Below are 1,153,433 nucleotides of genomic sequence, written 5' to 3'. Positions count from 1 at the left end.
TCTGTCCTGCTTGGCTGATGTCAGGGTCTCTCTGTGAGGTCACTGTCTTCCCACCACCTTTGCCCAGTAAGCTGGGGTCCTGCAAAAGACCTTTGTGATGTTGCTGCCATACCAACCTCTTCCCTGCAAGGCTGATGTCTTGCCCTGGCCAGCCTCTTTCAGTGTGTGAGCTGCTTCCCTGCATCACCCCACTTAACTACTGCTGACTCTGGGGATCAGGCAGTCTACACAGAAAAGCATCAGAGTCTTCTCCCCTTGCCACACTCAGTTTTTCATAAATTAGTAGACTTTAAGGCCAGAAGGAACCATTAGAGCATCTAATCTGATCCCCTGCATATCCAAGTCCTCCTGTATATCACAATAGGCAGGTTTTGATCAAAGCATGTACCAGAAACGCATCTAGTGTTCATTAGAAGACTTCAAGAGATAGAGAATCCACCACTTCCTTTGGTAGTTTGTTCCAATGGTGAATCATCCTCACTTTTAAATATTTGTGCCTTATTTCTAATATGAATTTATCTGTTTTCACCTTCCAGCCACTGGGTCTTGTTATGCCTTTCTCTGCGAGATTAAAGAGCCCTTTAATACCCGATATTTTCTCTCCATGAAGGCACTTAAACACCTCAATGAAGTCACCCCTCAACCTTCTTTTTTATAATCTAAACAGATTGAGCTCTTTCAATAGCTCACATGAAGGCATTTTTCTCCAGCCCTCCAAACATTTTATGGCTCTTTACTGCACCATCTCCAATTTTTCAACATCTTTTTAAAATGTGGACACCAAAACTGGCTCCAGTATTCCAATCTCAGACATATGAGCAGAGCAGTGTGTAAGGTAGGGAGGTGACACAGCATCAGTGAGATTAATGATGGCTTTAGCCCTGTTCACCACAGCATCACACTGGGAGCTTATGTTGAGTGCCTTGCCCAGTATGACCCCTAAATCCTTGTCAGAGTCACTGCTTTCCTGGATAGTTTCCCATTCTATAGGTGTGGCTGGCATGCTTTGTTGCCGGGTAGATGACCTTGCATTTGGCTCTATTAAAACTTGTTTTGTTTGACTGGGTCCAGCTTACCAAGTGATCCAGATTGCTATGTGTGATTGCCCTGGCCTCATTATTTACCACTCTGCCAGTATTTTGCTACCCACACATTTTATCAGCAGTGATTTTATATTTTCTTCCAGTTCATTGATAACAATTATTTTTAAAAAACAGTCCTTGAGAGCCTCTTCAGACCCCTAGTACCAAGTGCCTGCTCCCTACAGCACAGCAAGAAAAGGCCATCCAGCCCTGGTGTTACATAGGGGCAAAGCACAGAACAAACACATGCTTAGGAGCTGTGTTATCCATAGGCTCTGAACAATATGTTGGGGTTAGCAGCTTACAAATGCACTAGAGTCCTGTAGTGTAGACAGGCCCCAACTGTGTCTCAGTCTCTCACCCTGTAAAATGGGGATAATAAATGAAACCTTGATTATCTCTATTTTATAGTTGGGGAAACAGGCACACAGAGGTGAAGAGACTTGCTCTTGGTCACAAAGCCAGGATTAGAAAACGGCAGGTCTTCTGATTGCCAGTCCTGGGCCCTAGCTCTGATTATCCTGGCCTCTCAGCTCTAACTTTAGTCTCAACCCAACTAGAGGTTTTCATCTTCTCCATGTCCCTTAGCGCCACATCACTACAGAAAAAGATGTGCTGTGTAGCCATCTGGCTCTAATGGATGTGGATGCCTTTCCAAAGGATGTGCTGTGGCTCACTCACATGTTGTGGGTTTGATGGAGGAACCACCTGGTCACATTCTATGGCCTGTGTTATACAGGAAATCAGACTAGATGGACATGATGGTCCTTTCTGACCTTAAAGTCTATGAACCTATACATTTTTTTGCTGCTAGTTAGATAACTCTGGTCATATTTTCTATCATTCACTTTCAGTTGGAATAATAAAGCTTACTACTTACTTAATCCATAACACCAAATTAGCCTTCTACCTTCTCTGAGCACATGCTTTATCTTGCCTCCTTTCCCACCTCCTCCCCCACTCTCTCTTCTAAAGAGCTGCCAGCAATTTGCAGTAATACGGGGTAGAAGCAGGCAGAGTTATATAAAGAGAGCATGGGAGAGACAGGATGAGTTAGCAGCAGATACACACCGATTATAGCGCTGTTTATTTTTATTGATGAACCACCTCAGAGAGGGGTGCATATATTGAGCACTGGAAAAACAATCACATGTCTGCATCCCTAGAGTAGCGTGTTGTAAGATTTCACAAGATCAGCAGCGTCAGGGTTGGTTGGTGCTTGGATAAGTGTCCTCGAAAGAGAACAATGTGTTGTTGGGAGTACTGTGGATGTTTTAGTACTTCTGTTTGAGTCAGTTTGGAATCAATGTTCCAGCAGGGTGCTGCTGGACAGGCAGCTGTTTGGAACAGATGGAAAACGATGCTATTGACCATTCTGGTGCTGAAAAATCCTAGTCCCAGTCTCCTGACCAGATGCCAAGGTAAGAAGCTACAATCTGCCTACCAAAATCCCCTTTGAATATAGTAGGCTTTCTTAAATACCTGCCCTCAACAGTTTTTCAACAGCTCATGTTAGTGCTGCACACCCCAGAGGTAGCTGCATTTCAGTAGATGATAAAATGGTTCCTCTTTCATGAATCTGATGCAAAACCCAGTGAAGTCAATGAAGTTGACAGAAAGACTTCCAATGAACACTGACACAAGTCCTATCGGCATTATGGATAGCCTTATTAGAGCATAACCTGATCAGGCCTTTCCAAGAGTTACTTTGTATAAGAAGAACCTACTATAAAGGTTAATCCTAGGGTAAGGCATTTATCAGCCTTCTGAAGATCTCTTGATTATGTCTGGACTGGATTTCAGGCCAGCCAGAGAAGGAAAGATTCTGGAGTTTACAGACCTTTATGATGGGCTTCATTGTAAAACAGGAAAGTGAATGTAAATAATTTTATTTATTTATTTATTTTACTATAAATTCACTTAAATTTCAAAACAAGGTTGTATCAATTCCAAAAATTAAAAACATCTTTGTTTAGAAAATTTTGAAAGTGGGGGGAGGTCTTTCGATAATTTTTAAAATATTTTTTCAATTTTTTGTTTAAGTGAGAAATTTTTTCGCAACCATTCTTTTCCCACGAACAGTTTTGGTTTCAACAAATCAGCATTTTCCAATGAAAAAGCCTTTCATCAAGAAATTCCCACCCTGCTGTAGATCCGAGGGTTAGCCCCACTCCTGCTGCGAAGCTCCAAGTGGTCAGGACACAAAAACCATGAGCTCAGCTATGAAGTTCAAGGTGACCTCTGGCCATTTGCTTAATACAATCCAACTAAAAGGCTAGATTGCTGGATTCAGACACTGCCACTGTGAGAGCTGTTCCACTTTGTATAAATATTCATTGAGCCAGAAACATAGATTGACTCTATAACCTGGTGGGTAGGAGTCTGAGGACCAAGTCCCTGCACTGGCTGATTCAGTTCAGGGACTTGAGCTGGGGTCTCCCACATCTGAGAAGACTGTCCCAACTACTGGTTATTCTGGGGTTTCTGTCTCTCTTGTGTTTTTTCACAACAAATTTCAAATGGCCTCATTTTCCGTCTGCACTGGAATGAAAACAAACTTCAAAACCTGGCAAATGTTTGCAAAACAGAATTGTTGTTTTCCAGTCAGCCCCAGTTACTGCCCCTAATGCACTCTGTGGGTCATGGAGAAAAACAAATCCATATTCTATGACAGCCACTTCTAATGCCTAACTGCCTCGTGGAGCTCATCATGATAGAACCGGTAGAGGATTAGCTAGGAGCACCACTCAGCCTCACAGTTCAATTCTCACTGAGCGAAATTATAAAATACCTTTTCTTCTCCAGCAGGAAGCATAGGGTGACCAGATGGCCTGTTTTGGCCAGGGCAGTCCCCTTTTTTAAGCCCTGTCCCAGCCGTCCCAACTTTTTTGGCAAAAGTAGGCATTGGTCCTGTTGGCTCTAATCCAATTGGCAAGAACAAATTGGACAAATGCCCACTTTTGCCAAAAAGTGGGATGTGGAGGAACATACGGGGTGGGGGACGAGAGGTGACACCAGCCCTACGCAGGGAGGGAGGCAGGGCTTGGTTGGGGGGCAGGCAGGCCTTGAACGAGCAGCAACGCCAGCCCCAGCCTCACGTGGGGGGCAGGTGGGGCTCAGGTGAGCAGTGATGCTAGCCCCTTGCAGGGGGGGGGGAAGTGGCTTAGGCTGGCCCCACAAGGAGGTGGGAAGGGCTCTGGCTAGCCCCACATGGTGGCCCATTTTCCCTTTGGGAAATATGGTCACCCAAACCCTAAACTGCTCTTAAACTAAGTACTTGGTGAAAACCTCAGTTTCCACACTGACCAGTTTGAAGGAGGAGGGGGAACTTTCCTGCATCTTGCTGAGTTCTGTCTGTCTAGGTACCTATAATTCCCATGTGAGTGCATCACAGACATTAATGCCATGATCCAGAGTCATTCCCCACCTATAGATACTCCTGGGGGTGATTATGATCACTGGCTCATCATGATATGTCTTGAAGAACAGTTGAGTTCCTTTGAGAATACACTAGATTGCACCAACTGGCATATTTAGAAAATGTCCATGGGAACGAAACTCCCAGCCCCTTTAAATCTCCCTCCCCGTACAGCAGGCTTGATGGTCAGAAAATTTGGGACGAGATTTTTAAAGGAATTTAGGCACCTAACTCCTGTTGAAATCTTAGCAGCTCTGATATTTGTCCTCATTTAGGACGGGGGGATTTGAGGTTCGTTGCCAAGGGCAGGCAACAAGAGCTTTTTATGCTGCTGGCAGAGTTTGGAATTCACTCCACGAGCATGGTGATTGGTGCAAATGTACCAAATGGAGGAGAGTGAAGTTTCTGCAGCAGCTGTTTACATGATGCTTAATTCAGATGTAAGAGATTGGCTGCTTTCAGGCTAAGAAAAGCAAACCAAATATCCACTAGGAAACTGGAGTAAAGGTGCAAAACTCCATTATATACCCTCTTTCGAAGTATATATATATATATACACACACACACACACACACACACACACACAGGCAGAGCTGGTAGTGATGCCAATCTTTAAGGTTGCCTACCACTTCCCATTATAAGACCCTCTTTTTAGTTGCTTGTTAGTTAAACTTTAACCAGTTGAGCTGAAATTTGCCATGCCAGGTGTTGCCTCTGAATGACGTTTTTTGGAATGTTACAGCTAAAAGGTTCAGCCACTTCAAAGAATGAGATTAGGAAACAATATGTTGTTTTGCCCATGTTAAAAACGTTCTTACAGCTGTTTTTGGAGGAAGGACTTGAAATTTGGCAGGGAACGGCCTCTGTGTCTGTGATGTGCCTCTGGCTGTCCCTGTGAAAATCCATCCAAAATGGGCCAAGTTATAAGGCTCTGAAAAAAATCACAGTTTGCACATGCTTAGGAGAGACTAATTAGAATTTGGCGGCTGCCTGAATCAAATGCAGAGGGGACCTGGTATTGGCCACTAGTTGGAAGACAGGGTAACAGGCTAGAGGGACCTTTGGTTTGACCCAGTATGGCCATTCTTATGTTCTTATGTAAGGAGCTTGGGAGGAGAAGAAGAGACAAGTTTGAAACAGAGGAAGGCTCATGCGGACAGGGGCAGAAGGGGTCACATAAGGGAGTAGGAGGGTAGGGCTTGTTCAAAGACTCCATGGCCCACCTATGTTTCATAGTGAGGTTGGGGTGTGGGGGCTGCACAGGGAGGCATCTATGCCCCTGTGGAATGCAGAAGACAGCAATGCAGATGGTCAAAGTGTTCTGTAATTTTATCAGCAGTGATTTTATATTTATGTCGAGATCATTGATGAAAACATGGGATAGCTTTGGGTCTAGAACAGATCCCCATGGACCACCACTAGAAACATGCCTATTCCATGATGATTCCTCCTTGCCAACTGCTTTTTGAGATGGGTCAGTTAGCCATTTCTTAATCCATTTAACGTGTGCTTTATTGATATTGCATAGTGCTAGATTTTACTCAGAATGTTGTGTGGTGACAAGTCAAATGCCTTACAAAAATCTATTACCTCTATGCAGTTACCTTATCATCCAAATTTGTAATCCCATCAAAGAATGACAAGATCTATTTTCCTTAAACCCATGTTGATTAGCATTAATTATATTGGCATCCTTTAATTCTTTATTGATTTGAATCTCCGATCAGATTTTCCATTATTTTGCTCAAGATTGCTGTCAAGCAAACTGGCCTATAATTTACTCACATCATCCCATTTACCCCTTTAGAATATTCACACATTTGCACTCTTCCAATCTTCTAGAATTGCTCCAGTATTCCAACATTTATTAAAAATTAACATCTGTGGACCACACGGCTCCTCAGCCGATTTTTGTAGGACTCTTTAGTGCAAGTTATCCGGACCTAATGATTTAAAAACATTTATTCCTAGTAGATTATGTTTAGCATCTTCCTTAGTCACTAGTGGACTGAAAGCAATTTATTATCCTTATGTGATATAAGTACCTCATCCTGCTTCTTTCCAGATATAGAACAGAAATATTTATTGAACACATCTGCCTTGAATTCTTTAACAATTTTATCACCTCCAGTTAGTAATGGGCCTATACCATTGTCAGGATCTCTTTTGTTCTTGAAATACTTAAAAAACTCCTCCTTATTTGTCTTTTGCCCTGCCAGGCATGGATTTTTCCATCTTTAGCTTATCTTATGCATTTTCTACATTTCATAGCTTCTAATTTATATTGATCGCCATCTATGTCACTCTTTTCTCATTTCTTATTTTTTTTTTTTTTATTATTTCTAATTGCTGCCTTCACTTTCCCTCTTAACCAGGATGGGCTTCTAACCAACATTGTCCTCTTTCTTGATTGTGGAATCATGACTTTTTGGCCATCTAGAAAAATCTTAAAGAACTCCCAATTCTCATGTGCATTTTTCTATCTAACTGTTCCCTCCAAATCAGCTGCTCTCAATTTTTCTCAGCTTTGAGAAATTAACCCTTTTGAAGCATCAAGAATATATTACTGGTTGGGACTGTCCTGTTTGCCTGTGTTGAATGTGATCAGGTTATGAACACTTTTGTAGATAACCATAAACTTCCAGTCCCTTGCAATCCTTCCATCTCTGGCATGGTCCCTCCTCCTGTGACACAGCCAGTCTTCCTCTGGCATAGTTCTTCTTGATCTCTGCTTCTGCAGTGTCATTCCTAAGGGTATGTCTACACTACGGAATAAGGTCGAATTTATAGAAGTCGGTTTTTTAGAAATCGGTTTTATATATTCGAGTGTGTGTGTCAGCACAGAAAATGTTCTAAGTGTATTAAGTGCATTAACTCGGCGGAGCGCTTCCACAGTACCGAGGCTAGAGTCGACTTCCGGAGCGTTGCACTGTGGGTAGCTATCCCACAGTTCCCGCAGTCTCCGCTGCCCATTGGAATTCTGGGTTGAGATCCCAATGCCTGATGGGGCTAAAACATTGTCGCGGGTGGTTCTGGGTACATATCGTCAGGCCCCCGGTCCCTCCCTCCCTCCGTGAAAGCAAGGGCAGACAATCATTTCGCGCCTTTTTTCCTGAGTTACCTGTGCAGACGCCATACCACGGCAAGCATGGAGCCCGCTCAGGTAACCGTCACCCTATGTCTCCTGGGTGCTGGCAGACGCGGTACGGCATTGCTACACAGTAGCAGCAACCCCTTGCCTTGTGGCAGCAGATGGTACAGTACGACTGGTAGCCGTCATCGTCATGTCCGAGGTGCTCCTGGCCACGTCGGCTAGGAGCGCCTGGGCAGACATGGGCGCAGGGACTAAATTTGGAGTGACTTGACCAGGTCATTCTCTTTAGTCCTGCAGTCAGTCCTATTGAACCGTCTTATGGTGAGCGGGCAGGCGATACGGACTGCTAGCAGTCGTACTGTACCATCTTCTGCCGAGCAGCCATGAGATGTGGATGGCATGCAGTCCTTCTGCACCATCTGCTGCCAGCCAAAGATGTAAAAGATAGATGGAGTGGATCAAAACAAGAAATAGACCAGATTTGTTTTGTACTCATTTGCCTCCTCCCCTGTCTAGGGGACTCATTCCTCTAGGTCACACTGCAGTCACTCACAGAGACGGTGCAGCGAGGTAAATCTAGCCATGTATCAATCAGAGGCCAGGCTAACCTCCTTGTTCCAATAAGAACGATAACTTAGGTACACCATTTCTTATTGGAAACCTCCGTGAAGTCCTGCCTGAAATACTCCTTGATGTAAAGACACCCCCTTTGTTGATTTTAGCTCCCTGAAGCCAACCCTGTAAGCCGTGTCGTCAGTCGCCCCTCCCTCCGTCAGAGCAACGGCAGACAATCGTTCCGCCTTTTTTCTGTGCAGACGCCATACCAAGGCAAGCATGGAGGCCGTTCAGCTCACTTTGGCAATTAGGAGCACATTAAACACCACACGCATTATCCAGCAGTATATGCAGCACCAGAACCTGGCAAAGCGATACCGGGCGAGGAGGCGACGTCAGCGCGGTCACGTGAGTAATCAGGACATGGACACAGATTTCTCTGAAAGCATGGGCCCTGCCAATGCATACATCATGGTGCTAATGGGGCAGGTTCATGCTGGGGAACGCCGATTCTGGGGTCAGGAAACAAGCACAGACTGGTGGGACCGCATAGTGTTGCAGGTCTGGGACGATTCCCAGTGGCTGCGAAACTTTCGCATGCGTAAGGGCACTTTCATGGAACTTTGTGACTTGCTTTCCCCTGCCCTGAGGCGCATGAATACCAAGATGAGAGCAGCCCTCACAGTTGAGAAGCGAGTGGCGATAGCCCTGTGGAAGCTTGCAACGCCAGACAGCTACCGGTCAGTTGGGAATCAATTTGGAGTGGGCAAATCTACTGTGGGGGCTGCTGTGATGCAAGTAGCCCACGCAATCAAAGATCTGCTGATATCAAGGGTAGTGACCCTGGGAAATGTGCAGGTCATAGTGGATGGCTTTGCTGCAATGGGATTCCCTAACTGTGGTGGGGCTATAGATGGAACCCATATCCCTATCTTGGCACCGGAGCACCAAGCCACCGAGTACATAAACCGCAAGGGGTACTTTTCGATAGTGCTGCAAGCTCTGGTGGATCACAAGGGACGTTTCACCAACATCAACGTGGGATGGCCGGGAAAGGTGCATGATGCTCGCATCTTCAGGAACTCTGGTCTGTTTCAAAAGCTGCAGGAAGGGACTTTATTCCCAGACCAGAAAATAACTGTTGGGGATGTTGAAATGCCTATATGTGTCCTTGGGGACCCAGCCTACCCCTTAATGCCATGGCTCATGAAGCCGTACACAGGCAGCCTGGACAGTGGTCAGGAGCTGTTCAACTACAGGCTGAGCAAGTGCAGAATGGTGGTAGAATGTGCATTTGGACGTTTAAAGGCGTGCTGGCGCAGTTTACTGACTCGCTTAGACCTCAGTGAAACCAATATTCCCACTGTTATTACTGCTTGCTGTGTGCTCCACAATATCTGTGAGAGTAAGGGGGAGACGTTTATGGCGGGGTGGGAGGTTGAGGCAAATCGCCTGGCTGCTGCTTACGCGCAGCCAGACACCAGGGCGGTTAGAAGAGCACAGGAGGGCGCGGTACGCATCAGAGAAGCTTTGAAAACCAGTTTCATGACTGGCCAGGCTACGGTGTGAAAGTTCTGTTTGTTTCTCCTTGATGAAGCCCCCCGCCCCTTGGTTCACTCTACTTCCCTGTAAGCTAACCACCCACCCCTCCTCCCTTCAATCACTGCTTGCAGAGGCAATAAAGTCATTGTTGCTTCACATTCATGCATTCTTTATTCATTCATCACACAAATAGGGGGATGACTACCAAGGTAGCCCAGGAGGGGTGGTGGAGGAGGGAAGGAAAATGCCACACAGCACTTTAAGCACAGCACTTTAAAAGTTTACAACTTTAAAATTTATTGAATGACAGCCTTCTTTTTTTTGGGCAATCCTCTGTGGTGGAGTGGCTGGTTGGCCGGAGGCCCCCCCACCACGTTCTTGGGCATCTGGGTGTGGAGGTTATGGAACTTGGGGAGGAGGGCGGTTGGTTACAGAGGGGCTGCAGTGGCAGTCTGTGCTCCAGCTGCCTTTGCTGCAGCTCAACCATACACTGGAGCATACTGGTTTGGTCCTCCAGCAGCCTCAGCATTGAATCCTGCCTCCTCTCATCACGCTGCCGCCACATTTGAGCTTCAGCCCTGTCTTCAGCCCGCCACTTACTCTCTTCAGCCCGCCACCTCTCCTCCCGGTCATTTTGTGCTTTCCTGCACTCTGACATTATTTGCCTCCACGCATTCGTCTGTGCTCTGTCAGTGTGGGAGGACAGCATGAGCTCGGAGAACATTTCATCGCGAGTGCATTTTTTTTTCTTTCTAAGCTTCACTAGCCTCTGGGAAGGAGAAGATCCTGTGATCATTGAAACACATGCAGCTGGTGGAGAAAAAAAAAGGGACAGCGGTATTTAAAAAGACACATTTTATAAAACAGTCGCTACACTCTTTCAGGGTAAACCTTGCTGTTAACATTACATACATAGCACATGTGCTTTCGTTACAAGGTCGCATTTTGCCTCCTCCCACCGCGTGACTACCCCCTCAACCTTTCCCCCTCCCTGTGGCTAACAGCGGGGAACATTTCTGTTTAGCCACAGGCAAACAGCCCAGCAGGAAAGGGCTCCTCTGAGTGTCCCCTGAAGAAAAGCACTCTATTTCAACCAGGTGACCATGAATGATATCTCACTCTCCTGAGGATAACACAGAGAGATAAAGAACGGATGTTGTTTGAATGCCAGCAAACATACACTGCAATGCTTTGTTCTACAATGATTCCCGAGTACGTGTTACTGGCCTGGAGTGGTAAAGTGTCCTACCATGAAGGACGCAATAAGGCTGCCCTCCCCAGAAACCTTTTGCAAAGGCTTTAGGACTACATCTAGGAGAACCGCAAATGCCAGGGCAAAGTAATCCTTTCACAGGCTTGCTTTTAAACCATGTATAGTATTTTAAAAAGGTACACTCACCAGAGGTCCCTTCTCCGCCTGCTGGGTCCAGGAGGCAGCCTTGGGTGGGTTCGGGGGGTACTGGCTCCAGGTCTAGGGTGAGAAACAGTTCCTGGCTGTCGGGAAAACCGATTTCTCCGCTTGCTTGCTGTGAGATATCTACAACCTCCTCCTCATCATCATCTTCTTCGTCCCCAAAACCTGCTTCCGTATTGCCTCCATCTCCATTGAAGGAGTCAAACAACACGGCTGGGGTAGTGGTGGCTGAACCCCCTAAAATGGCATGCAGCTCATCATAGAAGCGGCATGTTTGGGGCTCTGACCCAGAGCGGCTGTTCGCCTCTCTGGTTTTCTGGTAGGCTTACCTCAGCTCCTTCAGTTTCACGCGGCACTGCTTCGGGTCCCTGTTATGGCCTCTGTCCTTCATGCCCTGGGAGATTTTGACAAAGGTTTTGGCATTTCGAAAACTGGAACGGAGTTCTGATAGCACGGATTCCTCTCCCCAAACAGCGATCAGATCCCGTACCTCCTGTTCGGTCCATGCTGGAGCTCTTTTGCGATTCTGGGACTCCATCATGGTCACCTGTGCTGATGAGCTCTGCATGGTCACCTGCAGCTTGCCACGCTGGCCAAACAGGAAATGAGATTCAAAAGTTCGTGGTTCTTTTCCTGTCTACCTGGCCAGTGCATCTGAGTTGAGAGTGCTGTCCAGAGCGGTCATAATGGAGCACTCTGGGATAGCTCCCGGAGGCCAATACCATCTAATTGTGTCCACAGTACCCCAAATTCGAGCCGGCAACATCGATTTAAGCGCTAATCCACTTGTCAGGGGTGGAGTAAGGAAATCGATTTTAAGAGCCCTTTAAGTCGAAATAAAGGGCTTCATTGTGTGGACGGGTGCAGGTTTACATCGATTTAACGCTGCTAAATTTGACCTAAAATCCTAGTGTAGACCAGGGCTAACAGTCGCTCCTCCTCCTCCTCCTCTTCCATGGTCCCTGGCAGACCCTCCTTATGCAGCACAGTCCCTCATCAAGAACTGCTGGCATCACAGCATTGTTGCATCATCTTCTGTGATGACGTATGTCAGGGACACAAGGGGCCCAGGGTGGACAGGGTTCAGACAATGAAGCAGCTGTCCAATATTTCTTTTTATCCTCATTCTTTAGATACCACAATTAAAACTGAACAGACTAGAATGTGTGTCCCCAGGGAGGCTTTATTTACTGTACACCATCTAAAACCTGCCTCGAATTTTGGGAGCACTGTCCAACTCAGGGACACTCTTTTCCTTCTCTCTTCTCTCCCAGCTGTGGGGCAAACATTTCCCTCCCAACACAAGCACTGAGACATTGGTAGTAGCCCAAGGCATCAAGTCTTATTTTTACCTCCCATTGGATTGTGCTTCTGCTATAACCTGTGTGGCTCCTACAGAAATTGGTGCCTTCGCTTAAAGAACTTTAGTACCACGAGTGACTTTCAGCTCCATCCTGTAGAAACAGATGTGTTCCTCTTTCACCTGGTTGGAAAGAGTTTTTGAAAATGATTTTAAAAAATATTTTTAAGCAAAGGTCAACTCCTCCCCTTCAATTCAGGGGTCAGATTGGAAAGAAAAGGTGGTGGGACTCTGGAAAAATGAGACACACTCACAGGAGATGGTACAGACACTCAAACTATGATTTTGTCCTGCTGTCCCCTAGCGTTTACCTTGACCAGGTAACAAGGGTTAGAATTACAGCTGCCTGTTCTCCACTAGAAATTTACCATGGGTTAGATAACAAGGATTAGTTTAAAATGCAACTTTTTCCCCAGTGAAACCCAAGATCAAGGAGATTCTCTATACTAGGGGTTTGGTTTTTTTACCTCAAGTCAGTTGATTGCCAGTTAACTCAAGGGAAATCACATGCTTGTAAAGGGGTGGACCGTGTCTGTGTAGGCCCTCCCCAGACATCTGTTGCAGGATACAGACTGACAGGTTCACCCTAGCCTGAGCCCTGTGACCTGGCAAGAGAGAGAAAGGGGGAACAGGATGGCGTGTGACCTGTTCAGGGGGGATGACTGGGAGCAGAGGGGAGGGAAGCTGCTTCTTCAGTTTCAGGAGGGACAGAGGAACCACGGTGGAAGGTAGCAGAGGAGTAGATGTCAGGGAGCCAAATATAGTGATTGAGGAAGGGGGAAGAGCCCCCATTTGCTGAGTTGGCTGACTGAATTTCTTTAGGGATTAGAAATGATTGGTGGGCAAGGGAGTCAGAAATAATGTTTTATTGGTGTTATCTGGTTGCCCCCACCCCATCATATGAGAGACTGTTGAAAAGGTTCCTGATACTGCATACAATGTATTGTAGATACCATTAAAGGTACTGTGTTAGGAATATTATCTGCCCAAAGCCTTCAGTAACTCAGAGTTAAGGTTGCCCAGTGGTGCTTTGCCCCCTTCCAGAATGTGGGAGGTGGCCAAATTTAAACCTCGAAATATTAGCGAAAGAAGAATTAAAGTAACACAAATGTAAACTTATGGAAATTAGTAATTACAAAGTTCAGGCAAACACCACTCCTGCAATTCAGCCTTAGCTCTGCTCTGCTGGAGCTGGCAGTAGCCACTGGGAATGGGTCAGCAATGGTGATACAAAGGGTAATAAACATTCAAGGGAAGTGATGGATTCTGTATCTCTTGAAGTCTTCAAAGCAAGATGTGTTCATAGATTATCAGGGTTGGAAGGGACCTCAGGCGGTCATCTAGTCCAAACCCCTGCTCAAACTAGGACCAATCTCCCATTCTTGTCCCAGATCCCTAAATGGCCCCCTCAAGGATTGAACTCACAACCCGGGTTTAGCAGACCAATGCTCAAACCACTGAGCTATATGGAAAATATGATCCAGCCAAACACAAGTTATTCGGCTCAACACAGGAGTAACTGCTGAAATTCTATGCCCCTATGTTATGCAGGAGCTCATACTAGATGACCAAATGGTTCCTTCTGCCTTAAAGATCCATTAATCTATAAACACATACGAGGAAGGACTAAGAGAGCATGTCTGTTTTGTGTTCCATAGATTTGAATTCCAGCGTTTATATGCATGCATTCCAGCTGCATTTATTGTGTTATGTGTAGACTGCATTGAATAGCAGAGGGATTAGCTGGAGCAGCTTAGTGGAGCTGTGACTGTAATATGAAGAGAGATGCATATGTACCTTGAGGGATCAAGAATGCTTCATTTCAGCTCTGAATTCTGTGGTTTGTCAGTAGAGGTGCCTCAAAATGTCATCCTGTTATGGGGATTGTCGGCAATCTGGTGACAACTTGACAGTGGCTTCTGGGGCTTGATGAGGGTAAGTGAAGGCAATGTGTCCAAGGAATCAACAGGGCAAGGGCGAAGGGGTGGTAGATGTGATGGAAGTGGAGCTACTACACGTAGATTGTAAGCTCTTTGGAACAGGGAGCATCTTTTTGTTCTTTGTTCGTACAGCACCTAGCTCAGTGGGGTCCTGCTCCAGGAGTGGAGCACCTAGATGCTACAGAAATATGAATAATATGTAATACTCTAAGAATACTGATGATTTCATGAACACTGTCTGTGATCTGGTCAATGAGGGGAACTTATTGTATATTGGGTTCTAAGGCCTTCCCATACGAATGCATTGTTCTAGCGTAATAGGGGGCTGTGGGAAGAACAAACAGGAAGAGTACAACAGTACTAGATAAGGATACCCCGCACACATATGAAAGACAACAGGCAAACGGATCAGCTTTAATGACCTTGCTCCCCATCACCAACAAGTTGCAAGCCTTGTGCTGCCAAGGCTGGGAACTAACAGATCACAGGGCTACAAATAGTTTAAAAAGTGACTTATTCCCTGGGCAGCATGGTGATCAAAAGGACCAAAAAGCTTTTAAAGGGGATTCCCCCTGAAGTAGGGGGAGAGAACTGGTTTGGGAGCTGAGGGAACAGATCTGCCAACCAGACCCTAGAGGTCTTAAGGGGTCTACAGGAAAACTTAGACCTCCCAGAATCCCGCTGTGAAAGATAGACTCCTGGGAAGGTGGATATGTGTATAGCCTGTTTTTATTTTTAAGACCAGTTTTGTCTTAAATGCTTTTGTTCTAAATAAATGACTTTGCTTTAATGAGGCTGTTTGGTCACTGGGTACCAGCCAGTACTCTCAGAGGGAACAGATTTGCAGGTGCCGGACATAAGTCAGACCTGCTAAGGTAATCACAGTTGATACACAGGAGACTGCAGTCAGGGCCCAGTCTGAGTGAGAGAATCACATGATTCCTTCCCAAGGGAGGTGAGGGCCTGAGACCTGACAGGATAGCCAATCTAAGAGACCAGGATGGGTCAGAGGTACAGTTAGCTGGGTAACTGTGACCATAACATTTACAAGCCTGGGTTGGTTTGTGTGGAGCTGGCTCAGTGTTTGAGTGTACATACCTCCTGTTTACTATACCTAGCCTAAACCCAGGTTTTGTCTAAGCAAAGAAAAGGTGTTAGATTGTGTCATACAGTGGTCATGTGCTCTGATCCCAATGGGTGTGGCATCTGTAATGACAGAAGGCAAGTGTAATGCCAACAGACCTTGGTTGTTGGTGGGCAGGGAACCTGGGAACTTTTGGAGCTAAATGCAGGAGCCTCTACTGCATGAGCTAAAAGCCACAAGGCCCTTCGCTAAGGCTGTAGCAGACTCATTAATCTTTAAGTGGTTTTGGTGCCACTACCTGGGACAGAGCACCACACGCAGGAGGTGTGTTGGTTACACTAGTATGAGTGTTATTGACTGGATGGAGCAGCTCTCAAAGATACAGTGTTAAGGTTGCATTTAAGGGATGTTAAGTACCTTAACTTTGTATTTCCTGCCCTTCAGAGGTTTCAGTTTAAGCATTCTCCATTCTGGAAGGGCACGAGACACCACTGGGTAATCTTTACTCTCTGTTATCAAAGTTTTTGGGCAGTTATATTGACTGTTATATTGGCAGTTATATTTGGGCAGTTATATTGGCAGTTATATATATATATATAAAATGCAAAATTTTGCAAAGGTTAAGTTTAATTGAAATCCTGGCAGTTTTATGGCATGAAATTTGCAGTTTTGCTGTTATTACTGAAGTTCAAGGTGGAAATTTAGCTGAGTGTCTGCCCAAAGCCCACTGAAGTAGAAAGACTCTCATTGACTTCAGTGGGCTCTGGCTCAGACCCTACATCATATCTGATACTCCCTCCATTGTTAAAATCAATGTCAAAACCTGCTTCAGCGGCAGCAGAATAGAGCCACAGGAAATTAGTAAATGTTTGTATGGCTTGTATTGTTTACCTGGCACATCTCCATTGGATTCCTTGAGCAAAGATGATTTAACATAGCAATTCCACAGCCACAACTTCTGGGTTTTTTCCCCAGAATATTATTCCTCTAGAGCAGTGTTTCCCAAACTTGGGATGCCGCTTGTTCAGGGAAAGCCCCTGGTGGGCCAGGCCGGTTTGTTTACATGCCGCGACTGCAGGTTTGGCCAATCGCGGCTACCAGCTCCCGCGGTTTGCTGCTGCAGGCCAGTTGGGGCTGCGGGAAGTAGTGCAGGCCGAGGGACATACCGGCCGCTGCTTCCTGTAGCTTCCATTGGCCTGCAGCGGCGAACCACGGCCAGTGCGAGCCGCGATCGACCGAACCTGCAGATGCGGCATGTAAACAAACCGGCCCAGCCCGCCAGGGGCTTTCCCTGAATAAGCAGCGTCCCAAGTTTGGGAAACACTGCTCTAGAGAGGAGACATGCTGTTTTTACTATTTGCCTTTTCACTCTGTAGGTTGACCAAAGAGGTTACCAGTGCAAACTGATCTATTGTTACTTCAGCAGACACTTTCCAAAATGACAGGTTTCAGAGTAGCAGCCATGTTAGTCTATATTCGCAAAAAGAAAAGGAGTACTAGTGGCACCTTAGAGACTAATCAATTTATTTGAGCATAAGCTTTCAAAAGTGAGCTGTAGCTCATGAAAGCTTATGCTCAAATAAATTGGTTAGTCTCTAAGGTGCCCCTAGTACTCCTTTTCTTTTTACTTTCCAAAAGTGTCCCGTAAGACACTGGCAGCATTTGTCTGAAGCACACATCTTGTTTGCAGGCATTGATCCTGTTGCAAAACGGTTAAGTGGGTTTTGCTGACTCATTCATGCAGGTTCCTCATTTCTCATACCCTGATACCAGGGAAGTGGGAGGGGCTCTCTGAAGGCTTGTGTTCATTGCAACAGTTAGCTCGAGTTAATACACTCGAGCATCAGCATCACTTGAGCTTCAGCTCCTCCCGCCACCACCATGGGCTAGTTACCTTATGCTTAAAGCATCAAGTAACTCAAGCTAGAGATTTTTGCATTTGGATGGGAGTCGAGTTGGGGTAATACTGCAGTTATAACTCAAGCCAACTGTGCTGTGAAGACATACCCCCTAGACCAGTGGTTCCCAAACTGTGGGCTGCACTCCAAAATGGAGTTGCACCATCAGCAGATGGGATCATAGTGATCCCTAGTGTGTGGAGGATGTCATTTTGCTCTGCACTGCATGACCTTGTGTGTACAGTGCGTGCAAGGCCACGATGCACAGAAGACACCATTTTGCTCTACAAAATGCATACTCCACACAGCATGGCATGACCATGCACCATATGTACAAGGTCACGCTGTGTGGAGGATGCCATTTTAGAGAGCAAAATGGCATCCCACACAAGGTGTGACTTCACATATACCATGTGTAGTGCTCCCTCTTCACCTGGTTACCTTTTTTAATGCCTATCTGCTTACAGGTTTTGATGGACAGGTCTCAGTTCTTCTGGATCCCGCCACCCACTCAGCAGGATGTATCTTCTTTATTTTTCCCTATGAATGTATTTGGCGGTGCCTCTGCCCCCCTTGCTCCTTCATGGCAGAGTCACCAGGGCAGCTTGGGAGGAAAATTCTAACCACAAGGTAACCCCCACTTACTTGCCAAATAGTTGGAGACTCCCAAGAAATAGCATAAATACATACAATGTATTCAACACAGTAATTATATTAAACAGGAGACAAATATAACATAACAGGGTAAAACACTATTTTTAGGGTCACTGGTGCCCACGCTGATAATACCCATGACTTTCCCCAGTAACGGGACCTGATGTAGCAAATGTAAGGTTAGTGTCCTGTTGGTATGCGTACTTTGTTGGGGCCCTTTTTGACCTATGACCACGATATCTTCTCTGCAGTGCTTTAGCAGGGTGTCTGACTGGCTTCAGTACAGCCCAAAGGACCTCACAAGTGGGAGGAGGTGGTAAGTCCCTCCACAGGTTTAATATGCAGCAGGTTGTAAAATCCCCAAACCCTTACTCCCTGGCTTGAGGACAGAGTTCAGGGAGTAAGGGGTCCCCAAAACAATTTCCCTGACTGACTAACTAAAAAGATGGTGCACTCACAAACTCCATGAATGATCCTCAGGTTCAGAGATGACTCTGGACTCCTCAGTCACCGAAGAGGGGCTGATCTCTGCTGGCAGGGATCCTCTTCAGGCAGGAATCAGGGTGCTTCTAGTCCCACCCAGGATTTCCCCTCACCACAAAGGGATGCAGGGGTCCAGGTTCAGATTACACAACTATACTAAAATCCAAACCGTAGTCTCCTAGCCCAGCGTCCAAGCATACTCACAGCAGGCAGAAGCCCTGAACTAGCAGTCAGAGCAGAGCTGACCACGTGGTGACTGGTCTCACCTAGGGAGCTGGGGGACTAACTCAGCCCAGCTGGGGAAGTTTCCCAGCAAAACTCTACAAACTGGGAGTCATCAGTGGAGAAGGAAAAGCCCAGCTGAGGGATCTTGCTTTTAGGTCCCTAAAGGCCTGTTCTCAGGGAGAACCTCGGACTCACCAGCTCCCCACACAGCCACTCCTGCCCTTGCCCTGACTGGCTCCAGACTAACTCAAAAATGTCTTTCCTGAGCTCCCTGGGAAGGGCATCTCACTCCCTATTGGTTGCCAGGCAGATTCTGAGTCTGCCTTGGCTCCCCCTCCCTACTAGGGACAGTGTGCCTCTCCCTGAGCTGCCAGCTGACAGAGCCCCATGAATCTAGGTAAGCTCCTTGGGGGTTATTCGGGTGTGCAAAGTCATGCTGTGTGGAAGATACCATTTTACTCTTCAAAAAGGCATTCTCCATGCTGTCTGGGGTCCTGGAAGGAAATAATTAAAATGGGGTTGTGCCAGCAAAAAGTTTGGAAACCATTACCCGACTCACGGGATATAGGACGTGAGCTGAATGGTTAAGTCTAAAGAGAAGTTTTGAGAAGAACTTTGTTGTCTTATTGCTGATTTCTTTGTAAATAAAATCAAACCTCAGGATAGGAATCTAAGTTTGGACTCTGCATACGTGTTCATAGAGCATATTGGGAAAGGCAGCTGATCACATGTCCCTTGCAAGTACCACTTTTATACACACATTGCAAATTACACTATCCTTTTCATATATAGGAAACAATGTTGTGAAGAGGTAACCATTGCACATGTGTAGGGTTGTTTACTTGCAGCATTTTCTCTAACTGATCCATTCAGGAGAATTATGTTGGTGGTGTGGGTATAGCCGTTCAGTGGTAGATTATTATTTCTGTCACTGAGCTCTTCTGCAGATGTGATAGACAGAAACTTTGGCAGGGGGTTATGGGGTTTGCAGAATCTCATTAGCCTTGAGCTGTAAACATACTTGTATGCCACTGAGATAAACATGAAATACAACATCCATAAACACTAAACCCCAGGGCCCAGAATGCCTCGTGAAGGTGGACTGTGTTTCTGTCATTTATGTGGATGTGAGACAATGCTACATATTAATTGAAAATTAAGCAATAGTCACTAAGCATTCTTTATAAACAACATTTGTGTTAACACTTACCTTAAATAATACATTATGATAACATCTGCTTACAACATTTTAGGAAAATTATTGCCTTCGTGTCATTTAGATAAATAATCCTTCTGTCTCTAAGTGGCAGTTTGCTGTCAACATTTGCATCTTTTACCCACATCATGACAGCTTTGGCACTTTACCTTTCAAGCCCATTAATATTCAGCAAAATATCAATGTTTGTGTTGGATGTGACTTATTTATTTTATCGATCCTCTATATAGAAGCCAAAAGCAAAATTAAATGAGTTCTGGCTCAGGCTAGCATGCAAAGGCAGTACCTATAAAAAATCAAACTGCAATGTATTGAGAAGATTAATTGAAGAATAGTCTCTTGGTATTAGGCTTACCACATTAAACAGATCACTTTAGAAATCATGCCATGTATGTAATATTGCATTTATCACCATGGTGGTGAAATTTCTGTTTAGCTTCACTGCCATCAGTTTTTATACAATCTGTGATTTGGCTACAATTCCCAACAGCCTAATTGTGTTCTTTTTCTACCTGCCCTTGTTATGCTGCCAGGAGTTTATTATGTGTAAATTAAAAACGAAAATATATCATGTGCAAAGTGTGGAGTCAGCTAGAGCATGTATCCTTTAAACTGCAATGTACATTAGTCCAAGGGCTTGTTTATACAGAGCAGGGATGTGATTTCTAAAGCTCACTAATGTGCTGCACATTAATTGGTCTGTTGGTGTGCAGTAAAGGTTCCCTACTGTGCTTCAACATAGTATTGTTTGAAACAGGTCCTGAGAGAGAAGGAGGGATCAGGGTCCCCTACAGCCTCCCCCAGCCAACAATCTAGCCACTGGTCTGCCTGGCCACTGATGGCCCTATCACAGGCCTGTTTTTCAGAAGTGAGTATGAAGCCTGATTCTAGCATGTCTTTTTAAGGTGTCTCAAGCTGGGTACCCAATTACTGAGACACCCCAAATCACCAGGCACTTTTGAACATCTTGGTCCAGTCAGGTGGTGATTAAGAATAGTGGTCTTCACTAGCAATCCAATCACTGCAGAGCTGCACCACTGAGAGTCCAATAATGGAAAATCTGAGGAAAAGTGTCGGAGTAGACAAGGGCTAAATGAAAGACTAAGGGAAAAGTATGTTCACAATGACAACAAAGATTTTTTTTACGTTCTTTGCAGACTCCTTTCTTTCCTCTTGCCAAAATAAAGTGACAGTGTGGGTCAGAGAACAAGAAGTCACAGAGGTTAAGGGAAGAAGGGACCATCTAGTCAGACCTCTTATAGTACAGGCCATCAGCACCCATGTGCTTACTCAACAACCGAAATCATATGAGACTGAAAACATGATGTGGAGCTAGACTTGAATCCAAAAAGCATGTGCTTGGAGAAGGAAGACAGGAGCATGGCCTGAGCAATAAAATGTTGAAAGCAAACCACAATACATGGAATATTTCCTATTTTGATGTACCAAGTTAACATTTTATGAGCCCCAACATGCAACTTTAGGAGTTTATTTTTCTCTTCACTGGGTTTTGTTGAGCCTGTAATAAACTATGAAATTTGAATTTTTTTTAATAACCCAACATTCTGAGCAAAAGAGCTAAGGAAAAATTCATGCCACTAAAGCAAATTAGAGCCTCACAGGGGTTCCTTAGTTTGCTAAGTGCCAAAAGAATATTTGTTGCCAGTAAATGCTGGGTAAATAATGTGTAACAACTTACAAATATAGTATTTGACCTATTTTGTCTCCGTTATTTTGCCTGTGTATTGATCACAGTTTTCAGCTCTACCTCTGGGCTTCTTTGTAAAATGGGTCTCATAGTACTTCCTTATCACACAGGGGTCCTGTTTGATACTCCAACCCAATGCTGCAGGATCACTGTAAGTTCAGTTAACTCCAGTGTCCAAGAGGTCAGCTGGGAAACCATCTCAGCAAAGGTCTGAAAGCCTTCTGAGAACATCAGACTGAGGGTTGTGAATGTGTTCCATGCTTGAATGCAGAGCTCTGTTTGAGTCAATTCCAGGTTCTATATAAATATTTTATATAGCTCCAACTGTGAGGTTTTGGTCATTCAATTCTACAAAGTGTTGTGAGCTCCTGTGGAAAGATGAAAGGTGCTAAGAATATCAATTTATAATAAACATATACATTTTAAAAATATATTCTGAATATGAAAAGACCACATCAATTTGGGCAAAGTCCATGGATTTTCCAATATTAGTGTATGACTAGGGACTATATACTCCCCTTGGCTCATGCAGAGAATCCTTTGGCATTATTGGGAGTAGCATACGTGTCTCAAGGGCACCATATATGTGTAACTATGTCCTAATCGGGGACCTAAGCTAATAATATTCCTGCCCAGTGTGCAATTATGATTGTGGTCCAAACACTGCGTGCAGTACTCACTTGAGGCTTGATCCTACGCTCATTTAAGTCAGTGGAAAAGCGGCCACTGACTTTAATGGTGTAGCATCTGGAACTTGATTCTTGCAATGGACTCAGCTAGAGTGGCCCACTGGGTCCTGTTCTAAAAGTTTACATTTCAGGATTGAGGCCTTACCCACATAAATGTAAAGGAGTTTTGACTATGTAGGATGTAGCCTTAGGGTTAACAAATAGGTAAATTGCTAAATTGAGTCAGTATGGGAAATTTTTAGAGGCACAACTGATCTTGTTCAGTCCTTCCTACTCTAGAAACTCTGCTGGAAATGTCACAAGAAAAGATAATTCTGGTACCTTCTGATTGTGGCTCGGTCAGAAATGTTGTGACAATAAACTGTCTGATAGTATTTTTGATTCTAGTCACAGCCAAATTTAAACCTGTGAATAGGAAAAAAATAAATAGCGAGCAAATGAAAGTTAGCTTAATATTTATAAAAAGAAAAGGAGTACTTGTGGCACCTTAGAGACTAACAAATTTATTTGAGCATAAGCTTTCGTGAGCTACAGCTCACTAACAAATTTATTTGAGCATAAGCTTTTGTGAGCTACAGCTCACTAACAAATTTATTTGAGCATAAGCTTTCGTGAGCTACAGCTCACTTCACTACTGCTCTAAGGTGCCACAAGTACTCCTTTTCTTTTTGCGAATACAGACTAACACGGCTGCTACTCTGAAACCTTAATATTTATGTTTTCACAGCCACTCTAAATGACTTGGTTCTGTGGCTGGGCATTGAGTTGGGTCTGTGCTTAGTTGCATCTGGCAGTTGGTCCACTAGAGGATTACAGCTAACTACTTCTGCCAGCTAACAGAATTATTCCATTATTTCAAATGATAGCTGTCTGTGATGGGGTTCAACAGTTCCAGGTTCAAACCCTGCTAATGATCCATCCAGAGTGTCATTATTACACTTATTAATTTGAAGTGATTTGCCCAGGATTCCCAAATGTTGATAACCCAGATCTCTATGCCACTATCTCTCATAAGAAGAGCATTCCAGCCTTTTCTCCTAAGAAAGTGTTAGCAGTAATTTTGTTGCAAAGAAGAAAATTCTGCATAATACAACATAATTTATTTGGAAGAAATATGATGGAGGGGTTATTTTTAAATAACATAATAAATAGTTCAGCAAGAAAATAAAATGTGTTCTGAGTCTGGTAGGCTATCATCTGAAAATCAGAATCCCATGCATGAGGAGTACGAAGACAGAAAAAGGGCAGCATGAAAAATTGATCATAGGTATAGAAGCCTTAGCTAGAAAACATTTTTTTCAAAGAAGAACATCTTTTGCACTTTCAAAGGGAGCTCTAACAATTGAAAAGACATTTATAGGAGACAGGAAACTAGTAGAGCTGTGTGAAACATTTATATTGAAATCTAAAGCCTGGTAAAACACGACTGGCTTCAGGTTTTGTTGCAAGCTCAGAACTTGGAACAAATTCACCGAAACTTTTGGTAAATTTTGACTAAGCTTTGAGCAAATTTGGGCTGATTTATGGGTTTTGGTGAAAAATAGGCAATACTTCAGAGAAGAGCAGGGTCTAATCAGCATATTTTGGGAGGCTCAGTCAGTGGCACAGATGAGTATGGTATTGTGCAGTCTATTGAACTCTGATGTCATTTCCTAGTGAGCATTAAGTGGTCCTACTATAATATTACAGCAGTGCCCAGTAAAAGTCAGTGGGAGTTGTGGGTGCTCAGTACTTTGGAAAATTGGCCAGTTATTTACAAGCTTATTTATGGACTAACTTTAGAGGCCTGGTTTTTTTTTAATTGACCCCTACTTTAAGACAATGGTGGGTATCTGTGAATTATTTGGCGTCACTTTTGAGAATTAGGACTTTATCATCTCTTTTTGTGTATTACTGATCTGCTTTAGAGACGAGACTCTTGGCATTTTCCTCCTTCTGTCATAGCTCAGTAACAACCATTGTATCTTCTCTTGTGACTCCATGAAGTTAGCACCACCTGGCTTTGATATATTTCAATAAAGAGATTTCACAGTGAATCTTCACATGGCTCCTGTCACCTCAGACTGAGCTGTGCATACTTTGGGCCTCCTCTTGCAATATTATGAGGGCCATATTCTGATACTCTTACTCATGTTGAATAGCAACTTATTCTGTGAGACATCCCACTGTCTTCAAAGTTAGGTCATCAATAGGATGTCTTGCAGAGTAAGGTGACACTGGGTGTGATCTGAGAGAATAAGGCCCAATGCAAGCAGACCTATGGATTTCAGTGAGACTGTTTGTGTTATCAGGTACTACTCAACATGAAATCCATGGGTGTGCTATGTATTAAGGTACTAGTCAGCCTGAGAAAAGGCAACAGAGCCCAAGTCTTTTGTGTTGGACCTCTTTTAATTTTGTTAGGTTTTTTTTATTTTTTAAACTCCAGTTAGACTTTCCCTTTTGCCCATGTTGGCACTTATGCCAACCCAGATGACATAACTGCAAAGCTTTCCTGGAACTGCTGATAAATCTGCTGCAGGTCTATTGGAACTGATTCCAGCTATGGGGTGTATCTGTATGATACTTTAAGGACTATTGTGAATGCTATTCTTGAGCTTGCTGCAAAACAGTTTGCTTCTTGGTCTAGTGCATCATATTAGTATTTTCCCTTAACTTTCATTTAGATTGGTACCGTACATCGGTACTAATTGCATACGGAGGTGATTCATGACTTTGGGCAGCATTTTAAGGTCACTCTGAAGGAACTGTAATCTGGGGACATTTTGTGGTATTTGTGGCTTTTTCATCAGTTGATCGCAGAAGAATCGAGTCCAAGGCTCCAGGGATTCACAACTCTACTAATCAGCAGGCAAGTGCTTCCCTGCTCCAGGTTCAAAAAGCTGGACAGCTAATGAAAGTGATTTTTTGCTTTGAACACTACTGCCAGAGTTAGTGATGCTACATCCAACAAATGCCCTCGTTTGTCAATTTTTTAAAAATCTGAAATGGGTAGTTTTTTTTCTATTCATTCTACATCTGGACAAAGGGCTAGATCCAAAATCCACTGAAATCATTACAAAGATTCCTATTGACTTCAGTGGGCTTTGGATAAGGCCCATATGGAGCTGGGATTTTAATACATTAAAGCTCACATTTAGAGGGCAGAGAAGTTAAGCTGACTGGCCTATAATTCCGCAGGTTGTCATGTTATTTCCCTTTTTATAGGGCCCTATATTTGCCCTTTTCCAGCCTTCTGGAATCTCTCCATTCTTCCATGACTTTTTGTAGATAATCGCTAATGGCTCAGATATCTCTTCAGTCAGCTCCTTGAGCATTCAAGGATGTATTTCATCAGGCCCTGATAACTGAAGGCATCTAATTTGTCAAAGTAATTTTTAACTTGTTCTTTCCCTATTTTAGCCTCCGATACTACCTCATTTTCACTGGCATTTATTATGTTGGTCATCCAATCACTGCTAACCTTATTGATGGAAACTGAAATAAAAAAGTCATTTAGCACTTCTTCCATTTCCACATTTTCTGTTATTGTTTTCTCCCCCTCGTTGAATAATGGGCCTACCCTGTCCTTGGTCTTCTTCTTGCTTCTAATGTATTTGTAGAATGTTTTCTTGTTACCCTTTATGTCTCTAGCTAGTTTAATCTCGTTTTGTGCCTTGACCTTTCTAATTTGTCCCTACATACTTGTGTTATTTGTTCATATTCATGCTTTGTAATTTGACCTAGTTTCCACTTTTTGTAGGACTCTTTTTTGAGTTTCGGGTCATTGAAGATCTCCTGGTTAAACTAGGGTGGTCTCTTGCCATACTTCCTATCTTTCCTATGCAGTGGGATAGTTTGCTCTTGTACCCTTAATATGCCTCTGAAAAACTTCCAACTCCCTTAAATTGTTTTTCCCCTTAGACTTGCTTCCCATGGGATCTTACCTACCAACTCCCTGAGTGTGCTAAAGTCTGCCTTCTTGAAATCCATTGTCTTTATTGTGCTGTACGATTCCCTCCTACCATTTTTTAGAATCATTAACGATATCATTTCATGATCACTTTCACCTAAACTGCCTTCCACTTTCAAATTCTCAACCAGTTCCTCCCTATTTGTCAAAATCAAATGTAGAACAGCCTCTCCCCAATAGCTTTCTCCACCTTTTGAAATAAAAAATTGTCTCCAATACATTCCCAGAACTTGTTGGATAATATGTGCCCTGCTGTATTATTTTCCCAACAGATGTCTGGGTAGTTGAAGTCCCCCATCACCATCAAATCTTGTGCTTTGGATGATTTTGTTAGTAAAAAAACCCTCATCCACCTCTTCTTCCTGGTTAGGTGGTCTGTAGTAGACCCTACAGTGACATCATCCTTGTTTGTACCCCTTTTATCCTTACCCAGAGACTTTCAATAAATCTGTCCTCAATTTCCAACTCAACCTCAGTCTAAATGTTTACATTTTCAATATATAAGGCAACATTTTATCCCTTTTTTTCCCTGACTGTCCTTCTTGAGCAAGCTGTACTCTTCTATACCAATATTCCAGACTGGAAATATTCCAGTCAAGCATATTATCCTACCAAGTCTCTGTGAGGCCAACTATGTCATAGTTGTGTTTATTAACTAGTATTTCAAGTTCTTCCCGCTTATTACCCATATTTCTTGCATTAGTATACAGACATCTAAGATACCGATTCGATTTCCTCCCAGGTTCTCTCTTGTCTCTCCCTTATCCATGCTATAAGAGACCATGCTTTCCCCAGATTCTGACTCTTCTCCCAGATCTCTATGTTTTTGACTTACTAGTGGACTTTTATCACCTGCCCCCATTGAACCTAGTTTAAAGCCCTCCTCACTAGGTTAGCCAGTCTATATCCAAATATGCTATACCCCTTCCTCGATAGACCCCATCTCTGCTTAGCAGCCCTTCTTTCTGGAACAGGATCCCATGGTCAAGGAAGTGGAAGCCCTCCTGGTGACACCATCCTCTTAGACAAGCATTCATCTCATTTAGGTTGGATATTAGGAAAAACTTTTTCACTAGGAGGGTGGTGAAACACTGGAATGCGTTACCTAGGGAGGTGGTAGAATCTCCTTCCTTAGAAGTTTTTAAGGTCAGGCTTGACAAAGCCCTGGCTGGGATGATTTAATTGGGGATTGGTCCTGCTTTGAGCAGGGGGTTGGACTAGACGACCTCCTGAGGTCCCTTCCAACCCTGATATTCTATGATTCTATGATCTCCAGGCCAGTCCCAGCTTTTGTCAGTCAGAGGTTTAGGGACACCCAGAGCATGGGGTTGCATCCCTGACCACCTTCACTAATAGACATTGATGGACCTGTCCTCCATGAACTTATCTAATTCTTTTTTGAAGCCACATCCCATCACAACATCCCATGGCAACGAGTTCTACAGGTTGAATCTGCATTACGTCAAGAAGTACTTCCTTATGTTTGTTTTAAACTTGCTTAATTTCATTGCATGATCCTTGGTTCTTGTGTTATGAGAAGGGCTAAATAACACTTATTCACTTTCTCCATACCATTCATAATTTTATAGCCCTCTATCATACCCCCCTTAGTCATCTCTTTTCAAAGCTGAACAGCCCCAGACTTCTTAATTTTACCTCATATGGAAGCTGTTCCGTACCCCTAATAATTTTTCTGCTCTTCTCTGTACCTTTTCCAATTCTAATATATCTTTTTAGAGATGGGGCAACCAGAACTGCTGCAGTATTCAAGATAGGGGTATATCATGGACTTACATAGTGGCATTCTGATATTTACTATCTAATTATCGATCCCTTTCCTAATGGTTTCTCATATTCTGTTCGTTTTATTGACTGCTGCTGTACATTGAGCAGATGTTTTCAGAGAACTATTCACAGTGACTCCAAGATCTTTCTTGAGCGGTAACAGCCAAGTTAGAACCCTCCATTTGTATGTATTGTTTGGTTTATTTTTTCCATTGTGGATTACTTTGTGCTTATCAATGTTAAATTTCATCTGCCATTTTGTTGTCCAGTCATCCAGTTTTGTGAGATCTCTTTGTAACTCTTCAGTCAGCTTTGGACTTAGCTATCTTGAGTAACTTAATATCATCTGCAAACTTTGCTACCTCACTTTTCAGTCCCTTTTCCAAATCATTTATGAACATGTTGAACAGCATAGATCCCAGAACAGATCCTTAGGGGACCTTACTATTTACCTCTCTCCCTTGTGAAAACTAACCATTTATTCCTACCCTTTGTTTCTTATATTTTAATCAGTTACTGATCCATCAGAGGACTTCCTGCTTATCCTATGACTACTGACTTTACTTAAGAGCCTTTGGTGAGGGACCTTGTCAAAGGCTTTCTGAAAGTCCAATGACAATATATCCACTGGATCACTTTTGTCCACATACTTCTTGACACCCTCTGATAATTCTGATAGATTGGTGAGGCATGATTTCCCTTTACAAAAGCTGTGTTGACTCTTCCCCAGCACATTATATTCATCTGTGTGTCTGATAATGCTGTTCTTTACTATAGTTTCAACCAATTTGCCTGGTACTGATGTTAGGCTTACTGGCCTGTAATTGCCAGGATTGCCTGTGAAGACTTTTTTTAAAATTGCTGTTACTTATTACCACCACCACCAGCCCCCCAGTGTCATCTGGTACAGAAGCTGATTTATGCTATAGGTTACATACTACAGTTAGTAGTTATGCCATTTCATATTTGAGTTCCTTTAGAACGCTTGTGCGACTACCACCTGGTCGTGGTGACTTATTACTGTTTAATTAATCAATTTGTTCCAAAACCTCCTCGATTTACACCTCAGTCTAGGACTGTTCCTCAGATTTGTCACCTAAGAAGAATGGCTCTGGTGTGGGAATCTCCCTCACATCCTCTGCAGTGAAGACTGATGCAAAGACTTTATTTAGCTTCTCTGCAATAGCTTTATGTGCTTCTTTTTAATATGTAACAACATTTCACTTCCATTTCCTAGCCTGGTGCAGGACTAAAGGTTTAGTTGGGGGAATAACATGGAAAGGGGGTTGGGAGAACCATATAAATAGCATAAGAGAGTAAAAGATTGGAGGTATCTAGCTATCTGGAGAAAAGTCCTTCTATCAGAAGCCATGCTGCTGCTTCTCCCTTTAGAATGTGAGTTAGTTACCTCTTTGGGGGTCACAGTGCAGCCATACTCTCTCTAACCTCCTACCAGATGTTTGCTTTCCTCCTCTTAAAACAGGTATAAATCTCTATAGCCCCACGCAGAGGAAGAAGAAAGTCTAGTTTCAGTCACCTTCTTCGCGGACTCCTGTTACAAACCCCTTTAAAGGAAGGAAGATGATTTGTGCTTACTGTGGGGTGCTTTTCGGAAAGTGTTGACTATCCGGTGAAGCATCACCCCTGCTTCACAGAAGCTGAGGCTGAGAGGTTATTTGCTCATAGTTAAATAATAAGCCAAGGGCAGAGTCAGGATTAGAAGTGCAGTCTTCTGACAGTGGTGCTGTACTGCCTCTGCTGAAATCCCTACAGCAACCCACCTTTGCACTAAGAGAAAACACACATTCCCCTGTGAGGAAATAATCCCTTTCTCTGACTTACCCCTTATTTTAATAGCCGCACTAAGCAGCTGGAATTGAACCTAGTTGCACTATGGTTTTGATGGTGAGCATCTTTGTACACCCATCATTTGGTTTTGAAGATATATGAATCATCCTCCTTTAGATCCTGAGTGTCATATAGGTTCCCAGGCCTTTGCCAGGAGAGCGTTCTACTGTACCACTCAATCCGACCCTTCCCTTCTTTTCCTGTACTTATTGACTTGCACGGAATAATACCAAGAGTTGACCCTTAAAACTACGCTCAGCATCATTCATTAATTTATAACCCAAGGCTGTGTGTATGCCCTAGTGCCAGTTCCTTAGTGCAAAGCTAGAGAACAGGAACAATTGCCTAGTTAACCTGGCCTTGTACATCTCAGGCTAGCTACCTATGTCTGACCTTGAAAGCATTAACCAAAGTGAACCATTAAATAACATACAGCAGGGCAGGCAGGGGCATGCAGCTCTGAAAGCAACATAAACAAATTGATTCTTTAAGCTCCATGAATGCATCATTCTGTCTCCGCTAGCACTTCTGCTATTTGCGGTACTTAAATACAATCCTTTTGTGCCCCCTAGGAGTGAATGGGAAGTTACAGGTTATATTCAATCTGAAGTTTTATTGCTTTACAGCAACAGTTGTCGCATGTTTCCCAAGATAGGTACAAAGTCAGGACTCACTGAGACTGACAGTTACAGGGTTGCAAGATTTGTGATCAACATTATACGAAAGGCTCTATCAAGAAATATGTATGCAATGTTATTACACTGCCATCCAATTAGGTACCATCCCTTGAAAAATCATGAGCATTCCTTGTAGGCAACATTACAGATGTTACATTGGAACATAAATACAACATTTATTATGGCATATTGATTTTATACAGTCATTAAACTAATTTATCACACTACTACTTATGGTGATGCAAAACCAAGGGGGTGATTCTAGAGCACTGAATGGCAGCAGGATCAGACCCTAACTAATGGAAAACATTTTCCAATTTTCTTTGAAAAGCAGGAGAGAGAAACCGTGCCATTTTCACTGTGAAAAATCTGATTTGCTGGGTGATAGCTGTTCACCAAGGTGAAATGTTGTGCATTTTTTTACTACTATGTGTGAAAGCTTCAGATTTCTCACTAGAATAATCAACATTCAAACAAAGACTGTTGGGTGCTAGAACCCTTTATAGGAGTGCACAACTTATTTTGCTGACTCATCTTGGCAGCTGAACCAAGTGGGTCTTATTAACATACCACACGCAAGGAGTTCGAGTATATGTCTTTGAAGCAGACAGAATTTGTGGCAGGAGCAAAGAGCTCTAGAGGGAAAAATCCTAAGAAAGGCCAACACTAGGACAGAATTTAGGTTGAGATTTGTTTCCTGAGATTTGTTTAAGATAACAAAGACAAATCACAAAAAGGTCAGTGTGTAAATATCATGTTAAGGGCAAGATAGGAAGGTCACATGATTAAAGGTATGTTTTCTTCCCCCGCCCTTCTTCAAGCTTTCTTGTGTTTACATTGTACATCAGGGTTGAACATCCATCACTTTGACCACAACCACTTGAAAGGTCAAATGCAGTCTGAGTATTGACCAATGACAATGTTTTCTTATTTCCTTATAGAGGTTAATTAGTGTCCAGCTGACTACCTGATTCAGGGTGCATTAAAGATTTTGTCTAGACTGTGAAAAGTGATAGAACTAGTTACTTAGGGTTACTTAGGTGCTAAGTGGCATTTTAAACCATGTCAATTAGCATGTTTTAAAGCACCACTCTTTTCTCAGTCTAGACAAAACCATGGTGATGGTGGTATGCAGAAGCACCCCTGTTACCAGGTATGCCCTCTTTTGTGATTGCCTAGTCCCTAGTGTCCCACCCCATGGTGGGAATTCTTCTTCTAGGAATGTTACCCCAACATGCCTTTTTGGAAGTGGCCCTTTAAATTTAGTAGAGATGTGACTATTTTACAACTTCTCAGTGGTTTGTTGCATCTTCCTTTCATCCTGCTAGTCAGAGTTCTTATCTTTTGCTATGTTTTTCCTTTTTTACATCTAAGGAGATAGCACATCCCCATGCAGGAAGAACATTAAATATATGGTAGTTGAAACCTTTTAAGTAGATAGGGGCCTAAACCAACTTCTAAACCCCAAGGGCTTCCAAATGTCAATAATGATGATGTTGAACTCTCTAGTGAGAATGCATAAATGCACAAACATTTGACAGTCTGCAAATGTTAATTTTCATTTACTGCATTCATAAATCTCATATTACAAAATTAGCTCTTAAAATGAAAGCATTAACTAAGCCGTACAAATATTTGTCAACTCTTATATCCTGTAATTATCATTCGGGCACTGGTACAAAACACAGTACATGACCTATATGTGAACGCCGTAGTCCATAGGAGCTGCTGTGTGCCCAGCAGCACTTCTGAAAATCAGTCCAGTAACTTAGACACCAAAATATGGACTTAGCACCCTAACTTTCAGCATCCATTGAAAAATCTTGGCCCTATATTTTTAGGTTCACTTTTATTTGTATTTCTGCATATTCATTACTGCTAAACTATTTGCTATAACTATTGCCTTCTGTATTCATTATTTGTGATTTATTTGCACGAGTATTTGACATTCCATCAACTTCCTTGAAGACAAAGATTCCCTCTTGATTGTTTGTATAAGACAAACATAAAGGACCATGAATGCTTTTGAGATTTGTTTTTGTTGAATGAATGAATGTTTGCAAGTGACTTTGTGTACCCTATGACCAGCCCTAATGATTACAGTGCCACTACAACTACTAACCTGTGCACAAAACAGAGAAATATTAAAAAGGACAACCATTGCTTTTACAGAGATGCAGTGAATGAAGCTCAGCCAGGCCACTGAATTTATTAGTGGGATGTAGGGTAAGGTTGCTAGATGACATTCATTGTGTGGATCAGTGTGTTGGGACAGGAATAACATGCTTTGCAATGTCACTTTTCATCTGTTAAAATATATATTGGCTGAATCCAACAGGAATGTGCTGACTGCAGATCAGTGGATGCAAGTCCCAGTGATGAGAATTGCTGTGAGATGCTTTGGTTTTGAATTCTTTTCTGCAAAGCCCAATATTTTCTATAAAATAGAGTACAAAATACATATCAGTTACCGAAGAGAAGAGCAACTTTGATCAGACATGAATGAAAGAGGAACAAGAGATTAAAGGAGCCACAGAGGCAGGGAAGCTTCTTGTGGGCCCGAGAAAGAAAACCCTTGGCCCAAAGGATTGCTTCCCCTCCTTGTGGGTTTTCAGCTTCTTATGGTCTTGGGGAGGGGAGGTTGGGTAGAAGGGTACAGCAGACGCCCACTGGCTCCTGTGCACCTGAGGGGGAGGCGAATACTCCCTGCCCCTTTTCCCTGTCAAGGGTGCTATTCTGGAGCAACAGCTTTCCACGCAGTCACCCTCTCCTCAGGATTAGAGTAGGAGCAGTATCATACTAGTTGCCTTTTGGGGGCTGGGAAGGAATTCTTCCCTCACCACCAGATTACACTGGGCGGGCTGGTTTTGTTTTTTGCCTTCCTTTCAGCAGTCTAGGGACCTGTTGAGTAGGTTACGTCATAATGTGTTCATGTTGTTGCATCAGGTGCCCAGGGCAGGTATTTGTTCACTAGGGGATCCAGTTCACTGATAAACCAGATTGGAATCAGGATTAGGGCAGGGTATCCCATGCCCTAGAGAAGGTGGGGAAGGGGCTGGGGTTTCTAATGTCTGGTTTAGCAAAGGGTTTCCCCATATACCTTTGCACAGGGAGAGGGTGGTAGGGTTCCAGCAATGCTGCAGAGACCTAGTTACAGGTTTGGAGGGTGGCAGGGCTGAGGCCAGCCCTCCACAGGTGGCACAGATTATGGAAAGAAGGATGGATGAATTATTGCTGGCTAGTTTCCCAGCAGTGTTAAATTAATAAAGTTAAACCATATTGCAGGAGTCTTGTCAGCCTTCCGGTGGTGTCCAAGACTGGGCATGCTCAGAGGCATTGCCACATACTCAAATAGCCCCACAGCCTCCTAACTCATTGTAGAATCCAGCTCAGAAATTGCACTTCTTGGGTCTAATCCTGCAACCCTTATTCATTTGAGAATCCCCTTAATGTCTGTGATTGCTTATGTAAATGAATGGCTTAATGACTGGATCCCTTGGGCCTGATACTCAGTTACTCCATTTCTGTGCTTGGGGCAGGATGGGTAAAGGTGGTTATAACCACCTTTATACTCCTCAAATTCTTTGGCCACCCAAGACCCTAAACTGGAGCTGCTTCAGAACTGCTCTAACTTACGTTTTGTTTCTCATGATCCCATATGGGCCCTGGAAAGTAGAAAATAATTGTACTGCAGTGCACGCCAGCTACACCCCTGACCGACTTAAGCAATTCCCTACCATTGCAGGGGACTTCGTGTACCTCAGTCCTTCCTGTGGCACACAATAGTCACCTGAGGGCTGTAATTCTTTCACCTGATTCTGGTTGTGGGGCTTGATGTGGAGGTGGCTAGGTTGGGTTTAGTGGCCTGTGATGTACAGGAGATCAGACTAAACGATCTGGTGGTTCCTTCTGGCCTTAAACTCTCTGATATAGTACTTCCTATCCTGGGAGCAGGGCTGGCTCAGAACCCTTAACCAGTTCAAGACTGAGCAAGGGGCATCCCTAGCATGGTGTTTCCACCTATTTAAAGCCTCTTTGCACTGCCAGTGTGGTGTAAAAGGGCTTTAGCATAACTACGAGTCAGGTCTTTTGTTTTCAAAACTTTCCATGGAATTTCTGCAGCTTACATGCTAAACTGCTTCTCTAGTTCTGCCCTTTCTGTCCCTTCATGTACTCCCAAGGCGGTTAATGCAAGAGCCATCTCCTCTGCAGCTCCTGTCATCTGAACAACTGCCCCCCTCCACACTTTTTTCAGTCAGCCATCCCTTTGGAAAACTCATCAGATAATATATTTTGCCTGTGCCACAAATTTTTCTTTTTGCTACCGTTATGTCAAGGGAAGGAGTGGCAACCAAGGTAGAAAAAGTCATTTGTTTTGGGATTTTTTCTCTTAAAAGTAATTGAATTTCCTAAATACACCCTCCATAATAGTACTAATGGGTAGTAAGAAGTAGCAGTATTATTACATCCCGTATATTTTGTGTCTTGATATCATTTATATTTTATTAGCAGGTAAAGTATTTTGTTTTTTGGTTATTCTCTAGGACATAGCTCTCTTCTCAGATCTGCAGAGTAGATCTTGACTCTGAATTTGTCCTCTTCTTAGGTATGTGGAACTGATATTGATGCCAGTTCATTTAGAGAGCTTTCTTCTAAATTAATCTTTTGTTCACTGGGGTATTTATAACCAAGTTTCCAGGCTTCTGTGATGTAATGTTCTTAGAACACAATGATATCTAAATTTTAAAATTCTGATCAATGGAATGACTTGCTTGGGAACTGCTGTGTTAGCATTTACTTCTCTGACAATTTCTCTGAACAGTTCTGGAACCCCGATAACATAATCTATATGAAGCCAACTGGGAAATACCAATGTAAACGTATGCATTCCTAATTTTATGCAGAAAGGTTCACTGCATCTGTGGTCTCTTCTCTGCTGGGGAATATCCAGTGGGGTGTTCCAAAATACTGTAAATATTCTCCTTACAAAAGGACATCAGTTAAAGCCCAGGCTTTTCTAATCAGGATGCCATTGTGATAGATGGATACAGTTAAGAACTATTCCCCAGTCTGTCTTATTACCACAGCTAGGGGCCACGTACCCACCCCCTCCCTCAGCACAGAGAGGTGTGGAAGGTCCCTCTTGCACAGAAGGCTGTCCAAGGGGCTGCGTGAAAGACAAGGGCAGCCATATGTAGCAAATCCAACCATGTAGAATTATCTCCCTCTCTCTGTAGATGCCTGTAGCCTCTTATATGGGAGCTCAGCTCTGTGCACCAAAGAGGGGAGATGTCAAGACACAGTCACGATCTGCCATGTTCCCATCTCTAGGCAGCATTTTGCTCTGAGTAGCATTTTTTTTTCCTTTCTCTGGCTTTAACAGACCACACAATATATGAGAGCCTGGGAAAGGTGTGGGAACCAGCCAATGGCAGTTCTGTGAGCCATGCTACTATTGTTTGGGTGGCTGGTGATTGGGTAATATAGGGCAGTACAGCTCTACCAGCGAACCTTGTGTATGACTAAAGATCCATTGGAGCGGGCGGCGCTTCATTAGTATTTCCTGTGGATTGCAGACGTATGCAAGTTTGCCAGGCCATACTGCCTGCCTCATTTCGTGATCAAACTGGACAATTTTAGTTGAGATGGAGCAATAAAATTGAAATCCCACTTCTTCCACCTCTTCATTCTTTTGGTACCTTCCCACATAGCAAATTTCTGAGCATATTATTGTACCATCTCTTAACAATATAAGAGTGACCGGGGCAAACCAGCTCCATCGTTCTATTAATGTTAGAAGAAGCTGTTCATAAATCACGTCTGAATTTCCTATGTTCCATTATGGCGGAACTGCTTCTGGCAGTGCTCAGTATAATTCAACTAACAAACAAGGATAGATTTATTTTTAAATTGCATATCTACATAGTATCTATACTAAACTCTTTTGGAAAGATGCAAATAACTTAAATGCGTTAATTTATATGAATGCCATTGAGTACAGGTTACAGTATATTTTAATGCAGAAAAATGTTAATAGGCAGCGTACCTAAATAATTAACACAAGCGAGCAAACAAATCGCTGAGATCTCCTCATTTCCAAATTCCAGAGTAGCAGCCGTGTTAGTCTGTATTCGCAAAAAGAAAAGGAGTACTAGTGGCACCTTAGATTGGTTAGTCTTTAAGGTGCCACGAGTACTCCTTTTCTCATTTCCAAATGCCATCCAGTCACATTTGGAGCAGGGTAGATACATCTGCATCTGTCAATCTTTCAAAACAGTAAGGTTGCAAGCTGAAGGCAATAATGGGAAGATTTATATTTCTTTTCTTGCCTTCCACCTAAAACAATTCACTTAATGCTGCAGCTGTAATGATGGAAGTAATAAGGGAAATGTTAATCTCTCTGAAATGGTCGAGACATGAATTACTTTAAATGAATGTTTAAATTGTGTCATTATTTTATTGAGAGATTGGAAAATGAGGAGTCAATAGATATTTCACAAATATAGATAGATATTTATTATGAAATTATTATTATTTATTTTAATTAGTTCAATTTATACCAGTCGGAGTGGTCATTTCCATGCACCAAACTAGAGTTTGTTATGTCCTGCCCTTACAGGGCTGAAAATCCTATGTAAGACTTAGGACACAAGGCCTTGTCTAAACATACAAGTTGAATCAGTTTAATTTAGATCAGTTTTTAAACCAGTTAGCTAAAGCAATGAAAACCACCGTGTGAACACTCTCATTTCAATTTGAATGGTTTATTTCAGTTTATCTTAAACCTGTTTCTTCCAGACTTAAACTAATCCAAAGTTAGTCAGCTTTAAACTGAACTAAGAATACCTGAAAAAAAGAAAAGGAGTACTAGTTCTGCGGAAAAGGACCTAGGGGTGACAGTGGACGAGAAGCTGGATATGAGCCAGCAGTGTGCCCTTGTTGCCAAGAAGGCCAATGGCATTTTGGGATGTATAAGTAGGGGCATAGCGAGCAGATTGAGGGATGTGATTGTCCCCCTCTATTCGACATTGGTGAGGCCTCATCTGGAGTACTGTGTCCAGGTTTGGGCCCCACACTACAAGAAGGATGTGGATAAATTGGAGAGAGTCCAGCGAAGGGCAACAAAAATGATTAGGGGTCTGGAACACATGAGTTATGAGGAGAGGCTGAGGGAACTGGGATTGTTTAGTCTGCAGAAGAGAAGAATGAGGGGGGATTTGATAGCTGCTTTCAACTACCTGAGAGGTAGTTCCAGAGAGGATGGTTCTAGACTATTCTCAGTGGTGGAAGAGGACAGGACAAGGAGTAATGGTCTCAAGTTGCAGTGGGGGAGGTTCAGGTTGGATATTAGGAAAAACTTTTTCACTAGGAGGGTGGTGAAACACTGGAATGCGTTGCCTAGGGAGGTGGTGGAATCTCCTTCCTTAGAAGTTTTTAAGGTCAGGCTTGACAAAGCCCTGGCTGGGATGATTTAATTGGGGATGGGTCCTGCTTTTGAGCAGGGGTTGGACTAGATGACCTCCTGAGGTCCTTCCAACCCTGATATTCTATGATTCTAGTGGCACCTTAGAGACTAACCAAGAATACTTGCATGTTTTTTGTGCTGCTTTAAAATGAGAAGCTTAGTTAACCCAGGGCAACTTTTTTTTGTAGTCAAGTCCTGAGTCTCCACAGTCTTACAGCTTATACAGTCATTTGCATTTCTGGTAAATGAATGCAACACAGGTGCAAAAGTCTCCCAGTCTGATTCGGTAGTGTTCATACTTTTTGTTAGTCACATGGCACAGGTGGAAATGTTTACAAAGGGCAGTAAAGAATCAGTCCATTTGGGTTAAGTGGGCCCAAGCCACCTTCAATTGACTTGAATAGGAGCAGGATGAAACCCATGACCCAATTTTCCAATGCCTTGTGCAGTCACTTGCACCTAGCCAATTGGTATGCGAGTATTTTACACCAACTTCATATAGGTAAAAATAAGAACACAAGGCCCTGGAGAATCAGGCCCCCAGTATTCCTAATATCTCTGAGTGAGAGTACATGGGATAGGATTGTATGGCCAGTTCTTCCCTAGAAAAGGTCACAGAGTATATTGGAGCATGGCTCTCTGTCATCCCTGTGAGAGCTTCAGTGGAAATGGGAAATCTTTGTATTTCCTTTTTTTTAAGAGCACTTGTTTAACTAAAAAAAAAATCAGATGATTTGTGGAGAAATATTTACAGAGAATGAAATCTCTGTAGCTCTGTGTCATTTTTATACTTGCCAATCCTCCCCAAGGGCAGTTTTCCTCTCGTTCAGAGGTTTAGCAAAAGCCATTAAAATTGGCAAGAAGCTGTTTGTTGTTAGTAATATTCCCATGTGTAATAAACAGAGAAATGTTACTTTTAATATATTTAGTTTTAGTAAACTCTTTTCACTCTCCCTAACTCCTGTTCCTCTTTAATGATGTGAATTATAAACAAGTATCAGAGTGGTAGCTGTGTTAGTCTGTATCAGCAAAAACAACGAGGCGTCCTTGTGGCACCTTAGAGACTGACAAATTTATTTAGGCATAAGCTTTCATGGGCTAAAACCCACTTAAATTTGTCAGTCTCTAAGTTGCCACAAGGACTCCTCGTTGTATAAGCAAGTATGTGACTCACAAGTCATTTATGTAAAATTGCTTTAATTCCTGCTCATGTTTGATATTCTATAAATCTATCAATTTTTCCAGAATGAACAAGCAAGATTAGTATTTCCTGGATGTTCCATAATCTATACACTTCTTATCATGAAATCCATATCAGTGATTTAAAGGAGCAATCATAAGATTATTTATGTTGTGTCTTCCATTCGACCAATAAAAGTGCTTTACAGGCATTAAATAACTATGCCTCAAGTAGCAAAATTCCTAAGAGGCAGGAACCTGTTGAGGGCTGATCCAAAATACACTGGAGTCAACAGAAAGACATTAATTAATTTCAATAGACATTTAATTCAGGGGTAAACTGAGGCACATTTGTGACATTATTTGGATTGTAATCTCTTTGTGGCAGAGCAGGCCTTCTTGTCCTGTGTTTTGTCCAGTCCCTGACACAGTGGGATCATTGTCCATAACTGGGGCTCCTAGATGCTGCCGTAATACAAATATAAGTAACATCTTTGTGCAGGTAATACAGCATGGAAGGATCAGAGTCTGTGAGGAAGGCACTTCTGTAGCATTATAAATACCCAGTGCTGACAGTATGCTTGGTGACCCAGGTGAGTAAGTGGCCCCTGCTTAAAGGAGCTTATGAGCTGATTAGACAGAACACAGTGGGAGATCCCGTGGAGAAAGTTCTATCAAGTACAGTTATTTACCACAAACCTCTAATGGGTGAGGGATGGTATTTTGTTGTTGTTGATGTGGATTTTCATTGGTAGGATTCACAAATGCAAGGAGCAGCAGCATGGAAGACATGGAGTTCTGTGTGAGAAGAATACCAAGGGCAAGGCAGGCCTTGAAGAAGATGAAGGGCAGTGAGAAGAAAGGAGAACAGGATGGAGTTAGGCAGGGCCTTGGAGGCAGAGATGAGAAGCTCAGACTTAGTATAGAAGGCAAGAGGAAGCCAGAGGAAAAACTCGAAGAAGGGTGGGGCTTACATGGGGAGACCTTCTAATATTCAAAAGCACTTTACAAGGAATAACTAAGCACAATGCCCTTGTGAGGTAAGGTTAGAAGCCAGAAGTCCTGACTAGCTATTTCCTGCACTCATCATTGCACAGTGCTACTTAATAGGTATAATCTCCCTTGTTAGTATGTAATGCCTCATCATATTAATGTGAGTGACAAGTCTCTACAAAGGGGCAACTAAACACCTTCAACATCAAAGGGAATGGAAGAGGAACTAGAGTCAGATCTCATCCATATTCCTTCCCGTCACTCCTAGGAACTAGGCCTGAATGTGTAATTTTTCTTTCCAGAATGCAAAACCACCTTCTAACAGCATGCCATATTCTTCTGAACAGTCACAAAGTAAGGTAAACAAAGATATGAGTTGCTGAGTGCTCTGAGCAGCTAAATATAACAGATTCATGGAGATCAGAAATGGGAAATACCTATTAGGTCCTCTAATCCATGCAGATTTTTCTACTGCAGGATTATTCCCTATACTATTACTGCCTTTACCTTCCACCCCCCACCCTCCAAAAAAATTATAGGAAGGAGAAGACGGCAGGCTAAAACCTCCATTTTCTCCCTGCCCCTCTACCCATCCCCTGTCCTCCAATAGTTGAGCTTGTTCAGTGTCTTAATGTTACTTGAAAACTGTCTTGAGAGTTTTAAGAAGCTGAAGTGGGAGCTGGTTTAAGTAACAGTTCAATGAGAAGCAGCCCAGGTGCCTCACAGAGGGCTTTCTCCTTTTGAAAACGTCCCTTACAAATGCTGCAGGGATGCCTTTAAATGGAAAACGACACTACTCCTCTCAAACCTGCAGTGAACTATTTCTAAATATTTCGAAATATTAATGGGAGCAGGACTGACTACAGTTTTCAGTTAATTACAAAACTTTAAAGGTTAGCTTGTAGGCAGGAGAAGAGGCAGTCTGAATCATGGGCAGAAGGAGAGGGAGGACTGCTACAGACTGTGGCTGCCTTTACAGCTGAAGCCTGTAGGGTTGTTCATGTATATTTAAAGACAATGATACTTCTGCTTCAGGTATTATCCCTGTGGGTGCTCCACTTCAGGTGCCCATGCACCCTATGTGCCTTTCATGGGAGACTTTTGGTAGCAGTGCCTACTTAGTCCACACATGCACCCTAGCTATCCTTATGCCCTATACCATGTTTATAGGGCAGTGTCGTATAAACAGACCTAAGTTCCTTCAGAACCACTCGGTTTGAGACACAGCAACTTGCAGTGCCCACTTCTTCATACTGGTTAAGTTTTTATGTAGCTTTCCCTTTCTCTTCTGTTCGTTTGAGTGGATTTTTTTTTCAAGAGACCTTTGTCTCCCTCCCCCCCACACCTCAGTTTTATCTCCCTGTTCCCCCCCTTGGGGGGGGGTTCCTTCTTCTTCCAAAGGAGTTTACTTTTTTCCTCGGGGTTATGCCTAGATCCCCCAGTATTTAAGCATTGCCTAATTTGTCAGGAGTCTCTCCCATTCTAGCTGTACGTGTTGCTTAGGAGCCACCCATGTCCCTTCTAAGGAAGGTTCAAGACAGGGAGATAAAGTTAAGGCTTCTCATCATGGAGTATTCCTTCTGTCCTCCTTCGAACCCAGGCCCAGATTCCAGCTCCTCAATACATCAGTTCTGAGAATCAGAGTGCCTACTTGCCAGGGAGGTCTGCCCAGGAAAGTCTGTGAGGGATGATTCTAAGACTTCTATGAAGAGTAACTCTGAATCCCTTCTGAAAAGAGTCAGAACTAAGAAGCTCTGGTCACCTCAGAGACCTGCCACGTGGGAGACCTCACATCCTAAAGAGAGTACTGTTGAGGTTCCAAGATCCTCTGGTAGTGAGTGTCTTGTGAAAGACCCATGTACCTCTAAGGCTCACAGTACCCATCATCTCTCAGTACCTAGGCTAGTCTTGGTACCATCCAAGCAGGATCAGGGCTCTAGAGACTCTAAGCTCTCTGCATCAACCAGACCAGTACCGATTCTGGTGTCAGTGGCTCCTGCACTGCCAGCGGTACCCAAAAACATGTTAGACCAGTTCTTTACAAATAAAAGTCATCCTCAATACTACCAGCATTCAGCTCTGAACCACACCAGGTTCCTGAACAGCTTCACCTGGTACTACAGGAGTTTAGGTTCTCCCAAGGCTTGATTATTTCGGACAAACCCAAGTTACCTCTGTTGATGGGTGCTGAAAGACTCTCACACCTCATTTCTTGCCAGTGCCACACCATTTCACCAGACACTCTCTGGTACCCACTGGCATAGATGGACACCTTGTCTCAATTCCCCGATCACTTGTCCCCATCTAGACTTTGGGGAGGGTAGCTCCTTTGACTCTCACATATTGTTCAGACTTGTTAGATTACTAGTCCAGAGGTGCCTTTTCCAACAGCCTTTCCTTAAGAGAATCCTTGAGGCACAGACATGCATGGGCCACCCCACACTTCTCTTGGTATGAGCATTCATGGGTGCCCCCCTCCCCTTATTGACCACCCCAGTGGTCATTCTGGGATCCATGGGCTGCCTTTAGGGGGCAGTTCTCCAGAGCTCCTAACTACAGCCATGGTGAGCATCAGAGGCAACAACCTCCTACTCCTCCAGCTCTTCCATGTCAGTCACCTCCTCAAGAGGAATTTTTCAAGGATCAGGAGAGAAGGTCTGATGAGGAAGCTACACCCCTGACTAATATCTTTCTCCTCACCTGATGAGGCAGTAAGACCTCCTCCACAGTCACATGCAGATGATTTTAAACTATTTCATGATCTCATTTAAAGAATTGCAGATTCTCTCCCAGTCCTTTGCAAGGAGATTCATAAGACTCAACACAAACTGATTGACATCCTTCATCCTGCCTTCTCTGGCAGGGTAGCCCTGCCTATAAACTAGGCTCTGCTTGAACCTGAAAAGACAATTTTGCAGACTCCAGCTACCATACCCTGCATGTGCAAGAGGGCAGACAAGATGTACTATGTTCCCACCAAGGGTTCAGAGTTCCTGTTCACATACCCTACCCCAGCCTCCTTGGTGATTGATGCAGTCAATGACTATAACAGGCAGCACCACTCTATGTCCACCCCTCATGATAAATGCCAAAAACAATTAGGCTTGTTTGGCTGCAAGAGTTATTCTTCTGCATCACTATAGTTTAGAGCTGCCAAATACCAAGCCCTAATGGCGAAATATAACTCCACCAATTATGGAAAGTTCAATGTTTTTATTGACCATCTGCCTCAAGAACAATGAGAGCAATTTCAGGCTGTCATTGATTTATAGTGAGGAGTTCACTACAGTCCTCGCTGGATGTAGCAGACACAGCACTCTCTCGCAACAGTGATTGTTATGTGTGGGGCAGGTTGGTCAGAATGCTGTTGGGGATCTCCCGTTCAACAGATCCAAGCTTTTTAGTGAGTCCACTGAGTCCTTGCACCCTCTAAAGCAGGGGTCGGCAACCTATGGCATGTGTGCCAAAGACAGCAGACAAGTCCATTTTTTTTGGCAGGCTGCTGCCTGCCAGGGCAGCAGCAGCCTGCCATTAAAAATCCTGCCCTGCCCAGCCCGCTCTTCTCCGCCCCCCACCCCCTCCGGCAGGGGCAAGGGACAGGGGGCAGAAGCTTTGTCCCACCGGCTCCCCTGCCTCGTCCCACAGTGTGCTGGGTTCCTGCCACTCCTCCTCCTCTCCATCCCTCCCTGCCAGCCGATCAGCTGATGGCCCTTCCAGGGGTGGGGGAGGAGTGGGGTCAGCGTGCTCGCTGCTCCCGGTGAAGGCAGAGAAGTGGGGGCAGGGCCTTGGAGAAGGGGGGGTGGAAGCGGGCATATCCCCTCCAGCCCCCTGCCGTGAGCATCCCACAACCCCAGCCCTCTGCCCTGACCCCACCCTCACACACACACAGCCCTCTGCTCTGAGACCTGCAGCCCCGCACACCCCTCAGGCCCCTGCCCTGAGCCCTGTACCCCCCTCACACATACCCAGCCCTCTGCTTGACTCCTCCCCTTGCCCCCCACGATCCCAGCACCTCCACACATACCCAGGCCCCCCACACCCCATGCCCTGACACCTGCACCCCCCTCACATGCCCCCACCCCTCTGCCCTGACTCTTGCACCTCCCACATACCTAGCCTCCCCATGCACCCACCACATCCTGACTCTTGCACCCCCCACGTCCCTACCCCCACCCTGAGCACCAAACAGGAGCTCCTGCACACACACACCCCCACATTCCCACCTGCACCCCTCCCACCAAATGGGAGCTGCCCAGGTAAGCACTCCACACCCAAACCTCCTAAACCCCCTCCCTCATTCTAGCTCCTGGCCAGACCCTACACCCCAACCCCCAGCCTGCTCCTTCACCCCCAGCCCTGTGCTCAGTGCACTCCCACCGTCAGCTCAGTGCAGAGAGAGGAAGAGGAAGAGAATGGGCCAGAACCAGGGAGAAGGTAGGTATGCACTGTATGTGGGCAGGGTCGGGACCCCAGACCGGCAGCAGGCTGAGCGGGTCCAGCAGCTGGGATCCCGGCTGGCAGGAGCTGGCGGATGGAACCCCTGAGTCGCAGTGGGCTGAGCCGCTCAGCCCACCGCCGGTCTGGAATCCCAGCCGCCGGCCCTGCTCAGCCCGCTGCCGGTCTGGGGTTCTAGCTGCCGGCCCCTTGCCAGCCAGGGTTCCGGCCACAGAGCCCGCTCAGCCCGCTGCTGGCCTAGGTGAACGAAACCCCAGACCAGCAGTGGGCTGAGCGGGCCGGCGGCATAAGATCAACATTTTAATTTAATTTTAAATGAAGCTTCTTAAACATTTTGAAAACTTTGTTTATTTTACAATACAACAATAGTTTAGTTATATAATATATAGACTTTTATAGAGAGAGAGACCTTCTAAAAACATTAAAATGTATTACCGGCACGTGAAAACTTAAATTAAAGTGAATAAATGAAGACTGGCACACCACTTCTGAAAGGTTGCCAACCCCTGCTCTAAAGGATTCAAGCACCAGCCTCCAATCTCTCAGTATTTACATTCCTGTGAACAAGAGGAAGTTCAGTAGGTCGCAAATCACAGTACAGAGGTTTTGCCCCATTCTGTTCTCAGTCTGTCATACACCGCTGGAGCCTCCCAAGAAGACACTCAAGCAAAGGGACTGGGGCCAAGTAACTTGGAGCGAAGTGAGGAGCACTAAAGATGTATATATTTGTCCCCTGTGGAGAAAGGATTAGCAAAACCTACTGTATCACAATTCCTACAGCACCTGGCACAAGGACAAAGTTAATGTTTTGCCCTATAAATAAGGCTACAGATTTGTCATGGACATTTTTAGTAGAAGTCAGGGACAGGTCACGGACAATGAACAAAAATTCATGGAAGCCATGACCTGTCCCTAACTTTTACTAAAAACGTCTCTGACAAAATGGGGAGGGAGGAGGGTCCAGCACCCTTCCCCACTGCATGCAGCAGCAGGGAGCTGTGCCCCCCACCCACCATCACTACCCAGTGGCTGGAAGCTGGGAGGGACCCCTAACTATGGGGCTGGGAGCTGGGGGGGGTCCACCGCTGCTGTGGTAGCTGGGCTGCTGCGGGAGGGTCCCCCTGCTGCCGGCAGTGGTTGGGCTGCTGTGGGGCTCCAATGTCATGAAGGTCTCTGGCAGTCTCAGATTCCGTGACTTCCACAACCTCCGTGATGTACTCGTAGCCTTATCTATAAGTCTAGTGAAGAACTAAGAGAAGTCCTTGCTCATAGGGAATTTCTCTCTTGCCTTCAAATGTAGTTGTAGTTTCAACTCGCTATGAAGAATGGCACCTTGTTACTCAATATAATGACTCCCTGTGCATGTGCACATCCTCTCTGCTTGCTTTGCTGATGAAAACAAGCGTTCACTTCAGCTTTCAGGCTATATTGGCTCTGCATTTCAAACTATGACAGCCATGGATGAGCGAGCTGCGTCTAACTCTGGATTGTGCACCATCATTGATTTAATGAGGAAAGCTCCAACTGCAGATTGTTAACTGCTATTGTGGTTAGAGGCAGGAAGAGTACAGCTGGATTTTCCGATCCCAGGTAGGGAGCACAATTAGAAAAATCACCATAACCTGAGCACATTTGAGAACGTGGTCACTGAGGCAATATTATTCTTTTCACCAGTAGATGATAGCCCACATTTCACTCCACTTCTCACCTGAAAGGGTTAAGGTAGATGGGAAGGGGCTAATTAACCTGACAGGCTGCACTTGAGGGGAAATTAGGCTGGTTAGGCAAGCCCTCATAGAAGATGGAGCCCAGCTGGACAGGAACAGGCTCAGGTGGTCTAAAACTAAGAAGCTGAGAACAGCGTAGGTTATAGTCACTCTCTAACCTTTGAGAGGGAAAGGAAGAAATTAAGGGGAGACTAGAAGTCTTGGGGTCCTGGCCCTGGAAGAGGAGCCTGATAGAGACAAAATAGGAGCAGCCCAGGGAGACAGTAGCAAGGTTTGGGACAGTGTACACTTGGCTGCTGGTTATAGGGTCCCTGGGTTGGTACCCAGAGCAGTGGGCAGGCCTGGATTCCCCTACCAGCCACTGGGGAAGTGGCACAGACCAGAAGACAGCCTAGGACAGTTATTCAATGGGACTTTGGTACCCTGGAAGGGGAGGGCTATAGTGACCTAGCCGGAGGCCAAGCCATGAAGAGGGCCCTGCCTGTGTCAGAGAGAGAGAGAGGTGGCAGAGCATGTGAATGAGCAGCAGAAGTGGGTGTTGGACCTGGAAGGAGCTAATGTGCAGAGCAGCCAAGAGGAGGCCCCCTAGTGGTGAGTGTATCCCATGACAAGGTGGCAGTTGGGTCGAGTAATCCACCATTTGTGCTCTGTATTTGATTTTGTTTTTCCCTTAGTGTTCTCTTTCTTTTAGACCCTTGGTGGCCAGTGGGGGTAGGGTGCTTTCTTGGCATTGTGTATGGTCAAAGATTAGAATTGTGTCAACATATACCAGCACACATGGGAAACATTTTCACTTGTGCCCAATTCTGTGTGGCCTGGAATCAGATTATTTCAGTGCTTGGGGCAAGCCTTCTGACCAGGATGGCTGTGTACTATTTCACTGAACACCATAGCAGGAAACATGCTAACACGACACAAAGTGGCACGTATTAGTGATTAGGAAATCGTCTATAGGAGCATAAAGCCACCTAGGTGGGTAGCATTTGGGGGCTCTTGTTTTCATGCACTGTGTTGTAGTGAGCAGTGCCAGTGTGTGTGTTACCCAAAGTTTGTGCCCAGAACTGCTGGAGCCACAACCACTTCTTTGTTACTCTGCGTTGCTGTTACTGCCACCTTCGCTGGTCAACTGTCACTTTCCAACTGCCACAGAACCCGTGGACTCCAACATTCCATCAGGTTCTTTCTCACAGGGCCCAGTGTCACTGAACCTGGTTATATATTAAACAAAAAAGGGCTCTCAGCCATGCTTGTAGCTGCTTCCATTGCTTCACACTGACTCAACAGACTCAATGACATGCAGACACAGTGACGATCCTGGAAGATTTGTGTTGGTGGCAAATGTGTGCTGCGGTGAGGAGTTATGGGTGCTTGGGGTTATTGTGTCTGTTGGCTGTGTCGTGTGGTTGGTTTTGAAGAACAGTGGCAGTCGGGCCAAGTAATCCACCATCTGTGCAGTCTCCCTCCTGCAAACAATGACATTTGTTGCACGCAAGTTAACTCGAGAATAAGAGTCATGATTGGTTGAGTTACCTCTGATATCACAATGATGCCTATCTCTTGGCATGACATAGATGCATGCCTTACTGTAGCTGTACACTGCAAGAGGTATAATTTGTAAAGTCAAAATGGCTGAGAACCTAAACACTGGCCAGTAACTGTCTGCGAATACCAGTGATAATTCAATCTGGTGATATTCTGAACAAAAATAGCCTTTAGCTATCCTTGTAGATGTTTCCACTGCTTCACACTGAGTGTATAGACATTCTAGGATTCAGAGTAACAATCCTGGAATCTTATTACATAGATTACATTAGTATCACACCATGGTAGGTGTTACATGAACATGGAGCAAGAAATAGGCCCTTCCCCAAAGAGCATATAGCTAAATAGACATGCCAGACAAAAGGTGGAAGCAGGAACAGATGCCTCTGTTCCTTGTGACTTGCCCAAGGTCATATGGCAGGCCAGCGGCAGAGCTGGGAGTAGAATCCAGGTCTTCTGTTTGCCAGCCCAAAATAACCTAGCCATTAGACCACACTGCAACAAGGTATCAATTTGATAATCACTATAATTACACATCACTTTTATTGCATACTTGATCACACAGCCTCACAGAAGCGCTTATCACTTCAATGATACATAAAAGGGCAGGTGCCTACCATGAAGAGTTCAGTCTAAATAACACTCAGTACAGTAAAGCAATAAAGGACAATAAATAAAAGGAGAGGGTTGGGAGGGCTGTAACATTAAATGCATTTTGAGATATCAAAGGACATATAACAAAACCCCAATCTGAGGGCAGTTAAATTGACCTAAATTGCATTGCTCAGGGGTGTGACACCCCCCCCATGACACAAGTTTTGCGCTGTCCACACTGGCACGAGATGCTCTCCAACCGACATAGCTTCTGCTTCTTGCCAAGGTGGAGTAATTAGGCCAATGGGAGAGCGCTCTCCCATCGGCATAGCACGTCTTTACCAGACGCACTACAGCGGCATAGCCGCATCAGTGCACATGTGCTGAGGTAATGCTGAAGTGTAGACTTGCCCTGTATTATCTTTCATCCATAAGGCAGGACAGTTTGCAACAAGGGAGAATTAAGCTTAAATATGTCTCAGACCCTTTGAAAGTTTGAGAGCACCTTCCTTTCTGCCTCTGCTGCCATCGAGGAAACTCTCCCAGCCAGGTGTGCTCCCACCTTTTCTCCTCTTCCTCCAATATCCATTAAGTGATGGGTTTTTGCTTGACATTCTGAACTCCTTCCCAAGTGAGGAAGTCCAGTCCACCCATTAAATGGAGGATTAGTTACCGTCAGCACTGTGATCCATTGCCACCTTCTGCTCTTCCTTGGATTTGTTGCTGCGCCTGACTGAGGACTGTGGATTCCCATGCTCTGAGTATCCACGATAATCCACTAGTGGAAGCAGGAGGTTGCTCCTAAACATGAGCTGACTTCCTGGTTGGTGTATATGTTACCATTAAATGATGCATATGAATGAGCTGGATCAGTTGTTGGGTGAAGGCAATGTGTGAGATGCATAAAGGAAGGTATGTGTTTGTGAGAGACAGACAGATTGTATTTCATACAATTGTACTGGAAAAGGAAGAAGTAGCATCCAAAGTGCATAAATAAACTGTTGCCCAGCTCTGCTTTATGGTTGCTAAGACTTCACACTCCATCAGGTCTAAAAAGACCTCTGCTCCTTAACCAAACAGCAGAGGCTTATATACAACTGGATACCATAACTCACTAAATCTTCATCACTCTACAGATCAAATTCAGCTCTGGTGATTTGAAGCCAACAGATTTGCACATATTTACAGCAGGGCTGAATTTGGCCCATAATCTTCACTGTGTCCTTTGGCACAGCCTACATATTAACTAGAACAAAGCATTTATGTCCAAAATTCAACAGACTAAAGTTATGAGTTAGCTGAATTATGTAATAAGAAAGGGAAATGCAACTTCATTTAGAGAGCTACAGAGATAATTTACAAAAAGAAAAGGAGTACTTGTGGCACCTTAGAGACTAACCAATTTATTTGAGCATAAGCTTTCGTGAGCTACAGAGCTGTAGCTCACGAAAGCTTATGCTCAAATAAATTGGTTAGTCTCTAAGGTGCCACAAGTACTCCTTTTCTTTTTGCAAATACAGACTAACACGGCTGTTACTCTGAAACCAGAGATAATTTAGTGTTCCCTAGAGCCTCTTGACACGATACCTGAAAAATAAGGGTTTCCTCCTCACTCTGTTTAATAACCTAGCTTTCCTAGGAACTTTCAATTCAGTCAAACAACTTAAAGCCCAATCTAGCAGCTCCCCACATGGTACTGGGATATTTATAAGCAAGTTACAGCTAAATTAATTCAGCCTTTGCTAAATCTATAAATACCACTTTTGGAAGTGAGGCATCTGAAAAAACTGGGCTGCTCATCATAGTTCTCTTAGAGTATCTTCCAGCATCCAGCCTTCATATTTCTTGCCCCACAAAATAACACAGGCACTGATTAAAAAATGACCTATGCTGGATTATCTGATTCTGATTTATGGTGATCAGAAAGGATGGCTCAGTGGATATTTATACACGTTTCTCCAAAGGCCTTTGACTTAATTGTCTTATGAGCTCTTTGGGGCAAGGACTATCTCTTTTATTACAGTGCCTAGCAAAATGGGGCCCTGATCCTTTAGGATGCTCTTACAGTATACATAATATTTAATTTATCCTAAGAAATATATTAGAATTGCAAAAAACAAAGGGACACTGAGGGGCTTATTTCCAGTGGGACTCCTCAATTGAGCCCACAATATTTGCACTTGCTTTCATTTCTAGGGATGTGAGTTAGAGCTGAGCTGGAAATTGTTCAAAATTTTTCCCATTTTGTATTGGGATGAAACTGAGATATTTCTCAAAGTTTTGCAAAGTTCCTGCTCCGACTCAGGCAGGAATTTGAACTTGGGTTTCCTACACAATGCCCTTACCTCTCTCCCTGTCTCACATACCCATTCACAGTGAAAGTTTAATCAAAGCTGATACGTTCCTATAAAAAGTTTGTTTTGACAAATCAAGTGTTTAGTTGAAAAATTCCCATGCAGGTGTATCATGAATGAGCTTGGATGGTTTTCTGGAGGTAAACAGTGGTTGGGAGAATGAGGAAGGGCCTCATTTGGGAGTGAGGAGAGGTTGGAAAGGAACAGCCATCTGAACATAGAAATGATCCTTGATCATTTTAAACTGTTTGCATGTATAAATGTGAAGGTTTGATTGTGCAACCGACTGTGTGCACAAGTATTAGAGGACATTGAAGAGGCCCTTTGACAATTTGATCCAACATATTTTTATTAAAATATGAATCCAGATAATAATAAATGACTGTTAACTAACACACAGACAGAAGTGATAACCTATTGAGATGTGCAGTTAAATACCTTCTGCAGCTTCGAAGGTTTCTTTTCATTAACAGATACATCACTGGATTTGTTCGGTTGTTATGACTTAGGACAGGTCTACTCTACAAACTTTTGCCAGCATGGCTATGTAGCTCAGAGGTGTGATTTGTGACTGACGTAGCTGTCTTAGTGTACACAGTTATTTTGCCAGCCTGATTAACCTAAGTTTCACCAGCATAAGTGGTAGTGCGGACAGCACTATGTCGGCAGGAGAGTGTCTCCCGCAGACATAGCTACTGCTGCTCATGGAGGTGGTTTTATTATGTTTATTATGTTTACGAAGAGAGGGAAGAGCATCTTTGCGAGCAGGCTGGCTAACCTAGTGAGGAGGGCTTTAAACTAGGTTCACCAGGGGAAGGAGACCAAAGCCCTGAGGTAAGTGGGAAAGCGGGATACCGGGAGGAAGCCCAGGCAGGAATGTCTGTGAGGGGAGGGCTCCTGCCTCATACTGAGAATGAGGGGCGATCAGCAGGTTATCTCAAGTGCTTATATACGAATGCACAAAGCCTTGGAAACAAGCAGGGAGAACTGGAGGTCCTGGTGACGTCAAGGAATTATGTCGTGATTGGAATAACAGAGACTTGGTGGGATAACTCACATGACTGGAGTACTGTCATGGATGGTTATAAACTGTTCAGGAAGGACAGGCAGGGCAGAAAAGGTGGGGGAGTAGCACTGTATGTAAGGGAGCAGTATGACTGCTCAGAGCTCCGGTACGAAACTGCAGAAAAACCTGAGTGTCTCTGGATTAAGTTTAGAAGTGTGAGCTCAGGCTGACTGGCCTGTAGTTTCCAAACTTTGGGTAACACACACACTGGCACTGCTCACTACAACACAGTGCATGGAAACAAGAGCCCCCAAATGCTACCCACCTAGGTGGCTTTATGCTCCTATAGACGATTTCCTAATCACTAATACGTGCCACTTTGTGCCGTGTTAGCATGTTTCCTGCTATGGTGTTCAGTGAAATAGTACACAGCCATCCTGGTCAGAAGGCTTGCCCCAAGCACTGAAATAATCTGAATCCAGGCCACACAGAATTGGGCACAAGTGAAAATGTTTCCCATGTGTGCTGGTATATGTTGACACAATTCTAATCTTTGACCATACACAATGCCAAGAAAGCACCCTACCCCCACTGGCCACCAAGGGTCTAAAAGAAAGAGAACACTAAGGGAAAAACAAAATCAAATACAGAGCACAAATGGTGGATTACTCGACCCAACTGCCATCTTGTCATGGGATTCACTCACCACTAGGGGGCCTCCTCTTGGCTGCTCTGCACACATTAGCTCCTTCCAGGTCCAACACCCACTTCTGCTGCTCATTCACATGCCCTGCCACCTCTCTCTGAGCTCAGCCTCAACTCAGTCCCCGGAAAAATCATGGAGCAGGTCCTCAAAGAATCAATCCTGAAGCACTTACATGAGAGGAAAGTGATCAGGAACAGTCAGCATGGATTCACCAAGGGAAGGTCATGCCTGACTAATCTATTCGCCTTCTATGATGAGATTACTGGTTCTGTGGATGAAGGGAAAGCAGTGGATGTATTGTTTCTTGACTTTAGCAAAGCTTTTGACACGGTCTCCCACAGTATTCTTGTCAGCAAGTTAAAGAAGTATGGGCTGGATGAATACACTATAAGGTGGGTAGAAAGTTGGCTAGATTGTCGGGCTCAACGGGTAGTGATCAATGGCTCCATGTCTAGTTGGCAGCCGGTGTCAAGTGGAGTGCCCCAGGGGTCGGTCCTGGGGCCGGTTTTGTTCAATATCTTCATAAATGATCTGGAGGATGGTGTGGATTGCACTCTCAGCAAATTTGCGGATGATACTAAACTGGGAGGAGTGGTAGATATGCTGGAGGGCAGGGATAGGATACAGAGGGACCTAGACGAATTGGAGGATTGGGCCAAAAGAAATCTGATGAGGTTCAATAAGGATAAGTGCAGGGTCCTGCACTTAGGACGGAAGAACCCAATGCACAGCTACAGACTAGGGACCGAATGGCTAGGCAGCAGTTCTGCGGAAAAGGACCTAGGGGTGACAGTGGACGAGAAGCTGGATATGAGCCAGCAGTGTGCCCTTGTTGCCAAGAAGGCCAATGGCATTTTGGGATGTATAAGTAGGGGCATAGCGAGCAGATTGAGGGACGCGATCGTCCCCCTCTATTCGACATTGATGAGGCCTCATCTGGAGTACTGTGTCCAGGTTTGGGCCCCACACTACAAGAAGGATGTGGATAAATTGGAGAGAGTCCAGCGAAGGGCAACAAAAATGATTAGGGGTCTGGAACACATGAGTTATGAGGAGAGGCTGAGGGAACTGGGATTGTTTAGTCTGCAGAAGAAAAGAATGAGGGGGGATTTGATAGCTGCTTTCAACTACCTGAGAGGTGGTTCCAGAGAGGACGGTTCTAGACTATTCTCAGTGGTAGAAGAGGACAGGACAAGGAGTAATGGTCTCAAGTTGCAGTGGGGGAGGTTTAGGTTGGATATAAGGAAAAACTTTTTCACTAGGAGGGTGGTGAAACACTGGAATGCGTTACCTAGGGAGGTGGTAGAATCTCCTTCCTTAGAAGTTTTTAAGGTCAGGCTTGACAAAGCCCTGGCTGGGATGATTTAATTGGGGATTGGTCCTGCTTTGAGCAGGGGGTTGGACTAGATGACCTCCTGAGGTCCCTTCCAACCCTGATATTCTATGATTCTATGATTCTGTGTTGACGGGAGAACTCTCTCCCATCGGCATAGTGCAGCTACACAAGTGATCTTACAGCGGCGCAGCTGCATTGGTACAGTGTGCCACTGTAAACTTGCTAGGGTAGACATGGCCTAGAATAAGCTATCCCAGCAGTTTTGCCTGTATAAGCTGTGTCCACACGAGGAGTGCTTAACATCCCTCCAGTCATGGGGAGGGGAAGGAGCAAAAAAGCCGGGAGCCACTTCACCTTGAATGGTCCCTTGAAATATGTGTTAACTAGTTATGCTAAACAATCCATTCCACCTTGTATTCAGCTGTGACATTCTAGATATATCTACGCTGCTGCTAAACACCAGTGGCTACCCTGAGTCAGCTGATCTGGGCTCGCAGGGCTCAGGCTGTGCAGCTGTTTAGTTGCAGTGTTGATGTTACAGCTTGAGCTGGGTTCTGGGACCCTGTGGGATGGGTGGGTCCGAGAGCCTGAGCTCCATTGAGAGTCTGAATATCTACACCGCAATTAAATAGCCTGGTGAGCCTGAACCAGCTGACACGAGCCAGCTGCAGGTGTTTAATTGCAGTATAGATAGACCCTCTGAGTACATGTCCAGACCTGAAGAAGAGCTCTGTGTAAGCTCCCAAACTTGTCTCACTAACAGAAGTTGGTCCAATAAAAGATTACCTCACCCATCTTGTATTTCTAATATCCTGGGACTGACACGGCTACAACAATGCTACATGCTTTATTAGTTGCACACTTCTATCATTGCCTTGATCAATGTACTTCTACAGTGTGCTGCATCCCTGGTCCCTTTCAGATTGTGAAATTTTGGGGTTGGGGACTGTTGTCCCCATTCTCCACAGTGCTAATTGGCTGTAAAACTGCACCATTCAGATTTGGTAGCACTTTGCATAGCTGTGAAGGTAGACACAAGGTGCAAGGCTGCAGAGACTCAGGCCCTGTGTCTTCTTGAATGAGCCCTTCACACATGATGGGTGTGCACTGCTGCAGTCTAACTAAAGAATAATAAGGATTTGATCCAGAGCTCATAGATGAGCTACTTTTTCATGTTCCTATGGAAAAACCAAGTATGTTTTAAAACAAATACTTTTGTTATAAGTTGACTGAGCTACATGATTATCATGATTTACTATTTGCATTAGGATAGTGTCTGGAAGCCCCAATCATGGAGCAGGACCCTGTTGTGCTAGGTGCTGTACAAACACAGAATAAAATGAGAGCCCCTGCTTCAAGGGGCTTCCAGTCAGGACGATAAATCTCTGCATTCAGAAAAACATAGATGGAATCATGGCACTGGGGCCTTCGTATGTAATTTACTTCAGAATTTAAACTTCTCTGTGTTGTTTTCAAACAAAATTACTTGTAGACCTTTTGGTTCACCGCATGAACCCAGGGGGATTTGGCCAGATCCCAGGAGGTGCGAAACACTCTTAGTTCCCACTGACAGCACTGGGTACGTGGGCACTAAGCACTCACTATGATCAGGCCCCCATTTCTTTGAGTCTCCAACCAGAGGGACAGAAGCAGGAGTACCAACAGAGTTATGCACTACCTGCTGCCCCCTCATTTATCTCCACAGAGTGTTACTTTTGAAGCTTAATTATCAGCATCCGTGATCCTGAGCAGACAAGCTAAATGTAAATTTCATGGCAATGCAAATGCAGAATTTCCATTTCATGCTTGGAGGAGGGAGATAGGATTGTGAGACCTTGTCCAATTGCAGCCCCTTCCTGAACTAATAGATCCAATCTGATTCAAAGCTGCTGCTGCTTCTGCCCTTGAGTCTATAAAATCTGCAACTTCCCTTGCTACTTCTGTAGCTTATTCCTTGAATATGATACTCTACTCTTCCCAGTCCCCCAGAACTGATTCAGTTTCAAACACACTGGCCTCTCCCCCACCTCCCAGGATTTTAATCCATGACCCTGTGTTGCTGCATGTAAACTCAGTCAGGTCCCTGGCCATTCAAGCGCTATAGACTTATAGTGAGTCTACCCATCACAGAATTAATATCACTGTGCCCTTACCCCGTCTAAGGACTCCATTGCCCTGACTGGGAAAGATCAATTTTTAAAGTGAATGTTAATCTTCTTTCTGTGCTGCTCCCATTGCTTTAGGCTGCCGTCCAAATTTGTTACTGTACTGAGTTGGCTCTCTTCTGCATTCAGTACTTCCTTGTACTAAGCACACTGTGTGTGTCATGAAGCAAACAGTGCTACACAGCTCCTGAGTTACAAGCTGTTTAACACCTTCAGGGGCAGCATACTCCTATCTAAGGGCATGCCGACACTATAAGCTTAAGTCAACCTAACATAGGTTGATTTACTGCCACCGTCGTAATCACCGTGGTGGTTCATGGCCACTCTGCCCTTCTTCTGCGGGTGGTGTGTGTCCTCATAAGGAGTGCTTCTCTGAGGGGTAGTGAGGTGGTGGGGATGAGAGCCACAGCTCTCAGTTCCATACACAGATCCTTTTGCCCCCTCAGCTCCCTGCCAGGAGCCCAGCTGCCCCCCCCCCCCCCCGGCTCTTGGCTCCCTGCCGGGAGCACAGCAGCCAACTGGACTCCGGGCATGGAGATCCATGCTGGGCACAGCTTTGCTCCCAGTGGAGAGCAGGAAGCCGAGAGCCTGCGGGGCAGCCGGGCTCCTGGCAGGGAGATCCACACCTGGAGTTTGGTCAACTACCGGGCTCCCAGGGGGGAGCTGAGAGCCCTGGCAGCAGCCCAGCTGGGAGCCCTGGCTGCGGGGGCAGCTCCAGCTGGGAGTGGGGAGCTGGCTTTCTTGTTAATTTCATGGTTGGAGCAGAGTTGTGAAATTGACAAGAATGACACCCAATAGATGTAAGTCACCTGGTGTCTACAGGGAACACAGTGTCACCCTAATTATACCAACGTAAGCCCTATGCCTCTTGTGGAGGTGAATTATGTCAATGTAGTAGGGCCCTTACATTGGTGGGAGCAAGGCTGTGTACACTGACATAATTAGGTCGACATAAACTGCCTTACATTTACCTAACACTGTAGCGTAGACCAGGCCTTAGGGCTTGTCTACACTTACAGTGCCACAGTGGAGTACCTGCCGCTGTAGAGCTTAGTGAAGATGCTATCTACGCCAACGGGAGAGCTTCTCCTGTCAGTGTAGGTACTCCACTTCCTTGAGAGGTGATAGCTATGTCGATGGGAGAAGCCCTCCTGTTGACATAGCACTGTCTACACCAGGGGTTAGGTCAGTATAACTGCGTTCCTCCAGGGTCTGGGTTTTCCGTACCCTTGAGTGACATAGTTATACAGACCCAAATTCCTAGTGTAGACCATGCCTTAGGTTCTTCTATGGTCCTCATCTGAGCTCCTCACAATCTAGAATGTTTTTATCCTCATGACACCCCTTTGAAGTAGGTAGTACTATTATCCCCTTTTTTCAGATGGGAAACTGAGGCATAAGAGGCTAAGTGACTTTCCCAAGGCCACAAAGGATGTCAATGCCAGAGCAGGAAATTGAATCCAGGTCTCTCAAGTCCTAGGCTAATACTGGACTATCCTTCCTCTCTACTCCTGGGTGCTAAAACGTTATTTTAAAAAACACCTTCCCTTTTCCCCAGCTCAGGCTACAGAAAAACAGCAGGCAGTGTGAAAAAGGCAAGGTTTGGAGAGAAAAAAGGTGATGTAAGGCAAAGAAAATACCCCTCTCCAGTATTTTATTCAGGCACTCAACTTCTTAGGGTTCTGTTTCCCTATCTGCATAATGGGGCTATTAAAACCTACAAGAAATTAAAACCTCCCTGCTTTATAAGGATGTAAGGCTCAATTTATGGATATTTGCAATGCACTTTGAGATCATGGGAAGATCCTATAGACATGCAATTTAAGTGTGAAGCGCCAGCAACAATGCTGACAGATATTCAGAGGGCAGAACCCTCAGAGAACCATATAATGCCAGTGAATTCCCCTGTAATTGTCTAGCAGCTCCTAGTACAATCTCGGCCTCCAAATCATGAAAACAAAATGTGGCCATTTCAGTCCAAGTATTCCAGTGTTTCTGCATTTGTGATATGAGAGATGGTGAAGAAAGATTCTTGCAAAAATACACCCTGGCATGTAAGCCATGGAGTGGGGATATGGGGGGGGAGAATAAATGCTTGTTCTTTGTCCTTCTCTCTCCTCCCATACTTAAATCAACTTGTGTAATGCCCCATGATCTACACCTCTGATCATTGTCTTGAGAGAGTGCATTGCATATATATCAGAGCTTGGGATACCAGAACACTCTAAAGCAGCGGTTCTCTAACTTTAGTAACCTGAAGGCCCTCATTTTGATTTAAAATTTTTTCTCGACCCCCTCCCCAAGTCCTCCACGCCACCCCAGGCCTTGCCCCCACTCCACCCCTACCCCCATAAGGCCCCACACCCACCCCTCCTCTTCCCTGCCTCTGTCTGCCCCTCCCCCTAACTTGCCCCCCTCCCCCTCCCTTCCAGTGCCTCCTGCACGCCACTGAACTGCTGTTCCCCAATGTGCAGGAGATGAGGTGAGAGGGAATTGATCAACAGGACCTGCAGCCCCCTGGAGTACTCTCACAGACCCCAAGGGGTCCGTGGACCCCAGGTTCAGAAATGCTGCTCTGAAGGCCTGATTCTGATCACCCTTTCGCCACGGTACCTCTATTCACTTAATTACACCCTTGTGAGCAAGATCAGAATCCTGACCCCTCAAATAAATGAAGCATACTATTTGTTTCTTTTGGTTTGCTTTATGCAGAACATTTATTAGTAATCACTAAGAGGTGTGTGCAGTGCATGCAGGAGATACTGTCTTATGTCCTGCTGAGCACTCCCTTTTAATAAATAATTGAGACAGCAAAAATCCATTGCCAGGCTGCCAGATACAGCAAACCCTTAACAATTCTAGGTTACCTGCAGTTCTGCCCAAAATATGTTTAGTTCGTAATGATTTGAAGTGAACACACTGCTTTTCCTGATGACTTTGCACCTTTTTGAATTGCTTTCTCTTCCAGTGACACAGATGACTTGCTCATTTAATGACAGAAAAATTCTTTCATTTATCATTTCCTCCCCCCTCCCTTCTTCTGCATTCTCAACTTTTTACGATCCTAGAGGTTCTATGGGGAAAGTCTGCATTGAATACATGACCAGATTTGTTTAGTAACAAATTCCTGAATATGTAACTAAATATAAACTGGTACTAAATTACCAGCAGCTGGTGAGAACATTCACTATACAGATGAATTAAGAAACAGAATTTAAAAAATAATTCTGTTTTATAGTTGTGATTAATCTCTGGGGGTTTCTGCTCTGTGATGTTGATGTAATATGTGAATACGCTCATAGGTGCCAACTCCATGGGTACTCTGGGGCTGAAGCACCCAAGGGAAAAAATAGTGGGTGCTTCGCATCCACCGGCAGCTCCCCCGATCAGCTCCTCCCCCAGCACCTGCCTGCCTGCCAGCAGCCCCACCAAGCAGCACCTCCTGCCCACCAGTGATCAGCTGTTCAGCGGCGTGCAGGAGGCACTGGTGGGGAAGGGGAAGTGGGAGGAGTGAGGGCGGGGTGCACGCAGGGGCAGGAAGGGGCAGAGGTGGGGGCTTAGGCGAAGGAGTGGAGTAGGGATCCAGCAACTCAGATGGTGCCTCTGAATGCAATATTGCTGTTGGTTGGTCGATTCCTTATGTAACCCCCCACCCACCTTTCCTCCTAGGGTTACTCAGGAGCAGGCAACACTCACCTATGTGCCTGGGCTCCTGCTGTTGTTGACATTAAAGAAGATCCTGAGTATCCCAGTGGTGATGTTGGAGAGGTGGGAATCCTCTATTCACCCCTCTGCTGCAGCAGTCCCTTTACTCCGAGAGGAAGTTAAAATTGGCAGTGTCTCCACCTGGCTGGCCCCTGTACACACTCAATGGCGTGCCTTGGGAACCTCCAGGAATAAACCCCTTCAACTAGTAATAATAATAACCTGCGGCATGGGTCTAACTCAAAAATACCAATTATAAATAATATACATCCAATGTAGTTAAACTAGCGTTAGCACACCTTTACTTAACAACTTAAAGAAACAGGGTATAACGGACTCAGATAAAATGTCACTACTAATTTAAATCCACAGGGGGCAGTTGAATAAAATCAATTAACAAATATAATATACAGTAATAAATGAAACTTATCTAACTGGCATGTGTACTGCCATCATTCACCCTACCCCGCAGTGTACACCCCTCTGGATTTCAGAGTCCTAGACGCTTGCTTGCGTGGGCGCGCTTGAAGATCTGAAGCTGGAAGAGCACTCTGTTGGTTTTGTGTATAAGTCCAGCGAAGGCAACAAGCTGCACAACCCCTCTGACAATTGGAGCTGGCCCCACCAAAGGTCAGCAGCTCTGGGTCCTGGTTCGGTGGGAAGATCACTCTACCTCTCCTCAGACTCAGTCTCTCTGCTGTGCCCCTTTCCATGCAAGTACTTTCCCAAACAAGAGTGTGGTTACTCACAGTCCCTTCACTGCAGACTCACCTCAGTCAGCTCTAGGCACAGCAACAGCCTCTGCCTCTTTCCCCAAGGCATCATAGAATATCAGGATTGGATAGTCTATGATCCCATCATGGGAGTTGTAGTCTCTAAGGCTAGATTGCAGCACACAGGCTTTCCCCCTGGAACACTCCCAATAAAGTTCAGAGGCCCTCTAGTAAAGGGTGCATGCACTTATTAAACATTCTGTAGAAAAATATGTACTGCAAAAATATAACAAGAAAATTGGAATATTCAAAAGTAAGCTTCCTCCTTTCATCCACTACTGCAAAGTAACCTCTTTTACGCTGTGGCCATGTATCATAATGTGCAACAGTTATGGGCATGCTAGAAACAGGGCCAGCTCTAGGCACCAGCCTAGCAAGCTGGTGCCTGGGGCGGCAAACAGGAAAGGGTGGCACTGCGCTGGCTTTCGGCGACATGCCGGCGGCAGCTCCTCCACTTCCCTCTTCGGCAGCATTTTCCTTTGCCACTTGGGGCGGCCAAAAAGGAAGAGCCGGCCCTGGCTAGAAAGAACTATTTTCTGTATAAACGAGGAGTATGACTCAATGGTTACAGCACGAGATTGCAAGTCAAGGTTCCTGGGTTTTATTCCAGACTCCATCGCCATCTCATTGTGTCATTTAAGGAAGTCATTTAGCTGTTCTTTGCCTCAGTTTACCCATCCATAATGCAGGTGTAACAGCAAAATAATTATTACATGTACTTCAGTCTCAGAAGTGTTAGCTGTAATTAATAGATATTTATAAAACCCTTTGAGATTCTCTGAAGAAAAGCAATATATGTGCAAAGTATTATTATAATCATGGCCTAGTACTTAAAAAGGAAAATTGCTATTGGGTTGGATGCATTTCAGCAGAGCATAAAGTGATCCCTTTATATGATTGTATATCGGTTTAGTTTTTAATGTGCTTTGGGATCTTTCAAGATGAAGGGTGCTATATAAATAAAAGATTATTATTGCTTCATGTTGCTGGGGCTGGAAGAGCCTTGTGGGATAATGGAAAAACAAAATTCTAGCACAGCATTCCATAAATGGAGTAGAGATGATTGTTTTTTGAAGCAAACTACTCCGAGATGAGCATTTGCAGAATGACTCAGTGGCTGTCTTAATCCAGCTTTCTGAAATTTAGAATATTGACAGAGATTGGGCAGATACACGCCCCAGACTGTGAAGGCAGTTCCCATTGCCAAGAGTAAATATCTTCTCTTTCTGGGAATGACATAACCTGCTAGAAACGTGAACTCAGCCTTGTCTCATTTGGGAGGTTGCATCCAGAGTGATTCTGTTTGCAATTAATGATTCCAAGAGAGGAGTTTCATTTACCGCGTGCTGGGTAATAACATGAGAGGACTCCATGCTTGCATAGCTAAACGGGCTCTTTATTTAAAAAAACTAATTACAGAGATGCTGCAGCTAGCATTCCAGTCATGTGCACACAGATTTACCTCCTGGTGCCTCTCAAAACGCTTCCTTCCTGCAACCTTGGCTCCTCCCTCCAAGTTCGATGCAGGTTGTTACAGGAAAGATCACCCAAGTTGGCAGTAGTCACTCTGCTGTAGTGGGAGTGGAATGGGTATAACATTTGCTGCATTGTTGCAGGTAATTCCTCGTAATGCGGCCAGCTTCACTGGTACATTCTGGGCGCTCCACTGATGCGTAATAGCCAAAAACCTGGCTTAGCTGTAGAAGCAGGTAGAGTAGTCTTCAAATAGCAAAGGACAATTCCACTATTGCTAGTGCCATATATGATGTCCACCATCTTGAGCAAAAGAGCCAGGCTCTCAGGCTGAGAGCTGTGACTGACCCATATCTCTGGGGATTGGAGACATATTCACTAGTTAGTTACATAACATCACAGTGTTTGATTGATAGAAGTAACTATTCCGGGTTGCAATAGCATGCATTTTACAAAAAGTGGAGGTAGCAGGCCTGTTGAATATGCTTCCAGCCTTTCCCAGAACAATCTGCCGAAAAATCTGCATTTTTTTTCTTGTGCCTAAATACATTTTGTAAAATTCCAGTTCACTTTTTAAGTCGCAAAACATCCTGCTGTTTTTTTCTGCTTTCTAGCTTTAGCCTTTTTTAAAATAGGAGCATTTTGCACTCCTAGAGGTAGATGTTGTTATTACTTTATCCCATTGGAAAGCTGCAGTTCCAAACTTCCAGATGCTGTGTGGCATTAACGTTCGCTTTAAACTTTGCGTTCCTCAGATGAAGTCGATTAAAACCAAGACAGTGAAGTTGATGGTGGAAGGAGAGTTGGGGAGAAGTAGCTGGGAACTGGAATGGAGTCCGTCTTTAAAGTCTTGATTCTGCAATCAGTCACATATATACTTTCTGCACATTAAGTCAACGGAATTACTCAAATGGTAAATGTATTTAGTTTTTAAACTAGCAATAGCTTTTATCCCTGGTGGTTCATTGGATATTGTATCTTAAAATGGAGCAAGGAAAAATACAAGCTATTTATCTTTCAATACTCCCATCCCCCTGGGCCATTCCATAGATTGGTAGGTGATATAATGTCTATTAGGCTTGGCAGAACCTGAAGTTTTTTATAATTTCAGCAGATAATTTTTTAAAGCATTTGTTTTTATCTGTTTAAATTTTTACAGTTGTGGGGAAATTAGGGGTGGGGTGTCAGAAAATAATTCTTCAATGACAGGAAATGTTGAGATTCAAAAAGTTAAAGCTACCTCAATGGCGTCTCCGCTCCAGCTCCACGAATGCCGGCATTATGTTTTATACGAACTAAGGTAGGACTCGAAGTTCTCCAGCAGCATTTTTCTTTGTTTGCCCATCTGTAATTTCGATTAGTATTGATGGAAATTTTTTTGTCAAGTTGGGTGTGTACACTGTAATCAATGTTTACTGAGATTTACCAATAAAAATAGAATCCTTCCAAGACTATATATAATCTGCTATATTTACTGTACTTTAATTCATCCGTTTATCAGTGTAGTTATTCCTATTAATATCAATCATGGAACGATCACAAAAGTAAACATCCTTGTTCTTACCCCTCACATCTGCCCCAGTGAAGACAATGTAGCCTACTGGATGCTGCACTGAACTGGTACTCAGGCAATCTATATTCTAGTCCTGGCTTTGCCACTGCCTTACTGAATGATTCTGGGCAAGTCATGTCACCTCTTGTGCCTCAGTTTCCCCATCTGTAAAATGGGGATAATGATACTTATCTCCTTTATGAAGTGCTTTGAGATCTACTGATAAGTGGTATTTAAGAGCTACTAGGTATTGAATTTATTTATTCCAAACCTTCTGGGAATGTCTCTAACTGGATTCCTATTTTTGACATCTTTTATATAAACTTGTAGGTAAACTCTGTCATCTTGTTTTATTTATGCCTGTCTCCATCTCAGTTCAGGGTATACATTTTGTGACTTTGACCCAGCATGAACTGACAGAGAAAACCTTTCAGGCTAACTGACAGTGGGTATCTTTAATCCATCCTCACCAAATGTGTATCTAATTTACTTACTTTAATCCTAAATCACAGTTGTTCATTTTCACGCCTCCACAGGAAGGCTAATGTTTCCATCTTGAGCCTTGAGAATAAACTAGCTGGAATGCCCAGTGGAAACACTGACAGTAAGAAATGCATGCCCAGAAATGCATCCATTTGACAGCACTTGTCTTTTCCCGGAGGCCAAGGTCTAAGGTTTCTCATCTTTTTGAAGTGCTCAGCTAGGATTATGAGTTTCCAGTGGTCTTGCACTACATTTGGGAGCCCCTCATTTAACTTTGTGCACCAATATAGTACATTTCTGTGTAACCACTTAAATATTCATGCAGTGAACAGTGATGGAAATCAGACTTTGGACAAATGCTGTTTTCTTGATATATTACCAAAATTGTTAATCATTTCCAAGGACTGAAGTTTTGGGATCCTTATCCCAGCAATAATAGTCTCATTTCTGATCGTAGTCCTGAAGGTGAGCCTGAATGAAGTCCCGGATCTGAACACCTCAAAATGTACTACTTTATCTCTTTTATACTGCACAAAGGCAGAGAAGCCTAATCTAGGCCGGGACCCATTGTTCTAGGCATTCTACAAGCATATCATAAATGACAGGCCTTGCTCTGAAGAGCTCATAGGCTAAAAAAGTTAGAAGTTGGGAGCTGGATCTAAATTTTGGGTAAATTTTTCAAAAATGCCTAAGTCCTATTGCAGGTGAGAGCGATACCATTTGTGGCTTATACTCTGGCCTATTAGACTTGCAGCGTGCTGTCCTGGATAATGGTATTTACCAAGTATGGAAAGCATCCACGGAAAGCCTCAGACCTCTCAGTGCAGGCAATTAGCCAGCCTGTACAAATGTCTAGTGCAGCACATGAGTAAGCTGGCTGGCGTCACAATTAGTTACCCTGCTCCAATAGTTTTGGAGAGGAGGGGCTGGTGGTGATAATGGGGTAGTTAAAGAGCAGTATTGCTCTGAAAAGTGGCTATGTAAAAACAAGGGTTTCTTACTCATCAAATCGTCTCCCTCTGATTCAGAATCAGATCTGCTGATGTCAGGAGGAAAACTAACTTCTACTGCCTTTTGCTCTTGTTAGCATTCGCCCTGCAGCAGAGAGCTGAATTCTGTTCCTTCGTGGGCATCTACAGCATCGTTTGTGAGTTTACAATAGTCCAATCATTTACGCCTGTGCAAGAAGGAACACAACTGGAAGACTATAAGGTTGCATGGGTGTAACATAGGGTATAATATGGATGACAGAATCTGTTAATGCTTGAGATGGGAAGAACTCACTTGACTTTCAGATTCCAAGGTTGGATTATAGAAATTGATCATTATAAAAACAAAAAACCCACCACCTTTTCATTTGTGAACTAAGCACATTTTCTATGGAATAATGAAGAGGCAGGAGTCGGGGTACCCATTTGACACAGCCACTTTTCTGAATAAAACCATACTTAATTTTTCTCCTTTGACTCCATCTATTACCCCTTGGTGTTTAAGTGTGTGCAACTCTTGTTAAAGTCAATGGAAGCAGTGACAATTTACACTAGGACTGTATTTATCCTCTGTATTCAGATATGGCTGAGTTCACAAATAAAATGAGTCTGGTTATCTCTGTGTAGTTCACTGTTGACATCAAGGAATGGATTTTCAAAGGCAATCTCTAAATTCTGACACTTTCTTCTAAATGAAGAAATTGTCCATGCAACAACAACATGCATTTGATTATGAAAACAACATACATTTGGTATAATTGCATTCACAAAACCATGGGATATTTTTGTTTCGCCATGAGCCATGGAGGTGATCAAATGTGAATAAAAGAAGTGGAGTGTGGTAGATTGAGGTTTGGCACACCTTGTAGGGAGAAACTTGTTTAGCACTTTCTTGCCTACAAAAAACTTGACAAAGGTTAGGCAGTGGTGTGCTATCATGCTGACAAATAGTGTTTCATATTTCCTTGTGCTCTGCTCTCTGTACCCACCTGTCATTTCTTGTGTTATACTTAGATTGTAAGCTCTTTGGGGGCAGGGACTCTTTTTGTCCTGTTTGTACAGTGCCTGGCAGAATGAGCTCCCGATCAGTGACTAATAATGCTGTTTAGCTAGTGTTATTCATCTTAATTTTGTGAGCACTAAAATTCATCCAAAAGGTATTTATTAAAAAAAATAAGAGCTGTCAGGTAGAGTTATTGAATTTCTTATTTGTGAAAAATGGCGTGAAATTAAATACTTCAAAATGTTTTCACAAAAAGAAAAGGAGGACTTGTGGCACCTTAGAGACTAACAAATTTATTTGAGCATAAGCTTTCGTGAGCTACAGCTCACTTCATTGGATGCATGTCTTCCCTCCCATCAACACCATCAGACTCTGCTTGTGCTGATAGACAAGAAGATGTGTTGTTCATTGGTAATTTTATTTCCATACCTATTTCTTCAGAAGAGCGGGTCTAGTTAGGAAGATTGTCTTTCAAAGATATAGTTTTAAGGCATGAATAATTTAGCAGCTTCCTGGCACACTAAATATTTATTTGTGGCACCAGTCTGGGCAGAAATGAAACAAACCAACAAAAACAAAACACATCTAAAACAAACTTTACATTGGCCAGGGGGATATTTACAGTAGATTCTGCTTAATAGCAATCCTGATATTAGCAACTTCCTGTTAATGGCAACATCCTGCTGGGAACCAATCCTGTCCCATGAATATCAATGTTAATAGCATTCAGATATTAGCAAGGCATGCTGCTTATTCCCAACTTTTTGGGGGAAGACTGGTTACACCTGCAGGCTGGTTTGCAGGGGTTCAGTCCCAGAAGGTAGCTCTGGGATGTGCAGAACACCCTTTGCAGGCAGGTTTGCAGGGCTACAGCCATGGAAGGAAGTGCTGGGACATGCCATCTCTAGCTGTAGCCCTGCAAACTTGCTTGTGGTCAGTGCTCAGCCTCCCCCAGCCTTTTCTTCTGGGTCTGCAGTCAGGCAAACCTGCTTGCACACAAGCACAGGAAGTAAGGGGCTGTGAGGGCAGGCTGGGAGCAGGGCAGTAGCAGGGAGGAGGGGTGCAGCTGAAGCTGCTTGGTACCTCTCACTGTGCTCTGTGGGCTGCATCCTGATGGGGGACTGTATGAAGGGAGGGAAGTGCTGGGATGTGCTGAGCCCCAACCCCAACCCCAAGAGAGGGCAAGGAGAGGTATGGAAGGCAAGTTCCATGGGCATCAGTGCCCCTGATCCCCATAAAAGCCCCAGCATCTGGACTACAGCCCTCCCCCATTCCTGCCCTCCCTGCAGGCTGGTTTTCAGGGCTGCACGCAGGGAAAGAATCTCTCAGTGCTTTCTTCATTGTGAGGCTGCAGCTTCATAAACCTGCCTTCCACTTATTAGCAACAGCTGGTTAATGGCAACTCTTTCTGGCAACTGAGGGGTGGCTCATAAGCAGAATCTACTGTAATAATGAGCAGATTTACAAAACCACTTACAAGATTTCATAGCATAAATGTCATTGCCAATGGAGCTTGGATTCCTAAATCAATTCAAGAAGGATGCTGATAAACTGGACAGGATTCAGAGAAGAGCCACAAGAATGATTAAAGGATTAGAAAACATGCCTTATCATGGTAGACTCAAAGAGCTCAATCTATTTAGCTTAACAAAGAGAAGGTTAAGGGGTAAGTTGATTACAGTCTATAAGTCAGTACATGGGGAACAAATATTTAATAATGGGCTCTTCATGCTAAGAGAAAGGTATAACATGATCCAATGGCTAGAAGTTGAAGTTTGATGTATAAGGTATAAATAAGGTATAAAACTTTTAGCTGTAAGAATAACTATTGGAACAATTTGCCAAGGGTTGTGGTGGATTCTCCATCACTGACAAATGTAAATCAAGTTTCAATGTTTCCCTAAAAGATCTGCTCCAGGAATTATTTTGGGGAAGTTCTATGGCCTGTGTTACACAAGAGGTCAAACTAGATGATCACAACAGTCCCTTCTGGCCTTGGATATGCGATACACCCAGGCATGAAGCTTTCTTTGCTTAGGATACTCCAACTAGTACAGAATGCTGCAGTACATTTCTTCAGCAACACAGGCTATCACAGGCACGTCAGATCTGTCCTCCATTCTCTCTCCACTGGTCACCTTCCCATAGAATATGCAACCCTATTCAAGGTCTCAGCCTTTACCTGCAAAGTGTTCCATGGCCTGACCCAGGATGTCTAAAAGACTGACTAAAGCTCCTGGATGTCAGCTGACAAATTTGCTTCTCTGGCACAATGGAACTCCCTCCAATAAAGATAAAGCTTGCCTGTGTGGGAGATAAATTTTTTCTCAGAGGCTGGTCCAAGACTGTGGAATTAACTCCCCCAGGAACTAAGAACCATCACAAACCCCACCACCTTCTGTTCCAAGGCTCATCTCTTTGACCTTGCTTTCTCTAGTATAAACACATTACAGTAGGTATATTTATTAAAATATAAATATCCTCCCCACCTTAAAATCTACCAAAACAAGACACTCCACAGCACATGCTTCTACCCCCAGGGAGAGGATGAGAGAACAAACATATGACAGATGTGTATTCATGGTGCTTAATACTATGGTGTTGAGGATGGTATAAAAACCTAGAATAGAGTGCAACCTTAATTCACCTCATTTATGCATTTTGATGATTTTTTAATTACAAAATGAATTATGCATTTAGTTTTGATACTGTCATTAATTATATGATCCCACAGGAGTTTTGGGGGCAGCAAAGCATTGGCAGGTGGGGCCAGAACAACCACCATTTCCTCTGATCCTCAGTTTCTTCCCACCTCTGTTTGGGATTGGTGGTGTCATGGCACTTCGGTGAATGGCTCTGCACCTTATGTGCTCTCTCTGCCCCCCTCTCACTTACAAACGTTCCCTGTAACCAGCTCATTTGCTCTGATATTTAGGGCAGGGGACTGTGTGTGTGTGTGGGGGGGAGGGGGTGATTACTTCTTTGTGTCACTCACATCACTATGAACTATAGCCAGCAATTGTTGTATAAGCTGCTTAATAGCTCAGCCATTTCACATTCCATTTGCCTCCTTCAGGTCTCTCTGACCCACATCTTTGCTTTTGGTCATTGTTCCCCTAAAATCTTCTCACTGACTCATTAAGTTCTAATTTTGGAGTGTAAATTTGAAGTGTTTGTGAGGGGAAAACTGACTGCATTGGCTAGAGCCAAGCATAGTTCATGGGTATCTATAGGTTTCTTCATAGAACTCTGCTATAGAAAGGAAGGATGGTCTAGAGACCTAGGCTATGAGTGACCAGTATCAGTTCCCTACTCTGTAAAAGATTTCCTGTGGGACCTTGAACAAGTCACTTAGTCTCAGTACCCACCAGCAGAATGGAGATAAAAGCATGCTCTACCTCACAGGGCTGTTGTGAGGATAAATGCTTTAAAAAATGTGAGTTGTTCAGTTAGGGCTATGATGGGGGACTATAAAAGTGCATTAGGTAGTGTGATGGGGCACCTGCGCTGTACTGGCCCTGAGAGGGTTAAAACTAGCCTAGGGAGGCTGTGTGGCAGGCAGCCAAAGGAGTGGCTGCCGGGGAACCGGCCAATCAGGGTGGTGGCTGGACTGGCCAGTCAGGGCCCAGCCAGCTCATATAAAACAGAAGCTGCAGACCAGAATGAGGAATCTGCTGCAGGGAGCCCTAGGGTGAAGACTGGCTTCCTACAGGACTCCTGGTGGGTTGCCAGGACTTAGGAGCAGAGCAGCAGGAATGAAGGCTGTGGGGAAGTGGCCCGGCCCAGGGAATAGAGACAGTGAGCTAGAAGGAAGAGGCAGCAGGAAGCTGCTGTTTGCAGGGTCCCTGGGCTGGGGCCCAGAGTAATGGGTGGGCCTGCCCTCCTCTCCCACCCCCCACTAGCGGATGAAAGAGCAGCCTGCCTGTGGACTGCCAAGCTGCTGCAAGGAGTGGCTGCACTCTTGCTGGAAGAGTCCCCTGGAAGGTGGCGGGGGAGGGAAACCGAATGGTGACACAGCTGGAGGGCTGTGCCGCGAAGCAGATGCCGAGATTAATGGGTCTGCAGGCGGAGGTGAGGACAGCGGAACCACCACCGCCCCAGGATGCACCCGCTGGGACTCAGCTAATTCACAAACTGCCCAGGAGGAGGCTCCAGTGTGGTGAGTGACCCTGTGACAGTAGATAGAAGCCCTATACAACATTTAGATTTTAGATTGTAAACCATTTAGATTTACAATCTAAAACATTGTATTTCTGAAGCATATTTTATGCATGCAACTGTTCCTTGTACCAGCTGCAATAAAAAATTCACATGAGCCTCTGCAGACAGAGTCAATAGGGAGCTGTCTGCCTACATGTGGTTTTCAAACATGTTTCTCATAAGGGTGTTGTGAGGCACTCATACTACAGTTATGGGGGCTGTATCAGTAACTTAGTTGAGATACCAGCAAATCTCACTCAAAGCCTGTCCAGAAACACCTTTCTTGAGCCTGTCCAGAGCAGAAGCTGTTAATTATAACACCAAATTTAGTGGTGGGTTTATCCACTACAGACTAGCTTAACTAATTTTCACTTGTTCTGTATAGAATCGGAACCTAAGTCTCTTGAGCCTTAGCCCATATCCTATTCAACTTCTACTCCCACTGTTTTGGTATGTCTTCTTCTGTGGGCTTAATTGTAAGCTAGGATCCACAGGATCCTATCACGTGTAAAAACAGTCACAGAAGATGCAAAGGCTGACTTTTTCTGCCCCTCTTTTGCATGTTGCCCAGTGATAGGTCCCCCCACCTACCTGAAAGTAGAATCAAACTCTTTGTTTACTGCTAGGTGTGTGAAATTGTTCTGCTCGAATTTCCGAATGGTTAGCTTGCAATCCCTGGATTTTTAATTACTCAGTACTGTACACTGCATCTGTTAAGCATTCTCATTTCTTTCCATAATCTGGATATCTTGACTTCTTCTGATAACTGTAACCTCATTATCTATTATTCACAGTAACCAGCCAAAGTAAAATCAAGGTAGGAATTCCAAGTATGAGAACTAACAAGAGCCTTGCATATTAACACCATCACTTCTTTGCACTTGGTTCACTTTCTGTCCTTCCATTGCTGTCTTCTATCCCCTATCCTATTTAGTTTCTTCCTATATAGACCATGCTGGTCTGTGAGTTAAGGATATTTCCACAACTTATCCCTACATCATCAGCGCTGGACATTGTATGACTGCTCCATTTCACATGTAAATATTTTTTAGCTAAATGTTAGCTGTTAGTTGCCATTTCATAGAATCATAGGCATTTAGGGTTGGAAGAGACTTCAGGAGGTCATCTAGCCCAACCCCCTGCTCAAAGCAGGACCAACCCCAACTAAATCATCCCAGCCAGGACTTTGTGAAGCCATGTCTTAAACCTGTAAGGTTGGTGATTCCATCACCTCCCTAGGTAACCCATTCCAGTGCTTCACCATCTTCCTAGGGAAATAGTATTTCCTAATATCTATCCTACACCTCTGACACTACAGCTTGAGACCATTTCTCTTTGTTTGGTCATCTGCCACCACTGAGAACAGCTTAGCCCCATCCTCGGAACCCCCCTTTAGGTAGTTGAAGGTTGCTATCAAATCCCCCCCCCCCCGCACTTTCCATGTCTCTTAGAATCTAGCTTTGTTGTTCAGCATCATTTGTTCTTCCAGGTGTAGACAGAGTGAGTGGGTGACGCTACCTATATACATGTGTGCTGCAATACCTAGGCACAACAAGTTGGTGGTGGACACTCCCTTTTGGGTAGGATTTTCAGAAGTGTTCGGTGTTGGCCTAACTCTGTTCACATTGGAGTCAATAGGACCATCCTTCACTGTTCTATTACCTGTGGGTTTTTAGATATTTTTAAAAACCAGTGTGCCCATAATTAGGTCCTTAAATCCATATTCAACTACTTCAGTGAAAGCGGCAGGTGCTCAGCACCTCCAAATCGGGCTACTTACTTGAGGTGCCTAAAATGTGGATTTGTAAGCCTCATGTTTGGAGGCCCGATTTGAATATGTTCCTCTGTGTGAAAGAAAATTTCCTCTGAGAAGGACTGCCTTACCTTCCTCCAGTTAATTAAACTGATCTTTCTTGAGAGGAATAACCTTAAATACAGCATCCAGTGAGTGTCTGGCTCAAAATACTTAGAGCCATTGAGAACAGAGGAAATAATCCATGACCCAAAACTTGCCACCTCCCTTAAGAAATATACTTAGCTTTTCTTGATATGTGGAGAGTGTGTTTAATGACTCCTAACTTTATACAGTCAAAATCTATAGTGCTGGTGCTTTTCTACAGCATGACAATAACTCTTTTTTTAGGGGAAATGGTAAATATGTAGCTTTTTATGGCTTTCTGAGAATAAAAACTAAGTCAAATGCACTGAACCTGTTTGCAAAAGAGGAACCAATGACAAAGATGTAAGGGATACCCACAAGTGCCTTTCATCAAACACTGCACAATCAATATGACACTAAATGAAATCTAGACTGCTGGGGTAAAAATAACACATTCAAGATCACTTTGGAAATTGGGCTAAAAATAAAGATTAGGTTTTGTATTAGGATTAGGTGGTTTAATATTTTTTTTAAACAAAGGAGGTTTGGAGACACAGTGGTTAATGTCTCTCATGGGATATAGGGTTTTTTGTACGTGCAGCTCAATAGAAAATTTAAATGCCAAGAGAATCTTCATCTCATTCTGAACACCTGCTTTTCCCACACACAGATCCCAGTCCTGCAGTCCTCCCCAGCCTGTGTGCAGTGTAATCTCCCTGAAGGTAATAGGATTGCATTTGTGCAGCTTCAGGCCCTCAGATGTGCAGGTACAACTCCATTTCCTCTTGTGGGGGTTGCACCTGCATGCACTACTCGAAGGCAAAATTGCTTTCTTGATAATTGGGCACTTAGTCAAAATACCGCTGGATGCCGGGCCGCAAATAAAGGAGTGGTTAGAACCACTTAGCTAGAGTGGGGGTGTGGGAAGGTGGCTCAAAACTCACTTTCAACTCAGTCCTAGCATTTAAGACCGGAAAGGACCACCAGATCATCTAGTCGGCCCTCCTGTATATCACAGGCCACCAACACTCCCCAGCACCCACACACTAAACACAACAAGCGAAATTCGAGCAAAGTATTACAGCCCATAAGAGACTGGAGCAGAGGTCAGCAACCTTTGGCAAGCGTCCATCAGGGTAATCTGCTGACAGGCCATGAGACACATTTTGTTTACGTTGACAGGCCACAGGCTTGGCCCTCCCGCAGATCCCAGTAACCATAGTTCCTGGCCAATGGGAGCTCTGGAGTCAGTGCTCTGGGTGGGGGCAGCGTGTGGACACCCCTGCTCTTCTTCCCCCCCCCCACCCCACAGGGGCTGCAGAGATATGCCTGCTGCTTCTGGGAGCAAAATGACACAGAGGGAGGGAGGCAGAGCGGGCAGGGAGATGCCCTAGCCCTGCTACTTGCACGTCTGTGCGCTCCTTGGGGGGCAGAAATGTGCCAGCAGCAGGCCGCTTCTGGGAGCAGCGTGGGGCCACAGCATGCATGTAGCCTGCCTGCCTGAGCCCTGCTGCGCCTCTGGCTGGGACTCAAGGGCAGGTTGTCAGATATGTCTGGCATTTTGGGGGCCCCCTGTCATTTGGGGGGGGCCCTATGCCACCGCATGGTTTGTTTCACGGTAAATCCGCTCCTGCGGCAAGGAATACTCTTCTGGAGACAAGATACAAAAAAATTCCTTTTAAAAACATCAGAAACAAGCTTCCTAAAACAAGGTAGTTATTGCTATTGTTAATTACACCTGAGACAGTAAAAAAAAAAACTGAGTTTATCGCAGAAGGGAAGGGAAAGAGTGAATATGAGCGTGCATGTGAACCCAACATTTTGTCTAATCTTAGTCTTGTTCACAGTGGGAATTCAGGGAAAAACTAATTGAATTTCCATCTCGGATGCTACAATGAGAAGTGGATTTTAACTGTACAGTGCAGTAAAACAATTTAAGTGAGATTAGTCTTGGGGGGGGGGGGAATATTTCATTTGTCTTGGAGTACAAGATAGTGGTAATTTTCCATCAGTTTTATAGTGTTACTTATTCCCTCAAAAGAGCTAGTGTACAGCTAAAAAAATAGAGTGCTGAGCATAATGTGATAATCCTGTGAAGCTAAATAGAAAAGGATGCTCCTTCAGTAAATCTAAGGATTCATCAAATATTGATATGTGGGCTTGATTTTATTCATCATTTGTTCGAGTAAAAGAATAGTTTAACTGTTTTTGCTATTTGTTGTTTCCAAAAAATGGAAATATTTTTGTACTTTATGATTACATCTAGTGCTATTTTTCTAGCCATCTTCACTGGGAAGAAGAATAAAGAATAATAGTTAATCTGCCTGCTAAATCAAAGGGCCATACTCTTCCCCTCTGAATGCAATGAAACTTAATGTAATTATACCAGCAAGGAACTTTGGCTCAAAATATTGGTCTACCTGGTTAACTCTAATGTGTCTTCCTGAGGCATGCTGGTATGTGAAAGTATAATAAGGAGTTCTGTACATATCTTCTCCCATCTCTCTCTCACTCATTCGCTGTCTCCAGAAGTCCAAATCCTACATTCTCCCCCCTCTGGTCTTATGTCTTTATTGACATGGATACAAGACTGTGAGAAGGACTTTTATGTTCTGTCTTCAGTAGTCTTTTAAACTTAATGCTTTGCGTATTCTGTTTATCTTTTCAGGAAGACCATTATTTCCAATGGAATGGGTGGGTATCATGTAGGCATATCATAGGTTCACACTAAAATGGGATGTACAAGACCAAATTCTGTTCTATGGTTTTTTACCACTGTAAATACAAACTAATTCTAATAGTCAGTGGTATTGCTCTGGATTTACATGGTGTAAAAGGCAGCAGAATTTTATACCCACTGTATGATCTTTCACTAATTTACTGTGGATGTATGTATTTCCTTTTCAATTGATTCATCTTTTCTCCCATAAATGCTAATTTTTTTGTACATTACAGTGGCTTGTGATTCATGGCTGTGTTTAAAGCAATGTTTTCTCATACAGTCTGATTCAGGAGACTTCTGTACTTGCTGTATGAAAATGGTTATGTTCACCATCCATCATCAGCATGGAAGTCACAACGTGAGAAAGGTGTCACCTAGGTTAGACTTGCCTTGTCAGTCTAATCACATGGTCCCTGTTAAGACACTGCTGAGCTGCAGTAAGTTATCAACCTGCCAAATGAAGTCAGAGGTTCCAGAACATCTGAATTTCCTTACTCAAGCCAGCAATTTCTGAAAGAACAAACAGCTCTGCATACATATGGATGGGAGGGAAATCTTGCTGGCCTCTACAAATTGCCATTTGAATAACCATGTTGATTGTTCTTCTGCTCTTTGAAGCAGACATCATGCAAAAGATTGAGGGGAAACGCATTTTGAAGGACCACTCTTCACATGTATGCAATTATTTAAAAATGCATTTCCCTAAAGCCCTTGAATCTCTCATTTCCCCTACATTTTTTCTCCATCACTGCTGATTGCCAAGATACTTTCCTGTACATTGGAAACTCTCTCCCTATAATCAGCTACCTGTTTCTGTTTGATTTATTTCTTCATTGATGTCATACTTAAATGTTTCTTACAGCAAAATCATGCCTACCATGGTGGTAAATTATAATAGATGGGCTGTGACTTGATTGCAAATACTGAAATGTGACATTGCTGAGAAAGAGGGAGGTGAATTATTATTAGGAAGTACATTAGTGTCCTGAGTACACTTTCTAATAGCGGCAATGGAAAAGAAATCACAAAATCCGTATGCCACAGCTTTGGTAAAAGGAGGGTGTAATAACTAATGCTTACCTGACCTCAGGACACTGCGTATTAAGGCTTCCAAGATCTGTCCTCAACTCGATTGCTTAGCTTCTTTGTGCCCCATGCACCCTCCTGTAGAGCAGGCACAGTACTTTTTTCTTATTTCAAAGGTGTGTTGGAAAACCCAAAGACTTGATTAATAAGCATCTTATGGAAGATACTGTATGGGTCCAATGGGATGTCATTGTTAAAGTGTATCTGGCAGTGGGGGCAACTCTTCAATAGTGGATCAGGTTGTTTTGGTTGGGTTTGAGCAGTCTCTTTGTAAGTGATCTGAGATTCACCACTCTCTAGCTCCAGACATGGAATAAGCTGTAAGATTGTTCAGAGGGTTTGCTACTTTGCTGATGTAGCTATGTATATAAAATGTGATGTCCTTGTTTAAAAGCACAACACACAAAAACACATCAGTCTCCTGTGCAGATACAGGGGGCAGCTGTGAGAGCTTCCATTTTGTAGTTCAGTTAACATGCAGAATGTTGCTGAGTGAGTCACTGTTCTTTCTTCGTCTGTCTTGGAGACTTTACATTTGTTCCTTCTTTCTTTGCTCTTTTCATTACTCTGAAAATAAAAATTCCTGAAGCAACATGTTTATGCCGAGTGTCATCTGATTTACTGGTGAGAGCTCTCAAATATGTTGATGCCAAATGGTTAAGACAAAGTGTCTGGCACTGTCTGCACCATGTTGTAGTATAGTACTGCAGTTTGGAAGCTCTGTAACAGTAATTGTCGTCTTAGATTTGAGAAATCGTTTTCCCAATATAGAAATACAAATATAGCAGAACTGACCTTGGTTCTAGAATGTATCCCATCTTACAGCAGAGTGGAGTTCAAATGTAGCTTAATGTGGGCAATAGTCTGCTCTTGGAGTTTGCCAATTGTTTAAACAGTAGTGGCCAGATTCTCAGTCCTGCTATCGCACCACTTTAAATATGGCTTAAAGAGCCCCTGAAGAGTCTTTTGGTGGTCAGGGGGAGGGGAATGTTTGGTTAGTGCACAGCCCCTATATTGGTCTCCTGGGCAGGGGGTGTGGCTTACAAGCTGGGGGCAGCCAGCATGATGCAGTGCAGCCGATTAGGAGCACAAAGTGGGTACAGATCTTAGATTTAATCTTCTTTTAGACTAGGAGCTGCTTGGAGCAGGGACAGTCACCTACTGTACATTGGAGACCTGGCCTGGTTAGGCAGTAGGTGCTGCCACACTATTAATGTCAGATAGGAATAACATACAAAGCCTTGGCTACAACAGGCATGAAAGCCCAGACCCCAGCATCTGACCCTGAATGTATTAAAAGGACAGGTAGTTTCTTGTTTGGGGTCCAAGCCCACAGTGGGGCTTTAAACCAAGTTTCAAATACAACTATGCCCAAGCATGGTGGGTAGAAGGCTTGTGCCAATACTCAACACCATTACAAGTCATGGGGCCTGGGCCTGCCATCCTTTCTTAGTCCTTTGCCCTTGAAAAGTTGAGATTAATGGGAGTCCTGACAAGATAAGGACTGTAAAGACTCAAGAATTGAGCTCCATGATACAGTGGTGTTAAGGAGCCATGCAGAAACACTGCTACTGTGTCATTAATACACTCTCACATAGAGAGGAAGGCTGGTCTGGTGCTTTGGGCCCTAGTGTAGGCCTTGGGTGATGTGGGTTCAAATCCTTTCCCTGCCAAAGACTTCCTCTGTGACCTTAGGCAAGTCACTTAGCCTCCTTGTTCAGTCGATTGTCCTCCATTGTAAAATGGGCGACAGTGATTCCCATATCACAAGTAGCGGTAGGGATAAATAAATTAGGCAGTGTTGCCTAGTGGATAGAGCAGCTCACTGGGGTTCAGGAGATCTGGGTTCCATTCCCAGCTCTGCTGCTGGGTGACCTTAGGCAAATCACTTCACAGCCTGGTGCCTCAGTTTTCCCATTTACAGATGCAGGTAATGATACAGATCTACTCTAAATGCTTTAATCTACTGTAAAGAGCAAAGTGGTATTATTATTCAAGACAGTGAGTTGCACATATACTGTAGCAATGAGGGCCATGTAAGTACTTTAGATAGCAGACTTGTTTTAAAAAATCTGTCTGCACTGGAGACCCAGACTGTAGTAAAGCCATAACAATTAGGGCTGTGGATTGATTGCAATTAACTCACACAATTAACTCAAATTAATCATAATCAATCTCACTGTTAAACAGTAGAATACCAATTGAAATTTATGAAATATATTTGGATGTCTTTCTACATTTTTTTAAAATATATTGATTTTTATTACAACACAGAATACAAAGTGTACAGTGCTCACTTTATATTTTTATTACAAATATTTGCACTGTAAAAATGATAAACAATAGTATTTTTCAATTCACCTCATACAAGTACTGTAGTGCAATATCTTTATCATGAAAGTGCAACTTACAAATGTAGAGATTTTTGTTATGTAACAGTTTTGGTTTTGAGTGCAATGTAAAACTTCAGAGGCTACAAGTCCACTCAGTCCTACTTCTTGTTCAGCCAATCACTCAGACAAACAAGCTTGTTTACATTTGCAGGAGATAATGCTGCTACCTGCTTCTTGTTGACAATGTCACCTGAAAGTGAGAACAGGCATTTGCATGGCACTTTTGTAGCCTGCATTACAAGGTATTTGTGCCAGATACAATAAACATTCTTATGCTCCTTCATGTTTTGGCCACCATTCCAGAGGGGATGCTTCCATGCTAATGCATTATTTTTTTAACTAGCATCAATTAAATTTGTGACTGAACTCCTTGCAGGAGAACTGTATGTCTTTGGCTCTGTTTCACCCGCATTCTGCCACATATTTCATGTTATCACAGTCTCAGATGATGACCCAGCACGTTTGGTTTTAAGAATCCTTTTCTTTGCATTTGTCAAATCTGCTGTGAAAGGTACCAATGTGAGATTTCTAAAGATAGTACAGCACTCAACCCACAGTTTAAGAATCTGACGTGCCTTCTAAAACCTGAGAGGGACAAGGTATGGAGCATGCGTTCAGAAGTTTTAAAAGAGCAACACTCTGATGCAGACACTACAGAACCCAAACAACCAAAAAAAATCAACCTTCTGCTGGTAGCATCTGACTCCGATGATGAAAATGAACATGTGTCAGTCCGCGCTGCTTTGGATTGATATCGAGCAGAACCAGTCATCAGCATGGACGCATGCCCTCTGGAATAGCAGCTGAAGCATGAAGGGACACATGAATCTTTAGCTTATTTGGCATGTAAATATGTTGCGACACCAGCTACAACAGTGACATGCAAATGCCTGGTCTCACTTTCAGGTGACATTGTGAACAAGAAGCAGGCAGCATTATCTCCTGCAAATTGTAACCAAGTTTGTTTGTCTGAGCAATTGGCTAAACAGGAAGTGAGATTGAGTGGGCAGGTAGGTTCTAAAGTTTTACACTGTTTTGATTTTGAGTGTAGTTATGCAACACGTAGATTTTTTTTTAAGTTGTACTTTCATGATAAAGAGAGGAATTGAAATAGTATTTATTACAGTGCAAATATTTGTAATAAAAAATATCAAGTGAGCACTGTACACTTTGTATTCTGTGTTGTAATTGAAATCAATATATTTGAAAAAGTAGAAAACATCCAGAAATTTAAATGATATTCCATTATTGTTTAACAGGCAATTTAAAAAAGAATCGCATTGACAGCCCTAATAACAATACATCATCTCTCTTGCCAGTTCCCTATTCACAGTTGGTGACTTTTTGTAATAGCCCTTTTCCAAAACTCCTCATAGTACACTAGGCTGTCCTGCAGATTGATCTTTCTGAGGTCCACTGATATCTGGTCCATGTACTAAGTTTTTGGCGTCCGCCTTGGTCATCTTCATCCACAATGTTGCAGGGGCCATCCTACCGATATAACTCTCCACTTGCTGCTGGATATTCCCATACCAACCTAACCTAGCTTCCCTCAACATGTCTTCAAGTGGAGCAACTCGCATTAGGCCCTTATAACCTGTTTCTTTTCCTAGCGGGGCTGTCCAGTCATTTCTGTGGTGGAGAGCATATTGATTTCCTTTCTTGGGGCTGGCCAAATCTCTGTTCCATACATTAAGAGGGATCAAATGTATACTCACCTTTTAGCTTTATTGGCATCCCTGGGAACTATATCTGTTTGCAAACACTTCCTGTGAAGTTGTTGGACAGGGTGAAGGATCTTGCACTGAATTCCATAATGATGACCTCTCTGAAACCCGGATGTTTATTACTATGACAGAATCCTGTTTCGTGCACTCAGTGAGTGCTCCCAGGAATACTTCTGAGATGCATTGAGAGAGTTCATCTTGGAAAATATAACTTTTTTTATTGAACTTTTGTGGCTGAGCATAATGAAGTCTCAACAGAATTTTGAGTGAGTTGCTTTTGATTTTTTTTCATTGTTTTCTCAGTGAAATTTTAAAAGCAAACACTTCTGCAGATTTGACTAACTTGTTCAGCTCTTAGACATATCAGCAATAATAACGTCTCTGCCATATATACCCCAGCAAAACAACTCAGAGTAAATGAAAGTGATGTGACCTCTGAGTTTATTTAGGCACCTGGAAATGTCAGTCTTTTGTTGGCATTCTTAATTATGGGGTGAATATTCAAAGTGGTGCATAAACTTTAGCTTTCCATCTCCTCCCAATAAAAGGAATGGAATGTAGTGCAGCTAAAACCATATTCAATGCTATAAAATCTTATCCTTTGTACACCTATGCTTAAGCATCCTTCTCAAATGGAGAATGACAATAAGTTTATGAAACTAAGTTTGAGATGCTTATTTTCCAAAGCCCCACTGAACAACTCACAACAGCTCTATATGTAGTTGAAGGTGTATATAACACCTGGGATATAAATACCATCTACTGAAATGTAGTTGATCAGAACAGAAGACTTTTGAGTAAAGGAATCATCAGATGAGATGGAGAGACAGAGCTGGGAGTCAGTCAGTTCCTGATGGACCATGGTTCCTCAACCTCCTAGGAGCTTCACTAGCACATTGAACAAGCAGACAATCACATAGGACAACCCTCTGGGTTACTTCAAAAAGAAAGGAGGGAGCAATTCTATAGCAGGGCTCAAGGAATTTGGTAGCAACCACAGATGTCCTCAAAATGTCATGATCACCAGTGTCAAAGGCTGCTAACAGGTCTAAGAGAAATGAGAATAGATGAATCACCAAAAAGATGGCATTGACTGATACTGGTGCTTGTGGCACCTTAGAGACTAACCAATTTATTTGAGCATAAGCTTCTGATGAAGTGAGCTGTAGCTCATGAAAGCTTATGCTCAAATAAATTGGTTAGTCTCTAAGGTGCCACAAGTACTCCTTTTTCTTTTTGCAAATACAGACTAACACAGCTGTTACTCTGATACTGGTGCTGTTTCTCTACAATACCCTAATGTGAAAATAGACTGAGGTCTCCTGAGAGTAATAAGTTTGTGTCCGCACCTTTCCACCTACCTTTCTGAAATAACCAGTGAGGTTCAAAAGCAATCAGTCAGATAACCGGAGAGACAGAGGTTCCACCAGTGCTTGAGGCCTCTGCAATGTCAAGGAATTCATTAAATGAGAGATGCACGGAAGAATTTCCCACTCTGCAAGAAGCAACTGATTACATGAGAATCTCAGCTTTTATTTACACAAAGTTTCTGTCCTGCATGGCTGCAAGTAAAGCCTGAAAATATGAATCATTTGGACCCTTAATGGCTAGAAGGCAAATAAAAAGAAACCAAGTGGGGTGTTGTTTTTTTTTGTTTGTTTGTTTTTCAAATCTCACTTCTTGAGGACTCGCTCATGATTTATGAACACTTGAGGTTGGCAAGTCAACTAAAATCATCCTCCACAACATCCCTGTGAAGTAGGGGAATACTGCTATCTTCCTCTCATGGGTGGAGAACTGAGACACAGCTGAATCAGGGTCTGGCTGACTCGCCCAAAGTCCCAGTCAGAGAGAACTGGGAATTGAATCTATATCTTCTGAATCCCATTCCACTGCCTTAACCCCAAGAACATCCTTCTTTGTTTCAGTTTTCACCAAAAAAGTAACACTGATCAGAGAACATCAGTGTAAATGGGGTAGGAGCTGAGGTTAACATAGGAAAAGAACAAGTTAAGAATTACTTAGACAAGTTAGATGTCTTCAAGTAGGCAGAATCTGATTAAATACATCCTAGAGTACTTAAGGAACTGGCTGAAGAGATCTCTGAGCCATTAGCAATTATCTCTGAACTCATGGAGGAAGGGAGAGATACATGAGAACTGGAAAAGGGTCAAATATAGTACTCCTTAATATAAAAAAGGAATAAGGACAATCCAGGGAATTATAGACAAGTCATCTTAACTTTGGTACTGGAAAGATAATGGAGTGAGCAAACAATCAATTTTTGAGTACCTAGAAGAAAATAAGTCAACATGCATTTGTCAAGAACAAATCATGTCAAACCAACCCATATCCTTCTTTGAAAGGGTAACAAGCCTTTTGGATTGGGGGGAAGCAGTAGATGTGATCTATCTCAAGGCTTTTTTGATACTGTCTCACATGACCTTCTCATAAACTAGAGAAATATAGTCTAGACGAACCTACTATAAGATGGGTGCACAACTGGCTGGAAAACTCTACTCTGAGTAGATTTCAGAGTAACAGCCGTGTTAGTCTGTATTTGCAAAAAGAAAAGGAGTACTTGTGGCACCTTAGAGACTAACCAATTTATTTGAGCATAAGCTTTTGAGAGCTACAGCTCACTTCATTGGATGCATACTGTGGAAAGTGAGCTGTAGCTCACGAAAGCTTATGCTCAAATAAATTGGTTAGTCTCTAAGGTGCCACAAGTACTCCTTTTCTTTTTACTCAAAGTAGTTTATCAGTGGCTTGCAATCAACCCAGAAGAGCATATTGAATGGGGGTCCCCCAGGGATCTGTCCTGGGTCAGGTTCTAATCAATATCTTCATAAAGGATTTTGGATAATGATAGAGTACACTTAGTGTTTGCAGACAATACCAAGCTGGGATGGGTTGCAAGTGCTTTGGAAGACAGGATTAGAATTCAAAATGATCTTGACAAACTGGAGAAATGGTCTGAAGTAAATAGAATGAAATTCAATATGGACAAATCAAAGTACTACACTAAAGAAATAATCAATTGCACAAATAAAGGGTGAAATTTCTGCAGTACTTAGGCGGTCAAGAATCTGGGGGTCATAGTAAGTCACTAACTAAATGTGGGTCAATGTAATACTGATGCCAAAAAAGTGAACATCATTCTGGGATATTTTAGCAGGTGTGTTGTAAGCCAGACACAAGAAGTAATTCTTCTGCTCTACTCAGCACTGATCAGGTCTTAGCTGCAATACTGTGTCCAATTCTGGGCACCACACTTCAGGACCGATGTGGACAAATTGGAGAAAATTCAAAGAGCAACAAAAGTGATTAAAGGTCTGGAAAACATGACCTACAAGGAAAGAATGGGCGGGGGGGGGGGGGGAATAAGCTTGTTTGGTCTGGAGAAGAGATGACTGAGGAGGGACAGAAGAGTTTTTTCAAGTACATAAAAGGTTGTTATAAAGAGGAGGGTGAGTAAATTTTTCTCCTTAACCACTGAACAGGACAAGAAGCAAGGGGTTTAAATTTCAGCAAGGGAGATTTAGATTAGACATTAGGAAAAACTTCCTATCTGTAGTTAAGCACTAGAACAAATTCCCTAAGGAGGTTATGGAATCTCTGTCATTGAAGGTTTTTAAGAGCAGGTTAGACAAACACCTTTCAGGGATAGTCTAGATAATACTTAGTCCTGCCTCAGTGAAGGGAACTGGACTAGATGACCTCTTGAGGTCCCTTCCAATCCTGTGTGTCTATGATTCTTTAGACAGTCCTTGGTTAGCCAAGCTATGAAGTGGCCATAGCCATCAGTGTTGGCTAGCTGCTTTTCTTGGAATAATAGCATCAGTGAAGACCTCCCTTTATACCAGTGTTACTCATGCTAGTACATTTCAGTTGTGGCAATGGAAGAGCAGCAGTGCACTCCTGTCCCTTCTGACATTGCAGCCTGTTAAATGATCCCAGGGATCATTGGCAACATCACTATCACTTATTGTGGCCATGGTCAGTGTGAGGGCGGCATGTTGGCAGATGATAGGCTGGTAGATGGGACACTTCTGTTGGTCCATGGAAAACATCTGTGCCTTAATTTAATCAATAACATTAGTCCTTCCTCTCTGTCTGGACAAATGGCAAGGAGATGTCCACTGCAGCAGTGAGGGTTACTGTGATCACTAAATAGTCAGTATTTGCATGATGTTACTTACCACGCAGTTACATACCATGCATATTTTTCCATATACTTGTTATAGGAAATACTCTGAATAGGGTGGGACCTGATGGAAAATACTGACTATAAGTGATCACTGATTTAGTCTTTTCCATGCCTCATCCTCTTGTAGCTTGTCAAGAGGACAAGCTGTTCGGTTTGGTATTTTTTTAAATACATAGTGTGGCCTGGTAGAGGTCTGGGTTTTTCTTGCTGGATTTTTTCAGTTTTTCAAAGCTTAGATAAATGGGACAACTGCTTAAGAATGCTGTTTCAGCTATGACTACTTCAGTGACAACTATAAAGGGCTTTGGGAGGTGTTTGAAGCATAGTCCAGGCAGAGCAGAGAACAAAATTGTACATGATTTGTTAAATTGCTGTCTCATAAAGACTGTTCAGTCATGTAGTAGGTAAAATCCCATCTGGTCTGTACACCCTGAAGAAACTGCTGCACTGGACATTTTTTTTTCTCTGGTGGATCTAGGTAAAAGCAGTCTTGCAAAACTCTCATGAGAATATACCAGTTCATACACAGATTAGACTTGCCCGCTCTTTGTCATGATAACTCAAAAAAATTATGCACGTTATTTGCCTAGCAAAAATATATATTAGGGCTGTCAATTGCAGTTAACTCATGCAATTAACTCAATCACTACTAAAAAATTTATCACGATTAATTAGTTTCAATCTCACTGTTTAAACAATAAAATACCAATTGAAATGTATTGAATATTTTTGGATATTTTTCTACATAGTCAAATATATTGATTTCAGTTACAACATAGAATACAAAGTGTACAGTGCCCATTTTATATTACAAATATTTGCACTGGAAAAATGATAAAAGAAATAGATTGCACTACAGTACTCGTATGAGGTGAATTGAAAAATACTGTGTCCTGAAAGTGCAACTTACAAATGTGTAACAAAAAAATAATCTACATCTGTTTTGTTTGAGTGCAGTGTAAAACTTCAGAGGCTACAAGTCCACTCAGTCCTACTTCAGCCAATCACAAAGACAAACTAGTTTGTTTACATTTACAGGAGATAATGCTGCCCACTTCTTGTTTGTGTCACCAAAAAGTGAGAACGGGCATTTGCATGGCACTTTCATAGTCAGCATTGCAAGTTATTTAGGTGCCAGATATGATGATCATTTGTATGCCCCTTCATGCTTCAGTCACCATTCCAAAGCACATGCTTCCATGCTGATGCTTTTTTTTAAAGTGTTACATTAGTGACCTCCTTAAAGGAGAATTGTACGTCTCCTGCTCTGTTTTACCTGCATTCTGCCATATATTATATGTTATAGCAGTTTCAGATGACCCAGCACAGTTCGTTTTAAGAACACTTTACTGCAGTTTTGACAAAACACGAAGGTACCCATGTGAGATTTCTAAAGATTGCTACAGCACTCGACCCAAGGTGTAAGAATCTGAAGTGCCTTCCAAAATCTGAGAGGGACAAGGTGTGGAGCATGCATTCAGAAGTTTTAAAAGAGCAACACTCTGATGCAGACACTACAGAACCCAACCACCACAAAAGAAAAGGAAACCTTCTGCTGGTGGCATCTGACTCTGATGATGGAAATGAACATGCATTGGTCAGCACTGCTTTGGATCGTTATCATGAGCATGGACACATCCTCTGGAATGGTGGCTGAAGTATGAAGGGACATATGAATCTTTAGCACATCAGGCACATAAATGTCTTGCAATGCTGGCTAGAACAGTGTCCTGCAAATGCCTGTTTTCACTTTCAGGTGACATTGTAAACAAAAAGTGGGCAGCATTCTCTCCTGCAAATTGTAACCAAGTTTGTTTGTCTGAGCAATTTGCTGAAGTGGGACTGAGTGGACTAGTAAGTGCTAAAGTTTTACATTGTTTTGTTTTTCAGTGCAAATTTGTAAGTTCAACTTTCATGATAGAGACTGCACTACAGTACTTAGGTGAATTGAGAAATACTATTGTTTTTTACAGTGCAAATCATTGTAATAAAAATGAGCACTGTACAATTTGTGTTCTGTTTTGTAATTGTAATCAATATAGTTAAAAACATAGAAAAAATCCCAAAATATTGAAATAGTATTCTATTAATGTTAGAGCAATTAATCACAATTAACTTTTTTAATTGCTTGAAAGCCCTATTATATATTCACTATGGAAGAGAAGAATTTGCAAGGCTGTGTGAGAGGCTCTTGAACTGAATGGCTAAGCTGAATGCAAATTTCACTATATATAGGAAAGGCAACCTACTTTAGTGAAAGGGGCATTAGAGTGGGACTTGGAACACACACAGGTTCTATTCCTGGCTCTGTCACAGACCTGTTGTGTGATCTTGAGCAAATCACTTCATGTCCCTGTTTCCTGCCCTAGTCTTTGTCATGTCTAGCTAAATTGTAATCTCTCTGGTGTGATGACAGTCTCTTAAGATGCATCTGTACAGAGCCTAGAACAATGGGGTTCTGATCTTGGTTATGGGCCTCCTAGGAGCAACCATCCTATAACCAATTGATAATAGCATGGTCACGTCTAACAAATTACAGACTGTGGATGTAAATGAGTCCAGAAGCACCTAGGGAGATCATGTTTTACTGATACTATTTTCTGAAATGAAGAAGCCTTCTGAAGTGAGCTAGTAGTTTACAACATTTCATCAACCCCATCCCACAACAAGAGCAGAAGGAAATGTCACCTGGGAGCACAGCCATTTTCTCTAGCATGTGTCGCTGCCAGAGTGTCTACTTAGGGCTTGTCTACACTTACATTTTATAGCACTCTAAATGATGTCACCAATGCCTGGTCCTGAAGCTATGCCAAAATAAAGAATGCTAGTCTACCCCCTCTCAGTCAAAGACAAACTAGTATGCTGTTAAATTCCAGGCATTTGGCTATTGGTGCACCTGTGTATCAGCCTGGCTTAACATAAATAACTTGCCTCATTTCTTAGTGGGCATCATTGTGAAGGTGAATGGTGTAAATAGGGGCTTGACAAGCAGTATTATGAGGTCAGGATATCTGTATCAGCTAAGATAAGCAGCAACACCCTGATGCTAGAGACAATGGACAAGATAAACGTGGAGTATAAAGATCAGGTTTCACGTGGACAAACCATACTGTACAGGGATTGGTTCCTGCAAAGTAACAAAGTCAAGCCAAAAATGTGTGGTGTAATTTTTGCAAATGAAACATGTAAATGTATATCAAGGAAGAGGTTTTTCTGTGTAACTTTGGATGTATGGTACAGCCTATACCTACATTTGTGTCTGATCAACTCAGCGTGGCTTTGCTGTATGCCAAATAAAGGAACTGAATGATGAAAATCTGGAGTCAAACTGAGTATTTTGGATTCTAGAGAACTGGATGAGGTCTTCTGGATAAGATGAGTGAAAAAGGTCTCAGAGGGAATCCCAGCAATGTGTGGCAGAATGTATGATTTGACTTGCCTGACAGGTCAGGGATGTAGACAACATTTTTTTTGGCAGGGAGGGAAGGCTACAGTTTAAAAATAATGACTATCATTTTACGCTAACTTATTGTAGCACAGATCAGCGCCTGGTAATTCAGTTTATTCTCTTCAGTCCAGGTGAAGGCAGTGAAAGACTCCACCTGGTCTCATGAGGACATCTGGCAAGAACAGTGCAAGGATATGAAGTTATGTTCAGTGCACCAACAGATATACCAAAGGAGACCCAAACTAGAGAGATTGAATGCAGTTCAGGAATGACCATCCATTGATCCACTAGCCTCTTAATCTTGATCCCGGACTACCTTAAACATGGGTTCTCAGGAACTCAAAATCCTCTAGATTGACTCCAGAAAGCTCACTAGTTCAGTTATATCAGAAAGAGGTACATGTATGGTGTATGAAGGTAACAGGATTGTTTTGCCAGCAAGCTTACAGAGATTAGTACTGGAATGCCTTCATGATAAAGCAGCAAATCATGTGGGGTATGAAAAGACACTGAGCTGAGTGTCTGATGGGGTTGGTTGGTTGGTTTGGGGGATTTTTTGGCTGGTCAAGACTGTAGAAAAAGGAGAGTTGGGTGCTGTGACTGCTCTCACTCAGGGTTCCTCTGGTTTAGGCTTAGTAATGTGCCTAAACATTAGGCACATTACATAATGGGGGTTGTTGGTAGGAAGCCCAGGCTCTCCCATCCACTGGGCTCTGACCCAGGGCCCTCTGAGGGCTATCGGTTCTCTGACACCCAGGGATGCCTAAGGCAGTCATCCCTGAGCCACTTCCTACCACCTCCCTGCAATTGTCCAAAAGTCACTCTCTGGGGACATGAGGACAACTGCCTGCTCTTGTGGTATGGCCCAGCCTCCTGGGCCAGCTCAGTCCAAGGCTTTCCCATGCTGGGGTAGTCCAAACAAAAATAAAGGGGATCAATCAAGTCTGGAATTCATGAGAGAGGGGAATGCTTCCCTCTCAGGTTGTCTCTGTAGCAGGCCTTCTCTTCTCTCAGGGATGGGCCTTTGGGCAGTTGTTTAGAGAGAGATTCTGCCTTCCCTCAGCTCGTCTCTCCTGGAGTTGCTGGTAGTAGATCTGCTCTCTTCCCTGGTCTACCCCAAATGAGGTGCTCCCATGCTTTAACTCCTCCTCCAGTTGGTGCACTTGCTACAGGTGCAGCAGGGCTGGCTGAGCCCAGAGTAGTTCCTTAACCCCTTGTTGCTCAGTGTGGGTTTGTACACCCCATCACAGGAGCCCATTGAGAAAGGAGAAAAGGTGTGACTACACAACTGGAAAAAGCAGCCTGGAAAAAATCCCAAACGTACAGCTTTTTGGAGGGGACCTTACACAGTAATTAAACTGAACAACTTGTCCTTGGTGATATAGGATCAAGAGCTTGCCCCATTGTAGTGCACAGAGAACTACAAACACCTAGGAGGCTGAACCTGCATCCCAGATGGATGCAGAAGACAATATGGAGGTATCCCAGCAGGTTCCTATGGCCATAATGGGAATTGGTTGTGGAGGAGGAATTGCCAGGGTGTCTCAGGACCTCAACACACCAGTCTTCAACAGAGTCTGTGTACAATGGATAGGCCTAACCCTATAGGACATGAAACCTGCACTCAACAATAATCTAGTTCTAACTGCAATTGGTGTTGCAATGTCTGAATATAGGACTCAAGTGGCCAGAGCAACATGGAAAACTGTATGGATGGCAGAGGCAGTACTGTTTCAGGTAGAGAGGGGGAAGTTGTAGTGATTAGTGTAGAGAACATCTCCACCCAACAGATGTTCTGTGTCTTTATCTTAGTGTTACATTGTTGTCCTGTATATTAGTAAGTTGTATCTGATGCGGGAGGGGGGGTTAGCAGAAGGTTCTGTAGCCCCAGAATTTGACAGTACTTCAGTAAGCCCTTTTGTATGTTCAACCACTGCCAGCTGAAACCCAAACATCACATAGCTAGGGATAATGTTAGGACCATGAGATGCAAGGCTGTGCAGCTGCATGTTTGCAGCTCTGCTAGTCCAAATGGGAGGTTGGGATAGGGAGTTTAAGGTTTCATGAAAGTAGAAGCAACGTTTGGACAGCTGTTTTAAGCATCTTTGACAAGTAAGTTTTACTGTTATGATTAGAAATGCTTTGCTGATAAGGAGAATAATTTGTTTTTGGCTGTTTCTAGGGAAATTGTTAGCGTGTTAGGAGCTATTATGAGTTGTGTGCTTTGTTCAGAGAAAATTTATAAAAAGTTTAGTTAAAAAGTGTGTTTTGGGTGCAATCTGAGGAAGCTTTCTTTGGGCAAGGATCTGACACCTAAGTTCCCCAGCAGCTAGATGGAAGGAGCTCCCTCCCTCCCCTTGCCCGAAAGCCTGGCTGTTGATTCCTTGAAACCATTTTAACTTAAATATAATGGTTTAAGATGCTCTGAACCTACTGCTACAGCATAGATAAGTGCTTGAGGACTAATAAAAGTTGGTTTAGGTGAAAGTACTCTTGTTTGTATCAATCGTATATCAGACGGTGGTGCTGTGTCCCCATTTGATTTATTCCTGACATCACTTGGAGTGAAATAGTTAAGTTACCACTGTTTTGGGTTTTGAAACCCTGGTAACAGTTTCAATCCTGTCTGTGTGTGCTGGAATTGGTTCTAGCCAATAAATCTGTGTGATCCTATAAGCGAATAGTACAGTATTTCAAAGGAGCTGAAAGAGTCAAGAGAAGTCCCATTATTCAAAATGAGATAATGGAAATTATGGCTCTTCAAATCATGGGGGATATTTCTGAGAAATGTCTGGAAAATGGTATACAGTTATGGTAGATGAAACAGACTTCTCCAGCAAAGAGTAAGTGGCTTTATGCTTGCGATATGTGGACAATGACAAATGTTCACGAAGAGTTCATTAGATTGTACAATGTAGAGGTGGTAATCTGTAATTAGAGATATTATTGAGTCTAAATCTAAGGATTGACAGCTGTTGTCAATGCTATGATACTATTGCTAATATGAAAAGGAGTACTTGTGGCACCTTAGAGACTAACCAATTTATTAGAGCATAAGCTTTCGTGAGCTACAGCTCACTTCATCAGATGCATATCGATATGCATCTGATGAAGTGAGCTGTAGCTCACGAAAGCTTATGCTCTAATAAATTGGTTAGTCTCTAAGGTGCCACAAGTACTCCTTTTCTTTTTGCGAATACAGACTAACACGGCTGCTACTCTGAAACCTATTGCTAATATGGTAGTCTGAGCATTAGGTGTAGCAACCAGACTGCAACAAAAAGAACCATGAGCCACATGTACTCATTGCTATAAGTACACTTTGAATTTGGCATGCCAGGACAGTTATGAAAAATAATGTAGTCCTAAGAGATACTAACAACTGTTTACAGAAATCACACAGTTAATTAAAAATCACCCAGATGGTCTGCTGCATTTAAGGACATAATATATGAAGTGTTAAGTACATCACATAGCATCTGTGTCGTCTGTCAATCCAGAATTCACTCTCCATGCAGAAGCATTGGCTTTAGTTTCTGAGCCCTATCTTGAACTGTCTGCAACTTGGGAGGTTGTGAAGGATGCAACAAAAGATCTTGTAATAAGGGCTTGAATTGGTGGCTTTATGGCTCAAATGAAAAAGTTTAACTTCCTCTTTGGTGGTGTTCTGGGTCCAGATGCCTAAATATGGTAGACAATCTGTCCAACTCTAATGGATAGACGTTGCAGCAAGAGAAGGCCAATCTCTTATGAAAATAACACTTCAGCCCCTCTGATCAGAGAAAAGTTATAACTTATTCTGGGAGAAGATTCATCAGAAAAGTTTGAAGTTGGAGATTTTGGGAATGCCTGAGCTTCCAAGGAAGATAAAAGGTTCCCAAGAAAATGCAGATGGAGACAGATGTACCTAGCTACCTAAATTCCGCAAAGGAATTTTATATGCATATCTACTTCAAAGTAATTGATTTTACAATGTCTAGTATTCAATCATGATTTGAGCACATTTTATAAAATCTTGAAACTCTTATAAGAACTCCAAATGTAATAGAAATGAAAGTTCAGATGAGCTTCAGGTGTATGGTTCCAATTTCAACCCTGATTAACTAATTATGGAGCTTCATCTGTTGCAAGCCAGCCAACTGTCATCTTACAACAAGATAATTGAAGTGAGTTCAGAAACATATCAGATTGCTCAGCCAAACCATACATCAGCTGTTTTTTCAAAGTGGTGAAGCTGATAAAAATGATTTTGATGGTATCAGCCACCAGTGCTGTAAGTGAGCATAGTTTCAGTGCTCTATGCTATGTTAAAACATGGCTGTGATCCACAATAGGACAATCACAGCTCAGCTAGTATATGATTTTACATGTACACAAGGATAAAACTGATGACTTACAGCCTATAGATGTTGTAGAAGAATTCATTTCAAGAAATGGGACTTTCATATTTATAAGTTCTTTTTAATCATGTTTATAAAAGTAATACTTTCATGGATACTCTTATAGTGAGAGAAAACCGCTTCTGTTCCTTTGAGTTCCAACTGAGAATATTAATTCAGGATGAATTGCTTAGAGCAGGACAGTCACAGCCCCAGGCTGGTGGTTCTCCACCTCTAAGGCACACCAAACCAGCCAAACAGAGAGGACTTCTGGCTAACCATAAGTCATACAAGGAATTCCTTTAGACACTCCAGTTTCCCAGTATCACCACCAGTGCCACTTGTTATAGGGATGAATGGTTATGAAAACCAATACCCCAGTAAAAGAAAGGGTTCTCCTGATCCCAAAGGACCAAGCCCCAGACCCAGGTCAATATACAGGTCAGATCTTACCCACAAATCATGCTGTTGCCAATCCTGTAGAATCTAAAGGTTTATTCATAAAAAGAAAAAATATAGATGAGAGCTAAAAATTGATTAAATGGAATCAATTACATACAGTGATGGCAAAGTTCTTGGTTCAGGCTTTTAACAGTGATGGAATAAACTGCAGGCACAAATCAAGTCTCTGGAGTACATCCACAGTCCTTTGTTCAGAGCTTCAGTTTGCAGCAAGGTTCCTCCAGAGGTCAGAAGCAGGACTGAGGACAAGATGAAGGAGATGCAAGAGACTATAAAAGGCTGCTGCCATGTGGCCTCTGCTTTCTTTGTCCTAAAGACAAGCTGTCCATCACATGGTATGGAAAAACCTTAGAGTTCTGGCCATAGGCATGTCCCTGCCTGCCTTGCTGAGTGATAAGGTGTATCGGCCTTCTCTCAGTGGGTCAGTTGTATAACTGATGGTCCTTAATGGGCCATAAAGCAGGCTAGGCCTTGCTGACACCAAATTGTCTGGGGTGTCACCCAGAAGCATAGCACAAGTTTGAAATACAGGCAGTATAGAGCCAATACTTATAACTTTAAATGCAAAAATGATAGGATAATCATAATCAGCAAACCATAACCTGGTCTTAGACACCTTATTTGACCCCCTTGATACAAGATTTGGTGCCACTACAGGATCTTGTTTGCAACAATGATCTATACAGTCCCCATTTGTGTCAATAATGTCACAAATGCACTCTCTATTTTTTGGGGGATGGCACTAAAGCCCTCCAACCCCCCAGTTGTCTATGTCCATGCAGTTTAATCAACAAGTTGTCAGAAATACAAGGTACTGCAACAGGTGAGAAGAGTTTTCTGATTGGGATACAGTAGCTCTTTATGCTGCAACAGCACAAATGGGAGTGAGTAGAAATTAGAGCAGAACCCATTGTTTTTTCTTAATGGGGAGGGGACATAAATGGCTGGTTTTAGTACTAGCTGGTACTGTCCCTCCCCCCACACACACACTTTTTTTTACACACCTGAATTCCCTAATAATGGTGGAGCTATCTGCCGCTTTTATGCTAACAAAGGCCCACGTGTTCTATTGTATGAGATGGAAGGAGATAGTTTGATATCAAAAGGGGCAGAAGAGGCAATAAGCTACCACCAAGCTGCCATCGATCCCAGTCACACATTCTCCTTACAGCAAACCGTCCTTGAAGAAAATAATACGGTGGCCTGTAACCAGGGTAGTGTGGTTAGTGCAAGGTGAACTTGTGTTCAACAAATTATTTTTTTATTTTAATATTGCATCCACCCAGCTTAAGTATGGCATGCAACCCTTCATCTGCTTAGCATCACAGTGCCTTGCATTGCAATGTGAAGGTTGACGCTTCAGACTCTCCACCCATCTCTCTCATAACACTAGCAGCTACTCCACACAGGTAAAAAGAACGAGGAGTACTTGTGGCACCTTAGGAGACTAACAAACTAACAGAGTAACATGGCTACCACTCTGAAACCTGTCTCCACTCAGGTAGAAGTCAGAGAACCACAGCCTAAAACAAGCTAAAATAGTCCATTAAGGTTTGACCTGAGCAGGTCAAGACGACAAGGAGTCCTGCATGGATGAAAGGACCCATTTAAATGCAATAGGCAGAGACATAAGCTGTAACAGCGTTACAGACAACTGGTACAGTCTAGTCCAGATGCCACCCTTAAGTCATTTGAACTTTCCAAGATGCAAATTGTGTGATTCTCCTAGGAATCATTTGCAGCTTGGCAAATTCAAATGACTTAAGGGTGGCATCTGGACTAGACTGTACCAGTTGTCTGTAACGCTGTTACAGCTTATGTCTCTGCCTATTGCATTTAAATGGGTCCTTTCATCCATGCAGGACTCCTTGTTGTCTTGACCTGCTCAGGTCAAACCTTAATGGACTATTTTAGCTTGTTTTAGGCTGTGGTTCTCTGACTTCTACCTGCGTGGAGACAGGTTTCAGAGTGGTAGCCATGTTACTCTGTTAGTTTGTTAGTCTCCTAAGGTGCCACAAGTACTCCTCATTCTTTTTACCTGTGTGGAGTAGCTGCTAGTGTTATGAGAGAGAGAGTTACTTCCCTTCAGGATCTTGTTCTTAAAGTCATCACAATCAGCTAGATTACAGGATCTTGAAAGACACTTAGCTATGTAAGAGCCTGAGGCACACGGTATTACTATCAGTCAGTTTCAAAGAAACAAACACAACATTAATTGTTTGCCTGCTGTAACAGTTGACTTTTAAACTGATAAAGGCTAATTCAAATCATGCCTTCATTAAAGATGAAAATGCGCTTGGACAATCAGAATAAAAACTCAAGCACCATCCAAATTAAACTGTTAAGTTTAGAATTAACAGGCCATACATCTCTTCTGATTGACAGAAAAATTAGTCATTAAGTGCTGATTATGTTGATTGATTTTCACTACGTATATTTTCTAAATTTGCAGCATGCTGCTCGGCCATACTAGTTGGAGAATCATAAAAATTGAATCCTGTTTACAGTTTTGTAATAACAATCCCTGCCATTCCTATAAATAAGAGAAAAATATACAGCACCCAGTCAGATATGCTTTCTAAATAGGATACTAAGAAAACGCTACATTTTGGTATACTGTATAGCTTATTTTTCTGCCTCTAATTGCCAGTGGAAATTTGTTTACTGAACACAGGATCCAAACTGGGTTAAGATATTAATTTTTAACTGTCTTGTGTAAGTGGCTAATTAGACACACTTCCAGATTCAGTTACATGACTGATGTGCACCATTATGCTACTTGCATGTGCAAATTAGGCGCACAAATGTGTTTCTAATGTGTGCATGCAGTTTTGTAGCTAATATGTTTGAAAATCTTTCCTCTAGTCTTTATTATTGAATAATAGTTTTTTAATATCTGTCTGAAGAGAGAATCTGGCTATTTTTTTTACCTGATGCAATACCCATTGAAGTCACTGGAGCCTTTGCATTGATTTCACTGAATATTGGTTCATAAAACCATAGATATGTAGGGCTAGAAAGGACCTTGAGAGGTCATCTATTCCAATCCCCCATGCTGAGGCAGGACAGAGTATACCTAGACCATCCCTGTTAGGTGTTTTTCTAACCTGTTCTTAAAAACTTCCAATGGCAGGGATTCCACAACCTCTTTTGGAAGCATATTCCAATGCTTAACTATCTTTATAGGTAGAAAGGTTTCAGAGTAGCAGCCGTGTTAGTCTGTATTCGCAAAAAGAAAAGGAGTACTAGTGGCACCTTAGAGACTAACCAGTTTATTTGAGCATATGGTTAGTCTCTAAGGTGCCACTAGTACTCATTTTCTTTTTATAGGTAGAAAGTTTTCCCTAATATCTAACCTACATCTCCCTTGCCACAGATAAAGCCCAGTGGACATAGAGAACAATTGATCACCACCCTCCTTAAAACAGCCCTTAACTAGGGCTACTGATCGCAGTTAACTCACACAATTAACTCAAAAAAATTAATTGCACTGTCATAAATATAAAGGGAAGGGTAAACCCCTTTAAAATCCCTCCTGGCCAGAGGAAAAATACTCACCTGTAAAGGGTTAAGAAGCTAAAGGTAACCTCGGTGGCACCTGACCAAAGTGACCAATGAGGAGACAAGATACTTTCAAAAGCTGGGAGGAGGAAGAAAAACAAAGGGTCTGTGTCTGTTTGTATGATGCTTTTGCCAGAGACAGAACAGGAATGGAGTCTTAGAACTTAGTAAGTAAGCTAGCTAGGTATGTGTTAGATTATGATTTCTTTAAATGGCTGAGAAAATAGCTGTGCTGAATAGAATGAATATTCCTGTCTGTCTTTTTTTGTAACTTAAGGTTTTGCCTAGAGGGATTCTCTGTTTTGAATCTAATTACCCTGTAAGGTATCTACCGTCCTGATTTTACAGAGGTGATTCCTTTACTTCTATTAAAAGTCTTCTTGTAAGAAAACTAAATGCTTTTTCATTGTTCTAAGATCCAAGGGTTTGGGTCTGTGGTCACCTATGCAAATTGGTGAGGATTTTTACCAACCCTTCCCCAGGAACCCCAGGTGGGGTACAAGAGTTGGGAGGAATTTGGGGGGAAAGACGTGTCCAAACTACGTTTCCCAGTAAACCCAGATAAAGTTTGGTGGTGGCAGTAGAAATCCAAGGGTAAAATTTTGTACCTTGGGGAATTTTTAACCTAAGCTGGTAAAAGTAAGCTTAGGAGGTTTTCATGCAGGTCCCCACATCTGTACCCTAGAGTTCAGAGTAGGGAAGGAACCTTGACACACTCTTAATAAGAAAAGGCGTACTAGTGGCACCTTAGAGCCTAACCAATTTATTTGAGCATAAGCTTTCGTTGCATCCGATGAAGTGAGCTGTAGCTCACGAAAGCTTATGCTCAAATAAATTGGTTAGTCTCTAAGGTGCCACTAGTACGCCTTTTCTTTTTGCGAATACAGACTAACACGGCTGCTACTCTGAAACCTGTTAAACAATAGAATACCAACTGAAATTTATTAAAATTACAACACAGAATACAAAGTCTACAGTGCTCCCTTTATATTAGTTTTTATTACAAATATTTGCACTGTAAAATGATAAACAAAAGAAATAGTATTTTTCAGTTTGCTTCATACAAGTACTGTAGTGCAATCTGTTTAGCATGAAAGTGCAACTTACAAATGTAGGGGTTTTTTTACATAACTGCACTCAAAAACAAAGTAAAACTTTAGCACCTACAAGTCCACTCAGTCCTACTTTTTGTTCAGCCAATCACTAAAAAAGAAATAAGTTTGTTTACATTTATGGGAGATAACGCTGCCCACTTCTTAATTACAATGTCACCTGAAAGTGAGAATAGGCATTCACATGGCACTGTTCTAGCTAGCATCGTAAGATATTTATGTGCCAGATGCACTAAAGATTCATATTCCTCTTCATGCTTCTGCCATCGTTCCAGAGGATATGCTTCCATGCTGATGACACTTTTTTAAAAAAAGGCATTTAATTAAATTTGTGACTGAACTCCTTGGGAGAGAATTGTATGTCTCCTGCTCTGTTTTACCTGCATTCTGCCATATTTCATGTTATAGCGGTCTCAGATGATGACCCAGCACATGTTGTTCATTTTAAGAACACTTTTTCACTGCAAATTTGACAAATGCAAAGAAGATACCAATGTGAATTGTCATAAATATAAAGGGAAGGGTAACCACATTTCTGTATACAGTGCTATAAAATCCCTCCTGGCCAGAGGCAAAACCCTTTCACTTGTAAAGGGTTAAGAAGCTAAGGTAACCTCGCTGGCACCTGACCCAAAATGACCAATGAGGGGACAAGATACTTTCAAATCTGGAGCGCGGGGTGGGGGGAGGACAAAGGGTTCTGTCTATCTGTGTGGTGCTTTTGCCGGGAACTGATCAGAAATGCAAGCCTTCCAACTCCTGTTAAGTTAGTAAGTAATCTAGCTAGAAAATGTGTTAGATTTTCTTTTGTTTTAATGGCTGGTAAAATAAGCTGTGCTGGAGGGAATATATATTTTTGTAACTTAAGGTTTTGCCTAGAGGGATTCTCTGTGTTTTGAATCTGTTTACCCTGTCAGGTATTTACCATCCTGATTTTACAGAGGTGATTCTTTTACCTTTTCTTTAATTAAAATTCTTCTTTTAAGATCCTGATTGATTTTTCATTGTTCTTAAGATCCAAGGGTTTGGGTTTGTGTTCACCTGTACCAGTTGGTGAGGATTATTATCAAGCCTTCCCCAGGAAAGGGGGTGTAGTGCTTGGGGGGGATATTTTGGGGGAAGACTTCTCCAAGTGGTTTCTTTCCCTGTTCTTTGTTTAAAACACTTGGTGGTGGCAGCATACTGTTCAAGGACAAGGCAAAGTTTGTACCTTGGAAGTTTTTAACCTAAGCTGGTAAGAATAAGCTTAGGGGTCTTTCATGCAGGTCCCCACATCTGTAGCCTAGAGTTCAGAGTGGGGAAGGAACCTTGACAGAAATTTCTAAAGATAACTATAGCACTCGACCCAAGATTTAAGAATCTGAAGTGCCTTCCAAAATCTCTGAGGGATGAGGGGTGGCGCCTGCTTTCAGAAGTCTCAAAAGAACAACACTCTGATGTGGAAACTACAGGACCCAAACCACCAAAAAGAAAATCAACCTTCTGTTGGTGGCATCTGACCCATAATGATGAAAATGAACATGCTTCGATGTACACTGCTTTGGATGGTTATCAAGCAGAGCCAGTCATCTGCATGGACACATGTCCCCTGGAATGGTGGTCGAAGCATGAAGGGACATGTGCATCTGGCATGTAAATATCTTGCGACACTAGCTACAACAGTGCCATGCAAACTCCTATTCTCACTTTCAGCTGACATTGTAAACAAGAAGCAGTAGGACTGATTGGACTTGTAAGCTCTGAAGTTTTACATTGTTTTATTTTTGAATGCAGGGGATTTTTTGTACATAATTCTACATTTGTAAGTTCAACTTTCATGACAGAGATTGCAGTACAGTACTTGTATTAGGTGAATTGAAAAATACTATTTCTTATGTTTTTTACAGTGCAAATATTTGTAATCAAAAATAAAGTGAGCATTATACACTTTGTATTCCATTGTAATTGAAATCAATATATTTGAAAACATCCAAAAATATTTAAGTAAATGGATTTCTATAATTCTTTAACAGCATGATTAATCTTAATTTTTTTAATCGCTTGACAGCCCTACCCTGAACATATTTGAAGACTTATCAGATTCTCTCCTCGGTCGTCTTTTCTCAAGACTAAACATACCCATTTTTTTAAACCTTTCCTCATAGACCTGGTTTTCTAAATCTTGTAGCATGTTTGTTGCTCTCCTCTGGACTCTCTCTCTCTCTCTCTCTCTCTCTCTCTCTCCAATTTGTCCACATCTTTCTTAAAGTGTGATACCCAGAACTGGACACAGTACTCCTGCTGAGGCCTCACCATGCTAATTAGAGTAGGACTCTTACTTTTTGTGTTTTACAAGCAACACTCCTATTAACACACGCAAGAATATCAGCCTTTCTTGCAACTGCCTCAGATTGTTGACTCATTCCATCTGTTATTTACTATAACCCACAAATCCCTTTCAGCAGTACCATGCCAGCCAGTTATTCCAGATTTTATAGTTATGCATTTGATTTTTTTCTTCCTAAGTGTACCGTGCACTCTTTTATTGAATTTCATCTGGTTCATTTCAGACCAATTCTGCAATTTGTTGAGGTCATTTTGAATTTTAATCCTGTCCTACAAAATGCTTGCAACCCCTCCCTGCTTGGTGTCCTTTCTAAATTTTATAAACATATTCTTCACTCCATTGTCCAAGTCATTAACGAAAATATTGAATAGTTCAGGGCCTTCCATTGTTCAATACAATGTAATAGCTTTGTTTTGTGTCTCCCTCCAAATGCTCAGCTAGCTAAGCCCTTCTCTATCTGTATAACTGCGGTTTCAGTAAATCGGGGTCACCTCAGTCTTAAATTGATGGGTCTTTAAATTAGCATAAGAGCTCAAATCTTCCTTTGAAGATTATCAAGATATAAAAGTCCTTCCTCTTTAACCACAGAAAAATTTGGACTGACTAAGGTATTCTAGAAGGACATTTAAAATTGTGAAAGGAATTTTGCTAAATGAATTTGCATCCCACCCCTTATGTGTCAATTGTTGTCTTAGATTATAAGTATGTAAGAGAAGGGACTGTCTCTTCTTACCCACATGGTGTATACAGGACCTAGCATTCTGGTGGCACCATGGCTTACATTTTCAAAAGTGCCTTGTGATCGTGGGAAATGACAACATCTCTGTGCCCACCTGGAGAAACTTTAAAGGAAGATGGTCACCAGAGGGCAGGTTCTCAGAGCTTTGTAAAATCAGGCTCCATCAGATCTCGGGTTGAGCACCCGGTCGTTTTTGAAAATGTAGGCCTGCATAAATCACAAATTTAAATGAGATTGCAAAGGATCTCCAGGGCAGGGCCCATATTCGTTTTTTACTGCAAAGAGGCCCCAGGTGGTAAATATATATATATATTGTTCTTTCCAGTAATCTACTTGGAGGGTAGGGTCAGAGCAACCCAGCATTCCCTAGAGTGAAGAGCTGCAATTCTGTCTGGGCATTAGGCAGGCCATGCAAGGAAGGAAAGTTTCTAAGGCCCCTTCCTCACTGCACATCAGACTGGCCTAGCCTAGGTCTTCTGTGTGATCCATACTCCTGTTTGCTGTCTTGATAACTAAAAATTAAAAATTCAATGTAGGTGGTGTGTTCATGTCTGGAATGGGAGTGGGTCAGTGGGAATGGTGCTTCTGGTAATAACCTCCTTCAGCAGAGAGGTAAACCTGCCATCTTGAGTTCCTTTGTACATTCTCCCAGCTCCTCCACTGTCTTACTAACATGGCAGACCCATGCCAAATGGAGGAAATGGGAGAAGGCGGCAAAATAAAGAGTGTCAGCCCCGCCCACACAGCTGGGGAGGCAGGATAGGATCACGAAGGTCCTTCGTGGTGGTGGCTTTGGAAATTGTTGTGGTAAATCAGAAGTCTCCTCATAAAATCAGGAGGCTTAACAGACAAGCGGATAAATTATTAACATTTTTATGTTAATATTGTAGATGCTCACTGATATTTGCTGCTGCTTGCCACTCCTTCAAGTCCTTCCTAACAAGCCATTCTTAACTAAAGCCTTATGCTTTCATCTACCCCTCCTCTCATGCCTCCCCTCTAATTTAGCTCAATGACATTTTTCATATTAAATTAAGTCAATGGCACTAACAAGGGGCATGTCAGACTTAGCAGCTCCAGCTCTTTATTTTTACATTGCATTCCTTTCCCCCACACTTCCCTGGGCTGAATTTTAGCTGCTAAGAGCTAGATTTTGAAAAAAGAGCACAACACCCCACCAGCCCCCATTTAGATCTATAAATAAGGGTATGTTTACATTGCATTTAAAAATCTGCAGCTGGCCTGTGCCAGCTGACTCAGGCTTGCAGAGCTCTGTCTGCAGGGTTGTTTAATTGCAGTGTAGACTTCTGGGCTTGGGCTGCAGCCTAAGCTCTGGAACCCTTCCACTTCACAAGGTCCTAGAGCCCATGCTCCAGCCTGAGCAGGGAAGTCTACATTGCAATTAAATAGTCCTGCAGCCTGAGCCCCATGAGCCCGAGTCAGCTGGTATGAGCCAGCTGTGTGTCTCACCTTGCAGTGTAGACATACCCTTAATCGGCAGATTGTCAGAAGAGACCAGCTTCCCTTTAGGCACTCAGTTGACCACAATCCACTGTACCTTAGAGTTAGTGATAGCTCAGTGTCTGATCAACGGTAACACCAAAAAGAAGATAAAGACAAGGGTTAACATCCTCCAGAAGCTTGCTGGCACATCCTGGGGTTGTGATATATGCACACAATTCAAACAGCAGTACAAGCCCTAGTATTGCCAATAGCAGAGTATTGTGTGCCAGTTTGGTGCAACAGCTCCCACAGCAACCTCATTGACACCGAAATCAGTGCTGGGCTCAGGACTGCTAGCAGTTCTCTCCAATCAATTCCAATACTGTAGTTCCCAGTTTTGGTGGGCATCATACCAGCCAACGTCAGGTGAGATGCTGCTGTGATCCAGGAGAACAGGATCATGGTTGCTCCAGGCCTGCTGATACACCGAGACCTCAGTTCACCACCACTCTACCAACCCAAAGCCAGGAAGCCTTTCTGGATTTATGTGTCAGTACTAGAGACCAACAGAAAGGATCTCAGGACTCAATGGCTCAAATCATGGGCCCCTTGTGATGTCTCAAACAAAGACCTGATTGAAGAACCAAAAAAAGAAGTGCTGGGATACTGCCTTTCCAATAGGCAGTGGATTTCACTCAACGGCATTGGACAATGCACGGAAGGTGTGGCTATCTTCTCCACAAATGGAAAATCACAGAATCGCCAAACTCTGACTGTGATGAGGTACAAACCATGCAACACATCATAGTCAACTGCCCCATTCACACTGACAGTGGTGGCACAAGGGAGATCCACCTAGGTATCCCAGAAGCATTAGAATGGCTTTTGGATATCAAGATTCATTTATAATCCCAGCCTGTTCCTTTTCAAATGCCATATGGAAGAAGATGATGAGTTCTCAACCTGGAGATTGCAAGCAGGTTTCAGGGGTTCACAACCATCATCCCTGTCTTTATAGCTAGATGGAAAGAGGGGTCTTAAACTTTAGGGGTTCCTATAACATTTTTCTGTTTGTAATGTGGAATCACAATATGGAAAAGGCTGAGAACCACTGACCTAGTTGGCGCCTTCAGATTTTCCTACGTGTTTCACATCCATCATGTCACTGCCTTCTTCATATAGGTGTTTCTTGAAAATATGATCCTGTTTGTGGGTGCTGAGCTCTGGGAAATCAGTCTTAGATTATAAAATCTTCTGGGCTGGGAGCTTGGCATCTTAAATGTCTGTAAAGCTTCATGGGTCCAATGATACTTAAGACATATTGTTAATATGATGCTGAACTTTTAGCGTATGTGTGAAACGTATTTCGTTGTCTTAACCTTTATCTCCTGCTTTTGTACATTCAGTGATTATGGTAGGTCATAGCTAATCCTTAGAGATAAATTGTTTAAACTTGATTAATATTAATACTTTTTTGCTAATTAATATAGCATTTCTATTTTTGCCTAATTATCTTTAAGGGATTATATTTTTTCTCTCAGCATTTGCAACCCCAGAAGCTCAGTGTTTATTGATCAACACTTTACTATACATTTTAATGTAACTGCAAGGTCAGTGTAATACAGTTTGATCCTTCTTCATATTGGCAATGAATACCCAGTACAGGCAAATGAGGTTAACCTTGGCTTTAGTATCTCATGGAGATCCTTTGGAAATGTATGAAATAATGTTGCAGACAATAGTCTTACTGGTAACTTAAAAGTTCATTACAATCATGCCCAGAGATCTAATTCTAGTTAGATTTAGACTGGCGACTTCCAAATGAAGGTCTTTATTTTGCATCAGCAAATGAGGTCCATAGCATTCTGCAGCACAGAAGCAAATGTGGGAGGTAATGGACCTTGACTCCATCACTGCCAAGGGAGAGTGATCTGGTGGAAAAAGCAGGAAACAAAGTCCGGACTTCTGAGTTACAGGTTAGCCACGGATTTGTTGTGTGACCTTGGGCAAGTCGTTTAACCTCTCTCCACCTTGGTTTCCCCATCTGTAAAGTGAGATGCTATCTATCTAAGCAGGGGGCTGTGAAGCTCAGTAGGAGTTTGCCAAAGCAGATGTGTCCTTTCTAGAGGACAGGAGTAGAAGCTGGCAAAGGGGAAGGGCTTCTGCAGGAAGGAAAGAGGAGAAGGGAGAGCTGAGGCTATTTACCTTCAATCCCTGTGTGAAGACCACTGAAGTGTTCTTCTGGCATTCCAACAGTTAAACACTGAAGGGAAACCTTTGGGTTAAACATCGAGAATTGGGAAGCCCTTGATGCTACTGGGGTAAGGCCTAAATCAGATGGCCCTGGAATTAGTGCTGGAGTTTTTTGTTTTGAGAGAGTGGGTGGATCCTAAGGGGGAAAAAAAACTTGATGGGAGGGGTTGGTTAAAAATGGGATATGTGGATTCTCAATGCCTATGAAGTCTAGGCCCAATATTTAGGTCCCTAACCTAAGAACCTGCAGGTCTAGAGTCTGGACCCATGGGGGTTGTGGGCTGCTGATGCTGCCACATCACCAAAGGAAGCTTAGGCTAAGCTCCCAAGGAAAGACTCTGTGAAGCTGGGCTCAGGAGGAAGTACTGCTCAGCAGGACCTGAGTGGTAGCTCCTTACACTCCACTGATTGGCTGGCACCAGAACCTAAGCCAGGAAGCCATGATGAGCTGTCTGAGCAACAGCACAGCTTGCATGCATGCTTCAGAGCCTGTGTGCAGCAGACCCCAGACTCTGGCTTCTGACTCTGCATGTCTCCTGATACCTGACTCTTGGTTTGTCCTCTGGTCTGTCTTGGACTCTGGCCTTCTGGTATCTGACCCAGCCTGACTCCCACATTCTGATCGTGACATCCAAGTTTGACAAATTTGTTCTTGAAGATGATCTCTAGTACTGGGAGGCATGAGTGGAAGTGTGCGCCAGTCCTGAGATCTCATGTGATTTCAATTGAGATACTGAGAAAATCATAGAATATCAGGGTTGGAAGGAACCTCAGGAGGTCATCTAGTCCAACCCCCTGCTCAAAGCAGGACCAGTCCCCAACTAAATCATCCCAGCCAGAGCTGTGTCAAGCCTGACCTTAAAAACTTCAAAAGAAGGAGATTCCACCACCTCCCTAGGTAACGCATTCCAGTGCTTCACCACCCTCCTAGAGAAATCTTTTTCCCTAATATCCAACCTAAACCTCCCCCATTGCAACTTGAGACCGTTACTCCTCGTTCTGTCATCTGCTACCACTGAGAACAGTCTAGATCCGTCCTCTTTGGAACCCCCTTTCAGGTAGTTGAAAGCAGCTATCAAATCCCGCCTCATTCTTCTCTTCCGCAGACTAAACAATCCCAGTTCCCTCAACCTCTCCTCATAAGTCATGTGTTCCAGTCCCCTAATCTTTTTTGTTGCCCTCCGTTAAACGTTTTCCAATTTTTCCACATCCTTCTTGTAGTGTGGGGCCCAAAACTGGACATAGTACTCCAATGTATTATCCATGAGCCATTTCATAGGGCATTCATGGATTGTGGTCCTCAGATTTCATTTCAATATTTCCCTAGCTCCCAAGAGTGTTTGATTAATGATTGGTTTCAGAGTAACAGCCTTGTTAGTCTGTATTCGCAAAAAGAAAAGGAGTACTTGTGGCACCTTAGAGACTAACCAATCTATTTGAGCATAAGCTTTCGTGAGCTACAGCTCACTTCATTGGATGCATACTGTGGAATATACAGAAGATGTTCTTATACATACAAACCATGAAAAAATGGGTGTTTACCACTATAAAAGGTTTTCTCTCCCCCCACAAACCCACTCTCCTGCTGGTAATAGCTTATCTAAAGTGATCACTCTCCTTACAATGTGTATGATAATCAAGTTGGGCCACTTCCAGCACAAATCCAGGTTTTCTCCCCTCCCCTTCCCCCCCCACAAAACCACTCTCCTGTTGGTAATAGCTTATCTCCAACACACCTCTGAACAACATACTAATCCACAGAGACCTCCCTGCCAACACTACAAAAAGAAGGATTCTAGGTGGACTCCTCCTGAAGGTTGAGACAGCAGACTGGACTTCTACATAGAGTGCTTCCGCCGACGTGCACGGGCTGAAATTGTGGAAAAGCAGCATCACTTGCCCCATAACCTCAGCCATGCGGAACACAATGCCATCCACAGCCTCAGAAACAACTCTGACATCATAATCAAAAAGGCTGACAAAGGAGGTGCTGTTGTCATCATGAATAGTTGGAATATGAACAAGAGGCTGCTCGGCAGCTCTCCAACACCACTTTCTATGAGCCATTACCCTCTGATCCCACTGAGAGTTACCAAAAGAAACTACAGCATTTGCTCAAGAAACTGCCTGAAAAAGCACAAGATCAAATCCGCACAGACACACCCCTGGAACCTTGACCTGGGATATTCTATCTACTACCCAAGATCCATAAACCTGGAAATCCTGGGCGCCCCGTCATCTCAGGCATTGGCACCCTGACAGCAGGATTGTCTGGCTATGTAGACTCCCTCCTCAGGCCCTACGCTACCAGCACTCCCAGCTACCTTCGAGACACCACTGACTTCCTGAGGAAACTACAATCCATCGGTGATCTTCCGATAACACCATCCTGGCCACTGTGTATGTAGAAGCCCTCGACACCAACATTCCACACAAAGATGGACTACAAGCCGTCAAGAACACTATCCCCGATAATGTCACGGCTAACCTGGTGGCTGAACTTTGTGACTTTGTCCTTACCCATAACTATTTTACATTGGGGGACAATGTATACCTTCAAATCAACGGCACTACTATGGGTACCCGCATGGCCCCACAGTATGCCAACATTTTTATGGCTGACTTAAAACAACGCTTCCTCAGCTCTCGTCCCCTAACGCCCCTACTCTACTTGCGCTATATTGATGACATCTTCATCATCTGGACCCCTGGAAAAGAAGCCCTTGAGGAATTCCACCATGATTTCAACAATTTCCGTCCCACCATCAACCTCAGCCTGGTCCAGTCCACACAAGAGATCCACTTCCTGGACATTACAGTGCTAATAAACAATGGTCACATAAACACCACCCTATACCGGAAACCTACTGACCGCTATTCCTACCTACATGCCTCCAGCTTTCACCCTGACCACACCATACGATTCATCGTCTACAGCCAAGCTCTGCGATACAACCGCATTTGCTCCAACCCCTCAGACAGACAAACACCTACAAGATCTCTATCAAGCATTCTTACAACTACAGTACCCACCTGCGGAAGTGAAGAAACAGATTGATAGAGTCAGAAGAGTTCCCAGAACTCACCTACTACAGGACAGGCCTAACAAAGAAAATAACAGAACGCCACTAGCCGTCACCTTCAGCCCCCAACTAAAACCCCTCCAACGCATTATCAAGGATCTACAACCTATCCTGAAGGATGATCCAACACTCTCACAAATCTTGGGAGACAGGCCAGTCCTTGCCTACAGACAGCCCCGCAACCTGAAGCAAATACTCACCAGCAACCACATACCACACAACAGAACCACTAAGCCAGGAACCTATCCTTGCAACAAAGCCTGTTGCCAACTGTGCCCACATATCTATTCAGGGGACACTATCACAGGGCCTAATCACATCAACCACACTATCAGAGGCTCGTTCACCTGCACATCTACCAATGTGATATATGCCATCATGTGCCAGCAATGCCCCTCTGCCATGTACATTGGTCAAACTGGACAGTCTTTACGTAAAAGACTAAATGGACACAAATCAGATGTCAAGAATTATAACATTCATAAACGAGTCGGAGAACACTTCAATCTCTCTGGTCACGCGATTACAGACATGAAAGTTGCGATATTACAACAGAAAAACTTCAAAACCAGACTCCAGCAAGAGACTGTTGAATTGGAATTCATTTGCAAATTGGATACCAATTATCTTAGGCTTGAATAGAGACTGGGAGTGGCTAAGTCATTATGCAAGGTAACCTATTTCCCCTTGTCTTTTCCTACCTACACCCCCCCACACACACCCCCATTCCTCAGACGTTCTGGTTAAACCCTGGATTTGTGCTGGAAATGGCCCAACTTGATTATCATACACATTGTAAGGAGAGTGATCACTTTAGATAAGCTATTACCAGCAGGAGAGTGGGTTTGTGGGGGGAGAGAAAACCTTTTGTAGTGGTAAACACCCATTTTTTCATGGTTTGTATGTATAAGAACATCTTCTGTATTTTCCACAGTATGCATCCGATGAAGTGAGCTGTAGCTCACGAAAGTTTATGCTCAAATAAATTGGTTAGTCTCTAAGGTACTTGATACTCTGGTGTGAGGGCCATATGAGTAAGTAGAAAGACATCAGTACTTGATGGGAAATGGTACAAGAAATAGGGGGATAATTTATTTTTTGGGAGAGAGCTTTTGGTCCTGTTTTTTATAAACATGTTATGTTCCAAGAATCATGAAACTCAAGCCAGGGCCATTTTATCAGTTAAAACACTATGGCCTGAGGCTACTGGGTGATGCCATTAAGGCATTTCACCACTGTATCACTGGGTTGTTGGAGGATTTTTCCCTTTCGATTAGCAGCAAATGGCATATTGCCCTGGATAAACTAGAATGTGTCCCTGTCCTTTAAGCAGAAAAGGTATGGGACTAGCTGGAACTAGCTACTTTATTGAGAAAACTGAAAACAGCCTTTGGGTGTGCTCATATGCTGTCAAGGAGAAGATAAGACTCCAGACATTCAATGTAAAAACATTTTGCCACCAGATTCAAACAGTTCAAGGGAACTATCAGCAATGAACACCTTCCCCTGCCCCTCACACAGTTTGTTTGCTTTACATGTTTATTCCCACTTCGGGAAGCTCAGCAACACGTTGTCGTCCTGCTGCATCTGGGTCCGACACGATGGTGACCAGTGCTAAATAAGCACTTGGGCAGATGGAGCTTCTCTAATTCCTCAACGTTCACATTTCAGTGTCTGGAATATATTCTGAAAAGTCAGGGGTTGGATTAATACTGCTTCTACTGTACAGCATGTGTTTTGCACTTCTTTTATTTATTACTGGCCAAAATCTTCAAAACAGGGTGCTCGAAGATAGGCTCCTAACCCCATATTTAGGCACCTAAATCTAAGTGGCCTGGTGTTCAGAAGTGCTGAGTGCGCACAAAGCCCATTGACTTCAGCTGAGTGAGTTAGAACGCTGTAATAATAGTAATTTGTTCTTCTGTAATATCTTCCGTTGGAGGAACTCCAAGGCCTTCACAAAAGAATTAAAGAATTGAACTGCATGACATCCCTGTGAAATAGCTAAGTTAGTTTATTGATGGGTGAAATGAAAGACAGAGAAAGTAGGTGACTTGAGGAAATTCACACAGAATCAGACAAAGAGCTGGGAGTAGACGCTAGGAATTGTAATTTCCAGTTTCCTACTCTAACCATTTAGTACCCTTCTCTCACTAATGCTAATATGCTCTGCAAACTATTTCAGATTTACTATCCTAATTTCCACACATTTGGAGAAACTCCTTCTGGGGTTGTAACTACCATAATTTTTTTTCTATACCACTTTTCAATTATGATTCCACCTCTCATTTAAATTTACCAGACTTCGCAAGTCCTTTCTATGTGTTCCTTACACCTGTGTCTGTTAAATTAAATTAGGACGCATGTTTCTCACTTTTAATACCATGTTTAATACAGGAAGGTAATTGATCTAATATTGTGCGCACTTACAACTGGTGGAAGGGAAATGAAGGACCATCCAGCTGAAATTGCAATTACGCTGCATTTACGCTGCATTAGCTTGAATCGTGTCCCCTGTTATCACGGATATTACCCTATCAGTATAACAGTTTTTGTCAATGTTTCAATGTATCGAGGGTTTTTTTGCAATTCTATATTTAGGAATAAGGATACATAGCCAGCTATGGATTACTAATATATAGTAAAGTTGCCAATTCACAGGCTCATAGATTTTAAGGCCAGAAGGGACCATTGTGATCATCTAGTCTGACTTCCTGCACATCACAGGCCACAGAACCTCACCCACCCCCTCCTGCAATAGACCACTAAGCTCTGGCTGAGTTAGTGAAGTCATCAAATCATGACTTAAAGACTTCAAATTACAAAGAAGCCACCATTTTCTCTAGTTTAAACCTTCAAGTTACCCATGCCCCATGCTACAGAGGAAGGCAACTCCCCGCCTCCCTAGGTCTTTGCCAATCTGACCTGGCGGGGGGAAGTTCCTTCCTGACCCCAAATATAGCAATCAGTCAGACCTTGAGCATGTTGGCAAGACACACCAGCCAGACGCCTAGGAAATAATTCACCGTAGTAACTCAGAGCCCTCCCCATCTAGTGTTCCATTTCTGGATTTGCTAGGAGCAGTTGCAGATTGGCCATATGCCATTGTACACAGTCTCATCATACCATCCCTTCCAGAAATTTATCAAGCTCAGTCTTGAAACCATTTAGGTTTTTTGCCCCCCACTTCTCCACTTTGAAGGCTGTTCAAACTTCCAGTTAGTCCACTGCTGGTTAGAAACCATCAAATTTCAAGCCTAAACTTGTTAATGGCCAGTTTATATCCATTTATTCTTGTGCCAACATTGGTATTTAACTCAAATAATTTCTCTCCCTCCCTAGTATTTATCCCTCTGATGTATTTAAAGAGAGAAAACATATCTCTCCTCAGCCTTTGTTTTGTTAGGCTAAACAAGCCAAGCTCCTTGAGTCTCCTCTCATAAGGTAGGGTTTCCATTCCTCTGATCATCCTAGTAGCCCTTCTCTGCACCTGTTGCAGGTTTGAATTAATCTTTTTTAAACATGGGGGACCAGAACTGCACACAAATACAGTCTCAATAGTGGATTGTATAATGTACTAACACTTCCCTGTGTCTACTGGAAATATCTTGCCTGGTGCAACCTAGGATTTCATTAACCTTTTTCACAGCTGCATCACACTGATGGCTCTTAATCATCCTGTGATCAACAATATAGCCAGGTCTTTCTTCTCCTCAGTCACTTCAAACTGATTTATCCCCAGATTATAGCAAAAATTCTTGTTGTTAGTCCCTAAATGCATGACTTTGCACTACTAAATTTCATTCCATACTCCCACTTTCAAGGTCATCCGATCTTCTTGTATATATTCCTGTCTTTCCAACTTCATGTCCATTTGCAGATTTTATTAGCACACTTCCCACTTTTTCGCCTAGGTCATTAATGAAAGATTGGTCCCAAGATCCATTTTTGAGGAACTCCACTAGGAACCTCCCTCCAGCCTGATATTTCACCTTTCAGCATAACCCACTGTAGTCTCCTCTTTAACCAGTTCTTCATCTTTTGCATTTCCTTTGTATAAAAAATATCAGTTATCTTCTTCAGGAAAGAGAGAGACTGTGCCAGACCAACCGATCTCTTAAGCCCATCCCCACTGAAAAAAATCTCCTTTAGAATATAACATACTAACATTTTTAACTACTCCATATAATTTAATAAAAAATTATCCCTGCTATAGAATTCTGTAGGATGATTCCAAATATTTGTAGAAAGAATATCTTTCTCTGTCAAATTCTCCAGGTTTTTAATCAATTTACAATTCTGTAGATTTCATCCCTATTTACATTCAATAGGAGTTTCCTATACAGGATCTCTTTCTACCACAGTGTCATCTTTAGGAAACTGGTCCAGAACTCATGGAAGGTATGTAGTGCCATCTTCTTTTATCTCTCCTACTTCTTCCAGGTATGCTGGGTGGACTCCCAGTTAATTCCTTTCATTTTTAATTGGGCCACAGGATTTGAAACTGGAAAATAGCTAACCGCTCAAGTCTACCCCCCTTGTGATTGCAGGACACAGTCTCCCCAGCTGAAGCTATATTGGCTATTAAATTTATGGTGCACTTCATCTTAGCTGAGCTGCTGAGCAATAAATCACTGTGAAGCAGTAGAAAGGGTTATGCTGCAGCTGAAATGTTGGCGCCACTGGTGCAATCTGGAGGTCATACTGAGTTAAGCGCACCGTAAGCTTCCACTGTTGCTGAACAGGAGGTCAAGAAAAGTTCATCATAATTAATAGTTAAGAGATACATGGGATGGAAAAGTACTAGGCAGCATTTATTTAAGGAACTATAAAACTAGTAAGAAATAGTTAGCCTGACAGAGAGGGAACTATTAGATTCAGTCTTGGTTGGGAAAGTTTCTGTAATAGTGTTGTGATTCCATAAATGTGTGTGAAACTGTCTGAATAAAACCACATGAAACTGATTTCAGCAGCCCAGGAGCCAAGAGAGTACCAACTACTATTACTAGCTCTTTCTGCCATATGAATGTGTGTGTTTGGGATGCTACTGACTCTTAAATGGCCAGCATGCCATGACACACTAATAATCATTCCCAGCTCTTCTAGCCCTTTTCAGCAATAGGTCTCAAAAAGCTTTACAAAGGAGTTCAGTATCATTACCCCCAATTTACAGATGGGGAAACTGAGGCAAGTGACACAATCGCTCCAGGTCATCTAGGAGGCCAGTAGAAGAGCTGTGAATAGAACCCAGGTCTTTTGAGTGCCTGTCCAGTGCTCTGTCAGTAGGCCCCCTGCCTAAGATATTTCTAAGGGGCCTGCTACTGTAGTATCCAAGCACTGCCTAAGGGAAGAATCATCACTGTACTGCGGTCACTATATATTGACTCTATCAGTGTAAAATGGCCTCAAAGCAGCCACAGTCCCCCTACCCTCAGGACGGGTGCAGAACCAACCCCATGGGCTCTGTACTGCTTTGCAGAAGCCCCATACTCAAGAGTGTGCCCATAGGAATGGGGAGGGCACAGATATAGCAAAGCCATTCCTATGTCCTGCTGATCAGTTGCTGGCACAAGCCCCATTGGTGCTATAGTAGCATGGAACATAGTTTAGGGAAGCACTCAGGCTTCCCCAGCTTGCATTAGGATCCAAAACTGGGCCACACACCAGCTGAATAAGGATGGCACAAGCCACTTGCCTTTAATCCCTGCACTGGCCCTCATGCTGCCACAAGGATGAATTGGGCTGAGGAAGGGTTACTTCACGTCATCTCCCACTGCTAGTGCCCTTCCATTGAACTGAAGGGAGAAGGCTTTCCTCCCTTTCTGATGGGGGCAGGCGGATGGGATCAACTCAGTAAAGGGAAGGTGAAAGCTGCAAAGTTCAGATCTGCATGTGAAATGCCACAATGTTTCAGTGGTGTCTTTGAGCTGGGGGTAAGGGGTTCGTTCATTCCATTATAAAGTCGGGAGGTATTTTCAGAATACGAGCACGTGTTTTCCAAGCTCCCAAATGTGGCTATGCCAGTGAACTTCCATCCTGGCGGACAGCACCAATCCATGCCTGGGACTCCCTCCCATTTATTGCTCAAATCTAATTGAATTTTGTGGCTAACTAACGGTGACCATCAAATTCACTTGACCTTTGGGAACCAAACCAAGGTCTCTGGACGGGAAAGGCTAGTACACAGAGCCACTTAACTATTGCTGTGCCATTAATGTGAAAGCTCTGCTTGTCTAGTCTGGATGCTGTGTCTCTATCTTCTAATGCAAATCCATAAAACAAAAACTACAACGTTTGAGCTAAGAGTTTTGCAGAACCATGCTCTTAAACACCTATAATGTCCTTGATAAGTATCCTTGAAAGCTGCTGGCATTCATTTGTAAACAGAATTCTATTATCTTTGCTGGAAGTTAGTTTAATATTTAATTTGATAAATCTTGTCTTAAAATTGTTTTTCTTTCTTCCCTCCATTATAAATCACCTGTCAAGGTATCCATGGGACTATAAAGCATCAGAAATAAACAAAGATACTATATTAAAATGATGATTCAGATTGCAAAAATAACAAATGACCTGCCATTATTTAATGTGGACATTAACTCACACAGATAGATCAAATGCCCCTTTTAGTGTGAATATATCACTTGGTTAAATTCATGCTGTCCTCTATTGCAAGTGCCCAGCACGCCTTGGGTGCTATATAAAATAATGGCCATCATTAAATTCTGCCACATGTATAAAGTAGAAGTTTTCCCTCAGTCAGAACTGTGTAAAAACTACAGCATTTGGCTCACTGTATTTTCCATTTTGTACAGTACTTTTATATACGTTTTTGCACTTGCAAGAAGAGAATGGAGCCTAGAATGGAAAAACTGATCCATGAAATTTCACATTACTATAATTAATGGGGGGTATTTTTATTACTAATATAAATTTAAACCGCACTTTGCAAACCTAGCAAGATATTGTCTATGCCCTAAATACCTTATGGTTTTAGAGAGACATGCCAAATCATGGATCAGTCATTCATGTTCAAAGCATCTGAAATCATTCTCTGCAATGTTTGCATTTGAGAAGAATTTCATAATCCTTTTTTTATAACTATGATTGGCAATACAGACCCTTGTGGCCTAAAATGGGGGTCTTGGTACACCCCTATCTTAGCTTCTCCAGTAAAGTGAGGAGGCATTGCTCTAGGTATTGAGTCAGAATGACTTCTCAGGAATTCCTTGTGTGGTTCAGAGAATATCACCCTTTGGGAGTCAGGCTGTGTAACTGTGTTGAATTTCTAACACAGTAGAAACATTCTACAGGAGCTTGTAAAGGCAGAGCAGACTCCCAAAGGAAACCTGTTCCCATTTACCCAGATAGTTTAAGGAATTAACTTTGTTGAAATCAACATCTATGCTGAAGGTGTTATATAGCTAGCCCCGTGGCACTGGGCAGATCATTTGGGTCTTGATGCTGTAAGGTGCTGAGCATTCTAGTCCTGATCCATCAAAGCATTTAAGCACAGCTTACCTGTAAGCATGGGACAGAACTGTTTATATGCTTAAAGTTATACAGTGCTTAAGTGCTTTGCTGATTGAGAGCCAGAGTGCTTAGCACCTTGCAGGATCAGGTCCTGGAATCGGACTACCTTTGTATGTTTCATGTTTCCAAACCTAATAAATGAGGGATTGTAAGACATAATTTACAGTACTTTCTTTTCTTTAAGTGGAAGAGTCTGTGGTGATTTGTAGTGGGGAACAAGAGCTCTCTGTTTGTGGGTGTCCTGTTTCTTCTTCAGAAAAAACATCATTTGACTTTAACAACAAAATCTAAAAGCTACCACCTAAAACTTCTCTCTTCCTTTTGTGGTACCATGTGAGAGGCTGTCAAACAAAGGTTTAAAAGACTCGATACAGAGTGAGTGAATGATGGGAATTGTTACAAAGCAAGGATTACTACATGACTTTCTCCATTTTCTTTTCCTGTGGTTTGATGGTGAACAGCAAGCAAAACTCAGTCCCGATCAAGAGAATGCTGAATGCAAATTATTAGTCACATTGTTGCAGTAAGAAAAGTAGCAGCTGGGCTCATTTTAAAAACAGAGCTGTTTGATAAAGGGAATTTTTGTCCTGTGGGAAATCCTACTGTTTCAACAATTCTTTTCTTCCCAAAATGAGACCAAAAATTTTGGAACGAAAAGTTCTGAAAAATTTTGATTCGGAAGTATCAAAAGGAGAAACTCTGACCTTTTTGATCAAAAGGAAACCGGTTTTAAAAGGTCAATGTTTTTAAAACATTGAAAATGTCGATTCAAAATTAAACATTTCCATTTGAATTTTCCTACTGAAAAATTGGAACACTTCATCAATGTTGACGTTTCCCATGAAAAGTTTCAATTTCAACTAAACCCCATATGTCATCGGGGGGGAAAATGGTCACAATTATTTCAGCTGAAGTTCTACAGTGCAGGGACTGTAGCTGCCCCTGACCTTGGGCAGGTTGTGCTGGCTGACGAGAACTCAGTGCTCCATCCAGCCACACACACACACATCCCCACTCCCCACATGCACAGAGCACTTACATCTGGTTTCTGCTGGGAGCATGTCCACCCCAATCCCCATAACAAGAGTCTGATGTATGATGCTTATACTCTAGTTCTTGTTTGCCCATTACTGCTGCTCCAGGTTTAGTACAGCTTCCATCCAGTCAATGAGAGTCTGCAATTGTCATAAATCAAAGTGAGTTTGGGACCTATAGCAGGATTATTTGTGCAATCTTGTCCTCGGTCTCTCCTTGTGCTCCCCTGTCTGTAAGCATATGTTGTCTTTTGTCTTATACTTCGGCTACGTCTACATTACGAGGAAGGGGTGTGATTCCCCTGCTCCGGGACACACGCCCGCACTCGCTCCATGAGAGCTGGCATGAGTATAAGTGGCAGTGTAGCTGCCATAGAACAGGTAATGGCAGCAGAGGCACAGCTGAGCCATGCCAAGTACAAACCAGCCTAGAAACCAGCTGTCCGTGCTACCATGGCTACACTCCTATTTATCCTTGCACTAGCTCTCAACGACCTACTGTGAGTGTATGTACACAAGCAGCGGAGTCACACCCTTAGCTTGTGGGGTAGACATAGACTTAGATTGTAAGCTCTTTGGGCCATGGACCATGTTTTTGGTCTGTGTTTGTACAGCGTGTAGCACAGTGGGGTCCTGGTCCATGTCCTTGACAATGCGCCCCCCCCCCCCCACCGCTGCAGTGTCTTAAGTCCTGCAAGCCTTTCTGGGAGCATTCGTTTAGCTTCATGCAATCAGTCTATGATCAGAAGGAGGCTTGGAAATCATATTGGGCTAAACAAGGCTTAAAAAATAAGCACCTTGTGCTGGATCCCGTGCAGAAAGTTCCTGGGTTTGACCTTCCATGGTCATCTTGGTCAACTCTGAACCAAATCTGAACCAACCATGATAAATGCGCACATCTAATGCACAAATGGAAAATCAAGGACTCCCCAGCGTGCGAGTGTGGTTCCCCACAACGGACCATCAGACATATCACTGTCTACTGCCCAATTTATAAATATAAAGGAGGCATTATTGCAATAAATTCTGATACTCTTGATGTAGCCATTTTGCCCAATCAACTTCAGATGAAATTGTACTTGCTGGTCTACACCAGCCATACGAAAGAAGAAGAACTGGGGCGGGTAGGTGCTACAATCATACAATAGTAATAACAATCTCCTCAGTGTGAACATAATGGATTTTAATAGTATGCTGCAAATGATTCTTTGTTGGTTAAGCACCAGCACTCTACTTGGGTTTGTAAGTACTGAAGCAGTGACTTGTTTTCTAAGGCGTGTATTTGTTGTGACTGGGTGAGGGTCAAAATGTGGTTGTTAGTACATAACTTTAACTCTTCATGCTCCATCTGACAAAGTCATTATTCAGCAGACACTTTGGTAAGCCAGGATTTTCCAATAGTGGCATGTCTGGGTTCATTACTGCTTTAATTTTCAAGTGTTTATTGACAGTTAGCCATTCTTATAATAATGTTACAAAACGCTAAAGATAAGGGATTGATTTTTTTTGGTGGTTTCTATACACAGAATAATCGGTGTCCTGTGTTATGTTAGCATTTTTTCTAAGTCCCCACAGTTACTACCTTTACACCATAAAAGTACTGTGTGTGTTGAAGGCAAGCTGCCCAGTAGCGGTCACAACTCACTGTGGACACCCAAACTACCATTTCTTAGGTTAATCAATGATAATTCTGAGGACTTTATTGATCCGGTTATTAAAAATGAATTCAGCAACTTACAGAACATGGGCGCCAATCCTGTTCCCACTGAAGTTAACTGGAGTTTTGTCACTGATTTCAATCAGGATCAGATATGACTTCAGTAGGAGAACTGGCATGCAGGGTACCATGTAAGACCTGTAAGCTTGGTCAAGCTTTTGTGTTTATCCATGGGATCAATTCATAGCAAAGGATGTTACTCTGTTACAATGCAGGGACTCTGCTTTTCAGTCTTTAATCTTTAAAGAGTTGTGTTCTGTCATTTTGAGTGTTTGGGTTGGGTATTTTTAATACTATAAGCTGTTCAGACACATCAGTGCTGAAACTTCTAAATATCAGTTAGCAATGGTGTTTAGTGTTTTATACACCTACATTTACGTTAACCATCACGCTAATCTTTTGTGATTCCCAAGAGAATTTCCAAGCACCCTGATGCACTTTACAAGTACTAGGTAATTATTATTTATCAGAAGCCTTTGAAGAGTGGAATGAGAACAGGAGCCATATAGCAGTCAGCCTGTCAAGATCCCAGTTCCGGAGCCTGGCACAGGTTGAGGTTGGGGCCTGGATTGGAGCGGGTTTGAAAATGTGGTCTGAGTTCAGTCTAGAGGATCAAGGCCAGAAGCAGCAGTCCATACTTGTATCACATTGTAGGATAAGGCTGGAGTTGAGGTTGATGAGCCACACCACATTAAAGCCCAGGGAGTCAGGTTAGTGGAATGGAGACAGGGTGAGTGGTCAGGAGTGGAGCAAGGCACTGGGAATCAGGGCCTGGAATGAGACCAGATATCAGGAGTGCAGAGGAGGATCTGTTTGCAGCAGCAAACAAGGGATCCACCTATTTGCACAGACAGCCTCCAAGTGTTTTCCCTAGGCCTTAAATAGTGTGCCTGAGCCATTCATAGAACCATAGGATTAGAAGGGACTGCAATCAGGGAATGTTGTAAGCTCTGCCAATAAGGACCTCCAGGAGCAGGACATCCACTGGTGCTTGAACAGGTAGGGCTCATAGGCTGCAGGTCTCCATTTCACCGGAGCTGTTGGGCACCAGTGTAGACACAGCAGCCACCTAGGCAGCAGGAGACCAGCTCCCAGACCCATCATCACATGGGCTTTTTAGAACCTTTCTTCTTAGCCACAAACAAATGCTTAATTATCGCAACTCCACCAGACCAGTATCTCCCATATACCTGTGCCATTTTGTGAACTCCCACCAGGCATTTCACACTAAAAGAAAAGACTCAGGCCCATACGCTTGGCCAGGGCCGTAATCGGGGCAGGGCAAGTAGGGCAATCACCCAGGGTGCAAAGCCCATGAGGGAGAAAAAATGGGGTGACATGGGGGGCATGCAGATTCATGTGCCCCCCCAGATTTCTGCCTTCTATTTAGCACACAGATTTTCAAATGGGGTGACATGGGAGGCATGCCCGGGGGGGTGCACCCCACAGTTTGAAAAGCATTGCCTCCTGCCATGAGCTTGTGGATCAGAAGCTGATGGGAGCCACCTGGCCCTATCAGGCCCCTGGCTGTCCACACTGTGGGGGCAGGGCCATTGGCTGCCTGCCCAGCAGCCCTCCCTGCCTTGCTTTGCAAGCCAGGCTGCCTCTGCATGGATGGGTGCTCCCCAGGCAGGGTGGGTGGCACAGATCCAAGCTGTGCCCCAACACGCTCTTGCCTCTCCCCTGAAGGAGCCCAGTGCCAGCCCCTGCCTGTGGAGCCCAGCTGGTGTGAGATGCTCTCTGAGGCTCTCTCTCACCCCGTAGTTTGAAAACCTCTGTGCTAAATGGAAGACAGAAATTGGGGCGGGGGCATGTGCCCCCCCATGCATTGCATCTGGGGGGTGGGGAGGTGTGGCAAATATGGTCTCTCCGGGCACTAAAATGCCCAGTTACAGCTCTGGGTTTGGCTGCTTTCTTCTTCCAGCTCACCACGCTCTGATAGTCCTCCTTTGTTCTGATCATTTGGCCTACTCCTCTGCTTATGATTATTACTTATATAATGGTAGGGCCTAACAGTCCCAACTAAGATCAGAACTCCATTTTGATAGGCACTGTTCAAGCACATAAGTCCCTGAGCTGAAGAGCTCACAGTATAAATAGGCACAATGGACAAAGTGGGGGAGAAAGGAAGTATTAACCCCAGTTTTACAGAAGGGGAGTAAAGACATTAAAGGATAAAATTTTCCAACATATCTAAGTCCTGGAACTTAGACTCCTAAATCACTTCAGCCCCAATTTTTAAAGGTACTGAGGCATTGCTCCACTCAGCGCTGCAACACCCAACTGATTTAGGATCCTAAATGTCATATTCAAAAATGACTTAGGCCCAGATTTTGAAAGGTATTTAGGCACCTAACTCCATTTACATTTAGTGAGACGCAGGCTCCTAAATGCCTGTTACTTCAGAAAATGAGATTGAGGCTCCTAAATTAATTCGGCATTACAACACTGATTGAAGCCATGCCTAAATACCTTTAAAAATCTGGGCCTTACGCACTTCTGAAAATGTTATCCTAAGGGACGTGCCGAAGGTCATGCAGGAAATCTATCAGAGCTGGCAAATAAATCCAGATCTCCTAAGATCTAGTTTAACTGCAAGAGCATCCTTCCTCTCTCTACTTCCACCTGCTGCACTTTGTGAAACATTATGAGCTTCCCCTTTATTCCATCTAGCTACAAGTAAAATGCTCATCATCCTTCTGCTATAGAGATTTTCTTGCCTCTCACGTTTCAAATTTCTCTTTATACAGTGCAAACCAAAGAACAAAATCGCCTCAGTCCCCCAGTGTCACTTCCGCTTTTGCATGGTTCATCTTTTGTTCAAATCCAACATTTTTGTGTGAGGTAAATCAAGTCCCCAAATGTTGCCAGTCTTTCCCATTTCTCACCCTGGGCAATTAAATACATGAATTACTTAGACTTCGATAGTTCATCAAAGGTCATCATAAGCTGCCTTATCAAAATAACTCAGTTTTTTTCCTTTTAGTGATGACATTATGATGTCATGGGAAGAACTTGCCAGAAGTGCTTTCTGATAGGTAATAAATTCATGTAGTAAACATCAGCTCAAGTAATATTGAAAGTAGAGGCGCTAATGGAGATTAGCCAAAAGTAGCTGTGTTTTAATACTAGCAGATGTTTTGCATCCACAGCTATCATATTTCACAGCCAGCGTGTTATAATCAGAAGTATTTTGAGACAATAAAAACAACAATCACACTCGCTGTTTCCAATTTGCTTATAAACCATTCAATCTATCTGGCCAATTTCCAGAAAATCAGCTCTGTATCCCTTTACCTTAGCTATGATGAGCACCAAGGCAACCACTGGGAAAGGTTCTTATTTGCAGCAATATTCCACACGAAACCCACATCACAAATACATGGTCTTTCCAGAAGATACTGCGTCCCCATGCAGCCTTGTAGTACTATATACACAAGCACTTTAGCAATCAACCAAATAGATTTACTGATATTTTGGGAGAGAGGCATTGTGACAGCAAAACATAACCACATACACTGAAGTCTGTTACCATCAATACGAAAACTATTGGATTAACATTTTTTAAGATGGAAAGGGACACTGTCAAGTACTGTACCTTTAACTCTGTTTAACTTGACTGTAGTTATGTGATTATTTGGCAAGTTCCATCTATATGTTTAAAGGAAGACATGGGTCCTGCCCCTAGGAAATTTGTCTTCTAAATTAGAGAGAAGATACAGTTTGATATATGATCAAATGAAAAGCCAGCATCAAAGCAATGTTGGTGACCTTTTTTAAAAACAAAAATCTTCACCAGATTATCATTTGAAGGCTTTATAGCAGGTATGATTTTCGGCGAGGAGGGCTGAATGATAAGGGTGGTCAGTGTGCATAATACTTATTTAGAAGTTGGTTGTCATGGGTAAAACTTTCAAAAGTGCTTAAGTGATATAGGAGCCTAGGTCCTAGCCTCAAAAATGACTAAGGCACTTAAGTGCGGATACAGGCCTTGAAATCAATGGGAGTTAGGTACCTAAATGCCTTTGAGGATCTGGACCTTAGGAGCCTAAATCTCATTGCAATGTCATTTGTAAAAATGGGTCTTAGGCTCCTGAGTCACTTGGGGTATGTATGTCTATTCTACAAAATAATGATGATCTAAGTTGTGTTGGCATACAGCCACCACAGTTGTTACATCACTTGTGCATGTCCACACTACGCTCCTTGTGTCGATGGTGCACGTCCTCACCAGTGCTTGTAGCAAAGTAACTTGCAGTGCACTGTGAGTAGCTATACTAGCGTACAACTTGCCTCCTTGCAGAGCAGGATGTTTTGGGAAGTTTTCACAATGTCTCATGGGGCCAAAACAAGTTGCGCAGGGAGCATGGATTCAATTTCCCGTCATGCAATGTTCTCCATCCCATAATTGCATCTACACTCCGTAATGTTTTGTGCCTCTTTTCAAAATCCCACAAACCCACGCCTGCCTCCTTGCTGTCCACCATCTCCCACAGAAGCACAGAGCTTGCACAGCTCTGCACTGTTGTGAGGAGGAGTGCAAACATGGGTCTACCTGGTCCTGCCGTATTTACAGAGCCACAAGATGAGCCAAAGGGACCATGACTATTCCTTGGAGTTCAGATTGCTGTGGGACATAGACACAATTCAAGGTTGTTGGTGGCATTCACAGAGCAGCTTCAGAGGGTGGAGCGCTGGTTCTGGGCCTGAGAAACAAGCACTGACTGGTGGGATCACCTTGTCATGTGGGTTTGTGATGACGAGCAGTGGCTGCAGAACTTTCAGCTGCACAAGGCCACATTCCTGGATCTGTGTGCTGAGCTCACCCCAGCCCTTCAGCACAGCGACACCAAAAGTAGAGGCATTTGTCAGACCCAGATGGGAATGGGTCAGGTGGTTGCCTGGTTAGCATTTAATTCCTAGAAAGGCTGAAAGAGCTCAGTTGAAGTGGAGAGTTATGGGAAGCAAGTTGGTTATTGCAGCAGGGGAATCCCAGATAGATGGCCTATAAGAGGACTGGGGAAGAGGTGCCATGAGCAGGGAGGCTCTGGCAAGGAAGCCCATGGGCCAGGGAATGGTAGCTGCTGGATTTATGTAGAAGTTTTTTATTTTGGGGTTTGCTGGAGATTGTTGGTGCAACCAGTAAATGGTGCCCTGAAGGAAGGGCCTGAACAGCCTGTGGGTGTGGTGCTACTGTGTCCTGGGCTGGGGAAACAGGCCAGCAGCCAACAATAACAAACAGCAAAGACTTTACACTCCTCACTCTAGCCATGATGTGACGTGTGAGTTCTCAGTCTGAGGACTGTGACCCTTAAGGAGGCTGTAAACAGGTCACGGGGTTGCAACCACCCCTCCCTAGTGGCTAGATGGGAGGAGACTCCTGAAAGTCTGGGCGAGGCTGGAAGATCTATTTGCCATTGTAATATTAGTTCACAGTGCAGAAAAAAGTCAACATACCAGCAGAAAGAGAACGCAGCAGGGTAAGGTCTATGTCATATAGTTGACCATTTCTGTTTCTCCCTCTCCTCTCTGGAAGACGCCTCAGCACCGCAGCATGAAGAAATGGAAAGCAATATTTTTCAGTGGTTAGGGCCAGGGTGTTAGAATTCACAATACCTACATTCTATTTTCATTTCTGCCAGTGACACATGTGACTTTGGTCCAGTCACTTAGATCAGTGTGCTCAGACATGGTTGCCTAAAAGCCAGGCACCTAAATAAAAGGCCTGATTTTCAGAGGTGCTGAGCACCTGCCATTTTTATTGACTTCAAAGAGACTTCATTACAGTGAACCATTTACAAAGAAGCAACATTTTGGGGTTAGCTGTTTGCTACTCTTTAAGTTTAGTTTTTAAATTGGATGTAAGTTTTCTGACCAAAAAGGAATGATTCCCATTACAAATAGTTTGTAACCTTCCTAGAAACTAAGACACAATCCACTGAGTATTTCTGATAGAGAAGAGTACTCTCTCTAAAACTGAGAGAGGAGAGTACTCTAGAGTATGGTGTTTTTAACTCATGTAAAAATAGAATAATAGAATCATAGACTTTAAGGTTAGAAGGGACCATTATGATCGTCTAGTCTGACCTCCTGTACAACACAAGCCACGGAATCTCACCCACCCACTCCTGTAACAAACCCCTAACCTATGTCTGAGCTATTGAAGTCCTCAAATCATGGTTTAAAGACTTCAAGGTGCAGAGAATCCTCCATCAAGTGACTCGTGCCCCACGCTGCAGAGGAAGGCGAAAAACCCCAGGGCCTTTGCCAATCTGCCCTGGGGGAAAATTCCTTCCCGACCCTAAATATGGCAATCAGCTCAACCCTGAGCATGTGGGCAAGACTCATCCACTAGACACCCAGGAAAGAATTCTCTGTAGTAACTCAGATCCCACCTCATCTAACATTCCGTCACACGTCATTGGGCATATCTACCGCTAGTAGTCGAAAATCAATTAATTGCCAAAATTATGCTATCCCATCATATCATGTAGCATTTTACTAGATCTTCAAATCACGCAGCATATACAGAACAACTTTTTGATACAGGGAGTATATTTTACAGCAATATTTAATAGTTGTGGAAATGAAAAGCCTGGGGGTGGTCTAATTAGAATGTTTGTTTAGTTTTTTTATAGTCAGAGTTAACAATTATATTGTTTTTTATTTTGCATGAGCTAATTGCTTTTCTAATGAGGATAACCAGAAGTGGACTTTCTTTGAGATTGTGACGGAATGGTTGGCGTGTGTCGTGTTTCAACTGCTCATGTCACTTTGCATTGTATCAAACTTTGAAGTGTAATGCTGTTACACTGCCACGTGCAGTAAGATACATTTGTATTTGAACACTACAAATCCAGGGCCTGCTCCTGCTCCCGCTGCAGACAATGAGAATAGGACTGGGCCTTTTAAAAGACTCCTTTTAAATTTAAATATCAGCATTTTTAGGTGAATGAGCTATCTATGGTGGTAGTATTACTTATATCTTCCATTTCACAAGTTTATATATTGTTTGAACAGTATGAACCTGATCCAAATCTGTCAACGTCAATGGTCTTTGGATCCAGCCCTATATGAATCCATTCACTTCAGGATTACAAGTTCCTGAGCACTAGTTAAAGAGCCAATATAAATGAACTCTGTTGAATATTGTGCAGTATCATGTTTATTACGGTACTACCTGAGGCCTCATTCTTGGTTGACCTTATTGTGTTAGGTGCTGTACAAACCCTTAGTAGCAGATAGTCCCTGCCCCAAGGAGCTTACAACTGAAATAGACCAGACAGGCACAGTGTGTGGGAAGGGGTAGAACACACAAGCAGAGTGAACCATGTAATGGCAGTAAATGGCATGTTAGTCCTGTGGTTTTATGTATTTATTTTTGAGGGGGTGCATTTAGGAGGGGATCAACTGAGTGGAAAGAAAAGTGAAGGGAGAGGGCACGTTGGGGGAATGGGAGTAAAGGGGAGAGGGTAGGAGGTAAGAGGATCAGGTGTGGAGTGAAGCTGAGGTTAAGAGACTCTGAGGGAAAGAGTTGAAGTAAATAGCCAATCAACACAGGAAAGAGAAAGGTCCCTGCTTCGGCTGCTTCTGCAACTGCTCCTTCTGGCTGGTTCCTACCAGGAGTTGTTCCCCAAAACTATAAGAGAGGAGGCGGCACCTGGGTCCTAGTGCTCCGAGCGTGTGTGGTTTTGGGTCTACGCATACAGTTCTGGGTTGGGGGGTGTGTTGAAAGGAGAGGTTCCCCATTTCACCCCTTTTCCTCATTACTCCAGATGTTTCTATTCTGTGAAGATCTGATGGAAAAATTATTAGGGGTCTGGAACAGCTGCTGTATGAGGAGAGATTAATAAGACTGGGACTTTTCAGCCTGGAAAAGAGATGACTAAGGGGGGATATGATAGAGCACGTCCCTTGGCCCGCGCCGCTTCCCGCAGCCCCCATTGGCATGGAGCAGTGAACCGCAGCCAGTGGGAGCCGCGATTGGCCGAACCTGCGGACACGACAGGTAAACAAACTGGCCCGGTCCAGCAGGGGCTTTCCCCAAACAAGCAGCGGACCGGCTTTGAGAACCACTGTGATAGAGGTCTATAAAATCATGACTGGTGTGAAGAAAGTAAATAAGGAGGGAGGAGGGATAGCTCAGGGGGTTGAGCATTGGCCTGCTAAACCCAGGGTTGTGACTTCAATTGTTGAGGGGGCCATTTAGGGATCTGGGGCAAAAATTGGGGATTGGTCCTGCTTTGAGCAGGGGTTTGGACTAGATGACCTCCTGAGGTCCTTTCCCACCCTGATATTCTATGATAAGGAAGTGTTGTTTACTCTTAAAGAACTCTAAAGAACTAGGGGCCACCGAACGAAATTAAATAGGCAGCAGGTTTCAAACAAAAGGAAGTATTTTTTCACACAATGTACAGTCAGCCTGCGGAACTCTTTGCCAGAGGATGTTGTGAAGGCCAAGACTATAACTGGGTTCAGAAAAGAACTAGATAAATTCATGGAGGATAGGTCCATCAATGGGTATTAGCCAGGATGGGCAGGGATGGTGTCCCTAACCTCTGTTTGCCAGAACCTGGGAATGGGCAACCGGGGATGAATCACTTGATGATTACCTGTTCTGTTCATTCCCTCTGGGGCACCTGGCATTGGCCACTGTCGGAAGACGGGATACTGGGCTAGATGGACCTTTGATCTGACCCAGTAAGGCTGTTCTTATGTTCTAAAACAAATTGCAGCTTGAAAAATCTTTCAAAAACTTTGATGAATTGCTTTAAGAAAGTGAAAACAGTCCTTGGAATCACTCAAGTTTAGGAACAACATTTATTTGGCACATGTAGTTCTCTGTGATGAACCCTTATGAATTTTGAAAAGGGTGCCAAATGGAAGTCAGACCGCAACACACTTCCATTTACCCTGGTGACCTTGTTACAAAAGTTGCATTGCACTGTACTTGGTAACGGATTGCATCTGAATTCTATGCAAAGTACCAAATTCTTGCTGTCAGTGACATTAATTTAAATCTGGAGTAGGTCAGTGGAATTACTTTGGACTAAGGCTAATGGAAGTGAGTGGAGAATTTGATCCAGAATCTCTTCTTGAAACTTGTAATATAGATTGATTGAAACATTATTTCAGAAATATAGTATAGTCAATACCATGACTTCAAGGCTCAATGTCATCTTAGCTCTGCTGGCATGAGTACATGACATTTATTAATAGAGGTACAGAAGGACTAGCATATTTAAATCCAGTTGATGTCATCAGCCAAATTACTTCTCCATTACTTATTGATTAAAGATGTGCTTGGCATAGAACATGTGCTTTCTTTTTCTACCAATGGGAAATAGCAAAATACAATAGCCAACCACCCAGGTAGTTATCCAGTTCCTGACACACCTTAACCAAGGCCAACTAGAAACTCCAGCTTATTCAACATGCAGCAATCCACCTCCTAAATGGGAGGCGCCATCAAAAACATATCACGCTAGCACTCCTCATGCTTCAAATGGTCTTTCCCACCTGATACTAGGCTGAATTCAAACTCCTAGTTCTATTCTACAGAACTAGGACAGATTAAGTCAAGGGCCACTTTGTCATGTGTGATCCCCAAGTCAAGAGGGGGTCATCAGTAGAGCTGGTCAAAAAATGTTGACCAAACTGTTTTTCTCAAAAAATTGCAGTTTTATTGAAATCATAATATTTTGTGGGAACACGTTGATTAAATTTTCAATGGGAAAAAGTCAAAATGAATTGTTTTGACTTTTTTGTTTTGTTTCAATCAGATAAAAACATTTCATTTCAATTCATTTCATTTAGATTTTGCTGTTCTAATAAAATATTAATTTTAATAGATTGTGACAGTGCCATATAGGAGCTAGGTAGTATTATTTTATTTTATTACAATGTTTCAACATTCTCAAAATGAAATGTTTTTTTGTTCTGTGGGAAATTTTGAAATTTCAACTTTTCATTCTGGTTTGGGATGAAAACAAATTTCAAAATGTCGTAATTTCACATGGCTCAAAAGTTCCATTTTCTGGCCAGCTCCAGTCATCAGCAACTTTAACTAGAGGGTGACTCTTCGGAACTGGGGATAATGCATTTTTGGTACTAGGTCTAAGGTTTTGGAAACTATACTTGGCTCTTCTTATGCGCTTTAGTCTGACCACCTTTCCGAGCTTGATGCAAAACCCGCTTTGTGTGAAAATACCTAGAATATTATTATGATGTATTCATTTGTATTCCGGCAGCACCCACAATATAAAGTGTTTTCTAAACACGTATGAGAACATAGCTATGAGGACCAAGTGGGTTCTTATTGTTTTTAAGCTAGCTCACCCCTCCCTACAGAAAAATCCATAAAAGGTGCACAGCTATTATTCCTTCTAAATAAACCTTCTTGTCTGTCTCTCACTCAGAGGTGGTGCCTGACCATAAACTTTATCCTCTGGTTATTTATGTTCTGGATGCTTTCAAGCCTTTCCTAAGGAGAATGTACATGTAGCTGCTGCTCTGCTGTTGGAACCAGCAGCTGCTGGTCAAGAATGTATTATAGATAGCTGCTGCTCCCAGCTGAAGTACAGTCATCTGCTGAGATGTATTTTTCATGTTTGTGCAGAGAAGGCTCTTGATTTAAGGTATCTTGGAATTATTTGAAAAGTTACTTGGAGGGTTGCTGGGTTGAACTCTGCTCTGATTTATGTCCTATGCAGTCACAAAGACTTCAGTTGACTTGCGTGGGGAGTAAATCAGGACAAAATGTGTCCCATTGTTTATGCTCAGTGAATATGTGACTGAATGGAAGCTCTTTGGATCTGGCAAGCAACAGCTGTGGGGCTTCATGAGCAATTTCGACATCCTGTGAAGCATAATGCAATGAAAAAAATCTGTATTTTTCAAACTAAAAATCTATGCTCCTAGGGACAGAGCTGTCTGAGTCACTGGCAAAAAATGGTAAATGAATTGAACTTCTTAGGTTGAAAGCGAAGAGTGCACAAGCTGACTTACTTTGTTTTCAAGGCACCTAGTAACAGTATTCTGGCTGTGATCTAGTCCTTGAGCAGCTCTAAAAGAAGCCTCTCCATATATTTATTTAAGAAAAACAATAATACAGAAACTTTGCTGAATATAAGTTTTAAAGGGAAAATTGTGGCCGTCACTATACTATATAGCAGGGGTCGGCAACCTTTCAGAAGCGGTGTGCCGAGTCTTCATTTATTCACTCTAATTTAAGGTTTCGCATGCCAGTGATACATGTTAATGTTTTTAGAAGGTCTCTTTCTATCAGTCTATAATATATAACGAAACTATTGTTGTATGTAAAGTAAATAAGGTTTTTAAAATGTTTAAGAAGCTTCCTTTAAAAATTAAATTAAAATGCAGAGCCCCCCAGACCGGTGGCCAGGACCCGGGCACTGTGAGCGCCACTGAAAATCAGCTCACGTGCCGCCTTTGGCACCCATGCCCTAGGTTGCCTACCCCTGCTGTATAGACATTGACCATTCTAAAGCGTTCCTAATCTTCTAACAACCATAACTCCACTTCAATCCACCTGTTTTCCTGAATACAAGAGGAAAAATATTATAAGCAGGGGAGGTGGGACTCGTAGGATGCTATTTTGTCCAAGAGTGACCTGTACTGAGTGAGTGACTAAGTTATCTGTAGCTACTGGTGGGTTCATAAATGCTTTGTCCTCATGGTGCCTGGCCAGCTGTTTACCATGGATGTTAGTTAACATCATGAATGGTTAGAAATGGCATTTTATAAAGAGCTACCTGAATCAGTGTCTAGCAACCAACATTAAGCCCCTAAAATTAGTTGACTGGTAACTTTAGTTATCACTAATGAATCCAGTCCTGCAAGTGCTCCACAGGCTTGCAGACGTGGGCCCTTTACAGGCCCAGACTTGGCTGCTGGATAACCAGTCACTTGTCAGGTGGACTGGTCACTTGTTGCATCTGTAGGTATGATCCACTGGCACGTAGGCATTAGTTGAACTGCACCATCTGCCCTGTTCCATCAGGGGATATTTCCACATGGACAGTTAGGACATGACTGCTGCTCTCTCTTGCAAAGGCCCCACTGCTGCCACCCTATGTTCCCCGGGCTGGCCTGCTGAGATCTGCTGCCCAAAGGCTCCTGCCTTTAGTGCCTGGGTGTTCCATACATGTATTCTGAAGCAGGAGAGGCAAGGGTATAATATCCGTACAGGAGCACGGCTACATTATAGCACCTCCCTGTTAAAAAGGAGGGTTGCTGTTCCTGTTTCATTTGTCTGAACTGGGTGTAGCCTCCAAGCTTCTGATAATACGCCAGTTCAGCGCTTGGTTGGGAAAAGCTTGGGTATCTTGCCTTATAGGGTACGTTATTAGCCAGGTACAAAAGGTGTTACACAGCCATGTGCCATTATTTTTAACAGGCAATAATGTATGTAACTGTTTGTGCCCCATGCTGAAGATTTAACCACACATCCCAAAGCCCAGTGAACTGATAGTTAGGAGCCATCTTTCATACCTGAAAGGCAGATCAATGAAGAGCTGTGAGCTTTTTATTACAGCTTCTGTATCTGTAAATATAGCCAGTAGATGACTACCTTAAGCAAGTTAAGTTGGAAATGTAGTACCATTCTGTGCTCACCGAAGTAGAAAGGATCACTTTTCTGGTGTGATGGGGAAGTTTGAATGCTATTACAAGCCCTGTGAGCATGGAGGTTTTAAGATTACAATTCCAGAAACTGAATCAATTGAGTGATACATCAGAGACTTGAGTCTGAAACATGTGTCATGTGTGGGTCTGTGAACAGAGGTCAGGCCTGTGAAAGGCATGTAAAACAGCACCCAAAAAGTCGGCACATCTTTAAAGCAATGGGCTTTAGCAAAAGCCAGGTAGATTTTTAGAGTTTCCATGGGGTTTCCAAAGATTTCTCCTCCGAGAAAATTGAGTGCAAGGAAACTGAAACAATAAGATGAGGTTTTAATGGTCATGGATAAACACCATTCTTCCCTACCCCTCTAGCATGGGCAGTAGACAGAATGGGTGAAATCAGGGTCCTATTGAAGTCAATGGCAAAACTCCCATTGACCTAAATGGGATCAAGATTTCACCCAATAACTGTACATTTCCAGGTTTCAGAGTAGCAGCTGTGTTAGTCCATATTCGCAAAAAGAAAAGGAGTACTAGTGGCACCTTAGAGACTAACCAATTTATTTGAGCATAAGCTTTCGTGAGCTACAGCTCCAGATGATAGATCTCAGTACCAGATACCTGTTTGCCGAATGTTTGAAATGCTTTACAGAATGAGAAGATACCTGTAGATCAGTGATGTCTTATAGTGGCTTGTTTCTCATACAAAAACTTCACTGCAGGCGGAGTTTCAGTATCTCAGATGAGGACCTGTCTGACAAAAATGGTATCAGAGGAGTATATGAGATGGCAGGCGGGACTCTGTTCCACTCTTGAACATGTGAAGGGTACACTGGAATCTGTGAGGATGGGAAGAGTGTCTCTCTTAAGAAGTCAAAACTTCATTCCCAGTGGCCAATAGGGGGCAGCACCCCTTCACAGCGCACTGACACCAGTTACTGCAGAATGGGGAATCAGATATTATTCCTTCCCCATGTAACCATTTTTCTTCTCCTCCTCCTTCCCCTCAGGTGGAGGAGGAGGAGGATCTTACTGGAGTGTGTGGCCTTCACACCTACCAAAGGGCTGCATTCCATTGACATTAGCACAGCGGAACCTGTTTATAGGGCCTGATCCAGAGCCCTTTGAAGTCAATGGAAAGATCCTCACTGACTTCATTGGGCTTTGGATCAGGCCCATAGTGATGTGAGGCTATAAGCAGGGTGAGACTTTGCTACATAAGGGGAGTGGAAGTGCATTGAAACAAAGTTAGGAGTAACCCTGTGTTCAAGTTTGTACGGGGAGGTTACACTGTCTTTGATCAAATTCCTTTTTATTGCTGAGAAGCTGACACAGGAAGAACATAAAACAAATGTGTGCAAATCTACTTAATAAGTAGATAAAACAGGTGCATTATTACTTCACCAAGTACAATTTGCTTCATCAGTGTGGTGACAGCAGCTATCTCTGATGTTTCTCAGGCTTTTACCCGAATTGTCTGTATACAGGCAAAGCAATACAGATATTCTACTATTGTTCAGCAATGCCCTTCCTCATGAGCATTTGGCCCATGCTCAGCCTTCAAACATACTTCACACAACAATACAAAATATAGCTGAGACAAGTAATAACACCACTGCGATTCTAAACCTCATCCGCATTCCACTGCATGGGAAACAAATGGGGAATGAGATAAAAAGATTAATACAGTAAGTGCTGGAAAGATCTTTTTAAAACAAAAAACAGAGGGATAAATGTCAGCCCAAGGATCAAAAGCTTATGATGCTTGGAGACAGGTTGTCGACAAGCAGAACACAGCCTGCCCATAGAGTAGCATACAAGCAATTAGAAAATGTCCAGCTTGAGAAACCTAAGTCATCTTTAAAGAGTGCCAAGAACTGATACATAATGGATTTGATTCCTCATTCCTTCCGCACCCAATGCTCTCCTTGGAGTCAGAGGGAATTTTAGTCATGCCGGGAGAGTGAAATTAACCCCCACGCAGAGGTCCAGCATAAGGCCCAAACACCACTTAAATTCCACTCACCCCTTATCTGTCCAGGGGTGGTGATAGTCTGTGTCCAGGAGTGAATCTCTATCTATTTTAGGGTTTTATATTGCTGCCCATCACCCTATTATCTCAGCTCCTATCTCAGCCAGAAAACAGGCCAGGGACCTATCTAAATAAGATTGTACTTGATTTTGCTTCTGTCAAGGTTCCTTCCCCACTCTGAACTCTAGGGTACAGATGTGGGGACCTGCATGAAAACCTCCTAAGCTTACTTTTACCAGCTTAGGTTAAAAATTCCCCAAGGTACAAGTTATTTTACCCTTTGCCCTTGGATTTCCACTGCCACCACCAAACTTTATCTGGGTTCCTGAAAAAATGTCTTTCCCCCCAAAATCCTCCCAACCTTTGCATCCCACTTCCTGGGAAAGGTTTGGTAAAAATCCTCACCAATTTGCATAGGTGACCATAGACCCAAACCCTTGGATCTTAGAACAATGAAAAAGCATTCAGTTTTCTTACAAGAAGACTTTTAATAGAAGTAAAAAGAAATCACCTCTGTAAAATCAGGATGGTAGATACCTTACAGGGGAATTAGATTCAAACATAGAGAATCCCTCTAGGCAAAACCTTAAGTTACAAAAAAGACACACAGACAGAAATATTCATTCTATTCAGCACAGCTATTTTCTCAGATATTTAAAGAAATCATAATCTAACACATACCTAGCTAGATTACTTACTAAGTTCTAAGACTCCATTCCTGTTCTGTCTCTGGCAAAAGCCTCATACAGACAGACACAGACCCTTTGTTTTTCTCCCTCCTCCCAGCTTTTGAAAATATCTTGTCTCCTCATTGGTCATTTTGGTCAGGTGCCAGCAAGGTTACCTTTAGCTTCTTAACCCTTTACAGGTGAGAGGATTTTTCCTCTTGCCAGGAGGGATTTTAAAGGGGTTTACTCTTCCCTTTATATTTATGACAGCTTCACTGGAAGAGAAGCACAAATGCTTGCAATTAATGATGTGCAATTAATGATAACACTTAATCATGTGTTTAATTTTAAGCATATGTTTAAGTCCCATTGAGAACTAGAGTCCCATTGATGTAAATGCCTGTGCTTAAGAATCCTTCCTGAATAGGGGTGCTGGGGAAAAAAATTAAAAACACCTAGGTGATTTAAGATCCTAAGTTGCATTGGAAATGGTGACATTTAGGCTCCCAAGGCTCTTAGGCACTTCTGAAAATGTATCCCACTTTCCTGAATGAGGGCCTAACAGAAAGTGGGGAAGACTAAGGATTAATAGACCAAGTAGGTACCTCATTATAATATCCAATAATATCTCTTTCTTCTCTCATGCTTTACAACTGCTCTTTAGAGTTGTACATAGGTGTGGACAATACCTTCCCTCTTGTAGACAATGTCCAGAAGAAAAAGTTACCATATCTCACCCCCTGCCCCACACACATACAGTGTTTATTTACAATGCCGGACAATTGTTTTAGGAGCTCTCCAGAAGAACTTTGATAACTTGTTCAGTCAAAAGCTCACCATTGTCAATGACAGGAATGAAACATGACAGCAGAGTAGACAGGGACATATTTCATCTGAGTGCCAGAGTCAGACACCCCTTCCAATTTTCCCTGGTCATTTATTTTTTTGGTGGCTGTTTTATTTGGGCATCTTGGTTAAAGGAGAGGGGAAATCAGGGCACATAATTCCCATGATTGGAAACATTTGGGTAACCTCCCCAATCTTTGCATCTCCTCCTGTTTAGAGTTAATGGTAGGAGTTATGGTATAGACCACAAGGGCATATATTACATGTGAACATCTGTCTCGTGTACAGCAGTTGATGGATCTTGTATGTTTAATAATAATATTTGTCACTTGTATAGTGCTTTCCTGTTGAAGGCCTCCAGGTGCTTTTCAAAACTGGGTGATTATTATTGTCTCTGTTTTACAAACCAGGAAGCTGAGGCACAGTGTCTGTGATGTGCTCAAGGTGACATGGCTTGCCAATGGAAGAATAAGACATAGGACTTTTGTGTCCTTATTTGCAGCCCTGTCTATGCTCCATCCACTAGACCACAGCTGCCTTTGTGTTCAGTAAATCACGGGGTAAGCTTATGGGCTCTATTATAAATAATAATCCTCCATATTTATAGTTTGATAATTTGAGTTTGTGGACTGGAGCATGAAATTGTTGCAGTAGCCTACAGGCTTCTCACAGAGACAAAGGAGAGCAAAATGAATCGCCTGGTGCAATTGTTAGGATAGGGGAGAAGTTATAGATGCTGAGCTGTATTTTAAAAGAAATTTTCAATGACAATCAATACACACTTGTCCTCCTGGCCTCAAATGAAGGTCAGACACAAGAAGGTGAGCTTTGCTTCCTTTCAGGCAGGCTTCATTGACATCTGGGCATATCTGACACCTGTGCTTACCTCACCTAATCAATTCCCTTCCACTACAGGGGCCATATATACAGTGAAACCTTGGTCTCTCCTGTTCTCTGCCCATGGCACACAAGAGATTAGTATCCTGGGGACTGAAATGTTGTAGTTATTGGGTTCAATATGGGGTAACTGGATGAAGTTTAATAGCCTGTGATATATAGGTCAGACTAGATGATCTACTGATCCCTTCTGCCCATTAAACTACTACACAAAGGGAGGACTAAACCAGTGTTTGGACAGGAGCAGGGGTGCTCAAAGGTGATTTAAAACACTTCTGCCACCCTGCTATGCCAAGTGGTCCTTGGTCTCATCTGAGCATCTGGGCAATAGCCTCCTTTCAAAAACCTAACCCAACACTGTATGGAAGGGAAATGGATTCAGAATCTAGGAATCTGAATTCTTATATCTACAACATTTCTGGTCACCAAGTACCTTAACTCTGTCACATACCAGCTCTTCAACTCCATCACAGACACCATATGTATGTTATAAAAGTATCAGTTAGTGCCAGTTACTTTAGACTTGATGACAAGAATTCCAGAATGGCAGGTGAGCCAGAGAAGGAGACCTCTGAAGGACCTATTAGGAGTTGGTGGCATTCATTTCCATTAACAGAGCTTAGAGAGATGTGTAGGTTATACTGATGTATGGTGCCTCTGACTGCTGGATGTTGGGACTGGATGACAGGGGATGTATCACTCGATAATTCCCCCTGTTCTGTTCATTCCCTCTGAAGCATCTGGCATTGGTCATTGTCAGAAGACAGCATAGTGGGCTAGATGGATCCTTGGTCTGATGCAGTATGGCCATTCTTACATTCTTAAAAGGAAATCAACTGCTATTTAGCAGAGCTGTGTCTTTGCAATGTTAGAAAAAGTCCTACTTATTCTTATACAAGAAATTGTGGGCCAGATTTTTTAAAGGTATTTAGATGCCTAAAGATGCAGACAGGCGCCTAGTGGGGTTTTCAGAGTTCCTATGTGGATCTTCAGGTAGCTAAATACATTTAAAAATCTGCTCCTGCATGATCGGATTAAGAGCAGACAAGGTGACTACAAATTGGATCACTACACAAAGGGTAAAAAACCACATTGATTTATTTGGGTTTTCTCCACACAGCTGTTCACACCACCACCACTACCACCATAAAGACAAGACTTTTTTTAGTTTAATAGAATAGATATAACTTGAAGTACTGGAATGAAACTGGGTGGAGGGAAGACCAGTATAGTCTGAATATTAGTAAGTATTTCATAACACTGGACTAGCAATGGTCTTGATTACAGTCCCTCAGATAATGGAAGCTTCACCCCTGGAGTCACTTAAAAGTGGACTCAAAAAAGTACTGAATATATAGACTATTTTCAAAGCTGCCAAGGTGATTTTGACATCCAGTTGCCAGGCGTTCAAATCTTCCAGGAGGCTTTGAAAATTTCAACCACATTGTGATGAAAACCCCTGCACTAGTAGCACAATGAAAGCATGAAGAGTAGGCCTCTCCTGTCTCTAACGTATAGGTTTCCCTTTCATTTGTTAGATTGTGCAAGAAGTGGAAGTTTCTCAAAGGCACAAATGGCAGCTGCGCTCCTAACTCACTTGGTAAGTCATTGGGAGTTGGGCACCTAACTACTGTTTGTGCCTTTGAAAATCTCCCCTGCATTCTCCAGGTTTTGATGACATTGCCTTTTATTACCATGTACTCTGGTAACAGGCATTGGGAAATATTCTCTGCTCAGCTCATGAAGTTTTAAGTGTGAATCTCCATTCATCAGAAAATATGCCCTTAAACAGAGAAACCTGTCCAATTTTATCTCCTTAACTTTTCTGTCCTCTGAACGACATGAGTCAGTAGCTAGTGCCAGTGGGTGTGCCTGGATATTGTTTTCAGGGACTGTGTTAATGTTAACATGTTCTGGCTTTTGAGGAAGAACTTTCTGTGCTATGGGATCGTGCTTTTTCCTGTTTGATGGTCTCGCTGATACAACCAATGGAGGGGGAACGGAGGCTGGGGACATAGTACACGCAGTCTGACAAAGAGTGAAGACTTTGCTTTCCTTTTGAATTCCCTTCTGGCAGTCTGCTGTTATCAGAAGCAATAATGCAGCAGCCTAAATGCCACAGTACTATACAAGTTAATAAGTGCTGGTGTTTTACTTCTACATGATATTTTTCACACTTCCAGCTCATGAGCTTTGTGTTTGATCTTTGAGCCCTTCAGCATGAGTTTTTATAGTCTCTTTAGTGTACTTGTGTGGAAAAAAATCTATTCAAAAACCTTTTGCAAGAATCTCACTGAAGCTTCCTCTTGAGGATGCGCCAAGCACCACACATCAGTATAACTTCTACACATGACTCCAAGTTTTGTTAATGGAAATGAATGCCATCAACTCCTAATAAGTCTTTCAGAGGACTTCTTCTCTGTCCCACCTTCCATTCTCGGGTTCTCGTCATCAAGTCAAAAGTTACTGGCACTAATGGATACTTTCTTAAAACATACATATGGTGTCTGTGATGGAGTTGAAGTGCTGGTATGTGATAGGGTTAAGGTGCTTGGTGAAAAGAAATACTATAGCTATTAGAATTCAGATTACTAGGTTCTGAGTCTGTTACCCTTCCATACAGTGATGAGTCAGGTTTTTGAAAGAAAACTATTGCCCAGATACTGAGATGTGACCAAGGACCACTTGGCATAGGAAGGTGGCAGAAGTGTTTTTGAGCTATATTTGAGCACCCTGCTCCTGTCCAAACACTGATTTAGTCCACATCATATATTAAATACCCTGTTTATTTCTCTTTGTCTCTCTGCATCCTAATGTCAAACAAGTTGGTTACTTCAGCCAAGGGTTAGAGTTGTAGAAGATAGGGTGTAGAGTGGAAGTGTAGAGTTAACTATGAAGTTGCTACCATTCCCTCCATAGCAAAAGGTTTAGACATAGTAGATGATGAAAAAGTCCCCCAAGGAACATAGTGGATGCTCCATTGCCTGAGTTATTCAAATTGCACTGGACTAAGCACTAGAGAATATACTTTATTATCATTATTATTATTTATTAGTGATCATTATTGTATTATATTATTAATAATAAACATTTATATTAAAGTAACTCTAAGAGGCACCCAGGCCATGGCTCCACTGTGCTAGCTGCTGTATGAACAAATTAAAAATAAAGTCCCTGCTCTAAAGAGCTTATACTCTTAAAAATGACATAACAGGTGGATGAGACAAACAAATGTGTTGGGGGGGAGGTCGGGGAGACAAGACAAAACAACACAAACAATTAGCAAATCAGAGGCAGTACCACCTGCCTAGCCATTCCCTTACTCTAGGGAACAATCCATTACTGGGCAGTGAATAAACTATATGATGTAATTGGTCTATCCCATCTGTAAATTAATCACTCTATGCGACTTTAAAAATATGAACTTGGTTATGAGAAGGCGTTGACTTTTCCCAGCAGTAACGTTGCCAGTGGTTAGTTTCATTGTGTGTCATTCTAAACATTCCCTCTTCTTAAATAGGTGTTCCTGTTTGCTTCTTTGTTGTACACACTGTCAATATACTTGACAATTCCAAGGGGGAGGTTATTTTAAGGCACATGGGGCAGTGAGGCACCCAACTCCTACTGAATAGCAAGGGGGGTTGGATATCTCATTTCTCTTTGTGCAAAGGAAAATCAGTCCCCTTCTTGTATTTTTCTCACATGGCTGTGACTGGATGTCCTTGGGCAATAGATCTCAGTATACCAGGAATCTTATCTAAGTACTACGATAAAGTATTATACAATAAACCCTTACATAATTATTGATGCTTCATTTCCCTTAGAAAATCCCATTACATCTGACTTCACGAGATAAGGATTTATCAGATATACTAGGACAGCTTGTTACTGTCAGTAAATTCCATGTCCAATACCACCTCTTTTTTATTAAAATGTAAATTATTTTGTTTTATTAGCTGGTATTTCCCCCCCTAAATACGTTGCATAAACATATTTCAGTCACTGCCAAAGCACCAAAGCTAAGCTATGCAATGTCACTTGCAAAAACCGGACACTTACTGGCCCTCTTCCACAGAATGTAATGGCAAAGGCCCAAATTCTGTCCTCAGTTAAACCAATGTAAGAGGGAGGAACCTCACTGATGAGTATTATTATTTATTTTGTATTGCAGTCACACCTAGAGGCTTGATCTTTAGAATACAAGGGTACCTCAAGATTAGTGCAGATCAGTGTGGGTACGTTATAGGCTGGAAGCATCCATGCAGAGCTCTCTACACTGCATGCCTCCCCACTGTCTCTAGGTTTTCCTATCGTCCCCTTATCTCCTTCCAGCTCCATTGGAATCACATTGGCACAGACTCCTTTGCCCGCCTCTGCCTCTGGAAAACACCTCAAGGGGCTTTGTCAAGGTTCCTCCCCCACTCTGAACTCTAGGGTGCAGATGTGGGGACCTGCATGAAAAACCTCCTAAGCTTATCTTTACCAGCTTAGGTCAAAACTTCCCCAAGGTACAAAATATTCCACCCTTTGTCCTTGGATTGGCCGCTACCACCACCAAACTAATACTGGTTACTGGGGAAGAGCTGTTTGGACGCGTCTTTCCCCCCAAAATACTTCCCAAAACCTTGCACCCCACTTCCTGGACCAGGTTTGGTAAAAAGCCTCACCAATTTGCATAGGTGACCACAGACCCAGACCCTTGGATCTTAAGAACAATGAACAATCCTCCCAACACTTGCACCCCCCCTTTCCTGGGAAATGTTGGATAAAAAGCCTCACCAATTTCCATAGGTGACCACAGACCCAAACCCTTGGATCTGAGAACAATGAGAAAGCATTCAGTTTTCTTACAAGAAGACTTTTAATAAAAATAGAAGTAAATAGAAATAAAGAAATCCCCCCTGTAAAATCAGGATGGTAGATACCTTACAGGGTAATTAGATTCAAAACATAGAGAACCCCTCTAGGCAAAACCTTAAGTTACAAAAAAGGTACACAGACAGAAATAGTTATTCTATTCAGCACAGTTCTTTTCTCAGCCATTTAAAGAAATCATAATCTAACACCTACCTAGCTAGATTACTTACTAAAAGTTCTAAGACTCCATTCCTGGTCTATCCCCGGCCAAGACAGAATATAGACAGACACATCGACCCTTTGTTTCTCTCCCTCCTCCCAGCTTTTGAAAGTATCTTGTCTCCTCATTGGTCATTTTGGTCAGGTGCCAGTGAGGTTACCTTTAGCTTCTTAACCCTTTACAGGTGAGAGGATTTTTTTCTCTGGCCAGGAGGGATTTCAAAGGGGTTTACCCTTCCCTTTATATTTATGACAGGCTTCCACAGCAATGAGCTGGCTTAGCTTCTGTTTGCATTCATTTATTATTATGTGGTTTACAATAATGCCTCGAGCCCCAGTCAGGCATCAATGGGATGGTGGCAGGGGTTCTAATATGCAGATTGTGTGAACCCTGGACAAGGAGATGTACCTTATATCATGTTCTAAAAGTGGGGAAATTTGGGATCACATGTACATTGAGTGGGACACCAAGAGGCCACAAATGAGAGTAACTTGTTTCCCAACCTCTGTACTTGGGACAGACAGCTGAAAGCATCCCTCCTGCTGCTGTCAAAGTGAACACAGGTAAAGCCTACCAGTTGTAATGATGGGGCTTAGGAAAAGAGGTGGGATGATTAAGACCCAGGCCATTTAGGGCTTTATAGATGGTATCCAGTATAGATGGGTCACCAGCATAGAGCACAGGTGTGATGTGCTCTGGACAGTGTGCTCTACTCAAGAGATGACTGGCCAATATGGCAAAAGAGCAAATTTTCCCAAATAATATTACTATCAATTAGTTACCATCTCCAGAAGCTGATGTTTGTTAATTGCTTTACCACAGGGGTACTGCTGTGGCATGTTTGGTATTATCTAATTTGGTAAAATCCATATCTATTTAATATTGAACTAAAGTTTAATATAGTTTGGGTTTTTTTAAGTAATAGCACCCAAAATCAATGTGTTTGCATTGTTAGCTAGCCACAATGCAATAGTTAGTCCTTGTGTGCGCATGCTTTGTGTGCTGTCTGCATAAGCTATGCGTGGTACACCTACCTTTCTCTATTAAAACACAGAAATATAGGCAGTAATGACAATTTCCAATAAGTGAACTCCATCATAAGTGAGTTAAATGGTATCTATTTGTTTTAATTTGGGGTTGACTCTAAATTAACCTACCAACCTTGCAAAGGGAACAGTGACCTCTTCAAATAAATTGACTGCCTTAAATTTCCAAGTGTCTTATGATTTTGGATGTCTTAAATTTTGCGTGGGCAACTTGAGATGCATTAGGTGGGTAAGAGTGCTCCTACCTGAGTTGTACTGACACTTAACGTCAAAAATAAAAAAGTGACCTATTTGTTCTTAGAAACATATAATAGACTCAAGTTAGATCTAGTGGTCTTCCATACCAGAAAAACAGGCTTAAGGATGGATTGTTGGCAAAAGGAGCACACTGTCAGAAAGCCATCTGTACAGTACTTTATTACATGTAGTTTTTTCCAGCAACTAACAAGTTGTTGATCTAACTTAACTAGCCACAAGATAGTGTGACAGGGTAGCTGGCCCCTTAAATTAAACTGGGCTCAGCTCTCCTGTTCCCCTCCAGTTGCCCTAGTACAGTGTAAGGAGGAGGGTGGGCTGCCCCTGGGAGTTATAAATGAGAGTCCTGAATCCTGAGAGAGAGAGAGAGAGAGAGTGTGTGTGTGTGTGTAGAGGGATAGTTCAGAACCCAGAGTTTAGAAAGGGATGGAGTCCAGAGTTCTGATTGCTCAGAAGACAGACAAAGCTGGGGTGAGAAGATGCCCCTGAAGGAGGGAGCAGTGAAAGTTCCCTGGTTGAGCAGTGGCACCAGATCAGGCTGGTGAAAGCGGAAAGCAATTGGGGGTCACCTACAAACTTCCCCAGGCCACAAAGCCATGGTCAGAGAGAGCTGTGAAGCCTGAGAACAGCAGAGGGGGATGCTTGCTGGCTTTCTGAGCCAGAGAACTGAAGCCAGGGGACCAGAGAAGGCTGATGGCTGAGGAATGATGGAGGTTGAGTCCACTGATGTCTCCAGGCTAGATCGGGACCCTACCTGGGAAGGAAACAGAGCTGAGAGACATGGTGAGAGATGCTAGAGCGATAGTTTGTATTGGTCTGTTGGGGTGAATGTATTGTTTGGACTGTGCTGGGGGGATTCTGGTTGATGGACGTGAGACAGTGGGTGATAAATTAACTCCACAAAAGGGCTATTTATATGCTCTGAAGGCTGTACTCAGTTTTTCTGAAGAATCAAGAGATAAACTACAGTGAAGAGCCACTTGCAGAGCTGCCCTACTGGCATCAGGGGATGCCTGAGAGGAGGCCACTTGTTTACAGACAATCTTAGAGACTTACAGTGTTGCCCACTGTTGTGATTTGTATCACAAGCCTGGTAAACTCTGTTTTTTTCGAACCCCAGCTCCTGAAGTCGTGTGATCACCTGAGAACCTCAACTTTCTATTTTTAAAAAGTAAGTTTCTAGCTTTCCTGGAGAAATGCTTGGAAACATGACTTGAGTGCTCCCTGATCGCTTTTGTCATAGATGTCATTTTGCTGATGCTTTTCTCCATGGCTTTGTAGCATGGCTCATCTTAGGAAATAGCAGAAACTTGCTACTGGTTGTCTTTCTGAGTTCCCATAAAACATCTTTTTGTCTTTCTCCACAATCATTAGAGTGGCTATTAGTGTGCTGCTTACAGGACTTTGCATCTGTCCTTAGGAGGGAATCTACGGTAGTGTTCAGAGTACATTTTTGGTCCTCCTAGAGGCCAGACTCTAACAGAAGAGGTATTTTACTTTCTACTAACGCCACTATTTCCTGTGTAGAGAGAGAAGAGGAGTGGGCTGAGGTCAGGGCCTTGGAAAACCCCCACAAAGAAGAGGATGACAACCCATCAAAAGAGATGCTGAGACAAATGCTTCTGAGAGGCGGGGAATGGTGCTTTATTGCCTGAATACAGCCGTGGGTGGCAAGGTACCTGGGTTCTGATCCCAGCATTGTCATTCTCTTGCTGTGGCCTTGGGCAAATCTGTAACCACTCTGCCTGTTCTCCCATCTGTAATCTGAGGATAATAATGTCCACCAAAGAGAGTGCTGTGACTAGTTACTGTTTGTGAAGTGCTTTGAATGTGCAAAGGTCTGTGTAAATGCTATGTTTAAATATTCCTGTAATACAGGATTATGTGAAGTGGAAATAATCTTCGAATTCAGACCTTTTCAAACAGACGTTTCTCAGTTCCCAGTAAGTGATCAGAAAGTAGAGCATGACAAACAGAAAGTATTTTAAAAGCTTTCACTTTCTTTACCTTGGATCTGATATCTCCTTTAATCCCACACTTTTTATAAGTGGCAATGAAATTCAATTTACAGAGACTAGCAAACTCAGTGGTTTAACATTTCAGATGTGTGCCATTTTCTGGAGGTATTATCCTCTTTACCGACAAACCAAGTGGAGTTTAGTAATTAAACCTCAGAAGTTTAATGTGAGATTATAAAACTTCTGCCTTGAGATTTTTTTCCCCCACAAAGGTATCCATCTGGATGCTGTTGTCTTAAAAATAATCCTTTCTCAGGGTTTGGAAATAGCTAGGATTGTGACTATTGGTTTAAAATGATAAGGATTCCCCTGCCTTTTTCCACTCTTGTTCTATGGCACATTCACTCCCACTAGAACCTTGTCACTCTTGGCCCTGTTTTTATAATCATTGTTGTGTCATCTGCTACACTGCCTGATGTATATTTCTTTCCCTGCAGTCAGTAGCAGATATCAACAGTCTTCATCAGTCAGCAGGCCTGGTTTTAGGGATTTTATGTTCCCCACCGACCTGTCAGACTACTCTATCCTATCCCAATGTTTGCTTTATTATAGAGTTATTTAATTTTAATGTTCTGCCAGTGAGCTGGAGAATGTGGGGAAGAAAGCATAAGTGTAAAAGGCTGATCCGGGGGCAGAACGGGCCCTCCATCCACCTGCTGCTATACTGTGTTGTATCTGGAGCTTACTAATAAACATATTTGGTGAAGGTCCCTCAGTAGATTGGGTGTGCTGTATAATTCACCTGGAGGGCTGATCAGCCTGGGTCTTCAGGAGCTTCACAGGGGGCAAAAAGGGGTAGTTTGCCCTAGGCCCTCTGTGACGTTCTGTATCTCAAGGGAACACCCTGCACCCCCATGGTCATTCTTATAATATGATTATGTGGTATCCAATGCAAAGGTTATCATGTTGGATGTTTTCGGAAAGCTCATGATGCACTGAGCATTGTTGTTATAGTAATGTTATAGGTTGTAATTTCATATATATAGCTGTGAGGCTGAAAATGTGTCCTCATGGCTTAAAACAAGCCCAGGCAAAAACTCTCCAAGAGCAGAGGGGCAGTTCACACCTCATCAGGGCTTGTATGGGATGAACCCAGCCCAGCCTCACAGGAACAAAGGACACTGCCCTAGGCAGCAATAAAGGAAATGTTGGACTCTCGAGTGAGTCACCCCCCTTCCTTTGGTCAGTTTGAGACTGCGATGAGGTAATGCTCACATGACTCCGAAGAGGGGGGCAAAGCCAAGAGAGAAGAAAGAACATAATAAAAGGGAGAGACGTTTGCCATGCTCTCTCTCTCTTTTCCACCTACATCTACAGACTCCACCACCAAGCGACTGAAGCGCTGATCAAAGGGGAGAGCCTGGCTGAAGGGCAACCAGCTAGCCTGTGATGAGAAGCATCTAAGTCTGTAAGGGCACTGAAAGTGTTAAGATCAGCTTAGAATGCATTTTGCTTTTATTTCATTTGACCAAATCTGACTTGTTGTTCTTTGACTTATAATCACTTAAAATCTATGTTTGTAGTTAATAAATCTGTTTGTTTATTCTACCTGAAGCAGTGCATTTGAAGCGTGTCAGAGACTCCCCTTGGGATAACAAGCCTGGTACATATCAATTTCTTTGTTAAATTGACAAACTCAGATAAGCTTGCAGCGTCCAGCGGGCATAACTGGACACTGCAAGATGGAGGTTCCTAGGATTGTGTCTGGGGTCGGAGATATTGGCTAGTGTCATTTGGTTACACAGCCCAAGGAGCAGCTTACATGCTAGAGGCTGTGTGTGAATGGCCCAGGAGTGGGGGTTCTCACAGCAGAGCAGGGTAAGGCTGGCTCCCAGAGTCAAGGATTGGAGTGACCTAGCAGATCACCAGTCCAGATAACACCAGGGGAACCTCACACCCTCCACTGGAGAGGGGCCCCAAACCAGAGTCACAGTGCCACTCGGGTATGACCTGGCTTCCCGTCCATCTGTGAAGGGGAAAATGGGCCAAATCTGAGTGGTGCTGCAGCCTGCGTTAGTCACTTGAAATAGCTGGAGGTATGCAATAGGCAGGGGGCAGAGCAGGCTCACAGTCCCTGAGTGGCTTTGCTGTGATCTCAGCTTCAAACTGCTTCCACCAATGAAGAGGTGAGCACTTGCATTTGTAATGCATTATGGGACATATCAAGACTTCATTCAAAGGCAGCTTCTGCTTTGGACCGTCTGCAGGGTTTGAACCCAGGAACTTAATCATCTACTGGTTGAGCTAAAGGAGCTATAGCACTAGCCGATAGCTGTAGTAGACTCTTAACTTCTCACACAGAGTAGCCACAGCAGAGAGAGAGAGACAGTCAGCCAGCATGGGTTATATAAGCAGGAAGTAAAAATGTATTGTACAACATGGATGAGAAAAATTATGGACGTCAATAAGATGTTGATATCGCTCTAGAAAGAAATTCTCTCCTTTCCACCCCATATATATATACAAAACTCATATGTGGTCCCTCAAATCACGTTTAATGTGTGTATGAGTCAGGCACATGTTCAATTCTGCATGTGCCCTTTGAAACAAATGCCTGTTTGTATGTTGTCATATGTTCTTGGGGAACATAATTACAGAAGGGCGAGTCCTGCAAAGTGCTGAGCATACAGGAGGTTTATTCTAACAACTCTGTGCTGTAACAATAGTGTTCTTCTCTTTCAGCATGGGTAACAGTGAGACCTTAGACAACTAGAAAATGATACTGTGTTTTATCTAAGCAAATGAGCTTTCTCCCTGAAAACAAAGGTTTGTGCTCTTCCTTAAAAAGGCGGTCCAGTGACTGTCCTTGCTCATAGAAAGCAATTGACATGGGAGAAAAATTATCATTAGCAAATTCTCCTGGAGATCTTCCCAGGAAAAATCTCAGGACTGAGAGGGTGAGAAATGCAATCTCCATCAGTTACACCTGACTGTCCAGGGAATTAAGCTTGTCGTAAGAACAATAACAAATGTGTTTTCTGTCAGTGGGAAGTTCACTGCACAGACATGTTACAAGTTATTTCAAGAATTGCTTTAACCCATGACGGATGCTGTTAATGTTTCCTTATGGAGTCTGGTATGTTTGGATTTCCTGCAAGGGCACCAGACAGCTTTCTGCCTTCTACTCTCAGAAATAGTGTGATCAAGTGGCTAGAGCCCTGGACTACAGCTCAAGAAACCTAGGTTCTGGTCCAGGCTACATTGCTGACCTGCTGTGTTATGCAGTGCAAGTAATTTCTCTTTGGTGTTTCCCCTTCCATCCTCTGCCTCAGAGAGGGGCTGAAGGATTGTCTCATACTGTGTGTATGTACAGTGCCTTGCATAAATGTCCCAATTCTATTATGTGTGTTGTGGTAGCATTTAAGAGCTCTTGTCATTGACCAGGACCCCATTGTACTAGGTCCGAACAAACCCAGAACAAAATGACAGTCCTTGGCCCCTAGGGAGCTTACAGTTATTGGGGCCTTGAGGTGCTACTATAATACAGATAATAATTTGTAGATATAGATATTGGCCATTAGATTGATTTGTCTTGTTCTTATGTAATGTCATGTTCCTATTGCTGTCAGCTTTGGGGGCCTCCTCCTTTCCTCCATTGGGTTCTGTACTCAATGGTGATGTCACATCCCTGCTTAGGATCTGATCCAAAGCCACTGATGATCAGTAGAAAGACTCCTATTTGCTTCAAAAGTCTTTGGATTGGGGTCATAGATGTAAACTCTCTGGGGGTGGGATTTTAATTTTGTTTGCACAATGTCCAGTGTAATGAGGCCTGATCCTGATTGTGATGTTAGGATTGAGGGGGGACCAAAGGAGGAGGATAAAGAGGGGAACACAGGCTCGGGTAGAGGAGGAGGAACCTCTGGGACTCAAAGCAGAGGGGGTACATTAGGTGGAAGGGATCCTCCTCAGGGCTAGAGAAGGTTGAGAAGGAGGCTGCTAGGCTTAAGGATTGGGGTACCTTAGGGATCACAAGGTAGGCAGAGGAGGAGGGAAATCTGCAGTACAATAGGAGAAAGGGAGGCCCTCCCTCAAGGCTTGAAGAGGTTGGATAAGGTGAGAGAGCCTCCTAGTATTCAAGGAGGCCCAGGGGATGGGGAACCTCAGTGATCAGAGAGCTGTCAAGGAGGAGCAGCACTGTGGATGTTTTTGGAAGAGCGCTGTTGGGGCTCTGTGTTGCTGGGGGTGGTGGGTTTTGGAGCAGAGAGGCTGCATGTTGGGATGGAAGTTTTCTTTGTGCTCCTTTCAGCAGTGTCTGTGAGCAGAGTTCGGGGCTGCTCTGTTGCAGAACCATTGACAACTGGGAGAGCAATTAGGGCAACGAAAGAGTAGACTGCCTTATGCCATCCTTACTGCCTCTGAGCAGCATGTACTGAGGGAGAAAACGTTATTCGGCTCCTGTCAGAGCTTTGTGATTATCCCCTTGCTAGGGGACAGAGTCTGTAATGCTTATTTATTCCCGCTTCCCATTTCCTTCAGCGGGACTACCTGTCTGAGATAGCATGACTCATGATGAGTGAAGGCTGCAGGATCTGACCCATAGGGAAGAGCAAGATACCTGCATCATCTACAGTAAGTGAATAAACACAACTGAGGGCAGGTCCAATCATTAACAAGCCCACAGAAGGCAGATGGAAATGTTTTCCATGAGGATGACATTTCCCATGAGCCTTTGCAGCGCTGTTTGTTTTCTCCATCACTGCTATGTGGGTCACATACAGACTTCTTGCTCCCGAACTGTCAGGGTGTTTTTTATCTGCCAGACAGACTGCCTCAGTTCTACTTGCTATGCGCCTCCCTGCCTTGTTTTTGCTCATGACTGTTAACCCTTTGAGCACATGAGATATGGCACGAGCTGCATTTTTCTCCAAAACCATATTCACACTTTACAGAGTAAAAGGAAACTACACACAGCTCAGAGCAAGGAATGGAACAAAGCAGATCTCTCTCCTTCCACCCCAGGAGCCTCCCCATGCTCCCTTGTGTGCAGGGAAAGAAACCCAGTGCTACAAGCCCCTTCAGCAGGTGCAGCATGAACCCCACTGGGCATTGCCCCTGCAGCAGAGGCCAGTGCAAGGAGGGGAGGTACAGCTCTACCTCACAACTCCTTGGAGGTAGACTGCACCCCAGGGTCATAAACAGGAAGCAGGTCCTTTTCCCCGCCAGACAGCCTCCTGCCCCTTCCCTGTTGTGCAACTGCTGTTTTGCTGGTAGAATCTTCAGGACAGGGACTCTCTCTTAACCTCGTCTAAACAAACACTTCATTCACCGCAACCTCGGGTGTAACTCTACTCTGCACTAGCCTGCCGCATGCCAAGTGTCCACCTGGGCCCTGCTGCTCCACACTAGAAGTTCCCTAGTGCACTTCAATATACGTCCAAGCAGGTTACTGAGGAGTAGATTTACACTCCAGCTTACTGCCCTTACTGAGTGTATGCATGTGCAGCACCTGGCACAAATGGACCTTGATCCCAACTGGGTCCCTCCAGGTATACTGCAATAGAAAGAGTAATCATCTGTCCCTCACTGTTCAAAGCATTTTAGCAGCCTGGCAGAGGTGGAGGATATTTGATTTGTGCTTTAGCTAGAACATTGAATTAGGCTGTTACGTACTTAAATGTATTTAAATTACTCCTCCATCAATCACTCTAAACCCATTTATTTTACATAGCACAGAAACACAGTGCAGATGGTTGTGCAGAATAGGTAGCCCAGGGGGTTTGGGAGCCTTCCCCTTCCTGCCCTTTCCAGAGGTCAGCCAAGGTCCCAGTCTTTGTGCTCTCTGATCCAATTCACCTGCTGTGCAGAGTGGGGGGCAGCAGTAGGTGAATGCACTGATCAGGTCCCACTCAGACTTGAAGGATGCATAGCCCCTGCACTGCTCTGGACTCACCCCCTTGGGGAGGTGTGAGCAAGCCCGGCAAAGGAAGGAGATGATGAGGCAGCCTGTCATTGGGCCTGTGCTCCTCAAGAACTTGTCAAAGATCCTGAGCATCTGGCTCAGTTTGTCACTAATAACACAGGTGCTGCAGTCCATCGGGGAAAGGCTCAGGCCCATTGATTTGTCCTGCCCCTCATCAAACTGGGGGGAAAGGAACAGAACAAAAATAAGCAAGCAACAAAACACCCCTCTCAGATTATCAACAATCTCTATCACCAGCCCCTGGACAGCGCTGATTGGCTACCCTGAACTGAGGTCTCGTCTCCTTTCAATATGCTGTCTTGTTAACTTGCTGCAGATGAGAACTCAAACCCCAATAGCCACTGGTAACCAACACCTCATTCCCGGGTGCATACAGTCTGCCATGACCATCCAGACCTGTAAATGGAAAAACAAACAAAGCCCCAGACAGTCTCTTAAAGCACCTGCTTCTGCCGTGCTGTAGGGATCTAAGAAGAATTGTGGCTGACACTGCTAGAATTCCCACACTGGCATCTTCTGCTTGTCTTCAGATTCCTCCCTACACCCATTCCCATTTCCTCAGCCCATGCACCTGTTTTGTGAACCCAGAAGAACATAAACCTGGCAATGGCTTCTGAAGAGGCATAAAATTCCTGTAAAGTTTGCCCTGAACTTTAACTTTTGTGGTGCTGGGTTTTTGGGGTTTTTTTTACCAAAATGTAGTTATTTCTGGGTGTGCAGGATGCTTAGGTGTGAGCATTTCACATTTTTTCCCTGTAATGCATCTTTATTTTAGGAAAAGGGAGAAAATGAGTATTTTGGCTCTGATATGTAATGTAATTGTTTAAATTATTGATATCCATGAGATAGAGCTGCTGTTGGGATGACAGTGCAGCTTTAGTATGCACTTGTATTTCCCTTTATTCTCCAATAAGACAAGCTTTTTTTGTTTATGCCTTGTGCAATCTGTCTTGCCATCCAGACAAACAGGACTTTGTGATAAAACGGTTACTTACACCAAAAATCACATCATATTTAATTTGCTTCCAGTCCCAAGAGACCAGTTACTTACCCCAGATCAGCTGGTAATCTAGATCTTACAACAAAGACAATGCTGATAGCTAATTCTGTAATAAACTAATTAAAGGTTTATTAGCTAAGAAACAGAAATGAGAGTTATTGAGAGGTTAAAGCAGGTAAAATATATATACAGGTAAATTACAGGTTTCAGAGTAACAGCCGTGTTAGTCTGTATTTGCAAAAAGAAAAGGAGTACTTGTGGCACCTTAGAGACTAACCAATTTATTTGAGCATAAGCTTTCATGAGCTACAGCTCACTTCATTGGATGCATACTGTGGAAAGTAGAGAAGACGTTTTTATTTGCAAATTGGATACAATTAACTTAGGCTTGAATAGAGACTGAGAGTGGCTAAGTCATTATGCAAGGTAACCTATTTTCCCTTGTTTTTTCCTACCCCACCCCCCTTCCTCAGACGTTTTTGTTAAACCCTGGATTTGTGCTGGAAATGGCCCACCTTGATTATCATACACATTGTAAGGAGAGTCATCACTTTAGATAAGCTATTACCAACAGGAGAGTGGAGTGGGGGGAGAGAAAACATTTGTAGTGGTAATCACCCATTTTTTCATGCTTTGTGTGTATAAAAACGTCTTCTGTACTTTCCACAGTATGCGTCCGATGAAGTGAGCTGTTGCTCACGAAAGCTTATGCTCAAATAAATTGGTTAGTCTCTAAGGTGCCACAAGTCCTCCTTTTCTTTTTGCAAATACAGACTAACACGGCTGTTACTCTGAAACCTGTCATTATGCAAGGCACTGCATTTAGCCGTATGGAGTGGAAATCTATCAACTGCATGAAAAAACTTGTACAGATACAGACAGACATCATCTTCCTTTCCAAATGCAAACAGATGGACATCATACCAAAAGGACTGAAGGTAAAAAATCCATTACAATCTACATACCACACAGACTATGCTGACAGCTTGTGCCACACGCTCTCAAAGAAACTGCAGAATCACCTGATCAACATCCTCTACAGCAAACAGGGAAAGATAAAGAATGAGCTCTCAGAACTGGATACTCTCATAAAAAACCAACCTTCCACACAAACTTCCTCATGGCTGGAATTTACTAAAACTAAAGCCATTTACAACACACACGTTGCTTCTCTACCAAAGAAAAAGGACACTAAACTTTCTAAACTACTACATGCCACAAGGGGCCACAGCAATGGTTCCCTCAACCCACCCAGCAATATTGTTAACCCAACCGAATATACTCTTAGCTCAGCAGAAGCAGCTGTCCTATCTCGGGGCCTCTCCTTCTGCCCCTCCACCCCCATGAACATGATATAGTTCTGTGATGACCTAGAATCCTATTTTCGACATCTCCGACTCAAGGAATATTTCCAACACACCTCTGAACAACACACTAATCCACAGAGACCTCCCTACCAACACTACAAAAGGAAGGATTCTAGGTGGACTCCTCCTGAAGGTCGAGACAGCAGACTGGACTTGTACATAGAGTGCCTCCGCCGACGTGCACGGGCTGAAATTATGGAAAAGCAGCATCACTTGCCCCATAACCTCAGCCGTGCGGAACACAATGCCACCCACAGCCTCAGAAACAACTCTGACATCATAATCAAAGAGGCTGACAAAGGAGGTGCTGTTGTCATCATGAATAGGTCGGAATATGAACAAGAGGCTGCTCAGCAGCTCTCCAACACCACTTTCTATGAGCCATTACCCTCTGATCCCACTGAGAGTTACCAAAAGCAACTACAGCATTTGCTCAAGAAACTGCCTGAAAAAGCACAAGATCAAATCCACACAGACACACCCCTGGAACCTCGACCTGGGATATTCTATCTACTACCCAAGATCCATAAACCTAGAAATCCTGGATGCCCCATCATCTCAGGCATTGGCACCCTGACAGCAGGATTGTCTGGCTATGTAGACTCTCTCCTCAGGCCCTACGCTACCAGCACTCCTAGCTACCTTCGAGACACCACTGACTTCCTGAGGAAACTACAGTCCATCGGTGATCTTCCTGATAACACCATCCTGGCCACTGTGGATGTAGAAGCCCTTTACACCAACATTCCACACAAAGATGGACTACAAGCCGTGAAGAACACTATCCCCGATTAATGTCACGACTAACCTGGTGGCTGAATTTTGTGACTTTGTCCTTACCCATAACTATTTTACATTGGGGGACAATGTATACCTTCAAATCAATGGCACTGCTATGGGTACCCGCATGGCCCCACAGTATGCCAACATTTTTATGGCCGACTTAAAACAACGCTTCCTCAGCTCTCGTCCCCTAACACTCCTACTCTACTTGCGCTATATTGATTGACATCTTCATCATCTGGACCCATGGAAAAGAAGCCCTTGAGGAATTCCACCATGATTTCAACAATTTCCATCCCACCATCAACCTCAGCCTGGTCCGGTCCACACAAGAGATCCACTTCCTGGACACTACAGTGCTAATAAACAATGGTCACATAACACCACCCTATACCAGAAACCTACTGACCGTTATTCCTACCTACATGCCTCCAGCTTTCACCCTGACCACACCACACGATCCATTGTCTACAGCCAAGCTCTGCGATACAACCGCATTTGCTCCAACCCCTCAGACAGAGACAAACACCTACAAGATCTCTATCAAGCATTCTTACAACTACAATACCCACCTGCGGAAGTGAAGAAACAGATTGATAGAGCCAGAAGAGTTCCCAGAAGTCACCTACTACAAGACAGGCCTAACAAAGAAAATAACAGAACGCCACTAGCCATCACCTTCAGCCCCCAACTAAAACCCCTCCAATGCATTATCAAGGATCTACAACCTATCCTGAAGGATGACCCAACACTCTCACAAATCTTGGGAGACAGGCCAGTCCTTGCCTACAGACAGCCCCGCAACCTGAAGCAAATACTCACCAGCAACCACATACCACTAACCCAGGAACCTATCCTTGCAACAAAGCCCGTTGCCAACTGTGCCCATATATCTATTCAGGGGACACTATCACAGGGCCTAATAACATCAGCCACACTATCAGAGGCTCGTTCACCTGTACATCTACCAATGTGATATATGCCATCATGTGCCAGCAATGCCCCTCTGCCATGTACGTTGGTCAAACTGGACAGCCTCTACGTAAAAGAATAAATGGACACAAATCAGATGTCAAGAATTATAACATTCATAAACCAGTTGGAGAACACTTCAATCTCTCTGGTCACGCGATTACAGACATGAAAGTTGCGATATTACAACAGAAAAACTTCAAATCCAGACTCCAGCGAGAGACTGCTGAATTGGAATTCATTTGCAAATTGGATACAATTAACTTAGGCTTGAATAGAGACTGGGAGTGGCTAAGTCATTATGCAAGGTAACCTATTTTCCCTTGTTTTTTCCTACCCCACCCCCCTTCCTCAGACGTTTTTGTTAAACCCTGGATTTGTGCTGGAAATGGCCCACCTTGATTATCATACACATTGTAAGGAGAGTCATCACTTTAGATAAGCTGTTACTAACAAGAGAGTGGAGTGGGGGGAGAGAAAACCTTTTGTAGTGATAATCACCCATTTTTTCATGGTTTGTGTGTATAAAAACGTCTTCTGTACTTTCCACAGTATGCATCCGATGAAGTGAGCTGTAGCTCACGAAAGCTTATGCTCAGATAAATTGGTTAGTCTCTAAGGTGCCACAGGTAAATTACAGTTTATAATTCCAAATGGCAGCAGTGATGTAATAAACTGCCAGTTTCTCAAAACTCTTTTCAGGGTATCCAGATTTTCTCTAAGGATCTCTGCTTTGCATCTGGTACGCTTCTCTGTAAGAGGGCAAACAGTCAAGAGATCCAGGATCTTTCCATGAACCCATATTTATAGCTTATTCTCACAGAAAACAAGCTGTCAGTATCACTACTCATGTGGGCTTTTCCTCTGATGACGGAGTGTGAGGAATGCATTTTGAGCCTTTGACCTCCGATCATCACATACAATGACCACTTGCTTTGAAATGAGCACTTTTCTGTTAAAGTTCTTCATTTGCATTCCACAAGGCTTCTTGTTCATTTGATGGGTTATTTAGTTACAGGAGTATACACAATGTAAACATTTGCTACTATATTGTAACATGATACAGATAAGTCAGAATAATGCAAGTAACATCCCACTAGTTTTCATGAAGTTCAAACACCAAATACACTCTTATACATTTAACAATCACTTTGATCTATACTAACACACAGGTGATTTTGTAACCCGTGCCTGCTTCACGTGCTGCTTTGTCCCCCTTTAGTGGCACCTAGACCATCTAGAACAGTGATTCTCAAACAGGGGTACATGCACCCCTGGGGGTACACAGAGGTCTTTCAGAGGGTAGATATTTGCCTAGTTTTACACCAGGCTACATAAAAAGCACTACTGAAGTCAGTACAAACTCAAATTTCATTCAATTGTTTATACTGCTCTATATACTATACACTGAAATGTAAGTACAATATGTATATTCCAGGAGATTTATTTTATAATTGTATAGTAACAATGAGAAAGTCAGCAATTTTTCAGTAATAATGTGCTGTGACACTTTTGTACTTTTATGTCTGATTTGGTAAGCAAGTAGTTTTTAAGTGAGGTAAAACTTGGGGGTACACAAGACAAATCAGACTCCTGAAAGGGGAACAATAGTCTGGAAAGGTTGAGAGCCACTGGTCTAGAGATTGATGATTCTGCTACAGCCTTTGCTAAGAGCCATGTGGTTTTTAGCTCATGTAGTAGAGGCTTATACAGCAAGGTTCAGAGCCCAGGTTGATCCTGCCCGCCGACGACCAGGGTCTCTCAGCCTTTCAAATTGTCCTGGGGCTCTGGCATGAGGTGGCACCTCCTTGTCGATGTCACAAATGGCATCCTGACTGAAAGTACAGGGTTGTTCTTTGTTTGTGGGAAAACTATGAAATCCCTCCCATTTCCTCCTGGGGCGTAGGAGTAAAATCGCAGCTGTCACTGAGGAAGACAAAAGCTTTCTGTTGTGAGGATACTAAATTAGCTTCAGCTATTTCAGAAAGGTGCTGAAAAATCAGGTCGGATTGTGTGTGTGTGGGTATATACATAAAAGAGTTGAAAGAGTGTCAATATTCTATTAGCTATTTAACATTTTAGAATGAATCACTGTAGTTTACCTTTCATGCATCATCAGATGACAATAACCTTAGGAGTCAAATATATGATAGGTTCAACAGATTACCTCATTGTAACAAAATACTGTTTGGGATTGTTAAAGAGTATAAGTGAAACCATGACTAGGCATGACAGATGCTCCATTGTTATACTGTCTACTTTTAGACCTTCTTATGCTGTTAATAAAATGTTACAATTAATCTGTAAACAGTGAGTAATTACTACGATCCCATCACCTTAACAGCAACCACGTGGGTAGTCAAAATCAAGGATCTCTGCAGCACACTGCATATTGTGCATTTCTTCATGTATGCATTAGCGCATGGAAATATACAAAGGCCCTGTCATGATGCACTAGAGCACCAAATCACGGCACATGGAGAGATGCTTAGGGACTCACTGCAATATTCATGCAACTATATGAGCAGTCCAGTCACACACCCCAGATACCAGCTCCCTGTTTGAAGTGCTGCTTGTATCTTCCTGCACCTCTGCCAGTTGTCGCAGTCCGTTCTGTTCCACTGGATCGGATATGTAATGAATACAGAAGCCTGCCTTGAAACTGTAACTTCTTGTTTCTGACCCCAATATGAGTAGTTCAAGAAACTGAATGATTCTGGAAGACTTAAACAAAATGGGGATTAACTTCTTTCCAGTTTGTAACACTCGCTATCTCAGTTTCATGGTTCAGCACTGGATCCTCAATAAATAAGTTACATTACCAAACCCAGTGTGGGCAAAGGTAAATATGTGTTTAAAATGAAGGATTTTTCTTGGAATGGGAGACAGTTAAGAGGTACAGCTTTTTGACCTATATTGTGCTGCTCTTTTTCTGGTGAGAACTATCTGAATTTTGCTAAGAAAGCCAGATGCCAAATGGGAAATCTTGCCATAGGCAGCAGTTGCAGTTAGTCACCAGTGCTCGTGGCTAGTGACTCAAAGCACAAGGCTTTTAGTGATTAGTGCGTTTTTATGTAATGTTTCTTTTTTTCACTCTTGTTGATGACAAAGTCAACAATTGTTGGACTGAAAATTATCACATTTAGATTTCTTTTATGCAAAATATCTCACTGAGGCAGCAAAGTGCTTTTTATGTCACTTCATTGCCCGAGGCATTTCTTAAAACCTCTCTTCATGAGCTACTTTCCCCAATGTATGAGCACAGCTATTCATTTTTAACACACATTTTGATTTTTTTCTTAAATGAAAGAGACCTAGGCTGGGAATATTATTGGTGCTAAAAGTCCTCTTCATTCATTCTAACTCACGTAATCATAGAGATTAGAGACAGAAAAGATTTATTGGGTCACTTAGTTCATCCTCTTACCATTACTGGACTGTCATCTAGTGCACGTACAGTGTTTTGTCCAGTTTAAAATGACTGGAATGATGCAGTTTCAAACAGTTCTCTTAAAATAATAATTCCACACTCTCATGTTGACCTGAATAATAGGAGAAAATGTTCAGAATTTCTTTACTTAATTATTATTATGTCTAGCTGTACCGTTTGTACCACTGTAAGCTATTATCAGCACTTATACCTTTTCAAATTAACTCCTAACAGTACCACACAGACAAGTAACTGTGATTTTGCTTTCTGTGCGCTGCACCTTTAAGTCTTTAAGAACTCTCCCTAAGGCAGTTGTCCGCAAACTTTTCAGGGTCACGCCCCACTTACCCCTGTCCGCACCTCCCCTGCCCCAAAGTCAGGGCCAGGAAGGGGGCCATGGCTCCAAGAGGGGGGACGCAGACAGGGGTAAGGGGGCCAAGGCTGGGGTTGCATCGGGGGGGCGGGTCTGGGGCCGGAGCCAGGAGTGGAGCCCCAGCTGGGGGCTGCGGCTGGGGGCTGCGGCTGGGGGTGGGGCTGGGAGTGGAACCCTAGCTGGGGGCAGGAGCAGGGCCGGGAGTGGAGCCCCATCCAGGAGCTGAGAATGGGGTGTGGGAGTGGGAGTGGAGGCCAGGGCCAGGTATGGGACCGGGAGCTGGGGCCACAGCCATGGCTACAGCCACTTTAGGTACCAAAATACCAGAATCAGGCCCCATTCAGATTAAAAAACCACTCAGCTGCCACTGAACCTTGTAGGCACCTAAACCCAATCAGCCCCTACATTTTTGCAGTTGAATTTCCCTAGGTACCTATATTTCTGCTTCTGGACATGAGCACTGCCACCCCAGGGTGATGCACGAGCCAGGTGAAGACAGCTTTTCCTCCACCTAACTGACCTGCAGGGCCCAGTTTGGTAGGTGGGCTCACAGCTTGCCTATTGGATCAGGCCTCTATAGATGAACTTACCAAAAATGGCTGGGGTGGGATGAACTTGAACTGGGGGGGTCTCCCACACACCAGGTGGGTACTTTAACCACTAGGCTAAAAGTTACAAGGGTGGGCTCTGTCGTCCTCCACTTCTTGCCAAAAATGGCATAGGTGCTTAACTCCAAGAGAGGGTTTGTTTGCAGCTGAGAATCACATGGAGAGTGAGGTGCCTCCCTGCAGCCTGGACTTAAGCCCCAAACTCCCTTCGGAGGTAGGACTTAGGACACACTCCTCTCTTCAACATCTCCCATTAGGTAGCTTAGGTGGACAGCGGCCTAACAAGCTGGCTTTTGTGTATCCCATTCTGAGCCACCTGTCTCCGCATTGATTGTATAGGGAGTCTCAGTCTCTGTGAATCCCAGTGTTTTTTATAGGTTCCCGAAAGTCAGGTTTGATGATGCTGAACACCTCCATGCCTAAATTTCTTTGTGAATCTAGCCCTGGGTGCTCTCTCCTAAAGACTTTCCTTTTGTTTTTGTTCTCTTGGGATAAGATGATCTAATTGAAAGCATCTGGGTTTGTTCTTTGTATGTGATGACTACCAGTCAGGGTATGTCTACACTGCAAAAAACCTCACAGCAGTGAGTCTGAGCATGGGTCAGCTGACTTGGGTACATGCTAGATGGCTAAAATTAGGAATGTAGACATTCTGGCTTGGGCTGGATCCCAGGCTCTGAAATGGGGGGAGCGTCTCAGAGCCCAAGCACCAAGACCAGGCCCCCTTGCTGGGTTGGAGCCCAACTATCTACACTGCTATTCTTAGCTCTGTAGCACAAGCCTGAGTCAGTCGGCTCTGAGACTTGCTGCCATGGTTCTTTCTTGTAGTGTAGGCGTACCCTTAGTGTTCATGTCCTGCTCTATTCCCCCTCCAGACATCCCTTTAGCTGTCATTTGGCTATATATTTAGATCTCTTTAATCTTTCCTCACAATTCTACTCCTCCAGATCTATAGTCAAGTCAATTGAGTCTTTAAGTTCCTTTCACTTTGTTGGTATCTTTGTGCAGTCTCATCAGTGCCATAGAGATAGCAGCTCTTGCCTCTCTGCAACAGGATGTGGAGCCGGTGCATGTGTAGTGCAAAGTCGCAGTGTCTTTTGTCTGCACCATTTGAATTACAAAGTCATGGCTGTCTGATAGCCAGACTACTCAGATTTCTCAAGTTAGTGGGGCAGTATAGAGGTAAGCCAGAGCACAATCTGGCTCTAAGCACCCCATATTAAATGTGTCTTTCCAGAGAACTTTTTTGAAAAATCAGAACTAAAATTTTGACTCAGGTATGGCATTGACTTTAGTATCTTTTAGGGCCAGAATATAAACAATTCAGTCATCTGGTACTCAATCCTCATGGAAGTGCTTTATTTTTTATTGGAAAATATTGTGCCACTCAAGCTTAGGTCAGCACAGTCTTTACTATCTGTATATTTTCCAGTTTCCATAAAACAGCAAAAGTCCTAGGAAAGGTGCTGATTGTTCCTGTCCCCTTATATGGATTAGGGCCAGTTTAACAGGCAAAACTCTTCACTGGTTCAGTTTCTCATTCTGCGGCTGATGGCACTTTGATGTATTACAGAACTCCCTTCCTGGACTGGTGCAGGGTTTGCTTGATACCTTGTGTTCCTGGCTGGCCAATGAGTGGGATGGTAATTGCATCAGGCTTCCAGCAGATGAGGCCGTTGGTTCAAAATTTCAACCAATGGATAAAATATGATTGCAACAGCTCCTGGTGGGAGTGAGGGAGGAAGAGTTTGGAAGGTTTTGCCCCCAGTACAAGAGGGATTTCTATCTCCATCTGATCCAACATGAATCTGGGCTGGGAACAGTGATGGGTGGAGAATCCAGTTAGGTCTCTGAAAGGAAAACAAAATTCTGAGTATGGCAAATTGGAAAATTGCACTTGGGAGAGCAACGTTGCTAAGAGGGAGTGATCTGTCACGGAGGGTAAAAAGCTTGTTTGGCTTTTTACTAGTCCATTACTTGTGTGTGTGTGTGTGTGAATCCTAGTGCCCATGACTCACCTGCAATGGACAGGAGACTGTTGAAGTGGTCACCTGTAAGCATTCCCAGTGTTCCCAGGACAATAGTATTCAACGGTTAGTTAAATACCGTCTCTGACAGGCATCTGATACTCTTCATGTCTCATGGGTGTTCACTTAAGAAAGGCATCAGTGTATGGAACCAAAGGGATCATTTCAAACTTGGGCCCCTAAGCCCCTATTTAGACACCTAAAAAAGTGGCCTAATTTGTCAAGGGTGAGCATAGGCGTCTCCCATTGACAGAAGTGGCAGCTGTGGGTGCTCACTGTCTCAAATCAGGCTATGTATTTAGGTGTGTAACTTTACACACAAGTTTGAAAAGTTTGGCCTAGCACTCTTAATAGCCACTAACCCCCAGACCCTCCAAAGCCTGGAAAAAACAAAAACAGACTTTGCATTGTACCCCAAGTCAACAGCCCACTCAGCAGTAGGTCTCTACGTTACCTGTGATACTAACTGGCACTGCTATTAGCACTCTCCGTCAAAAAGCTAATAATGCTTTTAGCCTTTCTGCTACTACATTATGGAAGAGGAGTCTGGGGCGCATCCTGATCTCTTCTGGAGGGGAGTTTCACAGTCTAGGACCTCCCAATAAGTAGGCGCCTTCTATGCCTCCTGTGAGTTTCCCCTTGGGGGCTGTCAGCTGGTGTCCTGTTCGATTATAGCTCATGCAGTGGTAAACAGAGGAAGAGGCAATTCCTGAAACATCTTGGGCCTAGTCCAGTGGGGTCTCCAAAGGGTCTGTTCTTGCAATGGATACAGAGCCAGTGGGGAGCATTCCCTAGCAATAAGTGATCAGGCACAATTGCAGGAAAGAAATCTTTATTAACTATGGCCAATAGCCACATTACATGCTGAGGTGCTAGAGTTCTGTGTGCCAACAACGTGGGACTAGCTTACATTCCTGAGCCTCCTGGTGCCATGCCAAACTTTGTCCCTCCAGACGTCTGACTTTGTTTCTCCATTTCCACTCATCGTATTTCAGCTACGCCCTTTCTTCAGTCTCTCGCTTAGGAGGTGGGCTGCTGCAACCCATGGGGGCTACACTATCAGTCCCAGAGAGAGTGCATTTGCAGACACCCAGGCTGATGGTGACAGTTGCATATAGCACAGTGACTAGAAGCTCTTCAAAGAGGAAAGGACAGTGTCTCTTTATGGGGTCCATATTGTCCCTTGAGACCACTTGAGAGATGATTGAGTCCTGCAGCACTCCAGAAATGGAGCCCTTAGAACAGGAAGAAGCTGCTCATTATGACCATCTGCAGGAGGTTTGTTCCTGATATATGTTCACCGTTGGTTTGTCCTGGCCAATTTTAAATAACAAAAGCAATGAAGATTCCACCTTTTCCCTTGGACTATCCCATTAGATTGTAAGCTCCATGGGATGTGGACTGTCTCTTTGTGCTGTGTTTGTACAGTGCATAGTACAAGGGGGTCCTGTACCATGACTGGAGCTACTAGGTAGTGGTGGTTGTGTTTTTGTTACTGTAGTGCCTAACTGATTTCACTGTTGAAAACTTTTCCTGATATTCAGGTTACTTTCTCCTTTATTTAATTTCATCCCATTACTCCCCTTCACCTCCTACATGCAGTGTGCTTTGCAGCACCTATTCAGTGAAGAAATATAAATCTCAACAATCTGTTTTTGAAAAAAGAAAAGGAGGACTTGTGGCACCTTAGAGACTAACCAATTTATTAGAGCATAAGCTTTCGTGAGCTACAGCTCACTTCCTCAGATGCATATCGTGGAAACTGCAGCAGGCTTTATATATACACAGAGAATATGAAACAATACCTATTCCCACCCCACTGTCCTGCTGGTAATAGCTTATCTAAAGTGATTTCCAGCACAAATCCAGGTTTTCTCACCCTCCACCCCCCCACACAAATTCACTCTCCTGCTGGTGATAGCCCATCCAAAGTGACAACTCTTTACACAATGTGCATGACAATCAAGCTGGGCTATTTCCTGCATAAATCCAGGTTCTCACATCCCCCCCACCCCCATACACACACAAACTCACTCTCCTGCTGGTAATAGCTCATCCAAACTGACCACTCTTCAAGTTAAAATCCAAGTTAAACCAGAACATCTGGGGGGGGGGGTAGGAAAAAACAAGAGGAAACAGGCTACCTTGCATAATGACTTAGCCACTCCAAGTCTCTATTTAAGCCTAAATTAATAGTATCCAATTTGCAAATGAATTCCAATTCAGCAGTTTCTCGCTGGAGTCTGGATTTGAAGTTTTTTTGTTTTAAGATAGCGACCTTCATGTCTGTGATTGCGTGACCAGAGAGATTGAAGTGTTCTCCGACTGGTTTATGAATGTTATAATTCTTGACATCTGATTTGTGTCCATTTATTCTTTTACGTAGAGACTGTCCAGTTTGACCAATGTACATGGCAGAGGGGCATTGCTGGCACATGATGGCATATATCACATTGGTGGATGTGCAGGTGAACGAGCCTCTGATAGTGTGGCTGATGTTATTAGGCCCTGTGATGGTGTCCCCTGAATAGATATGTGGGCACAGTTGGCAACGGGCTTTGTTGCAAGGATAAGTTCCTGGGTTAGTGGTTCTGTTGTGTGGTATGTGGTTGTTGGTGAGTATTTGCTTCAGGTTGCGGGGCTGTCTGTAGGCAAGGACTGGCCTGTCTCCCAAGATTTGTGAGAGTGTTGGGTCATCCTTTAGGATAGGTTGTAGATCCTTAATAATGCGTTGGAGGGGTTTTAGTTGGGGGCTGAAGGTGACGGCTAGTGGCGTTCTGTTATTTTCTTTGTTAGGCCTGTCCTGTAGTAGGTAACTTCTGGGAACTCTTCTGGCTCTATCAATCTGTTTCTTTACTTCTGCAGGTGGGTATTGTAGTTGTAAGAAAGCTTGACAGAGATCTTGTAGGTGTTTGTCTCTGTCTGAGGGGTTGGAGCAAATGCGGTTGTATCGCAGAGCTTGGCTGTAGACGATGGATCGTGTGGTGTGGTCAGGGTGAAAGCTGGAGGCATGCAGGTAGGAATAGCGGTCAGTAGGTTTCCGGTATAGGGTGGTGTTTATGTGACCATTGTTTATTAGCACTGTAGTGTCCAGGAAGTGGATCTCTTGTGTGGACTGGACCAGGCTGAGGTTGGTGGTGGGATGGAAATTGTTGAAATCATGGTGGAATTCCTCAAGGGCTTCTTTTCCATGGGTCCAGATGATGAAGATGTCATCAATATAGCGCAAGTAGAGTAGGGGCTTTAGGGGACGAGAGCTGAGGAAGCGTTGTTCTAAATCAGCCATAAAAATCTGTTTTTGAGTTTCTTATAAGTTTGGGGTTGAGAAGAGACGGCATTAAAAAGTCCTGACCATTCCTCTCAAGTACCAGGGTGTGGTGGAGGAGCAGTTGGCTTAGGCCAGTGAGACCTGCAGCCATACACACATTACACATGGTGCATACCATTGGCAGAGGCAGGGCCACCCAGAAGGGGGACAGTATGCAATAGTGCCCCCAATTGAGAGGGCCCCCAAACTGAGTGGAATTTGCTCCGGGTTGCAATGCCACTCATTGAAATTTGGCACAGTGGCTCCTCTGTCATGACGGAGGGCCAGCCAAGCCAAATGGAAGGGGGACACGCTAAGTTGAAGGAAGAGAGTTTCAGTTGTGCATACCATGTGAGAAATTTCTGGGGCACTCTGGCTGAGACAGTTCCATTCAGGGACCCAGGGTTGAGGAGCAGCTGAAGAACGGAGGGAGAATGGGGAGTCATTTAAAAAGAAGACTGAGAATAATAGTTCACCTCTTTCTTGTGAGTAACTTTAGCTGGGAAGTGTGGGGTTGTTTGTTTTTTGGATGAAACTTGATAGAAGAAGAGGGAAGATTTGCTCAAATTGAAGAGATTTCATCAAAACTTTGCTCTACTGAGGTTTGGGGTTTTTTGGTAGCTTTCCCATCACAAAAGATTATGAAATGCACCATGACAGAGACTGGGAGGAAAAGATCAAGGCAGAAAAAAGATAATTTTCTAATTTAAACTGTTGCTTCTAGTAATCATTTGAGATGAAAAGCTGTCAGATTGCCCTGCCTAGGCTTGGGGTCATAGAAAGACTGCCTGAGAAATGAATGTACAGGATGTTAATCCTTTTAGTGAGGTTTTTATAGACTTTCTGGGACTGAGTCTCCATTCACATTGCTTTTACACCACTGTTACCATCTAACTCCATTACTTTCCATGGAGTTTCTCCTGATTTACATTAGTGAAAGGGAGATGAGGATCAGGCCCTCAGGTCTATGTAGCAATTAAGCCCAGGGTTAGCAGAACTGAAGTTAGCAGACCCTGGGTTTGTTAATCTAGGGCTTGAGCATCTACTCATTTGTAACGTTAGGAATTGTTGAATACTAGCTCCCAACTTGGGGATCTAGTGTCTATACCTCATTATGTGGGCCCGAGTCCAACCACCCCTAACCCAGACTTCCCAGCACCATCCTAGTATGTGGCCACTCTCACCCTTTGGTGGTGATGCAGTGTGGGAAAACTTGACTGTTCACAAAACTTGACTGTCCAGAGGACAAAGACAGTTGGCCTGTGGGATTGCAGGATACTTTTGGCCAACTCCCAGAGCAGAAGTCCAGTGGGATTGCATCTACACTGCAAAGCAATAGAGCTTAAACCCTGGGTCCTGGCTTGACTCAGTCTCAGAACCTCCACTGCCAAGGGGGCCTGGGACCCTGGGTCCAAGCCTTAGCTTAGGGCTGTTTGTGTGTAAAGGGAAGAGGGGGTTAGACTTGAGCCTGAGTTTGAATCCTGCAGTTACACATAACCGGCAACACGCACAGCTGGGCTGTATCACCTGACTCAATGTCATGGGGCTTGGACTGCAGTGCTGTAAAATTGAAGTGTAGACATTTGGGCTCAAGTGGGAGCCCAGGCTCTGGGACCCCCAGAAGGTGGGTTGGGAGGGTCCCAGAGCCTTGGCTCCAGTCCTAGTCAAATGTCTATTCTACATGGCAATTTTATAGCCCTTCAGCCTGAGCCCTGTGAGCCTGAATCAGCTCCCCTGGGCAAGCAGCGGTGTTTTACTGTAGTGTAGACATACCCTCAGTATCTGGAAAAATCAGTATTAGATTCAACTGGCCAAATTCTATCCTACGTCCCAGTGCAGAACACTCCTTGGTATAAATAGGCGCCACAGGAGAAGATGCAGGTAGAATACAGTCCTTAAAGTGCAGTCTACATTAATAAGGTATTGGGACACTAACTCCCTGCATTTTTAATGAACTGTGTGGGGAATCTTGCTGCACAGTTCCCATTAATCCAGGGAAGGCTCTTTGCTACACTTTGTGATTACCACTCTGAAATTTTGAGATTTGCTAGATTTGTGTAGATTTGACCTAGGAGCACGGAGTATATGTTCAGATGACTTGGAATGGGTGGATAGAGCTGAGTACAGTTTGTGATAAATCACAGTGTGGTTAAACATGTTGTTGTGCCAGATGAAGTCAATGGAACCATGCCAGTTTATGCCCGATGAAGATTTGGCCCACTTTTTGTTTGATGGATTTACACCAGTGTTACTGTCTAAGGGCTCAACCCTGCAAGGCGCTGAGTACTCTGGCACCAAAGTACTTACGCCTGTGCTTCATTGTTAGCGTGTGAATAGTAGGGTGATCAGATGTCCTGATTTTATAGGGACAGTCCTGATTTTGGGGTCTTTTTCTTATATAGGCTTCTTACGCCCTGTCCCGATTTTTCACATTTGCTGTCTGGTCACCCTAGCGAGTAGTCTTGTTGAAGTCTGTTTACTTGTGCATTATTGTTTGTATTACCATAAGCTCCTAGGTGCTCCAGTCCCCCATTGTGTTAGGCACCATACAAACACAGAACAAAAAGATCATCCTCACCCTAAGGAGCTTACAAACTGGACCACAGGTCTGAGTAGCCTAGGCACAGGTGTATGGAGGGTTTCTGCCACCCTGTTTGCCCGTGCACATGCTCATCTAGCCCGCAGGGAATAACATGCAATCACTGTTGCTTCTTGGGAGGATGGGTTGGGCTGCAATCCCCTCTAACCTTTAAGGAAATGAAATGGCATTATAAAAAAAGTTACATAAAATAGAATATCAGGGTTGGAAGGGACCTCGAGGCCATCAAGTCCAACTCCTGATCAAAGCTGGACCAATCCCCAATTTTTGCCCCAGATCCCTAAACAGACCCCTTAAGGATTGAACTCGCAACCATGGGTTTAGCAGGGCAATGCTCAAACCACTGAGCTATCCCTCTCTCCCACCCAATACAAGTATTTCAAGTACAAATACAAGTATTACAATAACATAGTATAGCAGGGACACTCCGTCCTGCTGTAGTTCCCAAAACATCACCATTCATTTAATTTTTATAAATAAGAAAGATGCAAGAGATCACTGAGTGGAAAATCAAAGGCAAGTTCAGCAGTCAACAGGATATAATAAGAACAAATAGAATATCTAAAGAGCATAAAGGGACCAGGACCTGCCCTTATAATACCACATGTGTAAAATACCACATTTATTTGATAGATCTTCATTATCTCCCTATGAAGCAATAGACTGATTAGACTAAGATTGTATTGGTGTGAGGAAGTGTTTGGGAAATGATGTGTTACTATTGTTAACTCTGAAGCACAGTGGAAACTAGCAGTGGGCTCTTGATGATACATCTGAGGAAGAACAGTTGTGAGGAGCTTTGCATAGAAACTCAGTATGAAAAAGGCTGAGAACTGCTTTCTCCAACTCACTGTCTGTGTCATGCTACATAGAATCAGTCTCTTAAAGTGTAGGTGTATGTTAAGGTAGCTGCAAACTACAGACACTAACAAGCTTCCACACAGCTTGAGTTCCAGTGCAGGAGGTCAGACTAGATGACCATGATGGTCCCTTCTGGCCTTAAAGTCTATGAGTCTCTCTTGTTTACGTGGGACTGTGGTCTGCCTAGCACGCTGCAATATAGAGAGCTATCTAGTGGCTGGATAATGTACTGCAAATAAACATGTTGATGAGAAACTAGCTTCCTTTTACTGTCCCCTCCTCAAGCTAGGACGCAAATGTTAAGTTTCACTTGTGATCTTTCAGGTACCATGAGTCTTACTGAAGGAAACTTAATCCGCTTTTGGACCGCTATGTTTCTAAATCTTCTGTGATTGTGACAGTTTGGGAAATCTGTCTGTGTGAATTCTGGGTGAATTCTGGGTGATTTTACAAACTGTATCATTGTGCCTCAATGTATACGGATTCAGCCATTTGCTAACAGGGACTGTGGCGCATACTGCACAGACCCTACCTAGAGAGCTGTTACAGGAACATCAAGACTCATTATGAGCATAAATTTGATCTAGTTGGTATTACTGAAACCTGGCAAGATGATTCGCACAATTGGAATGTTAAAATCAATGGTTATCACCTATATAGGAAAGGTCAAAGGAGAGTGGCACTGTAAAACTAGTATTGCCTGTTTCTGAGTCACTCATCTTGAATGCTTATGGCTCAACGTCCTAATAGATAAAGCACAAGATGAGGTGTTAGTTGGCGTCTGATACAGACCACCACATCACACTAGGGAACAGGATGACCACACCCTTATGTGTCTGTCTATAATGTGTAAGAAAACAGACTGCATGTTCACGGGTGACTTCAATTTGAGTGACCTGTGCTGGAAGTCTCATGCTGCCAGTACTAAAACATCGCTGGAATTTTTAAACATTATAGATGATGATTTCCTATCTCGAAAAGTGTTACAGCCAGCACAGGGGAATTCTTTATTATACTTTGTCTTAACAGAGAGAAAGGAATTGCTTACAGAACTAAAAATTAATGGTAGCTAGCTACAAGTGATCATGACTTGATCACATTTATAATCAATTTACAATGAAGTACAAACCAGTAATATATTTACTTGGTGCTTTAATAGGACCGGTTTTGCAAAGCTGAAAACAATTGAGCCAAATCAGCTGAGAGGAAGAATTTAATCAAAATATGTGAATTGTAATTGCGAATCATTTAAGGATACCTTACTAGATGCCCAAATAGCCGGTATCCCACAATTGAGGGAAAAGACTGTTAGTTTTTTAAAAGATCTGGTTTGGAAAGGAAGTGAAGGCAACTATAAAAATAGCATATAACAAATGCAAGAAAGGGACAATTGACAGTAATGAATATAAATCCAAAGTAGGAAATTTTAGAAAATTGATAATGGAAGCAAAGAGACACGACAAGAAATCTATCACCAGCAGAGTTAAGGACAATAACAAGGTTTTTTTAAAAAAAAAAAAATATTAGGAACAAAAAGAATTCTGACAAGGTCCATTTCAAGCTAGAAATGATAAAATTATCAGTTATAATGCAGAAAATGCCAAAGTATTCAATAAATATTTGTTCTGTATTGGGGTGGAGGGACAGATATACTTTCATCATATGGTGATAACACTCTTTCCATTCCACTAGTATCTCTAGGGGATGTTAAACGGAAGCTACTAAAATTAGACTTCTGGACCTACTAATTTAAAAATAACTTGTATTCAAGAGTTTTAAAAGAGCTAGCTGAGGAGCTTTCTGTACTTTTAATGTTGCTTTTTAATAAGTCTTGGAGCACTGGGAAAGTTCCAGAAGACTGAAAGAAAGACTATGTTGTGCCAGTTTTTAAAAAGAGTAAATAGATGACCCAGATTTTTATAGGCAGTCAGCTTGACATCAATCCTAGGCAAGATAATGGAGTGGCTGATATGAGACTTGATTAATCAAGTATTGAAGGAGGGTAATGTAATTAATGCAAATCAACATGGGTTTATGGAAAACAGATCATGTCAAACTAACTTGATACCTCTTTGGTGAGATTACAGATTTGGTTGATTAAAAATAATGATGGAATCTCCCATCGAGTTTGACAGATGAGTTGAAATCACTTATCGTGAGTCCTATGAAGAAGTAATAATGTTACTTAGACTTGTGTAAGGTGTTTAACTTGGTATGACACAACATTTTGATGAAAAACTAGAATGACGTAAAATTAACATGGCACACAAATGGATAAAAAAACTGACAAGTAGGTTTCAGAATGTGATTGTAAATGGGGAATCATCGTTGAGCACATAAATTTCTAGTGGGATCCCATGGAGATTGGTTCTTGGCCCTACACTATTTGATGTTTTTATCAGTGACCCGGAAGAAACATAAAATCATCACTGATTAAGTTTTCAGATGACACAAAGGCTGGGGGAATGGTAAAGTAACTGAAGAAGACAGGACGCTGATTCAAGCAGATCGGCATTGCTTAGTAAACTGGGTGCAAGTAAACAATGTGCATTTTAATATGGCTAAATGTATCCATCTAGGAACAAAGAACGTAAGCCGTACTTACATGATGGGGGACTCTCTCCTGGGAAGCAGTGACTCTGAAAAAATTTGGGGGTTGTGGTGGATAATTAGCTGAATGTGAGCTCCCACTGTCAGACTGAGGCCAAAAGAGCCAAAGTGATCCCGGGATGCATAAACAGGGGAATCTCAAAGGAGCAGAGAGGTTATTTTACCACCCTATTGGGATATTGTGTCCAGTTCTGGTGCACACAATTCAAGAAGGATGTTGATAAATTGGAGAGAGTTCAGAGAAAAGCCACAAGAATGACTAAAGGATTAGAAAACCTGTCTTGTAGTCATAGACTCAGAGAGCTCAGTCTATTTAGCTTAACAAAGAGAAGGTTAAGTAGTGACTTGATTACAGTCTGTAAATACCCACTTGGGGAACAAATATTTAATAATGGGCTCCTCAGTCTAGCAGAGAAAGGTATAACATGATTCAATGGCTCAAAGTTGAGGTAAATAAATTCAGACTCAAAATAACGTGTACATTTTTAACAGTGAGAGTAATTAACCATTGGAACAATTTACCAAGGGTTGTGGTGGATTCTCCATCACTGACAATTTTAAAATCAAGATTGGATGTTTTTTCTAAAAGATCTGCTCTAGAAATTATTTTGAGTTAGTTCTGTGGGGTTTATTATACAGGAGATCAGACTAGATCATCACAATGGTCCTTTCTGGGCTTGTAATATATGAATCTATTAACATTTGAATAGGTCTACCTTGGCCATACAAAGAGTTGGCTACAGTTTTTGGTTGGTTGATTTTTTGTTTCCCCAGTCTGGACTTTAGGCGGGTGGTAACCAATCAGCAAATCACTTATTGGGGGAGGACTTCATCACCTGAGGGGGGCTTTGAGGCTGACCAACTGGGTCAGATGAGAGGGAACTGCAAAGTTATAAAAGGACAAGGTATGCTCTGAGTAGCACTCTTTTTCACAAAACAGATCAAGAAAACAAGACTGGGCAGGAGGAAGGAAGGTAGGTGGAGAGATGATCTTGGGACCCGGAAAGTACTGGCCAAAACCCAAAGGGCTCTAAGTAGTGAGGACGCTGGAGGAAGGTTTTTTACATCCACTTATGTGTTATTTTTGCAAGGATCTTTAAGTGCCTTCTGCCTTCTGTGAGTAAAGTGAGTGTGTTTGGAAATTCCTTTGCAGAATCAGCATGTCTGGCTTATAGTGCTGCACAGTCCCTGAAGCAGGAAACAGAAAAACAGAGGGTCCACAGTTTCTGTGGATCCCTAAGAGCATGCAGCCTTGTGAAAAGTGACAGTAGTTGCAGGGCCTAGGCAATTGGACTGTGGGGTCCCCACTGCCAAGAGGGGTATCAGACATGAAGTCTGTACTTGGAGTGTGCATCTAGGAGGTCTGGAGCTCTGCCCGGCCTCAGCAAGCCAAGTGTACATGGTTTGGGTCCAGTACAGCAACGTGGTGGGTATCCAGCAGGGGGAGCGCCTTAGGAGTGGAGCAGCCATATTTAAATTAACCCTGCATGTATCACTTTAAAATGTAATGTATTTCTAACCTTGTGCAGTTTGACTAAAGCGCCATGCCTGGCATGCAGGAAACTTGCCTGTGGAAACATAAGATTTGTACAGTGTGTTTATGTAAAGAGAAGCCAACAATGTGCAGTTTGGAGACAAAACAAAAACCATCATATTTAGCATGGCATGAATACTAAAAGGACATTAAAGGGCAACAGCAATGGTTCAGGTCTCCCGCTTACCATGTATTATATAGTACGTTACACAACCCAGGCTCTGCTGCTGCTTCTTTTATGGCCATAACAGGGGAGTTGAACTTCTTCCTCGGAATCTGGCCCTGTGATGTGGCCCTCGATAGAGTCAAATGGGAGCTGTACAACTTCTACCGGAAGCCAGTGCCAAACACTGTATGACAGAGACAAATAGAGCCACTCTTCCCCTCCCCCGCCACCCCAAGGTATCAGAGTCAAGCAAGTAAAAATAACTTGAATTATCAGAGGCCTGCTGAGAAACCGCTGCAGAAAAAGACAAACAGAATAGCCTAGTATTACAACAAAAGTTAGGAGTTAATCATCAGGCAAATTAAGCCTCTGCACTCAGCAAGACCTAAGTTAGATGACTGAGAAACAGACCTGGAATTAAAGTGCTGCAAGAAAAGAAAGAAGCTGGATCTTGGAGTGAATTTAGAGTGCTATTAAAGATGGTAGAAGCAGCTGGGGTCATCACAGACAAGTCTGAAGAGAGAGCTTTGGATGGGTATAGATGGTCACACTTAGCACAAGCCCCACTAGGGAGAACAACTGGGTGCTTAGAACCAGTGTGGAGAGACCTTTTTCCTCTAGTGAAAAGACATGATTATATCTTGAATAGTAGGGAAAGTGGCCTGGTGTTCATAGTCAGAAAGGAAGATTACTTGCCTCAAGCTGGAATTCTGCTATATTGCCTCTGTATCTGAGAAGAATAGACCTCTTTGGCCATGCCCACACCCTGTCATGGAATTGAGTCTTCATTGTGAAGCTTTCTGACAGACTTCAGCCACAACTGCTCCACTGGCAAAACAGAGGAGACTCAAAGGAGGAAAGTGAGTGAGAACTCCAGTTACAAGTAAATAACTCCCCCATTAGGAATGACTTGTGCAGATTCACACTTCTTTTGGATACGGGAGCTGTGGCAGATGAGTGAAGAGATGGACTTTTTAATTGCACAGGGCTGAAAGCCCTTCCAAAATGAGCATTGGACTAGTCTCCTGAATTGAGAATGTTACTAAGTAAAGGAATGCACTGAGTTACAGGTGTCAAACATTTCTCAAGTATACCACAGAAGTTTTCTTAAACCTAGTGTAATGTGACCTTAGGCTGTGATACTGTCATCCCTGCTGGAGAACAGCACAGTTGACATAGCCTGGTGCATTCAGATGATCTCTTGGTAAAGGTTGCTTCTTCTCTGGAGTTGTCCCCCAAATGCCACAAATAACTTTGGAACTTTACAAAATGAGTTTTTGTTTTGTTTTTGTTTTCTGCCAAGACAATGCTATTGTATAATGCTCTTGACATCTAACTTATTACAGATAGATTGTGAGGTTTTGGGAATACTGAATGATTAGGGCTCTAACTGTAGGGTGACCACATTTCACTATGCTGAATATGGGACATCTGGCAAAACTACTCATGTTCAAGTGAGTTCAACAGCAATCAATCAGATTTATGCAGTACAAACATTCAAATTAACATCAAGTTGACTGAGGTGCCGTTAAAAAGAAATACTGCATAGTTGGACTCTTTTTACTTACCTTCTTATCTTTAAGGCTTTAGGGTTCACACGGGAAGGGGTGACACACACTCCCCTACCTCCCCACACACATAAAGGAGAGGTGACACACACACACACTTCCATACACCTCTCTCACACAGGCGGGGTAACTGACTGACCCAACCCTCCCTACCCAGCGCTTTCTGCCCTCCATGCCTGGCTGGGCCCCCGGGATGGACCCTCCTCTCCTGGTACTTGGCGCTGTGTCTTCCTGAGGCAACATGTTGGGGGAGCATGCAGGGTCACATGCCCCCACCCCCCAGATTTCTGCCAGGGTTTCACACCAGAATGTGGCCAACAGCAACCTTTCCGCACTGTGTGGGAGGGAATGGATGGGAGATGCTTCCAGCTGCAGGGGAGAAGCGGGAGGGAAGGGATGACCTGGCCCTTGTCTTTGCAGAGTTTCTCTCTTCTCCCGCACAGTGTGGCTGGAAGCAGCTTGTTCCTTTCTGTCCACATGGTGTAGAAAGCCAGCTAACACCTCCAGGCTGCTGCTGGTCGCTGACCTAAGCAAGCTGCCTCCCGCTACAGCACAGGGAGGAAGGGGTTAAGCCCTAAGAATTCGTTGTGCACCAGGGCCCAGGGAACCTGCGTGCAGGGGTTTCAGATAACCTGGCCATATAGAGGTGGCTCAGCAGGTGAGGGTACCTAGGGCAGGACCCAGGGCGGAGGAGAGGGGGTTGAAGAGGGTTGCAAAGCCCCTGCCCCAGGGAATGCTGTGGAGCCTGCAGGTTCGGGGCATAAACAGGATGGCAATCACTTCCTCCCGCCACCACCACCACCAATTTAATCAACTCAGAGATCCAAGTGACGATTCAACCCTTCAAGTCTAACTCTTTCAATTTGCCTACAGCCAAGTTGCCTGTCCAGTACAAGGGCTGGTCAGGAACGTGGACTTTTGCAGTCTATGATGATTATCCCATCCCTATGCTGTTGGGGGAAGACTTGGCTAATCGTGTGAAGCCAGCCAAGAGGGTGGGAATGGTCACCCGCAGCCAGGCTAAACCAGTCGTCACGCCTAGCTCTGTTCTGGAAACTTCTACCAGGACCCGGTCAGAGGTGATGGACCCAGACCCCAGGCCAATGTCTGCAACAGCAGTAGTGGATCCCGTCCCAGAGACCCAGACAGAGCCAATCCCAGAACTGGAACCAGCGGAACAACTAGCACCAGACCCATTGCCAGCACTGAACCCAGTACTTGCAACCCCAATACCAGAGGGCCCCACTGAACCTAAACTGGCAGCAGCTGATAACCCTACACAAGAGGCTCAGCTGGAGCCTGAACCCCAACATAGTGCACCAGCGGAGAGCGGTTCACAGTCAACAGAAACAGCTCCATCCCCTACATCGCTTCCAGAGGGACCAAGTGTAGGTCCACAATCCAACGAGGAACTGATGTCTCCAGCATCAGGGGAACAGTCCCAGACCGAACAGGAAGCAGATGAAAGCTTCCAGAAAGCTTGGACGGTGGCACGGAGCAACCCACCGCCTCTCAGCTCTTCTAATCGGTCCAGGTTTGTTGTAGAAAGAGGACTTTTATACAAGGAAACTCTTTCTGGGGGACACCAGGAAGACTGGCATCCTCAGAGACAGTTAGTAGTTCCAACTAAGTACTGGGCCAAGCCCTTGAGCTTAGCCCACAATCATCCTAGTGGCCTTGCTGGGGTGAACAGGACCAAAGACCGTTTGAAGAGGTCATTCCACTGGGAGGGAATGGGCAAGGATGTTTCTACCTATGTCTGGTCTTGTGAGGTATGCCAAAGAGTGGGAAAACCCCAAGACCAGGTCAAAGCCCCTCTCCAGCCACTCCCCATCATTGAAGTTCCATTTCAGCGAGTAGCTGTGGATATTCTGGGTCCTTTTCTGAAAAAGACACCCAGAGGAAAGCAGTACATACTGACTTTCATGGATTTTGCCACCCAATGGCCAGAAGCAGTTGCTCTAAGGAACACCAGGGCTAAAAGTGTGTGCCAGGCACTAGCAGACATTTTTGCCAGGGTAGGTTGGCCCTCCGACATCCTCACAGATGCAGGAACTAATTTCCCGGCAGGAACTATGGAAAGCCTTTGGGAAACTGATGGGGTAAATCACTTGGTTGCGACTCCTTACCACCATCAAACAAATGGCATGGTGGAGAAATGTAATGGAACTTTGGGGGCCATGATACGTAAATACGTAAATGAGCACTCCAATGATTGGGGCCTAGTGTTGCAGCAGTTGTTCTTTGCCTACAGAGCTGTACCACATCCCAGTTTAGGGTTTTCACCATTTGAACTTGTATATGGCCGCGAGGTTAAGGGGCCATTACAGTTAGTGAAGCAGCAGTGGGAGGGATTTACACCTTCTCCAGGAACTAACATTCTGGACTTTGTAACCGACCTACAAAACACCCTCCGAACGTCTCTAGCTCTTGCTAAAGAAAACCTACAGGATGCTCAAAAAGAGCAAAAAGCCTGGTATGATAAACATGCCAGAGAGCATTCCTTCAAAGTAGGAGACCAGGTCATGGTTTTAAAGGCGCTCCAGACTCATAAAATGGAAGCGTCGTGGGAAGGGCCATTCACGGTCCAGGAGTGCCTGGGAGCTGTTAATTATCTCATAGCATTCCCCACCTCCAACTGAAAGCCTAAGGTATACCATATTAATTCTCTAACGGCCTTTTACTCCAGGGAATTAAAGGTTTGTCAGTTTACAGCCCAGGGAGGAGATGACACTGAGTGGCCTGAAGGTGTCTACTATGAAGGGAAAAGTGCTGGTGGCGTGGAAGAGGTGAACCTCTCCATGACCCTTGGGCATATGCAGCGACAGCAGATCCAGGAACTATGCACTAGCTATGTGCCGACATTCTCAGCCACCCCAGGACTGACTGAAGGGGCATACCACTCCATTGACACAGGTAATGCTCACCCAATTAAAGTCCAACCTTATCTGGTGTCTCCTCAAGCTAAAACTGCTATAGAACGGGAGATCCAGGATATGTTACAGATGGGTGTAATCTGCCCCTCTGGCAGTGCATGGGCATCTCCAGTGGTTCTTGTTCCCAAACCAGATGGGGAGATACATTTTTGCGTGGACTACCATAAGCTAAATGCTGTAACTCGCCCTGACAACTATTCAATGCCACGCACAGATGAACTATTAGAGAAACTGGGACGGGCCCAGTTCATCTCTACCTTGGACTTAACCAAGGGGTACTGGCAGGTACCGCTAGATGAATTCGCCAAGGAAAGGTCAGCCTTCACCACCCATGTCGGGCTGTATGAATTTAATGTACTCCCTTTCGGGCTGCGGAATGCACCCGCCACCTTCCAAAGACTTGTAGATGGTCTCCTAGCGGGATTAGGAGAATATGCAGTCGCCTACCTTGACGATGTGGCCATATTTTCGGATTCCTGAGCAGAACACCTGGAACATCTACAAAAAGTCTTCGAGCGCATAAGGGAGGCAGGTCTAACTGTTAAGGCTAAGAAGTGTCAAATAGGCCTAAACAGAGTGACTTTCCTTGGACACCAGGTGGGTCAAGGAACTATGAACCTCCTACAGGCCAAAGTGGATGCTATCCAAAAGTGGCCTGTGCCAAAGTCAAAGAAACAGGTTCAATCCATCCTAGGCTTGGCCGGTTATTACAGACGATTTGTACCGCTATACAGCCAAATCACCGCCCCACTGACAGACCTAACCAAAAAGAAACAGCCAAATGCCGTTCAGTGGACCAAAGAGTGTCAGAAGGCCTGTAACCAGCTTAAAGCGACACTCATGTCTGACCCTATGCTAGGGGCCCCAAAATTTGACAAACCATTCCAAGTAACCACGGATGTGTCCAAGCATGGTGTGGGAGCATTTTTAATGCAGGAAGGACCAGATCAAGAATTCCACCTTCTAGTGTTCTCAGAAAGAAGCTGTCTGAGAGGAAAAGCAACTGGTCAGTGAAAAAGAATGTTACTCCATTGTCTACGCTCTGGAAAAGCTACGCCCATATGTTTGGGGGTGGCGTTTCCACCTGCAAACTGACCATGCTGCGCTACAGTGGCTTCATACCACCACGGGAAATAACAAAAACTTATTTGGTGGAGTTTAGCTCTCCAAGATTTTGATTTCAACATCCAACACATCTCAGGAGCTTCTAACAAAGTGGCTGATGTACTCTCCCATGAAAGTTTCCCAGAATCAACTGGTTAAAATCACCCTTGAGATGTGGAAAATATTGTTAGTCTTTATATACTTGGTAGTATATTTAGAGGTGCATTTAGAGGTCTTATTAACTCTGTTTTTCCTAGAGCTCCAGGAAGAAATCCCAGCCAGCGTTTCACCCTATCTGTGATTTGGGGGGCATGTCATAAAAATAAAGGGAAGGGTAAATACCTTTAAAATCCCTCCTGAGGAAAGGAAAAACCCTTTCACCTGTAAAGGGTTAAGAAGCTAGGATAACCTCACTGGCACCTGACCAAAATGACCAATGAGGAGAGAAGATACTTTCAAAAGCTGGGGGGAGGGAGAAACAAAGTGTCTCTCTCTCTCTGTGTGATGCTTTTGCCAAGGATCAGAACAGGAATGGAGTCTTAGAACTTAGTAAGTAATCTAGCTAGATGTGCGTTAGATTCTGATTCCTTTAAATGGCTGAGAAAATAAGCTGTGCTGAATGAAATGGATATTCCTGTTTTTGTCTTTTTGTAACTTAAGGTTTTGCCTAGAGGGATTCTCTATGTTTTGAATCTAATTACCCTGTAAGGTATTTACCATCTTGATTTTACAGAGGTGATTCTTTTTACTTTTTCTTCTATTAAAATTCTTCTTTTAAGAAACTGAATGCTTGTTTCATTGTTGGGGTGTGTGGTCACCTATGCAAATTGGTGAGGATTTCTATCAAGCCTTCCCCAGGAAAGGGGGTGTAACATTTGGGAGGATTCTTGGGGGAAAGACATTTCCAAACGGACTATTTCCTAATAATATACTGGTTAGATGTTTCGTGGTGGCAGCAAAAGTCCAAAGGCAAAAAGTAAAATCATTTGTACCTTGGGGAAGTTTTAACCTAAGCTGGTAAAAGTAAGCTTAGGAGGTTTTCATGCAGGTCCCCACATCTGTACCCTAGAGTTCAGAGTGGGGAAGGAACCTTGACGGGGCAGAAGGGTTGCAGAAAGCAGACTTGTCTCCCACCGCATGCCAAGTCTGAGCAGCAGAACAGGCTGTTGATTGACTCCCTCACTTCACAGGAATCTCCCTCAGAGATCTCCAGGAAACTGTTGTGGAGATACTGGGCAATCCACACTGCCACAGATTCTTTGGCAGAGCTGTTTTGTTTCTTGCCCCATTAACAGCAACTTTCCTGCACCACTGTGCCATCATGGGGAGGGAGGGATCATTGCTGCACACAGGCAAGCCGCATAGGGGCCAGGGCAGAAGCCGCAGGCTTGGAGAAGACCTTCCATTGATTCCCTGCTCACCCTCAGCAGCGAGATATCTTCCATAATGATCAGATCCTGTGGAAAGTGTAGGGACAGGAATGATAATCAGGCCCCCCCTACAGTGCTGGCTCTCCCCAAGAGCAAGGTGCCCAGTGTACAGCAGGATCCGGGAAGAGTGATTTACCCTGCCCCTGCAGCTACTCACCATTTTGGGGGTCCTATGGCTCATGTGTGCTTGCCTGGGGTCAGCAAGTTAGTGACAGGAGTGTGAATACTGGCTGTGTTTTAAATCACTGAATCAGCGTTGTCTATGTTGCAAATAATACTGCTTTTATAAAATGTTGCATTTAAACTTCACAGAGATGACCTTGGGATCCCAGCCTCCCTCTCTGTTTTCGGCAGCCGAATGGCTGTGCAGAATTAGAAAACAGCCAAGAAGAACTAAGGAGATGTTATGATGCACTCTGCCACCGAGAAATAGGAATTGAAGGAGTGGCAGGACAGCGAGAAGAGGGACAGAAAGGAGAATGCGGCATGCTAGAATGCTTTGAGCAGGGGGTTGGACTAGATGACCTCCTGAGGTCCCTTCCAACCCTGATATTCTATTCTATTCTATTCTATAAATGAAGCCGCAGAGAGGCTTTTAAAGGTTATGGAGCACCAAGCAGACACGCTCCAGGCGATACTAGCTCTTCAAACTGAGCAGCTCCACGCCTGCCCTCCCCAGCAGCCGCTTTTGCAAAACTCTTTCCCATATGCCCCCCAGACACCACCAACATGCTCTTATCAACCTTCTGATTCCAGTCTATACCTGCGGCATTCCACTCCACCCCCCTCACAGTCAAGTACTGTGGACTCCCACTACCCAATGCACTCAACACTCATCCCTCTGCAGTTTGGCCCTGCTGAAGTACAGTACCCACTGCAATGTACTCCAAAGGAGAAAGTTGGATATGATCTCTGGACATACACAAATCTTTAGCCGTCCTGGGACCCCTTCTCCTCCTGGGACCTTCCCTACTCCCATCCCGCTCCCTGTTGATGGTTTGTTTGTTTGTTTGACTCTCTCCTCTGGTTGTTGTCTTTTCATAAAAGAATTGTGTTGGTTTGAAAGCAATCTTTATTCTATTAATTGAAAGTAAAAAGAGCCCTGCAAAGCAACATACAATTATGTTAAACCCCCTTATTGCATCATGTGCACCAGGCATTGAGGTTCTGCAGTGAAGCTTTCACTCTTTCCTTCACAAATATTATGGAGTGTACAGCACATGGCTATAAACATAGGAATATTGTCATCAGCCAGGACCAGCATCCCATAGAGGCAGCGCCAGCGGGCCTTTAAACGGCCAAAAGCACACTCAACAGTCATTCTGCACTTGCTCAGTCTTGCTTCATAAGCCATGGAATTTAGGGGTAGGCAGGGACTTCCAGGATCACAATGGGCATTTTGACTTCCCTACAGTGATCTTCTGGTCCAGGAAGAAAGTCCCTGCTTGCAGCTTCCTGAACAGGCCAGTGTTCCGAAAGATGCGTGCGTCTTGCACCTTTCCAGACCAGCCTGTGTTAATGTCTGTGAAATGCCCGCAGTGATACACAAGCACCTGGTGAATAATTGAGAAATATCCCTTGCGATTAATGTACTCAGTAGCTAGGTGGTCTGGTGCCAGAATTGGAATATGCTCGCCATCTATCACCCCTCTGCAGTTAGGGAAGCTCATTTGTGCAAAGCCATCTATAATGTCACACATGTTGCCCAGAGTCACGGTCTTTCAGAGCAGGATGCGATTAATGGCCCTGCACACTTCCATCAACACGAGTCCAATGGTAGACTTTCCTGCTCCGAACTGATTAGCAACCGATCGGTAGCAGTCTGGAGTAGCCAGCTTCCACAGTACAATCACCATGCACTTCTCCAGTGGCAGGGCAGCTCTCATTCTTGTGTCCTTGCACCGCAGGGCTGGGGCGAGCCCCTCACACAGTCCCATGAATGTGGCTTTCCTCATCCGAAAGTTCTGCAGCCACTCCTCATCATCTGAGATGTGCATGACGATGTAACCCCACCACTCAGTGCTTGATTCCTGAGCCCAAAAGCAGTGTTCCACTATGGTCAGCACCTCCATGAATGCCACAAGCAATCTTGTGTTGTAGCTACTATGAGTGGCAAGATCAATGTCGCACTCCTGTTGCCTTTGTAGTTTAAGGAATAACTCCACTGGTCAACAGTTCGGGATCCATTCCTGCAGCCTGAAGAAGCAGGGCGCGGAATACACAAACCATTGAAAGATGGCACCAAATGCAGATGGAAGCACAGGGATTGCTGGGATGCGAAGCAATGCATCACGTGGCATTGGGACAGGATCTAGGATGTCCTGCGACTCGCTCCGCCTTCCCACAAGTCTTAGCGGCAGAAGAGGAAGAGGTGCTCGGTGGTATAGCTGCCCAGAGTGCACCGCTCCAAATACTACTGCAAGTGCCGCAAGTGTGAACACGCTATTGCGCAGGCAGCTGACAGTGTGAACACACAACAGTGGTTCCCCTTCAGTGCTCTCTGAGTGGTGCTGTAACTTTGCCAGTGTAGACGTGCCCTAAGAGACTGACCTACAGAGGTCACAGCAGAGAGGCAGGTGGCAGCAGAAGGTGACTGACGAGCGGCCGGTGGGAGCAGTTGGCAAAAGTGGCGAGCAGTCAGCTGGCAGGGCAGCCAGGAACAGCGGCTGGCGGCACGGTAAGCCGGAACAAGTGCTCAGATGTTGAAGCAAGCCAGGTGCCTTCTTCCACGGGTGGAAGGTGAATTCACACAGTTGCACTTCTGGGTCAGTGAAGATCCTGGGTTCAGAACAACCACTGTGCGTGGGGTGTGGTGAGGGAGCAGAGGGGGGCACAGTAAAGGAACTTTTGGTTGTAGAACTCAAAAATAGAAGGCACTGCCCCACGCACTCTGGGGTGGGTGTCCTCCTAGAGGTTTATGATTATGAATCCTGCTTGCAGCATTATCCCTAATTAATGTTGGGGGATTTCTCTCCTTTCATTAAAAGTTTCTTTTCTACACTCAGACTCTGTGCTTGCAAGTGGGGAAGTACTGCCTCTCAGAGGCACCCGGGGTAGTGTGTAATTTTCCCAGGTTACTGGGTGGGGGTTCAAGCCAGTTCTGTGTTGTATTGTTGAAAAGGAACAATAGGGTATTGAACCCAGCCCTGCTTGCTGCCGGCTCCACCTGGCAGAAGGTTACAGTAGTAATAGTATAGCTGCTTAGTTTAAAAAAAATTATTTTCTCCCTTATTTTATTTAGATACTAGTTAATTAGTAGTTCTTACTGAGAGATTATGCCCAGTTCTTCCAGCTTCAAATGCTGTGGGTTGTGCCAGGAGGTGATCCTAGTAAGCGACAGGCACTCCCGCTGCTTCCTTTGCCTCAGGGAATCGCACGTTGCCCAGAAGTGCAATTTTTTTCTGGTGCTGAAATCAGGAGCCAGAAAAAACAGAGATAAAGCTTCGTCTCCTCATGATGGACAGCTCTCTATGCCTGGCTTCTGAGCCAAGCCAAGGGACCCCCATATGGTGGTCTCTGAACAAATCTGCTGCCTCCATGATATCAGAGCCGCACACCTGCAGGGCATCTGAAAGCAAGACACAGGACTCCTCTCATAAACCCTCAAAGGAACGTGCCTCTCACTCACCGGGCAGAGAATCTACCTCTAGAAAGCCAAGGTCGTCAGTGTCTTCAGCCAGTCCAGTACCATCAGCTCTCCAATAAGGTACTCACGAGGCTGCTGGTTCCTCAGGTAACCAGGGCTTGGCCTGACCAAAAGATGGCAAAGCCTTGGGCCCAGAGAGGTCATTGGTACTGTTAGCAGACAGAGGTGGCAAGAGTGCTTCCTCTGCACCAAAAAGCCCACTTGGGCTCTAACCATGCTTCCCTCCACACCTACAATGCTGTCAGTGTCCTCGGCCACAATCACCTAGGTACAGACTACAGGCTCCGTACTGATACCACTCGGTACTGCAGGAGTTCTGTTTTCCCCAGGACCTGGCTGTATCTGAGACTCCCGAGTCTCTGTTGCTTGGCTCCGACATGCTGTCAGTACCAAGAACATCAAGATCTCCTGAAGCTTGCCTGGTACCGGTGGTGTCACCTCCGATCTCCCCAGGTGGAGACTGACTAACATGCACACGTGGGCTGAACAGACACTACTGTGGGAAGTCTCCAATCAAAGACGCAGTGCCGCTAGTGGCCCGAGAGTGGAGTACCCATAGGGAGACACATCTTGAAGAACCACAGTTACTGCACAGGGTGAGTAACCATTTCTTTCTGAGTCCCAATCCATTGTCTTCTCCACTAGATCACACTGCTGCCCCCAATGTAGCCTGCCAAAACACTACCCAGTGGTTAGGCCCTGGAGTGTCATAATTATTGCTGATCAGGCTGACCAGTTCCATCTCCTTGTTACTTTGTGCTCCCCTATGTCTGTTCATGCCATGTCCTCAGATTCTAACCTGTTCCAGGCAAGGACCATTTTCTTGTTACCTGTATGTACAGCACCTAGCACAATGGAGCCCTGATCCATGACTGGGGGCCCTGAGTATTCCACACTACAAATGACAATGAGGGTTTCATTCTTTTAAGTTACTGTCTTTCCAGTGGAGGAGGGAAGGAAGTCCGCTGTTCATCACTTCTTTTATGCTGTAAGCAGATTTACTGAAAAAGCCCCGTCCATAACTTCTTATTTACTGCTGTATCATTCCTACCTCTGTTCTGTCCAGAATATTTTATCTTCAATTGTTCTCCTTCTATGTTGTTGTTTTGGCTTTGGTTCTTTTCTCCACCTTTTCTCCACATAAGCTGTGTGTGTGTTTGTGTGTTCATTGTTTTGTCTCCATATTGTCTTCCCATCTACTTTACTTTCTTCTTTAATTCCTGGGACAACACTCTTTGCCTGTGATTTTTTTCCCCTCTTCCTCCCCACTTACTCCCTTAAGCTTACTACAAAGCGTATTGTCCTTCCCTGTAATGTTTGCAGCTCCAGCTTTGCTGTTATCTGTGTGATTGTCTTTATTTCACGTTTTCCCTTCTCTTTAATTTGTATTTTTTACAATATTTGGGGTGGGGTTTTTTTCCCCTTGTGGAGAGTTTCAACATTGCACTTGTCGCTCGCTATCTTCTCTTCATTCTATTCCATCTGTTCTTTTCTCCTATTTCCAGTATCTTATTTCCTGGGGATTGCCACTTTTCTTATTAAAATTAATTCTTTCCCTCTGATTTTATTTCATTTTTTCCTGTCATTTTATATTATACTACACTTCTGAATTTAAGCTTCCATTCCCTTTTCAGCAGCATATTTCTGACTTGTCTGTATATTCTCTCACCCACCCACCCTGAGCCTATCTGCATTTCTTCTCTGTGTATGATAATATGACTCACGTCTCCTACTCCTTTCTGAAGTTGGGGGCTTGTTTGTTTTCCCTTTTGCTTCCTATCCAATTTGTCTGCACAGTGATTGTGACATTGATTTTGTATTGTGTATTCACAGCCATGTAGGCCACACTCCTCCACAGCACTAGGGAGCTGATCCTGTACTCACCAAAGTCAATGGGAGACTTGCCATTGCTATCAACAGGAGCAGGACTGGGTTCTTAATGTTGTGCCCATTTACTTGTTTCAGCCTGACTGTCACAGAGCTGTGATGGTAACTACACAGGATCCCTCACCACTATGCAAAGTCCAGATACAAAAGGACTTTCTTTGCCTGCAAGCAAAGTAGTAAAAAGGAAGCAGGGCTGATCCTCACATGGTGAAGTCAATGAAGCTGACACTAGCTGAGGATCTGCCCAAGGAGGTCTGAGAAGTGACATTCTCATTCCCCCACATGTGCTTTAGGGCACTGGTGCGACTGATCCACTGCCGCTGTAGCTAAGAAGTAGCAGATGTCTCAGCTGCTCCCTCGCCAGCAGGGTACTGGGGGTGTGGAATTCTACTGTGTGACCAACAATTCCCACACATCTCAGTTTGCAGTTCACCCCTTGACTTCTGCAGGGAAATAACGTGTACTTGGAGCGTCCATGCCTTGGTCCACCCCCCTCCACACCCCACACCCCTCCACACACAGCAGAAACACATCATTTTCATTGCATTAAGCTTTTATAGGCCTGCCTAAGCATTTTCAGTATTTGGGATCTAAATCATTATTTTGCTGTCAAAATGTTCCATTATCTTTTCCTTCCCCAGTCTATAATTCTTTTGTGAGTGATGACTGCATAGTTAATCAGCAATTCATTATACGGGCTGTCAAAAATCCAAGCCTATGTTCCTCTTTATATATTTAATAAGTGTCCTTGGCTTGTGTACAGTAATGTGTGGTATTTTTTAGATTAAACTATTGTTACTGGTTTTTAACAGGTTATACATCTAAAATGTAGTCATTGCAGGACATTGGAGACGCCTATGGATTGGAAGGGTTGGGGTGAGCGGCAGAAAAAACACAAGCTATGGTGAATGAACAGGGAAGTGAAGTAAACTGAGCTCTTACTACTTAGTTCAGTCTAGCCCAGATCAGTAGTGTCTGAAAGACATTCCCCTCTGATGGATGTTCTGTGCTTTTTGTCAAGGGTTTGTTGGTTTCAATCCTGTTTAAAATTATGCTGTGGAAAGAGGTGACAGCAACAGGAGACACCTAGTGGGGGAATGAGAATGAAGAAATTGATGCACCCAGCAAGTCTCACCTTCCCTTTAAAAAATAAGTCAGACTGGCACTGAAGCTAGAATGATAGTGTATCCCAAATCCATCTCTTTACGCATATAGCATTCAGAGACCTTCGCCTGGGAAATGACGTACAGCTAGATCACACAATTCCATCTTTCACCTTTAGATTATTGTCCTAGGATTATTTTGGTTGGGCGGGGCCTCCAGTGTGAGCCTAATCTAGCTGCATTGTTAAGAATTAATTGCATTAGGTTGCTCAATTCAAAAAGATATATAAACCTGGACTGTTCATAAGTCACTACAGCAATTTTCCTCTTCATTCCAGTTCGGAAAAGTACATTACTAAGTTAAAGGCAGTGTAAATCAGTCTACACCCAATGCAAAGTGTCAGCACGTTAAAAAAATATACCCCTTCTTAGCTATTCTGTGTATGTCCAGCACCTAACACAATGAGGTCCTGGCCCATAATTGGGGCTCCTAGGCACCACCGCAATACAAATAATGAGCAATAATCTTCCCATACAGAACCCAGTTCTGCCATTGTTACTCTTGTTGAAGAGGACCTTTTCCCTTAAAATCAATGGATCTACTCATGGAGAGATTCACTGCTCAGTATGGGGAAAGGAAGCAGAATCAAAGGGTCTTTCCCAGATGAGAAGACATGGATCAGAGGAGCAATGGTCTCAATTCAATCATTTGTGTTGGGTGGCTAAAACCTACTGATCCCAGAGTAGAAGCACACAAGTGATTTCAACATGATCTGACATGGGATGGTGAACTACAGCCAGCCAAGTAAGAACAGCTTTGATGCAGAAGAGCTTTTTCCTTCTCTCTTCTGGTAAGAGCAGCATGTGATATGAATCACAGAAGGCACTGGGCTGCTATTAAAACAGGTGAAATAGTTTGATAGTAAAGCTTCTGATGGATGGGAACTTTCAAAGCCAGGAGCCTCGTTTATGCGACCACTAAAATTTTAAAACAACCAAGCGACTGTCTAAATTACTGTTATAATGCAACAAAATGTATATTTATCTCGTTTTGGAAAGATTCGTTTCTTTTCAACTGGTAAAAGCTCATCAGCCTATAAATCACTTCTGTACCTATAGTACCTCTAATAATAGCATATAATCCGTCTGCTTGGGAATCTAGTACAGAAACTCTTGGTGAGAAAATAGAAAATCCAGGCAGGTCCTGAAATACAGGTGTCTGCCTTGGAGGCAGAGGCAGATAGTATAGCAGTGCTTACCACATTAGCTAGCTAACATAACATTGGTTGATTGGGGATTATGGACACTTTAGACTCCATATAGTTAGAGTGGAAGCTACTTGGTCATTGCAAGCCTGACTTTGATAAATACATGCCCACTCCTGACTTTGCCAAAATGAAAATTACCCACCTGCGATTTCACCTGAGTGACCCGGTGACAGATCTGAACTCTTCTGCAAAGCTTAAGACAGAGAATAAAAGGCACCGGGGACAGAGAAGGGTTCAAAAATGGAGCTCATTTTGATATTTGGAAATTTTCCTAATGTCCTTCTGGCTTGTAATATCCCCACCGCGCAAAACCCAGCGTGGTCTAGAAACACCAAATGTGTCTGTTATGATGTGGACTAGTGCCTTTAGCTAGGTATGGAGCTAGGCTGAGGGAGTTGTGTGGCTATTAGACACAAGAGCAGTATTTCTGGTAGCACACAGTGTTGATGCAAGACTTAAGAAGCTTGCAGCCCCTGACGGGAGACCTCCTAGAGCACAGCTCTATGCTACAGCATGTGAATATCAATAACTCCACTATTAGTGGATGTCGGCTTCCTGCAGCTGCAGCAGCAAACACCGCTGTGGCGTTCGCTCACTGCCACTAGCAGCATGGCCTAAAGAGGAATGAATGCAGAAACAGAGCTGTCTTGAGTTCTAGTCTCACTCCTGCAAACTGGTCTTCACAGTATTTTACACATATGAAGTAGCACCCCTGTAAGGTAGATGAATATCACTGGCTCAGTTTTACAGGGATTAATGGCTATACTTTTCCCCAAAACTCCATCTACTTTTTGGTGCATCCCTTCTTGGGTCTATTGACATAACAAACTTGCATGTTGTTGAATTGGCACCCAAAACATGGAGGCACCCAATACTGGATGCCACTTTGGAAAACATGACGCTCATTGTCTCATCAGGACCCTAAGCTTTTTGCTCTGTGGCTACGTCTATGACTTCCCACCATGGGGCCTTTTGGTGCAACTGGCAAGTCATGTACAGTAAAGGCTGCTCTTAGTCCTGCTGCTGACCATGTCATCTCCTCAGCCCTCTGACTGGTGTGAGAATCAAACCTAGGCCCACTGAATGACACTCTAATGTAGTCACTAGACGACGAGGCTGACAGTCTAGCACCAGGAGATCAACGTATTTATACAACAAATCTTGCTATTGTACTAAAATGGCCCCCAGAACCATAGCGTTTGCGCACCTCAATCTTTAGTGTAGATTTCCTCACAACACCCCCTGAGAAAGAGGAAGTTCTGTTATCCCCACTTTAGGGATGAGAAACTGAGGCTTGCAGATTTTCAAAGGTAATTAGGCATCAAAAGCTGCAGATAGGTACTTTCAAAATCCACAAGGCATCTGTCTGCAGCTTTAGGTGCTGAAATACCTTTGAAAATCTGGCCCTAAGTGACTTGCTGCCCAGGGTCATACAGGAAGGCTGTAGCAAAATGGGGACTCAAACCTAGGAATACGGAGACCTAGGCTAGTGGGCTAGCCACTGCGCCATCCTTCCACCTTCTACCAAACTGGCACTGATAGTCCCCTTACATTTTTATTAGGCAAGTACTGGACTGTTATACCAGTTTTAGTCTATTTATACTCTCACCGACTTGAGACCTTGCCTCTATTGTGTATAAGTGCATTGAGGCAGCCAGATAGCAGCTGGTGCAGTTGTGACAAGCTCCACTGGTATGTCTACACTGCAGTAAAACACCTGCGGCTGGCCCATGTCAGCTGACTTGGGCATGCAGGGCTCCGGCGGTAGCGCTATAAAATTGCAGTGTAAACAGCAAGCCTCGGGCTGGAGCATAGGTACGCCTTTTACTGCACTGTAGACATACCTTCTCTTTACTCCTGGATGTAGTAGGAAGATGCTTTCTAACCAAGCCCTTTCTAACCAAGCCCTTCTAATGTTACCTGAAGAGCAAATAGAACCTGTAAAATTATGGATTCTCTTTTTAATACATGTCTGAATATTGTCATCAGTTCACTATTATTTTTGTAGATTGGTTACATCTCACCCAATTTGCTGTCCAGCTCTATTTCTTCACCAGTGTTGACACTAGTTTGGTTTGTTTGCAGCTCAGGGTTTGGTTTCGAAGGGGTGTATAGAAGGAGGAGGAGGGACCTCCTTCTTACATACTCACAATGAGCCTGGTTCTGTAAAGTGCTGAGTATCTCCTGCAAAGTGCCAAACTCCCTGAGCTCCCACTGCACTCCGTTAGAGTGGAAGGCGCTCAGTACCATGCAGGATTAGGTCTGCAAATTGGAGGAATAATTCAGCCAGAAAAGATGATCCAGTAGCAGTCAGCAAGGCCTTTCCCAGGAGAATTAACGTTTATTACAAGAAAGCAAGAGTAGCTGGAAAGGAAACAGAACATTCTGCAGCATGGAGTCCAATCAACGTCTCTTACTCTGAGTGCAGAGCCCCACCTACCCACTGCCAGACTCCCTGCTCTTTCTTCTAAGCAGGATATCTTTGCTTAAATCATTCTCCATGAAGCGGGTGTTCACATCTGAATTGTATTTTTATAGCACTGATGTTTCCCCATGTCAGGTGCTATAGCTATCCAACTGAGTAATTGGTGACTATGACATATGGCCCTCTGTGCATGTGTGCACCCGCTGAAAAACAACGTACACAGCAAATGAAATGTTCATTTGAGCAGACCTCCCTTCCTCTGCACAGTAGGCTGATGTGCAAGGTGAATATTTAGGCAGTGTTGAGTATAATATTTCTATAGCAAACAGAAATATGGCACTTAACATGCTCCTCCTCTTGGTAACTTCCTGCAGCTTCCAGTGTGCACTTTAACTAAAGACCCAGGTCCTGATTCTGATGTTGCTTCTGCCATCTTTCCTCAGCCTGTTGACTTTGGTGGAGTTGCTCTTGACTTTCACCAGTGGTGAAGCCAGAATTGGGCCCTCCAACCTGGATGCAGAAGGCCTTACTGGGCCTCCAGGCTCTATCACAAAACAAATCAGCAGTGATAACTGAAATGCTAGTGATACTGGCTTGCTTAAGGACCGGGGGGAGGGAAATGACATTGCAGTTTGTACTATTATGAAGGAATCCCAGCCTAAGTGAACGTGGAACCATATATGTGAGCTTGGTGGTGGTCTTTGCATTGATAAAACAGTGATCTGCTCTACAGCACCTCTTCCTTTCTAATTGGATACACCCATTAGAAATGAAACTGTGATGTTAGCTCGAGTAATGCTGTCATCTAAGCCTCTGTAAGTAACTAATGTTCCCAGCCTAAAAAATCTTAATCTCATGGACTCCTGACTTGGTTAAATGTAAATGGTTTGAAGAACATTTTTCAGGAAGGGATTGTTTGTTTTGATTATATGCTTTAAACATATTACTTGAACAGTTCTTATCTAAAAGCTGGGTTGTTAAGATATTGTACTTCCAAGAGCAGTGGTGAAAGACTGATAGATTGTCCGTGCAATGCATGAGCAAAAGAGGCAAGTTAAACATCAGGGTCTGGATGAATGATTATTTAATCTGTTTACCAATGGCAATATATTATCAGCCATTTTTGATAAATTCATTTTATCCACATCTGCTTTTCCATAAGAATGAGGATATTTAGCTTGATTCAAATTTCATGGTCTGAGGGAGCCTTTAATACCAATCATGCCAATAATCTATGAATATAAATAGGCTAAAGTACTAGAGAGATGTGCAGAAAAATGTTATCTACCAAATGGAACTGGGGAGAGACAAAGATCTTTCTGCCTCCCTTGCAGCTGCAAAAGGGGCAGAATCTTAATGAGTTTTAAGCTAGTATCCTCCCATCTCTCTCTCCATTTGGGTATCTCTGGCTACAGTCAATCTCTGAATGGGACAGGAACTGTATGTCTCTATTCCCCTGTAAAGTACTGAGCACACATATGATGCTATATAAATAATATAACAGCATCAACTGCTAATGTCCTCTCTAGACTGCCCTAAGGGTTTAGCTGATCATGGGTACATACCATGGGCATGTTACAAAACCTGTGTGGTCTAGGCTTTTTTGGTCCACAGCCAACATAAGGGCTTGAGCGTGCAGCTGACAAAGCCATGTGTAGTGGGCTTTCCAGAGTCACCTCACCCCAGGAAGACCATGAAGAACTGCGTGGGGCACATGGGGAGTGTGAGGTCTGTGCCATCCCTAGGGATCATGGAGCTTGTTGCCTCTGGTGCACTGGTGCTCTTCTGTGGGCTAAGGGTGAGGGTCGAGGTGGGGCATGGCCCCAATTTCTCCTTGCCCCTTTGAGGTTGCTTTGCTCTCTGGAGGGAGTAAGGACCATATAGTCTCTGCACAGATGGACTGCTGGTTTTCTCTGCTCTTCAATGTGCAAGAGATGATCATATCTCCCATTTGGAGACTCCCAGCTCTCTGAGCTAGTGGAATTTTCTGTATCACCATTCAAGCTCAAGATGGTGGTGAAATATATGCGGCCACCATTTCTGCCTGCACACTCATCAATCTCTATATCAAGATTTGAGTAATACAGTGGTTTTGGTGTTTTTGTTCCCCTCTGTCTCAGACAGACAACTGCCCAGTTAGGGAACGTGAGCCATCCAAGACTACCCAGGAGCCGGTAGAATGCCTTGCTGTGGTGCAGTTCATAAAAACAGTTTCTTTCAATCTGGTTCTGGAGGCCTCCTATAGCTTCTCTGTTGGCTCGGGGAGTGAGTTATTTAGTCCACAAAATTGCTTTTTCAACATAGCAAATTTTTAGCATGAAAGCAAGATATACTAACACACAGGGCTTTTGTAAGTAATGAGAACATGACTTGTATCAGACGTGTGAATTTCTCTCCCGCCTGCTCTGTAGTCTACTTACAATCTACTCTGCCCTTTCAGGAAGGACAGACTGCACTGGTCTCAGAAGTAGGAACCCTTTCTCAGCCAGTGGAAGGCCAACTGGTCTGGAGGGAATAGCAGCAAGGACAAGACTGATGTCCTTGAATCCTCCATTCAATCTGTTTATAGAGGTTAGATACCAGCACATTATTCAAATCCCTTCAGACTGTAACATTGGGGTGAGATGGTATTCAGATATATCCTGCAAACTCCAGGCCCCATTTTCTATTCTTAATGCAGTTACCCTTACTACATAGAGAGAAAACTCTCTCTCAATAAACACCGAGGAAATATAACTTAATAGGCAAGTTAGAACTTTGTTTAAACATCTTGTTTAAATGTTGTTGTTAATACCCTACAACAACAATGATAGGTTGGAGCATGTGTGCATCACAACTCCTATACTGCAATAGTAAAATAAAGGAAAATATTTTTACCACTTATTATACAGAAAAGGGCAGCTCCCAGATTTAATTTTAAGGCAATATGTACTTGTCAGTAGTTTAGTTGTTTGTTGGTGGCTGAAAATTACCAGTTTATAAACTGAGAAGCATTTAAAAAAAGGTAGAAATCTTGGCTAGATACAATGATATAGAACAGGCTATTCCTTCTAGTGGCCTTGATCCTGCAGTCATCACCCCCCAGTCACCCATCTGGCTTCAGTGAGACTCCTTATGGGTGCAGGGCTCCTCCACATGGATCCAAGCCCAGGCTCAAATGGATGCTTGTAAAATCAAAGTCCTGCTAGATGTAGCAGGAATCTGAGTGGTGGCACTCATATGCCCATTTCAGAGCATTTTAAAAGTATTTAGTTGTAAAAAATTCATAAATGAGTCTAGAAAATATCTGAACCTATGTTGACTGATGAGAATTTGAGACTAACTTGACCATCTAGAAATGGCTGCTTACAAGAATTGATTAACGGTAGCATTCTCTGATCTCTCATTTCATCCAGCAATTCCCCTTGGCTCTGCTGTAATTCCTGTATAGCAAGTAACTCAGTCACAATTTTACAACCACAGCTGGTTCTTACAACTCTTAAATCAGAACTTTCCTGTCTCTCCAGTATTTCTGCTGCTTCCAAAACAAGGCTAAACTTGCACTAGACTTGAAATCTTTGACTTAAAATCAGTCTTGCTATGACAGTCGGACTTGATTAAAAATCAATGGGTCAGCCAACAACTAGCATATTAATTCACTTGAAATAACATTTAATCTCGCTTTATCCTTCCCAAAATGCAAAAGGAAAAACGAGCTAAATGTTTGTCACTATTGGTAAAAAGGTGAAAATGATCAAACAAAAGTTTGTATCGCAAATCCAACTAGTGGTACAAAGCAAGTAATATAACTAGAATAGGAGCGAAGCAACCATGAGGCAGGGGCTTTAGAACAATACAACATCCTCATCTTGGCCTTTGAGGTTCTATGTAGATCTCTTCTAGATAGTCTCTTTGCTTCATCTTTCCACTTCGCACCTTCTGTTTGTTCCAGGTAGAGCGAACAGACTCCAACTTCATTTGTGCCATCCCCCCCTTCACATCTTTTCTGTAAATCAGCTTTCTCAAAGCCATTCTTCAATGCACTACATTCAGTGTCGAAATTGCAATTCATATAGGTTCTGAGAAACTAGTTTGGAAATCTAAGAGTAGATCTTAATTAGACTGTAAGCTCTTTGGGCAGACTACTTTTTGTTCTGTTTTTGGACAAAGCCTAGCACTGTGGGGTCCTCGGCCATGACTGGGGCTCCTAAGTGCTACTACAACACACAGTCTTCATGCTGCTAGCTTAGACAATTGTAACAATTTAGCCCAAGCTGAGCAAAGTCGTCTTCTAACGTCTGGACAGCAGAGAAGCATGTAAAATCTTTGGCGAAATACAGTGAAGCCATCTTAAGCAGGAGGGTAGTGACTATGGCTGCTTTGTGTCTGTGATATGAGCATTTGTTGCAGTTCACCCTAATTGAGTAACTCCAGTGTGGCTCCCTGGGATCCCGGTCACACAGGGCAATTGCGTGGGGGCCACACGTCACAGGGAGCCCCATGAAACTAAGTTGCTCGGGCTTCACCTTCAGCCCCAGGTGACGGGGCTCAGGGCCCCAGGGTTCAGTCCCCTAAGGTTGGGCTTTGGCTTTCTGCCCTAGGCTCCAGCAAGTCTAACACTGGCCCTGCTTGGTGGACCTCATGAAACCTTCTCACAGCCCAAGGGGCCAGGGATCCCTGGTTGAGAACCACTGCTTTATTACACATTATATATACATGAAGCTATGGACCAGAACTGTCAAAAGTAACTAGTGATTTTGGGTGCCCAACATGAGGAACCACTAGGGGACTTGATTTTGAGAGTGCAGTTTCTGAGTATCAAATCCCTTTAGGGTGTCTGGAGTTGGGCACCCAAAATCACTAGTCATTTTTTAAAATCTTAGCCATGTTCCTTGGAGAGAATTGGGGAAATTATCAAGGCACAAATGGTAGTTAGGATCCCAATTCTCGCTTCAACTCAACGGGTGCTGGACACCTCCCTCCCCTCTGTGCCTCTGGAAATATTCCCTAGGATCTACAAATTGCATAATGGAAATGGGAAATCAGTGCCCAATAGTCTGCCTGTGTTTTGGTGATGCTGTTTCACTGCCCGGCTAAAGGCAGTTAGATGAGCAAGCATAGCTGCCCCCCCCCAATAGTAACATTTAATAGAAACAAAAATAAATTGCATTTAATAGAAACAAAAATGAATTGCATTAGAATAAACATATTTCCTTGCCCTTGAAGGGTGATTAAACTTATTTTACTGGTGGAAAAGGGAGCTTAATAGAGTTATAGGTGTTTTAAAACTCATAAAAGAAATTTTCACATTCCCCCTTCACGGGTGAGCTGTCATCAGGCATGTGTTTGCAAGCTTATTACCTTTCGCCATTCAGAGACTGGCAGCACGGTTAGAGAGCTTGGCGTGTACTCTCTTTCCTTTCCATGCTTCGCACCATGGGTTCACGAGTGCTTTTTCTTCCTTTCAGGGAATTCTAGCCATCTGCAGTCCTGTGTTAAGAGGACAAAGAATGGATTCAGGAGCTCACTCTTTTTCTTGATTCATCCAGCTCTTTATTTGCCAGATATCCAGCCCTCTAAGCTCCGGTTGGTTTTCTTCTGTCAATTGTTGAAAACTGTATTGGTGAAGACATGTTAGGCTGTAAGCTCTGTAGGCCAGGGACTCTCTCTTCTTGTTTTATGCTTGTATAGTCCTTAGCCCAATGGGGTCCTGCCCTGGCTCATAACTGGGGATCCCCTAAGGATCCCACAGTACAAATAATATATATGTTCATGTTTTGACCGGTGGTGTCAGATTCCTGTATTGCCTAATGCTTGGAATAGGAAGTAAATGCAGCACCTGAGACATCAGAGTGTCTTTGTTTGAATGGTCACTATTGTATCTACATAACTCAGAATTTAAAAGAAATATTCCGCAAAAATATAAGGACTGGAGCTTTAGCTCTGTGGGCTACATTTCCATTGTGGAAGTGACTCTGTTCAGTTGAAAGATGGATTCCATAGGCTGAAACGGTGGAGAACTAGGGCTCCAAGCCCAGAGAGAAGTCACCGAGCACCGCTGGAATTTTCAGAAGGAGTTCGTATGCACACACCCAGAGCAAGACTGTCGAGACCTCAGCCCCTATTGAACCAGCTTCGTAAGTGGCCTGCTCTTCAAAAGCTCTCAGCACATTGAATTTTTTTTAGTCTGCCTATCCCATGTGTGAAGTGCTGAAGCCTTTAAAAACTATTTATCAACACAGTAGCATGGTGGGAGAAGCACATGGCCTAGAAATCACCCCTGCAATGGTCTAAAAAATTCTCCCAACAAGGTCTGGAGGCATTTATTTTAAATACACTGCAGTCAACAGAAAACATAAGCTTCTACACAAGTGTTGAGTCAGTTGTGCCCAGGTTTTTCTATTAAACGATTCTGCATCATTCATCACGTCATTAACTTTCTCCCCTTCTACACTTCAATAAGCACTCCATACACATCACACCCCACATGCACAAACACATACTTTAGAGAGAATTTATCTTTAAAGTGCTCAGATACCACACTAAGGAAGGCAGTATATACACCTGTATACATCTATCATCTTCATTATATTTTGCTACATATACCAGAGTTCATTTCAATAAACCTGCTAAAGAAATAAAGCAGATTTTTATAAAATCTTGGTACTGAAAATAACTTCTGAAGCGGTACAAATAACCTTAAGTCAATGTTCTTTTACAGGCTTAGCTCTGCCACAAGATAAAATATTGTGCAAATATTGTCTATGCTGACATACACCCGCAGCAAACGTCAATAAACTTGAATGGGGGTACAAATCCCAGAACTTGGCCCTATATGTAGTAAGATCAAAATGATAGTGAAATTTTATCAATGCATTATCTAGACACAAGTCAACTACACAGAATGCTAGGATGGAGCCTAGCACACGTGGGTAAAACAAACTTTGGAGAAGAATTTATTATTTTAGTTCACACAGGCTATATAATTAACAAATGTCTCCATCAGTCACAAATTCAATAAGCTCTCAGCATTCTGTATGGAGCCCAAAAATAACAGTTACTTGATGCCTGCCACTTTACTGCTCTCTATTAAACAACTCTCTAGTGTGAAATACTGTTAATTGATCAGTATGAAATATTGATCATTTTAGTGCTGCTGTAAATAAAAAAAATGATTTTGTACTTGAGTTGCAGTGAGGATATTATTAACTCTTACAATGTGGGAAGGATTTGGGGGACCCATTTGATTGGTCAATACTAGCTTCAAGCCCTGTATGTAAATCACAAACTCAACAGATCATAATTCATTAACCTGCATACTTAATTGCTAATAAAAAGGGAAGGAAAAAAAGAACTGGAGGAAAATCTTTAACTCCATTCCCTTTTGTTGTGTGGTGGTGTCTTGTTTCAGAGGAGTATAAATACACTATGAGCTTTAGCTATGTTGGTAGCTTGATGCTGTAGCGTCTTCAAAGGATCTGTCTGTTATAGCCACAAGTTAGCTGACTCATCAGTGGGCTAGCTCTTTGAAGTTGCTGCAGCCTAGAGGAGAGGCCAATGTGTTCACAAGAGACTGTTCCATTAAAAGACAATTATGTTGCGCGGATCCAAGTTCTGAAGACATTGCACTTCCTAGAAAAAGAACTGCATTTCCAGACACCATTGCAGTGTTAGTCACAGCAACTGCAAATCACCCACTGCCTAGGTAGAGGCAGGCTGAGAAGAAACTTGGCATGGTCTAGTGGCTTGACCATCACCAAGGAAACAAAGAACTCCTGGGTTATAATCTTGGCTCTTGGATATAACTTGCTTTGTGGCCTGAGGCAAATCATGTAAGCCAGCATTTTCAAATCCAGTAGCATAAATTTAAGTATGTGGCCTGACTTCCCTCCACCCCTCACCAGTGCTGACTATGCAGAGTTGCCATTAAAGTACCAGTGTTCAGCATTATGATATCACAGTTATGCTAACTGTTCTGTCTCATGCTACATCTCTAGACAGATATATTTGAAGTATCTCCTATTTAGCTGCACCATTCTCTGCTGGAGCCTCTTGCATAAGTTTCCTATTTAAACAATAAATTAAGAAGCCAAATATCAAAGGGGTTTGGTGCCTTGTGTTTCTAAAAGGGCTCCTGAAGTTTGCACTGGGAGCATCCATTCAGAATTTGTGGTGGGTTTGGAGAACCTACATTAGTGATAGGCCCTGTATTTTCAGCTGCTCCAGGCCATGCTTGGCCTTAATCTGACATTCGCCTCCACTGAAATGGCTTGCTGGGGCACGTAGCTCCAGTGGTGCTGACCTGAGCAAAGAGAACTTGAAGAGCATTGTTTGTGGCTTCAGATACATTGATCTGATCACTCTGACCTATCACTCATTCAGGATAGGTATTGCTGCTGTTACTGGTTTCGAAAACCAGGGGCTGTATCACTCACATAGCAAAATCCTTAGAAAGGGAAAAAGTAAACTCCTGGAGCTTTTCCATACATCTTTCTGTTAGGGGGCTAGAAGGCTGTGTTGGCATGAGAGACGATTTTTGCTCTCAGTTGTGCAGAGCCTCTGGGATCACTAGAAGGGCTATGCACAGTGACTCCACTCCCTATGCAAGGCTCTGCTGCCTGGTAATGGGGTGGGGCTGATGAGCACATGCCTTGTGTGCCATTACTTCCATGAAAAGATGAGCAGGTGAGCCAGATGCTGGAGTCTGGCAGTTTGATTTCCGCCCATTGCCCATTAGGGAATATTAATATTATGGTTTTTGGCAGCTGAAGCACACAGCATGCAAACCTCTTGCTAAAACAGATCCAAACACAAATTGAAATGGAAAGAGCACTGACATAGCAGTGGTTTTACCCCTTAGCTGTTCACAAACATGCAGTGGGCGTAGTGTTGGAGAGAGAGTGGAAGCTGGCCTGCTGCCACTGTTTTTCCAGCATTGCTGACTTTTTATTGTATTTCAGCCAAGCAAAGTAATATAAAAATGTGGTCCATACTATATCAGACCCCACTGGTCTACCTAGTTCAATATCTCATCACCTACATTAGCTTCAAAGGAAAATGCCCCTCCCTATCTATTACTATAGAGGCTGAATACCTCACAACATCCTGTGAGGTAAGGAAATGCTTTGATCCCTAGTTTTATGCAAGGGGAATGGAGGCATAGAGAGACAAGCTGCTAGATTGTTGAAGAGATTAGGCACCTATCTGTGTCTGAAAATCTGGCTTTAAGTGAGTTGGCCAAAGTTACACGGAAACAGAGCAGGGAATTAGGTGTCCCAAATCCCTGACTAGCACCTTAAGTGCTAGATTATCCTTTCACTCTGTGGATAAATACATACCAGCTTCTGGGTAGAGAAAGTGTATCCCTATCCCTAGGCACATAGGGTTTGGTATTTGCCTTCTGTGATGGGCTTCCCATACCACTCATGGAGCCTCCTCCTGGCTGTCCTGGGGATTAGCTCTGCCAGGTGCTACACTCTCCTCAGCAGTCTCTCTACCCATCTTGCGAACCAGAAGCTGCTGCTCTGAGAGCGGCTTGGCCCTCCTGCCAGGTCACTAAGGTCCTCCCCTCCAGGGAAATCACAGTCCCTCCAGACCAGCTATCCAGCTGACATCTCCAACACCCTGTGCCACAACCCAGCAGCTGGTAGGGGAACCCAGGCCTGCACTCTACACTGGGTTCCTGTAACATACAGCCAAGGCCTGTACTGTCCTAGCCCTTGCTGCTGTTTCCCTGGGCTTCTTCCTACATAACTGGCCCCCCATTTTGGGTTTACCAACCCACTCTCCTTCCTCCCAGGGAGAAGTAGCAGAGACCTTCCCTGCAAGTCCCCTTTGCCACTTGCAGCTCCTGGGCCCTCCTGTTCCTGCCCAGCCAAGCCTGCTTCTAATTAGTGGCCTCTTTGTAGCCTATGTCTCTCTCCTGTGTGCTGCTTCATTGGTTAATTAGGCCTGCCTGGCCTAATTTACCGTCTCAGGGCCAGTATGGGGAATATACATCACATCTTCTTGCATGAAAGTTCCTATTGCTTATAAATGTATCATCAATGTAATGTCTAATCCTTTTTTAATCCTACTAAACTATTGCCATGAGTTCCATATTATTCATAATATGATCCAAACAATAATAATAATGTATTTGTGAATCAGTTTTTTTATTATGGAAACTGTTTTGAAACATTAATTATATCACTTGTTACCCGTGTCTCTTCAAATTAAACCAAAAACAGGTATATATATATATATGCTCCTTGTAAATACAGTTTGAAATACGCACTTTGGGGAAAAAAATAAAGCTAAGGAAACAGCAGATTTAGGAAAAGTAATAAAAATGCTTTTGTTTTTGTTGGAGCAATCAGGCATGACTAGTTCCAAGGTGGGATTAGAGTAACAGAAGAACCTGTATTAAATGGGAAGTAGCTCTGTTTGCTCACAGTAAATGTAAAGAAATTGTGAGATCTTCTTAATTTATTGTTGAGAAGATGAGGCCAAAAGCTGAAGTGATGTCAGTGCAAGAATTATTAACCGCAGAGGAGTAATTTCTCCTATCAGTGCTATGGGGATTCCGTTAATGTCTATGGATTAAGCACCCTTTGTAGTAGGTTTCTGCACCCTGCTGATCCAGTAGCCATGAAACACAGCTGAGCAGTGGAAATTGCTTTAGTTCATTACTTCCCAAAGACTCTCTGCTTCTCGTCTATACGAGAAGTGAATTAACAGCCATATTCATTGGAAGGAGTGGGATCCAAGTCATTCAGTCCTCTGGGCTTCTGAGCAGTGGAAATTGCTTTAGTTCATTACTTCCCAAAGACTCACTGCTTCTCATCTATACGAGAAGTGAATTAACAGCCATATTCATTGGAAGGAGTGGGATCCAAGTCATTCAGTCCTCTGGGCTTCTGCGCATATGTCTACACTACAGTGGCGCCGCTGCAGCGCTGTTGGGTAGACACTGCCTACCATGATGGAAGGGTTTTTCCCGTCAACGTAGGTAGTCCACCTCTCCGAGAGGTGGTAGCCAGGTCAGTGGAAGAATTCTACAGTGAGCACGAGACCAACCCAATTATGTTGCAGAGGTCACGGTATTTTTTTACAGCACTGAGTAATGTAGCTCGGGGTCGACCCAAGTTTTACGTATAGACCAGGCCTCAGTGAATCTTCTTGTGTACATTGTAAACTCTTAAGGGAATGGCTCTGTATCTTGTACAGTGCCAAGCACACTATCAGCAATTAAATAACTCCACAGTGGCTTCCAGTGGGGAATCAAATCTCATGGTTTTATTTTAACTCATTTTTTTAAAGCAAAAAAAAAAAAAAAAGAGTTATTCCTTTATAACCTGCTCTTTGGAAGAAGGATTGTCTTTTCTCTGCGTTGTACAGAATCTGGCACAGTGGGGCCTTGGTCCTTAATTGGGGCCTCTAGCTGCTACCATAATACATAATAACATGACTATCAATAATGTTACTTCAATAGAGCAGCTCTCTTCTCCTTTAACACAGATGGGTGAATTCAGGGTGGACAGACCTTTAAATGTTCTTGTGTAACTTGTGCCGTCGGCATTCACATCTGACTCATCTACATAGTCTCTTGACTGCTCCCACAACCATCTGTTTACATGGCATGCGGCCCACTCAGAAACTGGTCATACCCTCGCCCTTGGATACATAGTTGCTGCCAGTGATGAGCTTAGAAAAGGCCAGCCTGCATGATACTACAAGAGACCTATCCAGCAGGGATTCCCTTCCCTGTGTCTTATGGATGAGTGTATGTGGGAGCTCTGCCTCTTCTCCCTTCTAGCTTTTTCTTAGTCCCTGCTGGTGATGTGAGAAGGCCCAGGAAGTGAGTCTTTCATTTCTTCCTGAGGCCACTGAGGTCCCTGACCATTCTCTGCTCAGGGGCACTCTCTCAAAATTAACCCCAGTTTCTAGGAAGAGCCTGCTCCTGCCCTCCTTAAATCCAATGGCAAAGCTTCCATAGACCTCCATGGCAGCAAGACAGGCCATAGTGAGTAGAGCACTGGGGTGATGTACTCACAATGGCTGGTGTTGCTTAGGAAGACCAGCTGCTGTTTTTTGAGCTGACTGGTACATGTTTTTCTTTATGGAGGGTGCCACTATTCAAGTGCTCTGGTATGAATCTTGGAGGTGCAAATTGTATCCATGAGAAGGAGGCTGCCCTTCTACAGATCTGCCCCAAATTAACGAGAAATGACACACGACATCAGGAGGATTTTCTTTCATGTATTCGTGCAGGTCATTTTTCACCATGTTGAATGTGAACAGGAGTAGTGAGCACTGGTCCTTCATTTTTAAGGCGGGTTAGAACAAAGAGACTTATTTGAAGGGAGTAAACATCCTCAGAGGAAAGCAGGTGGCAGGTCCAATTCAATGCAACATTAATTAAATTAGAGATTCTGGTAACCAACCGTCAACTTGTCCTTAGGTAGCTTGTAGGAACTTTTTGTATGGATTGATTTCAGAGAATGTTTATTGCAACTTTTTATTACAGCTAACAAAAGCTGGTCATATACCTTGATAAATCTTTACCTCCTACCATGATCATGAACTCTCCATGAACAGATAGTGATTTACGCTCTGTGGTGGAATCCTCACTTTTATAAGTAGTTCTTGGTCAGTAGCTTGACCAGAAGGTGGTTCATTGCAAGTATCCTGGCTGGGCTATTCAAAAGCACTCAGCATTGACTTAGCTCTGCTCCCCTTCAAGACAGTGGCAGTTTTCCCAGTGACTTCTGTGAGAGTAGAATTACGACCACTGCCATCTTGGCTGACACAGCAAAGATTGAACTGATACCTCCAGAGCCAAAAGCATAAGTCTCTACAGCTTGAACTAAAGAATTTGTCAATGTTGTACCTACTCCTTTTAACATACATGTTATATGTTCTCCCCTCAAGTCAGTGAATTGTGTCCAACTGGTATTTATGGTGGCCATTGTTTTATATTGATCATTTTTGGCTCTTAATATTCAGAAGTAGCAGGCATTTTATTGACAGTCAGTACCATATCTAACTAGAGAAGCACTCTGATTACAGTATTTAATTAATTAAGGGTAAGTGCCTGAGCATTAGGGTAATTGGAATTATCAGTGTTATGCAGTGTACTACTGTAAACTGTCATGCACTGAAGTCCTGCTCGCCTGACTTATGTGAGTAATCCCATTGAAGGTAACAAAACTACTTGTATGTGGGATTTCCCCCTAAGGGCATACCGGGTTGATGTGATATTTAGGTTCTGCCTTTACTGAAGGTCATATTAGCTGGGTTTTTAATCTGTTTCATATTAATATTCAGTTACGAGTGTCATGTAAGTTTCAAGGTCACAAAAATATCACCATAATCCTTGATTCTGTGCTCCATGCTCAGGCAAAGCTCTCATCAAAATAAATCAGTAAGAAGTATAGGATCAGCTTCTTGTTATAACTTGCTTGTCTTTAGGATCTAGTTGAGCCCTGCTTAGTTGTATGATATCTCAGCTCCACTTCCCCATTACTGTTCCTGAATTTTTCCAAGAATAGTATTAAGACTGAAGCCAAACAAATATAAAATACTACAAATAATAGATTCAAGGCTTATCTGGGTTTCTCCTCACACTGGCTGAAATGCAGTTCACTGTCTCCAAGAAAGCTAAAATAGCTTTTATAGCAGTCACAGATATACGGCCTGGATGCAGTTTTTACCTCCCAGAACCAGCCTTGCCTCTTATACTTGAGTGGGGATCTACCCCAGGGAGGGCAGGGAGTTTCTATTAACTAGGAGTAGCTTTAAAATCTACCATGGATTCCAACATGAAGACTGAGGAGAGGATAATTGGCACAACCCCTGCCAACTCTGCTTGTCCGTTCCCCCCCCCCCCCGCACTAACCAGTTTTGCTCGCTTCTGAGTTGCAACCATTTTGCATTGCCATAAGCTCTGCTTGACCCCATCACCTTGACTACTGATCAGGATCTATGATGGACCATGGACTGAATCTGCAAGCTTTGCTTAAATGCATAGCCTGATAGATTCACAGATTTATTTTTAAAGGCTAAGTGCAACCACTCGAATCATGCATTCCAGTGGTTCTCAATATCTTCATAGTCTGACCCCATATTTCAACAGAAAAAAGTTTGGGAGCCCTCCCTCACCCCAACATCCCATCTAGCTATAAAGTAAGGGGGAATGGTTCCAAACCCTAGGCTGAAAACACCCATTGTCTAGCCTGATCTCCTGGCCAATACAGGATGCCTGATCACCAGGCCTAGATGCCACAACCACACAATAGTTGAAGATGGCCATACTGATTAAAAAACTATCTGGTTTAGAGGGGAAGTGAAGGCAGCTATAAAATATAATATAACAAAAATGGAAGAAAGGGGAAGTTGATAGTAACGATTATAAATCAGAAGTTAGGAATTATAGAAAATTGATAAGGGAAGCAAAGGGACACAAGGAGAAATCTCTGGACAGCAGAGTTAACAATTAAAAGGAGTTTTAAATATATTAGGAACAAAATGAATCCTGGCATTGGTATTGGTCCATTACATTGACCATTGGTCAATTATTTGTCTACCTTTATGCCTTGTTCCCTGTCCTGTGCATTGAAGAAAGTGGAATGACCCAAGTGAGGTGTCAGAATCACTCAGCCCCATGATGTTTGTCAGGCTATTAGAGATTAAAGGATTTAGATCACTTAGTCCATCCACCAAGCCATGTGCATGCTAATTTCATACTGTGTATTTGTACAGTCTAGTTTTATAGAAATGCTCTTATTCTAGGGGTTCCCATAACTTCCCTTGGAAAGCTATGGCTAATGATCTCAGTGCTCAGAAAATGAACCAACAGCAGGAGCAAAGAGAAGCTGGAATGATATACACTTTAGTGTTCAGATCTTGGGAGAGGAAATACCCTTAATGGTATAGAGAGAATAAACTGTACTGCTGCAGAACAATAATAAAGATGGGAAAAGGTGGAGGTGGAAACAGTTTTCTACAAAAAATCCTATGGTGAAAAAGTAGTAGGTATCCAAAAAGGGCAGGGAAATATATACAGTATGTATTAAATACAATTAAATCTAATCTCTGAAAATAAGAGAAACCAGTGGGGTGGAACAGTCATGCAAAAATCACTATAAACTATAAAGAACATTAATCCTTCCAAAAATATATCCTGTAAGGTTTGGGAATGTTAATTATGGCCTGATTCTGAGAGGTACTGAGTGCTCATCACTCTCCTTGCTTTCATCAGGAACTGCTGGTACTTCCCGCCTTGTAAGGGAAGCTCAGCCTCTTTCAGGAACTGGGCCAAAATTAATGAGCAGTTAAGTTATTAGTAAAACAGAGGAACAAAACTTACAAGTGAGCGTTTATTAAATCAACCTCCAATCTGAAATCATTCCTTATGTGCCTTGTCTGGGTAAAGTGTCCAGTTATAAATGGAGGATCAAACATAACATAGTCCAAGTTAACTGCTATACTTATTTAGCACAGGAAACAAAACACTTCAAACCTATGTTTGGGAAAAGAGTACTGATGCATCCGGCCGAAATAACACTAACCACATGTGGCAAGATTTTCAGAAGTGCCGAGCACCTAAAATGCCACCAGAAGCTGTTGGAGCTGCAGGTTCTAAATGCCTCTGAAAATCAAGCCCATATTGTTTCCATATTCTAAGTAACATAAAAATGTTTAACTCTCCTGAATCCTTGCTAGGCAAGTAAATATTATCCCCATTTTCACAGATCAGAAAACAAAGGCAGAAAGCTTCAAGTGCCTAAAACGGATATTAGGAGCCGAATTTAAAAGTTTAAAAAAAAGTTTACTGTTTAAATGTAAAATCTCCACCCTAGTTGCTTTGGGTATTCTTAGAAAGGCAATGATCAAAGTCCCAGGACTGTATGGTGTAATTGCTGTATACACAAACTTCCTTTCAGATCAGTAGGACGGCAATTCTATGCCACCTACCGTCAGAAGAGCTCATTTTTTTCAGAACTGTCAATGAACTAAGCCTTTACAGTATTTCACAAGGAAACTGAGGCACTGAGAAGTCATGTCACTTGCCAAGGTCATACAGGAAGTCTTGAGACAGATCTGAGAGTAGAAGCTAGTTCTGCCAGACCTCCTAGCTCTTAGTCCTATGCCTTAGCCACAACACTATTCTTTCTACCCTCCTATGAAAATCAATGGCTGAATGTAGCCCGCAGAAATGTATTTCAACCCCTTTGTATGATAAATCACCCTTCACTTTATGGGGTAGAGAATTGATACCTCTGCTCCTACACTTCAGAGATTTCCTTAGAAAGAAAATTGTTTCCGTCTGTTTTGAGTTGTTTGGTTTAAGGTCTGGAAAAAGATAGGTCTATTTACATGGAAGTAAATTTCATTTTTATTCCTAGCTGCATCCATAATCCTGTCGTCTACTGCGGTTGAAGCAAAGTTCACATGATGTGCTGCTAGAGACAGGTTTATGATTGTTTCATTAGAATTATCTATTTATTTATGGACTAGATTATCCCATCTTAAATAATGTACTTGATAGTCCCCATTGTTTGTCAGGAATATACGATGCCATCACCATTCAAAAGGTTCATTCTGAATTAATGCTCAACCCATTAGAAATAGTTTTCGGTGTAGTACATATTAGTGTTCCTCTCAAACCTCATTCATAGTCGTGACTGGAATAGCTTTCCAAAGGAAGTATTGGGAACCCCTAGGATGAGAACATTTTCTGGCTCTAATAGTCTGGCTAATTCATAGGGGCTGAGTGACTCTGTCACTATGACTCAGGCAGAGCCCTCCCACTTTCTTAAGTGAATAGGACAAGGAGCTAGGCATAGATCTGAACAAATAATTGACTCTTTGTTTCGGTTAGCACATGAGAAAATATTTCCTTCAATTCTGAAAATGTTTAGAACTTGTGAGCAAATCAGAGAAGGCCACTTCAGGCCAGCAACGTTTGTCTGGGCGCACACCTGCCTTTGTAACCTTTAGCCCAGTGATTACAGCACTTTCCCCGGGATGGCAGACTGTATGGCAGACCCAGCTTTGAATCCCCACTCTGGACCAAGGACTTGAAGTCAGATTTCCATGCTGCAGACTGCTCCTGGGTGAGTTGCTCTCACTTGCTCCTGCTGTTGGGGCTGTTCCACTTTGTATACATGTGTAAAATATTCACTGAGCCAAAGAAGCGGTGAGTGAGAATGACTTAGGATAGCCTGTCCATTAAGGCACTCACCCCAGAGGGAGTCAGTGGGGATTCAAATCTTCTCTCAGCTTGATCCAGAGGAGGGATTTGAATCCATAGTGCCTACCTCCTAGGGGAATGTTTTAATTGCCAGAGCCATTCTCTCTCTTTGGCCCAATGAATATTTAAGTATTTACGGCTTCAACAGGAGGAAGTGAGAGCACCCCACCCCAGAACAGCCTATAGCCTGGTGGTTAGGATGCTCAGCTGGTACGGGAGTGATTTGAGTCCATTTGCTGCTCTAGAATGGAGATTGCAGGCAAATGCCCTAACTGCTGGGCGAAAGGTTATAAAGGGGCTCATACACAAAATTTGCTGGCCCTGAATAACTTTTCCCAGCTGAAACTATCAGATCAAATTCGCATATAGTTTTGAGTCAACCAAAACTGTATTTTTCAGCAAATAAATGATTTTGTCTGAAGATATTTGCCCAGCTCTAGCTAGGAGCTCTGCCTCAGACTCCCTGTATGAACCTGGGGAAAGTCCTGTAGCGTCTCTATGTCTGCAATGTAGAGTGTTGTGAGGTTTAATTCTTCAGTGGTGTTCCTCAGAGTGAGGAGCTATTCCACGTGAGGGGGGGAAGAATCTGACTCTATGCTAGCTTCTTTTCTTACATTTTCCTGATTTACTGCTCTCCTGTCAAGGAAACCACTTCACTCCACCAGGGTTTCACAAAAAAGCTGCTGTAGTTTCCACTTTGCAGAGAAGTAAATTGTAATATTTTTCCACGTTGTCAGTTTCGGTTCTGTTACTTCCAGATTCTCCTCTGCAATAGTTAGCCTTGGGCACTAAGAATCAATTCTCATCTTCAGAGACATTTAAGCAGGTGATAAGGTGTTAAGGTCTTCGGATGAAGCTGGTCAACTTTTGGCCATGTCGCAATAGCTCCGCCTCCACTAAAGAAAAAAGCTGAAAAAAATCATCCCTTTGCCCAAATCCAGTGCTTAATTTGTGCCGGGGCTTTCCAGGGCTAAGGCCCAGCACCTCTAGGCTTGGCAGTTCAGAGCCCCAGCACTTCTGGGCTTGCTGCGTCAGTTATGAAAGTAAAAAAATTACTTGAGCCCCGGCATCTAATTGGGTGAGCCCCAGCACTTCTTTCATTACAAATGAAGCACTGGTTAAATCCCATAGTCCTTTGCAGCCACAAAGAATTGTGGGATATGATTGGTCACAGAACAGTTTGTTGGCCATCCTTTGGGTTGTGGTCCACAGGTTTAAACTATTGAAAATGAAATTCTGGGCATCTAATTATCTGTCATCTCCTACTGTAGTTACCTCTTGTATCTATCTTAATATCTAGGTATTTATAGCAATGCCTTATTTCCATTGTATTTAGACCCAATCTTCCCACTCATCACCACAGCAGTTTTGGGTGTACAAGGAATGGAGGATTGGGCCCTCTATTTAGAACAAAAACTGGCAATAACTAAGGAGCATGCACAGTCTTCCCTGTATAGGTGGGAGAACGAATGGTTGCAGAACCTCTGTGCTTCCTCTGCACAAGGGAGGCAGCATTTGGAGTGGCTATATTGGAGGGTTGAGCACAGAGGTTTGCTCTGCAGGCTCAGTGCACAGGAGCTGCCCAGGAGTGGGGCAAAGATGGGAGGGAGATGCAGCTCCAGTTACTGTGTGGATCTTTCAGGCCTCCCAGCAACAGAATGGCCATGTCACTGAGTTTGGCAAGGACAAATTTCACATTGATCGTAGACTTCACATTTGCATAAAAATTGTAAATATATATCAATAAACCATTGTGTTTAACTGATACTTATACATATTGTGACCAGGGAAACTAAAGTTCAGCATTTCATTTTAATCACAGAAAAACATGGGGTTTTATGCTTTTTATTGGAGAATTTTGGGGGTTTTATCACAGAAAAACTAGGGTCCCTGGTGTTCACGTAATTAAGACATAATGTGTGTGCGCAAGGGGGCCAAATTAAGGTTACACAAGCAACTTTCATTCTGGCATTTTCCTAGCTTTTGAGTACTTCACATTGCAGCACTATTGTTCTTTTAATATTGTGTGTGTGTGCGCGGCTGTGTGTGCACACGTCTTTGTGTGTGTGTGTGTGTGTGTGTAATTTCCTTGATTTATAAAAACCAAACTAAATTAATAGAAAGTCAGTCATGTAGCATCATTGACACCCATATGGTTCATCAGCAGGGCTGGAACCTTTAGGTCCAGTGCACAGACCTCTGCCACTTGAGCTAAAGGAGTAATTGATAGCAGTACTAGGCGGTCAGCTGCTATGTGGACCAGTATTACAAGGGGATGGGACACATTACCAATGGGTTTCATGGATATTTGCTGGCAGCAGCAGAAGGATGAGACTCAGGAATTTTGGGTTCCATTCCAGAGCTGGAGAGGAGTGTGAATTAGTGGGCACAGACTCTTCTGCCCATTTACCCCCAAATTTGACCCCTTTTGATGTGTTCCCTTCAAACTATCTTTGTCCTACCCTTGGCTCCTTGTCCCCAGTCTCCTTGCTCAGCCAGTCCCAATTCCCCCTCCATAATACTCATCCTCTCTCTCTCTTCTCTGCCTCCCTGCATTACTCATCTAATCACAGTCTCCCACTGCCCTGTGCAGGGCTCCTTGTCCAGCCCAGTCCCAGTCCCCAGCTACCCCCAGCTCCTTGTGCAAACTCAGTGCTCCCACCTTGGTCCCAGTCATCCATCTATCCCCCAACCCCACTCCACCCCCACATGCCCTGTTTCCCTCACTGTCTCTCAGTTCCAGACCCTGACTTCATCCCCCCTTCCCTCTGGTCCGGATCTTGCCCCTCTGCATTTGAATCAGAAGGCTTCCTCCTCCAGGATGCTTCGGTGCCAGCAGAGGAATCACTGAGAGCACACGAGACACAGGCTCCCTGCGCTCAGATCCAGTGCCTGGCCCAGAGGAGCTGGAAGCAGCCATTATAGGGAAAGTCAGGCTTAGCCCCTGTAGCCTTGGGGCCAGAGGGCACATGTTTAGTCACTCTGTGGGGATGGCGCATGCACAGTCTGGTCAATACTAGGAGCTGTGAGAGGCTTGAGCATGCTCAATGTGGACAGAATATTTGGAGATTTTAGCTTAGCTCTAGCTAGTCTCTACTGAGCATGAGCAAGCTGTGATTCTTCTCCCCGCACCAAGGCTTATAACTTGGCCAAATTTTGGTGGATTTTCATGGGGGATGGCTGACATAAGGGCCACCCCCACCCACATTTCAAGTCCCTGTTCCACAGCATGTGCGAGGATCATGTTGCCAGAATTTTTCAATATGGGCAAAACAATGCCTTTTCCCCTGGCCTTGTTCTCAGTATGGCTGAACTACTTTGGCTGAAATTTTCCCCCAAAATCCAGGTGGAAGCAGACACCTGGCATGTCAGCCCAAATGATTAAAGTTTGGCAAAGTTAGAAGCAACTGAAAAGGGGTCTTATAATGGGAAGGGTCGGGCAGCCTTAATAATAGGCAGAGCTATCAGCCCCGCCTATGGTGTTTGTGTAATAACATGTCAGGGGAGGTGTTTTCCATCCGGTAATCAGTTAAAATAGCCAGGGTGACCCTTTCAGTACAGAATCAAAAGCCACCCAAAAGACAAGACATTCAATCCCCATGTCAGCCTACTTTAGGGTGACTGGACATTAAGTGTGAAAAATCGGGACAGGGAGTGGGGGGTAAGAGGTGTCTATATAAGACAAAGCCCCAAATATCAGGACTGTCCCTATAAAATCAGGACATCTGGTCACCCTAGCCTACTTGCCTCCAACCCAGTTGAACAAAAATAGCTGGACTGGTTAATTAAAAAGTCATATTAGTCAAACCAAGGAAGGGATCTGCACACACACACTGATAGATTACCAGGCAAATTCAGAAAATGGGGTTTCCTGACAGACAAGAGCAGTGAAATCAGGTTCTGACCCTGAAAACTCTTGTTTGCATGAGTCATTCTGCTGAACTGGCAGGATCAGACTAATAAAAGGAAAAGAAATAGTGACCCACACTAATTCCTCTAGTTTGGGCCATAACATACTCTGCATCTTTGTTCAGAATTCCCACCCATGTTATGTCACTTGGTACAAGTGTAGAAATATATGGCATTGTTCCTTTTTCAAATGAAAATGGTAGGTGTTTATCCAAATCATTAATCCGATTTTAAAGCCCAGCAAAGGATGGGGTCCATTTCGGAAAACCCAGGTGACTTCAGGAAAACCAGGTTATGCTTCACTAGCTTGTTAAAATTCTTTGAGTTTTACTGTCAGTGTAAAGGCTGCTGTAATGAAACTGAACACTACACAGTGCTAGGATATTCATAACGCTTTTAAACACAAATCCTTGGTTTCCAATTAAAATAACATCTAAGGGCAGAGCTATGGAGCCGGGAGATATTAGCGCAGTGCTTTAAATTAGACTAGTGCTAGAAGCAGTAATGTTTTGTTTCCTTTAAGATTGTCAGAAAAACTCCACAGAAAGCAGCATTGGGACATGAGCTTTGTTACTGTTTATATTAACAATGTGCATAATGACACTGAAATCAAGGTTTTCAGGTTTGTAAATTATGCTAAAGACCAACAAATGATAATGAGCTTTGAAATTGGACTCCGAAGTAATATCTAAATGGCAAATGTGATTAAATATAGATAAACAGAGAACAATCAGTCATGGAACAAAGAACCAAAAGAGGAATTGCAAAATGGAAATGTACTGCTGCATACTGCCAAGAGAAAAGCTTTGGGAGTGCTTGTAAGAGGGGGAGAAAATCAAATCCAGGATGTCCTAGCTCAGGCTGTGGTTTCTCTAAAGAAGGCAAACAGGATTGTGGGTTGTGTTGCTAGAGAAATATAATTATACAGTAAATCAAAGGAAGTGGTAATACAGTGTTTCTATATTAGGTACTGGTTACAGGTCACCTAAAGTGTCTGTCAGTATACCTTTGGAAGAATATAACTCCTTCTAATGGGGCACAGCATGGAAGGAGTGAAAAGTTACACATCTCAAAGCTTTGAGTTATGAGGAAAGAGAATGAAAATTAAGCTTATTCCTCACCACCTGTGATTAAAGGCGACCAGGCAACAGAGATCTTAAAATTCTCAAATGAGATTGATGAAACTGCATCAAACTAACACTTCCCCCCACGGATATGATAACCAAGAGGGAAATGCATTCAACTCAGAAAGCTAGCGTCTAAAGGGAGTCCTGCATCACACTGGGAGTGGAGCTGTACACATAAGGGAAAATGGACATACAGTGTTCAGCAGTCATCTACAGTTGTGACTTGCTCCCCAGGAGGACAGATGTTGTTTGGATTGTTGTTGTTATTAACTACTTTTATTTCACTAGCATCTTGAGGCCCCAACAAGTTAGGGCCTAGGAAGAGACTGCCCCTGCAGCAAGGGTTTACAAACTGATGGGACAAGATAGAAGCCAGACTTACCCATGGTCAGTGGGGGAACCAGGAACAGAACTCAGATTTACTGACTACTAATCTGGTGTGTCTGAGTCTAGGGTCCTAGCCACAGACCCACATTGCTTTGCTAAGGTATAGAATTGGCTGTAATTTGATCCTGGGGTCTAGTCCCACCTTTTCCATAGCTTCTTGAGTAACAATCTGTATCTGCAAAAAGAAAAGGAGTACTTGTGGCACCTTAGAGACTAACAAATTTATTTGAGCATAAGCTTTTGTGAGCTACAGCTCACTTCGAAAGCTTATGCTCAAATAAATTTGTTAGTCTCTAAGGTGCCACAAGTACTCCTTTTCTTTTTGTGAATACAGACTAACACGGCTGCTACTCTGAAATCTGTATCTCCATTTCTCCATCTGTCGAATGGTGGGGATGGTATTTCCCTGCCTCCCAATGGTACTGTGAAGCTTAATTCAGAGTATGTAGAGGGCTTAGAGATCCTCAGAGGACAGGTGCTGTATAAATACAGAGTATTATGCATGGATTGCCAGCCCTCACTAGATCCCACTCTCTTTCCCATGTCACTGCTATTCATGGGTCTTGCACGCAAAGTGGATAAGGACCACAATGCAAAGGACAGGGAATTAGAAATGAATAAAACTAAAATTCCAGATATGGTATTGCATAATGAATGGTGACTTTCTTCTTTCTGAAAACTCTTTCCACTTCATGTTCAAATCAAACCAATTCATTTATTACCGTCTCTAAAAGAAATGCCTATTCTGCCCCCTAGATCCTAATTGCTTTTCAGATTGTGTATATCATTAGTACAGTATATCTTCATTTATGTAGTAATTGAAAGTTCAGTCATTGTTATACTCACCATTCTGTCAACATTTATTAAAATAGAGCAATTAACTATTGTCTTAAATGGAGTTTAGAGGTAAGGCTCATTGGGTTTAGACTCATTACAATTAACTGGGATGATAAATGTAAAAGTATTTTATTGAAGCTTTGTACAGAAAAGTTGTTCGAACTGATTATCTAGTGTAAATGGTCTTTCTGCACAGTGCGTTTAAACTAATGTTTTTTCTGGACCTGTTTAATAATAAAACTCTGTAACTCTAAAATGGACACTGAAAAACAGTAAATCTCACAACTGCTCATGTAGCATTTGAAACACCATTCATCTTGCCCGCTGCAAACCATTGTCAGAAAATGAGGATTAGCTCTGCTGCTTTTCGAACGTACTCAGACTTTCAATCCCTGCGTCCATTTCATTCTTCATCCTGGCTCCTTTGGCATTTGATTTTTCATTATACTAGTTATGAAGACCATAGTTCAAAATGGTCAGAGCAATAGCACAGAAAGGTTATTCTTCTTCTATTCCCTTGGCAAGTGCTCTCTGTGTTACCATAAATACTGTTCTGTCAGGGTTAATTGGCTCCAGTATCAGGAGGCCAATGAATTTTCAGGTTCCACAGCCCTACAAAGCATGGTACAGAAAATCCTCCTTCACTCCCATACGTAATGGTTAGGAATCTGTTACTTTTTTTTCTGTGGGTCATAAAGAGCAGCTGGTCAAACTTATGGGTAGGATTTTCAAACCTGGATGCCTGACATAAAGCACCTAAATCTAGCTTTGGCATGCAGCATGGCCAGACTTTGAGGCTCAATGCCCATCATTTTCATTTAATTTAATGGGAGTTGTGGGTGCTCTGCACATCTGAAATGAAGGTCATTTTCAATTAAGGTCCATACCATGGGGCTAGGCTAGGGGTGGCCAACCTGTGGCTCCGGAGCCACACGCGGCTCTTCAGAAGTTAATATGCGGCTCCTTGTCTAGGCACCGACTCCGGGGCTGGAGCTACAGGCGCCAACTTTCCAGTGTGCCGGGGGGGGGGGGGCTCACTGCTCAACCCTGGTTCTACCACAGGCCCTGCCCCAACTCCACCCCTTCCCACCCCCTCCCCGAGCCTGTCATGCCCTCGCTCCTCCCACTCCGAGCCCCCTGCACTCCATGAAACAGCTGATCAGGAGGTGCGGGGAGGAAGGGGGAGGCGCTGATCAGCAGGGCTGCTGGTGGGCAGGAGGCGGGGAGCTGATGGGGGCTCGCTGACGTATTACTGTGGCTCTTTGGCAAGGTACATTGGTAAATTCTGGCTCCTTCTCAGGCTCAGGTTGGCCACCCCTGGTCTAGGCCCTGATTCAGCAATGTGCTTAAGAGCATGCCCCGCTTCAAAGATCTGAGTAGTCCCATTGAAGCCCAATGGGACTATACATGTGCTGAAAATTTTGGCATGTGGCAAAGTACCTTGCTCAATTGGGGTCTTAGGTGCTTAGTTTTAAAATATTGGCCCCAGCTCTTATAGTGTGTTCCAACTATGGTAACAAAGTTGTTGCCAGCTCTATATCAATGCTCCAGACTTCATTAAATCAATATGGAAGACATTGCATTTGCTTCTCTCTTTGAAAGTTTCTAGTCTTTCACATAACTTCCAGAACTTTACTTAATTACTTTCCCTCATTTAAACAGACCTTTCACTATTAAAACGGTGGGTGGGGGAGGGGAAAGCAGTAGGGATATTACTAATACATAAGAAACCAGAGACTGGAGAAAAACAAAACAACTATCAAACTCAATAAAAGCTCCTCTAATGGTCAGACCTTATAATGTAGTCTCTCTGTCTCTGTCCTTTCACAGGCTTCATAAGTGCTTTGGAGGTCTGTGAGAGATCCAGACAGTATGCATTCTTGGATTCATCTTGGGAGGAGCATATTGCAGCAGCTCAGATCTCATTCGACAGGTAGGCTACAGCAGCAAACTTTCTAATACTCCTTTAGGGCAGAGTAGAAAAGCAATGGGAGGGGGGAAGCCCCTAGATCTGTCCTCTTCCCCACCACCAACACACACACTGCAAACAAACTGATGTGCCGCTGGTGAAGGTTGTGGGTGGCTTCTTGAAAGCTGCCTGTCTTCTCCCACTCTGCCAATAAGTCTTGAGGACTCCCAGAATGGTGTCCAAAATTCTGCTATTGCAGTGCTCGCTCTGGCCTGTCCAAGGCCCTGACCAAAAAAATCAATGGGAGCTTTGTCATTGACTTCAGTGAGGTCGGGATCAAGCCCAAAAGTGCACAAGTAAAACCTGTCAATTAAGAGAACGACCTTGTTCATCATAAAAATATCATTGACGACCTAGAAAAGTTGCCTCTGTTTTCACAAATCTGAAATGTAAAAGATTTGTGTGTCTGCCAGGTACATTTCTGATGCTGAGCAAGTGTTCAGTCTTGAGGAGACACGCTATGTGACAGTGGTAGTTTTAACAAATAAATTGGTTAGTCTCTAAGGTGCCACAAGTCTCCTTTTCTTTTTGCAGATACAGACTAACACGGCTGCTACTCTGAAACCAGTGGTAGTTTTGTTATGCAAGACTCTGGGGACCTATGTGGGAAGCAGGAGAATTGACTCTCAGCTGTGGTGTCTGACAGGAATCAATTCTTGATGCAGAGCTGCTTCCTAAGAACTGGACACTGATGGAAAAAGCAATTGCCCTGCATGCTGTTTAACCATCTCTGCTCCAGGGCTAGTATAAATAAAACAAGTTACACTTGGCAGTATTCCCAGACTGCATCACTGATTTTTTTCCAGTGGGAAATAGACCTGCAAAGCCCCAGACATCTGCTACCACTCAACAGAGGAAGGAGAGATAGTTCACAAAAAGAAAAGGAGTACTTGTGGCACCTTAGAGACTAACCAATTTATTTGAGCATGAGTTTTTGTGAGCTACGGCTCACTTCATCGGATGCATACCGTGGAAACTGCAGCAGACATTATACAGATCCAGACATTATACACACAGAGATCATGAAACAATACCTCCTCCCACCCCACTGTCCTGCTGGTAATAGCTTATCTAAAGTGATCATCAAGTTGGGCCATTTCCAGCACAAATCCAGGTTTTCTCACCCTCCACCCCCCCACACACACAAATTCACTCTCCTGCTGGTAATAGCCCATCCAAAGTGGCAACTCTCTTCACAATGTGCATGATAATAAAGGTGGGCCATTTCCTGCACAAATCCAGGTTCCCTCACCCCCCTCCAAAAACCACACACACAAACTCACTCTCCTGCTGGTAATAGCTCATCCAAAGTGACCACTCTCCCTACAATGTGCATGATAATCAAGGTGGGCCATTTCCAGCAAAAATCCAGGTTTTCTCACCCCACCCCCACCCCCATACACACACAAACTCACTCTCCTGCTGGTAATAGCTCATCCAAAGTGACCACTCTCCCTACAATGTGCATGGTAATCAAGGTGGGCCATGTCCAGCACAAATCCAGGCTTTCTCACCCCCCCCCCTTTCCCCGGGACACACACACACACACAAACTCACTCTTCTGCTGGCAATAGCTCATCCAAACTGACCACTCTCCAAGTTTAAATCCAAGTTTAACCAGAACATCTGGGGGGAGGGGGGATAGGAAAAAACAAGGGGAAATAGGCTACCTTGCATAATGACTTAGCCACTCCCTGTCTCTATTTAAGCCTAAATTAATAGTATCCAATTTGCAAATGAATTCCAATTCAGCAGTTTCTCGCTGGAGTCTGGATTTGAAGTTTTTTTGTTTTAAGATAGCGACCTTCATGTCTGTGATTGCGTGACCAGAGAGATTGAAGTGTTCTCCGACTGGTTTATGAATGTTATAATTCTTGACATCTGATTCGTGTCCATTTATTCTTTTACGTAAAGACTGTCCAGTTTGACCAATGTAAATGGCAGAGGGGCATTGCTGGCACATGATGGCATATATCACATTGGTGGATGTGCAGGTGAACGAGCCTCTGATAGTGTGGCTGATGTTATTAGGCCCTGTGATCGTGTCCCCTGAATAGATATGTGGGCACAGTTGGCAACGGGCTTTGTTGCAAGGATAAGTTCCTGGGTTAGTGGTTCTGTTGTGTGGTATGTGGTTGTTGGTGAGTATTTGCTTCAGGTTGCGGGGCTGTCTGTAGGCAAGGACTGGCCTGTCTCCCAAGGTTTGTGAGAGTGTTGGGTCATCCTTTAGGATAGGTTGTAGATCCTTAATAATGCGTTGGAGGGGTTTTAGTTGGGGGCTGAAGGTGACGGCTAGTGGCGTTCTGTTATTTTCTTTGTTAGGCCTGTCCTGTAGTAGGTAACTTCTGGGAACTCTTCTGGCTCTATCAATCTGTTTCTTCACTTCCGCAGGTGGGTATTGTAGTTGTAAGAAAGCTTGACAGAGATCTTGTAGGTGTTTGTCTCTGTCTGAGGGGTTGGAGCAAATGTGGTTGTATCGCAGAGCTTGGCTGTAGACGATGGAGCGTGTGGTGTGGTCAGGGTGAAAGCTGGAGGCATGTAGGTAGGAACAGCGGTCAGTAGGTTTCCGGTATAGGGTGGTGTTTATGTGACCATTGTTTATTAGCACTGTAGTGTCCAGGAAATGGATCTCTTGTGTGGACTGGACCAGGCTGAGGTTGATGGTGGGATGGAAGTTGTTGAAATCATGGTGGAATTCCTCAAGGGCTTCTTTTCCATGGGTCCAGATGATGAAGATGTCATCAATATAGCGCAAGTAGAGTAGGGGCTTTAGGGGACGAGAGCTGAGGAAGCGTTTTTCTAAATCAGCCATAAAAATGTTGGCATACTGTGGGGCCATGCGGGTACCCATAGCAGTGCCGCTGATCTGAAGGTATACATTGTCCCCAAATGTAAAATAGTTATGGGGGGGGTGAGAAAGCCTGGATTTGTGCTGGACATGGCCCACCTTGATTACCATGCACATTGTAGGGAGAGTGGTCACTTTGGATGAGCTATTACCAGCAGGAGAGTGAGTTTGTGTGTGTATGGGGGTGGGGGGGTGAGAAAACCTGGATTTGTGCTGGAAATGGCCCACCTTGATTATCATGTACATTGTAGGGAGAGTGGTCACTTTGGATGAGCTATTACCAGCAGGAGAGTGAGTTTGTGTGTGTGGTTTTTGGAGGGGGGTGAGGGGGTGAGAGAACCTGGATTTGTGCAGGAAATGGCCCACCTTGATTATCATGCACATTGTGAAGAGAGTTGCCACTTTGGATGGGCTATTACCAGCAGTAGAGTGAGTTTGTGTGTGGGGGGGTGGAGGGTGAGAAAACCTGGATTTGTGCAGGAAATGGCCCAACTTGATGATCACTTTAGATAAGCTATTACCAGCAGGACAGTGGGGTGGGAGGAGGTATTGTTTCATGATCTCTGTGTGTATATAATGTCTGCTGCAGTTTCCACGGTATGCATCCGATGAAGTGAGCTGTAGCTCACAAAAACTCATGCTCAAATAAATTGGTTAGTCTCTAAGGTGCCACAAGTACTCCTTTTCTTTTTGCGAATACAGACTAACACGGCTGTTCCTCTGAAACCTGAGAGATAGTTCAGTGGTTTGAGCATTGGCCTGCTAAACCCAGGATTGTGAGTTCAATCCTGGAGGGGGCCATTTAGGGATTGGGGCAAAAATTGGGGATTGGTCCTGCTTTGAGCAGGGGGTTGGACTAGATGACCTCCTGAGGTCCCTTCCAACCCTGATATTCTATGATTAACAATAATAATATCCTATGCAATTTTTAAAATCAAATGGTCTGTTCCTTAAAAGGCTTTGGCGCAATTTGAGTATAGGCAGCATATTAGCAGCATATTCCATTTCAAGTTACTCAATAATGATCACTCCATCTAAGATACTTATCTGGCCCCAATCACTGTAGTAGTAGCTGAGCCCTTCACCAACTTTAACATATTCATTCTCACAACACCCCCATAAGATAAGGCAGTGCTGTTAACCCATTTTACAGAAGGGAACTGAGGCTAAGTGACTTGCCCAAGGTTCCACAGGATATCTATGACAGAGCACCGAACCCAGATCTCTGGCTAGCACTCTAACCACTAGCCAATCCTTTTTCTAATGTTGCATTACTCTATCGTGTAGACACAGCAACAGCATCATAAGGCTCAGGAATTCAGGATTCTCTCAATAGCCTTCAGATGTAGATTACAGAATGTGGGACAAGTCTATGAAAAGTCAGGACCATAGTACCAGTATGGGAATGGGCGTCACTGCTTAGCAAAGCCTCTTCCAGTGGCAGCGGGCATCGTGGGTGCCAGAGCTGGTGCTGTTCTGCATATTCATTGGGACTTGCCTAAATTCACTGATCAGCTGAATGACTTTCTTGCTGAACAATAATTAATAAAATCTAAATTGCTTCAAAATTATAGGCAGAGCTTTATGTCTCAGAGCAGCAACAGGAGAAAAGATGATATTTTTCATCTGTTTAATGGACAGGAACTTGAGTTAAAGATTTCATTCTCTTCAAGACAATTATGGATAATACCCATCTTTTATTCTACTCACATTTTTATAGAATGTTTTTCATATTTTAGAAACAAAAGGGGATAGTGTACAGAACAGACAGATGATAATAGTGGGGAGAAGACAAAGACATGTTCGTGAGAAGTGGGGGAAGAGAGGGAGGAAAAAGACTGAATAAAATCTTGGGCTCCGTTGAAGACAATAGGAATTGTGCTATTGACTTCAGTGGGATCAGGATCCCACCCTTTGTGTGTGTACACATACATCTGAATACTGGCAGGGGGAGACTTTTCAAAGGCAAAAAACAAGAACTAGATCCCAACTCCTAATGAAAGGCAACGAGAGCTAGGTGCCAAGCTTCCATTTGTTCCTTCAAAAACCCTGCTAAACAGGGAGCAGGAATTGACTTTTAAAGTGTTTTGTACGGCGCTGAGCACAATCCAATCCTAACTGGAGCCTCTGGGCTTTGATTAATCAACACTGTATGGTATTGTTGAGAGTAACAATACTGTATAGTATCACTGAGAGTGAACAGTACTTGAAGTATAACTACAGAGGTTATATTATGTTACTTGTAGAGCTGGTCAAAAATTTTCCAGGGGAACAGTTTTCCATTGGAAAATGCTCATTCAACTGAATTGAAACGTTTTGCAAGGACATTTCAACTTCATTGAAAACATCAATGTTAAATTATCAAAACATTTCTATAATGGTTGAAATGTTTCGTTTCGACTTGTATATTATAACAAAAAAATCATTTCAACCTTATCAAAATAAAAAATATGATTAAAGCAAAATATTTCAGAATATTTTGTTTTGTGAAAAATTCTGATTTTAGCTTTTCATCTGATTTGGGATTAAACCAAATTTTGGACTCTAGGAATGTGCCATGGGATCAAAATTCCAGTTTTTGGACCAGCTCTAGTTACTAGTGTGCTGAAGGGGCAAGGTGAGTTAATGAGTTAGCAAACCAGAAGTTAGAAGAGTTACAGAGATTCATCCCCTCTCAGAGAACAGATGTCCAGAAACCTTGTAAACCTTCGTTAGTGAAACAAATATTCTGTGCAGTTTTGAATGGTTTTGGTCATATGCCACTGCATTGCTGTAACGAAGAGAAGAATTTAGCGCTTTCTAGGGAACATTCTCAGCACCATTTGCCTCTGTTCTTGAGAACCAAAATCACTGAAGCCAGCAGATTCATAGTTGTAGCAAATACGAATAAATGAAGCCAAGCTACTGGCTTCAGCAGTAAACTTCCTTCCAGCATGCCTCATTCCTCTTGTTTGGAAGAGGAATTTATATAAAATACAAAGAATCAGACTTGCCCTATCAGCCTGTGAATTCTCTTTAATCCCTGTAAATTATTCCCTTTCTCCAGCTTTCAGAAAGGCATATCATAGACTGTCTACTCTTGACACTTAGCCTTGTGTTAAAGAAATGCTAGATGCAGGTGTGGGCAGCTTTGATGGTCTGTTATAACCGAGGCATTCTGTATTTATAAAACAGACTGGAGGATTCACTGAATTACTAGATTAAATATTTCATATCCAGCTCAGAATAGAGTGACCGAAAATCATTATTAGTTATTATCTGTGAAATGTCCAAAGTGAATTGAGACTTTGTGGTCTCATCTAAATCCCTAACGGACTATAATCCCTAAACATAGGGGTTGAGATGCATTGAAATGACGTAATATCATCTGTAATTAGGTAGCTTGGAATAGCAAAGCTACGTCAGCCTGCAATGTAAATCCTGCATTCATCAGGCAATGTTTTTATACAGAATAAAGAGAGAGCAACAAGGAAACCACACGATTTAAAAAAAGAAATTGAACCAAATACTTCTATAGCTCCAATTCCCCGCCATCCCCCCGCTTCTCTGTTTGTTTCCTAGTTTGAAGTTGAATGATAATGTTTAACATTGGCTTTTATTTCAATAAATAGCACCTCCTTCTTATTAGAGGTGATTTGAATAACTCAGTTATGAGTGTCAAGAAAAGGAGAGCAGTACCACATTAATTTAGATCTCCATTTCATGCACATTTAGATCATTGCTGACTTCAGCATCTTGGGAATGAATATGTTCCTACTGGTTGCAACTTATATGGCTGGACATCTGATTATAAAAGGCTTTTTCTCAGTCTTTCATGCTATTTTTTTACTGCTAGCATTGATCTTTGTTCTTGACTTTCATGGGAATGTTGACAGTAAAAGGGGAGTTTTGCATGAGTTAGGATTGCAGGCTCCAGCCCGGAGCGCTGTTTCACATTGCCTGCTGACATTTCAGTCACTCTGCTGCATTTTCACTGTTCAGTATCCAATCCAAGATTATCTGTGTCCATCTGTTATCTGTCCTGCTGCTTACGTGACCTGTGTATCACCCTACATTTATTTTCAAACCTAGTTCAGTTTTGTATCCATTCATTATTTGAGCTTTGTTACCTCTGTCCAAAAACTTACAGCACACACTTTCCTCTAACATGTATTTTAAACAAGAGTAACCTGCAGATTATTATAATAGAGGGATGTGTGTATATGTATTTAAATCATGTTACGTGTTTTACACTGGGTTACATCACCTCCCCGGGTTTATATTACCCTTGTGCTAAAGGGGCAATGGAATCATAAGAGCCAAATGATTGCAGGATGCAATGCCTCAGGAAAGCCAGATGGTCATCGCATTAATCTTTGCCCATGAACCTGTAATACAGCCCCCTTGTGCATATGCATTATGATACAGTCCTTAATTACATGATTGCATACTATTTTTCCCACAGGACCCCTGCCTCATTCAGTGCACAGAGGGGGCCTGCTCTGGGGATGGAGCAGGGCTGTGCGGTGAAGGAGAGTTATCTGTGGACTTGTCTCCTCTTCATTCAACTTGGATGGCTTTCCTCCTCCATGCTTCATGGATACAAACGTAGGCTCCCTGTTCTGGTGCTCAGCCCAGACCTGCAGTGACAAGGAAAGTACTTCTCAGCCCCTATGCAGATGGAATCTTCCGGAAATTTAGCTGTGAAATTCTAGCAAGCACCTGCTGAGCATGTGCAAACTGTGACTTTTCAAAGGTATAAACCTGGCCACATTTGGGTAGATTTTCATGACTGCAACAAAAGGCACATCCCTGACACAAAGGCCACCCCTTTGCTAAATGTCTTGTCCAAAGCACATGTGCTTAAGAACGTCTCAAAAAAGAGGTTGCCAGAAGTTTTTGAACAATGTTTTTTCCCTAGCCTTGTTCTCAGATGGCTGAACCAAACAATTTAGACGGGGGCAGACATCCAGCATGGAAAACTTTTTCCCAAACACTTTAAAGTTTGGCAAACTTATAAGCAACTGAAAAGGTAGGTCTTATAATAGGAAGTGTCAGGCATCCTTAATAATAGGCAGGCAGTACCAGCCCTGCAGGTGTTAATGATTGCTATTGCTAATCCATTTAAAGGGGGCATCATACTTTCTTCCCCACAACAGCTTCCACTCACTAGTGATACAGAATGAGGTCTGTGGTCACACTTTGCAGGGGGTGTGGTACTATCTGGTCCCACGTGCCTGCGTTCATGCTTCCCTGCACATTATGCTCAGGGTGCAAGCTCCAGAATTCTAACCGCTACTTGTAGAAGTCAGGAAGGGCATCCTGGCCTCTTTCCTTTCCCACCCCACTCCAACTTGTGCACCTGTGCATGAGCAGGTGGATTCTTGCCCAGCATGCAAAGATGTCTCTGCATTTTGGAAAACAAAGTAGCATCTCCACAACACCAAACTAAAGGCAACTTTTCCCGCCCCCAGAATAATTTACAAACCATTGCCCGTCTCAGCCAGAGTATTACTGAAGCCGTCAAGAGAAAGGAATCCATGTAGAAACATCACTTTGCTGGGAAATATAAAACGGCAACAAATGGGTCCCTCCTCAGCATGTCCAATACTTAATATAAAATGATGTACAACTAACCTGCAATGAGTTCAGTGCAGCAGCTCTCTTCTGGGCTGCCTAATAGCAGGTATTGTGCTTGTTCTGAAAAACAGAGCTTTTAAAAACAGTGAATAAAAAAGCTATGTGGCATATCAGTTGTCAATGTGAGCATGGTTGGGAAATGTTTTTTTCATTCCTAATTATTTCAACATAGCTTTAACTCTCTCCTCACCTTAACATGTGTCTTCCAACCTATTGGCTCTCTTGACAATTAAATTTATCAAGTCAGTGACTGAGTCCTTTCCACTTTATTTTCTCCTCTTCTCTTGATACCTTTGCCCCTCTCTCCCTATGCATAGTCTGTTTCTCCAAACCCATCTTACACCCAATATCCAATTCATCTGCTCTTAAGCCGCCTCTAGAGAAAGTTCCTAGTGACTTTATGGATGTCTCCCACAATGAGTTTGTCTTGTGCTCTTTCATCTCTATTTTCTTTGTCAAACAAACACTGTCTTTCCACCCACATTAATTTCCACACCAACAAACCACATTGTCACTTGCAAACCTTTCTTAACTCTTTTTTTCAAAAACAACAACAAAAAACCAAAATCTTGTCAACATCTTCAAAAGAAGATTGACAAGATCCACCAAAATGTCCTCTTTCATCCCCTCTTCTTTCTCTCTCTGACTCTAACGTCTCTTGCTTACTGTCTTCCTCCACACTATAGACTTCACCCTGTCCTGGCTTCTGAACTCCCTTCCCTCCTCTTTATCCTCTCTCTCCCCCACTCTTCTGATTCACCCAGTCAGAGTTCAAGTATGGTCTGGTGTTCCATCCCCACCTGCTTCTCCAACTAATACCACATTTCTAAATTCATTGTACATGCCAGGTAAAACAATCACTTTGAGTTCCTTGTCCCCACCACAGTCCTGAATCCCCATCCCCTTCACCAAGACTGCTTTCAGCAAGGTTTTGAATAATCTCTTCCTGGACAGATCACAGGGTCTCTGATCCCCATACTCTGACACCTGCTGCTTTTGACACTGCGTGATGCTCTTTCTCAACAACTTGTGCTCTCCAGACTTCCACGCTATTGGCTTCTCCTAGTTCTCCACATATGTCTGTGGCCATTTCTTCAGTCTCTCTTTCAGTGAGTCCTCCTGCCCTCTTCTACTTTCTGTGAGGGTCTCCTGGGCCACCTCTACTTCTCCCTTCACATTTTTCTGTGTGATCTTATCAGCTGATGTGGCTTCAGTGACTCTTTATACTGATGACTCACAAATGTACCTCTGTACTCCTAACTTATCTCCCTCCATTCAGTCTTGCAACACAGTCTCTGAGAGCATCAGGGTCAACTTAAACACAAGATGACCCAAAATGGACTATTTTTCCTCTAAAGCCTTCTCCTTTCTCCATTTTCTGTCATAGTTGAACACACCACCAGTCTCCCTACTGCCCAGGCCCACAACCTTTTACTCTCCCATTTTCTCTCACCCCACGCATCCAAGCTGTGTCTGAATTCTGCTGTTTTTTCCTCCATGGCAGTCATCATCATGGCAAAACTCAAAGGGGCATAGCTTCCTTGCAGATCAAGTGACACCACGATCGATCTCTAGCTAGGTCCTTGAGATGGCAATAAGGCAGGGTGTCCTCCTGAGATGGGCCTCTTCTTCTCTTGATTAATACATGGAGTCTCCATAGAATTATTGCTGAGAAAGCACTTCATACAGGAAATATGCAATGTGTAACTGATTTCTCTGTGTTCTGCACATTCAGCAGAGTTATTTGAACTTAACTGTTGCAGGAAATGCACTGAGTGTGGTCCAAACATTTGTAAAAACTAGGTCAGAGTCTAGCACTTCTTAATAGTGTGGCAGAAGTCCTAAGGCAGGAATTTTCCAGTTCCTACTAGACATTATTGCCTATTAAGATGATCTGTTGTAACCGCTGTTCTTCCCTTAGGAAGCAGTAGAGAGTGACTCTTATAAATTATCTGAGTTGAGCTCTAGGATGAGTAAATATATATGGTAATCCTGAAAGTATCATTTTGCACCTCACTCCTTTTGTTTTAATCATGGTTGTAAGACACTTATTTTGCAGGCGTTTTCCATCATCAGATCTGTGGGGCTAATAGCAGATCTCTAAATGTGATATATGCATTTTGACGGGGAGGATACAGAGAACATTTACATGGAATTGATTTTTAAAAAATAAATAAGCCAAGGTGTTTGTCACCCAGACAAAGAGACAGCTGTGTATTGTACAGCTATGTCACTGCTTCTTAAACTGTCTGTATTTGAAAATCAACGATAGAGGAAGGTGCAAAATCCCTCTGGGCTTCCTGCCATTCTATTATTTTAATCATGCTGTAACTTCATGTTCATTAAGAATACAAAAGGATTTTCAGTTATACTAAGGCCCCTTTACACCACGCTGTAGAGTAAAGGGCATTATAGTGAGTAGGCCTGTCACAGGAGGGCTGGCCCTTTTAGAGGAGTTTGATTCAGCCCCACCTGTACCTAGTCATCTTGTTTTTGGGTGATTTGGGGTTGGGGTGGTAGTTGGGTCAGGTGACCAGGCATCAGTTGGGGCGTTGCTTCTGATAAAAGGCAGCCAGATCACCTGGGAAAGACAGGCAGGGTATCTAGAGAGGCTCAGGAAGGGGTTCTCCACACTCACCACAGGGAAAAGCTTAGCTACACTTCCCTGTAGTGAGGGGCAGGTGCAAAATTTCTTAGTAGGGAATTGGTGGCCATGAGAAAGGGTCTGGTCCTTCCAGAAGGAAGTAGCCTGGATTGGACAGAGCAGATGGATAGTGAAGGAAGTTGACACTTGTTTAGGAATCCAGGCTGGGACATCCAGTGAGAATGGGAGGTAGTCCACCTTCTCGTGCACTGGGCTGCTGAGCCCTGTGAGGGCACATAGACCAAACAGGGCAGGACCCAGCGTGAGGCTGCTGGGCATCTGTCCAGTTTGTGTTGAACTGTGCTGTGTTAATAATAAAGTAGATCCTGGCAGGGGTGGCCACTTGACTTGCATGGTGTCTGGGGCAGTTTTGAGAACCCCAAGAATGGGGAAACTAAGACAGCAGCAGGGTCTGATGCTGGATGAAGTGAAACCTTGTTACACAGCCCTTGTCTATTACCAGACGGGTGTAAAGAGGTGATAGCGCAGCTGTCCCTCTAGACTAGAGAGGAGTCTTTTTCAAGGAGTTGTTTGCCCACCCCAGGCACCTGCCAGCTTGGCTGGCTGGCTAGTCTGGGTGTAGGGCGTGCTGTGCACTCCCCACCCACTTACTCATAGAGAGGATTAGTGGGCACTCAGTCCTCATTCCCTTCCCCCACTCCTCAGCTAACATAGTAGTTTGAGCAGGGCTAAGCATGTGAGCCCTATTCCTCTGCCTGGCTGAGTCAAAGCCTCTGTTCAGAAGGCTAGTCTGGTGGTTAGCACACTAGGCTAGGATGCTGTAGAAGCAGGTTCAATTCCCTACTTTGCCACAGATGTCATGTGTGCAAGTCACTTAATTTTTTGACTCAGTTTCTTGTCTGTAAAATAGGGACAATCATCCCTAGCTAGCAGGGGTGTTGTGTGAGGATAAATACATTCAGGAGTGGGAGGTGCTCAGATACTATAGTAACAGGGGTGATAGCTGTACCACAGACAAGACTGTGACAGCCTAGCCCTTCATTTTTAAATAAAATACAGAACCTTTTCTCTGAATGTCTCTGTTGCTGCTGCAGAGTCCATGCATATGTGCACACACTGTGCAGTAATTTGATTAGGGAGACCAAGATAGTAACAATTAAACAAGTAAAGCTGCATATTTATTCTGTCAATCCGACTTGCTCACGCTTCAGTTGATAAAATTCCACCACTTGAGAGAAAACCCTGTAGCTCAAAGGCATCAGAGGGGGTGAGGAATACCTAGACGAGATTTTGGTTTGTAGGGAGCAAAGCTCCCGTCTTGGAACTTTTGATTAAGATAGGGACCTTTGTGTCATGTCATCCTAATGTGCCCTAATTGACTGCTTGGTTAGTCCGAAGGATAGTGCTGTTCAGTTGATTCATGCAGGCTGAGATTTGCTCTGAATGGTTTAATGAATTTGGGCTCTCTTATTTCAACAGGGAAAAAAAAGTGGGCATAGGTTTGGATCATCTGGATCTGAACCCAGGTATTAATTTGAGGTATCACGTACAAAGATGCTACAGCAAGTATTTCTGGGGGTTATGTTTTTCACAGCTGGAGAGCTAGTTTCATGTTTTGGCTCTGGGCTTATGTGCAATGTGTTGGTTTGCAGGACTCTTTGTCTTTAAAAAGGACATCTATTCATCCGACATTACCATCATACTGTTGAACTCAACTTGGCTGTTTGCTCTCAAGGGGTCCATGCCTGGGATAGCAAGGAGGGTTGCATGTCAGGCATGAGATATACCAGCATAGGAGTGGGGAGGAATCAGAATATCCAACCAATGTAACTGTTCTTCAGCAATTCATTCTCTGATCCATAGAATCCAGTGGTCAAAAATAGGATCTTGGAAGTGGATAGATAATGTAATATAAACCTACTGGCTCTTTCACATAACAGCCATGCCCCACTAACATACCACATTTAAGTATATTCATAACATATATATAAAAGCACTCTCGGGAATGTATAGTATTTGCTTAGTAATTGCTCAAGCGCTGCAGAAAATGTACAAGTAGTTTCTCACTTAAATGAATAAATAAAGTGATGGCAAAACTTATGGTATGATCTGATTGTACATACACACTGCTTGTCAGGTGACGCTGCAAAGCACGGAATACCTAACTCCCATTAAAGTTAGTCGAGAGTGTATTTACTGAGGGTAGTATTGCCTAGTGGACAGAACACTGAACTACGACTCAGAATACCTGGGTTCTGTTCCCATCTTTGCTGCTAGCCTGCTGAGTGACTTTGGGAAATTCACTTCACTGCTCTGTGGCTCAGTTTCCCCAGCTGTAAAATGGGGATAATTATACTTTTGGAAAGTGCTTGGAATTGTACTGATGAGAGGTGCTTTATAAGAGCTGGCTATTATTCTACAGCACCTTGCAGAATTGAGCCATTTGTTGTTGTTCATTATTTAACCTTTACATTGTGGTAGTAGATAGGTCTCCATCAGGTAAGTCTCCCATTGTGCACAGGTCTACAAACATATAGCTTCAGCAGTAGAAAACAGTTTACATGGATGTCTTTTACTTTTAATAGAAGTAAATTTATCAGCATGTGCACAGTGTGCCCCACCATTCAACAGCATCCTCAGCCAGATGTGGAGCTGGTAGCCCGCTATTGATTAAAGTCAATTGGCACTCATCAAGGATATGAGACAGTCTGAAACTGACCACAGCTGCATTGCAGGTCATTAAAGAGAATGGCTGCACAGTTGTCCTGTCCTGTTCGAAACAGGAACGTAGTACTCTGCTGTTGAATAGCAGAGGGCTAGAGCTAATGTTCAAAGTATCAGAGTGCTCACACCCCAGGTTGAACTGGCCAATTTTCTGGCAAGTTGTTCTGACTACTGACTTTGACCATCAACTTCCTCAAGTGGTTGCACTATATTAATGACCTGTCCCATGTCACACTGAGGTCAACGGGGTTTGGGTCATGCTGCAGGCACTGGCCATTGAAGAAAGTATTTAACTCATGTCGTGTGCTTGCATTATGCAGATGAAATACACTAGAAACCATCTTGGAAAAGCTCAGCTACAGGCACCACTGACTACAATAGGCCGCCATGAACTTCCTGTCGCTCAAGACTGTGTCAGTTTGAAGGAGGACTGAGCTTGGTAGCTGCAGCAGATGTCGTCAGTATAGATCAACTTGCGTGAGAGTGTAGCTGGCACAACTTGCGTGAGAGTGTTGATGTACACATTGAACAGGATCAGTGAAAGAACTGAGCCTTTAGGAAGGCCATTGCACTGACGCTTCAAGAACTACCGCCGTTTCCCATGTGTACTCTAAACCGCCTGTTTTGGAGAAAGAGCTCTCCTATTTTGACCACTCAGCAACTTGAGAGAGTTTAAACAAAAGGCCTCTGTGCCAAACTGTGTCATAGGCATAGGCATCAACTCCATGGGTGCTCCATGGCTGGAGCACCCACAGGGAAAAAATGATGGGTGCTGAGCACCCACCGGCAGCCCCTCTATCAGTTGCCCCCTGCAGCACTTCCCATCTGCTGCCAGGCCCCCACTCTCTCCCTGCGCCTCCCGCCCACTGCGATCAACTGTTCCACGGTGTGCAGGCAGGAGGCTCTGGGAGGAGTGGGCAAGACATGGTGTTCTTGAGGGAGGGAGCAGAACTGGGTGGGAAGATGCCGGGGCAGGGGTGGAGTGGGAACAGAGCCTAGGGCAGAGCCCTGGCATTTTGGAAAGTCAGTGCCTGTGGTCATAGGGGGTGGTCAAATCCAAGAAGATGGCTCCAGTCATTAGATTTTGTTGAAAACCATTTTTGATAAAGGTGGTCAAGGCCAGGACTTGATCTCAGGTGCTACGTCCTTTCCTGAACCCTGCCTGCTTGACTTGCAAGACATCCAAATCCGGAGCAATTCACTGGTGTCTGAGTGTTTGATCCTCCTTGAAACACACTGACAGCAAGGATATTTGGCAGTAATTTGATATGTTGTAGGGGTCCTTTTCTGGCTTAAGAATGGCAATAATCTTTGCTGGATGCCAAATACATGGTAAATTCTTCTCATTAGTGACCCGTATGTAGAAGATAGTAAGTCACTCTGATGCCTTTGGTCCAAGGTGTTTAATGATTTCCTGTAAAATGTTATCATACCCCGCCACTGTGCCTGGCTTGATGGAGTTAAGGGTCTTATCTAGCTTGTTGACTGTGAATGGTGCTGGTTGTCTCCTACCCACATTCTGATGTCGCAGTTGGTGCCATTTGTCATATACTTTGCATTTCAATCGCTTCTCCAGCAGGACCTTTGCTGCCTGCAGTAGATGGATTGAAGTACAGACAATATATGAATACATCAGCCTCTTGGGTTGAAATTCACCCTCTTTCCAGGTCTCTACAGAGATTCATCGATTTTAAGTCCAGAAGGGACCATTAGATCCTCTAGTCTGTCCTCATGCATAACACCAGCCATAGAACTTCATTCAGTCACTCCTATACTGAACCCATTTTGAGTGCGTATGTGGTCTATAGGGCTTGTGTGAGCACACTTTCAGGAGGGGTGAATTTCACCCTGATATTGCTAAATTTTTTGAAAATGAAACACTCTCTGGGCTACAAATTTACAAGCATCAAATTCCAAACTCTTCCCTCCCCCTTTTAGCACATGAACACCTTTCCAAGGTGAAGATTTTATGGCACCATCGTTTGAATTTTCAAACTCCTGGGATTGAAAGAAGTGGGTACTGTTTTCTTCCAACCATGTATAAACTTGGCAATAAGCAAGGATGGAAGCTGGCTCATTTAAAGTGCAATGGAACAGTGGCATTTTGTGGCACTTGTCATGCTTACTAATGAGCTGCCTCTCTGTAGTAGTAGGTCACATGCAAGCAGGGATATGCAAGACTTAGTGGACCGACTGTGTCCTGATAGAGAGCACATGAGTTACATGAACTTTTACTGTGGCATTGTAATGTTTTTGATGCCTATTGTTTGAGAGAACTCATTTAGAGCAATCCTTTGGATCACCTGGGGCTCTTCTCTTTTGGCCCTAACGTGTATGTTTCAGACTACAACCCTGCAGCTGATTCCCAGGGCTGCATATGGGTGCAGATGGTCCATCTGTGTGGACCCAGTTGTATGATCAGGACCTATGTAACCACAGATAGGCAAGTGATCATTATAATTTCAGATGATAAAAATTAGGTAAGTCAGTTCCATACTTGGCAGATCAAATGTTACCTTGAACAGATAAAGTATACTCAACTATAGCCACATATATACACACACACACACTTATATATATATATATATATTAGCTGAACAATGACCATTCATTTCTGGAGTGTGGCACTTCAGACTTCTTCCCCATCCTTCAGGAAAGGTATTAGATCAAAGCTGTGCATGTCAGGGCCTGAACAGAGACTAGAATAAAGTTGAAAGCTAAGTGAAAATCTCCCAGATGGAAGAATTTCATCCTGAGTTTGGATTAATATTAACTAAAACCATTTCTGACATGTCTTCTCTTTAAATACATATATAGTTAAAGACAGACTGAAATACAATATAAGGCCAAACTGTGGAATCTTTAACTCATGTTTGATAGTACTTTTGCTCCACAAACAGTTCCATTGACTCCAATGGAATGTCATCTTGGAGTGAGATACAAATGCAGGGCAAGCAAGGGCATTGCAATTGCCCTTTCAAAAGCCTGTATTTTAAAAAGCATTTCCCTAATCCTTAAATATCAAAGACTCTTATATCTATTGGGAATCTAACTTTCAGAAGAGATTAATAGCATCACTGTCCATATTTGCATTTTTTGAGCTCACTAGAATATCAAAGGGATATGGACATAAGAAATTTTCAGACTTTTTAAAGTGGTTATTAAAACAAAAAAGCAGCTTCCTTGCTCTCTTCCTTTGTGTCATTATGGGAAACATGCTATATTCTAGCATTAGCCTAACTTTGATACTTGGGAAAATATTGGAACAAATTATTAAACAATCAATTTGTAAGCATGGAGGATAATAGGGTTTTGAGGAATAGCCAGCATAGATTTGTCAAGCACAAATGAAGCCAAACAAACTGAATTTCCTTCTTTGACAAGGTTATTGGCCTAGGGTGTAGGGGGAAAGCTGTAATTGTGATAGATCTTGATTTTTAGAAAGGCTTGACACAGTCCCACATGACATTCACATAAGCAAACTAGGGAAATGGGTCTAGATGAAATTACTAGAAGGTGAGTGCACCACTGGTTGAAAGACCACACCCAAGAAGTAGTTATCAATGGTTCACTGTCAAACTGGGAAGGTGTATCTAGTGGAGTCCCATAGGGGTCAGTCCTGCGTCTGGACCAATTCAATGTTTTCATTAATGACTTGGATAATTGAGTGGAGAGTATACTGGAAGGGGTTACAAGCATTTGAGGATAGGACTCAAGTTCAAAATGACTTTGAAAAATTGGAGACTTGGTTGAAAATCAACAAGATGAAATACTATAAAGTCAAGTGCAAAGTACTTCACTTAAGAAGGAAAAAAATCAAATGCTCAACTACAGAATGGAGTAACTGGCTAGGTGGTAGTACCGCTGAAGAGGGTTGGGGAATTATAGTGGATCACAAACTGATTATGAGTCAACAACGTGATATGACTGCAAAGAAAGCTAATATTCTGGGGGTGTTGTAACAGCATGGCACCCACCTCTCATAAGCATCCCTTCTGGTCAGGCTGTTTGTGGACTTTAAATAGTCTCAGCCCAGGTATTGGGCCATAGACCTAGCGCTTTGTCCCTGGAGGCAATAGTTTTGCCCTCCTGAGCTATTCTGGTCCCAGCTGGGGCACTAAGTGGTTCAGTTCCCATTCTGGGGTTTAATCACTGTCTGATTGTAGGCCAATTCCCCAGTGACCCATGAAGTCCACCCTGTCACAGGTGTATTAACAGGAATGTCTATATAATACACAGGAGGTAATTTTCCTACTCTCCTCAGCACTGGTGAGGCCTCAGCTGGAGTACTGTACCCAATTCTGGGTGGACGAATTGGAGAGCTTCCAGACGAGAGTAACAAAAATGATGAAAGGTTCAGTAGAAAACCTGACCAATGAGGCAAGGTTACAAAAATTGGACATGTTTAGTCTTGAGAAAACAAGCCTGAGGGGGAACCAGATAACAGTCCAAATATGTTAAGTGCTATTACAAAGAGGATGGTGATCAATTGTTCTCCATGTCCACTGAAGTTAGGACAAGTATTAATGGTCTTAAGGCAGAATTAGGGTAGATATTAGGGGAAACTTTCTAACTATAAGGGTAGTTAAGCTCTGGAATAAGCTTACAAGGGAGGTTGTGGAAACCTCCTCACTTGAGGTTTTTAAAAACTGGTTGGACAAACACCTGTCAGGGATGGTCTAAGTTTGCTTGGTCCTTTCCAGCCCTACATTTCTATAATTCTATGATTTCTATGATTTTATATTCAAGACGCAATTCTGGGGAAATTACAGCTTCTATTCAGCAAAGCACATAAGCACATGTTTAAGTCTCATTGACTGCAAGGTTAAGCATTTGCTTAAGTGCTCTGCTGAACTAGGGCCTAGTACACCTCTTATTACGCCAAATTAGATAGTATTAAATACACAGGGCTAGTGTCTAACCAAGACTGTGCACTCAGACAGGGACCTAAGGGCATGTAAGATAACACTCTTCGATCAAGGGGAAATGGGGGGAGAATCTTGGCTCTCCCTGTTATGGTGCAGTAATGCACCGCTCCTTCCTATGAGCTGTATCCCAGGGACATAATCTAGCCCAGAGATATCAATTATGATTCTGTGTTTTGAAAGTCTTTGGTATTGTGACTGTTTTTTAATGTGGAAGTTGTGCGTTTCTAAAGGTAAAGTTTCCCATTAATGCATCTCTCTGTCTTTGCCAGTGGAACTAAGGTACACAAGCTTAGTGCCAGGAGATAAAAATTATTGAAAGTAATAGCAGTTGATCTTTCTCCATCTGATCTGTTTTCATTCTGTCTCTCTCTCTCTCTTTCTGTGTTATTTTTCAATGCTCACTCTTGAAAGTGAAGCTCTATCAGCTATCAGGCATCAACACTATCAGAGAGAAATTGTTGAGGTACATCGGTCTGCAATCTTTCTCATGTTGCTTGTTTTTTGTGTGTCCCTTTGCCAACCAGTGTAATGTTTTGTTCTTGTCTGTCACTGTCTCATTTTCTTTCACCCTCCCGGTAATGAATGTGCTTTACAGGAGTTTGAAAGCTACTTGGGATTCTCTGGGTGCCACATAGAAAACAATGGTCTCTCTCTAAAGATAGGCTAACAAAATGCACTATAGTGAGAAAAGGTAACAAGATCTGACTCCTTCAACTGGAAGCTTTGCTCACACTGTGAGACAAATTATTTTTCATCAATTTAGAAAGAATGTTTCTTGCTTAATACATTCCTGCTGCTCTTATTTACTCTGTACAAAATATATATTGTGATCATTTCACTTCTGTTACCTATAGCCTATGTAAGCAGAGTCTGAATGAGTTCTCCCCTGACAGCTAGTTCGGGAGGGGGAGAGACTTCAGGAGCAAACTGTATTTACATGAACACACCTACTCTGTGCAGGTATCTAGCAGACAGGAGTTGTGTAGCTCCAAGTGATCAGCTTTGGCTGGTGTTGGGTTACAAATTACTTTAGTATGGAATGCGGGGGTAGGGAAATGTTGTTATCAATGTTGTTGTCTTCATTGTATGACTAAAGGGGAGCAGAACTGTGCTGAGCTTGTTCTGATTGAGGGGTCACCCTCAGCTGAAAAGGAACTCGCAAATCCAGGAGCTTGACTGCCAGACCCTTGTGAAAATAAGAGGGTAGGGGACAAGTGTCCCAGATAGGCGGTGTGGATTCTCCCTAAGGGTTCCCGGTCTGGTTTTTAACCTGTTCCTCCCCACTGTTCAAAGATAGAGCTAAATAGGCTTTATGAGGAGACTTTTCTTATCATAAAGTACTCAGTAAGAGCTGAAATCACTTGTAGTGGGGCAGTGTTTCTGCCCAGGCTGCAAAGAACTGAAAATCACAGCAGAGAGGCAGGTGGCAGCAGAAGGTAACTGAGAGTTGGCTTGCGAATGAAGAGGTGGTGAGCAGACTGAGTGGCTGGCAGCTGGCAGGACAGCCAGCAGAGAAGAATCGTGGCTGGTGGGGCGGCCAGGTGGCAGGAAACAGTGGCTGGCGGGATGGCCAGCCAGAGCAAGTGCTCAGATGGTGGAGCAAGCCAGGTGCCTTCTTCCCTTGCTGGTAGGTGAACTCACACAGATGCACCTCTGAACCCTGGGTCCTCGCTGACCCAGGACAACCACTGTGAGTGGGGTGTGGTGAGAGAGCGGGGGGGAGGGGTCAGAAAAAGACCTTTTGGTTGTAGAACTCAAGAACATGAGGCAGAAGACTGCCCCACGCACTCTCTGGAGTGGGTATCGTGCTCAGAGGTTTATGATTATTAATCCTGGTTGTGGCATTTTCCCTTATTAATGTCCGGAGACTTCCTTTCTTTTATTAAAAGTTTATTTTCTACATTCAGATTCTGTGCTTGCGAGTGGGGAAGTACTGCCTCTCAGAGGTGCCTGGGGTAGTGTGTAATTTTCCCAGGTTACTGGGTTTGGGCTTGAGCCAGTTCTGTGTTGTATTGTCGAAGAGGAACCCCTAGATATTGAACCAGGCCCTGGTTGCTGCTGGCTTCACCTGGCAGAAGGATTACATCTACCTACAAAGTAGTGTCCCTTCATTTCTCTGTTTTATTTCTGTCTGAACAAATTGTGATCCTAATTATGACACTCTTACTCTCATTGAGCTCTACCTTCTTCTACAGGCAAACCCAATTAAGACCCCTGATCCTGCAACATGCATATGCAAGTTTTACTCATGTGAGTAGTAGCATTGACTTCATTGAGTAAAGTTGCACACATGCTCATGGGGCTGCGGAACTGAGGCCTAAATTAGTGGAGCTACTCACGGAGTAAGGTACTACTCACTGTGAGGAAGGGTGAGAGTTCTGGGCCTTATCTACAATTAAAAAAAAAAACCTGCCAGAAAATTAGATGAACAATGGCATGCCTATTTTGCATGCCTAATTTTTTCTCCAAAATAAGGGAACTACCCACTTCAATAATTGGCCTCCAATAAATACATGGTTTTTTTTAAAAATAATGTTGGTATCAATGGACCTATGCCAGTTTACACCAGCCCTATATAATATTGCTGTTCTGCAATTAAGGACCTGATCCTGCAATCCTTTCACATTCAAAACTCACTAACTATGTTATACTTCTATTCATTTTATTCTGCTAGGCACTTTAATGTACTAAAATGGCATTGACAAAAATCCAGGGAGTATAGTGAAGAATAAAATAAGTGTAATGTACATGGCAAGCACATATGGAATCATACATACTCCTAAATATACACAGTTCCCCACCATATCTTCATTTAATTCAGAAGATTTCAAATACAAGATATACACACACTATCCATTTCTTTTTGCTTTAATTTTGTGGAGGAAAGCAAATTTCTAAACCGCTGTCAGACATACTCCTAGCCTTCCCTAATGGTTATCTAGTTAATGAACTGTTTGGTGTGGAGATGAAGAAATGACTACAGGGTTATTGCTCAGCCCAGTCTACCATTAACTAGTGGGAATTGTGTGCCTTCAATTGGTAAGTCTCTTTAACTACTGTGTGACTATAATGCTATGCTATATTTGGAGTTTACAATATTGGGCATTAATTTTGCAGTATAAAAAAGGGTGCAAGTCAAGCTAGATCTTAGTGCTATAGAAACATTTTGATTAAGATATTTTAAAAAGTTTTGCTTTTAGTATTACTTTTATGTCAGCTAAGTAATTTGTTAGTCTCTGGGAAAGCAAATGAAGTAGTTAAAAAATGAGAACATCCTGTTAAGCCTTGAACTGTAACGTTTTTGTTCGTAAAACAGACACTTAATAGGCACAGTCCTTCAGTCATCCACATGCATAACTCCAACAGACTTCAGTGGGAGTTGTGTTTGTGTAAGGACTGTGGTACTGAACCTGTAGTGATCTCAGGTACAGCTTTAGATGGCAAAGGGCAATGCAGAAACCAATTACTGTGTTTCAAAGAAGTCCTCCATAATTTTAAACTGTTGGAATAAGACACTACAAATACGTCTGCGCTTATGGCATCGTGTAGAGTACTGACACTGCACACCCAACTAGGACAGAGCAGGCAACTGAACCTGGTTCTCCCACATCCTAGGTTAGTGCCCTAATCCCTGGCTCTCAAATAATTGTCCGGATAGATGTTCCAGGAGAGGTGTATCCCTGAGGTACACAAAGTCCAGTGTAGATGTACATTGAATGCCATTTAATAAGACAGCGCTGACAGAGTTACCACATTGTGATATCTGAGACACGACAGTTATACCTTGTGATTGGGTGTACTAACCCCACACTGGACAACAAGGAGTTAAGGAACTGCTCTGGGCTCAGCCAGCCCCACCCTGTCACACCTGTAGGAAATGCACCAACTGGAGGAGGTGTTAAAAGGCAGGGAAGCAGCCTGCTTGGAGGCAGACCAGGGAAGAAAACAGACATGCAATCTACAGCTCCAGCAGAGAAGAGCTGAGAGCAAGGTGGACTCTCTCCCAATGACAATTGGCCAAAGGTCCTTTCCTGAGGGAAGGGAGGGCGTACTACAGAGACAGCCTGAGAGAGAAGTATTCTCCTTTCCCTCTCATACAAACTCTGGACTTTGGTAATTCCCTTTGTTTGGTTGGACTACATGAGCAGGGGAAAGTCTTATGACTGGGCTGGCCCAGGAGGAAGGGCCATACCACAGAAGGAGGCAGTTGCTGCCTGAGAGAGGAAGAGAGCTACCACACTACACGTAGCCTCCAGAAGGTACCTTGGGGTATACGGTCACCCTTCACACTACCTTAACCCAGACGGTGACTTTGGGACAATCACAGGAGGGAGATAGGATGTGGCCCAGTGAGGGCAGCCTTAAGCAGCCCCTTGGCTGTCAGAGCACTGATAGCCTTCAAAGGGCCTGTGTGAGAGCCCAGTGAAGTGAGAGGGCCCCATTCCCCTACCAAGTCCTGGACCTAAGCCCTGACCACTACATGATGCTATCCTACCACCCAACCTCCCAGCAAGGACTGTTGCATACCCCTATATTTTGAATAGGAAATAAAGCCCCAGTTTAGCAAGACACACATGTACATGCCTAACTCTAAGTAATAAGAAGCCTCATTGAAGTCAGTAGTACTGTTCACATACTTTGTTAGGCATGTACTTAAGTATCTTACTGAATCTGGCTCTAATTGCAGAATCTCCGTTACACCCAGGTATTACATATCCCATCAGTAAGTGTTGCCACCTCAGTGGTTACCACAGTCAGCAGGTGGACATTTTTGCTTCACCAATGTAAGCAGGGTCTGAATGAGCATTTAGTGATGGGCTGGGGGGAGAAGATTTCAGAAACTGACCTTGTTTGCATAGACACACCCACTCTGCCTACATGCACAGCATGATGAAGCTGCTTTGCCCAAATGATCACTTTGGCTCGTATTGGATTGCAAGTCACTCTGTTATTTGGTGCAGGGGTAATAAAGTGTAGTGTTAAGAGCTGTGTCAAGTTGTGGGAGCTCAAGACATCCCAGAGATTGCAGTAGAGAAGGCAGTGGCAGAGTGAGCAGCTGACAGAGTAAGCAGAGCAAGCAAGCAGCAAATGGTGGAGTAAGTGAGCAGCTGGACAACAGCCAAGTGAATTGAGAGCAGCCAGACAACAACAGCACGGCCAGGCGACAGCAGAGGCATTGCTCAATGCCTTCTCCCCCCACCCATAGGTGGGAAGTGAATTCAGGTGAATGTACCTCGGTACTCTGGGTCTTCACTGACCAAGGACAACAATTATGTGTGGAGGAGGGATAGGGGAGTGGCATATTGAAGGCACTTTTGTTTGTTGAACTTTCTTACCGCAAGGTGAGAACCTGAGGCGAAGGACACTGCCCAACGTACTCTGGGGTGGGTGTTTTGCTCATTATCATATACTTCTGAATTATGCTTGCAGCGTTTTCCCAAATTAATACTGAGTTCCTTTCTGCTTTTTATTAAAAGTTTCTTTTCTACACACAGACTCAGTGCTTGCGAGAGGGGAAGTACTGCCTCTTAAAGGTGCCAAGGGATAGTGTGTAATTTTCCCGGGTTACTGGGTGGGGGCTCAAGCCAGTTCTGTGTTGTATTGTTAAAAAGGAACTTTAGATATTGAACCTGGCCCTTGTTGCTTGCAACTCCACTGCTTTGTTAAGCAGTTGAACTACTGCTGATGTGTTCATCTCATGTTTTGATAAGTAATAGTTGAGTATTTTGGCAATATAGATTGGTTTAATCTCTCGCTTCATCCCTGTACATAGTGTGGCTACAAACAGCAAATTAAAGCTGACTGCCTCTTTTTTAGCTATCAGCTCTGTTGGGGGAGTGGAGAGGTTTTTACACTTCGGAAAGAATACCGAATGTACTACATATCTAGAGCAATTCAGAGGTTCCGTCATAAACTTTCCTAGTGACGGACATGAGCAAAATCTCTTTAGATGGATAGTAAGAAAGAGAGCTTGCCTTTTTCTCTCTGTGTGGGTGTAATCAGGACCATTACCCACTGAAATCGAGTAGTAAATCTAGTGTCAACTTCAAGGTTAGTATCATCTGGGGGGGTTCCAATAAAACCCAGGTTTGCTGGGATGAAAAATTTTGACTAACCGCTGTTGAGCTACTCTTGATGTAGTTCTTCAGCCTTCTGAGCACATCTCTGGGGCAGCGTCCCATCTCTGCCTCCTTAAGAAGATTTGCGGGGGGGGAGGCCATTTATGCACAAAGGATGACTTTACACACACACACACACACACACACACACACACAGCCAGAGCAGGGGGAAAGCATGGAAGGTCTGAGGCCAAGGCATAGGGCTGCAGTGCCCCACAGCCATTCCTCCCACTCCTGGACCAGGGGTCCCCAGTTCTGTTCAGCAGAGGGCTGCAGCCACTTTGGGCCACTTGCATGGGACCGCTGCAGCTGTGTAAACTTGGACCCTATAGCCTCCTCCTTGGGTCTGTTCCCTGTCCTCCCCACTGGCTAGTGGGACACCATTATGGGCATCCTTTCTCTAGCATGCAGCAGGTGCATAGACCTCACTGCACAGACACAATCCATAGATCCCTCCCTCCACACACTCCCGGTGTGGGGCATTAGTGGAGCTGCAGCCAGATTCACAGAACCTGACGCTGCTGCCCATCTCTGTTTGCTCTGCCGTCTCCCTGGGGGAGAGTGTTCCTCCCCTTCCCTGACTGCCCCCAGGTAACTTGGGGATGAGAGGGGGATGGGAGCACAGATGTTCCTTCCCTTCTCCCTGCTGGTGCTTGTACCCTGTATCTTCAAAAGGATTATTGTCCCCAGTCAACCCTTCTGTTGCCCATAATTCTTAGGGGAGAGGTAGGAGTACAAGCCCCCTTCTCCCCTTCTTCTAGTCGTCTTAGAGAGGCTGCAGAGTCTGCAGCCTATACCAGCCGCCCATGTTATGGCACAGATGGCCCTGCATGTACTGATGACATAGGAGCCCATGTAAGCAGGGGGTGGAGTTTTACCTCCCAAAAGAAACAAAGAGGAAATTGTTGGAGTCTCCAAAGCCTCCCAAACATACATCCAGACTAGGAGTGGCCATTTGCTCATGCTGACCCTCCTTCAACTCTTTGAACAGTGAGTGGCACGAAGGAGTGCAGCCACACTTCACACTAGGGCCTCCTCTCAGGTGCAGGGGGTGGGGGAAAGCCACCCAACCTAAATACCTAGATCATTCACGGGTGGTTGGGCGGCTCTGCTGAGCGGCCATTGATCTCCTTTATCTACACCTTCTCCAACCTCCCTGCACTCAGGGCTGGTTACTAGCTTTCTCAGCTTGTTACTTCACTGAAAGATTCTTAAAATTGCCTGCAGCATGGCTCCAAAACAGGCTTTCATGGTCCTCCTGCTGCAGGCCCTGAATCAGCAAAGCCCTTGAACACATACTTAACTGTAAGAAATAGGAGTGGACTTAGGCATTTGCTTAAAGTTAAGTATATTGTTGCCCCTTTTCAACCTGAGTGGCTAGTCAAGGTTTGGGGCCTAGGGAGTAGAAACTGGTGAGAAGTATTTCTTTGATGTAGTTTTGTTTATTTACAAAGTCCTCTGTCTCTAAACACAAAAGGAATCAAATATCAGGAAGCAACTTCTTTTGCTCATAGCTAAGGCTGCGAGTTTGTCACTGACATCGCAGATTCCATGACTTTCTGTGACTTCTGCAGCGGCCAGTGTAGTTGGCCTCGGGGCTGCCTGAGCAGCTCAGGCAGTCTCTGGGTCAGCTGCACTGGCCACTGCTGGGGCAGTCTTGGGCCACCATCCCCTCCCTCCCAGCAGCAGCAGAAGGAGTTTGGGTGGGGAGCTCAGGGTTGGGGAACAGGAAGGGGTGAGGGCTCTGGGCAGCACTTACCTCAGGGAGGCTCCCCAGAAGCAGCAACATACCTCGGCTCCTAGGGGGAGGCACGGCCAGGGGGCTCTGCGTGCTGCCTCCGCTGGCAGACACTGCCCCTCTGTTCCTATTGGCCGCAATTCCCAGCTAATGGGAGCTGCGGAACCAGCACTCAGGGACGAGGCAGCACTCAGAGCTGCATGGCTGTGCCTCTGACTCCGTCTAGGAGCTGAGGGATGTCGCCACTTCCAGGGAGGCACGGAGCCAGGTAGGGAGCCTGCCAGCCCTGCCAACCTCTCCCTCACCACTGGGAGTCCAGAGCTGCGTGCTATCCCCTGCCCCTTCCAGCACCAATGGGGTTCCTGCCCCCTACCCAGCACCTGCATGCCGCCCCTGGGCTGCCACCACCCCAAGATTTAGTTAGGGGGGTATATAGTATAAGTCATGGACTGGTCACAGGCCGTGAATTTTTGTTTACTGCCCGTGACCTGTCCATGACTTTTACTAAAAATATCTGACTAAAACGTAGCCTTACTTATAGAACCCACAACTCTCTTTTCAACCTGCACCCCAACCTAAAAATCTTTCTCCTGGGGCTATTCCAGAATCACCCCTGTGCTTTCAGCTATTCCTGTAGGTGCACACGTGCTCTCTCTCTCTCTCTCTCTCTCTTGTTTTAGTTTTCTATGTTCTCTCTGTAGCCACCCACACCCCTGGAGTAGTCACAATACCCAATCAAACCCCCCATCAACCTGGGGCTAGTTTCTGGGCAGACTAATAGGCTTTATTTTATGTGTGACCTCTTAATTGTCTCTTACAGCTGTCTTAAATGGGGGATGCATTCACACATTTTTAACTCAGTCCATAACAATATGCGGAAGTGTTTTGCTGAATTAAGGCTATGTGGCTGAAGGATTTGATGTTCTCTAATGCTGCCTCGCCTCCAATTAGATTTGAAAGGTGTCAGTGCAGCAAAACCTCTCCAAAAGAAACCAGAGAGGTTTCTCCAGCACTCTCACTTTGTAAGGCTGTATCCACTTTCTTATCTTACCACTTTCTTGGCTTATAAATGGCTCCAAGGCCTCCCGGGTCCTAGCTCTCCTACTGAGACACAAATCTACTGAAATAGAGAATTCTGCCCCAGGGGGATTATAAGGGCAAGAGCCTCAGATTTATCATAATAAAGAACTGATGAGACTGTAACTACAAATTAAAATTTTTAGCATAGATTCTGAGGGGGTGTAATTAGAGAAACCAAATTATACATGTTGGCTGGCATTCCAGAGCAGCAGGCTTTAAATGTGGAGGGTCAAAACACAATGCTCAACAAATAAATTAACGGGAAGCCAGTGAAGGCATTTAACTTATGGAGTACTTGTGGCATCTTAGAGACTAACCAATTTATACTCCTTTTCTTTTTGCGAATACAGACTAACACGGCTGCTACTCTGAAACCTGTCATTTAACTGATGGAGTTGCAAGACAGTGAGAACAGTGAAAGCAAATTTCAGCCATTTTGATTACTGAACATAGTTGTACTATGCCTACAGTGATATGTTTTGTATTGCCTGAGCATAGCACAAATGTTAAACAATTCACCCCCACAGTATCCCTGTGAGATAGAGAATTGAAGTACACAGAGGTTAAGTGACCTGACGCAGGTCACACATGAAGTCTGTGACAAAGTCAAGGACTGTTGCTAGATCTTTTACGTTCCAAGGCCCAGACTTTATCACAAAACCACCCTTTCTCCCCAGCTGATACAGGAGAGACACCAATGAGGTTATTCAAATAATCCAACCGGAAAAGGACTATTGTGCCATCTTGTTTGCAGTATTGTTGTAGCTATGTTGGTCCCAGGATGTTAGAGAGACAAGGTGAGTGAGGTAATCAATACCTTTTGTTGGACCAAATTGTGTTGGTGAAAGAGACAAGCTTTCAAGCTCCACAGAGCTCTTCAATCTTTCCATCTTCTCTACAATGCTTTATTCCCTCCTAACTCATTAAGACATGCTTGTAAAAACTATTGAAAGTACTGTTTTATGGCTTGTGGCTAGAGCCTGGGTTTACTCTATTGTTACACGCCAACCCAAACATCAGTAAAGAGAGTTCTGAATAGTTTTTTTTTCCTTTTCTTTTTCTTTTTCTTTAGTTAAGAAAGTACTTGTGTAAGTCTGTCTCTGTGCTATATTTCATGAATCTTTCCCTGACTTAATGTTACATGGCCTTTTTTCAAGCTTGACTAACTGTATTATGGCAAAATGCTCATGGAGGTAATTGAAAGGGTCTCCGGTTCCGAATTGTGCAAAATGCTCAGAGTAAGCTAATGCAGTTATTTTTTCTAATATGGTTGAAGTCACCATAACTCCCAAACAAATTCTGCTCTCGTTTTGCCCCTGTGCAGAATTTCAGCCATGATATTTCAAAGCCACATTTGAATCACAAAAGTTTTTAATTTTGCAGAGCTCCATCAGACATTGAGGGTCAGATTTTCATAATCCCAGGCCTAATGCCCGTGCGTATTTTCCCCCTTGTATACCTACTTTTATGCATGCAAGTATCACAGCTGCCTGGGCAAATCAGGATTTGGTTCATGCAAATGGGTGCTTAAATGGCTAATTTGTACACATATGGCTGTACTTGTACCTGCAGAAAATAATCATGCAAATGCACAAACAGTAATGCACGTGAAACTCGGGCTTCATTTTATGAAGCTCCAGCCTGTTTATTAGCAAACATGGGTGAGAAACAGAGTTCAGCAAAGATCTTTGCATGGTTGATTTTATAATAAATGCCTGAGGCCTGCAATTGATTTTAGTGAGAGTTGCTGTCTCTCTCCACCTCTCAAGATTTGGTCTGTTAGCATCACTCTAGATCAGGGGTCGGCAGCCTTTCAGAAGTGATGTCTTTCAGAGTAGCAGCCGTGTTAGACTGTATTCGCAAAAAGAAAAGGAGTACTTGTGGCACCTTAGAGACTAACAAATTTATTTGAGCATGAGCTTTCGTGAGCTACAGCTCACTTCATCGGATGCATTCAGTGATGTGCCGAGTCTTCATTTATTCACTCTAATTTAAGGTTTCGCGTGCCAGTAATACTTGTTAATGTTTTTAGAAGGTCTCTTTCTGTAAGTCTATAATATATAACGAAACTATTGTTGTATGTAAAGTAGATAAGGTTTTTAAAACGTTTAAGAAACTTCGTTTAAAATTTAACTAAAATGCAGAGCCCGCCCAGACCGGTGGCCAGGACCCAACACCGGGCTGTCTGAGTGCCACTGAAAATCAGCTCGGGTGCTGCCTTTGGCACACGTGCCATAGGTGCCTACCCCTGCTCTATAGAATTCAAGGTTTCTGTCGCTTGAGAAATGGGCTGAAGCATGGGTAGAATGGGTTTCCCTTTACCTTCCTAAATAGAATGTATATAACATAACCCAAAATAATAAGCCTGTCTATGGTTGCTGTAGGAACTGCATACTATTTTCTCCTCAGGTTGCTCGCTGGCATGATAACTTTATTTGGTAATACCTCATAACATGATTGACATGTCCATGTCTCCTTGTAGGGTCAGGATAATGGGGGGTCTACAAACAACATTGCCATGGCTTACTTGAAGATAAAATACAGTGTGTGCTATCTGGTAACACATGGACCAAGTTGATATTTGCAATATAGCATGTTTCCTTCTTTCTTCTTAATGTTGTTAGCCTAATAATCTGTAACATACAATTATAATTTATTATAACTAATAGGCATAAATACTATCAAACCCAATCACAGATGCACTGAAACATGAAGAACACAGAAAAATAATCAAGCTGTGATTCTAACTGTTATGATGAATCAGAGCTCTACAAATGCTTTTTATGAATGAATACCTCAGCATGCTTTGGTGGCTCAGAAAGAGAGTATTACAACTGTGACAAGGACAGGCCAGATGGCTACAAGAGAGTGGTCGAAGGTAGATACATTAGTTCCAGGTTAAGCAGGTCCCTTTTCCCTGGGTAAGATAATAGGGACTATTCCAGAACACCCAGGAACTTTCTAGAACTAATTAAGGCAGGCAGGCTAATTAGGACACCTGTAGCCAATAGGGAAGCTGCTAGAATTAATTAAGGCTAATCAGGACACCTGGTTTAAAAAGGCTGTCATTCCAGTTAGTGAGGCGTGCGTGTAAGGAGCTGGGAGTGAGAGGACATGCTGCTGGAGAACTGAGGAGTACAAGCGTTAACAGACATCAGGAGGAAGGTCCTGTGGTGAGGACAAAGAAGGTATTGGGAGAAGGCCAAGGGGAAGTAGCCCAGAGAATTGTAGCTGTCGTGCAGCTGTTCCGGAAGGCACTCTAGACAGCTGCAGTCCACAAGGCCCTGGGCTGGAACCTGGGGTAGAGGGCAGACCCAGGTTCCCCGCAAACCTCCCAACTCCTGACCCAACACAGGAGCTTCCACCAGAGGTGAAGGTCTCTGAGCTGGTCCCCGACCCACATGGTGGATCAGCAGAAACTGCAGGGATTGTTCTTACTCTTTTTTCCCCATGCTGGCCAGTGATGAGGTTATCTGAGTGAACGGCAGATTTGAGCCATGAAAGTGGCCAAACTGAGGGCTGCCATGAATCTCTGAGGTGAGCAAAATTTGCCAATAAGCGCAGGACCCACCAAGGTAGAGGAGGAACTTTGTCACACAACTAAATTTTTAGGAAACCCGAATAATTCCCAGTAAGATACTGTGTATTATTATTATTATTAGGCTTGGCAGAATTTTATTTTTATTTTCTGTCATTTTGATGGATAACAATGTTAATTTTTAAGCATTTTTCCTGTTTTTTCCATGCAAAATTATGGGCTTTAAATATTTATCTATTAAATTTTCACAGTTGCGAGAAAGTATGGAGGGAGATGATTATTTAATAACAGTAGATAGTGAGATTCAAAAAGTTAAATCTTTATAATCCTTAAAACACAAATTGTCAACATCAGATGTCCCAATATACAAAGTAAATATCCTTAAACCAAACTAAGTTTTCAAGCTGCATTTTTCTTACTTTGCCTACTCTCAGTTTTGATTATTAACAATGGAAAGATTTTTTTTCATCAGTTTGTGTGTATGTGGTGAAATAACATTTACTGATAAAAATCGAAGCCTGCCAAGCCTCATTATTAGTCACCATTTTTATGATACTATATGTATCCCTATTCAGGAATGCACTTAAATATGTGCTTAACTTCCATCGACTTCAGTGGGATGGAACATGCTGAATGCTTTGCTGAATCAGAGCCTTACTCTGAAAGTAAGCCTATGGGAATCCACAGCCTTACTCTGAAAGTAAGCCCATGGAAATCCTCAGCATAAGTAAATGTACCAGAATCAGAGCAGAAGGATGCTCCAGTGGTTAGAATGCTAGTCCGGGGCTTCGGAGCCAGTTTTAATTCTGTTTGACCCAACAGACTTCCAGCGTGACCTTGGGCAAGTCCCTTAGAGCAGTGTTTCTCAATGGCCAGACCCTGGGATCTCCCTGATACAGTTTAGGAAGACAGCAAGCCAGTCCCTGGTATCGAAAAGGTTGAGAAACAGTGACTTAGGGCGAGAGTCACAAAGGGCCTTAGGTGCAGTAAGTCCAACATGAAGACGCCACTGGCATTCACAAAACCCCCGCTCAGCTACCACCTAACTCTGTATGTGCTGAAGTCTCCACCATTAAAGTTCCCAAGGTGCCTATAGTTTGATAGCTGGGCAGGCATAGAGTTGCCTCAGTCTTGTCACTGCCCTGCAGCTTGGTACCTAACTCACATCTAAAGTTCCAAGGAGGGTTGCAAATTGAGCATTGCATCACTTATGTCTTGCTTATGAATCCCACCGTGTGTGCCTCAGTTCTTCACTTGTAAAATGGGGATAATAGCACCATCCAACCTCACAGGGATGTTGTAAGGGTAAATAAATTAAAGACCATGAGGTGCTCAGGTACTACAGTGATGGGGGCATTTGAGTACATTAGACACGTAGAATCAGACACTAAGGAATTGCATTTCCCTGAGATGATCCACTTGGAGGGAAAACCAGATCAAAGTCAAGAGGAAAATACAAATGGAAGGGGGGAGGAAGACCACCTCCACCCCTCAAAAATAGAAGGATTTCTATCTTAACACCCCACTGGCTTTGTAAAAAGAATAACCCAATACAACAAACCTCCATGAAAATGGCATTGCTACTTTATCCCACAGTCTAGCTACACTCTAAAACAGAACGTAAAACCAGCGTTTATATAACACATTTATGTCTATAGTTTTTTGGAAAATGTTACAAATCCAGCAAGAAAAATCTGTCTAATTTCCATGTTCCGCAGGTAGGAAAACACACTTCTTGTCGTTTCATGAGTCACGTTTTCTTGATTTTATCCAGAGACCCCTCAAAGTCATGATTTATGACTACATGGTTTAACCTCAAATCAGATTGTCGGAGAAGATTAGCTTTCCCTTTCTGTCCCATAATAGGCATTTAAAGCACATAGATCTTTCTATTTAACTGCAAGCTTCAGCCCCATTCAGTCAAGTTTTTTGGTTTTCCAGCGATCCTGTACATTGTACTTTAGCTTTCATAGATAACAGCTAAAACTTGCTTTGGAGAAATATGTGAATGAATAAATTTTTGATACAAAATTAAAAAACTAGAGACAGATGAACTGTACTTTAAATTTTCTGGCCACTTCATAATTTTGAATGAAAGGCAGAGTCAGAATAAAGGCTCTGATAGATGCTTGGAGGCCAAAGTCGATTGGAGTTGTCCTTCCTTGTGCATCATATTGAAGAAGTTCAATTACTGCAAAAATGCAGCTTACTGGAGTGGAACTTCTTGCAGAACTGGGGCTTTAGTTCCACATGGGCAGACTCCATTGAAATCAATAGGGTGTCACACGGATGCAAGGAGCTGCTGCCTGTATGGGGCTCGTTGCAGGATGAGGACTCGTGTGTGTGTGTGTGGGGGGGGGGGCCTTCATCCCACAGTTTGGTAATTCTGTTAAGAACCAACTCCGAAAGTCTGAGACCCATATACTGACAAGTCTGCTGTTGATCATTCAGAAGCTCTATTCTATGCTGCCATTGGAAACATTTCTGTGTTCATGAGTGTTGTTCCTTGCATATGAATTCAGAACACTTTCCATGGTCTGTAATAGCCCAGATGCCTTAACAGCATGATGCAAGGCCTATCCTTTCTTCTGGGTCCAGTGGCAACTGGGCTGTGACTGCAGGTGGATTCTGACTGTGATTTTCTTAGAGACTTACTACATTTCTTCCAGTTGTCTGTGCTTTTTTATAGTGCTCCCTATGGATAATTGCTGGAATTCATTTATTTTAAAGTATACATTTTTAAGAGTTTGAGGGTGCCCACAGCTTAGGATGTACACACTTTTATTTACTGCACCATACATTTTAAAATAAATACTCCATGAAGAAACTTTGGTAAATATACACACTGAGACCACATTTACTTGCTAGAATTGGTATTAACATTGTATAATAATAATACAGGAATTCAAGCTCTTTGGGGCCGGGCTCCCTTCTCTTTTTGTGGTGGATGCTGTTCAAATACAATGAGCCTCAATCCTGACAGTGAGGTCTGGCTCTACCACAATATCAATAATTAACAGTGGATCCTGTGATGCTGTATAAAAAGAGTGATAACCAGATATACACTACTGCTACAATCATTAATGTATCATTACGGTGACACAATTGCACTAGATCTGATACGAAGTATGTCATTTAAGGTATCAATGGAAAAGTAATGTGCTAAGTATGATAATCCTGTTTAAATGCATATATCATCTTTGTATCTGAAGTTATGAATATTTGCCATGTATGTGTTTCTCAAACATGCATTGTGTTTCTGTGTGACACCTCGCCCCCAGACAAATTTACATTCAGACTAACCATCACTGGTTGATGGGTCATTGAAGGGAATCAGCTCTTCAGTGAGTCTTTCCTGAGGCTGCCTCAGACAACATGGAGCCAATGGCTACCCCTAAGAATCAGTACAACATGTAAGGACATACGATCTAAGACTCCATCTTTTGCCAATAACTTTCCATGCATGTAAGCTGAGCAATAACTTGTAAGCTGTGACATCACTGCTTTGTCTTCATTCCTGCTTCTCTCTGGACTGTGATTTTTCTAAGGAAGCTTTGAACAAAGGATGGAATGAACCCCAACTTGTTTGGGCAAACCAGAGAGACTCGTTACAAATTAGCAGATTTAACATCACTGCTATTATCCTGATCTGCAAACTCTGAAAATGAGTTGTAATATATATGATTCCTTAACCATTTGATAACTCTCTTCTTTTCTTTTTATATTATTAAACCTTTAGCCTTTAGTTACTAAAGGATTGGCTACAAAAGTGTTGGGGTTTTTTGGGTAAGATCTGAGCTATATATTGACCTGGGGAGGTGGCTGATCCTTTGGGATTGGAAGAACTTTATGAATCTGGTTTTCAGAACCTCTCATCATCATCATAAAGACCAGATGTCTGGGTGGTGATAAGGGCTAGATTTCCTAAGGGGACAGTGTTTTTTGTCTTCTTGTTAACCAGTGTGGTGCTACAGAAGCTCGTTTTGTTACTGGTTTGGTGAACCAAAACTTCCAGTGGAAATTAAAGAATGCAGGTCCTGCTGTTCTTAAAATAACTTTTGTATGGAACATGGTTTCTTTTTTCAATGAAAGGCCTGATTCCAAATGTTATATGTGCGTGTAACTTCTGTTGAAATAAATGGGAGTTTTATGGGTAATGTTTCTTCAGTCCTCCCTGCACAGACTAATTCAAAATGTAACATGTCAAACAGAGCACATAAAGGGTTTTATCTGTAGAATCAGGAGTATGTGTGTTTTGATTGCTGATTGCCAAAGTGTACTTCTAGGGTCTTGAAGCTGATTGTTTTTCATTTTGAATAATTCATCGCTAGAGGATCAACTGGTGTGTGTTCCTTTAATGTTAATTAGAATAAGATGGCATCTGCTTGTCCTGAAAGCCTCTTATATTGTTATTATGATGACTTTGTTATAACATCACAATGTAAATTAGTCTTTATTGATCTCTCATATGGTGGTGGCGGAGGAAATCTAGATGAGTTTGATGTCAGCTATGGGCCTGATCCACTGACATCAGTGAGAGTCTGTTCGTTGAGCTTTGGTTAGGCCCTGTATGATCTGTGCCTTTTATTCAGTAAGGGTGTTTCAAAAATTGTTTATTAAAAAGCAATTATTTCAAAGACAAAGAAGCCACATTTGTATGACTTGGTTTTTCTTTTGTAACTGTTCTAACACCTGCACTCCCTCACATGCTTCATTCCACTCATAAATAACACAATTGCTCCATTTGCTGGGCTTGGTGCAATGAGAATTTTTGTCTCAGAAAACCATGGTGGTCTCTTCTCACTCTCTGAACAAATTCTAGGATTCTGAACACTTCTTTCACGCACTGTGGGTTTTCTCATCCTCTCGCAATTCACTTCTAGGACCACTAAACTATCTCTGTAATGACTCACTCAAATAGGTATTGAAAGATAATATGCCCTGCTTTTTAAAAGGATTCAGCTGAATCATTATAGATTTTTTTTTTATTTTTTTAGTGCTCAACTGGATGTTACTATATGCATTTTAAGCATTCACACTATAATACCACATTTACTTACCAATTTCTTTATACATCTCTGATCATCAGTAACTTTTAAGTTAGCAGCAGCTCTATAAAGATAATACTATACAAGATACTGTCAGGGATGCTTGAAGAGGTGATTATATTTTCTTTCAGTGTAATGAGTGATTGTGTTTAATATATATGGCTAAACAGGCTTACAACGTAACACACCATGCCATGTAATGTCATGGCCTCTCAGGGTCTTTCTCAAAGATTTCATGTATCAGCCCCCTGGTGCAGTTCTTCCAGGGGGAAGAAGTCCATTTATATCACAGTTGGCCTGGACTTTTATATATGAAGATCATACATCTAATTTCCTCCTGATTGCCCCCTCCATTAGATTTTTAGCAGCCTCCACTAGTCCTCTGAAGATGGTCTCAGTTTGCAAACCAACACGCTGGTATTGGGGTTGTTTTTAGTCTTTTAGTTACAGTCGGTGATGTAAATGTCTTCTCTTTCATCATTTTTTTTTAAAGCCTCAGTGGTAAACCACAAAGTTTTGTAACTTATGTACTATAGGGAATAACTCAATAAAATCTCTTGCTATAATGATAAGGTAAATTATGTACGGCCCAATACAATTTGTACAGAAAGTGCAAGGTAAAATCTTTAAGACATACAATGCCTTCCATGTAGTATTTATGAGCAATTATTGCATACATTATGTGGCATTTGTAAGACATAAGGGTGAATGCCATATGACTTCATGTGAGCAGTACCTTCCCTAGAAATACATCTAGAATTTTTTATTCCTGATAAATTTGTTTGTGTGGGGGTAGGTCTTATAGCACTTATGCTAGTGATTGCTATATTTAAGGATGCAACACAACTTCCATTCTAATCCTGTTTGTTCAGTTGCTCATAATTTTTGTGAACAAATTTGTTAGTGTGAAGGTCAATGAAATTTTCCATGTGTGGGCTTTTCCCAGATGTAAATTTTATTTTCATTTCCCTGTGGTTTAAAACAAATAAAAAGATACAACACAGATTCAGATCCTAAATTGTGAACATGTATGAGTTTTGCTCAAAGTTGGCTTGTTTTGTAAAGCTCACTGAGAGAAAAAGAACAAGTAAGTTTTTAAGGAAATTGGTTGAATGGTTTAGATTTTGAAAGCTTGAATGCCACAGCAGGAGTTTCTGTCGAGTCCTGTTGCTCAATCTAGTGTTCAGAACACTAGGGGCACACGTGCAATAGAATCTTATGCTGCATAATATTTAGTCCATCTGAAGCTGTAACCTAATTTGGAAGAACTTTAAAAGTATCCATAAAACCCTACAAACACCTAAAGAGGTTTGCAACATTGTAAATCCTGAAGAGGATGAAACTCTTTGACGGGAACATGACCTACATGAATAAGTCTAGGCTGTGAGAACAGAACTCCTGCATGTGGTTTCCGCTTCAAGCCCTTGATAGTGCTGTACACAGCTTGACACCACTCCTTTGAAGGAGATAAATACCTTGAGCCTAGCTTGACAGATGGTAACACTTATTACACCTTGGTTTCCCCATTTGAATAACTGGGCTGACAGTACTTACCTTCCTCACAACCCTGTTCCCTAATGTAAATGGCCCTCACTTTACTGGCATTTCATCTGTTGACTTGGGAATTGTGTGGGGGAAACAATTAATCATACAGACCACTGGCAATAAACAGTTGTTAACCTGCTAACACTATGAGTCTGATTTGCAAGAGGTGTTGAGGACCAACAGCTCCACCTGATGCTAATGGGAGCAATGGGTGCTCAGCATTTCTTCCAATCAGGCCAGGCCTGTGAGCACATTCAGTTGGTCAGCAAAAAAAAGGGGGGACGTTACACGCTGGGCATCTAGCTTCCAATAAATAAGTAACATTCTACCTATAATCTGCACAAGATGAGGCAGGTAATGAATGCATCTACTGCCTCTCTCTACCTTGGGTTTGTGGCCTAGAGCTGTGAAGCCAAGGGAAATTGTGTAAGGTTTTACTTCTGGGGAAATTCTGCACCACTGCGCACACATAGAATTCATGTCCCCTGTAGATTTTTGTTTTCTGCAGAATATAGATTCTACTGGAGTACACTGCGGTCACGCCTCTTGCCCACCACGGGCTACTGTGGTGCCAGAAGAGAGGGCAGCCAGCCAGCGGCTGTGTTTCTTACAACGGGGCCAGGTAAGGAGGCATGGGGCGGACAGAGTGAGGCACTCGGAGCTGCTAGGGGGTCACAGACTGGGATTCAGAAGGGCTAGTGGGGAAGACAGATGGGTGTGGCTCAGGAGCTAGTGAGGTGACAGCACTGAGCCAGGGCTGAATGGGGGGGGGGGCTGCAGAGCCACAGGGGATAGGGAGTGCAAGGACACATGGGGGCAGAGGGTAGGGGGTGCAGGGATACACAGGGATGGGGCAGATGTGCCTGACTGAATGGGAGAGGCTAAGGGTCAGCCAGGGTCTGCATGGGGGAGGTTCCCCAACTCCCTAACAATCCCCCCCCAAACCTGTTCCATACTTCTCCAACCATACCAAACAACCCTTGAGGTCTGCTTCCAGGCTCCTTTCTACTTGCTTAGCTCCTCTGTTATCCCTGACTCCTCCAAGCCTTTGTGCTGCTTCTAAAGGGTGCCAGAAATACATTTCTGTATTGTAGTTTAAATCAGTTACTCAAAGTTCTGTATTAATATGCCTAGTAAGCAATCTATTTGTCAAAAAAACATTTCCTGAATCTTTTTTGTTGTCTTCTGTATTGATATAGACATACTTGCTGACAGGTATTTTGAAATAAATTACCCAAATAATTGAAACTGGTGTGACTATATTGTGTTTATTTTGAGAAATAAAATATGCAGAATTTTGCAGACTTTTAAAATATTGTGCATAGAATTTATAAATTGTTGGCTCAAATTTCCCCCAGGGGTAATGTAAAGTTTGTAGTAAAGTGGATTACTCAGCATATTATGGGTTGGTGTATGCTTGACCCCTTCCCTTCCCTCTTGTTTAGAGAGTGGGAGACTCCTCCACCAATACCCTATTGTTTGTTATGTAGCTGAATACAGCCGCAGGTTCACAGCCTGAAGTCCTGTGAGTAGTATGTGTTTCTTGTGCACTCAGTTATCCCTTTACAAGAATGTTGTTGTGTAACAACTGAGCTAGACAGAGGCTCACATATGACATGGTTTGGGGGACTCTTGTGAGAGGTATATAGTCTACTGCAGTGTTTAATCAACCTTTTTGACACCAGGGACTTGCTTGCTGCCTTCCTAAACAGTTCCAGGGAGATCTCAGGGACCGGCGTCAACCCACAGACTGGTCATTGAGAAACACTGGTCTACCGGACAGGGCCTGTGACTGGGAATTACAAGTCTAGAGTTCTGTGCCCGTTTCTGCCACTGACCTGCAGTGCGACCATGAGCAAGTCATTTCACCTCTGTTTCTCTGACCATGCTTTGTCTCGTCCATTTAAATTGTGTGTGGTTGAGGTAGAGATTGTTAGATTTGTATCTTTTATATTGTAGTGAAATTGAGAAGATGGATAGTCTGGTGCCGTGTTAAAGGAATCTTATCTCACTGCATCATTGGCTGTTTCTAAAAAAATGATGTTACCTCTAGACAAGAGTGTCTTTCTGTGTTGTGCCAGATTGTCTAATTTTCCTGCTTGAGTCATACCCATTGCTTTATGCAAACTTCACACCGCTGGGCTTGTAGCTCTGGAAAGGGTTTAGAGAAATGTTTTCAGCTTGTTCCTCTCTTTGATATTGTATTATTGGCAGAAATTACTCCAAGAATGTCTTGACAGATGGAAAAGGGTGTTTTTCAATTAACATAAGAATGGCCATACTGGGTCAGACCCCAAAGGTCCATCTAGCCCAGTATCCTATCTTCCAGCATTGGTCAATGCCTGGTGCCCCAGAGGGAATGAACAGAACAGGTAACCATCAAATGATCCATTCCCTGCTTCTGGCAAACAGAGGTTAGGGACAGCATCCCTGTCCATCCTGGCTAATAGCCAGTGATGGACCTGTCCTCCATGCACTTATCTAGTTCTTTTGTGAACCCTGTTATAGTCTTGGCCTTCACAACATTCTCTGGCAAGGAGTTCCACAGGTTGACTGTGCATTATGTAAAAGAATACTTCCTTTCTGTTTGTTTTAAACCTGCTGCCCATTAATTTCATTTGGAGACCTGTACTTCTTGTGTTTATGAGAAGGAGTAAATAACACTTCCTTACTGACTGGTGTGGAGAAAGTAATGATTTATAGACCTCTATCATATTCCCCCATCAGTCATCGCTTTTCCAAGCTGAAAAGTCCCAGTTTTATTAATCTCTCCTCATATGGCTGCTGTTCCATACCCCTAATCATTTTTGTTGCCCTTTTCTGAACCTTTTCCAATTCCAGTATATCTTTTTTGACATGGGGCGATCACATCTGCATGCAATATTCAAAATATGGGCATACCCTGGATTTATATAGAGGCAATGTATTTTCTGTCTCATTATCTGTACCTTTTTAATGATTCCCAACATTCTGTTTGCTTTTTTGACTGCCGCTGCACATTTGAGTGGATGTTTTCAGAGAACTATCCACAATGACTCCAAGATCTTTTTTGGGTGGTAACAGCTAACTTTGACCCCAATTGAGTTAACTTAAGATGGAGGCAACTCACATTTGAAGTCTAGGCTTAACAGGACTTTTTGAAGGTTTTGAGCTAATTTCATTGCAAATGTGAATTGGAAAAACACTCCTTTTTAGCCTGTCAGGGCAGAGCTCTGGTGATCTGGAATTATTGTCTTAGAATGGATTCATTTTCTGGTTTTGTCACAATCAGTGCAATAATGAAAGCTGAGGGCCAAAGCCCTTCTAAAGATTCCTCTACTTAAAGCCATGCAACGCTCTTGGGACACATTCTGCTCTGTCCTACTGCTGTAAACTTGGAGTAACTCCATTAACTTCATTGGATTTACACCAGGATAACTCAGAGCATTAATTTCCTGTACATACTGTACGTCACTGTGCTTATCTAATCCTTCCATGTTTCATGGAAGGAAAATTTGGATTTAAAACACCTTGGATGAAATCCTGATCCCATTCAAGTCAATATCAGTGGGACCATTATGTCAGCCCTTGTGCTTCTCTTAAAACCAAATGTACAATATGGGCTTGATCCTGCAAGGTGCTGAGCATTCTGGCCCTGCTCCAGCAAAGCACTTAAGCATGGAATTGACTGTAAGTGCTGCAATGGGACTACTTACCTGCTTAAAGTTAAGCAGGCACTTAAGTGCTTTGCTGGATCAGGGCCAACAGAGAATTGGGCCCATGGAATTTTTGTAAAGAAATATGAGGTTGGTTCTGTAACTTAGCTGGACTCTGCTGAAACACTATGTATATATTAAACATTTTTGTTAGTGAATTTAGACAGATTGTCCAATAGAAGTATAAATGAAGAAGTGGAGAGGTGCAATAGATAATCCACCTGCTCCGTGAGAACAGCCTAAAACTGAAGAAAGAAAGTCTTCAGCTGGTATTTCTCCATCAGTGGATATAACAATAATAATATAATATTGAACTACTACAATATATCTTTTGTCTGATTATCTCAAAGTGCTTTATAAACACTTAGGAGTAGTCCAATTGATTTAAATGGAATTGCTTACACTAGTAAAATTAAATATGTGCATAAGTACTTGTAGAAATCTGGAAGTGTTGAACATAGTGATGATCTTCGAGCTACTCTCATGTGTAAAAGAGAACAAGAGTTTTTTCCAGTACCATATATCTACTAAGTACAGTTAGTCTACCAGAGTCTATTCCTGGTCTTACTGAAGTCACTAGAATCACTTGCATTGATTTAAATGGGAGCAGGACACCTGAAGAAGGTTAGATCAAAAGACTCAAAGCCAGACATCATAATGATGACGTGTCTTGTAAATTGCACTCATATTTTTAAAAAAGTCTTTGATTTCATAGTTAACAAACATAATACGATTTTCACAAGTATATGACCCTCCCACACCAATTACCACATGTAAGTTCCTGTGTTTGTTTATATTTATATCTGTATACAAATAAATATAGGAACATACATGTGCTAATTGTTACACAATTGTAGGCAAAGCTACTCTTAAACAGTGTTCTTAATGACCTATAAAGGGGTATTTAATTTAAAAATTGGTGAGGTCACCAGGTATAGAGAAACTTTTTAAAGCTCTGTATGAGTGAGAGCAGAGGTAGAGGGATAAGGTTGTATCGAAGAGGACTAGTGAAGCCAGACTGAGACAATCCGAGATCTATGTTAGTTGGAGGTGGGGGGTGAAGTGTAGACTATGTTACACTGTGAGCCAGAAGCAGTTGTTCATGGTCTGTGGCAAACTGGTTGGTCCCATGATAGTGACTCACCACCCTGGTTCCAGCTGCAGTGTTAAATTGCATTAAGAGACAGCTAAAAATACATTAAGGCCAAGATTTTCAAAAGCAACTCTATTGTTTTGGGAGCCCAACTTGAGGCTTTTTAAAGGGGCCTGGTTTTCCACAAGTGGCTGATCACTGAGAGCCAGGCCCATTTAAGGTTTCAGAGTAGTTGCTGTGTTAGTCTGTATCCACAAAAAGAAAAGGAGTACTTGTGGCACCTTAGAGACTAACACATTTATTTGAGTATAAGCTTTCGTGAGCTACAGCTCACTTCAGAGCTGTATTTTCCACTGCATGCATCCGATGAAGTGAGCTGTAGCTCACGAAAGCTTATGCTCAAATAAATGTGTTAGTCTCTAAGGTGCCACAAGTACTCCTTTTCTTTAGGCCCATTTAAGTTGTTTCAGGTGGTTAACCAATAATTGAGGCATCCAAAATTACTGGTCAGTATGAAAATCGTGGCTTAAATCTTTTTCTGCTGTCACTTTCTTGTGTAAGCAATTGTTGTAGTTACCTCAGGGATATTCTGTGTCCATGACGCACACTCTTCATGTTAAATACAGATCACGTAGAACGTGTAGGAGAACTAAAAGTGGTCACAAATTTTTCATTTATACTGTTTTTGATAGAAAATTTGGATTTTGATGCAATAAACTTTTTCATGAGAAATTTCTGCTTTCTGTGGAAACTTTTCAGTTTTTTTTTTTTCAATTGAAAAACCAAAATATTTTGACTGGAAAACTGAAATGTTTTGATTTGGAAATGCTGCCATGGCACTTCATAGGAGCCATAGTTCAGTTGCCTCATGTCCCCATTCTTCTCTATGGGCCAGGCTCCCCGGTCAAGCTACAGCTCCTGTGATGCACCATAGCCAAGGACTCCCATGATGATCTCCAAGAGGAGAAACTGCAATGCATCATGGGAGATATAGTCTGACCATGGAGCCTGGCTGGTAGAGGAGAATAAGAACACCTGAATTACAACTCCTGTGAGGCACTGTGGCAGCATTTCCAAATTGAATTTGTCCAGTCTTAACCTGGAATCTTTGTTTTTGAATTTCTGTTGAAAAATTGAAAATTTCTATGGAAAACTTAAATAAAAATTATTTTTGTCAAAATTTTCTTCTGGGAAAAAAAATGTTAACCAGCTCTCTTGAGAAGCTCTGGCTAAGAGACAGTCTTTCGATTAAACAACTTTTCCTCCCTTTTATGAATTTTCCACCTGATTTGAAAGATGTGAACAATGGAAATTTCAAAATTCTCTAAGTGATTAGGAGCACAAATCCTTTTGATATTTTTTTTGTGTGTGTGTGTAGCAATTGGTCACTTTTGAAAGTCCCACCCAATTTGTACACTGCTAAAACACTGCATAATCCTGTGGATGGTCAGATTAATAGAATCACAGCATAAATCCTCCTCTCCTCCCCTTATCCTACATGTGGTGCTAGATCCTCAGCTGGTATAAACCGCTTCAGTGACTTCTCTGCAGCTGTGCACTGACTTGCACCAGCTGAGGATTTGAGAGTTACGCTCTTAACCTGCACACTCCTGCAGAAGTGGATCTAAGTAAAATTACTTTTTATGGGCCTGTTCGAGTAAAAGACAATCAATGTATTCTTAATCTAGTCTCAGAAATATTCAAAGGAAATGTACAGTGGGTGATTTTTCTGATGTTTATATAATCTGTAGAGATTATGCAACATTTTTGTTATATGCCATATATCGTGAGGTGGTTTAATACCCTTTAGGAAGAATTTCAGACACAAGTAATGTGAAGATGGAAATCTAATTTATTGATACTTAATGGCCTTTCATAGAGTGAGATCTGTACTTGTACTGAATGAATAACCACCCTTGATAATCTTATGGTCTCAGAGGTGTGAGTGGATTATTACTAAAAGCATGCTAAGTGTTTTACTAACAAAGAGACAGGGTCCCTGGCTCAAGGGTCTTACAATCTAAGGCTCCAGGTCTGCAGGCTCCTCTGAACAAGTTGAACCATGTATCTGCATGGAGTGCCACTGAACTTAATGGGGATTCAAATGGATGCAAGGATATGTTTGTGAGCAGACAAGGTCAGACTGAAAAAGACAAGCAGGCAAGGGAGTGAGTGAGCAGAGTTATCTGCAGGCATTCATAGAATAACAGAGTATCAGGGTTGGAAGGGACCTCAGGAGGTCATCTAGTCCAACCCCCCTGCTCAAAGCAGGACCGATCCCCAATTAAATCATCCCAGCCAGGGCTTTGTCAAGCCTGTCCTTAAAAACTTCTAAGGAAGGAGATTCCACCACCTCCCTAGGTAACACATTCCAGTGTTTCACCACCCTCCTAGTAAAAAAGTTTTTCCTAATATCCAACCTAAATCTCCCCCACTGCAACTTGAGACCATTACTCCTTGTTCTGTCATCTGCTACCACTGAGAACAGTCTAGAGCCATCCTCTTTGGAAACCCCTTTCAGGTAGTTGAAAGCAGCTATCAAATCCCGCCTCATTCTTCTCTTCTGTAGACTAAACATCCCCAGTTCCCTCAGTCTCTCCTCATAAGTCATATGTTCCAGTCCCCTAATCATTTTTGTTGCCCTCCGCTGGATTCTTTCCAATTTTTCCACATCCTTCTTGTAGTGTGGGGCCCAAAACTGGACACAGTACTCCAGATGAGGCCTCACCAGTGTCGAATAGAGGGGAACGATCACGTCCCTCGATATGCTGGCAATGCCCCTACTTATACATCCCAAAATGCCATTGGCCTTCTTGGCAACAAGGGCACACTGCTGGCTCATATCCAGCTTCTCGTCCACTGTCACCCCTAGGTCCTTTTCCGCAGAACTGCTGCCTAGCCATTCGGTCCCTAATCTGTAGCGGTGCACTGGATTCTTCTGTCCTAAGTGCAGGACTCTGCACTTGTCCTTGTTGAACCTCATCAGATTTCTTTTGGCCCAATCCTCCAATTTGTCTAGGGCCCTCTGTATCCTATCCCTACCCTCCAGCGTATCTACCTCTCCTCTCAGTTTAGTGTCATCTGCAAACTTGCTGAGGGTGCAATCCACACCATTCTCCCGATCATTTATGACGATATTGAACAAAACCGGCCCCAGGACCGACCCTTGGGGCACTCCACTTGATACTGGCTGCCAACTAGACATGGAGCCATTGATCACTACCCGTTGAGACCGACAATCTAGCCAGCTTTCTATCCACCTTATAGTCCATTCATCTAGCCCATACTTCTTTAACTTGCTGGCAAGAATACTGTGGGAGACAGTGTCAAAACCTTTGCTAAAGTCAAGGAACAAAAAGTCCACTGCTTTCCCTCCATCCACAGAACCAGTTATCTCGTCATAGAAGGCAATTAGATTAGTCAGGCATGACTTGCCCTTGGTGAATCCATGCTGACCCATTGTATGGATCAGTGTTTGTTTTTCTTTTCTTTATGGTAGTTTTGTGTGTCTTCTCCTCCTCCCATTCTCACCAGCATCTCCTGGGGTTTGTTGGCCTTGTAGAAGAAGTAGGTTTGAGGGGGGTGGAATGAGGGCTGTAGGTGTAGGGGCCACATGGAGGATGGCAATACTGGTTAAACATGGTATCGTATGTGTTCTTTATATACTGCATGGGTTGTCAAAACTTTTGGAAAGATCAATTGAGATACACTGGGAAGAGTAAGTGCCAGTTCTAGGTCAAAGTTTTAGGTGAGTTTGAATAACTCACATTTGTTGCTTGTGTCCCTATTAATAAAGTCTGGAAGCCAAAGCAGAAAGGTCTTTTCAGTGCTAACATCACAGAGGCTGTTTCTACATTAGCATTTTCCCATCACTGCATTAGCACTGATTCAGCTCCACAGCTGGTAGCAACAACAGGAGCTCTAGTTTAGACCACCATTAGCATTTTACCACTGTGTCATCTAACTTTGCTTAGAGCAGGCCTAGAGAACTCAGCCTTTTTTTAACCAATTTACTCATGCTCCCCACTGTTGCACTTACAGTGGTGGAAACGTTGAAGCAAAATGCTAGCACAGATGAGGCAAAGAGGTAGGGGGCATATACTCATCGGGGACATCCTGATTAATTAGTTTTTTCATTTCGGCCTTAGCTGAGATTGTGAATGATAATGTGACTCTCATCTGTGAAATCTTCTTGAGCAGGCTTGATACAATTCTTCTCTTGCCAGGCTCTCTGCATTAGCTGTGTCCACTTCAGTGGATTCAAAAAGCTCAGCCTGGCTCCTGGCTATGACTAAATCATCTAATTATAGCATTCCCATGCTGTGCTTTTTGGGTTCATTCCAAATCCATCAACACATTGATTTTTGGAATGGCATTCTTTACTGCTCCCTAGTCTTGTTTCTCAAGACCTCCTTGTTCACTGTGCTCCTTTCACGTGTCCCGGTTCTCCATCTGCAGGCATCTCCTTTTCTCCAAGCCTTGCCTTTATTTTGCTTGCCACCACGTATTTGCCCACAATTCTCCTCCTAGATGGAGCATCCTATCTAATGAAAATTGTTTCAATCCATGTGGATTCCTACAGTCTGGGTCTGATTCTCTATTGCCTCTACTTTTTGCATAGTCACTTATACCTGTGCAAAATGGGTATATACCAATACCATTCAAATGTGATTAACCCATTGTGCACCGGTGTGATTGACTACACCTGGGGCAGAAAAAGGGCGAATCTGACCATCACCGAGTTTTGTACTCCATTTGCAGAGAAGACAAATAGAAAATTTCAGTCAAAATTACATCAAATCTGCAGGGTTAAGTTGAAGACCTGCAATACCATGAAGTGCATATAACAGTGAAGCAAAACCCTACGGAAGCCCAATTCTATGTGACCATGAGCTACCTTAGAAGGCTTATAAACATTAGCAAATCTTTCAAGGGGCCTGGTCTAAGTCTGGAGCTTGTGATGACACCAGGTGAGTATCGCAGCATTTCCAATTCTTGTAGTCCTATCTCAAGTCTAGCAATATGTGGGATTTCTCTTAAAGCCCTCACTCCTGCCTTTGAGGCTGTCAGCTTTTTTTGTTTTTTTTAAAATATGTTTCTAGTCCCTCAAGGATACAGAGAAAATCTGGGACATGTGTAATCTATAGGCTCAAACCAGAAGGCAAATAAAAATCTACGGTATTACTTTTTAAACAAGAATCTCATGATTTTAAAGCCAATGTAATGAGATTTCCTTTTAAAAATAATACATTTTGGGTTTTTTATTTGGGGGGGGGGTCTAACTAATGCCTTGAGTACTTACAGTTGAGAAAATGATTTTGCATAATTTTGAGTTGGGTTGTGAATATTTTGTACAGCTGTAACTCTGCTCCCCAAACAAAATTATTAGATGTTCTTAAAAGTAGGATTAAGACCTCTCCTTTTTAATACTGTTCTCAGCTGAGTGTATATATATAATCCTTTTCAAAGTATAAAATGCCCGAGGATGTTTCAGCAGTGCTTCTTAAATGACAGCATGTTTGTTCTTTTGCACTTCACTGAACAGCCTATGTTGATCTATACACTACTTTTTTTGTCATACACATTTTAAAATTAATATTTGAATTTGTGCCACTGCTGGCATTTCTGTTTGCATAGCTTGCAAAGTAAGACGCGCAGTATCTTTTAGCCTAAAAAGCAATATACTGTAATTATTTTAGTTGTATTATGGTAGTGCCTTGAGACCCCCAACTGAGATAAGAGCTGAATTATGCAAAGCACTCTGTGGATACATAACAAAAGCCAGTCCCTGCCCCCAAAGAGTTTACAATGTAGACATGACGGACAATGGCTGGGAGAAAAGAAGTCCCCATATTGTCCCCATTTTGCAGATGAGGAACTGAAGCACAAAAAGTTCACTTCCTTCAGGTCTGTGGCAAAGCTGGGGACATAAGAATGGCCATATGGAGTCGGACCAATGGTCCATCTTGCCCAGTATCCTGTCTTCTGACAGTGGCTGATACCAGATGCTTCAGAGGGAACTGAACAGGGAATTATCAAGTGCTCCATCCTCTGTCATTCACTCCCAGCATCTGGCAGTCAGAGGCTAGGGACACCCAGAGCATGAGGTTGCATTCATGACCATCTTGCCTAATTGCCATTGATGGACTTATCCTCTATTCACTTAGCTAATTCTTTTTTGAACTCTGTTATAGTTTTGGCCTTCACAACATCCCCTGGTAATGAGGTCCACAGGTTGACTGTGTATTGTGTGACAAAGTATCTGCTTTTGACAGGTTTCAGAGGAACAGCCGTGTTAGTCTGTATTCGCAAAAAGAAAAGGAGTACTTGTGGCACCTTAGAGACTAACCAATTTATTTGAGCATGAGCTTTCGTGAGCTACAGCTCACTTCATCAGATGTTTACCGTGGAAACTGCAGCAGACTTTATATACACACAGAAATCATGAAACAATACCTCCTCCCACCCCACTGTCCTGCTGGTAATAGCTTATCTAAAGTGATCAACACAAGATCAAATCCGCACAGACACACCCCTGGAACCCCGACCTGGGATATTCTATCTACTACCCAAGATCCATAAACCTGGAAATCCTGGGCGCCCCATCATCTCAGGCATTGGCACCCTGACAGCAGGATTGTCTGGCTATGTAGACTCCCTCCTCAGGCCCTACGCTACCAGCACTCCCAGCTACCTTCGAGACACCACTGACTTCCTGAGGAAACTTCAATCCATCGGTGATCTTCCTGATAACACCATCCTGGCTACTATGGATGTAGAAGCCCTCTACACCAACATTCCACACAAAGATGGACTACAAGCCGTCAAGAACACTATCCCCGATAATGTCACGGCTAACCTGGTGGCTGAACTTTGTGACTTTGTCCTTACCCATAACTATTTCACATTTGGGGACAATGTATACCTTCAGATCAGCGGCACTGCTATGGGTACCCGCATGGCCCCACAGTATGCCAACATTTTTATGGCTGATTTAGAACAACGCTTCCTCAGCTCTCGTCCCCTAAAGCCCCTACTCTACTTGCGCTATATTGATGACATCTTCATCATCTGGACCCATGGAAAAGAAGCCCTTGAGGAATTCCACCATGATTTCAACAATTTCCATCCCACCACCAACCTCAGCCTGGTCCAGTCCACACAAGAGATCCACTTCCTGGACACTACAGTGCTAATAAACAATGGCCACATAAACACCACCCTATACCGTAAACCTACTGACCGCTATTCCTACCTGCATGCCTCCAGCTTTCACCCTGACCACACCACACGATCCATCGTCTACAGCCAAGCTCTGCGATACAACCGCATTTGCTCCAACCCCTCAGACAGAGACAAACACCTACAAGATCTCTGTCAAGCTTTCTTACAACTACAATACCCACCTGCAGAAGTAAAGAAACAGATTGATAGAGCCAGAAGAGTTCCCAGAAGTTACCTACTACAGGACAGGCCTAACAAAGAAAATAACAGAACGCCACTAGCCGTCACCTTCAGCCCCCAACTAAAACCCCTCCAACGCATTATTAAGGATCTACAACCTATCCTAAAGGATGACCCAACACTCTCACAAGTCTTGGGAGACAGGCCAGTCCTTGCCTACAGACAGCCCCGCAACCTGAAGCAAATACTCACCAACAACCACATACCACACAACAGAACCACTAACCCAGGAACTTATCCTTGCAACAAAGCCCGTTGCCAATTGTGCCCACATATCTATTCAGGGGACACCATCACAGGGCCTAATAACATCAGCCACACTATCAGAGGCTCGTTCACCTGCACATCCACCAATGTGATCTATGCCATCATGTGCCAGCAATGCCCCTCTGCCATGTACATTGGTCAAACTGGACAGTCTCTACGTAAAAGAATAAATGGACACAAATCAGATGTCAAGAATTATAACATTCATAAACCAGTCGGAGAACACTTCAATCTCTCTGGTCACACAATCACAGACATGAAGGTCGCTATCTTAAAACAAAAAAACTTCAAATCCAGACTCCAGCGAGAAACTGCTGAATTGGAATTCATTTGCAAATTGGATACTATTAATTTAGGCTTAAATAGAGACTGGGAGTGGCTAAGTCATTATGCAAGGTAGCCTGTTTCCTCTTGTTTTTCCCTCCCCCCCAGATGTTCTGGTTTAACTTGGATTTAAACTTGAAGAGTGGTCAGTTTGGATGAGCTATTACCAGCAGGAGAGTGAGTTTGTGTGTGTATGGGGGTGGGGGAGATGTGAGAAAACCTGGATTTGTGCAGGAAATAGCCCAAGTTGATTGTCATGCACATTGTGTAAAGAGTTGTCACTTTGGATGGGCTATCACCAGCAGGAGAGTGAATTTGTGTGGGGGGGTGGAGGGTGAGAAAACCTGGATTTGTGCTGGAAATGGCCCACCTGATGATCACTTTAGATAAGCTATTACCAGCAGGACAGTGGGGTGGGAGGAGGTATTGTTTCATATTCTCTGTGTATATATAAAGCCTGCTGCAGTTTCCACGATATGCATCTGAGGAAGTGAGCTGTAGCTCACGAAAGCTTATGCTCAAATAAATTGGTTAGTCTCTAAGGTGCCACAAGTACTCCTTTTCTATTTGCAAATTGGATACTATTAATTTAGGCTTAAATAGAGACTGGGAGTGGCTAAGTCATTATGCAAGGTAGCCTGTTTCCTCTTGTTTTTTCCTACCCCCCCCCCCCAGATGTTCTGGTTTAACTTGGATTTAAACCTGGAGAATGGTCAGTTTAGATGAGCTATTACCAGCAGGAGAGTGAGTTTGTGTGTGTATGGGGGTGGGGGGGATGTGAGAAAACCTTGATCTATGCAGGAAATAGCCCGACTTGATTATGTAAAGAGTTGTCACTTTGGATGGGCTAGCACCAGCAGGAGAGTGAATTTGTGTGGGGGGGTGGAGGGTGAGAAAACCTGGATTTGTGCTGGAAATGGCCCACCTGTTGATCACTTTAGATAAGCTATTACCAGCAGGACAGTGGGGTGGGAGGAGGTATTGTTTCATGATTTCTGTGTGTATATAAAGTCTGCTGCAGTTTCCACGGTAAACATCTGATGAAGTGAGCTGTAGCTCACGAAAGCTCATGCTCAAATAAATTGGTTAGTCTCTAAGGTGCCACAAGTACTCCTTTTCTATCTGCTTTTGTTAGTTTTAAACCTGCTGCCTATTAATTTCATTGGGTGACCCCAGATTCTTGTGTTATGTGAAGGAATAAATAACACTTCCTTATCTACCTTTTCAACATAATTCATGATTTTATAGACCTCTATTATATCCCTCCTTAGTCATCTCTTTTCCAAGCTGAACAATGCTAGTCTTTTTAATTTCTCCTCCTATGGAAGCTGTTCATACCCCTAATCTTTTTTGTGGACCTTCTCTGTACCTTTTCCAATTCTAATATCTTTTTTTTTTTGAGATGGGGCGACCAGAACTGCACACAGTATTCACAGTATGGGTGTACCAGGGGGATTACCACTGGAACTAAATTAAAATCTCCCAAGTCCCAGCCAGTGCTTTAACCACAGGCTCCACCTTCCTCTTTAATATTTTGATGTTTATTAGGGCTTTGAAACACTTAGACACAACCAAAGTATTAAAAGATTCTTTAAAAGCAAAGTTCTCCTCTTGTGAACATTGAACTCTAAGCTAATTGGGGGCTGCCATTTTTTTTATGGCAGTGTGGTCCAATGCTCTTTTTTTTTTTTTCAGGGAAACAGATGAAATCCAAGATAAAACTGCCCATTGGTGGGGAGGACATGTAATACCGGGTAGCCCTTTGTGTGGGTGAGGGATAGAATGCAAGACTTCCCTTCCTGCTCAGGGGCTTCTAGCCACCCCCCATGGGTGGCACACAGGGAAGGCAGAGCCATAGCCCTATGTCTCTCTCTCCCCCCGCCGCACCAGCTAGTGGAGCTGGTTTGCTGCAGCATTGTAGTGATTCTCCATGCAGCCAGTCTCTTAGTCCTAGTCTACACTAAGGGCTTGTCTCCACTACAGGGAGATTGATGCTGCTGCAATCGATGCAGCACGGGTCGATTTAGCAGGTCTAGTGAAGACCCACTAAATCGAAGGAGGACTGCTCTCCGGTCAACCCCGATACTCCACCTGTCTGGGAAGAGTAAGGTAAGTTGACCGGAGAGATGCAGCGCAGTGAAAACACCGGGATAAGTCGACCTAAGCTATGTTGACTCCAGCTATGTTCACGTAGCTGGAGTAGCATAACTTAGGTTGACTTACCCCGCTCGTGAAGACAAGACCTAAGAAATTAGGTCGGTATAACTGCTTTGCTCGGGGGGGGGGTGAAAAATCCACACCCGTGAGCGAAGCAGTTAAACCAACCAACCCCCGAGTGTATACAGCACTAGGTCGACCTAGCTTACAGCTCTTGGGGAGGCAGATTACACTACTGTGTTTTAAGTGTAGACAAGCCCTTATATCTGCTGTGTCCTGCCAGTGGTCTTCCGGTGGTAACTCCTTTAAAGAAACAAATTTTAAATACAAAAGCCGTTCTGAAAGAAGACGACCTGCCAAGTATTCAGTCTGTGAAACAACAGTGTATGTGAGAGACTGGGGAGGAATATTGCTTTTAACACTCTTTTGTGTGGCATTTACTTTTTGCAGATCTAAAAGATAGGAGGAGAGCAAAATAATAGAACTTTCTTCTATTCCACATCGTTGGCAACAGGGTTTAAGACATTTAAAATCTCCTTTTGCAGTATCCCTTCCCCCATTGCATTTTCTAACTGCAACTGCAGATTGTTTCACCAAGGGGGTGTACTGCATGTCTCAGAGCAGCAAACTCTGCTAAAAGAATAACATGCAGCAGTACCAATAAAATATGCAACTCGCAAAATATATCATTTGATTTATTAGGCAGCATCTTGCTCAGTAAAGTATGAAAACTGAGCCAGAAAACTATCGGGCCAGATCTGTAAACTTTAAATCTTAATCAGTATGAAAAGGAAGAGCCACCAGAGATGTGAACCAAAACAAAAAAGAAAAACAAACCAACCCCAAACAAAAACATCACTGAGTGTATGGTAAAGTTTGCCAGTCTAAGATACCTGATCAGTGACTGTAATGCTCAAAGTGAACGGAAGCTTACTGATGCTGCTTCGCAGGAGGAGCTGAATGACATCACTGGGAATTAAAGACTGTTTTACTAAAACAAGGGAAAACCTACTGCAAATTACAAGAACAGAGTATGAGCAATAAAAGGTGAGAGCACATTGGGGAACAAGGGTTGGCCCCCGAGGAGATGGTTTCTTGCCTGGGGCACCTATTTCTGCTATTGTATGTCCCTGGTGTGGTATATGACACTGCCGACTCCCTTAAAGCCCAGGCCACCCTACCAAGAGGGAGGAAGAGAAGCTATTACCTTCTGGATCAGGGACCAAACACTTCCCTGGCTCAGAAGTTAGAGGAGCGGCTCTAACTGTGCCTTTACCTTCTAGCTAAGCTGTTTTAGGGTTAGCTATTTCCATGACCCTATTCTTGCCCCAAAGGTCTAGAGTTGGAAGAATATGTCCAGCCCCCGCCCATCCCCCCAAGCACACTACATGGTAGAAAGAAGAGCTCTTCTGGTTCCTGGGCTCCTCTTTGGAATGGTTGATGGAGGGAAAGAATATTTCTCTGGCCCTCTGGAAGGATCCATTTTACCACCCCTGGTGTGTGTGGTGGGGAGGGGAGGGAAGGAGAGGGTAAGGGCCATATGAACAAAGGCTGTAAGGGGGTCTTGTGGGCAAAACTGCACAGGCCAAAGGATGTAATCCACTGAGTCACCTTCTGTATCACATCAGAATCTTCAGTGAGTCTCCATTAATGTGGATCCTTTGTTGTCACAGGAGAAACTGGTGGCCCAATAGACAGCCGAGGGGAGGAATTTTGGTGACTGCAATGTTCAGGTTGGGAAAGTAAACATACAGAAGTCAGGAAATCAAAGTTGGGAGATTGAGACATTATGGGTCCTAAAGCAGCTTTAACTCAGACACATAGGCTACACACATAATGGACTCGGGTCTCTCTCCTTATGTTTTATCTTATGGGCCAAATGGACCCTGGGGCAACCTCTGTGAAGTCAATGAAGTTACAGCAGGAATGAATTTGGCTCTATACTTGTAAATTTTTACCATGCCGTGTCTGGGCAGTTCAGCATTATCATCCCCCTGCATTCATGAGGGAGGCACCCCAAAGCAGGCGACTGGCTTAAAAAGGGTGAGATTAATAATAGAAGTGTTGGGTTCTTTTTCTTTGCCCTAAGGTTTCTGAGTCTTCAGGGTGCCTTCGGGTCACATTTTCAAACTTTTCTCTGCAATCATGGGAACTACAAATGTATTTTTGTTTAAAAAATGAAAGCTGACATTTTTTTCTTAATTGACTCCCAGAGATGGGACTTTAAGAAAAATACCAACTACAGTGAGACTTGCAAGCATATTGTGAGTGATGGCAATGCTAAGGGTATGTATACACTGCTTCCCCATGCAGCCCCACCCCAGCCCATCCAGCACCTGGATCATGGTACTATTTGGTCCCCAACCCCAAACTGTACAATCTAAACAGAAAACAAGTGTAACTGTTCTTAGTCCACTGCAAACAGCTGGACCCTCCCTGATTCATCCAACCCAAGAGCAGCTGGAAAATGCTTCTCTGATTCCTGCCAGTTTTTAACCTCTCTCTCTCAATGCTGCTGGCTACACGGGAATTAAATATAACTGGTCCTTGCAAACACCCAGCTCTTGTTGCAAAGAGCAATAGACGTTCGGGGCCCAAACTGGGCCGGATTCAGACTTTGGAAGATGTTGCTGGCCCCAGCCCTGCTGCCATGAGCCAGGGCTCGCTGTGCTCAGAAAGTGGCCACGGTGCTGGTTATTGCAGGCGCAGTGGGGCACAGGAGTGGGGCACGGGACCCCGCACGGGCAAGGCGAGAGGGGTCTGGGTCTGGCTGTAGCCTTGGCGGGGAGCAGCCAGGCGGGAGGGGCTTCGCCAGCGCCTCCCGCCCGTGCTCTCTGTTGCGGCTGCTGCTCACGGGGGTTGGGGGGGCAGGCGCCTGGCAGAGCCTCGCGTGCCACCTCCTGACGGTCCCGGGAAGGGCCGGAGCCCAGCGCGGGAGGAGGCGGGCGCGCGGCGCGCTCGTTAACCCTTGCGCGCCCGGCTCTGAGGCCGTGCCCGGGACGGGAGCGGGGAACACATCCCTGCGGAGCGCTCCCAGCGGGACGGGAGCGGAGGGAGCAGGGCTCTGCCCTCGCCAGGCGGAGGGCGCGGGGGGGGGGTCCCGGCTGGTGCCCCAACGCGCATGACTCGGGGCCTCGGAGCGGGAGCACGTTGGGGAGCGGACAAGGCGGCACCCCGGAGTCTGCCAGCGAGTTGTCTCCTCCTGCTCCCCGCCCTCTCCTCCGCCCGGGGCTCCTCTCACCTCCGGCCTTGTCAGCGGCAGCCGGCGGAGGCTTGCGGGCCGGCCTCTCTTCGGGGGGGGACTTGAAGCGCCCAGGGCTTGCTCCGCAGCCCCCCGCTGCTTGGGCGGCCGGGCCAAGAGGGCGTCCCGAGGGCGGGAAGCCCTGGGGAAGTGCCCCGCCCTGCCGGAGCCCAGCAGCGCCCCCCGCGCCTCCTGCAACTCTCCCAAGTCAGCCCGCGCCGCGCGCCTGCCGGGGCGGAGAGGGCGCTTCGTGCTGCCGCGGAGCGCGCCGGAGCGGAGCCTTCCCAGCAAGCGGCCGCGAAGATGAACCAGACCGCCGGGGTGTCCAACAGCGTCCGCTGCCCCAGCGGGAAGGGGCCAAAGGTAAGGGCAGCTCCGCGGCGCGCCCCGCGTTTGCAGGGGATCGGGCTTCGAACCAGCCCGTTGGGAAAGTTGGGGGTTGGTGCAAAGCAGCGGAGGGCGGGGAGGTGGCATCGGCTTGTGATTCCGGGCACCGTTGTGACAGTAAGACAAGGGCAGTTCGCCGGCCCGGGCTGGCGCTTGGAGCGCTGGCCGCTTTAGACGCGGTGTGCGTTTGTTTTCCCCGAGGAGATGTTTGGGGGAGAGGGGTTTCAGCCGCGCCGCTAGGTCCTTTACTCAGCCCGTCCTCGGCATTAAGAGGTGCTCGAACTGCTCCCATCTGATCACTTCCGCGCAGTGTGCGGCGTGGTCTGCTGATAAATAGCAGCGTCAGTGTTTCCAGAGCGGAGAGCCTTGCTGGAGGGATGAAACTGGGATTTAGCTGCGGGAGGCTGGGTGGGCAACGTGGAAAGCTCCTGAGAAGCTGGAGTTTTGCCTTTCCCGTGTGTCGGTAGCGAAAGCGCTTGTCATTAGCGGGTGTGCGTCCCGCAAGCCAGTGTGCCGCCAACAGTGAAGGGAAACCGTCTCCGGCGAGGAATTATTGCAACCCAGGCAATGCGAGGTACAGCGAGAGGAGGAAATACACGAGCACATGGGGCTGTGATGTGCAGGAACGAGGGGAAGCTCCAGGGAAAGGATCCTGAGTCCGATGAAGTGAGCTGTAGCTCAGGAAAGCTTATGCTCAAATAAATTGGTTAGTCTCTAAGGTGCCACAAGTACTCCTTTTCTACTTGCGAATACAGACTAACACGGCTGCTACTCTGAAACTTTGCTCATAGTTATTCACTGCACAGCCATGAAAACCAAACTCCTCTGTTTTTCATTTAGCCGTTTACGCGAGGAACTCCGGCATCTTGATTTCTGGAGCATCCCTTGCTGTAGCTGCTAGTCACTTCATGCAAAAAAGCACCATCTTAAACTTTCCTAGAGAGACATTGATAATCCATGTGGTGTACTCCGGGTTAGCTGCTTAACATGACTTAAAAGTTTCCTTAACAGAGACAAACGCTGCTAACCATATGCTGTGCTATTTAACCAGGTACAGACACTTTGATTGCAGCATGCCTGCTCTGTTCAGGATAACTTTTCTGATGTTTCCATGTCAGGTTTTCCGGTTTTTGTAAAGAGTTTCAAATACGTGTCTGTAGCTGGAGTTTTGTATTGGATGTTCTGTGATAATGCACAGTTATTTTTCCTTGCATTTTTCAGCACTGAAATCATGTTCTCTCTTCTGGGCTTTATTTCATATAGTTTGATTCAGTACTGATTCTTGCATGTTCTGCAGTTTTGCTTTTTAACTAGTGGAGTTCTGACCCTGCAAGCATGTGTGCATGTTAATCTATCCTGTATCTTAGTTCCCTAGCTGTAAAATGGGGATATTATACTTCCCCTCCCCACAGGAGTGTAGAGAGGATAACCTCCATTCATGATTGAGTTCATGTTCATATTCACATGATGAAAGACCTATAAGTAAGGCTATGATTTAGTTCATGGGTATTTTTAGTAAAAGTCATGGACAGGTCACGGTCAATAAACAAAAATTCATAGCCCGTGACCTGTCCATGACGTGTACTATAAATATCCCTGACTAGATCTTAGCTGGGGATGCGGGGGCGCTGCTCCGGGGGGCTGAGGGGTCGCTGCTGCTGGGGGCCACCGAGGCCAGCGGCACCAGCCGCTGGGGGCCACCCCCAGGGCTGCCTACCCGCGGCTGCTCCTGGGACCACTGCCAGGAGCTGCGGCAGCTTCCGCTCCCCCTGAGACCGCTGCTCGGGTGGTCCCTGGGGCCACCTGAGCAGCAGCCAGTGCAGCCGGCCCTGGGGCTGTTCCAGCAGCACCGGTGCAGCTGTCTGCGGGACTGCTTGAGTGTCTCGCTGAGGAGTCGCTCCAGCAGTGGCCGGTGTGGCTGTCCACAGGGCTGCTTTAGCAGCTGGACCCGGAGCCAGCCTCACCGGCCGCTGCAGAAGTCACAGAAAGTCACGGAATCCATCACTTCCGCAACCTCCACAACAGACCTAGAGCCTTACCTATACATATCTAGAAAAATTAGATGAGCTCACTGAAATGACTAAGTCTTGTAAATATTTTCAAGGCAAGGCCTCCTTTAACACCCCTGTTTTTATTTGCGTGAAAAATATTATTTATTAATTTAATAAATCATATCAAATGCTGGTCTATCATTTATTTAGTGGAGGGGGAAGAGAGTGAGTCCTATTTTTTTGTTCTGCATTTTTCAGTGCCTAGTACAGTGGAGTCCTGGTCCTTGACGGGGCTCCAAGGTGTGATAGTAATACTAATTAATAATACAACAGTTTGACCCAGTAGGTCAAACCCCAGTATACCTACCAAGTAATTCATATAGTTTTAATTTAATTCAAAGACACCTGCAGCATATTTTCAAACATTGTAAGCTGTAGCTATTATTTCCTTTGGAATTGTATTTCTTTTCAAGACAGATGACTGATGATTTAAGCTTTTTAATTAAAACATACAGACTCCATGCGTGACTAATTTTGTTGCAAGGAAGCCCTCCAGAGTTCAGACATAATATCACACAGGAAAGGGATGACAACCTCCTGTCTCTTTAAAATTAGTTAACTTGCCTGGGATGCTAGGTATTGAAGAGCATAGAAGTTTTCATGAAGTTTATTTTTCCTCCCAAGATGTGTTGGCAGACAATGTAGATTCAGTGCCTTAAAAGAAACACGATTGCCAACTTGTTGGGAGCAAGGTCAGGCTGATTCCTGGCTTAGCTGTGTTTTTTCTCTCTCTGCAGAGTAAATCACTCAGATAATAACTTTCCTTTGCAAGATTTACAGCTTTGTATGCTACTCTGAAGCTTTGTATGGTTGCAATGAGCAATGGAGCTAACATTTTAAAGATGGAGATGCTATTAAATGAATTATAAAAGTGAATAGATTGATTCATTGATTGTAGCAATATGTAAGGATCCGCTAAAACCATTTGCATCTTATTGGCAAGACCATTTGACTTCGTTAGCTGGCTTAATAAACATCTGACTTCATGTTACTCACAGTTACCACTGAAAGACTATAACTGGTTGGTACTGGTTTTGAGGAAATATTTTGTATACACATAAAGGGCATATTCTACTTGCTTTATGCCATGTGTGTAACCCCATTGCCTTCACCAGGACAGCTGGTGTGAACAAGATGAGAAGGATTTTTTCCACAATAGTACTCTTTGGGAAACATCCTCTATTTAAGGCTTCCTAAATTTGCAAATACTATGGGTATGGGGTCCACATCTGTTTACAATGAAGTCACTGGGGGAAATCTATAGATTTCAATGGAAGCAAGATTGGACCCAAGTTAGTAAAGTCTATATTAAAGGAAGGATGGTCCAGTAGTTGAGGGTTTAGCTTAGGACTTGAGAGACCTGGATTCAATTCCAATTCCCTGCCCTACCAAACTTTCTGTGTAACCTTGAGCAAGGCATGTTGCCTTTGTAGCTATGCCTACATAGGGAGGGGCAGCCCGTGGCAATGAGTCTCAGAGGCTAGGTCGATGGACTTGCGCTGTGGTGCTAGAAATAGCACTGTAGACTTTGTGGCTTGGGCTCTCAAGTGCACCCCCCTTCCTAAGTTTCAGAGCCTGAGCTGCAATGTCTGCACAGCTATTTTTAGGACCATAGCGCAAGCTTGACTCTGTCACTCCACGCTCTGAGGCTCACTGCCACTTGCTGTGTAGCTGTCCCCTCTGTGCCTTAGTTCCCCATCTGTAAAATGGGATAATGTCACTGCACTGCCTCATGGGCTGTTGTGAGGTTAAATACAATACAGATTGAATCACTCACGTACTGTGGTGATAGGAGGCATGTAAGCAGAGCTAGGCAGGAAATGGGGTTTTCTTATCCTGCGGATATTTTGTAGAATCTGACTTTTTTTTTCCCATCTCAGAATAGGACAATAAGTCAAACTACTGAAAATATTCATAAGCTGATAGCTGAAATGTTTTTCATGTTGGCTCAATCAAATGTTTCATTTTGATTTCAACCTTTTTTATTTAACCTTTTTTTGTTAAGTATAAAAGAAAATAATTTTGAACCAGAAAGCTGGAATTTTTCATTTGGAAATTGTCTGTGCTGGTTTCAGTGAATTAGCATTTTTGATGGAAAAAAAAACAATTTATTGAAAATTTCTCAAGCAGCTCTACCTTAGCTATCTAGAAAATAGAAAGGGATTCTGAAAACTTCCAACAGGAAAGCATTGTACCTGTCACAGATACAAGTAATACCTTCAGTCACTGTCACTGAAAGAAGCTGCGGTGGGGGGGGGAATATATCTGTGTCTTGTTTCCATTGTGCCTTTGACAGGACCTTGTGCGTAGTCAGCTTCACTACTTTGCTGATGGTCAGTGTCACTTCCTGTCTCATGCACTCATGTGATGACTGCATTCTCTAGTGCTGCCTGGAGGGTTGCTCAGGTGCACTCTCTTCCACCGGTCTTTCAAGAGGGAGTTTGGGGCCAGGAGGATTACTCCTTTTCCCACACTCCCTGCATAGAGCTGAAGTGGGGGAGGACTATGGGGGAACTTCCTCCTTCACTCAGTCCCCTGCATAGAGCTTGGGGGAGGGGGCGGCAACCAAAGGCAACCAAACTTCACTCCCCAGTTCCCTGCATAGCGCTGGTGGGTGGGGCTAGGATCACCTTAACTCTTTGCATCTGGACTCATAGCTGGAGTGCAATGGAAAGTCTAATGGGGAGCAGCTGGGGACAGGGTCCTTCTTTCCCTGGCACTCCCCTGCAGATCCCAGAGAGAAGTTCAGAACTAAGAGTGGAGCTTACCTGAATGCCTGGTAGGCAGCAGGCATAGGCACAGATGTATCAGATGTAACAGATGTGGGGAATGGGTATGAGAAGCAGAGTGCTCCTTTCTCACTTGGTGAAGTGCACAGGAACCTTCCAACCATTATCGGGGAGATCAAAAAAAAGTGGGGGGGGGGAGAGAGAAAGAGGTAAATTTAGGACATATTGAGGATGTTCTCTCAGAAACCTCAATTTTTAAAGACATTAGTCCATTCAAAAAGCTCATCTCAACAGTGTCCCTTTAAGGGCCAGATCCTATGCCTTTTGAAGTCAATGGGACACTTTCCATTGTCTTCCCAGCACACTGGGTCAGATCCTATAAATGGCTAGAGTATAAATCCAAATACTGAAAAGGTTTGAAATCACTCACAAATAGAGTAAGCATGAATGATGCATTTTGGTCAAATCTAATAATATTGCATTAAAGTTGAGCAAATGGGAGCTCAAGTGGTGGAAATAGTCACTAAATGCTTCTAGTGGGACACACTGTAGGCTATTGGGGATGTTTACTAAGCATGAGCCATATCTTGGCATTAAAAATATAAGTAACAGGAAAAGTTAGTGCATTAAAGAACTGTGTTTTTTGGACAGCAGTCCAAATTATTGTAACCTGACCACTCTTTAGCAATAAAGAATGCCTATGGATAACAACGAACGATTTATGCAGACTTTGTTTTGAGGAAAAACAACTGTACTAATTAGCAATACCAACTTCTAAAAAAGAGGCTGGAGAAAACAATTAAAGGGTTTTTAAATTGCTTCCTGCCCCTATATGAAGTCCTTGCTCCCTTAAGCTTAGCCTAAATAAGATGTTCAGGACTCAGTGCGCTGTTGGTAACTACCCTATTGCTGTGAAAAGAATACATTTCGTATATAGAATCATAGAATATCAGGGTTGGAAGGGACCCCTGAAGGTCATCTAGTCCAACCCCCTGCTCGAAGCAGGACCAATTCCCAGTTAAATCATCCCAGCCAGGGCTTTGTCAAGCCTGACCTTAAAAACCTCTAAGGAAGGAGATTCTACCACCTCCCTAGGTAACGCATTCCAGTGTTTCACCACCCTCTTAGTGAAAAAGTTTTTCCTAATATCCAATCTAAACCTCCCCCACTGCAACTTGAGACCATTACTCCTCGTTCTGTCATCTGCTACCACTGAGAACAGTCTAGAGCCATCCTCTTTGGAACCCCCTTTCAGGTAGTTGAAAGCAGCTATCAAATCCCCCCTCACTCTTTTCTTCTGCAGACTAAACAATCCCAGCTCCCTCAGCCTCTCCTCATAACTCATGTGTTCTAGACCCCTAATCATTTTTGTTGCCCTTCGCTGGACTCTCTCCAATTTATCCACATCCTTCTTGTAGTGTGGGGCCCAAAACTGGACACAGTACTCCAGATGAGGCCTCACCAATGTCGAATAGAGGGGAACGATCACGTCCCTCGATCTGCTCGCTATGCCCCTACTTATACATCCCAAAATGCCATTGGCCTTCTTGGCAACAAGGGCACACTGCTGACTCATATCCAGCTTCTCGTCCACTGTCACCCCTAGGTCCTTTTCCGCATAACTGCTGCCTAGCCATTCGGTCCCTAGTCTGTAGCGATGCATGGGATTCTTCCGTCCTAAGTGCAGGACTCTGCACTTATCCTTATTGAACCTCATCAGATTTCTTTTGGCCCAATCCTCCAATTTGTCTAGGTCCTTCTGTATCCTATCCCTCTCCTCCAGCGTATCTACCACTCCTCCCAGTTTAGTATCATCCACAAATTTGCTGAGAGTGCAATCCACACCATCCTCCAGATCATTTATGAAGATATTGAACAAAACCGGCCCCAGGACCGACCCTTGGGGCACTCCACTTGATACCGGCTGCCAACTAGACATGGAGCCATTGATCACTACCCATTGAGCCCGACAATCTAGCCAGCTTTCTACCCACCTTATAGTGCATTCATCCAGCCCATACTTCCTTAACTTGCTGACAAGAATACTGTGGGAGACCGTGTCAAAAGCTTTGTTAAAGTCAAGAAACAATACATCCACTGCTTTCCCTTCATCCACAGAACCAGTAATCTCATCATAAAAGGCGATTAGATTAGTCAGGCATGACCTTCCCTTGGTGAATCCATGCTGGCTGTTCCTGATCACTTTCCTCTCATGGAAGTGCATCAGGATTGATTCTTTGAGGACCTTTGAGGATCTATGAGGATGACAAGCTGCTAATTTGTATAGAGTGGAATCCACAAACATACTTTGGTGCCTGAACGCCATATTTACACATCTAAGTCCTGGGTTTAGGCACCTAAGTCCCAGTTTTGGCTCCACTGTGATTCACAAAACTCTCATCAAGCCCTGTGGCCACATAAGCGCACTTGGCGCCTAAGTATTTTCAAGCTCTGGGCAGGCATACTGCTGCTCCCCTTCAGGCATCCGTGCACCTATCTCCCACATAAGCCTCAGAGTGATTCATGAACCAGAGGAAGATTGGTTACCACATACCACTTAGACATTTGGCCACCTATCTCATAGGTGGCCTCTGAGCTCATCTATCAAATTGGGTCCAGTTCAGAAATCCAGCTGTGAGGGGAAGGGGGGAACATTATCTTTTAACTTTTACCCCATTGGTTAGAGCACTTGCTTGGAATATGGGACACCCAGGTTAAACTCCCTCCTCTAAGGCAGAGGAGACATGATTTGAAAAGGGGGTCTCCCACCTGTCTCATGAGTGCCCTAATCACAGGACTACAGAGTTAGAGTGTCTCTCTTTCTCCCTCCCACCCACCCACCCACTCCTCGATGACTGTTCCCCTGTGGATAAATGCTTAATACATCTTGCTGTGTCTACATTAGGGTTTTGAAATATGTTAGTTGGGGAATTTTAAATATATACCTCCTATCCTAGTCTAGTCAGTACCTTAGTAATCACATTTCTGTCTGAACATTTTAACCTATTAATGCGATATTACCGTAACACACTGAGATCTATTTTAGGTTGGATATTAGGAAAAGCTTTTTCACTAGGAGGGTGTTGAAGCACTGGAATGGGTTACCTAGGAAGGTGGTGGAATCTCCTTCCTTAGAGGTTTTTAAGGTCAGGCTTGACAAAGCCCTGGCTGGGATGATTTAGTTGGGGATTAGGTCCTGCTCTGAGCAGGGGGTTGGACTAGATGACCTCCTGAGGTTCCTTCCAACCCTGATATTCTATGATTCGGGCCCCATTGTGCTTGGTGCTGTACACACACATAGTAAGAAACAGTCCCTGCCCTAAAGAGCTTACCATGTAAATAAAACAGTAAGTGGGAGAAATGAGAATTGTAATCCTTATTTTACAGACAGTGAGCTGCGGTTTGGAGATTAAGTGACTTGCCCAAAGACAACAGGAAGTCTGTGACAGAACTAGGAATTGTTTGTTAAAAGTAACACCTAAGGCTACTATAATGACGCATTAGAAACATTTGTTTCGTGTGTGTGTATGTGTGTTTCATTTAATAGTATTTATGTAGAATCAATTTCACTCTTTCCTCTGTACAGTCAGTCAGTTTTCCCACTTGTTTGTTTGGGTCTTTCACATGGCAACAGAGGAGAGAAAAACATGTCAAAAATAGGAAAAAAATGTCCAGAAAACTAAAAAAAATAAAGAATTGACAGCCGGACTCTGGAGGGTCTAATCCTTGACACTGCTTTTATCTTTCTTTTTTTTTCTTTTCCAAATTGATGCTGTCTCTTTAATGAGTAAATATGGGAAATGTGTTTTGCAGCTGTTGATGTAAATTAAAAGAAGTTGCTTTTGTAAGCCTTTTAGGCAGACGTTAATTAATGCTACAATGAGGATTCTAGTATTAATGACGCCTTGTGAGGTTCTTGGCCAGAGCTTCTGTCTCATTTTATTTCAGACTTTAGAGTTTCTGCCCTCTTCATACTTTTCCTTGTAAGATTAGTGTTCATTTTCAGTGAACTTCATAAATGAGTCCCCACTAGCACATATAGGTCAGTTCTTCTATCAGCCTTCCTCCAAACTCCCATTACCATTAATGGGAATTTTACATGCAGAACAATGGCAGATTCAGCCCCGTAAATTGCAAAGAAAGTCTTTAGTCTTCCTTTTAAAAACAAAATAACCCCCTAATATATTTTCTCTTCAAGAGAAGAAGGTGACACCGTAAAACTTACTGGCAACATAAATATCTGCTAGACGCTAAATAACTTTTGAAAGTTAAATGCAATGACTGGCCCATCAATTTGTCTTCCTTTATCAGTCTTTCCAGGTCTTGAACACTCCTGCAAGGGGGGGCAACATGATCTAGTGGACACAGCACTGGACTGGGAGTCATGGTTAGGCCACACCCCTCTCCTTGGCATTTCCTATTGGTTAGTTTAGGCAGCTCCCTGCTTGGTCTGCTGCAGGAGGGCTGGAACCATTTTTATAGTGGGAGTGCTGAGAGCCATTGAACCAAACTGTAAACCCTGTTTATAATGGAAACCAATCCAGGGGGTGCAGCAGCACCCCTAGTTCCAGCACCTATGGTCGGCTGGATTTTGTGAATCCCATTTTTGGGCTCCCAACTCTCCCCCTGTGTTGTATAGGGAGACTGGGTACCTAATTTGCAGTTGTGAATTCCACCAGGTGGCAGGGTTTTTAAACACTGTACAGCAATGCTCTGTGTTGCAGCACCTAAAGGTGCTAGCTAGCACACTAAAATAGCCGTGTAGATGCAGTGGCATAGGCAGTAGGATGGGGTAGCTGCCCAAGTAAGTACCTGCAGTCCCAGGCAGGATGGTATTTGGGCAGCTAACCCATCCCACTGCCTGTATCACTGCACCTACACTGCAGTTTTTCGTGCACTAGCTTGATAAAGCTAGCATGTGTATATGTACCTGAGCTGGGAATGACACCTCCAGTTCGAGTGTTGACATACCCTAAGTCCCCTTTGTGAACCTAGCCCAATGTGTTTGTACAGGGTCTAGTGTAATGGGGCCCTGATCATATTTGGGGCATCAAGGCATTACTATAATACAAATAATAAAAGGTGCTGATTGCGTAGTCCCCTCAACTCCGCCTGACATCAGTAGGAGTGGAGGGTGCTCATGACTGAGCCCTTTAAATCTCCCACCCCAAAGTAATCTTTCAGGAATACATTAGTGAGCCAATGTAACAATGAATGGGAAAGAAACTTAGAATGAGTCTGTATCCAGCCTGATGCAGGGGTTCATGAACTGTGGGGCTTAGAGCTGGGCAGGGGTTGGAAGGGTTAAGCACAAACTTTCCTTGAATTTCTTTCCCAAACAGGTTTAGAACTTTTTTTTTTCCCACTAGCACTGTTTTTTAATATTTTGCGTGGTGCAGTATAAAGGGAGCGAGGCGCTCCTTGTCCCTGGCCTTTTCACCCTCCGTGTGAGAGCTACCCAGAGCTTGGGTTGCTGTTACCTCCAGGCTCTGCCAAGTGGGTTGTAATGGGGAGAGGGATGGTGCTCGCTTCAGCTCCGGCAGTTAATGTATTACTGCCTGCTTCAAGCACACATCCGCTCTTGGGTGAGTGTATCACTGAACTGACCTCTGACCCAAGGGGGTGAGAGAGACCTCCGTGTATGTATCGCTGAAGTTGCATGTCAGGTCAGCGTTGGGAAGATTGCAGTGCTATTCTGGTCTGTGTATATCCGTGGGTGCTGATATCTGCTGCTGGTTTTCATCATTAATGAGAGATAAACACATCATAAAATTTTATTGGGTGTTCGTGCTAACAAAATTAGCTAACAGTTGGTGCTTTAAAAACCCAGGCAGAGCACCATCACTAGAATATGCAATGGCTTTTTAACTAGCATACAGCAGAGAGCAAATGTCTGAGAACCTAATATGATGTAACAGATTTATATTTTTATCTTATTAGTTAAAACAGGTGAATGGAAATTCAAGAAAAATCTTACTACATATGCACAAATTAAGCGGCTTTTATCAGATTAAAAACTCCTTAAAGGAGCTCAGTCATTAAATAACTATGAGCTGTATTAAAGTAGTGATGTTAACTTGTAATATCGAGAGTAGTGCACTACTCAAAAATAAACTAGCCTACCAACTTCAGTACTCAAACACTAAAATCAAATAACGTGAAGAAGATTTATTTTAGCATTTAAATGATTTTATGTCCCCATAAGCCAAAAATGATATGCTGTGAATATAATATGGGTCATCTAGGGCCAGTACCATTGACTTCATTGGGAATCAGACTGGTCCCCTAAGCTATGGGGGCGGGGGAGAGGGAGAGAAAGGTGACTTCATTTCAGACTCCTTTCCTTGGTCACTGGAATGTGGTTGGGTCATTTTGATATCAATGTTCTATCAAGAGGGGAAAGATTTATTTATTGAAACTTCACCAATGCTGGGCCCTTTTATTCTCAGTGAATATGCTGTCTGGATAGAGTTTGATTTTTAATCTCTAAATTGTGAAGAGACTCTATAGTTCTTCATTCCCACCTTAAACAACAGGTAACTCCACACAGGTGGGTCAACCTTTTTTTCTGTGGATAAAGTAGTCTGAGTATTAGTTAACTTGCACTGAGTAAGGTGCAGGTGGGTGTCTCCGTCTATGGGTCTGGGTATTTGTACGGCTGTCATCTCAATAGTGTCAGAGAAGAAGGATGGCCTTGTGGCTAAGGCATTGGGCTGTGATGTGAGTGTTGGGTTGATTCCTGGCATTAGGACAGTCTTCCCCAGAGACTGGGTAAGTCACTTAGACCAGTGGCTCTCAACCTTTCCAGACTACTGTACCCCTTTTAGGAGTTGGATTTGTCTTGCATACCTCAAGTTTCACCTCTCTTAGAAACTACTTGCTTACAAAATCAGACATAAAAATAAGAGTCACAGCACACTACTACTGAAAAATTGCTTACTTTCTCATTTTTACCATACAATTATAAACTAAATCAATTAGAATATACATGTTGTGGTTACATTTCAGTATATAGAGCAGTATAAACAAGTCCTTGTATGACATTTTAGTTCGTACTGACTTTGTTGGTGCTTTATATGTAGCCTGTTGTAAAACTAGGTAAATATCTAGTTAAGTTGATGTACCTTGGTTGAGAACCACTGACCTAGAGTCTAATTCTGCACCATTGAATCAGTGGGAGTTTTGCCATTCCAGGATTGGGGCCATTATCTGTGCTTCATTTTCCCAGTCATAAAAAATAGGGATGATAATATTTACTTTGTCTGTTTGCATTGTAAGTTATTAGGGGCAAGGATTATCTCTTCCAGTACCTAGCTCAATAGAGCCCTGATCCCAGCTGTGACCAGGTGGTACTACTGTAATATAAAATAATACAAATCTGAGCACCTCACACACCTTAAGGTCATTAATTAAGGGCATATAGTCTTTTTTTTTTTTAAGGGAAAAAAACACCTAGAAGGGACAGAAATACATACAAATGTGCACAAAATATGCATAGGAAGTTTCCATGTGTCATGCCATCAGATATACAGAAAGATATAAGTTGTAGCAAACCAAAGGTATGTTCCCTGTGAAAACCCCAGAGAGCTGAAACCTGCAGATCATGGGCTGGGGAAGATCTTAAGCACTGTGATCCTTCAGGTGTGTCTGCAAATTGAAAAGGAGGCAGGGGATCAATGTGTTTGAGCCCCTTACTGTGTGAGGTCAACAAACTCTCACATGTTTGTAGATGGCCTTTCTGTGCTTGGTATTCCAGAGACTTTGCTGAGAATAATTTGCTGCTACCCAAGGCAGCAGTAACTTGCAATGTATTTTTTCTTTTAGTGAGTTAGGCTGTGCTTGCAGGTTGCTAACTCACGTACTTTGGCTTTTCTCTGACTTCTCCCTAGACATCACAGACGCATCCTCATGGTTGCAAATTTTGGGCTGGATATCTTATTAAAGTAGGAACTTGCTCAATGTGGCATCATCCCAAATCTGAGGTTTTAAGACTCACATGAGCTTTTGGGATGGAGTATCTGCCCTGCTCATCTGAACCTATGGAAACCTATGACTTTACACAAAAAAACAGAATAATAAACATTCAATAACTGCTACTCCACTCTAATATTATGATTTGTATTGAACTAGCCCCTAGGAGTCCCAGTCATGGGCCAGGACCTGACTGTGTGGCTGTACAAACACAGAAGAAAAAGATGGTCCCTGCTCCAAAGAGCTTAGTCAAAGCTAGTTTTGATTTGTTTGCTGGTTTGTTTTTTCATGTGCTTATACCTTAGTCACCTGAATTAAGCAGCATCAAAGTAAATATTACCAAACCGCACAAGCATGAATAGCACATCTGCTAACCTTTCATTCCCTCGTGTGGTGTTCATCACAGCTTCTTCCCTCTTCCTGCTCTACCTCCGCTGTATTTTCATGGCAGGGGTGGACGCTGCATATGCTACTTCTAATGAAGTATTTTAAAAGTGAATTTAGCCTTTGTGAATATAGTGAAATTAGTCTTGCTTCTCCACAGAACAGGTATCCTTCCCCAGCTGTCCTGATGATACCCCTCAATCTTGACTCGGAGGTGCCTTTGGGGCCCCTCTAGAAGGTGTAGTTCAGTCTCCATTCCATTTTAGTCGGTGTGGCCTGTAATGAGAGGGTTTTGTTTGTGTGTGTGTCATTTACTGCTTGCAAAAGGCCCTAGATGGACAGCCTCAGAGAGAGGAATGTTCTTTTTTCTACCACAGAAACAGCACAGCCAGCAACAACTGTAGCTACTCCACACTGCCGTGGCAATGCGTCTAACTCTTGACCCGGAAAGACTGCTAATAGATACCTGTTCACTAGGCACTGGACTGATACTGTCACATTTCTTCTCCCATAGAATACGGATAGGCCTCACAACTCTTGGTCACTCCTGACCTGGGCCCTTTAAGATGCCTCCAATTGGACATCCAGAAAAGCAAGGCACCTAAAATTACTTGTCACTCTTGGAAATGTTGGGCCTGTTCTAGCCAGTGATCTAGGTGAAAGACTCCACAGGCTGCTGTTTACTAGCTGTTTCAAAGACTCTATTTCTGACAATGCTTTGAGTGGATTTTTTCTTGCAGATGAATGGAAGACTCCAGTGCATTACTATGACTTTAATGCAATGAACTAAATGTTATGTGAGCTCACCTTATTATGATAAAAATATCTTGTTTGAAATTACACCTTTGACACGAGGACTATAAGTAACCTTCAATTATTAGCCTTCCTCAGCCAAGTATTTTTCATGTTGTGGTTTCAGTGTATTTTACAGTTGATTCTACCCTGAGAAATTTCGATTGCTGACCGACATTGACACACAAAAGATTAGAGACTTCTCCTTTTTATGCAATGGGGATTTACGTGTCTTACTCCCATTAATGTTAATGGAGCAACACACCTAAATCTGATGTTCATGGATAGGAGAGAATAGCCACTAAAGCTTTTTCAGAGTATAAAGCATAATGTTTATTAAAGAACTGGTAAATGAAAACTATGCTTCCTGGCACTTATATTTCGGTGATTGTACAAAAATGAGGCCTCCAGCCCCTTAAATTGTAGTTTGCAGTGACATTACCACAAATCACTTAATTTGTTTCAACACTCATCTATTCTAACTTCCTTGTAGGCATTTATTTGGATGGTCTCCATATCAGAATCCGCATCTGAGCACAAATATCAATGTGTTAGCCATGAGCTGTCACTTGCAGGTTGTTAACTCATGTACTTTGACTTTTCTCTGACTTCTTCCTTGACATCACAGACACATCTCTATGTTTACAGTTTTGGGCAGGGTATCTTAATAAAGCAGGAACTCATTCAATATGGCACCATTAAAATCTGAGATTTTAAGAATCTTATGAGCTTTTTTGACAGAGTTGTTTTAGGTCCTATCTCCAGCAAGGAACGTGATATATTTTTTTGAGCTTGTAAACATTCACAACACTTAATGTATGCAGCTGAGAAATATCTACTTCTTGCAAAAGCTAAAGAGACAGATGCACCCAGATATTGAGATGAAAAGAGAAGATGTAAGTGTAATCAAAGCGGAGTCCTATGTGCAAACCGGGATATATGAGCCCGAACCCTGTTCCACTCCAGATATAGGAAAGTCAATATGCGTGTAATTTTCAATAATACAACATAGTTCAAGCACCCATCAATGCATGTCAAAAAAGAGAACCATGATGCAACTGGGAAGAGGACTTGAGCACTGGACTGGAATTTGGGGAACTTTGGTACTATTCCCAGTTCTGCCACTCACCTGCTGGGTCGTGACAAGCAGTGACGTGACTTGCCCAAGCTCACCCAGCATGCTGTTGTTAGAGTCAAGAATAGAACCCAGGTCTTTTCAGTTCCGTTCCAGTCCAGTGTGCTAGGCCACAGTGCATTCCTATGTATTGCTTAAAACGTGACTCAGGACTTTCAGCAATTTTATCCTAGATATCTGTGACTACTTTGTCTGTCCCACTCCCTCGCACACACTTTAGCCCACCTTGCATGTGAAGAGGGGCCCTAACTCAGGGCAGGATTGCGCCTCTCTGTGTATCTCTGTATTTGGCTACCTTTGTTTTAAATTGATAGTGACTGCTACTGAGTGCTCTTCTAATGAAAAACAAATGTGCTAAAATTAATATACTGAGCACCATGGCTTTCCTTTTTTAAACTAGAATTACGATTTAGCTTTTTTTTGTTTGCATGTTTGTTGTGATAAAGCCATAACTCGCCCCACTCCTTTCCCCCTCATGACAAATAACCAGCCTTGATCATAGCTGATCACAAAGCTGTCCCTTTTATTATTTTTGTCAGATACTCAGCGTAAAAGCTTTAGTGTTTTTGCAGTTCTGTTTACTTGTGGTGTTATATTTAGCAACTGTTTTTTGTTTTTTTGTTTATTTCCAAGAAGAGGGTCTATATCGGGCTCACTTCTTTCCTCGGTTGTTTAACATATATCTTGCCATTTTCTGCATAATTACAGTGAATGGCCAAGATTTTCAAAAGTGACTGATTTTTGAGGTCTTTGGTGTTTTGCCTCCCCAACCTGAGGGGAGCCTGTGTAGAGGAGACAAGGTGAGAGAGATAATATCTTTTATTGGACCAACTTCTGTTGGTGGAAGGAACAAGTATTCGAGCTAGACAGAGTTCTTCTTCATGTCTGAGGAAGGAAACTAGAGTCCAAAGAGGGTCTGATTTCCAGAAAGTGCTGAGCCTCACACCTTGTGAAAATCAGGCCCTTTTAAATGAGTTAGGCAGCCAAAATGTAAGGAGTTAAGTACCTAACCACCTTTATAAATCTGGCCTTTATCTCTCTTGAAAAATCTTGGCGAATGTGTGTGGATTGTTATTAACCATTTGGTTGGTTGATTTATTGCATTAAGAGAATTTGTTGCGTCCATTTTAACAAAAAACAAATGTTCATTCTTGACATTTCCTCCTGAGGAAAGTTCAGTTTTTGAGTGTTTGGGTATCTCTTACAGGTGCAATTTATCTGTCAAAGCTGTTTTCATTATGCATTTCCCGCTGCCTGGCAATTTTTTTTTTTTTTTTTTTTGCTGCTAACAAAGGACATTTTAGATCAAGGCCACTAACTAATTGTGTAAAATGCATGCAGGAATGCCAAAGAATTTGAATAGAGTATTTCTCCTTAAAATGTGTGTGTTTTAACAGCATATGGCTTGCAAGAGTGTATATACATTTTGGTTAGCTAGGTGCATAATTACCTGTTTCTGGACTATAAGCAGCTTTCTTATTACAAATTGAGATTAGGATTCCAGTTCCCTAAGGTCCAAATCTTTTTGCTCAGAGCAGTACTGCTCAGGATGCAACAGAAGTGCTGTACTTCTGCTGTGTGGTGGGAGGAGGCAGCATGTGAGATGTTTACACTCAGGGCTTTCATGGACTACCTCACTGCTGCACTCTGCAACAGACCTCTAACCCCTAGCTGAAGAGCCTGGAAATGGGTCCTAGTCTGCCCCAAACCAGAAGGTCTTAGTCTTACATAGCAGCCTTTGTGTAGTCCTCTTCAAACACTGCATTTCTGGGGGATATTTTATACATGCAAAATATTCCGTGAACCAGCTGCAATAAAAATTCACAAAAGCTGCCTCAGACACAGAGTCAACAGGGAGGTCTCTGCCTACATGTGATTTTTTTTTTTCAAACATCTTTCCACTAACTTGGAAGTCCAAATACAAAACGCAGAGCATGGAGATATGTGGATTTGTGACACATTGTACAGAACTGTCTAAGGTCTATAAAGCAATGAATGAATGACTGACTTCAATCAGTGTAGTTGTTTACTGTGATATGTATAACATGTATTCTTTGTTTAATAAATAATCTAAAGTAATATTTCAATACGTGACTGATATGGTAGAAATTAGAGCTGGGCTTGAGCTAAAAAGTTCAGCTCCGGGAGTCAGAGGTGTTCAAGGCGGGGATAGTGGTTTGGCCAGTGATAGTCATGGGGGCCCAGTGCAGACAAAGTCAAAAAACCAAGTGTCCAGCCTGGTCCTCTCTGATTCAGTTTAGTGCTGCTTTACAGTGTTCTCTGAAGCAGGGAGGATTTCCCCCCTCAAAACTGTCTCTCCTTGCAGTGTGCAGCCTTCTCACTGAACACTTACAGAAGTTAAGTTAGTTGCTCCTTTAAAGAGACAACACTCTGCAGCTCATTCATTTAACTAGGGTTTGAGTAACACTTTTATTTCAGTCACATTACTGAATTGGTTTATTGTAAAAGTGAAACAAGTGTATTAAATAAAAAGTCCTAGGTTTTAAGTGATAGCAAATATAAGGAGCAAAGGCAGAAAGGATTACAAACAAACAACAGTAAAAATATGCTTTTAAGACTAAAGTCTGCTTTAAACACATTAGAATCTTTGAACAAAAGAATTGTTTCCCAATAAGTCTCTTTTCAATCATGGCTGATCAGACCCTTGAGCCAGGACCCAACACACGGCACTCAAAGCGCCGGGCTCTTTGACTCGTCTGGTGAGGGGTAATTTAGGGGTTCACTCCCTCTCTCTTTATAGTCCAGTAAACCTTTGAAATGTATTCTTCTGAAATGTATCCTGGGGATGCCTTGCTGTTCGGTGTATACTCCATGCTGTCTTCGCCCCCAGAGGTGATTTTTGTAATGAAAATGTTCTTTTCCTGCAACCTCTGGTACAGATGAATAGCCCACTGAATTTGGCCACACCTGCTTTGAGGTGTTGCCCTCTTTCATTTGTCTGAAGAAAACCTGTTTATCAACGCCCCCTGACATGCCTTGTTTAAACTCATTTTAGTCACATTTCCACCATATTACTATGAAGTTCTTTCTGGGTTTACTCTAAATATATCAAGCAAAAATATTAATGATCAGTGAGGTTTTTAGTTTTCCAGTGATATTATGCGCCACCGTTTGGGTATATATCATGACAACAGTGTGTTAGGTGTAGTGAGTATGTCACGCCTGACAAGAATTGCTGACAGACTAGTGAACCACCAACAGGCCTGTGTGTGTCAGGGTTGTACCACACTGTCTCCACACAGGAAAGTGTTAGTCTGTCCTTTAGGCCATGCCCATTGTATGTTTTCCCAAAGCCATTTCCTATTACAGTCATGGCCTCTGGGTAAACAAGTTTAGGCTCTTTGTCTGGTACTGATGGCTGTTGTGTATGTGTTGCTCATCAGAGCTAACTTGGAAGAGGCAGACTTCAGCAGTTGCTGGAGCCTGTTTTAACTTTAGAGTGTGATCATCTATTAACATTTGGTGCAATGCTTCAGCTTGTCTCAGTGGTGAACGGGCTATCGCTCTATCTTGCTGGAAACTCCTGACGGTGGAGTTCTGTTGGACAACCCTGAAGTTCCTCTCCAGCATGTGCAGTTAGTTCTTGCCCCATTTAACTCAGCTGTGATGTTCCTAATACCACTCTAGACCAGGGGCGGGCAAACTTTTTGGCCTGAGGGCCACCTCAGGTTTCTGAAATTGTATGGAGGGCCGCTTAGGGGAGGCTGTGCCTCCCCAAACAACCAGGCATGGCCCAGCCCCCGCTGCCCCATCCACCCCCTCCTCTCATTCCTGACTGCCCCCCCAGGACCCCGCCTCATCCAACCACCCCTTCTCCCTGACAGCCCCTGCCTGCCCACTGCTGCCCCATCCAGCCCCCCCCCCCTCCGCTTCCTGACAGCCCCTTGGGACCCCTGCCACCATTCAACTCCCCTGTTCCCCACCCTCTAACCACCCCGACCCCTATCCACACCCCCGCCCCTATCCACCATGCTGAACTTCCCTGCCCCCTATCCAACCCCTCTGCCCCCTGACCGCGCTGCCTGGAGCACCGGAGGCTGGCAGCACTACAGCCTTGCCTCCTAGAGCGCCAGGGTAGGCAGCCATGCCACCCGGCTGGAGCCAGCCATGCCACCGCGCAGCACAGAGCACCGGGTCAGGCTGCGGCTCTGCAGCTGTGCTGCCCAGCAAGAGCTCGCCGCCCCGCCACCCAGAGCATTGCGTGTGTGGCACCGTGAGCTGAGGCTGCAGGGGAGGGGCCAGGGTTTAGCCTCCAGGGCCAGGAACTCAGGGGCTGGGGCAGGCTGGGCCTGATGTGGCTTGCAGGCCGTAGTTTGCCCACCTCTGCTCTAGACCCTCTCTTACTATTGCTCTTAACACACCAGTATGGAAAGATGAAAAACTTGCCCTCTTCCATATAGACATTTACAAAGCCATGACCTATTCATTGTGTTGCCCTTATAATGCCCAGTCCAGCTGTCATAGAAGCAAATGGACAAAGTCCTCTGACAATGGGAGTAGGTTCAGGACCACCTTTTCTAGTCACACTTTTTTCATGCAAAGGACAGAATTAAGACATAACTACAAAAATCTTGTGATTATCTGGCTCCGATCCTGAAATTTCATGTGGGGGGGTGGGGAGGATGAGAGGATTGCTGAGACCGCTCTGAGCCTGAAGGCAGCAGGACTCTGATAGCACAGCACTCTATACATGGTTAAGAAACTGCAGGATTCGGGCCTTAACATCTCTCCTAAATGTTGGCACTCAATCTGAGCATTAACTCTGTGCAACCAGCTTAATTTTACAAGAAAACAATTGCAGCATGCAGTACAGTCATGCACACCTTTCTCAGGGGCAAAAAGAGCAGACCACCACAAAACTAGGTCCCATAAAAGAGAAAAATATTTTATTGCTGGATGGTGGGAAATTGTAGAAGTATAATTAGAGAGATAGTCTGACTCTGGAAGCAAAGCCTTAGATTGTACCACTGAATGCAGTCAGATCCTCAAGAAGCAATATCCATAAGGCATCGTAACACTATTCCAACACTTTCTACACATTGTATTGTAGATAATATACACTAAGTGGGATGACTTGTTAGACTACAGCTGCCACATAAAATCATAGAAATGTGATGTATCAGAATGAAGTATATACACCTGCTAAGATCAGAGCTGAATTTGGCCCATTGATTTGACTCCAGTTCTGCATTTGCTAATGTGAACAAAGCTTCTAACACAATTAATAATATGCAGTTAATACAGGGCCAGATTCACCTTGGGTTTTTGCCAGCTTCAACTGGGATAAATCCTAGCACAAATTACCAGCAGTGGAAAGTCCACCAGTGACAGGGGAGTGGCAGCCTCCTTTCTGCAGGTCAGAGGGGTGGTCATCCTTTTCTTGTCACATCCCTGTGGTGGTGGTCTTGTCTTCACATAGGACTAAATGATGGCATTTAGTTACTGGCCTGATGTAGGAGTAGTATCCAGACCATAATAGAATGCATGGTGTGATCTGAATGCAAAGCCATTCCCTGGCATGTGTTTCCAACAGAAATTTAATTTCTTTGCTATTTTTTTTCATTGGCCCACTTAAACCCATCTACATCTGCCTTAACCATGGGGGGCCAGCAGCCAGACATTGGGAAATGTGCTAGCATATTTAAAATTTACTCCTGCTGCAAAAGAACCCTTATACATTTCTGACTGTTAATTATAAGAAACTACTTTGATAGCAGCAAAAATAAATTAACTGTTCTCTTACCTCTCAACACGTGGCATTGAACTTGTCATTGTGTACAAATGCATATCTTAATACAGTTTGATCACAAAGTGGAATAAATGGCTAAGAATAGGCTGTTGTAAATGAGCCTATGAAAACCTGAAAACAATATTTGGAACTCAGTTTCTGTTGGAGTTAATGAGCATAGTGCTATAAATATCCAATTCCCATGAATCTGAGAAATGAAATATGTAAGGGTGTCAGTATTATGAGGGGCATATTTATTCAGGCTGCTGATTGCATGATATTAGCACCTAGAGGCCCCTCCTAAGATCAAGGTCTCAGTGTTCTGTAGGTGCTTTTTAAAACACAAGCCCCTGTTTTGAAGAGTATACAATTTAATATCAAAGATAAAGGATGGAAGAGAGATATGAAGTAACTTGCCCAAGGACTCACCCAAGCTCCCAGAGTAAGTCATTGGCAGAGCCAGAAAAAGGAACCCAACTCTTCTTCCCAGTGTAGCGTTCTAGCCCTTAGACCATGCTGATTGTCTTCAAGAACTTCTTTTTTTTGTGTATATAATATCTTCTACACTTTCCACAGTATGTATCCGCTGAAGTGAGCTATAGCTCACAAAAGCTTATGCTCAAATAAATTGGTTAGTCTCTAAGGTGCCACAAGTACGCCTTTTCTTTTTGCGAATACAGACTAACAGGGCTGTTACTGAAACCAATAACTACTGTGAAGCTTAGGACATTGGTACCCAAACTGTTATTCTTGGACTATTTGTACTCCATGGAGCTTTATTGGTAATCATGGAGATCTGGCAAGTCACATGTACTGTCTCTTCCTTGCTTCCCAGTGCTTCTATAGGCATCAGTGCAGAATCTATAGATGACCTATAAATGTAGCAAGAAGCAAGGAGGAGAGGGCAGCTGGATATGAATCTTCTCCTCCATTGCATTTCTGAACGCTTTATAGATTTGAAAAGGAGCTCTTCTCTGTGAGAATATTGGATTTGCCATTCTGGCACATTATTCCATCATATTCACTATCCTTGCTTTGGCAGTGACCATTACCTGACACTCCAGAGGAAGGCAACATATCCCATGTTATTCGTGTGGCTAATGGTGCAGAGGCCCACGTGGAGGGGAAAGAAGCCCTGCCGATTGCTGCAGAAAGTAGGGAAACAACCAGACATGGAAGGCCTGATTACAATGGCTTTGGCATTCATACCTACTCATAGTAATAGACCTAAATTACCCAGTGCCCAGCAATATTAATGAGACTCTGATCCTGCATGGAAGGGAGAATACACCTCATACAGTCTGCTTGAGGAGCTTAAAATACATTTTGTTCTGAGCCTGTAGGATTGCTCATACCAGGGTAAACCACTGGCAAGGTGGGTTACAGGATCCCGTCTGTACCTGATCTTCAGAAGAGATGAATCTGGGATTACTGCCCCAGCCGGAAAGTATTGGCTCTTTAACACAAGATATAGCCACTCAAAGAATTAGACTTTAAGACCAGAAGGAACCATCATGATCATTTAGTCTGACCTCCTGCAGGCCACAGAACCTCACCCACCTACTCCTTTAATAGATCTAACACCTCTGCCTGAGTTACTGAAGTCCTCAAATGATAAACACGTTAAAGTACAGCAAATCCACCATTTGTACTAGTTTAAACCTGCAAATGGCCTATGCCCCATACAGCGGAGGAAGGCACAAAAACCCAGAGTCTGTCAATCTGACCTGGGGAAAAATTCCTTCCTGACCCCAAATATGGTGATCAGTTAGACCCTGAGCATATTACCAAGACCCACCAGACAGACACCTTGCAAAAAATTCACTGTAGTAACTCAGAGCATTCATGCTTTTAGTTCTGCAGATCTCCAATTCACTCCCCTGTGCGTGGGACAAGATGGCAGCTTGAATACTCTGAATGCTTCAAGGGGAAGGAAACCAGAGAATCACTTGACTCTCAAAGGAGCTTACACAGAAGAATAAGATAAAAACACCATATAATCTGTGGATGAACACTTTTCACAAAAGGATCTCTCCATATCTGATCTTTCAGTAGTTGTCCTCAAAGGAAATGTGCACAACACCTTCAAAAGGTTAGCTTGGGAACTTAAATTCATAACAGTGCTGGACATTAAAAATCATGGACTCCACAGGGCATTGGTTTTAGGGCTCATTACAGCAGTTTGTAACACACCTGGCTGCTCCTAAAGAAACAGTACATCCCACCAGTAATCTTACTAGTTACACCTCAGATCACTGCTTGGCTTGACACACAGCACTTAGATAACTTTGTTAAATAAACTTTCTACTTTATAGTGAAAACAAGTAAGAGATTTGGGTGACAGCAAGTAGAAATATTGAAAACAAATGGTTATGTATACAATAAAATCATAACATGCTTTCTAAAGCCTAGACTTAACAAGATACTCATTTCTAACAAAGTATTGCTCACCAGCATTTTCCAGCCACCTCTGTGAAGGATGCCAAGTGTTTTAGTACCTGTAGGTATGTTAGGTCACTCCTTTGTTCTTTTTCATAAGCCAGACTCCCCCTGCTGATTGTTTTTTCCTATAGCCTCCCTCTCTTGTGGGCTTTGCAATATTTTAATCAGCATCTGGCTCTGTGTGCAAATAAGCTTCCATTGTGAGACAGTACACAGTGACCAGACAGGGAGATAAGCATCTGCTACCTCCTACTTGAAAGGGAGGTGTTAGCTTTTTGTTTACCTGCCTTAACTCCAAGGCTTTGAAAACATAGTTTCCAGTATAGATATCCAACATTTCAAAATGATTATGATGGCCAGTGGCTACTGGCTTTTGATACAGACCTTACTTTTGGTGAATTTAATCTGACCCAGTGGACCCCTGTAAAACCCTATGCATCCCCCATGTCCTCTGCCAGTTAGTATCAAGAGGTTCCTGGGTCACAGTCACTACCTGCTGTTTTCAGTTCACAGAGGAGCTATGGTAGCCCTCCTCATGGAGCCAAATACAATCTTACATAATCTATTAATTTAAAACAATGGACCCCAAAGATACTGCATTGCAATATTGGTCACATCTCCCCTGAAGAGAGGTTACATTCAATTCCAGCCCACAATATATAACCTTAATACCAGAAGGTCTGTCAAAGAGATTGACAGATATGTCAATTTCCTGCACGCTTGTGTGTTAATCATTCTGAATTCTAAGGAATAAAGTAGTGTTACTTTAAAACCTTACAGCCAGAGTCTTTGTTTTTTAATTTAGCTTCTCTGTGTGTGCTGTGAACATCATAATCCTGAGAAGCAGGGTCATTCAGTTGCTCATATGGTGCAACTTTGCTCTAAAAACCCGTAGCTGGATGGTCTCGTGTTGAAATAGTTCTTTTTAAAAAAAAACGCACATGATAAAAACAATGTAATTCCACTTCTTTCAGTGTCATTAAACCATTCAGCAAGGTATCCCAACCAAAAAGATAAGTTTGAGAGGAATATAGCTTGGTAAATTAGTTTGCTGCTTCCAGACGTCTGGGGACAAGACCAGAGTACACTTATCCCTGCTCAAACTGCTGAATTGAAACTGCAAAAAAAAACCCTGGACCTTTGTACTTCTGGTTTGCATTTTAACTCTGTTATCAGAACTAGTACATTTAGCATAGACTGTACATAATTATTGCTGGACAGGTTTCGAGGATGTGTGTGGTGGTATAGTCTGAATAATTTGATACTTGTGAAAGTGTTAATTCAATGACATGTACCCACAGCAAGATTCCCTCCCCCCTGCCCATGGTCAGCCCACCAGCAAAATCAGGCAATGTCAGGTGCTTTAGGTTCACCAGCAAATAAAGAAAATGTGGAATCCAACACAAAACAGTTCTGGAAATAGCCCAGCACAGAAATAACTAGCACCAGCAGGCACCCTCTAGAATATAGTGCCTTCCTCAGGGCACTCCTAATTAATGGAGGCCTCCACAGCATCACCCTACACTCATATCTATGGAGGTTCCCAGTAAAAGTTAGGGCTGACCCTAGCATGGGGCTGGATGGGGGTCAGAATCAACGGCAGAGGCACAGGATTGTTGTGTGGCAGGTCTTTACCATGACAGCCTTTTGTAACCCTGACTTATGTCATGGGTCTTGAGCCAGGCAATAAAGATCAGACTTACCAGTATACCTGTGCTCTTGTTACACCTCAGTTTCCCCATTTGGGGGATAAGCAGGAGCCAGTGTGATCTGGTGGACAAATAGGGTTGCCAACTGCCTAATCGCACAAACCCGAACACCCTTGCCCACCCCTGCCCTGCCCCTTCCCTGAGGCCACGCCCCCTGCTTACTCCATCCCCCTCCCTTTGTCACTTGCTCTCCCCCACCCTCACTCACTTTCACCCGGCTGGGGCAGGGGGTTAGAGGGGGTGTGGGCTATGGGGCTCGGAGTGTGGGAGGGGGATCCGGGCTGAGCCTGGGGCGGGGTTTTGGGGTGCAGGAGTGGGTGTGGGCTCTGGGAGAGAGTTTTGATGCAGGAGAGGGCTCAGGGCTGGGGCAGGGGATTGGGGCATGGGAGGGGGTAAGTGGTGCAGGCTCCAGCCAGGTGGCACTTACCTCAGGCGGCTCCTGGAAGCAACCGGCATGTCTGGCTCCTAGGCTCGGGCGGCCAGGTGGTTCTGCGTGCTGCCCCTGCCTGCAGGCACTGTCCCTGCAGCTCCCATTGGCTGCAGTTCCTGGACAATGGGAGCTGTGGAGTCAGCGCTCAGGGCGGGGACAGCGTGCAGAGACCGCCCCCCCCCGGCTGCCCCTGTGTCTAGGAGCTAGAGGGATGTGCAAGTCCCTTTTGGGAGCTGCAGGGAGCCTGCCTTAGCCCTACTGTGCCACCAACTGGACTTTTAGTAGCCTATTAAAATCTCCTGGATGGATTTCAGTAGCCACTGGGAGATAGATTCCAATTCCAGGAGACTCCCGGCCAATCCGGGACGGTTAGAAACCCTGTGGACAAAGCACTGTACTGGCAGCAGGACACCTGGACTCTAATCCCTACTCTGCTGCTGATTTGCTGTGGGACTTTGTACAGATCACCTCACCTCTCTCCTGTCTGTTTTGTTTCTATAGCATGACCACTCTTTGGCACTCACTCCTGAATGTGTTGGTGATGATGAGCTGTAACTCCCTAATGCCTCCTGCAGTGGCATTACATCCAGGAGCATTGAAAGGGGAAACTATTGCTGCATAAACAGTTTGAGTAAATCTGAAGCTGGGCTCAGCATCCTTGGTGCTTTCCAGTAACACTAAGTGAACAGGAATTAAAAAGGAAAAATAACTTTAATGAAAACCACTAATGAGGGCAAGCTGCAGTTCCCTGGCCTACCCTCCAGCAGAGTCTTAAATATATGGGGAACAACAGGAAGGAAATTACCTAACTGTAAACAGCTTATCTGTAAGTCAGCACCTGGAGAGAGCATCTGCCTTCCAATAATACTGTTAAATACACAAAAGGCAAAAAAATCTTGCAAATATATGCATCTTATGAGGGTGAGCTACAGCACTGCAGTGTTCATGGAAGATCTCTTTATAGGGCTACTTCAGCAATCCTAATAAATCACAATAAAATAATTAGCAATCTGGGCCCATTGTTGTAGCATAGTATCTAAGGCCGAGTAGTATTAACATATTTAGTATCCCAATTGATGTCACTGGAACTGCTCCAATGAGTAAATAGAATTAGTGGAAGTTGGGGATACAGAATCAGGCCCATCTATTTGTTTTTTTCTTTCACTTCATCGTTGACATTTTCAAAAATACTTTAGGAGTCTGGATAAGATAGTTTAGGAGCAGACCCTCAGCTGGTGTAAATCAGCATAGTTTCATTGAGTTCAGTGGTGTGCACTGTTCTACACTAGCTGAGGATCTGGCCTTAAACAGAATTACTTTCCATGTATGCTACTGGAAGGAAATTACTCCTCTCTCAAAAGAGAAGGATTAAAAATGAATTCTGTGCTGTTTTCACTTGGTAGGTAGTTTTTATTAGCATGTAGGTAGGGTTTCTCTCTGTCCTACCCCAAGGGACCCTTATCCTGAATCTGTACAGTATTTCTACTGTCCTCAAATGAGGAGTCTGCTTGGATTTTCTCCAGTTCTTTTATAGGACTTCTCCTATATACTTTCTGGAGTATTTCTTGGAATCTTTCTTGGTGCTTCTGTGTTTATGAGTCCCATTCTAGGTTAGGAGTCCCTCAGAATCCCAGGTGGGGAGCCCTGAGGCTGTAGTTAAACCTGTAGCAGCTCAAGCTCTTAGCTGTTCAGGTCCCCAGTTTGATCTTTGCTGTGTCAGCCAAAATGGCAGCAATTTACAACAATTAATCTGGATAACAACAACACTATTTGCCATCTATGAAGCTTACCACTCTATTACAGAAGGCAAGTATCTGGATTTCTGTTTTACACACATGGAAAAGAAAAGTTAAGAGTAGATGAAATTTTTTGGCCAAAATGGAGGGTTTAAGTGAAAATGCTATTTTGGCAACACCAAAATATTTTGCAAATTCATCTCTATTCAATTTGAAAAAACCCCATCTTTCCAAACAAATTAAAACATTTCATATCAACATTTTGAACATTTGAAATTTTCCTTTAATTTTGTTTAAAAAAAATGCTCAAGATAAAAATGAAAGAGTTTGTTTTGGGTTGAACAAAATGTTGCATTTCACCTGAAATGAATTTTTTGTACTTTTTGATTTGCCAAGGTCTTAGAAAATTCTTGGGTTTTTTTTTTTTTGGTCCAACCCAAAATGAATTTCGTTTCAACTTTTCAAAATTGCCAGCAAACCAAGAGGTCGGTTATTCTCCCAGCTCCATTAAGAAATATGATCTGCTGCTCTTACTCATATTGAGTAGCATCTTACCTTCCACGATTAGTGGGATGCAGAGATGTTGAGTGACTTGCCAAGCTCTATTTGTTTGAGGTGCTGCTATAGCCCCCATTGCTGTAGTTTGGGCACCTCACCATCTGTAATGTTTTTATTCTACAACTCCTGAGATATAGAAAAGTGTTCTCCATGTTCCAGAGGGGCACACTGAGAGGCTGTGTGACTAGCACAAAGTCACGCTGCTTGTTTGTGGTAGACCAGAGATTTGAATCCAGGACTCCAAAATTCGAGGGTAGGAGCCTAACCACTGGAGCATCTACTGCTCTGCAACCTTCTACACAGATTGAAACTGTAGAAACCTAGCTAGGTGTCCCTGCAAGGGTTTTCTCTGTGTAGAATGAGCTCTAGTTCAGGGGTTCTTAGCCTACAGGTTGTGACTTAGTCTGGAGTTTTATAAGCATCTTTATCTCAATGGCTAGAAGGGAGAACTGAGTCCTGAAATGCTTTGTTATAATGTGAGGGCCATGGTGTGGAAAGGTTCAGACCCACTGATGTGACTCACTGATTTCTCAGAGGCAAGAACTGAAAAACAGCAAACAAAAAAAACCCTAAAATGTTGGGTCTGCAATCCTTGATAGAGTTCCTTGAAAGATGATAGACATGAGTTTAAGAAGTGGGCGTCTTGTTTTCTCTTTTAACATTTGTAGATTTCTCACCCTGAACTGTTTTATAGTTAGTTTAAATACTGCAGCCTCTGCATTCACCTTATTTTGCTCTGTACTACGCTATCAAAAAGCATTGGAGCCGTTCCTAGGTGCAATAACCAAGGCTAGGTAGAGTACGCTAGGAGAGGTCTTACCAGTTCCTTACAGTATATAGCAGTGCTTTTGATTTTATTATATTCTCCTAGCAACCAAACATTCTGTTTGCCTTCATTTCAGCTACATATTGCGCTAACGGCTTTAGGGATTCCCCCCAATAAAACATCTTTAATCTTCCAAACAACTCCACATCTTTTTCCTGGTCAGGATGCTAGGGCTTTTTTTTTTTTAAAGGCTTTCCCCCCGCCCCCTTATTGGTGTCTTGGACTTTATTGATTAAAAGGTCTGGCTGTAGTTTTGTTTGTTCTCCCTTTGTTTATTCCAAGCTTGTATTTGCAAATTTGCCAATCTTATCCAAGTCTTAGGTGCAGATGTTGAAAATCAGGCACCCCAAAGCTTATGTTCCACCAGCAACTTTTTCCGTTGCTTCTGCAGCTGTTTATTTCCCTCCCCACCCACAGGGCATTCACAGCAGAAATTAGTTTTCCCACCCCCCTTATACACAGGGAAGACGGAGCATTTCTGCTATTGTGGTTATAATTTATGATGGTTTTCTAAATTTTTGTACTACGAAATGTTCCTTTGAGAACAGGCAGCTTTTATAGTGAGAGCCATCTGTACAAAACTGAACTCAATTTAATTTCTGTATTTATAAAACACAGCTCTCGCTCACATCCCTGGACCTGTACACCATAAGAACAGACACCAGACTTCTCACTATCTTGTTACGACAGCATAGGGCTGTATAATTTGGCACTTTCCATGTGGCATAGTGAGCAAATGGCAACCTCTGTGACAAGAGTCTGGGCCTGTTCTGGCTTTTAATACTTTGAGTCAGAGCAAAACTTGACTTGCCTGTGCACTACTATTTCTGTTTATGTATCCATAGTGAAGCAAAGACTCACCGGCACGGCACCTCCTGCTGGTTGTCTGGGAATTAGCTCTTTTCCAGCATACAGCACACCCTCTGCAGGTTGGTGTCTCACCTGCCGCTGGCCCCGTGTCCCTCCCGGACCCTGGTGTCCCTTTACCTCAGGGTTCTGCCCTAGTAGTACCCCCTTACTCTGGATCTCCCCTCCCAGGGGAACCTCCAACCCTCTTTCCCCACATTGCCTCAGTGGCTACTGCCAGTCATCATGTAGCCCCCACTCACTGGGGCAGACTGCAGTCTGTAAACCACTCATTACTGGCAAGGGGGTTTGGACCAGCTGCCTCTGCCTAACCCCGGGCTGTACCTCTGCAGCCCCAGTACCTGTGTAGGCCTTCACCAAGGCCTGCAGCCTGGGGGGTTGCCAGGCTGGAGCTCCCCAGCTCCTCTTGCCTTTCCCCCAGCACTGCTCTATTCCTGGTACCCTAAGCTCCCAGGCAGCCAAGTCCTTCTCTCTCCAGAGCTAGAGAGAGACTATCCTCTAGCTTCTGGCCCACAGCCCTCTTATCAGAGCCAGCTGGGCCTGAATTGAGCTGGCCACAGCTGTGGCTGCTTCCCCAATCAGCCTAGCTTGGCTGCTTTTAACCCCTTCCCAGGCAGCCACCCCACTACAGTATTGTATTTATTATTTGTATAAAGCATAGAACATGTGGCTGGCTCTACATTGATCAATGAAGCCAGACCCTGCTTTGAATAACACTAGGGGAAAAAACCCAACATTTTCCACAATATTGTGCAGACTCATGAAGCATGGATGCTGGCCTCCCTTCTGTGCTGTCATATCTCTATTTCTTCTGTTCTATGCAAATGAAGGGCTGATCCTGCTGAGATGCCCCTGCTTAACTTCATGCAGGTGCGTGGTCTATTGACTTCAGTGAGACTACATGTGTGTATTACGCCTTTATCTCCTAATCCTGAATGCACAACAGACTTTAGAGTTTTCTATCATGTATAGTCTCACTGGGATCATTCAAGCATTGTGCATGGCCATGAGTGTTAGCAGGATCAGACCTTAATGCAATCCTTATGCCTCCTGAAGTCATTAGAGCTACATATGAGTAAGCACCATTGAGTGAATTACTGTTGCAGATGCAGGCCCTGGAATGGTGATTTTCATGAACAAGTGTGGCTGCATTTCAGGCCCCTTTCTGCTTTCAAGACCCTTTGTGGCAAATTCAGAATTGGTGTAAACAGTGACTTCACTCGAAGTGACTAACATGTGACTTGAGCTTCTCTATAGTTTACTCATTCTTGGGGTATGTCTACACTGCAATCAGAGGTGTGACTGCAGCACTTGTAGACACACTCAAGCTGGCTTTAATCCAGTTAGCTCAGATAATAGCAGTGAAGCTGCAGCAGCACCTTTGAATATGTACTGAGGGTACTGGGTGGGCAGGGCTAGCTCCCCTTCCATGCTGCTATGGCTTAACTGCTATTATTACTGAAGCTAACTTTGATCTAGCTAGAGAAAAGCTAGCTTGGGTATGTCTATACGTGCTGCAATCATCCCTGCCCACTTCAGTGTAGAGATACCTTAGCTCTGGAGTTGACCCTTTGCATGGGCGTACAAGTCATATTTAAAATATTCCTGGATGAGTAGAATTAGATGCCTTTATTTTGTGGTATGTCAAAACCTTCCCAATTTCTGAATGCAATTTCAGAGTTAAAGTTGCCACAGGCTTCTTATAAGCAAATAAAAAGCACCCTCCGTTTTTCTTGTATTGAATGTTGGCAGAAAATGCAGTGTGTGTGTAGTGTATACCTAGAATGCTGTACCTTGCTGTAAAATAGGTAGGAACATGGTATCTTGGAATCAAAGGTATTGAATTGTTGCCAGTTGTTCTTGTGTTGGTGCCTCTAGGTATTCTGGGGGTGGGATCTATCAATTAAAAATTCTGTCTACTTTGCATAGCCCTTGGCTTTTTAGAACTAAAATTTTATAGGTATGTTTAACATAAGAATTCAGGATTAGAGTCTCACAACTCCCTGCACATTGACATGAGATGATATGCCCCTTAGGGCAAATGCCCCAGATGGATTCACATGCTAGATGTAAGAAAACCCACCAAAGACTGACAGAAAAAATGTTAAGGTGACAACAGAAATCCCACTTGCCCAGACATTAGAAAGTGGCTGTGTATTTCTAATGGGTATTTTTATTATGCTGTTCAGATTACACGTGAACTGTGGCACAGGTGTTATAAACAGCCTAAAGAAACAGACTACATAGCAGATCTTTGTCACGGTTTCTAGAGACATTAGTCTCCTTTTCACACAGTGCAGCTGCCTTTAATTACAAATGCAGGCAAACTATCAGGAAAAATAGTTTAATAATATTTCTATTTAATTTATGTTAAAATGGAATCTGTTACACTGTATTCAAAAGACCCGTATCTAAGCAATGTCTTTTAGTTTTCATTTTCAAATACAACTTCTTCCTGTGACGCTGGCCTCTTGGATAATGCCCTGAGACAGTTTCTCTAGGCAACTTGTCTTAAGCCAAGTGATTACTGGGGAGACGTTCATGATTTACGTAACTACAAAGGAAAAATGAAATTGTGGTTTATATATATATTGTGTGTGTGTAAAAAGTCATTTTGGGCAGATGACTGATGTAATCCTACATTCCATATCCATTTCAAATGTATTAGTGGAGAACATATCTGTTTCATAGATTCATAGATACTAAGGTTAGAAGGGACCATTATGATCATCTAGTCCAACCTCCTGCACAACACAGGCCACAGAATCTCACCCACCCACTCCTGCGAAAAACCTCTCACCTATGTCTGAGCTATTGAAGTCCTCAAATCGTGGTTTAAAGACTTCAAGGAGCAGAGAATCCTCCAGCAAGTGACCCATGCCCAATGCTACAGAGGAAGGCGAAAAGCCTCCAGGGCCTCTTCCAATCTGCCCTGGGGGAAAATTCCTTCCCGACCCCAAATATGGTGATCAGTTAAACCCTGAGCATATGGGCAAGATTCACCAACCAGATACTACAGAAAATTCTTTCCTTGGTAACTCAGATCCCACCCCATCTAACATCCCATCACAGGCCATTAGGCCTATTTACCATGAATATTTAAAGATCAATTAAGTACCAAAATCATGTTATCCCATCATACCATCTCCTCCATAAACTTATCGAGTTTAATCTTAAAGCCAGATAGATCTTTTGCCCCCACTGCTTCCCTTGGAAGGCTATTCCAAAACTTCACTCCTCTGATGGTTAGAAACCTTCGTCTAATTTCAAGTCTAAACTTCCCAATGACCAGTTTATATCCATTTGTTCTTGTGTCCGCATTGGTACTGAGCTTAAATAATTCCTCTCCCTCTCCGGTATTTATCCCTCTGATATATTTATAGAGAGCAGTCGTATCTCCCCTCAACCTTCTTTTAGTTAGGCTAAACAAGCCAAGCTCCTTGAGTCTCCTTTCATAAGACAAGTTTTCCATTCCTCAGATCATCCTAGTAGCCCTTCTCTGTACCTGTTCCAGTTTGAATTCATCCTTCTTAAACATGGGAGACCAGAACTGCATACTGCATTCCAGGTGAGGTCTCACCAGTGCTTTGTATAATGGTACTAACACCTCCTTATCTCAACAGGAAATACCTCGCCTGATGCATCCCAAGACCGCATTAGCTCTTTTCACAGCCATATCACATTGGTGGCTCATAGGCATCCAATACTCCAAGGTCCTTCTCCTCCTCCATTACTTCTAATTGATGCGTTCCCAGCTTATAACTAAAATTCTTGTTATTAATCCCTAAATGCATAACCTTACACTTCTCACTATTGAATTTCATCCTATTACTATTACTCCAGTTTACAAGGTCATCCAGATCCTCCTCTATTATATCCCGGTCTCTCTCTAAATTGGCAATACCTCCCAGCTTTGTATCATCTGCAAACTTTATTAGCACACACCCACTTTTTGTGCTGAGGTCAGTAATAAAAAGATGAAATAAGATTGGTCCCAAAACTGATCCTTGAGGAACTCCACTGGTAAGCTCCCTCCAGCCTGACAATTCACCTTTCAGTAGGACCCGTTGTAGTCTCTCCTTTAACCAATTACTTATCTACCTTTCAATTTTCATATTGATCCCCATCTTTTCCAATTTAACTAATAATTCCCCATGTGGCATGGTATGAAACACCTTACTGAAATCTAGGTAAATTAGATCCACTGCGTTTCCTTTGTCTAAAAAATCTGTTACTTTCTCAAAGAAGGAGATCAGGTTGGTTTGACACGATCTACCTTTTGTAAAACCATGTTGCATTTTGTCCCATTTACCATTGACTTCAATGTCCTTAACTACTTTCTCCTTCAAAATTTTTTCCAAGACCTTGCATACTACAGGTGTCAAACTAACAGGCCTGTAGTTACCCGGATCACTTTTTTTCCCTTTCTTAAAAATAAGAACTGTGTTAGCAATTCTCCAATCATACGGTACAACCCCTGAGTTTACAGATTCATTAAAAATTCTTGCTAATGGCTTGCAATTTCATGTGCCAATTCCTTTAATATTCTTGGATGAAGATTATCTGGGCCCCCCGATTTAGTCCCATGTTCGAGTTTCGCTTCTACCTCAGATATGGTAATATCTACCTCCATATCCTCATTCCCATTTGTCATGCTACCATTATCCCTAAGATCCACTTTAGCCTTATTAAAGACTGAGGCAAAGTATTTGTTTAGATATTGGGCCATGCCTAGATTATCCTTGACCTCCACTCCATCCTCAGTGTTTGGCGGTCCCACGTCTTCTTTCTTTGTTTTCTTCTTATTTATATGGCTATAGAACCTTTTACTATTGGTTTTAATTCCCTTTGCAAGGTCCAACTCTACTTGACTTTTAGCCTGTCTCACTTTATCCCTACATGTTCTGACCTCAATAAGGTAGCTTTCCTTGCTGATCCTTCCCATTTTCCACTCCCTGTATGCTTTCTGCTTGTTCTTAATCACCTCTCTGAGATGCTTGCTCATCCAGCTTGGTCTACAACTCCTGCCTATGAATTTTCCCCCCTTACTTGGGATGCAGGCTTCTGATAGCTTCTGCAGCTTTGATTTAAAGTAATCCCAGGCCTCCTCTGCCTTTAGATCCATAAGTTCTTCAGTCCAATCCACTTCCCTAACTAATTTCCTTAATTTTTGAAAGTCAGCCCTTTTGAAATCAAAATCCCTAGTTGCAGATTTATTTTTGTTAATCCTTCCATTCAGTTTGAACTGAATTAGCTCATGATCACTTGAACCAAGATTATCCCCTACAACCATTTCTTCTATGAGGTCCTCACTACTCACCAAAACCAAATCTAAAATGGCATCCCCTCTAGTCGGTTCAGCAACTACTTGCTGAAGGAATATATCAGCTATCGCATCCAGGAAATTATTATTACTAGTACTCGTCCTCCAGTCTATATCTGGGAAGTTAAAGTCTCCCATGATCACACAATTTCCATTAGTATTTACTTTATTAAAAACATTAAAGAGGGCTCTGTCCATATCCAGATTAGATCCCAGAGGTCTATAGCGCACCCCAAGCACTAGCCCAGGGGAGGCTCTAGTAGTTTTCTCCCCCAATGTAATTTTTGCCCAGACGGACTCTGTCTGATCCATTCCATCACTTCTTATTTCTTTACATTCTACCTCATCATTGATATACAGTGCTACTCCACCGCCTTTACCTTTATTTCGGTCTTTCCTAAACAGCACAGACCCTTCAGTACCCGTAGTCCAGTCATGACGACTATTCCACCATGTTTCCGTTATCCCCATAATATCTGGTTTCACTTCCTGCACCAGTAGCTCTAGTGCCTCCATTTTGTTACCCAGGCTCCTCGCATTGGTTACAAACACCTTAATTTTTGCTGTTTGGCCTCGCTCACATTCTGTACCCTATTAGGCCCGGTCATTCTACAGCCAGTATAACCTATTAGACTGGTATCCACACTGCCCTTCCTCCTTGTATACATTCTCCTACCCACAGCTGTATCCTTTCTTACTTCGTTTTCTTCCCTCTCAATGCTAAAATCTGGCGTGGAGATTACCTGGACATCTCCCCCAGATTCCTAGTTTAAAGCTCTCTTAATCAGTTGTGCCAGCCTCCATCCTAGAAATCTATTTCCTTCCCATCTCAGATGAAGTCGAACCCGAGAGAACTGTCCTCTGTCCATGAATGCCTCCCAGTGTTGAAGGAGGATTGATGTGAGCGGTTTCACCAGAGTCGCTGAGAGCTCACCAATGGAAAGCAACTTTAAAAAGAAATACTGAAGTATTCTTTTGGTAATATTTCAAGTGCTGCCATACTAGTTAAGTTTTGGAGCCTTGTTATAGTACAACAATGGAGTCAGTGTTTAGGAATGTGAAATAAACAGCTGCCTGTAATTGCAGTCTTTCAAAGTAGAAAGATCTTTAAGGGACATGTGATACAGACCTACAGGACTGGAATGAATGGCCCAGGAATTCCCATGAACATCCTTTCGAAGAGTTTCCATGAGAAAATACTTCCTCAGGAGGAGAGTCAGGCAGGAGAGGAAATTGCAGACCCAAAGCATGCTAACCCCGCCATGGTAATAGCTGATTTCTTCCCACCAACCTCAGTGCTGACATAGGTAAAAGGTAAGGCTTAATGATACTTGGAGAATTATGGCCTGCACGAATATCCACCATATTTGGTGGGGAGCATTTTACAGAATGGTGGATATTAAGGCCCCACTCTTGTTCCCCTCTGACATGCTCATGTCTTATCTGAAGATCCAGAATGCCATGGACTTGGGGCAGAGAGGCTTCCATTGCACCAGGAGTGGGTGGAAGGCAGAGCATGTACAGAGCTGCTATGCCACCTTTTATACCTTCCAATCCCATTCTGTTTTTGCTCCTCTCACGCTAGTGGAAGGGAACAGAAAAATAAAGCATCTGAACGCATCTCCCTGTGCAATGTGTGCTCTCCAAAGCAAAAGCATAAGGTCCTTTTGCCTTTTGACTTGCTTCTCTGCCAGGGCACAACTGAAGAACATATTATGAGTGGGATTTTCTAAAGCACTTCATCTAATTCTGCTCTCAGTGAAGTCAGTTTGGGTTGTATTATGAATACTTTTCAAATATCTTTATATCTACAGTTCTGTCTCTTGCTATCAGAGACGTAAGTATATTTAGCCACCTATGGAATATTTAATCCTCAGCAGTCTAATATTTATGCATTCTTTTATTACATTTTGGCCTTTGAAAATCTTGATGTGCCTTTTTTAAAGTTTGCCTTAAACTAGTAGAAAGATGGACATGCAGAGTGAAAGCTAAAATTCTAGCTTTGCCTTGTTCCATTCTCTCCGTTACAGGTATAGTTTTAAATGACCAACTTGTCAAAAAAAAAATCCTTTCTTGTGCTGCAAGTTCTCATAATGGGCCTTAAGAGCTTCTGTGGAGCCATTACTGTTTCTTGTGTACAAGAGATCTGTAAAATACTGACCCGGGGCTATGCTTAATGGACTGAACTCTCTTAGCATGATTTGTGAATCAGCTTATTTTCCAGTGGAACTGGGAACCTTTGCCCTCAGCGTGCGCGCACACACACACACACACACACACACACAATATTGCAATCTGTTACTTCTTTGCTTTGAAATGGTTTCATGTTGGAGCCAACTGTTTAAAAAAGCCAAAACACTATGCACTGTGACACTATAGCTACTGTGCAGTGAGGTTAAGAAAAATTAAATTTGTATTCAGATTAAAAGAGGTATGTGAGAGGAGACTGAACGAGATATATAAAAACGAGGCCTCCAGAAGACAGCGGATGCCACAAAACCATATGACACTCAAAAACAAGAGACAGGAACTTAATTAGAACCAAGAAAGCTCTTAAGTAAAAGCAGCTTCAGCAAGTTATAGACCAGAGGGCAGTTCTTTCTGCACAAATTCAGTGAAGTTCTTAATTTTGTATTTGGTTGATACATAGAAGGGCAAGGAATGCATTGAAATGTATTAAACAGAAAAGAAAGGAAGATGATATAGCAAGAGCCAGGAGAAATGTATTCTTTAACTGTCCAATTTTATTTTTATCACTGAAGATTCAGGATTTCTTAGGATATTAGTGTGGTTTTTTTTTTTCAAACAAACAATGCACAATGAGTTTGTGGAACTTATTTTCACAAGATGTGTGTTCCGTATCAGTCTGACGCTGCCACCCCCTTCTATCCAATAAACTCCTACCAAAAAAACCCACAAACAAACAAATAGAAACACTGTCCCTAATCCCAAACAGAGCTTTTACCCTATATATTGAGAAATACCTGAGACTCCACGAAGCCCCTTTGGACTTGGATATTGTTAATGATTTTGCAAACAGGGCACTTAGATCCTATGCTGATGGGCAGCAATATAAAACCCTGAGGGCTTGTCTACACAAACAATTAAACTATGGCAAGCTGGGGCGTGAATCTATCCACTTAGCCTGCCCTGGTCTAACTATCCATGCGCACCCTGCTGATGCGGATTACTGTTGTTAATGTGCTTTGAGCTAGATCTGTTTCAAAGTGCTCTAAGGAACTGTTAACATGTGCCAGTGGGATGCACGTGGACCGTTAGACCATGACAGGCTACTGTGGGGTAGATTCACACCTCAGCATGCCCTGTTCTAATTGTTCATGTATAGAAGCCCTGAGATAGCTAGATATCATTGAGGGCAAGAGCTCAGAAAGACTTAAACAAGGACTGGTTATGTATATGAATAGCAAGAACATCCAGAGTTCTATTGGTGACAGACTGACATTGTCCTGAACATCCCTTATGGAATTAAGATAAACCTTATCAAATTAGGGCTAATAACGTTGGGGTACATTGTATTAAAAATGCAAGTTGTAGCACTGTATGTACCTTCTCTAGGAGGGAGGGGGATGCTAATGTTCTTCCTCTGTTATCAGCCCTTTAAATCCACGCCCCCAGTCAGATATGCATGTACTACTTCAAACCGGATTGCCCAGGGACCAAGAGACAAAGAATGCACTTTCAGATAAATAGCCTGGTTTTAAAAGGACAGGACCCCAGTCCTTGGAGCACCCGCAGCCCTTAGGTAGGGTTGGAAGGACTGGACCTATTGAGGCCTAATAAGACTAGGGACTTGTTCAGAGCTGGAGCTGTGACAAACTTGTAACCACAAGGAATCCCCTTGGGTGGGGTTTGAAGGACTGCTCCTGCCAGAATTCATGTTAGAGTTGGGGTTTGTAACCATGTGGCACCTACCTCTTGCCAGTGCCCCCTTCTGATCAGGTATGTGTGCAGTCTTTAAACTGTCCTGGTATTGGGTCATGCCCCACGCCTTCTCCCCGGCGGCACTGGTTTCACCGTCTTGATCCGTTTTGGTCCCAGCTCTCCAGCTGGGTCTCTTAACAGTTCAGTTCCCCTTCCAGGGTTTTATCACTGTCCGAGAGGAGGCCAATTCCCTAGTAGCTGCCTACGGAGGGGGGACCCAGGCCCACCCACTACTCCAGGTCCCAGCCCAGGGACCCTACAAATAGCAGCCACATGCCACCAAATCCCTTTAACTACACTGCTTTCAGTTCGCTGGGCCACTTCCCCACAGCCCCAACCTTCACCAAAGCTTCACCCTTACCTGAGGGCTCATGTAAATTCAGGCCCAGCAGCCAGCCAAGAGCTCTCCCTTGCTGCCCCACTCCCTGCCACCACTGAGCTGTCCATGGTGCTGCAATTCAGTTTGACCAGCCAGGAGCACCAGCTACATTTCTCCAGTTCCAGCAAGGTACCAACTTGTTGCTGGATCTCCAGGTCCTTTTATGTGGCCCTACTGGGCTATGAATGGCTGCTCCCTGCAGCCTCTCTGATTGTCTACTTCCCCTCCAGTGCCTCTAGGCTGTTTGAAGGACTCCTCTATCACTCCTTTCCTGGGGTAGGTGTGACAGGACACTGAAGCCTTTCCAGCAAGGGGCCTAATCCACCCCATCACAGGGAAGAACTTAGGTATGCTTATTAGCATGCATGCAGCTTCATTTTTATTTTTAATATGTTTTCTCTGTAATGCTTTCTACCTTAAGAATAGAATAGACTTGCACAGGAATTGCTGTATGGCACTATGATGGGGTTTACAGACCCCACACTAAACCAGGACAAGGCATAGAACAGTACTGGGGAAAGGCTGCCCCTCTCTTCCCCTCCCTCCCACCCACCGCTCAGCAGGTGCACGGCATACTCCAGGTGGAAAGAGAGTTTTTAAAAGGGCATTGGCAGCTCAGGGGAGCAGACAGCAGGAGGTGCTAGTATGAAAGAACCCCTCCAATGCTGTGTCCTTGTTCAAGGGAGTGCTCAGATGGTGAGCTCCCCCATTATATCTCTTATCTCTTACTATTACCATATTAGCTTTTGGTGCCTTTCCTCTCCTGAGACTATGGAACTTAATGAGATCATGGTCTTTATTACTTAATGGCTATTTTTGATTTATTTAGTAACTTCTCTTCTTCTGTGTTCTGAACCTAGCTATTCCAAGCAGCAATCATTTAAGATATCAAGAAAACTGCTTCTTATCTGTCCCAGTGTGATATTTGATCAGTTTATATGTGGGTAATTAAAGTCTCTGATTATTACCATTTTATTGGACTTTGTTGTCTCTTTGATCTCTCTGAGAGAAGTGTCCCTTTCCTGGTCTGGAGGTTAAAAGCATAATCCTATTAATATATTTGTATGCTTATGACTGGAGATTTTAAAATGCAATTCTCTTGACTCAGAATTCTGGTGACACTAGATTATGTGGAATTTTTTAGGTATAGTACTACTCACTGCTTTTTAACCTAATTTGTCTTTCCTATATATTTTATAGCCAGATATTACACTATCCCATTGTTTTTCTTTGTCATTCCACTGTGTTTAATGCTTATTATGTCAAGGGACTCTTCCCTTGCAAGAATTCTGGTTCACCTGTTTTTGCTTTCAGAGTTCTTGCATGCAAACATATTGAACCAGATTCTGAGCTGATATAAATTGGCATAGCTCCACTGAAGCCAACGGAGCTACACCAGTTTACACCATCTCAGGATCTGTCCCTCATAGTTTATATTTTTCACATGTGCTTATTTTTATTTAAGTCCTTTGTCTGACATCTTGTTAATTTATCAGAATAAATCATGTATAATTAGGTCAAATTATACCTAACACAAGCATTACTTTGCATTTGTCAAAACTGAAATTCATTTGCTACCATGCTGACAATTCACCTAACTTAATCAGACCTGTCTAAAGTTTCTCATAGTATGTTCTAGTTCTGGCTAATCTAAATAACTGTGTAATCTGCAGATTTTGCCATCTCATAGAATATGCCATGACCTAAAACTCTGATAAATATATTGGATAACACAAGTCCTAGTATAAACCTTGGAAGAGGCCACTGTTACCCATTTTGCTATTTTGAAAAGTGACCATTCATGCCTACTCTGTTTTCTGTTTTAGCCGGTTTCCCATCCATGACAGTACTTTACCTCTCCGTTCATGACTATTCATGGCCTGATCCCAAACCTGCTGCAGTCTGTGGGAGTCTTTCCATTGACGTCAGTGGGCTTTGGATCAGGCCCTATGTTTCCTTAATATTCTCTTTCTGGGAGATTTTGTCAAAGGTTTTTTGAAAGTCCTTATATTACATCACTCTCTTCTTCTTTATCCCCTATCTTATAGAATCATAGAATATCAGGGTTGGAAGGGACCTCAGGAGGTCATCTAGTCCAACCCTTGCTCAAAAGCAGGACCCATCCCCAATTAAATCATCCCAGCCAAGGCTTTGTCAAGCCTGACCTTAAAAACTTCTAAGGAATGAGATTCCACCACCTTCCTAGGCAACGCATTCCAGTGTTTCACCACCCTCCTAGTCAAAAAGTTTTTCCTAATATCCAACCTAAACCTCCCCCACTGCAACTTGAGACCATTACTTCTTGTCCTGTCCTCTTCCACCACTGAGAATAGTCTAGAACCATCCTCTCTGGAACTACCTCTCAGGTAGTTGAAAGCAGCTATCAAATCCCCCCTCATTCTTCTCTTCTGCAGACTAAACAATCCCAGTTCCCTCAGCCTCTCCTCATAAGTCATCTGTTCCAGACCCTTAATAATTTTTGTTGCCCTTCGCTGGACTCTCTCCAATTTATCCATATCTTTCTTGTAGTGTGGGGCCCAAAACTGGACACAGTACTCCAGATGAGGCCTCACCAATGTCGAATAGAGGGGGACGATCACGTCCCTCGATCTGCTCGCTATGCCCCTACTTATACATCCCAAAATGCCATTGGCCTTCTTGGCAACAAGGGCACACTGCTGACTCATATCCAGCTTCTCGTCCACTGTCACCCCTAGGTCCTTTTCCGCAGAACTGCTGCCTAGCCATTCGGTCCCTAGTCTGTAGCTGTGCATTGGGTTCTTCCGTCCTAAGTGCAGGACCCTGCACTTATCCTTATTGAACCTCATCAGATTTCTTTTGGCCCAATCCTCCAATTTGTCTAGGTCCCTCTGTATCCTATCCCTGCCCTCCAGCGTATCTACCACTCCTCCCAGTTTAGTATCATCCGCAAATTTCCTGAGGGTGCAATCCACACCATCCTCCAGATCATTTATGAAGATATTGAACAAAACCGGCCCCAGGACCAACCCCTGGGGCACTCCACTTGACACCGGCTGCCAACTAGACATGGAGCCATTGATCACTACCCGTTGAGCCCGACAATCTAGCCAACTTTCTACCCACCTTATAGTGCATTCATCCAGCCCATACTTCTTTAACTTGCTGACAAGAATACTGTGGGAGACCATGTCAAAAGCTTTGCTAAAGTCAAGATACAATACATCCACTGCTTTCCCTTCATCCACAGAACCAGTAATCTCATCATAGAAGGTGATTAGATTAGTCAGGCATGACCTTCCCTTGGTGAATCCATGCTGACTGTTCCTGATCACTTTCCTCTCATGTAAGTGCTTCAGGATTGATTCTTTGAGGACCTGCTCCATGATTTTTCCGGGGACTGAAGTGAGGCTCGCTGGCCTGTAATTCCCAGGATCCTCCTTCTTCCCTTTTTTAAAGATTGGAACTACATTAGCCTTTTTCCAGTTATCCGGGACTTCGCCCGTTCGCCACGAGTTTTCAAAGATAATGGCCAATGGCTCTGCAATCACAGCCGCTAGTTCCTTTAGCACTTTCGGATGCAACTCGTCCGGCCCCATGGACTTGTGCACGTCCAGCTTTTCTAAATAGTCCCTAACCACCTCTTTCTCCACAGAGGGCTGGCCATCTATTCCCCATGTTGTGATGCCCGGCGCAGCAGTCTGGGAGCTGACCTTGTTTGTGAAGACAGAGGCAAAAAAAGCATTGAGTACATTAGCTTTTTCCACATCCTCTGTCACTAGGTTGCCTCCCTCATTCATTAAGGGGCCCACACTTTCCTTGGCTTTCTTCTTGTTGCCAACATACCTGAAGAAACCCTTCTTGTTACTCTTAACATCTCTCGTTAGCTGCAGCTCCAGGTGCGATTTGGCCCTCCTAATTTCATTCCTACATGCCCGAGCAATATTTTTATACTCTTCCCTGGTCATATGTCCAACCTTCCACTTCTTGTAAGCTTCTTTTTTATGTTTAAGATCCGCTAGGATTTCACCGTTAAGCCAAGCTGGTCGCCTGCCATATTTACTATTCTTGCGACACATCGGGATGGTTTGTCCCTGTAACCTCAACAGGGATTCCTTGAAATACAGCCAGCTCTCCTGGACTCCTTTCCCCTTCATGTTAGTCCCCCAGGGGATCCTACCCATCCGTTCCCTGAGGGAGTCGAAGTCTGCTTTCCTGAAGTCCAGGGTCCGTATCCTGCTGCTTACCTTTCTTCCCTGTGTCAGGATCCTGAACTCAACCAACTCATGGTCACTGCCTCCCAGATTCCCATCCACTTTTGCTTCCCCCACTAATTCTTCCCGGTTTGTGAGCAGCAGGTCAAGAAAAGCTCCCCCCCTAGTTGGCTCCTCTAGCACTTGCACCAGGAAATTGTCCCCTATGCTTTTCAAAAACTTCCTGGATTGTCTATGCACCGCTGTATTGCTCTCCCAGCAGATATCAAGAAAATTAAAGTCACCCATGAGAACCAGGGCATGCGATCTAGTAGCTTCTGCGAGCTGCCGAAAGAAAGCCTCATCCACCTCATCCCCCTGGTCCGGTGGTCTATAGCAGACTCCCACCACTACATCACTCTAGTTGCTCACACTTCTAAACTTAATCCAGAGACACTCAGGTTTTTCTGCAGTTTCGTACCGGAGCTCTGAGCAGTCATACTGCTCCCTTACATACAGTGCTACTCCCCCACCTTTTCTGCCCTGCCTGTCCTTCCTGAACAGTTTATAACCATCCATGACAGTACTCCAGTCATGTGAGTTATCCCACCAAGTCTCTGTTATTCCAATCACGTCATAATTCCTTGACATCACCAGGACCTCCAGTTCTCCCTGCTTGTTTCCAAGGCTTTGTGCATTCGTATATAAGCACTTGAGATAACCTGTTGATCGCCCCTCATTCTTAGTATATGGCAGGAGCCCTCCCCTCACAGACATTCCTGCCTGTGCTTCCTCCCGGTATCCCGCTTTCCCACTTACCTCAGGGCTTTGGTCTCCTTCCCCCGGTGAACCTAGTTTAAAGCCCTCCTCACTAGGTTAGCCAGCCTGCTCGCAAAGATGCTCTTCCCTCTCCTTGTTGATACATCAAAAAGAATTATTGTACAACAGAGAGTCACAATCTTTTACTCCATGGAAGTATGAGCACTGGGAACTCACAGCTAATGAGGTAGTCCCAGGGTTTGTGTTCTGCACTGCTTTGTGGCAGACACAAGTTTTGATTCCCAGTGCTGGACTCTTTCTCTCTAGACCATTTACTTCTCCTTAGCTATATAGATTTGGATCTTTAAAAGGTAATCTTCACAATGTTTAATAATTGCCTCTTTATAAATTAAGTAGTGCGTTTTCAGTTAGTCAAACATTGCATATAGGCAATTGGCCAAGAGCAAGACAACATCAGTTATGTTTAAATACCAGCATAAGAGTCAACTATTTTTGCATTCCAACCAGACCTGGTAAAATACTAGTCCACTGCCTCTAGACTCACAGGAAAATTGTGTATCGAAACTTTAAACAAAGCAAACATTGCATTAAATAAAGCATTCTCCTTTTACAGGGTTTTCCCTGTTGAGTCACAAAATTAAATAGTACAGTGAAACAAGTGCAAGAGACCATCCTTTCTCAGCAGCCCCAAACTTTTGCTGTGTTTTATTGAGTGCAGTTCTGCTCCACCTTTGGACACCACTTCTGTTGCAACCAAAATGTGCTGGCCCCTTGACTAGTCACTGAAGACAGATTTTACTGTACTCTTAAGGATATTTACCTCTCTTTTTATTTAAAAACTCATTAAGAAATAACTGTTGATAAAATCAAGAAGTACAGTGAGAGAGGGAGAGTGATTTCATTTTATGATAGAGGGAATTGACAGTACATAAGAACGGCCATACTGGGTCAGACCAAAGGTCCATCTAGCCCAGTATCCTGTCTTCCGACAGTGGCCAATGCCAGGTGCCCCAGAGGGAATGAACAGACCAGGTAACCATCAGTGATCCATTCCTTGTCGCCCATTTCCAGCCTCTGGCAAACAGAGGCTAGGGACACCATCCCTGCCCATCCTAGCTAATAGCCATTGATGGACCTATTCTCCATGAATTTATCTAATTCTTTTGTGAACCGCATTTTAAAATCCCAAGTTATAAGCATACAAATATATTGATAGGAATATGCTTTCAACCTCCAGACTAGGAGATCAAAGAGAAAACAAAGTTCAATAAAATGGTAATAATGGGAGATTTTAATTACCCACATATAAACTGATCAAATATCACACTGGGACAGATGAAGAAGCAGTGTCTTGGTATCCTAAATGATTGGTGCTTGGAATAGCTAGGTTCAGAACACAGAAGAGGAGAATCGACTAAATAAGTCAGAAATAGCCATTAAGTAATAAAGACCATGATCTCATTAAGTTCCATAGTCTCAGGAGAGGAAAGGCACCAAAAGCTAATATGGCAATAGTAAGAGATAAGAGATATAATGGGGGAGCTCACCATCTGAGCACTCCCTTGAACAAGGACACAGCATTGGAGGGGTTCTTTCACACTAGCACCTCCTGCTGTCTGCTCCCCTGAGCTGCCAATGCCCTTTTAAAAACTCTCTTTCCACCTGGAGTATGCCCTGCACCTGCCGGGGGCGGGCAGCCTTTCCCCAACATTGAATAAAATTAAAGCTTTGGGAGGGGGCTTCTGCAACAGCCATGCTGGAGTCACCTAAAATAATTTGGATTAGAAAATGGCCTAGAAAGCTAATGACACTTTTCTGTTCATATTTTTATAGCCATAAGGCAGCTTCACTGGTCGCAGGGTGTTTCCCTGTCAACAGGTAGGAGAGGGAGGCACACAGAAATGATATGAGAGAGGCTATAGTTATGCAGAATGCAAAGCACGGGAAGGAGGTGGAATCATGCTTCTCTGCACATGCTCCCACTAGGCACCAGAATGGGTCAAGGCAGAGTCCAATGCTGCACGTGTTGCACAAGCTGGGTACCATGGGCTGGTGCCACAGGGTTAGGATCAGGAGGAAAGCTGCTTTGTTGGCTAGCTGGACCAGGATGCTTAGCAGGAAGCAGGACAGCAATATGCTATCTCCCCAGCAGCTGACAGAATCCTGAATACACAGGTCACACCCTCAGACCCCCACTGATGAGGAATCCAGCTGGGAGGGGGGGCATGCGGCAGCAGGGAAAGGACAGTGTGCCTCCTCTCTGTGCCCCTTCCTCCTATGTGCTCAGTAATCTCAATCTACTTCAAATCCCTCCACAAATTCCCTTCCTTCAGAAGCTTTGCACCACTAATCTTATCTCTGCCACAATCTGCTCCCTCTGTGGTACCTGACCACCAACAAAAAGAAATGTTAAAGCTAAGAATTATATGAAACAAAACATATGTGATTTTGCTTTCCTAAAAAAAAACCCCACACTCTTCCACGACCCTGATACCCTCCCCATTGTCTGCTGTTGTCTTTTCACCCCCATTTTCTACCCTCTGTGCACCACAGCCTCTGTTATTTGTTCACTCTCTTGAATTTAGACTATAGGTCCTTAGTGCAGGGATCTTGTTATCTTTTATGTGTGAAAACTACCATGTACGCCGGGGCGGGCAAACTTTTTGGCCCGAGGGCCACATCTGGGTATGGAAATTGTATGGCAGGCCATGAATGCTCACAAAATTGGGAGTTGGGGGGCATGAGGGCTCCAGCTGGGGGTGTGGGCTCTTGGGTGGGGTTGGGGATGAGGAACTGGGGGTGCAGGAGGGTGCTCTGGGCTGGGACTGAGGGGTTCAGAGGGCGGGGGGGGATCAAGACTGGGGCAGGGGGTTGGGGCACGGGAGGAGGTTGGGGATCAGGCTCCGGGTGGTGCTTACCTCAAGCAGCTCCCAGAAACAGTGGCATGTCCCCGCTCCGGCTCCTATGTGGAGGCTCGGCCAGGTGGCTCTGTGCACTGCCCTGCAGGCGCCACCCCTGCAGCTCCCATTGGCTGCGGTTCCCGGCCATGGGAGCTGCAGGGGTGGCACTTGGGGTGGGGGCAGCATGCTGAGCTCCTTGGCTTTCCCTATGTGTAGGAGCTGGAGAGGGGACATGCCGCTGCTTCCGGGAGCCATGTGGAGTGGGGCAAGACCCCGACCCTGCTCCCCGGCTGGAGCGCCGGAGCGGGCCAAGTCCCAGACCCTGCTTCCCGGTGGGAGTTCGAGGGCCAGATTAAAATGTCTGGAGGGCTGGATGTGGCTCCCACTCCGTAGTTTGCCCACCTCTGATGTACGCACATGTACTATAGAATGGGTGCACTTAAAAAGGTCATTCTGGTTTTAGAAATATTACCAGTTATGGCATTTATTCTCTATATTTATAATGGAAGATCTTCAGATCTAGTGAATAATCCTAAGAGCAGGGAATAAATTCTTTGAAGTTCCTCCACCCTATAAATAATAATCAACCACTCTATTTTAGGTTCAAAAAAGAGATATAGTTTGTATTAAAAAAGCAGCCTGCTTATACTGTATCAGGAGATGTTATGCATTGTTTTTGGTAGTGCTTACAAAGAGCTAGTTGCTTTCTAAACATAAAAGAAAACCCATTCCCTCCTCTGGAAGGCTTACAAGCTGAAAAAGAGCGATTCAGTCTGCTGTCCCTTGCTGTGTACATCTAACAGGATATTGTTTTCTACTGCTCATGGCAGATGATTTCCACTCCCAAGTGCCTTTCCCATGACAGGCTGGTTTCTGAGTAGTTTGGCTGGCCTTGTTCCTCTGTTTGGAATAGTGCTCATCCTGGTGTGGAGGTAAAGGTCTGCTTTGTCACTTGTCAAAATGATCTAGTTCTGTTTAATCTTAAAATCTGCTTTCTCACATTTTGTCAAGACAGTGCCTGATCTGAAGGAATTATAAATTACTGTTTTTTGTATTATGTTGATTTTCTGGTAAAAGCAGATGATGTGCCTGGTGCTGTACAAGACACAAATAGAGTTCTTGTCCCCAAGTAGTTCACAGTCTAAGGCTTTGGTCCAACACAGATTCATGCATATGCTTAACCTTAGGACACAAACAGTCCCCAGTTTAGGGGGGTTGCTCACATGCTTAAAGTGAAGCAAATGCATAAGTCTCTGCACTACTGCAGGTAGATGCAGGATAAGACAAAATGCAGTGGGAGGTGTGGAGGAAGGTGTTAACTTAGATGTATTGATTTAGTTGTCTCTCTTTCTCTTTCTCACTTCTCTTCTATAAAAGGTGGAGAAGGAATATGACTGATAGGTTAATAAGAACATAGGAACATAATGTGTATGGGCCTTGCAGAAGTAAAACTTCAGGAGGGATTTGAATGAGTGAAGAGTGATGGCCCTGATGCTTTGGGATTGGGAAGTCATTCTGTGCATAGTGACCAGCATAGAAGAATGTACAGAATTTTGCTGATATTTATCTAGGGAGTCTATATTGGTCCTGTACCTCCGTACATGACTAAAGAATCCTCTCATCATGTAGCCGTTTTACAAACCTAATATATCTCTTCAGGCTCACATCTTCCATTAAAATGCTTCCTTACTGTTTTGAGCAGTGGATTGTACGGTTCCGAGACTCCCACTTAAAGCTGGTTGAAACTGATGTGATAGACCAGTTTTGTCAAAACTGAAACATGTCGTGGGAATGTGTCAATTTTGATGAAATTTTAGATGGGGGGAAAAATGGAAACAATTGTTTTGACTTTCTAATTTTGTTAATGTTGAAGCATTTGTATTTATTATTTTGATTTGACTTTAATATTAAAATATTAATTTGTGTATACTGTTTGTGTGTTTATTTATATATATTTTGAAATTATTAAAACAAAGAAAATCAGAAAAAAAATCTGTTTGGAAATTGAAATTTTCTGATTTTGTTTGTTGGCATTGTTATAAGTTTTGCAGAAAATTTCAAAATTCCATCTTTTTGTTCCAATCTGGATTGCAAAGAAATTTCACAATATCAGAATTTCCCATGGAATGGAAATTCTGGTTTCCAACCAGCTCTGCTCACAGTGAGCCTCCTTTCCATAAATATGCAGGATATAGGTTCCCCAGATTTCCTCTCCATTAAGAAAGTGAGTCAAATAGTTTCCACTAATACAGCCTTTGACATCAGTGGAGTCTCACAGATGTCAGTAAGAGCAGAAACTGGCTCAGTGGATATTGATGTTCCTTTAGCCAGAAGGTGATATATAGGACAGAGAGGCAGCAATAGGGGTTGCAGCTCTGTGTGTATTTGAAAAAAGATCAGTTCTGGGAAAGAGGAGTACAAAGATTACGTGGGTGGTATGGTGGATGAGCCTACGAGGTTCAATTGCCCTCAAATGTTGCTGCCTTAAAAACAAATGACTGTTGCATGTGAGTTTTGAGGCTGATATCACAGTAGAGGAGAATGGATAGTACTGTACTGTATGACTTCTGAGTTCTTATTAAAATGTAGATCCAGCTATCTTTGCCATCAAGTGCAGTGCGAGCATGTCATTAGCTATGCCATTTGTGGAAAGTTTAAAACCATATATTTCTCTAAGGGTTATGCATCCAGTATTTTCTTGGTTTTCAAGCCATGCTCAGACATCTTTCAAAATGAAGTGTAAATACTGATTTAGTGCCCTGCTTAAACATGCATCTCTAACAAAGACTCTACAGTATGTGTACCTGTGTCAAATAGAGAATTAAATTCACAGCCGGAGTTCAGTATAATAATTGTCTTATTTATCGGATGCTGGCTTCTTGCTGAAAACACTTTAAAGTGTGATACAGCTCTGGAAAGTGATTGTAAAAATGGTGTGGTGGGGTTCCATGTTCATTTTCTCTATGTGATGGCCTGTTGTGTCTCATGATCGTCCTTGTTTTATTTACAAGTTAAATGATTGGGTTTTTTTTTAATTGTTACCCCATCACACTCAACCTGAGATCTGTAATCCAAGCTGGGCTCTTCTCTGCTTACATATCATCAGCAGTAATGAAGGTTCTACAGGTAACTTTTGCTCTTGGTTAATCCAGTGAAATTCCATCGTGTACGATGGGGCTAGGGTGTAACTACGTTTCAGTGGGGCTACACAGGTGAAATGGAGTTGTGATTTATCCCCATGATTAGAGCATAGTTAACAATTATTTCCTGATGTGAAAGCAAACAAAATCCATCTCTCTCTATGCCAGAATTGTTAAACACCAGCAGGACAAAGAACAGGTAAAAAGTAGTAATAAATTGAAAGACATAAAGATATTTCTGAATAGACACAAGGAACTGATCTGTTGAGTAATTTGTGTAGTCCCTTTTCAGAGTAGAGCCATGCTTTGGGGCAGATTCTCAGCAAAGAATGTGCCCCTATATCCCAGATCCAGTTGAGCACTGGGCCATAGTTCAGGTCTGCCTCAGGGCTGCTCTGTTAGTGATCCAGAGGGTTGTTTTGGCATATGGGGATTGCCAAGATGTGGGGAAATCCCATCCACACCCTCTCTTTTCTGGACATATCTCTGATGCTAGGGCCCTGAAGGTTCAGGAGCTGCTATGGCATTTCTACACCACTGGACTCCTCCATCAGCCAGAGCCATGGGGCTTAATTCTTGGGCTCAACAGTCCAGCACAAAACAGGCTTGACTTAAACCTTGGAATCATCATAATCATCATATTCTTTTTTCAGTGCAAAAGTTTTGTAGTGCCACAGTTTGGAGCAGATTCCATCCATGTAAATTTTGAGCGGGCAGTTAGGCCTGTTGGGGATTTACCTGGATGGTTTCATATACTACGTTATGCCACTGTTGTCTTGGACAGCCACATTCCACACACACAAAGAAACTTAAAGAACAATAAAATAATTTAGCCGTAGGCAAACAGTGAGATAAAATTGGGAGGGGAGAAACCAAGTCAGCTAGTCTGCGAAAGCACAGTAGTCTTGACCATCAGTGGTCTTTGAATGGCCGCCTTCTGTTGTTGGTACCCTCCACCAGTGTTGAGTGGAAGGAATATTGAACTCTCCCCCCTCCCAGCTCCTGGTACATTTGTGGGAGGGGGATTGTGAACAGTGCGATGCTTGCGGGCAGTTCTGCAGGGGCTGCAGAGGGAATCTAGCTTCTAGATGCTTTTCTTGATGCTCACCCAGATGCCTCAATGAGTCTGATTGGAGCTTCATAATCTGCAGCATCTCGTCCTGCGTGGAATGCTCCTGCTCCTGGGATGCTCTCCTGCTCCCCATGTCTATGCCCAGTTTTTCAGATAATGAAATCCTCCAGGAATGAGCTCCGTCTCAACTGTCCCAGAGGTGTTCATTATCTCACTGAACGTGTCATCATCACGCATCCTCTTTTTCCGCCTTCTAATCTGCGAAAGCCTCTCTCCCGGTGTAGATGATGCGCTGAAGGATAAGCTTTCCGCTGTAAGGCATGCAAAGCACAAGGCAACCATTGTCAGCACGTATCCTGGGTCTAGTGCAAGGTTGCTATATAAAAAATACTCCCCTTATTACACTCAAGTGCAAGCCAGAACATACTCAGAATCCCTAGCTATTCAATTAAACAGTTCCAGCCATGGTGAGTATGGCTCCGCAGCAACGTGTGATAAACCTGCATCCCTCCCCATAGCAACATGGACATTGCTTTGAGACAAGGGACGAGAATTAAGCCTCGCAAATTGCTGTCTTTGGCCCAGGCAACTCCCGGGGTGGGTGGGGGAAGGAGATAGCAGCCACAAGAGAACACAGAAAGCCTATCCACCCCTTTGTCTTAACACTGCTGGCAGTAGTCACCCTGGACTTTCAGAATCTGAGGTCTACGCCTATCCCTGCCAACCAAACCACTGGCATGTTAGGGAAAGCATGGTTGAGGGACCCAGAAGTTATCATGGGTGGTGGATCACATGCGCTAGTGTTTGTGGTATGAGCACTTTTAATTAAAACTTCCCCCATTTCCCCGAGGTGACCCGATGTGATATCAGTCTCCTGATGGTAACAGAGGCTGCAAGGGAGCAAATGCTGCAAGTGTCTTGGTACAGACCTGGTCCTTATGCTGCTATGTTATGTACCGCAATGATGCCAGCAGAGTTAATACTGGAGTCCTGTGGGAAAGTGTCCTCCTGTGTCCGAAGGAAGGCAGCCCTCCCCAGAAACCTGCACAGGATTGCAGAGTACCTCCATGAAAAGTTCCTAGAGATCTCCGTGGAGGATTTGCGGGCCACCCCGTGCACATAAACGGTCTTTTCTGGGGGCCACCCTCTGTGTAGCTGGAGCAGCCACTGGGAAGCAGATATCCATTGCATCTCACTTTTTCTTCAGATTATGCATAAACTATAAAAGTCTGTAACCCCTACAGTTTGATTGCAATTGCATACTTACCAGAGGTGCCTTCACCAGCATCATACTCTGCTACCATGCTGTTCTGGGACCGGCTAGGCTCTGGGGTTAAAAACAGCTCCTGGCTCTTGGGGAGAATGGATCCACTGCTCACCTGTTTCCCATTCTCCTCCTCTTCCTTGTCCAGAATATCCTCCTTGTTGTTGCCTGAGGTGGCCCAGTACTCAGACTCCTCGGAGGTGTCCACACTGCGTTTGGGGGTAGTGCTGGGGTTGCCGCTGAGAATCGCATTGTAGAAGTGGCATGTCTGAAGTTCAGAACCAGAACAACTGTTCGTCTCCCTTGTCTTCTGGTATGCCTGCCAAAGTTCTTTGATTTTCATGTGGCACTGCTGTGTTCTCCTGCTGTAGTCAGGGACGGTGGGTAATGGAGGCTGGGGGAGGCTAAGCCTCCCCAAACCTCTGCTAAAGCTCTTTGCCACAGCCCCAGGCCTGAGCCTTGGCAGGGCTCAGAGCTCTTATGGGCGACCCGGGCTCAGGGCTCGGTGCTGGCTGGGGTTTGGGGCTCCTCCAGAGACTGCTCTGGGTGCCGGCGGTCTGGCAGGGCTGCTTAGGGCTGTGCTGGTGGGCCGGCTGGTGAGAGTGGCCGGGGGAAGAAGGGGCAGAGTGGAGGTGGGGCCTCAGGTGGAAGGGCTGGGCTTCGGGTGGAAGAGGTGAGGCAGGGAGCTAGCCTCCCCGAACAGGGGGGTACACGTGTCACCCATGGCTGTAGACCTTTTCCTCTGTGCTCCGTGTGATCTTTTCTTATATGTCTCTGTTGATTTGGCTGGATCAGAACTGTGCCTGCACAGACTCTTCTCTCCATGCACCAACAGGGTCCTCCACCTCCTATGTACTCCAGGCTGGAGCGCGTTCGGGGCGTTGAGTCACCATGATCAGCTGGGCTGGTGAGTTCTCCACACTGATCAAACAGGAAATGGGAAGTCAATAGTTCCTGGTGATTTGACAGGGGAGGAGCTGTTTCCCGTGTACCTGGCTGTTGTTGTGCAGAGGAGCTGAAAATGATCTCCAAAGCAGTCACAGCAGAGCATTGTGGGACACCTTCTGGAAGCCTATTCAGTCAACTTACACAATGCTGCATCTACACTGCCTCTCTGTCAACCCATCAACATCAAATTGAGCGCTACGTCTCTCCTGGAAGTGGAGTAATGAAGCCAACGTTACAGATAAATTAGGCTGGCTGAAGGGATTGGTAGTGTAGATGCATACATTATTAGGTCAACATAAGGTGGCTTCTGTTGACCTAATTTTCTAGTGGAGACCAGGCCTTAGAACCCGTGGGGCTGAAGAAGCCATGTTGGAAGCAGCCACAATAAAGCTGGAGCTTGTTAATTAATCTTGTGTCAGACTGAGGCCTTATATGGCAATGGATCCGACACAACGAAGCATAAAACACTAACCAGCCCTTTCACAAGAACTAAACTGTGTATGAAAGGACATAGCAGAAAAGGCTCAGAGGTCAATGACTAGGATGATTACAGGCATGGAAAGAGGTGAAGAAGATTAATTTAAAAAATAAATAAATGTGACTTCCATGCTGTGAGAAACTCTACAAAGCTGTGCAAGCCCCCCAAAAAATATTTTTTCAAGACATCAGTGGTGTGAATGGTGATGTACAGTATGATTTTGTTGAAGAGTGCTCAGTCAGTAGCATTTAAATGTAACTCTCATTTTTCTGAATGTGCAGTATTATAGGAATTTGGTATTCTTCACAAAGAGCATAGTGGTTGCAGTACTGGATAAGATCATTAATCTGTCCTGTTTGGTCTCCTGCATTCAGCAGAGTGTGACCCACTGTGGCCCTCATAAACACAAACCTTTCTACTGTCTGTCTATACCAGGGGTCAGCAGCCTATGGCACGCTTGCCAAAGATGGCACACGAGCCAATTTTTAATGGCATGCTGCTGTCTGCCGGGGACCCCAGCAGACAGCAGTGTGCCATTAAAAATCCTGCCCGGCCCGGCCTGCTCTTCTCTGCCCCCCCAGCCCACTGCTCTCTCCTTGCAGGGCAGGCAAGCTTCCCCCTCCTCCTGCCTCTTCCCCCACCATGCTGGGTTCCTGCCCCTCCTTCTCTCCCTCCCTGCCACTGATCAGCTGACGGCCCTTGCTATGGAGTGGGAGAGGGAAAAGTGGAGCCGCAGTGTGCTCTCTGCTCCGGGGACCTTGGGGAAGGGGGTAGAATTGGCATATCCCCTCCAGCCCCCTGCCATGAGCTGCTCAGGGCAGGGGGCTGGGAGCACCCCCATGACCCCAGCCCATACCCCCATTCCCCTGCCCTGACTCCTGAACCCCCACACATACCCAGCCCACCCATGCCCCTTGCCCTGACTCTTGCACCCCCCACATCCCCATCCCCACCCTGAGCATCAAATGGGACCTCCTGCACACACACCCCACATTCCCACCTGCACCCCTCTCACCAAATGGGAGCTGCCCAGGTAAGTGCTCCACACCCAAACCTCCTGCCCCAACCCTGAGCCCCCTCTCTCATTCTAGCTGCTGGCCAGACCTTACACCCCAACCCCCAGCCTGCTTCTTCACCCCCAGCCCTGTTCTCAGCACTCTCCCACCCTCATCTCAGTGCAGAGAGAGGAAGAGAATGGCTAGAACCAGGGAGAAAGTAGGTACCTACTCTATGTGGACAGGGCTGGGACCCCAGACCAGCAGCGTGCTGAGCGGGGCCAGCAGCCGGGACCCTGGCTGGCAGGGGCCGGCGGACAGAACCCCAGACCGGCAGCAGGCTGAGTGGCTGTGGGCTGAGCCGCTCAGCCCACTGCTGGTCTGGGGTCCTGGCTGCCGGCCCCGCTCAGCCCACTGCTGGTCTGGGGTTCTGACTGCTGACCCCTTGCCAGCTGGGGTCCCGGCCGCAGGGCCCGCTCAGCCCACTGCCAGCCTAGGGGAACAGAACCCCAGGCCAACAGCGGGCTGAGCGGGCTGGCAGTGTAAGATCAGCATTTTAATTTAATTTTAAATGAAGCTTCTTAAACATTTTGAAAACCTTAGGATCTTTGTTTACATATGACAATAGTTTAGTTATATAATAATATATAGACTTATAGAGAGAGACCATCTAAAAAACGTTAAAATGTATTATTGGTATGTGAAACCTTAAATTAAAGTGAATAAATGAAGACTCGGCACACCACTTCTGAAAGGTTGCTGACCCCTGGTCTATACACTATGAAACGTGGAGGAGAAATTCCTTCCTGATGCATATAGATGTAAAACTTATGGCCTGAAGTATGAGTTTTGTTGAGCCTTATTGTAGGGAGAAATTCTGTCCAGTGGCAAAGGAGGCATGGGAAACCCACAATGGAGAGGAAGTGTCCATGGTTGTAAGGCAGTAGGGGACAGAGCAGTTAAGTGGAGGGGCTCTGGGGCTTCACATGGAGAATGTGGATTTCAGCCTTAGCTTGCATAGCAACCAGTGTTATTGGAGGCAATGGGGCCTTGACCCCAGCCTGCTCAACTACTGCTGCCTGATCTACTACCCTGCTCTGAAGTAGTACATGTAGGGCCCTATCAAATTCACAGCCATGAAAAAAGCATCACAGATCGTGAAATCTGCCTCCCCCCTCAACCCCCCCCCCCGGTGAAATCTGGTCTTTTGTGTGCTTTTACCCTATACTATACAGATTTCACGGGGGAGCATTTCTCAAATTGGGGCTCCTGACCCAAAAGGGAGTTGCAGGGGGGTCACAAGGTTATTTTAGGGGGGTTGCGGTATTGCCACCCTTACTTCTGGGCTGCCTTCAGAGCTGGGTGGTTGGAGAGAGGTGGCTATTGGCCAGGCCCCCAGCTCTGAAGGCAGGACCCCATCAGCAGCAGCGCAGAAGGAAGGGTGGCAATACCACACCATGCCATCCTTACTTCTGGGCTGCTGCTGGCGGCGGCGCTGCCTTCAGAGCTGAGACCCCAGCCAGCAGCCGCCACTTTCCAGTGCCCAGCTCTGAAGGCATTGCCGCCACCAGCAGCAGCGCAGAAGTAAGGGTAGCAGTACCACAACTCCCCCCTACGATAACCTTGTGACACCCCCACATACACACACACAACTCCTTTTTGGGTCAGGACCTCTACAATTACAACACCGTGAAATTTCAGATTTAAATAGCTGAACTCATTAAATTTATGATTTTTAAAATCCTATGATTGTGAAATTGACCAAAATGAACCGTGAAATTGGTAGGGCCCTAAGTATGTGTCCTGCTATGAAGGGCTAAGTCTCTTTCGGAAAGCATCCAGTAGTTATGTATCTTTCTGAAAACATCCTCAAACAATGAAATGCATGTGATACCTATCCGGCCACTTCTGCTTCCATCAACTTTCTCAGAAGTTTAACTGACCGAAGTTTAACTGAAGTTTCTCTTGTCAGTTAAACACCTTTATTAATCTGCAGTTTAAGAAATCTGGGCGTAATGCTGATTCTTCTAGCACCCTGTTATTTTTATAACAGAGGCAAAATAAATATGGATCACCACTGTATCTGCTGCTTTCTTTTTTTTTGTGATTTATTCCAACTTTTCTTCAAAAAAGCCTTGCCCTCAGTCCTCTCATTTAAAAAGATGAATGCCCAATATTTTGTAATAAACACAGTGAGAGGTATTGAATGTATACTCTGATGGCTCTGTGCAAGTAAGAGAATGTTTGTTACTTGTAGCGTTGTCACTTTAAGACACTGATGGATCAGGTTGCAGATTCAGAGAGACCGGTTGATGTCCTCAGGAAGATAGATGATATGAGAGGTTAATTAATGGCACATGGTTAATTTTAGATTTAGGCGGGGCACCAGCTGTACAAGTTGCAAGACAGGCTTATTGGAAGGGCAACACTGTTGAAACTAGAGGAGCCAGATTCCCTCTTGCTGGACCAGGCTGGCATATTGCATTTCCCTGTGCCAGCCTAGTTAATGGTGCTCTTGGGGTATTCACCCAAGAGGGACTGATGTATTGGTTCCACCCTTAGCCTTTTATCTTTACAAAGAATTATAGGCGTCAAGCATTCCCAGGACCAACGGTTCCTAAATGTCCAAGTTAACACTGGTTCCTTGAGATAAGGCTCCATTCTGCAAGGTGCTGAGCACTTTGGCCCCAATCCAGGAAAACACTTAAGCACGTGCTTAAATTTTGGTATGCAGATAGTTCCAGTAAGTTGAAGCATATGCTTAAGTGCTTTTCTGGATTGGGTCCAGGGAGTTCAGCACTTTGTGGGACGGAGCCCCATGGTGATCAAGTACTACTTATAATAATAATAACAATAATTATAATTAATTCCTAGCTCTTATATAGTGCTTTTAATCAGTAGATCTCAAACCAACTGACAAAGTAGATCGGTGTTATTCTCTCCACTTGATAAATGGGGAGACGTAGGCACAGAGGTGAAGTGCCTTGCTAAGTGCACCAGGCAGGCCAGTGGAAGAGCTGAGAATAGAGCCAAACTTTACTGAGTCACATGTATATTCATGGAGTGAGTACTGCTGTCCTGCTGGGAGGAGCTACTTCATCAAGTTTGTTCAGTGGGGCCCTGTTCCCTGACCGGAGTCCTTCGTAGAAATAATTGAGAAATTAATTATTAATTCCTGTTCTCCATCCCATGCTGAAACGTTGTAAAATGTAATGGGTTGGATCACCCTGGGTGGATCCAGGAGGTGGGATTCCTTCACATGTGGATCTCCGCCTTTCAGCAGTGAAGGGGTGGGGAGAGGGGGAAGTGCCTCATTTGTGACTTCTTTGTCTTGTGAGGACTGAAGCTCTATGGACTACAGGGGGTGGAGCCAGGTCAGGAGCAGGATGGGGAAGTTAAATGGAGCAGGAGAGGTGCTGCTGACACAAGATCTTTGCATAGTAAGCTTATGCTCAAATAGATTGGTTAGTCTCTAAGGTGCCACTAGTACTCCTTTTCTTTTTGCGAATACAGACTAACACGGCTGCTACTCTGAAACCAGATAGGAGTTAATATTCCCTCCTTCTGGGTCTCTTCCCTGGCTGCTGTTCCACAGTCCTTGGGACCCTGGGCCTTGATGGAACTAAGCTACCAGAGGAAAGCCGGACAAGCTGAGACAGGGGCTTTGCATATTGAAAGCTCCTGTTAGCACCTTGTTCTTAGGATATTCCTGCTGCTCTGGAATTCAGTTGATTGAAGCAGGCAGGAGAGTGGTTTGACTTTTGTTTTGATCTGTCTCCACTGGCTGGTTGCAGGGGTTATTCCATTAGATCTGTGCTAGTACAGAGAAATACCCAGGGAATCTGTTTTTCAAACAGAAAAGGATTAATTTTCCGCCTATTAAATCCATCCAGCCATGAACCTTTTCAGCTAAAACCATTCCTTGTAAAAGTCCCATTGGTTTTGCATAGTTGTAATTAAGGGGTAATTTTTAAAATTTGTGCCAGAGGCAACAGGTACTTTCAAAAAATGTTCTCAGAGTCTCAAAGAATTGTATGTGTCATGGTGTGCCATTCTTGGAATAAACGTTGCTTCTTTAGGCAGTAGCTAAGTGTTAAGGAAACCAGAGCTTGTTGAATGGCTAAACATACTGTCATTTACTCAATAACGGAGCAGGAAAGTGAGTTCCTTGATTCTCTGTATGTACACAAGAAAGCTCCAGAAAATATGTATGCAATTATAATGAGTTCAGGGGAGGATTAATGGAACAAGACCGTAGTTTACTGGTATTTAATGTATTGTTTCTCGTCAGTTTGCTGATTTTGTAAAATGTTAACTGCCTTGACTGAAAAGCCATTGAGTGACAGGTGCAATTTATGCTGATGCATCTCTTAAGCTCTGTTGCTACATGTTGCCACATATCTTTATAGGTTATCAAGGAAAGATAAACATCCAAAAACAACAGCTTTCTCTTAACTGTATTATGAACATTTTGAGAATATATAGACTAAGTTTGCCCTCTACTGGATTGCACATGCATCTGATGAAGTGAGGTATAGCTCACGAAAGCTTATGCTCAAATAAATTTGTTAGTCTCTAAGGTGCCACAAGTCCTCCTTTTCTTTTTGCGGATACAGACTAACACGGCTGCTACTCTGAAACCTATCACTGACATTATGACCAGTTAGAGAAAAGGGACAATAATTTAGAATACACAGGCATTACTCCCTAAGAATTTGCTCACCTTTAGTATCACCTGTGCAGCCAACAGGACAAACTGGTCCCTGGATTTAAAAAAGCATTTGTGAAAAATGACCACATACAAAATTAGTGTCCTACAGTATTCCTTTGTATAGACTCGAGGCCAGTCTAGATACCAGCACACAGCATTTTGGCAGAGTTAGGGGCATCCATGTATTCAAATACAGAGGGTTTTTTTAAGTGTGGGTGGGGCAAAATGGTTATAGAACCATGACAAGGAATTGTGTTGCAACCTACCAAAATTCTGTAACTATTTTGTCACTTCCTCATTGCCAGCAAAAGGGGTTTTTTTTTAGTACATTGATGGCCTTAACAGTGCCAGGAGACCATTCGCTAGCAAGGTTAGACTTATAGGGCCAGATGGGCCCTGAAATAAAATCTGAGCGTCTTTTAAACCTTTTTTAAACCATGTTATAGCTTTCATTCCTGTATGGAAATGGTGTGGTATTTGTTATTTTAACATTCTATAGGGGTTTGAATGGGGGAAATTATTATAAAAGAACTCTGAATAAATGTGAGGAAACATCCAGCCACTTCACATGATTCCTCTTAAAGAGATACTTTCATGGTAGTGAGACCTAAACATTGACTTACTCTGATTCTGGAGCCTACTTAAACAGTTTCATTATGATAAAAGACTGGAAACAGCAGGAGATGTGGGGAAAAAATACAACCACCCATTCCACCACTCAAAGAGCTGATTTCCTATGCCATTTGCTGCCTGAAATTGTAAGTGGGGAGAGAGGAGAGGAATCAGGGTAAGGGAGAAAGTTAGGGAATTTTGCCTTGCTCTGGTTCTCCAATGTATAGCTGTGATCTTGTTTAAATCTCAACAGCGTAATCAACTGCAGCAGGAACTTTTACATTTCTCCTAATGATGGAAGCAGGAACAAATGGTGTCAATTAAATGCAACAGCTGCAGCTGGTTGAATAATATTTGTGAGTAGTTTATTTGACAAATAATTGTTCAGGAATAAAATTTGTCATTATTCAGCCCACTCTAAAAATTATTTTCTAATTTTATATTTTTAATGCAAGTCAAAAAAACTATAAAAGGGAACAAATTTTGCCTTCAGTTACTCATGTCACCTCAGGTTTATGGGGTCACACAGATGTAACCAAGGGAGAATTTTGCTCTCTAATGAACAGTTAGTTGTGTGGGGTCAGATCCTCAGCTGCTCTATTGATTTCAGTGAAGGTATGCTGACTTACACCAGTTGAGGATCTGCATCATTTTCCATGTCCTTGGGATTTTTCCTCCTTGGGATTGAAAAAGGGACTTGTAATGCACATTTACTGGTCTCATCCCGCCATTTCAGACTGGTTCATCACTGTGTGATTTCAGAAAGTGCTGTTTTACTACTGGTATATACATTATTTCAGAATGTTCTATTTTCTCTCGAATAGTACTGTTAGGGGCTTATTTTTCACCCACTTACTTCCCTGGTTCTTCTCTCATAAACAGAGAGCAACAATACCCGAAGTCCAAAGGTGCAAATAATTTGATGTTTATTGGGGTGAACTTCCAGCAAGCATAATTCCAGTTTCATAGAATCATAGAATATCAGGGTTGGAAGGGACCTCAGGAGGTCATCTAGTCCAACCCCCTACTCAAAGCAGGACCGATCCCCAATTAAATCATCCCAGCCAGGGCTTTGTCAAGCCTGACCTTAAAAACTTCAAAGGAAGGAGATTCCACCACCTCCCTAGGTAATGCATTCCAGTGTTTCACCACCCTCCTAGTGAAAAAGTTTTTCCTAATATCCAACCTAAATCTCCCCCACTGCAACTTGAGACCATTACTCCTTGTTCTGTCATTTGCTACCACTGAGAACAGTCTAGAGCCATCCTCTTTGGAACCCCCTTTCAGGTAGTTGAAAGCAGCTATCAAATCCCCCCTCATTCTTCTCTTCTGTAGACTAAACATCCCCAGTTCCCTCAGCCTCTCCTCATAACTCATGTGTTCCAGTCCCCTAATCAGTTTTGTTGCCCTCCGTTGGACTCTTTCCAATTTTTCCACATCCTTCTTGTAGTGTGGAGCCCAAAACTGGACACAGTACTCCAGATGAGGCCTCACCAGTGTCGAATAGAAGGGAACGATCACGTCCCTCGATCTGCTGGCAATGCCCCTACTTATACATCCCAAAATGCCATTGGCCTTCTTGGCAACAATGGCACACTGTTGACTCATATCCAGCTTCTTGTCCACTGTAACCCCTAGGTCCTTTTCTGCAGAACTGCTGCCTAGCCATTCGGTCCCTAGTCTGCAGCGGTGCATTGGATTCTTCTGTCCTAAGTGCAGGACTCTGCACTTGTCCTTGTTGAACTTCATCAGATTTCTTTTGGCCCAATCCTCCAATTTGTCTAGGTCCCTCTGTATCCTATCTCCCTACCCTCCAGCGTATTTACCTCTCCTCCCAGTTTAGTGTCCTCTGCAAACTTGCTGAGGGTGCAATCCACACCATCCTCGAGATCATTAATGAAGATATTGAACAAAACCGGCTCAAGAACCGACCCTTGGGGCACTCCACTTGATACCGGCTGCCAACTAGACATGGAGCCATTGATCACTACCCGTTGAGCCCGACAGTCTAGCCAGCGTTCTATCCACCTTATAGTCCATTCATCCAGCCCATACTTCTTTAACTTGCTGGCAAGAATACTATGGGAGACAGTGTCAAAAGCTTTGCTAAAGTCAAGGAATAACACGTCCACTGCTTTCCCTTCATCCACAGAGCCAGTTATCTCCTCATAGAAGGCAATTAGATTAGTCAGGCATGACTTGCCCTTGGTGAATCCATGCTGACTGTTCCTGATTACTTTCCTCTCCTCTAAGTGCTTCAGAATTGATTCCTTGAGGACCTGCTCCATGATTTTTCCAGGGACTGAGGTGAGGCTGACTGGCCTGTAGTTTCCAGGATCCTCCTTCTTCCCTTTTTTAAAGATGGGCACTACATTAGCCTTTTTCCAGTCATCCAGGACCTCCCCCAATCGCCATGAGTTTTCCAAGATAATGACCAGTGGCAATGCAATCACATCAGCCAACTCCTTTAGCACTCTTGGATGCAGCCCCATGGACTTGTGCACATCCAGCTTTTCTAAATAGTCCCTAACCACTTCTTTCTCCACAGAGGACTGGTCACCTCCTCCCCATGCTGTGCTGCCCAGTGCAGTAGTCTGGGAGCTGACCTTGTTCGTGAAGACAGAGGCAAAAAAGCATTGAGTACATTAGCTTTTTCCACATCCTCTGTCACTAGGTTGCCTCCCTCATTCAGTAAGGGGCACACACTTTCCTTGACTTTCTTCTTGTTGCTAACATACCTGAAGAAACCCTTTTTGTTACTCTTAACATCTCTTGCTAGCTGCAACTCCAAGTGTGATTTGGGCTTCCTGATTTCACTCCTGCATGCCCGAGCAATATTTTTATACTCTTCCCTGGTCATTTGTCCAATCTTCCACTTCTTGTAAGCTTCTTTTTTGTGTTCAAGATCAGCAAGGATTTCACTGTTAAGCCAAGCTGGTCACCTGCCATATTTACTATTCTTTCTACACATCGGGATGGTTTGTCCCTGTAACCTCAATAAGGATTCTTTAAAATACAGCCAGCTCTCCTGGACTCCTTTCCCCCTCATGTTATTCTCCCAGGGGATCTTGCCCATCAGCTCCCTGAGGGAGTCAGAGTCTGCTTTTCTGAAGTCCAGGGTCCGTATTCTGCTGCTTTCCTTTCTTCCTTTGTGTCAGGATCCTGAACTTGACCATCTCATGGTCACTGCCTCCCAGGTTCCTATTCAGTTTTGGTTCCCCTACTAATTCTTCCCGGTTTGTGAGCAGCAGGTCAAGAAGAGCTCTGCCCCTAGTTGGTTCCTCCAGTACTTGCACCAGGAAATTGTCCCCTACATTTTCCAAAAACTTCTTGGATTGTCTGTGCACCGCTGTATTGCTCTCCCAGCAGATGTCAGGGTGATTGAAGTCTCCTATGAGAACCAGGGCCTGCGATCTAGCAACTTCTGCGAGTTGCTGGAAGAAAGCCTCGTCCACCTCATCCCCCTGGTCCGGTGGTCTATAGTAGACTCCCACCACGACATCACCCTTGTTGCTCACACTTCTAAACCTAATCCAGAGACTCTCAGGTTTTTCTGCAGTTTCATACTTGAGCTCTGAGCAGTCATACTGCTCTCTTACATAGAGTGTGTGTGGGGGGGAGAAAACCTGGATTTGTGCTGGAAATGGCCCAACTTGATTATCATACACATTGTAAGGAGAGTGATCACTTTAGATAAGTTATTACCAGCAGGAGAGTGGGGTGGGGGAGAGAAAACCTTTTGTAGTGGTAAACATCCATTTTTTCATGCTTTGTGTGTATAAAAAGATCTTCTAAACTTTCCACAGTATGCATCCGATGAAGTGAGCTGTAGCTCATGAAAGCTTATGCTCAAATAAATTGGTTAGTCTCTAAGGTGCCACAAGTACTCCTTTTCTTTTTGCGAATACAGGCTAACACGGCTGTTACTCTGAAACCAATCCTTTTACTGAAATTTAACTAACCAATCCTAACATATTGTAACATGATTACTTAAGCAATTATATCCCACCACCTTAATTAGTTTACACCCAGCAAAATTAATTATGCAGCAGACAGAAACAATCACAGAACCAGACAGAGATTATACAGACGAACAATGTGGAAATGGGGACTACAGTGATAGAACAAATACAGAAATGAGGATTTCACACCCCAGCTATTGATAAGTGAGTTCTTGCCAGACAGGATGCTATCAAACTAAGTTTCCTTTTACATCTTCTAGGCACTTCCCTTTCTCTGGAGGTGATCGGCATTATCAGGACAGGATTGTATTCCTAACAGCCCAGTAGCACCTTATTTCAGTGTGACTAGTTTGGAATGTGAGGATGTGACTGGTCACTTCCCAGGTTATGGCTGCCTCTGTTGCTTAGCCAGAGGCCTTAGCCTAAGAACAGGGTCTCGGACTGTCACAGTAAGAGAAGGACCTTACACCGGCAGACAGTGATTTTGATTCTTTCTTTTATACCTCTATAATTAGCCAAGTGATAAGAATACACCTAAATTCTTAGAGTATAGGCCTTTACAGACAGGCCTGAATATCTATATCCTAACAAGTACTGACTGGAAAAAAAGCATATATATTCCATCTACAGTCTGTACTATGGCCTGGAAAAGTCAGAAAGAAGTGAGATTTTAGGGCTGGACCTTTAGGTCTTTGTTTTGTGTGTGTGTACAGCCCCCTACCACAGTGGTGCCGTGGTCCATGACTGGGACTCTTAGGCAATACAAATAGTCAGTGATGTAGATGATAATTAGAGTCAGGTTCCTATCATTTTATTCATGGAGTCACTTCTGAAGTCGTTCTTGAGAGCATCTACAAAGGAAAAACATGGACCCTTAATTTCCCTGGGCTGATAGCCAAACTGAGAACTGTAGTGTTGACAAGACTCTTGTATCTTTTACCCCCATGTCATGTCCTTCCAGTCAAGTGGAGACCTGTATGTCTGAATTCTCAAAGTGCAAACAAGCCTATTCAGGCAAAATGCCTGTTGTCCTGGGACAAAAGAATGCTAAAGGGGCATGGGGAAGGGTTCTGGAAGCCAGAGCCAATGCCTAGGCACAGGGTGTATGGTGTTGGTTTCCTACAGATCATCTGGGTATATCTTACTAAATCATTGCCCTGCCATTGCAGGGGCCTGGAGCATTCCAGTTAAGTACTGGAACAAATCACTTACAGAGGTTGTGGAATCTTTGTCACTGGAGGTTTTTAAGAGCAGGTTATACAAATGCCTGTCAGGGATGGTCTAGATAATACTTAGTCCTGCCTCAGTGCAGGGGACAGGACTAGATGACTATCAAGGTCCCTGCCACTCCTACAAGTCTATGATTCTGAGATTGGTGGCACAGGTGCTGACTTCTATTTTTCCTGGTGGGTGATCCACCCACCCTCTGCCCCCTCCCCTTAGGCCCTGCCCTCACTCCGCCTCTCCCCGCCCTTGCTGTGCTCCCCCCCCCCAAGGCCCACCACTGCCACTTGCTTCTCTCTGCCCTCCCCTGAGTGCCTCCCACCAGCCACTCAACCTCTGATTGGGGGCCCCTCCCAACAGCTGTGGCTGGTGCGTGCTGAGCATCCCCTAAATTTTGTTGGTGTTTGAGCCCTGGAGCATCCACAGAATTGGCACTTGTGACTGGTGGCACTTCAGCACCATCTGTTCACTCCCTGTGGAACACAATATTTAGTCTCCTGAGGGCTGTTGTGCTTTGGTGTAATTCTGGTCATTGGGCTTCACTTGGAGGTTGCTGGGTGCTGTTGAGTGGCCTATGATATACAAGAGATCAGACTAGAGGATGTAATGGTCCCTTCCGGCCTTGAACTTTGAGATCCCCAAGAATCTGGGGAAGCCTTGTCTGTGAGGAGGGAAGAGCAAAACCTGCTACTTTGACAGGGTGATCTGGGGTGGATCTTCACAGAGCTTGCCTTTTCCAGAGCACCCGTCTGGCAGGGTTTATTGGAAGAGGGTTTATGAGTCCAACAGTGCGGAACTCAGAGGGAGCCATAAGAATCTATGACAGTAACTGTAAAACAGCTTTGTTGCACAAAAAAAGTCACAGATTAAAAGTCTCGTACCTCCAACTGCGTTGAGGCTAGGCTCCATCCATTAAGAGATAGGAAGTCTTTCCTTTCCATTAGTATAAAGTTCCTGTCTCCTGCCATCTGAGGCTATGAGAAAACCAGCTTTAACGCCATGACATTTTCATTTTTGTATACAAAACCTGATACAGGCCCAGGACTGAATACTGCCACTTCTGGGCCTCAGGAGTAAATTTGGAGGTGGGGTGAGAACTTGAGAATTCTTCATTTTGGGCTAAGAAAACAAACAGTTCTCTGGCAAGATGACTTTTTTTATGGAGGCTCTTTGTAACTTCTCAGTGCTTTGGGAGTTAGAGTAAGTCCCAGGGGAGATAAATTAGTGAGCAGAGGGCAGGTAAGTTGGTCAAAGGCACAGGATAAATAAAATGTACTATATGGCTCAACAGTTTATCACGGGGATATCCAAACTAGAGGATAATATGGCTGCTTGTTAAATAGCAAAAGGCCTGCTTCTTCAGGTAGGGCTTGGATTTTTAATCAATGAACGGTGTGCCACTGTCTGTAACAAGGCCATCTGGACCTCCCCAATGTGCAAACACACATGCTTGATCAGTTTATAACACTCAGGATAGTAATGCCTGATAAATGTTTAGTTTCTGAGTATCTGTAAACCTCTGCTTTTGTTCCTGTAATTCACTATTCCTATTCGAGTGATGTCCCTATGGGTCCTCCACTATAGGTGCAGCAGCGCCTGGGATCTTCACCAGCAGTGCCTATCGGACAGCACATGAGCACTCCCCTCTCTCTTGTGCTGTGTGAGGAATGTATCTATAGCGCTGTGTGGTCCAACCTCCCCCAATTCTTTCTCTACCACCTTTGAGCTGGGATGGAATTCTCTAGCAGAACCCGCTTCTTCTGTTTCCTCATAGATAGTGCCTTACCTGTTTAGTGTAGTTAGAAAGAGAAAGAAGAGGCGGAAAATACTATCTTAATAAATAAATTTTTGTTTCAACTTTATCTTTACAGTTCTTCTCATAGCTTAGGTTTCGTTTATGCTACTTCTTGCCATTCCTGACTGGGAAGCCTTTTCTCTTCACACTTATGCCTGGATCTCCCAGATTTAAGAGGTTCATTTTGTGCGAGACCACCTTCTCGATAGTGGATGGCCACCTGCAGTGTATCCGTATGTCCCTCAAAAGTGTTCCCACTGCCTTGGCCTTAAACCCAGAGCCTGGAAGGACAGGGACATTAGATTGAAACTTCTTTTCATGGAGAACTCACTACATCCAGCATTGGACGTAGGCCCGGACTCTTCCCCAGATAGGCCCTCTTGCTCTGCCAGGTCGTTGGCTGACCCCCGACTCTCCATACCTCGTGAAGAGAAAGTCATCCTGTGATCATGTGGATGACAAGAAACTGGCTTCCTCTTCCTCACACTGTGAGACACAGCCCGCTAGAACACCATTCCTGGCTAGGTCAGTGGTTTCAACCTAATTCGACAGGGGACATAGCTCCAGGGCTCACCTCTGGTACTGGCTCAAAGAAAAGGTCTAAAGACCCTCTCTGGGCAGACCTTCAGCCCTTGGCACCATTTCCCAGCTCTGGGGACCAAGGTGGCCCACTTGCAGGAGCCATGGCACCGAAGCCATTTCTGGCACTGACGAAGCCAGCAGCACTGGCCAAGTCACCAGCACTGACCAAATCATCAACACCAAAATCTTCGGCACCGGGCAAGTCTTTGGCACTGACTAAGTCTCTGGCGCTATCTTCTGCAATTTCATGGACATATACCCTCTCTTTGGCACTGTGCATTACAACGGCACCAATGATGCTCCTTCCCTCTCCACAAGACTTCTGATAAAGTCCTGCGAGTCTCTGACACTCCTGAGCCTCTGCTTCCTCAATGGGACCTCCTTCCTTTCTGGACTCACAACATTCCTCCCTCTCTCTGATGAGTACCACACCTCCCGTCCCCAGTGAGGAGGAGGAAGAAGAGGAGGAGAGGGAGGAGGGCTCCGTTGTTCCCTTGACTACTGGACAAATTGTACTGGCTTACCCTCACTATATGCAGACTATGTCTAGCCCCAATCCTGGCAGGGACTACTGTGGATGCAGCCACATGTTACCACTCCAACCAAATCGGCCATATTGGGACCCTGGGACCATGTTCAGGGCACAATTTGGGAACCCTCTCAGAGAACAAAGAAGGAGACCTACATCTCTCACTTCTCCATGCCCTCGGGAAGTCAAACCGCCTCCGGCACCAACTGAGGAGGAAGACCAGGAAGAGGAGGCTCCCCCGACTTTTACATTTTTCCTTCTCCTCACCTGTTGAGGGGATTATGCCTCAGCCCCCTACATGTGCCGATGACTTCAGGCACATTCAAGATCTAGTCCATAGGATTGCAGACTCCCTACAGATCCCATTGGAGGAAGTCAAAGGCCAGCAGCATAAACTGATGGATATCCTCCACCCATCGTCTTCCTCAGAGATCGCACTATTGATCAATGAGGCCCTTCTCAAACCCATGAAGGTTCTGTGGCAGACCCTGGCTTCCATCCCGCCAACCTGCAAGCACGTCAACAGAAAATATTATGTTCTGGTGAAGGATGCTGAATTTTTATTTTTGCACCTCCCTCCAAATTCTTTGGTGGTCAATGTGGTGCAGGAGAAAGGCCATCAGTACCAATCTTGACCTAGTCATCCAGACAAAGATTGGAAATGCTTGGACTTATTTGGGTGCAAGACCATACTCTTCAGCCACGCTCCAATTTAGGATTTCAAATTATGAAGCTCTCATGGCCAAGTATAATTATCCAAACTATACCAAATTGGAGGAACTCTGCCATGATCTACCAGAGACCAAAAAGGAGCAATTACCCTTCTACTTCAACAGGATAAAACCCTTCCAGAAATCGCTGTGATTATTCTTCTCCACCACCGAAAGATCCAGAGGCACTGCTGTATCTAAACAACGCCTCTCTAAATGGATCTCACAGGGTATACATTTATCTTACAAACTCCACAATAGACAACCTCCTACCTCAGTCAGAACACATTCCACACGAGCATTATCTACCTCGATTGCCTTTCTTAATAGTGTCCCCACTGATGACATTTGTAAGGCTGCCCCACAGTGGCATCGGCAGACACTTTGCCTGGCACTACCCGTTTTATGCATGGTACCGCAACGAACACTCTCCTTGGACATTCTGCCCTATCCTCGACAGTACATGTCGCTCCGAAGCCCCAGCCTTCCAACTAAGGGCACTGCTTTATAGTCACCTACTGTGGAGCACCCATAGGGACATCACTCGAAGAAGAAGAAGAGAGAGTCACTCATTCTTTGCAGTAACTGAGGTTCTTTGAGATGTGTCCCCCTGTGGGTGCTCCACTACCTGCCCCCCTCCTCTCTTCTTCAGAGCTGAAAGCAGTCTGCAGCAGAGAAGGAACTGGGGGCGGTCGGACCGCACAGCTCTATATATACATCCTGCACACAGTGTGCGAGAGGGGAGGAGGTGTGCATGTGCAGTCCACTTAGCACTGCTGATGAAGACCTCCAGTCCCAGGTGCCTCACCTAGAGGAGCACCCATAGGGACACACATCTTGAAGAGCTTCAATTACTGCACAGGGAGAGTAACCCTCTCTTCTCAGTCCCTGGTCTCTCCTGGGGTTTCCTTGGAGGCTAAGCAATTACTAGTGGTTGCTTAGGCTGGATAAACTCTGATTCCAGGGAGAATTGGGTGTATAACCAAGGGTGCAAGTTGGTTCTGAGCACTAAAATCAGCAGGTGTAACTCTGACTATATACTGGAGATAGAGCTGTCAAATTAGGGGCTTTCTATTTAAAGAACGAACAAAAACTTTCTGAGTAGTTTTTGCATATCAGAGTAAAGCTGCACCAGAGGTCAGATTAAGGTCTTTCCACACTTGATTTCCTAAAACACCAGATTTCAGCTCCGTCTTCTAGGATAACCAAGGATCTCTTGGCATGTAGTTGTTCTGCATGAGCACAGTTGAATGTGGAGTACCATTTGATGTGGATCCCTGCTCAGTACAAATTCTCTGTGGCAGTGTGAATGGTCTATGTGGGAGCAGGGCACAAAGAGAACACAAACTAGCTTTGGGACCGCTGGTGCATGGATCCTTTCATCCTCCCTCACCCAAATGGGAGGGACCTGTAAAGCAAGGCAGAGGTGCTATTGGGCTGAAATAATCTCTGTGTTCTGAGAAAGAGACTCTCCCCTAGCTCACGAGTCACCTGCCAAGTGCCTGGTCCAGCTACTTTTTGGCCATACACAGGGCTCTGGATTTGACCCTCCATGCATGCAGCTCTGTTAACATGGCTACAGGTATATTCTTGTTCTGTAATCTTGGCTCCCTTTTGCAAATTCTGTCTTTGATTTTATGCAAATTTCCCCTTAACATCACTGGGAATTCAGATGCACAATATGCAGCTGCCATTAGGAGCTCAGTAATATGGATCCAAGAGCAGGATTTTGCGCATAATAAAGTAATTTTGGGTATAAAATATATTGATTGTGGTGCATATCCTGAACATTAATAACCTGCTCCTCAGGTGTGCACAGCCCAAAAGGCAACAGACCCTGTGCGGTTTCACTGCATGGGAAGGAGGAGGCAGGTATGGAGAGCTCACACAGGGATCTCTAACTACCTGGACCTCCAGCAAATACCTGTGAAATCATTTTGTAGCTACTGTACGGGCTACAACAGACCTAAAACTGGAGTAGCATGCATGGAGGAGTTCCACTGGTACTCTGCATCCTGGAGGAGAGGAGATTGTATGGAAAACTTTAAAAACTTTTACTGGGACAATATTTTGTGTCCTTCCACCTGTAAAGCCAAGTTGCCCTAGCACCAAAAGTGCTCCAACCACTGGATCGTCCTTCCTGTGTGCTACACAGATCTCCTACTGTAATATATTTTAAAAACCTGTGTACATTACCTAATAGTTTTCCTGTGCATAAAACTTCACAGTATATTGGTTCCTTTTTTAAAGATAGAAGCAAATTCTGTGTCCCATCAGCAAGCTGTTCTTATCCCCCTTCTCATGGAACAATGATGAAGAGCTGAGATATAACAGACCTTAAACTTCTCGCTGCTCTAGGACTGAATTTTGCCTCCCCCCCCTTTTCCCCTCTCACTGTGGATCACAGGCCATTGTAACTTTATGGGGCTGGGGGGAATTAGACATGTGGGATAAAGGAGAAAAAAATTGTTGTGGTAGTTTGATTGTTTTAAATGGATGTTTGAAACTGCTCAAAGGTTTGGAAATGCAAATATACCGGGGGAGCTGGAGTAATGGGTTGAGTGCAGGCCAAGTTGTCAAAGGATCATAATGTAATTTCTCATAAGACTGCCATTAATCACATAGCTTTGCAATTTATCATATTGATATATAGTATATCATATATCATAGTGATATATCTAATCTCAAGAGAGGATGGTTAAATTAAAGGAGGGGTAGTGGCGGTCAGGGTTATTCATATGTTCTTTGGCTAGTCCTTTATGTATAATGATTATACAACCCTGTGACGGAGGGGTCGTGTTTTGCCATGTTTGTACTGTGTACAACACCCAACCTAATAGGCACAGGAGGATCCTGATGGGGGTCTCTGAGCACTACTATAATACCAGTAATATTGTAAATTCTAATACAATCACTTTTAAGCATTTAAATTTAAGATGATTCTCTGAGTGTGGCTCTGGCCTCCCATGCATCCCAGGGGATCAGTGAAGAATGGTGATGAGTCCCAAAGCCTTTTCCATGGGGAGCAAACAGCCCTTGATGAGACAATATGGGGGGATTTCTATAAGGGAATCCCCTCAAAATCCCTTCCTAGTGAGACCCTTACCATGTTGTTGTGTTCCCCTGCCCTTCTCCCCCACCTCCTGGAGGGGATGATCTGGGCCAGTGGATATAAGTAGGAGCAGCATTAAGTGGTGTGTAAATTCCCCATGTGCCCCTGACAATGCACCTAATTTATGACTTAGAACCCCTCCGCTGTTCCAGGCTGTGGACAAAAGTCCACTAGGGGCCAGGCTGAGACACTCAAATTAATTTGCCTTGCACGTAAGGTTGGCTTTGAATTCAGTTATTGAGATATCACAGGCTAATGTATTGCCCCACTTTGCAAGCTGTAGTTCTCTGTTTTCACTTTTGAAAAACAGTAGCTGTAATATTGAAATGAATTCACAGGCATTATACAGAAAGGAAAATGAATTTCTCTTGCATTCCATCATATTTGCTCTCATCTAATTTATTCACCGCACATATGCATAAATCCACAAAGAAGCTGGAGTCAGCTGAAAACAGAATGGAGGAAGCATTTGTTGTGTATGCAAGATATAAAGCATTCTAAGAACGATGTTGTGGGGGGCAAGAGTGCAGAATTGGATAGCGGTAACCTCTGCCCTAATAAGATGCTTTTCACACTGTCCTGTGCAGGAGGGGAAGGGGGAATTGTTCTAATGTCTAAGCAATAGCTTTTCATTACAGCTGGCTAAAGAACACATTCATCCCTCTTACAACAAAATGCCCCCATAAAATCATATTAGGTTAAACTTTATATTTCTGCAGACATTTAAGAGGAAATGTGTAATGATTGTAATTGCCAAATCCTGCTCTCAGATTGGAGCAGTATGAATGGAAGTGCAAACCAGATTTGGTCCAGTATTGTATGATTGTTTCAGAAATTATTATTTCACTTTTTTTCTGTTAAAACATTTAAACAATTTAAGTTAATGGGGTAGGAGGTGTTAGGCAGGAGGAGAAAAGTTTTTGCATTTGTGTGGGATTGAATGGGAGATGGGCAAAAAAAATCTTGTGGTTTACTCATATTATTATTTTTTTAATTTAACTGTAGGTGGAAAAAGTTTATTTTTCCATTTTTATTTCTTTTTTCCTACAAATATCCCCATTAACTAAATTTTTCCATGTGTTTTATAAACCAGCTATAATTTATTTTGTGAATCAGATTATCTTAAATCTAAATAGCAAAATGTAGAGGGGCTTGTGATGGGGTGTACCAGACATTTGCTGCTCCCTGCTGGAGGCCCTGCCACCTTGGCGCTCCCACTCTAAGAGTGTGCCCTGCTGGAAGGGAAGAACATCGAGTTCAGACCCCCGGGGACTGCATGGAGAGGCCTCCTATGATCAGCTACAGGCAGAACCAGTCTGAGTTGGTCCTCTGGCAACTAGAAGGGTCAGGAACAGGCAGAGGCCAATCAGAGCCCAGCAGACCACATAAAAAGGGCTGGCTTCTTCTAGTAGGGGCTGCTTTAGGGTGAAGCTAGGACTGTGAAGGATGGCTCTCCCAGCCCTAACCCACGTAAGCTGCCCCGGTCGGGGGTCTAACCTTGGCAGTATTTGCCTTGAACCTCTGTGGAAGACTTGTGTTTATGTTCTGGACTTCAATGCCCAGGTGGCTATTTTGAGTTCAGCAAAACCCAAAGTGAGCTTGCTCCATGGGGTACGTGGCTCAGGTCAGCCCTTGACAGGGTCTTGTTCTCATTTACACTCAGATATATTTATATTCACTTTAAGGCTTCTTTCCACTGCTAGAACAGGGCTTTATTGTAAATGAGAATCAGACCCATGTAGTACAATGCAGTTCTGAGTGCAGAATAGATTAATAGTGTGAATTGAATCCTAAATTCAAGTAAGGTTTGAGGTTAACAGTATTATCAACCTAAAGAAATCAAAAACTGTTAGTCATACCCCCGTCAAGAGATCAAAAATAATGACTCAGAACCTAAAAAGCCTTGATTGTCCCCCAAAATTATAAAATTTAAACAATTAAATCATGTTTTCTAGTCTGTGTTTTGACTTTTTAACCCTCCTCTATTCCTCTGCCAATGTTTGAGAGAGAATTTGAGATTGAAAAGTCAACCTTTAATTCACACACAAAATGCATACCTCTCCCTGGCTGTTCAGATGGACATTCTGCTTACCCTCTCCTTCCCCCCCTATGACGGGGGAACTACCATCCATTTTCAGGTTTCAGAGTAACAGCCATGTTAGTCTGTATTCGCAAAAAGAAAAGGAGTATTTGTGGCACCTTAGAGACTAACCAATTTATTTGAGCATAAGCTTTCGTGAGCTACAGCTCACTTCATCGGATGCATACTGTTCAGTTATTGTCTTGACTCAGTAACAACACCTCTCTGCCCCCTGCTGAACCTGGGTCCCAGCAGCACCACTTCCTCAACTCCCTACTCCTCTGCCTCCTGCTGCCCTGGGACTCCCTCTCTGCTGTAGGGCTCAGTGGCATGCCAGGTCTCTGTCCTCATCCCTCAGGCTCTCCCCAGTCCTGAAAATCATGGGATCGGAGGAGCTTTTCAAGCCATCACAACAGCTCCTCCTGCAGGCATCAAAATTCTGTGACTCGCAATCAGTTTGTGAGAATTGGCAACACTGTCTTCCCCTGGCTGCTCAGAGGGGACTCCCCTGATCTGCCAAGACCACCAGACTGGAGGAGCTGCCATTCAATCCCTCCATCTTCTACCCTATCGCTATCCTCTTGGTCCCTGCAGCCCATTTCTCTACACCCCTAAATCTACCTCCTGTCCCCCCAGGACACCCTCGTTCTCCCCATCAACCTATCACAACATCAGTGATGTGTCCTCTCATCGCCTGAACCATAAAGAGGCAGCCTGTGGGCACAAGCTTTAATCCATTGAAACAGTGGAAGGTGATAAGCCAACTTTATTAACGGCAGCCTCTCTTGAACAGACAGACAGGCTACAGGGAGATGGTGCCTATCTTGTTGGCTGCAGCCCCATTGACAGTACTTGGAGATGGTGGCCATTTTGAATAAGTGAAAATTCATGAGTTGGGGCTTCTCATCATGTTTTCATGATACAGTTTAAACCCCTCTCCCCCCCAAAAAATCAGGATGAAATCACACTAGTTGGCAATACAGGGTTAATGTTTGGTATTAACGTGCCACTTACATAGGGTTGCTAGGCATCTGTTTTTTGACCAGAACAGCTAGTCTAAAAGGGACCCTGGCGGCTCCAGTCGGCACTGCCGACCAGGCTGTTAAAAGTCCAGTCAAGCGGCACAGTTGGGGCCTAGGGCTAAGGCAGGCTCCCTGTCTGCCCTAGCTCTGCACAGCTCCCAGAAGCGGCTGCCAGGTCCCTGCAGCTTCTAGACACATGGGCGACCAGGGAGGCTCCGCACACTGCTTCGCCCCAAGGGACGGCTCGACAGCTCCCATTGGCTGGGAACCGTGGCCAATGGGAGCTGCGGTGGCGGAGTCTGTTGGCGCAAGGGCAGCACGCGGAGCCTCCCTGGTCTAGGTAAGCGCTGCCGGGATACTGCACCCCAAACCTTCTCCTGCACTCCAACCCCCTGTTTCAGCTCAGAGTCCCCTCCCGGAGCTCTCACCCCTCCCAATACCCCAAACCCTTCGGCCCCACCCCAGAGCCACACCCCCAGCCAGAGGCCTCACCCCCTCCTACACCTCAACCCCCTTCCCCAGCCTGGAGCCCCTTACTTCACTCCAAACCCTCATCCCCAGCTCAGAGTCCACACCCCCAGCTGGAGCCTGCACCCCTTCCTGCACTCTGAACCCCTCGGCCCCAGCCCAGAGCACCCTCCTGCACCCTAAACCCCTCATCTCCATCCCTACCCTAGAGCCCACATCCCCAGCCAGAGTCCTTACCCCCACTCACTCCAACCCCCTGCCCCAGCCTGGAGCCCTCTCCTACACCCCAAACCCCTCATCCCCTGGCCCACCCCAGAGCCCACACCCCCAGCTGGAGCCTCACCCCCCTCCCACACTCCAACCCCCTGCCCCAGCCCAGTGAAAGTGAGTGAGGGTGGGGGAGAGCGAGCGACAGAGGGAGGGGGGATGGAGTAGTGGGGCGGGGCCTCAGAAGGGGTGGGGCAGGGGTGGGGCCTCAGGGAAGGGAAGGGGCAGGAGATGGGGCAGGGATGTTTGCTTTTGTATGATTAGAAAGTTGGCACCCCTACACTTACATAGGAGGAGGTATTAAAATCATAAACCATTAAAATCAGTTTTCAAAATTTAGATGGATTTAGGCAAGCTACATTAATAATTTTTGCTTTAATATTTCTGTTGGGATTGCACCTAGAGGCCTCTGTCAGAAATTAATGCCCCGCTGTGTCTAGACCCTGTACAGACACAGACAGACAGACACACTGAAAACACTATCCCCTGCTCCAAAGAGCTTATGGTCTTAGGCATAGATCTTGTATGTGGATCCATACCTATGCAGAGCCAATGGACTTCAGCTCTAAGTATATGACAGGAGTCAATAGGTGGATACAACAAACACATGGAGGGAGCACAAGATAGCAGTGAGGCAAGTGTGATCAATGTAATAAGCAGGAGTCATTCCTTTGCTACTGTGTATTTTCAAATGTTTAGTCTTCCTTTCACATCCCATCCTTACACAACCTCCGTAATGATTAAATTTTGAACAAAATGTTTATACTTCTGTTCTGAATTTATTCATCAAGAATGTACTACTTATTGACTTCTGGTGGTCAGTCTCTCTGAATCATAACCTAGTTCCTTTGATGTAGCCTATTTCTATCAGAGAACTGTTCAGGCTATATTTCCCTTACTACGGCTTTTGTGAGGTTTGTTTGTTTTTTTGATCTCTATCGCTTTTACAGGAAGGATTTAGATATGCTGTTTCTTTGTGATAAATGAAAGCGGGGGTAGCTTCCTTTTATGGACACCCAGCCAGGCAGTTAGCTGTAAAATCCCTCTTAGGATTTGTTCTCTACTTGCTTTACCGGTAAAGTGTTAAAAAGTATCCCTGCATAGGTAAAAGGAAGGGAGTGGGCACCTGACCAAAAGAGCCAGTGGAAAGGCTAGAACTTTTTAAAATTGGGAAAAAACTTCCCCTTCCTCTGTCTGTTGTTGTTCTTGGAGAGAAGCAGAGACAGGGCTGGAACTATGCTGTAAGAAGCTTGGGGCTAGGTATGAAAAATCATCTGAATCATACCTAGAAACTACTCACTTGAAACCCTCAGATATGTAAGTAGATCAGGAAATGTCTAGGAAGTCGCAATTAGGTTTATTTCTTTTTATTTATTTATGGCTTGTGGACTCCTCTGTGCTAACCCCAAATGCTTTTGTTTTGCTTGTAACCTTTAAGCTGGATCTCAAAAAGGTTATTCTTGATGCTTAATTCTTGTAAGTGGGTTTTTTAAATCTAGCAATAGCCTGAGTTTTCAAATATATTTTCTTTCTTTTTGTTTTTAATAAAATTTACCTTTTTTAAAAACAGGATTGGATTTTGTGTCCTAAGAGGTTTGTGCACGTTGTTTAATTAGCTGGTGGCAACAGCTGATTTCCTTTGTTTTCTTTCTCAGCTCTTCCCCGGAGGGGGTGGTGAAAGGGCTCGAGGGTACCCCACAGGAAGGCATTCCCAAGTGTGCTTTCCTGGGTTCTCAAAGTAGTTTTTGCACTTGGGTGGTGGCAGCATCTACCCATCCAAGGTCATAGAAAAGCTGTAACCTGGGGAGTTTAATATAAGCCTGGAGTGGCCAGTATTAATTTTTAGAATCCTTGCGGACCCCCAACTTCTGCACTCAAAGTGCCAGAGTGGGGAATCAGCCTTGACAACGTTTTGTATCTGTTGCTAATTCAGTCTAGAAACCAGCTATTCTACATTTTGTATGACTTTTTAAAAAATAAGTTAGGTTGGTTCACTTTGTACAGTTATTCTTAAGAGCAAATAGCTTCCCTGGTGTAAATATGCAACTGCTATTTACATAAGTCACTTTTTAGTCTTGTTTGTGAGGAATTAGGACCTGATTTTTCAGTTGTGTGTGGAACTCCAACTGAAGCCAATTGGAGCTCAGAGTGCTCAGAAAATCAGATCCTTAGTGTAGGACTGAACAGATATTTTTTTACCAAATTGTTTTTCAATGAAAAATTGGGGGCTTGACTGACTTAAATTTTTCATTAAAAGTGCATGCTTTCCACAGGAAAATGGTGGTGGTTTTTTTAATGAAAAAATCAAAATATTTTTTGGTGAAAACTGAAATAGTTCAATTTAGAAGTGTAACCAAGATGGTTTATGGCAGTTGTAGTTCATTTGCTTCATGTTTCCATTCTCTTCTATAGTCCAAGCTCTCCTGTCAGACTACATCCCATAGTGCACCCTGGCCACAGACTCTTTTGATGAACCACCTTCCGTCTCTTACAGGAAAGATTGTGGTACATCATGGAAAATGTAATCCAGCTAAGGAGAGAGGCCTATAGAGGAGAATGCAAACATGAGGTACCCAAACTATGACTCCCAGGAGGCAAAGTGGCTGCATTTACAAATCAAAATATTTATATAGAAGAATTTTAGATGAAAATTAATGTTTTATTTTTGTTGAAATTTTCTGTGGGGAAAAAAAACACAGTTCTTGACCAGCTCCACCTTTACACCCTGTTCTAAATAAATAATAAACTTAATAAATTCTAAATTCTACCAATTTTGCATGCTGGTATTTAATAAATGTGGGTTTGTTTTTCAGATATAATAGGAGAAAATGAAGGTGCTTTGCTGTGGCTGAGTTAATTTAGATGCACTGTGTAATTAGAATTATGAGCCCGGCAGGCTGTGTTGTTACTGTTATTGTTAATGTAGTAATGCAGTTAAGTTACATTTACATGTTTGTAGCTACATTGCCACACACAAGCTTATACAAGCAACAAATGTCCAAAACATCCCATGAATTCTACTCTTCTCAGCAAAACAATTTGAACAAATTAGACTGGAAATCCATAGTAAAATAATTCAGACAAAACCCACAGAACTGACAAAGCACATCCAAAACCCACACCATTCTATCAGTCTGCTTTTTATTACATCCCAGTCCCTGTTCTTCATTTGTCCATTGTTAGTGTAATTTGAATGCTCTTCAGGCTAGTGATTTTGGCCCTGATTCAGAGCTCAGGGCAGCTTGGGGCAAAGGTGGCTGTGCAACATCTTTGTCATCTGTTGGATTCTGGGAATGGCCACAGGCCAATTTGGTCCTTGGCATAAATTACAGTAGCTCAAAGGCTGCTCTATGCCAGTGGTTCTCCACCAGGGGTACACATACCCCCAGGGTATGCAGAGGTCTTCCAGTGGGAACTCAGCTCTTCTAGGTCAGTGTTTCTCAACGGGGGGTGGGGTGTCACAGGATGGGTTTAGGGGGTTGCAATTGCAGGGCTGGTATTAGGGCAATTGCTTGGGGCCCCACACCTCAGGGAGCCCCACGAAGCGAGGTTGTATGCTTCAGCCCCAGGTGTCAGGGCTTGGGCTTTAGCTCCAGCTTCAGACAAGGCTCACAAGTGAAAAACAGACTCAAGTATTGCACTGAAATGTAAGTACAATATTTATATTCCAATCGATATATTTTATAATTCTATTGCAAAAATGAGAGTAAGCAATTTTTCAGTAATAGTGTACTGAGACATTTTTGGATTTTTAGAGTCTGATTTTATAAGCAACTAGTTTTAAGTGAGGTGAAACTTGGGGTATGCAAGACATAGACTCCTGAAAGGGGTACAGTAGTCTGGAAAGGTTGAGAACCACTGTTCTATGCTGTGCTTGCCTGCCCACAGCCCCAAGGGGCTGTATCCAAAATTGAGAATAGCCAGAGCATAGCCATGCCCCCTTTCCCTCCACTGATCCCTGACACGCTCCCTTACATTATAGAAGGGGTGGCTTGGGCCTTTGTAAATCTACACTACCCTGAGATCTCTCTGTGTAGGGGAATTCCCAGATAGCTGATTAAGCTAGTTCTCCTCCTGCTATGCCCCAGAAAAGTAACATTAAGCAGGAGGAGCAGGGCTCAGAATACCTGTCTGTAAAACACCTAGACAAGTGGTAGCATGAGTAATAAATTAACGAATTAGAGAGAGAGAGTGATCATGGTGTATCAGTTCAAATCGCTAATTTAAACAAGAGTAACAGCTAGTTCCAGCTCACCTCACACAGGGGAGTACTCTCAGTGAAGTTGCCAAATACTGTTGCAGTCAATGGAGCTTCTCGCATGAGTAAGGCAAGCAGGATTTGATTCATAGTTTGGAATCCATATCTCTGTCATATCCATCCATACCTTTTTGAGATAATAGCACTTCCCTCCCTCACAGAGGTCTCTGTGAGGATAGATACATTGAAGACTGTGGGGTAGTTGGACACTAACATGATCGGGGCCATATAAATATGTAGATATATAGAAAGAGGGTCATGATAACCCATATGTTGTCTGAAGGGACCACCTAGAGTGCTGGAAACCTGTTATAACATTCTCTCTCTGCTTTAGTCATGTCATTTGTTTCAATTACTCTTTTTTTTTTTTACTTAACTCTTTACCCGTATTTAACTTATTGTGCCCAGATATCACTTCCACTGCATTTCATAGAATCATAGAATATCAGGGTTGGAAGGGACCTCAGGAGGTCATCTAGTCCAACCCCCTGCTCAAAGCAGGACCAATTCCCAATTAAATCATCCCAGCCAGGGCTTTGTCAAGCCTGACCTTAAAAACTTCTAAGGAAGGAGATTCTACCACCTCCCTAGGTAACGCATTCCAGTGTTTCACCACCCTCCTAGTGAAAAAGTTTTTCCTAATATCCAACCTAAACCTCCCCCACTGCAACTTGAGACCATTACTCCTTGTCCTGTCCTCTTCCACCACTGAGAATAGTCTAGAACCATCTTCTCTGGAACCACCTCTCAGGTAGTTGAAAGCAGCTATCAAATCCCCCCTCATTCTTCTCTTCTGCAGACTAAACAATCCCAGTTCCCTCAGCCTCTCCTCATAACTCATGTGTTCCAGACCCCTAATCATTTTTGTTGCCCTTCGCTGGACTCTCTCCAATTTATCCACATCCTTCTTGTAGTATGGGGCCCAAAACTGGACACAGTACTCCAGATGAGGCCTCACCAATGTCGAATAGAGGGGGACGATCACGTCCCTCGATCTGCTCGCTATGCCCCTACTTATACATCCCAAAATGCCATTGGCCTTCTTGGCAACAAGGGCACACTGCTGACTCATATCCAGCTTCTTGTCCACTGTCACCCCTAGATCCTTTTCCACAGAACTGCTGCCTAGCCATTCGGTCCCTAGTCTGTAGCTGTGCATTGGGTTCTTCCGTCCTAAGTGCAGGACCCTGCACTTATCCTTATTGAACCTCATCAGATTTCTTTTGGCCCAATCCTCCAATTTGTCTAGGTCCCTCTGTATCCTATCCCTGCCCTCCAGCATATCTACCACTCCTCCCAGTTTAGTATCATCCACAAATTTGCTGAGAGTGCAATCTACACCATCCTCCAGATCATTTATGAAGATATTGAACAAAACCGGCCCCAGGACCGACCCCTGGGGCACTCCACTTGACACCGGCTGCCAGCTAGACATGGAGCCATTGATCACTACCCGTTGAGCCCAACAATCTAGCCAACTTTCTACCCACCTTATAGTGCATTCATCCAGCCCATACTTCTTTAACTTGTTGACAAGAATACCGTGGGAGACTGTGTCAAAAGCTTTGCTAAAGTCAAGAAACAATACATCCACCGCTTTCCCTTCATCCACAGAACCAGTAATCTCATCATAGAAGGCGATTAGATTAGTCAGGCATGACCTTCCCTTGGTGAATCCATGCTGACTGTTCCTGATCACTTTCCTCTCATGTAAGTGCTTCAGGATTGATTCTTTGAGGACCTGCTCCATGATTTTTCCGGGGACTGAGGTGAGGCTGACTGGCCTGTAGTTCCCAGGATCCTTCTTCTTCCCTTTTTTAAAGATGGGCACTACATTAGCCTTTTTCCAGTCATCTGGGACTTCCCCCGTTCGCCACGAGTTTTCAAAGATAATGGCCAATGGCTCTGCAATCACAGCCGCCAATTCCTTTAGCACTCTTGGATGCAACTCGTCCGGCCCCATGGACTTGTGCATGTCCAACTTTTCTAAATAGTCCCTAACCACCTCTTTCTCCACAGAGGGCTGGCCATCTATTCCCCATGTTGTGATGCCCAGCGCAGCAGTCTGGGAGCTGACCTTGTTTGTGAAGACAGAGGCAAAAAAAGCATTGAGTACATTAGCTTTTTCCACATCCTCTGTCACTAGGTTGCCTCCCTCATTCATTAAGGGGCCCACACTTTCCTTGGCTTGCTTCTTGTTGCCAACATACCTGAAGAAACCCTTCTTGTTACTCTTGACATCTCTTGCTAGCTGCAGCTCCAGGTGTGATTTGGCCCTCCTGATTTCATTCCTACATGCCCGAGCAATATTTTTATACTCTTCCCTGGTCATATGTCCAACCTTCCACTTCTTGTAAGCTTCTTTTTTATGTTTAAGATCCGCTAGGATTTCACCGTTAAGCCAAGCTGGTTGCCTGCCATATTTACTATTCTTTCGACTCATCGGGATGGTTTGTCCCTGTAACCTCAACAGGGATTCCTTGAAATACAGCCAGCTCTCCTGGACTCCTTTCCCCTTCATGTTAGTCCCCCAGGGGATCCTACCCATCCGTTCCCTGAGGGAGTCGAAGTCTGCTTTCCTGAAGTCCAGGGTCCATATCCTGCTGCTTACCTTTCTTCCCTGTGTCAGGATTCTGAACTCAACAACTCATGGTCACTGCCTCCCAGATTCCCATCCACTTTTGCTTCCCCCACTAATTCTTCCCGGTTTGTGAGCAGGAGGTCAAGAAAAGCTCCCCCCCTAGTTGGCTCCTCTAGCACTTGCACCAGGAAATTGTCCCCTATGCTTTCCAAAAACTTCCTGGATTGTCTATGCACCGCTGTATTGCTCTCCCAGCAGATATCAGGAAAATTAAAGTCACCCATGAGAACCAGGGCGTGTGATCTAGTAGCTTCTGCAAGCTGCTGGAAGAAAGCCTCATCTACCTCATCCCCCTGGTCCGGTGGTCTATAGCAGACTCCCACCACTACATCACTCTTGTTGCTCACACTTCTAAACTTAATCCAGAGACACTCAGGTTTTTCTGCAGTTTTGTACCGGAGCTCTGAGCAGTCATACTGCTCCCTTACATACAGTGCTACTCCCCCACCTTTTCTGCCCTGCCTGTCCTTCCTGAACAGTTTATAACCATCCATGACAGTACTCCAGTCATGTGAGTTATCCCACCAAGTCTCTGTTATTCCAATCACGTCATAATTCCTTGACGTCACCAGGACCTCCAGTTCTCCCTGCTTGTTTCCAAGGCTTTGTGCATTCGTATATAAGCACTTGAGATAACCTGTTGATCGCCCCTCATTCTTAGTATGAGGCAAGAGCCGTCCCCTCACAGACATTCCTGCCTGTGCTTCCTCCCGGTATCCCGCTTTCCCACTTACCTCAGGGCTTTGGTCTCCTTCCCCCGGTGAACCTAGTTTAAAGCCCTCCTCACTAGGTTAGCCAGCCTGCTCGCAAAGATGCTCTTCCCTCTCTTCGTAAGATGGAGCCCGTCTCTGCCCAGCACTCCTCCTTCATGGAACACCATCCCATGGTCAAAGAATCCAAAGCCTTCTCTCCGACACCACCTGCGTAGCCATTCGTTGACTTCCACGATTCGACGGATTTAAAAAGTAAAGGGAGAAAATGTAATTATGTGTAAGTCCAAAAGACACAGAATTTAATGAAAACACAATCCCGTGCAGGATTAACCCTCATTCTCTGAGCCCAATACTGGCAGGTATAGTGCCTAATCTTTCATCTAATTAATTTTGTTAAAACTTCCAATGATTTCCTTGGGAGCAGCATTGGGCCCATAATTGTCACACTGCATAGAATCTGAACCTGCCTAAGGAAATCAGATCTTAATCCATACCTCCCAAAAGTATGTGGGTGTTCAGATCCTGGGATTTAAGTTTGTGGCCATCACTAACTGACATTAGAAAAAGAAATATTCTGCTGTTGTTTGTATTATAGAACAGAGGCTAGGGCCCTATAGGCACTAGGCACTGTAAAAACGCATGGTAAAAGGTAGTCCCTCACTCAGAGTTTACAGTTTACTGGAAATAAGGGATCAAGAGATGGAGGGGAAGCAGAGAGGTAAAGTGATTTGCCCGAAGTCTTGTAGCAGGTTAATGTTAGAGCAGGGAATAGGACCTAGGTCTCATAGTCCCAGGCCAGGAGACTATCCACTGGACCATGCTAGTGCTGATCTTCTCCCATTGACGTTAATGGAAGTTCTGCCATTAAATTCAATGGGATGGAAGTAGGCACTACTGTACTAGGTACATGTAGGTAGACTGCATCTCTTGTGTTCCAAAACTTAGTGTTGCATTGATTTCAATTGCATTTAAAATTGAAGCAAAAAAAAAAAAATCTGCAGATAAGGTGGAAACAAGAGACAGCCCAGCAGCAAAAGGATTTAGCATTGTACACAAAGGTGTAAAAGGAATTTAAAATTCTTTAGTTCAAAATGCATTAACTAGCTTTATGTCAACTTGGACATGTATAAAATGTAATACAATTCAGTTTAGCCTTATTTTGTTGAAACATTTTTGTCAGGTGCAGGGTCTTTCTGGCTGATTCAGATAATTAATAGTGATTTAATTATCCAAATCTAGAATTTTTTTGTCAAAACACAAGGCTTGCCTGATTTGAAATTAGAATGTTCTAAGTGTAAGGCAGATGCTAGGTCTTCTAGGATAGAGAGTCTGGCTAAAAGCTAATGGGAATTGGCAAACGTTAAATTATCTTCCTGAAAAAGCCTATATAATTTCACAAATGAAATAATTTTTTTATGGTTCTCAGTATATTTATACATCTATGGCTACAGATTTCAAATGGTAATTTTCTTTCAGCTTATATTAAGATCAACACATCAGATGTGCCACAAGCCATGTAACTAGCACATGTATCAAAATAAGTCTTCATGCACGGGGTCAAATCCTCTACTCATATAAACTCAGTTTCAGTTTACATAGTAGAGTGGTGCCACTTTATACTAGCAGGGAATTTGTTCCACAGTGTTGTATATTTAAAGTAAAGTTTTAGGGCTAGATTCTGTACCATATAATTAAATGACAAAACACTTCAGCAGAGCCAGAGTGTTTGGCATAGTCATGACAATATGTTAGATTCTCCATCAATGTTTGTCAAGCTAGTAATGGTAGAAGTGATTTGTTTCCAGCTTGGCAGAAATTGCTACTATGATTGATTTGAATGAACAGGGACTTCAGTGTGTTTTGCTTTTCCAACATAGTTGAAATTATCTGATGACAACTGTCAGACCAGTACTGGAATTGAAATGTTTTAACATAGAACATTTACTATAACAAACTTTTTCACATGTTTAAAACAAAATATTTTAATATTTTATTTCAATTACTAATAAAAATTCCTAAGAATTTTATTTTTAGTATGTTATATTTTGAATATAGTGAATGTTTTCATGTTATTCATTCACGTTTAATAATTTTGATTTTTCGAAGGCCTCTGTCTACACTAGGAGAAGACATCTGATAACATAAGGTTCTTTAATTTAGCAGACAAAGGCATGACAAGATCCATTGGCTGGCAGTTGAAATTAGCAAAGTTAAACTCGAAATAAAATGCACATTTTTAAAAGTAAGAGTACTTAACTGTTGGAACAGATTACCAAATTACATGGCTAATTTCCATTACTTGAAGTCTTCTGAGTCAAGACTGCATGTCTTTTTAAAGAATATACAGATCAACCACAAGTTGTTGGACTAGGTGCAGGAATCACTGGCTGAAATGCTATGGTCTGTGTTATGCAGGAGGTCAGACTAGATGATCATAATGGGCCCCTTCTGTATTTAAAATCTATTAATCTATCAGCAAGAATTGTAAGTGAGCTTCCATATGTTATGGAAACTCAGTGATCTGGCTTCCACGGCAGAGCCAGAGGAAAATGTAACTAAGGACTGGTCTACACTAGAAAATTAAGTCATCTTAACTACGTTGCTCAGGGATATGAAAAATTCGCACCCCTGAGTGGCGTAGTTAAACTGACCTAATCCCAAGTGTAGACAGCACTAAGGCGATGGAAAAATTCTTCTGTTGACCAACTTACTGCCTCTTGGGGAGGTGGATTACCTTTGTTGATGGGAGAATCCTTCCTGTCAAAGTAAGTAGCGTCTACTCTGACCTGCTATAGTGGTACAGCTGCAGCAGTGCCATTGTAGCAGTTCAAATGTAGACAAGCCCCAAGATCATCAAGTACTTTCAACAGCAAGCTACTCAAAAGGTGATTATTTTTAGATTAGTGTTTTCCTGTATCCCTTCTAATCCCCTACTCCCCACACCCTGCAATGGATCCTGATTCCCAAGAGTCCTAGAACCATCCTAGGGTTCTCAAATTTTTATATAAAGTGGACCATATTTTCATACAGAAATGATTTCATAGACACCTCTTCTCCCATTCATCATCACATCACAGATCTGTGGCAACTTCAGCAAGTTCATGCATGGAAGAGTAACATTTGGAAAATATTCCATATTTTTTTAGCTTTTCATGGAGTTTAGCAGCTGGAAACGGAGAGAAAATCAACACAATGTGAGCATAACCCACGTGTTTGTACTACTACAGTTGATATTGTTTTGTTTAAGTCTAAAGAGGGTAGAAAAGCAGTGGTGAGGAAATATGGATTTTTGTTGAATTCTCTTTGCTTCTGCACTTGTGGAGAGCAAGGCAATGTGCTTAGTTTGAAGGGCCCAGGAGCTTCTAGAGGTAGGGTGACCAGATAGAAAGTGTGAAAAATTGGGACTGGGTGGGGGTAATAGGCACCTGTATAAGAAAAAGCCCTGAATATCAGGACTGTCCCTATAAAATTGGGACATCTGGTTACCCTATCTAGAGGAGGGGGTATGTGGTAGTTGCTGGTCATGCTCAATGTCTGTCTCTGAAGCTGTGCATAGGGTTCCCATTAAGGGAAAAGAGTCTAGCAGGTTCCACACATCCACCATCTAAGAGCTGGGTCAATTGACGCTCAGTGGGGGAAAGGTTATAAATAAGGGGAGGGGTTTTTTGCACATTTCATTTCTTTTATTGAGAATAAAAATCCAACTACAGGAAGCTCTAACCCAGCTTGCCCCACCCATCAGAGTGGCATGGCATCCCCCCAGGGTCCTAGCCTCTCCAATCATCTTCCCCTCCCTGCCATATTATACAAGACACATTTATATAAATATAGCCCCCACATACAGTCCAGCACTGGGTGCCATGTCTCTGGGGCTGGAGAGGAGGCTGACATCCTTGGGAGGCCAAGTAGGGAGCAGGGGCTGTGTCCTGGCAGATGATGCCGCAGATGGGGAGGTAGCTCCAGCTGGTGCAGTTGGACACAGCCCTTTGGACTCAGTGTTTGAGCAACATAGGACCAAGATCTGTTTGCTGTGAGAGCAGCATCCCAGAGCCTGTGCTATTTTGGATCCAGACTGCACATTCCCTGTCTCACAGGAAGCTGAGGAGATGCCGACTATTGATACCAGGACTGGAATTGCTGCTAGCTATGAGGATCTTTGGGCTGCTTTTGCTGAGGAGATTGAGGAGTCTGGAGGGGAACTTTGGGGCTGCCATTCTTCTCTGGCTTTGAAGAATCCGAGTGACACACAGGCACTGCACTTTTGATGCCGCCCTGCAGAGACTGAGAAGTCATCTCTGTAAGAAGATTGGAGTGGAGGGGCAGAGGGTACTTACGTAACAGCAACAAAGTGAGGAAATCCGTGTGGGGAACACCAAGTGAATTAGTGGGTAATAGTTGTTTAAGAAAATTTTCAAATACTGGTTACAGGCAGAGGATTGTGTGTGTGTGTGTGTGTGAGAGAGAGAGAGAGAGAGAATCCTTAAGAAGTTCTTGTTTTTTCTCTCTGTGTTTAACTATGTGTTATACTTTCCTTTCAAAGTCCTGGAAAGACTGAGGTTTGGAATATGCTTTAGCAGAGAAGTAGGCTGAGGTACAGGAAAAAGTGGAGTGTGTTAGAGTTCTACATAATGTGACCTCAGCACCCCGCAACCCATGGCAAGAGCAGATCACCAGCAAGTGCTTCATAGGCCACAGTGTGAGAACCTCAATCCTAATCTGCTTTTGTGGGAGTGATCTGTTATTTACTAACTTGAATCAGATCTGAACTGCAGTCACCTCCATTCCAATTTCAAAAGCTGTGCGCAAAGTGCCTTTTCAACCTTCCTTGTACCCTCTCCTGCAAACCAAAACTGATGTGAGGGCAAAGGTTTATATTTCAAACAGGTGCGAAGTAAGAGATGTGGGTGAAGTCTCTCAAACAATTTCAGACCACATCTAGCAATTCCTGTGTTGTCTAAAACCCAGAAATCAAAGTACAGGTATGTATATTTAGTGGTTGAATAGAGTGGATAAGCGAAACGGAAAGGCTTTCAGGTTCCCCACAGATTTTCAAGAAGAACTTTGAAGAATGAGAAATACGCTGTCCGGTTACTCCCTTAAGGAGGTACTTCCTCAAACAGACCATCAGTGTTAACATCAGTAACCCTTTTCTAGTGCAGTAACTTTTCAGCTCTTATACAGTACATTTTTGTAGCATTTTAGCTAGCTAAGTAATGCCTCTCATTGAATGAAATAGCTCCTGTGTTTTATGGGAAGCACATTTTAATAAAGCTAGAATGATGAGAAATGAAGGGAGAGGCTAAAAAAAAAGGAAACAGTTGGAAAATGAGAGGAAGGAGACACTGAATGCTAACAATATTGCAGCTAATATGCCTTTAACTTGGTGTGAAAGGATACAATAAGATAAAATAATCAACATTCAGAAGATGTCTTTCTAAGACATATTGCCATTAAAAATTCAAAATTTTTGACATAGTGGTATCTGGGTTAACACAGGTTTTTTATATTCTAACTATGAGGGATAGCCCACTATGCCGTAGCTGCTGGCAAATGTTGACTTCTTAATAGCAACCACTGTACAATCAGGTCTAGTATTCTCGAGGCAGCGGGGAGTCCCAGATGTCAATGAAATACTTTTTACTTAACAGTTACATCAACATGGGGGGAGGGAGAGCTCAGTGGTTTGAGCAGTGGCCTGCTAAACCCAGGGTTGTGAGTTCAATCCTTGAGGGGGCCATTTAGGGATCTGGGGCAAAAATTGGGGATTGGTCCTGCTTTGAGCAGGGGGTTAGACTAGATGACCTCCTGAGGTCCCTTCCAACTTTGATATTTGATTCTATGAACATAATGGATTAAACCAGATTAACTGTCTGATTCAGAAAACATTTAAACCTAGTCTCTCTGTATGTCTCCTTCTATTCTACACCTTACCTCTGAACTTCCTGTTACAAGTTATTCTTGCCCTCTAATTTCCTGTTAGATACATGTGGCATCCACAAGATAGCACTGTACCACATCAGCCAATACTGTGAAGAGTTTATCCATTCCTGGTCAGAAGCACAATAATGTAGCAGCTGCATGCAAATCATCACCAAACATGATAATCCACTTGTGAGCCCCAGCTAAAAAGATCTCCAGAATTCCAAAGTCCTTCAGGTCATCTGAGTTTTCACTTTCAGTGGTAGTTGAATTGGAGCTCAGTCAGTGGAACCTCTGTCCTTTTTCACATGAGGAACAATGCTATCTGTCTTTCTCTCCTTTTATATCAAATCTTAAAGCATTGAAATGAAAGATGTGAGCTGCTGCTCTTCATTTAGATACTTATGTGCTTTGCTGAATAGGGGTAGACTTAAGCCTCTGCGTAAGGTCTTTACAGTACTGGGCCCTTAGTCAGTTGATGCTCTGCTTCATACTGCCTGGTTATTCATGACTTAATATCTCTCTGCATAATGGTATTTTTTCCTCTTTGTTGCTGTCTGGTAAGGTACAGAAATAGGTCCCAGTGGGGCCTTTTATTATACATTTTTAGATATGGGTCTATGCTGCAAGATTTTGGCCCAAATCCTAAACTCTCAAAGATTAGGGGTATTTGGATCTAGGATTGTTTTGTGTTTTGATATGGCCTGTTACAAACATAGGGGCAAGCTGAAAAATTCAGAACTGGATTAGGTCTTTGATTCTAAAACATTCCAAATGGTGAGGGTGTTCCAATCCATGGTTTTGGCTTGTGTACAGTTCTAATACATACCCAATTGATTTTACAGATGTAATGGCTTTCATTGTTAGACTCTAGCACTCTGTTTAGTCAATCACTTCCAACGTAGTAGAACCTCAGAGTTTCGAACACCTCGGGAATGGAGGCTGTTCGTAACTCTTAAATGTTCATTACTGAACACAACTGAACGTTGACTTTATACAGCTTTGAAACTTTACTATGCAGAACAAAAATGGTGCTTTCCCTTTATTTTTTTAGTAGCTTATGTTTAACATAGTACTGTACTGTACTTGCTTTTTCTTTTTGTCTCTGCTCTGCCTGATTGCGTATGTCCGGTTCCAAAGGAGGTGTGTGGTTCACTGGTCTGTTCATAACTCAGATGTTCAGAAGTCTGAGGTTCTACTCTACTGTTACTTCACTTCATGCCTCTAATACATTGTGATCCCTTATCAAAACTCTGGATTTTTTTTTATGTATCAGTCTTGCTATCTACTAGCCAGTTCGTAAGGGATCTTACCATGCTCTGCAATGGGGCCTCTGCAACTTGCAAATTAATTGGCTAAGTTTAGGTCACTGTTAAGTATTTTCTATAGCTCTGTTAATCCTATCAATGTTTGTGTTGTACATCAATTTGCAGGAAATGGAAGTTCTACTTGTTTTTCTGTGATGAATAAGCAATTTTGTTTTCCTCTGAAAAATACGTGAGAATATTGTGGTATAGTTCCCCTAGGATACCAATCCCACATCCATTGCAATCAATGACAAAACTCTCCTTGACTTCAACAGAAGTAGGTTGGGGTTGTAGATGAGTAGTCTGAGAACCATTTTAGCCAAGCCATGCTACAAATTGACCCACATTGGTGAGGGAAAGGATGCTAGTTACAATAGTGTACATATACGTGGTTGTAGCAGCTACTAGCTATCCATTGTGGCCAGGGTCCAATACTAATGCCCTGTTCAAGGTCTCCATTATTTCCTTGCAGGGTAGATTGATTTAAATCACCAACTGGAAAATCTTGATTTAAATCGCCAACTTCAATTAACTTTTCCATTTGTACTTTCTTTATTTTCTAAAGAAAGGTGCATTGTCGTTGGTTGTTGTAACCATTAAAACATGTAAAGGCTCTATTTAGTTGTAAATCAACACTAGATTTGATACATCTTTTTCTACTTGGCAGGGTACACTATAACTGTATACATTTATTTAAACAATCATAATGCATAATATTTTCAGGTTCTTATTATTTGTACATTTTAGTATGTTAGAAAATGTTGAGTGATATGTTGCTTATTTACTAGATAATTTAACTTTTTGCTCATGATTTGTGTCTAGCTGCATTAGGATGGTAACTGGAATTTAATGAAACACAATACAGCATATTCAATTCATTTTTATTAAACAAAACAATCTTAAATGTTTAGGACACATAAACCTCTAATCATAATGTTTCATATTTACAATTAAATTATAATAAGGTTAGGCCTTAACATATTTTGTATTAAATTAAGATTTCATTTTAAACAGGTTTATTTTTAAAGAAAAACTTGTAATAAATAACAAAATAAAATGGATTTCCTCCCCCCAAAAGTATTATTGGTGTTTTATCCACCCTGCCATGCAGTATTACTTCCAACTATTTCCAACATCTGACATCTGCGTGTTGTATTATTGATCACAATTCTCCCTAATATGGTAAACCGACTGTAAGGCTGATTCTACTGATAACCTGAAGCAGGCAAGCTCTTCATGCTGCTTCCCCCTCCCTCTCCACAGTATATTTCTGTTGTCAAAATACGATCATGGTCCCCTTTGTCAAAGTGAGAGCTGGCCCTCTAGGGGGTTGGGGCTCAACAGCTGCACCCTGGCATGTTCAGACCACCTTCCCAGATGAAATGGATAAGACTTAGAGGTCATGGGGTAGAACACTGTGACTCAGAGCCAAGCCTGCTGGCATAAAAAGGGCAGGCTGAATTCAGGGAAGGGAGAGGAGAACCTTCAGCCTCTCCCTGACTGCTAGGCAGAGAGCTTAGGGAGTGCAGCCCTGCAGGGAGCAGGCTAGAAGCAAGTTTTCTGGAGGAAAGACTAAGCAGAAGGGAGCAGAAAAACTCTCCTTAACTTGCAAGCAGAGGGCCTGTGGAGTGAGACCTACAGGTAATAGGCACTGCAGGAGACCCTTGGGCAAGGGAAAAGGACATCGTTTATACGTGACACTTACATTAAACTGTTTTATTTGGGAGAAAATAAAGGGTTATCTTTAAAAATGGGACTGAAATCCTGATGCTCTTGGGATTGTTTTTTAGATACACTGGCTGGTGAGTTGGTCCACTGGATTGCACCCTCAGCAAGTTTGCAGATGACACTAAACTGGGAGGAGAGGTAGATACGCTGGAGGGTAGGGATAGGATACAGAGGGACCTAGACAAATTGGAGGATTGGGCCAAAAGAAATCTGATGAAGTTCAACAAGGACAAGTGCAGAGTCCTGCACTTAGGACAGAAGAATCCAATGCACAGCTACAGACTAGGGACCGAATGGCTAGGCAGCAGTTCTGCAGAAAAGGACCTAGGGGTTACAGTGGACAAGAAGCTGGATATGAGTCAGCAGTGTGCCCTTGTTGCCAAGAAGGCCAATGGCATTTTGGGATGTATAAGTAGGGGCATTGCCAGCAGATCGAGGGACGTGATCGTTCCCCTCTATTCGACACTGGTGAGGCCTCATCTGGAGTACTGTGTCCAGTTTTGAGCCCCACACTACAAGAAGGATGTGGAAAAAATGGAAAGAGTCCAACGGAGGGCAACAAAACTGATTAGGGGACTGGAACACATGAGTTATGAGGAGAGGCTGAGGGAACTGGGATTGTTTAGTCTACAGAAGAGAAGAATGAGGGGGGATTTGATAGCTGCTTTCAACTACCTGAAAGGGGGTTCCAAAGAGGATGGCTCTAGACTGTTCTCAGAGGTAGCAGATGACAGAACAAGGAGTAATGGTCTCAAGTTGCAGTGGGGGAGATTTAGGTTGGATATTAGGAAAAACTTTTTCACTAGGAGGGTGGTGAAACACTGGAATGCGTTACCTAGGGAGGTGGTACAATCTCCTTCCTTAGAAGTTTTTAAGGTCAGGCTTGACAAAGCCCTGGCTGGGATGATTTAATTGGGGATCGGTCCTGCTTTGAGCAGGGGGTTGGACTAGATGACCTCCTGAGGTCCCTTCCAACCCTGATATTCTATGATTCTTATATCCTTAATATATATTTTAAAAAAACTCAACAAATGAGAGTCTCTGCTATGCAAACAGTAAATATTCTGTTTGAAATTAAGTCTTGAAATTAGTATTTGTGATCTCTGTTGATTTCCAGCCTCAACTGTATTCAGTGGGTTTATATTTGATAAAACAAGTTCCTCCATCCCTGTTCATCACAGGTTTGAACAGAATATTTGTGAACAGGATATAGTTCTTGTGATCTCTGTTGCTTTCCAGATAGAGTCCTCCCCATCATAGTGAAACCCACGCTGCACTGAATATTTATGGTACAAGTGAGAAAAGTACTGTTCCTCAAGCTAACCCATAAAAACAACAACATACAGGGTGCTATATTTGTTACCATGATAGTAGCTGAAGTTTGGAGAAATAGTCTTGTTCAGGTTTATATATAAATCTTTCTGAGTGTAGGATTCTCCCATTGATAAATGGACACAAATCTGACATCAGGAATCATAGCATTCAAAAACTGGTAGGAGAACACTTCAACCTCTCTGGCCACTCAGTAAAAGACTTAAGGGTGGCAATTTTGCAACAGAAAAGCTTCAAAAACAGACTCCAAGGAGAAACTGCTGAGCTTGAATTAATATGCAAACTAGATACCATTAATTTGGGTTTGAATAGAGACTGGGAGTGGCTGGGTCATTACACCTATTGACCCATGTTAAGTATCCTCACACCTTCTTGTCAGCTTGTCTAAGTGGGCCACCTTGATTATCACTACAAAAGTTTTTTTTTCTCCTGCTGGTAATAGCTCATCTTAATTAATTAGCCTCTTGCAGTTTGTATGGCAACTTCCACCTTCTCTGTATGTGTGTGCATGTGTGTGTGTATATCTATCTATCTATCTATCTTCTTACTATATGTTCCATTCTATGTATCTGATGAAGTGGGCTATAGCCCATGAAAGCTTATGCTCTAAGAAATTTGTTAGTCTCTAAGGTGCCACAAGTACTCCTGTTCTTTTTGTGGATAGAGACTAACACGGCTGCTACCCTGAAACCTCCCACTGAGAAGTATCTTTGCCTGTAATGGATAGATCTTCCAAAGTGCTCAGCAGCCAGTGGCTCCCTTTGAAATCTGGCCATTATGGCCTGATTCTAATATCACTTTCACTTATGTAAAGAAGGAGTAAGTGCACTGAAGTATATAGTTAATACCAGTGAAAGTGAAATTGCAATGGGCTCCCACACTCAAGGAATAATAAGAGTCATATGTGTTCTGAAAGCTTACCTCTGACCCTATATAATGGTTTATATAGCATTGGACTTAACTGTGTAATTGGGAAGTGCCAAAAGGTGCTATGATGAAGGCATTTTTTGTGCATACATTTTAACTTTCTTTGTGGAAGTCCTCTGGCTCCCACCATTTGGTCCTAAACCCAAAACAGTCACTGCTGCCAATGGCCACTGTAGCAAATGTTCTACCCTTATAAATCAAGACTTCCTGGACAATCCTTCCAATCTATTACAAGTGTGTAATAACAAAATAGACTTAACAAAATTGGAAGTGAAAAATAGGCTAGTTTCATGCAGCTCCCAGCTACCTACCTTGTCATGCCTGAGTCATGAAAGTCAATTCCTGCGCCAATAGAGCTAAGTATCACGTGGAGCTATATAAAATTTGCCTTACAATGACATTTGAATAGATCGATGCATGACAGATATCCTCAGCCAGTGTCAGGAAAGACAGTAGCCTGAATCTTGGCAACATCTTGGAACATGATGGATATACCTGAAGGCATAAGAAAGTGTTCATTGGTAAAGAATATTTCAAAATCTCTTGGAAGATAATACAGGTGGCTATCTCTCATGTCAAGAGTTTTATCTATCTCTTCAAATTCACTAAGTAGCCTCCTGGCTCTGTGTAAGGCACTGTCACGGTTCTTCCCCCACTCTGAACTCTAGGGTACAGATGTGGGGACCTGCATGAAAAACCTCCTAAGCTTATTTTTACCAGCTTAGGTCAAAACTTCCCCAAGGTACAAAATATTACACCTTGGACTGGCCGCTACCACCACCAAACTAATACTGGTTACTGGGGAAGAGCTGTTTGGACGCGTCCTTCCCCCCAAAATACTTCCCAAAACCTTGCACCCCACTTCCTGGACAAGGTTTGGTAAAAAGCCTCACCAATTTGCTTAGGTGACTACAGATCCAGACCCTTGGATCTTAAGAACAATGAACAAGCCTCCCAACACTTGCACCCCCCCTTTCCTGGGAAATGTTGGATAAAAAGCCTCACCAATTTGCATAGGTGACCACAGACCCAACCCTTGGATCTGAGAGCAATGAAAAAGCATTCAGTGTTTTACAAGAAGACTTTTAATAAAAAATAGAAGTAAATAGAAATAAAGAAATCCCCCCTGTAAAATCAGGATGGTAGATATCTTACAGGGTAATTAGATTCAAAACCATAGAGAACCCCTCTAGGCAAAACCTTAAGTTACAAAAAAGATACACAGACAGAAGTAGTTATTCTATTCAGCACAATTCTTTTCTCAGCCATTTAAAGAAATCATAATCTAACACATACCTAGCTAGATTACTTACTAAAAGTTCTAAGACTCCATTCCTGGTCTATCCCCGGCCAAGACGACTACAGACAGACACAGACCCTTTGTTTCTCTCCCTCCTCCCAGCTTTTGAAAGTATCTTGTCTCCTCATTGGTCATTTTGGTCAGGTGCCAGCGAGGTTACCTTTAGCTTCTTAACCCTTTACAGGTGAGAGGAGCTTTCCCCTGGCCAGGAGGGATTTCAAAGGGGTTTACCCTTCCCTTTATATTTATGACAGGCACTATGATGGCCAATTAAAAAAAAATGATCATGCCTTTCTGTGGGGGAAGCAGACAGTGTTTTGCATCCTATGGGTCATAAACCTTTGGTGGCAGGCTGTTGACTTAGTTCTGAAACCATCCTACCCAACCTGGAAGGGGGTTGGGGAGGAAGTCATGCCTTGCCACAAAGCAGAACTTGCCACAAAGACAAGAATTTCAGTTTTGTAAAGGATTTTTTTCTTTTCCCAATGTACCCACTCCCATTTTTTGTACAGCATTGGAAAACATATATACTGTAATTATATTGGTGCATGTGTAGGGTCTGTTGCCACATCACTTGGAGTTGATAACTGTGATGGGAGTAGGATCCATGGCCATGTGAAAAAGCAATAGTGCAGTAATCCTAGCCAAATGGACCAGGAGTGTCTGTGCTGAAGGCAGCGGGGGAGAAACCTGAATGGTATCAGAAGTGAAACCAAGCATTTTGCCAGCAATCTTCAAACTAGACTCTTTTAATCAAAGCAATTGCTACAGCAATGCCAAAGACACATAAATTAGACCTTAAATAAGAGTAAGCAGACAAAACCAATACACAGCATTATGAGAGATTGGGGGCGGGGGGAAGACTGCTGCCAGAGTTAGTAAGTGATTCTGTTGGTATATAAAATCATTCAGGAGGCAAATGGGAACTACCTACTATGAAGCATGTATCAAATACTCTGTCTTCATACATAATTAAAAGATCTGAAGATAAAGCACTCAGATGCAATAGGCAAAGCCTGATAAAAATAAAAAAATGAATTAAATGGATTAAAGAAAGCAGAAGGCAAAATTTTGGGGAGCACAGAGAAGACCTTCCAGTCAAGATGAACAACATACATTAGCTGTAAGCACCTACCACGTAAAGGCAACTGAACAGACAAAATCAACAAAGCAGGGGTGAGATGTTTGTAAATCTTCCTAGATGAGCAGGGCAGACAGGCAGGGTTAGCTCTAGCACCATGTGCAATTCCCAACAATAAGAAACTGACCCAGGTGCCACCATGCTCTTCTTTTTGGAGGGTTATCCTCTAGAGTGGATAGGCTTCTGACAGCGTTACAGAATAATTTGATTTTTGCATGTGTTGGTTTCTCTGAGCACCCTGAAATGTCCGAATCCTAAATCATAGGAGCAAGGCTTCTATCTGAGCCTCTTTCAATCAACAGTTCATTTGGGTGGATAGGCACTTGTTAACTGGTTTGGTAGCTGAAAGAAACAAAGTAGTTTGTAACCCACATTAGGAGATTGTGGGTCTGTCTCTCCCTCTCCTGGCTGGGCCACATAAGAAGTTAATGTGTTTGCTACAGCTGCCAGTTAGGAGCCTTAGTTTTTGAGCTTGTGCTTTTAATGGTAAAGGGCCAGAATACAAACCTTTTTACAAAGTGAGCTACAAACAGAGGTTAAAGCAAAGGGGAAATATAGAGACATGCAGCTCCTCTTCCTCTGTTAAAAGAAGGAGCTTTGCCTCCTGTTCTTGACTTGAATAGCAATGTTCCCCCCTCCTCCTTGGCTTCCTCCCTTCCAGTTTCAATCTTCTTTAACCACTAGAAACAATTCTCTCTCTTTTTTCAGGGTCTTTTCCTTCCCCTTTGATTTCATACATTCTGTTATTTCTGCAATCAGTATTCATCTGTCAGCACCAGAAGGAGCAGCAGAGTCCTGAAAAGTGAAATTGATGGGATCCTACTTGGTTCCATTTTACTCCTCCTAGGCAGACTACTTCCCTGAGTAGTTGTATCAGTTTCATTTTCCTGCTGTTCCTAACCACCTCTGAGCAAATTACACAAGTAGGAGGGGGGGGGGGAGAGCAGGAGCTGTTCTTCAACAGGGAATTTTTAAAATGTTAGGTAGTCCAAGAATGTGTGGATCCTGATCCAAATCCAACCCTATGGTTAGGGGTGGTGGTTGGTAAAGGGAGAGCTGATACATGTTTCAGAAGCAGGACACTGTACCTTTAAAAAGTGTGACCTATTGTCATCCCTTAAAAGTAACATTTGGGCAGGTCAGCCAGTGAGCACTTAGCTTGAATCTGGCGCCCTCCTCTGGTCTAGTGAGGAGCAGAAACGGCTAGGTCCAGCTTTCTATCCATTGGAGACAGTAGCGATAGCATGAGGCCCCTGGCCACGCTAAAGAGGAAAAGGAAGGGGGCGGGGCATCAATGAAAAGGTGAGGCGAGACTGGTCGGTGGTCCAAGGAGTAACAGCAAGAGAATGGTGCATGTTTGGCTTTATGAAATATAGACAGTATCTGCCCCTCTCTCTGCATTTCCCAAATTGCGTCCTGTCTCTCTAAATGCCACTCTTGCTGCCTACATAAGGGTTAAACCTCACACAATATATTGCTCCTGAGCCTTGACATTTTTGGAAAGCCTTTTAGATGATCATCCCAACATTTCTCTGATGCGGCGTTAAGCAGCCTCCGTGTTTATGCTAATAGGATTGTATTGAATTTTCTGCTGTTGTATATCATCCAAATTGCCTGTTTTCAATAGCATTGAAAAATACATGATGGGGTTTGTTTTATTTTATTAATAAAGGAGGCATCAAAACGTAACACCCCAATACACCTTTAGGAGTCATCGCCCCTCTCTACCAGCGGTTCCTTTGCCTTGCCACAAGCACCTGGGGGAGAAAACCAGCAGGAGGGTCATAGCATTAGAGTGACTGGACTGTAAATGAATCCTGCCTCTCTGCGTGTGTCAGCCCAAGAACAAAGTGGGGTTTTGAATGCCTGGGGTCGCCGCGGGAGGAAGGGTAGGAGGGAGACGTGGGTGCACGCAGGCAGGCACCAGCGGGCTGAATGAAGGACAGGGGGCTTGGGCAGAGCCGCAGCAGCCAGAGGGGCTCGGAGGGGTGGGGTCAGAGGAGACAGGGCGACCCCAGAGGGCGGCTGGGCTGGGTGCGTGGAGGCCACGCAGCAGCCCCCGGCGCGGCGGGCTCCCTGCCGGGGGACGAGCTGGGGACGCAGCGGCCGGCGGGATGCGGCTGCAGCCCGAGGAGCGGGAGCCTCGGGGGAGGGCTGGGGACGTGGCCGCGGCTGGGCCGGGCGGGGCGGAGCACGGCGGCCCCGCCGCGGCGGCGGAGCGGAGTCTAGGCAGGCAGGCGGGGTGCAGCGGGGCAGGCTAAAGGCGCGTCACCATGGCAACGCGCCGTGCGTGACCCCCCCCCCCCCCGGGTAAGGCCAGGATTTACAGCCCCACCCTGTGGGCAGCCGCCGGGCGGGTCCACTTCCTGCCTAGCCGCGGCCGGGGAAGAGTTAACGCCGGGGAGGGGCGGCTCCGGCTCCCGGGCCAGACGGCGCGGCTCCTGTTTGTGCTGAAGCCGTGCGCGGCCCCCGGGAGGGGGGGGATGCGCCGCCCTGTAGCGGGGTCTGAATGTGCTGGACCTCGACGCAAGTGGCGCTTCCTCTCGTCCCCGGTGTGAGCAGCAGCAGCAGCCTGCCCGCGGACCTGCCCTCCCACCCCCCGCTCCCGGCCCCGAGTGTCATTCAGCTCCCGCTCCCCAGACCCATCCCACAGGCTACTCGCAATAGCCGCCTGCTGCGTGCGTGAGTGCGAGTGAGTGTGCGGGGATGGGGCTGGCGCGTGTCTCTGTTTACCCGGGAGCTCTCGCCGGGCAGGAGCTGAAGCTGCTGGGTGTTGACTGAGGATCCCTTCCCCCGCAGAGCGTGGCTGGGTTTTTCCCTTGCCAAAGGGGAGCAGTTATCACTAATCTGCTCCAGGGGTGGAAGGACACCCTCCGCCCCACCAAAGAGCCGCCGCAAGGGCAAGCCGGCTCCTCGCTGAAGTGCTGGGGCCGCTGGATTAAGTAACTCCCGGGGAGCCGCACTCACTCACTCACTCCCGCACGCTCCCGCACGCAGAGCGAACATGAAGGAAAAGCCAATGATAAAAACCGCTAAAATGCAAGGAAACATGATGGTAAGTGGCCGCTGCTGCCGCCTCCAACGACTGTAAGTAATTGTGGGGCTCGTTCCTCGGGCTTGCAACTAGGCTCACCCCCCCCCCCTTTAGTGGAAGCATGTGGGGTGCCCCTGGCCGGCTCTTCAGCCCCCCCCCCACTTTCGCTTTGCTTGGAGAGCCCTCCTCTCAGGCTCGGTTGATGGTGAATCGTGGCTGTGGAGTGCCCCTTTCCTAGCAGGGTTTTGCTTAGGCAGAGGCTCCCCGTGTGCCAGGGTCCTTTCTCCTGCCCCTGCTAGGCACTGTGCCAGGGAGAGAGGGATTGACTTGAACCTGTGGGTTTGGAGGGAGCCCCCCCTCTGCCCCCCCCCCCCCCAACGCAAGCGACTGCTCTGCTGTCTCTGCACTCTGCTGGGAGCTGCTGCTGCCCGGACCCTTGTGGCGAGAGAAGTGGGCACAGGCTGGCTGGGTGACGGCGAGAACCTCGCTCCCCAGGATTACAAAATGTCTGGAGGAGGGGGTGAGGCGGTTTTGGGGGGAGCTGCCGAGCCGAAGTGGATCGCTGCACAGACAACTTTGATAACTTGAGGGCCATAGTGGGGTTTTCCCTCTTCCCGGTCTGCCTCCTGCGTGACTATAGCAGTTGTCTTGATGTATGTGTTTGTTTCTCTGCACATCTGTCGTTCAGCCAACGGGGCTGGGGGGAAAACCCCCACCAAAGGCGGATGATCTCCCGGAGGAAGTGCCGGTTGCCATCTTGTGCTGCTAGAGAGATGTTTGTCTGTGTTGTCTGCTGTCTTGAGCCGCTTGAGGTGTTTGGGTTTTGCTTGGTTGGGGTAATTTCCCCCCGCCCGCACGCCCTTTGCTTGCATGAGCGGATACTCTGCCGAACTGCAGGGATGCCATGGGTAGTGAAAGTGGATTGCAGCGGTGTGGTGGCGGTCTTTGTGCTGAGCAAGGGATGCCGTGAGACGTGATGTCTTTATAGAGGACTTGGCTTCCAAAAACAACTTATTGTAAATAACCCTGAAGCCTTTTAAAGACACCTGTTGACGATTAAAAACACACATACAAACATGTGAGATTTGTATTCCGCCTGCCCGCCTCTTAGGGAAATGCTCCCATTTAATGTAACGGGGGCAGCACGCTTTCCCCCCCATCCTGAGACGTGTAAGAAACGGCCAAGGTGTTCTAAATCCCGTGGTAAAATCACTCATTTTCTATACTATCAGGACAATCATGTTGCTTTTTCTAGCATTAGTTTTAACAGGAGGTGCCATGCGATGTGACCTGTGAATTCAAGTAAGGGAGCTGAACAGGAACTTCTGCAAACATTTCCCCCCTGGAATATTACCTTAAATGTGATTGCAACGTATTCTTTTTTATTATGCCTGTAAAAATACTTGGTGCTGGGGTTCTATACCATGCGGGAATCTGCTTTTTTTTCTTAAACTACTGTTGTAAAGGTCATTATAGTCCTGATATACACCACTAAAAGAATAATTGACCGCATGAAGTGATGCTGTCTATTAAGGGACAGTGTTAACCTAATTTACATACACAACATCACAGAATTAATAAAAACCTATAACACATTATCCTTTGGGCTCTACAGTCAAGAAATAATTGGAGGAAGGGATCCCATTACTATTACTTATTCAAACGGCTGTATCTTCTGGTGTTATTTCTCTGTGTGACAAAAATGGATCCATCTAAGCACTTCTGTGCTAATGCATGCGAGACTAGAGTGCCTGATTTAAAATCAAAATAACATTGTAGGAGCTGTCCGCCCAATCAGAGCCTGATGCGATAGGACTCAATGGAGGTTTGGCCACTGAATTCGGGTTAGCAGGGTCTTGTTAAATCGCAACCATAATATCTTATTGGCCACTCAACAGTCTGTCCCCCAACTCCAGTGCCAGTTTTTAATCTTGGTTTTGAAAAAAATAATATTTCAAGCTGAATTGGAATGCATACTGAGAGATTTTAGGAGAGCATAACTGTTAAACTGGCATGGGTGACTTAGATCCATACTACTTAACTTTGGGGGTTTGTTTTACTTGTAGGAGAACTTGTTTCTGTTATAATTTGGCCACAAGGACCTATAATTTGGTTTGTGGCAATTGAGCATGTAGCTAATATTTAAAATGAGGGTTGACTTTTTTTTTTAATTTGGTGGACTCAGAATATTTTATCCAGAAAATACTGGAAAGCTTTTACCTTTCCTCAAAGTAACAATTACTGGATCCAATCCTGAAATCTAGGGCAAAACTCCCATTGACTTTAATGGAAATTCTAGCAACTTCAAACTGGTGCATTTCTTATCCTGGCACACTTTTTAAAAAATGTCATTTCAGTAAGTTTCATTTTACACATTTTTATTACTAGGAAAAAATGTAATCTTTGGTCATTCATATTAAAGCCTAATATTTTAAGTGTCCTTGCTAGATAATGCACATGGCAATATTCTTTAAAAAAAAAAAAATTCTGCATGTAGTGTGCATGCCTGTATGTGTTGTCTGAAGTAACTCTGATTGTATTGCAGTATGTATTATCTTAATTACCTGGCAGAATTTGAAAGGTTACTGAAAATTCAAAGCTTGCTGTTTGTTTGTTTTTTTGTTTGTTTGTTTTTTGACAGTTTCACTGTTGCTTTGGATCTTGACAAGAAACTAAGTACATATTGATTTTCTTCCTCTCTTTAAAAATCTCTCTTAAAATGAGATTTTTTTTCTTAAAATGATGTGACTGTGTGTGAGAATCTTGGCCCATTGGCCTCTTACCTCACAGTGCACCCTGAAGTGTGGTGATCGCTCATGGAGTCACTACATCTGGGGATGTCTTTTTTTTTTTTTTTTACTTTAATTAGACCAGCCAAAAGAGAAGTCATACTTGTGAGAGTAAGATACATTTTTGTATCCTTGTGGCAGTCTTTCACAATACGGTTTAAAAAAAATTTACCTGGACAAGTGTCATTTTTATTTTACTGAATTGTTTCCTATCCATCATTTGAGCTGAGGGACTGTCCTATATGGAAACACAGTTCACAGCCTTGATAATGGAGTGTTTCTTATTTTCATGGGAATGCTTTGGCAAGTGGTCACTTGTTTCCTTTTATAAACTAGGTCATATTCCATGAGCTTGTCAGGATGTTTTTCAAACTATTGTGTGGTAACAGAACTTGAATGATATTGGGCAAACTCTTTGCTCCTGTCATTATATACAAGTATTACTTAATTTTAATTAGAACTTTATTCCCCTCGGTTCCCCATCAATCTGAGCCAAGTCTGGCAAACGAATACTATTCCCTCAAGTAAGCATGTTTAATAAATCTATAGCTCCCTGGCTTTGCAGTGGCTGTCACCTCACACATGCCAATTTTCTTATATATTTGCAACAAAAACGATAGATGACTGTTTATTTTAGAAAAGGATCTCCTGTAGTGAGCCCTACAGGACCAAAGTCTGCCCCCACTTACACCAGTGAAAACCCAGTGGGCCAAATTCATGGCAGGCACAATTGCACTGAAGTCAGTGGAGTTGCACCCACATTTGCCAGTTGTGAACTTGGCACGTAGAGTTCAGTGAGAGAATGGCTTTAGTGAAGTTGTACATGAATAACGGAGGGCAGAACTGTATGTAAGGGAGAGTTTTATGACTGCTTTGTCCAAGCAATTTATTATTCAAAGGAACAGTGAGAGGAATGTGCACATCAATAGAACCCGTTGTGTCTGTTAGCAACAGAGTGGTGGTGCTGTCCAGTTCTTGTTCTGAATTTCATCGTCTGGCTACAACAGAGGTCAGCAACCTTTCAGAAGTGGTGTGCCGAGTCTTCATTTATTCAATTTAATTTAAGGTTTCATGTGCCAGGAATACATTTTAATGTTTTTTAGAAGGTCTCTCTCTATAAGTCTATATATTATATAACTAAACTATTGTCATATGTAAAGTAAACAAGGTTTTCAAAATGTTTAAGAAGCTTCATTTAAAATATAATTAAAATGCTGATCTTACGCCGCCGGCCCGCTCAGCCCGCTGCCAGCCTGGGGTTCCGTTCGCCTATGCCGACAGTAGGCTGAGTGGGGCCTGCGGTTGGGACCCTGGCTGACAAAGAGCCGGCAGCCAGAACCCCAGACCGGCAGTGGGCTGAGCGGGGCCGGCGGCCGGGACGCTGGCTCCTGCCAGCCGGGGTCCCAGCCGCAGGCCCCGCTCAGCCCACTGCCAGTCTGAGATCCCTGCCCTGGCCACATAGATGGGTACCTACCTTCTTCCTGGTTCTAGCCCATTCTCTTCCTTTCTCTCTGCACTGAGCTGAGGGTGGGAGTGCACTGAGCACAGGGCTGGGGTGAAGGAGCAGGCTGGGGATTGGGGTGTAGGGTCTGGGCAGGAGCTAGAATAAGGGAGGGGGCTCAGGGTTGGGGCAGGAGGTTTGCGTGTGGAGTGCTTACCTGGGCAGCTCCCACTTGGTGCGAGGGGTGCAGGTGGGTTGGGGGGCTGCAGGAGCTCTTGTTTGGTGCTCAGGGTCGGGGTGGGAATGTGGGGGGGTGCAGGAGTCAGGGCATGGGGTGTGGGGGGGCTGGGTATGTGTGGGGGGTGCTGGAGTCAGGGCTGGGGTTGTGGGGGCATGCAGGGGTCAGAGCAGAGGGCTGTGTGTGGGGGGCTGCAGGGGTCAGGGCAGAGGGCTGGTGGCATGTGAGGAGGGTGCAGGAGTCCGGACATGGGGTGGGGGGAGGCTGGATATGTGTGGGGGGTGCTGGAGTCAGGGCTGGGGTTGTGGGGGGTGCAGGGGTCAGGGTAGAGGGCTGTGTGGGGGGAGGTGCAGGGGGCTGGGAGCACCCCTATGACCCTAGTCCACACCCCCAGCCCTCTGCCCACAGCAGCTCACAGCAGGGGGCTGGAGGAGATATGCCCTGATTCCAGCCCCCTTCCCCAAGGCCCTGTCTGCACCTCTTCTCCGCCTCCTCCCCCAGCAGCGAGCATGCTGCAGCTCCGCTTCTCCCCCCCTAGAAAGGGCCATCAGCTAATGGGCAGCAGAGAGGCAAAGGAGGAGGGGCAGGAACCCAGCATGGTGGGGGAAGAGGCAGAGGGAGAGAGGACCTTGGCTGCTCTGCAGCAGCAGCCGCCGGCAGGACCAAGCTTCTTCACCCTGCCCCGGTGGGGGGGGGGGGAGGACGGGGAAGAGTGGGCCGGAGCAGGCAGTATTTTTAATGGCGTGCTGCTACCTGCTGGGGTCCCGGCCTGGGTTCGCAGCGGGCTGAGTGGGGTCGGTGGCTGGGACCCGGCAGGCAGCAGCGTGCCATTAAAAATCGGCTCGCGTGCCATAGGTTTGCCAACCCCTGGGCTACAGTATTGTCTGTATTTAGAAAGTATCTAGACAGATCTTAGGCTGCTGCATCACTTTTACATTTTACGATAATGAACACTGTGTATGTATATGCATGTATAGGGCTTTGTATATGTATTATGCTAATGCTTAGTTGGAGGGCTAAGGTGGTTAGAGGAACATATGGAGCCTTTCACATCTTGGTCTGGATTTTAATTCAGCCACATTAGCTGTGGCCAAAAACTGTTGCTATTTAGAGGTGAATGTCAAATAGGATTAGTGGCAAGTGTTCATAACACAAGAACTCAGTTTGCATCCTTATTTAATGCCTCAGAGAACCCAAGGATTGAACAGAGATAGAGATTGAGCTACACTGTCATCACCAGAGGACCATCCGTGTCATACTGGAGACATGTTGGTGCAACAAAATTGAGACACTTGATTTGCTACTGCCCTTTCTGCTGTTCAGTCTCTGGTCTTGTCAGTCTGGTGCCTGTCATGAGTAATAAATTCATATTAAAACAATAAAAGACATCAATGCTCTGTTGTGATTTCCCTTATTCACCATATTTCATTCCTAGGTTTATTGCTTGGAGATATAAAACACATCAGGCTGAAACTTGCCATAATGGTTCTCAGCCAGAGTACAGTTGTCTTTGCACTGATTCAGTGTAATCAGCCCATGTGGCAACTGATATATCTGGAAATCCATACGTTGAAGTACATTGTGAAATCTCACACTCTTGACTGTCCCTTCACCTTGGCTTCCTCTTCTCTGAGCCCCACATGTCCCATTTCTTTAGAGCATGCAATACTTTGATCGCACATGCAGTTAATTGTTTGTGTGCTATATGGATGACTGCTATTTTGGCTGACACGCCAACGATTGAAGCCGGGATCTCCAGTACTGAAAGCATGAGTCTCTACAGCTTGAGGGAAAGGGCCAGGCTCCATGTCTGGGAGCTGTAACAGACTCACATCTGTGGATCAGATGTAGAGGGGAATATGTAACACACCCTGACTTGTGGATTACACTATGATGTTATGTGCCCCAGACTGTGCAGTGCCCTAGGAAGTGCCAAAATATTCAAATTGCTGGCACTGAGGCCTAGCAGAAAAGCCCCAAGACCTGCTGAGCCAGTTCTGTTGCCCTCTTACAAGTAAGTGGAAATCAGCATCTTGACACACCTAAGATGGGATGGGAGAGGAAATCTCCCTGAGGATCCACTCATGGAAATTACCCCACATCATTCCACAGGGGGACAGGTTCTGCTCCCCTGAAGAGGACATGAGACCTTAAATATCGGGACTGTCCCTATAAAATTGTGACATCTGGTCACCCTATATAGGGTCCTCACTGCTGTACTATATGAGGGTGGAGTGGAGTTAAAAGAACTGAATGAGCTGGCAGTTGCAGCATTTGCGGCTTTTTGGCCGGTGGGAGAAACCACTGCAGATGGCATGAGTTCAGCTGGATCTGAGTTACAACCAGAGCTTGTAAAACACTGAGGATTGCTGTTGTGTATGTCTGCAAGGCTTTGTACAGGAACTGCAGACCCAAAGCTTTCCCACTGCGGTACAGAGGATGTGTGGGGTTTTTGTTTCTTTGTTTGTTTTTTTCACCTAATGTAGATAAGGCCTCATGGGTGATGTGGCCCACTGTTTTCAGGTTTGTTTTTTTTTCCAGGTGAAATCCTCCCAAACCTGTTAAAGAACAGGTGAATGTGAAAAGCTCCCTAGTATTTGATCAAATCTCTGTGAGTCTGTATTGTGAGAAGTAAGCAGTGTGTGTATTTTCAGTGTGTGAAGATGGTCCAGAAATGGAAAACATAAGGCTTACCTTCAGATGAAGTAAAATCATCTGCACTCATGGCTGCTGCATGCCCTGATGCAGCAGACTGCATATGTGATAAGCAAAGCGGTCAGCACTAGTGTGAGAATCCCTTTTAGGTTGAGTTAGAATCATTTGCCTGGCACAACCTTCTATCAGCTCAGGCATGCATACAGACAGTATGTAAATTTATTGGGGATTAATTCTGGTAACCCATTAGAGGACCTAATTCTGAAATCCATTATTCAGCCTTTATTCAGGCAAAACTTCCACGAAACTTGATGGGATTACTTCTCCCATTGAACTCAATTTACCTGAGTAACTGACTTCAGGATTGAATCTAGAGACAACCTCTGATATTACAGTAAGGATTTTTCATTATATTTTAAAGATCTGAAATGGTGAAATATACTGAATTTTACCAAAAGAGGGGAGGGCAAGGAAAAAAAATAAAAGAAAAACAGAGCAAGTTATTTAAAAACTCAGGCGGTTACAATTTCAGGCCCTGATCCTGCAATTGACTGAACAATCACGTATATGCTGGAGTGAATGTGGCCTCATTCTGCATGTTTTCTACTTGCAGAATCTCATCAGTCCCTCAGATTGCTCACAGGGTTTACCAGACTCCAGGACCTTTGTTCGGCTGTGATTTTATTGATGATGCAGATGTGTGCTAGAGATATGGCAATCAAGGATGATATCTAGCATGTTTTGTTTGGTTACCCTTTTGCACTGATGTTATTAAAAACACAGATGGAAAATGGAATTATAGTTAGGCATGTTTCCTCTACTATAAATACTGAATGTTTTTTCTATAATATATAACACAACCAGAACATCCCAGAAATGAGTTTATATTGCTTTTTTTTCTTGTGTCTAATTATGAGGATGTGAAAAACATACTTGTACTAATGTCTTCTCATCAGACTTTAAGAGGGCTGAAAGTACCTTTCATGAAGATCTAGTCTGTGAAGCAAATGATTGTAATGCGAGAATGTTACTCTTTATGAACTCTGGTTATTGATCCAGTTAAAAACAGATCTGTGGTCCATAGGAAGGATATCTGAAATGCTGGTGAATGGAGCAGTAGTTAAAAATTACAGCATGTCTTCATTTTAATAGGGCCCAGTCCTGCCTAATCTTCCCATTCATTGGGAGCTTTGCCAGTGAAGAAAGTTCAGGGTCAGTCTCATACGGTCCTTGTACTGTATTGTTTCTGCGTACTGTATTGCAACTTAATATTTTAAATTTGTTAAAATCACTTTTTTTAAATAAAGATGTTTTTCTAGATGATCTGGATACTTTCCTTGGATTCAAACATGTAAAAAAATCTAAAAATGAGTTACATTAAAAGTATTAACTTTTCTATTGATCTTGTATTTTCATTTCTTTGAGCTCTAGGAAGTTGTTTTTATAGATGTATTTTGCCTTTATAAAGGGACTGATTCTTACTGTGTGTTTGTACAGTACCTAGCAAAACAGGTACCCTGGTTGTGGGGTAGGTGTCTTTGGATGCTACCTAAGGCAAACAAATAAATACATGATATTTATAAGCAATAATGGTTAAAACAGAAATCGTATACACCAGAGGCATATTCCCTATTTTGGCCTCAATTCAGAAAAATCATTGATTATGTGTTTAATTTTAAAGGGTAGCATATGTACTGGTGCTTTACCGAATCGGGACCTATAAGAAGACTATAACACAGACGCAGCAGTCTAACACCTGTCCAGCCATCTGTCTTATAGTTCTGTACTGGTGTCCAGCACTGTGCTGGATAAGCATTTTCCAAGTTAAATAGCTTGGTGTAACAAGTTCCTTAGTGGTCTTCCTGGCATCTTCAGCTTGTTTATGTTTTATGGTTATAGAAGTTCTGTTTTGGGGTTGTGTAATTTTTTGCTTTTTTGCTTAATAATTGAAAACTGGTGCACTGTTGTATAGCCAACACATTCCAAGGGATACTGTGAATACACAATAAATATCAATTCAATTCCATGTCGCTAACATGAATTTGGAACATAGAACGTAGTGTCCACCCAGGAGTACTTACACAGGGCTATCAGTAATGGCGGTGTTTTAATGAATTACATATTTATTAGCCCCTAAACCCTTACCTATCCCTGGTTTAGAATATTCTTCGATGTTTGAAGCTGATTCTGAGTATGTGTGGTGGTTACTTCTCATAAAGTTTAGAGTCCTCACAAGTTTCTTTGCAATGTTAATCAAAGTCCATTGTGGCAATGGCTATGGTAAAAAGTGAAAGGAATTCTGAGGCAGTGTAGGAAAATCAGGGCTGATGTTCTGAAGAGAAGTGAGATAAGGCAAAGGTGTATCAAGTCAAAGGAGATCCAGCCATGATATAAAGAAAATGACTCTTTTCAGTGCAAAGGGATGGTTAGCGTTTTACCCAACAAAGAAAGGCAAGTAACACCAAAGCAAACCTATTGACAACTATCTGCAGTGTGGACAAAGTAGAAGCTATGGCCGTGTTGTTATGCCAGGAACAGCCAACAAGTATCAGTTCAAGTCTTTTCAAGTGTAAAAATGTAGAGAACAGAAAACTCAAATCTAGAGAGATTAAATTATGATACAAGGAAAGGCACAATGATATCAGTGATGCCAGAATGTGCATTTAACTCTTTCTGTATTTTGGATGGGAGGCTCTTGGGTTTCTTCACAAGGTTCCCTCTTTATTGCCTTCTTACCTGTGTCTGTCGAGTTTAAGACTTACAGCTTTTAACTACAGTAGAACCTCAGAGTTACGTACACCTTGGGAATAGAATTTGTTCAGAACTCTGAAACGTTTGTAACTCTGAACCAAAACACTGTGGTTCTTTCAAAAGTTTTCAACTGAACATTGACTTAATACAGCTTTGAAACTTTACTATGCTGAAGAAAAATGCTGCTTTTGGCATCTTAATTTTAATGAAACAAGCAGAGAAAGTTTCCTTATATGTCAAATCTTTTCTAATCTTTACCTTTATTATTTTTTTTAGTAGTTTAACACAGTACTGTACTGTATTTGTTTGGGTTTTTTTGTCGCTGCTGCTGCCTGATTGCATATTTTTAGTTCCAAATGAGGTGTGTGTGGTAGACTGGTCAGTTTGTAATTCTGAGGTTCGACTGTATGTAGAAAGCATTTTATTTTAGTGTGGGATTTGTTTTACCTGTACTCTGTTTTTAAGAATTTGTTGTGTACATTGTGACATTGGAACATAATGCTGACATGTCTTAATGGTTCGTGGTTGACAAATGCAGACACTGGGGCTGAAAACTCTGCTTTTTGCAATCCTAAAGAAGGCTTGTTGCGTGTAACTGTGACCGAGGAAAGGTAAACACTTACCAATATTAAGCAAGGTGGAAGGGATTGGAGGCCTTGCGGTTGGTAATGTGGTGTGAAACCTTTCACTTTTAGGTCCATTTGAATCCAGCCCCGGCTAGTAGCTGTTGAAAGTTCTAATATCCATTGACTGCTTGATGGTCTTAGTCTAGCTGTGGACTAGAGTCCCCATCACAAAGAGCACCACCACAACGGGCACCTTCATTGACAGACACAGGAGGACCTGACTGGGCAAGGAAAACGAATGATTTCTCCACTCCTAGAAGTGGTCCCTTTAGAGCAGGGTTGAAACACATTGGTGAGGTGGTTTGGGGGAAGTTGCATTGTCATTCCCCAGGCTGTATCATTTCTGTGAATAAATGGGGCATCAATCACCAAGATGCTGTCATAAACACTATAATGTAAAACAAAAACTACATCAAAATGCCAGTCAGTGTCCATGGCAAGGAAACATGGATGAAAGTCTGGGGACAGCCACTCTTATAAAATGAGGGAAGACAAAACATCAGTGAGAGAGTCTGGTCAAAATTCTATCGTGTCAGTAAAATGATACAACTTGTGTATCCATACCAGTATGGGAGGTAGTATGGGAGCATGGTGGTATTGTTTACTATACACTTCTTATTTGCAAGCAGAAAAAATGTCATGTGATGGTGAGAGGAAATGCAGAAATGGTATTGTACAGAAACAACTTTATGATGTGAAAAAAGGCAGTAACAATTCCCAGCTATTAAGACGACATGCTGGTATAAAAAGCAAAAGAATATTAATGCAACTCTATTGATGCAAAGCTATAGTGTGCGAAAATATAATTGAAGGTCAGATGCCACATTTCTCCAATACAGAGATGCTTAAGAATGCAAATACCTCCTGCTCTGGTGGGAAAGGCAAGTCCAGAGACATAACTATAAACATGAGAAAGGACAAACATACGGTAACGCAATGCTAAAGGTCTGATCAAAATGCAGATGTTCACCTGAATAGTGCGTTGTTTTTTTTAATGAATGTGTCACTCAGCTCATATAGTCCACAAGATTCTCTTCTTGCAGCATAAGCTGCCCTTGGTATCCTTTTTGATTGCAGATTCCAGTAAAATGTCATTGTTACTGGTTGGTTTGCTTGCACAGCTGCATGAACTCAAATTGCTTTGTCCAGTGGTTTCCTGACTCTTGCAGGCTGCAGTCCATGTAAGACAACTGTGACGACTTGTCCCAAACTTTCCATTTTAAACATCTGCTCACAGATAGGCCCATTTATAAAATGTCAGTTTTTCCTTTTTTCTACAGTGTATCCAGTCATAAAGAGAGGAAATGTAAAATGAAAACTACATCAAAATGCCAATAAAAGTAATACAGAAAAGAAACTAAGCTGTGGATGTCATGGTGGCTTTAGCTTTATAAAATTATTGATGTAACATTGTATAGTTCCTGAGAGGAAATATTGTCTTACAGCTAAGGCACTGAACTCTGATGCTCAGCAAATCTGGGTTCAACTCCCAGCTCTGCCACAGATTTCCTGTGTGACTATGGGTAAGTGTCTTAGGCTATGTCTACACTTACAATGGTATGTATAGTACAGGCACTACCCATGTAGCTGCATGCTGTAGTGAAAGGCTCTAGCAGCAGGGGAAAGGCTCTGGTGGTGAGAAGCTGCCAGAGCTTTTACTTGCTGCCATAACCTTTTCCCGCTGCTGGAGCCTTTTGCTGCAGCGCAGAAAGGCTCCAGCAGGCGGAGGCAGAGGGACACTATGCTGTTAAAAATAACAGTGTAGATGTGGGATGCACTGCTTGGGCATGTAGAGAGTCTTATAGGTGTATATGCTCTGGGGAATCAGGTGTGTAGGGCACTCTACTGTAGTCACCTAAACTGTGCCTCACCAGCTACACTGCCATGTATACCCATGCTAGCAGGGCACGGAGGGTCTGTACACTACATACCATTATAAGTGTAGATGTACCTTTAAACTCGGTGCCTCAGTTCCCATCTGTAAAATGGGGGTACCTCTTTTGACTCTTTGTCTTGTCTATTTAGACTGTAAGCTCCTTGGGTTAAGGACTGTTTCACTGTGTGTATGTGTGTGTTTTACCTAGAACAGGATTCCATTGTGCTAGTTTGGGGTGTTTTGAGTGGTACTCTGTTATAAGAAATTAATAATAAGCATTTGGTTGATGTATGGAAAAATTGTACATATAAGAGCAATGGACAATTAGTTATAACATTGCTCTATGCCAGTCAAAATGCACCTACAGTATCTACTGTTTTATTTTCATGTACAAAGAAAAGTAAGGAAAATATTGTATAAGTTCCATTTTTGCATGTGATTTATGTGTTTGTGTCTGTTTAGTGTGTTTTTTGTCTTCTTTAATCAAAAACCTGAGCAGAGTTTTTTCATATGTGGTGGACAGCAATTTACTCTTATTCCTGGACCAGACATTATCCTATATGTAAAAATAAGCTATTAAATATTTTTAAATGGCTATGACAGTCTTTGGATGATGACTATTAGAAATGGTCAAAAATTTTCCAAAGGAATGTTTTTCTGTTGAAAAATGCTGTTTCATCAAAACCAAACTTCCCACGAGAACATGTCAATTTTGAAGAAATTTTGTTTTGAAAAAAAAAAATACTCAGTTTTGTATGCAGTGTTGTAGCCATGTTGGTCCTAGGATATTAGAGAGACAAGGTGGGTGAGGTAATATCTTTTATTGGACCAACTTCTGTTGGTGAGAGAAACAAGCTTTTTAGCTACACAGAGCTGCTCTTCAGGTCTGTGTAAGCTTGAAAGCTTGTCTCTCTCCCCAACAGAAGTTTGTCCAATAAAAGAGATTACCTCACCCAGCCTGTCTCTCTAAGTTTTGAAATTTTGGAAATGGAAAGTTTTGACTTTCCCCTCTCCCCCCCTCCCTCCCCAATGACTTTTAGCTCTCTTATTACAAATATATATATAAAATGTTGACATTTTAAATGAAACATTTTGATTGACCTGAACTGAAATTTGTTTCATGTGAAATTTCAAAAATTTTTGTGTTTGGACCAATTTGGAACAAACAAGTGTTTGGAAATGGAAATTTCAGTTACTGCACATCTCTAGTGATTATACATCTTAACACACACATTCTTTCTCACACCATGCCCCATAACTCAGGCATACTGTGAAAAAATAGTAAAATAACACTGAACTGCCCGAAGAAAGCATGCTGAGTTATAATGCTATCAATTGGTATTTGTAGTTAGCAGGTTTATTATGGCAGTGCCAGTGCCTAAGGGCCAACCAAGAGTGGGGTCTCATTGTGCTAGACTCTGAACAGAGCAGTAGACAGTTCCTGCCCTGAAGAGTTTACAATCTGCATAGACAAGACAGACACAAGGTTGGGGAAATGGATATAACACAGAAGCCTAGTGATCAATATGATGGCAACAAACATCGTGTTACACAATTTTTTCATCCTTTACTATTGTAATGAGAGGTCACACACTTCTGTATAACCCCTATAATATCCAGCACAATATTTTAAGTGTGTATTGACTTCCATTGAATGCTTGCAATAATAAAGTGAGCAGGATTTGGTCCAGAGAGGTTTAAATTACAGTAACGAAGCTTTCACATAGTTGGGGGATTTCATTTTCTTTTCCTTCTTTTATTAAAAAAGAAAATAAATCTGCAATTTGAGATTGTAATGGGTTTGGTAGATGCCTCTGTGTTGCTGTCCCTTTGGATCTGATCTGATTCCAAAGCAATCATTCTGGCCTGCCCAGTAAAAATGCAGTGGGTGTTTTGTAGCTGTTTCGATCCCTATAAAAATGCCTGTTTAAGTCATTACCCAAGGTATACAGAAGTGAACTGAAGTATTACTCTGTGCCTTCTTCAAACATCATGGTGTGGTTTCCAATGTATTGTTCCCAAATCTCCTTGTGGACAAATCTGCTTCAAATGTGGCCCCCAGAAGAAAACCTACAAATCCCACACTGGGTGGTGAAATCCCTACTCAGGCTCAGGTGCTACCACAAGCATAGTTTGAGCCTTTAAACTTACCCCTGCAGAAGGGGCAGAGTCCAGCACAGGGGTGGGCAAACTTTTTGGCCTAAGGGCCACATTGGGGTGCGAAACTGTATGGGGGGCTGGGCTGGATAGGGAAGGCTGTGCCTCACCAAACAGCCTGGCCCCCACCCCCATTCGCCCCCTCCCACTTCCTGCCCCCTCAGAACCTCCCACGCATCCAACCCCCCCTGTTCCCTGTCCCCTGACTGCCCCCCCCAGGCCCCCATGCCCCTTATCCAATGCCCCGGCCCCCTTACCATGTCGCTCAGAGCAGCATGTCTGGCTGCCATGCTGCCTGGCACCAGACACGCTGCTGTGCTGCCCTGCATGAGCGCACAGCCCTGCCACTTGGAGTGCTGCCTGCATGGCGGCATGGCTGCGGGGGAGGAGGGACAGCAGGGGAGGGGCCAGGGGCTAGCATCCTGGGCCAGGAGCTCAGGGGCCAGGTAGGATGGTCCCCTGGGCCGGATGTGGCCCACGGGCCGTAGTTTGCCCACCTCCGGTCTAGCTGCATCTCCCCAGGAGGAGCACAGTGAAGAGGATGTGACTGTCATAATTCCTCCTGGTTTGCCCTTGCTCTGGGGAGCCATTTGTTCCCTCCCCCCTACCACCCCTTTTCAGGATGTAGCATACTCCCCCTGCTTGCCTGGCCACTTTTGGCTGTGGTGAATGTTTAGGGAGGTGGAGCCAGGGGTTTGCCTACAGCTGAGAGTGCTGGGTGTACAGTGGTGATGGAAGATCTTATGCCCCTTACACTCCTTCCTGTAACTGCATAAGTTTTGGGGCACAGTCTATAGGCTATGGTGTTGCTATCTGATATACAGCAATGAGCACTTGTGCATAGAACAATTTGAACTACTTTCTGGAGGATCTGGATGGAGGTGTCCCCATTTGATCTATGTTTCTTATTATCCTTACATTACTGACATGACATATATGGAGACGTGGTGGTGCATTGTTGCAAAACGTATCATGTAAACGTTTAGTCCAAAGAGCTGAATTTTGCAAACTAACCATATGTTGCTGTAGACAAAAGCAGGCACTGAACATGTGCAGTGTGTGAGATAACTTGGCCTTTAAAAAGGAAAGCAATGATTTGTTTTAAGGCCACAGTGCACATAGGAGCCCTGTCTACAGGAAATGATACCTTCAGCCTTCTGTGTTATATAGGAAGAAGACCACAGATTCTGGCTGCACGGCAAGCTGACCTGACCTAGTCAGAAAGCTGGATGGCCTGTTGCATAAAGCCATCTTCCTCTGAAGGAGTTCCAGCCCTCCACAGCAGGGACTTGTGGAGCACTCCTGTAAATGACCCTGATTATCACTTTCATAAATGATTCTGCATTTTGCAACCTAATGGGTAATGATGTGAAAGACACTGAACAAGATTTTTAATTATAGCAAATGGAATCTGTGCTCCCTAATCGGATTGCTGGATAGGTGGCTATTATTCACTGCTAAAGGTTAAAACATTAAACTTCTGCTTGTCATCAGGCAGACTATTCATAAAAGCACTGGCTAGTTGTTGTTTGTTTTTAAATTACCAGCTCTTGTGGAAGCTCGTAGATCAGTTTTCCAATCCTGTCTGAATGTATCAAGTCAATAGGTGTAAGAGGATAGCAGCATAAGGCACAAATATTCATCATCTAATGTGAATAAATCTAGGGTCAGTCATTTCAGGAGTGAACAAAAGGATCAGAACTTGTTGGTGCCTTGTGCTTTCAAAAAGGCAAACTTTTTAGTAGCACGCACCAGACTTGGTGTGAAATTTTGTGAGATCAGAGTTAGGCTTTGTCTACACTTCCTGCCTTTTAGCAACACAGCTGTGCTGCTAAAAAGCACACAGTGTAGCTGCTGTTTGTCAGCAGGAGAGAGCGCTCCTGCCGACAACGCACTGTTCACTCTGGTGCTTTTTGTCGGTAAAACTTTTGTCGTTTCGGGGTGTTTTTTTTTTTTTTAACACCTCTGAACAACAAAAGTTTTGCTGACAAAGTTCCAGTATAGACAAAGCCTCAGTGGGTGATGCTTTTGAACCACCTTCTTTCTCTCTCCTTCCTGATGTGTGCCTCTTTCCCATTGTTTTCTTGTTCTGGTCTGACTTGGGGACTGAGTGTCTGATCTCCCGCCTCCTTTGCACAGCTGCACCTTTAATTCACTGACTGTGTTTAGGCAAACCAGGTAGGACTTGTTGATAAGCGCATTTTTTGCAACGGTCATGCATTAGTACAAACCCCCAGAGTAGAAGTGCTGGCGCAGCTTACCCTGTTTTTTAGAGTAAGCCACACTGCTGCAAATCACCTTTTAGTCTGGTGTCCCACATCTACACTAGGGATTTGCATTGGTGCAGTCACGTTGGTGCAAAAATCCACATTATAGGCAAGCCCCAATTAACCTGTCATATGTTTACCTATTTGTAAAATGGGCAGCCTAGCACTTACCTATCTCACAGCGGTGTTGTGAGGCTTAATTAATTGAGGCTTATAAAGTGTACGGAGATCTTGGATGAAAGACATTATATAAATGCTAATAACTCTTTGCCCCACTCCACTGTTGCTTTTTTTTCTTTATTAGAATCAACTTGTCAGCTGCAGAGAAACTAGCACTGTGCTCTTCCACAAAAGCAACTTTGCCCACATTTCTTATTGTGGAGTGAAATTTATATTAATCAGAAGTGGCTCTCACATAGCCTTGGAAATTAGACTAAAGGCCCACAATCGCTAGTCAATTTAACTCTCAGCATGCACCACAGGTGAAGTGTATTCATAAAGGAGCAAAGTTTTGCCAGCTGCTGGCAACATTTGTCTAGCGGAAGTTAGTTGCTGAGGAAGAAATTAGTCCATGTGTATTTAAAGATTGATCTCTGATGATGGGAGGGGCTACTTTTCTTGTCAGTCCTGGTCATTTGGTATAATAGAAGCATCTCGATACTTATATGGACCCATCACCGTAGTGTCTCAGCATCCTTGTTAAGGGGTCAGAGTTGCCTGCTGCTACAATATGGCTGAGATTTTTCCAAAGCTCTTGATGGGATTTGGATGTCCTGTTCCAATATATTTTAATTATACCCAGGCAACTTCGACGATGTCAGCCTGAATGTTGTGCCTTCAGAATGACCATTATTTTCTCTAAAATCTTTTCTATAAAAAACCTTTTGCCTTTGTTAGAATATATTTGTTTATGCTGGTCTTTTGTGAGGTTTTAGAATAAGGAAATGGCAGGGAGGTTTGTTCATTTCAAGTTAAGGCTAAAGATGCCAGATTGATAGCCCTGAAAACCCCAAGTCCATCCGCACAGCTGGGATAGCATGAGTAGATAAATTGTCTGTCAACGTACTGCCCAATCCAAGAGCATCAGCTCTGTTTCAGGGGATATTGCTTACAAGGTACTTCATTTGTTTCAAGCCTGTTCAGTGCTTGGCCATTCTGCTGAGATTGCCAGTAAACCATCTGAAAGGTGATGTGGAAACCTGTCCACAAGAACTGCACTGAGACCCATTTCACATATGCCACCAGTGATGGTTTTGAAATATGGTCCTGGTTGACCATGACTGAAACACTGATCTCAAGGGGCAAAGCAAATCTCCTAAGTCCTGACAGTCCCCACTTAGCATCTAATCCAGCTCCTGTTGACATCGATGGGTATTTTCCCATTGATTTCATAGTCATAAAATTTCAGTGGAAGCAGAATAGGAACCTAAGGCCCTGATTTAGCAAGGTAGCTTATGTGCATCCTTAGCTTTAAGCATGGCAGTAGTCCCACTGACTAAGTGCTTTGAATCAGGGACAAAGTGCTTAGGCTTTTCCATGACACTTATGTGGCTGCCGGAGAAACTCTAATGACAATCTCTCTTCATAACTCAAAAAGTTTTTTTTTCCTTAAAAGTTTGTATCCATCTGGACAGTTCAGTATTTTTGCTGATTTGGCTCCTAAGTTTCTTAGAGCCTGCCTTGCAGAAAGCGATGTACTGATTGCAGTTTTATTGCAGGAAGCAGGAGGATTGGGCTGTAACTTTTTTTTTTTAATTAAAGTTGTTTATTACTTATTTAGTAAGGATACTTTTAAGCTGATCCTGTGGAAATAATGACTCAAAGGGTTCACTGGGGAATCACTGCACGATTCCACAAAGATCTCAGAGTGAGTTTGAAATCATCTATCAGATATGGTAAATAAGATTTGGCATTTTTGTAAGGTCCCTTTTAAAAAAGTTATATATTTTTAAAGATTAATACCCCTAAATTAATGGTTTTAACATCTACCTAGACACTTACAATTTATAATTGCAAGAATGACTGGTTTTGCACTCTTGATTTTTCACTGTCATTGGGCTGACAGAAGAACTGACGTTTTAGGTAGACTGCTACTTGAAGGCTGCAAAATTCTGTGAAGCAATGTGAGTAATAATTTTATAACTTCCGTTGATGCCTCGGACAAGAATGAACCATCTGTGGGGTTTCTGCAAATACGGGGTATGCTCTCAAGAATGCACAGCTGAAACTCATGATGAATATATATTATTTACCCATGAGATCCGGCATTCTTTTTTTCTGATGGTAGGTAACATTATTTTTGAATATACTGACAAATAGAAAAATTAGTAAATTAAAATAAATTCACTGTAAGAACAAACCCCCACTAAAAACACAACAAAGAAACCTTCTGTGGTGTTTAAAGAAAAAGAAAAATGCTTCCTTTTAACAATCACAGCTCGACTCTTCTGCTGCTAATTTGCAATGGGTTTGCATAGCTATAAAGAAGCACATCTATTTCATAAGGATTCTTTTACTTACTGAAAAGTTATGTTTGTAATAAAATGTAAACTGCACTTTTGCACAATTTAGGCACAGTTTTCCTCATCTAGGGCCTGATCCAAAACCCACTGAGTTTAATGCAAAGACCCTCCTTGACTTCAATGGGCTTTGGATCAGGCCCTCTGTCTCCTCCTATCCTGCCAGCGTTTGTGCATGTGAGTAACTTTACATATGAGAATAATACAAAAGTATAGCTGGGTTCAAAAAAGAACTAAATGAGGTCAGGGATGGGTCCATCAATGGCTATTAGCCAACATGGTCAAGGATGCAAACCCATGTTCTGGATGTCCCTAAGCCTCAGACTGCCAGAAGCTGGGAGGGCGAGACTGGGTGGATCAATCCATCTGCTCTGTACTGAACGCTCCCCTTGATGCTATGATACTGGCCACTGTCCAACGCAGAATATTGGGCTAGATGGATCATTGGTCTGACCTAGTGTGGCAATTATGTTCTTAAGTGCTATTGAACTCATTGAGGTGACTTGTGAGAGTAAAGTTACTCGCCTAGGTTAGTGTCTGCAGGAGCAGCCCATTAGTATATTTCACCGTTATGTCGAGTAAACTGATGCAACTTTCATTTTATATCCTTCAAGTCTTGCCTCTGTGGCAAAGATGACTTCCCTTTAACTACTTGATCCTGTATTTTAATACAGGACTGTTTAAACTAACTGTCCTGTCATTTGTAGTTGAGACACTCATTGGTTGTCAGTAACAACACTTCCATGGTGCAGTTGATAGTATGATACCCTATGCGCACAATTACTTCACAAATGCATTTTTCTCCATTATAAATTAGGTTCTAATAGGTTAGCCTTGAACATTTATTATGGCTTTAAGCAATGCATTTCAATTGTCTTTAAAACATTTTGATAAAGAGATCTGAAGAGCAATGTCTAAACAATTGGTGTGAGGATTTTAGTATTTCAGTTATTTTCTTCTGTAGGCCCAATATTCAATGGAAAACACATGAAACATATCTGCCTTTTGATTATTAAAGTTTAAAAACATTCATGGACTGGAATGAAGTTGAATCAGTATGCTTACTAGTGTTTGAATATTGTGGATTTTCTAATTGTGCTGATCAGAATCTCAGTACGGGCCCAACTGATCAGATTAAAGACCATTTTGATCAGACATTCAACTGGACAAAGAGCGGTACAAATAAAGAAATGAGGAATATTTTTTTTAGCCTGATCTACAATTTTAGTGTGATCTACAATTTAAATTACATACTTAAAATAAAAAAATCTTTAGGAGTCACAAGTGACTTGTGATTTTGGGCTGCCTCAATTTTTGAGTACTGAATTTGCAATACTTTAAAGAGGGTGTGTTTTCAGGGGAAGATGCTCAGCACTTCTGGAAAATCAGGCTCCTTCAAGGTGTGACAAGATGGCCCAAAAATTGCTAGTCACCTTTGAAAATCTTGGCTTATGGAGTAGAGAGTTATTTTACCTCTGTATTTGACACTAGTGCGATCACTGCTGGAATACTCTGTCCAGGTCTGGTGGTCGCAATTCAAGAAGGATGTTGATAAGTTGGAGAGGGTTCAGAAAGGAGCCATGAAAATGATTAAAGGACTAGAAAACATTGATAGACTTAAAGAGCTTAGTCTATTTAGCTTGACAAAGAGGAAGTTAAGAGGTAACTTGGTTAGTCTCTAAGGTGCCACAAATACTCCTTTTCTTTTTGCGAATACAGACTAACACGGCTGGTACTCTGAAAAGTATCTTCATGGGGATCAAATATTTGATAATGGGTTCTTCAGTCTATCGGAGAAAGTATAACAAGTAGATAAACTCAGACTGGAAATAAGTTGTTAAATGTTTAACAGTAAGACGAATCAACCATTGGAACAATTTACCAAGGTTTATGGTGGATTCTCCATCACTGACTCTTTTAAATCAAGATTGGATGTTTTTCTAAAAGATCTTCTCTAGGAATTATTTTGGGGAAATTGTTTGGCCTATGTTATACGGGAGGTCAGACTAGATGATCACAATGGTCCCTTCCAGGTTAGGAATCTATGAATCTATACAAATCTTCTACTCCCATCCCTCATACAAACACGCTAATATATTTTTAAGTCACTGAAAAAGGACTGGGTGACCAGTCCCAGGATAACAAGCTATTTGTTCCTTTTCATATGCTTGTACTTTTTGGTGCTGTTAGTATAAGTTTTTGTTATACTTTTTAAAAGAAAACAAACAAATGAAATTTGCTGGATGGATGTAAAAAAGGGCCATAAACTTTGAAAGGTCTCTACCAGGCATTTTTCATGTCGCTCTTGTTTCTCTCCATAATTTCTACTATAACACATTATGGGAAGCTTGCAAGTACATCTAATATCCTGTGGTCTCCTCTTTCTGGCATGCAGCGATTGTTTGCATGTATGTAGAATTAGAAGAGCATGGGCTTTTCACAATGCCTTTTAGATCCGGGGAGTGCTACAAAGTACTGAAGAATAGGGTTGCCAGTTTTGGTTGGATGTATTCCTGGAGATTTAATCACATGACATAATCTTTAATTAAAGATGAATCTTTAATTCCTGGAAACTCCAGGCCAATCCTGGAGGGTTGACAACCCTACTGAGGAAGAACCTGGGAGTGCAGGGACTGTGTGGGATGGGCCAGTATACACACAGCCACACTTCTGGAGCTCTGTTCGCCAGCCACATGATAGCAGTCCTCTACACTGATCAATGGGAATGGTTCCAGCTGAGGTGGGAGCAGAGGGCTCTTGTGGACATTTTTGAAAAGGGGGAAATCCTGCCTTTTCCTCTCTGGGTGTAGAGTTCCCCCTGGAAGCAGAACTGGTGTGATTCCAGTGCTGGAGCGTGTGTGTGTGATATTAAATGGGGTATAGAAAGGATACAGTCCCCCCCCCAGAATGTGAAAATTGGCTTTGCAGGGGTGTCTATGCACAGTATATGGGGTGGAGGTGGAGCTGCCAGATCTGCTCCTTGATGGATCCTATTCAGTCAGATACTGTAGTGAGTACCTGGATGGATGAATCTTCCACTTAAGGGTTACTTCAGCATGGTGGTAACAGCCCATCCAAAGCAGCTTCCCTGCCACTTCATGAAGTTGGGGGAACATTCCTTGGCCTTCATCCACCCACAGCTGATCTATCCAGAGCACAGATCTCAAAGTGTTGTGGGAAGTAGCATTGGAATTCAAGCAATGATTGACGTGTTTGGAATTCATCTGATCTAATCCCTATGCAGTGTGACGAGACTAATTTCAGTCATGAAAGTATCCCCAATAGAAGGGTTGATCAGAATACAGTATCATGGGTGCTTTGCCACTGGCTGTATAGTAATGGGAACAGAGTTAGGCCAATGGAGTGTGCTTTTTGGAATTGCGTGCCTGTAGGTTTACTTCAAATGGCTTCCCTGCAAAGGCCTCTCTTTCTTGTCCTGCTCACAGTTTGATTATTCTGTATGTCAATGTTCATCTCTACATACTGGTCCAAATTCACCCTGTGTCACTAATATATATGCCCATTCAAATCCGTAGTATGATACCATTGCCTCCAGTGGGGTTGCACCAGGGATGAGTTTGGCCCATTGACCCTTATATCCTGTCAGAAAAACTGACATTTTGTTTATCTTTTCCTCTGTCTTGTAACAGAAGCTATTCACTCCCCAAAACTCAGTCTTTCCCAACACGGTCAGCACCTACCACAGCCTAATTAAATTCTGCCATTGACAAGAGACTACATGGACCTGATTTAGCCAAGCAAATCCTCTTAATTAAAAACTCGTAGAACTTGAACACAAAAGCATACTTACCTTCTCCAGCAATCTTTAAGGGATTACCAGGCTCCCTACCTGTAATTGTAGACTTGACCCCACTCCACTTAATACCCCCCCCATCACAGTTTCATTAGAGAAGGCAGGATGGGAAGGGAGCAGCGCTATCCATCCTCTGCTAAAGCAAGAAAGACAGAGCTCCCTTTCTCTCCCTGGCTTGTTTAGGCAGTGCTCTCACAGAGCCGCCCTTATCGGTGGCTGTTTCAGGCTGTTCTGTTCATTCTCTCTGGGGCACCTGGCGTTGGCCACTGTCAGAAGACAGGATACTGGACTAGATGGACCTTTGGTCTCACCCAGTATGGCCGTTCTTATGAGAGGGGAAACTTGGCCTCAGTGTCTGCAATCAGAGGGCTGGAAGTGTCTTTTCTAGAAAGCAAAAAAGATGGTATGGTATTGGTGTCTGGCTGGCTTCTAGTGGAATAGCTCATCATGGACTCACTGGAATTTGGGTGTGTGTATCTGGGCAAAACACTCAGGGAGCTGAGCCCCTTTGAAGTGTCTATTTAGGGTTCAGAGTAGCAGCCGTGTTAGTCTGTATTCACAAAAAGAAAAGGAATACTTGTGGTACCTTAGAGACCAACCAATTTATTTGAGCATAAGTTTCATGAGCTACAGCTCACTTCATTCCACTGAATGCATCCGATGAAGTGAGCTGTAGCTCACGAAAGCTATGCTCAAATAAATTGTTTAGTCTCTAAGATGCCACAAGCCCTCCTTTTCTATTTAGGGTTGTTTTATTATCTAGCCCATGCACCAAGGATGAGATCAGTGTTCAGGTGGCTGACTGTTGTTGTTATTTTGGTTCTTTGGTTGAGCCCTGAACATTAGAGGTGAAATCCTATAAGAGAGGGTTTTCTTTGATTTTTTTTCTTTTTTTCCAGTAAAACTCTGCCTTAATTTGTAGGGACTTGGAACCACAGCCACCTGCATGTTGTTTATTTAAAAACATCTTCAAAAAAGGCTAAAATGAGGAAAATCTGCATGCAAGAAAGAATTCCATGCACACGTGAACGGTGCTCCTGAACTTGAGTTCTGAAGCTAGAATTCTGGCACCAAATAGCTATGAGCTGTGGAGTAGCTGTGGGATGGAAAAGCATTCTGGGGATTAGCATACAAATAAGGACACAAGTGTAGCACTTCGTTTTCAAATTTCCATATTCAGTACTTCTACAGCAAGTGTCTCTAAACTGGAGCAGAGTTTACCCACAAGGCAGATTTACAGGAGTACTTCTTGTATACCTGTTTAACACTGTCAGGGCTCATCACTCTAATTCAGTGACCAGTCCTGTATGCTGCTATTTCACAGCTATTTAATGTCAGAGCACTAGGGATAAAGTGTGAGGTGTACCCCAAAGCTCATGGTGCAGCGCGTGAATATATAGTTTTAAAATTTTTTTGATGAATTTAGTGCTGGTTAAAGGTACCAACTTAGTAGGTCTAGCAATTAAAAGTCTTCTGTTCTGCCACAGTGCAGGCACATTATGGACATTGCAAGCTTGCAGACATTGCCTTATTGGTGTGTCTCTAGCCTGACCTAGAGGGACCAGAAGTGGACATTCTTGATGACCATCCATGCTTGGCCTGCACTAAGAGGGCATTTGGTAATATGGACACTTGTCCACTAGGAATTGAAGTGAGAGCACAAACCTGCACAGCGCTTAGTGCAGTAAGGCCCAGTCTGGAGTGGGGCCTTTGGATACCACAGCAATACAAAATGGATAGTAACTCCCCAACCAGCTGCTTCCTGTGTTAGGGTTTTGAGAAATCAGGGAGAGGGGCGATGGTGAAATAATCATAAGCCACTAATGAATTTAATTACATCTGAGCGACAAGTAGAGTGTAACAAGTAAAAACTTGTGAAGATCAGACAAAATATTACAATGATGCTGAATTTTAAGGCCTTTTCTTGAGGCTCTTTAAATACAAAAACTAAACTTGAAAGGATATGTAGCCCAATGTAAATGTAACTAGTGACAATTCCCTAAACTAGGGAGAAGAATTAACAATTAAGATATTACAAGGGGGTAGATATGGCTAAGAATAAAGAGATTAAATCCAATAAAGGATATAATTTAGGATGAATGTCAGGAAAGGTTCCTAGTAGACTAACACATTTGGTCTGACAGATCCAAAGGACAGAACCCCTGCTGTGCTGGGACAGGATGAGGGGACATATACCTGATCTGTGGTCTAGTCGTGTGGTGCAATTTGGGGAAAGGTGTGGCAGTGACGGCTACTCCTTCCCCTGAGCAATCCTATAAAGATCCTGACCCTTTGCCAGGGTCCTGTAGTTACTCCAACCCGAGCTCTCTCCTCTGATCTGCCTACCCTGTCACCATGGATAAGGCTTCTTTAGTCCACATAGCCCTTCTCCGCTCCATAACTAGGACTCAATTTCGGAACTGTCAGGAGGGATCTATGTTTGCCTATGCAGCTCGCTCAGTCTTTCTCCAGTTGTCAATCAGCCGTTGGTCCCCACCAGCTAAACGGATGTTAGTGAAGCACAGCGCACGTCTAGGGCCTACCTTAGCAATACCCTCGAGGGACTGGTTGCTATGTGCCCCTCCGCTGTGGTTGGTGGGTTGAGCGGAGGCACTTCACAGATACCTCTGATGGTTCTCCTGGCCCCGTGAGATGTATGGAGCTGGAGAGCCCAGTAAACGAGCATAACACCAATGGTGTTGGAGACAGTTTTACTCTCAGCCCCATAATGTGCACTTTGCTGGTACACCATGCTGAACAATTAATGTAAGGCTGTGACAAAATACTACATCTAATTAATTATTGTTCATTATTTGTATTGTGGTTGCACCTAGAGACCTGGTCACAGACCAGACCCCATTTGCTAGGCACTATGCAAACACAGAACAAAATAATGGTCCCTGCCCCAAAGAGGTTACAATCTAAGTAATTTAAAAAACTAATTACAGACAGGAGTTAGTCACCAGCACAACTGAAAGGCATAAAATACAGTTTTGAAAAAGTCATTAACAATGAGACAGGAAGTCATCATTTTAAAGGCTGGTTAGACTGGAGAAAATTGAGGTCCCACTAAAAATCTGACAGTTTCAAAGTTGTTTTAAGGTAAATTCTATTTTTGCAATATTTTCAGTTAATTTAATAGTCCACTAAATGTTCTGTGGAGCTGGTTAATATTTGTTGAACAAAAAGATTTTTCATTGAAAAGGACCTTTTCCAGAAAGGAATTTTTTTTGAGAAAAAAAATTGGCTTTATTTCTTTTTCCATTTTTTTGGCAAATGTTATAAAAAATGTTTGTCAGAATTTTCCGTTTACTAAAATATATCCACACCTTAATATCTTAGTTTAGGTTTAGTAAATGAAAAATTCTGATAACCATTTTGATAACATTTTATATAAATCTTTAGAAAAAAAAATTTCGCAAAAAAATGGGTTCATTACAAACACTTCCAAACAAACAAGCCTCTGACTGCCAAATGCTGGGACTGGATGACACTTACACTTGATAATTGCCGTGTTCTGGTCATTCCCTTTGTAGCATCTGTGATTAGCCACTGTCGGAAACGGATTACTGGGCAAGATGGACCATTGGTCTGACCCAGTATGGTCATTCTTATGTTAACGTCAACATTTGAAAAATAGGTTTTCATTTTTCAATCAGCAGATTGATTAGCTTAACTAAGATTTTGTGAACATACAACTTTGTGAAAAATAGATTTTACCTTAAAACAGCTTTACAGTTGTCTACTTTTCACTGAGTTTTTTCTTGAGAACTTAATAGTTTTCATTTCTAATGTATCTCCATGGAGTTTGATGACCTGCTGAAATAAAGTGCTGTAGCACTAACGGTGAATGGCAAAGCAAAGTGCTCTTTTTTTGCTTCTCGATTAGGAATAAGACAACCTTAAAGGCTTTGTTTCCACTGGGGAAATTAAACATTTTTGACTAGTTCATCTATATTGGGTGCACTGGTATTGATGGGCCACTGGCTGCTGGCACTGTTTTAAAATTTTTGTCCAGTAACCCTGCTGAGAGCAGATTTACAGTACACAGCTGTGACGGCCCATCTGTGCTAACCGTGATGGGAAATCCCAAGTGTAGATGGAGCTGAAGGTATTTTTTTAAATGTTGTTTTCTTTTTGTTTTTTATATTAGGAATATCAGATCTTGATTTTCCTTTTTGTGTTGGAGAGCTTTTCTTACTGCTCAAGTAATCATGTGGTATGTTGGGATGGTGCCAAATTATTATGAATTGCTGAGACTGTTATGAATGAATGTGGTAAGCATGAGTTCGGTATTGCTTGGTATTCCTGAATTTGCAAGAGGATTCTGGGAGCAGGATTCTCTTAGCATTATACATGATGTGGAAAATTACTAGAAATGCTGAAACTGCATTTGAATGGTTAATATAGGCTTGATCTGCATGTATGTTTCAACATCGAACTTTGGGGGAACCAGCTCGCCAAAGTAAAGAAGACGTAAAATCATGCGATTGGGCTTGGTAGAGGCTGACCTCTGAATGGCATCATGCTAAGAGCTTAAGTGAATGATTGATGAGAGGGTAAGTGTTGACTGAGCTTTGGTCTGTGTCTGCTTTGCAGTCCCTTCTAAAATATTAATTAGAGAAAACCAGTAATGAATGCCCACAGGGCATATTTCTGGGACACGTGACTCCTTTGAGAACAAAAAGGTATAAATGCTAAGCAAAGTAAATTAGTTAGTTCCCCAGTTAACATCTGAAGAGGTTCAAGACTGTGAGACAGAAGTCCTCGGGGTAACCTAAACCCTGCTTCGGGGGACACTTGACAGACCAAGTACCTGAGAGGAGAAAGAAGAGAAGAAAAGTCTCCATCTAGAACTGATAGCTATACCTGCTTTGTTTGCTAAACAGGATACTTGTGTAAGGCCAACATAATTACTGAGGGTTTATGCTTAGGGAATTGAGGCTTATTAAGGAGTTTGTGTTATGTAACCTTTACTGCTTGTGTGATTCTTTCTCAAATAAATTACTATGCATTAAGCATATTGTTTTTCAAATTTTCACTGGTACTGGTAACTATCTGCCCAGCTGTGGGCCGTTAAAGATCCATTTCAATATGGTGCTGTAATCTAGTTCCTCCAAAGATCTTGCAGAGGTCTCTAGCCAAATGGGGGAAATCAGGACAACCTGGTATTTCTCACGTAATAAACAGATCAGAAGAAAATTGAAACAAGCAGCACTATATATGAGGACATCTGTAATGAACTGGGAAATACCAGTATTATTTGTCGGACTACAGTGCATGCCTGTGTGTTTTTATGATGGGTTACTTGTTATGGAGTTGGATCAAAAGGGATTGTGAGGGGAACCAAGCAGGAAAGATGGAAAAAATGGCCTAAATAAGGAGTACTCCAACAAACGCTGAAACAGAAGAGCCGGGGTATAGCTGGGAAAAGGTGACACTTCCTCCACCCCAGCCCTGGTGACGTTGCTGTTTCGCCACACCTGAGAAGAGAGAGAACAAAGGAAATGCTAAACCATTGCAGGACACCTGGACCTAGCAAAGAGAGCGGAGCTGGGTGAGCTAAGAGGACATATCTACACAGCAGCTGGAAGCGTACTTCCCAGCATGGGCAGACAGACCCACTCTAGCTCTGTTCAAGGTAGTGCATTAAAAATAACAGTGTGGCCGCAGCAGCACAAGTAGTGAGTGGCTCAGGCTAGCCACCTAAATACGTACCCAGGGGATTAAGCAGGTTTGGGCTTGGGTGGGTAGCTCAAGCTATCATCTGTGCCGCTGCAGTCACACTGCTATTTTTAGCACTGTAGCTCCAGCAGAGCTAGCATGTGTCTGTCTGCTCCTGCTGGGAAGCATGCTCCCATCTGCTGTGCAGACATACCTAGAGAGGCTGCCCAGGGTGTCAGTGAGGCCTGACAGGCTGGCAAGGAAACGCACAGAGACAGAGCCTGCTGTGAGAAGGACAGTCTGTTTCTCTCAGCTAGAGATGGTCTGAGGGGCACTTACAAAAGCTGGCAAGGAAAGATTAAGGCATAAGACAGACCCATGCATATATGCCTTTTATTGTTTTTACCCTTTGCTCCATGTGCTTTGTACCTTTGGGGGAAGGAATACATGCAGCTTCATCTGGAAGACACAATCTTTGAGTCGCTTTAATCAAAATCACTGGTCATAGGTTCTTGGAAGGAAAGGGCTGACAGGTGCCAAACACAGTTGGGCCTGTTGTATTAACATAAGTAGGAAATGAGGGCTGAAGCCCAGAGACCCAGTCCTAGAGTGGTTGGATCATGTGATTCTCCCAGGGCGAGGTGCAGGAAGCCAGGCCTGTCCCTGAAGGGGTGCACTTGAAAGGGTCGGAAAGGGGTATAAGGTGCAGTTCGCCGGGTAACTGTGGCCGCGTCTTTATGTAATAAAATACAGATGCTGTAGAGGGGTGACTGACCATTCCTTTCTATGTTTTCATTGAGCTAGAATCTCAAAACTTCATACCCTCATTCATAATAAGCTGCACAGTCTTGGGAAGGAACGTACATCTGAATTTTGGCCTTTCCAGAAGAGGTCAGTAGACTTTTAGTGGATTTCAATTGTTCAGGTATCTTATTGCATTAGTCTTGGGATAGTCCTTTCTTATAGGATGCTAGTTACAGGTTCGAAACAGCACATTCCTAAGTATATTTTTATCACCATAGGTCATCAGTCTAACAGTTTAAAAATTATGAGTTTCTTGTATGCGGAGGTCAGTTTGGGTCTGAGGGTGCCAGTACAGAAAAATGAAGATCCTGGAGGTCACCATTTATATTTATCAGGTTTTAGCCAAGGAAATAATTTCATAATGATAGTACTTTTCTATTATAGTATTTTTCATTCATAATTATATTTATCCAAGCAATTGGATCTTTATCGCAATTATTTTGGTGAGGAAACTGAGGCACAGAAGTGCGGTGACTTGCTCAAGGACACAAAACAGATCAGTGGCAGAGCTGGTACTGGAATCCAGGTCTCCTGGCTCCCAGTCCAGTGTATGATCCATTGGACTGCACTTTGTGGCCCTGATTTTTTTCAAAGACTTATTCACATTCTTAAAGTTAAGAATGTGAATAGTGTCAAATGAGTACAGTGGGACTACTTGTGCTTAGAGTTAAGCGTACATCAAGTCTTCAGGATTAAGGTCACTACAGGCAGTGACCCAAACAGATGCATCCACCTGTAGTATGAATTGTCAACTGGAATATCCTCAATGAGCTGTAAAGAGTACAAACAGAAGCAGCTGTAATGGAATGCACCCCTATATTCACACCATTGTAATAATCTTTGTACAAAATATGTCTTGTAAGGTATTGTTTGAAAACTAATAACTCCCTGGTCAATAATATCATGATGACATATGTATAGCAACATTATATGTAAAGTTATGAATTCCCCCTGAATGATGATGGTGGCACATGTTCAACCCACATAGCCTTGATTAGGCTAGTCTGATACCAAGCAGGTCTTAAACAAAGGAATGTGCATTTACCTCAATTTACATATATATAGTAAACAAGGTCCTTGAAACAGCAAGAGGGAGACAAGGCAAATCTTCATGTTAGCAAACAAGAGCATGAAGCCTCTTTCCCAACAGGACTCCTTATCTCTTCCTCACAGCAGGAATGAACTGTAACAAGGGGTAACCCTCAGGAAAATGCATTTCAAAGGGGAGTGAACTATAGAAGAGCATGGCAAAACCCCAAGTTCTCTCCCTGTCCGTCTCTCTTTTCTACCTAAGAAGTCAAAAGAACAGTCTATTGACTTGGGGAGCAGATCCTGATCGGAAATTTGGTCAGCCCTGTATCTGGAAGCATGTGGTAAGAACTTCACCTTGAATCTGTCTAGTTTAAGTTTGAAAGCATTTTATCTTTGTTTCTCTTGTAACCATTTTTTACCCTAGTGCCTTATACTTGTGCTCACTTAGACGCTATATCTTTGTAGTTAAATAGACTTGTTTTATTCTTTAATTACAATTAATTCCGTGTTGTGCATTGTTTGGGTATCTTCATTTAAGGTAGCAGATTGTTGTATGTTGATCCCCTGAGAGGGACAATGAACCTAATATATCTGGACTGTCTAGGAGAGGACTGGATGGTGCAAAACACGCATTTTGGGGGGGAAAACCTGGGACTGGGAGTATGTTATGGTCACCCTGCAAGTAGTAACCAAGGCTCCTGGAAGCCAATGTGTGGCTGGTATGTGCTAATAGGCTGCTGGGGTCAGAGTTGCTGGACCAGGGCTGTGGCTATACACAGACACTCAGGGTGTGACCTGTATGCTGTTTGTGAGGAGCCCAGGTTGGGAGCTATAGACGCCAAGCATTGTGAGGCACCCCAAATTGTAGGGTAAGTGGTCATAGAACACTTCACTGGTCTGGACTGCACCCTGGAATATCATAGCAGCTTCTGGGTGTGGCTTCAGAATTCACAATTAATCTGTCAGCCTCATAACAGTCAAGTGTCTCAGTGAATGGAGAGAATGAAATAGTGACAAATATTTCTGAAAACTCTCTTGAAGATTCATATGTCTGCATGTAATTCCTATTTTTTTGTAATATAATACAGACATTTAATAAGTGTTTCATTTTGTGCAGTGATTAGTTTACAGTGCCTTAGTTTCCCTTCAAGTAACTGTGAGCACTGACCCAAGGATTATTGAAATCAGTCATCTTGTGTAGGAAAAATATGAAAGTATAGTATGATCTGTAGATCTACTGAATATTCCTAGGCCAGTGATGGATTCACTTACTTTTTCCAGTCAGGAGAAATACATCTGAACTTATTAAAGCCCAACTGTGGGGCAAAAATGTAGAATGAGGGACACACAAAACATACTCATTCAAGAAACTCAACTGTGTAGGATTTATTCATTTAGTGTTAACAATGCTTTTCTGTAAACCACAATTTCATGATTCTTTATTTCTGAAATGTTCAACAGGAAAGTGAGAGGGATGCCAAATGTGAGAGCAGCGCATGCAACTTGGGCCTGCCATGGAACTCGCTTGAATATGAGTAATTTTACCAGGTGTCCCATATTCAGCATAGGGAAATATGGTCACCCTAGTAAGTGGTGTAAGCTATACCAGCAAAAGCACTCTTGAGCCAGTATAAGCTGCACCTGTGCTAAGGGGAGTTTACCAGTTAACATTTCTAGTATAGACAAGGCCTAAACCAAGGGACGGTTGATAGGTAAGTTAGGAGTCTTTCCCTCCATAGTTGGTGAATACAGCAATGCAGTGGAAGTAGCACGTGGTACAAGGACTTTTACTTTGTCTGGTGATCTGAGGCTTGGCCTACATCTAAAACTTTGGTTGACCTAGTTATGTTGCTCCGGGGGGTGTCAAAAATTCACATCTCTGAGAGGTGGAGTTAAGCTGACCTAAGCCTTGATTCTTGTGGATCTAGCTACTACCTCTCAAGGGAGTGGGTTTTCTACAGCAACAGAAAAACCCCTTCGGTTGCTGTAGTGTCCAAGCTGCACTGGTAGTGTCGATATAACCACCTAAGAACTTGTCTATACGTGACCAGCAGAGCTGTAGTGGTGTAATTGTTCTACTGTAGCTATGCCAGTCAATTTTCCAGTGTAGACAAGCGCTAAGAGTAACTTGTGTTGAAGCCTAGCTACAGCATAATAAGTTAGAAGAGATTCAGTGTAAAAACTAATCAGAACACCACGGTCAGTAATGTAAAAGGTACAGCTACCTCTTAGCACCTCTGAAGTCACACTCTATACCACTCCAGGCGTGCATGAGTAATCACTGTGTGAATTACCAAGAGCAGAGCATCATTTGAAACCATTTGTTGAAAATCAGTTCTCAGGTCGGTGTTCCAGTTAAGCAAGGGCCTCATTTAAACTACATGCCAATTAATGGGATTCTACTGCATAGCCTTATACAGAGAAAGAGGTACCCCAACAAGCAGTATATTTATCTCCAGTAGCCTCAGTTTGCCACTAAAAACAAAACACACATACCTGAGCAATTCTTTGTTCATATCCTACTGTTATAATATTTCTACCTTTACTGATTCTGTTGTGTGTTGCAGTGGGTTTGACCCTTCTGTAGGGGTATTCTGTTCTCATGGCTGAATCAAGCACCCTGTTATTATATTGTGCTAAATCTTTTGTTCCAGATCTGTCAGTTCATTAGAAAGTGATTTTGAGAGATGCCGAAGGAGGGGTTTCATAATATTGGTTCTGTGTATTAAGGTGCATAGCCTTCTATAATAAAGAGTAGCAAACAAAAGGAAGAAATCCTAAAGTAGGTTTGTTCACTGAAATCAAGTAAATTGCTGAGATACATTCCAATGCTACCAGTTAACAGCACCAGACCTAGAAGACCTACAGAGACATGAGGGTGTTCTGAGCATAAGACTAGGAGGCAGGTAATTGTAGATTTGAATCCCAGCTCTGATAGTGACACCTTCTGTAGTTTTTTAGGGCAAGTCACTTAGGAACAAAGCAGGATATTGCCCTTAATCTCTATGCCTCAGTTTCCCTCTGAGCATTATAGGGATAAAAAGAGTTACTAGGCAGGTCTGTATTAGTATTAATTATTGCTGCAAGAATTCACATCAGTGAAGAGATTAAAATACATGTAGACATCGGGCCATATGTGGTTGTGGTATAAGGAGACTCAGTTCTTAGGGAGGGAGTATTCCTTACTATTTTGTCTACACAGTGCCTAGCACAATGCAAACTTGATCACGGTTGGAACCAATAATAATAATTGTGCCCATTTATGTGGAGATTAATTTAGCCTTACACATTGTAAAGTTGTTTTATGTCTATGCCAGCCAGCACAACTGATAGACCTGGTGGTTTGGGGACTTTCTATTGAAATTGTAGGTGCCTTAATAATGAGGAAACCTAGCACTTCACATCTTCCAAGCACATGAGAAACATTAAGTAACGTGAGCTTGCTCTCTCTCTTCTTGTTGCAACCCAGGGACAAGTTAATACAATTTTGATAATACTACTAGTAAAATGTTACACACCTATTAAAAGCAGCTGATTAGATACCTAAGCATACAAAATATGGAATGATTAGATACCTAACAGAAGCTGCTTTTGCTTTGCTGTGGATAGCATATGATCTAGAACAGATGTTGAATTTTACTTACCAGATGTTTTCATGGTGTTATGTGTTTTACTTTTGAATATGTCCTCACTTCCAGATCAGAAAGGTCTGTATTTACAGTACTAAAATGTATACATCAAGGATAAATAACTTTACTATGGTAAATGGGATCCCTTTTCAAAGGGATACTGAGAAGGAAACAAACATTTAGTTAGGAAGATCTTACAGCATCACCTGTATGTAAGATGTTACTCATTAAACATTTCGTTTATTCTCACCAAATTCAAATGTGTGATTCCCACAGGCTATAGCTTTAAACTGCTACCAGCTGATCAATCTTTGAATAACTGATGTAACTTCAGAGGCGTGTAACAGAATACACTAAAGACTTTTGTCCATTACATTTTACTCTGAAAGTCTGCTTATGCAAAATCTGCCCTGATCACCTCAGAATGTAAGCATCAAGCTAAATTGGGAAGCATTCCCTGTATACTATACATTGGACAAGAAATATACTCATTGTTCTCATCCCTCATTAGTCAGCAGAGCAAGTTGCTGTCTAGTGCATGGCTCTCATTTTCTATCAGAAGCTAGTATTGATCTATACAGCCTAATATTCCAAATATTCAAATTACACAGAAGTTTTCTTGAATTACAAGTATTTTCTCATATGAATCTGAAAGCAAGAACACTTGTGTTATTAACCATTGCACACTGGTACTACCTATTTCTCAGAATCTTGGCATATTAGACAATACTTCTGAGAATGATGCTAAATGTGATGAGGAACTTGTCGTCTCCAGTGGTGAGTTGGGTATCAAGATATGTGGTCTTCTCCTTAGTTAGATGCTAGTTCAGTTATTTGTACTGTGGTAACACTTAGTAGCCCCAGTCATGAATCTGGACCCGCTGAATCCTAGGCGCTGTACAAAAACAGTGTCTGGTGTGTCCTCTGTTTCATACTGGCTCTCATTTTGTCCAAGGCAAGTGATAACATCTTCAAGGGAAGTTTCTCTGGGATTCCAAACTCATCACATGACTAATTTTCATCTAAGAGAAGAATTTTACCATTTTGAAACATGAAATAGTCCATTCTCCCAAGAATCAGACTCTAATATAAAAATAAAAGTCAAATAACACCAGGGTGTCAGGCTTTGGAACCCTGCGTGGGGATGCAGAGCTATTCTGGTGACTCATCCAGGCAACCAGACCAAAGGGATCTCATTAGCTTCTACACAGTATGATTAAAAATTCTGGGGGCCTGATGCACATCTGTGTGAGATTAAACTCAGGCCCTGTGTGTGTGGCTGTGGAAAGAGACAAAGTGAGCAGTATAAAGAAGAACAGAAAGAAGCCTTGCAGCCAAGAGTCCTGGTGATAGCCAGCCCAGGAGGATCTCCCCTGTGGAGGGGATCCTTAAGTGGCAGAGAGCCACTGTAGGAAGGAAAGCCTATGCCATCATCATTCACATGGCTGGCATAGAGGACAAGGCCGTGACTACCTGGCAATGCTTTGCTGCCACAAGAGTCCCTTGGCAAAGTGCATACCCATCATAAGAGTACATGAATCTAAGATTTTTAACGATGTACAGAAAAAAATGAAATGTTTGATGAAGGAGATTTTACATGCCCCATTTCTTGATGCCCATTATAAAGGGGAAATCTGAGCCCATGACACTTACATATTGATTACTGAATAAATTAACAAAATCTGTATTGTCTTATAATTGGGCTAAACCAATTCTACCAGGGAAGTTTGCATTATAAAAGCCAAACATCAAACAAATACCAACAATTGCAAATGAAGATGAGCAGGGACCACAGAAATTCCAACAGAAGCGTACAAATAAGGTGTTTGTCTGCTCATAAAGGGCTTATAATATGATTTTTCCACGGACTTCAATGAAAGCAGCCCCAGACTCAGAGGGAAACACTGTCAAAAGATCTTGTTTAATCTATCTAGATGTTTCTTGTGAGCCCATTGTGACACTGGCAGACCAGGTGCTAACTCATGCCAAGGTACATAGGCTCTGTGGTTAGATGTTCGGCTGCGTGTGTGTGCTGCCTCAGCTCTCCGCAGACAGCCGACACCGCAGAGCTCGAGCAAACCGCCCAATGACCACTGGATCTCTCTTCCTACTACATTCCCCCACTTTTTGTCTTTTTATAGTGAGGGTCTCTTTGCTGCTTGGTCCTTGGGAGAACAAGATTTCTAAGCATAAGCAAATGATCCCCAACCAGCTTAGCCTGGGTTAGCCCTAAAGGACATATAGAGCTTGCATATTACAGGAGCTTCTATCACCTTTTGGAACCTAAGACTATAACTCATTTGTGTATGTATGTTTACCTGCTTTAACTTTGTAAATAACTCTTATTTCCTTTTCTTAGTTAATAAATCTTAGATGGTTTATTATAGGATTGGCTACAGTGTTGTCTTTGGTGTGAGATCTGAGGTACAGTTGACCTGGGGTAAGTGACTTGTCCTTTGGGATTGGGAATATGATTGTGATTTTTAGTGTAAGGGACCATCTTTCACAAAGGAAAGCTTGCTTGGGTGCCAAGATAGATCGGAGTACCCCCAGGGGCTGTCTGTGACTCCATGGTTAGGTTGTTATAGTGCCTGAGGATACTTGGTACTTGGTGAAATCTGTAAGTATGGAACTCACAAGAAGTTTGGGATTTGTGCCCTGCTTCTTAAAGCCTTCCCTGAGGTTATACTTCCTCATACTGTTTAGCCACTCCAGACAGCTTGACACCCATCACCATAGTGTTTGTGTGTCTAATCTAGCATATAACATACTCTCTCGCTAGTGCCATAAAGTTGAACAAATTTATTCATGACAAGTTAATGTGGCTGTGAAAGTGCTTACTCTGAGTAAGCAATTTCCAGCAATTTCCATCCCACCATCAACCTCAGCCTGGACCAGTCCACACAAGAGATCCACTTCCTGGACACTACGGTGCTAATAAGCGATGGTCACATAAACACCACCCTATACCAGAAACCTACTGACCGCTATGCCTACCTACATGCCTCTAGCTTTCATCCAGACCACACCACACGATCCATTGTCTACAGCCAAGCTCTATGATACAACCGCATTTGCTCCAACCCCTCAGACAGAGACAAACACGTACAAGATCTCTATCAAGCATTCTTACAACTACAATACCCACCTGCGGAAGTGAAGAAACAGATTGACAGAGCCAGAAGAGTACCCAGAAGTTACCTACTACAGGACAGGCCAACAAAGAAAATAACAGAACGCCACTAGCCATCACCTTCAGCCCCCAACTAAAACCTCTCCAACGCTTCATCAAGGATCTACAACCTATCCTGAAGGATGAACCATCATTCTCACAGCTCTTGGGAGACAGGCCAGTCCTTGCTTACAGACAGCCCCCCAACCTGAAGCAAATACCACCAGCAACCACACACCACACCACACAACAAACACACTAACACAGGAACCTATCCTTGCAACAAAGCCCGTTGCCAACTGTGTCCACATATCTATTCAGGGGACACCATCACAGGGCCTAATAACATCAGCCACACTATCAGAGGCTTGTTCACCTGCACATCTATCAATGTGATATATGCCGTCATGTGCCAGCAATGCCCCTCTGCCATGTACATTGGCAAAACTGGACAGTCTCTACGTAAAAGAATAAATGGACACAAATCAGACGTCAAGAATTATAACATTCAAAAACCAGTCGGAGAACACTTCAATCTCTTTGGTCACTCGATTACACACCTAAAAGTGTCAATTCTTCAACAAAAAACTTCAAAAACAGACTCCAACAAGAGACTGCTGAATTGGAATTAATGTGCAAACTGGATTCAATTAACTTAGGCTTGAATAAAGACTGGGAGTGGATGGGTCATTACACAAAGTAAAACTATTTCCCCATGTTTATTCCCCTTCCCCGCCCCGCTGTTCCTCAGACGTTCTTGTCAACTGCTGGAAATGGCCCACCTTGACTATCACTACAAAATGTTTCCTCTTCCCCCCCCACCTCCCCCACCCCCCGCTCTCCTGCTGGTAATAGCTCATCTTAAGTGATCACTCTCCTTACAGTGTGTATGGTAACACCCATTGTTTCATGTTCTCTGTGTATATAAATCTCCCCACTGTATTTTCCACTGAATGCATCCGATGAAGTGAGCTGTAGCTCACGAAAGCTTAAGTTCAAATAAATTTTAGTCTCTAAGGTGCCACAAATCCTCCTTTTCTTTTTGTGGATACAGACTAACACAGCTGCTACTCTGAAACCAGTTACCCTGAGTGCTCATTCAACGATGTGTGCCCTGTTATAAACCACAGACACCTGGTCATTGAAAACATTTTTAACGCATTTGGGCAGTAAATGCCCTCATTCATTCATAACTATAAAAACGTCCTGTTAATACTGTTTTGGGTACTTATCAGATATGAGGGATTCTCCAAAGTTTGGGTTCATTTTGGGTGAGCATTCTTGATACTTACCAGGCCTGGCTAAATCTGTTTCCTTAAAGATTCTAAAAATGATTTATCTTGCGCACAATATGTTGCTGCTGGGATTTTGCATGTTACACACTTTGCAAAAGGCTCAGGAACTTTTTTACTCTGTACTGCGGCATATGTATATGATTGAGACACTTTCTCAGGGCACCCAGAACTGTGAACAACCTTCTTACCCCTTTGCCTTAGCAAAAGAGAGATTTGTGGAGCTAAACTGGATGACCGCTCTTTGTCACCCCAGTCTGTTAGCCTTTACTTTGCCTTGCAGATAACACTTGGTGCACCCTAGTTCCTGGGCCTCCTGGAAGAGCATTCCCTAGGCGTATCCAGTTCCTATCACTGGGCACTCACAGAAATTACCAAATTCACTATCTCCAAAAAGACAGTGTAAACACCAGCTTGTCTGATTAAACTAAGAGTTCATTCTTTGCTTCAGATTAAAGCACTGAGAGCTACTTACGATAAAACAAAAGTTTATTAACAAAGGTAGAGATAAAAGAAAAGGAGTACTAGTGGCACCTTAGAGACTAACCAATTTATTTGAGCATAAGCTTTCGTGAGCTACAGCTCACTTCATCAGATGCATTCAGTGGAAAATACAGTGAGGAGTGATGTAAGTGATACTGAGTAAGTGTAATGGGAACAGAGTTGATTACAAATAAAACAAAAGCATAATCTGACTAAGCATAACTTTAGCAAGCTACTATACAATCTCTTTGGCTAAAGCAGTTTTCTCACCCTCTTAAGTCCTTTTGCAGAGTTTGCTGATTTTCAGTCAAACCAGGTTCCAGATCTTTCACGAATCATTCCCCTCTGCCAGGAGTGTTCCTCGGTGAAATGGAAAACAACATACATTTTATTTCTCCTTAAATCTCCTCCAAACTCATTGTTATGGCCTGTGAGGCTAGACAACTCCCATTCTGGTTTTAGTTTCCAGTGTCATCCAAGGCTAATTTCACATTCTCTCTCCTCCCCACTTCCCCCCAGGTCAACCTGACTTTTCCTGTTGACTTATATGCAAATACAGCTTCCTTTGTGTTTGGTTTTCTAATGCTTAATTTACATTAGAGGCAGGGAGATAACTGGTTTCAGAGTAGCAGCCGTGTTTAGTCTGTATCTGCAAAAAGAAAAGGAGGACTTGTGGCCATAAGTACTCCTTTCTTTTTAGGAAGATAACTGCCTTCCTTCTTGTCTGGAGGAGAACCTGTTTCTCCCTGTGTCTGGTTTCAGACTTTTAAAGCATGATATCAGTAAGTATCCATAATTCCTTATACAGTGTTAATTCAAATGTTTCACAAAGATATTAGTAACCCTAGTGTCATTGGTTTTCATTTGATATATTTCAAGAGTCTTCTTGGCTAAACTCCATGATGGTGACAAGTTAGGTGTAGTGAGTTTGCCAGACCTGGCAAGAGTTGCTGATACAGAGTAATGAACCACCAGTGGGCCTCTGTGTCTCAGTGATCTACCCTGCTCCCACTTAAGGTCCATGCAAAAACTCTCAACAGTGCAGGTTCAGGCCCTGTATGTGGTTGCATTAGAGTCCAATCCTGCCATCTTTACTCAGTCGAAAACTCTCATTTACTTGAATATCTGTTTGCCTGAAAAAAAGATTGGAGACCTAATTTTATAACCCTTACCTGGTGGAGAATGAAATCCTGGCTCCATTGAAGTCAATGGCAAAATTGCTCTTGATTACAATGGGGTCAGGCATTCACCTGCTGAATAATACAGTACCTTTATTCTGGGATCAGTTTCACAGGTTTCAGGGACCACTCAAGGAGTAAGGTAGATTGCAAGTATAGTTAGGCTCTGAATAAGGACTTCAGAATTGAGTCCACTGTATAATTTTTCAGTGTGATGCAATAGCCACCCAGGATGTGCTGTAGTAGCACAGAGCATTTCACAAACAAACAAAGCTTGATTTTGGTTTGGTCTGATTTGGTTAGCCTTGATCAACCTTATCTAGGCATAACTAGACAAACTGAATATTCCCAGCTCTGTTCTGTCTTTAGCAGCATTCATTTTTAGAAAGTGTGAAGGCTTTCTTTTTATTGCACTAACTGTACTAAAAATGTGTCTTTAATATCAGTTCACCTTTTTTGGGTGATCTGTTTTAGAGACATTACATTCTTGTAGGACAAGGTGTCTGTAGTGGGTTTGTGCCTTGGGAAGTGTCAGAGAGAAAATGTGGTTTTTGTTTTTTCTAATTTTGTACTGCTTTGGGGAAGTACAAAAAGGCATTAAAGACAAGAACAGCTTTAGAGAGACAGGCCAATGTGCAAGCGTCACCAACAGCAGAGGCAAATAAAGGACAGCTAGACAATCACTATTGACAAGTGATGATACTTTCAATTTGTGTTATTTACATTCTTAAACACACAGATGAAATGGACCTGATCCTGTAGAGCTCATTGAGTCAAAACTCCCATTGTAGTCAAGGGTGACTGAAGGATCTGTCCCATGAATCTATTGCATTTGCATGGTGATTTCTGTGGCTTTGTAACAGCTAAACCATTATCTCATTGTACAGTGTTTATGTGAATTTCAATCCAATCTGGGGAGAAAATCATAAAAATAAATGGAAAATGCCATCAGATACATTATGTGGCTCTTTAAAGCTCATCTGTGTTTCCTTGATAAGTCTGAGATGCTCATTCTTGCAACCTAACCTTCAGATAATTAGGCATTGTTAATGTATTGCACATTCCAATAAATAACTTTGTTCAGAGTGGGGGACTCAGTTCAAAGAAACTTTTTTAATTCCAAATCTTCTAGACAAATTCAAGCTCAATCGAATATTGTCTACTTAATTCCCTCCCTTCTTTTTGGGCACATTTATTTTAATGCACACTAGGAACAATAGGATTGGAAGGTGATTATTTTCCAGAGATAAGTTTGGCATGCAGTTTGCTAGGATGCTCTTATTCCACTTTCATCAGCAATTTTTTTCTTGTCCTTCCTACTACTGTGTTTTGGGAGGAAAGCTGAAGACTTCCTGCTGTCTTTCTTCCCCTCCCTCACGTAGCATTGATTTGTTGTCTGATTTAAATACGGAGTTCAATATTAAGGTAGGTGAGTGCAACATAAATAAAATGGTATATTCTGCGGAGCCACAGGGGCTCTCTCTTCCTGAGAGCTGATATAACTTAGGACAGGCGAGGCAACCGCATAAATATTATTCGTGCCTTATCGCACCCAAACAGTAAACCACACTGGGCTGGTGGAAGACAGCTGGGCGTGGGAAGAAGAGAAGAAAACACACCCTAGGAGCTTTTGCAGCTCCAAGTTGGGGTGAAGGGTTCAAGTCAGATTTGCCTTGGTGTGACTCTGGAAAATTGGACCAGCGCTGCCCGCTTCAACACACGAGATCACCGAGTGAAAAGAGGACGGTTTTCCTGAATGGGGAGGAACGGAGATTTCATTTTGAGGATCCATCAGTCTCTGAGCAGGGGGATGGCAAGATGCTGTCTTCCCTGGGTTTGATTTCCTGACGACCAGAGGAGGGAAGAGCGGACTCTTTGGCTGGGGAGGAGGGCATGGAAGAGAGGGACTGTTGATCTAACTGGGAAGGGGATCTCTCTCTCTCTCTCCTGCTTTGCCACAATGTCCGTGTTGATTTCGGCTCACGAGAAGGTGACCACCTCCTTCTCCACAGCAGCCACAGCCGTCAGCAAGCTGGTAGGTGTCCTTCCATCCAATGCTCCCTGCAATCACAAACCTCCCTGTTCACTGACCTCTCAAGTGTACCTGAACCAAGAGCTCAACAGAGGGTGCGTGTTTTGTGCAGTTGCTGCTTTTTGATCCAGGCTGTGCAGACGGAGGGAGCCTCCTTTAGTGCATTGTGTAGGGAGAAACTTTTCTGTGAGCTCGGTATCCTTGCTTTGTTTCGCTGATTAGTAGCCGGTAGCTCCATTGTGCTATGGTGTGCCTGGGAAGGGAACTTTGCTAGCGGGTGAGCATTATGCGAACTTGATTCTGTCTTAAATACAGGAGCCAGGAGCAGCTCAGCTAGAATCATAAAATGGAAGAATACATGAATCTCCAGGATGCAGTTTCACTGTTTCAGCGAGCCACAAATTACAATGCAAATGGCATTCTTTCCCCCTCCTCCCGCGGCATGAAAAAGGAGAGTCAGCTTAAAGCTGAGGGTGATGTATAGAAAGGTGGTGAATGGTGAGAGGTGAATTACTCCATTCAAAACAGGTTTCAGAGTAACAGCCGTGTTAGCAGCCCCAGCGTTTGTGCATTTGTGAAGTCTCCAGCTCAGCATTTCCCCGTGGCATACTGTGTGTGTCCTAAAAAAAGGGAGCAGCGGGATCAAAATTGGGGGGGGGGGGTGTGCGTGGGGGGAAATCCCGCGAAGAGAGAGACCAGGGAATCCCCCAAAAGGCATCAGATTGGGATTTAATGCACAGCCTTTTCTTAGAGCACGGGTGAGACGTGGATGGCTTCTGAGAGTTCTGCTGCTTCCTTGCCCACGTGCACTTTGTGTGGCCCGTCGCGCCGTCCTGCACCATAAATCAGCAACTGATCTTATTTTCCCGGGTCTCTGACACCAGCGCCGCAGCCGGGGAGCTGTGCCCAAGGGGCATCCAAGCCCTCAACAGGCTGCATCGCGCTGCCATCTCCAGCGTGTCCTAAGTCACTGTCCGAGCGGCTCCTTTGCACCCCGGGGGGGGGGGGGGGAGGGGGCAGGCGCTCAGGCACGCGGACCCGGTAAGACAGGCGGCTTTGGGGGGTCAGGCTCTGTGTCTTTAAGTCGGAAGGGCGGAGCACGCTGCTATGTGCTCCCCCCTCCCGCGCGGTGCGTGAAACTGCAGCCCAGTCCAGGGCGCCCCCTGGAGGAGTTGAGCCTCCCGTGCACGCTGCAGGGTCGTTACACTCCCCCATTCTTTGCCCCGCTGCTGGCTGAGAAAGCCGCAGCTCGGGGCCAGCTTGGAGAGGCTCCCCCAGGCGGCAGTGTCATTCGCAGCCGGTAGATTGGAGTTGGGACGGTTTTAAATGGACAAGTTATTTGCTTGACTGCAAAGCAGCCGGGGTTCACCCCCTCCCCCCACACCTGAGCGATTTCTGCCACCAGCAAATGTTGGTGTAATGCTTGGTAATTATGATGATTGTAAAGGCAAGACCTCTCCAACGCACACCTGCTGCTCGCTGATGCTCTTAGGTGGGAGCTCGGAAGGCTGCTAAACCACAGGGTACTTCTGAGGTTATATTTGTCACCTGTGTTAGGGGGCTTATTCCTTCACCCACTTACTTCCCTGGTCCTTCTCACATGAACAGAGAGCAACAATACCCGAAGTCGAAAGGTGCAAACAATTCGATGTTTATTGGGGTGAACTTCCAGCAAGCATGATTCCAGTTTCCTTCCTTAGTATCCTCCTTCCCAGCTCTGACACCACAGAGCCTTACACCTGTGTCCCTGTTCCCATTCCTGCCCTTAGCCAAGCATGATTCCAACTTCCTTACTCCCATTCCCTGTTCCCATTTCCCCCTTCAGCAAAACATGATTCCAATTTTCTTACCCCCATTCCCTGTTCCCATCTCACCCCCACCCCCACCCCCATCACTTCCTCATTGACTACAGATTATATAGTAAAACTTGAGTTCTGCTTAGCTATACCTTAACCAATCATTTTCCTGAAATTTAACTAACCAATCCTAACATATTGTAACATGATTATGTAACCAATTATATCCCACCACCTTAATTAGTTTACACCCAGCAAAATTAATTATACAGCAGACAGGAACAATCACAGAACCAGACAGAGATTATACAGACAAACAACAGCAAAGTGGGAACTATAATGACAAGACAATACAGAAGTGAGGATTTCACATCCCAGCTATTGATAAGTGAGTTCTTGCCAGACAGGATGCTATCAAACTAAGTTTCCTTTTACATTTTCTAGGCACTTCCCTTTCTCTGGAGGTGATAGGAATATAATCCTGTCCTGATAGTGCCTAACAGCCCAATAGCACCTTATTTCAATGTGACTAGTTTGGAATGTGAGGATGTGACCCTTCGCTTCCCAGCTTATGGCTGCCTCTGCTGCTTAGCCAAAGGCCTTAGCCTAAGAACAGGGCCTCAGACTGTCACAGTAAGAGAAGGCCCTTACACCAGCAGACAGTGATTTTGATTCTTTCTTTTATACCTCTATCACTAGCCAAGTGATAAGAATACACCTAAATTCTTAGAGTATAGGCCTTTACAGACAGGCCTGAATATCTATATCCTAACAACCTGCAGCTCTGATCACCTAAAATACCTACAGAAAAGCTTTTTTAGAAGCCTGAGCCATAATTTTCAGGTAGGAGACAGTGTAGGGGGAAGGCACTCTTCCATACTGGGCATGAATAGCACTTGGATCACATTTCAGCACTTCCAGGCGCTTTTAATCTTCCAAGCCCTTGACTAACAGCAGCTAGTAAGTGGGTTGGAAACATGTTTGGTTTGTTTTATTTTGACTCCTACCAAGAGAAATGTATTTTCCCTGATTTTTAAACTGTTTTTCCTGTTATGATTTGAAAACAGATCAAAATTAATCTTAGGGCTTTTTCTTATTTAGTTCTTTACGGTAACACCATAACCAAGTTGAATTTGTATCCCATCTCTCATATAAACTGCACGCTTTGCAGAGTTAAATAACAGCCAGAGCATTAAATTGTAAGTAATGGCAGAGGCAGAGACAAATTAAGAGCTGCAGGCAAGAGAAGAATAATGCTTTCTGCTGAGATTTGAAAATAGATGGTTTAGGCAACTATTAATATTATTTATATTCCATTAGCTCCTAGGTGCTCCAGGCTGGGACCACGGCCCCACTGTGTTACAGGCACAGCAAGACACAGCCCTAGCCCCAAAGAGTTTACAATCTTGACTGAAGACAAGATGCCACCGGTGGATGAAACAGACAAATGAATAAGGGGTGGGGAAGATGATGTAACAATAATATGACCAATCACATTGGCTAGCTGTATTCATAGTATAGCTCCCCAGCTGCCCTAGACTGGCAGCAGCATGGTATAAGAGGGTTTAAGGAGAATAAGGTGATGGTGGGGTGACTGGATTTTTTTTGAGGGAGCTTGTTACATCCATGGAAAAAAGCAGTGAGCGGGAGGGATACAGGAAGGCTGTGCATAAGAACAGGGGATGCAGAGAAGGTCCTCCCACTAGCAGGGCCTAGATTGTGCAAAGAGACAGAAATTAGTCTGGTGGCAGATAGATGGAGGGGAGCAATGGCAGAAAAGATTTGTGTAATAGGCTGGGGCAAACAAAAATGAGGGCATCTTGGCTCTGGAAATCATGGGGAAGCCAATGGAGTCACATTTCCAACTTTCTTTTGCAAGCCTCCCCCTACATATTTAATCATGTTGTCTGATATAGGAGTAAGAGACGGGTGAGACTGTTAAAATTAGGAGTGTGTGCTTGCACAGATACATGTGTGAGCACAAATACCCCATGTGCATGTGCAAATCAGACATTTTCATGGCCAGTTACTTAATGCAGTTAGCATGTATTCATGGATATAGTGGACTTTTACATGCACATAGAATATTTGTGTACAAAAGTTAGTCATGGATAAATTTATGCAGGCACTTGGTCATACCTAACTATGATAGTTGGTTGCAGTTCCTACTACATCAACATCTAGACACTGTGGGCAAGAAGCACAGTTGTGCTCATCGGTAAGTCACACAGCTTTGTATAATAGAATCTGATGGAATATAGCTTTAGAATATTGCAGTTATCCATTTTTTTTGTTTTTTTTTAATTGCAACCAAGATTGCCACTAAAGACATGACTGTGGGATCCGGATCTTGATATGACATCTGACCTGAAGTCTTGTATTACCTATATCTTTCAATGGTAGACTATCCTTAGAATAGCACTGCATTTAGGTACAATCCCAAATCCTTGTGTGGGACTTGGACCCACAATTATCCAGCCAAAAGAGGAAAGTGTTGCCAGCTGAACCATACTGCCTTTTCCAGATGAGAGAAAATCAATATATGGAAAATGAATTAATAAAATTTCAAATATTAAATGTTTGTATGAATAGTTAATTTTGTTCATTAGTAACAAAATGTTGATCTAGTACAGTTAGATAATGTTGGCATTTAATACATTACTCTGATCACTTTGCAAACATTTCAAGCTTAGCTCTTCACTGCTTTGTGCCTTAGGCAGTCACTAATATCCAGGTACGCTGCCACATCAGAGTGGTTGTGATTTATATTCACTTTGCACAAGTGCATATCGTTTCATGTACTGCATGCTAGGTAATAACATAAGGGGACTCCATGTTTCTTGAACTAAACTGGCTCTTCATTAAGAGAACTATTTACAGAGATGCCAGCCATGGGCAAATGGACTGACTTCCTGGTGCCTCTCCAATCTCTTCCCTCCTGCAAACTGTGTTCGTCCTGCCAAGTTCCATGCAGTTTTCTACATAAATGACTTAAGTTGCCAGGCAGCACAGAACTAGGCCCTTAATCTTATTTCTTGGGTGGAAACTAATTCATGAAGATTGGCTGCAAATCTGTCTGTCATGTTCATGGCATAAATCTAGAGAGTTAGAAATGAAATATAAATATTCTTCCTGAAGGGTTGCAATGTAACACTACTTTATTACTTAAAATTCAGAAATCTACTGCACAGCGATCAAATACAGGGAGAGACATAGGAGGCTGCTACCTAAGGCAGAAAAGCACAACTCAACCTATGTTGCCCCAGACTGCCTCTTTTGCAGACTGAGTGCTGAGGATAGATCGCATGCTCCCCCTAGGCTGTAAAAAGGACCACAAACCCCTTAGAATTTAAAGTTTAAAGTTAAAGCTTGTAATTTTAACAATATTCAACATCTTCCACTGTCTATCCATCTCTTGATGTTGGTGATCTCCACAATTATCCCTTTTTGCATAAGATTATTGAGAAAGTGATGAGGTAACTTTGGTGCAATCTGGACCTTAGATTTTCTCAGTCTGGTTTTTAGTAAGAAGACTGCACTAATTTGGTTGTGGGTGTCTTTCTGTTGATTTCAGGGGGCTTTGGATCACGTCCCCAATGATGGACAAGGTCAACTTTTCTGTTAATAGCCTTTGATGTCACTGACCATAAAGTTTTGTTGACTCTTGCACAGACCTTGGTTAGTGTTGTGGAATAAGCATATTTATTCTAGGGAGTGAGTCCTTAAAACTGACTGCTCACCTGATCAGTGTCTAATTGATGGACATGTGTGGGGACAGAAGGAATTTTTCCCGCATGTCAGATTGGCAGTGACTTGGGGAGGTTTTGCTTTCCTCTGCAGCATGTGGGTGCGGGTCACTTGCCAGGATTGTCTGGATATATCTCACTTAATCAGTTCCCTGCCACTGCAGGGGCCTTGAGCACTGGTGCACTTCAGTGCCTTCTATACTCTGTCTGTGGCATGTGATAGTTTAGCCCCCTCCTATGGGCTGTAATACTTTGGTCTCATTTCAGTCGTTGGCTGTAGTGTGCGGGTGCTGGTGGCCTGTGATACACAGGAGGGCAGACAGGATGATCTAATGGTCCTTTCTGGCCTTAAACTCTGAACTTTAACATTGGCCAAATGTACAAATTCAGGTTTGAGTATGTGGGGGAGAATGGCCTGTGGGCAGAGCCTGATTAAGATTTGTTGGGGTTCTGGGCACAAAGAACATTTGAGCCTCCCACATCCCCCTCACCATGGGGCTCCCCCTCCTGCTCCTCCTCTTCCCCCTAAGGCCCCACCCCCTGGCCAGACTAAGTGGGAGTCGGGCCATGGTAAGAGCCACCCAGGGAGCCCAGACCGCTGTGGGGAGCCCCGGACCCTCCACTTGCCCGGGGTAGCATGCCTCGGGGGGCAGGGATGTGGGACATTCTCCCAATCAGGGCAGTTGGAAGGTCAAGCTCCCCACAGTGGCTCAGGCTCCCTGGACAGCTCTTACCATGGCCTGACTCCGGCTTCCATCCTGGCCAGAGGGTAGGCCCTTGAGGGGAAGAGGAGCAGCAAGGGGCAGGGCCACAGTTCCAGCAACAGTGTCCCCCCACTTTCACACAGGTTCTAGCGCTCCTGTGGGGGCCTCCAAATTGACCAGGGCTCCTGGGCATGGTGTGTTTATCCACCACTGTCCGTGGGGAACATATTTGCATAAACACAAATGTATTTGAAACTTAGATCATCATTGTTTGTCAAATCTTAATTGTCTTGTCATTGCCTTGTGCTCCCTCCCTCCTATGAGGTTGAATCTTATCTTAACTCAGATTGTCAGAAGCTGGGAATGGGTGACAGGATGGGTCACTTGATGATGACCTGGTCTGTTCATTCCCTCTGAAGCCCCTGGCATTGGCCACTGTCAGAAGACAGGACACTGGGCTAGATGTACCTTTGGTCTGACCCCATATGGCTGTTATGTTCTCTGCAGGATATGGACTGTCTCAGCATTGCCAGTCCCTGCTCCTGGAGTCATGTGAGAATCTCAGATTTAATTATTTCTTTTAAAGGAAGTTCCCAGCCCCCCACACCAACTGTGGCAAAAAGCTTGCAACCTGAAAGGTTCAAAAGCCCGAAAGCAAATAAAAAGAATTCTAAAGTATAAGTGGTTTTTTTTTATTTAAATTATGGTTTTAAAGCCAATCTCATGATTTTGGAGTGGGGGTGGCGGGGAGACAAGTTTTATTTTTTTGATTTATTTATGTTACTTTTGAAAATTTGGAATTGGCAAATCTGCTGCCTTTCTTTTGTGTGTTCATATGGTACTTGTCTCAGTGGGGCTGGGTCCTCTAGGTGCTACTACAATACAAATAATAAACAACAACTTAGTAAAACTGGCAGGAAAAGTATGGAGAAAACACACGTACACAAGACCCCAGGGGAAAAACGCTACAGTTTATAGTGTAAAATAATATTTAAAGTTTTTCTCTAGCATGAACATATGATATTACAACAAGGTAATAAATCTCCAGTAGACTTTTAAAAGTTTAATTGCAGCAGATATTATGAAAGAGATAAATCGAATAAGTTGTCATTAATTCCAGGTTATAACACATTGTTCCAGATGCATGGCATACCAATGGCTGAATTCAGAAAGCACAGGAAGGCATAAAGTGATATTTCTCTGTAAATAAATAATACAGAAATTCTTCCACTGGCTTAAGTTAACATTTATAGTATTGACATTGAGTAGTTCTTAGGATCCCCAATCATGGACGAGGACCTAACTGTGCTAGGTGCTGTACAAACACAGAATACAAAGATAGTCCCAAAGAGCTTACAATTTAAGTAGAACCCAGGGTTCCCAAATGCAAAGAGAATTCCACTCAGCAAACCATGCAGTTTTTGCAAAATTGTTATATTTTGGTAATGCATTTTGCCCCCCTCCACAGGCTGGGCCCCAATGCAACTGCCAAACACTTCAGATCTTGAGGGATATGCTAGCAGGCAAGGCCATCCTCCTTGGAGAGTCTCTGGCTCTGCTTTGGTGACCTGTCTTCCCCCATGGCTCCCTGATAGCTGGATACCAACTGTATAGAACTGGGTGCTGAGTTGAAACCACTTGAAAACTTTGGCCCAGATTGTAGTTTATTTTAAAAATAAAATAATTAGAACCCAGAGTCTGCAGGCTCCTGCACCTGGGTAGACCACATGGCACTCTGTTGGCTTCAGTGGGATGTGCCATGGGGGCAACTGTCACCCACATGCAGGATTCAGGCCCAGTTTTGTTTTCATTTATGTGGCAGATCCAAGTGTTGCAGGGGCTATTTTTCCTGTAAAAGTTATTGATATCACAAATCCCTAAACATGAACAAGGGGCTACAGTCCACAAACTATAATAGGAAATCATCAACTGGTGCAGGAGAAGTAGCACTCTGCTCACAGGTCTTGGCAGATTAAAATGCTTTCATTTAAAATGTATTGGACCACGCCTGGCCCTTTGATATGTAAAGTTCAAGTTTGCACGTTTTCTGTTGATGACTGGGGTTATTAAACTGTTTAAATTTTTAGGGTACATAATTTCTCCTTGAAAGCCCTGTGAAGACATGACTATAAATATGTTCAAAATGTGACTGTTACAATTCAGATGTACTTCAGACAGAATATTGCTTTTAAATAGATTTGTGACTGAGGAGTTCTATAGTCTTGCTAAATTTAATATACTGAAAAAAAAAATCACAGGGTTATGCCTTCCATGTTCCCCGCACATCATTCTGGGACTGAAAGGAAGTAGCACCAATACATTTCCCAAAACTTTTGCCATCTCACCATAGAAACTAGAAACTTTTTATCAGTGGGGATAGAGTTTTCACATGCTAAACCCATGGCTGGTGATAGTTCACAAGTAGTTTGCATGCACAAAGGGTGATCAGGTTGTTGGCTTTATTGGAAAATCAGACCCATTAGGTCTTCTGTTACATCTGCCTTGCAAGAACACAGTGGTTCAATGACCACCACTTCTCTCCTGTTCATCCTTCAATCCCTCAGCAGCTTAGCAAACTAAACAGAAACTCAACCTTTTGCAAAGCTCTGAAATGATCAGGTAGAGATAGATATACATTTTTCCTTTTCTCATTTTGCACTTCTGGCTTCGAGCCCCAGTGTGCACCAGAAGAAATGAAACTACATGAGTGAAGCTGTCTCCGCAGTATTTTCAGCTGGAAGCCTTCCAAGAACCTGTTCTGCTGAGGGTCTGCTGGCACCCACCCACTCTGACTCCTGCCCTCCCCTTCATCCTTTGGCTTCTCGCCATTGTGTTTGCTCACCACAGCCTGATGGCAACACAGCTCTTTGGAAGCAGATATGTCTGCCCATGCTCTCTAAGTGGTGGTTGTGGGTTCCAGAAACATTTATCCTTCAGGTTTCAGAGTAACAGCCGTGTTAGTCTGTATTCGCAAAAAGAAAAGGAGTACTTGTGGCACCTTAGAGACTAACCAATTTATTTGAGCATGAGCTTTCGTGAGCTACAGCTCACTTCATCGGATGCATACCGTGGAAACTGCAGCAGACATTATATACACAGAGATCATGAAACAATACCTCCTCCCACCCCACTGTCCTGCTGGTAATAGCTTATCTAAAGTGATCATCAAGTTGGGCCATTTCCAGCACAAATCCAGGTTTTCTCATGATCTCATGTTTCATGATCTCTGTGTGTATATAATGTCTGCTGCAGTTTCCACGGTATGCATCCGATGAAGTGAGCTGTAGCTCACGAAAGCTTATGCTCAAATAAATTGGTTAGTCTCTAAGGTGCCACAAGTACTCCTTTTCTTTTTATCCTTCAGCATCACTCCTTGGAGAATACAGGAGTACCCTGTTCTGTTTGGGGATGTTTGTGAAATTACCCATGCAACAGTTATCTTAAAACAAGATTTATTAAAAACAGGGAGAAAATGGAATTAACAAAATAAATTGTTTGCTTAATATATCTAGATGTACATTTCACAAGCTAAACAAGAGAAGGCATTCTCATCTTAGCTACAGAAACAAAATATCTTCTGTCTTTGACCCTTCTGATCAGTCTGTCAGCATTGTTTGCGATCCAGAGACCAATACCAGCTCAGATCCAGAGATTTCTATCATCAAGTCCACTCCTCAATTGCCCCAATCTAGGCTGCTGCCCTCACTTTCCAAAACCATTTTCTCCAGTTACCTACATGTACAGTAAGATGTGTTTTCACTGCTTTCTCAAGCAGATGGACTATTAAGGATACAAAGACCATTTATTGATGGTAAATAGCTATATTTCAAAGGCTTAATAACCCAGCTTGGTTACCATTTTCCATAGACCATTTGCCTAGTTTCAGTCCGACCTCTAGCTAAAACCCCATAAGCAATTTTTCTTTTGCTAAGAAGTAGAATTAGGGGCTCTGTTGCAGGGTATGCACGCCCTGTCCTCTTTTGGGGCAGAGTGCGATCCCTCTGGGGTTACAGCCTACCAGACTGTCCTTTGGCTGAAAACAGCATGGCCTAGCAGCTGGAGTCAATATGACTGCCCCTAGGGTCAGGGCTGTGTGGCCTAGTGGCCAGAGTCAGGGAAGCAGGCCGTGGTGGGGGACCTGGGCCCTCCCTCTCCATCGGGGCCCATCCCAGGGCCTAGTCAGCAGAGAATCCTATTACAACATGCTGACCTTGCTAGAGTGATAGATACCACTCCCCTTTCCTCCCTGGGCCACTTTCTACCACGGTTCCTGAGGTAGCAGCTGCTATGCTGTCAGGACCTCTGGGCTCACTGGTGGGGTTAACTCCCTGGAACTCCGGTTCTCGGCTGCTCGCTCAGGGTAGCAGGTCACCAGTCTGGTCTCTGGGTACTCAGGCTCCTGCAGCCCACAGCTGTAGCAGCTCCTGGCCTGGAACCTCCACCAAGCATGCACTCTCCTCAGCCATCAGCCTAGAATGAGCTGGGCTGCTCCCTTTTATACTGTGGTAGCAGTTGGAGCATGCCCAGCACAGTCTGAAGGGCAGGATGCCCATAATGTGGAGTTAACCTTATCTTGCCCAGTGCAGGGTATGCACATCCCATCACAGGCTGTTCCCCAGACTCTCGAGTACTGGTTTCCAGTGCAGTTTTATACACTTAGGAGTCTTATCTGAGGTGACCCATAACTCCAGACTTGATTGCTTTTTGCACATCACTGCTTTTAGGTCTGTCTCCATTGCACCACATCTGACTAACTGCAGCAGATTAAGAGAGAAGAGTATGAATTACCAACAGTCATAGTGAGACAAGTTTCCTTACAGCACACCAAGCCTGCTCGACTCCCCACAGGACTTGTCTCAGACACTGATTAAATCTTCCTCTGCCAGCAAGTCACATCCCTGCAGACAACAAAGGGAAACAAGGAAGCATTGCCAGACTTAGCAAGATATATTGTAATGTAAGAGGCCTCACTTTCAGGAATTGCCTCACAATGTTACTGCTCTTAGGTTTTCAAAGAAGCCTGCAGATGAGATTTGAACATTTAACTGCCTTAGGCTCCTTTGAAAACCCCCAGCCTCAGTTTAAAAGAGGAGAAGATTTAATCATGTATTCTTGGTCCAGCTCTTACACACCCTTGAATCCGTGCCCCTGACAAACTGGGACAAGAAACTCTTCTACACAGGTCATCTCCAAGGAAGACTCATCCAATGAACTGAGCCTGGAAGAATTCCCCAGGAAATCTGGGAAGCAATGGCTAAAGGGCTGAGTTCAGACCTCTTCTCTTGCTCACCTCCACTGAAGAAGCCGCTTAAATACCCCTTTTGGACCTGGGGTGGTAAAGGAACAGGTCTCCTCTAGAAAATTTGCCTCATTTATATAAAACTGTTTTCCTAATAATTTCTCCTTTTCCAGCCTGGCCTTAGATATTTATGGGAGAATTAACTCCAATTGCTGAGAGAAGACCAAAGAGCAGGTATTTCCCAGTCATCCCTCAATCAAGGCATTACTGACGAGCATGGGATCAGCTCCAGGTTCTGAATTCTCCCTCCCACTCAGACAGAAGCCATTTATTGTCTACCATCTGGGAAGAAAAGTGTGGGGGAAGGAGCTGGCAAACACATTGGGAGATGGAGGGTCAGTTCTGTGCTCTGGAATTCTAAAAATAAAGACTTCTCTATAGAGAAGGATAGGCAACACTGATGGAGACTAATGGCCACACCACCCACAGATGAGAATGTAAGGGCAAACAAGGTGATTCACTACTCCAAAATCATTTACTGCTCTGTGTATAGCAACATCTCACTTAAGTCAGTTGCACACAGTTGTATCCTAGATTTGTGGTTTGATATGTGTTGTCAGTGGAGAAACAGAGTAAACAGATTTTTGTGATTTAATTAGTTTTTTTATTTTAAGGTGTAAAAATAGGAATGTATTAAAAAAATTAGAAGCTATGGGGCCAGTCCCTCAAAATCCATCACTTCTTATCCACACCAGGCCTCACTTTTCTTAGAGTGTAGTTGTTAGATGGTATTGCTTCTGCTAATTACCCCTCAGGTGAAAGAGTGAATGGGAATTTAGGAGGCCCTTGTATGTTTCAGCATTTCCCCTTATCTTCAGTAAGTCAACACTAACGTAATAAACCTGTTAAATAAGTAGTGTCTAAGGGCCAACGAAGAGTGGGGCCCCATTGTGTTACACTGTACTAACAGAGTAGTAGATGGTTCCTGCCCTGAAGAATTTACAGGCTGAGTAGACAAGATGGACACAGAGAAGTGGAAGGGTATAACACAAGCCAAGCAATCACCAGTAATGGTAGCAAACAGCATGTTAGTTCCACAATTTTTTAAAGTTATTTATTTATTGGGTGGGTTAGTGAGGAGGCGACCAGCTAAATGGAAAGAAAAAGGGAAGGGAAAGGGAGTGAGGACAGGGCAGGGGAGAACAGAGTAAGAGGGGCAGGTGTGGAGGTAGGTTGAGGTGAAGACACTTAGTAAGGAGGATGGGAAGAAGGGATAGGACTGGAGCAAACAGCCAGTGAGCGTAGGGCAAACCAAGTCCAAACAAAATTGTAGAAACCTAGACTGTTTTCAAAATATGAGAAGCATGTTTGCTACCCCTACTCTCACCCCTATAATCTGGCCAGGCAGACTGGAGATCCCTCTGATTCCACTCCTCCATGATTCCTGACACCTGTTATGTCTGAATGTTCAGAAAACTGAACATTTTGTGCTAATGAACCATGCTCTGATTTGCATATTGATGAACATACTTTACTTTGGCTATCATTTATGCAAATAATGTCCTGGTTCTGACTGACAAGTCTGTCTCATAGAACTAGCTTTAGGAACACAGGAATTGCTGTGTTCCTGGCTGGCTCCTGTATCTCACAGGCATGATGTCTAGGAAAACTCTGGTGGTTCCTTGAGGCCCTGCCCTTGGTGTCTCCTAGTCCTGGAGTGGGTGGAGGGCTGTGGTTGTGTTGATAACCCTTAGTGCTGCTGCTCACTCTCAGCCAGGAAAGGATTCTGGTTGCTTTCCCCAACACTGGGAATGCCCTAGCTGGGCTGTGGATCTCTAGCTGAGTGCCCAGCTTTTGTTGTTCATTGCTTCCTGAGCGCTGTCATCCTGCCCTTGCTTGTAGCTTCCTGGCTGGGGGCTCTGTCTGGCCTACTGTTCCTCCTTTGCAGGCAGCTATGGCATGGAAGAGATAGAGTACTTCCCATTGTCACCCTTATTGTAGCTCCCAGTCCTTAGCCATAGATGGGTTAAAAGACTCTGCTCTAAGATAAGTCTCCATGGTTAGAATCCTCTTACCTGGATCGCTGTGCTTAGAGTCCCGGAGAACTAACTAATCATAGGGATCCTGCCTATAAGCAAAGAGCCACCATCTAGAGTATCTCCAGAGAGTAGCTGAAAACAGGAGCCTGCCAGCCAAAGCACATGATCTGCCAGCTCTGATGCCCATCTAGCTGGTGTATGTCTTTCCAAAGGGAGATGGCCTGCATTAGGTTCTGAAGACTGCTTAAAAATCTGCAAGCAGGAGATGGTTGGTTATAAGGGCAGGGATCCAATATGTCCTGAAGACATTTCCTTGTATTTGTTAATGAGTGCAATAAGGGTTTAGACACAATTGTTAATTAAATTTACTTACCGCCTCCTCCCCCTCTACCAGATTTCTTAGGAGTTCAGAGGAATCTTTGTTGGTTAAAGAAATGGATTTCAGTCTTTTCCTGAGTTTCACAAATATTGCAGTCTGTCACTGATGGACAAGAAAGTAATGCACATAGGTATTATTAGAATTTTATAATAATTTTTAAGTTACTGATCTAACAATGATCTGAGACTCTATAACTTTGACATCAAATAACCAAATTATTCTAAAGTTTCCCTAGTTTGCAACCTGAAACCTGGAAAGAGTAACAGATTCTAAGGCCAAAAGGGACCATTACAATCATCTAATCTGACCTTTCTATATAACATGAGCCATAAGAGACTGAGATGACTTCATCAGTTAATTTAACTGCTACTTCTTGAGTACAAGATATGAAGAATGTGAGATATCTGTAGTAATTTCTGTGACTATTTTGTGACCCTCTTGTTTGCTGTTTATGGAGTTGCTTGCTAAAGGATAACTAAGAGTTAAGTAAGTCTTAGGTGGTTTTCACTGCCGGAAGAACCAAAGTTAGATGGCCTAGTCACTGGTGTTTCATTGATAGTACAGGTGTCAAGACCTTTGAAGTTTTCTCTCTGTCCAAGTTAGGTACAGTCATCCCTAGCTGAGGCCCTCCAAGTGGGAAACTTTAAACAAAGAACTTGGAAACTGAAAAGAGCAGCCCTGATGAGGGGAGAGGCAGGGTCTGCAGAAATGCAGATGGAACACAGGGTCCTTGGCAGCGTCACAGGGGGTACCTCTGATAAGCTGGGCTGGGATACGTTTTGAGGGAAATGCTGTGCTTTAGGTAAGGGCTTGTTTACCCAGGACATTAGCATGGATCAAGCTACTGTATGAATCTACAGCACACCAGCTTGCTTTGGAATACTTCGCAATGCGGACACAGCTCTAATGCCCTTAAAGTGCTGTAGTGCCCTTTGATATACTCCTGTTTCAAACAACAGGATGTCAAAGGGCACCACAGAAATTTTAGGGCACTGTTGCAGCATCTGCATGGGATATTACTGCGCAGCAAATTGGCATGCTGTAGATTCACATCCTATCTCGCCGCGCACTAATGTTCAAGGCACTATGAATGTAGGCCTTCTGTTGTTTGAAGCCTTTTCTCTCTGATTGCTCTCTCTGTGGTTAAATAAATAATACTTTGTCTGAAGAAGAATTCCAGACTCACTGCATTTTCATACTGATCATGGCTCCCAAAGGGAAGTCTCTGGCAGGTGCTAAACCCAGCTGGGCCTGTATAGGAGCTACAGCTGGTAACCAGGGGCTCTGTAATCTGGAGACCCAGTATAAAGGTGGGGTACATCACGGGATTCCACCTAGAGAGATGTATAGGTGCTGGGGTCTGTCATTTGGAAGGTGTTCCCACAGAGTGATTGAGAGAGAGGTCAAAAGTCTAGCTAGCTAGCCCTCTAACTGTGACACAGGGCCTTATCTATATATAGAGGGAGGGAGCAAGAGAGAGCTAATTAGCTATACTACAATTTCACCAAGGACTTCTCCCCATATTTTCAGCTGTTTGTAGTTTATGCCAATTATCCATGCACACAAAGGTTAGCAGCTTAGCTTGTGATAGATGACTACAAACTGGTCTTTTACTTTTCAGAATAAATTTGTTAATTATATCTTTCAGATAGTGTTCTAGATGTAACTTTGCTATACACATGGACACCCTAATAATTAACGGTAGATAAAAACCCCACACAATTTTTTCCTACTAACTTTACCTAACCCCTTATTTGACAATAGCACTTTCCTAGCTCAAGGCTGTTTTGTGTAAAATCTGTCATTCAAGCACAGGTTATTCTAGCTATGTAATTTTGTGACTATTTTTAGTCCTATATGTGCATTCACACCTCCTTGTTAATTAGGTACTTACTCTTGGGAGGGGATTGACAAATCTGTTGGGTCTGCCAATTGCTGACAGTCTGATGCTTGATCTACAGAAGTGTCATAGACCTGTGGAATGGAAATGACCATGATTTCTTTAATGGCTGGACCCCCTCCCAGTTGTTAACAGTCCTCACAATCCAGGGAACAGTACTCTTTTGATAAGGTCAGGGATTCATGGTGGACTCTGTGAAGAGCATCTTAAGCCAGCCAGGGTTTTCTAGAAGAAAAGAGGCAAAGCATTGCATTTGAAGTACAGATTCACTGATGATCCACAGCAGTGTTCACAGGGTCCTCAGTTAATCTCAGTTTTGGAGTTGGCTGTTTTTCATCCCCTGGGTTGTATGGACCTACCTCCACTTCAGGCACTTGCACTTACTACTTCTACTTCTTCTTCTTCTTCTCATATACCTATTGCCTGGGTTTTCTTGATCTTCTCCATGTAGAAGTCCAGCATTTGCTATTGTAAGAGTTGGAAAAAGATCTACAGGTGTCCTCTTGCAGATGTGGAGGGTAGAGGTGCATTTGGACCATTACATGAGTCTGGGCAGGTAGTATTCCTCTGCAAAGAGATTATATATAAATGCTTTGGAGCATTTGGTTAATTTGAAAAACCCTCATGTCATTTCTAATTCTAGCTGCAAGAAAAGACATGCTTAGGGAGATCCAAGAAGAAGGGCTGCCCCCCACTTCAACAAGCAGGAAAGAACTCAGCAGCCAGAGAGGAGTCAAAATCTCTGTTTTACTCAGTGGAGAAAATCTACTGTTTCTCGCTGCCTGCCATCTTCCAAGGGAAGAGGATATTCTGGCAGAGGACCTAAATTCACTCTTTACTGATGCAGAGAGAAGGGGCCCTTCACCCTTGCTGGTACTGTTCTCTAAAAGATAAGTAGGGAGAAGGCCTTGTAGACATGTTTTGAAGAAGGGCAGTGATTCAGAAACTATAATGGACCAGATGCAGATTTCCTGAAGCCTGTTAAAGACTGAACGGCTGTCTGCTTGCATTTCAGAACTATTCTATTAATTCCTTGGCCACTTCCAGGGCAGAGAGAGAGGCTTCAGCAAAGATCTTCAAGATAGTCTCTAGGGCATTGAGTAGACATGCATCTATTTTGGCAGGTGTGCCACTTTTAGGTGCAGGGTTCTCCAGAGTATTCTGCAGAATTTGTAGTGTCCACCCCTACACTGTTCTCTCTGATGGATTCTCCAGTCAAATCTTATCCATCCCAGACTAGTGCTCAGAAGATGCAGAATGTAAGATTTGTATTTGTAAAGGTGATATCTACATATAAGAGGTGTGAGGTTTGGTACTGATGCAACACTTCTGGGAATCTTTAGTTATTTGTGATGGAACAGAGTGTGTTTAGAATGTTTTCACTTTAGCTTACTTTTGTTACAGAGTTGATAGTTGCATTTGGATGCACACTTACATCACAAGTATTTGTTTAGAGTCGCCTCCGTATAATCCTTTGCATGTTTGCGCTATTCATGCTTATAAAGGCTTTGTCTAGGGGTCGGGGTTCTGGGTCCAAAAAGAGCTCAAAATTCTTGGTATTATCACAGTTTCCTGTCGTGTGTGATATCAAGGTGCATCCCATCAGACCCTAGAGAGGCAACATTTAGGTTAAATCTTCATTTCGGAGTTGCTGCAGCATACTGGTCTTGTTCTATGGACATTTTTGTGGATATTTTTTTTACAGTGATATTAATATACTCAGTTGCTCTTTTTTCTTTTAGCAGTCTGCTGTATTCAGCAGTTTGCTGAAGAGATTTTCAATTTACCTGTATTTAAAAGCTGCTGGAGTGAGTTACAAATCAATCTAACTCCAGCTGCAGGGCTCTATGGTGGTTCATCTGTCTTTTTGTTACAGCGTAAGCAAGTGTGTCTTCAACAAGCACGTTCATGCCACACTCACCAAGAGGGATCATGAAGGCAATTTATAGACATATGCCCTGAAACTAAGAGGACACTAGTGGCTTGCCACCAAAAAAACCCCCAAACCCAGGAGACTGAAAAGCATGCAGTCCTATGCCCTTGTTACATATTTAGGGTTGTTCCTGTTCTCACTTTTCCTGGTGTAAATCAGTAGTAATACCACTGTAATCAGTGGAAATACACCCATGTGAACCCAGTATACGTGAAGGTGGAAGCAGGCCTGTACTGTACTGGAGGCCATCTTAAAATTTGATTACTTGAAGTGCCAGGTGTATTCTGAGTGTGGTGGTCTGAACGTTATGGTGCCACTCTTTGTCACTGATTCCATATCAGAGGTATTCAGTTTACATGAAAAAATATATTTTTCAAATGCCAGAATTGTGAACTCCCTCTGGGATCTGAAAGCCAGGCTGGGTGTTGCTCTTCTTGAGCATTACCAATAGTAAATACTGTAATGACAATACTTAGCTATTCTATAGCACTTTTCACCTGTAGATCTCAAAGTGCTTTACAAAGGAGGTCAGCATCGTTATCTCCGTTTTACAGATAAGAAACTGAAGCACAGGGTAAGGCGACTTGTCAAAGTCACTCCACAGGCTAGTGTTGGGGCCAGGAATAGAACCCAGGTCTCCTGAGTCCCTGTCCAGAGCTTTTAAATTCTACAGGTCAAATTATGCCTCCCCCAATTAACACCTGTGAAAATGCTGCTCCCTTAAGTGGTGGTTGCACCAGGTGTAACTGACTGGGACCATGGGCGCGGGAACTAGGGGTGTGGGGGTGCTGCAGCAGGGTCCCAGCGGCTGGCCCTGCACCCAGGGTCCTGGCTGCCAGCCCCAACCTTGGCCCCCTTACCATTGTCCAGGTCCCCCCCTCCCAGAGACACAGCCCTGCTCCCTGTCTTAGATCTGGGGGGTGTGGCTAAGGATAAGGGGACTCGCTTTCAGCTCCCCCACTATTAAGTGTTCCCACACCACTGATTGGGACTTAGACTATAGTTCTGTGGATGATGCACCAGAAGGAAAAGAATCAAGCTCACATCCTCTCAGCTATGCTGACTCTGCAGGACTAATAGGCACAAAAACATCTCTTGTCACTAACATCTGCAGATCTGACTCTAAGTCAGAGGTGGGCAAACTATGGCTCATGGGCCTGTCCTGCCTGGCCCCTGAGCTCCCCACTGGGGAGGCTAGTCCCCGGCCCTCCCCTGCAGTCCTCCCCTTCCCTGCAGTGACGCTGCCGTGTGGGCAGCATTCTGGGCAGCGGGGCTGTGCGCTCCTGCAGGGCAGCGTGTCTGGCTCCAGCTGGGCAGTGCAGCTCCAGACATGCTGCTCTGAGCGGCGTGGTAAGGGGGCCAGGGCTGGGGGGTTGGATAAGGGGCAGAGGATCCCGGGGGGCAGTCAGGGAGCAGGGGGTGGTTGGATGGGATGGAGGTTCGGGGGGGGGGCACTTGGATAGGGCAGAGGTTGGGGGGGCGGGGATGGGGAATGGGGGGGTTGGATAGGGGGTGGGGTCCTGGGGGGCAGTTAGAGGCGGGGGTCCTGGGAGGGGGTGGTCGGATGGGTCGGAGGTTCCGAGGGGGCAGTCGGGGGTGGGAAGTGGGAGCGGGGGCCAGACGATTTGGGGAGGCACAGCCTTCCGTATCTGGCCCTCCATACGGTTTTGCACCCCGATGTGGCCCTTGGGCCAAAAAGTTTGCCCACCCCGTCTCTAAGTAAACACAGGGAGCAGATCTCCCGTGGAAGATGGTGACATGTTTACATCACTTTTTGAAGTAAAGCCATACGTTAATGGCTCAGTCCTGGAAGTTGCTGAGTAACTTCAGTAATCTGCCAACCACCTGATATTCCCAGTGACTCTACTGGGGGATGAGGGGGCTCAGCACCTTGCTGGGTCAGGCACACTTTTGTTTTGTAAATAATGAGCTACTACAGCATTTTCCAAAACATCTTATTGGTAACCAGTAGGTGTATATGACAGTGATTAAAAACTCACTACAGCATTACCTAGCTCTTCACAGAGAGAATTTTTCTATCGCTTTTCAAGCTGAAGGCATAGTAGGAAAAATGTATTTTTTTTTCTGCAGTGCTTTTATCCTCTGAAAAAATCAAGGTGAACTCAAACCCATCAAAGCTGTGCTGAAAAAAATTTGCATGATGAGAATATGAATGCAGTCGGTGGGAAAATTCTATTCTCTGCCTCTACACTGAAAATACAAACCAGATGACTGAATTCTGCATCCTGGCTGTAGGTGCTTTGTGTATGTGTATGTCGGTCCTGGGTTTACACGCACTTGTTTTTACATGTATACACGGAGCACTATTGTATATATTTAGGGAGAGATTTTGGAAGGCAAAAATGGCAAGTCAGAGGGAGTGACATGTCTGACTGACATTTGCACCTTTAGAAAATCTCCTCTTGGATAAAATTTTCTAAAGCTCCTAAGTGATGTAGGTTCCTAAGCCCCTTTTCCAAAAGTAAGTGGCACTTAAGGTCTTAAGTCCCAGTTTCAAAAGTAAATTTCAGGACTTAAGATCCTAAATCACTTGGGTAGTTTTGAAAATGTTACCCTTGAACTAGTGGATGAGATGATGATATGATGTGCTTGAGATGCCTTTTTTATTTAAAATATGCTGTAGAAACACCTATGCATGCTAGTAACAAAACCATATTTGGCTTGCTGTGATTTTTTTAAATGCCTGGGATTGGTTTAACATTCATAGCAGTGATAGGGGATAGCGCTGGTTAGAACTAGGGGAGACAAGAGTCAAAGTAGACACTATATTTAATGGCTGCAGAGTCTCTCTGCTCTGCGGACCTGATATTTCTGTGACTGTTCAGTGGATAAGGGGCTGGACACTACAGGGGAGCACTTCAAAGGGGCTCAGAGACTGGGATGCACCTATGGTTAACTAGCAAGGAAAAGGAAGGGCTGGCATAGCCCAGAGGAGAGTGCTTGGGTGGCTAACAGGCTGGGGGTGTCAGGGAGCTGACACCCACTTAAGTGCAAGCAAATCTGCCTCTTGCTGGTGGCAGGGAGATAACAAGGTGACTCAAAGTCCTAGGCACTCCAAGAACTATCACACCAAGTCCTAGGCTAATGCCCTCATCATTGGCCCTGTGGCAGCATGGGTGCAAGAGCAATGTTGCCTGTACCTCAGAAGGGGGGTGCACAGTGCAGAAGGTGACGTGATGCTAACTGAGGCACCAGCAGTTTGCACTGGCCTGCCTGGAGGGAAAGCAGAATGCAATGGAGTATGGCTGGCTCTCTGCATCTCCTTCCTGCTGACTCAGCCTGAAGAGTGTTGACAATCTGTGAAGAGGAGCATTTGGTCTGTAGGATCAGAATATCAGGCGTAAACGCCAGTCTTCTTTCCTTTGCTGAACGTTTTAGTATATGCTCTTAGCTATCAAGGAGTTGGGTGAAGAGGAGAGACTTATTGTGTTGCTGCCTGGAAACTCTGAGGCTGGTCTGTATTGATTTAGTCATAATTGACAAAGAATACTAAAAAATTAGACCTGCTATACTTGTTACGTCTTTCATCATAAAACTTTTATTGAGCAGCATGGGCCAATAGTAATTGATGGAACTCTATTAAACCCAGTGGTCCTGCAGGTCAAATAAAGTCTTCTCAAGCAGCTTTTAAAGATTCTGCATAACATCCATTTGCCTATGTTTCTGCAGTGCAATTTTATTGGGTAGATAGAATGCTTTGCTCCTACTGCTTTGCTCTACTGTTCCCACACTGTTTTGTATAAAAGTGCTGGTTTTTCAGGTCAGGTGACTCTAGCATGGGTCTGGTCCTTTGGGCACATGCATAGCCCAACTTGACTGTTACATCAGAGTAGCCCTTTTAAGTCCAGAGTCTGGGGAAATTTAGTTGTCAGATGGAGCATGTGTCTGAGGGATGAAAGTGACTGGGGATCATGTGAATCTCTTGGGATTACAGAGGACAAATCTCTTGGCTTAGTGTGGAAGAGATCAGAGTTGAGAAAAGACCTGGGAAGTAGCTAGGCACAAGGCCTGGACTGGTAAAGTTCTTAAAGCAGTGGGATGCTGGGGCAGATCAGCAGGAGGTCTCCTTAGGGAGGCATGGCAAAGTTATGATTCATGATTGACAGCTGAAGTTTGAGATGAGTGACTATTATGGGGCAGGTCCTCTGTCTCTCCTACCCCCCACTCAACTGCTTTGCACCTCTCCTAATGAACCTGTGGACCTGTGAATTACTCTGACATAGATGAGGTAATTTCCCCCTGATGATACTCTCACCTTCTTGTCAGCTGTTTGAAATGGGCCACCTCGATTACATTGGCCTCATTAGCACTACAAAAGTGATTTTCACCCCTTCTTGTCAACTGTTGAGAATAGCCCACTTCCACCTTAATTGAAATGGCTTGTTAGCACTGACCCTCCACTTGGTAAAGCAACTCCCATCTTTTCATATGCTGTGTATTTATACCTCCTTACCATATTTTCCACTCCATGCATCTGATGAAGTGGGTTTTAGCCCACAAAAGCTTATTCCCAAATAAATGTGTTCGTCTCGAAGGTGCCACAAGGACTCCTCGTTGTTTTTTCTGTGGGTATTCCTGGATGGCATAGAGCAGACATAGGTGGATTTATATCATCACAGCAGAAAGGATGTGACTGGATTAAGTGGATGTGAAGAGTGTGTCACTGTGCTCTGGCGATTCCAAGCTGTTTGAATAGCCCTGCGAATGGGCATTATAGCTGGGAACAAATTAGAGTAGCCCTGAGGGTGCTCTAACTTGTGCCCAGGGCATGCAGCCACTTTTATACCCCTTCCCCTCAGACTCTACACTATGCAGAAACCAGCTGAATCCAAGAGCCAAGCCCAGTGTCAACAGAGCAACAAAGAGAAGCATGCATTTGGCTGACTCAGCAGACATTCTTGAAATGAAGAAAAGAAAGTAAGAAAAAAAATATAGTGAGCCTGACCCTGGCGGCCTTGCTCAGGGAAAACTCTCCTTGATTTAAATGGGAACAGTGTCAAGGATCAGGCCCAATCTTTCGGTTTTGCTATACACCTCCTGGGCAGTCCAGGGAATGCATGCACATTTAAAGGAGGCCTATCAGAAATGCAGGTACTGTGGTGTAGATTTCAACTACTCAGATACTGAACAGAAAAACAATAGTGGAACAAAAAGAAAAGGAGTACTTGTGGTACCTTAGAGACTAACCAATTTATTTGAACATAAGCTTTCGTGAGCTACAGAAGTGAGCTGTAGCTCACGAAAGCTTATGCTCAAATAAATTGGTTAGTCTCTAAGGTGCCACAGGTACTCCTTTTCTTTTTGCGAATACAGACTAACACAGCTGTTACTCTGAAATAGTGGAACAGTTAGCGAAGGAAGCCTGTATCACCTCGAGGAACAGGATTATCCCCTTATGCAGTGGGCTTCATTTTCAAATAGACGTCCTTTTTTTTCCATGCTCCAGTCTGGTAACTGTGTACCAGACAATTGCACTTGCACTCTGACATCATCAACAGGTGGCTTTGAAGAGTTTAGAGGTTATTGTACATCCAAATGAGAGCCCCAAATCCTCAGGGCATCGAGCTCATTGGAAGGGACTGCAGGTGTACCCAGCTATGATGGTGTGTACTTTTAAGTGCCTATTTGGAGTCCAGTCTAGCTGGTGTAGCAATGGATATTTTATCTTTGACTCCAAGGGGAGTAGCTCTAGGTGCAGGTAGATGCCTAACTGGCCTTTTAAACCTAACTGTTGTATTTCTATATAGAAGTCATTACGTTTAAAAGCACTCACATTGGAATGCTTTGTTCTCCATTGACTTCAAATCCAATTATTGTGGAATTAATAAAAACTGAACCTCTTCAAGTGGGGTACAGTAACTCCTCACTTAAAGTCGTCCCAGTTAACGCTGTTTTGTTGTTACATTGCTGATCAGTTAGGGAACATGCTCCTTTAAAAGTTGCACTGTGCTCCCTTATAAGCTTGTTTGGCAGCCGCCTGCTTTGTCCACTGCTTGCAGAAAGAGCAGCCCGTTGCAGCGAACTGGTGGGGGCTTGGAACCAGGGTGGACTGGCAGCCCCCCCCGTCAGCTCCCCGCTCCCCTAAGTTCCCTGTGCAGCAGCTGCCCAGCAGGCTACCAATTGCCTGGCAGTGCAGCTGTCCCGCCCCCCACTGCAGTGTGCTGCTCCTGCCCTCTGCCTTGGAGCTGCTCCCGGGAGCTTCCTACTTGCTGTGCGGGGGATGTGGGGAAGAGGGAGGCTAATGTCAGGGTGTTCCCCTCCCCCCCTACTCCTGCCCCCCACTTACCCCTTCTCCATATAGAGCAGGGTGGGGACAGGACAGGGCTCAGGACAGCAGGAGCCGCTGTCTCAACTTCCTGATTTTTTTTACAAGCAATGTACCGTAGAGTGGGGTCAGCGTACTTAAAGAGGCAACGCACGTCTCTGTCTCTCTCCCCCCAACACAGGGTGTGTGCCTCTGTCTCTGCCTGCCATGCTGTCTCCCTTGCCTTGTAGCGTGTGAGGCTACATTAGCAACCAGGTGTTAACCCTTCAGGGCTCAGCCAAATGCTAGTTGTTCATTTAGCAGTAAGGCATTTCCCCAGGAAATATCCCACTCTCTGACTTCACCACCTCAACCAAGCTTCACGACATCATTGCTGTGTACAGTATTAAATTGTCTGTTTAAAACTTACACACACACACAGAGTTTGTATATATATATTTGTCTGGTGAAAAAAATTTCCCTGGAACCTAACCCCCCCCGTATTTACATTAATTCTTGTGTGGAAATGGGATTAGTTTAACATAGTTTGGCTTAAATTTGCATTTTTCAGGGACATAACTACAACGTTAAGAGAGGAGTTACTGTATTTTAAAGGCTGGGCCACTTCCCCAAAATGAAGTGGATTGACAGAGCAGTGGGTTGGCATTGTGTGCTCTTGTGAAGATGGTGAAATAGGTAAATTCTAGCAATGGTTAAGTTTTACTTTGGGGGAGCTGCTAGACTTTGAAGATAGGTTAAATTTTGGGTCTATAAAGCTTGACCTTGTTTCTCTAAAAGATTTTAACTCTTGGTGTTTCTTCTCTTCTATCTTCCTAACAAAATTCTCCTCTCATTCCCTCAAAATCTTATTTCTTATAGCCTACTGAGAGTGCCTCTGCTGCTTTAAGAGAAGTTAAAAAAAATCCCAGAATTGTAAGGCTAATTTCTTAAGGGCATGAATTATGAAAATCTGGTGATATAAGGATTTTACACAATAGACTGAAGCAAAATGATAAATTTATTTAAAAATTCACTTGTGAATGGGAATCCTTCTTTATGACTCTGTATTTATTATACACTGGGTGTGGGTGTATGCATGTGTAATGTATACATGCATGCACACACATGGGTGTTTGTGAACACATTCATTCATACAGTACATTCCTAAGTGATCCTGGAATTAAAGCACCATCACCCAACTGTTGATGTAGTAACCAAATGCTTTTTCTTCATATGTCAAATGCTGTACAAACAACTCTAAAACAAGCAACCCCGCACTGATCTGCCATCTGCTTGTCTTGCCATCTCTGAGGTAGAGACGACATCTGAGAAGAACTGTCAGCTGTGAATAACTTTTTGGCAATATCAATTGGGACTAGTGAAATCATCATGGAAGGAAATTGGTGAAACCAATGCAAAATAAGGGTCCTAAAATAGATGTTTATTTTTCCACTGTCAAGTAGGCACAGGAGTCGGGGGTGGGGAAAGGCTTAATTTTTATTGCCTTTGCTTGGTGTTCTTTGTTTTTTCTTCAAATGTTTGATTGAAGTGTAATTAAATTTAAGATGAGAACACGAATTATGCTTAGAGGCATGTTAAGGGATTAGCAAAATGCAGCCCATCATGTCTATAAATTATAATGTATTATAAATTAGAACATAAGAGTCGTGGAGATGTCAAAGAGCGAGAGAAAATATTATTTATTTTCTGTAAAGTCTAGAATCCTGAAGTTTGCAAACAAAACTAGATTCAAACCATTCGTCACCTTGTGACCAGGCTCAAATGCCGTAGGAGATGATTTAATGGCAAAAATCTATGCATCCTCTCTGTAAGGGCTCACATTGTGTTTGTTTGAGACATACTGCAGAAGTGAAACAAAGACATTTGTCTATTCTTAGAACGCACTGATGAACCTTGCAGTTGTCCCCATACCTCTTTCAGTGGAGAGGATCATAAACGTGGCAGGGAATAAATCTTCTTTATGCTTTCACAGGGTTATAGCTTCATACTGCAGAAGAAGAGGTGAACTACTTTTTTCTTTTCTTTTCTTTTTCTTTTCTTTAAGAAAGGACAATAAAAGAGAAGTAGAGGACAAAGGAGCAATGCCATTCGCTGGATTCCTGAAGAACTATAGCTGGATAAGATGGCCATTTCCATTTAATCATTTAGGTGTGATTCAGCTGCCTTTCTTTGCACACTCACTATAGCTGAAGTAGTAGTGGCTGTGACTCCATAGAGGTTAACATGGAAAACAAGCAACAGGAACTTGGGAGCACCAAGTAGAGGCTTGGTGCTCTTAGTGACTCTGAGTCCATACAGGTTAACATTGAAGGTGTTGAACTATTTGAGTTTATATTTTTGTAGTCATTTTAACTGACAGACAGTGTGATCTAGAGGATGGTAGTGGGAGTTAGAGGGATCTGGGTTCTGTTCCTGGTTCTGCTAATGAGCTTGCTATTAACAAGTTAATTCACTCTTCTACGTCGGTTTCCCTTCCCACCTTTACCTGTCTTGTCTCTGTTGTAAGCAATTTCCTAAAAGGTCTGTCCCCTCTTCTGCAGTATAATATTTTACAATACGGGAAATATCAAGAGATGTAGAGTTAACGCTAGTGAAAGAAAAAAACAAGATCATTATTTGTATTTCAGTTGATTCTGAAAGCCCCAACCGAGTTCAGGGCCTCACTGGTGCCGGACACATTACAGTCTTGATATTTCGCTTGTTGTAAAACCTTATTTTGCAGAACTGGGGACATACTGTTTAGGAAATAGCAATATTTCAGAGACTCCATGCCTTTGAATTGCCTTTGAGATTCCCTGCCACACTTTGGTTTGGTAACAGTACCGCTCCAGAGGGGTGTGCTGCTGTAGACTCTCCAGCTTGTGCCTTCCCCTAGAACACCATCAGGAATAACTTTGGTACAGAATCTCTGTGGGCTTGGTGGGGAGATGATGTGCAGAGAGCATCTACTCCTGCAGAGGGGTATTTTTGGGGTCTATGGAAATGGGGGACAATGCTGCAGTGTTGGGACTTCCCTCTGGGATCCACAGGGTTTTCCTTCCCATGATTACCTTTGTTTTCCTTGCTTGCTTTCTCCCTCTTGTATTTGTTTTAGGCCAGTTGCTGGTTTTTGGACTAGCAAAGCCAAGTAGTGCAATCTGGAAGCAGCAGTGCAAAATACCATGTGCTGGTAAAACTTAACATTGACGTATATCAGTCTAAGAGGGATGTATGGGGAAATGGAAAGCATCAAATAACAAAACCATAACTAAAGCCAAATCCTGCACCCTATGTAATCCAATAGAATTGTGTGAAGCTTAAATCAGTACACATTTGATTTATATTTTTTAAAACTAGTCAATGAGGAAAAATCTATTTCCATAGATCATGATGATACATATCAGAAGTAAAATGTTTGCATTTTTTAAAAAGTAAAGGTTGATTTTTGATATAAGGAGAAAAGACCAGTTTATTAGCAATACTGAGATGAACCCAAGCGAGTGGTGTCAAAGATTGGTTTCATTCAATTCTTTTTATGCTGCATCAGTTTGCTGCATTATTTCAATAAAGAGAAACCAGAATAATTTCAGTTGGGAATATTAGTGTATGAATGATACAGACCTGTGGCATTGACTCGGGAATAGGCTATATAGTATAAGAAATATGGAGCATTTTGTATATGTGTATGGAAAACTATTGCTTTTCATGTACGTATTTGGTTTGAAAACAGCAGGAAGAAAATTGCCCATTACAAATGTTCAGTTCACTCAGACTCATATCATTTCATAACCTGCAATGCTGTTTTTTTAAAACTAAGTTGCATCCTCAGCTTATGCCATTTATGCTGCTTCAATGGGAGCCAGGTTTCTGAAATAATTTAGATGTATTATTTTGCTACAATATGTTGTACATCGTACTGCAGTAAAACACACTAGTAAAATGGCTAAAAATACTTTTTCCAAAGAAACATGCAGGTATTAAACATCTGCTTTCAGTAGACAAAGTAATGGTTTCCATTTGTGCCATTCCAACTTAAAATATGGAGAGCTTACATGGAACATGGCATGATGGACGAAGTTCATAGTGAATGAAGAGAGTAAAATATTGCTCTATTTTATATGTAACAAAAAAGCACACTGAAAATATCAAAAGCCTTCCTGTTCATTTAGGCTGTGTGTTGTGGATATCCTTTTCTTCTCATACAAATACACCAAAAAGCTGGTTCATTGCTTTATAATAAACTCTGGGTTCAGTTCAGTGCATAGGAAATCCATACTGCCTTATGTAGTATTATTTGGCTATATAAAGTTGTCTGGGAGGACTTAGCCAACATTGGGAGATATTCATATCTCCTCCACACATTGCAGAGAAGGCCTAATCAAATGCCTATGAGGTCAATGGAGAAATTCCTATTGATGTCAGTGTTTCTTGGATCAGGCCCACAGTCATCAATGGCCAGACTCAGATCCATAGATTGTAAACCAGAAGAGACTTTTGTGATCATCCACTATTACCTCCTGGATAACACAGGCCATAGGACTTCCCTGAGTAGAGCAGATCTCTCAGAAAAACATCCAATCTTGATTTTAAAATTGCTAGTGATGGAGAATCCAGCCTTAGTAGGAAGGGATAGAGCTTTTTGTACAGTGCTGGTTTTTGCTTTGTTTATTACAGTGTGTGTTTGAGGCTTTTGAATTTGTAGCATTTTGTAAAGTAGCTTTTACTCCAGATTATGAGGTGCAATCTGATACCTTTTAAAGCAAAATTTAAAACAGGCACAAGTAAAAATGTAATGAAAATTCCTTAGACCTGGGATCTTGAATACCCAGGCCGATTCTCAGGGCAAGTGAGCAGGGGGCATGGCTCAGCCTGGGTGCCAACTTTCTAGGGGGCATCATACTGTTGGACTGCTTGGTTCGTTTTTTGGGTTTTTTTGCTTTGGGGGACACACACTGAAAACATTTTCCGCACTGGCCGGCAAAACATCTAGGGTCACTTCTGTGCATGCCCATTGTCTAGTTGAAGTGTAAATCCTGACATGTAATATGCACGTTAATGCTTATATTTTGAAAATATTATAACATGTAAAAATGGGTCAAGATTTTCAACAGTGAAATTTGAGTGCGGGGGACACATTAGTGTCCCCACTCAGATCCTTTAAAGGGTCCGCTGTTGGGCATCCAAAAATTGCCCCCCCCCCCCCCAAAATACTAGCCACTTTCAAAAATCTTGGCCATTGTGCATGTGCATATTACACATGTAATGTGGCTTTTGGAACATTATCATAACCGTTGTACAGGCAAGGATACAATGACTTCAGACCCTCCATGTGCCCCATGCCAGGAGTGACAGCAAAAGGGTAGTTACTCCAAACTGGTACTGCACTGACATTGTACTCCACAGAACATTTCTACCCGAAGCATGTATTTAAGCAGGTGGTGTTTGTTTGTTTGTTTGTTTGTTTGTTTTTTTAACTTTTATGCTGTGGCTATGCAGGAGGCAAAGAAAAAGTTCTTTTCCTCCACTGCAGTATCCTCAAAATCTCAGATAGCAGATTTGTTTCATGTGGTAGACGGTCTGGTAAATCTGGACTGTCTCAGCTGTCTGAGTCTGTCCTGTTTGTGAGGAAATGGCTTGTTGTTTTGTGGATTGATCAGATTAGGGATGGGCTGTCTGTTTCTGTGGTAGCAGAGCAAGGTCGTGAGGGCACAGGCCTCATCTTCTCTGGTGAATTTCAGCCAGTAATGCTGCCTGAGATACTGGAAATGTGGGAAGAACTTTGTCCCACAGTCTTTGATTTGAATCCATGTCCTTCCTGGATGGGGAGGGCCAGTAGGTAAGTACTGGTTTCAGAGTAACAGCCGTGTTAGTCTGTATTTGCAAAAAGAAAAGGAGTACTTGTGGCACCTTAGAGACTAACCAATTTATTAGAGCATAAGCTTTCGTGAGCTACAGTCTGAGGAAGTGAGCTGTAGCTTGTTGCGGTTCAGTGATGAGACAGAACACAGCTTTATGCAAGCAAACAGGCTGGTCAGCGGAGATGGGCTGTTCTGCCCCCCCCGCCTTCCACCTTCTCCTTTTATTATATTTCTCCCCCTAAGCATTACACACTGCTACACAAAGGAATGTATGACGTTGATTCATATGCTTAGTTACCATCCTCTATCTACTACAATCCTGGTTCTCAGGCCTTGAGCCCAGGCTAAAGAAACCTCCCACAGTTGCTGTCCAAACAATCAAGTTCTCAGGGTTCATATCTAGCCCTTGTCCTTGGATAGAGCAATGTGTGCATTGCTCCTAGGAAACAGTCAGGGTGTGCCCCGCCTGCTTCCAGGTGGAATAGCTAGACATTAACCCTTCAGTAGCTCACGAAAGCTTATGCTCTAATAAATTGGTTAGTCTCTAAGGTGCCACAAGTACTCCTTTTCTTTTTTAGGTAAGTACTGAATCTCTTACTTGTTGAGGTTGTCAATGCCTCTCTTGGAAGGAGCAGGCTGCTTATGGCTTTGAAAGAGTCATTTGCATGGCCTTTGTGTAACACCGACAGGATCTAGCCTGGGACCTTTGAAGCCAAATGCATGAACTAAAAGCCATATGGCCCTTAACTAAGGCTGTAGGGCAGGCATTTTAATCTCTAAGTGGTCTCGGTGCCACTAGATAGGAGAGAACACCACATCCTGAAGGTGTGTGGGTTATATATTTCCCCTAGATGAGGAAGCGTGTCCCAAGCTTCAGAGACTTCCTAATTGGAATCCTGGATGAGCCCCCACTTGTAACACTGACAGACCCTGGTTGTTGGCGGGCAGGATCGAACCTGGGACCTCTGGAGCTAACTGCATGAGCTTCTACTGCATGAGCTAAAAGCCATATGCCCCTTAACTAAGGCTGTAGAGCAGACTTATTAATCTCTAAGTGGTCTTGGTGCCATTAGATGGGACAGAACATCACACCCTGGAGGTGTGTGGATTACATTTGCTCAAGAAGTCATCACTGGATGCTGACAATCTTGCTAATTATCAATCAGTATTGCATCTTCCCTTTCTGGCTAAGGTCATAGACAAGGTTGTGGTTAGACAAACTCTCATGATATCTAGATTACTTCAATCTCCTTGACCCTTCTCAGTCTGGGTATAGACCTGACCCAGAGACTGCATTGCTTGATGATGGATAAGGACCAGATGTCTATGCTGATGGTATTAGATCTATCAACATTCGATATCTTTGGTCACAAGGCGTTGCTGACTCATCTGCAGACCCTGGTTGGAATGGAAGGGGCAGCTGTGTTCTTTTCCCTCGGAGATCTCAGTGGGTAGTTGTGGGCAGTTCTCTTCCCAAAGGCCCTTCAAGTGTGGGGTGTCACAGGTTGCCATTCTGTCACCTTTTCTGTTCAATGTTTATATGGGGCCCTTAGAAAGGTTAATAAGAAGCCATGGTGTTTGGTGTTTTCAGTATGATGGTGACACTCAATTGTAGGTCTCTGTCTTGTCTGAGTTGGATGATGAAGTTCCATGCCTCAGCCCGTGTCTGGTTGAGACTGGGGCCTGGATGAGAGCGAGGTGGCTGAAGCTCAACTCAGACAAGACTGAGGTGGTGATGATGGGTTGGGGGAAGCCAGCAGAAGCGGTGGAGGAGGTGATATCAAGGAATATGGCCACCATTAGTTATTAGCGTTCACAATAATGATCATATTACAACAGTGACCCAGTCAGCTTTTTACCATCTGTGCCTGGCTGGGCAGTTGTGACCTTTCCTTTGGGATTCAGACCTCGTCACTGTTATCCCTGCTTTTGTCACCTCAACACCAGACTATTGCAGTGTGTGCTACATGGGGCCATGCACTCGATAGGGTTTATGGAGAGGGCTGCGGGTTTGCTTCCCACAGTGGTGAAGGGATGGAAAGGTGTCTCTGTAGGTGGCTGGCTGGATGTGTGCCTGTTAAATTGATTACTTCAGTGCTGCTGGGATTTTATTGTTGTTAGAGCATTGAGAGCCTTGCAGAGGTGTCTTTTTAAAAATTATTTTAAATCTACGTAAATAAATTACTGTAGCATTTCAGTTGTCTCCATCTGCTGTTGACAATGACTCCCACCATCTCCAGAACTTCCCCCATTTCTACTGTTCTGCAGTCATTAAAGCAGAGGGAATGGGCATGCAGTGGCTGATCCATAGTTGTGATGCAAGGGACTACAAATCATGGAATAGCCAGGGCGTAGAAACCCCACCCCATACCTTTTCCTTCCTCCAGCTATCCTGTCATGCAGTCAGCCCTACGGCTCATGTGCTAGGTACTCTTTTTAAGGCGGGGCCTTCCAGATTAGGTCAAGGGTGGGTGGGGTGTGCTGTAGCAGAGGAGGCATGTGTTCCTATGGCAACCCGTCATCTCAGGCAGGCCCAGAATGGGAAGGGACAGTGCCTTCCCTCTGTCCCTGCACTGACAGAGATGAATTGTGGCTGCAGAATGTAAATCAGCATAACACATGGAGCTCCCACGGCTGTGACACCTGATCTGTGAAGCAGTGGAGGTAATACATGAGCAGGTTATGATGGATGATGCTCTGTTTACATGCTGCCTCAGTGCATAGCTCCTTGCAGCACAGGGTCCCAAGAGAGGACACCCTCTATAGAGCTAGAAACAAACTCCAAAAGAAAAATGGAGTAAATGCCTCAGAAAGGAATAAATACCTGCTTCTAATGGGTATGTGTTGTCAAATTCGTCTTTAATCTTTTCTCAGCTAAGGCGTGGCATTAGCTACTAGCACTTGCCCTCCCTTCATACCATACATTGACTCTTTGAGCCTGTGCTGTCCTTAGCTTAGCTACTCTTTCCCTTTGCATCACTTGAGTGCTTTGGTTATAGTATGCATATTGCAGATATTAATGCAAAATAATGATAATACATCCAGTAGCTATAATCATAGTAACCAGAACAATCAAATGATTCTAAAGGCCAACATGTTTCTCTGCTACACTATTGTAAATATGGAACCAACTCTGCTTAACTAAGGACAAACTCCGTTGACCTTTGTGGAGTTGCTGTTTTTCTACCTATATAATGGAGAGCAGAATTTGTCTCCTAGTAAAAACTAACTAAAACAAGGGAAGTCCCATGACACATTCAATAGGGATTACGCATGATAGTTACAGTGTTCAGAGCAGATTCTCTTTAACTAAGACCAATTGTCTTTATTAACTAATTTTAGATGGAATTAATACAATTAGGAAACCATTATTCACATGATTGCTCCCACTGATGTCAGTGGAATTACTTGTGTGAACAACTGATCGCTAATATGGGGAAGGAGTTTACAGTCTGGCCCCTGATTTTAAATTTTGATGTGGGAAAGTTCCAAATAGTCTAAACTACTTACAAATAATTGTGATGAGAGTTAAAACCTCAAAAAAAATTTTTTAAAATTCTTTTTGCAATTCTTTTATGATACTGGAGGAAAAACTGAAAACTGTCTGGGGGTCCTTATTTTTGTATATTGGCAAAGAGGAGACTTACAGGGAAGATTTTTCAAAGGCAGAAAATGCAGTGATGTGTCTGAAATCCAGTAGGACTCAGGATCCTTCTAGTTAGGCTGAGATTACCAAAACTGCTGGAGGTGTATAGACACTTAGTTTGACAGCTCGTCGAAAAAAATCAATGGAACAGTTTTGTCATTTCCTTTGGATAATGTCAAAACAATTTTGTGTTCTGTTATTAATTTTATTATATGTATATATGTTATAGTTAACATTTTAATATAATAAAAAGTTAAAACAAAAATGAATCAAAATGATAAAGGCAAAATATGTTTCAAGGGTCCTGCATCAAATTTTTTTCAGAATTTTTGTTTTGTGGAAAATTTTGACTTTTTGTTCAATGTGGAATGTAAAAAAATTAGAAATGTCAGTTTCTAGGGGAACAAAAATGCTGGTACCTGACCAGCTTTATCCAGTTTCCTTAGACCTCTTAGATATGGTTGCTCTCTATAAATATATCAGAGGGATAAATACCATGGAGGGAGAAGAATTATTTAAGCTCAGTACCAATGTGGACACAAGAACAAATGGATATAAACTGGCCATCGGGAAGTTTAGACTTGAAATTAGACGAAGGTTTCTAACCATCAGAGGAGTTAAGTTCTGGAACAGCCTTCCAAGGGAAGCAGTGGGGGCAAAAGTCATATCTGGCTTCAAGACTAAGCTTGATAAGTTTATGGAAGGGATGATATGATGGGATAGCCTAATTTTGGCAATTGATCTTCAACTATTAGTGGTAGATATGCCCAATGGCCTGTGATGGGATGTTAGATGGGGTGGGATCTGAGTTACTACAGAGAATTCTTTCCTGGGTGTCTGGCTGGTGAGTCTTGCCCACATGCTCAGGGTTTAGCTGATTCCCATATTTGGGGTTGGGAAGGAATTTTCCTCCAGGGCAGGTTGGCAGAGGCCCTGGGGTTTTTTTGCCTTCCTCTGCAGCATGGGGCACAGGTCACTTGATGGAGGATTCTCTGCACCTTGAAGTCTTTAAACCACGATTTGAGGACTTCAATAGCTCAGACACAGGTTAGAGGTTTGTTACAGGAGTGGGTGGGTGAGATTCTGTGGCCTGCGTTGTGCAGGAGGTCAGACTAGACGATCATAATGGCCCCTTCTGACCTTAAAGTCTATGATTCTATCTGAGCCTTAGGACTCTAACTGATTTCGCAGGGGACGTATAGAATTTTATCAGTTAAGGGCAAAAGTTAAGGCCCCGATTCTGCACAGAAGGATCTCTACACCTGCGCAGACCTTTCTGCAGGATGGGGGCATGTGACTACACTTTTAATATCACACTATTCAAAAGTTTCTAACTTGAGGACCACTCCTGTTCTCATTGAAAGTGATGGCAATAGTTGCACTGACTGTAATGGTGCTGATTGGGACCGTTGGTGTGGAGTGCATCCTATATTTGCAAAACATTGCAAAATCTAGCAAAAATTGCACTGATCACCATAATCCTGGAATGTGCGATTTCCCAGTCCCCGATCCCCAAGTTTTTAATTTTCTTCTGTTCTAGGTCCTAAGGCTTTTATAATTTATTTTTTGTTATATGTGTTTCAGTAAAACATTTACAATCTCTCTTTCATGCAAATTGTTTCAGAGGTAACATTGTCCCTGTTCTCCCAGTCGGGCCTTGGAAAGAGAATAAAGACCTGGTTCACCATTGTGTTACTCTAATTCTAAACAAACATTACACAGCATAAATCTGGAGTAATAGATTAGGTGATGAATCAGACCTGTCTGTGCTGAAAACAGAAGTGTTCAGCCCTTTGCAGTTTGGAGTGAGAAATAAATCCATTTAATATTGAAGCTATTAGAATTTTTCCCCCAACGGAAAGTTCATTTTGTGACACTTTGCCATAACTTAATATTATTAAATACCTCTCTCTCACCCACATGCATGCACACACAAATCGCAACCCTGCATTGCTTAGCTTGAAAAATTTCAGCCCCAAGACCAACATTCTTCAGAAACTTCAGAGCATGTGAAAGCAGAATGTTTAATGGAAACTGTTTGGCATTCTCAGTTATAATGGGTGCATTCAGGCATCTGCTGTGATTCGAATACTCACACAGAGAGGAAAACTAGAAAAATTAGAAATTGTGATATAATTAAACTGAATGAACTGTAAGATAAGCACTCAAATAATACAAATGTTTAATTAAAAATTATGTGCCCCTAACATAATTCTAATACCAGAGAACCCAGAACGGCTGACATAATAATAAATGCACAATTCTCAAAGAGTTTTCTACAAAACATAAATCCTTCTTTTAAAATAAGGCACTGCAATAAATCACGTCACAGTGGAAACAAATAACTTATGCAAATTAGACTGTCTGAGTTGTCCTAGTATGAGGACGTCACACATTTGTTACGCTGACCTTTACATAATCAACTATATTTACAATGTTGCATGTCATCTGTTGTTAATTATGTCAGTTTATTCAGATCTGTAGTTCCAAAACTCGTACCTAGATACCATGTATTAAATCTGAACTAATTGTAACCATCTGCTAAGAGACAAAATGGTCTGATTATTTTTCATTTATAGACATAAATAGAAAAAACACCTATAATAATACTTCACATTTTCAGACTAATTTCCCAACACTAACCCTCACAAATCACTGTGGGCTAGGTTATATACATTTTATTCATGGGGAAATTTAAACATACAGAATTAAAGTATCGTGGTCTAAGGTAATATTCTGGCCCCATTAAAGTCAGGGGAAATTGACAGGACCAGGGTTCCACCCTCAGTGTCCAAGCCAGGATTAGAACTCAGGAGTTCTAGATCACCAGTCCTGTGGTCAGAGCACTAGCCCATGCCTCTCTCCTACCTATCGTTCCTTTTGTATCGGTCAAACGTTAGTCCCATTTAAGTCAATGAGAATTTTAATCTTGCCTTTAAGCCAAGATTTGGTTCTATTCTTTTTACAAAATCATCAGAGTAGAATCTCATTACAGTGGTTGCCATTAAAGTGTTAACTATTCTCACTTTGCACATTGGAAATGTTCCCTGTGGCATTTGTGGTCTTAGCATAGAGAAGTTGGTGAATATTCTGATAGCATTAAGTACTTGTAAAGGCATTTATAAAGTTATCTGATGATGACTTCGGGTGCACCCTTTGTGAATTACTGAGATTTACTAAAACTGAGTATGTGAGTAAACACAATCTACTAGTAAATGTTCTGTACTAAAAGTCACCCTGGTGTCAGCACTGTCTCCATATAGGGTGGGTACTTTTTTTTTTTTAGATGGACTTTGAGGGGGTTGTTCTAATTTTAGCTACCAAGGTGGGTAAGTGAAAGCTCTCTGTAGTTATAGATTCAGTTGTTTAGTGTTCCTGTTTGCATGTGTGGTCAGAGAATGAGCAGAGAGAGCTTAATTTTGTTGCTTTTGATTTTGTATTCTAATTTTGGGGGGGAGGGGAGGAAGGATAAATGCACAATTCTCAAAGGGAGTTTTCTACAAAACATAAATTCTTTCTTTAAAATAAGGCACGGCAATAAATCACATCACAGTGGAAATAAATAATTTATGCAAATTAGACTGTCTGAGTTGTCCTAGTATGAGGACGTCACACATTTGTTACACTGACCTTTATATAATCAACTATATTTACAATGTTGCATGTCATCTGTTGTTAATTATGTCAGTTTATTCAGATCTGTAGTTCCAAAGCTCTTACCTAGATACCACTTATTAAATCTGAACTAATTATAACCATCAGTTGTTTAGTGTTCCTGTTTCCATGTGTGGTCAGGGGCGTGATCAGAGAGAGCTTAATTTTGTTGCCTTTTGATTTTGTATTCTAATATTTTTGGGGGGAGCAGAGAGGAAGGTGAGGTGTGCAGGTCCCTGCTGTCTGTCCCTGTTGATATTAATTTTTGTTCTGTGTTGTCTGATGTTGGCATCCAGGGAAATAGGTTCTGGTTGGGGAGATTTATGAGATGGATAAAGGCGGCGGGAGGGGGGCTGAACTAGGGGGTTTACAATTGCCCATCATCATGGCTCTTTGTGGGGGAGGCAAGCCTTGGAGTTGGAAGAGATTGACTGGACTAAGCCAAAACCACTTGGTATGCACTGATGAATTCATGAATGTCCTGGCAGGAATAGGTTGATCAAATCCCATCTGCTTGAAACTACAATTGTGATGAAGGCCAACACTATCCATGATTCTACCAGAGTTGTCATGAATCTCGGACCAGGTGTCACCATGGTTGTTGGAGACCACCATAGACTGTTGCTGCTGGAGTCTTCAATGCATGTGTGATATCGGTTTAGATGGGCCAGGATGTCTCATCTTGGTAGTGAAGGATTCTCTGAGCTTTATCCAGAAGATTCCGGGACATTCCCACTGGGAATTTCTCAGTCTTGCCTTTGACTATTTCAAGCAGCATTAGATCACTCCCCTATTGGGGGTTTATTATCCTGTGTATTTCAGCACAGGGGTTGCTCCGCCCCCATATCAGTGCCAAAGATAGTCTATTTCTATTCACATAAGAACCTGGTGGATTTCTGCAGTCTCCTCCCTGGTGCTGAGTTAATGGCAATACTGCTGTCTGGCTGCCAAATTGCTTCTGCCTAATAGCAGGAATAAGGCCAAAGAGGGAGTGTGAAGCTAATCACCCCATTTGCATGCTAAGGATCCAACTCATGGTCTTAGACATGCCCATTCTTGGCTCATATGCCTTCCCTTTGTCCTCCTTTGCTGTAGAGAATAAGAGAGGTGGCATGCAAGGAGTTGGGGCTTGAGACTTTCTACCAATCAGTGCAGAGGATTGCTGTTAGCATGTACCCCATCCTGCAGCCTTTACTCCCACTTCTGCTGGAACACCAGAATCTTACTCGCTGTGCTAGTACCTTGTCAGGAGTTGCAGGATCAAGGTCCAAATTGTCGCCATCGTCATTCTGAGTGCATCTATGCAGCCTTCCAGGTTTACACATGTAAATAGCCACATGTCAGAGAGAATTACAGCTGGGTGGGAAATGGTTTTCTCATCTCAAATTGGAATGAGAAGTTGAAATCTTGAATATGTTCACAAACTGACCATCTGAAAAAAGGGATATGGTTTGAGTCAATTGAGACATTTTTGTTTTGATTTTCACCTTTTTTATTTTCAATTTTTTTAACTGTTACAGTTAGCTTACATTTTGAATAAAAAAGATGTTTTAAACTGAAAAATGGACATGTCTAAGAGGGCCACTTTGATTATTTCAAAACTTTTTCCAAAAATCTTCTAAAACAAGATATTCACTGAAACTGACCCTCTCCTGCGAACCAATTCAGGTTCAACCATTCGTCATTTTCTGATGAAAAATCATTTCACAGAAAAATTCCCAACCGGTTTTAGTGAGAGTGCTTATATAATAAGGGCCAATAAGATAGAGGAGCTAGTATCAGGAATGCCAAGTACCCCCAAACCTTAGAAACCTCAATTAAATTAGCATCATGACATTCTTGTTATAACAGGCAACTTTTCCCCTTTTTTTACGTCATTCGCTCTCTTCTTTTCACACACTGTCTCACACACCTGCATGTGCACAACTGCCTGTATAGGAAAAGGAAGATAGTAACAAAATAGGAAGATCCATGGCAGGGGGGTGGGGTTTGATTCAATCCATTAGCATAGGTTGTTGTGTCCCTTTTGAATCATTATCTGTTGTGTTTATGGCTTGTTTTTTGTTTTATTGACTATTCAATAGGTCTCCTGCAGGGATGGGTCCTATTTATTTCCTATGGCAGAGACTATTCAAATATCCTATGATCCTATACTAGTTTATAGCAAAATCAATGCACTGGAAATATTCTGTTTTATGGCATTCAAAGGAATGTTTTCACTTAGCCTCAGAATTTATATTTATGATGAATTTCTGAAGCATGGAATTGTGTGCATGTACATTATTGATGTTGCCTTTTTCTTCTGCTTGATCTCATTAAAAAAAGAGAGAGAGAGCGAGCGAGAGAAAGAATCTCATTTGGTCATTCTAGTTACTCAGAAATGTCCAACCCTAGCCTTTGCTGTGAAACTAATTCTAAACTTTAAGTTCATAAATTGAAATAATTAGATGAATTACTGCAATGTAGCTCTGTGCACAAGTACCAGTCTCACAGAACATCTTTGAGCTAATATTTTAAGAACTGCTGTAGCACCCTCAAGTGGTGATGCTGATCTTTATGTATAGCTTTTTCTAATCTTTATTTCCAGGCCTTCCATGATTCAATTTCATGCATAGTGTTGAACTGTTTAGATATTAAGTCTGATCCTGCACTCTTAGTTCAGGTAAAACGCCATTGATTATAGTTAGTCACACTGCAGTCTGAAGTGGGGGCTTGGGAAAGATTTTCTTGCAGTGCCTGATGATTTTAAGTGGCACATAAAACATTTCCTGTCCCCCCGGGAACCGTTGCTGCTGCTCTTTATGCTGGCAAACACAAATGTGCCGATCTTTAGAACACTCTACAGAAAAGAGAAAAACAAAAGCTAGGACTTTCCATGGCAAAGGACAAAGATGGACACTACGGCAGAAACTCAAGAAGGCAAGAGCACAACATCTGGAACTTGCTAAATTAGCTGCACCCTTTCAGTGAAGCTTATTGCAGTTATTTATGAAGTTTACTGTGTCTCAGTGAAGTTTTCTAGGTTCACCTATGGACCACTGTGGTTTCAGCTTTTCTCTTGTGGCTGCCTGTTTAAGTAGGCTTCCATCCTCTGGCTCTCTGAATTACCACTTGTAGATACCAACAAGTGGGCAAATTCTTGCCTCAAAAAATAACAAGTAGCATCCTATATTCATGATGCCCTCTCCTGGGACTTCACCCCTTTCCTAGTACCCAAAGAAGGAGAAGTCAGTAGAACATTAGAATATGAGAGATCAGGGTTCTGTTCTGTGCTCCAATACAGATTTGTGAGACCCTGGACAAATCACTTAATCCCTCCATGCTTCAGTTTCTCATTTGTAAAATGAGGATAATGATGTCTACTTACCACAAGTGTTGTGAGGCTTAATTCATGTTTGCAAACCACTTTCCAGTCCTTGGTTGAAAATAGCTATAGGCGTGCTTGTTGTCAAACAAATATTTTACAATGTCCGTTTTCTTGAGATAGAGATAATCTCTAGACCAGCCTCGTGTCTTAGATGAAGGAATGTGTATGGTTTTGTGGTCTGTGTGCCTTTTTGACCAAATGGTTACTAGATTTATGCCCTACCATTTTCAATATATTTACAATTTGCAATTAAACACTCATATAAAATATTCTGTATAAAGCACAGATCACAATAGCTAACACTTATATTCATCTTTCAAAACACAGTATAAAAGAAAATAGCAGCGAATGTTAAAGCAAAATAGATGTTATAAACCTGTATTCCAGAGTCTGTGCAAACACATTTGAAGGTTTTAGCACTCGGACGTGTTATCTTCTTTGACACTTTTGGTGTGTCCCTGGTTGACAGAAAGTACAACTCTCCTAGGAATTTCCTTAATTAGCTTGAAGATTCCATGTAATGAAACAAGCTGCTAAAACATAAGCATGTGAGCTACCATGTTCTCCAAGTATGATGTGTATGAGAATAATTATATCCTTTAAAAATTCAGTAAAGGCACAGGCAAGTTTGTAATAACCTAACATTATAAGAATAAATTATTATAATTTTATTAACATTTTTGCATCAACAGTGTGGTGTTTTGTGGTTGGAGATATTTTTAAATGTTAATTGACATCTGTTCCTTTACTATAGCACAGAAATTCATTTATGTTTTTAACCACGTGACCCAGTCAGTCAAGATAAACCCAGGGTGCACACAATTGAGAACATAATTTGATCCATAAGTTGGGAGTTGTTTGTATAAGAAAACATATTGCTTAGTTAAGACTGTAAGATTTACATGGGCATGGTTAATAGGCAAAAGCCAGACCTCTTTGCCTTAGGCATACAGAGCCAGACTTTTAAAGATATTTAGTTGCCTAAAGATGCCAATAGGCACTTAAGTGAGATTCTCATAATTGCCTTCGTGCCTAACTCCTATTTATTTCAAAAGCCTAAGCGCATTTCAAAATCCCACTGTTCACCTGTCTGTATCTTTAGAGATCTGCTCCGTAATCCCTTCAGTTGACCCACTCTGAGGGAGTGGAGTAAGTTTTTAAAAGAAAGCTTATATCCTGATGCAGTAAGTGCAGGAAGATTCAGATGAGGTGTTTGAAATGAAATCTCTTCTTGTGTGACTAGCAAGTTCACTAAGTCTGATGTGCAGCTACCTGTGCTCATAAACTCCTGTTAAACCCATAAAGGACATGCCTAGAGAATCTTCCATCAGCATGTCACTCTTCTGCCCAGGTCTTGTGTTCCATGAGAAAGTAATACATTTGCTTGGAGACCCACTTATAAGCCAATTTATTTGCTGATACTTAATAACAATTGACCAGAAACATTAACAAAGCCTTCAACTAGCATTAGAGGTTCTAAATTATTTCAGGCCTCATGTGACCAGGAGTTGAATAAATGGGGCAATTTGTACTTAGAAAAGTATTTATAAATGGATTAATTAATTTTTTAACTTTTTTATGAAGATGAATGGGCAGGAAAAGAACATACACCAGTACTAACCTTCCTTCCCTTTCATATTAATAATAATGTCAGACTGATCTTCAGTTGTACATCCACGGATTCAATTTACTTCCTTTCACGCCAACAAGAAAGCTGTCAGCCAGAGATTGGGTGACGAGAAGTGCTGTTTAAAGGAAATCTTTTTTATCACAGGGGAGAAGTCTTCAAACCAAACTATTTTATATCTTGTCTGTTCATTTTTAAAGCTCTGGTATTTCTTTGAAATGTTGTCTGGCTAAATCACTTGCATTTCACTAGAATTTTATTTTGTCTGCAAGTTCCTTTTGGTAGGTGGCAAATTCAGAATTTTTCTAAAGTCCACTTGTTCTGTGCTGTCAATGTAATATTGATTATAGATTAAATATAAAGGGGTGGCATTGGACCATTCCAGAATGGGGAGTCAAAGAGGTCCAGACATATTTCAGGTGCTAGGATGGAGAGAGAGAGCCTCTAAACCTGCATCGCATGTACAGCTACATCACACTTTATGCTTCTAGTCAGCAATTGAGAATGTAAGAATGGGAAGAATAATGTCAGCAGTATTCCTGCAATAGAGATGGAAGTGGTCCAGGTTATACAATAAATAGGGACTTTTCAAACATGACAGCATGTAGCTTCACAGACAACTTCCGTAGATAAAAATCATCAAAGATAAGATGGAATTTTCCCCTCCATTCTTTATAAAGCTTCAGAGATAAAGCTCACATTCCTGTAACAGCCACCTCAGCCTTTGGAGCTTCTTTATGAAGCAACATCTGATCATTTTTCCATTGATAATCTCCTCCAGTAATCACCTTAATCAGGCAACCTAGCTGGCACCTCTACATGTACCCAATTCTACCATCAAATATTGGCAGAACTTTGCTGCACAGTGAACTCGTGAAGAACATACATGTTAGAGACCAGATTCCAGCGTTTGCCCTGTCCTGCAAGAAAGACTCAGACATTTTTTGTACTCAGAGGACAGCTGCATCTCTCCATAACTGTTATAATAGAATAATTGAAATGTAGGATTGGAAAGGACCTCAACAGGTCATCTAGTGCAGTCCCCTGTTCTCAAGGCAGGAATGTTTAGTGTCTCTGCCTGTCTTAATGACATAGTTTTGTAGTTTCATCATAACTTCTTTCAGATAAAGGTTTTAAAGAGGGAAGTGCTTTTTTTGAGTGAGAGGAACAAGGTCAAGCACAAATCATAATTATTTATTAATTTTATTTATTTATATTGAGTAGGAGTAACAGGCATGGCTCCATTGTGCTAGGCACTGTACAAACACATACATCCAGTCTCCTTGAACTCCCTTTGCTAGTCAGGCTTCCCAGCTGCCTCCACTGGCAGTAAGTGTGACTCCATCATTGCCCCTTGTACTCTCTTTTTCCTCCATGTTGTTTGTCTGCATTTCATCACCTCTGCACATTTGCAGAATTGTAGAAATTAGAGCTGGAAATGACTTGTCTGGTCATCTAATCCACCCCAACTGGTAGGATTGCCAACTGGTAAGATTGTTCCTTACAGTACATTTCCTAATGCTTTGCTGGGGACATTTAAAAATGCATTGAAGAATGGGATTTCCATCCCTTCCCTATGGAGACTATCCTGTTCTTGGAGGATCTCACTTTGGCAAGTAGTTGCTGATATTCAGCTTACATCTTCCGTCTTTTTATTTTTATCCGGTTACTTCTAGTTGGGACCTCTTCTATCTAATGTTTTTATCTATCTCAGGTATTTCTAGGATACCTGCCACAGGAAAGTGCAGCATCCCGGGTAGCATCCTAAGGTAATTCATTTTCATCCTTGGTGTTTACAACATTGCCATTGCATGTGTTGCTATGGCACTGTCTTCATTCTACCTCTTCTCAGCCATTCCTTTATCTATTCACCTTAATCACTGAAACTCAGGTCTCTTTGGACCCACCAAGTCTCATCACTTCAGACAACCATGTCTGTACAAGCATAGCAGCATGACTGTGTCACCCCCAGCCTCAAACAACTCCACTAGCTTCCATTTCAGGAACTAGTTTAAAATTTCCCTCCTTTGTTTTAAAAATCTTCTGTGGTGTAACTCCACTTAGTCTCTCTGTTCCCCATTCTGTTCCTTTGCTAATCTGCCATTAGCCTCCTCTCTGTCCATCCGCACACATTATGGCAACTGCATATGAGTCTTCTCCTCTGCAGCATTTGCCATTTGAAACAGACACTTTGTTTCTTTCTGCCTCGTCAACTCTCCATCTCATTTAAAATCACTTCTGAAAACCAATATTTTCCCCCTAGCCTGTACCTCTTAATTTTTCTCTGTGAATGGTAGATCTAGGATTTTAGAATGTTGGATGATGGAGGAAATAGAATCAATATCCACATTAGATGCTGCTTTCAGAAAGTCTGCAATTCATTGTCTATCTCAGTGGTTCTCACCCCAGGATACGTGTACCCCTGGGGGTACGCAGAGGTCTTCTGGGGATACATCAGCTCATCTAGATACTTGCCTAGTTTTACAACAGGCTACATAAAAAGCACGAACGAAGTCAGTACAAACTAAAATTTTCATACAGACAATGGCCTGTTTATACTGCTCTATATATTATACAGTAACGTAAAGTGCGTATATACACTGTACTGGACATTCATTTTATGTCATTTACTGATGCGTGCAAGCACGTTAATGATGTTGAAGTAGTCATGGTGTGTATGTGGTTGCAATGTAAAAATGGATAGATTTTTTTTTTTTTGAAATGAGGAGCTGGAAGCGGTGGTAGTGGTGACAGTGAAAATTGTAAGAAATTGACAACGAATGGGGAAAAAACCCATCATCAGTTCTGCGAGGAATATATTGCTTTTGGGTTCACATCTACAAATAGCAATCCACCTCAAGCTTTGTGTTTCCTTTGAGGAGAAACGCTATCAAATAACAGTATGAACAGTGCATTTGCAATGACATTTTAAGACAAAACACTCTGTGCATGCAGGTAAGCCAGTAGAATTTTTTCAGAGAAAGCTTTCTGAGTTCCAGACTTGAGAGCTTAAAATGAAAAAAAGGTTTCAACTATTTCTACAAAAGCACTTGAAGCTTCATATGTAGATCATTTGGCCCACTTGACATCTGAGTTCAAGTGATATTTCCCCAACATTCAACACAACTCAGCTCAACTCGACTGGGTAAGAAACCCATTCATTTTGTCAGAGGTTAGCAGCAGTAACCTCTCTGCACGTCAGCAAGAAAATCTTCTTGAGCTGTCCTCAGACCATGTTCTGCAAATGAAGTTTAATGACTTCACACTAACCCAGTTCTGGTGTTTAGTACAAAAAGAGTACACTGAACTTGGGAACCAGGTGTTGGATGTTCTGTTACCTTTTGGGTCAACATTTCTTTATGAAGTCTTATTTTCTGCTATGACTGCCATCAAGACAAAGAGCAGAAATAGACTCAGTGTGGAGAAAAACTTGTGGCTGTCGCTTCACTGCCTCCAGAATGACAAGACTCACAAGTGAAAAACAGGCTCAAAGATCACACTGAAAGACTCACAAGTGAAACGGTTTAAATTCCAATCCATTTATTGTATAATTATATGGTAAAAATGAGAAAGTAAGCAATTTTTCAGTAATAGTGCACTGTGACACTCTTTTATGTCTGATTTTTGTAAGCAAGTAGTTTTTAAGTGAGGTGAAATTTGGGGGTATGCAAGACAAAACAGACTCCTGAAAGGGGTACAGTAGTGTGGAAAAGTTGAGAACCACTGGTCTATCTCATGTGTCACATAAGCAACAAACTTTTAAGATCTTGGCTGTCCTGCGAAGAGGTCAGTTGTATTTTCTCTCTGTTGTTAGTGTCTTGGGTCAACTCTTCATGAGTGCTCATCCGGGTTAATACATTCAAATGGCCTGCGGCCATTGATGTATATCTGGAGTTTTTCAGGGGAGCAAAAGTTGAAAGAGGCCATTCCTTAGAAGCTGTAGCTACAGGAAGAGCTGCAGTTATTCTTCGCAATATATGATGACTGTAGAGCCCAAACACATTAGGGTGGGGAGGAGCTAGTTACTGCAGCTCCTGCCTTGCCTTCCACCGTACAACTCATCTTTTTACCCTCCTACAATTCCTGTGTGCTTTTCCACTTCCTTGCTGTCCCGTCCCCACCAATCACCCATACTCCTTGTCACTTTCTGCCTTTGGGTCTGTTTCCTCCTTGGCCATTTGTCCTCACCTTCTCTCAATCCCTTCTCCTCTTCTATTTTTTTTCTATCCTCCCTCCAGCCCCATGCCAAATCCTGGAGCCTGTTGTTCCAACACACCCTAAATTCCCTATGTCTGGATACCATTCCTTCCCTTCCACATGGACAGTGTTCCCCCCACTCCTGGAGCACTGAAGCATTCAATGCAAAGAGCCCTGGAAAACGATTATTTCCCAGCTGTACCCTCTCCACTCAGGCTTAGAAGGTTTTCTTTGCAGCCATCAAAACTATTAGCTGGACTATTAGTTGTCTGGTTAACCTTGAGGCCTGGGACAAATATTTCCTATGTCCTTCCCATTTGTCTCCCAGAATCAGCACTGTCCTCAGCTGCTTGTCTATATAAAAAATTATTTAATTCTGACATTGTTTTGAGATGCAGTTTGCCCCCAAAAATGCTATGCAAAGTGAAGCTGAAGAGTATTGTTTGCTACTCTCAGACAGCGCATTCCCCCTACAATCTTCAGCAGAATTAGTGTGAGTTTTGGGCATTCATTCAGGATCCTGTGTTTCCCTAAACTTTAGGTATAGGGTTTAAGTGGCATTGATACTGTCAGCCAACAGCCACCTCTTTGCTCTTTCCAGCACAGCTATTAGATAAAAAACTGAACAAAGTATGTCCCTGGAGATTGTTAACCTGGTGCAGAGTACTCATTCGACACAGAAAAGAGAGATTTTGCTCTTGTATTTCTTAGATGGCATAAAATCGCAAATAAATAGATGGCATAAGCCTGAGGCCATTAAATTTCATAAATTGAAAGTTTTATCTGAGCAAAACAAATTCTTATAGGAGTGGAAAAATTCTGTTTAATGCTTGGCAAGTTGGTATTTAAATTAAAAAAAATACCGCCAGAGATGTTAGCTCTAGGTAAATGAGATCCTGTGTTAAGAACAGCTATGAATTTTGTGGTGTTTCATGACACTAGAAGACAATCCTCTAATGACCAAGTGAACTATTGATGAGACTTTTGCAGAGCAGCTAGCCTCATGCTATAAAACTAGTGTGATAGCCTAGACTAAAGCTAATGTCTGTCTAGTCGGTGGACAAGGCTAGATTTTGGTGGATATTAGGGCTCCAAGAGAAAAAATGTGATGACAAATATTTTCTTTTCTTCCAAGGAGGAAAGAAAGAAAAAACCTATTCACACAATCCATTCACAAGAAGCATAAAACTTATTAGACTAAGTAAACTATGACTAGGCAGTCTATACTAGCCATAGCTTAAATCTCCAATACTTTTGTTTGTGTTCAGACTAGGGCTGTCAAGCGTTTAAAAAAATCAATCACAATTAATTGCACAATTTAAAAAAATAATCGCAATTGTGTGATTAAAAATAATAATAGTGATTAATCGCAGTTTTAAACAATAATAAAATGATTTATTTAAATATTTTGGATGTCTACATTTTCAAATATATTTATTTCAATTATAGTACAGAATACAAAGTGTATGGTGCTTACTGTATAGTTATTTTTATTACAAATATTTGTACTGTAAAAAACAAAAGAAATAGTGCTTTGTTCAATTCACCTATTACAAGTACTGGAGTGTAATCTCTTTATCATGAAAGCTGAACTTACAAATGTAGAATTATGTATAAAAAAACTGCATTCAAAAATAAAACAACGTAAAACTTTAGAGCCTACAAGTCCATTCAGTCCTATTTCTTGTTCAGCCAATCTCTCAGACAAATATGTTTGTTTACATTTGCAGGAGATAATGCTGCCCGCTTCTTGTTCACAATGTCACCTGAAAGTGAGAACAGGTGTTCTCATGGCACTGTTGTAGCCGACGTTGCAAGATATGTACATGCCAGATGCACTAAACATTCATATGTCCCTTCATGCTTCAACCACCATTTCAGAATACATGCATCCATGCTGATGATGGGTTCTACTCAATAACAATCCAAAGCAGAATGGACCGACACATGTTCATTTTCATCATCTGAGTCAAATGCCACCAGCAGAAGGTTGATTTTCTTTTTTGGTGTTTTGGGTTCTGCAGTATCCACAACAAAGTGTTGCTCTTTTAAGACTTCTGAAAGCATGCTCCACACCTCTTCCCTCTCAGATTTTGGAAGGCACGTCAGATTCTTAAACCTTGGGTCAAGTGCTGTACTATTTTTAGGTTTCAGAGTAGCAGCCGTGTTAGTCTGTATTCGCAAAAAGAAAAGGAGTACTAGTGGCACCTTAGAGACTAACCAATTATTTGAGCATAAGCTTTCGTGAGCTACAGCTCACTTCATCGGATGCTGTAGCTCACGAAAGCTTATGCTCAAATAAATTGGTTAGTCTCTAAGGCGCCACTAGTACTCCTTTTCTTTTTGTACTATTTTTAGAAATCTCACATCGGTACCTTCTTTGTGTTTTGTCAAATATGCAGTGAAAGTGTTCTTAAAATGAACATGTGCTGAGTCATCATCCAAAACTACTATAGCATGAAACATATGGCAGAGTGTGGGCAAAACAGAACAGGAGACATACAGTTCTCCCCCAAGGAGTTCAGTCACAAATTTAATTAATGCATTATTTTGTTAACGAGCGCCATTAGGATGGAAGCATGTCCTCTGGAATGGTGGCTGAAGCATGAAGGGGAATACAAATGTTTAGTGTATCTGGCATGTAAATATCTTGCAATGCCGGCTACAAAAGTGCCATGCGAAGGCCTATTTTCACTTTCTGGTAATACTGTAAATAAGAAGTGGGCAGCAGTATCTCCCGTAAATGTAAACAAACTTGTTTCATTTAGCAATTGACTGAATGAGAAGTAGGACTGAGGTGATTTGTAGGCTCTAAAGTTTTACATGGTTTTTTTTTTAATGCAGTTATGTAACAAAAAAAATCTACATTTGTAAGTTGCACTTTCACAATAAAGAGATTGCCCTACAGTACTTGTATGAGGTGAATTGAAAAATACTTCCTTTTATTTATCATTTTACAGTTCAAATATTAGTAATAAAAATAATAAGGTAAAGTGAGCAGTGTAGACTTTGTATTTTGTGTTATTGAAATCAATATATTTAAAAACATAGAAAATCATCCAATAATATAAATTCCAATTGGTATTCTATTGTTTAATAATGCAATTAAAACTGAGATTAATCACGATTATTTTTTTGGGTTAATCGCGTGAATTAACTGCGATTAATCAGCAGCCCTAGTTCAGACTAAAAAAATCTCTAAAATGACTAGTTAAAAAGGGATATTTTGCTATTTTGAAATATCAGTAGTTCCAAGTAGTCCCAATTTTAAAGGCACTGTAGTTGATGTTTCCCCTTAAAAATAGTCTCTTACTGCTTGTGACTGTGAACATATGAAAATAATAGGAAGCTGCTTGTTTAGCTCTATTCATTTTCATACAGCGAATGCTGGCTGTAGTGTCTGGATGTCAAGTTCAAAAGTAAATAGAGGCATAAATTTTCTAACAACAAGATATGAAGGTGGAACATGAAGAACTCTTTTTGCAATCCTAAAACTTAGTCACCATGATGAATAATAGTAATATTTAATACTAAAAGAAGAGAAACAATACTAAGCCCTTTTTCTGAAAATGCCATTCCGAGAAGTCTTACACAAAAAAGATGTCCTATATTTAGCCCTAAAGGCAGTCACTCCCAACCTAATTTCTGATGGCCTAATATTGATAGGACTCAAATGTGGGTATTAAATCATTTGCAGAGCAAGAAGAACATAAAGAAGGAATATTGTCCTACCTTTACATAAGAGCGGCCAGACCAGTGATCTCTCTAGCCTGGTATCCAGTCTTCAGACAGTGGCCAGCACCAGATGCTTCAGAGGGAATAAATAGAACTGGGGAATTATTGAATGATCCATCCCGTCTTGTCCACTCCTACCTTCTGGCACTCAGAGGTTTAGGGACACCCAGAACATGGGTTTGCATCCTTGACCACCCTGACTAATCACCACTGATGGGCCTAGCCTCCATGAACTTATCTAATTATTTTTTGAATCCAGTTATACTTTTTGCTTTCACAATATCTCCTGGCAATGTGTTCCACAGGTTGACTGTGTTCTTTGAAGAAGTACTTCCCTATATTTGTTTTAAACATTCTGCTTATTAATTCCATTAAGTGATCCCTGGTTCTTGTGTTATGTGAAGAGGTAAATAATACTTTTTCTTCACACCATTCCTGACTGTATAGACCTCTATCACGTGGCTCTGGGAAGAAGGATAAAGGAGTTTGAGGTGCAAGTGGTGTTCTCGTCCATCTTCCCCATGGACAGAAAAGGCCTGGGTAGAGACTGTCGAATTGTGGAAGTCAACGAATGGCTGCGCAGGTGGTGTCGGAGAGAATGCTTTGGATTCTTTGACCATGGGATGGTGTTCCAAGAAGGAGGAGTGCTAGGCAGAGATGGGCTCCACCTAACGAAGAGAGGGAAGAGCATCTTCGCAAGCAGGCTGGATAACCTAGTGAGGAGGGCTTTAAACTAGGTTCACCAGGGGAAGGAGACCAAAGCCTTAAGGTAAGGGGGGACGTGGGATACCAGGAGGAAGCACGAGCAGGAGAGTGCGAGAGGGGAGGGCTCCTGCCTCATACTAAGAAAGCAGGACAAACAGCAAGTTATCTTAAGTGCCAATACACAAATGCAAGAAGCCTGGGAAACAAGCAGGGAGAACTGGAAGTCCTGGCACAGTCAAGGAATAATGATGTGATTGAAATAACAGAGACTTGGTGGGATAACTCACATGACTGAAGTACTGTCATGGATGGATATAAACTGTTCAGGAAGGACAGGCAGGGCAGAAAAGATGGGGGAGTTGCATTGTATGTAAGAGAGCAGTATGACTGCTCAGAGCTCCGGTATGGAACTGCCTTAAAACCTGAGAGTCTCTGGATTAAGTTTAGAAGTGTGAGCAACAAAGGTGATGTCGTGGTGGGAGACTGCTATAGACCACTGGACGAGGGGGATGAGGTGGACAAGGCTTTCTTCTGGCAACTCACGGAAGTTACTAGATCACAGGCTCTGGTTCTCATGGGAGACTTCAATCACCCTGATATCTGCTGGGAGAGCAATACAGCGGTGCACAGACAATCCAAGAAGTTTTTGGAAAGTGTAGGGGACAATTTCCTGGTGCAAGTGCTGGAGGAACCAACTAGGGGAAGAATTAGCAGGGCAAGCAAAAGTGGATGGGAACCTGGGAGGCAGTGACCATGAGATGGTTGAGTTCAGTATCCTGACACAGGGAAGAAAGGAGAGCAGCAGAATATGGACCCTGGACTTCAGAAAAGCAGACTTTGACAACCTCAGGGAACTGATGGGCAGGATCCTCTGGGAGAATAACATGAGGGAGAAAGGAATCCAGGAGAACTGGCTGTATTTTAAAGAATCCTTATTGAGGTTAGAGAGACAAACCATCCCAACGTGTAGAAAGAATAGTATATATGGCAGGCGACCAGCTTGGCTTAACAGTGAAATCCTTGCTGATCTTCAGCGCAAAAGAGAAGCTTACAAGAAATGGAAGATTGGACAAATGACCAGGGAAGAGTATAAAAATATTGCTCGGGCATGCAGGAGTGAAATCAGGAAGGCCAAATCACACTTGGAGTTGCAGCTAGCAAGAGATGTTAAGAGTAACAAGAAGGGTTTCTTCAGGTATGTTAGCAACAAGAAGAAAGTCAAGGAAAGTGTGGGCCCCTTACTGAATGATAGAGGCAACCTAGTGACAGAGGATGTGGAAAAAGCTAATGTACTCAATGCTTTTTTTTGCCTCTATCTTCACGAACAAGGTCAGCTCCCAGACTACTGCACTGGGCAGCACAGCATGGGGAAGAGGTGACCAGCCCTCTGTGGAGAAAGAAGTGGTTCGGGACTATTTGGAAAAGCTGGATGAGCACAAGTCCATGGGGCCGGATGCGCGGCATCCAAGAGTGCTAAAGGAATTGATGGATGTGATTGCAGAGCCATTGGCCCTTATCTTGGAAAACTCATGGTGATTGGGGGAGGTCCCGGATGACTGGAAAAAGGCTAATGTAGTGCCCATCTTTAAAAAAGGGAAGAAGGAGGATCCTGGGAACTACAGGCCAGTCAGCCTGACCTCAGTCCCTAGAAAAATCATGGAGCAGGTTCTCAAGGAATCAATTCTGAAGCATTTAGAGGAGAGGAAAGTATGGATTCACCAAGGGCAAGTCATGCCTGACTAATCTAATTGTCTTCTATGATGAGATAACTGGCTCTGTGGATGAGGGGAAAGCAGTGGACATGTTGTTCCTTGACTTTAGCAAAGTTTTTGATATGGTCTCCCACAGTATTCTTGCCAGGAATTTAAAGATGTATGGGCTGGATGAATGGACTATAAGGTGGATAGAAAGCTGGCTAGATCGTCGGGCTCAATGGGTAGTGATCAATGGCTCCATGTCTAGTTGGCAGCTGGTATCAAGTGGAGTGCCCCAAGGATCAGTCTTGGGGCTGATTTTGTTCAATATCTTCATTAATGATCTGGAGGATGGTGTGGATTGCACCCTCAGCAAGTTTGCAGATGACACTAAACTGGGAGGAGAGGTAGATACGCTGGAGGGGAGGGATAGGATACAGAGGGACCTAGACAAATTAGAGGATTGGGCCAAAAGAAATCTGATGAGGTTCAACAAGGACAAGTGCAGAGTCCTGCACTTAGAATGGAAGAATCCCATGCACCCCTACAGACTAGGGACTGAATGGCTTGGCAGCAGTTCTGCAGAAAAGGACCTAGGGGCTACAGCGGACGAGAAGCTGGATATGAGTCAACGGTGTGCCATTGTTGCCAAGAAGGCCAATGGCATTTTGGAATATAAGTAGGGGCATTGCCAGCAGATTGAGGGACGTGATCGTTCCCCTCTATTCGACATTGGTGAGGCCTCATCTGGAGTACTGTGTCCAGTTTGGGGCCCCACACTTCAAGAAGGATGTGGAAAAATTGGAAAACATCCAGCAGAGGGCAACAAAAATGATTAGGGGACTGGAACACATGACTTATGAGGAGAGGCTGAGGGAACTGGGATTGTTTAGTCTGCAGAAGAAAAGAGTGAGGGGGCATTTGATAGCTGCTTTCAACTACCTGAAAGGGGATTCCAAAGAGGATGGCTCTAGACTGTTGTCAGTGGTAGTAGATGACAGAACAAGGAGTAATGGTCTCAAGTTGCAGTGGGGGAGGTTTAGGTTGGATATTAGGAAAAACTTTTTCACTAGGAGGGTGGTGAAACACTGGAATGGGTTACCTAGGGAGGAGGTGGAATCTCCTTCCTCAGAGGTTTTTAAGGTCAGGCTTGACAAAGCCCTGGCTGGGATGATTTAGTTGGGGATTGGTCCTGCTTTTGAGCAGGGGGTTGGACTAGATGACCTCCTGAGGTCCCTTCCAACCCTGATATGCTCTGATTCTCTGATTCTCTGTCTCCCTTTAGTCTTCTCTTTCTAAGATGAACAGTCCCAATTTTTTTAGTCTCTCCTTGTATGGAAGCTGTTCTACACCCCTAATAATTTTTGTTGCCCTTCTTTGTACCTTTTCCAGTTCTAATATATCTTTTTAGATGGAGTGACCAGAACTGCAGGCAGTATTCAAGGTGTGGGCTTACCATGGCTTTATATAGTGGCATTATGATATTTTTCTGTCTTAAAATATATTATTTTCCTATTGGTTCCTAACACTGTTGCTTTTTTTTTTTTTTTTTGACTGCTGCTGCACTTTGAGCAGGTGTTTTCAGAGTACTATCCATTGTGACTCCACAGTCTCTTTCTTGAGTGATAACTGTTAATTTAGACCCCATCATTTTGTATGTACAGTTGGGATTAAATTTTCCAATGTGCATTACTTTGCACTTATCAACATTGAATTTCATCTGCTATTTTGTTGCCCAGTCACCCAGTTTGTGAGAGCCGTTTGTAACTCTTCTCAGTCAGTTTTGGACTTAACTATATTGAGTAATTTTGTATTGACTGCAAACTTTGCTATCTCACTATTTACACCCTTTTCCAGATAATTGATGAATATGTTGAACAGCACAAATCCCAGTACAGATCCTTTCGAGGACCCTACTATCTACCTTTCTTCACTATAAAAACTGACCATTTATTCCTAATCTTTGTTTCCTATCTTTTTAACCAGTTACTGATCCATGAGAAGACAGTCACTCTTATTCCATGACTGCTTACTTTGCTTAAGAGTCTTTGGTGTGGGACTTGGTCAAAGGCTTTCCGACAGTCCAAGTACACTATGTCACCTGGATCACCTTGTCCACATGTTTGTTGACTCCCTCAAAGAAATCTAATGGACTGGTGAGGCATGATTTCCCTTTACAAATGCCATGTTGACTTTTCCCCAACAAATTTTGTTTGACTATGTGTCTGATTATTCTGTTCTTTACTATAGTTTCAACCAATTTGCCTGCTATGGAAGTTAGGCTTGCTGGCCTGTAATTGCCAGGATCACCTCTGCAACCTTTTAAAAAAATCGGCATTACGTTAATTACCCTCCAGTCATCTGGTACAGAGGCTGATTTAAGTGATAAGTTACATTTCACAGTTAGTAGTTCTGCAATTTCATATCTGAGTTCCTCTGGAACCATCTGGTTCTGGTGGCTTATTACTGTTTAATTCATCAATTTGTTCCAAAACCACCTCTATTGATTCCTCAATCTGGGACAGTTCCTGAGATTTGTCACCTACAAAAAATAGCTCAGTGTGGGAATATACCTCACATCCTCTGCAGTGAAGACCAATGCAAACAATTAATTTAGTTTCTCTGCAAAGGTCTAGTCTTCCTGGGGTGCTCCTTTAGCACATCGATCATCCAGTGGCCTCACTGATTGTTTTGCCAGCTTCCTGCTTCTGATATACTTAAATTTTTTTGTTGTTGTTTAGTTTTTGCGTCTTTTCCTAGTTGCTCTTCAAATTCTTTTTAGGCCTACTTATTTGTATTTTTACACTCGACTTGCCAGTGTTTAGGCTCCTTTCTATTTTCCTCACTAGGATTTGACTTCCAATTTTTAAAGGAAGTCTTTTTGTCTCTAACCTCCTCTTTTACTTGGTTGATTAGCCACGGTGGCATTTTTTTGGTCCTCTTACTGTTTTTGTTTTTTGTTTTAATTTGGGGGATACATTTAGAGTTTATTATGTTTTTAAATAGTTTCCATTCAGTTTGCATGCTTTTCACTTCTGTGTCTGTCCTTTTAATTTCCACTTAACTATCTTCCTCATTTTTGCGTAGTTCCCCTTTTTTTAAGTTAAATGCTACAGTGGTGGGTATTTTCCCTTGTGCAAGAACGTTAAATTTAGTTACATTCTGATTGTTATCACTGAGAGATTCAGCTGTATTCTCCTCTTAGATCAGATCATTTGCTTCACTTAGGAATAAATCAAGAATTGCCTATCCCCTTGTAGCTTTTAAAATGTCATTAAAAACATAATATATTTTCTCTGAAGTAGCAATTCTGTTTGTTAAAATAATATATTTATATGGAAGGAAATGTTACTAGTTAGGAATTTGTATTATGTGTGTACAATATTGTATCCTAAACTAGACAACCAGGAGGTTTTGGGAGGAATCATATTTGTTTTTAAGGGTCTTATTCTTGTCTTCAGTTATGTTCCCAGGATGTTTGGGAAAGATAGGATTTTTTAAGAGGGAGATTAATTTAATTAAATACCTCAGATCTCAGTGTTTGTATTTTTGGAAGCATTTATGTTTGACTTCTAAATTTATTTCACAATACAAATTACTTTCTTTACCAAAAATAACACCCCAAGCTGACTTGCTCTTTTTCTGCAATGAAACCACATTTGTGCAATGTCTGTACAGGAGTTATTTATTGCCACTTGGATGTTACATTTCAAACACTGGCGCTTTTTCCTTTTTGGGGGGAGGATCTATCCTGTTGTCTATGCCATCATGGTGCATATGTATTATGATGCACTGTTTCATTACAGAACCACATACACAGAGCAACGTCATTCAGTGCACAGATGGACAGAGTGAATGAGGCACAGAATTAAAAGAAGAAAAGTGGAACACTCAGTTTCAGACATTGAATTGGGACTCTGCAGTGCTGGGCTCTGTCCCTGGCTTTTCAACATGGACAAGATATCATAATTAGGCTTGGTAGAGTTCAGTTTTTAGTTTTTTAATAATTGTGATGGATAATATTGATGTTTATTTTTAAGCATTTTTATATTTTTTGTCCATATAAATGTTCACAGTAGGAACACTTCTAGGGGGTGAGTCAGACAATATGGGAGGTCAGACAACAATTATTTAATGATGATAGATATTGAGATTCAAAAAGTTAAAGCTTTATAAACATTAACCACAAATGGTCAACATCACATGTCAAAATATATCAAATAAATATCCATAAATTAAACTCTAATAAGTTTGCAAGCTGCATTTTTTCCTTACTTTGCCTATCTGTAAATTTCAATTAATATTTATGAAAATATTTTTGTTTGTTTTTGTGTTTACAGTGAAATCAATGTTTACTGAAATTTACTGATAAAATCTAATCCTTCCAAGCCTAATCATAATGTATATGCACAAGGAAGCTTAAATTAGGTTGCGTGGTCAATTTAGATCAGAACCCTGAGACTTCTTGTGAACAGGCGGACTTCCCAGCCCTCATAGAGCCCCATTGAAGATAGTGGGGTTCCACATGGGGACAGAAATTCACCTGCACACAAGAAGTTGCAGGATCAGGGCCGTAATTCTGCTATTTCCTAACTTTTGAGTACCTGACTTTGCAATCTGAATGCTCTTTTAATGTAGTGTTTTGTATCTAGATATATATACATTACCATATACGCTGTATGTGTGGGTATAGTCCAAATTTGAATACATGAAATCTCAGTTGTCAAGAATTTAAAAAATACTTGAAAGCTATTGAAATTATATGGGCTGCTCAGGGATCTTAATCTTTCCCTTTTAAACTGTGAATTAGACCAGAGATGTTTTCTTTTTTCTGTGTCATCAGTTATTTTTCTCACTTTTATATAGTCATTCATGGTTTCTGTGCTATTTTTGCCTTTTTTTTGATGCTTCCTTTATACCCATCATGTTTTTTTTAAAAACAAACAAACTATTTTTCCTTTTAGTTTGGTTCTTGTTGTTACCCTTTTTTGTTGCTGTTTGTTGCTAATAGTTCCAATTAGTCATAAGATCCCAGGAGAATTCACTGACTTGTTCATGCAATTTTCCTGTGATCATGATGAGATTTAAATGAGGAAACTGACAAGGACTCTGGACTAATGTTCAGCTCACTGGTGACAGAACCATGAAGCAATCAGATGGACCGCTGACCTATGGAAAGTTGCGTTGGTAGAATGCATACCAAGACCTTTACTTCTAAGAGTCATGAGTTCACCTTCTAATTTTAATTAAATGTCAGGATCTAAGTTCTGAAGATCAAAATGATTATTTCTTTCTTTCAAGTGCAGTCAGGAAGGAAGCACTGCATGTGTTTTTTCCCGATCCTGATGAGATAAGGGTTCCTTTTCATCTAAATGTTATGACTTTCCATCCCTGACTTTGAAGACATAAAAAAATAATGCATGAAAATTGTTTGGGTATAAAGTGATGTATGATCAGACTGGTGTTTTAATAAAAGAAAAGCAGGTTAATTGCACAACTGCTTAATTTTTTCTTCAAACTATAGGGTTTAAATTGTTTAAAAAGATATATGGATGATGAGGTTATTTTTGTAATCAAACTAAAAGTTTCAATAAGAGCCAAGGGTTTAAAAAATTAATGATTTCTCCATGTGCTTCATTCCCTAAACTATAACCGAGGGAAAGGATTTTCTAAACAGCTTGAGGGATCTGTATGTAGGAATGGACAGGTATGGCGTATGTTGGGTGTTGCTGGTCTAAAAGGGGGTAATTCCCATAGTGGTTGGTTAACTTGGGTATCAAAGGGACGAAGAAGACTTCTGCTAGAGGAAGGGAAGGAGATTGCAACTCTGACTCCTTTTCTCTCTCCTTGGCCTCCGACTTTAAAACCTAAGCATCTGTTGCTATGGAAACCCAGGAGCCTGATGCTCAGAGAAGAGGCATTGCAACCCTCTCTGCCGAAGTATTCACACTGGACACCAATTGCAGACCCCCCCCCCCCCCGTGCCCACTCTAATCGTGTGCACATTTTCTCCTCCATTAGCTGTAGAAGTGCATTAATTAGTGGTCCCATTTAGCCTTGAAATTAACACCGCACAAAGCGCAGGTCGTTTTGTTTTGCCCTGTAACTGAAGAGAGGTGAGGGTGATGACAGAGAGGACCCCCTCCCCCGCAGTCTTCTTCGTCCCCCAGCCCAAACAGCTTTTGATCCGACAGTTCCCATTTGTTTATCGCCGGCTGCTCCGGCGCGGAGCACAGTTCGGGTGGATTTCCACAGAGGGGCGCTGAAGCACGTTTTAATGCAGCAAAATGAATTAATACAAAGATAGTAGGAGGCACAATATACTGGATTTAATAAAATAGAATAAATCGTGAAGAGCGTGGGGGTGGGGGCTGGAAAGCTTCCTCCCCTCCCCCCAGCTAGTTTCAGAGGGATCGTATTCGCTGCTCATTGCCTGGAGCCAGAAATCAAAGCGCACAGAAACTGGGGAAGCAGCTTGGACGCCGGCTCGGCAGCCAGTGGCATCAGGCGACGCTTTCGTTCTCTCTCCCCTTCTGCTTTTTTTTTTTTCTTTCTTTTCCCTGGGAGTTTGCTGTGAGCCGAGCTAGGTTTTTAGGCATAGAAACTTCCCTGCTCCCGGCCGCTGGGTCCTGTCTCCCGGGCTGCGATCCGGTGTCTGTTGCTCCTTTTCAAGTTCCTTCCCGAAAAGCCACAGGGAGAGAGAGCTGGAGAGGAGCCCGCCCTCCCTGCCCAGAAGTGCAACGTGTTTTGAATGAGGCTTCCCAGTTTGCAGCCTGCTCCGCTCGGTGGCTCTCCTGGAATGCGACCTTGGAGACGCCGGCCCATCCCGGGGAGGCACTGACAGCTGCGATCCGTCCGTCCCCCCCAGACAGCCCCCCCCAACCCCATTTAATACCGATCCTCTCCGGCGCCATTCGCTGGGGTTCGGCGTGTCTGGGTGGCTTGCAACCTTGGCTGGTGCAACATCCCCGGGGCCTGTTCTTTGTTTTTGTTTTTGGTAATTCCCCCGTTCCCCCCCCCCCAATGCTGCTGTTGAAGCAAGGGAGAGAAATAAATATGCTGTCTCCCTCCTCGCTCTGCCCTGCACCCCAGCTCCACTGATGTGCTACGGAGAAGAGCTCACTTGCGTGTAGCATGCTGTAACCCCCGCACACCCACCCACCCCCAAAAAGCGCCTCTCGTGCCCCCCCCCCCCCCGCGATTGACTTCATGGCTTCGCTGTACCAGCGATTCGGTGGGAAGATCAACACCTCCCGATCTTTCCCGGCGCCACCCGAGGCGAGTCACCTTCTGGGGGCTCAGTGCACCGAGGAGAACAGCGCTGCCGGCCCGCCCGCCCGCCAGCTGCAGCCGGAGAGCCGAGCCCGGTTCCAGTACCAGGCCCGGAGTGACGCCGAGGAGGAAGATGTAAGCCCCCAGCCTGGTTTGGGTTTTGCTCTGTTTGTCCGAGTGTCTCGCGTGTGTCTGTGTGTCCGGAGGTCGCTTGGCTGCCTTCTCTCTCCCTGTCTTGATCTGCGCCCCCGCTTCCCCGGCAAAGGCCAGCGAGGGTACTTTATTCCTGGCCATGTAAACAAGTCCCCAAACCCCCTCGGCTCCCGCTCTCCTGGGCTGTCTGGGAATGAGCCGGGTGGGGAAGGTCGGGCTGCTGTGCAGTGTGCATGGTTTGGGTGCTTTTGGAAACCGCCCGTGTAAACTGCCTCCGTGCCCCTCCGAGTGTGGCTAGAAGTTTTTGCCTGGGGCAGAACCAGAAGGCTTCGCCTTGCCCCCTTCTTGTCCTTCCTGCCCGGCTCCAGAGCCCTGCCGGGGAGAACTTCGCACCCGACGCGGCCATTTTTGTTTTGTTTTGGTTTTGCTCGAAACTCCTGGTTAATGACCCAACGTGATGAGACGCGAGCCCCCGGAAGGTGCTGGATGCAAACTTCTCTCCCGGCACGTTCCCACCCGCCGCTGCCGCGGGGAGTAGCGATTTCAAAGGGGGGCATTTGCATATTGCCTTAGTAACAAATGACTCATCCTGGCCACTGGCTTGCTGCTGGGACTCCTGGATGGAAAGAATTAAATCACCTTGGATCGATTGTTCCTAGTTTTTTCTTGGGGGGAGATTTAGAAAGAAGAGGGCCCCGGAAGAAGGTCCAAACAATCAATCCATCAGTTTCCCATCACTATTTCAGACTGGCGTGCTATTATGTTTGTAAAGGGATTTCTGTGTGTGCGTGTGTGTAAACGGCAAGGGGGAAAGTCGCTGCAATTTGGAATAATATTCCTATCTATTAAAATATTTATTTTCCCTAAAGGTAGGTTTGGAGCTGTGATCAGTGTTAATTATAGAAACCACTGATAATGATCCCTTATAAGTACCGACTGAGAGCGTAGTTTTATGTCTGAATCCCTGAGATCCCTGTTGAGAGGGGGACTGCAGCGAAGGGAGTTGTGGGATTTTGGTTTTGCTCTCCCCCTCCCCCCACATGAAAACTTTTTGTAGTTGTAGCAGGTAAAGCGGATTAAGTTTTTCTAGCAGAGAGGAAAGTTGGCCTCAAATCCTCTGGCAGGATTTCCATTCTGTTCATTCCAAGGGCCAATAGGTCGCTGGAGATGAGTTTACTTTTTTCGGTGGCTGGTGAAATCCTCACTAGCATCCTAAACACGACACACAGTTCCCGGGGGTGGCGGGACGCCTAACGTAAGGTCACGCGCACAAACTAAAAACACCGGAGACTTTTTTTTTAAGTGTTGATTTAAAAACTTTTCATTCTGAAACTCTTATCTCCTGCGATGTGACCCTGGAGCGGAAATGTGCCGAAACTTCAGCTCATTGGCCTCTAGGTGTCGCTACGAGAAAGCGAAGTTGCTGCTTTGGTATTGGTCTCCGGAATATCTTTCTCCCCTGGATTTTTTTTTTTTTAATTTAGCTTGGAGCGTATCTTTGTGGGTTTTCAATACGACAGATGTCTGGAACGGGTTGATCATCAAAAGCTTTGAGCCAAGAAACAAAGGGAATTTAACATGTGCAAATGATTTCTGCTGACAGGGCTCTAAACAAACCAAACAAACCCTCTTTCCCAAAGTTAAGCTCATCAGTGAAGTGATCTGTACGACAAAAATCTGTATTGCAAAGGCCTTCAAGCGGGGGGCAAGTAAAGGTGATGTATGTACGCAAACAGTTCAGATTAATTCCAAAACCCAGGCTGCTAGACTGCAAGGGGATTTATTTTATTTTATGTATTTAGAAAAAGAACTTTGCCGTTGACTGCGAGAGCTAAGTGTATGTACCATGTCAGGGAGTTAGAGCTTGGGAACTGCAATGCAAATGTAATTGATTCATAAGCTTCACATACGTTTCCCTAAAGAATCATTTCAGCAGTTAAAGTTAAGATGTAACCGGAAAGGAAGTAATGAAATTTGCCTTTAGAGTGACTATTGTAGAAATATTCAATGAATGTTTCTGACTCAGGTTGGGCTAGGAATTCCAAATAGTTGAGGTAATAACCCTTGGTTTGTTTAGATCTGTGCAGTAAATCGGCCTTAATTTTTGGAAACTAGTTGTGCTAAGGGAAAGAATAATAAGACACCTCTAAGGTGGTAAAATTTAATTTTGAAAATATATTTTTTCCAAGAAGCAGAGGCACAAATTATGCTATACACCCCCTCCGCCCCCCTCCGTCCCACACACTCACACCCACGTTTCCCCATTAGCTCCGGAGAGCTGTGACTTTGGGAGCTGTCCCAGGTGCTGACGTGATTCAGCTCTGCCAGGGAATAAGTACTCTCGCTTTGCACTGGGCAACTCAAACGGAAACTGGTGGCTTTATTGCTCTGTTGTGCCTTGTTGTCAGTCTGTGAAGTGTGCTCAGATATACACCAGACGGATTTCTGACCTTGGCCAGTAAACAGAAACAGAACGATTCCCCCCCTCCCCCCCGCCTTTTGCAACTGAACTGGCTGCTGAATATCTGGATGACAGCGACAATAAGGCTTTCTCAGGACAAATTAATGCAGCTTTTGGCATAAAGTCCCTGAGGGGAAAACAAAATTTGAGGCAAGCACAAGGACAAAACTGGGTGCATGAAGTGCAATGGTTGTGTGATTTGGTGATATATATGTGCAGAATCCACTGACACTGAAGAGAGAGAATACTGACTGCTGGCAGTTCTACTGAATTGTAGTGGTATATGATATTGCTATTTGTAATTAGGGGGAGCCTGCCCGTTATTGACTGCTAAACCCCTTTTGAGAGAATTAAATCTCTGATGTAAATTTCACAGTGAGACTGAAACTGAACGTTCAAGATATTTTTCCCAGTAGAGGATTTTTTTTCTTTTCCAATTTCAAATTAACAGTTTCTAAGTCAGAGGTAGGAAATACAAAAATAGTTTTTGTGTGTGTATGGGGGGGGGTAATACTTCAACTAAAAATGTAGCTAAGATTTCTTTTTAAAAACCACTAAATTGTTTTATAATGTGCTTAATAATCAGGCAGACTGAGAGTTTTTGAAAAGGCTAATGATCATGATCATAAGGTTTTTATACCTTAAAGATATTTATTCTGCATTCTATATCATTAATTGGTTTTATGGGTCAATTATTTTCAAGTATTTCTTAAGTATCAATACATTCCCCAGTGCTATACAAGACAGATGAAGACGGGTCTGGCCTTTCCAACCCATGCTGATGTTTATATGCAATATTTCCCCTTTCCTATGTATTACTTTCAGTACTAGAGGAAACTTACATGTAATTAAAATAAGAAACAAAAACCTGTATTGAAGTAATGCAAAGAGTCTGATTTGTACCCCCACAATTAAAAATGAGGAAATTTCAGAGTTAAGATTGAAACTCCTCATCCCACCATGAAGTAGCTGGTGAGAGCGAGGTGAGTTTCATCATGGAATTTGAACTTTTATAAATGAGATAACACAGTTGTCTGGATGCAATTGGTATTTTGGCATCTAAACTTCACAGTAGTTAATTCTGGTTGCTGGTTCTGCATACCAAAAAGAAACAAACATGTTCAGTGATTTGGGGCATCCTGAGAACTTGTGTAAATATTGATAAGTTTATGACATTTGTTCTTGATTTTGTTATACTTCTGGATCATCCTAAACTGCATCCTTGATTCAGTTCTCTTTGCACAAATCAATCTCCCATTGGTTTCAGTGGAAGTACTGAAATGAGTGGTCATGTAAACATAACCCAGATGACATAATAGTTTTGCTATTAATGTGCCTTTTCAGATTAATTTATTGGGATATGGTACAGTACCTTTGAAGAATGTAATCAAAGTCCAGTAATAGCAGAGTATTAATTTATGTTCTGGCAATGTAATCACCGTTTTTCCCTCTATGAGATTCATGTTTTGTATATTATCATGTAAACAGGAAATCTTTCTAGATGCTGGCTTTAGCTTTTTTCCCCCACATAAAGTAGAGCTTTTTCATTTTTCCTAAGCTTACTTTTCTTTGGAGTTATAGTGATTAATGAGTTTAATTTTTGCAGGCAACTGCCAGGAGGTGCTGAGTAAGATATACATGCTGATTGTGTATAACCCTGTTCCTTTTAATTACTGTGATGATAGCAATGCATTAATCAAGTGCATAAGAAATTGAGCACTTCTCTGTAATACAGAATATTGATCTATTTCATAATGCATTGACTATTAAAATGATAACCACAGTAATCCTTTTAAAATTAAATTCCTGATGATAAATGAAGTGTTAAAGCTTTCTACTGAAGTATCATATATAGATTTTCTGTATAAAGAGCCAAATGCTGCATTCCTTTTTCATTTATTCTTCAGGTAAAACTCCTATTTTTTGCCTGAGTAAAGGATTGGACCAAAATAAAGTAGCTCTAATTTTTACTTTGAAATCTGGAATACTTTTCATTCAATTGTATATTGAATATTTGCCTAGTTGTATAAATTTATGCTAATTTTTAAAAGAAGAAACTTAGCTATATTGTAGTTTTATAATTTTCAATAGTGATAATTCAAACTGAGTCTATTTTATAGAAGTTATCATTTCAGTTTTAAGTAGTAATTCTAGAAGATAAAAAGATGTGATTGCTGGTTTGAGAAGTAAATCAAAGGTTACATGTTTCATTATTGTTCAGCTTGTTTGAACAATATTACAAATATTACAGCCCCTGAAAATATTTGACATTTAATATGTAAGATTTGCTAACACCTGCAATAAAAGTATTATTTTTCAATCCATTATTTTACTGTTGGATAAGCTATTGCTTCCCAGAAGAGTGTGTCCAGGTCAGTCTTATATAAAGGGTTAGGCAAGAGCTGCAGAACAACTTAAATGTCAGAAATTCCCAAACAGATGATTTTTTTTAATTGTATATATTTTGGAGTGGTCATTAATCAGTATATAGTGAAGTAGTCCATATGGCTACCAAAAATCTCTGTATAGATCAGATCAACAGTTTTCTTTCTGCAGTATTTGATGCCTTCTAATGGTCTCGCCTGCAGCCTATTCTTGGTAGGCTCTAGGATGTTGGATGCAGTTATCCTGCTCTCTGTATGCGACTGAGGCCACTAATTTCAGTGGAAGCAGGATTAGGTCCCTATTGATTCGTTCAGCCCATCTCTTTAAGTTAATAAAAATGCAGTTTAGTTCTATGAAGAGTAATAATTATGCATTCATAAAGTTAATCTTCTCTCTGATTTGTCTGAATGCAAGTTAATTATATATTTCATTATGTAACTTAACATTGGATAATTTAAAATTACAGCAATAGGGGCTTTTCATGTATTGCTTAACAGTTGCTATATTTGGAATTCAGTGGCTTCATGATTTTTGTTGCTGGTTTAAAATTAACCTTCCTGTTTTGCAAGCCTTACTAACAGTGATCAGGCCTTTGATGTATTATGCATCTATTAAAAATCTGCTAGGTAGAATATATTTTTAAGACACAAGAATAACTATGCAAAGAAGTTGACTCATCTGTCTTGTGGTAGTGAAATGCACAGTAACTTGAATCTCATCGAGTTAGAGTACTCAGCTCAGGTCCTTCCTCCTGAGCTTGCAGGGGCTGGGAGGAATGGGAAGAGAAGGTACAGAGTCCCAAGAGGGAGTACTTTGTATTGCTTTTAAAGGAACTTTCCAGCAGACTAAAAGAAAGAGGCTGGTGGGCTCCAGATGAAGCTGTATAGAGCTCTCCATTATCATGGCTTCAGTGAATGGCAAGAAATGGGGGAGAGAAGGGTGGATTCTCAGAGCTCCAAGAAAGGCTTCGAAAACTCCCCTGGAGCACTAAAGAAAGACAATCTGCAGGAGTAGAATCATTCGTATAAATGTCCTTTAAGGGCTCGATTCTACAGTCTGCATTCTAGCAAAGATCCCCTTCAAGCCCAGTGATTTCAAGTTGCTTTTACAGGGAGTTTTTACCTAAGTAAGTAAGGCCTGCAGGATGTGACTGGCAGAGTGCAGTTTGAAGTATGGATTTTCACACTGTGACCAAGGGGTGGCAGCATCTCTTATTTAGTATTTTGCCATAGATCACTTAACATAGCAGTTTTTTGTAGTAAGTCATGAACTATTTGTTCATATAGCCACTCCTGCATTTAAAGGTTACCTATGTGTTTCTGTTTATTAAGGGCTAGTTTCCCAGATCTGCAGAAGAGGTCTGTGTAGGCTCAAAAGCTTGTCTCTCTTACCAACAGAATTTGGTCCAATAAAATGTATTACCTCACCCACCTTGTCTATTTATTAAGGGTCATTTTTGTTGCTTATGATTTTCTGAAGGTTTTATAATTTCGCCAGAAATTTGGCACGCTCTCTCTGTCAGGGACTAATGGGATTTTCAAAGTTTCTTCAAAAATGGTTTGAGCCATTTTAAAGCATAGTAGGAGTGGGGGAGAAATTCATGCTCTTTGCAAAGAAAAACTGTTTGCTACTTTTTAATAAACATTTCTCACTCTCCAGAGGAAAGTGAATTCAAACTGGAACAGGTACAGAGAAGGGCTACTAGGATGATCCGAGGAATGGAAAACTTGTCTTATGAAAGGAGACTCAGGGAGCTTGGCTTGTTTAGCCTAACTAAAAGAAGGTTGAGGGGAGATATGATTGCTCTCTATAAATATATCAGAGGGATAAATACCAGAGAGGGAGAGGAATTATTTAAACTCAGTACCAATGTGGACACAAGAACAAATGGATATAAACTGGCCACTAGGAATTTTAGATTAGAAATTAGACGAAGGTTTCTAACCATCAGAGGAGTGAAGTTTTGGAATAGCCTTCCGAGGGAAGTAGTGGGGGCAAAAGATCTATCTTGCTTTAAGATTAAACTCGATAAGTTTATGGAGGAGATGGTATGATTGGATAACATGGTTTTGGTAATTAAATATTCATGGTAAATAGGCCCAATGGACTGTGATGGGTTTTTAGATGGGGTAAGATCCAAGTTACCCGGGAAAGAATTTTCTGTAGTATCTGGCTGATGAATCTTGCCCATATGCTCAGGGTTTAGCTGATCGCCATATTTGGGGTCGGGAAGGAATTTTCCTCCAGGGCAGATTGGAAGGCCCTGGAGGTTTTTCGCCTTCCTCTGTAGCATGGGGCACGGGTCACTTGCTGGAGGATTCTCTGCTCCTTGAGGTCTTCAAACTACAATTTGAGGACTTCAATAGCACAGATATAGGTGTGAGGTCTTTTTTAGGAGTGGTGGGTGAAATTCTGTGGCCTGCGTTGTGCAGGAAGTCGGACTAGATGATCATAATGGTCCCTTCTGACCTAAATATCTATGAATCTATGAAAGGGATGGAAACTTTTATTTGGTAGCGTTATAGGGTAAATTTTCAAAGCGCGTAAGAGATTTAAGAACTAAATCCTGTTTTTCCAAAAAGAGCAGCTATCAGGCCTAGTAACCCAACCCATCAGTAGTAGAAAACTTAGCCCCAAGTCATATAGGCATTTTTGAAAATGTTACCCATAGTCCTTAGGTTGTAGATGTGCCAGATATTGGTATAGTGAAAATTGGACTTCCTTTGGCTAAGTTATATGAGTTAAAATGCATTTTGCCTATGTGCACTAGATTATGTTAATAAATCTGACATTCTCCTACTGGTCTATTGGCAGTGTCCATGTGTGTATAAAATGAGCAGAAAAGTCCACAGAATAGTCAGTTTCTCAGGATCCCACTGGAAGTGCACGTGTATGCACCATGAAATAGAATGGAGTATAAGTGTTAATAGGTACAGAATTGTATAGTACGATCTGGGAAGGTATTCTGGGGAGTGAATGGATTACACTTGTTCTGTGCTTGTTGTGCAGAGGGGATGTCTGTGCGCTGCCCCACTTTGATGCCCATTAAGTGGCTGGGCACATTCTGTCCCCCGTCTCCCAACGTTAAATTTTTTCCATCAGTTTGGAAGCACTTTGCTGCAAGAACTTTTTATTATTTATTTACTTGTATAACGGTAGCCCCTACAGACCCCATTTGAGATTGGGGCACTATTGTGCTGGGTCCCAAAGAGCTTAAAAACTAAATAGAAAAGGCTGACAAAGAGTAGGAGAAAGTAAGTATCATTATCCCCATTTTACAAATAGTGAAACTGAGGCACAAAAGGATTAAATGATTTGCCCCTGGTGAGACAGGAAGTCTTTGGCAGAGCTAGGCACTGAACCCAGATCTCTTGAGATCCCAGTCCAGTGCTGTTCACCACCTGACCTTCCTTCCTCGCTATTTCTTAGCTCTTACTTTGTCTTTTGAGGCTTAAATTTTTTCATAATCCTGCAGAATGCAGAAAAACCCGCACACCCACACCCGCCCCCTCCCCCCACCCCAAAAAAACCTACAGAGAAACCGAATATCACTGGCTTTGGAATATTCTTTTGTCCCTTAAGCTATTTTATTTGTTGGAGGGTTTTGCTGTGAGTGTTTCAGCAGAATTCTTAAACATTCTCTCATGTAACTTGTCCTGTTAGTAGCCCTAGAGCACTTGCTTTTTGTCTTTGCTCAGGCTAAGTGGACAAAAGAAGAACATAAGAATGGCCATACTGGGTCAAACCAAAGGTTCATCTGGCCCGGTATCCTGTCTTCCAACAGTGGCCAATGCCAGGTGCCCCAGAACAGGTAATCATCAAGTGATCCATCCCCTGTCGCCCATTTCCAGCTTCTGGCAAACAGAGGCTAGGGACACCATCCCTGTCCATCCTGGATAATAGACATTGATGGACCTATTCTTCATGAACTTATCTAGTTCTTTTTTGAACCCTGTTAGTGTCTTGGCCTTCACAACATCCTCTGGCAAGGAGTTCCACAGGTTGACTGTGCATTGTGTGAAAAAATACTTCTTTTTGTTTGTTTTAAACCTGTTGCCTATTAATCTCATTTGGTGACCCCTAGTTCTTGTGTTATGAGAAGGAGTAAATAACACTTAGAATCATAGAATATCAGGGTTGGAAGGGACCCCAGAAGGTCATCTAGTCCAATCCCCTGCTCAAAGCAGGACCAATTCCCAGTTAAATCATCCCAGCCAGGGCTTTGTCAAGCCTGACCTTAAAAACCTCTAAGGAAGGAGATTCTACCACCTCCCTAGGTAACGCATTCCAGTGTTTCACCACCCTCTTAGTGAAAAAGTTTTTCCTAATATCCAATCTGAACCTCCCCCACTGCAACTTGAGACCATTACTCCTCGTTCTGTCATCTGCTACCATTGAGAACAGTCTAGAGCCATCCTCTTTGGAACCCCCTTTCAGGTAGTTGAAAGCAGCTATCAAATCCCCCCTCATTCTTCTCTTCTGCAGGCTAAACAATCCCAGCTCCCTCAGCCTCTCCTCATAACTCATGTGTTCCAGTCCCCTAATCATTTTTGTTGCCCTTCGCTGGACTCTCTCCAATTTATCCACATCCTTCTTGAAGTGTGGGGCCCAAAACTGGACACAGTACTCCAGATGAGGCCTCACCAATGTCGAATAGAGGGGAACGATCACGTCCCTCGATCTGCTCGCTATGCCCCTACTTATACATCCCAAAATGCCATTGGCCTTCTTGGCAACAAGGGCACACTGCTGACTCATATCCAGCTTCTCGTCCACTGTCACCCCTAGGTCCTTTTCTGCAGAACTGCTGCCTAGCCATTCGGTCCCTAGTCTGTAGCTGTGCATTGGGTTCTTCCGTCCTAAGTGCAGGACCCTGCACTTATCCTTATTGAACCTCATCAGATTCCTTTTGGCCCAATCTTCCAATTGGTCTAGGTCCTTCTGTATCCTATCCCTCCCCTCCAGCGTATCTACCACTCCTCCCAGTTTAGTATCATCCGCAAATTTGCTGAGAGTGCAATCCACACCATCCTCCAGATCATTTATGAAGATATTGAATAAAACCGGCCCCAGGACCGACCCCTGGGGCACTCCACTTGCTACCGGCTGCCAACTAGACATGGAGCCATTGATCACTACCCGTTGAGCCCGACAATTTAGCCAGCTTTCTACCCACCTTATAGTGCATTCATCCAGCCCATACTTCCTTAACTTGCTGACAAGAATACTATGGGAGACGGTGTCAAAAGCTTTGCTAAAGTCAAGAAACAATACATCCACTGCTTTCCCTTCATCCACAGAACCAGTAATCTCATCATAAAAGGCGATTAGATTAGTCAGGCATGACCTTCCCTTGGTGAATCCATGCTGGCTGTTCCTGATCACTTTCCTCTCATGCAAGTGCTTCAGGATTGATTCTTTGAGGACCTGCTCCATGATTTTTCCAGGGACTGAGGTGAGGCTGACTGGCCTGTAGTTCCCAGGATCTTCCTTCTTCCCTTTTTTAAAGATTGGCACTACATTAGCCTTTTTCCAGTCATCCGGGACTTCCCCGGTTCGCCACGAGTTTTCAAAGATAATGGCCAGTGGCTCTGCAATCACAGCCGCCAATTCCTTCAGCACTCTCGGATGCAACTCGTCCGGCCCCATGGACTTGTGCACGTCCAGCTTTTCTAAATAGTCCCTAACCGCCTCTATCTCCACAGAGGGCTGGCCATCTCTTCCGCATTTTGTGATGCCCAGCGCAGCAGTCTGGGAGCTGACCTTGTTAGTAAAAAGTACTTCCTTGTTTACTTTTTCCACACCAGTCATGATTTTATAGACCTCTATGCTATCTCCCCTTAGTCGTCTCTTTTCCAAGCTCAGAAGTCCCAGTCTTATTAATCTCTCCTCAGATGGCAGTCGTTCCATACCCCTAATCATTTTTGTTGCTCATTTTTGAACCTTTTCCAATTCCAGTATATCTTTTCTGAGATGGGGTGACCACATCTGCATGCAGTATTCAAGATATGGGCGTACCATGGATTTATATAGAGACAATATGATATTTTCTGTCTTATTATCTATCCCTTTCTTAATGATTCCCAACATTCTGTTTGCTTTTTTGACTGCCGCTGCACATTGAGTGGATGTTTTCAGAGAACTATCCACAATGACTCCAAGATCTATTTCTTGAATGGTAACAACCAGTTTAGATCCCATCATTTTATATGTATAGTTGGAATTATGTTTTCCAATGTGTATTACTTTGCATTTATCAACATTGAATTTCATCTGCCATTTTATTGCCCAGTCACCCAGTACTGAGAGATCCTTTTGTAGCTCTTTGCAGTCTGCCTGTGACTTAACAATCTTAAATGTTCAAGATGTCATAAAGAGGATGTATCCTCATGAATATATGTTATATTCTTAGCAGATTTTTATTGAACATGCTCAGAAGTATGTTTTTAATTTCTTTTAACATCTATATTTTTAAATTATTTTCCTCCAAACAAAGCAGACACTAATCAATAGTATTCCTGCTTCTATCAGTTATCTCAAAGCCCTTTAGAAATGCAGATAGACATCATTATATTCATTGTACAGATGGAGAGTCTAAGACAGAGAAAGAGTAAGTGACTTAGCAAGTCAGTGGCAAAGCCTGAATAGACCCATTTCTCCTGACACAGTCTGGTGCCCTGTCTAGTCAACTACAGTACATCATTTGTCATGGCTCAATCAAGAGAAGTGCTGAGAATGCTGGACCCAATCCTGCACAGGGCTTAACCGCATGAATAGCCCCATTGACTCATTGAAACTATTTATGTGCTTAAAATTAAGTACATGCTTAAATGCTTTGCTGCATGCTCAGTGCCTTTCAGGACGGAGCCCTCATTGACTACAGTATTCACATTGCATTTCAAACATTAGGTGATTTTCTGTGGCTGCTTTAAAAAAAAAATGGTTAGAATGTTTTTACAAGGAGATGATGTTTAGGTTTTTTCTTGTTTGTCAATAGGAACTAAAAGCATTTTGCTCCAACTTTCCAAGAAAGTTCAGCCCCAGACAGACACCAAACCGTGAACATTGCTTCTCAAAAGCTGAATATTTGGAAATGTAGAAGTATGTGAAATGGGAAGGAGACAGTGGGAAAATGCTTTGCAACCTGAACTCTTGTTATGCTGCAAACATTCATTTGTGGGAGTTTAATACATAAATACATTTGTTATTACTTATTTATTACTAAAATGAGTTCTAACCCCACGACAGCCCATGGAGTTTTGCCCATCTTAATTTAATTGCTATTTATTGCTAAATCTCTCCTAATGTTCTCGTAGCTACAGATTCCATGACAAAATTATTTGTTTTTCTCCTATTTCCATTAGGTACCAGAAAAGAAAGAGGACACTTAGAAGACCAGGCATCTATTAAAGTGCAGATAGGAATGCTGTAGAAAGCCACAATGATATTTCTATAGAACCATAAATGGCCTATAGTGAACCATGTCTCTCCAGTTCTCCTTGTTTTACTGTTTGCTATAGTGAGTACAAAAGCATTATTGATACAGTCCTTCATTGTCTCTCTCTGTTTTATATTAGGTAACACACTATCTATTGCTCAGGCATTTGTAATCCTAGGTACAAAAGGGGCACCTGAAAAGAATTCTAAAGGGTACTATAATGCTTCACAATTATATCTCTAATAATACAGTCTCTGCTGAAACAGCTGTTTCATTCGTCTGCAAACCACAGGGTAAACAATACTTGTCAAAACACATACAGTGATTCACTGCAAACGTTGCAATTAATGAAGACGGACACAGCCATGGTTTAATGCCACAATAACCTGATCCATTTTAGTTACATTATGAAATTCTGCTTTGCCAGGCCTGCTTTATTACCTGTAAGCTAATTTTACTCAAAATACAGATTTAAATTTAAATGTTATAGGTTGTCACTTATAGAGTGACATGTTAAGGAAGGCCGCATGGACTAGTGGATAGAGCCTTGGGCTGGGAGTTGAGGGACCTGAATTCTATTCCTGGCTCTTCCACTGACCTTCTGTGTCACTTTGGGCAGATTACTCCTCTCTTTCTGCCTCATATATTTAGAATGTAAACTCGTTGGGGCTTCCTGTCTGTATTAGAGAGACAAGGTGGGTGAGGTATTGGACCAGCTTCTGTTGGTGAGAGAGACAAGCTTTCAAGTCACACAGAGCTCTTCTTCAGGTCTGGGAAAGGTCCTCCAAGCCTCATAGCAGCTCGCACCACAGGGCCCAGATCTCAGCTGAGGCCTCTAGGTGGCGCTGCACAATTAAAGAAGTTCTGCCTTTTGACCCAGAAGAGTCTACACTTCAGTGGCATGGTGAAGTAACTCTTGTATATAGAATTATAGCGTGCTTTGGGATGAGAAGGATCCATAGAAATGGAAGATATTGTTCCATTGATATTACTGTGGTCCAGTCACCCATTCTGTACCAAGCAACTCTTGCCAGAGCATCACTAATTCCCAAAATATCTGATTATGCCCTGTTTGTGGTAGGTTAAAGGCCTTTCAGTCATTGCTGCGTGTCACATGCAGTGCCATGAGTGGATAATCACTATAATGCACATGTTCTTCTAGCTAAGGGACACTAATAAGCATCTGTAACTTTGAAAATGTCAGAATGAGCCAAAGTGCAGGCAATTAGATAAGGATAATGTAACAGATAATAAGAATATGCATGATGCGGGATGAGTAGTTATCAGACTATTGTACTTTGGCTGCTAAAGTGCTGTGTGTCATAAAAGCAAGTGGCTTGTTGGCTGGGGAGAACATGCTGCAAGTTGTCAGAGACGGAAACATGAGTTAATGCGGTGTAGTGACAAGATTAACCCTGGTGAGTGTAAACATACATTTCAGGCTGTTGATGGATGGAAGTGTTGTGTGGGTTAAAAGTCATGTGCTTATAACATGAGAAAAGAAATGGGAGCAAATATGGAAGAGATGGCTGGCAGGGTGGGGTCCTTTCTTAGAAGGTGTTTCAGAGATAACTGGCTCTGTGGATGAGGGGAAAGCGGTGGACATGTTGTTCGTTGACTTTAGCAAAGCTTTTGACATGGTCTCCCACAGTATTCTTGCCAGCAAGTTAAAGAAGTATGGGCTGGATGAATGGACTATAAGGTGGATAGAAAGTTGGCTAGATTGTCGGGCTCAACGGGTAGTGATCAATGGCTCCATGTCTAGTTGGCAGCCGGTATCACGTGGAGTGCCCCAAGGTCGGTCCTGGGGCCGGTTTTGTTCAATATCTTCATAAATGATCTGGAGGATGGTGTGGATTGCACCCTCAGCAAGTTTGCAGATAACACTAAACTGGGAGGAGAGGTAGATACGCTGGAGGGTAGGGATAGGATTCAGAAGGACCTAGACTAATTAGAGGATTGGGCCAAAAGAAATCTGATGAGGTTCAACAAGGACAAGTGCAGAGTCCTGCACTTAGGACGGAAGAATCCCATGCACTGCTACAGACTAGGGACCGAATGGCTCGGCAGCAGTTCTGCAGAAAAGGACCTAGGGGTGACAGTGGACGAGAAGCTGGATATGAGTCAGCAGTGTGCCCTTGTTGCCAAGAAGGCTAAGGGCATTTTGGGCTGTATAAGTAGGGGCATTGCCAGCAGATCGAGGGACGTGATCGTTCCCCTCTATTCAACATTGGTGAGGCCTCATCTGGAGTACTGTGTCCAGTTTTGGGCCCCACACTACAAGAAGGATGTGGAAAAATTGGAAAACATCCAGCAGAGGGCAACAAAAATGATTAGGGGACTGGAACACATGACTTATGAGGAGAGGCTGAGGGAACTGGGATTGTTTAGTCTGCAGAAGAAAAGAGTGAGGGGGCATTTGATAGCTGCTTTCAACTACCTGAAAGGGGATTCCAAAGAGGATGGCTCTAGACTGTTCTCAGTGGTAGTAGATGACAGAACAAGGAGTAATGGTCTCAAGTTGCAGTGGGGGAGGTTTAGGTTGGATATTAGGAAAAACTTTTTCACTAGGAGGGTGGTGAAACACTGGAATGCGTTACCTAGTGAGGTGGTGGAATCTCCTTTCTGAGATATTTTTAAGGTCAGACTTGACAAAGCCCTGGCTGGGATGATTTAGTTGGGGATTGGTCCTGCTTTTGAGTAGGGGGTTGGACTAGATGACCTCCTGAGGTCCCTTCCAACCCTGATATGCTCTGATTCTCTGATTCAGGGGATTCTGGTTTTCAGTTTCTATTGTTGCTTGTTTTCAGTGCTTTTTTTTTTTTTTTTTGCTATTTTAGTGCCTTTGTAACATTCCAGAGAACATTTTTCTTTGAACAGTCTCATTCACACCCTTGGTGTGCCCACAGCAAAAAAACAGCCACGTACCATGCCACTGCTGTGTGTGTCCAAGATGAGCACCTCAGGGAATGTCTACACTGCAGTAAAACAGCTGTGGCTGGCCTGTGTCAGCTGAGTTGGGCTGAGACTGTGGGGCTATAAAATTGCAGCGTAGATGTTTGGGCTCAGGGACCCTCGCCCCTCACAGAACCCCAGAGCCCAGTCTCCAGCTTGAGCCCAAATGTCTACACTGAAGTTGTATAGCCCTGAATGGAGTCTAGCAGGCAGCCCGTGCTACAACCTTACTACCTGTCCCTCTCCCCCATGCTTAACCCGATCTAATGTCCATTTGTGGGGGTTGGGCAGGGCCCCCCAGGCCACCCCTTTTTGGGGTAACTTACATCTATACCAACAAGGAGCTGTGCTTGTGTTCCTCAACAGCACTCTGCCCTCTACCTTTACCCATATCCATTTGTGCCTGGGCTCTCCAAATGTGTCCCACAGAGTTCAGGGGAGTGACATGCATGTTGCTTACACATCTCCCTTCTTGCATCTGTCTGGGCAGACTCCCTTACAACTCTGCTAATTTGGGGTGCAAGGAGGGAGCCAAGGCTCAGATCATGTCTCCAGCATAAATACTCACAGAAAACGATTTAAACATTCCCTTCTTATGATGATTTGAGCATGTGGATTTAAATTCACATTTCCTGAACATTTATAGAATCATAAAAATGTAGGGCTGGAAGGGACTTCAAGAGGTCGTCTAGTTCAGCCCCCTGTGTGGAGGCAGGCCAAGTGTACCTAGGCCATCCATCCCTGCCAGTTGTTTGTACAACCTGTTTTTAAAACCACCAGTGACGGGGATTCCTCACTCTTCCTTGGTAACCTATTCCAGTACTTAACAATCCTTATAGTTGGAAAATTTTTCCTAATATCGAACCTGAATCTCCCTTTCTGCAAACTAAATTGTTTACTTCTTATCCTCAAGCAGAGCTCGGTTGCTCTGAATGTTCCCAGAAAGCGAATTCAAAAACGGTGCAAGCATAGTCTAAATGATTAATTTCACAATCTGAACGAGTGCTTGTGGAAGAGTTAGGAGTGGTTGATTTTTTTACAGTTTAATCAATAGCAAATTATATGCCCCAAAACAAGTTGTTAAAATCTCTCCAGTGAATACAGTGCTGCATAACCCTTTATTACATCCTCCCATGTTGTGGAGCTTGCACCAAGATGAGATTCTGAAGACCTGTGCTTTCAGAAAGATAGTAGAATACTGGTGGATTGGAAAGATATACAAGAAGGCTGCTGTCAGAAGGCTGACTGTGCAATTTAGTATAAAATTTAGGGAGCTGCAGTGTGAATCAGCAGGTTGAGTTTCCCCTAAAATTTCCACAACAGGCTCTTCTTTTGTTAAAGACGGTTTGTGCCACTCCAACCTGAACAAGTATAATTTAATTTGAAAGCAATGTTTTGCATTCCCTTTCACCTGATCTCAGTTGGTGACGAGCCATAAAATTTCTCCTTGGTCTACTGGAGTTCAATAGATGAGAATTTCCTAACTTGGTAAAATGATTAAAAGCACTCCAGATGTATATTATCAGTGAGGCTTCTGAGAAAGAGCTAATTCAGTGGTCTTTAGGAGCTAGGGTAAGAGGCTTTGTGAACACTGATTGAATGGGAGATTGCCAAAGTAATTATTAATAGTAGGGAAGGTTAATAAAATGTAAGGCTTTATGTTAAAATTAAATTCAAGAACAAATAATGGCATATGTGTAAGAGAGAGCTTTTACAGCTTGCTGCAGTGTATTTACATTTGACAAGGCTCAATGCTTTTGGCAATGGTGAGAGGTAAATGTGGCTGCCTCTTTGGCTAGCAAACCTTTCCTGTACCTTCTCATTTCAAACACATTTGAAATCAAGACAGACTGAGAAGATCAGTTTTGGTTTATTTTGTTTTTTAAATACTCAGAACTAAGTCTCAGCTAAGAAACCCAACTCCAGTAGCAAGCCATAGGGTAAACTAAACTGATTACAGTATTCTTACATGAACTGTTCTTGATTGCAAAAAGAAATCATATTAGGATAATCACGCTCTATTCATGGATATTCCATATCCAGAAAAAAAAGGTGAAATTGCAAAACATTTGCTCAGCACTGTTGTCTAGAGGGGCATCTCCCTGCTTCCCTTTTCCCACATATTGGCCAAGATTTTCAAACTGACTAATGACTCTGGATGTCTCAATTTTTAGGAGAGACGCATTAAAAGCCTGACTTCCCAGGGGTCGGGTGCTTAGCACTTTCTGAAAATCGGCCGTCTTTTTGGTGTTTCAAGTTGGGCACCCAAAACCGCTAGTCACTACTAGCAGCCCTGGCTGTTGCTTTTAGTGGAATGGATTGCTAAAGGCCTGATCCAAAGCTCACTGAGGTGAGTGGGAATCTTTCCATTGACATCCGTGGGCTTTAGATCAGGCCCCCAATATGTATCTAGCACACTTAGCACTTATAAAGTGCTTTTCATCTGTGTAGCTCAAACAAATTAAGAAAGCTGGATCCTTCCTGAAAATGCTCAAGAGCCTATTCTAACCTCAGTACTCATGTGACCTTCAAGGACGCTCAATGGAATTATGCATGACTTCTGAGAGGCAAGTAAGCTTTCTGTACCTAGAGTAGAGATCATCTTTTAAAAGACAGATAATATAATTTTCTGTAACATAGATTCTTCCCTCGTCTGGAAATTGTGGGAGTGAAGAACGTCTTTCTACCTTTTGGGGGCCCATCTGGAATTAGGCACCTGAACCTTGTCCGGTCCAGGTGGTCTCAACCTTTTTTCTATTGTGATTCCACATTCAGCGTTCTACAGTCATTGCACCAAACATGCATGTGGTGGCAGTTCCATCAGTATTTAACAGCAGGTGGTACAGCCAATGGCTGACGACCCTGCCTCCAACCAGGAAGTGCCAAATAGAGCCAAAGCACAGTTGTAGTTGCAGCTAGCAAGGGATGTTAAGGGTAACAAGAAGGGTTTCTACAGGTATGTTAGCAACAAGAAGAAGGTCAGGGAAAGTGTGGGCCCCTTACTGAATGAGGGAGGCTACCTAGTGACGGAGGATGTGGAAAAAGCTAATGTACTCAATGCTTTTTTTGCCTCTGTCTTCACAAACAAGGTCAGCTCCCAGACTGCTGCACTGGGCCGCATAGCATGGGGAGGAGGTGACCAGCCCTCTGTGGTGAAAGAACAGGTTAAGGACTTTTTGGAAAAGCTGGACATGCACAAGTCCATGGGGCCGGATCTAATGCATCTGAAGGTGCTGAGGGAGTTGGCTGATGTGATTGCAGAGCCATTGGCCATTATTTTTGAAAACTCATGGTGATTGGGGGAGGTCCTGGATTATTGGAAAAAGGCAAATAAAGTGACCATCTTTAAAAAAGGGAAGAAGGAGAATCCGGGGAACTACAAACCAGTCATCCTCACCTCAGTCCCTAGAAAGATCATGGAGCAGGTCCTCAAGGAGTCCATTTTGAAGCACTTGGAGGAGAGGAAGGTGATCAGGAACAGTCAACATGGATTCACTAAGGGCAAGGCATGCTTGACCAACCTGATTGTCTACTATGATTAGATAACTGGCTCTGTGGATATGGAGAAAGTGGTGGACATGATATATCTTGACTTTAGCAAAGATTTTGACACGGTCTCCCACAGTATTCTTGCCAGCAAGTTAAAGAAGTATGGATTGGATGAAAGGACTATAAAGCAGATAGAAAACTGGGTAGATCGTCCGGCTCAACGGGTAGGGATCAATGGCTCGATGTCTAGTTGGCAGCCGGTATCAAGCGGAGTGCCCCAAGGGTCAGTTCAACATCTTCATTAATGATGTGGTTGATGGGATGGATTGCACCCTCAGCAAGTTCGTGGATGACACTAAACTGCGGGGAGAGGTAGATATGCTGGAGGATAGGGATAGTGTCCAGAGTGACCTAGACAAATTGGAGGATTGGGCCAAAATCTGATGAAGTTCAACAAGGACAAGTGCAGAGTCCTGCACGTACGGCGAAGGAATCCCATGCACTGTTACAGGCTGGGGACTGACTGGCTAAGCCGTAGTTCCCCAGAAAAGGACCTTGAGATTATAGTCGATGAGAAGCTGGATATGAGTCAACAGTGTGCCCTTGTTGCCAAGAAGGCTAATGGCATATTGGGCTGCATTAGTAGGAGTGTTGCCAGCAGATTGAGGGAAGTGATTATTCCCCTCTATTCAGCACTGGTGAGACCACATCTGGAGTATTGCATCCAGTTTTGGGCCCGCGCTACAGAAGGGACATGGACAAATTGGGAGAGATTCCAGCAGAGGGCAACAAAAATGATTAGGGGGCTGGGGCACTGGGGCACATGATGAAGAGGCGAGACTGTGGGAACTGGGTTTATTTAGTCTGCAGAAAAGAAGAGTGAGGTGGGATTTGATAGCAGCCTTCAACTACCTGAAGGGAGGTTCCAAAGAGAATGGAGCTAGGCTGTTCTCAGTGGTGACAGATGACAGAACAAGAAGCAATGGTCTGAAGTTGTGGTAGGGGAGGTCGAGGTTGGATATTAGGAAAACCTATTTCACTGGGAGGGTGGTTAAGCACTGGAATGGGTTACCTACGGAGGTGGTGGAATCTGTATCTTTAGAGGTTTTTAAGGCCCGGCTTGACAAAGTCCTGGCTGGGATGATTTAGTTGGGGATTGGTCCTGCTCTGAGCAGGGGGTTGGACTAGATGACTTCCTGAAGTCTCTTCCAACCCTAATCTTCTATGATTCTATGATAAGTGTAGGAGGGGCTTCATAATGGGGGAAATCAATCTTTAATTAAACAGGCCAAATATCTTTTTAAAGAAGCCCCAGTTATTATTAGATAGGCTTTAAAATTTAGAAAAGTTTTAGTGGGGTAAAAAATGGCAGCTGGGGCCAAATTCAACTCTGCGCAAGGCTATTTGGCCATGTTTGTTCATGATGATCCATGGATTGTTGTTTCTGGAGACACCATGTAAAATCCATAATATTAAGCAAAATTTCTTCTTTGAATAGATGCAGCCATCTATTCTACTTCAGTGTGGGTGTGCCCTGTGCACCAGATCTGGAGAACTTTGCCTAGCAGTACCCATAGGGGTAACAGTCATGCCATACAACCCTGGCCAAGGGTGGCGCCACCCCAACCCCTTCTGTTCCTTCTCACTGCCTGTGGATAGAGTCAGAGTGCTGGGTGGTGTTTTTTCACCTTGTGCTTTTGGTCTCAGTTTCTGAGAAAATTTTCTTGGATGTAGTAGTTAGTACCTTAGGTTAAGTTTAGTAGTATTTTAGTATTAGTTAGAGTGGTTGGTTGCCCTTTGTGATTCCCTCACCAGGGTTCACCGTCTGTTGTATGCGGGGGGAATCCCCAACAGTGATCTCAGATGAGGTGCTTGTTGTGTCTCAGTGAACAGTATACTAAAGAGCTGTGCTCCATCTGCAAGTTATTCACAAATGGTATGTCTACACAGTAATGTAAGCCTGGGCTTGAGCCCAGGCTCAAGCCAGCCAGCCCCTTCCCCCTGATTGTGTCCACAAGCTAATTGTGCTAACCTAGGGTGAGGACCCAGGGTCCCCAGAACCCTGCAGGACTGGAGGGTCTGAGCCCATGTTAAGCTGGGATCTACGTTCCAAGCCCTAGTAATTTCCTGTGCACACAGTCCAGGCTCGGGTCGGGTCCTGGAAGTCTTCTGGATGTATCCCAGAGTTCTTGGCAGCAGAGGAGCAAAGCTGACAGGCAGGAGGCGGCTCCCGGCACCAGGGATCATCCCTCCCCTGGCCTTGCTGAGCCAGGAGCTCTGCTGCTCCCCTACCCTGCAGAGCAACTGCTTGGTCCCATTCTGATCTCTGGCCTTTGCTCCCAGGCTCCCCCTGCCCTCCCTGGAGCTGCATGTGCAGGGGTACCTGGGCAGCATGCACTGTGAGGGTGGCAAGTGAGAGCCAGCCTCAAAACTTCCCTGCAGCCTCCCAGGGATCTCTTATCGCTTTTTCTTGAAGGGATAAGGGATCCTCAGGACATATTGCCTTTGACTGAAGCAAAAAAAGGAACCCAGCTAAAATGAGAAAAAGGAATTAAAAAGAAGTTGATGGCATTTTGCCAGCTGGTAGCAACATCTAATTTTTGTTAAACTTGAAAGCAAAATCACCTTAATTGAACATCCCATCTTAAAAACTAAGAATTGCAATATTTCATTTGAATAGTTCGACAGCCCTGGAGACTGATGTCCTGATTATCCTCAGAACCTGTGCACATGGGCATTTTCCTGCCACTGTGGCTCAGCCTAGAGGTGGAGAGCCCAATTCTCAGGTGAGACAGCAGTTCAGTATAAAGCCTTCTCAAAGTGCAGCCATTCTACTGAGACATCCACCAAAGCAGCTAATTATGCAGTTTATGGACTCATGCACCTTATGGGCACCTGAGTCCCATCAATAGCACTGTTAGAAAACAGGGTGGGCAGTAGAATTTTCCCAAGGTGCACCACGTTCCTAGGGCTAGAATGTTGACATTGCGGGGGGCGAGGGGGTGCTGGGCGCTCTGGTATAGGGTTACTTTGACTTGGGTCTGTGCACTGCAGTGGGGATGTCGGAGCTGGAGGTTCAAGCACAGCTCAGAATATCCTTAACCTACCGGTAAAATGCAATGTGGACACTGAAGCCCATGTTCCCTGACTCAGGGCAGCTAACTGAAGTCCCACTAAGCCTAGACTTACATTGCTGTGTAGGCATACCTAAAGAGGACTCTGGTGGTGAGATCCTTGTGGCTGAAGCAGCACCTGCTTCAGCCCTGAGGCCCATCTCTGATCAGTCACTTTCGGATGTGACAAGTGATGCTGCTCCACACTTGGGCTGTGCTGGTTCCCCCAGGAGGAAAAGAGGCCATTCCCCCTCCTCTGGTACAACGAGAAAGAGGCCATAAAATAATCAGGACCATTCCAGGACTTGGGGAGACTCCTCCTCCTCTTTTAAGAGGACTACTGACCAGCAATTCCCTCCAGCTTGCAGGAATGGAGCAGGTCCATCTAACTGCTCCCTGGCACTGCACTGAGAGAGGCGAGACCCTGTGTTGTTGACTCCAGTTCTGGCCAGGGGGGGTCTGCTGCGTCCCATACCAAAGACACCGGCACCACCTCCAGCTGTCTCCACAGTGGTGACACACTAGGTGGCATCAGACCTTTGCCCCTCAGTCCTGGACTCCCGACTGTTTCAGGAGTTCGCTGGTGCCATGAGTCTGAGCATTTATTTCCCCATCAGGGTTGACGTCCCCATTGTCACAAGAGAACCTCTGGGACTCTTCAAGATCCAGATTGGGGTTGTCCTCTCCCTCATCATTGGAAAAGCGCCAGAGATTGCCCTTGGATCACAATCAGTATCGAGATCAGCAACTGTTCCACAGTCAGAACGGGGCTTTTGGCCTGTTGCCTACTGGCCACCAATACCTTTCCATGTGCCTGGTGATCTCCTTGGAATCCTTGGGTTGCTCTTTGATCCCAGAGATCCCACTCCTCAACTTCCTCCAGCATGAGATCACCGGTCTGGATGGTGACTCCTGCTCTCAAACCTTCTCAGCCACAAGCGACTGCAGAGTCCGTTCCCTCTGGATCTCTGGGACTATTCTAACTGGAACCTGTGGTGCAAGAATAGGACCCATGGTCTGCACAGCAAACCCCCTCTTCATCCTCTCTGGTTGACTGTACCGTGCTGGAATCTTCCTCTCCCTCAGTGCCCGAGGACTTTAAGGTGTATCAGGACTTCTTGAGGCATTTGGCCACTATTTTGGGTATCCAAGTGGAAAACCTGCAGGAGACTGTGCATAAGTTTCTGGATATTCTCCGATCATCAGCTCAAGGGAGAGTAGCCTTGCCAATAAATGACGCTTTCTTGGACCCTGCAAAGGCCCCTGGAATACTACAGCTTCATTGCCTCCCACAGTGAAGCATCTAGAGAAGTAGTACTTCATTCCTGTTCAGGATTTTGAGGGTTTTTACTCCCATCCAGCCCCTAATTTGCTAGTGGTAACTGCAGCAAATGATAGGGCATGGCAAGGGAGGTATAAGTTCACCCCTAAGGACAAAGAATCCAAGAAAATGAACTTAATGGGGAGGAAGATTTATACCTCCTCTTCCCTGCAAATGTACATTGTGCACAAGTAGGCATTGCTCTCTAAATATGACTTTGTCAATTGAGCAGCCATGTTTGAGTTTGCAGACAAGTTGCTAGAAACCTCCAAGGAAGAGTTGATGGCATTAATTGCGGAAGGCCATATGCTGGCCAAGACCTCATTGCAGTCACCTCATGGCAGTTCCTCTCCATGTCTCCTCCCCACCCCCAACCCATCCCTCTTCAGGGGCCCTCTTGTGAGATACTGCTCCTTGAGCAGTTTCAGTCTCTGCTGGCTTTGAGGGCTGTAGAGGAGGTTCCCCGGCTGCATCAGGGAAAGGGATTCTACTCCTGGTATTTGCTGGTTTCCAAGCCCATGGGAGGGAAGAGACCTATCCTTGACCTCTGCGATCTCCACAAATACATCAGATACGTGAGATTCTTTATGATCACCCTCGCAAATATCCTCCCCACCTTAAACCACGACTGTTTGCTGTCCTGGACCTTCAGGACACTTATTTCCATGTAGCAATCTCTGGGGTTTCTTCGGTTTGTTGTGATGGACTAACACTGCCTGTACACCGTGGTGCCTTTCAGCTTGTCTTCCACTCCTTGGGTCTTTACAACATACCTCAGGAAGAGGGGAACTCATATCTTCCTGTGTCTTTCTCAGTAGTAGAAAGCTGTCCTCCAGAGTGACCTATTCAGCCAAATGGAAGCAGTTCTCGATGTGGTTGTTAGTCTGGGCAGTTCAACTGAAACTGGCTGGTATCCAGGACCTAATGGAGCAACGGTTACACCTTCTGTCTTCTGGTCTTGCGCTTAGTTCATTAGGAGTCCACCTAGTGGGGATTTTGGCATTTCATCTGCCTATCCATTGGAAGTCTTCATACCCCGTGACAGTGAGGTTCTTGAAAGGAGTCACTCATCACCTAATGGTTAAAGAGCCGATTTTTTTGTGGGACCTTAATACTGTCTTAGCAGCTCTTATGGGATCTCCATTCAAATCTCTGGCAACTTTCTCCTTCTCCCTTCTCTGTCAGAAAACTGCCTGCCTTGTGGTGATAACATCTGCAAGGAAGGTGGCTGAGTTACAGGGTTGGATGGCGGAGCCCCCTTACGTGCATTTCTCTAAAGACAAAGTAACCCTATCACCACACCCTAAGTTTTTATCCAGAGTGGTTTCCCAGTTTCACTTCAGCCAAGCTATATATTTACCAGTGTTCTTCCCTAAGCCGCATTCAACCCCAGAGGAACAACATCCTCGCATGTTGAATGTCAGGAGATGTTTAGCTTTTTATCTGGATAGGGTCAAACCTTTCCGCTCCACCTCTTATGTATTTGTTTCATATGCAGACTGAATAAAGGGTCAAGGGCTCTCCTCACAGATGATCTCCAGGTGGATAACTTCCTGTATAATGACCGCATATGAAGTAGCCTAGGCTATGCTGTCTCAAAGAGTGTGAGCCCATTCCACAAGAGCTCAGGCAACATTTGACGGCATTTTTAAGTGACCTTCCTGATTTGGACATTTGCAGGACTGCCCTTTGGTCCTAGGTGCATAATTTTACAAACCACTATGCCACCACTGCCTCATCCAGATCAGATGCAAACTTTGCAAAGGCAATCCTGCAGTCTTTGTTTAAATATACTCTGAGCCCCATCACCTATGAATACCGCTTGCACGTCACCCATATGGAATACACGGCTGCATCTACTCAAAGAAGAAACAGACAGTTACCTATCCGTAACTATTGTTCTTTGAGATGTGGTACAGATATGTATTCCACGACACACCCTCTGTCCCCTCTGCATTGAAATCTGTGATTCTGTCATTCAGAGCAAAGGAAGTGAGGGGGTCAGTGTGGCATTGCTTAGGGGAGGGGTCAGGGCCACAGGGCATGATCACCACCCCTACGGGTACTGCATGGCAAAGTTCTCCAGTTCCATTGTGAGGGGCACACACACACCTAAGTCGAACACATGTCTGCATCACATCTCGAAGGAAAATAGTTACAGGCAGGTAACTGCTTTTTTTTCTGATTTACCAGCAGTCTGATGATCTGTTTCTTAGAGAACTCTACTGCTCCTGTGGGCCAAATGGTTCCCCTTTCAGGAGAGAGACACAGGGTGAAATGTTAATGGATCTTTGCTTACCATAAGAGCAGTAGCATTCACAGCCCTTTTCTTTTCCCCCATGCTATGCTGGCAAATATGGCTCTGAGCGTTTTTCTCTTTTTCCTTTCTGTTATGCACTTTTATAATTTTGTTCCTCCAGAGTGCTTTTTTCTGCCTTTTCTATACAGAACAGGCTTCCTAAATGTTTCTTTACCTGAAATAGCTTTGACTGTCTCACTAAATACAAATGGAGGAGCCTGGATAACAGAAAAAAAACAAGGCAAATGTCACATAAGCATTTCTTTTATGCAGCAGTACAGTGTATGAGTCACTGTCAGGGGCCCTGAGGTTTCACTTGAACATAGATTATCCAAGTCACATTAATTAAAATGGTCAGGATTACTGCAGGTAAATATTGTATCCTATCTCAATAACACACAGCTGGGTTTCCTGAAGTGCTCCACATTCACCTAACTCTGATCCCATTGAACTCAGCCAGCAAAATCCCACCTGTGGCACAGGAAACAGGCAGCATTTCTGAGAGACTCATACAGCCACGTCTTCAGATACAGTGACGAGTGCTACAGGAATGCCTCTGTGTTTGTTTGTGTACACACACACACACACACACATTCTTAAATTTAGATATAAAATTTAGTGAATTCAGTGGTGTTGCCTGATTTTAGGAGGTTAATATTATTAATGTGGATAGTACTGGTTATAAGCTCGCCAATTAATCTGATCAGAAGATAATAAGGTTCTTGACCCAGAATCAGGCTACTCAGAGTTTGCGAAGGGGGTATGACAGGATGCCCACACTGAGACAAATATCATCTTAAAGATTTTTATTGAGATAAATGGAATACTGCTCAAATAGTAATCAAATGGTAAAATAATCAGAGTTACAAATGCGGTACTATTGTTCTAGGGGTACGGGTGATCTTAAATACTATAAACCTTTTGATTAATATACTCACACCCTTCTTTGATAACCTGGTGGTCAGAGACAAAGGACCAACCTCACCTCTGGCATGCCAAGAGAGTTGAGGTCCAGGTTCTTGAGTGGCAGGTGCAGAGCTTAGGAGGAGCTAAGAGTTGCCAAAGCTCACTTAGAGTTTTACTTAACTAACTGACTTAAAACTTACAATTAGGAACTAACAGACTAATAGACTAATAAACAAAGAAGCCTTGAAACTTAGAAGCTTTGGAACTCAGAAGCTTCCTTGACATGGTGAGTAGCTTATAGAGCTTGAGCACTCAGGCCCTCCTTTTATATCCAAACTCGGTTTCCTTTGGGTGCACTTACACCATTGGCTGGTATGTCTGTATGTATTCATGACATATTCATACATATTAATGACATTAGCTCATTCTCACAACTGTTACTTTTGTCAGTTCTCTCCTTGTGGTGTACCTGTTAAGTTTTAAAGGCCATGAATTTAGGAAGCCCCCTATGCCAAGCTGCTTCAACACATCCTTTATCTATCTATGTTAAAGGTCGCAGCCATATATGCACCTTATGCTTTAGCTCATCACCACCTATCTAGGTGAAAGGTCCCGAATATGTGTATGCTAACTTTGCTATCTGGGTGAAGGGTCTCAGACACATGTATGCTAACTTTGCCTTAGCTCAACATACAGGATGTGACTTGTAGGTCACCTGCGTTACAGCCAAAATACTTTAATATAAATCAATAAACCTATTATAATAAAACAAATAATCAAACCCATCAGAAACTAAGAAATCCATAAGAAAAGATATATAGGCAAGCAAGCAGGCTAGTCCTATAGGCTACAGTATATAGTGATGATTTCTCTTGCTTAGCTACCTCACCTATTATTCCAGCACTGTGGTAGTGGGAAAGGCTAATGTAGATAAGAACCCTCTCCCTTATCGAGAATGGCGGGGGGAAGGGGAGAGCTTGGATGGGGCAGGATGAGTACTCTATACCTGTGGGGTGGGATAAGAAAACATTGTTAACCCTTTCTATGACCATGGGAGTGTCACACAAAACAAGGTGGGGTGGGGTGTGCATACTCGTTTTTTATGAGTATGTTCAATGTGGTGGGGATCAGAAAGCTAACCACCAGTTAGCGTTGGGGGTCAGAAAGCTAATCACCAGTTATCACACCTCAGAGGCAGAGGGCAGGGAATGGCCCTTTACAGCATGCTATGTGTGAAGTAACAGTATGTTAGCCAAGAGTTAGCCAACAGTATGTTAGCCAGTGGATAGAGTTCATGACTGAGACTCCAACCATCTGGCTTTCACTTCATTTGAGTCAGAAGCTTTGAAAACACTGTGCAACTTTGGACAGAAGATTTTGATTTATACAAAGAAAGCTATCTGTGATAATGTGTCTGCTCTGCACTGCACTGAGGATAAAGTGTTCTTATTATATCCTATAATCTTACTGGGCTTTCTCTTCTTGATGGTTTTCGTAATCCCTGGACTAAAAGATATTGTGACGGAAAGGATGGAAAGGATTCATCCAACAAAGAAGTTAAAATTCTTAAGCACTAACCATCATACAGGCGTTTTCTGCATTTCTGCAGATGCATTTCTGCAGACATTACACACCAAAGACTATGCATCCAATGTGTACTATATAAAAGTGACAATGCACATGGAACACTCATCATTTTTGTAGTTATTTGGCCTGGAGTTACAGTTGCCTCCAAACACATGGCTTGTTTGAGTCAATGGGACTCCATGCACACTCAGGGGTCTGCCTGCCTGCATGGAACTCCTTGAAGTGTAGGGGATGATCTGTGTAACATTACATTAAATGACCATTATTAAGGTTGCCAATCAAGCATTCAAAAATTAGAAAATATCAAAATAAAGGTTGCTGCGGAACATTTAAGATGACCCTCTTGTGTGCATACGTATCAGGATGCAGTCTTTAATTACCTGCTCACGTACTGCTTTTTCCACCGGACATCTACCTCTTTCAATGACCAGAATCGTGCTCACTTAATGAGCAGCTATTCGATATTTTGTTTTCTCCTCATTGTTCAATGTGTGGCCCCAGGCCTTATCTAATGCACACTATTCCAACGCTGTTCTGAAGACAGAATTATTAATTTCCTCGTGAAGTTTTTCTGTTACATCAGTATAGTATCTGACCACTTCAGAAACATTCATAGAATTTATTTTCACAAACCCTCTGTGGGGGAAAGCGTTATCATTATCCACAATTTATGGCTGGTGAACGGAGGCCCGGCAAGATTTAATGTCAAAAGTGTTCATTAATTTCAGGTGTCTATATCCTGATTTTTCAGAGAATGAAGCATTTTATAGCACTTTATATGTTCAGAGCACAACCTAATGTCCCACTGACTTGAGTAGCAGATGTGACTGCTCAGCACTTCTGTGAATCACATCATAGGTGTCTCAAGTTGGGCACCCAGAAAATGAGGAACACACAGTGGCCACTTGTCAAAAGTTTGGGTTAAATATCTTGCCCAATATCACACAAGGACTCTATGGCAGAGGCAGGGACAGAAGCCAGTTCTCCAAGGTCACACTCAACTGCCTAAACCACAAGACTATCCTTTCTCTTCCCGCAGTCCCCTGCCTCATTAATTACACACCCTCCAATTTCTGCAACAAATAGGGAAGGGGTCATACAAACAACAGCCTTCTTCACTACGTAACCTTCACTCCCAGAGCACCATCCATCCTGTGGCAGGGGTCCTGTGGGAAAACCAGCATGTGGTAATGTAATTTAAGATGCTCTATTTCCTAACTCTTCAGTGCTTGGCTTTGCTTGACAATAATGTTCTTTTAATGTAGTTTTCTTATATGTCATTTCCTGTGTTTTTAAAGAAGGAAACTAAAAAAAAAAAAAAAATTCAGGTTGTGGAACCATATTGATGGCCAGATGGCTCATCAACAGGGTTAGAACTATTAGATCCACAGCACCGACTTCTGCTACTTTTGCTAAAGGAGTGACTGATAGCCATATTATTATTTGTGTATTATCGTAGCCCCAAGGTGCCTCACTCCTGGACCAGGACCCCATTGTGCTAGACACTGTAGAAATAAACCAAAAAAATGGTCCCTGCCTCAAGGAGCTTGGTCTCTCACATCCCAGGAGAGTGCCCTAACCATCAAGCTATAGTCAGTTGCTTGTTTTCTTGCCCAGTGAATATTGAATTAATTATACAAAGGGGAACAGCAGGCGAGAAAGAGAGAGTGAGAGAGAGATTGCTTCCATATTCTCTGCTGCTGATCGCATTTTACATATGTGCAAAAAATGGGAACATTAATGTCTTAAGGAGCTGGGGGGACGACCGATGTATGGGGAAAGATTAAAAGAAACACATACAGCTCTACAAAATTGTGACTCAACCTATGAGGGAAAAATAACTTTCTAGAAGTGTCTGAAGCATGTAAACAGCCAGCAGGAAGAGGGTTTTCTTATGGTCATACATGGGGGTAAAAGGATGAAAAAGAGAAAATATCACAGCTTGATATAAGGATGACTTTCTAATGGTGAGATCTATAAGGTCATGGAACAGTCTCCTAAGGAAAGTGGCAGAGATTCCACTGTGTTGCCAACCTTGAGATCAAAAATCATGAGTTGTACCCCCTCAAGAGATGAGAAATCATGAGTCAATTCCAAAAAAAACCCCCAAAAAACCCATGAGATGGCCCCACATATCATGAGATTTTAAAAATATCAATCAAACCATGTGTTTTTTTCATTTGCCTTTTGACTTGTTAATCCCCCTCTACTCTTCTGCCAATGTGTGTGAGATAATTTCAGATTGTATTAACGCACAGTAAAACACACGCATCAAATTGAGACTACACTTACCCTGTACTCACCCCTAATATCCTTATTTTCTTGTTTTCCATAACACTTACAGCAGTCTTTCTCTTCCCTTGAATGAAATGACCTTCCATTACTCGTTAAAATACCTCCTCAAAACACATTATTTCTGCAAACCCTTCCATTGATTGCCTTAAGCTCTTACTGACACCCGGATCTGTGTGTCTGACTAGTTAGGTCTGTACAGGATTTTAATAAGCCTTCTGGGGCATAAAGGCCTGGTTATGTTCGTATTTTATGGATTTCACAGATTTTAAAGCCAGACCAGAGCATTGTGATAATCTAGTCTGACCTCCTCTGTAACACAGGCCATAGTGCTTCCCTGAATTAATTTTTGCTTCAAGTCCAATAGCTATGATTGAACTAGAGCATATCTTTTAGAAAAATAGCCAGTATTGATTTAAAAATTTTCAGTGATGGAGAGTCCACCACAGCCCTTAGCGAGTTGTTCGAATGATTAATTACTTTCACTGTTAAAAACTTAGTTCTCATGTAAATTTGTCTAGCTTACACTTCCAGCCATTGAATCTTGTTGTACCTTTGTCTGCTAGATTGACTTATCACATTTCTGATCCCCATGCAGGTACTTATAGATTTTGGTATGACACCAGGCCCATGGCTGGTGCTCGATAAATACACAATTCATGCCACTGTCACTTTCTCGTGCTCATTTTTTCACAAACCTCATCTACTGTCTTGTTAGCGTGATGAGAAACCTGCCCAGATTCTGCATAGATTCATTATGGAGTCATGTTATCCTAATTTATTTCCTCATTCTCCCCATAATCTACGGCTATTGTCATGAAACCCAAATGAGGATTAATTCACACTGTTTAGGACTCAGCAAGGAAAGTGAACTCTCCTCTCCATCTAACTATTGGCCCTTGGGAATGATTAGAATGGAAATTCTTCCGAAGGATATTAATCCATTTTGACAAGTGGGTTCTAGCCCACAAAAGCTTATACCCAAATAAATTTGTTAGTCTCTAAGGTGCCACAAGGACTCCTTGTTGTTTTAAATCCATTTTGAATAAACTGCTCCTTCTGCTAGAACATGTGTCTGCCTTAGCTTTACCATAAAAGTTAAGGCTGAGTCTGTATTGCATTGTGAAATAATGTTAATGAAACGTCTTAAAAACCGAATTGCTTAAACCCTAGAAACACGGAAAACGTGCAGCTAGTTCAGACTCCAGCAGTTACTAATGGATTTCTGCGTGTAGACCCCCGACCAACATTAAAGGGGAAAGAGAGAAAGGGGTTGAAAACACCTATGTCTCCAAAGCTAATAGACACAAGAGATCAAACAGATTGGAGCGGGGTTGGGGGGGGAGGGGAAGCAGAGGGAGAGTCACAATGCAGGTGAGAAAAGGTATAACAGTAGAACCCACATGACAGAAGCAGCATCTTCCTTCCTCTAGTGTACCTGATGAGCTGCATTTCACCTTTCAGTGTGTAGATTTTGGGTGGGGAAGTCTTTGGCCTGCATTGGAAGCGCAAATGTAATAAACTGACCAGTTAATTTTGAGCAGATTAAGGGTCATTGCAAATTTCTTGAGGGCCTGATTTACAGAGATGCTCCTTTCAACTTCAGATAGAGTTGTGGGTGCTCAACATTGCTGAAAATTAAAGCTTGATTTTCAAGCATTTAGGTGTTTTTAAGCAAACAGATCACAAAATTCTGCTAATATTGTTGCAAAGGGCAACCCAGCCTTAAGCTGAACTCTTGCTCAACAGAGTTTCAAGTCTTGGAATGACTAGTAGAAGTGGCAAAGACTAAGTAGGTAATCTTGTCTGTCTCCCTGCCTGCTGCAGCAGGATGTTTCCTACACTATTTTCAAGTGTTTTGTCCAGTCTAATTTTAAACTATTCAAACCATGGGTTTCTCAGAAGTAGCCTGTTCCGTGCTCTCTCTCTCCCCCACCCCCTGGTAACTAGCACAACAGTAAATCTAGTGGAGAGCTATACAGATCCTCAGTCCACAGAATAAACCCTCACTGATGCCAGTGGGAGATGTGTGTGCTTATCAGAGATAGGTTATGGCCCATGGAATATAAATTCTTCAAGAAGCAAGAGTTCCATTTGTCCCCATGATCCAGATTGTGGGCCTTAAGTTTTAAAAACAAACAAACAAACAAACAAACAGTGTATACATTAGTCTTTCTCTCATGCATTCAAACGGCATTAATGACCACGGGGAAAAATCTTGGCCCAGTTAGGAGTCCTGCTATTCACTTCAGTGGAACTAGGATTTCACCCCTGGCATCTAGGCATCTTTAAAGGGGCTACCAGCAAATGCCATGCATCAGCATTTGATTTGCTAGTATTCTGCCATTCTCCAAAAACTGCAGGTCTCTACATCTGCATTTATGATAGTAGATTCCTTCCCTTTAAAGGTCTGATCCAAAGCCCATTGAAATCAGTGCGGGTCTTGCCATTGACTTCAATGGTCTTCAGATCAAATGCTGTAAGAGCTTGGTTTGGCACTTCAACACCAGATTCATTCTTAGTATTGTACCACCTGAAACAGTCATACCTTAAGTACAATATACTGCTCCTGCTTGTAGGACATATGAGTGTTATCTGATTTCATGTGATTTAATGCATCTTTTAGATCCAAATGCCAAATGTCCATTCAGGGACATTGTATGGCTCTTCCTGGAGGACTTAGGTTCTGTAAAGCAATGAATGAAATACATCATACATGGGGATGGGGGCGAGGGGCTGCAGGGACACATGGGGATGGGGAAGGAAGCTGCAGAGATCCATGGGGGTGGGGGTTAGGAGGACAGGGGCAGATGTGCCTGACTGAATGGGAGAGGCTTGGGGGTCCGCCAGGGTCTGCATGGGGGAGGCTCCCGAACTCTCTAACAATCCCACCCCTTCCCCCCAAAAAACTGTTCCATACTTCTCCCACCCACTCCCAACAACCCGCTCCAGGTTCACTCCAGGCTCCTCCTCTCTCCCTCAGCTCCTCTGTTACCTCTGACTCCCCCAAGCCTCTGCACTGCTTCTGACAGGTGCAGGAAATACAGTTCTGTATTGTAGTTTAAATGAATCACTCAGTTATGTATTAATATGCCTAATAAGGAATCTATTTGTCAAAAAAATTATCAGAATCCTTTTTTTGGTCTGTACTGTTACAGACGTACTTGCTGACTGGCATTTTGAAATAAATTACCAAAATAATGGAAACTGGCATGATTATATTGTGTTATTTTGACAAAATATGCAGAATTTTAAAATATTGTGGGTAGAATTTTTTATTTTTTTGGCACAGAATTCCCCCAGGAGTATTTATTTGTATAAAACTACTTCATTTATAACACAGATGGGTTATTCCTCATATAATGCTGCTCTTCTCACTGAACATTGTGAGCTAAATTCACTGTTGGTTTAAATAGACATAGCTCCATTGAATTTCACCCATTTATACCTGTAATGAAATTTTCCCCATGCTTTTATTAACAGTATGGAGATACATATTTGTATGGTACCTTCCATCTGAGGATCTCAGAGCACTTTAGAAACTACTGAATCTCAAAATAGTCCAGTTAATGTGTTGGCAGATGCAGTAAAAGATATCTGCAAAGCCCATTTTGAATTGGACAGTGTGTCTGAAGCACATTGTGTGGGGAGAAGGCGGGGTGCAAAAATTGTTGCAAAGTTATTGCACTATTTAGTGGTGCAGTCAATGTGAGATTGGGTTTGCTGCCTCAGTGGCTCTCATGTCCCCAACATGTGCCAGAGCTTAGAGAGAAACCACTGGTATCTCCAGGACAGCTTGACATGGGCAGAGCTTTGGTAGGCAGCTCCCAGGTGAGAAGCATTTTAAAAATCTTGTCAGTTTCAAGCTGTTACAGATGTAGCATTTGCAGGATGTGCTTGAGATGTTTGGAGGAATAGAAAAGGTGAGGATAAAAGACAGGAAACAGAGAAAGAGACAGAGAGGGGAGATACACAGAAGTGGGCATGCATCGTCGCCGTGTATCCTAAGAACAGGGCTGGCATCTGTGTGAATCATAATGGATTTGTCAAGTGATATGGTGATTTGCAGCCATGCAGAGAATCTGAGATTACAGTAAAATGGGAAAGCTGTCAGCCACATGGCCTGCAATCCATTCCTCTGCCCTGGCTTTAAGCTACCAAAATGCAATTAAAGCAGCATGAATAGTATAAACAATATAACTCCCCGAAACAAAGATTGCAGTGGTTCCAAGTCTTCCAGATGTGTCTTCAGGAGGGCTCACTAGAGAAGGCAAATCCCACAAGTGGTTTGTACATCTCCCAGGTGTAGGTTTATAGGTCAAAGGACCTATAAGACCAGGCAGTAGTTAATGGCACAAGCAGATATGTGAAAAGAAGGCCAACGGGGGAAAAGAGGGAGTAATGGAAATGGAGACAAAAGATAAATAAAATAGAGCCCCATTATTCCTTCCTCCTTCCCCAATACTTTCTGTAGCACAAAGAGCATGGCTCAGCGGGCCACTGAGGTTCTGCCTGCATTAGAGAAATTTGCACCATATCCCTAATGCAGTCTTGCTGAGCAGCAATTTACCAAATGTAAATTGCACCCATGTAAGCCCTGTGTTACATTCTTGCATTTTCCCTAGTACAGATAGGACCTAAGTTTCTTTTTAGAGCAATGAGACCATTCACCATTCTAGTGCTGTACAGCCTGCTATAATGTTGCAAACTCCAAAAGCTAAAATAATCATGCCTCAGACCGCCAAAATCACGATACTGAACCAAAACCATATGAGATTCAAAAAATATATCAATTAAATGTCTGTTGATTTATCGTCTGATCTCTGATCTTCTCCCCTCGGCCTGTGAGAGACAATTACAGTGTTTCCTCTCTTGCAAATGTACAGTGAGCCAGGTGATTTTGGTTCCTGCTGCAGGAGCTCTCTCTAGAACAGTGGTCACCAACCTGTAGCGTGCGATCGACTGGTTGATCCTGGAGTCAGTCAGTCGCGATCTCTGGCTGCTAATAGTCCAGTGGGTCTAAGGCAGGCTCCCTGCCTGCCCGGGCCATACGCTGCTCCCGTAAGTCGCTGGCATGTAGGGTGACCAGACAGCAAGTGTGAAAAATCGGGACAGAGGGTGGGGGGTAATAGGAGCCTATATAAGAAAAAGCTCCAAATATCGGGACTGTCTCTATAAAATCGGGTCATCTGGTCACCCTACTGGCATGTCTCTGTGGTCCGGGGGGGGGGGGGGGGAAAGGGGGAGGTGGCTCGTGCACTGCCCCTGCCCCCAGCACCGACTCTGCAGCTGGCCAATGGGAGCTGAGGAGGTGGCGCTAGTGGGTGCGGGCAGTGCACGGAGACTTGCTCCCCCACAGGCAGCCACAAATGCTGCCCCCGCAGCTCCTATTGGCCACACTTCCCGGCCAATGAGATGTGAGGAGTCAGTGCTTGGGAGCCTGCCCCCCACAGGGGCCACAGAGACGTGCCAGCCGCTTCCGGGAGTGACATGGGGCCAGGGCAGGCAGGGAGCCTGCCTTAGACCTGCTGCACCACCAACCAGGAGCTGCCTGTGGTAAGCACCTCCCGGCCGGAGCCTGCACCCCACGTCCCCTTCTGCACCCCAACCCAGAGCCCCCTCCTAGAGCCCCCTCGTGCACCCAAACTCCCTCACAGACTCCACACCCCTGCCACAGCCCGGAGCCCCCTCTTGCACCCAAACTACCTCTCAGAACTTGCACCCCTCACCCCCTCCTGAACCCCAACCCCCTGCCCCTGCCCCAGGCTCTGCCCAGAGCCCCCCTCCCATACGCCGAACCCCTTGGCTCCGGCCCAGAGCCCGCACCCCTTTCCACACCCTAAGCCCAGCTCGGTGAAAGTGAGTGAGGGTGGGGGAGAGCGAGCAACAGCAGAGGGGGGAATTGAGTGAGTGGGAAGGGGCAGGGCTTTGGGGAAGGGGCTGAGTTGATCTTAAATTCAAAAAGTGATCTTGTGCGTGAAGACCAGTGCTCTAGAAGACTGAACTGAGATCAAGTTACACAAATTTGTATAAAATGCTTCCTGATGCTGCAGAGCTTCCACCTTATCCCCAACCCCCAACTGACCATTTTAACTGGGTGCCAACATCTGCCCATCCCCCAGCCCTGTGCCCATCCTTCAGTACCAGACCCCCAGCCTCACATCAATTCTATGGCCCCACAGGCCCCCATCAGTTACTTTTGTGCCTTCAGTCCCTGGCACGCATTAGTGCTGCATGCGTACACACACACCCATGCCTGCCCCTTGCTCTGCTCCTTCTGCAGCTGTGGATGCCCTTCACCATGCTCACCAGTCCCTGGCCGGGGCGGCAGCTGCATCAGAGGTTGTCTTCCCTCTGTTCCCAGGCCTTGTTCTGTAGGGCTGGAGAGGAGATGGGAGGAGGAGGAGCAGAGAGAAACTGAGTCAAGCCAATTTTCTCAAGGAGGGAGGATGGACCAGAACAGATCTGAATTGCTTTGCTTATTCCACTCCCTCCTCCCACCTCCCGCACTTGAGAGAATGGTATCTCTGCTCCTCTCTGCCCTCCTCAACCCCAAAACATCTGGGCCCTGAGGGGAGAGTGGGAGAGCTCTGCCTGCCTCCCATAGCAGTTATGATTGGCTGCTCTTTCCTGGGAGGTGGGAAAACAAGGAAGGCAGCCAGTCAGAGGGGGCTTTCCTTTTGACAGCTCTGAAAATTGGCAAAGGCAGCCACTGGAAGTCCACTTGCAGCAGAAGCCAAAATCCCATTATTCACGGGAGCTGGTGATGCTGATTTACCAGTAGCCCTGATTCAGCAAAGCGCTAACACACAGGTGTAAATGTAAGTATGTACATAATGCTATCTCTGCTCAGGAAAGCACTTAGGGCTTGTCTTCACTACCGGGGAGATGGATGCTGCTGCAGCGGGGATCGATTTAGCGGGTCTAGTGAAGACATGCTAAATTAATGGCAGAGCACTCTCTGGTCGACCCCGGTACTCCAGCTCCCCGAGAAGAGTAAGGTAAGTTGAACAGAGAGTGTCTCCCATCAACGCAGCGTAGTGAAGACACTGGGGTAAGTCGACCTAAGCTATTATTCACGTAGCTGGAGTAGCTAACTTAGGTCAGCTTACCCCGGTAGTGAAGACAAGCCCTCAGTCATATGCTTATGTCCCATCGATTTAAGCACATGATTAAGCACTGTGCTGAATCTGGACAAGTGTGAGCAAACTGGTGTTCTATGAATAGTAGGAGGGAGAAAGGAAAATCTGTTTTACAGGACCCCGTGAACTTGAAATTCACACACTCTCTGAAAATTGTATGCGCTTTAATTAGCAGTAACACCTAGGATCCCTGTGAGGGAGAGAAATTAGTGGGGTAGAAAAGGTTTCTCTTTTCTCAGCTTGTTTACTTTGCTCTTCTATCTTCACTGCTTTGTGGCTGGCCAGTTGCATTTCCTGCCTCTCACGCTAGCATGATGACCTTGCTCCCTTTCTGCTGTTCTGAAGGGAGCTCATGGTCATGCTCTGCCCCAAATTCCTGCTGCTATTCCTGAGTTTGGGCTGGGAGCAGCGGGAGCGGGGTCTCCTTTTCCCAGGGACCACTGTAATGGAGCCTGGGAACAACAAAGGTGGTGCAGTAGCAAAGAGACACTCTTACTCACTGCTCAGCCTCCTGGATGGGCTTGTGGGGATGTGAGGAGTCCCCTCCACTGTGCAGGGATTGACTGAGACTGAGATAGCCCTGTTATTCCCTACCTCTCCCCAAGTATTAGGCTGGGGAGCATTGGGGCAGGGGGTTAAGTGCCCTTTTTACTCCTTGGTTGCCACATGGGACTGGGGAGCAAGCAAAACTAGGGGAGCCATATTCACCCCCCACCCCCAAGTCTTCTATGCAGAACTGGGGAGCAGTGGGAGCCTTGTGGAATGGGGTGAGGAACCAGGTCAGAGGAGTAATGGGAGTTTAGATGCTGGGAGGGAGGGGCATATCCAACCGTGTTGCATCCGAAGAGACCTGCAGACAGGCACGTGCACAGCAGGAGAAGTGCAGGCCTGAACAGGGAGACAGACAGGACTAATGGATAGACCATGGAACTGGGACTCAGAAGACCTGGGTTCTATTCCTGGCTCAGCCAGTAGCGTCTCTGCGCCTCAGTTTCCTCATCTGTAAAGTGGGGACAACAATACTGACATCCTTTGTAAGCACTTCGAGATCTGCTAATGAAAAGAGCTAGGTATTATTATACTAGCACATTTGGTGGGGTTGCTCTCTGACCTGCCTGCACTCCCTTCTGTGAGAGAGGTCATCAGGGGAGCAGGAAACCCTGTGTAAAATATTTTTAAAGGAAAATTTAAAAAATAAAAGGACAGGCTGTACTATAAACAGGCTGCTCTATCAGGAAATTGAGCTTTGCAAAAGTTATTGAACTTACAATTCAAGCGGTCAGCATGGTGTTCTTGGAGGATCTGATGAAGGGGTCAGAAGCCAGTGTATGAGAAAGAGAAAGATGTTTCTCTACTGAAGTTAACACCCAGCCTGTAACAGCATGTCTAACGTGGAGCTAGCTGCTGCAGCTTCACTGAACTCCTCAGGGTAAATGTATCAACTTATTAGAGTTGCTAAGGCGAGAGAGAGCGGAGTCTTAAAGGGACATGATCCTCATAGTGTCCCTTTAAATCCATGGCTCACTTGGAAGCCGAAACCTTGTTAGTTTCAAACAGTTTTGGAGACCCTTGCTTTTTGTTTCACCTCTAACACATAATATTGTATCACAGCCTCTAAGGCAGCACTCCCACGGCTGCAGTCATTTACCCAGGTAAGAGTTGGAATAAATTTTCAGTAACATACTTCATACCTGTTGTTCAATCCAGAATGAGTTTTCTGTAACTTTTTCCCCACAGTAGATCTCAGACTTTACAACCCCGCATACCACATGTATAACTCAAAAGTAGTTGGCAAATGCCACCTTCGTGGTATTAATCAGTGTAGGTAGAATGGGTTTGCATTGTGATTCTATGCTTCAAATCAACCTGTGTGCCCCTGAGTGTGGCCAATGTACCAATGCTAGGGCACATACTAGCTTTTGGTAGAGCAGCTGTTCTCAGACATCGAATTAACATGCATGCTAACTTGGCAGTTAATGAATGGCTTCCAAGGAGCTGTAGAATCCTAACATGAAAGGTGTTTTCTATGTGCAAGCTATTGCTAAAAATAAAATCTCATCAGCAATAAACAAGAGAGAGCCCCTAGGAGACTGGAAGCGAGGACAATGGTTCTGCGAATACAGATAAGGCTAGACTTGCTGAGACTGTTACAGGCCCAGAGAACCTTCCTGTCAGCCTCCACTCGAGGTGCCAAATCCTGCCTCAAGAAACTATTCTGGGTGGTAAACCTGCTTCATCAATCCAAAATGCCTAGCCCTCAACAGAATCTAGCACCAAGCGCTGCAAAGAACTATCAATCTACTTCACTGAAAAGATTGTGCATGTTTGGGAAGCCTTCTCAGTCAGCATGGACCTGCTCCCCTGCTGCCAGCCAACAAACACCTGCCTGCATTCCCAGAGTTCAGTACATTTGCTCCTGCAGAAGTACTGCAAGCTTGAGCCTTGACCCAAGTCATGTACGTCTGACTCATGCCCTTCCTGAGGGATGAAAGAGCCACGAGCAACTGGTACCACTTGTGACGGAAATAGCTGATGTCTTGTTCGGGGAAGAACTCTTTCTTATCTCCTTCAAATTCCTTCCCAGTGTAAAAGCTTCCATTGCTGAGCAAGCTGAAAGAGAAGCTAGCCAAAGGCCAATGACAAGTTCATCTTATTGAATGTAATATCTTAGACCCAGCACAATCTGGATTCAGGCCAGGACATGGGTCAGAAACAGCTTTAGTAGTACTAATGGATGATCTCCTGTCAATGGATGGAGGGCAAATATCCATTCTCCTCCTCTTGGATCTCTGGGCAGCATTTAGCACCGTTGACCCATAGAATACTGCTGTATTGCCTGAGAGAGGTGGCAGGGAGTGCTAAAACCGGGTGAGTCCTACCTGAAGGGAAAAGTAGTGATGGGTTACTGCACCCCCACAATGCTCACTTGCAGAGTCCCAAAAGGGTCAGTTCTCTCTCTAGGTCCTATTCAGTGTCTACATGCCAGCACTGGATGAACTGATCAGATTACATGGACTCAAGTGCCAGCAATGGACAGATGAAACAAAGCTCTACTTATTCTTCACACTACTAACCACCATGACAGCCCAGTGTTGGAATGAAATCAGATCACAGATTAAATATGGCCAGTTGAATCTAAACCTAAGCACAACAGAGGAGATGCTTGTGATCAAAGGGAAGCATTTTGAAACATTTAGTATGATGCAGTATCCTTTGTGTACCCACAATTAATTAGTCAATTCAGTCCATAGCTTAGGTGTGCTCCTGGATTTCTCACTAATGCTAAGTTCTCAGATAGTTGAATCCACCAGTAACACTTTCTTTCTACTATCTCTGGTTGGCTATGAGACCGCATCTTTCCCTGAGGGATGACAACCTGGCCTCTATTATTCATGCCTTTAGTTCTTCTCAGCTGGACCACAGCAATTTAGCATAGCTGGGCATGAAGCCTTTAGGAAACTCCAGATATTACCAAATGCTGCAGCACACCTCCTCAGCCTCACACGCTAATGGGATCACATCACCCATGTCCACTGCTCCCTGTGCTGGCTTCTCATAGGCTACTGAATCAAGTCCACAGTCTTGGTCATTTTCTTCAATGCACTCAATGGGCTGGGCCCTGCATATCTAAACGATCGACTGCAACTCTCGGATGAAGGCCATAGCCGATAACTTCGCTCGCCAGGCACAATGTAACTTTCTACACTAAGGATAAATCTCATCTGTGTGAGAGACAGAGCTTTTTGTACTGCCTGAGACTGCAGTACAAACTCCCCCAGGATCTAAGGACTATTGCAAATCTTATCACCTTCCACTCCAAGGACAAGGCACCCTTCTTCAACCTGCCTTCTCTACCGTAAACACAGAACAGTATGTGCATTTAAAACCAAAACCCTACCAATCAAAACACTCTACTGCACATGCAGTTCTCCCCCTGGAGAGATGTTAGTCACGTCACTTAGAGCACTAGTGGAAGTTGTGATGAGGACAGTAGAAGAGCCAATACAGAATAAAATAGTCAGTCCCTTAAATTTCAAAGTGGTGTGCAAGGTATGGACCATGCAACTCATAATGGTGTTAGCAATGGAACGATAAACTCTGGGTGCCTTTCTGGAAATGTAGTGACATACTAATCCCTGCCCTTGAAGTTTATGGGCCTGATTCTGTGGCCATTTAAATCAATGACAAAGCTCCCATTAGTTTCAGTGAAGTATGACTGTGCCTATAAATTTGTAGTTTTTCCAATTTACTTAATTTATATAGTAGGCTAGTTCTAAATCTCTGTCTACAATTGCAATTCAAGAATATTACTTATTTTTATAAACATTCCAGGGTGTCGAGTGTTTTAGTAAAAATTTAGCACTTTCTTCTATTTTTATGAACCATTAGTAGGTGACCTTATACACAATGGAGGCCTACATTAGATGCATGATTCAAATAGAAAAATAGTCATTTTGTATTAGCCTGATATCTACTTGGGAATAGAATTTAGACAAGAATGGATTTACATATGGAGATTGAGTATGAACTTTGGAAAATGTTTTTTGCATGTGATTATATGAACAGCTAGAATTCACAAATATCTTCATTTCAGCAGAAAAGCTAGTAGCATTCTCCCTCAACAGGAATAATAGTGTGGGACAATATAAATCAACATTATACAAGCTTTTAGTTTAGAAAAAAGAGAAGAAAACTACAAACATATTTTAAAAAGCGTCTCAAAGAATAACCTCAATATTTTTTTAAAAAAAATTATACCTAATCTAGTTTTCTAATTTAAATAGTGTGCCAGGTCCTGTTTCTGTGACCTTAAAAACTGTTTAGTCTTGAAAAACTTAGGTTCCTGATTGGCCAGATGTGATAAGTTTAAGGCCCTGATCCTACCAAACGTTCACACACGCTTAACTTTTACTTTGTGACTAGTTCCATTGCATTCAGGGGGACCACCCAAAGTGCATAGAGTGAGACGTGCATAAGGGGCCTAGTAAAAATGCTTACTCTCCAGTGCTCTTTAAATGCCTGCTCCTCTTGTGCTATTTCGATGGATGGGAGATGAAAGCCTTAAGAGACTTCAGTGGCATTCTGGGACCTTGTGGTGAGTCAGGGAAAGAGGGTCGATTTAGCAAAAACAGGGATGAATCAGAAACATAATTTATGCATATAATGCTCAGGGCTGTGCATCTCTTTTGTGGAAGAAATGTGAAAATCTGTCTGGCATGGAACACACTTCTATTTTTAATGATTACCGATTGAAGTTCTTAAGCTGAAGTATGCAAAGTGCCCACCCTAAACAGCTAACTGCAAATAATGAAAGCAGAAAATCAAAGCAATGAGCAGAGACTGCACTATTGTGATTTAGTCACCAGAGGGCAGAATTTGCTGACTAGAAATTGTTGCTGGTAAGAAAAATAGGGCTTAGAATGGAACCAAACATGAATGAAGGAGGAATTTTACTTATTTAAAAGAACTCTTTCAAATTTCCTGGGGTTCAACTTTGGCCTTACTTCTTCTTTGTAGAGTTTATGTAGTTCATTGTGGGTTTATTCTACAACATATTCTTAGGGCCCCAGTTATTTAAGCATGTGCTGAATCCGGAACTGTCTGCTAATTTTCATAAATAAATAATTTTCCTAAATCCAGGGCTGTCCGCTAATTCGCAAAAACAAATCATTGAAGTCACCCCCACACTTCTGAGGAATCTTCAAATGACAATATAATGCTACAATACAGTGCAATACAATAAAATTGCAATGCAATAAAATGAAGGGTGAAATTTCTCTCTGAGATGAGGGTCAGGAAAAAGCCTGTCTCTGACAGGGGTGAATTTTACCCACTGTGAACAAAAATAAATTCCAGGCTTCTTTGTCTAAGCATGGTTATTAACAGCAGATGGTGTTAGAAATAAAAAGTTTGTTGACTGCGTCCCTTTACTATATAGGGATATGTCTACACTGCAGTCAGAGGTCTGACTGTAGCAGGTGCAGAAGTACTGGCCTAGCTTTGATCTTGCTAGCTTGAATAACAATAGCAGTAAAGCCATGGCAAGAGGAGCAGCAGCATGGGCTAGCAACTCCAGTAGACATACAGGGCCCTGGGTAGACTAGTACATCCCATGCTGCCCTAGTTTCATTACAATGGATATTTGAACTAACTAGCTCTGATATGTCTACACATGCTGACGGCAACATAGACATATCCTGGGAGATCATTCCATGAGATGATATTAGATACTCCCAAAATTATTTTTGATTGCATGTGGCAAGTTGTCAGAGCTATTTCCAAAGCCAGTTTGCTTCTAGGATTTGTTTATATGTTAGCAGATTTTAACCAAGAGATGTGTACTGGTAGATAAGTTTATTGATCAATCAAGGCTTAATAAAACAATAGTTCTCTATTCTCTTCCTATGGTCATAGGATGGCTTAGCCTTGGAGCTGGGATTTAAAAACTTTTGGGGGGGGTTCTCTTTGGGGAACTGATTTCTTTTTAAAATGTCAGAAGGAAATCTTATGTATAAGGAAGAAAAATCAACTTTGGGCCTTTCAACTTTGGCAATGTCCTTTTAACCTACTGTTTATGTCTAGTACAGGAATTGACTCCATGTAGATATTCCATAAGGTTACACTCACATAGCGCATGCAGAGTTATTCAGTAGGGAGAAAGAAACTTAATGGTACAGTATAAAGAAATAAGTACTGTCCATATTCTCTCAAATATAACTGAGATGGTTAGGGTTTTTATTGGGCCCATTTCTGCTCTCATTAAGTTCAAAGGGAGTTTTATCTTATTTTATGTTTATTATTTGATGAGTTTTGTCATTGACTTCAATAAGAGCAATTAGATTCTGTGGTAATAGATGCTCTAGAAATGCCTATAACAGCAAGATAGAGAGCTGGATCAAGGGGATTAGGCACTGCAGACTATGGAAGAGTATCCTTCCATGCTTTCTCAGAAAGTGCTACCTGCCCTTGGACTTAGCACTGAACTGCTCTGCTTAGAATAAATAGAAAGATACTCAGTGAGAGGTAGATGTTCAAAGAAAAAATATTTTGAATAGAGGGGGATGTTTCTCAAGAGGAGTTTGTTCAGGTACCAACTGACGTTCTGATGTTGGCATCTGCACTTGCACCCTTGTTATCCTGGGAATCTTCTGATTCTTAGGAAGCCTTATCTCATATAAAAGAGGGATTTCTTTGCATTGGCTCTGCTAGTCCTGGCTGCAGGAGCAACAGATGCTTCAATCACTTTCTAAAAAGAGAGCCGCAGCTCTATGCAGACTGCCAAGCAAGGACAGCTGTACAGCACACAAAGTGCATGCTGGAGGAAGCAATTGGGGAGTTGTAGCCAGGTGTTGTGAATGTCACAGGATGCTGCTATACTATTTTGAAGAGTCCTATAACTATCAACTAATCTTACACACTTACATGGCCCCATTTCTGTAGCATCCGAGTGCCCCAAAATATATTTAACTTCCCACCACCCTTGGGACGTAGCACAGTGCTGTTATTCTCGTTTTACAGATGGGGAACTGAGGCACAGAAAGGCGAAGTGACTGCCCAAGGTCACACAGGAAATCTGTGGCAGAGCAAGGAATTGAACCCAATCTCCCAGCCTAGCATCTTTACCATTACACCATCCTTCCTCTCTGTAATACAACTAGTGACATTAATTGTCTCTGTCTCAGGTGTTTCTAAGGCACTGTACACACTGAGTTATTTGCACAGCTCTGCTCTTAACAGATCTGTTCATAGCTACAGATTCACAGAGAAATATAGGAATGGCAAAATGGGTTCAGATGAAAAATAGTTCCAGAACCAAATTGTGCCTGAAACTTCACTTCTACACTAAGCTGTAGATTTGTTGGAGGTTTTAGGATTACAGTGAACTGCAGTCCATTGAATATTTAAGGAACTGTCAGGCAGCAAAGTCTGTGTACAGTATAAATTAGGACTCTCTAGAGAATGAAAAGATACGTGGTTTTTCTTTTTTATAGTAGGTAGTCTACTATTGAAAAATAATGAGTAGTTGCCATAGCAATGCCACTTTCTCATAGTGCACACATACCGTACTGACCTAAAAAAAGAACAGTATCAAAGAAGGAATCAAACCTAAGCTTTGTGTGTTTGAATTGTATTCTCCCATCCCAAACGATCCATTTCCAAAGCAAAACTGGTTTTTTCACATTAAATAATTATTATAATTTGCACCTGATATTTGGAAAGGGACGGAAAGTTAGAAATATTGCAGACAGAGGAATGTCCAAGGAAATAAAGGCTCTATTCTTTCATAATCTGCAGGCTGAATGAAGGGAGAGCACTTCAAACTGTCAGGTTTTTCTGCCTGTTTCTATTTCTGAATCCAGTCCAGAATAAACGTGAAGGCTCACATCATTTACTTCGTCAGCATCTCTCAAGGCAACGTGACACACATGTTGCTTATAACTTGAGCTGTGCAAAGCATTTGTGGCAAAGCCCAAAAGCAAGCCAACTTCTTTTGGTCACAGATCCTCCAAACCCAGCCTAGATTTGTTGAAAGGATTGCCAAGTGTTGTGATTTCTTCATGAAAACCTGGATTGATTTGTAATTACGCAGAGAGACCTCATGAAACCTACATGGTCTCTACAAAAATCCAGGTGACACTTGGTGATTTTGACTGAGTTTTGCTTTGGTATTTTGTGTCAGTTTGAATGAATCCAAAACTCAAACAATTGTTATGAGTCATGAACTCATGTGAATTGAAGCTGAAGAAAACTTGCAAGAACCAACACAAACTGAAACCGCTAGATGTGTTTGACCCTATCCTCTTATCAGACATGCTGATCTTTCACTATTTATGTCATATTCTCTTTAAGAATCATTTACTAAATACCCAGAAAGCCACAATCAAGAAAGAAAAATACTCTGGTTAAAAACCAACCTAGCGTAGAGAAGTGAAAGCAGCTATAAAAACCATATTTTATATATATTCATTTATACATATAATCCAGAGGTGGGCAATCTATGGCCCGTGGGCCACATCTGGCCCGTGGGACTGTCCTGCCCGGTCCCTGAGCTCCTGGCCGGGGAGGCTCACCCCCGGCCCCTCCCCTGCTGTCCCTCCTCCCCCACAGTGACGCCACCAGGTGGGCAGTGCGTCTGGCTACGTCCGGGCAGCAGGACTGCGAGCTCCTGCTGCTCTGAGCAGCATGGTAAGAGGGTGTTGGGGGGTGTTGGGTAGGGAGTCCCAGGGGGCAGTTAGGGACCAGGGGGTAGGGAGCAGGGGGCAGTTGGATGGGGCAGAGGTTGTGAGCGGGGGGTGGTCAGGGGTTGGGGAACAGGGGGAGTTGGATATGGCATGGGAGTCTGGGGTGGGGGCCTGTCAAGGGACGGGGGTGTGGATAGGGGTCAGGACAGTCCGGGGACAGGGAGCAGGGGGGGTTGGATGGGGGTGGGGTTCTGGGGGGGTCTGTCAGGGGGCTGGGATATGGATAGAGGTTGGGGTGCAGTCAGGGGACAGAGAGAAGTGGGGGTTGGATAGGTGTGGGAGACCCGGGGGGCCTGTCAGGCGGCGGGGGTATGGATAGAGTCGGGGCAGTCAGTGGACAGGGTGCAGGTTGGGTTAGATGGGGGTGAGGTCCCAGGGGGCGGATAGGGGCGGGGGTGCCAGGAGGGGGCTGTCGGGGGACAAGGAGCGGCGGGGGGTTGGATGGGAAGTGGGTGGGGGAAGATGGGGGGCACTTGGGGTGGGAAGTGGGTGGGGGCGGATAGGGGGCAGGGGCTCGGCTGTTTGGGGGGTACAGCCTTCCCTACCCAGCTCTCCATACAGTTTTGCAACCCAATGTGGCCTGTGGGTCAAAAAGTTTGCCCCCCCGATATAATCAATGTTCCCTCTAATTGTTTCCATCCATGTGTGGAATGAATTTTATGTGCCCCAATATCGAGGTGATGTGTGTCCCCAGTAGAAACAAAAAACCTAGATATATATTTTTTAAAGTTACCATAGGGATAATTCCTCAGCCAGGACAGGTTAGGTATTTTAGAACTCCCGACTCAAAGTATTACATTTAAGCATAAGAGAGAAATAAAAATTATGAAATGCACAGACCAGTCAACTAACTAAAATAACACACCTTGAAACAATAAAATTACAGATAATATATGTGCATTGCAGAAAGTACCAAGAATTAACACCAACAACAATAATACAAGTATGTGTTGGGAGGTCAATGTGAAAGACTGAGACAGTGTGTGTGTGTGTGTGACCCAGAGACAGTGTGTGTGTGTGTGTGAGACAGTGTGCGTGTGTGCTGGCTACTGGGGAAGTCTATGAGAGACCATGCGCTGTCTCTTTAAGGCACGCACTCACCGGAGGGCTCCTCCAGACCTCAGACCACATCAGCTGCCAGCAGTTCTCCTGCTCCTGAGCCCTGTTCCCACTACCCCGCTCCCCAGAGATGGGGTACATGGGCAGGGGGGAGGTGGACACCCTGACATCAGCACACCCCCCTCACCCTCCGCTCTGCACAGGAAGCAGGACGGTCCAAGGAGCAGCTGGCCAGGGGCTCCAAGGCAGAGGGCAGGAGCAACGCAGCTGCAAAGCAGCAGGGGGAGGGGCACCTGAGCACATGCACCCAGATGTGCTCAGCTCTGCTAGGGTGACCAGATGTCCCGATTTTATAGGGACAGTCCCAATATTTGGGGCTTTTTCTTATATAGGCACCTATTACCACCCACCCTGTCCCGATTTTTCACATTTGCTATCTGGTCACCCTAGGCTCTGCTAATGAAGTGCGCGGCACCTGATTCACTCTTGGGTGGCCGCACAACCGCACAGCTTAGAGGGAACACACATATAAAAAAATAAATGGAAAAAAAGCGGAAGTTGATAGCAATGAATTTAAATTAGAAGCTAGGAGTTGTGGAAAATTGATAATGGAAGCAAAAGGACACAGGGAGATATCAATGGCCAGCGGAGTTAAGGACAATAATAAGGTGTTTTGTCAGTACATTAGGAACAAAAGGAATCCTAACAGTGCTATTGGTCCATTACTAGATGGAAATGGTAGAATTATCAGTAGTAATGTAGAAAAGGCAGAATGTTCAGTACATATTTATGTTCTGTATTTGGGGGAAAGCCTGATGACGCATTCATATCATACGATGATGGTATATTTTTCATTACAACAATAAATTTAGTGGCTGCTATTTAACATCCTCCAAAGTTAGATATTTTAAAATCAGAAGCTCTAGGTACCTTCATCTATGATTCTGAAAAGAGTGGGAGGAGGAGCTCTCTGGACTGTTAATGCTGATTTTCAATAAGTCTTGGAATACGGGGGAAGTTCCAGAAGACTGGAAGAAGCATTTGCTCAAACCCCTCAGACAGAGACAAACACGTACAAGATCTCTATCAAGCATTCTTACAATACCCACCTGCTGAAGTGAAGAAACAGATTGACAGAGCCAGAAGAGTACCCAGAAGTTACCTACTACAGGACAGGCCCAACAAAGAAAATAACAGAACACCACTAGCCATCACCTTCAGCCCCCAACTTCAGCCTCTAACGCATCATCAAGGATCTACAACCTATCCTGAAGGACGACCCATCACTCTCACAGATCTTGGGAGACAGGCCAGTCCTTGCTTACAGACAGCCCCCCAACCTGAAGCAAGTGCTCACCAGCAACCACACACCACACAACAAAAACACTAACCCAGGAACCTATCCTTGCAACAAAGCCCGTTGCCAACTGTGTCCACATATCTGTTCAGGGGACACCATCATAGGGCCTAATCACATCAGCCACACTATCAGAGGCTCGTTCACATTTACCAATGTGATATATGCCATCATGTGCCAGCAATGCCCCTCTGCTATGTACATTGGCCTAACTGGACAGTCTCTACGTAAAAGAATAAATGGACACAAATCAGCCGTCAAGAATTATAACATTCAAAAACCAGTCAGAGAACACTTCAATCTCTTTGATCACTTGATTACAGACCTAAAAGTGGCAATTCTTCAACAAAAAACTACAAAAACAGACTCCAGCGAGAGACTGCTGAATTGGAATTGATTTGCAAACTGGATACAATTAACTTAGGCTTGAATAAAGACTGGGAGTGGATGTGTCATTACACAAAGTAAAACTATTTCCCCATGTTATTTCCCCCCCCCTACTGGAAGGCTGTATCCCATTCTCGCATCCACAGTTTAAGAAAGATGATGAACAATGGTACAGTGTTTAAAGAAGAGCTGAGAGAATGATTAAAAGACTGGAAAACATGCCTTATAGTGAAAGACTCTGGGTGCTCGATCTCTGTAGCTTATCAAAGAGAAGGTTAAGGGGTTACTTCATCACAGTCTAAATACCTACATGGGGAACAGGAATTTGAGACTAGAGGGCTCTTCAATCTAGCAGACAAAGGTATAACAAGATCCAGTGTTTGGAAGTCGAAGCTAGACCAGTTCCGACTCAAAATAAGAGGTAAAATTTGAACAGTGAAAATAATTAACTATTGGAACAATTTACTAGAGATTGTGGATTTTCCATCACTGGAAAGTTTTAAATCAAGATAGAATGTTTTTTTGAAAAGATATGCTCTAGTTCAAACAGGAATTAATTCAGAGGAGTCCTATGATCTGTGCTAGGCAGGAAGTCCAACTAGATGATCACAGTGGTCCCTTCTGGCTTTATAATCTAAGAATCTGTGTGTCTCTGCCACACTCTAATTCTCATGATACCTGAGCATCTATCAAATTATGTAGAAGGTCTGCTATAGACATATTCTTTCTTCTCTCCCAGTTTTCAGAAATGGGTGTTTATTATTTTTAAATAAAAATTGGCACTAGTTCCAATGTATCTGAGAGATCTCTTAAAATAAACCTTCTACAATATGAATGACTTAATATTTCACAGCAAAAATTTAAAAAATTATTAAAATAATGAATTAAGATTTTACTTTTGCAATATAAATCCTCTTTGTTTATTTCCATTTTTGGCACATTCAATAGCTATGACTTGGTATCTTTCACAATCATGTGTTAAATTTTACTCTTTTAGGCCCCAATTCAGAAAAGCATTTAAGCATGTTAATAACATGCAAAGAACTTAAGAATTTCCTCACTAGATCAGACCCAAGGTCCACTTAGTCCAGTATCCTGTCTCTGACAATAGCCAGAACCATTTGCTTAAGAGAAAGATGATAGGTCCCCTCAATAGGCAGATTTGGGATAATCTGCTTCTCTACAAAGACGCACAAGGTTTAATATCCCTTGCAAAATTTGTATCATCTTTAAGGATAGACGTAAGCATAGCATTAAAGTAAAGCATATGCTTCAGTGCTTTGCTGTATTGGATCCATGCATTTACAGGGAAGGTTCCTTTTTCCAAACTAGACTGATAAAAGCAGTTGTTTTCCATACTGGATTTTTTTCCCCATCCGTTTTCACACTGAAAATCCTGAATTCACCTTATTCATTGTGTGCAAAGAATTTTTCATCCAGGGTTAGTCCTGTCAAATATTAAAGGGCAAAGCACCACCCAGAAGGGTCTGATTTAAAATCCACAAAAGCAAATTAATAGGTAAGTCCCAAACTTTCTCTAGCCTCTTATTAAAACTGTTCTAGATGTGCTATTTAAAGCCACAGCAGCCTGCTTGATAAAATACTGCTTAATGCCAGATGCTAATTATTAGTGGGAATACGCACTTCTATAGCCCCAGGTTGTTGCAGAAAATGACAGCTCTTGCTGTTAATAAATAAAGTAATATATGAGTTCTCCTGTGGTAATTCAATGCATACTATATACAATGAAAAGTGGATTTTTAAGGTCATTTCATTACTAATGACCTCATTGGATTATTTTTTTGTGTCTGATAATACAGTAATATATTTATTGAAAACATAAGAATATAACAAAAGAGTGGCCATATTGTGTCAGGCCATGTAGCCCAGTATCCTGTCTTCTGACAATGGCCAATGTCAGATGCTTCAGAGGGAATGAATAGAAAAGAGCAATTATTGAGTGATCCATCCTGTGTCATCTAGTCCCAGCATCTGGCAGTCAAACAAACCAACTTACAAGTGGTTATTTTTTATCTGGCAAGTATACTATAGTGTCTTGAACGCTGCAATTCTAACTATTTTTCTTTACATATATTGGAGCAAATATTTTATATCTTTGGCATAGATGAAAGCTGATCTAATTGGCTGGAGAAGGTTCCAGCCCATATTTTTTCTGTACAGGTCAGAACTATATTTCCTCTTCACCAGTCATATTATTTGCTTTCCCACTCCACTTATTTTTCAGTTAATCTTTTTTTTCCTTTTGTATCATATTTTTAAACGTTTCAGGAATCTTCTGTTGCTTCCAAGACACTTAGGTCTGTTTAGGATCATCCCTATGTGAGTTAAGTAAGGCTCCAGCTGCTACTGCTGCACCTGGAGCTCATTGGGAACTTGTCTTAACTACAAAAATGCTGTACATAGATCTGACCCTGGCCCCATATAAGTCAATGGGCAGTTTTGCCATTAACTTAACTGGGAGCAGATTGGACTATAATATACCATATATGTGGCACAAAATGAGATTTAGATTTAAGGATGAAGACCCATTGGCAAATAAACTGGGGGTCCCAATGGTTCAGAATCTCTCAAAACCCCTGGCCCTGTAATAGCCCAAAGTAGGGAGGGTCAGGTCAGCATTTGTGACACTTGTCCCCCTCAAATATGTTCCTGCAACATGTGCTTGAGCTACTTCCTCATGTACCTGGTTTCACCCTTTGGTACCACTGTTACAATGAGACTTTTATACCACTAAAGATGCTGCTAAAGCCTCCTGCAGCATAAAAGTGGTTAAATGATTTCCACAGGCTGCTCTCAGTTCTAGGTGACCTCTGCTGATGGTTAGCATCTCTGGGACCACTTGCGTCTCCTCACAAGCTACCCAGCTGACCCATGCTGGTTATTTTCTTCAAAGGATCACTGTTGCAGCTGCCGCTCCCTTCTGTGCAGGGAGCCTTTGAAACTGTTGCAACCCCTCCACCTCGTCAGAGTAACAAGCATTAAAATATTTTAAAAGTTAACTCATGCGTTTTGAATTTTGCTGGATTCCATGGAAATAATTTAAGTTTATGTATCTCTGTCTATTGGAACATTCCTTGGCAGTCTCGGTAGCTGAGTCATGCCAGTTGCTAGGATCCCCCAGTTTCTTGCACAAAGCTGGGCATCCGTGGTGATGGAAGAATTCTTTGTAGAGAAGACGGCTCCAAGGGAGCAGGTAGGCAGACTGGGGTGGGCTCAGATCGCCCTGGGCCCTTGGGAACCGCAAATGATCAAGCAGGCCCAGGTTCTGTGCAGTTACCTAACAAACAGCATTGTTTGAAGACTTGATCTTTCAGGGATCTAATGGGATTTGGCTCAAAGCAGCCTATAATGGGGTGTAAGGACACCATTCAGGGTCTGGCAGAGAGAAGATTAAATATGTCCCCAGCTAGGCAATAACCCTTGTGTTCTGCAAATAGGGCAGGTTCTGCTGGTAGCAGGTAGCCTATTATTTGATGGGAGGATATAAACCACCGGCAATTAAGTTGGAAGAGGGAAAGGGCTGGAATCTGAAAACGAACTGGGAAGGGTGAGGGAGTGGGGGTTTCATCCCTCTTTTGGCCTGTGTGAGGATTGAGACAGTTTTACCACTGAGGCCTAGCTGCCTTTCTCTGTGATAGTGAGGCCAGGTCTACACTTACTGGGGATCCATCCTGCTGTGATCGATGCAGCGGGGGTCAATTTAGCGGGTCCGGTGAAGACTCACTAAATCGAATGCAGAGTGCTCTCCGGTCGACTCCGGTACTCCATCGGAACGAGAGGAGTAAGGTAAGTTGACGGGAGAGCGTCTCCCATCAGCACTGCGCAGTGTAGACACTGCAGTAAGTCGACCTAAGCTACATCGACCCCAGCTATGTTATTCCTGTAGCTGGAGTAGCGTAACTTAGGTCGACTTACCCCGGTAGTGAAGAAAAGGCCTTAGTCTGTTACTTGAGTAGCACATGTGAGGAAATTGTTGTTTTCACCACAATTACACTAGGGTGGAATTTGGCCCCTCTCCTTTAGTGTGTACCATAAAGGGACAGGATATTTTTCCTATTTATCTTTTTAAATTATTCCCACCAGCTGCTAAGCCTTATGCCTCAGCACACCATGTCTATGTGTATATTAAATGATGAATGCTTGTCACTGAATGACAAGCACAGGGTTGCATTAGACATGTCCCACCCTGTAGTGTAGTAGGGTTTGATCAAAGCGATCCAGTACAATACAACAGGTAACACACTAACCCTGTGATTTTTCAGAAAAGAGACTGATTTGAAAGAATCCCATCCCCACTTCTAGCTTTCCCATTTGAGCCAGTAAGCAAGTGTCCTGTGTTATGGGCTTGTGCCACCACTCAAGAAGAAGTTATTGGAGTCATTGTGGATTGTTCTCTGAAAACATCTGCTCTATGTGCAGAGATAGTCAGAAAAGCCAACAGAATGTTAGTAACCATTAGGATAAGACAGAAAATAGCATAATGCCACTATATAAATCCATGGTACGCCCATTGCTTGTATACTGCATGTAGTTCTGGTCACCCCATTTCAAAAAAGGTATATTAGAATTGGAAAAGGTACAGAGAACGGCAACAAAAATGATTAGGGGTATGGAACAGCTTCCATAGGAAGAGCGATTAAAAAGACTTAGAAAAGAGATTACTAAGACGGGAGATATGACAAAGGTATATAAAATCATGAACGGTGTGGTGAAAGTGAATAAGGAAGTGTTATTTACTCCTCACATAACATAAGGTCCAAGAGTTACCCAATGAAATTAATAAGCAGCAGGTTTAAAGCAAACAAAAGAAAGTACTTCACACAATGCAGTCAACCTGTAGACCTTGTTGCCAGGAGCTGTTGTGAAGGCCAAAACTATAACTGGGTTAAAAAAAGAATAAGGTAGATTCATGGAGGATAAGTCCATCAGTTGTTATTAGCCAAGATAGCCAGGGTGTCCCTAAACCTCTGACTACAAGAAGCTGAGACTGGACGAGAGAGACTGGATTGCTCAAAATTTGCCGTGTTCTGTTAATTCCTTCTGAAGCTTTTGGCACTGGCCACTGTCAGAAGACAGGATACTGGGCTAGATGGATCAGTGGTCTGACCCAGAGTGGCCATTTTTATGTTCTTTTGAAGAATCAGAATTTCAGTCAAATTGTTTCTTACATGTTTGTCCTTAAGCCATGTTACGCAGTAATGCTTGGAAGGTAGTTAGCAATATTGTGTGTATGGCATGCCCTGAGAGGTAACTTCAAATGCTATTGACATTTCCAAACATTATTTGGAAAATAATGGAAAAGTATTAATAATTCATACTGATCTTTTGAATAATGGATACATTTTAAAAATACATTAGAGATTGTCTTCTACTGTGTCAGTAATTCAGAGTAGCAGCCGTGTTAGTCTGTATCCGCAAAAAGGAAAGGAGGACTTGTGGCACCTTAGAGACTAACAAATTTATTTGAGCATAAGCTTTCTTGAGCTACAGCATCCGATGAAGTGAGCTGTAGCTCACGAATGCTTATGCTCAAATAAATTTGTTAGTCTCTAAGGTGCCACAAGTCCTCCTTTTCTTTTTGTGTCAGTAATGTGGACCGAATCTTGTTGGAACGTGAATAGCTGCTGAAAGCATTCGCTCCATGGGCTCCAAAGGAGCTCTTTCTGCTTCCTCCTTGATCCTCATGCATAAATGCCATGTAGACTATAACAGCTCATGACGCCCTAGTGTCTTAAACCTGATTTTTCAACTTCATCCATTACAAACCCTGGGTGTGTCTGTAGTAGAAATTTATATTGGGAATGGGAGAGGCTGAGTCAAAGGTTCCCAGAAGGAGGAGGAGCATCCAAAAGAAGTGTTGAGACACCTGAAGAAATTAAAATCAATAGGCCTGGTTCTCCTCTCATTTACACTTGTGGGCCATCAGTGAAGTTAGTTCTGATTTACCTTTGGGCTGATAGTATATGAGAGAAGAGTGAGTAGCTAACACCCCTGCATTAAATAACAGGTTTGGCAGATCAGTAATAGGCTACAACATCTTTAAGAAGATTTGAGTGATTTTAGATATGAGCTTATAATTCATACTAAATGCAATCCTTCTCTGCTGTGTGGCTACTTTTCAGATGCTTCCAGGCAGATATTTAGCTGCCAACAGGACAAGACCTCAGTTTAATGATAGCTAATATCTGAAGTTTAGGATTTTGAAATAGTCTTGTATAACTGCGTACTTTGGAAGTTGTAGGTTGCCTATGACAAGAGCACTGTTTAGACCCCGGTGAACAAGGAGTTCACTTGAGTTGGACTTATTTACCCCTTTCCTTGCACAAGTGCTTAGGGGAAGGACTGTGAAATGGCTGCCTCGGAGGCTCTGCTGGGAAGAATGGGTTTACGAAGGCCAATCTTCATGCCCAAATTCACAGAGGACTTGGTTGAACCCCAAGCAGGGGAATTTTCTGTTTCTTCTCATCTTGAGAAAAAGACCTTGGTGACTGACTGTATCCTTCTGCCGATTCATTCCACCAGCCTGGACTCATCTTACAAAGCCATGTTTTAATTTGAAGAGAAAACAATTTGTACTGTAAACTATATATTTATGATAAAGCCTACCAAATGTGTGCGGCATGCTGTGAAAACAGTATTATGGTGTATTCTTAAGATGTGTGTTGCAGAAGGATGGAAGAGCTGTGCAAAACCCAAATGCCAGCTCTGCCAACATGCTCCCATTGAGTCTCTTGTGCTTCTCATGTGTAGAATGTTGCTGCAATTGCATTAATTTGGGCCAGTGCCAATGGTATATTTACATAACCTCTACAGATCAGCAACATACTAATGATGCCTGGGCTGGTAAATATCCACTTCAGAACACGATTGCTTCTGTGTATAAGACAACAAACCAACCAACCACATCTTGCTCAGCAAACCCTGTCATTGTAAAGTAATGGGAAAGATCAAAACCTGCTCTTACAAACAGATATTCCCTACAGGTGGGTCTGTTTGCGGAGACCATCATTATCCTGGTGCTTGCTATCATTTAACTGAGTGCAGCATATGTCATTAGGTTTGTGGTGGGGTCTGTGGTGTACCAAGCAGGTTTCAGGTCAGGTGAAAGCTTCAGGTGTAGGTGCAGTGACTGTCTTTCAGGAAAAGACTGCTTTCCTTTCAAGCTAGCTGAAGCGTATAGTAAAAAAACGCAGTCTTCCTTCCAGGTTCAGTTAAACATAGTGAATGAGCCCAGATTATCGTCTGCTTGACTTGTTCGTGAACAGCTACAAGAAAATATTAGAAAAAGGATTTTTCCAGTGACATAGAACCTGAGCAAGTTCTTAGACTCAAAGCAAATAAAACAGGAGATTGTTGGTTGGTTTTCAGCCTCTAGATTCTTTTTTTAAGCCAGTGATGTTTGCAGTAGTTATATTACAAAACAGGAAGAGCTGTCAATTTTCTTACTCAACGGAGTGGAATGTAATAGGCTGAACATATTTATACGGGGCAACCGGGCATTTTAAAGAGCACCCAGGATGGGTCATGCATGTTTATGATCATTTGGTGGCGCTTGTGTGCGTGATGTGTTGTTAGGGCAACAAGTCAAAGCTGAGGGGATTAGAAAAATATATCATAACCCATAAAAGAGATTTAAGTCTTTAGAATAATGGTGGCTTTTGCTATAAATAAAATCATGTACCAGCAACCAGCTAATTAAGATAGCTCTCCTGACTGCTTTGGGTTTCCACAGTAAAATATCAGTGAACTGGGAAAACTATGTTAGTATTGTTGTTAGATCAGGTTGAATTATTCATTGAAAATAAATTATGTAGAGAATTTAGTTCTTTTGTTTGTTTATGAATTGTTTGCAAACCAATACTGATTTCTTTGAATGTACTTACTTGTTTTCCGGGTTCATATCATGTTTTATACACACGGGTTTTGTGCAAACTTTGACCTTTCGCTGAGTGTGACTGGTCACTTAAATCTGATGCCATTGTTTCTGTTCAATAATTGGATGACTGAACATTTTAAAAACATGATATTAAATGATTAATAACAATGCATTTCTAGCAGGAATGGTCAGATAACTAATCATGCTAAAGTTCATTAAACTTTTGGGATTCACAAACATGCTCATTAATAATCTGGTGCATATCTGAATACTTATGAATAACAGACACAGCAAACAGTAGCAGGGTGAAATCCTGCCCCCACTGAGTTACTAGAAAAACTTCTATTGATTTCAGTGGGGCCAGGCTTTCATCCATGGAATTTATGCACAAAAATATTTGCCAGTCACTGAACCAGCTCTCACTGTTATTCCTCAAGAATCCCACTTATCCGACATGATTCACTGGCTATCTCAGTTTTCTTTCATCAACATCAGTCCCTGTAGAGCTGATCTTGCTCCCATTGAAGTCTATTGGAGCACTGCTATTAGAACTGTATGAATTATGGATTTTCTTCAGTTTGTTGGCAATTTCAAAAAGTTGAGAAAAATCATTTCAGGTTGGACCAAAACCAAATTTTTTTGAAATTTTCAGCAACTCAGGAAGTCAAAAAAACTTTTGTTTAAGGTCGAACTTAATGTTTTGTTTTGATAAAGTTGAAATGTTTCATGTTGATGTTGACATTTTTGAACATTTTTTTAAGTATAAAATTAAAGAAAGTTGTGACTGTGGACTTTAGTGGCATCAGAATTGTGTCCTATACTTGCCGTGTTATGATCGCCACTCCCCAGACTCCACCTGGTTAATCACAGTATTCAATTTCCTCCTGGCAGCACGTTAGGCTGAGACCACAAACTGCTACTGCGGCACAATCGTTGGGTCAGGAAGAGAATAATTTAGCTAAAACTTTCATAGTAAATCATAAAATAAACTGGCACTTTGGGGTTCCCGTTATGATTCTTGCTGTTTTAGTGTTAAACCTTGGGAGATTTTACTATCTGAAAATTTTAGTAATTTTTATGAAGATAATTTGTCAGTGGTTTGAAAATTGGACATCCTAGATTCATGGGGCTGGAAAACTAATGATCTCTTTCTTCCGTGCTTTGTCAAAGTCTGGTACATTGCCCGTAAGCTAGCCCCTGCATTAGTAACTTCTTTGGGATGTGCTCTGGTGATTAATAAGGCACAGTTTTGATCTTAAATTAATACACTGACTCCCTCAGAATTCTTTTGATTCAGATATGCTTTGATGGGGTTTACAAATCCCATACTGAGCATAGGCAGAAGGGAGATGAGAGTCTTCCTGGTTTACAGGCAACCAGGTTGACCACACCCCCGCACAACTGCCAATCATGGAGGCAGGCACCCACAATTGGGATCAATAAAGCAAACAAGCGCAGCTATAAAGGAAGGAGAACAGAGAGTGATGGGGAGGCAGAAAAACTGGGATAGCAGAGGGGCAACAGCCCCATGACAGGCTGCCTCTAAGAAACTGGCAGGGAGACAAAGGACGACTGCAAGCCCTGGAGTTCAATGGCTGATTGATACATTTTAGGCTAAGTGCATGACCTGGGCTATTTTGAGGTGAATGCAGGGAGAGCAGTTAGGAGAAAGCTGGGACCTCTAGAGAGACTGCCACTAGAGCCGTTCACAGCATGGTGCCGGAAGTGGGGTTGACTTTGCCAAAAAGGGAATCACTTACAAAAATCCCCCCCAAACAAACCCAGAACCAAAACCCACTTTCTTTCCTGCTGATATATATGCCAGAGCGCTATGGAGATAAATCAACTCCTGCAGTAGCTGGCTGACTCTCAAGCACAGCAGCAACAAGGGCAGCCACAAGAGTTTGAACAGCAACAGTTGTTACAATGGATGGCCAAGCTGTCTACTGGCTGCTACTCCTCAGGGTCCTGCCACAATTAATGCGTCCCACACGCTTCAGGGAACTACTCTGACCCTGAGGCTTCCCAGGATGATGCTAGACAATGACCCGTAGTTATTCATGGTAACTTTTGAAAGGGTGTCCACAGCCTCTCATTGGCCCCCAGACCAATGGGCAAGCTGGCTCGCTGCACTCCTCGTTGGGGAAGCCCTGGCAGCATGCCAGGGACTTGACAGTGCAGCAGCCCAGGACTATGAACAGGTGACCACAGCCATATTGGACCAGCTAGGCCTAGATGAAGAAACTTTCCATTAGTGTTTCTGCCACGAGCACTTACTCTCCCAAAGCATGGCCATGGGCAATGACCCAAAGGTTAAAGGACTTCTTCTGGTGTTGGTTAAAGCCAGAGTCTCAAACAAGACCCCAGATAGCAGAACTCATAGTTATGGAGCAGTTTGTAGACTTCTGCCAGCAGGCCAAGACTGGGTTTGGAGACACTACCGGTAAGGCTACGTTTTAGTCACGGGTATTTTTAGTAAAAGTCACGGACAGGTCATGGGCAGTAAACAAAAATTCATGTCCCGTAACCTGTTCGTGACTTTTGCTATATACTCCTGACTAAAACTTAAAACTTAAAAACTTAAAAAAGTTTTAGTTTATAGTATACCAGCATGACAGTAAATCTGACTGTTGACTGGAACCGAGGCTGATTAAAGGTATGAATGTCTCCGGATATCCCCTATCCAGAGATATTAGGCTGAGACTAGATGTATTTCCCTGAATTCTTCAAGAAGTTTCTCTAAGCGCAGGATCACAAGGAAGGCATGCCAAAAGAAATGTCAGGGGTCCTGTTCCCTTTTAAGGACCCTACCCTACTTACCTCTTGGCCCAGAAGGAAAAAGTCCCAGAGGGAGACATGGATAGAAAGGAAAGAGTGGAGAGAGGTGAGAGAGGCAACCCCCTCTGTAGGCATGATGGGAACCACAGATTCCGTAGTTGATCAGGGCAGTGCAGAAGGTGCTAGAGAAGGGCCTTCCACGGATCCAAACAAGACGCCCCCCTGCAACTGGACCTGAAGAGATTAACAGGCTTCTGCATGGAGAAAAGAAACGGCGAGACTTTGAGCCAGGCCTTCCAATAAGTGGCAGTGATAGACAACAAGGAGATGGACCACCTGAGGGCACAGCAGTACCCTTGTTTTACCCATGAGATGGACTTGTTATATTGCATAGATCAGACAAGCAGATGCAGAAGTTACAGACACAATTACTCGTGCCCCATGTATATAATCATGAGCTTCTATATCTAGCACATGGAATTCCATATGTGGGACACCTTGGGAAGGATTAGACAGTCTAGGATCCTAGCCCAACACTTTTGGCCAGAGGTTCTTAAAGTAGTCAAGCATTTCTATTTGTCATGCCCTGAGTGGCAATTAATGGCTCCCAGGGGAGCCCCATGGGCTCCACCACTATTCCCTTTGAATGAATAGAAATTGACCCTATAGGCTCCCTAGAGAAGAGCACCTCTGGACACCAACATATACATGTTACTGTGGACTGTGCCCCCTGATACCTGGAAGCCAGGCCACTTGGGTCAATGAATACCAAGACTATCTTTAAGGAGCTGCTGAAGGTCTTTGTGTGAGTGGGATTCCCAAAGAGATCCTGATGGACCAGAGAACATGAACTCCAACTGGTGGCTGCTTTTACAAAGGTATTTTCAGCCCACCTTGAAGATACCCAGGGCCCACCATCACATTAATATGGAACCCATTAAAGTAATATGGAAAAGGCTCCACCCAATCCACAGCAAATTGACAGGTACCCTCGAGAAAGAGCTCAAGGCCATGTTAGAACGTGGGATAAAAGAAGAATCCCAGAGTGACTGGAGGAGTCCTGTTGTGCTGGTTCCAAAGCCAGATGGCTCACTGCATTTCTGTATAGAGTTCAGAAAGGTGAACACTGTTCCAGAATTCAATGCCTATTCTATAGCATGGGTGGATGAATGATCAGATGTGTTGGGAAAATCCCAGTACACCACCACTCTGGATTTGACGAAGGTGTACTGGTAGATTCCTTTAACATCAGACTCTGAGGAGAATATGGCTTTATCTATGCCACTCATCCTATTTCATTTTAAGATGATACCTGTCGGGTTATACAGAACAGTGGCTACTTTTCCACATTTGGTAGACTGATTACTCCAATAGCATAATCAATACACAGCAGGTTGGGATTCCTGTCCATACAAAATAACTGCTGTTCTCTGATCACTGTGGGAAGCCAGGTTAATAGCTAACCCCTCCAAGTGCATGATAGGAAAACAGGAAGCCCGTTATCTAGGAGACGTTGTCAGTGGATGGCATGTCTGCCACCTGGTGTACAAGGTTTGAGCCTTACAGACATACAAAACTTCCATCAGCAAAAGGAAAGTTTGGGCCTTCCTAGGCCTCATTGACTACTATTGTTGGTTCATACCACATTTTGCCATCATAGCAGCCCCACTAACTGACCTAACTAAGGACATCTCCCCAAGATGGGTCTGATGGATGCCCAACTGGAAGAGGGCCTTACAAGAGCTCAAGGAAATACTCCGCAGACACTCTCTGTTCATAGTCCAAACTTCAGGAAGGAATTTGTATTGCACACAGATGCATCAGAGGTAGGTTTGGGTCAGGGGGTCCTTTCCCAAGAGGTAGATGGAGAAGAACACCTGATAATTTACATCATCTGGAAACTCTTTCCTCACAAGAAGGTACACTTGATGATAGAGAAGGAATGTTTGGTCGCCAAGTGGGTGAGAGACAGCCTATGGTGCTACCTCCTGGGGAACGAATTCACATTAGTTACCGATCATGCCCCCTTGCGCTGGCTGAATGTAATGAAAGAGATGAACCAGAAGATCATGAGATGGTATTTGTCATTGCAGCCATATGTCATCTGGTTACAGCACCAGGTAGGAAGTTTGCATTACAATGCTGATTTTTTGTCAAGAGAAGTAGTCTTTGTCAGCCAGGGCCAGGCCTCGGCCTTGAGGGGAAAGATATGTAATGGGGTTTACAAACCCCATAGATGGAAGGGAGAGGAGAGTCTTCCTGGCTTACAGGCAATCAGGCTGAGCACACCCCAGCACAGTTGCCAGAACTGCCAATCATGGAGGCATGCACCCACAGCTGGGACCAATAAGGAAAACAAGCCCAGCTATAAAGGAAGGAGAACAGAGAGAGATGGGGAGAAAGGGAGGCTTGGGACAGAGGAGGTGCAAGAGCCCCATGCCAGGCTGTCTCTAAGCAACTGAAAAGGAGATACAGAAAGACTGCGAGCCCTGGAATTTAAGGGCTGATTGACTCATTTTAGGTTAAATTGATGGAATGGGCTAATTTGAGATGAACACAGGGCAAGCAGTTAGGAGAAATCTGGAACCTGTAGAGAGACTGTCCATACAGCAGTTGACACATGCTTATACCTCTTTGTGATCTTTGTATATAATACGATTGATCCCATTGTGATAAAAAAGCCTCAGAAAGATTGTATGTTTGCATGGATGTTGTTTTCCACTTGTGGAAAAGTGAATTATTATATCATCTAAAAGACTGGGCTTTCTTAGTGTTCTGAGAAAACCATGCACTGCATCCTTCAGCCATCTGATAAATTCCCTGGGTCAGGAACGGTTGAATAAGTCAGTCAAGTCAAAATAAAGAGGTGTTAGCAGCTCCGTTAGTTTGGTGAAGTTGCAAGGTGAAAGGAGAATGAAATTGAATGGCTTTTGAAAATGAAATGAAGGAAGATGGGGGAGTTTGCACATCTGAACTCTGGAACCGTTCATCCTTGTTCCAGTTGCAACACTGATGAGATAATTTCCCAGACAGGGAATTGTTTGTCCCCTTCTCTGTGTATTTTTCTGTGATTTGCATTAACAGTGTTATTCATTAAATCTTATTATTACACACCACAACTCTGCACAGCACTTTATGGAGTTTTAATAAGACATAGGAGATTTTTAAAGGCTCAAATGGCAGTTAAGTGCCTAACTGTCTTTGAAAGTCAGTGGGAGTTAGACACGTAGTGGCATGTGTGGCTTTGAAATGCTCCCCCATGGTCCCTGTCCCAAAGAACTTACAATCTGAGTGTCTGATTCTATGGCCATGTCTACACTAGAGAACTTACAGCGGCACAGCTATATTGGTGCAGCTGTGCTGTTGTAAGATCTCTCGTGTAGCTGCTCTGTGCCGACGGGAGAGATCTTCCCCATCGACATCATTAAGCCACCCCCAACGAATGGCAGTAGCTATGTCAGTGGGAGACACTCTCCCGGTGACATAACACTCTCCACACCAGCGCTTCTGTCAGTGTAACTCATGTTGCTCAGGGGTGTGTTTTTTTCACACCGCTGAGCAACATTAGTTATACAGACAGATGTGGTAGTGTAGACATAGCCTAAGATAGATAAGGTGGGTGAGGTAATATCTTACACTGGACCAATTTCTATAGGTGAGAAAGACAAGCTTTTGAGCCACACAGAGCTCTTCTCCAGGTACTCCCAGAAAGGTACTCCCAGTGTTACAGCAAAATGCAATGTGGAACAGATTATTTAGCACAAGTAGTTAGCATATATCATGAGGGACCATTCAAGGTAGTGTGGCCCCTTAACACCTCTGCAGTCATAGGACAAAAAGAAGGGTTAGTGGGTTACAGATTGTTGTAATAAGCCATAAAGGTTTTCTTTGAGGATGAAGACTGATAGGTCAGATAGAGTGATCATTTTGTGAAAAGAACTCACCCACAGGGGATCAGGTGTTTTTGTCTTTTATCATTTGCCTGTGTGAGTTCATTCAAGAGTGTAGTGATTGTCAGGTTTCACCCACATAGTTGTTATTGGGGCATTTAGTGCACTGGATGAGGTACACCACATGTTGTGATAGGCATGTGTAGGATCCATGGATCTTGAAAGGTGTGTTATGGGGGGAGTTGATCATTGTAGCAGTGGAGATATGTCCTTCTGCTGCAAGTGCAAGGTACACCTTTCCAGCCTTGCCTTTGCTAAGATAAACAAAGAGCACAGTGTATAGATAATTTTTAACAACTGAAACAAAATGCTACACTTCATGCACAATTTTCCCCCTGGGGAAAGAATGAAAGCAAGACTGAGTTATCACATGTGACTGAGTTATCACAGCACTTAATACACTTCTGGAACGTGCTCAAATACTACAGTAAAAAGGGAGGTATAAGAACCTGTTTAGAATGGAACAGAATCAGAAGGGGGCCTAAATTAGATAAACACACAACATGAAGAGGTAAAGCGACAGGATTAGGGGTCAAACAATATGAGTCAAAGCGTAGGGTGAGCAAATCACAGAAGTTCTGATATTTTTTAGACTTTGGGCCCAATTCTGCCCTCCTTACTCATGGTGAGTAGTCCTTTACTCTGTGAGCTCATGCTGTTCCACTGAAATTAAGCCTTGATACAGAGCTGGGTTTGGTGAAGAGGACAGTTGCTAAAAATTGCAATTAATTTTTTTTCCAAATAAACCGTTCTAAAACTTTTTGTTTTAAAATATTTTCAAAAGTATACTTTCTGCATATAACATACCATCTCTGTTAGACTGCTGCAAAGTAGCTTTTAAAAAAAAATACTATGTGGCACCTGAATTTTTGGTGATTTAATCTGATCAAGTGATCTGCAAGGTAAACACGTGGTCCTGTGATTTGTTGATGCACCTAGTAATTTTGTTGCAAATATATTTCTAGCCTTCTGTGTTTCCATTTGTTCTGAGGCTACAGGTTTCTTAGCTTTTAAATAATATCATAGTATCTCCCTATTATTCAGGGTAAGATACCTGGCCTCTGTGACAGCATCATTCCCTTTTCCCCTGGTCCTTTACAATAAGTAACAATAAAGCAAGATTGCAGGTGTAAAAAGATGGAGCTCTGTCTCCTTCTTCTTAGAATGTATCCGAGCTTGGCATTTGATATGAAAGACATGAAAATAATTGTGTGGCTGACTGCTCATGGTGACTAATTTATTTTAATCTTTTTTTCCAGTTCATGTCATATTTTTTGTAATCATTAGGATTTTCAAGGCTGGAAACAGATTCCTATATGGAGGAAACTTTCCAGAAGGTGTGTGTGTATGTTGTAAGATAAGCTAGATATTGAGTGTGAATTTTCCATAGTATTTCAGATTGTTCCTGTAGTGACCTCTTCCTTTCAAGGCCTCAGCAGTGTCCTCGGAATTGATGCTTTTTAAAATGCCTCAAGCCAAAGTTTCTTTTTGTAGGCAGGGGAAAGGTGGAAGAGGCCTAAACTCCTTCCAATTTGCATCTCCTTTATGGGGAAGACTTCAAATTCCCCTTCCTCCAGCAGTTCCTGAAAAGTGACCCTCTTGCACTAGCAGGTCTCCTTCAAACGGGAAGACCTGAGGTCCTCTCTCTGCTGTTTACATGCTCTATGGTGTGTTTACTGACAGTCAAATTTGAATTCCACAGCAATTGTATGCAAGAAGAGAAGCTGCTGGATGTACTGGCACCTGGAGCAGTGACTACTGAGGTCGATTAAGAAATTTAAGGAAGAGGGGTATGACTGATGTGAGGGGAAAAGGGGCAGTGGTACATACCACTTACAAGGGTGTTGCCGAGGGGGCTGAATCAGAGGATCATGGAGAATGGTGGGAGGGAGGTAAGGAGGAACTCTGTTTTATTCATACAGCAAATACTGTAATAATATGTATATCAGCAGTATTATTCAGCCACTAGATGTCTCTGGGACCTCTACAGAGCTCAAGATAGTGTCTGTTCCATCATAAATAACAGGGACAAAGCAGGAACTCAAGCTGTGTAGAAGCCTGTTTTCTTCTGTAGTTCATAGTTGTTCTCTATATAAGATGCTGCCTGTTTGAGAAGGGCAGTGATTTTATATATCATGACAGTTACTATGTGTGGTTGTTGAAGCACCACTAAACCTATTTATTCATTCAGCTTGCAAAACTGCCATGGAAATTTACCAGCCCAGGCACAAAGTCTAATCTCCTAGCCTTAGCAGGCTGGAAAAACTAATGATATTTTTCTTCTCTATCAAAAATAATTACATGTCCCAGTTGAATGGACAAGTAGAATTTGCATGACTTGATTAAATGCCTACATTTGGGGGATTCTATATGATATTGTTGTAAAGCACTTTGATACGTGTGATCAGTATAAACTAACTACTTCAATGCTGCCTGCCTAAACTACCAGGTACGTGGGCAAAACTCAGATTCATTGGTGTCTTATTTCAGAGTAGCAGCCGTGTTAGTCTGTATTCACAAAAAGAAAAGGAGTACTAGTGGCACCTTAGAGACTAACAAATTTATTTGAGCATAAGCTTTTGTGAGCTACAGCTCACTTCATCGGATGCAGTGAGCTGTAGCTCACGAAAGCTTATGCTCAGATAAATTGGTATCTTATGTAGCTTTGACAGGATGTTTCTATTGAGAGCCCGTGTTGGAAGATGGCAGCTGTAGCAAAGAAATTGCAGCCTAATGCTGCAGTGATACATAAACACTAATAAATGAATGTTACAACAGCATTGTGCTGAAAGACCAATATTTTCCGAGTTTTGTGTGAGGTTATTGTGCATTATGTAATCAGTGAGTAACAACAACTCAGTGAAAGATGAAGTGTGGCGCTCCCAAGGCACAGCCCAGCATTAAGAGCATTGTAGAGCCAACCTGCCCCAGGGGAGCTTGCAAAGGGGGTTGTTCCTTAGTGAGATATGATGCTTCTCTGATCTCCCTGGTGTGCCTGAAGTGTGCATTCTGCTATCCTGGTCTCCCCAACTTGGTCTGCAGGCCAGTCTTGGGCAGGTGAGATATAGCCCTGTTTCTTCCTTCCCCATGCATTGTGTGTCCCTGGGGGAGAGAGGAAGAGCAGGGTCTATGCTCTCCTGTGTACCAGGACCCTCCAATTGTAGCTGGCCCTTAAGCAGATTCTGCCAAGGAAGAAACACTGCTTCCACTTCCTCACCTACATACGATCAGGTACAATCTGGCCATTTGTGTGCCATGTTCTTGATAAGGAAAGTCTTTGAAGACGGAAAGCTAATATTTGTGATGAATGTGTCACATACAGCACTAAGTAATGAGATCATCCACTTGCCAGAAGCCTTAATTGTTGACACTGAGTCAGATAATGAAAGTTGTGGAGCAATAATGGTCCAATATCAGCCACCTACAATGACTTTGAATCCGCCACGTATGCCCTTCCCTGCATACTCTAAATAGATTCCACTGGTTCTGTTCTAGCCCCCTCGCCCTCCTCCAGCATCTCAATCAAAGCCAGGTTCCGCTGTTGCTAAGCCAAATCTTCCTCAAGTAAGTGCTTGCAAGTCTAATTTCTGACAAATAGGAGCTTAGTGGAGGATTTATGCAACAAAGTCTTGTATGTAGGGTAAATGAAATCACTCTGTTTCCTGACATAAGTCACAGAGCACCTGCAGTGTGAATGACTGTCCCTTAAATGTCACAGGGACATTGATTATTCTGGAAACATTACAGATCTACGTCATATTACTGAATAGAATCATAGAAAATGAAAATCAAAGAGAACTGTTAGCACATCAAGCCCATCTCCCTGCCAGTGATGCTGGTTTCCTATTACTCATCAAGCACAGTGTCCAGTAACTCTCCTCTTGGACTGCAGTTAGTGCAATACCTAGCTTGAAAGCTACCAAGCCAATATTAAGCTGTTTTATAGAAAAAGGCTCTGATCAAACCAACGCATTGAAGATTTTTTTTTAAAGAAGCATCTCCTCCCATGGAGCCCAGGGTGCAGTGAATAATTCTAAACACTATAAAACAATGGAATTCATAATGATATAATAAAAGCTGTCTCCTAACACTTCAGAACAAAGGAGACAATTAGAGGAAGATCTGAGTGTGTGGAGTGAGAAGTTTGATATCAAGTAATGACACAATATGCAGAAAATCAGTAAGTCATAAACTATTTTGTCTTGAGATTTAAACAACCCAAAAAACCTCACCCATATAAAAAGCTCGAGACCACCTAACAATTAATTGAGCTTACAATAAAATGACCACCCACCAGCATTAACTACTCATAGTTAGGTAACAAATTAGCTCAGCCAGCCAGCAGCATTAAATAATCATTCAGACATACATAACCTCAGCTGGCCAATAAATCAAAACAACTGAAAAGCCCTTTTCCCCACCACCTCCTCCAACCCTGTCAAACACACGGCTTCTGTACAGTGTCTGGGAGGCCATCGAGTTTTGGCTATTTTGGACCCGGAGGGGGAGCCAGTCCCAGAATGAAAGGCTCTCACAGACAACACTCTGCTGGCCATTGGCTCCCTAGAGGAGGGCTGTCTACCTCAAGCACCTCTGCTTTTGCAGCTCTGGCACCGAGTGCTGGGAAGAAAAGCGAGCCCTCAGACAGGCAGCTGTGAAGGGAGAGGAAGAGTGGGCCAATGGTTAGAGCACTAGCCTTGGCTGAGGGAGACCTGAATTCAATTCCTGCCCTGCTACAAACATCTTGGGTGTCCCTGGGCACCTTACTTCAGCTCTGTGCCTCAGTTCCCTATCTGTAAAGTGGGGATAATAGCACTTCTCTCCCTCACAGTGAGGATAAAGACATTAAAGATTGTTTTCAGAGTAGCAGCCGTGTTAGTCTGTATCCACAAAAAAAAACCAGGAGTACTTGTGGCACCTTAGAGACTAACAAATTTATTAGAGCATACATACAGAGAAGGTGGAATTTGCCATAATTAATTAGCCTTTTACAGTTTGTAGGGCAAATTCCACCTTCTCTGTATCTATCTATCTATCTTCTTACTATATGTTCCATTCAATGCATCTGATGAAGTGAGCTGTAGCCCACGAAAGCTTATGCTCTGATAAATTTGTTAGTCTCTAAGGTGCCACAAGTACTCCTGTTCTTTTATTAAAGATTTTGTGGAGCTCAGATACTACACCAATGGGGCCATGTAAGTATCTTCCATAGATAGGTTGGTCCCCTGGTCATTGAGGGATTTCTAGATCATGGCTGAGGCTATGATTTAGTCATGGGTATTTTTAGTAAAAGTCATGGACAGGTCACGGGCAGTAAACAAAAATTCATGGCCCGTGACCTGTCCTTGACTTATACTATAAATACCCCTGACTAAATCTTGGAGGTGGGGGGGGGTCACTGCTGGGGGGAGGGGGCAGCCTGGGGGGGTTGCTGATGAGGGGAGTGATGGGGGGGCACCGGGACCAGCGGCACCAGCTGCCAGGGGCCGCTGAGCAGCAGCTGCTCCAGCCACCCTGGGACCATGCCGGGGGCTGCTGAGCAGCAGCTGCTCCAGTCCCTGGGCCAGCTGCCTGGGGCCGCTCTGGCAGCAGCCAGTGTGGATGTCCCCAGGGCTACACGAACAGCTGGCCCTGGAGCCAGCTGCTTGGGTGGTCCTGGGGGTAAGCCACACCAGCCGCTGCAGAAGTCACAGAGGTCGCGGAAAATCACGGAATCCATGACTTCTGCCACCTCCATGACAGACACGGAGCCCTAATCAGGACTAACACCTTAAACTCCACCCAGAGACCAACAGGCAGCCAGGGCAGACCCCAGAGCACTAGTGTCAGGTGAGATGCAAAGTGCCACCCACTGCACCAGCTTTAGTCTCTGAATGGCTTTAAGGTGTGGCCTCATGAAGAGCCCGCCGCACTTCGCTAATCTTGACGTGATGAAGGCATGGATAACGGTAGCAAGTGCCACATCCGAAAGCCGGAAGGAAGTTTTTGTGGCAGAACCTGTGCCCTTGTGGCCCCAAATGGTTCCACACAACTGGAAGGGTCTGCCTGCATGGATTAGCTTGCTCGATTGCAGTCTGTCTTCCCCAGCTGTAGGAAATCGGGCTTCTGACCAGCTAGCTACTGTGAGAGTCTCATGATTGTTTTACATTTAATAGATAAAATCAGCCAAAAAGCACATCTGTGAATCAGTTAACAATGGAAGGCAAATGCTTCAGGAAAATGCACTTTAAAAAATATGACTTTCGCAATGGTTTTGAAGTGTTTAAAACTTGTCACTTTCTGAATCTGGTCTGCTCCTCAGGAGTGTAGGGGAAGGAGGAGAAGGGTATAGACTCTGAAATAACAAAGGGATAAGATGCAGATTGCTAGGTGTCCCCATAAAAAGAAACACATGTTGGAGATTATGAGAGAAAAACCACAGAATAGCTAATAGCCCAGTGGCTTTTTGGCCCAAGGGCCACATGGGGGTTGCGAAACGGTATGGAGGGCCGGGTGGGCAAGGCTATGCCTCCCCAAGTACAGGGCTGCGGGAAGGGCTATAACATGTAGATGGTTGTGTTAACCATTTCCTATTGGGATCAGTACATTATTCCCAAACGATTCCTCAGCCTTGTCATCATTAGCCAGCAATTGTGGCATCTTTGGTATTAAAGAAATGTGATATTTGATGAGGAAGTGTCTGAGTGCAGAATTAATAATCTTTAGTATGAAAGGTTTCAAAAAGCCAGAATTTAAAACCCCCACATAACAGTACCAGCCTGTTAGGCACAAGTGTCCCAGTTCAAAAGCACCAGTCTATCAACTTGAACAAAATGTGCATTGACCACCTCAGCTCCAATTTTAGCCTTAGTGACATGTCTCGTGCAGATCTATCCAGACTGAAAAGACATGTGAACAAAACAGTAACTGATCAGGTCTGCAGAACTGAGTTTGTCAGGTATTTAAACTCCCAGATATATTGATGGAAAATTCTTGGGAAATAAAATAGCAGGAGAAGTTGAGATTATAATTACTTCTATTTGTGAACACCCTTACATGACTGTAGGACCTGATATGTAAGCGAGCATTCTCCACTGTGGCTTAAGGAGGCTGAGTCGTAAAGTGAGTAGAGCGCTGAACTGGGTGCCAGGAGACCTGAACTGTATTACTGGTGCTACTTGAGCAAGTCATTTCACTTCTGTGCTTCTGTCTGGGTTGTCTGCCGTGTCTGTTAAGGTTCCTATTGCACAATTGATAACACATGCATGGAAATCAATAGGGGTCCATGCAGGCTCAGAAGTCTGTCTACATGCTATCACTTGCAGGATTGGAGCCTTAGACTGTAAATTCTTTGGGGCAGCTGTTGTTTCTTACTATGTGTTTATACAGTGCCTAGCACCAGGGGACCCTGATCGCAGCTGTGGCTTCAATTCACTACTGTAGGAAAATATATAAACTCAACGAGGTATATGCCCCAAGTGCTGGCAGGATTGGGCCCATGAATTGTATGTGCAGAGGTCATGGTTCCATCTGACAATATGTCTGCAATATGGTGTGTTGCCCTGCTGGGAATTAGCCAATAACTTATTCCCTGGTTCATCCAGAAGATCATCATTTTCCAATTTATCCTTTAATAGAAATTAATACATGGACATAGAGAGAGTGGTTCTTCCTGGGGTGTTAAAGGATTCAATAATCTAAACGAGCCAGAGAAAACTCTAACCAACCTGAAAAGATAAGTGTGACAAGGATCTTTATTCACAAGGTGTATTTACTTGGAAAGGATTTACAAAAACTACAGAAATGTATTAAAGTTATATATTTTTTCCAGTTTATGAGAAGATATGTCACTCAGCCTGGCCTGGGGAACCTTTGAAAAGGCATATAATTGCAGAAACAAAGGTATTAAGAAAAATGAAAGCCTTGGGAAATAAGTAGATTGGCTCTAGGGATGACAAGACACTGAACAATATGTAGCGTCAAGGGTATCCGCATAAAGGAGGAGCGACAATGTTGTCTTGTAATCTAACAGTTCTTTAATGCACCCTTACACAGCAGCACCTGTCTCCCCGAGAGTGGGATGCAGGCAGCACCATACCAAAGAACATTTTCTTTTCCCCTCTGCCTTTATTATAGTTATTTGACATTTATATTTTGCTAGCACTTAAAGGCTGCAGCCAGTTTGGACTGCACTGTGCTAGGTGCTGTACAAACCTACCATAACTGACATCCTCTGCCCCAGAGAGTGCGCCAGGCTAAACAAACAAGACAGACCAAAGATGTGAGAAAAGCAATGGTATTATTCTCATTTTTAAGTTGGGAAAATCGAGCCACACACTTCACAAGTCACACAGCAGACCTATGCATAGGTCAGAGGGGTCGAAACGAATGGGGGTACAGAACCGATCTATTTGGGGACTGGGGTGGATTTGATTTATTTGGGGGAATGAAGATGCTCCAATTAAAACCAAATATTCATGGATTCGGAGGGTAGGGCAGCAGAGTTATTTTTTATTCAGGCTACTAATATGAGCCCTATTTCCCATTCCCCTAGCCTCTCTCTCACCACATCCACTTGCAGCCCAGTCAATGGAAACCCATTACACTAAATTTCCTTTAAAATACAAATTTCACCCTATTCTTAATGAAAGATCAGGAAAACCTCTATTGTGCATCTAAACCAAATACTGTACAGAAATTAACATTGCTGCAAATTATATAGAATCTAAAGAATCAGAAGTAACATTTTTATTTTTGGAGGGGAGCTCAATACAAAAGTCAGCCACCAGTGATGTGGGTTCTGTCTTAGTCCTTTTTGGAACTGTACCCCGGTTGGTTTGCTACGAGAAGAAAAGGGGGAGCTGAAGATATAGGGCATGATTTTGGGAGTTATTGATTTCCTCTTGTAATGTGCTGAACTTTCTCACTGCCCAATGGCTATAATGGGAACCAAAGGTACTGAACATCTTGAAAGATCAGGCCCTTTATGAGAACTATAGAACATCACACATAACTTGGAATAGTGAGTGGGGTCAAGCCTGCCAGATGGCAGCAAAAGACTGACAGTGGTAGCAATTCCAGCCAGGGGTCAGAGAACGTTTTCTATGAAAGTAATCAAATGGGTTGAAACACCTGATGACTCTGTTATTGATACACAGACTCTGGAGTTCTGAGTAACACAATCAGATGGAATCCCAGGGGAGAGGGAATGCTACATGGGAAATGAACTCTAGTCAGCTTCATTTCCTTTAATAATTCCCCCCAAGTCTATTATGTGTGTACCACATCGAATGATTATATGTTTAATTCTCCTTTCTATTTTGATCTATATGTTACCTAAGGCTGTGTTCGATTTGAAAAAAAATCTAGTTAAATAGTTTATTCTTTTAATACTGTTGGGCCCTGCTTCTTCGCCGCCTTGTGCAGTTACTTGTGTCTGGGCAAAGTGAAGAGAAAGCAACCTCGGAACAGACATGTAAATGACGGATCAAGGTGTAAGGCAATGGAGAATGAGGCCATTGTTTCTTGTAGTGCTTAGGCTCCATTGAATGCACCAATTTATGTGGGTGCACAATTTAAAAAAATTGTCCCTGCAAGCAGTTCTTATGCTGACCTTTCATTTTGCATTAGAGTAAGGCAGAAACATTTATCTATAACTCTGAATTTAACAAGAATGAAGAATTGTATGTCTGTTTATTTGTAGTGATAGAACATCTTTCTCTCCCTAAATATGACCCCACTTTTGCAAAGTGGTGTGCACCCTCAACGTGGGAATGCGTGGATGACGAGGGTGCTAAACAGGATTGGTCCCATATAAATAATAGTGTGTCCTCTTCTTCCAACAACAGAATCCTACTACTAACCTCTGCCAAGTGGTAGCAGAATTCTGGGTCCTTGCAAGATGGCTTTCCAGTGGAGGAGAAATTGGTGATGTGGATTCTGGGTGTATTCTAAGTGTAATTTGTTTTATTTACCCTGGATACACTAGTACTGGAACAGCATGAAGGGCAGTCCTCTCTTCCAGAAATCGCAATCCTCACACCAATGCCTGGTTTCCAGAAAGATACTCTGCTTCCAAAATTTCCTCCAAATATACAGACTATAACTCTTTGCTATCTGGTACAACTTCTCTCAGAAAACTGCTACACATGGCTAACAACAAAGCATTTCTTCAAAGACTAAAAACCTGCTCTCCTCCTAGGAAAAAGAAGTTTGAAGACTATGTGTAACAGAGCCATCTGGTTACTTCCACCGTAGCCAAAGGGTCATGTAGTTGGCTCCATTCTGTGGTCACCTCCTTCTCCCTAAAGCTAGGTTCTCTGATTACTTTCTCCCTACTGTAAGGGAACTCTGGAGACTTTGCATTGGCTGCTCAGGCAGAACACTTTGGGCCAAAGCACCCTGGTGTAAGCAGGTGATTATTAAATTCAATGGGCATTGGACTTGTTTACATCAGGGCTGGAGGTGGATCTTTGTCTCTCCTAGGCTGGCCCTTAGCCCAAAAGTCATGCTCGTCTTTGGAATAATTTGTTGTTTTTTTTTAATCAGTTTGCAAAGCTGTGGTAAGCAGAGCATGTATTCTGCTGTGGAAGGTCCAGATTTATCCAGAATTTGAATAGCATCCCTCAGCCTTTGGCAATTATCAGATGATTGTGTCCTAGTTGCAGTGATCTTTGGGGGCACTTTTAATAAAAGGCAAACATTGTTTTAAAGGAGACATAAAGGGCCAAATTGCATCCTCCACTGAAGGGTCCCTTGGGAGAGGGGATTGAGGCCAGAAAGATCTGTCCGCTATCAGGGAGGGCTAGAGAGTCTTTGAAAGAGGCTGGGAGAGTGGCCTCCCAAACCAGTGGATCACTGGGATTCTCAGGGTGGGGCACCTCCAGTCCACACCCACTTTGCTGCTCCTCAGTCTTCCCGTTGGTCAGGTTGCCAGGTGCCCATCTCCCCTCTTTGTGAGTGAGCTCCAGGCACAGAGCAGGGGTTAATTTTGCTTCTGGAGGGAATGAGGGAATGCCCCTGGTCCCACTCTCTAAAACCCAATGGGGCCTAATCTCCACAGAGAGGGGTCTGGGAGAAGGAGGAAGATGCCCCTCCCGCTCCAAATCCCCTCTGCTTGAAGATGTGGAGGGAAGGATCTGACCCAGGGCTGATTATTCCACCCATGTACAGAGTACATTAAATATCTCAGGAGTGTACATAGAAAAATTCAACATTTCCATCCTTGAAAATTAGTCCTAGGAAACAGCGGAATTGAAGTGGTGGGTGGCAAATTCTGTACTGACTTACAATCCACTGAATGCAATTGCCTTGTTACCAAAGCATGTGGAACTGCATGGGGTGCAAACCCAGCCTTTCACCTTGGAAACATAAATGGACGCTTTGGCTCTGGTTTTAATTTGTGTTTGCAGATGCATTGAAGCATTCAGTTGGATGGGTGAATTTTGTAAAGTTGAGTTCCTTTTCCAGATCGGCTTTGCATAGCCATGTAATGCCATGTGTGTGGTAACATGAAAGCAAACACCATACTAAGAGGTCACAATAACTTCTTTAAAAAGAAAAGGAGTACTTGTGGCACCTTAGAGACGAACCAATTTATTTGAGCATGAGCTTTCGTGAGCTACAGCTCACTTCGTCGGATGTGATGAATCCGATGAATGCATGTGATGCATCCGATGAAGTGAGCTGTAGCTCACGAAAGCTCATGCTCAAATAAATTGGTTCGTCTCTAAGGTGCCACAAGTCCTCCTGTTCTTTTTGCGAATACAGACTAACACGGCTGTTACTTTGAAACCTGTCAATAACTTCTTTGTACTATGAATGACAGCATTCACCATTTCATGCCAGATTACATCCAACTGAATGTGCATGCAGAATACCAACACCCCCTCAATTAAGCTGTTCTAGACGAGCCATAAATCTCCTCTCTATGTGGTGGTGTTTTTCAGCACTGCACCCTGTGGACTGCAGTCATTCTGCAGGTGTGCTGCAATAAGCCACATAATGCAGCTGCCACAAAAATGTCTAGGAGTGCTGGGCCCAAATTACTCCTGCTGTATTATGTTGGTTTGACCAAAAGGACGAATTGGTTGACAAAAATGCACAACAAAATTGAAAGACAGCCTTTGTAACAGCTGTACAAGCTAAGCAGGAAAAGGTAGGACAAGACTTCAGTCAAGAACCTAACAATTAGATTGTCCATTTCTGTTTTATATCTTGACTAAATGCCACGAGACTTGACAGTTGTGTGTGTTCGCTGATTATAACTGTAAATGGTATTATTGCAATAAGTATGTGAAAGCCACAAGTGATAGCTTGTTTAGTGCTTTCCTTGTGGCTTTGGCTCATCGCATTTCTGACTCGGCAATTGTGCAAATAGGCACACACAGCGAGTCTTTTCAAACAGAGGACAGATGTCACGGACTTAATTTTCAATTAATGGAATCTTCTCTGCAACATACACATGTGCTTTGCTAGTCAGAGGACAAGAATGCAAAATAGGTAGTTCCTTTGGTCTTAGTTCTTTGTACAGTAGCAGCAGACGGTCAGTGTCATGCTTTTGGGGGAATCAGGAGGAAGGATGGCTTGCTGATGCTTGCTAGAGGTGTCTCCAAGCGCTGTGTAAGTTTATGTCTAAAGATGGCATAATGCAAAGACAGAGACAGGTAGGATATCATGGGAGACTCGGAATGGTTGGATTGGAATGAGGATTCTGGATAGCTGGAAATGTAGAGTGACTCCAGGGAGTGGAGTGAAGGAATTACTGAGGACAGTAAGTGTCAAACAGAGCCACAGGAAAAGAATCTGATGAGGAGTCTCAGGTGACAGAATTTGCTGTAGAATGAACAGAGAGGCGAGGGACATAGGACATAATAGTGTCTGAGGGCGGTAAGGTACTAGGATGCAATAAGGGCTTCTGAATGGTAAATTCAGAGAAGAATCCCAGATGATGAGAGGTGAAGAGAGACTGGAACCAGTAGAATGTGAAGAGAAATGAAGTGGCCAATAGACTGCATGGTGTGATTTGAATAGGAGTGTAATAACCAAATCAGGGATGCATTTCACTGCTACCACAGAACCTCACAAAGTCTCACATATCTAGTGTGCAGCACAATCATTCTAGTGTGCTCTAGTGATGGGGCTCTGGTCTGGGTGTCAGGAGACATGGGATCTGTTTGCAGCCCTGCTACTGATCTCCTGTGTGATTTTGAGCAGGGCCACTTCTCTCTGACTCTGGTTCCCCTCCACTCTTTGTGTGGCTTGTCTGCCTAGAGTGAGACTGTAACTTACCCAATGGGGGTAAGGCGCCCTCTTACTCTTCTGTACTGACTACCCATGTTGCAGGTAGAAGTACAGTGAGGAGATCAGCTTCCAGGCATAGGTGAGTGGGGAACGGTAGAGCCTCTATTCCAACCAATTCCCCAGTACCCTGACCAGCCTCCCAGAGGCAGTGAAAGAGGAGAAACAATCTACATCAGCTAAAGGGTCATCATAAGTTACTTCACCCTCCACCCTTCCCAGAGCTCTAGGGGACCCAGGAAACAGATTGTGACTCTGAGATGTGTCACAGGGTGGGATAGCCCTTTAAAAGAACTAGGTTTAGCCTCACCTGTGACTCACTAGCTGCCTCCCAGGTGATGTGTTTGAGGCCAGGGATTAGGTGGTATCTCTGCAGGTCTTCAGATAAAAGACCAACAAGCAGCTCAGCTAGCGTATGTCTACACTGCAATTAGATATCCTCGTCTGGCCTGTGCCAGTTAACTCAGGCTTCTGGGGCTTGGGCTAAGGGGCTATTTAATTGTGGTTTAGAAGTTCGGGCTCCAGCCTGAGCCCAAATGTCTATACTGCAATTAAACAGCCCCTTAGCCTGAGCCCCGTGAGTCTGAGTCACTGGTATGGGCTAGCCACAGGTTGTTAATTGCAGTGTAGACATATCCCTAGAAATCTGCAGGAGACCCTGGGTCATGGGAAAACAGGACCAGGGTTTATCTGTTTAATATTGGACTGCTTTGGTTTTGAGGAATAAACCCATCCCTGAAGAAAGGGACTGAATTTCTGCTCCGTTTGGCAGGTTTATTTGATGCACCTGCTGGTGAGTTGAGCACCACCTCACAAAACACACTCTGGTTCTTGGTCTACTCCACCTCATACTGTAAGCTCTTTGGGACAGGTATGCAGTCTCACTATGACTTTGTAGCAGAATAGGGACCTCAAGATAACCAGCCCCCCACGGCTTAGCAACAGGTTAATGGTAGACTGCTATTGAGAGGTCTTGATACTACCATGTATACTACTCTAGTTTATACTTAAAATAAATCAACTAAGCAGGGTTGTGTTGCAGTGTCCTAGATCCCTCTGTATGTGTGTGTCTGTGTGTGTGTGTGTTCTTGCTAACTCACAAATGAGTCCTCCAGCCATTTGTGATAACTAGAGAAATTCTGTATGAGTAGAATGGAGGATGAATGATAAAATACATCAGGTGAGATCATTGCCCTCTTGAAGTCAATGGCAACATTCCCATTGACTTCAGTGGAGCAAGGATTTGATCCTTACTGTAGAGGGAAAAAAGATGCAGCTGTTCTAAAGAGGTGACAAAGTGATGACAAACCACTACACAGGTTTGGGACTACAAGTTGTCATCAAAGAAAAAACACCATTGCAAAATGCTCCTTCTGCCAGACGTATTGCTTACACAGAATAGTTTTGAATACTTGATTAAAAACTATTTTATCTGATCAGTAATGCAACAGTAAGGAAGTCAGTTTTGTTCTTAATCTTCAATTGATTATAGCTATAGGAATTAATATTGCCAAAGTTTGGAGAAAATAAGGATTTTAGGACATTTTAAGGAAGAAACTAATTTACATCTATGGAAGTGCCCTCTTTGCACATTCCTGTTTGCATTAAAACAAATGCATAATGCAACATGAAATGAGGTCTGTCTACGGTGTAAATTCTGATTGCAATTGAAATAAATTCCATGTAATAGACTGTATGCTGTTCTGAAAAGTTAAATATGAGCTTGATAATGTGAAAATAAATTTGGTCTTTTTATTCTCTCTCTAGCAAACTTTAACAAATAAAATGTAATGTCCCTGAAGGACAAATGATTTAGAAAACTGAAAGCAAAAAACCTCTATGGATTAGGGTCATGCACTCAATCATTTCTTCAAAACTTAACCATAGGTATGAGAAACACTCGTAGCTTTTTATATATCAAATCCTGGGTCTTGACTCCATACTGTTGTCACAATTTGTTATTGGGATATAAATCACTAAACAGAAATCTCCATAAAGCCTCATTATAGAAAAGACTTCTTCTGGTACCATTGATTGATTTGCTGATGTACTGCTTGCTCATCATTGATCTGATCAAGTCATCCTTTCAGCTTGCTAAATATATTCCACATGCGTCAAGTAAAATTTTTAATGTTTTCAAAGCAAATAAGCTGAGAGTCAGACACACATTCATTTTCCAGTATCCAAACCTAGCTCTGGCCTAACTAGTCAGTGCATTATAGTACTCGTCCAAAATTAGGGCCCCGATACAGGAAATTACTTAAGAACATCCTTAACTTTAAGAATGTGCTTGTGTCCCATTGAAGTCAATGGGAATTAAGCATATGCTTAGTGCTTTCCTAAATCTATATTTAGGTGACTAAGAGTGGAAAGTCTAAAATTGCCTAAGTGACTTCGGAGCATAAATCCCAAAATGCTCCTTTTGAACATCCCACCCTGAGGTGCCTAAATATGGATTTAAGAGTCTAGCTTCAGGCTCCTATTTTTCAAACATTTGGACCGATGTGCTCAATGTTAGATTTAATCTAGAAACAATTTCCTTTATAGAAATCAGTTTTGTGCTTTAGGAAATATTTAGACATCTATACTGCTGGGCTTGTTGCGCGGCAACTCCGTCCACAGAAGTCAGATACAGGTTGACGTGCCAGTAGCATGCCTATGATATCCAGCTCTTTACACAATGTATGGTGAACAGCTTTCTCAGTGTGGTCTGGAAATGAGCGCCTGGATAAACAGCAGTTGACTAAAGATCAGCCCAGGCAAAACATATGAAATCATAGACACCGACTCCGTGGGTGCTCCAGGGCTGGAGCATGCACGGAAAACAATTAGTGGGTGCTTAGCACACATAGGCAGCCAGCTACTCCCTTCCTCCCCCAGTGCCTCCCATCTGCCGGTGGCCCCGCCGATCAACTCCTTCCCCTCTCTCGCAGTGCTTCCTGCCTACAGCAGTCAGCTGTTCCATGGTGTACAGGAGGCGCTGGGGGGGGGAGGGGAGGAGCAGGGATGGGGTGCACTCAGAGGAGGGGGTGGAACTGGGCAGGAAGAGGTGGAGTAGGGGTGGAGAGGGGGTGGGATGAGGCAGGGCAGGGGTGGGGGCTTGGGAGAAGGGGTGGGGGTGGGGCCTGGGGTGGAGGCTTGGGAGAAGGGGGCGGCACCTGTGCATAAAATGCTGATTGAAAGAAAGAAATGTTTTGAGGAACATGCCTCCTCTACAACATGCTTCACTATGTAGGAGGCACATACTCCAATAGGATCCTTTAGGGCTGCTCAGCGGGTTCCCAAGATGGCAAAAAAGCCCATGTCTGCTTCATCTACACATGGCCAGAAGAATGTAGCCTAGTGAATTGGACGCTGACTGGGCACAATGATGTACACGTTCATGATAGAGTCGCAGCGGTTAAGGCCAGAAGGGATCATTAAATCATGTAGTAGTCTGACCTGTATATCACAGCCCACCTGCACCACCCAGCACCCACACACAAAACCTAACAATGGAAATTAAACCAAAGAAAATGAGACTTACTGGAGACTAGACTATGATGTACCCCAGGCAGCAAATAAGAGGGGCCCAGGTGCACCCAGTGCCCAAGACCTCTGCAGTGGCTGGGAATGATTAAGTGAGATACACCCAGATAATCCTGGCGAGTAAACCACACCCACCGAGGAAGATGAAAAACCACCAAGGTCACAGCCAGGGTCCCCTGCGGGAAAACTCTTTCCAGTACTCACACATTGCAATCAGTTATACCCCAAACGGAGCAAGAACTAGCCGGGCACCTGAGAGAGAATACTTGGTGCTACATCAGAGCCCTGGCCGATCCTGTGTCCCATCTCTAGCTGTGGCAATCCCACAGATGCTTCAGAGGAAGGAGATTAAAAAAGCCCTCCCAGAATACATTGGGGAAGGAATACCTTTCTGACCCTCTGCAGGTGGTTGGCTGAAACCCTGAAGCATGAGCTTTTGGAATATGATATAAACCAGAAGTGAGCCCCAGGGCTGTTGAGCCCTGCCCCACATCATCACAAGCAACCCTGTTATATAATCACACTCATAAATTGGTCCATTTCTCTCTCTCAAAACTAATTACGTGCTTTTGTCTCCACAACTCTTGCTGGGAGGCTGTTCCAGAACCTCACCCCTGGGATGGTTAGAAACCTTCTTCTAATTTCCAGCCTGAATTTGTTGATGGCCAGTTTATATCCATTTGTTCTTGTGCCAGCATTGTCTGTTAGCCTCAATAGCTCTTCACCCTCCCTGCTATGGACCCCCCTAATGTATTAATAGAGAGCCATCATATCCCCTCTCACCCTTCTTTTTGCAAGCTTAAACAAGCCAAGCTCTTCCCTTCACTTCTGGGGCTGTCCATAAATTATATAACTCGCTATGGGGTGGGCGTGTCCTTAATTTTGTGTGTTTGTTTCCACATTACAAAGGTGGGGAGTCTTGAAAAATTACCAAAAAAATGTGTTCTGTAATGTATGGATATCACCTCTCATAAGATACCCCCCCCCCCCCCCCAGCTCCCTGATCATGCTACTAGCCTTTCTCTGAACCTGTTCCAGTTTACATTTGTTTTCTGGTCACCCACGTTCAAGAAATTGTGCACAGTATTCCAGATGAGGTCGTACCAGTGCCTAGTACAATGGTATTAATACTTCCCTATCTCCATTGGTAGTACCTCACCTGATACATACTAGGAAACATTCAGCATTTTCTGTCAACATCTTTTGACCAAACACACAAAAGCAAAACTATTAGGACTGCTAAAGCTTTGAGTTGCATTATGTAACCATTATGTACTTACCAATATTTTGATTCTTTTAACGCATATCTAGTATCATGAAAAAGCTCCACATTGTAAAGGTTGAATAGTGGCCTCATGGTTAAGGCATAGGACTGGGACTCAGGTGATCTGGGTTGAATTCTCAGCTCTGCCACAAACTTTATGCGTCACTTCATCTCTCTTGTCAAATGGGGTAATAATACTTCCTTTATCCCTCTCTTTGTCTGATTTGTCAATTTAAATTGTCAGCTTCTCCTTTCAGGGACAGTCCCTAACTCTATGTTTGTATATCAAGCAGTGGTCAAACAGCAGAAATAACTGCAGCATTAGTATAAACAGTTTGCCTGCTTTTCTGTGGTTTGGATTTACTGTATGTTATAAATAGCCATAGAAGTAGCTGCCACACATAGTGTACTATGTACTCAATGTGATCATCAATGATTTTTTGTCTGATAGCTTAACTACTTGAAACACTCCCTATAAAAGAACACCGCCGCTAATGAAATCAACAAACCAATGCAATGGGCTCCATTTCAGGCTAGTTAGCCTTCTGAAAAGCTTCTAAAACACTCACTCACTCACTGTATACTTATTGTGGGAAGCACCTGGTAGAAAAGGTGGATTATGTCCTCCGCTCCATGCACTCATCACCAGTTCAGTTAACTTCCTGTTTGAACTGATCGCTTAAGATATGGGGATATGCAAGTTTAAACCAAGTACTGAAGCTGGTGACTCAGTATTTCCGCTACTTCGTCTTAAAACTAAAATGTAAGGAGAATTTGAAGTCAAAGGAAGCAAAACTGCAACCCCGCAGGTCGAGTATCTGACTTATCAGATTTCTTTCAACAGCACAATTAGAACATTTGAAGAACAAAAATAAATAATATACCCTAGGGGCAAACACTGAATACCTGCTTTCATCCTGGGCTGAAAGATCATTTGTAGTACAGTATGTTTTCTTCCCTGCGTTCCAGAGGAACTTGGGCTGTCCTTGGACAGCTGTGCAGAAAAAGGCCGGATCTCTCCTGCTACATACCTGTGCTCCTAATGGGTGCTCCTAGAGCACTGGGCTTTTCAGAATTTGTGGCTGCTTTACCATGGCCTACCTCTCTTCTCATGCAGCATGACATCTACAACATTGCAAGAGACAACTATGCAGGGTCGCAACTCAAGCAAACAAGAAGTGATTTTTCTACTGTAATATACTTGCTTTAGGTTGGATTTCTGTCAGACTTGCATTTCTCTGAAACTGTTCATCTGTCTCTTAAATTAAAGCTCCATTAGGTAGCACACAGCTTTTTCAGATGAATATTGCTAGTATTAATTCTTTTGTTTATTACAAACATTGCCACTACACATCATTCACATATGAATCTATCCTTAAATATACCCCCTATTCTAGATACCCAATTTAACATGATTATAATGTATCATTATAATTAGTCAATACATTTTCTACTTCTAATAAATACAAGCTTTGGGGAGTTTAAAGAAAAACAACAACCCAAAATATTTATATTAAATATATATTAAAGCATTCAACCATATCCAATAGAGTATCAGGTTTACCATTGACAATACAGGGATGAAATCTCTAGCATTTGGGAATTTTAATAGATTTTACTCTGGTTCTAATAGTGCACCCATCACCAGGGCATCTGAGCGCCTTCTGGAAGTGCAGTAAGTGACATGACTATTATCTGCTATATGTGATTCTTTCCTTTTTTCTCTCTTTTGCTAGGGGGAAACTTGGGTGTTGAGTTCTCAAATATTGTTATTTTCTTTAACGTGTGGTATGTTCTGTGGTTTGATTACTGAAGAGACAGTCAAAGAAATGTGCGCTGGTGGAATTTGTGGTTCATCTCAGATGCTGTCAGGAGCTAGTTTCACAGTGTTGGTCTAGCCCCCTGAGAATGCTCAGTCTCCTGTACAAGGAAACTTTACGCTTGCAGTAGATATAGTCCCATTGTGCCTGAGGAGTGGAGTTGTTGATTGAGGTCTGTGACAGGGCGACATCCTGCTCCTGTCTTCTGCTCTGTCTATACAGACTTGGAGACCTTCAGTTGTTAGATAGCCCAGTACAGTTTATTCATGTTTTGCTCTTTTCACCACCTGACTGATCTATACACCATAATTATTTATCTCCTCAGTTCTCTGCCAAGGAGAGGAGAGAGAAGAGATCTCTCTACCCAGAGATCCTTTCTGGTCCTGGTTCTGGTTCTGCTAGCCTGCCTCTCTTTCCCTATGCATTTCCCTCCCATGCCTTCTTATACCTCCTGTGTTAATGGGCCAATTTGCTTGTTAGTCCTCCTCCAGTCCTTTCTAATCCGTAATTACATCCTGTCCAGTTCACCCTGGGGGGAATTAATTGATGTTTCAGTGACCAGAGTGCTGGCTCAGCTGTTGGTTCCCAGCACTCTGTCACCTACCCTTCTATTTCCCTCTGTGCGTTTACATCCTTTAGGAAGATCCCTAGAAGTAACAAAACTAAGAAGACAAAATGGTGTGTGTCTTTCTGGGTCACCTAGCCCCCAGCAGTCAGTGTATGAGGCCTCTGCGTCAAGTTGCCATACAAAGGAAAGGTTGCGCAGAGGACAAAATGGGACGGAAGGCGGGTAAGCAGCTCTTCACTTGGGCAATGAGTTTCCCATCTCCTGTGAACCACAACTCCTAATTCTACCCCTCTCCCTCTTTTCCCACACTCACCCTGTCAGCGGGGCCGGGTTGGTCACAGCACTTACTGCAATTCTAGGGCCCAGGTGTGTCCAGGAGGCAAAGGAAAACAGCTGAGTCTTGGGCTGGGTTTGAGTTGCGACAGTTTCCGTTTCTATGTTCACTCCTATTGAGGGGGGGTCTCTTGCCCTCAGTTACCAGAGGTGGTAAGTGAGCCCCCACTCTCTGAAACCTGGTGGAGAACGGGCTGTCCTGAGTGGCAGAGATTCCCCCATGATTGCTGTTTGAGAAGGGAAATCTTCAACCTTACAGGTTCCTATCAACCCTTTGAGCATGAATGGAGCTATCAGCCAAGGGGAAGCATTTCAATCTATACACCCCCCTCCCCTTTGCATTTTCTTCTGTGGCTAGCTGAGATCAGATCTCATCCCCCAGATGTTTTTCTTATGAGCCTGACAGTCTTACGTTGCAACAGTGGGGAAGCGTGGAATCTGGGTCTCCCTACGGGTAAGCAGGGTACTTAGGCAACGGCAGTATTTCTGGCGTAGGGGGCCTACTAACTTAGTTACCTTCCTGATGGTTGGTTCCATGTCACGATGGTTCTATTTAGAGTATTCAAAAATATCACTTACCAAAATGCTAGTCCTTTCAGCTTATTTAAATGCAGACATTTTCAAAGCAGCGAGAATGTGTGCAATGTATGTAGGAGTCATTAAAACTCTAGTTAGGCAGAACATCACCAGTTATCTATCTCCCTGCCCACAATGCAGAGGGCGACTAGCCTCTGAATTGCCTTCTCCAAAAAATGCCGCCATTTCGTGTTAAAATGCTTTGTTTTTTGGGCCCAGGTTTGATCACAATTCTGTGTGAATACATAATAACTCCTTTGACTTCAGTCAAGTCAATTCATGATTCACACTGGGACTACTGTCTGTTATTTGCATTGCAGTAGCACATAGGAGCCCCACTCTTGGATCAGGACCCTGTTATGCTAGGCACTGTATAAACACAGAACAAAATGACAGCCCAGGCCCTTTGTTGACTTTTACCCTACCTTCAAGTTGGAAATAAATACTGTCAAGCCAGAGCCACTTGTTAACTTCCCCTGGTAACCTCTTGTTTTCAAATATGTTGCTTTCGCTGAGATTTGCATTTCTTTTTTCTATAATGACCCCGTACAGCTTTTTAAAATCTTTCAGACTCTAAATGGTATAGTCCAACTCGATCCAATCCATCCTCATTATTGATACCCCCTAAAAGCTATATCAATCTGGCAATTGTCTGTAGAATTACTCCTTGTCTACAAGTGCACTGGCATTTTGTATGGAAGTAGAAACATTTAATATATAATTCACTGGAGGAAATGACTATCTGCTGCAGAGTAGTTATGAGAATTACAGCCCGATGTAAATAAAGTGCAGACACAGTATTAGGAGAATTGTTAGCTATTACTGGGCAAAAAATAAAATAAAATAAAATCCCAAAACAAAGCGCCTATTCTTGTCTGCAGAGTGAGCAAGAGCTTGCTCCAGGAGACAACAACATTTAAGGAACCAGCTTGTAAATCTCTCATCATGCTTATTGCATACCCTTTGCTGGGGAGAAGACCAAGAGCTCTCATTCTCTCTTGCTCTCTCGCTCTCTCTTCTGCCTTTTCTTTCTAGGAAATTTTTTGCCAGAAATTTTGAAAAAAAAATGTTTTATAAAATTTCCCCCCATTTCCCTCCCCCGTTTTTGACACCCCACCAAATGGTTTTGGTCTGTTTGTTTTTCCTGGTTTTCTGTCCATTTTCCTCCCTTTTACAGTTGGGGGGAAAGGAGGAAAGTGAGGAAAAAGGGGCGGGGAATGAAAAAAATTAACCCACTTATATTTTTGCAGTTTGTTTTGTCAATGAAAAACTTGGTAAGAAATGAAAATTTTCCACAAAAAGTGTGTTTGGGGAAAAAAAGGTAATTTTCCATTGAAAAATGTTTTCAATAGAAAATGTTTCAACCAGCTCTATTATTGATCCTCCTTTTGTGTTTTTCCTCATACCTCCTCTTTCTTCTCCTTCCACCGGTTCATCCGTCCTTTTATATCCAGTCTAATTTTTCTCCTTTCTTCTATAATCTGTGTCCTAATCCTCTTCCTTCCTTTATTATTTTCTATGTGCCAAATGATAGAGCTCTGTATAGTTTGAAAGCTTGTCTCGCTCACCAACAAAAGTTGGTCCAATAAAAGATATTACCTCACACACCTTTTCTTTCCAAATTGTACTGAGCATTTTCCAGATAAAGATCAAGCCAATTTTCTGTTTTAAATGTAGATTGCAACCTCTTTCAGATAGGGTCATCAAATGTGTTTTTACAGCACCCAATGTAATGCTCTATTTGGAGGCTCTAGGTGACACTATAATGCAAATAAATTATAAGACAAGGTCCCTACCTAGAAGTCTTTTTCTTGTCCATTTCTTTTTTTTTTTTTGCTTTCTGCCCCATCTCTTTCCTTCCATTGTTACTGCCCATCTCTCTCTCTTGATGCTCAGTCCTTGTCTTGGGTTTTGTACTCTCTATCATTCTCCTCATGTTCTCTGCCTGCCCTGTTTCATCCTACCCAGCCAGGTTCCCTACTTTCCCCTTACTTCTACCTTTCCAATCTCCACCTCTCCCCTTCTCCAAATCAGAGATTTCTGCCACCCCAGCTGATTTATCACTTGGCAGTGGTGGGGAATGCGTTGCACCTATTTGCAGTGATTAACTTATCAGCACTTATTTACAGCGATGATCCAGCACGATAATGCAGTGCAAATCTAAATTACATCAGGTTAGATATTATGCAATCAACTACATTAAAATTTACTGCAGAATTCAGGAAAGTCACTGGTTCAGCACCTCATCCCAACTGGCAGTTATTTTGCCAGCCTATCAACACTTTATAACAAACAGATGCAGATAGTTCTTCGAGTACACATCCCTATGGGTGCAACACTGTCGGATATGTACATGCCCATGCACTTTTGACCAGAGACTTGTAAAAGCAGTATCCACGTCCCCACACCTGCACAGAGCAGCACCACATGCTTCCATACAAGGGCATATGAGGAGTTGCGGGACCTGCCGTCACTCAGTGCCTTCTCAGCTGCCTGTGGATCCAGATGAAGCACTTTTGGCATCTGCTGTTCTCAGCATCCTGCCTTTTCTCACTTACAGTGAACCATACATTTTTTTAATTTCTTAAGTTTTTATTTCATTAGCTGTTATTTTTTTCTCATTTTCAGCGCATTTGTGCTTTGACATGGAGGGTCCTCGCCCCCCATCATCTGGGCTTCTTATTTACTGCTTTGGCACTTCTCTGGGTTATGTCGAAAACCCTAGAGTTCCAGCCCTGCCACAGGTCTTTTCCCCAAAGCTAAGGGCACTCTAGCTGTTTATGGTATTTCTGAGACACCCACGTCCCATCACAGTGTATGTCTGCACGGGGTTTCAAAGCAGGCCTTGAAAGGACAGAGAGGCTAGGTTGAAGCTCCTCTCAATGGAATGCTCCCTTTTCCAGGAGGATCCACTTCCCTTCTCCCCGCTACATTGGCCTCAACATCTCAGGCTGCTCTGGCAATTGCCGGACCCCCAGCAGCAGTTCCAGAGATGAAGATGTTGAACAAAAAGAAGCATCTTTCTCCTTCCAGGGAGTCTAAGAAAAGGGTGGGTCACCCCATAAATCTGGCTCCCGGGAGACCTCGTGTCCCACAAAGGGCACCGCTGAGGCTCTGGCTGAAACCCGTACTGAGGCATTTGTATTGCCTAAGAAGCCTCAGTCTGGGAAGTCTTCTGCTAGGCAACACAGGGAAGCACCCACCGCAGTACCATCTGACACTGCTTGGCACCAAATGGTCCTTAGCCACTGCAGTTGTTATGTGGTAAGCATCTTGGCTCCAGTCTCCTAGACTGCTAAGGGAAGTACAGAGGTACAGGGCCCAAGCTCTTCAGTGCTGACCTGGACCTCTCCCTCCACTCCCTTAAAGATTCAAGGGCAACATTAGACTGTCACTGTACCATACAGCATTGCCTTCAATGGGGAGGAATCATAAGCCAGGACACTTAACCTATTTAGGAAAAAGTCCTATCGTTATTTAAACTTCTTGCTTCTAGTGACTATATTTTGGCTTTGGATCATTCTGAGGTATTTACTTTTTGGCTTATGCTCTTCTCATGCGAACTGAGCTTTCTGTGTATAGAAGAGATGCAGACTACTAATATTTAACATACCCTAGAGAAGTTAATTAAAAACCCACATAGCTGAAACATAAGTCTATATGAGATACAACCCAAAGTGTTTAATATACTACATACTGCCAGAAAATGTACTTCTTCAGCAGGAACTATTCTCAATGATGCTAGACAGGCATTTAATTAAACTGAATGGAAATAATAGATTTATGTAACATTCTGGTTAGAGTTCTTCTATCTGCTGTATTTTACTAAGTATAAAATTATGTGAGGAGTCCAAAGCTATTGAACAAATGTTGTGAATCTCCAGAATTTGGGATAATTTCCATAACTTACTTTTTCTGTATTCCTAAGTACTGTTCCAAAAACCAGGGCTATATTCTGATATCCTCACTCATGTTGAGTAATGCCTTCCACTGGGCACATTCCCAGTGAAATCAATGGGGCTGTTTGTGGAGTAAGGTCCTATTCTGTTTGGGCGAGGGTGTCAGAATCTGCCCCTAATTATTTTAGGGGATGACATGATGTCACCTGACATGTGCAGAGAGATTAAAACTGTAATTACATTCCAAGGCCCACAGTTTTCTGAAAGTGGTAGTTTTTGGAGCAATATCAAGAAAGGGCAACAGTCTCTGCACTGTCAGAGGGGTCAGAGGTAGAACATTTTTAGTGAGCTCCTGCTAATGCCTGAGATTGCAGTATCCTCTGTATTCCCAATGTGACAGTATAATGCAAAATGCCTTAGTGCTCCCCACCATTTAGCAGGCGTCTGATACTGCCTCCTTTACCTCCTCGAGTATTAACTTACCTTGCAAGTAGTCCTACTTGGGCAATAAGGTATTATTCAAGGGGAGATAAGTCACAGATGGCATCTTTGGACTGTAGAAGTTGTCAATGACCCCCTATAGGTTGAGTAGCTTTTACTCTTTCCTCCAATAGTAGCTATGAAGGAGTAAGTCAGTTTCTCAATTCCTCCATTTTGTTGCTTTTAATTGACCAAACATATCCTTGTGTGTGTCCTTCCTTTGTTAAATACAGTGGCTAACATTTTCAAAAATTATCTCTGATTTTGCGTCCCAACTTGACACACCCAGGGTCAGGTTTTCAGAAGTCATGAAACCAGTGGGCGCTTCCGGTGCCCAACACCCCTGAAAATGCCACCCAAGGTATTGGAGAGACAGAAACAGAGGCACCCAAAATCAGAAGCCCACTTTTTTAAAAACTTGTTTACTGCTGAATTAAACTACATTGTGTTTTGGGGAGCTTTGTAAAAGGACTGTATGTACTATTGAAAGAGATACGCTGGAGTACACAGTGATTTATTTCAGTCACATAGTGTAGAAACTGGCGTGGTGACATTTCTTGGGTAATTCTCCAAACAAAGGAAAACAATTGAGTGCAGAAATATCACTTCAGCCAGAAAAAGTATATTTTATCTACAAACCTTTCAAGAATAGCCCTGGCTGACATTGACAATGTCCAAAGAAACCAATCATAACAAGAAGATAAAGCTTGCAATCACCCCTTGTATGTAGGTTGATATTCTTCTTGGCTACCCCGATTTGTCTTTTACTAGATAAACATTCAACAGCCTTGTGTTCTGTGGACTTTCTTAGCTCCTTGGGGTCTACTGCGTCACCTGACTCCTCCAGATGCAGAGCTGCATTTCTAAAACCCCAAATCTTTCAGAAAGCCCAGCTCTTTTTCCAAATCTACACATGCCACAAAGAAAGTCTTGAAGCAAATTTTATTACTTAGAATCATAGAATCATAGAACCATAGAATATCAGGGTTGGAAGGGACCTCAGGAGGTCATCTAGTCCAACCCTCTGCTCAAAAACAGGACCCATCCCCAATTAAATCATCCCAGCCAGGGCTTTGTCAAGCCTGACCTTAAAAACTTCTAAGGAAGGAGATTCCACCACCTCCCTAGGCAACGCATTCCAGTGTTTCACCACCCTCCTAGTGAAAAAGTTTTTCCTAATATCCAACCTAAACCTCCCCCACTGCAACTTGAGACCATTACTCCTTGTCCTGTCCTCTTCCACCACTGAGAATAGTCTAGAACCATCCTCTCTGGAACCACCTCTCAGGTAGTTGAAAGCAGCTATCAAATCCCCCCTCATTCTTCTCATCCGCAGACTAAACAATCCCAGTTCTCTCAGCCTCTCTTCATAAGTCATGTGTTCCAGACCCCTAATCATTTTTGTTGCCCTTCGCTGGACTCTTTCCAATTTATCCACATCCTTCTTGTAGTGTGGGGCCCAAAACTGGACACAGTACTCCAGATGAGGCCTCACCAATGTTGAATAGAGGGGGACGATCACGTCCCTCGATCTGCTCGCTATGCCCCTACTTATACATCCCAAAATGCCATCGGCCTTCTTGGCAACAAGGGCACACTGCTGGCTCATATCCAGCTTCTCGTCCACTGTCACCCCTAGGTCCTTTTCCGCAGAACTGCTGCCTAGCCATTCGGTCCCTAGTCTGTAGCTGTGCATTGGGTTCTTCCGTCCTAAGTGCAGGACCCTGCACTTATCCTTATTGAACCTCATCAGATTTCTTTTGGCCCAATCCTCCAATTTGTCTAGGTCCCTCTGTATCCTATCCCTCCCCTCCAGCGTATCTACCACTCCTCCCAGTTTAGTATCATCCGCAAATTTGCTGAGAGTGCAATCCACACCATCCTCCAGATCATTTATGAAGATATTGAACAAAACAAAAACTTATAGAATTGCTTTTGCTGTGTAGGATTGAGCCAGAGTTCTAACTCAACACACACAATACTGCTAAAATACACCTATACACCTTTCTTTCTTTTGAGCCTAAGACTATTTTCAAGTGACCTCTATGGGTGTGGGCTTGTACTCCTTGCCAAATTAGGTTTAAATTCCGAGGCAAGGGTTCTCTCTCGGTTTCTATAGCATGTTAATGCAGCAACTCCAGAAACATTCAAAAAGAGACTTTTTCTTGATTTAAATATGCAAAGGAAGACTACAATGAATGCAGGATTTTGATATTAAATAGCATCTATTTTCCCTTACCTTTTCAATTTTCAGTGTAGCACAGATTTTCGCATTTGCAATTCAGGAATTCCTTCCTGAATTTGGCAGGGTGGAAGCTGGAGATTTTGGTAAGAGACAGCTGGGGCTTTGGGCAACAAAACGGCTTGGGAGGCATCTTGGGAAATCTGATAAATACATTTGTTGGATTTTTTTGCTAAAGTGATCAGCAGTGAAATAGTTAACAAAGTTGACATTTCCAACGTTATCTAAGTTTCAGGGTTAACAACCGATTGAGATGAATGGAGCAGTTCAAACCCTACAATCAAATCTACAGATTGATAGATAGTTTTGAAACACCATCTCTGGGGTTTGAACTGCTTCATCTGTGAATTGAGTGAATGCAGCAAGGTCTATCTATAGATAGATAGACCTTGCTGCATTTACCAATTCACAGGTTTAAGGATTTCTCTGCAACCATTCAGGCTAAAAATTATGTTTCTAAATAATAATAATACCTAGCACTTAGATTGAGGTCTACTAATGAAAACCACTAAATACTTTACAAAGGAAGGTATCATTATCCCCATTTTACACATGGGGAACTTAAGGCATAGGGAGGCGAAGTGACTTGCACACGGTCATGCAGTAGGCTAGTGGCAGAGCCAGGAATAGGCTCCAGGTCTCCTGAGTCCCAGTGATATTTTGTTTTAATTTGCATGAAAGAATGCGATAGTAGCCTAGAAACTGTGCCAGTCACATTTCTGCCCATAGAGACATGATACGAAAAAAATGTTCCCAGCCAGGGTGGTAGATTGTTACACTTCACTGTGGCTAACAGGTGCAAGAGAGGGAATGAGCCATCCATGTTTTAAGTAATGTTTAGTTTTGTAATAGTGGGTTGTTTAGATTGTTAAAAATCTCAGACCTCTCTAGCTATAAAAATGCCAATGGATTATTTAAAGTTATCAAAGCCATAGAGGGACTTATAGCTTTTGGATCACTTACGATCATTGCTCTCATCTCTGCTCTTCCATGCTAACCCCATTTATTTTTTTCTTTTTCCTTTTAAGGTTGAGTTGACATTGGGCAGTGCTGCTGCATGACAATCCCATACCATTGCTGCTGTCTTCCGACATGGTTATCATACCTAGGCTGCTGCTAACAAAACAGCTGCACTGTTAATCTTGCATGGTATTTGGAGAATTACGGTACCCCGCAGCCCCTTCGTAAAATTACAGCTATTTACTAATGAACTGCCTTCTGCAAGTGACAGCACTGTATGATTAAAACTTACACAGCCTCTCTGGTGGTATTAATCAGAGTGATGAGTGATTGAGAAAACCAACGGACTAATGCAAGGTGCTGTTCAATGCACATTTAATTTAATCAAGTAAAAGTAGGCAAGAGAGAGCCCCTTTCTCTCTCACACATTTTGTGGGAGCTCTAAAATAAAATTTCATTCTCCCGCCTCACGCCAAACTCTTCCATTCCCTCCTTTTCGTTGTCACATAAGAAGTTTTTAAAGAATCATTTAGGATTGTATTCTGTGTTGTGGAAATTGAGGAGATTTCAGTGGGAGGAGAAATGGACCCTACATTTATAGCAATTGCCAGAAATGGTGTGGGCAAGAATCACACTCGAAATCAAGAGGCAAGGTGGGTAATGGTAGGACACTGGAATAGGACTCTAGAGACCTGGGTTCTATCACTGACCTTGGGCTAGTCACTTGACTTCTCTGGACCTCCGTTTCTCTCCCATTCTTTGTCTATCTTGTCTGTTTTGAGTCTAAGTTCTTCAGGGCATGGACAAATCTTATACATTTGTACAGCACCTAGCACAATGGGTTCCAATCTGAGTTAGGGACTCTAGGTGCTACCATAATATAAATAGTGATTATTATTCTTTAGCAATTTATCTAGGGTTGCCAGGTGTCCAGTTTTCGATCAGAACATCTGGTCGAAAAGGGAACCTGGCAGCATCTAGTCAGCACAGCTGATGGGATGCTAAAAGTCTGGTTGGTTGCAGTAACTCGCCTCTGCCGCTGCGGGGGTGGGGGTTGGAAGAACAGCTGGAGCCACATCGAGGAGCTGCTCTCTGCTCAGCTGTTGACACCTAACAGGGAGCAGCGGCTGGCTTCTGGACTGGGCTCCAAGAGATGGGTGCTGCTCCCCGGGCGAGGGGATCCTGTTCATCCCCCCTTCTGCCCCACCATGCCCTGATTATCCCAGTCCTGGCCCCTCACTATGGGGACCAAATCCGACCCCTCCCCACTCCTTGCTCTGGGGACTGACCCCTGCTGTGCCCCAATTGCCCCAGCCCTGGCGCCTTGCTACGGGGACCGAGTCTGACCCTTCTCCAGCCTCTTGCTCCAGGGACCAATCCGCGCTGTGCCCTGATTGCTCCAGCCCTGGCCCCTCGCTACGTGGACCAAGTCTGACCCCTCCCTGCCCTAGCCCCTCAGTACAAGGACCGAACCCTCCCCACCCCAGCCCTTCAGTATGGGGACTGACTGCTCCCCAGCCCATTGCTTTGGGGACCAACCCCTCCCTGTCCTAGCCCCTTGCTCCAGGAACTGGCCCCTGTCGTGCCCCAGCTGGGCAGGTGGACAGGCTCCACGTCAGCTCCTGCCAGTCCGGCACTGAAGGCAGCAGGTCAGTCCTGGAAGGTGGGGGATTGAGCAATGGGGGGTGAGAGCGAGCAATGGAGGAAGGGGGAGAGGAGTGGATGGGGGGCAGGGCCTCAGGGGAAGAGGTGGGGCGAGGCAAGGGTATTCAGTTTTCAGCTTTTAGAAAGTTGGCAACCCTAAAATTATTCCTTTTTATTTCTAGTAGGTTTGTTCCTTCCAATATCACTAGGTTGCCAAAAGCATATATTAAAGTACAGGGAACAGGAGGTGTGAGTCTCCTCTCGAACATCTGAAGGATACGGCAACCATTCGACTCTCTGAATTCTGTATTGTTCTTGAGACTTTTTTTAGACATGGTTGACTCAGGTGAAAACAAAACAGCATGCCCCGAACTCAATTCAGTAGCAGTAGATTTCAGTACGATGCTCAATGGGCTGCTGAGTCTCCCCTCCCATATTGCTTCGGGATCAATCCTGTGAGGTGATGAGCATGGACTTCAATGAGAGATAAGGGTCTCAGGAGACACTGGGCACCTTGAAGGATTGGCCCTTTAGTGAAACTGTGGATCTAGTAATCTCATGGCCAAACTGAAGTGAAGTATCGTTACGAAAATCAATGAGGTTGTATTCATGATTAACCATTACTGACACAGTTTTGTTTTTCTTCTCAGCTGGCTCATTGTTGTGTTTCTTAGGGTTGTTTTCCGTTACATAAGTGTTCCCTCAGCCTCTGAGTTTTGAGGTCAGCCTAGGGCCATGCTGTTTCTAGCCATCCTCCTGATGCGGGCAGGAAGAGGTTATGCAGGGTAACTTTGCCATGCTCCTTTCTCTGTAATCTATTGAAGGTGGATTCTGGCAAAATGTGGTCGATACGTAAACATTATTTCAAAGTTGTTTTTTTCCTTTGAGTGGCACAGCTGGATTTCTATAACCTCTGAAGCTTTGAATACAGGTGGTGACAATAAGCAGCTATTTGTCACACTAGAATGCCGTGCTTATGTAAACTGCCTTTTGAATGACTACAATTCTCATGGATTCTAGAAATGTACTTCTGGGTACAGAAACTATTTTCATCTGTTGCTGTTTAAATACTGAACTCCTGACTTTGGCAAAATAGCCATTGTTTTCAATGGGGGTTTTGTCTGAGTAGAGGGTTGAGGCATGGCTCTAGTATAGGTGTGTGTGGACTGGAGAGAAATCCACTTTGTTTACCAAGACAATATTACTATCCTAGGCCCCAGTCCTGCAAACACTGAAACCTTGCAATCAATGGGACGGTTCATCTGAACCACATTATCCATATGTATGTTTGCAGGATCAACTTGTGTCACTGTTATAAAGTATGCTAGAACTCAGATTTGACTTTCACAATAGGCTGATGATAAAGTAAGTATCATTAATTCTTAATAAAATGGACCAACCTTTGCTTCTTTACTCTGGCCGTACAAAATGGGAGCTAACATTCAATGCAGGTTATTCTTAGCACCTGGAATAGGAACCCTTCGCTTACAGTTTGGAGTGCTGTCTCTTGGCAGAGAGAGATGATGATGAAGTCTAAGGTTTTGTCTACACGGGAATTTTGTCGGCAAAACTTGTTGTTCAGGGGTGTTAAAAACCACTCCTTCCCCTCCCCCCAGATGACAAAAGTTTTACCGACGAACAGCGCTGATGCGAACAGCGCTTCGTCAGCGGGAGAGCTCTCTCCTGCCAACAAACAGCAGCTACTCTGTGCGCCTTTTAGCAGCACGGCTGTAGCAGCACAGCTGTGTCGCTAAAAGGTGCATAGCGTAGACAAAGCCTGAGTGTAAAAGAGAACAGACGGGTGTTTAGCTAAGGGTTTTGAATTCACAAGATCACTGTGCAGAGTCTTCCTTATTCAAAGTATAACATGATGTGTTAGGTGTTGGGGCAGGGGTGGTCAAACTTTTTGGCCTGAGGGCCACATCGGGGTTCCGAAACTATGGCGAGCCAGGTAGGGAAGGCTGTGCATCCGCAAACAGCCTGGCCCCTGCCCCCATCCTCCCTCTCCCATTTCCTGCCCCCTGACTGCCTCCCTCAGAACTCCCGAGCCATCCAACCCCCCTTGCTCCTTCGCCCCTGACCGCCCCTTCCTGGGACCCCATCCTCTATCCAACCTCCCCTGCTCCCTGGCCCCTGACTGCCCCAACCCCTGTCCACACCCCCGCCCCCTGAGAGGCCCCCTGGGACTCCCACGCCTATCCAACCGCCCCTGCTCCCTGTTCCCTGACTGCCCCCCGGGATCCCCTGTCCCTTATTTAGCCCCCCCCCTTTACCATGCCTCTCAGAGCACCAGGACTGGCAGCCGCACCACCCGGCCGGAGCCAGCCATGCTGTCGAGAGCACCGGGGCAGGCCAGCAGCTCTCACAGCCGTGCTGCCCGGCAGGAGCTTGCAGCCCTGCCACCCAGAGTGCTGAGGCTGCAGGGGAGGAGGGACAGCAGGGGAGGGGCTGGGGGCTAGCCTTCCCAGCCGGGAGCTCAAGGACCAGGCAGGAGGGTCCCAGTGGGCCAGATGTGGCCTGTGGGCTGCAATTTATCCACCTCTGTGGGGGGGGGGGGGGGGGGGGAGAAAATAAAGCCGCCACAAAAGTTAAGCTTCTAAGTAAACTGCTGAAAATTGGAATGAATAAAAGCAGAACGTTCTGTTCTTGTATGTTGTGGATCCGAAAGAGGAGAGACCTGAAGCAGCGTTGTTTGCAAATGTAGCAGAAGTGGCACATCCTCTTCAGTCTGATAAGAGAGAGCCAGTGAGAAATTAGAAATAGGCATGAATAGTATGAAATACCTTGTGCTTCCAGGAAAATGTTACCCATAAGAAATGTACATTTCCCAGGAAGAAGGTCACATAGATCAGCATGTGACAGACTAGAAACTGGCTTTGAAATGGGTGGAATACGGAGATCATTGAGGCTTATTAATAAATAACAAAATCATGCTGTGTTTCCAACAATTAAAAAATAAACAGTTCCAACTTATCCTCTGCACAATAATTTTCAGGAGCCAAATTTAGGCTTTGATGGAGCAACTCTAAATGGGCTGAATAAACAAGGCACGACAAAGTGATCGATTCCTTCAGCTGACTGGTTAAAGGGTTTTACGTCCCAAGGTCCCCTGACTTGGAAATCCTGTCGTGGTGTCTGTTGCATATCATTGCAGTATAAAATTAGCCTTAGCCACATACGAAATATAATACATGGCAACAAGCACTATGCCACCATGATTTTTTTTTAAATGTAGTTGTGCATCCAAAAATTATTTTTTAAGGTGCACGTTAGTAGAGGTGGGCAAGTTTTACTTTACTGTGTGCTATGGGTGTCGAAAGCACACTTGTGTTCATAGATTTTTAAAGTTAAAAAAAAAAAAAGTAGTATTTGGTCATCTAATCCAGGGGACGGCAACCTTTCAAAGAAGAGGAGCCATTTTTTTGGTTTTGTCTTTGACCAAAATATTTCGAGAGCCGCATCACATGCAAAGCTACTTGTAGAGTTAGAATTTACCAACTAATAATTGAACATATTAAAGTTATTACTCTCACTAATACTTTTAATGTGACTTCTGCTGTTTGAATTTGAATATAAACAGGAGGGGGCTGTGAGCTGGGGCAGGTGATTGGGTTGCAGGAGGGGTTGTGGGGTCTGGAAGGGAGTTTGGGGGCAGGACGGGGTTCTGACCTGGGGCATGAGGGTGGAGTGCGGGAGGGGGTGCGAGCTGCAGGCTCTGGCTGGGAGGCGCTTCCCATAGGTGGCTCCCAGCCGGCAGCGCAGCAGGGCTCAGCAGGCTGCATGCCTGCCCTGGCCCCACGCCACTCCCAGAAGAGGCTGCTGACATGTCTCTGCGTGCCCCTGGCGGGGGGGTGGAGGGAGGCGGCTCCATCTTCACAGCTCCCACTGGCCCATTGGTAGTGGAATCTAACTATTGGAATAAAACACCCAGGGAAGTGTTAATCACCCTCAGTGTTAAAAATAAGTGTTTTAAATGACTGTGTATCCTAATACACTATGCAATGAACAGGCTTTGGCAGGTACTGTGGGAGCATGGAAGAAGAACAGATACTCAAGGTCAATGTTCCCTCTAATTTTTGACAGGCCGTGTGCGCAATATATTTCTTCTGTGCACATTTTGGTGCGTGCAGTGTTTCGCCGTATGCGCAGGGTTTAGGATCTGTGTGCGTGCGCAAATGCACACAGCTTAGAGGAAACAGTGCTCAAGGTGTGTAGAGCTGGTTTGACAGCAATACTTTTGTCCCAAAGGAAAGTCTCATATTTTTAAATTTGTCTAAATCCCAAATTGGGACAACATTTCAAAATTTTTCACAGAATAGAAAGGTCAGAATCATTTTGGTTCAGAAATGTCAAGAAATTCTGCATCCAACTGTAAAGAAACATTTCAACATTCCCAAATCATAGAGTTTCATTCCAGGTTGTTCAATGGAATCAACACAGTTAATTTTGGTTTGGTTCGCCATTAATCTGTGTCTCTTTGAGCCTCCTGCAGTGCCTCATGGAAGATATAGTTCTGAAATCTCATGCCCCCATTCTCCTTTGGCTGGACTACATTTCCCCTGGTGCACACTCAACACGTGACTCATACAACATACTCCATTGTCAGTTTAACCAGAGAGACAACTATGGTGCATCATAGGAAATGCTGTCCATCCAAGGAGACAGAGAAGAATAGGGGAATGAGACACTTAAACTTTACAACTGCCACGAAGCTTTAATGTCAAAGTGATCCAAATGTAACATTTTGATTTGGTTTGACAAATCAAGATGTTTCATTTCAGTTTTCCTGATGGAAAATGGAAACATTTTTGCAAAATAGTGATTTTGGAGAAACTGTGTTTGTCATTAAAACAAAACAAATAAACAAACCAAAACATTTCAGTGGAAAATTCCCAACCAGTGCTAGTGTTCAGCCTGTATGAATCAGAGTATCACCATCTGCCATGCCATTAGAGAAGTGCAACAACATGTATTTCCCTGATGTTACTGTTTGATACTTACAAGACAGACAACATGGTAACATATTGTATTTGGGAATTCATGGGAACATGTTGTGAAACTTCAATAGCTTTGCAGAACTGAGGTGGAGAGGAAGATGTTTTCAGTCTGAAAATAAAGAACAATCCTAAAACAGGTATTGTAGCTCTTGAAATAAAAAAAAAATAGACAAAGCACTGTAAAAGAAAGATTCCAGTCCTGCAAGACATTGAGCATCTCCTGCAAGGCATTGAACATCCTCAGTTTCTACTGAAATCAATGGGAACGGAGGGCACTTAACACCCAAAGAAACAAAAATGATTCTGGTGTAGTGGTAAAAGTTACTGTTTAGAAGTGTCACCATTTTATTCATATCTAATCGAGATGGTCAAAAAAGTGGGGTTTATTGTTGGAACATTTTGATTTTTTCCAGAAGGAATTCAAATACTGAAAACTTGGGCCAAAACCCAAAGTTTTTTGATTTGGAAATACTGCCACGGGGACTCTTTGGAATGGTCATTCAGGTGCTTCATGCCCCCATTCTCTTCTGTGAGCCAAGCTTCCTGGTCAGACTACATCTTCCATGGTGCACCACAGTCTCTCCTCTTGAAGATGCAAGGCAGTGCATCATGGGAGATCCTGTCCATTGTGCCTCATGGGAGATGTAGCCCCGCCCCTAGAGTAGAACGGGACATGAGGCAATTGAACTGTAGCTCCCATGGGGCACCACAGTGGCATTTCCAAATCTAAACTTTCTGGGTTTTGACTGAAATATTTTGGTATTTAGAATTTCATTTTTTCCAATGAAAAATCAAAATTGTTTGCAGAAGAGACACTTTTTGTGAAAAAAATTATTCAATCCAGTTAATTCAATCAATTAATCCAATTTTCTGTCAAAAAAAGTTTCATTGGGGAATGTTCAACTAGCCTTAGTAACTACTATTTGTATCTCTCATCTGCAGACTTTACTGACAAGAAAAAGTCTACACTACCCTTAAAGCTGCAGAGCCAATATAGCTATGGACGATGATGCTGCATTATATTATAACGTATGTAGAACACACAAAATTGTTGTCTGCATTTCTAGTTTGTTATTTTACTGATGGCAGAATTTTTATTACTGGCAGTGATTTCAGAGGCAGGTAGAGCATAGCCTGATTTGCAGATCTCAGACTGAGTTTGCAATGATGAGAAAAATCTTATTTTGACATGTAAGCTAAAGAAGTTTGATATGGAACTCGTTGAAGCCTGATCCAAAACCCATTGACCTTTATGGAAAGACTCATTGATTTCAGTAAGCTTGAGGTCAGGCCCTGGGGGATGGTATGAAACACCACAATGCTACTTTAACAGATTCACTTTTTAGAATACAACATAATTTAACAGATTAAACTGCACAACAAAGGTGGTCCTATTTTTAGACAGCAGTATAGACTCTACAGGGACTTTTGGAAGAATTTGTGCAAAGAAAATGAGACAGAACAAATGGAAAGTGTTTACTACAGAAGGTGGCAGGCAATCTCAATACTTTTTTTATTGGCATGCTAACTAATGAGCCTTCTAAAGAAAGAATGCTGTGTAAATCTGCTATTGCTATAAAAGATAATAAAGCAGTGAGAGCCATTGGGTCAGTCAAATTTCGTATCTTCTACATTATGCAAGAATTTGAATGCAGAAACACTGCAAAATTCTCAAAAAGAAAAGGAGTACTTGTGGCACCTTAGAGACTAACCAGTTTATTTGAGCATAAGCTTTCGTGAGCTACAGCTCACAGCTCATGAAAGCTTATGCTCAAATAAATTGGTTAGTCTCTAAGGTGCCACAAGTACTCCTTTTCTTTTTGCGAATACAGACTAACTCGGCTGTTACTCTGAAAACTGCAAAATTCTGTGTCAGATTAATAATAGATTCTGAAGAAGAACTGCAAGTACTTGGTAAATGCAATTTGAAATGCAGATTCCTCTGTACGTACGGAGGAGAGACATTAGAATTTCAAGTTGTGAAGCTTAAACTCTTGAGCTGTCCTGGGTCTTGCAGCAGTAATTTGTTTAAATCTGGTGCAGAAGGTGAATACTGAAAGGTAGAGGAGGCATCTGACATAGTCCTGACCCTCCTGAGTTCATGGATTCTTTGAAGGCCCAGGTAGTTAAACAGGAAAATATTAATGTTGAACAGACTTTAAAGGGTTCAGCTGAGTTGAGATAAGTGTTTGAAAGTGTGGATACTTTTCTGAAGCTTAGAATAATTATAACAATAATATGTTTTACTTGTGTAATTAGTTAGTATTTGTTCAGCATAGTCCAGATGGAAATTTCTATGTGGGTACTGAGAATTCTGTATTTTAGCATCTATGGTGCTTTTCACCCAAGCCTCTCAATGTGTTGTTTATGCATCATCTAAACCCCCACCGAACCCTTGTGAGATTGGGAAGGATTATTAATTATTTCCCCCCTTTCATAAATGGGGAAGCCGTGGTTAAGTACATTATCTAGGGTCACAAGGACAGTCTATGGCAGAACTAGGATTGTAAACCAAGTCTCTTAACTCCCAGAATATTAGATTGCACTGTTTCCTATCCCAATTATCCTGAGTCTCCTTCCACTATCATCCTAACATCCTCTTTCTCCTTATTGTGTATGTCTCGGACTGTCCTGGCTTCCTTCCGACATAATCTGCCCTGGCTCCTTCCATCTCTGCAACCAGCTCACTTACATATCTGGCCTTTCAGCCTCTCTGGGTGTGCTGAATTAAATTTTTGAACACATTAAATTTTTGAACAAAATGCACTGTGTGCCTGAGAGCTCTGAGACAATACCATGGAATAGTAAAGTTGTAACAAGAGTAATTAATGAGTAAAGAGTAGTTAATTGCCAGAAGCTGGGAATGGGTGACAGGGGATAGATCACTTGATGATCACCTGTTCTTTTCATTCCCTCTGGGGCATCTGGCATTGGCCACTGTCAGAAGACAGGATACTGGGCTAGATGGTCCTTTGATCTGACCCAGTACGGCCGTTCTTATGTTCTTAATGTACTTATTAATGGGAAAATACCACAGGGCCATGTTGTGATCAGTGGAATAGAACAAGAGTGTAATTCAGGGAGGAATTTGTTCCGCAAGATATATGGAAAAAATCTGTGAGCCCACAGAGCCTGATCCAGAGCTTGTTGAAGTAAATGGGACTCTTTCCACTGATGTCTGTGGACTTTGGATCTGGCCCACACCTGACTAACTGTGACTGTAAATAAGCCCTGTAGGGCAGAGGTTCCCAACCCTTTTATTGCTGTGTCCCCCTCAGGCAATTCATGTCCCTTGAACCGCCCCCCTCCCCCCCCCCAAGAACCAGTATTTTTGCATAGAACAAGAGGGTCTGCTCCACAGCATTGGGAGTCTGGCCACAAAGCTCTTTGTGGGTGTTTATTGGACAGCAACTCCCCTGGGTGGGGGTTTCAGTCCCCCGCACCACTCCGGGCACTCTGGGCCTGGGGACGCAGCTCCCTTCATTGCCACCTTTGGGCAGCAACAACCATTGCGTCCCTGGAAACCAACTGCTGGGCAGTCAAGGGCGGTGCTTTGGCCCTGTCAGGCTGCAGCTCCAGAGCCTCCACTGAGCAGGGCCAGCACTGCAGAGTTCAGCTGTGCCCTTCACCTAAGGTCCTGTGCAAGGGGTATCCCTGAGCATATCACTGGGACTGGAGAGGGTTGTGGGGGATGATCAGAGCAGGTTCATGCCTCAGGGGATGTCTGCACTGCAGCTGGGAGGTGTGATTCCCAGAGCAGGTAGACGACTTGCGTTAGCTCAGCTTGAGCTAGCACACTAAACAGAGCAGTGTGAACGTTGTGACACAGGTGGTAGCGTGGGTTAACCACCTGAGCTCAGACCCGGGGGGTTAGTGGCTGATCTGAGCCATGCGGCAAAGTCCACCTTGCTATTTTTAGCACGCTAGCTCAAGCAGAGCTAGTGCGAGTCTGTCTACTCGCTCTGGGAATCACATCTCCTAGCTGCAATGTAGACCATACCCTAGAGGCAAACTAAGTATTAGAGACACGAATGAAGGTCCTGAAAGACAGCAGCAGAAACTTGACTGGTAGAAGAAATAGTTAGCCAGTCAGTGCAGGAATGTCTGCACTACTGGACATTGCTAATGCATGGTGACAAACTTAAGTGGGAAACATTCTGAGGTGCATCATTCAGGCAGAAGATGCTCATATTTAGGAGATTATTGTTGTGATTGTGTGCTCCACTTGCAACAATATAAGAGATTCAGAGACCATACATGACCATCTTTGGGGGACTTGGCTGGCAAGCACATGTTAAACAAGACTGAAGAACATGGGGCAAAGAAAATTATGATTAAACTGAAAAAGAATAAATAGAATCAGAAACATTACCCAATAGTCATTGAAAACTGAACTTTTAACTGTAAGGATGTGGGGAAGAAAATATTATATATTGTTGTATTTGTGGACATATGCAAATCTTTGAGCAAAAAGGCCTGCAAACAAATCTCCAGCATTATAGTACATGAATGTAAAAAAGTAAATGACTGATGGGTGGAAGTTGGCTCAATTGAATTAGGAGTTGACCTACTAGAAAATGAGGCACCAGCAATAAAATAAACAATGTAGCATAATTACAGTTGTGACCTTCCGTAATTAACAAAATTACTGCTTAAGATCTTAGTTGATTTATTGTACATTTTGAGCTATTGTTTTTCTCCTTCCCCAGAAACAACAACATTCGTAGATTTAGAGAGAACTAGAGATGGAAAAGATAGTTTAGATCCTCTAGTCCATAGATCTGACTGGCATGCAGCCTTGTCCAGTACTTTGTCCAGTTGTGCTGTGAATATACTCATGTAGTGAAGGATTGTTTCTTGTGTCACTCTCACTGTGAGACTGTTCTGCAGCCTAATTGATCTTGCCCTTTATTAACATTTTTGCTTCTATTCAGCTTATATTTGTATTTGCTCAATTTCATCCCATTACTACTTTTTATACTTTCTTTTACCACTCAAACTCAGTATTATCCCTCCTTTAAATACCTCTGCATGATCACTTGGTTCCCCTTAATCATTGTTTTCCCAAGCTCTAGAACTGAGTAGGGTTAAATTCTGCTGTCCTTGTTCATGTAGAGAGAGAGTAGGTGTGGTAATATCTTCTATTCCAGTGGTTCTCAACCAGGGGTATGTGTACCCCTGGGGGTACACAGAGGTCTTGCAGGGGGTACATCAACTCATCTTGATATTTGCCTAGTTTTACAGCAGGCTACATAAAAAGCATACAAAGTCAGTACAAACTAAAATTTCATACAGACAATGACTTGTTTATACTGCTCTATATACTATACACTGAAATGTAAGTACAATATTTATATTCCTTTTGATTTATTTTATAATTATATTGTAAAAATGAGGAAGTCAGCAATTGTTCGGTAATAATGTGCTGTGACACTTTTTTGTATTTTTATGTCTGATGTTGTAAGCACATATTTTTTAAGTGAGGTGAAACTTGAGGTACGCAAGAGAAATCAGACTCCTGAAAAGGGATACACTAGTTTGGTGCAAATATGGATGATTTGCAGTTTTGCACCCAAACCATGCAAAACTCATTTAATTACTTGACTGTTTTGCCTGTAGTTCACTGTGACATTATGGGTTCATTGGAACCTCAAACTCAGAGAAACTCCTGTGTGCCATTGTAACAGTGGAAGTAATTCATAGACTAAAAGAGACTGGGTTTCAGCAAACCTCCTACCACACATATGGGGGTCACATGGAATCTTGAGAAGGCTGTTAACAACTGCAGTAACAGGGAGGAAAATAGAAACAGCTACTGTAGCTAATAGCTAACTGAGATCATACTTGTAGCCAATAAATGACTCACCGATACATGAAGAGGATACTTTCACACATCTATTGAGCTCCTGTTTTCTTGTCTCAGATCAGAAGTTTAAACAATTTTCAGAAATCTGCCATTAATGATATGGCTGATAAAAAGTCATTTAAAAATCACTCTTAAGGGGTTGTCGGAAGTAAAATTCAAGAGACTGACAGCTATACCAATAAATCAGCTGAAATAAAATCATTATATGTATTCTATAAGTATTCACACACAGATTAGATGGTATGTATATATAAAATGCACACACAAGACATATACAAGAAACCAACTGATATAACCGAGATGCAAACAGCCAAACTTATATAAGTAACAAACACATAACCAGCTGAAAAAATAACAGTTAATTTTAAAGATGAATTAAGTATACTCAAAGGGTTAGTACTCAAATATTAGTGAGTGGTAATTCCAGGGACTCTGAATAAAGAGATTCTGAACATACTGAGATATAGTTGAGAAAGAAAAAAAGTTAATGGCTGATCTTAATGGCTCAGATAATAGAACTGACTGTTAATATACCGAGAGATAGTATAGAGTGATCAGGATAAAACAAGAATAAGAAATACAAGTAAGAACACTGCCTTATGAAAGACCAGACAAGTAATAGAAAATAAATGCATTGAAGTTTCATGAAATTGATTGACTAATTTGAAACATTCTCTCAAAAGAGAATTTAACATTCATTGTAAATTGAAGATTTCCAGACACCTCATACTTAAAGGGAGAGTAAGTGACAAGGGGACTTACTTAGTATGAAGAAGTGATGTACTTAAGGCACCAGACTAGGTGTCAGGAGACCTGGGTTTATTCCCCAACTCTGCTACAGACTTCCAGTGTGACCTTTGGGGAGGAGGAGGGGGGAAAGACACTTACTCTGTGCCTCAGTGTCCTGTCTTTTCATTGCCTCTTTTGGGGATGACTTGCACCCCTGAGGGTGCAGAGAGGCAGTGATCCCTGAATCTTGAATGTGGAAGGCAAATCACAGTAGAGCCAGAAGCCAAATAAAATGTAAAAGACTTTGCTTGGAATTAAATATTTTACCCACATGAATAAAACATTGAACAGCTATATGGGGAAGTGTCCCTGATCTTTCTGACAGACCAAGTAATTTTTCTGCTAATCTCATGGCTGGTCCTCCAGAGCTGAGGGCTATCACCTGTCCTAAGGAACTCAGAAGGTAACATCGTGAATGATAATAGTATGATTTTTGAAGGAATTGCTACCTTTTACGCAAACACATCCCTCTGAGGTCTTAAGTCTCATTTTCAAATGCAGTCCTCCTTAGATAAGCTACTTCTGCCAAACTTCCAAACTCATTCAGAAGATTTAGTTGAACCTCTCTCCCTTGTGAGGAGGTGCTACACATATGCAAAGACTTCTGTAATAATACGTCCCCATGTCTAGATAGCCTCCCTCCCCCCTGATTGCTACAAAAATTAGGACTGTTACTACCTGCACAACTGGATGCACTACATAGGCATATTTCCCCTTCTTTTAATTTACTTAAAACTGGGACAGTAGCACATAGCTCTGTAGTGCTGAAGAAATCTAAAGACCTGTTGGTCTGATCTTCCTGCAGAGCAAGGTCTAAATTATCAGGTGTCCAATAATTCCCTCAGCTGGCCTGTTTAGAGCCAGGCCCCATTTTTTCCCCCTCTCAGACTCATAGTAGTCAAGATATACAACTCTGTTATGACAAATATAAAGGCAATTCTTTCTTGGAGCTGCTGGATACAGACATACCCTGTAGTTCTTGCTGGCACTCTGACTCCCAAACTAAGAGCTTGTCCGGCAACATGACAGCTTACAAGGCCTCCCTAAGTCCTGTCCTGGATTCAGCAATCATGGAATGAACTGTCAACTAGACCACAGGTTCCCAAACTGTGGTACATGTACTCCTGTGAGTATGCAAGACATCTCGGGGGAGGGGGTACGTGGGAGAAATTGTGTAAAGGTGGATTTTATTTATTAATTATTTTATTTATTGCACTTTCATAATAGGCTACTCAGACGAAGCTTTAAAACTGTGGAAATTTGGTACATCTTGAAATAAATTAACTACCACATTTTATACAACAATGAGAACACAGATACACAGAGACATTGACGTACAGAGCCCTCACCTCCAATCACTGTACAGCATGGGTTCAGTTGCCCAACAACTGTCCAGTCTAATTGAGCTCAGAATTTAGGGGACTTGGGAGTAGGTTTTTTTTGGGTGTATACCTCGCACTATAACTATATCTGTACCTAACAGTGAAATATGGACAGATGGCTAAAGACAGGTAGTGTTAAGTAGAACACTCAAAGTGTCAGTGATGAGAAAGAGAAGGGTACATGGCCAGCTTGTAGATCTGTAAGGTGGTACTCAATAAGAAAATTTTGGGAACCTTGAACTAGACTGTAGGTCCTAATAGCAAAATGTATCTCTGTGCAGAGATTGAGGGTTACAGTTCAGGCCTATGTCTATTTAATATCAATGTGATGGACTTTCCCAAGCTGTCAATAAGGCACCCTACCATTATTTAATCATAATATTAGAGTAGAGGTGCACAGACAGTTTCAAAGAGACAAGCTAGCTAGTAATTAGTCTTTTTAATCATTGTATATTAAATAGATTATTTTTACAAGCATCTCAAAAGGAATGTAAACATAAAGGGATAAAATTGGCCTATAATAGTTTTGATTTTGTCTTTAAAAAAATCCATAGCTTTTCAGAGGACTCAGCAGAGGTTACCTTCTCTTTTCTCCCTCCACTATTCATTGCATTCAGAATGGAATTAATGATTTTCTTAAAGGCCTATTCCCTACTGAAATGAATTTAGAAAAATCATCTGCCCTGACAAAATAGGCAGAATTTCTCTAAAATAAGCCTTGTATTTTTTCCTGACTGATGAACTGAACCTTGAACTTGGATGTCCTGCACAAGTGCTTCAGCTTGAAAGATAGTTTTCATCTTCAGAAATTTCAGTATGAGCTTTCCAGCTGTGCAAGCAAGGACTTTTTATGCATGTGCATAGCACCACAGATACATGACTATTTGTCCCATATGGGCTTTATTATAGTCTTGAACTCACTGAATGTGATTGGTAACTATAGTTGAAGAGGGATGAGGTTTTGATGGAGACAACAGGGGAAAAGAGAAGAAAAAAAAAGGTGGCTTATATATAATATGCCATATTGTTATCTCTTCCTCTAAGCAGTGGAGAAGATTGTGGTATCTCAGATACCTGTGTGGTGACTGGTAGTAGAAGCTGACTTTTTAGTGGTGACTACTGGGCGTTTATTTGACCAGCCACTCACATTTTCTCACATTCAAATCTCTGACTAACATCTACCTGTACAGTAGCTTGTAGAGGCTTCAGTCCAAAAGGAAATTTGTTCAGCAACTTATAAGTAAGGCTAAGATTTAGTCACGGGTATTTTTAGTAAAAAAGTCATGGACAGATCATGGGCAATAAACAAACATTAATGGCTTGTGACCTGTCCATGACTTTTACTATATAAATACCCCTGATCAAAACTTAACAGCTCCTGGAGCCCTGGGGTGCTGCTGCTCTGGGAGACCCCAGGACATCACTGCTCTGGGGGCCCCCCAAGGGCCGACTAGCCTCTGCACTGGCCATGGGGACTGACTGCCCCCTGCCACCCGCTGCTCTGAGGTCTTGGGGAGCATTGGTCAGGCGATCCCCGGGACTGCTGCTCAGGGGCTGCCCTGGAGCCAGCCATAGTGGCCACTGCTCAGAGGCCACTCCCGGGACCACTGCTTGGGCGCCCCCCCCAGGGCCAGCTGCCTGGGCTGCCCGAGCAGTAGCCAGTGCAGGCTGGTTCCGGGGGAACACCTGAGCGGCTGGCCCCAGGGCCGCTCCAGCAGCTGCCAGGGTGGCTGGCCATTGGGCACCCAGCAGCTGGCCCCGGGGTCAGCTGCACCAGCCACTGCAGCTGCGAAAGTCTTGGAGATTGTGGAAAGTCATGGAATCTGTGACCTCCATGACAGAATTGCAGCCTTAGTTATAAGGCCTAGAAAATGAGCTTATCATGAAAGTGCACAGCTGTGATGATAACATCACACTGCTGGACTCTGAACTGTATGGAACATAGTGTTTTTCCATTTAGCCATTTACTGTGCGCTGTTGTTTTGCTATCCTTACCTATATTGGTTCCCATTCTGTGAAGCTGGGAGTAGAACTATACGAATCTGTCATAATGAAACGCAGAGATCTGCCTCCTTTTTGGTTTTGCAACCAGACCCAAATGGGGCCCAGTTTCACCAGAGCCACTTCTGAAAAGTTCATCTGAAACTAGGCTCCTCCTGTGCTACACAATGTCCCTCCCTTCCATTGGACACCATGGGCACATTGGACCAGTGACTTGCCCAAGGTCATCAGGACATTTGTGGCAGAGTCAGGAATTGAGCCCCATCTCCTGATTTTCACAAGACCATCCATCCTCTTTCTATTTGTTATCTCTCTTGCTCCCAAACATCTCTTGCTTCCAGCCTTTCCTTTACAGGTCTCCTAGTTTTCTCAGGCCAAAAGCATACATTTGAGAAGCACTCCATAGACCTCTGCTGTTGGTTCCTTACTACCCTTTCCTCTTCTTCCATGATTCAACTTACTTTCAACATGGGAACAGCCATTAGAGATGAAAGGATGAAATGAAACATGAAACTCCAACTTTCTGGCTCCATATGGAGATTGTGAACCTTCTGTAAAAATAAAAGGAGTACTTGTGGCACCTTAGAGACTAACCAATTTATTTGAGCATGAGCTTTCATGAGCTACAGCTCACTTCATAGCTCGCGAAAGCTTATGCACAAATAAATTGGTTAATCTCTAAGGTGCCACAAGTACTCCTTTTCTTTTTGCGAATACAGACTAACACGGCTGTTACTCTGAATTCTGTAAAAATGTGGCATATGTCTGGAAAGTGTACTATTCCCTTTATCCCGTGTTACTTTTCATCCATTTGTATGGATAATCTACAACACTTCGGTCAAAATATTCCATTCAGTGCAGAGAACAGACACTTGACATTCAGGTAAGATTAAACAGTAAAGATCTCCAGGTCACACTTGACAACAGGGAGATAAAAGTTTCCTGGCTGCTATTCCCATGCTCAGTGCATGCACCCTCACAAGACTGGGTACAATCTGATCACTCTCCATTGTGAGGCAGAAGAAGAATTCTGGCAAATGTAAATTGGTTATATGAGAGACATGATGGCAAGAAAAGAAGGAGAACTCTAATTTGAGCAACACACAACAGTACTATCTGCCTCTGCTCCAGCTTTCCTAGCACTGGGCTACATTGTTCCTCGCATTCACATGGGTGCACAGGGAGGGTTGAAAGAGTCTTTCCCCTACCTCTATATTCTGAGCTCCTTTCTCAAGGTATCAGGGAGAATTGCAGACCCTGCTTTTGATGGAGTGCAGGGACTGCTCTCTACATGTGCAGTTTACCCATTTCCCTTGCATTGCAGGGAGCACAGAGAGAGGTTGCACCTCTGTAGCCACAATCTTTCTCCCATCTGTATCTGGGGTGGCGCAGCTTTGTACCATAACCTTGTCAGCGCTCTGCCTTCATGGCACTCTCAAGCCCTTTGCAATTTAAATACATAGCAAACTGCATTTAATAAGTAATACAGAAACAATCAGTTCTCTAACCCAGCCCAAGCTAAGGGGGACCAAACAAGACCAAAAATGGGCTTAGAAGTTGCCCTCTGTGGTTTTGAATGCACTTGTGGCATTTATTTTAAAGGGCTGAAAAGCATTTCAAGTTCCAAACCAAGATGATCATTATGATTTTATGTGATATTTTTCTGTAAAAGTTACAAGGATCCTCATTTGCCCTTCAATGATCTTAGCTGGCAGAACAACAAATCTACTTTTTATGCTTTTTCAGGCCTTGTTCAACTGATGACAATGAATGGGGTGAAATTATGTACTTCCTCTTTTTGGTGGTGGTTTTTAGCAGTTCATACAATTTCTTGACTTGTAGCAGGGTTGCTCTACCAGAAACTGAGGCAATTTGCCAAAGGCTAATGATCCAGTTTTATGATTTAGTTTCCTTAGCCAGATCCTGAGCTTTAAAGGAACTAATAAATTATTACATCACTAATCTCTAAAATGCTTGCAAAGCCTCCCATCTAACCGCATCAGGACTTTAAGCCCGATATTCTTTTGTTCATGTTTCTGTTCCATTTTGTTTGGAATCAATACATTAATGTAAGTACTGAACAACTACTGGATTATATGACCCAGATAATTTTGCACAGCTTGCTACCACAAGGATTTATAAACAGAACAATATGATGGAGAGGCATATAGGAAACTGCAGGTTTCATTAGAGGAGAATGCTGGGGCTATGATCTGCCATTAAGCTTGATGCTCAATCAAAATGTTTTTAAGTGGGAATGGAGCCTAACGTTCTGGAGACCGCTGGTCTTTTTCTGCTGCTCCAAGCAGACTCGGACACTAAGCTCTCAATTTTCAAAAGTGACGAGTGATTTTGGGTGCCTCAATTTTTAGGTCCGCAACTTGAGAGTGGAAAGGAGCCTAAGCCATTTTTATAATGTGCCCTTCTCTCTCTACACCCCTTCCTCTAAGCACCAGCAGTCATGATTGGGCTTACCAGAGAACCTTTCAACGCCTTATAGGATGCTGAATGTGATTATAAAACATTGCATTTATATAGCATTATTCCATCAGAGGATCTTGAAAAAAATGAAGGAAGTTTAGTCTCCCAGTGCTTCTATACGAAGGTATGTTATTCTACAGGTGAGGAAACAGGCATGGAGATGTTGAGTGGTTGAGTCAATGATACATGAAGTTGGTGGGAACTGCAGGTGTTGGGCAGCTGTGAAAATCAGCCCCCTTTTAGGGAAACTAAAGTTGGCTGTAGGAGCAAAACTTTAGATCCCCTCGTTGTTTTCTGAAATGCAGTGGTGTGAAACCCACCGTTTGCAAACCAGCACTCTTCACACAGAAAAAAAATCCTTTCCTTTTTAACAAAACAGCCTCAGTTGGGGTTTGTGGCCCTCGCCTATCTAAATTGTTGTATTAGCATAGGAATTGCCAAATTGGAATGCCATAAACTAATGTTCTATTGGGTCCAATGTTGTTTCTAACAGTGACTCACACGATGTGTTTCAGGGGATTAAGTGCTTTAGGGGAGGAAGAAGGCGCTCCCTAACTAAGTTTCCATCCACTAACTTGATCATTGGGTCACCGCTATCAAAAATCTAGTAATAGACAGAGCCCACCAACACTTCTGCTTCTCTAGTAAACAGCACAAAGAAATATATTTCCCTGGGGAACTTCAGTATCTTACATCCACTTCTATGCACAGGTATCCTCCCTCCTCTTCTGAGCACATCCATGCACATACACCCAACTCTTGTCCTCTAAATGCAAGCAGTCCAGAAGATTCCACCAAGCTGAAAACTTGCTAGGGTATGTCTACACTGCAGTTAGACGCCTGCAGCTGGCCAGTGCCAGCTGACTCGGGCTCATGGAGCTCCGGCTGTGCAGTTGTTTAATTGTGGTGTAGACATTCCAGCTCTGGCTGCAGCCTGAACTCTGGGACCCTCCCACGGTACGTCTAAATGGCAAGCAGAAATGGGCAGCAGCAAGTCTCAGAGCCTGGGTCTGCAGACTTGGGCTCACGCTGTGGCGCAAAAAATTGCTGTGTCGACATTCGGGCTTGGGCTCTGAAGCCCAGGAATGTGGGTGGGAAATGACGACATAGCTATTGTAGCATCGTGGCGCAAGCCTGAATCTGTAGACCTGGACTCTGAGGCAACGTGTCCACTTCACACATGCAGTGGCATGTAAGGTGTGTGTAGCTAAGTGCTGCCGTGAAAAGCATGCTTAGTCCACACTGTGGTGTGTGGCTACATGTCAACGAAAGGCTCTGACGGGGTGGGGGCAGCACGGAAAGAGTCCAGCAGCAAGATGCTACTCTGCTAAAACTAGCAGGGTGGATGTCGGGGAGGCACGTCTTTGATGTGTAGAGAGCTGTGTAGGGTGCATACCCACAAGGTACAGGTGTACCTTAATTCTACTCACCTGCGCCGTGCCTCACTGTCTACACTGCTATTTACACCCTTGCTAGTGGGGACGAGTAGTGTTTGTACTCCACACATCGCCGAAAGGAGTGTGCAGTGTTGACGTACCTTCAGTGAAAAAGCTAACATTTTTAGAAGGATGGGAGGAGGAACTCAAAGGGTTAGCATCCAAACCAGTTAAGGCCTGGGGTCATATTTCATTATATCCCTATTCTTACCTCCCACTCCGGTCTAGGCAGTAACATACATCTAGCAGAGTATAGGTGGTTATGGTAATAGAGGAAGTAGTGTTTTACCTCTAAATAGTCATCTCAGAATGATCCAGCTCAGTAATGACCAATAGTTGTTAGTGTTAGATGGCTGTGACATGGGTTGGTTGTATCGCTAATGGGATGATGGCCCCCATCGCACAAAACACTGTCTGAATTAGCAGCCTCCTTGGAAGTTTCAGCCAAAAAAACAAAGCCCCAATAAACATTGATAGTGACTGGGCTTGTATCTCACCTATACAGTTTGTTACTCAAGTTTGGATGGAGGGATGGAATAGGGGACACTTGTACTACTGCTGCCTGGGGATAAAGATGACTGCGTTCTCCAAGTCTGGCATTTTTCAAAATCACTCTATTTACTTATTTACAAAAAAAAACAAAAACCCACTCTAGAATTGTGTTTTTAGAATTGAACACTTGGTTAACTAAACCGCAAGGTTAATTTTCCTCATTTAAAAAAAAAAAGTAGTTTGCTGTATATTCTCTTAAAATCTGCCCTGTTGATACTTATTTACTGCAGCTGTGCTTGCTGTGGTAGAGGGCTAGTTTACTGCTAAGTAGCCTCAAAATCGCTCAAAGCTTAAGCAGCTGTGAACTGCGATGTAAAGAATTTCATGGCTTGAAGCCCATAAACATTCATAGCAGACTTTGCCGACAAAGGACATACATACAAAAGCAGAAAACGGCAAGGCATCACATCGGGTGCAAAATGTTCCACCACCAATTAAAGGCGTACGACAAGAGATATTAAACACCTACCGTAAAAACGCTTTACAAATAACAAAAAAGAGTTCAGAAAGAGACTTGAGAATTCCTAGGTAGAACAACCAAAATGTTTTTGTTAAAAACAAAATGTTACCAGATGTGAGACCTAGAACTGCTGTATGCATGGAAAATCAGTCTGAGAACTGTAAGGCCAAATTCAAACCTGGTGTAAGTGGGTGTGACTTCACTGATATCAGAGGAGTGGGACATTCTTGCATGGTGGATGAATTTGGTCTATTCCATATTATGCGTTCAGACCTCGTATAAATGTTTGTTGTTCCACTGAGCTCAGTTGAGCTACTCTGATTTACACCAGCTGGTCCTAAAAGTGACTAATAATTTGGGGACCCTCAGTTTTTGTAGGCCCAACTTTAAATACCTGAAGGGGGCCTGAGGTTGAGAGGGCAGGTGCTCAGCACTTTCTTACTGTCTTATCAGCACCTCTCAATCCTCTCTGTGGTAAGGAAGTGTTGTTATCCCTGTTCCACAGCAGGGATGCTGAGGCTCAAAAAGACTAAGAAACGTAACCAAGATCACACCAGAAGCCTGTGACAGAGCAGGGAATTGAACTCAGATCTCTGGTTAGCGCCTCACCACTGGACAGTCCTACATTTTAGATAGCCTTAGGGGGTCTCAAGTTGGACACCCAACACTTGAGGCATCCCAAATCTCCGGTAACTCTTGAAAATGTAGGAAAACATTCCTCCTTTACCAGTTTTAATCCAAACATACAGTTTTTCAGTGGCCAGTATGTTCTGAAATATTTTTAACAATGATATGATGGGGAAGTGTTGCCTTTTGTTGGCATGTGCCTACTGTCCAGAGGATAAAGGTACAGCCTGTCACAGTTTAGGGCAACTGCACCTGTGGTTCCCTTCAGCGTTCAACGGGCTCCCACTCTTGGCTTCCACCTCCCCAGTCGTTGCCTTGATGGGTGGAGACCTGCATCTCACTGCCTTCTGAGCCGGGTATGTCCAGCCTGAATGGTCCTAGGCCTTCACTATGTATTCTCCACCAAGATAGTCTGCCTAAACAGACCTGCTTGCTTTCTCTTCAGAGACTGGCAATAAGTGTCAGGGCTATAGAGAGTTACGTTATCACACAGCTCTTTCTATGCAAGCCTATTTTTTCCTTAAGGTAAAAAGCATTACAGAGAAAACAATAAAAGAACCTGAACACATGCTAACTTCTAAGCTTACTAGAGTTCATCCCAACTCTAATATGGGCGTTGTCAGGAAAAGTCTTTCAAAACCTCACCCTTGCTGGTCTCCTTTTGGACCAGAGGTGCTGTTTGCTGGATCAGGAAGAAGGCCCTGTGTTAGTTTAAACTGAGGCTATTTATTCAAAAGTCTCTTCTTTGTTTCTTGGTCTCTGGAGAATCCTGTTAGAGCTAGTATATGCGTATCTCTCCAGTGGAGATGGCTTCAAAGGCTGATGGTGAGGAAGTTAATTAGCATCCCTCTCCTCCATACTAGAGAAGGTGCATACAATGCCACAGCACATATACCACTGCATTTTTAATACAATGTACCCCACAGGTATTAAGCCTAATTTAATAAGTTTTAATTTAATTTTGAAAGTTTATCTTAATTCCATAAGGTTTACTCAGGGCATTACAAGATAATTTCAGTCTGTCACACAGCCCATTTGGTTGTTATGCTGTTCTGCCTGAGAGACTGGCGGAGGTTGAAAATTGCTGGTCTCATTACCAAACTGATTTGGGAAATTATGGACATAGCTGAATGCATGTCAGGCTCACAAAAAGTACTAGGGAAGAGAACAGGAGTACTTGTGGCACCTTTGAGACTAACAAATTTATTAGAGCATAAGCTTTCATGAGCTACAGCTCACTTCATCGGATGCATGCAAGTACTAAGGTGCCACAAGTACTCCTGTTCTTTTTGCGGATACAGACTAACATGGCTGCTACTCTGAAAAAATTACTAGGGTTTTCAACATGTGTGAAATACCAGGAAGATTAGAGAGATTAGGTAGGTAAAACTTTTGAAAAATTGGTTTGTAAATACGTCACTTATCAGCTGGTAAATGTAATTGGCATAGGGGAAAAAGGTTGAATATCAGTAAAGGGGAAGTTTTAGAGATGAGATTGTAATGGAAGGGTCAGAAAGTTACAGTCCTGTGGCCCTTCCTTGCGTGAATAAGGACTGGATTCTTTCTTTGACCAACTATGTGTAAATAGAAGACGACTTATGTTCCACACATTCACATGGCTTATAAAAATCAGAGTAATAATACTAATTTCCAAGATATATTTAGCTGGTGTACTCATTCTGGACTCCTAATTTTTCTTCGGTCATTAATGCCCCAGTTTTGTAATGGTCAAACAGAGCTTAAAAACAACAAGAAAAATACCTCAGGATAGAACAGGGTTTATTTATTTGTTGAAGTTCATGGGTCAGCTGCTTGGTTACTTCTGGCCTCTTTATGTCACCTGAGGGACTAGAAAATAGCCTGCTCTGGACAGGATTCCTATGGCATGCGGGAGCTTTGAACTTGTTACAGGGCCAGTATAGCTGATGCCTGATGTTGGGGGTCACTAAAGCTCAATGTACTCTGGCTGTGGTTAGCTGGCAGATGGTCCCTTATTGACCATTGTCAGATAATGGAAGTTAGAGTAGCCCCTAAGCCACTGCTTGGGGCAGAACATAGCTGGCCTGAGAAGCCAGGGTTTATAACCAGCTCCCTGGCAGGCCCCTCTGTGCAGCTGAATGTCTGGGCCAATGTGTAAAGTAGAACTCTGTCTCACTAAGGAATACAGTCAGGATAAATGTGTGTCTTCACAGCTAATATTTCAGAAAAAGTTAGGCTAATGTTTGAAATTTGAATGCAACAGTTCTTTTAGTGTGGCACCACCTAGAGAGGGGGCTACAATGGATAGTGTTAGGCACCACAGCAGCTCATTTACAAACACTGTGCACCAGACACAGCTTTGCAGTCTAATGTATAAACAGCTATTTTTCTACATCTTTCACCGCTATTTGTGACACATTGCACTAGAGGTGTTCTCCTCAAACAGTTGCTCTCTTTTTTCCCCCACGGTCAGCTACTCCTGGGTGAAGTAGGAAATCCTTAGCAAGTTACTTACGGTGGTATGTTAAAAAAATCAGATATATTTGTTTTCTTTTTACTGTTGTTTGGTTTTTAAATGTATGTGGTAGTGGAGCATAGTCCAGTGGTGTTACAGAGAGAGATGTATGGTATCAATACTGACAGTTTGACTTCACTGTGGCGGAGGAGTGTCTTCTTGATGGCATGTCCCTATGTCCCAATGAAAAGGGTACACTGTACTGGCAGTGTCACGCAATCAGTCGGCATAAGCAAAACTCTATCCTGTGGCTGATTTCCCCCACATTAAAGTGGGCACAGAGAATACTCTTAGGTCTGCTGTAAACAATGGGCTAAATTCTGCTCTCAGATAGACACATGCAGCCCCACTGCTCTCAGTACGGTTGCAGGAATATAACAGAGGACACAATGTACAGAGTTCAAATGCACTGAGATGACTTTGGCTCACTGTAGTTAACTGAAGAACTGCACTAATCCGTAAAAGGTTGAGCATCTCGACATATTGGAAATGAAGCAGCAAAAACAAAAAGTAGCTCTTAAAATATTCTTGTCCTGAACTCGCTGCTATGGTCCTTTCATTGCGCCAGCAAGTTTACACTTGCAGCTCTGTGTATACATTTGGCCTAAACAAGTATTCCTGTTGTCAAAGTTCTCATCTTGTGGCTTTGGAGTGTGTTATACCAAACACCAGAATGAGTTTTTACACTATCACTAAGAACGGTAGTGCCAACTCTAGAGAGTTTATTGAGAGTCTTGTGATTTTTTGGTATATTTCTGAAAACCCCTGATGCTGGAATAGAGAAATGCATGGGAATTTTTAAAAAAGTTCATGTTACCCAAGATTTTTAAGTCCATCTCATGATTTTTGGCCTGACTCATGATTTTCAAATGCTTGAATTGGCCAGACTGTGAGAACCTGACAAAGACCATGTTTGGTTTTGGTGTTAGATTTTGACACTGAAACCGGACACAAAGCGTGTTAGAGCATGTAACTGGAATCAGCACCTCAAGGAGTTAGTGACTGGGGGCTTGGTGTGGACAGTGGAGGATACTAGTTGCTCAGATGTGTCTTTCCATGTGGTTCACTGAGATTTAGCCACATGGTTCTCATTCATGAGTTGTGTGGCTGAAGTCCTGAACACTGGGTTGAAAATGTAGTTACAGTCTAATCATGTGCTGATTACAGGACAATGGCCAATCCTGCATGCTGGCATAAGGGAATAGAGGGAATATAATTTATCCTTCCTAATTTACTTTCTTGCACTTGACAGGTTTCAGAGTAGCAGCCGTGTTAGTCTGTATTCGCAAAAAGAAAAGGAGTACTTGTGGCACCTTAGAGACTAACCAATTTATTTGAGCATAAGCTTTCGTGAGCTACAGCTCACTTAATCGGAATGCATCCAATGAAGTGAGCTGTAGCTCACGAAAGCTTATGCTCAAATAAATTGGTTAGTCTCTAAGGTGCCACAAGTCCTCTTTTTCTTGTACTTGTGCACCATATTCCCACTTCCTGTGTATGGCTGGGGGAGAGGGAAGCAGGGTCCTCCGCGTGGGTGGAATTTTGACTCCTGTCATCATGCCTCAGCTAGTCAAAGCTGAGAATACCAGATTCAGGACAAACTGCTCAGATCTACCCCAAACTGGTGGTTATTCTTCCATAAGGTATACCAAGCCAGTAACACAAGTAAACTTCAGTCTCACCATTCTGGTTAACAAGAAGTCAGAAATTCAGTCTCCTTAGATATCCCAGCCCTTGTTTCACAACACAGACACTAGACTTAATGATGAGTGGTTATTTAAAATTAATTTCATCAAACAAAGGGTTCTTCTCATCACAAGAGATCAGCCACATAGCCAGGCCCATATACAACACCAATCTTACTCAATAATCATGCTGTTTCCAATCCTTTAGTATCTAATATCTAAAGGTTTATTTATAAGAGAAAAGAAAGAGGAGAGAATTAAAATGGTTAAGGAAATCAAATACATACACTCATTGCAAAACTCTTGTATCAGGTTTGAAGCGATGATGGAATAAACTGCTGATTTGTAAAATCTCTGGTAATTTAACTTACAAAAGAGTGGAAGGGTCCTCAGTCCATTGGTCAGAATGCTCCTTTTAGTGTAAGTCTAGAGGTCAGAGCAGGAAAGAGGCAAAATGGAGATGCTTCCAGTGCCTTTTATACTTTCTCCCATGTGGAGGGATTACTCACAGTCTTAGTTTGTGGAGAATTATAGGCACAAAATGGAGTTCAGGGTCACATGAGGAAGTCATATGCCCTTGTATGCTCTCATGAGTCATAGGAGCAGCCATTACCCGTACTCTGGCTAAGGCAACCATAGAAAGGCTCACAGGGCAGGGATAAACTTCATCTATGGCCCATTGTGTTTGTTAATGGGCCATCAGTTTGAATGGTCCATTCACAATGTGCTGGCTAGACTGGCTGTAAACTACCTGGTGGGTTTCAGAGTAACAGCCCTGTTAGTCTGCATTCGCAAAAAGAAAAGGAGTATTTGTGGCACCTTAGAGACTAATCAATTTATTTGAGCATAAGCTCCAGGCCAATTTATTTGAGCATAAGCTCCAGGCCAATGGGGGCTGCAGAAAGCGGTGCAGGCTGAGGGATGTGCTGGCCGCCCTTCCCGCAGCCCCCATTGGCCTGGAGCCACAATCGGCCGAACCTGCGGACGCGGCAGGTAAACAAACTGGGCTGGTGCACAGGGGCTTTCCCTGAACAAGCGGTGGACCAGAGTTGAGAACCACTGTAGTACAGGCTCACAGCATTAGTGGTGTCCAAGAGAGCTTACTGAGGAAGGGATTGAAGAAAGGGAAGCAAGGCTACTGGGACACAAGAAGAGGGAGAGGCAAATGTATTCAAAGACATTTGGGGAAAGGTAGAAAGGGGACGGTGGGAATGGAGGCTTGGGAGGAGCAAGGGGAGCCAGCGAGTACATAGATGATAATGAGGGCAGCAAGAGGTTGGCACTGAGAAGAGTTTGATCAATTTGGAAAACAAAGGGTTTTTAACAATGGAGCCATGTTGACAGAATTGAGGAAGAGGACAGGACTATACGAATTCTGGGGGAAAGGATTTTGTTAGGCAAAGTGGTTTTTGTTCCATGTTCACATTTTTAGCAAATGTCAGTTTCCCTTTATAGAATCCAAAGCCTGGAGTTGTGTTCTTCATCTCTCTCTCTCTCTCTCTCTCTCTCTCTCTTTCTCTCTCTCCCTCAGGTCTACTGTATTTTTCTTACAAAGTGTAGTTCATCTGGTAAGTGATCAATGGGTTAATAAAAGGAGGGCAGCTATTGATTTAAAGATAAAAACCACTGGATTGTTAGCACTTTTTTACTGAATGGAGCCTGAGTTTCAGGTCAGGGTGTACAGAAAAAAGGGGTGGACTTAATGTTTATCAGGCTTGGTAATATCAGCTGGGCTGCATTCTGCTCTCTTTCAGATCCCTTATCTTAATCAAGGTACTTACTGAATGTCATTGTTTTAACATTTGTGAGCTTCAGCCTTTTGAATACAGTGAAAAGTGATTTTTCCAAAGCACATGTTTCAGGTAAAGGAGTTTGGCAAATTAACTCTTCTCAATTATTTGCAAGTTAGGCCTTTATCCTGAAATCTACACCTAGGGAAAAAGTCAGATTGAAATGTTGAAAAGCTGTCAAAGCATTTTGTATGATTCCAAACTGGATTTAATTCAGATGTAACCATAATTTCTCTTGGCTTTAATCATAATACCCAAACCACAAAGGAGAAAGCCGCAAGACCAAATAGTGTTCACCTTGACCCTGACCCAGGAATACAATGCTATTTATAAGCATTGATCAATGCAAGGGAAAGGATTGCACTGAACAATTTTCAGCCTGTACACTCACTATAGGAAGTAAGGGTCAGAAGTTCCTATTATACTTCTGAAGGCAAGGAACTGTAAGGTGGATTGTTTTTCTGCTTAAAGAGACTGGCTCAACTATGATTAATAGATTTCATTTTGGATAACCACTGGAAACTAGATGAATTGCATACTGTACTTTCCATGACTGTAGCCTGTACTATGAACACCAATAGAAGAGAGAGGGTGGGCAGCATTAAGATAAGAACAGAATGGGCCAGGTTCTGGCCTCTTCTTCAGTAGTTTAATTGCAGCAACTTAAAACTGAGTATCTAAGGAGGGGAATCCCTCTCCCTGTGTAGGGGAATCCCCAAGTGGCATAGGGCCAGCACCTCTTCTACTATACTACTGCTCTCCCTGTTCGAAGAATAGAGGGAGTTGCTGGGCCATAGAGGCATGGCCTGCGAGCCTCTGTGTCTGGCTGATCCTTGGCTGGACCAGAGAACTTGGTCCATTGTCATCTTAATTCACAGCAAAAACAACCTAGTTCCAGATCTATTGATGGCCTTCATCCAGTGTCTATTCATTTCCCCCTTCTCATGTCCAGATCTTCCTTCTCCTTCCCCTTCTGAACCCTGGAATTAGTATAAGAGTTCTGTCCCAGAGACCTGTGAGCTATGAGAACTCTGGAAAAACAGGTAGCCTGGTAGAATAGACCTCATATTGTCTTTGGGGACTGGCTGGGATACCTACGTACAAACAAAAGTGCAAATTTGACCACTGAGGTAAGAGCAGCTTTCACAGATCAGCGACTGTCAGTTCAGACCTAACATACTGACTTCTTTGAAGACCACACTCATTCTACAACATACATATAATCAGACACTAAATCGTAAGTGAAATAATCGCAAATCTCAGATGAAAACGCTCAGAGAAGAAACGCTGTGTATTGTATAAGATTTTTTGCACCATGTGATAAAAGGGCAGGATGAAGTTTCCTGTACCCCAACCATTTTTAAGACATTGATTTGTAAAGGTGCCAGAGTCCCAGCTCAGTCCTGTTGATGCAGCTTTTACTGGACAGCCATGTTTTTAGTGGCATATAGTTGATATCAGTTCAATTCTTATGACTTTGTTGCAGGCAATACAGTTACCTGAAGATTCTCGTTGCTTAAGTTACTGCTCCTTTTTTGAGGGGGGAAGGGTTATGTGACTGCTCCACTTTTCAGTATTAATTTATTTTGTCTTCATGTCATCACTGCTCTACATACAGCTTAACTGCAATTACGACATGCTTAAGTAAAAATACCGCATAGCTTCAACAGTACATGCTAGAGATTCTTGTATCTTCTAAATCCCGAGGTGCCTATGAATATGAAATTGTTTTATCTGTCTTTTCAATATTAATTAGATTAATAACAAATTGTCAGTGTGATTGAAAATAGAGTTGGGATCCTATCCTGAATCAATGTGATTAGAGAATTTCTGAAAATCATTATTAAGGCAAAGTACTTATAAAGCATCAAATTAGATGTAATAAGTTTCTCTACCAGACATGAGGGGCTTTTATTCTTTATTAAACAAGGATCCAATCATGCTTCCATTGAAGTTAATGCTAAAGCTCTCATTGGCTTCACTGGAAGTAGGATCAGGCCTTTATCATCAAACATTAGAACAAACTTATCAAGAACTAAGGAAATCCGCAAAACCAGTCTGTGACTTCTGAAACGAGTACAATTTTTTCTCTTATATGTGAACCAAACTTGATAGTCGTTTTAGAAATGAAGTCTTACATATAGTATCAAATTTCTTTACAATCACAAACTGTGGGCCAAATCCTGAACTTATTCAGGTTTTTACTTCCATAAGGATTTTGCCTTCAGAAGTTCACTGATGACCCACTGGAACTGTTAGCAGCAGGATTTCATCCCTATAGCTTCAGAACCATAGCACAGACCTATAGATCTTTGCCTCTTGAGCTAAAGGAGAGTTGGTAGCAGTAGCAGGCTGTTAATCCTCTAGTGGACGAAACACTAGAGAAGAGGTGGGCAAACTCCTGCCCAGCCCCTGAGCCCCTGGCCCCTCCCCTGCAGCCTCAGCTCACTGTACTGCCGGCACAATGCTCCGGGCGACGTGGCAGGGCTGTGAGCTGACCCGATGCTCTGTGCTGCGCAGTAAGGGGCCAGGGAGCAGGGCGGGTTGGATAGAGGGCAGGGGAGTTCAGGGGGATGGTCGGGGGTGTGTGTGTGTGTGGATAGGGGTTGGGGTGGTCAGAGGGCAGGGAACAGGGGAGTTGAATGGGGGCAGGGGTCCTGAGGGGCAGTCAGGGGCAGGGGTTCCGGGGGCAGGCAGGGGACAGGGAGAAGGGGTGGTTGGATGGGGCAAGGGTCCTGGGGGGGCAGTAAGGAAGGAAAGGGGGGGATGGATGGGGCAGCTGGGGGGGCAGTCAGGGGCAGGGGTTCCGGGGGTGCTCAGGGGACAGAGAGAAGGGGTGGTTGGATGGGGTAGGGGTCCTGGGGGGCCGTCAGGGAATAGGGGGAGTTGGATGCGGCAGGAGTCCGGGGCGGGGGGGGCTGTCAGGGGATGAGAAGCGGGGGCGATGAGGGGGCGGGCCACACACCCCTCCCCTAACCAGCCCTCCATACAATTTTCGAAACCCAATGCGGCCCTCAAGCCAAAAAGTTTGCCCGCCCCTGCCCTAGAGGGAGACATGAGATACACTTTACTAGTGTGTTTCACAAGTACTTCATGAGCACTAAATAAGAACATTGAGATTTGGTCCTATGTACATTGAAATCACAGTACCCAGCAACACTGTGCCCCAATTAAAACTGTAGGTGAAGTTTAGGCAGGTTGAATGTAAATCATGAAGAATGAACTAGAATTTGGATAGGATGTCCTCTCTGCTCTTGAGAAAAGAGCCATGTAATGTTTAATGACCATTACAAGTGAAGACCTGTTTTTGTGTTTTGTCTGAAAGACTGACTTTCTGAACCACAGTGCTCAATTGCACCATGCTTTGGATTACTGTTGGCTCAGAAAGAAAGGTGAAACCTACTCAATCACCAAGGGCGCTTCCTGGAGCATTCTGTGGTTTTTCTTTTGTGGTCCACCTGTCAGAGTCCTGACCATGGCTGATGTTGTTTATCTGGCGGGATGTGACTAGATTGCATGCTGAAGTGATATGATTGCAGTTGTGTGTTTTTTTCTGATAGCTACTAGAGCAATCAGCTGCTATAAAGATCTGCCTCACAGTCAGTACTTGTTCAAAAGAAATAAGAATGTTCTGTAAACAAATTTATTTGCTCATTCCAGAAACGGATGGTGAAATAATGAGTTATATTTTTTACTGAAATTGAGTTTCTAATGCTCTTAATCCTTCGTTTTCCATTTGCTGAATTTATGCCAAGGAACATAATTAAACAAAGTTGAAGCTACTGCATGAAGAAACTCGTAGCATCATTCCACTAGAGATTATTTCAGACATTTTTTAATGTCTGTTCATTTCCATATATTTTGGAGCAGCTTTGGGTTTTATTAATATACGATTAAAGCAATCCCTAAGTAAGTTAAAGCTAAGCATGACAATGTTTCATACCATCACCATTTTCAGTTCATGAGTCTTCTTAAGGTTGGATGTCTGACAATAATATTTTTTCCCTGACCTAAATCAAGCATTGGATGGATCAAGACTGCTCCCTCTATGATCTCTGTAGAGCGTGGGTTTTTTTTTAATGTCATGTTCAGCTATTGGTTACTTTATGCTGAGCTGTGAACTGTGTGGTTATTGGAAGCAGCATTAGAAGCTAGGGAGTGCCTCTGTTTTCAAGAATAACTAGCACTTTACTGTTTTGGACATCAAGCTGATGTAGAACATATTTGCTGCTACATAGGATACATATCTGACCTGCAGACATCAGGAATGAACAAAGCAAAATTGTCCAGAGTGAAGAGATTTAAAAAATTGTGGAGGGTGAGTGAAAAATATACATTAGCCTACTCAAAAAAATGTAATGGTAAAAAATAAATTATAAGCAGGTGATCTATTTCAGGACAAATGGCCAGCTGTATGCGCATTAGCTGATCAAACTGAACAACGCAGAATTTGATTGTATATGCTTTGTTCCTTTGCAAATTAATTTCCTTGTAACACATTTTTTGGTAGGCACGTTTAGCATCAATTTGATATGGTATGAGAAAAGTTTTAGAGAGTTTGAAACAGAAGCAGTGGTTGTACGTAGAAAACACTTGCGAATACCAGCCTGATTTCTTCCATGTCCTTTAAAAATAGATTTACTGTAACCTGTGTATAGAATAGCATTTTTTCACTCTCTTTCCACTGACACTGTATTTCAGAGCTGAGGGTGAGGCTGGTATGAAAAGTAAAACACAGTGTGAAGCAATCATCTTAGTTTTACCTTCTGGGAAAGTGGAACAAAATAGAACTGTCAGATTGAGGGGGGAAGGTTTGAAAAAGCTGAAGTATTTTTTTCTTGCCATTGATAATTAAGTATTTTTGAGATTATCAAGGAATAAATAATCTGCATTACTCACACTGGCATTATACAGATTTCAAATTTACGTTGTTATCCACTGCAATGGTCAAAGGAACTCAAATCTAATATCATAGCATCTTAATCCTAATAGCTCTTGCATCGTTTGTGGGATTGTAATAAGATCACAGAGAAATCATACAGACCATTCTTTGGAATAAGTAGGCTGAATTTGATGCAACAAGTGAAATGGTTACATCTGTCACGTCTCTTGAACTATTTTCTTCAGTTTTGGTGGAACAGATTTGTGGTATTTTCTTTATTGTGAATGCATATGGCATAAACAGAGATTACTTTAAGAAAGCTTTGAGATAAATTATCTGTATGTATTCAGAATATGGGAACTGTTATCACTTAATGAAACTACACGAAGTGGCTTCGATACAGTTATTAAATAGCATATATATTTTCAGTGACCTAAAGCTATTTTGATTTGCTTCACAATATTTATTTGGCTATTTAACATTAGTTGTGATATGAGGGTGGGAAATAGATGATTTACATGATTATACAGCTATTTGTAATCAAGAGCAGAATAATATGGGATTTCCCTATTTTTAACAGTCTATCTTGCAAAGACAGTGATGTGTTTATTTAGGTATTTGTTTATAGGAAAATATGCATTACTGCTTGAGTGAAAATTACATTTTAATCACCGTACCGTGTTTCAGTTGGGCAAAACAGAAACTGTTTCCTCGAAAATTAAGGCATATCCATTACACGTAAGTAGACATTATATCATATTAAGTGACATGAGATAATTACTACTGTCAAAGCATAGCACTTAAACGGGCTTAGGAAGCATTTAATTTTAAGCAGGCAAGATGTCCTCCTTAAATAGAAATATTTTATTTATATATAACTTTTTACAGTGTTCTGCTGCTCAACATTTAATCTTTTAGCATGGGAAAAGCTGGAAACTGTTTGTAAGAGCTATTCAATTTTAAGAACTTAAGCTTCCTTTATTTAATGCACATACGGTACTTCCTACCTACCTGAAGCTCTTGTACCATTTCCATCACCCTGGTATCTGTTCTTTTAAAGCTACTGAGTTCAAAATTAATTTCTGGAGAGGAAAGTTTCAGTTTTCAGTTTTATTGTTTGAGGGTTTTTCCTACTTTGGACTATTCCAACTAGAAATACGCCCAAGCCTTGCAGAGAGTTATTATGGCTGGAATGAGACTATAATGGATGGACATTTTAGCATGAAGTATTTACAGTTATAACAGACCATAATATATTTAAGCAGGAGATTATATAGCTGTATAATATGGCACACGGTCCCTTCACCCACTTAACTCTGACTCTTAACTTGCTCAGTATTGATGGCTACAGTTTCACATAATACTGATCATTAACATCCCAAACAGTAGCTCTCCAGAGTTCTTCCCACCCTGAGGAATACAGTAATAAACTGAATCTAATACCAGATAAACTAAATCCTTAATTGTTTTGTGATGATGAATTCACGGGATGATTGCAGAAAGGTTTAGAGAGCCTTCTCCCTAGCTGGTGTTAATAGTGTAGCTACATTGAAACCAGTGTGGTTGTGCTATTTTATGCCAATTGAGAGTGTGGTCCATATTGTTAATTATCAACTCCCCTTTTAAAATGTATTAATAATAATAATTGAATGTAGGAAGTGTTTATTAAAATAAGAAAAGTTTCGCAGATAATTCTGATGTACTATCTCAAATTAATTAAATGAAAACAATGCTTGAATATTATCAATTATATTCACATCAGAAAAGAAAATTGTGTGTTCCTGAATAAACATCTAATTTAAATCAGCAAAACCCAGTGAAACTTTACCTTTATCCTTTCCTCCGATGTCCACTGAAGTCAGTGGAAAGCCTCCCATTCTCCTCAGTTGAGTCTGGAATCAGGCCCCTGGGTGCACTTTGATCTCCAAAAAGTGGATGATTTATACGACAGCCGGATTTTCAAAAGTGCTCTGCACTCAGTCACTCCCACTGAGGACAATAGGAGTGACTGGATGCTGAGGACTTAAAAAATATGGCCATATTTGTGTTGCAAAACCAGGGCACAACTAGACTAATTGAGGACAGAGGGACAATTTTACTGCTGCTAGAAATCTGAAGAAACATTTCATCAAGGCTACATTTGTCTCAAGGTTGGAAGTAGGAAGAAACCCTATTGTGTTTGATTCTGAGTGTGTTTGCTTTAAAAAAAATCTGTTTGTAGTAATTAAAAAGATTGAAGATTATAATTAATTTACATATGGGGGTGTCTTGAGGATCCATTAGTAACGTTTGTTAATGTGAGAGAAGTCTTTAGTTAACATTGTTCCGTGCTTTGATACACAGTGCTAAGTATTTAGTTATAAACAAGAAAAGGAATTGTCATGGAATCCTATGAAAACTGATGTGAAAGGATATAACAGCTTCTTTAAGGCCACTGCAGGCTCTTCTGTAAGCCTTTAATTAGAAAATGTTTAAAGCACTCGTTATTTACTCAATAGAATACTCCACTGTGAACGTACTCATAAGCATTTAAGCGCTATTTTAAAATCAATTTTGACCCAATAGAGCATAACAGCTATAAAAAAAGCTATTTTGTGCCAAGTTTTTGAAGGGGATGTGTACAGAGTAAATATGCATTATAACTCCCCCTCCAACCCCCCAACATCCCAACCCTATAATTTATTTAGAAAAATACTAGTGGTGTTTGGTGAGGCCTTAGCCAGTCTTCAACATCTAGCTCAAGGAACCATCAAGGTTTCCATCAGAAACCTGTATTTTCCCAGCTTTATAATTTGTTCATAAATCTGTTTTAAGTTGAAAATTGGTATAAAAAGCATCAGCCCTGAAGCAATTTCTCTATGTTTCTTTTTCTCTCCACCTTCAAAAATCAGCCCATGGTAAACCTTGGGTTAGCTCAGGGGTGGGCAAACTTTTTGGCCCGAGGGCCACATCAGGGTGCGAAACTGTATGGAGGGCCAGGTAGGGAAGGCTGTGCCCCCCAAACAGCCTGACCTCCATGCCCTATCCACCCCCACCCACTGACTGCCCCCCTCAGAACCTCTGAAGCATCCAACCCCCCCCTCTAGCTCCTTGTCCCCTGACTGCCCCCTCCCAGCACCCCCCACCCCTAACTGCCCCTGGGACCCCACCCCCATTCAACCCCCCCACTCCCTGTCCCCTGACTGCCCCCCGTGACCCCCTACCCAACCCCCTTTGCTGCCATGTGTGCCGCCGCTGCTGCCCCCTTACCATGCCGTTCAGAGCAGCAGGAGCTCACAGCCCCACTGCCTGGACGGAGCCAGCCGCGCTGCCTGTGTGGCGGCATAACTGCAGGGAAGGGGGGACAGTGTGGGAGGGTCTGGGGACTAGCCTCTTTGGCCAGGCGCTCAAGGGCCGGGCAGGATGGTCCCGCAGGCCAGATGTAGCCCACAGGCCGTAGTTTGCCCACCTCTGGGTTAGCTGCTTTTCAGTAATATGTGCAGAGAAAAAAGTGATGACCCTTTTGTTCCTAAATCCTCAAAATCCCTCTTACTGAAACCTTTTAAAAAATTCGGTGACACTTTTAAAAATACACCCCAATCCTTCACCCCCTAGTCCAAAAAAGGTTAAAAATTTCAGCTCACTATAGGCCCAATCCTGTATTCCTGATTTAGTGAAAACATTGTGACTACAGTGAGAGAGAGAAGGTGGGTGAGGTAATATCTTTTATTGGACCAACTGCTGTTGGTGAAAGAGACATGCTTTCAAGCTACACAGCACCCTTCTTTAAGTGACTACAATGGGAGTTTTAACTGACTGCCTTTCTGTTTGAGGGATGTTGCCCTCTACTGTCTCTCTCAGAGACTAAAGGAGTTGCTCCTGATTAGTTACTAAAGGAGACCTGCCTTAGATCAAGTAGCAAAGTCCTGTGGTTTTTGTGCTGAAGGAGCAGGATTCTAATACATGTTCCACTGAGGGCACATCTACAAGGAACACTCCAGAAAGTTAAGGTGAATCAACCAAAGAGCTGAAGTGAATTAAACCCCTGTGTGGAATCTCTTGCTCAGTGTTTTACTTCTTTGTAACTTTATCCTCAGTTACACTGAAGTAAAGCCACTTTACTACTGAGTGAAAGCATCCGGGGGGTGAGGAGAGAGTTCACACAGCTTAATTTATCCACCTTGACTTCATATCTTTAGTAGATTCACCTTAGCTTTCCTAGGTGCCCCCAGGTAGCCAAGAGTGTGGCTTTATAAAATAGCTGTGTCCATTTGTTTGTAGCACATAAAATAATCAGCAATAGGTTGCATCTGCAACTCTGCTGAGAATTCTGTTGCATCCATGCAGTGTTCAGGGTCTGCCTTTTCCACAATAGCATGACTTCTGCATGAGCCATAACCCGCCCTGTCCAAAGGAGATGTGAGTACATAGGATAAGCTAATGGCGCAAGACTTACACATGGACATACAATGGTTTTGAAGGGAGCATGTTGAATAGAGCATCTGCTCCTTGGTTCCTCTTCCTCCTTTCCCAGTGGTGACTGCTAAGGAGGGTGCTCATGGGACTAATGTCTACCAGTTAAGTAGCCTCTCCTTAATTAAGGAGGTGCCTTTCTTTTCTGTCATCTATCAAGCAGCACCATGGAGAGAGCAACAATGGGTGGGAGAGAATAGGAGATGAAAGGAGGGACTGGAGGATTCTCACTCTTCAGAGCAGCACCACAGAGGGCAGGCTGGGAGGGGCCAGCAGCCTCCAGGAGACCTCCTCCATTGGCCGCATGCAGCAGTGCGGAGATCGCACAGGTCGCCCTGCAGTCTTCTTCGGGGCAGAATCAGAGTAGCCTCCCCAGAGCATTACGCAGGCATCGAACCCTGCCAAGCCTCAGGAGCACACCAGGGAATGAGACTGCTGAGCTTGAGCAGAGGGAGCGAGGAGGCAGCCGGTAGGGGCTGGTGGTCAGGGTGGGAAAAGGCTCTTCCTGCCCAGGGAAAGGAGTGAGGGTGGGTGTGTGACCTGGCTGGGGAGATGGGCAAAACAGAGGGAAGAGCAGTGGCAGCAGAGCAGGGAAACTATTGGGGGTGGTATCAGAATTCCTTTATTGGGGAGGAGCAAAGGGAAGACCCCTCCCCAGGCTGATTGGTGTTGGTTGATTGATTTTATCTGGGAGATCGGAAATATTCATGGAGGGGCAGAAATGTATTGAGCGGAGTGGGGCAGTATCCAAGTCCCTTCTCCACTGGCCAACTCTTAATTTGGGCATCAGTCCCCACTTCTTGAAATCCCACATGTGGTGCATATACAGTGCAGGTCAGGATTTGAGAGCCCCCTTCCCAGTGATATGAAGCAGTACATCCTGAATTCAGTTAATCTGGGATTTAGCAAGCCAGAGAGAGATACAGGGCATGTCTGTGTGTCCAGGAGCCTCTACATTGTTTGTGGGAGTATAGGCCTGGGTCAGGACTACGGGATGAGGCTCTATATATACACCCTTGATATCACATGTTTTAAAAGTAAACAGATAATCATATTTTTACCTGCCAATACATGAGAGTCAGGGGCCTGTGTTTCTCCCCTTCAAACAGCCCATATTTTCAGGCTGTGCAAAGGAACCAGAACTCTGCCCCATTAAAATGATACCCCAGTGTTTGTTCAAATCCACTTGGAAAGTGTTCAGAAGAGTGAACCAGTAAAACTATTCAATATAAAACAATTTTTAAAATGGCAAATAGGTTGTTTATTTCTTTCCTTTTATGATGGTGAAAATGTCAAATTATTTATCTGAGGGAGACCAGTTGGCACCACTACTTTGAATGCAATGCAATTTGCTGCAGAGAATGACCGAAAATAAAACATGCTTTGCTGTAAAACAATAATGCAAAATGTTTTTAATTGCTTTGGCTGGTAATTAGTTCTAGGTAAGATATTAGATGCTTTTAAATAACATCAGTGTTACATTTCATAAATGTTCAGCTGGGCCCATTTCCTACACGTTATGAAAATACTGGAACATGCCTTAAATAAGCTAGTTCTGTAATAGTTTCAGATGCTGTCGTACATTGCATATTCAAGATCCTTAGTAATGTAACTATTACATTTCATACTTTAACATCTGGTTTTTAGGGCCAGATTGTGAACTCCTTATCTCATGTGTGTGAGCAGTGGACTTTTCATGTGAGTAACTGCTCACCATTGTGAGTAAAGAGTTCATAATTTGTCTTCAAAATTCAGTAGATATTCAGTGTAAAATAAATTGAGCAAACTTCTTCAAGAATTAGTGAGTCTTGTAAGAATTAGTGAACTCTGATCAGGGGGAATAACTTAAATCACTTGATTTTTTAAAAATCATTGATTTAAATCAGACTTTGTAAATCTCATTTGAAAATATATCCTTCAGTGTTAGCTAGCAACAAATGAAAAGCTATTTACATTTTCAATACAATGCAAACGTATTGTGAATTTTTTTGTGCACATGAGCCAAATTTTTTTGAAAATAAGAGCCTAAAGTTAGGCTCCAAAGGGCGATATTTTCAAAAGCACCCAAATAACTTTGCAGCACATGTTGGGTGAGGTAATATATTTTATTATTTTATTTATTATTTACAGATGTTGATTCAATAACAAAAATATTACCTAACCCACCTTGTCTCTCTTAGGAGCACAAATCCTATAGACTTTGAACCGCAAAGCAACCGCTGATGGAAGAGTGTAGCCTTGTCAAAGCATTTCAGCTTTCTTAACTTGTGGAAGTCCAGTATATCAGAAGATGAGGCTGGTTGCAAATACAGCAGGGACTACTTGATTATCAAATTTGTGTTTTGAGTTTTTGTTCCCAGCAGAAGTATGTTAATGAGGTCCTGGACTTGTCTCCTTTAGCATAGGGTGAGCATTTCAAGTGTGACATCTTGTATTAGAAATCATCTCTGTGTAAAACTGAAACTCTGCTAAATAGGAAACTAACAAAGGAAACAAATACAAAACAGCCACATAGCAATTTAACATTACTAAATGGGAAGAAAGTAAAACATTAGCAACATATAAATAAAAAATATGGTTTAAATATTAAAGTTTTTTTTTTGTAAATCATGTCTCTTATGCACTCTGATTCTCATTCTGACAGAAGATACTAAGGGAGCTGTAGCTCATGAAAGCTTATGCTCTAATAAATTTGTTAGTCTCTAAGGTGCCACAAGTCCTCCTTTTCTTTTTACGGATACAGACTAACACGGCTGCTACTCTGAAACCTGTCAAGATACTAAAAGACACCCATAACTCATCCATTTTTTATTCTTTATTGCTGATGCAGTACTAATGTGTGTTTATAACCATCACTGTTAGCAGTGAAAGCACACTGTATAAAAATAACGTTGGCATTTCCATTTAGCATTCTGATTATGAATGAAAAGACGCTGGGTTTCTGAGGTGAAACCTTGACCCCACTGAAGTCTATGGCAGAGCTCCCATTGACCTCAATAGGATCAGAATTTCACTTCTAATTTTTCCAGTAAGTGCACCCACTTGAAAAAGTGCTGTACCTGAGCTTGGATGCATTGGTTGCACAATCAAGCAGTTCGAAAAAATTTATTCTTATTCAAATGAGAATCAACATGTTCCTAAATGGTTTAATTTATTTTTAATTGACAGCATTGGAAGCTCAAATGCTGCAGTTAGCCACAAAACAGGAACAAGTGAGCAGCTGCATTTGGAACTCCTTTGCTCTGTATCATCACCCCTCAGTTGGAGGGACCATTTTCGAGCACAGCACAATCTCCCTGGCCTCTCTACTGAGACTGTCAGCATGGGATATGTTGTTTTTTGTGATTTGGGCTTCTCTCCATAAGGCACTGCAGGGAGAGAGGCCACTAGTCCACTTCATGTAGGCCTCTGTTTAATTTCAAATGGGGCACTAGATAGCCATGATGCTCTTCCAGTGGCTAGCATTCTGGTTCAGAACTACAGCTGTGTCTCATTATCAGACACTGGAACTAACAGTCCTCCCCCTCCCCCCCTTTTTTTTTTTTTGATAAATAACAAGCAAAACAGGAAACAGACCAAAGTCTTCATAAAACTTCCCTTCTTAAATGTACCGTTTAATTTTGAGAAATTTGTGAAGAGCCTACTGTTGGATGGTGAGATTGGAGTTGTTGAATTAATTGGCAAACAGATGGGCTTAATTTATTTGTATTCAGCAATAATATTTTTACCTGGGATCTTTCTCTTTTTTGTGCTGATGTGACAGCATTAAGTTATAATGCTCTGGTGATAGTATTGTGGCAAATAACTTTCTTCCTTGCTGGCTGGATGCAATATTTCCAGTGTAACAGAAATGAGTGCCTGTTACTTGTTTAAATGGTTATTTGTCTGCAGTTTGGTAGCACCTGGGGGGCCCTACTGAGACTGGTATCTCATCTAGGTTGGTATCGCACAAATGTTCTGCAGGACAAGGATTGCCTCATTTTAGGCTTACAATATAAACAGACAATAAGTGAGAAGGGAAACTGAGGCACACACCGCATAATTCACTTGCCCCAGGTCACATGGCAAGCCAACGGCTGAATGACAAATAGAACCTAGGTCTCTTGACTCTCATTCAAGGCTCTTCCCATGAGAACACACTGCCTCTCAATTAAACAGTTAGGGAGTTCTACGAAATGCATTCTATTATAGCTCATGTATCAGAGCAACCATGAATGGTGGGGGTGACGAAGACCGCAGCCTGAACTGGGGGTGAGGAAAACCACAGCCTGAGCTGGGACACTGATAGGTCCTAGTGGGTCAGTGAAGGAACAGGCATAAAGATGCTAAGGGAAGCATAGTTCAGAGCAGCAGCCGATATGCTACTTTTATAGGCATAGCCTGTGCTTTCCCCACTGCTGTCCTGCAGCAACGAAAAGGTGCGCAGGGAATGGGAGGCAAAAACATCACTTACTGGCTGGTGCACCCTCTCTGGGGCTTTGCACTGCATTGCAGCCAGTGCTGCTTGGCCAGTCTCAATCACTTGCGTTTTTGGAGTGGTAGTCATGTCGTTTCAGCTGACTCCAGGGTGAGCAAATGTGGCTGGGATGCTGCCTGAAGTCTCTCCCTCCCCTCCCCAGGGCACACCAAATGGATACCCGTAATTTAGCCTTAGGTCTCTCAGAACTCAGCACCAGCATAAATAGATACTGCTTCATTGGCATTGGCCCTTTGTGTTCTCTTGTTAATCATATATACACATAGGCCTATTTGTACAGTGTCTAGCTGTACTCAATCAGCCCCATAGATTATAGAATCATAAGAACAATGGGGAGTCTGGTGGCACCTTAAAGACCAACAGATTTATTTGGGCATAAGCTTTCGTGGTAAGTGGGTTTTTTACCCATGAAAGCTTATGTCCAAATAAATCTGTTAGTCTTTAAGGTGCCACCGGACGCCTTGTTGTTTTTGTGGATACAGACTACCCCTCTGATACTTGAGAATCATAAAATGTAGGACTGGAAGGGACCTCGAGAGATCATCTAGTCCAGCCCCCTGCTCTGAGGCAGGACCAAGTAAACCTAGATCATCCCTGACAAGTGTTTGTCCAGTCTATTCTTAAAAACCTCTGATGATGGGGATTCCACAACCTCCCTTGGAAGCCTTTTCCAGAGCTTAAATACTCCTGTAGTTAGAAAGGTTTTTTTCCTAATTTATAACCTAAATCTCTCTTGCTGTAGCTTCAACCCATTATTTCTTGTCCTACCTTCAGTGGATACAGAGAACAATTGATCACTGTCCTCTTTATAACAGTCCTTAACATAGATGAAGACTGTTATCAGGTCCCACCTCATTCCCTCCTCAGTCTTCTTTTTCTCAAGACCAAACATCCCTAGTCTTTTAAAATCTTTTTTCATAGGTCAGGCTTTCTAAACCTCTTATCACCTTTGTTGCACTCCTCTGGATGCTCTTCAGTTTGTCCACATCTTTCCTAAAATGTAGTTACCCAGAATTGGACACAGTACTCCAACTGAGGCCTCACCAGTGCTGTGGAGAGTGGGACAAATTATCTTGTGTCTTACATATAACACTCCTGTTAATACATCCCAAAATAATTTTAACCTTTTTTGCAGCTGCATCACATTTTTGACTCATATTCAATTTGTGATCTGCTATAACACTCTGATGCTTTTCAGAAGTACTACAACTTAGCCAGTTCTTTCCCAGTTTATAGTTGTGCATTTGATTTTTTTCCTTCCCAAAGTGAAGTATCAGACTTTGCACTTATCGTTATTGAATTTCATCTTGTTAAATTCAGACCAATTATCCAATTGGTTAGGGTCACTTTGAATTCCATTATCCAAGTCATTAATGAAAATATTAAATAGTACTGTACACAGGCCTGACCTCTGTAGGACCCAACTAAATATTCTCTCCCAGTTTGAGAGCAAACCTCTGATGATTACACTTTAAGTATGGTCTTTCAATGAGTTGAGCACCCATTTATAGTAATTTCATCTAGATCACATTACCCTTGTTTGCTTATGAGAATGTCATAGAGTCCCACATGTGGGACTGTGTCAGAAGCCTTACTAAAATCAAGATATATCATGTCTACTGCTCCCTCATCCACTAGGCTGGTAACCTTGTCAAAGTAGGAAATTAGGTTGGTTTAACAGCACAAAGTCAATGAGACTTGTCTTTCTACATCCCTCAAGTGCTTTTGAAAACTTCCTTCAGTAGATATTGGGCTCAAAATGGGTATGTGGGCGAAATTCGATCACTGGTGTTATACAGGAGGTTAGAGTAAATGATCTAATAGTCCCTTAGTTTTATATATGTACCTAGATAGGTAAATAGGATGTTCAAGTCCCCAGCATCCTGGGTCCCTATCACTGTAGCATTGAAGTACTTTTTATAGTCTGATAGTGAATACACCATATTTCAGTATTAACTCTGTAAAAGTTTCATATTAATTGAGGGAGACTTCAGAACTCGATTCCCTAAAAGAGAAGATAAGCGAGGCCATTTCTGCAGCTATGTTGTGTATCTCTTTGCACACCGTGCTTCAAAGAGGTGCTGCTAAGAAATGTGACACAGAGAATTCCTGCTCTCAATTTCAGCTGTATTTCCTGTCAGCTCTGCCAGTATCACTTGCTTGCACAGAAAATGTGGTGTTAATGCTGAACATTATTAGGAATAAATTTAGTTATTTTTACAACAAAATAAAACGCAGCTGAGATTTTTTGTATAGGGCACTTGAATGTCTCCCCACAATCACTGAACGTATGGTAACTCGTAAATTCTTTATAGTTTAGATTCTTCTTTGACAGCTTTTTGCCCTTTAAATATGATCTAGATTTTGTTGTTTTTAAGTTTTCTAATTAGCTCCCTTTTCTTAGATATTGCACAACCTGGTATGTGAAATAGTTATTGAAGTTAGGGATGGAAGAGACCTGTTAGATAATCCCGTCCAGCTGCGAATTAGTGCAGGTTTGCTTTCTAATGTGCATTTCTAGTCTTGTGCAATCTGGTTTAAAATGTTGCAACCTATGGCTGTGATCTTGCAAAGACTTAAGCACATGCTGAACCTGATGCACTGTAATTCCATTTCAGTGGAGCTATTCACAGTGCATAAAATAAGGAGACGTGTAAATCTTTATAGGATCAAGTCCTATGTAGCTTACTCGCACTGCCCTGGGATGCTTCTGTAGCCTAGTACTCTGCTTCTCACAGTTGCAGTTTTTCTTATCAGTTTCATCCCTTTATACCTTGTAAATATAGAAACAATAATATTCATATAATAAATACCTGCTCTCCAATCTGGCTTTTATCTTGTGTGCCATAGCCAAGTAGTTGACTTTGACCAATGTGGGTTCTGTGAGATTTCATCTGTGACTGGTGCTACAACTCTGGGGCTCTCTCCTACTCTCCCTGCTCTATTAGGATTTGCGTAATGGTGGACCTGCCTTGTCTCACACAATGCTCAATTGCTGAAGGATGTGCAAGAAACCTCTGCAGAGCCTGAGCTTCAAATCCTCCTCCCCCAACCCAGTGCTGCAGAACTGCACAGATTACACTGCATTTAGGGCCCTTCTGTACTGCAGTGTGGAGACGGGATTAACCCATTGGTGTCTACGCCCTTCAAATATTTGTAGACTGTTATCATTGCCCTCCGTTGGCCTTCTCTTACTCAAGCTCCTGTCTGGATATTTAGCTCTTTTAATCTGTCACTGTAAATCAATACCTCCAGCCCTGGATTACTTTTGTTGATCTTTTGTGATCTCCCACCAGTGTGTCAGTCTTGAAACATGGTGTCCAGAACTGAATGCAATACTCCAGGAATGAAATCCTGACTCCATTGAAGTGAATGGCAAAATTCTCATTGATTTCAGTGGGGCAAGGATTTCATGTTTCACATGTTAATGCCAGCACCACATAGAAGACGATTGCCTCTCTGCTTCATGACATAATTTCTCTAAGTGGTTAGTTCAGATTTCCATTGGCCTTTCTTTGTGCTGTATAGTATTACAGATTGTTGTTTACCTTATTCTCTGCTATGAACTCCTAGGTCTCCTTCACTGCTATTGTTTCCTGGATCTCTCCTTCCTATTATGTGTAGAGCAACAAAAGTGGTCAGGGAGTTGGAGTGATAAGTGTATGATAAAAGATTGAAAGAGCTAAATATGCATATAGTGGCTTGGCTAAGTGACGACTAAGAGAGACAGGTTATAACAGCCGGCAACTATCTGAAGGACAGAAACACCAAGGAAGGTGAGGAAATATTTAGTGTGGTACATCGACGTATAATGTAGAATAAGAGATGAAATTTTAAAGGGAAATGCTGCCTGAGAGCTGCCTGGAAGAACTACTCGGCTATAGACTAGTCTCCCAAGGGAAATGACAAAATCCCTATTCCTTTATTTGAAACTTCTAAAACTGGACTGAAGGAAATACTAGAATACTGATTTTAAGGGAACAATTCTGCAGTAGCAGGGTTATGGACTGGATGATCTAATGATTCTTTTCCATCCCTACCTTCAGGGATCCGATGGTTCTCTGAATTTACCAACATCTACTGAGGATAAACACAATATAAGAGATGTTATATGATGCACTGAGAATAATCCGAACTTGGGGAATAAATTGTAGCTGCTGAAATTAATTCGGGCCTTCGTAATCAATTATTACAGCTAATCATATCCTCAGCAAAGCAATTCAATATTGTTTCTCTTGATGCTTAGAAAAAAAGTTTCTAACTGTTTCTAACAGTAGTTTGTATTCCAAGGTGCTGTGATAATTCTAGTATAAACAGTATCAGTGTAGTATAACCAAAATAAATATCATGGAAATGCTCTTTCTAATTACTTGTAGGAAAGACTAATATTTAGCCCTTGCACAGTGTTTTAAATTTTCAAAGTGCAATATAAACATTAACTAATGCTTACAGCAGCCTTCTAAGGTAGGCATCAGTATCCTCATTCTGCAGACTGGAACAGTAGGATAGAGATTAAGGACAAAACTTTCAAAGATGGATGCCTAAAGTTTGGCAGGTAATTCACATGGAAGTCATTGGGTGCTGCAGGTGCTCAGCACCGCTCAAAACCAGGTCACTTTGATTTGGGTATCTAAATATGGGTGTAGATACCCTATTTTAGACCTTCAGGTTGTAAAATTTAGTTCTTAGACACTGGCCCAAATCTACAGGAGTCTGTACCAAAACTAGGATTAGAACTCAGAAATTCTGGCTCTGTCTTGTGTTCAAATCCCATGGATAAGGATCTCCATCCCTCTAGTGATGTCAGTTTCTTCAAAGGTTTCCCAAGGGGCTACCCATATACAATAACAATTCTTAAGGGAGAGAACATGCATTACTGCAGTGAGGGAGGGGTGTTTTGACGGAACTTCATATGCTATAGACATTGCTGGAACGGGTTTCTCTTGGTGTGAATGGGAGGCAGACGAACTCCTCTCAAGTGATATGAACTCTCTGAAGGTTGAAAACCTCTCTCAGCAGTGCCTGATCTTTGAAGTGGAAACCTTCACAGTGTGAGGGAATGTTTGAAGTATGAACTCCGCTCTGCTCAGGACACCCACCCAGCACTGATCAGTGGGACTGTACAATGAATGATAACAGCTGCACCACTGTTTTTCTTTATACTTCACATTTTTAAATGTCTCTTTATGGCTGCTGGTCTCCCAGGCTACACGGCAGTCATATGGGGCCACTGAAGACCTCCCACTTACTAGATGAAATATTGCAAGCCATTCCTATGGTGGCATTCAGTGTCTTGCCCCATATACGCACAACTCCTTGGCATGGGGTGGGGGCTCATTATCCTCTGGCTGGCTGACACTTGAAGGGTAAAAGTGTAAAGAGGCCACACGACCCAGAGCCAGATCCTGGGTTGGTGTAAATCATTGTAGTGCTGCTGATTGAATGGAGCTATGCTGGGTTACACCACCTCAAGGTCTGGCCCCATGTCTCCCTGGCTGGTGGTATGAATAGGGAGCATATCTGGGAAGATAAAAAGGGTTCATGGGGTTGAAGATTCCACCATTTGGCAATTATGGGGAGGAGCACCCCTCTCTGTTTGGGAAAGCCCTCCACAAAGGTGCTGGGCAATTGCCACCTCCTATGATCAAGGACAGGAGCCTCACCACTCATCTGCCTGCACTGATAGGATGTGCTCTTGCATGAACACAAGGTCAATGACCCAGCTTATGACTGTCGTAATTCCCATTGGATGCGCAGGTCCAGCAGTATCATGCTACAGAGGCTGCGGTGGCAGGCGTGACGTAGGTGGTCTGGCTATCTTCTGAGTAGGCTATTCTTGAGTGAGAGACAGCATCTTGTGTCTAGAAGGCCACAGATAACTAAAGTACTTCCTGTATTGGGTAAGACCAAGGGCAATGCAAGGCAATTGGGAGTGGCTCTATAATATTTTAGCGGAGAGGGAAATGATACTTGGCTACAGACATTATAAAGTACTCATGGAGCACTGACATTTTTCCATAGGGAAAAAATAACCCCATAAATCTATTTTTTCTTAATGTATCCTCCTTTCTTGCTAGTAACCATAAAATAATTATTCTATTAAAGAAATGGAGAAGGCGATGACAACTCTTCAGGAGATTGGGTGATCTGATTGGCTGAGCATCTGTGAATGCTCTATTTGAAGCAGAATATTTAAACATTTATTTTAAATGTCCTGCTTCAATTAGAGCCTTGCTGCAATCCATATTTAGACTTCATTTTCAGCCAGAGCCGCCATTCTTTCTGCTTCTCTTGTCACAAAACGGGATCAAGAAAATGGGTCACAGGTGTTTTGATCCTTCTCACAAAGTTCTTTGCTTTTGTAGGCTCCTGTCACAACCATCATGTGTTTTCACAATCCTGAGGAAGATGTCTCAAGGTGCCAGACAAGGGCATTGTAACTTGGCCTACTGCAAAGAAAAGGATATTAGGTTCCAATAAAAAAAGATTGGTAATGTAAAAAGTGCTCTGAATGCTTTCAAGGATGCCCTGAAGAGGAGGGCATTATTGGTCAGATCTCTTACCCCAGAGAGAAAGCGCAATGTTGACTTATGAATATTGTTTCTGCATTTCACATACACAGCTTGGAAATGTCCTCCTGGTAGCTTAGTATGTTATGAGGTTATTGTTAATTTTTTAGGAATATGCGATTTCCCTTAGGATGAATGACTGCATTTGAGCTACTCCTGTTCTACGCAAATGGTGAGCAAGATCAGAATCAGGCCCCTGAAACTTCCATAAGAGTTTTGGTTGCACAACAAATGCAGTAGCAACTGCTTTGCTATTACCATGAGGGCCACTAAGGCTGATGCACAAATATAAGTTATCCCCGACCCGTGTGTAATAGTTCCCTTATGTTCAATAATGGAAAGTGTAATGAAGGGAACAGAGGTATAGGTTTGAAGAAAGTTATGCCTCAGGGCTCCAGACAATTTTCTGGTTGGCCTACATACTGTGTTTATATCTACCAATTATCCATAAATATTCAGATAGAAAGCTCCTTGCCTGGCCAGAGGATCTTGAGATATAATTTATTATGAGTGCATATTCTGTTTATATAACTTTTTTTTTCACTTTTGCATAACCACAGCTTCCCTGTGATATTTCAAGCCCTGCATATTTCAGAGACCCCAGGGTGATTTAGTCCATCGGGATACATTATGGATAGTTACTCAACTCATGTCTAACTTCTGCACTCTATAATAAGTACTGAGCGATTGCTCTGTGTTTATGTAATTTGTAAAATGGATCTGCTAACTAAACGTCTGACTCACTGACAAAGGAAAAGGAAAGACAAATTAAATGTCTTATGCAATGGTTAACTGCACAGCACTATTTGGGTATTAGAGATCTACCTAGCAGACTCTGGGAGCATCTGAAGCTAGCACACTTTTGAAGCTGTAGTCTCTTTATTTGTCATCACGCACATGTATCAGATACGACATATTTTAAGGTGAACTTATGAATGTGCAACTTCTCCTGCCCACATGGAAGTGCTGGTTGTAGAAGCCCACCCTTCTCCCTGGATCCCCAGGGATGTCCCTCTGCTGAGATGCTGCAGAATCTGTGGTCCAGAGTAATGGGCACAAGTAGTGAGAAACAAGGCACTGGCTGCTCTGTAGAAAACCCAGGTGCGGCATTAAGATTGCTGAAAACCATAACTCCTGGGGAATCCTCTTTATGACTGCTCCTGAGCAGCCATAGCATCCTAGAGTCATACTGGCGAGGGATGGCAGAGTGATGTTGCTGAGGGATGTCTAATGAAACCTACCCAGTGTATTGTTTTTGTAAAGAACATAAAGATTATGTTTTCCAGTGTGCATTACTTTGCATATATCAACACTGAACTTCATCTACCATTTTATTGCCCTGTCACCCAGTTTTGTGAGATCCCTTTGTAACACTTTGCAGTCTGCTTTGGACTTAACTATCTTGAGTAATTTTGTAACATCTGCAAATTTTACCACCTCACTGTTTTCATCTTTTTTCCAGATCATTTATGAATATATTGAACAGCACAGGTTCCAGTTTATATCTGTGGGGAACCCCACTGTTTACCTCTCTCCATTCTGAAAACCAACCATTTGTTCCTATCCTTTGTTTCCTATCTTTTAGCCAGTTGCTGATCAATGAGAGGACCTTCCCTCTTATCCCATGACTGCTTAAGAGCCTTTAGTGAGGGAGTTTGTCAAACGGTTTCTGAAAGTCTAAGTACACTATATCCACCAGATCCCCCTTGTCCACATGCTTGTTGACCCCCCTCAATGAATTCTGATAGGCTGGTGAGGCATGATTGCTGTTTGTAAAAGTTGTGTTGACTCTTCCCCAACATATCATGATTATAGATGTGTCTGATAATTCTGTTCTTCAATATAGTTTTAAACAATTTCCCTGGTACTGAAGTGAGGCTTACTGGCCCGTAATTGCTGGGATCGCCTCTGGAGCCTTTTTTAAAAATTGGCATCACATTAGCTATCCTCCAGTCATTTGATACAGTGGCTGATTTAAATGATAGCTTACATACCATAGTTAGTAGTTCTGCAATTTCACATTTGAGTTCCTTCAGAATGTTTGGGTGAATGTCATCTGGTCCTGGTGACTTACTACTGTTTAATTTATCAATTTGTTCCAAAATCTCCTTTAGTGACACATCAGTCTGGGTCAGTCCCTCAGATTTGTCACCTAAAAAGAATAACTTAGGTGTGGGAATCTCCCTCACATCCTCCGTAGTAAAGACTGATGCACATAGATGCTGAAACTAGAAGTGCTGGGGGTGCTGCCAGACCCCCTTTTAGAAGTGGTTTTCATCATGTACAGAGTTTACAGTTTGGTTCAATGACTCTTAGCACCCCCACTATACAAATTGTTCCAGGACCCCTGCTGAGGCAAGTAATTCTTTTAGTTTCTCTGCAATGGCCTTATCATCCTTGCGTGCTCCTTTAGCAACTCGATCATCCCGTGGCTGATGGTTTCTTAGGAAAACTGGGTTTCTTGGCAAAACTGTAGAATGCACAGAAACAATGTTTCATGAATTGTGGCCTGTACTTATCTGATTTTATGGTAACATGGTGCTAGATTTTCACCTAAACTTACACTATTTTTAAAATTAGGTACCATGTGGCCATTAATGTACATATATGAAGCTTGCTTCTTTGTGTTCTGTTTATTGATTCTTTGGCACACAGTTTGCCAATCTAGATGTCACTTCATTAAAGAAAATGGAGAAAAAATAGTAAAGGGAAGGAATGAGTGGCTGAATTGGAATTCTGAATATGCAATAACTTAATTATATGCTTCAGATGCACATATATATATGCATATATATATATATGACTACATCTGAAATTATAGGATAGTGCAACAATTATACATTTTAATCTATTAGTATGTGTTTAGTTTATCATCAATATAAAACTAATTACGGTGGGCTAAAATGTAATTTTTTCTGGGTACAATTACCAGTGACAACAATGCCTGTTCTGGTCAGGTAATTGAAAAGCTGGCACCATTCCTGTCACTGAGTACAAAAGAGATGCCACCAAAAAGTATAGAAGCTTTTCTCCTGTAGTTGTAATTTGAAACAGTGCATCCTGTTTTTTTCCCTCTCATCTATATTAGACAGCTGTACAGCAATTGCTGTCAGCATGAATTGAGCAAGCTTGCAAATTGCCTTCAAAGTCATCCAAGAAAGTAACTTTATCCTTCAAAGTAACTGAAATATTATGTTGATATTATGTACAATTATTCAGATAATTTATCAGTTTTCTTCAGGACAAGTTAAGTGCACTGTGTGTTTTTATCTGGATGACTCCTAATGCATGGAAACTTGAATTATTCATAAATTGTCCTTTGGTTGCAGGAATCTTTATATAGCTTTTGTTTGCTAATGCATTTGATAGGCTTTTTTGTGCACTAACACATCTGTATATTACTAGCAGTAAAATAAATGTTAAATTATACATTCCATAGTTCTTCATTAAGAGGTTGCACAATATGATTTATCGTTTTTCCTGTCTTCCTGTTTACAGATAATTCATACTATGAAATTGTCTCGAAGTTCATCTAAAATACACCATTATTGTACAACTATAGTATAGTGTGTTGATGCAGAATTGGCACTGTTGACCATTCATTGTTAAAACAAAGGTAACACTTAAAGTCCAAATTCCAAAGCTGGGAACCTCAGTAAAACATCCAGATTCCATATTTAGCCCATAAAACTTGCATGTAGACAAATACAATTGGAGTTTATATATGTAAGTGATGGTTTGATCATCATCCAAACGCAGAACCTGAGCATCATGTAAGGATGCCCATGTGTGAATCTGAAGTTATGAAGGCACTAGTGGACAAAAAATTAGGCCTGGGGTCCGAAATGCCTGCAGATACAAATTCAGTTTGTTTCCTTTCATACTGTATATAGTTTCTTATGGAATAAAGGGATAGCTGACGCAAAGATCCATAACTGCCTGTATATGCATGCCATAGTGAATCTATCTAGCTAGCTACTTATCTGGTTGTCATCATCCGAGTATATGATCATCTTGTAATCTGCATTGGATTTTAATTTCACAATACTTATGTGAGGTATGGAAGAATTATTCCCATTTTACAGATTGGGAACTGAGGTACAAGGCAGACAGTGACTTTCCCAAGGTCATACAAGGTGTATGTGGCTTAGCCACCAATAGAACACAGGTCTCCTGATCCCCAGTTCAGTGCCCTGTCTGCTAGACCTAGCTCCTAAATGACTATCAAGTAAGTTTATCAGAAGTAATAAAATGAAGGGTAAGAGGAAAGATAACGCAACAGAAAGGGGGCTCGGCTTTGTAGAGTAAATTGCAAAAGGAAGATTTTATTGTTTGAAAATAATATATAAGAATGGTGATTATTTTTTAAAATATCTTCATCTATTGTCTTAGAATTCCAATATTCTAAATTTCCAGGGGACTGTGTGGTTAAAAGTAATCAGAGAATTGTTATTAACCTCTCCTGAATTAAGAGGATGGATGGTTGAACAACCTTGGAGGGACTCCAAACCTTCATAAACTTTGTGAGTTAGGATATAATAGACTTGTTAAATCTTATGTTTCAATTAATCCTTAGTGTAAAGATTATTCCTTTTCTACAATTCATAATAATGTCTTCAATTGCAGAGCTCAGCAGGGTATATTTAAAGAACAACTGCTTTAACTGAAGCGTATGGGTCAGGTTCCCCATTGCATTACAACTTTTGTCAGTCATTTACACCTGGGTAAGGTGGGTGTGAAATCAGTGATAGTGTTTTACACCTACCTTGTGCTTGCTTTGCATCCGTGTAATGACAAGACAAATGCTAGGGGCTCGTGGGTAGGTGGGTGTATCATTCCAACAGGAATTCATTTTCGAGATAGGAGACGAGGAAAGTGCAACCTCTACCCTACCCTTCCTGAGAGTGGACCATACATGCCCAATGCAGAGGGCCAGCACTGCTGGTCACTAGGGGGCTTTGCTCCTTCCTATCCCTTTTTGGACCCTTTTGAGTGGCTAGTGCTTTTGAGGGCACCAACTGGAAGCTACTCTCGAGCTCTCTGAGCGTGCCCCAGAGTGCATAGTAATTGTGCCAAGCCCTTGCATCTTTGAGGCAGGGACCGTCTTTGTGTTCTGTGTTTGTACAGTGCCTAAACAATGGAGTCCTGGTCCATGACTGGGGCACCTAGGCGCTGCAGTGCTATAGCAGCTAGGTGCTCTAGAAATGATGGCACAAGAGGGAAAGAGCCTTCTCCTTCTCCCCTGGCCCCAGCTCCTTTATGTCTAAGGACCAGCCCGGTTTAGTCTTGAACATATAGTGTGTTTGAAAGGTCATTTTCTTGGGGGAGGAGGGTTGGCTTTTCCAAACTAACTACATGACTAAACTCTCTCTATTTAACTTTCTTCCTGGGGGTATGATGGAACTCTGCGATGACAAAGTGTGGCCCCAGGAAAATGCTGCATTAGACAAAGTGTTAGAGTCAGATACTTCCTTCCACTGTATGGTATGAATGGGAGCAAAGGACTGGAAATCCTTTCAGACAGGGTACAAAACTCTCATGAATAGGAAAGCTCCCCCACTCCATTCAATCCTGTCCAAGCCCCTCTATGTGAACACTATGGGGTTCTGGTTCTGCAGGTTTTGTGGAGCTATGATCACTGCAGTATGATAGATCCAGGAAGCAGTTACTTTGTATGGGGTATGCTCCCCTCCCAAACAAATGGATATACTGCAGTGAATCCCTCTTGAGAATAGTGTCATCTTCAGCTCAGTGCTTTCTAGTCCCCTTTCGAGTGAGTTAGGTGTGTATGCAGCAAAGAAGTGCCTTAAGCTTAGTCTGCACAACAAAGTTGCATCAGTTTCACTCAAATCAGTTGTTTAACTAAGTTGATTTAAAAAGTGCAAACCTCTGTGTGGACAGGCTTATTTTGGTTTAGCTTGAACCCTTTCCTAATTTAGTTAGTTAAACTAAGTTAACCTGAAATCAGTGTGTCTACTCAACCTTTTGCACTATTTAAACTAAATTGGTTTAAAATCAAAACTTTAGCTAAAGGAGTGCAGATGAGAGATGTAAATATCGTTTAAAAAGTTAACCATTTAAATGATTTAAAATATTTCATTTAAATGGTTAACTGATTAAAGGGCCGGCTGGTTCACCATTCCCAGCAAATGGGAGCTGCGGGAAGTGGCATGGGTCACAGGGACGTGCTGGCCGCTGCTTCCCACAGCTCCCATTGGCCGGGAATGGTGAACCACAGCCACTGAGAGCTGCAGGCAGCCGTGCCAGCGGACGGTCAATGTAAACAAACTATCTTGTGGCCCGCCAGAGCATTACCCTGACGGGCCACCTGCGGTCCGTGGGCCGCAAGTTGCCCACCACTGGGTTAACTGGTTAACATTTTACATACGTAGTGCAGACAGGCCCATAGACACCAATGGTAGAATGACTCTTGAGTGAGCTGTACTGCTTGGGAGACTCTGGGCCATTGAGCAGTGCAGGAGCAGAGATGGATTTCCCTAGAGATCCTTTTGCTCTGCATTGCTAGATGGCTACACCCCTAACCACCTATATGTGGCTAATAATCCTTCATACTGCACAGCAGAATCCATTGATCTTTTTTCCATGTAGTCACTTGCCCTGAGTTTTGTGTGTGTGTGTGTGTGTACTTCCCCCTCCCTTTAAAGAAGAAAGAAAAACAACAACCTTGTGGCAGGGAAAAATATGGACTAGGTCCGTACCAAATTCACAGTCCGTTTTGGTCAATTTCACGGTCATAACATGTTAAAAACCATAAATTTCATGATTTCAGTGATTTAAATCTGAAATTTCTTGGTATTATAACTATAGGGATTCTGACCCAAAAAGGAGTTGGGGAGGGGGGTTGCACGGTTATTGTAGGGGGGTTGTAGTACTACCCTTACTTCTGTGGGGCTGATGATGATGGCACAGCCTTCAGAGCTGGGCAGCTGGAGAGTGGCAACTGCTGACCAGGACCGCAGCTCTGAAGGCAGCGCCGCCGCCAGCAGCAGCACAGGAGTAAGGATGACAACGGTATGTTATTGCCACCCTTACTTCTGCGCTGCTGCGCGCAGAGCTGGTTCCTCATTCAGCAGCCGCCACTCTCCGGCCGCCCAGCTCTGAAGGCAGCAGCACAGAAGTCAGGGTGGCCTGGTATGGTATTGCCACGTTTACTTCTGTGCTGCTGGCAGGGCGCTGCCTTCAGAGCTGGGCGCCTGTCCAACAGCCGCCACTCTCTGGCCAGCCAGCTCCAAAGGCAACGCAGAAGTAAGGATGGCAATACTCTGATCCCTCCACCCTAAAATAACCTTGTGACCCCCCTGCAACTCCCTTTTGGGTCAGGATACCCAATATGAGAACGCTGGTCTCCCCGTGAAATCTGTATAGTATAGGGCAAAACACAAAATAGACCGGATTTCATGGGAAGAGACCTAATTTCACGGTCCGTGACATGTTTTTTCAAGAATTTGGTAGGGCCCTAATGTGGACCAAATATCTCGAATCTTTTTATATATATTGAATTATTCTAACCTTGAATTCTGAGAGCAATTCTAATGGCATAAAAGTCTATTCCTTTCAAAATGGAAAGTGCAATATCTCCCTAATATAGCAGTATGGATTGGTTGTTAACTACATTGTGCCAATTTAGATAACCAGACCTAGAATCCCTTAACTTCATAAATCATAAAGTTGGTGTGGTCATGCTGAGAAGAAGAGAGAATATTAATAAGACAGCCATAAGATTTGATTGCCTCGAAATATTATTTGATTAGTTTTTATTTTAAAAAGCTAATTAGAAAAGTGATTCATATTTCACTGACTTCATCTCTTATAATCTGTATAAGGATGTGAAAATTATTTATAAAATATCTGTGTGGAATACTAATTTTGGTATGTCTTTCTGCAAGTTCTATTTGAACTTTATGTTATATTTACTCTTTGTATATGGTAGTGCTTTATGGCTGTGATTTTTAAAAGACACATAGGGGATTCAGACACATATTTCCCCCTGAAATTAATGGAGTAATGCATCAGTATCCAGCAGGTGACTTTGAAAATCTCAGCCCATATCTTCAAAGTGGTGTGGAAACGTTAATTAGTTAATCTTTGCAACTCCCCTTTGAGAGAGGTATATACCCATTAAATATTATATTTGTATAAGCTTGTACATCTAACATATGTACTGGAGTCAAATTATGTGTAACAAAAGGCAGGTCTACACTACTGCTTAAGTCAATGTAACTTAATGTCACCCGGGGTGTGAAAAAGCCACTCCCTTGAGCAATGCAAGATACAGTGACCTAAGCAGTGTCCATACTGGTGCTATGTTGGCGAGAAAGCATCTCCTGCCGACATAGCTTCCACCTCTCATGGAGGTGGAGTAATTATGCTGACAGGAGAGCTCTCTCCCATTGGTGCAGCTGCGCTAATGTAGCACTTCTAGTGTAGACTAGCCCAAAGGGATGAAAGACATAATGGGCCTGATCTCATGTCTATCCAAGTCAATGGATAAACTCCCTCTGACTTGGCACGAGTAGGAATCATGAGCCTGATCCATTATATAGCTATCAGTTCAATTTGTCTGACAGTGCTTCGTCTCCTGCTGTTAACTAGAGTTTGTCAGAAAATGTTTTTTCCCTGTGGAGAATTTTTGTGTGTGTGAGAAAATTCTAATACTGAACTATTTCAGATGCAAACCAAAAATTATTTTGAAATGTTGCCACAAGGCCTTCATAGAAACAGTTCAGGTGCTTTATGCTTCCCTTCTTCTCTAAAGGCCAGTCTCCGTGATCAGACTAAATCTTATGGTGCAGTAGGGTGTCCCCTTTTCACAGTAGGTGTGCATCATGGTATATGTAGTCTGGCCAGGTATCCTGGCCCATAGGGGAGAAGGGGGACACAAGGTAACCAAGCTACATCTCCAATGAGGCAAACCAAAATATTTCCGTTTGTGGGTGTTATTTCTTGACCATAAAAACCTAAAACAAAACAAAATTGTGTGCAGTAAGCAGACACATGTCATTAAGTTGAAATCCTTATTTTTACATTGAAAGTTTTGATAGAAAATTTTTGACCAGCCCCACTGTTAACCTAATAAGCTCTTATGCCAGTACAATTTTTTACTTTTAATACTCCTCTCCCTCCCCAAAGTAATAAGGATAATAGAGACTCCAGGCCCATCCTACTGTAGCCAGGCCCATCCTATTGTAGCCCTTCAAGTTAAATTTAAAGGACTTTTTTTTTTAGTTGGACCACAGAGAGAGAGAGAGAGAGAGAGAGTGAGAGCTAGAGACAGCATTAGAATTCTGGAGCTCCTGGCTTGCAGCCCTGTAGTACACAATATTAACAAATGTTTTTTCTATTCTCTGCAAGTTATGATTCTAGTGATCCTTTGTGTGTGGTGACTGGTACTGCCCTCAGGGGTCCGCACTGTTCTAATACACCCTTAATCTCAGTTTCCCCAATAAGGGGAAGCAGCATTGCTGGATAGGGCTCCAGGGGAAGCTCAAAGCCAGAAGAGTTGCTCTTTCAACTCTGGCGAGTTGAGAGGAATACCTGGATCTTTCTGGAGCCTGGTTCACTGAAGGCAAATGCTCTAAAGGAAATTGTCTGGGAGGTGCTCTCCACTTTCCCCTGGATCTTGAGCTGCCAATGCCTAGTGGCAGTTTCTGGAAAGTAAGCCCAGATGGTGTATGATATTTCTAAATACTTGGATTTATTTTAGCCACCAGCGTGCAGGCTCTGGGAGGAGGGGGCTCCAAGTCAGTTCCTCTTCTGTGTTGCTCTCCAAACCAAAAAATGAGCCTCTCTAAGGCCTCTTCTAAACGTAAAAGTTTTGCTGGTATAGCTGTACTGGCAAACCCTCCTAGTGTAGATGCAGTTTATAACGGCAAAAGAGACTTTTTGCTAATTTCACAAACTTTTTCACTTTTTTGCTGGTATAAGTGTGTTTGCACTAGAGCTTTTCCTGGCATAGCTGTACCAGCAAAAAGTTACACCCCAACCCACGTAGATATGCCAGCAAATCTTTTAAGTGTATACAAGGCCATAGAAGGCAACTTTGGAGACTTTTTTGTTTTTTGTTTCGGAGGAATCTCTTGTGGGGGACTGGAAGTGGGGTTGGCTTATGATGTTTGACAGAAAACCATAACACAGCTGCCATCTTTAAATTACAAAAACAACATTGAATCTAAAATCACACTGTTGCCAGCTCTCTTGGGTTTTATCGCCTGTATCGGAATTTCAGAGGGTTCTGGAACCCATCTCACAATGACGTGAGAAGCTTCAGCCCTCTCACAAAGTTCAGCTCTGCTGGAAGCTGGCGGAATCTCTCGCCCTCTGCTGGCAGTGTTCTCACGGGACAGGGGGAGGGAGCAACGAGTCCAACAATCGGTGCAGCTCTGCTCCCTCTTCCCCCATCCCCTCCTGTGAGAAACATGGATGGGATGGCGCCTCCGCTCCTCCCCCGCCTCCACCCAGTGGCACCAGGCCTGGGACGGGGGTGAAGAACTCCTGGAGCCATTCCCCCCAGCCTGGCACAGGGGAAATGAGAGGAGACCTGACTGCAGCCCCACAGGCCTGGGAGAGCGGGGGTGAAGAACCCTAGGAGGAGCAGAGGTGAGGCTGGGGAGGTTCAGCTGATGGGGGAGGGAGGCCAGCAAAACTGATGATGGCGGGGGTGGGGGGTGGGGAGGGGTGTTGCCAGGTTCGAGGAAGGACAGTAGCTGTGGGAGGAAAGAATATAATGAAAATGAATTATTTTTAGCAGTTTGGACAACTCAATATGATTTTTAACCCCTAAATTTAATTGTAATTACAGGATAATGTCTGCATGTAATTATCAAAATTATATAAAGAAAGAAGAATAATTTAAAATAATTCAAAATACTTTGAATGTGACTGAAGTGATTATTTTAAATAATATTTAGGGATTATAAATATAATTACAGCACTGAAATATAGAAAGCTCTGAAAGGTGGCTGATGCTGTAAAGATATTCTTGCCTGTAAAGATATGTAAATCTTTATTGGAAAACTTGATACTTAGAGTGAGCACTTTGTGTTACTTGGATGTTTGTTGTTCATTTTCCAGCTCCATTTTATAGGCCTTGTACATTATATTTTGAAATATAGTTCTGAGTTAAATAAGTTTTTCATCATATTTTAACTTTATCATACTATAGAGCTGCCCACTGAATACTTACGTTATATCTGTGTACAGGATGCTCCACTTTTCCCACCAGCATGGATGCCTTCCCTCCAACCCATCTCTCCACTTTTGAAGGGATGCGTTAGAGGGAAAATCCATCCTAATAATGAGATACTATTAACAGAAGCATTTGAATTATCTTGAAACGAGTCTCTTGCTACCTAAGACGAGACCAAATAAAATAAGACTTAACCATTTTGCATCTTCTCCATTCTTATTCTCCTTAAATACGTTTGTGTACCTCCAATATAAACAGAGTCTCCATTTGAGCAGCCAGGAAGAGGCATGTATGCAGTAAAGGTTGACTTTCCAAGCTGAACTTATCACACACATGTTGCTGGAAGAGTAGAAGGGAGTTAAAAAGTCAAAAAATGGATTAAAACCATGGCTTAACATTTTTTTGTTAAATTTCATGATTTGTTGGACCAGTGTAATGGTTTTTGAGGATCTGATCATTATTTTTGATCTCTTGAGGTTGGCAATACTGTTATCAAATACTTCCATTTTGAATAAAAGAGAAAAGAACTGATTCCAGCCCTAACACAGAATGTGCTAATTCTTTGTACAGGAAATAAGGTTAAAGCAAAAGCTAAGTAATGTTTGTATCGAATGGACAAACTGCGATACTAGCAGTATTACTGAATTAGTCAGATGAGTACACACTCATGTGTGAAGGATTTTACCCACCTGACTGCAACCCTGAAATCTTGTTCTCCAAAAGATTCCTCTTACTATATTACACAAATAGAACTTAATTTGTTCTGTATGTTAAAATGCAAGGCGTTTCAATGTTTAATTCATGATCATTTTACCATATGAACTTTTCATCTCGGTCTGTGCTGCTCACGTGTTGGGAGATAGCTCTGTTATGCCTCCGTCTAGGAGGCAGAGGGGTTTGGCTTACTTTTTAAGAGGGTATTTCTGTGAGCCATTATGAGACCAAGAGACTCTCACGGTGACATTCAGAGGTTGACCCTGTGAGGAGATGAGTGTCCCCAAGTTCATTTCGCTTTAACCAGAGTTAAGAGTGCTCAGTACGTCATGCAATTGGGCCTTGAGAGTTCATAGAGTTTAAGGTCATAAAGGATCATTAGATCATCTAGTCTGAACTCCTGTATATCACAGGCAGCTACATTTCACCCAGTTACCTACCTGTATTGAACCCAATAACTTGTTTCACTAAAGCACATCTTCCAGAAAGGCATCCCATCTCGATTTGAAGACTTCAAGAGATGTAGAACCCACCACTTCCCTGGGCAGTTTGTACCAATGGTTAATCACCCTGACTGTTAAAAAATTGTGCCTTGTTTCTAATTGGCATATGTCTGGCTTCAGCTTCCAGCCATTGGTTCTCATTATGCCATTTTCCGCTAGATCAAAACAGCCCTTCTGTACCCAATATTTTTCCTTTCAAAGGTAGTTATACACTGTGCAGTCTAGTTGCCTCTCCATTTTATTTTTGATAGGCTAAACAGATTGATCACTTTAAGTCTCTCAAAAGATCTTTAAGGCTCTTTCTCTAGTGCCTTAATCATTTCTGTGGCTCTTTTGTGCGCTCCCTCCAGTTTTTCAATACTCTTTTTAAAAAGTGGACCCCAGAGGAAGTATCATAGAATCATAGAATCTCAGGGTTGGAAGGGACCTCTGGAGGTCATCTAGTCCAACCCCCTGCTCAAAGCAGGACCAATCCTCAACTAAATCAAGTATTTCAATATATGTCTTGCTAATGCTGTATACAGAGGTAAAGTCACTTCCCTACTCGTATTCACCACTGCCCTATTTATATATCCAGTAATTGCCACTCAACATGGTATAAAGTTTGATTGATAAAAGTAACTGTTCAGATGTAATTAGGGTGACCAGGTGTCCCGATTTTATAGGGACAGTCCCGATATTTGGGGCTTTGTCTTATATAGGCTCCTATTATCCCCCACCCCCGTCCCGATTTTTCACATTTGCTATCTGGTCACCCTAGATGTAATATATTTAGACTTTTGTAAGGCATTTGGATTAATACCACATGAAATTCTGATTACAAAATCAGCACTATAAGCTATCGATAAAGCACATATTCAATGAACGGGCTAACTGTAGTTGTCAAAAAGTAGTTGTCAGTGAGGAATCACTTTCAAATGGCGGTGTTTCCAGTTGTGTTCTACAGGGATTGGAACTAGTCTGATGCTATTGAACACTTCCATCAACAATTTGGAAGTAGACATTAAAAAGTTTCTGCTGGATAAAATTTGCAGATTACAGAGACTGGCAGAGTGGTAAATAACGATGAGGAAAGGGCAGCCACACAGGATAATCTGGATCATTCGGTAAGCTGGGCCCGTTCTGGTTTAAAAAAAAAGTTCATCCTTAGTAGATGTTATTTAACATGCTCCTTAGTTACTAATGGACTGGAAAATATTTTATCATCCTCATGTGATAGGAGCACATCATTCTGCTTGTTTCCAAATGCAGAACAGAAATATTTATTGAACGCTTCTGCCTTTTCTGTATCCTTATTAACTATTTCACCATCTCTACCTTCTAATGGGCCTATATCCTCACTAAGTTTTCTTTTGTTCCTAATATATGTAAAAGAACAAACCAAACACGCACACACACACACAAAATTCCTTCTTGTTGTCCTTTGCCCTGCCAGCCATGGATTTTTCTTTGATGTTTTTAACTTATCAATTTTCTACATTTCATAGCATTCTAATTTATATTGATTGCTATCTATTTCCACTTTTTTCCATTTGTTATATATTGCTTTTTTAAAAAATTTCTAATTGCCATCTTCCCCACTCAGCCAGGGTGGGCTTTTGGCCAAAGCAATCCTTCTCCTTGATTGAAGAATTGTGGGATCTTTTGGCCGTCTAATAAACTACTAAAAAGAATGAATTGCTGGATCTGTAAAGTCACATTTTAAACATTGTGTAATACGTTTTCAAATGAAGAATAATAACTTACGATAGCATCACCTCGAGGCCCTAACCAGGAGCAGTGGTGTTAGGTGATATACAAACACATGGTAAAGTAGGAAGGATAGTCCAGTGGGACTGAGCACTGGATTGAGACTCAAGGACTGTCTAGGGGACAGTTCATTAGATCAGACAAGTTTCGGCACCTTCTGAACTTTATGGGGAGTGTTCCAGAGAAAGATCCTGTGTGCTGCAATCTAACCTTAGAAACTACAGCTCCCACAATGCCTTGGGAAAAGGGTGAGAAACTCTTTCTTCCAGGCAGTGCAGGAAGAGCAGGGGTGGACGCCATTTTGGGAAAAGGAGTGAGATTGCTGCTGTGGAGCTCTGTCCATACTAGGAGCTGCTGCTGGGAGCCTACGGGGGCTTTGATCGAGCAGGGAGCCTCAGAGGCTGTTGGTGGCTTCACTGGAGCCAGGGCAGAGACTGTTGCCGTGCCTAGAGCTGACTGAGGTGAGCTTGCAGTGAAGGGACTGTGAGTAACCACACTCTTGTTTGGGAAAGTACTTGCACGGGAAGGGACACAGCAGAGAGACTAAGTCTGAGGAGAGGCAGAGTGATCTTCCCACCAAACCAGGACCCAAAGCTGCTGACCTTTGGTGAGGCCAGCTCCAGTCGTCAGAGGGGTTGTGCAGCTTGTTGCCTTGGCTGGACTGATACACAAAACCAACAGAGTGCTCTTCCAGCTTCAGATCTTCAAGCGCGCCCACGCAAGCAAGTGTCTAGGACTCTGAAATCCAGAGGGGTGTATTTGAACTTCCTTTAAGAGTAAAGGGACTGCAGCAGAGGGGTGAATAGAGGATTCCCACCTCTCCAACATCACCACTGGGATACTCAGGATCTTCTTTAATGTCAACAACATCAGGAGCCCAGGCACACAGGTGAGTGTTGCCTGCTCCTGAGTAACCCAGAAAGGAAAGGGGGGGTCGCACCAGCATTAATCAGTGCCACAGGTACACAATCATGGATTAGTAGATAGTGCAGTGGACTGGGTTCAAATTCCTGGCTCAGTCACAGACTTTTTGGGTGACCTTGGGCAAGTCACCTCTGTTCTCCGTCTGTAAAATGGGGATAAGATTACTGTGCATTATTGGGTGTTGGGGTACAATCCATTAATGATTGTAATGTGCTAGGATACTACAGTGATGAGGACCTTATTGGAAAAAAATCACAATAAGAGAATGTCCTTGTCCTGAACAGTTTACAATCTGAATGGACAAGATATAAAAAGGGTGTGAAAAACAGAATATTATCCTTGTTTTACAGATGGGGAAACAGAACCACAGACAGAATAAGTGATTTGCCCAAGGTCAGAGGGAAAAGTTTGTGGCAGAGCTGGGAACTGAACTCAGATCTTTCGGGTCCTGGCCAGTGCCTAAACATAAGACCAGTCACTCTTCCTCTTGTAATATATAAATTCACAACAAGTATTATTGTAATTTTTAAAAAAATATAAAACTCACCCTGGCAGTTCACTGTTCCATTGCAGGAATTGGTATTTATGGTATCATCACTAGAAGTGGTCAGGCACGCAGCCAATGGATTAGCTTTTATGGTTTCATCCTGGTGGAGATGCCAGAATTAACAGTGCACTGCTCCTTTCTCTTTCACTGTGTCCAGGCCTTTTTCCACATTGCCCAGGGCCATGGAATGCCTTCCCTTTCCTAGTTGACCAAACTACTACCCTCCCGAAACTGAAATTTTTCCTAAAGACTCAAAACTTCCGTGCTTCTCAATTAATAATAACCCCCCCTCCAATGTTATTCCCTTATCATGGCTTCCCAGTGTGTCCTGACATGCCTGTGTCTTCTAGACTGGAGGCTCTTTGGGACACTGTCTGTACTTTAGCTTTGTACAGATCCAAGCATCCAACCTGATACAATGCCCATTCAATCAATGAGCATTGACTATAACAGTTGTTGGGTCAGGCCCCGGTCGTTGCTTCAGTAACAATGATAATTACAGGTCTGTTGTGTTTCATAGCATTTGTTGAGGCCAGAGGCAAACTAGACAAAATAACTGATTTACTTAGTGAGATAAATTCAGCGGAGGGAACAAACAAAAACACTGTAACAACAAGAGAGAGCAGATTGCCATCAAAGCTCTCTTCCCAGTGCTGAGTGACAGTACATTCAACCAATGACTCATCAGATTATTGCTCCTTTGGATGATCCATGATGCCATGGCAGGACAGTTACCTAGCAACTACTGAGTTGCTGTCTTTACAATTAACCCTTCAAAATTTCAACATATGCCTCAAAGACCTATTTGTACAGACACTTCTGCTACAATTGAATCATATTCTTGTTTTAGTGCGCTTTGAACAATATAGGGGGCAGGCTAGAGGACTCTTGAGAATCAACTTGGTTGAATCGGACAGGTCAGTGGAAACATGGCCTGCAAAACTTTTTCCCCTGCTCTCACCTCTTCTTGCATTAATCCCTGAAGTGTGTACAAGTCTCCATCAGGAGTCTCTCAGTTGGACTCGCTGAAAAGCGCTGATGGTGTGAAGCAGGAATGCTGAAGGCCCAGAGGTCCAACCTAAAGAGGCAGTGAAGTCATGGGGCTTCTCCTGGAGGAAGAATGGGACCCATAGGGGGTCTGGCACATTGAAGGGGTTCCTCCTAGAGACTGTTCCAGATCTGGGGCCATAGCACTGATAGTATGGATCCAAAAGAGCATGCAAACACCCTTTTCAATAAAATTTGTGCAAAATCTTTCCCTCATTCATATGACATGTTTTTCATAGATTCCAGGGCCAGAAGAAACTATTGTGATCATCTGGTCTGACCTTGTGTATTACACAGACCATAGAACTTCAACCAAATAATTCCCAGCGCATATCTTTTAGAAAACATCCAATCTTGATTTAAAATGTTCAGTGATGGAGAATCCACCAGAACCCTTGGTAAACTGTTCTAACGATTTTCATCAGGAGCCTTATAAAAAGTTGAAAAACCCCTGCAATTTCATGTAAAATTTTGGCCAAGAGAAGGAACACTTATTTTTTAGAAGGACAAGGGGCAGGAGTTTGTATCTTTATTCATAGGCGCCAACTTCTAGTGTTCCCCAGGAATGCTCCACTCCGAGGCCCCACCCCACTCCATCCCTTCCCCCAAGATCCCGCCCTCACTCTGCCTTTTCCCACCCTCACTCCACACCCTCCCCCAAGGCCCTGCCTGCCTGTCGCTTGCTGCTCTCCACATTCCCCCAAACCTCTCCTCGAGCTGCCAGACAACTGTTTGGTGGTGGCTGCTGATCAGCTGTTTGGCTGTTTTTTTCCCTGAGGGTGCTCCACACCCAGAGTACCCATGGAGTTGGCGCCTATATCTCTATTTGTAAAATGGGTATAAGAATTCTTATGTTTCTTCCATACACAAAGTGCAAACTGACACCTTCAATCAGAAGAACCTTTAGTTTTAGATTAAAAGAACAACAAAACAGCTGTTCTTGTGTGCTTATTATTTTCTCTCAGCTTGTAAACTTTTAACAAAGCAAAGCCTTGAATTTTTGATTATTTAAAGTTGCTAAAAACTTTTCAACACTGTCATTTTTCAGATTTACTTTGCTGACCAGAGGAGGGTGCACGATCGACCAAACACTGCATAAATAGTAGAACAGTGCAGGAAAGTGGAACTGATTTAACTGCAGCGAGTTAAACGAATGTGACTATGGTGCCATTGACTTACAGATTTATAAACTGTAGTGTTCATTGTCGGTGTAGTTAGTTGGCAAGAAAAGTCATATATAAAATCAATAACAGTGCATGGATGGTTATTGCACTAGCCACAGGTACATGTACTGACCTGTCACTTCTGGAGACCCTAGTTTAAATTTGACTTGGGGTCACAACTGAAATGAATATGATTTTTGCCTCATCCCTAATGTGTACATACATTGGACATATATGTACTTCTTCACATTGCAAAACTAGCACTTGGTCCTTTGCTTCTAGGTCACTGGCTTCAATCCAGTCCATGTTCACTTGGACAGAATGAAGAAACTTGCCCCAGTCTGAATAGTTGTTCTATAGCCTGTGAGAAATGTGTTGGTCATGTCAGTCTAGTGACTGGTGTCCGTATATACAAAGCTATCACCACGCTTGGCACTGGTTTGGCATTTTCATTGGAAATCTCATCCTGAAACGCACAAGACTGAATAGTCTCTAGGAGATCGAGAGTCGTGGTGTAGCCGTGTTGGTCCCAGGATATTAGAGAGACAAGTTGGATGAGATACTATCTTTTACTGGACCAACTTCTGTTGGTGAGGGAGAAGCTTTAGAGCTCTGTGGAGTTCACCCACCTTGTCGCTTTAGGAAAGGCTTTCAAAGGTGGTACTTAGACATCTAGCTCCTACTGAAAGTCAGTGAGAGATAAACTGCTAATTGTCATTTGTGCATCTGAAAATCTCCCCTGGGGCAACTGAGCCCCATTCTCGTCTCTACTCCATCTCTTGATTGAGTTGCAATTGGTAGGGAAGGGTAGGTAACAGGTACATGGGAAAGAAAATGTAACTGCCTCTGCTGTGTGTATTCTGAAGATAAATGAAGGAGCTCAGAGTCCAGGGCTCTCATTTTATCACCTTTCACCAACTCTAAAACCCCAATAGCACTCACTTAAGTACATGCTTAATTACATGCATGTGAATAGTCCCATTGCCGTGGCACTATTCACAAGCAAAATTTTTTGCTGGAGTGGAATCTATGTTCTGTAGAGAAAAAGGGTTACAAACCCTCCACAGTTTGATATTATGTTGCAGATCTTGCTATATCTATTAAGCAGAAGCTCAGGGCTCAAATGTTAATGATACTACAACTTAAGAAGGAGGTGATCTGGCAGAGTTGCCTGGGGAAGTTTTCATACACTAATATCTCTGCCTCTTGCCAGTGAAAATAATCTCTCATGAGAACTAAACTTTGCCTAACTCATTTAGAAATGTCAAGGAGAAAACAGAAAATCAATAATAATGAATAATATTACATAAGGAAGATCTGACTGGGAATTGTTTTCCCTTATTGCACTGATAATTGTACATTTTAAGAATGACATCATTACAGAATTCAATAGTTTAAGTATGAGAATGAATTTAAAAAGAAAAAAAACCCCAAAACAAATGACCAGATCAATAGCTTCACACACCACAAGATTAGATTCTACAGAAACTCCCAATAAACACTACAGGCTGAAATGTGATACTCCATTTTAAAATAAATTGTAGGAAATGTTGTTCTTGTGAAAGCTGTTGCCTTGACATTTCTGGAGAGTGAGTAGTGCTGTTTCTCCTCATCACAAGCACAGTATGGGCAGTGGGAATAGAAGCTTCTCTACTTGGACCTGTCTGAGAGTCAAAATTTGTACATGGAAGAAGCATCTTCCTGCAGCCATCCAACAAACAAACCTTCTCAGAAAATCTGGTACTCTATAGTGTGTTTTGTCTGTTTGTTCGGTGTGGGGTTTTTTTCCAGGTTGGGAACTGAAGAAACACTAGAAAAACTCAAATTCTTCCTCATCACTGCAACATTGTTCTTTAAAGAACTTCCTTAATTTCTCCTAAAGGCAGACCTAAAAGCACTTTAAATGATCTTTTAGTAAGTGGAGGTTGGCCCAACCATAACCTTTGACCTAGCCTCTCTCTACTCCACATGATGAAAGCAGCTTTTATTCGGCAAAAGTAAAAGTCAAGCAATGTGTTTTTGCAAATCCAAAGCATGGCTCCGTGGGCCTAATGCTTAGAATTCAGCAAGGTCTGGATTGAGCAAAGCACTGAAGCATGTGCTGAAGTTATAATAATGTGCAGAGAATCTGTTCTATCCCATGGTCCAAGATATAATTTGCCAATGGCAATTTTAAAAAAATCTACACAGCTAATCTTGACTCAGTCTGCTCTCCCTGCTTGCATGAAGTTCCGATTGGGAAAGTAGGATATCTAATGTATAAATCGCTCTAATGAGCCTATTGTTATGGTTTCCAAATAAGAGTTCCACCAGGCATATCTGTGAACAGAGTTTTTTCCTGTATTCTCATTAGGGAATATTTTAGAAGGAGTAGTTATTTGGGAAGTTGTAACGTTAAATACATTTATATAGATAAGAAAAATAGAAAAAAGATAATATTTGAACAGATAAAACTTACTATATAAAGAAGAAAATAACAAAATATTTATTAAAAAAATACCAGTACAGTATTGCAGCATATGTAAAAAGCTTAGCTAAAGGATGAAAGGTTACACCAGGATGAAATTTTCGTAGCGGAGGACATGCAGAGAGAAGATAAGAAACAACATACTGCATATCATATTTTTAACCAAGATTTGAATGAAAAGAGCCTCAGTTATTGGAAATGGAGCTGAGTGCTGTAACGCACAGCTCGGCAAAAGGAGTTCATCACCAGTAACAGAATTTGAATTACTTTTTACAAGATTTCCTGCATATGTCAAAAATAAATAATTGCCAATTGCCCTGCTCAGAAGAGCTGATGAGATACAATAATTTCACCTGAGTGCATAAGTGCAAAGCCAGAGACCACTTGGGAAGGATCTGTGCAGAGAGACTGAAACTTCAAGCAATAGATGCTGAGAAATCAAAATAAGTTGAACAAAAGGAAAAGTCAATACTAGCATGGTTCTGGAATGGAGGTGATCGGCTGTGAAAAGAAACTAAGGTATAGCACCACGCAGTCTAATGCATTTGTCCTAACAACAACATCCTAACAACAGTACATCTAGGAGCAAAGATGTAGACCATACTTGCAGGATGGGGGATGGCTCTAACCTGGGAAGCAGTGACTCTGAAAAAGATTTGGGGGTTGTGATGGATAATCAGCTGAACATGAGCGCCTAGTGTGATGTTATGGCCTGAAGGGCTAATGTGATCCTTGAATGCATAAATCGGACTATCTCAAGTAGGAGTAAAGAGGTTCTTTTACCCCTGTATTTGGCACTGGTGCGACTGCTATTAGAATAATATGTTCTGCTGTCAGCAATTCAAGAAGGATATATATAAATTGGAGAGGGTTCAGAGAAGAGCCGTGAGAATGATTAATGGATTAAAACACATGCCTTGTAGTGACAGATTCAAGATTTAGCTTAACAAAGAGAAGGATAAGGGGTGACTTGATTGCAGTCTGTAAGTATCAACATGGGGACAGATGCTTGATGAGGGGCTCATCAGTCTAGCAGAGAAATGCAATACCTGATCCAGTGGTTGGACAGAAGTTGAAGCTAGACAAATTCAGACCGGAAATAAGGTGTACATTTTTAACGGTGAGGATAATTAATCTCTGGAAAAGTTTGCCAAGCGTTGCCATGGAGTCTCCATCCCTGGCAATTTTAAATCAAGATTGAATGTTTTTCCAAAAGATCTGTTCTAGGAATTATTTTGGAGAAGTTCTCTGTCCTGGTATACAGGAGGTCAGACTAGAGGGGTTCTCAAACTTCATTGCACCATGACCCCCTTCTGACAACAAAAATTACTTCATGACCCCAGGAGTGGGGACTGAAACCTGAGCCCGCCCAAGCCCCACTGCCCTGGGGTGGGGCAGAAAGCCCGAACCCCACCGCTCCAGGCAGGGGGGCCAAAGCTAATTCTCAAGGGCTTCAGGCCCTAGTCAGAGGGCCTGCAATCTGAGCCCTGCTGCCCAGGGCTGAAGCCCTCGGGCTTGGGCTTTGGCCCTGGGCAGTAGGGCTCAGGCTTCAGCCCCGGGCCCCAGGAAGTCTAAGTCAGTCCTGGCGACCCCATTCAAAGGGGGTCATGACCCACTTTGGGGTACCAACCCACAGTTTGAGAACTGCTGGACTAGATGATCATAGTGATTCCATCTGGTCTTGGAATCTATAAAAACACTGTGAGGTCAGGCAGTACCATTATCCCCATTGTACAGGTGGGGAAACTGAGGCACAAGCAGACTAAGTGTCTTGCTTGAGATAACAGAAGAAGTTGGTGGCAGAGCAGGGAACTGAACCTGTGTCTCAAGCTAGCACTGGACCATTCTTCTTTTTGAAGGCAGCTAGTTAAAACATTTAATTGGTTTGTTTTATCCATCTGTGGAAGGTTTATAGAATTTATATGGAAGCCAGTATATCATTTTTCCACCAACTAAAATGGGTATAATACCACGCTTGCAGAAGTATCATGAGAGTTGGCTGGTGTTTGTGAAGTGCTTTGAGACCGTCCGATGAAAGGCACTCTCGAAATGCCGGGTGTTGGAGCATGACAGCCTTTGTGATATGTGGAATGGTACACGTAAAAACTAAATGCATCCCCAGTAAAAAACACTAAACTCCATTTCAAATGGTAAATTCATTTTATTCTTCTAGGCACTGGCCTATTGATGCAGCTACCCACAAGACACAATGGGAAAACTCCCATTGGCCCTAGTAGGGCCAGGATTGGGACTGTAACTCTAATAGCTGTAGCTTTTTAATAAAAAAAAATTAATAATTAGGAAATAATTAATAAATTGACTTGTGAGAGTCAGAGTAGATTGCAGTTAAGGAGTATTGGGCATTCACTAGCATGTATCATCCTGATCCTTGCTTGCATAAATTTAAATTCTTAAGATTAGAGTATTTCCAGCAGGGCTTGCAGTAAGTGTGCTCAGGTCAGGCTCTATAATTCCCAAGAGGCACAGGAAATAGCAAGGTGGTCTCTTGCAGTAGAGAAGGGACAGGACTCTGTTGTATTGAGTATAGAGGAGATTCTTTATGAGACAGCCAGACACAGACAGACCCTGTAGCTTTCAGGCTGGCTAAAATAGCCAGCGGCACCACACAGGGGACAAGATCGGGCCAGGGGAGATTTGTCCCTGCATTGGGGGATCCTGGGGTGGCACCTGTCATCCCTGAAGCTGGCACAAGGGCTGTGGACCGGGCATCCCTGTGCCTCGACAGTCACTGGCTGCTGTAATGGCTCCCTGTTGGGGCTTGTCAGCCTACTTTAAAACATGTGCTGGGGACAAACTTAACCCTCTCAATGGCAGGTCTGATGTCAAATGAATAAAATGTGTATTATTATTAACATCACTTTGTCTGGATATGTTCTTGGCCCAAATCCCTTAGGTACTTTGTTGTTTGATCACACTGGAGTTTTCTTTCTTTCTTTTTAAACATTCCTTCAGACTTTCTGAAATTCTCCAAGCTGTTCTTTAGTAGCCTATATGCTAGCTTAATAGCTTTTGGAGCAGTCTCTGGGAAGAAGGGGATTTTAAACTAGTAAGGAAGTCACAGTACATTATTTAGAAACAGCCTGAAAGGAAAACTTAAGACAATAAAAAAGACAAAATCTATCAGATCAGCTTGGTAGTTGGTAAAGAACACAGTCTGAGAGCCCCTGGAGGGTAGATGACCCTATAAATGAAAGTAATAAGACACTGTGAATATGAAGAAATGGTCCATGCCCTGAAACTTGTGACTAAGGCTACACCGGAGACACTGTGAAGCTGAGACACCCCTTTGAGCCATAGTTCATAGTTCCTCCCCGCTTGCTGGCCTGTACTAGCATGTAATTAGCACACCCACTGCATGGGCTCAGCTGTGCTGGCCAGTGAGCGGAGGGTTGCACTTGTTCTTCACCCGCTTGGCTCTGGGCCTGCTTTCTCCCATTCAGAGTCTGGGTATGGTAGCATGCGTAATGATATAAAGGAACCTTCTTACAGAGGCATGTAGTCCATCACAATCTAGCTTTGAGAATCTCCCTGCTTAATCCACTTAATTAAATTGTGGTCAGTTACTTAATGGCTCAATCACCCTTAATTACTAAATTAACGGCTGTATATTACTTAGGGCGGTGTAATCCTTTTCCCTGCCTCTCACCTAACCTCCTGTTGTATAGCCAACAACTCTTGGATTTTTCTCATCCTACCTATTATTATGAAGGTTTACCCTCAGTATTAGCCCACATTACAACTTTTTTTTTTTTTTATGGAGGTTTTTATGCTTCTTGCATTTGTAGTTGCTGGGACATAGTTTGGCCTCAGTTACACCAGGCTTACTCCTGATTTACACTGGTGTAACTGAAATCTGAATCTTGTCCCTTATTTCTCGTAGTATGGTGGTTATTTTCATTAACCTCATCTTCCAGGCACCTTGGACTTATCCTTTACTGGATTGCTTTTCCTTTTCCCTGCCTGCCATCCTGAAAGTACAAATAGACACTGTCCTATCCCCTGCTGTTAGATACATAGATTAACTTGTACCACTGCTTTCCCAGAATTAATTGTCTGACCTAATTCTTCCAAAACATCTGCTGGCTTTCCCCCAACTCCCAGTTAAACAATCTCCCAAACATTATTCATTTTCATTATCAGCAGTCTACTTCTCTTTCTCTTCAAAGTGAAGATCATTTCTTCTTTTACAGGCTCTTCCTTGAAAGGTTCCCTAATGACTATTAAAGTGAAACCCCTTTTTTACATCCTCTCTTTTTATTCATGTATGGAGACAATGCAAATAAAACAGACAAAGTGAGCTGAAATAACACAAACCTTTGTAAAATGCAACAGTTGGAAATTTAACTGGTTGTTGCTATTGGAATAAAGTGGTCCTGTATTCAGTTCTTAAAGAGGTTAGCATATTGATTCAAGCATCAGCTCAAAGGCACATAAATAGTGCCAGGTGTTTCATATTTTACAGCCAGCTGAATTTGCCTCTCTGGGCTGTTAGTGCTGTGTGTCTTTCTTTAAAAAGGTCATTTCTAGAGTCCAGATAAGTCCACTGACTTTTTTTTCTTCTGACCCAATTTATGGATTCGGATTATAGTTCTGTAATGATGTACTAGGCAGATCCAAAATAGTCTGAGAACAACGTCTTTAATGCTTTAGAGGATGCTGACATGGTTAAAAACATCTATAAAATCAGTAGCTTTCACTATACTAAAAATGTCCCTTAAACTAGGTTCTTCTTCAGCCCTCTAGTTCTTGGGAGTTACCCCTTCCCCCATACTCAACAACCCACATACTAAAATGTCTGGGTCATTTACCGGAGGATCAACAGGTAGCTCAAACATTCACTGCTCTCACTCTCAAGACTTTCTGGGCTTCAAGCTTGGAAACCAACTTTTTCAACTAGTTCCGACTGTTGGAAGACACCAATGTCACCAAAAGAAGTTTATGAAGGTTATTGGGTAGGTCTAATGCAGCCCACAATTAAAATCTTCCCTTCATTCTGCCCCAGCCTCAATTAGGTATGAAAGGAGCAGCTACATGAATCTCTCTCCAGATGAATCTAGCAAGCATTCAAAATCATTTCTAATCTCAAAGAACCCAAAACCAGAGAGAACAAAACCAGGCTGCTCTGGAAAGCAGTGAGGCACAACTCACCCCACCTTGCTTGAAGATGGCTTTTTCCACAATGACTCTGACTGCTTTCCTGCAGAGCCCTATAGACTGTAAGCAGGATCAGAAAACCCCTTCCACCTCCCTTCACTCTTAAAGTGATAGTTTGCAATTCCAACACAATCCTTAATACACCACACAACCCTCTCTAGTGTGGGTGAAGCTACGTTGGTATAAAGGTGCTTTATATTGGTATAGCTATTCCTGTACAGAAGGGAAATAAGATCAACTGGTGGAAGGAATCGTTATTCCAGTCTAACTGCGTCCACACTAGCGGTCATGTCAATATAATACTTTTGGTAAAAAAAATCATTACGTTAACTAAAATAGTTATACTGGTACAAAAACTGTGCATAGACCAGGCTTCAGACTAAGACAGTTACCATTTGGGAAACAGTAAGAAAGTAAGTGAGAGAAACACTTAGATTTTCAATGGGGGAAAAGACAAAAAGTGTGGGAAGACTTTGTTTCATTTAATTTATGTTGTTTCAAAATGGCATTATGAAATGAAACAAAAATTCTCAATAATTTTAGAAAATTCCTGCAGAGAATTGACATTTTTCAAATGAAACCTTTTTATAAATTCCATTTTCCAATCCGCTCTAATGTTAAGACTATTGAATATTTCAGAAGCTATTATTTATGTATAATTCGGTATCATCTACAGGCCTCAATCTGAGATTTATTAATTGTTTGTATTGTGTTTGTAAACTCTACATGCTATTTAAATAGATAAGATAGACAAAAGGTGGGAGACAGGAAGTGTTACCCCTATTTTACAGATGGGTAACTGAGGCACAGAAAGATTAAGTGACTTAAAGCAGGACCAATCCCCAAGTAAATCATCCCAGCCAGGGCTTTGTCAAGCCTACCCTTAAAAACCTCAAAGGAAGGAGATTCCACCACCGCCCTAGTTAACCCATTCCAGTGCTTCACCACTCTCTTAGTGAAAAAGTTTTCCTAATATCACAGAATCATAGACTTTAAGGTCAGAAGGGACCATTATGATCATCTAATCGGACCTCCTGCACAACGCAGGCCACGGAATCTCACCCACCAACTCCTGTAACAAACCCCTAACTTATGTCTGAGTTATTGAAGTCCTCAAATTGTGGACTATCCAACCTAAACCTCCCCCACTGCAACTTGAGACCAATACTCCTCCTTCTGTCATCTGCTACCACTGAGAACAGTCTAGAGCCATCCTCTTTGGAACCCCCTTTCAGGTAGTTGAAAGCAGCTATCAAATCCCTCCTCACTCTTCTCTTCGGCAGACTAAACAAGCCCAGTTCCCTCAGCCTCTCCTCATAAGTCATGTGCTCCAGCCCACTAATCATTTTTGTTGTCCTCTGCTGGACTCTTTCCAATTTTTCCACATCCTTCTTATAGTCTGAGGCCCAAAACTGGACACAGTACTCGAGATGAGGCCTCACCAATGCCGAATAGAGGGGAATGATCACTTCCCTCGATCTGCTGGCAATGCTCCTACTTATACAGCCCAAAATGCCATTAGCCTTCTTGGCAACAAGGACACACTGTTGACTCATATCCAGCTTCTCGTCCACTGTAACCCCTAGGTCCTTTTCTGCCCAACTGCTGCCTAGACATTCGGTCCCTAGTCTGTAGCGATGCATGGGATTCTTCCGTCCTAAGTGCAGGACTCTGCACTTGTCCTTGTTGAACCTCATCAGATTTCTTTTGGCCCAATCCTCTAATTTATTTAGGTCCCTCTGTATCCTATCCCTACCCTCCAGCATATCTACCTCTCCCCCCAGCTTCGTGTCATCCATAAACTTGCTGAGGATGTAATCCACGCCATCCTCCAGCTCATTAATGAAGATATTGAACAAAACTGGCCCCAGGACAGACCCTTGGGACACTCCACTTGATACCGGCTGCCAACTATACATGGAGCCATTGATCACTACCCGTTGAGCCCGACAATCTAGTCAACTTTCTATCCACCTTATAGTCCATCCATCCAGCCCATACTTCTTTAACTTGCTGACAAGAATACTGTGGGAGACCACATCGAAAGCTTTGCTAAAGTCAAGGAATAACACATCCACTGTTTTGCCCTCATCTACAGAGTCAGTTATCTCATCATAGAAGGCATCTAGGTTAGTCAGGCATGACTTGCCCTTGGTGAATCCATGCTGATTGTTCCTGATCACTTTCCTCTCCTCAAAGTGCTTCAGAATTGATTCCTTGAGGACCTGCTCCATGGTTTTTCCAGGGACGGAGGTGAGGCTGACTGGCCTGTAGTTCCCCGGATCCTTCTTCTTCCCTTTTTTAAAGACCTCCCCGATCGCTGTGAGTTTTCAAAGATAATGGCCAATGGCTCTGCAATCACATCAGCCAACTCCTTTAGCACTCTCAGATGCAGTGCATCCAGCCCCATAGGCTTGTGCTCGTCCAGCTTTTCTAAATAGTCCCAAACCACTTCTTTCTCCACAGAGGGCTGGTCACCTCCTCCCCATGCTGTGCTGCCCAGTGCAGTAGTCTGGGAGCTGACCTTGTTCGTGAAGACAGAGACAAAAAAAGCATTGACTATGTTAGCTTTTTCTACATCCTCAAGCACTAATTTGCCTCCCTCATTCAATAAGGGGCCCACACTTTTCCTTGACCTTCTTTTTGTTGCTAACATACCTGAAGAAACCCTTCTTGTTACTCTTAACATCCCTTGCTAGCTGCAACTCCAAGTGTCATTTAGCCTTCCTGATTTCGCTACTGCATGCCTGAGCAATATTTTTATACTCTTCCCTGGTCATTTGTCCAATCTTCCACTTCTTGTAAGTTTCTTTCACTGAGAGATCCGTGGACAGATATGATGAGTCTGCCTGGGTTCCCTTGTTTGTGTACCTTAGTAAGCATGTAGAAGGTGTCTGGGGTGGGTTTGTGGGGGATGAAGGTGTATAGTTTTTCTTGGAGTTTGGGAGAAGATTTGATGATATTTTAAAATTCCTATATGAGTTGTAGGGTCTTTGAGTTCTAGATAATGGGTCATGTCAGAGTGCTGTCTGTTGGCCTTGTTGACATAATCATCATGATTAAGGACTGTGACGGCACCCCCTTAGTCTGATGGTTTGATCACTATATGGTGCTTGGATAGGGACTGTATAGCTGTCCTCTCAGTGGTAGAGAGATTGTGGTGGATGTAATGTTCAAAGATTTCACAGTCAATTTTTTTGCTGAGCAACTGATATAATGATCCACTGTGTGGTTTCATCTGCTGATTCTTTTTTCTTATGACTGTTGGTGGGGATGTGGGAGTTGTGAGCAGTGTCATCTTTGTTGTGAAAGAAGTCCATAAGGCAGAGTCAGTGGAAGAATTCACCTAGTTCTCCACATGGTATATTATATCAGGCTCTATGGTGGGGCGGAAGTACATATATTATACAGTTCTTGTGAGGGGTAGTCTTGGTAGGTTGATAATGCTGGTGGGTCATGTAGTGTCCAAGAGTTGGGTCCTGGTGTCATGGTTTCTTCCAGAGGTGGTGTTCTGTTGGTTGTGGAGGAGTTGTAGTTGGTTCCACCAATTAATAATTTCAGAGCTCACAGTAGTTGCGGGTGACAGTATCATCTGACATTAATGGGATCGACAATCTCCAAAAGCACAATGAGCTCTGTAATAGTCTACCCCCATTAAGTACCCAGAGAGATGTCTGTTTAAAATAACTAGTGTGTCAGAAAACAACTCAACCATTATCACCATCCTTTTCAAGTGCATTTTGTAGAAGGCTCAACAGAGAGAAACAGATATTCACAAGGAAGATTAATAACTTCCTAACCTGATCAGCTGTTTCACAGATTTTTATAAAATAAAAAATGAATGAAAGACTTAGTGAAATGAATGCAAAATAGAGTGAAAGAGGAAACAGCTCTGAACATAATGAAAACTCTTTTTGAACAATCTGAGAACCCACATCAAGCAAGCAAAACTTCCTTCTTCCAAAATGAGAGTGATAATAGCCCACTCCACTGATTTGTTACTTTTGAAAGAGAAATACATTAACAGTTTCTGCATTGTCTTTCTCTTGTAGTATCCTAAAATGCAAATTTGATGAGGACAACATGTAATGCGTATCAGATTTTTTTTTTCGGAAGTGGTATGTTGTTCAGTATTTTTAATAGCACCATCTGTCACAGCAGCAAGTGCCAAGCTGCAGTATTGATCTTGTCACTTTGGGGAACGGTATGATATTTAGGATTATAAAAAACAGTTTTCTTTGCTCTGTTCAAATTTTTAGTTTGTATATAGAAACTGAGCTCCAAAAACCACTACTCTTATCACCAAATCACACATACAAGTGTAGTCAAGAACTAGCATGGGCTTCCAAGGGAGGCTGTGAAATCCCCATCATTGAAGGTTTTTAAGAATAGATTGGACAAACACCTGTCAGGGATGGTCTGAGTTTACTTGGTCCTGCTTCAACACAAGGGATTGGACTTGATGACTTCCCAAGGTCTCTTCCAGGCTACCATTCCTATGATTCTATCTACTTTTTCAGAATCTACAAGAGAAGTATTACTGGATCCTGAAGAACACTGTTGATAATATTAGCTGTCGGACATTAGCGCTGTGAATAATTTAATCTTGTCTACGGTATTTTATATACCACGAGTCATGGTAGCAGCCTCACCAAAGATGATGGCTAATAGTTGTCACAAGGTCATCATTGGGCATAGCTGTCTCTGTGTAAAATAGGGATTGCTATGCTGGTGAGATTTTAAATAAGGAACTCTCACAAGTACTGTATTGCTATCTATCTTCTCCTTCTGTCTTAAAGTCTTAAGTAACTGGCCCCCAGGTATTTACAAGCCTCTTGTCACCTTCGTATCAAAGTGTCAATCATCAACTGGATTTTGTTTTAAATCTTCATTTGGAAAAGAAAAGATGTCATACACGGCTGACTTTTGTTCCAGCTACACTCTAGAGAGAATGGGGGCGTTGGAACCAGGTTGAGGTTATCAGGGAATTGGAAAGGTTAAAGCATATTGTTCTGCTTGCTTCAAAATAGTGACTCTCTTCTGAATGAAACAGTGTCTAGATCCTTCTGTCAGTATGGAAACTTCTGCCTTTTGTCCCAGTTTGGGATCTGTTGAGTTAGATGCTTTTCTAAACCCATTGGGCTAAATTCTGCTTATAGTTATTTGGTTGAAGACAGGGGCTCAAAAGGGGGAAATGCAAATTGAATCTGGCACGTTATTTTACAAGAGGTGCAGGGTTTGTGAACTTTTATCTGTAGTTCTTTCTTTGACATTTGACAGTGGAAAAATTAACGAGATTTTAATGAGGTGCCAATACTTTTTTCATTCCACAGTCTCCTTTTTATTTTTTTAAATTACACGGTGCGTTGTGGGCTAAACATAGCAGAGTTTCATTTGAGATGTGTAGAGTTAAAGTATTAGAATGGAAATGTTTTAATAGCATCTTTTCTATTAGGACTTTTCCAGCTTCTGAATGTATATTTATCCTCCACAGAGCAATTTCACTTGCAACTTCAAGGCATCACTCACACCTCCATAAGTGCTGTACTTTATAGACTGTCAGTGGTTGTCATTAAACATCTCTCTTGAAAAAAGCACTGATACAAAACATCAAATGATGGTGCTAAAATAATTCATTATGATCCCATTCTTCATTCTTGATGGGGTGAGCAATGTTCAGATGAAATCAATTTGCACAACTATGTACAAGTGGTTGGGTGCCCTTTTCTTTAAAGAGATTTACTCTTACAAAATGCAGTATTTTTTACAGGAAAAAATTGGAATCTTGTAAATGGGTTTCTAGATATAGATATAAAATACGGTATACACAGCAGTGCAGTAAGGTCATTATTTGTGGACTTACATGCAATATTTAACAGAAATCAACTAGCCACTATAGAAAATTATACATACAGTACAGGGTAAGGGCAGTATGACAAAGACTTGACAGTGATTCCAGAGATGTCTTAAATCCCAGATATTTTTCTTCACCGCAGCAAACACACAGAGTGGAAGCTGAGAGAGACTGCCTGGAGAGGAAAGGTGGCTACAGGATAACAATGCTCCTCTAAGTAGCTGTCTCCAGCCGTTACACAGCCGCAGAGCGGGAGCTCAGTTCCACATTGCCAGTGCCTGGTCAGCTGCACTGAGAAAATAGTAATCTGCCATTCACGGGGCATGTTATCCTTATATAAAATTGTAACTTATAGTGCATTTTAAGCTACTGCTACTGTGAGTAGCTGTGACTCTCTCTCTCTCTGCAGCTTTTATGCTTTGTGGATGGCTGGCTGCAGACCGCACAGCAGCTAAGTGTTGCACGAGTCCTGGGCAGAAAGCAGCCAACCTGAGATTCATGGGAACTGGCCTTGTTCCCACAGATGTCCGCCTTCCAAAGGAACTGACAGCAAATGCAATGCTATTCCCCAGTCTACCACACCCCTTTCCAGCTCCTTGGCACCTCCCTCCCACACGGCACCCCCAGAGTCGGCTCCGACTCCTAGGCATCCCCCCCACCTCTGGGCAGCATCAGGGTAGCCCTGGTCCCCACCAGCTAGCAGCAGGAGGAGCAGGAGGTCCTCCACTACTGCCATTCTCTGTGGCCAGGGAGAGGAGACCTCTGGTTCAGCTCCACACTGCCTCTGAGGCTGCAGCAGTACTACCAGCTGGGAGATAAATTCCCCTCTTTCCCCCACCCCCCTGCCTTGTGGAGCCCCTCTGGCAGCACCTCCAGGAAGGGTTTCTAGATGCGAGAAAATGAAAGCGGCTTCACACTGGTGGATGCCAAAAGCAGAGTTCTTTCTTTCCATCCCCTTTTATGCATCAAGGAAAACACCTTTTTTGCTGTTTCTGGCAAAACTTTAGTGCAGAATCCTGTATGCAAATATAAGGGTTCTCTGTATAGTGTGGGAGCAGGCACCAGTGGGCTGTGAATTCTAATGCGCACCGACATGTCCTGCACTAAAAGTTGCCTAGTGCACATTAACATAACACTGTATAAAACAGCTCGGTGGGGAGGAGCAGGGGCATCTTGGGAAGGAGAAGAATGAGACAGGTACAAGCGGTAACTTGGGGAGAGGGCGAACAAGGACAGAATCCGCTTTGTTGGGGAGGGGAATAGGGACAGGAGAATTTCTGTGAATCTCTGTGACCAAATAAAAGTGTTGGCAGTGCTGGATTTGATCAGAAGTACATTTCCAGCTCATAGCGAAGCACTCTCATCTGGGCTGGGTTATGCTAGCTGCATGCTCCTCAGTGTGGATTTCAAATGAAGAGAAAGGGATTTCTTCTCCTTGTTATATCAAATATGGGAACTGAAAATGAGTGTATCTGTCTGATTAGAACAAAATCCCAAAGGAAGCTAATTCTGACAGTTGTCTTTCAACAGGTGAAGCTTTGTACGCTGTATATGCAGCCCAAATAGATGGGTTATACGTGGGAGAAATGAGCCCTGAATATTGTCGGGGAGATAAGCAGAGCTGTGCAGAGAAGCTGAGGTGGAAGGGGCAACTGCGTCATAAAGAGGATGCAGAGAAGAGCAGAAGCATTGTTAAGAGGAAAGACAAAGAAAAACATGCACTTTGAGTGGAAATTAATTAAGCAGCAAATTTAATGTGGAATTTGCGGGCATTAATATGAAAGAAAATTATCTCCAAAACATATTACTGTGAAAGTCCTTCTGTATCCAGACACAGTATATTGTGCAAATGCACAAATCCCGGCAAGCAACGAAAAGCAGCAGATCAGGAAACATATGGACATTCTAAATGTGACATTCTAGCTGTTCCTTAGCCAATATGATGAAATTGGCTCAGACAATAATAGCTTGGTGACTAATATTAAAGGTCACAGTTAAGAAGAGATGGGTGTTAATTGTAAGGATGAAGCACAGCTTTATTTGCAAATGAGAATTTTGTAATCCTTAAGACAACATAAACTTTTGGGGGCAGGAATTGTCTCTTCTTAATTGTCCATGCTCCCCCTCTCACATTTTGGGTGCTATTGTAATGTAAGTAGTAATAATCTGGTAGAAACTGAGAAGAGAATCAAGTGGCATGAGGACAGAGATCTTCTGGACTGTAATGACCTTTTAATGTTATAAGCCTCTTAATTAAAAACAGCAACAGGACAATGAATAATGGTAGATATAAAAAAAAAGCATGTTATGGAATTCAAGCGGCAGTTAAGGGATATTTTGCTTTAGCTAAGTAGAGTGTGAATTATAAAATGGATTGAGTGTGACTTGCCCAAGCACCTTTCACAATTTTCAGAAGTGGCCATTGTTAGAGAGCTTATTCCTTCACTCTCCCACTTCCCTGGTCCTTCTCACATGAACAGAGAGCAACAATACCCGAAGTCCGAAGGTGCAAACAATTCGATGTTTATTGGGGTGAACTTCCAGCAAGCTTAAATACAAGTTCCTTTTCCTTATTTCCGAATCCCAACTTGCTTCCTGTTTTCCCCTAATTTATATAGTAATATTCTTAGCTATACCTTAACCAATCATTCTACTAAAATTTAACTAACCAATCCTAACATATTGTAACATGATTATGTAACCAATTATATCCCACCACCTTAATTAGTTTACACCCAGCAAAATTAATTATACAGCAGACAGGAACAATCACAGAACCAGACAGAGATTATACAGACAAACAATAGCAAAGTGGGAAGTATAATGGCAAGACAATACAGAAGTGAGGATTTCACATCCCAGTATTGATAAGTGAGTTCTTGCCAGACAGGATGCTATCAAACTAAGTTTTCTTTTACATTTTCTAGGCACTTCCCTTTCTCTGGAGCTGATAGGCACTATCAGGACAGGATTGTATTCCTAACAGCCCAATAGCACCTTCTTTCCATGTGACTACTTTGGAATGTGAGGATGTGACCGGTTGGTCGCTTCCCAGCTTATGGCTGCCTCTGCTGCTTAGCCAAAGGCCTTAGCCTAAGAACAGGGCCCCAGACTGTCACAGTAAGAGAAGGACCTTACATTGGCAGACAGTGATTTTGATTCTTTCTTTTATACCTCTAACTAGCCAAGTGATAAGAATACACCTAAATTCTTAAAGTACAGGCCTTTACAGGCAGGCCTGAATATCTATATCCTAACAGCCATTGACTTTGAGTGCCTGTGGTGCCCCATGTAGAGGTCTCCAGATGGGCACCTATAACGGAGGCATCCAAAACTACTGGGAAGTCTTGAAAACTTTGGGCCAAGATTACAGAGGTGCAGCAGTTGCCATTAAACACTCAGCACTGTCTTTACTGTAGTGCTTGTAGCATTTCCTATACTTATAACAGGAAGTTCGTAGATGCAGGAGAGACAAATGCTGCAGTGCAGTAAATACCAAGGAATTTCTGCCAGGAACTGGGGGGAGAAACTCAGGCCAGTGTGCAGGAGTGGAACCTTTTCGTGGCTCACACTGCAGAGTTCTGGCTGCAATAGTCTTTGCTGTAGCCACGTCCCCACACAAGTACCCTGTAAAATGTAGCCAGTGGATAGTGCTGTAAGTAATTTCCAGCATCTATCAAAACCCTGCGCACTAGGGTGACAGGACACTCCACAGAGCACAGCTCAGTGGTATGAAGGGTGTATGGATGCCTTATATGAGCTCCTTCCATTGAGTGCAAAGCGCACCAGTGGGGAGTAGACGAGGCAAAATTAGTCCCATGCAAATCAGCCCACTTGGATGATATGCATCCTAGAAAATCCATGGGCCCCTGAAAAAAAAAAGAGAGTGATCTTGTCAATCTGTCCTCACCTAATAAAGGTAACTTTTGCGCCCAGTAAAATAATAGAACAAAACTTACTGTGAAAAGTTACGTATGAATTGGCTTGGCTAGAAACACTAATACAGCAAGTGGATTGAAAACTGGCTGAAGGGATCTGATAAACATTAAACAATCTACCTACACAGAAAGAAAAGGAGTACTTGTGGCACCTTAGAGACTAACCAATTTATTAGAGCATAAGCTTTCGTGAGCTACAGCTCACTTCATCAGATGCATATCGTGGAAACTGCAGCAGACTTTATATATACACAGAGAATATGAAACAATACCTCCTCCCACCCCACTGTCCTGCTGGTAATAGCTTATCTAAAGTGATCATCAGGTGGGCCATTTCCAGCACAAATCCAGGTTTTCTCACCCTCCACCCCCCCCCCCCCACAAATTCACTCTCCTGCTGGTGATAGCCCATCCAAAGTGACAACTCTTTACACAATGACAGGTTTCAGAGTAACAGCCGTGTTAGTCTGTATTCGCAAAAAGAAAAGGAGTACTTGTGGCACCTTAGAGACTAACCAATTTATTAGAGCATATGAATGATATATGCCATTGGTGGATACCAATGTGATATATGCCATCATGTGCCAGCAATGCCCCTCTGCCATGTACATTGGTCAAACTGGACAGTCTCTACGTAAAAGAATAAATGGACACAAATCAGATGTCAAGAATTATAACATTCATAAACCAGGCGGAGAACACTTCAATCTCTCTGGTCACGCAATCACAGACATGAAGGTCGCTATCTTAAAACAAAAAAACTTCAAATCCAGACTCCAGCGAGAAACTGCTGAATTGGAATTCATTTGCAAATTGGATACTATTAATTTAGGCTTAAATAGAGACTGGGAGTGGCTAAGTCATTATGCAAGGTAGCCTGTTTCCTCTTGTTTTTTCCTACCCCACCCCCCCAGATGTTCTGGTTTAACTTGGATTTAAACTTGAAGAGTGGTCAGTTTGGATGAGCTATTACCAGCAGGAGAGTGAGTTTGTGTGTGTATGGGGGTGGGGGGGATGTGAGAAAACCTGGATTTATGCAGGAAATAGCCCAACTTGATTGTCATGCACATTGTGTAAAGAGTTGTCACTTTGGATGGGCTATCACCAGCAGGAGAGTGAATTTGTGTGTGGGGGTGGAGGGTGAGAAAACCTGGATTTGTGCTGGAAATGGCCCACCTGATGATCACTTTAGATAAGCTATTACCAGCAGGACAGTGGGGTGGGAGGAGTATTGTTTCATATTCTCTGTGTATATATAAAGTCTGCTGCAGTTTCCACGATATGCATCTGATGAAGTGAGCTGTAGCTCACGAAAGCTTATGCTCTAATAAATTGGTTAGTCTCTAAGGTGCCACAAGTGCTCCTTTTCTTTTTGCGAATACAGACTAACACGGCTGTTACTCTGAAACCTACCTACACAGAGTTGTCTACTGTGGTGCCCTCTAATCTGTATTAGGCTGGGTCTCATGTAACATCTTCATTAATGATCCTGATGGGGTAGTAAACAGCCCATTAATGAAATTTGTATGTGATGCTATATAGAGAAGAGCCTCAAACAGACAGGAAAGAAATAGTACAAAGGGAGTGGAGAAAGTAAACATTAGCAGAAAAAAACAGAAGAAAGTTCATCTTGGAATAACACAAACTAATACATTGGGGGGGGGGAAATTAACTGAAATGTTGGGGAGAAACCATGACAAAAGTCATTTAGGAGGCTAGCAGGCAGGAAATTGGACATGAGTCTGCAACATGATAGGGCTCCAAAAAAGGCCAAAGCAATTGCAGCACGTGTCACTAGTCAAGTAGGTAAGAGTCCTTCTCTGTCCATTGTCATTTGACCACAGCTCGAATGTTGTGTTCAGCCCTAGCTTGATACCAAAAAAAAAAAAAAAGAGATTTACATAGTGAGAAAAGCTCAAAGAATAGTAACAAAACTAGTTAGGGGGCTGGATGAACTGATTTATGAGGTAAGATTAGAAATGCTAAATTAGAGCATGGCTAAGTGTTGGCTAAAGTGGGGGACAAAACAGAGATTTTGGAAGGGTGCTAACAGCAAGGAAGGAAAGACAGCACTTAGGGTGACATAAGGGAATAAGTAGGAGTAATCAAATGAAATTAAGAACGGGGAAATTTGAGCTGGCTATCAGAGAATTCTTTCTGATAGTCTCCCAGTGGAAGTAGTGGATGTCTCATCCAATTGATTAAGATCAGCTGTGGCAAAACACTAGGAAAGGTACAATGGGGAAAAATCCTACATTGTCAGAATGGACTAGATGACTTATAGGGTGTTACCCTGTGGGCCTTGCTCTTGATGATACTAATTCTGCATCACTGTACGTTGCCAGAGTAGTGTTACAGGGGCTTTAGTGTAAATGAGAATCTGGTCCTATGATTCTCTTCTCTAGGAGCAGGCATCATCCCAGCATTTTAGCGCTTCAGTTTCCTGTCCTATCTGGATCCAGAAATGAAAATCATTAACTGGGCATTTCAGTAACTCAAAGGTTTGGCTCAAATTCACATCTAAAAATAGGTGATTTGCACGCATTTGGATCTTAAAAAGAAAAGAAGGACTTGTGGCACCTTAGAGACTAACATATTTATTTGAGCATAAGCTTTCATGAGCTACAGCTCACTTCATCGGATGCATTCAGTGGAAATGATCTTAGTTCATCTGGTTTGCTTGCTTTCTCCTGAGTGTCCCCAAATGATGGAAGAATGTTTTGGGAATGTTCTGTACCTAAACCTAATATTTCAAAAACTGATTTCTGAAATGAATGGGGGCTGATGTGTGTGTGTGTTTGTGTGTGTGTGTGTGTGTGTGTGTCTAACCTTTCATAATGTTTTTAGGCCTCTTACCTAGGTAAAGTGCTCGCTGCATTTATTTAGCACCGTGCCTCATCACTCTTTTGTCATGTCATGCTGTGAGAGAAATAAATAATTGCCTTTTTAATATATCAGCAGGGAGAAAAAAAGCATGCAAAATTAAAAAATGTATCTAAAAACTTAAATTGGGCCAGCAGGCCAAGTAATAAATAAGCAATGCATAAATAGCAACAATGTCCTTAAACAGCATAAAAGCAACTTGGCAGTCAAGAGGTCAGTGGGGGCATTAAGAGACATGAGTGGGAAGTGACAGATGAGGCTGATATTGCGGAAACCCTCCGTGAATTCTTTGCCGTCAGTATTAACAGAAAAACCTGAAGGTCACATCAGAGAGACTAGAATACATTTTCCTAGGGGCAATGTGAAATGTTAAAAGGTTTTATGATTATGCCAGAGCAGATAGTTAGGCAATTAGAACTGTTAAAAGTTGACAAGGCACCAGGTCCAGATGAATTACATCCCAGAATCGAGAAGGAAGCAGCAAGTAAAGCTTTGGCAGAGATTTTTGATAGCCCTCCAAGGATGGGGTGGTTCAAGAGGACTGAAGGCGAAGAGCGGCTAATGCAGTTCCTATATTTAAACAGTGATCAAGAGGAGATCCAGGAAATTGCATACTGCCTACAGTCTGTAGGTAGGAGTATAATGATATTGATAAAGGAGAAGCATATTCTGCTTATGCAAGGGTGTGATAATGGATTGTTTTCATGGATTCGGGGAAAGGAGCTGCTGGCTGATGAATGTGCTTGAATTTCTGAATCACATTATTGCACCAGTAGACAAAGTCAAACAATGACTATAATTTATTTGAATTTTCTGAGAGCCTCACATGCAGAATATTGATCTATTTAATAAGCATGCGTTAGCTACTAAAAATTATTCAAAATTAGTGTAGGTCGAAAGAACAAATAGTGTCAGTAACCAGGGCCAGATGTAGCCTCCCAGGTGCTCTGCGCTAAACTCTTCTTCTTGGATGTGATTTTGAATTGTAGTCAAGGAGGGTCACTGACTACCACAGCAACGCCCTCTGTCTTGGCACTGCAACAGGGTGGTGGGGAAAGCTGGAGAGCGAGCTCATCCCTCACTAACGCCACAGCAGTGGCTGCTGTCCCATGGACATGAGCCTGGCTCCCCACCCCAGGCATTGTGCACAGGATCGCAGCACCACTCAGGCATGGTACCCTTGGTTTACGATTTCTGTGGGTGCAACGGAATCCACGAACCCACACTGAAGCTGCCCCTGTCGGTAACATAGTTGAGGGTAAAGAGACAGTAGAAGCATGAACACACATTGGATGCTGTACTCTTGTATTAGACTTGCTTTTTAAGGACCTGATCCTGCATTTCTTACACAAAGCTCCAGTGATTTGATATAGCGTTCCATATCATGGAGAAAAGGGCCAAATTGTGCTCTTCTTCACAGATGCTGAGGTGCTGTTCAGCTGCACAAATGGGCAGGACTTGTGATGGGCTATGCAAGGAGTGTGTAAGCCAGGCATGGTAGCTAGGGGGTGATTGGGGCTGTGGTATCTATAGCCACCATTTTGCTAAAATAGCCTCAGTTGAACAGCTCATTCTGGGTAGCTCAGCAGTGTGAGCTAGGCTAAAAATTGATCCCCTGTGTATTAATGGTATTTCAAATACTGCTAAATTTGAGGCATCACAGAAATGAAAGGGCAGTAAGATAGAATGGTTGAAACCATTTGCATAAATAATCCTTCATGAGCAAGTATTCCCTATACTTGTATAATAGGGGATGCCACTACCACCAGTAATATTTTATCACTAAAAAAGTAAAGGAGACAATCTTTCTTAACTGCATCCTCCATGTGGTGTTCTGCTTTCCTTTGATGTTATTAAGTATCGAAATCGAGGATTCAAATTGGTAGGTCTAATAGCACGTTGAGCTCCTGATGTGACAGTGTTCTGGCCAGAGGACAAAAATAATAATAGGAATTACAGTCACTTGTGAGCATGATATGGAACATGAAACAGAGAGATCTGGGGGTGATCATGGATATAACACACACATGATATGTGCAAAATGTTTGGCATTATTTTTTGGGTTTTTTTTTAAAGACAAACAACCAGGTTTGATGTAAAGCAGCCAAGATTATTCTGGCACTATCAATGGCACTAATGAGACTGCATTTGGAATATTGTCTGAATTTGTAGTCACCATATTCTAACAAAGTTGCTGAAGAAGTGTAGCAGAAGCCAGTGACAATGATTCAAGATTTAGAGGGTAGAAGTAAAGGGAGGACAGGTTAGACATCCCTGGTGTGAATGGAAATATTGAGTTACTGTTTGTGATGTCACAAAGGAGAGGAATTGAGTAAGAGTTAAGGCTCTGATTGTGTCACCTTGAGATGCTGGGGTACTTGCGAAGTAAGGTTCTCCTTAGTCCTTTTTGTGTTATAATGTGGTGTGAAAGAAAAATGGCGGTACTAATAAAGTGATGTTGCAATAATTGGCTTAAAGTAGGAGATTGTAAGTCAGGGTTAAGGAAGAGAGAAGCTGCTACAGGGACCTATTTATGAAACTGCAGAAGAGATGAGTACAATTGGTCAAATTATATGTCATCCTGTATTTGGCAAGGATTCTCCTCCTTCCCTTCTCACCCATGTCTTCTGTGTTACATTGCACCTGAGCAGCTGCTGTGAGTGGGTCCTAAATGTTAGAGTACTGGGCTTATTAAAAGAATTGCCATTTGATTAATTAGATTAGTTTCCCATTGTGAAGGTCGCCCCATCCTTGCTCAGATCTCTGTGGTTCTGTTGTTTGTATCAAATGGCACAGTATAGGAATCACTGTTGTTCTATGGCCTGTGATATGCAGGAGGGGCCTGACTAGGTAATCACAGTGGTCTCTTCTGACCTTCACAGTTAATCTCTGTCTAACTGTATTAGAATAGAAAACTTGAGTGCAGAACTGGACTTTTTCACTCCCAGGGCTGGAAAAGATAAAGCATGGCAAAGGTGTGTGCTGAATCTATGAATGCAGCTCTCCTGACTCCACCGGGTCTCCTTTGCTGAATTTAGCATCTCCTAAAAAAGGGATCCCATCTTCCATTGAACTTACTACAGAGAAGGAAAGGTTAGAAAATAAACAGGACATGTTCTAAGGATGAATGGGAGACAAAAAACCTCCATGTCCTTCCACCCTGTAGAGCAAGAAAGATATTGCAGAATTAGGGGGGATTCAGACAAGATTAATTAGGTCTTTGGAAAATTCTCACATGAAGGATGATTGAAAAGATTGGGATAATAAAATAACATAAAATAAGGACTGGTTTAGAGAAGGCAGATCAGGAACTTGTCCTTCTTTCATAACCCAAGAACAAGGGGACAGTCCTTTAAAGTAAAAAGCGGAAAATTCAATGAAAGGAAATATATTTGGCATAACGCATCATTAGACTATGGAACTTATTGCCACAGGAAGATATTGACCTAGAATTTAGCAAGCTCCGGAAAGAGAATGACACTTATATGGATAGTAAGACTATCCAGAGTTGCTATAGTTAATGGGAACACATTTTGGAAGAGACAGTAAAGCTCATGCTTCAGGGCTTAAGCCAATCTCTATCGGAGACCAGGATGAGAACTGATTAAAGGTTTTTTTTTGGTGTGTGGGGGGGAGACTCTTACACAGTGCTTCTAAAACATTTGGTACTCGACAGGATCGAGTCTGGGAATCCCAGTGTTACCTAGATAACTAGAACATCCAGGGTTATAACTATAAAATTTGAAAAATAAAGTAAACTTTTAGAAGGGGTATAAATCCTCCTTCCTGGGGATATCCTGAAGCATTTTTCCATCTTCTTCTTCGTAGCATACATACACTGTGCCTCAGGTGGCACGAGACCAGGATTCATCACTGAATTTGGTCCTCTGGTTGAATCATTAATTTCTCTGTCTTGGACCTGGTACTGACAGGGAATGTGACGTAAACGCTGATCCATGCCCCCCCATGTTTCCCATAACTTCCTATTACAGGTTCTCTTGCATCGTCCTCTGAAGCTAGTGCTGTCTGCTGTCAGAGACAGCACACTAGACTAGATAGACCATTGGTTTAATCCAGTATGGCAATTCCTCTTTTCTTATGTTTTGGGAGAACATTATCAGTTGTTCAGGATGTCTTCACCCAGCACGTATACTTGCATGGGCTCCAACTCAGGAAATCGCATTACAACACTTGGCAGAGTGACACCCCCGTACTATTCAGCACTACTATGGCACAGATAGTATTATCAGAACTAAATAAAAAAATAAAAAAGCCTTTACATTTTAAAATCTTCTTCTTATTGAAAATGAGCCTAACTTTGTTATTTTGGCCAGAGGGCCTTCGACACGCTGTAGGGATAAATGTTTTATTTTATTACAGTAGATTAAATTATGTTCTGTTCCTTTTTTACATGTTTTTTTCCCACTAACAGAAAGCATGCTGTCTAAAATCTTTTGTCTCTTGTTCATTTTGATTTAAAAAAAAAAGAAAAAGAAAAGGGAAGTCTTACTTTGTGAGTGTCACAGCAATGAAACAAAGCTGTACGCAGGTGTTGCCTTGCATGCAGGCTGAAATGGAAATGTATGAGTGTATTACTATTTTAAATAGCTCTGCTACATGAAGTGGTGATGTGTCCATACTACCTTGGGCTCTGATGTCCTCAGCTCATAGAAACTAAGCATGGTCAGTACTTGGATAGGAGACTTTCAGGATTGCCAGCCACAAGAGGTCAAAAATAATGAGCCAGAGCATCTCAAATCATTAAGAACCACAACACTTTCAAAGCAGTATGATTTGGATTCTCTTTGCCTTTGGAGTTAATGCTTTCAAATTTCTCTCCAAAGCCATGAAGGCTAGAAACTTATGTTTTTAAATGAAATCTGAGTTGGTCGCATAATCACATGACTCCAGGAGCTGAGGCTTTAAGGAAAAGACTAAAAATTGTGACACTCATCAGGCTTGGCTGCACTGGCACCTGCAAGGAAAGCCCAATATGGAGTTTTAGAGGATGGAGCTGCGATTCAGTAGGAAGTGATGTTCTGCTTTAAGTCACTGCGGATGGAACCAATGCCCCGTATGATGGAAAGACACTGCTGTTTGGAAGATGCACTGTCTCTCAGTAAGTGCCCTGGAAGGCATTGTGCTAGCACTCCTTAGTGCATGGTGGTGGCACGCACACTGCTGCTACCTCCACAGTCGCTGCTCCCCTGGCCTGCCTATGGGGAAGGTGGAGCCATGGACTTGCCTTCTCACCTTCCCTTCCCTAATCCCGTTGGAGCGTTCTGTACCCTAAAGGGAGTGAATAGTCTATGTGCTCCCTCGATCCCTGGGACTGGTATTCAGTCTGGTCCTTTCGCAGTTCCCACAAGTGATGAGGGAGGGTCCTTACTCCCACCGTACTCTGCACCCTGGCATGGGGCCAGGTAGGATCTGACCTATAGACTGGGAGCTTTGAGGGGCAGGAAACATCTTTGTCGTCTGTTACGTGTCATGCCCATTTCTGTTGTTACGCTAGTAATAAATAACTTGATGTGAGATGTTGGACAAGACGTTTAATTGTTGTGCTCCGTCTCCCTACCCATGGCCCCCCTCTCCCCCCCAAGGGTCATGGTATCGCTTACCCACCTGAGCAATGGGGACTGTGCTGCTACCCTCCTTTATAAAGCACATTGCGGTGCAGCAATAAAATTTGCTATGCAAGTGCTAAGTATTGTTATAAATAATGATTGTAGTAATTAAAGCTCCCATAGCACTTATTACCTGTATGTGTATGGGGGGGGGGGGCTGTTAGTGTACAGCCTGTTTAAATTCCACTGTGAGTAATTACTTTCTGCTTGTCACATTTTCCTATGCAGTTTAAATTGGCTATGGCAGTGTTTCTCAAGCTGTGGGTCGTGAATCCTCGGGGGGCAGGGAAGTCACACAAGGCAATCAGTGCGGTTGCAAGGTGTTGAACATTGTATTACAATTGAAAGCAAAGAAAAACTTGCTCCCCCCTACCCATTTTCTGCACAGCCTTATCCTTCAAAGCCATGTATTCTCTGTCAAACTCATGGAATGAACGCAGACACACACAAATTATTCAGTCTTATCAGTGACACATGGTTTTACTCCGATCTTTATAGTAAATGTAGGAAGGTTGTGAATAGTTTTGACTTTGAATATGGGGTCACGAACCTGGAAAGGTTGAGAAACTCTGGGCTGTGGTATTCTTCACTTGCTGGCTGAAATTATGGTCATTTGTTGAGGTGTGCTGTTGAGCAGCTGCTCAGTGTCAGTCCAACGTTGGCTGCAGTTGGTGAAGCAGTTACTGTCGGCAAGGCTTGTAAATTCTGAAAGGTGTTCTTCTGAGTTGAATGGTGACTTGGAAATGGATGCTAATAATAAAAATAATTACAAATGAAGGCTTCTGGAAAGAATCCTGACATTTTAAAAGAGCTATGTTAAAGGTCTGATCAGAATTGGTGGTGCCCTTTTAAAACCTCTTTACCTTTTCAAGCTGACACCAGTGGTCTGATCAAGTCATATCAGCTATGTGGAATTACATTATGTTAAACTACTGCTACCTGAAAATGTACATTATAGCACAATGCAATAATTGACAATTTCCCCCCTAAATGTGGCTTTCGGAAAGGAGTGATTTTAAGGGGAGGGCCATTTGAATTATTTCCTGAATACCTAGGAGCTTAGGCTGGTAAATTCCACTTTGCAATTAGGGAATCTCACAGCTCCAGAGAACGAGGAATAATCTGAATCCCTGTGACTCTTGCTAGTCACCTGGCCTGATGTGACTGTCAGTATGCTTTTACAGACCAAAAAAAGTCAAAAGTAGAAAATGACAGGAATACGTGAATTATCTTGTGAAATTCAAGTTTCTTAGAAGCTTGTATGGTGGATGTAGAAAGTTGTGGGTTAATACTGAGTGTCCTCAATTTTTGGGGCACTTCAACCCTGCATAATGACTTAAAGAGCCATAGTTTAGTGCAATGGCCAAAGAGTACAGTTGGAAGAAGCTTTTAATCATTGTTATTAAATTAGAAGATTATTTTAGAGCTGTAATCCAGTTTTATACAGCATGATAACACTGTTGGTAATGGTTTTGGACTCAGCCAAAGTTATGTTGAATCAACATTTGTCATTTAACATTTCCTGAATCAAGGTAATATTCAGTGATCCTTAACTGAATAAAACACAAAAAGGTTCTGTTGGAATAAATGCAGATGTGAAATACTGAATTTCTCAAAGAAAGAATGTTTTCACTTTTGTTTAAACCAGAGCATCAGCTTATTGAAAAATGTAATTGATACTGGGTTGAATAGTATTCCTAGAGTACATTAAGTGGGATAGCACATCAAAATAATATTGTATTTGGTGAAGAGCAATTTAAATAGTGCACAATTAACCATAATGGATTTCTGAAATGAAAATGAACTGACATGTCCCTATTTGTGTGGATCAGATATTCTTCATAAATGGCTCTCTAGACAAGTTCTGCACTTTTAATGCTAAAAATAAAGCTTCACTTTGAAATGCCCCCTGACATTAACTTGTGATGTAGCTATTATTTCTGTGGTACCAGCATGCTAGGTCCTCCACAGGCAAGGGTGAAGACTAGGGCTTTAGCCCCAAAGAGTTTACAGTCTCGGGGCTTACAGCCAATGCTCATTGAAGTAAATGGGAGCAGTGCTACTGACTTAAATTGACTTTGTGTCAAGCCCTAAATAGACAATTTACAGACAGAGGATGGAACATGGGATGCAACAGAAGCCAAATCTGTTGGGTAGTGATGTGATTTTAGGGATTTTTAGTTGTTTTTTGATACCAGGTATTCATATGTTTCAAAGAGGGGTCTGAAAGGAGGAGAGGGATATCACATAGCAGACTTGCTCAGGAAAGGTGTTTCAACTGTAGGGTGCCTCAGAGGTGAGTGTGGGGGAGAGAACCTTCTATCCTGGAAGATTTAATCAGACAGCTTGCTATTATTAAAAGAAAAATCTACCCTGAGACATTGCCATGACAGCAATAATATTCTTACTTGGATTGTAAGCTCTTTGGGGCATGGGCCACCTTTTTGTTCTGTTTGTGTAGCACCTATCAAAGTGGGGTCATGGTCCATGGTTGGGGTTCCTAGGTGTGAACACAATACAAATAATAAATAACACGAGTTCATCTGTTCATGCTTTAGCTTCAGTCCAGAATTTCGGCTAATACGTAGATTTCTAACACACTAACTACAATACACAATAGAAATTTTCTGAATCAATGCCTTTTTCTGATCATTTTGGATACATAGGGCCAGATTCTCATTTTATCACAAAGGCCCCTTTATATCACACAAAGCAGTGTAAAGTGGCCTTAGTGTAAACGAGAACAAGGCCCATAGTATTCTGTCTGGATAGATACAATATGTTTGTTTACTTATTAACCTTTTAATTAATCAGATATTCCTAATGATAAAATCTCAAGTCTTGTCTACAGTACAAAATCTGAAAGGAAAACATAGTTTCTGCATCTTTAAAAATAAACTGATTTTCCAAAACCACTAACAACTGTACCTTCAGTCAGGCAAAGAAAGCCTCAGAGAAGATATGGGTCTTGCATTGTGCCCTAAAAGTATGCTAACCTGTATGCAAACAACCTTTACATGAAATGTAATTTTACATAGACATGCTTACTATGAATGCAGTCTATTTACCTTATATCACTAACCACAAAGCTAAATCAGTAATCTTCCTAGGTGAGTACATAACATGTAACACACATACCTTAACCACAAATATTGAGCTATGTAATTCCACCTCTGATACCATCCTATATGAAATCACACTGAAGAAAAACATCCTTTTAGGACTGCAAGAGGCCTGTCTGAGGTTTGTGTAACACAGCTCCTTTCAAAGGGCAAGCACATACAACTACTGTCTGTGACATCTAAGAGGACGGGGGGAAACCTTGTTGAAAATAAAACCATCAAGTTTTGAAATCTTGTCTGTTGATTTAACTCTTAAGCAGTAATTAAATGCCTTATTCTGCTCCATTGAAGTCAGCAGGAGTTTTCCAGTTGACTTCAGTGATCTTGCCTTTATGCAACGAGGACATGTTTCCAACTTTAAGAAGGATCATAGCCATGAGACAAAACCCCAGGGTATAATTTGGACATTCTACATAATTCCCTGGTGCTTGACCACTAAACCTTTTTGCCACAGCTTCCTTTCCTTGCTAGGATTATATTCACTGGAGAAAAGCCATGTGTCCACTTCCTTCAATTCTTTTCCCTCATGTTAGCCCTTCTAGGGTGTCATTAGCATTTTTAAAACCATCTTTGACATATAATACTGTTCTAGTTGCTTTTAGGAAAGCTGGAGTTTCATACTTCCTTGGCTTCCTGTTGGATGCTCATTTGTAAGGACTTTGCACATTCTTGCATATTTATATGTTACATATGAGACAGATTGGGATACTGTAGAACTTCCTGTCTGTCCCCAAAGCATCTAAAACTTTCATCCTCGTGCTATTTTATAAAAATAAAAAGTGCCTTGCATTAGGTTCATTTCAGAGATGTGCTAATTTTATTCTGTCATAAACTACCTTGAAACAATGATTGAACCGTTATTTCTTCCTTGCTGCTCTTACAATATGGCAGAATGTACAGAACAATAGTATGATCAGAGAGCTTTTACTGTGCACAAACTCATTTGTGAGTAGTATAGCGTGGATGTGTGCTAGTTGTCAATTCAGAGTTACATGGAGGAAGATCCTCTTAAATAGGTCATAGCAGACAGTCTCATTTTCAGTGTTTCAGAAATGCTGCAGTGCATTTTATTCATATTAGTACAAACACAGGGGACCACACTGTGAGGTCCTTATGCAGACAAACTCCAATGAGCCAACGCCTGAGCCAGACTGAGCCATCTCTTTTTAAGCAGTGCTCCCCAATGATTTCCTGATATGATACTGCTGAGCACATTCAGTGCCCACTGAAGTCAATGGAAGTTTTAGATGTTCAGTACTTTACTGGAGGTGGAATTCACCTGCTGCAGAGGATTTATAAACTGCCCATGTCCCACTTATATCCGGGAAATTCGGTTTATGTTGAACATAGGACTCATGCTGGCCCTCTGTATAAGGGCAGATATTTCACCCATGATTTAGCCCAGAGCGAGTTCATCTGAATTAGGAGTGAATAAAATAAAACTAATAAATACTGTGGGATTTGGCCCCTTCTTACACCACTTTATGCAGCTATTGGTATTGGTCAGTGTATTCAGCAATAATATATAGTAAAACTTTGCATGGCATGTGGTAAAGCATCTGCTTTCTACATGTTATCAGCTGGTTGCAGGGGTGTGGATTTAGTTTCATGTGGGATCCCAGCAGTGACAGTGGAAATTGGTGCTATATCATTTTCCAAAAGCACTCAGCACCTTTCCAGGTGTGTCATGCTGGGCACCCAGAATCACGAGGCCATTTTTAAAATTTAGGGAAAGCGACTTACTGACTTATTTCATCATAAGAAATGAGTGAAATCTTGAGGCTTTGCCAGTAACAAGCAAACATCCTTCATTTTTTCCTCCACTCGTCAAACACAGACACACCCAGCTTCCTGTTAAGGATTCTGGGTAGAATAATCCAACAGGCCTTTCTTGTTCTATAATTAGCATTTCCACTAGAGGGCATTAAAAACACCGGGAACATACTACAGCCATCATATGCTTTTAAGATATATTCTAAAAAGCCACGTAGGCCAGACATTTGAGCACAATAGCAGCAGTGTATATTGAGAGTGCACAGTTATATAGAGTACTTAGTGCGTTCTCCCTCTGTGCCCCTTTGTTTCACTCTTGTGTGCAGACTACTAAAGTGAAATTGCCTAAAATCTTGTTCTGCCCCACCCTCTTTGCACTTCAGAACGCATTGTTTTTATATAGTTGATATTTCTGTGGTCTCTCTCTCTCTCTCTCAAAAAAAAAAAAGCGGGGGGGGGGGGCAGGGAGACATAGCAGGGGGAAGCAATATGGTCTTTTGTGTGCCTGTGAACAGAGAGAAAGAGAGTCTCCTGCAGTGTGTTTGTTGTTTGTGCACTTGAAAATGCTGCTTTTGGGGGGAATAAACTGTTAGGGAATCAGAGGAATGGTATCAAAAATGTAATAATGTATGTTTACACATAACACCTTCAATCCTACAGGATCTCCAAATGACTGCAGCCATCACAGCCCACAGTGATAGTTCAGGGTAAGAAGTGTGGGAGAATGCCACATGGCATTAAACTCCAGTGGGTGTTCAGGTTGGTGGTGTTCAAATACCCAACTAGGATCTTTAACCAGGATGCCAGGAACAACAGCCCTGTACCTCTGGTATTAAGTGAAATCTTTGACAAGCAGATGTCATTTCTGCAGCTGTACATCTCATCCCAGCGCTGAGGCATTGATTCAGAAGGTGACCTACAGGAAAGAGCGTCACCTCCTGCATGACACCACTTCCTCTAGCACCTGTGGGAGATCGCTCAGCCCTTCAGATCTGGCTTGAGCACTCTGCTGAGCTTGTGAGATTTGCCACCTTGATCCTACCGGGTGCTGAGCGAGTGCCCTCAGCTCCCATTGACGTCAATAGAAATGGAAGGCATTCAGCATGTTTCAGGATCAAATCTGACCTAACCCATATCTGCTATTTGTGCGACCTCATAGGACGAGGTGGTATGAGCTGCGGCTAAAGATGTCACTTTTAGGGTGGGGTTGTATATTAGACCAACAGTGTCCCTTTAATTACTTATCATGGATCATTGTATTGCATAGGTTCCACCACTGAAACCATAGTAATCTTATTGTGAAGTCCAAGTATTCTTACTCTCTTTCTTGTTTTTAAGGCCAATATAAAATAAATGAAAAGCAACAATCATTGCAATGAGGAGCATACTTCATAAAACAAAAGCTTAAATAGCTACTCACTCCAGCTGTGTCTTTTATGTACAAGGATCTCTGGGGCAATGGTATGTGCTTACATAAGATCTTTCATAACATTTACATTAAAACCACTCATCATCTTACATGCAGATAATTTATTCAGCCTGTAAATCTGTACTGTTATAGATAAAATGAAGATGAAGCTCTCCCCTTTCCAAGCATTAAAGAGGACAATAATAAAAGCTAATATGTTTGCAGCTGCTTAAGAGATGTGGATTCTCTGTTTTTGAGTATAGTGGGGTTTTTACCTCTCTCTTCCTTTCATTAATGGAGAGCTTACATTTCTTGCTGTGTGTACTTGGAATACTTGAGTGGTCATTTTATGGATCTCACATTTTAATAATAAATTTTAAATTGTTAGTAAATAAACCTCCAAACTAGAAACAAAAACTCCACTCAACCAACAAGGAATTAGCTCCGAACCTATCCAGAAATAAACAAGGAGGATTTTTTTCCTCAGTGAAGACTGATTTATAAGACTGGAGGGAGCAGAAGGGCAAGCCAGGCCATGAGGACCCTGTTTCACAGCTGGCACTGACATTGGGACCTCAGAACTCTCTCCCCTACAGATAAACAGCTAGAACTAGGCATCTGTTGCATTACAGCTGCCAAGGTCACTCCAGCAGGGACAGAGAAGGAGGGGAAAATGGTAGTAAAATCCATATTATAAGCAACAGTAACAAAATGGCAAGTGACTATGATGATCATATGCGTGTACCTTTGGAGTTATACTGAGATAGTGAAAAGTATTCAGTGATTCAAGGAGCAACCCCAGTAAATAATCATGAGAAACTTTTTTGTAAAACATAATCCCTTTAAATTGGTGACTCCTGCATATTAGCACATATGATTAATCTTTATTTACAAGGAGCCAGATTCTCACACCAGCCAAGCTGCACACATTATCCAAATGGGTGTGGGGCAAAGATGGCTATCATGATACATGGAGTCACAGTCCATTTTAGACAAGAGATATTTATTACACAAAAATGATACAGGCTACAGGCAAACAAGCAGGCTTCTTCACAGCTTGAGTCCCAGCATTGTCTCCTTTGCTTACCAGGAACCTCAGCTTGTCTGGAATTCTGTACAGCACCCAGAAACATCTAGTGGGCAGCAAATAAACCTTTCTTTATTATTCAGCAAGTAAACCTATTATAGTGATGTTACATTGCCTTTCCACACCCACTTTCTCAATTCCAGGAGCACAGCTTAGAGCAACTTCTAAATTGTGTCAACAATAAGAGCCCCTTCGGGCCATTCTACTAGCCTAGGATTGCTCTGGCTACACCCACCACGCAGTGGATGGGGGGAGTTCAATATCGTCCATTCGACATATAGGAATAGAAGGCTTTCTCAAACTAGTAGAAACAGTAGAAACACTTCTAAGTGTGGCCTCTGTTGCAACAGATATTTATCTAAATACACAATTAACTGACATCAGTTAAGTAAACTAGCTGAATCTATTGAAAATATTGCATTAAATAGGTTTCGTCCTAAGGCAGTTCCTGGACAGGTCATGGATAATGGAAGCCTTTTGTATTTTCATCTGTAACTTCATCTTTGAACTGTTAATGTCTCTAACACACTAGATCTTTGAAGAGCAATCTGCGTGGGTGGGCCCTGTGCCTGTACAGAGTCCCACTGAAGTTGGTGGGAGCCCACGGTGTGTAGGCATCCCCAGACACATCTTTTTGCAGGATCAAGGCCTTACAGAGACTCCAGGAGATGGATACCAAGGGCAAGGCTATTGCAAGATAAAACTTGTTTGTTCACATTATTGAACAACGGTGCTTTTTCCCCTTTCCAACAAAATATCTTTTGTGATGCAGCAGGTCCTTTAAAAACTATCAATTCTTCTTAAAAGAGGGATGTTCGTTTGTGAGCAAGGTTATAAGTGTGTTAGCTGTTCCACCGTCAGTAAGATATATATAGGCAGCAAGTAATGTAGAAGGTGGGTTGGAGATAATGACTATAAGTACTTCTGCTGCCCTTCATAGGAGTAGAAATGTGTGTCCCCTAAGCTCATTGTTAAGTGTTTCAAGTTCTCCAGTGTGACAGAGGCCATTACTGTAATATCCCACTCAGTGAGGTCAGCATGTTCACGGAGAGGGCCAGGGCACAAATTGCATTTTCTGAACAAAATAACAAATTCTCCCCATCAGAAGAAAGTCCAGAAAACAAATTAAAAGCTAAAAGAATAAACAGCCAAACTACTCTGGTCCCCAGAGACAGAAGTCCTTTTAAAGAGGTTCTTTACTCGAAGGAGTACCAAGCTCTAATTATATAATCACATCCTGGAGTTCTGGGATCTGATTCTCTAAGGTGTGCTGGTAGTCCTTTGAGTTTCATAGGTAAGGACCCAGTGCTGTATATATCTGGGCACAGCGATGAGTCTTCTAACATCCACCCACCAGCACCAAAGGAAAGCTACAAAGTGCAGTGTCATGCCACAATGTGCCCTTTTTGCTACTGAGTGTGTGCAGACTCCTCCAAACGTGCTTTGTGAGCTCGTGTAGGGAAACCATACATTACACTGCCAGAAGAAGTGGAGGCGTATTTTGTTGGAGTGGGGACGCATTTTGACATGACAGTGGTCTTGCTAACGGGCTGCCATGCACAAATCCAACTGACTTGTTTTGCTGCTCTTGGCAATGAAGCCAAGCCCACCTGGCACTTAGGAGTAAGCAGAAGAGCTGTGATCAGGGAGGAGTGAGGTGGCTGCAGTCCTTCTCTGTTAGGCCTGGAGGATGAGTGAAACTCCCTCTCCAGGAGGCCACCGCTGCTGAGCTTAGGGGGCCCAGAGCACATTTTGGCTGAGCAGATAGCTCAGCTACGGAGCAGAGCCACTGGGAGCTCCCCGCAGCTCACAGTTGCTGCTGCTTCTGCAAGACCTGCCAACTTTGTGTCCTGCTCTCCTGTCTCCGCTCCGGAAAGCAGCGGCATTGCATATTGAACGCTTTCCCCTCTGCCTCCTGTGGGTCTGTTTTGATCCAAGTTTAGTCAGTCTCCTTCCACATTAATAACATTAACACATGCACAAAATAGAAATTCCACTGGCTATCTCATTTGACAAGCTCCTCTCCCTGCCCCACTGTGGACTTGACCTCTCGCGGGTTGTTTCTTGCTGGTTCTCTCTTATTTACCTTGCTAACGCTTCTTAGGTCCACAACACCACGTTCTAAAACCTTCTCCAGGAGGGTCTTTTCTTTACAGTCTGCATGTGAGCTAGCATGGGAAGTAGGGGATTGTGCATGTGCTTATACACTGCCACAGATGGCCAGAGCGAGTGCTCCCTTTTGTCACATGCCACCCCTGAAGTGAGAGGAGACCAAGCAAAACAACAGTGATTGTTACTGATTAATATCACAGAGGAAATACAGAGGGCTTGGTTTGCCCAAAAGCGGACTACATGAAGTGTGACACTCAGGACTTCTGCCAAAGATGTGAATGACAGCATCCTCAGGACTAATGGCTTGGACTCAGTGGGACTGCAGGTGCTCAGCACTACACTGCATTTAGTTCCACATGTGCAATGCCATGGACTTCATCTTTCTCAATGTATTGAGGACAAATGAGCAGCTGGCTTTGGCCCAGCCAGAGTCCCATGTGGCCCGAGGGCAGAAGGGCCACCATGCAGCTGCTATTGCTGCAGGACGAAGAAAAAGCTCAAAAAATAATAAAAACGAAAAGCCAGCCAAATACCTCTCATGCTGCTCAGGCTCCATTGTTCACCTCCCAATCAACTGCAGGCTACAGTAGCCTCATTTCGGCCATGCCCTCTTGCTTACATGAGGGGCTGGTGGGTTCCCAGCATGTAAGGGGTGGCCTTGGAGCTGGCCCTTGGAGTGTGCAGTACAGCAGGGCAACTATTTATCTCGAAATGGTAGATTCGGGTTGACTGAGAGATCTTGTGGATCTGTATCGAATTGTTACAGTAAAAAAATCTTTAAAAAGTTTCATTTTGACATTTTCACAACAAAATGTTTCTATTTTTTATTCTAAATGACTCTTTGTTTCAAAATTTTTCACTTTTAGTTTTAAAATAAAAGAAAATTAAAGGTTTGGGAGGGGGAAACCCTTAACACCTCAAATGAAATATTTTGTTTGACCTCAAACATTTTTTTTTTACTTCATGATTTGCTGAAAAATTTGATTTGAGGTCGACCCCCCCCCCCCCCCCCGCAACAAATGTTTTATGATTTTTCTATATGGCCAACAAAGCAAAAAATCAGTTATTTGTGGTGCTCTAATGTGCAAGGGGTATGGATTCCCTGCACAGACACCTGAAGTCCTACCTCCACCCTGTCTGGTGGGTAGGGAATTCCACAGATATGGAGGGAGGGGTCAGGAGACAGATTCCCTTAGGAATTCATTTAGGCAGGAAACAGTAAACAGGGTTGCTGTTCCATCCAGAACACACTCACCACCTTGACATGATGGGTGGCCATACAGAATAGCTACTCTGCTTCAGCCATTAAGAGATTCATAGGGATTCATGGCAATACAAGTCTTTTTAAGCCTTCAGTTTTCTCCCTCTTATTGACCCCTCTAATGTTATCTTCCTTTGGTACTGAAGTAGTTTTCGTCAGACAGGAAACATGTCTGCACCAAGGGGGAGCTAAAATGCTGGTTCTCATTTGGTTCATAATTTCCTAACAGTGTTGGGCAATTGTCATCCCTGACTTAGGCCAACTTCCAGCTTGGTCAGACAGGATTACGAGGGTCCCACCATCATCTTTTTCTGTCGGCTCCTTCCCCCACTACACTAACTGATACAGTTGGTGTAAACTCCTTTGCATCAACAGCCACGGGACTCTGGAGATAAAGACTCTTGTCAAGTTACAGGAGTTTGTTTAACCTTTTGTAACTCGTGACTCAGGCCAAACAACGAAGTCCAGTCTCTAACCGAGCATGGAGGTCAAGATAGAAGGCCTGAACACCACCCGTACATGAAGATTATTCTGCCTGCGTCAGTCAGTACTGTTTCTGAATGGCAATGGCTTTTGGTGCACATGGCCACTGCCTGTTCTCATAACAGTTTCTCCTGCAACGACCTGTTTGCTGACTATCTGAATCACGCTGTCTGGGAGGGATCTTGTCAGAGAACTGGAGGATGTGCTTGCTTTGTTGCTTCCTTGTTGTCCTAGAAGAAAGTGGTATTGCACAGAAATCTGAGAGGATTGAAATCCTCCATGCATCTATGTGTGGCATTTCAAGAGGCAATGGAGATCTACAGTACATTCCAGTGGAGTGCTGGGATCTAGGTAAAAATGTCACCCACCAGCAAAAAGCACAAGAAACTGGCTGCCAGGTGAGAGCACTGAACATGAAGTTATGGACCTAGTTAGCAAAGCTAAATGTGAATTTGGATAGTTAACTAATGGACTAATTAGGACAATGAACACTTTGTGTATCTGAGGCCAAGCTTATTGGAAGAAATTAACATAGCATTGCAAGTGAGGGTGGATATCTGCAAAGCTGGTGAAAACTGTGCTTAAATTTAAAATATTAACAGTGGAAGAATATGTATATTGAAAAATGCATGCCAAGGGATGGAGGCAGAAGAAAAGGGTAAACAAACAGTATAAACCATGTTTGTTCTCAATAAGTGTCACAACACACATCACAACACACTCCAGCATAAAGGGTGTGGCATCATGCATGCAATAAACACAACCATTTTTGCAAAAGCTTGTTTTTTTAGGCACAAATTGAAAAGAAAAATAAAAGCAAAATTTATTTTAAGTACTCGTATAAAGAGGGAAAGTCAGAAGTAAATCTGACTCAAGTTCTACCCATATTTGAAAGAAAAATAGACAAGGTCAGGTGTGAAACACAAAATGACCAAACATTTACAAGACCTAGAGCATAATTCTAGTTGGGTAGGTGGGCGGGGTAGGGGTAGGGACTGAAAAACAAAATCCTAACAACCTAACTATTGGGACCATAGAACTGATATTGGTCCATGTGATGGGATTGTGATGAAAAGATTTTGTGTTACAGTATCACACAGCATGAGATCAGAAATGCTAAGCATGATCCATAGTGTACATATGGCTACTGAGAAGTGTGTGAACAGAATCCAAGATATCCTATTGTGGCTAGGTGTGGACACTGTCACTGAAGATAATTATCTAAGTGTGAGATCTGCAGTGAATACAGGGAATAGAATGCAAAGAGTCCCTGGAACCACATGAGATTCCTGATCACCCTGGGTCCAAGTTTGGCCCAGCTCTGTTAGAATTAAATGTGAACCTCTTGTCAGAGGGCTACTACTTTCAGTTTTCTTTAAGAATTAGCCACTGCACAGCTTCAGCTGAGTGGGCGCAGGCAATAATATTCCGTTTCTTAAAAGCTCTCCTGTATTTCACACCTATTTCATGTCCTAGTTACTCTGAAGTTCAGTTTTGCTGGTGGTAATGCAGAAATGCTTAGAAGGCCTTTGGTGAATTAGTGAGAGACTCTTTGGAAAAATTAGCCTGATTTTGTCCCATCTGTGCATTTAGGATCAAATTCACCATGGGTCTAAGAGGGCTCATCTCCATCAACTTCAGCGGAGTTGCACCCACGATGAATTTGACCCCAAGTGATGAATTCCTGAAATAAAAATTGGACATTGGTCACCTGCCTGCCCTAGAAATACTCTGATATTCCACTTTCTTGGTCAGCAATCTGCAGATTCAGCAGGGGGCCAAGCGCTGGACCTTGAGGAGGGGTGTGTAACCTTTCCAAAACACTAGAACAACGTGTAATCACATTCTGAACTACAATGAAGGATCCAATCCAGGGCTGTGGTTCAGCTGGCAGAGGAATGGTGGCAAAGGTGGCTTTATGGCACCTGCACCTTCATATCTGTCCAGTATTGGAGCTGATTAGAGACTGGCTCTGTGCCCAGCATAATTTAGAGCATTCTCAGAGCTGCTCTAAATTATTCCCAACTGCCTGTGGCCCCAAAGGGGCCATTCAAGAGTTTTGGTTTGCTAGATATAGCAACCAACCATATGCCCCCTTTCTCCCAGGAATGCTCCCTGTTGAGGGCTAGTTCCATGCAGCCCTAGGGATTCTCTTTATGCCAGAGGAATCCTCAGGGAGCTGGCCAAGCTGTAATGGAGCAAAGCAGCTAGACCAAGTGCTATGTGTAAGCTGACCTAGACAGCTGAAAGTTAGTGTAAGACAGCAACAATAACCAAAAAATTTGAAGTAACCCCCTCAAGACAGCAGGTGCCTGTGTGGGGGCAGGAACAGAGAATTATGCTATACCCTTCTCAAAGTGTGGGTCTCTAGCCAGTGAGGCAAAGAGCTCTGAGTGCAGAGCAGTTTCTGATGCATGCATGATATCTGTTGGAATTTGCCCCTGAAAGGTCTGTTGTACTCTCTGCGATTTGTCCCTTCTGCGTTGGAGTGGGGGTTCAATGTCTGTGGAGTGCATTGTAACCCTTGCAATACATTTCCCTTCTAGATAGGGGGTGCAAACAGGCGGGGGATGGGGCCACTTCCAAGTAAGGAGATATGGGTGGGGACAGTAGTTTTTGTGGAGTATGTCACTTTCATCAGAATCTGCCCTCTCTGGACAGAGGAAAACACTGGGGTGGGGGTGGGGGGGTGAGGGCAGTTTATGTGGAGTGCCCTGTATCCCCTCAGCATTTGCACCCCTAGATCCTTTATCCCAAACGCTGGGAATGCAAGTGGCTGCTGAGCTACATTCTCAGAGGGAGGCACATTCTGCTACCACACCAGCCGGTGCGTGCGCATCTCCAGCGCTGACTGCGTGTGGAGGTGGGGGAGCGAGGACCACATCGCTGCCTGCTAGCTCTGAGCTGCCAGTTGCTGGTTGCCAAGCAGTTATCATTGTTTCTGTGACGATTGCAGAGGCTGTTGCTAATTGAAGAAGCCCCCACAGCATCCTTCTTTTCCTTCTTTTATTTTAGAGGAACAGGGAGAGAGAAAGAGAGACTGAGATTTATTGCTTTACATTTTTATTTTATATTTTTGTGGGGGTGAGGGGAATTTCTCTCTTTCTCTTTTAGCTAGTGATTAACTGATGGACTAGTTACACATCCTTATCCCTTTAGCTTTTGTGTGTGTCCCTACACACACACACACACACACACACACTCTGTAAAACCCTGTTTACCACTGCAGTGGGGACAAATAGGTGAGCATGACTACAGCCAAGGAACAAAATGCATCAGGAAAACAAGCCCAACAACAAGAACAGGTAATGCTGTTTATTTTCCTCAACTAGAAGCAAATATAGATTTGAATTATATAGCTATCAATTTCCTGTATGATTTTTGGTTTTGTTGTTCTCTTTGGTGGCTGTTACTAAAATTACCACCTGAGTCACTAGTTAGTGGAGGGAGGAAAGCGCTTTGGAGCAGGTGTGTGGTTCACTTGTTTGGGGCTTTTTTTGTTATGTTTAAAAGATTGCACCCTGTAATCAATAATGTATAGGTGAAGAGTGTTCTGCTCTGTAACTTCCTCCATCTGTGGCATGGGGCTGATGTTTGGTACAGTGGGATGGGGTAGGGGTCCCTTGGAATAATCCAAGCTTTGCATGTGGAACTTCCTAGGCTTTTTTACAACTACTCTGTAGTTGGGCACAAAATTGCAAAAGTAGATTTCAATTGCTTCAGAGGCATGTGTGTATTTGCCAGATGTAGCCACAGTATAAAGTAGGCACAACTCCCATTGACTTAAATGGAAATACCAGCTGCTTACACCACATCTGAATTTGATTTGCTCTATCTTTGTGTTTGTCATTGCAGGTGTGTTTGTCTTTATATACAAGCAGAGAGTTAAAGACTTAATTTCCTTTCTGTTCCATTGTCTCTGTCAGGTTTTTGAATATGTATCTCTGCTCATCTTCATTCTGTGCTGGTAGGCAAGGGGGAAACTTTCTCTGACCGAAAAGCAGGAGCCACATCATTAGCCCTAAGTGATATGCAAGATAAGAAGTGGTGACATAAGGGGAAGTCAGGCTGAGATACAGCTAAGGACAGCAAAGATTTCAGAGATTCTTTATATGGCAACATAGCAGCAGTTCTGTCCTCTCCACAACCCTGCTTTCCTCTACACATTGTCAGAGTCTACAGGGAAATAAAGATTAATCCTGAATTCTTATAGTTTCACTGAATGCATCTGATGAAGTGAGCTGTAGCTCACAAAAGCTTATGTTCAAATAAATTTGTTAGTCTCTAAGGTGCCACAAGTCCTCCTTTTCTTTTTGCGAATACAGACCAACACGGCTGCTACTCTGAAACCTATATTTTCATTGTCTCCTTAAAAGATTGGAAGTTCAGTGCTTTAATCATTGGTTAGGATAGCACAAGAGGATAATTTTAATCTCTCGGGACACAAATTAATTCTTAAAATAGTTTCTTCCTAGCTCTATACATTGGGAGCACCAAACATTTTCCCTGGTGTTACATTTTAAAGACAGGTGGGGAAGGGAGAGGTTGAAATCTCATTGGGTGTCCTGCCACCAAAGGTAGCACAATCTGATATTTATTTTCAGGGTGACATTTTACTAATGGCCAGAGCTTTATCAGCTGTTCTGCTAAAATGTGAAGAAATCAACTTTGATCCTGAGAGCAGAGAGACTGCCTTTACCTAAACCTGCCATCTACAGAACACACACTCTTTTTTCATTGTTTGGTTTTGGGACATACCCATTGTCATTGCTTGCTGAAGATAAAAATGAACAAAGCTGTATGTCCAGGAGGAAGGAAAATAAAAATTGCTTCTTGTGAACAAAGGCAGCGGTAGGGACTATTCTCCCCAAGTGTAGTAAAAGTGTTGATACTAGTTAGGGTCTGTTGGTTCAGAAAGTGTAAATCAGTTGCCTTTTGTAAAGGAGTCCTGCTTTTGTTTTTAAGTATTGTTACCTTCCTAATGCCATTTTGTTTTTGACTTGTCCCTTTGTGACCTTTCCCCATTTTTAGTGCACGGCATGTGTGTCCACCCTTTCGCATGATGCAAAGGTTCTTGATTGTTTTCAGTCAGTTACGGAATTAAGTAGCAATTCAATCCATATGGTACATTTAATCGTTTGAAAAGCGTGCGTTGTCTCAGCGCAGCCCTGATGTGGGTATGAAATAGAAATATCAGGCATATAGAAATATCAGTGGATATTAATCTTTGAGTCAGTACAAAAGTTTGCCGGCTGCTATAAAATTTTTGTTTTGTTTTCCCACTGCATAAAATGGTTTGACACTCTGGGCCAGATCCTAAGTTGCTGTAAATGGGAACAGCGCCATCGACTTCAGTTCAGTTGCACCCATTTACACCAGATGAGGAACTGGACCCCATCAGACTTAAGTAAGTAGTTTGTAATTGTAAAGTAGTACAGAGTTCTCCAAACATTTTCCACTGGATATTGGTTTGTGGCTGTTGAAAAATCGCTGTTCTTCTCTTGCTTGAAACTGATCAAGCTGGAGATTTTACCTGGAATAACACTACAGTGAAAGTGCTCCTCTGACTGTGTAGAGGACTGCATGTTCTATAGGAGCAGCTGCTACTGTCATATAAGATTGTGACTGTTTCTTTTCTGCATTCCTCATTGTGACATCTTCTTGATCCGGAGGCATTCAAGTTGCACTGTTGGCAGAGGTATAGTCTCTTCCCTTATAATACTAAGCTAAACAGAAAATGGTCAATAAATGACACTGCAGGAGGGGGTGGAGAAAGTTTTTTTTTTTTTAAGAAAAATACAAGCAAAGGTTTTATACTTAAATCAAAAAGTTTTTTTTTTTTAAAGAAAAATACAAGCAAAGGTTTTATACTTAAATCAAAACCTTTATAGTGATCTGTATGCCTGTAAGGCAAATGAGGTTGTATTGACATGAAGGTCTGATTGCTCTTGAAATATGAAATAAAGAATTTGAAGCTGTACTATGCAGATTCAGCAGCCTGAAGAAACGAATGAACAACCCCCGCCCCGTTAATTAAAAATGTTTATTTTGATTTTTATAACATTATATTTGAACTTATAACATTAAACCTCCTGAGTCGAGGAAAGATGCCCTCAGGCGGTTTTTGATGCTATCTAAAACCCACAGTTTGTGATGGCTTTACCAAGGTGGGAGTTGGATGTAGTTTTCTATTTATGCTTAGTTACCTCTGCCACAATAATGATTTCCCCCCAGATGGTTGGAGAGCACTACATACAAGTGACTGTGCATGTTGTCATAGACCCTCACCCAAAGCCCAGTGAAGTCAGTGGAAAGACCGCAGCGGGGTCTGGTTCAGGCCCTAGAGAATACCAAAGCTTTGCCTATGCCTTTGGGGATTGCTAGCCGGACATGTGACTGAGCTCTGAAAGCTGTTTTTGCATGTTAACGATTTAAACAAGTGAATATGAAGAAATAAGAAGATTCTTGACTAGTGGAAATCAGCATAACTCCACTGAAGTCAGTGGAACTACAGTGACTTACATCAGCTGAGGATCTGGCCCAGGGACTTTAATGGTAGCCTAAAAAACATTGCTTGTTGCATGTAGCAGACTGTGTGTTTTATATATAGTTTAGTCTTATTTTCTGCTACTGTTACATGGCATTTTGTGATGTGATGGGCCTGGGAATGCACATAGCTCTGTATTCCTACATAAAAATAATTGGGCCAGTTTTCATCAAAATTTGGTACTCAGCATAATGGTAAACATTTTAAACATAAGGCTAAACATTTTAAAAGTCATGTATGACAGGAATAAAGAGAGAGAGAGTGAGGGAACAGTCCATCTCTTTTGAAAAAAACCCCTGTAATTTAAAAGGTTGCTGGGTTAGCTTCATACTTGAACATACAAAATTGATTAAGATGCTGATCCTGCTTCCATTCTAGTTAATGAGAGTTTTGCCACTGACTTCAGTGGGAGCTGGCTTTTGCTCTGACACAGACATTTCCTAGACACGCTTGAGTTAACAATGACCATTTATGCCTAGTGTGTTGTCACATGTGCTGACCAAATGTTAGATAAAAAGGCAAGAAAGAGAAGGGCTGCTTTGGACTGAAATATATTCCCACAAGGAAATGAAATGGAGTCAGATCAATAGAATAGCTCTCTCTAATAGTCATTAAGTTAATAATTTTTTTAAATTTATTTTCAAAGGTGCCATTCTAATTTCAAATTATAGGAGTTTGAAAAGGGGTGTGGGTAGTTAATTCAGGAAACCCAATTGAAGCTCGGTGAGGAGTGGAAGGAAGGAGAGATTAATGCTCCCAATCTACCACGGCACATTGTACTTCACAGGCAGAACTGTAGTGTGTTGTCAAAGACGTACATTAATAGTGTCTTGTACAGTGTGCTAAAGTCTGCCTCTACTTCTGCAGGTTTGCTCGAAGAGTGCCAAAGGGCACCGGGCATAATGTGTGGCTCCAGAAGGGGCGTTTCTGAACGTGTGCCAGGGCCCCATCTCCTGCCAGGATGGCTGGTTGGAGGGAGATCTGGCTAAGCCTATTTTACAGCTGTAGCACTCCCCAAAGGCCCCTTTCAAAGACACATATCTATCCAGCCAATGCCAGTTGGGTTTTGTGCTGCGGCTTCCTCTCCAGTGTCACTCAGGCCAATAAGAACCATGACCAAGCCCTGAATGTGCCTTTAGTAGGGGTGGGAGACCATGACTCAGCACACTTAGAACGGTGCATATTCATATATGGGAAGTATATTTCTGAACTGAAAAACTGTAAAGGTTTGTTATTCCGAGTGATGCTACTTTAAATTGCTCCAGGCTCTGCAAACCTGATTGCTGGTCCCACAAGTCCTCACTGATGTGTGCTGTATATGCTGGGCTATATGATACGTACAACCCTGTACTGAAGGGGATACAATAAATCCGAGTCTCAGTTACTCTAAAGCCTCCTCATGCCACCCTGGCAATATAAAGTGGCCTTAAAGAGCGTTAGGCTGCTTTACATTGCCAGAGTGGTGTGAAAAGACCATAGAGTAGCTGAGAATCAGGCACAGTCTGTCTTGTTCATGCCACATTATAATGGAGGTTGTGAAGAGTATTCTCTCCTGTCTATTGGGCCCATCGCTTTTGGTGTATCTTATGGGAGTTCTCCAATTGGTTTCAAGGGGAATGGATTGGGGCCTAAATGTTTCTTACAACAAGAAAGTTCTGTTCACGTCCCAGGTTCCTTCCACCTGCTTGTACTGTCAGGGCTCTGGGAGCACAAGATTTAGAATAGAATTGGGGAACACAGTGGCACAAACTGTCTGTCTGCTACCCAACTTCCACAGGGGGCTAGGAGCAGTCTGGGGTGGACCAGGTGGGGCTAGGGCACCCAGGAAATGAGCTGATTCAGCACATCATCTCAGCAGCCTGGGACACCAATGCTCCTACAGAGCCTTGGCTGGAGCTGGAAGCTGTCCTTTCCCAAAGGTGAATCCCCACATGTGCATACCAATCTTTCTAGCCAACTTGACATAATGTCTTGGCTCTGCTTACTCTAGTTGTGCAGAAGGCAGAGAGGAGTGTCCTCTGGATGCTGACATTCAAGAGTAGGAAAAGAGCAAGGACGCAATTGGCACTGACTTAGACCAAAAACAAAGCCAGATTTTTTTAGTGAAAACTGTGTGTTAAATTCACATTTTAATTTTTTTTTAAAAGAGAAAACTCTTGACATGAGAATAATTTTCTCATTTGATAACTATTCCATAAACCACATTATCATACTGTAGATCCAAAACCCGACTTTCTCCAGGAAGTCATAGTGAACAGTTGTGTTTTATTCCATTAATGGTATTTGATCTATTTCGCAAGAGATTAAATTTCCATAATAGGGCTCCTGAGAACACTGTATTCGAGAACATGAAATTGCATCAAACTGTGTCAGTTTTTTCAAGCTGCTAAGTTGCTGTATGGAGAACAGGCCACTAAGAGGTGGTGGAGGACAGAGATGGAAAGGAGTAAATTTGGCACATAACCATTTACAATTTTTAGTATTTAACGTGCATTGAAGTAGAACCCAGAGGCCTCAACCAAATCAGGACCTTGCTGTGTTAGACACTGTACAAATACATTGTAACTGGTAGTGTCTGTCCCAAAGCATTTAAAGTACATTGGGCTTGACTCACCCCTGCTTCATCTCCCATAGTCACCCTCCACACACACAGCTGGTACATCCCTAGTGCTGCTCTGAGGGTTCCTCCCCTCTTTGGGGATTCCACTTCAGGGAAGTACAAGTGTTAAGTTGTAGTCCTGACTCCTTGGGAGGCTTAAGCAGAGATTGCCTGTTGGATGTGCACATCTCCCTGCTTAGCCATCAGCATGCTCTACTGGGACAGCTCTGGTTGGCTGTTGTCCCTACCTCACTGCTGAGGAGGAGTTTGTGGGTAGCATTTATTGCAATTTTCCCCCAGCTGCCTTTTCTGCAGTGGGATGCCTTGAGTTTGCTGCTAGAAACCAGAGGAACCCAGTTGTGCAGGTAGTCAGTTAACTAGCATTTGCAAGACATGGCTTTAAACTCCAAAAGAAAACCTGCTTTATCAAGGAAAAGGAATTAACTGGCTCCTTTGTCCTCGTGTAGAGCATCTAGCAGCTTGGACTCAATTGTGATGCATTGGAGAAATGTTGTCATGCACTGCTGCAGTTAACCGGTGAACTAAGATTTTCTACTTTGTAGTCTTCTGACTTTAATGCTGTTCCTTTGTGATTTTTGCAATATGTTAAGTAGCCATGAATCATGATCACTTTAGACTGTGAATTCAAAACAAGGTAGTAAATTTAAAATAATTTAAATGACAAAAAATACCTTGTATTCATGTTCTTTGTACCATATATAATAGAAAAAAATCCACTGAACGAAATGTTACTCTTTAGTGTATTATCTGAAACATATCTTGTGACCAAATGCTGTGAAGAAGGAGTAGCCTAAATAAAAAAGGACAGTTTTAAAATGGGATTTAAATAAGGAAGAGCAGGGTAGCAAATCTGAGAGAATAGGCCCCATCTGTGAAATGTGGATGGGAGGGCACAAACTGGAGGAGTGAAACGGGTGGTTGAAGCAAGTCCACAAAGTGTTTTGTAAATTAGAAGGGCACTTTGATGGTGGAGATGTTTAAAAAGCCAGTGCAAGTGAGGGCAACTTGGCATCACTCCCTAACTCAAGAAGAAAGTTTGGCTGTGGCATTATGGGCTGCTTGACATTTAGAGAATAGACCTATGGGATAGACTGTAAAAGAGGGAATTGAAATAACTAGTATATAGAGTAAAGGCATGTAGGAAGATTTTGGTCAAAGAGTGTCAAGGTGAGGACAAATGCTGGCAGGATTCCAGTGGTGGCAATAAACAGACTTGCAGACAGGAAAGATGTGGGAGGCAAATGGGAGCTTAGGTTTATATATGACACTAAGGTTTCTGGAATTGGAAGCAAACAACGTTGGAGTGAAGGTACAAGAACAGAGGCATGCATCACTTTACATAGGGTAAAAGGACATTTTACTTACAAGAGAAACATCAGCATTAGGAGTGTGCAGTGCAGCTGGAAGTTGGCAAAGGCAAGACACATAGGCAGAGCTGCAGATGGGAGGAGTCAGGGATGATGGTAAAGTTGGATGGCATCCTGGGAACAGTAACATTTAAGGCTGAAGTGAGAATGTGCAGCAGGAGAAGACCTATGTGGTGGAGAGAAGAGGGTTAAAGGGAGGGGCCAGACCCTCGGCAGTTGGGGCATGGAGCAATGGACGTAGCTCCACCGAAGCCGATGGAGCAGTGTAGATTTACATGGGCTGAGGTTCAAATCCAGGGGCTTGTGGCACTGCATAGTGAAAGGTAAAGGCTCTACCAAAAGCAAGGGAGGGGAAGGATTCTTAAAAAGGTAAGCTGGAAACAGAGAAAAGAGTGCTAGGGGCACCATCTCTCCTTGCTTGAAGCACTCGGGGCAGGACAGGAGGATGAATGAAAACCATTCAGAGACCGAGCAAAATGAAGAGAGAGAAGATCCAATCTCTAGAGAGGTGCCAGGTGGAGAAGGGAAGCCTCAGTCCCGTGAAAGGTGCCTGAGCAGAATGAACTTAGGTTTGCCGAGGTGGTAAAAGAGGACCAGCTTCTCCAGAAGCTTGCTGAGGAGGCTGATGGTCAGTAGCCGAGCAAGAAACAATTGTGGACACACCTCTTCTGTCCCGCAGGGAGTGATGATGAGAGTAGCTGTGAGACAGGGAAAGATCAGATGAAGTGCTTGAAGGTTAGAGACTCTGGTTTATCACAAATACGAAATAAGAGGAAAGAAAATGAAAAAGACATCAAATGAAATAATACCAAAAAATCACTTGTTACCGGAGCTGCAGTTTTCAGCCCCACCACTCCTCGGATGCTGCTGCCTGCAGCAGGGCCCACCAGCCTCTCCACAACTGGATGCATGCACTGCTGCTCCCTGCTGACGAGGAGAACAGCTTGGCTTGAAATGGTGCCCCTGCGTTGCGACCCTATGCTCCAGGTTGCAACGCCATTCACACTGGTTTGGCCTGACCACCGCAGAGAGGCGAGTCTCTGCTACTGGCAACAGCGCCCCAGCACTGGTGGTGTTGAAATAAGTCCCTGGCAGCCTGGCCCATTAGGGAGCTGTGCCATGTGGGGAGGGGGACCCTGTACAGCCACTGAGGCAGGGGTGCCCAGTCCATGCGCTCCTGCCCTATGCTGCGACTGCAGCTCCCTCCCGGGTAGCAGGGAAAGGGGAGAGCAGGGCTTGATGTGGGGATTTATATATGGTCATTTCAGGTATTTGATTAATGTAAATGTAATAAAAAAAGACAATATTTTAATGGATAAAATGAAATAACATGAAATTCCTGAAAAATAATTTGAACAATTATACAAATTAAAAGGATTTCACGGGGCTCTATTAATGATGGCTGTAATAACAGGCTCTCCACTGCAGTGCCCCTTGTGTAGTCCTTTACACCCGTGCAGCGTGCATCAAAAGTGTTACCAGCTTAGAATGGGAAAGCTTTGTACCCACACTGCACACTTTTCACAGGTGACTGTGACTGCACAAGGTAGTAGAGAATCAGGCCCTAGGTGTTTCAGGTGGACAATATGGAATGAGACGTAAGCACATAAGAACATAACATAAGAACAACCATACTGGGTCAGACCAAAGATCCCTCTAGCCCAGTATCCTGTCTTCCGACAGTGGCCAATGCCAGGTGCCCCAGAGGGAACGAACAGAGCAGGTAATCATCAAATGACTCATTCCTTGTCTCCCATTCCCAGCTTCTGGCAAACAGAGGAAGTACTTATTTTAAAAGAGTTAATTTCCTCCTCAAGTCCACCTTATCATAGAAGGCATCTTATAGAGAAGACCAATAGTTTATGATGATTAGAATAGTAATAAAACAACAATCTGAGACCTTAGTGTTTTCTTAATAATACTCCTGAGGTTCCCCCCGTCCGCTCTTGGCAACAATGCAAAAATGTGCGGATTTTGCTATTTATAAAAAATAGCTCAGTTGAAAATAAAGGCAAATTTTATGAAAAGATTCACACTTGCATTGGCCTAGAGTATTTTAGATTACTTCTTACCTGCTGTGCGGCTTGAAATTGGAACAATAATAAGCTTTCAGCTGAAGCAATTAGTCTGCAGTTTTTGACTCCATTACCTTCACTTATGCCTGTTTCTAAATAGCTACACTAAGATACTTAAAGCTTAGTTGTAGTATATTACGTGTCAAAAGTGAATTTGCAACTTAGAAGTTGATTTATTGTTAAGTTAGGTGAGCAAGATATCACTGTAAACATGGGAGTTGACTGGTGGTGAATCTATATAGTTTCATTTTATGCAGAATGCGTTTTGCATCTTTAATTTAGCATAATCATACACTATGACCAACCTCTCAACTCTTCTTGTGCAGAGCCTACAGGGCCCAAATACTTAATCTCTGTATGGTTGTAAGAGATAATTAGCATATATTAAGCCATATAAGTAGGCTTGGGTATGTTGACAACCTTAAACTTTTACCTTTCCATTTTTATGGCCAAGAGCAAATAGGATAATCTATTACATAGCATTTTCCATTTACTAACAGAGAGAAGCAAACGGCTATGGAAGGGAAAAAATATTGAAATTTAGCCATTATTAGAATGAGAGCTAGAGAGGGACACAAATACCTTGTTTGTTAGCTCTGCAAAATTGGCTTCCACAAACTAGAACTAATTCTATAGCTTGAAAGAGGCAATAAGAAGCAGATTCCTTGTTATACTTAATAGGGACCAGAGTGGTGCTTAAGATTTAGAAACCTAGTGAAACCTTTTTTTTATTTTTGTTGTTCTGTAAGGATCAGTTTCTGTAGATGTTCCTGCTTTACTCATCATCACAGGAAATGTGTGCGTTTCTTTCACTTAGGAAGTTCTGGCATTCACAATATATTCCAGTTCAGGAGAACCTAAAAATATTCAAAGCCTCTCTGGGTTGTTTTTTTAGATGTTGCAGTGTGGTTAACGCAAAAGCTCAACACACAAGTATTTCTTAGAATGTTGCTCCATTGAATGGAACGGCTTTCACAGATTAATCTTGGTGAAACTTAATCAGCACAGGATTCAGTTGCATTAAATCAGACTCTTTTTCTGTGGTCTTTTCCTCTTAAGGTGTAATACATGGTTTTACATGGATTATATTGATCCTTGATTTTATTGTTGCAGTCTCATTATCATTAGAAGTTTTATTACCCCACGCTCAGAGTTAAACCACCCCAGTAAAACACAGAACAGTTGTGAATATACAGGATAGCAAATCCAAGGAGAAATTGACTGAAATAGTCCTGTAAAGTACTTAGCACATTCCATTAGTAAAATGTGTATTGATTAGTGAACCTTTTGACTTTTCTTGTTGGGAAGGTTGAAGATTTTTCAGTTCTTTGTTGTTTAAATACTCAGCCATCCCTCACATGAACTGTTGGTAAAGCTCTTTCTAACTGCAACACCCTGCGGTATTTTTGTACAGATGTCCCGTTCTGCTATCACTGTTACCCCTCCATCCTCATCTCCCCTAGCCCAGCTGTTAGTGGGGAGAGCTGTTTTTTGCAGATGCACTCTTCTCCCACAATCACTGTAAATGGCAATGCTTCTTGCTCTACCTGACACACGTGGCCAAAGGGGAGTTGACTGAAAGAGGAGCAACTAAGCAGATTTATTCCCTGGGCAGTGTGTGGCTCCCCAGTCTGGCCAGATGCTCCAGGCCGGGAAGTAAGACTGCAGTAACAGAAAGAGAAAAGAAGGATGGTGGAGTAGCCCAATACTTCCCAGATCCTCCAGCATGTTGGGAGAATTGTCCTTGAAGTTTGCTCTAAAATATTAGATTTTATGGTATCGAGTGTCTTACCAAGGACACATGAGAATCATGACTTCACTCTGGGATCAAGAAAGAGACAGTGGACTGTAAGGGAGCACAGCCTACCCTTGTTTAAAATACAGATGTATTTGGTACATAAAAAGAAAAGGAGTACTTGTGGCACCTTAGAGACTAACCAATTTATTTGAGCATAAGCTTTCGTGAGCTACAGCTCACTTCATTTGGTACATTGTAACACAGACTTGGAAAACTTCCAAAGAGGAAATCAATTTAAGGTCTGATGAGAAGCCTTTTGATCCAATAGCCATTGATTTCAGTAGGTATTGGATCAAGCCTCTCAGCCAATTTTTTTTTGACTAGTATGGAAGTCCCTCTGAAGTAAATTGGGACCATGAGTCTGATGAACAGAAGAGCTTATTGCCAGCAACTCTTCTCACATCTGCCCATACTACTTTCATCTGGATTCTGGGCTTCAATTCAGAGAGTTTTGAATATTGGAAATGATTTCTTCTTTATATGTCTGACTGATTAAATGGTTTCCTGGTCAAATAATGAAACAATTCCTAATTCCTCCTCCCCCTTCCCTTCCAAAAATATATCCCACCATTATCAAACAGCGAGCCCTTTTTCAGTTTGATCAAGCACAGAATCACTCTCCATCCATCATTCTGTGGTTTTTTTTCCTTTGCAAAAGGTTTTAAATGCGGTTTATTTTATTTTCCTAAGCGTCAGTGAAAGAATTTTTGAAATAAGGGAAGGGTGAAGAACAGCACCCTTTTCAGCCGCTCCAGATAGAAATAAACTCACTGGGAAACTCCACCAGTAAGACAAATGCTACTTTCAGCACGTGACCAATGTCTCTTTAATCTTCCGCTGCCTGAACTCTGTTGGTGTTTTGGCTAAGGACTGACGGATCAGGACCATTGTGTAAATTACATAACTGGACTGATGCTTAGATATACACACCTATCACCACAGTACCTTGGTACTATATGAAAAGAAATCAGCATCACAGTATTTCCTGCCAGGAAGGTAAAAACCTTCTAGCTTCCCAGGACACTGGTGTGAGCTACTGAAAATCTGATCCTTCAACTGGCTCTGCAATGTTGTTAGTGTCTGCTTGAGCCACTTGCATGATTTACTCTGTCACAGGATTGGTGCCAGATCTGGATTCTCCAAAATTTATATTAAGGCAGATTTCACATGGCTGGGAATTTTTCAATAAACCATTTTTGCCAAACGATGCCAATGTGTTGAAACTGAAACTTTTAGACAACAGGGTTAGTTTTAATGACTCTCCTGACTCAAAACATTTTTGGCAAAAATAGTTTTTGAAATTGTTGCAAGATCCCATTTGGACATTTTCAAAATCGAGAATTTCGGTTCCTCAAGTTGAAATGACTTTTTGTTTTGAAATTTTAGTAATTTGCACTTCAAAAGGCTAAAAAAATTAAAAGGTCAAAATCAAAATGAGATGCTCTGAAATTATTGAAACTAAACATTTTGATTGACCTGAACCAAAAAAATGTTTTGGATCTTGATTTGTGAAAAATTTGGAGATTTCATTCACTTTTTGTCCCAGTTCTGGATGGGCGAATTTTTCAATATCTCAGATTTTCATAGGACAGGAAAACCATTTCCTGCCCAGCCCTACATAAATTATGGGGGTTTGTTTTCACTCATTATAGAAGAGGGAGCAATCTGAAAAAAAAATTAGATTCAACGTAGGAAGTGTTCAACATCCTCAAGGGCTAGTATTTAAGACATGAAAGAAAACTAAGTTATTAAAATGAGAAAATAAACATTAAAAACCCCACTCCAGTTTGGAGTTCAGTCCAGTCCCCTTGGTGTGAAGCTAAGACTTATCAAAGGTATTGTCTTCGCTCTGTGCCCCAGACATTTGCCCTTGTAGCCATCCCCCTGACTGCTGTGCAAGGAGAGGGGGAATCTGAGCTGGAATCAGTTTGTTCATTTGGACAGTACTCCGACACCCTGAGAGAGAGAATGTAGCTGTGGGTCTACTATTATATGGAGCGTTTTGTTTAATAGTGTAGACAAGAACAATACACATGTTGGAAACATATTATGCAAGTAGATATCAGATGAATGGAACAGATCTGGATGAGCTCTCCATTGCTTCTGAATGTCCATAGTGTGAGTGAACAGAAGTCTACGTACTTCATCCACACTATGTATACAGGTTGATTGTTCTATTCTGTTCATTCTATTCAGCTGCTTCTACTGTGCTCATCACAAGTGCCCACAGGTTGCCACCTCTAATATCCAGCAAAGTCACGTTTTGCCATTTTTTCCCCTTGAGTAAATGCTTGGTGTCAGTTAAAGAGAAACCCTTCTTGTGGATAAAAGGAATGAATTTGTTTCAAGCCGGGTATCAAATACTGTTTGGCTTTTTACATTTGGCCGATTGTTCATTGGCTGTAATGCATAACTTTTATTTATTTTTACTGCTGAAATGGTTGATAAAACAGGAGATGGCAGGTGCTCTATAGAGACTGAATTTAGGTGATACTACTATGTTTATATTTCATTAGTTTTTACTGAATTGACAGCTCCCATAGAGTTTCTTTCCATCCTACAACCCTTCAATAACCACATGAAGATCGCTACATGGCCCCAAGCCAGGAGACTATTGAATAGGAGTTTTTTATATTCTTCAGCAACATGGACAATACAACTGACTCAGAAAGAGATCAGCCTCAATTAGATTTTCTTGGAGAATAATTGTCTTGGCAGAGCGAAAAAGTGAGGCCTAAGGTTGGAGTGCAAAAATGCATGTGATTGCTCCTTTGCTGCATTTGTGCATCCACATGCAGTAATTGGGTGCACAAATAGTGGCAAGCAATTGCCCATGCATTTTTGCATGCAGATAAAGGGCAGGACAGGGAGCAGGAATTGTCAGCCCCAGCAGTGCCAGACCCAAGTATTCAAAAAACCACAAGCGAGGTCTTAAAAACAATCCTGAGATTGGCGTAAAAATCATGAAACTGTTGGTTGGGTTCTGTGATGGGGCTCAGCTCAGCACTGCGGTGCCTCCTGCTGGCTGTCCTGGGAATTAGCTCTGGTTCACTGGTGCGCCTTCATCTAGTGGTATCTTGCCGCCATTGCTTCTGCTATCAGGACCCGTGTCGCTCTCAGGACCACAGTGTCTTCTTCTGGACACACAGCCCTCTGGCTGTTTCCCACTTGGTTCTCCCCGCCACACACACATTTTTGGGGGGCCTCAACAGTCCTCTGTCCAGCTACTTGCCTCAGTGGCAGGCTGCAGTCCAGGGTCTAGCCACCTGTGTCAGTGGCAGCTGGGGCCAAAGGATCGGGGGACTGGCAATCACACACTGCTTCACTTCGAACTCCCGCCATCTGTTTCCCTGGGCCACTTCCCTGCAGCCCTAGCACCTTCTTCGCCCTTGTATCAGGGCCTCAGTCTAGCAGTAGTCAGCCGGGAGCTCACTCATGCTCCCCTGACCCCACGCAGCACTGCTCAGATAATGGTGCTGTTTCTTCTCCCTCCTTCAGGGCAACCAATCCTCCCTCCTCAAACTCCGAGGAGTGACTGAAGTGGCTCTGTTCAGCAGCCCTTCTTATATGGCCTAGCCTGGCCCTGATTGGCTGTCTCTCTAAACTGTCTCGAAAAGCCCTTTCCTAATTGGCTGCCTCCTGCGCAGCCTCCCCGGGCTGCTTTAACCCCTCTTCTGCCAGTGTGGAGCAGATTCCCCAACACAGGTTCTTTTTATTTACCTTCAGATGTCAAAACCATTTAGCTGCACGTGGGTCACATTTTTAGGCTTTTCTCTGCAGCCACAGGGACTAGATAGTTTATGTATTTATTTTTAAATAAAAGCGGAGATTCTTGCCTGAAAGAGCAGGGGCTTTAAGGAAAGCAACAACAATTGTGAGACTTGTGAGAGTGAGCAACACTGCAGTCCATATCTCTCACTTTCCTCCCTTCCCCAAAAGTATTGCTATGAAGCCTCCCTGGCCCCCTTATATTCAAATGTTAGATTTGTTGCCTATTCCCTGGCTAGTGTCATTCCCCCTCTTTCTACTGTTTTGTTTGAGTCTTCAGCAGAGAGGAGAGCAGCTGAGGTAAGGATGAGATAGGACTGAAGTAGCATAGGTGCCTCCCAATGCCTTCTCTAGTGACAAAAGGCCATCTACCCTGCCTTCTTCTTACTCAGCTGGTGCTCAGGACGTTGGCAGGGGCTGTAAGTACCCACGAGTGGAGTTTACAAATGGGGAATAGCCTCAGATTTTTAAGAAACTACATGTGGGGCAAATCCTGCCTTCCATTAGCCCTGTGCAACTCAGTTGAAGTCTGTGGCAGCGTTTGTTTAGAAATGGAGTTGCAGATATGGACTGGCTGGCATTCTGCATTTAAAAAAAAATATATAGAAACCTGCAGATCCTTATTTTGACAGCTGGGATTTGGCATGAGCTGACCAATTAACTCAAAAAGCCAGGAAAAAATCAAATAGCTGCGGGAAACATTGAAGGTAACAGATGAGAGAGAGTTGCCTGTAGAATCTTGATTCTACACAATAAATTAGTGCAGTCAAATGGAACTCCTACCCACTTTTCAGTGGTATTAGAGAGCTGGAAATGATGCATATTTTGGCTAGGAGATCATCCACTATCTCTTATTGACAGGCGAGTAAAATTGGAAGGAGGAAAAGCACTAATTAATCATTACTTTATGTAACCTTTACTAGAATGTTATAGTCCTGACATTTGAATCCCACTTTGCAATGTTCATTTAAATACAGTGTGGTTTTTATGCAGTGTCATCTGAGGAAAAACATGCACAAGTAGTCAGAGTGGGATTTTCAAAGGCACCTAACAGAATTAGAGGATCAAGTCCCACTGAAAATCACAGTCTCAAATCACATTGACTCACAGAGTACACAGTAAACTCATTTAACCTAGTGTATGCCACATACCCATAGGAAAAATTGCTGAACCATGTGATAAATTGTTGGGCTCCCAGCAGCTCTTGTTGAACTCATTGGAGGCTTCTGTGGGCTCAGCACTCTTGAAAATCAAGCCATTTTTTTGGGAGCTTCAATATGGACTTGGTAGCCCAGCTATTCTTGCCTTTAAATAGTATTCTGGTGAATTGGTCTTTATTTCCTAAATAACTTAATTTTAAAAGAAACTAACAGCTAGCAAACTTGGGATAAATTAAATGAACTAGTACTTCACACAACCCAGTGGATAGTCAAATTCTATCATCTAAATTTGGGAAAAGGTGGATAACCTTATGGCCGGTAATAGTAAAGATGACAAAGGTAACTACATCCAGAGTTTCAGGGCAGAAGACAATATTGCCGGGGTTTGCTTTTTTCTTTGCACCCAACTGGTAATTGTGGGGGATGCTTTAAAATAACTATTCATATAACTAATACTAATATTTGAATATAAGTACATGGCTATATTGCTATAATATATCCCCTTGCAGAATGGTGTGTTATTAAACCAGCTCTCCTAGAAAAATATAAGTAGTCAGCTAATAACACTTAGCATTTACTACCTGGAGTACTTTGTCTTGAAATCACTTTAAAAAAATTAAATATTCCACATGACATCCCAGAGAAGTAGGTACACTGTAATATCCCTACTCGACTGATGGGGGAACTGAGACTCTGGGGTAAAGTGAATTGCCCCAAGCCACACAGCAAGGCTGTGGCATAGTTAGGAGGAAAACATGGGAGTTTCTTTCTCCCACTTTCATGCTCAAACTATGCGACCATACTTTTTTACTCCAAGTAACTCCCCAAGTGGATAAGGGATATACAGTAACATTTTCAAATGTTCATGAATGACTTCGGAGCCAAAGAGCCTACAGTACTTTGGAAAAAGGGGTTTGGGTTCCTAAATCACTTAGACACTTTTGAAATGTTTACCCATGATATTAATTTATTAATTCAGATTTCTGTGACTTTAAATAAGATAAGATCCCAAGCTCTGGACATCTTTGGGGCACCTCTAGGGGTCTTGACAAACTTTTAGAACACACTTTGTAAAATAGACTCCAGCACAGTACCCTACTCCCGAGATCACAGTACCACAACAGCAATACAAATGATAAAGCTTCCATGTAAATCCCCACCAGAGTTCCGCTACAGCCTTTACCAGTGTGAAAAGTACCTTCAGGGCATGCAACAAGGCCTAACAAAGTCAGATTGTTACGTACCAAAGAGACTGAAATTAGTATGGAGTATTAATGATTGTCGCATGCAGAAGCTCCAAATACGATCAGGCTCATATTCTGCTAGGCATAGTCTAAGAGCCAGTCCCTGCCCTGCCCACTGAAATTATTACATGTGCAGTGTGTCCACAGTGCTGTGTTTGTGAAGCTCCTAAAGTGCGAGAACCTAAAATCTCAGTTGTTACGGTGTCTGGGTGAATTCTAGAGCAGTGTGTGGCTGCGTGTGTGGTGACAACAGAGAGCTGGGCTCATGTTCAGTCTGTCAGAGGTACTGTCAAGGTTCCTCCCCCACTCTGAACTCTAGGGTACAGATGTAGGGACCTGCATGAAAACCTCCTAAGCTTACTTTTACCAGCTTAGGTTAAAACTTCCCCAAGGTACAAATTACTTTTATCTTTTGTCCTTGGAATAACCACTGCCACCACCAAACTCTAACTGGGTTTACTGGGAAACGTAGTTTGGACACGTCTTTCCCCCCAAAATCCTCCCAACCCTTGCACCCCACTTCCTGGGAAAGGTTTGGTAAAAATCCTCACCAATTTGCATAGGTGACCACGGACCCAAACCCTTGGATCCGAGAACAATGAAAAAGCATTCAGTTTTCTTACAAGAAGACTTTTAATAGAAATAGAAGTAAATAGGAGTAAAGGAATCACCCCTGTAAAATCAGGATGGTAGGTACCTTACAGGGTAATTAGATTCAAAACATAGAGAATCCCTCTAGGCAAAACCTAAAGTTACAAAAAAGACACACAGACAGAAATAGTCATTCTATTCAGCACAATTCTTTTCTCAGCCATTTAAAGAAATCATAATCTAACGCATACCTAGCTAGATTACTTACTAAAAGTTCCAAGACTCCATTCCTGGTCTATCCCTGGCAAAGCAGCATACCGACAGAGAGACAGACCCTTTGTTTCTCTCCCTCCTCCCAGCTTTTGAAAGTATCTTGTCTCCTCATTGGTCATTTTGGTCAGGTGCCAACGAGGTTACCTTTAGCTTCTTAACCCTTTACAGGTGAGAGGATTTTTCCTCTGGCCAGGAAGGATTTTAAAGGGGTTTACCCTTCCCTTTATATTTATGACAGGTACTTACATGGCTCCTGTTACCATACTATCTGAGCACCTCACAGTCTTTATTGTAGTTAACCTTGCAGCATGCCGGTGAGGTAGGGAAGTAGATTCATAGTTAATAAGGGCTATTGCGATCATCTGGTCTGAGTTCCAGCACAGCACAGACTATAAGACTTCCTTGAATTAATTCCTGTTTCCCCATTTTACAGCTTGGGAACTGAGGTACAGAGAGTCTAAGCTAACTGCCCAAGATCACACATGTCTATGGCAGAGTAGAGAATCGAATCCATGTCTCAAGTTTGGATAGTTCCCTAATCACTGGACGTTCCTTTTTCATTCTGAATTCAGTTTTTCACTTCCCTTGCTTGGTAGAGACCAGGAAACTAGAATCTGTGTATATGCTCGGCTCCCTTAGGGATGTCACTCTGCAGTTGTACCTGCTAGACAGTCAAGTGTGGCATTAGTGTGCACTTTGAAGAGAGCTCCTTTTAACTCTCCTGGTGGGCAGACGGGTTTGTTGATGTGAGTCATTTGTCTGGGAAGAAGGAAGCTTATAAGGCTTCCAGAAAGGCCCAGGTTTGACCTCCTGGCTTTTATAGCCTGATGAGGTGCTCCCTTTTGTGAAACTGGGGAGTACATTTAGGCCAAGAAAGTGCATGAAGGCTGATGGAGAGCGATTCCTAGCATTGACAGTAGATGCGGAGGGGGGAAGAATTTTTAAAAAAATTGACGGAGCGTAAATCCCATCATTTAACTAGAAAGCCAGACAGTCTGTCCATTTTGTTGTGTTGACTTTGGCAAAGCTGCAAATAAAACTGGAGACAATGTCTGCGATGAAATATTCTGCATGGGATTTTTTCCCCCCTGGCTCTATAAACAAAAGCAGTTGTAATGGTGGCTAGACACAACCTGTTTGCCCTCAGAGCAGCCACTCCATTTTCAAGAAGAGAAGTGTTCTGGCAGTGAGAGGACTGTGATAAATGTTGTTTTCAGGAAATACTTTCCAATTAAGAGAGATAGCTCTTTGCCTCGAACTAATGATTGCAAATTACTCCCTTCTCCTGGCTTAATAGTTCAGTTTTAAACATACTTACAATACCTTCTCTGCTCTCCTGGTTGTTTGAAGAATTTGTACTCTTCTGTAAATGGTTTTAGGGTTGAACAACATTATTTTTTTCTTGTTTCCTAATTAGACTAATTGTCAATAATAACACTCTCCACCCCTCATGCCCCCAAAAAATCTACCTGATTTTAATATACAGTTAAGGTTGTGAACACCTGTTAATTAGTAATGGGGAGAAGTGTTAGAACTGTAGTTATAAATGTTTGAAACCTAGAATATTCTAATTTAAGGGTAAAGTTTTAAAAAGTACAGTTCTGCAAAGTCAGGATGGCCCTGCTCTGGGGCTGATTCAAGGTTGTTAAGTAAAGGAGGCTTTTGTCTGTAAGGCCACTGCCTCATTTCTTGCAGAAGTTGGAAGGTGTGTAGTGATTGAGGCAGGGGAATGCAGGGGAAGAAGGGAGGTTCTTACGGTTAAGGTTAACTGAATGTTAATTCAACTGAATACAGTTCCTAGGTGATGCTGGGCAAGTCACTTAACCCAAACTTTTCCCAGGTGGTCTCTAATTGTGTCCTCCTCATTTTCTGGGTGCCCAACTGTAGACCTTGGTATCTGAAGTGCTGAGCACTCACAGCTGCAACGGAAGTCAATGGGAGCTGTTCCCTAAGAAAATAAAGTGCTATAAAATGCTAAGTACTCTCATCTGTATTTAATTTCAAGAGACTTCAATCCCTCCTTGGTTGAAGGACCCACCTTTCTCAGTTTGCATGAGCTCTGGCCTCTTGTGTCTCTCTAGTGATAGATAATTTAGGGGTTCTCTGCCCCTCCCTTTTCACAGTCCAGTAAACCTTTGGAAAAGCATCTCGCTCAAAGTTCATTTACCTTGCTTCTAGAGGCAAGATGACCTCATGCTGTTCCTCCCTTCCTGTGCTCTTCTCATTCCTCTGATGATTTCTGTGTAAATGAGACCTCCACTGTTTTTGGGTCATGTCTAGCTTAATTTCTTTGGAGACAAGTAGATAGCTGTGGGATACACTGACAGGTCAGGCCAGCTGAAACTCATTACCTGACACTAGTGGGCTCCCATCCCCTCTGGCACGGGGATGCCCATAGGCTCACACCAGCAGAGCACATGGTTTGGGGAAAATTCATGGGTGGGAATGTGCTGGGGTCACTGTGCTGGTTTTAATCGAGGCTGATGGAAGTCGGAGTGGGGCTGTGGGCAGGCTGCTGGCGTCAGAGCTGCTGAACCAGGGCTTTCTAGCACACAGACACTCATGGTGTGACCTCCATGCTTATAGGCTGGCTGTGAGTGTCCCAGACTGGGAGCTACAGTAGCAAGACCTTTCAGGCACCCAAAGTTACGGGACAGGTGGTGACACACCCCCTCACTGGTCTAGATTACACTCCATGACAGAGAGAGTCCCAGTTAATCCAGGCAAGTGACCTGTACTCTATGCTGCAGAGGAAGGTGACAACCCCCATACCTCACTCTCATTCTGCCCTGGTGGAAGATTCCTTCCCGATGCCACATATGGCGATCAGTTAGACCCTGAGCATGTGAGCAAGAACCAGTTGGGCAAGCACCTGAGACAGAGTAGGCCTATCCCATCCAGTGTCCCATCTCCAGCTGTAGCCATCCTTGATGCCTCAGAGGAAGGAGACCAAACTCTGCCCCCATAATACATGGTGGGGGGAATCCCTTCCTTACCCATGAAGGTGGACGGCTGAAGCCCAGAAGCATGAGCATTTAGAAACATAAGACACATACTGGACGGGACCTCCAGGGCTGCTGAGCTCTACCATCTTAAGCAACCATGTCATACAATCACATTCATAAATTTGACCGATGCGCTTAAAACTAATTAAATTGTTTGCTCTCACAGCTCCTTTTGGGAGGCTGTTCCATGTCATCACTCCTCTAATGGTTAGAAATCTTTTAATTTCCAGCCTGAATTTGTTCATAGCCATTTTGTATTTGTTCTTGTGCCAACATTGTCTGTTAGCTTAAATAACTCTCCACCCTCCCTGGTTCTTACCCCCACCCCCAATGTATTTATGGAGAATAGTAATTTTCCCTCTCAGCCTTTGGTTTGGTAGGCTAAACAAGCCAAGCTCTTCCCATCTGCTGTCATAAGATAGGCCCTTATTTCCCCAAATCATCCTAGTAGCTCTTCTCTGCACCTGTTTCAATTTGAATTAAACTTTCTTGAACATGGGTGACCAGAATTGTACATAGTATTCCAAATGAGGTCTTGCCACTGCCTTGTACAACGGCATTAATACTTTGCTGTCTCTGCAAGGAATGCCTCACCAGGGACATACTAGGGTCACATTTGCCTTCTTCACAGCTGCATCACATTGGTGGCTCATTGTCATCTTACGATTGACCCATGCACCCAAGTCTCTCTCGAACTCTGTCACTTCCAACTGATGAGCTCCCAGCTTGTAGCCAAAATTCTTATAATTAGGCCCTAAGTGCATGACCTTGCACTTTTTATATTGAATTTCATCCCATTTCTGTCTCTCCAGTCTTCAAGGTCATCCAGATCTCACTGTATAATATTCTGATCTTCCTTTGTATTAACAATGCCTCCCACCTTTGGATCATCAGCTAATTCTGCCTTCAGAGCAGGGTTTGAATGGTGTGCAGTAAATAAGGTCATGGGCCACATATTGAAAAATGAGACTAAAACAAAATACTGAATAGCTGCTCATTAACTGAGTACCATCCGTCCTGTGCACTGAATGAGGCAGGGGTCGTGTGGAAAGATTAGGATGTGATCATGCACTTAAAGATTATTATAATGCATACACTCAAGGAGTCCAAACTAAGCTTGCACAGGCAACTGTTCCTAACTTTTGAGTGCTTGACTTTGCAACTTTAACATTCTTTTTAATGTGGTTTTTGTGGGTAATATTCAACAAGGGTGAAATTTTTCAAAAGCACTCAATATGAGCCACACTTGTTTGCGTCTGCCATTAAAGTCAATGGGTGTTTTACCATTGACTTCAGCGGAAGTAGAGTTAGGTTAGTGTTGAGTGCTTTTAAGATCCCGCACGATGATTGTAATACTGCTCTGAGAAACACACTGGTAGAGAATACCGTAGCTTACTTCAGTGTGTGAACTCTGCAAAGGACTTTTTAACTCCTAAGAGTTGTTTGCTTTCTCTGTTAAAAAACAACTTCATATGTGATATTCTAAAATTTGTTGTTGGCAGTGTTTCCTGTTGTTTGCTAGTGCTTAACATAAGTGTACACAATTTCTCATATAAACCTTTCAATAACCTGACTCTGAATTTTAGCCTCATTGAAGTAACAGAGTATTTTATTTGGTATGCATAGGTTTAAAGGACCTAAGGTACAGTTTTATTATATTATACTAGCACTGCAAGCCCCAAGCTTTACCAGAGCCCCACTGTGCTAAATATTGTACCTACACGACCCTGAACAGCTTACAATCTAAAGAGACACAAAATGGGAGAAAGGAAGTATTTCTTATTCCTGTTTTACTCTTGGGGAGCTCAGGTACAGATTTGCTCAAAGTCATACTGGAAGCCTGAGGTAGAGCCAGTAACTTAACACAGACCTCCTGAGTCCCGGGCTTGTGCCTTAACTTCGAGACCCTCATTCCTCACTCTTCTTTTAAGAACATCATATTCAAAGTTGATGTATATGCTAAGCTATCTCCGTATCCTATTATGGTTTTTCCCCCAACTCTTTCAGTATGCAATATACTTGAGAATATTAGGATAGTGGCAAACGGTTGCCTCCCTCTACCAACAAGACAAACATTTTATTAAAGCTAATGCTAAAAAAAGTATGTAATACATAGGTTGAGAAAAGAGTGTCTGTACATCTGGGCATAGTGCTTAGATTATCCACAAATACAGAGTGTGTTTTTAAAAGTCTTGTGATACATAGAGTACATAATCAGCGGTAACCCAAATTTAGGTGAATAAATTTAAGAATACAGTTTAGAAATTAGCATTCAAGTATTCGGGTACATCACTCATGAGACATTGTACAAAAATTTGGTTGTGGAAAGCAAAATGTATCAATGAGTGGAGATTACCCCTTAGTAATTGATAATCAGGGTAGGTTGTCCATTTAGGAAATACAATCTATCAGGGAAGTCTTTCAGTTACTTTCCTTACTGCGCTTCTCATCAGCACTCCAGCTCATCTATCCTGGTATTGTCGAGGTCCGGTGATGTGTTCTATGTAGATGTCCCTGGACCATCTGATGGCGTTCGACACCATGAGTTGCCGCATCAGCCGAGCGTAGTGTTGACTGATTCTGTGTTCTCGCAACACTCGCTCGTTATTGGGGTCTGACGATCAGTGCGTCTGTCTGAACCTGGTTACTCCTAGGTCTCAAGGTGTCGGCCAGAGTGATGTATTTCTCCACCTTTTGAGTTCGGGCATCGTGGAAAGCAGGGTTCCTGTTCTCGAAGGGCACTGTGATGTCCACCATGATGATCTTCTTCCAGTCCTCGTTGGTGTTGATGATGTCTGGTTGCAGTTGGCTGTCGGTTCCGGGGATGGCGGAGTTCACAGCAACCTTCCCTGTGGGTGGTGGGATGGCTCTGATCAGGCAATCTTGGATTGCGTTGTGTCTCAGCTGCCAGGCTCTGGAATGGGGCTTGCAGCTACACATGACATGGGATAGTGTCTCGTTGTCATACCCACACTTCCTACATCGCTTGTCCCAATTCCCGTGGTGAATGGCTCCATTGAGCAGAACACAGTTGAGCCAGGCCCTGTGGATGAATCTCCAGTTGGCAAATTGCGTGAAGCTGCCCCTGGGGAGGAAGTGGTTGCTGGTGTCCCACTTGCGTGTCAGCTCAAACGCCTTGCCCTGGCCCAACTTCTACTTCAGGTTTTCCACATACTGGCAGCAGATGGCATCCTTCAGGGTCCTCTCTAGCATCGTTCTAGCTTTCGGACTGAGGATTGTGTGGTCCGTGTTCTTCACATTATTATTTTTCCCATCCCACCTGCCACATCCCTCTTTGTACTCTTAAACAATTGTAAATCAGAAGGTAATCAGTGCTGATGCTACAGCAAATGAATGACTACACAAGAAGGAAAAAGTCACAACAATATATAATTTCATGCATTGATTTTATTTATGTTGTCATGCAAACATTTTCAACATTAAGAAACAAACTGTTAATTATAACTATTTTGTTATGATCTATTGTGCAATGCAAGAAAAACTTACTTTTCTTAAATATGTGTTACACATGCAAGTAGAACTAGTCTTTACACTGAGGCATCACAATGTATATAAGACAAGGTCAGCTCCCAGACTGCTGCACTGGTCCGCACAGTATGTGGAGGAGATGAGCAGCCTTCAGTGGTGAAGAACAGGTTAAGGACTATTTAGAAAAGGTGGACATGCACAAGTGTGCTGATGGTGTTGGCTGATATGATTGCAGAGCCATTGACCATTATCTTTGAAAACTCAGGGCTATCGGGGGAGGTCCTGGATGATTAGAAAAAGGCAAATATAGTCCCCGTCTTTAAAAAAGGGAAGAAGGAGAATCCGGGGAGCTATAGACTGGTCAGCCTCACCTCAGTCCCTGGAAAAATCATGGAGCAGGTCCTCAAGCAATCCATTTTGAAGAACTTGGAGGAGAGAAAGGTGATAAGGAACAGTCAACATAGATTCATCAAGGGCAAGTCATGCCTGACCAACCTGATTGCTTTCTATGATGAAATAACTGTCTCTGTGGATATGGGGAAAGCGGTGGACATGATATACCTTGACTTTAGCAAAGCATTTGGTAGGGTCTCCCACGGTATTCTTGCCAGCAAGTTAAAAAAGTATGGATTGGATGAATGGCATATAAGGTGGATAGAAAGCTGGCTAGCTCGTCGGGCTCAACAGGTAGTGATCAATGGCTCGATGTCTAGTTGGCAGCCGGTATCAAGTGGAGTGCCCCAGGGGTTGGGCCTGGGGCCAGTTTTTTTCAACATCTTCATTAATGATCTGGATGATGGGATGGATAGCAACCGCAGCAAGTTTGTGGATGACACTAAGCTGGGGGGAGAGGAGAGATATGCTGAAGCATAGGGATAGAGTCCAGAGTGACCTAGACAAATTGGAGGTTTAGGCCAAAAGAAATCTGATGAGGTTCAACACGGACAAGTGCAGAGTCCTGTACTTAGGACAGAAGAATCCCATGCACTGCTACAGGCTGGGGACTGACTGGCTAAGTGGCAGTTCTGCAGAAAAGGATCTGGGAATTAGAGTGGACGATAAGCTGGATGTGAGTCAACAGTGTGCCCTTGTTGCCAAGAAGGCTAACAGCATATTGGACTGCATTAGGAGGAGCATTGCCAGCAGATCGAGGGAAGTGATTATCCCCCTCTATTCAGCACTGGTGAGGCCACATCTGGAGTATTGCGTCCAGTTTTGGACCCCCCACTACAGAAAGGATGTGGACAAATTGGAGAGAGTCCAGCGGAGGGATTAAGGGGCTGGGGCACATGACTTAGGAGGAGAGGCTGAGGGAACTTGGCTTCTTTAGTCTGCAGAAGAGAAGAGGGAGTGGGGATTTTAGAGCAGCCTACAATTATGTGAAGGGGGATAACAAAGAGGATGGAGCCAGGCTGTTCTCAGTGGTAGCAGATGACAGAACAAGGAGCAATGGTCTCAAGTTGCAATGGGGGAAGTCTAGGGTGGATATTAGGAAAAATTATTTCACATGGAGGCTGATGCACTGGAATAGGTTACCTAGGGAGGTGGTAGAATCTCCATCCTTAGAGGTTTTTAAGGCCCTGCTTGACAAAGCCCTGGCTGGGCTGATTTAGCTGGGGTTGGTCCTGCTTTGAGCAGGGGGTTGGATTAGATGACCTCTTGGTGTCTCTTCCAACCCTGATCTTCTATGACTCTATGATAATTTTACACCTAGGTATAAGAAGTGCCTGTGCTAGCCACTGGAAGCTGTCCAATTTGGCAGTCTAAAAATGTGCTTTGAAAAAATACCTATTAGCTGTTTCCTCCAAAGGAAGCACCATTGCTTTGCTATATTTTCTTTTTCTCCACTGGTCCACTGCTTCATATCTACCATATAGAGTTGGGATAAAGCTAATCATAATACCTAGCACTTCTCTTTTGCAAAGCACTTTACAAACATCATTATCTTAATTGCTCTTCACAAAGCCTCGTAGTAATATGGTTCCCACTTGCCAGATGGACAGACTGAGATGCAGAGAGGTTAAGTGACTGGCCCAAGACCAAGGTGGGAGGAGTTGATTCAAAGGTGGATTAGAATTCAAGGAAAATGAGTAACTCCCATTGACATCAGTTGATCTCACTTACTTGAAATGGAATATATATATATATCCTGCAGGAGATACACTATTTAACTTCTCATACCATTAGACTACTGCTCTCCCTCTCCGGAGCTTTCATTAGCCAGTGAGTAGAAGTTCTATTTCTATTATTATTTTATTTATTTGTATTGTGGTTGGTCGTAGGAGCCTCAGTTTGTTGTGCTAGGCGCTGTACAAACACAGGACAATATACTAAAATCTAGATAAGAAACAAGAGACAACAGGTGGAGATAGATAGGCAGAGGAGCACAAGGAAATAATAAGACAATAGGGAGAGGGAACGGGGTAGCAGATGTGTGGTAAGTGTGTTACGATGATCTACTAAAGAAGCATAGAGTATTAGGGTTGGAAGGGACCTCAGGAGGTCATCTAGTCCATAGCTAACAGCCTGGAAGAAAGACCACAAAACTACAGATAAGTGAACAGAAACAAATGGGTCTCCCATGTGAAACTGAGCACTATTTTGGAACACAATGTTGTCTTCAAAGGGACTTCAAGTGGAATCCCTTCCCCGGTCTTCGATTCAAGAAGAAAATCCAGAGTGCAGCTCAGAAAGGTCTATAATAGGGCTAGATAATCTAGGTAGTGGAGGCCCTACAATGCTTAATGCATGTAATGGCTATAGAATCACAGTTCAAAGGGTAAGTCAAACACCCTGCTTTCATTGTTCCTCCTCTCCAGATATTTAACCCCTTCCTCTGCTGTATGGGCTTCAGTAATGTTCATTTCTAGAGCACAGAATGTCCTATTTTAACTTGCTCTGAAAGTCCTAATCAAATAATGACAATCCACAAGACCTTGAGATTTTAAATGCTAGGTGCAGAATGAGTTCAACTAAAGCTTCCAGCAAGCTGAGTGTCTGATCTTGCCCCGACATAGGCAGGTACATGACACTGTGCATCTTATAAAATTAGCCACTAGCCATGTGTGCAAAAGAACAGTAGCTGATTTCACATGATATGCATTGATGCATGCCCATATCTTAGAGGTGGGCCAAGCACTATATGTCTGTTAAAATTCAGCAGAATGAAATCTCAGTCCTTTATCAACCACACATCCAGCGTTAATTCTGAAAGAGGCAAGATTTCCATTGCCCGAATGTGTTGCAATTATGTGGCTGAATTCTGCGCTTTGGTGCACATCTGTGGTTCTTGTAGTCATCCTTGGGAATGCTACACATACATCTGAAGGGAGAATTCAGCCCATCATCTCTAAGTGCCTTTTTCAAACAGCTGATTTAATGAACTGCAGAGTGAAAATTCTGCTTTTTATTCATCTCACAACAGATTTGTGTAAAATAAAGGGAGATTTCTAGTGCAAACTGAATTATTATCATGTGTTACAAGGATCTGTTAATAATAAAGGAAATGATTACAAGACTTGGATACACTGTGTGGCTATAACTTTACCAATTTTTTCCGAAACTTTAGTTATTTACTTAGGGCTAGATTGATACTTTCCTCCCGTGCTGACTAAGGGATAGTCTATAGCAGCACCCTCCAGGAGAATCCCTGGAGAGGAATTGTGACTTTCCCTGACATCTGGAGGGAAGTAATTTATTGTAGCCCTAAAAAGGATTCAGTTTTAGCTCTACTTTTGTTCTGTCCCACCTCTGCTAGCTGGCGAGTTCAAGGGTCTGTAGTGGCCCAAGGTTCTACACAGAGATGACCCGGTCCTTCCAGTAGTGTGTGTGTGTGTGTGTGTGTGGAGGGATGGGGGGCAGAGTCAGGGCAGCTGGCTTCAGCAGTGTTACTGAGTATGCTCAGTCCAAGCCAAGCAGCAAATGGGGAGGAGGAGGCGACACGTGACACTGTAAGCCCTCCCCACATATCACCTCTGCAGGCCACTGTCCACCTTTCTCTACCTCCCCCTCCCCCAGTTGTGTCAGGGAGTTTACAGAAAGTAGATTTTGCTCCTTTGCACAGCTGAATAATAAAAGGTCACTATGTAGCCCATAATGGATTAAAAATTGGGCCATCAATGGGAGTATTTAGTAAAGTGAGCAGGATTTGGCCCATTATGTACAGTAATTGGTATAAACTCTCCAGTAATTGGTATAAAACCCTCTGTGAACAACTTCAGCAAAACCTTCTAGCCAAGCCATTATAAATACAGAACAAGTGTTAATCTTGGAAACTTGGATTACGATGCATTTAATGAGAGACAGAGAGACAATTCAGTTTAACCAGTAATTGCATGTCAGCTCCATCAAATGTCTGGATTATTTAAAACTCATCTACCACAGCAAGTGATATCTGGAGCCATTAAATCCTGCTATTTGACATACCTTTATCCCTTTTAGTTACTTTGATTTCTTCATTGACTCTCAGATTTTTTCCCATTACTTACATTTCTCACTAAAACAGCATATTATCTGTCTTCCATAAGATCTTGTACATCCGTGTTACTTCAGCAAAATTCCATCTCTTAGCACGCTGCTCTAGATGGCATTTTTGCAATTTGTAGCCAAGATCTAAATTGTTTTCTTTTACTTAAACCCAAATTGTTCTAAGATGTGGGTGTCTTGTGGAGCACTGTTGGAGTGGACTATGTGGGGGTAGTGCGGAGTTGTGCTGGCCCAGGTGACAGCACTGGGATGCTCTTGGCAGACAGGAAAAGCGAGCCTACTCTTATCTCTTTGGGATGGTGCACGGGGTCTGCTCTTTGAGATTTCTCTGCGCTGGGTCTGCTCTTCTGGCCAGCACATAGATGTGGATGGAACTTCCTCCCTACATCCTTGAGGATGATTTGTGAACCTGAGAGCACTAAGAGGGAGCAGCCCCTATTATCTGGAGAGCACAGGGACTACAGTTGTGATTGGCCTCTGGGTAGAACTATAAGGGTATGGGTGAGTTCTTGCAGCATTTTCCCATGGGGCCATTCCCAATCAAGCCCCAAGGAATTCTTTATTAGGGTCCAACTCTGATCTCAGAGACACAGTGATGGTTATCCATGTTTTGTGAAAAAGTGGATTTGTCTGTGCTGGTTTTTGTTACAAACTACATTTCCCACCTCTCCATATATGTGATATCGGAACAGGAAGCTTAATGCAATGCAGTAAAGATTTTTTTTTCTGTTCAGTTTTCTTAATAATGCCAGGAAACTTTTGCTAGGTTTTTTAAAAAATGCTTTTAATTTGATTTTTGAAACACAAAATTAGCTGCCCGTACCCATCTAGATTCAGCAACTGCATCAACTCAGTCCAATCTATTGTTGTACAATACAAGCCCTTGTTACATTAAGGATCAAATTTGTTACAATAAAAAAAATACTATATGAAACATGAAGGTTTCTATTGAATGTCAGTCTGACAAAGATTTCCATATTTCCCTCCTACGTCTATTACAAAGAGTGTTATATTTCTCACTTAGTAGCAGGTTGGTTTTAACTTTATTACATTTGAAAGTGGTATGAAGCAAAAATTCACTATTCTAGCCTCTTGTGACCAAGTGACCTGAAAGTGCCTGCATCCATTTAAGCATTCCCAACCTACTAAACCGAGCCTTATTGTTTTCTGAAATTACACTGCCAGTTATAACCAATGGTATCATTAATCATTGGCGTCATTATTACCGTAAAGGATTCTTCTGGTGAACTTACAGTATATTTAAATTGCACAAAAAGCAGTTAGACATTTTTTTCTAAATAACGAGCTTGTTGCAAACACCTAAAAAATTATGTAATCAGAAGAGACTGTCTGGCCCTGGTGATTAGTAATGGGATCATCTTTAGGGGCCAAATCTTGGTCCCACTGAATTGATGTCAGTGGACTCCCAGTTTGGCCTTAAATGACTACCTTGAAGTTAAAGCCTGAATGGCCTTGAACATAAGTCATTATTACCCTCTAGTTATTCATTAGCTTTGTGAAATGAGTTAGAGTCTTCAGTTCAGTCCCTACTAGAATTATAATTACATTTTCTTTTAGTCTCCTATAGAGATTAGCCATTGTTAGCTAAAACAATAGCAGTGATCATGAAGTCAGTTGAAATCTTTCCATTTACCTTGATGGACATTGGATCAAGTGCTGTATGAACCAATGTATAAAGTGTCTTCTTCCCCGGCCACTTGCTGTTCTATGGGTCAATCCTACAGACTGCTGAGCGCTCCTTGGAGTGGTTGAGCATACTCAACTCTATTTACAATGGAGGTTGACAGTGCTTGGCACTTTGTGGGAAAGCCGCCCCTAATACTTTCGCCCACTGATGTCAGTGACAGCAGAATCTGGCTCAGACAGCCAATACCTGTGGAGCAACCTGTTTGTATTAATGATGCTCAGGATCTCTGCACTCAGCAGTGTGCACGCCATGCTGCCTGACTGCAGTTCAAAAATGGAGCAAGCTTTCAAGAAACAGAAGAATTATGGAATTCCAGGAAATGAATCATGGGAGTTGTTTCGTTTGACCCCAAATCCCAGAATTCCAGTAGATTCTGGTAGGCATCTCACATTGCATCATGAGAAAAATCCTAGCATGCATAGAGGCCAGTGTCAAAACACTGCACTATGGGATATCTGCCCAGTGTCCTGTGAGGTAGTTTTGAAAAAGTCGAAGGCTATATGGACACAGCAATTCACAAGGGAAGTCGCTTAATCCAGCATAAACAAAGCATGCGGATGCACTCTTTCATTATAGTTATTCCTTATTCGTTATAGAGGGAAAAATTATTTCAAACAAACTTCTCTGTGTAAACAAGGCCTTGGACACTGTAAAACCCATCCTGAAGGAATGAAATTTGCTTAAAGATCTTAAAATGACATATTGCCCTCTATTCGGAGTGGTCTGTGTATGTTTGAGATGTTATATCAACATCTCTTATGATTTTGGTTTCTGTAGGCTCAAACTTGTAAACAGTTTGAAAACCTGAGAAATCCCAAAACAAGGAGTGGCCACCTGAGCATCATGTTTGCCAAAATTAGTTTTCCTCATTGTAATTTGCCTCACTTCTTCCTCATCCCTCCATCCATTGCCACGCTCTGTCACAGCAGACACACATCAAGTTCTCTTGGCTTAAATTCATCAACGCTCTTTGGTTCAGTGACTGTTCTGAATAAATGATTCCATTGAGTTTTGTATGAATTTTGTTTTTATTCATGTACTCCTAATTAGAGATCTGCTCTGCTTTGACGTGACAAAGTTAGATCCTCATACACCATCTGTTTGCTACCACAGTGAGAGATTTCCTTTATACATGAGTGCGAAGACATAAATGTCACATGGATTACTCCAGGAGTTGCTTCTTTTTTGATGTCCTTAGGAAGTAAATCAATAATCACTGCCTCAGAGAGTTTATAGTCCTGGGCCCTGATCCTGCAATTGACTCCAGGTGGCTGGACCCTTGTGCCCATGCAGAGCCCTGTTTGACTTCCTTGAAGCTCCACACAGCAGATTGTGCAGATTCCACTGCAAGATCAGGGCATAAGACCTCACATTATTAATATGTATGTTGCAGTACAGCTAAAGACCACAACCAGGTTGAGCCTGCAGTGTAGGCTCTAGTACAAACATACGTCAAGTGGCAATTCCTGCCCCAAAGATTTATAATCTGAAAGACAAGATCGGACAGGTGGGTGACACAAATAAACAGGCGGGGGGGGGGGGGTGGAGAAAGATTGTGCACATCCTATTTGTATTTGTTTGTTACCCTTATGAATGCAAGGATAATAAATACTAATGATAGATGCACAGTACTTCTAACCCAGTGGAGCAATTAAAATTAAAGTGCTATTTGTCTTCAGTAACTTCAACAAGAAACTGATATTTTTATCATCAGGAATTAGCTCCAGTAGGACAAACTTGGTAGACTGGGGACACCTGTTATCGCCTGCATTGTAATGATTCTCTGTGCATGTTGATGCTTTTGAGTTCCATTGCTTGCAAATGAGACAATGGATTTCCAGATAATACGTGTCACCATTTAGCTTAAGTTTTCACAGACTGATAATAATACACATGGTTCAACTTCTGAACTAATTTACTTATTTAGTAAAGATAAAACCAAAGAAGCATTGTGTGCCCTTCCTCACCCACCACTGTTGGCTTCCTTCCCATTTCTAGTTACATAAACATATTAATTATACATTGTCTAATGAATAAATTATAAGATATTATCACAGTTGCTGCTTTTTCAAGCCTTTACCTTACTGGTTGTACATCATATTTATGGCCAAATCCTGCGTGCTTTACTCATGCGAGTAGTCCCTTTAACTTCAGTGGGGTGACTTTCATGGTTAAAAATTACTTAAATATGGGTGGCAGGATCAGGTCCGTATTTTTAGTGGCATTCAAACAGACCATTTTACTTCAATGTCCACCCGATATCTGTGGACAGAAAGTGTTAAGTTACCCATGAAAGACAGGACAACAGATCCTATTCTGTTTTAATTTGGATCTTACATATAGAAAATACAGACTACTGGAGCTTTAAAGTACCATCTGTCCTCCAGAAAGGAAGTGTGTGTATTTTCTTAGAGGAACTCCAGATTAGCCATACTGTAAATTCAGCAATCCACTGAAGGACAAGCAAAGGATTTTTAAAAAGGAATTGGTCCCTTTTTAGTTTCCATCTGATGTATAATGTAGACATGAAAGGCTGGTTGATTTATTTTCTTTGTACATAGATACATTTATAGATGCATTTTCTGCTTGTTTGTTTTAGCTTACAGATATCAGGAATTCCCTGGTTTTGTTGGAGCCAATGGAGGAGGTCTCAGGGGTGCTTTTTATGAGCTCTCACGCTTTAATTGAAAGGATCCAGACTCTTTGCTCTCTAACAAAGGCTTCCTGTCCTGAAAATGTTAGTCATTGAAGGGCATTTTTATAAATATGATGAACTCATAAAATAAAATAATAAATTTCACTTTCTCTGCTCATCAAAGTTGTCATGCATCAGAGGAACCTGAATTTCTAATTTTAAAAAAACCAAGCAGGCAAGGGGAAAACAAACAACCACCCACCTTTTCAGGCCTTCTTCATACATAAAGCATTAAAAAAAGTTAAAACTCCAATTTGCTTTTCCTTCAGTAGGTCACCTGTAAGACTCCAGAACTGCATGTGTCGTATTATACATGCACAAAAGGCTTTCTATTTATATTAGATCTAAATAAGGAGCTTCCAGTTCATATATACTAAACAGAATTTATTTGTGCTTTGTGTATTTTTCATCTTACACGGTGTGTGATTTTTTTAACCTTGTCTTCAATACTTTGCTGTTTCTTCTGGATGTTTTGGACATTATTTCAAGTATTTTTCAGCTTATTTACTGAATTTTTAGTATGTTTGCCCCAGTTTAAGGACCCTTTAACCAGCTACCAGCTGCAGTTTGAATTCAGAGAGTGAGGCTGTTAATATGGTAGTGTGGGTTTCCCTCACTGAGACAGCAGGTGTTGGCCTCAGGGCACTCGTTGAACAGGCAGTGGAAAAGGGGTTGAGATTAAGTGCAAGTGTGAGTGTCGGTGTGCGTCTCCTGGTGTTCAGAATTTATTCGGAGACTTTTTTTCCCCAGCACATTTCAGACTGGAGCGTTTCATTCTGCTCTCTGCAGTGATGCTCTCGGTTGTAACTAACTGCTGGCATTTCATTCTCTCCTTCTGCAAAATCGTTATGGCAGCTTATCCTGTAGGCTATTTTTTTTACCTTCGGTTTCAGTTGTGATGTTGTCTCTTAATGGAGCAATTCAGAAATATGAAGTACTTAATCTTAACTTGGTTCATCAGATGCAAACCAGGGGACACCTGATGACATTAAATGACAGAGTATTTAGGATCAGTGCAGTCAATACAGAAAAACTCTGCAACGTCCCTCAGAACACCATCCTTGCCACAATGGATGTCACTTCCCTATTCACTAACATCCCTCACAATGACGGCACAGGTTCCTGCCTGAAGTATTTACAAGCCACTGGACAGTCCTCAGATATCCATCCCAAACTCATCGCCAAACTCATCCAAACACTTTGTCCAAATGTTGAGAGCAGCCATGGGTACTAGAAGGCCTTGAAGAAGAATTTCTGGACAAATGCACCATGAAACCAATGACATACCTGAGATACATTGATGGTATTTTCATCCTGTGGGCAGATGACTCATAGATGTCCATCACAACTTCAGTAAACATCACGCATCCATTAAACTCTGGAACACGCCCACACTAGTATCAACTTCCTCGACACCCACAATCAAACCCACAAACAACTATATACAAGAAACCCATGGATTACCACACTTACCCCCACAGATCCAATAACCAGCGCAAACACACCAAGAAATCATAGAATCATAGAATCGTAGGACTGGAAGGGACCTCAAGAGATCATGTAGTTCAGTTCCCTACACTCATGACAGGACTAAGTATTATCTAGATCATCCCCAGGTGTTTGTCCAACCTGCTCTTAAAAAGTTCCAATGATGGAGATTCCACAACCTCCCTAGGCAATTTATTTCCGCGCTTAACAACCCTGACAGTTAGGAAGTTTTTCGTATTGTCCAATCTAAACCTCCCTTGCTGAAAGTTAAGCCCATTACTTCTTGTCCGATCCTCAGAGGTTAAGGAGAACAATTTTCTCCTTCCTCCTTGTAACAACCTTTTATATACTTGAAAACTCTTATCATGTCCCCTCTCAGTCTTCTCTTCTCCAGAAAACCCTATTTTTGTTGCTGTTCTCTGGACTGTCTCCAATTTGTCCACATCTTTCCTGAAATGTGGCTCCCAGAACTGGACTCAATACTCCAGTTGAGGCCTAATCAGCAGGGAGTAGAGCGGAAGAATTATTTCTTGTTTCTTGCTTACAGCTCTCCTGCTAATACATCCCAGAATGATGTTTGCTTTTTTGAAACAGTGTTACACTGTTGATTCATATTTAGCTTGTGATCCACTATGACTCCCAGATCCCAACTCTGTTTTTACAGCCAGGCACTCAGATACCACAGAATGTGTTCTGAGAAGAAAGTCCTGGATATACACCTTAACACACTCAAAACTGCCTTCACCAAACAAAGACACTGTACCAGAGAAGTAGATCACATTGTGGAACGGGCCAGATACCCTGGAGAACCTGCTTCAATACAGATATAACCCCTCCAACCACACACCCCTAGTTGTCACCTACCACTCCACACTGGAACCCATACAGATTATCATCAAACAACTGCAACCCATACAATGGGCAACCCACCCTGGAAGAAATCTTTCCTGCACCCCCACTTCTGGCTTTAAACAACCCCCCTCAAAGCTGATCATCAGAAGTCCATTTTGATAAATTTCATGGTCAGGGGATTTTTAAAATTGTAAATTTCATGATTTCAGCTATTTAAATCTGAAATTTCATGGTGTTGTAATTGTAGGGACCCTGGCCCAACAGTTGTGGGGAGGTTGCCAGGTTATTGTAGGGCGGGTTGTGGTACTACTACCCTTACTTCTGCACTGCTGCTGGTGCTGGCGATGCCTTCAGAGCTGGGCAGCTGGAGACTGGTGGCTGCTGGCCAGGCCCCAGCTCTGAAGGCAGCGCCGCCGCCAGCAGCAGCCCAGAAGTAAGGATGGCCTGGTATGGTATTGCCACCCTGACTTCTGCGCTGCTGCCTGCGGAGCTGGGCCCTCAGTTAGCAGCTGCCACTCTCCAGCCACCCAGCTCTGAAGGCAGCAGCGCAGAAGTAAGGGTGGCAATACCACAACCCCCCTCCCCCCCAAAATAACCTTGTGTCCCCCCCCAACTCCCTTTTGGGTCAGGACCCCCAATTTGAGAAACGCAGGTCTCCCCCGTGAAAACTGAATAATATAGGTAAAAGCACACAAAAAACCAGATTTCTCCGGGTGGGGGGAAGGTGGTGATGCATTTTTCATAGCCATGAATTTGGTAGGGCCCTAATCAGAAGCAAGCTCCCTGTAGAGCACTCAAAGTGGCATCAGACCTGCCACAGTGATCAATACCCCCAACAAACACAACTTTCAAGATCCATGGAGCCTACATGTGCCCATCACAGCATGTGATGTTCTTCAGCCAGTGCATTAGATGCCCCAACAACAACTATGTGGATGAAACCAGACAACCACTACACTCTCAACTGAACTCTCACAGGAAAATGGTAAAAGACAAAAATACCCTGTCATCTGTGGAGGAACACTTCACAAAGCGATCGTAGAATCATAGGTTATCAGGGTTGGAAGGGACCTCAGGAGGTCATCTAGTCCAACCCCCTGCTCAAAGCAGGGCCAATCCCCACTATTTGCCCCAGATCCCAAACGGCCCCCCCAAGGATTGAACTCATAACCCTGGGTTTAGTAGGCTAATGCTCAAACCACTGAGCTATCTGTCCCCCCATCACTCTATGTCTGACCTATCAGTCCTCATCCCCAAAGTAAACCTGCACAACACTTTCAAAAGATGAGCCTGGGAGCTTAAATTCATAGTACTGCTAGACACTAAAAATCATGGACTGAACAGAGACACTGGATTTATGGCTTATTACAACAATCTGTAACTAACTATTCCTCTCCCTTTTTTTGTCCTATAACTACAGAGGTTTTAACAAGCCACTCCATCTTGAATGGTCCCTTAGAATATGTCCTAACTACCTATGCTAAACAATCTGTTCCATCTTGTATTTTGCTGTGATGCTCTGAGTGCTTTTCCCAGATCTGAAGAAGAGCTCTGTGTTGCTCGAAAGCTTGTCACTATCACCAGGAGAAGTTGGTCCAATAAAAGATATAACCTTACCAATCTTGTGCCAGTTGGATACATACACACATGGATAAATGTGCTTGTTGGATATACACGCACATGAGCAAACATTAAAATATAGGGGGAATTTTCAGTAGAACTTACATGAGCTAGGAGTGCAGATTCCAAATTCCATTATTTTTACGTAATGCCCTTAATATACAATTCAATACAATGTTTTACAGTGTGTCAAAACAGAGCAAAGTGACTCAGTGAGGGAAGAGTGACACAGTTAGGGGCAGTCAATACAAAAGCAACTTTTCTGGGAGAAGTGAAGATTGGAGTAGGGGGATGTAGACTAAATCAGAGGGGTAAAGTAGAGCATGACAAGGGACAGTTTTGAATCCAAGAGAACAGTCTAGATTTTGTGAATGATAGGGAGTCAATTACTAATGCATGGGATGAATGCTCCCATATTTTGTTTTGAGAGACCATAACATTCTGACCCCACTGATTTTAGAGAATAAGGATTTAGGAAGCAATAGATTGTAGGGGAATATAAGAAAAAAATAAATCAGTGAAATGTCCCTGTCCTTGGTAGAAAGAATTTTGTCTGTGAAGTCACATATTATATTGCATATTAAGGAGTTGGTTTCTATAAAATTAGTTCAGTATCGCACTCTTAGCATTTAAAATAATGTACGAACTGTAACAATACTTGTAATTTATCGTATATAAGTAAAATAAACTCACTTTTGTATCCTCTTGATAAGTGATTTACTTAGCTTGTTGAAGCAAGAATGCTTTATTGAATTCCAGTAGAGACCTCCATGAATGATACATAAGATCTCACTTAATTGATCCTTTGGTCTTTCCATTTCATACTGTATTCCCTTTGCTTCCTGAATAAGATTAGTGTTATATAATGTATGAACTTGCCATTTGTAAGGAACGTTGCTATTAATATTGGAGTAGTTCACAGAGGCCCCAGTTAGGATAGGGCCTCCCTTGTGCAAGGTGCTATAAACATGCATACGAACACATAGTCATTGCCCCATATGAATATGCACTCATTGCTCCAAGAGCTTGCAGTCTGTAGGCCCAAATCTCCTGCTCTTACTCACCTTCTTCACTTCATTATTTTGAGTAACTTCTTATTCCATGAGTATTTCTTTTGAAATCATACCTTCTTCTATGCTACTACTACTACTCAGCAGCCTTGGGAAGGGTGGCAGAATCTAGCTTGTAATGTTCGGACTAGGTATAGGAAACTGGGATCAATATGAGATTAAATAAACTTGTGTCATCTTAAAAAGAAATTGGAAAACTGACTGTATCTTCCTGGGGACTGTGTGAAAGTAAGGGCTATGGAGTATGGACCCTTTCTTTCAGCACTTGGTCTCATGAATGGGTCTGGAATTCATCAGCACTGGACCCTGAGTCAAGAGTTGAGGTTTTGGCCCTGTGTCGTTACTATAACCTCTAGTTTATTCATTGCATTCAATGCCTGGATCATAGGTAGCCTCCCATGGGTTTGCAAAACAGCTGGTGGCTGGCTACTCTGATGAAGGCTGGCAGGAAAATGTACCTTTCTAATCTCAAGGTAGGTGCTCTCATGGGCTGCTTGGAGTCTGTAGGCTCGGTCCTGAGGAAGGGGTGGTGTGAAGTGGAGGCACACAGGGAAGGAATTGCAACTTTGAGTCACCGTTCCTTCCTGGGGCCTCTTCATGTGTTAGAAGAGGAGTAATTTACCACATGCCTTTTGAGGCTGCACCACCTTTGTGCACTGGGGAGGGAGAGCCGTGGTCCCACGTATTTGCTCATGTTGGAGAGAACTGGGCACATGGACCTGATATCTTGCTCTGCACTCAGAGCCAGGTTCTGAGCTGGTCTTACCTAGCTGTGCAGGAGGGTGGGGCCTTACTGTCCGCACTCCCCTGTATGACAGCGAAGGACCAAGGCACAATCTAGCCTTGTAGAACTACTGTGACTGCAGAGTCTCTGTTCGATTGTCAGGTAGGTTTAATACCACCTTGTCAAGGTTCCTCCCCCACTCTGAACTCTAGGGTACAGATGTGGGGACCTGCATGAAAACCTCTTAAGCTTACTTTTACCAGCTTAGGTTAAAACTTCCCCAAGGTACAAATTAATTTTATCCTTTGTCCTTGGAATATCCACTGCCACCACCAAACTCTAACTGGGTTTACTGGGAAAAGTAGTTTGGACACGTCTTTCCCCCCAAAATCCTCCCAACCCTGGCACCCCACTTCCTGGGAAAGGTTTGGTAAAAATCCTCACCAATTTGCATAGGTGACCACAGACCCAAACCCTTGGATCTGAGAACAATGAAAAAGCATTCAGTTTTCTTACAAGAAGACTTCTAATAGAAATAGAAGTAAATAGAAGTAAAGGAATCACCTCTGTAAAATCAGGATGGTAGATACCATACAGGGTAATTAGATTAAGAACATAGAGAATCCCTCTAGGCAAAACCTTAAGTTACAAAAAAGACACACAGACAGAAATAGTCATTCTATTCAGCACAGTTCTTTTCTCAGCCATTTAAAGAAATCATAATCTAACACATACCTAGCTAGATTACTTACTAAAAGTTCTAAGACTCCATTCCTGGTCTATCCCCGGCAAAAGCAGCGTACCGACAGCCACAGACCCTTTGTTTCTCTCCCTCCTCCCAGCTTTTGAAAGTATCTTGTCTCCTCATTGGTCATTTTGGTCAGGTGCCAGCGAGGTTACCTTTAGCTTCTTATCCCTTTACAGGTGAGAGGATTTTTCCTCTGGCCAGGAGGGATTTTAAAGGGGTTTACCCTTCCCTTTATATTGATGACACACCTGTACTACTGTTCAGATTCCAAATTCTGTATTTGATTATACCCTTTATTTACACGTTGTAGATTACAATTGGTTAACCAAGGAGTTTGCAGTAGACACTTAGGGAAATATGGAAATTAAGTGCTTCAAGGGCAGAATTAATAGGTTGCCATTAAGAGACCTAACAGGTACTTCTGCAGTGTTGGAGATAATCTGAACATAACATTCAGTATGCAGTAGCAGTGGCTATTCTGAGGTTATTGCATGGGAACTGGAACTCCTGTGAAGTATTCCCAATTTTGCCACATGTACTCTGGGGCCAATCGCTTATCCATGCCGTGCCTCAGTTTCCTCATCTAAAGGCTGGGTACAGTTATGCATACTTCACGGGGATGCTGTGTGGCTTACTTAAATATTGTAAAATGCTTTGAAATTCCTAGATGAAAGGCACTTCATCAGTGCAATGTACTATGACCACTTCACCCCAAACCTGCTCCTTTTGAGAGGTTAAGGGTAGAATATCAGCATGTTTCCTTCCAGATCTGTTACCTGATTCCAGAATTAGACCATTTTGCAGGTATGGGCATCTTACAGGCCACCTGTCCCTACTGTGTGAATGGTTCGATAATAATTCTATCTGCTCTGTTGGCCTGTGACGGTTGCGAATTGTCCTTTGTGTCTGAGGGAAGAGATAAGGAGACATTCACAAGAAGCTTTCTATTGGGAGGAATCTGAGCCTGACTGGTGCGGTACAAGCCCCTGCAATTCCTCAAACTATGTATATTTGTGATTTTCTTCTTTTACCTCCTTATTGCATCTAGAAAATGTGATGTTTACCTGTTGTTTCCTTACCATTGTTTCAAATATGTGGGTCTGAGGGAAAGATACCAATTACTCACCTCTTCATCAGTTTCATTTACTTGGAAGAAATGGGCAATTTTAAGGCTCTCCATGGTTTAGTGTTTAGCAGAGGCAGTGTATTTCTAGCACATTTCTATTTTTGGCTTGAACATACTTTATAAATAGGAAGAGAGAGGATCTTGCAGAAACAATAACTACACAAGATGTTGCTAGTCCAGCTTTTTTTTTTTTTGCACTGATTCAGTGATGTTTTTAAAAAGGCCAGATTATTGTCACACTTGAACCATTTCGCAAAAAGAAAAGGACTACTTGTGGCACCTTAGAGACTAACCAATTTATTTGAGCATAAGCTTTCATGAGCTACAGCTCACTTCATCGGATGCATACTGTGGAAAGTGTAGATCTTTTTATACACACAAAGCATGAAAAAAAACCTCCCCCCACCCCACTCTCCTGCTGGTAATAGCTTATCTAAAGTGATCACTCTCCTTACAATGTGTATGATAATCAAGGTGGGCCATTTCCAGCACAAATCCAGGGTTTAACAAGAACGTCGGGGGGGGGGGGGTAGGAAAAAACAAGGGGAAATAGGTTACCTTGCATCCGATGAAGTGAGCTGTAGCTCATGAAAGCTTATGCTCAAATAAATTGGTTAGTCTCTAAGGTGCCACAAGTACTCCTTTTCTTTTTGTGAATACAGACTAACACGGCTGTTACTCTGAAACGTGTCATCTTGAACCATTTCAGCTCACAGAGGAACATAAAACAGCAGGAAAAGCAGCGAGTGCTGTCTATTTTTCCTTAGATCTGAGCACAATGCTCCCATTAAACTTCATAGGAGCTACACATAGGTCCCTCTCTGGCCAATTTGTGACACAGTGACATTATGCCGTTACAACCCCTTCCTCATGAACACCTTCCTGTGAGACTGTTTGGTCTCTACCTTACCACAGGTTGCCCTTTTATAGGAACTTTTTTCGGAGCATGGTTTTCTGTGGGCTGCCCCTTTAAATCAGGCAGAGACGAGCAATAGCTGCCCTCAGTGCTGTTTGCTGTATCTCTTTCTTTCAGCTGGGTAAGTATTCTTAACTTCTCTTATGTATTTTCTCCAGTTTTCCCCTCATCACTCCTGAGCAGATGGCACACATCTATTGTTTTCAAATGTGATGATCCCAAGAAGAAGGATGTTTGTAGTTAAAGCCCAACGCTACTGGGCCTCAGGAACCATGAATCTCATTCCCAGTTCTGCCACAGACTTCTTGTGTGCCCTAGACAATTCACCTTATGATCTGATTTTTGGAAGCACTGAGCATCTCTAGCTCTAGATGACTTCAGCAGAGGCTCAGGTTGGGAGCATTTCTGAGAACCAGACATTAAAATCTTTGTGACTCTATTTTATCACCTGTAAATTGGGGATAATATTACCAACATCTGTCATGAAGTTTTGCAAGCCTACATCCAGTAACATTTGTAATGTGAGATCAAGTATTTGATGAAGTAGGGAATAAATCTGACACATCCTCTTTGTTGCATGGGGGAGGCAGAGGAAGACTGGTAGCTTATTTTGAAATGAACTTGTAAATTGGTGGAGTGGATCATCCGGTTCAACAAAGAAAGAACAACCCTTAGGTCAGCGAGGTTTCCTTCCCATGCTATTCTTGCAGAGTTCCAGTATGTGAGTTCCAAGATAAATAAAATAATGTATTTACACAACTAAGAATCAGAGGAGGAATTCCAGCTTGCAATATAACCTGGCTCTTTAATAAAAAGCTGTGGCTTTCTCAAAGTTCTACAACCCCTGCTCCCACCCCAATTTCTGCAAAGCAAGTAGGTTTCTAGCTTCCTATGTTTCCTCTTGGAGCCTGACCTGGCCTTAAATCCCCTGCCCTGGATTGTTCCTCCACCCTGTCTGCTTCTGTAAGCTCTGGCCTGAATCCTGAAAGCTGTTCCCTGTGAGGGGAACCCTATACCAGTGTGGAGCCCTGTTGACAGAAGTAGGCTTACACATGGCACAGGAATCTGCATGTGCAGAGCTGCTTGCAGGACTGGGGAGTCTCCACTTGACACTGTGGTGGGACTCTCTAACCCTACACAGAGCTCGTATGTAAAAAGTATTTTTCTAAGGAAAACTAGGACTTGTGTGAGGAATTAAAAAATAATTTGCATAACTTGGTATGTGTGCGTGTGTGTGTATTAGTGGCCACTGAAATACTGTATAAACTTTCTATGACCAAAACATGACATTAACACAAAATTAATTGTAATTAATCATAGCTGGCTGCTAATTACCTGTAAAATCTGATTAAAGGGAAAACTAAATTTACTGTAAAGTAATTAGTGTTTTGATACTAAGGTTGTGTCCATGGAAATGTGCCTAGCTCCCCTTGCTAATTTATTACCAGTGATGTTTATGAGCATTTTATTTTTTTTCCTTGTTCAAAGGTTACAAAGACTGAACGACAAAATTAGAATAATGAATGTTTGTTTATTAATACAGCAAAAGAACAAATATTGTACAGATGTTTGTAGAGGCCAACATTATGATACTGTCAGAGGAATGCAGCTTTTCAAACATATTAGCATAGAAATAGGTTCTTTTCCTGTTACTTCAAATAGTTTTACTTGCACTGGTTTGTCATTCAGCTGTCAGTGGCAAGGCAACAAATCTTCACTGTGAATTGACCCCCCCAAGAAAGGTCCTGACAAGTGGATCCTGAAATATTCATATAATTAAATCCCCTAAACAAACAGACTTTAATAGCTAATGGGGTTTCATAAGGCTGCATAAAATCATTTTATATTACTACAGCAGGACATTCTGCTGTGAATTTTCAAGGGAGTATGCAGGTGTGTATACCACACACTTCTGTGGTTAAGAAAAGGATCATGCGTTAACACCCTACTTCCGACAGATGCATACAATCCCACGGAGTCTCTATAGAAATTGTTCTCCAGTGAGAGCGGCGTAAGCAGATGAGAGCCCCTGTTGTGGAGAAAAGAGCAGGCTACGGTCCTTTCACAGGCTGTGTGTGGAGCAAGAGTAAGCGTAGATTCTGTTACTTACACAGGGAGCTGGAGGATAACAGCAGCTTCTTGGATATGATTCCGCTTCTCCGCACCTCACTAGGGTCAGAGTAAATAGATGTTCTCCTATTAGCTTTGTGCCATCCGGATACCCTTATAGCAAATTAAAGAGAAAAAACAAAATATTAAAATAGCATTACAGTTTTCAGGCAACCAACCCCCAAATAAAAGTAATTTGGACTTCAGCCCCTTAACTCTGCCCTAATATGCCTAAAATTACAGCACAAATGGTCAATTAACATATGGTCTGATAACAAAATCTATTATGACTACTGTGCGTGCTGATTTGGACATCTGTGCTGCAAGGTAAGGCATGGTGGAGCAGAGTTTTACTCCTGAGGGCATTCTGCTTCAAAAAATTAAAAATTCTGCAACAAAAAAATAAAAATTCTGCACACAGTATTTTAAAATGCTGCACATTTTATTTGTCAAATAAATGTGGAGGCTCCAGCATGGCAGTGGGGAGCACAGGCCACTGGCTGCGCAGAGGTGGAGATCACTGTGCAGCTCCTCCCCCCCCCCCCCCCCCCCCGGGACACGGACTCAGTGGTGAGGCTGCACCCATCCCTGACACAGTGCAAGGACCGAGCCTGCCCAAGAAACACCACAGACCTCTGCCTCTCTGTGCCAGGTGCACCAGTGTGGGCAGGCCCAGCAAGGCAGGATCCAAGTGTGGAGGGGCTTAGTGTGGGGGCAATCCAAATGTGGGTTGAGAGGGTTCTGTGTGGGGCAATTTGGGTGCAGGTGGCTCAGTGGGGGATCAGGGTGCAGGGGGGATCTGGATGCACAGGGGCTATTTGGGGGGTTCTGGGTGCAATGGTAATGGGACTCTGCAGAGGGGTCCAGGTGAAAGTGGTTGGGATTCAGCCAGGAGGGGTCTGAGTGTGTGTGGGGGGATAGAGTTCATCGGGAGGGGGGTTGGGTGGGGGAGTCTCCGTGGGGGGTCTAGATGCTGGGGAAATGGCACTCAGTGGGGTTGGGATCCATGTGAAGCTGGCTGGGGCTCATTAGTAGGGGATCCAGGTGTGGGTGGCTTGTCGGGTTGGTCCAGGTGCAGGGGGAGCAGGGCTCATACAGGGGGTCTGGGTGTGGGGTGGGGGTTGGTGAGGCTTGGCGGGAGGATCTGGGTATGAGGGGGTCTGGATGCATGGGGGTTGGATGGATGGGGGAGTAGCTCCCTTTACAGTGATCCCTCCCTCTGCAGTTGAGGAGCGATGGGTGCAGGCAGTGGGGCGGGGAGGTGAGGGAGTTTGCAGAGCTTCCTACAGCCAAGGGAGAAATCTGGGGGCGGGTCTCTGCCAGCTGCCCTGGGCACCCGAAACATACTGCGGGGAGGGTGGCATGACTGCTTCTGTGGCTTCCCTTTGCTTCCCCATCAGAAAGTCATTTTTCTGTGGGGAAACAAAGAAATCTGCCGGGGACCTAAATTGTGCACGTGCGCAGTGGCGCAGAATTCCCCCAGGAATGAGTTTGTTCTCATAAAGGGTGAATGATAACATATTTAATAATAAGCATGTTAAGCCAGATTCTGCCTCTAATTACCCGTGTGTTCCCAGGGGGTTAACACGTGTAACAAAGGGCAGAATTTAGCCTCAAATGCAAAAATATGTGTTGTGAACCAGGATTATTATGTTGGTTAAAGTGTCCTGCTCAGGGTATATTTAATGTGATATGGAGCATTTCATCTACATGTCATGGATATGACTCCAGTCCTGCTCTACAGTGACCCAAAGCAGATACCCCTCTGATGACTCGTCAGTGGCTTGTGTGAAGTGAGTTGGCAGACTCATTCCAGGCCGCAATGAGAGCTATGCACATCACAAAAACAACCGTCACAACTGGCCCCTTGGTTGACAGCTTCAGCAGAGGTTAAAGAAAAAGAAAACCATGACCATGGAGACTCAACTGCTCTCTTGATCTTTGAAGTGATCCCTCCCAGGTTCAGGGCTGAGCAGAATGGCAGGCTGGTGTGGGCAGTGTTTTATTTTGCTGTCAATCCTTTGCCTGTTCTGTGGATAAATGGAAGACTTCAGTCTTTAGGGCACTTTTCATGAACATTAATCTAACTAAAAAAAAGTAGCACGATACTTCAAGTTAGCAGCTTGCCTGTTCAGTTCCATAATAAAGTTAACATTGATTTTCCAGCAGTTGGGAGCCATCAAGTTGTGTAGCAAATACCTGTGTCATGGTGTGATCAAATTTTTATCTTGGTTTTCTCTTCAGTCCTTCTGGTGGTCAGACTCATTGGATTCCGATTGTTCAAATTAGATCATAAGCTCCTTTTAGCAGGGATCCCCAGTCCTGACTGGAAACTATCGCAATACAAATAGGAATGCTGTGGTAGCCAGTGAAAAGCATAGAGAAGAATGAGAATGCCTTGTATTTCATCCTCAAGGGCATATTTCCAGTTGACAGTGTCTATTCTTATTTTGAGATAGACAAGTTGCTCCCACCTTCAAGGACCTCCACCGACTGCTTTGCCAGGCAAAGCCATGCTTTGCGCTTCTGGTAAGTGGTTGTGATGATAATAACTTTTGTTATTTAACTAGCAGTAAGAGCTGCCACATGTTTCATTATAATTCTCCTGAGTAATATTGCTGAGTGCTATGGGGCATGGGAATTTAGGTCTTGTTTATAGTGGAGATTAACCCCAGATTTCAGTAATTGGTGGTATAGTCATTCCAGTGCAAGCCTCTCATGTAGACAAGGAGAGCCACAATTGAAGTGGATGGACCTCACCCGGGCTTCAGGTAGGAGTAAGCCACTGGTGCCATGTGCAGTCTTCACTGGTGCATCAATGACTAAAATGAGGGCTAACATCCAAAGTCTCAGGTAGTAATCAGATACCCAGAAATTCAATAGATAGATACGATCTGGCCCAACCAACTGCTGTAGAATCCTTAGCACCAAACCCTCAGATGAAAATCATTTGGCACTCCTGTCTGCCCCTGGTAACCCTCAGTTCGCAGGCTGATGTAGCTGAGGCCATGTCTACGCTACAGTGGCACAGCTATGGCACTGCAGCTATAGTGCAAACACTTCCTACAAAGACGGAAGGGTTTTTTCCATTGATGTAGGTAATCCACCTCTCCAGAGGTGGTAGCTAGGTTGATGGAAGAATCCTTCCGCTGACCTAACTGCATCTACAGTGGGGGCTAGCTTGACCTAACTGTGTCGCACAGGGCATGAAATTTTTCACAGCCCTGAGCAATATAGCTCAATGAATCTAATTTTTAGGTATAGATCAGGCATGAGATGCAGCAAAATTATGATTTACAAATAAAACTTTTCATTTCTGTGGCAGAAAAGATTTTGACAAATGGCTAAGCCTGCATCTTGTGAACATCTTCAACAGCCGTAAAAATGACTGAACAGCTTTAGATGTAAAAATTGTTTTGTCTCAGAGTCAAACCTGTAGATTGATGGCTTAGACAATAAAAGATGCAAAATACAAACTGACTGGAACTGCCAAGTGAACTGTTACTATGTAACTATGGACAATTTTAGGACATTTCCGTGGTAATTTAATAGGGTGAAGGACACATTTTTGTTGATAACTGGTATGAAACAGCTGGTACAATATCTAACCAGATTAAAAAATCATTGGTTATTATGGGCTGACTAACAGGATTTTAACAGTGCTCTCTTTATGCAATGGTCATTTGTTTTTGTTGGCACGTGGAGGAGTTTTTTCTTGGTGTTGAGACACAGCTCTGATTACAGAGGCTGCAATTCTTCTTTTATATAAAAGACAAAAACAGCTAATGATTCAGTCTATTAAAGTCAAACTGCATCTAAATGAGTGGTGATTCTGTGTTTGAAATCAACACAATAGGCCACTGCTAGCATTAAAATATTGATCCAGAAGCATCAAGTCGGCATCTTTCAAAAATTCAGAAGAAAAACAAAAGGGGTCAACTACAAAATTAATAAGATACTTAAAACACAGACTGAACCTCTCTCCAGTGAACCAGATTTTCTCTCTCTCTCTGTCTCTCATTCTCAAAAAAAAAAAAAGGAAATTAAGCAAGCAGATACATATATATTTGAAGAGAACTATAACAGGAACTTGTGGCAACCAGATTGTAAGCAAGGTCTATCCATTTCTTAGGCAGGAATCCAGGTAGGATTAAGCCATTTGACTTCAAGTAGAGCAGTCTCTTCCTGGCTGTGAAAAGAGAATTAACAGGCGTGAGCTCTCTGAGCTGAGCTGGTGTAAATTCCAGTATAGCTACCCAAGTTCCCCCTTCTTGCTAGTGTTCTGTCTGTGCCTGTACTGTTCTTACCTGCATGAACCAAAGCACCTGGGAGTTAGCAGTGCACTTGAAACATCAGATAAATAGTAAATAGCAGGGCTGGAATGTGCAGCCAGATGAGTTTGCTGAAAGTCAGGTGGACAATTGAAGATCTTTACAAATGCTAGGAGAAGATGAGTGAAAATGAGCATGTTCTTTAATCTACTATGTCAGCAGTTTCTCCTCCTCCTTTCACTCCCAAAAGGAGACAGTACTTAAAGAACGAATGCTGTCTTTCCCTTCAGGAGATTTCTGGAAATCCATTTAGCATCAGCAGTTGTTTTAAGTCTTTAAAGGAAGTGTGATCAATGACAAGCCAGGGTGAAAAACAGGATTCTTAATTCAAATCATGTCCCGTCACGTGGTCGACCATCAAACTACTGCATATAAACTCTGTGTCTTTGCTGGCTTTTCCTCTGTTTGAAAGGGATGCTGCCAAAGTAAAAAAACAAACATATACTTACACAAAAACAAAACAACAACAAAACACCCAGAAGAGAGAAAGAAATTCCCATACCTCTTTCACAAATAACATTTTAGTTGATTCAGATTGAAAGAATATTAATATAGGGCCAGATTCTCAGCTGGTGTAAATTGGCATAGCTTCACTGTCTTCAATGAAGCTATAGTGATTTACAAAAGCAGAGGCTCTGGCCCATAATGTACAGTACTTTTCACTATTTACTTAATCACTCTTTGCAACCCAAGAACTTCTTAATGCCAACTGGTAATAAGCCAACAATCTGTAACCCACTAGCCCCCTTTTTTTTGTCCTGTGACAACAGGGGAGTTAACGGACCCACTTTACCTTGAATGGGCCCTTAGAATGTGTGCTAACTGCTTACGCTAAACTATCTCTTTGATCTTTAATTTATCTGTGACTCTCTTAGTACCTGAAGAAGAGCTCTGGGTAGCTCAAAAGCTTGTCTCTCTCACCAACAGAATTTGGTCCAATAAAAGATATTACTTCACCCACTTTAACTCTCTAATATCCTGAGACCAGTACGGCGACAACACTGCATGTCCAAATACCGTGTAAAGAATTAGGTATATATACTGAAAATATGTTCGTAAAGTGTGTAGAGACTGATCACTAGCAGGTTTTCTGTCAGACAAATTACGTCAATCCATCTATCTGTTTTCATGCAAGTTGAGTATTGTCTCATTCACAGTGGGTTTCATATCACTCATCTGAACCGAATGCAAATAAAATATTGTCAGAACTTCAGAAAGAATGGAACAGGAAGAGAAAAGTGGTGCGGGGAGAGAATCTTATCTGGAGGTTCACTTCAAAGGTTGGCTTCACTATATTTTGGGGGCAGAGAGGAAATCCATTAACCCTTCACTGAGGAAGTAAAGGGACAGTGGTTTTGCTTAATGAAAAGGGGGTTTCAAAGAGGCTTGGCTGAAAACACTGCAGAGGACTTTGGGTGAGATAAAACACCTTTAGACAAGAGGTTAACCTCTTAGCTAAGTTTAGTCTCTAGAAAGTGTGTTATGATTTTGCTGTATATGTAACCATTTCTTTCCATTATTCCGACTCGCTACTACTTGAATCTCTATTCTTTGAAAATAAACGTGTTCTGGTTTTCACTATAAATATATCTAAGTGCTGTAGTGTTAAGCAAAATGTTTGTCCTGAACTGCATCTTACTCACTGGTGTGTACTGTTCCTTTGGGAACAGCAGGCCTGGTAGTTCTGTGAGAGTTCAGTGGATAAGGCTGTACCCTGCAGACAATGCGCCAAGGACTCAGGGGTTGCTGTGTACAGAGAGAGAATGAGGCCTGAGGAGGCCTAGATGTCAGTGCTGTGTTGTCAGAGGCTGCTGATTTCAGGGAGCTGATCCACAGCAAGCACAGAGAAGTTGACTTCACACTAAGGGCAGCTGGTGATGAGGTGCCTCACAACCCTGGGTGCCTCTTAAGAGCATCACACTGTTTTGGCTCAGATTCTCAAAGGAGCCAACGGAATTTGGTAGTCTAGTTCCTTTAACCACATTGGGAATTGGGTGTGTAATTCCCTTAAGTGTCTTTGAAAATCCCAGCCTTTACTTTTGCTTTTCTCCCAGCTAGGACAATGAAAACTTAATGCAGAAGCATTTTTTCCTAGTAAAACGCCTTCTTCTCAGGATACCCACACCCAACTGGTCATTATGTGGAAAGGTGGCAGGACCATAGCTCTGACCCTGTCTCTTCACACTTCCTTTGTAGTATCACCACATCTGCTAGTTCTAGACACCCTTGGCCTCCTGCATATCAGGGGTAAAATTCTGGCCTCATTGAAGTCAATGGCAAATCTCCCATTGATTTGAGTAGGGTTAAGGATTTCACCCCTGAGCGTGAAGAGTGATTCTGTACATAGCCTTTATACAAGGGTAGCCAAGGCTCTTTGTTCCTTCATTCCCACCATTTTGTCACAATCTGTCCCTGGATAGGCTCAGGTTTCTTATGCAAGATTAAAGCTAAAACAGTGTTTGAATGAATTGATTCTAATGATTTACATTCATGTGATATGGTGAATGTAAATCAGATGAACCGCTGCATCTGTCTGCCTACCTAAATAAAACCTAATGCTTGAATCAATAGAGTGAAGCTCAAGGAGATCTATTTGAAATAAACATCTCAAGAAAAGGTACTAATTCTCTTTGATCTTGAACCAATACATTTACAGTGGTTGTTTCATTAGTGCATTATGTCCCAAAGGTAACTGGGTTTGTCAGAGTCGAAATAAGATTAAACGAATCAGCTATTGTAGTTCATCTGTTAAATCACAGCACTTTGCTCTCCGTTTGTAAAATGATCTTCAGACTAATGAAGTAGGGTCAATCTCCTGCATTTTTGCAGGAACGAAATTGCCATTAATTGTATCATAGCTTTGGTAAGGTCAATAAATGTTGCCTTCATACACTGAGTATTACAATGGCAGAAAATAAAACCATTTTTCACTGTCATGGGTACAGATTTAGGATAGGGCACAGATCAGAAGTCTAATTTCTACCATATATCAGGCTTCCTAAACAACTTACATTGTTCACACAAACATCAACAACCTGAAAGTGTGCTATTGCCAAAATGTGTGCAGTGGAAGCAAGAGTAGGGATTGTGCAGAGTGCAAAGCTTTGAGTCCATTGGAAGCAGTGGACAGCTGGAGTAATCTCATAGTATTCAGTAAAGGGCTGGATCCTAGAGCCATTCCACAGGTTCAAATGCCATTGTGACTTTAGTTAGAGTTGTGTGTGTTAGAGCACCTTTTGTGGGGGAAAAAGTCCACAGCCATCCTGTTTTGGTCTATAACTCTCACTATAGTATGTGCGGGATGGGGGGCGGGGGGAACTGATCTTTACTGAGTTTTAAATAAAATATCTTGAGCAGGTATTGTAGTGTTTAAAAGTTACTGAAGGCATATATTGAGTTTCATTTGCTAGCAGGTTAGTCAGGAAATGCACCCAGAAAGGGAGGAGATGTTGGAGCCTGATATTCATACCTCCTGGCAAACACTTCAAGGTATAAGAGACAAGACAGAGACATCCAATTTGAAGTGCACCTCTGACAGCCTGCAGAACTGTTGGATTTACCAGGCTCAGGAGACACTGGTGAGAACAAAGATCTTTGGCTGGATTTAAAAGGGGAGTCCTTGAAAGACGGGGAAGACTGAGGTAGAGACTACTGGGGACAAGTCTCACCACCATTCCTCAGATGTTAGGTGTATGGGGTAAGATAGGCCTGCCTAGGTCTTTAGGTATGATAGACATACATAAGATGCTTTTATTTTATCCTTGCTTCCTACTGTCAAGATTGAACAGTCAGGAGGGTGCACTCAGAAAGACCAGTGAGGAGATGCAGCTAGCTCTGTAATTGTCACAGTGAATACTTCTAATGTGCTAAATACCACAGTGTGGCCTCTTCATACAAAGTCTGATGCAGTCTCCTCATAAGATAATAAACTGTTTACATAGGCACAAAGGGAAAACTTGCCTCTGGTTCAAATCGTGTATCTTGGTTTCAGCATTCAGCTTCCCCTTATGTGTGAAGAACTCCAACTGGTATCAAAAGGACGTCTTTGCAAAGTCTGTAGTAGTGACTCGAGAGTAGTGGAGTGGAGCCGAGGCATTTCTGCTTAGGTGTGTGTTCAGTCAAATCACACTAAAATAGAAGCCCCAGGCCACCGATTTTTTTCTTCTTTGCTTGTTGTAGTTGCTAAATGCTGTCCAAACATAATTGTATTCGCTAGACATAGCCTGCCTTTTTATCCAGATATTGATATGGCTCTCATAAGAAGTATATGAGCACCTAATTTCCCTGCCCCTAAAAACTCCCCGTCTAATCTTAATTTGTTGTTAATATACCTTGTGCAGAACAGCCAAATAGAGGAATCTGGCAAAAATGAAAGTAAGATACCTAATTCAAATATAGAAGAATAGAGGACAAATACGAGGCTAAAGTATGCTCTCACTTGACTCACATGAGCTTTGCACGGGTATATACCATGAAGGAATTGGGTCTCAGGTTTGTTTTTTAGGTGTAGGAATTGAACATATACCAAATCAGTATGAAAAGAGAGCACCAAACTCTGGAAAGGTCAGTACGCTTCAGCAAGCCAGGTTGTGTCCTCTGATGTACACAGAGAATTCCTTTGTTCTCTGCTTTCTCAGCTGAGTGAAAACCGAAGGCAGAATCTGGCTCATGAAGCAGATTGCTTCTCATCCCTATCTTCTACTTGTCTATACCTTTTAAATTTGGTATATATCTACATTGTACAGCTGTCGGATCTCAGGGAGGTTAACAATCAAATGTAATACTTGGGACTCAATTCTGCCTTCAGTTTCCTGGTTGCAGCTGTCATTAAAGTCAGTGGGAGGTACTCATCTGTAACTGAGGGCAGAACTTATCCCATTGGGTAAGAATTGGCAATAACATTCTGTACAGAGGTCTTTTGTTTTTGAAAATTGTGCTCTCTAGTACACACTCATAGATCCCTCTTGAAGTTAATGAAGGTGGAGTGAGCTCAACTGAGAGCAACGTTTGGTTACTGCTTATACTACCTGCTTACCTATCTTGAATTAAAACCAGGCAAGGCAAAGAGACTATTGTATTTGAGATCTTACATATAAAAAGGACTCAAGATTCTGAACCGTTCTACTAGAGACGCATGGGTTTTTTACACTTTAATCATAAGAATGCACCATGTTTGTCAGCACTGCAGCAGTCTAGGCATGCTGTTAAATTCATCTGAGCAGCCGTGCTTGCCAAAAACTGGTATCCCATGGAAGCGAGTAAACAAAGAGAGGGTTTTTTTAGTTATTATTTTGATTAAAAGCAAAGCACATGTGGTTGTCTTTATGCTCCTTTCGTCAGTCCCCTGCAGGGGCAAATGTGTAATAGCTGTTGTTTGAGGAGGGGAAAGGATATGTGAAAAGGGATTTGACTCATCATTTCACTAGGAGGGATTTGTTTCTAAATGCTGTGTTACTGCAGTGCCGTTCCACAGAGCCAGCACCACATGCAGCGATTGTCACCGGAGACACAGGGCTGGGCAATGAGGCAAATTGTATTTCTGCATGGGAGAGTGATTGTACTAGCTGCACAGCATTCGGCATGAAGCATCCAGCATGTACAAGCCTTTGTCATGCATTTATTGTCTACACTCATTCCTCTTGGGCGTATGGTAACAGAAGCCAAGCAACTCATTACAAGCTGCAGAGGGCTCCTGGAAAGTCCACTTACTGGGTGAACTATTAGAGTGGGTAGCTGGGAATAATACCTCATGGTGAAATAATTTAACACCCTTTCTTTGCACTGTATTCTGCACAGCACTAGATTGCAGTAGCTATGACTTCATGACAGTTGCAAGCTGACATTGTTCCTCCTGGCTTTGTATCTTTAGGATCCCACATGCAGAGCCCTAATTACAACATGTTTACACTGCCAGGCAGAGCACTCACTCATGGGGGATGACTTCAAATGCTACAATGAGGAAAATGTCTTTCACTGGCCCAGCAACTGCAGGCACAAAAGATCCAAAAGCACTAACAGTTCTTTCACGTCCCTTGTAAGAGCCTCTGTGACCCACCCCACCTGCCTCAGACTTAAGCCTGGTGCCAAAATACAGATTTACACACACCGTAGAAGTATAATATTAACCATACTTTGCATTTCCATAGCACCTTCCAGCTGAGGATCTGAAAGTGCTTTGTAAATGCTACAATGCTGCCATCCTCATGTGCTCAAAAATCGGGAGCCATGTCCCCCCCAACACCATAGGACAGGATTACAAATCATGAAATTTAAGAAAAGTGATAAAAGTGTTCTTTTTAGTTGCTTTCTGGTTTTTGAGCCTTTAAGGATGCACGTGGGTCACACTTTCAAACGTCTCCATAACCATGAGGGAAAGAAACCTACTGTAAACAAAGAAAGCCGTGATTCTCACATAATCACATGAGTCCAGGAGCAGGAGTTTTCAGAAAATGGCTAAGTGGGCATGATTTTCAGAAAGGCTTAATGCCCTACAGCTCCCACTGAGTTCAGTTGGAACAGCTGTTGGAGCTCTGAAAAGGCATTCAGGTACTGTGGTAATGAGGAAGGGCATATAAAAGTATCTTAGCTAGTATGATAAATGCCAGACATGAAATCCTTATACAGGACTCACGCTGAAGCCAAAATGAGTTTTGCCTGACTGCTGACTGAAAGATCAGACCCAAAGTCAGAGGAATGAAGCTGTGAAAAGTGGTAGCTCTTTATGGATCTGACTTGCTTCCACTGAGTATTCCTGAAAGTGAGGATCTCCCTCCAGCAATCAATCTTACTTTAACAAGATGAAGCCGGAAAAAAAGTCCCTGTGTTTTACATATCATCCCACAGGACCCAGCTCTAACAAGCAATTCTACTCCCCTATTTCAAGAAATAGAGGAATTAAGGAATTGATTAAACTATGTTATTGATTGCAGATTAACTGCATTAAATTAAATGATTTCATTCAATATAAGGTGATTTTCCAAATTTACCAAATCGTACATTATTTTAAACATGCATCTAAATAAGAAAAGCCAAACAAACATTTTAAATGGCTAAAAGAGTTAGAGTCAGAAAAATAACTTTCCAATCAAAATAAATAGGTAGGGTCAACTTTCAGTCTCTGTTACTCCATTACTAAAGTCAACGGAGTTACCATAGAATTACACCCGTGAAGTAAATGTTAGGATTTACTCCCTAGGGGTCTGCCAAAATAGATACCACTTAATCCTCTCCCCTCCAGAATAAACAGAACAAATGATAATGAGATATGGGACATACCAAAAGGAAGCAAAAACATATCTTTAAAATGAACCGGAATCTAATCAAAACTAAGAGTGTAGGGGTATCTGTGGGATAAAAATCACACATCAGAATTACAAAGAGGAATTATACAGTAGTTTGCTTCTTTGAGTCCAATGATTTCTCCAGGATTCACAGTTTAGATATAAAGTGTTTCTGACTGGTGGAGCTGTCCATGCTGTCTCTGTGCCTCACTGGTGTTCTCCCCAAACTGATACATTTAAATGTTACCTTAGCTGGATGACCTTGGTGATGGCCTGCAGCCCTATCATTTCTGACTATGACAGGTCTCTAAAGCTAAAGAAAAAGAGGTTTCATCAGTGACCAGAAAACCCCAGTTGTTGCTAGAAGCACGATTTATGATTTAGTGCATTTAACATTGTGAAAGGTGTAGGACAGAACTGGCAAGAGTTGTCATCACACTGTTCCAGACATGAAGAGCCTCTTATCTGCTCCAGGTCCCTCATTGTTCCCTCTGACTCTCTATTAAGTCAGTGGGCCAGTGTAATGCTAGTTGGCATATGCTGATGGAGGTGCCATTTTTCAGATGAGATGTAAAACCCTTGTTACTGCCCATTGGTAGTTTTTTAAAGATCCATGGCTTTCCTCCCCATCCTTCCCACCCCCAAAAATATAAGGGTAATATATACTTCCCATATCTTTGCTAAGTTTCAGCTGAGATCCAGTGGGGTGTTCTATTGGCTGCCACATTACACCCCAGAGTTGGCTGGCCAATTCAGTGACTGCTGCGTTACTTCTTATCTGTCTAGGCAGACAGGGCCACAAGCAACCCCCGCTACTAAGAGTGGTGGTTATCAGTGTTGTAAACCCTTGCTATTTTATCACAAGTCTGGCAATATTTGGTGTTTGCTTAAAGCTGCAGCTCTCGTCTGTGAGTGACTATATGAAAACCTCAGCTTCCATTAAAAAGAACCGAGTCAGTGCACTTTAAAGGCCCCAAAACCAGAAAGCAAATATCAAAATTCACTATTGCACTTCACTTCTCAGCTCGGGGTTGGAAGTGCCCATGATCCTTTGCCACTCCTTGTGCTCCATGGCATGGGTTTGTAGGTCTTGGTGTTCCAGTCCTTGTGTCTTCAGAGTTCTCTTTCCATCATATCCTCAGTCTTCCACATCCTTTCTTGCTGTCCTCTTCCTCCCAAGCTTTCTTTGCTGTTCATTCCTCTCCCATTCTTATCGTGTGTCCAGCCCACCGCAAACGTGCACTCTGCAACCTATCACTGACAGTCCCAAGTTTATCTTCCCCCTAACTTCCTCCATGCACACCGTCTGCCTACCGCTTGCTCGCCATTCTCCTCAATATAATATTTTCTACTACCTGTGTAGTCTTTTCTTCCATATCTGTAAAACCCGTCATTTCCAAACCATAAAGCAGGTAGGGATAACAACACACAGCATAGACTTTTCCTTTCAGTTGATTACTTAATTGCCAGTCCCACGTTACTCCGGCCACCTAGTTCATTACTGCCCATGCACATTGGGTTCTTCTTTTTAATTCTCCAGATCTCTCTCCACTGGCACTAAGTGCACTTCCCAAGTACACAAATTCTTGTTTCTGTTTCAGCCTCTCTCCTGAAAAATCAGCCAACAGCACGTCTTTCAACTTCCCTACTTCCATAACTTCCGTTTTCCTTGTGTTTACTTTCAAACCATGGTCTGACACAGGTGCCTACTCTGATACCATGTTTACCAGTTCCTCTTTGCTGTCAGCCAATAGGGCCAGATCGTCAGCATACATTTAGTTTGCTCTGTCTCCACAGGCATGGGTCTCCTCCTAATGAACTCCATAACTGGGATGAAGTAGACTCAGTGTACTGCCTGGTCTCAATCCCACCACCACCTCAAAACTCTCTGAAATTCCATGTGCTGTTACCACCTTAGCCGTTCACCCTCAACACAGCTCCTCTATCAACTCCACTTCTTGGCATCCCCACCCCATCCATCTCAATACTTCCAATACTAGCTCCCACAGAACCAAGTTATATGCTTTCTCAAGATCAATAAATGCTACGTAGGAGTTACGACCTCCATTTAACTTTCAAATGGCTGCCTCACTGCAAATATTGAATCTATAGTACTCCTTCCGTGTCCTATATTTTCCTCCACCTTGCCTCCAAAGCTCTCTCAAAGACTTTGAGAGGCTGACTTAACAGGGTGATGCCCTGATAAGTATTTGGATCATTTGTGTCACCTTTACCCTTCCAAAGAGGCAAAATCAATCCTGTTCTCCAGTCATCTGGTATCCTAGCTTAACAAACACATAGTAATCTATGAAGCCACTTGACTCCAGGATCTCCAACTACCTCAGTCATATCAACAGTTATCTCATCTTCACCAGTTGCTTTACCTTCTTCATCTAAGGCTATGTCTACACTACCGCGGTAAGTCGACCTATGCTATGCAACTCCAGCTACGTGAATAACTAAAGAGCCTTAGGTCAAGTTACTGCGGGGTCTACACCGTGGGGGGTCATCAGGAGAAACTGTCCCGTTGACTTTCCTTACTCTTCTTATTGGAGGTAGAGAACAGGGGTCGACTGGAGAGCGATCTGCTGTCGATTTGACAGGTCTTCACTAGACCCGCTAAATCGACCGCTGGTGGATTGATCTCAGAGCACTGATCCGGGCTGTAGTGTAGCTGTAGCCTTATTCAGTGCTTGGTATACCCTTCACACCTTTCACCATTTTCATATGTTCTCTTTTTATCAAAATATAATCCACCTGGGCTTTACTTTTTCTACTGTAATACGTCACCATGTCAGATTCTTTTTTTTTTTCAAATCATGTTTTCACCACTGAAAACCTGTTAAAGAAACACAACAATTCAACTCATTTCTCTCCTGCATTTCTTTTACCAAAGCAATATTTACCCACCACTCTTGGTGGGCTCTCTTTACCAACATGGCATTATAAATTGCCACCAACCACTAGCAAGATGTTACTCTCAACTATAACTATCAACTCTTCCAGCTTCTTTCTAACGTTCTCCTTCTCTTCCATAGGTCTACCTTGTTGTGAAGCATACTCTGACATCACACAAATAACCCTACTGTCTATCATCAATCATACTGCTGTCAATCAGTCTCCTCTTCTTTCTACCCTCATGGCACCTCAGCTGTCTCCTGAATCAAGATAATAGCTACTCCATTCATTTTCTTTTTTCCTCCCGGGCAAAATATTTTAATTCCATCTTTCAATATTTTAACATTGCTACCACATCCCGTAGTTTCCTGCAGACATAGGATAGGGGTTCTCCTTCTAACCATTGCCTCAACCACCTTTCCTGACCTGCCCGTAACTGAACCTGTTCCAGGTTGCAATTCCCAGATCCTTGCCAGTTTGTCTCTGTTGCCCAGAAGACGGCATGTCAGTTACTTTAAATGCAGAAGCATGTTTTAAATGACTAAAGTGTGAAGAATCCATGATACACAAAGAACCTAGGAGACAAATAGTCTGCCAGCACTGCCCCTCTTTGCTGACCCTGCAGCGGTGTTCATTTGGATTTTACCTTCTCCTAGATCAGCCGCCATCCAAAGCTTCCAAGCCCAATCCACCTGTAGCAGAGCATAGTCCACTCCTTCCTTCTAGTACCACAGAAACCTGCCCAGACTCCACCGGTTGGGTATCCACACCATGCTGTTTGTTTATGTTCCCTCCACCAACACCTTTACAGTTTTGTGCAGCAAACAATCCTCCACCCTTTTCCCAAGAGAAGAGGTCTCCCTTCCTGGAGATGTTGCGGACTCTGGGCTCAGCTAGCCCATATCCTTCCTGAGCCTTTCTTATCAGTCTTAAACTGATGGGCTGATTGGCTCTTTTGCTCACCCAGCCTGCTAATCACATTTCCTTCCCCAATTAGACCTTTCTGGGGAGCCAAGTAGTGCCAGGGTGATCAGAGTGTAGACTCACCTGTTAACTCCCTGCGCTCCGTCACTCTGCTCTCCTTGAAATGTTCCACCGCCCAGTGAGGGGTGATAGCTGATACCGGTCCTCAGAGCTGTACTTGCCACTCATTGAGTGTTACCACCCTTTATTACATTAGTATTTTCCTTTTGTGGGAGTGGCACCATAGGGGCATTACTCAAACTCCTCCAGTGAAATTGGGGGTGGGGTAGGGAATTCATTATTTATATTTTAAAAAATCAAAAATCAAAAACAATCAAAAACCCCCTCATGACTTCTAAGCCAGTCTCAAGATTTTGGGGGGCCTGACTTGTGATTTTTGATCACTTTAGGTTAGTGATACTGGATTAGCAAGTAGGGGGGGAGAAACATGGCTTTCCTGCATTGTTGCATTGGCATCTGGACCCTGTTGAGGCCCCGCTGTAGGGTAAGGGCTCTGTTTGTGGAACTGTGGGTAGAGATTGGAAGGTGCTTCAGGATACACCATGCTCCTCTTAGCTGTGGAACGATTTCCTAGTGGAAGTCTACTCGCAAGTTACTACCATCATACTAGCAGTAACCTCTCCTACAGGACTCTGAACCCTTCTGTAGAAAGGATTTTGATGCAGCCATTGGTGAAGGAGGGACGGCATGACTACTATATGGTAGCACTGCCAAGATGGACGAGTGGAACCAATGGACACAGTGAATGCCTTCCCCCTTGGGGCTATCCGGAGAGCCTTCTTCACCCTTTCATGGGTGACCTCCCTGCCATTTCCCTGGAGGTGAATTAGGGAGAATATCCAGCACATACTCACTGGATTTCCAAGTCCTTATGCAGGAAAAACTTTAAGGGTAGCATGGGTGGGCTTGCAGCTTGCAAAGCACTTTGGGCTCCTTTTGGTGAAATATGAGTTGGTTTGGTAATTACACTAAAAGTGTCCATCCATGGCATATTATTTTCTTGTTGGATTTAATTGCTGTCTGATGCTTAGCTGTGTGATGCTTCATTTGTGTTTCTTCCAGCATATGTTTTCCCACATGGACAATACACCGTGCTACAGAAAATGTTAAGTAATTAATAAAACTGTATGCTTTACTTCCCTTTTCAGGGAAAGAATGATGGCCTTCTTGTCTGTTGCAGATATTAAGGCTGTGATAGTTACTCCCACTGTATTACTCACAACTTGTTTTGTCGATACTAGACCTGCAGTGCTGTTGCTAGGTTCCTAATAGTTGTCTGAACTAGAACATCCTTTACATTCAATGCTAATTTAATAGGATTTTTTGGTGTTTCATTACTCAAAACTGACAGCAAGGGATTCTTGGATCAACTTTCATGGTGCCTCTTTATAGCGTTAGAAATTTTATATAGAGAAGGTGGTCTAGTGGTTAGAGCAGTGGACTGGGCCCCAGGAGATTTGGGTCCAATTCCTGGCTCTGCCACAGATGTCCTGTGTGACCTTGGGTAGGTGCTGTTTGTAACAGAGAGGGCCCTCCAGCATGAGCTTGCTTGAGACCATGTCATAGGATGTGCTCATGTGTATAGAACCCCATTAAAGTCAGTGGGTTTCCTAAACATGCGTGACTTCACCCATAATGAAGTGCAGAGGAGCTTGCAGGTAAGAGGCCATAGCCGGGATTCAAATCAATGACTGACAGTTGAAATGCTCAGTATCCCATTACCAATGTAATCTCATATCTACTACCTATTAGACAACATAATAATAATAATTAATTGTAGTAAGCAGACACTGTAAATTGTATTCTACAGTTGAAATCGTCTTCATTTTCACTGATAAGAGTAGAGGTAGTTTTTGCATCTAATTAGGAAAAATTGATTCAAAGAGTGTGTGTCATTTTCATTTATGTGACAATTAAAAATGTGCCAAACATTTCAAACTGCAATTTGTGAGCAGCTAGCATTTGATATTAATAATCTTATTTAGTATCAGATGTGTTTTAAACAGAATTTCTGTGAAACTGTAATTATATCTAAAGAACAATTAGATTAATCCCATCTGCATAACCCTTATGCTTTTCTCAGTGCGTATAATACATCCCCTGCCCACTTCTTCTGTGTAAGGGTGACAAATCAAATCCAGGAAGATATTCAGCTATGAGGAAAAAATTACTTTTCTCACTTCAAATGAAATGCTGAAGCCATATAACTTCACTTTATTTATTACAGAAATATTTCATTTGTCTATGCAACCTCCGATCATCACTAATTCTGAGCAGGGATAATGGGTCACCTGTATCCTGTATGAAGGAGGATATTGGTAAGAAAGAAGGGTCTAATCCTGTAGCTTTCCTCCCATGAAAATAAATGGTGTTACTTACTGAAGGATCAGGCCCTAACACTGACAAGAATTGGACTTCATCATGAAAAAAATGAATGCAATTTAACATGCCCATGCTGGGGATGAATTAAATTTTTATTTCCTAATAATTAATATGTACTTGAAAAAAGGCCTCTCTGCCTCACTTTACCCCCCTGTAAAATGAGTCTAATACATAGTTACTGATCTGAAGGAGTACTGGGGTCCTTTGACATGAGAGGTATATAGTGTTAATTAGTAAGTGTTTATTTGTGGAGCACTGTGGAAATGTCAATCATTATTGTATATAAGTGCTAAGTATGATTCTTAATACATAATTGACTGAGGTGATATGAGATCAATGCTTAGGTAGTAATGCAAGAAGTCTTGCAGTTCAGCAAAACGTGATGTGTGCAGAGCAGGGTCCACACGGACAGTTCGTGTGTAGCATACCTAGAATGCTCTAGGTTTACACCCCAGCTTGCCGCACACTACTGTTGCCTAGACAAGCCCGGAGTGTGTTTACTTACACACACACACATCAAGATCAGTCCATATAGATATATAGTCTGGACTTAAAGTGGAATAACTTCCAGTGATCTCCAAGGGGAGTTATTCAGAGTAAGGGCTGCAGAATCTATTCCTTAGTATATTCATTAGAACTGTTTGAAAATCTGTTCAGTACAGTCATGACTTCAACGACAACAACAAGGAAATATATTCACTTAAACTAACTTTCTAAAGTGGAAAGGATTTTAAAGATCTAGTCCTACGAGGTGAGAGTAATAATTTTCTAACTAAACTCAGCCAAGCAGAAGGATCCATTTGCATGTGCAACCGGATTGACTGGCATTTCTTTAGTGCTCTGTCTTGTTTACCTTGGAGAAGGCACATTATACTCACATGCTGTTTTTAGCCAGTCATTACACTATCTGTCTCACAGGAATATTGTGAGGTTTAAATCATTCTTGTCTGTAACTGAGCTCCTCAGATGGAAGGCTCTATAGAAAGAAGAGCGCAATATCGGTTGTAGTATCATATTCAGCAGTTCATGCCTAAGGTAACTCCATTGACTTCCAGGAAGTTACATCAGAACTGAGTTTGGCCCATTATTATTTCCGGTAATGAGGCTCTAATGCCAAGGGTCAAATTGTGGTATTTAGCCATGGTCTGTGCTCGGGGTGGTCCTGAGCTGCAGCAGCCGTGTTGGGGGAGTCCTGGGAAGGGTGGTACACAAGCTGCCTGTTGCATGTGGAGATGATGGTGCAACCTGTTCTCCGTAGGGGGTCATGCCCCCTCTTCTTTGCACCTCTTTTGGGAGTATGTGGCCCCCGCCAGGGTGCAGTGAGGGAGTTGTCTCTCTGCTTCCATGAGTGCAGTATGCACTGTGGGGAAGCTCCTTGGGACACTCCCCTTGTGCACCCACAGAAGGAGCTGTGACAGCATGCCCCCCCAAAAAATAGCCAGTGGAGGGGAAGAGAATTCCAATCCGCCACGATGCTCATTTAGCAGTTGTCTGTAGACTGATGAGCACAGAATCCCCCATATCCAAAGATGTAGGCCCATGTTTTTCAAAGGCAGGTGCATGAGTCAGGGATCTGGATGCATGGAGTTTTGCATGAGCACAGTCCTAACATCAGTGCATGTGGTAGGTCTTTTAGACTTTTGCATGCATGCTTTTCTTAAAATGAGCACCGTAAATATTCAGATCTATCCAACATCTTAACATTAGAGCTTTGATGGTGACTTTCTCCCTCTCCATTCCAAAGTTCTGGCACACAGGGCCTATCTGTACCTCTGTGCATATAGAGCTGTATATCCAGAATCCACCAGTAACCTTCTGGGTAGGCCAGAGTCCAAAAGGCAGAATGTACAAGCACTGTCTTGTCACCAGACCAGCACAAAGGCCTGGTTAAGTTTTTAACTACTCATGGGAAAGCTAAAAGAATTTCCCTATCTTGCTATTTTCTGATTCCAACAATTAGGAAGTCAAGTGATTTGAAGATGGTTTTAAAAATGTAGCTTGTACAAAAGCAAATTACCATGGTACTAGTAAAGTAGGCGGGAGACTATATAATATAGCATCTAAGTATGCATAATTTAGCTATTCTCCAGCTGAACGTTTGTTCAAACATTTGAGTAGTTTTTGGGAGAAAACATTTTTCTTTAGGCAGGTTTATTCTCCCTACTAATATTGAGGAAATTTTACTCCCAAATGGAGCTATTGTTATTTATTATCGGTGACACAGGTATCGATGCCTACAATTAAAGTAGCTCAAATACTTTTCATTATAAGACCCTGTTTTCAGTAGCTTATAACTTTGCCACACTTCATTGGCTTGGGCTGAAATTTTCCATGCCGGGTATCTGCCTCAGCCTAAGGGTTTGTGGAAAGTTTCAGCTAAAATGGTGCAGCCATTTCTCAGAATGGGGTTTTAGGGAGGGGAAATCTGTTGTTTTCCCCATGTTAAAAACCTTCTTACAACCACTTTGTTGAGAAGCTCTGGCACCTCTCTGCTTTGGAGCAGTGATTTGACATTTGTCAAGGGCATGGGCAGTCTGTCCTCTCAGTGACAGGGATGTGCCTATTGCCATCCCTGTGAAAATTCACAGGCAAACTTATAAACCTCTGAAAAATCTCTGGTTGCACATGTTCGACAGAGACTTGTTAATTTGGCTTCTAAATTCTTTGAAGATTCCACCTGCATAGAGCATGCTCCATTGCCTTATAACTTCTACATGTTACTGCACTGTGTGTGCGCCATCTCACAGAGTGACTGAGCCTGCTCCATCCCAGGGCTGCTGGGGCAGAGCAGGACTTTCCCTGCAGTTGCTGCTCTCAGGAGCCACTGTGGCACCTGGAACAAAAACTGAGAGCAAGGAGACTGTGTCCCTTGTGCTCTCAGTGCTCCCCTGCAGGCATCCAGGCAACAGGGAGAAAGAAGCATCTGCCCTGGAATGCCGAGGTGAGGTATTGGACCTGAGGGGGGTTAGCAAGGTTGGGAGACTGGGATATGTTGTGAAGAGGAAACTGAGAGGAGAAGCTGAGGAAGGGTGGTGGTGGGGAACTGGGATGTCAAGCTGTGTAGAGGGGAATGGAGGTGAGGAGCCAAAGGCGGGCTGTGGGAGGGATAGACAGACTGTGAAGAGCACCCAAGGTGTGTGTGTAGGGGACATTGGGATGAAGAGCTCAGGCTGGCAGGGGGGTAGAGGGATGCTGACACTGGAATAAGAGAGGAAGGATTGTCCAGTGTTTAGAGCTCCAGACTAGGACTTGGGAGACCTGGGTTTAATTCTCTGCTCTGCCTCAGGCTTCCTGAGTGGCCTTGGGTTAGTCACTTCAGGCTGGAGGTGTGATTCCCAGCCTGAGGCGACATACCCATGCTAGCTCTGATTGAGCTAGTGCACTACACATAGAGGGTAGTCACAGCAGTGTGAGTGGCAGGAGGAGCTACCTGCCCTGAGTACAGTCCCATCCAAGATGCTACGCACATCTTCAGCACAACTAGCCCCTCCTGCCGCTTGCGCCACCGCAGCTACACTGTGTTTTCAGCATGCTAGCTCGATCGGATGCTACACCCGCAGCTTGATGTGAGGACACACCCTGAGTCTCTGTGCCCTAGTTCTGCATCAGTAAAACAGGGGTAGTCCTTACCTACCTCACAGGGTGTTGATGAGAGAATATATTAAACATTGTGAGGCACTCAGTTACTATGGTAATGGGGTGGTGGTGCTGTAAGTATGAAAAATAGACAAATAACAGACAGGCTGGAGGGGCCAGGGACAGAAGGTGTCAGGCTTGGGACAGACAGGAGCAGAAGAGTCTGAGAGTGGTAGAACATGCTCCCCACAGATCCTGGAACAGAAGCTGGGATTCCTGAGTCTCCGCATTCCTCTGCAATTAGCAAATATTTCTGAACCCCACTAGCAAAATGTGTCTCTCCTGTCCCTCTGGCATAGAGGATGACTGCTTTCTACTGTTATCACTTTCCTTAGCTCAAGTGCAAAGGCTTGTGCTGTGTATCTGAAGATCCAAACCTACTGATGAATCATTTGGAAACAATATAGTTCCACATGATGGCATTCCTCTTTTTTCAGTTTGCTTTTTTAAAAATCTAGGAAGTTACACACAAATACTCCATTACAAGAATGTTAAGATTGCAAAGTTGAGTATTCAAAAAGTTAGGAAATGCGAGAACTAAGGTTGCCCATCTAACCTTAGTTCAGCTATTTTATAGTCTTTAATTTCAAGATCACATGTTGCTTGTTCCACAGGACCGTGCTCTCATTCAGTGCACAGTTCAAGAATGGTGCTCTGGGAATGAATTGGGTTGTGTAGTGAATGAGGCTGTTGTCTGTGGGACCCTTGCATCATTTGTTGCAGGAGTTGAAAGGTGTGCAGTGAACGAGGCAGGGGATTGCAGAAAGAGAAGGGATGTTCTCATGGTTAAGGCTGGTGGAATGCTGTCCTGAAGAAGTGGATTCTATCTGCTTCTGCCACAGAGTTCCTTTGTGATGTTGGGCAAGTGTTTTAAACCAAACTTTTCACTAACTGTTCACTGGCCACTAACTGAGTTCCTCTTTTTTCTGGGTGCCCACGTAGGTCTGGTTTGTGCTCAGCACTTCTGCAAATAACTGCAGCTGACGTCAATAGGAGGTGTGCACTAACCATAGCAAGTTCTGTAAAATGCTAAGGTTTCTGAAAAATCAGGCCATCGGCATCTTAAGTTGGACACCCCGCATTTCACATTAATGTCTCTGTGCCTGTGATGCCAGGCTATCTTTAAAATGGGCATAATGCCAAATTACTTCACCAGGATGTTGTGAAGATGAACTTCTTAATGTTGTGAAGCATTCAGATGCTAGGGTGAGGAGCAGCGTCGAAAAGCCCGTGAGGATATTAATTATTCTGTATTCAGAACAGAATGTGAATGGTGTGCAATAAATACGGTAGGGGGACACACAGGGAATAAAACTAACTATTGAATAGTAGCTCATTCAGTGAGCTTCATCCACCCTGTGGACTGAATGAGTCCTGGGGCCCTGTGGGGAAAAAAAGTATATAATCATGTAATTAAAGACATAATCATGTGTCTTAATGCATATGCCCATGTGTTGAATGGGCAATCTTAACTCTGGCGCATATATATGCACGCACACACTGGAGTATCTTCAAATGTGCTAGCATTTTTAGAGACCATATGCATTAGCACTCATCTGTAGCAAACGTGTTGGATATTCAGATTGTTCATATGGTGCTTTGGAGAATCTGTTGGTAATGGGTAATTTGCTGGAGATTTGTGATTTGGGGCGAAGGACAGACTAGCCATGTATTTGAGCAGATGGTGGTCATTACTTTTGCCAGTATTTGACTGCGTTTAATTATAATGGAACTGCTGAGACGGATCATTTTGCTGGGCTCTTTATTTTACATATACCTTCATAGAAAAAGGAATTAAGTATTCAAGGAGGCATGGAAAATAAAATGTCAGAGTTGCCATAAATTCATTTTAATCACATCCGTATTTAAAAACCAATTTCCAATGTTTAGAAAATCACAGTCTCACATTTATTTTCATGTAGATACTTGGCTCAGGAGTAAGAGAACTTATTCTTCCTAATTTTACACTGGCCAGGAATTACGGTTCAGCACAATGAAAATTGCCTTTAACTGCAAATCCATCAGGCCGTACAGAGAAGAGTGTGCTTTGCCCAACTATAACAATAAAGGTGGCTCCACATCTTAGAATACAGGGTACAACTTGCTGTTTTAAACCAAATTATACAGAATTAGCTTTAAGGCAATATGATTTCACCTTGGATCTCATTTTTTTTATATGTAAATGCTCTCTTTTAATCATATTTCAGAGCAAATGTTTATGGATTATTTTATTATTGTTTTGCTGATGACATTCAAATCTACTCCTCTCTCTCCCTGAAAACGCATCTTTGGAGTCAGGGGATGTGGTATCTTTGGCTGTACAATTGTGGTTATGGAATAACTTTAAACAATTAAATACGGTACTGATTAAATTGCTTCTTCTGCTCCATAACTGCATGATGTAGAGAGGAGAAAAAAATTGCAGGAACAGCTGTAATGGGGTAATGTGCAGGGAAAAGGGGAGTATGTAGGATGTTTCCTTCACATATCCCAATTATTTCAGGCACCTTTCTATAGCTTCACTGACATCCTCTGACCAACAACCCATGTGGAAGTGCTCCAAGTGGAAACTGTTCCATATTCAATCAGATAGATCCTGCTTAGAGTGGCCATGAGAATGGCCACGAGCTTTGAGATGTGTATTGGAGGAGTCTCAAGATTCCAGCCAGGGGCCTAGCAGTTAGTGGCATCGTGGTAACTAGCCTGACAGTACTTCCAATGGCTTGGGAAGGTGTGCCCGGATGGAATCATGGGTGGGGTTCAGTGCCGTCCTTGTGCATCCAAGAACTGTTCCTAGCTCTACATTGCCATATGGACCAGTGGTGTGAATTCAGCTGAACTCCAGCTCATACAGGAAGAGTTTGATTCTGCACTATGGCACTCTAAGAGGTGTTTTGTCATTGATTTCAGTGTTGGGCTTCAAGGGCCTAGCACCACCTTGGGGGCAGTATAAATAACAATGCACCTTTATGAATCCTTGGTGTGTCTGTCATTTTGCTCTTTTATAATGGTCATATTGTGACGGTCTCCTCTGCCAGAGATTTGCATGTCATTTGGATGCCAGGCTAATTATGATTAAAGCCAATGAAAGTGTCACTAAATGTGTCTCTTCACAATAAAGTAGATAGAGTAAAGTTCTTTTCCCACTAATAATTATCTGAATATCTTAATTATTGCTGCCTTGGTTGCCTTGTAGCTTGTTTTGTTACCTCTGTTTGCTGGACTACCTGCTAAATCAATGGAAGCCTTGAGCTTATCCAGGGCTCAGAAGCTAGAATTTTGCCCAAGGCTCCACTAACCCAGCCTACTCTCCTATCCAATAGCGTATGCCAGGGTTTTGGGTTCCATTCCATGTGTTTGGTTAGAATTTTGCTAGTATCCTTCAAGGCATTTCTGAAGCTTAGTCATTTGATCTTTTAGTTATTGTGACAGACACAGACCAGTGGGGTACAGGAGTCTGGTCTTATTGGGATCCAGGAAGTGGGCGGGCGAAGCTCGCTCACTGCTAAAGGATCCCCCCCCCCAGCCTAAGGGGGAGATCCACAGGACCTGGGATACAGGAGTCTGGTCCTAGTGGGATCCAGGAAGTGGGCGGGCGAAGCTCGCTCACTGCTAAAGGATCCCCCCCCCAGCCTAAGGGGGAGATCCACAGGACCTGGGATACAGGAGTCTGGTCCTATTGGGATCCAGGAAGTGGGTGGGCGAAGCTCGCTCACTGCTAAAGGATTCCCCCCCCCAGCCTAAGGGGGAGATCCACAGGACCTGGGATACAGGAGTCTGGTAGAAGGCAAATATACTGGCCGCTGGATGAACAGTTTTCTGTTCCTTGAGTGACCAGAACAGGGGCTGCACTAGAGCAATCAGGAACCTGCTAGAACCAATTAAGACAGGCAAGCTAGTCAAGACACCTGGAGCCAATTAAGAACATACTAGAATCAGTTATGGCGGGCAGACTAATCAGGACACCTGGTTAAAAAGGACCTCCCATCAGTTAGGGGAGGGGGTGCAAGGAGCAGGGAGTGAGAAGGCGTGCTGCTGGAGGACTGAGGAGTACAAGCGTGATCAGGCTTCAGGAGGAAGATCCTGTGGTGAGGATAAAGAAGGTGTTGGGAGGAGGCCATGGGGAAGTAGCCCAGGGAGTTGTAGCTGTCACGCAGCTGTTACAAGAAACACTGTAGACAGTTGCAGTCCACAGGGCCCTGGGCTGGAACCCGGAGTAGAGGACGGGCCTGGGTTCCCCCCATTCCCCTCAACTCCCTATCTGAGACAAGAGGAGGTGACCTGGACTGTGGGTCCCACCAGAGGGGAAGGTCCCTGGCCTATCCCCGGACCCACTAGGTGGGTCAGCAGAGACTGTGGGGATTGTTCTCCTCCTTTTCCCCATGCTGGCCAGTGCTGAGGTTAGCTGAATGAATGGCAGGTTTGAGCCACTTGCAAAAGTGGCCAAACTGAGGGCTGCCGTGAATCTCTGAGACAAGTAAATCTGCCAATAAGCACAGGACCCTCCAAGGCAGAGGAGGAACTTTGTCACATTATATTAACCCCATATTTTTCACCCTGTATTTTTGTATAGCTATTAGAGATAGGGCTGCTATTTGATCCATCATTTAATTTGATGGCCTTTTGAGGTTATCTGGCAGCTTCTAATGGCATTCTGCCATAGAGATTGGTAACTGTGGGGCTACAGTAGTTCTCAAGTGAAAGATTTCAGCTTGGTGCACAGGGTGGGTGGGGGGAAGGGGGGATTCTTCCCTTGTTTAGAGTTAGGGCCCTTTAGCTGAGGGAAGTGGAGCAGACCAGCCCTGGAGTGGATTCTTTGAGCCATTCTGCCATCACAGAAGAGAATAGCTAAGGCAGAGTGGGAGATGCACAGTGCCAACTCACAGCACTCAAGGAGTCCTCAGGGGGACTCATATTCTTTTGCTGAACACATGCACTGGAGGCCTGGGGAAAATCCTTATTGCACCCTGTACCCATTTTTATCACAACCACATCTCAGGGTAGCTTTACCCTTAATATATATTTATGTGGTGGTATTTTAATTTTATTTGAATATGAAATTCTTTGAGATGTCTTTTGTTAATAGCACTAAACAATTTTTTATTGCAGTGCATGCAGGTACAGGACGCTTCTGAACAATGCACATGCATAATTTTTCTGGTGATACAAACTTATTGCTAGCTGGTAAATCGACTGCTACTGTGGTATGTTTATTTTTGTTTGCTGGATAGATTTGCCTAAGCTGCAGCTGTTATGTACTGTATTCCTTTGAGCCTTATCACACCCCACAACTCTTTAATTAAACTAAAATGACAAAAATTAGTTAGGCCCTACAGGAGATGGTTTTAGTCTTTGCTACTGACCTTCACTTAAGCATTTTGTACTGTATAAATATTTAAAGTAAGCCGTGAATCAAGATTAATGCATTAGTGGCTACCAAACCATTAACACTGCAAGGTAAAACAAGAGGTTTTATTAAACAGGGTGTGTCAATCATTAAGGATAAAGGGACAGTACTGTGTGTGAGAGCAGCATCCTGAGTGCCCTAGGCATGCAGCCCTGTGTAGCTCGTAAATCTTGGTACCTTAGGTAATAACTGTAGGGCTGTGTATCTAACTTGGTTGAAATCACTACTGTGACTGAATTCTGATTAGGTGATTTACTCCATCTCTTCCCACAATGATGATGATGACAATTTACTTTATTTCCCATCATCCTCAAAACCATAATCTGAATAGTGCTGAGAGGAGAGGGATTTGTTAGAGCGTCAGAAACAAAACATTGAAAAGAACAAAGTGCCAAAGTGTAATACAAAACTCACAGATTATAGCAGGTATTAAAAGTCTACTTTTTTTTTTTTTTTGGTGGAGATTGGAACAATAACAGACAATAAACATTATGAATCCAATCCCATGATAGACTATTCAAAAGATAAAAGGAGAAAACCCAGAATCCTAATTTTGTTTACACTTTGAATTTCCGTAGCTCTCTTGAATGTAATTCGTTTACTCATTTTGTTTGGTTCCCCAAATAGTTAGAATTCTAGCTTTTGGCAAATACAACAAAGATATATATCGAGAGAGAGAGAGAGAGAGATTTGCAAACATTCTTTTGAATAATAACTGAAAATTTACTTTGGTTGCATCTTCTTTTGCTTTTCATGAAGTTTTTATGAGTGATTTTTTGTTCGCAAGGATGATGGCCATAGGAGAAAATATCACAGATATCAGTGTGAATATGTACTCAAGTGAATGGTGTGTATTATGCATGAGTATTCACACTGAAAGTGTTTGGCACTCATCTTGAAAGCCCTTTCTGAGTTTTTTGAGTTATCTAGTCAGGGAGCAGAATTACAGGACTCTAGGTGACTGGTCCCTAGTCTGGAATATGAGTTCCTTATCTTCCTTGCCAAACCTTCTCCAGTTTTCCCCTTTCTCTATTACTGTTGACAATGTTGCCATCTCAGTGCTGCCAATGATTTTCATTTTACGTTACTCTCGCAATATTTAGTGCCTTTTTAAAAGTCCCAGCTACTGGAATCCTCTGACTACATGAGACTATCAACTTTCAGTTTTAAAATGTAAGTTTCTAGCTTCACAGAGAAAGTTTGAAAACATGAGCCAAGTGCACCCCAAAACCCAGATAACAAATAAACTCAACTGTTACAATTTGTTGAAAACCTTGAGATTTTTAAGCCAGTCTGCTGATTTTTTTGGATGCCTGACTCATGATTGTTGAACACTTGGGACATCGTCCCAGTCATTCAGGTCAGTGCTCTGGGGATTCTTTTAGACTCTTCCCTCTCCCCTGCTTCACGCTCTGTCAAGGTTCCTCCCCCACTCTGAACTCTAGGGTACAGATGTGGGGACCTGCATGAAAAACCTCCTAAGCTTATCTTTACCAGCTTAGGTCAAAACTTCCCCAAGGTACAAAATATTACCCCCGTTATCCTTAGACTGGCTGCTACCACCACCAAACTAATACTGGTTACTGGGGAAGAGCTGTTTGGACGCGTCCTTCCCCCCAAAATACTTCCCAAAACCTTGCACCCCACTTCCTGGACAAGGTTTGGTAAAAAGCCTCACCAATTTGCCTAGGTGACTACAGACCCAGACCCTTGGATCTTAAGAACAATGAACAATCCTCCCAACACTTACACCCCCCCTTTCTTGGGAAATGTTGGATAAAAAGCCTCACCAATTTGCATAGGTGACCACAAACCCAAACCCTTGGATCTGAGAACAATGAAAAAGCATTCAGTGTTTTACAAGAAGACTTTTAATAAAAAATAGAAGTAAATAGAAATAAAGAAATCCCCCCTGTAAAATCAGGATGGTATATATCTTACAGGGTAATTAGATTCAAAAACATAGAGAACCCCTCTAGGCAAAACCTTAAGTTACAAAAAAGATACACAGACAGAAATAGTTATTCTATTCAGCACAATTCTTTTCTCAGCCATTTAAAGAAATCATAATCTAACACATACCTAGCTAGATTACTTACTAAAAGTTCTAAGACTCCATTCCTGTTCTGTCCCTGGCAAGCGCAGCATACAGACAGACTCAGACCCTTTGTTTCTCTCCCTCCTCCCAGCTTTTGAAAGTATCTTGTCTCCTCATTGGTCATTTTGGTCAGGTGCCAGCGAGGTTACCTTTAGCTTCTTAACCCTTTACAGGTGAGAGGAGCTTTCCCCTGGCCAGGAGGGATTTCAAAGGGGTTTACCCTTCCCTTTATTTTTATGACACGCCCCCCAAATCTCAGCTAGGGTGAAACACTGGCTGGGATTTCTTCCTGGAGCTCTAGGAAAACAGAGTTAATAAGACACATGCATCTCTAAATATACTACCAAGTACATAAAGACTAACAATATTTTCCACATCTCAAGGACGATTTTAACCAGTTGATTCTGGGAAACTTTCACGGGAGAGTGCATCAGCCACTTTGTTAGAAGCTCCTGAGATGTGTTGGATGTCGAAATCAAAATCTTGGAGAGCTAAACTCCACCGAAGAAGTTTTTTGTTAGTTTCTTTGACAGTGTGAAGCCACTTTAGTGCAGCATGGTCGGTTTGCAGGTGGAAACGCCGTCCCCAAACATATGGGCGTAGCTTTTCCAGAGCGTAGACAATGGCATAACATTCTTTTTCAGTGACTGACCAGTTGCTTTCCCTCTCAGACAGTTTTTTGCTGAGAAACACTACAGGGTGGAATTCTTGATCAGGTCCTTTCTGCATTAAAACTGCTCCCACACCATGCTCGGATGCATCTGTGGTTACTAGGAACGGTTTGTCAAAGTCTGGGGCCCTTAGTACAGGGTCAGACATGAGTGTCGCTTTAAGCTTGTTAAAGGCCTTCTGACACTTTCCGGTCCACTGAACAGCATTTGGCTGTTTCTTTTTGGTTAGGTCTGTCAGTGGGGCAGCGATTTGGCTGTAGTGCGGTACAAATTGTCTGTAATAACCGGCCAAGCCTAAGAAGGATTGAACCTGTTTCTTTGACTTTGGGACAGGCCACTTTTGGATAGCATCCACTTTGGCCTGTAGGGGGCTGATAGTTCCTTGACCCACCTGGTGTCCAAGGTAAGTCACTCTGTTTAGGCCTATTTGACACTTCTTAGCCTTAACAGTTAGTCCTGCCTCCCTTATGCGCTCAAGGACTTTTTGTAGATGTTCCAGGTGGTCTGCCCAGGAATCCGAAAATATGGCCACATCGTCAAGGTAGGCGACTGCATATTCTCCTAATCCCGCTAGGAGACCATCTACAAGTCTTTGGAAAGTGGCGGGTGCATTTCGCAGCCCGAAAGGGAGTACATTAAATTCATACAGCCCGAGATGTGTGATGAAGGCTGACCTTTCCTTGGCAGATTCATCTAGCGGTACCTGCCAGTACCCCTTGGTTAAGTCCAAGGTAGAGATGAACTGGGCCCTTCCCAGTTTCTCTAATAGTTCATCTGTGCGTGGCATGGGATAGTTGTCTGGGCGAGTTACAGCATTTAGCTTACGGTAGTCCACGCAAAAACGTATTTCCCCATCTGGTTTGGGAACTAGAACCACTGGAGATGCCCATGCACTTTCAGAGGGGCGGATTACACCCATCTGTAACATATCCTGGATCTCCCGTTCTATAGCAGTTTTAGCTTGAGGAGACACCCGGTAAGGTTGGACCCTAATTGGGTGAGCATTACCTGTGTCAATGGAGTGGTATGCCCGTTCAGTCAGTCCTGGGGTGGCTGAGAACGTTGGCGCGTAGCTAGTGCACAGCTCCTGGATCTGCTGTCGCTGCATACGCCCAAGGGTCATGGAGAGGTTCACCTCTTCCACACCACCAGCACATTTCCCTTCGTAGTAGACACCTTCAGGCCACTCAGCGTCGTCTCCTCCCTGGGCTGTAAACTGACAAACCTTTAATTCTCTGGAATAAAAGGGCTTTAGAGAATTAATATGATACACCTTAGGCTTTCGGTTGGAGGTGGGGAATGCTATGAGATAATTAACAGCTCCCAGGCGCTCCTGGACCACGAATGGCCCTTCCCACGATGCTTCCATTTTATGGGCCTGGAGCGCCTTTAAGACCATGACCTGGTCTCCTACTTTGAAGGAACGCTCTCTGGCATGTTTATCATACCAGGCTTTTTGCTCTTTTTGAGCATCCTGTAAGTTTTCTCTAGCAAGGGCTAAAGAGGTTCGGAGGGTGTTTTGTAGGTTGGTTACAAAGTCCAGAATGTTAGTTCCTGGAGAAGGTGTAAATCCCTCCCATTGCTGCTTCACCAACTGCAATGACCCCTTAACCTCACGGCCATATACAAGTTCAAATGGGGAAAACCCTAAACTGGGATGTGGTACAGCTCTGTAGGCAAAGAGCAACTGCTGCAATACTAGGTCCCAATCATTGGAGTGCTCATTTACGAATTTACGTATCATGGCCCCCAAAGTTCCATTAAACTTCTCCACCATGCCATTTGTTTGATGATGGTAAGGAGTGGCAACCAAGTGATTTACCCCATGAGCTTCCCAAAGGTTTTTCATAGTTCCTGCCAGGAAATTAGTCCCTGCATCTGTGAGGATGTCGGAGGGCCAACCTACCCTGGCAAAAATGTCTGCTAGTGCCTGGCACACACTTTTAGCCCTGGTGTTGCTTAGAGCTACTGCTTCCGGCCATCGGGTGGCAAAATCCATGAAAGTCAGTATGTACTGCTTTCCTCTGGGTGTCTTTTTCGGAAAAGGACACAGAATATCCACAGCTACTCGCTGAAATGGAACTTCAATGATGGGGAGTGGCTGGAGAGGGGCTTTGACCTGGTCTTGGGGTTTTCCCACTCTTTGGCACACCTCACAAGACTGGACATAGGTAGAAACATCCTTGCCCATTCCCTCCCAGTGGAATGATCCCCCCAAACGGTCTTTGGTCCTGTTCACCCCAGCATGGCCACTAGGGTGATCATGGGCTAAGCTCAAGAGCTTGGCCCGGTATTTAGTTGGAACTACCAACTGTCTCTGAGGATGCCAGTCTTCCTGGTGTCCACCAGAAAGAGTTTCCTTGTATAAAAGTCCTCTTTCTACAACAAACCTGGATCGATTAGAAGAGCTGAGAGGCGGTGGGTTGCTCCGTGCCGCCGTCCAAGCTCTCTGGAGGCTTTCATCTGCTTCCTGTTCGGTCTGGAACTGTTCCCTTGATGCTGGAGACATCAGTTCCTCATGGGATTGTGGACCTAGGCTTGGTCCCTCTGGAAGCGATATAGGGGATGGAGCTGTTTCTGTTGACTGTGAACCGCTCTCCGCTGGTGCACTATGTTGGGATTCAGGCTCCGGCTGAGCCTCTTGTGTAGGGTTATCAGCTGCTGCCAGTTCAGGTTCGGTGGGGCCCTCTGGTGTTGAGGTTGCAAGTACTGGATTCAGTGCTGACACGGGGTCTGGTGTTGGTTGTTCGGCTGGTTCCGGTTCTGGGACTGGTTCCGTCTGGGTCTCTGGGACTGGATCCACTACTGCTGTTGCAGACATTGGCCTGGGGTCCAGGTCCATCACCTCTGACTGGGTCCTGATAGAAGTTTCCGGAACAGAGCTAGGCCTCACGGCTTGTTTAGCCTGGCTGCGGGTGACCATTCCCACCCTCTTGGCCTGCTTCACATGATTGGCCAAGTCTTCCCCCAACAGCATGGGGATGGGATAATCATCATAGACTGCAAAAGTCCACATTCCTGACCAGCCCTTGTACTGGACAGGCAACTTGGCTGTAGGCAAATTGAAAGAGTTGGACTTGAAGGGTTGAATCGTCACTTGGATCTCTGGGTTGATTAAATTGGGGTCCACTAAGGAAGCATGGATAGCTGACACTTGTGCTCCGGTGTCCCTCCACGCGGTGACCTTCTTCCCGCCCACACTCACAGTTTCCCTCCGCTCCAAGGGTATCTGGGAGGTATCTGGGCCTGTGGACCTCTGGTGTGATTCCAGTGCAATGAACTGTAATCTGTTGGGGTTTTTGGGGCAGTTGGCCTTTACATGCCCCAGCTCGTTACACTTAAAACATCGTCCAGCTGACGGGTCACTGGGGCGAGGAGGGTTGCTGGAGAACGGGGTGGTGGGACGATAAGGGGTCTGGAGGGTTCTTTGGGAGGTAGGTGGGGCTTTGGGCGGCCCCCGGTAATAGGGTGTGGTCTGGGGTGGTCCCTTCTGGTCTCCGCTCCAACTGCGACCAGTTTTCTTCTTCTCTGCCACCTCCACCCAGCTGGCTCCAATCTCTCCTGCCTCAATTACAGTTTTGGGTTTCCCATCTAGGATGTATCTTTCTATTTCCTCAGGAACACCCTCTAAGAATTGTTCCATTTGCATTAGGAAGGGCAAATTTACTGGAGATTCAACACTTTCTCCTGATATCCAGGCATCCCAATGTTTTACAATGTGGTAGGCATGTCGGGTAAATGACATGTCTGGTTTCCACCTTAGGGCTCGGAACCTCCGACGAGACTGCTCGGGTGTTATCCCCATTCTGACTCTCGCCTTGGATTTAAACAGTTCATACTTGTTCATGTGTTCTTTAGGCATTTCAGCTGCCACCTCAGCTAAGGGTCCACTGAGCTGCGGCCTCAGCTCTACCATGTATTGGTCAGTAGAGATGTTGTACCCAAGGCAGGCCCTTTTGAAGTTTTCTAAGAAGGCCTCAGTATCATCACCTGCCTTGTAGGTGGGGAACTTTCTGGGATGGGAAGTGGTACCTGGAGAAGGATTGCTAGGGTTTGTTGGTATATTCTGCTGGGCCTTTATCCTCTCCATCTCCTCCACATGCTTCCTCTCTTTTTCCTTCTCCTCCTCCACATGCTTCCTCTCTTCTTCCTTCTCCTCCTTCTTCAGCCGCATGAGTTCTATCTGTCTTTCATGTTCCCTTTGTTTTTCCTCAGCCTGAAATTTGGCTAATTCCAGCTGTAGTCGAGCTGAGGATTTGGCCATTCTAACCTCTCTGTTTTTAACTAACTTTACACCTGAGGTTTAGAAATAAACAAACAAAACTTGGCTGTAAAATTTTGCTGTGCTGGAATAGAATACCTATTCTCTGATAGTGATTGTCAGCCTACAGAAAAAGACAATTCCCTTGTCTCTGCTCTGGGCCCAAATTAAAGCAAAAAACCTCCAACTACTTGGAAACCTGCTTACCCAGCCCAAAGAAGAAAAAAAATTTCTTTTCAAACCTGTGCTCCTTGTAAAACAAAAAAAAAATCAAAATCCTAAAAAAAAACCCTGCCACTTTTGTCTCCAGGCAAATGGGTAGAGCACACACCCCCTATTTACTTTTAGGAAGAAAGGAAAAAAAAAAAAAAAACCTCTGGGTTGGAAGACTGTGAATTTCCCTGCAGGAGTTAAGTACCCTGCCTCCAGGCAAAGAAAACCTGCAATTCACAAGATAATCCCCTTTTGTCTCTGCTTGGCCACAAAGCAGAGAGAAACCAAGCTGCTTTCAGTTTCAAAGCTGCCTTCTGGACTTCCTAAAAATTCCTTTTTAAAATCTGTATTTCTAGTTCAAAAAATCTCAACTGGATCTCAAAATGATTTCAGGTTAATCCCACCACTGTGCCACCATGTCAAGGTTCCTCCCCCACTCTGAACTCTAGGGTACAGATGTGGGGACCTGCATGAAAAACCTCCTAAGCTTATCTTTACCAGCTTAGGTCAAAACTTCCCCAAGGTACAAAATATTACCCCCGTTATCCTTAGACTGGCCGCTACCACCACCAAACTAATACTGGTTACTGGGGAAGAGCTGTTTGGACGCGTCCTTCCCCCCAAAATACTTCCCAAAACCTTGCACCCCACTTCCTGGACAAGGTTTGGTAAAAAGCCTCACCAATTTGCCTAGGTGACTACAGACCCAGACCCTTGGATCTTAAGAACAATGAACAATCCTCCCAACACTTACACCCCCCCTTTCCTGGGAAATGTTGGATAAAAAGCCTCACCAATTTGCATAGGTGACCACAAACCCAAACCCTTGGATCTGAGAACAATGAAAAAGCATTCAGTGTTTTACAAGAAGACTTTTAATAAAAAATAGAAGTAAATAGAAATAAAGAAATCCCCCCTGTAAAATCAGGATGGTATATATCTTACAGGGTAATTAGATTCAAAAACATAGAGAACCCCTCTAGGCAAAACCTTAAGTTACAAAAAAGATACACAGACAGAAATAGTTATTCTATTCAGCACAATTCTTTTCTCAGCCATTTAAAGAAATCATAATCTAACACATACCTAGCTAGATTACTTACTAAAAGTTCTAAGACTCCATTCCTGTTCTGTCCCTGGCAAGCGCAGCATACAGACAGACTCAGACCCTTTGTTTCTCTCCCTCCTCCCAGCTTTTGAAAGTATCTTGTCTCCTCATTGGTCATTTTGGTCAGGTGCCAGCGAGGTTACCTTTAGCTTCTTAACCCTTTACAGGTGAGAGGAGCTTTCCCCTGGCCAGGAGGGATTTCAAAGGGGTTTACCCTTCCCTTTATTTTTATGACACGCTCCAATGCCATAGCCAAATCCTGGTGCTACTTTCTCTTCAGCAGCTCCAGGCTCTGTCCTTTATCATTCCATGCCCAGAGCCAAATCTCACATTCAGGTTGTTGCTATAACCTGCCTCGACAATGTGATGTACCTTCTTAGCCCAAAAAGAAAAGGAGTACTTGTGGCACCTTAGAGACTAACCAATTTATTTGAGCATAAGCTTTCGTGAGCTACAGCTTACTTCATCGGATGCAATGAGCTGTAGCTCACGAAAGCTTATGCTCAAATAAATTGGTTAGTCTCTAAGGTGCCACAAGTACTCCTTTTCTTTTTGCGAATACAGACTAACACGGCTGTTACTCTGAAACCTTCTTAGCCCACTCATTTAAAAAATGCAATATGAGTCAGTTGAATGTAAATTCACGACTCCATTAATTCCACATAGTTTTCAGGGGAAGAATCTGAAGTCCTCATGATTTCAGCGATGTTGCTTAAGGGCTGAAATCTGCATCCATTGTATATGCATGATTCCCACTGACTTCCGGAAGGCACTCTGCAGTGGATAATTAGCACTTCTCGCCCTCGGGCCTCAGCTGCAGCCAGCAGTTCAGGATTTGGCCATTGGTGAGGAAAAGAGAACAGCCTGTTCCTGGCCAACATTTTGTTCATCTCCTTGCTGCTAACATCTTTTGTCCACAGCACACTTTCTCATTCTCTGCCTTCTTTCTCAAATATCATGTTCCCCTGAGATATCCGTTTTCTTTCCCCTAAGGTATGGGTGCATCTTTACAAACATGTCAGCCAGAAGGAGAATGCCAGTATTTGAAATGGCCAGATTTCCTGGAGAATCCTGGAAACCACTCTTCTCTTTTGGGTGGTTACAGAACAACTACTGTGATTTTAGGATACTGATAAAGATCTCTATCCTACTCCTATTGACATCAATAGCAGAACTTGCAATGACTTGAATAGAATCAGGCTAAAAGAGAGAAAATTCCAGCAAGTTACTGTTGTTAAATACAGTATCATAAGATTTACATTGATTTGTGTTATAGTCATGGTACTGTGTTATAAAATGTTGATGCCTTTTATATTACATTTTCCAGAGTTGAAGTTAGCATTTTTTGCATTGCATATTTTTCATAAGCAATTACTAATGTGTGATTTAAAAGATCAATTTATATTTATCCTAGGTTTATGTCTTATTTCATAGTGATTTATTTTTATGTGGAATGTGGTTTTACGATATGTGACATTCTGGTAGCAGATTGCAGTCTCTGGAGTCCTTGAACTATTTCCAAGCAGTAAACCTGCTGGGATTTAAGCCAGTTTGGAAATCTGTCTTGTTGAGTTGATGGATTATAGCCCATGTAGTGAGCACTCAGCCTCCACAAGGTTCATGGCATCTTCACCTTTAAGTATCTAATTTATGTAGAAATGCCGATAAATTATTTAGAACGACATTCTTGTTGATATCAGCAGTTCTGGAGCAAGTAAAAGAAAATGGTATGACTTTGCAAGTCATTGGAAATGTTGGCAGATCTTCAGCAATTCTTCAGAGGTTCATACTATAAATTTTTGGGAATTGAAAAGCATATTCCCCTCTCTCCCCCCTAAGATTTTCCTGGCATTTATTTAGAACTCTGTTATTATGTTTTTGGAGTTATGTCAGCACCGAAACAGTAGAAATAAATTAGGGAAAAAACAAAATAAAAAATTATTTAACCTTGGTAAAAATATAAAAATCTTCTTTCCTTCCCTTGGTTTATTAAGTATTCAGACTTGAGTTCACGTAGTGGTTAGCCAGGGAGTCACTTTACTGCACAGCTGAAAATATGTTTGGCCACCAGAATCCTAAATGATCTGTGGCCAAAATTTTCAAACTTAGATACTTAAAATGAGACCCCCCCCGCCCTACCAAATCCATATTTAGACGTCTAAATAAATGACCTGATTTTTCAGAAGAGCTGCACACCCACACTTTTTGTTGAAGTCAACAAAAGTTTGACAATGTGTCTCTGTGGACAGAATTTCGTGAAAGTCTTGGATAGAAGTCTTGTATTGTCTTGGATAAAAAGTGCAACCTATTATTATAATTTAATCATCATCCCCATAATACCATTCAAAGTTGGCCTTAAATTATATATCCAGGTAGACATGCTATACCAATCCATGCAGTGAAATATATTTTAAAGGAATATGACACAGTGCATTGATTTTCTTGCATCCTGAAATTCAGTGAAACAATCATTCAGTTCTATTTTTAGCTCAGATCCATTTATATAAAACATTTATTATTACTTTTTGTCAAGCCTAATTGAATTTTCTAAACAGGATTAAATCTTTAAACTTTGAAGTGTAACATAGTAACGATTATGACAGGCTATATTAATGTAATTTGCTCTAATTCTTGACAACAGCATTGCAAACCATTCTCTAATGGTATCACTGCACATATATCACCACTCTGTGGTCATGTGGCTACGGGCTCATGGCTTTGGGAATATTCTAATGATCTGGAAGTGTCTATACCTTTTCACTCAAGGCAGCAACTGCAAACCACAAGGGTATGATTTGTGTGTGTGTGCATCACAGAACAGCTGTCAAATAGCAGCTTTCAGTCCTTATTAACACAGGCAGAATTTGAACCAGCTATTTGCAGTTGTAGTACCTTGTACCCTGTTACCACTCCCCTGGGTCATCATGTTCCCCTGTTGCTATTTTTTAAGTTCTTGTTTTATTCATGTATGTATTTGTTAGGCTATTGTCTGACTAGAAGGATGTATCTGTCAGCTGCAAGCAATACTCTGACAGTAATCAGTAAACACAAACAGTAAACATAGCTGTTTCTTCTCATCCTTTTGGAGTAGGCCATGAGACAGTAATTTGAGTATGTGATCCGCTCTAGGATACTGTACTGGAACATCAGTCATCAGAAGAAGATAACTGTTTTTCTAGCACTCCCTAATTCTCATAAATTGGACTGATCAGCATGAACTCTCTGACCTTAAACTTCAGGATCTGATGAGAGGTGGGGAGAGACCCTCGAAACATTTAATTATAGGGGAGTGTGGAAAAAATACTTAACTTGCTTTAAAGCATTTCACAACTTCTTGCTGTTCTCAGTCTTGGAGATATGTTGGTGATGCAGGTGAGTTTCAGGTTGTCAACATCAAACTCCTCAGTTGCTGGACTCAAGGCAACGGAGTTCCTTCAAAGAGGATTTGTAATTAAGTCCTTTTCTGTTCTGAGTTTGTACAGCACATAGCAAAATGGGGTCCTGGTCCCTGGCTGGGGCTCCTGGGTGCTACCCCATTACAAATAAATAATCATTATAATAACGGAGGTCTAGGTTTTCAAGATAACTCACCTTCCCCTGAGCCACTGAAATAAAAGGCCATATTTTCAGAAGCGATGAGCACATCAGATGCTGACTTCATTTGAAAATCTGGCCCATAAGTATCAGAATGGGAGATGCTGGGTTTTGAGTACAGTACTGACCATTTGGCCGTTCATTAGGTGCCTGAATGGGAACGGAGCTCTTCTGAAAATCAGGCTCCCGTTGTGGGTGCTGAGCACTTGAAAATCTGGTCTCTGAGAGAATCTTCCGTGGCGCAGCCAGCACTAGTACCATCTGTTTTGTTGGTCTCTGATATGTCAGACTGTTTGCTGCCCCAGTCTGGGCCTCTGACATATGGTGAGCTGGAGCCTTAATGGCACATTGGTTCACTAACAATGCCACAGCATTTTTTCTGCTAGTGGCAAATCCATCCGGCTCTCCTGCCACCTCACTTGGTAGCAGGAGGGTTATGGAGGCTTCTGATAGCAAGGACTGGGAGAGGGGCAGGAGTCTATCGATGGCTGATTAACCGGAGAGAGAAGAGTGGCTGGAAGTGGTGAAAAGGGCTGGTGTTCATTTATTAGTTCTGGTTTTGCATAGTCATATTGATTTGGTCCTGCTCTGAGCAAGGGGTCGGACTAGATGACCTCCTGAGGTCCCTTCCAACCCTGAGATTCTAGGATTCTATGATTTTAGCAGTGAGATTTTGTTCTCCTGTATTTTTTCTTGGGGCCTGGGGAGTGTCTTTGAAATGGTTTCTGTGCATTCTTTTAAAATTATTTGGACTATATTAGGATCTTTCCTTTAGATGTTTGTGCATCATGTCATGTAGAAATAGCCCTCTAATTCTGCAACAAATAAAGACCTGTCTGAAGACCCCAATAACTGTTTTACTGATCACCCTTTAGATCAATAAATACCCACCTGTTGCTCAACAGGAGCTGAAATTTTTATGGTTGGCAAGAATTCTTCGAGCTTTAAGCCAAAAGGAAACTGGCAGTTGTAGCCTATGGTTCATTAATACATGGTCCAAGCAAGTCTTGGCTGTTAGACTGAATGGGTGTTGAAATGTTTAAATCTTTCAGAGCTCTCCTAATCCAGGTACTGAGAACTACACAAGATATTATCACCCCAGAATGAGTACATGCTAAAGTAAAGAGGTAGATTGTAATTTACCTTTTGGTTTATGAAGATGCAGTACAGTAGGGAAAAAGTAATGAAAAAGGTAATCAGTATGAGGATGGAAGTACAAGATTTATATTTCTGTTTTAATTTTTAATCACTAGCAAATCCATTAGGGAAAAGGAAATATAATATCATCAATTGATATAAAATGATATTTTCCAAAAATGTTAATGTCCGTATTATGAAGTAGCACCTGTTACTGAAAGTTATTAAACTGCATGTGCATGATATAATTCCTGTAGAAAAAATTAGATGAATAACCCATAATAAATCATATGCCACAAGGGTATGCAGTTAATATCCAGATTAATTATGTACTGATTTCTGAGTCATTATAGCATAGATTACAATGCTGAGGTTTAATTTTTCTGTAAAAACTGATGAATTCTGATATAGTTGTTTAACTATTTATAAACACCCTGGAGATGCAGGCTAAAGCAAGACGTGAAAACGTATTACTACTACTTTGGTTTGCTTGGCACAATGGAGTGGTTAAATTTACAGTATCAATCATAATAAAGCTTAATTAGAGTTTTTGGTTTCCGACTCTACCTTGTTAACATCTCTGTGTTATTTTGTTTTGAATTTTAAATTGTTTTAGAGAAAGATGCTAGTAAACTGCGGTTACTCTTTTTTAATCTCCTTGATAATTTTCTATTGAAATTGTACCACAGTGGCACCATTTATATCTGATATATGAAACTGATTTAAAAACAGGAAAATACAATATAGATTCTGGCACCTTGATAAAGTTTTATGAGTTGTTAATAGGCAATTTGTGTCAAATGTAATTTGTTTTCTTAAATAACTATCATGTTAAAACTATACATATTCTTTTAAGGTGTGGTGATAGGACTCAGGCCCTGACTCTGCAAAGCATCCCTCGCTATTCAGGAAAGTACCTAAACTCAGCTCTAAATCCTATTGAAGTTCATGGGATTTGAGCACAGTGCCTGCCTGTATACAGATGGATTTAAGGATTTCCTGAATCATGGACATCTCTGGACCCTACGGGAATCTAGAACAAAAGGAGGCTGTTACTCTCCCCCAAGCACTATACCACATCATCATTCACCCCTATTTTATTAGGAAGGGGAGAGCATCCTATCAAAGAGATAGGGGAAGACTAACCATAGTACATGTCATAAATATAAAGGGAAGGGTAAACCCCTTTGAAATCCCTCCTGGCCAGGGGAAAGCTCCTCTCACCTGTAAAGGGTTAAGAAGCTAAAGGTAACCTCGCTGGCACCTGACCAAAATGACCAATGAGGAGACAAGATACTTTCAAAAGCTGGGAGGAGGGAGAGAAACAAAGGGTTTGTGTGTCTGTCTGTAGTCGTCTTGGCCAGGGACAGAACAGGAATGGAGCCTTAGAACTTTTAGTAAGTAATCTAGCTAGGTATGTGTTAGATTATGATTTCTTTAAATGGCTGAGAAAAGAATTGTGCTGAATAGAATAACTATTTCTGTCTGTGTATCTTTTTTGTAACTTAAGGTTTTGCCTAGAGGGGTTCTCTATGTTTTTTTTAATCTAATTACCCTGTAAGATATATACCATCCTGATTTTACAGGGGGGATTTCTTTATTTCTATTTACTTCTATTTTTTATTAAAAGTCTTCTTGTAAAACACTGAATGCTTTTTCATTGTTCTCAGATCCAAGGGTTTGGGTTTGTGGTCACCTATGCAAATTGGTGAGGCTTTTTATCCAACATTTCCCAGGAAAGGGGGGGTGCAAGTGTTGGGAGGATTGTTCATTGTTCTTAAGATCCAAGGGTCTGGGTCTGTGGTCACCTATGCAAATTGGTGAGGCTTTTTACCAAACCTTGTCCAGGAAGTGGGGTGCAAGGTTTTGTGAAGTATTTTGGGGGGAAGGACGCGTCCAAACAGCTCTTCCCCAGTAACCAGTATTAGTTTGGTGGTGGTAGCGGCCATTCCAAGGATAACGGGGGTAATATTTGTTACCTTGGGGAAGTTTTGACCTAAGCTGGTAAAGATAAGCTTAGGAGGTTTTTCATGCAGGTCCCCACATCTGTACCCTAGAGTTCAGAGTGGGGGAGGAACCTTGACATGGTGGCACAGTGGTGGGATTAACCTGAAATCATTTTGAGATCCAGTTGAGATTTTTTGAACTAGAAATACAGATTTTAAAAAGGAATTTTTAGGAAGTCCAGAAGGCAGCTTTGAAACTGAAAGCAGCTTGGTTTCTCTCTGCTTTGTGGCCAAGCAGAGACAAAAGGGGATTATCTTGTGAATTGCAGGTTTCATTTGCCTGGAGGCAGGGTACTTAACTCCTGCAGGGAAATTCACAGTCTTCCAACCCAGAGGTTTGTTTTTTTTTTCTTTTCTTCCTAAAAGTAAATAGGGGGTGTGTGCTCTACCCATTTGCCTGGAGACAAAAGTGGCAGGGTTTTTTTTAGGATTTTGATTTTTTTTTTTGTTTTACAAGGAGCACAGGTTTGAAAAGAAATTTTTTTTTTTTTCTTCGTTGGGCTGGGTAAGCAGGTTTCCAAGTAGTTGGAGGTTTTTTGCTTTAATTTGGGCCCAGAGCAGAGACAAGGGAATTGTCTTTTTCTGTAGGCTGACAATCACTATCAGAGAATAGGTATTCTATTCCAGCACAGCAAAATTTTACAGCCAAGTTTTGTTTGTTTATTTCTAAACCTCAGGTGTAAAGTTAGTTAAAAACAGAGAGGTTAGAATGACCAAATCCTCAGCTCGACTACAGCTGGAATTAGCCAAATTTCAGGCTGAGGAAAAACAAAGGGAACATGAAAGACAGATAGAACTCATGCGGCTGAAGGAGGAGGTACAGGAGGCTGCCCACAAGAGGGAAATGGAGGCAAGGAAGCATGTGGAGGAGGTGGAGAGGATAAAGGCCCAGCAGAATATACCAACAAACCCTAGCAATCCTTCTCCAGGTACCACTTCCCATCCCAGAAAGTTCCCCACCTACAAGGCAGGTGATGATACTGAGGCCTTCTTAGAAAACTTCGAAAGGGCCTGCCTTGGGTACAACATCTCTACTGACCAATACATGGTAGAGCTGAGGCCGCAGCTCAGTGGACCCTTAGCTGAGGTGGCAGCTGAAATGCCTAAAGAACACATGAACAAGTATGAACTGTTTAAATCCAAGGCGAGAGTCAGAATGGGGATAACACCCGAGCAGTCTCGTCGGAGGTTCCGAGCCCTAAGGTGGAAACCAGACATGTCATTTACCCGACATGCCTACCACATTGTGAAACATTGGGATGCCTGGATATCAGGAGCAAGTGTTGAATCTCCAGTAAATTTGCCCTTCCTAATGCAAATGGAACAATTCTTAGAGGGTGTTCCTGAGGAAATAGAAAGATACATCCTAGATGGGAAACCCAAAACTGTAATCGAGGCAGGAGAGATTGGAGCCAGATGGGTGGAGGTGGCAGAGAAGAAGAAAACTGGTCGCAGTTGGAGCGGAGACCAGAAGGGACCACCCCAGACCACACCCTATTACCGGGGGCCGCCCAAAGCCCCACCTACCTCCCAAAGAACCCTCCAGACCCCTTATCGTCCCACCACCCCGTTCTCCAGCAACCCTCCTCGTCCCAGTGACCCGTCAGCTGGACGATGTTTTAAGTGTAACGAGCTGGGGCATGTAAAGGCCAACTGCCCCAAGAACCCCAACAGATTACAGTTCATTGCACCGGAATCACACCAGAGGTCCACAGGCCCAGATACCTCCCAGATACCCTTGGAGCGGAGGGAAACTGTGAGTGTGGGCGGGAAGAAGGTCACCGCGTGGAGGGACACCGGAGCACAAGTGTCAGCTATCCATGCTTCCTTAGTGGACCCCAATTTAATCAACCCAGAGATCCAAGTGACGATTCAACCCTTCAAGTCCAACTCTTTCAATTTGCCTACAGCCAAGTTGCCTGTCCAGTACAAGGGCTGGTCAGGAATGTGGACTTTTGCAGTCTATGATGATTATCCCATCCCCATGCTGTTGGGGGAAGACTTGGCCAATCATGTGAAGCAGGCCAAGAGGGTGGGAATGGTCACCCGCAACCAGGCTAAACAAGCCGTGAGGCCTAGCTCTGTTCCGGAAACTTCTATCAGGACCCAGTCAGAGGTGATGGACCTGGACCCCAGGCCAATGTCTGCAACAGCAGTAGTGGATCCAGTCCCAGAGACCCAGACGGAACCAGTCCCAGAACCGGAACCAGCCGAACAACCAACACCAGACCCCGTGTCAGCACTGAATCCAGTACTTGCAACCTCAACACCAGAGGGCCCCACCGAACCTGAACTGGCAGCAGCCGATAACCCTACACAAGAGGCTCAGCCGGAGCCTGAATCCCAACATAGTGCACCAGCGGAGAGCGGTTCACAGTCAACAGAAACAGCTCCATCCCCTATATCGCTTCCAGAGGGACCAAGCCTAGGTCCACAATCCCATGAGGAACTGATGTCTCCAGCATCAAGGGAACAGTTCCAGACCGAACAGGAAGCAGATGAAAGCCTCCAGAGAGCTTGGACGGCGGCACGGAGCAACCCACCGCCTCTCAGCTCTTCTAATCGATCCAGGTTTGTTGTAGAAAGAGGACTTTTATACAAGGAAACTCTTTCTGGGGGACACCAGGAAGACTGGCATCCTCAGAGACAGTTGGTAGTTCCAACTAAATACCGGGCCAAGCTCTTGAGCTTAGCCCATGATCACCCTAGTGGCCATGCTGGGGTGAACAGGACCAAAGACCGTTTGGGGGGGTCATTCCACTGGGAGGGAATGGGCAAGGATGTTTCTACCTATGTCCAGTCTTGTGAGGTGTGCCAAAGAGTGGGAAAACCCCAAGACCAGGTCAAAGCTCCTCTCCAGCCACTCCCCATCATTGAAGTTCCATTTCAGCGAGTAGCTGTGGATATTCTGGGTCCTTTTCCGAAAAAGACACCCAGAGGAAAGCAGTACATACTGACTTTCATGGATTTTGCCACCCGATGGCCGGAAGCAGTAGCTCTAAGCAACACCAGGGCTAAAAGTGTGTGCCAGGCACTAGCAGACATTTTTGCCAGGGTAGGTTGGCCCTCCGACATCCTCACAGATGCAGGGACTAATTTCCTGGCAGGAACTATGAAAAACCTTTGGGAAGCTCATGGGGTAAATCACTTGGTTGCCACTCCTTACCATCATCAAACAAATGGCATGGTGGAGAAGTTTAATGGAACTTTGGGGGCCATGATACGTAAATTCGTAAATGAGCACTCCAATGATTGGGACCTAGTATTGCAGCAGTTGCTCTTTGCCTACAGAGCTGTACCACATCCCAGTTTAGGGTTTTCCCCATTTGAACTTGTATATGGCCGTGAGGTTAAGGGGCCATTGCAGTTGGTGAAGCAGCAATGGGAGGGATTTACACCTTCTCCAGGAACTAACATTCTGGACTTTGTAACCAACCTACAAAACACCCTCCGAACCTCTTTAGCCCTTGCTAGAGAAAACTTACAGGATGCTCAAAAAGAGCAAAAAGCCTGGTATGATAAACATGCCAGAGAGCGTTCCTTCAAAGTAGGAGACCAGGTCATGGTCTTAAAGGCGCTCCAGGCCCATAAAATGGAAGCATCGTGGGAAGGGCCATTCACGGTCCAGGAGCGCCTGGGAGCTGTTAATTATCTCATAGCATTCCCCACCTCCAACCGAAAGCCTAAGGTGTACCATATTAATTCTCTAAAGCCCTTTTATTCCAGAGAATTAAAGGTTTGTCAGTTTACAGCCCAGGGAGGAGACGACGCTGAGTGGCCTGAAGGTGTTTACTACGAAGGGAAATGTGCTGGTGGTGTGGAAGAGGTGAACCTCTCCATGACCCTTGGGCGTATGCAGCGACAGCAGATCCAGGAGCTGTGCACTAGCTACGCGCCAACGTTCTCAGCCACCCCAGGACTGACTGAACGGGCATACCACTCCATTGACACAGGTAATGCTCACCCAATTAGGGTCCACCCTTACCGGGTGTCTCCTCAAGCTAAAACTGCTATAGAACGGGAGATCCAGGATATGTTACAGATGGGTGTAATCCGCCCCTCTGAAAGTGCATGGGCATCTCCAGTGGTTCTAGTTCCCAAACCAGATGGGGAAATACGTTTTTGCGTGGACTACCGTAAGCTAAATGCTGTAACTCGCCCAGACAACTATCCCATGCCACGCACAGATGAACTATTAGAGAAACTGGGAAGGGCCCAGTTCATCTCTACCTTGGACTTAACCAAGGGGTACTGGCAGGTACCGCTAGATGAATCTGCCAAGGAAAGGTCAGCCTTCATCACACATCTCGGGCTGTATGAATTTAATGTACTCCCTTTCGGGCTGCGAAATGCACCCGCCACTTTCCAAAGACTTGTAGATGGTCTCCTAGCGGGATTAGGAGAATATGCAGTCGCCTACCTTGACGATGTGGCCATATTTTCGGATTCCTGGGCAGACCACCTGGAACATCTACAAAAAGTCCTTGAGCGCATAAGGGAGGCAGGACTAACTGTTAAGGCTAAGAAGTGTCAAATAGGCCTAAACAGAGTGACTTACCTTGGACACCAGGTGGGTCAAGGAACTATCAGCCCCCTACAGGCCAAAGTGGATGCTATCCAAAAGTGGCCTGTCCCAAAGTCAAAGAAACAGGTTCAATCCTTCTTAGGCTTGGCCGGTTATTACAGACGATTTGTACCGCACTACAGCCAAATCGCTGCCCCACTGACAGACCTAACCAAAAAGAAACAGCCAAATGCTGTTCAGTGGACCGGAAGGTGTCAGAAGGCCTTTAACAAGCTTAAAGCGACACTCATGTCTGACCCTGTACTAAGGGCCCCAGACTTTGACAAACCGTTCCTAGTAACCACAGATGCATCCGAGCGTGGTGTGGGAGCAGTTTTAATGCAGAAAGGACCTGATCAAGAATTCCACCCTGTAGTGTTTCTCAGCAAAAAACTGTCTGAGAGGGAAAGCAACTGGTCAGTCACTGAAAAAGAATGTTATGCCATTGTCTACGCTCTGGAAAAGCTACGCCCATATGTTTGGGGACGGCGTTTCCACCTGCAAACCGACCATGCTGCACTAAAGTGGCTTCACACCATCAAAGAAACTAACAGAAAACTTCTTCGGTGGAGTTTAGCTCTCCAAGATTTTGATTTCGACATCCAACACATCTCAGGAGCTTCTAACAAAGTGGCTGATGCACTCTCCCGTGAAAGTTTCCCAGAATCAACTGGTTAAAATCGTCCTTGAGATGTGGAAAATATTGTTAGTCTTTATGTACTTGGTAGTATATTTAGAGATGCATGTGTCTTATTAACTCTGTTTTCCTAGAGCTCCAGGAAGAAATCCCAGCCAGTGTTTCACCCTAGCTGAGATTTGGGGGGCGTGTCATAAATATAAAGGGAAGGGTAAACCCCTTTGAAATCCCTCCTGGCCAGGGGAAAGCTCCTCTCACCTGTAAAGGGTTAAGAAGCTAAAGGTAACCTCGCTGGCACCTGACCAAAATGACCAATGAGGAGACAAGATACTTTCAAAAGCTGGGAGGAGGGAGAGAAACAAAGGGTTTGTGTGTCTGTCTGTAGTCGTCTTGGCCAGGGACAGAACAGGAATGGAGCCTTAGAACTTTTAGTAAGTAATCTAGCTAGGTATGTGTTAGATTATGATTTCTTTAAATGGCTGAGAAAAGAATTGTGCTGAATAGAATAACTATTTCTGTCTGTGTATCTTTTTTGTAACTTAAGGTTTTGCCTAGAGGGGTTCTCTATGTTTTTTTTAATCTAATTACCCTGTAAGATATATACCATCCTGATTTTACAGGGGGGATTTCTTTATTTCTATTTACTTCTATTTTTTATTAAAAGTCTTCTTGTAAAACACTGAATGCTTTTTCATTGTTCTCAGATCCAAGGGTTTGGGTTTGTGGTCACCTATGCAAATTGGTGAGGCTTTTTATCCAACATTTCCCAGGAAAGGGGGGGTGCAAGTGTTGGGAGGATTGTTCATTGTTCTTAAGATCCAAGGGTCTGGGTCTGTGGTCACCTATGCAAATTGGTGAGGCTTTTTACCAAACCTTGTCCAGGAAGTGGGGTGCAAGGTTTTGTGAAGTATTTTGGGGGGAAGGACGCGTCCAAACAGCTCTTCCCCAGTAACCAGTATTAGTTTGGTGGTGGTAGCGGCCATTCCAAGGATAACGGGGGTAATATTTGTTACCTTGGGGAAGTTTTGACCTAAGCTGGTAAAGATAAGCTTAGGAGGTTTTTCATGCAGGTCCCCACATCTGTACCCTAGAGTTCAGAGTGGGGGAGGAACCTTGACAGTACAGTATCAATCCTTGTTGATTAATTCCTATTTTGATGGCACTGTTTTCTAATCTATACTGAAAAGAATTTAATGGAGTATTTAATCTCATTAGAAACTCTCCATAATATGCAGTTGTTAAAATTATATTCAGATAGAGAAATCAGCAGTACCATAAGGCACAAAGCAGTTACAGTTAAACAAGAAAAAAATCAAACAAGCAAAATCAAAATACATAAAACCGCCACAATACAAGACATGCTTTAGCTGCATCAGGAATGATAATGTTTCCTTTGTCTGACCAAAACAAACAAACCAAAAAAAACCCACACAGAGGGTGAAATTTACAATGCAGAAGGACCACCCAGATCGTCTGTGTACATCAGGGAAACTCTGAGCTAATTGAATGAATGAACACAATTTGTGGGAAATACTTTCCTGAGAGAGGACATGCAGCATGACCCCAATGTCTTGAGGTGCTAGGTATGTGTTGCAAGGTGCCGAACACTTTCAACTCTCATTGACACCTATGTCTGCTCCACTGTGCCAGTTCATGTCGAAGATATTTTCAGGATCAGACCCCTTGAAAGAAACTATTAAGCATTCCACTGTGACCTCTCTAACAGTTAGAGCTCCCGTACATGGAAGAAGGATTCTTCTCTGCAACCAATATTTTAATAATTGATAATGAAGGTATTAATGTGAAACTAAACATGATATTCATTCATGCAGCATAATAGGAGCTAATAAAATATACAGAGCTTGGATCTACCTGTGTAAGATAATGGAAGACGAATAGTATGCCCAGTGATATTCTTCAAGCAGAGTTGAAATGTTCCTCTCCTGATAAAGTAATGAGAAAAGGTCTGATTGTTTGCGGTAATGACAGTTGATTAACAGTAACTGCCTGCTTGTATTACTCAAAATGATGTCGTTCCTTCCCCCATGCTGCTCACACCACAGCTGTGCTGCTGGTGGATATGGATGTAAGATTAGCTGCAGTGCTGGAATTTGGGCATAGGTGCAGGTGTAACCCACACACCTCCTGGGTGTGGTGCTCTATCCCATCTAGTGGCACCAAGACCACTTAGAGAGAGAGAGATGAATGAGTCTGCTCTACAGCCTTAGCTAACAGTCACATGTCTTTTAGCTCATGCATTTAGTTCTAGAGGCCCCAGGTTTGATCCTGCCCACAGACAACCGCGGTCTGTTGGTGTTACATGGGGACTAGGCATGCTGGGGGTGCTGCTGCACCCCCTGGCCTGAAGTCGTTTTCATCAATGGCCCTCAGCACCCCCACTATACAAATTGTTCCAGCACCCCTGAACTCGGGTATTATATTAGCTGTCCTCTGTTTGCATTAGAGTGTAGAACTCTGTTGGTTTTGGTGGAGTTGGGCCTGCATATGCCAGTAGTAGGCTTTGGCCTTTTATGTTTCAGAGAAAACCAGTGAACCTGTACCTTTCCTTAGTGCCACAGTCAGCAACCTGCTCCTGAGACTTTTCTGTTCTGCAGTCATTCCCATCTATTGATATGTTTACACAGGCAGATGCTTTAGAATTGTACAGGCAGATTGGAGAGTAGTGTGGAGAAAACTTAAAAATGCTTCTGGTTATACCAAGCCGTACCATTCTAGGTGTAAAATCAGTTCATTCTCACACTGATGGTGACACTCAAAGGCTCCCTCCATGCTCTCAAAATCCCTGGGGAAATGGTTTTGTTCCAGACATGGGCAGGGCACCAGTGGAAACATGGCTTCTAAAGCAAGTTGTTCTGTCACAGGTGATAAAGAACCTGGCGACTGGGCCTCAGTGTAAATTCCCAAGCCCCCTCTGTAGATGCCCTGACAGGTTTTCCACAGGTCACAGGGCAATCCATAGGGCGAGAATCTCCTCAGGCTGTGAAGAGGAAAATGAGGGGAAATGCATAGCAGTAGCTAAGGATATGTACCTGCTAATAGAGAAGGAGATGCAGAATGGCTACCTTACGGCTGCTGGTGCGTGTTAAGGCTCAGTTACCAGAGAGGCACGCTGGAAGAGGTTCCTATAAGAGGGCAACATAATAGTGCGGAGGGTCAGTATTGATCATAAAGGTGCTTATGGGCAAGGGGCTGATTTTGTGTCCCTGCCACCTTCTCTCCCGCCAAAGTGGGATGACTTGGGGCCATTACCTCAGTGGGTCCTCCTTTGAACTAGCCCTGGGCAGATTGAGTGCAGAAACCATAAAATCAAACCACTACAGTACACTGAAGACAATATTCAAAATAAAGTCTCAGTAAGTTCTTTCAGTTGGGCTCTTCTGCTCAGATGTTTCTGCAGAAGGAGCATTTTGCCGGTTCTCAATCCAGAGAGGAAATGCGAAGGATTTTGGGTTCCATAATTAGAAGGTATTTGGGTTGTGCAGGGCATAGAGCAATTTAGAAGTGTGTCTGGGAATCTACTCCCTATGTGATCCAAGTTATAGCTGCTTGTGGTTTGATCTTTCAGGGCCTCTGCATTCAGAAGTACCTTTGGCTTCAGTGGGAATTGATGACATGAGTAGGTCTGTAGGATTCAGTCATTCCCACAGAGAATAATGCCATCCTGAATAATGTCCCTGATGGCAAATGTGTGTCTTTCCTCTGCAGAGTTATTAGCCAAAGGTTAAATGCCTCTAAAAAATTCCAAATGGAGATTTGATTCAAGCCTATGGCTACCTTTCTGTCTGTGGTATGCAGTTTTTTTGTTTGTTTGTTTTTGCTAGAACTCTGCCTTGTTGTGGACACAGGGTAACACAGGGGTTTGCTAAGAGCTTGGAAGGTTAATTTATTTTCCAATTCATGTCTTTCACTTGGAAAGGGGCTGTGCTGTGTGACTGAGTAATCCATACAGAATGTGTGTACTGCTTGGAACTTGCATCGGGACTCTCAGCATCTGTGGAATTATGTTATTGGACCCCAGGGAAAACCAGGCATCAGTGCTTATTACCTACAAGGGAGAATTCTTTTTTTTTAGTCAAGCATAAAAGGAGGTACAGGCAAGAGACAAATCTGAACTCCTTTTTCTCCCAGCAGAATTTTTCTGCCAGGAGGAAGCCCAAATAAGTAGTGAAGCAGCTATTAAAGATAAATCCAATTAAGATGAGGTTTTGAAAGATTCAAAAAGAAAGCTATCTGAAGATTGTGGAATAGATGTACGGTTGTCTGAACAGAGTATAAGGCTCTTTCCCATCTCACATATTTTCATTAATTAGTCAGTATGGTCAGAATCCCTCTCCACACTGGGAGGAGATTAACTGAACAACTCATTTCTGTTGCACCCTGTCACGGTTCGGTCTGTGTGAGCACAGTGAGTGAAGCACAGGGCAAATGGCTCCAGCCAGTGACTTGCTGAATATTTGTTTAGAGACGCCAAGATCCAGCTCCATCCAACTAAGGAGGAAAAATTCACTTGTAACCCACCTTCACCATGCAGAAGGTGCAGAAAACTATGAACAGGTAGAAGACATCAGCTGGATTTGTGCTTATGTCAGTGGGGAGTTGAGCACCAGCTATGCTGTGGTCAGAAAGCAGAGCCAGCCTTTTTCTATTTGCCACTTTACTGTAGCAATATACTGTAGCAGATTCACTAGCGAAAGGCCAATTGCTTTTTTTACCCCACCAGCACCAGTGGTCCAAAGAAGTGTGAGGTAAATACTTGCAAGTATTTTAGTATCATGGATTTTCAATTTCCAGACCAGATAATGGGTTCTGCCATTTCATTTTATCAGAGTAACAGATGGCTGGTCCAGACTCTCCCTGAATTGATCCTCAGACCAAAGTGTAGGTAGAAGGAGTAAATGATTCATAGTGAGCAGGCAGAAGACAGTAGGCAAACAGGATGGACGCATGCATGCACCCACAGATAAGCTAAGGTCAAGGCCACACATGTTAGCAATTCAGAACATCCAGTTAGTTGTGGACCCGTTTGGAGGACATGGTGTTTCTAGATGCCACATAATTGTGTTGGTAGCTTATGAAGATGTAACTTCCATATCTCATGTATAACCACAACAAATTGCACTCACGTTATGTATTATCGGCATTACGTTAATGCTTAAAAATATGATCGGCATATGCACTGCTGGCCCCAAAGAACTCATCATTTGCAAAGAAATAAAAGGCAATGGGGGTGGAATGGGGAAAGGGACACATCATACAAACAAGTGTGTGTAGTTTTTCGAAGTATAAAAGTACTCATTTTTTCATATGTAATGCTTTAGAAGTAGGTTTTGGGGTATGATTTGAATGAGGTAGGGATGAAGAACACACAAATTTCAAAAAGGGTGTTCGGAGTATAAGGGGCAGCAGGAAGAAAGGTACAGCGACAACTGTGCATGTGAGAGAGAGAAATCAAGAGTACTGAGGTTGGTATCTTTGGCTTAGCAGAGAGTGCTGAGTGGTGGGAGATATGAAGAAGGAGCAGGGCAGAAATGCTGGCTTGGTCCTGTCTTATGATGAGTCTTGAAATCAAGGGTGAGATGTTTCAAATTGATGTACAGCACCACGAGGAGCCAATGGAGTGACTTCAGAGGAGGGTGGCATGAAATGATGATCGAGAGAGTTTTGGAGGCAGCATTTTGAATGGACTGGACAGATGTGAGATTAGTATGAAGAAGACCTGAGAGGAGATTACAGTAGTTGAGGCCAGATATGATCGGGGCTTGGACAAGTGATTTGGCCATTGGAAAGGAGAGGAAGGGAAGAATTTTAGAGAAGTCTTTCAGAAGTCTGGGTTATGGCTTGGATGCATGGCAAGAAGAGGAAAAAAGAGAAGGAGAGGATCAAAAGATTATCTTCCTCCCCCTCCCCTCCCCCTGGTTGTGGGTTTGAGTCACAAGAACAGAGGATTTGTCAACAGTAATGGAGAAAAGAAGATGAAACAAGGGGGAGGAAAGATTAGGAGTTTTGATTTGGCCATATTGAATTTGAACTGCCATCAAAACCAGAATGAAATACAGTGATCACTGAGAGATCTGAGATCAGACAGATGGCAGTGGGTCTGGAGTGCAGAGTAGACTCGAAAATCAGTGGCACAGAGATGATAGTTGATAGATGATAGCAAGTGGATACAGTCATCAATAACATGGTGACAATGGAGGAGAGGAGAGGGCCTGAGAGACATCACAGGGAGGATCTCCCCATGAGAGAAGAGTGGAGTAGAGGAAGATTTGCAGAAAGAAACAATGGAAAAAAAGTGTGTGGGGGGGGGGAGAGCAGGTGAAGAAGATATTATCAAAGGCAAGTTAGGATGGAATATCTAGGATGAGAGTGTGAGTAACAGTTTCAAAGGCAGCAGAGAGGTCAAGGGGGTTAATGGTGGGTACTGGTTCTGATACTTGGCTGGTGTGCTTCAAGACATCATTTAGCAATGGCCAAAGACTCACTTCATGCTGAAAGGTAACTCAGTCTCATTGTACACCAACATCCCTTGTAAATGCAGATTTCATGGATGGACCAAATGAGAACCATGGGCTGTTAGCTATGTGTGAGGGGTAAATTAGGTATTTATATCCTTGAAGTAAAAAGAACATGACACAGCTGCTTTATCTTGACTCACCCATGCAATCTATTACCTTTCCCACCGCACAGCTATCTTGCGGCACACTGCAGTAATGCTGGTATACCAAACACACATTAATTGTCATATTCTTTTTTTTCCCCACTTCATTGGCAAACATATCGCATGCCACAAAATGTTGCCATCTTTAATATTCCCTTTGAGAACCTAACCCCTTGGTGCAGTGAACAAGACTTGGCAGAGAGGCCAGCAGAAGGGTTACAGGCAGGGTGACCAGATGTCCCGATTTTATAGGGACAGTCCCAATACCTGGGGCTTTTTTTTTATATGGGCACCTATTACCCCCCAGACTCTGTCCCGATTTTTTATACTTCCTGTCTGGTCACCGTAATTACAGGTGATTCATGGGACACGTTGTATGGAGCAGTGTAATCTTGAACAGTCTTTCACATTATGTGTTTTTACTTGGGTCTTGCAGTGCCAACATTCATGTGCTTGTAGGATAATGTTAGTTCAATAGATTCACCCCAGTGGTCTAGTTGGGAAAAATCCTTATGCAGGTTTATTTGCATGTTCAGTAAAGGCTTTGCATGCATAAAGACTACCGGATCAGCTGCCCCATGATTAGGAACCAAATTCTGCCTTTAGTGGACCTACAAGCATAGGTGAAGTAGGGCTGAATTTGGTGCATGTGGTGACAACTGACAAATGTGGTTTGTATCCAAAATGATTTTATAGTGCGCTAGATAAAATGCTGGGCCCTTCAGGCTGGCAGAAGAAAGAATGCTGCTTCTATTCACAATTCAGCATTTTTTTTCTTTTATGATAGCCTTTTTGTAGTCAAAGAATGTAAAAAATGAAATGGATGTTGCTGGTTTTTGAGTGCATTGATGAGCGTTACAATCACAATGTAGTTTCAAATTAAATTATTTTGTTCCCTATGTTAATATAAGCTTTGGTTTTCCCCAGTGCCACAGCCTAATTTACAACAGAGAAAATTCCCTTTAATTGTTTTTTAAAAGTGCACTCACACCTGCTGCATTAACCTTTTCATTCCCTTGTGGTTTGTGTCAAAGGAAAAAGGGATTCTTCAGCTCTGGGTAGTATAGACACAATACATATGAAATGCATTAATCGGATGGAGTTTCTGTTCTGCATTGAACAGATGCTACGCACACTGGGAGAAATCCTAGCTCTGTTGAAGTCTGTCTTCGATACTTCTGTCCCCCCATCACTCAGTGAGCACCTCACAGCGCTCCAGGCAGTGCTGAGGCACTAAGTGACTTGCCTGAGATCACACAGAAAGTCTGGAGGAGCAGGGAATTGAACTCCCATCTTCCACGTCCTAGATTAGCATCTTAATATTGAGGCCTTCCATTCTCTGGATATCACTCCCATTGACTTCAATAGGGATAAGATTTAACCGCTTTGTTTAGACCCCTTCTGTGACTTGGTTTCACTGGTAACTCAAATAATAGCCCCAAAATGTAAATCTCATGCTGAGCCTTCTTCCCAAGATAGATTCTTCCTCGGATTTACTTTTCAGATAACTCCCTATGCACATACCCAGCTACCTCTGCTCCTATGGGGCACTCCCACCTCCCTTCTGTCCCTGGTGGAGTTAAAGAGCCACAGCTGCTCCAGTGAGTTAGCAGGAACCAGTTAGTCTCTTTCAGCAGGGATCTGAGACACCTGTTAAGCGTAGGTCAGCAGAAGAGCATGGTTAGGTCTGCCACCCTGGAATGTAATGTGTATGGATGCTGAGGTGTGGTAGAAGGGTTTCAGCAGCATGGCATAAGTTTGAGATGACCTCATTGCTTGTGAATACCACAGCATGGTGAATGGATGGGATGGAGAATGGGAACATATATTGTCTGCCCCTGACCCGCATGGGCAACCTGCAGTGGAATTAGCGGAGCCGTAGAAAGGGCTGCAGCCTGTGGAATCCCTGACAGCAAGATTCCAGTGGAGCTGGACTACAGAGGTGTCAGGAACCTTTGGAGCTGGTGTGGCCTTTGTATAGATGGCTCTCTCCCTCTGGTGGGTCCCCCTAGATCCATTCAGCTTGGGTGTGAAAGACCCCACTCGCTGTCTGTTCTGGGGGGTAGAGATGGGATTGGTGTAGGAAACAAAGAACTTGGAGGAAACTCCACAAGCACTGCCCTTTCTTTCTCCTGTGAGTTTTCCCATGGGTGGGGCGAACTGGATCATGGGACTCAACACGTCTTCACCGTCTCCACTGTGCTGTTTTTTTCTCTTTTCCAATCCTACAGCATGTTTAAATTAGTGTAAAATCATTGTGTTTGGCCCCTGTTCCCAGTGCAGAGGGTCCTTGTTAGATAGTCCTGCAGTCAGTCATTGATCCATTCTCTTGCCTTTAAATTCCTCAGCTTGGGTGCAACAAGACATCCACCAAATTTAAAGAAAATACTTTGATAATGGAGGAAACTTCTGGTTTGAGACCAGTAGAAAGAATACAGTTCAACTAACAGCCTCTTCCAATAACAGAAGCATTTCTCTCTGGTCCATTTTTTCTCACCACTAAGAGGGTTAAATGAGTTACCATGCTGGAGGAGTGGGGATTCAAATCACAATTACAATGCACTGGCTCTGCTGTTGTGCTGTAACTGAATGGCACGGCAGCCTTAATGGAATGGATTATGTTATTTTCTAGCAGGAAAATGATGGTTTATGTGTTTTTTAATTCATTTACCCTGAACCTGTTTCCAGGGTTTTATTTTATTTCATTAAGGATATTTCTTTTAGATTAATAGTGACCAAGAACAGTGTTTCTCAGATGTAAGAAGACATGTTCCTATATTACTGTGTCACAGATAAGATAACCTGATATATGAGAGAATTAGCATATTGCTTTCCTAAGGAGAAATGACTTGCTATCTGTTTGCTGCTGTCCAATAAGTTGCTCTTTGAAAATGAAAACGAATGAGTTCTTTACAAAACTCTCTGCAATGTGCCGCAGAAGCCTTAATAAAAAAATAAATCAATTAAAATAAACCGAGCATAAGACTTATACAGCTCTGAAGACCTTGGAGCCACTGTGTCTGATAGTGGCATTCTGTATTGAGCCAAAGCCAAAGAGCTGGCATTTCATGACAAAGGCCCTAAAACACTCCAATGAGTTATAATTCTTCAGATTGCATTTCTACCAAGCTAGAGCTGGACAAAAGCCTCCGGGGTCGAGACTTGTTTAAACTTCGAGACCATTGATCCGGAACATGCACATACTGCACTTGTAACGCTGTTCAAGGATAGCTGAAGAAACTGTAACAACATGCCACTCGGAAAACAACTCAGAGGGTACAAATGTCTCAGAGCCATTTTCAATAAAGCCATAATTCCAGACTATGTTCTTCCACCACAGGATACAAGCAGGTCCCATTGAAATCAGTGGGGGTTACTGATAACCTGCAGAAGGAAAATCAGGTGTCATTTTATTGTCTTGAGACCCAATTCTGCAGCTCCTTGCTTGAGTAGCACTTACTCAAGAAGTGCCAATGAGGAAGCACTGTTCAGAGTGATGAAGGGTTAAAGAAAAGAGCTGAGTTAGTAACTATGAGCCAAACCTTCTCAGATTCCCCTTCTTTTTAATAGGTGCTGCATGGGTGGAGTCGGGCTGCATTTCTCATCAGGATCAAGTTAATTGATCACAAGAAATAGTTCAAAACATCTTGCCCAGGTTGTCTGATATGACGTCATTGTTTCAAGCTGAATAATAAGTGACCATATACAACCACATGATAGGTTTTGGTTTGCTGCATTCTCATCTTGATGAGTGTGGGGGTTTTATTTGTTTTTAAGAAAATTATTTTGCAATTTTTTTTGTAAATTGTGCTTTACAATATTGGAGAATAGTGGAAATGGCAAAACAGCCTTATGTCCTACAGGCTTTTTCTCCCAAGGACTAAATACTAGCAGTAAAGGGCCTCTTGCAGTGAATGTTTTTCAGCAAGTAGCTCAGGGGTGGGCAAACTTTTTGGCCTGAGGGCCACATGTGAGTGGGGAAATTGCATGCAGGGCCATGAATGCAGGGCTGGGGCAGGGGGTTGGGCTGCGGGAGGGAGTGTGGGAAGGGGTGCGGTGTGCAGAAAGGGGCTCAGGGCAAGGGGTTGGGGCAGAGGAGGGGTGTGGGGTGTACAAGAGGGCTCAGGAAGGGGGTTGGGGTGCAGGAGGGGGTGCACAGTGTGGGAGGGGACTCAGGGCAGTGGTGCAGGGAGGGGTGTGGAGTGCGGGAGGGGGTTTAGGGGAGGGGATTGGGGTACAGGAGGGATGCGAGGTGCGGCAATGGGCTCAGGGCAGGGGGTTTGGGTGCAGGAGGGGTGCGGGGTGCAGTAGGGAGCTCAGGGCAGGGAGTTGGGGTGCAGGGTGAAGGAGGGGTGTGGGCTTCAGCCCGGCGCCACTTACCTGGAGCAGCTCCGGGGTGGCAGCGGTGTGCACCGGGGCCAGGGTAGGCTTCCTGCCTGCCTCCCCGCTCTGTCCCCAGCCCTGCGCTGCTCCGCTCTGGGAAGTGGCCAGCATCATGTCCCTTTGGCCCCTGGGGGAGGGGGGCCAGAGGGCTGAGCGCACTGCCCTTGCCCTTGGGTACCCACAGCCAGTGGGAGCTTCGGGGGAGGTACCCACAGGCAAGGGCAGTTTGCTCAGCCCTCTGGCCCCCCTCCCCCAGGGGCCACAGGGATGTGGTGCCGGCCGCTTCCTGCAGCAGAGCGGGGCCTGCGGCACCACGGGGGTTGCAATCCTGTGGGACGGATCCAAAGCCCTGAGGGGCCAGATCCGGCCCATGAGCCATAGTTTTCCCACCCCTGAAGTAGCTCAATAGAAATAAAATGGGCCATTCAGGGAGTAAGATATGACACACTATGAATAATGGTGCTAGAAACTGATCTAAAGCATCTCTGAATGAAATTCAGTATTTGTCTTTTTCTTGTTGTTACGATGCACCCTCCTTCATGGTATGACACCAGATCTAGGCTTGAGTGGTGTTTTCCCAATGCCAGCACCTTTAGAATATATACAAGCAAGGCAATTGAAGCAGATTCCTTCCATAAATTATCATGAAAACCTCAACTATATGCTACAGATCTGAACAAAAGATTTGAGCCCCAAATGTCAAGTATGACATCAAAGGATATTTTGGACAGCAAATCTTTTTTGTCTTAGAAACAGTGGAAAATGAAGATTATATTAATGGTAAAATTGCACGACAAGTAATGTATTCATCTTGTATTTTTCAAAGCAGTAAATGTTCAATGGTTCTAATAAAAATTATGCTAAAGCTGTTGTAGCTCTTCCACTGTTTGTTGATAACCTTCCATAAATTTCTGCTGCTCCCATATACTTTGGAGTCAGTCCTGTATTCTTCACACACCCTACTGCTCAATATAATTTTAGTGGGAGTTTTGGGTGCATAAAGAATACAGCATGCATCACATTTTGACTAAATGTATATTCTATATGAAAATTAACTAAAGGACTCAATCCTTCGACTATGAATGTTGCTATTTGACTTCAGTGGGTAAAGGTTCAAGTGCAAAATAAGGAGGAATTTTTAGCTTTCGAGTTATATTGGCTTACTTGAGTGAAACATTTCATTTAATTGAATTGGACATTTATGTAAAAAACCAAAACTTTGTGCAATGAAAATGTCATTGCATGAATAATAAAAACATTATTTTTAAAGCTGTATAAGATTTGCTGTATTGTTTAACAGGCTAGTTTAATCCCAGTACAGCAGAACCTCAATAGGATCTTACATTGCAGAGAGGACTATGGTGATTCTCACTGCTTCTTGATTAAAGATTGAGAAGGTTTTCATGTGTGGCCATCAAGCTAACTTGATAATGTCATAGCTTTCCCTTAACTTTCCCTTCTGTCCTGGTTTAGTTTTGGATGTTGCACTTTGTCCAGAAAGTAACTGCATTTTGTATCTCAAACACTATGTTCGGTGAGTTTTTAAGACACCAAATGCCATGAAAGTTCTTCACTGATCACTTTTTTAAAATGATGATTATCTTGGGTCAGATACTCACCCACTCTCTAACTCCTGCATCGACAGCTGCATTTGCTCCTATCCTCACTTCTTTCCAGGCCATCCAAAAGCATCTTTTTTGCCCATCATTTTTGTCCACGTCTCCCGTGCCTTTCTGTTAATTACATCCCTGGCTCCCCAGGATTCTGTACATCAAGCTTACGCTTCTTGTTCATACCTTCAAGGTACTAGATTATGAAGCCCTTGTGTACATTTCTTACCTGTTTTTCTCTAATGTTTCCACTACTTTGCCAGTGAAGCAAGGATCTGCGTCCCTTTCATCTGCCTCTCTTACAAGTGTCTCTGTGCCTTCTTCCATGCTTGGAACCGCCTTCCAAACATTTCCTCACCAAACTGCTCTCCGCTCATTCCTTTCCCTCCTGAAAGCCCAGGTCTGCCATAACACCTACAAAGAAGTGACAGCGAGGGAAGTGTATTAAAAACAAAAAGCAGCTGAGTAATTTCAGCCAGCAGTACTAGGGTCTATGTGTCATTGCAGTAACACTCAGTATTGCACATTTCTCAGTTAATTAAAGTCAGAGGCAACACCTGGGGCTTACACAGACTGAGCATGCTCAGTAACATCTGCTGAAGCAGCTGACCTCACTTTGCCCTCCCCCCACTATCAGCTGGTACGGGTTGTCTCTGTTTAAAGGTTTATTTTGTATCAGGCAAGGTTTTGTAAAGATTTATATCAAGTTACCATCCTGCTATTGAAGATCCCTAGAGGTTAACATTCTCTCTTCCATGTGTGCACTGAAGTCTGATGAGTGCTAATGAGAATATGTTTATCAACTGGAGAGTGAGCCCCTGACTATCTTAATCCATCTACACATTAGTATAATAATAATTACTTTATCACTCATTTGGTTTCAAGTATGCTGCCAAGGTAACATTTACTTTCTTCACAGGCAGTGCAATTTTTGGATCCTGAGTGTGATGGACACCGGAGAAGCACTCAAAATGAACCTGATAAAACCATTTTCTTCTTTCCAGCTGTCCATACCATTTACATATTAAAGACAGAACCTCTTCTGGATGCCTCTGCAGCTCTGTTATTCCAAAATTCTGTTATCTTTGTGTCTATTTCTCAGGTTGTTTAGAAGCAAATTATTTTGAAATTAAATTAAGGGGAGGAAAACCACTACCCTTAGATAGTGGTTCTCAACCTATTTCCCATTGTGGGCTGCATCCACATACCAGTGTGTTACATGGGCCGCATCCAATACTACCTGTAATGGCCCTGAGGATGTCACATGGGCCACAGCTCTGTGCTGCTTGGGCCGCAAGTTGAGAACCACTGCATTAGGGAAATGTAAGTTGTTAAACAGCACTGGTAATGCAGAATTTTTACACTGTGAGATTAAACATCTCACTACTTCAGTTATCTCAGATTTCTTCACAGGTGTCCAGATTTACAAGCTTAATGAGATTTACCTTATTTTGAAACACAAATTCTCCATGGGTTTTATTCTCCGTTCCACTAATGTGAGGGATGGAGGCTTGGAAAATGTCCAGTGGGCACAACTGCAAATTGGAGGGTGGAATCACTGTCTCTGCTGCAAGTTCCCCAAATCACATGGAAGCACGTCCTTCCCCATTCCTTGGGACTAGAATTTCTTAGTGTGGAGGTGCAAGGTTAGGGGAAGGGCCATGCTCTGCCACACGGATCACTGGAAGCATTCAGGGAATCCTGCATGGAAGATAATGCTGATGCAGTCGATGTGATCTCCTGCAGATTCCCCCTTCTTGCCCTGAGGGTATAGATTGGTTCAAGGCACCGAGGGCTCAGGAGTCCATAGCACAGCACAGCTAACTCCCTGTGCCTATGGAGTTAGAGTCCCAACAGCACTGTAAGGCAACTGTGGCCAGATTGGGTGTTCTAAAATCTGTGGTATATCCCTGGATTTGGGGATATCAGCTGGTTTGGTGGGTCTTGTTCCTGCCTGCTTCATGGAGTTGTTCATATCCCTATCTCTTCCACTCCGTTTCCTGGCTCCACCATAGATCTTTCATCAGAGAGAATGGTTTTGCCTCATGTTTGCAGATAGCATGTTAGCTCATATCAACTACTGAAATAAGAACAAAGAAACACTGTTCATTTCATAAGCCCTATCACTTCCAGGAATTGAGCTTTAGTTGTTTATATTCTGGTAACAGCTAAGGGCTCCAATGAGGAATCAGGATCCCACTGTGCCAGATGCTGTAAAATATCTAGGTTACAACACAATCCAAGAGTTGAATGAAAAAAACTGGAGGCGGGGGATGATGATGTAGAAATAATCAAGCCTGCCACAGGTATGTGGCTAACTGCGCCTCTAAGCTCTCCTGGTCTCTTAAAAATGCACTTCCTCTCAGTCCTTGGACTGTTGCCTCTCTCTCACGGTGGCATCATGTGATTCTCCCACCCCTGGACCAGGCTGCCGTCCCCAGGTGCAAATCATGATGTCCTCAACAGGCCTGACTTATGTTTAGTAGCTGCAGTTCTGTTGCCTCTGGCAGCAATGACCAGTGATTAATACAGTGACCACACAGCCTTAAAGCAACATATTATTTATTTAGAACAAGCATTGCAGAGAAAAAGATCTTAAAACGATAAAATAGATTATGCTTGTGTCTGTCTTACCATCTGTCTGTCCTTCTTCCACCTGGACATCCTAATAGACCTAAGCTTCCCACAGGCATCTCAAGATCTCTAGGGTCTAGGTGACTGTTTCTTCCTTGAACTCACAAATCATTTCTCCTTTCTCTGCTTTGAGGGGTGGCTGCTTTAGAAGGTGCTGAGTCTTTTTGATCACCTCACACCTCAGGGAACACATCATTTTATAACTGATTATAGCCCTTTGATCTGTTAGTTCCCAGTCTTGGCAAAACAGCTATGTAACTTCAGGTTGGAGCCTGGAAGTAGGCCATTGTCCTATAATTGCCCCTGAAGGGTTTGTTGGATGATTGCGTAGCTAGATCCATTGGGTTGCTTTCCTGCACATTTTTCCAACAGACTCCTGGTTATGCTAGGCCAGTACATTCATACAGGAACTTTATCTCATTGACCAGGTCACATACCGCAGTGATTCTCAACCAGGGGTACATGTATCCCTGGGGGTACTCAGAGGTCTTCCAGTGGGTACATCAACTCATCTAGATATTTGCCTAGTTTTACAACAGGCTACATAAAAAGCACTAGTGAAGTCAGTACAAACTAAAATTTTATACAGAATGACTTGTTTATACTGCTGTATATACTATACACTGAAATGTAAGTACAGTATTTATATTCCAATTGATTTATTTTATAATTACATGGTAAAAATGAGAAAGTAAGGAATTTTTCATTAGTAGTGTGCTGTGACACTTTTGTGTTTTATGTCTGATTTTGTAAGCAAGTGGTTTTTAAGTGAGGTGAAACTTGGGGTATGCAAGAGAAATCAAACTCCTGAAAGGGGTACAGTAGTCTGGAAAGATTGAAAACCACTGACATACCATACCCACAACATTATTACATAATGATGTTCATATATTATTACATAACAGCTCTATGTCTGCCACAAAGCCTGTCTAGCACAATGAGCATTAGTCATGCCTTGTCATTGTCAGTGGTCAAAGTCTTGTAGGCATTATGACAGACGGGAGTTTTAAGGAGATACCTCTTCAGAGTTAGCTAGAGTGAAGAGTCAGTGAAATAGTCTAAACATATAGGGTAACAGCTCAAGATCCAAGGGCTCAATTCTCAGCTAGTGTAAATCAGCCCAGCTACTTTGACTTCAATGGAGCTATGCCAGTTTGCAACAGTTAAGGTTCTGGCCCTATGTTCCTTATGAACTAGTATTAAAGTATGACTGCAGTCAGAAAACAGTGCTTAAAAATGCCTTCACGGTGTGCTGTATTCATTCTCTCAGAGACTTTTGGGGTTGCAGGGGAAGTGGCTGGGTGGTGGTTAGTGGCCTGGGAGGTCAAATTAGATCCCTTCTGGCCTTAACCTCTATGACTTCTCAATTGAATTTGCTTACAATTCTTCACCATAGAGTTAAACAACTAGATTGCTTTGACTCAGTATTTCTGGCATTCCCTGTGCCTCTCTCTATCCACTAAGGACCAGATTTTTAAAGCTAGCTAGGCACCTAAAGATGTACATGGGCTCTGTGTGGAATTTTCAAAAGTCCCCAGATGGCTTACTCCCATGGCATTAATTCCCTGGTTATTCCCAGCACCTTTAAAGGTATTTAAGCCCCTAAATATGAAGATAGGTGCCTCATGGGTCCTATGGGAATTAGGCATTGAGGTGCTTTTGAAAATCCCACTAGCTGCCTATTTGCATCTTTAGGCACCTAGATGCATTTGAAATGGCCTGAAGTGCTGGGAATATCTGGGGATTGCTGCAGATACCGTTATTTATCAACATGTAAGGTAATGGGTACATTTTTAAGTGGTAAGTGCCACCACTGTATTGAAACAAACAATAATGAGAGACTCACCATTTTCCCATGTTTATTAACAGCATTTGCTGAAAGTCTTTTATTGTTAGCTGACCTGGAGAAGGTTCCACAATCGTTCTCATTATAATGCTCCTTAAGCCGTATGATTATGTAAATTTCGTAAGTATGCATTCTTCTATTACCCCTTTGCTTGCTTCATATGCTGTCAGAGCTTTCAGTTAATGCTGTATCCAAATAGGGTTTTTAGAAGCATTTCTACTTAATGGTAACATTGGGCCTGATCCTCAGTTGGTATAAGTTGGCGTTGCTCCATTTTGCTCTAAAATCTTCAGAAGAATTGTCATATGTTAAAACTAACTGTTAGCCTGTATGTATTAGCGGCAGATGGTGTTTGGTTTCTACTTTTGGCTCTGTAATAACTTGAAAGATTGGAGGCTTGATCTCAAGACATAAAATATGCAAGGATTATTCTTATTAAAGGCTGAAAATGACAGATATAGGCTTTTCCTCTATCATTCTCATATATTCCCTTAACACCAGAGCACAAAGCATTTTAATGTATACTTTATTTTAAATGATGACAAGAGACATACCCGCAGAGACAAAAAAAATGGTTTACTGATATGAACAAAGGGGTTCGTAAGATGAGCTCTGAGGCTAAGATAGTGTGTTACAGTTAAGCAGGGCACAAGATTCTATCCTACAGTTTCACACACTGGGCAACTGTGACGTTAAGTATAAAACTAACCCATTGCTTCTTGCTAGGAAATACATCTTTTAGCCAGTCAGCGGAAGATAAGCATAACCTGGTTGCCTTTTATCATTGCAGCTAGCAGGAAGTCATGGCCTGTTGTAAAGTTTTCCATTCTGTAATCCTCTGAATCTTGCCAGAGGACACTTGTAATGAGGCTGGTGTATTATCCATCCTACCTCTAAAAGTAGGTCCAAGCTTTTTAGATTCTCCAGCACCAGAAAGTGAGGTGACTGTTTGCACTGTCACCTCTAGCGTCTGAAGCACAAGGGTTGAAAAAACCTTTCCCCACAGAAGAGGCTTGTTCTTTAGCATCACTCTTTAGCTGGAATACAAAAAACTAGAAATGCACAGGGAATCTGCAGAAGGCAGGCTATTAGAAAGGGAATGGGGAAGAGATGGAAAAAGTCACTCCCTTAATTAAAAAACCCCCACCCCAAACCTCCCTCCTGAAACCAGAGAAGAGATGTATTGATACGTTATTGTTATAGATAGTGTTATTATTTATTTGTATTACGGTAGTGCCAAGGAGCCCCCATCATGCACCAGGAACCCATTGCTCTAGGTGCTGTACAGACACAAAATAAAAGGTAGCCCCAGCCCCAAAGAGCTTCTGATCACAGTATAAGGCAAGAAACTAAAGGTGGGTACAGACAGACAGGAGAGCACAAGAAAACAATGAGGTGATAATGGTCTGCGGGATAGGCAGCGGTCTCAGCACCCCAGCAGTCTGGGTTCAGGTTTTAAGTGTACTGCCATTATCCCCATAACAAACATTTTCTTATTGCTACTACAGTTAGTACTGTATCAGTAAGAGGTGCCCATGCTGTAGCTCATTGTAGTAGTTGTGAAAAAGTTCCTCCTCTGCCTTGGTGGGTCCTGCGCTTATTGGCTGATTTGCTCGCCTCAGAGGTTCACAGCAGCCCTCAGTTTGGCCACTGTTGTGGCTCAAATCTGCCGTTGACTCAGTTAGCCTCATCACTAGCCAGCATGGGGAAAAGGAAGAAGAACAATCCCTGCAGTCTCTGCTGATCCACCTAGTGGATAGGGGAACAGGCCAGAGACCTTCCCCTCTGGTGGAACCCACAGTCCAGGTCAACTCCTCCGGTATCAAGTAGGGAGTTGGGGGGATGGGGGAAACGCAGGCCCGCCCTCTACTCTGGGTTCCAGCCCAGGGCCCTGTGGAATGCAGCTGTCTACAGTGGCTCCTGTAACAGCTGTGTGACACCTACAACTCCCTGGGCTACTTCCCCATGGCCTCCTCCTAACGCCTTCTTTATTCTCACCACAGGACCTTCCTCCTGATGTCTGATAATGCTTTTACTTCTGAGTTTTCTAGTAGTACGCCTTCTCACTCTCAGCTTCTTGTGCCTTTTGCTCTCAGCTCCTCACACACACACCACAAACTGAAGTGAGCTCCTTTTTAAACCCAGGTGCCCTGATTAGCCTGCCTGTCTTAATTGATTCTGGCAGCTTCTTGATTGGCTGCAGGTGTTCTAATCAGCCTGTCTGCCTTGTTTCCAGAAAGTTCCTGATTGTTCTGGAACCTTCCCCGCTACTTTACCCAGGGAAAAGGGACCTACTTAACCTGGGGATAATATATCTGCCTTCTATCACTCTCCTGTAGTCATGTGGCCTGACCCTGTCACATAATGCTTAGTGGCTGATAGTAACCTACAACAATTTTTCGTGATAAAGTACTAATTCATGGATGGATTCCCACTGAACTCCACTGGAGTTTTGCCGGGAGCTTCGGTGTTCATCGGAGTAGACCCTAGTTCCTGAGGAATACATTTACTGTGGGCCTGATTGTAAAATCAATCTATGAGATGACTTACGAAGTAAGATGCTGCTCAGCACAAGTCAGAGTTCCATGAATAGCCCTTTATTTGTTGTATTTATGACTGTGCTCTTTATTATCATACTTCAGTTAATTAACATTTGTGAGCAGATCCTTCACAGGCCTAGAAAAGATGCCCACCTGAGGAAGTGGAAGCCCTAATCCTCATCCTTCTCCCTTTTCACAGCCCCAGGTGTGTATCTCCAGTGCTCCCACATGCCTGCAGGAGTGGTATTTTTCAACAAAACAGGCACTGCCTGGCAGAACTTTTTCTCCTGGATTGGAATAAGGTGTTTTACAAATGGCTACACCTCCTCTCTGCCTACATCATATCTCCTTGTCCTATTTACATGCACACCTGAGAGCAAGGCCTGTGGCTGTCACTCTTGCATTGAGTATTCATAATTTGATATACTACTTAGTAAACAGATGTAAATAACAGGCATTTAATTTTATGCCCGTAATTACTTGGAGTGCACGTGTGTTTCCCTCTAAAATGTTATTAAGACTCTTCCAAACCTTGTAGTGTACATTATTCTGAATACCATAAGTACATAGTATACACCTTAAATTGAAAAAATCATGTCATTTTTTTACTGTTTTCTTCTCCACCAGCAGTTTAATTATTTTTAATTATAGGCGTGAAGCAAGTTTTGTTGTTTCTGGTTATATATACTTAAATTTAGGATGGGTTTGTTTTCTTTCAGTTGTAAAACATTGTAGCCTTTCACTGTGATCTGTGGCAGGTGGGCTCTATAATGAATACATCCTACCCCACTGTTATTACTTAGAGGGTGCCTAAAAGTGAGATAGATTAAGAATTATTATTCAATTAATAAAAGCAAATATGTGGACCCTACCCCCAAAATTTCTCAACCTGAGGCCCCAATTCTGCAAACACATGAGGCACATTACTCAGCCCAGTGGTCCGAGAGATTTCGGTGGCACTATTCAAGTGACATTTGCAGGATCCATCCCCAATTTTAGATGTGACTCAGTGAGCATGTGAGACTGGGGTTTCAGTGGGGGCCATCTGAGGTCACTCAATTAGGGTGAACTGCAAAGAATGGGGCAGACAAACCCCAAAACTGGTGGATAATTCAATACTTAGATTTACCAAGCCAGCATAAAACAGCTTCTTTATTACTTCACTGGTTGCCCCAAAACCAACAACACAGATCCCTTAAAGTAACCCAGCCTCAGTCCTCCATCCAGGTACCCGACTCAAATATGATGAAGACTTCTGAAAATCTTATTTCATCATATAACAAAAAGGTTCTACTAATCCCAAAGGATCAGACACATTACCTCTCAGGTTATTGAATATTACAGATCTTACCCAAATACACACATACAGCCAATTTTTATTAAATAAATTAAAATGTATTAAAAAACGAGAGAGAGAGAGAGTATGATTAAAAGATCAATATACATACAGACATAGCCGAGATGGTGAGCTTTGTAGTTGCAAAGAGTTCTTTTAGAATTTAGTTAATAGGTTATAGTCCAATGTCCAATATCCTATTCAGGGTGGACCAGTCAGCATGGGGATCCCAATCTTGTGGCTTAAGCTTCCCCTGCATTGAAGTATCAAGCAAATCTGAGATGAACAGGATCAGGACCAAGGGTCTTTTTATACAATGTTCTAGCATCCACTTGACCACACAGTCCAGGGTAAACAATAGGCTTTTGATGTAATCTTCTGTTTTCTAAACACTACCAGTAATTGTTACACAAATTAACATAGGGCAATTTATTTATTAGGCAGGCTATCACAAACTTCAAAGAGTCATATGGACAATGACATTACTTCACCTAAGATTCATCTAAATGTTAATATTCCCTTTTGATCTCTGAATTAGTAGCTACAGTAACAGACAGGAACTGTCTGTTTACATGGGTAGCATCTAAGATACACACAATTAATAATTTTATTAAGATGATGTTGAAGTAAAAAGAAAACGGTACAGAGTTTAAGCATAGAAGTTTCTGGTTATCAGGGAATAAGGTACAGATTATCAATGGGTGCGAAATTCGGTTTAGGAACAGGTGGCATAAGGAATACATAATCTGCAATCTCCCCGACTGGGGGTAAAAGTTTAACGGGTCAAAGTACAGACATTGAGATATGGGGGTATGTTGTTCATATAATGGCTATGTTCAGGTGTGGAGTATAATGAGTGGATACGATGATGAGGATGGATTTACCCTATTTGGTGGGATTTAATGTTCCGTGAGTTTATGGTTCCAGTTCATATGGTCCAATGGAAAAAGTCTCTCAGTCCCTGTCCCATAGTTGATGCACAATGTCATACTGGCTCACACCTCCTGGTACTGTCGGTGGCCGGTGATGTGTTCGATGTAGATGTCCTATTACCTCTAACTTCTAACAACATAGGTTTGCATTTCAAAGTTCTAGCCTATTTAGCATGCAAGGGCCCTAATTAACATTTCTAACATGTCTTTAAAGGTTGGCTTTGGGTTAGTTAGCCTGGCAAGCTGTTTAACCCTTTCTGGCCATGAGTTATATTTTGTAAAGATTCATTGCAATTAAATAACAGTGGTCGCAGTAATGATTTGCATGGTTATATTTTAATTAGGCAACGACACAGTGAGATTCACAAACAATAAGAAGGTTGGAGTGAGGAGCGATATAGGTACTGTATGTATTTTCCCACCCTTTGCATTATTAGGAAGGGCAATTTCCCATTAAAAAATGAAAACTGCTGCTTTTACAGACTCTTCAAGATGGAGACCGTCTTTTGCGGTGCTTGTACAGCACTCAGCATGATCTTGATTGGGGTTGTGGGTGCTAACTTACAAATAATGTATAATAATAAACTTCCAACACTGATGGAAAGGAATAAAGAAAATAAGGCTGTTTGTGCTATGTAATTCTCACTCGTCTGAATGACACTGCTTTTCCTAGGGAACGGTATATGACAGATTTACATCAACTTTTCATGGGGCTTGTTATGCCTACATTTTGAATAACAGCTGCCAGTAGTTGCGAACACTGTGGGTGAACTCCTGGCCCCATGGAAGCCAATGGGAATTTTGCCATTGACTTCAGTGAGTTCAGGATTTCACCCCATGACTTTATACGCTTGTTAAAGCACATACTGCAGTGCTAAACATTTTCTTAATCTTGGAATCATACAAATTGGAAAGAGACTAGATCTATTACAGTAGATCATCTTTTCCATCATCCTACTAATACACAATATTCCCTTAACTTTATTCTTGATTGCTTTGTGCAATCCAGTCTTAAATAACTTAAGCAAAGGGGCTTTCTCTGGCTTCTTTGGCAGGGTATTCCACAGTCAAATGAAACCCAGTATAAGGAATTTAATAAAACCAAAAACTCAGCCTAAATTTACCCCGTGCTTACTGTTATCCTGTTATTCCAAGTTATAAACTCCGGGACCATCCTAAACCATTATTCTGCTTCTTTGGGGGTTGTTGTTTTTTATATATACGAATTCAAATACTATGAGCCACATCCTCACCTGCTGTAAATAGACAGAGCTGCATTGTGAAGTCAGTGGAGCTGTACCAATGTACACCAGTTGAGAATCTGGCCCAATAAAAGGGCCTGAATCTGATCATGCATATCACTGGTTGTATACCATATATGTAATTTCATTTCAGTAGAGTTACTTCTGAAGTAAACAGATGTAACTCAGAGAAGAGCCAGGCCTTGAACATGTTTATACATGTACAGCATCACCCACTAACTTCAATGGAGCTACCCCAGTTAAAACACATCTTGTGCTGGTCCAGGGCACCACCCCGTCCACTGAAATCTCCCCTGTCTGTGGAGGGGACATTGCTATAAAACCATTCCCTTTTGGGAGATACAGAATGACATTAGGGCTGGCAGAAGGGACTGGCTGGGTCAACAAGCTGGGAAGCTGAAGGCCTCACACCAATGGGCCACAGAGAGCAAGGATGGCCTGATGGTTAGGCTATAAGTAAGTCCCTGCTCTGCTACGGACTCCCTGTGTGACTGTGGACAAGTCTAGACTGCAGGGTATGTCTGGACTGCAGTTGCTGGGTGTAGCTGCCGCTCAGGCTGACATACCAGAGCTGGCTTGGGTCCTGGAGAAGTGAGGGTGTGGCAGGGTGGGCTGTACACCCTAGGTAATTACTCAAGAGCCTGGTCCGTGCTGCTGTGTCTTTACTGTTCTGGTACCTGAGCTAGTGAGATTAAAGCTAGTTCAGGTATGTCTGTTTGGGTTGCCGACGCCCTGTGCCTCATCTCCCCATCTGTGCAATAGGGATAACAGCACTGCCTGACGTCACAGGGGTGTTGTGAGTGCATATAGGTTTTGAAGTCCTCACACCATCAGCCAAGCTGTGCCAGTGCGAGCCACTCTCCACCAGGGAGCGTCACACACTATGTGCTAGTGTCATTGCACAGCCAGCCGGGGGAGCTCACACTGTGGCTGGAGAGGGAGTACACAACATTGTTAGATTTTTTTGTGGGTCCTGAAAAAATGGTAACTCCTTCTCAGACAGAATGTCTAAAAGACCCCACATGACTAGCCTAGCTTGAGTAGTTACAAACTAACTACTAAGTTGGGACTGAGGATCTAGCTTGCTATGCATAGTATTAATAAGTCATATTAATATACATGGGCATAAGTAGTACTGGCAGGTAACATCAATACTGTCATCTGTTTAAGTAGCCATATAAATATTGCTAAATGAAAGGGCAACAGAAGCTGTACTTGATGAGCTTTTGTTTTCAGAGGGTTAGGTCTGTATATTATTATTCTAATATGGCCACCTAGCTGGCAGATTTTTGGCAGGTTTGAAATAAACATGCCAGAAATTATTTTGCTGACAGCCTCCCATATTGGAGCATTTCCAGCATTCATCCAGTGCATGCCAGTGCAGTGATTCTTTTACATTCATGAGAATAGCCCATCACAGATCCATATTCTAGAGTCTTAAAGTACTGTAGGTGTGAGGGATTTATGACTTCGAAGTCATCCTAGCAGGTGGGCAACATTATGGTGCAATCATAAAGCGAGAGGAAAGCGGTAACATTTATAGGGTTTAATACGCAGTTTGAGTGAAGTGTTCTTATTTTAAAACCTACAGTAACATCTGTTTTACTTTTCTAATCCAGAAACAATTACGCTTTTATGTAAGCGGCCAGGGCAGGGGGAATGAACAGCAAAGAAAATGAGAGGGGAAAAATGAGTTTAAGGAGTTTAATTTGTTTGCAGAGGTCGTTTGAGGTTTGTGTTAATTCTTCACCATTAGTAGCATTAAGCAAGTGAGTCCTTCAAATGATTGACATTGTTTTAATGTTTCCTTTGAGCTGATGTTGGTATTATTGGTGCTCTGTTAGAGCGGAAATTTTATGCACTTGGTTTGTTTTCACTTGAGTAATAACCACTCAGACTCAAATGACATCACTATTCAAAACAAAGCAGCATCTTTAGGATTAACGGCCCAAGATGATTTATGAGTGGTGTCTGGTTGGTTTATTGTTTTATCTTCATGCTGGTATCTTTCAGTACAGGGCAGATTAGGCTTCTCCTCCTCATGGTGGAATCAAATGTCTCTGAGGCCCCAAATCTGAAAAGCACTTAAGCACCTGCTTCACTCCATCCCTTCCCAGGACATGAATTAGATATGTGCTTAGGTGCTATCTTAATGGAGATGCTTTCCTGACTTAGGGCTGCAGTGGAGCGGAACTGGTGCTGTTCCTCTGTGCAGGGTGTCAGGGGGAAGGAAGAAGGGAGGAAGTGCAGGGGGTGCATGCATCTTTACTGAGGAAGGAGGGGAAGCAGTACTGGGCAGGGCGCCTGCCAGTGAAAATGACTTTGTGAAGTCACCAGTCAATCTCCCCATTCCCAGTGGAGACATAGTGTGGCTCCATAGCTTTGCGGGAAGGATTCTTTCCATCTACATGCTGCAGAAGTGGCCCATGTGTAAGGGGTAGATTCGGCCCCAGGTGAAATTCAGATAGCCCAAAAATCTCACTTAGTCAATGAGGAATTTCATCTCTTGAAATCATGACCTATTAAAGTCAATCGGAATTTTTGCCATTTACTTCAGTGGAGTCAGGATTTCGAGCTAATTAGTTCATCTCGGTAAGGACTATATGGGTGTCATCCAAAGTCCACTGAATTATGTTGAAGCCTCTGCACTGACTTCAGTGGGATTTAGATCAGGTTTTCTGTAAATGCTGCAGGGTTTAGGCCACAGGTTTGGTGTCTGTAAGAATTGGTTAGTTTCTAGCTTTCATTTTTTAATGTACTCCATTACATCACTTTATCTTCAGATTAAATCAGTTCCACAGGGGGCCTTAACATACACTTTTCTTGTGGTTTCACTGTTACACACAATTAGAATGAAATCCAAAGTTAACTATAAATTCAGTACTTTGAATGCAATACATATTAATACCGTTGGGCCAAGAAGTAATAAATTAATCAGGGGTAATAATAAAATTGGCAGCATAGATCAGGTTCTGAATTCTGTATGCTATGTAGGTATGTTAACATCTCAAGATTTTCCCTCTTCTAATATCATCCTACAAGAAACAGAAATGATTAGAAACCTGTTTCATGCGCCTGAGATGTATGCATCATTGGTTTTGTAATTTGTTCTTACCCTCTCTACCCGTGGTAAATGGCCCATGAAACATAAAATAAATTTATAGAGCATATCTTTTCAGCATCAACAAATATTAGGAGGAAAGTCTATTTGAACTATACAATGAAATAACTCTGTGAAATATTTCTTAGCTCAGGTTCCTCTGTCCCTACCTGTCTCCAGGACTTTATGTAGTTACTGTGTTGAATTTCAGTTGATTGGCTGTCTGAATTCACTGTTTGTCATATGAATAACACAATAGTTTGTTTGAGTTTCCCTGAATTTTCGAAGGGAAAATCAATGGTTAAGGCAACAAACCGGCGCAATGTGCATTTCAAAAGTGGGGGGGGGGGGGGAATTTGTATACTTAAAAAATCATCTTTTTTTGTAACAACTTGAAATTAAGCTAAAGGTAGCAGAGAAAGACTTCCTAGAAATAGGCTGCTTGGGATAGGAAGGATGGCCCTATGGACAGGGCACTGGACTGAGCCTTCAGAAAACAGGGTAATTTCTGCCTCTATTGCAAACTTCCTAAAGGACCCTGAGCATGTTGCTTAGTCTCTCTCTGTCTCTCTCCCCATCTATAAAATGAGGGTAAAAGAACTTCCTTTGTCTGGCTCATGTATTTAAATGGTAAACTCTTTGGTCCAGGGATAGTCTCTTATTACATGTTTGCACAGCGCCTAGCACCCTGGGGTCCTGATCTTGGTTGGGGCCTCCAGTCACTACCATAATGCAAACAATTAGCAACAAAAGATTAAATACTGGGGTAATAAAAAAGTAAGTGTGGTTGGACTTCATAGTCCCTTAATGCCACATAGGATCCCATCTGTAGGATTAGTTGCTAACATTTCTCTAGAACTACTTTAACACTTTGTAGGGTCCTACCCCAACTTCTGTCAGTCTGTGTCATGGTCATCTCTGTGAGCTGACAGCACTGGAGATTCTGACATGATGGAAGAGGCTTTCTATAGGGATGGAGCTCCCACCACAGCAGCAGTGCTGTGCAGACTGTCTCTGCCCCCAGAGCCCCGATTGGTTAAGGAATGGGGAGAAAGTAGGAGCTGGCCTCTCCCCGAGCCCTGGTTGGCTAGAGCCCTGGCAGGAAATCCCTTCCTACTGCTAGTTTTCCTCCCATTGAAAACCAATAAGCCATTCCATCAGAGACTGCAGGATTGGAGGAGAGTTTGTGCTGCAGAGTTTGAGTTCTTTTGTGAAGCCTTGAATTTATTAACATGAACTGTCCTTTTCAGTGATGTTGTGATTCTGCGATAAAGGTGTTGGAATTAGAGCTGTACCTTGGAGTGATTCCTGGGTAAATTCCTGTCTTCCTAAAAACTGTATGGGAGGATTCTTCACCCCAACACAAGGGGTGGGAGTTGGGGACAACTTTCCAGAAAGAAGAGCCTCCACTGCAGTACGAAATGGCAAGTCACTGGGAAGTAACAGCGTGTTGTAGTGACCCAATATTGCTTCTTTGAAAGAGACAAAAGTATTAGAAAACACAGATAGAAAAAGCACATGGCCACAGTCCTTATGGTCCTAATCTAGTTCCTTCCCCATTACAGCATGTTCATTGTGAGAGACACTGAGAATTAAGCTGCAGGATGAGGACAAGAACAGAAGTAACCCAAACTTTGTTGAATAAAGCCATTTACCTATTTTTGTTTTGTCTATTGTTTATACTCCTCTTTTTGTTTCAGGAACTGCTGTCTAAAAGACCTTAAAGGTCACTTGCAAATTAAAAAAAAAGTTTCCTTTTTTGCTCTTCTGTAATATATAAAAGCCTGAGGCTTTACCAATATTTTCCCCTTTTTTTGATGGTAGAAGTATCAGGTCTTGTCTACTGTAGTGTTGCTGGAGGACTTTATGGATGACTAGGGATTTAGTGGGATTATGATACTATTATGTGTTCAATGGGAATGCACAAGTACATAGAGTTAAGGATGTCCATAAACCTCTGCTACATTCGGATCTAAGGATGGGCAGACCTCACTTAATTCAAAGTTTTATTAATCTGTGGAACTATATCAGAGTTTTTAAAACTAATTTGAGTTTGTGAATCTTTCGTTTTCTTCCTGTAATTTTAAATCCTTTGGGTGGTGGGGGGTTAGTTTGTTTTCAGGAATTAATGGCTTTATTAAAAAGTGACAACATTTTTCTGGCTAAAGGGAAGCCTCTTCTGTATAGGGCACAGTTCCCAATGACTTAGCTGTTCTGTATGCTGTTCTGTACACAGTTCTGTATCTGTTTTTATCAGGTTTTTTTCTTTCCCCTTCTCTGCTCAACCTTTTCAGTCTCTATTTGTTTTTCACTCCGATGGTTTTCTCCTCTGTAATTCACCATTCTCCCTTATGTTTTCTTTCTCCTCTCTCCTCCTGCTGTCATCCTGCCCTAGGTGGAGGGCAAACCCAGGAAAGCTGGAATTTACATCAGACTTTCAAGTCATAATATTCAAGTAGATTCAACTTTAGGCAAAGTGAATTCTGCCTTCCCTAGGAGAAACCAGCTGCTTTGACTTCCCCTTTTCTCTATTAACACTACGTGCCAGTTTGTTCTTACAACACTGTAAGAGCTAAGATATTTGAAACCTCAGGACTGCATATTCTCTGAAATGACCTTTTGTCTATTGTCTGTAACTATTGTCTATAATGTTTTTCTTGGCACATAGGTTTTCCTTGCTTCAGTTCCTTCTGTCATGCTGAGGGCTGTAAGACAGTAACAATTGATTATGACTGCATTAGTATGTTGATAGGATTACAACATTCTAGCCAAATGCTTCCACAAAGTGTAAGATCTCAAATAAAATTCAATAAGTGTAGGATAAAATAAATCTTTGAAAAGTTATATTGGTCTGTGTAGCAGCATCAAGACCGACATACTGCTGGAATCATCATCTAATGTATTCCATGTGCTGCATCCAATATGAATTTTTAATATTTAGGAAGGCAGAAAAGACACTCTTTGAGCTACATTTAGATTTTGCAGCTGGAACCAACACTTCAGAGATCAAGCTTTCCAATATAGGATCATGCAAAAATATGTATGGATTTGTTGCATCCCAATAGTCCACCACATTGACTTGTTCAAATGGAGCATTAGATTAGCAGCTATTTAGAGCTTGTCTATACAGTGAGTAACTTCTCATGCAAGCCAGGATGTGAATCGTACAGCATACCAGCTTGCTGCACAATAACTCACCGCATAGAAAAGCCCTTAATCTGTGCAAGAAAATCCCCCTGAGAATGCAGAAAGGTTGGGTTTTGTGGGCAAACCTAAGCCCTAGAAGAATAAGTGCTGATACATTAACACTCCCTTTTATTTACAGTTTATCCAAGGACCTAATCCAACTGTCATTGAAGATTTTCCAGTGATTTCAATGGGAGTTGGGTCAGGCTCTAAGGTATATAAAATTCAAACATTTCCTTCAAAAGGTTTCTACCTCTAACCCATAACTATGCTTTGAATTAGGATAACACAGTGCAGTATAGCTTGCTTGTTTGCGGAAATGTTTTCTCAGGTAACTCTGGCAAACAAAATTCTACAGCTACCTTTTATAATTATACCAGGAGCTCTAACTCCTGGTACCACAAATATGGACCACATATTTCCATGGGAATGAAGGCCACAGTCACTACCACGTGCTTCCTTTTTCCTGGGAGCGAATTTAGTATTATGGTCTGTGTGGGTACCAGAGGCCTTATTCTAGATTGCCAAGAGAGTGACTTGGTGTGTGTTCCTTGTGGTATATTTTTTAAAACTAAAAGAAACCAGCGTTTCAGAAATAAGGAGCCCCACTTTCTAGCATGCTAAAGTTCTTTACCAGTGAACCCTCCTCTGTAGGATAGCCCCAGTTTTCATGAAGCAAAGTCGTGTTCTGTAAGCTAAACTGCAGTTTGGGTTACAGAACGTTGAGGTATCAGAGGTAGCCCATCATACAGTGTGGGTATCATGAACATCATCACAAAGGCCTTGCTGGCCACAGCCCTTACTTGGCCATGTAGGGGAATAAAAAGGAATAACCTCTCCTGGCAGGGGCCGATTAAGACCTTTAGAGGCCCTAAGCACTGAAAAGATTATGGTGCCCCTCCCATATGTAATTCAAAATAAAAACAATACTATACCATAAAATAATATTTTATTTTTCGAAATGACACAAAACTTACATGTATGCTGAAATTAAAATAGCTTCTTTCTAGATTTTCTGATTGCAAAATTCTGGATAAATTCATTGAAGCTGACTCGACGAAGCATGTCCGCTTCCATACACAATAGGGAAAGTGAATCAAGTCTGTCCTGACACATTGTTGTTCTCTGAGGGTTTTTTATTTTTTTCAGCTGAGAAATAGAGCGTTCTGTGGAGCAGTTAGTAATCATCAATGTTAGAAAAATACGTAGTGCGATCTCTACATTTGGAAATACATTGTATTCCATCTTTCAATGTTGTGTCATGAAGATCAATTTGACTGAATTTCATTTTTCCTGTTTCATTAAACTTTGCATGCATATAACAATGGAACTGCTGTACTGTTCCACAGAGATTCATGTTCCAGTCAACAGGGTATGAGTCAACTAGCTTTTGGGAACCTTGCCAGTATTGTTTGTCAGATAAGTCCATATTGTTTAGAAAATAAAATCTACTTGATACTTCTTTGTACACTTCACCTCTCCTCTTCATATGAGTTTCAGTTGTATCAATTATAGTGTAGTAAGTAGATACGCAAAATTTGTCTCTAGGATTCAATGCTGTTTCTGTTGCACTGCTATCATTTGCTTATTTTTTCCTGATTCGCTTGCGGGACTGGGCTTCTTTGTAGTTAGTATCAGGCAAAATATCTTTTGATATGTCTTCAAATCTTACGAAATCACTCCTCAAAGTGTGTAAGTGGTCTGCTAATGCTTGACAGAGGTCTGTACATTTTTTCAAATCCAGTTCTTTTTTTTTGGAGAGCTTGACTTGTGTGGTAAAAGAGAACAGAAAAATGGGGGAAGAGTGTGTAGTAGAGTGTAAGGAAGTCTAACAAAGTTCTGATTTTTCCCATGATGACTACTTCAGTGCTTTTTTTGAAATATCAAATATCAAATTTAAAAAAAAAATCTTATTTTTTTTGGTGCCCCCTGCTTTGCTGGTGCCCTAAGCATGTGCTTAGTCTGCCTGTTGGGTAATCCAGCTCTGCCTCCTGGCTCTCCTACTGAGATTACAGAGTAGCAGCCATGTTAGTCTGTATTCGCAAAAAGAAAAGGAGTACTAGTGGCACCTTAGAGACTAACCAATTTATTTGAGCATAAGCTTTCGTGAGCTACAGCTCACTTCATCGGATGCAACTCTGTTTTTTTCTAGAGCTCCAGGAAGAAATCCCAGCCAATGTTTCACCCTGCCTGTGATTTGCGGGGCGTGTCATAAATATAAAGGGAAGGGTAAACCCCTTTAAAATCCCTCCTGGCCAGAGGAAAAATCCTCTCACCTGTAAAGGGTTAAGAAGCTAGGATAACCTCGCTGGCACCTGACCAAAATGACCAGTGAGGAGACAAGATACTTTCAAAAGCTGCGGGGAGGGAAAAACAAAGGGTCTGTCTGTGTTATGCTTTTGCCGGGGACAGAACAGGAATGGAGTCTTAGAATTTAGTAAGTAATCTAGCTAGATATGCGTTAGATTATGATTTCTTTAAATGGCTGAGAAATTAAGTTGTGCTGAATAGAATGAATATTCCTGTCTGTGTGTCTTTTTGTAACTTAAGGTTTTGCCTAGAGGGATTCTCTATGTTTTGAATCTAATTACCCTGTAAGGTATTTACCATCCTGATTTTACAGAAGTGATTCTTTTTTACTTTTTACTTCTTCTATTAAAATCCTTCTTTTCAGAAACGGAATGCTTTTTCATTGTTCTTAAGATCCAAGGGTTTGGGTCTGTGGTCACCTATGCAAATTGGTGAGGATTTTTACCAACCCTTCCCCAGGAAGTGGGGTGCAAGGGTTGGGAGGATTTTGGGGGGAAAGACATTTCCAAACAACGCTTTCCTAATAAAAATAAACCCAGATAAACATTTGGTGGTGGCAGTGGAAGTCCAAGGGCAAAAGGTAAAATAATTTATACCTTGGGGAAGTTTTAACCTAAGCTGGTAAAAGTAAGCTTTGGAGGTTTTCATGCAGGTCCCCACATCTGTACCCTAGAGTTCAGAGTGGGGAAGGAACTACTGACTTGGTGAGAAGAGCAGGGACATCTTGCTTAATACTACTCCCCCCGAAAGTGAGTGGGCAGGGAAGGGGATGAAGGGTGAGTAGATGGAGACTTGGCTCTGCCCTGCGCCTCTCCCACCTTCCACTCCGCACCACAGCCAGAGAAGCTGTGTGAGAACATGGGGTTGAGTAATTTCCTCAGAGCAAGGGGGACCAGGGAGGGACTTTAAACTAGTTTTGAAAGCCCAGCTGTGACACAGGAGCTAAGACCAAGTCAGACTTTTTTTGAAACTCATCTTTTAATATTTCATTGCCCATTCCCACTCCCAGCTCCAGTGAGCAGAAGCTACCAATGTCGTTGACTGAATGATTGATTAGTTTACTTTGTGTAATGCACAGACTGTTACTAGAGAACGTGGTATGCTTGATGGAATGAAACTATAAAATTCTGCTCTGAAGTCGCAAGGATTAGACATTGCCTTTGTCTGGTTAGTGGGAGAAGTAGAAGATACTGCACGTAAAAATATCTTTGACACTTACTGCTATTGCTAGCCCTGGCTGTCTCTTGTTAGTGCTTTTGCCATGTTTGTAGCAGTGCTTTGCAAGGGAGGAAGTGGGGAGTAGATCAAGCCCTTGCGCCATCCTTCTTCCACCTTTGCCTATTGAAGTGTAAGAACCATTTGGTTAGGCTTTGGCTGCACTCAGTAGAAGCACTGTGCAATTTGGATGCTTTCTTTTCATATGTCCCTCTGTTCCTTCTGCTCTTGCTGGGCCCTTTTACAGGGAAGGACAAGTGGTCCTATGGGTAGGTGGCATGTCCTAGATTCTTTTCCTGGCTCTTCCTCTGAATTCCTTGGGGAAAATCACAAAATCTCTCCGGGTCTTAGGTTCATCACCTGAAATATGGGGATCGCAATGCAACCCTGACTCACAAGGGTGTTGGAGGCTAAATTAATTAATGTTTGTGAAGATGCTCAAATGGAAGGCACTGGAAAATGTCAGGGCATTTCTATCTTCTCTATTTAGTTGCTGTCAGTCTTGCATTTCTCAAAGTTCCTGACCTACTTTTCAGATTCTTCTTCTAATATAAATGATAAAACAGAAATTATTTGCTCCTTCTAATTATATTTTTCTTTCAAGTACAAAGCCAAGAAACAGAATAAACAGCTGAAATACAGATGTCACTTTCAGATGCTTACTGGCATGGGTTCTCAGCCTGAGTTCAAGACCTTTTGTATGCCTTGATCCCAAACCACATTAAAGAAGGGTTCCAAAATTTTATTTTGTTGTGACATGGGGGTCACGATGTGGAAAAAGTTGAGAGCCACTGACATGTAGCATTATCCCCATCATTTCTCCAAGATCAAAGGGAGAGACATTTCCATAAATGTCCCACTTTATGTACCATTGGGATGACATTCTTTGTACAAAAAAACTCTACATCACAGCAAATAAAATTAATCTTTTGAACTCCACAAGCACTTAATTTGGACAAAACAGTTTTGCTAGCAAAAAAAAAAAAAAACCATCACCCATAATTCTTCAAACTAGGCTAAATCCCAAATTAGTAGAGTGTCTAGATATGAAGGTTTTAGTGCTCTAGCTATAAGCCCAGATTTGCTGAGTGATTATTCAACCTAGTCAGAAAGCAGAGTCCATTGGATGTTTCAGTGCTAAGGGAAATCCAGTGGAAGCTAGGAAACTAAGGCGGGGAGAAGGTGCAATAAATATTTAAGATCCTGTGAATGTGTATGTTTCAGTCTCTGAGTCTTTTAAGTCAAACTTGTTTCTGGTGAACTTTGGCCTGACGATTTTCCTTAGCTGCAGCCAAAAATTTAGCATCACAAGGGCATGATCACTTCCAATATCAGCACCAGAACAAAAGCGGTTTTGTGCCATGATGTAGTCGATCTGACTATGATGTAGACCATTAGGTGTGTGCCATGTTCATTGTCTGGATGCTTTACGTGCTCCTAATGTGTTTGCGAGAACCAGTTTGTTATAGCTGGCAAACTCCAAAAGTCTCAATCCTCTCTCATTGGTTACCGCATTACTGAAAGGGCCACAATAATCTCACCAATCTGCCTGTGCGTCAGTACCCACTTTAGCATTCCAATCTCCTTGTACAATCAGGATATCTTTCTTGTGTACCTTATTGATGATGTCTTGGAGCTCATTGTAAAAATCTTCGATTTGCTCATCGTCATAGTCTGTTGTAGGGGCGTAGACTTGTACCACTGTGATATTAAATGGTTAAAGCAATGATCGGCGGAAAATTTGTCCCGCTGTTTGCTCGTAGAAACAATGACGAACAATTTCCACTCTGTAATGAATGAGACAGCAATGGACATCCTTGGGAAACATCATAAGAAAACAAAACCATGGGTCACAAACAAAATACTATATATGTGTGACATAAGAAGAAAACTTAAGAGAGACACTTAAGAGAGCACTGAGGAAGCTGATAAATACAGAGCGATTGGCAGAAAGATCAATAAAGGAATGAAGGTGGCCTAGGAGATATGGATTGAAAAACAATGGTCTAAAATTGCAGAGTGTATCAATAATAAAAATAGCAAACAAGCCTTCCAGGTTGTAAAAGATCTGATGAAGGAAAGATGGACCAAAGCTAATGCAATTCAAGACAAAGAAGGGAACAGTCTTACAGAAGAAAGGGACTTGATCAATAGGTGGACAAACTACTGCTCTGATCTATACAACCACCAGACAAATGGAGATCCTAGTGTCTTAGACAGCCCACATTCAACAGAGGAGGATGACTTTCCAATACTGCATGAAGAAGTGGACACAGCTGTGAAATCACTCACGAATGGAAAGGCTACAGGTATTGACAACATCCCAGCCAAACTGATGAAATTCGGAGGAGAAATAGTAATAGATGTACTCACCAAGATCTGCAACAAGATCTGGCAGACCGGTGAGTGGCCCTCCACGTGGACACAGTCACTAATTATCACTCTGCCAAAGAAAGGCAATCTGTAACTGTGTCAAAATTACCGGACCATAATCTTAATTAGCCATCCCAGCAAAATGATGTTGATATTGAACAGGTTGAAGCCACAAGCAGAGAATATCATCACTGAAGAACAGGCTGGCTTTCGTGCTGGAAGAGGTACCACAGAACAGATTTTCAACCTTTGTGTTCTATGTGAGAAGTACTTACAACACCAGCAGGACATCTACCAAGTCTTTGTTGACTTCAAGAAGGCATTTGACAGACTATGGCACGAAGCTCTCTGGGCAACCATAAAGAAGTACAATGTTGGTCGTAAGCTTATTCTTACCATGAAACAACTATATGCCAAGGCCAGCAGTTCAGTTCTCATCAATGGCACAATAGGAGAGTGGTTTTGCACCACTGTTGGAGTCCGGCAAGGCTGCCTTCTTTTGCCCACACTGTTCAACATCTACTTGGAGCGCATAATGACTGATGCCCTAGAAGATCACATATGCATAGTCAGCATTGGGGAGCGAACAATCTCAAATCTTTGGTTCGCTGATGACATTGATGGCCTGGCAGGCAGCGAAGATGAACTTGCCAACCTTGTGAAATGATTGGATGAAACCTCCGCAAAATATGGCATGGAAATCAGTGCAGAGAAAACCAAGCTGATGAAACATGATGGGATCAGCTCACATATCACTGTCAGTGGACAAGAGCTGGAGACAGTGAAACAGTTCAAGTATCTGGGGGCAATCGTCACTGATGAAGGATCCAAGGCAGAAATTCAGGCAAGAACTGCACAAACAACAGCACCAGTGGCAAAGCTAAAGCCAATCTGGAGGAATAAGAACATCTCCGTGGAATCCAAACTGAAACTGCCCCACGCAATGGTCATCTCCATTTTTCTGTATGCATGCGAGACATGGACTCTTATGGCAGAACTTAAATGGAAAATACAGGTAGTAGAGATGAGATGCTTCCATAAAATCCTGGGCATCTCCTACTTTGACCACGTCACTAATGAAGTGGTCAGCAACATCATCACCCAATGCGCTGGGTCATATGAAGACCTCCTGATGACCATGAAAAAGTGCAAGCTGAAGTGGTACAGCCATGTAACAAGACCATCTGGCCTATCCAAGATCATCCTCCAAGGGATAGTACAGGGCAATAGAAGAAGAGGTAGACAGAAGAAGAGATGGATTGACAACATAAGAGTGGACAGGAATGGATTCGCGGAGACTCAAGCACTGACACACAATCATCAGGGGTGGAGACGATTGATTGCTCATCAGTGATGGTGCGCCAATGACCAATGCGGTTATGGGAGTGATGATGATGATGAATATGTATGCAGTACTTCATAAAACCCTCAGTGAGAAATGCCAGAGAGATCGGAAACAGAACTATATGGTAAAACCTCAATAATGTCAGGCTTATCGGTAAATAGCAGTGTGGCTTTCTGAATGTTTCGGGTCAGGCTCAGGGCTGATGTGTAAGACTTGCTTCTGATGTGTCAGTGAACAGAAGGAGGTCTACGTTGATGCAGTATGTTTTGAGGAGCGAGAAAAAGGTGTAAGTCAAGGAAGGGGGTGGCCTAGTTTATCTTATATCTATTTGCACCCTCCTGTATATTGCTTTACTTTCTGGACTCCTCTCTATGGTGTCTTTGTACGAGACTTCCTGAGAGTTACATTAAAACTCCTTACACGCAGACTCAGTGAGGGGAGAGTACTGAGTTGTTACATGGTGGTAAGTGGGCGTGAGTCTAAGCGAGTCTTGGTCTACATGAAGCTAAGCTGGTAAAATATGCATGTTGGGGCGTTGTAAGAAGGTGCTGTTTACATGACTGTAGCTCCCTCTAGACTTCCCGGACTCATTCACACCTACCTGTTAAATGAATGTGCATCACACAGCCCTTTTGATCTAACTTTTTACCATTTTAGATATGATGACTGCAGATATTTATGAAGTCCTATAAAGTGAGTGCCAGATGATGGCTGCTCCAAAACCTGTGCCCTGGGGGTAGGGGCGCCCACACCAAATACTCCCACAAAGGAAGAAGCAATGATATGACCTCCCTCACTCTGCAAGCGCAGGGGATTGGGGAGAGGACCCTTGCATAGCTGTGAGCACTCATTAGCCCCAAGGAGGTATGCCTGGGCACTGCTGTCACAGCAGACAGAGGCTGAAGAGCTGTGCTGGTAAGGCAGGGTGAGGAGGAGGGAGTGTGCTACCCCCTTTTCCACAAGTGTAACAAGGGTGACTGTCCAGGGGATACCCTTTCCACTCTCCCCTTGAAGCATTGTGGCTGCTCCTCCTTTAGATACACACAGTTACCCAAGGTTTCAGAGTGGTTTCAGAGAGTTACCCAAGAGGAATTATCTCAAATATGGATTTGGCCCATCATATTTATTGGTTCTATACTTTGATCAAGAGTGAATCAAATAAACACCAGAACATAGTACTATGAAATAAACTGTAGCCTGAGTGGCTGTTTGTGCTACCATGTTCACAGCGATATATGGGACACTGTGAATATACTGGGAAAAGTGCACTGCTGTTTGGATTTTGTTGTTTATTGCCTTGTTCTGGTGCCTTTACTTAATATTCCCTGTCCTTTTGTTATTTCTAGGAGCTGGTGGGGAGTAATCCTCCACAAAGAAACTGGAAAGGAATTGCAATTGCTTTACTTGTTATTCTGGTTATCTGCTCCCTGATTGTCACCTCTGTTATACTCCTGACACCAGGTATTTATAATCTTTAACTCACTTGCTTTCTGTTTTTCTTTTCTAATTTTGCACCTCCAAGGGCAGAGACATGATAAAGTGAATGCAAAGTAGAGATCAAATAGTTTCCTATTCTTTAGCGTCCTTTAACATTGGGTGCAGAACACTGTCCAGAACATTGTTTTATATCAGAACTCTCTAGAGTTCTGATCCAAAGCTCTTTTCAGTTGATGGCAGGATCCATTTGACTTCAGTGGGGTTTGGATCAGACCCCAGCTCTTTATTTTTCTAAGAATGTAAAACACAACAGTGCACTACACTGTTTTGTAGTGGAGTAAATAATTTATACTTCCCAATGGGTGATCTTTAAACTTCATCTTTCAGCTGTATTCTGTATGCCTAACCTTTGTAAATTACTTCTCTTACGATAACTGCCAAGTACCAGGCAGAGGCCATAGGCATGAATTTTAATGTGACATCATTATATTTATTGATTATTACATATTTCTATGGCTCGTAAATTTCCATGGGTATTTACAGTTTAGAGGTAAGATGCTTTCCCTGCCCTGAAGTGCTGGCAATCCAAACAAGACAAGAGAAACAAATGTAAGACAAGACATAGCACAACAATTCAGTAACAGGAAGGTTTAGTGGTTGCTAAAGATGGAGGGTGGAAGGTTTCCCTGAAGAGATGGGTTTGATGGAGGAAAAGAGAGGATTCTCCATAGACAAGAACAGATGGGTGGTTGCAGGCCTAGGGAGCAAGATGATAAGAAGCCCAGAGCCAAAATGGGGAAAGGAGACAAAGGGAAGCAACAGGAATGAGAAGAACATAGGGCATGCAAATGCAAGCTCTGGGAGCAAGATTGCACCAAAGTTTGTGTGGGTACCAGTGCTCCATGTATTCCTTAGTAAATTTGACCTACCTTCTGTGTCTGGAGTCTATAATCCCAGAGATTCTGTGTCAGCCTCAGATAAACCAAGAAATGCAGGTTTCTATTACACTAAATATGAAAATGAATTAGACAACCACTACATTATCCCTTCTGCTATTTAACTTGATACCATATTCAGTTTATTTGATTTGGACATCTAAATTTTAAGTGTGCTACAGAATTTTGAACTTGGTCTTCAGCTGGTGTAAATGAACATGGCACTATTGACTTAAGTATAGCTATGCCAAGATCAGTGGACTGACGATCTGGGTCCTAGTATTGAAAACACACCACTGCATTGTAGGATTTATGAGACGGAAGCTGGAGGTTTGGCTAGCTGGGGTAGGGGGCAGTTGCAGCTTTTGACACCTGAAAAGGTGTAGCTGTCAGTTTAGTATTGTGAGATAAGCACATTAGCTGGATGTTTGTGCTAAAATGATCCACAGCAAAGTAGTTAAGGTTACTGTTTAAACTTCATCATTAGGTTTCAAAGTTAACACCCCATTGAGATGAATCTGTCTGTTCAGGGCACATTGAGCTACTTTTTCAGGCTTTCTGCTGACTCGGCTTGCATCATCTAGGTAGGTAGAAATTTTCCTGCACTGAATCTTCAGAGTTAGTAGTTGGTGAATAACTTGTCATTGAAGTAATCTGCTGTGTAATCTCAAAAGACATACAGGGAACAGATATAATGAGTAAGCTCTTATTTGTACATAATAGTGTGTGTGTGTGTCTGTCTGTGTGTGTGTGTATAAGCACATGTGTGCACACATATATACCTTTTCTCTCTTGGGATGTACATATATGCATGTACATATATCATATAACTATAAGAACACACAGAGTAAATAAAATGTAGGGAAATTTTCCTATAAATAATAGTGTCCCGGACTCAATCCTACAAATGCCACCCGTATAATACCAGTAGTCCTGTTCCTGTTGGCCTGCTGCTGAAAACCTCTTCCTTTCTTTGTCCAGTTACTCTTCCCTCATACCTACCTTTAATAGATCTATCACTTACCTGGAACCAGCTCTCACTTTAGTTCATTGCTTTGAGCCACTGTTCCAATGGCCCACTCTGCAGTGCTTCCCCCAGGCTTGCCAGTGCATAGATCTTCAGAAATCAATCATGAGCATGATACAAATGCCCTAAGTAGGTAGAGTCTGAGGCAATTTGGGAACCCACTGCAGAGTGCAGGATTGCAATACAGCTTTAAGCAAAGCAGCAGTGATTAATTGTATCCATACCTAGCACATGATGGTGGGGTTTTCATGCAGGGTCAGTATCAGGACATGCTCTTCAGAAAGAAGGGTGAGTGGTAGGTGTGGGAAAGGGGGAGGATTTGCTTAGAAGGTTAGGTGGCTGGAGCCCAGTAATTGAGGAAGGGGGTTTTATATCCCTCTTTAAATTTCTCTACCAAATTGATCAAAACCTTTAAAAAAGGTTTTAACTCTGGGTTCAATTTCCGGTTAGGCTGAGATTCATGCTGGTTCAGATGTTTAAAAAACAGGTCACTATCCCTGTTTTAAGCTAGCCCATAAATTATGAGCGGAGTTCATTACATGCCTAGAAAGTCTAATTGGTAACAGCGGTGCTTAATTTTCAACTGCTTTTTTATTTCTTATTTTACAAAACCCTACTAAAATTGTGAGATTTTTCCTTTAGACTTGCAGGGGCAGCATTTTCAAGTCCTGTATCTGCTTGTCTTAGCGGATATTTGCTAGTGAGTATCTGCTTGTGCAAAATTGCCCACAAAACCCATAGTAGTTTGTGGCTTCAAATAAAGATTTGTGTGAGTGCAGCTGTTTCCTCCTGCTTTGAAATGCAGGGCCAGTTCCTGCTTCGAGTTCACATCAATTAAAAAAAAACCGCACAAATTTTGCTTGAGTCCAGTGTTGTAGGACTGATACTTTACCAAACAATATTTAGGCCCCTTCTCACAAGAGGTGATAGAAACTAATATATAAAGTAAAGGCTTGCTATCAGTTTGGCCCAATCCTGCAGTGCTTTCTCAATCAAACTTCTCATTGACTTCAGTAGGTGGTTTGCCTAAGGAAGATCTTCAGGATCGGGCCCCGTGTTTGGAAAGCAAAGCTAGTCAATGGCTTTATGCATGTTTCCTCTTAGGGTATGTCTATTCTGCAGCTGGAAGCATGCTTCCCAGTGCAAGACACCAGCAGCTCTGCTCAAGCTAGAGCGCTAAAAATAGCAGCATAACTGGGGATTGGGGGGGGGGGGGCAGCTCAGAGACAAACCTGCCCAGACCCCCTAGGTACGTACTCAGACAGCTAGTCCGAGCCATTGCCTGTGCTGGCTTTGCTGCTCTTTTTAGCATGCTAGCTCAAGCAAAGCTAGCACATGTCTGTCTATCCAGGCTGGGAAACAACCTCCCAGCTGCTGTGTAAAGATACCCTTAGTCTTTAACACTGTCTGGAGATACACTTCAAGATGGTTCCTTTCAAGTCTGACCTTTAACTGTGTAAGTAAGTGCATCCAATTCCCTATTAAATTTTTAGCAGATGTCACAGGCACCTTCTTGTACAGAGATAGTGTGAAAGGCAGTCACTGTAAAGCATTAGCTCACTGAGCACTACCGGCAGCTGCACTGTCGGTGAGCATAGTGTACCTAGCATCACGGAGGCTGTTCTAAAACAGTGGCAAAAAAAAACCCTTGTGTGTTTTCCATTTTATTTTCTGAATTTCTATTGTTGAATTTCCTGTTATTGTAATAGCCCATAGGGGACCTGAGCATAAGTTAGAGTAGCCTTTCCAGAATATGGGGCATGCAAAGATGGCTTAAAGCCACCTTATCCTTCTGGGATATCAGTTTCTGTGTACCAGCAAGACACCAGAAATCCTGTTTTTCTAGCTGCACAAATCTGGGTTTTACAGCTCTAGCTGTGGTCTTTAAGGGCCAGGGAGTCTGGGCCCAGCCTGCCTTGTTCAATAATCAGATCCAGGTGAGAAGGGGTCACGTGTATCCTATAAAGGGCTGAGAGAACTTGATTTGAGGTGGAGCTGTGGGAAGCAGGTGGGTTCCTGTGGCTGGCCCTGGAGCAGTACAGGGAGATGTAAGGGGAAAGACCTCTGGGCCCCTGCTTGGTCAGGGGAAGCTTTGCTTTTATTTCTTTGTGTTACTTTGTGAGTTTGTGATGTTGACTCAAGGCACCTTATTCCAGCTGCTCAAAACACAGAACAAGGTCCTTGGTTAGTCTCCAACCTGAATGTACATAGGCCAACACTTACTGAGGTTAATGTTCTCCACAGCACGTTGCGGGCTATGTTGTACCCATTAGCCCAGCCGTGTGATGGTGTTGAGTTCAAGGAGAGACTGTGCCGCAGCTCGGCTGCTCCGTGTGTGTGTGATGGGGAAAATAGCACTGCCTAATCCTCTGCTCCTTTGGAACGTTAGGAGTGCCCAGGGCCCTGTGGAGAGAGTGGTCCTGGGGCTGAGTGCAGTCGTCCTTGGCCTGTGCAGATAGGGAAGGATCATGCCCTCTTTCCCATGCCATCCCCAGGTTCCAATGTTGAAACAAGGGAGCGTCTGTCCTTATGACTGTGCTGGAAGACCAGGGACCCAACGTATATATCCAAATGTTTGTTCCATAGTGGATTTTCCTAGTAAATAGTTTCCCCATCAGCTGGTGGCTGGCATTGCTATTTAGGCTTTCGTAGCTCTACCATTCCTCCCACACCTATTCTGGTTACTCTGTTCGCTGCCACCAGGTACCAAGTATTAGCACCCTGCTGTTTATCACTAATTGAAGAGATCTGTTCCCTTGAGTTCCTCAGAACCTATATTGTTGGTTTAATAAAAATGTGAAGAGCATGGAAAAATATTATTGCATAGAGGGTTTGACAGGGGATTTGTGTTAGGCTATTTCAGTTCTTGTAGTGAGTGAGGCCAAATCAAGTAAAACAATTAAAGACTCAATCATCGTTTGAAAATAGGAAAACTGAAGAACATTATAACTTGGTACAGGATGTTTGAGCACCTGCTAGTGAAACAAAACATGTTTCACAGTTAATACTAAGTAGCTCTTGGTTGCTCAGTAGCTGTAGATCAGTGAAGTAAAAAGCCATTTTCCCCTCCCTTAATTGGCTTCAAGGAGTCTGTTTCCACTGTATGTAAATGCATAGCAAGTTAATATTAAACAGTAGTAAAGAAAATTAGAGCCACATGATACCAACACACCTCAGGCAATCAGATCCTACAGCGATGTTGTAGAAGTAGATAGACCTGCACTGGTGACCTCCAAAATTTGACTTTATTTCTGCATTTGAGGAATAAATATGTGTACTAAGGGCTGAATGAAAAATTTTCCATTTTTTTCGCCCCAAAACTGCAGGACAGAAAGGGGGTTTCCAGCCAAAAAATTGTTGGTATTTGGTTTTTCTATGAAAAGCAATAATTTTCCATTTTCCACCCAGCTATGTACCTAATCTAGGCTCCATTCATATTACATATGCTCTTCATCCATTGGCCTGAGAGCCTCTATCATGTATTTATGAAATAGTTTGTGTAGATGTGGCATGGAAGTGACGAGACAAATGAGATGTCATGTTAGTATGGGAGTGTCTACTATGCTAATGTCTGTGTTAAGTTTCTGACCATGCCTGGTGTGAACTACATACGTCCAGTGTGAAGCTAATAACAGTGCTATGCCCTCCTTCTAACCATCCTGACTCCTGAGTGCTTATTAAACACTGCAGACATTAATTATACCACAGATAAAATTAACTTTCCTTTAAGAATCACAAAGCTGTTGATCTTCTCTGCACTTGCTTTGGATTGTCACCAGACCTCTAATGCCATATGGGTTCAGTTTTTAATAGGGCCCACTGGAAATGTACAGAGGAAGCACTCACTTAACTCCTTGAATCCTATATGCCATATTGCATTACACACTGGAATCAGAAGACTTTTTTTTTTAAAGTGTCAGTTAGCAATGTCTGGGAATCTTGATGTCACTGTTGGCAAAAAAAAAAAGAGGAAAAAAAAGTGCTAGATTGCTTTGTTTGTACCAGTGTCATGCTAGCCAAAGTATCTCCCGGCAAATCCTAAAGATGGGCAAGAGACTCAGAATTCAGAGCAGAAGGGAAATCATGAAAACACTGTGGTTCTTGCTCAAGAGTGCTGAGAAGGCAGCATCTTAATGCCATTGAGAAGTTCTGCCTCTTTAGTAGAATGCCCCCCTAGTTCTGTTTTCTAGTAGCTGGTACAAAATCCCTCTGCAGTATAGTGCAGCAGTTAGGCCCCCGTATTTAAGTTTCACAGCATAAGTACCTTCATTACATGTTCAACACTACATTACAAGGATGGGGCTGGGACTCCATAGAAGAATAAATAGTACAGGAAACCAGCTTTCCTTCTGCTTCTGCTCTTCTCCTCTTTGTCTCCTCCCCTACCCCTGTTCCACAGCAATGGCTGAAAAGACAGCGTTTGGCCCAACCCCAGCCAGCTGTGTTCAGGCAATTAGCTGGTGCCCCAAACACCTGACCTGAAGAATTACACATCAAAGCAATCTTTGCTCTTCTTCGAGTGCTTGTTCACGTCCATTCCACATTAGGTGTGCACGCACTGCGAGCACGAGCGTTGGAAACTTTTTCCCTCAGTGGCTCCCATTGGGCCGGTGGGCCCCCCGAGTGACACCACTGCACCGTGCATATATATCCCTGCCGGCCCAACCCCCTCAAGTTCCTTCTTACTGCCCGTGGCGGCGTGGAACAACCTCTCTCTCTCTCTCTCTCTCTCTCTTTCTCTTTCTCTCTCTCGTACAAGAGCAGTCCCTTAGCCTTTAGAGTAGCTATTATCAGTTAGTTTACATACAGATTGTGGACACTTAACTCATTAGGTGCTTGGAGGCCTCTAGCACCTGCCCCGGGCCACGGGGCATGCCGCAGGCCCACGGCTTCAAGGCTTGTGCCACGTGCCGCAAACCTATGCCAATTAGTGACCCCCACGACTTGTGTCTACGTTGCCTGGGGGACGGACATCAAACTGAAAGGTGTAGGATTTGCAAGACGTTTAAGCCAAGGACAAGGAAGGAAAGAGACTTTTGCCTAAAGCAACTGTTGATGGAGGCTGCATTGCAGCCGCCAGGCTCAGAGCGCCCGACGCCGGCTCAGACTTCCTCAGTGCGTAGTGCCCCGGAGCCGTGGAGAGACCCGGCACTGGCTAAGCACCGTAAACTGTCGGCCCCGGAGCGCCAGGCTAGGCCCCGACACTGATCATCCTCCCGGTGCGGCCCCCGGCACAGCCTAAAGGAAGGCGCGGTCGTTCCCCGCACAGGAGGCCGGCGCCTCCCAAGGCTCCGAGCGCCGACAAGAGCGGGAAGGCTGCGGTACCGGTGCTGACGCAGGCAGTCCCAGCAGCACAAGCCCCACCAAGCCCAGACCTAAGTGAGCTCAGTGTGGACGATGGGCTCGAGGGCATAACGGATCAGCCCTCCGCGCCTGGCACCTTTGAGGCTGCAAAGGACCTCATTGAGCTGTCAGCAGCGAGCTCTCTCCCATATGGGGAAAACCCTCCGGCGCCCATGCCTCGGGTGCCGTCAAGGGATAAGCTGGCAATGGTGTGCTGCTTGAGGACACCGTCCCGGTGCTGCTCCCGGAGTTGGTCCCGGTTGAGCTCCAACTCTGCAGACTTGCACTTGCCAGCTGCCCAGAAGGAGATTGCGGCACCGGCAGCGGGTCGACGCGCAGAAGAAGCACCAGAAAGGGCACGCCGCTCTCCAGCACTGCCCAGAGATTGGCACTGGGAGGAGTCGAGACGGCCCTCACCAGAGGTCTCCCACAGACGGTCCCAGTCCAGGGAACGCTGGCACCGGTCCTGATCCCGGTCCCGGGGATACTGGTACCGCTCCCAGTCTCGCTCAGCCAGGAGCTGCTCGTTCTCCCGCCGGCGCAGATCGTTGGCACCACCATGGCCTTCGCGATCGGCGTCACCACAGTCCGGCGCCCACTCCAGCCGCTATAGCTACCCGCACCGGGGCCCAGAAAGCAGGGACCCTCAAGGGAGCTGGCAATCTCAATGGGGGCCGCCAGGACATTGGCCCTTCTGGAACCCCTGGGCCTATCAGGAGCGCCAAGGGGCTCCGTCCAGGGCAAGTTACTCTATGCAGTGGTCCTGGTCCCCACACCGATGCCAGACGGTGCCGGAGGCAACAGTATCCAGGCCTCCAGCATAGACCAGAGAGTCCAGCACCAAGCCTGGTGCCATCCCATGGACTCCCATCCCAGCCTGAGCCGGAGGCCCCTACCACCGGAGATGGGGAGCAGGAGGACCAACCAGAGGGGGTCGAGTGGCAGCTAACCTCCTCGTCTTCTCCCGATGAGGCGGTGGTGGGTACAGAGGTGTCCGGCCCTCCGCTGATAGACCATGGAGCCCACCAGGAACTGTTGCGCAGAGTCACCCAAAATTTGGGGTTGCAGGCCAAGGAGACGGTTGAGCAGGAGAACCCCATGGTGGACATTTTGAGCCCCGAAGGTCCATCCAGAATAGCGGTCCCGTTCATTAAGACCATCCAGTCTAACTATAAGACTATATGGCAGACCCCAGCCTCCAGCACTCCAACGGCTAAAGGAGTGGAGCATAAGTACTTTGCCCCATCTGAGGGCTATGAGTTCCTGTTCTGCCACCTGAGTCCATGCTCCCTAGTGGTTTCAGCAGTGAACGAAAGGGAGCGCCATGGTCAGCAGGCTGCAGCCCCTAAGGCCAAGGAGTCGAAACGGCTGGACCTTTTTGGTAGAAAGGTGTACCTGGGGGCCTTCAGCTGAAGATTGCTAACCAGCAGGCCATCCTCAACAACCACAATTTCAACTCCTGGGCGGTGGTGGGGAAGTTTAAGGACAACCTCCTGCAAGGTTCCCAACAGGAGTTCACGGCCCTGATGGACGAGGGCAAGGCAGTAGCCAAGACCTCTCTCCAGGCCTCCCTGGATTCGGCAGACGTGGCAGCTAGAACAATCGCGTCGGGGTGGCATGAGGCGCTCGGCATGGCTCCAGGAGTCAGGCCTGCCCCGGAGGTCCAGAATACACTCCAGGACCTCCCCTTCGAAGGGCCCGGGCTCTTCTCGGACCAGACAGACTCGAGGCTGCATAAAGTCACTGGGTATGCAGACCCCTGTGACTCAGAGGAAGCCCTTCAAGCCGCAGCCTCCCCCTCAACACCAGTACCAGCCTCGCCATAGGCATGATCCTTACTGTAGGTGAGGCAGGGATAACAGGCAACAGTGCAATAATAATAATAATAATGCGCCGGGCCAGAACCAAGGCAAGTCCCAGCCGGGCACTAAGCCAGGCTTTTGAAGGTGCACTAGAGGACAGCGTACCAGACCAGTCACCGGATCCATCCCTTTATTTCCTGAACCGCCTGTCCCGTTTCTCCCATGCGTGGTCCATTACATCAGACTGTTGGGTCTTACGCATGGAGCGGAACAGGTAGTCACTGCAGTTTGCCTTCCTCCCCCGCCCCCCCACCCCCCACCCTCCCACCTGGTCCCTCTTCAGGAACCTCTCTCATGAGCATCTCCTAATCTCCTAGAGCAGGAAGTTCGCTCGCCACTAAAGGCGGGGGTGGTAGAGGCGGTGCCTTACGGCCTAAGGGGAAAGGGGTTCTACTCCCGGTACTTCCTCATCCCCAAGGCCAAAGGGGGCCTTCGCCCCATCCTAGACCTGCACGGGCTCAACAAGTTCCTGGTCAAGGCCCGGTTCCTCATGGTCTCTTTGGGCACCATCATCCCTTCCCTGGATCCAGGGGACTGGTGGCTGCTGGGCCACATGGCAGCATGCACGCACGTGGTCAGGCATGCCAGACTGAGACTCAGGACTCTGCAGGCGTGGCTCGCCCAGGCAGGGACCCCCGGACTTGGTAGTGACAGCCCCACGGGATGTGCTGGACTCCCTGCTGTGGTGGCAGTCCCAAACTGTGGTTTGCAAAGGCATCCCCTTTGCTGCCCCACTTCCGGACCTGACTCTGGTAACAGATGCGTCAGACCACGGATTGGGGGCTCACCTGGGGGACCTCATGATGCAGGGATTGTGGTCCGAGGCAGAGCGGTCACTCCATATCAACGTGAAGGAGCTCAGGGCGGTTTGTCTCGCCTGCCAGACCTTTCACACCACTCTGAGTGGTCACAGCGTGACAGTTCTGACGGACAACACTACTGCCATGTTTTATATAAACAAGCAGGTCAGGGCTCGTTCCTCGCCACTCTGTCATGAGGCTGTCCTCCTCTGGGACCTTTGCATAGCCTATGCAATTCACCTCGAGGCATCCTATCTCCCGGGCGTGCGGAACGAGCTGGCAAACTCCCTCAGCAGGTCGTACCGCGTGCATGAGTGGACGCTTAGGGCAGAAATCGTGCTTTCGCTCTTCCACAGGTGGGGGTTTCCCCAGGTAGATCTGTTTGCCACCAGGGCCAACACCCAGTGCCCGTGGTTCTGCTCGTTCCAGGGCCGCAGCCCGGGCTCACTCACGGACGCGTTTGCGATCCTGTGGAGAGGGGGCTTGATGTATGCCTTCTCCCCGCTCCCCTTGGTGCACAAGGTCCTGCTCAAGGTGCGCAGGGACAAGGCAGCAGTGATCCTCATCATCCCAACCTGCGCCCACCAACACTGGTACACGTCGCTCCTAGAGCTGTCAGTGGAGGCCCCAGTAGTCCTGCCCCTACACCGGGACCTCATTACACCGGTCGGCAGGCGGCTTCTCCACCCTGACCTGCAGTCGCTGCACCTGACGGCATGGAGGTTCTGTGGCTAAACGCCCTGGAGAGCCAGTGCTCCCTTCCTGTACAGCAGATTCTGCTTGGCAGTAGAAAGCCCTCTACCAGGGTGGCCTATATGGCCAAGTGGAAAAGATTCTCGTGTTGGTGTGAACTGCGAGAGGTGCAGCTGGGCCAGGCCCAGTGCAGGCCATTCTGGAGTACCCCTCACCTCAAGCAGCAAGGGCTAGCCCCATCCTCGCTCAGAGTGCACTTTTTTAAAAAAGTGAAGTTAATTCATATCTGAAGATACATGAAGATTTGACTTTGCATTGTGTGAAATTAGTACTGAACAATGAAAGACTTGCTCGCATATTTATGTTTGAATTCCCCTGTCTCCCTATTGTTGTATCTCAGTGTACCATTGGATGAGTTCCAGACTCAAAGGATTCTTTTTAAGTCCTTCTGCCATAGAGCAATTGCTACTGTTTTGTGGTCTTCTCTACCAAGATTTCTACCCTTTTGATGTTGAAATTGATTCTCCTCCTATTATGTGAAGATATATAGTGGGAGTCCTGTCCTATTGCATGACAGTTTGTGATGATAGCATCCAAGTTGTGTAGGAAGCATTTTTTGGGGCAGGGAAGGGAAAGCAATAGAAGTAAGCATCATCAAGAGACACAGTATGTGTGAATGATGCTGGGCCTATCCCTCTGCTGTCTACTAAAAAGTCTTCCAGAGTCTCAAAATTACGTGCATGTAATCCAGAGAACAGCTCCGTTTTCACTGTTCTTGAGTTTTGTCTTTTTATTGTAAATGTACCTGAGTAGGGGGAAGACTTATAAAGGAGCCTAAAGATGTAGAGAGTCACTTAGTGCGATTTGCAAAAGCCAAGTTTTAGGTACCTAACTTGCCCTAAAATAATTTGTAAATCCTACCAAGAACCAATCTGTATCTTTAAGTCCTAACTATCTGTATTAATCTAGATTTGTGTTTTGTTTTTCTTTTCCCACATGTGAATGTCTAATTTATGGCATAATTTAACCAGTGGTGTTAGAACTATAATTTCTATTGCTATGACAAATACATTAAAAAAAAGTTTTGTTCAGAAGAAACCCATACTTTGGATCAGATCTTGCTCCTTTTGTAGTCCTTGGGACCAGGCATTGGCTCCTAATACACAGTATATATGAACGTCAGAATACTGAGCCAAATTTGACTTTACATTAAGGTCCCATTATACCACTCAGCCTGCCTACAGGGGCCTTAACATAACTGAGAATTCAGGCCATGATGTTCTCCCCTCTATTCTGAAACTTGGAAGAGCTCAGCCTGGGGAGTTATGCTATTCACAACTGTTGCGTTTGCAGATAAATTTCAAAATAGGAATAACACCTATTTCCTTCTGAATGTTTTACAGTTGAAGATAACAGCCTGTCTCAAAAGAAAAAGATAACAGTGGAAGATCTGTTCAATGCTGATTTCAAAATTCATGACCCAGAGGCTAAATGGATAAGTGGTGAGTCTTGCATGCACACTTGACAATAATTCTACTCTCACTTATTCTTTCCTCTCCCTGTCTTTCTCTTTCCCTCCTTTTCTCACTTTTTCTTCTGACTTGTGTCTCTAGTGTCCAAATTCTTACTCCAGCTTTCCTCAGGGTAAATGTGTAAATGATATTTCTCCATTATACACAGCATCACATATGTGTCCGTAACACCTAGAGGCCCCAGTCAGGGCTGTTGGTAGGTGCTGTTCAGACATGAAGTGAAAAAAACAGCCTCTGTCCCAAACAGCTTACAATCATGGTAGCTGACAAGATGGAAGAGGTGGTCAAACCAAATGGTTAGAGCACTGTCATGGTCAATCTTTATTTTACCATAAACAAATCTTCTGATTTATATTTTCATAATGTATTCCCTTGCCAAAATATTTTTTCAGGCAGAGAGATGAAGCGTTGCTAGGCAACTAGCAACAGAGTGGTCCAGCAACAGCTGGTCTGCTCCTTGTATGTAAGCCATGTTTTCTTTTTATCCTGTCTTACAATCTATATTTTCCAGTACCAAGGGGAAGAGACAGAATAATACCAGAATTAATGCACACCATATTTGCAGCAGTGGAAATTGTTCTACAGATGCAAATTCCAGCCCCCCACTGGCATCTGCTACAATCTAAATCAGCTCTTGCTGGAATGAAACAACAACGTGCTATACAGCTCATTTAGGGCTGACTCTCATTAAATTGAACGGGAACCTTTCTATTGACTTTAATGGGAGCTGAACCAGGTCCTCACTGCTGCAGTCTGCCTTTTTTTTTCTTTTTTTTTTAGGGGTTCTACCCTGTGGGAGCAATTTTAATCCCCGGAGGGGGTGGGGAGAGAGATTGCCAAGGGAAACTAGGCTGGATCAGTGCATCCCCCAGTCACCCTAAGCGCATCCATCTCTGGCCAGCCCCATCCACTGTTTTCTGCTGCACTAGCAGCTGGTGGAGAAGCCACTGCAGGCAGTGTATGTCACTACAACCCATCGGATACTTGCCAGAGGAGTTCTGGCTGGTGAGTGCCCTTTTTCAGGTTCTGCACGCTTGTTGGAATATGGCTCCCAGTACAGCAATCTATGGGGAGAATAAAGGTGGAAATACTTCTTGAATTTAGGAGTTCAGAAACCGTTCTTCAGCATTATTATTTAACCTTTTCATGTCTAAAGGCCCCAATCAGGAGGGGGCGCCACTGCTCTGGGCACTGTACAGACACCTATTACGAAACATTCCTTGCCCCAGGTGAATTTGTTTGATTTTTTTGCTTCATAATATTCTGTTCCTATGAATATTTTTGCCCCTAAACTCTGCCACTCGAATATTTGTGGGATGATAATGCAATATATTTTTTTATTGGAACAAACATCAGGAGAATTTTCCAGCTCCACTTAGAGGTTTTCAAAAAATAATTTCTTTCATGGTTAAAATGTGTTTTTCTGCACAGTAATGTTCTTTTTTTCCCCCCTGTGCAAATATAAGCTTTCCCAAACTGTGTTTGCATGCTGGTACTGTCTATATGTTTTTATTAGCCTCTAATTTTTGGCAGGCATTATAAGTCCCACATTGAATTGTTGGTAAAGGTCTGGATCCAGTGCCCACTGAAATCAATAGACTCTCTTGGACTTCAGTGGGCTTTGGATCATACCTAAATAATCTAAGGTTATATAAAAGTAAAAAAAATGATATTAAGCTGTCATTGGTCAAGCCATTATAAACATGGCTGATTAAATGATTTTCCCTTTGGTGCTTGTTATAATAATTATGTATCAGATTCCGTTGTCAGATACACCAGTGTAAATCTGGAGGAACTCCATGAAACCAGTGATATTCCTTTAGATTCACACCAGTGTAACTGAGAGCAGAGTCTTGCGGTAAAATACTATAATGCTCTTCATCCAAGAACCTCAAAGCACTTTACAAACATTAATTAATTCTTACTACATCTCTTTGGATAGGGAAATATTACACTCTTTGTACAGCTGGTAACTGGTAAATCAGGCTTACGGTGACCAACAGCTCAGTGGAAAAGCTTGAAATAGAGCCCAGTAGTCCAAAGTTCTAGTCCATGCTTTGCTCACTCCACCATACACCCTGTGTCCTGTTGTACCACTGTTCTTGGTTCTCAAAATGCAAGTTCGTCTTCCCTCAGGACTCACTGAAGAAGCCTATTTCACACTAACACAGCTTAGTAGAAAATAGTGCTGAAAGATGTGTGTCAAAGTAGGAATTAATGGGTGGAAGGAACCCTGGTTGTTTTGGGATTCCAACAAAATAATTGAAACCATAACAGTGTCTTATATCCTTGTCCCCATTTTTCCCCTGTTGTTAACAACACAACATAAACCACTCTAATGTAAAGAGATCTGAAAACTAGATTGCAAAAATCGATGCTCTTGGCTCTTTTCACATCTACCAGATTTCCTTTAAAGGGTATTACTCTCTCGCTTTATTTTTTGTGTTGTTATAAAAGACAAGAGTTTGTTAGCCTAGCCAATGATAAGCACGTTGCATGGCTAGGAGTATTCAAATTGTCTCAATTATTTGCTTTCAAAGCAGTTCAGCCAATTAAATCTCTCAATTCTGATCCATTTGCTTCAGTGGGGTTTTTTTGGGGGAGAGGGTTGTCTTTTCATTGATGTCAGTGGGCATTGGATCAGGTTCTAAAGCCCCAACACAAGAAGGCATCTCTCTTCAGGACAAAAATCCCTTTGAAGTAAATGGAACATGCGTAAGCACTTTCCTGAATTGGGGCTTGAATGCAGAAAGTGTGTGGTTCTGACCTACACCGATGTAATCCCATTGATTTAATAGTAGTTAACAGAGAGAGTTAATTCATGGTGTCATAAATATAAAGGGAAGGGTAACCACCTTTCTGTATACAGTGCTATAAAATCCCTCCTGGCCAGAGGCAACATCCTGTTACCTGTAAAGGATTAAGAAGCTCAGTTAACCCGGCTGGCATCTGACCCAAAGGACCAATAAGGGGACAAGATACTTTCAGATCTTGGGCCAGGGCGGGGGAGGCTTTTATTTGTGCTCTTTGTTTATGTGATTGTTCTCTCTTGGGACTGAGAGAGGCCAGACAGAAATCCATCTTCTCCAACCCATCCTAATCCAAGTCTCCAATATTGCAACCAGTATAGGTAAGCCAGCAAGGTGGATTAGTTCATCTTTTGTTTTATACTGAATTTTCCCTGTGTTAAGAGGGAGGTTTATTCCTGTTTTCTGTAACTTTAAGGTTTTGCCCAGAGGGGGATCCTCTGTGTTTTGAATCTGAATACCCTGTAAAGTATTTTCCATCCTGATTTTACAGAGATGATTTTTACCTTTCTTTTTTTTTTAATAAAATCCTTCTTTTAAGAACCTGATTGATTTTTCCATTGTTCCAAGATCCAGGGGTTTGGGTCTTTGATGATTTTGTAACTAATTGGTTAGGATATTATTCTCAAGCCTCCCCAGGAAAGGGGGTGTGTAGGGCTTCGGGGGATATTTTGGGGGAAGATGTCTCCAAGTGGTTTCTTTCCCTGTTCTTTGTTTAAAACACTTGGTGGTGGCAGCATACTGTTCAAGGACAAGGCAAAGTTTGTACCTTGGGGAAGTTTTTAACCTAAGATGGTAAGAATAAGCTTAGGGGGTCTTTCATGGAGTGGGGAAGGAACCTTGACACATGGTATGCCCATATCTTGTTTACTGTGTGCAGACGTGATCACCCCATCTCAAAAAAGATATATTGGAGTTGGAAAAGGTACAGAAAAGGGCAACAAAAATGATTAGGGGTATGGAACAGCTTGAACTTTTCAGCGTGGAAAAGAGATGACTAAGGGGAGGTATGATAGAGGTCTATAAAATCATGACTGGTATGGAGAAAGTAAACAAGGAAGTGTTATTTACTCCTTCTCATAACACAAAAACTAAGGGTCACTAAATGAAATTAATAGGCAGCAGGTTTTAAAACAAACAAAAGGAAGTATTTCTTCACACAATGGACAGTCAACCTGTGGCACTCTTAGCCAGAGGATGTTGTGAAGGCCAAGACTATAATAGGGTTCAAAAAAGAACTAGATAAATTCACGGAGGATAGGTCCATCAATGGCTATTAGTCAGGATGGGCAGGGATGATGTCCCTAGTCTCTGTGTGCCAGAAGCTGGGAATGGGCGACAGGGGATGGATCACTTGATGATTACCTGTTCTGTTCATTCCCTCTGAAGCATCTGGCACCAGCCACTGTTGGAAGACAGGTTATTGGGTAGATGGATCTTTGGTCTGACCCAGTATGGCCATTCTATGTTCTTATGAGATCAGAGTTGACCTTAGAGTGTGACATAGCTACACTTCAAGTGCTCAGAGTGCAGATCTTCCTCAAACTTTGAGTATCTCTTTTAAGTTGGTTTGAGTGTTTTTATTGTATTGGCAGATTGTTATAAGTTAGATGATTTTCTTAAATTCAAGAGAGGAGCCAAAACTGGTACTTTGGCTGTGAACCCTTAGAATTTTTGAGGAGTTGAGGTGTTTTTGAACTCATGGATTCAAACCCTAAAGGTTTTGGTTCCTGAATTCAGAGCAGCACAGGAATCTTCATGTCTCCATGACCCATCTTTAATAATTTCCCATGGTTTCCAGACTGCTGATTACAGGCGAAAAAGATCTAAATCAGCCCCACAAAGGTGTCTTCTGGGGGACAGGATCACAGCTCCAGCTCTCAGTGTGAGTAGGCACAGCCTTAAAGGAAAAAAATTGGCAGTTGTAGTGTGTGTAGCAATGTAAATGTAGGGAAGCAATGCAGTGGGCCAGATTCTGAGCTGGTGTAAAGCGCCACAGTGTCATTAAGTGCCAGGGAGCTGTGCTGATTTATACCAGTTAAAAAACTGTCCGTCTGTTTTCTGCACTTTCAGATCTCAGGAGCATCCCTTCCTTTACACAGGGTTGTGAGTCGTGTCCAGGTGGCTAGGTCACTGAGACTTACATTTGTTCTTTGTTGCTTTTCCTTAGTGTCAAGTGCATTTCACCCACCCCAAAAGTACGTGTTTTCTTTGTGAATGGGAAACGTAACAGCAGCCACTTCACTGGTTACTGCAATTGACTGGATGGAGTGTGCCACCAGTGCCTGCTATTTACAGGATGTTTTTCCAGCCCCAGTTGAATTAGTGTTTGCTGTGACATCTGGCAACACATGGTTATTTATTTTTTGTATTATGGTAATGTTGAGAGGCCCCAGCTGAGAGCAGGGCCTCATTGTGCTAGGCACTGTACAAACACATAGTGAGAGCTGGTCCTTGACCCAAAGAGCTAACAATCTAAACAGAAAAGACAGTCAAAGGATGAAAATCAGAGAGTACTGTTATCCGCATTTTACAGATGAGGCCTGAGGCACAGAGACATTGAGTAATGGAACTGAGCCCTGTTATCTTGAGTCCCAGTCCACAAGATTACCCTTTTTCACTGACATAATATTCCTTCTCCTACATGAAGAGACCCAAGAGGTACAATTTTCAGAAGGACCTGAGTCCCATTTTCAAAAGTGGCGTAGGCACTTAGGAGCCTAACTCTCATTGCAAGTCAAAGGCTTTTGACTGAGTCACAGGCCCTTTTGAAAATGTTACCTAATAACTGAGATCTAAACAAAGCAAAGCCTTTTCTTCATTATGCTGAACATCACATTAGTTTTATTGTATATTTTACTAATACAATTATAAAATAAATCTCTAGGCTCTTTTAAAGTCTGATATTGAATTTAATGATCTAGAACTAATATGTTTTATTTACCATGCTGAAAAATGTTGTCTTGTACTAGCAGCGGTAATTTATTTCAGTTTACCTTTAGTAATAATGCTCAGATCAACAAACCCTGAGAGCCTTGATGTCCCCAAGCCTATTCTGCATAATGTAAATTCATTGCACTGTATTGATAGAACCGCTGATGCATTTCAAATGATGCAGATGCATGTGGAGTAAATGAATTATTTATGGTTCACTCTGCATAAGTATTAGAACTTTTTAAGTGCTAACATTTTTCACTTTTTAAAGAAGTATGAATTAAGGTGCCACAGTGACATTCCAGGGGACTGAAGTCGCAGTGGTATAGCACAGTTAGCTGGAATTGCAAGTTTCCCCAAACTGCTCCTGTAATGAATTTAGAGGACCAGGGGAGCGACTGAGTATGGGACCCACCCAACTCCTGTCAAAGTCAATGGGAGTCCTTCCACTGACTTCAGTGGGTGTTGGATGAGTAATTACAGGATGTTGGACTGCTTCCTGAAGGAGTGGCAGAATAGTTCATCTTCCTGGCCCAGTCAATCCCTGGTCCTAGTTCAGATGGTCTTGTTTCAAATCTTTCCTCTTAAATACATCCCATGCATCTACTTTTGAAACTAAGTACATCTTAGTGTTCTCAGATGTGTGTGCTGGTAGATTAGGGCAACATACTTGTCCTGGTTCTCCTGTTACTTACAGCAGTGTAAATTCTGCATTACTCTACTGGCATTAATGCTGGTGTGAATCTGGGGGGAAGTGGGAAGAATCAGGCCTGTTATATTTTCATTTTTGCTTGGCTCTTCCGCTATCTGAACTCCTAATTAATCAAGTTTTATTTCATTGCATTCTCAAATGTGTTTTGCTGAGATGGCTGAAAAGAGACCTCCCTCACCCTGACTGTGGCCAATGCTGGAATCATCATTCATGGCTGCCTATTCTTGTTCTACTCCAGGGTGCTTTTTGCCCTTTTGTGTGCAACTGCAATGTTTTGTGATGGATGTATCAAAAACCACAGGCCCATTCTTGCCCTGGTCGCATTAGGGTGAAATCTTAGCTGTCAAGTCCATTGTCATGGTGTCTAAGTGCTTCTACCCCCAGGTGCAGAGGGTGGTGAAGGCCCTGCAATGTTGCAGATCCGCAGCAGTTTCAATGTGCTCATGGCCTCTAAGGCTTGAAGGGGAAAGAGAAGCAGGTGGGGGAAGGGTCTGAGAGGCTGCAGGTACCTCCGGTGTGCAGATACATTAGCCACAGTCCCCTATGCAGCCAGTTTTTGAACCATGGCAGGGATATCAAGCTACCTTGCCCAGGGATTGAGTATTGGGTTCCTTCCATCCCAGTCCTATTCCTTTCATGAGGCTTGTTTACTAGGGTTGTGTAAGTTTGTGTGCACCAATTAATCATAGAAAATCAGGGTTGGAAGGGACCTCAGGAGGTCATCTAGTCCAACCCCCTGCTCAAAGCAGGACCAATCCCCAATTTTTGCCCCAAATGGCCCCCTCAAGGATTGAACTCACAACCCTGGGTTTAGCAGGCCAAATGCTCAAACCACTGAGCTATCCCTCAAGGAGTTTAAGCTCATGCCTAACTTTCAGTAGGTGAGTAGTCCTGTGGAAGTCGGTGGGACTGTTCATGTGCTTAAAGATAGTTACTATTCATGTGCTTAAGTGCCGTAATGAACTCAGGCCTAACGTTGCAAAACCAGAATTAATATAGGCCCATGGTCTGTCCTGCCTGAGCACCTGCCCCCAAAGCCATGGAGATCATTCATGCTCAGTGCAGGATGTTACAAAGGGAATCAAAGGACAAGCATATTTACACTTCTTCATGCACCTGTTTTGTTTCGTTGCTGCTAAAGAGAAGGAAACAGGAAATCAATCTGGCCCTCCTGAAAATTAATTTTGTCTGCAGAAGCATACTGGTGTGAGGCTACAGTCTGTTCTTTCACTTTAAATGTATCCTAGTGCATTGCAGGGGAAGGCTGTGCTTCTCTGCAGTGCTAGAAATGCTGTGATGCTACATATAGCTGTTAAATGGAAAGGCTTTGGGCATCCTTTGGCCAACCACAATTCTGCTTAGTACTTGTGTCTTATTGATAGGACTCTTTCTAGGCAAGTTCCTCCTCCTGGACCATCCGCTCCTAGGCATCATTCCCTTTAACATTATATATTATACCGTAATATTATGGTTTATGGCTGCAGTGTAATAGTGTGCAATGCACTTCACAAAAAATATTAGAACTCAGCAAGGGATGACAATGAGCAAAGAGTGAGCGGGGAAGCTCTGGGGAAAATTTGGACTGCCATAGTAAAAGAAAGGGACATTCTCTTTTTGTGTATGCAGGTCAAGACTTTCAAGCGTGATGCCTAACATAGGCACCTAACCCTATACTTAGGTACCTTGTTGTATGGCCTGGTTTTCTGAAGTGTGCTGAACACCCATAACCCCTACTGACCTCAACGGTTGCTGTTGAGTCTCAGCACCTCTGAAAGTCAGATCACTTATTGAGATACCCGAGCATGGAGTCAGGTGCTTAACTTTAAGCACCCCCATTTGAAGATGTCGTTATGTCATTGCTTCATACCAGGCTGAGTGAACCAAGTCCAACCCGAGAGCCAGAAATGAGGAGTGAAGGTCAGCTTTGCAAGGCTGGATGAAAGGAGTGACTGATGAGGAGGGATTTGGAGGAGAGTCGTGTTGCATGGTGTGAGAAGAAGTTGCAGAGTCATGTCTGGGAGAGGACCAGAGAAGTTGTGAAGATGCTCTGCATTGACAAAGCTGACGGCGTGAATAGGGAACTGGGGGAAATGTAGGCAGGGTCAGAGCTTTGCAAGACCTTGGGGGTGAGGAAGAGGAGTGAAAGAGTGAAATACTGAAGGAGATTAGAAGGCAGTGCAGGATTGGCAGAACAGTGGGGCAGAAAAGATGTTTTAGGCTTCAGCAGGTTGGATAGGTTAATGGGGAGCAATGTGGGTTTCAGAGCCAGAAAAAGGGAAGTTGTTCTACAGCATTACCTAGAGAGCTTTGTGAACCTTTGCCTGGCCTTCCATCCTGGACTCTACCCACTTTCCCTAACAACCTCCCGATAGCCTGTCTTGCTCCCACTGAAGTCACTGGCAGGATTCCTATTGATTTCAACAGGAGCAAGATCTGAATACATACATTTCCTTAACACCAGGAGACAAGGTGGGTGAGTTCAGATCTTTCACTGGGCAAACTTCCATTGGGGAAAGAGACAAGCTTTCGAGCTCTTTCACCAACAGCAGTTATTGCACCCACCTTGTCTCTCTCATATCCTGGGACTGACATGGCTACAACAACATTGCAGTCAACACAAGGAGACAGAGAGGTGACTCCTTCTTGGGGCAGTGCTGCAGGTGGGGTCAGCAAGCAGGGTTTCTACACTTGTTACAGCTGTCAGGTATGCAAAAGCAATTACCCTGTTTCCCCTCACTCAGCAAAATTAGTGCTTTCCTCTCAAACGAACACTCATGCATACCTCCTGCTGTGATAGTGCCTCTGAGCAAGCAATGGGTGTCAGGAGAACATTTTGGAATGGTAGCAGGTGTGGTCTCCAGGATGACTGCTTTTGCGTTATATGTTTGCTCACAGGTTTGAGGTCCAGATCCATGAAAATTAAATGCCAGCTCTCCCTTTCAGTTCCTCCTCCTCATCTGTCATCTTCTACCCTTGTCACCCAAACTACATTTCCATCCTTTTTGTTACATGGTGTGTGGCAGCACAGAATGGTTCCAGACAACGTCAAGGTTATGGACTGCTAGTGTTAGTGGCTAACACATAGCTGTTGGGTGTAGTGCTTTATCTCTATAAAGTGACAGATGGACAGAATTATTGCTGTATCACCCCATTCACCAACGGAGCCTCTTTATAAACAGGATAACAGAGGGGGCGGGGTAGGAATGGCAAACTAGTACGCTGAGCTACTCCATTTGTGGGGGACTTTGAAAGAGCGGGATGCAGCTCCCACACATCTGTTTACAGCCTATAACACCACAAATTCAACATACGTGCTTAAGAATCTGCAATCAGTTAAAAGACAGGGCCTGATTCTCCTCTTACCTGTGGTGGTTTAAATCAAGAGTTGCTCCTTTTGAAGGCAATGCAGTTATACTGGTTTTACACTGGTATAACTGAGAAAAGAATAAGGCTTACTCTATCTAATCTATAATTTTAGAAGTCGGTGTGACTAATTGCCTACACAGTGGGCATGCCTGATTTGCATGTGCACTTACCAGGTTTACACATGCAAATCAGATGATTGTGTTTGTGGTTGGTATTCATGCTAACTATACACCTAACTTCTTTAGAAAAAATCAGGTCACTGATCAGCTAATTTGGATACATTGTATCGAACTAACAAATAGCTATTTGAGCCCCTTTATCCCAACATATCAGAATCTATATCATAATGGCAACTGGTGCTATTTAACATCAACTTTTGAACAGGTCAGTATCAAGGAACAGAACTGCTTCTGAAAGGGATATGAACAACAACAAAGTCTTAGGTCTTAGAAGTTATTGTGGCTCTTGTAAGCAAACGTGTCAACTCACCAGTTAGTATCAGGGTTGTCAACTTTCTACTTGCACAAAATCAAACACCTTTGCCCCACCTCTTTCCTCTTCTGAGGTTCCTCCCATCCCCTTCTAAAAGCTCCCCCCCCCCGCTTATTCCACCCCTCCTCCCGTCACTTGCTCTCCCCACCTTCACTCACTCGCTCATTTTCACCGGGCTGGCTCAGGGGGCTGGGGTGCAGAAGTGGGTGAGGACTCTGGCTGGAGGTGCAGGTTCCAGGGTGGGACTAGAAATGGGGGGTTCAGGGTGCAGGAGGTGGCTCTGGGTTGGGGCAGGGGGTTGGAGTGTGGGAGGGTGAGGGCTCTGTCTGGGGGTGCAGACTCTGGGGTGGGGCTGGGGATGAGGGGTTTGGGTTTAGGAGGGTGCCCTGGGCTGGGACCGAAGGGTTCAGAGGGCGGGAGGGGGATATGGGCTGGGGCAGGGGCTTGGGGCACAGGGAGGGGAGTGAGGGCTTCGATTGGGAGTATGGGCTCTGGGGTGGGGCTTAGGGTACCAACCACTTTAGCCCACAGTTATCATCTTGAGCAGAGCATTCCAGAAATGTCTATGTCTACAGCAGCCGAAAGGCTACCTTTTAGGTGACCCCAAGCTTTGTAGGGAACATTAGTTAGTAACTTACCGGTGTTGCCCTAAAGAAGCTCCCAAGTTCTCCACCGCTCTCTACTTCGAATCATAGAAGATTAGTATTGGAAGAGACCTCAGGAGGTCATCTAGTCCAACCCCCTGCTCAAAGCAGGACCAACCCCAACTAAATCAGCCCAGCCAGAGCTTTGTCAAGACGGGCCTTAAAAACCTCTAAGGTTGGAGATTCCACCACCTCCCTAGGTAACGCATTCCAGTGCTTCACCACCCTCCTAGTGAAATAGTGTTTCCTAATATCCAATCTAGACCTCCCCACTGCAACTTGAGACCATTGCTTCTTGTTCTGTCATCTGCTACCACTGAGAACAGCCTAGCTCATCCACTTTGGAACTACTTTCAGGTAGTTGAAAGCAGCTATCAAATCCCCCCTCACTCTTCTTTTCTTCAGACTAAACAAGCCCAGTTCCCTCAGCCTCTCCTCGTAAGTCATGTGCCCCAGCCCCCTAATCCCTACGCTGGACTCTCTCCAATTTGTCCACATTCTTTCTGTAGCGGATGGCTCAAAACTGGACACAATACTCCAGATGTGGCCTCACCAGTGCCAAATAGAGGGGAATAATCACTTCCCTCGATCTGCTGGCAATGCTCCTACTAATGCAGCTCAATATGCCACTAGCCTTCTTGGCAACAAGGGCACACTGTTGACTCATATCCAGTTTCTCATGCACTCTAATCCTCAGGTCATTTTCTGCAGAACTGCCACTTAGTTAGTCGGTTCCCAGCCTGTAGCAGTGCATGGGATTCTTCCATCCTAAGTGCAGGACTCTGCACTTGTCCTTTTTGAACCCCATCAGATTTCTTTTGGCCCAATCCTCCAATTTGTCTAGGTCACTCTGGACCTGAACCCTGCTCTCCAGAGTATCTACCTCCCCACCCAGCTTAGTGTCATCCGCGAACTTGCGGAGGGTGCAATCTGTCCCATCATCCAGGTCATTAATAAAGATGTTGAACAAAACCGACCCCTGGAGCACACCGCTTGACACCAGCTGCCAACTAGACATTGAGCAGTTGATCACTACCCTTTGAGCCCAACAATCTAGCCAGCTTTCTGTCCACTTTGTAGTTCATTCATCCAATCCATACTTTTTTAACTTGCTGGCAAGAATACTGTGGGAGACCATATCAAAAGCTTTGCTAAAGTCAAGATATATCGTGTCCACTGCTTTCCCCATATCCAATGAGCCAGTTATCTCATCATAGAAGGCAATCAGGTTGGTCAGGCATGACTTGCCCTTGGTGAATCCACGTTGACTGTTCCTGATCACCTTCCTCTCCTCAACTCTTGATTCCCTGCTGGAATTCAGACTTGGCCCAAATAATATTTTCCAGGCCCAATTGCATTTATTGAGCAGGCAGTACTAGTTGCAGATGCAGACAATTGGAAGAGCGCAGTACATATTCCTCCACTTGCCCTGTGCTGTAAAATATTAATTTCATAATAATTCAGCAATGGGGAATACCATACTCCTGGTAATTAAACTTTATATCAGATATTTGTAATTGAAAATGTGCTGGGTAAAGACTTATTCATCTAGCAAAGAAAGTCTCTTGTGACTTTCAGATCTCTTGATTGTAATGGTGTTCAATAGCTTAATGATATAAGCCAGAATGTAACTCTTCCCCCTTTGGGTCCCCCCCCCCCGCCCCATGAGACACTGTGTTGGATTTACATCATTCATTACAGGAAACTGTGGGAATTTAGAATCAAAAGAACATCACAGGGTAATTAAATGTAATCCAGTCTCAAAATATGAGCCCTCTAATCTCTCCTATCTGTGAAGAATAAATTAAGAGTAGGAAAGAAGCACTAAGATGTCATGATAATTAAAGGCAAAATTTCCCTTAATATAGTTAACTTGACCCAGAAGAAGAGCCAAAAGATTTTCAGCTTGCTTTGTATCAGAATTCAAGACTATATGCCTCAAGACCTACTCTTTACATTGCATCACATAAAAAGTTGGCATAATACCACATAGTATCAGACAATCTAGTACATTGTTCTGCCCTTCCCAGTTAGGGTGCCATTTAGTTTCTGGGTAGAGATCAAGGTATTGGTTTTAACGTTGATTGTCATAAACTTCTTCAGAACTGGCTACCTCAGTGTAAGGGGGAATCCCAGCTAGATAGTGAAATAATCTTGTGGTGGTCCCAGAATGGAAAAGGGGATCTCTGAGGTAGGGAGAAATGATGATTTAGTGTAATATGTCTTCTACAAAATTGACTTCTGTTCCACTTCATGCAGTATCCATACATTTTAAATAGCCCTATAATTCTTACACTCATTTATATGAAATATTCTCATTATTTTGTAATATTTTGGTGTTTGATACTCATTCAGATTATTTGAAGCAAAATGTGTAGTTACTTAGAATAAAACTTAACGTGTTCTTTGTTGGATCTAAAGGACAAAGTAAAACTTGGCATTCATTCAGGAGTGCAGGAACAATTTGTATGGGGTGTGTGTGCTGAGAGCTATTGAACCAAACTACAAACCCTGCATATGATGGAAACCACTTCAAGTCAGGGGGTGGGGCAGCACCCCTCGTTCCAGCACCTATTTTAGAAAACTGAAAAACAAAACTACTGCTGTCCTTTTAAGGGATGGGAGGCGTGAAATAAAATGCAGTGACAAAGTCCTACTGGAGAGGCTATGGCCTGAAGCCTTTGACTGGTTGAGAGAAAGAGACCTGAACTTTAAAAACAAAACTGTGATGTGTCTCAGTGTGGCCAGAAAGAGAGCTGGCATGTACAGTGTTGCAAGCTCTCATTATTTTATTGTGAACCCTTGATATTTCATGTTTTACTTAAAGGCCCGAACTCCTGGAGTCAAGTGACAGCTTGAGAATCCTGGTTTTCATTTAAAAAATGTAAGTTTGTAGCCCTCATGCTTGCACAGAAAAGCTTGAGAATGTGACCAGAGGGCACTAGAATGGCTGAAAAATGAGAACACAATGAAAAGAACATGATATTCTATTCATAAATCTCATGATTTTTAAGCCAGTCTCATGATTTTGGAGGGAGCCTGGCTCATGATTCTTTCCTGTTGGGGACTGGCAGTATTGCAGGTAGTCAGCCTGAAAGCATGTCTGATTTTAAGAGCTGGCAGACCACATAAGAGACATAGTAACAGTGAAGAAAATCTAGGAGAAAGGCAGTGTTGCATGCTGAAGCGAAACATGGCAATGTTCCAGACTTGCCATGGGGCTTAAGTCACATGGAATGCCTTTTCAGACTCTCATTTACCCTTGGTTGCTATGTGGGAGACTGTTACATTTTCTATCCATTCCATGAACATTAAAAACATTCCTTCCCCTCTCTCCCAGTCCTTCAGCTGGTTGTTCTGTGTTCTTACCATTTTATATCATATTGACATAGCTGAAGCGAACTTATGATTTTTGTCCAATCCCTACAGACCAGTGCCTGTATAGAAACCCCACTGCCACAACAGGCACTAATGGGCCAACCTGTTGGCTGTGTCAGCAGAGACTGGAGACCATGGAGACAGAACTGTCATCTCATCAATAGCATTGCTAGGGTTGAAGTACATTAGCAGGGCAATATGTTACAACCTTCACTGTTGCTGATGTTTATTGCACCATTTGATTTATTTATATTAATGAATTTAACATTTCATGGAAGATTTATACATAAACCAAGACCCTTATTCTTCATTTGGAAGGCTCTTTCCTTTCTTCACTTTCATTCCAGACGGCAGGATTGATTCTGTTATTAAAACTGGTACCTTACATTCAGATTTTTTTTTCTGTAAATGCAGTTCTGGGGGTGGGTAGCCAGGGGGGATTTTCAGTCCTTTTTCCAGGTTTTATTCCAAGGGAGACTTGCATGCAGACAAGTCCTTTGTGCCTTTTCCTGCAGTCTCCCTTACTCAGGCAAAATTCCAGTTGAAACCAGTACTGAACTAGATGGAGAATCCAGGATATTGCTGTGACAACACTAATCAATTAAACTTTATTGTTTCTGTGTTTTCATGCAGCAAGAGATGTGGAAAAAAATTTCGAGAAGTCTAATTTATGTAGGAATTAGCCACCAAGATATTAAATAGTCTTTTTTTTCTTCTGTACCCCCCCATTTTTTCCAGATAGGAGCATTCTCATGAAAATGTCCATTCAATGGAGATGTGGGCATAAAAAAAGGAGAGAAGTGGTGTTGAAATTCTGTGGCCCCACATTCGGTTTTTGTCCCTGTTGGGCAGGCAATTGAAAACATCTGATAAATGTGCCGTGCCAATCTAAAAAAGCAAGCAAGATGATAGGCTGTGTTAAGAAAGAGCATGAGAGAATAATATTGAGAATATAATGCTGTTATCTAAATTGATGGGACACACTCGCCTTGCTCACAAACTACACTGGATTTGGGTCAGTCATCTAAAAAAGATACATTGTAGCAGAAATAGAAAAGGTAAAGAGAAGGGTAAAGAAAATGATAAAGGCTTCCATATAGGGAGAGATTTAAAAGATGCCACCAATTTAGTTTGAAATGGAGATGAATAAGAGGTGACATAATAGAGACATTGAAAATAAGGAATGGTATAGAGAAGGTCAGAGCTTATCATAATACAGCCATTCAGTAGTTATAATACAGCCCATTTAAAACAGTTCAAAGGAGATCTTTTTTTACACAGTACATAGTGAACTTGTGGAACTCATTGCCACAAGGTCTTATTGAGACCAAGAGCTTAGCAATAATCAAAAAAGGATTGAGCATTTTTTGAACATAATATTACCCACCACATTTAAACGACCTGTGATAAGAATTATAAGCAATATCAGCCCGCCCTCATGCTTCAGTACATAAACCAACAAGTTTGCCTGTGATTAGGAAGGAACATCCCCGGTAAGTGTGTTTTTGCATAATAGTCTATTATGTGGGGTTTATACCTCTTAAGCAAGTACTTGCCACTGCAGGATACCAAAATTGATTGAACTTTGATCTGATGTGGTAAAGCATTTCCTATGGGAGAGAAGGGGGTTTGTGCAGTAGAGAAATTTGACGCGTCAAAGGAGAAGAAAACATTTTAGTTGATGCTATTTTTTCCCACCATAGTTGCTGTTCAGTTTCAAACTCATTAGTGTGTATGTATAATCCCAAACTACTTCTCCCAATGTGCATTGCCTTGCACTTCTTTGTGCTGCCCACTTGCCTTTCTTTGCTAGGTCCTCTGCCCCAGGTCCTGTTCAATTCTTTAGCATCATTTCTCTGCATTTCTCAAGATGGTCCTATTGACTCTGTAGAGGAGTGCCCTCTTGTGGCCAATCCGACATCAATCCGTTTCCACAGGCGGTTTAACGACAATGTGTAAGTTGTTGAATAAAGGGCCTGCCTTGCATTTCAAAGGCATTAAGTTCAAATCTTTTGGCAGCTGAGGTTTTTTTTTATTTACTTATAAACAGACTCAGATACTGTGGTGATCAGTGTGCTAGACATACCTTGAAGTAAAGGGATCATCCAATGCTGCACTCAGGAATAATGAAAACATTAATGCAAAGCTACAGGCACAACCTAATTTGCTTGTTAATATTCAAACATTTCCTTCCATTGGTACGGCAACCGAAGCACCCTGCCGGCCTGAACATGAAGAGAAAGAGCGAAACGTCTTTTAACTGGCTTTGTGCTCTATCAGGACTGCTAACATCTGTAATACAGTTGGGAGCAGAGGCAAAGAGGTAAGGAAACGCACAGGGGGATTAAGAGAGCCAGCCGTGGGGTCACATTTTAATGAAAATTTATTCATAGATTCTGTTTCTTCTCGGTGTCAAATGGATTATTACATTTATGGGTAACACTTAGGGTCACATGCTCCACTGTGTGAAGGCAAGCTAAATGAGGCAGATAAGCCCCCATGCGTTCGGGAGTGAAAAGCAATGTCCCGGAGTGATGCTCCCACCAGCAGCCGACTGTTGGAGTCTCTCTGCCTGAGAACGGTGTGGATCTGGGGAAGTTTAAAAGGAGCAGCCACTACAAGGTGTCCTGGCCTATGAGATTACCTGCATAGGGTACGGCTGACCCATGGACTGAGTGCCATTTAGTTTCTGGGTGGAGATCAAAGTGTTGGTTTTAACCTAGCTTGCCCTAAACAATTTAGGGCCTGGTTACCTAAGGGACAGCTTCTCTTCCCTTGTCATAACACCACGTCTGGGAACTCCAGAGGCACTTGAGCTGACCACACCCTAGTTATAAAGGGAGGGGGCCTGTGCCAGGGCATTTCCAGGCAGATATCTCGGCTCTGGAACTTCCTTCTTGTGCTTGGTTGATTCACCACAAAGCTCACCTTTCCCCCAGGGGTTCTGTGAGGTTTGTGGATGGTTAGAGGTGGTTTTTGCTGTTGTTATTTTGGGGAGATTTTATATTGACCTGGATAGGTTGGGCAGTTTATGGGTGTGCTTGGGTGGGGGATTTTTGTTTGTGTATTTTTTGTCTATTTTAAGTATTTTGTACATGCTGCCATATTGTAAAAGCATCCAGAGCCAGGGTAGAGGCACTTCTGTGAAACTGAAATCGGGTCCCCGTTTCTCACCCGGATCTTTAGCGAGCACAGCTTTACCAAAGATGGATACACCTGAACTACAAAGCTGGGATCCCCATCCAAACCAGGGCTGTTCTGACCTGGGGGTTTGGTTCAGACCCTTAGAGCTAGCCGCATAATCTGTCTCTTAATCCGGAACTCCACCTCATCAAATTTTGGGTTTAAGACTTGGGTTTGGTCCCAGTTCTGCTCCGTATCTGGACAAACTAATCTTTTTCTAACTTGGATTTTCCAGGGTTTGGGATCAGACAAAAGATATAAATAGAATTTTGTAACTGATGTATATATTTTTCTAGGAGACCTCAGCCTCTCTTTTAACCTTGGACATGTAAATTTAAAAGGCTGCTAGATGCATGTAGATGGTGGGGGCTCTTTCCACCTTTAATTTGCCTGGGATATAATTGTTTTACTTGAATGCTGCCACTGAAAAAGCATCAGATTGTTGCAGTGGGTATGTGCTGCATTGAAGTGATGAATGATTAAAACTACTTCTTGCATAATAAAGCACACTCTGTCATGTTGTGCTTACTTAATGTACCAATGCAATGTGATATTCAGCAGTTAGCTAAATTACAGTAAATCACCTATTTAGAAAAGTTTTCATCTTAGCTCTTCATGCAAAAAGTGCTAAAGGCAGTAAAACGATAATGACCCATAATGCCAGAAAGATAAAAATGAGTTTCCTCCCAGAATGAAGGGCTGTACTCATGTTGTTGTGGGCAAGCTGTTCCCTGTTCCTAGCTGCTTCCTTACAGCAGTGTCTGGGAGTATATTAAAAGGTCGCTTATTTCTGCACTGCTGAGTAACAGCCCTCAAATAAAAGTCAGAGAGCCGAGGAATCCGCCTGGAAATGCCCAGGCACAGGCTCCCTCCCTTTTTAACTAGGGTGTGGTCAGCTCAAGTGCCACTGTAGGTCCCAGATGTGGTGCTATGGCAAGGGAAGAGAAGCTGTCCCTTAGCTAACCAGGCCCTTGCTTGTTGGCAGAGAGCGGAGCTGCGTTGAGGCTGGAGAACTGTGTTCCTAATGAGCTACACAGGGGGCACACCTCTGTGTGCCATGGAGGCCAGCTCCATTGGCCATCGTTCTGTAGCAATACTCATGAGTGGGGGAGATGGGGAGGTAAAATTGTGGGTGAGTCAAGGGTGTGCCTAGGCTGCGAGCTAGAAGTCCCCTGGTACATAGGTTCTCTGATTTCCTCATCCCCCACTGCAGAGCAGCTTTGGTGCCACCCCAAAGACTGGGTAGATGGGAGGAGTTCTCTCCCTTTCCTCGTTGTGTTTTTCCCAGCCTCTGATCAAGGTGCTTGGGATGTGCATTGGGTTGTGGATTCACCAGTAATTTGGGGGTTTAATTGTAATTGTTTGTGACTACACTTCATAGAAGATTGAAAGACACACTGCAGCATGGCTGGTAAAAATGAGACCTTAATTTTATAAGGCTTCATTGCAACACTCTGCTGTTCCAGCTTTGCCCACTTTTGGGGGCAAGCTATAGTTTTTGTTTATATGGATCACAAAGCAAGCATTTTAGCAGCACAAGGCTTAGTGAGCTTGTACCGTGTTATTTCTTGTTTGGCGTCATCTGAATCCTTGGTGCTATACTGAGGAACACACAATGGCTGCCCCTCAGAGAAACTCTGATGAGTCAGCTCTGCCTCCTTTGCACTGAGTTACTATGCAAGTTATCCCATTGATTGCAGCAAGAGAGGTACTACCCAAAGTGAGCAGTTAAGCCAGAACCAGACCTACACTCTAAAATATATAAAAATTTACAGCTTCTCATATCATGAATGCAGAATAAAATCAGTATTACTTTCTAAGCTTGGCTTCTTCACCATCCTGTTCTTGGACTTTCTCTTCCCACTCATTGCATTTCTATTAATCTCTCTGTTGTGTTTGTCTCCCACCAGACTTTCCCTAGTTCCCTTTTCTGTTGCTTTAAATTTCCTCTTCTTTGTACTTTGTCTCATTCTGTCCTTGTTTTCTCACAATCTAATTCCTCTGCTCTCGAAATCAATCAGTGGGAGCTGTGGTCGCTCTGCACCTTGCAGGATTGGGCCCGTTTGTATGGTACTTATCTGTGCGCTGATCACAGACAGAGCAGCCTCTTCACCTCAGCCTGTCATGCTTGCTATTTCTCATCACTCAGAAAACATTGTTTTGACTGGAATTCCCAAGCCCTTCACAATTTACATTCCATGTGTGCGTGTTCAGATGTCCAGGTGAATTGTTTGGCTGGAAGGTTGGCTGTTTTTAATCTGTAAGCCTATTGCAGACTCAGTGCTTGCAGGCTGCTTTATCACCTCAGTGGTTTGCTGAGAGAGGGCATGGTTACCTAGTGAATACAAATGGTACTCCATGCTACATGCAGCATTTCTAGGTTCAAAGTTTGCAGGTTCTGTTGCTATTGTGACAATAAAATGTTATTCTTTAGCATAAGAGCAGAAATGCAATTCCTCATACGCTGTAAGGCCTAAATCCCACAGGGCCTTAAATCCTCCCCCACAATGCACAGAGGCAACAGTGATCCCTTGGAGAGTTGCATCCCCCACTGTGGTGTGAACGGCTGCTGGATTTGTGTAGCCTTGGGTTGACTGCCTTATAGACTCATAGATATTAAGGTCAGAAGGGACCATTATGATCATCTAGTCTGACCTCCTGCATAATGCAGGTCACAGAATCTCACCCACCCACTCCTGCAATAAACCTCTCACCTATGTCTGAGCTATCCTCCATCCTGTCCCTGTCCCTGTCCCTTTTCTTCATCCTTTCCCCCAAGCCTTCTACGCATTGAGGTGCAAGGGCCTTGGTACCCTGTGCATGAGATTTTTGAATCCCACCTTCCCCCAGTGGATGGTAACTGCACTGCTTCTCAGGTCCCTGTGTCTGCTAAGGCAGTGTGGTAGGATTTGAGCCTGAAAATAACATAAATAGAAACCTCAATGGGAAAGAGGGAAGTAAAATATTTTTCTCTCATTTAGCCTCATTCCATTCCATTGCGTGAGTCATTTATTAATTCCCAATGAATATTAATACAGTCTGTGTCTCAAACACTATCTTACAGTCCTACATCCTGGCTGTTAGCTTGTTTGATTGTAAATGCTAACCGGGTAGGCCTGATTAACCCTTGACTGGGACAACATCAGGGAAATCCCAGGTAGGGGTAGGAATTGGCAGTGATGAGTCAGCAGATGGAACCTTCCCACTGCCATGGTGCTGAGCCACGCCTCCCTTCCCCTCACCCCCTTTCCTTCCTCCCCCCAACTCCCCACCCAGCGTCTTGGTATTAGGGGCCATTGCACCGCCGGAAGTTTTGTCTTTCAGATGCAATATAAAACCAAGGTCCTGACTGCTTGTGGTCATTAAAGATACTATGGCACCTTTCAGGAAGAGAACGGATATTAATATTGGTGTCTTGGCTCAACTCCAACTCAAATAATTACATTCTTCCTATCTGAAAAGTTCCTTTCCAGTTAGTATTGGACTCAGTAATTTCACTTCCTGTGAAGCTCACTGGATTCACTGAGAGAATTCTGTAAGTCTGTCAGATATTAACTATCAGCTAGTTAATGTGGCTAACATTAGTGGAAGCGGGATCTGTTGCAAATGTGCTCCTTCATGTGAGCTGCAATGGTGAGAAATACAACAAAAGATACCTTACCTTCTTCCGATGGTCCAACAACATTAGGTATGCCCAGTGAACAACTAAATCACAGCAGGTTACATTGCGTACTCCAGAATAACTTCAGCCATGAGAAAGCAGAGTCAAACTGCTCTTGTAGGGCGGTCTACAGCCTACTCTGTTGACATTGTCTAATTGTCATTGTCTTGAGATGTCATTTTTTCTTTGCGTGATTCTTGATTAGACCACTAATTAGGGCATTCTCTATCACAGACTGAACCTGTCCTAACAGTTCTAATGTGACTTTCTGGTTTTTACTGTGATGTCTGAAAAGTAGCTGCATGACAATTTTAGAATTTCTATTTTTATGCCTTTCAGTCATTTGTTGTGTTTGCTGAAGTCTGAAAAGGTAACAAAAGGCTACATTATTTTGTATTTATCTGGATGAAATTCTTATTGCTCTATATCATTGAACAAATAGTTATGCTCTCTAGAGACAAATAATGTAACAGGAAAATTCTTCTCAAAAGATTATCAGTCTCTCATGCATCTTGTGTTCCTATCTCTGAGCTATAATATTGGATGTTATTACTGTATCAGTTTAATATTGATAGAATGGTTGTAAAGCCATTATTTCTTCCTGTTCTTTGACACTGATGTAAATATTTGTCCCCTAGTCCAGACTGTAATTCCTTAGAACTTCTCATGTCCGGCTGTGGTCAACCTTATTTTTACCATGGGGTATCTGGAAGGATCACCGGCACAATATTTCAATAGAGGTCAGTTATTTGGCTGCCCAACTTGAGACGTCAGGAAGGCACCTGATTCTCAGACACCAGTGCTTAGCATTTTCTGAAAATAAAACCCGTTTAGGATGTGTTGAGTTGGACATCTGAAAATGGAGGCACCCAAAATCACTAACGAAATTTTGAGCCACAGTGCAGTGTACCACCCCTTTAAGTGGGAGCTCTGCGTTTCTTCTTGGTTCATACTAATGGAGAGGAAGCAGGATGTGCTGCAAGAGAGTACAGAGTTGACAGAGTCCTGGGTAACCAATCTAACGGACACACACACACACACACAAGAAAGGAAACTGTTGCTGACAAATGATGTCATGCATTGGTTACCCACAACTCTTTCAGGTTTGAAGTTAAAATTCACTTAATTTCAAAGAAATATGGATACCCATTTAGTATGGTTGCCATAAAAAGTAAATGTAATCAGAGAGTGTCATCTTTTAGGTTGCTTGTGACCCCTGGGTTGTGCTTGGATATGTCCAAAGGGCATTTAGAAGCACAAATGTCCTTTTAACTATTGCCTTGTAAAACATACATTAAATTGTGTTGGCATAATGATTTCTTTCATTAGTTTCTCTGCATCTCTCATTGTGTTCTTCTGCGGAATTTTTCTGGCTTGTGGCTAAAAAGGGCACAGAATATTGGGCCTTGTAAGCTGGCAGAAATCCATAATAAACTGTGTAACGACTTAAAATGTGTTAAATGATTCTCAGTGGACACTCTCTTCGCTGACAGGATCTTTTGGCAGATGATTTGAAGGGTGGCTCTGGAAGAACAAATCATTAAATTGATATAAGTCCATCTAGTCAATTGGTATCTCTATAAAACATGGACTTAGGTGCACACAGTCCCTAAAATGATATTAACTGAAGCCTTTGTTGTTGTTGTTGCTGGTGGTTGTTCAAGAATATATACGTTGCTCTCCATTTGTATACAGCTCACTCTGGGTTGTTTTTTTTAATCAAGGGCGAAATCCTGGGCCTGGTCTACACTTAAAAGTTTTACCAATGTAGCCATCCATGTGTTACCAGATTTGCCCATTACTTTGCGGTTTGCTCATTTATTAGGGTTACTCTTCGTGGGGAGAGGGGGTTCTGTATTTCTATCAATGTACTGCCTGTGTCCCTTGTGTTCTCATATGGAGCTCTACTTCTCCCTGCTGCAAGTTCCCTCCCTATGGAGCTGTCCTGCAGGAGCTAGGTTCCCCAGGGCTGGGTTCTTCCAGCCCCAGAATCAGATGGACACACACACATTAACAGAGCACGTCTGAGAGGACGAGTTAATCAGCACTCCCAAGGTGACCCCTTATATGTCCCTGGACTCAGTAAGCTGGGTCTAGCAGCACTTCCAAGCTGTCACCGTCATAGGCCCTTGGACTCAGCAGGCTGGATCGAGCAGCACCTACCTCCAAGCTGTCACCCTCACATGCCATGGGCACCGCACCAGAATAGAGCACGCCTGAGCCGGTTGGGTCAAGCAGCACTTTCAAGCTGCCACCCTTATATGCCCCTGGACTCAGCACGTCCTTCTCCCCACTTTCACGTTACAATTGTTCTGGTAGTAACCCACCGGATGAGCAAACCCCACAGGGTTTTTGGGCGCTGCAGGGATCTTTAGCTTAGGTATGAGGAGTGTTGCTGCAGAGAGAGAGAGAGAAGCAACCAGCTTAACCATGAAAGTTATTTCTTGCTAGGTAATAACCATACAAGGGGAGTCAAACAAACAAAACAGTTATAATATTAAGTCTAACTTAAATTTGATTATAAAAGTCAGGTTTAGAAAACTATAACTGATCGCACAAGTCAGGGTCAGAAGGCTGTACTTAGAGAGAGAGCTGGGTTCTCACCACTCCGTGAAGCTTGAATCGATCAGGGGTCCCAGGTGGTGGTGGTAGCTAAGGGTCTGGAATGCTGGAGTCAGGCAGAGCCCCCAGGACGATCAGTCAGGAGAGGATGAAGTCCCAATGAAACTGATGCAGATTTTGGATCCAAGCAAAAGAGCACTTACTTGAGCATGGGTAGGAGTTTTTGTAGGGAAAGAACAATGGTTCAAGGGAGAACACTAGGTTTGTTTGTGGGTAAACTGATGGCTCAAGGGAGTATACCAAAGTTGTTTTGTTCAGGCTAGACAATAGGAATGGATCATTCCTGGCTATGGATAGCGTTCCTTCGAGGGAGCTCACAATGCAGTTAGGCAACTTCAGTATTTTGGATACCAATAAAGGATTTATTACTAGAATTGGTCTGATAACTACTGAGCTGGGTGTGTGCAGGCATGGGTTCATTAACATCTGGAGCAGAGATTCCCCATCATGCAGTGCTTCCCTGCTTTTCTGGTCCCAGAGTTCCGTGTGGTTCTTGCCTTGGAATCGCTGTTCTCCGTTCTGTATGCTAATGGGGATGCCTCCCTGTCCCATCTTCGATGCAATTGAGGCTAGGGGAGTTTCCTTAATCCTGTCACCCTTGTCTGGAGGGGTTTAGGTGGGTCTCCCACTCCCTTTTCACTGCTTTTTCTAAGTCTTTCTTCTGATCGGCGTTGGTTCAAGCAGAGGCTGTGTCGGGGTGGGGGGAGAGGTCTTTCGTGAGTCAGACAGGCTGGATACTGCGCCCTGGTTCCCGAAGAACACAGAGCTGGTAGGTAACACATGTCAGTTAGGGGGCTGATTTTTAAAAAAAAAATTTTTAACCAAGAAAGCTACACCAGTAAAAGCCCCAGTGTAGATGCAGTTTTACTGGTATAACTGTGCTCATACTAGTGTAGCTTCAACTGGTGAGAGGAACCAATTTAAGCGATACTAGTATGAGCACTTGTATACCGATATAACTTCAGCCACACGAATTGGTCTTGCGAGTTTAACTACACTGGTATTAGTATACCAGCAAAACCTTCGCATTGTAGGCACGGCCTGGCTCTTTTTACTCATACAAGGAGTTCCGTGGATTCAGTGGGACTACATGCAGGTGTAAGATTAGCAGGATCTGTCCTATGTGTTTATTCAATCTAGGAGAGGTCATGATGGTACATTAGAGGTTCACTTGTTCATCTTATGTGCAGTGAAGCAGGTCTATACTGAATTCTTAGATTTAGGACAATGTGTGGGAAGGTTTAATAATTTACAGCATCAGTAACTTTAAAAAAAACCATACCCGTGCAGATAAAAAGCCTTCAGAAGAGGAGGTGGGTAATCATGAAGCTTCCCTTTTAAGGAATGAAGCCAAATTAGTTGTGGCCTGTTGTATTTCAATAAAGGCAAGTTCTGCACTGTAGACATTGAGCCCTCAACAGCAAAATTTTCACCTAAGTCCAATTTTTGAAAGAGACATAGGCACTTAGGATCCAAAGTCTCCTTGACTTTCAGTGGGTTTGAATTCAATTGTTTGAGACTGTGAGTTGATTTCAGTGGCAATTAAGTATCTAAGCAGGTTAGGCACCTAAATCCCCTTGAAATAAATTGAATTCAACAGGATAGGTGCTTTTGGAAATCCTAGTAGGTGCCTTTCTGTATCTGTACCTGTGGGCCTCTAAATACCTTTGATAATCTGGTTTTAAGGCCCTTTTGAAAATTTTACTCCAAGTCCTTACCCAATCCTGCTCCATTGAAATCAATGGGAGTTTGACTGTTGACTTTACTGGAGCAGGATCTGGCCCCTGTTGTGTCCAACAAGTAGAAGCTTCATGTAAGGTTATGCACAATCCTTATGCACTGGGTAGCAGAATATCTCAAGTCCTGTGTGTGCCCTTTCTCTTACGTTCAAGTGTATAGAATGAATAAAAGAGTCAGGGCGTGGGCAGAGGATGGCCATGTTTGAGGAGGCAGGGACTTCAGAAGGATACTCAGCCTGCTGCTAAGACTAATTCCTGCTTCCCAGCACACTCACTAATGCAGAATTGGGTTCTGTGGCATTGTCTGGTTTTCATGTCATTGTGCCTTTACCTTGTGCCAATACTCTCAGTGCTCCACACTTGTATTATACAGGGTCAACCCATAAGGTTATTTCTGAACACTTTTGTCATCATCAATAATGGAGAAATGTGAATTTTTTTTAGAAATTCTTTCAAATGGTCAATTTCCTGGAAGTTGGACGAGGGGGAGGAGTAATCTAAGTGACCTAAACTTCTGACTGCTGGAAGTTGAGACTGGCTGATGGGATAGATCACTCGAAATTGCCCTGTTCTGTTCACTCCCACTGGCCACTGTCAGAAGACAGGGTACTGGACTAGATGGACCATTGGTCTGACCCACTGGGGCCATTCTTATGTTCTAACTCTGCTGTTCAAGAAATCCATTATATTGTGGAATAAACAGCATTATGCCTAAAAATTACAATTTTTCAGCAACATTTACACTGAATAGCAGCCACACCGAAAGGCAGATGTAAACAATGAGATTCAGTGATGACCTTTATCAACTGTAGTGACAGCTATTAATCAGACTGCAAATTCTCATCAGTTCGCTGAACAGAATTCATTAGAGACAAAGATTACTGTGTTGCTTTTGTCTTTGATTGAGGTACGTCCCATTAAAAAGAATAGTCTTTTACCGGAACAAATCACACATTTCAAAACAAAAGCCTAATATTATTCATTGATTTGTTTGATGACTAAGATAACCTGACTAGAAGACTAGCTAAAACTTATTGTGTTTTGCCTGGAACACAGTGTGGATCAATTTGTTCTTCCTTTAAGCAAACCAATTTTCTGTTCATTAAATTGGACCCTTTATCGATGGCCTGTTCTGAATATAATAGCAAGATATAGAGCCTTGACAAATGAATGCTGGTTTTCTCTTTTTAAAATGTGTTTTAGTAGTGCTAGAAACACACAGAAGAGATTAACACAAGATTTTAAGCTTGTTAAATTTTTAGGCAAGTTTACTACTTCCAGCTATGGAATAGCATTTACATAGTAACCTTGAAGATTTACAGTTCATTAAAGCATTTTGTTTTCATTAGGGTAAGTGTAACCAGGGAAATAAGGAGTAATAAAAGTTTAGTAGAGATTTCATTAGGGAGAGCAATATAATTCTTGTCAGTTTGTGTTATGGTCTGAGAAATAAGTACTAATTATTAATAAACCTACAGACCCATTTGATTAATAATATACTTCACCTATGTGTTCAAAAGGATTGAAGTTCTGGAACAGCCTTCCCAGGGGAGCAATGTGGGCAAAACACCTAACTGGCTTCAAGACTGAGCTTGATAAGTTTATGGAGGGGATGGTATGATGAGACTGCTTACAATGGCATGTAGCCGATCTGCGACTGCTAGCAGCAAATACCTACAGTGGCCAGTGATGGGACACTAGATGGGGAGGACTCTGAATTACTACAGAGAATTCTTTCCCAGGTATCTGACTGGTGGGTCTTGCCCACATGCTCAGGATCTAACTGATCGCCATATTTGGGGTTGGGAAGGAATTTTCTCCTGATCAGATTGGCAGAAACCCTGCGGGAAGTGACCCTTCCTCTGTAGCATGGGACACAGATCACTTGCAGATTTAAACTAGTTGTAAATGGTGAATTTCCTGTAACTTGAAGTCTTTAAACCATGATTTGAGGACTTCAATAACTCAGATGGAGGTTACGGATCTATTACAGGAGTGGGTGACCTGCAATGTGCAGGAGGTCAGACTAGATGATCATGATGGTCCCTTCTGACCTTAAGGTCTCTGAGTCAAGCTTCCAGTTGGGGGTCAGGGTTTAATAATCAATTTACTTAGAAATTAGAAAATATCTTAATACTTTGAATGGTGTATCTGACCACACTTAAAGTTGGCCTGTTGTATACTGAATAGAATATATAATTGAAAGATCTCGCACGTTGCTACATAACACAACGACGAGTCCGGTGGCACCTTAAAGACTAGCAGATTTATTTGGGCGTAAGCTTTCGTGGGTAAAAACCCACTTCTTCAGATGCATGGAGTGAAAATTACAGATACAAGCATAAATATACTGGCACATGAAGAGAAGGGAGTACTTTACAAGTGGAGAACCAGTGTTGACAAGGCCAATTCAATCAGGGTGGATGTGGTCCACCCCAATAATTGATGAGGAGGTGTCAATACCAAGAGAAATTGGTATTGACATCTTGGTATCTCTTGGTATACTTATTTTATACATTATGCCAATTAAATTTCAATGGTATTTTATTCAAATGGAGAAGATGGTTTGCAAGCAGATATAGAAATATGCTAAGCAACGTTACTTATACTAATAATGTTGTACACTTAAACAATACTTTCTATCCAGAATAGAGGTGCATAGAGCAGATGGCTTTTGAATTTGGATTAGATTTAGTCTAGAATTTGAGGCCAGAATAAGGCTAGAGTTTAGATTCAGGTTTGGATTTGACAGTCTTGGAATCTTGTGAGCTGTTCTCATAAGACTTTGCCCCAAGCTGGTAGAATTCTCATGAGACTACCTGATCACATTGGGCTGAAATCTCTTAAATGCGGTTGCATCCAAAACAAAAAAAGGCTTCACTTGGCCCAGGCTAGGGTTTAAATTAGTGAAAGGAGAAGTTGAGGGAACAATCAGCTCCCTTCCTCCCCAAGCTAGTCAATGGGGGGCTAGTATCAGAGGGGAAGCTGTGTTAGTCTGTATCCACAAAAACAATGAGGAGTCCGGTGGCACCTTAAAGACCAACAGACTTATTTGGGCATAAGCTTTCATGGGTAAAAAACCCCACTTCTTCAGATGCAGTGGGGTTTTTTACCCACAAAAGCTTATGCCCAAATGAATCTGTTAGTCTTTAAGGTGCCACCGGACTCCTCAAATGAGTGGCTAGAAACTCTGAAGGGGAGGGGCACCCCCTGCATCCCCTCAGCGTGTATTCTCCTCCCCCTTCAACTGGGACTGTCCCAGTCATTGCCGGATCGATCAATTTCCCCACCTGTTGAGGCAGGTTTGTGGCATTTTAAGACAGGAAGTGAAGAATTGCTTCCCTAATTTAAACTGGAAGGGGGAATTTAGGCAGCTAGAATAATAGCCCAAGTTCTTAATTCAGCTAGGTCTGAAAAGTGTCATGGGATCTTTTAATGATAAAGTGGTCAGGACCTCAGTTTTAGGTTTTATTTGAAAGGTGCAGTCTCCAGCAGCATGCTCCACTGGAATGCAAGGACATTACTGACTCTAGAGAAGAGATCTACCTTCAAACACCCTTTTGTGCAGTACCATGATTTTTCTCCGGTGTTCTCCCATCAAAGTACTGATCAAGCCCAACCCTCATCTAAAGGACCCTCACAAACCTCACGACCTTCCTGTCATTGCTTTGACCTGGCTTTCTGTAAAATAAACGTGTAGCACTCTCCCTCCTGCTCTGCGCATGTCTATGTGTATATAATTAAAAAATCGGAACGAAAACACTTCCCTGCACACATTTCTCCCCCTGGACAGAGGATGAGAGAACAGAAACATCACAGATGTTAGTCATGTTACTTAATGCACTTCTGGAAGGAACTCAGAGACAACAGTCATGAGCAGGTTTTTAGACCCTATACAGAATAGATTAGAATAAGTGTGGTATAAGAACACTAAATAGAATAGAAACTAGCAGTTCTTTTTGGGACAAATCCATAGTTAGTTCTACATAAATAAACAACTTTGCTGGCTAAAATCTGTCCAATTTCCTTAATGTTCTTTTTTCTTTTTCCTGCAGATAAAGAATTCATTTATAGAAACCAGAATGGCACTGTGATCCTGCGGAATGTTGAAACAAACAATTCAATGGTATTAATAGAAAACAAAAAAATCGTAAGTATCTTCTTTAATAAGCAGAATAATTTCACAGTTTTCTTGCATTCAGGTCAATAAAGTAGAAAATGATGTTTAATTTTCAACTTCATGTATTGCCAAACAGAATACTATGGACTAAGCAACTACAGATAATGTGAAATAGAATCTGTGCTTTCTTTATTAAGCCAGAAGCTCAGTTTCCTTCTGTTTGCAGAAAACTCTCTACTACAGGTATTTGAAGCAAGCCTTGCATATCATATGTCGCTGAAAGAGAAATACCTTAGGCTTTTACACAGTTACTTTAAAGAACTTTGCAATTATATATTTATAATTTGCTTTACACTGCTAGGACTGATTCTTTCCCCCCTCCCCACACACACAAATATTTCTTCAAACACTTGGGAGATGCTGATTTCATTTGCACAGAGTTTGAACTGGAATGAAATTATTAAAAGAAATTTTGTTTAAAACATCTGGAGCAATGTAATGGGGTTACTGCATGTCAGGTTACAGGGAAAAATCAAATGGGTTATGGGAATAAGGTGTTAGTAAGGGGTTCCTGTAGTAAGTTGAGAGAACCAATTGATGCATAAGACAGAATTGTATCTATGTAGAAGATAATGGAAAAGTTTTGTAACATTAAATCATATTCCAAATTAACCCAGCATGATGACGAAGCTAACATGTTAAATACCAGAATATTATCAACACTTGCTGTAAAAATGAATAGATCTAGTTAGTAAAAGACAATTGCCTGACATTAAAAGTACACTTGTATTTACAGCGGTAATGAAAGATGAACCTCATTGTCGTTCTAAAATTAATGCTCATGCATTTGAGCTGAAGACATTCTGGATGAGAAGCTAATACTGCAAATTAATATCATTCACCACTCCACTATAGACAAGAGATCCCTGTCACTTTGGATGACCTGTTCTGCCTATCTCATCTCTACCGTGCACTCTGGTTCAGATCATTCCCACACAATTGTAACCGTCAAGGGGACACCAGAGGCATTTAAACACCTCAGTCAGGAACACGATATAAATACCTATCTAAACTGGTGTGAAAGGTGCAGAAGACCTCAAACCCCAAAACTGTATTGGAGGGAGCAGAACTGAATATCAGTGGCATCTTGCCTTCTTCTCTGATGTTGTGAAAGCCCTTCTGGAGATATAACCCTGATAGGATTAACTCTTCTAGTCATTCATCCCCTCCTGCTGCGTTTTTGAGGCCAGGCAAGGATGAGGAGACACAGCAGCAATGCTCTAATGGTTTTTAAACTTTACTGCAGCCTGCACCCCTTTGGTTCTCAAAATATATTCTCGCACCCCTTATCAAAAATTGTTGAAGTAGGTCAGTTCTTTAAACCTAGATATATTTTTGTTTGTATATTACAGTAATCGTTAAAAATATATCATGTTAATAAATACATAGGTTTGATTAAACAAAGTAGTTGTATTTATGTGCCTGTGCTTAATTTGTGTTTTCGATGATTAACCTTCTAAAAATATCTGGCATGTCTCGCACCCCCAGAAAGGGCATCTCGCACCCCCAGGGAGTGCATGCACCCCAGGTTAAGAACCACTGCTACATGGAGTTGCCTTGGAAGGCAGAAAGCAAGGTGGCTTGGGGGATATTGCTGAGAGTCTGATCCTCTGTGCAGATGCCCCAGTCCTCTGCTAATACATCCAGATATGTAGAATTTCTCCCTTTTGCTGCACCCGAATCCCTTCAGAAAAGACTATGTAGCAGAAAGCCTGCTGCCTCAAAGCTACAGTGTTTATTACCTAACTTTCCCCCCCATATAGGAGGGATTGGGCTTTCTCTTATCCATATGCACCATCCTCCCCATGCTAAGCCATTTTGCTCTAAGTTGCACTGACTGGAAACATCCTTCAAGAGGCCATTTTGCCAGCCAACAATCGCATTCCCATATGCAGGGGAATCCCCACATGGCTGGTAGAGCTGCTTTTCTGCCTGCTTTGCAGGGCTGGAATGGTGCAAAACACCATCAAAGAATCCACTGCCCTTTGGCATCAAACTTTTGTTCCTCTAAGTTTTGGTGCAGTCAAAGGTTCTTCTCCTTCCAAGATCCCAGAAATATGTCTGGTCACAAAAGCAGAACAAAGCTAAGGTACGTTTAACATAATTGCCTAACAGCTATTAAAAAGAGCACTGGAAATTGTGGACTGAATTTTGCCACCCAACCCCCCCGCCCCCAAGAAAGCCTTGTTCAGAAACCTGTTTGGCTTCAAGAAAATACTAAAACCACATTCCATATTGACTTCACGCTGCAGTAATCTCAAATTTCCTCATACATAGTTCTAGCACAGTGTCAATGTGTTAAATATGCCTAAAAGATCTGCCTAAAAGCAATATTGAGGTACTGTCTTCAAGCTTTTTATCATTGTGCTATATCCAGCTTTAAAGGCCACATGTTTTCATTTTACCTTCACACCTTGCTACGTCTCCGAGGCTGTACTGTTTTACCATAACTTTGTCCACAAGCAGACACTGCATAGCTAATTACGTCAATGACTGATTCCCTGGCACCTTTACAAAGTAAACCACAGAAATTCAGTTGAACCACAGAAATTCATATCAGGGAGCTAAGAAGGGGAGAATAAATAAACCGCATCTGCCTTCAAGGACATACCACTAGTGTCCTGATGTGTATTTTAGACCTGTGGAATAAGGGTTTGGTCGTGGTTTTCATGTTTCAGCTTGCAACAGAGCCAATAGTCATCCAGCTCTTTCTTTGTTTAGTAGTGCAACTCTACAATATGACAAATATTTCATGCTTTCCTCCTAGGAAACCCCCATGTTTTTTTTTTTCCCTATTCATTTCCCACCAGCCTCAAAGGCCACATGCTGAGGTGCCTCTGTTCCCTGACAATGACTGTTGAATGGAATTTTCTCCAGAACCTATCGGTTGTGCCTTTCGGGTCAGTGCGGAGCACGGTCACACAGTATATGCTCCCTCTAATATGGCCTAAGAGCACCATCAGCCCATGAACAGACCGAGGCTTGTTTTCATCCATTCTCTGCATGACAGCACCACGTGTTGGATCTAGACCAGTAGGCTGTCTCTGTTGAATACTTTCTGCCAACTGCATATAATAATTGTTCCTATAACTGCTCTATGCTGTTATTCCCACGGAGAGCATCATCTGTGCTCTGTGTAGAGGAATAGACTAGATTCCTTTAATAGCTGACTCTTCTTAGCTGAATTCATATGAGTTTTATTTTCTATGGCTTCAAATAGCCTTTCACTGTCTGCTTTTTATTCCATAGGTTCTTAGTTTTTGGCCATACCATAAAAGAAAGATAGTCTCCAGACTAGCTCTCCTTCCAACCCCCAATCCCCTACTACTTTGATTTCCCCCCCAAAAATATTTAATTCTGCAGATCACCAACGTGGGTTCTCCAGCCCAATTGATGGCAGTCCATGGACCTGGTATGAGAACCCCGCTCTACCTTATTCAGATGTTACAATAACACTGTGACTTGCAATAACTTTTGATGGTAAGGTATGCAGGACCTCACACAATATTCTGAATGTGGCTTCCTTTGTTTGGCTCTAGAAGATCTTCCTCTCTATTACATTGGGCCCCTGTCTCTAAACTCTGCAGAGCTGTATTCGCTTACTCTTTACTGCTTCTCGTGCCCTGTGCTGGAGGTTTTAGATCTGTTCTTTGTGGAAGAGCCTTTTCCCATGTGCTGTTTTATCATATAGCCACTGAAGGAACATCTAATTTTTGATTGTTTTTCCTTTGTCTCACTACCTCAAACTGTATTGTATAAGCATCGTATCTGTTTATGCTTCTAGACTGCCTAGTTTGTCATGGATTTTATTATCCATCTTATTTACATTGACTTATTCCTTCTATCCCATCCACCCCCTTCTTTCATCCTAGTCTTGTGTCAGAACTACTTTCATTGTCTTGGCACAGATTCCTTCCTTCGCATTATTAATATATCAGCAAACAAACTCTGTCTTTATGCTGACAGTGCTGCCTGGCACACTCCTACAGACACCCCTCTAGTCTAAACTGCTTTCAGTTCTCACTGCCCTCTGCCTTTGGATAGCTCATCTGATTCTTAATGCACTCGTGCAACTCGAACCCGCTCTCTGACCTTGTGAAGGACTTTTTTGTGTGATACCGTCCGCTTGCACTATGTCCAAGATCCTACTTCATTGTGTTTCTTGGTAATATCTCAAAGAATTCTGTCCAATTTGTTATGTGGAAGAAAAGGATTTAAAAGCATGAGGATAAAAGACATATTAGAGTGACCTCTCTTTGGCCTGTTGGAGCTGGCACTGCATATTAAAACCACAGAGGAAAGGGGAAGGGACATCCTGCACTAGACAAATTTATAAGCAGAGGAGGGAAGAGACATCTCCAGACCAGTATCAGGAGCTGCTGTATATTAACGGTAATGCTAGGGCTAATTTTAGTCATGGCCCTCAGGAAAGGCTGGCACGTAAACTACATCACCCCAGAACCAACCTTGGGAGACATGGTGACTCAGAGACCCCTGTGAGGAACAATCCCTACTCTGATTCTGCATTGCTCTCACTAGGGGTGGGTGGCAGTATGTTTTATGGTTGGCCTGTACCAGCAGTGATTTACTATTCCTCCACCCCTGTTTGGTGGCTCAGATACCTCGACCAGTGACTGTGGATAATTGGGTGGAACCAAGGCTTTTCCTATTGCTTCTCATTCACTTCCTGCCCTTCAGCTACAGGGAGGAAGTAAAAAAATAAGTAGGCCTGTTTACTCCTATGCTGTCAGCTCCAAGATAGCCTGCATAGGCATGCAAGGGGGGTTCTTACTCCATGGGGCAGGCACATAACCCAAGTCACAATGTAGCTTTTATGCAGCACCAGCAGTGTGTTGGGCATGTCCCAGGTATAGAAGATGGCAGGGGTTCCTGCCTCAGGAGTTTACAAACAAAGGAGAAGACAACAACACAGGCTCAGCCTCTGAGGGGAAGAGAAGGACAGAGTCCTCTCCAGTTTTTACTATCCTGTGTTTTCTGTCCCCATCCTGACATGCATTTGCACCTACTTCCCACTCCATCAGCTTTTTGCATAGGACTACACATATGTGGTACTGTAGATGGATCTTAGTGTGAGGGAAGGAAATGAGCAGGGGAGAAAAACACATGAGTGAGACATGGTACTGTGCCTCCACAGGGTGTGCAGGTGTAAGGGCATATGCACAGATGTGTATAATCTGTTCACCTTTTTATCAAGACAAAGTAGGATTTACAAGTGTCTTCTAAAAAAATGAAGTCAGACAATACTTCCCTCCCTCCCTCCCCCCATGACGAGCATGAAAATAGTTTGACATATGAGGCTTTAGAACTACAAAATCTCTTGTATTTTAACATCTGATTATTTTTTAGGAGTCCTTAAAGGCCATTCGCTATGAAGTGTCACCTGATCGGGAGTATGCGCTTTACGCATTTGACGTTGAACCAGTAAGTACATCGATTTCATCGACAATATACATTAAAAATTAATCACTTTTTCCCTTTGATTCTGATACAATATTTAATTTCATTCATCATTACAAAACAAAGAAAGAAAGAAAAGCCCCTCACTGCCATAAAATATATCCTCCAGGTGTGTGTCACTGCCATCTAATAGAGGGGAAAGGTATAAATAACACCATGGGGTAACACTGTCAATGCCAGAGTTTTATAAGGTTTGGGAGCGAGATTGTAAGGATATGTCTTTGCTACAAGGATTTCTGTTCCCCTTTAGTGTAATTCTTTTCCATGACTCCTTTCTCAGTCACTCTATAAATTTCTTCCTAAGAGCAAAAAGCAACTGTCAGTGTCTCCCACAACTGAAATAATACATTAATTATAGTATCACTGTTCCCAGCGCTGCAGTAAGGTTGAGCTATTACTTTCATTATAAAGCCCTTTTTTCAGAGATTTATACATAAATCATCCATAAAAATTCACCCCAGGCTACTACTAAGTTTTAGATTAGGGGTTTTTTTTTTAATTTTTTCAAGTTAAAAGGAAAAAAACCTGTAGTTTGGTCACTTTTAAATGATCATTAAATAAGAGGAAACGAGACATTGCCTGGCTCCGGATGCTCTTTTTGGGCTTCCATAATGTTTCGTTTTCCTTTTAAACCTTGTATGTATAAAATCTGAAAGTTCTGAATGATGGGTGTGTGGTCCTATCTGGGGATGCTATAAGCATACAAGTTTTGCTTTCAGAGTTTACAGTAGCACCAGAACCTCACAGTGGAAATCATTCAGTCTGTGCCTGTTGTGGAGGGGTTGTTGTTTTTTTTCCTGTATAATGACATAATTACCCAAAGGACCAGCACGTTTCTGCGGCTTTAGTCGAGGTTGTAACCCTGGTTCTCATTTCACTTAGTCCAATATCTTCGTTGGAGTTATTCCTAGTCCCCAGTGGAGTAAGGAACAGGAGAGTCATGCCTGGTGCTGTTAGATAAAGGTCAGGTAAAATTGTGGTGGAATCTTTAAAGGTGATTTTAAAGGCTGCTTGATGTGGGATGCTGCCTGGTGGAAAATGGTCCTTAGCGCAGATTTCACTGTATGCTACTTTGCAACCTTTCTTACTGTACATTTCCCCAGAAGGTTAGTACAGTTCAGAGTGAGCCATTCCAGACTTTGGAAGGGAATAGAAATTTCTTAAATTAAAAAATACTGACACTGTGAAAACTGCCTAATGCTATGCTTACCCAAGCAAGCAGAATCTGCACCCTCTGGCCGGTGTCTCTGATAATTATGACAGATATGGAGTAAAAGAGTGGATTAGATACTGCCAGTAAAAATGCTGGGCCCACATTGTCCCCTTTTGGGGTTAAACATCATGAAAAGGCTCGGGGGGAAAAAACTCCCACGATGTGTCTTAGTTTTCTTCAAATTCTTCTGAGAGTGAGGGTGGAGTTTGCATCCCTGCATAAGAAGCAGCAAAGCCAACAGATCCCCATTCTCCTGAAATCTGCACAGACCTCAGAAGATATACAAGAGGCCAGGATCCTTTTACACAGTAGCTCTGTGACTCTACCCGGTTCTCTGTGACTTGCCCAGTTCAGGGGCCGTTGCAGATCAAACCAGGTTCCCTGTTTTCAGCAGAATTCCTGTTGTAAGGGAGAGGCAAGGTGCATTCCTTCCACTGGCCCCCTCCCCTCTCCACATTTGCAACCTCAGTTCCATGAAGGGTTCTCAGTAGGCTCCCAGGCAGGAGTTTGACAGTGGTGTGGAGGTGGAGAACCCTGCCCAAGGATGGATGGATGGATGGATGGATGGATGGATGGAGGATTCTGTCCGCATGCAGAAGTAAGGAGCACCATCTCTTCATGGTTTGCGCTCCCTCCTGATGCCTCATGCCATCAGAAAAGGAAAATGCTAGGTTTAAGGATGGAGAGTCACCCTTTGCAAAGATGTCAGAATGTTTCACACTTGTGATTTTACAGCCATTTGTATGTAATCTGTATCTCTGCTTTTACTGCCATGATCCCTGTTTACAAATCTGGACTCGTAAGTTAGGATGCTCCTTTCTAAATTTGAATGTTCAAAGGATTTTTTAGGTATCACAAGCAGTTATTTGGGCATCTAAGTGCTGATCTGCATTACTAGATGTGACATTAGGCCTCCAACCTTGTAACTTGTTCTCTACAACATGGTCATATATGAGATTATTATAGCAACAGTTTCCTATTCAAGAGTATTTGTATGTTCAGTAGAAACCTCCAGTTCTTAAAGGGAGCTGCACGGGTTCCTTATTTTGCATCCTGAAAGATTATTGAATTTTGCTCTTGAGTAATGTACCCATAAACCATGTTTGTGGCTCCTTGATTAGCGGAATGTAGCTAACTATTCAGTTAATTCTCCAGATATATTGTCATTTTATATATAGACTGCAATTGTAAATGACTGCACATATTAGTAAACTTTTCTCACTTACTGTCTTAGGATCGGATGAAATTAAAATTGTGTTGGTTTCTATAATGCAAAAGCTCCAAGTAATTGATTCCTGGGAATTTTGGTGGTTGTTTGTGATGCAAAAGTCAAAAAGGAGATTTCAGTGAAACTGTTAGAAACATTTTCATCATATTTCAGTTTAAATCTACAAATCTTTTCAAAACAGATTTTTGCTTATACATATATAATCACTTAGCATTTGAAAATTACTAGGTTATTCTTTATATTTTTGATCATTAGAGTATGATACAGTACATTTTAGATATATGTTTTGTATTGTGACAGGGTCAGGCCACATGGCTACAGGAGAGTAATTTTTTTTTGAAGCAAAAAAGGTGGTTTTTTTTTATTTGCATAACACACTTACAAAACAAAACAACAGCATATTCAATGTGTAACACAGCAACCAATCACAATTGTTTTCTCATTAGCTTTAGGGGAGGGAAGTGTTCAAGCTTGCCTGGGCCCAGAGCGGGGGGTTTCCTCGACTCTCGTGGTCTTCCACCCTTCCGAGTTACCTGGTGGCCCAGAGCGAGGGGGCTTCATCGACTCTCAAGGTCTGCCACCCCCTCGAGTTACCTGGCGCCACGCCCGAGTGTCACCAACAGTTCCCTCTTCTGAAAGCACCCAACAAAAGGGGCCGGCTGTGGGGTGGACAACCCGGAGGGAGGCACGTGCACCCACGTGAGAAAGGACCCCTCTAAGGTGGTGGTGTCCGCAGCAGCAATGGCTGGGGCTGGGGTCCCTTACTCTCTCCCCCAATCAAAGGGTCAAAACAAAGGAAGCCGGACGGGGACACCGAGCAGAGAGCCTTGGACAGCTCCTCAAAAGCATCAAGGGAGTTGGTGGACGCCGCCCAGAGGAACTCCGCCCAGATACGTGAACTGACCGAGGATCGGAAAATGGCCCCACAGTCACAGGAAACTCCATCGGCCAACCTCCTCTCTCTGGTTTTATAGATGGCCGTTTTAGCCAGGGCCAGGAGGAGGTTAACTAGGATATCCCGTGACTTTGTGAGGCCACGGATGGGGAGTGCATAAATAAAAAGGTGAGGGGAAAAATGCAACCAAAAACGTAATAAAAGATTTGTGAGGAGCTGGAACAGGGGCTGTAGCCTGGCGCACTCCAAATATACGTGCGCCAGGGTTTCCCTCACACCGCAAAAGGGACAAGTATCTGGGATGGGGTTGAACTGCGCCACGTACGTGCCCGTGCTCACAGCTCCGTGAAGGAGCCGCCAACTGATGTCCCCAACAGGCCTCGGAACCAAGGTGGAATATAGGCTGGCCCACCGGGGCTGCTCACCCTCCAAAGGTGGCAGAAGGTCTCGCCACTTTGTGTCGGGGCGGGACACTAGGGTGAGGGCGTGAAACGTGTGGAGCACGAGCGTGTATAGATGTTTCCTTGGCACAGTTTGGAAGCATACCGGCTGCAGTAAAGGGGTCGGGGGTCAATTGGGTCTACAGGGCAGGGGTCCAATTAAAAGGTCTGGCGGGCCTGGAGTAGAGGGTGGGTGGGGCGTGCCCTCGAGCAGGACCCGATTGAGGTAAGCTCTAGCAGCGGGTGGCAAAGCGGCCTTCACCCCCTGAAGTACGTGCCGGGGGGTACGAGGTCTGGAGAGCCCCATGCGCTGAGCGAGCATCAGGGGATCCAGGCAGTCTCCCCGGTCATAGTCTAGGAGGTCTCTGACTCTCATGACTTCTGCCAGGATCAAGCTCTGGCGCACCGAGCGGGACTCCGCCACCTGCACATGGAGCTGGGGGTTGTGTAGCAGGGGCTCCGCGAGGAGATCTGCCCCCTCGGTGGCTGCCACGGACCTGGTCGTTAAAAACCGTTTCCAAGTCCGGAGGAGGTCCTGGTAGAAGACCGGCAGCCCGGAGAGGTCTCGCGGAAGACCTCCCAGACAGAGATAAAAGAGCTGCCGGTCATATCGGAGCCCTCGGATGTGGCACAGGATGGCATGCGCCAGTATGCTCCACGCCGAACTGCCTGCACTATCAAGGAGCCTCTGTAGGGCCTGGAGGCGGAAGATGCAGACCTGAGTGTGCAGACACTTCAGGCCCTGTCCTCCTTCCTTCAGGGGTAGATGAAGAACCCCTACAGGGGCCCAGTGCATTCCTGACCAAAAGAACCCCAGAATCAATGTCAGGAAACCCGGGGCCAGAGCCAGGGTGTTGAGCCGGTACCAGAGCGTGGACAGGACTAGTTGGTTAAGCACCAGTGCTCTCCCTCGGAGGGAGAGACATCGGAGTAGCCTCATCCATTTCCGGATCCGCTCTATCACCCTGCCCTCTAAATTTTGCCAGTTCTCTGGTGGGGAAGGGTGCGTGGCGGAAAGGTAAACGCCGAGATAGAGCAGTGGACCTGCACTCCACCGAATGGTCTGAAGCGCGGGTGGGAGGGAGCTTACCTGCCGCCAGTCCCCCACCGCCAAGCCAGAGCTCTTGACCCAGTTGACTCGGGCGGAGGAGGCTGCCGAATAGATGGCCTGGCATGCCTCCACTCGCGCCAAGTCGCCCGGGTCCTGGACCACAAGGAGTACGTCATTGGCGTACGCCGACAGGACCAGCCGCAGCTCCGGCTCCCTCAGCATCAACCCTGTCAACCTCCTGCGGAGGAGACAGAGGAAAGGCTCGATCACCAGAGCGTACAGCTGGCCCGAGAGGGGGCACCCCTGCCGTACTCTTCGCCCGAAGCTGACCGGTTCAGTCAGGGTCCAGTTGAGCCTAACCAAACACTCCGCGGAGGCATACAGCACCCGGAGAAAACTCACAAACTGAGGTCCAAATCCAAAAGCCTGCAGAGTGCTCAGGAGGTACCCATGGTCTACTCTATCGAATGCCTTCTCCTGATCAAGAGACAGGAGGGCGAACGACAGACCATCTCTCCGCCCGAGTTCCAAAAGGTCTCGGACTAGAAATAGGTTGTCAAAAATGCTGCGACCCGGGACAGTATAGGTCTGGTCTGGGTGGATCACGTGCGCCATCACGGACCCTAGCCGCAGCGAGATTGCTTTCGCTACGATTTTGTAATCCGTGCTAAGGAGTGAGACGGGACACCAGTTTCGTGAATCACGGAGGTCCCCCTTCTTCGGCAACAAGGCGAGCACCGCTCGCCTGCACGACAGAAGGAGGACCCTGCTCTGCAAGGACTCAGCCCAGACAGTGACTAGGTCTGGGCCGAGGATGTCCCAGAACGCGTGGTAAAACTCCACGGTCAGCCCGTCCATGCCTGGAGATTTATTGGTGGGCATGCGATGGAGGGCTTCCGAGAACTCGGCCAGGGTGAGAGGCAGCTCCAGCCAGTCTCAGTCGCCCATGCTGACTGTGGGGAATTCCTTCCAGAGCACCCTGCAAGCGCCAGGATCGGTTGGATCCGGGGAGAAAAGGCTTGTGTAGAAGTCACGGGCCCTCCCACACATCTCCTCCGGATCCATGAGGGGGGTGCCATCTTCCGCTAGAAGGCAGGTGACGTGTTGGCCCCCCTCGTTTTTTCCAGGGCATAGAAGAAGTGGGAGCCGCGGTCCATCTCCCGAAGGAGGCGGATGCGGGACCGAACAAAGGCACCTCGGGCCCGGTGGTTCTCGAGGGCCTGGAGCTCCTCCCGCTTCTCCCGGCACGCTCCGCAGAGGGACGGGTCCTCGGGATCGGCTGCCAGGCGCCTCTCCATCTCTAAGACCTCCCATTCCAACTGCTCCATCGCCGCATTTCACCGTCAGCTGGTGCCCCGAGTGTAGTCACGGCAGAAGAGCTTGGCGCGCACGTTCCCGAGATCCCACCATCGCCGCACCGAGGGAAAGGCACGCCACTGCTCTCGCCAGGCCAGCCAAAACTCCCGGAAGGACATCACAAAGCTCTCGTCCTCCAACAGGCTGTTATTAAAGTGCCAATAGGCCGGCCCCGGTCTCTTTGCACGGAGGGAGACCGTTACGGTGGCTAAATGATGGTCGGAGAATGAGGCCGGCCGAATGGTGGAGGAATGGGCCTGTGAAAGATGGAAACGGGATAAGTAAATACGGTCCAACCGAGAGTGGTGTGACCGATGGGCCTCCACCCGGACAAAAGTGAACGTGGAAGTGTCATCTGGGTGATGGTCACGCCAGACGTCCACTAGGGAGTGATGTTCGACTATTCCTCGGAGAATGTTCGCGGCGGCTGGGCTCGGCTCGGCCCCTGAGCGGTCCTGTTCCTTGAGGGTGGTGTTAAAGTCCCCTCCCAGGACCAGGCACTCGTGTGAATCTAGGGTGCCGAGAAAGTCGGACACCCGCTGATAGAATTGTGGCTGCTTTGGGCTCGTTTGTGGGGAATAGATGTTCACAAGGTTGATCACGAGCCCCTCCATATGGACTCGAAGGTGCAGCAGGTGGCCCAGCATGGCCTCAGTGACCCCTAGCACCTCGGGCCGTAGGGTGGGGGAGAACAGGGTTGCCACTCCAGCTTGCCAAGTCGTGAAGTGGCTAAAGTGTACCCCATCCCCCCACTCCAGCCGCCACCTGTCCTCGACGGTCGGATCCGGATGGGTCTCCTGCAGGAAAGCTACAGAGTACCCCCCTTCCCGAAGGTCAGAGAGCACCTGGGACCTGCGGAGAGCCATCCTACAGCCCCTGGTGTTCAAGGTTGCAATAATGAGAGGCGTCATGCGGAGGGCTGGGGGGGGGTGGGTTTCTTATTGGTGGGGGTGTTCGTGGCATTGTGAGCAGGGAGAGACGGGGAGACACCGGAAGGAGGAGGGGGGAGGGAGAAGCAGATTAACCGCTCCTCCCTGCTGGGCTGCAGGCGGGGGCGGGGTGGTGGTACCAAACGGGTTGGACTGGAAGGGGGGGAAAACAAGAATTGGGGTCCGGTAATAGGGGCAAGCTGTGGGATAAACAGTCCCGGGGGGGGGAGGGTTGGACCCACGCACGTTTGTCCAAAAAGTCTCGTTTGGTCGGCTGTTATGTCCAGTCCGAAAGGCAAAGTTCAAAGCAAACAGCTGGATCCGAGGCAGATGGCAGGTTGCCAGCAGGGACAGATGGCGGGGGGGCCGTGACAGTTGTAATAAAGTTGTGGGGGGCACCGGTGGATCGGGGGGCAGCTCCATGCCACACCCCCTGTGCCGCTACAAACGCAATTAAGCCACAGTCAAACTCCCCTCCACGAGAGTATAATTCAAAAAGTTACTCAGTCTTACGGCCCCCTCCACAATGATTTGTAGCTTTCCTGGGTGATTTCTTCTGTCTGCTATCTTCTTCTTCTCCAGCTGTGTTGGCTGTGTTCCAAGGCTTTTGGCAGACCGAGAAGAATTGCAGAAATAAGCTGACAGCAAAACGGCTGGGTCTGGGGGCTTCCACTCCCCCCTCCGGATAGTGGGTCGGCAATCTTCCCCCCCTCCTGCGGGGATTTCAGCTGAGGCAAATAGCTGCGCCCGGGAGCAGGCGTGGCAGGGGGTGCTGGCGGCAAGTTGGCAGCTGACCAGCACTCAACAGCAGCAGAAAACGGCAGAAAGATAAGACGAAACAAAAAAGCGTCTGGCCCGGTCCGGGGGGAGAACTAAGGCAGGCTCAAAAAGTAAGAAAAATCCAGGCCAGGGGGCTTTAGGAAAGAATAGAAAGCAGGTAGCTAAGGAGCAAGCGAGGGACGTTCCGTTTCCCAACAGGGAAGGTTCTAGAACAATCCGGAACCTTCTGGAGACAATTAAGACAGGCTGATTAGAACACCTGCAGCCAATCAAGAAGCTGCTAGAATCAATTAAGGCAGGCTAATCAGGGCACCTGGGTTTTAAAAAGGAGCTCACTTCAGTTTGTGGTGTGTGTGTGTGTGAGGAGCAGGGAACAAGAGGCACTAGGAGATGAGAGTGAGAACGTGGACTGTTAGAGGACTGAGGTGTACAAGCATTATCAGACACCGGGAGGAAGGTCCTATGGTGAGGATAAAGAAGGTGTTGGGAGGAGGCCATGGGGAAGTAGCCCAGGGAGTTGTAGCTGTCGCACAGCTGTTCCAGGAGGCACTCTAGACAGCTGCATTCCACAGGGCCCTGAGTAGAGGGCGGGCCTGGGTTCCCCCCAAATCCTCCCAATTCCTGGTCAGACACAGGAGGAGTCGACCTGGACTGTGGGTTCAGAAAAACGGCCAAGCTGAGGGCTGCCGTGAAGCTCCAAGGCGAGCAAATCCGCCAATAAGCACAAGACCCACCAAGGTAGAGTAGGAACTTTTTCACAGTATATATAATTATATATATTACCGATATTCTTTTTTCAGTATTATTTATATCTATATCTCAATATATTTCAAATAATTAATTAATTAAAACTGTATCTATCATTTTAATATTGAGAGATGTCTCTTACTTTAATGCTAAATTTGAACAAAGGCCAAAATAGAAAAATGCTGTATATTATTAAACAGTGGTGAAATACATATTCATATGTAAGAAGATACTGCAGACAAAATCAGTTGCCATAAAAAGTGCTGGTAATCAGGATTATAGGATTGAATCCAGTTTAATGATTGTAGGATTAGAGGAATCTTAAAAGTAAAGCTATTTTTTCTGGTCCAGGCAAGAATTTCTCTGTAGTCTTGTTTCTGGTCCGGCACTGATGACATTGTTGCTATATGGTAGCCCTGAATTGGCAGATAAATATTGTGCTAAGAAAATAGAAGTAACCAACATGCATGTTTCATGCTGTATCACCTCATCATCTCAGTGCAGTAAAAACCAAAGTGGAATACTTGACATGTATTTCTGATTGAGAAGTTTGAATGACAGACATGGGAACCATTGTCTATATATTTGAATATAGATGTTGTGGTTGGTCAGATTGCATCAGTTTCTATTGTAATACTGTTTTTGGTTGCTCATGTTTATGAATCTTTCACCTTTGAGGCTACAGTTTTCTATATGTGCTTTCTGTGAATAGATTTTTATTTTTAAGTTTGTGCAAAAAAGGTTTACAGTTTTCTCATTCGTAAAAAAAAAATTTAAAAAATTCTTGGAACTTTAACAATGCTAGAGTCAAAATGGCTGGGATTTAGATGTTAGAGTTTGACGTGGGAAAGGTCACCATTGTGCATGTTTTATTCTAGACAAGATTGCTTTTGCATTGACCAGCTTACGGGAAGACAGCAGAATTTGATTTTTATTTGTTGATAATTTCAACAGATCATATCTATGTGTATTTGTAAGCATTTTATTTTTTTATTTTTATTGATTTAAGTTTTCTCCTTTGTAGGAAGGTCACAGAATGGGTGTGGGTGGGGGTGAGTGTCAGACAATAATTATTTAATAACCATAGATGTTGAGATTCAAAAAGATAAAAGCTTTATAACTGTTAAAACACAAATTGTAAACATCACGTCAAAATATACCAAGTAAATATGAAACTAATAAGTTCTCAAGCAGTACTTATCTTACTTTGCCTATTTATAAATTGTAATGATTATTCATGGAAATACTGTTTCATCAGTTTGTTTATGTGCAGTGACATCTGTGTTTATCGACATTTACAGATAAAAATTTTGAATCCTTCCAAGCCTACTTGTTAGAATTGCAAAATAGTTCTGAGCATGCTCAGTAGATTTTATTCTGCTTGCTCAGGAAGTGCTTAGCTAAGGAAATGTACGCAGCTAAGTTAACTTTCTAATTAGGGTCATCATCTGGGACCATGACTGAAGCAAGGTGCACAGAGCAGAACCTTGACCTCATCCCCTGTACTCCATCTGAGGTTGTAAATAAGCAGGGATAAAGCCAAGGCAGTAGTATACCTTGTGAGATGCACAGAGGCTGAGTTAAAGGCACACTGGACTAGATCCTCAACCCTGGTTAAGTCCTCTTTGCACTGATCCAGTTTAAAGCTGCCTCAATCAGGCAGCCTGTATTGTATCATAATACAACAAAAGCAGAGTTATGTCACTAATTTCCTGACTCTTGAGTACTTAACCTTGCAACCTTTGTGCAGCTTTTGGTATAGGATAGAGGTAATATACTTGCTTGAGAAGGGAGGAGCAGGTGGTGTTTGTATCCTGGATTCAATTTAGATTAGAGTTTGGATGTTTTAGCACCAAAATTTAAAAACACAACCATTTGAAACTTTGGCATTATTTCAACTAGGAAAGCCCCTTTTCGTTTCGGTCTGACCTGGAACGGGTGATCAGATACAAAGGCCTTAGCCCCCTGGAATTCAGTGGGGTTTGGATGGAAGGGGATATACTCACTCGCATGCTGGCTTTTCTTTGGGGTTCCTCTTTCTTAAAATATGCCTGGATTCTAGCCACGAAGTTCAGTGCCTCCGAAATGCAGAGGCATATGATTTTTTGTGCCATAGCACCTTGATGTTAAATACATCAAATCTCAAGGCCAGTTTCACAGATTTATGCTCTGGCAGGAGGCCATACTTGGATCATGGATGTCAGGAAAGGGCACTCTTCTTCACCATTCCTTTCTTCATGTGGTCCACCCCGCTTGCCAGCTGTACTCCCGAAACACACTCCTGAAGAGCTGACACTGCAGTCCCTTGAACTGACCCTGCTCCATTCAGGTTGCGCATGTGCCACTTATGCAAGTTATAATGATTTGATCTTCTGCAATGCCTGTCATCAGAGAATCTCAAAGGGTCCTGCTGGTTTTGATTTCCACCCGAATTGCATGCCGAGAATGTTTATGGATAATATAGCTTTTAGTGACTGAATTTTAAAATACCCTCGCAAACAGACAGCTTTTCTGTATTCTGTCCCATATCCATAGCTTGTTGGATTTGAAGAATAATAATTTTAAAAAAATAAACCATAAACTTAGAATCATAGAATATCAGGGTTGGAAGGAACCCCAGAAGGTCATCTAGTCCAACCCCCTGCACGAAGCAGGACCAATTCCCAGTTAAATCATCCCAGCCAGGGCTTTGTCAAGCCTGACCTTAAAAACCTCTAAGGAAGGAGATTCTACCACCTCCCTAGGTAACGCATTCCAGTGTTTCACCACCCTCTTAGTGAAAAAGTTTTTCCTAATATCCAATCTAAACCTCCCCCACTGCAACTTGAGACCATTACTCCTCGTTCTGTCATCTGCTACCATTGAGAACAGTTTAGAGCCATCCTCTTTGGAACCCCCTTTCAGGTAGTTGAAAGCAGCTATCAAATCCCCCCTCATTCTTCTCTTCTGCAGGCTAAACAATCCCAGCTCCCTCAGCCTCTCCTCATAACTCATGTGTTCCAGACCCCTAATCATTTTTGTTGCCCTTCGCTGGACTCTCTCCAATTTATCCACATCCTTCTTGAAGTGTGGGGCCCAAAACTGGACACAGTACTCCAGATGAGGCCTCACCAATGTCGAATAGAGGGGAAACGATCACGTCCCTCGATCTGCTCGCTATGCCCCTACTTATACATCCCAAAATGCCATTGGCCTTCTTGGCAACAAGGGCACACTGCTGACTCATATCCAGCTTCTCGTCCACTGTCACCCCTAGGTCCTTTTCCGCAGAACTGCTGCCTAGCCATTCGGTCCCTAGTCTGTAGCTGTGCATTGGGTTCTTCCGTCCTAAGTGCAGGACCCTGCACTTATCCTTATTGAACCTCATCAGATTTCTTTTGGCCCAATCCTCCAATTTGTCTAGGTCCTTCTGTATCCTATCCCTCCCCTCCAGCGTATCTACCACTCCTCCCAGTTTAGTATCATCCGCAAATTTGCTGAGAGTGCAATCCACACCATCCTCCAGATCATTTATGAAGATATTGAACAAAACCGGCCCCAGGACCGACCCTTGGGGCACTCCACTTGTGCAAGTTCTTCTGGTAATCTGAATAACCAGTGGAGTTTGTGTAATTGGTAATAAAAGAAATAGAGGAAAGTAAATGAGGAAAAAAGTGGTTTTGCTGAATGACACAGTGAGATATTAAATAGAGAATACTTAATTGGTTTTGTTATGAATGGCTATTATTGTAATGTGGCGGTAAGGGGAAAAAAATTGCCCAGATCTTTTTTAGAGCTATTTGTTCTTCATTTCCAATTTAGCAGTCCATTACTGTGTGTGAGCTAGTTAAGAACAATTATATCCAGGAAATCCAAGCTGATTAATATGGACCAAACTACTAGAGTTTTCTGCACGACAAATTAGGACTTAGGGACTTTTATGGCTGGTACAACAGACACTATTATCTATTTTGCAGTTAAAGCAGTTCATTTTATATTGCTGAAAACTATGAAGAATTAATCATTGTAATTAGAGCTGGTCCAACTGTTGAGAATAGTTTATTTGGTGAATTCAGCCTTTTGTTCTGTTTTCAAGTTGTGACAGAGCCCATGATCATTTACAAAGTTTTTGTTTGTGTGTTTAATTTAGCATTGCATGACAAAAAGTTTGTGAACAAATGCCAGCCCCTACAGGCTACTCACAAACTGTTACACTTAGTTATTCACTGTTTGGAATGGACTATGTAAATGGCTTTACTGATCACATGATATTCCTTCTGTGGAGCCATGATTGACCAAAGCATTTAAGCACACGCTGAACTTCAAGCACAAGCAGACTTCAGCATGTGCTTTGCTCATTCTGGGCCTAGATTATTTAATTTTATAAACTACGTCTGTGTCCACCCAGAAAAAAAAAACTAGGCCATGTTGCTATTCAATTAATTTTGTTTCTTGATTAAATAAATCTCAGCTTTGGGTCTAGAACTTGTGAAAAATTGTGCCAACAAAACCGCACTCACATGAATATTTTCCAGGCCTAGATTTGTGCTTTTGACTCCAATCACACACTTACTTATTCTACTTTAAATAAACATTTAAAAATTAATAAAATAATAACAATATGTTTGTTGCCTTCAAAGCACTAATGTTTATGGAAGGATGGATTCTCCTGTCGCATTGGTGGATGTGTGTTCAGCTAGAGCTGACTTGAGTTCTGGGTTTGTTTGTTTTTATGGCTTCTCAAACGGGAAGCGAGTCCAATCCGGGATTTGAAAATGGGGTTGCATGTCTTGCAAATGTAGTCATTGTTGGGGGTGGGTTTAAGGCCTTACGAAATGCTTTCTTCTCCTTCAAAGACCTCACACATCCTCCTCAAAAGCAATCATGGCCCCAGGGCACAGACCCCTCCGTCTGGGTCTGTCCAGTGCAACAATTTCCCAGGTTTTACTGTCTATCTTTCATGCTTTTCATGGCCTTCAAGGTGTCTTTATATCTGAGGATGGGTTGACCCTTAGCGCGGGTTCCTGTGCTCACTTGGCTGTAGAGCACGTCTTTCAGTATATGGGAGATCTCCATGCGGACCCCATGTCTGACCCAGTGAAGCTGAGCCCTGATGAGCACGCTCGCGATGCCAGGGATTTGGCATCTCTCAAGGACTTCAGTTTTGGGATCCTGTGCTGCCACTTGGTGTTGCAGGTGGATCTTAGGCAGCGAGGATGGAAGCTCTTCAGCTGTTTGATGTGGCATTGGTAGAGTGTCCGTGTCTCACAGCCATAGAGGAGTGAGGTGAACACAACAGCGAGGCAGATTTTTATCTTTGTTCTGAGGCAGACTCCATGCTCCCTCCAGGGCCTGGTCTTTGCTAGGCACTGAGTGAGCTCATCATCTAACAGGATGTTGCTGCAAAGTATGCTACCCATGTAACAGAATTTCCTGACCTATTTAAGGAGTGTGTTGTCATTTGTGACAATGGGTTAATGGTCCTCATGAAACTGGTGGCCTGGTACTGACTGGTGCATGACCTCCATCTTTTTCAGGCTGACTGTGAAACCAACACATTTTGAGGCATAGGCAAAGTGGTCCACGATAAATTGAATGTCCTTGAGCATGAGTCACCAGCAAACAGGAGCTCTTTTAATAGCTGTTCGTTTACCTTGATGTGGGCCCGGAGACATTGTAGATTGAATAGACCCTCATCCAATCTGAACCAGATTTATACACCTCTATCAAAGTCCTGGAATGAAAATAAAAGCATGGCTAAAAAGACGATGACAAAGAGGACTGGAGCCATTATGCATCCTTGTTCAGTGCCACTGGTGACAGAGAAGGCTTCTGATGAGTTACCACACTCCATTACCCTGGCTATCATGCCATTGTGAAATGATGATAGCACTCGTCTTCTTTGCGCAGCCAAATTTATGAAGGAGTTTCCATAGGCCCTCACAATTCACCACGTCAAAGGCCTTCGTCAAGTCAACAAACACCATGTACACGTCCTTGTTCTGTTCACAAAATCATGTCCAGGGTTCCACAGCCAGCATGAAAGCCAAACTGTGACTCTGGATATACCGAGTTCACTAGGTGAGAGACAAGCCTGTTGAGGACAACCCATGCAAGGATCTTCCCCACTATAGACAGCAGTCAGAGTCTGTGATGGTTGTCACAGCTAGATACGCTTTCCTTCCTTTTGTACGGATGGATTGTGAAAGCATCCTTTTACTCCTAGGGTACTATACCCTGTTCCTATATAGTCTTGAAAAAGCTGGTGAGTTTTCTGACCAGGTATGCATCTCCACATTTGTACTTTTCAGGTGGAGTACCATCAGGGCCTGCAGACATGCCCGTGGACAGAGGCTTGATGTCTTCAGTATCCTCGTCTAAAGGGGCCATGGACAGCTCCTCCAGGACAGGATGCTGTGGGAGTGAGTCAGTGACTTCATCGGACTTAGTGTATTGACAGTTCAGGAGACTATCAAAGTGCTCTTCCCACAAGAGAGAATATTGCCTTTGTCTGTGAGAAGCCAGTTATTGTCTACTGTGAGGACAGGGGCTGTACCGTTGGATTTGATGCCATACACAGCAAAGAGACCTTCATGGAATTCCTTCATGTTATGCTTGTCAGCTGCTTCCTGCAGTCTTCTCTTCCCATCAGTGGTTCTTCATTAGCCTTAATTGGGTTTGTAGTATATGTTTGGCCTCCTTCATTGCTGATTTCTTGTCCAAGATGTAGGATTTGTGTGTGGTGTGCACTGTCTCCAGTAGCCAGTCTATCTCAGTGTCATTCTCATTGAACCATTCTTGGTGTTTCTGCCTTACAAAGCTAAGAACCTTGGATACTGAACTATAAGTGACAACTCTGAACTTCTGCCAGGTTGTCTCAATGGCTGAGGAGTTCTCTGGGACCTCAGCTAACAATCTCTAGTGTCTGTTCCAACTTTGCTTGTTTGCTGGGGTCATTCATGTCAGCCACATTGATCTTCTTTGGTGTGAGGCATCTTCTGGGGCACTTTGGTGAGGAGTGTAGTGACATGATGCTTCTCACAAGCTGATGGTCTGACCAGCATCTGGTGCTTCTGAAAGAGCAGGTGATGTACACATCTTTAATGTCTTTAGACCATACAGTTACATAGTTCAGCATGTGCCGCTGTTTTAACTGGTATACATCCATGTTGTCTTACATTTGTTGGCACGCGGAGAGAAGAAGTTGACTGTTGGAGTTTGACCTTCCAGTGCTGTGATGGCCTAGCACAATGATCCATGTGTGAGTTGATTCCCACACAAGCAGTAAAGTTTCCAAGGATGATGAGCTTGTTCTGGTGTGACTCTGGTGAGATCTTCAAAAAATATCTCATTGCTCTCATCTATGAGAGTCATTGTCTATGCGTAAGCACCGACAATGGTGGCATACTGTTCTCTGGGCAAGTTTTATAAAGTCAATAATTGACTTCCTTGGGGAGCAAGTCAACCTTGCAGGCAATGTCAGACTATACCATAACCCCCACTATCTCAGCTCATCCTTGGCCTGTAGGAAATGTAGCCTGCTCCCATGTCCTCAAGGTGGCTCTCATTAGCCAGTCTGGTTTCACTGCAGGCAGCAACGTTTAAGTTGTACCTCTCCAGTGTTTTGGCAAGAAAGGCTGTTCTTCATTTCAGTCTTTGGTCACTGTCGAAGAGTTCTGACATCCCATGACCCAACAGTCACCCTGTGAGTCTTTGTTTTATGTCGACTGCTGAGTGGGCTGGCCAGCCAGGAGCGGTAGTGGGTACGGAAAGGGCACGCTATGTTTAGGGTTCCTTTTCAGTCCCCTTTCCCCAGATCGGGGAGAGCAGTGCTGTGCCTAAAAAGGCCTGCTCTGCTACCTCAGCAGGATATGGGCTCCAGATCTGCCCTGATCTGTCGAGAATGGCCATCACCCTGAGGCTGCCAGCGTGCAGAGTTGTGATGAAGAGATTGCCAGCAGCATCCTCTGCCTGTCCCCATCACCCCTTCCCCATCACCGCAGGACTCTGGTGAGTTGAGTAGGTTAAATGAATTGAATGAGTTAGCTGAACAACCTGCACTATGAATGGATTTAAGTGAGAAAGGTCTGTGCAGAGCCTTTCTCACTTTCTCATGCAAGCAGCTGGTGCAGTAGCTGCCACAAACCTGGCAGCTAACGTGGATGCAGGATTTGTATTCAGAGTTGTCCTTCTCCTAGATGAACTGCCAACCTGAGCTAAAGAGCCTCATCTGCTCATAAGTGTAATGCTTGGCCAGTGACTGCATATCAAGAGTGCCAGAACCAGGGGGAGGGGAACAGAGGGGCCATGCCCCCACTTTTAAAAGAGGAAGGGCCATGTCCCCCTCACCCCCCCACTTTTTAGCAAAAGAAACATGCCCTCCAGATTTCTGCCAGGGTTTGTGGCCAGCACAGCCTTTCAGCACTGACCAGGCAGGAAGGGACAAGAGCTGCTTCCAGCTGCAGGGAGGAGGAGGGAGGCCTGTGGCTTTGCAGAGCTTGTCCCTTCCCGTCTCCCGTCCCCCTGTGACTGTGGAGGCAGCTAACACTTCCAGGTGAGCTCTGCTTAACGCCGTTCATCCTCCTGCTTCCTGTGCTGACCTGGCAACTTCTATCTCTCCTCAGCCCACCCCTCCCTCCTCAGCCGCCAGGCAGCCCACAGGCCTGCCCGTGGCATAGGGATACCACTGGGCTGTGGTTTGTTCACAGGATGAGCCGCTCCGGTTCAGCCAGCGTGTGCCCGCACCATGTCCAACCCCCTCGGGCCTGTAGGGGGCGCCGTGCTGCAAGGAAAGGCTGGCGAGCGCCGCTGCCACCCCCGCTATGTACACAGTGGTGGTGGGTGTGGGCAGCACGGTGCTGCACTGCCATATCTACAACGAGGCAGCCACAGTCAGAGGCTCCAGCAGGAAGGTGAATGGACGGAAGAAGGGAGGAGGCTGCTGAGGGTAAGGGGGGAGGAAACTCAGCCCCACTCACTACTACATGCCGTGGGGGTCTTCCTCTTCCCCTTTTCCTCCCACACCCCGTTCCGCCATCCAGGCAGGGTGTACCCCACGCACCCCTCCATCTGCATCTCAAAGATGGGGCTTTGCCCTCACCCCTTCCCCTAGCCCTGCCATGCATTTGGCAGACCCAGACCCCACCCCTCCATGGACAGACTCTGCCCTCCACACCCCCAGAGAGGGGCTTTCTTCACCTTCTTCTGGTGGTGGCTCAGACCCTGCCTCTCTCAGCAAGGTTAACTCCTAGGGTGTGTTTCAGAGTAGCAGCCGTGTTAGTCTGTATTCGCGAAAAGAAAAGGAGGACTTGTGGCACCTTAGAGACTAACCAATTTATTTGAGCATAAGCTTTCGTGAGCTACAGCTCACTTCATCGGATGCAATGAGCTGTAGCTCACGAAAGCTTATGCTCAAATAAATTGGTTAGTCTCTAAGGTGCCACAAGTCCTCCTTTCCTAGAGTGTGGGGGCTCAGTCCCAGCAAACCCTAGCTCTTCCTCGTATAGGCTGCTCCTTTTCCCACTCCCACTAATGGCGCCACAACCAGGGGGGCCAGGAGGTCATGGCCTCCCTCCACCCACTTCTACAAAGATTCTGGGGTGCCCTTGCTGCATATATAATGCAGGTTGCCCTTATATTGCCATCACAAGGCATATCCTTCATTGCCGTTCTCTGTGTTGACACTGATGTGTTCTTCTGCGTTGTCTGCTGATAAAGACTTTGTCATAACCCTAGCAGGAAGGTTTAGGGGATTCCTCACACTTATCCAAGATATGACCCAAGACTACTGGAGGGCGGGAACATCTCACTCTTCCCGTATAGACCTGTCAGATCTTCCCACTGCCCCAACTAATGTGCATAAATATTAATAAATCTTCAGAACATCCCTTTGGGTTAGTTAAGGACTATTACTATGATAAATATGACTGAAAATTAGGTACTATCACAGGTATCACCAGTAATACTGCTAATATTGTAGCCCTGATACTGAATGAAAATTGAAATAGATTTAACCAGTTCAGTTGCGTACTGGGACCTCGTCTGTAGAGATAATTATTCCCTTTTATTTTATATGGGTATGGAAATGGAGGTTTTGGTACTTGCTCATGGAGACTAGATCCCTTGTGTGCTTTGCAGTTGCAAAAATTCAGAGGAATGTTGACTATCAGCGAATGCTAATTGCTAAAACTCAGGCTAATAAAGAGCATTTAGCAAGTTTTGCCTCTAAACAGTCTTTTCTCAGATTATTGCCATTTTTATATCCAGAACATTTTAGCACCACTAAATGTGAAAAAATGCGTACTTGTTACCTACCATAATTACTCACAGACTAGCTGGATAAATGACAGCAGCTTTAGCTCATACCTACGAAAATTCAGCCTTGAGAAGGTCAAACTTTTCGTCTGCTGAATTGTTTTGTGAGGATTATGTCCAGAAACACGAGTGCACGCATCTCAGGCAATAATAGTTCTCTTTTCCTGTCTCAGTGAAGGACAATGATCATTCAATGACTTTTTTTTCCTCATTCTTTGGTTTGTTGCCATCAGACTCTCAGCAATTTCATGGAAACTCATAGGCCCAGGCGCCAATCCACTTTTTCTATCTGTAACGATGCATCAAGTTTTCTAATCAGTGTTGGATCCCTTCCATGGATATAGCAACTTCAGTCACTTCTTTAAGAATCAGTAACTATACATAGGTCTTATGTCATGTTTTTCATCCATTGACCACAAAGCACTTGCAAAGGGTAGTCATTAGTCTCTATTTTACAGATGAGGAAACTGAGGCAAAGAGAAGATGGAGCCAAAATTTTCAAAAGAGGCCACTGATTTTGTGTATTTTTGCTTGTCCATCTTGGGACAAAAGTCCTAACTGGGATACAAGTCTCAGAGCTGCTGAGAACTGGCTGCAAGCATTTAGCTCTTCTGAAAATCAGGACACTTTCATTTAGATGCTCAATTTAGGCACCCAAGTTTGAAAATGTTGGCTTTCATTTCTTGGACCCTCTAGTACTTTAACCGCCTTATGCCTTTTTTTTAATTCATAATACTCCATTTCCCAAGTGCAATAAAGTCACATCTTTTTGTTTAATCATGTACTTTTGTACCCTATTTATAGTGATAAGAATGAACAGAAATGCTGCAACTCCATTTACATAACAAAAGATGAGTCTTGTATGCACTGAACTATTGTATTAACAAGAGAGCATTGGAAACACAAATGAGGTTAATTTTGTGTGTGATCATTTATTTTAGATTCAATAGCTGTGGAAGTAGCTATTATTTGAGAATACTAGAGGCCAGTCAATTGTTAAGACGCTTGTTTAAAAGTACGTTGCTTAATATTTTTAAAATTGTGAATATGATCTATTTAAAAATGTGTTGCAAAATACTCTCTGCTTTTTCTAATCTCAAAATTACAATGAATAAATTCCCTGATCCCCTTTTTGCAATACTGGGTGCACAGCATGAACAAAATAGGCAATGGTGATTTTAAAAAGCATCCAACAAAGTTAATTTGAAAAGCAACCCCATGCTTTCAATTACCTTTCTGAAATGCCAAAATGGAAGTGTGCAACTTGTGCAGGAAACCAGTGCTTCCTAGCCACAGTGAATTAATTATGCTGTATTGCCAATGGGGCATGAGGATTAATCGGAGGAAGTGACAGATGTTACAGCTACTACAAATTAATCACTGTCCATACACGAATATCAATATTTCTGTCAGACATAACAGCATATGGAGTTTTACTTTACTGCATTGGTAGCATACATTAATTGGTTCAGGCTAATTAAAGCTTGATTTATGTTATGGCGCAGGGGAGAGAACTCAAATGTACAAGTCTTGAGGGACTGATGTTGCCTTTTGGGCTGAATTTTTACAGCCGTCCTTAAATTTTGTACAAATAACAGCTTTTCAAATCTCATATTTTGCAAGTTCTACAGCAAAATCTATTCAGTCAAGAATGCTCACTGCCTTTTATCTGCCTTCCTTCAGTCACTCAGATATTTATAACATTAAAATATTTAACTTGAGCCATCCTGAGATGTATGGGTTTCATCTGAGTAACCCCACTATCAAATTACAGTAACCCTTGTTGTTCCTTCCTGTTATCTGCCTCCTGTCAGTCACTCCCATTCTTGTCACATTTAAATTGGAAACTACCAGCACAGAATCATGGGAGCAGAACTGGAGGCAGGTTGGACATCTATAAGTTCTTCTGAAGGAGAAGCTGCAGAGTGATTGGAGAAACAAGCATTCAGAGCCGGTTTTGAACTACCTTTATTAATGACAAACAAGAAGAAAAGTGCACAAGTACACCCTGTAATTTACTATGCCTGAGCACCATCAGGAGGAGCTCATTCGAATTCCTGACAAAGAAAATGTGTCCCTTTATGTTCTCTTCATATTGCTTTGCCCTTAAAAGTGACCTCATGCATTGACACCGTTCAGATTGATTGTGGAGCATGTCTTGTTTTAAACAAGAAGGTGGAGATTTTCACAGGTGCCCCAGGAGGTTAAGCACTCAAATCCCATTGTAATTCAATAGGAGTTGGATGCCCAACTTCTTTAGGTTCTGCTGAAAAAAATCCAGATTAAATTTAGAATCTGTCATTTTCCAAACATGCCCTCAGGGGATGAAAATATAACTTGTTGCAAAAATGTGGTGGAAACTATGAATTCCAAATATAAGCTGTTTTTTTTTTAATAAAACAAGTACATGATAAGTGTCTAAAACAGCTCACTGGGAGGAATTCCAGGTGACGTTTAATAGACAGCAGCCTTCCATTGGCTCTCCAATGGGGGCTGCGGGAAGGGCAGCCAGCATGTCCCTCAGCTCGCGCCGCTTTCTGCAGCCCCCATTTGCCTGGAGCAGTGAACCGCAGCCAGTGGGAGCTGCGATCGGCCAAACCTGTGGATGCGGCAGGTAAACAAACTGGCCTGGCCCGCCGGGGCTTTCCCTGAACAGGCGGTGCCCCTAGTTTGAGAACCACTGCTCTAGACCTTTAATAATTTCTGTTGCTCTCCTCTGGACTTTCTCCAATTTGTTCACATCTTTCCTGAAATGTGACACCAAGAACTGGACACAGTTGAAGCCTAATCAGGGCGGAGTAGAGTTACTCCGAAGAATTACTTCTTATGCCTTGCTTACAACAGTCCTGCTCATACATCCCAGAATGATATTCCCATTTTTTGCAACAGTGTTACACTATGGATGGAGGTAGGGAGGCTTTGCATGGAAATAGGGGGGTTTTCTTTAGCCTCCATGTGCCCCTAATGCAGGGGCAATCAAAGAGAAAATGTTTGTGCTCCCTAATTGAAAAGATTGAAAGGTGGCCAAAGCATGCCACACTCCCACAGAATCCTGGATCAGCATGTTAGAATGGGGCTGTCTTGTAGCTGGAAGCATTTGCTGGGAGGAGCACATGCTGCTCCTTTACTTAGATCACAGGCTCTTCAGGGCATGGATCATCTTTTGATTCTGTGTTTTGTACAGTATCCTGCACAATGGGACCCTGATCTCTGATTGGGGTCTGTCATAAATATAAAGGGAAGGGTAAACCCCTTTGAAATCCCTCCTGGCCAGGGGAAAGCTCCTCTCACCTGTAAAGGGTTAAGAAGCTAAAGGTAACCTCGCTGGCACCTGACCAAAATGACCAATGAGGAGACAAGATACTTTCAAAAGCTGGGAGGAGGGAGAGAAACAAAGGGTCTGTGTCTGTCTGTAGTCGTCTTGGCCAGGGACAGAACAGGAATGGAGTCTTAGAACTTTTAGTAAGTAATCTAGCTAGGTATGTGTTAGATTATGATTTCTTTAATTGGCTGAGAAAAGAATTGTGCTGAATAGAATAACTATTTTTGTCTGTGTATCCTTTTTGTAACTTAAGGTTTTGCCTAGAGGGGTTCTCTATGTTTTTGAATCTAATTACCCTGTAAGATATCTACCATCCTGATTTTACAGGGGGGATTTCTTTATTTCTATTTACTTCTATTGTTTATTAAAAGTCTTCTTGTAAAACACTGAATGCTTTTTCATTGTTCTCAGATCCAAGGGTTTGGGTCTGTGGTCACCTATGCAAATTGGTGAGGCTTTTTATCCAACATTTCCCAGGAAAGGGGGAGTGCAAGTGTTGGGAGGATTGTTCATTGTTCTTAAGATCCAAGGGTCTGGGTCTGTAGTCACCTAGGCAAATTGGTGAGGCTTTTTACCAAACCTTGTCCAGGAAGTGGGGTGCAAGGTTTTGGGAAGTATTTTGGGGGGAAGGACGCGTCCAAACAGCTTTTCCCCAGTAACCAGTATTAGTTTGGTGGTGGTAGCGGCCAGTCCAAGGATAACGGGGGTAATATTTTGTACCTTGGGGAAGTTTTGACCTAAGCTGGTAAAGATAAGCTTAGGAGGGTTTTCATGCAGGTCCCCACATCTGTACCCTAGAGTTCAGAGTGGGGGAGGAACCTTGACATGGTGGCACAGTGGTGGGATTAACCTGAAATCATTTTGAGATCCAGTTGAGATTTTTTGAACTAGAAATACAGATTTTAAAAAGGAATTTTTAGGAAGTCCAGAAAGCAGCTTTGAAACTGAAAGCAGCTTGGTTTCTCTCTGCTTTGTGGTCAAGCAGAGACAAAAGGAGATTATCTTGTGAATTGCAGGTTTTCTTTGCCTGGAGGCAGGGTACTTAACTCCTGCAGGGAAATTCACAGTCTTCCAACCCAGAGGTTTTTTTTTTCTTTTCTTCCTAAAAGTAAATAGGGGGGGTGTGCTCTACCCATTTGCCTGGAGACAAAAGTGGCAGGGTTTTTTTTTTAGGATTTTGATTTTTTTTTGTTTTACAAGGAGCACAGGTTTGAAAAGAATTTTTTTTTTTCTTTGGGCTGGGTAAGCAGGTTTCCAAGTAGTTGGAGGTTTTTTGCTTTAATTTGGGCCCAGAGCAGAGACAAGGGAATTGTCTTTTTCTGTAGGCTGACAATCACTATCAGAGAATAGGTATTCTATTCCAGCACAGCAAAATTTTACAGCCAAGTTTTGTTTGTTTATTTCTAAACCTCGGGTGTAAAGTTAGTTAAAAACAGAGAGGTTAGAATGGCCAAATCCTCAGCTCGACTACAGCTGGAATTAGCCAAATTTCAGGCTGAGGAAAAACAAAGGGAACATGAAAGACAGATAGAACTCATGCAGCTGAAGAAGGAACAAGCAAGGGAGGCAGAACAACACCAAGAGGCTGCCCACAAGAGGGAAATGGAGGCAAGGAAGCATGTGGAGGAGGAGAGGGAAAAAGAGAGGAAGCATGTGGAGGAGGAGAGGGAAAAAGAGAGGAAGCATGTGGAGGAGAGGGAAAAAGAGAGGAAGCATGTGGAGGAGATGGAGAGGATAAAGGCCCAGCAGAATATACCAACAAACCCTAGCAATCCTTCTCCAGGTACCACTTCCCATCCCAGAAAGTTCCCCACCTACAAGGCAGGTGATGATACTGAGGCCTTCTTAGAAAACTTCGAAAGGGCCTGCCTTGGGTACAACATCTCTACTGACCAATACATGGTAGAGCTGAGGCCGCAGCTCAGTGGACCCTTAGCTGAGGTGGCAGCTGAAATGCCTAAAGAACATATGAACAAGTATGAACTGTTTAAATCCAAGGCGAGAGTCAGAATGGGGATAACACCCGAGCAGTCTCGTCGGAGGTTCCGAGCCCTAAGGTGGAAACCAGACATGTCATTTACCCGACATGCCTACCACATTGTGAAACATTGGGATGCCTGGATATCAGGAGCAAGTGTTGAATCTCCAGTAAATTTGCCCTTCCTAATGCAAATGGAACAATTCTTAGAGGGTGTTCCTGAGGAAATAGAAAGATACATCCTAGATGGGAAACCCAAAACTGTAATTGAGGCAGGAGAGATTGGAGCCAGATGGGTGGAGGTGGCAGAGAAGAAGAAAACTGGTCGCAGTTGGAGCGGAGACCAGAAGGGACCACCCCAGACCACACCCTATTACCGGGGGCCGCCCAAAGCCCCACCTACCTCCCAAAGAACCCTCCAGACCCCTTATCGTCCCACCACCCCGTTCTCCAGCAACCCACCTCGCCCCGGTGACCCGTCAGCTGGACGATGTTTTAAATGTAACGAGCTGGGGCATGTAAAGGCCAACTGCCCCAAGAACCCCAACAGATTACAGTTCATTGCACTGGAATCACACCAGAGGTCCACAGGCCCAGATACCTCCCAGATACCCTTGGAGCGGAGGGAAACTGTGAGTGTGGGCGGGAAGAAGGTCACCGCGTGGAGGGACACCGGAGCACAAGTGTCAGCTATCCATGCTTCCTTAGTGGACCCCAATTTAATCAACCCAGAGATCCAAGTGACGATTCAACCCTTCAAGTCCAACTCTTTCAATTTGCCTACAGCCAAGTTGCCTGTCCAGTACAAGGGCTGGTCAGGAATGTGGACTTTTGCAGTCTATGATGATTATCCCATCCCCATGCTGTTGGGGGAAGACTTGGCCAATCATGTGAAGCAGGCCAAGAGGGTGGGAATGGTCACCCGCAGCCAGGCTAAACAAGCCGTGAGGCCTAGCTCTGTTCCGGAAACTTCTATCAGGACCCAGTCAGAGGTGATGGACCTGGACCCCAGGCCAATGTCTGCAACAGCAGTAGTGGATCCAGTCCCAGAGACCCAGACGGAACCAGTCCCAGAACCGGAACCAGCCGAACAACCAACACCAGACCCCGTGTCAGCACTGAATCCAGTACTTGCAACCTCAACACCAGAGGGCCCCACCGAACCTGAACTGGCAGCAGCTGATAACCCTACACAAGAGGCTCAGCCGGAGCCTGAATCCCAACATAGTGCACCAGCGGAGAGCGGTTCACAGTCAACAGAAACAGCTCCATCCCCTATATCGCTTCCAGAGGGACCAAGCCTAGGTCCACAATCCCATGAGGAACTGATGTCTCCAGCATCAAGGGAACAGTTCCAGACCGAACAGGAAGCAGATGAAAGCCTCCAGAGAGCTTGGACGGCGGCACGGAGCAACCCACCGCCTCTCAGCTCTTCTAATCGATCCAGGTTTGTTGTAGAAAGAGGACTTTTATACAAGGAAACTCTTTCTGGTGGACACCAGGAAGACTGGCATCCTCAGAGACAGTTGGTAGTTCCAACTAAATACCGGGCCAAGCTCTTGAGCTTAGCCCATGATCACCCTAGTGGCCATGCTGGGGTGAACAGGACCAAAGACCGTTTGGGGGGATCATTCCACTGGGAGGGAATGGGCAAGGATGTTTCTACCTATGTCCAGTCTTGTGAGGTGTGCCAAAGAGTGGGAAAACCCCAAGACCAGGTCAAAGCCCCTCTCCAGCCACTCCCCATCATTGAAGTTCCATTTCAGCGAGTAGCTGTGGATATTCTGGGTCCTTTTCCGAAAAAGACACCCAGAGGAAAGCAGTACATACTGACTTTCATGGATTTTGCCACCCGATGGCCGGAAGCAGTAGCTCTAAGCAACACCAGGGCTAAAAGTGTGTGTCAGGCACTAGCAGACATTTTTGCCAGGGTAGGTTGGCCCTCCGACATCCTCACAGATGCAGGGACTAATTTCCTGGCAGGAACTATGGAAAACCTTTGGGAAGCTCATGGGGTAAATCACTTGGTTGCCACTCCTTACCACCATCAAACAAATGGCATGGTGGAGAAGTTTAATGGAACTTTGGGGGCCATGATACGTAAATTCGTAAATGAGCACTCCAATGATTGGGACCTAGTATTGCAGCAGTTGCTCTTTGCCTACAGAGCTGTACCACATCCCAGTTTAGGGTTTTCCCCATTTGAACTTGTATATGGCCGTGAGGTTAAGGGGCCATTGCAGTTGGTGGAGCAGCAATGGGAGGGATTTACACCTTCTCCAGGAACTAACATTCTGGACTTTGTAACCAACCTACAAAACACCCTCCGAACCTCTTTAGCCCTTGCTAGAGAAAACTTACAGGATGCTCAAAAAGAGCAAAAAGCCTGGTATGATAAACATGCCAGAGAGCGTTCCTTCAAAGTAGGAGACCAGGTCATGGTCTTAAAGGCGCTCCAGGCCCATAAAATGGAAGCATCGTGGGAAGGGCCATTCACGGTCCAGGAGCGCCTGGGAGCTGTTAATTATCTCATAGCATTCCCCACCTCCAACCGAAAGCCTAAGGTGTACCATATTAATTCTCTAAAGCCCTTTTATTCCAGAGAATTAAAGGTTTGTCAGTTTACAGCCCAGGGAGGAGACGACGCTGAGTGGCCTGAAGGTGTTTACTACGAAGGGAAATGTGCTGGTGGTGTGGAAGAGGTGAACCTCTCCATGACCCTTGGGCGTATGCAGCGACAGCAGATCCAGGAGCTGTGCACTAGCTACGCGCCAACGTTCTCAGCCACCCCAGGACTGACTGAACGGGCATACCACTCCATTGACACAAGTAATGCTCACCCAATTAGGGTCCAACCTTACCGGGTGTCTCCTCAAGCTAAAACTGCAATAGAACGGGAGATCCAGGATATGTTACAGATGGGTGTAATCCGCCCCTCTGAAAGTGCATGGGCATCTCCAGTGGTTCTAGTTCCCAAACCAGATGGGGAAATACGTTTTTGCGTGGACTACCGTAAGCTAAATGCTGTAACTCGCCCAGACAACTATCCCATGCCACGCACAGATGAACTATTAGAGAAACTGGGACGGGCCCAGTTCATCTCTACCTTGGACTTAACCAAGGGGTACTGGCAGGTACCGCCAGATGAATCTGCCAAGGAAAGGTCAGCCTTCATCACACATCTCGGGCTGTATGAATTTAATGTACTCCCTTTCGGGCTGCGAAATGCACCCGCCACTTTCCAAAGACTTGTAGATGGTCTCCTAGCGGGATTAGGAGAATATGCAGTCGCCTACCTTGACGATGTGGCCATATTTTCGGATTCCTGGGCAGACCACCTGGAATATCTACAAAAAGTCCTTGAGCGCATAAGGGAGGCAGGACTAACTGTTAAGGCTAAGAAGTGTCAAATAGGCCTAAACAGAGTGACTTACCTTGGACACCAGGTGGGTCAAGGAACTATCAGCCCCCTACAGGCCAAAGTGGATGCTATCCAAAAGTGGCCTGTCCCAAAGTCAAAGAAACAGGTTCAATCCTTCTTAGGCTTGGCCGGTTATTACAGACGATTTGTACCGCACTACAGCCAAATCGCTGCCCCACTGACAGACTTAACCAAAAAGAAACAGCCAAATGCTGTTCAGTGGACTGGAAAGTGTCAGAAGGCCTTTAACAAGCTTAAAGCGACACTCATGTCTGACCCTGTACTAAGGGCCCCAGACTTTGACAAACCGTTCCTAGTAACCACAGATGCATCCGAGCGTGGTGTGGGAGCAGTTTTAATGCAGAAAGGACCTGATCAAGAATTCCACCCTGTAGTGTTTCTCAGCAAAAAACTGTCTGAGAGGGAAAGCAACTGGTCAGTCACTGAAAAAGAATGTTATGCCATTGTCTACGCTCTGGAAAAGCTACGCCCATATGTTTGGGGACGGCGTTTCCACCTGCAAACCGACCATGCTGCACTAAAGTGGCTTCACACCGTCAAAGAAACTAACAAAAAACTTCTTCGGTGGAGTTTAGCTCTCCAAGATTTTGATTTCGACATCCAACACATCTCAGGAGCTTCTAACAAAGTGGCTGATGCACTCTCCCGTGAAAGTTTCCCAGAATCAACTGGTTAAAATCGTCCTTGAGATGTGGAAAATATTGTTAGTCTTTATGTACTTGGTAGTATATTTAGAGATGCATGTGTCTTAACTCTGTTTTTCCTAGAGCTCCAGGAAGAAATCCCAGCCAGTGTTTCACCCTAGCTGAGATTTGGGGGGCGTGTCATAAATATAAAGGGAAGGGTAAACCCCTTTGAAATCCCTCCTGGCCAGGGGAAAGCTCCTCTCACCTGTAAAGGGTTAAGAAGCTAAAGGTAACCTCGCTGGCACCTGACCAAAATGACCAATGAGGAGACAAGATACTTTCAAAAGCTGAGAGGAGGGAGAGAAACAAAGGGTCTGTGTCTGTCTGTATGCTGGTCTTTACCGGGGATAGACCAGGAATGGAGTCTTAGAACTTTTAGTAAGTAATCTAGCTAGGTATGTGTTAGATTATGATTTCTTTAATTGGCTGAGAAAAGAATTGTGCTGAATAGAATAACTATTTTTGTCTGTGTATCTTTTTTGTAACTTAAGGTTTTGCCTAGAGGGGTTCTCTATGTTTTTGAATCTAATTACCCTGTAAGATATCTACCATCCTGATTTTACAGGGGGGATTTCTTTATTTCTATTTACTTCTATTGTTTATTAAAAGTCTTCTTGTAAAACACTGAATGCTTTTTCATTGTTCTCAGATCCAAGGGTTTGGGTCTGTGGTCACCTATGCAAATTGGTGAGGCTTTTTATCCAACATTTCCCAGGAAAGGGGGAGTGCAAGTGTTGGGAGGATTGTTCATTGTTCTTAAGATCCAAGGGTCTGGGTCTGTAGTCACCTAGGCAAATTGGTGAGGCTTTTTACCAAACCTTGTCCAGGAAGTGGGGTGCAAGGTTTTGGGAAGTATTTTGGGGGGAAGGACGCGTCCAAACAGCTCTTCCCCAGTAACCAGTATTAGTTTGGTGGTGGTAGCGGCCAGTCCAAGGATAACGGGGGTAATATTTTGTACCTTGGGGAAGTTTTGACCTAAGCTGGTAAAGATAAGCTTAGAAGGGTTTTCATGCAGGTCCCCACATCTGTACCCTAGAGTTCAGAGTGGGGGAGGAACCTTGACAGGGTCCTTAGACACTATTGCATTGCAAGTAATAACCTCTGAAGGATATGTAGGATCCACTGCTTGTAGGCTTACAGACTCAAGTCTGCATGCCTTAGCCCTGCATAGATAGTTTCCCTCTGGCCCTGGCTGCTGGAATTGTGCACCTCCACTCATACCCCTTGTCAGGGTCCCCCCCCACTCTGAACTCCAGGGTACAGATGTGGGGACCTGCATGAAAGACCCCCTAATCTTATTTCTACCAGCTTAGGTTAAAAACTTCCCAAGGCACAAATCTTTCCCTGTCCTTGGATGAGTACTGCTGCCACCACCAAGTGAGTTAGACAAAGATTCAGGAAAAGGACCACTTGGAGTTCCTGTTTCCCCAAAATATTCCCCAAAGCCCCTTCACCCCCTTTCCTGGGGAGGCTTGAGAATAATCTACCAACAGATAGGTAAACAAGGTGAGCACAGACCAGACCCTGGGGTTTTTAGGACACTAAAAATCAATCAGATTCTTAAAAAACAGAACTTTATTATAAAGAAAAAAATAGTAAAAGAAACACCTCTGTAAAATCAGGATGGAAGGTAATTTTACAGGGTAATAAGATTTAAACATAGAGAATTCCCCTCTAGGCAAAACTTCAAAGTTACAAAAAAAGTTACATTTTTCCCTCTTAGCACAGGGAAAATTCACAAGCTAAAACAAAAGATACTCTAACACATTTCCTTGCTATTACTTACTATTTCTGTAAGTTTAGAGATATCATCCAGTAGGAGCTGGATTACTTGCTTGGTCTCTCTTTGTCTCCCGAGAGAACACACAAAACCCAAAACAAAAACCTTCCCCCACAGATTTGAAAGTATCTTCTCCCCTTATTGGTCCTTTTGGTCAGGTGCCAACCAGGCTATCTGAACTTCCTAACCCTTTACAGGTAAAGGAGGGATTTTATGCTACACTTAGCTGTATGTTTATGACACCCCTGTCATGGCACTGGATGTAAAAACCAGGCTAGAACCTGATTCATTTAGCTGTGTTGCTCTATATGACTCATTTGATTTTCAGTAGTAGGTGAAATTTACAATAGGAGGAATGAGGATATGAATACACACTTCCCATATGAACACAGCAACATAAGAATGACCACACTGGGTCAGACCAATGGTTCATCTAGCCCAGCACCCTCTCTGATGACAATGGCCAATACCAGATGCTTCAGAGGGAATGAACAGAACAGGGCAATTATCAAGTGATCCATCCCGTCTTGTCCAGTCCCAGCTTCTGGCAGTCAGAGGTTTTGGGACATCCAGAGCATGGGGTTGCATCCATGACCATCTTGGCTAATAGCCATTGATGGACCTATCCTCTATGAATTTATCTAATTCTTTTTTGAACCCAGTTATGCTTTTGGCCTTTACAACATCCCCTGGCAATGAATACTTGACTGTGCATTGTGTGAAGTACTTCCTTATGTTCGTTTTAAACCTGCTGCCTATTAATTTCATTGAGTGACTAAAGGTTATGTGAAGGGGTAAATAAAACGTCCTTATTCACTTTCTCCCCACCAATTATGATTTTATAATGCTCTATAATATCTCCCCTTTGTCTCTTTTCCAGGCCAAACAGTCCCAGTCTTTTTAATCTCTACTCGTATGGAAGCTATTCCGAACCCCTAATAATTTTTGTTTCCCTTTTCTGTGCCTTTTCCATTCTAATATATCTTTTTTGAGATCGAGCAACCAGAACTCCATGCAGTTTTCAAGATGTGGGCATACCATGGATTTATACAGTGGTATTATGATATTTTCTGTCTTACTATCTATCCCTTTCCTCATGGTTCCTAACAGTCTGTTTGCTTTTTTGACTGTTGCTGCAGATTGAGTGGATGTTTTCAGAGAACTATCCACAATGACTCCAAGATCTCTTTCTTGAGTAGTAACAGCTAATTTAGACCCCATCATTTTGTATGCATAATGGAGATTATTTTTTCCAGTGTGCATTACTTTGCACTTATCAACATTTAATTTCATCTGCCATTTTGTTTCCCACTCACCCAGTTTTGTGAGATCTCTTTATATCACTTCACAGCCAGCTTGAGGCTTACCTATCTTGAGTAATTTAGTATCATCTGGAAACTTTTCCACCTCACTACATCCATCCTTTCCCACATCATTTCTGAATATGTTGAACAGCACAGATCCCAGTACAGATCTGTGGCATATCCCGCTATTGACCTTTTCTCTATTTCAAAAACTGACCACTCATTCCTACCCTTTGTTTCCTATCTTTTAACCAGTTACTGATCCATGACAGTGCCTTCCCCCTTATCCCACGTCTGCTTACTTTACTTAAGAGTTTTTTCAAAGGATTTCTGAAAGGCCAAATACACTGTCTAGATCGCCCTTGGCCACATGCTTGTTGACACCCACAAAGAATTCTAATAGATTGGTGAGGCATGATTTCCCTTTACAAAAGCAGTGTTGATTGCTAATCCCACATATATTGTTCATCTGTGTGTTGATTATTCTGTTCTTTACTATATTTTCAACTAGTTTGCCTGGTTCTAAAGATAGGCTTACCAGCCTATAATTGCCAGTAAGAATGTTTTAGGTGTAGATGTACCATAGCTCAGTTTCTGACTGCCATCTCCATTTTAGGAAATTCACCGTTTGTGTCATTGACTGGATGCGTGAAATTAACAGCATTATAAACATATATTGACTGCAACAGTTATCTAGAAACATGTAGTTTCTTAAAGCATTAAACTCTTTCACTTTATAAACTAAGGGCTGGATTCTGTCTGGCCTCTTCTCCAAAAGGTCAAAGACAACTGAGCCCGGGACAAAGAGTAAGCCCTGTGATGTGAGAAGATTCTCTTCAGCAGTTTGCACACACATAACTGAGGGCAAAATTTAGCAGTAAGTTTTTCAGTGGAAGCAGGGCAATTTTGCTCACATAGTAGAGGCCAACAAATTCTCTTACCCATTTATTCACAATTACAGATATACATCAGCAAACTCAACATCAACATCAAATCCACAGTGCTGGGGAACAGGAAAGCAATATCAAGAAGTCAGGAATAATTAGCCTGTCATGCAAGAGTACAGAGAGGTGCCGTGTATCAATATCAGCAATCAGCAATCTCTCTGTAAATATTTTGGTTAGCAAATTAGATTTACATCAAACAGAAAAGGGGGAATTAAAAAGAATAATGATAAAAATCTGTGCTATAAAGCTATGCCTCGCTTTGTTTGGGCAATATAACACCATTTTTCATTCTGGTTTTCTTTAACTCAACTATATTAAAAATTACCAGACACCTCAAAGGTGAGTGTGATTTAGAAAATAAAATAGAAATAAACTAACTGTGTATGTTCCTCCAACTGGTTGGTGGCAAAGGGGTATTCAACAAAGAACTGATTGAAAATATTCTTTTCTTATATTTGTCTGAGAAGAGAGTAGAGCGAAACCCTTATGGAGGAGTCTTCTAGACTGTAATAGGGATGAAATAAATACAGTTTCATAGAAATTACTTTAAAAGCCTATATAACATCATAGAAAATTATATCCCTTCTATTATGGCAGGGTGGTGGTGAAGGCTTCATAGCTGCAACTGAGTTTCTATGTTAAGTCCAATTTTGCCTCCCCTGATTCCTGTAAAATGCATACTTGTTATCTGGCCTGAAAATTGGTATGTAGAAGTGATTGGGTTTGTTTAAAATTCGGTCAACAGGAAGACTTTGAGACTGGAACTCAAAACAGGAAAGACGAGCCCAGTGAAAAGACATTAGAAAGGCAAAGTTTGAGAGTTGTGAAGTGAAATTCATTCTTTTTGCTGGGCACTGCACAGATACAGAGGGTATTTCTACACTGCAGCTGGAAGCGAGCCTTCCAGTCCAGGTAGACAGATTCACGCTAGCTTCACTCAAGCGAGCGTGTTAAAAATAGCAGTGTGAATGTTGCTGCTTGAGTGGTGACACAGGCTAGTCACCTGAGTCTCAGCCCACCTGAACCCCTGATCCAAGCTCAGGTGGCTACCCCTACCACCACCTCTTCCACAACATCCACATTGCTATTTTTAGTGCGCTAGCTCAAGGCATGCTGCCAGCTGCAGTGTAGACATACCCATAGGAACAGAGGGGCCCTGCCTATACTAGTTTAAAACATATTTTTTCTGATCCCCACCATCTTCCCCCCAACCAACCGAAATCAGAAAAATATATTTAATGCCTTTCTCTAGAACACCAAATTTGGTTACATAAAGAATCCTCAGGTAAATTCAGGTGCTCAGAAACTCCAGTCTTAATGACACAAATGCGCTCCCTTGTGCTTGAGTGTGACTAAGTCCAGGGAATGTGTTGCCCTGTGTTTACCTTCAATAGATCTCTTTAGTCTCAGTAGCTGCCTGCAGAACTCTGTCTTGATCAGAGATTGTGTTAAAACCAGTAATTAATGCCCTTCCTTGGGCAGCTAATGTCCCAGTTTTGGAAACAGGGTCTCTCTCTATTTTCTTCGCCCATTCTCTCATTGCAAAGGGCCCTGTCCTGGGAATGGGAGAAAATCCAAAGGGTTTTCTTATATAAAAATGTGCTACAACAGCGTGGAGCCCGAGTTTTCAGCCCTAATGTGCTTAAAATGGCAGAACCCCTGCCTACCGAGTCTGGTACTGCTGCTATGGGGGGTAAGCCATGCAGGGAGTAGTAGTATTATTTATTATTTCTATTATCCTAGCTCTTAGGAATCCTAGTCATTGACCAGGACCCAGTGGTGCTAGGTGCTGTACAAACACAACACAAAATGACAGTCCCTGTCCACGTATAGTCTAAGAGACCAGCAGTAACAGATGGATGCACCCCGGTGGCGGAGTACAGGGAAACAATGAGATAATATTGGACAGCATGATAGGTAGTGGTCTCAGCATGGTGAATGCTGCTTCCCTCCCAGTCCCGTTCACCATGCCCCAGCAATCTAGATATTGGTGTTTCAGTTAGCATTTTAATTCTTTACCAAGCCTTGTTCCTGCTTGATTCTACAGTTCTCCTAATCCTAATCCTGTTCTCCACATCATGAATACATCTAAGGGAGCTGCATATGAATGAGCGAAGAAATAGTCACAGAAATAGTCCAAGGTGAAATTTCCCATCATAGCCCTTGGCCTTGGGGCCCTTAGCCCCAGTGTCATCCCCCCTTGGCGGTGGAGAGGTGGACCTTAGCCCCTATGCTGTCCCCAACACAGGCGGGGAGCCAGTCCTCAAACTATACACCACTATGCACCACTGAAGTCCTGTCTCCAGTAGGACTTCAGTGGTGCATAGACGTATGCTCTCCCTCTGTGCAGGATGTGAATTTCACTCTGAGTTATTTCTGTGAATATTTCTTGTTATTCTGCGAATAGCCTTTAAGTCCCTTTGGAAGCCTAGGTGGTATATAAACCTACTGCTGGCTCCCTGCAGAGAGGGGACATCACCTTGGGTGAATAATTTGCATTATAAATACACTCGAGAAAATTGCAAGCTATTCAAGGACAGTTGGTGAAAGACATAGGTGACATGAATTGACTGTGATATTATGTAACTGTGAATTATTTGCCCAGCTCTAGTCACTAAGAGTATTAAAAGTGAAAGAATTATATAGATCTAATTTGGGAGGGCTTCCTGCTTTACATTCAGGCCTTGATCTTGCACTGAAATCTTCTTACCTGGAGCCCTGTACCTATGCAGAGTCCCACTGAAGGTCTGCAGTAGCCAAACCCAGTGCAGATTTGGGGGCCTCTGCTTTGGCAGAAAATTTACTACCTAGCTCTTATGTAGTCTTTTTATTAGTAGACCTTAAACTGCTTCACAAGGGAAGTCAGTATCGTTATCCCAGTATTACAGGTGGGGAAACCGAGGCACGGATGGTGGGGGGGGAATGGTTTGCCCAAGATCCATGGTGTACTCAGCTCTCCTGAAACCCATTTGGAGCTTGCTCCATTAAGCTATTACTACTCAGCTGCATGTCTTTGTTCTCATGGCACTAGCATAGTGCTGCAGCATTTGGTTTGCAAAACAGTTTCTCTGCCATTTAAAGAAATGAATGAAAGTATTTTTTGTTAATGTTTGGTTTTGTACCACCACCACCACAGCTATCTCGTTAAATATGAAACCTTTATTTGCTGGGTTAACTCCTTGTAATGTACCTTTGGCTCTTAGTCTTGGGCCATCAATGTCATCCGATGAAGTGAGCTGTAGCTCACGAAAGCTTATGCTCAAATAAATTTGTTAGTCTCTAAGGTGCCACAAGTACTCCTTTTCTTTTTAATGGGAGTTTTATGACTGACCAGTCAATATAGGATCTGGCGCTAAATAGGTTTATGTGTCTGTTTGATCCTGCATGGTTCTGAGGCTTTTGCAAGGGCCATTTAACTTTGCTGCAATAATTTTTAAAAATGCATGTGTATAGGGTTTTCTTCATTGATTTTTTTAAACTATAATAAATCTGATTTTAACAGACTGAAGCCAAATTCTTCGAAGAATTATGCAAATTATCCAGGTTTACTTTACCTTTTTCGAGTATGCTTGGAAGTATTTGAGAATTTTATTGGATTAAATTCTTTCCTAGTGTAACTTCACTGGAGTCAGTGAACACATTAGAGCAGAAGGGCTATAAGAATCTGTCATACAGAGTAGGATTAGCCTACAGGATTAGGTAAGAAACCATGTAGTCATAGGTTTTAGAGTAGCAGCCGTGTTTGTTTGTATTCACAAAAAGAAAAGGAGTACTTGTGGCACCTTAGAGACTAACCAATTTATTTGAGCGTAAGTCATAAAAGATCTATTGACTCCATAATTAAGGTTGAGTTCTCTTTTGCACTTAAAGGGATTCAACCACTTTGTTTTTCATGAAAAATACAGTGTGTCCTCCTCACAAACTTGCAGACCTTGCTCTTTGAGGACAGAATTAATTTTCTGAAATGTTTACAGGTAAATCATTTAATTAGTTAAAATAATTAAAACCTGAGTGATGTCATGAAAGGAAGAAAAGTATTTAAAAAGTAACATATTTAAAAATCATTTAAATTTAATGTGGGACTACAGATGCTAAAATGCCTTCATCATAATGGTGTCTACATTGCATGACACCACTGCAGAGCAGGAGATTGGTTGGGTGCCTTAACTGTGCATTTCTTACATGTTTGTATTTATTTTACATGTGACCGTAACTCTGAATTGCCTGCGTTTGTAAAGCTGGGCTTTGGGATAATTACAATATCCCTGTAATGCTTTTTACCCTTAATTTTCTAATAGGCACTCTCAGTCTTAACAGCGTTTTAATGTAGTTTTTTGTGTGTCTAGGAATATTTTGACAGGTTTCAGAGTAACAGCCGTGTTAGTCTGTATTCGCAAAAAGAAAAGGAGTACTTGTGGCACCTTAGAGACTAACCAATTTATTTGAGCATGAGCTTTCGTGAGCTACAGCTCACTTCATCGGACACATCCGATGAAGTGAGCTGTAGCTCACGAAAGCTCATGCTCAAATAAATTAGTTAGTCTCTAAGGTGCCACAAGTACTCCTTTTCTTTTAGGAATATTTTATAACCTGGTAAAATAAGATTAAGCTAGAGTTCTGGAATACCTTATCCTTTGTAAGTTCCTGTCCAGGATTTTATAACAGGCAGAGACACTACACCTGGAAAATCCATGCCTGGTTGTACACTGAATGTGTTGCATGTTGGGACAGAGCTTTGGGAGTTTAGTCAGTGCCATGTGAATGCTTAAACATATATAAAAAGGTTATGAACAATAAATTTGCATGCACTTCACTGTCAGTTCTCAGTACCTTGATTGCAGATACTCCTCAGTAACCTGGAATATAACAAGTACAAAACATAAATGTAGGCAGGAAATGCTAAGAGTATTTTGAAGCTGCCATTATTTATTTACCAATAAAATATTAAACAGTATGTCTTCTCTAAGTCACTCAGTCACTGCTAGCCATTGCTATTTCCAGTGGTGCCACGTACGTGCTGTGAAGGACAGGTGGCTCAGGAGCAAAAGAGGTTTTTGTATTGTTTGGCAGGCCTGCTCTGTATTAGAGGAGAACAGCAGTTGGCAGATTGGATTAACATTCTCCTGAGGGCTGGATCTGGTGTGCCAGCTGTATGTTTAATACGTGTAGGTCATACTGATTCCATACTAAATTTGTAAGGAAGAGCAGCCAGCCACTTTACCTCTGCTGCATCACAAAAAGGTCAGTCCTGAAGCCAGTGGAAAGCTCCCATTCCTACAGCATCCACAGGATCAGACTCCAGAAAGTGGGATTTGAAAACAAATATTTAAAAAAGAAAAGTATAATTATGAAATAACAGAGCATGGCACTAGAATCATAGAATCATAGAATATGAGGGTTGGAAGGGACCTCAGGAGGTCATCTAGTCCAAACCCCTGCTCAAAGCAGGACCAATCCCCAACTAAATCATCCCAGCCAGGGCTTTGTCAAGCCTGACCTTAAAAATATCTAAGGAAGGAGATTCCACCACCTCCCTAGGTAACGCATTCCAGTGCTTCACCACCCTCCAAGTGAAAAAGTTTTTCCTAATATCCAACCTAAACCTCCCCCCACTGCAACTTGAGACCATTACTCCTCGTTCTGTCATCTGCCACCACTGAGAGCAGTCTAGATCCATCCTCTTTGGAACCCTGCTTCAGGTAGTTGAAAGGAGCTATCAAATCCCCCCTCATTCTTCTTTTTCGCAGACTAAACAATCCCAGTTCCCTCAACCTCTCCTCATAAGTCATGTGCTCCAGCCCCCTAATCATTTTTGTTGTCCTCCGCTGGACTCTTTCCAATTTTTCCACATCCTTCTTGTAGTATGGGGCCCAAAACTGGACACACTACTCCAGATGAGGCCTCACCAATCTCAAATAGAGGGGAATGATCACGTCCCATGCTCTGCTGGCAATGCCCCTACTAATACATCCCAAAATGCCATTAGCCTCCTTGGCAACAAGGGCACACTGTTGACTCATATCCAGCTTCTCGTCCACTGTAACCCCTAGGTCCTTTTCTGCGGAACTGCTGCCTAGCCATTTGGTCTCTAGTCTGTAGTGGTGCATGGGATACTTCCATCCTAAGAGCAGTACTCTGCACTTGTCCTTGTTGAACTTCATCAGATTTCTTTTGGGGATTTCACCAATCCCCTGCCTTTTAATTCCTTCTCTAGTTGGCATATTTCCTACCGGTGAGCCCAGAGTACTTCCTTAACCCCTTGTTGCTCAGTGTGGTGTTTGTACATCTCTGTCACAGGTGCAGAGAAAAAGCAGAATCCTCTGCCACAGAAGGAAAGGTGACACATCAGAGAGGCACCGTGATAAATACAAAAGATTAGAGAGGTGGAAATAAAGCCTCCAATTACATGAAGTTATCCATTGGCTCTCTCTCCTTGCAAATAGCAGAGCTTCCCTGAGTTTAGGACACAGGTATAACTACATGGATTCCACATTCTTGGATTGCAGTGACTGTCGAAGATGTAGATATTTACATAGTTGAACTGGTTCTGCAGGAAACAAGGTTCTTATGGAACTCTTGTTAGCGATAAAATGGTGACGGTGCTTTGATCCGATAATAATGATAGGTGGGAAGAGCATTACCTCACAATCTGTCGCCACCTAGAGGAGAAGCTGAGAGCCATCTCCAAAGCAGTAGGAAATGCCTCGGCTGGAGGTTGCTCCTAGTGTTATAAGTCATTCATATATAAAAGCAAGAAGAAAAATGTAATTGCATTTTATGTGTTTGAGGAGGTTAAAAGTTTAGCAGAACGTTGCCATGGTTACAATGTCCAGTTAAAAAAAGTGGATCTTTCCTGCCTATTAAGTAACATACAGTAGCCAGTACGGAAACAGGACTTCATTCATGTTTGGTTAGTAAACAGAAAAATGTTCCAAATTATGAACTGACTAATCTCAGCCCATAGAAGTCCCATTAAAATCAATGGGCTCACAGGGTGGTTTAGAATATAATTAATCATACAATGAAAATTTAGACTTTTGTGTTATCCTGGTATAAAAATACTGAAATATTACCCAGTGGGGTGCATTGATTTGTTCCAATTCTTTAAAGAATTTAATGAAGAGGAACTGTGATGATTTTTTTTAATCTGACAATTAATCTTTTCAGTGCAGGAAGATTTAAACCACCAGGAAGTAACAACCCAGTATTACTTCTTAGTGATTGATTGACTCAGGAACAGATGTGACAATAGAAAAGTGAACAGGCTGTTACTATGGGTCATCTGTTTTAGCACGCATAATACACGCTATACGGAGGCAGTCTTAATAATGTGTAACACAGCCTACCACTAACATCTGGATCTTATTTCCTCTCTGGACACAGTTCTCCTGTTGATCCCTTTAGTAGATAATAAAGCAGGTCCCTTGCACCCCCACCTGTCCCTTAGTACAGCAGAGAAATATGCTGTCACTGTGTTCCACTCATGATCTTGTTTTTCTCCTTCTTGGTACTCTTAGTTTGTCAGCTTCAGAGCCTAGTTATATTCCACAGGCCTAAAGAGTGAAATGTCCCAAGGCCTCTTTTATCCTGAGTCTCCTGCATCACAGTGTGGGTTACTGTTCCACTCTGAAGTGGTATTAATAGTTAACTCTCTTAAAGTGCCACGGCCTCATGTGTTTGGTCTGACACTGATATATTCATTTCTGCATTGCACAATTGCAGTGAAGATAGGAAAAATGACCTATATAAATCTTCTGCTGACAAACCACATTGTTAGAGATATTAATGGAGGACTTTGCTGGCAGATCTAGCAGCTCCAGTTTCACACACCATCTGAGCTTTATTTGTACTGCTTTTCTCATTTGAGAGGAAAAGGGACAGATGATTACAAGAATAGTTTGAGTCCAGTGAGGATTCAGAGCAGAGGTGGGCAAACTACGGCCCGCGGGACCATCCTGCCCAGGCCCTGTGCTCCCGGCCGGGGAGGCTAGCCCCCCGGCCCCTCCCTTGCTGTTCCCCCTCCCCCGCAGCCTCAGTGCACCTTGTTGCTGGTGTAGTGTATTAAACTGCTCCGCGTAGGAATATGCTACTGGTAGCAGTTATGGAGAGCAATTTACTACACTGCACCGTGCAACGCTCTGGGCGGCACAGCTGTAGCGCCGGCAGCCACCATTGCTCTGCGCTGCATGGTAAGGGGGCAGGGAGCGGGGGGGGGGGTTCGATAGAGGGTAGGGGAGTTCAGGGTGGTGCTTAGGGGGTGAGGGAGTGGATGCGGTTGGGGCAATCAGAGGGTGGGGAACGGGGGGAGTTGAATGGGGGCGGGATCCTGGGGGGGCAGTCAGGAAGGAGGGGGGGGTTGGATGGGGCGGTGGGGGGCAGTCAGGGTCAGGGGTTCCGGGGGCGGTCAGGGGACAGGGAGCGGGGTGGGGGTAGATGGGGCAGGGGTCCTGGGGTGGCCGTCAAGGAACAGGGGGGTTGGATGGGGCCGGAGTCCCGGGGGGAGGTGTCAGGGGGCGAGAAGCAAGGGGGGGATGGATAGGGGGCGGAGGCACAGCCTTTCCTAACCGGCCCTCCATACAATTTCTGAAACCCAATGTGGCCCTCAGGCCAAAAAGTTTGCCCTCCCCTGTTCTAAAATGTTTTTCCTCTTGTGAACTGCCAATAAATTGGACTTCTGAGTTCAGTGACCAGTGGTGCAAGAGTAAGGTTTGTAAGATTAAGGTTTGTAAGAGTAAGATTGCCCTTGGAGGACCCTAGTGAACTTCATATTTGAGCAGGATTTGGTGAGTTACCACCCTGTTGATTTTCCTTTTTTAAACTGGCCCAATGACATTCTTAATAAGTAATTTTTCAATTTATAAGGTGATAATTATGTTTTCAGCTTTGAGTCTCAATCCTTTCAGTTTGTGCTCTGTGTTTTTCTCATGGGGAGATATTTCGCATACCCTGGAGCCTTAGCGTCTAAGACATTTTCTGATCCTCAGCTACTCTGTTTCTGTTTTGTTTCTGAATATTTCTAATTAGTGATTCATTTTTCTCTGAAATTTGATTACTTTTCCATCTGTAAAAGCAAATCACTTGCATGGCAGCAGAGATATCGGAAAATAGATCAGTCTTCTGTCCTTCTAACCATTTCCTTTCCGGGAGGTGGTCTGATCTCTTAATTTGGTTTCCTTTCTCTTTATGTTCCTCTTTGGGATATAATTGTATGATGCCGAATCTAAAATCTTCTAGTGACATTTTTAAAGAAGGTTAGGAAACCTTTAAAATCAGTGACGATAGGAAACAACCATTTTATAGCCAGATTCTGGCTGGCTGTGTGTGGCTCTACTGGACGATAGGAAGAGTGGAAACACACCCATGTTAGGGGCAGCTATGACCTGACTGTGAAGCACAGGAGTAGGGGGAGATCAGCTATCTGTGCCAGAGTCTGGGAGGAAAAGAGAATTATGCCGTCCTTCTGACCCTTGGAGCACTATCAGATGCTGCTGGAGCTGTGATGAGTTTTGGGGCAGGAGCAAGGGCTATGGACTCCCCAGTACAACACCTCACTTAAACAAGTACTTAACTTTAAGCACTGCCAATGAATAGGTGAGGTCAAATCCATGGAGCTACTCATGTACTTCAGCAGCACATGCTCAAGTGCTTTGCTGGCCCAGAGCTTCTATGGAGACATTATAGACACACTACCTTATTCCTCAGTGCTAGGGGCTGGAAGGTGCTGGAGGTTCTACGCCTGGGTGGATGAAGGTATGAAATGAAGTCAATGGTTTCAGGGCAGAGTGTAGTCAAATCTGTATGTCTCTGAATTTTAGATAAAATAATTGCCTTTTAGGCTCTTAGGTACTGAATCTGTCTTGTCATTTGGTACCATTGCGAAGAAGGCATGCGACTGTTGCTGTGGATAATGTGGATGAGAAGTGGAAAAGACCTATGTAGCTGATTGCAGGATGATCAGCCCAATGGAGGGAGATCCTCTGATGGCATAGGTTTGGCACAGTGACTTCTGTGCCACCTGCAGCTGGCATAGGGAACATGGCTGAGGATTTTCTGTGACCTGATCCTCCTTGGGCCCATTGGTAGCAGATGTAATGTAGAGCAGCCCTAATCTTGCTCTAATTTACACTTGGGAAATTGCCTGGCACATATCCAGCCTAGGATATAGGGAGTAAAAACAGGTTGCTTCAAACCAAGCCTTTTTCACACACCCCTATCCTTGGTTGTGCTGCAAGCTGCTTGGGTTAGGCAAGGATCAGGGCTGAGAGCTCCAAAGCTGTGCAACTCCTCACAATGCTCCAGGGAAGCAGATAAGTAGCATTATCTTCCCTCTTCCCCTCTTCTCCTTGTATTGGTGCAGAACATGAGAGACCGAGAGATTTCATGATTTACCACCAAGTGAGTCTTTGGCACAGCTGGGATTAAAATTAATGAATTCCTCTCCCTTTGTCACTCACCTCATTAAACCATGTTGTTCCTCTAAGTCAAAGTTTAGCCAACCTGTGTGAATGGAGAAGTGAACTGACCACAGGAGGGGAGAGGGTTCCCTCGTGTCCATGCTGTTAGGAAAGTCTGATACTTATCATCAGAAATTCTTCAGTTGTTCATTTATTGGAACATGTAACTCAAACACACAGAAAATAACTTTGAAGAGTTTGCCAGCCACAAAGCCTGAGTCTTTGATTCCAGGTCTCTCTGTCCGATGTTTTGCCCTTTGGGGGACATTTCGGCAAATAAATAAGAAAATTGCTCCAAATTCCATCAGAAGTCAACAGAAATTTCCATAGAGATATTAGATAACTCTAGCCATTCTCCCAGGACTTTGGACTAATTTAGTTCTGATTCTCATACCAAAGAAAGATCCAGCTATTTCATATTGCACCAAGGTCTCTTTTGCATCCCTTTCTATTTTAGGAATATGCCTACCCATGTGTAATCTCAGCATGTATGAGACAGTGGGAGTAACCAGAGCCATTGCAGCCCATAGTCTATTAAGGCTAAGAGGTGAAGTAGCACAGCTAGGACCTGTTCTTGCAAACTTTATTCTCATAACTAGTCTTTTGATATCAGGGATTCAGTGGGATGGCTCACATGAGCAACGGTTGCTGCCATGAGTGACAAGTCATGGCGAGTCCCCTTAGGAGACAGCACACCACAGTTAAAGCCAATGTAACATGATAGACTCATAAAACAGAGAGAGATTGGTCTCTCTCTTTAATGAAAGATGATCCTGTGTGCATCTGTAAGGGTTGGTCCCAGACCTGAGCGGGTGTGTGATGATGATCAGATAATAAAGCAGTCCTCAAAGGACGAGCAAGTTTGGCCACCCTCTGCAAGACACAGGCTCTTCCCTTTCTGCTGCTCCAGTATGAGCTCCCTTCCACTCCCATTTTCTCCACCCCATCCAGTTTACCCTCTCAATCTCTGTGTCTCTCTGCACTTAACAACCTCTGTGCCTCAGACTCTGCTAATTGCTGTGGTGTTGCGCCTTCTGACATGGCTGCCTGTAATCTATAGTAACCATGGGAAAAAGCACTAACCAATGCCTTTCCCAGCAGTTGCCCTGTCTGTTTGCCTGCCCACTCCATTTGTCATCTCCTCTCCTTCTCCTTTGTGTGAGCCTGACAGTGTTCATACTGGTACTTCAACTGTCTTCAGATACGTGGAATAGTCCTGTCCTGTTTGAAAACCTGCCTATGTTAATAAGCAAGAGAGTCATGTTCTGGTCCTGAACTTAACCTGTCTTCCCCATTTTTCCCCCTTCCTAGAGGCTTTGGAGGAATATTTAGTGCTTCCGAGGCATTTTAAAGATGAACAGTGCTCAGTATTTATGGGTTTCAGAGTAACAGCCGTGTTAGTCTGTATTCGCAAAAAGAAAAGGAGTACTTGTGGCACCTTAGAGACTAACCAATTTATTTGAGCATGAGCTTTCGTGAGCTACAGCTCACTTCATCGGATGCATACCTTGGAAACTGCAGCAGACTTTATATACACACAGAGAATATGAAACAATACCTCCTCCCACCCCACTGTCCTGCTGGTAATAGCTTATCTAAAGTGATCATCAGGTTGGGCCATTTCCAGCACAAATCCAGGTTTTCTCACCTTCCACCCCCCCACACAAATTCACTCTCCTGCTGGTGATAGCCCATCCAAAGTGACAACTCTTTACACAATGTGCATGATAATCAAGTTGGGCCATTTCCTGCACAAATCCAGGTTCTCTCACCCCCTCACCACCCTCCCAAAAACCACACACACAAACTCACTATCCTGCTGGTAATAGCTCATCCAAAGTGACCACTCTCCCTACAATGTGCATGATAATCAAGGTGGGCCATTTCCAGCACAAATCCAGGTTTTCTCACATCCCCCCCACCCCCATACACACACAAACTCACTCTCCTGCTGGTAATAGCTCATCCAAACTGACAACTCTCCAAGTTTAAATCCAAGTTAAACCAGAACATCTGGGGGGGGGGGGGGAGGAAAAAACAAGGGGAAATAGGCTACCTTGCATAATGACTTAGCCACTCCCAGTCTCTATTTAAGCCTAAATTAATAGTATCCAATTTGCAAATGAATTCCAATTCAGCAGTTTCTCGCTGGAGTCTGGATTTGAAGTTTTTTTGTTTTAAGATAGCGACCTTCATGTCTGTGATTGCGTGACCAGAGAGATTGACGTGTTCTCCGACTGGTTTATGAATGTTATAATTCTTGACATCTGATTTGTGTCCATTTATTCTTTTACGTAGAGACTGTCCAGTTTGACCAATGTACATGGCAGAGGGGCATTGCTGGCACATGATGGCATATATCACATTGGTGGATGTGCAGGTGAACGAGCCTCTGATAGTGTGGCTGATGTTATTAGGCCCTGTGATGGTGTCCCCTGAATAGATATGTGGGCACAATTGGCAACGGGTTTTGTTGCAAGGATAAGTTCCTGGGTTAGTGGTTCTGTTGTGTGGTATGTGGTTGTTGGTGAGTATTTGCTTCAGGTTGGTGGGCTGTCTGTAGGCAAGGACTGGCCTGTCTCCCAAGATTTGTGAGAGTGTTGGGTCATCCTTTAGGATAGGTTGTAGATCCTTAATAATGCGTTGGAGGGGTTTTAGTTGGGGGCTGAAGGTGACGGCTAGTGGCGTTCTGTTATTTTCTTTGTTAGGCCTGTCCTGTAGTAGGTAACTTCTGGGAACTCTTCTGGCTCTATCAATCTGTTTCTTTACTTCTGCAGGTGGGTATTGTAGTTGTAAGAAAGCTTGACAGAGATCTTGTAGGTGTTTGTCTCTGTCTGAGGGGTTGGAGCAAATGCGGTTGTATCGCAGAGCTTGGCTGTAGACGATGGATCGTGTGGTGTGGTCAGGGTGAAAGCTGGAGGCATGTAGGTAGGAATGGCGGTCAGTAGGTTTCCGGTATAGGGTGGTGTTTATGTGACCATTGTTTATTAGCACTGGACCCTGGTAGTTTTAAATACAGGTATAAAGGGAATTATTCTGAGGACAGTTTGGTCTGACTTCACATGAAAAATCTTATAGGACATTTCCGAAAAGGTTTCTAGCTTAGCTGTGCCAAGATTTTACTGTATAGTTCCATGCAGCATTTCTCCTTTGTATTCAGGATTTGCTATTCCCATTCTTTCCCTTTGGGGAATCAGAACAGCTTTATAACTTCAGTAACACTAAAGTAAAACCTAGGGACCTATGCTACCTTCAGATTCACACTGCAGCTCTCCAAGTTTAAACTTTGTGACCTCTGAGGAGACCTCAGCAAACTTAATGGAATTAAGGGCTGGGAGGGAAATACAACACTAATTAGCATTGCACCATCTCAGAGGGGTAGAGGGGACATGTTCAGCATAAATAAATGCGAAACTGCAGCAAAGTCATTTGCATTCCTGAGCCTTCTCAGGTGTGTAGTCATGAGGTAGTTGTCTAAGCTACAAGTGGTTTTGCATATCTATCAAGTAAATCAGAGACTCAGAATCCTAACACACATTAATAGGATGTGATTTTGTGATGCTCTCTGAAGGAGTTTGTGGCTGTAAAGGAATGAATGAATAGAGACAAAAGGTGCAGATTGCCATCTATAACCAATTAGATATTGTTCCGGTGTCATACCTCCAGCTTTTGGGAGACAGCTCCCTCTACACCCTGATGGCTGCTTCCCCCTTTCATTCACTGGCTTTCATGCACTGGCACAAGGCTGCAATGTTTGGGTTGCAATTGCTACAAAGGAGTGTCTGTGTTGGTAACCCAGTAATCAGCGTGTATTAGGTTTCCCTCTCTGCCCAATCCACAAGAGGTGGGTCTGCTGAAGCCTTGTGCATCAGGCTAGCTCAAGCTGTAGCAAATGCTGATATCATCTCTGGAGGTCTCTAGTTCAATCCCTGTTGAGTTAAGCAACATGTTGGCCCTCACACTTTCATTTTTAAAAATTTCACAAAGCTCTTCTATTATTATTGTTTGACTATTTTGTAATTTATATAATGAAACCTACACTTTCTCCCTAACCCTCCTGACTGTGTCACATTAATCAGTGTCTACAATGTGAACAAAACAAGGAGCAGGATAAAGAAGGAAGGGAAGCAGCTAGATACTGCAGCCAGTTTTTATACTAATTTCTGCCGTTGCTTCTCCTCAATTCTATAGCATCGTCTTGTATTCTGTGGCCCTGGCTGTGGCATCACAATCAAACAGATTTTAGTTAGTGTGTGAGGATGGTAATAGGTCTGTGTTATGGTCACATCAAGGCTTCTATCACCCTTTAGGATATCTGTTGGTCTGTGGGAATAGTCAGAATATTTTGTACAAGATAATAGGTAACTCCTGGAAAGAGTACAGTGATGTTGTCTATGTATACAGGACTACTATTCAAGAGGCCCTCAATCTATGACAAAGTTTGAGTGCTTTATGAGCAAAGGTGGGGGCCACATAAACTAGACATTGAAATCAGAGTGATATCCCAGATGCCATGGAGTGGTCTATGTGGGTAGATGTTGACTTTTTAATGTGTTTTAAGTTAAAGCAATAGACCAGAGTTTGAAAGCATGAATGCCTAAAGTCAGATACCTAAATCTATATTTACATACCCACATTAGCAACCTAACTTTCACAAGTGCTGAGCGCCCATTCCTCCCACTGAGCAATCAGAAATCCCCGGGACAAATCAATTCACACTGAAAATCCGTCCACCAAGTTTTAAACCATTAAAACAAGTAGTAAATTTTCCCTTCTCAAAGGGCCTAATCCTGTGAGGTGAGGAGTGCCCTCACCTCCCAGAAAAGTCAGTGAAAGTTGAAGATGCTATTCAGCCTCTCTCAGGGTCAAACAGACCTTAAGCCATTGCTGAGCCCAAAATCAGCCAGCTTTTCTCTGATGGTTACGAAAGGGTGTTGCAGTATATACCATATCCCTGTTGTGTCTTGTTATAACCATGTCGCCTTTCTCCAACTGACCAAGGTGTCCTCATTAAGGATTGTTCTATATTTAGCCATTGCTGGGAGCATGTGCCCCTACCTTAATCAAAGACCTGGTAGCCATGGCAACGACACAGAGCATCTGGATGGATACAGTTTGCCAAACATTTTAACAAGGTGTGAGATGAATATCACATATCACCATTAGGTGAATTAATTTATCGTTCCTTTCCAGTACAGATTACAAAGTATTCATAACAGCTCCCTTGCCATAAAATGCTAGACTTTGCATTGATATGAGCCCCGTTAACATAGATTACATTACTAATCTTGTTTTCTTTTAAATTTCATTTTGCAGGTGTATCAGCATTCGTTTACGGCATATTATGTCCTCAGCAAAATACCTTTTGGGTAAGCAATAATTCAGTCTTCATTTTAAAACACAGCAATTTAAAATTCTACAAAGTAATACAAGATACAACTAATGATTTGCCAATAACAATTTCTGTGCAGCAGTCTAGCATCCACTGTACTGTGTGTTGTAGAACAGAACATAACCTGAAAGAAACAAAAGTAGTCCACTTCCGGGAGAGGGCCTAGTTTTCATGCTGTTGGCTAGAATGTAGTATAAATAGCTAAAAACTGGGAAGTGAACATAAATTTGTGTACTCTGAATATCACACTAGCTACTAGTCACGTGCAAATTTTTACCAGCAAAAATGGGGAGATACAATAGACCTGTACTTTGCTGTTATTAGAATATTGTAAGTGCAATTCTCAAACTAAAGCTCTAGTTTGCTATTCACTGTATTCTTTCACTGGTTTATTATTCCTATAGAGAGTGCCAAACAGGTGGTAAGCATTTCTCATACCTAAAAGTCAGCTCCTGCAAAGACTTGCAAGTGTGCCATTTGTTATGCTCCTGAGTAGTTTCAGTGAAGTCAGTGACACTACACATGGCTCTTATCTAGCAAAGCACTTAAGCACTTGCTTAAGTCCCACTGACTTCAATGGGATTTTTTATTTCAATTGAGCTTAAGCATCTGCATGAAATTAAGTATGTGTTTAAGTGCTTTGTTGAATCAGGATCCTGTGAACAGTTGTGCATAAAGTTTGGCAGGATAAGGGCCTAAGTAGACAAAATGGGAGGAGGAGAAGAGATGTTACATGCCTTTTTATAAAGTGCTGGATTGCAATATTCTATAGTACCTTTCTCCACGTGAAGCCCCACTGAAGTCAGTGGGTATTCGATGAATAAGTTACCACCAACCACAAGGAAGTGGATATCAAAATGTGGCCCAAAAATTGGTTTTACATTTTTCAGTATGTTTATCCTACCATATTTTTATATGTAACAGGAAAGTAGAAATACAAAGTATTTGTAATTATCTCTTGGAAAGCAATTATTAATATAATACTTTTTATAAAAATTCAAGCATGAAAGAATTTAGTCATGTCGGCACAAATTTTTAAAGGTATTTAAGTGTTGCTGTGCTCAGCATGGCAATGCCTAAACGATTTAGGAGCTTAGATATCATTTTCGAAAGGGATCTAGGTACTCAGCAGTCTAAATTCCATTGACTGCCAGTGCAGTTTAGACTCCTAGATGCCTTTTGAAAATGAGATTTAGGCTCCTAAATCAATTAGATGTTGTGATGCTGAGTGCAGCAACACCTAAATAACTTAAAAAGCTGGAGCGTAGTTTTCCTGTTAAAGGTCTCTCTGATTTTAGGTTTGAAAATAAATTCCTAACTTCAGAGTATGATTTAGACCTCAGTCTGACAAACAGACATCATGTTTAGTTTCTTACAAGGCTGGTAATGTGCAGATGTTGTGTCAAGGAGATATCTCAGTATATGCCCCCACTTAGTTAAAAAAGAGTTCACATAGAGAATTTCTTTCAGTGGTGTCCAGTTAACAGCCAAGAAACATCACTGTGCTTTCTTTACAGAAATTCTGTTTTCTGCACATATATATATTTTAAAAAATCCCCAAATGTTAGAAACTCTCTAAATTGGCAATTTAGGAATCCAGACAGTTCACTACTACCACAGAATCGTTCATCATCCACCCCACCAAATTTACATTTCACTAACAAGGTCAGCTCCCAGACTGCTGCGCTGGGCATCACAAAATGGGGAAGAGATGGCCAGCCCTCTGTGGAGATAGAGGTGGTTAGGGACTATTTAGAAAAGCTGGACGTGCACAAGTCCATGGGGCCGGACGAGTTGCATCCGAGAGTGCTGAAGGAATTGGCGGCTGTGATTGCAGAGCCATTGGCCATTATCTTTGAAAACTCGTGGCGAACCGGGGAAGTCCCGGATGACTGGAAAAAGGCTAATGTAGTGCCCATCTTTAAAAAAGGGAAGAAGGAGGATCCTGGGAACTACAGGCCAGTCAGCCTCACCTCAGTCCCTGGAAAAATCATGGAGCAGATCCTCAAAGAATCAATCCTGAAGCACTTGCATGAGAGGAAAGTGATCAGGAACAGCCAGCATGGATTCACCAAGGGAAGGTCATGCTGGACTTATCTAATCGCCTTTTATGATGAGATTACTGGTTCTGTGGATGAAGGGAAAGCAGTGGATGTATTGTTTCTTGACTTTAGCAAAGCTTTTGACATGGTCTCCCACAGTATTCTTGTCAGCAAGTTAAGGAAGTATGGGCTGGATGAATGCACTATAAGGTGGGTAGAAAGTTGGCTAGATTGTCGGGCTCAACGGGTAGTGATCAATGGCTCCATGTCTAGTTGGCAGCCGGTATCAAGTGGAGTGCCCCAAGGGTCGGTCCTGGGGCCGGTTTTGTTCAATATCTTCATAAATGATCTGGAGGATGGTGTGGATTGCACTCTCAGCAAATTTGCGGATGATACTAAACTGGGAGGAGTGGTAGATACGCTGGAGGGGAGGGATAGGATACAGAAGGACCTAGACAAATTGGAGGATTGGGCCAAAAGAAATCTGATGAGGTTCAATAAGGATAAGTGCAGGGTCCTGCACTTAGGACGGAAGAACCCAATGCACAGCTACAGACTAGGGACCGAATGGCTAGGCAGCAGTTCTGCGGAAAAGGACCTAGGGGTGACAGTGGACGAGAAGCTGGATATGAGTCAGCAGTGTGCCCTTGTTGCCAAGAAGGCCAATGGTATTTTGGGATGTATAAGTAGGGGCATAGCGAGCAGATCGAGGGACGTGATCGTTCCCCTTTATTCGACATTGGTGAGGCCTCATCTGGAGTACTGTGTCCAGTTTTGGGCCCCACACTTCAAGAAGGATGTGGATAAATTGGAGAGAGTCCAGCGAAGGGCAACAAAAATGATTAGGGGACTGGAACACATGAGTTATGAGGAGAGGCTGAGGGAGCTGGGATTGTTTAGCCTGCAGAAGAGAAGAATGAGGGGGGATTTGATAGCTGCTTTCAACTACCTGAAAGGGGGTTCCAAAGAGGATGGCTCTAGACTGTTCTCAATGGTAGCAGATGACAGAACGAGGAGTAATGGTCTCAAGTTGCAGTGGGGGAGGTTTAGATTGGATATTAGGAAAAACTTTTTCACTAAGAGGGTGGTGAAACACTGGAATGCGTTACCTAGGGAGGTGGTAGAATCTCCTTCCTTAGAGGTTTTTAAGGTCAGGCTTGACAAAGCCCTGGCTGGGATGATTTAACTGGGAATTGGTCCTGCTTCGAGCAGGGGGTTGGACTAGATGACCTTCTGGGGTCCCTTCCAACCCTGATATTCTATGATTCTATGATACATCTCATATTGAATCTTTATTTTATTCTGTAATGGAACCATGCTGTTGGATGAATACTTTTGATTTCATTTATTCATTCAGTGTGAAGTGAAGATTCTGAAAGGAATATAGTGCCAGGAGGCACTGAGTTACGTCAGAGTCCTGTCTGTTTTCTCAGAGTATGATGTGTTGGTAGAGCAAGAAGATATTTTAATGGAGAGAATTGGTAGGATTGCTCTGTTTGGTGTTATGAAATGTGTTGATCACATAGTGTGATCGGGTTGTGTAAGTATATGTAGATCTCGCAAGCTCACATTTTTATCTGTATTGTAGAGCAACTAGCAAGTTGTTTCAGAGTAGCAGCTGTGTTAGTCTGTATCCGCAAAAAGAAAAGGAGTACTTGTGGCACCTTAGAGACTAACCAATTTATTTGAGCATAAGCTTTCGTGAGCTACAGCTCACTTTTTCCCCAGTGGGTAATGTTGCATGATGCAATAGTGCAATAAGTACATTGTAAATGCATCCCTTGAGGAGGGCTACTGAAGGGGAATTTATAACCTTCTAGAAATATATTTGGAATTTTGCACATGATGTAGGAAATTCTAGTGGATATAGTTAAAAGGGTGGTCCCAACTGAGTGGTGTGATAGTGGGCAAGGAAAGATGACGCACAACTCAAAAGCAGTGCTTTCATTTAGAGAACAAAACTCTCGCATCACACTGGGTGGGAGTGGGGAGGGGAGGCTGTTGACCTAGTAGGGACACACACACACACCTGCCTTAGAGCAGAGTATTTATTTTATTGTATTTCTTTAGATTTGACATTCCTGAGCAAAGCTCTTGTAAACACTTTGAGCGCCTTGACAGCAATTAAACTTACAATAACCACCCAGCAGATTTAGTACCAATATGCAAACAAATTAATGTCACTAGCCACCAGCCTTAAATAATCAAATGGAGGGAACCATTTACCTCAGCTTGCAGTCAGTAAAAATGACAACTCTCCCAGAAAGCTGCTCAGCCCCAAATCCTGTCCCAGAACACCCTCATGTCCTTCCCCCAAAGCCCTGTCAGGTGCAGTGCACCCTACTTCTGCTGCAAAACGAGGCAGCCTATGTACCCTGTTAGTATGTGCTGCCAGCTGAGGAGCTTGGGGCCTGCTCATGCTTCCAAGCCAGTGGCCACAGCTTGAGCCTAGGTGTCCACATTAGCTGTGACCCCAGCCCATCTCAGTCCTTCTGTTTCTAAATGTGAATTCCACAGAACGTATACCCCATGGGCTGTGCCAGTGTAAGTTTCCCTGAACTGTCTCACCCACCTTCCTCGCCCGCAGCTCTGACCTTTCATAATGAGAGGAGTAGGTAGTTCAGCCTTCACACTCATTCAGCCCTTGCTGCCTCTGCTGGGATTTCCTAATAAGGGAGCCAATTAGTGTCACCACTTTTAAAGAACATGACATTAATTTAATTCAATTCTCTCCATAAATTGCTTTTTTTAAGGGAAATTACTGATTTTTTTGCTGGTTTCCTGCAGATCCTGGTTATGATTATAAACAGAGATGGATCCGAGCCACCAAAGTTTGGCTTTAGATTTGAACTTTCCCCAAGTTCTGGTTGGGAGCTTGACTTGGGTCCACCTCTAGTTTACACTGTACAGTTCAAGTAAAGACACTGGCAAATAGTGAGTGAAATGTCCCGATCTGGAAACCCTTACTCCTTTCAGTGCCTTTGGAGATGTATATCAAATTGTTTGTGTGAATAAGAGAAGCGGGTCTGAGCCCCTTGTGCAGAGTGAGTGATAAATGATAGCAGAGATAAGCCTCATAGTATCTTATTAAAAACAAAGTATAAGGTTGAAGTAGAACGGAAAATAATCCCTGCAGAGTTTTAAACCCTTCCCTTCCCCTCCCATTATCTCAGATTTCTACAGATTTTTTTGTAGATTCAGAATAAAAATCCCCCATAGATTTTGCCAAATTTCCCTTCAGATTTCTGTGGCCCACTGATGTTAAGAAGGGTTTTAGTTTTTTTATGAAGGGACTGATTTATGGGTCTATAATTGTTCTTATTTTCAAGAGTATAGGGGGTTTTTTGCTTTATTTTTTTTTAAAGGCTGCTCAACAGAGCTAGAAACATGGCACCCACTACCTGTACCCCTGTTTTCTTTCTATCAAGTGTCAGAGCAGTGAAGCTCATACTGTTCTTGGGTGCCATCTAGTGGATTTGTTACTTTTGTAAAATTTAGCAGGTGTTTCATCAGACACAGCTTTGTATCCCACATTTGTTTTTCTCTTACTGGTGCTGTCAAGGAACCTGATGGAAATGGCTTGTTACCTGCATTTTAAAATACTTTTGCAAAGCTTCTAATGCAACATGATGGCTTCACTTGCCAAGCTGTAAGTGGCCATCTGTTATTATTTATTTATTATTTGTGTTGCAATAGCACTTATGAGCTCCATTCCTGGACCAGGACCGCATTGTGGTAGGCACTGAACATAAATACAATCCTATTTGTTAATTTCTGATTGTTGTTCTTTTGTTTACCCATGGGAGCATGAATTCTGCTCACTAGAGTTACTCAGTGTAATTGATCCTTGCTAGGCCCCAACTGCCCAGCCCCGCAGACAAATCTTCCACTGAGGTGGAAGAAATGTATGATTTGTGTACAGTCTGCAGGATGAGCACTGCATTCTTCAGCTAGATTGAAAAAATATCTTCCTGCTTGACTCTTCCCCTTGAGAACCACTTGCCAAAGTTTTTGTATTGAACTACATCATATGACTCCCTATTTCTTGTTAGGTTTTATTACATGTTATTCGTGCTCTTGCTGTGTGGTGCCTATTACTGATTTACATTATTTAATAAACCAACACAGTGTTTAATGGACTGTATGTTTTTTTTTGTCTTTTCCACTGGGGCTCTGCACTGGAACCTTGCACTGAATAATCACCATCTCTTATCTAATGCTTTTTGTCCCTAGCTCTCAAAGCACTTTACAAAGGAGGTCAGTATCATTATCCCTGTTTTTCAAATGGGGAAACTGAGGAGGAACTGACTTGCCTAAGGTCACCCAGCAAGACAGTAGCAGAGCTGGGACTAGAACCCAGGTCTCTTGAGTGCTTCAGAAGGCAGGTTATTGCATGAGTGCCTACTACACTGACCTCGAGGTTATTGGTTACTGGCCGCTGTTTAAAACAGTATGCGGCACTAGCTGGACCACAGGTCTGTTCTGGTATGGGAGTCCCTATGGAAGAGGTAGCATTTGATTGTTCTTTTTCCAAGTACCTATATCTGTTGCCTTCACCAGGGCCTAAAAAAGACACCATTTTCAGTTCTGCTTTATTTTTAAAATGCCCAAAGTAAAACTTAGCATTAAAAGTACAGTCTGTCAAACTTCCTGCTGTTCATTTGTTTCTGAGCTGATTGTTATCCTTTAGCACTACTGGTAGGAAAAGATTGCTACTGACCGCCAAGCAATGAACCCTCGCCACAATATGTGAGAGAAAAAAAAAACCCAAAGCAGAATTCTCAAATGTGCTTGTAAGGCTCAGACAGGAGGAGATTTAGCAGCGATTACATTGTATGCGGAGAGGAGGGAATTGTGCACAACAGCTTCTAGGCAGGATTTACTCTTCTTGCCAGATTTATACTGTGTAACAAGAGGCAGCTGGTAGGCATAGCCAAGGAGAAATCTTAGAGCACAGTTATGTTCTTCATATCCACAGTGTAGAACTCTATTCAATATTCCACACTCATCCCCCACACAGAACTCTGATTAGCATCAAGAAAAGTTCTGTGCGTGGACTAAGTGCCAAATCTGCAGTAGAGATCCCCACAAAGGATAAGAAATAGGAGAATTTTGCTCTTTGTGCATCAGGGATACATTTTCAAAGCAGTGTGTGTAGATTTCACTGTACAACTCCCACTAATGTTCAGAGTCACCCTGTGTCCCTTACACCAGCTACTGATAGTAAACAGAATAAAATAAAATAAAGAAAGCCAAATCAGACCTTGTATACAGAAATATAGTTATCACAAACACACAAGAATCTCGTTGCAAAGCAGTAGAGACTAAAATCTTTCTTGTTGAAGGACAGCAAGATTTTATCATAACACTTAGGGTCTGTGACAGGAGGAAGAAATTATTTAATATTTAGTCTCATGGCTAAAAGAAACAAAAGTACTGGGAGTAAAGAGAACTGGGTTCAGTTCCTGGCTCTGCCACTGACTTCTTTTGATTTCACCTCTTCCTTTGATTGCTACACATCACTATAGTATTTGAACACGGTGGCAAGTCAAATAACTTCACTGTGCCTCTGTTTCCCCAACTCTTAAAACAGGGATGATAATGCTATTTATCTACCATGCACAGCTGTTGTGAGATTTTATTCATTAATGTTTGAGATACTTGGATGGCAAATGCTACAGAAAGGCAAAGTACTATTATTATATCTATTTGCAGCTAATCGGATTTTAACTAGCAGAAACGAGTGATTTTCTCTCTCTCACTTACCTATACATATATAGCTCCTCCTACAACTGTATGTAAAAATGTAGTGATGTGAAGTATGTTAAACAAATATGGAACAAATACCTTTCATTCACTTAGAAAAATCTATGCTCTCCTATCACTGCTACTTTCTTTTCTTCCTCCACTTGCCTGAGTATTGCTGCCATCATTTTTGTTGTATCTATTGTTGTTGTAGCCTGACCTCAAAAAGAGAGGTCTGTGTAAGCTTGAAAGCTTCTCTCTGTTACCAACAGAAGTTGGTCAAATAAAAAATATTATTTTTGTTGTCTTTTCAATCTAATTTACACTGTGAGCTCAGTGGTCCAAGGTCCATGCACACCTGTGTCTCTCTATAAACAATAATATCCTCATGTTGCAATAGGCTTATTTTTTATTTTGTTCTTGAGAACAGAAGAATTAGCAGTGGGTGAACACAGTGTGATAAAGCCCAGTGAAGTCAGTGTGAATCTTTCCGTTCATTTCAGTTGGCTTTGGACAAAGCCCTGATAGAGATGATGTTGGGTCAATGAACTTGTTGCTATTTTAAATTGATCTGAACCTCAAACTCTACAGGCCATTGTACACTGGCTAAGTTATTACAAGGGCATTTGTTTGTTTTTAAAGCCCATTTTGTTTCCTTTAGTAAGAAAGCACCAGCCATTTTATCCAACAGAGCCCATGCTTAGGGCAACATCCCCCATCAAGTTTCGGACTCCTTGTTGTTTTTATCCCCCATCAAGTGACTGCTCTGCAAAAGAGATTCAGATTTGAAATGCAGTTCCATTTGACAGGTTTCAGAGTAACAGCCGTGTTAGTCTGTATTCGCAAAAAGAAAAGGAGTACTTGTGGCACCTTAGAGACTAACCAATTTATTTGAGCATGAGCTTTCGTGAGCTACAGCTCACTTCATCGGATGCATACTGTGGAAACTGCAGCAGACTTTATATACACACAGAGAATATGGATCTTTGGTGTGCACAGTTAGAGGGAAATCCCTTTCAGCAGATCAGCACCGCATCATTTCAGGAGGATTCCCTGTTCATCCCCATAGGTTGATGTTTTTTTTGTGAATCTCTTCCATCTTCCCCCAGGCTAGAGCTACCTCCCAACCAACCCCCAACTCTGCAAGGTGTATACCCTTCACCAAACTGGCCAGCACCAAATCTCAGCAGATGGGGCTGAGTTTCACTCCTTGTTTATACCCAGCATTTTAAACATGGTACAAAGACCACAGTTAGAAACAGAACAATGTAGAGGAAAGTGAGAAACCATTAGATTACAGTGCCATCATTCACCACAAAGCAGGCCACACACGTTTGTAGAAGCCCTTTCAATTGTTCTGCTTTTCTGTACACACATCCTGAAATAGAATAGAAGAGAATGCACAGGGTTTTTCTTTTGTTTTGTTTATTTCTTTAGCTGGGACGTTTTCTGCATTTGTTTGGAGGTTGGAGGAGCTGCTTTTTTGTTTCTTGTTTTGTTTTGTTTTGTTTTTGCTGATGTACAAGATGCCATGGGATTTTCATGTTACACAGAAGTAAACCAGATGCATTCCCCCAAGGGGCCCATTTGTGCGTTGGCCCCTATCACATAGTAGATAGACCCTACAGGCATGAACTTTGATTAACATTTGCAGCTATGCACACTGTAGGCTCATAAAGTTGTTAAGCCCATTTAAAATCTGGGTGCATTATTTATTGTTCAATTATGTAACATGCTATTTTGTGCATAGTGCATTGCAAAGCACAAACAAAGGCATGGTAGTCCTTAGAAAAAAATTGCAGCCTCAGGGCCCAATCATACAAGGTGCTGAGCACCTCCCCACTCCTGTGGGTTTCAGTGGGGGTAAGGATGCTAAGCACCTCTCCAAACTGTGCAGTAGTGCATGCAATGATGTTAGTGTGTCTCATGGGCTCTGGTTCCGTTCATCAGCACCCTGCTACTAGGGACTCTTCTGGCTGCTGCTGACCCTGGGAGCGAATTCTCTATGGAAAACATAATATGGTCCCTGGTGGATGAGGCACTTTGAAACTGGAAGAGGGGAATGATACATATTTGCACCGGGTCTTCCTTCTCCCATCCCACCCCTTGGCACAGATCTTGGCCTCACAAAACACCCACCATGGCGTACGGAAGAGGAGAAGGAGCAATGGGAAATAAAGGTGACTGATCTTCTCCACCATCATATATGTGAGGGAGAGATCAAGGCACAAAGGATCCTTACGTATCCAGGGGTACATGTGAGCGCACACGTGGGTGAGAGGGAGAATCCATGAGATTTCAGATGTGAAGACTTCCCCTTACGCATGTACTTCAGGTGTATGCATTTCTTTTGTTTGGCAGAATTATAGGGATGGAGTAGTGCGTTGTTCCTTCTAAATAAGGAATGTATTTTATTAATCCAGTTTTAAAATGTATCTAAAATCAAGTTAATTGTAGCACTGCCTATCAGTGACCATGTCCTCATTGACAGGAGTCTAGTAATAATGGGTCTTCTAAATTTACATCTTGGATCTTTTGTCTGATGAGTAAACCCAGCTTGAGTCGATGGCATTTAACAGAAAGGTGTGTTCTACCATCCTTGAAACACACACACACACACACACTCAACCCTCCAAGATTGCCTCTAGTCCTGTTGACTTGACATGAAAATGAAATCTGAAGACAGAGTCCTAGCTTTCAAAAAGATATGTAAAATACCAAGTCAGTCTTGTTTATCTAAAACCCAGTAATACAAAGTGATAGATTACATCAGACAACAAACCCAAGAACCAATCTCTTGCCAGAACTGAGGGCCTGATCCTGCTTCCAATGAATTCAAAGTTGTTGGTTTGGGGGTGGGGGGGGGGAAATAGAAGCAAGATTAGGTCCTTACTGATTTATCTCAACCATATCTCCTCTGAGATCTTGGTGCCCAGAATGGCTCTCTGCAGGCATTGCCTCCATGTGTTGTAATCCCAATAGATCTTACAAGTCAGCCCAGGGCAGTTGGATGGGAATCTTCAAGGCAGAAGTTCTCAAACAGCCTTTCTTGGTCCTATTGGGATCCAGGAAGTGGGCGGGCAGAAGCCCACCCACTGGTAAAGGACCCCCCCTCAGCCTACGGGGATCATCTACAGGACCTGGAAACCAAGTGATTTCAGGGGACAACTAATGAAATAACAGGGACAGGAGTGCGGTCACCTTTCTTGGTGGTAGGCAGAATTAACCACATTTAGGAACCACATCTAGGAACATCTGTAGTGGAGGGAATGAGGTGGGGTGGCAAGCAGTCCAGGGGGGAGGGGAAAGGGACCAAACCTTTCTTAGTAGAGCTGCTGCTCTAAGGAATACTTAGGTGCTGTATGTAGGAAGGTGTTGGGGCTTCACTAAGTGGTGTTTCTCAATCTGAACCAATGACCCAGCTGATTTTTAGGAGATGCAATGCTGAGGTGTAAATACGAGGTTTGTTGGTCCTAGGATCTTCCAGAGATCACTTCTGAAGTATATAGGTTTTACATCAGGGTCTCTCTAGCCCCTTCCCTCCCCATTTTCTTATTTGGGAGGGCTGATCTTCACATTTTTATTTATTGTTTGTATTGTGGGAGCACCTAGGAGCCCCAGTCATGGACCAGGACCCCTTTGTGCTAGGCTCTGTATAAACACAGACCCAAAAGAGGGTCCCTGCCCTAAGGCGCTTACAGTCTAAGACAACTGGGAAAAGATGGATAAGGACAGATGCGGGAGTGCAAGTGACCAGTGAAGCAATATTGGTCAGGGTGACAGGCAGCACACCAACAGGCTGGCCATTATCAAGATGTCTGTATGCATCACGGCAAAGGAGCTTTTTGAGAAGGGATTTGAAGATGGAGAATGAAGTAATTTCGTGGATCACCTCGCAAACATGTGGTTTTCAGCATGGGAGAAAGCGCGAAGGTGCTTGTTTGAAAACCTGACAAGTGGGCAGTGGAGGCTGATGTCATGGGTCAATCGGAGAAGACACACGGCTACTGTAAATGTACGGTATCCCACGTAGTCCTACTCGCTTTAACATTTCTAGTCTCCCTCTCAGGGGAGTCTTTTCAAGGTCTGGGTTTTATTGCTACACCTCGGCTGTTGATTGCTAACCTGACTTATTTGAGACCCTGCTGATTCCCATGGAAGATTCACCTTCTGCCTCATGGAGCTCCAAGACTAGATAGCTGCAAAAACTTAATGGAGTTAAACACCAGTCAGAGAAAATGGCTTTTAAGTGGCTTATTTTGTCCCTTGGAGACTGTCACCTCTTCACCGTCCCTTTGTGTGGACTAGACGTGATTCCAGCAGTGGAACCAAAAGTTTTTTTTTTAAAATCTCTGTCATATACACTTTCAAGATGTCACATGAGGAACATAAAGACCATTTCCAGCATCTGCAGATGCTTAGAGAAAACTAGAGATTCCAGTCAATGCCTCCATTCCTCCAGACTAGATTACTGTAACTCCTTACCATTTCCCAATTTCTGCTGGATTTTTAAATCACCTCCAGTGTTTTCACAATTTCACAACAAAGACCAGCCTGTGCCATGAATTTTACATCGTTCCGAATGGACATCCGCTGGCTCCTGCTATGACAGATGATTGATTTTAATGTTGTATTAGCATTTTTGCCAGGTTGTGCTTGGCCTACTGCCAGATATTACATCGTTGTATGCGGTAGCCACACAGACAGACTGTAGTCAGCTAGGCTGATTAGACTCCTTACATTTGTGGCTGAATTTGACTGGGTTGCTGACTCTGTTGAGCAAACTTTTTTTGTTACCTGGTGCTTTTGTGTTTTATGCTCCATGTCTGGAATTCAGTGCCTGTGGGTGAAATGTGTGTTATCCCTGGTTGTTTTTAAGACCAAACCACAGATCTCCTATATAGCTGTGCTTGAACCTTCAGTGGGTTTCATTTGCTTTCATTTCCTGCATTTTCCTTTAATCATTGAAAAACACTGCTTGGGGCTTACATGAAGTGGGCTGTACAATAAAATGTTGGGTTATTTCTCAAGACATTTTAAATATGTTTGAGTGTGTGTGCTTGCATACGTTCATGTGCACACACATACACGCACGCTTAAAAGAGAAAGAGCTCAGGAGAGCTCAGGAGAGGTTTTCCAATCTATTCAAGCACTTACATTAAAATGTGGGGTGAGGAGAGGGGTCCTAGTGCTGCATCTTCAGATAGTCTAAGTCCTTGATTAATTGTTCCAGCATGTCTTTGATTCCCTTCAATATTTTGTTTTCTTCTCTCTCTCTCTTTCTGGGCCTTTCTGTAGATCTGTGTGTCTCCTGGGAAGTGTTTCTCTTTCTGAGATCTGTCTCTTCTCCTCCTTTGTGTACACTGAAGTAAACAAGTCATTTAATTGTTTAACAATGTCTTTTCCATCTCTTAGAAATAACCTTCCTATCTCTTGGAAGATTTGCTTTTTCTCTCAAAGTCATTACTGTACCTTTGGTTCTTTTGTACTTGGACACATTTTTAGTTCCCGTAATCTCTTCTACAATGATTTTTGTGTTCCATCTTGCTTTTCTTATCATACGTCAAACATGCTTAACTGTATAGTCTTCACAGTTCTTTAGAGTCCTTCTGCTCGTACACATCCACCATCCTGTTTGGAACAATTTAACAGTCTCTCCTCTAGAAAGACTTAGACCTAGCATAGCAGGGTTTAAACAAGTCAAGATAGAGGTGCATTGGGGATGTTTGCACACCTGCCCCATCTTCTATCTGGTTCAAAACAGTGAATATTGTTCCCTCACTTCCCAAGCACTAAAATCAATCACAAGTTTAAGGGACTAAAGAAGAGACAGTAAACCTTTAATAGGAGTGTTCTCAGTGATTTCCAGGTTTGGAAATGAAGGCGAATGTAAAGAGTGTTTGGTTACAGAAAAGGATGGTGTACAATAAAAATAGTAGAAATGTGTAATGGAAGCGGTTCATTAATAAACATTGTATGAACTAACTAATAGTGCACGGAGATTTATCCAAAATCACCCATTTTCAAGCCAACATCCTGTACAAATGAGACCACAAGGGAAGGTTCAGAAAAAACTGCAAGGCCTACATACAAGTAGCTGTGAGAAACACAGCATCTTCAGAGAGGCCTGAATGATTGTTATAAATGATAGTTCTATACGCCTGGGGAAAATTCTGCACCACTGCATGCATGCAGAATTCATGTCCCCTACAGATTTTTTTGTTCCCCACAGAAAATAGATTCTGCCAGCAAAGCACTGCAATTACACCTTTCACCCACCAGGGGCTGATGTGGTGCCAGAAGAGAGGGCAGCAGGCTCAGGGCCTGAGCAGCCAGCCACAGAGAGGGAGAAGGAGAGGCTGCTTTCCTCACAGCACCCTGCCCATGGGGCGAGGTGAGGAGGCAAGGGATATGGGGGAAACAGACAGAGTGGGGCACACAGGGCTGCTGGGAGATCACATAGCTTGGGGTTCAGAAGGGCTAGTGGGGAGGACTAACTGGGGCAGGGGCAAAACAGCTACTGTGGTGACAGCATTGAGCCAGGGGCTGAATAGCATTGGCCTGCTAAACCCAGGGTTGTGAGTTCAATCCTTAAGGGGGCCATTTAGGGAAATGGAGCAAAAATTGGGGATTGGTCCTGCTTTGAGCAGGGGGTTGGACTAGATGACCTCCTGAGGTCCCTTCCAACTCTGATATTCTATGAATCTATGAATCTATGAATGGGAGTGGTGGTGCATGGACATGTGGGAGTGTGGGGGTGCAGGGCCACATGGGGTCAGGGGGAGGGGAGTGGCTGAGTGGGAGTGCAGGGACATATTGAGACAAGAGGGTGAGAGGTTCAGGGACACATAGGAACAGAGGAGGGGGATGGCTGAGTGGGGGTGCAAGGACACATAGGGATGAGGGAGAGGGAGTGCTGGGACACATGGGGATGGGGGGCAGATGTGCCTGACTGAATGGGAAAGGCTAGTGGTCAGCCAGCATCTGCATGGGAGAGGCTCCCCAACTCCCTAACAATCCCTCTCTCCCCCTCAAAAAACCCCTATTCCATACTTGTCCCACCCCCACCCAACAACCCTCCAGGTTCACTCCCGGGCTTATTCCCAGCAATTACTTCCTTGTCCTTCAGCTCCTCCATTACCCTGACTTCCCCAAGCCTTTGCACTGCTTCTGAGGGGTGTGGGAAATAAGTCTTGTATTGTAGTTTAAATAAATTACTACTCAAAGTTCTATATTAGAGAGGAGAGGAGGGATGGTCCAGTGGCTAGAGTGCTCGTCAGGGATTAAGGAGACCACCACTCCACCAATGGCTTCCTGTATAACTTTGGGCAAGTCACTTTGTGCCTTAGTTCCCCATCTGTAAAATGGCACAATAGCCTTTCCCTATCTCACAGCTGTGGTGTGAGGCACTCCGATAATACAGTAATGGGGTCCAGCTGCCTAAGAGAGATTTTCAAATGAGCTCAGGATCAGATTTCCAAATGCTTGGCACCCACAGTTGGGGCTGGATTTTCAAAAGGGCTCAGGACCCATTCTGCTGTGGAGCCCTTCTAAAGATCTGGCCATGCTGCTCCTCCATGCCATGGCGACGCACTGCACTGAGCGAGCTACTGCTCTCTGGTTTGAAGTCAAGGGTTAGCACTGAAAACAGTTACTTTGAATACATGGCTTATTAAATCCTGCAACCACACAGTATAATTTGCTATCCGTTATCTTTGTAGTTGGAAGCACAAGGTTTGGAAATGAATTAGCGCAACTGCAGCAATGTTTTTGCTGCTTTTTAAACTCTGCAAACATCAGATAGTCGCAGCCCATCTAAACGATTTAGGAGCTAGTTCAGTGGATAACATTCTTTTGTCTTTAAAAATAGGTGTGAGGGAGAGAGAGGATGACTCTTCCTGCTTTGTCACTAGCACAGCACCTTTCTGGTAGAGCGAATGGTGGTCTTGTCTTTCTGTGTTGTGTTACCCCTTATCAGTTACCAAAGCTTGTTTATGCTGCATTCTCATTGTAATAGAATTTAGCTCTCCTGAAAGATGATGCAGTGAGCAGAACTGACATGACTTGTCTGTTATTGGTCTGAATTATTGGCTAGAATTGATATGCATGTCCCTCAGCTCCATATGCTTTCTTTGATGTGTTGCTGGCTTGAATTCTTGTAGTTTGTCCAATCTGTTCATTTGAGGGGAACATTTTAGTATTATAATATGTGACAGACCCAGACCAGTGGGGTACAGGAGTTTGATCGAAGGCAAATATACTGGCCACTGGATGAACAGTTTCCTGTTCCCTGAGTGACTAGAGCAGGGACTGCACTACAGCAATCAAGAACCTGCTAGAACCAATTAAGACAGGCAAGCTAATTAAGACACCTGGAGCCAATTAAGAACATACTAGAATCAATCATGGCAGGCAGACTAATCAGGACACCTGGTTAAAAAGGACCTCCCATCAGTTAGGGGAGGGGGTGCAAGGAGCAGGGAGTGAGAAGGCGTGCTGCTGGAGGACTGAGGAGTACAAGCGTGATCAGGCTTCAGGAGGAAGATCCTGCAGTGAGGATAAAGAAGGTGTTGGGAGGAGGCCATGGGGAATTAGCCCAGGGAGTTGTAGCTGTCACGCAGCTGTTACAAGAGACACTGTAGACAGTTGCAATCCACAGGGCCCTGGGCTGGAACCTGGAGTAGAGGATGGGCCTGGGTTCCCCCCATTCCCCTCAACTACCTATCTGAGACAAGAGGAGGTGACCTGGACTGTGGGTCCCACCAGAGGGGAAGGTCCCTGGCTGATCCCTGGACCCACTAGGTGGGTCAGCAGAGACTGTGGGGATTGTTCTCCTCCCTTTCCCCATGCTGGCCAGTGATGAGGTTAGCTGAGTGAACGGCAGATTTGCGCCACTAGCAAAGTTGGCCAAACTGAGGGCTGTCCTGAATCTCTGAGGCAAGTAAATCCACCAATAAGCACAGGATCCACCAAGGCAGAGAAGGAACTTTGTCACAAATATTTTACATGTCTTATTGGCACAGGTGAAAAATTGGCCTTAATAATTTGTGTAACAAGTGGTTGAAGTGTGTTTTTCCTCTCAGTAAATCACAATACAATTTTTCATAATTTATCAGCCTGCTATGTTTCTGCCACACAAAGAGGCTACTCTCTGTTGGGGTAACCAAAATGGCTAACCACATTGCTAGAGTTTTGACAGAAGTGGCTGGCTAGTGGCTTAGGCATAAAGTACATGTAACCCTAGAATTAATCATAAACAGCTGTGAAGTTGTTCCATTGTGGTGACTGGGAGCTTTGTGGCTGATTTTAATGGGAACAGAGAGCACTCAGGATAGAGTGAATCATTTACTTGCTCCCCAGCTCAGATCTTTCAAAAGCAACTAAGGACTATGATAAGCCCTTTATAACCAAACTTTGCAGGATGGAAGCAGAATTTGCACTGCTCCAGGAGACATTCTGTCTTTGGAGGACAAAGGCCGTACGAATGCCACAGGGGTCATGCATGCTATGCCAGAGCAGCAAATGTTATGCATCTTTTAAAAATGAGTTCAGTGACTTCATAGCTTTCTTTGACAGTGTAACAAGCTTTGTGGATGGGGGAAAGCAGTAGCTGTGGTATACGGGCAGTCCTCTGACTTACGACACAATTGGTTCCTGATAATTGTGTCATAAGTCGAAACATCATAACTTGGAGCCACAATCCACTCCAATTCAGAAATGTCGTAAGTCCCATTTGTCATAAGTCAAATGTTGTAAAGTCGAGGACTGCCTGTATCTTGACTTTAGTAAGGCTTTCATACTGTTTTGCATGACCTTCTCATAAACTAACTAGGGAAATACAGCCTAGATGAAGCTACCATAAGATGGGTGCATAATTGGTTGGAAAACCGTTCCCAGGGAGTAGTTAGTCCCAGTGGTTCACAGTCAAGCTGGAAGGGCATATCAAGTGGGATCTGGCAGGGTTCAGTTCTGCATCCAGTTTATCAATCGTTGAATCGTAGGACTGGAAGGGGCCTGAAGAGGCCAATAATTTAGATAGTGGCACAGAGAGTACACTTGTAAAGTTTGTGGACGGTACCAAGCTGGGAGGGGTTGCAAGTGCTTTGGAGGATACGATTAAAATTCAAATTGATCTGGACAAACTGGAGAAATGGTCTGAAGTAAATAGAATGAAATTCAATGAGGACAAATGCAAAGTACTCCACTTAAGAAGGAACGTTGCACACATACAAAAGAAGGAATGTTAAGAAGGAATGTTGCACACATACAAAATGGGAAATGACTGCCTAGGAAGGAGTACTGTGGAAACGTGTCTGGGGGGCAGAGTGTATCGCAAGCTAAATATGAGTCAATAGTGTAACACTGTTGCAAAAAACACAAACATCATTCTGCGATATATTAGCAGGAATATTGTAAGCAAGACACGAGAAGTAATTCTTCCGCTCTACTCCACGCTGACTAGTCCTCAACTGGCATATTGTATCCAGTTCTGGGCACCACATTTCAGGAAAGATGTGGAAAAATTGGAGGAAGTCTAAAAAGCAACAAAAATTATTAAAGATCTAGAAAACATAACTTATGAGGCAAGATTTAAAAAACTGGGTTTGTTTAGTATGGAGAAGAGAAGACTGAGAGGGAACATAACAGTTTTCAAGTACATAAAAGGATGTTACAAGGAGGAGAGAGAAATTTTCTCCTTAACCACCAAGGATAGGACAAGAAGCAATGGGCTTAAATTGCAGCAAGGGTGGTTTAAGTTCGACATAAGGAAAAACTTCCTAACTGTCAGGGTAGTTAAGCTCTGGAAAAAATTGCCTCGGGAGTTGGTGGAATCTCCATCACTGGAGATGTTTAAGAGCAGGTTAGACAAACGCCTGTCAGAGATGGTCTAGGTAATACTTAGTCCTTGCCATCAGTGTGGGGGCTGGACTAGATGACCTCTTGAGGTAGCTTCCAGTTCTATGATTCTATGATTCAAGCAGTAGGCCACCAGTGCATGTGGCAAGGGGCAAGGCTACAGCCTTGGTTACAGCCATACCCTATCATGCCCCATTTACGGGTCCTGCATTTGTTGCTCTGTGCAAGCCCTGGGTTTTAGCTGTCCTCTGGACAGGTGCACAAGGGAAGGGCTTACTCTACCCTCATTTGTACACCCATGCAAGAACAGGCAGAACCTAGCTGTACATCTTTGTCACCAGTATATCTACACCCCAATATTGCAGACCTTACACTGAGAGAACACCCAGTGAGGAAAGGAAGTTTTTGGCCAATTAAAAAGAGCAGGATCAGGCCCTTATATATAGCCTCAGCCACAAAATATAATGCATGTGAACTTACTGTGTTTTCCCGTCTAAAAGGGAAAAGGGCACACATTTTTAGACATAATTGGATTTAACTGGTGGTGTCTAATTATTGCCTTTCATTTCATTGTATTGTAAAAGAGGCAAGAGAAAACAATGTGTTTAAGGAAGGAATAAAAGTCATACACATGAAAGAAGAGAGGCAGTGTGGTCTAGCGGTAGAGCACTGAATTGAGACTAAGGACACCTGGATTCTATTCTCACCTTTACCACTGGGCTACTCTGTGACCTTAGGCAAGTCACTTTGCCGCTCTGTGCCTCAGTTTCCCCATCTATAAAATGGCAATAATGATACTGACCTCCTTTGAAAAGCATTTTGAGAGCTATTGTGAATAACAATATATGAAAGCTTTATTAATATTCTTATTTATAGAGTTCTTATATAAATAAAAAGGGTTGTAATAGCAACTTCAAAATATCAAAAATAATTATTTGCATTGAGTATAAGCGCCATCAAAACAATGGGAGACAGCATGATGCCTGTTATGTGACAAGTTAACATTGTGCAGCACTGACATTTACAGAAGAGCACTATTTTTTATTGCATTTGCCATGTCCACTGATGTCCTTTTCTAAAACAAAGGTAACAGGAAAAGCATTTCAATTTTATTTTTAAAAGATTGAGATTCAGTATTATTAACAACTTTTCCCCTGAAAGCCAAGCTCTATATCAGTTTATGAGGTAGTAACAGAGATGCCAAAGTTCTTTGCCATCATGTTCAAAAGAAAATTATCAGGCAGAAAAGCCATGGGATGAAGAAGATGAAATTATATTATCTCATGGCAGTGTGTTTCAGAACTGTAATTATTGTTTGTCCTTTGTGGCTATCACAAGTGTTGATAAATGTAATTATTTTGTTTGCTTTCCCTTGACATTGGTAAAACTAATGTATTTCAGTCTTGTATGAGGGAGAAGAGGTATTTGTCAGCTGATCCTACCCACACTTGTTACTGGAAGTCGTGCTGACTACATGTTAAGTAGTCATTGAAATCCAGTAGTAAGTGCTGGCAGGTTCTAGCCAAAGAACCGGACGCAAATGCATGTGAAGGAACTTCAAAGTAGGGACTGCACACGTTTAAAGGATGAAACTCTAGAGGCTGAAATCTTTGTTTGTTTTTTTGCAGGGACCCCCAGAGTTTGTATCCACCTGAAGTTAGTAACGCAAAGCTTCAGTATGCCGGATGGGGGCCAAAGGGGCAACAACTGGTAAGATAGCACAAGCATGGAAATGAGTTTATACAAACACATACCATTGTAATTTTGCAAAATAATTATAAATAGATATTGTGCCAACTAGACCCTTTTCTCTTAGAGCCATTCTTCACGGGCTGATTTCTTACAACCAACATAGCAGATTTAAGTCTGGAGCGTTTATGGGATATTGTCCTCACACTATTAAAATCCTAACTCATCGCTGAATGTTGTGGCCCCAACTTTTCAAAAGTGGGCATGGTAGGTTGTGCCTGTCCATCAGCACACACCCAACTTGTACATGCTCAATACACTTGTATACTCAAAGCATGGGGATACATTGGCATTTTGTGCCTGCACATACCGTTGCTCATGTGCAAAATATCAAAACATATGTTTGTGGACAACAACCCAGTGAAGCCACGATCCCCTCAGCGCTACTGCAGTGTAAATATTTAATAGAAGAAAGTATTCCATAGGCAACGTCTCCAAAGCTTTGTTTTCCACTTATCTAGTATAAATTGTCTCCTTTCGTGCTGGCTCTGCCCTGCTCCAGTACAACCCTTCCTCAAGTCCCTTCTGTTGTTCAGTCCTGCATGTTTCTAAAAGGAGTTGATTTAGCAATAGCACCTATCGCATCTGTATAGGGGTTGTTCTTAATATTAAGAAATGTATGTCATTTATTAATATCCTATAGTAGGAAAAAATAGATTTAGTTCAAACTGCTGATTATTTGAAATATAGAAAATGAGCTCTTTGTCAATAGCGACTTGAGATCCTGGATTTGATTCTCCTGGTGTCCTGCGTAGGGCAAACTTCTCTACACCGGTCTGCCAATATATCATAGCTGAAACATCCCTGCTTCATGAGAGGTTTCTGCTTCCATGGAGCGTCTGTAATTATTTGTGCAGACCCAGAACGGTAGCTGGGACATGGCAGTTTAAGGCTAAAATGTATTGACAGACCTGTGTAGAGATGAGCTATGTGTATACAGCAGCTTCCACAGAGCTACTGTGAATTTGCACCCAAATTTGGCCCACAATGGCTTGGGAAATGGACAAACGTAGACAAGGACCCAAATCTGCAGGGGTGAAAAAGGGAGCCCTCATGGAGTGCATTGTTCCCAAAATTGTCATGGTCTCTTTGTGGCTCAGGCAGGTTTCCACGCGGTGAGAGTTTGGGCAAGCTCAACTATGTCAGCTCACAGCTCCTGCCACCTTAGAGCAAGAATCCCCTGCCCTCATTTCCTGGTGCAAATCCAATATCTAAACTTTTGAAGAGTCAACTGTCACTTTTCTCAGAAGGCACAATTAAAAAGGGGCAGCCACAAGTTCTGTTAAGCAGGCAGTGAAGCCGTGATGTTTTTGCTTTTATAGAAAGCCTGTTTTAACCTTTGCAGTCTGATAGGCTTTCCATGTGGTAGAGCAGGAGGAGGAAGCCATGAATGTTTTTGATAGCGTTCTCTAGAGAACTTAACACCTCTCGTGTTGAAATTGTACCTTCTGGGAGAAAGTGTTTGTAGCCGGTTCTAAGGATTTGTGATCTGCTAGAGGCATTTGTGCTACTGCACGTTCAAATGGGCTTTTACACAGAAAATTAAGCTTGAAAAGTGGACAGGGGAACCACACTTGTTTTCCTCTCAAGAAATATTCTCACAGGCTAGCTGTCAAAATGTGGCATTGCTGGAAGGAAGATAGCTTCAAAACACTGAAGGAGCCTTAGGTACTACTGTGGTTCATGACAAAGAAATGATAGCAGCTGCCACTGCTGGTGTCTAAGTCCTCTCTTCAGCACTGTAGCTTGTAGGAGACACAGGAATGACACTTGTCTTCCACTTCACCTGAAAAGTCAGCTGTGACGCAGCTGCAGGCCTAAGAGTTACTGCGCAAAGAGCCTTGCAATACTGATGCAGGGGTTTTCCTGCATGTGAAAAATGATTAGAAAGAGATTCCTCTTCTCACTGCACACACTCACACACCTTTCTCTCACTCCATCTGCCATGTGTACCATTGGACGCCTTCCGGATGTTGACCTTGTGGCCATTGTGGTGTGGATTGTACTGGCACACGTGAGGTTTGGGTTTGAGAGAGCGCTTTGGACTCCCGACTCGTGGAAATGTGGGGTGTTCACACTGACGTAACTCCATTGACTTCAGTGGAGTTGCTCCTGATTTCCACTGGAGTGGAGAATCAGGCCCTACTATTCCCAAGGGTGTGAAGAATCTGCTGACAGTCTTCTGGAGAACATCTTGCTGTCTTATAAGAATCAACTTTTTTTGGTGACCTTAGTGAAATGACTTGGTGAGCTTCATTCTGTTGGCTTCCTGTGCTATACATACACTTTGTGCTGATAAATAGCAGACGGCTGCTTCCAGAGTTAAAAATGTGGCACTTTTTATAAGGTATAAACAATAAGGTACTGGTGGGGACCTTTAACACAAGAATGAGAACAGTGAAAGAGGAAAGCTTGTAATACCATATGTGTAAAGACGTTTTCATTAATAAGGAACTGCCTTTAGAAAAATTGAAGAATAGAACAAAAGAAGGGTTTTTTTTTCCTGTTACTTAACTGTTTAATTTTTATTTTAGTACAAAGTGAGCTGTTCGAAGCACAACAAAACCTGGACTCTTCTAATCTGAAAGACAAGGCAACCTGAATTGTGCTTGGGCCGTTTCCTATGTCATGAGCGTATCTTCCTTTCTTCAACAGATTTTCTGCTGGGGTCGATCGCTATAGTTACCTGCCATTCACTCCTAGAATCATAGTGTAATACTACTACCCATTACTTCAGATTTATTTGATGGTCATCAAGGCCACCCATCTGTACTGAGACAGGTGTCGAGGACGGAGACTATCCCTGAGAGGTGTTTGTCCAAACTATTCTTTAAAATCTCCATCAATGGGGATTCCACAATGGGCAATTAATTTGCATCTTGGAAAAAGGAACATAGCCATACCAAAACCCAGACTGACCCTCCATTCAGTTCAATATCTTGTCTCTACCAACAGCCTATAATGAATCCTTCATGGAGAAATGAACAAATTCCATATCATACCTCCCCAATTGTTTAAGATGCAACATGAGACAAAATCTCTTCCTCTCTTCACTGGTGATCATTTAGGGCCTGATCCTGCATCACTGATGCCAATGGGACTTTTTTCCTTTGACTTCAGGAAGAGTGGGATCAGGGGTTTAATGCATTAGGATTGGTAGTCCTTATCCTGACTAGTGTAACTGCAGATATTCTTTTACATATAAGTGTCTAACCCCATTATGAATCTTGCAAAGATATTTACATCAACAGCCTCCTGGAACAGCAAGCAAATTATGTGTTTCATTAAAACAGTATTTCTTTTTATGTTGTCTTCTAATGTAGTTGTATTTTTGTCCTTGTATTTTGGGGTGAGTTAAGTTGAAGCTTTTACACAGGGGTGACAGTAAGTCGAGTGACTTACCAGTTCTCTGGGGCCTGCTCTGGCCCCCAGAAGGGGCGGGGCTTAGGGTGGAAGGGGCGGGGTTGAGGTGGTCAGAGCCAGCCCCAGCCCACTCTGTAAGGTCAGTGCCTCCCTCGCCCCCACCGGGGTAACAGCAGCAGCCCAGGGCTCCCCTCTTCTACTGCCCTGACCCTTTAAATAGCCGCCAGAGCCCTGGGGAAGCGGCGGGGCTCCAGGGGCTATTTAGAGGACCGGGGCGGCAGAGGCAGCTGGAGCCCTGGCCTTTAAATAGCCCCTGGAGCCCCTGCTACCCCAGGGCTCCGGGGGCTATTTAAAGGGCCCGCGGCTCCCCTGCTTCTACCACCCCATCCTTTAAATAGCCGCCAGAGCTCTGGAGTAGCGGCGGCAGGGCTCCAGTGGCTATTTAAAGGGCCCGGGCGGTAGAAGCAGGGGAGCCCCAGGCCCTTTAAATAGCTGCCACAGCCCTGCAGCCGCTACCCCAGGGCTCCAGCAGCAGGGCTCTGGAGACCCTTTAAATTGCCCCCTGGGGAATCCAGGCTGCCCCAGTATGGTGCACCGGCTCTTGCCCGTATGCCGTACCAGCGTGTACCTGCTTACTTTCACCTCTGCTTTTATATATACTGTGCATTTTATATACCTCTAGCTTATTGCTATTTTTGCTCTGTTCCTTGCCAAGCTAAATAATTTTAGACTTTTAAACACAATGTTGTTCTTAAAAGAAAAGGAGTACTTGTGGCACCCTAGTAAGCTGTGGCTCGCGAAGGCTTATGCTCAAATAAATTGGTTAGTCTCTAAGGTGCCACAAGTCCTCCTTTTCTTTTTGCAAATACAGACTAACACGGCTGTTACTCTGAATGTTGTTGTTGTTTTCAAAAAATTCAAGTATGTAGTCAGGCCTTGGGATGCACTAATGTAGACTTTCCAATTACATAAAACAAATTAGTAACATATTGTGGCATAGATGCCCAGGAAAAAAGGGCAGGATAAAGAAGATGGAAAAAAACATTCTGTGTTCCTTATTCAATATTCCAAAACTACTTAAACTGCACCAGTGTGTATTGGTCATCTGCTTCCCAGTGGACATAATGCCTTCTCACAGGGAAGCAATCCAGACTCCAAAACCAAAGGATCTGTTTTTTCTCTTTGGAAAAAGGTTGGTAAGGTTCTGAGAGTTACACCCAGTCTTTCACACATTAAGAGGAGAACAGACTATTTGATTGTTTATTTCACTTGAGTCTTCCCAGTCTTCGTAAACTCCATGGGCTGTGCTGAGCTTATACATGGTGCAGTTGAGAGCAATGAAGGGATGGGGGAAGATGGCTACCTGTGAGCCTCATTTCTGCTCCTCCAATCCTGGCCTGATGGAAGCCCAAAATGGCCCTTAGAGTGACTCAGATCTGCTCCAAGCTATGTCAGCTGTAGGGCCGCCATTAAGTGTTTTGTCACCCGGCGGTGGGGGGAATGTTTTTAATTCTACGCACCCACCCCCACTCACCAAGTCACTCTCCCAAAGGTAACAAGAAGTCTGGTGGCACCTTAAAGACTAACAAATTTATTTGAGCATAAGCTTTTGTGGGTAAAACACCACTTCTTCAGATGCGTGGAGTGAAAATTACAAATGCAGGCATTATTTAATGACACATGAAGGGAAGGGAGTTACCTCACAAGTGGAGAACCAGTGTTGACAGGGCCAATTCGATCAGGGTGGATGTAGTCAACTCCCAATAATTAATGAGGTGTCAATTCTAGAAAAGGCAAAGCTGCTTTTGTAATGAACCAGCCACTCCCAGTCCCTATTCAAGCTCAAATTAACGTCGTTAAATTTGCAAATGAATTTTAGTTCTGCTGTTTCTCTTTGAGGTCTGTTTCTGAAGTTTTTTTGTTCAAGTATAGCTACTTTTAAATCTGTTATAGAATGTCCAGGGAGATTGAAGTGTTCTCCTAGGGCTTTTGTAGGTTACCATTCCTGATGTATGATTTGTGTCCTTTTATTCTTTTACGAAGGGGCTGTCTGGTTTGGCCAATGTATATGGCAGAGGGGCATTGCTGACACATGATGGCATTATCACATTGTAGATGTGCCGGTGAATGAGTCCCTGATGGGTGGCTGATGTAGTTGGGTCCTCTGATGATGTCGCTAGAGTAGATATGGGGACAGAGTAGGCAATGAGGTTTGCTACAGGGATTGGTTCCTGGGTTAGTGTTTCGTTGGTGTGGTGTGTAGTTGCTGATGAGTATTTGCTTCAGGTTGGGGGACTGTCTGTAAGAGAGGACTGGCCTGCCTCCCAAGGTCTGTGAGAGTGAGGGATCATTTTCCAGGATAGGATGTAGATTGTTGATGATGTGCTGGAGAGGTTTCAGCTGGGGCTGTACATGATGGCCAGTGGTGTTCTGATATTTTCCTTGTTGGGCCTGTCCTGTAGAAGCTGATTTCTGGGTACCTGTCTCGCTCTGTCAGTCTGTTTCCTCACTTCCCCAGGTGGGTATTGTAGTTTTAAGAATGCTTGATAAAGATCTTGTAGGTGTTTGTCTCTGTCTGAGGGATTGGAGCAAATTCGGTTGTATCTTAGGGCTTGGCTGTAGACAGTGGATCATGTGATGTGTCCTAGATGGAAGCTGGAGGCATGTAGGTAGGAATAGCAGTCAGTAGATTTCCGGTATAGGGTGGTGTTTATGTGACCATCGTTCATTTGCACTGTAGTGTCCAGGAAGTGGATCTCCTGTGTGGACTGGTCCAGGCTGAGGATGATGGTGGGGTGGAAATTGTTGAAATTCAGGTGGAATTCTTCAAGAGCCTCTTTCCTGTGGGTCCATATGTTGAAGATGTCATCAATGTAGTGCAAGTAGAGGAGGGATGCTAGGGGACGAGAGCTGAGGAAGGGTTGTTCTAAGTCAGCCATAAAAATGTTGCCATACTGTGGGGCCATGCAGGTATCCATAGCAGTGCCACTGACTTGAAGGTATAAGTCGTCCCCAAATCTGAAATGGTTGTGGGTGAGGACAAAGTCACAAAGCTCAGCCACCAGGTGTGCCGTGGCCTCATCAGGGATACTGTTCTTAGCAGCTTGTAGTCAGTCCTCATGTGGAATATTGGAATATCCCAAAAGTGCATGCAAAAAAACTTGACAAATAACTGCAGATTTGGCAGCCCTGAATGCGATGATTTGGTGCCTAGGACGGACAGCCTTGTTGCCTGTCCTGAAGGCCAGCCCTGATCAGCTGGAGCCAACTGTTATGCAGGCCAGGGCTCTGTCAGATCACCGTCCCCTTCTGCCCACCTCCTTCCTTCTCTTCTCTTACATGGGTTGGAAGGGACAGGTGACGTGAAGCCAGCTGCACTGGCCTTGTACCGGCTGAGGATTCCCCTGTGTTGAGAGGAAGGTTGTCTCCCCCTTCAGCACAGCTTTCCAGCTGGTGTGTGCTGCTTCAGGGCAATGGGAGTGGAGGGTCAGGGCCCCCGTGATTTATGCTTTTTGTGGCTATTTTTTTTAAATCCCTTTCTTCACATTTCTCCTGGGGGAGCTTTCAGTCACTAACATCAGCTACAATGCTGTCAGCTATTACTCTGTCTTGTGTGCCTAATTATATTAAAGAGAGAGAGAGAGCTGAAACAGAAACAAACTAAATGATCTGCATTCTTTGTAAAAATCCTCTCCCAGGAGCAATTTCTCTTTGCCCATGTTTTCTTTTGTCTTTTCCTGTTACGTTACCTGTCTGTTTTAGATTAAAAACTCCTTAGGGCATGGTCCATAGGATCAATTTATAGGAGCTTCTTACTCATTTCTGCAAAGTGCCATGCACACCAGTGGAGCTATCTAGATAATAAAAAATACCATAGCTGAGAAAATCTACTTGAGTTACAAAATGTATTTCACTTCTGACCTCTTGAAACAAATGTTTCGCAACAACTCTTCCTCCACTGTTTGAAAATGAAAAATCCACTAACCGATAAAAGCATTTCAGTGTGTACTACCAGACTGGTGTAAAAATCAGCCACTAGCCCAGCACTAGGGGAGTCAATAGAAGGACTCTTGTTAACATCATTGGATGCTGTAATAAGTCTCAGCTGAGAAGATATTACTTAAATACAGGTGACTTAATGGGCCTAATTCTTTATCGTCCTGCATCCTGTGTGATCATTTCGGCCTGGGCAAAGTAAATGCAAAGTAGTGCTATGTCAAAATGGTAGTGCGTTATGTTCACTTTCCACAGGTGTAAATGACTGCACAAGGTGCAGGGCAATAGAGAATCAATCCCTTTCATCACTCACCCTGTAGCCTTCACCCTTTCTCCAGTGTTACACCACCATCCTTCAGCTTGTAACAGTACATTGCTAGCTAGGTTTAAATTGATAATCTGTATTTCTGTCAAACTATTGAGATGCGATTTTCTAGAGATGTGGGGAGCTTGATGGTAGATGGCACTAGAAGTATCATGGGATAATCTGTTCATTTGTGGCATCTTTGCCTTATTTCATTTATGCCTGTCTTCCAGGAATTTTTCTTCCCTTCATCCCACAGATATTGGTACCCATGACCCATCTTCCTTCTCTCTATCGTCCTTCTCTCTTGATTCCAGTGCTATTCTGTCTGGCACAAAAGCCCCTATAAATTGATCCCATTGGACTATTTTCTCTGTCTCAGTTTGTAGCTTTAAGGTTTTAGGGTGAAATTCAGCCTTGTGCAGAGGTCTCACACAAGGCTTCGATGGTACATAGCCCTCATGAGAATCATCAGCACAGATAAATGTCCCCCTTGGTGAATTCAGAGATCTTGAACGACGTGAGACTGACCAGCCTAAAGCCCTCTATTTATCCACAGGACAGGTGTAATATGAGCAGCAGCTTCCCTGCCAACTTGTTTCAGCTCTGGCCTAGGGAACCACCTTTAGGAGTGAGAGTGTCGCCAGGGGTCAAATTCACATTTAGGCACTGGAATAAAGGTGCCCAAGGAATGCAGTGGAAATTGGCCACTTTTATCTAAGTACTTAAATAGGGATTTAGGTGACTACATTCACATGCACACACAGGTTTGAAATGTTTGCCCTAAGAATGTGTATGGCTGCTGCTCTTCTGGCTAAGGCACAAGCAACAGGGCTTCTGTAATTAGTCTGCTTAGAAATAGCACCTGCAAAATGTGCCTCAACAAGTTGAAAGCACTTTTCACAAGAGGTGTTCAACTCCCATTTTTAAATCAGATGGATTTCTGATATGCTGCTATTTTCAGATTTCTTCTGTGAGAATTCATAACTGTCTATCCAAACAGATATTCATGATACAGTTACATATCAGATGCTGGGGGAGCAATTCTGTGGAGTCCTGCGGCCGAGAGTTATAATCCAAATGTTCTCTCTTCCTCTGATTATAGGTGATTTATGCTGGTGCTCCCAGCCCTGTCTGTTCTTTGCCGTTTCCACTGTCTTTTTAAATTGCATGAAAGATGTGGAAGGGGATTATATCTGTCCCTAGCAGCTAAACACTTTTTTTTTTGCTCTGGAGTTTATTACAAATCCACAGGATGGTCAAAATTCATCCCTCTTGCATTTCCACAGAAGTCAGTGGAGCTTTTCAAATGTAAGCTCTTTAGTTTTTACTTTTGTGCCTTGTACAGCACTGAGCATGAAGTCAGTGCTAAACAAATTGATGATGGAAGCTGTAGTAATTCCAAGAAGAAATCTCAAATTCACTGAAATTCTTATGCCAGGGAAAAAAAACAACATACATCAGCCAGTGGCAGGTTAAGGTTTTGTAGAAGCCCTCAAGCAATGAACATCAACGCAGGTGAACAGCTCCCTGTAATTAATGGCACTGTATAGAAAGTGCAATGTGGATAAGACTAAAACAGGAGTTCAGGTATATATTGAAGAGTTGAATCACAAAAGCTACTGCACAGGACTGGGACATGCCTCTTTAATTTCTCCATACGGCTGGCATTGAATTAGTTCAGCACTAGTACGTGTCCCAGCTAGCTGGGTTTTTCAGTGGCAGAATGCTGGTTAAGTGATGGCACCTGGAACTAAACTGGACTGACTCCTCTAACTAGCTGCTGTCCGCTTGCCTGAATTCATGCCTGTCCATCTGGCTTAGTTCCAGGTGGAAGTGCCGAGCAGATATCAAGTGAGGGAGACCTCTTTCACAGGAGTAAGCGAATTGTCTCTTGTTGCTTCTAATCCAACAGGGCCTCTGATCTGCAGTGAAAATATAAATCCTGTAGGTATGTTTGTTTCCAGCATTATATCATTAATTTTTCATGCTGCCGTTCTCTTATATTTTCCATTGCGATGACATCTGAATCAATACTGAGCTGCAGTCTGCTATATGTAATTAGTCTGGTTTGGTTTGCTTGTTAGGGACAAGGAGAAAAGGGTAGCCTTTCCGTAATGGCTAAATCTGTCCTGTTTGAATGAAACATTATGGGGCAAATCTGAAGCCTAGCAGCCAGCTGATATAGACAGACAGGGACCTAGGGCAAATGAGCAGTGGTGGAGGAAAAGATTCTCTGCATAGGGTTCTGTAGCCAAGTGATTGGAGCAGTGTACACAGTTCCTCACCCAGGTCTTCTGTCATGTGGAAGACAGGCGGATAGGTGCAACCATGGATCATCCAATCTGTCTCTTCCCCTGCCATGCCCTGAACACATGGTACTTCCTGATCCCCAAGTCCAAGGAAGGTATGAGACCTGTCCTTGATCTCTGCAGTCTCAACAAGTACATCAAATACCTGAGGTTCCACAAGGTTACCCTAGCAGCTATTCTCCCTGCACTGAATGACAGTGACTGGTTTGCAGCCCTCAATCTCGGGACACTTACTTCCCTGTGGCACTTTTCCCAAGTCACAGGAGGTTTCCGACATTTGTAGCGGCAAGTCAGCATTATCGGTACAACATGCTTCCTTTTGGTCTGTCCTCTACTCCATGGGTATTTACCAAATGTGTGTCTGGGTAGCAGCATATCTCAGAAAAAGAGGAATTTATGTCTTCCCATACCTGAAAAATTGGTTAGTGAGAGGCAAATCCAGAGAACAAGTCCTTGGCCATGTCCGATTCACACTATGTCTCTTCGATCATCTGGGCCTGATTTTGAACAAAGGAAAGTCTATATTAATACCACCTCAAAAAATCAAGTTCATTGGGGCCCTACTAGGCCCTAGGAGTTCAAGAGCATTTCTGCTGAATGAATGATTTCAAGTAGTTCGTCACCTGTGTCTGGCACTCCAATCTCAATTTTCAACTATGGTCTGCATATACCTGAAGTTACTAGGTCATATGGCTGCCTGCACTTACCTAGTCCAACATGTGAGATTGTACCTTCTTCCTCTTCAAGTGTGGTTGAAGCTGGTCTGTCACCTGAGTTGTCAATTGTTGAACAGGCTTGTCGGAATGTCTTCAGCAATCCTGGACTCTCTGGAATAATGGACAATTCTAAGCAATGTGTGTCAGCGTGTTCTCTTTGCTTATCCTCCACCAACCAAGACTATAGTCACTGTGCTTACATAATAGGTTGGGAAGCACATCTAGTGACACTGAAAATTCAGATTTTGTGTTTGTAATAGGAGGCTTCCTTTCATATCAACATCCTGGAGCTCTGAGCTTGCCGAGTGTTTCAGGATCACATCAGTGTCACAGCGGTTCATATACTCACTGACAGCACCACTGTAATGTATTATGTGAACAAGCAGGGAGACACTCACTCCAACCAGCTCTGTCAGGAGCCAATAAATGTTGACAGTTCTGCATCAAGGACAGCATCATTCCCGCAACCCCCACTTACTTACCAGGGGTCCAGAATTACTTAGCTGATCACCTCACTGGAAATGTTTCAGAGTAACATTTGTCCCAGAATCAGGAGTGGTCTCTGAAGACCAGTGCGTTCAGGTCCATCATCAACGAGAGGCAGCGGGTCTCAGTCCAAGCTCCTTAACCAATACTTTCCATCTGAATAGGGGATCAGTTCTGATGTATGCCTTTCACCCATACCACTCATTCCTCATCTTATTCTCAAACCAAAGTTGGATCATGCCAAACAAAATCTCATTGCACCAGCTTGGCAGAGACAATGTAGGTTCTATGACCTATTCAGTCCGATCTCCCATATCTCTTTCTCCTGATCTACTGACTCAGCACCATGGTCGAGTTTTGCATCCAGTGCTGAGCAGAGTACAACCTCACAGCGTGGATGCTGCATGGCTAGATGAGTAGGAGGCATATTGTTTGGAAGCTGTTAGACAAGTGCTACTCAATAGTAGAAAATCCTCCACTAGAGCTACCTATTCTGCCAGGTGGAATCAGTTGCTGATTTGGTTACTAGCCCGGGGTATTCAACCAAGGCTAGCCCTCATTCAGGAAATTTTGGAGTATCTACTACACCTTCAATCCTCTGGTCTGTGTCTCAGCTTCTTGAGGGTCCACTTAGTGGTGATTTCAGAGTTCCATCTTCTGATCCAAGGGAAGTTAATTTTTTTGAACTCCATGGGAGCAAGATTTCTAAGAGGAAATTACTCATCTCCACCTGAAAGAGCTAGTTCCCTTGTGTGGCCATAATACTGTGTTAGCTTCCGCTTGAGCCCTTGGTGACTTGTTCTCCATCAGCTCCTTTGCTAGAAGACAGTCTTCCTTGTTGCTTTAACATCTTCAAGGAATGTAAGTGAGCTACAGGCCTCAATGGCAAAGCCCCATATATGCAGACCCCTATAGTCACATCCAAAATTTTTGTTGAAAGTGGTTTCTCAATTTCACCTTAACCAAGTAACAAACTTACCAGTAGTCATTCCTAAACCATGCTCAAAGGCAGATGAAAAGCAACTTCATACATTGGATGTGAGACAATGCTTGGCGTTTTACCTAGAGAAGACTGTGCCTGTGTTATCTCCTATATGGATCAAATGAAGGGCAGGCAGTCTCTATGCAGCTGATTTCCGGGTGGATAACTTCCTGCATTACAACAACATATGAAGTCGTTCAGACCACACCTTCGCAGAGATTATGAGCTTATTTGACAAAAGCTCCAGTGGTATCAATAACATTCCTCAGTGATGTTTCAATATTGGACACTTTTAGGGCTGCTATCTGTCTTCCATACATATTGTTAACAAGCACTATGCTATTACCACTGTGTCTAGGTCAGATGCAAACTTTCATTGTTTAAGTAGACTCAGAGCCCCACCTTCTCTGAGTACTGCTCATGAGTCACTTGAGTGGAATACACATCTGCAACCACTGGAAGAAGAAAAAATGGATACTACCTGTTGTTCTTTGAAATGGTGGTGCTGATGTATATTCCATGACCCACCCTCTATCCCCTCTGCATCAGAATCTCTAATTTCAAACTTCAGTGTGAAGGAATTGAGCCGGGGGTGGGTGGGAGGGAGGCATCAGGGTAACACTATCTTAAATATCCAGGAGAGGAGCTAAGGTTCAGATGGCCCAAACACAGCCCCTGTTGGAACTGCTAGTCAAAGTTCTCCAGCTTCGGTGAGCTGGGCATGCGCACACCTAAGTGGAATACATGTCTGCACCCACATCTCAAAGAACAGCAGTTACAGTACAGGCGGGTAACGGTTTTGTCCAACAGGCCTGAAATATAATGCCAATTCTTTCTTTGGGTCTGTGCAGAAGTATTTCTAGCACTTTATGAAGAAGTAGTTGGTTGAAGCTGGCCTTCAAAGTAAGTGTTTATGAAATTCAGTGTTGCCCCTTGAAAGTTACTATTTTGCACCATTAAAATTGTCCCCTTTACCAAGAGGGGTAAAATACAATCTTAATTGTAACCAAAAGAGCATTGACTTAGTATATTATCATAACAGCTGTTGTTGACGGGATAGCCCAAACAGAACAAAAGAGTGAAATCGAATGGATTGTTGAATAGTCTTTCAAGAGCAGTAGTGGAGGCCTCACCTTCATTAGGTGCAATCAGAACCAAACTGGACAAAGCCACACAAAATATATACTGTAGGGAACAATCTAGTACTAACAACTGAATGAAATAAGCAAGTTGACTTAACAGACGTAGGTGATTTCCATTTCTAATTACTTTGTGTGCAAGGGATGTCATGTGAACTGTCCAAGATCATTTAGCATGTTGGTGAAGAAGCCCAGAATCTCAACTCTCCGTTCTGTACGCTAACCACTAGAAAATGCTTTCTTCTTAGTCAGACATTATAATGTAATAAAATATTTTCAACGAAACAGTGTATCATCCCAGATGACAAAATCTAATTTACAATGGTGCCCTACATAGCCATCACTGGTATTAGGTTACAGAACAACAAGGTAATCCATCATGCAAAACTTAAAAGCACAATCAGAGTTCCATACTAAAGGGCACACTTACATATATACACTTCAAATAATGTAACAAGGCAGTTATAAATTAAAATAACCATATTAGAAACCGTGACAGGGAATTTCAGTCAGCCGTGGTTCTATGATAAGATATAGCATAAAACCCTCTTTTCAGTTCTGCAAGAAAGAAAACCACATATTTTTGAGAAATTTCCAAAAGTACTATATCTGTTTGTTTGGCTGGACACTGAAAATTATAGGCCTGATTAGGATTCATAGAGCTTATGGAACAGCTTGCTCACAAAATATAAATGTGAAATCCACTGCAGTCTATAATGATGAAATATCTAAAAGTAAAAGAAACTTGCAGAGGCATGTGGAGAACATTAAAATAATATACACAGACTAGCCTGGGAATGCCAGAATAAAAATGCAGCCCCTTCAGGCATGATCTGAGAGGGAGAATTTTGGAAGATAATGCCAGGTCATAGCGTTCCATGAAATTGCTCTTGCTGGATCTGACATAGGACTATGTATCATGCATATCAGTTTTGATAGTTATGGATTCTCACAGAAGAGCTTTGAAAAGTGCAGCATTTCACAAATCCTTCTGATTTCAAAAATTTAACTGAAAGTAGGTGGCTCAGTTGCTCCTTAAAAATGGACTTCCAGGATCTGTGTCTTAATAAGAATAAAAGCAGATGTACATCTCTTCTTGCTAAGGAGCAATTGAGCCACCTACTTTCAGTTAACATAAATGGGGGTTTCAGAGCTAAATCTCAGGATGAAGAGTTGTGACTTTGATCTCAGTGAAATTATCAATATGTGATTCATCACATGGAAGATTTGCATGGGACCACCCGTGAAAATGCTAGTGGAAGGCTGGACTATGTAGTTTATAAAGAAACATAAATACCATTGAAAATCCCCTCCATCCCACACCTCCATCTGAATCTGGTATATTTCTCTTTCCTACCATGCAAAAAATTGACCATTTTGGTAAAAAAAAAAAAAAATTAATAATAATAATTTCTGGAGCTGTGATGTCTTACCTCCATTTTCAAAACTTATTCCCCCCCCACCCCACCCCGGCTGTCAAATTTAAACAGCAATCTTGAAAAGCTAATTGGAAATGCTAGGTGTCAGCAAAAGTCATGCTCATTAGTATTGAATTTTGTCAGTGAAAACCAGTGTTACAATTTTGTTGTAATCTGTCTGAAGAAATGATAAGATCTGGCATAATTGTGTCAAATGCATAAAGAACAACACCAGCAGCAGAATGTATTAATAGAAGTCAGCTGAACATCAAAGGTTGGATTGTTTTGTAGATCCAGAAGAAAAGATACATCAGTGAAGTGCTCATTAAATAATGCATACTCAATCAGCAACAGGCTTTACAACTGATTGCTAGTTGATCATATAGGTTTATAATGCTGTCTTTGATGGGAGACTAGTAAAGGCAAAGTGACAAGACATTTTCGGTACAATATTTGTAAGATTTCTTTTGTACCCCAAAGTAAAAGCACCCGTGATTCTCTGATGTGCCTCAAGGTGTGTTATGGGCAATGATGGGCAAACTCTAAATCTGTCACCAAAACAAAATAGCAAGGACCCTTTTCTCTTTGTTGTTCATTTTCATGGGCCTCTGTAGATACGTCTACACTGCAATTGGATACCCGGGGCTGGCCCGTGCCAGCTGACTCAGGCATGTGAGGCATGGGCTAAGGGATTGTTTAATCACAATGTAGCTGTTCGGGCTCGACTTGTAGCCCGAGCCCTGGGACCCTCTCACATCACAGCATCCTAGAGCCTGGGCTCCAGCTCAAGCCTGAACATCTATACCACACTTAAACAGCCCGTTAGCCAGAGCTTCTTGCCTCCAAGTCAGCCATGGGTTTTTAACTGCAGTGTCGATGTATCCTGTGCTTCCAGGTTTCATTCAGGAGTGGAAAAGCCAAAATACCCGAGGCAGGCTATCGTCAGAGTATTTGACTGGAAGTGGGAAGTACTAGAAATCTCGAGACCGCCTGTTCTTGATATGCAGCCATGGGACCCAATCTTGCTCCAGCTGAACTCAGTGGCAAAACATCCATGGAGTTCAGTGCAAGCAGGTTCAGGCCCCAGCTTTGCAGAAATAAGAGAGTCAGATAGTTAGGTTAAGTGTCTATGAAGATAAGGACCTGGCCCAAGACGTGGCTCTGCCACGGATTTCCTGGATGACTTAGGGCAAGTCACTTAGTGTGCGTAAAGGGGATAATATTTCCCTACCTTCTAGGAGAGGGGTATGTGAGGATATATCTGTTAATGTTTGAATGGCCTTCAGATGCTGCAGTGAGGGAGACCATATATAAATAAGTACATAACAGTTACACAGTTGAACTCAAAAACCTCAGAGGCCCTAACATTTTTGCTCTGATATGGTTGGCTAAAATAAGTTAACAGAAAATGCTGAAGTGTTTCCTGTGATGTATTAGGTAAGTTATTTCCAGTAGAGATAGAGACGTCTTGATACCACTCTAAGGCACTGGTAAGACCTGATCTGGAATACTGTGTACAGTTCTGGTCACCCATGTTTAAGAAAGAGTAATTCAAACTGGAACAGGTGCAAGAAGGGTTACTAGGATGATCAGGGGAATGGAGAGCCTATTTTATGAGAGGAAACTAAAAGAGCTTGGTTTATTTAGTCTGGCAAATTGAAGGCTGAGAGGGGATCTGATTAAGAACATAAGAATGGCCATACTGGATCAGACCAAAGGTTCCTCTAGCCCAGTATCCTGTCTCACAACAGTGGCCAGTGCCAGAATTGCTCCCTATAAGTACATTGGAGGAGGGGGTAAACACAAGGGAAGGAGACGAGCTGTGTCAGCTAAAGGACAACGCTGGCACCAACATAGATGGGCCATGAATAAATTTAGGCTGGTCATTATAAGAAGACATCTAACTATTAGAGGAGCAAGGCTCTTGAATAGCCTCCCAACAGTAGTGGGGGTAAACAACGTAACTAGTTTTTATGTGACAGGGTTGCCTGCGATAGCTGGAACTGGACTCGATGATCCTGGAGTCCCTTCCAGTCCTGTGTTCCTATGGGTTTTGATGAAGCCTTGTTCAATATCAAATTGTGGGATTGCTCACATGTGTAACTGACAGAACAGTAAAAACAGACTGCCGCCAAATGTGTGGAACAAAGAAACTTTAAAAATTATTTTAGTTACAATGATTTTATTGAAGGTGTTCTTTGTGACAGTAGTAGGTAAAATATTTTCAGGCAGAAGTGTAATTTTGAAGTTGATTTGGCCTTTTAAGTTATTTGCCCAAGGTCAAACTGGTAGTTCAGAGGAGAGCAGCGTTTAAAATTTGAATCTCCTGACTTCCAATCTTAATTGTTTAATCATTGTGACATAATAACTATAGGAAGGCTGATTTTGTGATTAAGGCATTGGATTGGGAATCAGGAGATGCAGGTGTAATTCCTGGCTCTGCACAGAATTCCTGGGTGACCTTGGGCAAGTCTATTAAACTCTCTGTGCCTCAGTTCCCCCATCAATAAAATGGGACTAATAGTACTTCCTTCCTTCTATCTTTTGTCTGTCTATTTAGAGTGTAAGCTCTTTGGGGTGGGGGCTGTGTCTTTCTCTGTGTTTGCACAACAATTAGCACTGTGGGGCCCCGATCTTGGCTCTGGCCTCTAGTGCTACCACAATGCAAATAATAAATGATCATGACAACGCAGCCTATATGTGCTGAAACTTTCACCGCCTCTATGGAATTTGTGTGAGCATTCCATATATAGAGCAGAGTCCACAGAGTAATTTGTTGTTTATTCTGCTAGAACAGTGCTCCTCAAAGTGGTGGTCCGTGGACCAGTGCCGGTCCACGAGCCATTGGCTGCTGGTCTGCATGCACATTGGAAAAAAAATTGCTGGTCCCCCACATCAGATAGCTTGAGAAGTACTGTGCTAGAAGACTCCCTCATGCAAACTAGTTTGCCAGTTTTAAAAAAGAGTTCTTTAGGGGGAAAAATGAGTCATTAATGCTAAAACCAAGAGAGAGTGCAATGGAACTAGCGAAGTCTAGATGTAGAGCAGAATGCTGACTTGCTTATACATTTCCCTTGACTATCCATGGGACCTCTTAGTTCAAAGTCTTTTCAATGTATTGGCATTTGGGGGCTGATTTGAGATGGTATTCAATTTTAAAATATCAGAAATACCAAGAAGTTAGATCTGTTTGGTACTCTCAATAATGTCAAAGCCCAAGCATGTGATCAGGACTAAAACCCTGATCCTTCAGTTGGATCTGTCTGGGCAGATGCTTAAACTGGACAGAGACCTGTTGAAGTCAGTGGGCTCCTGTGTGGGGATGGTTCTCGTCCAAACGCAGGATTAGAGCACAGATATGAGGCACACGGAGAGAAATAAAAAAGGAGAACAAGAAGCTTAAAATGCCACAGGAGGTACCCTCTAACTTGTATGAAAAGTCCCCTGTAACAATGTCAATAATATAATGCTATAAAGAGCCAGAACACCAGGCTTGTGCTTGGTGGCGATAAATTTGGGTAATGTTGCTCATTCAGTTGACAGGCTATAAATGCTGGAAATTATAGGGGAAACAGAACATCAACTTAGAATCCTGCCCTCAAATTGGAAAATAAATAGAAGCAGTAAAAAATACATGGGAGTAAATACATTTTTCTGTCGTCTTGTGAGGAAATTGGAAATACACTCACCTGTGTTGGGTTTTTTTTGACAAGGAGCAGGGATTGTAGTGCTATAAAAAGAGACAGGTTATGAAACAGCACTGCTCAGCACTGGCTGGTACATTACATTAAAGAGATTCTTATCAGTAGGTTCATAGAATGTCGCATATTCAAAAAGTTCTAATTATTCCACTGTTTTCATTACTAAAGCTTAATATTGTTAATACCATGGTAGGTCCAGTTCAGCCAGAGAAAGTGCACTTAGAAGCCTGAGAATGACCGCAGAAATATTAAAAAACGGAGTTTTCCATAGCCATGTTCATGAAGAAGCCCTGATGTATTTTAAATGAATCAGGCAATTTTGTTGCAGTTAGTTTAAACAGTAATACTTTTTAAAGGGCTTAGATCTGAGAGTGTATGCTTCTTATAGATCTTCCTGTGCTATAGACTTTTGCTACTTTTTGGCACCCTTTTTCCTGAGGCAGGAAGGAAGAGATGGCCTAATCTTATCTCATTGGAAAACTACCAGAGTTTTCATACTGGATCAGACTGGTCATCTATTCCAGCCCAATGGTTTTCAACCTTTTTTCATTTGCGGACCCCTAAAAAATTTTGAATGGAGGTACAGACCCTTTTGGAAATCTTAGGCAGAGTCTGCAGACCTCCAGGGGTTGAAAACCACTGATCTAGCCCAATATTTTGTCTGCAACTGTGCCCAGCATCAGATGCCTCAGAGGAAAGTGCAAGAAATCCTGCAATAGGCAGTTCTGGAATAAACTGCCCATAGCAATAGTTTCTCCCAGTTTATATCAGGTAGTGGTTTACTGGTATACTGATGCCTAGATGAGGGAAGGATTTTATCCCTTCCAGAACTTTTGGGGTAAATCCTGTTCCCATTGAAGTCAATGGCAAAAATCCCATTGACTACAGCAGAGCCAGGATTCCACCCTTGGCATTTTTTAAAAAAAAATCCTTATTATAGTATCTGTGAATATTTTTATCTGTATAAATAGAGGCCCAATTCTTTGAACCCTGCTCTGAGAGGATTTTCATGTCTTTGATACCTGTGCCAGTGAGTTTCATAGGTTAATTATACATGGGGAGGGGAATCATTTTATCCATTTTATCCATTTTAAATTTTTTTTCCTCTCAGTTTCATTTAATGTCCTCTTGTTCTTGAAAAGGGGAGAATAGCAGTGCTCTGTCTACCACCTCTGCACCATTTGTTCACCTGTCTACCCTGTTTACCACGCTCCCATCTTTTCATGTATTTATACCTGCTCCTGTATTTTCCACTCCATACATCTGATGAAGTAGATTCTAGCCTACAAAAGCGGTATGCCCAAATAAATTTGTTAGTCTCTAGGTGCCACAAAGACGCCTCATTATTTGTTAGTTTGTGGATCTTTATTTTGTCCCAACCCATTGTTCTTCTCCATTCTAGAGCAAACTGCCCCAGTCTTTTCAGTCTGTCCATGTATGGAAGTTTTTAATTGCCTCTATTCATGCTGCATGTCTATGAACCCCCTCTGTTTCTGCTATTTTCTTTTGGGGAATAAGTTGACCAGAATGGATTGCAGTATTCCAAATGGAAGCATGTTAATAATATTATAATATGTTCTGCTTTATTTTCCATGCCATTAATTATACATCTTAACATTTTGCCTGCTTTTTTTTACCACTGTGACAGTTTCCATAGACTATCCACAGTAAAAAGATGGATAATAATGCATTTAATGCATACACGTAAATCCCACTGCAGTTGAGTTTACACAGAAAAAGGAAAGGGCACCAGTAAATTTAGTGCTTGAGTCTACTCCCATTGAACTCAGTGGGAGTCAAATCAAACCATCTAATTTCCATGCATTATGTTAGAGTTGAAATATACTACTTTATAAAGTAAGCATAAAATAGTGTGGAATTAATGTCCATAAAATGTTGTTTTACAAATAATTCTCATCATGTACTGACTAATTCAAAGGAATCTGGTTATTTTCGATATATTTCTCTTCTAATGTAAAAAAATTGAAAATATTGTAATGGTATTTCATAAAATCATCTAATATCTCTGTAACCTGGGATATGGAGTAACGTAAAGACATTTCTTTTTGATGGATAGTGAAAGTTCAAAAGCTTTTTCTTAATTTATAAACTACATTACACAGAAGTCTTCTATGTGCTGCTTCAGTTATGTTTTATCTTGATTATGGTTGACATTTTCAGGGTACAAGGCACTGTAGTTAAGAGGATAATTTTAAACTCTCTATGAGGTGCTGCAGTTTGGCTCTGAATTATATGGAAATTACTTTAAAGTAAAAATACCGTATTCGTTTTCCATTGCAGCTCTCTGGTGCAGTGTGCACACTGATTAGTGTAGCAAAGCTCTGAAAGATGCAAGAAGTGAAGAAATATAAGCATATTGCTACTCGGCTTTGTTTACTTTTCCTGTAGATTTGTTTAAAGGTAAATAACATACAAAGTATGACAAGCCCTTCTGTTTCAATTGCTGTGAAACTCCGAGCAAGGAACATGTTATGTTGCATCACTTGAATAATTTCTTCTAATCTGAATGCTTGATTGGATGATCTTTGCAGAAAAGAATAATAAATCTCAACTAGAGGGGACTAAATGGAATCTTTCTATACAGTGACAAGGCCCCCAGAATATACTGTGTTCATTACTATTCATCATACCATAGAAAGGAGGATGTTGTCTGGGAATGTAGCATTGTAAGTCTGCAAGTACCTGATCCATCTCCCTTTGACGTGACTGGAAAAACTCCTATTAACTTCTGTAAGAGTTGGGGTGGGCCTAACAGTCAAAATCTAAGGCCAAAATTTTCAAACATGGGTGTCTAAACATGGGTGTGTAAACCAATAACTTCACCTGAATGCATAAGAGCTGGGAGTCTGGGGGAACCCCCATCCTCTCCTGTCACTGGGAAGAGAAGGTGTTGGCCAGTTGTAATCTGACCCTTTCCCTTTTGGGAGGCTCCTCTGTTCAGAAGTGTCTTCATCTAGGTTTGGATATAACCTAGTGCAATGTTTATGCTACCACAATCTAAATAAATAGCCATAATACTAACCATTAATGGTGCACTGCCCTGTGTCTTTGGTACTTACAACATCACCGAAATCCTAGACAACTATGAATGCGTTTATCTATCTTAAGTACTTATGTGGCCCCTATTACCTTAGTATCTGAGCACCTCACAGTCTTTAATGCATTTATCCTCACAACACTCCTGTGAGGTAGGGAAGGGCTGTTATCCCCATTTTACAGATGGGGAACTGAGGCACAAAGAGATTGACTTCCCCGAGGTCGCACTAGAAGTCTGTGGTGGAGCAGGGAATTGAATCCATGTGTCTCAAATCCTAGGCTAGTAGCATAATTACCGGACTGTCCTGCCTCTCTCACAGCAGAGATTGGGAGTTGCTAGAAGCTGACCTATCCTGGAGAGAGCTAGGCCTATTGTGGAGAGCAATATAATTTTTTAAAGAACCACTCCTACACATAAGGGAATTGTGGAGCAGGTTGAGTGAAGGAAGGGAATTTGTACAACACCCACAACGTACCCTGCCCTGAACCCGCTACCTCTGCCACTGGGACTGCAGAACCTACAGGAGTTGCCACACCCCTAAGGCCGATATAAATTCTGTGCAACAACATTTTTCATTATTAATATTCCTTAGGTTGCAGTAGCACCCACGATGTGCTAGTTATTTGACAGATGAAGTCACAGACCTCCTGCCCACACACACGCACAGTGGCCACAATTTGCTCTCTTTAATGCAAATTAGCTGTAGTCGTTTGGGCTCCTTGCTAGTTTACAGTGTGTCTGAGCAAAGTTTGGACACCTCTGGGCTTGACTCTGTAAGTCAAGAGTAGCTTCACTGAAGTCAGTGAATGGATTTATACCGATGGCGATATGATCATAATCAGGTACCCTGGTTCTATGTGGCTTAGAGTTTGATTTGTGTTCAGTTTTCGTGACCACAGCATCACTTTGATTTTTTTTTTAATTTCATCCACGAGGGAGAGTGCTGGTTTTAGAAGTGTAAAAGAAAAATCCAGTATTCTTCTTACAGTATGTTATTCTGCTTAGTCCTGACTTTTTGTGTGCATCTAAACTTCAGCATATGCAAAATTGTTAGTTAATATAACAGTCTATGCACAGGACCTCTCATTTGTTTTATCTGCATACTAAAAATAAAAATAAAGGCAGGAGAGAGAGGAGAATTTAATATCTGTCACAGCATATTTTTACTTTCAGAATACATTAATTGGATGCAGCTCTTTTTAGCTCAAAAACTCATGTAGGCTGAAAAAGAATAAAACAAGTTACAGTTTTAGTTCTACTTTTTACCCCAGGCAAATTCACCATAACAGCTGCTGAAATTAAATTTGGATCTATACTTGCTTTTGGCAGCTTTGTAACTCATCTCTGGTTGAAACACTACTGTAATAGGATGTGAAACATGAATTGAAAGCAAATATTTTTTCCAGTTCTACCTTTTCATAAGTACAGTGTAAGAAATTGCATTCTTGTATCGTGGAAAAGATACTTAACATTTGTTCCAATAGCATTAAATGTATAAAAATCCTACCTTAAACGTCCATTAAATGTCATTAACAATTTGTCTATCCAACTGAATTGCTTTGCTGATACTTCTGTGCCTTGCATCTCTGCAGCCTGGTAGAATGAAGTTTAATAGTATTTTTCAAAGCAAGATGTTATTTTTAAAAGGATGAAACTTGCTACAGAGAAAACAACCCCATCCCCCCACCCCAAAAAACCATCCCTTTATTGCATGTGACAGTGATACAGGAAACAGTGTTTAGCCAGAGATAAGGACAAAGATTGAGGCCAAGGACCAAGATTTTCAAGAATGTGTGTTTACAGTTTTGCTCTTACGTCCATATTTAAACACCTAAATAAGAGGCCTAATTTTCAGAAGAGCCCAGCATCCACCAGTTTCTGTTGACTTAAGCAGGATCTGTGGGTACTTGGTACTTTGCAAACCAGATACTTAGTTAGGAGCCTAGCTGTAGGCTTGAGTTCTTGACTGTTCATAAACCCTTGAGGTGTGATGCTGCAACCTTTACTCATGCCAGTAGTCTTTACTCATGCAGATAGTCCCACTGAGTGAGTAGCGCTACCTGTGTGAGTAAAGGTTTCCAAGGTCAGGCCCTTTGGTCCTGACCAGTCATTGTCATTATAGGAGGACAGACTAGATGATCACAGTGGTCCATTCTGGCCTTGGAATCTATGAATTAAGGATCCCCTGTCACCTGTCTCAAGAGTATGCATATTAATGTTCATGTCCTGGCCAAATTTCAGTTTGGGTAATTATCTTCCAACAACTTAAAATTACCCAGTAATTTCAATAGGGTGTGGCAGGAGATTTCGCAGCCCTTTCAATATGGGCCACATGTTAATAGAGAATCTAAATTGTCTTGAGGGCCACCTTCCAAGCCACTAGTAGTCACTCAGCCCACTTCCCCTCCTATTCAGGAGGACATGTCATTCTTGTAGCATCTACAGCCAGACCTTGCATTGAAATCACTATTAAAAAAGTATTTAATACACCATCAGCTATCTTTTAAGGAAACACATTCTTCTACAGACAAGGAGAACCAGCCTTCTATGACCAGCAAGGTCTCCACACAGCAAACGTTCTTCAGACCATCAGTGATCTATGCTCCATGTTTCAGAAACTACTAGGAGGATATGGTATTTTTCACTTCTTGCCCTTAAGCTGCAGATCATTGCTGTTTAACTGCCATATTTCATTATCTAAAGTGATAACAATGTTTTAGTAATGAGTGAAGAAATACTTTAACGGGTTCTGTTAAAGTCAATGGAACTATACCAACTTAAATCAGCTGAGGAGCTAGCAATATACTTGATAAAAGGCTTTGGGATCCTTTTTTGTTAAAAGTTTCTGTAGAAATGTGATCTATCACCATGTACTGCTGATTGTTGTGAAAGCAATGCACTGTTTTATAATGGACTCCCTGCTTACCAGTGTTTTCTTTTCCTTTTCCCTTCAAATTAGATATTTATGTTTGAGAATAACATCTATTACTGTGCTCATGTGGGGAAACAAGCCATCCGAGTGGTCTCCACTGGAAAGGAAGGTGTTATTTTCAATGGCCTCAGCGACTGGCTATATGAAGGTAGGACACAATATTGAAGGCTGCAGTTAGTTATGAGTTTAAGCTCTAGATTTGTAGTATGGGGTAAAATTAGAAGTGAAACATTTGACTTCTCAGGACTGTGGCCCATTAGTTGGAATTTCAGCTGTTCCAACAGTTAACTGAAGTGCTGAACTGGGAATAATGTGAGAGGATGTAAGAATTGTATTTTCCAGGGCTTCCCCCCCTGTTTCAAGGGTGACAAATCACAGGGTGTTAATGAACAGAACAGCTTCATTACATAATGACACCTGCAATAACTCAAGGTTTCCATCAGACGTGCTTATTTTCTAATCACAGTAAGTGACAAACGTGTGTGTGGGGAAGGGGTTGGGGGATAAGGGTAAGAAGTTAACAAAAAACCTCTGGTTTAGATTTCTAGAACCAGGTGCTCTGGCCCTTTTGTACCAGACCAGGTAGCACAAAGAAGCTGGAAGCTGTGCAGATCTAGGTAGCTGAGAATTTCCTTGGCATGGGGAAGTCCTCAGCTGGCACAGAGCCAGTGCAGTTGACTCCTACTCCACCTAATGGTCCCATAAGGGCAGGAGGGCCATAGCTAATACAATGTTGCACGCCTGCTATTCTCAGTTGGCAGATGTCCCCTTGTGTGCCACTGCTAGCTGGCATAGTGTAGAGCAACCCCTAGGCTATTCTACCTTGTGCCAGAGTTAAGGCTGGTAAGGAACTGGCCTCAAGAACCAGAAAACTAAAACCAGCCGTTTTTCAGTCATCACTCCCAAAGACTCGGGGCCCTAAATTGTATGCACATGTCATGGAAGTGTTTGCTACCTGTTTGTCATTGTTTTTGATGATTAAATATATGTTGAAGCTGAAATACTTATGCATCACAGAATACTTAACCGTTAACATTTTCCCTGTAATGAGACAAGGTGATATCTTTTATTCTGTTGGTGAGAGAGACAAGCTTTCGAGCTTACACAGAGCTCTGTGTCTCTCTAATACCTGAAGATAAACATGGCTGCAATGACACTGCATGGAACATTTTCCCTGTAAAGCATTTTGCAGTTAGTCAGAGTGGCTGATGGGTTGTTGCAAAATGCTGATTTAATCTAATTTTTCCTAAAGAGATGAGGTTTCCTTGTTGCGACTCTGAAGGTCAAGTGTACATATCAGTATCTCTGTTTTGCTGATAAACAGCATTTAGTACATAAGGTCTTCTCAAAGTGCGCTGCGTACAGGGCATAATGCTGACAGAAGGAGTTTATCATGTCAGTGAACTCCAAGTGATCAAGCTAGCATACAGTGATGCTGATGTTATGCTGACACACGTTTTTATTCAATTAATGGATTGCTCGGGTTACTTCTTACATGACATTGATTTTCAGTTTTGTCCTTTATAAAAAATTTCTTGTTAAAGCTGTGTTAATTTACTGATAAAATAAATGATTCTGTGATTGAATACAATGTAAATATACAGGGCCTGATTCTGCTTCCCTTACACTGAATAGCACATACAAAATAAGTAACCCCACTGAAAGTGCAACTCAATGGGAGTAAGGGTTACAGAATCAGATCCACAGTATCCATTTGTTTCTTGATAATTTCATTGTTATATGATGATCATACTTAAGCCTTTTGTCTGTGATGCTAACAGTGTCACAGACTATGTGACTGAAAACAGTTTATATTTGAATAATAGAGTGACCAGTCCCCACGAAAAGGGTAGAGAAGGGTCCAGAGCAAAACCCTAGGTAGAAACACCTGCAAGTTTTGAGGTGGAGTTCAGAATCTGAGTTTTGCAGACCTGTCTCTCTGGTCTAGCCCATAGGCCCCACACTCCTCAGGGAATTGTGAGCAGAAGAACCAGGGAGCAGAGCGCTCTGTGCATCTTAGGAGCTCTGGATGGTTCCCAGCTGGTCTCCATAAGTGAGCTCCCTTCCACATTGCAGCATCCCCCAGGCTTCCTACCTTGATTCCCCGTCTTCCCATGAGCCTGATGTGATCTCCACTGGGTTCTACAGATTTAAAAAGTATGTAGGAGGCAACGCTGGGGCTGGAAGTAGGAATCAAGATATTGATTGCTGGGGAGCAGAGAATTGATGACTGGGTGAAACCAAATGGATAGTAAGCAAGCAGGAGGGCTAAAGGATCTGGTGTGCCCAGGGCAAGTCTGTGGAGCTCAGGAGCCCTATAGGCACACTGAATGTGGGTTGGGTGGGAAGTCCAGAGGAAGTTAGGAGCTCAGTAGTACTAAAGGAATCACCAAGACCAGTGGAAGTTGGAGTCCAGGAGTGAAATCCTGACCCTGTTGAAGTCAATGCGAATTTTAACATCAGTTTCAGTGCAGCCAGGGTTTCCCTAGCTGCCTGCATTGTGCTGTGCTGTAATATCCCTGCTGATGGCGGCCACCTTCCCACTACTAATATGTGCTCTGCAGTACTGCCTTTCTCTAATGAGACAAACCAAAACCATGAATCCAAACATGCCTGAATGTGAAGCTAATTGAAATCTGAGCAAAGAGCTAAATTTTGCATCTCAGGATCATCTCTTAGTACTCTGCCTTTTTCACAGGTTCCTATAGCAATGTCTCCCCCACCTCTCCTGTGTAGACAGGCCAGACGTTCAGTACCATATTTATAGTTGTTTGTGCTGTTAACATCTCAGCAAGTTCTTGGGGTGGATTCTGAAAAAATGCAAAGCTCTCACTCCATCTGTACAAATATATGCACCATATAGTCAGAGAATGAGCTACAGTGAAGGCTACAGTATTGGCATAAAGAATGAGAGTGTTCTCCTTTTCTCTTGTGTTCTTGTTGTCACTGATGTTTATGACCTCTGATAATGTTAGCAGCTGAGGCTCTACTGAGTAGTCATTTGGGTGATGGTTACAATTTATGACCTATTTAGTACCTTCTCCAAATGCAGTACAAAAAACTTCCCAAATTTCAAATTTAAAGAGTAGGATTATAAAACCCTTTTGCAGGTAGTCTGCATCTATTGGTGTGTCCCTGCTACTGGTTAATACAAATGACAGCCCCCAGAGGGACCGTTTTTCTTCATAACGTGATTGCTTTTGTCACAATAAAATAGGTACCATCTAGTATTAATCAGATGGTTTTGGTAAATCCGGAAGCAAAAGCAGCTTTAGAGTGGGTTTGAAGGGTTTTTTTTTCCCCCCCCCTATAAAAATGCAGACATTCATTGTGATTCACTTTAAGCATTTGCTTTTGTAAATCTGCCAAAGGGGGAAAACTTTCTTCAAGGTACTTATGCTGAACTGTTGTATCTTGATAATATAGTGAAAAACATTTCAAATCAATCAGAGCTGATGTAGCAGCTTAATCTACTTAGTGCATTTAGCTGGAAGGTTGTGGGCTGATACATAGATTACTATAACATGAAAGGCTAGATTAAGCATGGTTTTTATGAAGCTAAAGTAAACATTTCTAGTGCTTTGGTATAGTCTGTTATCACTTTTTTTCTGCCATGCTGTTTACATGTCTAATGTAAAAATGAAGTTATGGCATAGAAGAAAGAGAACAGATCCACGGAGTCATTCCAGGTATCTATGTTGGATGCCCCTTGAGAGTCCTGGGGCTGTAAACAAGCTATGTATATACATGAGTAACCACTATAGAATGGTTTCAGAGGAACAGCCGTGTTAGTCTGTATTCGCAAAAAGAAAAGGAGTACTTGTGGCACCTTAGAGACTAACCAATTTATTTGAGCATGAGCTTTCGTGAGCTACAGCTCACTTCATCAGATGTTTACCGTGGAAACTGCAGCAGACTTTATATACACACAGAAATCATGAAACAATACCTCCTCCCACCCCACTGTCCTGCTGGTAATAGCTTATCTAAAGTGATCAACAGGTGGGCCATTTCCAGCACAAATCCAGGTTTTCTCACCCTCCACCCCCCCACACAAATTCACTCTCCTGCTGGTGCTAGCCCATCCAAAGTGACAACTCTTTACATAATCAAGTCGGGCTATTTCCTGCATAGATCAAGGTTTTCTCACATCCCCCCCACCCCCATACACACACAAACTCACTCTCCTGCTGGTAATAGCTCATCTAAACTGACCATTCTCCAGGTTTAAATCCAAGTTAAACCAGAACATCTGGGGGGGGGGGGGTAGGAAAAAACAAGAGGACACAGGCTACCTTGCATAATGACTTAGCCACTCCCAGTCTCTATTTAAGCCTAAATTAATAGTATCCAATTTGCAAATGAATTCCAATTCAGCAGTTTCTCGCTGGAGTCTGGATTTGAAGTTTTTTTGTTTTAAGATAGCGACCTTCATGTCTGTGATTGCGTGACCAGAGAGATTGAAGTGTTCTCCGACTGGTTTATGAATGTTATAATTCTTGACATCTGATTGACACTCTCACAAGTCTTGGGAGACAGGCCAGTCCTTGCCTACAGACAGCCCCGCAACCTGAAGCAAATACTCACCAACAACCACATACCACACAACAGAACCACTAACCCAGGAACTTATCCTTGCAACAAAGCCCGTTGCCAATTGTGCCCACATATCTATTCAGGGGACACCATCACAGGGCCTAATAACATCAGCCACACTATCAGAGGCTCGTTCACCTGCACATCCACCAATGTGATCTATGCCATCATGTGCCAGCAATGCCCCTCTGCCATGTACATTGGTCAAACTGGACAGTCTCTACGTAAAAGAATAAATGGACACAAATCAGATGTCAAGAATTATAACATTCATAAACCAGTCGGAGAACACTTCAATCCCTCTGGTCACGCAATCACAGACATGAAGGTCGCTATCTTAAAACAAAAAAACTTCAAATCCAGACTCCAGCGAGAAACTGCTGAATTGGAATTCATTTGCAAATTGGATACTATTAATTTAGGCTTAAATAGAGACTGGGAGTGGCTAAGTCATTATGCAAGGTAGCCTGTGTCCTCTTGTTTTTTCCTACCCCCCCCCCCCAGATGTTCTGGTTTAACTTGGATTTAAACCTGGAGAATGGTCAGTTTAGATGAGCTATTACCAGCAGGAGAGTGAGTTTGTGTGTGTATGGGGGTGGGGGGGATGTGAGAAAACCTTGATCTATGCAGGAAATAGCCCGACTTGATTATGTAAAGAGTTGTCACTTTGGATGGGCTAGCACCAGCAGGAGAGTGAATTTGTGGGGGGGGGTGGAGGGTGAGAAAACCTGGATTTGTGCTGGAAATGGCCCACCTGTTGATCACTTTAGATAAGCTATTACCAGCAGGACAGTGGGGTGGGAGGAGGTATTGTTTCATGATTTCTGTGTGTATATAAAGTCTGCTGCAGTTTCCACGGTAAACATCTGATGAAGTGAGCTGTAGCTCACGAAAGCTCATGCTCAAATAAATTGGTTAGTCTCTAAGGTGCCACAAGTACTCCTTTTCTTTTTGCGAATACAGACTAACACGGCTGTTCCTCTGAAACCTGTCATTATGCAAGGCACTGCATTTAGCCGTATGGAGTGGAAATCTATCAACTGCATGAAGAAACTTGTACAGATACAGACAGACATCATCTTCCTTTCCAAATGCAAACAGATGGACATCGTACCAAAAGGACTGAAGGTCAAAAATCCATTACAATCTACATACCACACAGACTATGCTGACAGCTTGTGCCTCACGCTCTCAAAGAAACTGCGGAATCACCTGATCAAGATCCTCTACAGCAAACAGGGAAAGATTAAGAATGAGCTCTCAAAAATGGATACTCTCATAAAGAACCAACCTTCCACACAAACTTCCTCGTGGCTGGATTTTACTAAAACTAGACAAGCCATTTACAACGCACACTTTGCTTCTCTACAAAAGAAAAAAGACACTAAACTTTCTAAACTACTACATGCTACAAGGGGCCACAGCAATGGTTCCCTCACCCCACCTAGCAATATTGTTAACCTATCCAACTATACTCTCAGCCCAGCAGAAGCAGCTGTTCTATCTCGGGGCCTCTCCTTCTGCCCCTCCACCCCCACGAACATGATACAGTTCTGTGGTGACCTAGAATCCTATTTTTGACGTCTCCGTCTCAAGGAATATTTCCAAAATACCTCTGAACAACATACTAATCCACAGAGGTCTCCCTGCCAACACTACAGAAAGAGGGATTCTAGATGGACTCCTCCTGAAGGTCGAAACAGCAGACTGGACTTCTACATAGAGTGCTTCCGCCGACGTGCACGGGCTGAAATTGTGGAAAAGCAGCATCACTTGCCCCATAACCTCAGCCATGCGGAACGCAATGCCATCCACAGCCTCAGAAACAACTCTGACATCATAATCAAAAAGGCTGACAAAGGAGGTGCTGTTGTCATCATGAATAGGTCGGAATATGAACAAGAGGCTGCTCGGCAGCTCTCCAACACGAGTTTCTACAAGCCATTACCCTATGATCCCACTGAGAGTTACCAAAAGCAACTACAGCATTTGCTCAAGAAACTTCCTGAAAAAGCACAAGATCAAATCCGCACAGACACACCCCTGGAACCCCGACCTGGGATATTCTATCTACTACCCAAGATCCATAAACCTGGAAATCCTGGGCGCCCCATCATCTCAGGCATTGGCACCCTGACAGCAGGATTGTCTGGCTATGTAGACTCCCTCCTCAGGCCCTACGCTACCAGCACTCCCAGCTACCTTCGAGACACCACTGACTTCCTGAGGAAACTTCAATCCATCGGTGATCTTCCTGATAACACCATCCTGGCTACTATGGATGTAGAAGCCCTCTACACCAACATTCCACACAAAGATGGACTACAAGCCGTCAAGAACACTATCCCCGATAATGTCACGGCTAACCTGGTGGCTGAACTTTGTGACTTTGTCCTTACCCATAACTATTTCACATTTGGGGACAATGTATACCTTCAGATCAGCGGCACTGCTATGGGTACCCGCATGGCCCCACAGTATGCCAACATTTTTATGGCTGATTTAGAACAACGCTTCCTCAGCTCTCGTCCCCTAAAGCCCCTACTCTACTTGCGCTATATTGATGACATCTTCATCATCTGGACCCATGGAAAAGAAGCCCTTGAGGAATTCCACCATGATTTCAACAATTTCCATCCCACCACCAACCTCAGCCTGGTCCAGTCCACACAAGAGATCCACTTCCTGGACACTACAGTGCTAATAAACAATGGCCACATAAACACCACCCTATACCGTAAACCTACTGACCGCTATTCCTACCTGCATGCCTCCAGCTTTCACCCTGACCACACCACACGATCCATCGTCTACAGCCAAGCTCTGCGATACAACCGCATTTGCTCCAACCCCTCAGACAGAGACAAACACCTACAAGATCTCTGTCAAGCTTTCTTACAACTACAATACCCACCTGCAGAAGTAAAGAAACAGATTGATAGAGCCAGAAGAGTTCCCAGAAGTTACCTACTACAGGACAGGCCTAACAAAGAAAATAACAGAACGCCACTAGCCGTCACCTTCAGCCCCCAACTAAAACCCCTCCAACGCATTATTAAGGATCTACAACCTATCCTAAAGGATGACCCAACACTCTCACAAGTCTTGGGAGACAGGCCAGTCCTTGCCTACAGACAGCCCCGCAACCTGAAGCAAATACTCACCAACAACCACATACCACACAACAGAACCACTAACCCAGGAACTTATCCTTGCAACAAAGCCCGTTGCCAATTGTGCCCACATATCTATTCAGGGGACACCATCACAGGGCCTAATAACATCAGCCACACTATCAGAGGCTCGTTCACCTGCACATCCACCAATGTGATCTATGCCATCATGTGCCAGCAATGCCCCTCTGCCATGTACATTGGTCAAACTGGACAGTCTCTACGTAAAAGAATAAATGGACACAAATCAGATGTCAAGAATTATAACATTCATAAACCAGTCGGAGAACACTTCAATCTCTCTGGTCACGCAATCACAGACATGAAGGTCGCTATCTTAAAACAAAAAAACTTCAAATCCAGACTCCAGCGAGAAACTGCTGAATTGGAATTCATTTGCAAATTGGATACTATTAATTTAGGCTTAAATAGAGACTGGGAGTGGCTAAGTCATTATGCAAGGTAGCCTGTGTCCTCTTGTTTTTTCCTACCCCCCCCCCCCCAGATGTTCTGGTTTAACTTGGATTTAAACCTGGAGAATGGTCAGTTTAGATGAGCTATTACCAGCAGGAGAGTGAGTTTGTGTGTGTATGGGGGTGGGGGGGATGTGAGAAAACCTTGATCTATGCAGGAAATAGCCCGACTTGATTATGTAAAGAGTTGTCACTTTGGATGGGCTAGCACCAGCAGGAGAGTGAATTTGTGTGGGGGGGTGGAGGGTGAGAAAACCTGGATTTGTGCTGGAAATGGCCCACCTGTTGATCACTTTAGATAAGCTATTACCAGCAGGACAGTGGGGTGGGAGGAGGTATTGTTTCATGATTTCTGTGTGTATATAAAGTCTGCTGCAGTTTCCACGGTAAACATCTGATGAAGTGAGCTGTAGCTCACGAAAGCTCATGCTCAAATAAATTGGTTAGTCTCTAAGGTGCCACAAGTACTCCTTTTCTTTTCACTATAGAATGGTGTAATTTGTTATGCGTGACAACTGTCAGTTTGTGTGTGTCTGTGTGTTAGAAACAGTGAAATGTAAAGATAATATTTAAAGTAACTAGAGGCATGATTGAAAGTGTTTTCTGTGAAATGGAGTGCTATTTTGACAAAAGCAGTGTACACGTCCATAAAAAATGTAGTGAATTTTAGAATGCATTGCACTCATGCATTTTGTTATAACACGCTCTGACAGCAAAACCTAATATTCTCACCCCCATTGTTATTAATGTCTCTTCATAACTGTCAAAATTCTGAACACCTGAAGATACTGTCCAGAGGTCTTGATAAGTCAGAGGATGAGGGGTCATGGGACCTAGACTCTGTTCTTAGCTCAGATGAGCTGTGTGACCTTGGAAAAGTCGTAACGTCCTTGAACCTCTGTTTCCCCACTTGAAAACAAAGAGATAAAAATATTTCACAACCTCACATGTTGTGAGGCGAAAAAGGGCTTAACTATTCTGAAGTGCTGAGAATACTGTGTTGCTAAGTACCGTAGAAAGGCCTATGAATAAATACATGCTGACACACTACTGCAGTACCTGTAATGAACAGTTTGTGGTGTGTAAGTACTGTAGTTCAGGCCCAGTATACAAACCACCAGAGAAGTTACGCTGCACAAAAAGGAGTTTATCATAAAATCACTATCTGGCCTTCTTTAGCCAGTCTGTAACCACAGTGTTCTCTAGAAGCTGGAGTCACTTTGTGCTGCTAGATGTGTGGCCTCGTACTGCTTGAAGAACGTGAGGGTATTTAAAAGAGACAAGGTAATGTACCAACTTCTGTTGGTGGAAGGGACAAGCTTTCAAGCTTCATAGAGCTCTCCCTCGGGCCTCTTTAAAACATGAACTTCATTTGTTTGTTGGCCATGCTCTGCAAGAGTGGAGGCACGGATTTTATTTAGGCTCTTATCTAGGTCTACCCTGTTTATATACCATCAAACTGAGCACTTCCTTTTTGGTTTTTGTGTACATTTCCTTGGATATAGAAAGTAGCCCCTCACAAAGTGATAGAAGCTGCTTTGTGAGTTGATATATAGGGCAGCGTGACAGAGTATACCTGGCCTTTGCAGCTCCATACAAGAAGCCCTGCAGTCCTACCGGACCCAGGAAAGGACCAGTGAAGATGGTCGTCTAAGCCTGCGTAGGGAGGCAGCCAATCAGAGCCCAGCAGACTCAGATAAAAGGAGCTGTGGGACCATAGCAGTTCAGTTCCTGGTGTTGACCAGAAGGGCAAGGAAGTGTGCTCCTCTCTGGGCCAACAGATCTCGAGGGACAACCAGAGTGTTTCTGGCTGCATTTGCTTAAGCTGGGTTTGCAGGGAGAGAGGACTAAAGTACCTTAGCCCTGAGGTAAGGATGAAATAAATGGGGCAAGATAGGAGGAGGCCCAGAGAAGAAGCAGCAACAAACTGAAATCGAGCAGTGCGTAGCTGCTATTTATATGGTCCCTGGGTTGGAACCCAGAGTAGTGGGCAGGCCCAGGTATCTGTGCCAGCCACAGGTAAAGTGGCATAAACCCCAGGTAGGAGACAGGCCTTATTTTAGAGCCAGAATAAAGGGTCAAATTTAAAGGGCTCAGAGGCAGGGCTGAAGACCCTAGTGAGAGCAAATAGGCTGTTATTTTTTGCCTCTTTAATATCCCGGAAGGGATTCATTTGGACTTTGTGACTCAGCCAGATGCCCAAGCCAGGGAAGACCCACTAAGGTCAGCTGGCAGCTTGCAGGTGGCACCAGGGACGAGATGAGAGCTACAGTACCACATGCAGCCACTAGGAGGTGCTCAAGTGGTGAGTGCTGCCCATTACAGACAGACTATGATTTTTAGGCACCTTGTTTTCCAGCGGATTTCTTCCCCATCTGGTGTGGCTGCCAAAGGGGATGATCAAGCAGAAAGTTGACCTGCGAGTCTGTCATCCAGAAACTGACATCCTCAAGTAGACAGATTAGTGTTGGCTCGACTTTAAAGCTAGCCCTGATTTTCTGGTTACAACACCAGGATATTGGTGTTTGTCTTAATTGTGAGAAAGGGAGCACCATATCTGTGGCACTGGGCAGCAATAGCATCTTAAATGTCAATCTCTTACAGACTTTTGTACAGTAAAAGATACTTGTACCCACAATTTGCAATTGAACCTCTGTTCTTTTGTTGAGCTTTACACAAAGCAACTGTTATTATATTTTATTTTTGGCTAGCAGAGTAGAGAGAAAAAAAAATGAGAAGAGATTATTTTACTCAGCAGTGACCTTTACATAGGTTCATAATCCACAGTTTGTCTGCATCGAATGTTATCATTGCTAGATACTGTAATGTGACTTTGCAGTGACACCTGGTGGGAGAGGCCAGGATGTCATTCTCATTAAGATTAAATATCTTATAACCATACAAAAATTTGCTGCAAGATATTGTAAAATAGTCCCAATGTCTGCCCTCAGATGCATCTATGCAATTCCTCCTGAACTCGAGGCAACTGCTTATACACAGGTGCTGGCAGAATCTTGCCCATGTAAGTATGCACCCTTTCCTGACTTTAAAAGGACAATGCAGGATGTAATTATGAAAAGTCTTCCTCCAAAATTTAATCAACATCTTGCAAAACTTAGAGAGTATAGTAAATCATGTATGGTTGTCTCAGAGGTGCAGTCCTTCACAGTATCTGCCAAGTCATATAGTGTTTACTTTGAATCATAGAATATCAGGGTTGGAAGGGACCTCAGGAGGTCATCTAGTCCAACCCCCTGCTCAAAGCAGGACCGATCCCCAATTAAATCATCCCAGCCAGGGCTTTGTCAAGCCTGACCTTAAAAACTTCTAAGGAAGGAGATTCCACCACCTCCCTAGGTAACACATTCCAGTGTTTCACCACCCTCCTAGTGAAAAAGTTTTTTCTAATATCCAACCTAAATCTCCCCCACCGCAACTTGAGACCATTACTCCTTGTTCTGTCATCAGCTACCACTGAGAACAGTCTAGATCCATCCTCTTTGGAACCCCCTTTCAGGTAGTTGAAAGCAGCTATCAAATCCCCCCTCATTCTTCTTTTCCATAGACTAAACATCCCCAGTTCCCTCAGCCTCTCCTCATAAGTCATGTGTTCCAGTCCCCTAATCATTTTTGTTGCCCTCCGCGGGACTCTTTCCAATTTTTCCACATCCTTCTTGTAGTGTGGGGCCCAAAACTGGACATAGTACTCCAGATGAGGCCTCACCAATGTCGAATAGAGGGGAACAATCACGTCCCTCGATCTGCTGGCAATGCCCCTACATATACATCCCAAAATGCCATTGGCCTTCTTGGCAACAAGGGCACACTGTTGATTCATATCCAGCTTCTTGTCCACTGTAACCCCAAGGTCCTTTTCTGCAGAACTGCTGCTGAGCCATTCGGTCCCTAGTCTGTAGCGGTGCATGGGATTCTTCTGTCCTAAGTGCAGGACTCTGCACTTGTCCTTGTTGAACCTCATCAGATTTCTTTTGGTCCAATCCTCCAATTTGTCTAGGGAGCTCTGTATCCTATCCCTACCCTCCAGCGTATCTACCTCTCCTCCCAGTTTAGTGTCATCTGCAAATTTGCTGAGGGTGCAATCCACACCATCTTCCATTAAGGAAGATATTGAACAAAACCGGCCCCAGGACCGACCCTTGGGGCACTCCACTTGATACCGGCTGCCAACTAGACATGGAGCCGTTGATTACTACCCGTTGATTACTACCCGTTGAGCCCGACAATCTAGCCAGCTTTCTATCCACCTTATAGTCCATTCATCCAGCCCATACTACTTTAACTTGCTGGTAAGAATACTGTGGGAGACAGTGTCAAAAGCTTTGCTAAAGTCAAGGAACAACACATCCACTGCTTTCCCTTCATCCACAGAGCCCGATATCTCGTCATAGAAGGCAATTAGATTAGTCAGGCATGACTTGCCCTTGGTGAATCCATGCTGACTGTTCCTGATCACGTTCCTCTCCTCTAAGTGCTTCAGAATTGAATCCTTGAGGACCTGCTCCATGATTTTTCCAGGGACTGAGGTCAGGCTGACTGGCCTGTAGTTCCCCGGATCTTCCTCCTTCCCTTTTTTAAAGATGGGCACTACATTAGCCTTTTTCCAGTTGTCCGGGACTTCCCCCGATCGCCATGAGTTTTCAAAGATAACGGCCAATGGCTCTGCAATCACATCCGCCAACTCCTTTAGCACTCTCGGATGCAACGCATCCGGCCCCATGGACTTGTGCACATCCAGCTTTTCTAAATAGTCCCGAACCAATTCTTTCTCCACAGAGGGCTGGTCACCTCCTCCCCAGGCTGTGCTGCCCAGTGCAGTAGTCTGGGAGCTGACCTTGTTCGTGAAGACAGGCAAAAAAAGCATTGAGTACATTAGCTTTTTCCACATCCTGTATTGCTCTCCCAGCAGATATCAGGGTGATTGAAGTCTCCCATGAGAACCAGGGCCTGTGATCTAGTAACTTCTATTAGTTGCCGGAAGAAAGCCTCATCCACCTCATCCCCCTGGTCCGGTGGTCTATAGTAGACTCCCACCATGACATCATCCTTGTTGCTCATGCTTCTAAACTTAATCCAGAGACTCTCAGGTTTTCTGCAGTTTCATACTTGAGCTCTGAGCAGTCATACTGCTCCCTTACAGATAGTGCATCTCCCCCAACTTTTCTGCCCTGTCTGTCCTTCCTGAACAGCGCTTATCCATCCATGACAGTACTCCAATCATGTGAGTTATCCCACCAAGTCTCTGTTATTCCAATCACATCAAAATTCCTTGACTTGGCCAGGACTTCCAGTTCTCCCTGCTTGTTTCCCAGGCTTCTTGCATTTGTGTATATGTACTTGAGAACTCGCTGATCGCCCCTCTTTCTCAGTATGAGGCAGGAGCCCTCCCCTCTCACGCGCTCCTGCTCATGCTTCCTCCCAGTATCCCACTTCCCCACTTACCTCAGGGCTTTGGTCTCCTTCCCCCGGTGAACCTAGTTTAAAGCCCTCCTCACTATGTTAGCCAGTGAGGAGGGCTTTAAACTAGAGCAGCATCTTTCATGGTTTTAGTATTTTAAGTACCTGAAATAGACATTTTTCCTTTCTTAATGTAGACTGGTGTCAAATGAAGTATTCATACAGGAGTCTTGTAAAATTTTGACATTGATAGCATGATAGATACAGGAAAGTTATTAGAGTCTGCTGAAAATATAATCTTGATTTGTCTGCTATGTGATTTTTAACTTCATAATATTAGAACCATGAGTCCCTCTTACCTGAAACCGAGAATTTTCATAGTCAGTTTATGCATGAAGTTGAAGAAGAGCCAAGTACGACGACAGCTGTCAGTGAATTACTCCTAAAATTGCTGCTTGGTGTCTCCAGAGAAAGAAAATGGACATTGTAATATTTCACACTAAAAGGTAAACCATAGCCAATAAACAGTAACCACACAGTGTGATGGGGCAGGTGAAGGAAGAAGAATTAGCCTGAGTCATCTCTGATGAATTATTCTCCGAAGGAGTGTCTGTCAAAAGTGTGTGAACCATAATAGCCAGGGCTCCAGAGACAACGAGAACATAGCCCCTGTGGGAATATCAAATGGAGCAAGATAATCCATTTTGAGAATGTATGCTTAGAGTCATTGGTTCCAAAAGAGCAATGAATGGCAAGATTTTTGAATACCTTAACGTCTTTACTCATCCAGAGCACTCTTCACTGTGGGAGATGTAGAAATTCCACAGATCTTCCTCTAGCATAAGGAGGCAACCATGACACTGGGTCCTTTGAGTTTGTGCTTGAAGGTATCCCCAAGTTATAATGCCACAGAGTATGTGTCACACCTGGGAATCACCAGATTGCAAGAGATTTGATACCTAATGAACAGGGATGTTTTGTCAGGCTGTCTTAATAATGCCAATTTAGTTCCAGGGGAGTTGCAAAGAATTCAGCCCATACTGTTTTATAGCTGGTTATTGAGTGGTTGACTGTTGGGGCATGGCCGGAAGCCTACATTTTCCATCTTTCTCTATGGCAGCAAAAATATAGCACTGCTGGAATGATATTCTTAGAAAGCTTAAATCCAAGTTTCCCCATGTTGTATGGGGGCATTATTCATGCATTGTCAGATACATAACCATCATTAGGTTTATGTCACTACAGCAGCAATTTAGTTTGAGGTGGGTGCCTCCCACTGTAAAGAATTCTGTTTCAGGAAAGATTGATCAGATTTGGGACAGTCTTTCCAAAGCATCATGCACCATACTGTTACTGGAGGGAAAAGGCAACTCAGTCTTCACAAATCAAATTTCATCCAGTCATGCAGTCAAAGGTTCTTGATGCTTCAGAAGTTCCTCGTTCAACTTGATGCATGAGGTAAACTTCAGTTGTCAAGGTGAGTTATGCATTATAGTTTGCATCAGATGGATGGCGTCCTTGTCCTTCTCAGCTGGTCAAAGCCAGTGAAGGCTGTCTGGGCCATTTACTCTGTGAATGCCTGCATGGAAAATAGAAAGCCCTGAAGAATTTTAAACATGCTATTACCTGGTCCTTCCTCAAAAAATTGCACTGGGCAGCAACAGCCTTACCAACTTCAGCCCTTTTCTGAGGAAGGTCATTTGGAAAGTGGTTGCAGGCCAACTCAAGCTACAACTGTCACCCTCTAATTTTTTGGATTCCCATCATTTGGGCTTCAAGAGTGACTTTTGGAATGAAAACAGCATTATTTGCCATTCAGTGATCTCCTCAGGGCATGGACAGAGGCCAGATGTCCATGCTGATATCACTAGATCTGTCCGCAGACATCAGTGCTGCCAGTAAAGAGGTATTCAACTAAGGAACCTAGTGAAGATTATTGCTTTGAGACAGCTCACTCCTTCCTTTCATTGAGGTCTCAGACTGGGGCTTTGTCTCCAAAAGAACCCCAAGCGGTAGAAATTCTGTCAGCATTATGCTAATAACCTTTTCTGTTTTCCTTTACTGTCCTAGCATGGGACAGAGATAAGGACCGATTGAAACCCATCTGACTTAGACTCAGTCCAGATACGGCAGAAGCTTTGCTGGACTTGCAATGACAAAGTTTGTTCAATGAACTGAGGGTGTTTTCTCACCAGGCTTGCCACTATAGTTAAGGTTGACGAGACTTTTCTGTTTAAAGAATGTCTTTTCTCGGTGCTCTAAAATCTGTATGGTTACTCAGGTTGCCTTGGAATTCAGTGTTCCTCATGGGGGTATGGGTAAGAGATCCAAATGTGGGGTAATTTAACCAAGGGATTCCTGAGATACAACTCCCCAAATAAACAGCTTTTCTAAGGGTATATTCTGTCCATGTTCTTTTACCTAGACCTAGAGATCCAGCCACGGCTCTGAACCTGGCACAAGGGTCTCACTCACTTGAGGGTTACCTCCAGAGAGTGCATGGCACCCACTAGCCCTGTGGGGGAGCAAAATTCAGAACAGTATTAGAAACGACTTTGACTCTCCTGCTAGACTCTTGACTAAGGGTCAACCAGATAGGTCACACTTAGAGCGAGGCTAAGAGGATTTGTAGGTGGAAAGCTTGCACTGCAGGTGGATAGTTCAGAAGAATAAACAGTAAGCCTTTGATTCTGAACTCACCCAGCCAGTGACAATTTGAGACTCACCTTGGGCAGAAATCTGAGAAAGGTTGAAAGGCATATTGCTAAAATCTGTCAGGGATTTTTGGGGAGGGGCGGAGGAGAGGCAGGTGAACTCCAGCTATCTCAGAGACTGCCTTCCACTGTACCCAGTTATGACAACTAATTTGGAAGCCGTGTTTTGGCTAGCTTCCTCTTGAGTGCAGCTCAAGGGAATCAAGGAAGGTTGTTGTTGGGGACAGACCCTCCTGCCTGGAATTCTGTCCCTCCAAAAACAGTCTATGCCTCAGCCTGGCTGCATTCAAGGTGAGATATAAAATTAATCTTTCCAGTTGGGCTCTCCTAGTCAATCATCTAGATATTACCCTCCCTCTTGGGTCTCTTCAAGGAAAATGAGTCAGCTACTGCAGAAAGGCACGGAGTAGGTGCTCTTTATTCTCATGATATTTGGCTCTTCATAAATGGTTTATACTGTGGATAGATATCACAGTGATAGGAGCGTTGTAAATATTTGCAGCAATAACAGAAATAATATCAGCATATGCTGCTGCTATTCAGAAGTGCCAGTATTTTGATGTTTTGAAACAAACCTCGCATTGACTGCTTTAGGTGCTGCAATTTAAGAGAGTCTGTTTAGCTGTTTGATTAAGCAGGTCACTAAACTTATTATGGACATCCCGGGCATTAAAATAGGATGTATCATATCACATACAAGAGGCTGAATTCTTCCTAGATACATCAGTTTAAATCTAGAGTAACTCCACTGACTTCAGTGGATTTCCTGTGGATTTACAATAGTGTAACTGAACACAGAATTTAACTCCCAAACCATGATCGAGTCTCTTGTCCTTTGCAGTAGTATTACAGTGTAACTTCAATGGAGTTAGCTCCTGGTTTACACCAGGGTAACAGGAGAATCAAGCCCACTGTGTTTGCAAATAGTTAACCCAAGTAAATAACCATTGTGATGCTTAAGTGAATTAAAAATATTCCCTAAGATATGGTATTTAGATTAATCTCTGAACGGTGAAAAATATACCTACCTGTAGGTATTTGAAGTTAGTTAACATCTCATACAGTCAAAGAAGAATATTCTTGAAAAATGTAATGTTTAATGTTGCACAATATGACTATTTTGGGTTTCAGTTCGATTTTAATCTCTTTCTAATGTCACTTTTATTAGCCCCAGTTGAATACAGTCCTCAACATTTCTGATGCTTTTGTTTTTGATTAAAGAAATAATATACTAGCACATTTAAATATTACCGGCTAGATTTGCTGGCTGTCATACTAAATCTGGAGTAAATCCATTGAAGTCAGCAGATTTCCTCTGGATTTTGCACCAGTGTAACTATAAACAAAACTTTGTTCAAGTTATAATATTTATGTTCTCAGTTCACTATAGGCATAGCTGCACAGTCTATGTTTTAAACTTAGATGTTATTCCTAGAAAAAGATGTATGACTGTTACATGCCACCTTGTGGTAAACTCACATAATTATAGGAGCTTCATTTTTTCCTCCTGTAATGTTAATGATTTGATCTGAAGATGCTTGTAATAAAGCAGAAGAATAACAATTGTATCCAGACTGGACCAGAAATTTGTTTGTGTTTTAAAAATACACGTGTGGCACTATAAACATACAATATTTACATTGAAAAATGCTTTCCACTTATGATTTTTTTCTGCAAATTGATTTTTTTAACAAACTTTGATCCCCAAACCCCTCCGCAGGAATTTGTGGGTAAAACACATATTTGTCATGTTAGCTGTGGAATAAATAAAATTGGGGCATTTCTAGGTATAGAAAACTATTTCAGGTTATTTTAGAAGGTGTTATGGCTTCCTCTCTGCAATTAGACTCGTGACAACTCAGAGGATTACAGAGGGTAAAAGAAAAATAAATGTATCCAAATTAAAATAGGTGAAGGCTACATGTGAGAGTTCGGAAAATTTTGCTGAAGAGGGTGAAGTCCACCAGAGAATTGACCTGCTCATTTCTACTGTAAAGTCTGTAAAATCAAAAAAGCATCCAGAAATATGATAGAAGTTGGAAAAAAAAATCTGTCAGCCCAAGGTTATGCAATTTGGACACACTATCCTTGCTACCTAAAAACAACGATGTAGAGTTTAAAGAGCTACATCTTGAAGTCCCCAATATCAAGCTGAAAACATTCACAGGTCACAGAGTTTCTTTGAGTGGAAAGCCGGAGGTGGCAGTGACCTGTGAAATGTACAAGGCAAAGTTACTATTGTATGTCATCTTGGGATCAGGTGTGGCCCTGCAAAGTTGAAATTGACTCTTTCCTCCTGCTGTGCTAAACTCCTAAGCTTCCAACCATACTCTGCTGTGTTTTAAAAGACAGAACAGAGGAGGCATTGAAATGACTGAGAAGTTTGGATGTTATAGAGAATGTATATTATTCAAAGTGATCTGTACCAAAAACCACACGGAGTTATTTGTTTCTATAGTGACTATAAAGTGACATTAACGAGGAGATGGAGGTGACTCATTACCATTTACCTACAACCAGAAGAACTGGATTCTTGAAGCTGCCCTCTCGCTGACACACCAGCAATAAATAACAGATAAAGCATCCAGAGATTATATCACCATCAATGCTCAATTAGGTTTATATTGCCATAAGTAACTACCATATGGCATAGCTTCCACACCAGCTGTTTTCCAGTCATCAGTAGATATTAGTCTACAAAGGACACTTGTGCAAAGTTATGTTGATGTTTAACAGTGATTAGAAGAAAGGAGAGAACTAACACATTTCAGAGGCTGTCTTAAAACATGTAGATTAGTATCCAATATAAGGGGCCAGATGTGATCTGACTGCACTGTACCACTCTGGGGACACTGAGTGGCTGTGAATCCATCTTAACTGGCTGGTTACACTAGGTTTATGGTTGTTTTGTGTCACAAGATTGGTAACTGGAATGTAGTCGAAAAAGTCCACAGCCATATTTTTAACTCCCAAACCCACCATCCATCACATTGCATTTACTGTGAATGCTGAGGGACTCCATCCAGCACTATCCTCGGTGGAAGCTGATGTAAAAGGCTCTGCCCTAAACTATGTGTAAAAGCTGCAGCCACTGCTTGGACATTTTAAATTACCACTGAAATATACTTCTACTGCATCCACATTGGTAAACCTCTGAACAGACTAGAATAGTTTAGGTTACCTGGGAGTGGACTGAAATCTGAACGGAGTTTTCACACACCAGCTTTTATTGTCCACTGATGTAGAGCGAGTACTGCAGCTCCGAGAGTCAGGTGACATTGATCGTTAAGCCAGTGCGGAAATGTCTGCAGGCAGTCTCCAGCAGGAGGCCACTAGCAAGAAGAAGCCGCCTGGCCCCATACCCACCTCCAGAGCCGACCTGATTCCCTGCTTTGGAGGTATTGCTCTGACTCTGCTTGGAAGTGGAAGGAGGGCTATGCTGCTGCTCTTGCCATATGTCTTCTCTACTGCATCGGTGGCCCCAAGGCCCAGTATAGAGTGTGAGTAGGGCCCAGGGTCCTTTAATTCAGCCCTGCAATGTGAGGTCTAAGTGCACTGTGACCAGTTACACTTCCTGCTCATGCTGCTTCATTCAGCCTGGGAGCACTTATTTCTCATGCTGACCAACGTGGAGATCATTCTCTCCTCAACACACCCATTTCAGCAAAATTATGCAGACTAAGCAAGAGGTTTTAGCTTTTTTTTTTTTAATATGGCTGGAAATTTAGCGGACATTCATCTCTGATCACAGAGCATTTTAGGACCCCCCCAAAAAAAAAAGATATTCTAGTTCTAGCTGCATTGAGATGCCAGTGGTGAGAAGTCTAAATGATGGTCCATTTGAATGATATCTGAGAGCACTTCAACACAAAATGCTGCTCTCGTTTTACCTTTGGACGATTCTGTGGCATACTGTTTTGCTTAAGGCCTAAAACAATGTCTAGATCTACATTGTTTTGGTCTACTAGAGTGCAGTGCTGCAGACAGAGCCACTCTATGCTTGTGTAAATGCAGTTAGCCATAATGAATGCAGCTACATCCACCAAACGATTTCCTCTTGCCCTATGCTCATAGGCCTAAATAAGGTAAATATGCGACAGGTGCAGTTACAGTTCTAGCATGCATGATATTATATCGCTATTCTGTTAGCAACAGCATATTTCCATCAGTGTGATATCCATGCCTGGGAGTAAATGTGTCAGAGAAGAAAATGGACACAAAGTTCAGGTGTTATAGTCCCGTTTATATTTCTAGCCCAGGGCAAAAGTGTGCAGTGTGATCAAATGCTGCTGCCACTTTGTTTGACATGTATACATTCAGCAGGGTATTAAAAGCTCACTACAGCATAATAGCTTCGCCACGTGTCAGAACATATTTCTCTTCACAAAATGCACTGAGCAGAAGACAGTGCTGGGTTGTTGTTTTTTCCCCCTCTTATTCTAATTAAGTTCCTTGTTCAGTGTTAGAAGAAAGTGGCTCTTTCTGAGATTATTTTTTTACTGTAATCATGTTAGAGGACGAGGCCCAGAACTCAGGGCCAGGCAGAAGGCCTCAGAGAAGCAGAGTCCTGGACACAGAGCAGGGGACAGAGGTCGCAGGGACCTCAGTCCAAGGCAGTGGAAGGGGAAAGGGGGGCAGTGCTTGGGATCACTGGGGGGGAGAACCTCAGTGATTGCCTGAAGAGAGGCAAAGTCTTGGTTTTTGAACCCAAGGGGTTACAATTGTGTTTATACCAGGGAACATGAATTAAGCCAGCACAGCCTGAAAAGTGGGCAAGGCTGGGCAGAAGGTGGCGTAGACATTGTGGCTGGTGAGCACACTGATTCACTGGCACCCAATGACACCTTCCATTGGTGGAGCTTCAGTGCAAGTTAAAGCTTTCCACCCCCTCAGTGGAAACCCTGAGGGAAGGCAGAGGGGGGAGCTGCACCTGTCCTCCCAAAGCTCAGGAGGTTAGCTAACACAGAGAGGTGCAATTTACATCAACGGGGTAAACTGAGAGCTTCCGTACAACGCTGACACCAGTAACAAATGAGCACCCTCCTTCCACCAGCTTTACTGAATTTCGCCCTGAGTGTTCTTGAAATGGTCCTGCAGACATTATGCCTTGAATTGGATTGCCATAGTTGAATATAACCAATTAAGCCTTAAATTTGTGATGTATGAGCAGAAAAAAGTGGGTTTTGGCTAAGAATAGTTAGGATTGTATGAGCAGAAAAAAGTGGGTTTTGGCTAAGAATAGTTAGGATTTTAATTTCAGTCTGAGAAGTGTCAACAGTTTCCCAGAAAGTGAGGGTTAAGTGATATGTCAGTATATCATCTTGTATCTGAAATTGTATTTTTAAATACACACAGCAATCATAGTAATTAAAGACAGTGCAGGTTTACTCCTTGCCATTGTTTGCTAATGTTTTGTCCAGTCTACCTTTAAATCTCCTATGCAACAGGTTTTCTACCACATTCCTTTCCACTCCTCTCTTTATTATTTTCTCTCTGTGCCTTTGCCTTTCTCTCTTGTGCTTCAGGCCTTGCTCTTTTCATGAGTCATTTTTAAACTATTTTTGAAATAATTGAAATTAGTTTTTAAAAAATTATATTACAGAGAATAAAGGAGAAAAGGATTGAAGGAGAATGGGACAGACTGTCCACATCTTGAAAGGGAAGGAGTTAACACAGGGAGAAAAAAGAATGCATTGAGCAAATAAAAATAATTCCAAAGTCATAATCTCAATTTTGGGTTTAGTTGCAGGTTTGGGGAACTTGTAATATTGCATTAACTGAAAGGGAAAAGCTACTAAATAAGTGTTTAGTGTTCTTTGAAATGAAATATAGTTTATTTGAAAAAAGAAACCCATTATATTTTACTAAATTTCTAGAAGAAATGGAAAGCAGCCATCTAAAAGATTGTAATGGCCACCTGCTCGGATAATAATGATTCTGGATAAGAGGTAATGAAATAGGAAATCAGAAAAATAACCTGTTCCCTTCTCCATTAAGAGAAAGATGGAAGTTATACCGCCACCTTGTGGTAAAAATATTGCAAGTTAGGAAACAGCACTTCGATGCTATGCTTTAGCATCAATTATTTGACATAAACATTCCAAATGATTATAATTCTGAATGATTATGTTGGAAAAATCTAATATGTAAATAACATCACCCTAATTAGAAATGGGAAGTAGTGCAAGGAAAAAGCTCAGTTTGCTTATTGATTAGTATATGCTTTTTACCCTAATTTTAGTTCAAATCTCTACCTCTTGTATTAAATATTCCGTGGGAGGAGGGGGGGGAAGTGAGCAGAGTGTGGAGAAGAATAAATAAATTGTTCTCTGTTTTAAAATGAGGACATTTAGAGGCCTTCTTGAATACAAAAATCCATCATCATGTTATTTGTCTTTTGCAATTGTTTCCAAGCTTCTCCATTAATTTTGATTTTCTCAAATACTGCATGTAGCTCTGGGACACTTTCCAACTCTATCACAGTTAGAAACATAGGGCCTCTGAAGCATCAGCAAAAAAAAAAACCTGGAAAATTCTCTGCTTAAGAAATAGTATTGCTCATATATAGTGTGTTCTAAATTTCTCTTCTCTCTTTGTTTCTAGGAATATTAGTATTAAGAAGAAGATTTAGGTTTCCTAGGTATTTGTAAAAAGAACAGGAGTACTTGTGGCACCTTAGAGACTAACAAATTTAAGCTTATGCTCAAATAAATTTGTTAGTCTCTAAGGTGCCACAAGTACTCCTGTTCTTTTTGCGGATACAGACTAACACAGCTGCTACTCTGAAACCTAAGTATTTGTGTGAGCCTGTGCTTTTCCTCCAATTTTAGTTCATAATCCTTTGTGCTATAACAGCTGGTTGCTGTGGAACTTATTGTGATGTCAGACAATTATGGTTTCTGAACCTGATGAGCTCTTAGCAATCCTCTTTTCATACCAATTTCATATCAGATTATTGCTGACTTCTGTGCTAGCGTGTGCAGGCAGGAAGGACAAAATGAACCTCTCCACAGGCACCTTCCTGAAAAAGGGACAGGCCCCAGTTGTTCACTGTCTAGCTTCCCACGTGTGTTAGCTAACCCAAAGAGGGTAGGGAAGAGATGGAGTAATGGTGAGGTGTTTCCGTGCTGCAGTGCTTATTAGAGTTAGGGTAGCCACCTGGTGACAGCAAAGAAATAAATCTTTCCTGAAGTGAATTTTCTGGAAATCATTACATTTATTGCATTTATTTTGATTTTTCCAGCCCGTTTCAGGCTCTAACCACATCGCATTCAGAACAAAACATACAGTACATATTTTTAAAAAAATGTTTAATTATTGGACTGTCCCATGTTAACATGGTGATTATTATGTCCAAACACAGCAGCATGCTAGGCACCATGAAATACAAAAAGGGAGACCGGATGCATGCCCCAAAGAGCTTAAAAGCTACTTTGGACATGATGACTGAGATTCTGTGCCACACCTCTAATAGACTGGGCACATTTTCTATAAAATGGTAGGAGACATATTTGGGGGAATGTAGGTAAAGAAGTTATCTTTCATAATTTGAATGGACTGAAGTTGAAACAAATGTTTACCGAGCTGAATTTTGAATATTGTGCCTTCTAAACTGGAGTTCAAAAGTTAAGTACATTTTGAAAAATTAGCATATTTCTATAGGTTTTATTCCACTACAAACAGTTGATATATCCTGCACATTGTTTAGACAAGCATAGTTTAACAGTTCCTACACATGCCAACACACCCCTTGCACTTACAGGCCCCAGTGCATGCTAATGTCGCATTTCTGTAGCTACCCCGTTGTGATATGCACCTTTTGAAACATCAACAGGCAGGGGAGCTGGAACGATTTGTAGAGTGGGGACGCTGAGAGCCATTGAACCAAACTGTAAACCCTGTATATGATAGAAATCACTTCAAGCCAGGGATGGAGCAGCACCCCCAGCACCAGCACCTATCTCCACTGGTAACAATTCATGCCCAGCTTTCAGAGATTGGCTCCAGGATATTAGCTTGGGTACCAGTTCTCCACTGTATTTGATACAACTCATATTCTCTGAGTGTAGTGTGGGATTGTTGCAATTTGCCTGCATCCACACCATGGCTTGAAAGTGAGTTCTTTGGATACAATAGTACAACATATCACTTGTTAGTGGCAGGGCCTCTGGTGATCAAATGGTTGGAGACCAATGCCACCTATGCCTTGTTGCAGCTCTCCTCATCAAGTAAATTGTACATGCTGCAGATGAACTTTTCTGCTGAAATGATTGTTTCATTCTATCAGTCATCTTCCACGTTTCTTAGAAGTCCATGTTTCTCCATGAATGTTGTCCAAGAAGTTTTCTTGCTGTGCCCAGCAATAAGGGAAACAGTGTCTTGGCCTGTCAGTGCATGGAAGAAAAATATTGTTTCTATGTCTGCTTGAAAAACTACAGGCAGAAGCTTCTCTCGAATAGCATGAACAGAATTTTTTTTTATGTTCCAGCCTTCATCCACAACTTGCTTCAAGGTATTTTATCGTAGTGTGCCACTAACAGAAGAAGAAGATCAGTGTCTTGTGCTGACACAGTGACATAGTCATCATGTGTATGCATGCAGTGCAATACAATCCTGGTGTCCACCTCTTCATGGTCAGCTTGCAACTGAGTTGTGTCCAGAGCTGGGTTTGATGATTTAACCATACTGTCTTTGAACCCTCCGGATATGACAATTGTTTTGTGTTGTGGAGCATTGTCTAGGAGTTCTTCAGAGGCGAAGCAAGCCAGACCAGGCTTCTTTGTGGGATGGGCCAAGAAGTCTGGCCATCTGTTAGGAAGTGGACCAGATCTATCCTCAGTGATTTTCTGACTTGACCTAGGAGCTTCGGAATGCTTCTGTCGCATAATTCCTTTAATAGAATCCCATCTTATCAAAAGTTACATCAGTCCTGTTGATATGCTGTCCAGAATGAAGAACCGACTCAACAAAAATGTTTACAAGGTCACCAAAGGTTGTACATGGAAGAGGTTTTCCTGGTGCCATTACAAGTGCTTGGCCAACCATCACCACAGAGGATGTTCAGGGGAACAAAGGATGTGTCTGGTTAAAACATTTATCATAACATTTATCCAACTCTAAAACACTTGTACCTGAGCAAGAGCAAAGGGAATGCAATGTTTTATGCCGACCCATTGTCCTTCCTGCATTATTGGCACTAATGATGCACTGTTCTTTGAGACGATCAGCCTTTCTCTCTTTTCTCTTTTCTCTTTTCTCTCTTTTCTCTTTTCTCTTTTCTTTTCAACTGCATAGTGGGAGGAAAATGTCAGAGTCCTTGTCTTTTTCTGTGGGTCACAGAATTTGGTATGCGGGCTTCCCTCCTTTGGCATCATGAGCCTTTCCTGAACAAAGCTATTCAGTTGCTCCTGGCCAAATACTTTTGTCATCAGCAGAGCTTCCTGAATTGTTTCTGTGGCCAAATCCTTCATTGCAATGTTTTGTAGTATGTCGGAGGCTGGCTCACTAGTGAATAATTCAAATCTTTGAAGGTCATTAACATTTTATTTTCATCAACGTGATCACACTGCTTTCGTGCTGGTGTGGATTCATTGCAAGTCATTAGGTCAGCAAGTTCAAGACTGAATAATTATCTGGTTTGGGGTGCAGTTTGGGCATGAAGATTATACAAGAGAGCCCATAGGCTGAGGCCATTCTTGTGATACCTATAAATCCTGCCCCCCCTTTTTTTAAAAAAACAGTGGTATTGAGCCACTCTTGGGTGTGAACCAGATCTACCTGATTAAATCTTTGTTTGGAACCTTTCACGACCCATTTGCCCCTATAGAACTCTTCAGATACCCCCAGAGTGAGCCCGTTCCTTTTTGCTAAGTTCACAGATCCCTATCGAGCAGAATTTGTGTGGTCATATCAGTAAAAGAACAGAAGCATTCTTTTGAAGGCATGCAGATGAAGGTCCCAGCTTCAGTCCCGTGGAGCTCTGGTAAAGAGTATGAGGATGCATACCATATGTATGTACTAACATCGGTACTGGAAATTGGGATGGTTGTCTGTGTTGCTCAGCACAGATGATGCCATCTGGTGACCGAAAGTTGCTGATGACAGAAGAGACACTAGGTTATTGTGATCTTCCGCAGCATCAGATTTTGCACAATCCAGGAGTTTTTCTTTGAGTTTCTTGTCATTTAGCTGTAGATAGCTCAGAGGTTCTGGTAATAACAGTTGCCTTGTTGCCTGCAGAGTGATCTTGTGAGCACAAGATGGCTTTTGCATAATTTTTACCAGCAATTACATACTATATCATTCATCTACCTAAAATTCCACTTTCAGTCCGCACACTTGACAATCCAGAATCTTGTGTATGCTTCCCCAGGTCTTTTGGGAAGTTCATTGATATGTGTAGACCACCTAAGTGTGGAATCAGGATATCTTTATATTCTTGTACCAGCCATTTTAGCTCCATCAGAGCAGGGAAGAATGTTTGATCAACTGTCAAGATTACATGTTTCTGTTGAAGATAATGTGTGACTTGTGCAAGTCTTTTCACGACAATATTCAATGTATCAGCTTTATGATCTGGGGACTGAATGAGGCATGTAGCCATATGTAGGTAATGGAGAGTTATTGTTACTGTGCTTTTTAGTAAAACTTGTCCCACCAGATTTTGGATTTTCAAATTGACGTTTAAGGAAAAATGCCATATTCTGTGCTTCTGCTTTCAAAACTGACTGGCAATCATTTATGTGTCGATTTAAACCATTCTGCCAAGACATCTTCATTGAGTTTGGGTTCTGCTTTACCTTATGTAATATGAGCAGGAAAGACGGTGTTCATTACATCTGGAACATTCAAAGTAACATTCTCTGTGGGCTCAATGTTCTGCATATCAGATTAGATGTGAGTCCTCTCTTACTGTGTGGCATGAAATGTGTTTTGCTCATCATTTATATCAATGTTCTCTGCAGTGAAATGGATAAATCTTTCTTTAACCAAGTTTGATGGGATCACTGTTCCATACTCATTCATTGCCATCTTGGCCAGTGCTGAGACAGCTCAGAGTACATCCTTGTAGCTAATACAATGCTCAGCAATGTGTAATATTTGGACATTTTTTTTTTTATTTTGTGACCTAGTGAAGAGTGCTTCCAAGCCCAACATTTTTTGGTGTCCACTTCTTACCTCCACCCTTACACTGTAGATGAAATCTTGTGCAATACTTAACATCCTGGACTGTTTATATGATTCCAATTTCTCATCTTCACATACTTCTACAAAGTTATTTTCTGTGTCGTCCTTCTCCTCCTCCTCACCTTCTTCATTTCCCCCTACCTCAAGAATATACTGGGCACCTACGAGGAATCACAAAAACATTTATACACTTTGGCACACAGGCTAGTGCCTCTTCCTCACTGACCTTTAGCCCCTTGTAATCAAGATGAGCAAGTAGACCTGCGCATAATTTCAGTGCTGCATGCACCATTGAGAGAAATTCATCTTCCAGCTCAATCTTGTAAACTGGAATGGTTGGTAAATGTTCTTCCTCTCCTCTGTCGAACAATTTAGAGAAAGGGATGTAATGGAATTTGACAGACACCAGTAATGTTTGTCTCTCTGAAGCAGGTTGATCATAAGAACTTGTAAGAACAATCAAGATGTAGAATAAGTTTTTCTTTGAAGGTTGCCGTATGACTTGCAAATGAACATGGGACCTCTACACCAGCTTCATTTGAGAGAAAACAGTAACGAGCCCATACCTGTGGAAGTTCCACAACAGCTTTTTTCTGCCCAATGTTTTAATTCATTACTAAGCTAGACCATGGCCAAGACAGTACCATTATGAATGGTTTCATGCTTAGTTTTTGTCACTTTTCTCAAAAAAAAGTATAGCAATTAGGGTGGTATTTCCCTTTTGAGGCTATAAGGTCACTTATCCCAGCTCCACATACACTGAACTAATGTTCATACTCTCCAGTGTCAAATTTGTTTGTTTATTTTGAATGTTGTTACAGAAAAGTTTTTTCTTTGGAATTTCCATGCTGGCAGAAAATGCAAAGACTCTAGTTCACAAGAGGGACCTTGCTTCAGAGTACTCTCAAGTTTTTGGTGATTGCAACACAAGATTGGGTTTGCAGTTCACCCTTACTAGTTGATGAAGCAGCTTGAATGGATTTATGATGTCTGCCAATTTTACCTTTTATCTGTGTACATTGTATAGCTGTTTTTATGCCAAAGTAATTATTGCTTTTATTCAGATTGAAGAGCTCTTAGAATTCTACTGGTTGCAACTGTATTTTGGAAATTACTGAGTTTCTGCCTTGCATTGGTTCCTTCTTGTATTGTAGCCAGTCCCTGTTCACAAGAAGCAAAAACGTTGTCCTTTTTCACTTGTTGGCAATAATGCATTGTTCATAAGATACTGTAGAGGGACGCGTCAGGTTCAAACTACCTCCATGATTCGTCTGTGGCATACCTGCTGATGATGATAAATATAATTAATAACGATCATATGAATATGAATAAATAACAAATATATAATAAATATTTACCAGTATATAGCTTATGCCATGGCATTGGTATCCAAATCAAAACTCAACTCACTTACACTGTAAGCAAAAGTCAGCTATTTTTGAAAGAGGAGAACTTACTGAAATAAACTATTTTGTACTATGTGTATCATACTGTGTGTAATGCACAGCGGTGCATTTAACTCCTTCTCATATGAAAAATACCTGAAAAGTAGTTAGTTTGCTTAATCTTAAATGTCGTCCTTACTGCAAAACCAACAAAATTCAAGTGCGTGTCATCACGTGACCAGAGGAAGCTGAGAGTATGTTCTTCAAGAGAGATCTATCCCTGCGTTTCCTGAGACCACGATTTTCGAAATTAAGAACATATTCCATATTTAGTACCTCTCCTTTACTTTCTATTTAAGTTACAAATGGTAGCCATTTTTTAACTTATCTTAAAGTTCAAAATTCAGCTTGATAAACATCATTTTCAGATTAAGCACATTCAAATGGTGAAAGAAAACATGTTTACCAAGTTTTCCCTGGAAAAGCTTTCTGTTTCATTAATACAGATTTATCCAGGAATTTGGCATACTCTAGAATAGGCACAGCACAAACTTGCAGCCCTGGGGGAAGGTGGCTTTAAATCACATTTGCACCCTCCATGTTCCAGGGGCTATCCCCAGATGTAATTTAGACAACCCTTGAGGCCTGTTCGAGTTACAGCAGTTTCCCAGGCTGCCCTGTAGTATGGGTCACAGTACTGTGGAGATTCCAGGCTGCACTGCTTGCTACAACCCTGCCCCCACCTTCACCCTCACCCATGACTGCAAGTGCCTTGTGCTACAGTTAACAAGGGGGAGCCTTATAGCTGACAGGAGGCAGCCTTATAGCTGACTTCCTCAGTGCCTGCTCCAAGGAAATCCTCTCACAGCTGGATATGGGGCTTTCATGGCCCCTTTGCGCTGTTCCTGGCCTTTTACCTAGTATACAGAGGTCAGAGCAGCAATGGGATTGTAGTAGAAAGGGCAAGGGCAACTTCAAGGAGATGACATGGTTACTGGGCAAAGGCTAGTGCAGAGCATAAAGGAGCAGAGAGGGTCTTGTAAATCTGCCAGACCACAAGCCCAGTACAGCCTTCAGCTCTCAATCTATCAAATCAACTCTGTCCTAGTGCCCACAAACAGATGTAGTTAGTGGGCAACAGGGTGTATGAATTAACTATCAACCAGTGAAGTCACTGCTCAGAGAATCCCTATCAACAGAACTGGTGGGAAAAACTACTAAAAAAACATTGAGAGGGATTTTTTTTTTAAATTTTGTATGCTTTTAAAAATAATTTTGACAGCAAATTTCACTCAGCTCTGTTGCTGGTGGGAAAACCTGCAAAACTTGGACAAAAATGTTCATTTTCATTAAAAAATAAATTATTATTTTTTGCTTTTTTGTTTTTGTTTACAAGTTGCATTTTCAATTGAAAACTTGACATTTGGAAATTTCTACCACCTCTATCTATCAGCCTTGTTCTCTGCATAGCAGAGATCTGCAGCCAGATCCAGGAATTGAATATCACTGGTGGAAACTCTGGTTTTAGGCCTCCACTGGTGGTAAATCCACTTGGAGCACAAGATGCTCACTGCTCATGTACGGTGCGTGGAGCTGGTTAGCACAATCCCTGTAGTATATGAGGCCATCCCCAGAGAGGGAGAGGACTGGTTGGTGAGGGTGCACTCATTTAGTGCCTCTCTTATGCATCCTCTGCCAGAAGAAAGGTGTCCTTTGCATTCCTGACCAGATCTGAAAACTATCCTCGTGGCTAAATCTCTCGTCTGCCCCAGGAGGTGCAATTTGTACCTCCTTCTAGCTTCAGGACCCAGGGATGAATCTTGATCCTACTCTAAATACTGGGTTCCCGTCAGTGCTTTTCTCCTCACATCTCCACTTTGATATTCATGCATTGTCTTCTCCTGGCTAAGCATGGATGTTTGAATAATATTCCCTAAATATGCCTCTCATATACAATGGGGATCTGGGCCAGATCCTCAGCTAGCGTAAATTGATGCAGCATTCACAGAGATGATTTTTGATTGGTACAACTCCAGACCAAAGTGATTGATCATCAAGAGGGATGGTTTGGGTTCTTTTTACAACTTATTTGGCAAACCGTTACGTTGTGAAAAAATTGTTTGTAAGCCAATGGGTGGGTGAACTGCAGGTGTTCGGCCCTCTGAAAAGAGGCTACTTTTATTTAGGAGCCTAAATATGAATTTTAGGTGTATAACTTCAGTTAATCAGTTTAAAACTTGTGGCTCATGTGTCTTCCCAGTAAGCAATTGAGCTTGGGAAGTCTGGCATTCATCAGGAAAGGCTTTCTTCTCTCAGTGCTTTAGTGAGAGTCTGGACGAATGCAAGAAAGTCAGTAATCTCTCAAAGGAGAAAGGGGAGCTTCCAGTGGATTACTCTGGCTCTGTTAGCATACAGCACACAGTAACAGATGAGAGGTGGGAGTAATAAGATTGAAATGTAGACATAATATCAATTTTCTTTCAGTGTGAGCTGCCATTCAAAAGTTCTGTACTATGTGATCTACTCATTATAGAGGCCCAAGATTATCTTTAATAAGCAGATCATGTAGTACAACAATTCTGAATGGCAGTTCAGACTGAAAGAAAATTGCAAGAAGAACGGACTATTCGTATGATGGAGGAAAGCATACTTTTTTTCCCTTGTTTTTCTTTAGCGGGAGAATGTTATTGATACTGTATCACAGCCAGACAAAAGGGGCAGATAATAGCAGTGTACTTTGAAGAAAAAGTATTTCAATATTCTGCCTTTAAAGGGACACTGCAAGATCAAATTAGGCACCAAATTTAGGGTTTTTAAAAAATAAATTAGGATTTTTTATTAATTGTATAGAACATTATGAAAGTATATAGGACTTTTCCATAAGGGTTGGTTGTTTCACTCTTTATACCCTTTATATGTATCACTATGGTTACTTCACTGAGGCATTCCTCGTCACCTTCTGCTTCAAGTGTAAGGTGCATTTCTTTAATCTTGCTTTCACTAATAGAAATACATAGCAACATGTATATTAAAAAAAGAAGAGGAAAACCCTACCTAAACAAAACACTCCCGTGCTCAAACTTCTCTCTCTGGGGAGAGGATAAGAGACCAAACAACACATGACAATATTAGTCACATAGTTTAATGCACTACTATGGCGATGAGCGCGGTATAAGAACCTATATAGAACAGAACACCCTTTACTGCCATTAACCCTAATGCAGCACAGTGTTGTTCAAACCAACAAGACTTTTGTTTCTGTATCAGGCTGGATGTTCTCCATTATGATCTGTTTTCCTTCTGCCTGGGTGTAGATGACTAGTGCAGATTCTCTGAAAGATTTGTACCAAGTAATAGTCATTGGTGGAGGGGGACTGGATCCTGCCTCTCCCACACCTTGGGGGAGTTCTTTGACCACCAGGCTATAGAGTTATTCTCATGCTTCTGCTTTCTCCTCCTTGGACCAAATGACTCTTTGAGAGGGTGGGCACAAGCATGACAGTGACTCTGTGGACTGGTCATTAGAGCACTCAGTCCCCCTGCTCTAATGACTCTTTAATCATTTATCCAAAGTGTAACAAGAGAAAGTGAGTGCCCCCTACATCATAATAGTGGTTAGAGCCCCCACTCCTGAGAGGGGGGAGACCTCTCCTCAAATCCTTTCTCTCCTTCAGACAGAGGAGGAAATTGAACTTGGCTCTCTCCCATCCTGGGTGAGTACTCTAACCACCGGTCTAAATGTTATGAGGTAGGCACCACCATCGGGCCTCACATATGACTTAGGTGGCTGAGCACCTCTCTTCCCCATGTGTGAGACTCGCTCTGGGGCTTAGGTGAGAGATAGGTGCCTTGGTGCTTACCGGGAGACAGCAGTGCATATGCTCAAAAGCAGAAACATAGGTGGCAGGCAACTTTTAGTGCACAAACTTAGGTGCCGAGTAACTTTAGGCACCTACCAGATTTGGCAGGGGATTTTGTTCATTGACGTGGTGCCAATACTAGGACTTAGGCACCTAACTCCTTTTGAGCATCCAGGCCTATATCTTCTAGAAGAAGAAGGTGTATATTAAAAAGCACAATGGTGATACATTTTATAACGATATTGCAAAAGCCTAGCACTCTATCCATATTTTAGCAGCTGAAATGTGCTAAATGAGGCCCAAGAGATCATTTTGCTGTCTGACTTCGTCTTGAGTTGGTCATTTAAATTAATGGAAATGATGTGCTGTTTGATGGACATTTGAAAACAAGGAAGGGTGTAAGACAGATGTGTGCTCACGTAGTTTTGCTGTGTAAATATCTCCGTTTTGTTTTTAAGTTGCTAGTGATGAGTTATGCTAGAAATCCATGCAAGGCTGTGAAGGAAGTGTTTTGGACCTTATAAATACTTTACAAGACTTCATTGACCAAGAATAGCATTGTGGCATTACATCGCTGTATGTTAGAATGGAAACTAAGGGCAGGGTCCTCAGTTGGTATAAATCAGCAAACTCAGTGGGGTTACGCCTCTGTACACGAGCCAAGAATCTGGCCTTAAAATTGTGCTATGACAAGTTTCTAAATACATAATACACGGGTATACAATTTGCAGGCTTCTGGTCAGCAAGGAGGCTGAGGTTATGGCAATACAACATTGTTAGTTTTTTGTAGCTAATGAGCATGCATTTGTAAATGGACATTAAACTCTCAGTGAGTATTTCATACAAAAGTCTCTAGCTACTTTAAATTGAAAATAATAAAAATCTGTCTCATACAGTGGATCACACATAAGCTCGTCTCTATTTTTAACACATTTTACAATATTCCAGCTGAAATTTTCTAAGCGTGATGCATGATCAAGATAAAACCTCACACCTTTCATGCTGATGTGAAATAACCAGAATTTATAACTACAGAGTAAAGCAGGCACTCTCTAGGGGTGAGAGTGAGCGAGAGAGAAATATTCCTTTTGAAGACATCAGAATGATAAATCATTGCAGCCATTTTTGATGCGCATTTACACATACTGATCTGTATTCCCCTGGAGCCCAGGGTGTATATACCAGGGACTGTCCCGAGCCGTTAGGTATTGGCTAAAGGGAGCATTTAGTCAGCCTGCAGCGTGCTAACTTATCCAGGGGAAAAGTGTTGTCGTGAAAATATCATCATAGTGATCCAGGAAAGTTTAAATGTTAACTCTGCTTAAAGTACACACAATATTTTGTTTTCCTCTGTTGGCAGCAATGCAGGTAGAACTCAGATCCAAATGCTTCAAAAATAACAACACAAATTAAAGGAGAATCAACTTTAGCTATTAGCTTAGGGGCTGGGTGCATGAGTCAGCGGTTCTGATTCCATCTGATAAATGACAGTGGTTCGCATCCACAGGAGTCAGGGCGTTGCAACTGTAATAATTTGTGCTTTTATAATGCTTTTCATCCAAACATCTCAAGCACTTTGGAACATTAATAAAACCTCAGTGAGACAGGCAGATGAATGATTAACTTGTTAGCAAGTTAAATGTTATTGCTGTTATTTATTATTTGTTTTTGCAGTAGTGCCTAGGAGTCCTAGTCATGGGCCAGGACCCCATTGTGCCTAGGCGATGTACAAACCCAGAACATAAAGATGGTCTCTGCCCTGGAAAGCTTCTGATCTGAGATGGATACAGATAGATGGACGGGAGAGCACAAGGAGACAGTATTGGTCAGCATGATTGTCAAGGTTCCTCCCCCACTCTGAACTCTAGGATACAGATGTGGGGACCTGCATGAAAAACCTCCTAAGCTTATCTTTACCAGCTTAGGTCAAAACTTCCTCAAGGTACAAAATATTCCACCCTTTGTCCTTGGATTGGCCGCTACCACCACCAAACTAATACGGGTTACTAGGGAAGAGCTGTTTGGACACGTCTTTCCCCCCAAAATACTTCCCAAAACCTTGCACCACACTTCCTGGACAAGGTTTGGTAAAAAGCCTCACCAATTTGCCTAGGTGACTACAGACCCAGACCCTTGGATCTTAAGAACAATGAACAATCCTCCCAACACTTGCACCCCCCCCCTTTCCTGGGAAATGTTGGATAAAAAGCCTCACCAATTTGCATAGGTGACCACAGACCCAAACCCTTGGATCTGAGAACAATGAAAAAGCATTCAGTTTTCTTACAAGAAGACTTTTAATAAAAATAGAAGTAAATGGAAATAAAGAAATCCCCCCTGTAAAATCAGGATGGTAGATACCTTAGAGGGTAATTAGATTCAAAACATAGAGAACCCCTCTAGGCAAAACCTTAAGTTACAAAAAAGATACACAGACAGAAATAGTTATTCTATTCAGCACAATTATTTTCTCAGCCATTTAAAGAAATCATAATCTAACACGTACCTAGCTAGATTACTTACTAAAAGTTCTAAGACTCCATTCCTGGTCTATCCCCGGCAAAGACAGAATATAGACAGACCCACAGACCCTTTGTTTCTCTGCCTCCTCCCAGCTTTTGAAAGTATCTTGTCTCCTCATTGGTCATTTTGGTCAGGTGCCAGCGAGGTTACCTTTAGCTTCTTAACCCTTTACAGGTGAGAGGAGCTTTCCCCTGGCCAGGAGGGATTTCAAAGGGGTTTACCCTTCCCTTTATATTTATGACAATGATAGACAGTGGTCTCAGCACAATCTTTGCTCATTAACATTTCAGCGCAACACATTACAAAAATTAGTGGGCAGAGCCATGCCTGTCTGCAACAGATCAGTTGTGGTATATGCTCCATCCTTGGATTCATTGGGCCCCTCACTGAGAGTTTCCCTGTTGGTCTTCATTGTTATTATTGTTTGTACAGCAGTAGCACCTACAGCTACAATCAAGGGGCAGAGCCCTGCTGTGCTAAGCACTATAAAGTCACACTGTAAAAGGATGGTCCCTGCCCCAAAGAGCTCAGTCAAAATTAAGACAAGGTGAACTAGGTGGATGAGACAAACGAACAGAGGTAGGAAGAGATAACAATACAGTCAGCAGGAGGTCTCAGCTCACCTCCTTCCTAGCCAGCTTCATTGTGTGTTTATGCATTTTTCAAAAGAATGGACCTTCTGTACAGAAGTCAGCTGCGACCCTGCTGGAAACAGGAAATGCCTTGTTTTACCATGGAAGAATATCAGATATTTTATTTTATTATTTTTATTGTGGTAGCAAGTAGGAGCGCCAGTCATGGATCAGAATCCCATTGTGCTAGGTGCTGTACAAACACAGAACAAAAAGATGGTCCTTCCCCCAAAGAGCTTACCTCTTCTAAACGTTTGTGCAAGTAAAGGTCTCGCTTTGTCACTTTTCCTCATGCTGAGGAGTTACTTCACTCTGTGAGGGTGGCAGAACTGGGCCTTCTATGCCTTAGGAACCCAGTTCTTTTGTTTTCATTCTCTGTCTCCCTTGTTGTTGTTTCTTTGTTTGTTTGCCTAGTTATTGTAAAGAGATTTTTAAATGTCCACTCCAGGGATGCACTTCTATGCAATCCTTTAGAGCATTTATGAATCCTGTGAATGACTGTGCTTCATCCAAGTCCACCAAATGGAAGAGATGTATGCACACAAGTATGTACTGTTTTGTGAGGGGCTGTACACGTTTTCTGCTCCGTTCTCTTGGCCCTCCTATTGTATAGCATTTTCATATGAGCAGCAAAGTTGCAGGTACAGAAGGGATTTCACTGAGTGGGCACTTTAAACAGAGTAAATAAAATATATATTTTTGAATTTAAAAAGTAAGCATGTGTTTTTCTGGATAAGAATGGGTTTCAGCATCTGCTTAAGGACTTTTTCTGAACTGGGGTCACACTGTCCTCCTCAGAAGTGGGTACATACTCATCGGCTCTAGTATGTGTTGGCAAACATCAGATATGGCTGCAATAGTGTATAACTCTGGTTATTTCTCTCTCACTCTCTTTCTCTCCACCTTTGGCAATGACTTACTCTATAGTGATGACAGTTTTCATCTTGATAATATATCAGGTTTTGGAGATTGGGCAAAAATTTTAGAAATTTTAGAAAATAGAGATTTTGTTCTTAGAGGGACTTAGAATGTGTCACCAGTCTAGAGCCTAACTATTTCATGCCATCAGTATAAAAATAGCATTTTAATAATAAATTTTGCTATTATTTAAAAAGATGGCTATTCTGGCATACTGCTATGGACTCAATCCTGATCTCACTCCTATATTACACCAGTATAACTCCCTTGACTTCAGTAAAGTTACTCCTGATTTACACTTCTGTTCGATCATATCAGGCCCATAGCCTTTACTCAGATAAAACTCTCATTTGACCAGAGCCTGAATCCTTATTCAGTGCTGAAGATAATGGGAGTTTTGCTTGAGTAAAGACAGCATAACCTCTGAGTGAGGGTTTCATGTGTTGGCTCATAGGATTCTGTTTTGCCTAGGTAAGGGCTTCAGGACTGTATCAAGGTCTATTAATGTGCAACAATTTCCCATTTTACAACTTTGGACCTAATGGTGCAACCGTTAATGACATATTTTAGCACTTATACCAGGTAACCTGTTTGAAGTGAACAGGATTTCCTGGGTGAAGGAGTGCTACGCAGATTGAGTAACAAGTTACTCACCCAAGTAGTTTTGACTTCAAAGAGGGCACCTTGTGTGAGTACTAATAAAAGTTCCATTGACTGTAGAGTCAGGTTCTGTAATAGCAACCTGCTGCTGTTCAGCCTTCTTGTCTTTCCTGTTCCTTATGAAACTTCAAGGGAGAATGCAATATTTCAGGAACACAAGTGCCCCACAGCAATCTTTTAATGAATTTTGGATCGTCGAATTCAGGGGGTTTTGTGATTGCTAACTTTCTCGTATGTCACTTGCAATTGGCACTGGTCCCTTGTGTCAAGCTCTGCACCGCATTGTTTTTCGTTCTTAAAGCCTACAAGTCAGCCAGGCAGAGTCTATAACCCTTTTATTTAAAGGGAAAGAGGCAGTGAAACCTACTCATAGTGAGTTTGAGTAGACTAAACCTCTGTTCATTGTGAAAGCCCCAATTTGTTTCCTACATTGCACAGATAAGCAAACTGTATTTCCAGCCACAGCAAAGCTGTTATGTGGAAGGAGAAAGACTTCTCTGTAAGGGGATCTACTGTCTTCCAGTCAGATGTGCAAACATCACTTCTGTCTCAGTTAAGTCTTAACAACTGAAAACTACGACAGGCCTGGCCAAACCATGGCTCGAGAGCTGCATGTGGCTCTTTTACAGTTAAAGTGTGGCTCATGAAGCCCCCCATGCTTCCCCAATTCTCAGCTTACCAGCCTGAGTGGCAGCTCGGGGCTCCTGCCATGTGGCAGGGTGGTGGCGCTAGGGGTTTCTGCCCTTTGGGGAGGAGAGTCTCAGGGCTTTAGCCCCACGCCCTGGGAAGCACTGCCCTGTGGGGCAGGTTGAATCTGTCTTGTGGTTCTTGAACTTCTGAAGATTATCGTATGCGGCTCCGATGGTCAGTAAGTTTGGCCACCCCTGACTTTTGATATGACCTCCTTGCAATGAACGCCTAATACTATACCAATAAAGAGTGCTTGTGCGAAGTATTGCAAATCCTCAGAGGATTTCTGCCAGCAAAAGGCTATTATATATTCAATACCTCTATCTCACAAGCTTTCATGGAGAACTGTCAACAGGCCATAGGGTTTATGTTTATGCCAAGTGACGGGAAATTACATTCTTACTGTGCATTAGCAATACACAAGCAGATTGCTGCTTTGAACTGGGTTTCCCAGGTGCGCGTGCTGTTTTGGAATGGATGTTAGAAATGAGAATAATTCATTATGAAATCTGTAATTAACATCCTTACTTTCATAATTCATTCATTGTTTGATTGTCGCCAGGTATCTTGGCAGATGAGAGTCTCACTTGTTCCTAAAATATCTTCTATGCATTGATCTGGCAACAGTGATTCAAGAGAGATTTTACAGTGACAGTGATGGATATAAACCGGGGGAAAAGATAGCTTGCTCAGCATTGAGTGCCATCCTGAGAAACACTGTGGACATGAATCCATCACATGCCTGAATGTATCTAACAGCAAACAGCTATGGCTGTTTAGAGACTGTGAACTGACTGATCTCCTCCACTGCAAGGCATGGACAAAAAGCCAAAAAAGGCCTGTCTGAAAACAGCAAAAGTGGAAAGAAAGAGAATTGTACCTGCCTGAAGGGCCATGTCTTCCTATGTGATAGTACAGGGCCTAACACATCAGATTCCCAATCCTGATAGGGACCTCTGAGTGGACTGCTAAGTAAATAAGAACAGCACTGGAAAGAAGAATCAGATCTCAGCAGAGGTGGGATTATTCGTCTCCCCACAGAGAAAAGTTTGGTTTCCAAGTGAAATCCTTGAAGAAAAATCCCCCCCTCCATGATCTCTTTGTCTCCTGGAGTGGGGCTATTGGCAGTACAGTTCTTGTGTGAGCCAAGACAGCGTGGAGGCACAGACATGATTCACAGCCCCCGGATCTGTAGGGCGGGGCCTGACTTTGAACTCTGTGGAATTTCAAGGCTCCTCAGCCCTCTGAGCATCTGCAGCCGCTCCCCCCAATGAGAAGAATCTGTTCATCCCCCCACGCCTTCACCATGGGTAGCACAATGTGTTTCTGGCCCTTTTTTCTTTTTTGTGTTTGTTTCCAGGGATGGGGGAGCTTTTGACCCACCCTGATTACCTGGTTAGTACAATTACATGTCAATAAAACGTCCACAGCCCAGTTCTTCCCTCCCATATGTACGCCAGTGGGAGTTGCAGGATTTACCTGAGGGCACAATTAGGTCCTTAATGGGTACCATCAGCAGTTTAAGCCCTCCAAAAGTTCTGAAATCAAGGATGTTTGCCAATTGCTTAAATAAAATAAGTGCATCCAAAACCTGTTGTTATCAACAACAATGCAGAAGAGGCAGAAGTGTTCAGTAAATATTTCTGTTCTGTGTCTGGGAAAAAGACAAGTCTTGTAGTCTCATCCTGTGGTGATAACACTCTTTCCATTCCACTAGTATCTCTGCAGGTTGTTAAACAGAAGCTATTAAAATTAGGCATTTTTAAATCAGCAAGTCCGGTTAACTTGCATCCAAGAGTTTTTAAATTTCTGGACGAGGAGCTTGCTGGTCCATTAATGTTGATTTTCAATAAGTGTTGGAGAACTGGGGAAGTTCCAGAAGACTGGAAGAAAGCTAATGTGCCAACTTTTAAAAAACAGTAAAAGGGACAACCTGGGTAATTATAGGCCTCTCGGCCTGACATTGTTCTGGGGCAAGATAATGGAGTGGCTGAGATGGCCAATCAGTTATCTTGTGTTATGAGAAGGAGTAAATAACACTTCCTTATTTACTTTCTCCACACCAGTCGTGATTTTATAGACCTCTATCATATCCCCATTTAGTCGTCTCTTTTCCAAGCTGAAAAGTCCCAGTCTTATTAATCTCTCCTCATATGGAAGCTGTTCTATACCCCTCATCATTTTTGTTGCCCTTTTCTGTACCTTTTCCAATTTCAGTATATCTTTTTTGAGATGGGGCGCAGTATTCAAGATGTGGGTGTATTGTGGATTTATATAGAGGCATTATGATATTTTCTGTCTTATTATCTGTCCCTTTCCTAATGTTTCCCAACATTCTGTTACCTTTTTTGACTGCCACTGCACATTGAGTGGATGTTTTCAGAAAACCATCCACAATGACTCCAAGATCCCTTTCTTGAGTGGTAACAGCTAAGTTAGACCCCAGTATGTCAGAAAACTATACTCTAGCAATTAGTTGGGGACATTCTATGCCCTGTGTTACACAGGAGGTCAGACTAAATGATCACAGTGGTCCCTTCTGGCCTTGGAATCTATGAATCTTTCACTTTAGAACTTGAGTCTCTCTGTCATTTCTGTGATAGACCTAGCAGCATATCAGGGGTTGGTGGTTTTGGTGATATTCCTTCTTAAAATACATTAAGAAATTTAGTACTTGTGGCACCTTAGAGACTAACAAATTTATTTGAGCATAAGCTTTCGTGAGCTACAACTCACTTCATCGCATCCGATGAAGTGAGCTGTACTCACAAAAGCTTATGCTCAAATAAATTGGTTAGTCTCTACGGTGCCACAAGTACTCCTTTTCTTTTTGCAGATACAGACTAACACGGCTGCTACTCTGAAACCTGTCATTAAGAAATTTGTGCTTTGTGGGTTTTTTATGGAGAATATGGGCTAGATCCTGCCCTCTGCTGGGGGGAAGGAGAAAATATCAGCAGCTTCTTTGCCTATGGCTCATCGTGGCTAAAGCAGCAAAGCACAGTCTCTTGCCAGCGTGCAGAGAGCTGGCCAGCTAACGTGGCAGTCTGCACACAACGTTCCCCAAGAGGGCATGGTCTACAGATTATGAAACATGTCTAGCTTCCCACCCGGGCCCAGCTACCCCATCCTGATAAGTACTGAGCACCCACAATCTCATTCAAATTAACCTCCACTCAGTATCAATGAAAAACAGGCCATATGCTTATCTTGTGAACAACAATGAGCCCTAGTCAGCTGCAGGTAGGACTACACTGTGCTTCTTCTCAAAGCAGCAGTCAAAATGTATCCCGCTGGTCCACCCTGAAGAACTCTGCCCTGGCTGGCAAGATCCCTGTACCAAAGGAAGCACTGCTCACATTCTGCTCCAGCCAGGGCAGGATTTGGCAGCGCAGTGGAGACCAGGATGATAGCTAACCTACAAACACCATTAGGTGATCAGCTCCACACTACGCATGTTGGCTGGGTTGATCAATAAACCCCTTCTTTGCCTGTCACTTTTCAAACGGGGGAGTCCACATAGTTCTCTTGATGAATACTAGAGACTAATGAGAATGTTGTGTGTCGATGCCGGGGACTGGAAGGCTGCCTGAGCGGAAAACAATGTGTTCCAAATAATTAAACTTCACGACTAAGAGGAGATTAACATGCCATTTTCAGCCCACTCCTTCCTTGTGCTTGAGGGGATACACAGTGACCCAGCTGTTCTCATTTCCCTGAGATTATGGCTTTTAAAATCCTTAGGCCTGCCACTCACATCCAGGCATTTCCTAAATACAGGCTGTTGGTTCTGCTCTGTGCCTCATAGGGATGGCCTCTCTATAACACTGCTGCCACTTGGCTGTGAGTTCCTCAGAGCCGGGACCTTTGTTGTTTAAAACTGCCTGGCTCGAAAAGCACGCTCTACACCAGGGATCTCAAACTCAAATCACCACGAGGGCCACATGAGGACTAGTACATTGGCCCAAGGACCACGTCACTGACACCCCCGGCACGCTGCCCCCAGCCCCACCCCCACTCCACCCCTTCCATGAGGCCCCACCCCTGCCCCGCCTCTTCCCGCCCCTTCCCTGTCCCCATTCCAATCCCTTCCCCAAAGTCCCCACCCCAACTCCACCCCCTCTCTGCCCCTATTCCAACCCCTTCCCCAAATCCCTGCCCCTGCCCCACCTCTTCTCCGCCTCTTCCCCTGAGCACGCGGCTCCCTGCTCCTCCCCCCCCTCTCCTGGAAAGCGCAAAGTGCCACCAAACACCTGTTTGGTGGTGGGAAGCACGTGGAGATAGGCAGAGGAGTGGGGACGCGGTCTGGGCGGGGGCAGCGGGTGAGAGGAGCTTGGTGGCCATAGGAAATAACTCGTGGGGGGGAGCGGGGAGCTTGGCTGGCTACAGCAAATAACTCCGCAGGCCATGGACACTACACCAAGGACACTACAGAAATTACGAATGCTTATGGAATTTTTCAAAATGAACATGGTGTCCTTTTTGTTTGGTGTTTATTTTTCAGGTTCTTTAGAATGTATGTGTTTGGGAAGGGGTCTGGGGCACGACCTGGTTGTCAGTAGTGCAGCTCTGCCTCCCCCTCACTTTGCACAGATGTTCAAGGGAAGGGCTGCTTGGAAGAGTGGGAGAATGCCTTTTTGGAGGTTGGGCTCTGCACACAAGATTCATAGGACTGGATGGAACCCTAGCACAATGGGATCCTGGTCTATGACTAGGGCTCTGAGACAATATGATAATACTGTTAATGATGATAAGTAGGAGCATTGCCAGCGGAGCGAGGGACATGATTGTTCCCCTCTATTCGGCATTGGTGAGGCCTCATCTGGAGTACTGTGTCCAGTTTTGGACCCCATACTACAAGAAGGATGTAGAAAAATTTGAAAGAGTCCAGTGGAGGGCAACAAAAATGATTAGGTGGCTGGAGCACATGACTTATGAGGAGAGGCTGAGGGAAATGGGATTATTTAATCTGTGGAAGAGAAGAATGAGGGGGGATTTGATAACTGCTTTCAACTACCTGAAAGGGGGTTCCAAAGAGGATAGATCTAGACTGTTCTCAGTGGTAGCAGATGACAGAACGAGGAGTAATGGTCTCAAGTTGCAGTGGGGGAGGTTTAGGTTGGATATTAAGAAAAACTTTTTCACTAGGAGGATAGTGAAGCACTGAAATGCGTTACCTAGGGAGGTGGTGGAATCTCCTTCCTTAGAGGTTTTTAAGGTCAGGCTTGACAAAGCCCTGGCTGGGATGATTTAGTTGGGGATTGGTCCTGGTTTGAGCAGGGGGTTGGACTAGATGACCTCCTGAGGTCCCTTCTAACCCTGATATTCTATGATTCTATGATAATCTGGGAAGATTCTGTCTTTGCTTTCCTATAATACATTCACCATTCCTTGGGGATTGCATTTTTTTAAAGTTACTGCAGCATAATGCTTGATTCTGATATCATGCCAGTGTAAATCAGGGTTATGTCCGCCAAAGTTAGTGGTGCTACATGAGTATAAGTGAGATCAACGTTTACAGTGGTATAGAAATACCGTAGACTGGCTGAGTCAGGCACTACCTATGTAATATGTATTACCTTGACAATTTTGTGCGCACAGTAGGGCACATAAAATTATGGAGTCGGTGTTATTCTGGGATTACACCAAAGTAACTGAGAGAAAAATCTAAGTGAGCATGGCAGGAATATGACACTGTGATCTTTGGAAACAGTCAGCACAATATGTCTCACTGAAGGCCTATCTGAACAATGCATTTTCCCTAACAGAGTAAAACAGCCTGCTTTAAGACTGTAAAATGGTAATCTAGTTGGATGTGTGGTGGGTGATTTGAGATGATCTAATAATTGATTTTTAAAAAGATGGCACCTGTCAAATAAGCATTTGTATGGGTTTGTTATTTCAGTGAAGACCCCAGTGGTTTCCCTTATCTCAGAACTCTTTGTTTTCTCCCTTTGCAGACCCTCTTCCCTTTCTCTGATCGCTCTTCCTCTTATCTTCTTTTGATGGTTCTTACTGACAAATTCTTTGAGTTTTCTCTCCTAATATAAGATGTGGCCTTTCTGAGACTTTAATTTCCTTTTGTTTAAACTTCCTTTTTATTCACAATTTTAATAAAACAATACAGTGTTTTCAGTGCACCATCTGCAATATACTCCATAAATAAAATTGCTGATTTTCCTTGATCAGCTGTCACTCTTACTGGGTTTAACACATTAGCAATCAAAGTAACAACAGAAGAAAAGGAAAGTATCTTAGACTGAGAACATTTTGCATAACTTCTTATGGGAAAATTAATATATACTGAGATTAATTTGTTCTATTGACAGCAAAGTGTGTGAAGAAAAAGAATCAAAGTATTTACTTTCTGTCTATATTATCACCTGTGGTCATGGCTTTCTTGGTCCTTGTTTTGATTTCCTACTGAAAGAGAGAGGACATGAGCTTTGGTGCATGAACAGAGTAATCATGTGAAAGATAAGGATTTCTTGGGGGGTGAGGAGGCGATAAATAAAAACTCCTTCAATCCATTTCACCCTCCTTAGAGGTTGCTTCTCACCTTTTGAGATGCAAAAGGCTTCTGCTTGTGTAGTTGCAGTAAAAAACATAACCCTGACTGCTGAGCCATTTCCAGGGATGGCTGGTGTGAATTGGGGTAGTTAGGTAATGATGGTGTATCAGTTTATACCACCTGAAGATCTGGCCCATACAGCTTAATAGAGTTCATCACAGCATACTCCAAATTTAAATCTTTAGAAGCTTTCTTGTCTGCCACAGACATGAATGAGTCTATACTTTAGTTATTACATCTAAAAAAAAGAGAGAAACTCTTGGCTTCTTTATTCCTCGCAACCTTCCCTGCTGGGCATGCTGATAACAATCATAGAAATTAAGGATAGAAAAGACCTTGGGGGCAATCATGCATTGATTTGCATTATCCTGAAGAAGGGCTTTGTAAGTACCTGCAGGACAGCTGCATTCAGTGCAATGCTCCGCTCCATATGCAGTGGTACAAATTGAAATGTGGGTATAGAGTGAGGGCGACCATGGTTGGAACTCCTTCCATGTGGTCCTGCCCCCCTGAAAGCTGATGTATATCGGTCCCTTCCTGCATAACTAGTCACTCCGGCTCCGTTGCAGGAGTTATGGAAGATAAGCAGCAAAGGCGGAATGGCTGCTTAGGGAAATATCTTCCCCGCACATCACCTGCATCATCTGAAGCTAGGATGTTTAGCCCCGTACTGTGTTAAGCTGTCTGCAGATAGCATGGAGACCTGTAAGTACTCTCAGCACAGCAGTGGCCCAGGATGTTGGCTCTTTCAAAATACAACAAACATGAACTGATGTTAGTGTTTAGAGCTGGTCAAAAACTGTAAACACAACTGTATGAAAAATGTCAAAATTTTGGAATTACTTTCATTTTCCAGGGTTCAAAGCTGACCTGTGGGGTTTTTTTTAATTATTATTATTGGCCCGGGGGGAGGGAGGGAGAGAAAGAGGGTTGGATTGATGGATCGATCGATTGATTGATTAGAATTTTTAGGTTTTTTTCTATGTATTTTTCTGTTTATCTTTTTTCACTTTTTGGTTTGTCCTTCTATTGTCTGTTTTGATTTTTTCCATTTTTTTTCTTTTTCAATTCATTTTTTTAAATGACTAGGATGGAGGGAATCGGGGGGCAGGAGGGAATAAAGAAGAAAAAGACGAAATATAAAATTGATAACTGGAAAGATAGAGAAAAATGTCGCCAACAATGCTTTTTAGGACAGCTCTAAGGGTGGAGTGATGGATAGATGCTTAACCCAAATGCTGCAGACAGTGCCAGCCAGCACCTAGAGTGAAATGATGATGATCACATTCTGCATGGATGGACAAAGGACAGGCGCTCCCTATGAGCTTTCTCCTTCCAGTGCACTCATGCGAGAAAAGGAATAATTTGTCCCACAATTTCAGCTCTTACTCAGGCCAACCTATTCCCTGATAAGATATCAGGAGTGCCCTTTTCATTCCCATCCTCAGCAAAGAAACTGATCATGGATGCAGTAGAGCTAGGTTGCGGAGCTCATTTGGATCACCTATAAATTCCAGGAACTTGGTCTCTGGACAACATGAGACAGTTTATGAAAGTTTTGGAGCTCAGGGCACCTGTATGGCATTCCTACCTGTCCTTGAAACCCCAATAATACAAGTCTTTACATACAACATGAGAGCTGTGCACTACATAAACAAACAAAGGGTGCCTGCTCCTTGCCATTCTGCTTGTAAGCCATCAAATTCAGGATCTGGTGCCAGCAGAACAGGGTATCCCTGATGACCTTCATCTCCCAGGAGTTAGCAACAGCCTAGCAGACACCCTGAGGAGCTAATCCATAACTAATCCTGAATGGTCCCTGCAGAGCTCCATCATAGGAGCAATAATCCATCTTTGGGAATCTCTTATAATAGACTTGTTCGCCAACAAGGAAAAGAGCAATTCTCAGAACTTTTGCTTCAGAGGGGGCCTGAGAGCTCAAGACCAGTGGAACAGATGTTCTGTGCCTTTCCACCAATTCCCCTGATTCTCAGGATGATTTCCAAGATCAATAGAGACAAAGCCATGATCATTCTCAAAAAGAAAAGGAGTACTTGTGGCACCTTAGAGACTAACAAATTTATTTGACAATAAGCTTTCATGAGCTACAGCTCACTTCATCGGATGCATGAAAGCTTATGCTCAAATAAATTTCTTAGTCTCTAAGGTGCCTCAAGTACTCCTTTTCTTTTTGCGGATATAGACTAACATGGTTGCTACTCTGAAACATGATCATTCTCGTAGCTCCATACTGGTTGAGGCAGTTTGGGCTGACTGACCTCTCATAGATGGCTTCCAGACCACCAAGATCTCACAGCACCATGGCCAGACGCTCCAGCCAGACCCAAAGTGACTGTACCTGATTGATGGCCTGCCCATTGGCTGGCTGAGTATGATGGACACGTGCTGCTCCCTGCAGCTCCAGAAAATCCTGGTACGGATCAGGAAAACATCTACCAGGAAAATGTACTCTAAATGGAAGAGGTTCTCGATATGAGCAGCCCTGCACAGTTAGTACCTTTTACAAACCCCAACATCAAAGACCCTGGACTATATATTACTCTTAAAGCAGGCCAGCCTTTTGTTCAGCTTGAATAAGGTGCATCTGGTGGCAATTTTGGTTTGCCATCTGCCTGTGCAGTTGTATATGATCTTTTCTTACCCAACATTATCAAAAGTTTCTCACACTGGGAACTACCCCTGCCTAAGACTTCAGTATAGTCCTTCTGAGGCTCATGGACTCTCCCTTTGAACCTGTCTTAGACAGCTCCATGCATTACATTACTCAGAAGACTGTTTTCCTGGTGACTATCAATTCAGCCAGAAGAGTGAGCGAGCTCCGGGCACTTGTGGCCAAACCTCTCTATATGATGTTCCAATAGGGACAGGGTGATGCTGAGAGCTCACCTGAAGTTCATTCCTAAGGGGGTCTCAAAATTTAATCTAAACCAGTCAACTTGTCTATCTTCTTCCCAAAGCCACACTCGGCACCATGAGAAAAGAAATTACACACATTAGATGTATCCAGGACTTATTAAGTTGACAGGTTAAGTCATTCTATTTCTATCCATAGGACAGAATGTTCTAAATATTAAGCTGTCTCATTACAAAGGAAACTGGCTGATGCACCTCTCCCCCCAAACATCAAGGCTCATTTCACTAGAGCAAAAGCAGTATCCTCTGTCTGGTTCAGGAATGTGTCAGTATTGGAAAGTTGCAAGGCAGCACTATGGAGTAACCTACTGACTTTTGTCAAGCACTGCACCTTGAACTTAGGCACCAGGTCAGACGCCACATTCAGGAGAGCAATACTGCAACCGCTGTTTCACTGGTACGCTGAAACTCTTCGTTCCCACCGTCCTGAGGGGATACTGCTTGCCATTCACCGACAGTGGGTTCCACACTGACACACACGTGAAGAAAGATTTCTTACCCTACAGTAACCGTTGTTCTTCCAGATGCTGTAGTCAATGTGGATCCCATTACTTACCCTCCAGTGATTTCAGATACCATGGGCTTCAAGCTGTGAGAGAGCCGAGGGAGGGTCACAGGAGCCCTGCCCTTTATGTTTTCACATGGACACATGAGGAGGCAGAGAGTGCATGCCCAGCTCCAGTGGACACTGCTAGCCAAAGGTGCTGATCCCATGTTGCTGTACAGTGGGGTCGATGTTTACAACATCTTGAAGATGCACGGTTGCTGTAAGGTTAGTAACCGTTCCTTATGTTCATGAGGTGATTATGAATACGAAGAATAAAGAGGCCCCCACTCTCTGATACTTACTTTGTATTCATAAATACGTTCTCTGCTTTGCTAAAGCTAATTGCTCTTTCGAATAATGGCAAGATCCTGGCATTGTTTCAAGGCAAAGGTTCACGCAATTAAATCTCAGCAACAGAGGCCTACAAAATGGCCACTAAAACCTCACTTGGCATGTGACCTTCAGCTGAACTGCTTCATTAAGCCTGAGAGCTTGGAGAAAATGTTTGCTGAATAAAGTCATTCCTAATTAATGTGAAAATGTCAAAGATTTGTCTGCAATCCTTTTTACCCCTTTCCTTCTAATGCTCAATTATGTCTTTAATGAGCTGCTAACATAAAAAGCCAAAAGCCGTATTTTAATAGGACAATACAATGAAAATATTCCAACAACATTTTGCCAAGTAGATCTATTCTGCTGTTTGTAATATTTCATATTTCTCATTCACCCTCCCAAGCTTGTACTGGGAAGGTCTTGGGTTGTCATTAAGTTATGATTATTATTAGTAGAAGTAGTAATTATTTACATTGGTTGCCATCAAAACCTTTTCAATGCTGCCTTGTATAACTGGACAGCAACCACAATCTCAGTGTTTGCAACGTCCCCTATACTTAGGCAAATATTATCCTTAAACATAAAGGAATATTGCCAATACTGTCCTAATGTATCTAGCTACCACAGGCAAGCTAAAAAGTTGTAAGAATGACTGCTGTATGTAGCTTTGTATAGTGTTATTAATTTCGTTGTATTAAAATTGAAAATGTTGCCTTAAGATATCAAACAAGAAATAATGTCCCTGTCCCTTAGACATTCCAATCTGACAAATGATTTGAAAGAAGGTGAAAAGAATGGGCCCAGACCTACTCATTGACTTAGACAAAAGCCCACTGAACTCAAGGGAGTGAGATTTGACTCTTGATGAAAATAGCCTGAGAATGTTTGGGTAAGATGAATAACAGTTATCTACCCCAAGGCTGCATGATTATCATCTGTTCAAAAAAGGTTCTCTTGATCCGTTTGCCAAATTATGTAGTGGGATTTTGTTATTATTTCTTGTTTTATTTGAGCATTTAGGGACTAGGATGAGACAACCAAGGTCTTTCAATAATATATACATGAAAAAATATTTTAAAAGTTATAAAGACAGTTTACGCATAGTAATTACTCTAGGTAACATGTCTAAATTCTTTCCCCATAGAACAATAAACAGCATTCTGTGACAATCTCTCTCTCAGTTAGTTTGAAAAGAATAAATCCTTGATCACTCGATACACCCCCATTTGTGAGCGGGTACCTGCATGGGCCATGTCATAAATATAAAGGGAAGGGTAACCACCTTTCTGTATACAGAACTATAAAATCCCTCTTGGCCACAGGCAAAACCTTTTCACCTGTAAAGGGTTAAGAAGCTAAGATAACCTCCCTGGCTCCTGACCAAAATGACCAATGAGGAGACAAGATACTTTCAAAGCTGGAGGAGGGGCGGGGGGGAACAAAGGGTCTGTCTGTCTGTGTGATGCTTTTGCCAAGAACAGATCAGGAATGCTCTTCAGAACTTCTGTTAAGTTAGTAAGTAATCTAGCTAGAAATCCGTTAGATTTCCTTTTGTTAAATGGCTGGTAAAATAGGTTGTGCTGTATGGAATGTATATTGCTGGTTTTCTGTCTTTTTGTAACTTAAGGTTTTGCCTAGAGGGATTCTCTATGTTTTGAATCTGATTACTCTGTCAGGTATTTACCATCCTGATTTTACAGAGGTGATTCTTTTACCTTTTCTTTAATTAAAATTCTTCTTTTAAGAACCTGATTGATTTTTCATTGTTCTTAAGATCCAAGGGTTTGGGTCTGTGTTCACCTGTACAGATTGGTGAGGATTATTATCAAACCTTCCCCAGGAAAGGGGGTGTAGGGCTTGGGGGGATATTTTGGGGGAAGATGTCTCCATGTGGTCTCTTTCCCTGTTCTTTGTTTAAAACGCTTGGTGGTGGCAGCATACTGTTCAAGGACAAGGCAAAGTTTGTACCTTGGGGAAGTTTTTAACCTAAGCTGGTAAGAATAAGCTTGGGGGGGGGTCTTTCATGCAGGCCCCATATCTGTACCCTAGAGTTCAGAGTGGGGAAGGAACCTTGACAGGTCACATGGAGAATGCCACACTCAGGGCACACTGCAAGAAATAGGGCAGACAATCCCTCAAACTGGTGGTTTATTTATAATTAGATTCACCGAGCCAGTAACAAAAGAATAGTACCACACTGGTTAACAAGAAGCCAAACACAGTCTCCTGTAGGCAACCCAGCCCTTGGCTCCCCTCTAGACAACCAAGTCTAATATAATGAGAGGTTACTGAAAACTCTATTCACTATACTTATAGTTCTGCCAATCCCAAAGGATCAGACACTCACCCTAGGTCAATATGAGTCTCAGATCTTACCCAATAACTGCACTGATGCCAATCCTTTCATAACTAAAACCTAAAGGTGATCGAAGAGTTAAAGGATCATATACATTCAAGTGATTTTCAGAGTCCATAGTTCAGTATCAGAGCAGTGATGTTATAGCTACTGGTTTGCAAAAGTCACTCTGGAATCATCCCAAAAGGTCTGAATCAAAATGCAGTTTAGATGTAGAGTCTGATAGAATCTTTTCATGAGAATTCCAGGGTAATCCAGGTAACTACTTGGTGATCTGGTACTATGGTTTAGACTTTCCCTGTTAAAATTTAAGCAGACCTGAGATGAAAGGATCAGGCCCAAGATTTCAACTTTATAGTGAAGTGGGCTGTTAAGTGTTTTGAGCACAGCGTGTGACTGAGGATTCTTCTTTGTAGAGCACACATTATCTCATCACTTTGAAGTTAACATTCTAGTTACGATGCATACACAGGTAATCCAATTATACTTTTCAGAGTAACGGCCGTGTTAGTCTGTATTCACAAAAAGAAAAGGAGTACTTGTGGCACCTTAGAGACTAACCAATTTATTTGAGCATAAGCTTTCGTGAGCTACAGCTCACTTCATCGGATGCATACTGTGGAAACTGCAGAAGACATTATATACACAGAGACCATGAAACAATACCTCCTCCCACCCCACTCTCCTGCTGGTAATAGCTTATCTAAAGTGATCACTCTCCTTACAATGTGTATGATAATCAAGTTGGGCCATTTCCAGCATAAATCCAGGTTTTCTCACCCTCTGCCCCCGCACACACAAACTCACTCTCCTGCTGGTAATAGTTCATCCAAAGTGACCACTCTCCCTACAATGTGCATGATAATCAAGGTGGGCCATTTCCAGCACAAATCCAGGTTTTCTCACCCCCCACCCCCACCCAAAACACACAAACTCACTCTCCTGCTGGTAATAGCTCATCCAAACTGACCACTCTCCTTACAATATGTATGATAATCAAGGTGGGCCATTTCCAGCATAAATCCAAGTTTAACCAGAACGTCGGGGGGGGGGGGGAAGGGTAGGAAAAAACAAGGGGAAATACGCTACCTTGCATAATGACTTAGCCACTCCCAGTCTCTATTTAAGCCTAAATTAATAGAATCCAATTTGCAAATGAATTCCAATTCAGCAGTTTCTTGCTGGAGTCTGGATTTGAAGTTTTTTTGTTTTAAGATAGCGACCTTCATGTCTGTAATTGCGTGACCAGAGAGATTGAAGTGTTCTCCGACTGGTTTATGAATGTTATAATTCTTGACATCTGATTTGTGTCCATTTATTCTTTTATGTAGAGACTGTCCAGTTTGACCAATGTACATGGCAGAGGGGCATTGCTGGCACATGATGGCATATATCACATTGGTGGATGTGCAGGTGAACGAGCCTCTGATAGTGTGGCTGATGTTATTAGGCCCTGTGATGGTGTCCCCTGAATAGATATGTGGGCACAGTTGGCAACGGGCTTTGTTGCAAGGATAGGTTCCTGGGTTAGTGGTTCTGTTGTGTGGTATGTGGTTGTTGGTTAGTATTTGCTTCAGGTTGGTGGGCTGTCTGTAGGCAAGGACTGGCCTGTCTCCCAATATTTGTGAGAGTGTTGGGTCATCCTTCAGGATAGGTTGTAGATCCTTAATAATGTGTTGGAGTACTGTCTCACATCTTTGATTTTAAGATTAACTGACCCATCCACATATATGATGTAAGGAAATTAAGACGTGGCAGGGAATTAGCATCCACAAGCTAATCTGGTTACACTGTTAAACTTTTAACAAGATATAGGTAAACACAGACCAATGGATCATACACAGGTTGGCTGGTCTGTCAGTGTCATACTGTGAAAAGCCCAAAAAAACACTTAAAAGTTATGTGTGTCTGTGTGTAGTGACAACAGTGCCGATCTGGCATATGGGGACTCTGTAAACCCATCCCTATGCACAACAGAGGAAGGTCATATTCTGGTCAGACCAGAGGATCTCTTTGGAGTGGTGTGGTGCATGGATCCAGTGGACCAAAACCCTGTATGACCAAAGCTCTGAATGTTTTCACTCTTCTTCATAACTTCTAGTTTCCAACACTCTCTCTAATCCTGTCTGCAAAGAGGCTTTCAGCTTTTAGATGCATACAAAAGCTGTAGAAATCACTCTTTAAGTCCTAAACTTCTCTATTTATTGGCATTTGGAAGACACTAACTTGACTTCCTAAAGTTCTAGTTTTGTGAAAGGTAATAATCTATTTTCTTTAAGAGGTTTAATATCATATGAATGATCCTGACTAAAGCACAGCAGAAGGGATTGCATGTCCTGTACAGATTACTGTATAGGAAGATAGGTTTTGTTCTTTTGATGTGAGACTAAGAATCACAGATTCTGTAGAGCAAAAGCTTCTAGAGAATTCAGCCCTAAAAGGCACAGCTATGTAGGCAGACAAGCCCTGGCTACTACTACAGATTCTTGGAATTCATATTAGGTAAGCATTAGAGGTGGTTCTGGGCCTGGCATGTTGCAAGACACTGTCTTTCTGATTACCATTTTGATTTCCCACCAAACACACACACGCACACGCACTTGAATTAGGACATAATTTTTGTGACTCATGTCTGAACAACCAGTAGATACTACTGCAATAATATATATATATATATATATATATATATATGCCACCTGAAAGTCTGGAGTCTCAGCATTCAGTGCTGTGAAGCATTAATTCCTGACTCCAGCAGTTTATAAAATACTGGTTTGAAAAAATTGTCAGAAATGAAGTGGTAATAAAATGCAAGATGGTAATCAGAATGACATGCTTTTAGTATGTCAGTAGCATATGATGTGCCAGTGTTACCTGCCCTCTTCAGACCAGCAAACTTTTCCAAACCTGGGAGCAGTAATTAGAAAGATAAAAATTTCAGTCCTTGACATGTGCTTGTATCTATGTTTCAGTGCTATAGCAATTTAAGACCACCAATACCTCCTTAAAGAGAATAAAATCTCAATCTCAGAAGCATTTTCAGTAGTCCATAACAGCTATGAAATATCATCCTTTTTGTTGCCAGCAATTAGCTATAGGCCCAAACTGTCAATATACTTATACATGACATTATGTACAGTACGTACTTAATATGTACGTTCACATATCTGTGTACCATATACCTAACACAGCGACAGCAGTGCCTTTTATGGTGTCATGGGCATATGTGCCTGATAATTTAAGCAACCTGATGTTTCTTGAGCAGTATTTATGCCTAGTAACCTATATGTTGAGAATATTTATTATCAGTTGTGTTCATTAGTGATATCGCATAATTTACCGAGCATTTTTTACTGATTTTCCTGTTGCATCCTCCATGTGCTATGATTAGAGTAGGATCTTTAGCTCTATGCTGTTTGGTTTCATGTCTAATAGGTGCTTTTTTCTTTTTAAATTAGAGGAGATCTTGAAGACTCATATAGCACATTGGTGGTCTCCTGATGGCACCAGGTTAGCATATGCAACAATAAATGACTCCAGAGTCTCTACTATGGAAATTCCAGTCTACACTGGCAGCCTTTACCCTACTGTTAAAACATATCATTATCCAAAGGTAAGGGAAAATATAAACAAACAGTCAACAGGTTTTGAATTTTTCATGGTTTTGTTTCCAGCTGACTCTGATATGGTAATGTATAATAGAACATATTCATAAGCAGTGCAATGAACAGAGAAAAGATCATTCATTCCCCATTGAACTGTTAAACTGTGGTCTTCACTATTCTTTTGCTGCCTTTGTAAAAGTACATTTTTCTGACACTGCTAATAGTCATTCAAAAGTGTAAAAAGAAAAAATAAAGTCTAAACTCTTTCTCCCTCTTGTACCTGGACAAAATCAGTTGTATTTTGATGCTAGATGGGGCATGACTACATCTGAGAAGTTGCAAACAAAATTATGATATTTGTTGGTTTTGTGCCTTTACATCAAAAGGGCAATCAGGAAAATTTAGTACTTAGACTTTCCTGTAAAATTCAAGATGGGATAATAGACAGGACAGATAGTCAGGCTTCTGAAACACACCACACCTTAGCTTTAGGGAGACAAAATGAATTAGGGATGAAAAGGGCCAATCCTGCATTGCTTTGCAGAGCCCTACAGAAGATTGTCACTGCAGGTGAACAGCATTTGGTGCAAATCTCAAGCCAGTGTGGAATATTATTATTACTTTCTGCTGCAGTATAGTATGTTGTTGTACTGTACTGCACAGCTGCTTCCTGTAGACATCTCACTTCGTGTGGTGGTCCCCTCAGATCTCACATGCTAAGCCAAGTCAAACCCAGCTACTCCTGAAGATAGGAGACATCGAGAGAATACATAGATGCTGCAGGAAGTGGTGCTGATGATTCAGCAGGAGGCGCTCTTTCACATAAGCCAGTGTTTAACCAATGTCCAACATGGGGCTAAAGGCTACCCTGCCATTTTCAGATAGGGCATCAAACTGAGATCCTGACCCTTGTTACTAAAAATACCATGACATTTTTCACAAATGTGGTAGATGTTATTGTCAACGTTCTAGCCAAATTTCAATGTGGGCCATTACATCCGACCATCCTAAGTTCCTCACACTTCAATGCCTGCTCAAAACTGTTGTATGCTTTTTCTGTGCATTGTTAAACAGTTTCTGCTTTCCAGCCCAGGGGTGGTTGCACTTCATAAGATAAGATATTTTTGTGTATATTATGATTACAAAGCATTTTAGGATCTCTTCAGATAAAAGGTTATATCTATAAATGTAAGGTGTTATTTATTGTCATTTTTAATTTCCAGGCTGGAATGGAAAATCCAAGCATTTCTTTACATGTCATTGGTTTGAATGGCCCTACCCATGATCTGGAAATGACTCCCCCTGATGATCAAAGAATGAGGTAAGTTGCTTAGTATGTTATACTATTGCTTTACTTCAAAGATTACCTTTATAAATATTAATTGTACAGCCTTTTCCTCCACTGCTATTAAATGATTTCATTCTGTGCAAATAAAAAAAAGTAACTACTTGAACCACTTGAAAGTGATTTTTCTTCTTAAGTGTGATTTTGTATAAAGGTTATTTTTGTTGGTTTGTTTGTGTGTTTTTTCTCCTTAAAATCATTTTGCTCAGGATTAGCCTGAGGGCTATTCTGAGGAAACTCTTTAGACTGCGCTAAAATCTGCACAACAAATTCATTTAATGTGCTGATTTTAACTGTTGTAAAGACAATACCTTAATTACAATTTTCACCAAATATGGGAGAGCTTCAAAGTAGACATTGGGACAGACATATAACCACTGCAGCGCAAGCACGAAACTCAGCTGGTTTGGCACTCAAACATGAAAATGAAACCAGGAAGGCTTTATGCAAATGTTTTTAGATCCAAGAACCTTTCATCAAAACTAGAAGCAAAATTTTTTGCTGTTTCTGCATAGGCTTCAGTTTTTAGAAAGTAAGGCCCCAGTTCAACAAACTAGTTAAAGATGCGCTTATCATTAAGCATGTACTTAAGTCTATTACTATTCAGCAAAGCACTTAAAAACCTTACTGGGATTTAAGCATATTCCATGGCAAAAAACTATGTTAACACAGAGTCAAGGTTGCTTGGTGATATGTCATCCCCTGGCAGAACACTAAGTTGAGCAAAACAACAGACTTCTGAAAACCAGGACATGCACAGTTGGGTTGCCTATGTAACCTAACTCTGCCCTCTTTCAGAAGTGCCCCAGTGTGCCCTGTTAACACACACACCTTTACTCTGACTAGTCTACAGTTTCTGAAATGTACAAAAAGAAAAGGAGGACTTGTGGAACCTTAGAGACTAACCAATTTATCGGAGCATAAGCTTTCATGAGCTACAGCTCACTTCATTGGATGATGAAGGTGCCACAAGTACTCCTTTTCTTTTTGTGAATACAGACTAACACGGCTGTTACTCTGAAACCTGAAATGTACACGCTGCTCACCTTTTACAGCCCATCGACTCCCACCCACAGGGTTCCATCCAATACCATTAAAGGGGAAAAAAAGGTTATTAAATCTTTATATTGCCCAGGTGTACAAAGGTTTGGACTAGAACTGTCATTGGTGGGGTGCTCACCAGGGGCAACGATGTTGGCACAGTCTCTTGAGTTACCCAGGCAAGTATAAAATGGTTGCATAGAAACCCTCTCATGGGTTTTTCCTTTTCTGGTGCACGTGTACTGTAACCACAATAAATCTATGCAAGTGAAGAAGTGTACGTTCTCTTATACACCATTCACTGTTTGGGTCCCTCAAAGACTTAGTGGGTGCCATGCACTACCGTGTGTAAAAACTGGCCAACTGAGACCATTTTGACCTGCGTCACAGCAATATAATAGTTTTCTCTCTAGTACTGTGCAAAAAAAATCCACCCAGAAACTTTTTGAAAAATAGCTCTTCTTTATGGGGCCTATGTTTCTGGAACTCCTGGCTCAACTGACGCCACATTTGGGTCACTAACCCTATCTTACACACCCATGAGGCATAGAAAATTTCATGATAATCCATGTCGGCATGCGGATTTCAGGGTATTTTAAAGTGTCTTCCTTTACATAGGAAGGATAGAGGCACAACACAGACATAAGGCTCCTCTAAACAGGCATCTGCAGCATAGGAAACTCTGAAAGGTGTGAACTGGCTCATTCACCTGAATGTGATGTTCTCAGTTGAATGAGAACACCCCTTGGAGATTACTACAACCTGAAACAATAGCTCTGAGACTTGTGAACTACTCCATTCATCTGAGCAGGTTTTCCCTTCCAGCTCCTGAGTGCTTTAGAGCCACCCTGTGATATGAATGAAATATGCCTGTTCTCAGCTCCCTGCTCAAAGGGAAGGATTTCCGCAGATCCTGGCTCACATGGATGCAGGGAGGGAGCTTCAGACCCTCTCAAAAGGGCAAGCCCTGCCCCCTCAAAACCCAGCTCATGTGATGGAGAGTGGGGGTCCAACCCCTACTGGTGGGCATTGGACTCTCAGACAGTAGCATACACACAGGGGCAGTGAGAGGGGCTCAGGCACCCCCAGAGGGGCAAGAGCCCCCCCAGAACTGGGCATACAAACAGTAGACAGAGCAACATGGGGCTCACAGGTGCCCCCGCACCTATTCTGCCACAGTCCTCCTGACACTTATACCTCATACCCCTTCCCAGTGTCTCACTCCTCCACTCCCACCAACTCCCACGCCTCCCTCACCTAAGTCCCAAACCTCTCTGCCCTTTTTACTCCTGGGGGAATTCTGTGCCACGACGTGTGTGCAGAATTCATGTCCCCTGCAGATTTCTTTGCTTCCATGGAGAAAAATGAGTTCTGATTGGGAAGTGAAGGGAATCCTCATGAGCAGTCATGCACCCCACCCCATCAGCACGGGCATGTCATTTTGGGCACTCAGAGCAGCTGGCAGAGAGATAAATCACCGTGGGGGTGGGAGATTGGGGCTGGAGATGCCTTGGCTTGTGGCTCCTACCGTGTATCGGGCTCAGCTGCTAGTCCCAGCTTCCCCTGTAAGGAGAGGCCACGGCTGGGGCAGGCTAAGACCCATCCCCAGAAACCTCCCCCAGCTGCAGGAAGCTCTGCACCTCCCCTTTACCCTCTTCCCCCTGCTTACTGCCCCCATCGCTCCTCAGCTGCTGGGGGAGGGGTCACTGTACTGGGAGCTGCTCCCCTGTTCACCCAACCCCCGTGCACCCAGACTCTCCCATGACCCCCCCCCACCCCCCCGCTGCCGCCAAACCTCACCCCCCTGACCTGGACCACTCCAATGAGCCCCCCCCCCAGACAGATCCCTACCCCACCAAGCCCCCCTCTCCTACACCCACCCACCACTGAGCCCCCCACACCCAGACTCCCCCTGCTGAACCCCAATCACCTTCACCTGGATCCTCCAGCAGTGTCCCATTGCCCCTTCAACCGGAACCTCCCAATGAGCCCCTGTGCATCCAGATACCCCCTGCAACGAGATCCCAACACTGAGCCACCCACATCCAGATTGACCCACACAGAACCCTCACACCCCGCACCTGGATTGCCCCACACTAAGCCCATCCACACTTCAATCCTGCTAGGCTGAGCCTGCCTGCCCACTCCTGGTGCACCTGGCACAGAGGAGCAGGGCCGCGGGGTGTTTCTGAGGCATGGGCGGCCCTTGCACTGTGCCAGGTTTGGGTGTAGCCTCACCACTGAGTTTGTGTCCCATGATCTTCCACCTCCATGCTCCCCACTGCCATGCTGAAGCCTCCCAATTTATTTATAGACAAAATTTGCAGAATTTTGCAGAAAATTAAAATATTGTGTGCAGAATTTATATATTTTGATGCAGAATGCCCCCAGAGTACTTTCTGTATCAACACCCAATTTATCCCCCTTCCCTTACTGCATTGCCAAACACCACTCCCCCAATTTCCCCACTCCTCCACCCCCCTAATGACCCTTCTCCCACCCAGGAAACATTCACATGTCTAATTTTGTCCCCAGATACTTTCATTACATTCCCCCTCAAATAAAATTGCCACCCATGACTCACTAATTGTAGCCACCTCCAGGCACTCAATCCAAAATGCCTTTTGTCTTATGTGGGGGCTTGTGATTAACTTATCCTTAATTATGTTAATTGAAGGGTAAATTCATGGCCATCAATCTCAACAAGGTCTGTGACTCATCCCAGTCATCAGTTCCTCTCAGGTTAACAATACAAGGCAGTTGAAGGAAACTGGGATTTCGTTTTGTTTGTTGGGGCAGGGAGGAAAGGAGCTGTAAGGCAGGAACCCCTCAGTCAAATGACCCCAAATCTGAAACAACTAACCATACCCTGCACTCCCATCAGGCACAACAAATTTGAAATCAATCTGAGTAACCATTCGAATTCTTGAGCCCTTATAAAGGTCGGGCTTTAAAGCACATACGTTGGTGGGAATGGAAACGCTCTAGCTGTTTCTCTGAACTGGCACATATACACTGTAAAAAACAGTAGTTTTCTTAAATATTGGTCTCAGTTTGGGTCCCCAAATATTTAGTGAGTGCCATGCACTTCTTTGGGTAAAACTTGACAAATTGAAACCATTTTGACTCAAATCACTTCAGTAGTTTGCTCTCTAGCTCTGCACAAAGAAAACCCACTGAGAAACTTTTTGAAAATTGCAATCTTTTCAGGGGCTGTATCTCCAGAACCCCTGGCTCAAATGACCCCAAATTTGGGTCACTGACCCTACCCTGTACGCTCCTGAGGCATGCCAGATTTCAAGGCAATCTGACTAATCATGGCAATTTCAGAGAACTTATGTACAAAGGTTGACTTTTAAATAGAAGTCATGATGTAATCTTAACTATGGTGACACTGCTACACCACAATAACTCTTAAGTGCTTAGCTGACCTGGGGCCTATATGTTGTGGTTTCTTGGACACTTGAAAACAAATCATTATACGGCTATAAAGAACAGTGTAATGTTTTGGCATAAGAATTTATTATCATAATCAGTCTGCCTTCAGGGGAGAAGAGTTCTAATCTGCTGCTTTAGCTCAAGTTTGATGCAGTCACCTACAAAAGCCTGGAGGCCAAATCCTGATTTCATTTATGCTGATGTAAATCAGGAGTTAGTCCATTGACTTCAGTGGACTTACACCAGTATAACAGAGATCAGAATCTGATTCCATGCCTACACTGCCACTAATCGTCCCTCTCCAAATACTAACAGAGCACTTTGTGTGAATGTCAAATACAATTTGTAAAGATCTCTTCCTCCAGGATATTAATTTGTGTATGGTCACCAGACAGATATACTGGTACCTCTGGAATATTTTTAATTAGATGTTGGGCCTCCAAACAAAACCACACCAGCCAGTAGGCACTGCACAAAGCAGATGAAACTTGCCTGTTTGCCGGGGGGAGGGGAGTGTAGTGGGTTAATCTTCATTGTGCATGAGAAATATAAAGGGCCAGATTCTGATACCGTTACACAGGTGGAGTAGTTCTGTACTCCACAAGTGGTCCCAAACCAATAGAACTATCTGTGGAGTAAGATGTCCTTCAATTTGTTTTATTATAGTCTATTTGATTCTATATCTTATTCTAATCTATTGTAGGCTTTTAAACTGTGCTAATCACTAGTATCTGAGCACCTTCTGGTACTCCTTCAGTGTAAGGGGTATCAGAATCTTCCCCATGGTGTTTTTGGCATTGTCATTCTAAAGTGTTACATTACAGATCCATTTATACTACCAAGACAGAAGTGTCACCAGTGAATACACTCAAAAACATGCAGAACAGGACTTGTCTTATAAAAACAATTTCAAATGTGCATGTATCAAGCAATGGCTCAGTATAATGTGATACCTTAAGACCATTGTTACTGTCATTTTTCTGTTGGACTGGTGATTGGGAAGTAGCATTGTCTGTATGCAAAGAGGTACAAGCTAAAATTCTTTAACATAGTTGTATTGTTATAACAGCTTGAAACAGTTTATAGAACTGCCACATCTTAGTACTCTAATAAATATGTGTAGTGTGGGGTTTAGCTATAACAATCATGAACTAAAATAATTTATTTGATATAATTGATATTATACAATGATGCAAAATATACACAAATTAATGACCCTATGTATTTCATCAAAAACATTTCCAGAGCGTAGTACAAGTGGTTCTGCTAGACTCAGGGGTACACTTTCATTATGCATATATTGTTCTGAAATGAAGGACTTACTGTGATTGCATTTTATTAGAACAGACAGTGGGGATCTCCTATATAATTAGGGTTTGCCTACACTTGAAACATTGCATCACTGCAGTTGCGCAGCTGAAGTTCTTCAGCGTAGACATTACCTATGCCAACAGGAGGAGTTGTCCTGTCAGCGTAGGTAATACATCTCCCTGAGAGGTGGTAGCTAGGTCGACGAGAAAATACTTCTGTTGGCCTAGCGGTGTCAACACCGGAGGTTAGGTCAGCTCAACTGTGTTACTCAGAGGTGTGGATTTTTCACACCCCTGAGCAATGTAGTTGGATCAACTCAATGGTATAGTGTAGACCAGATCTTAGTCACTGAAAAGAGCTTCAGGGAGGAAGGGAGTGTTTCTCACAAGTATCTACAAACAGAGAAGTCAGTATAAATAAAGCTAACACACACGCAATCGATTCACTTAGATATATGCAGTCAGTGGCACTTCCTGGTGTGCCGGGGGATCTTCTTAGTGTGGGGTTCTCCTCAAGGGAACTGGAAGAGCTAGTAGTAAAAATGCAAATTATTTTCCAAGGGAATTTTGAGAAATTTTCTTTTTTTCCCCCTGAAGTTTCCTCCCGTCAAAATTATTTTTTACGTCAAAAAACCAAAATTGATCAAAGACAAAGTTTTAGTTTCCAAATACTGTTTTTGTTAAAATTTTTCAGGTTTTGGTAAAAACAACTGGCTTTCAAAACTTGAAGACTGAATATTTTTATCAAAACAGAACAATGTTACCAAAAAAAATAAATAAATTGTCACAGAAAATTTTGGTGTCTGTTTTTTGCTGAAAAGCCAGAAAATTTGGACCAAAATAAAAATATTTTGTTGTTGCAAAGCAAGCTCATCACAAAAAAAAATATTTTGATGAAAAATATTAAACCAGCTGTAGCAAGTAGCCTGATCAATCAGCTAGTCATCCTGGGAGCACGGTAATGTCCCATCTCCTATCTGCCCCATAAGTGTGCCTCAGTGGTGCATTACAAGAGCAGACACTTGAGTGCAGAGACTGCGATTGCATCTGACCCTTGCACAGGTCATCAAAAAATAAACTACTAAGAAAGGAGCCCAGTCACTAGAATCTGAGATAGGAACTGACTGCACATGCTTTGAGATCACAAAATGGAAAGTTGTGTGTCATTTTGCCAGGCAACATTTCACCGTTTTTTGTGATGGCTGACATTCCTATTATTAAGTGCATGCACAATTTGGATTTTAGATTCCTAGCTGCAAACCATACATGTAGTTATGGGAATGTAAATGTCTCATGATGAAACAGTGAGATGATTTCTGCTATGAGAAGCAATGTGATCCTCTTCAAAGGGGTCCATATATTTCCTGAAAGACTTCTAAGCCTTTCAGGTGAATTTCTTGTGAGAACAAATGAAATTCATTATTATTGTTGTTTATTACTATTCCATCTGTATTACAATAAAGAATTGGAGGCCCATTGTGCTGGGTGCTGTGCAGACAATAGTAAAAAGGTGATCCCTCCCCTTGTGAGCTCACAATCTAGGATTGTGATAGGATGGACTAGGTGGATAAACAGACAAATGTCAGGTGGGGGACTCAATAATGCAAGTGGAGAAATGAGGAATCCTCAACACTAAACAGGAGTTTCAGTTTGCCACTTGCCTAGTTGCTAAGTAAGAGGAAGTATGATCCAGTGCTTAGCATGGGACTTTGAAGACCCAGGCCCAATTCCATGCTCCACTACAAACTTCCTGTGTGACCTTGAGCAAGTCACTTAGTCTCCTTGTATCTCAGTCCCCCAACTGTAAAATGGGGATAATAGCATTTCCCTACCTCACAGGGAGGTGCTCAGATACTACGGAAATGGAGGCCACATAAGTACTTAGGTAGATTGCCAGCTGGTCAAGTTCTGTAGGCAATGTGCAGAGATAAGTGATAAGGAGGGAATTTGAGATTGCACTCCCATCTTCATTTTTTGCAAGGGAGACAATATTGGACCTGAACTAATATGTGTAGTTTCTAAGATAAGAGCTTTAGTTGTTACATCCCAGCCAGCTTGTGTGACATCAAAATTTAACATAGAATCATAGAATATCAGGGTTGGAAGGGACCTCAGGAGGTCATCTAGTCCAAACCCCTGCTCAAAGCAGGACCAATCCCCAACTAAATCATCCCAACCAGGGCTTTGTCAAGCCTGATCTTAAAAACCTCTAAGGAAGGAGATTCCACCACCTCCCTAGGTAACCCATTCCAGTACTTCACCACCCTCCGAGTGAAAAATCCAAATTCATATCCAACCTAAACCTTCCCCACTGCAACTTGAGACCATTACTTCTTGTTCTGTCATCTGCTACCACTGAGAACAGTCTAGATCCATCCTCTTGGAACCCCCTTTCAGGTAGTTGAAAGCAGCTATCAAATCCCCCCTCATTCTTCTCTTCCACAGACTAAACAATCCCAGTTCCCTCAGCCTCTCCTCATAAGTCGTGTGTTCCAGTCCCCTAATCATTTTTGTTGCCCTCCACTGGACTCTTTCCAATTTTTCCACATCCTTCTTGTAGTGTGGGGCCCAAAACTGAACACAGTACTCTAGATGAGGCCTCACCAATGCCGAATAGAGGGGAACAATCACGTCCCTCGCTCTGCTGGCAATGCTCCTACTTATACAGCCCATAATGCTGTTAGCCTTCTTGGCAACAAGGGCACACTGTTGACTCATATCCATATCATGTCCCCCTGTATCCTATCCCTACCCTCCAGCATATCTACCACTCCTCCCAGTTTAGTGTCATCTGCAAATTTACTGAGGGTGCAATCCACACCATCCTCCAGATCATTAATGAAGATATTGAATAAAACCGGCCCCATGACTGACCTTTGGGGCACTCCACTTGTTATCGGCTGCCAACTAGACATGGAGCAAATGATCGCTACCCGTTGAGCCCGATGATCTAGCCAGCTTTCTGTCCACCTTATGGTCCATTCATCCAGCCCATACTTCTTTAACTTGCTGGAAAGAATACTGTGAGAGACCGTATCAAAAGCTTTGCGAAAGTCAAGGAATAACACGTCCACTGCTTTCCCCTCATCCACAGAGCAAGTTATCTCATCATAGAAGGCAATTAAGTTAGTCAGGCATGACTTCCCTTGGTGAATCCATGCTAACTGTTCCTGATCACCTTCCTCTCCTCAAAGTGCTTCAAAATTGATTCCTTGAGGACTTGCTCCATGATTTTTCCAGGGATTGAGGTGAGGCTGACTGGCCTGTAGTTCCCCGGATCCTCCTTCTTCCCTTTTTTAAAGATGGGCACTCCATTATTTGCTTCAGATTCTCAATGGGATTTACGGAAAAATGCTCCAATCAACAATTTGTCCTAAATGAATAGTTACTCTTGCTTTTTTAATATTTTTATTTATATGTTTACTTGTTGCCAAACCTGCTGCTGACTGTCATTTTTTTAAAACAATTTAATTTTGCGTGACCGTTTTCCCCCCACCTAGGGAATGTGCTACTGCTGATATTGAGTAAAATCACAATTTACTTCAGCCACTGAATTTCCAGGACACTATTACCTTGCCCAAAGGTGCCCTGTCTTCCAGCATTGTGCATGCAGCTGAACTCGTTCGTTTTTTCCCCAGCCAAATTCATGCTCTAAATATTGCTGAAAGCTACAAAATTAATTTCCAGCTTGTTATTTTGCTCGACAAACAGATCGTTGTTGCTTTTGCCCTTTCTCTGCACTATGTATGGGAATTGTTGCCAGAATACTCTCTAGTGACACAGCACATTAATCCCAAGGAGAGCAACAACTCCTTATACATATCTTATAGCAAACAAATGAACTCATAAAATTTTTATAGACTGCACACTATGAAAAGTCATTGTATTATAATTTAAAGGTGCTTTTGGCCCATACTCCTCCAGTATATTATTGTATCTCTACGTTTGTCAGTTCAGCAAGAGTCTCGCCCGTTAGATTAATCCCTCTGTGACTGAAGATGGAGAGTTGTGATTGCTACCACTAACTGGCTAAGAATTTGCACTTCCTATTATAGTTATTTGTTTACACATCTCCTTCATTCCACCCCAGCCTGCTTGTTGGTATCATCCAGTTGTTGCACCTTGTCTTTTATAAGCTCATTGGGGCAGGGACTGTCCTTTATTATATGTTTGAATAGCACCTTGCACAATGGAACCCAACCTGGTTGTGTTCCTGAAGAGTGATCGTAATGTAAATGTTTAGTAATAAGAAGATGGTGACAGAGGTTGTGGGCCAGGTTCTGATGTAAACTGGTGCAGCTCCATTGACTTCTTTATACAAATCTTTGCTGTGCTAAACACCTACAGTCTGATTTTCCACTCCATAAAACTAGTTTATTTTCAGCATGGCTTCACTACTAAGCCTCTATAGTTTCATACTGGTTGTAGAGGTCTGTTTGAATGGGGGATTAATTTGTTCTTTAACTGAGTCAGACCTCTTGGGCCAGAGTCCCCAGAATCTATAAACCATCTCTTTCTATTTCTCCCCAGACCCTAACAGGCATTTTAACTAATATGCATATTTAGAGGCCAGTAGTTCTATATGAGAGTGGAAATAGTCCATGTAATTTGTTTGTTTGGTCATGTATGCTTGAATATGTAGCCCAATGCACTTTCCACCCATTCCTGGGAGGTTCTGAATAACGTGTGTGATGCTGTGTTGGTAGATCTGACCCCTCTATTTTCACAGCTGGCAAGCAGAGTGGGAAGTTGCAGATACATGCATAGCCCAAAAAATGCCATTTTCAGGTGTTCATATGAATGCATAACTAGCCCTAGAAAGATCAAGACAGAGATGTTCTAATAACAATAGACTTTTCCTTTCCTGTCCATTCATAGTACGATCCACAAACCCCAGTGTTCTGCTGAGCTGCAAAATATTGTGGCATTAATATCTCTTGCACGTACTTTAGTGATGTAAGTGATCACTGCGGCAATACTAGCTGAGTGCATTTACATGTTTCCAGGGACTACTACATAACCATGGTGAAATGGGCAACTAGCACCAAAGTGGCAGTAAATTGGCTGAACAGGGCACAGAACGTTTCTATCCTGACGCTGTGTGATGCTACCACTGGAGTCTGCACAAAGGTAGGAAAGACACTTAAAAGAAGATTGTTTGACCTTCCGTATTTGTAATCCCCCTGGGGAGAATATCCTTCAGTTCTTTTATCTGAAAGTGGGTCACCGGACACACAGTACTTTATGTATAGATAGAATATAAGAGATGTATACAATATTTACTGTGCAAGGGGTATGGGCTGATTGTGGCCCCGTACAGAAAAGCTAGGCACAATCCAGTTCTAGCTGTACAATATATATGTGTATTTATATATAGGGAGAGAGAATGTAGGTGCATTCTCTGTCACACACACACCCCTACTATTTTTAACTTGGGTGTCCTTTTTAATATCTGAGCTCAATAGAAATATACATGGGTTTGTCTATACATCGTTTTGTACCAATTTAGTTAAATTGCTGCAATTCCCTCATGTGGGCACTTTTATACATACATGAAGACCACTATAGTTTGTTTCAGTACCAACATATAAACAACTTTTAACTGGTATAACTACATCCACACTATGCGGATGCACCAATTTAACTAATTCGGTTTTTGAACTAGTATAGTTAAAGTCAGTGCAAACACTATGTGTAGACAAGGCCCCACACAAAGTTGCTGGGAACAGTGTAACAACAACTAAATTGCTATCTTTCTTTAGGGAGTAATGTATCTGTTGGGTTCCTTTTTCTGTCAGTAGGCTAACATGCCTTCCCATATGCTCACTTGCTTGTTTATCAGAGAGAAACAATAGAGGACAAAAAGAGCAGCCCAAGATTACGTTCTGAAACAGCATGCTTGAACAGTTTCTCGCTGCTTGTTCACCCCTGTTCAAATTCAGTCAAACTGCTTTCTGCACCAATGAACAAAATGTAACCTGTGCAAATTACGCTCTTTAATTATGTCCTTTCATTTTAGAAACATGAAGATGAAAGTGAAGCCTGGCTACACAGACAGGTAACAGTGATCTTCTCTTCGTGATTATATTTTCAAATGTTTTTTCCCCCAAGAGAAAAAGCTTATTTTTGGAACTCCAAGTGGTACTTTGATATCATGATGGTTCATATTATAGAAGGGATTTTCTTAACAGAATATACAAGCTCTTCTTGTTGAAGTAAGGGGCATCTTCACCTAATGTATCTGAGACGCCCTCTTACATTGCAGACCACAGTGGCTGGAAACATAATTCCCAGCATATGTTGAACTTGAATTTAAGGAACCTGAAAAACAAGTATTGGGCGAAATTCACAGAGAGCCAGCACACAGTCTGTCCCCTAGTGAAGTCCCTGATTAAGCCTTATTTTGGGGCTTACATTGTATTTAAGTTGTGTATTGGCCTTTTGCTGGCCCTCCGCACAGGGTAAATTCTACCTATTGCCGTTAAATGATCAAAGGTCAAATTTTCAGAAAGGATCCAAGTGACTTAGGAGTCGTAAATCCCATTTTCAAAAGTCACTTAAACGTTTAGGAGCCAAAGGGTAAAATTTTCAAAAGCACCTAAGTTGTGTTTTAAAATCAAAGTGACTTAGTGCCTAAGTTACTTTTGAAAATGGTACTTAGGCTCATAAGTCTACACTACGCACCATTTTTGGCAGCATGAAAGGTATGTGTAGCTGCACAAGTCAGTGAAAGGCTCTGGCAGAGGGGAGGCAGCAGGGAAAGGCTGAGCCTTCCCTCATTGCCTCCCCCATTTCAAAGCCTTTCCCCACTGCCTCCCTGCTGCCAAAGTCTTTCCTCATTGACGGAATCTTTACCCTGGCAGGGAAAGGCTCCAGCAGTGGAGAAATGATGGAATCCTTCCCTGCTGTCAGAGTCCTTACTTTCAGCAGGAGTCTTTTCCTCCAGCAGGAAATAATTATTATTATATGAACGTTATAATGTTCTGTAGATAGCCCTTACCTAGCTCCAGCAAGACACTCATTTCCAGGAAGCAAGGACAACAATCAAAGTGAGAAATTCATTCTGTAGAGAAAGCAATGGGAAAAGCAGGTACCTCTGAAGGCTGGTTTTCAATGAGTTTCAGTTGTGGTTTATTTACCTATTTCTTGTAAATATAACTTTGTCTTAAATTTAACTTTTTTAAATAGGCAAGTGGAATCCAGGGTGAAATCCTGACTATATTGACTTCAGTGGGACCAGGATTTCAAGCCAGGAGTTTTACATAGAGAGAGAGAACTGACAACACCTACTTTGGCTGAACATAGATCTACCCCTGATTTTGTTCCCCTGGGGTTGCACTCTTCACACCAGTCCTCCTATTTCCATAGCTGCCTCAGCTTAGCCTTGGTCCTATAATGAAGAATGTTGTTGTGTGTTACAGTGAGATATTGAAAACCTCATTCAACCTCCCTTGTTCCCATCACCATGGCAAGATGGCCCTAGCAATGGTTCTCTCACAGGTAGTTAGTATGCAGCATCAGTTACATTTTTCAATAACAGCAGTACTCTGGGAACCTTACAAACAAGTTTGGCTTTTTAATCCTTTACGCTCAACCTTCAGTGAGGATTTTGTATTTAGAACCAATGAAGTATAAAAAATGCCTAGCTACCTTGGACTTCATTTCTGCTGCACTGCTATTGCCTTCAAGTTCCGAGTGACCCTGGTGCACAGCAGGGATAGAACTCAGAGCCTCATGATTCACAAGCATAGGACCCTTCTGCCTGAGCTAAAGGGGAATCCCTGTCTGGTGTGAGCAGCATGGGGCTAATGGCACTTAGTTGAGCAGTTCTGATTCCATCCAGTGGAGAGCAGAGATACACATAGACATACACATACTATTCGGTTAATCAGAGTATTTATGTCGTGTTCTAATATTGTTGGGGGTGGACCCTCTGGCCTCAGAGATCGACATTGGTATGTTGAACCCAACCTCACAGATCAGTGGGGGAAAAGGAGACTCAAGGAGTGGGGATTCTGGCCCCTTAGCTTCGGGGATGAAATTAGTACGGGAGGGAGGAAGCTGGCTCCCATAGCTCCAAGGATAAGCAGGGATAGGGGTGGTGAGGTAGCTTGCCATGAAAGGGGGATGGTTCTCACTGACATTAACCCACAATACAAACATTTCAGCAAATCCCTCAAATCCACAATCTCACTGAAAGGTGAACTGCAAAGGGTTAAAAAGCCACACTCATCTGTGAGAGTCCCATACCATCACTGTTACGGAAAGCTGCCATTCTTGGCAAGCAAATAATTTATGGGGCCATCATTCTGGGAATTAGGAATACTGTATATATCCAACAAAAATGAACATCTCACTGAAAGCCACATGACAAAATTATTCATTGTGGGACCCGGGGTCAACTGGGTCAAGCAGACAAATAGCAGGATTGTCCTGAAGAGGGTAAAGGGAGCGGGGAGGGCATCACAGGAGTTATAGGAGATGGACGGGGTAGTTCAGAGTATCTGTTTCTGTGTGAAACTCCTAGACCCTTTGCCTATAAAATGAACAAGAGCAAATTCATTCAAAACAAAACTATATGTACCAATAAATAAATACACATTGACCCTTACTTAAACCAGCTTTCAAAGCGCCCTGCTTTTCTCCACTCATCTCTATGCAGAATTATTATAATTAGTTAGTATGGTAGCACCTAGAGGCCACAGCTAAGATTGGAGCCCCATTGTCCTAGGCACTGTACACAGAAATAATAGGAGATAGTCTTTGCATCAAAGGATTTGCAGTCTAAAGAGACAAAGGGTGGGAGGGAAAGACAGAGGTGAAGTATCTTACTTGAGGTCACACAGCACATCAGTGGCAAACCAAGGAATGGAACCTCACTTTCTCAAGTCCTGGTCAAGGTCCCTGTCCTCTGGTTCACCCTGCCTCTTAATGAATCAGTAAATTCTTCCTCCCCCCAGTTAGCCTTGCTTCCTGAAAATGGGTGCATCCAGAGTTAATTTTACTTTTTATTTTCATCTGCACCATGCTAATTTTTCTTTCAGTGCCAATTTTAGTATTTTTATACTAGACTGTGTGAACCTAAAATGCATTTCCTTCCAGTTCATTTTTTCTCTTAAGATAAGATGAAAATATTGCACACATCAGCTTTAACTCAGGCCAGGTTTGTTTTCAAGATCCTTAGTGCTGCTCTATACAATATGAAGATTATATCCCCAAAATCTCTGTCCCAGTGGCCTCTTTTTGTGTGTGTCCATACTGAGTCTCTGCAACACAACTACAGGTTCTTAAAAAAAACCTGACTATATTAAGGGAGTTTTTCCATCAGTAGATACAACAAACAGACCACTCATAACCTCAGAGGAGTACTGATGAAGATCAGTAATCATTTGTCTGATGTATGACTTTTCTCTGTACCTGGAAATAGATTCAAGTAATCTGTTAAACCAGTCTGTACAAAGTCTACTTCCACTGCCAAGAGAAATGCTGCTACAGTAGTACAAATTTGTATAAACAGTACAAATTCTGTACCTTTCTTGATTGGTACAGCTCTATTGACTACAATCGAAGTGTGCCAGTTTACACCAGCATAGAATTTGGCCCATAGTGTGATAGTAGTTTGCCAGTGGTTTTTTTAATCTTCTTAGCATAACTCTGGAAATAATCATATAGATTTTCATACTTAAAGTTCTAGAAACTATAAGAAGCAGGTGAGACTTATTTCCTGAAATTTTGCCAAGCGAGAGATGGTCGTACTTTTACAATCTTCTAGACAGGTAAGGAAAGAAAAATACAAGGAAACCTGGCAAGTTAGGCCCAAAATTTAGACTTTGTAAACCTAACACTAATAGAAAGTGAAATACTTAATGAATGATAAGGAGCAAAGTAAAATAAAGCAAGAATGCTGTTGCAGCATTAAAAAAATTAAAAGGATTCATTTGTTGTTAATGCAAATAATTAATCTATAACATTAAAACAATCCGCAGTATGATCAACTTATTATTATTGATCTTGGTTGGTTCTGCTTGGTGTTTTGACATGTGTTAAGAATAAGACCAGAATATCTGCCATGGCAGATGTGTCCATTGGGTGGCTGGTGGAACACACAAGGGGCTTACTGAAAGAATCGCTCCATTGAACAGTACTCAGAGAGGGGGAAACTTATGGGACTTAACAGCATACTGAATATGCAAAGAGTGCCCCAGGATAGACAGGGATGGTGGAGCCTTGTTCATACTCTAAGCAACATCTGATGGCGTGGGAAGGAAGGCTTCAGATTCTTCCTAAATTCATTCGATATGCACTTTTGGGAGATTAAATTTTGTACTTTAGTAACCAGCCTTTCTGCCAGTAAGAGCTAGAACAAAGGAGGTGCAACCAGCCGAATGCCATGGTATATCGAGCTAATGATTTTTGCCACCCTCAGGGACCATATATATCAAAGTCTTCTGCATTCCCTTGTAGTCTACTACACAACTATCTCCCCCAACAGAAAGGTCCCAGCCGCTCATGGATTTCTACAGCAGAAAAGAAAACAAAACAGTCTTAAGAAAAGAACTAGTTACTGCCCTGCAGTGTTTGATTTCCATGCACAGCACCTTGTCTCTCTCTGACTGAAAGTTGCAATAATGGGATGAAAATCAATCACTAGGTTCACCTGGGAACCTTGAAGCAAAGACAGTTTTAAAAGACCTTCTTTCTTTTTATTCTTTCGCCTCCTCCCTTTTCCCCCTCCCTCCCCCCCGGGTAAATAATTTTGTGAATTAATCATCTGTGAGAAGGTAGGGAAGGAGACAGGACTTAGACTCTGAAGTACAGGTTGGTGATGTTTCTTTAAGAAAATGTATGTGGAATGATACACAGCTCAGTGCAGTTTTTCCAGCTGAGTAAACAAGATTTGCTAGGCACACACTGCTAAGTCTATGTTTATTAAAACGCTTCATTCCGGTTGCCCCCAAACAGACTTCTCTGTAGGCATGTAGGTTTTTTCCGCTTTGCAAATGGGGATTGCCTTTGAAGCCAAGAATGCCGCCTTACTGTCTGTCTCCCTTTAATTCCACAGGAGGCTAGCTGAAAGATGACTGCTTCTCAGGGGATACAAAAACAAGGGTTTTCAGAATTTCAGGGCTCATTTTTCCCTGTTTTGAGGGGGCTGTTTCTTTGTTTTAGGTGGTTGTTAGAAGTCCTCTGTGGACAGTTTTAAAAAACACCAAGAAGCCCAAACTAGTGAAAATTAAACCCGCTCAATTGACATTTACAGAATGAAGAGCCAATCTTTTCCAAAGACGGACGGAAGTTTTTCTTCATCCGAGCCATTCCTCAGGGGGGGCGAGGAAAGTTCTACCATATTGCCATGTCATCGTCACAGGTGAAACAACCATTATTATTCTTTTTCAGTGCTGACTAGAACATTCCATGAACATAAGACCTGTGTTTAGACCCAAGATATATCAAGGTGTCTATGGAGAATTTGAATCCCTCTGTCCATAAGGATGAATACCTTAACTGTGCTAAATGCTAGTAGCATTTCAAGCATAGGAGGAACAAGAGTTTCAAGTGATGCAGTTTGCTTAGATTTATAATTAAAAGGTCTTCACATTTCAAGTAAAATTCAAAGAATGTCACTTTTGGGTTTTTTTAAAACAAGCTTCTCCTTCATTATTCGTAAATAAGTGGCTCTCTGCACAATTATCTGAGGTTATTATCCAGAACCCATGGGCAAAAGAGGATCACAGGAAAGGACTTCCATCTGTATTCTTTATGCTGGGCCTAATTAATTCCATTATCATCAATTTAGTTATGCCAGAGATTAATCTGATTCAGTATATTTAAGTGTATCTGCAAATTCATAGCAATACAGTACTTTGGGGGAATCACAAATTAGTGATTACTTTTAACAAGCATGGAGGAGTCATGAGGGCATCATGTTTTGAGAAATAAAAAGAGAGGTTTTTTAGTTGTGTTCAAGTGTCGTCTTTTCAGAAAAAAGAAAACACACTTTTCTCTTCTTTTTTTTTTTGGCAGCCCAATAGCAGCAGTGATAACTTACAGTCCATTACATCTGGTGATTGGGATGTGACAAAGATTTTGGCATATGATGAAAAGAGGCATAAAATGTAAGTAAAGAAGTCGGTGTAAGTAACAAACCAAACAGGCTTTCATCTTTTAGTTCTGGCTCTAGAGTTAGCTAGTCTACAGTAGCCATCTTGAAAGCATCAGAAGTGTGTGTGCATGAACAGCTAGATGTACAGACAGCAGGAGAGGGTTGTCTACATCTGTTCGTGGCTTAATCTCTAGTTTACAATCTAGTGTTTCAATGAAGTCTTGCCTTGGTTTGTTCCCTCCCCTACCACTGACTTTGTGTGTTTAATAATCAATCTCATTTTGATATTTGACACACAGAAAGAAGCCTGGTTTACATATATATACGTGTGTGTATGTTTGTGTGTGTGTTGCTATGTTTCTTCATCAACAACATTTGATTCAAAATTTGAAGAGAGAGTTCTGTGTTCTGTGTTGGATGGCTTTGCTCTGTTAGTCCTCCTAGTCTTGGAAAAAATTCTGTTTGACACACACGAAAACTATTGTAATGAACAAACATTTTTGCTCAGTAAACTGCCATCTTGTTTTTACAGTTTCCCTCATTTTCACCTTGATCCTTTGTTAGTGATGTTCCAGTTCTTGGTGTGCTTCCCATTGTCCTAAATCTCAGCAAAAAAAAAAAGTAACATCTGATGAAGTGAGCTGTAGCTCACGAAAGCTCATGCTCAAATAAATTGGTTAGTCTCTAAGGTGCCACAAGTACTCCTTTTCTTTTTGCGAATACAGACTAACACGGCTGTTCCTCTGAAACCTAGCAAAATGTCATAGAAGAGAGCACTCTGAAAGGGTTTCCAGTTCACATTGTATGGAGTTGCTCTTTCAGGCAAAGTTTCAGTGAGATGCAAGATGCTGAATTCTAGACTTCTTAAATTTAAAATGATCTATTATCTCCAGCACTATCCCTCGTTGGCACTAAATAGCTGAGTCAAAAGGCATTAGCCCATCCCAAACACTGAATCATAATTAAGGGCCCAATTCTGGAAGGAGCTAAAAATGCCCACAGTTTCTGTTGACTTCAGTGTGAGCTGAGGGCTAAGCTGGCATAATTACTCACATTGCAATTTTAACAGTATGTGATATTTGTGGTTTGACTGCCCAATGTGCGAAATCTACATATCCAGGTGAGCACAGTTTATAGGAAATAGACCTGCTGGATTGGGTACGCCAGCCGTTATGTTATTCAGTCCTCCCCTCCCACCCCCCACTAAAACAATATCTGCTCCTGTGGGTCATCACCACCCTTGTAAAGCTTATGGCCTTTGGCCCCCATGGAGATATCAACCTTGACTTTGCACTCTGAGTTGAAGTTGGCCACCCCTTGCATATCCAGCTAATTCACGGACTGAAACAGTAATGATGACCTCAGAAAGCTGGTGCTTTCATTACTTATCACACAGAAATGGAGCTGGCTAGAGTGTCTCTGTGAAGGGCTTGTCTACACTGGCAATTTACAGTGCTGCAAGTTTCTCGCTCAGTTGTGTGAAAAAACACACCCCTGAGTGCAGCAAGTTTCAGCGCTGTAAAGCGTCGATGTAAACAGCTGCGCTCCCAGCGCTGGTAGTTACCCCTCTCGTGGAGGTGGTATTTTTTAGAGTGCTGGGAGAGCTCTCTCCCAGCACTCTGCCGGGACTACACAAGCCATGTTAAAGTGCTTGTGTTGCCAGTGTAGACTAACCCTTAGACAATGACATTCCTCTCAAGTCAAGGCTATATCTTCCCTAACGGTTGGAATCCCCTCTTCAAGCTGAGGCTCTCAATGGGTTTTTCAGGTGCCTGAAGCCACACAGCTGTTCAAAGAATCATAAGTGATCAAATGTTTTGGGAAGAGGGGTGGGTTGCTTTTTTAAAATCTCTAGATAAAAAAAAATCTATTTAAAGGTACGGTGCATTGTAAAGCTTTATTCCTTGTTGGGGTAACTTTTCTGTGGTGAAAAAAGAGGTCAAGTTTTCTTGCTTCATATCACTTAAGACCACTTTTATTTTGTATAGTATGTATTCCTCACATATTACACATATTATTATTTTAACACACTGACTTAATGCATACTTCTTTACAAGCAATTACAATATTATGTATAATATATAGAGGTAACAAAGCTTCCTTAATGAGTCCTTGGTTTTGCTTATTCAGTGGATGCAGTAATTTTGCTGCTATCTCCTATTGAAATGCTTGGTCATGTTCCCACAGCATTTCTATATCAGCTTGGTTTCTGAGAGACACACCAATTTTAAACAGTCCGCTTCCTCTGGCAATTCTATTAAGTTTCTTTTGGTGTACTTGCCCTCCCACTTGGCAGTCTTATGCATTCTAAAGTGTACATTTTTGTTTAGAAACTTTTTTCAACAGTTTTTAACTATATATTGCACTAAATTTTAGTAGGCATAATTCTTTAGGTAGACCTACAGACCTGTAAAATGTAATAACACTGACACATACATAAAATGAACATTTTTGTACAATATTTCCTTAATAGGTCTTAACCCTAAACCCTTTGGACCTGTTTTTAGTCTAAGACATTTTAATCTTTTTTTTTCTTACAAAACTCCACCATATAGTTTTTGTTTTTACTCTCTTAGTAAAATGTATTTTATACCACAGATAAACAGAACTTTTGAATAGGATTTCTATAGTTGGAGGTTTTGTCATGTTTTTGAATGGCCACTGCACCATTCACAGTAGCTCTTTTATTCATAATTAATAACTTCTTAAAAGAAAAGAGAACTTGGATGGCACTTTCAAATAGGTTTTTGGTGATTGGGCTTCACTACTTATATTTACTGCAACACCCCCCAACTATTTAATTGCCCCAAAACTTTGCAGTGTTCATTTGTGCAAAAGATACTTTTAACTTCACAGTCTGTCCTTAAATCACTTACTTATTTTCCAAAGTGACACATTTCTCAGCTGAATTCTTTCAGCGACTCTAAACTTATTTTTTAATGTTTTTCCCCACTTGTTTCTTAATGTAGTACACTTTGCTTGCAAAGCTGTGCTCACTAAATACAGTCTGTGAAGGATGGCTGCTTTTTACTTTGGATTTATGCAAATAGGTAAAAGAGATTGTTTTCTCCCTGACCTTTCAGGAATCATTTCCATTTAGTTTATTTCCTTCTTTACAACTTTCATTTGCTTTTAATGCCTTTTACACTCATCCCTTAAGGTGGCACATTTCATTTGTAAAGTTTTAGCCACGAGAAATAATCCACATGAAACTTCTGTCTTGATTCGGGTTTTCTTTACCTTAGGGAAAAAAGAAACTAAATACTATTTTTTCATGGCTGCCAATGGGTCTTATTTTTTAACATTTCAGTGGCATTCAACAGACCTCTACTGTTCTCTGACAAGTATTCTTTTACATAGGTACTGAAAGTAACTCTCTAGTGTCCACTTTTATTTTGTTTTAAAAATGCCTCATTAGACTGCACAGCATATGCCTTATGTATCTCTTGGTGCTCTTCCAGCCCATTCTTTTCTCTCTCAAAATTTCCCACATAATGGTTAGCTATTTTACTTCTCTACGCAGGGCTTTTATTTCCTGGATTAGTTCCTGCAATAACAAGCTTTTTGCTTCTCCTTTCTGCATTTTTTATTTAGCACTATTCGTTGGCGTTCCTTTTCCACCCAGTCTCCCTCAGTACCTGTCTGGGAAATCCATAAGATTTGCCCTTAGATTTAACCTACTCCTCTGGTGCCCTGGAAACCACCTCAGATTTAAAGCCTTCCAATGCCATTGCTAAACTGATGGTTTGTGATCCTTGACAGTAAAGCGACTCGTATAATAAACTGTATGTTACTTGCTCAAGATGAATGGATCCGATCTGAGTCCCAGCACCAGTATGTTGGGGTTGCCTCTGAGACATCTTCCATTCAGTTCCCCCAGAACTCAGTTTGACTCTGGTCTTGACGCTTAGGTTCCTTTATTTGACATACAGAAAAGCTTCGCTGAGTTGATGAGACTTAAACGTAGAGGCTGGGTACAGGGTATACCACACAACCAAAGTTACACAGAAGCCCCCTTCCTTTATATACCTTTACACATTACATTGCATCAAATGTTTTGGGATTGGCTTGGTCACTTTGCTGGAACCAATCCCTGTACCGCATGCTCTGTCCATTCACTGTTCATATACAACTCATTCTTTACTTCATCTTTATGTTCCCGACTTATTGTATTCATTGTTATCTTGTCCACTGTAAATGGCTCCCTGAGTGTTCCTCCCCTATCTTAGCTGGTAAAGACATTCTGCTTCCATTCCAACCTGCTGATCCATTTACCTGCCTAATGCTGTCTCCCAAGAAATGAGGCCTCACCCTTGTCCAATTACTCGTGTCAAGCCAAGCCTACATACCTGAATTCAGGGGGTTTTTGCATGGAGCATTTTTCCCTTGAAGCACAGCTATCATGTATACTTCTGCATTGAAATATTTTTGTTTTTATTTTTAATTTCAGTGCAGTTTACAAAACATTTCCTTGATTCTGTGCTGAAGAGAGGTCTCTTCTGATTGGTTTTCTGATTCAGTGAAATGGAGAAGTCACATATCCTTGCAGTTTGCTTCACAAGATCAAGGAAATGTTCAAAAGATGGGCGTGAGGATGGAGATGCTGTTTAATAACATATTTGTAAATTCCCTTCCAAAACTCTATTTCTCACTACTGTACTTTGTATTTTTAGTTACTTCCTCAGCACAGAAGATTTACCAAGACGACGACACTTATATAGGTATGTTTTTCAGTTCTTTCATAGAGATCATTTTCCAGTTATTCCTCTATGAATGAGATCATGATAGAAGATGGATTGTGCCCATCATTACTGACATTGTTTATTCTCTGATTGAAGCTAAGGAATAAACATGAGCATGTCACCAAATGGGAAAGAGGTTTGCAACCAAATTTGAAATGCTTGAAATTTGAGCATTTTCTCATTTCATTGCCCATTAGAAATTGGTCCCATTCTAAAGCAAATGGCACATTAAAATGGAAACATTTTTAAACAAAATTATTATGCACTGCAAAAAGTTGCATCATTGCATACATTTGTATTTTTCACAATCACGTTACTGTTTGTATGGAAATCTAACCAAACCACAGAAGTTCTGGTATTTGAAAATAGGCAGAACAAAATTGCTGAACATTTGTGAATGTTTTTCTGCAATTTCATGTGGCTCCAATATGTTCTCAGTAGTGGTGTAATAGGTAAACAATGGTTAGCTTACGTACATGGTATCTATATTACAGCTAATAAATATGTCGCTGTGTGAGAAGGAAACCGGAGTAAAGAACAAAAATTCCATCCTAGAAAATGCTTGTTTCAATTGCCAAGAGGCTTTAGGAATCCAGCCTTATTTTTTCTCATACAAGATTTCTAAGCACTGGAAAATGCACATTTATTAATTCTCACAACACCCTGGGCAGGAGGGAAGCATTATTATCCCCATTTTACAGATGAGGAAATAGAGGCACATACTGCAAGTTAAGTTTGTTGTATTCCTCTCTTTTAACATCCTTCCTTCATCCCATCTTGTGGTATTTTTTCCTGCCTTGGAAGCATCCACAAAGAAGGGAAGGGCCGTGCTAGCTTCATTTGATACGAGATTGTCAGTATATTTACATCCTGCAGTATGATGTTATGTTTTTTTCTCTCAAGCAGAGAAGGGACTACAACAAACTGAATTACCAGTCATTTAATTTTTTCCTTCATTCTTAAACCTCTGTATTTGCCCACTGCTGTCCACAGGGCTTTGTGAGAGGCTAGGGTATTTTCAGCATTTTTTAATTAAATAAATCATGCTGAGTCTGTTTGGGCCAGTCATTTGTATTGGAGTGAATAAAATTCAGTGTTAAAGCTCAATTCGGGGAGAATTCTTCACAGGAAACAGTGGCACAATTTACATTGCTTCCACCTTGCCATACCCCACTAGCCTTTAAAGGTGGCTCATGTAGTGAACTGACTTATGTAAGTTGTCATAGCCCCATTGAAGTCAATAGAGCTATGACAGTTTATATCGGCTGAGGATCTGGCTCTCAGTTTTTAAATTCAGAGTTAGTGAGTCACACGGGGATTCCTCTCCTGAAGAAAAGTGTGAGCTGGAGAGAACACAGGAACGGGAGCCGGCGACAACTGTGTGGTGATCCTAGCTCTGCCACTGATCGCTCCTGTGGTCTTGAGCAAGCCACACAGCTGCTCTGCTTCAGCTTTGCTATCCGTGAAATAGAGTAATAATCTTGACGTGCCTCACAGAGGTGTTCTAAGGATCAGTTAGGTAATGTTTGTAAAGCATTTTGAAGTTGAAAAGTGCTATAGATGTGCTAAGTATTATTTATTATTTGTTAATAAATGGTAATTTAGTCTTTAACCAGCATAGTGCTCTTGAGCGCACACACATGCCAAATTGCGTACTTCAAAAACAAAGCAGGCAAAACATGATCTTTTCTTTCTACCTGGATGTTGTGGTTAACACTCCATGACCCACTCTTTGAATGCTAAGGGAGAGGATTGTCTATGAGGTAGCCACTAGCAAGTCAGAAAAACTGCCTTTTAAAGACAAGATCTCTAGTTCTCCTTTGTCTGCAATAAACGTCATCTAACATAGAAATAATCCCTAGTTTCATGTCTATTCCCTGAATTAAAACATGTTCCGTTTATATTGAAAGTTCAGTTGCATCCATTATTTTCTGGAAAGCTGTAGCATCTAACATAACTACCTGCCATGCACAAAAGCCATCAATACCCTTTAATATCTTTTCAGTTCTGGCAACCGCCCCTTCCCCCCCCCCCCCGCAACAATTTAGAATGCCTCGTCTCTTAGTATAGTTGAGAAAGTTATGTTCCTTTTTTCTGGTGCAATGAAGTTTAAAAAATGTAGCTTCAAGATAACCCTCGCTCAATTGACCTTCATGTACTTGTATTAACTTTTTCAGTGCAAACACAAATGGAAACTTCAACAGGCAGTGTCTGTCCTGTGATTTGATTGAAAACTGTACTTATTTCAGTGCGTCATTCAGTCACAACATGGAGTACTTCTTACTGACCTGTGAAGGTAAGTTTCTTTTATTATTAAGGATAGATTTTAGAGCAGGCAATAACCAAGCTCAGTATATACCTTCGAACTGTGACTAGCAGCACAAAAGTCTGTTGCCTTCATAAAATCCATTTTGCTTGATGATTTAAAAAACACATTTTAAGGGGGACAAAGGTCTTAATCCTAACTGAGGGCAATGGTTCTCTCTAATTCAGGCTTTAGTGATTTCCTTGATCCATTGTAGTGTGTTATATTGTGACATTATGAATTTAGTGACTGTGGGTAAAATTTCCAGAAGTGCCTTGGGCACTTAAGAGCCTAAATTCCATTGATTTTCAATAGATTTAGGCTCCTGATTTCAATGGTAGTTAGGCACCTAACCTGCTTAAGAGCTTTTGAAAAGCCCACTAAAAGCCTCTCTGCATCTTGATGCCCCTAATTACCTTTGAAAATCTGGCCTTAAATGCTCAAGTTACTTTTAAAAATGGGGCTTAGGCTCCTACATCACATATGTGCTTTTGAAATTTTACCTGGTATGTCCATGTTTTAACACAGACTTTTGAATATTATTATCAAACATAGGTGTATATAGCACTGCAGTTGTGTATGGGGGATTTTCATGGTGAGTAAAGACAGCACACAAAACAGGATGCTGGGGGAGGTAACTAAAGGAAGAGGGTTGGGTTATGGAGTTGCCTGGTGGTACAGTATACATCCTGGTGAAGTAGTTGCACTGAACAAGTTATTTTATTTTGAAAGATTCTTTCAGTTTCAAATTCCTTGTACTTAAAATGGGAATACACCTGAACCAATAATCTCAACACAGAGGTAACTTTAACTGTCACTATTGGTCCAAGTTTTCTGTCCTTTTTTAGATAATTATATTTTTAAAGAAAATTGTTATCTGGGGGTTGTGGGAAAAGATGGGTAGGAGGGATTTGAAGAAGTGGGGAGGTGGATTGGCCTACAGAATCAGAGCGTTGAAGAGATTGGGAGAAGGGTGTCACAGTTGTGTTTGACTTTAATAATGTTCTGTGTACTCAATACCGTTGAATTACCTTTTTAAAGACATATTAGGAATAAATGCAGAACTCTACAACTTTCTAATGCAGTCATCACTTAGTTCTACCAAATTACATATAAACGTAGGGCCAGATTGCAGGGCCCTTACTCACCTTGGTGAGCAATTACTTACACCAGTAATCCCACTGAAGTGAATGGGGCTGCTTAAGTGAGTAAGGGCTCACCAAAATGAGGAAGGACTTCACGATCTCTTTACTGTGGTTGCAGAGTAAAAAGGGTTCTTAATTCTGAGGAGTTTGTAATCCTATAGTAAACATGCAAGGACTAAGGGCCTGGTTTGCAAAACTTCAGGCATCAATGACCATCCTGGTACATGCAAATAGTGTGTGTGTGTGTGTGTAAAAAGTACCTTATTTTTTTAATGTCAGCAAGCTGTCAGTCAGGATGTGAATTGCTCCTTGTCTAACTGTAAAGCGCTTCTTGTGAGCCAAGAATTGTCATGTTATAATCAACTCCAAGGACAAAGAAGTATTGAGGATGCTACATGAGGAAATAACCAGAAGCAATGTGATGAAACTAAGAAAGGGAACAGTTAGAATGAATAACAGGCAAAACTTACTGAGAGATATGTAAGGCTATGGAGTATTCTACCCAGGGAAGTGGTATAGGCCCCATCATTTGGGACAGTTGTCATAGGAGACTAGATTAAACATTAGAAAATACCCTGTAGGGAGCATCTCTGCACTGTCGGTGTGGTGAACTAAGTGGCCTCAGGGATAATTTCCACTTGTAATTTCTGTGAATCTATAACAATGGAAGATTTTTACACTGGAGTATAATTGACTGGAAAACGTACAGTAGTACAGTAAATACCATGTTGATCAGGTTTGCCTTTTGACAAGGAAAGCTGTGTACATTTTTTTTAAAGTGTCAGTTTCAAGACAAGCTGTCAGTAATTGCTGATAACATTGCCCATTTTCCCTTTTTATAGAGGATAAATGTTTTAATATAATTAGAAGCACATGTGAATAGCAAGATTATGGTTCTTATCAAACCCTAAGTGTTGATAAGTTCCTATTGCATTAGAGCCAATCTACAATAAGGCTGCTGTAATTCTTTGAGAGATTTATATAATTTATTAGAATATATGTCCCTACAGTAATAAATTACCCAAGTACAAAAGATCATCACTTTCAACTAAACAGCTCTGGACCAGCTCCACAGCTAGTGTAAGTCAGCATAAGTCTATTTACTTCAATGGAGTTGTGCTGATTGACACCCACTGAGCATCTGTCCCTCTGTGTTCTAATTGTACAGTACTATGTTCTCAAAATGTAATCCCAGTTTAAATGCAAAAGTCAACCCTTAACAATGGGATCGCCACTGACATCTCCATAATGAGATAAGCTGGGAAGATATATGCATATAAGAAAAGACAGGGGTCCCGATTTGGCTTTCCCATACATTTGGTTTTAGATCAATGTCATTCCGCTGACGTCAGTGGAGTTACTCCTGATTCACGCTACTGGAAGTGAAAGGCATATCAGGCCCTTTATTTTCAACGAGCGTACAAGGAAAACATCGTTTTGCAGCAGGTATGGGCAAAATATCAACAATGAGGCTTTGAGCTGTCTAAGATATGCTGAATATGTGGAGACATTTCATAATTTAAGCTTTTTCTTTTGCAACGTATCCATTTACATTACGCTTCATATTAAGTGGCACAGAGAGCTTGCTGGTCTTTATTTGCCTTTTACTCACAGTGGTGAAAATCAAAAGTAACTCCCTCAGAAGTCAGTGGAACAACACTAGTGTAAAACTGGTGTAAGTTAGAGGAGAATGTAGCCTGTTCTGTTCTATGAGTTTGAATAATATGAGAATTCTTTTTTCATGGTGCTTTGTCGTGCTTAGCATGAATCTGGCCCCGCTTCGGTATCCAAAATGTTTTTTTTATTGCTGCTGGATAGCTCAGATCCAGGGGTTTTGGAAGGAACTTCCTGATAAGTAAGTAGCCATACCTCCCTGTGTGTCCACATATAAACATAGCCCACACAGACATAAAACTACTTAAATGAGCATGTTGGAGGAGCACTGCCTTTCCCCTCGTAGAGAGCTTTGAGGTTGACTCTGCAGCCAGCCACTTTTGAAGAAGAATGCAAGCGTCTTTCTAATGTCTTTGCCTGTCTACGCTTTCCAGGCTCCAGACATTTCTATGTTCCAGTTCTCGAGTCTAGATTACGCGAGTCACAATATGTTGCACCTGTCTACATCTGTCCGTGACTAGTGATCAGTGGCACTACAGCGCTAGGGCCATTAAAAGTCCAGTCGGCGGCATCAGGGCTAAGGCAGGCTCCCTGCCTGCCCTGGCTCCACACAGCTCCCAGAAACGGATGGCACATTCCTGCAGCCCCTGGGCACAGAGGCGATAAGGGGGGCTCCGCGCACTGCTCTGCTGGCTTTGCAGCTCCCATTGGCCAGGAACCGCGGCCAATGGGAGCTGCGGGGGCAGCACCTGCGGGGAGGGGTAACGCACAGAGCCCCTGGCTCTTGCACCTAGGATCCGAACATGCTGGCTGCTTCGGGGAGTCACGCACAGCCAGGGCAGGAAGACCCTGCCATAGCCCCGCTGCGCCGCCGACCAGGAGCCACATGAGGTAAGCGACGCCTAGCTGGAACCCACATCCCGAACTGTCTCCCACAACCAAACCCCCTGCCCCAGGTTGGAACCCTCTCCCAGAGCCCGTATCCCACACCTCCAGCCCTCTGCCATACCCAAAGTCCCTCCCAGAGCCCACACCCCCTCCTGCACCCACCCACCCCCAGGTCGGAACACCTTCCTGCACTCCCGGAGCCCGTACCCCCTCCCACACCTCAACCCCAGCCCTGAGCCCCCCTCCACACCCAAACTCCCTCCCCGAGCCCACACCTCGCACCCTTTCCTGCACCCCAACCACCTGCCCCAGCTCTGAGCCCCTCTTGCACCCCAAACCCCTCATCCCCAGATCCACCATGAGCCAACATCCCCAGCCAGAGCCCGCACCCTCTCCTGCTCCCCAACCCCTGCCTCAGCTCTGTGTCCGCTCCCACGCTCTGAACCCCTCGGCTCCAGCCCAGAGCCCCCTCCTTCATTGAAACCCCTGATCCCCAGCCTCACCCCAGAGCCTTCTCAGAGTGGTGTGGCGTGGGGCCAGGGCAGGCAGGTAGGGAGGCTGCCCTGGCTCCGGTGCGCACTGCTGCCACCCCGGAGCCGCTTTAGGTAAGTGGCACCGGGCCAGAGCCTGCAGCCCGAGCTCCTCCTGCATGCTGCCCCCCAAATCCTTGCCCTAAGCCCCATGCCTGCACCTCGCACCCTTCCTGCACCCCAACTCCTGCCCTGAGACCCCTGCTGCACCCTGCACCCCAACTCCCTGCCCTGAGCCCCCTGTCGCACCCTGCACCCCTCCTGCACCCCAACCCTCTTCCCTGAGCCCCCTCAAACACTCCGCATCCCTCCTCTGCCCCAGTCCCTTGCCCTGAGCCCACTCCTGCACACTGCACCCCCTCCTACACCCCGCACTTCCTCCCACACCCCAACCCCCTGCCCCGCACCTGCATACAATTTCCCCTCCCAGATGTGGCCCTCGGCCCAAAAAGTTTGCCCACCCCTGATCTACACAAAGACTGTGACAGTGCTGCTCCTGGGATGTGGATTTTTCACACCCCTGACTGACATAGTTAAACTGACCTAATTTTCTAGTGTAGACCAGGCCTCAGTCACACTCTCTGACCCCTGTAATGTGAACACACAAATGGTATGGATGGGAGGGGGGTTAATTGAATTTAAATTTCTCATTGTGATGATGGTATTTTCTCCTCTAGAATGTGCTGTGAAAACTCAACAGTTGTATAAAGAGGGGAAAGTGCTTGTGTACAGTGAAGAAAATGAAAGGCATAAAAATGACAAGGCTTGGCTAAAGAAAGCAAGTTACTTTTGGTCTCTGTAATGGGCTCCATCCTGCAAAGTGCTGAGCCGTCTGACCCCAATCCAGGAGAGCACTTAAGCACATGCTTTACTTTACTCTCATGAATAGTCCCATGAACCTTGCAGCATCAAGCCCTATCAAAGGATATCCCTGTAGCCGCACTCCCTGCCAGTGATCAAAGGATCCTTCCCTCACTCTTTACCTTAAACTAATGGCATTGCCAAAGGACCAATGTAATTAAGATTGTGCATGATGCTGGGAGGCAGGGAAGGGAGGCACAGCCTGTTTTGGTTGCGTAGGAAATTGTATACTTCTCCATCAATTGACTTCAACAGGCTTGATTCTCCTGTCTTCTCTCCGACAAAAATCCCTTTGAAGGCAATGGGATGTTGCCCACGTAAGGACAGCAGGGCCCAGCCCAGTACATTTTGGGAGGCAGGATCTTCCCCCAAAATGGTTAATGTTTGAGATTGCAGAAACAAGATTAATTGTGAGGGAAACCTACGGTGCACACATACGTTATTGCCAATTAGCACATAATAAAAATGATGTGGATACATGCAGTTCATGAAACACTTAGCAGCCCTCAAATTAAATCTCTTCTGATTCAGATGTCAACTCTGCCAACACAGCTGTCACTAAATAGCCTTGGCCTTCTTGCAGTAGGTCAGAGCAGTGATATCATTGAGAGCAGTGATATCATTCCCACTCTTCTTGGCAAATAAATGTTGCAGATGTAGGACCACATGCTCAGATCCAACCAAGCTGTGCTTGACACAAGAGCTTAAGGGTTGTGGGAAGCCAGGATACAGCTGGGTGCAAGTGCACCTTAGCTAACACCTGCTTTTCCTAGCCATGTCCCCTATTCCAGTGGTGAGGATGGGGTAGCATTGAAGCCACTGTGGTGACCCCACAATGCTGGAGAATGTCCCTAGACATGAGAAATCCTGCTGGGGGCAGTAAAGCTGGTGTTAGAGCTCCTTTGTGCTGCCAGATCACACCAATGAATCAGACCCATAAGGCAGAGAACAGGAGATGTAGAAGCAGAGGGCAGGGAATGCGTTGCAACATATGGGACTCCCTGGAGAGAGTGATTGATACCAATGTAGAAGCAGCACACTCAAATTAATGATAGCTGCATCAGATTTCAAATGACCTTGTCTTAATTGGTCGTGACATTGAGGCATCTGGTACTATGTTCATCATCATAGCCAGATTATTATAGTTATTTAATATTTATATCGTGGTGTGCCCTGAATCCCCAGTCAGAATCGGAGCCTCATTTTGCTAGGTGTCAAACACACCCAAAGGCAGGGTCTCTGCCCTCAAGGGTTTATAATTTAAAATCCCATACCTACACATATATATACATTTACTATTCTGTTCAGGGTCTTATACCATGCCAGTGAATGCACTGTGGTATCTAAGCATATGTTGGAGTTCAGTGGAGCTGCACATGTGCCTAAACTTACTTGTGTATGTAAGTGTTTGCAGGATAGGGGTCTAAGAAGGCAAGTACATATATAGGGCCATGGGGAGGAATACAGTCAAATACTGTAAGGGACCAGGGCATCGGCAGTTTTGCCTAGCGATCACAGCTGGGCTGGGGTCCACATGCCAAGAGCAGTAGTTGGTGAGCAGGGGTTGGAGGAATCACTAGAGCCAGGTTCAATAAGCAAGAGCCGGGCCAGGGTTGGAGGCCAGAGATCAGAAGATGAGGTGAAGTCTGGAGTCACATCAGGCCAGAAGTCTGTGTGGTTGCCTAGACAACATCCTGGGCCTCCTGCCAGGGTTAAATAGTGTGCTTGGCCAATCAGAGGGGCGCAGGATATTAGCACTCTGAGTCCTTTGGGCGGTACTTTCCACAGCGCCTACTCTCCACAGTTCTCCCTTGCTGTAGTGTTGTGTGGCACTGTCGGGCTATCGGCCATCCTAGGCCCTGCAGATGTGGGTTCTAGTCCACCGGGCCTTCCAAAGCAATATAATTTTCATATGCTTTTGCAATTTTTAAAAATGTACAACTAAAATAAATGCAAACTATCCCCCTCAACGCCCTGGAGCCACTCTCAATTAGCTGATTAGTGCCAGAAACCATAGGAGAGGCTACCCACATCATCCATGCTGACGTGGCAAAAGACACATTCAAGAGTAACAGTAAAACCTGGGGTAGATCTATGATTGAACGCAGGTTATTGCTATAATGAGTGAAGATGGTAGAGAAAGTAATTGGGAGCCTTTACAGGCTATGACAGATGTCAGACAGAGCGGGGAAAGCGTAAGACTAACAAGTACCTGTTCAGAACGTATTAAAGTTATTGTTTAAACCCTATACAGAATATTTGCCATTTTTATGTTTATCAGAATAAAATCTATGTGCTACAAGCTTAACGTTTACAGAGTCTCCCTGTAGCTATAAACACTTAAGCTCTTTCAACTGTTTTCTGAGGACTTAATTTACCTTCTTACCTCCCTGTAGGAAGAGCCTAATATGTCATATTTTTAAGGAACACGCAAACATCTGGAAAGTGGAGCACACAAGTGCAATAGATACTTGCTGTCTCCATTTTTCAAGTTTATGTCTAAGCATTTGAAAAATGTCTTCATTATTCTGCATTCATTTTGTTTTCTAGGCGATTGTTGGAGTCGTCAAAAGCTTTCACTACCAAGTTGTGCTGACTCAGCTGTTTTAGAACATCCCAATTCCTAGGGGCCCAGCCACACTAGAGTTTTAACCATGTTGTAATTCAGCAATGTCCAGACCATGTTTTAGCAAGTTTGGGCTTACCTGTGTGGAATCATTTGATTACATCCCTAAGCTTTACAACATGTAACATTGGGTTACAACATGGTTAGTTCTTGTTTACAGATGTACTGTGAGACCAAGCTGTATTGTAACAAGGTTGGAGCACTATCGTGTAATGACGTGATCACTCGACATGATATATTTTGCATATAGATGACCCAAAGGGACATTATTAATCATGCTGTGAAGTCAGTTATGTGTCCTGAGGGCAACTTCAGCAAGATATGTCAGCTTTGTGTTTACACTTGTAAGGACCTGTGTGTCCAGGGATCAGAACCTTGGTAGCTACAATCATGTTTCAACACAGTTGTTGCTAGCTGGATTCTAGCATGGTTTCTCAAAACAATGTGGACAGAGAATTTTTACTTAGAACTGTACTAGGCAACCTCCCTAGTAAAAGGGGCTTAAGAAGAAGTTGGACTTGGTCAGGAAAGTGGGCAAGTTAGTTGATTATTGTGTCAGCATATGCTGCTAACTAAGCGTGCAATATTCTGTGAGATGAACCTAGATAGGATTCTGGTAGGCGTTAATGTTGTTTGTATGCATTAGGATCAGAATATGGTACTGCGTAGTCCAGAGGGTTAAAAGACCAGTGATGGTCAAAGGATACTTGTGAGTAGACACAAAATTCACACCATTGCTTGTACTGTTATATATTCTTTGCCAGGTGACATTACTGAAAATCAGCTGGCTTCAACTTTCATTTCTATTGACCATTAGTATCACCTTAAATTGTGTATGTATTTTCAGTAAGTATGTATGTTAATATCGAGCCAATAATTAGGGCCCTACCAAATTCATGGTCCATTTTGGTCAATTTCATGGTCATGGGATTTAAAAAATCTTAAATGTCATGATTTGAGCTGTTTAAATCTGAAATTTCACAGCGTTGTAACCGTAGGTGTCATGACCCAAAAGGGGGTTGTGGTTGGGGGGTCACAAGGTTATTGTAGGGGGGGTCATGGTATTGCCACCTTTACTTCCGCGCTGCTACTGGCAGTGGTGCTGCCTTCAGAGCTGGGCTGCTGGCCGGGAGCCCCACTCTGAAGGCAGAGCCGCCACCAGCAGCAATGGGGAAGTAAGGATGGCCTGGGATGGCCTGGCCTTACTTCTGCGCTGCTGCCTTCAGAGCTGGGCACCTGGCTAACAGCTGCCACTCTCTGGCCATCCAGCACTGAAGGCAGGCAGAAGTAAGGGTGGCAATACCATGACCCCCCCCACAATAACCTTCTGATTCTCCCCCTGTCCCCTCCCCCCCACAACTCCCTTTTGGGTCAGGACCCCTAGTTTGAGAAACCTTGGTCTCCCCTGTAAAATCTGTATAGTACAGGGTAAACGCTCATAAAAGACCACAAACGTCTGTGAATTTAGTAGGGCCCTATTAATAATGGATTCAGTGTTGCTTGAGTAAGGACCCCAGGATTTGCTCCAGTACTACAAAGGTAATTCCAGTTTAAGATTTTGCCCTTTTTAGGTGTCAGTGTTTTGCTATCTCTCTGTTTAGCAATTACCAGTTTCAGATTTAAGTTCACCAGGCTTGCATGTATTACTAATAAAAGATAAATTAAAACCAATAAAGCATGGATTTATTGATGAATTTTACTGTAACAAAGCAACATTTTATGATAAGCTCCTTTTTCCAGATTGAAGCAGATACAGTTTATCAGCACATCTTATAATGCTGGGTTTTGCGAGCTTTCTTCTGGAAAGCCAACTAAACCTCTGAATAATCTGGGTTTTAATGTTCACGTATCTACTCAGAAAAAATATATTAGTTTTAATGAGTGGCCACCCAGCAAACTCTGATCTGTAAGATTGTAACAAAAAGTTGATCAGATGCTTTATCCTGTAAGGGTCCCATCTGAAGTACTGAGTTCCTTGTTCCCCTTTAACCATTGGAACAATTTATCAAGGATTGTGGTGGAGTCTCCATCACTGACCATTTTTAATTCAGATTGGATTTTTTTTTCTAGCAGCTGTGCTCTAGGAATTGTTTAGGGGGAGGGGGGTTGGGTCGAGGCCTTGTTACATAGGAGGTCCGACCAGATGATCACAGTGGTCCCTTCTGACCTTGGTATCTATAAATCTTTAAAGATTCTCTACATCTTATGGTTATCAGGCACTTATTCTTTGACTCCTTTCCCAGTTCCTTCATTTAATCAAACCTTTTAACCTACGCTTTTGGGGCCAGAGCCAATGTCCATGGAAGTCAATGGAAAGACCTGAGATCAGGCCATTTGATACCACCTTAGATGCCAAGGTGACAGGAGCCGTAGAAAAATCTAAGGTTCTGTCTACACTGCAATTAAAAACCTGCAGCTGGCCTGTGCCAGCTGACTCGGGCTCATGGGGCTCAAGCTAAGGGGCTATTTAATTGCAGTGTAGACATTAGGGCTCAGGCTGCAGAATGGGCTCTTGGACTCTGCAAAGTGGGAGGGTCCCAGAGCTCAGACTGCAGCCCAAGCCTGAATATCTACAATGCAGTTAAACAGCCCCATAGCCCGAGCCCCACGAGCCTGAGTCAGCTGGCACAGGCCAAATGTGGGTGCCTAACTGCAGTGTAGACATAACCTTAGATTGTTTTAAGGCTCCTCCGAGTCAGTGGAACCAGTTCTTAATCCAGTATTCTGTATCCAAAACCTAACCACACTTACTAATGTGTTGTACCAAGCATTGGATAGAAAACTTGTATATCATTGTTTCAGCAATACGGTTCCCTAACCTTAAAATCTGATTGCTTTTAGTAGTTTTTCCCCTAAATTTCATTCTCATAAGCATCAATGAGTAATGCTGAGAGTAATGGTGAAAATGCACAGCTTGGGGGGGTGGGAATATGTTGAGCTTGACATATTTCACACAGCAGCCGAGACTTTAGGCAAATTAGAGAAAGCAATAGGTGGACTGACCTTTTTATCCTCTTCATGATTTATAATAGAAACTAGTCTTAGTTTTGGAGCATCTGCTGATGCTCTAAATCCCATGCATTCTGAATGTGGACCTGTCCAGTGGGCATAATCACAAAATATGCATAAATTGCTGGACAGTCTCTAATTAGGCTTGGCACAATTCAATTTTTTAAAATAATTTGGTGGATAATACTGATGTTTATTATCAAGCATTTTTCTATTTTTATCAATTTAAATGTTCAGAGTTGTAAGAAAGTACAGAGGGTCTGACAATAATTATTTAATGAGAGTAGATGTTGAGATTCAAAAAGTTAAAGCTTTAAAACCATTAAAACATCAGTTTTCAGCATCAGATGTCAAAATATACAAAGTAAATATCCTTAAATCAAACCTTAAGAAGAAGCATTTTTCTTACTTTGCCTATCTCAAAATATTTTTGTTTTCGTTTGTGTGTGTATGGCGAAATCGACGTTTACTCACATTTACCGATACAACTCTAATCCTGCCAAACCTAGCTCTGACCTGCAAGTGTTCAAAGGCATTTAATTCATGTTTCTGAGGGTGAAAGGACAGTTAAGTGGTGAGGACTCTAGCCTGAGAGTTAGGAGACATGGATTAGATTCCTGACTATGACACAAACTTCCCATTTGACTTCAAGCAAGTCACTTAATGCCTCAGTGTCCCATCTGTAAAATGAGGATAATACTTCTCTAGCTCACAGTGCTGTTGGTGAAGCTAAAATCCATTAATGACTGTGAGGTGCTCAGACGCTGTGGTAATGTGGGGAATGTAAGTATCCAGATAGATAAATTATAAAAGAGCAGTTCTGTAAGATTCAATGAGTCTTGAATCCCTTAATTGCACAGAAACCTACCTAATAGAAACCCAGCTATTAACACGCAGCCCAAGGTTCCTGTAACAAAAGCAGCGTGCTGGATGATTCAACCATGCAGCAGTGAAGATTTAACGAGGTTCAGTGGTTGCACCCATCTGTTTTTAGCTCACTGCCTCAGTAGCAACTCAGTAACCATGCTGTAATTACAGAGCAAACTTTAATAACTATGGGCGTGATCCTCCAAGATGCTGAATGGTCTTAACTCCCACTGGCTTCAATGCGGGTGGAAGGCACTTAGTGTCTCATAAGAGATTCTGAGCACAATGCCGGATTGGATCTCAGCATGAATCAGCAGCTTGTATCATCACATTAAGTGCCAATAGGTGCCTTTATGTATGTATATGAAGTTCAATAGTCTCTTGAGCAGGGATTGAGATTTCAGTCACATCTGTGTTAAAATAAAACAATTATGAGAACTATAACACGTTATTTTAAGTTTCACTCTGCCATCTTACTGTGGTGGTATTGTTGCCGGCACCCAGTGCCGAGAGGCTGAACAACAGCTTGAGTTGGTTTGTTACCCGGTGTGCTGCACCCAATAATCACAACGGGGTGGAGAAGCAGAAAAGTTTATTTGAAGCTTTAAAAAGGTACAGGGAGATTTGAATCTCAAATCCTGTACAACAGAGCAGGAAGTTACACAGGCTTTTATACATCCTTTTTCCCAGCATACTTATCCAATAGCAAGCTGCCCCAAGTATCCATATAGCCAGCCAATCCAGTTCCCAGCTAGTTCCCTGATTCTCTGTATCATTTGTTAAACTATACATAAAGCTGCTTTATTCAGCATTGTTCTTCCATATCTCCCCTGTTTGGCCTTGCTTAGTTTCAGGCAGTCTGACTCTGCAACATACTGTTGCAGATTTTCAGCATAACTGCTGTGTGTGCCTCCAGGCGGGGGGGCCAAGGACACTTGGGCCTAGTACGCAGAGCTGCTGCGAATGCCTCCAGGCAGGAGGGGGGGGCCAAGGACACCTGGGCCTAGTGCGAGGGGGCTTCATCGACACTCGTGGTCTTCCATCCCCTCGAGTTACCTAGTGGCCATGCCCCAGTGTTCCCAACAACTCCCCCCTTTGAGAACACTCAACAGCCTTGGCTCTGAGTTTTCTCACTTGGGCTACTTATTTTTTACAATATGACTTTGCATAAGCACTTTGTGATAGCCTGAAGAGAAGGACTTATTAACTTTTGCAAAAGGGCCCTAACACATGATACTGCACAGCACAATACCAGTAAGATAAGCAATACGGGAAAGAGAATTTTTAATAGCAGGCTAAATAAACCACCAAGCCAAGACGACAAACCCCAGCCTGAAAACAAGGTTTGCAACCAATTGTTCTCTGGGGCAGTATAGGCAACCTGTGCTCCGGCTTGGGCATGGGCCTTAGCCTGTACCACCTTTTTATAGATCTTATAACTGCTATTATTTACATATACACAACATCGGGGCCCGACGAGGGCACAAACCCCGCCTTGGGATGCCAAGAGATAGTTCAAAGCCAGCCTGTTTTGGAGGGAAAACGTCCTGAGCTGCTGTACCTTTTTATTTAAAGTTTTTACTGCTGACCCTAAATTACTAACCGAGTTTTTTAACTTTAAGGCCACCTTTTTAAGTACCATCTGCAGCCTTACAGTATAGCGGCCTATGCATGCCAGGGCTGGCCCGGTAAACAGTGGCGCTATTTTCAGTACAGAGCACCCTACAAGCTTCTCGGTTGTGAGGGGATTTTTTATATTGCCCTCCTTTGGCCTTGCTTAGTTTCAGGTAGTCTGACTCTGCAACATACTGTTGCAGATTTTCAGCATAACTGCTGTGTGTGCCTCCAGGCGGGGGGGCCAAGGACACTTGGGCCTAGTACGCAAAGCTGCTGCGAATGCCTCCAGGCAGGAGGGGGGGCCAAGGACACCTGGGCCTAGTGCGAGGGGGCTTCATCGACACTCGTGGTCTTCCATCCCCTCAAGTTACCTAGTGGCCATGCCCCAGTGTTCCCAACAGTATCATTATCGATGACTTGTCTGTGTAGTGTCCAAAGTGTCTGTGTAGTGTCCAAAGCTCAGAACTTGACAGAACACATTCAAACACATATGCTTTGCCCTGAAGTGCTTACAATCTAATTGTAGATATGCTGCAACAAGTGAGGGAAGGATGGGGTGAGAAAGGAAGAAAAAACAGTACTAAGAACACACAGTTACTCTCGCTTGGCATGTGCAGTTCTCAATGGTTCTGTCTGTGAGTGTCTGTGAAATTTAGAGAATTCACTCCTTTCTTATAGGTGACACAGCAGGTGTGAGCTTTTAGGAAAGATTTGAATAGGGAAAGGGCAGTTGTTTGGCAAACAAGGATTGGGTGATTGTTCCATTTACTGTTTCAAGATTAAGCTGTTTGAGCCCCTTTCTGTTATTGACGGGCCTGGAAAGTGAAATTACTCTTTAACCTCTACTTCAGGCTAGGGGGGAGGCGCATCCGTTGGCCAATGTATTGTATTGCCGCTTGTATTGTCGCTTATTTGTGCCAGACTTTCAGTCCAGGACTTTTCACAAGCACTAAATGAACAGAAACAAAATCCAGATTGAATCCCTTTTTCAACTCAGTTACATAGAAGTTCTACTGTCAGGCAGTGTCTAAGAGGAATGTGGTTTCATGTCTTCTAGCAACATCATACAATTACAAATGGTGATGATTACAGTGGTGATGAGAAAGCATTTTGGAGTAAGAATCTGTGAAGCATTTCCTACTTAGATTCAGGTTAAAGCTTTTTAAATGTTGCTGGGCCAGCTAGGACATCTGAAGCTTGGAATTTAGGGTAACCTTTGGCAGGGACTGTAATAGATGTGGTCTGCACAAGTGTAACTTGAAGCTGAAGTAATCACTGAGGCTGAGACAGGAGTTTAATTGACAGCCAGTAGCTGATGAATAAAGAACTACAACAGACATGCTTATGTGTCAACAAAGGTAAAAGGTTGGCTCTCAAATTTAGCAAAAGTAGCGAGAGCCAGCTATTGTTATTATTACTATTATTATTTATTTTTTATTATTCTAGTTGTTGTATTACAGTCACATTTAGAGACTCGAGTAAGATCAGGACTCCATAGGCTGGCGACGTATATATTGAGAGACAGAATGCCATTAGGAGATTATAATCCAGACTAGTCCAACTAAGGGCTTGTCTGCACGGAGACACTCAGGGGATGCCTAGTCTACAGCAGCACAGCATAACATGGCTACACGAGTGCTCTTACGCTGTGCCGCTGTGAGCTTGTAAGGGTAGACCTGGTTACCATAGTTAGGTCGACCTGGCCTCTGGTGTAGATGCGGCTAGATTGACAAAAGAATTCTTCCATTGACCTAGCTACTGCCTTTTGGAGAAGTGGATTAACTGCATAGTTGGAAAGGCCCATTCCAGGGATGTAGGAAGTATCTACACAATGGTGGCTCAGCAGCACAACTGCAGCACCATACCTGTGCCACTGTGGTGGCTGTCATGTAGACATGTTCTCAGTGTCCTCAAATAGGCAAGTCCTAAGGCTGGGAGGGGAAACTGAGGCACAGATAGGTGAATTGACTAGCCCAAGGTCATGCAGCAGGTCAGTTTCAGAGCTGGGGAGAGCCCAGGTCTTCTGAGCCCCAGGCCAGTGCACTTGTCTCTTCTATCCCCATTAAAGTTAAAGAGCAGTGCAGGTCGGCATCTTATTTTATGATTCCTAGTGTCTGTCAAGACACTGTATTAATAATTGTGTTGTAGACAAGACATGGGGTAGGATTTTAACCTGCAATCAATTTGTCTTTAAAAATAAATAAATAAAGGCAGTGCTGATGAAAACTATGGAATAAAGGGTTTTGGAAACTGAAGTCCTTTATTGAGCTGTAGGTTATGGCTTGAGCAGGAAGCAACAGTGCTGGAGCTTTTCCATGTTTCCTCTGCCAATTGGCCTCCATGATGGTAGTATCAAGACGGTAGCTTAATCTCCAGGCCTATTCAGTCCATGCAGCCTGTCAAGGCTGATTTCCCACTCTGGCACTTTGAGTGCAGAAAGTGGGGGCCTACAAGGATTCTAAACATTAATACTGGCCACTCCAGGCTTGTACTAAACTCCCAAGGTTACAGCTTCTCTCTGACCTTGGATGGGTAGATGCTGCCACCACCCAAATGCAAAACCCCTTGGAACCCAGGAAGGCGCACTTGGGAATTCCTTCCTGTGGGGTACCCTCAAGCCCTTTCAACCCCATTTCGGGAAAGAGCTGAGAAAGGAAAACAAAGAAATCAGCTGTTGCCACCAGCTAACTAAAAAACATGTGCACAAACCCCGTAAGACACAAAAATCCAAATCCTGTTCTTAAAAAAGGTAAAGTTTATTCAAAACAAAAAAGAAAGAAAATACATCTGAAAACTCAGGCTATTGCTTGATTTTTAAAAGAGCAATTCCAAAAATTAAACACTCAAAATCGTTTTCTGGGGGTTCAGCTTAAAGGTTACAAGCAACAAAAGCATCTGGGGTTAGCACAAAGGAGTCCACAAGCCAATAAGAAAAAAACAGAAATAAATCTAATCGCATCTTTCTAAACATTCTTGATCTACTTACATATCTGGGTTGTTAAATAAGTAGTTCTGATTTTCATATCTGGCCTTCAGCGTCTCACAGCATAACTGCTCCCTGTTCCCCTCTTTCCCGGAGAACAACAACAGCACACCAAGGGAAAGATTTATTCACAATTTTAAAAAGTTCTAGCCTTCCCATTGGCTCTTTTGGTCAGGTGCCCACTCCCTTCCTTTGCCTGCAGACTTTTTTAACCCTTTACAGGTAAAACAAGCAGAGAATAGCCACCAAGAGGGACTTTATAGCTAACTGGCTGGCTGGGTGTCCATAAAAGGGAGCTACCCTTGTAATGGCAGACAGCTAAAAGGAGACAAGTTTTTAAAGTGCTTATATACCAATGATAGAAGTCTGAATAATAAAATGGGTGAACTAGAGTGCCTCGTATTAAATGAGGAAATTGATATAATATGCATCACAGAAACTTGGTGGAATGAGGATAATCAATGAGATACAATAATACCAGGGTACAAAATATATCGGAAGGACAGAACAGGTTGGGCTGGTAGGGGAGTGGCATTATATGTGAAAGAAAACACAGAATCAAATGAAGTAAAAATTGTGAATGAATCAAACTGTACCATAGAATCATAGAATCATAGAATATCAGGGTTGGAAGGGACCTCAGGAGGTCATCTAGTCCAACCCCCTGCTCAAAGCAGGACCAATCCCCAATTAAATCATCCCAGCCAGGGCTTTGTCAAGCCTGACCTTAAAAACTTCTAAGGAAGGAGATTCTACCACCTCCCTAGGTAACGCATTCCAGTGTTTCACCACCCTTCTAGTGAAAAAGTTTTTCCTAATATCCAACTTAAACCTCCCCCACTGCAACTTGAGACCATTACTCCTTGTCCTGTCCTCTTCTACCACTGAGAATAGTCTAGAACCATCCTCTCTGGAACCACCTCTCAGGTAGTTGAAAGCAGCTCTCAAATCCCCCCTCATTCTTCTCTTCTGCAGACTAAACAATCCCAGTTCCCTCAGCCTCTCCTCATAAGTCATGTGTTCCAGACCCCTAATCATTTTTGTTGCCCTTCGCTGGACTCTTTCCAATTTATCCACATCCTTCTTGTAGTGTGGGGCCCTATCTCTATGGTTAGAAATTCCATGCTCTAATAATAAGAATATAGCAGTAGGGATATATATCCGACCACCTGACCAGGATGGTGGTAGTGACTGTGAAATGCTCAGGGAGATTAGAGAGGGTATTAAAATAAAAAACTCAATAATAATAATGGGGGATTTCCATTATCCCCATATTGACTGGGTACATGTCACCTCAGGACAGGAGACAGAGATAAAGTTTCTGGACACCTTAAATGACTGCTTCTTGGAGCAGCTGGTCCTGGAACCGCTAGAGGAGAGGCAATTCTTGATTTAGTCCTAAGTGAAGCACAGGATCTGGTCCAAGAGGTGAATATAGCTGGACCACTTGGTAATAGTGACCATAATATAATTAAATTTAGTATCCCCATGGTAGGAAAAACACCATAACGGCCCAACACTGTCACATTTTATTTCAGAAAGGGGAACTACACAAAAATGAGGAGGTTAGTTAAACAGAAATTAAAGGCTACAGCGCCAAAAGTGAAATCTCTGCAAGCTGCGTGGAACCTTTTAAAAGACACCATAATAGAGGCTCAACTTAAATGTATACCCCAAATTAAAAAACATAGTAAGAGAACCAAAAAAGAGCCACCGTGGCTAAACAACAAAGTAAAAGAAGCAGTGAGAGGCAAAAAGGCATCCTTTAAAAAGTGGAAGTTAAATCCTAGTAAGTAAAATAGAAAGGAGCATAAACACTGCAAATGAAGTGTAAAAATACAATTTGGAAGGCCAAAAAAGAATTTGAGGAACAGTTAGCCAAAGACTCAAAAAATAATAGCAAAAAAATTTTTAAGTGCATCAGAAGCAGGAAGCCTGCTAAACAGCCAGTGGGGCCACTGGCTGATTGAGGTGCTAAATTGAGCACTCAAGGACAATAAGGCCATTGCGGAGACACTAAATGAATTATTTGCATTGGTCTCCACAGCTGAGGATGTGAGGGAGATTCCCAAACCTGAGCCATTCTTTTTAGGTGACAGATCTGAGGAACTGTCCCAGATTGAGGTATCATTAGAGCAGGTTTTGGAACAAATTGGTAAATTAAACAGCAATAAGTCACCAGGACCAGATGGTATTCACCTAAAAGTTCTAAAGGAACTCAAATGTGAAATTGCAGAACTACTAACTATAGTCTGTAACCTATCATTTAAATCAGCCTCTATACCATTAGCTGGAGGATAGCTAATGTGACGCCAATTTTTAAAAAGGCCTCCAGAGGTGATCCCGGCAATTACAGGCCTGTAAGCCTGACTTTAGTGCTGGGCAAACTGGTTAAAACAATAATAAAGAACAATATTGTCAGACATATAGATGAACATAATTTGTTGAGGAAGAGTCAACATGGTTTTAGTAAAGGGAAATCATGCCTCACCAATCTACTAGAATTCTTGGAGGGGGTCAACAAGCATGTGGACCAAGGGATCCAGTAGATATAATGTACTTAGATTTTCAGAAAGCCTTTGACAAGGTCCCTCACCAAAGGCTCTTGCGCAAAGTAAGCTGCCACGGGATAAGAGGGAAGGAGCTCTCACGGATTGGTAACTGGTTAAAAGATAGGAAACAAAGGGTAGGTATAAATGGTCAGTTTTCAGAATGGAGAGCGGTAAATAGTGGTTTCCCCCAGGGGTCTGTTCTGGGACCAGTCCTATTCAACATATTCATAAATGATCTGGAAAAAGGGGTAAACAGTGAGGTGGCAAAATTTGCAGATGATACAAAATTACTAAAGATAGTTAAGACCCAGGCAGACTGCGAAGTGCTACAAAAGGATCTCTCAAAACTGGGTGACTGGGCAACAAAATGGCAGATGAAATTCAATGTTGATAAATGCAAAGTAATGCACATTGGAAAGCATAAGACCAACTATACATATAAAATGATGGGGTATAAATTAGCTGTTACCACTCAGGAAAGAGATCTTGGAGTCATTGTGGATAGTTCTCTGAAAACATCCACTCAATGTGCAGCAGCAGTCAAAAAAGCAAACAGAATGCTGGGAATAATTAAAAAAGGGATAGATAATAGGACAGAAAACATCATGTTGCCTCTATATAAATCCATGGTACGCCCACATCTTGACTACTGTGTGCAGAAGTGGTCGCCCCATCTCAAAAAAGATATATTGGAATTAGAAAAGGTTCAGAAAATGGCAACAAAAATTATTAGGGGTATGGAATGGCTTCCGTATGGGGAGAGATTAATAAGACTGGGACTTTTCAGTTTGGAAAAGAGACGGCTAAGGGGAGATATGATTGAGGTCTATAAAATCATGACTGGTATAAAGAAAGTAGATAAGGAAGTGTTTACTACTTCTCGTAACACAAGAACTAGGGGGTCATCAAATGAAATTAATAGGCAGCAGGTTTAAAACAAATAAAAGGAAATATTTCTTCGCACAACGCACAGTCAACCTGTGGAACTCCTTGCCAGAGGAGGCGAAGAGCATAAACTGGGTTCAAAAAAGAACTAGATAAATTCATGGAGGGTAGGTCCATCAATGGCTATTAGCCAGGATGGGCAGGAATGGTGTCCCTAACCTCTGTTTGCCAGAAGCTGGGAATGAGTGACAGGGGATAGATCACTTGATGATTACCTGTTGTGTTCATTCCCTCTGGGGCACCTGGCACTGGCCACTGTTGGAAGACAGGATACTGGGCTAGATGGCCCCTTGGTCTGACCCAGTAGGGCCATTCTTGTGTTCTTACCCCCCAACCTTCATTTATCACACAGCCCCTCTGCTGAGATTGCCAGCAGTCAATGCTAACTGTAAGGGGAGGTGATGTGCGGTGTGGTGGCATTTCTGTGGAAACCACTAACCAGCTGAACTGGGAGTCAGGATACCTAGGGTTCTATTCTGGCTTCTGCCACTAGCCTGCTGAGTGACCTGGGGCAAGTCACTTTGCCTGTCTGTGCCTCAGTTTCCTTTTCTATGACACTGGGATGATGATACTGACCTCCTTTGTAAATCACTTTGAGTTCCAATGATGAAAAATGCTATACAAGAGCTAGCTATTGTTATTATAGTAATCAAACAGCCACTATATAAATCCATTGTATGCCCACACCTTCAATAGTGCATGCAGTTCTGGTCACCCCATCTCAGAAAAGTTATATTAGAATTGGAAAAGGTACAGAGAAGGGCAACACAAATGATTAAGTTTCCATATGAGGAGAGATTAAGAAGGCTGGGACTTTTCACCTTGGAAAAGAGAGAGCTAAGGGGAGGAAATGATAGGGGTCCCTAAAATCATGAATGGTGTGGGGAAAGTGAATAAGTAAGTGTTATTTACTCCTTCACATAACACAAGAAGCAGGGGTCATCCAATGAAATGAATGGGATGAAACAAACAAAAGGAAGTATTTCTTCATACAACGCACAATCAACCTGTGGAACCCCTTGTTAGGGGATGTTGTGAAGGCCAAAACTATAGTGGGGTTCAAAAAAGAATTAGATAAGTTCATGGAGGATGGGTCCATAAATGGCTATTAGGCAAGATGGTCAGGGACACAACCCCATGCTCTGGGTGTCCCTAGCCTCTGACTGCGAGAAGCTAGGAGTGGACAATAGGGGATGGATCACTGTATGATTGCCTGTTCTGTTTATTCCTTCTGAAGCACCTGGCATTGGCCACTGTTGGAAGACAGGATACTCGGCTAGATGGACCATTGATTTAACCCATAAATGATCTGGAGGATGGTGTGGATTGCACCCTCAGCAAGTTTGCAGAGGACACTAAACTGGGAGGAGAGGTAGATACGCTGGAGGGTAGGGATAGGATACAGAGGGACCTAGACAAATTAGAGGATTGGGCCAAAAGAAATCTGATGAGGTTCAACAAGGACAAGTTCACTTGGGACGGAAGAATCCCATGCACTACTACAGACTAGGGACCCAATGGCTCAGCAGCAGTTCTGCAGAAAAGGACCTGGGGATTAGAGTGGATGAGAAACTGGATATGAGTCAACAGTGTGCCCTTGTTTCCAAGAAGACTAGCGGCATATTGAGCTGCATTAGTAGGAGCATTGCCAACAGATCAAGGGATGTGATCGTTCCCCTCTATTTGGCACTGGTGAGGTCACATCTGGAGTATTGTGTCCAGTTTTGAGCCCTCCGCTACAGAAAGAATGTGGACAAATTGGAGAGAGTCCAGCACAGGGATTAGGGGGCTGGGGCACATGACTTACGAGGAGAGGCTGAGGGAACTGGGCTTGTTTTGTCTGAAGAAAAGAAGAGTGAGGGGGGATTTGATAGCTGCTTTCAACTACCTATAAGGTGGTTTCAACTGCACTATAAGGTGGGCAGAAAGTTGTCTAGATTGTTGGGCTCAACGGGTAGTGATCAATGGCTCCATGTCTAGTTGGCAGCCGGTGTCAAGTGGAGTGCCCCAGGGGTCGGTCCTGGGGCCGGTTTTGTTCAATAGCTTCATAAATGATCTGGAGGATGGTGTGGATTGCACTCTCAGCAAATTTGCAGATGATACTAAACTGGGAGGAGTGGTAGATACGCTGGAGGGCAGGGATAGGATACAGAGGGACCTAGACAAATTGGAGGATTGGGCCAAAAGAAATCTGATGAGGTTCAATAAGGATAAGTGCAGGGTCCTGCACTTAGGACGGAAGAACCCAATGCACAGCTACAGACTAGGGACCGAATGGCTAGGCAGCAGTTCTGCGGAAAAGGACCTAGGGGTGACAGTGGACGAGAAGCTGGATATGAGTCAGCAGTGTGCCCTTGTTGCCAAGAAGGCCAATGGCATTTTGGGATGTATAAGTAGGGGCATAGCGAGCAGATTGAGGGATGTGATCGTCCCCCTCTATTCGACATTGGTGAGGCCTCATCTGGAGTACTGTGTCCAGTTTTGGGCCCCACACTACAAGAAGGATGTGGATAACTTGGAGAGAGTCCAGCAAAGGGCAACAAAAATTATTAGGGGTCTGGAACACATGACTTATGAGGAGAGGCTGAGGGAACTGGGATTGTTTAGCCTGCAGAAGAGAAGATTGAGGGGGGATTTGATAGCTGCTTTCAACTACCTGAGAGGTGGTTCCAGAGAGGATGGTTCTAGACTATTCTCAGTGGTAGAAGAGGACAGGACAAGGAGTAATGGTCTTAAGTTGCAGTGGGGAGGTTTAGGTTGGATATTAGGAAAAACTTTTTCACTAGGAGGGTGATGAAACACTGAAATGCGTTACCTAGGGAGGTGGTAGAATCTCCTTCCTTAGAAGTTTTTAAGGTCAGGCTTGACAAAGCCCTGGCTGGGATGATTTAATTGGGGATTGGTCCTGCTTTGAGCAAGGGATTGGACTAGATGACCTCCTGAGGTCCCTTCCAACCCTGATATTCTATGATTCTATGATACCTGAAAGGGGGTTCCAAAGAGGATGGATCTAGACTGTTCTCAGTGGTAGCAGATGACAGAACGAGGAGTAATGGTCTCAAGTTGCAGTGGGGGAGGTTTAGGTTGGATATTAGGAAAAACTTTTTTCAGTAGAAGGGTCGTGAAACACTGGAATGCGTTACCTAGGGAGGTGGTGGAATCTCCTTCCTTTGAAGTTTTTAAGGTCAGGCTTGACAAAGCCCTGGCTGGGATGATGTAGTTGGGGATTGGTCTTGCTTTGAGCAGGGGGTTGGACTAGATGACCACCTGAGGTCTCTTCCAACCCTGATATTCTATGATTCTATGAACCCAGTATGGCCGTTCTTATGTTCTTATCAGATGATCATGACTTTCAGTCACTATGAACCACAGCAGGAATTAAAGCCATCAAACATCTTATTCACAACCATGTATATGATTATCATCTGTTTGCCTAGTATTCCCTTGTTTTCTAGTGCACACAGTGCATATAGTAATGAAGCATACCACAACTAAGTTGAAATTAAATATAGGTCAGAACTACCCTTGGCACAAGTCTAGAGAGCCGTAAAGGAGGGAAGATGGTATATTGTATTCTGTATACTGTACCTTTGTATTCTGTCATCCTCGGGTTAGTGGCACCAGTCATTTACCTGGGCACAAGGGCAGCCCCAGCCATGTCCCGTTTCTTCTGGGGGCTGGGAGAGGGTTTTAAAGTAGGCACCATTATTCCACTCTTAGGCCATAGCAGCAAAGCAGACTTAGCAGGCCAAAGAATCTGAGACAGGTGTGTAAAAGTGAAAATAAAATGTCACTGCATCTCACATTGAGATGATGATCTGCAGAACTTTGTGCATGACAAAATAACAGGGATGCTTGTTTCCCATCCTGTAAAATACTAAAGAAGTGCAGCAGTAGGATTCTTGGCTGGAAGGACGCGTTGGTTGCTGCTAGTGTATTAGGTCACTGAGTGATTGTTATCTGTTGTGGCCAGAATGGTTTCCTACACAAGGACAATTATGAAGATTCTTTTTTTTTGTATACCCAGTAGCAGGAGGCTGTAATTAGTGCTTCAAGGCAAATGGTGACCTTTTGGAACTTTTCCTGAGGCTTCTGAAGCTTAAATTAGTTTCTGATGTTTGAAAGCTTGCACAGACTTAATCTCTGGGTCCCATTTATATTATAATTACTGCATGATTCATATTTGCATTCACTTGTCCCTAGTTCCAATGGACCTGTATCCTTAACTGTTAAGGATGGCTTCATGTCTCCAAGCTCCTTTGTGTATGGCTCTGTGTCAAAACTCCTCTGGGTGAAGGAAATAAGCAGTGTGCCCTCCTCTTTCAGTGTAGCATTGCTTCAAAATATAAGGCTGATGTGCAAGTCTCTTTCACACAAGCAGAAACCCTCCTAGGAGCTTTTCCTGCAGGAAAAAAAATAGGATAGTATTAGCTTGTTTGGTTTTTAAAAGAGAACATCTGTTCTGTCAGTCGTTTACAACATAGTTATTAAAGTAGTCTGAGATTAATTAAAATTGTCACTTTTGTGGATGTTCAAATTACATTTCCGCTTCCTTTGATCAGCCTTTCATTTATCTGTTATAAAATATTTCATTGTAGTGTTATGCATCATTAATTTTGCGTAGATTACCCTTAATTGTTCTCTGACAGGGATAAAATGTGAATAGGAAATGATGCACAGGAGTGTTTAATAAAAAGAAAAAAGAATGAACACAAAGAGCTCCATATAGTTTCCAGTGTTATAAAACCAGAGCATTTATGGGATGAGAAATGAAAATCCCATCACTCCCAGATTCTGAAAATCACTCCATTCTGAAACTGGTGCAGTTACTTGTTTTACGTAGTTTGATCCTGTTTTGTTCTTTAGTTTTGCTTTGTAAATATGAGCCACCCCAAACCACCCAAACATTGTTTGTTTATAGCCAGGAATCTTCATTGCTTGGTTGCTCTGTACTATTTTTATATATTTAAACTCCACTCCAGGGACATAAATGACCATGACAACAGGATCCCCATGATGCTTCAAATAATGAATCTTCACAAATCAGGCAGTGGCATCTTGCATTCTGAAAATTATTTTCAGCTATATGAGCGACCTTGGATGAACTCATTATTCTTGAGTGTACAGTACAGATGTTACTAAAGCTTGCTCTAAGGAAAACTGCTTCATTTACCTGGACCACCTATTAGGTTTATTGTTGGCTTTTGTTTCTGGTTGCGAGATACACGTTTAGCATCTTTTTAATGCAGTCAAGGACATATTAAATCCTGGGAATCCATCTGAGGAAAAATAGATTAAGATATAAACCTGAAAAGCAAGGTTTATACCTTTTCAAGTAAGGATGATATCCAGCATTGGATATCGAGCTAGGAAGCTATTATTTTGTTGTAGGAGAAATTTTCTTATGGAAGAGAATAACTTAAGATGGTTCTTTAAATCAGCTATGCTAGTTAATTGCAAGAATCTGGCGAGCTAAATAGAGGCAAGTGCACATGCAACTGTACATTTAGGAGTACATCTCTCTCCTTTGCACCTGCATTTGTTTCATTAGTGCTAATGAGTTACATACGTGCTTTGAAAAGAGAGTATCTCCTGAAGGATATGATCATGAGGAAACACCCTTTTCTCCTGCATGAACTTGGTTGTATATTATATACACAGGCACACATCACAAATATATGGGCCTGTGAGAAATGTTCTACTGCAAATGGTGTTTCTCTTAATATTAGCATATTGAATGCTATAACAAACTCCAGTATATTTGAGAAATACACCCAAATGGTAACCTGTGCTCCAAACCGACTCCTGAGCTTGGGGAAAGCTTGGCTTAAGACTCCTTGCATAAGCCTAACTTGATAAAGGACCCAACACAGAACATGTCTGATTCTGAACTTGGGGAAAGTTTGGATCACAGTCTGAACTTCACAGCTCAGGCCCAGCTCCCAACCCTGGGTTGGAACAACAATACTGGATCCAAATGTTTTATTTTATTTCAGGGGATGTGGGGAGAAGGGTTTTTAGGATCCAGCTGTGAATGACACAGCTCACTCCCCCTCTCTATTATATACATATCTGAGGCCTCAGTAATGGTGGAGGTGTAGCTCTGTGTCCTCTGCTCCATGCCAGATGTGTCTGAGCTGCATGCCCCCTTCAGATGCATGTGCCCCTGGTTTAGGGGCCCTTTTCCATCTGACCTGATCACTGGGAGTGTGTGAAAATCCCAATGACTTTCCCTAAGGATCGCAGATTATTCAGATTCCTCCTTACAGCTACCTACAAATATTAAAACCATGGCCACAGATCACTTGATAGGTGAGAGATCTCAGATCAGTGTGTGACTGGAGAGGAGAAAGAGCCATCCAAGTTGCTCCTGAGGGCACTGATACCATCACAAGCACCGGCCCAGCCATTTTCCTGCAGCAAAACTGGCTCCTCACAAAATCTCTCCGATTATCTGTGAAACTGGTTTATTTTCCAGAAAACCTTGATTTTTTTCAAACTGCACTGATCCCACAAATGCTTATTCACGTCAGTAATTTCTCAATGAGCTCAATGGGGATATTCATAGATGTAACGTAACTCAGGTTCCTGAGTGCTTACAGGATCAATACTTGTTTAAATTTTCCTCACTCAGTTGCCCTCCAGACTCTTCTTTATCTGGACAAGTAGGTGTGTCTGTACTTCAAGCACATAAGCACAGTATCTCCATACAGTAGTACAGAAGCCTGCAGCCCCGTCAGTGTTGAATGAACACCTCACTGTATGTTACATTAAAACAAGACAGGAGTGATGATTATTTTTCCAGACTAGACACAGATAAGAAAGTAAAGATTAAAAAATGAAATGTCTTGAGAGAGGGTGAATAGCAGCATAAATCTCTGTTTGATGTTTGTGATAACTAGGTTGCACAATAAAACATCAGGAAAATTTGTCTGTGGCACTAACTAGGCAATACTGTTGACCGGACAAAGATTTTAATTATAAGCAGTGGCTCAGAAGACTCCCCATGCCTTTATTTATTAGTATGATAATATCACCTGATGTATGAACTTTATGCATTATGTATAAATAATTCATGAATTAGCAAATAAAGAGATCTGGAATCTGTACGCGGAGATGGCTGATGCCAATTATCTCACTTCTGCAGAGCCAGACCCTCTCGGTTCACATTGTTTGCAGCTGCTCTTTTAAATCATTCATCAGCGCTTAAGAGATATGCTGGTGGGGCCGGGAGAGACTATTTGAATTTTCATTGTTTACACACTGTGAATTTAGCTTCTGGTCTGAAATTATCTGCCACGGTGAAGCCTCTGAGAGAATACAGATGAAAAGAATAGGACAAGCAGCATCTCTTACTTTAAAAAATATGTATATATATATTCTTGATTATTTTTCTTTTGCAATTTTATATCTTTTTGTGGTTGCTGTTTAATTTTAATTTTGAATTGTCAAATTTTTGTCATGCTGCTCAGAGCATGGAAGAATCAGAAACATTTTCAAAACTCTCTCACAAGGTTTCTGTATGAACGCATGACAAACGTTTTGCTCGTGGAGGTGTTGTGTGACAGAATGTGAGTTTTTGGTTTTTAATTTAGCAATCTATTCTTTTCCACCTAAACACCTACGATTGTCTCTTGGTGTCAGGTTTAAAGCTGAATTTCCCATTGAGAATAACGATAAAAGCTGCTTTAAAAATGTGCCATGGTCATTAGCTTTTTCTTGTCAAATTACTCAGTTATTCTGTTCATACTTATTTTCAGAATATTGCCAGTACAGTACATACAGTACTCTAAATTTATAACATAAGAACATCTATACTGGGTCAGACCAATGGTCCTTTTAGCCCAGTATCCTGTCTGACAGTGGCCCAGATGGGAATGAACAGAACTGGCCAATTTTGAGTGATCCATCCCGTCATCCAGTCCCAGCTTCTGGCATTCAGAGGTTTAGAGATTTCTGGAGCATGGGGTTGCGGTCCTTGACCATCCTAGCTAATGGCCATTGATGGACCTATCCTTCATGAACATATCCAAGTCTTTTTTGAACCTGGTTATACTTTTCACCTTCAAAACATCTCCTGACAATGAGTTCCACAGGTTGATTCCGCATTCTGTAAAGAATTACTTCCTTTTGTTTGGTTTAAAACTGCTCTCTGATTAATTTGCCCTTGTCATTATGGTGACGTGGCTAAATGTTACTTCCAGCATGGATAAGGACTGTGATTGTGTTTGCATGAAAGGCTATGTGAGAAAGCCAAATTATTATTAGTTTTATTAATTGAAATCCTGTTTCTGTAGTTATGGATTGATATAGGATCATTAACTACAGTACCATTTAGGAACACCCAGCATATTACATTTCATGTGCATGTCCCCTAGTGAAAATCTTCGGGCCTGATTCCCCTCTCACCTATGCCAAATGTAAATCAGGAATGGAGACATCAGTGACTCTGGAGTCAGTGAGGTTACATTGATGTAAAACTGGAGCCAGTGAGAGGAGAAACAGTCTGTTTATACGACAAACCCATGTTATATTGGCTTCCTTTTGATACTGGTGGGAAAGCACACTCTGCAGATTGGTAATTGCTGTATCGTTCCATGACTATGCTTCTTTCCCACCCCCTTTCAGTCACTGGGCACCCCCAGTCCCTGCACTTCCCTACGGCCTGTGAAGGTGTTTGGCTTTTCATGGGCCATGCAACGAGTGGGAGGCTCCATTCTGGCCCACAATAAGAAGTTTGATATAGTCTTGGATTATTTTGGCCTAATTCTGATCTTCTTTGCACCGCTTTTACCCTGATGGAATTCCATTGATTTACATGAATTTGCTACTTTTGATTCTGGACTCGATCCTGTGAAGTGCTGAGTGCCTTCAACTCACTCTGAAGACAATGGGTGGGTACTAAAGGCCTCAGTACCTCTCAGAATCAGACTGTCACAGGTGTTAAACTCCCATGCAGTGAAGCATTAAAGTATATGCTTAACTTTAAGCACATGCCTAAGGCCATCTGTATTTGGCAAAGTACTTAAACAAGTGCTTAATTTAAGCATATGCTTAAATCTTATTGGGATTTAGGCATATACAGTACTTAAGTGCTTTGTTTATTCAGGGCCTAACTGAAAGCAGAACCAGGCCCTGGTATATAGCAGCGAGAAGGGGGAACACGCCCATACATCAGTACTTATTTAAAAAAATTAATAAATAAGTGGTATATGTCAGGACTCAGGAGTCCCAATCAAACTTCCATTTGAAAGGGCTCCAGAGAGAGAGACAGTACCGTGCAAACTGTGCCCTCGCTCTGTTTCTGTCATCTCTGAATATTTCATCGAACAAATTAGATTTCACTATTAGATCTGTAAATGACAGAAGATGGCATTTGCCAGATGGTGTGTGTATTGTAACTGTCACATCATTATAGGTTTAAAATTAAAGTATGGGAAGGCGGCTAATGAACATACACTATATAATTTCCAGAATTCAACTCCGCAATGGTAGACATTAGCCACTTAGCGCATTGTGTGTGGTAAAAAACAGTTACATTTAACAATTTTCCACATTTTTAATTAGGCTAATTTCTAAACTGGTTTGTTCAACTTAGTTTAAAAGTCAACAGTGAACAAGATTATTTACTTCGTGCCTGAAATTATAGGGTTTTTTTTCTTGAAAACTTATACCCTGGCCATATCTAACAGATGGAATTATGAGGAATACTTAACTAAATGGTCAGGAATAAACTTTCAGATTAACTGGGTGACTCTATTTAATATACTATGTTGGCCATTACCATTTTTTTCCACTTGCAAAAAACAAACAAACCACAACTGAGAACTCTAATTCTTTTGGATTGTGGATATATTTTTTTCAAATGCCTTTATTTGATATTACCATGAAATGAGAACCTGGGTGGGAGCTTTGCTTAGCTTTATAAAATTTGTTTGGGTGGAGGGCAACAGAGAGAGAGAGACCACCCAAATAAAATTATACATAATATATATTGTTGCTAATCTACATAACTGGATTGTTACTATTTATCTTTTGACTTCTCACTGTGTTGCCAATGGTAGCACAAAGAGGTACAGAAAGAGAAATCAGAGTATACATCATGTTTCTCACTTGCATTCTCTTCTTTGTATAAGGGATATCTTTATTAGTAAGAGACTGATCCAGCTTCCACTGAAGTGAATTGAAAGACTCCCATTGTCCTCAATGGAAATTTGATCAGGCCCTATTTGAACAGTACTTTAACTTAGTTTCACTCTAAAAGCCTTGGTTCGGTGATGGGGGGGAGGAGAAGCTTTATAAGTCAATATGTTTAGTATGTCATTGTATATCAGTAACTGAAAAGCTGCACCGCCCTCTCCAATAATATTTAGCACTGTGTTTGAAATCGACTTTCTATTCAGCTTGCTACCAACAAAACAAAATTACTAGCCTCTTTCCATGCTCTGTGATGATTCCGTTTCATTCTGAAACCATTTAGCAAACAAATAATGAAGGAATCACTTTGTTAATGAAGAAAGTTCGCTGTTAACAGGGACTGAAAATCAGACCAGCCATATCAATCAAACTGTAGAATGATTAAACCTACTGTGCCTTCATTCATATCTGTGCTGCACAAATGGCAAACCTGTCTGAAATGAAGAAACATATAAATTTGGCAACAGTATGTTTTCTCTATATCAGAACCTGATCTCATTTACACTGGTGTAAATCTGGAGTAACAGCATTGCGTTTAACACAGTTGGTGTTTGATTTACACCAGTGTAATTGACATCAGGATCTGATCCACTTAATTCGATTGATTCCTTGTGTTCTCTATGAAGAAAAAAATACCACACTTTTGTGTTACTTTGTCCCTTTCTGCAATACATACGGTGCTGTAGTCCTCAACAACATTAAATCTAGTATTTTCTGTGTCAAAAGGCACATCATAGCCCATGCATTTTTATATTGCATGTAAAGCACTAGCGCTAATCAGAAAACGATAAGTATTTTGCATGAAAATTTCAGAACGAAAAGTAAAAAATAGTTTTGTTTGGTTTTTCAAAATTTTTTATAGGCTAGGTGTACACTTTGCTGGCAGAATAATGTTGGTTAGGATGCAGCGGGTTTTTTAAAAGGACATAGATATAGCTCTTGTGTAGACGCAGTAGTACTGGCATAAAAGTGCTTTTTTCGTGTATAGCTTATATCGATTACCAAACCAGTATAAGCTATACTGACAAAAGCTCTTTTCTGCTAGGATATGCTGCACCTACACAAGGAGGGTTTGCTGGCATGACTGTACCACTACAGTTATACTGGTAAATCTTTTCTAGCATAGACCTGACCATAGAAATTTTCTGATTTTGCAGTGAAAAACTAAAAATGTTCGGTTTTCTGTCCCTGATCATTTTTTGTTTAGAAAAAAGTGACAAATGATTGTGGGTGCTTCAAGTTTTGGGGCGTTGAAGTTGAGACACCTTAAAAGGGAAAGGTTCTCCAAGGGCGAATGCTGAGCACCATCCGAAAATCAGGCCCCTCTGAGGTGGTTAAGTTGGCCACCCAAAATAATTTAGTTGCTTTTGAAAATCTTGGCCTGTCAGCTGGAACCCACCATCCTCTCCTGGTAGCACCCACACTAGGGGACTAAGAAGCTGGGCAACTCTGCAACATATCCCTCATGTCATTAGCAGTGGGCAGGGTTTGCCCCTGGTATGGAACACACTACACTTCTATCCCAAGCACAAAGGGATTCTGAATGATCTACAGGAGACAAGACCCCTGTGTCTCCATAGCAGCTCTGGGTCCTGGGCAACCTACCCCAGTATATTTCCTGGCAGCTGAGTTCCAGTAGGGCCATTCTACCAGGACCTCCTCTGGCCACAACTGCCCTTGGAACACTCCAATGCAGGGAAAACAAAGAAACAATGGTGCTGCTGAATGGATTTGTTGTTTTTATTTTTAATCTTGAATGTGTACTTCAGGGATTGATACTGCAAAGTGCCAAGAACCTTCCAAATTGAAGGTCAGTTAATTTCAGTGGGACTGCTCATGTGCTTAAAATTAATCCCGTGCCTAAGTGCATTGCTGGGTGGGTGCCAGAGTTTTCAGCACTTTTAACGGATCGAGCCCTTAGCTGTACAATTGTTAAAGCGTATCTCCAGCTCACTTTCCATGTGCTTACTGGCCATGCAACTCAGAGCGTGCTGCGCCCTGCAGATCACTTGGCATTTGAAATGATCAGCACAAGGGGAAATGCCAAAATGAGCCCCTTCCAATGCCACCTTAAAGACAGTGGTGGGATAAGGTTTCTGACAAGCCTTCTGCTGGGTTTCCCTACACAGCCAGATTTAAACATTGCAACCTCAGCAGCTTGCACAGCCACATAGCATGCATGATTTGAATTGGAAATATACACTGTATGTGCTTCTAGCAAAACCATGCCACTAAGAGTTGAGCCTGCACCAGCTGCAGGGAAGGAAGCAGAACTGACCACGAACCTGGCACTGTAGCCAGTGCCACAGAAAGGTTCAGGATGGAAAGTGCTGCCAGGAGCATCTTACTGTCTTTCCATAAAGCTAGCATGTATTCTACTGCCAACCATAGTGTGCACACAGGGTGGCTGGGAGTATGGCCAGTATCCCCTTGCTGCTGTGATCCACCCCGTGTTATTGTTCCCTCTTCCTATTGCCTGGGTGCAATAATGGGAGAAGACAAGCAACATAAGCTAGTTTATCCATTATGGGGTTTCTTCCTCATCAACACTGCTAGTGACAGGATATTGGGCTTGTTGAACTGCTGGTATGAACTGGTATGGCGGTTCCCACCTTTCTGCCACTATCCCTACCGCTCCTCAACATACCTTCCCACATGACTCCTCCAGCAACAAAGGGCAGGAGTTAGACTTCACTGCCAGGTCTCCTGCAGAATTATGGCCAACTTCTCTGAGAAAATCACTCCCTGCAGTTGGCAGGTGTTGGTACAGCACTTACCACAATTTGTACAGCACTTAAGGACACTGGTTGTGGCCTTTTGGTGCTAACTCAATATAAATATTAAATAATACTCCTCCTCTTTACAAACTGGCTGATATCATATTGCACACAGCTATGCACTGCAGTTCTAGGCTGAACCTTTTGTATTATTGGAACGTACCTGGTGTTTGATTTTAAAAAACATACAGCATCTATGTAACAGCAACTATTAGCCAGGGCACATAAAATGTAAACGTTCTGTGCAGTGATGTTTGTGTGTCATTAGAATAAATTAAAAAGCAAATGATTTAATTGTGTTTGTGCTAATTAAAATATTTACAAATTAGAGAAAGATGCATTTATTGTCCCATTGGGAAAGGGCCTTGAAACCTCGCATGTCTTGGAGTCTACAGTGCTGTCATTTATTCATAGACTGCTGTGCATACCTGGGTGATTTGCTTTTTAGATTACTCTTCCATGACACGTAATTCTCAGGAGCCTCCAACTTCAAGGGATTCAAAAACAGGTTTACATGTACACATATGTATGTATGTGTGTATTTTAACCAAATGCCTTTCTTTCCCCTTCTTTTCTAGGTCCAAGAGTTCCAATTGTGACTGTTCACAACACGACGGATAAACAAAGTAAGTACTGGGCTGTATTTTGTATGTCCTCAAAGAAAAGCAGTCAGGCAATGTAATAAAATACAGCCATTCTCCATTACTTTCAACAGGGAGTACCCAGACTTTGTCTATATGTGGGCCACACAGACATCTTAGCTGGAGCTGAAGGGTTGAAACTAATGTATACTATACTGAGCAGATTGCAAGGCAGGTTGTGTGCCTTGAGTAAAGCTCATTGTGCTAGATGCGCAATGTTCATGTTTTAATGTTACCTCGTCCTCCCCTCCCCTGCTGTGTGTTTTATCTACCTGTTGCATGTTTTTGGAGCCTAGGCTGAAAAGGGCTGTCTTTCAGTAAGGGTTTGTACAGCCTCTAGGACGGGGAGCCCTGGTTGCTGAGAGGAGCCCTAGGCATGACTGTAGTACAAATAATAAGCATTAATAACAGACTGTTGGGGAAGTGTAGCCAGCAGAGACCACAAGTTGCATCCGACAGTGCTTATCTTTACTGTGGAGTGTGGCCCAAAGCTGAGCAGATGTAGCTCCCAGCCAGATGGAGCATCGCCTCCTGGAACTGTCGTCTCCAGGGGTCACACCGCCATAGTAAACTAAGTGCAACCACACCTGAGCTTCACTGGCAGTTCTTACTCCAGACTTAAAATTATGGGCTGAACACATGAGCAAACTAACCAGGTTTTGTAGCACCGTATCCAATGGCTATTGGATTGTGTTATTCTGCTCGCTGTCAGCATTCAAGTAGTAATGAATAGTTGTAAGAATTACTAAGGGGAATGATTTTCAAGGGCACAAAAGGCAGTTTGGGGCTCAACTCCTACTGAAAGCCAATGGGAGTTGAGACCTAACTTCCATTTGTGCCTTTGAGAATTTGCTCCTGAGTTATTTATTCTAGTGGCATGTAGGTGGATAACATTGTAGCTACGTACTTACTTGGCCTCCATTACTGTAGTGTCTGAGCACCTCACAATCATTAATGTATTTATCCTCACAACAACCCTGTGTGATAGGGCACTGCCATTATCCCCATTTTACAGATGGGGACTGAGGCACAGAGAGGCTAAGTGACTTGCCCAGGTCACACAGGAAGTCTGCGGTGGAGCAAGGAACTGTACCCAGGTCTCCTGCATGCTAGGCTGTCACTCAGACCATTGCAGTTTAATTTCTGCAGTTACCTTCAGAGAAATATTTCTAGAAATTTTACTTATATGTTTGCTGATCAAAAGCAAATTGGAAATCCCAGTCATCATTACAATTTCAGAGAGTTGCACAATCCAAATATATCTCCTTGTTATTCTTTCATTAATCTCATACTACGTCATCGTGGAAAAGACATGTTTAACAACCAGTTGATGGAGTGATAAAAGCCATTACCATAGGTACCTACCAAGTGTGTGTGTGGTGGGGGGCAGTTATCTATTGATTCAATCACCAGACTTGGACTACGAAGTTCTGGATTCTATTCCCAACTCTGGGCGGTGGTTCCAAGCATAGAGAATAGCGTGGAAGAAACTGTGAAGCCAAGGGTTTTATCAAATAACAAGCCTAGACTTGAGCAATCTTAGGGTGTGTCTACACTTTGAGCTGGGGGGTGATTGCCAGCTCAAGGAGACAAACCTGCGCTCACTCTGCTCAAGCTAGTGTAGCCAGGGTGACGCAAGCAGTGGGAGGGGCTAGCGTACTTGAGGTGGCTAACTCCTCCCACCATTCCCTCTGCTGTGGCTACACTCTGTTTTTAGTGCGCTAGCTTGATCAGAGCTAGTGTGGGTATGTCTCCTTGAGCTGGGAATTACGCCTCCAGTTCAAAGTGTAGACACACCCTAACATTGTCTTTATGGACCTGATCCTGTACTCCTTGCTCAGGTAAATCTCCCATTGAAAACAGGATCAGGCCCGATGCAGTATCATGATGTGTAAAGAAAAACACAAGGCTTCCACCTGTTGTTTCAACGTTGTGTGTGTGTATGTGTGATTTCTTTCTTCCTGCTCTCTCAATGTGCTTTGCTGACAATGTGCCGTTCAACTACTTCTCTCCACACCCCACCAGAAGAGTCTTGTACATAAGCAGAGCTGGCAGGGCACAGCCACAGATGTGTAGCTGAATGATTTAAAATCTCTTCCGGTAAGAACAGGTTTCAGAGTAACAGCCGTGTTAGTCTGTATTTGCAAAAAGAAAAGGAGTACTAGTGGCACCTTAGAGACTAACCAATCTATTTGAGCATAAACTATGGTCAAATAAATTGGTTAGTCTCTAAGGTGCCACAAGTACTCATTTTCTTTTTCCTGTAAGAATGCAACTGTGACTGGGTAAAGTTATGGCTGGAGAAGGCATGTAGTTTAGATTCATATGGGTGTTTGGGGGAAAAGCACAAATAAAATCAAGGTTTGCTTGTCGTATGGTTTAACGGAAATATAAGAGGGTGAATCAGAGTGGAAAATGTCCTATTTTATATATATTGTAACTTTTGTTGTTAAGCTATAAGCACTGAGTAGAATAGTGTGCTTCATTTGGGAGATTGCCAAGGAAGATACATTGTACGCTGTAACAGAGTCCGATGCCTTCTGAGTGCCGCCACGTGGCCTGCCTCAGTTTCCCCTCTTGGTTCCTCAAATAACTCAGACCTCTCCGTGTTCAATAATACCCTTCCTTTCAGCCTGGTTTTATTGGCAAAAAAGCTAAAAACAACACAAAAAGTCTTCTCTTTCCCACCCCTCACCTTAAACTGGGCACAGCTCCTCCTTTCTGAGGTACTGTCTCAAAACTCCCTGCCATCTCATGGCCCCACCCTTCCCCCCCGCAAAGAACCTGAGCCCAGGTCTTCCTGCCTGGAAACTTGCCTGGTGTCTCAGGAACTTCCCTGCTTAAGCAGGCCACTCCCAGCCCTTCCTAGCTGGAGCAGCTCTCCTTGTCTCACAATCTTCCCTGCAGGAGCCTTTCTCACTCACTGCTACAGTTTCCTCTTCCTGTTTCCTGGTCTCCTGGCTCTTTGTAAAGCCCTCTGTCAGGCCCCATTGGCAGCTGTTAATGAGGCACAGGGGGGCTGGACCAGTTCTCTCTCAATGGGCCAAATCCACCTGTGATGTACATTTAACCGTAATTTATTCCCCTTCCCCATCTCCAATTAACTGTTTAAAATGAAAGGTTTTCTTTATGATGAAATTCTTAATACAGACAGCTCAGAAATCAGCAGCATCCCATCTCTGAGAGCCTTGGCAAAAACAGAGCACTGGGCTGGGTTTCAGAACACCTGGGTTCTATTCCAAGCTCTGCCACTGGCCTTCTGGCTGACCTGGGGCAAGACCCTTCACTGCCCTATGCCTCAGTTTCCCCATATGGAAGGTGGGGCTAGCGATACTGACCTCCTTTGTAAAACGTATTGAAATTCTGGATGAAAAGCACTCAGTAAGAGCTAGGTGGTGCACTTCTCTCTGACGCATTCCTGGAGGAATAGTACGGACACGAGCAGCAGGAGCTAACCAAGAGCAGATCACCCCTTCCTGCAAGAAGCATCTGGGGTGGGGAAAAGAAACTCCATGAGGTTTCCCCAGATCATTGTGTCTGATAGGGAGGGTTTGTCCCAGATGGAATGGACAGAAGGGTTCTGCCTTATCTCGCAGATCCCCCAAGATCTGTGCTGATCTCCACCGGAAGCACAGCACCACCCACCCCCTCTAGCTCTGTTGGACACCCTGAAACCTTCAAAGGACCCTTTCTGGGAGTCACCCCTAACGGGTGTTCCCCAATGTGGCTACCCTGAAACTACCTTTAAAGAAGGGTTGTCACCATGGACTGAGCTGTGTAGAAAACTTATTCCGGCCTAGGCCTTCATTTATTTTTCTGCACATATATTGCTGGTTTCAGCGGTGGGTGTGGGAGAACGGTGTAATTATCCCCAGGCTTGTGGAACTCCCTTTCTGGGATCCAGGGCAGAGCAGAAGGAAACAGTGCCATGGAGGCAGGACAGAAGCAGATCCAAGTACAGAAGGAATTCCCAATGTGTGGAGCTGGGCCCTGGTGAAGATGCAGCTTTTGCAACGCACAAATACCAACTGGTACTTTCTGATAGATACTAGATGCTAAAACAATCAAACAGGCTCAGAAAATACCTCTTTACATGTCAGCTAAATAATATTGAGAACATATTACAAACATGCTGTTTCTTTAACCTTAACACACTGTATAAGTATCTACCAGCATCTCAGCCTCTCTGTGCTCTCTACAGCTATAATGAGACATCCACCTATTTTGTCCCTGTTGGAGGCTTTGGCCTGACTCCTCCTTTGCACCAGTTTAAGTCAGGAGCTGTCCCACTACAGTCAGTGGAGTTACACTGGTGTAAATCTGAAGCAACTGGGAGGAGCAGCAGGGCCATAGAAAAAGCCAAACTTCAGCCCAGGCAATCTCTGTGTTTCCTCAGGCTACCCAGTCCTAGGAAGCTACAGCATTAGGCTGTCAGAAACATTTCCACAAGTCAGGGATTGCTTCATAACTCTGGGAACTGCAATTACAAGAAGGCTATGTGAGCTCATCATTAATGAGTAATAGTATTCCTGATCTCACCCTCATGCCTAGCGTATAGTTTTTATGCAACTCATTCAGTATTGTTTGGTCACTGTTAAACCTAGGCCAGTTTTTCATTTTGTTTCTTACAGAAGAGGTAAGGGGTGAACCACTCATAGGAGAGGGGGATCTTCTGGAATAAGCTTCTTCATTTTACCTTTTAAGTAACTGAGAAAATGGCCTGCTTTAAATCTGCTTATTTTATGTTTCTGTCAATGTCAATGAGACTAAGAGCATGACTAAAACAGTCAAGATTTGGCCCTGATTTTGAACTTTAGCATGGAGGTGATTTAATTTTTGGACATTCATGAGCCTTTTTTGGCTGTTTTTTTCTCTCCATTTTCTTTTTCCTTTTATGTAGATAGTTTGATTTTCCCATGGCTTTAGATGTGACTGACTGCATATAACAGCATATACCTTCTAGTGCTCTCATGATATTGAAAACAGTGTCATAAATGACTATTATGTGTATAGCATGAGAACTGTCATGGAACGGAAAAAGTAAATAAAATACTTGACAGAAGTGGCATAAAACATACTGAGAATGTCGATGTATATTGAGAGTTATAGATGTATAGTATTTATTGCACAGGTAATTAGATAGAGGTGTGCACAAAACTCATCCTGTTTGCTAGAATGCATGATTTCTACATTTGATTAGCATTTCCCCTGGCTCCTCATTTTCTAGCATTTTGTTGCTTCTAAAGAGAGGAGACAATTATGACAGTTGAATTTACTCATTTAATTTAAGGCCATTACTCTATAAAGGGAGTTTGTCTCAGTATTCTGCAATAATCTGATAACAATGAGTCACGCCAAATATTATAGAGTGCTTACATTTAATTAAACACTGACCATTTGTACTTCACAGATGAGGGTTCCCTGTAGTCCTAAAGCAGAAAAGAAAGTCCTTTAGGAGATGTGCCAATCTTTTCTTATTTCCTTCACTCTATTCCTGCCTTTCTCTGGATGCAATTATATGAACAAATAAAATGGCTTTACTGAACTCCCCTGTGTGGCAGACCTCTTTCTGCTGATAAAGCTAGTTGTGTGGGCCATAATTAAATGAGAATCCTAATATTTAACTAAACTTAATAGTCTGTTGCTTTGGAGCTTTTGTGGGAGTTATGAATTCAATAGAGATGATCCAGGCTTTTCAGAAACATGTTGAATAGTCATTGAACCATTATAGCCACTTGCTGAAAGATCTATGAAATGTATTAACTGGTAACGGCATGTTTTTGTACTGTGCCTGCTTTTCTATTCACTGGAGATGGGCATGACTAAATGTGATTCAGAACATGATTATGAACTTCCTCCAGTATTATATATTTTCAGGAGGGCCTGAGGGAGTAGTATCCATAAGCATAAGTGTCATTAAAGTGCTGTTATAGTCAATAAAATGTGTAATTGGTGTTGGGAGTTTCCACATTATATTTTACTCAGTGTCTTCCAGATCAAATAGACCATGTTTATTATCATTTCATAGGGAAAAAAATTTCTGGGTCAGACACTCAGCTTACAGAAGATGAAGTGTTTGTGGGGTCCAGATTTCAAGAGGGATGGGGTCAGAAGGATGGGCCCCTGCTGGAGAAAGTCCTTGTATGTGGAAGCTGAGTCCTCAGTACACACAGATGAGGTTCATAAATCAAGCCTGCCTCAGCCAGACTCTGGTTACGAGAATCAAAAGGCACTAACCCTTGTCAGAACCCACTGTATCAAGGAAAGGAGGGAAGGTATCAACTGGCTCCCTGCACCCATGACACAGAAAACTTACCCAGGGCCAAGACATTAGGGTCCAGGCGTGTGGTTTAGAATCTGGGAACCTGGGAGTTTTACAGCTGGACATGAAGAGGCTGATTGAAGGAGGCTAGGGGGCAGGCGAGTACTTGGTTGAAGGCCTGCTGTTGCAAGGACCACTCCTCTGACAAAGTCGTTTCTGGCATAGCCAGTCCATTGGAAGATTCAGAGAGCTGGGTACATGCAGGGCTTTGAAGGACCCCGGGGAAGAGGACATTGGATTCTCCCTGGAATGGAACATTCTTGTCCTGTCTTGATGATTCAGGTTGGCCACCGTGGTTCTGTTGTCCAATGTGATCAGGATTTGGCTGAGGAAGGAACTGGAGAGACAATCTCTGGCAGCCTTGAGCTCCAGGGAGTTGCTGTGGCATTTTGTTTCCAATGGCCTGACTCTGATGAGTTGTTAGATGGTAGAGGTCCTGAAGTAAGGCAAGGCCTGTCCAGCCTTCACTTGCTGAAGGAAATGAATTAGGCCTTCTCTGTCGAGAGGGAAGATAGCAAGTCTTGCCAGAAAGGCTAAGAATGGAACCTGGCCTGCAGCAAAGCCATGCATGATCAGACACAGTTGCTCCATGTTGGGATGTGTCTCCTGGCTTTCTCTCCACTTAGCACATGTTGCTGCTGAGAACCTTGAGAGCTCTTCAGCCAAGCAGCCGCTCAGCTGAGTGCAGGGGGCCATTGTTAAGCTGTTCTGGAGAGAAGTCGCTCGGCTGCTGGCCTCCTGCCTGGAAGGGAGGGGCAAGCTGGAGATGAACCACCCCATGAGGGCGAGAGAATTTGGTTCCAGAGCAGGAGGGAGGTTGCTGCTCGGCAGGAGGCAGCTCAGCGTTCAGGTACAGCCTGGGCAGGAGGGAAGGGGATGCCACCTGGAGAACAGCCGATCAGGAGAAGGGAACAGCTCAGCAGAAGGCAGTGGAACAGCCACAAGGAAGATGTCACCCTAGCAGCTGTGTGATATGCCTATAAGATAGGGCCAGTCCTGGCACCAAACACCCATGAATCCAGTCAAAGTGGGAGCCACATGGGCTCAGAAACTGGGACACTCAAGTCTGGTGGGACACTTGAAAATATAGGGCTTAGGCCTTGACCACTAGATCCCCTCCATAATACAAGCGCTGTCTTGTCTGTGTTGTCTCTGTGCATGGCTGGCTGGCTGTCTGATTCAGAGCATAGTGCTGGTCCAAGGGAGATGTTCAGAATGTGAACCAACTCTGCTGCAGTTTGCGGAGCTGTGTGGTAGACGATGAATGATGTTCTGTTGAGAGCTTTCATTGACTCTTAATTGTTTCAGATTGATTTCACATGCCTGGAGAACTCTCGAACAGAATATCTTCCCCTTGAGTGAAAATCTCAACGAAAATATATCTGCACCAAAAAAATCCTCTTCTCCCATTCCACTTGAACTGCAGAGCGAGCTCTTAAAATGCATCGATTCAACCGTAATCTTCTGTTGCTTTGTCTGAGGCGAAAACACTGTTACAGCATCTAGACTTAGAAGGCTAGATCCTCAGCTGGTGTGAATCCACTTAGTCCTTTTGATTTCGGTGGACGCCAGTTTATACTACCTCTTGGTCTGGGGCAAAGGTGTTTTTTTTTCCTCTCAGGTAATAGAGCCCATAATAATTCTTTGGATCTGAAGCATGTTTCAGAAATATTGCAAGGTAACTACTATATTTTAGTTGTGCATCTCTCCTCATGGACTTCAGAGGGGACAGTGTGTCTAGAAGGAAAATATTTGTTTTAAAAATATTAGGGGCATGGGCAAAATGTTAAGTTGTCCATGAATAACTCCGGAGGGTTTGTGTGGTTTTTGTCCTTATTCTTTCAGAAACCTTTGAGCTGGAGGTAAATGAAAATGTGCAGCTGGCTGTAAATGACAGGCAAATGCCTAAAGTGGAGTACATGGAAATCAAGATAGATGATTACAGTAAGTATCTCTTTTCGCCTTCCGCTATTATTGTTGTGAAATGGCACAGTATCTCGACTGGATTGACAGGAGGAAAAATTATTGTGGCTGTCAGTGATGTCGTCCAGTTTGGGAAGCACTAAGTTGGGAAATGCTACATAGAAGGAAGTTATTCTGGAGACAGGAGTTGATGAGGATGGAGGAGACAGAAAGAGAAAAGGATAAAAATTAGCTTTTATATAAAAAAAGTAATTGACACTGGGAGATGACATGATGTGGATCAGCTGTCCATTACAGGGTGTGTTTGCTGTAATATGATTGGTTTATTAGTTACAATATTCCATTTCAAACCTATTGTATGTGCTTACTAGCTACAACTGTGGCAGTCTCTCAGTACAGAGCAGTAAATTGCAGTGAATCAAGCAGCAATTACCAATCAGGAGACATGCATGTAAGAGATTTTCAGTCTCAGTGATTTAAAATTTTTCATAAAACCCATGTAATTTGATAGAGGTTGGAAAAAACAGCTGTACAAGAAAAGGAAAGTCCAAAATCTTATTTGCAGCAGAGAAGAATGACATTTGGAGCAGTTTACAAACGCAGCTAGTTCTTTTTTGTGCCACTCCTTAATTAAATATTCTCTCCACATCTGCAAAAGAGCAGATGTGCAAAAGAGGCGAGACTAAAGGAAGGGGATGGGGACAGAGATACAAACAAATAAACCTAATATAGACAAAGGTAGGGCCAAATAGTTCAGATATTTTCCACCAGCCCCCTTAGCTGCACCTGCAACATTTTTAAGAGTGTCTGTTTTGTTACATGGAAACTCCACATTTGAAATCCCAAAATATGTAATGGCTCCCAAAGATCCTCATTTCTGAGTGGCATTTGTGTGGCTATACTTGACAATTTGGAAGCAGTTAAGGAAACAGGGCTGAAAACATGTTCCTTGATATTTTCCCTATGATGGGATTGGTCATAGTAGAGATTTTCTTCAAATGCAGAGTACTGTAATAGAAAACATCCATTCAGATAGGACATAGAATGACACTTACACGGAAAGGAATGAGAGATACTGTGTAATCTGGACCAGTGAGTGGTGTTATAAAATATGAGGCCAAAAGCCGAGTGGCTGTAGCTGTTTGAACACTGCAGTAATTACCTAAAATGCTCTGCCTGAATCATTGATATTATGAAGAGAAATGGATGCATAGAAATAAGGAAAACAGAGCTGTGCATTTCCTGAACATTTTGGGCAAAGATAGAACATCAGTGACAGCCTATCATAGACAACTCTATCCAGACCCTATGAGCCATTTCATAATTATATTTTGAATTGACTATAAATAACTGAAGAACTGCGGCTAACATTATTAACTGCAGTTGTTGGTGAAAGTATCTTCTGCTGATCTTAACTAGCCTGTTTTTTGTGTGTAATAAATACAAGCTGGCTGTATTTTTTCATGTGCCTTCACCATGTATCCAAGGTCTGCCCTAAAGGCGTCACCGTAACTGGAGCACTGTGTGCCATGTTTTATGTATATTTAAAGTCAAATGGCTGACTCTCTGACTGTCCCTGGGCCATTGATCCAATTTGCAGTCCATTAGCATTCAGATGGAATAAGTAATTAGACTGAGTCTCACAAAATGATTGCAGAACAAACCACTTAAACCTAGTGCTTAAACTGTATATTAATTCTATTGAAAATCCTGCTAATACTGATTTAATTGCCATGCCTTTGGTAATCTGGATTATAGTTAATATTTTAAAAACAAATGCAGTCTCATTAATGCAGAAAGCATTTGTGTGGGAGCACTTTCATATACCGGTTGGTGGTCAAGAAGAGCATCTCAGAGAATTTAAATGAAGTTTTAGGGGGTATCATTGCACAACTGGGGCCTAACTCAGATGTCACAGATTTTATACCAGTGTAACTCTGTCAACTTGGAGTTACTCCTGATTTGTATTATACCAGAGGAAGTGAGATCAAAATCAGGCCCCTGGAATTTAGGATAAGAGGCAAGTCCATCCCCTAACTGTCTTGAAGCCCCTAAAGCAGAAAAATTCTGCCTGTCACATCAACAACAATGTTATTTGGCAATTGTACCTTACATTCCTTTTGTCTTCAGCTATTGTTACCCTCCCTTTCTCTGCCTCCCCAAAATATTGATTCTTGGCAGTGTCACTCATCCAGCTGCCTAAAGGGAAAATAATAGCTATTGCCAGATGTTAATTGCCTGTTGTGTAAGTGATGCATGACTAAATAGCTCACTCTAGGTTTAAATTTCTTGTCGCCTCAGCTATTACGGTCTGGATCTTATCCTTGATTACATCTGTGTTTTTAGGGTTTTATTTACCAGAGCATCTTATTAAATGTTGTTTTATTTCTGTTGATAATGGCCACAACATTGTAAAAATCTGTGATAGTTATCTCAACATTCCCATATTAAATCCTTCTTGTTGTTTGTTACTTTTGCCTAGAATTGCCAATGCAAATCTTAAAGCCAGCAACCTTTGCGGACACCATACACTATCCTTTGCTACTGGTTGTGTAAGTTTTCTTATTTTTATTTGTAATCTGTAATTCTTATTTTCATTTGTAAAAGCAGCCAAGATCAGAGCCATGGTGGGGTAGGTGCTATACAAACAGAGGATAAAAGATGATCCATGTACTAAAGAATTTACAATCTAAGGCCCCTATTCTGTAAAGAATTATAGACAAGCTTAATTATACACTCTCTTCAGAGGAACAGCCGTGTTAGTCTGTATTCGCAAAAAGAAAAGGAGTACTTGTGGCACCTTAGAGACTAACCAATTTATTTGAGCATGAGCTTTCGTGAGCTACAGCTCACTTCATCAGATGTTTACCGTGGAAACTGCAGCAGACTTTATATACACACAGAAATCATGAAACAATACCTCCTCCCACCCCACTGTCCTGCTGGTAATAGCTTATCTAAAGTGATCAACAGGTGGGCCATTTCCAGCACAAATCCAGGTTTTCTCACCCTCCACCCCCCCACATAAATTCACTCTCCTGCTGGTGCTAGCCCATCCAAAGTGACAACTCTTTACATAATCAAGTCGGGATATTTCCTGCATAGATCAAGGTTTTCTCACATCCCCCCCACCTCCATACACACACAAACTCACTCTCCTGCTGGTAATAGCTCATCTAAACTGACCATTCTCCAGGTTTAAATCCAAGTTAAACCAGAACATCTGGGGGGGGGGGTAGGAAAAAGCAAGAGGAAACAGGCTACCTTGCATAATGACTTAGCCACTCCCAGTCTCTATTTAAGCCTAAATTAATAGTATCCAATTTGCAAATGAATTCCAATTCAGCAGTTTCTCGCTGGAGTCTGGATTTGAAGTTTTTTTGTTTTAAGATAGCGACCTTCATGTCTGTGATTGCGTGACCAGAGAGATTGAAGTGTTCTCCGACTGGTTTATGAATGTTATAATTCTTGACATCTGATTTGTGTCCATTTATTCTTTTACGTAGAGACTGTCCAGTTTGACCAATGTACATGGCAGAGGGGCATTGCTGGCACATGATGGCATAGATCACATTGGTGGATGTGCAGGTGAACGAGCCTCTGATAGTGTGGCTGATGTTATTAGGCCCTGTGATGGTGTCCCCTGAATAGATATGTGGGCACAATTGGCAACAGGCTTTGTTGCAAGGATAAGTTCCTGGGTTAGTGGTTCTGTTGTGTGGTATGTGGTTGTTGGTGAGTATTTGCTTCAGGTTGCGGGGCTGTCTGTAGGCAAGGACTGGCCTGTCTCCCAAGACTTGTGAGAGTGTTGGGTCATCCTTTAGGATAGGTTGTAGATCCTTAATAATGCGTTGGAGGGGTTTTAGTTGGGGGCTGAAGGTGACGGCTAGTGGCGTTCTGTTATTTTCTTTGTTAGGCCTGTCCTGTAGTAGGTAACTTCTGGGAACTCTTCTGGCTCTATCAATCTGTTTCTTTACTTCTGCAGGTGGGTATTGTAGTTGTAAGAAAGCTTGACAGAGATCTTGTAGGTGTTTGTCTCTGTCTGAGGGGTTGGAGCAAATGCGGTTGTATCGCAGAGCTTGGCTGTAGACGATGGATCGTGTGGTGTGGTCAGGGTGAAAGCTGGAGGCATGCAGGTAGGAATAGCGGTCAGTAGGTTTACGGTATAGGGTGGTGTTTATGTGGCCATTGTTTATTAGCACTGTAGTGTCCAGGAAGTGGATCTCTTGTGTGGACTGGACCAGGCTGAGGTTGGTGGTGGGATGGAAATTGTTGAAATCATGGTGGAATTCCTCAAGGGCTTCTTTTCCATGGGTCCAGATGATGAAGATGTCATCAATATAGCGCAAGTAGAGTAGGGGCTTTAGGGGACGAGAGCTGAGGAAGCGTTGTTCTAAATCAGCCATAAAAATGTTGGCATACTGTGGGGCCATGCGGGTACCCATAGCAGTGCCGCTGATCTGAAGGTATACATTGTCCCCAAATGTGAAATAGTTATGGGTAAGGACAAAGTCACAAAGTTCAGCCACCAGGTTAGCCGTGACATTATCGGGGATAGTGTTCTTGACGGCTTGTAGTCCATCTTTGTGTGGAATGTTGGTGTAGAGGGCTTCTACATCCATAGTGGCCAGGATGGTGTTATCAGGAAGATCACCGATGGATTGAAGTTTCCTCAGGAAGTCAGTGGTGTCTCGAAGGTAGCTGGGAGTGCTGGTAGCGTAGGGCCTGAGGAGGGAGTCTACATAGCCAGACAATCCTGCTGTCAGGGTGCCAATGCCTGAGATGATGGGGCGCCCAGGATTTCCAGGTTTATGGATCTTGGGTAGTAGATAGAATATCCCAGGTCGGGGTTCCAGGGGTGTGTCTGTGCGGATTTGATCTTGTGCTTTTTCAGGAAGTTTCTTGAGCAAATGCTGTAGTTGCTTTTGGTAACTCTCAGTGGGATCATAGGGTAATGGCTTGTAGAAACTCGTGTTGGAGAGCTGCCGAGCAGCCTCTTGTTCATATTCCGACCTATTCATGATGACAACAGCACCTCCTTTGTCAGCCTTTTTGATTATGATGTCAGAGTTGTTTCTGAGGCTGTGGATGGCATTGCGTTCCGCATGGCTGAGGTTATGGGGCAAGTGATGCTGCTTTTCCACAATTTCAGCCCGTGCACGTCGGCGGAAGCACTCTATGTAGAAGTCCAGTCTGCTGTTTCGACCTTCAGGAGGAGTCCATCTAGAATCCCTCTTTCTGTAGTATTGCCACTGACTTAAGGGAAAACATACTGCATTTTTAAGAGATCTCTTACACCTAGCCCAGTGCAATGTTGGGTACCAACCACACACAATACTCCCTTTATGCTATGCCAACTTCTTTAGACTGAGGGTACGTCTACAAAGCAAGTAGGATTTCACGGCAGCACGTCTCAGAGCCCAGGTCTACAGACTTTGCTACAGCCCTAAAAATAGCTGGGAAGACATTCAGGCTCCGTCTGTAGCTATTTTTAGTGCATAGCATGAGCCCAAGTCCGTAGACCCAGGCTCTGAGACTTGCTGCCATGGGGTCCAACTTGCTGTGTACACGTACCCTAAAGACCTTCATAGTTAAAGCTAGAATGATAGCAGACCCAAAACCTTTGGGATCATGCTATTTCAGGATGATAAAGGAGATGTCTTCAAAAGGAGGGCTGCCTACAAAAGAACTGGTCAAACAAAAAAAATCAGCAATTTTTTTTAAATTTACATCCTGCTCCCTTTGGGGCGAAGCTCAGGGGACAAGCTATAGAGTTTCCAATCTGCTACAGGAATGTGGAACTTCCTTAAAGATCTTCAAATAGATTTTTCACTGAACAATTTGTATCATCTCTTCACCACAAATAACAGTGCTGGCTCCACTCCACTCTTCCAAATTGGTTATTATCTCTCTCAAACCTGGCTACAAACACTGTAAATTGCCTTGGGCAAAAATGGACAAGGCCTTAATGAAAATTCACTTTAAACCTAGCAGAGAGTTGTGAAATCAGCTTTTCTCAGTACTGCAACTATTACAAGGGATCATTTTTATTTAACTTGAACCCACGGCACACCAGTCCCTCCCATGGCTCCTCAATAGTGTAATATCTGTGGATCTCTTAGCAGGACTGGGTGAGCCCACTCACATTAGAATACTACATTAGGGGATGCATTGTCTTCCTGTTAAACTGTGGCAGTCACTGTTGGGGAATAGTGGACATGTTTACTTTTTAATGGGCTATTATAGTCTCTGCAAAAGCTTAAATCTATAGTTACTCTGCCGTGTAGTCCTAGAAATAGCAGTGAATAACCAGCCACCTCCATGCAAATGGTGCCTTCCTCATAGCAGCACCAAACTATTAATGCCATCTATCCCAACAACTGAACTATCCTTATAACTAGTCCACTGAGTCATTTAGGCTCAGATCTGCAAAGATTTTCAGGCACCTAACTCCCATTGATTGCAAGCATGGATGCACTTTGCCAGGAGAAAGGAGTCTGATATAGGAATGAAGGAGGCAAAGATGCATTGTGAATGAATTCCAAAACACCATCCTGCAGCTTCTTTCAATGAAGGATAAAAACACTGCAATAAACAGGCTGCCACATCACAAAATTACGTCAGCAAAAACATACTTCATTATACAAGTGCTTGAGGAAGATTGGTACTCATCAAGCTAATGACATTTGGTTAGGCTGCCTCTGAAAGTGGATGCTCCTGGGCCTTTGTGGAAAAAATGCAAATAACTAAAGTCATGTGCATGTTAAAAAATTGAGAGAAGTTTTCTTGTGTTTCTGGGAGCCCATAAAAGGAAGTAGATGAAAATGCCAGTATCCCTAGTCATTTAGAACTAACTCCACAAAATTTCCTGTCCCTTGCTCACCCTATTTCTGTGGGTGCACTGTAATTTCTGCTTTGTATGGAGAATTTGAGAAGTTTGAGATGCTCAGCTAAGCGCTGTTTGCAGTGTTTGTGTGGTCATGTGTGTTTCTTGTGATCATTTAGGACTAAGTGCCCCCAAAGAGCATGTAATCTAAGTCCTTGATCCTGCAAAGAGAACTGCATTGGTGGGACCCGATTTGGTGGGTGGGTGGAAGAAGTCTGATTACACAGTTCTCTTCCAGGACCAGGATTTCCCTGAGAGAGAGCCCTATTCATCTGATCACCCTGACTACCCACTGCAACCAGAGCTGAACTGTTATTAAAGTCAATTGTTTTATCACCAGTTTGTTTTTTAATTTGCTTTTCCCTTGTATCTATTTTAAGCAATAGTGACATCAAGTGTCTGACAGTCACATCTGTAGCCACTATCCGACACTCCTGTAGGAGAGGGGAGGTTTGCGATGGGTGACAGGAGTCTAACGAGTCAATAGGTTTTCTTCCCCAAATTTTCTGCCATGCTCCCAGGCTAGGCCCTCCCAGTTAACCTCCACCAGCAACCCCACAAGAGTTCAGCCCCTACAGACTGGAGGGATGAGAGAGAAAGGAAGAAATATAGATTGGGGCCAGCTCCTCAAGTGGTGTATAATGACATAACTCCATTAACTTCAGTGGAGCTATGCCACTTTGGCCAAGTTGAGGATCTGGTCCATTTATGTGTATGCTTCCTAGTTTCACAAAATGCTCCAATATCCTGGTGGTGGTTGCCATATGAGAATCTAGATAGATAGCTGAGAAAACCTTCCTGCAGCTTCCTCACCTGCCTCAAACCCATCCCACACACCAGACCTCCCTGCGGCAGTGCTGTATGAAGACAGAGACTTTCTCGTTAAAATCGATGTCACCTTATAACGCATGTGGCATCGGTACAAGCTGCTCTGCAAACTCACCTTTAAAAGGAGAGACTATGTTGTCACTTTTAAAAGAGATTATGTAGCATGAAAGGTCTCTAGTCTTAGGCAGCCTTGACATTGTTCCATTGAGCATGAGTAAGATGCATTTGTTTTGTCTCTGTTTTTGTTTCAGTGACGGAACACCTGGTAGCCAGAGTGTAACAGAAAAGTTTGAAGTGAATTGGGAAAGCGTGCTGGTCAGCTCCCACAATGCAATTGTGATGAAGTTTGATGGCCGGGGCAGTGGATTCCAAGGCACTAAGTTGTTACATGAAGTTAAAAGAAAATTGGCCCTTTTGGAGGAGAAGGATCAGTTGGAAGCTGTCCGGTGAATGACACTGTCATTATAAAAATTAATTGCATTTATAATTGAAATGTATTCTCAAAGGCTCCGCAGCTGTATCTGGACACTAGAAATTACTCTAAGGCCCTGATCCTGCAAAGAGAACTGCATTGGTGGGACCTCACTGAAGTCAACAGGGATCTGTGAGGGAGGGGTGGGAAAAGTCTGCTTACACAGTTCTCTTCCAGGATCAGGGTCTCCCTGAGAGGGAGCTCTGTTCATCTGATCACCCTGCCCAGAGCTGAACTGTTGTTAAAGTCAATTGTTTTATCTCTCTAGGTACCACTCAGTGATGTATCTCCTCCTATTTGAATACTGTTGTGTAAACAATTGAAGAAATGTGATAAATTGAAAGTACAAATACACTCCTGTATATTTCAATATGGGGAGTAAAATGTCAGCTAAATAAGAATTCCATTTATAAGCCAAAAAACTTTTTCTGATGTTAACATTAATAAGAATGTAGCTGAAGGTCTTACCTTTTAAAAGTTCAAGGGTCTGCTTTAAAATATTTGGGGGAAGGAGAGGAGGAGGAATATTTTTTTTTAAATGGTTGGGTTTGGTTGAAGGCTCATTCAGTTGTTAAGAGAAGGATCTGTTGGAGGCCTGTGAGATCTTCCTCAGAGGTGTTGCCAAACCATCAGAGTAATGCATGCCATGTGACTACAGCAATAGCCTAATACATAGGAATGGTGGTTCCATGCCATTATGAAGCTAGTTCGGTTGATAAAAATATATACTTGGTCTCTAAGGAAGTGGGCACATATATGGATGATGCTAATGTTTATTATAATAAATAAACAAACAGACTTTATTAAGGCTAATAATTTGGCATGAAAATGGTGGATTAAGATGTTTAAGGATTTACGGAAAGATTATTTACATAACATTCTGGGGACTGTATTAAAGATGACTATGAATGTTTCTGAAAAACATACAAAAAAAATTTCTTACATTTTTAGTCTTACAAATAACTTACAATGATGTATTTGCTTATAATTACTTATTTGCTGCACAGGTAGAGACTTTGGCTAATTTAAATATTTAAACATTGTTAAATGAAGCTATCTGCCCCCTGCTTATGTTCAAGTCCTATCCACTTACTTTACTGGGGGGGAAAGTAACGTCCATCAGTAACGTTCTGATTTCAGACTCTGTGCCACTGGGGATAAATAACAAAAGGGGCAGAAAGAATACCGTTTGATTTTCCGTACCTGGATTAATTTTGCAGTGCTAGCAGCTGAGAAAAAAATCCACCTTCTGACTTGTAAAGTGAAGATATTTTTAATTTAATTGCAAGACAATAAATATGAGACCCTGTACTGTTTGCAGAGTTACTGTTTTAAGTATTTCATACCTTAAGAATGCCATTGGAACCAGGTATAAGTAAGAATTTTGTTATTGGCTCTACAGGTAAGATGTTGTACTTCCATGATCCAATCAAAATTAACGGAAATTAGGGTGTACCTGGTACTTTTTGGCTCACAGGAGGTGTGTTCTGCATGATGTACCTGGAATATTCCATATCAGGCATAGGGTTAAAAGAGCAAGAACAAATCAAACAGAAAGCTACATGATAGCAGTAGCCATCAGAGTGAGTTTGGATTAGCCTATATAATTCGCTTGAGGCTTGGGTAATACAATCATCCTAAACTCATGCTTATAAAATCTTCAAGCCACACAATGCCATCATGTACAGTATTCCATGTATCTAATAGTGTCCTCCTTGAACTTAACTATTTCTCATCTGTTTCATATTTTAGGATAATGTTGAAAGAACATTATATTGATAAAATGCGAGTTGCTGTATTTGGGAAGGTAACATTTTCCTGTGATTCCTACCCTTTGTTATTGTTTGCTGATGTATTTAAGCACTTGCGCTTAATCTTGATTTATTGAGTGTACTTGTGGTGGTGGTTTTGTTTTTTGAGATAGGCTACTTCTTGCTTAGAGATTCTAAAGATGAGAGCTTTCATTATATCAGCCCATTTGAAATGAGCTGTAGCTCACGAAAGCTTATGCTCAAATAAATTTGTTAGTCTCTAAAGTGCCACAAGTCCTCCTTTTCTTTTTCCATTTATCAATGTTTCCTTTGAAATTATCTTGAAAAGGAAAAACATCTATTATTTGTGAGGAAAAAATGCTGTCAGATATGAGAAGGGGATTGTTAGAAGAAACTATTGTTGCTATCTGTATAGAGGTACAGTGGGTGAAAAGTGCTGAACAGATCACAGAATCCTTGTCTCAGAGACTGCTTACCAGTTCATAGCAGCCACTGAAATGCTAATAACAGGTTTGCTATTGGCACTATTTCTGAAGGGGTTGAGGAAAGGAGATGGATTCTTGGCTTGGTACCAGTTCATTCAACCTGAGGGGAAACATACTAAGATTGACACTATAGAATGAATGTACCATTGTAGCTTTGAAAACTCAGACCTTACACCCAAAAAAATGGGAGTTTTGCCCAAGCAGGGACTGCTGGTTCAGGGTCTAAGTGTAACCAGTGCGAGTCCGACTGTGTGCTCTGTTTCAGGTAGATGAGACACATCCAGAATCTTTGCTGGCACTTTGGGCATTGCAGTAACCAAATTCAATACCAGTGACTGGTGTTTTTTAGAGGATGTTGCAGTTTTACAGACTCTGCAACAGAGCAAGACTTTATTTAACCACACAGATACAGGGCCCAATCCTGGACACAGACCTATACAGTTATATTGATGACACAAGTGGTCCTCATAGGCCAGATCATTCCTCTCCTTTGGAAGAGCACACAGGAGGGGGCTCTGGGGAAAGTTAAAATTGCCAAGAGGAGCTAGGAGACATAGGCTATAGGGCCCACTCTTGAACCTGGCAGTTCCCCAAAGATCCAGGGAAGGCTTGGCCATCTGTATGCACCCTCCTGTACCTCTGCACTATCAGGGACTCCTATGGCCACCGCTTTCCTTAGAGACCCTGACTGAGTTAACTTTCCCTCCCATGCACTCTTCTCACCCTGGTCTGATGAGCGTCCACACCTCTTCCTGCACAGAGATCAGACTGCAGAGGTGCCTGATATCTTTACACAAGAGGGAGGGTCCTCTCCTGTGTACACATCTGCAGGCAGACACTCTCAGTTTATAACCTTTAGCCAGTGATTAGAACACTCACCCAGGATGTGGGAGATCCAAGTTCAAATCCCACTTCCTCTGACAGGCATGGAGCAAGGATTTGAATCTAGGGCTTCAGCCTCTCAGGCAAGTGCCCTAATCAGTGGGTATTTGAGGTATGCTGGAGTGGGTCTCATTCAGTTGCTCCTGCTGAAGCTGTTCCACTTTGTATGAAATACTTAGTAGTCAGAGGCCAGAAAGCGTGAGAATGACTGTTAGGGCATCCCCCTGGGCCATGGGAGGCCCAAATTCCAGTCCCCTTTCCAGTGCCTATGTAATTGTTTATACAAGTGAGCCTATGTAATTGTTTGTACAAGTTTCCATAGGTGAGATTGAGAGAGACCCTCCGCAGAAAACCCCACAGCCCAGTGGTTAGGATGCCTCCACCTCTGTTCTGGGTGAGGCCCGCAGGCGAGATAGGTGGGGAAACACCTAGTTTGAGGATCCTGCTTGGGCAGTAGGACTGAGGCAGCTCTGCACATGCCCAGCAGCAGAAAAATGCAGGTGCCATGGGACTTTCCCAGTGGCAACTTAGAGGCCTAGGGACGTAGGTACCTGCAGGGTTAGGCAGCAGCTGAGCAGGGTTTGAAGATCTAAATTTTGGATTTAGTTGCCTAAATCACTTAGTGGATCGAGGCCAAAGTTATTCAAGTGCATAAATGGTTGCAGGATCAGGCCCATAGTTAGGACCCAGGCTTCCACTACTTACGTGTGCAAAACTCCCACTGAAGTAAAAGGGAAGATTTGCCTGTGTAGGGCCTGCAAGAATCCGGCTTTAGGAACTGGCTAGTTTAGTAACTCTTTTGTGGGGCTGTGGCACTGGTTTAGAACCCTGTTTCCCATTCATTAGACTGTGTATTGAAAACACCACTGCCCCACATAGGTGCACACAATGCTCGCAGGTTTGTCAGAACGCACCTCACCGTGCCCCAGTGCGTCTCAAAGTAGCTACCAGCCCATTACATTGGGAAGCAGAGTTGAATGGTTTTTAATCAAATGAACACTGTGTTCTGCTGTACCTTGGCCTGGTGGGATTTTGTGTCATCTAATGGCGGTGGGGGAGTTTGTGTGTGCTTAACACCCAGGCTAAGACATTATCTTGTATTAGTTGGGCTCAATTTACAGCTAATCCCCACAGAGTCACAGCGGTGGCTCAGGGTATGTCTGTACTGCAGTCAGAGATGTGCCGGCAGCACGTGTAGACATACCCAAGCTTGCTTTGATCTAGATAGCTAAAATGGCATTGCAGCTCCTGCAGCATGGACCAGGTGGGGTTGTATAGCCCATGCTTCGGCCTGCGTTAGCGAGCTGTCTAGAGCAAAGCGAGCTCGGGTATGTCTCTGCATGCTGCAGTCGCACCTCTGACTGCAGTTTAGACATACCCTCAGATTATAAGCATTCTAGGCAGGGAGCCATTTCTTTGCTGCATGTCTGTACAGAGCCTAGCACTCTGGGGCTGGCACCTCTAGGTGCAATACAAATAAATATAAACAAAGAGACTGTATGCTATTTGTCATAAGGCACCCACGGGGTTATTGGCCCTCAGATGTGCGTGCCTCTATGACCCATTAACACAGCGTTGCATCGTGTCAGCATGGGCACGGTTCTTGGTAACACTGACCGATGTGTGAGATGACGGCTTTGGTGCCCAGCATTTCTGCATTCTCGCTGACACGTGTGCTGTTTGTCTGTCTGTATTCTAGGATTACGGGGGCTATCTGAGCGCTTTTATTCTCCCAGCTGGTGAAGAGAATCAAGTGTTCACGTGCGGAGCCGCTCTTTCTCCATTGACAGACTTGAAATTATACGGTAAACACCACTCCCCGGAGGCCACAAAATGCCAGCTCCTAGCCATCAGTGACATTCCCACCCTCCCCTTACTAGGTCTCCCTTCTCGTTGTTTCTTAAAACCTGGCTTCTGCCTCTCCCGGGGTCTTTGGTGTTTGTCTATTTCGAGCCAGACTGTGAACCCTTTACTCCCATTGGTGAGCAGTCTCCTTCACTTCAATGGGATGAGTCCCCTGCATAAGTAAGTAAGAGGTCTACAATATGGCCTCAGACAGTAGGGTCCTTAAGGTAGGGACCCTTTGTCCTTCTGTGTCTTATACCATGCTGAGCACACATGAAATAAAGAGTAACAATGGTAATAACTGCAAAGTGCGGCCATCCACATTGCCACTGCATACCCCAGTAATTCTAGAAACTCACCCATAATAGCATAGATAGAATCATAGAATTGTAGGATTGGAAGGGACCTTGAAAGGTCAACTAGTCCAGTCCCCTGCACTCATGGCAGGACTAAGTATTATCTAGATCAGGGATTGGCAACCTTTGGCATACAGCCCGTCAGGGAAATCTGCTGGCGGGCCGATCGCGGTTCCCACTGGCCACGGTTCACTGCTCCAGCCCAATGGGGGCTGTGGGAAGGGTGGCCAGCACGTCCCTCGGCCCGCACCACTTTCTGCAGCCCCCATTGGAACGGCGAACCACGGCCAGTGGGAGTTGCAATCAGCAGAACCTGCGGATACAGCAGGTAAAGAAACCGGCCTGGCCCGGCCTGCCAGGGGGCTTACCCTGAACAAGCGGCGCCCCTAGTTTGAGAACCACTGCTCTATGCCATTATCCAAATCATTGATGAAGCTATTAAATAGAACCGGACCTGGAACTGATCCCTGCCAGATCCCACTCATTATGCCCTTCCAGCATAACTGTGAACCATTGATAACTACTCTCTAGGAACAGTTTCCAGTTATCCATCAACCTTATAATAGCTCCATCTAGGTTGTATTTCTCTAGTTTGTTTATGAGAAGGTCATGCGAGACAGTATCAAAAGCCTTACTAAAGTCAAGATATACCACATCTACCACTGTCCCCCATCCCCAAGGTTTTTTACCCTGTCAAAGAAAGCTATTAGGTTAGTTTGACACGATTTGTTCTTGACAAATCCACGCTGAGTGTTACTTATCACCTTACAAATGGGTGATAAACAAATACATACAAATGTGTCATAAACACAACCCAGACATTTATCAAAAAGGTTTGTTCAGTATTAGGAAGAACTAGGGCTTGAGCTCCAAACTACTCCACCCTGTTTAACGTTATACATTCTGACTAGATTTTAAAGCAGCCTGCGTCAGCTTGTGCATGCAAATGGACACATTTGCCTAGGTTGCAGACTCACCTTCTGATGGAGCTTTGTGAGCTTGATAAATGGTTTGGTCACGTGTTAAATGAAGGGTTTTGAATAAGGTCTAAATAGAGACTTACTAGCCCAGTTCTGTGCATGGGCAGACTCCTGCACCTGCCCAACGACCCGCTGGGGAGCCCCACAGAACCTTGCTCCTGTGGAGGGCCTTGTAGGATCTGGGCTTTATTCACTGAGTGTCACACCTGCTGGGTCTGCAAATTCTCACTATTGCTTGTATCAGCCCATTGGAAACTCAAACTTGAAATCTTCTTCCAAAGGCCAAATATTCCCATCATCATTTGCAAAGGGCTGCTCCCACTCTGATCTAAGGTCACCTGCTAGCTTCTCCCATCAAAGCACACCTCTAAAGGGAAGCTATCCCATTCCCATCCAGTAGACCTATTTAGGGATTTTCCTCTTAGCTGCTGGAAGGCACAGCAAACTCCTTGCCTCCCCTCCATTCTCTCCTTGGCTGGCTACTCAGTGGGACTGATACTCTCTCACTTTGCACTGGTGTAAATCAGGAGTAGCTCCATTAAAATCAATGTGCTACTCCTGCGTTAGGGCCCCTGCAACTTCCACTGAAGCCAATGAGAACATTCCGATTGACTTCAACTGGAGTTGGATCGGCCATTAGGTGAGAGCAGAACAAAATTATATAACTTGTAGCTCCCAGTGTATTTCAGTTGCATTCAGAAGTCAATAGCAGAGCCCCGCTGTGACTAATGCAATACCTCTCTATATACATTCATGGCGAAAGGCCATGTAGCACAGTGGATCATTGGTAGCTGTATGTTGCAAAGGTTTGGCATTACAAATGTGTTTTGACTATTCTTTTATTAGAATTAAGTTTTCTCTATCAACGTTATTACAGACGGAGTCATTCATTCTGATCACATTTCTAAAACAAAACAAAAATGAGAGTCTTGTTAAGTCTACATTTCTCATTTAATGAAAGCTGAGTCAGGAAATGTGGCTTTTATTTTTGGAACGGGCTGCACTGGAGTGAAAACTGACCAATATGTTCTCTTTATTTCTTTTCAAGCTTCTGCCTTTTCTGAAAGGTATTTGGGACTACATGGGATTGATAACAGAGCATATGAGGTAACTGCATGGAGTTGAGCACAGAGCTTTGAGCCAGTGTGCGCACTTTCATGACAAAATGTAAACCTTTCTTTAACTTTTTAACCCTGTCTTCTTATGTACAATTTGGGGGAGGAGGGAAATACCAAAAACAGTGCCTGCGAGTAATAAAAAGATCTTTGTTGGAAAGTTATTTTGGCTTTAAGTCTACAGACTGACTAGCTGTTTTGGTTTCCTTGAATTTAACAGTAAAGTAATTCATAGCCTTGTCATTCATTAATCCTCAGGCTACCCCTCTAAAGCAGGTAGGTATTATAAGCCCCATTTTGCAGGTGGGAAATCTGAGGCAGAGAGGTTGAGTGACTTGTCCATGGCCACAGGACAAAACAGTGTCAAAGCCATGATTAGAACTCTGTTCTGGTGCTCAGCCCATTAGATCATGCCTTTTAAGCTACATCCATTTAAAGTCCCTTTAACATTTCACCCCAGGATGAGCTGCTGATGGTTGTAAGCACAGAATGGGTATTTCAGAATTCTGAAGCTTGAGTTGGTGGTAAGCAGACCTCTGGGCTTGTGTTGAGCAGGGTTTAAAATGAAGATAGCTCATTAATTAGGGTGTTATTGTTCAGGGTGAGAGGGAGGCTCAATGGGTGTGAATGCTTCAGTTATTCTGAAGAAACTAGAAAAGAGTAGCTACATGGAGGGAAAGGGTCACTGGGCTGTGTCTGTAAAGTGTGGAAAAATTGGTGCTAACCCTGCACACAGCCCGATGAAATGGATTTTGCACAGGCATTCACCACTGGGGTTTGAAGACATTGCCCACTTCACAACAAAATAAAATCAGCCAGAGCCCCTGTGCGCCTCCTTCACAGGTAGGGCTCGTGGGTAGGTGATCCATATAGTGAATTCACTGGCCTTCTGAAATTTCACGAGCGTAGTTAGGCCATGGTAGGGTTCTTTTTCTAGAAATTTGGAGGCAAATGAATCAAAGTGAAAGGGGTTCCAAAGCAATCAGTGTTCTCATTTGGATGTAGTGCGAAATAGCTTGGCTGTATGTTTCTGAAGGTTGGTGTGAGTAAGTACTGGTGCGTTTGACTAGCTTGGGGAGGGAACTATTTAACTGTTAAACGCCATTGACTGTATCTGTGGAACGTCACAGTGTTCTAAGTGTGGCCTGCTATGCCAGACACTGATGTAACGTGTGCTTCCTAAACACCACAACTAGGCCATGTACTCTCTAGGAATCAAGGAGCACAAGACTGCCATTTCCTGAGCCATGGAACTGTGATGTGGAATTTATAAAGGCTGCTGATGCAGACTTTATAAACCATATTATTCTCCTGGAGGCAATGTTATAACAGAGGGAGCAGCATGTGGGGAACTAGATGAGAACCAAGAGTCTGTGTGGAAGGATGTTCCCTGCTGGGTTTTTTTTTCACGTGTGTATGCTTACATTCAGGTTTCCATTTGTTTCCTCCCTCCCCCATGTCTGCTTGAGAACTCTGTTTCCTGCTTAAATGCAAATTAAAGCAAACACACATTCCTTTGTTTAGGACAGATTTGTTTGCTGACTTCTGCCTGGGTAGGGTAATGGGGAAGATGTGCTAATAACATCAGAATCTTATTTGAAAACTCATAACTTGCTTGTCAGCATTGTCATGGTGAAATGCATATAGCAATCTAAGCTATAATTAAGTTATGATACCTCACAAGGCATACTTTTCAGAGTAGCAGCTGTGTTAGTCTGTATTCACAAAAAGAAAAGGAGTACTTGTGGCACCTTAGAGACTAACCAATTTATTTGAGCATAAGCTTTCGTGAGCTCATGCATCCGATGAAGTGAGCTGTAGCTCACAAAAGCTTATGCTCAAATAAATTGGTTAGTCTCTAAGGTGCCACAAGTACTCCTTTTCTTAAGACATACTTTGTACAAAGATTATTACAATAGTGTGTAGGGTGTGAGTGCAGGGGTGCATCCATCACACCCACCATCTACAGTTGGGGCAGGATTGGTCATGAGGGGCAGGAAAAGGTTAGACAAATAGACAGCATAGTTCCTCCTCCATTCTGCTGCTGTAATGATTCAAGCCGCCAAGAGGAAGAGGTTGCAATGATATCAGCTTGTTATTCTGGTGATCAAATATAAAACAGCGTTAAGTGCTACTTTGCTATGTATACAGAAATCACTCATTTCTGGCATGATGCTTAATCTTACCTGCAACTTTTATCTTCACAGATCACCAAATTAGCACACAGAGTCTCATTACTGAAAGATCAAAAGTTTTTGATTATTCATGCCACTGCTGATGGTAAGTGAACTCACTATTTTAGTGCGATACATTACGTAGTTTATGAGACTCTGATTTTTTTCTTAATTAAATTTGCCACTTTTATGCATTTATTGATACTAATCTGATTTTACAGAAAAAATCCATTTCCAGCATACTGCAGATCTTATTACACACCTAATTAGGGCAAAGGCTAATTACAGCTTGCAGGTACAGTATATGTATGTTTCCATTTTTCATACTTAAACAGTCACTTTGCACTTTGAACAGAAAACAGATGTTATGAAGTAAGCTTTAGAAAGTCCTCACTGTATATACAATACAATATAAAAATACAAATAGAACAGTAATTCTAAGTTATATGTATATTATATAGTTCCTCTCTCACACACACACACACACACACACATTATTATCATTATTTAGATTTGGCCCAATCCTGCAGTTGTTAGAGCTCCATTCGTATGTTCTTACGCTGGGATTTTCAAAGGAACTTGGTATTCAACTCCTGCTGACTTTCATTGAGAACTAGGAGCCCAGCTCCCTATTCTCCTTTGAAAATTACAGCGTTAGAAGTCTGTTATAATCAACTGGCATTCATATAACATGTACAAAAGTTGCCGGTTAGATCTGAATTAAAAGCATAGTTGAGATTATGTAGGACAGTTCCTTTACAGAGTTATCAGCGTTCCTTGTAACAAAACATAAATTCCTTTTTCAACAAGTTTACATTCAACTTTTTAAGTAATGAAACTCTTTTAATTCATATTGCAAGGAGTAGATCCTAAGGCCTTGTCTACATAGGACTACACTCATTTAGTTCAACCGGTGGATACCCCTGTGTGGTCACCCTAAGGGCAGGTCTACACTACAAAGTTTTGTCAGACTAGCTATGTCGGTCAGGAATGTGAAAAAACCGTCGCCACCTCCAACCGGCATAGCTATTGGCAACACTCCCAGGTCATGTCCTTCAGGAAGCTGGTGGTACAGTGACAGAGAAACTCCTTCTGTCGGCATAAGCTGCAGCTACACTAGAGGGCTCTGCTGGTGTAGCTATTACTTTCAAAGCATTCGTACTGTAGCTAAGGCCTGTTTAGGCTTAACTTAAACCTGATCAGAATCTACTTTTAAATTGAAATAAGAGTGTCCACACAGACGTTGGCACCAGTTTAACTAAACAGGTTTAAATACAGTCTGTTCGGTTAGCCAGTGCAAGACAAGCCCTAAGTGCCACACGCTAGTGTTTGTATTGATGCTGATTAGCTAGAGCTGGGCCCGAGCTGCAGAGGTCAGCTCTGGCTGGATCCCAGGTGTTCAGATCTGGGACTGCAGTTCGGGCCCCTCTCTAACCTTAACGTAAAGCTACTCATGGTCTCCTTGGTTCCTTTGCAGATATACCCTGACGAAAGCCATTACTTTAACAGTGCAGCACTTGAGCAACACTTGTACAAGTCCCTTGTCAATTTCTTTGTGGACTGTTTCAAAGTTCAGGACAAACTCCCGATAGTCACACTGAAAGAGGAGGAGGAGGAGGAGGATTAACCCTTTTGGTTCGTGCAAAGCACAAGGCCGTTCTTTATAACAATATGCAACTGAATCATTTTCCTGGAGAAAGAAATGTTATGTTGTTAGCATGTGTTTAAACGAAACTGAAAGCAGCTCGCCTGCTTGACAGACAGCAACTCCTTCCTGAATGGAAGAACATTGCGCATGATGAACTCAGCAGAAACTGCTGTCTGACATGAATCCGTCACAGACATCGCCGTCTTCTTTGCCACAAAATGACTTCTGGAGTAAAAGGCTCTCAAGAAATTGGACTTGAAGGACCACACCAAGAAACTACCTTGAGGACTAGAAGGTTAAATGGCCCTTTTGCATTCAAGAAATGAAGCAGTAGCAATGAAATACATCATCTCTTTTAGGGTTACCATAGTTAGCATCCCGTTGTGTCAGATAAAACTTAATAAATGGAAAAGATTATAGCACAATTATTTTAAAGGTACTGATTCATACATATTTGCCTGCTCTCCCCCATGTTTAGAAGATTCATCACTGCTATGGGGCATACAGATTCTAATTATACCAAGTATCACTGTAATTACACTAATGTTTAATTAGCCTCATGTAATTAATTACGATTTTATATTGTTTTTACCTGTTCCTCTTTACATTTGATCTCATGCTCACCTTATCAGCTTCACCACTTGTCATGGATGTGGAAGAAAACATGCATTGAACTAACTAGACCAGTGTTTTTCAATTGCTGGGTCATGACCCTAGAGGGGGACACAAAAGGCAATCAGGAAAGGGGGGGCGCCAGGTGTTAAATTTTTATTATAATGTAAAGCAAAGAAAATCTTGTTCCCTCCCTCCCGGCACGCGCTTAACCCTTCAATTATTCTCTGTTAGCCTCTCCAAGCACACACTTAAATAAATTATTTTGGGGCAGTTCAATGGCTTGTGTTATACAGGAGGTCAGACTTGATGATCACAGTGGTCCCTTCTGCTCTTGGGATCTATGAATTTAGGCTTAGCTTTGATATCATTTTTACTCTTAAGTAAATGTAAGGGGGTTGCAAACATTTGTTACTTTGAATAAGTGGTCAGAAAAGATTGCGAACCGCTGATCTACACTCTGGTAGAGGGAGTTTGTATCAGATACTTTGCTGGTCATCTTGTGAAGCATTAAAAAAGAAATCAGTATGGATAGATTTATTTCACATGCTGTCTGCAGCTTAGTTTTGATTTTGGATTCCAAGTAAATGATTATCACATTCCACTTTTAGTTATGTCTTCTGCTTGCAGGAGGTTTGTAAAATCAGAGCATCTAAAATCATACTGGTCTGTGCAGGGGTGGAGAACAATGTTTAAAAACCCAGGGGAAAATCGTTCAAATCTCAAACATCATTCCTTCACCTCCAGTTACCATATCATAAAGATTTTGGCTAGTGTTGCTCCTTGTAAGATATTCTGACCAAATGTACAGCCAGGATTAATAATGTATATTTCATTTTGTTGTATATAAAGGAATGTAAGTCAGTTATTTGTCAGGTCTCCAATCCAATATTAGTCTTGTGTTAGCATGCACACTATAACCTTCCTTTGCTGATCAGGACTCTTTAGAAGTACTAGCTTGGAAATATATCAATTAATGTAATTTCTTTTCTTGTTTTGACAACTTGAATGTCAGCACCGGTTTCTACATTTTTACACAGTACTGTGGGTAAACTCACATCCTGACAGCAATGATGATGTATCCATTGTGCTCCTTAATGTGTCAAGTTTTTTTTTATTTTAATCTCTAAGCTTTGACCGTTGGTTGTAGTTAGACCATCCTGGACACTATACTGGTAAATCACAGAAGCAATCTAGTTTGGTTTGGGGGGGTTTCTTTAATTTACAGTGCATTGATATTTTGCGAACAGGAACTACAGTATAAATCTGCTTTACTCGGCAGTATGCCAAATAGACAATACGAATGCTGGGTGTCCAGGTTTTACTACACTAAATGGGCTCAAAAGTCTGAAATGAACTGGGTCGGAAAAACATCAAATCTGCTCTGTCCGCAATCTTTTGTAGGAGGACATTTAGGATGTGGCATGGTAGTGTTCGTTCATCCATGAAATAAAACATTATTTTACCACCCTGCTTGCTACTTTTTGGTTTTTAGTTAAGTACTTAAATAATAGTTACCATTAAGTGTGATTTCTATCTGAGTTGGAACCCAAGCCCCAGATGAAAAGATGCAATATACAGCATCTCAGTGTGACTGCAGAAAACCACTTACTGAGCACATCACCCTAAGGAGTGATTGCTGTTTCTGAGGAAGACATGAAGTGCTGTGTAAAATGTGTTCAGTCCAAAAGAACCGGCTAATGCAGGGGCGGGCAAACTTTTTGGCCTGAGGGTTTTGGAAATTGTATGGAGGGCCAGTTAGCGGATGGGGGCATGGCCCGGCCCCCCACCCTCCCCTGCTTCTGGCCCCCTGATGCCCCCCCCGGGACTCCTGCCCCATCCAAACCCCCCTGTTCCCTGACGGCCCCCCCTGGGGCCCCTGCTCCATCCACCTCCCCCTGCTCCCTGTTCCCTGACTGCCCCTAGAACCCCTGTCCCCGATTGTCCCCTGCTGCCCCATCCAATCCCACCTCATTCCTGACTGCCCCCCCCGAGACCCCTGCCCTAGTCAACCCTCCTGTTCCCCGCCCTCTGACCGCCCCGACCCCTATCCACTCCCCCACCCCCTGACCACCACCCCCAACACCCCTGCCCCCTTACTGCACTGCCTGGACCATCGATGGCTGGTGGTGCAACATCTGCACTGCCCGGCTGGAGCCAGCCACCCCCCCACGCAGCACAGAGCACCGGGTCAGGCCGGGCTCTGCAGCTGCGCTGCCTGGCAGGAGCCAGCCACCCCCCCACGCAGCACAGAGCACCGGGTCAGGCTGGGCTCTGCAGCTGCGCTGCCCGGCTGGAGCCAGCCACCCCCCCACGCAGCACAGAGCACCGGGTCAGGCCGGGCTCTGCAGCTGTGCTGCCCGGCAGGAGCCAGCCACCCCCCAACGCAGCACAGAGCACCGGGTCAGGCCGGGCTCTGCAGCTGCGCTGCCCGGCAGGAGCCAGCCACCCCCCCACGCAGCACAGAGCACCGGGTCAGGCCGGGCTCTGCAGCTGCGCTGCCCGGCAGGAGCCAGCCACCCCTCCACGCAGCACAGAGCACCGGGTCAGGCCGGGCTCTGCAGCTGCGCTGCCCGGTGGAGCCAGCCACCCCCCCACGCAGCACTGAGCACCGGGTCAGGCCGGGCTCTGCAGCTGCGCTGCCCGGCAGGAGCTCCCCGCCCAGAGCATTGCGCCGGATGCGCAGTGAGCTGAGGCTGCGGGGAAGGGGGGAATATCAGGGGAGGGGCCGGGGGCTAACCTCCCGGGCCAGGAGCCCAGGGGCCGGGCAGGAGGGTCCCGCGAGCCTGATGTGGCCCGCGGGCCGTAGGTTGCCCACCTCTGGGCTAATGTGAGGGCCTCTGTTATTCAACAGTCTTTTCTGACAACTGTGCTCTTCGATGTACATTCTCTTTCTCTCCCAGAAGAGTCATGAGTGTCCTTTCTACCATCCACCCCATTAACCTTGGGGCCACCCCAATTCTTGCCTGCCTGCGGCTGAACAGCAAGGACATGGGCCAGTCGTCTCAACTAGGGAAGCTTGGCCAAATGGACTTTTAACATCAAGGACAGCAAGTTGCAACGAAGACCACAAAAGAGTGTTTAACTCTGTTGCCATCTCTCCCCTGTCTCTTCTGCTTGAAGAACGACGGTTTTCAGGTTAAAGTGAAAGGACTGAGAGTGAGAACGTGCTATTCCAACACTGATTTCCTGTGTGATTATGGGCAAGTTACCTGTGGGTGTGTGGGTGTCTATCAGTAAAAGGGGAATGATACCCATGGCTACATGGCATTGAGCTCCTTGGTTACTAGGGAAGGGCTACATTTTCCTCACATCTTAGATGTAGCCTCTGTCAAATTGGAAAAGAATCCTTTATTGTTATAAGCGCTGGTGTAAATTGCAGAGTTTCTCCCATTACAAGCCTTGGCTATCTTCCCTCCCCCTTACATACACACAAATGTTACACAGTACCCTCCGCCTCAGGCTGCTACTTCAAGGGGAGGTGGAAATCTGCACGCCCAGAACTCATCATTCCACCACAGGATTTTTTCCCTGTTATCCCTTTAAAAGCTTAGGGTCAGGTGCTTGCTCCTGGAATAAATACAGAGGGGGTGGATGGCACATTTTGCAGTGGCATCTTGCTAATTGTTTAGGTCACATGGCCTAAGCTCAGAATGATGTGACATTATCCGATTCAGTGTGCTGGACCGTATCTCTGAGGGAGTGCAACAAGCAGATTTCACAATCAACCAAGGTAATGGTGGACAAAGTCATTTTAATCTCTGCTATCAGCAATTCAGGCATCAAGAAGATTTGTCATTGCTATGGGCGTAAGGAGTCCAGTTATCCAAATTATTGCTGTAGTTACACTACAGTTTAATTAACTTTATGTAATGAATTACTATTGCATTGGCTGATCGAAGTGAGCTCTTACCTTCAAATTGATGGCAGTTTTGTCTGGCTGGAACTTTTGAGCATTGCCTCTGATCAATTCCAAAAATTCAAGGACCATTCAAAGCATGGATTGAGCAGAACCCTATTGATTTGGGGGAGCTAAGGGACACAGAGCCCCTGCCAGCTGGTGAGCAAACCCAAACACCTTTATAACTGTCTATAGATTAAAAAAAAAACAAGGATTGATGCAGCCATTAACACCTTCCAGCAAATCCCTCACTCCCCACCCTCCAGCCACCATATCTCAGCTCTATTCACCCTCCCAATATAGTTTAACTTGTTGACTCCCTGAATGACTTACCTCCCAGACAGAAAGACAAGAAATAAGAACTGGGGGGAATTGTGGCACATACAGAGCCCCTGTCTTGGTGGGAGAGAATGGAGGACCCTGTCATGGAAGAATGGGGGAGGCATACGGACCCTTGCTAAAGGAAGAGAATGGGGGAAGGGAACATGGATACTCAGCTGTGCTGTGGCATGGGGGACCAACAGGGCAGGCATACAGCCATTGGCCCGGGGGGAGGGACACAATGAGCACTTGGCCTGACTGGGGGTGTGGGTTTGTACAGAGTCTCTGAAATAGAGATCGGAACATAGTTTCTGTGAAGGGAAATCATGCCTCACCAACCTATTAGAAATCTTTGGGAGTGGGGTGGTTAGCAAACATGGACAAGGGTGACCCAGTGGCTATAGGAGCTGTACTGGGATCAGTTCTGGTCAACAGACTCATAGGTGAGCTGGCAAGGGGGAGTAAGCAGTGAGATGGCAAAATTTGCAGGCGGTACTAGATTACTCAGTCCAAAGCTGACTGCGAAAAGTTACAAAGGGATCTCAAAAAACTAGGTGACTGGGCAACAAAATGGCAAATGAAATTGAGTGTTGGCAAATGCAAAGTAATGCACATTGGAAAACATCATCCCAACTATATATACAAAATGGTGGGGTCAAAATTAGCTGGTACCACTCCAGAAAGTGATCTTTGGAGCTATTACAGATAGTTCACTGAAAACAGCTGCTCAATGTGCAGCAGACATCAAAAAACGCTGACACTGTTAGGAGCTATGAGGAAAGGGCTAGCAGATAGGCCAGAAAATGGCATAATGCCACTATATAAGTGCACGGTATGTCCACACCGTGACGACTACATTCAATTCTGGTCAACCCATCCCAACCAAAAGATATATTAGCATTAGAAAAAGTACAGCGCAGGGCAACCAATATGATTATGAGTATGGAACAGCTGCCATACATGAAGAGAGTAAAAAGACTCAACCCTTTCCATTTTGAAATGAGACAACGAAGGTGGATATGCTAGAGAGCTATAAAATCACGACTGGTGTGAAGAAAGTTGAGGGAACTGTTATAGACGCCTTAATGTAGCACAAGAAGTGTGTGGGGGGGGTCACCCAATGAAATTAATAGGCAACAGGTTTAAAGTAAACAAGAGGAAGTACTTCTCCATACAATGCACCGTCAATGTCTGGAACTCATTGCCAGGGGATGTTGTGAAGGCCAAAAGTGTAACTGAGTTCAACAATGAGTTAGATAAATTAATGGTGGACAGGTCCAGCAACGGCTGTTAACCAAGATGGTCGGGGCACAAACCCATGATCTGGGTGTCCCTGACCGACATGAAATGAGCCATTTCCTGTCGTCCAGTCCCAGGGTCTAATTGCTCTGTTCTGAAGCCAGGCTACTGGGCAAGCTGGGCCATGGTCTGCTTCAGTACAGCCAGTCGTATGTAATGCAAAGAACCCCTGGTGTGCCCAATGAGAGGCGTTGACAGAAGCAGCAGCAAGTGCAACCCTCGAATGCAGTGTTCACGTGTTGCTCTGCGTTCTTTAGACTCATGCGCACCTATTAGCTCCTCTCAGGCCCCCTACAACCCTTCTCCAGGGAAAACAATGCCCCTCCCCCCAGGCCACACTGCAACCTGTTGCTGGCTAGAGGACTGGTGCACTGTGGTGTAGCGGGCCGGCATGTTCACTCCCTGGCTGGTGGCACGGGACACTCACTCCCCTGGTCGAGTTGAGAGGGAAGCCTCATATCATCCGCTCTAGCCTCCTGCAAGGGTTTCACGGCTCTCGCTCTCTACCCACCCCTTGACTCCAGTCGTGCTACGGAGGGGGCCCTGTTCTTGCATCCAGCCCATATCTCAACACAATGCTTCTGCTTTGTCCAGGCATCTGGGCGCCCATTGCCCAGCTCCTGTACCTAGGTTTGTCAATTTTGGTCAGATGTATTCCTGGAGGTTCCACACATGACATAATTTTTAATTAAAGATTAATCCTTAATTCCTGCAGACTCCAGGACAATCCTGGAGGGGTGGGAACCCTACCCGTACCCAGTAGCGCCTCCTCCCTGGAGCAAGGCAGACGTACCAAGGAAGGGGATGCACTGGTTGTAGAGTGCACGAAGGCCCCCACACAGCAGCAGACCCTGGTGCCCCAGCACAGCTGAGCAATGCCAGTGTGACCCAAACAGGAACTACAAACCAAGCTGTGCAGTGCGGTGCAATGCAGCTGACAATACTAGAGGCAGGCTGGCTTAGTGGCTAGAGCTCTGGAGTGGGACTCAGTCTGAAGACCGGAGGGGGGGCTTCCTCACCCTGCCACTGACCTGCTGGGTGACTAAGGCCACTTCTCTATGGCTCAGTTTCCCAGTTGTAAAATGGAGCTAATGCTACTGCCCTTCTCTGTAAAGCACTTTAATAATAATAATCCAGAGATTTCAAAGCACAGCTAGACTGTACCCTCACAGCATGACAGGCATTGGCTCTGTGATGCTGGGGGGGAGGGGGGTAGAAATAACAAGTGGGAGGAAGAACATGGCCTCAGTTTCCTATTTTAGTAATTGTATGGGTTTAAAACTCATTTTTCTCAACAAACATCCTCCCCCTTTCCTGTTCGCATCCCTCTTTCTGACCTGGAACACTTTTTCAGCCCGGAGCATCAATGCTTTCTCTGGTCCACTGCTGACCCCTCCTCGGCCTCACCACCGACAAATACGAATAAAGCTGGAAAGCATGCCCATGGCCCCCTTGCAAGGCACTGGCTATAAATAAAAACCAGGGCCAAAATCAATAAAGCACTCCAGCAATATCCACTTCATTCCTTGGGAGCGTTGTGTGGTTTGTATTTATTCCCTCTGTGGCTGATTTGCAAGGCCCAATGAGTCCTTTTCTAGTGTAGCCCCCCCCCCCCCCCCCAGGAGCCTGACTGCTTCAAGGATGCATTTCAATGCATACTGGCCCCTCCCCAGTTTGCTTTGCAGCCCACCCGTTTTATTTAGTTGTGTACCTTTGGCTGCGTTGCTGCAGAGCGGGATTGTTCAAAGAGGAGACGGGGCTGGATACAGTCTTTGGAACCATAAACCAGCTCGTGCACTGGTCACGGACTTGATGGCTACAATGAGTCTGGCCATTCAGTGTCCTGACAGCCACTCAGCACCAAGCACAGACTGGGACACTGCACACCAGCTGCGGATTGGTCACATTAAGGGCACTGGATTAGCTTTCACCTGGCCCATGCTCATGCTGCGGCTACGTGGTACAGTGAAGCCCCACTGACTCAGGCAGGCATTTGTTCAAAGAGCAGGGCTATTAAGAATGTCCCAGATAAACCCAACCCCCCGGCCCCCCCCGGCCGGGATCCTGAATTTATCCAATACACCATTGAAAATTAGAGGAACCTACCTCCCCATGGCACAACTTGCCAGGCCTCGTACGCTAGGACTCATTCCTGTCACCATTCATTCAGCACGAACTAGCCTGGGCCTGATCCAGTTTCCATGCAAGTCAGGCTGGCTGTGGAGATGAGAGCCTGGGGCACCGCAGGGAGGAGGTGTGAAGGATGGTGCAGGGGTAGGGCTGGGATACCTGGGGATGAGCTGCAGAGTTGGGGGGGCCAGGTAGGAACCGGGAGGGGAAGCGCAAAGTTCCAGTGGGGTACAAAGCGCTGGGCTTACAGCAAATTTCAGCTTACAACCCCAAGTGCACAGTCTCTTCAGTCCGGCTGTTTGCCCACCCCCCCCCCGCTCCCCTTCACTGCCTTCATTCATTCAGTCCTTCCCGCCCCTCTGACTCCCTCTATACAGCCCATGCCCCACATGCATCATGCTGCCTCTGCTCTCCCTGTGCCGCAAGCCCTCCCCTTCATGGTCACTCATGGCAAGGGTGAGTCCCAGGGCAGGGGCAGGGACAAATAGGACTTTTTGAGGGAGTGCTGAGATGACAGAGCCTTTTCTTTTCCACCACTATTGCGCTCAGTGCGGTCAATTACCCCAGTAGCATGAGGCATAGGCGCCAACTTCCTCTGTTCCCAGGGGGTGCTCCACCCCTGCTCGACCTCCAGGCCCTTCCCCCCACCCCCCCACCTCTTTGCTCAGCTGCTGCTCACTTGGCACATTTACTGGGAAAGCCAGACACCTGCAGTGAACACATGTTTTCACTGACGTCTGCTTCTAGCAGGAAAAGCCTTGAACCAGACTTCACCGGGTGTAGGGCGGGCGGGGGCAGGGATATCAGGCACTGCCAAGCTAGTGGAAGGTAGACGAGCATTCACTCGAAGGTTAGGTCTCCCCTTGGTGCCTGGGCCGGGTTGTTGGGGGGGGGGGCAATTACCTGCACGACTAGCTGTACCCACACTAGTGCAAGGAGCACTACGGTGCTAAACTTGGCAGTGTAGCCATGGTAGCCCAGGCAGTGGCAAGCAGCGGCATAGACTACCTGCCCTGAGTACAAACCCTCCCAGGCCCTGTGGGCACGTACAGTGTGGTTCAGGCACCGCGGGCAACAGCTCGGGCCAGCTGCTCTAGTGCTTACACAGGGCCAGGCAGCTAGCCCAAGCCACCGCCGCCTGAGTCCAAGCCTGCCCAGTCCCTGAGCATGGATTCACACAGGACTCTCACAGCGGCCCGGGCTGCTGCAACCACACCGGTATTTTTAGCACACTGGCTCAAGGTGAGTGAGCGTGTGTAGGTCACCCATGCAGGGAGTTACACCTCCCAGCTGCAGTGTAGATGTATCGAATGCATCGTTAATAGCAGCCTAATGACGCCATAGTCACCAAGCGGCCAGCACTGCCTTGCACACAGGGCCACTGGAACTCGGGGCCACCGCAGCAAGAGTGACAGACCTTAACGTGACCTAATGCAAAGGCACAGGGCGCGATTGCTTAAATTGAAGGATCCACTCTGTTCGCTGGATCAGAGAGGTGCCCCCCAGAAGAGCAGTTCTGAGTCCTCCCAGTAGAGGGCAGTGGTGCACACTAGGCAATACCTGGCATTTCACACCTTTAAAGGCACACATTTTAGCTAAGGCGTTCTCACAGCCTTCGTGTGAGGGGCATGCGTTTCAATCCTCAATTTAGAGAGGGAGAAACTGAGGCAGGCAGTTTAAGGCTACCCTTTTCAAACTTGGGTGCCTAAAATTAGGCACTTACATGCATGTCTATCTAGCCAGGTTCTGGTGTCGTCTTAACATAGCCATCATGGCCTAATTGTCAGCGGTGCTGAGCACCCACATCTCTCACTGGCCTCCAGTGGGATTTGGGGCTGGGGCATGGGGGGGCGGTGCTCCAAAGGTCAGACCATTTCCAGGTGACTAAACATAGATTTTTAGGTGCTTCACTGTTAGTGCCCAGACTTGAATTGTTTCACCCAAGTGGCTTGCTCAAGATGCGAGGAGGACACAACTGCAGCACCAGGAAGGGGATTTAGCAGGTCCTGAGCCCCTGTCCTATGCTCAGACCACTAGCATCTTTAGTGTCCTAGTTTGTTGAACTCAAGGTATGACATTCTGTAAACTGAAACTGGGGTGAGGGCACCTAAGTAACTGGGCTGAAGGGAAATATGTCTCATGGAGCAAAAGTTAGGTTTCATTGATTTCATACGGACACTGATTTCAATGGGAGTTAGGAGCCTAAAGACGTTTGTGGAGCTGGGCCATAATCCCACCTAAAAATTCATGTGCTGCCTATGAACTGGAGCTTTGGTTTTTCATAAATGTGTAACCCTTCTGCCAGGTGGGCCTGGTTCAATACCTCGGGGTTCCTTTTCAATAATACAACACAGAACTGGCTCGAGCCCCCTGTAACTTGGGAAAATTACACACTACCCCTGAGCACCTCTGAGCGGCAATACTTCCCCTCTTGCAAGCACAGAATTTGAGTGTAGAAAAGAACTTTTAATGAAAGGAGGGGTGTCACCCGACATTAATTAGGGAAAATGCCACAAGAAGGATTCATAAGCCTAAAACAGTGAGCAGGACACCCCCCCCCCCCCCGGAATGCGTGGGTCAGAGCCTTCTGCCTCATGTTCTTGAGTTTTACAACCAAAAGTTCCTCTATTGCACTGCGCTCCCTCACCACACCCCACTCACAGCGCTTGTCCTTGGTCAGAGAGGCCCCAGGGCTCAGAGGCACATCTTTATGAGTTTACCTCCCACCCAGGGAAGACTGCACCTTGCTTACATCACTATCTGAGCACTTGCTTTGCCTGGCTGCTCTACCAGCCACGGTTCCTCTCTGCTGGCTGACCCACCAGCCGCTTCTTGACTTGTCAGCTGCTCGTTGCCTGACAAGCCGCTTGTTCTGCTCACCACCTTACCAGCCACTTTCTCGCCAGCTGACTGTCAGTCACCTTCTGCTGCCACCTGCCTCTCTGCTGTGACTTCTGCACATCGGTCTCTTAGTAATTGTCAGCTCTTTTCAGGCTGGGCAGAAACACTGCCCCAGCTCAAGTGATTTGGGCTCTCAGTGATTTTTTTTTAGCTCTTAGCAAGCTGGGCAGAAACACAGCCCCACCACAGCTGATTTCAGCTCTGATTGAGCATTTAAAATAACAGGGAGGCTCCCAATGAAGCCTATTTAGCTCTTTCTTTGAACAGTGGGGAGGAACAGGTTAAACCAGACTTGGGACCCTTGAGGAGAGGCCACATCTTCTGGCTAGGACACCTGTGCCCACCCCTCTTATTTTCACAGGGCTCTAGCATTGGAGCCGCTGGCTTAACGAGGTCCTTTCAGCTGTGGGCCCTCATTTGGGGCAAATTAAGCACAGTTCTCTTCCCCTTTATTCATACAATAATAAGCCCTAGGGTGGACACAATTGTACCAGCATAAAAGTGCCTTATAGCAGCATTGCTCATTTGCCGTACTATACAGGAATGAGCTATCCTGGCATACGCACTTTTAGACACACAAGCTCTCACACAGCCAGTACACTTAGGTCCCTTCAGCACTACATCTAGCCATGGTAACAAGCCGTTTGTTAAATTAATGGGTTCTGCTAATGCGGTTGTTGTGGTTTCTGCCAGTGGCTGGGAGAGGGCAGCAAACGTTTAAGACATTTATAAAAAGAACATTTAACAAAGTGCCGTCCTGTGCCCATCAATCAATGTGACCAGGTTAGCAGAAACTATTTCAGTAAAATATTCCTTTCTGGGCACAGCTGCATACTGGAGTCAGGGCCAGACACAGCTGTGACTGGAGACAGAGCAGACTATACACTGTGGAATAACAAAACACAAGAACAAACCATGCTCCCATGAACCATGCTTCACCTTTAAACTTTAATGAGGTATATAAATTAAAAAGTGTCTCTTTTTGGTACAGCGAGCATTATACAAATTGCGCTCGGTGTCCTGAGATCTATTCCTTCATACTCACTGGTGCAAACACACAGGACATACGTTTCTCATGTTTGCAGCAGCTGTTGTCAAAGTCCTGAAATGTAATTTGTGCTGAGCAGCCACGGGTAATTTGAACTGACATGCAATTTGTCTTGAGGATTGGCAGCTGGATTGCACAATCATTAAAATACCTACTACCCACTGTCTCCTTCAGAACTATGTTCTAATAAGATAACTCCTCTGCTATAGCTTCAGTAAACCCTCAAAACTCCAACAGAAAGTAGCACACCGGACCCACGAGTCCAGCAAAGCCGCTCTCTAGTAGCATCCAGCCACTTTGTGTCTACAATGGCCTGTGCATGTTTACCATAGCTCATAGGAAAGCCTCTCTGACATACAGGCTCTCCAACTGCTCCTAAATACCACCCCATCAGCTCATTCATCTGTCAATCAAAACCCTTCTCTGTGATGATGAATCGGTATCCAACCTGTTATACCAATCAGATCCATGTCCAGCTTTAAAAAACGGTTTCCCATTGTAAAGCTCCAAATTTCAAAGAAATTTGGCTTTTGAGACACTGAGTGCTGTCAGGGAGATGGTGTCGTGTTTCATATCTACAGTCCTCGCTTATAAGCCTGCCAAGATACTGAGCTGGGGCAGGCCACCTATAAGTAGTTTTCAAGAGTATCGCTCTGAATGGGATAGTTCTCTATCAGATATACATTATTACAGGTTTCAGAGTAGCAGTTAGCCTGTATCCACAAAAAAAGCAGGAGGACTTGTGGCACCTTAGAGACTAATAAATTTATTTAGCATAAGCTTTCGTGGGCTACAGCCCACTTCATCGGATGCAATGCAGTAGAAAATACAGTGGGACGCTTTTACATACACAGAGAACATGAAACAATGGGTGTTACCATAGACACTATAAGGAGAGTGATCAATTAAGGTGAGCTATTACCAGCAGGAGAGAAAAAAGCTTTTTGTAGTGATAATCAAGATGGGCCATTTCCAGCAGTTGACAAGAATGTGTGAGGAACTGTGGTGTGTGTGTGTGTGGGGGGGGGGATAAACATGGGGAAATAGTTTTACTTTGTGTAATGACACATCCACTCCCAGTCTTTATTCAAGCCTAATTTAATGGTGTCCAGTTTGCAAATTAATTCCAATTCAGCAGTCTCTCATTGGAGTCCGTTTTTGAAGTTTTTTTGTTGAAGAATTGCCACTTTTAGATCTGTAATCGAGTGACCAGAGAGATTGAAGTGTTCTCCGACTGGTTTTTGAATGTTATAATTCTTGACTTCTGATTCGTGTCCATTTATTCTTTTACGTAGAGACTGTCCGGTTTGGCCGGTGTACATGGCAGAGGGGCATTGCTGGCACATATCACATTGGTAGATGTGCAGGTGAACGAGCCCCTGATGGCGTGGCTGATGTGATTAGGCCCTAATAATGTAGTGATTATTACAGTTATTAGCTCTTGTTCCAGGGTTTATCACATCATAAATGCCTCCTATATTACAACTCCATTCTCGCCAGCTCCACACCACACAGTGTTTTGTGAGAAAGGCTCTGGAATATATCACCCCACAACCAGTGATTACTGCAGGAGTTGTGGAAATAACTTACAGCTCCCTTTACCTCCTAATGACTCTTTGTGGTTTGAGAGGGCAATGCTAGCACTAATATTAATTAGTTATGCAGACTTTGCCTGTGTTTTGCACGCTTCATGATTATTATTAGTAGCACCTACAGACTCTGACCGTTCTCAGGATGCTATTGTGCTAGGTGCTGTACAAACATCCAATACAAAGTCCCAGCACCAAAGAGTTTGCCATCTGTATAGAAGAGACAATATATATGGGAAACAGAAGTGCAGACAAAGACAAAGGAATAGGACCGTGGTCTCTTACCACTCCAGCCAGTGCCCCGTTTGACTGGACCACACGGTCTCTAATTTAAAGAGTAACTCACCATTCACTTCCCCTTGAGAACCACAGCACCGAACCCTGCTGCATGGAAATACAGCAGGGTTCAGTGCTGTGATGTTGCTTCTATATCTTCAGCTACAGTAAGCTATAAAAGCACACAAAAAGCTGACCTATGTGTCCAAAGCATGAGATCTGTTTGCTAAGCCATCATGTCAAGACAGGCTTTGAGTTGTGGAAATTGCACTGCTTGTAGCTTTTAGACGTGCTTGGCACAGCAGGAAATACACACATACAGAGATCAGTCGAGAGCAACAAAGATAAGGAAAGGTGCGTGGTGTTCTTACCTTAGAACTATCAGCCCAGCCAGTGACTGTACCCATACCCTCCACCCATAAACACTAATGGGAAAGTGTCTTTTGACTGAGAATTGGAAAACTTTAAACCTTATGAACTGTAGGGGAGTTATCCTTGCCTAGCAGGAAAGGGATGGACTAAATGACCTAATCAGCTCCCGAACTGCTCTGATTATATAATTCCAAGGAAACTGAGCTGGAACAAACGTTCTCTATAGCCACTAGTGGCAGAATATAAATGATTTATTGTCATGCAGCACATACCAACAGCAGACAAAAACTCAACTCATACTTCTCTGACAGTGTCTCCAATCTCTGTTCCAATAAGTAGAATGCTGAGTCACATCCCAGGGCAGTGCACTTTCAATACATGAACCACCCTTATTTTTAAAACACAATATCCACAATTTCTCCAGTCTGCCCCTCCAAAACAAACTCTCCCTCTCCAAAGTACTTAATTGAAGCAAGATCTGTGGCCCCAGTTTTTGTTTTCCAATGCCCATAAGTTTTTGACATGCTGGTAGATGCTGTAGCCATATGTACTTTAAAGATAGGTTCAAGGCTACATCTGCTTTTCTGGACAAATGTTAACTGTTATATGATACCTACAGTTAGTGAAGGATTACAAGGCAAGCATTCCCCAGTGAACAGAGAGTAGGGACTGGGACACAGGAACCTAGGTTCCATTCCTACCTCTGTCACCGGCCTGCTGGGTCACTGACCTTCCGCAAGTCACTGTACCTCCCTGTGACTCAGTTTTCCCATCTGTAAAATGGGGATAATGATATGTGTCTCCTTTCTAAAATGCCTTTAGATCTATGGATCAAATCTGCTCTACAACAGTAACAATACCTAGATCTTATAGTAGAGAGACAAGGTAGGTGAGGCCATATCTTTTACTGGACCAACTTCTGTTGGTGAGAGCTTACACAGAGCTCTTCATAGCTCTTATAGAACATTTTTCATCAGTAGTTCTCAAAGGGTTTTGCAATGGAGGCATATATCATTATCCCCACTTTACAGATGAGGTATTTGAGGCACAGAGAGAGGCAAAGTGACTTGCCCAAGGTCACCCATCAGGCCAATGGCCAAGTCAGGTATAGAACCCAGGTGTCCTGAGCCTTAGTCTAGAACTCCATCCACTAAGAGATAGATATTATTGTTAAATAAGTTAGGGGAGAAATCAAAATGAAAGTGCAGGTAAACAATTTAAAAAAAAAAAGGTCTCTGTGTCTACTGAATCCTAAGAAGTCAGGTTAATGCCTTAGGACACATTTCAGAGTAACAGGCGTGTTAGTCTGTATTTGCAAAAAGAAAAGGAGTACTTGTGGGACCTTACAGACTAACCAATTTATTTGAGCATAAGCTTTCGTGAGCTACAACTCACTTCATCAGATGCAAGCTTATGCTCAAATAAATTGGTTAGTCTCTAAGGTGCCACAAGTACTCCTTTTCTTTTTAGGACACATTGTGTGGGCAACTCCTTTGAAAGAGAGAAACATGGAAGCGTCTATCGGAGAGTGAGTGTTTTACCAATAAATATTAATTACAAGACAATATTAAAGTGAACAAAATCCCCAGCTTTGTTACAGACTCCTTGTCATAATGATAACCAAAGAATTCAAATGTTTCCTATTATATATTGATTTGCTACACTTTTACACAGACAGGAAAGCTTCTGGGTGGTAGGATGCCATCTGCTGCTTCAAAATGTTATTTTCTTGTTTCCTGTTCCTTACAGGATCATTCAGGCATGTGACTCGTACATACTGGGGTTGGGTGGGGGGGACAATTTTGTATCGAACTGAGTTTATTTGCAAAGGAAAACATGTTGGTTAATGAAACAGAATTTGCCCAGAGAAAAAAACATTGACTAAAAAGTTTTGAGATAGGGCAAGCCTGGTTTGGTTAATGAATGAGAAGAAGAGGAGGAGTTATAGAATAAATGAGGCATCTCAGAGAACACATACAATATTTACACTATATCATGCTTTGAAAACAATATTGGAGTTGGTGTAATTTTCAGTTTAATCCTGGGATTCAGTTATAAACGCAATTCTCTTCTATTAAAACAATAACTATTCCCCTGAGCCAACTCAACAGCCTGAAATATAGACGCAGCATGTCATTTTAAAGTCTGCAGAGTGAAGAACAAATTAAAATACTCTGTCAGATCTTAGGAACTGGAGTTTAAACCTTCAAGCAAGGTTGATAAAGTCCAGGCATACTCAACACCACAATGGAAGTAAAATGAAATGCATGGTATATCATAGTCGCTGAAACTCAGGCAGTAATAAGCATCACACTGGGCTCACTGCACTGGCTAATGCATAATTTATCTGGCTTCATAAATATCAAAACACACCACAGCTGTTAGTACTTCAGTGCAAAACTGGCAAATATTCTTTCAATTATTCAGGAGCCCATCTTAGGGAATCAGTTGACTCCTCCAAAGCTGCATTTTTAGAAAGTATCAATTACTCAAGTGTTGCAAGGACGCGATGCCACACCAGCTCTAGCGTCGCCTTGCGGAAGGTACAGTGACGAGAGTTCAGAAGTTGCTTCTCCTGCTGAGTGGGCTTGCAGAAGTCTGCAGGATCCTGCAAAAATCCTGGTTGCAATGCACTGGCACAGCCCAGAGGAGCCCACTCCAGGACAGTTTCTCGGGAAGTTTTTAAAAGGCTTGCTCTTGTAAGGCCTAGCTTTAAAGTAGCTGCTATAGCATCACTAACCGAAAGGGTGCTGAATTATTCAATAATAAAGTGAATCACCAAACACGTGTATTTTCCAAAAAGAGAGGGGAGAGGTTAACAGGACTTTGGGGAAGGCAATAATTTAAAGTTAAATATCCAGAAGATATCAACTGACCTGTTTTAAACAAACACACAAGTATTCAAAAGTCCATGGTTAGTTATGCCCGTCCAACCTTATTATTGAAACAGTAGTTGTGGCCAAGCAGGATGTTCCTGAGAGTATTTCCATCCCCTTAGGGAGGATATTTAAATGCCACAATGATTGCGGCTTTAGAAGTACCGAAGACAGGGACTGGCAATAATGACTGATTGGTTATCTGAGGTCAGGGTTTTGGTTACAGTATCACAGAAAAAACAAGGAGTCTGGTGGCACCTTAAAGACTAACAGATTTATTTGGGCATAAGCTTTCATGGGTAAAAAACCCACTTCTTCAGATGCATGGAGTGAAAATTACAGATACAGACATAAATATACTGACACATGAAGAGAAGGAAATTACCTCACAAGTGCTGACAGGGCCAATTCGATCAGGGTGGATGTAGTCCACTCCCAACAATAGATGAGGAGGTGTCAATTCCAGGAGAGGAAAACTGCTTTTGTAGTGAGTGACCAACACACAAACACCAGTTCCAGGGGATTTGGACATTTCTGATCATTCACTGGGTCAGTAAAGTATATCCTCATTTTTTATTTTACTATCCACTATTCTTTTAAAATATGATGGTCTGTCAGGAAACGTATTTATATTTTCACTTTATAATACAGTCCACACATTAGACTCAGTACACAAAACCAAATGTAAAACATATGCAAAAACCAGGTCAGATTAATCCATTGCCAACAAAAATGACTAGACCAGATTGAATCTTTGTCAATAAAAGTTTTTTTGTTGAAAATTTGTCTTTTTTTCCATTTTTACTAAAAACATCATTGAATTTTTTAAAATCAGAATGAATTTTTGTCAGTAAAAGATTTTTTGTTGAAAATTTGTCTTTTTTTCCATTTTTACTAAAAACATCATTGAATTTTTTAAAATCAGAATGATCAAAAACTGGATTTTCTGTCACTAAAATTTGTTCAATAATAATATCGATGTACAATTATTTTGTAAGGAATGCAAAAAAAATTTGAAAAACAAAAAGAAAACGTTAAGCTTCCAAATGTTTCACATGACCATTTTTCCATTTGTGGGCTAGCTCTCAAAATAACACAAACTCACCACCCAGCTACGAGAAAATAAATGGAACTAAAAATCCTCCCAACTCCTGAACGAGAGCCTGGGTAAATACAAAAAGAAAAGGAGGACTTGTGGCACCTTAGAGACTAACCAATTTATTAGAGCATAAGATTTCGTGAGCTACAGCTCACTTCCTCAGATGCATATCGTGGAAACTGCAGCAGGCTTTATATATACACAGAGAATATGAAACAATACCTACTCCCACCCCACTGTCCTGCTGGTAATAGCTTATCTAAAGTGATCATCAGGTGGGCCATTTCCAGCACAAATCCAGGTTTTCTCACCCTCCACCCCCCCACACAAATTCACTCTCCTGCTGGTGATAGCCCATCCAAAGTGACAACTCTTTACACAATGTGCATGACAATCAAGTTGGGCTATTTCCTGCACAAATCCAGGTTCTCACATCCCCCCCACCCCCATACAAACACAAACTCACTCTCCTGCTGGTAATAGCTCATCCAAACTGACCACTCTTCAAGTTTAAATCCAAGTTAAACCAGAACATCCGGGGGGGGGGAGGTAGGAAAAAACAAGAGGAAACAGGCTACCTTGCATAATGACTTAGCCACTCCCAGTCTCTATTTAAGCCTAAATTAATAGTATCCAATTTGCAAATGAATTCCAATTCAGCAGTTTCTCGCTGGAGTCTGGATTTGAAGTTTTTTTGTTTTAAGATAGCGACCTTCATGTCTGTGATTGCGTGACCAGAGAGATTGAAGTGTTCTCCGACTGGTTTATGAATGTTATAATTCTTGACATCTGATTTGTGTCCATTTATTCTTTTACGTAGAGACTGTCCAGTTTGACCAATGTACATGGCAGAGGGGCATTGCTGGCACATGATGGCATATATCACATTGGTGGATGTGCAGGTGAACGAGCCTCTGATAGTGTGGCTGATGTTATTAGGCCCTGTGATGGTGTCCCCTGAATAGATATGTGGGCACAATTGGCAACGGGCTTTGTTGCAAGGATAAGTTCCTGGGTTAGTGGTTCTGTTGTGTGGTATGTGGTTGTTGGTGAGTATTTGCTTCAGGTTGCGGGGCTGTCTGTAGGCAAGGACTGGCCTGTCTCCCAAGATTTGTGAGAGTGTTGGGTCATCCTTTAGGATAGGTTGTAGATCCTTAATAATGCGTTGGAGGGGTTTTAGTTGGGGGCTGAAGGTGACGGCTAGTGGCGTTCTGTTATTTTCTTTGTTAGGCCTGTCCTGTAGTAGGTAACTTCTGGGAACTCTTCTGGCTCTATCAATCTGTTTCTTTACTTCTGCAGGTGGGTATTGTAGTTGTAAGAAAGCTTGACAGAGATCTTGTAGGTGTTTGTCTCTGTCTGAGGGGTTGGAGCAAATGCGGTTGTATCGCAGAGCTTGGCTGTAGACGATGGATCGTGTGGTGTGGTCAGGGTGAAAGCTGGAGGCATGCAGGTAGGAATAGCGGTCAGTAGGTTTCCGGTATAGGGTGGTGTTTATGTGACCATTGTTTATTAGCACTGTAGTGTCCAGGAAGTGGATCTCTTGTGTGGACTGGACCAGGCTGAGGTTGGTGGTGGGATGGAAATTGTTGAAATCATGGTGGAATTCCTCAAGGGCTTCTTTTCCATGGGTCCAGATGATGAAGATGTCATCAATATAGCGCAAGTAGAGTAGGGGCTTTAGGGGACGAGAGCTGAGGAAGCATTGTTCTAAATCAGCCATAAAAATGTTGGCATACTGTGGGGCCATGCGGGTACCCATAGCAGTGCCACTGATCTGAAGGTATACATTGTCCCCAAATGTGAAGTAGTTATGGGTAAGGACAAAGTCACAAAGTTCAGCTACCAGGTTAGCCGTGACAGTATCGGGGATAGTGTTCTTGACGGCTTGTAGTCCATCTTTGTGTGGAATGTTGGTGTAGAGGGCTTCTACATCCATAGTGGCCAGGATGGTGTTATCAGGAAGATCACCGATGGATTGAAGTTTCCTCAGGAAGTCAGTGGTGTCTCGAAGGTAGCTGGGAGTGCTGGTAGCGTAGGGCCTGAGGAGGGAGTCTACATAGCCAGACAATCCTGCTGTCAGGGTGCCAATGCCTGAGATGATGGGGCGCCCAGGATTTCCAGGTTTATGGATCTTGGGTAGTAGATAGAATATCCCAGGTCGGGGTTCCAGGGGTGAGTCTGTGCGGATTTGATCTTGTGCTTTTTCAGGAAGTTTCTTGAGCAAATGCTGTAGTTGCTTTTGGTAACTCTCAGTGGGATCAGAGGGTAATGGCTTGTAGAAACTCGTGTTGGAGAGCTGCCGAGCAGCCTCTTGTTCATATTCTGACCTATTCATGATGACAACAGCACCTCCTTTATCAGCCTTTTTGATTATGATGTCAGAGTTGTTTCTGAGGCTGTGGATGGCATTGCGTTCCGCATGGCTGAGGTTATGGGGCAAGTGATGCTGCTTTTCCACAATTTCAGCCCGTGCACGTCGGCGGAAGCACTCTATGTAGAAGTCCAGTCTGCTGTTTCGACCTTCAGGAGGAGTCCACCTAGAATCCCTCTTTCTGTAGTGTTGGTAGGGAGAACTCTGTGGATTAGTATGCTGTTCAGAGGTATTTTGGAAATATTCCTTGAGTCGGAGACGTCGAAAATAGGATTCTAGGTCACCACAGAACTGTATCATGTTCGTGGGGGTGGAGGGGCAGAAGGAGAGGCCCCGAGATAGAACAGCTGCTTCTGCTGGGCTGAGAGTATAGTTGGATAGGTTAACAATATTGCTAGGTGGGTTGAGGGATAAATGGACACAAATCAGATGTCAAGAATTATAACATTCATAAACCAGTCGGAGAACACTTCAATCTCTCTGGTCACGCAATCACAGACATGAAGGTCGCTATCTTAAAACAAAAAAACTTCAAATCCAGACTCCAGCGAGAAACTGCTGAATTGGAATTCATTTGCAAATTGGATACTATTAATTTAGGCTTAAATAGAGACTGGGAGTGGCTAAGTCATTATGCAAGGTAGCCTGTTTCCTCTTGTTTTTTCCTACCCCCCCCCCCCCAGATGTTCTGGTTTAACTTGGATTTAAACTTGAAGAGTGGTCAGTTTGGATGAGCTATTACCAGCAGGAGAGTGAGTTTGTGTGTGTATGGGGGTGGGGGGGATGTGAGAACCTGGATTTGTGCAGGAAATAGCCCAACTTGATTGTCATGCACATTGTGTAAGGAGTTGTCACTTTGGATGGGCTATCACCAGCAGGAGAGTGAATTTGTGTGGGGGGGTGGAGGGTGAGAAAACCTGGATTTGTGCTGGAAATGGCCCACCTGATGATCACTTTAGATAAGCTATTACCAGCAGGACAGTGGGGTGGGAGTAGGTATTATTTCATATTCTCTGTGTATATATAAAGCCTGCTGCAGTTTCCACGATATGCATCTGAGGAAGTGAGCTGTAGCTCACGAAAGCTTATGCTCTAATAAATTGGTTAGTCTCTAAGGTGCCACAAGTCCTCCTTTTCTTTTTGTGAATACAGACTAACACGGCTGTTACTCTGAAACCTGGGTAAATACATAGGCCTTGCAACTTCCAGGAAAGTCAACAAACTCAGGCAGTGCTTGGTGGACCAATTGTCACAAGTGCCATAGCAGAGGGCTGTCCTGCCTCCACTCTCCTGATGTTTAAAATCTCAGAGCTGTCAGAGCAGGTATTCCAATGGATCTCATCAGCCCAAAAGACAGGCAGTCTCTAAAATGTACAGGATACATACCATAAAAGGCTTTTTCAGATTCAAACAAATGCATTGAATTGCACCTAGAATCGAACTGAAAGCCAAAGCAGTCTCTGGAGTATGCAGGGAAAGAAATGGGTGAAAAGCTGTACAGAAAGTTGTACAGAAGAGTTGGTGTTTTAAAAATAAAATCACAATGTGCATTTTTCACAGCAGCTCTTCAGTGGAGTGGGGGAGGATTGTACTTCTTTTCCTGTGGACTGTTCTAGCCCAGGGCCATCTATTCAAAAATGCCTTCTAATTTTGAGTGCCCAGCTTGAGACAACTTGGGCTTGACTTCCCGAGGCATTGACCACCCACAGCTCCTGCTGACTTCATTTAGAGTTTTGGATGCTCAATACCTTTGAAAATCACATGCAAGGCATCTCAAGTGTGAGGCATTGGAAGTCAGTGATCACTTTTAAGATTGTTAGTCTAAGTGTCTGGGCAAGAAAGTTTAATTCCCAACTTGAGTAAACATACACATGCAAGCTCTGGTCGAACTACCACACTAAAAATAGAACAGAAGAATGGCCATACCTGGTCAGACCAAAGGTCCATCTAACCCAGTATCCTTTCCTCCAACCATGGCCAATGCCAGACACTTCAGAGAAAATGAACAGAACAGGGCAATTATCAAGTGACCCATCCCCGTTGTCCACTCCCAGCTTCTGGCAGTTTAGGGACACCCAGAGAATGGGGTTGCATCCCTGACCATCTTAGCTAATAGCCACTGATGGACCTATCCTCCATGAACTTATCTAATTCTTTTTGAAATTCATTTATACTTTTGGCCTTCACAACATCCCCTGGCACCAAGTTCCACAGATTGATGCTGTGTTGCGTGAAGAAATGCTTCCTTAGGTTTGTTTTAAACCTGTTGCTTAGTAATTACATTAGGTGACCGCTGGTTCTTGTATTATTTGGAGGCACTTCCTTAGAGGTGCAATTGTGACAGCATGAGTGGCAGGAAGAGCTACCTGCCCTATGACCCTGTCAGAGAGCCTAGGGTCCCCAGGGAGCTAACCTGTCCTGCCACCCATGCTGCAGTGGCTACACTGATATTTTTAGCAGGTGTGGGTATGCCTCCTCTAGCTGGAAATTATACCTTCCAGTTCCAGCAGAGACATACCCTTAGAACAGAGAGCTCACAATGAAGTAAGCACTGTTGTATCTGCTGTGAGATCTATGCACTCGGGCTACACATAGAATTCATTTCCTTCAGTGATCCTTTCTCTCCTTTACTATCTCCCTCTTTGTTTGGTCTTGAAAAATATTTAGGAGTAAATGGTTTCAGAGTAGCAGCCGTGTTAGTCTGTATTCGCAAAAAGAAAAGGAGGACTTGTGGCACCTTAGAGACTAACCAATTTATTTGAGCATAAGCTTTCCATGAGCTACACCTCACTTCATCGGATGCATAGGAGTAAATTCATAGGAGTAAATGGGAAACAGAAACTAACTCCTCTGTTACAGAATTTGCTATAAAAAAGAGATGCCTGTATATCTCTCAACAGATAATAGATAAAGTGCCGGTAGATGGTTTTCAAGAATACACAGTATTGTTCCTGGACTTTGTAGGACCAATGCAACCTCTTGCTGTGCACTGCAAATGGCTCTATGTGTGTGCTTTCCCACTACTCAAAGCAACAGAGCACACTACCTTTCATATAATGGTAATGTGGTGTAATAGACTGGGTTTTTATAAAGACTTTAAAATAAACTGGGTACTCCATATTCAAACCCCCGTAATGAGTAAAAGTGAAAAGTCTCACTGCAACAACTGCACAGCTGCTCAGGATGGACAGATCACCCACATAGAATAAGGACTAGACCAGACCTTTAGCTATGTCTAACCAATTTGAGGATCTGGAGCTAAACTTCGTGGCTGAAGCCCATTTTATTCCCAGAGTCCTGATCATGGTCCAGCCCCTAATGATCTGGGGTTCGGCAGTCTGCATCAGTGCTGCTAATACAGAGTCCCAATAGTATTTGCTGTTCTGCCCACTCCAGTGCTCCAAGACCTCTTGCTCACTCTCCCAAGGCCTGGTCATGCATCACTGGGAGGTTTGCCATGCCTTCAGTGGGAATAGGAGCAGATTCCTGGAACTATGATGCACTCATGGCTGTGAGCAGGTCCCTTTATCTGCTAGCCCATCTCATATTTTTTTTTGGCAAGTGGCAATTTTCTGGTACCATTACCTTTGCAAGAAAAATAATGTCCTATATTTTGATTAAGAGCATTTCCCTTCAGGACCTGAAAGGACAAGTCAGCAGGGAGACAGACACCTGCTGCTAGGCACAGCTCTTGCAAGACAGTGGCATGAAATTTTCAGGCAGATGTTCCCAGTTGGGCATCTCAAAGCCCATTCCCAGACCTCTATCCCTCCCCTTAGTGAATAAATCACTCAGCCTAGTTAGTGGTATCTCCAACAACAGGGCAACAGGCAGTCACCTAAAATGCTGAGCTTATCAGGAAATCTGACATTACCAGGGAGAAATGTTAGTCTTAAATTTGTGCCAAAGAGGACAAAAGAAAATAAGAAAAAAATAGCAGAATAGTCTGATATACAGTGACAGAATATGGACATAAGTGAGACTTGAGTGCTGTTCAGGTGTGAATTTCACCTGCATTTTATCTCCTTGGGTAGGTTAACAAATAATTTCTGAATCAATCCCAGATTTTTTTTAATGTATTTGTTCACTGTAAATATTCACTAAATACCATGGGGGGAAATTCTTACTATGTAGATTGTAAACTCTTTGGGTTAGGGACTGTCTTCTTGTTATGCATGTATGGCACAATGGGGCTCTGATCCCTGACGGGGATCACTAGGTGCTACCATAGTACAACCATTAATAATATTGGTTGCTCAGGCTATTCACTTGGGTTATATTTGCCATTCACTATTCATGTTCTGCGGTTGGTCACCTAAGTCACATGATATTTACTCTGATCCCTGATTGGATGATAAAACTTTCTGGAATGGAAATAAAATAAATCTTGAATAAATTTAATTTGTTCTGAATTTCTGGAGGAATAACCATTTGTGCTAAAATGCTGGACACTTTCTGGAATCATGAACATTTTCACAAAGAACTGGAGATTACGCAAATACTCACAAACAAGGACTGAATCACAGATGGCTTAAGGGGCACATAAGTGGTGGACGGGCCTTGCGTAAAAGTGAATTTCACCCAGAACGAACACTCAGAGTTTGAACGGCTCCGCTTTGTAGTACAGATGTTGTCCTGATATTGTCCTAAAAACTTCTTGAAGTTGTTTACTTCCAGATCAGCTACCAGGAAACATTTTTTTCCTTTTACCTCATTCATTCGTCACCTTTACTGTACAGTGCCGTCATGTTACAACACAGAAGAGTGTTCCCTGCTAGCTATAAAGCGGGGGTAATCATAGCCCCCCTGAACTCTATCCATGAACCCCAGGCTAAGAGCCATTCTGCTCTTGTATTTACAATATTCTCTGCATTGTTCTGCTCTAACACTGACTTTCTCCAGCCCCTCTTTCAGACTAACAGGAACTGTTCTGCGCTCAGAGACATATTTGGAAACATATTTTGTATTTCAGAGACCTGAAAAATATATTGGGTAGCACCTTCCAAGTGGTACTTTCAATCCATTTAAATTCACACTGACACTTCAAGACAGGGAGGTGGTAGAATCTAGGGAGGTGGTAGAATCTCCTTCCTTAGAGGTTTTTAAGGTCAGGCTTGACAAAGCCCTGGCTGGGATGATTTAACTGGGAATTGGTCCTGCTTTGAGCAGGGGGTTGGACTAGATGACCTTCTGGGGTCCCTTCCAACCCTGATATTCTATGATTCTAAGACTCCTGTCAAGGTTCTTCCCCCACTCTGAATGCTAGGGTACAGATGTGGGGACCTGCATGAAAACCTCCTAAGCTTATCTTTACCAGCTTAGGTCAAAAAGTTCCCCAAGGTACAAAATATTCCATCCTTTGTCCTTGGATTGGCCGCTACCACCACCAAACTAATACTGGTTACTGGGGAAGAGCTATTTGGAAACATCTTTCCCACCAAATACTTCCCAAAACCTTGCACCCCACTTCCTGGACAAGGTTTGGTAAAAAGCATCACCAATTTGCCTAGGTGACTACAGACCCAGACCCTTGGATCTTAAGAACAATGAACAATCCTCCCAACACTTGCACCCCCCCGCTTTCCTGGGAAATGTTGGATAAAAAGCCTCACCAATTTGCATAGGTGACCACAGACCCAAACCCTTGGATCTGAGAACAAAGAAAAAGCATTCAGTTTTCTTACAAGAAGACTTTTAATAGAAATAGGAGTAAATAGAAGTAAAGAAATCCCTTCTGTAAAATCAGGATAGTAGATACCTTACAGGGTAATTAGATTCAAAACATAGAGAATCCCTCTAGGCAAAAACTTAAGTTACAAAAAAGATACACAGACAGAAATAGTTATTCTATTCAGCACAATTCTTTTCTCAGCCATTTAAAGAAATCATAACCTAACACGTACCTAGCTAGATTACTTACTAAAAGTTCTAAGACTCCATTCCTGGTCTATCCCGGGCAAAGGCAGCATAAAGACAGACCCACAGACCCTTTGTTTCTCTGCCTCCTCCCAGCTTTTGAAAGTATCTTGTCTCCTCATTGGTCATTTTGGTCAGGTGCCAGCAAGGTTACCTTTAGCTTCTTAACCCTTTACAGGTGAGAGGAGTTTTCCTCTGGCCAGGAGGGATTTTAAAGGGGTTTACCCTTCCCTTTATATTTATGACAACTCCACGCTTCCAAGAGGCTGTAACAGTCCCCCTTGTGCCCATGTCCAGCAGGTGTCCTTCACCAACCTGCATACAGTCATGACAAGCATTAATAGAATACGACATAATGCTGAGCAAAGGACTAAAATGCTAAGATACTGGGAGGCTATTAATGCACGGGGCTGCATTTTGCTATGGTCAAGGAGCTTCATTTCCAGAATGATTACAACTCTCGGCCCCTCATGACGAGAGTGTCTTTGCACTGAGTGTGAATTTTGCATTAGGTGCACTGTTCACCCACTGAGCTTCTCAGCTTGGGAATGCCCTTCTGGTGCCAAGTTTACAAAGGGTTAAGACAATTGCAGGTATAGGGCTAGGGTCCTATTTTCTTAGCCAGAGGCACATTGGAGGGGACGTACTACAGCGAAAGAGCCAGACAGAAGTACTCGTAGGCTGTCTCAGGGGAGGCATGCTGCAGTGGCAGCAAGGCCCCCCCCACCCCCGCATGAGGTTCGGTATGAGCCCAATGAACAGCCACTGACTAGTGCAGAGGAATAGAACCGTGGTCCCACCCTCAGCATTCCTCGTTCCCTTTAGGGCAACTAGCACTAGCCACACTGTTAGCAGGGAGTGGGTCATGTGCTCCTGAATGGGATTGTGCCAGACCACTGCAAAGTGGTGCAAGGGAGGGGAGGCGCCGTGTTCCTCCTGGTACACCTCTGTACAGGCAGGTACCATCTGGTCCATAGACTAGAGATAAGCCTGAATTGGCACTCTGTGTCCAAACAGCCCTGAATTTGAGGGGGCTGAGGGGATTGAAGGGTCACCAGTTCTGAGGTCGACAACAAATACTTGAAGCCAACAGTCACATAAGGGGCCAGAAATAAGGCTGCAGGGACAGTCTCAGCTGTCAACTTTCAAGGCAATTTAACATTCTTTTAACTTTTTAAAAAAGTAATAATTGTATCTATATATCAATTTTGCGAACATATATACATACATACATATACCGAAAATAATAATGTTGTCTCTTTTTCCCACTTAGCAAGCAGTAGCAAATGTCTGGGGCCTTGCAGGCTGGCTGCCCGGTAGACAAAGGAAAAAAAAAATCAAAGGAACTTTAAGTGTCAAAAACAGCCAGCCAGGAAATCCCCACTGTCAGAGATCTCAGTCCAACATCAGAGCCCAGTTGCCAGGGAGAAACTGCAAACTGCATTAAGAATGGACTCCAGTCAGAGACCCAGGCTGAGAGCGGACTGCTGCTGTTGCTCACAAAGTTCCCTCTCCCCAAAACCCTGCAGAAGAAAACTATCACCACCCAGCATGCCTCCCCAAGACTGAACATTGCTTCACATGCTAAGAAAAAGAACTTGGAAGACCATATTTAACCTCACCATCTGTTGGCACCTGCCATAATAGTTAAGTCGTACGAAGTTCAAATCCAGAATTCACACCACCAGGTGCTATCAGGTTAGCACTGCAGTGCAGCACCACGTAGCACTAAGCAATCCGTTTACGTGAGGGTTCTCAGCCCCCTTTTCACTGTGACAGAACAGCAAGTCCAGTGCTGAGTTCAGAGCACTGTTTATAATCCGGATGGGGAATGCACTTTACTAGCATAGCTACTTCTTAAAAATGACACGGACTAGCAATCTACATGCTTCCAGGCAGCATATGAACATATGGCAGTTGCTGTGCTTCTTCTAAACTTCACAGCCTTTTCATCCTGCAGGGCTCCATAATTATCAGCTTCTTTGTATATGCGTCAGACCACCTTAACTTCAGCAAGATACACAAGGAGAGCTAGCAGGCAGGCAGGCAGGCATCTGCTATGGCCCATAGCCCAGTGGCTGTCTGCACACTGTCAGCTGCAGTAGATAAACCCTAGCTTCTTTAAGAGCATTTGCAAAACCTTCCATTGTCGATGGAGTCCATTTGCTTAAATGCTAGGCTAATCTGAGTTATTTTCAGGAGATTTCCCTGGCTGCTTATTGTGGAGACGAATGGAGGTCAGTAATTCCAGGCTACTGCTTGCTTTATTAATGCCTGTTTTCCAAATTCATAAGCTTTTTTCAACAAAAATATTTGGAGTAATAGGGGAAATAAAATACCTGGATTCAGACAATTTCTTTTAAAAGAACAACAACAGGCCACATTCTGCACTGACTTACCCGCAGGGGATTGAAAGGTCACCAATTCTGAGATCGACAACAGAGTCACAGACTATAAATGGGTGCAGAATTTGGCCCTAGATGCATGTTTTGTCAGAATGAGCTAATGTCACAACCTTGTATAGACCAGCTCATAACACCATCACCTTGGTGTTGTCTGCTGACCCATAGTCAGTTGTTTGTGTGGAGAGGTTTATATTCTATCTAGGGAGCAGTGCACAGGCTGCTGTTTGAGCACCTTAACCTACACCTTCTGGGTTATATTTGTAGAACCTAGAGCACCCTTGAGCACTTCCAAGTGCTAACGCTATGCTCCCCAAGCCCCATCCACTTGGAGCACAGGAGCCCCCTAGAGCTCAGGGGACTTAGGCACAACCACACACCAGCTTTGAAAATCCCCCTGGCACCCAATGCCTCAGATGTTATCACAATGGGGACCACATGGCTATTGACACCATCATGACCTTTGAAAATGTAGACCTAGATTTAGATATTTTGGGTTATCTAGAGGACAGAGGAGCTCATTTCTTCTTATGAGAGACATGACTGAGGTCTGTTTCACCTTCTACGGCCATTTCATCCCTGGATTAACTCCCCAAGGAGTCCTGTTATTGAGTATGCTTAAAATGTCTTCTAGGGAGCTAGAAGGTAGACAGCTGAATGGTGGCACTGTAAATCACAATACACTGTGAAAAGAGGAATGGAGTGAGTCATGGTGTTTTGCCTTTGCCTGTTACTGGGTCTTTCTCTATATATTTGTCACTAGACAACCCTACAGCAGCTCCATTGATTACAATTTTGATGAAAACTTTGCAAACATTTATTGCAGTTTTTCAGACCAGGTTAGGTTTTAAAAATGGGAAATTTCAATGAAAAATTTCATTCCTCAAAATGTTAATTTGTTTTAACGAAAATAGGGTTGGGTTTTTTTTTTTTTTTTCATTTTTCCACTCACTCTAACCCCAGGGCTTTAAATTAACCCCTCTCACAATTTTCATCAGCACTCTATGGTTTACACAGTGAGGGTCAGCGAAAGCAGAGCTCCCCTGCACTTCAGTTCAGGGTACCTGAGAAATCCAGAGTAGAACTGGCTGAAACAAGTGCAGATGCTTGGATAAGATGAAGGACAACAGAAACCTTGAGATGTGGGTTGCAGATTCAAACCAAGGACTTTGAGGAGTTGTAAGAGATTTTGGGGAAACTCTGTTTTCAAGTGCCTAACTTGAGATTTAGAAAAGCTGGACGAGCACAAGTCCATGGGGCTGGATGCTCTGCATCCGAGAGTGCTAAAGGAGTTGGCGGATGTGCTTGCAGAGCCATTGGCCATTGTCTTTGAAAACTCATGGTGATCGTGGGAGGACCCGGACGACTGGAAAAAAGCTAATGTAGTGCCCATCTTTAAAAAAGGGAAGAAGGAGGATCTGGGGAACTACAGGCCAGTCAGCTTCACCTCAGTCCCTGGAAAAAATCATGAAGCAGGTCCTCAAGGAATCAATTCTGAAGCACTTAGAGGAGAGGAGAGTGATCAGGAACAGTCAGCATGGATTCACCAAGGGCAAGTCATGCCTGACTAATCTAATTGCCTTCTATGATGAGATAACTGGTTCTGTGGATGAGGGGAAAGCAGTGGACATGTTATTCCTTGACTTTAGCAAAGCTTTTGACATGGTCTCCCACAGTATTCTTGCCAGCAAGTTAAAGAAGTATGGGCTGGAAGAATGGACTATAAGGTGGATAGAAAGCTGGCTAGATTGTCGGGCTCAACGGGCTCATTGGCTCCATGTCTAGTTGGCAGCTGGTATCAAGCAGAGTGCCCCAAAAGTCAGTCCTGGGGCCGGTTTTGTTCAATATCTTCATTAATGATCTGGAGGATGGTGTGGATTGCACCCTTAGCAAGTTTGCAGAGGACACTAAACTGGGAGGAAAGGTAGATACGTTGGAGGGTAGGGATAGGATACAGAGAGACCTAGACAAATTAGAGGATTGGGCCAAAAGAAATCTGATGAAGTTCAACAAGGACAAGTGCAGAGTCCTGCACTTAGGACGGAAGAATCCCATGCACCTCTACAGACTAGGGATCGAATGGCTAGGCAGCAGTTCTGTAGAAACGGACCTAGGGGTTACAGTGAATGAGAAGCTGGATATGAGTCAACAGTGTGCCCTTGTTGCCAAGAAGGCCAATGGCATTTTGGGCTGTATAAGTAGGGGCATTGCCAGCAGATTGAGGGACGTGATCGTTCCCCTCTATTCGACATTGGTGAGGCCTCATCTGGAGTACTGTTTCCAGTTTTGGGCCCCACACTACAAGAAGGATGTGGAAAAATTGGAAAGCGTACAGCGGAGGGCAACAAAAATGATTAGGGGACTGGAACACATGACTTATGAGGAGACGCTGAGGGAACTGGGATTGTTTAGTCTGTGGAAGAGCAGAATGAGGGGGGATTTGATAGCTGCTTCAACTACCTGAAAGGAGGTTCCAAAGAGGATACATCTAGAATGTTCTCAGTGGTGGCAGATGACAAAACGAGGAGTAATGGTCTCAAGTTGCAGTGGGGGAGGTTCAGGTTGGATATTAGGAAAATCTTTTTCACTAGGAGGGTGGTGAAGCACTGGAATGTGTTACCTAGGGAGGTGGTGGAATCTCCTTCCCTAGAGGTTTTTAAGATCAGACTTGACAAAGCCCTGGCTGGGATGATTTAGTTGGGGATTGGTCCTGCTTTGAGCAGGGGGTCGGACTAGATGACCTCCTGAGGTCCCTTCCAACCCTGATATTCTATGATTCTATGATTCTATGAGATGCCTAGAAGGGGCATGATTTTCAGCACTTCTTGAAGCCAGGCTGCTTTAAACTGTCAAGCTGAGCATCCAAAATCACTAGTCATCATTGTTGAATATTTAGGCAATGGTTTTTTAATGATCTGATTTTGCTCACCGCACAGCACTGGTGGAGCATTAAATACAGAGCAAACAAATCACGTATTAGTTGGGCTTTTGGTCTAATAAATGACCTTGTTACTTTAAATTTTGGTAATGTAATATACAATAATCATTAGGACTGTAGCCTAAACTGAAGCCATCAGTCTTTTGTCTCTATGCATCTCTCTTTAGAACTATATCTAAGGTCAACTGCAAATGCTCATTCTTCCACTGGGGATAAAAGTTTACTTTTAAACTTGGGATTTTTAATTTTCTTGTTTCTTACTGTTTGGCTGTCTCAAAGACTGAAGAATTACTCTGCAATTGAAATTGGTTAAACTGAAGCCTATAATCATGGAGTCATTTCATGGTCTCATTTCTTCTAGCCTGCTCATTTACCATTGATTGCCATGGGATGCACAACAAATCATTTGCAATAGGGAGTTCAGAATTGCATTTTGTCTGGAATAAACCTTGATTGGTCGCATTGTGCTCATAACTGATCAGCACTGCCTTGCCTCATCTTTTCAATGCTGAAAGCAGTTAATCATGTCTCCACCGCTTAAACCTGAAGCCCTTGGAGTGCCCTTTTTTGCTGAGCTGCTGGGATCAAAAGCATGAACACTCAAGGCAATCAAAAATCTGTGGGCTCAGCTAGACTTCAGCTACATGGGTGTAGCTGCTATTAGCTTTGTGGGAATAGCACGCGCCCCTCCTCCCCGCAATGTAACTGAATGCAGAGTGGAGCTCTATATAGGCTACTTTAGGGCACTGCTCTGAACTCCGTACTTGGGCAAAACTCCAGCTGGATTCAGTGGGAGTTCCTCATCAGTAAAGGGTTTGGAGATGAGCCCTTGGATTAATATTAGTGGCTGTTCTTCCTTCTTTAGTCTCTTCCTTAGCTCCCAATCCTGTGAGTTTCTGAGTACCCCCAGCCGCCATTAACAACATATATTTGTAGGGTGCAATAAAGCCCCTTCCAAAGACAAAAATTTGGCAAGCTATACGTAGTCAGTTCATAATCTTTTGTAGTGTGTCAATGCACCAGGCCCCTAATCATTTTTGTTGCTCTGAATTACAGATTGTCAATGTCTTCTTGGTAAAGAGGGGCTCAGATTTGCATATAGGTTATGTCACACAAGACCCATACAGAGAAAGCACTATATGTCTGTGGGACAGGAACTGATGGGGATATCTTAGCAGCCTACAACTATACTGGCTTTTTGGGGAGAGGTGGGAGGGAGGGTCTGTCATTACTCCTTGTAGAATCACATATGAAAGGATGAGAGAAGGTTGTGAGAAAGGATGATTTTGAGATTAGGGCATTAGAGTGAGATTCAGAAGATCCGCATTGAGTTCCCACCTCTGCCACAAAAATCTTTGCCCAGATTTTGGCAAGTCACTTGATCTTGCTGTGCCTCATCAGTAAAAATAATATAACAATACTTCCTTCTTTCCATAGTCTAGAGGACTACAAGGTCACACACTTTACCACTCATGTAGACTAAGCACTGTGTTATCTGACTTTTTAAGTACAAATGGCTTTTCAGGTCTAAGGACCCTCTGAAAAGATATTGGGGGGAGGTGGCAGAATCTGAGCATGGCTGCCCACAGAAACTGAGAACTTAGATATGGAAGCTGAGGCTGGAATAGCCTCAGTAATAAATTCTCCATGAGAACAGAATGGTTGAAGTCTACCCCAGGTAACAGACTTCACAGACTCAACAGATATTCGTTAAGAGCCCATAGAGGAAAGCAGTTCCTCCTGTTTTGCTGAGAAAACACTGGGCAAGGAGAGAGAGCTCCAACGTATCTGGCAGGGGCTCCTCGCCCACCTACTCAGGGTTTAACTGATATTTGGTGCTGGGAAGAAATTCCCGCACCCCACCCCAGTCAGATTGGCAGAGACCCCTGGAGGGGTTTGGCCTTCCTCTTCAGGGTGTGGCACGGGTCACTTGAGGGTTTGAAATAGAGTAATTGGTGGATTCTCTGTAACTCAGAGTCTTTAAATCAAGATTTGAGACTTCAATAACTCAGCCAGAGGTGTGTTGGGCTTCTTACTGGAGTGGCTGGGAGACTTCTGTGGTCTGCAATGAGCAGGATGTCAGACTAAATGATCATGATGGTCCCTTCTGGCTTTAAAGTCAATGAGATTAGGATGGGAGTAAAATTGATTGGGATTGTGAGGTGAAATGTCCTGACAGAAAAACACTATGTTAATATTACACTCCTGTTGTTGTACTCGAAGGCATTAATGGCTGCCATCAATCAGAGACCTGGTTAAAGCTGATGGTTGTACCCCTCCATTTCCCCTATTCTCCCACAATGCTAGGGCTCTGCGTGACCTCGTTCCCTTCCCCCCATATCTGGATCTCCCATTTTCTGCCCTTGTACGCCCGGGCTCTGGGCAGGAGTGGTAGAAGCTCCACCGGTGCCCGAACCATGGCCCCATCCCCTGCGCCGCCCCTTCTCCCCAAGTCCCTGCCCCCTGCTCACTCCTATTCTCCCCCTCCCCACATTGCTTACCCTTACAGCTGGTAAAAAGTGATGGGGCCATGGCTCCCCTGTTCCGGTGCCCCAGGCTCTGTGTGTCTCTCTTTTTTCTCCACCTTCCCCCTATATGGGAAGGAAGGGACAGACAGATGGTGCCCTCTGTGTGTCTTTCCTTCCTCCAACCTTGGAGAAGGCTTTGGGGAGGCAACACACTAGGAAGAGGAAGGAATGAAACCTCCCTCACTGCCCTCTACCTCTGTCTTCCTCTGCTGGCTGGTGGGTGGCTCTCCACAGGCAGATCAAGGAGTTACTGTTTAAATGTGAATGGCTTTTCTAATTTTACAGTTTTTACCAAAATCAACAGGATTTTGCTGATTGATGCCGAGAAAAGTTGCTAAAATTTTGCAACTGGTATTTATAAGTTTTCATGTTACACCAAGTCAAACAAATTCCTAGATTCCAAGGCCAGCAGGAACCATTGTGACCATCTTGTCTGATCTCCTGTAAAACACAGCCCATAGGATTAATTAATTCCTATTTGAACAGACAGAAATGTTGAACGTAGAGAGCTAGCCAAAACTCAGGATTTTCAGCTTGTGAGAAATTTAGAGATTTCACAGTTTCAGTTTTGATCCGAACTGGACCAAAACCAAATGTTTCAAAATATCTTGCAAACTGGCAATCTGGGAACAAATTTCTTTCAGAACATTTGACACATGGTGTTTCCTAAATGAAATATGTGTCCCATAACTGAAGACGACATGCTTGTCAGTTTTATTGTTTCTATTAGACTTTATGGCAGCCTCAGGGCTTCAGGCAGTCTTCATGGGAGGGCTGCCATGGACCCTGGAAACCCAGGCTCCCCAAAAGCCTGCCAGGAGAGCTGGCAGGAAGCCAAGCAGTTTTCTGTCTGAACCCTGCCTATGATGCAAAGAAAGTTTGTCAAACCCGGCTAACTTTCGCAAGACACTTTGGGTTCAACAAGGTAGCATTTGCTGACGAAACTCTGAGAGCCCCTCTATACAATATTGTAAAACAAATAATAATAGAACTTGTTACCTTGAAACATCTTTTTCTGTATTATCAACACCAAGTTTCTCTCTGCACTGATTGTCTGTTTAGTTTTTGCCCCATTCAGCTATACTCTTCCCCTACATTCATTACCTTGCATTTTTCCAAGCTGAATCTCATTTTCCACTTAGATTTCTAAACTTCTCCTAATTTTCCCCCCATCCTTCATGACATTTTCAGCTCTTCTCAATTTATTATCATCTGCTAATTTCATTAATTTGCTGTTGTGCCCCCTCTTCCAGAACATTCACGTGCATAAAGTAATGGAGACTCGATTCTGAACAGGTCTCCAGGGTGAAATAATGTGAAAAAAGATTGGTTTTAACACCAGTCCTTGTGCTACCTTATTACATACCTTTCCCCACAGTTCAATACACTGCAGTGTATCATGATGTTTTTATGTGTGTGTCTTTCAGCCAGTTTTCAATCCATCTGACAGTTTTCTATTAGAATTCATTTTGGGTGTAAGATTTTTTGATGCTCTCTCAGCTACTTTACTAGCAGCCCAATATACTGCATAACATCCACATTCCTTTCAATCACTGAGGCATGAATCCTGCAAGCACTTTGGCACATAATTCAAACAGATAAAGTTACTTTGTAATTCCATTTAAAAACCGGGCAACATCTTGACCTTACTGAATGGAATTTTGCCACTGACATCAATGGGGCCAAGATTTTACCCAGTGTTTAAACAGGGGAGTTTGGTCCAGCCTATTATAGAAACAAACAAGCTGTGAGTCTGGACTCCTCCTCCCTTGAAGATTTTGGCATGGGCCTGTCTCAGATGGTTGTAAGAATAGCTCTCCTATTCTTCCAACACTGCCATTATCCAATTCCATTACTGTGTGAAGGACGTTTGTGACACAACCAAAGGAAAAAAACCCACGTGTATATATATAATCCTGCCTAATACACTTATGAAATGAGAATGTTATTAAGGCAGAGAGGAATTAATCCACGATGCTGATGCTGTGCCTTGCTGAAGAGGTGCCTCGCTCAGAGAGTGCTAATTAAAAGAAACACTTTCTGCATAAGAGAGCTCTTTTGCTGCAGAGGAAATAAAAATTTTCTGCTCATTTTAATCAGACATTGACAGATTGCATTAATCAGGTGCAACAACATTTTGGCATTGTCTTCATGCTATAAACCTGCAGATCACTCTGTCTTATTTGCTGAATATCCTTAACACTCACTTTGGGACATGATCCAAAGCCCAATGAAGTCAGTAGAAAGGCTCCCACTGACTTCAATGGGTTTTGGATTAGGCCTTTGTTGAACAAAGAAAACATGCATTTCTGTCCCAAACCCTAAGGCAGTAGTTCTCAACCAGGAGTACTGTTAGGGGGCTTATTCCTTCACCCACTTACTTCCCTGGTCCTTCTCGCATGAACAGAGAGCAACAATACCCGAAGTCCAAAGGTGCAAACAATTCGATGTTTATTGGGGTGAACTTCCAGCAAGCATGATTCCAGTTTCCTTCCTTTAGTATCCTCCTTCCCAGCTCTGACACCACAGAGCCTTACACCTGTGTCCCTGTTCCCATTCCTACCCTTAGCCAAACATGATTCCAACTTCCTTACTCCCATTCCCTGTTCCCATTTCCCCCTTTAGCAAAACATGATTCCAATTTTCTTACCCCCATTCCCTGTTCCCATCTCCCTCACCCACCCACACACCTACCCCCTCCCACCCACACCCACTTCCCCATTGACTACAGATTATATAGTGAAACTTGAGTTCTGCTTAGCTATACCTTAACCAATCATTTTCCTGAAATTTAACTAACCAATCCTAACATATTGTAACATGATTATGTAAGCAATTATATCCCACCACCTTAATTAGTTTACACCCAGCAAATTTAATTATACAGCAGACAGGAACAATCACAGAACCAGACAGAGATTATACAGACAAACAATAGCAAAGTGGGAACTATAATGACAAGACAATACAGAAGTGAGGATTTCACATCCCAGCTATTGATAAGTGAGTTCTTGCCAGACAGGATGCTATCAAACTAAGTTTCCTTTTACATTTTCTAGGCACTTCCCTTTCTCTGGAGGTGATAGGAATACAATCCTGTCCTGATAGTGCCTAACAGCCCAATAGCACCTTATTTCAATGGGACTAGTTTGGAATGTGAGGATGTGACCGGTCGCTTCCTAGCTTATGGCTGCCTCTGCTGCTTAGCCAAAGGCCTTAGCCTAAGAACAGGGCCTCAGACTGTCACAGTAAGAGAAGGCCCTTACACCAGCAGACAGTGATTTTGATTCTTTCTTTTATACCTCTATAATTAGCCAAGTGATAAGAATACACCTAAATTCTTAGAGTATAGGCCTTTACAGACAGGCCTGAATATCTATATCCTAACAAGTACATGTAGCCCTGGGATACGCAGAGGTCTTACAGGTCAACTCATCTAGATATTCACCTAGTTTTACAACAGGCTACATAAAAAGCACCAGCAAAGTCAGTACAAACTCAAATTTCATACAATGACTTGTTTATATTGCTCTATATACTATACACTGAAATGTACGTAGAGTATTATATTCCAGTTGATTTATTTTATAATTGTATAGTGAAAAATGAGGACGTCAGCAATTTTTCAGTAACTGTGCTGTGACACTTTTGTATTTTTCTGTCTGATTTTTGTAAGCAAGTAGTTTTCAAGTGAGGTGAAGCTTGGCGGTAGGCAAGACAAATCAGACTCCTGAAAGGGGTACAGCAGTCTGGAAAGATAGAGAGCTCCTGCCCTGTGGGCTCCACAAAGCTCTGAAGCATTTGCATGATTTGTAGGCGGCAAAGTTCTAAAAGTTCTCCAAAGGCTTGATCCTATTTCCACTGAAAGCAGAGTTTTGCCGTTGACCAGAGTGGACACATGACCCGACTGCAAAAGTGGGGTTTTTATAAATTCCAAAATTTGCTCCACCCCCTCCATAGGACAACCCCCTTTGTATTCTGGATTTAGCCCCACTAGTTGCTGATGCTTCTCCCTTCAACTCCATGAAAGAGATAACATTTCCCTTTTCTCCTGACTTCATAGTACAAGTGTAGTGATGGAGAGACGTGCCAACACCTCAGGAGATTTATTTAGCCTTTTCCAGCACTGATTTGGAACTCTGGGTGCTATACAAATATTAAAGCCAAAATAATTTTACACACATGGGTGAAATATTTTGGTCAAATAGCAAATCCATGGAAACATGCAGTTTCAGGGCAACTGAAACTATTCTCGAATTGGGATCAAATTTGGCAAATGCATAGAACATAAGAACGGCCATACTGGATCAGATCAAAGGTCCATCTAGCCCACTATCCTGTCTTCCAACAGGGGCCAACCAGGTGCCCCAGAGAGAATAGATTTAGCTGAATAAAAAATGACGGGAAAATATTTTGAAAAGTTAGAAGTTAGAGAGACAAGGATGGTGGGGTAATATCTTTTATTGGACCAATTTCTGTAGGTAAGAGAGACAAGCTTTCCAGCTACGCAGAGCTCTTCTTCAGGTCTGGGAAAGTTACTCTGCGTGTCACAGCTAATTACCAGGTAGAACTGATTTTTTAGCATAAATAGTTAGCACATATTGTAAGGGACCATTCAAAGTCCACTCTGCCTTGAATAGTCCCTTACAATATGACTTGGGTTTGAATAGAGACTGGGAGTGGCTGGGTCATTACACATATTGAATCTATTTCCCCATGTTAAGTATCCTTACACCTTCTTGTCAACTGTCTAAATGGGCCATCTTGATTATCACTGCAAAAGTTTTTTTCTCCTGCTGGTAATAGCTCATCTTAATTAATTAGCCTCTTATTCCACCTTTTCGTGTTCTCTGTATGTATGTATATATCTATCTTCTTACTATATGTTCCATTCTATGCATCCGATGAAGTGGGCTGTAGCCCACGAAAGCTTATGCTCAAATACATTTTTTATTCTCTAAGGTGCCACAAGTCCTCCTGTTCTTTTTGCATAGTAGTAATCCCTCTCGCACATGTGATTTTTTTTTTTTTTTGAAAATCAGCTGTGGTTGAAATTTCAACTCACCTCCTATTTTGAGCAGAACATTTTTTAAGAAGATGCTGCAATTTCACAAAATCAAAACCCTCTAATATTATTACACCCATTTGATTAAGGGTAAATGCTCAGAGAAATTAGGTGACCTGTCTAAAATCACACAGCCTATCAGTGGCAGAGCTCTGTTTAGCACCAATCAACAGATTGACCACTGCTTTGTACAGTCATTTAACGCCTGATCCAAAACACCTTGAAGTCCATAAGAGTCTTTCATTAACTTCAGTAGACTTTAGGTCAGCTCCGTATGTCTGTTCTAGGTGGGTATAAAATGCTACTTCTTGAGCAAGAGGGTGAGAATTCTGGTTTGGTAGCATTTTACATCCAGTTTGCACAAGTGTGTTAAATGACACCACAAGAACAGTGGGGAATCTGGCCCAAGATCCTAACTCACAGTCCTGTACTTTAACCAGTAATGAAGACTACCTCTCTTCTAGTACTCTGTGCTTCTGGAAAAAAAAATCAACAATCAAGAAGTGCAAAGGTATGTGTAACCCTTCTGCCCGTCAGAGTTGGCAGCAACAAGGGCCGGGTTCAATATCTAGGGGTTCCATTCCAATAACACAATGCAAACCGGCTCGAGCCCCCACCCAGTGACCTGGGACAAATATATACCACCCCCGCTGGGCGCCTCCAAGAGGCAATACTTCCCCTCTCGCAAGCACATAGTCTGAGTGTAGCAAAAGCCTTTTAATAACAGAGAGAAACAATGTGGCATTATGTTGGGGAAACACCACCAACAGGATTCATAACACAACCCATGAGCAAAAACAACCCCACCCCAGGCAAATTGGGGCATGCCCTTTTCCCTTTGGTTCTTGAGTCCAGCAACCCCAAATCACCCAAAGTCCCAAAAGTCCAATGCCCCAAAAGTCTCTGTCCCTGGTCAGGGCAGCCCCAGAGTTCGAAAGTTTATCGGCGGAGCTTTACCTCCCAACCTGGGTGGAAATGGGACGGGGGTAAGAGGCACCTTACGTGATCTGAAGCTGACCGCCCCATAGCTCCATAGCGGCGCTCCGCTCCGCCAGCCGCCCCATAAAACTCCTTCGCGCAGCTGCACTCCGCTCCACCAGCCGCCCCACGAACTCCTTCGCTCAGCTGCGCTCCGCTCCGCCAGCCGCCCCACGAACTCCTTCGCTCAGCTGCGCTCCGCTCCGCCAGCCGCCCCACGAACTCCTTCGCTCAGCTGTGCTCCGCTCCGCCAGCCGCCCCACGAACTCCTTCGCTCAGCTGCGCTCCGCTCCGCCAGCCGCCCCACGAACTCCTTCACTCAGCTCCACGGCCCACAAGCAGCTCCTGCCATCCACACACTGCTCCGTGTCGAACTGCTTCACCAGCCGTCCCGCAAACTGCTCCACAATATATCTTCAGGCTCCCCCACTACTTAACACAACACTCAGTGATTTCAGCTCTTAGGTGAATTCAGCTTATAGTAGGGGAGCCCCAGTGCTGGTGCACTGTCAGCCCAAAGTGAGCTCAGCAGCCTATAACGAGACTTCTAATGAAATCAAAATTAGCTCTGATATTCCACAGTGGAGAGAGGAGGAAGTGCAATCAGCATGTAAGGCCCTCACCAAGGGGCCCATGCCACCAAGTATTAATACTTGTCCCCAGCCTCTCTCCATTCACACAGTTTTGGAACCCATGACCCTTGCCTAGCGAGTGCTACTTAGTTGATGGTGAATCCCTCCATCATAACAAAAGGCCACGTACAGTTCCAAGCACAGTTCCCATAATCAGGGTAATAACAATTTATTCTTCCTGCCCCAATAACAGAGACACTGGGGATCCCACAGCAGCCAAAGTGACCATTTGGGCAGCTATGGTCTCATTCTAGGCATGGTGGGTGTGCCTATGCAAATGAGATCGGCCCCTGAAGTTCTTTTCCACAACTTGCCACACCTCACCACCAGATGTCAGGGTGGAGCTCATCCTGACACTGCTTACATATGCAGGAGATAATTCAAAGTTAGCCATGTTTCTCTGAGATCTCAGTAAACATTTATTTTGGGAAACGTATTCTGGATTAGAGCAAAAACTTGAAGTTGATTTACTTTTACCTAACCCAGTCTGCCCAGAATCAGTAATGATAAAGCCAATAATTTGACAGGTTTCAGAGTAGCAGCCGTGTTAGTCTGTATCCGCAAAAAGAAAAGGAGTACTTGTGGCACCTTAGAGACTAACAAATTTATTTGAGCATAAGCTTCCGTGAGCTACAGCTCACTTCATCAGATGCATTCAGTTTCGTTTCAGTGTCCATCTCCCCATGATATCAGGGTAGGTTTATTTTATTTTAAAGAGCTACTTCCAACATCCTTGTGATGTGCTATCTTAGCTCCATGTAGGGAAAGAGAATAGGCACTGTATGTTGCACTAAGTGAGCATCTCAGTTTAGGGTCAAGCTGCGTGCCAGGGGCATAGTCAGAAACCAATAAACGGCACACAAACGTTATTGTAATGCTGCATGTGCTTGAAGCACACTCACTCTGTTTCTCTCTCGGTAGCCTCCCCCAACAGCCAGAGCCTTAGCTTAGATCGGTAGTTCTGCCTTCACTTTCTTGAGGCAACGTTCAAGACACAATGGTGTTTCTTTGAATGAAAAGAGCTTTCCAGCGAGCCAGTTGTTATTTTGAACTGTGGGCGGAAGAGCCATGAGGGGATCTGATCTTAGTTTGCTCCTGGTTGCTAGAAGCACTGTCCAAAAAAAACAAAACAAAACAAAAAAAACAAGGCAAGACATTCCAGGCTCCAACTGAGTGCCAGGAGCATCTGTGGAATCAAACATCTGCTCTAGGAAATGGAAGGCAAAGTTAACGGGTAAGTATTTTGGACTGGGTTTCTGGAAAGCCTCATCTTTCCCATTGCTCCTCTCCCACACTCTCAGCTCCACATGGGGAAGAGTTAAAATGTTTGTTAAAGGAGGGAGCTGTGTGTTGGGGTTTCCCTCAGCCCCGTGTGCTGGTGGTTTGATGCCTGCCAAATGAGCTAACTTGATGCAGCTGATACAGAGATGCATGCTGGTGGAAGACTGTTTGGGACAATATCGCTGCTGTTGCTGCCATTGCTGCTTGGCCGTATGTCTATCCTTCTCTGCACTGAGACAAGACATTAAGGGAGCTCTGTTACTGTGATGATGTGTGTGGCATAACAGACAAAGATAGATAGGTATAGCATGAGAGAGGGGCATAATTTTCGAAGTAGGGTGCATGGAATTGCATGCACATAATCATGCAAGGCTACAGCATGCCTGCAAATATTCAAAGTTCTTGCTTGAAGTATGTGCATGTTCAAAAGGCGCAGTGTGAGCACATAAGTATGGAATGTCCAATTGTAGGTGCACAGGGACAATTTTGAAAATGAGGCCCCAGGAGTGAATATGGGCCCAAATTAGAACACAGAACCTCAACCCTCAGGAGCTTTGGGGAAGGCTAGATGGATCCCAACTTCTCAACTTGGACCTATTTCTCTTTTAGAACCAAACATATTCTTGTGTTTATGCTCTGTCAATCCAGGGCCAGATTTCCTCTCAGTTACACTGGTGTAAAATAGGAGTCAGGGACAAATTTCTTCTCAGTTACATTGGTGAAAATCAGGAGTGAATGGAGTTAAAATGGTGCAGGTGAAAGACGAATCAGTCCCTAGATTGTCTGGAAGGAGTGGCTCAGTGGCAGAAAGCTTAACATTTCCCATGTAAAAGCAGAATGAAGAATCAAGAAAAGAATGATAGTATGAGTAGCAGAAATGAGTTGGAGAATGCGGGTAAGTAGATGGAGGAGAAAGAAGAATTGAGAAGAAAGCAGCGGATGGCTGGGTTGAAGTCACACTCTCCAGGAGAGTTCTATACCCTTCTGTCTCTAGCAGGACCAAAATTCCAACACTGGAAACCCCAAAGGATAGACCCTAGACATGTGAATTACCAACAAGTCAAATTCTTGACAGGGTCACTATCCCAACACTGCAATTTCTGACAGTAGTTCCCAATTCCCTCTCACCAGCCCCCGGGAATGAAAGATATCTTTCCCTCAAGATGATCTACCATGGAACCCAATGTGACATCACAAGGAGTCGCTGCAGGTTCCCAAACCCTCAGAGAAGCAGAAGACCCTCTGGTGGTTCAGCCCTTCTGGAAATGGCCATGACATGTTGTGCACATGTATCAATACAGGATCATGCATTGATACGGCTTCTTTCTGAAACCCAATGAGGGCTTTCAATTTGGGGACTTTGGTGTAGGGCTTTCAATCAGGTCCCACCCCTTGGAAACAAGAGTTTGTCTGATGTATGTTCATTTGGGAGTTCACCAGAATTGCCTGGACAACAGGAAGATTTTACTCAGTTACATATTGTAATGGGAAAAAAAAAAAAAAAAAAAAGCCCTGGAAGCAGCCTGCACCTAAATACTTCTTTAAGGGAACTCTGAACATGTCCATTAATCACTGCAAATAGGGAGTTTGAGGAAATGAAAGCCTTCTCGAAGAGAGAAAATCTAACTCTGTGAACATATGGGGTTAGATGTAGGGGATCGTGAATGTGTGCGTGGATATGTGCATGCATCTCTGCCGTCTACAGGACAGAATCAGAACTGTTTCACTGAGAGTCTAAACAATTTGAGCTAATGAGCTAAAAGAGATTCTTTGGTAGCACAAGTGGTATTGGCCTGTACTTTTGAGCACAAGGATCCCTGCTGTATTCCCCTCTCTGTGTGTAAAGTTCTGACTTGCTATGGTGTCTAATGTAATAACCATTAACTCTCAGGATACCAAGGATTGCAAAGTACAAACCTAAAGTGGCTGTGTCAGCCACTGGTTTCACTGTCCTTGAGCAGGTTCACAATTACCAGTACAGTCCAGCTGAAATATTATGTATTATGGTAGCCTAAATTGCCTTGAACAATAGTTCTTTTATAAACTGAAAAACCAGCTTTAATGTGGATTCCTATTCTGGGTGGTATGGACCACACATTCAGGCCTTTATCGTGAAGCAAATGAGCATCACGCACCCATATGCAATTTTCTTTATAACTTTGCCATCAGTCACAAACCATCAGCCCCTGGGAAACTCCCAACTAGTATGGAATGCTGCAGCTAGTCTCCTCAACCACTTGGGCTACTGTAAGCACATCAGACCTGTCCTCTGCTCACTACACTGGCTCCCCATAAATATAGAGTCAAATTCCATGCTCTCAGTGAACACGGGCCCAGGGTATCTAAAAACAAAAGCTGTGGGATGAAGACTGTGGTTGATGACTCTGCTCCACAGGCATAATGGAGCTTTCTATAATAAGGGCAAAGCTCATCCGTACGGAAGATTGAGCTTTCTCAGGAGCTGGCCTGAGACTGTGGAACGAATTCCCACAGAAAGTAGGAGCCATCACAGACCTCACTACCCTCTGCTCCAAGGGCATGCTGGATTTCTTCATCCTTTCATTCTTTCATTCTTCATCATTTCTTCATTCTGTGATACAGAGCACACTGTGTACCTTCCAAACAACAGACATACCCAGAACAAAACCCTACCCAAACAAAGCACTCCGCCACAAACACACACCACTCCCCCTGTAGAGAGGATGAGAGAATGAACCCTATATGACAGGTGTTAGTCATGATGCAGAATAGCACAACTGGAAGGCCCTCAGATACTATATAAAATAGAACAGGACCTTGAAGACCATTCCAGTAAGTCAGGGCATAGTTGAGATTGTTCTCTTTGAGAATCTTCCCTTGAATGTAAAGCATAAATAAAAGAAACAAATGAATCCAAGGCTGTCCGCTAACACGTGCAATTTGGGAGGTTTTTACCTTTCTAAATCCAAGGCTGAATCGCCGTCAAAGCCATTGTTTGAATTACAACCACACTGTGAAGAGGAATAGAGTGAATTTGTGTGGGGGGGTGGAGGGTGAGAAAACCTGGATTTGTGCTGGAAATGGCCCACCTGATGATCACTTTAGATAAACTATTACCAGCAGGACAGTGGGGTGGGAGGAGGTATTGTTTCATATTCTCTGTGTATATATAAAGTCTGCTGCAGTTTCCACGGTATGCATCCGATGAAGTGAGCTGTAGCTCACGAAAGCTCATGCTCAAATAAATTGGTTAGTCTCTAAGGTGCCACAAGTACTCCTTTTCTTTTTGCGAATACAGACTAACACGGCTGTTACTCTGAAACAGATCTAACCAGCTGTTCCAGCAAAGAAATATGCTCCTGCTCAGTGCTGCTTGTAAATAAACTGCCTCAATAATTAATTGTCAGCAGAGACATCACAACAGAAAAAATCCTCAGGTGATTTTTTTTTCAGTAACATTTAAAAAAGCAGCAGTACACACATAGCTAGAAAAGCTGCATTTAAGAAAAAATAACCAAAACCAACCCTCCCCCCAGCCCACAGCTCTTCTTTAAAATGAAATATTGATGGTGGTGGAAAGCACTGGCCGCTCTGACCTAGGTTAGAAAGGACAAGGTCTCAGAAAGAGGCTCCACCCACATGATACAAATGTCCACCCCTCAGTGAAAGGGGAGGAGCCAAAAATTAATGAGGGTCAACTGAAAGGGAGCGTGAATAAAGAAAATGGAAGGGAGGGGAGGAGAAAGAGTGCAGGGTCAGACATGGAGGAGAAGGGGTGGGGGGGACGGGATGGGCAATCACTGTTGCTTTGACAGTCCTGGAGATGGAAGTGCCCAGATGCAGAGAGCAGCCACACAACAGACAGTGAGAGCTTCGCTTACCAATATGCCCCGCATCCACCCACAGCAGTAGGAAAAGTGGAACTGAGTAAAGACCAATAAGTTTTCTGGTGGCTAGTCAGAAAGAAGGAGGGAAGCTCTGCTTCAATCTCCAGCCAAACGACAGAGGTTTGGCTGGTCTGAGGCATGGGTGACCAAGTCCCACCAGAAAACTGTGGCCACCATCCTGTCAAAATATGCCCTGCATGAAAACTGTGTTCTCTTGGCTACTGTGAATATGACAATATGATGGCTGCCATCTTGGCCGATACAGTGGGGATTGAACCTCCAGAGCTAAAAGCATGAACTGCTACATCTTGAGCTAACAAGTCAAGGTTACCTGTGCTGTAGCAGACCCATTTCCTCTGTGGATCAGGAACACACAACCTGTAACACACACCCTTCTCTGAACATACCTGGTGGGCACGTGCCAGGTGGGTGCACGTGCACACTGGGGAAGTGAAGCCCTGCCCCCTTTCCCTCAGTTTCAGTGAATGATTAACTCTCCCATCCACACTGTGACAGTGCGGAGCTACTGCAATGATGGGCATTTGCAGCTCTTGGAGAACCTTCTCATCCAGGCTCTTTAGTGCTCACCACGGAGCGTGAACTATATCTGGACACTCACTATGATGGCGGGGGGATCATCCAATTAAAAATGATAGATCCATAGGAAGGCACATTTTGATAGGAATGGGGAGCCCATCAAAATGTGCCCACCCACCCTCATTTTTCACCCCTAGCCCCAAGGAGGGGCTCCTCATACCTGTCAAAATACACAACCCTTCATTACATTGCCAGAGCTTAAGATGGCAGCCAGGTCCATTTTGATGGAGGGCACATTCTGACATGACATCACTCACCGTCCGGGGGAGAGGGCTGCTGTACAGTTATTCACCAGACAAGGGTAGTGCAATGCACAGGTCAGGACCTTCTAGGACTTACAGGCTGATTGCACGAGTGTTGGAACCAGCTGAACAGAGCGCAGCCATGGATTCTCTGTGCAAGAAAGAGCAGCTGCTTTTGTTCATTACAAAGATGGAGGCATAGTCTTTCATTAAGACAGACACAATAAAGGTTTGCGAGAATCCCCTCCAGAGGCCTGCCACAGGGTACAGAGAGCAAGCCATGTGGCCACTCCCTGCAAGCAGAGCTAATGAGAAATAAATGCACCGAACTAGCAGGACTGCAGTTGTCACTCGTAAACTCCAGCTGCAGAAGGTCTCCATTAAAGGAACAGGAGGCCTTTGAAATAGAAATGGCAAAAAGTCACTAAATCTTATATCCTTTAAAAGAAGAAAATTGCACTTAATTTTACTAGTCAAAAATCAGCTGCTTACAGTACATGGCAATGTACCAAGTTAGTGGCCATCTGGAACCTCCTGGTTGTCCTTACAGTGAAAAATTTGATCACTTGGAACTTCATGGAAACATCTGGGATAGAACACAGACCCTCCTGTCCCAGAAGCACAGGTCCCTAACACATGGGCTAAAGAAAAGTCTCCCTCAGCTGTTAGGAGTATAGGGCCTCTGGCACTTTTAACTGAGCTGTTCTGATTCTTTCCAGAGGAGGGTAGTGCATGCATGCATGAGTGTTGTCAGTTTAGCCATTTTCCAGCCATCCTGTAAATCCAAACACACACCCCTAATTTCGATTCCTGGGGAATACTCTGCAGCTGATGGTCCAAATCCTGGCTCCTATGCTAATCCTGAGTAAAAAAGCTTGGTGCAGAGATACTCTGCATGGGACAGAATCCCTCCACTTCACCCAAAACAAACACAAAAGAGACAGCAGAACTACGCCATAGCCATTACTGCAAGAAATTGGCTTAAATTTTTGCTCTTAATTTCATCCCATGACTCCTATTTTAGACTCTTTATTACATTAGAAATTAATTTCCTAAATATAGTTGAAGATGTAAGGCCAGATTCAGAGGTGAGTGTCTGGAAAACTGGTTAAAATCTCGATAATGGTGTAACACGCTGCCAGAGGCTGGAAGAGAGGTGGGTAGCCTCTGAATTTGGTTTATGTAATAATAAGATAGTGAGATGAATGTGGCAAAGATGGATTGGTATATGCCGCGTGCTTTGGAATGATTGTGTTTCAAAACTATGCACTTAATAAATGGGCTTATTTAAATTAATCATATTTAAAAGAACCAACTGAACAATTTAATTCTTCGAATCCTTTTATATACTTGTTTCAGAGTAGCAGCCGTGTTAGTCTGTACTCCTTTTCTTTTTATGTACTTGGTTATAATTGTGAAAGAAGAAAGGTGAAGAAAAGACCCAAGGATATTGTACCTGATTTAGAGTCCAGCTCTGTTTCTCATGCTTTGGTGTGTGACAAGGTTGGATTCACTGTCATATACACCCTTTGTTAGTGAACCAAACCGTTTTTTTAAAATATAAAGCTGAACGGACACAGCACTTAAAACTCACGCCCTGCATGTTCTAGGATTCTTTGGAATTCAAGTTAAAAAGTCAATAGAAAATAAATAGAACAAAATGATACTGAAATGAGAGATTATAAACCAGAGTGGTGAAACCACATCCCCACCAGGGTTACAATTATTGTATATAAAATGAAATGCAGAGGTAACTATGCACATCAAGCTAATGAAATTATCCCACAGACTCACTACTAGCTAATGAAATTGCCTATTTAGTACACGTTAACCAAGCTGCATCTCAAATTCCAATCCAATTGCATTAACACAAACACATACATGTTCTATCACTAGTGAAAGAGCAGGGACCCTCCTAATTCTCACCACTCAGCTAGAGGGAGACAGGTTCATATTATATCATAGCTACTGCAGGCATAAGCCCAAGGTACAAAGCAGAGAGATTAGAATTTGAATTTAACCAAGGTTCAGGAATATTCGTATAAAAGGTTCTGGTCCATCTCTCAGTTATGCCCACAGCAACTGACTGCAGAGATTGGAAACCACAGGACACAGTGCATTGTGTGTCCTGCTGGTAAACTCAGATGAACAAGCTCATAACGATGTAGCCCTAGTGTGAAAAGCAATTCTATACCAATGACATCGTGTGGTTCCACATTTATGGTTTTTCAGTGACTCCACGTCAGATTTTCTCACGTTATAAAAGTAAAAGATAGTGTCTTTACTTTGTGCTGGCCCTGCATATTTCACCTGGAATACAGAATTCAAGCCAAGTTCTTTCTGGCTCATGGATCACCAGCAGTAATATTCTGCAGCTGGAACTTCATTAATTAACAATTCTGTTGATTACACTATAAACCAGAATAGAATACAGCTCATAGTCCTGCAGAGATAATATAGCTCTGGGAGTAATAGAAGTGAATTTAAAAAAACAACAACAAAAAACCTACCTTATTTTTACCTCTAAAGTATGACTGAATACAGATAGGAAAGTGACATGATGAGTGAGGAGGTGAGATTTCTACACCCTCATTATTCTGACTATAGTCAGAGAGCCCTTTTTATTTTGATGAAAACTGGAAAAACCTGATTTCTCCTGGTATAAAACAGATTAGTCACCTGTGACTAATACACCCAGAAGGCACTTTCTGGGGAGTCGAGCATCTCTAGTATTTGCTATGAAGAGGAAGATATGAAGTCTTCCAGCTTATGGGTGATCTAACGTTTTGAGCACATGCGATCAGGTGGATTAGGATAAGGATAGTTAATCATGTTGGGAATCACAAGAGTTAGACATGGAAACTGTCTAATGAATGATCCAAATTTTCTTCCTGGCAATGCAGGATTGTCCCAGTTTTAAATTATCAATTATTTTGCCAAGGCTAATTGTAAGTGTCCCAAGTGAGGCAGCTTCCACCATTTCCCTTTGCAGATTATTCCACAGCCCAATAGATCATACAGTCACTCCTTTACTTCAGTTTACCTATCTGTAACACAGACATAATTGGCCAAGTGAAGTCAGGCCCTACATTCAACTCTATGGCATTTCTCTCTGTTGCTCTGTAACACTATAACTCTTGAACGGTGTATCCAATCAATTCAGAAATCTCAGGGAACATTCTCAGCATCAATGGGAATAACCCTACTGATTTTGATGACAACTGGAAAAGCCTGATTTCTTCTGGTGTAAGCCAGATTAGTCACCTGTGCTTTGCTGATGATATTGACCTGATTGGATTGTCACAAGAAGAGCTGCCAAAATTGCAAGAAAGAGTGGAAGTAGAAAAGTTAGGCTGAAAGATATCACACAAAAAGAGAAGAAGAAGATGGTGACATTTAAGTCTGTTGTAAAGGTGAAGCTATTGCTACCCAAATCTGAAGATGCACTGGACTGTGCTGAGCACTTCAGATACCTGGCTAGTATGACTACTAGTGATGCTAAACATCATATAGAGATCCGACATAGAATAGGATTCGCAACTGCTGCTCAAGTGACACTCGGCCGCCTTTGGAGAAACAAAGGTGTTACCGTGAAGTGTAAAATACAACTGCTGCTGTCTCTTGTCTTCAGCATCTTGCTATATGCACGCAAGATATGGACGCTAAAGAAACAGGGCATTCAGTGGCTTTCTGCCTTTGAATTGAAATGGTACAGATGATTGATACGCATTAGCCATATCTTGGAATTATACTAGATATCATCAAGAGGATCAGACAAAGAAAACTTGAGTTTGCGGGATGTGTGGGCTGGATGGAAATGGAGGAAGATTTCCAAATACCAGGGATTGGTACTAGCTGTCAGAGGCACACCTGGCAACTATGGTTTGACGATGTGGCTGTCTGGACAGGATGTGGTATGGCGCACTTCTCAAGGCTGTGTGTAGACTGTGAAATGTGGAAGGAGATTGCTGGCAAATGACTCCCATGTGTTATATTTTGCTGTTCATTGTGATGCGACTTTACAGTGCTTTGCACTGGGAGAGAAGGGAGAGGAAAATCAGTCCCACAGAGTGCCCGTTTTGGAGCCATCAGGCGGAGGAATCTCTCTGATGCCTCCTGCGGCTGCCTACACATATCACAGGCAGCAGCTTAATATGCTGCTCTCACCACTTAGTACACAGCTTGGCCTACAGAAGCAATGAAGCATGAGACGCTCTCGCGATACCAACTTTCAAGTGTGTAGAGATCTGTGGATGAAAAGTGCTGCACAGCAACTAATATTGCGGATATCGCTGACAGCCAGCTTCACTGGTGTCCTCCTGTCCAGTGAAAGCTGGAATTTGGGTGCTGTATTGCTGTTGAAATTCAGCTGGAGTTTGCTGCCTAATCATTTCAAATCTGAAAATCCCACGCTGCAGTCCTAAGTAGACACCTAAAATGTTCAACCGTTAACAACCATCTATATCTTTTCACAGTTTAAATACACTCAAACGCTGACGTGTTTCCTGTGAAAGGATGGGTTTCAGATTACATGCTGAGCAACATGAAGTTTCACATAGTCCTCAGATTTCAAATTGACATTTATCAGGACTTTTTTTTCCCAAATCCTGCCACTCACCTAAACAGCCAAGCAATCCATCTTCCAGAAATCCTGACTGAAAAGGTTGGCTTCATGGACAAATCCATAGCCCCATAGGCTGGAATTAGATCTCAGGTCTGGTCAGCATTTGGAGGGGAAAATGCAGGTATTATGGAAGTGCTGACCCCCCTGAGTCAATATATTAGCATGGCTCTAGTACAGCGGTTCTCAAACTTCATTGCATCGCGACCCCCGCCTTCTGACAAAAGTTATTATATGACCCCAGGAGGAGGGACTGAAGCCTAAGCCCACCTGAGCCCTGCCATCCCGGGTGGGGGGGCGGGGAGGAGGCAAAGCTGAAGCCCAAGAGCTTCAGCCCCAGGAGGGAGGCCTCTAGCCTGAGCCCCGCCACCCAGGGCTGAAGCCGAAGCCTGAGCCCTGCCAACCAGGGCTGAAGCCCTTGGGCTTCGGCCTCGGGCAGTGGAGCTCGGGCTTCAGCTTTGGTCCCAGGTCCCAGCAAGTCTAATGCCAGCCCTGAAGACCCCATTAAACAGGGTCATGACCCACTTTGGGGTCCCGACCCACAGTTGGAGAACCGCTGCTCTAGGAAGGACCATGCTGCTGGAGGGAGGAGCCATCTTTTAAACGAGGCACAAAGGTTAGGCCCTTACCATCAGAGGTCATTAAAGAACCCCTGCACTGTTCACAAAGTCAGGAATATTAATCCCATTTTCAGAGGCAAATTCGAACCTGGGCAAGTACTCTATGTGCTGCCTACAGACATTCCTCATCTCGCTTCAAAGTTATTCTTTGCCTCTCTCTCCCAGAGATGCAGAACAGACACTGTGAGCCATCCCAGAAGGGACCACTTTTCACTAGTGGGTGAAGCAACCTTTCTACATACAGCTCTTTGGGTTGAAGATTGCCACATCAGATAAAAAGGCCTATGAGTCAATCTCCTCTGCTCATTTGATTAGTTCAGTCTTTGATGAGCCAAAGAACTGGCCTCCATTTCCCACATATCCATCTTGCTTCAATCTCAACCCTTCAAGGTCAGTTAAAGTTTTCAAAATGTATTTGAAAAAAGTTCTATCTCCTGAGCAAACATTTCCATCTCCTGGACATGGCCTCATGTTAATAGCGTAGAGTGTCTTTCAGCTGTCTTTATGACTGATTCCCTGCTTGGATCCTATTATCACTACTCACTGGGGACACCAGGTATGTTTGAAAGGAGCCAAGTCTTCCAGCTTGTCAGTTCTGAGATATGTCGCCTCAGGCGGCTCGAGATCTTGTTATTCCTTATTCCTTATGTGGTCTCTGGCTAGCTGCTGCTCTCACCCCCTTCCCTGCACAAATGTCTTCATGTTTCAGCTGCTGCCATTTACAAAGGGATGATTTGTCTGCCTCTTCGGACACTGAAGGCCTTTATATTACACACACAACTTTATTCAAGGCTGAGGAGCTGTGAAGTACAGTCTGAGGGCAGGAAGCATTGTTGTCTCATGAGAACCAATAATAAAACCATATGTAAATGGCATTCAAATACAGGCAGCAATTGCAGGTCTGCACCCTGATGTGCCGGTTTTAATTTCCTGAATTTATTTAATTTCCTGGATTTATTTTTAGTTCTTCATCAACTCTATCAACACATTAGTTTTCTCTCTCTCTACCCCCCCGCCCCCACCCATGCTGTGGTCTCTAAGTGCAGCTGCCAAAACCAGCACGTCAATAGCCATTCCAGGTGCCTACGTGCCAGCCCAAGCACCCAAAAGGAGGACTGGGTGCCTAAGTATGAACTTTTGGTTCAGTGTGTGTAATATGGCCCATTTACCTAGAACAGGGGCAGGCAAACTTTTTGGCCTGAGGGCCACATCGGGTTTCTGAAATTGTATGGAGAGCCAGTTAGGGGAGGCTGTGCCACGCAAACAGCCAGACATGGCTCGGGCCCTGCCCCCTATCCGACCCCCTCCTGCTTCTTGCCCCCTGACGACACCCCCACCCCCCGGGATTCCTGTCCCATCCACACACCCCTCCCCACTCCCTGTCCCCTGACCGCCTCTGGACCCCCCGCCCCTGACTGCCCCCCACTGGCCCATTCCCCCCCTTGACTTTCCCCCCGGCACCCCTGCCGCAATTCAACCCCCCTGTTCCCCACCCTCTGACCACCCCAACCCGTATCCACACCCCCGCCCCCGACCACCACCCAGAACTTCCCTGCCCTCTATCCAACCCCCCCTGCTCCCTGCCCCCTTACCGCGCTGCCTGGAGCACCGGTGGCTGGCGATGCTACAGCTGTGCCGCCTGGAGCAGCAGGACAGGCAGCTGCGCCACCCGGCTGGAGCCAGCCATGCCACCGTGCAGCACAGAGCACTGGGTCAGGCCGCGGCTCTGCAGCTGCCCTGCCTGGCAGGAGCTCACCGCCCCGCCGCCCAGAGCATTGCGCCAGCAGCACCGTGAGCTGAGGCTGCAGGGGAGGGGGAACAGCAGGGGAGAAGCCGGGGGCCAGCCTCCCTGGTGAGGAGCTCAGGGGCCGGGCAGGACGGTCCCATGGGCCGGATGTGGCCCGCAGGCCCTAGTTTGCCCACCTCTGACCTAGAAGCATGATGCCCCAGATTTGCCAAGTTATGCAGATACAAATGTACAGAAATTTGCATATGCAGTTTACAGCAGCAGTACCTGAAATGCACACACAGATCTAGTATTTGCATGTGAACATGGCAAGCTATACTTCAGGGCATAAGTCAAACTCCTGCTACTATTGGGTTAGGAAAAACCTTTCCATGTGACCAGGTTATCCTATCACTGGCTACTTCAGGGTTCTTTTGCACCTGGCTCTGATTTAGCTGGGGGTCTGATCCAGTCCAGCAATTCCTATGTGCCACGCTGGCCATTGGCACGCATTGTGCACACGCATATCGGGCATGCATGTGCATCAATTAGGCATATGCAAATGTATGCATGTGGTTGCAGGCACCTTAACTTTAAAATAAAGGTGGGACTGGAACTTACTGACCCACATGTGTTTGTTAGCAGCACACCTGGCATCAATATTATAAATGAGGTTTAAACTGTGAAATACCAATAGGGAATGTTTAAGGAAGAGCTAGGTGAGCCTGTATGGTAACAAAGGGAATGCCAACAGGATGGCTTTGGGCACCTGGGGAGGGTCTTGGAGATCATTCCAGCGAATGGAAAAGAAAAGAAGAATGATTCTGCCAGCCAATGGTAAGGAGGGGAGGGATTTGGAGTCACCCAATCTGCCAGAGGGATGGGTGGCTGTTTATATTCAACACTCTTTATTCAAACAGACTGGGTACTGACCCCACATGTTCAAAGGATCAGGGCTTAGGAGATCAAACTTTAAACTAGGTTTCAAAGGATAGGTGGGCAGCTCTTGATTCAGCTACATTGCCATGGACTTCCAGGGTAAATAGTCAGAGGGAGGACAGACCTGCAGGCTGGGCTGCTCCAAAGCATTGGCAGCAGGGTCACTCCTGACAGAGGCTAACCAAGCCCATTGCCCAGCTCTGCCGGCTGAAAAGGGGCCGCGTCGGGGGTGACCCGAATGCTGCTGTGGGATAGTCTTCAAGGGAAGTGGTGGGTTGTTTAGGACTGGACTGAACCCAACTCCAGGAAAACCTACAAATAGGGAACAGTGCTTCATTGGCTGGGGAAAGGGGAGACCTAGTGGGTCATCTGGTTTATGGCCAGTTTCCAGAACTCTCCCATGAGCACTCTCCAAGTGGGATTTTGACACCGGAGGTAAATCAGACAGATGTGGCCTGCTGTGGCGGGTAAACCTGGTCCAATAATAGTCACAAAGAATTTGACTGCATTTTTTAAAATCAATGGTTTTGGTTCTGTTATTTGCAAATAAACGTTTCCCACTCCCTGCCCAGCCCTAGAGAGGCTCAGACACCTATTAGCAAGTTATTCATTATCCTTGTCCTGCCCTGACCCACTGGCCAGTAATTCGCTCATTAATACTTCCACCCCCGCTTTCTGCCTGCTCTGCTGGGGGGACTGTGAGATCAACAAGCCAGCCCACCGCTTTGTTTTCCTTTTCTCTCCTTCCTCCACTACCCCGAGGTCATCACTAGTGCCAATGCAGTGCAATGCCGGAGCTCCTTACTGGCCCCGTACGCAGCACAGACGCAATGTAACATTATTATATTATAGAATTATTTAAGGGATGTGACTAGACTCCTCATTACAGAGATTGAGGAGTCGTTCAGTTTCAGAGCGATGTCACCGGAAAGCTGTATTTCACTACAACGAACACACAGCTCGTCGGTTACATCTTATCTGTAAAAGATACCCTATTAAGGAAGTGATCAATCAAACAGGAATATTTTCAACCTAAGGCTATTTATAAAATAGTCAGGCAGATCCAGAGCTTTAAAAGCTCTTCAGAGATGACAGGAGCACAGGCAATGCGTCCTCTAGTGGAAATCTGCCATTAAGTTGTCATAAGACGTTTGTTTATAAACATTTGAAATCTTATTGGCTAAGTCCAAAGAATGACCCATATAGAAGGCTAAAGAGACAGCCTAGAAATCCCTCAGGCTTTGCATTGTGGTTTCCCTGTCATCAGAGCCCCTGGATGGGCATGTTCTAAGCTCATAATTTCCAAAGTAGCACCCCGTCCCCTCATTCAATAGGAGTAACAGACATGCTAGTCAGAGCTAGAAAAAAAAAACCCAAACAAATCATAATGCTTAGCGGCTGCATAGAGTCCACTGGCATTCACCCTCACCAGCCTCACTGTCTAATTTTTACTGCAGTAGCATTTAGAGGCTCCAGTCAAGCTTGAGGTCCCATTGTGTTACCAGCCATATGAACAGATGCAGGCACAGTCCCTCTGCCCAAGAGCTTACAGTTGAAGCTGGCAAATATACCCAGTGATACAGTCAAAATATGGACCACTTTTTAATATACATATCTATTCTTAAATGATAAATCAATACAGATCAGCTATATCCAATTGCCCCTCAGCCTCTTTTGAGTGGTCAGATTTCTAGGGGGATAGCAAAAAGTGTGGGTGTTGAGGGTGGGGATTTGGAGGAGGAAAGTGGAGCGAGCTGGTGGATTGGTCTGAGGAAGGCATTTCATGAGTGGAAGGAAGCATGGCCTCATTTACAGAAGTAGAGGACAACTGAGTCATCACGTTGGGTATCACTGCTGGAGAGAAGGAGACGAAGGAGTGATGGAATGAGAGACAAGAGTAGATAAGCAGGGAGGGGCTGAGCTGGGAAGGGCCCTGAAGACAAAGGGGAAAAAAGCTTAAATGTGATGCAATAGAAAGGGGAAAGTCTCTAGAGGGATTCAAAGAAGGTAGGGGAATGGTGATATGGTCAGAGAATTAGGCAAGGAAGACTATCCTGGTAGCTATGTTTGGAATGGACTGTAGGGGGCAACTGTAGGGGCCAGTGTGGGTGGGAGGGGGCAAGAGAGGAGGAGGCTGCAGTAGTCAAGATGGAAGATGAGGAGGGCCTGGCTGAGATGTATTTTAATGGTGTGAACGGAGAGAAACGGCTGGTTCTGAGCCTCCTAAGCATCTTCCTGCTGGTTTTATAGATGAGGAAACAGGCAGAGAAAGACTAAGGGACAACATGACCAAGGCCACCAAAGGAGTCCGTGTCAGTGCCAGGATTAGGATTCCTGGCTCCCAATCCCGTGGTTAGTCAAATAGATCAGATGCAGTCACACCATAGCTGAGATAGAATTCAGAGGGCAGCTATCACATAGACATGATACGGTGGGAAATATGAATGATGTTCAGTCCTGGCAGAGAACAGGTATAAAATCCCTGACTCAAGCAGAGATGCACCTATCTGCATCCGGGCTGAATTTGGTCTCAGAGATGTTTTAAAAAGATTGTGGGCAAAACCTCAAGACTACTTGCCCAGCATTTTTCAACCCACACAATTACAATTTCTGGAAGTGAACTGTCTGAGCCCAGGATGAGTAATTCAGCCTGTCATCTGTACTTACAGTATATGGCACCTTCCACACAAGTTACTCAGATTGCTTTATTAGCACTAATGAATAAAGTCTCATGCCACCTCTCTGTGGAATGATGGGCCCCGTGTTATGAATGAGGAAACTGAGGCACAGCCAGGTGAGCTGTGACTAGCCCAAGGTCACACAGGGAGTTTGTGATAGACTTAGGGATAGAATCAGGTCTCCTAGCTCCAATCCTGTGCCTTAAAAACAAGACCACTCCACTTCAGCCAATGGATACAGTAGACCGGCAACTCTCAGAAAGTTCTGTTTGGATACATCTATGAAAATTTGGCTGCTTAGCTAAATTAGACTGGTCTAGCAATAGGACTGAAAATTTCGCTAGGGACGTGCTGTTATCAAAATCAGTGGGACTTCTTGTGTGCTTAAAATTCAGCATGTGCTTTACTGCTTTGCTGGATGGAAGACTCAGTGCTGATTGTGTTGTATCTCTCATTTTATAAGAATTCAGTGAGGTGAACCATCTCATCTGTTAGGACTGTCTTTACTTTGCCAACTGATGTGTTGCAGATTCATTATGATGGGTACATCTCTTGTGGCTGGCAGATATCTGCTAAAGCAAGAGTGGTGGTGGTGGTGGCGGCAGTGTGTTGTATTTAATAGTTATTACGTTATTATATTTAAACATAAGGACTCCACATTATGTCCTAGGAAAGTGTGACAGCTATGGTGTAATTTTTAGTGTTAGCCCTGATCCCATAAAAGGTGCAACTGAAAGGAAAGACAGGCCCTGAAGAAAAAAAGTCCTGTTCAAATAGTCCCTGTTTGTTCAAACACATCCAACCCAGGATGGCATAAAACAAACCAGAAGTGCAATGCGTCCAGTGGGTATTGCCACTCTTGGCTTGATGCCCTAGGCAAGGGCTTTAGGATTTTGGCCAAAGAAACTAAAAACAAACACCAGATGGCAGCAAAGGACACGTTGTGGGGAAAGCATGGCCTTGAATACATTCCCATTTTGTCTTGTGGTTACAAGCGTCTCCCACCCTAAATATTATCCTCTGGTTAAGCTTTTCATGTTGATTAGGAGCTCAGATCCCAATGGAGAAAGTTAGTGGGATTTGTGCTCCTAAAACACGTAGGTGCTTTGGAAAATCCCACCCAGAGTCCATCAGTGTTAGGCCCCTTTCTCTAAAAACCACCGATATTTTAAGGACAGAAGGATTAATGAGTTATACTAAATGGCAAATAAAGGAAAAGGAAAAAAAATATGTTGAATTATGAGAACTGAGGCTGAATTGCATTTATGTAGACTCACTATACATGGGCCTGCATGGAAACACCCGTGAACTTAGTAGAGGGATGGAGGAAGCAAACCTGGAGCTGAGCCTATCTAAGCGAGGCAAACCAAACAACAGCTGCGGGAAAGTTCACATCCAGATGTTGCTGAGGCCCATCTCTAATAAATACCCCACTTTCTTAAAGACTTTCAGAAAGCCAGTGGCAGTTATCGTTCAAGATGAGCAGAAGAGTAATGTAGCTACCCCTTGAGAGGTGGAATTTACGGGTTTAATGGCATGCTACCCTGTAGAAGCTCCCAGGAGAAAATGAATTCACTTAGGTTACCTCCAGTGCCCATTCTTTTAAAGGAGGGAGAGACTGTGAGTCTCAAGATTTTCATAGGTGACTAGTTATTTTGTGTGGCCCAGTTTGGGGGTGCTCAGCTTGAGACACCTTAAAAGGGCCAGATATAAGGAAGGTGCTGAGCACCCTCCTTCTGCAAATCAGACCCCTTTAAGCTCACCATCCCAACACTGAACAAAATCACTAGCCACTTTTGAAATTCTTCCCGTCAGATTTTCCGCTGGCAAAGGAGAGGTTTTTTTATTTATTGCTGAGAAGGCTGAATTTCCTACTATAGGATGGCCCATCTGTAATATTTAGATGCAAACATAATCCTAACCATCTGTTCTCTGTACATCTCTAGCTACTTTCCTGTTTTCTACTCTCTCGTCTTTCTAGTAGCATTCTTACATTGCTGACAGGAACTAATTTATTCAAGCTTAGAAAGACTTGGCAGAAGTGCTAGTGTTTATTCTGTTAGAAGACTCTCTTTCCTTACTACCCTCAACATCCTAACAGCTCTAGAGGTTGTTTCTGATGGCAAAGCTTTGCGAAAACATAAAAACAGGGAGAACATGTTAACTCAGCCTACAGAAGACAAGGCAGCATCTTTGTCAAATGATGCCAATGTGTTCAGTGCTGCAGCTGTAAATTTGTATGGGCAAAATTAAATTAACTACAGGACTAATTTTTAAAAATGTTCTAATCATGCCAGCAATGCACATATAAACTGTAGAGTACAAAATGTACAACAAGACATAATTAGGTGCACTATTTATTTCAATTAAGGTGTATTATTAGACATAATATTCAGTATCCCTAGGGATGATGCGTCATTAGGTCTCCAAAGGAATCTATGCAAACATCCTCTTGTGCAATGAGTCCACTCCGCATACTGTGTATTCCGTACAATAAGTACAAAAACAGGACAGCTGCCACCTCCTCAGTGATGTATGGGAAATAATTGCTAGGTGACCATGAAAAATATAGTTTTGTGAAAAATATTACAGGGAAGGGTTGGATAGGAGACACGCAAATCTTTCAAGGTTACAGATTCTAACCTAGTCTCCTAGATCAATGGGGACTGAAAGTTGCCAGCTGGCAGCTGTCCAGCAGCTGTCTCAGGCAAGGCCCTATGGACAGATGTCCAGACTGTGGTTGGCATTAACTGCCAGCAAGAGTGCTGTTCTCATACAGAGATGCCAAGTATTGAATGAGCATTTAGACAGAACTATGGTCTTGCCCCTACAGGTGGCCCTTCCGGGCCATGGTTGGGATGTGTTGATGGTGCAAAGTGGGGAAGGTTGTGTTCTTGCCAGCTAATGAATAGAAGGTTTGATCCTGCAGGGGGCTGAGTGCTCTGGCCCCAATCCAGCACATGACTTATCCCACTTGAGGCAAGCACACATTTACGTGCTTTGCTTGATTAGGGTCAGGTGTTCAGCGTCTTGTAGGACTGAGCCCAAAGAAAGAACTTCAGAGCTGGCTACCTGATTACCATCCAAAACACTGAAGACATTTGAGGCCAGACTCTGACCCCATTGAAACCTATGGTAAGAGTCCCTTTGACACCAGTAGGACTGCGTGTTGCCTCTTTATATCAACATTTCAAAAACCGACCCCAACACCGCTGACATTTTTCTTGATAGCTGGGGGGCTGGTTCTCTTAGTTTTTCACTTCTGGGATATGAGAATACAAGATATGGCTCAGTTCTACAAGTGCCTCTTGCACTGAGGTCAATCCAAATATTGTCCAATACGGATTGCAGGACTGGACCCCCCGCCCAGGAGTAGGGGGAATTGGCAATGCTATATTCGGCATTATGGGATGTCTGTAGCTGAATGGGAAAGTAGGCAAATGAGCGAGTTCAAGCTATGGCAGAGTGCCATGCTCTCTCAGAAATCTGTATCTAACTTTACATCTGCAAAGCTATACCAAGAGCCACACGCTGTCCTCAGGCCCTGTGTGTGCCCAGTTCCAGGTGTGATCCAGAGCAGGGGTGGCCAAACAGTGGCTCACAAGCCACATGCGGCTCTTTTACAGTCAAAGTGCAGCTCACGGAGCCCCTCACACCCCTACGGGGTATTTTACTCCCTACAGGAGTTTTAGCTGTCCTAAGGATTAAACGTTCTTCAGATCACATTTTAATAGAACCAGAGTGGTAGCTTGCTTGCTTCTGAGCTACAGCATTCGAGGAAGTTATGGGGTACATTGCTTTTCTGTTTCCAAAGGGGGAAGAAAGAAGTCCACCAATGGCATTTCTAGCACACCTCTTCTTGCAGAGCAAGTGCTTGGAAATCAGCTGCCTGACTGAGTGTGCTTCATGCATTCAAAGAAGCAGAATAATTTAAAATCTTTCCAAAGCAGGAGGATGGTTTTGAAACTAAGGCACTTGACTGGGATTCAGGAGATCCGAGTTCAAATTCCCAACCTTGCCAGGGATTTCCTGTGTGACCCGGGCATGTCACCTTAATTGGCTCCCGGCCTGCACCCTGGGGATAATACTTCCTTTCTCCCACCCTTTGTCTGTCTTGTCTGTTTAGCCTGTAGGCTCTTTGGATATGTCTACACTGCAGCTGGGTGCATGTCTCCCAGCCTGCACAGCCAGACTTGCGCTAGCTTGGCTCAAGCTAGTGCTCTTAATAATGGAGTGTGAATGCTGTGGCACTAGTGATGGCTTGGGCTAGGTCACCCAAGCTTGGACCCAGCTGACACCCTAAGTCTGAGCTTGGGTGGCTAGCCTGAGCCACTGCTTGGGTTGCAACATCCATGCTGCTATTTTTAGTGCTCTAGCTCAAGCTGAGCTAGCTCAAGTCTCTCTACCTGGGCTGGGAAGCATGCTCCCAGGGGCACTGTAGACATCCCCTTTGGGCAGGGATTGTCTCCGATTAGGTGTGCAGCACTTACCTAGCATAGTGGGGTCTCAGTCTTGGTTGGGACCACTAATACAAAGAGCAAACACCACCATTATGAATGGGGTAGCACAGTGTAGGTAAGAGCAGCATTTTTCCCACTGCAACAGTTGCAAGTGGAAATAAGGCCATGGAAACTGTAATTTGGAAAGTGACAGTTATTGCTTTACATGTATGTTTACATGAGGCAAAGAAATTTTAATTAACACTTACAGTGCATTCCAGCCCATTCAGTCTTTATTAACCTGGAAATCCTGGACGCCCCATCATCTCAGGCATTGGCACCGGGACTGCAGGATTGTCTGGCTATGTAGACTCTCTCCTCAGGCCCTACGCTACCAGCACTCCCAGCTACCTTCAAGACACCACTGACTTCCTGAGGAAACTACAATCCATCGGTGATCTTCCTGATAACACCATCCTGGCCACTGTGTATGTAGAAGCCCTCTACACCAACATTCCACACAAAGATGGACTACAAGCCATCAGGAACAGTATCCCCAATAATGTCACGGCAAACCTGGTGGCTGAACTTTTTGTGACTTTTTCCTCACCCTCACTTACAGACAGCCCCCCAACCTGAAGCAAATACTCACCAGCAACTACACACCACACAACAAAAACACTAACCCAGGAACCAAACCCTGCAACAAACCCTGGTGCCAACTCTGTCTGCATATCTATTCAAGGGACACCACCATAGGACCTAATCACATCAGCCACACTATCAGAGGCTCGTTCATCTGCACATCTACCAATGTGATATATGCCATCATGTGCCAGCAATGTCCCTCTGCCATGTTGGCCAAACATTGGCCAAACCGGACAGTCTCTATGCAAAAGAATAAATTGACACAAATCTGACATTAGGAATTATAACATTAAAAAACCAGTAGAAGAACACTTCAACCTCCCTGGTCACTCAATAACAGACTTAAAAGTGGCAATTCTTCAACAACAAAAAACAGATTCCGGTGAGAAACTGCAGAACTGGAATTAATTTGCAAACTGGACACCATCAAATTAGGCCTGAATAAAGCTTATGCCCAAATAAATTTGGTAGTCTCTAAGGTGCCACAAGGACTCCTTGTTGTTTTTATTAAAACCAGAACACTCTTAAAAGTTCCAGAACAGTTTTGCAGATAATGCTTTCAGTAGTACAAACAGTTAATAATCTGTTAAAAAAATAAATCAATGCACATTTTCATCATTTAGTGAACAAGTAGGCCTGAACTGCAAAATTTGGGTGCACATCTAGATCTGAAACTCTCCAATGGTCTTTTTTTACTTCTTTTTTCAGAGTGGAGTTGGAGGGGAGAAGAGAATTTGCTGAGTCCAGTTTGATGGATCTATGTAGCTTAATGGAAAAACATTTCTCTTTCTACGTATGTACTCATTACCATTGCACTCAGACTACACAGCTATCATTGCAGTATAATTGCCCATGCAAGTTCTAAAAGAAACACAAAGGTTTTCGGTTTCTCTTCATCTCCCTAATAGAGGGATTTTTTTAAACAAAATAATTATTGCGGGAAAGCAAATTAATATGGTCCCATATTAATGTACTGCTTATTAAACAGAAAGGAAAACCTTTTCATGAAAACCTCCTCAGACACACACAGCCACAATTATCTTTTAAAATTCTAAATCAAAGCAAATTAGCAGCCTAGTGCTGAGCAGTAAACTTGAATTGATTAGGCATTTCATAGGCAGGATGTGACAGAAGTTTTTGAAGAACTCAATTGCGATTTGTGAATCATGCTTTTTCTGTATTATAAAGAGCTCACAACACAATGATGACAGCTAATGCACACAGGGCCAAGGCTTCAAAGGGACCTCAACCAAGCATCGAGATTTATCTTGGCACAATTGGTTGAGCTGAAATGTTTAAACTCCATGTTACCAGTTCTCATAGTTTTATCCCAAGTCTCATTATATTCGGTGTTTTAATTAAAGCCCCAGCTCCTGGAGGCCTTTGAACGCATCAAAATCTAAGCCTTCGGATTTTTCAGAAGTAAGGGTTCAACCTCAGGGTTCAAGAAAAAAGGCTTGAAAATGTGATACCTGAAATCTCAAAAGCCATTAAGTAAACCCAAACTGCTATTTTAAGTCTTCAATTTTTAAGCAAATCTCATTGTTCTGGCCAGACCAACTCCTGATTTTCAGGGCTTCGGGTTGGCAATATTGTAAACTACCTGACTGGGAGAACAGTCTATCATCTGTGTCATCAATTGATTGTGGGCATAATTATATCTATAATATGGCAGGGTCAGTTTGAGGCAGGCTGTGAAAATTCTGACTTAGAAAATCAACAGTTCAGTAATAGTCACCTGACTTGGGTGGCATTTATGTCACTTGGCCACAAAGCTTTAAGTCACACGAAGCTTCAAGTTTAAGCTTTCAGCAACGAAGCTTTAAGTTCAGCTGGAGCAAAGACGTCCTTCAGCACCGTGCTTGCAAGAGTGTAATGGAGGATAAGAGGGCACTTTACACTTACTCTATTCTTCATTGAAGTTGGGCAATTAATGGGCTTGCTGGGTTGCTCCAAAGCTGCTTGTGTTCATTCACAGCATGCTAAGGCCAAAGTTTTCAAGTGGGGCTCAGTTTGGCAGACGCCCATTTTAGCTCACAAGAGCATGCACCTGTCATCCATTGCAGGTGCACGTTTCGTAGTTGGAGTAGTTTTCAAAGGTAAAAGTGGCAATTTGGCACCTCGTTTCTCTTGGTTTTCAATGGAAGTTAAGCACCCGACTGCTATTTGTACTTTTGAAAATGTCCCTCGTGAGGCTAAGTAGCTCCCCATCTGCCAGTCCAAACAGTGTGAGGTCTAACTACTATTTGAGCCTGCAATCAAGTGTGGGTACAAAATTGAGCTTGGAGAGAAGAAAAGAAGCTTCTTTTCTGGTCCTAAATGTGCTAATCCAAGATGATGATTTTAAATGCCCAGAGCATGCTAGGTGTTTTCCAGACAAACAGAAGACATGACCCCTCCCCTGATAACCATGTGGGCTAAACAGACGTGACAAGAGACTGCAAAGCCAAAGGGAGTGGGATAGGACCAGGATGAAATGACAAGGACATGACTTTATGTAACCTGGTCTATCAGCATCTTGGTGGTGCATTGTCATTAGAATATAAGCATCTTGGGAAGGGATCTCCATGTAGAGCTGCCAAACAAGCTTGCACACCTAACAGAGCTATAGTTTATCAATAATAAATCTGAGCTAACAATAAACGGATGGAGAAATCTGGTTTCTCATCAGCTCTTGATTTTCTCCAAGACCGAAGCAGGAACCGAACATCGGGAACATGCCGTTCTGACAGATTGTAAAGTACAAGAAAATCAACGAACAAAATAAACCAGCATTAACAAGCTTGTCAAAGAGGAACTGAAACAGGGCGCTGTTGCCTTACCTAGCTCCTCAGAACATCCCCCTTTCCTTCTGCATCAAAGTAAAACTGTCAGTGCTCACCAGTTCCTTTGCACTGAGTCTTCAGGTCAGTGTAGTTGTAAGGAATTGTGTGCCAGAGAGCAACAGCGTCAGCCAAAGGTGACACAGGAGGTAGCTAATGGATTGTAGATAGGGACATGCACAAGTGGCAGACACATACTACTAGTCATATATTACACCACACACAGAGTACACAAGTGGTACTTGTTAGCCACAACAATCCACTGTGGTCACATTAAGAATTCAGATTTCCCCACCCCCACCCTCAAAACCAACTTTGTAAGAAACAGAAGCCCAGAGGACATCTTCCAGAAGATTCACAGTAGCTAAGAGACCGCAAAAGCCCCGTGTGATGTGCCTGATGCTGCTATGCAGAGGCCAGTCAAATGGAAGGTGCATGTAGGTTTCCTACAAATAGTCCACAGATTAGCGGGCATGATGTTACAAGGCCATGAAACCAAAATCACTTTTCCTTTTCAATTGACTTGTGTGTCTATGTGCAGCTAATTCTCCCTGGGGCTCCCTTCCACTTGATTGTTGTTGGCTCCGCTCTCTTTGAATAGGCCTGGTAGCTATTTGCGTAGGAGGAATGGAGCCTTGAGGAGTTGCCAGTAATGATTACAATGGAAGCAATGCCACATCATCATGCCCCTGCTGACAATTTGTTCAAAGTGGCAGTCATGGATCTACAATAGGGGCGGACAAACTTTTTGACCTGAGGGCCACATCGGGTTTCCAAAATTGTATGGAGGGCCAGTTAGGGGAGGCTGTGTCTCCCCAAACAGCCAGGCGTGACCTGGCCCCCCTGCCTCCTATCTGACCCCCCCACTTCTCGCCCCCTGACGGCTCCCCCGAGACTCCAGCCCCATCCAACCCCCCCTGCTTCCTGTCCCCTGACCACCCCTGGACCCTCCACCCCTGACTGCCCCTTGCTGCCCCATCCAACCCCCCTCTCCTTCCTGACTGCCCCCCTGGGATCCCTGCCCCATCCAACCCCCCTGTTCCCTGCCCTCTGACTGCCCCAACCCCTATCCACACCCCTGTCCCCGACTGCCCCCCCAACTCCCCTGTCCTCTATCCACTCCCCCCCCCCGCTCCCTGCCCCCACTCCCTGACTGTGCTGCCTGGAGCACCGGTGGCTGGTGGCCCTACAGCCGCGCCGCCCAGAGCACCGGGTCAGGCCGCGGCTCTGCACCGGCGCTGCCCGGCCCCCCAGAGTGTTGTGCCAGCAGCACGGCGCGCTGCACTGAGGCTGCGGGGGAGGGGACTAGCCTCCTGGGCTAGGAGCTCAGGGGCCGGGCAGGAGGGTCCCGCGGGCCGTAGTTTGCCCATCTCTGGTCTATAAGGTTCTATACTGTGAAAGTTTTCAGTAAAGAATATGGGTTATTCCCCTGCCAATAAGCTGCCGATGTCAAGGACCTTTAGTGTTAGAAAAGTTGCCTGCAGTAAGATACATACAGTATATCTGTCAGTCATGGAGGCGTACACCCCATGAAGTCAAGATGAGCCACGCCTACTAAAGATCCATCTGAGCCAATGAATTCTGCAAGCAAAGTATGTTAGCCAAATAGGAAACAGCAGTGATACAGAGGAACACCAAAGATTGTTCCAAAATCCATTATATTAATATTTTGATGTAACTGCCACAACACACCTGCCAGTTGAATGTGCTTCCCAATTTACAGATGGAAAAATGGAGGCAGAGATTAAGGGGCTGATAATTTTTTTTAAATGCATATACAATTGCTTTGCAAGCAGAATTTCTGTGCTTACAAGCACAGACTGGATGATTGTTCATGCAAGTCAGAGGCAAAGATAGCTGTTTCCCTTTACGCATATTTGCAGCAATTTTTGTACACGTGGTTGCATGCACTTTCCGGGGTGCGGTGGTGGGGAGGGGTTGGTGATTTGACAAGGCCATGGGGGAAGGGAGTGTTAAAGCTGGGAGGTGGACTTGTGAGTTTCTAGCTCCCAGTCTCGCAATCATTAGGTGATGCCTCTGTCTACTGTGGGCTAGGTCTGCGATACAGTTGGTATTCAGTTAGGCCCTGATTCAGCACTGCATTTAAATAGGTCCTTTCAGCATGGAGGTAGTCCCAACAGAAGCTAATACAACTCATGTGCTTAAGCTATTGGGCCCAGTACAGTGGCACTTAGGTTAATAGGAGTCTCTCCATTGATTTCAGTAGGAGTTAGGTCAAGCCCTGGTTGAATACGGATGGGACTGTTCACATGATTTAACTGCTTTGCTTTGCTTAAATTCAATTCCTATGAATCAAAGATGGGGGTGATGGGTATTCCATGGAGCTCTTGTTCATCTACTGGCTGTAACCAGCAAGGGAGCTGCCAAGGATGTCAGACCTAATTCTCAGCTCTCATTGCTTCTCTGTTTGATAAGCAGCCAACCAGAAAAGGAGGCATGGCTACATATTGGTACGTTGCTATTTTTCCTAACCAATCTAACATTATGCTAGTTTTAGTGCCTAGTTTGACAGGAGAGGGAAAGTCACTGAGGAACCCGAACTGTTTATCGAGCTGGGTAATTTATGCCTTCTGTTTTTTCTGCATTCTGTGTTAAGCCTTTAGTGCTGCCAAGACAGATGGCCATTCTATCCCAGTTCAGTTCAGTGCAGTTCAGTGCAGTGTCAGTTCAGTGCAGACTGCTGCAGAACATCCTCCCACCCTACACACAGTGGACTCAAAGATGGCATCTTCACCTTTGTTCATTCTCGTTCTCAAGCTAACAGCCAGGTCAGTCTGGCTGGAAGTAGTGTTTGTGATTTATGCACGGGGGCGGGGAAATAACTTCTGAAGAGTTAGAAGAATGAAATCTTGATGACTAAAAGGATTAGGTCAGTATTTGATAGATGACCAAAGAAAAGCCAAGGTGATGCATGAAGTTGTGCTAGTGATTCAAGTTGCAGTGGGGGAAGTTTAGATTGGATATTAGGGAAAACTTTTTCACTAGGTGGTGAAACACTGGAATGCGTTACAAAGGGAGGTGGTGGAATCTCCTTCCTTTGAAGTTTTTAAGGTCAGGATTGACAAAGCCCTGGCTGGGATGATTTTTGGGGATCGGTCCTGCTTTGAGCAGGGGGTTGGACTAGATGACCTTCTGAGGTCCCTTCCAACCCTGATATTCTATGATTCTATGATTCAAGAGTTAGCTATTAAGTCAGTGCTAAGCCAATGCCCCGCACAGTGCTGGAAGCACAATGATGATTGAGCTTCTTTCTTGTGTTTGAGATCCTGCCCACTTGCTGTCACTAAGCTCCTACCATGTGGCATTTATCACCAAGATAAGTGTGTTAGACATTGCACCCTGGCAAAAGCCCATTGTGGATATTTACTGCCTGGCTACACTCCACCTGGAACTTTCATCTGGATTTTGATAAATTGGAGAACTGGTCTGAAATCAATAAGATGAGATTCAGTAAAGACAAGTGCAAAGTACTGGGGTTGCTTTTGATTGTGGGGTGGTGGGGAGTGGCAGAGCTCAACAGCCCAGAGGTTCACTTCCAGTTTATGTTTTGTGTTGCTAAAGCTCATGCTTCGGGGTTTCAGCCAGCCACCAGCAGGGGTCAGGAAGTGATTATCCCCCATCCCAATGTATTCTGGGAGGGTTTTTTAAAATCTTCTTCCTCTGAGGCATCAGGGATGGCCACAGCTGGAGATGGGACACTGGGCAGGATGGGTCAGGGTTCTGAGGTGGCACCGAGTACTCTGTCTCTCAGCGGCTTAGGTCACTGGTTCTTGCTCAC

At 43.3% G+C, this 1,153,433-nt stretch overlaps 1 protein-coding gene and 1 long non-coding RNA gene across 8 annotated transcripts; both read left to right on the top strand.

Annotated features, from left to right (window-relative positions):
- Window positions 1-269,169: 269,169 nt before the first annotated feature.
- Window positions 269,170-1,085,986, top strand: DPP6 (dipeptidyl peptidase like 6). 7 transcript variants are annotated; one of them, XM_073334585.1, is made up of 27 exons: window positions 269,171-269,679; window positions 572,767-572,853; window positions 801,593-801,707; window positions 813,747-813,845; window positions 843,469-843,563; window positions 848,961-849,035; window positions 897,233-897,285; window positions 917,581-917,662; window positions 942,136-942,256; window positions 996,531-996,685; window positions 997,901-997,998; window positions 1,008,818-1,008,941; window positions 1,009,831-1,009,869; window positions 1,015,072-1,015,179; window positions 1,015,836-1,015,927; window positions 1,020,588-1,020,635; window positions 1,022,834-1,022,952; window positions 1,056,151-1,056,198; window positions 1,064,381-1,064,479; window positions 1,066,941-1,067,010; window positions 1,072,424-1,072,618; window positions 1,074,397-1,074,451; window positions 1,077,483-1,077,588; window positions 1,080,013-1,080,071; window positions 1,082,287-1,082,359; window positions 1,082,475-1,082,548; window positions 1,083,731-1,085,986. In XM_073334585.1, the coding sequence occupies exons 2-27, from the start codon at window positions 572,824-572,826 to the stop codon at window positions 1,083,878-1,083,880; spliced, it is 2,382 nt and encodes a 793-aa protein (XP_073190686.1). In that variant the 5' UTR covers window positions 269,171-269,679; window positions 572,767-572,823; the 3' UTR covers window positions 1,083,881-1,085,986. The 7 variants fall into 7 exon arrangements, with proteins under 7 accessions (XP_073190682.1, XP_073190686.1, XP_073190684.1 ...); XM_073334584.1 differs by lacking the exon at window positions 269,171-269,679 and adding an exon at window positions 369,128-369,870; XM_073334586.1 differs by lacking the exon at window positions 269,171-269,679 and adding an exon at window positions 472,080-472,159.
- LOC140907800 (uncharacterized) lies at window positions 462,805-469,008 on the top strand. The gene is made up of 3 exons (XR_012157627.1): window positions 462,805-463,122; window positions 466,739-466,908; window positions 468,559-469,008. It is a non-coding gene; the product is annotated as an uncharacterized lncRNA (long non-coding RNA).
- Window positions 1,085,987-1,153,433: the final 67,447 nt, after the last annotated feature.

The sequence above is a fragment of the Lepidochelys kempii genome, chromosome 2 (genome assembly GCF_965140265.1).
Source record: "Lepidochelys kempii isolate rLepKem1 chromosome 2, rLepKem1.hap2, whole genome shotgun sequence".
NCBI classification, from domain to species: Eukaryota; Metazoa; Chordata; order Testudines; family Cheloniidae; genus Lepidochelys; species Lepidochelys kempii.
Note: the sequence above shows the minus strand (reverse complement) of the source record. Positions and strands in the feature narration are given on the sequence as shown.

Coding starts and splice junctions, on each gene's coding strand:
- DPP6 (XM_073334580.1), top strand. CDS start 471,962: ATGGCTTCGCTGTACCAGCGATTCGGTGGGAAGATCAACACCTCCCGA. Junction 1,009,870..1,015,071: donor AAGCCTGGCTACACAGACAG/GTAACAGTGATC, acceptor TGACATTTACAG/AATGAAGAGCCAATCTTTTC. Junction 1,064,480..1,066,940: donor AATCAAGATAGATGATTACA/GTAAGTATCTCT, acceptor ACTTTTGCCTAG/AATTGCCAATGCAAATCTTA.